A 1,153,433-nucleotide genomic window follows, 5' to 3' on the forward strand; every position below is an offset into this window, starting at 1 on the left:
GTGTCGTTGTTATACACTCTTGGGCAGTTGGATACCTGTTGGCGTATTCTAACTGTTTATAGTCTTTTACTTGATTTTCTGGTAATGTTGAAGTACACATTAGTTATTACACTTTGGCTTTAAGAAGATTAAATATGCATTTGTAAGATTAGCTGGCAATCTCTGCTTTAGAGTAATAGTGCTATCATTACATTCCAACCATCCACATTTCTTTTTAATGTATGCTGTGTAGTGACCTGCATTGGTTGTAGCTCCTGCGTGGTAGATTGTACCTATTGTTGTAAAGGTTTTCTTTCCAAGTGACACTTGACCGTGTGTGAATCCAGTCAGCTTGCAGTTGTTTTTAGTTCCCTCTGCATTATAAAGTAGAAGCATAAGTATTATGTAGTTACTATGTGTTTGTATCAGTAAGGTGGAGCGATTGTCTTAATTGCACATAGTACATAATCTGCCCTGGTTTGCATTCTGTACAAGTTGCTGAAATGGAATGGATTCACAATTAGGTAGGGATACATACACAAATCGCTCATTTGGGATTTGTTCCTGTATCACATTGTTACAAAGAGTGCATGTACGTTTCCACACGTATGAAATCTGGAAGATTTCATTTATAGGTATGCTTTTGTTTTCCAGTACCTGAAGTAAGTGCATTAGAAATTCTTGTGGATCTTCTTGTGAGTTTATAGTGAATTTCATCATTCCAGCACAGTAGTCCAATTCTTGTCTTTTTCCGTGAACACTGTACGTGTTGTCAGGATTATTTGTTGCGTTTCTATGAAGGACTAACATTTGCAAACACAATTGGGCTGTACTGTGTAAGTAAATATTGTTAACAATTGGTGGAAATTGAAATAGAATATTCATTGCTACATTTGCATAGCAACTTACACCAGTTTCATTTGAAAATCTGAATGGACCAGATAGTTCTGTATCTGAGTGCTTTTTTCAGAGTTTCTGTTCCTTCCTTGAAGAAGTACCTGGTTTACTTTCCCTAATAGGTTCTTCTTTGCTTGTGGTAATTGATGAAAGTTTAGCTTTCTTTTGTTTTCTTTGAAGGATTTGCTGTCATATTCTGTTGCATTTCTGTTTGAATTAGTTTTCTTTTACCACGTTTTACTTTTTCTGGAACAGGATATTGTTTCAGATGGGGGGTGTACAGTGAACTCAGTCTATTGTATTCTACAATGCAAGGAATATCAGCGTTCAGTTTACTTGCATCAAAGTTAATTAGAAATAGACCGTGAAGTGTACATAAGCGTGATAGTGCTACGTAGCTCATGCCTTCTTTAAAGACTGTGTTTCCTATATCTATCAATGCTTTGTCTAGGGTAAGACCTTGGGATTTATGAATAGTGACTGCTTGTGCAAGAGTTAGAAAAAATTGTTCTCTACCTACATACATGTCTTTGAAGAGAAGGAATCGAACAGTTGAGCGCCCTATCCTTTTCACTTCTGAAAGTTTGTCAAAGCGAATATTGACAAACTGAATGTTGTTGTCACGTGGGTATGTTTGAAAGCCAACAACTGTCCCGGGAGGATAGCTTAACGGCAACGTGCGTGCCTTGAAAGCAAGATAACACGCTTAGAAACACCTGGGTGTTTAAGCGTGTTATAAATACAACTAAGACAAAAAAAAACAATTACGCAACTAAAAAAAAATGAGCAATTCCTGTAACAGCGCCTCGATGACCGCAGGCTGTGTGAGCGCTTTAAAAATGCAAAATAATAAACTGTACCCAGTGCCCCATTAACTAGCCCTTGTTCCACGTCAAGGTTACGTTTAAGCATTACTCTACAATTTAAGGATAATTTTAATATTTTTTCCAACCCAGCTGTGTTGGAGATTTAATTTTCTAAGCTATTTAGTCTTGTTGTGGCTTGCTCACACATGGGTAGTGTCATACCATGTACGTCTAGTTTGTCTGTGGCACAAATTTCCATTATTGGTTGCATTTCTTTATTTAACATTGTTTCATTGAATTTGAAACAGCTTGCAAGAGTTGGCATTAAGGCCATACAGTTGACATTTGTGTGCGCTAATTGTTCCATAACATCAGTAGCACATGCATTATCACCATAAAGTGCTTGAATGTGCCGGTTTTTCAATATTGCTTGTGCTTCTTGAGATAGTACATCAACTCTAATACTTTTTAAGATGTTGGCATAAGTGAGATCTGCAGATTGCCACATGTTTTCTGTTAATTCTCTGTATTGGAAATGCTGCCAAAGGTTGATGTTTCCTATGCTGCCAACCCTTTTACGGCACAGTTTGTGTCCCAAGGTTTTAAAAATAGGTTCACCTTTCACTGGTGTCAATTGTAGAAGATCTCCGAAAACAATAATGTGTTTCCCTTCAAAGAGTTCTTCGTACTTTGTTTTAAGTAGTTCTTGCAATCTGAGGTGAATCAAAGCCAACAGTAGGTTGGAGACCATGCTCACTTCATCTATTAGTAGCATTTTCATTTGTTTTAATACTCTGTGTAGTTCCATTGCAGCTTCTGCAGAAAGGTTGTAATAGTCTAATCTGTTTTGGTGTTCTACTGGAAGGAGTAGTAATCGATATAAAGTGACACTGCCTATGTTGTAGACAGCTAAACCTGTGGGGGCAGTTACAACAGCTGACAGTTTGTTGTTTGTCAATTGTTGAAGGAACTTGCTGATGATTTTGATTAAGAATGTTTTTCCTGACCTAGCTTCACCACTGACGTATAGCAGTATAGGTTTGTAATTTTGGCACGTACATTCTTTATTTTCATGTTGTACACCCAGTGCAATTTGTTTTGTTACGTCTTCAAAATGGTGCGCTGATCTTTGCTAAGTTTTGCTTGTTGTACAGTTAACTCTTCTATATCTTCTTGATAGTGAGACATGGTGTTTTCACTTCTGTCATAGCTAATTCTGCCTCATTTGCTATTAGTGGCTGTCTTTGTGGTTCTTGGATTCCTGTTACAGAAGGTTGACTACTGTCGGAAGAGTCCTTTTCTAGTTGGGCCTGAAGTTCTTCTTCGTGTTGCTGTTCATTGTGCAACATTGTTTTGTACTTCGTAAAGTTCACATCGGTGTTAGCGCTTTCATTTGCTTTGAAAGCATCTTCACAGCAGTCATAGTTATCTAGTATCTCTTCCTCTTTTCCCCATGGTTTAAAATGTTGTAGCAGGGACATGTAATATAGTTCTTTCTGTTAAGGAGTTTTTAATGACAATTTGACATGATTAATTAAGCTTTGTTTGGTAAGTTTCACTAAGCTGCCTTCACAATCTGTCACTCTATATCTACATTTGCTTTCATTGAGTTTTATATTATTTTTGTATGCAAAGTTTGGAGCTATGTGGTACAGAAACATGCTTTCCAAAGTGCTACTCATGTTCGGATAGCATGTGTCCAGTAAATAGTTTTTTAAAATGTCTTGGCTGATGGGATCATTTCTGGCAATTGTTCCTATGTCCTCACATGATTTCAGAACTCTTTTTCTAGATTTAGCAGGACCAAGACTTAGCCATACTATGTTGTCTGATTTTCCATACAAAGCAGTACCGGTTAAACAATCTTCCCCTTCATAGGCGCCACATTCTCTATGAGAGAGCCTAGGCTGTACAATTTCTGAGATAGTGTTTTGTCTGATGATAGGTCATCCCAGAGGTCTTGAAGCTCTGTTTTTTCTGCTTTTGTTAAGTAGGCTGTAACATATTGTGCAACAGCAGTGGAATTGTCTGCAATGTACTGCACATCTATGTTTGCATTCCATACGAGGGCAATGATCGCATTGTAATCATTGATGTATTTTGATTCTTCTGTTCTTTTTATGTAATACGTGTTCTTAGGTGATTTACCTTTAACACTCTGTCGAACTGAAGACATGAAGTTGTTCACTTCACCTGTTTCTTTAACTGGTCTAGGGAAACCAAAGCAGCATTTGGTGTAGTATTTCCCTTTGTTTTTGTATTTACGATGACAATATTTGCCACATTTGTGTCTTTGAAATTGTAAAATCTGCCCATGCAGGTCACTATGTGTCCGCTGTAAAGGGATTTCACAAGTGACATATTTTTGGATGAACTGCAAAACAGTGGCATCACTGTCGTGACCAAATTTAGGTGCACCTTTGATCCATAAAAGCATGTGAATATGTGGTGCTCATCTCGCTTGGTATTCTTTTCTCCAAAAGAAGTGTTGGACTTCTCTGAGGGGAGGAACAGTTTTATTGCAAATAAAGTGTAGCATAGCAATGAAACGATGATGGAAATATCTTGACACATTAACTGGATCTAGAGAGCAAAGTTCTCCAGGTGTTCATATATCTATGTTGGTTTTGTTGTTGTTTGATATGTGTAGGAACTCATGTAAATCTTCCCATGCATATTCTGCACAACTTAGTGTAACAAACCAAGTCAGTGGTCCAAGGTTTCTGATCATACAACGTACGTCTCCGTGCCTCAGAACCAGTATTCTTTTGTACCACGCATTTTGCAAACAGATTTGTTATACTTGATTGTAATCCCCTCATCTTTTTCTTGTACTTTTTGTATTAATTGCGTAGCTGACATATATTGAAAGTGGGTTCCAGACTTCAAAATGTGTGCAACTCCGCAACATAGGGTTGCTAGTTCACTTTCAAAGAGTAGGTGGAATATGTATTCCACATTTTCTCTAAATCTGGGATCTTGCAAATACATTTGTAATCAGCAGTATGCTGATGCTGTAATCTGAGTGGGTCTATCATCATATCTTCCACCTTTGCCGGTAGGAAATAGTAGTGGAAAAGTATGTGCTTCTATACTTTTTTTCCCATATGCTCATTGGTGACACTTTGGTTTGTCGCATTTGGCAAGTTTCTAGTGCATCATCTATGGTTTCATTGGAATGCAATGTATGAATTGTGTAATGGTCCAAAAGAGTGGATACTGCAGCAGGATCCAGAAGTTCAAATTGTCCAGTTTCTGATGACTGTAGAATTATTTCAGTTGTTTCCCATAAGCTTTATTCAATATTTATTTCTTTGTGGTATTCATTATTGTCTTTTAGATATTGCAAGGCTTCCCTAACTTTATGTAAGTCCACCAGTTGTTGCCAAATATTTTTTTCTTTTGTTGGTACACCATTTACCAAGACAATTAAAGAATGCTCTATTGAACGTTGCACTCCTAGAGTGTGTACATTTTCTGTTAGATCTAATGGAAATAAACTACTTTGCCACGAACACCTTTCACCAATTCAGAGGGAGGTAATTTTGCTGTTTTTAGTTGAAGGTGTATAATTGCTTGAAGTGGGTGAACTGTTTGAATTAGGCTGCTCTCATACAAATTGAGTTGTTGCAGGGTTTTTGGTAATGGGAACAATTCCAAATTATTTGTGATAGCACGTGGTTGTTGTCCAGTTTTGTACTGCAGTAACTGCAACATATTAAGGGTTCACTTATTTGCTATTTGTTTTCTGCTAAAAGGTAGAGAGCTAATTCAAACCATTTGGAATCTTCATTGTCTTCTATTTTGTATGCTATGTCTATATTTTTTGTGTATCTTTTGAAAAAAGGTCTGCAGCAACACATACACACATGGTTTGGGACTTCAGCCGATGCACTTTTAAATTTTAGTATTTCTTTTTTGTATGTGTGTTATAGAAGGTTGCTATGTGCAGAATTGTTGCTAGTTTGTTCAGAAAATATTGCATTTTGTAAGTGGCTTTCACTTCCAAAATATTTTCTCTCGATACGGTCGATTTGTTCGTGTAGGTATTTGGGTGTACCATGCAGAAGAGTGTTATTTAAATTGGCTAAATCTGAAGCTGGACTTTTAGCATAGTATATTTTATACAATAGATTTCTTACATTTGAATGATGTATTGATATCCTTTTGATATCATGGAAGGTGCTTTTGCAAATAGGTCCTGAAATGCAGGGAATTAATGTCCTTGTAGTCCTGTGTATTTGCGCACTGGACAAATATCCATATTTTGCAGCACTTTCATTTTAATTTTTTCTTTACCTTTCACATACTGACTGAGGAACTGACGTAAAGATTTGAAAGATTTGTTAGGAATGGCACACATTGATGTGCACGGCCATTTGTATACTGGATTGTCTGGTTCAGTCGAATCGAGAGGTAATTCAGAGTTTTCAGGGGATACTTTTCTAAGCAGTGTTTCTTGTTCCATGATGGTATTATTGATTTTTTCATACCCTCGTCCACTTCTATGGATGGCAATTGTGTTTGTTTGATTTTGTTTGTATTCTTCTTCATTAGAATATGGTTCTGTGGTTGTTGTGTGACTCCATTCACCTCCACAAATATGTCAGAAGTAATTTTTGTTGCCATTCCGTTTATTGATAAGTTTCTTTTGTAGTTTGGTACTTAGTATTGTTAGTGGTTTGATTCTATTTAACACTAGTATAAACAAATCCCTTTTGAGAAGGATTGCACTGTCCACGAGAGCTTGCAGGATTAATTTTTTACGGTAGGTTTTAAGGGTTGAGGATGATTTCGGTCCTTTTCTTATTAGATTCTGAAGGACTCTGTGGTGAAACATTTTTGCTCAAATACTTTTTTTACTATGGGTTCTTTTTACTATATCAGGATTAATAGGAGCATTGTTAGCAGTACTGGTAGCCAAATTTTTGTAAAGAGTTTTGTGTTTCGTGCCATATTTTGATGGAGGAGGTAAAGTTTCGGTAGTTGAAGATGCCTTTGTTTCGCTAAATGACTGTATTAGCTGTTTTGTTCCAACGTTCTGTACAAACTCTGCTACAGATGGATGCTTAGTTTGGACACTTTTATTTTTATTTGCTCTATTTCTGCGTTCCTTTCTACGGACTTGCTTTTTGGTAGGCATTCTTTGGGGTCTGTTGAAAAAAAGAAGGCATGGTTTGGTCTGTTGTACAATGTATGTGTGCTGTGTGCATGCGTGCATGAATTTGATGGGGAAGCTCTTTGTGGTGGTGTGTGAATGTGCATTGGGTTCTTACAATGATTTGGGAAAGCTATTTTTCTGTTTGTATACTAATACAATGTGCTCCAGATTAGAGTACAAAGTGAGCTAGTGGTGAGGAGAAGCATTAATAGTGAACGTAATGGTATAAAATTGAAACAGCCATTTGTTTTCTAGTACTAACATTCTAAGGCTTCTGTATGTTATTTGAGTTCCAAAAACCCAGGTATTTGTGAGCCATTCTGCCTGTATTTCTTTGCTTAATACATGGGGATTTGTGGGTAGAATAGTTCAGAAATCAATGTTTGTTTTGGTGCGCAAATTAAATAAATAACCCACACAGTCTCTTTGAGGAATAGTTAGAATATATATGTAGTACTGTACTTACTTTTTTTGTGGAATGACCAGGTTTCTTCGGATATGTCGTTTTCAGTGTAATGCTGTTGATTTTCAGGAGAGTAGTCTTCACTGTGATTGTGAAAATAAGAAGTTAGTAACTTTGTGTGTTCAAAGCAGTGATGTTATTGTACACATTAATTTTACATCTTTTGTCAGAGTATTCTTCTTTGATATTTCAAAACAGTGCATGTGTGCATTTCACTTCACTATGTACTGCCTTTGTATGTTATTTGCAGTATGTTAGTTGCACGTGAATCAGAAATGAGTACAATTTTTAGGTTTTGAAAATGCCTTGTTTTTTTTAAGCTGTGTTATCCATAGCAGAGAGGTTTGTAAGTGATAGGTCATTATAGTAGATGGAAAAAATGTCACTACTTTCATATTATAAGTACAAATCCGAAAAATCGGGAGACCCTCAGAGGGGCATGTCACCACAGCAATCGGGAGCGTTTATTTTTTCTTATACGATCGCATTACAAGTAGCATTAATGTAGGCGGTACACAGTAAAAAATTGTGACATTTTCTAATGGAAATTCGAGTTTTGCGCTAAATAGGGAAGGTTGTAACGTATGTATAGGTTATGCGGGAAACAGTAAGAAGTAGTGCGGTTTGTCAATGAAAAATCCGACATCTTGCACTTAAAGGGGGAGAGTTGGTATATATTGGCTATGCAGATTTAGTGGCATTAATTTGTTTAAATGAAATCATAAGGGTTCTACATGTTTTCTGATTGTAGAGATGTTGAATGTGATTGGTGGATGGTTGTGTGACTGCTTAGCTGTGTCCAATGGGGGAATGGATTTGCGAGTGATGTGGAAAGGGTAGCAGGACTAGCTAAGAGTTACGTGCCGCACGTAGACAATGCTTTTCCGCAGATAGGGCGTGTCACATACGGGGTTCTACAGCAAATCCAGCATGGAAAGGGGACTGTAGGCATCAGCCAATCAGATGTTCACATTGTTCTTTTGTGTCGAAAGACGGTGCGTATACTGAAGATGGCACAGGTGGCGAGGGTCAGGGTTTTGGTGCTTGGAGATATTTCTGTCCATGGTTTACAGCACTATGCCGAAAGTAGACATGTGGCACACAATTTCGATGTGAGAGGAGTGGAGGTGGTGTGGAGCGCTGAGACTGATCGCAATGTTGTGGCAATTCTCCAAGTTTTCAGAGAAATGCGTAGGATGACCACTCCCCATGTGGTACTTTTGCACTACGGAGCTTGCCATTTGGGCTACGTTAGTTCACATACTTTGTTGGACGATTTGGAACAGTTGGTTCAAGAAGTCATGAACATCTTTCCAACTGCGAAAGTAATTTTTTCTGGGTTACTCGCTAGAGGAAAATGGGACAACAGTTCTGTTTTCTGTCCTGATCAAAGTATTGGGAGGTGTAATATCAATCGCGGCATGCATGCTTTCATGTTACGAGCTTGTATGTTTTTCTGCAGCCACGAGAACATTGTTCCCAGTAATGCGGCTTATTTTGAAGCAGATGGTGTTGCGTTATCTTCTTTGGGAAATGCCATGTTCTTTTGGAATGTAAGGCTTGCTTTGGAGAAGGTTCTGTAATGGTTGTAGGAGTAAAGTAAGAAGAAAAAATATTTAAAAAATACTAAATAACAGGTGTCTGTCAGGCATCTGCCCAAAAAAAAGAAAAAAAACGTCTCTTTTCAGAGCCCACCTTAAAGTGGAAAAGGGGAATAATATTTAAATATACAGTTGTCACGCTCTGATCCTTTACGTGTCCGCGAACATGGCAGTAGTTTGCAGGCAGCGTGTATTACCAATGGGGATTCTGGGGTGGAGACGCATGCAAATGAGAATGTGCGAAGGTAGGGATTTGTCAGTAAAGTTCAGTGGGTGTGTTCTGAATGAGAACGTCTTTTTCCTGAGAGGAAAACAGACAGCTATGGGTCTGTGTGCTCGATAACAGATTATCTGGATTTTGAGAGACTCATGGATACATTGGCTGAAGGTGCATGCAGAACGTTGTGGTATATCTGCAGATCTTGGATTTCCTCATGTGGAAGTGCACTGGCATGGCGTGCGTGGAATGAGGTGGCTGGACTTGGTACCTCTCTGTGCTACTTTACAGACAGAGCGTCATCCTGAAATACTTATCATTCATTGCAGAGGAAACAGTTTAGGCCATGTCTCTGGAATTTCTTTGCAATTTGCAATGAAGGAAGGACTTGCGAAGGTCATGGACATGTTTCCAAATTGCCAAATAGTTTTTTCCCGTATTGCACAAAGACAAATATGGCTGCGTTCTTCTGCATTTGGTCCACAAACGGAGAAAGCGAGGCGCAATGTCAACAAGGCTGTTTGTGCCTTTCTCAGAGATGTTGGCATGGTCTCATTCCACAATGAAAACATTTTGTTTCGCAGCACTTTTATTTTTCGCAGAGATGGAGTCCATCTCACATATGCTGGCAATCAGATTTTTCTTCGCAATGTACAAAATGCATTGCAACCTTTTTTGGATTCATAGTCACCTATTTGACAATCCGTTTTTTCCAATGTACAGTTTTTGAAACACACAAAACACCACCGAAAGGCTCTTTTCAGAGCCACCACTTACTCCCAGAGAAAAGTGCATTGATTTTGCTCCACTTGCACCCTCCATTTTTGTGCGTCCTACGACTGTCCGTGGACTTTTTGAAAAATGCGCGGGGGCCTACAACGGTCACTTGATAGTTCTATTGTTAAATGAGAAAGGCAGCTCTGAAAAGAGCCTTTTTTGTAATTTTTGTTGTTTTCCAGTTTACTGCTTTTGAGCACACAACACACTAGGAGAGGAGGGCAAAGGAGGGTAAGGAAGGGACACCAACCACAGGGATAAGAAAGGACAGGTGGAGAGAGAAAGATGTAGGGTGGGCTTTACTTAGGTAGAGACCAATTCTTCTGGTGCTCCGTGACCGTAGCCTCAAAAGCACTTCGAAGACTCTCCCCCCTGCAGAGTACTGCGTCGCAGTACATACACAATATTGTGACCCTCGAAAGGTAAGGGTCAACAGCATCGCGAATGGCTTGTGAGGCAGCTGGAGGGATGCGCTCCCCCACAGGAGTGTCTCTTGTGGTGAGAGGATCGGACATGGAGGATGCTGTGGAGGAACTCAATCTACTACGTTGTTCACATGGTACCACCTTGCGAATGTCCGCACTGTGGAACCAAGTTAGGTGTTGCTTCATGGTTGTCATACCAAAGCTGTACGTACCAGGTCTCCCGCGGCTCAGCACCAACTGGCACTGGTTTCACCTGACCAGGTTCGCACGTGCTTTTGGTACGTTCCCAAAAACGGAAAACAACCGCCACACCCACAACTCCCGGCGAGTGCTTGTAGTGCAGAGTTCCTCCACCTCATTCTCTTCTTCCTCTTCTTCCTCCATCTCTACATCGTCACCCGTATTTCCCTCTGCAGGCCCTTGGGGAGGTGGTGGTGGTGGAGGGTTTGGAGGTGGTGCTCAGGTTAATGAAGCAACAGTAGCCATGGATGCCATAAGGATTAGTTGGCTAATGGTCGCTACAGCACTAAAGGCAGCACAACTCAATCTGCTATAGCCAGAAGCACAATGAAGATGAGCTCCTCGGGGTGTGGCCATGTATAGGGCTGGAGGGGTGCGGCTCATGCCCATATTGATCCCTCAAAAGCATTGAAAAAATTGTAAACAATACGTTCAAAGGTAGAGCCATTGTATGGGACATGTGAAATGGTGATTTTATACTGATAATTTCCCATGTTTGTATAAGTTCTTTTGGAATCTTGCGGAAGCAGACAAAATGCGCAAATTAGTCCATGCGCTCAGCGTGGGTGCGATCACATGATGACATCCTGAACACAACCACGAGGGAAATGGGTGCCCGCTGGACAGCAAATGCAGAGTAACGGATGTGTGCATGTGCACCAGTGTTCTACATACAGTGTTTGGGTCCTGAAACTAATTAAAAGTTTGACACAAGTGAGACGGACAGTTAGGGACAGGCACGATGTTCGCAGTACTTATGGGTGTAGTGCGCATGTGCGTACATGATCTGCTGACTGTACGGCCAGGTACAGTGTCCTTAGGACACCTCCGTTTTGTTTGACTACGGACATGCCAGCCACCGCGCCTGTTCTATGGACGTTTCCATCTTGCCTGCGGACGGTATGGACAGGTATAGTGTCCTTAGGACACTCCCATTTTGCTCTTTTGCAAACATCCTGGACATCTGGTCTGTTCTAAGAACATGTTTTATCTCATTTGTGAGTGGTACGGAGAGGTATAATGTCTTTAGGATGCCCCATTCTGTTAATTTATGCACAACTTGAACATATGGTGCGTTCTAAGATCAGTTCCATCTTGGTTGCCATTGGTACGGGTAGGTGTTTTGCCGTTAGAACATCCATATTCTATTGCTTACGGCTAGGTCGAACAGGCACACTGTCCACGGACATTAGAACTGTTTTTAAAAATATTTTTTTGCCTCAAACCCTTCTACTACAACTAACATAAAAATACTTTCAATACACACACACATCAATTAACAGAAATACAGGGGGAAGCAGATACTGAAGCAAATATAGGGGAATAAGGGTTCAACACGGGCTGATTGTGAGGGGATGATTTGTGAGGGGATGAAGGGATGGATGTTTCATCAAAACGTTTATTTTCTTCTTGAAGGTTTGGGGATGGTTCACTGGGAAATGGAGAAGGGGGGCAGGTACAGGTGGGACAGTGATATCGTATTTTTCCTCTCACAAATTCCTCCACAAATTCCTTTAAACTGTTAAAGTTGTCATTTACTATGTCCAATTTCATTTCTATCCTTTTCAGCCTGTCTTCCTCTGTGTCCTTTGTTGGCGTTTCCTCTTCTTTTACCTGGTAGTGGCCATGTAGTTATGGTTAAGTTGCTGTTTCCATAGGAAGAGCACTTTTTGGGCGGCTTATAACTTCGCTCTCCCTGGACGGATCCTCACCAAACTTTGCAAAAAAAGTAGTTGGGTCACTCTGAATTTTTTTGCAAAGTTTGGTAGGATTCGTTCAGGGGGGGCAAAGTTATAGGGGGGGTCCCAAATTTTTTTTTTTTCCCATAGACTGAATGGGAAAAAACTTTGCGCACGGCTACAACCCGAACCGCTGGACGGATTTACACCAAATTTGCGGCAGGAGCGGCGGCCTGGTCCCAAAAGCGTGCTTTTGTAAATTTGGTGTAAATCCGTCCAGTAGTTTTTTTAAAAATGTCTAAAATGTAAGGCAAAAAAATTAGTGATATCTGCGTTCGCTTCGCGGATGGACTTCCCTGTTCGCTCCGCGGACAGCACCCCGATTGGCCCATGGGCTTGCGTCATGTCCGTGGACATGCGACGTGTTCACTGATTGGACGGCGAGGGGCGTGGAGCGCGTCAGATTTTCTGTGGCGCCCGCCATCTTGTATTCGCAGTCGACCGCGTACAGCGCAGTGAAACGTGGATAAAAAATTGTATTTAGTGCCGTGTGTTGGTGTGTAAGAGTGTTTGGGGAGGGTGGGGGAGTATGAGATAGGTTCAATGTTTTGTTTTTTTATGTGGTAGACATTTTTGTTGCGTTCGATTTGTCCGCGGAGAACACGGCTGTTCTGACATTTTGTAAATAAACTAAATGGTGGGGTGTTTAGAGGACGGAGTATGTGTCATTTTTGTTCGCAAGGAAGGTAAAAATGAGCTATGAACACTCGCGGTGTACTTAATTGTTCGTAAATACACAAACTCGGGGTGTCCTCAGGACGCTGTCCGTATTGTAATCTGTCTAGTTGAATGTGTTCTAAGAACACTCGCAGTGTCCCGAAATGGTTGCAATTACACAAAATGGGGGTGTTCTGAGAACGTTGTTTGTATTGTTCGTTGTCAGGGTGAAAGTGTTTTAAGAGCACTCCTTTTGTCCGCTAATAGTACAATTTCCTAGGGGCGTCAACCAACTTTTTGTCCACTAAAGAAACGATAAATCCGGCTGGTGTGCGTCGACATTATGTGATAATCCTATGACTGGCGCTATTGACCTGGCTGACTTGTTTTGCGACACTAAATCATATGTCCCGCCACTAAGCCTGATATTATCAAAGCATTCATATTCCCCGCCTCTCTCCGTGATGTTACAGGGTGCGTAATGAAACGCGCCCAGTCGTCTCCAGTACTACGCGACTTTACACAGAACCCGGAAGACAACACACATTATGTCACAACACAGCGCGCCACAATTCAGAATATGAAACTGTGATTTAAAAGCAAAGAGCAAGATTGTAAATGTTGTAAAGTACATTTATTGTACATCAAATGTTTAGAGAATATTCAGCAATTTGCATTTGTCTTTGTTGTCGATCCGCAAAAGTTCATGTTGAGACACGCGATGTTCCTTTGCGGTACAGAGAGTGTTAGATCAGGTTACAACTCAGTGCGCCACAATTCGGAATATGAAACTGTGGTTTAAAAGTAAACAGCAGGATTGTACATTTGGTAAAGTACATTTATTTCACATGAAATGTTTAGTGAATATTCAGCGATTTGCTATTGTCTCTGCTGTCGATCAGCAAAAGTTTATTTGGAGCCGCGCGTTGTTCCTTTGCGGTAGATAGGCTGTTGGTTTATGATAAAAGCAGTAAATGGTCTCTCTGATAATCGGAAGGTTGCTCCAACAACGAGCCATTAGACCACCGTATTGGTTGGTATGTTGTTTGTAGCCGCTAGTACTGTGTAAGGGCATATTGGTCCTTGGCGATTGTCCCATAAAATGGTGAGGGTCATGAAGTTGCATATTTGGACTTGCACCTGGCAGTTGAAGAACCCATCCGCTGAAGTCTGTAAATCGTGACATAGACAAAACGGGGCCATGTACCTGTTTTAAAAAACATAAATTAGTCTCACCAGCCGATCTTCATTAAAAATCATCATTTTATTAATTAGGGCGTGAAACTATTTGCTATCGAAGATAGTGCAACAGAGTATGTTAATAATAAAATAATAATATTTTCCCATTCATATAGCGCTAAGAACTGTGAGGTATCTAAGCGGTGCTTATTATTAACCACGGTGTGTGGTGCTCATTTATCGACCACGGAAGGATGAAAGGCTGAGTTTGGGCTTGCCGGGATTCGAACTTGCGTTAGCAAGCTGTGCACGGATGTCAAAGCGAGCGCTGTACTCGCTGTGCCACTTGACAGGCTACAGTAAAGTGGCACAGCGAGTAGAGCGCTTGACCGCCTATAGACCGGTTAAATTATTTCTATTAACCCACTCTGTGTCGTCTGCCTTTTTCAGAGCCCTCTAAACGATAGGGGATCAATTCGGCTGTGATAGTATGCGGTAGAAAACATTATGCCACTTTCAACGAACAAGTTCAACTTCAGCGGTCTTTAATGCTACGCTATTGTAATTATATTTGGTATACAGTAATGTAAAGGGTTACTTACAGTACAATTGCAATTTCCATTGTCTACGAGTGGTGCAGTCCGAAAATACGACTCTGCGTGTGCCAACGATCTTTCGCATAGTGATATAATATGTAAAAGTGGTTTCGTTTCAGAAATTTCATCTTTATCTTCTCTTACGTTTTAGCAACACTCCTTCAAGAGAAGTCTTTCATCACAATCTCTGTCTGTCAAGGTCAAAACACAATACAACCTTATAGTCTGCTTCGTGAGCCTCTCCGGGGCCCGAGAAAAAAATGAAGCAGCTGACCTTCACTGTGAACGAGCATAAATTCTTACTTTGCAACATTCTGTGTAAAGCCATCTGTAGAAGTTGGTTTTTGCACGCCATGTTTGTATATTGTTTGCGTGATATTAAAAAAAGTTTGTTTAAAGGACGTTATGTTTCTAAGTACAGCCGAAAGACCCCTGAAAATAGCAAGTTATGGTAAGCTATGAAAAATAACTCGCGCCAACACCATGCACTGCTAAGACTAACACCCAGGACATCAAAGATGACATCACAAATGTCATTGATGAAATCACTGATGACATCACATGTGTATGTACTTTTCATGGAATTTGTGTACTAGGGATTTTCATTATAATGTTCCAAAAAAAGTGTCAAGGATATTGCAATAAATATCATACCGTTATTAGTGCTTTGAACGATGCATTTATATCAATAAATAGCATTGTATTATGGGATTCTATGTAGTATACTGAGCTGCTAATGGAGAAAGATAGCATTGTGTGCAGAGTACAAGATAAAAGTATAATATTTGTAATGTTAATATGTAGAATAATGAAATGATAATTGTCCTGAAATGTTGGAAAATTCACAAAATGGGGGTGTTCTGAGGACGTTATTCGTATTGTGTGATTGCTTAGCTGTATGCAATGAGGGAATGGTACAGAGAGTAAAGTGGACGCCGTCCGCGGATACCGTGGCTGTTCGTGGACAGGGCGCGGTAAATCCGGGTTTTTCCAGGAAATCCAACATGGAAAGAAGACTGTACGGATCAGCCAATCAGATGTCGAGGTTGTGGATTTGTGTTGAAAGAGACTGTGTGTGGTGAAGATGGCAGAAGTGGAGAAAGTCAGGGTGTTGGTGCTCGGAGATATGTTTGTGCATGATTTACAGCAGGACGCTGAATGCAGGTATATTGCAAAGAACTTTGATGTCAAAGGATTGGAGGTGGTGTGGAGCACTGTGCCTGATTGCAATGTACAGGGAATTGTACAAGTTTGTGCGGATATGGCCACGATGAACAGTCCGCATGTGGTAGTTTTGCACTATGGTGCTTTCCATTTGGGCAACGTCAGTGCCCCTTCTTTGTTGGCTGATTTGGAACGCTTGGTTCAAGCCGTAGTGAAGATCCTTCCAAATGCGAAAGTAATTTTTTCTGGATTACAACCTAGGGCAATATGGGACAGTAGTTCAGTTTTTTGTCCTCAGCAAAACATTGCTAGGTGTGTCATCAACCGAGGCATGTGTGCCTTCATGCTTAGAGCTGGTATGTTCTTCTGTAACAATGAGAATATTGATGCCAGTAATGCTGTTAATTTTAAAGAAGATGGCATTTCTTTATCTTTTACCGGAAATGCCTTTTTATTTTGGAATGTAAGGGTTGCTTTGGAGAAGGTTATGTGAAGATTTTAGGAGTAAAGTAAGAAAAAAAAAACAAGAAAAAAAATATAAAATAACAGGTGTCTGTCAAGCATCTGTAAAAAAAAAAAAAACGGCTCTTTTTAGAGCCAACTTCAAAGGGGAAATGGGGCACACTATTTAAATTTACATTCACCACGCTCAGATTTTCGATGTGTCCGCGGACATGGCGGTAGTCCGCGGACATGAAAATCACTACGAGGGGATTAGTATGTTCTATGTTACATGTCAGGGATATTATGGTTAAGTTGTGTTACTAAAAACCTATGAAATTCAGTGAAAAAACTTTGTTAAAGGGACGTTATGGTTCCAAGTAAAACCGAAAAACCCTTGAAATTCGCCAGTTATGGTAACATAAGCAACCATAACTCGCGCCACCGTGCACTGCTAACACTAACACCCAGGACATCAAAGATGACATCACAAATGTCATTGATGACATAACTGATGACATCACATGGCTGGCTCTCCCTTTTTATCCTTTAGTGACATATCGAAGCCACATAGTTTTCTACAGTAACAGTCAGGAAGTAAAAATTGAAAAGGTACTATATTTGTAGACTTGGGTTCCTGTCACATCATATATGAAACATGTACGTAGTGGAAGATACAGGCTTGAAAGAGAGGAATCCTTTCTGTGCATGAAGATAATCATTATGGTATCAGCACTTTGTCATAGTTTTATTTTTATTACTCTACCTTCCCTCTATATGCTCATATTTGTATACATTATAGTCACTCTCCATAGAGTGAATGGGAAAAAAAATTTGCTCGCGTCTACAGCCCAAACCGCTGGACGGATTTCCACCAAATCTGGACCAGGAGCAGCGGCTTGGTCCCGAAAGCGTGCTTTTGCAAATTTGGTGAAAATTCGTCCAGTAGTTTTTTTTTTAAATGACCAAAAAGTAGGTAAAAAAAAATTAGTGATATCTGTGTTCGGTTTGCGGATACCCTTCCCGCTTTTCGCTCCGCGGAAAGTGTCCTGATTGGCCAATTGTCTTGCGTGATGTTCGCGGACATGCAAAATGTTCGCTGATTGGACGGCGTGGAGCGTGAAGCACGTCAGATTTTTCGGTAGCGCCCGCCATATTGGATTCGCGGATGTCCCGGACAGCGCGGTGAAACTTTGTTCAAAATGTGTATTTTGTAGAGTTTGTTGGTGTGTAGGAGTGTTTGGGGAGGGTGGGAGTGTGTGAGATAGGATGAAAGTTGTGTTTTTTATGTGTTAGACGTTCTTTTTGTGTTCGATTTGTTTGCGGACATCACGGGTGTTCTGAAATTTTCTAAATAAACTGACTAGGGGGTGTTCTAAGGCGTCAAAATGTGTCCGTTTTGTTCGCAAGCAAAGTGAAACTGTTCTAAGAACACTCGCGGTGTCCGGGGAGTGTTCGTAGGTGGTGTCCTGAGGACGCTGTCCGTATTGTTCTCTGTCAAGTTGAATGTGTTCTAAGAACACGTGCGGTGTCCTGAAATGTTTGCAAATAAACAAAATGGGGGTGTTATGAAGATGCTTCTAAGAACACTCGCTGTGTCCGGGGAGTGTTCGTAGGGGGTGTCCTGAGGAGGCTGTCCGTATTGTTCTCTGTCAAGTTGAGTCTGTCCTAAGAACACTCGCGGTGTCCTGAAATGTTCGCAAATAAACAAGATGGTGGTGTTCTGAAGACGCTTCTAAGAACACTCCCGGTGTCCTGGAATGTTCGTAGGGGGTGTCCTGAGGACGCTGTCCGTATTGTTCTCTGTCAAGTTGAATGTGTCCTAAGAACACTTGCGGTGTCCTGAATTGTTCGCAAATAAACAAGATGGGGGTGTTCTGAAGACGTTTTTGAGAACACTCCCGGTGTCCTGGAATGTTCGTAAGGGGTGTCCTTAGGACGGTGTCCGTATTGTTCGTTGTTAAATTGAAAGTGTTCTAAGAACTATCGCGTTGTTCTGAAATGTTCGTAGGGGGTGTCCTGAAAACGGTGTCCGTATTGTTCGCTGGCAAGCTCAAAGTGTTCTAAGAACACTCACATTGTTCGCGGACATTAAAAGTTTCCCATAGATCATAGTTGAAATGTTTGACTCTATGGATGTGATATGCTGCGGTGGTTGTTGCCAGGGCATAGAGTCTTGGTGCATGGCCATTTGGCCATGCACCAAGACTCTATGCCCTGGCAACAACCATCGCAGCATATCACATTCATATTTGTTTATAACTTTGGGTGAAAAACAAATGTATAAGGAACAAAGGTATTAGATACTATGGATGTGATGTGCTGCTATGGTTGTCCTTATTATTGTATACTTACTGTTTGGTCTAGTAATGGGAGTCCATGTTTTTTTTCTTCATTTCTGTGATAAAAGAAAATAGCATGTTAGTATTAGTATTTTGTAATGACTTATTAAATTGTATAAGCAATATACTTTTATTTTTCTTTGACTCTCATATTTAGTAGAGTACAAATCAGAGTACTGTGCAATTTGCTCAGTTTCTGTATTTGTTGCTAAGATCATTGGGTCTGTGGGAGAAAAAAAAATCCATGTTGGATTTAAAAAAAAACCTTTTTCTGTTATGCTACAGTTTATTTGTTTGTTTGTTTTCAGTGTTCACTTGTTGTTTCTGGCTAATGCTTTATACTTTGCTTTGTTGTATTTCTTTTGGAACAGTAACAGATTCTTCATTTGTTTTGATATTATAAAATTTTGGAGCAGTTAGATACCAATTGGCGTATTCTAACTGTCTATTTTTTTAATATATTGTAGTGGTTTTCATTTACCTATTTGGATATTGTTAAATTTTGGGACAGTTAGATTCCAATTGGCGTATTCTAACTGTGTATTTTTTGGCCTAATTTAGTGGTATTCATTTATCTAATTAGTTGTTGTAGAATCTTTGAGTGTTAGATAGGTTTTGGAGTATTCTAACAGTTTATATTTTTGTAACACAAATTTACTTAAAGGTTTAAATACAGTTTATTTATCAAATTTTGGTTTTAAGAACATCAAATAAGCGTTTGTAAGATTTTCTGGTAATCTCTGCTTTAGAGTAATGGTACTATCATTACATTCAAACCATCCACATTTCTTTTTTATGTATGCAGTGTAGTGCCCTGAATTGGTTGTGGCTCCTGCGTGGTAGATTATACCTATTGTTGTGAAGGTTTTCTTACCAAGTGATATTTGACCATGTGTGAATCCAGTCAGCTTGCAGTTGTTTTTGGTACCATCTGCATTGTAACATAGAAGCATTAGTATTACGTATTTACTATGTGTTTGTATTACTAACGTGGAGCGATTATCTGAATTGCAGGTAGAGCATAATCTACCATGGTTTGCATTTTGTACAAGTTGCTGAAATGGAATGGATTCACAATTTTGTATTGATATATATATGAAGCGTTCATTGGGGATTTCTTCTTGTGTCACATTGTTGCAGAGAGTGCATGTATGTTTCCACATGTATGAAATCTGAAAGATTTCATTTATAGGTATGTTTTTGTTTTCCAGTACTTGTAGTAAGTACATTAGAAATTCTTGTGGATCTTCCTGTGAGTTTATAGTGAATTTCACCATTCCAGCACAGTAGTCCAATTGTCGTCTTATTCCAAAAACACTATATGTGTTGTCAGGATTATTTGCTGCATTTCTGTGAAGTACAAACATTTGCAAACACAATGGGTTTGTACTGTGTGAGTAAATGTTGTCAACAATTGGTCGTAATTGAAATAGAATATTCATTGCTACATTTGCATAGCAACTTACACCAACTATATTTGAGAATTTAAATGGTCCAGGTAGTTCTGTATCTAACTGCTTTTTTTGGAGTTTGTCTTCCTTCTTTAAAGAAGTACCTGGTTTACTTTCTCTAATTGATTCTTTTTTGTTTGTGGTACTTGATGGAGTATTAGTTTCTTTTACTCTCTTTGGAGGATTTCCAGTGACGTCCTGTTGCATTTCAGTTTGATTTAGTTTTCTTTTACAACGTTTTAGTTTTTGTGGAACAGAATATGTGTTTAGATGGGGAGTGTATAGTGAGCGAAGTCTATTATATTCTAAAATGCAAGGAATATCAGCGTTTACTTTACTTGCATCAAAGTTGATTAGAAATAGACCGTCAAGTGTACGTAAGCGTGATAGTGCTACATAGCTCATGCCTTCTTTAAAGACTGTGTTACCAATATCTATCATTGCTTTGTCTAGGGTAAGACCTTGTGATTTATGAATTGTGACTGCGTATGCAAGAGTTAGATAAAATTGTTCTCTGCGTACATACATATCTCTGAAGAGAAGGAATCTAGCTGTTGAGCGTCCTATCCGTTTTACTTCTGAAAGTTTGTCAAAGAGTATATTGACAAACTGAATTTTGTTGTCACGTGGGTATGTTTGAAAGCCAACAACTGTACCCAGTGCTCCATTAACTAGTCCTTGGTCCACGTCAAGGTTACGTTTAAGCATTACTCTGCAATTTAAGGATAATTTTAACATCTTTTCTAAGCCTGCTGTGTTTGAGATTGATTTTTCTAAATTATTTAGTCTTTTTGTGGCTTGGTCACACATGGGTAGTGTCATACCATGTACATCTAGTTTGTCTGTGGCGCTAATTTCCATTATTGGTTGCATTTCTTTACTTAGCATGATTTCATTGAATTTGAAACAGCTTGCAAGAGTTGGCATTAAGTCCATACAATTGACATTTTTGCGGGCTAATTGTTCCATAACATCTGTAGCACATGCATTATTGCCATAAAGTGCATCAATGTTGCTTCTGCTTCTTTAGAAAGTATACCAACTCTCAAACTTTTTAAAATGTTGGCATAAGTGAGATCTGCAGATTGGCGCATGTTTTCTGTTAATTCTCTGAATTGGAAATGTTGCCAAAGGTTGACATTTCCAATGCTGCCAACAGTTTTACGGCAGAGTTTGTGCCCTAATGTTTTAAAAATAGGTTCACCTTTTACTGGTGTTAATTGAAGCAGATCTCCAAAAACAATAATGTGTTTTCCTGCAAAGAGCTCTTCATAGTCTGTTTTGAGTATTTCTTGTAATCTGAGGTGAATCAAAGCTAACATCAGATTGGAGACCATGCTCACTTCATCTATTAGTAGCATTTTCATATGTTTCAATACTCTGCATAATTCCATTGCAGCTTCTGCAGAAAGTTTGTAATAGTCTAATTTGTTCTGGTGTTCTACTGGTAATAGTAGTAATCGGTGTAATGTAACACCACCTATGTTGTAGGCAGCTAAACCTGTGGGGGCAGTGACAACAGCTGACAGTTTGTTGTTTGTCAATTGTTGAAGGAACTTACTAATGATTTTGATTAGGAATGTTTTGCCAGAACCAGCTTCACCACTGACGTACAGTAGTATAGGTTTATAATTATGGCAGGAACATTCTTTATTTTCATGTTTTACACCATGTGCAATTTGTTTTGTTACTTCTTGAAAAATGCTACTTTGCTCATTGTTTAGTTTTGATTGTAGTATAGTTAAGTCTTCCTTATCTTCATACTGACACATGGTGTTTTCTACTTCTATCATAGCTAATTCTGCCTCATTTGTTATTAGTGGTTCTCCCAGTGGTTCTTGGCTTCCTGTTACAGAAGGTTGACTACTGTCAGGAGTATCCTTATCTAGTTGAGCTTGGAGTTATTCTTCATGTTGCTGTTCATTGTGCAACATTGTTTTGTACTGTGTAAAGTTTACATCAGTTATAGTGCTTTCATTTGCTTTGAAAGCATCCTCATATGAGTCATAGTTATCTAGTAATTGTTCTTCTTTTCTCCATGGTTTGAAGAGTTGTAGCAGGGACATGTAATATACTTCTTTATGTTGAGGAGTCTTCAATGACAATTTGATATGATTAATTAAATTTGGTTTAGTGAGTTTAACTAAGCTGCCTTCACAGTCTGTCACTCTATATTTACCTTTTTTTTCATCGGGTTTCATATTATTTTTGTATGTGTAGTTTTGGGCTATTTGGTAGAGACACATGTTTTCCAAAGTATTACTTCTGTTTGGGTAGTATGTGTCCAATAAATTGTTTTTAAAATGTTTTGACTGTTGGGATCATGTTTGGCTATTGTTTCTATATCTTCATATGATTTTAGAACTCTTTTTCTAGATTTAGCTGGACCAAGGCTTAGCTATACTATATTTTCAGATTTACCATACAATGAAGTACCAGTTAAACGATCAGCTGCTTCATAAGATCCACATTCTCTATGGGTGAGCATTTTTATGCCCAAGCTGTATAATTTCTGAGATACTGTTTTATCTGATGACAGGTCATTCCAGAGGTCTTGGAGCTCTGTCTTTTCTGCTTTAGTTAAGTATGCTGTGACATATCGTGCAACTGCAGTAGAATTGTCTGCAATGTAATGCACATCTATGTTTGCATTCCATAAGTGGGCAATGATTGCATTATAATCATTGATATATTTTTCTTCTTCTTTTCTTTTTATGTAATATGTATTTTTAGGTGACTTTCCTTTAACAGTATGTCTAACTGAAGACATGAGGTTGTTTACTTGACCTGTATTTGTAACTGGTCTAGGGAAACCAAATCGGCATTTGGTGTAGTATTTGCCTTTGTTTTTGTATTTGCGACGACAATATTTTCCACATTTGTGTCTTTGAAATTGTAAAATTTGTGCACAAAGATCACTATTTGTGGCTTCTGATGGAATTTGACAAGTGACATATTTTTTAATAAACTGTAAAACAGTGGCATCACTGTCTTGACCAAATTTAGGAGCATCTTTAATCCATAAAAGCATGTGGATATGTGGTGCTCCTCTGGCCTGGTATTCTTTTCTCCAAAAGAAGTGTTGCACTTCTCCAAGGGGAGGAACAGTTTTATTACAAATAAAATGTAGCATAGCAATGAAGCGATGGTGAAAATATCTTGAAACATTAACAGGATCCAAAGAACAAAGTTCTCTAGGTGTTAGAATATCTATGTTTGTTTTGTTTTTATTTGATATGCGTAGGAAATCATGTAAATCTTCCCATGCATATTCTGCACAACTTAATGTAACAAACCAAGTGGGTGGGCCAAGGTTTCTGATCATACAACGTACATCTCCATGATGTCGAAACCAGTACTCTTTAGTACCACGCATATTTGCTAATAGATTTGTAATATTTGATTGTAAAATCTCATCCTTTTGTTGCACTTTCTCTAATAATTGTGTAGCTGTCATATTTTAAAAGTGTGATCCTGATTTTAATATGTGTGCCACTCCGTAACATAAAGTTGCTAGTTCACTTTCAAAGAGTAGGTGGAATATGTATTCCACATTTTGTCTAAATCTGGGATCTTCAGAATACATCCGTAATGAGCGGTATTCTGAAGCTGATATTTGAATAGGTCTATCATCATATCTTCCTCCTTTGCCAGTTGGAAAGAGTAGAGGAAAAGCACGTGCTTCTATACTTTTTTCCCATATACTGATTGGCGATCCTTTTGTTTGACGCATTTGGTAAGTTTCCAGTACATCTTGTACGGTGTCATTACAGTGCAAAGGATGAATTGTATACTGGTCTAAAGTATTTGATATTGTAGCAGGATCTAGTAGCTCAAATTGACCAGCTTCTTGTGTTTCTTGAATTATTTCAGTTGTATCTTTCAAGTTTTCTTCAATATTAATTTCTTTGTAATATTCATTATTCTCTTTAAGATATTGGAAGGCTTGTCTAACTTTATATAAATCTACCAGCTGTTGCCATATTTTTTTGTCTTTTGTAGGTACTCGATTTACTAATATAATTAAAGATTGGTGCATTGGACGTTGCACTCCTAGAGTATGCACATTTTCTTTTAGATTTAATGGTAAATAAACTACTTTTCCACGAATGCCTTTTACCAATTCAGAGGGAGGTAATTTTGCTGTTTTTGGTTGAAGGCGTATTATTGCTTGAAATGGGTGTTCTGTTTGAATTATGATGCTCTCATATAAATTAAGTTGTTGTAGAGGTTTTGGTACTGGGTATAATTCCAAATTATTTGTGATAGAACGTGAAGGAGTTTGGTTGTTGTTAAGTTTTGTGGTGCAATAACTGCAAAGTATTAAGGGCTCAGTTATTTCATATTTGTTTTCTGCTAGAAGGTAGAGAGCTAATTCAAACCATTTAGAATCTTCATTGTCTTCTATTTTGTATGATAGGTCCACAGTTTTTGTGTTACTTTTATAAAAAATTCTACGGCAACATACACATACATGGTTTGGTACTTCAGCTGATGTACTTTTAAATTTTAGTATTTCTTTTTTGTATGTGTTTAGCAAAAGGTTGCCATGTGTAGAATTGTTGCTTAATTGGTTTAAAGCTATTTCATTCTGTAAATGGCTTTCACTTCCAAAATATTTTTTCTGGATATAGTGAATTTCTTCAAGTAGGTCTTTTGCTGTACCATGTAGAAGGATGTTATTTAACTTTGCTAGTGCTAAAGCAGGACTTTTAGCATAGTACAGTTTATAGACTAGATTTCTAATAGTTGAAGGATGTGTTGATATCCTTTTGATATCATGGAAAGTGGTTTTACAAGTAGGTCCTGTAATGCAGGCCAATGAATGTCCTTGTAGTCCTGTGTACTTGCGCACTGGACAGGTATCTATATTTTGCAGTAATTTAATTTTGATTTTGTCTTTGCTTTTTACATATTTATTGAGGAATTGGTGTAAAGATTTGAAACATTGTTTGGGAATGTTACACATTGACGTGCATGGCCATTTGTACACTAGACGTTCCGATTCAGTTGAATGGAAGGGTAATTCTAAGTTTTCAGGGCATATTTTTGTAAGGAGTACTTCTTGTTCCATTATGGTTTTATTCACTTTTTCATAACCTTGACCACTGCTATTTATGGCAATTGTATTTGTTTGCTTTTGTTTGTACGCTTCTTCATTAAAATATGGTTCTGTGCTCGTAGTATGATTCCATTCACCTCCGCAGATGCTTAAGAAGTTCTTTCTGTTGACATTTTGCTTATTGAGAAGTCTTTTTTGTAATTTAGTTATTAGTTTTGTTAGTGGTTTCATTTTGTTTAACAGTAAAATAAATAAATTTCTTTTGAGAAGAATTGCACTGTCCATCAATGCGTCTAAGATTAATTTCCTACGATAGGTTTTAAGCTTTGAACCTGATTTCTCTCCTGTTTTTATAAGATTTTGAAGGACTTTGTGACGGTATATTTTGGCTAAAATACATTTCTTGGTATGCTTACTTTGCACTATATTAAAATTTGAAGAAGTAGTTTTATCTGTACTGATAGGTGATTTTCTGTTAATTGTTTTTTGGTTTGTTTTACATTTTGATAGAGGAAGCGAAGTTGTTGTACTTGAAACTTTTTGTGTTTCACTAAATGATTGTATTAGCTGTTTTGTTTCAACTTTTTTTACAAATTCTGCTAGAGATGGATGCTTATGTTGGACACCTTTATTTCCATTTGCTCTAATTTTGTGTTGCTTTCTACGGAGTTGTCTTTTGGTAGGCATTCTTTAGGGTCTGTTGAAAAAAATAAAGAAGATATGGGTTGGGGTGTTCTGGAATGTATGTGTGCTGTGTGCATGAGTGTTTGAGTAAGATGATAAAGATGTATGTAATGGTGTGTGATTGTGCATTGGGAACTAAAACTAGTAGGGGTAGGTATTCTTGAATTTATGTGTCACTAAACTGGGGTTCAGGTGACAAAAAAAAGTAAGCTAGTGGTGTGGAAAAGTACAAATAGTAAATGTAATGTATACAATTAAAACAGTTGTTTGTTCTATAATATGAAAATTGTAGTGGTTCAGTTGGCTAATTTGTGTGTCCAAAAATAGAAATTTGTGGGCCATTCTGGTTGTAAATCGCTGTTTACGACATGGAAATTTTTGGACAAAATGGTAAAAAATCTCTATTTTAAGAAACCAAAATAGCTGGTATTAATTTTATAGTATATTTGATTAATAATATAAATAATATGGTGATATTTTACTTACTTTTTTTTAAAAATTAACAGGTAACTTCTTAGTTTTTCTTTCTTCTTCGAATTTGGCTGCTTCTTTTCAGGAAACTGGTCTTCACTGCAACTGTGAAAGCTTCAAATTAGTAACTTTGTTTGTATATAGCACTTTTTTTAATCTAGATATTGATTTTTTTAATTGAAATCCTCTGTGCCTTCTGTAAAACTATTAAACTAATTTATTTACATAAAATACATTGCATCAGTTCAGTGTATATGATATGTTCTTATTGAACAAATTGTATTGAATGACTAACTGTAGCAAAAATAAAATATCTTTACTATGTCTTGTGAAATTTATAATATATTAGTGAATACCACTATTTCTGTAAGTAAACTGTTCTAGGTAATAGCGCCTCAATGTCATATCTAATTTAAAGTAATTAAGTAAATAAATAAATAAAAACAAAAAATATGAAATTGTATAAGTATTTTCATAAAGGTTTAAACATAGATTGTGTTTGCATGCAATTTTGTTTGAATATATGTAGTCTATATATTTCATTTAAAAAATGTTAGTTTAACATGATTTGAGTGTGTGTGTTTAAAGAAAGTAAAAAGTATAAAGGTGTATAAGTGGTAGTTCATTTTAGGAAATTGAAAAAAGTACAGTAAATTCATTTAACAGATTTTACAAGGTAAAAGTCTGTTTGAAAATGTGTTCATCTACCATAGCTCTCAAGTCACACGCTTTTGGCGGGTGTCACACGCCTTGTAAAGGGCCGACTCACCCGCCAAGCCTCCTGCACGCCCATTCATTCCAATGGGCGTCTCACCCGCTAAAAACAAAATCGGGTGATTTCACCCGCCTGTAAAACAAAAATGGTTGAGAGCTATGTCATGTACTATACAGAAAATGTGCATACCTGAAGTTTGTGTTCATGCATATGGATATGCGTGGAGCTGCAAGTAGAAATCTTGAAGATTTGTACAGTATTTGTGGTAGATGCTGCTTGCCAATGATATGACACTTGTACTCAGAGAGATTCAGAGTACATTTGCAGTGCTGATCTATGATGATGCAGTTAGATGTAAAGGTCTTGAATGTGATTGGTGCATGGTCATGTGATTTTTGAGGTACATCCAATGAGGGAATATCAGAGAGAGTGTAGTGGAAATGGTAGAAGGGCTGTTCATGTTACGATATGTCCGCGGACATGGCGGTAGTTCCAGGACATCGGGGGTTACATCCGGGGATTTTTGGGTTCAGAAGTCATGCAAATGAGAATAAGCACTGAAAGGGATTGGTCAGGAAAGTTTGGTGGGTGTGTTGTGCCAGGAGAGATTTGTTGAGATACTCTTTTTGCTGAGAGAACAAAAGATAGCTATGGCTGTGTGTTTCAGAAAACAGATTGTTTGGATTTTAGGAGATTCGTGGATACATTGGTTGAAGGTGCATGCAGAAAGCTGTGGAGTAGGTGTAGATCTTGGATTCCCACATGTGGAAGTACACTGGCATGGAGTACGTGGAATGAAGTGGTTGGATTTGCTACCTCTCTGTGCTACTTTGGAGACAGAGCAACATCCGGACATAATTGTAATTCATTGTGGAGGGAACAGTTTAGGGCATGTGACTGGAATTTTTTTGCAATTTGCTATGAAAGAAGGATTGAGGAAGGTTATGGACATGTTTCCTAATTCTCAAGTGATATTTTCACGGATTGTGCAGAGACAAATGTGGCTTCGTTCTTCTTCATTTGGTCCACAAATGGAAAAAGTCAGGCACAATGTTAATAACGCTGTTTGTGGCTTTCTAAGCGATTTTGGCATGTCTTCTTTTCACAATGAAAATATTATGTTTTGTAGTACATACATTTTTCGCAGAGATGGAGTCCATCTTACTTATGCTGGCAATCAGATTTTTTTGAGAAATGTACAAAATGCATTGCGACCTTTTTTGGAATTACAACAACGATTTTGAAGTAGATGTTAAGCATTTACAATTTTTGACTTACAAACACCACCCAAAGGCTCTTTTCAGAGCCACCACTTCTTTCCAGAGAAGATTACAATGTTTGTGATGGAGTAGTAACCCAATTTTTTTAATGTTCGCGAACTGTTCGCGGACTTCTAAAAAATACAAAAAGCCCTGCTTCATTTATTTTCACTTCTATTTTTTGATTTTTGTAATTTTGTATTTTGTTTGGTTTTTCAGACACGACACAGTAGGAGAGGAGGGTAAGGGGGGACACCAACCACAGGGATAAGAAAGGGCGAGCTGAGAGAAAAAGATGTAGAGTGGGTTTTATTTGGGTAGTGAGCAGGTCTTCTCGTGCTCTGAGACGATAGTCTCAAAAGCACTCCGAAGTCGCTCCCCCCTGCAGAGTACTGTGTCACAGTACATACATACAACTGTGACCCTCGAAAGGTAAGGGTCATCAGCATTCTGTATGGCCTGTGAGGCAGCTTGAGAAAGACGCTGTCCCACAGAGGTGGTCCTTGTGGTGACAGGATCAGAAACAGAGGATGAAGTAGAGGAAATCAACCTGCTACGTTCTTCGCAAGGTACAACCCTGCGAATAGCCCCAGAGTGAAATGACCTCAGGTGTCGCTTCATAGTAGTGGTCCCAAAGCTGTAGTTACTGTGCTTCCCGCGACTGAGTATCATTTTGCACTCATTGCAGGTAACATGGTTCGCACGAGCCTTAGGACCATTCCCATGAATGGTAAATAACCGCCACACCCAAGACTCACGCCTAGTGCGGGTAGTAGGGATTTCCTCTACCTCATTCTCATCATTCTCTTCTTCCTCCTCCGCATCCTCACTCCTGTTCCCCTCTTCAGGCCCTTGGGGAGGTGGTGGTGGTGAAGGGGGTGTTGCTGAAGCAGGTGCAGCACCAAGTGGCAGTTCAGCAGCCAAGGATGCCATGTCGATGATGGTGTAGTCTGCAGGTGGCAGCAAAAATCACTGTGTTCTGAAGAATAGCCAGAAGCACAATGGGAATAAGCTCTTGGGCGTGGTCTTTTATAGGGGTGCTTGTGCGCGGTCCGCGGACATGCGCACTGTGCGCGGACAGATCGAACACAAAAAAAGGATCGGAAAGTTTCAAAAGGTATATAGAAAGTCAAGATTGCTATGTGGGACTTGTGGCATGGTGAGATTTTATTGAAAAATATTATGGATTAACTGAAAATGTACTTTTAAATTGTTCGGGGACACGAACAGTGTCCGGATTTCAGGACACATGATGAGCGTGGGCGCGGTCATATGATCTGTTTGCGAACTAGTCTGCGAAGGAATCGCCTGTCCGCAGGACACCAAGTGCACGGAGATTGGTTAGCGCATGCGCATTGATGTCCTACGGACACTGTTCGGGTTCTGAAGTAATTAAAAGTGCGTCACACGTGAAACGAATATTTCAGGACACCGCGTGTGTTCTTAGAACAGTTACAACTTGGTCGCGAACAGTAAGGACAGATATAGTGTTCTTCAGGACACGTTTAATTTAGTTTATGTAGGAACATTTCAGGACACCAATTGTGTTCTTAGAACACTTTCAATTTGGTAGCGAACACGACGAACAGTTGTACTGTTGTTCAGGACACATCATTTTCGTGTATTTAGAAACATTTCAGGACAGCAATTGTGTTCTTAGAACATTTTCAACTTGCATGAGAACATTACGGACAGATGTAGTGTCCTCAGGACAGTTACATTTTCGTTTCTTTACGAACATTTCCGAACAACCGCGGTGTCCGTGGACACCTAAATTGGTTTTATTACAAGGAACTGAAAATAATTACAACACAATATAAGAAAAGTAACTTTATTTCATATATATATATACAATTATGACTGGGAAGGTGGGGCAGAAACGGAAACAAAAACAGGAGAATTAGGGATTTCTAGATAACTGGGATCAGGTGAAGAAGGGAAGGAAATGTCATTGAAACGCTTTGGTCCATAGACAGGGTTTGGGGTTAACTGCGTGGGATAGGGTGAGGGGGGACAAGTGCAGGTTGGACAATGGTGTGCTGTTGGGGGTTTCACATAATTTTCCATAAAGTTTTTCAAATCCATAAAATTTTGCATAAGGTCGTCCATTTTTTGATGAATCTGCTGTAGAGTGATATCCTCTGATTGTTGTTGTGAGATGCTTGGAATTTTTGTATGGTCTGTAATAAAAAAAAATGTATATGTTAAATGTATACAAAATAATATTTATTGATTGGTTTATATAGTAAAGTGTGTACCATTAGGTGGACTATTTTCTTACATTTCCTCTCGTGGGAAATGCTCCTCTAGCTAGTCGAGAGTAGTACACATTTCTGTGAGAAAACAAAAAAGTAATATGTTTTTTTTTTCTAATATAGAAAGTTTATAAATATATGAGTAAAAAGAAGTGCAATTACTATGTATGGTGAGATATGTAATCAGTAGTGTATACGTCTGGTCTTGCTGTTGGTTGTGGAGCGTCTGTGAGGTAATTATGGTGAAAGCCACTTTATCTTCTTTTGGTATATTCCTTTTTAAACATATTGTATTTACATGAATGGTTAGTGTGTTACATATATGGGTATTAGTACATATACTTTGTGTGTGTGCTGCATTGTGAATTTGTTAAATGTTCATATGTTATGATATAACTATTACACATACCTCCCCAGAGTTTTTAGGTGGTGGTACTGTTCTCCGAACATGTCCGCGAACATTAAATAAGTTCGCGGACATCAAGTTCATAAGAAGAGATCTAGTCAGTTCCATATGACATGTATATAAAGTCAAAGTCATTATTGTTAAGTTGTGCTACTAAAAAACTATGAAATTCAGTGAAAAAACTTTGTTAAAGGGACGTTATGGTTAAGTTGCGCTACTAAAAACCTATGAAATTCAGTGAAAAAACTTTGTTAAAGGGACGTTATGGTTCCAAGTAAAACCGAAAAACCCTTGAAATTCGCCAGTTATGGTAAGCTAAGCAACCATAACTCGTGCCACCACCGTGCACTGCTAAGACTAACACCCAGGATATCAAAGATGACATCACAAATGTCATTGATGACATCACTGATGACATCACATGTGTATGTACTTCTCATGAAATATGTGTAGAAGGGATTTTTATTATGTTGCGAAAAAGTGTCAAGAATCATTGCAAGAAATATACCCTAATAAGTGCATTGAACGATGCATTGATAGAAATAGCATCCTATTATGGGGTTCTATCTAGTATACTAAGCTACTCATACAGAAACATAACATTGTGTGCAGCGTACAAGATGAAGCTATGATATTCGTAATGTTAATATGTTGAATAATGAAATGATAATTGTTTTCTTAATACATTTTTGTGTACTGTGAAATATGTAATAAGTAGCTAATAAAACCCATGTATTACATAATTGCATTACTATAGACAAAACACAAAGACACAAGAACACATACCAATATGGGTATTTACAGGGAAAGTGAAGTTCGCAAAAAAGCACAAGTAGTAGCAGAAACAATTCATAATTTAACTGATTAGTTTCATGCAAATAAATGATTGCTCTGTTTCAAAGCTGCTATTTACCCTATGTATATGTATCACTTGATGTGATTGGACCCTAAGGAAAGTAGTCTGAGTACAATGTATACAAATATGACCATATACAGGGAAAGTACAGCCATAAAAAAAAACAACAGAACTATCAGAAAGTGCTCATAAGTCTAGTGATTATCTTTATGCACAAAAAGGATTGCTGTCTTTCAAGCTTGTGTTTTCCCATATGTATATCTTTCATATGATGTGACTGTACTCTAAGATAATTACTGTAAGAACCTACTAGAAGGACACGTCTACAAATGAAATAAAATTCTTAGTTTTTGACTGTTACTGAAGAAAACCATGTGGCCTAGATATGCAGCAAAAGAAAAAATAGTGAGCCAGACATGTGATGTCATCAGTGATGTCATCAATGACATTTGTGATGTCATCTTTGATATCCTGGGTGTTAGTCTTAGCAGTGCACGGTGGTGGCGCGGGTTATGGTTGCTTAGCTTACCATAACTGGCGAATTTCAAGGGTTTTTCGGTTTTACTTGGAACCATAACGTCCCTTTAACAAAGTTTTTTCACTGAATTTCATAGGTTTTTATTAGCGCAACTTAACAATAACGTCCCTTTAACAAAGTTTTTTTCACTGATATATATATATATATATATATATATATATATATATATATGTTAAATGCCTATAACATACTGACCATTGATTTGCTTATGCAGAATACGTTGTACCATTATTATCGCTATCTTCGGACATTTCCCCATGTGGAAAATTCTCCTCCAGCCACTCCAAAGTACTGCACATTTCTGTGTCAAAACAACATAAGAAATTATTTTTTCTGCCCCTCATACAAAAAAAGTACACACACATATAAGAAACATGAAGTTCACTTAATATTTTCTTGTAATTTTTCTTTGTTGTACTGTGTACGTCTACTGTCGCTCCTGGCTGCGCAGTTTCTGTGAGGTAATTACGTTGGAGGCATACCTTTTTTTGTTATGGTATAATCCATTTCATTCTACATGGTCATTAAATGCATGGTTATTGTTTCAGACGTTTAGGTTTATCTATTTACTTATTAGTACTTATAATGTCTTTATGTGTCCTTTTTCAAAGTTGTACATTTTTTATATAACACAATAGTACAATTTCTGATACCCCCTGACTGGTTGGGTACTGTTGACCTCGTCCGCGCCCGTCCGCAGACAGGCGTTCAGTCCGTGCCTTTCAAATATCATTAGCGAGGGGGTTCAGTATGTTCTATGTTACATGTTTATAAAGTAAGGAAATTATACTACATATCTCCCAAAATCACATGATGAAAGTGTATATTTAGCAAAAAAAACTTTATTAACGAGATGTTATGATTAAGTTCCTCTTCAAAAAACCTTGAAATTCAGTAAGAAAAAACTTTGTTTAAGGGACGTTATGGTTAAGTTGCCCTACTAAAAACCTGTGCAATTCACTAAAAAAACTTTACACGCGTGACATTTTGGTTCAAAGTAAAACCGAAAAACCCTTGAAATTTGCCAGTTATGGTAGGCTAAGCAACCATAATCCGCGCCATCACCTTGCACTGCCAAGACTAACACCCAGGACATCAAAAATGACATCACAAATATCATTGATGACATTACTGATGACATCACATTTGCATTTACTTTTCATACAAGGGTTTGTGTATGTAATGTTAGCAAAAATGTATTAGGGATTATCGGGAGATATGTAATAAACTGCATACTTCATTACGCAATGTAGTGTTCTAAAGATCATTCCATTGCAGTGGTCTTTCTAGTACAGGAACCTACTCAGACAGAAATGTAGGTATTGGCTGCAGCATACAGCATAGAGGTGCAATATTTGTAATTTTCGAAAGCTATATAATGAAATGGTGAATGGTTCTGTATCAGACTTTTCCGTACTGTGAAACATGTACTAAGTAGGTAATAATGCATCACCTACTACATATTTCTACTAATACACACAAAACATCAAAGCATGAATAGACTACAATGCATACAAATATGAGGCATATATGTGGAGAGTAAAGTAAGCAAACAAGAGGCAGTATCATTAGCAACTGTGTATAATCTACACAATTGTATTCACGCACAAAAATGATTGCTGTGTTTCAGGCCTGCTTCTTCCCCTATATACATACATCATAAGATGCAAGTAAATTCTAAGGAAAGTAGTGTAAGAACATGTGAGAATAGCAACATCTATAAATGTAATACATTTTGAATGTTAACTTTCTGACTGTCAGTAAATAAAATCACCTGGCCTAGATATGGCAGTGAACAGAAAAGAAGGGGCTGGACATGTGAGGTCATCACTGATGTCATCAATGATATTTGTGATGTCATCTTTGATGTCCTGGGTGCAAAGTGGTGGCGTGGGTAGGGTCATCACTGGTTTCATCCCCTGTTCATCAAGAGCATCACAATCAATCTGGTAGTCTACCAGGACAGCTATCAGCTCAGCCCTAAACTTATCTTCAAAGTCTAACTCCCTGGCTTCACACGCACTCTGAAGAGCCTCTAAGCCCATCCGGGTCGATCAACACACCCAAATGTTGTCTGATTTGAAAAAGATACATTTTAAGAAAACATCCAAATATAACATAAGGAAACACCAGAGTCAATTTATTAGGGATCTGGGAGATGATTATAATTTGAGACTCAAACCAGCGGAGAAAGGGGGAGCTATAGTTATTATGGACACTTGCTTCTATATCTCCCAATGCATGGCACTACTTGAAGATACTAACACTTACGTACCCTTAGCAGAAGATCCCACAACTATGATAACCACTCTCAGACAAACCACACTTGAGAAAGCTATGTAGGACACACTGCAAGAAAAGTGAAGGATAGATGCAATCAACATAAGAGCAACAAACAGACTAGAAACACATGCTCCACAGTGGCCAGACACTTATTGGTAAATAGACACACAGTGGGCCAACTTAGATACATGGTTCTTGAAATTGTCCGCAAATCCCCCAGGAGAGGAGATCACTCGAGAAGACTCAATCAGAGGGAACTGTTCTGGATCGATAGGCTAGATAGCGTTGGCCTGAATGGGATGAACAAAGATGTTAATATGGGTGTCTCTTTATAGAAATATCCCTTTAGCAACTGCTATGACACATCCGGATTAAGCACCCTAATATTTGGTCTAGAAACAGGACAATACATATTCATCTCTTCGGTACACTTTATAGTCAATGTTGCACATTGATCAGCTGTACTTTCTCTATGTATCTGGATTATTAACTACTTAATACATACTTAATACACACAACACAGAACCTGGTAAACACTATGCAGTATTGTTTTCTGTATGTTTTCTGTATGACTAATCATTATTTATATACATGCTTGTAAGAATTACCTACATTAGATTGTGAGCATGGATATACCTTTGTGTTACTTACCTGGCAAGAGCCTACATCATATCTATTTACTGCTCACCATTGCCCACATTATGCAAGTTGCAATTTATATTCCCCTTTCAGGACAGTAACCGATTTTAAAGTGTAAGTGTTATGCAACCACCACGTTATGCGGTACATTTATTGTACAAAATGGGGACGCTGCACGTGCTGACGTTGTGGCGTGATGATGTCATTTGTTTACATGCGACATCATCACTCCTTGACTCACCATCGCATTGGAAGTATATATTCCTTCATTTATCCGCAACCAGTTTCTTCGACAGTACGCTGGTTCACCAGTGATACTTCCTACTAGACCACGGCATCCAGAACACATTTGGTAAATTTCCCTACACGTGCCAACATTAGTCCATGTGCCGCCGGCATCTACACATACCCACTAATGGGATTACACACTTTTTTTCAAAAGTGTTGTTGGCGACCTTGCACACATTTCTGCCTGAGAAGCCAACACTTCAAAGTTCCTTTACTGGATGACACGGTGCAGAATAGACAAGGACTGAGGTGATTGCAGGGGATCTTTAATTCAATCTAGAGTATTGCTACCCGACCAAAGTTGCACTTCTGAGAGTATGAACATTACACTTATTATCCTTCTCTAGAACACTGCATATGCCCCCAGCAACTGTTCACTCGACAGAGAAATGATCCGGCGCACTTACCCTTCCCTCATATGTTTGTCATACAGGTAAGATGCCTGAACTAAAGAGAACCTTTTCAGCATCCTATAACATGAGACAGTTAGTTTCAATCTCTCCTCATTGACCCCTTAGGTCTGGCATACAGTACTTGAATTGGAGTTTCTCCATCAACGCACAAATTCTTACCGGGTAAATACTGAAGTGGTAACATGAGATCCGTTACATACAGTTTAAATTCCTAAATCACCATTTTGGCTAACAGTTTCCCTTTCTACATTACACCGTAGATCGCTGTGAAGTATAGGCTTGTGAAGAATATTGAAAACTTTGCTCCTAATGAAAGGACTGTTGTCTCAAAATGCATTGGACACATATTTTTGTACATGAAATGAATATGCACTTACTGTAAAGTAATGTAATTTTGAAATTGGGATGTATTTTAATTTATTTGGTTTGGACACACATCTACACATGTGATATATACGTATTGGAATAAATATATATGTATTTGATAATCTATGATGAATTTTGAGGCATTTAATTGACTTTTTCCTTTATATAGGCAACCCTTTTAAATCAGGTTCCCACTGATAGAAATGTGTTGTTTTTTCACAATCAAAAACATGAGTACTGAATCTTCATTTCTAAAGTTTTTGTCACCTTGAAATTATTTTGCGAAATATTGTTTGTTTATACAGAACAATAGGTTTTGTAGCATGGCCATTTTCAGCACTGGCTACATTTTTGGTCCAAACTCGGTAAACGTGGTGTGGGCCATAAAAACAAAGTAAAAATGCTTTAAACGTAAACTGCTGCCACCAATTCATCCTAGTCACACTTGTACAAACACCAAAAAATCCTTAGAGGGTGGCTAGGGCCATAAAACTAAAGGGTCCCTATGCACGGTACTGTAAGGTACTTGGCACATAGATAAAAAGTTGCCAAGAAATGGCAAAATAGTCAAATATTCAGGGAAACATAGTTTCCCAGTACTGACAGCCAGAAGGACATGTCAGTTTCCCCATAACAAATGAGCAAATGTCCAGACAAGCACAGATGATGGCGGTGCTCCACTGGTAAAAGCCAGGTTAGGTAAGCCAAACAAAATCAAAAAGGTGGAGTCCATACATGGAGGGAAAATTGCACCTAAGGGAAATCTTTCCTAACACTCACCCATCCCAGACCTAAGGACAGGGGGTATTAATCCACCCCGGGATCAGTCTCATGTTCAGGTCGACCAAACTTTCCGGACAACCCATCAGTGTTGCTATGTTGGACACCTGGCCTGTGCTCAATGCTGAAGTCAAACCCTTGCAGGCTTATGGACCACCTGAGCAACTTTGAATTGATTCACTCCCTTCATGTTCATTAGCCACTTTAAGGCCTCATGGTCAGTTTGCACAGTGAAGTGGTTCCCCTATAGGTAGGCCTCGACTTCCTCAGGGCCCACACAACAGTCTACAGTCTTTCCCTACAGTGGACCACCTGAGCTCTCTGTCCTTACGCAGGTGACTAATGAATTCAATCGGGTGTTTTATCCCCTTTTTCATCTACCTGTGAAAGTACAGCACACATCCCAGTGTAAGAGGCATCCGTCTACACAATAAAAGCCAATTTGTAGTCAGGGGCACTGAAAACAGGGGCCTGGCACATGGAGTCTGTTAAGCCATTGAAGGCCATCTCACACTCCTCAGACCAAGAAACCTTCTTGGGTTTATTCTGAGTAGTAAAAGCATTCAGAGGGGCAGCTTTGGTACCATAGTCTGCCATGAAGTTTTGATAGTACCCAGTGAGAGCTAAAAAGGCTCTCGCTTGGGTTTGTGTGGTGGGGGTAGCCCAGGCTTGTACTGCTTGTACTTTTCTAGGTAGGGGCTGAATACTCCCTCCACCTACTTCATGTCCAAGGAAGACCACAGATCCTTGATAAATCTGGCACTTACTGGCCTTTATGGTCAAGGCGGCCTTCTGAAGAACCTGTAATACTATTCCCAGGTGTTTTACATGTTCTTACCAGGTGCTACTGAAAACTGCTATATCATCCAGATATGCTAAGCAGAATTCATCCAACCCATTTAGATCATGATTCACAAGCCTTTGAAAAGTAGCAGATACATTCTTTAATGCAAAGGCCATTACCCAGAACTGGTAAAGACCCTCGGGGTTGAGAATGCGGTCTTCTCCTTGGCCAGTTCTCCTAGGGCTATTTGCCAGTACCCTGTAGTGAGGTCAAATGTGCTGAGGTACTTGGAGGCACCCAAGGTATCCACCAGCTCATCAGTTCTTGGCAAGTGGTGTGCATCGGTCCTGGTGACAGCATTCAGAGCCCTGTAGTCCACACAGAACCTCAGTTCAGAGGTTCCTGCCTTTGACATATGAAGCATAGGACTGGACCATGCACTACTGGAGGGTTCAATCACCCCAAGATTTAACATCTTGTTGACCTCTGTCTTGATGTAGAATCTTACCTTGTCTGACATCCTGTACCCCCTACATTTGGTAGGTACACTGTCCCTGTGTCAATTTACGTGTTTGCACCAAGGTGTCAAACCAGGAATCAGTGAGAACAAGGGGGAGAACTGCCTAAGCAAAGTTCTTACTTTCTCTTGCTGGTTAGGAGTCAGGTGAGGGCCACTTTGACACCCTCAATGGAGCCATCTGAATAGCTACCTTGGAACAAGTCAGGCAGAGGTGTGGATTCCTCTTCCTCTCTGTCTGATGGCAAAAGTAGCAGTGCTATTTCAAACCTAGGGATGAAAGTCTACAGCCTATTTATGTGGAGGACTTTGGGAACTTGACCCGGCCTACCAAGGTCCACTAAATAGTTTACCTCACGCAACTGCTCCACAACTGTGTAAGGGCCAGTCCACTTATCCTGTAGGGCTTTAGGCCTTATAGGGTTCATAATCAGGACCTCTTGGCCTGGGGAGAAGTGAATAAGTGAAGCCTTTTGGTCATACCAATGTTTCACCAGAGCCTGACCTACCTTCAACTTATCACTGGCTTGAGCAATTAAAAGGACCATTCTCTTCCTTAGCCCCAGCACATAGTCTACTACATTGGTAGTGATGGAAGGAGTAGGAACCTCCCACCCTTCCTTGACTATGGCCAGTCGTCCTCTAACAGGGTGACCACAAATAAGCTCAAAGGGGATGAAATCAACACCCTCTTGAATTACCTCTCTGTAGGCAAAGAGTAAGCATTGCAACACGATATCCCACTTTCCCCTTTGAGGCTCTTCCAGTGCCCCAATCATGATTTTGAGAGTTCCATTAAACCACTCAACTAAGCCATTCATTTTTGAATGATAAGCCGATGAAAACTTGTAAGTGACCCCACACTCTTTCCACATGGTCTGGATGTACTTAGACATAAAGTTGCTTCCTCTGTCTGACACTTTTCTTTTTAGGCAAGCCAACAGGCCAACAGGCCATCATCCAGGCAAAAAGCCATACCTACAACAAGCGCATAACAAATGCCAAGACATACACAAAATAATTATTCTCCATTTTACGCAAACTAGAATCCCCCTCCAACCCTCCTGAAAGCTGCATTAAGGATATTGCCGACAAGCCCTCTTAGACAAAATGACCTTACTACAAACTAAGATCGCCAGCAAAACACAAGCTACACATACAAGACATCCTCACCGCCATCAACCCTGTGCCGACCACCAACAACCTCTTCAAATTTATAACAGTAACAGTCCCTGAAGTCATCAAAATCATGGCAGGTCTAAAACCGTCAAGATGCCAGGGCAACATTTGCCCTGCCCCTTTCTCAAAGACTTTGCAACTGAATTTGCCCCTGTCATCATCTCACTCATCAACAACTCCTTCACACAAGGGATCGTCCCAAACAATCTAAAGGATGGCTGGGTCCTTCCGGTACTAGAAAAACAAAAAACAGACCCAAACATCCCCACCAACTACCGCTCTATCAGCACCGTTCCCTTCCTCCTCAAAATCTTAGACAGAGCAGCCTACTTACAAATTCAAGAACACCTCAAGACAAACAACCTTCTCCGCCTTCACCAATCTGGCTTCGGTCTGAAACACAGAATTGAAACAGCATTCCTAGATCTGAAAATCCAAATGGACGCGGTCATGGACAGAGGTGAGCTAGCCATCCTATTGCTCCTTGATCTTTCCACAACTTTGTCAACACCTCTCATCCCCTGTCCACTTCTCAACCAAAGCTATTGCTTGGATCAAGTAATTTCTGTCCAATTGCACTATGAGAGTCTTCTCTAACACAGCAGCTGCCATGCCTGCCCCAGTCTCCTGTGGAGTGCCCCAATGGCTTTTGTGTATCACCTACACTCTACAATATTTTCACATAGCTCCTGTTTGACCACCTGGACAAATTAGGTATCCTTTACACCAACTATGCGGATGATCTGCAGACCCTTCTGCCTATCACCGGAAACTACAACACTGAATCTGCTGCCCTCAAAGAAAACTATATCAATACATCCAAAACTCGATGGCACAACATGAACTTTGTCTTAACAATGATAAGACAGAGCTCCTTTTAGTAGGGAGCCAGCCCCAAATAAACAAACTAGACACCAAATACCAAGCCTTCTCCATCGACAGGAAAAGCATCACTGTCCGAAAAGAAGTCACAACACTAGGAGTCCACCTGGACTCGTCGCTCTCCTTAACCAGACAAGTCAATGCAACAGCCTCTGCAGCAGCCTACATGCCAAAACTGATCAACACCTGCAGACCATTCCTCACACCTGACAACTGTACCATGCTGACCAGGGCCATCATAGTATCAGAGCTAGACTATTACAACGCTCTGCTTGCAGGCTCATCCTCAAATGATATAAAAAAAACTACAAGTCATTCAGAACAATGCACTGCATGAAGCACTAAATATCTCAAAGAAAGATCACATCTCTGCAGCCAGACCCAATTCACAATGGCTCCCAGTCCAAGACCACATCAGATTCAAAACCCTATCTATCACACACAAATGCCTCAACAACACAGCACCAATATACCTCACCAACAAAATCACTATAACCCATTCCATCTGACCTACTAGAGCCTCCACCTCACACCTCCTTACCAAAAGAGCCAAGGCAGGGGACTGGAGCTTTCCAGTCATGGCTGAGAAAGAGTGGAACGCCCTGCCACTGATCTTAGGTCGGACCTCTCACACCAGTCCTTCTGCAAAAAACTCAAAACCTGGCTATTTAAACAAAGCCTTTAGGATCCTTCACATCTCAGAACATATTTGCTTGTACTACCTGACTTGATAATGTACGCAACTTGCCTGTTTAATTCACTGCATAGCTTTCTGTACCTCATGCAACCAGCGCCCAGATACCTTGAGGGTTTGGTGCGCTATACAAATGCCAAATAAATAAATAAAAAATAAAATAACCCTAGTAAAAATGCCAAGTAATGTTTTTGCGACTGACTTGTCAGTCACAGTCATCAAAGGGATGGCTTCAAGATATCTGGTGGCATAGTAAACTAGCACCAAGATAGACCTATTACCAGAGGATGTCTGAGGGTCAAGGGGACCAACAATGTCAATCCATACCCTTTTAAATGGCACCCCAACCACAGGGAGTGGCACCAATGGAGCCTGGATTCTTGAGCCACTCTTACCAGAAATCTGACAAGTGGCAAAACTCCTACAATGGCCTGCTACCTGTGCCCCCATGTTGGGAAAGTAGAAATGCATGGATAGCCTATGCTTGGTTCTCTTGATCTAAGGTGACCAGCTAGTGGAACTTCATGTGCCAGTTGTGGGAGGAAGGGTCTTACTTGAAGTGGGAACACCAACCTCCTATGGTCAAACTCAGTAGACTCGTTGGGCTCACTGTTCAGGAGCCCACCTTCCCAATAAATCCTATGTTTCCCAGGAGGTTCACCCTCAAGCTGGGAACAGGCCTGTCTCCTTAGGCCTTCCAAAGATGGGCACTCAAGTTGGCCCTTACTAAACTCTTCCCTATCAGGACCACCTTCAGCCAATAAACTTTGGAGTTCAGGGTGGTCATGTGGGTTGAGAATTCCAGGCAGCACCTCTTCCTCGTCAGGATCAGGTGCTTGGCCAACTACCTCCACCTCAGTGTCAGGTCACTCAGGGGGAATATTTCCTTTCCTTATTCTGAGTTTCTTGACTCCCTTAGCCATGGGTTTCCCTTTGGGTTTGGCTCAGCCTTGGAATTGGCCAGGGCAGCCTTTGTGTGTGACCTTGTGCATGGTCTTTCTTCTGTGTGCCCCACAAGACATGAGGTCATTTCCCGGCAGAACCATTCCAGGGACTTGGCTTTCAACACTCACATGTACCATTACTACTGTACCATTTATGATTAGATTTCGAGGCATTACTGGGAACCTGTGAGGGGGACCATAAGCTAACTTGGTAGGCATCAAGAGAACTATGGAAAGCTCTTCTTGGTTTAGCAAAGTGGAATCCACCACATTTCTGCTTGCCCCACTGTCACTAAGGGCAGGAGTGTCAACTCCATTGATTAGCACACTGTCTTTGAAGTAGTGTTTGGTATTATCCGGAATGCTAGCATAGGCCTCTGAAATTCTAGGCTTCCAGGAACCCAGGGATACGAAGACTACTTCAGACTCTATCCCAGTGGGGAAGGAGTGTGGAGAGAAGGATGCCCCTGTGACAATGTCTTCCTCCTCTTAAGAGGTGAAGGCCAGTTTCAGAGTGGACCCCCAAGGTTTTGACCTTAAATCTGACATCCCTCTTCACATGGTCACTTTCTCCACAAGCCACACAAGATCCACTGGGTGCTGGGACATCGGGAGGTGTGATGCTGGAAATGTGTTGGAGGGACAGGGCCTCCTTCTTCTTGTCCTGTACTCTCTTATCATGTGTGTTCTGTGTTACTTTCTGCACAGGAGTCCAGTTGGGACCCCTGGCAGTGCAGCTCTTCCTCTCTTTTTGGTTGTGGTGAACCAAAACCCTTGGGATACCCTTATGGCACCCATGGGTGGGGGTACAACCCTGTACCCGTAGTGTATGTTTTTGTGTTGCCCACAGAGCAGAGTATGGGCTGGTGGCAGCTTCGTCCTGATGTGACAGGAGCTCTGAGCATCCTCCATTTTGGGATACACAGGCCCTGCCATGGGAATCAGTGGATTCCTGATAGAAGGCAAGATGGCCCGTGGGGCTTCTTCATTTCTATTGCCTGTTACCTTGTTTTCCCAAAGACCTAGGGTCCCTGACTCTGTCACTTCCCCTGACTGACTGTTGGGAGGAAGAACCATATATGGTCTTGTGGGTTAGTCCAGGCCAGATTGTCTGAAGCTTTCCCGGTGACAGTATATTGTGGGTATACACTTGGGATGGGACCTGTGTGAATGGAGTGCCTGACCCATATGCATTCCATGTTATGGGTGTCTGGTTTCTGTGTGTGTGACACAATGAATGAGACAGCCCTGTCTGAAATTGACATGCATGCAGTGTAGTGTGCTGAAAGGCTGGGCGCTTGCCCCAATCTACATTCCTTGTTATGGATTTCTGGGTGGAGTGAATGGCCTGAATGCCTGTGACCCTGATTGGCTGCCTGCCTGCATGAATGCCCTTCTGTGTGATTGGCTGACTGAGCATGGCCAGCCAGAGAGAATGAGGGACAGATGTGTATCTGGGGACCTCTAATTTACCAATTTGTTCAGAAGCTGAAGTCAAAACTTGAAGCTGATCCTTGAAGCCCAGCTGGAGGACAATATTGCTGCTGCATTTCCTTTGATGTAATCCAAAACCTGTTGAGTCTGTTGAGGACTGACCCAAGAGAGGACCTGGCTAGGAGACCACACACAGAGGAACTAGGCACCACTGTGCAAAAACTGCTGTTCTTCATCGAGGCACCCTGCAAGCCAGTTCTGTGAGTCTGACATCCGGAGAAGGTGTCCACCGAGAATCCTGAAGAGAGCGCCTGGACATCAAGGGTCGTCCAAGTCCATTGACATCGACCAGGGCTCGGAAGGTTCCCGTGGCCACTGGAAGCCAAGAAGAATCATGTCACCCAGAAGCGGGGACACCTTGACACTGTGCTGCTCGATGCCCAGAGCTGAGAAAGCTCCTTCTTGCCTAAGAACATTTGAAAGAGGGTTCCCTTGCCATCACCGTTGATGACTTTGTCACAACGGAGAAACTCAAGGTCGTCGGCTACCAAGGAACATCTGCCGGTGAGTTTCCCACCACCAGAAGCCGACAAAGTTGTCCCGAGAACACTGGCATAGCAAAGATCCAAAGTCCAGCCGGTGGTCCAGTCTTGATCACCAAAGCTATCCCATGCTACATGTTGCGACTGCAGCACCAGCAGGCCAGAAGATGCCGACTGAGACCACCGACCTCCAACGCCCACTGCCGGGCCTGCATCCATTACCACAGAAGGTGCTTCAAGTCCAAATAGTCTTAGTTGCGGCACCAAACATTTTACATTGAGGCCTACCGAACACCTCATCTTCCCAGGATTTCAACCATTGAGGAAACAATTGATCGAAGAGCACAGCGAAGGTCGAAGCTGCTGTATCACCACAAGTGTTCCAATTTTCATCGAGATTCTCGGTGAACAGTGGCCCCTTCTTCAAAGGAGGTCCATCCTCAAAGGCTATCATCGAAGAACCATTGAAGAAACTTCCACTTCATGTTCATTGAGGTGTTTCAACTGTTTAACCAAGAAGTAAGGCTTATTGAGTATTTATGGACCTGGCTTGTTTATTCTTTTATTACAGGTTGCCCAGGTGGCGGAATCCTCATTCAGAATTGTGCATCTACATCCAAAGAAAGCATTGTGCCATTTCTTAACCTTAAACTGCCTTCCTTTCCTATTTACTATACTGATACACCTTACTGAATGATTATAACTGCATTTTAAAGGAATCTAAAGTTTAAGGGCCTCATTACACGGTAGGCGGTGAGCCATGGCGCTATTAGCGCCATGGCTCATGCCGGTAAAATACCGGCACAGACTTGGCGGAAAGGGGATTTACCGCCCCATTCCAAGGTTGGAGGGGCGGTAAATCCCCCTTCCACCATTGCCCTTCCCCATTCCCATTTCTGCCCCATAGCGCTCTATGGGAATGGGGAAGGCGCTAATTACGGGACCGCAATTTTGCGGTCCCGTAATTAGCTCCGAGGTCCCTTAGCGGGTTGGATTTTAACGCCTGCAAAAAGCAGGCGTTAATTCCCCCAACCCGCAAAGGGACCTCGTAGTAAGGCGGTAAGGATTTACCGGTACCGGTATTTTATCGGTACCGGTAAATCCCTACCGCCATCGTACCACCTAGAATTGTATAGATTTGTCGTTATAGTATTACCAGAGTACAAAGTGTGTTATTGAAATGTGTGTCTATATATCTGAACCTTAATTTTATATAAATAGCTTTGTTAGCACATAACATAGTATGTGGACATTCCTTTGTGGGGGGTTGGGGGCTCATTGTACTTAAGAACCAGCCCACATCACTTCCTGCAAGCTTAAGCCTTGGTTGCTTTTCCATAGCTACAATATAGAGAACCTTGACTGGGGTGCTCTGTTTCTTTACCCTACCATATAGGGGCAGAAATACAGATACCCCACTCCAGTCTTTACAGGAGGCTTACTGTAACCAGACCTATGCTTGGGAGGATGATTCTCACTTGTCTAAACATTCAGACAACAGCCTGATATATCTGCCAGGGATATCCGACCAGATAGCACAGCGAGTAGAGCGCTTGCTTTGACATCCGCCGATGCAGGTTCGAATCCCGGCAGGGGCAAACTCAGCCTTTCATCCTTCCAAGGTTGATAAATGAGCACCACACACCGTGGCTAATAATAAGCAGTGCTCAGATACCTGAGGGCGCGTAGCGCTATATAAATGCTAAATTATTATTCTTATATGGCTTACCATTATTATGCTTTTTGTGGCCCTTATGGGATGAAGTTTTATCAGATCCCCCACCCTCCTTATGTTTGTGCTTTTTTCCCCTCCTCCTGCTTACCAGAAGTAGGCTTGTCCTTATGGGGCACTCTGTGTGACATCCATACATCTGCTGCAATGGCTAACCTCTTTGAATGTATTTCCTTAAAATAAGCCAAGTGCTGCTTAAACTCAGGGGAAGAAGAAGCAAAAACATGTTTGATCACGAATAAACAAATCATACCCTCAAAGGTGGTGGCCTTATAACCTTCCACCCAGCTAGCCAAGTTTTTCAAGGAACCAGTTACATGTGAGACCCAAGTATTACCTTCTTCCGTTTGTAATCTCTGAATCTTTTCAAGTATTGGGCAGGAGTTTTCCCAAACTTCAAGACTAGAATTTGCTTCAATTTCACAAAGTCTTTTCTGTCAGCCTTTGACCTTTGCATAATGACACAGCAGCTAGAATGGGGTAGTCGACTGAGCAACCATGCAATCTGGTCAGCATCCACAACTTCTTGCACTTCATATACATATTCAAATGCAGTTAACCAATCCATTATGTCATTCTTGTCATCATACATACTAAGCAGATATTTTGGAAACCTTGGGTGAGAGGAGGAGTCAGGCCAATTACCAGATCCTCTAGAGGAGCCATTGGCAGCTTGTAACTTGGCATGGTCAAACTGGTGATCCCTGTCCTTCTTTCTCAGCTTTCTCCAGTTCTATCTTAGCCATGTGGAATTCAAGCTCCTTTTGCTTAAACAGCAACTCTTGTCTTTTGAATTCCAGCATGGCTTTGGCCTCAGAGCCAGCAAAAGAAGCAATGGACTCTACATCATCCCTATAATAATCTATCTCCTCAATGACGGCAGCAACAGTCCTTTCAGCACTGTTACTGGGAGCAGCCCCAGCACCTTCTGCACTGTCATATGAGTGACAAGCTGTGATCTGGCTTTCCTGACATTCCCTGATCTTTTGGATCATCTCAGCTTTTGTGCCAGAGGCTGACAAGCAGCCTGTTTCTGCAGAGATCTTCCCTAGTATTTCTGATTTGAAAGCACTCAAAGTTACATCCACAATTGCTTCCATGCTATAAGTGAGGCAGGAGGCTTACAGTTAAATTCAAACTAAGGTCACTCTGTTTTCTGTGTAAATGTAACCTGGGTATTTCACCAGTGCACAACACTGGGTACATCCGATCTGATCCCACCAATTTGTTAAGATGGATTTGTAAACTCTGACCTGGGGGGCAGAAGTTTAGGAGGCCGCCCTAGTTTAGTGGAGCTGGAGAACCTTCTGGTCAAACTAGACCAATCTACAGTAGCTTGGCAGGCGGTCAAGACTAAGTCTCAGGATGACTGAGAGTGATCGGAAGCCCGCAATGAGCACACAGTAAAACTCCACAGAATGTATACCAAAAATAAACGTATTAAAAACCTTCATAACTAAACACAAATAAACCACAGTAATAATAAAACAGTTACCATACACACTTTTCACTAGGTAACATATATACAAAATGCGTTTAGCCTAATGCAGATGAAAGGGGAGAAAATAACCACAACCTGCAATAGAAGAGGTAAGTTCAGCACAGATATCAGCTTAGGCAGTTCTTTGAAGTCCTTCCCTATCTTCTGCAGTCCAGCCCTAAGAAGTGAGGAGCCTTATGCTGAAAAGTACAGCAGTGGGTTAATAATGCTCGGTCGTGCGTAAAGTGAAAATCGGGTTCTCTTCAGGCAGCTGTAGCTGTTCAGGAAGGGGGTTGAGGCGATGAAGAATAAAGCCCTTCTCCTTGAGGTGGATCTACCCTTGCAGATATAGTGACTTTTGGAGTTCAGGAATAGCTGGGGAGCACAGGCTAACCAAGCCAAAGTGAGTATCTTTAGGGATTCTTGTGCGTAAAACAGATGGATGTGACAGTGGGACTCTGGTAAGTGATGCAAGTACTCACTGACCCTCAACACAGTCCAGGCAAAACTTTGCCAGTCTATTCCAGTTCGCTTTTAGATCTCACACCTGCAGTTACAAGTAACTCTGGCTCTCAGTGGCTGCGGGATGGGACAATCGTCTGTGGTGGGACAGTAACCTTTTCTCAACTCTCAAAGAAAGGAGAATGATAGTTCCAGTGTAGCACTGGGGCAGGTCTGCAGGCGCTTACAGTGAAAGTCACCACAGCGGGGTGACACAGGGACCACAAATGCTTGTGGCGGGGCACACCCTCATAAATCGCTACCCAGAGGAGCCAAGTCAAAGCGCCCTTGCAGTCCTTCTTGGAATGATACAAAAGCAGGGGTCCAACGGGACAACAGTGGGGTCAGGTTGCCAAATCTTCCAGCACATCTCCAGTGATTCCATGAGTCTGCTCTTTTGTTCAATATGCTTGGCTATTTCTGTAGTTCAGTGTGAACTTCATGTGAGTTACCTGAAATGGATGCAGAGCTCTTTTTTATCCAAGATTCATTTTCCGCTCAAATCTGGGATAGCCAATGGAAGATCTGCTCTCATGAATGCACGCCAGGCATGGGCCAAGCGTGGCCCATGGTGGTTCCAGTCGATCAGGCATACCAGACATACTGGCACCAATAGTGAAGATTGGGACCAAACAGTCCCAACCATTTTCCTGGGTACTAGCACACGTGACATGCAGGCTTTCACTGGAGGCTGCGCGCCCAAATAAGGAATACCTGGGTCTCCCGACCTGGGGGAAGGCAAAGGGACAAAATGGCCCAAGGGCAGAACAAAAGACTTCATGGCACAGCCATTTTTGGCACTGGCCACATCATTGGGCCAAACACAGTAAAAGTGGTATGGTTCATAAAAATGAAGTAAAAATACTTTAAAAGTAAACTGCTGCAACCAGTTTGTCCTAGGCACACTTGTACAAACACCAAAAAATCCTTAGAGGGTGCCTAGAGCTATAAAACAAAAGGACCCCTATGCGCGGTACTGTGAGGTACTTGAAACATAGATAAAAAGTTACCAAGAAATATAGTTTCCCAGTAATGATAGCCTGAAGGAAGTGTCAGTTTCCCCATAACAAGTGAGCAAAAGCCTGGAGGAGCACAGCTGAAGGCTGTGTTCCACTGGTAAAGGTCAGGTTAAGTAAGCCAAACAAAAGCAAAACATTTAGGGAGGGGTCCATAAATGGAGTGAAAGCAAAGTTCTTAAATGGTACAGGTTCATTGAATAAAAAGAGTAAACATGTACCATGTATAGATACATATATAAATGATAAAATGTGTAATGTGCTTGTTTAAAATTGAAAATGGGGTCATCATTACAATGTAGGTTCCTCTGGCTGCACTATTGAGCAAAGAGATCACATAAGTAACTCAAATATGGTACAATATTGTAAAATAAGTGTTCCATAGAACAGCAGCTGGAAATCTGTAGGTAACACGATAAAGTGGTCACAGGTAAGGACTGTGCATGTGATCTAGGACTATGATAGAAAATATGTGACTGCATCGTACAGAGTACATGATGTCAGTCCTGCGATTGGTGCAACAAGGGGCGATATGTGTCGAGCAGGGCAATAGTTAGATGCAGAACACATGATGTCAATCCCTCAGTGGGTGTGCCAGGGGGATATGTGTGTAGAGCCGGGCAATAGTAAGGTACATAAAATAAGCATTATACAAAACACATGAAGTTGATCTCTTTGTTGATGCCACCAGGGGCCATGGCATCTAACCATTCAATCCAAAAGGTTTCCCTTTGGTCTAGCCTTTTGGCGAGGTCTTCATGTGTGTCTCGTTTTATGATAGTTTCTACTATTTGGAAACGTATTTAAGAAACATGCTTATTTTCCAGCCAGTGACTGGCTACTGACAAATTCATGTTTCTGTTCCTGATGCGGGATCTGTGCTCATTCAATCTAAATTTCCATTGGCGTTTCGATAGCCCGACGTAATAAATCCCACATGGGCATTTAATGGTGAATATTATATTAGTAGTGTCAAATCTGGCGTAGCTCCTAATTCTGATTTTTTCTACTTGTTTTAGGTGATTGATTGTATTGCCCTTGGTCACAAAACTACAGTTACTGCAACATAGGCACGGAAATGTGTCTGTTGGTGCAGTTAAGGATTTATTTCTTTTTGGTCCGGTCTTGACAAGTTGATCCCTGATATTCACGCTCCTTTTGTAGGAACATGTAGGCAGCTCATTGAGTGTGCTACTCTAGAGTCACATGTCAAGGTTCATCAGCTTTTTGTAATCACAGATTTGATATGTTTGCTTTATATAGAGTATTTAGAAACATAAACTAGTGTGGGCGCACTTTTCTGTTTACGTGTCTCTGTGAGTAGATCTATTGTTTTAACAGTGGTGAATCATTCTGCAGCAGCATTGACTTCTCCTGGTTTATAACCTCGGGCCAAGAATTGATCACCCATTTCCTCAATTTCTTTGGCATATACCTCTGGGTCACTGACGATTCTCTGCACTCTTAGCATCTGGCTAAATGGTAGATTCTTAATGAGGTTAGGTTGATGGAAGGTAAGTCTGTGTAGCAGGTTATTGCGATCCATCTCTTTGCTAAAGATGTTAGTGCTATATCTGTCCCGCTGTGCTCTAATCTCCACATCTTAACTTTTGGGTGTATTCATGATATCCTTGTGCCAAGGCTATTTCTGATACGCTCCGACCAATGTGATTGACATATTTGTGCATACCGTACAACCATTGTTCATTGAACTTAGTGGTGCCCACCCCTCACTTCATTTTAGTTTCTTTTTAAATGAACAGACGAGTGCTGATGAAAAGGCTTGCAGACTTCTGTAGCAGTGGGGGCTTGTGCAGCGTGTGCCAGACAAAATGCTGGAGTTGGTCAGCTATGAAACCAGAACTGCAGTGGGGAGGGAGTTATCTGCAAAGATTATCATACAGCATGGGGGTCTTGCAAGGTCTGTGGTCTGCTAAGAATTTGGTGACTCACAGCCAGATGCATACATTTTCGGTGAGCTCAGCAGAAAACACAGATAGCATGCATGCCGTCTGTGTTTTTCTACTGAGCTCGACAGAATATAGGGTCTGCAATATACAATATTGTTATCTATGACTTTTCAGAGGGAGCTAGATCATTTTAATTTTGTTACATAAAGCCAATTTTTGCAAAGTAAGCAAAGAAAATATATGAGTTCAGGAAACCTGTGGGATGTTGATTGATTGATTGATTTGTTATTTATTAATGCTCCTATACACTCGTGTTTCAAGGAAAGTTGAGAAGGAAAGGGTCCAGGGAGGGGTACATGTCTTTACCCCTTAAAAGGGGGCTTCTGACTGCAACAGGGATATCTCTTGTAGGGGCGTGGGAATTTTGGCAGAGCTCTGGCTTGGTGTTCCCACTGCTGCGTGACTAATTGACAGAAACTGACTGCAGCACCACGAGGAAACCATTCTATCTGGAGTTAATTGGATTTATTTGTGGCTCTGGGACAGAGGACACAACCCCCTGGGAAGCCCTGCAAGGCTGTTAATTGGAAACCAGGCCCAGTCTTTTATCTGGATTAAAATCCCCCAAAAGGGTGTGTTGTATTTACTTTCAAATTAAACAGTTGTGTGCATTTTAATGACATGTGTAATAAAAAATGCAGTTTTTGTGCACTTTCACTATTGAAGGATTGAAAAAATGTTTGTTTAAAAGGTGTTTGCAGACTTGTGTGATACTGAATTTGTTGATTTTTCAGCCTTTTTAAGGCAAGCTAATTAAGTATGTTTCTAGTGTAAAGAAGGCTCTGTGGATTTACATGTTGGCTAGGATCTATAACGTTACACCCTGCAGAGATGACATTTTAGAACAAAATGTAATCTTCATAGTCCAGCATGGCTCGCATGATTTCAAACACTGTGCAAGTTTGAAAATGTGTTTTATAGTTCACACGCCAATTAACCTTATTATTTATTTGCGGTTCTTGATTGTGCAGTGCTTAATGGCCTTCAATACTGCCATTTTTCCAAGCTTTGCAGATTCACTGCCTGTCCTTGTTACATAGGGCCAGACTATAGTGAGGTGACAAAGTCAGTAATGTAATATAGCGACAATTAACCTTTAGGAATGACAAGTGCTGATAAATGTGGTAAAATATTTTAAGCATGCAAAATATTCAGCACAGATGGATAATGATCCGATTTAACAATGCGTGCAATGTGAAGTTAGTATTTGAGTATTTTTGTCAAAGATCACACATGTCACAGAAATGGTGTCCCCGAGATTTATTTGCAGCCAGATCTTGAGTGGATGAAATTTTTAATGGGACAAGTGTCAGAGTGTTACATACATATGAATATTTGGATTTTTCAAAGAGGTGTTTGGTGACGTGTACAAGTTGGCTTCATTTAAGTTTTCATGACTGTGTCAGTTCATGTTCTAGATTGTGTAGGATTTATTATGTACTTTCAAATAGCCATTGCAATGTATTTTACTTTGCGCCCAATGTGGCACAAAGTAAAACAAAATGTGTCCATTCTCTGTGTGTAAGGGAAATGCAGATGGTTGGGCTACATCTTTTAAACCAGCATGTTATCGGTTAACAGTGAGAGAACATTTGATAGCCTTTTTTAAAATACAGTTATAACTCCAACAGTGTCTTGCACAATACCGACAATACTGACAATGCAAAGTCTGCATTTGAGTATTTGAATTTTTGTCAAAGATTACACATATTGCTGAAATTGTGCACATTGATGGAAATGTGTATTTTTTAATGGGGCAAGTGTGGGGGTGTTTCATCGGTCTTCATATGTTATGGAAGATGTGTCATGTATTGATGGGAATTGTCATAGTGTAAAAGATGACCTAGTCTGATTCCATATTCTTTTTGTATTTCTTTAGAGACACCATGGGCCCCATTAGGAGTCACAGTAACAACGGTGCTGGTAAGCTACTGGCACCATTGTTACCGGACCGGAACACTCCGAGTTCTGCGGGTGGGTGCCATCCCGCCTGCCAGGTCTGACCTGGTGGGCGGAACAGCACCCGCCCACAGACTTTGATGGAAGCACTGGCACCTTTATGGACGGTGCCAGTGCTTCCGTCCTCTTCATTCCCATTGAGTCCTATGCGACTCAATGGGAATGGGGAGTAATATTTTGCTGCGCCTGGCTTCAGGGACCCCCAGGGCTGTAATGCCCCAGTTATTCCCTAATGCCAGGCACCAGAAAAGATGCACGACTCTGGCAGCTGCCTGCCAATTTTTACCAGCACGGCTACCACTTGGGTCGTAATTAGGCCCCATGTATTTCAACAGCAGGATCATGCATCAGGCAGACCCTGTGGATGTGTTATTTGCAGGTGTCACCCGTTGGATTTACCAAGATTTGTGCAGTTGGTGCAACAAGCCCTGGATGTTACAGGGGTCTGAGGATGGGGCTGGATGTTTTCGCTGGATCAGTAAGGGGCAGTGATGGGTTGCAGGCCCCAGCAAGGGTCAATGGATTGGGGGCCCCAACACGGTGGAGTTGTTTTACAGGTGTGGCAAGGGGAAGTGATGGGTTGCAGCCCCCAGCAAGGGACAATGGATTGGGGGCCCCAACACAGTGGAGTTGTACTTCAGATGCAGCAATGGGCATGGTTGGATTGCAGCCCCCAGCAAGGACCAATGGATTGGCAGTCCCAATGCAGTGGAGTTTTTCTTATGATATATCAACTGGGTATGGCAGGATTGCAGTCCCCAGCAAGGGCTGATGGAATGTCAGGGGGCCCCAATGCAGTGGAGTTGTTATTATGATTCTTCAAAAGGGCATGGTAGGATTGCAGTCCCCAGCACGGGGCGAAGGAATGTCTGGGGGCTTCTACGCACCAGAGAGCAGCATTTCTGATTCTTCAATGGGCCTCGGCAACAGGTGCCTTCGGAATGTCTCAGCTAATGGATGGTTCCCACTGCTTTGTTGTCACAAGGGTTATAAATCTGGGGCAGGGCCCCTATCAATGCTTCGATCATGGAACTCTACAGGTAGTGGTATTGAGCCCCAGACGGTGCTACAGATTCTGATGGTGGCTGCTACAGTTTTTAAGTGCGAAGCATTGTTCGGTGGTTCTCTGGGTAGGGCAGGTATATGCCAGATAGTACATTATAATGCTTAAAGACATGGTGTGTGTCATACACACTGTGTGTGGGTTGCTATGCAGCATTTAACACATATATGAATTAAGCTCCACACCGAGCAAACCGTGAGGTGTGATGTTTGGGACAGGGCTGCGAGCTGGTTTTAAAATGAGAGCGATTGATTCGGTGTGCGCTAATCCAAAAAGATTATGAGAATTGTTTGCAGCAATAGACGCTGTTCATTTGAAACAGCCTCTATTAATTTTAGCATGTCTATTACACCCCAATGCACTGGTTCAACACCCATAAATATAGCATTGTCCTGAAAGATATCCACCAGATTCTGTCATCTCTCAAAGAACAGTATTCTTCAGGACACTTAAACAGCATGCAGATAGGGCCAACTTTCATACCTGCAGTACTCATAAGGGCTGAGATGGATTGCTAAGTTGTTCCATGCCCCCACGATCAACGGTCTTCCAAAATCATTTGCCTCTGTGTTAGAAATAATGCCTTTGTCATATTGTTGTGTCGCATACACCTACAGATATGGGGAAGCGACCATGGCAATGTTTATCTTACATTTTGCTTTTTCCAAATCATGGAGAACAAAAGAATGTTGAGCAGTAAAACCGCATCATGCTAAACTTGAATAATTTGCATTCCTGAAGTGAAATATGTGGGACTTTATAACTTTGCAATGCGGCTGCCAGAAAAATTTAAAATAATTTGTATATTACATGTACATTTTGTTGGTGTGGTTGAAATCCTGTGAATATGATGTATCCACAACAACCAGTCTCTGTAAAATGTTTCCAAAGAAAAGAAGGTGGGTAAAGAGTTTGTCCGGGACTAGTTGTTTCTTCTTACAAAAGCGAGGTGATGGCTGCATTTCAGCGTTGAGCAAAGATCTAGTGACTGGTTGTGTACATTTGTTGAATTGTCATGGGATCGCTCAGTGCTCTCACTGTTTCTCAATGAGCGCTTCTACTCCACAACTTGCAACAATGTATTGTAAGTGTGGTTTCTATAGTGCATCACTTACACCTATATACCTTCAGCAGTGTATTTGCTGCAACAGTCTTGCAGTAACAGCATCACACCCGAGCCAGTTAATGCTCTCATGGCACAAACCATACCACACACACTTGTGGTTATCATGTGGACCTTGTTGGTGAGAATGATCTCTCAACGTCTTTACAGTGCCACTTGGGAAAATGTGCTATTGTTCCTTTTTAAAATTTGTTTTATCACTAAACTCTACACAATCATTTGGTCGGGTCCACACTTTATAAATATTCTTAATAAACAAATGATGAAAAAACACATGTTAAATTAAGAATAAAGCCCAAGTGTTTTTTAAAAAAAAGGCTAGTGTAGAGGAGGTCCCAAGTATAGCCTGCACTCCAACCGTCCATCATTTTGAAGTACCGGGAACGTTCACACCGAGATATATGATGTATGATGAGCAAATATACCAGCAGAGAGCCGCAGTGGGGCTCTGTCCAGTACCTATCAGAAGAACAGCACCTATTGAAGTACCAGTACCAAGGAAACCATGGACAGTAAGGTATCCATTGAGGATGCCATATCAACCAATAAAACGAAATGAAGATCATCTGAGTACAGTCCCGGAAGAAACCAAAAAGGTCTTAATGAAAGACGAATGGTGACGTCACGAGAACCCTGGACTGACCCACATATATAAGAAATGACGACCAGAGAATGACGTAAAGAGACAAAACACCATGAGACAAGGATATTGTGAACCTAAAGTGAAAGGACGATGTCAAATGTAAGAATCTTAATCCACGAGCAAAATGAAGATATTCAACCAAGTTTACACGTGTACATATGCTTGGAACCGCAAGAAAGCTAAGAAAATCGTGCAACTTGCTAGAAAGATAGTGCGGCAAGCGCCACTATACATAATCTACCTCAAAGAAGTACGTTATAAAAGTATACTTCCACCTTGCACAAGAAGCTGAATCAACCAACAGGTTATAAAAGGCCACACAAGAAGAGTTTCATATTTGGCAAAATCGAGACTACAGCGGCAGAAACGAAACTCAACAGGGGCACATCGTGCCTGGAGAACCAAGGTCATATCTGTCAAGATGGACAACAGTGGCTACAATTCATTGAAGCAAAGAACAGAATACACTGCTCTGAAGGGCCAAGATAAGAAGCCGGAGGCAGGAGGTGGGTGAAAGGAAAGTCAAACACACAAATTGTACAAAGAAGAGGCAAATTCACGGTGTCTGAACCACATGACCAGCCGAGCGAGCAGAAGTAAGCCTTTCACACCTACGCATGGAGCCTTATCGTACCCAGCCTCCTTAAACTTTCTCAGACCAAGAGGCAGACACAAGGCCAAACTACAAGGCAGTAATTGACACACGGCCATTAAGGTGATGAATGGCTGTAACATAAATTGAAGGAAAGCTGGGGTATAGACTTCCTCCCTGCACCTGGCCTCATTATTCTGCGTGCTGCTAAACGAAGTGGAAAAGTACAAGGGACCAAGTAATCTAGGGTGACGTCTACAGTAGCTAGTTTGAAGGTAGGGCTTAGATGCCTTACCTGACAGTGTTTACCCAATCCCCTTACTCCGTTACCATATACAGATATAGTACCTATAGTAAAATTACCTTTCCTGAACCAATAGAATTGTATGCCAACTTTTAAGCGTTACATGTCAATAATGATGAGTTTTCAGTATAAATGTTATGATTTTTATGAAGTTCGTTGGAGTTGTGAAGCGAGAAGGAAGATCACGCATCCGCTGATGTTCCTGAGACTCCCTGTTTTTTGTACTTGTCACTAAATAGACTCCCTTTGCCAAATCGTCGAGTTGTCATTAATGATTGGTGTTGGAGTAATGAATCTGCACCCCCATCCATCTCACGGGTGCTGCTATCATGTCTTAAAGTGCTTCTGGGCAAACCCCGACTCTATGGGCCGGTTGGGGGTCCCGGACCACACTGTATTTCCTATCTGTTCGTATGTAAATGACACATGCCTAAAAATCCTTACGCGCAAAGACACATTTTGAGGATAACACTGTTGCTCACTAAGGCATATATTTATTGAACTACTATCAAACTCTGCATAGTAATCAAGAACCCATTGTGTGAGATGGACGTATAATATAAATGTTTGTAGAATTTGATAAGTTATTGACTGAATACTTAAGCCTTCAAATATAAATTATTTCTGGGCAATTTTGAAAAATAAATGAGGAAAACACTACCACTAAAAGAGCTCTTGGAGTTGAGACTCTGAGCAGATTCTCAAAGCTGAGGTCCTTGAGAAGCTTGGCCTGAAATGTGGAATCTGTGGCTTTTAAAACAACATTTTGAAAGCAAAAACCTGTTCAAATCAAGAATTGAGCCTGTCCAAAAGGTATGAAAATCTGGGGATGGCAATGCACGCTTGTACTATATCAACTCCTTTATCATCTTGAAATACAGAAAAAGAAAGAAAATGTGCCTAGAAACAGGAACCCAGCAGAAGACATGTGTAACAGACTCTTTGCATCAAGATGTTAGATATGGTGGGCTGTCATACACCATAACAACACAAAAAGACAGGAGGCCCAATACTGACAAGCCTGTCTTCTGTGTTTTTTTCAACCTTATTAGTAAGTACTGTGGCAAGGAAGAATAGGATTATGAGTACCAATGAGTAATTTCAGTATTTTCAAGCATCATGAAAAATAGGATTATCTAATGGGCTTTACTGATTCCTTGGTGTTGGGAGTAGTGCGGGTTGGGGTGAAATTAATTTAAAACCACCAAAGGTGGACGTTTTAAAATATTGGTGATCATCAAGACCCACCAAAATGGTGCAATTTGGGCAGACTGTAATGGCCCTTGCTCTGTCAGGGGGCCCACACCTGTCCTTTGGCATGTTTTACAACAATTCTGTAAACTATTAGAGCAATCCATGACAAATCTCTGATGAAGGCCCACTGTGCTCGACTACTGACACATGTTAACACAAATTAAGGATGGTGATCAGTGACCAGACTATGCTGGCAGGCTCCCTGAGATTGATTTCTGACACAGGATTACATTCAACAATAAGTGACCCTCCTCTGCTTGCATCCCCCTGTATGGGTTGTTAACCCCTTTCTACAGCAATCCTAAAAACCTATCAAATGTTCAGTGACCCCACACTTCTGGCATCACAGCTCTTTCGGGTCCAAGGGAGGCACTGTGAAATTTGCTGCACGGCCAGACTTCCAGTTGTAAGTAAGAGCAGCCCCCTGCGAAACACAGAGGTGGTGGTCTGTTGACCTCCACCCTAAACCCTGACTTGCAAGTAATACTGAAGTGTGCTTGTACAATTTCAAACTGTTGTCAGAAAGGCCTGCCCTAAGAACAGGTGACAAAGTGCCCATCTATGTGGTCAGCCATAGGTGTGTTCGCTGAAATATGAGATAACACATAATGTGCATTAAACTATTTGGACAGTCATGTCTTTGAAATCCCCTCTGAACCCACATTTGCCCTTTGTTTCATTGTTTGAAGACTCAGATGGACCCATCACATTGCAAATCAGCCTACCTGCCACCTGTTCTCCTATACTGAACATGGGGCCTCATTAGTGTGCCGTCTGGCAACAACGGTGCCGGTAAGCCTACCTGCACTGTTGCTACCGGACCGGCACACTACGAGTCTGCAAGCGAGTGCCCTCCCTCCCACCAGGTCAGACCTGGCGGGCGGGATGGCAACCGCTCGCAGACTTTGGGGATTTACATTTTTCCCAGCGCCTGACTTCACGGACCCCCAGGGCTGTAATGCCCCGGTGTTTCAGTGAAGTGAGACACCGGAACAAATGACAGCTCCGGCGGCAGCCTGCCATTTTTACCGGCACGGCTACCGCCAGAGTTGTAATGAGGCCCATTGAGTTGGTTTTCAGACTTCATTGCACCTATTGCCCAAACTTTCCCTGATTACCTTAGCCCTTAACCTGACTAGTACTGCCCTTAAGTAATGTTCACATAACCACCAATTGTCTCCAAATGACTGTAAATAAATGAAGTTATTGCAAATAAGCCCCAGGTGCTGAGAATTAACATTCAGGATGTAGGTGAATAATACAAGGTGATTGGGGGAGGTTCACTCGTTTCCTGCTTGTTCTGGAACTGTATAGAGTTAATCAGACCCCCAGCATATATTTTGGAGCTGTGTTTTCTTTACGTGAAACATATCAATACAACTAAAGGAGAAGAAAGAGGGTACCAATCAAGGAAGAAAAAAGGATTAATTTATAACATTTTAAATTAATCAATGTTGCTGCAACCTGCTGGCTATGACAAGTTAAGAAATGAATGAAAGAAAACATGAATAAATATATCACCCAATTAATAAAGAACAGAGTTGTGCAATAGAATACAGTATTGTGTGGAGGATAGAGAGAAAATATTGAAGGTAAAGCTTATAACACACTTCCTTTCTTGTCCAGTCAGGTTCCTAAATAGATAACCTTCTTGAGTCACAATCTAATTTGAAGTCACCAAGTTCACATCAAACAAAACAGCCATATCACGTTGCTGTCAAGCACGGTATCACATTGGAAAACATAATGCAAAAGGAAAGGCAAACTGACAGAAATATTGCTAATTTCCAGTCAGGCGAACTAGCAGAAATACAACTAATTTCCAGTCTACTAGGTGAGACAATCTCAGTTCCAGCAATTGCCTTCCATTTGATTCTTGTCTTGAGCTCTAAGAAAGGGGGAGGAACACTTCACCGTGATCCTTGTTTCAACTAAAGCCCCATGGTGGGCTAGCTTTCATCAGGACTGCTATCCTGTTTTTTAAAAGCATCAAGTATGTGAACGGTATACCATAGGCGTCGATGAAGGATCACCCGCAGTAACAGGCTGGCACGACTTGCGAGTCCAGTTTGTGGAGGCGTTCACCCAATGTTGCCAAAGTGATCCTGCCCAGAGAATCTGTTCCATGTTGCACTGCCGCCGTGCAGGGATTCAAACAGACATTTATTTTATTTACTTACACAGTATTTAAATAATGCCTTTAGCCAAAGCACTGTACAGAATTTAGACAGTGAACATCTAGGTAGAGTGACAATGTAAATGTAAGAAAAATAACAAAACATGAACCACATAATAATTTCAACAACAGTCAAATAGACTCAAGGCTCAGAAAAAATGGCACTGTGTGGAACGCATTATGCAAAAGATAAACCTTCTAAGGTTTCTTAAACTGGTTAGAAAAGGAATTAATGTCCTGCAGAAGAGAATTCCATAACTTGGGAGTCAGGATTTGGAATGAGCAAAAAACGAGAAGCAGCATATGGGGTTCAGAAACAGAAATAAGAAATTCAAAAGGCAAATTGTCCTAGGTGGGTCACATAAAGAAACCAGGGCACAGATATCACCAGGGGACAAAGCTTGAACATGATACAGAGAAAATGAAACTCAAATCTTAAAGTAGAGTAAGCTAGCATAATCAGGCATTATTGGTAATTTGTTACTTATAATATAGAATTCTCACCATATGTCGACTGTTGTCAGATTGCATGTTCTGTGGGGGCTGTAGCAAGGATTGTATTTGTATTTGTATTTTATAAAATTGTATATAGCGCTTTAATCCAAAGCGCTTCACATAGGAACAACAACAATACAATAGAAGCAATAAGAACAAGTCACAAGTTAAAACAACGAGAACAGTATGTAGAACAATTTGCTGGGTACATGAGGTTAAGAATCTGGATTCGGGGGAGCAGGGAGGAAGTAGTAAGTGCAGTCACGAGGGAGGGTGAAGTAGGTGGGATTTTAAGGAAGAGTGGAAGGAAGAGTAAGAGGAGATAGAGCGGATAGGTAGAGGTAGAGAGTTCCAATGTAGGGGGGCGAGGAGCTGGAAAGAACGGAATCGGGAAGGGGCGCAAGGAGGAGGAGGGACATTGAGTAGGAAGTGGTCAGCTGATCGGAGGGGGAGAGTAGAAGGAAAGGAGGGAGGAAAGGTAGGTAGGGGCAAGATTGTGAAGAGATTTAAAGACAAGACAGAGTAAGTTGAATTTAAGTTGGGAGTGAAAGGCGAGCCAACCGAGAGAAGAGAGTGAAGCCGAGATGGAATCATGAGGAGGAAGGGAGCAAAGAGTAGGGATTGCAAAGTGGTAGAGGGATTTGAGGGGGGCCAGGTGAGAGATGGGGAGACCAAAGAGGAGAGCTGAGCAGTAGAATAGATGAGAAAAGATGAGGGAGGAAATTAGAAATTGCAAAGAGGCTCTGGCTCTCAGGGGCACCATAGTGCTTTCAGACAGTTTCAATATATGTCCCATAGATGGTTTGTGGCTAGAGATTGGCCCAGTGCTTGGGAACCCAGAGGCGTGTACACAAACTAATGCCCCAAGGATGCCTCAGAAAAATGCAAATGGGTGTATGCAGGGAAATAAGGCTAGACCAGGTTCCAATGATATTTCCAGTCAGGCAAAGGAAAGTGTCTATCGTAATGTTGTTTGTGTCCCCACAATAGAAGTTTAACAATGATTGGGCAGATATAACACCACATCAGGGTATGAGGGCCACTGAGGAATTGTATGCATAGATTGTAAATTGGAACATCGCAAGTGTAAAAAATAAATTAGAAGGTGTTGACTGGATTCAATGGCTCAGCTGCCATAATGTGATCTATCTGCAGGAAACCTGGTTATGTGACACACAGGGCCCGATTCATGGAACATTTGCCCCTTTCAAAGTGAATTTGCCCGGCAAAAATACACTTTGCACAGTTCCATGAATCAGGGTTTGTGTCGGCAGTGCAAAGTCACTTTTCAGGAGTGCAAATTCACTTTGAATGGGGCAAATATTCCATGAATCGGGCCTAGTGTTCTGAAACTTCTTTATATAATCATGATGTTTTCATGGTTAAGGCAGCACAGTCTGTGAAAGGTAGATGGTGCAGAGGCCTGGTGACAATGGTTAAGAAACGATACTCAGGCCGAGTAGTAAGATGGTCTTTGGATAGTTTTAACATATTAGCAGTCACAATCTCTGGGTCACCCCCCTCTCAGGCCAAAAATGTAACAATTATAAATAACTATGATGCCCCCTAAATTTAAACAATCAAGTATGTACAGGGAGGACTGTTTTATCCCAAATTACTGGTCAGAAAATAAAGATAGTGATGTATTATTTTTTGGGGATATTAATGCATGGGTACAGTCAAGAATATCCCTCAAGATGTTGGCGATGGTCCATCAAATGGACTTGTGTATGAATACATAACTATACCCCGAGCTGAACAGACAGTGTGTAGGGCATATCCCTCCTAAACCTAATTTTAAAGCACGGTAGAGGAGTTCCCTTGCAGATTAATGTTTTGTTGACTGTTTCTCTTTTTCGAGGCTGAACGGATTTGAAATTCAACATTGTCTGGAAAGTGACCATAAACTGTTGCTATTTTAATGGTTGCTGGATGAAAGACCCTTTGTAGAACCTAGAAAGATGACATGCATGTCATCTATGTTTTCTGCTGAGCTCAGTGAAAATGTATAGATCTTGCTGTGCAAATTCTTGGCAATACACAGATCTTGCAAGACCCCGTGCCATGTGATATGCTTCACAGATGAATCCCACCCCACTGCAGTTTTGGTTTCATAGCTGACCAGCCCTGTCATTTTCTCTGGCACACGTGGCATGTGCCCCGACTGCTGCAGAAGTCTGAAAGCCTTTTCACCAGCACCGTTGCGTTCATTTAAAAAGAAACCATGCATTGACAAAGCAAATAGTTTTTGTTTTTGTATAGGTATGGTGAAGTCAAAGTTTAATGGTGATGGTTGACACTGTATCAACTTGGTTCAAGATTTCCATGTTAAAATGCCCTTGTAAATTATTAAGGAGCAAGCATTGACAAAGCCATAGGCTGTGCTTTTATATAGGTATGGTGAAGTCAAAGTTTAATGTTCAGTGATGACACTGCATAAACTTGGTTCAAGATCTCTATGTCAAAATGTCCCTGCAAATTATTAAGGAACAACCACTGACAAAGCCAATTGTCTGTGTTTTTGTATAGGCTTTGGCAAACACACTTTACTTTTAACGCAAATTGTTTTCATTATTTCAAAGAAACACACATAGTCAAAGACCATAGTTTGTACTTTTGTATGGGGTCTGAGAACACACTTTAATTATAAAGCAAATTGTTTTCATTATTTAAAAAAACACACATTGTCAAAAGCCATAGTTACGACTTTTGTATAGGCTCTGGGAAACCCCCTTTTCTTATAAAGAAATTGTTTTCATTATTTACAAGAAACACACATTGTGAAAGCAAACAATTTTTATGTCAAAGTTTCAGGCTTTTGTATTGTCTTCATTTAAACTGGAGCAAGAACTCCCAACAGCCAATAGTTTTATGCAAACGTTTCACTCTTCATTTAAAAGAAAGTCAAACACACAATACCAATAACTTTATGTAAATGTACACTCTTCATTTAAAAAAAAGGCAAACACGCATTTTCTAAAGCCAATAGTTTTGGGTCTTTTATATAACGACTATAAAACCACACTTTGCTTATAAAAGCGAATTCACGTAGGGCTGCCGTGTCAGCCTCTATTTACACTCTATATCAAATCTATAACTAGCAGATGAAGCTAACTGTCTGGCCTGTGTCATTACATTTATTAAATCATATCATCTATAATATATATAGAATTTATATGTCCTTCATACAACATTGGAGCAGAACCCCACTCCAGCGTCATCACTGCATCACTCTGCAAAACCTTAGGTTCACAGTCCCTGTCTTCAGAGTTAATTTCGCCCTCATTAGTAGTCCAGGTACCACCACCGGTGGCTGCTCAAATATTTACATCATTTTAATATAAAATGTATATTCACTTTATATGAAATCATCTCAACGTCATATCAAAACATTTTGATAGCCATTTTATACCCACTTTATATAAAATATACTTTATATATCAAATCAATATTTTTTTATATCATTTTTATATAAAATGTTTATTCACTTTAAGTCAAATCAATATCAAAAGGGGGTGGGAATAAGATCAGAAACAGGGGGTGTTCCCACTTGTAAAACATTTGATGGGAATGAAAGGAGGCCCCATACACTACTGTGAGACATTCTATCAATCACATTACAGTGGGTATAGTGACATTCCTGGCTCACTTCTGCTTTGCTTGTACATCCATGGAAAATTGGGAACAGTGATGAGGAGTAGTGTCAATATTTGTCACTCTATTTCAGCTGCTCTCTTACAGATGTTCTTCATGCAACAACAACTACTGCTCTAAGTTGTTCTCTCATACTCTCTGTCCATGCCTCTATTATACTCAAATACAATACTGACTTGCTGTTGTGTAACACTTGCTGTGACAATATTTCTGCTTAAACGTATTGTAAATAACAGACGTTAGTGTTACCTAATGCAGGGTAGTCATGTTTATCACCTGTATAAGAAAAAAAGGTCGATATTGGCTGTGGGATTTCACCCAGGTTGCAAGCATATCAATGAGGATCTGCACATATCTCTTAAATTGTACATCTAATGGTGTCTACCATGTCTTATGAGATTAAAAGACTTGAAAGACAAAAGAAATGCTTTCTCTTCTGCCACATAATAGTAATCTGCATGAGAAGTAACTGATCAGTGTGAACATTCCAAAGCTCAACAACACTATGAATGTAGACAAACCACTGCACACCATTCTCACCTAACATCACTATATAATTCACACGCTAGTTTCACAAAAATACACAGAAATAGAGAATTGATGACATGTTCGTCAAATCCTTTTAATGAATGTAATTTTCCATTCCTGCAGGGCATTCATTAATATTTAAATTTTAAATACAGACTACAAGTGGCAGAATGTGATATTGTGCTAGCTTAAAAGCCAGGACAAGCTAAATAGTGGACATCTCATGTTGGCCTACTTGAAATCTCTGCAAAATGTCCTATGAATTACACTACTGTTTTCAAGATTTAAAAACACTCACAGGGTCCCCCAGTAGACCCTACATGTTAAATGTCTTGCTATTGCTCATAATGTGACAGAGGAATGTAGTATTTTGGAAATAATATAAATAACACTTACAGTCCTTTCATGAAGTTTAACATGTTTTGTTTAGTGTCAAAAACATAGAAATCATGGCCTAGTTAGTATTGGAAAGTTTATGAAAAACATAACTTATTATTATTATTATTATTATTATTATTATTATTATTATTATTATTATTATTATCATTATTAATAATAATAATAATAATAATAATAATAATAATAATAATAATAATAATAATAATAATAATAATAATGTTAGGGTATTTCTGGAGTGTGAACCTAGCTTTATGAAGAAATGGAGCTCTTTACAATCAGAGGGGGAAGAACACTGAGGGAAGAAGAGACAAAGGGAGTGGGGAACTAACAGGGGAGGGCGAGGGTGGGCAATTGGCAGCAAAGGATCTGTAAGCAACCAGGGGAGGAAACAGTGGGAGTAGATCAAATAGTCTCAGGTAGGGTGGGGAGTGCAGGGTGTTAACCAAGGTGTTAACTGTGTGTTCCAATTTACTTTTGATTAGGCAATGATTGAGAAGGCATCTGTGGTGGAGCGCTTGATCTACCCTAGGTAACGGGTGAGTGATTCATCTTGTCCTTGTAATGTTCTCATGGCAATTGTAGTTCTGATCTTCCCATTTTAAAGGCATGAATACATGCCCTAACCTGGGTGACCTACTCACGAAATGGCATAGGGCAACTTGGGGAATCTGAATGTAATTTTTGGAAGTAGAAATGTGCATCTCATATTTATGACAAACATTAACACTTAACAGGAGCTGTGACTTGGTCAGAAAAACGTGTTTTTATTTGGTAGTAGGTAATACATATAAGATTTGTTTTGCAATTACCACACCACAGATATAGAAATTGTCCTTGTTATTTGGAAGAACACACTTCTCTGCTATTAGTTACCTCCCTTCCTGTAAATACACAACTTCCAATGACTTCAGAATAATTCTTTATTTATAAATGCATGTTTACCATTGTTATGGAGAAATGTCCTTTAGTGAACCAACAAAATAGTTTCTATAAATTCATAATCTTAACAATAATTGTGTCATTGTTAAATCCAGAATAACTTCTCAATGCCAAACAATGATTTTATCATTATTTACTTTGAAACAACTGCTCAGTGCCTAATCCTTCACATGTTTCAATCCAATGCACTGCTTCAAATAAAAAAAAATCATATTCAACAAACATACAGTAGTTGCACTCATATTGCTTTTATTCACAGCATACATTGAACAAGAACTAAACAAACACAATAAGACATGTGTGCAGCATCAAATCATTGAGAACTCCTTCAGTCTTGTTTGCCTATAATTGAAAACATATAAAAAAAACATTTAAAAAAATGATTTATTAAATAGAGCTTTTCTCCATTTGATACATATCCCTCTCCTTAATATCGTATTTGGATCAAAATGTAAAATTATAATGTAAATCTAAACTATAATTGAATTGCATCTACTTTAGAATAAATGCCAGCTGGAGGCAGAAAACTCATGCTGCAGATTTGTAAATGATAATTAATTGTAGAGAGTTCATATAATCATATAATCCCACGGTTGGCCTTAGATCACCAAACCAACCAATCATTCCTACGTATCTACAGACCACCGACCTACAACCCTACTTTCATGGACACAGTTGTGGACTCCATCACCAACATTGTCATTAATCCATCACCAACATTGTCATTAAACCTGATCACATGATCATACTATGAGATTTCAACATCTGGTTAGAAGAAGAAAATAGCGATTCACCCAAAACTCTAACAAATCAGCTAGCAACGATGCATTTACAACAATTGGTGAAGGGAGCAACACATGCAGCATGCCAAACCCTAAATGCAATCAGCAAAGACCTGGTCACAACTGCACCTCCAATGTAAATCCTCTGGAGCAACCACCTCATAATACCCTTCGTGATCCACCTGGCAACTCAAATACTATCAAACCTCCCAAAAAAAACTCCAATTCAGAAAAGAACTTGGAAATCCACAAATATTGCAGACCTAAACAGTAGACTGGAAGCTGGAAAACCATCAATCACCATATTAGACTCATCAAGCATCAATGAAAGAACTGAGATAATCAAAAATGGATCACGAAAAACACTAGATGATATTTCCCCAGGCACTCCCCAATAAAGAAAACAATGGCAAGATGGTTCACACCCCACCTCAGAGCACTGAAGAAAAGTAAAAAGAAACAGGAACAAAGGAACAAGAATGGAGATAAATCTACAATCAACAGGAATAAAATCACATACCAAAGATAGATATGACAATACAAAGCTGAAATACTCAAAGCAAAAAAGTCATATTGCAACAAATGGATCACAAACTCAAACACCACCCAGAAAGAAATATTCAGCTTCATCAACAAGCTAAGAAACCCAACAGCATGCAACAGCAAACCCATGCCATCACAACAAATATGCTATGACCTTGGAGTCCATTTCAAAAACAAAATTGCAAACATCCGCCAAGTCATTAAGAGCATGCCTAAAAACACCAACAACACCCCTAACCAGCCAATGCCGGAACCATCTACAAGACTAAACAACTAATCACCAATTTCAACATAAAGATTCAAAGGCTTAGTGAGCAAAAACAACAGAGTGGCTCTCCTACAGACTCCTGCCCACCAGACATTTACAAGATTTTCCTCCCCCTGAAGACACTTGCAGAATATTTTCTCAACCTCGTCAACCACTCACTAGCAAATTGAACTGTGCCACAAGCCTTCAAATCAACATCAATCCACTCCTTAAAGAATCACCGAGAAATACTGAAGACCGAAACAACTACCGAGCAATCTCTAAAATCCCACACCTGGTGAACTCCTTGAAAGCTATGTTTACGAAAAGCTCCTGGAACATCTAGAAAATAATTGGATACTAGACCAGGCACAGGTCTGCTTCAGACCCAGGAGAGGAATGGAAACAGCATTACTATCGATATGGGATGATTTAAAAGCCAACGCAGATTCCAACCTCAAATCAGCACTAATACTACTTTAATCTATCACCAGCCTTCAACACAGTCCACAACGAAACACTCATGAAATGACTGAAAGATATAGGATGACGTCACTGAGGACATATGTTTGCAGTCAATGGAGCAGGTGGACTGACTGTGACCATGCAAAGCTGATGACGCCATGACTGAGACTTTGACATAAATGTGTTAGAGACGAAGCACATATGCACTCCTGCATGAAGCTATGTAGACACTTAGATTAAATACTCACAGACACGAAGAACATGCTTGAGACCCACTTAGATAGAGGACCGATGTACCTTTGCTATGCAGTTAACTTAACTTGCACATGAATACATATAAACTGCTTGCTGATGCAAATTGCTACTAACATGAGCAACAATGTAAATGAAGATGGAAGCAACAGCCACATTGAAATGAATGGAAGGCACTGAAAGGGCTCAAGAATACAGAGAGAGACCAAACATGCTGAATTTGCAGAGACGCGCAGACCAGGATGTCAGTGCAGTCAGTGTGCATATTCTTGCCAATGACACTGAGGGAGATAACGTTTCATATTAGCAGATGAGATAGGACACCTGCATGTTTAGAAGCTGAAAATCCTCATAAATGCAGACAGGAGAATCAAGTTTGTGGTCCCTACACACGTGACTTGAATATGAAAGACAAAGCCTATTCAATCGAGCCAGATGGCGACCGCTGTTCCCATCCAACCGAAGGCAGATGACACAAAAGTTATGCCAGGTTCATAGCCTAATGTTCTGTCTCAATGCCTAGAGGATCAGAGATGGTAACTAGTTGGGTACATGCAGCACCCTTGGGGCTGTTCTCACCACCTTGAATAGTTGCACATGGACTGATAACTTTCCAAAGTGCAAAGACTGAGAAGACCCTCTATAACCAATCCTTGCTGCAGCAACAAAACTGCTCCTCAGACTCACTAAGAGAGAGCAAATCACACCAGCACTGGGAACCATACATTAGCTACCAGTCCAGAAACACATTTTGTTCAAAATGCTCTACATAACACATTGAGCAATCCACTGCCAAGGAGCAGAGTTAATACAGGGAAACATTTCCATCTACAAGCCAAACCGAACACGAAGGTCCAGCATCAACATTCGCCTCAAACCTAAACAGTACTCAAAGTGGACATTTGGGGAAACAGTGTTCTCCTGCATAGCAGTGAAACCTTGGGACTCGCTCCCAAAGGAAATAAAAACAACAGAATATCACCTAAAGTTCAGAAAATTGTTCAACCCATGGCTCTTTAACTCACAAAGCTAAATAGGAAACATCAGGGAAGGGAAACTGCAAGCACAGCACAATAGAAACATCAAAAAGAACTGAAGCCTGATTAACCAAAACAGGGCTAACCAAAGAAATACAGCACTCCCAAATCACCACAGAATAATAGTTACTCGACAGATCAACATAATCTCGCACAAAAGAACTCAGAGGACTCCCCACTAACCCTACTAAAACTCTCTAATACTTTGCATCCTCATCCTCTGACACTGAACAAATCACACTAATAGCGCTGCTGCTGAGAAAAAAACCTAAAAGCACCACCCACTACACACACTCCACAATATACAACAGGAAACTAAACCAATCACACGCAGATCACCCCATACACACGCATGCAACAAACACCACATAACGTCTACCAACAAAAACCAAACCAGCACACAGAGACCTTTTTTTCTGAAATGAAGCTACCAACAGCACATTAAAGCTCTCTTGCGCTTTTCCCTCTCAATCACACTAACTAAGCCTTCCCAACCCTCCTTCCTTTTAAAATCCTCTAGAGCACCTGGAGACGATGAAAATGGCAGTGGTGCGTGGTATAAATCACAAAAGCATGACATCATTGTGTATCTCTTAATTATAAATATTCATTAGGTCGTAGACATTTTAGTAGGGTGCAGATATATATATCTGTTGATTGGTCAAAATGGAGTAAAATCTGCCTGGGCCGTTTTCTTACCTGTACTCACAGGTTGGAACCACACAGTCAGTGTATCCAGCCCCAAACCCTCATATATTAACAGGCTACACATTGATTTTGCGGTCAACTGGGTTTATTAGATGAACTTTAGCAGTCTTTTGAAAACAAGAAAACAGGTACTGGTTACTAAAATTTGTATTTTATTAATTGCAAAATATTGAACTCAAAATGTAATTATCCTGCATAATGCATTTGCCATTATGTAATATTTCAGTTTCCCACTATTATTGATACGTATTTCATATTTTACTTGGTTACTTGTCATCGATTTTTAAATGTTTCTTTAAAAAAACGTTTTTTATTTGTTCAGATCTATTTAGTGATAACGTGAGTGGCATTTAGAATCAAATTCTATATGCAGGGGGAAGGGTCTGCCTTGGATCCTTGTATCTATTCAATAGTTGTTGCTATTGTTCGTTCACTTTCCAGATTCAGCTGGATCTATGATGCGTGTCAGCAAGAATGGCAGCCACCATTTGAGTTTGCTTTATATACTACGGCAACAGACAAAGTAAAATGATCTATATTGAAGTCACAGAGTAGAAATCTGTGGGTGAACTATACGGGCCGCCATCCTGGAATGGAGTTTCTAGTGCTGTCAGGGGTTTTGACCCGTGTTCGAGTTATTATGCTGCAACATTTGGGGCTGTGGGCTCAGAAAATCCAAGATGGCTGAAAAAGCCCACATTGCGCCAGAATCAAGGAAAACTGTGCAGTTTTTGCGCACACCAAAATGGTCGCCTGACCTACCACCCACCAGTGCAAGCGTGATGGGCCAGTAGCGCCATGAGTGAAACGTGGTGCCAAAGGAAAAACAGCAGTGCCTGTTAGGTCAAAAACGCTTTGAAATCACCTTTGTTTCTCTGAAATGCAAGCTCAAAATGCCTATTTTAAGCATTGCAAGATATTCAAAAATCTCACTGAACAGCAGCAAACATTTGGCAGAATGTGGTCTTGTGTGCATACAAAATCTGGAAAGATGAAGAGCCCAAAACAATGTTTATAACAAAACTGGCTGAGCTGTGGATGTCAGCAGCTGAAGTTAAATTGGACTGAAAGCCACTAAAATCTAAATGTTTAAAATAAATGAGTGACCTACTGTTGAGTGTCACGTAGTTTGCAACTGTTAAATGTCATAGTTTTGAATTTAGAATCAGCATTCTAGCTGCATGTGTAAAAATTGTAAGTTTGATTTGGATGAAGAAAAACTGGGAACAAAAGTGACATTTGGCTGAAGCCTGGCTTGAAGAGATTGAATTCTGCCCGGCAACTACCCCCGACAGGAGTGGAAACTTGCCCCGCAACTGCATTCCAGGCCTGGCTGCCTTCTGCTGTTCCCACCAAAAGGAGATGACACCTCCCTGATTGAATCAGGGGAGGAGCACCTGGGAGCAGGTAAACAGAACAATGAGCCTTCCTTGGCTCAGGCAAATGTTAAATTAGGGGGGGTCGTAAACGGCTTCCTCTTGAGAGAAACAGGGAGAGGCAGTGCCTCTGTGAGCAACTTGAGTTGGAGGAAGTGGACAAACCAGAAATTCCACCATGTGCTTTGGGAAACCACACCCCTCTGGGCCAGAGCATAATTTTAAAAAGATGGATAATTCATAGTACGGACTTGTCAAAATTATATAATTAATATCATTATTCTTGTGATTTTTCTGTGCACATTTTAAGAGGTGTTAGGACTCTGTGGTATGTTCTTGGGGGTAGTAGTGGAAAATAAGGTATTACTCCGAATGTCTGTATGTTAAAAATTTGACACTTTATCATCTGATGCCCATATTCCATGTGCATGTTTGTGTAAATTCTGGAAAAGGTTAGAGGTTGTGTTCTTGATGAAAAGGGCAGAATTCTGTCATAAGTGGACCCGACATCTTACAAAGACAGGGATCGGATGGTTTGGTGCTACAGAAAATATGTTAACTGGACATATAATATTAGAAAAATTGTACGTAGATAAATATGTATTTGGATCAAGAATAGATTTGTGTGCAAATTGACCAGGGGTGGATCCTCTGACCCATAAACTACCTCATCTTGATGACACTCCATTTCCTTCCCCCAATCAAGGGAGAGAGGAGAGCGTGGCCAATGATAAGTTGTGAGGAGCAGGCTTAGTTAAGCCCACGCACACACCCACTTTCAAAACACATAAAAAGAGACTGCTTGGACAGGCGAGTCATTCACTTTCCACTTTCTTGTGACGCATTTTGCCAGACCAGACAATATCCAGAAGGATCATCTCCAGAACCAGAGACCAGACCACTCTGCAGTGCCAAGAACTTTTGCCAGAACCAGAGACCAAACCGCTGTGAAGTGCAGACCAGAGGTGACCCAGTGAGCTGTGACTTCAGAACCACCCGCCACGAGTCCAGTCCAAACCTGATCAGACCTTGACGGCCTATTTCAAATTTATAGTGTGAGTACTCAGCTAGAACTGTGCCAGAACTAATCTCTTAGTTTAAAATAATCTGATTCAAAACATTTGAACCTGTCAAGAACTGCATCATAGGAATCGTGTGTTCATTCTGTCTTTTCAAAGCTGCAAAAGTGTCATTTTGTCATTCTGAAGTTTACTTTAATTTCGAAAAACTACCTTCACAAATTTGTCCGTATCTTTTGATTCGTAGGTGCTAGGAATGAGATTTAACTTGCATTTGAAAGCCAAGATTCTAATCTTTCCAATAAGCCTAATTTCTATTCCTTATCGTTATTCCGTAATCGCGCTCGATACATTCGGAAAAATTGCAGCGAATTGTCATTTCGCTCAATTTCGTTTTCTGTCAAAATAGCTGCTTTTGCTTGAACTGCTTAAATTCGTTTTCAACCTGCTAATCCCTCATTGAGCATCGCAAGTGTGACTTGAATTAATCTTAAATAGCTATCACCTACCCTGAACCTCCTATATGGAATTAAAAGCATTTTTAGCATATTTTACTTCATTGCCACCACATTTAAAAGGATTTGCCTGCTTTAAAATTATACCTGTTTTCCTCTAAGCTCGCTGGGGGGAACTGGAACTTTGTATTGCATTTTGTTTGTATTCCTGAAAATTGTGTGCTCCCCTTCCATCTCCTTATATTGCATAGGGGGGGAGTGAATTGCCACAAGGGGAAAAGTGAACATATTATCTCTTTTGAAACCCTCTCAGTTATTTCTGTACTGCATTCTTTCCATCATTGTTTTTCCTTGAAACCATAAAAGCATTCTCAGTTACCTTTTCCTTCCTATACTAACTCTTAAGTAATTAAATCAGTGTGCTAGTGTAACATCATCCATTGTTGATCACTGTCATATGCCTAAGTGTGATATAAAATATTAATTTATTATAAAAGTGTGATATATATATATATATTGTTTAATTTTTCCAATAAATCTTTTAAATTGCAAAACACACCTACTTCTTGGCTCAGTGAGGTCAGGGGGATTCAAAGAGAGGGGCGTTATATAAGGGTTTATCATCCAGAGTATAACTTGTCATAAAAATATATAAATAAGGGCTTCCCTTGGGCGTCCCAGACGAGGCACTGACTTAGTGGGATTGCTGAATTGAAGTCACTTGACAGATTGGGGGCTCGAGCCGGGGATTCTGGATTAGAACTATCACTTGTGCAGATTAATACAGTGTGCTAACTGACAGGATATATAAATTCTCTTGGATCACCACGCTGTGTTACACTGTAAAAACACCCCTCAAAGGAACGCGCTAAGGAAACGGTCTGTTTTGCAAAATAAAAAAATAAAATACAAACTTCTGTAAGTCAGGAAGGAAATCAAGTTTCAGAATGACGACCTGGGTAGTTATCAAAATAGCCAGAGAACACCTCTTACATAAGCTATTTGTGAGAGGTGAGTGACCATCAGGACCAGGCAGTCTGGTTGCAGGCAATCGCACCCCAGATCACTGAAACAGGGTCAGATAAATGGAGAGATCAGGGTCCCTTACATGTGGCCCTGAGTGAACTATATATGGCCCCTAAGGCCAAGGATGAGCACAACAAGATTGTCAGGATAGCAGCATATTTATATTTATATATGGGAGCCATACAGGATAAATGTGCTGAAGGCCAAGATCTGGCAAATAGGCAACTGATGGCATTAGAGAAGGCCCAATCTGACCTGGTCTCTTCTGAGCAGAGGCTGCAGAGGAGCCAGGAGTCAGAAAATGATAGTAGGCAGTATATTATTAAAATAAAGGAGGATATGGATATCCTGCAACAGGAAAAGTCTGACCAGGATAACAGATTTCTAGCCTTGCAGAAGGAGTACCAAGACGGTTTGGATGCCCTACTGCAGAGCCAGAAAAAGCTGGAGCAACAACTGGACTTCAATAGGGCCTGCGCAGAGCAGGTAGTCACCCTGCAAAGCCACCTAGATAGGGAGAAGACAAAGAGCAATAAACTGATTTTGAAAGACCTGGATACCCAGGCAGAGTTTGATCAAGAACGCCAGAAGGCTGGTGCCTTTCAAAGGCAGAGGGACGACCTGGCGGCACAGATGGAGGCACTTTGTCAGGAAAGGGACACCTTAGGCCCGGAAGTCTGCCAATTAAAAGAAAAAATTGAAGAAAATCACTCGGCCCTTCAAGGACTGGGTGACCTCCAAAAAGAGCATCAGAACTTGTTAGAGCACACCAGGAGGGTGGAAGATGCTCTGGCAAGAAAGGAGCAGGCCAGTAGGGATGGGACTCAGGAGGTAACCCTCCTGCAGCAAAGACTGGCCCAGTACTCCAGGACCAACCAGGAAGCGCAGAGAGAAAATGAGGCTCTCTGTCAGCACAATGATAGGCTCCAGCAACAGGTAGCCATGCAGGAGAGACTGATAGAGTCTAGTAAGGCCTTAACTGAGGAACTGAAAGCGCAGGCTCTTGCATTGCAACAGGGAGCAGGGGCTGACAGAGATGAAGTTCGCTGGGAAAGGGAAACACCTGAGCATAACCTCAGGAGCCCCAGTACCAGAGGCCTTCATCTCTCCCAGTCCCTGGACTCTGCCACCCCCATGTCCCCTGGCGCACATGAGCACAGGGCCACAGGGATGGCAGATTACTATCCAGCCAAAAGTATCGGGCTCATAGGCCAGTACCACTGAGGAATGGATGGGCGGGCATACGGGCATGGGCACCTAAGTACAGTGCAATTTAGTGGGGAACCCCAGGAGAGTAGGCCCACTAAGGGCATCCTGAAAACCTCTGCCCAGTTAGGTCAGTGGGGGGGGTACCCATCAAATCCTGGCAGCAAGGAGGGATCTGAAGACTCCTCTGAGCGGCCCAGGACACAGGAGACTAGGTCCCCACATTCTGCCAGCCATTCCCAGGCTCGCAGAATCCGGGAAAACCTGGAAGACCAGATGGGCACCTCTGGGAGCAGTGCTTCTGAGTCAGAGGATGAATGGACCAGGGTTACCCAAACCAAAAAGGCCAATAAGGAAAAAAGGGCCTTGCTTAAGGACCCCTTAAAACAGATTAAGGCAATAAGGAGTGTCATCACGCCTTATCACAAGAACGCCAAGTATTCTGTTTGGGAACACTTGGAGCTTTATGAGCAATTGATGGAGACTTTCCATTTGAAGGACAGCAGCAGCTGCATTCAGTATGTGAAATGGACATTCTCCCCAGAATACTCCAGTTTCTTTGCGGGGCTGGAGGACCAAAATCATTCAAGATGGTCCACCTACAGGGCGGCCATCTTGAAACATTTTTCTGTTCACAGAAATCCCCAAGAGGCTCGCTAGGCAGCCTACAATTTGCAATGTGGGGAGGATCAGGCCCCACAAGAATTTGTGCAGGAGTTAAAGCATGCTTTTGCGCAGACTACAAAAAGGGTACGCACGGACAGTAAAGAATTTGTTAATACGTTTTCCATGCCTTACCCAAATACATAATGACCCAGCTTGTGAGAGACTTTCATGAGAAAAGATCTTTAGACTGGGTCATTGAGAAAGCCACCCGCATCTATGAGGTGCAGAAACCGGTGGAAAATAAGAATCAGCCCAACAACCCCAAAACCAACAGCACCCCTGCTGCTGCCAAGGTGGCAGAGGTAAAGGTTGCCCCCGTTTTAGATTTGGAGATGGGGGAGGCCTTAAAACCTGCCTGCACCGAATAATTCACAGCCCAGAAGGCCCTCGGGCCAGTCACAGACAGGGAGTCAAGGAGGTAATCCCACAAATGGGGTCCCTCGCTCCCCTGACTATGTAGGTCCCCGATACAAGGGAAACAGACCCATCCTGGGTTACGTGTGGACTCCTCATGCCCAAGGGGGGGGATCCAGCCAAGCACCTGACCCAGGAAACTTCCCTCCTAACTTCCCACAGGAGGGCAGAAATTCACCAAACCCTGGGCATAACTTTTTCCCCAGGTATCCACCCAACTTCCAACCCCAAAATCATTCATCCTTCTTTCCCCAATTCCCTGAGTCCAGACCACCTAATACGGGAGAGGGGAGGCCAAGGATGGAGGGGTACCCAAATCTTCCCAACCTGGGGTACTACCAGAGAAGGGATAGCTACCCTTCCCGGGATCAGCCCAGGGGAGAAAACAGAACTCCTCCCAAGGAAAAATGGGTCCCAAGGAATTCCAATCCAGACTGGGTAGATGTGGGGATTGAGCTGTCGCCGCCCATCATTCTATCCCAGAACCAACAATACCGAAAACCCCTGGTTCAAACCCATCCTGGTGACTGGCTCCAAAAAGGGGGGGGGGCGGCCCAGAACCGGAACCAGGGGAACCCAAAACCGCATCAATAGACTGGGTAGATGTGGGGATTGAGCTGTCGCCACCCATCATCCTATCCCAGAACCAACAGCATCAAAATCCCCGGGTTCAAAACCACCCTGGTGACTGACTCCAAAACGGGGGGGGCAGCCCAGGACCGGAATCAGGGGAACTCGAATATCCTCTTTCAAGTTGCCAACTTTTTCTTGCAGATTCCCATGACTCTCCACAGAATTCTGCCCAAATCTCTTCTCTCGCAATGTCCAAAACCAGAAAATGAGCCCACCAGTTGTCCAAAAATGTGCATTATCTGTGCCCCGTTGAGGAGAAGGAGGGAAGATACTATGCCCCGGTACAAGTACAGGGGCAGAGTACAATTTTGGCACTGGTGGACACAGGATCCCAAGCTACTCTTCTGTCCAAAAAGGCCTTTGATGAAATAAATTCCGGAAGGGGGGAGAAATACCAGATTCCTCTCACCTCTCTCCCTGGACAACTGCAGAACTTTGACGGGAAGGAAATTCCCATTGAGGGGACTGCAGATTTGGACATTAAAATTTGGCCACACAAGGTGAAACACCCGGTCATAGTAGTGACTCCAGAGGGCATCCCTTGTTTACTAGGGAATGACCTCCTGAGAAGGTTGTCACCCCTAACAGATTACGTAAACAAGGTCCTCTGGACCCAGACTAGCCGACCAATAAAATTAAAACAGAGTGTCAACCATGTTAGTTTCAACGGCACCTGCCACATGGTTGAACAAAAATCTGACCAAGTAGAATTTCACTTCCAGAATAACCAAATTCCAGATGTGACAGTAATAGCAGTAGGACAACAGACTGGTGATGGGGGGTCCTCTCTATTTCTGAAAATCAACCTTCCTTCCAGTTTAAGGTGGTATTCTACACTGGAAGGAAACACTCTGAAATTCTTTACTAATCCACAATCAGAAACTCCCACTCCTACAGTCCAGAAAGATGTGAAATCAGCTCAGAGCCTGGCTGATATTCAGCAAATTGGAGAGCAGTTGTTCATCCCTGTTCAGTTAAATGATGCGAAGGACTCTGTTCTCGCTCGAGTTTGTGTGAACAATGGTAAGAGCTTCATCAGCGAAGCCATGTTCCGCCAACTCCAAAAAGATCCAGCCATTCCCACATTCAAACTGATAGACGAATGGGAAATGGATCTGGAAACACCCAATTCCAAACATCTCCTGCCAAGCAGGTGTATGCTCAAAATCTCCATTGGCAACAAGAGCATAGTCCATAATTGTTGGGTCGTGCGAGACGTCACTGCTACCTTTTACTTAGGCAGTGACATTCTCAATCGCTTTGCCATTAGTTTGGACCTAATAAACTTCAAAGCTTGGTCCCGATTAGCGGATAATGCCATGGGCTTTGATGATCCAGAAAAAGCATTTAGGTCAGCTCAATTGCTACCTTATGCAGTTGAAATTCAGGTTAAAGAGGAAGTCACCATCCCAGAAAGGACCTGACAATTCTCCCTGGAAGTTAAAGTTAAAAGAGGACAAAAATTGAAAACCCCTGATGCTTATATTCATCTAAATGCTTCTCTCCAACAGCAAGGGTTGGGGGTAAACCCAACACCATTAGTCAACATAGAACATGACACCATTCCAATTGAGGTGGATAGCAGCGACTTAAAGAGTATCACTCTAGACGCAGGCACAATTATTGGAATGGCGGTTGATGACCGACATTTCTCCATTGATTTAGGAAATTAACTGTTAGGACCAATCCCCAAGGACTGTTTTGACAGTGACAGTGATGACAATACTACACCAGACAGGATCTTTACCCGGCATGGGGGGAACTTCCTGGTGTACACTTCCTGCCCTTATGGTAAGGAAGATGTGACTTGTGACTTCAGAAGGGATGATGTGATTTTCCAGGTCCATGAGGGCTGCCTTTCCCACCTGAAGCCTCCAGTCCAAATCAGCACTCTGACCAGGGACTTCTTCACCCAGCTGGAGGAGGCCGCTGAGATAGCAAAACCAGAAGTCTTTCCAGGCTTCAGGCAGATGGTGGAAGAGAGAGTCAACCTAGCTGATGCCTGTGTGACCCTGGAAAAGAATAAAAAGTTGAAACAAGTTTTCTTGGATTTCCAAGATCTCTTTGCGGTAGACTCATATGACTGTGGTCGCACCGACATCCACACAACAACAATTCCCACGGACCCTGGCATGATTCCAGTGTTTGTGAAGCAATATCGCTTGCCTCTTGCATCAATGGAGTCCCTTACTGAAATAATTAAGAACCTTGAGTCCCGGGGAATAATCGGTCCAATACACAGCACCTTCAATAATCCGGTGCTGGGAATATTGAAGCCAAACGGCCAGTGGAGACTCTGCACCGACCTTAGGGAGCTCAACAAACGGGTCCATACTTCCCGATGGCCTCTTCCCTACATTGACCAAGGGGTGGCCCAGATCCAGGGGTCCCAGGTATTCACTGCAATAGACTTGACCAATGGATACTGGACCGTGCCTGTCAGTAGGGAGGACCAATACAAACTGGCTTTTACCTTTGGGGGCCAGCAGTACACATGGACCCGGACTCCCTTTGGATACCTCAACTCCGGCAATGAATTCAACATTTTCCTACACAAGGCCATGCCCGACCTGGGTGCGAGGGTTAACCTGGCTTATGTAAAGGATGTCCTCATCAAAAGTTCATCTGTGGAGGAACACATAGCGGAGATCTGTTATGTTCTGACACAGTTGAGGGCCGCCGGAGCAAAACTTTCCTTTCAGAAAGCACAGTGGTGTAGAACCCGTGTCAATTTCTTGGGGCATGAGGTTACTCCTCAGGTTCTCTGTCCCCAGGAAAAGAAAGTGGAGGCACTTCAGAAACTGAAAGACCCCACAACTCTGCGGGAACTAAGGAGCCTCCTTGGACTGACTAATTACAGCAGAAAGTTCATTTAGGGCTACACAGAGATCACCAGACCCCTGATTCATCTCTTGAAGGGGGGAGTAAAGTGGGAATGGGGTCCAGAACAATCCGAGGCAGTAAGACAGCTCAAAAGAAGCCTCTCACAAGCGCCCTGCCTAGCTTACCCTGTCAGAAACAAGGAGTTTTTCCTGGAGACAGGGTTCTCTAATACGTGCTTGACGGCAGTATTATACCAAAAGCATGACAAGGTCAATAAAGTAATCTCTTATGCGTGCAAAACTTTATCCTCTGTGGAGGAAAAATTCAATGATTGTGAGAAGGCACTCCTGGCAACGGTGTGGGCATTGAAGAATTACCGCCCGTTCATCCAGGGGGAACACATCATAGTGGAGACTCCACACCAGCCTCTGCAATATCTCCAAAGTGACAGAATCCGAGCCGGAAATGTGAGTAATTCCCGAATTACTTCCTGGATTCTGTCAATGCAAGGCTTTCCTGTGGAAGTCAGATATGGCCAAAACAAGAAGAGTCCCCTCACGCAAGGTCTGGCCGACTTGCATGATTGTGCCAGAGAAAACTGTCTTGAGGACGAAAGTCTAAAAATCAAGGACAACATGAAGCATACCTTAATTCCCCACACAAAGTCTTTGAAGAAGACAAGTGTGAGGGAATGCCCACTGTCTTTGTGGATGGATGCTCTTACCATGTTGACAACAATGGGGAGAAAGAACTGGTGGCCGGCGTAGGGAATGCATGGGTGAATGAGTCCCCAGAACCCTCCGCTGGGTACAAAATTGGTCCCCGAAGTAGTCATGTGGCAGAATTGATGGCTGTGCATCAGGCCATCCTCACTGCTGTCCAACATCACCTCCACGAACTGGTCATAATCACAGATTCAGATTATGTACGGAACGGGTTCGGGGAGCACCTGGTTAATTGGAAAACCAGTGGAATGTTATGTGCTAATAACAAACCCCTGAAACATGGGAAGTTAATTCAAAACATTGATGATCTGGTCACCTTGAATGGGATGACCATCTACTGGAAGAAGATCAAGGGTCATTCCAAAGTAGAGGGACCAGACAAAACTGGAAATGACTTAGCTGATCAGCTGGCCAAAACCGGGGCCATCCAAGGGAATCTAATAGAGATTGAGCCCCTGTTGGGGGAAATCCAGGTCACTGCTATCACTAGGTCCCAGACAAATGCTCACAATGATCTTTCCACTGCACAATGGAGTAAGGAGACCCCAGATGCTGGTTTGATTATGGCTCAAAAAGGGGATCCAATAATTGGTAAGTTTTACCAAAACATTGAGGACCCTGAGAACTTCCCCCTGCAGATACCGATTACATTGGGAAAGAGGACCTTACAGTGTTGATGAAATGTCCAAAAATGTTCCGAATCCAAGACGGTTTGTTGGTAAGGAAATCCTAAACTGGCCATGATTAGTGGGTGGTCCCTACCTCATTCCGAAGCCTGATGTTAAGTCATACCCATGATGCGGCCACCGCCGGTCATAGGGGGTTTCATACAACACTTGAGATCTTAAGAGAGATTGCATACTGGCCACACATGGGGCAGGACCTCGACCAATACTTGAAGGGGTATCTTATGTGTGCACAATTTCAGCCAACATCCCTCACACACCGGGCGCCTCTCCAAAAGAGGGGGATGACACTGCCATGGTCAGATTTGCAAATCGACTTCATAGGCCCCGTGATTCGTTCCACTAGGTCAAACAAGTACATGTTGACGGTCACATGCTTGTTTACCAAGTGGGCGGAATGTCTCCCGGCCCCAAACTGCAAGGCAGACACAGCAGCTGCCCTGATGATCAACCACATCTTTTCGCGTTTTGGTCTACCCCAAAGGATTGAGTCAGACAGAGGTAGCCATTTTACCAGCGAAGTAATGACTAAGATGTGGGAGATACTGGGGGTGAAAAGGAAGCTACATATTGCTTACCGGCCAGCCTCTTCTGGTGCAGCGGAGACATACAACAGAACCATTGTGAGCATATTAAAAAAGTTTGTGGCAGATTCTGGGCCAAGTTGGGACATCCGATTACCTCTGGACCTAATGGCCATCAGATCTACCCCTTCATCTGCAAATAAAATGTCACCGTTTGAGCTGATGACTGGACGCAAGATAATGCTTCCCCAGCATTTGCTCTACAGGACCCAAGAGCAGACATTGATAAATGCCTCCACAACTCATGAGTATGTGGAGAATTTGAGGAAACACCTTCAACATGCTTTTGCCTATGCTCAGCAGAATCTAGAAAGATCAGTTGATAGCATGAAGACCCATAACGATTTGAAAACTTCCAGGAAAGTATATAATGTGGGTGACCGGGTCTATCTATACAATTTCCAAAGAAACCAGGCCAAACAGCGAAAATGTTTGCCTACATGGAAGGGACCATTTGAAATTATAGACACGATCTACCAAGTTGCCTACAAGATCCGCATCCCCAAAGGCAGTTTGGTGGAAGGGGAAGACAAGTGGGTCCATATAAATCAGTTAAAGTGTTGCCATCCAAGGCACACTCTGCAGCAACTGGAAGAGTCCTCTGCAATACCAGAGGGGGCCGCTCCAGAGTAATTCAGTTCCAACCCTAAAATATCCCACATATAGTCTCTAAATATTTTGATTCTTGAATGAAAATGTCTTCTAATTATATCTTGTTTTTTTTAAAAAATAAGAATGTAAATGTCTATTGATTTATAAAATGTGTATGCCACCCCACTATATTAATAGTGGGGGAGAAATGTCTACAAATAGGTATTGCCGCTTTGCTTTGTCATCCTAGGAGAAAGAAAACCTGGAGACTGACCACGGAAGATGACATGGGGACCGGGAGCAAAGATCCGAGGGGCCCGGGGTACCTCCCAATACTCCCATCAGGACCGGCGAGGAGAACCGATCGATCCACCCTGATGGAGGAAAAGATGCTGAACTTTGTCATCTGCGGAATTGGAAGAAGATGATGCGGACATCCCAGCACGTAGATCAAAACATCCTTTGCACCCGACTCCCTCTCGATTCGAAATCAAAGCGCAGTCGGGCGGGGGGGCTTGTCAGGGGTTTTGACCCGTGTTCGAGTTATTATGCTGCAACATTTGGGGCTGTGGGCTGAGAAAATCCAAGATGGCCGAAAAAGCCCACATTGCGCCAGAAACCAGGAAAACCGTGCAGTTTTTGCGCACACCAAAATGGTTGCCAGACCTACCACCCACCAGTGTGAGCGTGATGGGCCAGAAGCGCCATGAGTGAAACGTGGTGCCAAAGGAAAAACAGCAGTGCCTGTTAGCTCAAAAGCGCTTTGAAATCACCTTTGTTTCTCTGAAATGCAAGCTCAAAATGCCTATTTTAAGCATTGCAAGATATTCTAAAATCTCAGTGAACACCACCAGACATTTGGCAGAATGTGGTCTTGTGTGCATACAAAATCTGCAAAGATGAAGAGCCCAAAACAATGTTTATAACAAAACTGGCTGAGCTGTGGATGTCAGCAGCTGAAGTTCAATTGGACTGAAATCCACTAAAATCTAAATGTTTAAAATAAATGAGTGACCTACTGTTGAGTGTCACATAGTTTGCAACTGTTAAATGTCATAGTTTTGAACTTAGAATCAGCATTCTAGCTGCATGTGTAAAAATTGTAAATTTGATTTGGATGAAGAAAACCTGGAAACAAAAGTGATATTTGGCTGAAGCCTGGCTTGAAGAGATTGAATTCTGCCCGGCAACTACCCCCGACAGGAGTGGAAACTTACCCCGCAACTGCATTGCAGGCCTGGCTGCCTTCTGCTGTTCCCACCAAAAGGAGATGACACCTCCCTGATTGAATCAGGGGAGGAGCACCTGGGAGCAGGGAAACAGAACAATGAGCCTTCCTTGGCTCAGGCAAATGTTAAATTAGGGGGGGTCGTAAATGGCTTCCTCTTGAGAGAAACGGGGAGGGGCAGTGCCTCTGTGAGCAACTTCAGTTGGAGGAAGTGGACAAACCAGAAATTCCACCATGTGCTTTGGGAAACCACACCCCTCTGGGCCAGAGCATGATTTTAAAAAGATGGATAATTCATAGTACTGACTTGTCAAAATTATATAATTAATATCATTATTCTTGTGATTTTTCTGTGCACATTTTAAGAGGTGTTAGGACTCTGTGGTATGTTCTTGAGGGTAGTAGTGGAAAATAAGGTATTGCTCCGAATGTCTGTATGTTAAAAACCTGACACTTTATCATCTGATGCCCATATTCCTTGTGCATGTTTGTGTAAATTCTGGAAAAGTTTAGAGGTTGTGTTCTTGATGAAAAGGGCAGAATTCTGTCATAAGTGGACACGACATCTTACAAAGACAGGGATCGGATAGTTTGGTGCTACAGAAAATATGTTAACTGGACATATAATATTAGAAAAATTGTACGTAGATAAATATGTATTTGGATCAAGAATAGATTTGTGTGCAAATTGACCAGGGGTGGATCCTCTGACCCATAAACTACCTCATCACGATGACACTCCATTTCCTTCCCCCAATCAAGGGAGATAGGAGAGCTTGGCCAATGATAAGTTGTGAGGGGCAGGCTTAGTTATGCCCACGCACACACCCACTTTCAAAACACATAAAAAGAGACTGCTTGGACAGGCGAGACATTCACTTTCCACTTTCCTGCGATGCATTTTGTCGGACCAGACAATATCCAGAAGGACCATCTCCAGAACCAGAGACCAGACCACTCTGCAGTGCCAAGAACTTTTGCCAGAACCAGAGACCAGACCGCTGTGAAGTGTAGAGCAGAGCTGACCCAGAGAGCTGTGACTTCAGAACCACCTACCAGGAGTCCATTCCAAACCTGATCAGACCTTGACGGCCTATTTCAAATTTATAGTGTGAGTACTCAGCTAGAACTGTGCCAGAACTAATCTCTTAGTTTAAAATAATCTGATTCAAAACATTTGAACCTGTCCAGAACTGCATCATAGGAATTGTGTGTTCATTCTGTCATTTCAAAGCTGTAAAAGTGTCATTTTGTCATTCTGTCATTCTGAGGTTTACTTTAATTTCGAAAAACTACCTTCACAAATTTGTCCGTATCTTTTGAATCGTAGGTGCTAGGAACGAGATTTTAATCTTTCCAATAAGCCTAAAACGAACTTTCTATTCCTTACAGTTATTCCGTAATCGCGCTGGACGCATTCGGAAAAATTGCAGCGAATTGTAATTTCGCTCAATTTCGTTTTCTGTCAAAATAGCTGCTTTTGCTTGAACTGCTTAAATTCGTTTTCAACCTGCTAATCCCTCATTGAGCATCGCAAGTGTGACTTGAATTAATCTTAAATAGCTATCACCTACCCTGAACCACCTATAGGGAATTAAAAGCATTTTTTGCATATTTTACTTCATTGCCACCACATTTAAAAGGATTGGCCTGCTTTAAAATGATACCTGTTTTCCTCTAAGCTCACTGGGGGGAACTGGAACTTTGTATTGCATTTTGTTTGTATTCCTGAAAATTGTGTGCTCTGCTTCCATCTCCTTATATTGCATAGGGGGGGAGTGAATTGCCACAAAGGGAAAAGTGAACATATTATCTCTTGTGAAACCCTATCAGTTATTTCTGTACTGCATTCTTTCCATCATAGTTTTTCCTTGAAACCATAAAAGCATTCTCAGTTACCTTTTCCTTCCTATACTAACTCTTAAGTAATTACATCAGTGTGCTAGTGTAACATCATCCATTGTTGATCACTGTCATATGCCTAAGTGTGATATCAAATATTAATTTATTATAAAAGTGTGAATTATATATTGTTTAATTTTTCCAATAAATCTTTTAAATTGCAAAACACACCTACTTCTTGGCTCAGTGAAGTCAGGGGATTCAAAGAGAGGGGCGTTATATAAGGGTTTATCATCCAGAGTATAACTTGTCAATAAAATATTTAAATAAGGGCTTCCGTTGGGCGTCCAAGAAGAGGCACTAACTTAGTGGGATTGCTGAATTGAAGTCACTTGACAGTGCCATATTCAAATTAGTGTGATAACTAACATAAATATCAATATCATCATTCACAACTTGTGTCGAATATTAAGCAATTATCTACTAGCACAAGGCAATGTTTCTAAAAAACAAATATGTGCAGGGACACGAGTGTGTGTTGTCAGTTTCTCGTGTAAGTGGAGCAGCTATGCCATCAGTATATTGAGGGCCAAGCTCAGGAGATGCAAGAGCCTATTTTTCATTAGGAAGTGTAACTTGTCGGAGGTGCCCCCTTTCCCAAGCCACTACTTATTAGAAGCTGCAACTGCTTGTCCTTTGATTAATAGGTTGCACCGATGAAGTAGGAAGTACTGCCACTTATCGGGTTTACCTCCAACTGGACCACATACTCTGGCAGTCCACTTGAAATAATCCAGAGCTCCAGATACAAGGTAATCAAACATTTATGCTAATACATCAGTCTTTCTTCCAAATACTAGTTTTAGTTTGCCCTGGCCTCCAAAAAACTCATTCAATTGAGTAAAAGTCATGAACCATTTTGTACTTTCTCCTCTTGGGGGAAATGCAGCATCCAGGGACGTTTTTAGCAAGCAACCTCTCCAGTTGTAACCCATGGCAGAATGGTAGGCAGTCTTTGTGTTTGCCCTCTACCAACTGAGTTCTGATGTCCCAGAAACACTCACATTAACAGCCCACCATGAGTTGTGCGAGTTGTGCGTCTGTGTGGTGTGCAGGTCACGTTACATGCTCTTCATCCTCAGGGTTAAGGCACAGCAGGCACTGCCAGTATTGCGATGTGCCTTTGCTGCCAGACCAAATCGCTAACAACCTCTTTCTCTGACAGAATCGCCATACTCACACTAGACCTGGTCAGGGACGTCATTTCACCAAAATGCCTCAGGTAGTGTAAGTGACATCACCCAACCCTTGACCTCTGATGACATCACAGGAAGTGGTGTCATTTAACCACACCCTGCAGTGGCATCACGGGAAGTGATGGAACATGACCTTTCACCCCTTGACAAAACATGAAGTGGCATAGCATTGTACCTAAGTACACTACGAAAAATATGGTTACGACATCGCTGTAATGTGATGTACATTTCATAGAAGAATGGGTCACAATATGTTTCGTTAATATCAGTGTGTATAGGCCCATATTACCAAATTACTGTGAATACAAGCAAAAATCCAAGGCCTAATGATAATGATGTGTTTCTATATAGCACTTCCGCTTAAGCGCTTTATATATAGAACAAATATACATAAAACCTGTGTAGGTACTCATTTATCGACCTCAGAAAGATGAAAGACTGAGTTGACCTTGCCGGGATTCAAACCTGCAACCTTCAGATCACACACACACAACACAGCAGCGAGCGCTCAACGAGTTATCTTACTGGCTATAGCTATCTTATCGGCTATAGTAAAATGAGCAATTACATGTCTGACTGTTCTCAAAGTCAGAAAGCAAATTACACTCTGTAGCGAATATCATTAAACTGGTAACTGAGATTTAACAGCAGGTCAGTTCATCTGCAGGTCTGTTGCGTGGATCTACTTTTCAGACTTCAGAGGTTGGCAAAATACATACCATTGGGAGGGTTCATAACTCTGTATTAAAGAATTTATTTTAGCGCTGCAAATGCAGTGCACTCACACAGCATGCAGTACTATGGGCTCTCTTTACCTGGTGCATGCAAACTAAAATCCTGAACAGCATGCCACGGAGATAGGAAAGATAGACACATTACATCAAAGTATTAATTGTGGCACAATGAAATCAAGGGCCACTTTATATGCTATGGTCAGACATTTATACACTGTACACAAGCTTTTAGGCACAAGGATTTTGTCAAGTGAGCGAGGACGCCGAGATGGAATCTCTTGTGACAATCGCAACAGAGGCAATGGCAGAAAAAAAACCTGCTATAACTGTGACTTGCAAAAAGCAAAATACACAGTCCGAAATGGATGCTTATTCTACTCTGAATGCTTTTTGGAAGTTTTTGTCTGCATTGTGAATTTGAGGTGTTTAAGAACAGACTAAATCAGTGACTCGCCCCCTGAAGTGTGTCTGAAATAAATCTTCAATGAGAGCAATTATTGTATAGAATTCCAGAAAGATCAATTATTTTTTATTCCTATTCTTTCTGATTTAGGGGCACTGCTCAAAGTGTACACTTGTGGAACCCCCTGTTTTTTTTTTAAAGAGACCTGAACAAGAAAGCCAGCCACTCCAGAAACAAAGAGCCACATGGAGCTGGCCACAGTCAAGTAGCTTCCATTTGGGATAGCAAAGGAGACCAAAGGGGTAGAAATGGAGTCCACAGGGGTTGCAGTTGGGACCCCTGGTGACCACCAAATGATGTCCGTGCACCAGGTCACAAGGCAGAAGTGGCTGGTCAGAGAAGTGAATGCAATGACATCTTTAGTCAAACAGCAATTTTGAAAGGGGTCTGTATCCTAATCTTTTAACCACTTAACTGCCAGGCTATTATGCAAGTCTATGCAAAAAGGACGAGCATACCCGTCCTTAAATACCAGCTAAGTAGCTTTTTATAACGAGTGGTTTCAGAATGCATGCACAAGTACTTACAGGATTATTGCCACTATGTTCATGTTTTAATTGCCAACTGGTCCTTGAAAGAAGTGTTTCTTCTGTTTTAATAAGGACCACATGAGTGTATAAAAAAATTATAAAAATGTCAACAGTCCTGCTGGCCATTGCGCTTATTCACAGAATCACTAATATCATTTTCAAACTATTTATACACTCGTTTTAAGGGCATCATCCCTTTGTTTCACTAATTTCACCTTGAGTGTGGCATGTATGCCTAGGCACTTGCCCTGAGCATGTTCTGCCTAGAGACCCAATATACACGTCACTGATCATGACTAATGAAGCTGAAGCATGTCTGGTGTTGCTTGTGCTCTTGTGCAGAAGGGATGGGACCTAGCAGTTTGGGCTGGACTGCCCCTTTTTGGGGTGGGCCAAGCCTATTTTGCATATGGTCTTTCCCCTTCTGTAATGACATGTAAGGCCTAAGGCTATTTTCTGGAGGGTTACCCAGTGCAATGCCAATACCAGAGGTTATGATTATTGTAAAACATCCCAGCCATCATCCCTCTGTTTTGCTATGATTTACTTGATCTTTTATAACAAGCACGATACCGGAGACCAGTCTCTAAGCATGGACCGGGATTCAAAACCTGTGTTTCTTCCAAGACCAACACGTTGCCACTGAGCTATCCGTCTGACACCCGTAGTTTACCAGGCATGGCCAGACATGTATCTGAAGCCTACTGTGTCTTGACAACCAAACTACACCTCATAGATGATGCCAAATGATGTTGAAAGAGTTCTGGGGTTGCTTCCGGTCTGATGCAGAAGAGATATGACCTTGCAGTTGGGGCTGGACTGCCTTTTGTTGGGAAAGACCAATTCTGATTGTTATGTTGTCTTTCCCCTTTTGGCATGGCAGGGTGAAAAACAATGGGTTTGAGAGTTTCCCAAAGTAATTCCAGAGATGATTATTAATTCAAAACCTTCCATCCATCAACCTTCTCTTTTGTTAACGTCTCCCTGAGTGGGAAGTGTATGCTAAACTTGCTGTGACTAGACACCCAAGCTACACCTCACTGATGATGACCAATGGGACTCAGACACATCTCGGGTTGCTTGTTGTCTGGTGCAGAGAGTATGTGGCCTAGCAATTTAGACTGCCCTGAACCCTTTTGAAGTGGAACCAGGCCTGATTTGGATATTGCCTTTCTCTTTCTGCATAAGCATCACAGGCTGGAAACCAATGGTGTAGAGGGTTGCCTAGAACAATTCTAGAGGGAATGACTAATTCACATCCTTTCAACCATCAATCTTATGTTTTGCTTAATGAGCCTTTGCTCAATAATAATAATAATAATAATAATAATACTAATAATAATAATAATAATAATAATAATAATAATAATAATAATAATAGTATTAATAGCAGCAATAATAATAATCATGTATATAGTACACACTAGGCACTGAATAGGCCCTTAGCTTGATCTTGGTACCATCACTTGCAAGCTATGTTTCTCTCCTAACAGAAAACTGAGCTCATGTATGCCCAAAAATGGTTGTGGATAAGGGGTATTACCAAGGACATGGACATTGTCAACTAATTGCATCAGCACAATTCCTTTTATTCCCTAACCACCCGCCCCCTGAGCCTAGGAGTTGTTGTAATGTGGTCTCCGGCATTCACCTTTTGCCCTGTTTATGAGTATGGTGGTAGGGGTTAACAGTAAGCTTTGGCATGGGACCATCCAGGACATGCGGGGACCACCAGCTCCTCTCATTTCTGCCTGCAAGGCGACTAAGGAAAGTTTGCCTAGGGCTTAAACATGCTAGATGCTCTATTTATCGCTCTCCCCCCACCGCTCTCCAGACAAGAGGGCATGAGTAAACTCAAGCTTACTCATTTTATCAGCACCAGAACGAAGACATGTTTTGCCAGTTCACCCAAGATATTACTTGTGATCTGCAGGTTACACACAGATTTCTGCAGCAGGTGCACCAACCAACTATGGAGCCTTACCTTAACTGCACCCAAGGCAGTGACGGCGAGACTACAGAATGAAAACTACAATAGAGTGATGTACATTTTGAACTAAATATTAGAATGAAAATGCAATTTTGTTCTTATACCCTGTTGTCCACTCCGGTGGTGTAATAATGTACCTTTGTGAAGTGCCTGTCACAATTAAAATAAAGGTTTAAAAAAAAAAAACTATGGAACCTTACATATTTCCATAAAATAATCTATTTTATTGGGCTGTCTCCTTGAAGAGAAGTGCGAACAAAAAAATGAAGAAAAAGCAAAAAAGGATGTATGCAAGGCTTTGAATTAACCTTAAGCACTATCATTGCTACGGTTAGATTTCAACACCATAATTGTTTAGACCGCCTGTGGCTTTACAGAAGGACACTACCAGCCATTTAGCAATCATTATTGGTCCTACCACAATAGGAGCAGTCCAGTGAAAACAGCTAGGCCAAGTCCCCTCTGAATGGGAAAACAAAAAACACCAGCCATGTTTCTGCCCTCTAGTCTCGCACTTCAGGCTGGAGTGCTCACATGTGTGGCAAGACTAAGAATGATTTGCATACAATGCTATAGAATGCTGTGCAAAGCAATGCCAGTGGTTATGATTGATCCAAAGCCTTTTTGGATTGAGATTGTCCCTCTAAGAGGGAGATTAAATACTCCGATATAGGTGTCGTGCTTACTATGACTAGGGAATTAAACTGAACCTTGTGTCCCACAAGGACACAGAAAGCCCCGGAGTGTTTGTTTCCCGTGAAGAGGGATCATGGCTTACCACTTCTGACTGAGCTGCCACCACTGGTGATAGGACCGTGACTGACTGTTTTGCAAACGTTTGATCAGTCTCCCTTTGTAATGATAAAAACCATCTAAAATTACCACAATATGGAAGGTTAGCCAAAACAATGCCAAGGGGCTTGGTTAATTAAAAACTGTCCATACATCCCTTAATTTATGGGGAAAGCAGTACGTCGTCATAAAATGAGGCCTAGACAATGCATCCCCCGGAGACAGGTTCCTGTGGTGTCACTTCCTGTGATTTCACTCCTTGTTACGCTGTTTCCCATGACATCATCTGGACAAAGGTTGTGCCAAAACGGGCTTTCGGCTACTGGTGAATTAAAAAAGTTGTCAACCCTGTGTATATGTTGGCAAAACACAGGCATACTCAATAACATAGGCTCGGTCAAACAAGTTTTGGCCACCCCAGTAGTAAACAAGCATGCACAATGTCCTAGGCTTTATCAACGCCAATGCAATCCAACGAAAACATTCACAGGCCGATTCATGGAATTAATGTGTGCCCCACAAGCGTGCGAAAGCATGCGAATCGCAGCGCAAGCGCGTAAATCGCAGCGCAAGCGTGCGAAAGCCGCGCACATCGATTCATGGAAGTCCGTGCGCGTGTAAATCCTGGGATGTGCGCTAAAATCCTGCGTGGCGCATGCGGGCGCACACGTCATCAAACGGCGTGCGCTACACACACAGCGAAAGCGCACAAAGCACGGCGCACACAACAAAAGTGGGCAGAACACGGGGCGTAACACGCGGAATGGGGAACAACGCGTGAAAAAGAAGGGTTAACTGGGGAAGTACTGCAGGTAACTACACGGAACGCCCAGACGCACGTGAACAACCCATATTCATGGATTTCAATACGGGAAACCCGGGCACGGCAAAAGACGCGCAAAGGCGTCAACGCGTCCGTCACACGAAAGCAGGCAGAAGCGTCCCCGCGCACAGTATGAAAGTGCGCGCAAGCAACAAACACGTATATACAGCTACGATGAATGCCCCATTTGTCACAGCACTGATCGTGGGACACCGCAGGAGGAGGAGAATAGCCAGGGACCGCATTTTTTCACCCCGGACAAGCCTTTTTGGGAAGCCTGACGACCAGGTCTACGGCAGGTATAGGTTTCCACCTCGTATCATCCTAGACCTGGTCAGGGAGTGGGAAGATGACCTTACATCTCCCACCCTCTGCTCCCAAGCATTGAGCCCCTTGGAGAAGGTGCTCAATGTCCTGCATTTTTTGGCCACTGGGTCATTTCAGCAGACTACTGCCATAGTGGGGTGGGTCTCACAGGCCACGCAATCATGCTGCCTACACCAGGTCTTGGCAATCATGACAGCGCGCCCCTCAGTCCGCAGGCACATATACATGCCCAGAACACCCGCAGAAAGGCAAGCTGTTGTCCAGGACTTTTGCAGGGTGGCACACTTCCCCAAAGTGCTTGGTGCCATAGATTGCACCCATGTGGCCCTACGTCCACCTAGGGCCACTGAGCACATCTACCGAAACTGCAAGCACTGGCATTTCATCAACGTGCAGGTGGTATGCGCTGCAAAGGGAATCATCACCTCTGTCGTTGCAAACTACCCTGGCTCCACCCATGACAGTTTCATATACAGAATGTCCACCCTGAGCTGGGCCCTGGAAGCTGGGCAGCATGGTGACACATGGCTCCTAGGTGAGCACAAATGCCCATGCACATGCATGCATGTCACACACACACAAATACACAAACCCCAATAATCACAACCATCATCACCTCTCCAGGGGACAGTGCCTACCCTCTGAGCAACCACATGATGATGCCAATCCGGAACCCCACCACACCACCCCAAGTAAGATACAACGCGGCCAATATTGCAACCAGGGCCATAGTGGAGTGCACATTCGGGGTGCTCAAGTCACGCTTCCGCTCCCTTGACCGCTCTGGCGGGCAGCTACTCTATGCACCCCCAGTAGTGTGCAGGATCATTGTGGCAGCATGTGTCCTGCACAATGTTGCAACACGGCAGGGCGTACCGGTGGACATGGTGGTGCCCCCACATCCCCAACCACAGGCACAGGTGCTGCCCATTGGAGGGGATAGGGCACGTGGTGAGGAAGCCTGGACCCAGCTTGTGGCCACATTTTTCACCTAAACTCCTACCCCTGCGGAGTGCACACAGGCCTGGCACATACCAGGTGACAATCGATGATGACATAGAGACAGTCAACTGTCACAACCTTACCACCTTAAGAATGTTGCCATGGAAGTGCCACATTGTGTGCATCCCTAGCTACTTAAACATAAGCAATCCTGTGTGACCAAAAGGCACACATGCAAGGTGTGAATCAAACAGACCTGCAAAACAGGTCATGACTATCACTGGTATGTCACCCAAACCCTCCCAAACCACAACATGACATGGCAAGCAATAGCTATACACCAACACAGTACCAATAAGGTACACATTGACATGTGAAACATGTAAAGTGGCATCAGACAATGATGCCTGACATGGAATCAGATTAAATGACTGGCCAACAACCTCCCACCCAAAATAAGTCATACCCAAAGGCATTCCAACAGTTGTAGTTGTAACATAACAATGAATGCCTGTCTACATGCATATTGTGCATTGCAAAATCAACACTGCAGCTTCTGTGTGCCGTATCCACCTGCTGCAACACATTGCTCAGCGCACAGCATAGTGAACAGCCATTGTGTGTGACGCAAACCCTGAGCATCACATCTAAGTGACAAACTCCATCAAAAAGCAAATTACGCATGTACAGGATCCACAATTGGTCATAGATAAGTGCTGCAGGGACACAGTGGGCACCAGAAGGCAAACAGAGTGTACATGTGGACATGGAAGGGTGGTTGTACATGTAGTGGATCATAGTGCGAGTGTGTGGGTCAGTAGGGACATGCACTCAATAAATGCATGTGCAATCAAGTGACCATCAGTGTCCTCTACACATCACATGTGAACATTGACCATGTGTACACCCCAGCATGTCAAGCCACAACTATTCCCTCACACCTGAAAGGTAAACACAACACATGAACAGGCATTGATCAGCAGAATACACCATGTACATATGATACCACAATTACAATGTCAGGGTGTGCATCACACTGTAGGGCAAGGCAACTGTCAACAACAAAACACCCCCCCTCTCTCACAAATCACCATGACGCACTGAACAACTGCACCTGGGTTATGAAGCCTTCACCCTTGAAGTTCACCTGGCCACAGGATCACCCTTCCCCTTTGTCACCATCTTCCACCTTGTGTGTAAAAAGTGTCCAGCACCCTCAGAGGCCACCTTGACTTGCAAAAACACCAAATCAAAGAGAACTCAAAGCAGGTCAACACAGAAGCCAAGCAAAAGGCCTGCAGGCAGCAAAACAAACCAGAAGAACCTCCAGTAGATGACTTGAAGTAGCAGTACGTCACAAATCCCAAGTACTACCACAATGACGTAACAACCAAGGTAGCACAGTAAAACAATGTCACAACAGGATGTGTACCATGTGTGGTACATAACACACAATGATGCACCACAAACTGATGTGTACTGTCACAGCTCCCATGTACAGGCGCAGGAGTGGCATAAACCAACCACCCCCACCGTGGTCTGGGTGCCTGCAAGGTCAAACTCACACAGGCCTCTGAGACCCTGGTGGGGAAGGAGGGTCAGGGATATGCAGTCAGGACAGGCATTGCAATACTGGATAACTGGAATCAGGGGCAGGAGAGGGGAGTAGGATTGACAAGGGAAAGTAGGAAATGCACAAAACTGTACTACTCACATTAACACATACACAATTACACCAAACTTGATCATCATGCACATAGTAACAAATGACTCAAATGGAAGACAAAGAGAAACTTATCTCTGGGGTGAGTGCTGGCCTCCTGCCTGCGCACTCTCAGATCCGGTAACAGGAGCAGTTCAATGCTGCAAAGAGAGCCACAGTTACTAATCTGTGCATGCCCATAACATACAAACACACCACCATATATGCCCAAAAGTAACAAACTACTCTACAAACAAACAATCGAGTGTGGATGCTTCGTACCCATACGTAACATTACCCCTGTGATGGTTCATACACAGTCAATGCAGTAAGTCAGGCACCGGAGGGTGCGTGGCAAATGAAAGACCAATGTGTCACGATTCACACAACATGCAATGTTCCCTGGGTAAGCAGCCAGACGCATATAACAAGGTATGACTTCAGAACAAGTCGTGTTCCACCATGACCGAAATAAAGTAGGTAGTGCATGTGTCAAATTCTACTTGGGAATGAAATGCACTACACACAAGTCTGTCCCTGTGAGCTGCTTCTTTCCATGTCTTGGAATGCTACATGGCTAATACAAGTGCCTTAATGGACCATGGTGTACCGGAGGGTATGTGCCACAGCCCCTGCAGGTGCCCCAGACAACTTTCGCATCAACTAGCCATTAGTCCACCAACGCATCTCAGCTGTATTGTGCGCTTCAACACCAATATTTGTCCAAGCTCACCGTCAGTGCTGCTACTAAGCATGCATGTGCAACTGGCCTGGTGAAAGGTTTGCTGTGTTGTGGCCCCCCTGTGCTGCTCACCTTGCCTAGAGTCCCTTGAAACACATCAGCTGTTTTTGGATGTATGAGCGAAATCCCTGTGCCTCTGCTTGCGCACACATGCGCATGTCGGCACCACCAAACGTGTCCAGCTTCCAGGCATCCAATGGGCCATGTCTGCTGGCAAAGGTGGTCTGGAGGCTCATCCCCCTTCAGAAAGGGCATGAAACACATGTTTATTGTTTTTAAATCATCTGTGTGTGTCTCTTCAGGCATTTCATGACTGGACCATGTCAGAGACGTACATCAGAAATCACACCATCAGTGCTTCTTTCACAGGCAAAATGTGGTACACACTATCTACGGCATGAATTGCAACAAGCACATGTACAGTAAAGATAAGAAACATACTACACAATGCATAGCAATTAATGTACACATGAATCATGAAACCCCCCCATCTAGCAAAAGAAGAACAGTGGTCAATAACACCCCTATCATCCCCACGAGGGGTGTTAACACAAGTTGACAAGCAGCAGACATGCCACAGATATGACAGTCCAAAGCCCTTGTATAATAGGCTGTTACACCGAACCATCCTTGCGAGCCCATGGATAAGGGAAGCAGGAGTGGCATATGAGAGTCAGGACCCCAAGCTGCTAACACATACACAAGACAAGCTTGAAGGGCTCAGCTGGAACAGACAGTGGATGCTTTCAAAAGCCACAAAGCACCACACCGTCACATGAAAGCATAATAGACAAGCAATTTTAAACTATATTAACTAATTACACTAACTATGAAAAACCTACATTACCTAATTAAACTAACTATCAAATTGAAACTAAACTAACTAAACTAAAAGAAAAATCAAAAATGGCCACATACGACCCGGGGGGGGCGCACCCAGGAGGGGGCAGGCACAGGGTGCTACTCAACACCCATATGCGATGATGTTGAGGAAAAAAAAACCTCCATGGGCTCAACGCCTGCACAGCCCGACCTATGTGGGAGATACATTGTCATCCGAGTCTGGCTCTTCCTGGAAAGGAGGACGTGACACAGGAGCCTGACCACGCCTAGCCGCAGCTTGCCCCTCGTCAGCAGCAGGTCTGCCAGACCGGTGAGCCTGGTTCTGTGTGGTGATGACATGTAGGTCTGCATGCAGAACCTCCCGTGATACACGTGCTTCCTCTTGCAAGGTAGCACGTGTAACACGGAGTTCCTCCTGCAAGGCCTGGCTGGACAACTGCTGCACCTCCCGGCAAGCATGTAGCTCAGCCGTGATAGTACGCTCAAGCTGCGCAAACCTCTCCTCTGCCCGCTCCCTCTGGGACATCATAAGGACACCCAGAGTGGATCTGAGGGAAGCATACTCCTGCCTCAGGGCCTCCATGTGTGCCTCTGCGTGAGCAGCAATTGCTTTACGCAGAGACAACATTTCAGCCTGGCATGCCCTGTCTGAGGCTGCCATGCCCAGCCTGAGTGAGCGGCCCGTGGACCGTGCCGCCTGCTGCTGGAGAAGCACCTGCCTAGCAAGGGGGAGCACGGATTGGGCCACACGCTCCATGCTCTCAGCGATGTTCTCCATTGCTGCTCCCTGCCGTTCAGAATTGGCAGTCATGTCTTGCTCCCACTCAGTATACTGCGGTTGCGCGCGGTGACCGCGTTGCTGGGCTTGACCCCTGCGGGACCCAAGGACTGGGTGTCCTCGTTGTGTTGGCACCGCCCGCGGCTGCATGACTACATGCCCCCGTCAACGTGATGTCCCAGACACATCAGTGACTGGTGTGGAGGGTGACCCTGTGTCCCGATCCACCACAGGCGGAGGTTCCAACACTGTCTGACCCCTCAGTGCAGGTGTCGCGGACAGAGGAGTGCCCACATCAGAATCACTCACCCCTAACATATGGACCTGATGCACATCCAACTCGACATAGACGTCAGAGTGGTCATCAGGGCTGGACTCATTGCCAGCCAGAGACAAGATGGACTGTAGCACATGTGGGTTTTCGTGGCCTACCACCCCACTACCCCCACTTGTGCCGGGTTGCTGTAGGGATAACAACCCTGTACCTGGCATGACAACACCATCCTCTCGCTCCATTGCGTCATCATCTGAAAAGTAGAGAGAAAAAAGGTCACTACACATGTTAGAAGCACACAACACACATACACACAGACATCACACAGACACCAAATACATCAAGCAGACATGTCACACACAAAATAGAACCTGCCATGCAGGCTGGGTCAACTTGACATTGCTTCTGTGATTAGGCATGTAGAATGGTGTCAGTTTGCACAGAAGTGGGTTGATGCAGTGCAGCAAATTTGTACGTTACTCACTATCTACATGTACAAGTACTTCATGATGTGTGTCAGAAAATGTGAAGGCAGTGCAAGGTCAACTTCAGGCATCACGTGCAATGTGCATTCAATGGGTAGCATGGTTACAAGCAAACCACCCCTTCCCCCAAGTGCAAATGCAGGGATGCCTAGCATGGTATCAAGAGGCTGACCATAGACCTGTGTATTGACAGACAGTGTTGACTACCATCAACTGCATCATGTGAGTCAAGTGACAACACAGAAAATGATGATGGGACAGTAAGCAGGACACATGATAAAACCTCTGGAGTACACCCACGTGTGAAGAAGACACTACACCAGTTGGACAGAGTCATTGGCCATTGAACAGGCTGAGGCCTGTGACCCACACAGACTGTCACACCCTAAACATGTGTGCGATGCAGGACTGAGCCACAGTGGACATGGGAAGGCTGATGAAATGCCATGCGATGTAGGTCACTCTGGACTCGTACTACAATGATCATCCAGTCAAGGACACATAGGGGCATGTGTGGAATACACATGGAGCATGAATGGGCACTCATGTCCCTGCGGGGCATCTGACCTCTGCACAGTCCAAGTGCGACACCCTGCATCAAGTAGAAAGGATGTACCACACAGCAGATGTCTGGCAGATTGGCCGCTGGAAGTTAGCATGTACACAGGACGCATGAACAGGGAAGTACTCAACGGCAAAATTGAAGCAGACCAGTGCAAAGGTGGAATTGGGGTGCAGAGCGGGGGGTGGAGGGGCAAGGGAGCATGCCTACATGGAGTACCCGCATGCAGGCAGAGGACACATGCACGTCAGTCATGCTATGACATAGTCCCTGGGCTGAGAGGAAGGTCACCCCACGCTACATGCAGAAGGGCCAGTGAGCTGGAACATGGACTGGAGGGGCATCCTGGTGACCAGCATGTGAGTAGGGTGCAATAGTTGTGATGCAGACAGTCTCCGTCCGCTCCACATGTCCAACATCCAGCAGAGCAGCCATGCATCAGGGAAGCATTGCATTACTTGCACATCAGAACCATGTACATGTGACATGTAGTGGCAGTAATGCACAACACATCACACAAGTAAAACACACATGTCCTCAACAAACACGCAGCAACACTCACTGGACTGGGCATCAAAGTCCGGCATCTCTCCCACTCCTTCGACCGATTCAGATGGTATGAACTCTGCAACGAGTGACTCATGCGGAGGGAGGTCTTCCTCCTCAGGTGCAGGCCCACTGCCAGTCACCAGAGTCAAGTTGTAATTTGAGGCACGCTTATCCTTAGCGCTGCATTTGAGGACATTCCAACGCTTTTTGCACTCTTGCGCTATGCGCACCTCATGGCCGAATGCACTCACATGTTCCGTAACTTGCTTCTAGTGGGTATCACGGTGGGCAGCCGTAGTCTGACAATTAGGACCCACTAGCATGTCACGGCTGTGGTCGCGCACGTAGTCCACAAGGAAGTCCGGTTCCTGGTTGCAGAAAGGCTTGTTCCTCGACATGCAGGAGGCCGTGGCTGTGTGTGGGGTCCCAGCCTATGCTGCAGGTGCAACCTTCCTCCTCTTGGATTGTGGCACAGACCCTGGCTGGCAAATGCCACCCTGATCAGTATGGCCAGTGGCACCAGTGGTTTGAGCCAAGGGAGTGGCAGGTGGAGGGACGACCAAAGGCCTGACTTGCGTCAGTGGCAGCTGGATGCTATCTAATAGACCCTGCACAGCAACATCCGCTGTGGCAGGGTCATTGGCCGTGACTGTCCTGGTTGGCAGACTCACAACCAGGGTGTTGTTGGCTGCATCTGCCCCTGTACTTGCCAACACCCGGCTGTTCGGGGCAGCAGATGACATTACTGCCCCTGGGACACGTGTCTTGGTTAGGGCAGCCCTGCGTGCACCTACGGTTTCCCTCCTGGCCTGTTGGAAATCTTCCAAGGACTCTTCAAGTGCCAACGCAGCCTGCGCTGGCAGACCCTGAGCCTGGGTGGTGGTGTCCACAGCTGCACCTGCAGCTACCACTACCCTTGGGCCCGTGGCAGTCGATGAAATGGACTGCCGGGTCACACGGGCCCGAGTGCCAGATGCAGAAGCTGCATCTCCCGGAGCCACAGGGGGTGGTGGCATGACTGCACCGACACATGGCACAACATCGTGCTCAAGTGGCGCATCCCTGCCTCTTCCCCCTCTGCGGCCACCCTGGACACCCTGGAGTCCCCCTACTCCCTGGTCACCCATGCCACATCCCTGACCACACCCACCACGAGGAGGACGCCCAGCTGAGGCGCCCCTCACCTTTGGTGGCCTCCCAACCATGGCACAGATGGAGTAGTGCCGGGACAGATGGACGAGTGCAAATGGGATGTGTACACCACAATTGTCCTGGGCAATTGTGGTGAAGGGGGTGGGATGCAAGATGTTAACAGCCCCCCTACACCTGCAAGGCTGTATGTGACCCCGGTGAGGTAGTGACGGGTCACGCAACGCTCAGGCACCCCAAAACTGCAGTAAAACCGTGCATGCAACCCTGCAGCCTATGTGCATGGAATTAACCTCCCGCAGGACGCGGTGGCACCCAGTAACACGAAAAACACATATGCGTGGGACACGTAGGCTACTATGACCTCGAAAACGGGTGCGATACACAGGGGCACCCGCAGTGGGAAAAATAGCGTGCGCGACTCACCGTCTGACTAGCGTGATAATGAAAAACATGCGTAGCCAATACTCCCACCAAAAGAAGAGATACATCCTTGATCCGCTGTGAAGTTGTGATGGCACGCGAAACAACACGAAGTAGCAACACACGTCGCTCTCCACGAAAGGAACATACAGCGAACTGCTGGCCCCACTCACCTTTAACCTGTGCTGAGGGAAACGCCCGCGCGTGTCACGTCACTTACGCGCATGGCCCCTTTCCTCGGATTACACGCATTCACACGCAGATGTGCAGTTTTTTCACGTGCGCGCTGAACCACTATGCCCACGTTATGAGGGAAACACCCGTGCGCGCTATGTCACAGACACGCTTACGTGCTAAGGGCCTTTCCTCAAATTACACACTGACGTGCAATTTCTTCACATGCCAAATCACTCCGTATCAAGCTGGCCACACGAAAACACACAGAAGACCACGCTCTTGCCCAAAATGCCATTTTCCTGCCCCCAAGAGCCCCGAGCACGCTCCCACCAGCCATCTGCTGCTGCCTGCCTGCTGCCCACGTGCCCTGCTATTTGGTGCCTGCATGTCAGCCATCTGCAGGGGTCCAGTTGCTGTGTCCACCCCTGCTGGAACAGAAGACTCCCGACTGGGATACCATTGCTCCACAGCCCAGCCCCAGGACCCAGTTTCCCACCCACGCCTGCCTCGGGGGTCGCCATGTCGGGGCAAACACCATCTGAGACCACTGGCGACCCCCAGCCAGAGAGGCAGAGGGCCACCAGCTTCAGTGAGAAGGAAGTTGGTATCCTGGTGGAGCATGTCCTGGGCCATTATGATGCCGTCTTCGGAACATCACGTGCCAACAAGGAAGGATGGGAGAGGATCTGGGAGGATGCAGTGGTTGCCATCAATGCGGAGGGGGTGGCAACCCATGGCATCAAGCACATCCGGAAGCGCTGGGAGGACTTCAGGTCCAGGACCCTCTACAAGGCCTGGTGCCTCACGGAGGGGGGCCGGGTCAGCATGAGCAACATCCAGATGAGGGCCCTGGAACGCGTAGGCCCAGCGCTCCACACCCAGATCCTTCGGAGGCAGAACCGCCTGGAGTTGAGCGGTTAGTGGCCAAGCATTGCTGTGTGAGACAGGGCATGTTGCAGTGTGCTGGTAGTCTGATACTTGCCTGTATGTGTGACATAGGCCATGTATGGATGTGTGTGTGCAGGGACATCATGGTCATGCATGTGAGACCAGTAATGTGTTAACCACATGGATGGTGCATGTGTTCCAATGCAACATGGGGAGCTGTATGCGGAATGCACACATGAATGCATGCCAGTCTTTGTTCTTGGACATGGAGGGGGGGTGAGGGATGGGTTCTGCTCTCATGTACATGTATGGTGCACATGTGTGTGTCTGAGAAGTGTGTGTGTGACTTTGAAATGCCATGGATGCATGACACATTTCCGTGATGATGTGTAGATTCACTCATGCAGTGCGGTCACTGTTGTATCCACTGTGTCTATCCACTGTGTCTGTGGTGTACAAGCCATGATGCATGACCCTCCGGTGATGTGTGTGCATGGGATCAGTGTGAGCCATGATGCATGTGAGTTTGAAGGCAACATTTTGGTTAAAAGAGGCCCTTGTACATGGATGCTGATGTTGATTGCAGGCGCCGTGCCTGTTTCTGCATGTGTGTTGCGTGCATTCACCCATGTATTGTGGACAGGATGGAAGTGACATTTGATAGACCCACTCATGTGTTATTGCTTCCTGTCTAGGGGAATATTGTACTGTACCCTAATGCTTGTGTTCTATGTCTCTCTCTACGCAGCGTCAAGTGAAGAAGAGGGCGGAGATGGTGCTGTGGAGCCAAGCGGCGGGGATGCCTCCACCGGGCGGCGACGCAAGGCCCAGCCACCCTCCCAGGACTTGCCATCATCCGGGAGCGAGGGGACTGGTGCCGCGTCTGCCACTACGGCTGTATCGGAAGGGCCAGGTGAGCCTCCACAGGGGCTTGCAATGGCGGAAGACTGTGTGGAGACATTCAGGTTTGTGGTCTCCACAGAGGAGGAGGAGCCTGCTGCTGAGCCACACATGGGGCCTGGTGGGGGTAGTATCACTGGTGCAAGTGGTGCAGTCCAGGGTCAGGGTCAGGGTCAGGAGGCAGCACAGGTCACCGCGGAGGGGCCTGTGCATGTCGCTGTCCTTGACCCTGTGACTGCACCACCATGCACCAGCAGGGATGCCCCGTCCCAGGCCTATCCGCAGGTAGGGGGGAGTGCCACATCATCTGGCTCTCCACTACCTGCGGACGAGGGGTCCCATGACCGTATGGGCTCCGTCCTGGTTGGTGTCGCGTTGCGCACGCCTGACATTCATGATAACGTGCATGCTCCGCCATCACGAAGAGCAGCGTTGCAACGTGGCACTGTTGGGAGGGGCCCTGGTCGGTGTGTTCCTACATGTGTCACGCACTGTGGCGTACCTCTCCTCCTCTGTGGAGACTATGCGCCAATCCTTCTCCCTGCTGTCTTCCGGCCCAGATTCCACCAGGGCCCCCTGTGGACCTGGCCTAACCAACACAGCTAGCTTGGTGGAGATCCCATCCCTGCCACAGTCGGGAGTCGGCGGTCCAGCAGGGGTGGACACAACAACAACTGGAGACCAGCTGATGGAGGATGTGCAGGCATCATCGGACAGGGCACATGGACAGCAGCAGCAGCAGGCTCTAGGTGGGAGCAATGATGGCTCGGGCCATCGACATCAGAGGGGCAGGCATCGGCCAGAGGGCAGGAGAACCCTGGAATGGGTGTGTCTTCCATGTGGCTGCGATTGGGCCGGCTTATAGATGCGGAGCTGCAGCGGGAAAAAGAGGCCTGGCTCACAACGGTCAGCGCAGAGAACTCCATGAGGAGGGCACTGATGCAGCCCGAGTGCCTCGAGGCCACGTCCAGGGAGTTGGAGTCCAACATGGCATCGTCCCTGCATACCCTCGGGGCCATGGAAGAGGACCGCCTCCAGGACATCGAGCAGGAGTTCGATGATGCCCTGGCCCGGGAAATCGGGAAGTGAGCCGTCGGACTAGCCCGCCGCCATTGTATATAGTTTGTAGTTTTAGGTTTCCTTTATCTTTTTCATTCATTTGGTGCACTTGGACTATGCCCCGCCTTTTTGTATATAGTTCTTTAATAGGTCATTTTTTTGCTAGGTATCATTTCATTCATTGGGGTATTGGACCCTGGATTACTTCTTTGTACATAGTTGAACAGTGGATTTATCTATTATTATTTTTCTCACCATGGAGCAATGGATTTTACTGTTTCCGTTCCCTTTGGATTTGATTTGGTGGCCGGAGACTTTGGACACATTTTCATTTTGATTTATTTGGATTCAGACTTCATGTTTTTCTTTTTGTGTTTTGGACATGCTGCATTTCATCTTTTTTCAAACATTTTTTTCATGTTTTCATTTGATTACATTCTTTTTGTGTTCAATACATTTTGGTTTATTACTTTAATGTGTGGTATTCTATCATTGGTTTCATGCATGTCACGGTGTAGGTTTTCACAATCATCAGCACCCATTGTGTGTGTGTGTGACAGACATGTGTTGATGTACATTTTTGCCATTTGGGTTGTATCATGTAATGGGCATTTCAATGTGGAATGGATGGGATACTTGGTTGGGTCTTTGCACAGGGGTGGCGTGTGGTGAGATTTGGGAGGCCATGAGGCCCATGATTGTGGATCATGATGACGTGTTGGGGGACATGAGTCGGGGCCTACTGGCAGGTGCCTGTCAATGCTGGGTGGGTGGGGGTGCTGGGGGACATGAGTCTTGGCCTGCTGGCAGGTGCCTGTCAATGCTGGGTGGGTGGGGGTGCTGGGGGACATGAGTCGGGGCCTGCTGGAAGGTGCCCGTCAATGCTGGGTGGGTGGGGGTGCTGGGGACATGAGTCGGGGCCTTAGCCTCACTGCTGGGGGTAGGGGGTGCTGGGGGACATGAGTTGGTCATCACTAGTGGTGTGGGCTGCCTGCAGGGGCTGTGGAGGGGGTAGAGGGCACACCTGGGAGGACCCACACTGCCAATTCACATGTGGGACTCCCCACGCACCCCACTGGATACACGTATCCCGCTCTGACAGCAAAATCGCATGTGAAACTCCCTGAAAACCCCAGTAATACACGTACCCCGCTTGCACAGGGCCAATCGCATGTGAAACTTCCCGCGAACCCCTGAAATACACGTACCCCGCTCGCACAGGGCCAATCGCTTGTGATACTTCACGCGCACCCCCGAAATACACTTACCCCGCTCGCACAGGGCCATTCGCATGTGAAACTTCCCGCGAACCACCGTAATACACGTACCCTGCTCACACAGGGCCAATCGCGTGTGAAACTCCCCACGAACCCCAGTAATACACGTACCCCGCTTGCACAGGGCCAATCGCGTGTGAAACTTCCCGCGAACCCCAGTAATACACGTACCTCGCTCGCACAGGGCCAATCGCGTGTGAAACTTCCCGCGAACCCCCGAAATACACGTACCCTGCTCGCACAGGGCCAATCGCGTGTGAAACTTCCCACGCACCCCCGAAATACACGTACCCCGCTCGCATAGGGCCAATCGCGTGTGAAACTCACTGCAAACCCCTGTAATACATGTACCCTGCTCGCACAGGGCCAATCGTGTGTGAAACTTCCCGCAAACCCCAGTAATACACGTACCCCGCTCGTACAGGGCCAATCGCATGTGAAACTTCCCGCGAACCCCCAAAATACAGTACCCCGCTCGCACAGGGCCAATCCCGTGTGAAACTTCCCGCGCACCCCTGAAATACCCATACCCTGCTCGCACAGGGCCAATCGCGTGTGAAACTTCCCGCAAACCCCCGAAATACACGTACCCCGCTCGCACAGGGCCAATCGCGTGTGAAACTTCCCGCGCCCCCCGAAATACACATACCGCGCTTGCACAGGGCCAATCGCATGTGAAACTTCCCGCGAACCCCTGAAATACACATACCCTGCTCGCACAGGGCCAATCGCATGTGATTCTCCCCACGCTGCGGGGTACGTGTATTCAGAGGGGTGTGCGAGGAGTTTTACAGGCGTTTTTGTGGTTGGGGGCCTGTATGCTGGACCACTGGCCTGTGTGCCATGTATGGGATTTGTGCGCTGTACATGGTGCACGGGGAGTGATTGGGGGTGTAACTGGCGCTGCTGCAGGATCGCTGCGCCACTCTGCGCCACGGCTGGTAATGGATGTTAAAATCCATGAATACGCTGTGCGCGGAAATGGATTTTGGCGCACGCAGCTGGCACAGATTGTCGCACACGCACACTGTGCGCCAGCCGCGTGCGCCACTTGTGCGCTGAATTCTATGAATTCCCCCCTCAATGCCTCCTTTCCCTGTGGCAAAATCACCCTCTGAGTTATGGTAAGTTATTTACAACGTGCTTAATACCCAGAGGTTTGTAAACGTGGACCCGGGGATAGTACGTGTGTTGCTCTGTGTCGCCTTGCTTTCAAGGTGAGCACATTGCCCCTGGAGCTATCCTCCCGAGACTGCTGGGTTGCTCCAAACGGTTCACCTGCATGCTGCGATGGACCCTGGTGAAGACAATGGCGGCAGGAGTTAGTGCATCTGCCCCTCTTGTACGAACACGGCGCCCATCTTGATTTTGTTGTTGACTCATGTGAATCCCACAGGTGAACACTGCTAAACGGCTCAGTGCAAACCGCTGGTAAAAGAAGGGTAGCAAATGGTTTCTGTGATACGTGGAATGGACCCGAGACTACAAGGTAGTGTTTCAGAAAGCAGAGTAGACAGATAGGTGATATATGACAGAAACACGGCCCCGTGAATCATTAAGGAAAAATAAATCTTGAAAGCACTTATTAGGGTTCAAAACTCCGGTGAGTTTAACCTTGGCTTAATTGACTTAAACTTGGCTGCAAGCTTCAGTTGCTCTCTGCCGCTGCCTCCACCTGAGGTCAGCAGGTGATCGATGATGGATGCCTTATTTCATGGTTTCTGGTTTTTCCGCGTGCGCCATGGACAGCGCATAAATCTCCGGCTGCTCACAGCTCAGATCACAGCAGTGTTGTCATAATAATGTGTGGGTGCGACTTGAGCTGAATCACAAAGAAGGATATTAAAACGCATACCGAAGCAGCAGCAAAAGGGTGCGCTAGGAAAGATATGGCGGAGCCAGGAAAGCAAGCAGCACACGCTTCACACCCAGATGAAAAGTCACAGCGGCAAGTAGACCGATGTTAATTGTGCACATTCAGCCAGTCCTGGTTTTAGGCCAAAGGTGCGTTGCATGCTTGGACTTGAAAGACCACACGTGGCGGGAACTGCAAGTCCCACATTGCAAAGTACTGTTTTTTAATAAACCGGATAATTTAATCCTCACTTTTCCTTGCCCGTCCATCGTATCCCAGAGGCTGGAGTTCACTGGAGCTCTGCAAGAAATCACCCAGGCCTCCAAGAGAGAGGACACGCTCCCATGTAGAAAGAGCACACCTTTTACCATAAGGGAGACACTGCAGTACCCAGTAAAGCGCTTCATTGGGACTGGTTCAAAAATGAATTTCCAAGCTGCCAAAGCCACATCCTTAGATGTATTATTACCATACCCACTGATAGGTTTCTAAACCATGAGCTGTCAAGAGATTTGTTACAACTCCTCCTGACCCTAAACAAACCTAAATTAACTCTCAGGCTTCGCTCGTCCCGTGACTATTCGCTTTCATCTGGCCTTTCCACCAAAATTTCCCTCACAGACAATGAGTCCCCTTCTGTGACGAAATTGCTACTGTTTTACAAGAGTACAGGAATGATTCGTGGAAAAAAAAAACTCCGACTCAGACCCACACTACTAACCAAGCAGTGAGCCCAACCGAAAAGATGAAACAGGCACAACCCTACAGGTATACTTGCTCCACCTCTAGTGATAATGTGAGCAGAGGGCAGGCTATGCTCCTCAGGAGAAATGGGAACTAGCAAAGAAGCATCCGAACAAGAATCGTACTGGGGAGCGCAAATTAAAGAAAATACAACCAAAGGATTATGAAAAAAACGAGAAATGAATTATGGCATAAATACACACAATTAATAAAAACAGTGTAGCCAAGCCCTGCAAGATAAGGCACAGCATATCCAGAGTTGAAGGTGAAACAGGCACTCAGAGTCTGAAAAGAGGGGGCAACATGCTATATGTTCAGTAAATTCAATGAACATTTCTTTAAAAAAGTAAGGAGTGGGGTCTTAAAAGTCACTAGGGCCATTTAAGGCTGACCAGGAGGACAAAATCACTACAAAAGCCTTTCAGGCTTGTTCTTTTGCCAAACAGAGGGCAGGTGGTTGATTGCTTTTCTCAGTGGGCTCCCTACTTTGGAACAGCTTCCCCTTCTTGAGCCTCAACAGCATACAGACATGTTTCTAGGTGCTTTACAATCGGGTCAGGGGGGCATTGAGATGGTTGAGTCAGTGGTTCCCAATGGATCAAGTGCGTTGAGAGCATCGGATTGCTCCATGTGCACCCACAATATGGTGCAAGTTTGCAGCAGTGATCTGCTCCAATCAGGTGAAGAACAGGCAGGCTGTGACGAAGTTGGTATCTCAAAGCAGTCAAGTTAATGCAGCAAGCTCTTGGAGCCTTTATCTTCACCTCTATGTCTCCAGTTCTAACTCAGGGCAGAATGGTAGACAGTCTTTGTTTTTGCCCTCTACCATTTGAGTTCTAGTGCACCAGAAACACTCACATTAACAGCCCACCATGAGTTGTGCGAGTTGTGCTTCCGTGTGGTGTGCAGGCCACGTTACAGGCTCTTCATCCTCAGGGTTAAGGCACAGCTGGCACTGCCAGTATGGCGATGTGTCTTTGCTGCCAGACCAAATCGCTAACAACCTCTTTCTCTGACAGAATCGCCATACTCACACTAGACCTGGTCAGGGACGTCATTTCACCAAAATGCCTCAGGTAGTGGAAGTGACATCACCCAACCCTAGACCTCTGATGACATCACAGGAAGTGGTGTCATTTGACCACACCCCAATAGCCATGGGCACTCTATAGCCAGATAGGGGTGCAGACAAAATTTGCCTTAAGTCCAAAGATGATTCAATTAAAGAGGTGGTTTCACTGCCTCATATAATACATCTGTCACAATGGATTGGTCCATTTCAAGCTTAATGTAAGGGTCCAATCCTGGCTGCTCTGATCAATGTTTTTGTATTGCTAATGTCAATCCCAGAGTGCCTGGTCTGCAGGAAGCGAGAACAGGGCATACGAAGTTTGGGGATTCTGGGAGATGCAAATATAACTGAGACCCTTCTGTGAACTGTAAATCCTATCCTGTACACCGTATGTCTTGTCTGCCCTGCATCAAAGGGTCTCTATTAATTATCACTCTTGTATGACTTCCCTCTTGCTGGCTGAGCATGTACTTTGAAGTACACGCCCCCACCCACTCCTAGAAGATGACAAGTTTTCCCAGTGAGGACACATGCTTTGCTAGGGATCAACCTAAATGTTCTGTTTTGGGTGAAACTCAATTCCAGTCAGCTGAAAACACTAACTATGACTGAAAATTAAATGAATCACTAGGAATCATGCTGAAAAATAATGACATCAAAGGGGTTGGCCAGCATAATTGTAGATTCCCAGAAGCCACCATGTCCAAAATCAACATGGCTTATATTAAATTATTATTATGCCGTTAAACACCGGAAGCACACAATTATAATTTGGATCAGGGCTGCCCATGGATTAAAACAGTCCCAGATTCTTTGAACATTGGTTTCCATAATGAAGTTTGCTGGAATGCACATGTTACTCTGTAGCTGCCATGTTACCATACAATAAGGCAGCTGGTCGTGTTTGAGAGTAGACAGTCTCAGCTGAGTTACAGGTTAGCACAATGCTTGTCAGCATGGAGCATTATGAACATGAGCTTATCAGATCTAACTTTCACAGGCGGAATTATCATCTTAGTTTTGTATTAAAACGCAAAAAGAAAATCTCAGGCTAGTATACCCTTACAGATTTCATCACATCACACCTTATAGACCTCATGTTCCCCTATGTGGTCTCACAGCGATATATAGTTTCTGTGACCTGTCTTACTTTATTCTCTGAAAACTACCTGGTAACCAATGTCTGCCTATCTGCTCGAGAGCAGGGCATATACAACCTATCACTCAATTTAAGCCATCTTCATAGGTCCATGCAAAATTATCCTGAGACCAAAGAAAGCTAAAACCTCAGGTAAAACCATACGATAAAATCATGGATGAAAATGCCTTATTGCATTACAAAAACCATCTAGCTAAACATGCCAAGGGCAATTTACCATTATTCACATAAAAAGAACAGCAGGACTAAAGAAGCCTGCAGTAATAAAGCTAATTTTCTAATTGCGAGGTTCACAGAATGGGGCTATGCGCATTAAAACTGTGCGGCGGGCTTCCAAGATAGCTTATAGTAATAATCCATAAACCCTCCTTGAGCAAAAAGAACCTCGGAATGAAACATCAAAGATTGTATTTGTCAATACATTCACTAATGTATTTTATGAGGCAACGAAAAGTAGTAACACATTGGAAGGTGTTTAACAACACAGGCCATACAATGGTTTGCCCCATTTTTGCACATTAGAAAAGCACCACCATTCACAAACTATTATAAGAAATGCTGTTCTAATCCTTGTGAAAAAAGATCTAATGTAGAGTGAAACCTGTAGTCACTCTTTACCCATGTGGAAAATGCGGTGTGAGTATTAATGCCAAAAAGATGACAGAGGTAGACAGGGAATCAATAGATTGTGATGATGAAAGGTTTAATGTAATTTGATAGCATATATGTAATGTATATGATAAATTGCGTGCACAATAAAGATTCATAGGAATAACAACAAGAACATGTAAAGTGAGATTTCTGGAATACAGGAGCTGCCTAAAGAAAAGGGTAAAAAAGGCTAAAATGGTGAAATAATGCTCATGCCTCGGAAGGACTATCTTTGGGAAGCAAATAAAGAGTTATGGGATCGCTCATGCTATTCAAAGTTAGTGGAGAATACTTTTCAGTCTATTCACTCAAATCTAGGTGACCTGTTGACCTGTTGACCAAATGCGATACTTGAGGCCTTTTGGACGAGGAGGAGTATTCATCATTGTCACCCTCTAACCCTGTAATTCCAACTATATACTATATACTTTTTACCTAAAATTCACAAACGTCTCCAGAAACCTCCAGGGAGACTCATTGTAACTCTGTCTGGGTCTTTGTTTGAGAATTTTTGGATGAAGTGCTGAGCTATATTGTTTCAATGTTGCCTTCTTACTTAAAAGACACCAAGGATTTCTTGATGCAGATTAACAATATTCCCTGGTAAGAAAGTGTTATGCTGGCAACACTAGTCATTCTTTCTCTCTATATATTCATCAATCATGATGTAGGCCTGAAGGCTTGCACATGCTTTGTGGACAGTAGGTCTCTTAATTATCTAAGGCATACGGAATAATCCTTGAAATGATTGCTTTTGTCTAACAAATACTATTTTCCTTATCAATGCGGTTTACTATAGGCAATTGAGGTGCAATAACATGAGTACTTTGTTTGCTCCGCTTATACCAAGCTGACAATGGGTTGGTGGGAGAGTTTCATACCTCGTCAAGTGAGAATTCTTTTTATACTGAATTGGTTGTCACATGGCTATGTTATATCGACGACTTGTTCATAATCTGGAGCCCCAGTGAAGAAGACTTGTTAAGATTTGTTCACATTCTTAATGATAATACTTTGAATCTCAAATTCAAGGAATCACATAGTAAAAAGGGGATAGTCTATCTAGAAGTTCTTGTCCCACCAGATAATGGCGAGTTAGCCATGGACTTGCACAGAAAACCCACAAGCTCTAACCTCCCCTTGCATGCTGTTAGTAGTCATCCATTGAGCTGTAAGCAAAGCATCCCACATAGTGAGTTCATTCAGCTTCTGCAAAACTGTTCTGGTACCAAAGTCTTTGACAAGGAAAGGGGGAAAACAACAAACAACTTTCAAACCAGTGGGAACTGTAATAAAGTCATGGAAAAAGCATTTGGTAAAGCAAGACTTTTTAATCGAGACCAACTGGTAACCATCTAGTCTGACTTAACATCTTAATGAAATTATGATATCAGATTGATGTTTACCTTTTGTGCTAAATCGCCAGATGTATGCAAAATAATTCAAAAGCACTAGCATGTACTGAAAGCAGATAGGAACTTGTTATCGATATTGCTTAGCCATTCCTGTGTCACATATCAGAAGGTACCCTCAATAAATGACAAATTAGTGTCTAGCTTTCTACAGCACAAACAAACAGGAAGCGATGGCTTGGTCTGGTTGACAAACATGAGGCCTGACTTTTTTTAAATGTACTATATGTAAAGCTTGCATTTATGCCATCTCCTGTGACACCTATACTCATCCAATTTTGGGACATAGGATAACAATTGAACAACAGATTTCCCGTGAAACCGAACACGTGTTGTATGTGTTGTCATGTCCATGCATAAGTGGTATGTTGGGAGTATTATTTGCAAATTAAAACTGTGTATTCTTCAACATTTTCGTGCCATCAAAAATGCTGTTTTTGCATATCCCATGGTAAAGCACTTGCATGGAATTCATGTTGGCCAATTGGAAGGCTTCAGCTTTTTCAGGATTATCCATATTCCACAGCATCATCGTGGTGGAGACAGGGCACTGAAGTTATGCCAGCTCGAGACCAACATTATTTTACATTTAACAACTGAGGCACAGTAGGGACACAATATTAGTGAAGAGCTACACACATTTCTGGGTACTTAATGTGTATTATGTCTCTATCTTTCACATCTCTCACACAATAACATGTTTGCTTTGCAATGGATGTGATACACATTTACACCACATTTGATATGTCTGGTGTGGTCACAAAATATTACAATGTTTTGTTCAATATCTTTTATTGCTGTTCTTTTATAATGTTTTCCAGTGTGCAATGAGAGTACATCCAACGCAGCCTTTCATTCCAATGGTTACATCTTTCCACATCAGGCCCTTTTTATTGGGGGAACTTTTATGCTGGTTGAATGAATTTATCTGCTGTTGACAGTATGTTGCTTTCACACCTATGAATTTTATACTTACTTGTATTATGTCTGGTTGTATGCAAGGGAGCTATCTATAATATTTTGTACAACACCTAGCACTTTATCATGAATGTTTCCTTATGTATCTCATGATCGTTATGCACTTCTTTGTCTGATAATCACATAGGAATTATGTCAGTATTCATTGTTTTTATTGCTGCATTTATATTTTTAAGCACTATGCAAACATGTACCTTTGTCAAATGCACTTAGTACCTTATTGCAACTTGTACTTGGCACTTTATTGCAATGCATTTTGGTTTGATCTCAATCACAATGAATCATTCTGGCTTTTTTAGCCCTGGAAATACCAAGCATTTTGCGTTTTGCACTGTATAACATACATAAGCATTTTGTTAACAGTAAATGGCATCTTCATCAATTTTAGGGATGCAGAACCATTTTAGTGGCACTGGGTTGTTTCACGCTATTCGTGTTGTATACACTTGGCAGTTTAGTCCAATGTATCACCCTAGATGCCTTTTCAGTTCTGGGTATTAAATGCACTATGCACCTTATTTCATGCATAACATATATGAATTTCATGAGCCCATGCACTTTGCACTTCATTAGATCATTCTTTGGTGACTGTATTGCAATCAATTATTTTGAATGCTTTATGAGCTCCAGGAATCATAGCACCATGCACTTTATACTGTGCAATTTGGGAGTCCATGCACGCAGCACCTCATTATAATATGCATCTGTCCTTTCATTGCATTCAAGTAAGTTGTATGCCATTTGTATGCCATTTGGTCTCTAGGAATTAAAGGCACTATGCATTCTACATTACACATCTCATTTATGCATTTTTTGAGCCCTTGAACTCTTATTTATTTATTTCATTTGTAAAGTGCGCAAACAACCCAAGGGCATATAGGCGCTCATTACAGGAACAAGTTAATTACAGACAAAATTAGGTAAATTGTTCAGGCAAAGCAGGTATGAGTGCGGGGAAGGCAGAGAGAGAGCAGGGCCTTCTATTCAAACAGATTGGTCTTCAGAGATCTGCAGAATACCCAGTATGATTGTTCTGCTCTGAGTGAGGGTGGGAGGGCATTCCATTGTTTGACTGGGATGTAAGGGAGACTTGAGCCTCCAGCTTTTACTCTACTGACTTTGGGTAAGAGTAGACGGTGTGAGTACAGTGTCCTGAAGGGTCTGGTAGATTGGTGTTGGAAAGGCACTTATGGGTGATAGACAGATTTTTGAACATGATGTGTTTACGGATAGGCAGCCAGTGAGCAACATTCCTGGTGGCTGAGATGTGTTTTTCTTTGGAGTACTAAGTGCTGCTCGAAGGACATTGTTTTGTATCACTTGTAGTTTCTGCAGGTTTCTGGAGGATGTGCCTGCGAAGAGGGCGTTACAGTAGTCTAGCCTTGAGCCTATGACTGCTCAGGTGATAGTTAGGCAGCTGTCTTTAGAGAGGAAAGGTCTTGAAGCATTTAGGTCTTTTGTTGTGTAGGCTGCTGAAGATGTAATAGTGTTCACTCTGCGGGACATGGGGAGAGTGGCGTTGAGGTAGACCCCTAAGGTCTTTACTGACGTTGAGCCCTGGGCCAGGACGTGTGAAAAGAGAAACAAAATATCGAGGCTGAGTACACCAAAAGGAAATACACCAAACACAGGTATCAAAGGAACATACAAAGTACTTTATTCTCTATCGAATACAATTACAAAACAGTGCAAAGCCAGATAGCTATCGGCCCTCAGTACAACACAACGAACTCCAGCGTGGTTCAGTGTGTTCAGTGAGAGACTGTACATTAGAATGCATTCGCTATTTATACATTTTGTGAGCGCTATGGCCAACCCATCTTCGGGTTAATATTCTACTTTATATGTTACCAATTCTAGGGTTTGTTGCCGAGTCTCAAATAACCATATCTAACTGGTTTGTTCTTTATTACATGTAACAATAAGCGTATGCATTAACTGTGTATTCTAAGTTTTGTATTGCAGGTCTTCTTAAACATTAGTACGATATAATAAAAACAAATGTTCTTTGTCCAATGTCTAAATACATTATCATAATATATACTCGTGGATTGGTTTCATTGCGCGAGTCATCCTTTTACACATAGGTCAACGTAAAACGAGGTCTCGGTTCATGACCTCAACAAGTAGCCTGCAGGCAGATTACATATTAGCAATGTACAGAGGTCAAGACAGCCATGTTGTATTTTGCAATGACATCGTCCACCATTTTAGCTCACAGGGTGAGTTTCCCACATAAATCCTAAAATGGCGGTTTGACCTAAAAATGGTGGCCTACATAGATTAAAGGTCAGGACCTTGTAACACAAATCTCGCAAATGACTTTCGAGCAGCTTGGCGTAGGCCAATATTAATATATTTATTACAATAGGAGGCACGATATACTTTTTATACCGACAAACACTCCTTTTGGCCTATGCCAAATGCTAAAAACTATTATGGATCTCCTTACGAATAACTCCATACATCAGTATCCATGTACCCTGAATCACTATCTGAAATATCTATTGCCATTAGGTCTTTTACTAGTATATCTTTCAACACATATTCTTTGGAAGTTTTATCTGAGGCATACACCTCATGGCCTATCGAATTTATCGCTTGTGCACAACATCCCCCTAGCATCAAACACATACCAGGCAGACACTGAATACAGCAACAAAGGAACAACAGAACTCCTGAAATAGTTAATAAAACCAAAAGTACCTTCCAACCCCAAGATCGCAAGAAGTCCCAGAACCAAGCGCCTAGATCCCAGTTTCCCTCGGGAACATGCACTTCGGAACCAAGGATGTGCAGATTTTGTATTGCCTTAAAGATAGTTGGGGAGGAATCTGGTGTGAAAACACAGCAAGCGGACTCAACTAATTTGCATATTCCACCAATCTCAGCTAGAATGACATCTAATGCCATTCGATTTTGGAGTGCTACTAATCTTATTGCTTTCTGCTGTAATGTCATATTGTAGAGTATATCTGTGGTCCGGTTGATGGTTCTCTCCAGTACTCTCGCTAGTCTCCTGAAATCTTCTGAATTCGCTATCTGCCCCCAAAATGGCACAACTGATTTTGCTATATCTCCCAATACTTGTGCCGGGGTATCACCATTCTCATCCCGTCATGGACGAGTCTTCGAAACTTCTTTAGTACTCGCTATAAACACCCCAGGTAACAGGATCCCTAAATAACAGGTTCCTTACAATCCCTGGGCAACCATGGAAACGCTATATTACCGCAAACAAAATAGACAGGTTCACCTACATACAAAGGTCTGTCTTCCCTAGTCAAATTTGTAACGTTGGCACAACCTTTAAAATCTTCCATTGACCGAGTGGCATGCCTCTGTATGCAGAAAGAAACTGAATCAGGGATATGGTTAACAGTGTAAGAAGGAGGCATGGCATCCTTATTGCCTATCGGAGCCATTTTGAAGGAAATCAAAGATTGAAAAGGACGGGACAGTCTATCAGAAGGCCTAATAGAAGCAATATTCGGTCTACTTCTATTTGCAAAAAGAGAGCATCCCAGGGGAGTCAAAACACGTTTCTCAAAACTATTCAAATTGGTGCCATCAAAGTTCCCTGAGATGGTATCATTCCATTGGCCAAAGAATAGTGCTCTAAGAGAAGCATAATAAGCAGTTGTCAACGGTAAAGGATGAATATACCAACCTAGCCCCTTATCCCCGTGTTGCGGTAAATGTGAACAGACCCAGCAATTGGATCTATTAAAAATGGCATGTGTAGCGTTCATTATAAGTAGAAAAGTATTATTATGATACTTTTGTCTGTGCTGGGAATCTCTAGGGGACAAAGTATGCAAATGCACAAAAGGTGTATGAACAGTGGGTACATTTACAGTCGGTAGCGAAAACTCTAAAGGATAAGCTTCTTCTAAATACCAAAGGCCTACAACAGTGCTTATTATAAAACCAAATATTATTACAATAATACAGCAGTACGTTTCCGCGGCCCAGGCATTTTGTCCATTGTCCCGGTTGGTCACCCTCTTATTTACAAGTCCAACATGAGCGGTGGCGGTAGCAGGCATTGCAGTCTTCAAAACGGAAGCCCCAATGTTCGTTGCTGGCGACCCCCCGGCCACGCGATTTCTGTGTCCTTCCAAAACCCTAGCCAACAGAATCCCCTTTCTCAAATTTGGGCAAAAGTAAGCCCTCAATGATTCTTTTCCTTCCTTGAATGCACAGTCGAACCGTGCCATATGTCTATTTTCTCGGACGCAAGTGATATCTGTTTTTTCCTGGTACTTATTGATCCGGAAGCAATGTGTCATCACTTCCCGTTGGAAGCAACGTGTCCGGAACAAACGAAGGGGCTGCGTTTGAAACAGCCGTTCCCGGGTGCAAAATCGGTGGAGAGTGTGGAAACAAAATGGCAGCTTCCCCAAGCCTCTCGGGCTTAGAGATATTCTCCGACACACTCTCGGTGCTGTTTACTGCTTTGGGATCGTTGGTTGCAGTATCAGCAAGGGGTTCTGCTTCTTCTGTAACGTGTGGCACAGGGTGAGGAAGTTTCTTGATGTGTGATGCGTGGATCCAATTCTTTCGGCCAGCAACCCGCACAGCTGTTTGGGTGACCAACAAGACCTGGAACGGCCTACGCCAGCGAGGCACGAGGCAGGAGGTGCGCTCAAATGATTTAGTAAGCACCCAGCTCCCAGGTCGTATGCCGTGACCCGGGCCTTCGTACCGCACAGGTAAGCCCTCTCGTACCTGGTGGTAAATCAAATACAGGTTTTTAGTCAATTGGCTACAATAATCTGAAAGTAATACATTTTCAATATCTCTTAACTTTCGACAAAGTGAATTACTTCAAATGGGATAGAGGGTGGCCCGAAACTTCCCCTCGGGGTTGCTGTCCCCTTTCCCATATTATGTTGTAGGCAAATTATACAATTCTGGACATAGTTCTGAGCAATTTTTGAAATTTTGTTGTTTACCCACACTCTTTCTAACATTTTCGTCATCTGTTGAGCACACACATGCGTAGGACTGTGTGCCATTACAACCATCATTGGCACATACGCATCGGGGAGCAACCATTTCCCATCCACCATGTCCACCCAACACCCATCGTCATCAAGTTTTTCCAAGCCCTCAGCCCACCTCTTGGTTTTTGCTACTGTGGCATCGGCTTGGATATCCCGTAAAGACCCCACATCCTCATCCATTACATTAGCATTTTCAGTTTTCCTAGAAACATATATCTCCGTAAGGAGATCAGTGGCAGTTTGTCTAGCTATTTGATCAGCGAAAGCATTCCCTTTTCCAATATTATCTACAATCTTGCGATGTGCTGCACATTTCACAACGGCTAACTGGGTAGGGGGGCAAGTGCTGAGAGAAGTTGCACTATTAGGGTGCCATGTTGGATCTTGGTGCCATGCGAGGTTAGAAATCCTCTTTCCGACCAAAGTCTCCCAAAGTTTTGGACCACCCCAAAGGCATACTGACTATCAGTATATATATTCACTGCAAGCCCTTCGGAAAGTTCACAAGCTCGGGTTATGGCTATAATATCTGCGGCCTGAGCAGAGTTATGCGTAATTCTCTTAGTTTCCACAACCGTGCTCAAGGTAGTGATTGCATAAGCGGCTGTGGATGTACCATCCGGAAGTTTAAAGCAGGAGCCGTCACAAAACAGCTCTCCTTGCGGATTATCCAAAGGGGTATCTTTCAAATCAATCCTGCCCTTTGTTTCTTGCTCGGTCGTATGCAAACAATCATGTGAGTCTTCATCGCCGCAAGTAATATCTTGCGGGAAGGGTAGGAGTTCAGCTGGATTAAGAACACAACACCTACTAATTTGAATGTGAGGGGCAAACAAAATCAATTCGTATCTCGTCAACCGTGCGGAAGTGAGCTGTTGCGTTTGAGTTCGGTTCAATAGAACATCTATAGAGTGAGGCACCATCAGGGTCAAATCATAGCCTAAGACCATTCCCTCACTCTGCTTTACAGACGCAGCAGGAGCAGCAACAGTGCGCAAACATCTTGGCAAAGCGCATGCTACAGGATCAAGGGCGGAGGAATAGTAACCGCACGGCCTATTCTTCCCTCCATGCTCCTGCGTTAATACAGCCAAAGCACATCCATCACGTTCATGCACAAACAATACGAAGGCCTTTTCATAGTTTGGTGTGCCCAAAACTGGTGCAGAGCATAATGCAGTCTTAAGCAAGTCCAACGATTGCTGGTGTTCCGAAGTCCATTGCAACGGTAAAGAAATGCCCTTCTTCGTCAAAGCCAACATCGGTTTTATCACTAGTGAAAAATTTGGGATCCACAACCTACAGTAAGAAGCCATACCTATCAAAGCCCTAACTTCCTTCTGCATATTTGGGACAGACATACCAGAAATGTGTTTTATTCTTTCAGGTGTCAATCTTCTTCCCTCCTTTGACAGGATATAGCCTAAATAGGCGACCTCCTGGCAACAATATTGAAATTTCTTAAGCAAAGCTTTGTGACCATGCTTAACTAGATGAATAAGTAGTAACACGGTGCCCTCCTTACAAGCACTCTCACAGTCTGCAGCCAGAAGCAAATCGTCAACGTACTGAAGCAAAGTACAAGTAGAGGGCAATTCAAGGGTATCAAGTTGTTCTTTCAAAGCCCTACTATAAATACTAGGACTCTCTGTGTACCCTTGAGGTGCACGAGTAAATGTAAACGAGCGTCCCCCTAAGGTGAAGGCGAACAAATATCTACTATCCTTGTGTATAGGAATACTAAAGAACGCATTCTTTATGTCCACAACACTAAAGTAAGTAGCTGTAGCCGGAATCATGGTTAAGATCGTTGTCACATCAGGCACAATTGGAAATTGTGGTGCCACAACTTTATTAATGGCACGTAAATCAATTATAAAATGGAATGGAATTACATTATCGCCTTTCTTGTACACGGGTAAAATCGGACTATTACACAAACTTCCTGAGATTTCTTCATCACACCACGGTGCACAAAATCGGAAACAATACATTTCAAAGCTCGCTCGCCCTCAACCGAAATCTTATACTGGGGAATGCGTGGCAGCTCAATTTCATGTTTCAAAACTATCTTAACAGGCTCAATCTGCAAAACACCGACATCATTGTCGTCAACAGCCCATAAGCTCTCTGGTACATCAATGAATTCTGGAAGCAAAGGTCTAGTGAGAAATTGCGGGGTGGAAGATTGCGTACTCCTTCAGAAGAACAATAAACCACTGCATTTAATTCTTTTAACAAGTTCAATCCCAGCAAGTTTTCCCTGCAATTCGAGGTCAATAGGAAAGGACACTGGTCCGTAAAAGGACCCAAAGAAATAGGTACTGGCATAGAGACCGGACAAATAACTGGAGTACCAGAAAACCCTACAGAAACATTGGTTTGCCCTGACAGTGGAACGTTTGGAACCCGTGAACGATCAATGGAACACTTCTGCGTTCCAGTGTCTATTAAAAACTGATGTTTCTTATTTCCCACTATCATTGCAATGTAGGGACCTTTCTGATTAATGGGAATAGGTGTAGGTTCCAAACCCTGCTGTCAAAAGGAAGCTCTTTAGACAAATATGCAGTGGAAGGATGATTGAATATGTTCCTAGTATCCACACTCGGAGTCTGATTGTCCTGTGAAAAAGGTTGTTGAGGGTCCTGTGTGAACTGACCTCTACCAGGGCCCCCTACGCCCGGGCGACTTCTAAATCGCCTACCCATATTATTATTCGACCTCTGTTGAAGGACGGGGCATTGTGCTCGCCAATGACCCTCTCGTCGACAATAAGCACATTGATTAATATTCACAGGACCCAAGGGCACATTCCCTTGTGGGACATACTGACCTCCAACCTGAGAGTTACCCCCTCTGGGGCCTCTAACAATTTGCTGCAATAGCGCCTTTGTTTTTAAATCACCTTTCCGTTTTTCAATCTTATCTTTTTCATTGTTGACACGATTTTCATAATACTGAGCCATATGCAGTACTTCTGATTGCGATTTCGCCTGCCAAGCGCTCTCAGAGGACATAATCTGTGACTGGATGTCAGGCAGCAATCCATGTACACATTTGTCCACAAATAACCTTTTCCCAGACTCTGTGCCTAAGTCTTGTCCACTGAAATCCGAAAATACCTGTTTGAACCAATTAAAGAACTCGGTAGCACTCTCAGACTTTCCTTGGACACAGGCCGTAAGCTTGTCCCATATAATTCTTTTTTCGGGAATTATGGTTTTTAATTTAGCAATGATTCTATCAGGCAAGGTTAATATCACCTGCTGTGGTCTTTCACCAGCTGGTCTTTCCCCATCGAATCTAATTAAATTGGCCCATGTATCTCCCAACCTGGGTACATCGCCAATAGTTCTAACTTGTTTCCATAAATCTACGGGCAGGAGTACTGGAAACAACAAATCAATGTCACCCAAGGTGAACACTGAGGATTGCAAAACGGATTCCATCTCTTTATAGAACCCTGTCGGATTTTTCCTAATATCAGGAAAAGACTGTCTAATGGTGTTCACTTCCTGTCGTGAAAACGGGACGTGAACAAACTGTGATACATAAGGTGCGGGATTGTCCACAGCGACTATACCTCATGCAGCATCGGCCGCAACCTCAACCTTCGGGACAAATGTCGGAGGAACCTCTCTCATAGGCAACTGAGATGTAGGCAACTCTGAACGCTTACTAAGCAACAGGGCCAAATCGAGCGCTAAAGCAGCCGAAGAAGTGTCAACCGAAAAAGCTCTCTTATAATATTCAATAACTCTGTGGGACAACTAATCTTCCTCTTTACACATTCATCTTGCAGGTACTCTACCATTACCTGTATCACTTTTCTCTGCATTTCCAACGTATATTGACAATATGTGTCATTTACCTCAACTGGAGTTATCGATATGTCTGAAATCCATCTAATCGCATCTTTCTTACAAATTCGTATTTCCTCCGACATCGGTTTACGACACGGAAGGTACTGTTTCTGTACATACATACTTTTAGCTTCATCATCCTCATTCCGTATCCTTTCTAACTCCTTTCTACACCCAAATAACCTCTCGGCAAGCTCATTTACCTTCTCCACAGTATCTCTGGAAAGTGCTAAAGTATTTAGATCCCTTAACCCTTGCGGAACATCCGCATTATTTAATGTTCCCCACATTATACATAACTGAATCCCCAAACCTTTAATAAAAACATTTTTCTCAGGAAAATTATCCGTATTAGAATGTGTGGAAAAACACTAGCCTGATCATCCTTCTCCATACAATGTTTAGCCTATGCATTTAACTCACGTTTCTTCTCCGGTGGTACAGCACTGCGAGTGACAACCTTCGAGCCTGCACCATGATCGATTACAAGCGGCCCAAGACCACTTGGAAGAGAGGGGACAGGCAATTTCGATGGAGGAGCTATAACTGGTGCGACAGGAAGAGGCAGAGGAGCAGGCGGAGGAACAACAGTCAAAGGAATAGGAAAAACAGGTTGGGCAGGAAGAGTAGGAATAGCAGCAGGAAAAGGTACCGCAGCAGGAAGAGGAACATACGGAGGTGGCGCAGAGGCACCAGGCCTTCGTTCATTTAATATTTTCTCAAAAAACTGATCAGAATCATGGAGATCTTTGGAAGGATAGATTTTCTGAATACCAAGTGAAAAAGCCCTTTCCATATTTTTAGCCTGTTTATCCTAATCATATAATAATGCTTTTTCGGCAACCATCTTATGACGGCGCGCAAGTTTTTCTCTACTCTTAAGCTGTTGTAATGCTTTTTTTATTCCAATTTTGTAAAATATCAAATGCTTGTTAAAGAAAAAGGACTAGCCTTTTTCTTTAACAATACTGACTCCAAATATTCAATGCGAGGGATCTCGAAACTACCATTGATTGGCCACTGAAGTTCGGAGGCATGTCTGGTTTGTCTGTGCCAAATATCATTAAATACTATACTTCAAATGCCATGCTTACAGTACATAGTACATGCCAGTGACCCCTCCTGTGGTGCCGGACGACTAAATTCCAAAGATTGTCTATCACTGCGGAATAATGCCCTAAAGCAGGTAGACAATTTCCCAGGCATATTTCAAATTCTTGGTGTTACCTGGTCAATAATTGTGTCTGCAGATACAATGCGCCAAAATTCAAATTGCCAGGGTTAAATTAAGAATCAGGTCACGACTCACCTGGCCAAACCTAAGGAGGACCGATCAGTACTTCTAAGAATCTTACCTAACTAATTGTTGGGTTTTACTTATTCTGGTCATCCCCTGATAGTGTGTGTGGGCTTGGAGTGTGGAATGTAGAGTGTTGGCTGTAGAATGTTTTGGTGTGAAGCTGCTCTAATTCCACAGAGAGTCAGTTGAGATCTTAAACCTAAGAGAAGGGGGACCGGTGGATGCTTCTAACCTATGAACTTGTCCTGCATTATACTTAATGTACTTACCTGTGTTCCTGTGGACTTACTAAAGTTACCTAAACCTAACAAGGCTCCTGAGTGGTTATTTATAACCCCAACCCACAACTTAACATTGGCGACGAGGATGTTTGGACACTGAAGGGAGCAGGAACAGAAAAGGAACAAGGAAAGGAGCAGTACAAACAAGGACTGCTACCAGGACACAAAAGGGGCAAGGAAGTTGCCCACCAGCAAGGAACAGTAACCACAGAGGCATCCACCGCCCCCCCCGGCCTCCAAGGTAAGCGCGCTGCGCCTGCATGGATGAGTGAAAGGCTCAACTCAGTGATTTTGCAGGGCAGCGCTGCATGGCTGTCAGCGTATATAAAATTGGCCTTTGAAGTGAGCAGCGGCCGATTTAGACAGCGCGTAAGGGGCCGGGGAGATATCGAGGATTAATGTGGCCAGCATTATAGCATTGCAACAATGAGCAGAGACTGCAACGTATACTAGCGGTAGTGATGCTGATGACTTTACCTTTGGGGCAGCTTTAAAGTGGCGTGTGAGTGTTCGCACTCTGTCAGCATCTTTGAGGGATGCCTGCCTTGGCTGCACCGACGACGGTTGGTGCGAGGAGCTCCGTACGTGTCGGCGTTCCCGACATTAATGGTGATGTCATCAGAATACTGGTGGTTTCGGCAAAGGTCCGCTGTATTAGAACATTGGAGCGAACGTTTCTGGAGTGAGCAGCAGCCTGCTTCCTGTCATTACGAAGTGTGCTCCATTGGAAAAAAGGACCTTCCCAATGTGTCCGAACGTGCTTCCAGCGACCTATTGTGCAAGTGACTGTATGTGACGGCGTTTTCAGAGGAAAAAGAAGAACGTTGTTTACGGCACTTTTATATTGTCGGTGAAGTGGCTAACTTCAAAGATGTCACCTTGCTTTATCATCGTATTTTCATGGTTGGGTGAAGAGATACGGAGCGTGACGCATTCGCTTTTATTTCACGTAGCGCGCTCCGTGGACTGTTCATGTTGTCAACGGACAGTTTAGTCAAGAGGATGTTGCCGTGTCATAGGATCTTTCAAGGTGGACTTGGTCATAAGTAATTAGAGCCTGCCGTATTATTCAAGAGGAACTGTTACCTGATACCAAGTACAGGAAGTTTTTTTTGTGTGGATGTGACTTAACGGTGACTTAAACGCAATGTAACAACGTTTTCTGAAATGTTTCTGAGAAATGCGATAATATTCACATTCCATAGTGCATAATATGCATTCTTGATATCTTGTGCAAGGTAGTGTTGGCAGTTCACATATTTTGGCAGTCGACAGTGATATCTATTACAATGAAATTTTGGAGGTTAACATATTTATTTTTAGCTGCCATCTGGTGGTGATGCTCAGTTCTGCTTTAACGTATGTGTGTGGACGCTGTCACAGTGAGGGTGTAGTGAGTGTAAAAACAAGTAGTGAGGCAAAGGTGTGTGCTTTAGGGGCAGTTTGATTGCAATGCTGGATATCGGTGGGTCAATGACAAATGATTTCAACATTACAGATCTTGCAGTGAGAAGATGTGTTGACTTCATATGTATATTGTGGCAGTTGGTGGTGTTGGTTATTATGCTATATGGCATTCTAAGGGCATATTGTGTTTGGGGATGCAGTTCCCGGTGTTGAGGTGCCTAAAGAGGTGGTGTGTTTTGCCAATATTGCTGGCGTTGTGTGGCGCTAATGGGTGCGACTATGGGAATTTCTGATGTCTTGGCTATATACTGAAATTCAAAAGCTATGTACTGAAATTCAAAACCTAATGTGAGTTGTGTTTATGTTTTGCACTGTATTAACCAATTATTCTTCCACAGGAAAACAACCATAAAGGACTTTGTAAGCTTTATTATTGGACTCAAGTGTGGTGCTTAACCCTTGTTTATCATATTTAAATGCTCAATTTTCCTGACTGGTGTGTTTGGGGGAAATGTGTGTGGTTGTGCAAGTGAGTGGAGAGCATGTGGTTGCTCAGGTCAGGTACCATAATGTGGAGCATATGGTTGCTTTTAGTAGCTCAGGCATGGTGCCTGGAGTGGTGGAGTAGAGGTTACTAGTGTGAGCATTGGTTGCTCTAGGGTGAGCATGGGATGTTCAATGGTGAGCATTTGGTAGCTCAGGCTTGGTGCCTGGAGTGGTGGTGTGGAGGTTATTGGTTGCTCTATGGTGAGTATGGGATGCTCAATTGTGAGCATTTATTAGCTCAGGTATGGTGCCTGGAGTGGTGGAGTGGAGGAAATTGCTCTAGGGTGAGCATGGGATGTTCAATGGTGAGCATTTTGTAGCTCAGGCTTGGTGCCTGGAGTGGTGGTGTGGAGGTTATTGGTTGCTCTATGGTGAGCATGGGATGCTCAATTGTGAGCATTTATTAGCTCAGGCATGGTGCCTGGAGTGGTGGAGTGGAGGAAATTGGAATATGCTCAGTTGTGAGCATGTGTTTCTCTAGCATGTGTTTTCAATAGAGTTGAAATATTATGCTTTAGGCAGATAGTGGGGTTATCTCGGTAGATTGTGTTAGCACAACTTGTTGCAAGTAAATGATGATGTAGGGATATTGCTGTGAGATAGGTGGAAATGGTTGTGCATGAGATTGTGGGCTGGCTCCCATTGAAGTAAGTTCCATAAAAGGCCTGCTATGGTTCTGGTGATTGTTGGAAGTGGTTTAGCTATTTGTGGCTTTTTAAGGACTTGGTAGGGGTTAGCTTTCGCTAGGAGTAGTTTGTTGGATGGGTATATTCTAGGAGGATGTCTGTAGATTTGATAATTTAATGTTTAGTTCCAAAACTGTTTAGTGTCCATCATCCTTCGGTTTATAATTGTTTAGTGCCCATCATTTCTCAGTCTCCCCATTATTCTATGTTGTCATGTAAGGGGGGAGATGTGTTGGGTTTTACTTATTCTGGTCATCCCCTGATAGTGTGTCTGGGCTTGGAGTGTGGAATGTAGAGTGTTGGCTGTAGAATGTTTTGGTGTGAAGCTGCTCTAATTCCACAGAGAGTCAGTTGAGATCTTAAGCCTAAGAGAAGGGGGACCGGTGGATGCTTCTAACCTATGAACTTGTCCTGCATTATACTTAATGTACTTACCTATGTTCCTGTGGACTTACTAAAGTTACCTAAACCTAACAAGGCTCCCGAGTGGTTATTTAAAACCCCAACCCAAAACTTAACACTAATCATATCTCGTGTATGGTGATTTCGGCAAATCTGCCCGCCTCGATAAATGGACCCTCGTCAAGATGTCATCTCAGACCACAGGCTAGTCGTCCAGGGGTCGGATTGTGCAGTGCTGCTGAGGTGTCGCGTCTCATCCAGGAGCCCCTTACTTTTGTACACCGTCCGATCCCGGTCCGATAGCAAGTGTCAACCTTCAACAATCCGGCACCAATCTTGAGGGTCCCTATTCGGGCGCCAACTGTGAAAAGAGAAACAAAATATCGAGGCTGAGTACCCCAAAAGGAAATACACCAAACACAGGTTTCAAAGGAACATACAAAGTACTTTATTCTCTATTGAATACAATTACAAAACAGTGCAAAGTCAGATAGCTATTGGCCCTGTGCACAACACAACAAACTCCAGCCTGGTTCAGTGTGTTCAGTGAGAGACTGTACATTAGAATGCATTCACTTTTTATACATTTTGTGAGCACTATGGCCAACCCCTCTTCGGGTTAATATTCTACTTTATATGTTACCAATTCTAGGGTTCGTTACTGAGTCTCAAATAACCGCATCTAACTGGTTTGTTCTTTATTACATGTAACAATAAGCGTATGCATTAACTGTGTATTCTAAGTTTCGTATTGCAGGTCTTCTTAAACATTAGTACGATATCATAAAAACAAATGTTTTTTGTCCAATGTGTAAATACATTATCATAATATATACTCGTGGATTGGTTTCATTGCGCGAGTCATCCTTTTACACATAGGTCAACGTAGGACGAGGTCTCAGTTCATGACCTCAACAAGTAGCCTGCAGGCAGATTACATATTAGGGATGTACAGAGGTCAAGACGGCCATGTTGTATTTTGCAATGACATTGTCCACCATTTTAGCTCACAGGGTGACTTTCCCACATAATTCCTAAAATGGCGGTTTGACCTAAACATGGCGGCCTACATAGATTAAAGGTCAGGACCTTGTAACACAGATCTCGCAAATGACTTTCGAGCAGCTTGGCGTAGGCCAATATTAATATATTTATTACTTTAGGAGGCACAATACGCTTTTTATTCTGACAGATGTTATCAATATAGAAGACTTTGTATTGTGTTCTATGTATATTTAGAACTTCAGGGGGTCCGACTAGGAGGATTTCTGTTTTGTCCCCATTAAGGCATAGGTGGTTGGCTGCCATCCACACCTGAATTGTGAAATAGGTGTCATTGAGGGTGTCAGAGTCGTATTTATATTTTCCCATGAGAGGGAGTAGAATCTGGTTGTCATCAGCATAGTTTGTGTAGGCTATGCTGTGAGCATCCAGGTTGTTGATGAGGGGCTTAGTGAAGAGTGTTGGGATATGCATGAGCCTTGAGGTACACCGCATGGGTCGGGGAATGGAGATGCACTGGCATTTTATGCAAATTCTCTTATGACCCTTCCTTATAGAAAGGAGGTGTTCCAGGCAGTAGCCATTGAACTGAAGCAGACAGTGGCAGTGAGATGGTGACAGAGGATTTTGTGATTGACCAGGTTGAATGCGGAAAACAGATCCAGGAGGAGGAGGAGTGTAGGCTTTCCCTTATCCCAGATCTCATCCATCTGTTTTTTTCGGTCAGCAGGACTGATTCTGTGCCGTGGCCTGGACGGAAGCCGGACTGCCTCATGCCGAGGATGTGGTTAGTTTCTAGGACATTTTGAACTTCCATATAGAACGACAATCTAAGACATTTCGCAGGAAGGGGACAGTCGTGATAGGCCTGTAGTTGGTGGGAATAGTCGGGTCTAAGAAGTTTATTTTTAGAAGGGGCAGTACCCAGGCTTCCTTGAGGCTGGCAGGAAATGTGCTTGTTGAGAAGGAGGTGTTCATGAATGAGGTGATGAGCGGGGCTAAGGGTTCTGAGCACTCTTTGATAATGGAGGCCGGACAAACATCTCCTTCATACCGGGAAGGTTTTGGGCCTTTCATGAAGGCAAAGACTTCTTGTATCAAGGTCTCTTTAAAGTGAAACTGAAGGGTAGGGTGAATTGGAATGTCAGAGGAGGGGGTGAGGGCTGAGGTGCTGGGGTATGTGTGTGTGGAGGTTGGCTTGATTAGTCAGGAATTTGATATTTAGCATGTTGAATTTATTGAACATTGCTGATAGGATGCTTATGCACCACGCTTCTTCCTTTCAGAATGTGGGGGATGGGGGGCAGGGGTCTCAAGTTCCTTGAAGATGGTAAATATCTCTTTGTTGTCTGAGCTAGCATTGGACATTCTAGTGTTATATGACTGTGTCGACGAGGAGAGGTAATTACTGACGGGCCCATTGGTCAGCACTCACCCTCGAAAACTAGTAATACAAGATAGCTGCACCATGCGAGGACAGATTGCAGGATTCACATGTTCCAGCAAGGATCAATAATCAGGACTCAGTAAATTGGCAAAGGGAAGTCCGTTTAATGATACATACATCAGTTTATGGAAATCAGCAGCATCATGAACACCTGCCTCACCCCGACTTCCTTGAACATTAATCCAACAGCCTCCTTTACGGGCACAATCCGTCATCATTGATGTCTAATTCTACAAAAATCATCATGCAATACAATTGGTTGGGAAAGGTAACTTAAGTATAGGTGCTATAACTGTATATGGAAATAATGCAAGTGGATTGGATAACTCTTATCAGATGGGCGTCTATGCCCTTCCCTCTACACCACACGTGATTGACGTCACTAAAAGTACAACGTCTCATTGGTTACAATGTCTATAGGACCCTAGATTACATGGTCCTTTGTGATTGGGCAAGTTGCATCCCTAAACATAAATCTCCATTTTGATTATCAGCATGCAGAATAGACACCCAGGTGCCTAGTGACCCAAGATTCACCCTGCCTCCCTTCCATCAATCAGTGGTTTAGGGCTATGTGTCAATTAGTTGGCTGGGTATGGCCTCAGATCTGTAGTCTCTTATCAGGAAAAGTTATGGCACCCTCTGGCTCTGGATGACATCAGGCGGTGGTACATCTTTGCGCCTGTCTGGTCACGTGTTGGTCCACCGTGAATCTGCTTCAGTTTCCAACCTTTTGTGCATTTAATTCTGTATGGGCTTACCACCTGCATGGGCCTCTCTTATCTTGACCTTCACGGGCGGGCTGGCATGCTCTGAAGTTGGAGCCTCGTGAGCTCATGCTCACCTACCCTTCTCTGGTTGACCTCGATTTCCCCGGCATGAGCCATCCTTTGTTAAGTTTCGATCCCGCTCCTTTCCTCAGCTTGGGCCTGGATATTAAACTTGGCCAGTCAGGCCTTGGCTGCCTGGGAGTACTTCTGTTTATACAAAATGGAGTCGCACATGTTCATTGTGCTGTATTGAGGTAGATGTATACAGTCGGCGCTTGCCGTTCTAACTTCTACTAAGCATTGCAAGCAGAATCGATTACTTAGCATCTTGTGTTTCAACCTTATTTACACATGTTCAATAAGGCGGTTGCTCCCATCTTGTCTCATGGCACCATTCTCATATGTTTTTCACAGTGTCTCTCCCCTTTGTCCTTTACAATTATCCTCGCAGTTGTCAGTACTGGCATTCATGTTTTCAGTACTCCTTCAGTTCGTTCTTGGAGTTGCTCTGGTCCTTGCTTCATCTCCACTGGCCTTACATTATGGCTTTTGGAGTCTCTTCATGGACCGTGTGTAGGCATTCCTCCTCGGTCTGTATCAACGGCTGGTATGTCTGATTGGGTACCGTGCTGCCCAGGGCTGCCTGGTTATGGGCATTTCAACAGGTATTGATCTTCTAATGTACACAGGGTAGAGGCCCATTGAAGCCCTTTGTTGGTTCAGCTGCTCCTCGTACGTCACACACCTTGGCGAGTACTTTACTGGCACCTCAAAGCAAGGGGCAGGGGTGCAGGCCACGTCTGGGGTCTCCTTTACACTCCCTCCTCTGGTCGGTTCATCGACCACTCCTGCTTCCTCCTTTATATTCAGTTTCTTTGATTCCTCAGCTTCTTGCTCATCGTCTCCTGGGTTTACACAAGATGGCGTGAATGTATGCAATTTGGGTGTCCATATCTATATCTTTATCACTCCTTTCAAACTTCCTGCTGTTCTCACATGCTCATCTTTGTTTCAGATCATCAATTGGCATTGTCCATTTGGACTGCAGTAAATCCATTTGCCTTCATACCTTCTTCGTTTCTTGGGATAAGTGAATTTTGTTCCTTTTGGTGCAAATTCACTGGCCTTCATGAAGTCCTTTATCTCCTCATCTGTCAGGTCTCTGGGGTTCCAGCCTGGTTCGACATCAACCATAATCTTCATCCTGATGGCCTTCTTTGCAGTTTTCTGGCACTGTGTGATGATTATCTTGATAACACAGAATCCTAGCAGCACCATTGCTAGCAAGGCTCCCAGAAACTTGAATATATCGGCCATCCATTGTGGGACCCATGTGAATAGGTTCCCAAACCAGCTGTCATCATCTACTTCATCTGTTTCCTCGGTCATCTGATTTTTCAGGGTTGTTAACATGCTTAAGGCCTCTGTGAGGGTTTCATTTTCTTCGTCGTGTGATGGTATAAAAGTGCAGCATGATTCTCCAATTTGTGCGCAAAAACAACAATCCTTTGTGGTGATCATGTCAAGCACATATCTGTTCTGGAGGGTCATCAGTCTGACTGCTCTCAGCTCTTCTTTGATTGCATTGAACCCTTTTATTGTGGTGTTGATAGTCTGCAGTAACTCCCATCTCATTATCTGCAACCACTTGGTGTTTGCAGCAACTTGGATATGCGGCAAGAGTATTGTAAATACTGATGAGGTTAGGCTAAACAGCCTGTGTTCATAGGGAATGGCATAGAATGCGTCCTCTGATTTGGCGGAGAAATAATTCTCGCTCTTCATTCTTGACTTTAGTTACACAGACCTCCTTTTCCTCAGATGAGCATCTGCTTTCGGAAAGGTGTCCAAATTCAGTTCACATTTTGGGATCATTAGTGCAGGAACATGGATGTTCACCAGTGTGCATATGCCTCCCCAGTTCTTTGGTAGTCTTATGTAGGCCTTGGATCCACATGCCCAATAATGGTCCATTAGGACTGCGGTTCCTTGTGCAATTCCTGGGGCTTCATATATTTGTCCACAGTTTTGATTCGCCCCCATTTTCCTTGTGCCATTACTTCTAAAACACAGTTTTGAGTTTTCCAGCGGTACTATTTTCAGGGGGCCTCCCCTGTCTTCGACCCACCTTAACAGCTTTACCAATTTTGGCCAAAGTGGTTTACAAAGTCCTTGTGAATTTTCTATTGCTTCTTGGCAGGCTCCAAGGACCATCCAAGCTCGACAGATTACGACTCCTTCTTCCCAACCGTCAGGAGACACTACTGATCCCCTGATCTGCATTTGGCCTCAGTTTTTCCAAATTTGAGTTTCTTCTGACATTTTCCCTTGGACGTTCAGTCTTGAGTTTATTTCCCACCTTATTCCTGACCCTTTGACGTCAGGATTTTCATATCTAATCACATGATTCTTGGTGTGCGCCCTATTTCTTGTTTTGATGTCCTGGACAAACCCGTCTTCATCAGGGTAGTCCTTTTCGTTGGCCCATATCAATGAGGCATCTCTTCCCATGAATTGTCCTCTGGTGTTGCACATAGCTATGTGTGGCATACAGCGTGCTGTGGGGACATCTACTTCTACAGCCACGAAGATCTTGGACTTTCCCATGCTGTATGGCAGGAGTGCACAGATGAAACATTCTCCTTCTGATTGTCTTCGTCCAACTTCCTTCATGTGCTGGTACCATATGTTTTTCCAAGATGGGCTGTGCTGTCCAAGTAGTCGTTTAGTTCATTGTCCGTTTCATATGGGCTTCTCTTGATTCTTAACATTTTTCTGTAGTTGGCCATCACTATGTCTCTGAATGTGTCTGTACTGCTCTTTCGTTCAGGTAGTTTCTCGGGTATTATCCTTGGAGGGGCAGGTTTCATTTCCTGCCCTGCAGTAACAGGGGGAGGTTTTGTGTTTCTTTTCCTTCCCTAATACATTCTTTTGTAGATTTCCTCCCACCACATCTGGTTTACCATTCTTCCAACACGCGGCAGTGTCGTAGGCTCGGTAGTTGCTTCTAACATTGGAGCTGGTGTGCTCGCTATCATAGTTGTGGTAGTTGTCTTGCTCAGCTCCTCATGTAGCTCCTTTGCTCTATGTATGAGTGGTAACACATACTCAGCTATCGCATGTGTTTTCTCAGTGAGTTCTTTCGTTGCTTCCTTTGTTCTATCGAGTGATTTTGCTACTTCACTTCGGTTTGGTTTCTCGCGTTGCTCCCTGCCTTCTGGAGCTGCTTGTTCCACAGGTGGTTTTTCTCTTTCAGTTAATTTATCCTGCGGGTTCGTAGCCATTGACACTTGCCCTTGTTCATGTGCACTCAGTGTATGGGTGCGTGCCGTGGACAGTGCTATGTTATCACACATTCCGTGCTGACCCTGTCTCCAGCCTTTCTCACCATTCATTACTTCAAGTGTATACGTGTTACTGCTAATTGCATTCAATTGTAAGTCGTTTGCTTTATAATCAGTTTTTCTTGGAACAGGGATGACAATATAAGGTCTGGGTGCTTTTTGTGGGCCCCAGATGTTCATTACCTGGTGGATGCACAGACATTGGGACGCTTCGTGCACCAATAAAAAATGCTGTTCTAATAGTTAACGATAAAAATACTACAATAATCACAATGCATATACATATGACGGCCTTGAAAAACAGCTTGCAGCATCTCCTTCCAGGGAACCGTCGGCGCCCTTCTGCTGGTGGCACAACTAAATTACTGTTTTGGGCCCCCATCTCAAATACGTCCACAGTCAATAGTTTATTTCTCTTCTTATTCTTTTTTCGTCGTAAAAAAAAAGTTCAATAAACACTAAGTGACAAGTGCAGTTCAATGTCCCCCCTCTTACGAGTGATGATGATGATAGTCTCTGAGTATGGAGTACAGTTCCTTTACTAGACTATGGAAAAAGGTTAGACTATCGTTTCCAAAACATCACAATTCATTTTGCATTTCTATGATAAACGTAGTCCCAGGGCACTCTTCCAACTCGCCTTGGCCCTGAGGACAGGCAGCAATCTGTTCGTAGTGACTACATGAAATGATGGCTTCGCTACACATTATGCATAGATAAACCATTGAAAAAATAAAAAAAAAATAAAAATAAAATTGAACATATGAGGAGGTAGGAAGAAATAAGAAAAAGGTTGAAAAAGGTAAACACGGCAGTGATGTTCATGTCGCTGTTCCTTTCACTTGGTCGTTCAAGGTCGAGTTGAGAAACACTCTCTCTCTTCCCCATTTACTCCACTGCGGAATGATAATGCACAAAATAGGGAAAAATAAGAAAAATAGGAAAAGAAGTTCAAGATGTAGTTATCCCCTTTCGATTCATTCTATGTTGGAAGCATGAAGGACTGTGTCTTTGTTTCCTTGCTCTGCCCCCGGCTGGGGATTCTAAAGGGTTTTATCTTGGATCTCTCCTTTCTAAGGCTCGCCTAGCAGCGGATGTCCATAATTGCTTCTTAATTAGGATGTAATAACTCTTAGGAGCCTGTTCAGTTGGGCATTCTTTGCTGGATCATTAAGAAAACTGGGCACATCAATGTTGCGGGGTCTGCCCACTAGTTCTGGAAAGTTTTCAATGAGATGAAACAAAACACGAAATGCATACCAACTGTCTTACGATGTTAATGACATTTGTCTGTTTCTTTGGCTCTAAAGTCACAGGCCTTCTCTCGCAGTGTGCTTTCAGTTGTTTTTTTTGTTTTTTCTCTTCGATCTGTCCCTCGTCGGCTAGTCTCACTGAAATCTCCTCAGGAATTGTCGCTGGAAATTGGACAGCTCCACCTGGAGCATGATGCCTTGGAGAAGTGCGCCCATGTGTGGGGCGTTGGCCGGATTCCTAAGAAAGGTGATGACGTCAACATCTGCAGGTCTCCCCACCATTTCCGGATGGTCTGTGACTAATCGAAATAAAATGTTGTGTGCCAGCCGTGTTTCCTCAGGTGATAGGGACATTTGCCTCATTTGCTGGGTCCTAATCACAGTCCCTTCTTTTGATGCAAACAAGTTTTGCACTTTCCTGTTGCGTGAGTTGCAACCACGTGGTTCAGCTTGTACCACACTTGGTTGAGGAAGTAATTGTTTTTTGGATCTGTAATGAATGTCAATGCATCTGTAGTTCTCCCGATAAGTCCTGGACATTCTTCGATGATGCGGAAGAACAAAGTATGTGTGATCTCGTCAATGATTACTTGAGGCGGGAGCATTGGTCTTTGAGTCACTGTGCTCGGGCAACTCGGCGAAGACCTCTGCGACGACAGTCAATAGTTGCCAGATTACCTACTTGTTTGCAGGGTCTTGAATGAGTTCAGTAACGCTGGCTTCTCTGCCTATAAGTGAAGGGTAGGACAGTGCCACCAGTTGGAAATAGGTTAGCACATCCCACGTGAGGCTTCTGCTGGGATGAACCGTATGTCTATGAACAAAGTCTTGATCTTACTTTTACTTCTTATCAGAGTCTTAGGTTTTAAATGCTTTGTGTGGCTTTCAATGTTCATGAGATTAACACTTTTGCTGATATGAGTACGTGATTTTCTTCCTTTACTCTGCACCTTTGGCTGCACAGAGTGTTTGATTGCTTACTATTGTCTCTTTTAATGTATACGAAAAAGGTCAGTCAAAGGCACAATTTTCACAATAGTTCTTTTGTTGCCTATACTGGCTTGTTCGTGTAATTGTTCCTTTGACACGTTTCACTTGGCTCGAGGAAATGTCTTGTTTTACGAGTCTCACTTTCCTAATGTTCTAATGTCTATGGCGTCCTTCTTCCTCGCCATAGATCTTGTCTGCACGTGCTGAGGTTCTCCTTCCTTGTCTGCAGGTTCTTCGTCTCTGGGTGCAGCAGGAGTGCCCTCTCCTATGAATAGCTTGATGTCGTTCATGAAAATCCAGGCTCTTCGGCCCACGAGCTTGACAGCAGGCGGGGTGCAGTCCTCTACGATGAAGGGGCCGTTAAACCTCGGTTTGTCCCATTTCTTTCTCGTAAAGTTCTTCACAAGAACTCTGTCTCCAGTGAAGACAAGGGGTGCGCCAGGGCTGAGAGCTGCACCTGCATCAGCATTGTCTGTTGTGGTTTGTGCTGTGCTGTCCCCTTTCCGCCGTCGCTGCAGCTGGCCTGGAATGATAGAGGTGCTGGCTATGAGACAGTCTAGGTACGCTTTCATCTCATCTCCCAGAACCTCCCTAGTTAACTGGGCATCACATCTAGCTCTGTCTCGGGGGGTAAGAGGGGTCCTCATCCTTCTCCCAATGACTATTTTGTGCGGCGTAAGATGATGGTCGGAGCCTGGTTGGTTCCGAAGCGCATACAATGCCAGTGGTAGGCAGTGCATCCATCCCTTTCTTAATGTAAGTTTCAACTTGGCTATCCTTTCCTTAAGCAAGCCGTTGATTCGTGCACATATCCATTTCCCTCTGGGTGATACGCCAACGAAAACCTATGCTTTATACCCAGCAACAAGCTAATCTGTTCGAACACTGCGTTCACGAAATGAGGCCCATTGTCTGATCTCATAACCTCACACACCCCCCATCTAGGGAAGACCTCCCTCACCAAGAATTTGGCAGCACAGGCGGAATCGGGGTGTGTACAGGGACCTGCTTCTATCCACCTGGAGAAGGGACACACCACCACAAGTAAATACCTGTACCCATTACACACCTGGATCATATCGACATAATCAAGATGTAGGTGCTGGAAAGGTCCATTTGGTCTGGGGATAACTCCTCTCACTACTTTCAAGGTGTGCCCAGAAGTGAATTGCTGGCAGATAATACAGTTTACCATAAAGAATGCAACATGATCTGCTAAATTCGGTGTAAACCAGTCTTCGGCATGTGTTGCGGCAAGATTTTCCTTAGTCATATGCATTGGGTAATGGAGCTGTTCTAGAGCTATTTTTAGGAGGGCGACAGGCATTACTGGTTTACCAGTGCTGTCTTGCCTCCACACTCCGCCTGAGGGGTTTAAGGAACACCCTCGACGCTTCCATAGGTTTTTCTCCTCCTGAGGTGCCTCCCCCTGGAGCTCCATTAATTGAGACTTCCCCATATTGCTGTAGGCTTCTGGTGTGGCTCGTGCTACCATCATACGCTCATGGGTACGTGCCACATCCATGTCCATGATTGTTTCAGTTTTGGATGCCATGCACTTTGCTTCCGTGTCCGCTTCATGATTTCCACGTGACACGAATCTGTCCCTTTGGTATGAGCGGCGCATTTCACGACCACTATGCCCACTGGGAGCTGTAGTGCTTTTATCAGCCTTTCCAATAAGGCTGCGTGTTGCACTGGCTTGCCGTCTGCTCGGAGGTAGCCCCTCCTTTTCCAGCGTGCTAATCCTGCGTGCACTGTTCACGTCACATAGGTGGAGTGTACTGTTACTTCCTGGTATGCATGATTCTCAATGGCGAGTATCAGCTCTGCAGCCTGTGCCGAATAGTGAGATGGTATTCGTGCACTGACAAGTACTCAGAACTCTCCACTTGCTATGTGTTTGATCACGGCCACGCCTGTATATCTTTGTCTGTCTTCTTGGTCGATTCTAGAAGACCCATCAATAAAGACGATCTCCCCACCTGCCAGGGCATTTTCCTTTACCCTGGGGATTTCATCATAAAATTCCTCATAGTTCACACAGTCATGCACAGGTTCTTCCTCTGTGACTGGCTCAGCTATAAACATGGCAGGGTTCACAGTTTTGCATCGCACTATTTTGATCGATGGATTAGAGATAATCACCTCGTAGGCTGATGCTCTCTTAGAAGTCAGCGTGCCTTTTGGCTTTTCCAGTATGGCAAATAGCGAGTGCTCAACATATAATGTCATGGAGCATCCCATCACAATGGATGACGCCTTCTCAATGGCGAACGCGGCATCAGCTAGGTATTGTTCGCATGGGAAGTGGCCTTTCATTACCGGGTCCAAACTCCCGCTGTAATATGCTAGGGGTTTATATCCCAATGAGGTTCGCTGCGTGAGCACTGCTGTCATAAAGTTGCCATCAGTATGAGAAAACAAATAGAATTCCTCAGCATAATTAGGAATCCCGAGAACTGGGGCCTTAGAAATTGCCCCCTTGAGTTCGGTAAACCCCTTCTCCATATCTTCATTCCATTCAATTTCTTCCCTCGTCGCCTGGGCCTTTTTAAGGGCCTGCAACAAGGCCTTGGTATACGAGCTGTAGTCGAAAACCCATGCTCTGACATAGTTGCACAGGCCTAAGAAGCTTTGCATTTGTTTTATTGTGCGTGGCTTGGCTGTGTTCATGATAGCCTCAGCCCTTTCTGGGGTTACCTTTTTCCCCTCATGTGAGATCAGTTGCCCTATGTATAACACCTCCCGTTGGCAGTACTGCAACTTGTCCTTGTCCACTTTGTATCCCTTCTCAGCCAGTATAGTTAATAGCTGGACTGAGTCATGTCGGCATTGCTCTTCAGTGATGCTGCAGATTAGAATGTCATCTACATACTGCAAAACAACACTGTCCACTGCAATATTGCTTACGTCCATTTGCAGGACTCTGTTGAAAATAGATGGAGACTCTCAATACCCTTGTGGCAGCCTGGTACTTTTCAGGCGCATTTGTCTGAAAGTAAATGACGTCAGGTCTTGTGAGTCCCGGTGCAATGGAATCGAGAAGAATGCATTTTTCAAATCGATCACCGTGAAGCATTTTGCCTCAGTGGGTATGTTGCACAAAATTGTGGATGGATTCGGGACTAAAGGGAACTCGGCTTCGACTATGTTGTTTAGGGCTCATAAATCCTGGATTAAACGCCAGGACCCTCCCTTTGATTTCTTGACAGGATAAATCACTGTGTTGCAGGGTGATTCCGATGTCACTAGAATGCCCTGCTCCATCAAGGCGGAGATCGTCTTTGCAATCCCTTCATCCGCTTCTCTGGACATGGGATATTGTCGTGCCTGTGGCAGAATTGCTCCTGATTTCAATTTAATTTTTACTTCGCCGGCTCCCTTCAGGAGACCTACGTCATAGGGCCCTGTAGTCCATACTTTGTCCGGCACTAGGGCCATGTCGTTATCAAAGTACTATGGGCGTACTAACGCTAACATCATCCTCTGTGGTACCTCTCTCCTGATCATTTTGACCCAAAATATGAGACTCACTTGCACCCATGTCTCTTCTAGGTCAGGGTGTTCTTCGAACAGATCGTTATCGGTGATGTCAGTCACTCGATACCCTTCTTCAATGGCGACAATCGCACACCAAGGTCTACCCTCGTCGTCACATCCTTCAACCAATACTACCTTTCCTCGCACCGCGGCGGATTATATCATTAAGGGATACACCTGCCCCTCCTCTTCGTGCATGGGTATTCTTGGCATGAATAGAAACTCATTAGGGGTTCTCATAGTCTTGTCTGCGAGGCCTGGCAATCCTGCCATGAGCACTCGTACTCCATTTGCGAAAACTTCTGGTTCCAACGGTACAGCTCTCATGGCTGCACGTCCAGAGTATGCTCTGATCATTTCGCATACGTTTGAATAATGCATTCCTGGGGTGGAGCACACTATGCCATCCTCAGTGAACGAGATGGTCATATTCAACTTCGTCATCAAATCCAGACCCATGATATTCACTGGGGACTGACACAAATACAATAAAGGTACATTCATGTCGCACTCTCCCACTGAGACTGGGAGTGCATCAGTAAAGGGAACTCTGCTATGAGCTCCAGTAAAACTCTGGGTGTCTATTGCCTCGCCGGACAAGGAGAACTTGCCTTCTCCTATGCACGAGCACGTTGCACCCGTGTCAATTAAGAAGGAATATTTTGTCCCCCCTATGGTGACATTTACCCTATGTTCTCTGTTAGGGTCTGTGTCACTGATAGGATAGAACACATCAGAGATCCCTGTGAGCCGTCCTATTTCACGTATAGGTTCGGTCCACTGTATACCTGTGGGTTTCCCCCACTAGTGTTAGTGCTCTGAACCACTTACAACAGTGTCTGCTGGGGTTGTCCCTGTGGTACATTCCCCATGTTCAGTGGTTGGACCACTTGCTGTGCACCTTGCTGCAGGCCAGCTGCCTGCTGCTGCACAGTATAGTTTTGGGAATTGTCCTGTTGTAGGGTGGCAGGTTGATTGTTCTGCCACATGCCTTGGCTTCTGCACATGCATGCCACATGTCCTGTCACTCCACACAGCCAACACACTGGCAGTGGTCGGGCCATCTGTCCATGTGGCATAGCTGGACTGCCCATTGGTGCGCTCTGGATACCAAGTTGAACATTTTGAAAACCTCCTTGGTTACCTCTAACGCCTCCCTATTACCCTGCCATCCTCTTCCTCCAAATCCCCTTCCTCTCGGATAAAATCCTGCATTACCCTGATTGTTTTGCGGCGGGTTAGTGGCACATTGCGCACTCGAATCGGCTGGGCTTGTTAGCATGGCTCCCTCAAGCGCATACTTCGAGAGCTTCCTTTGCACTAGCTTCGCCTCTTCTCCCTTACGCGTTGCCTCTTTCCTTCGATTCTTTTCTTGCAACAGCCTACAATAGTGGGCAATTGTCAACTGGATTTCGGTCCACGGTTTAGCTTCTATTCCTACCAATTTTTTTAGTTGTTTTTGCACCGGTTCTGGTAACCCTTGGCACAGTATATGATAGAATACAGGGATAGATTTCGTCCAAGACTCATGCGTTTCAAGCACCCATGGGTCTTGAAAATTATGGATATAAAGCAATGGATCCTCCGACTCCTTCATTTTCTGAGTCATTATAGCTCCCATATCAGATGTGTCTGGATATAGCGTACGTAGCGCTTTCCATACTGCTGCTCTACAGTTATTAAACGGTGCTCCGTCATGAGAGGTGTTAGTTATGGTTACCCTAGGGTAGCCTGCCCTTTTCCACACATCGTCTGCTCTTTCTCCGAGTATAGCAATTAGGAGACCCTTGATGTCCCCTATGGCCAGGGTGACTCCCCCCCGTCATTTTTTCTAGCTCATGCATCCACTTCCCGGCTCCCGATGTCAACATTGGAAGCTTATTTTTGAGATTCTCTCTGTCCATGTGTGGCCATGGAATATATTGCGGTCTTGCTCCCCCTTTTTCTAGCAGTGGGAATTGGAATGTGCAATCCTCCTTTTCCTTTTCTTTACCTCCTCGGTCTCTTGCTGGGGTGGTGTTACCGCCTTGCTTTCTACCTGGCAGTGCCCTTAACATATCTGTATAGGCAGGTGCCGATGCCCCCCTCTGACCGTGGGGTGTTTCTTCATGTTGGCTGGACTGTCCAGCGGACTTCGGTGTCCTATTTATGGACTCGCTCGCGTCTAACCATTGTACCTCTCGGTTCCCTGGGAGCCGCCTTTCGCATCGTCTCCCTTCGTCATACATCACCTCCTCCGTTTCCCCATCTGAGTCAGATTCTGAATACTCCCAGTTCGCACAGCTTCTTGCATCATCTTCATTCTGCCCAACTTCTAGTCTATCTAGGGAACATCCCCTACTCTCACTACTTCGGGTGACATCCTCAGTATCGTATAATTGAGTGCTCTCTAAGCACTGTGGCATGTAGGAACGTGGTCATGTGCTATAAGACAGCCTTAGACAATGACCCATTCTGGGGCCATGGCATTAACATTTTATTTGCGGTGCCCTTAACCCACTCCTGGCTGTATTTCTTCAGCTTTGCTGCATGTTTTGGCACTTGCTTGCACAAGTGTGCAAGTGGGGTAACTTCTTCCATTCTTAATTTTGTCACCAACAATGATCACACAGTGTTTCAAATTTACGCTATTATGAGCGAGCACCACATACACAAGCTCCAATCCAGCTTTTCCGCAAACAGTTTTACCTGAAACACATCAATTCAGTGCCGATTCCCTCTCATTTACAGAATCGCGAAAACCAAAATGCATTGCCATAATTTAATATCACAATCTTCCCTTCCTTCTTGGGAGATTTGTTCCAGTCCCATCTCATCATATATTTTATCAGTCGCTTCACCAATGCTTCTGGTGTCGAAGTCATCATCAATAATTATCCCGCTTGTATCTGGTACTGCATCATTTGCTGGAAAGAACTCTTCTATGTCTTCCCAGTCTACAACAGGATTGGGTTTTTTCACTTCACGCTGCAAATATTCTAAATCTCGTGCCCTTTGCCTGTGCTTACGCTCTGCTTCCTCATCCATTTCTCTTCACTTCTTCACCTCCTCTCTAGCCTTATCTACTTCCCTCATCCGTTTGTTTCTACGTTCTTTTGCCCTTCTACTTTCCTCATCTTCTCTCTTCTTCACTTTCCTTTCGTGCACCCTCCTTTCTTCCTCTAACTTTAGCATGTTCTGCCTGCACCTTTCATAGGATGCATATTGCGTGCGACTGAGCGGTACACTCTGCTCTTCGCGATATATTTGGTCTCACCTCAACCTATCCTTTTTTCTTGCCCTCTCATCTCTCATAGCCATTTCTTTCTTCTTTTCCTTACTTTGCGCCTCAACAGACCGTTCACTCGGCCTTGCGTCATCACTTCCTTTCACATCTAATTTCAATAGTATCTGCCCTCCCATCCATTCATCCTTTGCAAATGTTACCTCATCGGTTCCTTTCTGCTTCTTTCCCTCTCTTTCTCTATTGAGAGGTTCACTCGTTTGTGCCTGGCCTTTCCTTTCTTCATCTCGCCTCTCTTTGTCCCACAGGATCGTGGAGGCCGAGTCAATTTCCTGTTCCTTCTCTTTCGTCTCGTCACTGCTACATGCAGGTGACTCGTATGCAGGGTTGCTATAACCTGTGGCTGCCTTAAGTTCTCGTAGTCGGTAAAGGCCCTCCGACTTACTTCCCTCAACAACTGGTTCCGGCGGGGCAGGTGGCGTGGTAGGCGTCTCACCCCTCTCCGTACATACATTTAATATCCGGTCTGCGGGAGGTTCTTCTTCCTTTACTTGTTCAAACATTTTCCAAAGCTCGAGAACGGCAAGGCGTTTCTCGAGTTTCTTCCCGCTATATGTGGCATGTAGGAACGTGGTCATGTGCTATAAGACAGCCTTAGACAATGACCCATTCTGGGGCCATGGCATAAACATTTTATTTGCGGTGCCCTTAACCCACTCCTGGCTGTATTTCTTCAGCTTTGCTGCATGTTTTGGCACTTGCTTGCACAAGTGTGCAAGTGGGGTAACTTCTTCCATTCTTAATTTTGTCACCAACAATGATCACACAGTGTTTCAAATTTACGCTATTATGAGCGAGCACCACATACACAAGCTCCAATCCAGCTTTTCCGCAAACAGTTTTACCTGAAACACATCAATTCAGTGCCGATTCCCTCTCATTTACAGAATCGCGAAAACCAAAATGCATTGCCATAATTTAATATCACAATCTTCCCTTCCTTCTTGGGAGATTTGTTCCAGTCCCATCTCATCATATATTTTATCAGTCGCTTCACCAATGCTTCTGGTGTCGAAGTCATCATCAATAATTATCCCGCTTGTATCTGGTACTGCATCATTTGCTGGAAAGAACTCTTCTATGTCTTCCCAGTCTACAACAGGATTGGGTTTTTTCACTTCACGCTGCAAATATTCTAAATCTCGTGCCCTTTGCCTGTGCTTACGCTCTGCTTCCTCATCCATTTCTCTTCACTTCTTCACCTCCTCTCTAGCCTTATCTACTTCCCTCATCCGTTTGTTTCTACGTTCTTTTGCCCTTCTACTTTCCTCATCTTCTCTCTTCTTCACTTTCCTTTCGTGCACCCTCCTTTCTTCCTCTAACTTTAGCATGTTCTGCCTGCACCTTTCATAGGATGCATATTGCGTGCGACTGAGCGGTACACTCTGCTCTTCGCGATATATTTGGTCTCACCTCAACCTATCCTTTTTTCTTGCCCTCTCATCTCTCATAGCCATTTCTTTCTTCTTTTCCTTACTTTGCGCCTCAACAGACCGTTCACTCGGCCTTGCGTCATCACTTCCTTTCACATCTAATTTCAATAGTATCTGCCCTCCCATCCATTCATCCTTCGCAAATGTTACCTCATCGGTTCCTTTCTGCTTCTTTCCCTCTCTTTCTCTATTGAGAGGTTCACTCGTTTGTGCCTGGCCTTTCCTTTCTTCATCTCGCCTCTCTTTGTCCCACAGGATCGTGGAGGCCGAGTCAATTTCCTGTTCCTTCTCTTTCGTCTCGTCACTGCTACATGCAGGTGACTCGTATGCAGGGTTGCTATAACCTGTGGCTGCCTTAAGTTCTCGTAGTCGGTAAAGGCCCTCCGACTTACTTCCCTCAACAACTGGTTCCGGCGGGGCAGGTGGCGTGGTAGGCGTCTCACCCCTCTCCGTACATACATTTAATATCCGGTCTGCGGGAGGTTCTTCTTCCTTTACTTGTTCAAACATTTTCCAAAGCTCGAGAACGGCAAGGCGTTTCTCGAGTTTCTTCCCGCTATATGTGGCATGTAGGAACGTGGTCATGTGCTATAAGACAGCCTTAGACAATGACCCATTCTGGGGCCATGGCATAAACATTTTATTTGCGGTGCCCTTAACCCACTCCTGGCTGTATTTCTTCAGCTTTGCTGCATGTTTTGGCACTTGCTTGCACAAGTGTGCAAGTGGGGTAACTTCTTCCATTCTTAATTTTGTCACCAACAATGATCACACAGTGTTTCAAATTTACGCTATTATGAGCGAGCACCACATACACAAGCTCCAATCCAGCTTTTCCGCAAACAGTTTTACCTGAAACACATCAATTCAGTGCCGATTCCCTCTCATTTACAGAATCGCGAAAACCAAAATGCATTGCCATAATTTAATATCACAATAATTTCACATTCATCATACACAGAACATGTAGGACAGACGCTTGACAGACTAGACGGACACAAGCTGGTCAACGTATACCTGCCTTCTAATTATCACCCCGTCATGGGATTTGAACTAACCCCTTTATGACGTCTTTAAACGTCATCGTAGCCTAAAGTCCCCCTTCTGTGGGCTCTGGGTTCAAGTTCCTTCTGACCACTCTTTAAAGCGCAGGAACAAGGCGAATTTACAGTTTTCTCTCGGGTGCCCCCCGGTATTCCTTACAGTTTTTAATCTTGGGTGCCCCCCGGTAATCCTTACAGTTTTTAATCTTGGGTGCCCCCCCGGTATTCCTTACAGTTTTTAATCTCGGGTGCCTCCCGGCATTCCTTACAGTTTTTAATCTCAGGTATCCCCCCCCGGTATTCTTTACAGTTTTTAATCTCGGGTGCCCCCCGGTATTCCTTACAGTTTCTAATCTCGGGTGCCCCCCGGGTATTCCTTACCCCAGTTCCTTCAGGTGACCAGGTATATATATATATATATATATATATATATATATATATAGTCTTTTCTGCTTCTAGCTTTATTATTTTTTCTCCGCCACCCACCGTTACCTTTCCCTTCTTACTCTAAGGCCTATAAGACCTTTGCCAGGATAACGAGTTTCATTGTTTCACTCACCAATCGACTCTTTTCCTCTCTGGAATTTCAGGATCACCGCCCCTTCCTTTTCCTGCTTTTAAGGTTTTTCGTCCTATTCGCTGCCCGTGGCAATGAGAAGGGTTATGCTTGGAAAGGCTGTTTCCTCCAGACCCACTGCAGATTTTTTGGGAATGATTACACTATCATTGTCCACGGGGAGCTTCTCAGCCTACTCAGCTGGAATGGCGAAAGGACTCGTGATGTAACCAAAGGCCCAGAGTTACTTTGTGCTGTCGGTTTAAAAGTGTCTTATAACTATATTAATCGATTATCAATAATCGATGGCCGTAACCATCCTCAAGCTACCAAGTGTCGACGAGGAGAGGTAATTACTGACGGGCCCATTGGTCAGCACTCACTCTCGAAAACTAGTAATACAAGATAGCTGCACCATGCGAGGACAGAGTGCAGGATTCACATACTCCGGCAAGGATCAATAATCAGGACTCAGTAAATTGGCAAAGGGAAGTCTGTTTAATGATACATACATCAGTTTATGGAAATCAGCAGCATCACAAACACCTGCCTCACCCCGACTTCCTTGAACATTAGTCCAACAGTCTCTTTTATGGGAAAAATCTGTCATCATTGACATCTAATTCTACAAAAAATCATCATGCAATACAATTGGTTGGGAAAGGTAACTTAAGTATAGGTGCTATAACTGTATATGGAAATAATGCAAGTGGATTGGATAACTCTTATCGGATGGGCGTCTACGCCCTTCCCTCTACACCACATGTGATTGATGTCACTACAAGTACGACGTCTCATTGGTTACAATGTCTATAGGACCCTAGATTACATGGTCCTTTGTGATTGAGCAAGTTACACCCCTAAACATAAATCTCCATTTTAATTAGCAGCATGCAGAATAGACACTCAGGTGCCTAGTGTCCCAAGATTCACCCTGCCTCCCTTCCACCAATCAGTGGTTTGGGGCTATGTGTCAATTAGTTGGCTGGGTATGGCCTCAGATCTGTAGTCTCTTATCAGGAAAAGTTATGGCACCCTTTGGTTCTGGATGACATCAGGCGGTGGTACATCTTCCCGCCTGTCTGGTCACGTGTTGGTCCACCGTGAATCTGCTTCAGTTTCCAACCTTTTGTGCATTTAATTCTGTATGCGCTTAGCCACCTGGATGGGCCTCTCTTATCTTGACCTTCATGGGCGGGCTGGCATGCTCTGAAGTTGGAGCCTCGTGAGCTCATGCTCACCTCCCCTTCTCTAGTTGACCTTGATTTCCCCGGCAAGAGCCATCCATTGTTAAGTTTCGATCCTGCTCCTCTCCTCAACGTGGGCCTGTATATGAAACTTGGCCAGTCAGGCCCTGGCCGCATGGGAGTACTTCTGTTTATACAAAATGGAGTTGCACGTGTTCATTGTGCTGTATTGAGGTAGATGTATACAGTTGGCGTTTGCCGCTCTAATTTCTACTAAGCATTGCAAGCAGAATCAATTACTTAGCATCTTGCGTTTCGAGCTTATTTACACACGTTCAATAAGGCGGTTGCTTCCATCTTGTCTCATAGCACCATTCTCATACGTTTTTCACAGTGTCTCTCCCCTTTGTCCTTTACAATTATCCTCGCAGTTGTCAGTACTGGCATGCATGTTTTCAGTACTCCTTCAGTTCTTTCTTGGAGCTGCTCTGGTCCTTGTTTAATCTCCACTGGCCTTCCATTATGGCTTTTGGAGTCTCTTCATGGACCGTGTGTAGGCATTCCTCCTCGTTCCGTATCAACGGCTGGTATGGTTGTCTGATTGGGTACCGTGCTGCCCAGGGCTGCCTGGTTATGGGCATTTCAACAGGTATTGATCTTCTAATGTACACAGGGTAGAGGCCCATTGGTTCAGCTGCTCCTCGTACGTCACATACCTTGGCGAGTACTTTACTGGCACCTCGAAGCGAGGGGCAGGGGTGCAGGACACGTCTGGGGTCTCCTCTACAACTTGGATTTAGCTGATATAATTGCTATCTTATAAAGTTTGGCAATTTTGCTGAAATTATCTTTCTGTGCCTGAAGGATCACCAGTGTCTGAAGGATTTATTTGCCACAGTATTGAGGCTTGGCGTTTTTTGTTGTGTAATTCTAGTAAGTCTGGGGTATACCAGGAGTTAGAGTGTCAGACTGGTTTAGTTTGCGAGGGACTAACGGGGTGATCGTGTTGACTGCCATGGATAAAGTAGAGGAATATATGTCTGCTAGCATGTTAGGGCCATTTGAGAGGGAGGTTTAATGCTAGGTGTATCCTGCAACGGCAGGCTTCTTTCTTTTGTAAGCTTACGTGTGCTGCGCGCGAGGGCCGGGGGTAGGGGTACAGCAGTAACCTTAGGTTTCCTGGTGTCAGGGTTGGAGAAATTTATAATGTGGTGGAAAGACCATCGGCAGGCAGTGTTAGCATTGATTGCAATGTTGCAATTAAGGTCCGCAATCCAGTCCAGTATGTGGCCTTTTGAGTGGGTGGTGTTGGTGATGCACTCTTTGTAGCCTAGGGTGTAGAGGGCCTTCACCAGTGAGGATGCGCAGGGGACTTCTGGGTCATTGAGTCCCAAGTTAAAGTCTCCCAAAAGGATGATTTTTTAGGAGGCTTTGATGTTATCCTCCAAAATGTGGAGAAGGTTTGTTTTCGAAAGTTTGTAAAGGGCCATTTTTAAATGAGGTAGCTACTCATGGTGCTGGTAGGTGTGAGGGACAACTTGATTGATAGGATGTCGGTATTCCCTTCTATGTTGTTGTTGATCTGTCTGAGGTGAAGGGAGTCATTAGATATGTGGGCGACACCACCTCTCCTAAGTCGGTCAGTTCGGTAGATAGTGTAGCCGGTGGGAAGGGCCAATGCAAGGGCAGGACCTGATGCATCATGGAGCCACATTTCTGAGATGGCTAAGGCATCAAGGTCATGGGAATTGATGAGGTCATTGATCTCTAGGGCGTGGGCATATACGGAATGGGCATTGAGGAGTGTGCATGTCAGATAGTTCTTTGACTGGAAGTAAGGCTCAGGCTCTTTGAGGCTGGTCGAGGTGGGTGTGGCATGGGGTCTTCTAGAAATAATGGTGAATGGGTAATCTAGTGGCATGGTAATGGGGAACCCTTGGTGTGGGGCGCATCAGGTTTGGGGTTTTTCCGTAGATCAGGGTCAGAGCTTGTGGTGGCTTTATTATGTTTGTTTGCAGATATGTGGAGGCTGTCCATGGCAGGAATGTTATGGAGGATGACTGTCATCCTGGGAGTCTGGAGGGGGGGCATTGCAGGAAGTAGCAGAGATGGTTTTGTTGAAGTGTGCATAACTGTTATGGTGTGACAGTATATAGGAACACTGGTCTGGGTGGTCAGAATAAATGTTGGAGCGAGGGGCTTCAATTGTGGAGCAGGTTGAATACTCATTGGTACTATATGACTCGCGGTTGGGGGGTCCCCTATTAGGTGCTGTGTAGAGTGCAGTAGCTGAGTTTCAGAGAGTCTCTGCTGTTGTATTGGTGTGTACAGGTGGGTCTGGGTGTATGCTCCAGTGCAGTGGCTTGTAGGCCATGTAATGGTTTGCAAGGGTAGGAATGGTAACAATATGTATGTGTTTTCTGGTGGCTGTTTCGTAAAATTTCTGATTTGCTGGCAAGGGTCAGGTGGTGGAAGTAGAAACATGCAATGTATTGAACTTAACTATTCTATAGCTTTGGTTAATAGAAATAACATCACTTAGAAGGGCTAGTAGAGGAGTTGTGGGTATACACATAACAACATGGGAAGCATTGGCAAGGGTGGTACATGAATCAGTACTTTGGTGCATAGCATTAGCAGAGACATCATACTTGCTGGTAATCAGAGGCACAGTGAGTACATGAGCGTCATCATGCATGTATGGCAGTGTTAGTGTTGTTGCCGTTCACAGGGAGAGCATTGTAGCAGGGAGCAGTAATGCCAGAGTCGACCAGCTGGGAGTGGCAATTGTTTTTCGCAGTGTTTGTATCGCAACCTGGTTTGTTTGTGGCATTCAAGTGCGTGCCCGAATTTGTAGATGGAGTCAGGCATTAAATATTTACAGCTGGGAGAGTTGCTCAGGAGGCAAGTATTTTGGACTGCTGGGGTGAATGCTGAAGTATTATGAGTCTTCAGAGCATCTTTATTAAGAGGTACAGCGGGAGGCGTGCGGATGCACAGACGATGGGGGAGTTTACAGTGCCAGTGGGCGAGACTGATTGAGTCGGTGTCAGTGGTTTGATGTCTGCACCAGTGTCGAATCGTAACAGGAACATTGAGGTCGGGCATGTACGTGATTGTAGGAGCAAGTTCCTGCTGTGTGTTTTACGCAGGCAGGTAGGATGTGTGGTAGTCCTTGTACGAATTGCAGGAAGCCAGAGGTAGCGGTGTGTGAATGGGGTGGCTGGGATTCGAGACATAGATAGGAGTGAGTGGCGGTTCATGTGTGAATGGTTCACCGGGTCAGTGGGGTGAACGTGCACCAAGGTGAAACATTGTTGGTGGATACTGTTGGTGAGATAAGATAGTGCTGATCATGATGGCAGACCCTTGAGGATGTGAGGCAGTGCTCGCTCAATTTGGGCTGACATATTTGAATGCTGCCCTGGTGGGCAATCTCTGACACTAGTTGCAGAACATGATAATCCAGCAGAGCAAATCGAAGCTGGATGTGGGCTTGCATGAGGGGCTCGGTAGGGGGATTATCTGCACACAAGATACATTTATGCATTTTGAACTATGCGAGAGTAGAGGCATATGAAGGCCATGATAATCGTGCACACTGATGTGCTTACCTTTAGCAGGCGATTCACTGTTGGGTGTGGGTTTCCTTGCAAAAAGGGGCTGGCGGAGACTGGCAGAGACAAATGACAGAGACCTTAAACACAGGCCTTGATAACAGGCCGGCTTTGCCTCCCGGGTTGCAGGGGAATGGGGATAACCAGGGCACCAGTTCATCAGCTCTAGGGCACCCGTGGGCAGGCTGGGAACACAGTAGTTGTTCCCTCACAGTGGTCACCCTCCTAATGTTGCATCTAGATGGGATTGCAGTCCATATGGCAATGCCGGTCTTGTCTGCACAAGTCTCCAGGGTGGAAAGGAGGCCCTCTTCTTCTTCCAGACCAGCAGAGACAAATATCATTATCAGTGAAAACAACTTTGTTAAAGGGACGTTATGGTTAAGTTGCGCTACTTAAAACTTATGAAATTCAGTGAAAAAACTTTGTTAAAGGGACGTTATAGTTCCAAGTAAAATAGAAAAACCCTTGAAATTCGCCAGTTATGGTAAGCTAAGCAACCATAACTTGTGCTACCACCATGCACTGCTAAGACTAACACCCAGGACATCAAAGATGACATCACAAATGTGATTGATGACATCACTGATGACATCACATGTCTGGCTCTCTCTTTTTTCCTTTACTGACATATCTAGGCCAGTAACAGTCGGGAACTAAAAATTTAAAAAGTACTATATTTGTAGACTTATACTTCAAATAAGTTATTACAATAATTCATTTGGGGTTCACTCACAGCATATGAAACATATACATAGGGGAAAGCACAGACTTGGAAGACAGCAATGCTTTCTATGTATATGTATAAGGATGATCAGTAAGGTTATCAACACTTTTTTATAGTTCTGCTGTTTTTTTATTACTGTACATTCCCTGGATATGCTCATACTTGTATACATTGTACTCACACTACTTTCCCTAGGGTCTACTCACATTATGCAACATTTATACATAGGGAAGTAGTAGTCTTGAAGCAGAGCAATCATTTCTGTGCATGAAGATATTCAGTTAGGTTATGAATATTGTCTGGTAATACTGCTGTTTTTTTATTTACTTCATTCTCCACGTATATGCTCATATTTGTATGTGTTGTTGTCTGTTTGTGTTTTGTTTGCAATAATGCAATTATGTAGTAAGTGGGTTTTATTAGGTACTTATTAAATGTTTCACAGTACGCTAAACTCTAATAAGAAAGCTTTTATGATTTCACTGTTTCGCATCGCAAAATTATTAATATTACACCTCCATCATGTATGTGCCACACAATGCCTACGGTTCTACATGAGTAGCTTAGTATACTGGAAAGAACTTCATAATTGAATGCCATTTATATCAATGCATTGCTTAATGCACAACGTACCTCATGACATTTATTCTAATGATCCTTGACATTTTCTTATCAACATTACAATAAGAATCCCTTGAACAGACTTTTTCATGAAAAGTAAATGCACATGTGATATCATCAGTGATGTCATCTTTGATGTCCTGGGTAGCAATGCACGGTGGTAGTGCGACTTTTATTTGCTTAGCTTACCATAACTGGCGAATTTCAAGGGTTTTTCAGTTTTACTTGGAACCATAACGTCCCTTTAACAACGTTTTTTTCACTGAATTTCATAGGTTTTTAGTAACGCAACTTAACCATAATGTCCCTTTAACAAAGTTTTTTCACTGAATTTCAGAGTTTTTTAGTAGCGCAACTTAATCATAATGTCCCTTTAACAACGTTTTTTTCACTGAATTTCAAAGGTTTTTAGTAGCGCAACTTAACCATAACGTCCCTTTAACAACGTTTTTTTTCACTGAATATAGATGTAAATAATGGAAATGTGATAAATGCTTACTAAGACTCCCTTATCTTACATTTATATAACATAGAAAATACTAAACCCCCTGTCCTGATAGTGATTTGATGTCCGTGGACCGTGCGCATGTCCGCGGGCGGACGCCATCACCATCAGCACTATCCAAAAACTCATACAATAAAAACACCAAACATGTTCAAAAAGCACCACATAAATACATTACATTTAGTAATAAATAAGAAGTGGAAACTGTATATGTAAGACACCAACAATCCACTGAAGTAGCATTTGCAATATAATGGAATATACCAAAACAAAATAAATATGCCTCCAACAGAATTACCTCACAACAAGAAGCAAGAGCATACTTATACAGCAGTAACAGCAAAAGTTTGCAAAAAACTAGTAAGTACAGTACATTTATTTAATATACTTATACATTTTATGTATTATGTACACTAAAACTATTTCTCTTTTTTATTTACACAAAAATGTTCAGTACTTTGGAATGGCTGGAAGAAAATGTCCCACTAGATGAAATGAGTGAAGAGAGTGATAATAATGGTAGACACAACATTTCTATATAAGCCAATTAATAACCATTACTTTATGTGTACTTAACACATTTTCTTTATTAACAGACCAGACAACCAATAAATATAACATACCAAAAGAGATATTAGAAGATCCTCTGAAATGAATGGAACTAAAAAAATGTGTTAATGCAACACTTCAATCAACAAAAAGAGTGTGTTGTGGACAACATTAAAGAAAACATTAAATACCACTGTCCCACATTTACCTGTTCACCTTTTCCATGTCCCAGCCGACTATCCCCAAACCCTCCCCAGCAAGAAAAATGTTACGATGAGACTTCCATCCCTTCATACCCTCCCAAACATCATGTCCAAACCCCAAATTCCCCTGTATTTGTTTCAGTTTCTGCTTCCCCTCTCTTTCCTAATTTTTATACTGTTAAACAATAATACAATTTTAAGTGTGTTCTTAGCATATGCCTGTGTCATTTTTAAAAAAAAGAAAGGTAGTTAGGGTGTCCGCGGACAGCGCAGCTCTCTGGGATGTCCTCAGTTAACCAGAATGGGTGTGTCCCAAGGACACTAAACCTGCCCGTACTGTCCGTAATTAAAATGGAGGTGTCCATAGAACACACAAGATGTCTGCCTGTCTGTAATTCAGTAAAATGGGGTGTAGGGACTGAATTTGCAACACAAAGCTGTTCTGTAGCCGCAGCTATCGGACAGAATAGCCATGGCTACCCAACATCTCAACTTAAACTGCGTCACAGAAACAACAAGTGTTGTGGGGGCAATGGGAGAGGGCAGGGGAGGTGAGGAGGCCATCAGGGTGCTGGGGGGAGCAGGCACAGATATGGGGGGCACTTGGCGATGGTCTGGGAGGGCAGGGAAGAATTTGTTTTGCAGTTTTTCCCGATAACCGTGGTATGAAGACTACAGAATAATAGTTCATAGCCGTGGTTATAGAAACAAGTAAATATATACATATATATATTTCTACAGCTACACTGACATGCATCAACAGATACCAACCCTGCTTAGCTTCAAAGTGAGGAGCTGGCCCCCACAAGTCTTTTTGCCTGTAGGCATAATTAGTGCACACATTTTATCTGTGCACTAATTACAACAGAGCCACTGATATCAGTAGGGATGGTAAGCAACAATGTAAAAGGGATCTCAGTGTGCAGCTTAAGTGTGATATGGGGCTGGTGTGTGACACTGATGACAACCATACAAACCAAAGAAAGGAGTTGGGATGTAGCATAGCATAGCAGGATAGAATAGAGTAGTTCAGGGGCTAATAATTAACTTTACTAAATACTAACACACTTACCTCACTAACTTTATCAAAACTAATGTTATAGAATATTAGTAATTAGAATGGGGTTGCTTAATCCATAGCCCAGCTGTTGGACTAGAGAAATAAATTAGTAAATTAAAAGCTGTGTGCTGAACGTGATGCTCGAGAAATGAAGCTGAAAAATGGAGTGGCATGAACAGTCTTTTGTTTGTAAAGGAAACTACAGAAGAAGCTATATGAAAATGTTATATGCCTCCGGTTGGAGAATCAATGCTGTGCAAAGGTGATTGTCAAGAAGCAAGAACGCTTCTGGAAACTTACCGGGTCCTGGCCAACCTAGAGGTGTTTGATTGATGAGATGGGTGGAGAGATAATATGAGATCTTTACGGAGCTATAAGCAAAAGGGGTTTGAAGGAAAAATGCTTTAAAAGTAAAAGGAGGAGTAAAGGACGTGGCTGCCAGAGAAAGAGGGGGAAGAAGGAGGTTTGAGAGAGAAGAAGAAAAAATTCAGGGGATTCAGGCACTGGTGGCTTTCTGTGTGTGTGTGCTTAGAGCTGCAGTGTCGGAGCTGAGCTGGGCAGCACAAGAAGGAGGGTGTCAGGTGACCTTCGCTGAACTGTAGCGCTGACAGTGGCAGAGAACCCATGTGCTTCGTGGAAGAGGTGTCAACGCAGACAGAACACCCCTAAGCTCTTGGTAAGCATAATTGACAAAATTAGAAAATTACCTAAGTAGAAGACCTCACACCCTTTTCATGCAACAGAATATAGAGGTTTGTTTTCTGCACGTTGATAGTCACTTGCAGGCTTGCAAAAGTATCAAATACATTTCAGAGCTGCACAGATAATTTCATATTGCCTGCCAAGTTTCTCTTATGGGAGGATTGGTGTGAAAGCAAACGGGGCTTCAGCATTACTGAGCTGTCAATGAATATGTAGAATGTGAAATTCTTCATTTTCTCCTCAGTACAAAAGAGACATCCACATTTGCATTTTACTAATGTTTTTTTGTTTTTGTACATGAGGGTTTCATGCTATACTAAGACTTTCCAACTGCATTTTTATAAGCCACATTTGGACTCTGTCTTAGCATATGATAAAAGCCAAAGAGCATCATTGTGCAAACCGTATATGGCATGTCATTGTGTGATCTGTATCTTTCATAATGACAAGGTTAGCGTGCCTATCACTGTACCAGGTCTGGCAATTGTAGGCGAGGGAGTCCATATAAAAGAACATAACAGCAAGCTAATTCCCCATATTTTAGCAAATGAAAATCAGGAAAATACATTGTGACCCTCTTATTGCATGCTGCTACAGAAAGTGGAATTGACCTAGAGCTATAAAAAAATCCTATATGCCTAAATGAGCACAAGTTACAAGACCACTTAAAGAAACATGGCCTGAGGTGGCCAGCCCATTCCTCGCATTGAAGCTAAGAGGGCGGTCGCGGTTACTGCACAGATGGGAGACAGTCTACAGTCCTGGATGGTGTGTGTTTACTTGGTTTTAAATAATACACTAAGAAAACACACTACATCCACATTTTTTGTTTTAAACTGTGCTTCTGTAAGCCCTTGAAAGAATTGCAACCTAAAGTTCAAGCTGCCATGAGGCCCACATGAAAATAGCAGCTATCTCTGGTCAAGGAGCTGCTAATACATGGAGAATTGCAAATCCAGATAGCACGTGTGTGGCAAACTAGAATACCCTAGTAGCCATCACTGGAAGATCACCTCCAGTATTGAGCCACAACAAGGCATTGTGGGTATGCAAATCAGCCCAAATGCAAGCTTTTCTCCGGGAAATTGTCTTTTTCTAAGAGGGCAGTGCTAATTCATACATAGCTTAATCAATTCAAGGCAGACATGTTGCAAGGCTATCAGGACAAATACATACCTGGTTTCACCCTTATTAGGGATCATCAGTGCAGTATAGTCCTGATTCAGGATTTGGCCAGGATTCAGGATGGACTTTGGGTGACAAACTTCCACCCCGGATCTCCCTCTTTTGGGCTCGGACCCTTTCAGACGTTTGCCTCCCTCCTTCGGGTTCACTGTGGCTTTTCTTACTTCCATGAATCTTAATGTCTTTTATCAGTTCTTCTGACTTTGCCCCTTTTTGTCAGCTTCCTTCTGCCAGGTTCACTCTCGACAACCTTTACAGACAGTTTACTGTGAACATCCCGTGGTTGGGTTCACTTCGGTCAACACACTGTTCATAGGGACTTCAGACCTCGTACCTTTTCATTAGCGCCCCTCCGCCGGGTTCACTCTTGCCAACTTCAACACACTGTTCACATGCTTAATTCACCAAGTGGGACACATTTCCCTTAGCTTCGCAACCATCTTGTCGGTCAAAGGCTTTTGACGGTACAGAGGATTTTACAAGACCCCTGTTTGACCACTTTCATCTCTTCTTGCCTCTTCCCAAGGGCTTCTGGTTACGGTAGTTTCTACCATCGGGTAATAACCCAGAGTTTCCTGCCTGAACACCCACTTGGTTACAGATTCCTCTGTTGCTGGTTTTCCCCCTATTTTCTCGTTAGTATCTTTATACTTTTCAAAAGTTCCAATTTAGCTGTTGGCTACTTATCGTTCAACACAGTTTGGCTTCTTATCAGCTCTTCCCTCAACTCACCGGCTGTGATTAACTGCTTGTGGTTTTCTTCTCCTTTGATTCAAAGGTTGGTACCATAGAGAGCTGCTTCTCTGCCCGGCTTGGTTATCAGTGGAGGAGGGTCTCATGTATTGTAGACATCTGCAGCAACACATGCTGGTTATTGTTTGCAAACTAATAATTCCTTCTGCAGAGCTTTCACTGGCCTTGGTCGGAAAGGACAAGGTTGCTTCTCTCTTTGTCACACTCTCGGCCTGCGCCCTTTTTCTCCTCCCCTTGAACAGCTATGCTGAGTTAGCTCTCAAGTTGTGCGGTCTACTTTGCTCATCTTGTGCTCTTGTGCTCCACCTTTTATGCCTATGAGGAAGGGAAAGGGCCATCAGGTGTGCGTGATTCTGGTCAATTGCCTGACTTTGCCTGACCCTTGTATTGGGAAATGTCAGGTAAACAACTCTGTTGTTAGTCCGTGGTCTTTCATGTTGTGCGCAAGTGTTCGTGTCGGGAAGGGGGGGCAGTATTTTGGAATATCCTACATGGTAGGATGCAGAAAAGGTGTTGAAAGAAGGGGGATACTGCGTCTCACCTGTCGGTGTCCCAATCCCACTCCCCAAGGACCCCCCATCCAGGTGATCCTCCCTCACTAGTCCACTACCAGGAACTGGATTTAATAGCGATGGCCGTGTCCTGGCCACCTGGATGACAGATACCCGGGGGCTATCCAGGGAGACACCTTCAAGTTTCTCACATATCCTTCCCCTATGTAAGGAAGATATGCCTGGTTTTTGGTTAGATCTCCTGTTAAGACTGGCCAAAGAACAGGGATGCGAGATGTCCAGGCACTCTTGCATATTCCACTGATCGATTTTAATAGGTAGAGATGTGGGGTGAAATAGCCCTATAATGCCATAACTATAGGCCAGAGTCAGAGGGGAAGATATGCCCCTCAGCATAAGGCCTGCGCATGAGAATGTGCAAAATGAGACACATGCCCAAACACAAAGGAGCAGATTTAGGCATCTAAACCTACTGAGGCCTGAAAATGTTCCTTGCCACACATGAGGGGAAGACCTCATGATCCTTTTGAGAAAGATCCGGAAAGTCTGGGACCATCTTGGAACAAACAGCAGCGTCCAGCGTGTAAATTTGTGTGCAAACTTGCACTGCAGAATGGAGTTTGTACTTTGACCCAAATCATTGCCTTCCAAAGCCGTTTTTCCTGTTCAGTTAAAGATATGCTCCTGAAAATGGGGTCAAAAGTATAATCAAGGAACTGTGCATTTGTGAATCATGAACCCATCGTGAGAAGACATAGGACCTCATTATGAGGTAGGAGGTAGCCATGGTGCTATTAGCATCATGGCTACCCCCTTACCGCACTCCGGGTCTGGGTTCCCGAAATAGGGACTTACCGGGTCATTCCAACCTTGGAGGACCCGGTAAGTCCCCATTCCCCATTCCCATTCGAGCCCCCATAGGGCTCAATGGGAATGGGGATGGAGCTAATAACGGTACCGCAATTTGCGGTACCGTTATTAGCCCTGAAGTCCTTTAACAGGTCCCTTCCATAACGCCTGGTAAAACCAGGCGTTAAGGAAGGGACCCGCTAAGGGACCTCGGAATAGTTTGCAAAATCCACGTGGAGTAAGGTGAAATTGCCACAGAATGAAGGATCACAGCTAAAACTTTCTGCAGCACAATTGTAATTGTGGTTTTAAACAACAACACTTGAAGTGTCCACATGTTCAGTCTAAGTCATGTAAAATACATTGGCCCTCATTACAAGTCAGGCGTTAAGGGTTTAACGGCGCCATCGGCGCCGTTAACCCTTAACGCCTGATTCACACTTTAATGCCTGCTTTTTGCAGGCGTTAAAGTCCAAGGCGCTAAGCGACCTTGGTGCTAATTACGGCACCGTAATTTATGGTGCCGTAATTAGCGCCTTCCCCATCCCCATTATGCCCTATGGGGCAAAAATGGGAATGGGGAAGGGCAAATGGTGAATGGGGAATTACCGCCCCACTCACCTTGGAATGGGGCGGTAATTCCGCCATCCACCATGCCAGACTCCGGCATGGACCATGGTGCTAATAGCACCATGGTCCAGCGCCGGACTTGTAATGAGGGCCATTATGTTGCCTTTCTATAATCAGGGATTGCAGGCAACCACAGAGTGAAGGTTTTTACATATTGTAATTGTGTCACTCTAATAGTTGTTTTAAGAAAACTCTTGCAGTGAGGGATATGCTGGAGTTTCACTTTAATTTCTGCTTTGGGCTCCTGAGGTGTGATCCTGGCTGTGTCCAAACCCTGTTGCCAAGGGGATGGCTTAATGAATTCTCTGCTTTCCCAGTTTTATGACCAAAAGCACTTACCCTGATCATAAAATCTGACGTAGCTTGCATTAGCCCTTTGAAGCAGGAACAGCAACCCGTGTGACATCCCAACTCCACATGGCAGAGGGTGGGGGCAGTTTTATGGAGGGGGTTGATGCCCTATTGCACGCTAGGGGGAGATATTCTTTTTTATGTGTAATATCCCCAATATTTATCTCAGAATATTCATGTGCAGATTTCTGGAAAGCTGCCCGCAGGCTGCATCTGATCAACTGAAAATAATTTTGGTGACACCAACTTAACAAAAGCTATAAGGGAAAAACTGATTATGATCTCTGCGTAAATACGACGATCATAAACATTTGAGAAAATGTGTAACAGATGATAGGCGTTCTGCAATCGAATGCTTGATTTTTCAGTAACATAGTTTGGGCCGAAACAAGGGAACACTGTGGCTTCACACCTGTAGGTCCCACGGTCATCAAACAAAGATTCAGTGACTTCTTGAAAAATATAATATCTAGAAATCTGGCCATCAGTGACATAACATGAGAAAGGGTAGTTATGAACATGTGAGATTTATAGGTACCAGATGATTGATGGTGTATGCTCCTCTGGATGCTCAAACCACTCCTCCAGTCTCTGGGCCTACCACCGTGCTGAGGGGGATGAAACCCTTAACCACAACCCTATCAATTGTGCGAGGTGGATGACAGAGCCGTGATGTCATTTGGCTTATAAATAGGTTACTCCTCAACTGGGGATTCTCTCTACAAAATTCGAGGTGTGCAGCTGACAGAAAGATCTGGAGCTATACTTGCAGAAATTGGGCCTAGTCCTGGAGTGAAGCAGGGACCTGGAGTAACTGGTTGGAAGGACAGAGTGAGGCCTTGATTGACCCCTTTGATGGTCCTGGCAGTGGAGCTGTTGCACAATTGATGACTAAAGAATTATTTTCTTCTGTAAGTATAGATCTCCACAGCCATAGATAAAACAAGTTCTATCTATTTACGCACTACCATTGAGTGTCCATATCAGGAAAAATCATCTATGCTATCTGTTTGTGAAATGTAGTAATTTTTCTATTAAATATAATTGTATTTATCTGTGCAATTTGGTAACTCTCCCCTTGACAAATCCTGTGTTCCTCTGTGAATTTAAGTCCTTTTTCATATGGAACAAAATCATCCCTTGTGTATCTGTTTATTATAGTTCTCTTTCCACCTAAAAGTCCTTTGTTTGTTGCATAGTCAAGTAAGTTATTTCCCTAGTATTTTACTTAGTAAATCAATTACTTAGTTGAAGAAAGGAGAGCGGCACAGAGAGCATCAGGTCCAGGTCCTTTCCTCTAGCCCACAGCTTCTGGGAGAGGGAGCTTGGAACCAAGGACCATGGACTACGGAGCTCGGCGTGGATTTGGTGAAGACTTTGGCGCGGGTCATAACCCTGCCCTGCCCAGCCCGGGATTACAGGTGTACAGGAGTCTGGGTGCTGCAACGATAGCGCAGACAGCGCAAACAACGCGGACGGTGTTGATGTGCACCAGTTACAGCCAGCTAGAGCCTGCAGGATAAGGCCCCCTCCCCACTCGCACTCTTACTGTGTTTTTCTGCCTGAGTGCTAGGTACAGCTACGTTACGTTTGTGCTCGGAGGTACGGGGATACGGCAGCAACAAAGGGCAGTACAGGGCTGCAATACCTAACTCAAGTTTAAAGGGTGTAGCCACCGGCCCGTAAAGTGAAATCAAATTGCAACAAAACCTCTGGCACGCTCCTGAGTGGGGAAGCGGATTGATAATGCCTGGGAAAGCCACAAGCCGCAACAAACTGGCAGGAACTCAGGGCAAGAAAGCCTATGACTTGCGTTCAAATAACAAGATGCCCATACCTAATGACAATAGAGTGACAAAGAAGACTGGGGAAAGGCCCCAGGCAGTGCAAAAAGGCCCCTTGGATGCTTTTTTTCCACTGAAAACCTCTGATCCCGAAACTGCAACAGCAAAACAGGATTGCACCATTCCACACATGGAGGGTGAGGGCAGCTATGCTCTATTGGACTTGGATAATGACTCGCTACTGCAACTATGCTATGCCCGGCAGGATCGAGTGACTACGCAGGCTGTAGTACACGCCGAGGAAGCCTTAACCAATCTGTCTGCTACAGAACGCCCCTCACTGAAAACAGGGGAGGTGGCGAGTGCAAAAAGCCCAGCAGATAAGACGCTAGAAGAAGCCCAACCTACAGCGACAAATGGAACGCAGGACATTCTAACTGAGGTGCCACTGGACCAGCACAATGAGCTACCTCAGACACTGTCCCCGACTAGGGGCCCCAGACTTTCTGTTAGCCCTAACATGCTATTCGACTCAGCGAACCCCACCCACGATTCTACGCAAACTGAGTTCAGCACACATGACACCTCCCACACAAGCCAGGCGGTGCTCAGTTTTGCGGTAAAAATCCTACTGAAACTATGTGGAACTATCCACGAAGATTTGAAAGATCAGGGGACTATTATTGCCGCCCTAAACTCGCATCTGCGGAAGATAAATGGGAATACATGCACGCCCATCATTGACTTGAGGAGTGATACACCACCTGCTCAACCTAAGAATAACAACGGAGGTGAGAAAACTTTGCCAGCTCTGGACAAAGGGTGTGACGCCCATCTGGGTGTGGGGAAAATAGCCACAGGAGATAAGAGAGTAACACCACCCACGGCCCCCGCATCTAGGGGGCAGGTTCGCCTGGCGAACAAACGCCTTGCAAAGGGCCACGTTCACCCTAAACGGCTTTGCCGAGCCTGGAAGACAGCGTACAGGAAGTGGCTCTACCTCTGCCGCGGAATTCCACTCCACGGCCAACGTGCAGCAACATCTCTAAAAAACAACGCAAGCGGGCTGCTAGGTGGAAGATAAGGTCCGCGCAGACTGTTGGAACTCTAACTAGCTGGCTGTTCAAAAATCAGCCGAACCCAGACACCCCTGCGCACTCGGGCACGCAACAGGGGGACAAGAGGCCTAAGCATACTCCTCCTTCTGACCCTAACCCCTGCCCATTACTCCAACCTGCCATGACGTAACCGCCGGACTCCGAGGACCATTCATGCTCATCCCTGTCACATCTGTCGGGGGAGAGAGAGGAGCAGGGAACACCAGCTTACAAGGTCGATTTAAGAAAAGTAACAATGACGCCGACGGTCAGAACCAAGGCTGGGGTTCAATTGAATTGTCCCAAACTGTTTGCCCTGTTCGCTAAATTACCCTCGCTGCGCATACTTAATTCAAGTGATGTGGATTTTGTGGAACCCCTTCGTATATCTGGAGCAAAACTCACCACAATTCATTGCTGCCTGCTGGAAACTGCAGCCATGATAAGGGCGCACCAGACATCCTTGGGCTACTTAGGATACACCCTGGATCCCCCCCTTCCAAAAGATCCAGCCAGAGACGAATGCAGAAAATGTAATTGTACTACCTCTATTGCCTCCGCAAAACCAGGAAAAGGAAGAGCGGCAATTAAACTTACAGATGAACAAGGCTGGGAGTGGCTCCAAGAAATGTTCGCCCAAAGGAAAGGAGGGTAAACTTCCACTGTAATCAGCTGGAACACTCAAGGCTTTAGCCATTGGACAAATGCTGGTGGCTCCCATGAATGGCTACTGGGATCTAAGCTCTTTCTTCTGCAGGAATCTTGGGTCACTTCGGAAGTGGAATTTGATGGCTATGTCACTTTCCAGTCATTGGCCACTAAGCGCAAATTGGGTAGACCTAGTGGCGGCTTATTGACCAGTGCCAAATCCTCCTATAACCCTAGGCTGATCCATGGGGGCTCCCCAGGTGGTAACCTCTTGGCTATACAGATATCCCCCCCTGGGGGTTGGGGTGGTCACAATGACATACTGGTAGCCAATGTATATGATCCCCCGGGGGATATAATCACGGAAGAACTTGGGGATACACTGGACCTAATATTGACCTCATGGTCCATGGGAAAAGCCTATGCGCCTATACTATTCTGCGGAGACCTAAATGCAAAATGTTTGGACCTGGAAGGGTGTGGGAATTATGCCCACGTTATCGATCGATGTAGCCTCCCCGTAGCTAGGAGTAATCTGAAAGAAAAAATGTGTCTGGACATCCTTAAGGAATGGAATTTGACACTGCTCAATGGACGCACTCTGGGCGATTCCCCGGGCAACTGTACATGGGCTGCTGGGGCAAAGCGCTCAGTGCTTGACTATATAGCAGTGTCAGAATGCCTCCTTGGTCACGTTATGCAATCAAACATCTCCCTGAACAACTACAGTGACCGCGCAACTTTAAAACTAAGCATGGAGGGAAGAAGCAGACCCACTCTCTTGGGAGCATGCCAAGGGGTCACATCCAAACAAGCTGGAACAAGGACCCGGTGGAACGAGCGGAAAATTGACAAAATGAATTCCATCTCCTTCCCGAATCCCATCGAAATTAAACAGCTGCTCTGGGGGAAAAATCCAGAGGCGATTGAACAGTGTATAACCCTAAATACCCAGTCTCTGTTTTGGGGTATCCCTGCTACCGGGATAGGATGGAAATCGGGAAGACAGGTTGCCTTCGACGTCAACATACGTGATAAGAAACGGGAGATGAGACGCTCTATCCGAGCGCTAAGGATGCCCCTGGTGACCGCGGCTGCCTGCAGCCCGATAAAGGACCAAATTAAGGAGATAAAACATCGATTCTGCACCTAGCTCCGTGTCCACCGGCTAACCCTGCGGAGAGAGCAGTGGCAAACATTCACTGAAATACTCAGCAGCAGAAACAACCGCGCCATATGGCAATGCTTAGCCAAGTCAAGAGGGGAACAGAAGTTAAAAGTCCTGAACCCCATCTCAGGGGAAAATTGGTCCAGCTACATTGCCAATAAATTTCATCAGGACGGGGTGATAATTACACAATTGCCTGTGAGCGAAAAACCGTGGCCTCTCCATCTTAGCCACAACATCATAAAACAATCTATTTTGAAATTAAAGTCTTCTAATGCTCCGGGCCCCAATGGGTTGGCAAATACAGTGCTGAAAAAAGACCATAACAACTGGGCCCAGGTGTTGCTTACTCTATTCTCTCGCATCTGCAGGGCACACCTTGTCCCATCGTCATGGAAAAAATCCCTTCTGATCCCCTCAAGATCAGAAGCATGAACTGTCCGCCTTGGATACTTCATATCCTAATTGAGCTTCATAGCGATACCTCGACCAAAGTCCGCCTCAACGACAATGGGGAATTGTCCACTTCCATACCTATCAACTTGGGGGTGAAACAGGGCTGTGTGACGGTGCCTATGTTTTACAATCTATATATCGCATATCTCCTAGAACGCATGACTGCTAAATCAAACTGCCCCCCCCCCCTCAAGCTGGACGACACACCCATTACTGGCATGCTCTATGCCGACGATCTAATTTTATTCGATCAAACTTTATCTGGCATAAACAACATGTCAAATGAGCTGGCAGAGTATGCGTCCCAACTGGGGCTGATCATCAACTTGGACAAGTCCAAAGTAATGGGCATTGCTTGCAAAGGCCCTACCTGCACTGGCATTGATACCAACCTGGGAACCATTGCAGTGGTAGAATACTACCCCTATTTAGGGTTGGATTTCAAAGCACCTGCTAACTATGAAGGAATAATTTCCAACAAAAAATGCTGTGCTAAGCTGATAACTCTCCAGGTATGCAAATTTGCCAGGAGCACGGCAGGCTTTAGCATGGCAGGAATACTAAAACTTTACCAACAGTGTTTTGTGCCTGCCATTCTCTATGGCCTATAGGCACTGGCTATGCAAGACTTGAAGTGGCTAAACATCCTGGAGGGCCGCTTCTGGCATGCGGTACTAGGGCTCAGCCCGTCTTGCTCAGTACAGTACCTACGCCTTGAACTGGGCCTCATATCCCTCAGAGGTATGGCACTATGCGCAAGAGGAGGTTTTTTTTTACCTCAAAGCATGATCTGATCCTTCCTGCAGACTCTTGAGGCTGGCTGGGGAAAACTATGAGGCTGAGAGGCACCCCCGGGGATCTAACTATAAAGCGCTAAATGAAGCGCTAAATGAAGATTGACTGGTCGTACGAGAATAAGTCTCATCTATCTTATATCCATCGGAAACGCTCATTTGAAGAAAAATTGAATAGATGGGACTGGACTATGAACACCATTCACCTGGCCAAACTTAGAGGGTATGAGGCTGTAGCTCACATAATCCCCAGATATTGGAAACCCCAGCCTTATTTGCTCTTGTACAAAAAAGAAGGTGGGTGAGGCGCGCACTCCCGGTCCTGGTCAATTGAACCTGTTGCAAAAAATATAATAAGTAGCTGGGTCAAATCCCAAAATGGACAAATATTCACAGGGTTAGATCCCTTCTGCTGCAAATCAGGTACTCAGTAATAACAGGGTTAGATCCCTTGCTGCAAATCAGGTACTCAGTAATAACAGGGTTAAATCCCTCAGCTGCAGTTCTGTGGTCTGTAGTTGTTCTCCTCCTAGCGCTTTCTTATCTCAAATAATCATCAGGGAGGCTGTTGAGCAGGTGTGTCTAATTAGACTCAAAGGATTCTGGTAGCTGTAGTGACTGTGCCCCACTTGGAGAATCATAAAGATGGTTCTCTCCCCTCCCCCAAATTTGGGAAGGACTTGTGCTTTGGAGGGGTGTCGGTTGCTGGTCACCTGAACAGAAAAAAACGTTTTCACTACAGCTACCAGAATCCTTTGAGTCTAATTAGACACACCTGCTCAACAGCCTCCCTGATGATTATTTGAGATAAGAAAGCGCTAGGAGGAGAACAACTACAGACCACAGAAATGCAGCCGAGGGATCTAACCCTGTTAATACTGAGTACCTGATTTGCAGCAAGGGATCTAACCCTGTTATTACTGAGTACCTGATTTGCAGCAAGGGATCTAACCCTGTTATTACTAAGTACCTGAATTGCAGCAGAAGGGATCTAACCCTGTGAATTTTTGTCCATTTTGGGATTTGACCCAGCTACTTATTTTTTACAACAGGTTCAATTGACCAGGACCGGGAGTGCGCGCCTCACCCACCTTCTTTTTTGTACTTATTTGCTCTTGTGCCCGGTGCCCGATGTGAGGCATTTTATACTAAGCCTCAGGATTAACCAGCTCCCGGTACTTTCCATCATTGGGGGTCGTATGAAGATACCGTTGGAAGCAAGAAACTGCCGGATGTGCCGGAATGCAGGCGTGCTGGAAACTAGCCGGCACGTGTTAACTCTTTGCCCTAAACTTGGCCCTGTATACATGTTCTCCTTTTCCAAATGGGTCCACAATTATGAAACCATAATGAGTCTAGACTTTTGGATTAGCTGTTTAAATTCTGAGGCATTGGGACTCCAATTGGCTCTTTTTAGGACATGGTCTCAAGTAAAATCCTTTCTGTCAGTCGAATAGGGACAGTAATGCAGTAATGCACTGATTTTTGATTCCCCTCAGCCCTGTTTGATCGACTGATTTATTTTGGGGTTGAGATTTCATTACCTGTTATTAAGATACATGTGTTGAAATACTATCTATCTATTTATGCATTCACTTGTTTACTTTTATCTATAGTATTATTCTTTATTCTTTGCTGTCTATCTTTTTATTCTTCTTTTATCTCTCTTTACATTTTATATTTTAATACAATTAGATATGGTACATGTGATTATGTTTATGCTTATGTTTATGTCTATGTCTAAGTGCTCAGTTGTGTAAAATCCTAATAATTTGGATTATATCACAATAAAATATTTATTATTATTTAAAAAAAACAATTAATTCCCCCATTGAAATTCACAGAGCAAGGTTGTTGCAATTTGAAAGCAACAATCTTGTGGCTAGTGTTGTTATTTAATTGTTATAGTCATTAAAGTGTTTCCCCAAAAGAATGGTTCCCATTATGAGCTAAATCCGAATTTGTCCATGTGTAAAATTGTGTGTCTAAAAACAAATCCCCTTTGCACCTGTCATATTAAACCCAAACTGTTGTTCCCACTGTGAGAATCTCTTTGCCCAAAACCTACCTGTGAGTTGCCCCTGTCAATTTCACCAAAAACCGTAGTTCCTATTTGCCTTTCTCATTGTTGAAAGTGTGTGTCATTTCCAGCCCCAGCCAAATTTAGTGGGATTCCCAATTTTGTTTTTCCAAATATTTCTTTTCATCCTTTAAACAGTGATTTTCCCAGAGTATTACCCTTCCTCTAGCATGTCCTGAGCTTGGATATGGTATTGCCTTTCTTTCTTTTTTCATGGTTTTGAGCTTGCCTGTCATTTCCAGCTCCAGCAACATTTAGTGGGATTTGTTTTTTCGTTTTTCCATATCTTTCTTTTCACCTTAGAAAAATCGTTTTTCCTGCTCTAGATTTCCTTCTCTATCATACCCTGAGCACAGATTCGAATTATATCCTCTTTTATTTTTTTGATTTTTCTTTCTAATATGCTGCCTGTGTAAAAATCAGATTTCCTTTGTGTGCTAGCTAGTCTGTTTGGAAGCCCTATTCGTTCTCTACTGTAAGCAGTCCGAAGGTCACTTGTGTGCTGTCCCATGCTAGTAGTATTGAATCCTTTAAAACTTCATTTTGCATTGTCACAGGTGGAGCGCTTAACCTTCCTGCAATCAGTTGAGAGAAAGTATGTGGCATTGCTTTTCACAACACAAATTTGGTGTATCATTGAAGTCTCTCTTAACCTGATTATGTTCTAGAAGCCTGTGCATTGTGTTGCCAGAACTTTAGCGGCTGCTGTCATATTGTTGTCCTGATTGAATATTTAAATAATAAATTAATACATTATTCATTGACAACACTGGCCTGGTTCCTGGTCTATTGAGAAAAGGGGTGCTGGTGGAGGGTGGGTGCGAGACGGGGTGGAGGCTTCTACAAAATAATTCTGTGGAATCATGAAAAGTGTTTTATTGTGCGTCACCATCATTGCAGGGGTAGAAGGTTCCTGACATGCTTGTGCTGCATAATATCTCCTGACAACTTGGGGGCTCGAGTCCGGGATTGGCAGAGTGTTTCCACTGGTGACAGGGTAACACAGCACACTAGCCCATTGAAGCATTGTTACATTTAGTGAAGGGTAATTTGTGATACACTGTGAAGGCGCCAGCCAAACTTTTACCCTAGAAATCAGGGCTGTGTGGCCAAATAAAATAGCATAAGATAAACTAGGAAGAAGCAGGGTGGAGATGTTTCCCTTTGCATAGATAACCCACCAGGCGCAGAACACTTTTAATAATAAGCACCGTGGAAATTAACATGGCTAGGAAGCATCTTCTGTCCACATTGTTCATTAAAGGGGAATGGGCAGAGCGGGGGCATGAGGCCTGGCAATCTAGGATGGTGCAACAGGTAACCTCTACAAATTTGGATGTGTGGCAGGACAGTGGCCTGTTGCATCAAGCGCTGACCAATTTCTACATGACGCAGAGTATCAAAGATGAGCAAACTAAAATGGTCCAACTCACTGCATACGTGTACTTCCACATGATAGTTATGGAAGAAAGGTACCAGGAGAGTGTAACCTCGGGCAGAATCAATCTGAGTTATTGGAGCAAGTAACAGGGGAGTTAAGGCAGGTAGAGGAGACATTTTTAGAGAGCCACAATTCTGAGTTAGAATTAGGAAACATCATTCAGCAGCTCAAGGACAAGTTGGCAGTTCAGCAACAAACTAATTGAGAGGAGGAGGCCCAATGATCTGCACTGAAAAGGAGTGCCAAGAAAGGTTTGACTTTTTGGAAGAGAGTCAACTAAAATTGAAGCAACGAGTGACATACAATAGAGTCTGCTTAGAGGACATGATTGCATATCAAAAGCAGATTAAGCAATTGAAAGAGGAGAATAATCAGTGGGCTTTAAAGGAGGTCCATTCCCAAGGCAATTTTGACCAAGAGCACTAGAAGTTGGGTGCTATAAAACAACCGAGAGATCACCTCAGTGAAGAGAGTAGCAGGCTGTGTCAGCAAAAAGATATCCTGTGCCTGGAAGTGTGCCCGTTGAAGGCAGAACAGGAGAAAGGAGAGTCCGGTCTTCAGGATCTGATTGACCGAAAAGCAGAGTATGAAAAATTGATGGGACATATGAGGTGAATAGAATTTGATCTAGAGCAGGCAACACAGACCAAAACTGCACAGAGCAATGAGATTAACCTCCTGCAGAGTTACAGAAAGAAGGTGAGGCCCTCAATGAAGAGAACAATGGACTCCAGGGCCAAGAAGTGGCCCAAGGTATTGATATAGAAGCCAGTTAAGCCCTGGTAGCTGAGTACAAAGATCAGGCCACTGCATACTACCAAGAAATAGGGGCGGAGAAAGATAAATTAGATAGAGCAGAAAAATAACTGGCTAGATTTCATCAGGCCTTATTGAACCCCGAACAGTCAGGGAATGGAAGGGCGACCCCTGATTATGGTGGGATGGCCTCTGTACCAGGGACCTCAAGCCAGTTCACCACCTTGCATGCATGAGGTGCGGCTAGCTTCTTACCTATGATTCAACAAGAACCAGGAAATATGAGGCAGCTGGACCCAAGCAGGCCTTGCATGACTGAGCGGGAAGGCCTGCCCCCGCCAGAGAGTGATGGACGTGCCTCCCTGCTTAGGTTTAAAAATATTTTGGCCAATATATCTGACCAAGAGGGCTCCCATGAAGAGAGGATCAGGGAGTTTGAATGGCAGAGATGCCAGCTACAAAGGGACCACTTGGTCCACTTTGCAGATAAAGAAGGGTCTGAGTTTAGGCCCCAAAAGATCATCCTGAAAACCTCCACCCATTCAGAGGGTTGGGGGGAATTCTCCACCAACTCCGAAAGAAGGGAGGAATCAGATGAGGACTCCCCTGTCTGAAAGAGGGAGTCCACAGGAAGTGACAAGAGAGCCCTCAATACAACAGGGGAGAAGAGACTAGGCCCGTCATTGTGGGAGAGACCTCAAACAGCAGCAGCTCTGAGTCTGATGGTGAATGGACGCAGGTGCGGCAGAATAAGAAGGCTGTCAAACAAAAGAGAACTATGGTAAAATACCCTATTAGAAAAATAAAAGCCATTGGAAAACCGCATGACCCTTTACCATAAGAATGCCAAATACTCAGTCTGGGGGCATCTGTAGCTGTATGACCAGATGATCATGTCATTTTGCTCCAAAATGATCAGATTTCTATGGAGTTTGCCAAATGGACATTCTCCCCAGAATACTCTAGCTTCTTTGCTGGGCTGGAGGATAAGAAACATTCAAGGTGGTCCACCTAAAAGGCGGCCGCCATCTTGAAGCGCTTCTCTGTGCACCGGAACCCCCAGGAGGTTTGCAGGGCAAACTCCAACCTGCAGTGTGGAGAGGATCAGACACCAAGAGAGTTTGTCCAAGAGTTGAAAAGGGCATTTGCCCAAACCACTCGACGGGTGCGCACCAACAGTACGGAGTTCATCAACACCTATTTCCATGACCCCCCTAAATACATAATGACGCAGCTGATTAGGGACTTCCACGAAGAAAGGATCCTAGACTGGTTAATAGAGAAAGCTACCTGGATCTATGAGGTCCAAAAGCCTGTGGAAAATAAGAATTCACCCAAAAATCCCAAACCGACCAACACCCACACAGCTGCCTAGGTGACAGAGGTGAAGAGCTTAACCCAAGACCTGGGTCACATGTTGAGGGCTCAGCAAAGCCATCAAATGAACATGGCTGCCCAGAACAGCTCAAACCAAGGGTCTGGCACCCCGGAACAATGATGGGGAGAAAGCCCCGACAACCCACAGGTTCCAGAAGAGGAGGCTTGAGAGGGAGGGGGATGCAAAGCCCTAGAAGAAACTTCCTTCCTCACTCATGAAAAGCCCCTAGAAACCTCTGAGCCTGAACCCAAATCTCCTACCCAAGAAAAACTGCAACCTAGGGAACAGAGGATAAGTCGGAGAAACCAAGTGATCAAGAAGTCCCATTTTGTGGGGGAAGTCCGCGTCCTCCAGTTAGAAGGGGAAGAATCCCTAGGGGATTCGGGGAAGAAAATCTTCTCTTTTAAGGAAGGGGGGATTCCTCCCAAAGAAAAATAGGTCCAAAAAGACCCTAATTTAGGCTGTGTAAGTATGGAAACTGACCTAGAACCGCCTATCCCCGAACCCCAGAAATGTCATCCCAAGAACTCAGAAATAAAGGAGAGATTCTCCCCCCAAACCGGTTCAAGTGACTGTCTCCAGGAAAAAGGAGACAGCACAGAATCAGGGGAAAAAAGGATTCCCAAATCTCCCAAATCTTAGAATGCCAAATTTTGTTTACAGATTCCCGAACTCTGACACAGAAAATTGCACAAGGTCATGGAGTTAAAAATAAAGAAGTTAACCACCCAGCTGGGCCAAAATGCCCATTTCCTTTACTCCCTGGAGGAGAAAGAAGGTAGTTTTTATGCCCCCACCTGGGTGCAAGGGCAGTGTGCATTTAAGCGCTGGTGGATACAGGATCCCAAGCCACCGTCCTGTCCAAAAAGGCATTTGAGGAAATCAATTTAGGAAGGGGGGGAGAGTCACCAAGTTCCCCTCACATCTCTTCCTGGACAACTTCAGAACTTCTACGGAAATGGTATTCCCTTCAAGGGGACTGTGGAACTGGAGATCAAATTTGGGCGACACAAGGTGAAACACCCGGTTATAGTCGTTACTCCAGAGAGAACATCTTGTCTCTTAGGGAATGACCTCCTTCTGCGGTTTTCACCGCTAATAGACTGTCTAAACAAGGTCCTCTGGACACAGACTAACCTGCCAATAAAATTAAAACAGAGCACCAACTATGTAAGTCTAAACGGCACATGCCATATGGTTGAGTAGCAGTCTGACAAAATTGAGTTCCACTTTAGGAACAATCAACTCCCCGACATAACTGTAATCACTGTAGGAGAGAAAACTGGGGATGATAACCCTTCTCCATTCTTGAACATCAACCCTCCTTCAAGTTTCAAGTGGCATTCCACACTGGAATGAAATACCCTGACATTTTATACTGATCCACAATTTGAAGAGAACAAAAACCCCATGAAAAAGGTGATGAAAAACCAGCTCAAAGCTTGGCTGATATTCAGAAAATGGATGAACAGCTGTTACCCCCTATTCAGGTAAATGAGGAGGGACCCTGTTCTCACCAGAGTATGCCTAAATAATGGAAAAATCTTCATCAGCAAAGTGTTATTCAGGAAACTCCAAAAAGATTAGACTATCCCCACATTTAAGTTGATTGATAAGTGGGAAATGGACATGGAAACTCCCAATTCCAAACTTCTCCTCCCTAGCAGGTGCATGCTCAAAATGTCCATTGGTGATAAAAGCATAGAGCATAATTGTTGGGTTGTGCAAGATGTCCCATCTGCCTTCTACTTAGACAGTGACATTCTGAATCAATTCGCAATTCATTTGGACCTTCTATGTATATATGGGCTCTGACAATCCTGAAAAGGCATTTCGGTCAGCTCAATTGCTACCGTATGCAGTGGAAGTTCAAACTGGAGAAGAGGTCTCCATCACAGGACTGACCCGACAATTCATTATCCCCCTAAAAATTAAGAGAGGACAGAAACTCCAAAACCCGGACACTTATGTAAATTTACATCATCATCTCCAACAGCAGGGGTTGCAATTGAACCCAACACCATTAGATGACTTAGAACATGACACCATTCCAATGTTGGTAGATAACAGTGACCATAGGAGTATTAATCTGGGCGCAGACACCTTTATTGGAATGGCGGTTGATGCCCAACATTTCTCCATTGACTTAGGGAATGTAATCAGGGGACAGATCCCCCAATGACTGCTACGTCAGTGACAAAGATTTACCTCCAGAAAAGGTTTCCACCCAGCAAGGCAGGAATTTCTTGGTGTACTCTCCCCGGCTTTATGGGGGTAAAAAGGTGACCTGTGACATCAGGAAAGACGAGGTAGTATTTCAGGTCAACAGTGACTGCCTCCCCTACCTGCAACCTCCTGTCCAGGCCAGCACCATCACCAGATATCTCTCCACACAGCTGGAGGATACTGCAGAGATTGCCAAACCCAAGGTTTTTCCAGGCTTCAGGCATGTGGTGGAGGAATGGATCAACCTTGTTGATGCCTGTGAGACTGAGGGGCAAAGCAGAAGCTGAAACAGGTGTTATTGGATTTTCAAGAAATATTTGCCGTGGACTTGTATGACTGTGGTTGCACCGAGATACATTCTACATCAATACCCACGCACCCTAGGATGGCTCCCGTATTCGTGAAGCAATATCAGTTGCCTCTCGCGTCTTTGGAGACCCTCACGGAAATCATAAAGAACCTAGAGTCCTGTGGGATAATTCTTCCAGTCCACAGTACCTTTAATAATCCGGTACTGGGGATCCTCAAACCTAATGGGCAATGGAGACTATGCGCATACCTTAGGGAGTTGAACAAACGGGTTCACATGTCCCGATGGGCTCTTCCCTACATTTGTCAGGGATTGGCCCAGATCCAAGGGTAAAAGGTGTATAATGCCATTGACCTCACCAATGCATACTGGACAGTACCCGTGATTAGGGAAGACCAGTACAAGCTGGCTTTTACCTTTGGGGGGCAGCAGTACATGTGGACCCAAACTCCCTATGGATATATAAATTCCAGCAATGAATTTAACAACTTTCTGCACACATGCCCAACTTGGATGAAAGGGGAAACTGGCCTATGTGGATGATGTCCTAATCAAAATCTCACCTGTGGAGGAACATATAGCAGAAATCTGCTATGTTCTGACCCAGTTGAAAGAAGCTGGAGCAAAACTGTCCTTCCAGAAGGTGCAGTGGTGTAAGACCAATGTGGACTTCCTAGGGCATGGAATCACCCCAGAGGGTCTCTGTCCCCAAGCAAAAAAGGTGGAAGCATTATTAAAACGGAATGACCCCACGACTCTGCATGAACTGAGAAGCTTTCTTGGACTGACTAATTACAGTAGAAAGTTCATAGAAGACTACGCAGAGGTCACAAGACCCTTCGTCCATTTACTAAAGACCGGGGTCAAGCAAGAGTGGGGTTCAGAACAAGCCGAGGCAGTGAAATAACTGAAGAGCGACCTCTCACATGCACCCTGTCTAGCCTACACCGTGAAAAATGAGGAGTTCTTCTTGGAGACAGGGTTCTCAAATATGTGCTTAACATCAGTATTATACCAGAAGCATGGCAAGGTCAAGAAAGTCATCTCCTGTGCGAGTAAGACTTTATCCTCTGTGGAGGAAAAATTCAACGACTGTGAAAAGGCACTCCTGGCAACGGTGTGGGCATTGAAAAATGACTGCCCCTTTCATCTAGGAGGAGCAGATCATTATCGAGACTCCTCACCAGCATTTGCAATATCCCCAAAGTCACAGAATCCGGGCAGGGAATGTGAGTAATTCCAGAATTACTTCCTGGATTCTTTCCATGCAAGGCTTTCCTGTGAGGTCAGATATGGGCAAAACAAGATGCGTCCCATCACACAAGGTTTGGCTGACTTGCATGATTGTGCTCGAGAAAACTGTCTTGAGGACAAAAGTCTAAAAACACAGGACAATATAGAGGCGTACCTGACTTCCCCCCACACAATCTATGAAGAAGACATGTGCCAGTGGATGCCCACAGTTTATGTGGACGGGTGCTCCTACCACATTGATAACAACGGAGAAAAGGAACAGGTGGCCGGCGTTGGGAATGCCTGTGTGAATTATGCCCTGGAGCCCTCCACCCGGTACAAGATTGGTCCCCGAAGTAGTCAGGTGACGGAGTTGATGGTGGTTCATCAGGCTATCCTCACTGCCGTGCAACACCAACTCCACAAACTGGTCATAATCACTGATTCAGATTATTTCCGGAATGGGTTAGTGGAGCACCTGATAAATTGGAAAACCGGAGGCATGATGTGTGTGATCAATAAACCACTCAAGCATGGCAAACTAATACAATCTATTGATGGTCTGGTCCCCTCTAATGAGATGACCTTCTATTAGAAGAAGGTCAAGGGTCATTCCAGAATACAGGGACCAGACAAAACTGGAAATGACCTGGCTGACCAGTTGGTCAAAACCAGAGACGTCCATGGGCAACTCATTGAGGTTGAGTCACAGTTGGGGGAAATCCAGGTCGCTCCTGTCACCAGGTCTCAAAAACTTGCCCAAAATTAACTCACAACTGCCCAGTGGAGGAAGGAGACCCCAAATGCCGATTTGATCACAGCAAAAAAAGGGGATCTGATCATTGGGAAGTTTTATCAACGCATTGAAGACCCCGTGAATTTTCTCTGGCCGAAACTGATTACGTCAGGAATGAGGATCTTCAGGTGTTGATGAAATTTCCCAAAATATTCCGAATCCAAGACGGTTTGTTGGTACAGAGATCCATCTCTGGATGTGACCATATGGTGGTACCTTCCTCATTCCAAAGCCTGATGCTAAGTCAAGCCCATGACACGGCCACAGCCAGTCCACAGGGGTTTCTTTGGAAATCTTGCGAGAGGTCACATACTGGCCACACATGGGTCAGGACCTCTACAAATATTTGATGGGGTGTTTTGTGTATGCACAATTTCAGCCAAGGTCACTCACACACCGAGCTCCCCTCCAGAAAATGGGGATGACACTGCCTTGGTCAGATTTACAAGTAGACTTCATCGGACCATTGATTCACTCCTTTAGAGGAAAATGCTACATGTTAACGGTAACATGCTTGTTTACCAAATGGGTGGAATGTCTTCCGGCCCCAAACTGCAAGGCAGAAACTGCAGCTGCCCTGATGATCAACCACATCTTCTCACGTTTCGTCCTTCCCCAGAGGATTGAGTTGAACCGAGGAAGTCATTTCACCAGCGAGGTGATGAAAAAGATGTGGGAGATACTTGGGGTAAAGAGAAAACTCCATATAGCCGAGCCTCTAGTGGGGGAGTTGAGAAGTACAATAAAATGATTGTGGGCATCCTAAAGAAGTTTGTGGCGGAATCTCGGCCTAGTTGGGACATCCGACTACCGCTTGTTCTAATGGCCATCAGGTCTACACCATCTTCTGCGACCAAAATGTCTCCATTCTAGCTAATGACTGGAGGAAAAATGGTGTTACCACAGCATCTGCTATACAGAACGCAAGAGCAGACCGTGATCAATGCATCCACAACACATGAATATATTGAGAATCTAAGAAAACACCTTCAGCATGCTTTTTCGTATGCTCAATGGAATCTGGAAAAATCGACAGAGGGGATGAAAACCCACTACGATTTAAAGACCACTAAAAAAGAATATCAAGTAGGAGAAAGGGTCTACTTGTACAATTTTCAGAGGAACCAGACCAAGGAGTGGAAGTTCCTTCCCTCCTGGCTTGGCTCCTTTGAAATCTCACCTGTCGCCTATAAGATTGGCATTCCTAAAGGAGAACAAACAGAAGAGAAATGGGTGCACATCAATCAGCTAAAGTGCTGCCATCGCAGGCAGAATTTGCAACTGATTGAAGAACCCAGTGAGGGAAGAGCCCAGGAATCCTCCAAGGAGTAAAGGTAAGGAATTGGAACCTGGATGAACAAAATCACACATTTACAGGGAGTATAACAACTCGACTTCTTTGACAATATGTATTTCCGATAAGTTTGTAGAACCCAAAAATGAGTATTTATATGGTCTATATAAGGAATATTTATGCTTGCAATGTAAACTCTATATGTATCTCTCCTGCTGTTTTGTTGTCCCTACCTGGGAAAATGGTATTGAGTAAAATACTTCATCTTTCTTTTCTTCTTGGCAGATCTATTAACTCCTTGCCTCTGCAGGCCAGAGGCGAGTCGCCGGACATGGAGAGGCCCAGGAACCCCAGCCTAATGGAAAAATCAAAACTCCAAAGGGGGTGAGTGTGAACCAGTGCACCACCACATCAGGAAGAGGAATAGAGCAGACACACTCCAAAGGAGAGTCCTGGTATAAACTCAGGAGCCGGTGTGCTCTAAAGGAGACCCCTGAGGCATACCCAGGCCATCACAGAGTGTACACTCCACTTTCTCCTAGCTCTTCTCGCTCAATAAAGTTGCTTCAGAGCTACGAGCGGATTTATGTGGTTTGAAATAGCCCTAAAATGCCATAACTACAGGCTGGATCCAAGGGGGAGATATGCCCCTCAGCAAAAGTCTTGCTCATGAGCACATGCAAAATGAGGCCTGTGCCCAAACACGAAGGAGCAGAATTAGGCATCTAAGCCTAGTGAGGCCTGAAAGTGTTCTTTGCCACACACGAGGGGAAGACCTCATGATCCTTTTGAGAAAGATCTGTGAAAGGCTGGGAATCCTGGAAAAAACGGCAGCATCCAGCATGTAAATTTGTGTACAAACTTGAACTGCAGAATGGAGTTTGTACTTTGACCCAAATCATTACCTGCCAAAGCCGTTTTTTCTGTTCAGTTAAAGATGTGCTCCTGAAAATGGGGGCAAAAGTATAATCAATGAACTGTGTGTTTGTGCACCATGAGCCCATCATGAAAAGACATAGTTTGCAAAATCCACGTGGAGCAATGTGAAATTGACAAAGAATGAAGGGTCACAGCTGAAACTTTCTGCAGCAAAATTATAATTGTACTTTTAGATACCAACACTTGAAGTGTCCACATGTTCAGTGAAAGTCATGTAAAATATATTATGTTTTCTTTCTATAATCAGGGATTCCAGGAAACCACTGTGTGAAGGTTTTTACATTTTGTAATTGTGCCATTCTAAGAGTTGATTTTAGAAAATAATTGCAGTGGGGGAAATGCCAGAGTTCCACTTTCATTTCTGCTGTGGGCTCCTGAGGTGTGATCCCAGCTGTGTCCAAACCCTGTTGCCAAGGAGATGGCTTGTGGAATTCTCTGCTTTCCCAGTTTTATGACCAAAAGCACTTAAGCTGACCATAAAATCTGTATAGCATGATTAGCAGTTTGAAGCAGGAACAGCAACCCTTGTGACATCACAGCCCCGCATGGCAGAGGGTGGGGGTAGTATTATGGAGTGGGTTGATGTCCCATTGCACACAATGGGGAGGTATGCTTTTCTTTGTGTAATATCCCCAATATTTATCTCAGAATATTCATGTGTGGATTTCTCGAAAGCTGGCCGCAAGCTGCATCTGATCAACCAAAAATGATTTTGGTGACCCCAACTTAACAAAAGTTATAAGATCGAAATTTATAATGATCTCTGCATAAATATTACGATCATAAAAATGTGTGAAAATGTGTAACAGATGATAGCCATTCTGTCTATCAAATGCCCGATTTTTCAGTAATATAGTTTGGGCAGAAATGAGGGAAAACTGTGGCTTTGCAGCAGTAGTTCCCATGGTCATTAAACAAAGTTTAAGTGACTGCCTGAAAATATAGTATCTAGAAATCTGGCCATTGGTGACATAACATGATGAGAAAGGGTAGTTATGAAAAAGTGAGATTTATAGGTACCAGATGATTGATGAGGTATCCTCCTCTGGATGCTCAAACCACTCCTCCAGTCTCTGGGACTACCACCGTGCAGAGCGGGAGGGAACCCTTGACCACAACCACCTATCAGTTGTTCAAGGAGGATGACACAAAAGTGATGTAATTTGGCTTATAAATAGGTTACACTTCCTCAACTTGGGATTCTCTCTACACAATTCAAGGTGTGCAGCTGACAGAAAGATCTGGAGCTATACTTGTAGAAATTGGGCTTAGTCCTGGAGTGAAGCAGGGACTTGGAGTAACTGGTTCGGAGGACAGAGTGAGGCCTTGATTGACCCCTCTGATGGTCCTGGCAGTGGAGCCCTGGCACCTTTGATGACTATAGAATTGTTTTCTTCTGTAAGTATATATTTCCACACTCATAGATAAAACAAGTCCTATCTATTAAAGCACTACCCTTGAGTGTCCCCATCAGTAAAAATCCTCTATGCTCTCTGTTTGTGAAATTTAGTCATTTCTCTATTGAAAAGTATTGTATTTGTCTGTGCAATTTGGTAACTCTCCCCTTGACAAATCCTGTGTTCCTCTGTGAATTTAAGTAGTTTTTCCTATGGAACAAAATCATCCCTTGTTTATCTGTTGATTATAGTTCTCTACCCCTGAAAAGTAATTCGATAGTTGCATATTTAAGTAAGTTATTTCCCTAGTATTTTGCTTAGTAAATCAATGAATTCCCCCCTTTGAAATTCATGGATCAAGGTTGATGCAATTTTAAATCAACAATCTTGTGCCCAGTGTTGTTATTTAATTGTTAAAGGGCCTCATTATAACTCTGGCGGTAGCTGTGCCATTTAAAACAGCACGGCTGCCGCCGGAGTTGAATTTTTTCCGGCACCCGCGAATGGGCAAGAACCGGGCCATGCTGAGCTCGGTGGACCTGGTAATTGCCCATTTGCGGGTGCCGGAATCAAGGGCCTCCCCATCCCCATTCTGCCCCTGAGGGCTGAATGGGGATGGGGACGTCAAATGCAACGGCACATTCAGAGTTGTGCCGGTGCATCCGACGTGCTCTGCTCGCGGGTGCCGTTACACCCACCAGGAAAAACCTGGCGGGTGAAACAGCCCCCGCAAGCAGAGCACGTAGTATGGTGGTCCGGGAACTACGGTACCTGCATGCTTACCGGTACCGTAGTTCCCAAACCGCTATGCTTGTAATGAGGACCATAGTCATTAAAGTGTTGCCTCAAAAGAATTGTTTCCATTATAAGCTAAAAAGGAATTTGTCCATGTGTTAAATTGTGTGTTTAAAAACAAATCCCCTTAGCAACTGTCATATTAAACCCAAACTGTGGTTTCCACTGTGAGAATCTCTTTGCCAAAACATACGTGTGAGTTCCCCCTGTCATTTTCACTGAAAACCGTGGTTCCTTTATGCCTTTCTCATTGTTGAAAGCGTGTGTGTCATTTCCAGCCACAGTCAAATTTAGTGGGATTCCCAATTTCGTTTTTCCAAATATTTCTTTTCATCCTTTAAACAGTGATTTTCCCAGAGTACTCCCCTTCCTCTATCCTGTTCTGAGCTCGGATATGGTATTGCCTTTCTTTCTTTTTCCTTGGTTTTGAGCTTGACTGTCATTTCCAGCTCCAGCTTGATTTAGTGGGATTTGTATATTCGTTTTTCCAAATCTTTCTTTTCACCTTTGAAAAATCATTTTCCCTAATCCATCTTTCCTTCTCTATCATACCCTGATCATGGATTCGAATTATATCCCTTTTTCTTTTTTTGAATTTTCTTTCTCATCGCCTGTGTAAAAATTGGATTTCCTGTGTGTGCTAGCTAGTCAGTTTGGAAGCCCTATTTGTTCTTTAGTATGAGCAGTCTGCAGGGCCCTTGTGTGCTGTCCCATGTTAGTAGTATTGAATTATTTAAAACTCAGCTTTGCTTTGTCACGGGGGGAGCGCCTAACCTTCCTGCAATCATTTGAGGGAAAGTATTTGGCATTGCTTTTCACAACACATATTTGGTGCGGCATTGAAGTCTCCCTTAACCTGTTTATGTTCTAGTTTAGTGGCTGCTGTCATATTTATGTCCTGATGGAATATTAAATAATACATTTTTCATTGACAAACCACCGGCCTGGTTCCTCGTCTATTGACAAAATGGATGCTGGTGGAGGTTGGGTGCGAAACGGTGTGGAGGCCGTTTTATTGTGCGCCACCATCATTGCAGGGGTAGAAGGTCCCTGACATGCTTTTGCTGCATATCTCGTGACAGAGGTGAAGGGATCTTATCTACCTCTCTACAATAACCTACGAAATGGGTTTTTAGGACTTTCTTGGGTTTCATGGGTATTAAGTTTTCCCAATCCCATACTGGAGAGTTTTGGGTATCGTGACTTTCCTGCCAGGACCCCTGTTGCAGAAAGTCTCATAAGGGTTGGGGGAGAAGGGGTAAAGATTCCTGTAATAGAGTAGAGTAAATGGGGAAGTCTCACCCCAGAATAACTTCCTCAGGGAGTCCTGGAATTATGGCAGATGGTATTTCACAAGTCTTGCCCCAGATTTCAATGTGTACTGGTATCTTAGGATAGATTTTGTTGTCTCCATGTACCACTCATTACTCGGACCAGGGTTGCATGGTTTAGGTCTTGTGGGGTAACTAAATCGGCCCGTATAGCGGTCTGCTTACTACCTGTGTCCATTAAGGCCTTGAGCCGTTTCCCTTTCATCCAACCCTTTTCATAGTTGAAAACGGTAGGGATTTGACATAAGCAGATGCTAAAGGTCTCTAGCTTTTCTCAGCTTCTTCCCACTCTTCACCCTTCAAGCAGTCTATTTCCATAGGTTCGTCTTTTATATTCTTTGGACTGTGTCTAGCTAGATGTCTGGTTTCGCTACAGGAAAAACAGACCAGCAGAGGTGGTTTACTTCCTTTTACTTCCGCCCTTCTGCTTTCGTCTTTAGATCTTGGATCAGGTTTCTTGATCTCTATTCTTTCTCGAGGCATCCTCCTTGGCACTATATGACTCCACCTTGTTTATCTATTATCTGGGTGGAGGGCAATGGATGGGTTTATGATCTCTTTGATCTTCCCATCGATGGGCGGGCTGGAAGTATTTAGCAGCATACGAGTGGTTTTGCGCAGTCTCAATGGCCATGGCTGGGGTAGGTCGATTTAAATGAAAGGTGGATTTTTGAAAAAAAGGGGGTAAAGAGTTTGTAAATTGTTCTCAGGTAATCATCTCGGTCAGTTCTTCTAGAGTTTTATTATTAGTCCATAGGGTCACTGTGCTGTAGTTCCGTTCGCCCATCTCCAAAGGAGTTTCTCCCGGGTTGAACCTAGTGGCTCTGAAGTTTTGCTGATAATAATTGCAGGATAATAAATAAATAAATATGATCACTTTGGCCTCTTCTCACCTCTTCCAAAGGGTATCTGGTTATGGTAGTTTCTACCATCGGGTAATCAGCCAGAGTTTCCTGCCTGCACACTCACGTGGTGCCGGATTCCTCTGTTGCTGGTTTTCCCCCTCTTTTCTCATCAGTATCTTTAAGCTTCTCAAAGGTTCAAATTTAGCCATTGGATATTTGTCGTTCAACATAGTTCGGCTTCTTATCAGCTCTTTCCTCATCTCACTGGCTGTGATGAACTGCTTGCGGTTTTCTTCTCCCTCGAGTCAAGTTTGGTACCATAGAGACCCGCGTCCCTCCCCAGCTTGGTTATCAGTGAAGGAGGGTCTCATGTACCATAGACATGCACCCCAACCCACACTGGGTATTGTTTGCATACGTATAATTCTTTCTGCAGAGGTTTCACGGGCCTTGGTCGGAAAGGGCACGGTCGCTTCTCTCCTTGTCACCCTCTTGGTCTGCATCGTCTTTCTCCTCCTCTTGAACTGCTGTGCTTAGTTAGCTCTCACATCGTGCGGTCTGCCTTGCTCGTCTTGTGCTAATTTGCTCCACCTTTTATCCCTGTGGGGGAAGGAAAGGGCGGTCAGGTGTGTGTGATTCTGGTCAATTGCCTTACTTTGACTACCTCTTGTATTGGGACATGTCAAGGAAACCGCTCTGGCGTTAGTCTGTTGTCTTCCATGTTGTGCAAAAGTGTTTGTGTCGGGAAAGAGTGGGCAGTTTTTTGGAATATCCTATGTGGTAGGATGGGGAAAAAGTGTTGAATGAAGGGGATACCACATCTCACCCATTGGTGTCCCACTCCCACTCCCAAAGACCCCCCATCCAGGTGACCCTCCTTCACTAGTCACCCCCAGGAACTGGATCCAATAGTGATGGCTGTGTCCTGGCCACCTGGATGACAGATCTCCGGGGAATATTCAGGGAGACACCTTCAGGTTTCTCACACTACTCAATGAACATATGCATATGAGATCATTCTCTCAAACCCAAATATCCACATTGTAAGATGTATGACGGTGATCCCTGCAACGTTCATGACAGAAATGTGCACTAATGAGGACTTAGCCAGACACGACTGCGTCACACATGAGGGGGAGGAGGATGACATTCACAAATCAAAGGATAGACCACTCGAAGGAGGGTGGGGGAGTACTCTTCCTTGATGGGTCAGCAATAATTAACCAGGACACAGGTGTCAGGCATACTGGTGCAGCGGCGTTGCACCTAGTGGATAGGGTATACAAGACATTCATTTAAAAAAGACTACCCATGCATTATTCAGCGCAGGCAGAACCCATTGCACTCTGAAGCATTGCAATCATCCCAGGGGTGCCATGTGACCATTTAATCAGATTTGGCATATGTTACAACAGCGGTGCAGGCCAGTCTTTCAAGGTGGAAAAGGAGGGGCTTCAGGGGGGCGGATGGGTCCCCAGTGCAAAATGCAGCGCTATTTGGCAATCACATTTTTGCACTTTCACAGCCTTCTGTAGTGGCGGCTGTCAAATCCACCGGCCACAATAACAACACTGAAAAAGTTTCACTTTGGAATGCTGCCGCAGACACCACAGCCAAAAAGGCAGCCTACCTCCCAGCACCAACTGTGGTGGAGTATGTCGTCACGACACCCCGCCCCTGAAAAGCCACTTATCTCATACAGTGCCGTGCCCATAGGACAGATTATGGAGTTACAAGGAAGGGCCCTAGAATAAGAAAAACTATTTTGGATTAAAAGGGAGCGCACGAAATGTCTCACTGATTTGTTATGGAGGCAGGAATGTACAGGAAAAGTGGTAATACTGCACAAACTGCTAGTAATAGTATTTGATCAGATCCATCACCCCTCCCACAGCTCCAAGCACCACATTTCTGCTGACATTCAGGAGGATTGGTTTGTTCCAAACATCCAGGAACACTTGACAAGATTAGTGATTAGGTGCACCAAGTGCGGAGCTTCAGCACAGGCATAACATTGCGCACACTGAGAGGCGCTCTGCCCCGCCCCATTGGGCTGCTCCACGAGTTGCATATCAACTATGCAGATATGGGTGAAAAGTGCAATGAGTCATGGTATCTGATCGTTGTTGTCTGACCCTTCTCACATTGGGTGGAGGCAGGTTCTTGTGCACAGCCAGATGCTAAATGCACAGCTAATTTTTGGGTCCATTAAGTGTTCCCCTAATGGGGTGTGTGTGATGTGTTAGGGTCAGATAAAGGTAAATGTTTCACTAGGGTGCACTATTACTATTTACTTAATTACTAATACATTCTCTTCAACCAATTCATTGAAGTTATTGTTAGTTTTAGGTCCCCTGGATACATCTCTCGCAAAAGAGAACTCATACTAACGTCTACACAGTTCATCAGTATCACTGAAGATTACGTGAGTCGCACTCTTATCAAGGTGAAGAAACCCCTTCATACATGTTTTCGATTTTTAAACCAAAATAACTTTAATCACATACAGATACAATAATCAATGATACAAATAATGTGGTCTTCACATATAACTTATGAAAATTATTACACATGCATGTTATATCGATAACAATTTCATGTTCAGTCTGAGCAATACCACATCAGCAAAACAAATGTTTTCTTAATGGGATACTCCCCTGTTGACAATACACTTTGAGTTTCGGGACCCTTCGTCCCTTCATCAGGTGTAACCTTATCTATTCCAACAATCTAATGAAAATAAAAAAGAGAAAATACCCATCAATTTCATCTATTGATACACCAATCACTTTCAGATTTTTCTAATAGACAGAATACTAACCTGTCTGTTCTTAGACCGGTGCAAAGAGCACCACTTGGAGAGTTGTAGGGAATATAAATACAGTAAATCACTGTGCATTGAAGAGTTACAGAATTTGTATCATTGATTATTGTATCTGTATGTAATTAAAGTTATTTTGGTTTAAAAATAGAAAACATGTAAGTAGGGGTTTCTTCACCTCGATAAGAGTGACTGGGGTATTCATTAGTGATCTGATGAACTGTGTAGACGTACGGTCAGATAATGGCACACACTTTTTCAACAAGTTCTTTAATGAGAATACTGCACTGCTTAGCATTAAACACAAGATGTGTACAATCTAACATCCCTAGGCCAACAGGGTTGTTGAGAGGATCAATGGACTCATCAAAAGTAAACTATGTAAACTTTGCACCACATTGAAGAAGAACTGGGTGTATAACCTACCATTGGCCCTGTTCAGTTTGCAAACACAGCCCAGTAAGGACCACCATTTATCATCCCAAGAGGTGGTAACTGGTCACTGCATTCATACACCAATACCAATATCCCCCATTAGAATAGCATCAGACACACATAGGGCAGCGGCTGTTTTAGGAGAAGCATTTAAAGACTATTTTACAACACTAACACGAACCCTCAAATGTATTTCCCGACAGATCGCACCATCACGATCAGAAGATGTCCCAGGCTCCACAGCTGACTCTTAGACTGATTCCCTGCCCACTCAACCGTACTGGCAGGAGTCTTGTGCTACATACTGCATAAATCCTTTGTCTACAGGTGGAACAGCCCCACATTCAATGGACCGTTTGAGGTAGTTTATTGCACTCCTCTGGCGGTTAAAGTCAGGGGGCTCCATTACTGGATTCACCTGCCCCACCAACCCCAAACCTGTATCCTTGCATTGCTTCTAAACACAAAAAGAGTTCAGTTACAAATAAGACACCTTTTGTCTCTCTTTCTCTCTCTCCCTCTCTCTCTCTCTGCTTCTCTCTCCCTTTTTAATTCTCTTTCTCTGCCTTTTTGTGTGCATAAGTTTACTTTTAGGTGGTTAAGAAGCTGGAACGAGTGCTCCCAAATCACTCATTATAGGTTAGAAAAGAGTCTAGTTACAGTATTATGTCTAGACTTTCGTATTTCTATGTGTGCAATCCATTATATAGTGGGTATATTTATATTTTGATTTTTGGTTTAGAGATTTACTTAGGGGCATCTGTTATATTAAAAGGACATATAAAAGAGGGTGTGTGGGGGTAGAGAAGGACATTTTAACTTCACTGTAAATAATGGAACACATGTCCACTTCAGCAAAACTGAACACCACCTAAACGGAACTGAATATTTACGGTCCACAAGGCCAAATGTTATGCATCAACAGGTCAATAATTCTGAACACGAAAATAATTCACCCCCTCAAACTGGATTGTTAGAATACATTACTGATCCCTTTTGTTTCCCAAATTTCACACTGCCTTTTAAGACACAACTCCTATTGATGTAAATAATAATATTTACACGCAAAGAGACAAGCATGAAGGGCAAAGTATGATGCTTATCATGGGCTTGGTCTGGACGCCATAGACAATGTGCATCACCCAGAAATGTCTAATAGTTATATGAACATGGGCTCAGTGGGGAGAAATAAAGTGAATGGTAGTTGTTATGTGTGTTTGTTGATACACCATGCATCCGGGGCACCCAAAAGTCCTGGTGAAACAGGAAATACCAATTCTAGAGGCACAATACTTAGTGAACCTTGCACTATGTAGGCTCAGAGGCACTTTCCAGGGACACAATGTAAAGACTTGAATTTGTGGACGCAGATCACCTGAAATGCAACAACAATCCAAAAAGCAACCAATGCCTGAAAAGACCCTACCTGGTAATACAAGGACTACAATATACAAATAACAAATGACAAGAACCAACAGTGAGCTGCATGGCAGAGGGCCTCATATGGCACGAACAAGGGGTTCTGGCAAGGGTGGAAGTTGCATGTGCACCATTCTGGACTGAACATATCACAAAACCAACTTGGATTGAGGCAATGAAAAATCCAGTAAAAGTACACAGAGTAGAAACATATGAAATTTGCTTTTACAGAGCTGGAACCATACCTGAAGGGTCCAATGAACATTGCAATAAGAATCTGCTCATTCCTGATCTCAAGAAATGCGGCCAACAAGCGTACTTGCACCTCCCACCATCATGGAGAGGCTATGGTTCCTGGTCACACTGCACTCAGCTCTTCTTGTAATCCCAGAAGTACATTTGCAAGACTGGTCAACAGCCACTATTGCCCCTAGCTCCTTTCTGACCCCTGAAAAAGGAGAATGAAAACCATTGCCAGCACCAGATTTCCACACCCTCCCTGGTAAAGAGAAAGCTACAATCCTGTGAAGAAGAAAAAGATTGTACTATCTACCCAAGGACTCATCAAGCTTGCAGATGAATTTCGTCTCTACACCAAAGCAGAGACCTTCTTTGCCTCATTACTGTTTGGTGTGCAAGCTGTGGCCAATGCTAAAGGGCTGCAGATTGTTTGCTGGGATCTGATCCAGCTGACTAATGACACAGAGCAAGGGTTCAATGCCATAAAGGTGGATGTCCGTACCTTGAGGCTGATGACAATGCAGAACCGATATGTCCTGGATATGCTCACTGCCATGGAAGGAGGCATGTGAAAAACAATTAGGGACTCATGTGGCACATTTGCGCTCTCTGTTGCACATAATACATCATGAGAACTGGTTCAATCTGACTTTTACTTGGGCTCCATCCTGGCAGGAGGTGATTTTGAAGATGCTGGTACCTGTCATTGTATTTATTTTGGTCATTTTTTGCAAGTCCCAAGCTGTGCCCAGAAGCGCAATGATGGTCTCAATTGGGGGGGGTGGAGCCAAAGCACCTCACTATGACACAGAGAATGGTACCCAGACAGACGACCCCAACAAACCCTGTATAGTAGAACTTTACCACCCTCTACACCTCTTTGGCACCATAACAACAGCCAACTAGACCCTGAGTATTATAGAGAGCACTGGGTGGATTTAGCAGGGGGTGGGGGTTGTATTTATATGACATGTACCCCAGAAGTATATGACCAGTGCGGAGCAAGTTTATGAGATATTTGTAGAGCATGGGTTCCAAAGGACGGGTCGCCACTGTTCTTGGAAGCTGATAGGTTAGAAAGGGTCCAAATGGGGGGAGTAAAGCACATATTGGAATTTAGTTGCCAGTGACATTGCGGGGGAGTTCGTTCATATAGAATTATCAAAAGGGGGAATGTTGGGAAGGAGAGAGGTTCTTCTCACACCCTAGACGATACCAAACTAGAACTAGATGCTAATAAAGCACATCCAGGCAGCAGGGGCAAGGGGGGTGCACATATTGGGGGTGCACAATCACCTTTGTACATGCATTATAAGCTATATGGTAGATGAGAGTGCGAGTGCCATCTTGGCAAGTGGAAGCCCAAGTGCAGTAAACAGTATTATGTGCGTTAGTATTAGGCCCCTTGCATGAACATGAATGTCACATACTCCCTGGCCATGTTTGAGAAATCCACAACCTCCTCCATTGTTTGGAAAAGTTACAAGCCCTCGTGCCCTGGGAAGAATGCAGCCTGCAAGGTCCTGAGAAGGGAGCCAAGTGCTTCTCACAAGTACCATCCCATGTAAAAGATAGCAAGGCCCTCCTGCCCCCAACGATCCCCACACGAGAAATGCAGCTTTGCTATGCTTTCATCCCATGACCCCCACATGCCCCCACATGCCCCCCGACATGGCATGGTGCCGTCCACCAACCATAAAACGTTTATACCCTTCAATCGATCACTAAGATCAGAGGCAAAGGCTATCACGCCTTCAGGAATGGGTCACATGATTTGTAGAAGGAAGTGCAGGGTGGCATCAGAATTACAGCCTAAAACTAAGGTGGAGGACCTTGGGGTTGCTGATCTGTCTGGGAGCGAGTGAAGTGTGTGAGTTAGTGTGACCTCAGTTCTCCCCCGAATCCATCCCTGTATCTGCCAGGTGCATTGTTGCAATCCGAAGAATAACATTGTGTGTCAGAGTAGCTAATTAATTGTTAGGTCAGCTCACCGCGGATGACGAGCCCAGCAGCACCCACGTGAAGACAGGTGGACATAGGAAGATGGACCAATGGCCTGGCATCCCACATGGAGCAGGCCCTACATTTATAGGCTTCAGCCAACCCGTGTTGTAGAATTGTACTATATATGTTGATGTCACTAATGATGCTGTTTGTGCTTATGATGAAACAAACATGCCAACAAACAGCAGAAGGTTCCGCGGTAGCAGAGTTCTTTGTTGGCGCTTTCCTTTTTGTATGGAAATAAACACTTGTTATCCTTGCAAGAGTGTCTTCGCCCTTTTTCCCTAGTGGGTTGTATTTTTTCTGGTGTGAGCGTGCAGGGGTGTGCCTTTATTTGGTGACCCTGATGTTGTAGTATAAGCACATGAAGACTTCAGCTTAAAATGAATACTTTCACTGAACAAAAACAACCACCTCATATATGTGATGTCATCAGTGATGTCATTGATGTCATTTGTGATGTCACTTTTCATGTGCTGGGTTTTAGGGTTAGCAGTGCATGGCGGTGGCATGAGTTGTGGTTGCATAACTGGCAAATTTCTTTGGTTTTTCGATTTTACTTGTAACCATAACATCACTTTTTTATCAGTGCCACTCAACCATAGCGTTCCTTTAACAAAGTATTTTCACTGATATTACAGGGCCTTCCGTAGTGGCCCTGTAGTTATGGTTAAGTTTCTCAACCCTCAAGAAGAGCACTTTTTTGCGGCTTAAAATTTTGCCCCCCCGGCGGGCTTTTGTAAATTTGGTGTTAACCCGTCGACGGTAGTTTTTTTTCAAAACAGCCAAAAAGTAGGTAAAAAAGAATTAGTGATATTTAGGTTCGGTCCACGGACTCACTTCCCTATTTGGACCAGGGACACCCTCCTGGGCCAATCCGAGAGCGTTGTGATTTCCACCCACATCGTATGCGACCGCTGATTGATCAATTAAAAATGTGAGGTGTGTCATGTTTTTGGAAACTGTTGCCATATTCGATCTGCGGACAGCCACCATTGTCCGCAGACATCACAGTATAAACATTAAAAAACACAACATTTCACTTGTCAAACTAATGAAACAATCTCTGGGGAGGTGAAGGGTGATGAGGATGGGATGGGATATGTATATAAAAATCCAAATAACAGGCGTTTTTTCTTCTCCGATGTCCGCCAACATTTCAGATGTTCGGGGAAATCCATACATATTTCTGCATTACTGAGTTGTTGAAAAGCGGGTTCTGGATGACTTATCACTTTGGCGCCACTCAATGAAATTGCATGGAATTTTGCAATACCATGTTTGACAAATCCGTACAAATGTTTTCAAAACGATTTTAGACCCAGATTTGAATGTTGCTGTAAAGTCTGGTGGGATTTTGTCAAGATGGGGCTAAATTAGAGGCAGGGTATCCACATTTTTAAATTGCCTATAACTTTGTTGCCGTTTGACAAATGTGCAAAAAAGATGTAAAAATGAGCATAGACACAATCTTGAATGTTTGTGCAAAGTCTGAATGGATTTCGTCAAGTTGGGGCTAAGTTATATAACTAATTTAAGTAAGTACATTTTGACACTTTTCAAAAAATAAAACATGGATGGATTTGCAGCATTGGAAAAGACCCGAAAACATGGTTTTGCTAATGTGTCTGTGTTTTTTTTTTAAAGTGCCACACTGTAGGTACAAAAAATAGTGATATACCTTTGGTCACTGAGGTATAGCCTGTGGCCATGGGCAGTGGCAAGATGGTCCGGACCATGGCCAAAGTCCATGATTCGGACATTCTGGCTACTGCCCATGACCACAAGGGACCGGCAATGGAGTTAAAGTGGGCATGGCCACCAGGGACCGGCTATCTGGTAAAGTGTTTTGAAATCGGTATAGATTTGAATGGGATAAGAAATTCGGCCTGTGGCTGCAGCCCTTAGTGCTGGACAGGATTGCTTCAACAGATCGCTGTGAGTACCGATGCATACTCTGCAAGCCCCAACGGGCTCTGAGACAATGGTAAACAGCAGATAATTACAAAGCATGCTGAACCAGGCACCCACGTGGTCACCAGGACACCCCTCCAAATCACCAGCCCCCCTTATTTGTTACCATACTGGGAAAGATATTGGGATTTCATCCCTGTCTCATTTCCACAACCTTGTAGCAACGACTAGCCCACAATCCGCACGCCTTGAGAAAGAGCTGGTTCGGCTGACCTCTAAGAATAAATATAGCACCAATAATGGTTTTGAAGACTGCTTTATTATGCCAAAAGTAGATTATTGAATAACCCAGCGCTCAGATGAACAGGGCTCACTGTCCTATTCGAATAATAACACTTGAAGAAGGAAGGGCACCTTCACAAAAGAACCCCATCACCAGCAGCAGGGTAATCCAATTAAAGTACTAGATCTAGCGCAGTGATCTACCCATTCTACCACCTTGCAATTACTTCCTAATCTTGTGCTCTAATTTGTTTATTGTGCCATGAGGCATGGCCAAAAACTAGGTTTGAATGGGGTAAAAAACTGAAGTGCAGCCCTGGATTACAACAAACCTGTGCGAGGAGCATAAGCAAGCACCTGAAAGGATGCTTTTGCAAATTTGTCTTGTGTTTTACTTTTTGGGGGCAAAATTCTGCTTGCTGCTGCAGCCGAAGTGCTGGACGGGATTGCAGAAGACCTGCACAATGAGCAACAGCAAGGACCTGAAAGCATGCTTTTGTAAATCTGATCTGTGTTTTACTTTTTTGAAAGTGCAAAAAAGTAAGTAAAAAAAATAGTAATATAACTTTGCTGCCTGGGCAGTGGGCCTGGCCCTCGGCTAGGGCAAATGTCTACAGTGATTTGCCTATTGGGGAATGCGGCATGACCGAATCCCATGCCCCATGGATTGTGGAGACTGGCTATGAGTGCAAGGTATGAGCACTTGCCATTGATCAAATTATGAGGGAATAGTGGACATTGAACTAGGCTGCAGGGTAGGTGCAGTGGATAACGGGTGGTTTGGTGGAGCTGGGTTCATGGTCGAGCCTCATGTCCTAGGCAATTCTACTATAACTTGCATCCCCAGCATGCGCTGCTGATAACGACACACATCAGTATACATTGCAAAAAATATGTTTGTTAAAGAAGGTTTACAGTTCATTCATATATGTTAAAAGAGGAAATGTTAATAACTTATATACAGTATTAATAACTTAAATACAGTGATGTAACAACATAAAATATTTTAATTCATAAAAACCTATGAAATTCAGTGAAGAAAATGTGCTAAAGGGACGTTATGGTTACAAGTAAAACAGAAAAAACCCAGAAATTCACCAGTTTTGGTAAGCTAAGCAACCATAACTCGTGCCACCACCATGCACTGCGAAGACTAACACCCAAGACATCAAACGTAAAATCTCATGAAGCACACACTGTGGTGTGACTATTGTGAGAATCCCTCATGATGAGATGGGTACACATCAATGTTAATGGAGTCGTGGGAAGCATCTCACCTGAGACATATGGTCAGTGGGCCCAAAAGCAGCGAGAAGCATGACCAAATTACAGGCACACACAACTACAACTACTATTCAACACAGTGGCCAGGAAATCGTGAAATATACATGTGAATAGTGCCAAGAACCATGTGAAATCCCAGAAATGGCAGCAAAGTATGACATTCAACCTGTGTAACACGGATGACAAAAACCATGGGCGGCCAACACAATGCAGTGGACTTATGGACACATGGTCAGTACCCCACTCATGTACCCATATGCAAGCATGCAAGGTGGTTCTTCTCTCAGTCCAATAAACAACAGAAGAGCATGGTAGTGTATACACAATAGGAACATGTACTAACTGATATAAACATGGAAACACATAGAATACAAAAATATGTCTCAATCTCAAACATTTTTCATGTAAAAATCACAACCATCCCCAACAACAGATCAACCCCATTCCATATAACCTCATAGATTCATGTCTTCTGAATCCAGTTCCAGAATTGACTAGGCCAAGGCCAGCTGAGCCTCATGCTCCACCTCCCTCATTCTCACTTTGACCTCCATCTGGAAGTGCTGGACTGCCTGCCTCTTCTGGGCTTCAATATCCTCTGCAGACTTAAGGGAATTAGAATCAATGGAGGTGCTAGATTGGGCCATGACTGAGTTCTGCACCTGGTAATAGCCGTGGTGTAAGCAGCAGCTCTAGAAGCATGTCTCCTCCTCCTCCTGCTGCCTCATATATGTACACTCTGCAAAGCCAGACAATTGGGGTCCAGATATATTTGCAAATACCGTACTGTACTTGAGGGGCTTAATACTGAGCACGAGATTAATGTTGTCCCATGATATTTCATCCTTGCTGAAAAGGCTCACTCTAGGATGCACTTTACAATATAGAGTGACTTACTGTAAAGGCAATAACAATGTTGATTCCAGCATGTTGCGGGAATGTTTTTCTTAATTTATCTATAAGGGGCATTGGGAGTCTCAGTGATTATTCTTTGCATGGTCATGACACAACTCGTGCCCGCCTCCCCGCACCCTCCGGCACCGACCTCTAGCAAAGCATTCATATTTACATTTCACCTTCAAACCAACTTTCATAACATCTATAGGATAAGTCAAATAGCGAACTCTAACCTGTTTGTGGTAAAAAAATTGTCAAGGAACTGATCTGACCAACCAATGCTCTGACTAACTTCCACGAACAAGTCTTGTAAAAATAGTTTTTAAGTACAATTGAATCAAGTATATAAAAAAAAGGTTCTTTGCGCAAAGCCATTGCAAATAATATGAACATTTATAGGAGAAACCTTTAGAACACTCCTGTTGCATGCTATGCTTTTATTCAAACAGTGCTGTATTTTACGGCACTTAATGGTAGTGCAATCATACGTTTAACTCAATGAATGAATGTTCTGGCATCACGTACTGCCGTAATAGAACCTTGGCATCACACACAGGACATGTCAGATAACAGCCATTATAACCTTGCATGACCAAATTATTAACTTGGCCAATTGACCAAACAAATACTTAGTTTACGTGTCAAGACGAGTGGATTATATTTGCATACACTCTGGGTTGGACACGGAAAATGTAAACAGATGTTGTCACATGTGTGCTGTCATAAACGTCTGTCCAGGATGTAACATGAGCATATTTAAGAAGTAAAGCGAAATGGTGCTCACAAATCCACGTGCAGGCTCGGGCAAGCCGAACACGCATTTATGGATGTGGACATCCTCTCTGTAACACTGGTAAGCAATAAAGGGTTAACTGTTAACATACGCATCTTTTTCTCATGGATTGTGCTGCAGAAACTTACATTAGCCTAATATGCCAGACTCGTGTGAATATTTCAAAATGAATGACTATCACAGATACTCATGAGTCATCATGGGGGCAATTGAAACTGACAATACAAATATCTCCACCTGCTAACAACTAGTAACGAACCAAGCAAATCAACACAAGTAGGTAAGAGGGTTCAATTTCCTTCGGCCCCTGCACTGTCTGCTCCTAGACTATTCTATCATCTGAATATATAATATAGTGATTAATCGGAAATTCTATAGTTTTCTCACACTGCAGAACGCCTCATCTATGCACTCCAGCACCTCAATTTAGGATATCTATCGAATGCACTAATGAGAATGCCTAATTGGGTAAGATGTAATAATGACCGTAGGAATGAATGATCACAGATTTTCTCAAAAGTCTTATACGGCCACTAACCAAGTTTTTGTTTTTCTCTCTTGCTCTCATCCTCCTCGTTATCCTTCAAATCTATGATTAATGTACATTTAACATTCACATGCTCCGAATGCATTGTTAGGGAGAATTCTCCAGAATGGCTAATTTCCCTTACCTACTGAGTCCCTCAGCAGCTTTGCTGGATTTCTAGGATTTATTTTTTTCACCTGGTAAGAGTGTGAGCCTTTTTTCCCACTTAAATGTGTTTTGCTGTGCATGTTTTAACATTCTTGTGTTCATAGACTGTGGAGCCTCACCTACTCCATAGGCATCATCGTTTTACTGTGTGTTACACAGCACCTTCAGTGCAGTGACACAGGGTTGTCTTTTAGACTTCCCAACTCAGACTTCATTTTCGGGGACTGACTACTGTCTCCCAGAACATGTAAAGTTACCATTGACTTTATTAGTCCCTTTAAAATCCACAGACCCAGTGCAAACTATCTTACATAGAGTACTGGAAAGGGTTAATACGTATCCCTTTTTGTCTGTTTCTCTTGGAGCATTGTTTCGCTCCCTTTTCATCAAGACTTGGCTGGTGGCTGCGGTAACTACCCTATTTTTCCTACCGTGGTTATCTTAAATAACCTTGGTATAGTTTTAGGCTATCTTGCTAGCCTTCTATTTAAACCCGCTGGACCATATATGTTTTTATATGGTTCCGGCTGGGTTTATTCACCATTTCTTTTTGAAAATGTCTTTCTCGTGTTTTACTCTGCGCGCCAAACCAGGTTTGGTTCCTTTGTTCACCGACTTTTCGCGGGCTTCTCCACAGAAGCCCTCCTTAGGCGGCTGAAAGTCTGGGTAGACAGGATGTGAGGGAGGGGTTTTAGGACCCCTGCCATTGGTTCCCTTGGTAACCCAAGTCACACTCCTGTTTGATTGGCTAGGTGACTGTCACGCCAGGACAACCACCCTGCTGTGTGATTGACAGCCAGGCTGTGTGAATGGAGGAAAACTGCATAAAAAGCACGCCTCTGGGATTGGAAAGGGAGAGTCACCACTGGAACGAAAGCACCAATGAGGAGCTGACAGACGAGAACCCCTACGACGACTGAACCACCCGGTGAAGCCCTGATGCAGGTCCGAATTTTCAGACTCCAACAACAGAGAAGATCTACCAAGAATCTTCTTCCCCTGAGCTGGTGGCACCAACCAGTTCGCCCAAACTGCAAGCCAGGACTCCCTCTTCTGGTCGAATTTGCTGAACAGAGCTACAGTGAACCGGATAGCCACGAAGGTCGGACCCTGCTTGCGTTTTAAGGAGCGCACCTTTTATTTGTTGCTTTGCCCTGCTGCTGGTTTCTTCCCTGGGCAGTGCAGGACCCTCCAGTCTTCCTACTTCATGTCAGTCCAACAGTCGCTTCAGGAACTGTGAGCCTGCAGGACCTGCGAGGAACGTCCGCCTCAGCTACAGCTTCTTCTCCATTTAAAGGTACTGTGCAAATCTGGTTGTTCGTTTCGTCCAGCCATGGTGAAGGTGTATGAAACCTTTCGCCAATCTGAGGGCTTGTCCTTCTCTACTCTTTAAACTAACTTTTGCTGCTGACTAACTTCGTCCGGAACTCTTGGTAAAGACTTAACCGCAAACTTCCTTGAATTGTGTGATCTTGAGCCAAAGACTTTTGTCCTATTGACTTTGGCCCTAAGCCTTTTTGATTTGATTCCATCACTGTAGTTCCTCTTTCTAGATTGCCCTGCTTACTTACCTGTTGGTGCTGCTCAAATTGAATCTAACTTTGTCTTTCCCTCCCTTTTTAAATTATTGGAGTGCCATTTTGCTCACACTTCATTTTTGAGCTTAGCTTGTCCAGAATCTATTGGGAGTGGTTTGGTGTATTAAGAGTGTGATTTTTCAACTGCTTTACTTTAGTGAGATGTTATACAACTGATGTGTAAACAAATGAATATTATTTTACTCAGAAACCTTGAGTCAGTGTTTATTTGAACATAGTAATTGCTGTCCTTTGTGTAACTATTGACACTGCTCACTTGCTCTTGAGATAAGTCTGGCTGCTCAGCCATCGCTACCACTTTACTGTGTAGTACAGGCTTGTACCAAAAGTGAATTTGTACTGTCACTTGTAGTCTTAATTGTATGTGGTGTTCCCAAAGGGGTGTGCATATAATTCTGCCTAACATGCATGTACTTGACTGATATGAAATTCTAATGATGCCACCCGTTGGCGTTACAAAGCTGGGATATACTGTTCACCCAGACCCTCTTTTCTGCCTTAGTATCTCTGCACATAGAATAAGAATGATTTTGATCAGAAAGACATGAATTAAAAGACACTGGGCTTCATTACAACCCTGGCGGTAGCTGTGCCTGTAAAACAGAGTTGCATTTTTCCAGAGCCCAGAAATGGGCAATTACCGGGTCATTACAGCCTTGCCGGACCCTGGTATTTGCCCATTCCTGGGCACCGGAAAAAATTCTTCCCTCCCACTTGGGGAAGCCGGATGCACAGGCATCGTTATCAACGGTGCCGGTGCATCCGAAATGCTGTGCTCGCGGGTGCCTTTCATTCCGCCAGGTCAGACCTGGTGGAATGAAAGGCACCCGCGAGCACAACTCGGAGTTTCCCGGTCCAGATACAACGGTACCGGTAAGCCTACCGGTAACTTTGTATCTGGACCGGCAAACTCGTAAAGAGAAGGAGGAGTCCAAGGGGCTACCACATGACGCGAACCATCTTTGCAAGATTCCCGCCACATGTCATCCTGGACATGGTGAGACAGTGGGAACCAGATCTTACATCAAACACAATGCACTTACCTGCCATAAAGCACTAGCTGCCCCGCATTTCTATTGCACTTGCTCTTTCCAGCGCATCATAGCCATCATATTGGGTTCTTTCACAACCCACTCAATCCCGGTGCCTACATCAGATGCTGCAGTACATCACGGTTCGCCACCCAGAACTGCATGGACCATATATTCTTCACATCAACACCACCCCATCTTGGGAGAAGTCTAAAAAATCTCATCTATAAAGGGCCTCAGTGATGAGAGAGGCCAATACTTGTGCAGTCAACAAAACACCTTGAGAAGGCCCATCCAGGAGAGGGAATGAGTCATGCCACACATTGAAACACGACATGGGAATGTTGGCAGCCCATACACCCCACATACATACCTGAAGACACATAAAACAACCATACCACATGAATGCATCCATCACATCACAAACAATTCCAAACATAAGGGATGCATCTAGGACTGCGAGCACAGCATCACATTTGCCACCTATATTCACAAGTCCGTGCTGCATGCACACACACCAGAAGCTTACACCTCCTAAGACATGTCTCACTGCAAACAACACTTGAAAAAGTCAGTCAGCAATGTTGCATTCCTCCCAAGGTGGGTGATTGGCAAAGAAAGGCAGTGAGCAGCCGGTGCTCCTGACAGATGTTTTACATTCACATCATTTCCTCCCATAGAGGTGTACTGACAGCACAATCACTACAAGAGAAAATACGAGGGCCAATGGTGGAGTGGAACACTGCACACACATGGTGCCAAAGACCACATGTCAGACATGACTAAACACCGAAAGAAAAGACAGTAAAGGACATAGACATTCCAATACAAATATAGATGGTACAACAAAATAAACCAATTCCATATCCCATTATCAAACAAAATAAAACACCTCTGTAGTGTAATATTTGGTGCAAAGTCCATATGCAAAGGACCCTAAGAGGGATATCGTGTGGGCATCCCAGTGAATATACTCAAAGCTCCCCCTGCAGTTCATCGCCATGTCACTGCGCCTTACCCTCATCGGCAGGCTGTCGCGTTGCAGCAACACTCAACCCACCCCGCAGGAAGGACAAAGCCTCCAATTCCACAGCAATGTGAAACATACATACATGGACAATCGCACCAATTGCAGTCATGCACTTGTGCCTGTTCTCCATGAATGTGCCCAGAGCCTGGCCAATGTCCCTAATGGCATGTAGCACATCCGGTCACATATGGTGGCTATTCTTAGACAATTACTCCAAGAGCTGCTGTTGTCTGCCACTTGCATTGAGGACCTCCACCTCCAACTCTGGGGGGCTTCGCAGTCTGAAAGACTTAGGCCTACGATGACTCAAAGTGGAAGCAGGGGTAGGACGTGCGCATGAGCATGGCATACTTGAGCCTGCCAATCCTGAGGACCCCTCAGATGCTGAAGATATTGGGGCAGGACAGGATTCGTCCACAATGTCAACGTCAACTTCGAATCACTGCGCTAGTGGCCTCAGTAGTCACCACTGGCCGTGACACAGGCTGACAACCCGAGGCCATGTGTTCCAACACAGCTGCAGACATAACAGAGCAAGGCCCATTTGGCTTCTGGCTTTCATGTCCCCCAGTGGTCTGGGTACCCTCAAGTGATGTAGACCGGAGCAGCAGAGTGCAATAAGCAGAGGAGGAGCTGCTGTCATGATCTCTGCTTCCAAAAGGTCAGGGTTTTCCCAACTCCCTTGGAAGCAGATTCATAACCCAGGTTCCGAGTGCCAACCAGTCCCAATTGGGACCTTTTGGACCCAGTCCTGGTGCCAGTGGCACCAGGCTCATAAATATGCCCAGTCCCAGCGCTGGAAGCGCCGGGCTCATAATGCTTGGGTGGACTTACCTGCAGAAGACCATGCTGCTTACTTGCCTGCCAGTTGAGCCTGTGATCCTCTTCTGTTTGGAACTACTTTTCCTGTTGGGTGGGGCAGGAGCCACTCCCTAGGTTCAGAACACTGGAACTCTTCTGGAAAGCAGGAACTCTTTTCTTACCTAGGCGTGGCTGTGGAAGGAGACACCTAAGCACTACAGGAGGCTATTTAAACCACACCCGATGGATGAATCTTGCTTTGCGTTATTCTGCATCCTCTGCAGCAGAACGCTCATCGTGTCTTCTGCATCTGATCCTGGGCCTAAGGAAAAGGCTTACCATCCTGAATCCAGTCTTCAGCAACACCTATAAAGACAAGAAAGAACAGGTTAGCATTACGGGCTTCAGTGACAGCTCTTCACTTACCTGGTCCATCGGCTGTCACCAACGCCTCGCGCTGCATTCTGAAAGACAAAGGCTTACCTACTCTTCGTGCGCTCTGGAGGTCTTCACACTGCATTCCGGCATCTGAAAGACAAAAGCTTACCAACTCTTCGCACGCTCCTGAGGCCTTCGGCGCTGCATCCCGCATCTGAAAGACAAAACAAGGTGCGTTTAAAGACATTGGGGAACTTTAATACTCACGTGCCATTACTCCTTTCCACATCTAACCCAGTGGGTATTCCGGCACCCTGCAGCCGCTCCGAACATGTACCTGCAAAATAAAAAGACAGTTAGAGCGCATCGTGAAGCAGGCAACAAGCGCTTACTTACGTGCTTCCAGGCGCTTCTATTCATCACACGGGCTCCATCTTCAACTCACTTCAGCCCGTCATCCACCATCGCCGGAACCCTGCAAAACAAGAGACATCATTACCACAGACTTTAAAGACATTAGAATTACTCGAAACTTACCGTTCGTGCAGTAAACGACGGACAGCATTCCTCTGAAGTCAAGAGGCCTGCTCCCCTTATCCAGTGAAGAAACTGGTTACAGCACCCTGCCCCGAGGCAGATGGAGAGCACGGCGTTCACTTACCTAAGGTGAGAGCGTTAACCTTCGGGGTTCTACAGGAGAAGAGAAAGGGAAGAAGAGAGAGACATTCAATAACCCAGTTCATTAATCCCATATTTTCTATCTGCAGACATCTTACCCTTCGAGTCAAACATACAGTGCACAGAGGTCCAGCCCAAAGAGCCAGCCGTGTGTTACACGTCACCTTTGAAGATACGGTATACGCCCAGTCAAGACCGGCGCCTCTACGGGAATCAGGTGAGCGTTACAGCTGCCCTGTGTGGGGTTGGCATCTCCGGACCAGGCAGTTGGTGTGCTCCACCCTGTGACATGATGAGCATGTACTCCTCCCCCTCCAGGGTTGGCATCTCGGGACCAGGCAGTTGGTGTGCTCCACCCTGTGACATGATGAGCATGTACTCCTCCCCCTCCAGGGTTGGCATCTCCGGACCAGGCAGTTGGTGTGCTCCACCCTGTGACATGATGAGCATGTACTCCTCCCCCTCCAGGGTTGGCATCTCCGGACCAGGCAGTTGGTGTGATCCACCCTGTGACATGATGAGCATGACCTCTTCCTCCTCCTCCAGGGTTGGCATCTCGGGACCAGGCAGTTGGTGTGTTCCACCCTGTGACATGATGAGCATGACCTCTTCCTCCTCCTCCAGGGTTGGCATCTCCGGACCAGGCAGTTGGTGTGATCCACCCTGTGACATGATGAGCATGTACTCCTCCCCCTCCAGGGTTGGCATCTCCGGACCAGGCAGTTGGTGTGATCCACCCTGTGACATGATGAGCATGACCTCTTCCTCCTCCTGCAGGGTTGGCATCTCGGGACCAGGCAGTTGGTGTGCTCCACCCTGTGACATGATGAGCATGTACTCCTCCCCCTCCAGGGTTGGCATCTCCGGACCAGGCAGTTGGTGTGATCCACCCTGTGACATGATGAGCATGTACTCCTCCCCCTCCAGGGTTGGCATCTCGGGACCAGGCAGTTGGTGTGCTCCACCCTGTGACATGATGAGCATGTACTCCTCCCCCTCCAGGGTTGGCATCTCGGGACCAGGCAGTTGGTGTGCTCCACCCTGTGACATGATGAGCATGTACTCCTCCCCCTCCAGGGTTGGCATCTCCGGACCAGGCAGTTGGTGTGCTCCACCCTGTGACATGATGAGCATGTACTCCTCCCCCTCCAGGGTTGGCATCTCCGGACCAGGCAGTTGGTGTGATCCACCCTGTGACATGATGAGCCTGTACTCCTCCCCCTCCAGGGTTGGCATCTCCGGACCAGGCAGTTGGTGTGATCCACCCTGTGACATGATGAGCCTGTACTCCTCCCCCTCCAGGGTTGGCATCTCGGGACCAGGCAGTTGGTGTGCTCCACCCTGTGACATGATGAGCATGTACTCCTCCCCCTCCAGGGTTGGCATCTCGGGACCAGGCAGTTGGTGTGCTCCACCCTGTGACATGATGAGCATGTACTCCTCCCCCTCCAGGGTTGGCATCCCCGGACCAGGCAGTTGGTGTGATCCACCCTGTGACATGATGAGCATGTACTCCTCCCCCTCCAGGGTTGGCATCTCGGGACCAGGCAGTTGGTGTGCTCCACCCTGTGACATGATGAGCATGTACTCCTCCCCCTCCAGGGTTGGCATCTCCGGACCAGGCAGTTGGTGTGATCCACCCTGTGACATGATGAGCATGTACTCCTCCCCCTCCAGGGTTGGCATCTCGGGACCAGGCAGTTGGTGTGCTCCACCCTGTGACATGATGAGCATGTACTCCTCCCCCTCCAGGGTTGGCATCTCCGGACCAGGCAGTTGGTGTGCTCCACCCTGTGACATGATGAGCATGTACTCCTCCCCCTCCAGGGTTGGCATCTCGGGACCAGGCAGTTGGTGTGCTCCACCCTGTGACATGATGAGCATGTACTCCTCCCCCTCCAGGGTTGGCATCTCCGGACCAGGCAGTTGGTGTGCTCCACCCTGTGACATGATGAGCATGTACTCCTCCCCCTCCAGGGTTGGCATCTCGGGACCAGGCAGTTGGTGTGCTCCACCCTGTGACATGATGAGCATGTACTCCTCCCCCTCCAGGGTTGGCATCTCCGGACCAGGCAGTTGGTGTGCTCCACCCTGTGACATGATGAGCATGTACTCCTCCCCCTCCAGGGTTGGCATCTCCGGACCAGGCAGTTGGTGTGATCCACCCTGTGACATGATGAGCATGACCTCTTCCTCCTCCTCCAGGGTTGGCATCTCGGGACCAGGCAGTTGGTGTGATCTACCCTGTGACATGATGAGCATGTACTCCTCCCCCTCCAGGGTTGGCATCTCCGGACCAGGCAGTTGGTGTGATCCACCCTGTGACATGATGAGCATGAGCTCTTCCTCCTCCTGCAGGGTTGGCATCTCGGGACCAGGCAGTTGGTGTGCTCCACCCTGTGACATGATGAGCATGTACTCCTCCCCCTCCAGGGTTGGCATCTCGGGACCAGGCAGTTGGTTTGCTCCACCCTGTGACATGATGAGCATGTACTCCTCCCCCTCCAGGGTTGGCATCTCCGGACCAAGCAGTTGGTGTGCTCCACCCTGTGACATGATAAGCATGTACTCCTCCCCCTCCAGGGTTGGCATCTCGGGACCGGGCAGTTGGTGTGATCCACCCTGTGACATGATGAGCATGTACTCCTCCCCCTCCAGGGTTGGCATCTCCGGACCGGGCAGTTGGTGTGCTCCACCCTGTGACATGATGAGCATGTACTCCTCCCCCTCCAGGGTTGGCATCTCGGGACCGGGCAGTTGGTGTGATCCACCCTGTGACATGATGAGCATGTACTCCTCCCCCTCCAGGGTTGGCATCTCCGGACCGGGCAGTTGGTATGCTCCACCCTGTGACATGATGAGCATGTACTCCTCCCCCTCCAGGGTTGGCATCTCGGGACCAGGCAGTTGGTGTGATCCACCCTTTGACATGATGAGCATGTACTCCTCCCCCTCCAGGGTTGGCATCTCGGGACCAGGCAGTCGGTGTGCTCCACCCTGTGACATGATGAGCATGTACTCCTCCCCCTCCAGGGTTGGCATCTCGGGACCAGGCAGTTGGTGTGCTCCACCCTGTGACATGATGAGCATGACCTCTTCCTCCTCCTCCAGGTTTGCCAGCTCTGGATCAGGCAGTAATTCCACAAAGATCTCATAAACCTCACTGGTAACATCTTCAGACAATGAAGAGTTGTCAGGGTGCTGATAATCACCTGCCAGCATTGTGGTTCCTCTTCAACATCTGCCTGGCTGCCGGTCCTCGTTGGTGCTCGTGCATTCTCCTCCGGCGCTGCTGAAGGTTCCTCACCTATAAATAATCACGGGACAGCTTTCACAAGTCATAATGCACCATCTCTGTAGGACATGAATCCAGCAGATAATGCACAGCACATGGTTTACTGCTCAGCTCTAATCCTCACATGTGATATCCACACAGAAAACATCTTACACCAGAAGAAACCCGTAATGCATCATCAACCGCATGGCCCTATTCTGGATCACATTGGGGTCTCCTGCCAGTGAATGGTAGCAATGTACAATGTAATTGCGTGCAGAGTGTTACAGCACCCCCAGTCAATGTGATCTTGGCATACACTGAAACAAATGTTCCACTGTGAATACTATGCAATCACCATGTAATGGAGCAATATCTGTGACGTTCACTTCACTTATCGACATTGGCCTTAGCATTTGCCGTGGCTCATAATTTGCACATATGGCAAGGACACTTCCACCAATCACACACCCATCGCATGCATACACCCTCACTTGCAGGTCAAGTAATGACATCAACCTTACCTGGTCCATGACCACATGTCCTGCAATGAGTCTCCTTGAATGATGGTCTTTGTCCAGGCCTTGCAGGATGAAAGACCTAGGTAATGATGGGCCAATGTGTAAGCATCAGACAGCTCTGACCTGACTATGTCATCTCAGTACACCTCACCTTCTCACAACCAAAAGTAGTGACCATGGCGTGCCACGTATGGATGCATACCCATGATACACTTCTGCCAGACATACACCGAAGCACTATGCATGATCTGAAATTCATCAAAAGGATGTTCCCTGAACAAGCATGCTGTCATGTAACTCACTACAAGGAGACACATATGTGTCAGGCCCTACACTGCTGACCTGATCATTGGAAATCATGCTACTGATCACCTCTTCCATTGGCATGAGGACCTCTGCGTGTGGGGGGCACTCCACTGGTGGTCTCAGGAGACCTCTCATTGAATCCCAATGTCTGCTTGGTTTGCCGACTAAGATCCGTCATGTGGTTTTGCATCTCCTTGGAAGATTGGTTTTCCACTCCATGTGCATTGAGGTGATCTGTCACCCTCTGCCAGAGATCAGCGCGTCCTGTCACTGAAAGTGCGCTGCCATCCCAGCTATAAAGGTCGACATGAGATGCTCCTCGACAAAGTCTGTCGGGATCACAAACACTCCATCAGTTAACCTCTTCTTCCCAGGTGAACGCTTCTCTTTTGGAGGTTGTCCCCTGTAACGTGTGACGTAATGTGTGCTCTCTGTCTGGATTGATTTGGTAAAGTGTTCTCATTGTTCACTTATGTGCACAAGTACTGTATGGGAAGAGTGTGTGGAAAGCACGCACGTGACGCCATGATGAGCCACATAACACACACTGTCCAAGTGGAACCTACACAATGAGGGCCTGTTATCACCTCTATTGCCTCGCTGCAGGCATGCGCCTGCCAACTAAGCGTACTCAGGAATGTCATTTAGGGGTCGCCAGAGGTCGTAACTGTGACCTCTGAGGTCTCCCTTGCGACCTCTGTCTTAAAAAAAACAAAAAAAATACTTTATTTTTTTTTGTAATGCAAGCTCCTGGGCTGTGGCCAGCACCATGTGGCTCTTTACTTCTAGAGTTGCTAGCTTTCTTGTACAGGCCCCTTAAAAATAAATAAGTAAAATAAGAACAGGAGTGCCACAAGTCTAATACTTTCAGCACTGACCCTAAATAAGAAAGAATAGGAATACCAAATATTGTGTCTTTCTGGAATTCTATACATTAATTGCTAGACTCATCAAAGGTTTATTTCAGGCACACTTCTGGGGGCGAGTCACTGAAGTCTGTTCTCAAATGCCTCAACTCAGTCTTTCATCCTTCTGAGGTCGATAAATGAGTACCAACAAAGGTTGGGTGATGTTGGGTGTACATTCTTTCTATATCAAGCGCTGAAAGGTTGTGTTCTATCGCTTCCCGTGATATCACTTCGGGGTGGGGTCATATGACATCACTTCCTGTGATGTCATCAGGGGGGTCAAGGGTCATGTGATGTCACTTCCGCTACTCCTGGCATTTTGGTGAACTGACGTCCCTGAGAGTACTCAATATTCTTGCCTATCCTGTAACTACGGTCTGACTACCCTGTAAGGCCAATAGCACCCGCTGTCTGGTCATCTCTCTTGGGTGGCACACCACTGGCACTGTTGTGTAGTGACTCTTGCAAGAGCACAGTTTGTCATACCCTGTGAGAATACTCCCGGACCCCTGTACCAGTACCGTCAACTCCCACAAGTCACCTTGTCTCACTCATCTGGACACCAATAGCTTGATCTGTTAACTGCCGCTTCTGTGTCCAGCAACACCTTGGACCCAATGTCTGTATTTGTATTTGTATTTTCTTTATTTGTATAGCGCGCTTGGCCCAGAGACATCTGTGCGCATATCTTGAGTTACAGAGTTAAATATTGCATGGTATATAAAATTACATAATACAAGGGCAAGGTACAGAAAACAGAAAATATATAGAGTGCAAAGTACATAAAATTGGGTGTACAGAGTATGTACAGTCATAGTTATAGGGCAAGGTTAACATAAATAGTATAAACAATATAAACAGTCATAGTTACAGAACAAGGTTAGGATACAGGTTATGTGTACATAATTACAATCAAGGAGTAGGCCAGACAGTGGCACCAGGAGGTAACCCGTACCAGCCTCCTATCCACAATGGTAGCACCATCATCTGAGTCAGCTAAGGTGGTTAGGCTGAGGACTGGCAATTTCTCTGCATCTGAAGTTGGTATCCTGGGTGACAAGATCCTGTTCAATTACAAGTACCTCTTCAGCACTGAGAAGCAGCTTGGGGCCAAGGTACATCAGAAGGTCTGGGTGGCATTTTGTAACATCCATAATATCAGGCAGCAGTGGGATGTTATGAGGATGCGGGGTCAGGAGAAGGCAAGGGTAGCCATAGAGGCATGACCTAGTCTAAACGTCCATTCCAGTGGGTGCCATCGCGATTGCAGGTTCCCAATCTTGAGAGGGTGAACCCAGCCATACATGCCTTGGTCCTTGACTCACAGGCCTGAATCCAAACTGCTGCAAGGTACCCACAGAGGGCTTTGGCAAACAATGTGCCAAATTCATGGACGAGGGGGCCTACATTTCTCTGGGAGATAAGTCGTACTTCCACTCATGGGTCTAGGGGACCGCAGTATGTTGGATAAAGATTAATTGACCCACCAAAACAACTCCATAGTTCATATGGGCATGGTGGCGGTGCAATGGTATACAGATATCTGGCCACAGAGTAAATGCAACCTCTTCCTGTGAGGAAACATCATAGAACCTGATTTGTGCCATTGCCTGTGTGGGTGTCTGGTACACACAGACCTATATACAAGGCATTGTGCTGCTTTCACACAGGAATATTTCCAGGATATAATACTGTCTCCTCATCTTCAGCAAGAACAACCTTTGTGTTGTGCATAAAGTCTACACGAGAGGGATGCAGCTCCTGGGGGAAAGGGGGCGATGTGACAGAAATGTTGCACGAACACCATGGGCTATGACCACAGGCCTGCAGATCGGCTGGTCAAGATTCTAAGTTTTGGGAGACATTGCATTGCCACTCGCTCTGTATATGGAGTTGGTATTGATCTCATGACGTTTTACCTGTTTGTTGGGTGTCAGGGAACATGCAGTAGTTGTATGAAAGGGGGCCAGAGCTGTGCAGGTGACTCAAGGTAAACACACATGTATTCCATACGGCCCTCCCAGATATGCCAGTATGTTGAATTAAAGATGGACATGCAGGGGTTAGTGAACTTGCTGGTCATGTGAGAATGCAGTGTCCCATTGCACTGTTTCTGGTGTCATGCCTGTATGACCTGAATCTGTGTGCACAGGTCAATTACACACAAGTCTGCATGAGCACATTTTACAGTTGTCTGAAGGAAAGTCAAGACTTTTTTTTTACATAGATGGTGATGTATGTAATCTACTCTTGCAATGCCACAACCAGCTGAAAAGGGGGCTTCTTCAGAGGAGCAGTGGCAAACCTTAGATAAGACATCCATAAGGGGGCATAGACCCCTGCCACTCTTCAGCACATCAAGCTCCATTAAGGACATATATAGTTAGAAGTGTCATTGTTGCGGACACCTCCACAACAGAGGGATGGGGGAATTTGTCTCAGGGTTCAGAAGAAAGAGTGGTTGGAGAGCTCACTTGATGTGGCAGAGTTGGGTGTGGGGCGAGGGGTTCATGGACTGCCCTCTGTGTCTGGGGGAGGATCACAGCGGGATACACATTTTGCAGAGTTAGACATGTGACAGGAAGGTGTGCCAGTGCCCCTGTGAATGTGTGTTCTTTCCCCTTACCCCACACATCTCTGTTACCAAGTGTACCTGATCATGGGCAAATCCCAATGGATGCACAGAAAGCAACTCACAGCACTGCACTACTGTTAAAAGATGTCAGCCCAAATGCTGGCTGCCCACACTCTGTACAGTGCTCTGCTGCTCTCGAGCTGGGTCCGTGCTTTAAACAATGACTTAACAATAAAATACCATGTTAGGTTCCTTCTCTAATGCCTTCTCCGAAACACACCCTTCCTCACTGCCTGATGAGATCAAGCAGGTAACACAATTACACAAACGCAAATTTGCATTGTAATTACGGTTCAAATGTGCTAGTAAACTGGATAATGATAAGTGTTAAGAAATTGCAACATAAAACCTATTATCACCTATATTCGTGTGTATTCAGCAATAACTACAAATCATTATCAGTGGCCCTCATTACGAGTTTGATGGTTCAATAATAAAGTGGAATTAAATCTGTTACCTCTATTTTTCCTGCACGTTTAGTGGAATTACCACATGTGGTATACCGCAGATTTTTGTTGGACAAGTGCAGGATCTACCTCAGGCTTGATTGAGGTAATTCCGCCAAAAATCCGCAATGAAGTGGACTACTGAAAATGGGGATTAACACTGCCTACCACAACTTGTAATCCTGTGGTAAATCCACGGGACCAAGAGGCAGTAATGGTAATTCCATTTGACAGTATTCCGGCAGATTTACCGCCGGAATCCCACCACCCTCATATTGAGGCCCAATGTCTCTTTCCACAGCGCTAAACATTTTGTGAATGGGGACCCTTGTGTCTAATGCACAGGTGGCCTATGGTTTTAGATTTTCTTTTTTTTTAGGTTATTTATAACACCTTTAAAACCCAGCGGTTTCTAAGCACGGACCCGGGGATCGAACCTGTGTTGCTCCGCGTTCTCTTGTGCTTTGCCGCTGAGCTATCTATCCTACCGAGACAATTAAAATGTCTAAGATGAACAAATTAAGAAATGCTCCTCTGGTGCCGCTCTGATGCATATGCAGTTCATATTTTCTTCAGTTAGAAACATTTTCTACGTTTAGTAACCACAGGTTGGGCAGTACTGAAGTAAACATGCACTTGTCAGCAAAATTGCAATAATCATGCACGTTTGAATATTTACCTAAATGTTTCAGTTTACAATTATAGGAGGTCTATTGCAGATATTTACAAACCTGGGGAGAAGGAACAACAGCATTGAACTGTTGAACAATTGTAGATACATTTCACATGACCTCGTTAGCTTGCATCACATTAAGGGCCATTTCAGTGCTCTGATGACACCTGCTGGACACTTTAAGAACGGTCGAATATTTCTATTTTAGCTACACTTGGTGATAAGCGCACACTGATGAATGCATTGTTTGTGTGTAATATCTTTGTATTGTTTTTCTTTATATTCATAAACTGTATTTTATATCTAACAGCAATACTGCAGCTTTCTTCTGTAAAAAATGGCCACGGTTTTAACTGTTTGGTTGAACTAAGGCCGTTGATGTCAACGACTGGCGTCTACCTAACAGGAAATGCATCGAGGAACATGCTATCCTCCTGAAGGGACAACAGTTATCTAGCGAGTTCTTTTCAACAGTTCATAATTTGAACTCGCAGCCGCCGCATGTACTTAACGTGGCTCTGTTTATTTTGGTTGGGTCTCATCGAGGCTATACAACTTACCAAACACATGAATGAAAAATAAATACCACTGAAATAAAATAATTAATAATCATACCAACGCACTGGATAGCAAACGTTCATCAAAGCCTTTAAAAAACGTTCATATACTAAACATAAGATTACCAGGAGCGAGGTATAAAAGATCATGCACACTGTTTGCAGTTCTCACACCATATCATTCAAAAATAGGTTTTAAAAAATGTTATTGCAATTCCAAGAACATGTGACAAAGTACATAAATGATGCAATAGACAGCAGAGCCATAGACTACACATATTCTGTCATTGTACAGCCCTTTGCCCTAAGCACCCAACGCCTCTTTATTCCTAAAATGACCAAGCTTAAAAAAGAATAAGACTCTATTCAGTATTCGTACCTGGGAAAGACAGCTTGACCAATGAAAATCTGTGTATCTGGGGCGCAATGCTCTAATCATCGCCCACACCGCCGCAATTAAAATAGAAATGAGACTAGGTCAATTTCTGGATGAAGGGACGTTGTTCCTTTTCCATTTTAATGGTGGTGGCCATTTTCTTTTTTTTTCACACTGACCTGATCTCCCTATGGACAAAAAAACGACCCGCACCCCGGTAAATCGTTGGGTGCAAATAGCTTTCAAGGCCCGGTGGGTGGGGGTCTGCACCCCCCGCCAGGGCGTGAGAGGTATATTCAGTAATCTTTCCAAATACCATTGGATCGCCCGTGGGTTTGCTAGCTGCCAAATACCCCCAAAGAGCTTAAGTGAGTAAAAATCTCTTCTTACAGCCTAATATAGAGCAGGTGATTTAGTATTAGAAGCTGGAGAACTGAAATATGCAATTTCTTAGCTGTCCAACGGAAAAGTGCACAACATGTGGGTAGACCAAGGGATTTTATCAAGCGCACCAAAATAATATATGTTTTACAGACCTCGGAGACGCTAGCTGCATGTTCTGGCAGCCCGTATAATGCCAACAACCCCCTAATAAAGAAAGAAAACTATTAATTCCTAGCTCTAATCACAAAGCCTCCATAGAAGCAGATCTACAGAGGCTGAAGAATCACTTTCAAGGTGTGATTTCTATTTTACCCAGTTTTATATATGTCTAGTGGACTCAGAAGACACAAGCTGAATGCACTGCCATCTCCTTATGATCTCTAAAGCTCCCGTATTATGACAAAATGGATTGTTTTGATTTGTATTACTATAAAATGATGTGGGTAATTCTGTTTTTGAAATGGAGTAATTGGGTAGGTAAATAACCAAACACCTACAAACATTGTGTCCCTCCTCAGATGCCATCTCTCGCTAGCTGTACTCAAATGCATTAATTATGGCGTATTTGTATTTATTTAGATTTATATAGCGCTTTAAGCCAAAGCGCTTTACATGAGGAACAAGCAATTACAACAAGCAATACATGACATTGAATCAATCCAGAAAAAAGTACAAACAACAATTTACATTACTGGTGAGGTTGAGTGCATGTGGAGGGGGACTAAAGTGAGAGAAGAGGGTTAGAAGGTGAAGGAGGAAGAGGATTCAGTGGGGAGAGAGGAAGCTGAAAGGTGCTAGGGGGGTGAATGGAAGAGGTAGGATTTTAGAGAAGTGCGAAATGAGGGGTAGAAGGTAGTAGAGCGGACGGGGAGGGGAAGGCGGTTCCAATGGAAAGGAGCGAGAAGTTGGAAGGAGCGGAAGCGGGAAGGGGTACAGGGTGGAGGAGGAGGAGAAAGAAGGAAGAGATCCACAGAACAGAGAGAACGAGAAGGGGTGTAGAAAGTGAAAAGGGAGCATAGATAGGGAGGGGCAAGACAATAGAGGGCTTTGAAAACTAGACAGAGGAAGTTAAATTTAAGCTGGAAGGGAAAAGGGAGCCATCCTAGTGAGTCAAGGGAAGAGGAGATGGAGTCATGAGGTTAGAGAAAGCAGAGGGAGCGGATAGCAGAGTGGTAGATGGATTTGAAGGGGGAGAGGTGTGGGAGTCCAAAGGAGAGAGTGGAACAGTAGAAGAGTCTGGAGAAGATGAGCGTATGGAGAAGAGGAGAAGAGTCTGGCATATAGGTGGGTCTAAAGTGCCACCTTATGGCCAAAACAAAAACAAAACAAATCTGGGAAACGACTTCCAGTGGGTGCGTTGAAGGTTGGCTAAAGCAATGTGGTGAGGTTAGAAGTGAAGTCATAGCATGTGTAACAATATATTTACAGAGTACCCATAACATGGGGAGTTCATTCCCCCAATTTAAGTGCCAAACAATATATAATTTGTTTTATTCCGTCTATAGCTGTCTATGACTCATATAGAGCCATGTGCCACCAATAAGCCAAGAACCAGGCCGGCATACAGAAAGAATATATATATATTAAATAACTAGCTGATATACCCACGTTGCATGGGATTTTATTTTATTATAGGTACTATGTGTTAGAATACCTTAAGGTCCCGAGTCGCTTATCGCTTGACATGCTTAGCACTCCGATTGGAACTGCACTGAGAATGGGCACGTGTAAGTGGAAGGGAGGTGAGAGTTGGCATGCTGCAACATACTGGGACCTTCTGTGTGCTCTCCCCACCTGCCACCTCACCCTGGCGTGGTGCAGTGCATTGTGGTGCAAATGTCTCCAAAACGGTGCGTCCTCCGGCTTTGAAATATGGTTTTCAAGGTCCAGTAAGCACCTTGAGTTTTGTTTCTTGCATCCAAAGGCTGCAATGATCACTGTGAAGTCCTTCTACCACCACCTTGATGTTCTGCCACTTTCAGGCAACTATCTCATGTGTGCAGGAGCTGAAATCCAAGGAAAGGGGTGGGGTGTCCACATGTAATGTAGCCAGTGATGTAACAGGTAACTGTGCAATCTTTGGTGCATATTTGTGGAATGGTGTGGAATTGAATGAGGAACATACAAACCCACAAACAAACACATTTACCCAGGTGTAGTGCAGTACGTTTCGGTGCAAATATCTCAGAATGGTGCATCCTATGGCTTCAAAATGTGGTTTTCAAGGTCCAGTAGGGACCTTGAGTTTTGGTTCTTGCATCCAGATTCTTGCAATGATCTTAGTCCAGTCCTTCAACGAACACCTTGATCTTCTGCCACTTCAAGGCACATGTCTCATGTGTGCAGGGGCTGAAATCCAGGGAACGGGGTTGGGTGTCCACATGTAATGTAGTTAGTGTTGTCCAGAGGGACCTAACAGGTGACTGTCCAAAATGTGGTGCAGATTGGTGAAACAGTGTGGAACTGTATAAGGAACAATGCTTCACCAAGTCACAAACCCACAAGTAAATGTGCACTTTTGCTGAAATCCGGGGAAAGTGGTGGGGTTTCCAGATGTCAGGTAGCCTGTAATGTCTGAGGGGGTCGTAACAGGTGAATGTGCAAAATTTGGCGCAAATTGGTGAAATGGTGTGGAACTGTATAAGGAACAATGCTTCACCAAGCCACAAACCCACAAGCAAATGTGCACTTTTGCTGAAATCCGGGGAAAGTGGTGGGGTTTCCAGATGTCAGGTAGCCTGTAATGTCTGAGGGGGTCGTAACAGGTGAATGTGCAAAATTTGGTCCAGATTGGTGAAATGGTGTGGAATTGTATAGGCAACATGCGTGAAGCCACAAACCCACAACCCTACACATTTTCACTAATATATATATAGCAGATAGGTTCAATGAAAATGTCCACCAAATAATTATACACACCATCTTTTCTATGGCACAAAACAAAGCTTCAATACATAAAATCACTTTTGGGGATTTCACTTTTGGGTCTCATGTGCATGGAACACAGGCCAAATAAACAGTTCAATCCTCCTGTCCCACAAAAACCCCTGAATGTCAAAATTAAGCAATATCTTGAAACATTACAAGATCATCAGCATTACCTTTCCTTGATCAAGTTTAGATTTAAACCAATTACAACCTTCATCTATTTTCAAAAGCAATTTTACACATACAGCACTTTGTATATTTAATTTCCCTGCACACTTGAAAATGCTAGCAGTCTTGAAAGTACAATAGACGTTTGATAACACCTTAGATTGATAGAACCCTTCTTCCTTCACCATGAAACAATATAAAATCTCTCTTCAATCAGGGTCACTTTCTCACTCTTAGGAGCGAGTGTGCATTCTTCAATTAGGAAGTACACTTTGTTTCATTTAGGAAAGCACTTTTCTACTCAGCACCTGCAATCCAGACATTCAGTTACATTCAGCATCCCTCTGCTTAAAGACCAGGTCTGTGGAACGGTGACAGTTAGGAATTTCATTTTCAGACAAGGTCACGGCTTCCCTTTAGGGTATTCTGGGGTAGGTGAGAAAAATAGGTGTACCCAATTACATTAAAAGACTATAGTTTTTATTCACACTGGGAGTGAGTTTTGTTAATTTTGAATGTTAACAAAATCACCGATGTTACTTAGCTATAGAGGAATTAATTGAATTATTATTTATCAAAATATATTAAGGTCTACTTACATACCTCCCACCCCCATTAACTAAGGGGAAGACATTAAACCCAAACAATTCCCCACACTTGATTTTGTTGAACAAACTACTTACATTGGATTTCTGGATGTGGTGCTCAGGAAAGACATCAACATTTCAAGATCCTCTCTTGGGGAAGCACAGCGATCTGGTCAAGCACTTCAGTCATGGGGGTAGCCACCAGCATCAATCCCTCTATTTTGCTCTTCTTTCAAAGATCCCAAGCTTCCCCAATTGCGGTCTCCCAGGCAATGATAAGTCTGCAGCATTTTTCAGTAGTTGCTCCCAGATGATTTTTAGACAGCTCTCAGATAAGGTTAAATTCTGCAACCCTCTTTCAATATTGACCCAGGTGATTTTAGGCAGTCCTCCCCCCCCCCATGGCAAGGTTAGGTTCTGCAACCCTCTTTCAGTATTCACCCAGATGCTTTTAGGCAGTTCTATGATCTGGTTTGTGCATCTGCTCTGCTTTTTAACATCAAACCATGCCTCTGAAATATTAAAATTAGTAGGTACTAGCCCCTCTCTGTGGCTAGGCACCTGGAGTTATGCTCTTGAAATGATGGAGATATGACTGAAGTTTCAATTTTAAACTTTTCAATGTTTCTATTTAAATTCCTCTAATCATGCAGCTTGTTATGAACTCGCTCCCATCTCAGCAGGAGTTTGCAGGTGCAAACAGCTTTATACAATAATTCTAATATTTATAAATGTGACATTTTCAACCTAGATATCTTAATTATTAAGTTATCAAATCCCTGACTCTCTGCTCTGTGACATTTTCTGAGGAGTTAAAAACACATTTTAGGTTGTAACTCTTGTCCATAAGGTTGGATTTTGGTGAGGTTTACATCAATTCATAGGCATGTTCAGCTGTTTTTTTAGTGATATTTAAACCATTGCACTGAAACTTATAATTCTTGAGAAAAATGAACAACTATGATTGTCTATTTAAACTAATGGGAATCTTCAAACATATATGGAGATCCTGACTTTCATTTGACACTTAAGTTTTATTTCTCCGAAGAAGTATCTGCTCCAGTCTCTGGTGCTCCGTTGTTGATTTTAGTCTGTCATTATCCCATCAGCAATTCTTCTCTCAGGGCTAATGGTCATCCTGTTGCTTATCTCAGTGAACATGCCCAAATAAAATTCCTTCCTGGTCAATGCTTGAGTGTTCTGAATAGAAACTGAGCACCTCTCAGGAAATAAAAATATAACATCATGCCTCTAGAAACAGACACTTATATTTGTGAAGATTACATTTCCTTGGGCACATGAGGCCTTCTGTTTATGCCACCAGTTCATTTTCTCATCATGATATGTTCCTTTTGGCAAGGGACATGTTCACCCCATGTGTTTATTATTTCAGCTGCAATTTGCACCCGCTTCCATGATCACAGTTTCAGTGTTTGCAAATACCATGCTTTCCATGTAGAATAAGCCTTTATTTTTTCTTGGCTTTATCAATGACATGCAAGGCCCAATCAGTAAGTGGATTTCTCTTTATTTGAAACAGCATTATGACATATGGCAGATGCAAAAGAAATACTGCCTTATCAGTTTGTCATTAATCTCAGCATGTTTTCAATGCACTGCAATGTTTGGGCCCAATGCGGCTAAATGCAGATAAATGCAGTTTCCATATTTTTGTGCAGAATATATCCCACAAACACAAGTTATTTTCTTGTAATAGAGATCTAAAATAATTCTAATTGAAACATGATTTGAAAATACATTAACTATTGTATCATAAAGTTATGCAACAAGAGTTTGCTTGTATCTTTATTTCTTTCATACTGGCGAGTGATATAGAGTTACCAGCATACAATGCAATGTGGGTCTGAAGATATATCCTTTGGTTTTCACAACTGTACTAGACTGGATGCATTGAAGAAACATGATGGAAGAAACTTCATGGAACAGTCACTTGCTTGTAGTCATTGTTCCACACAGCATGCAGCTTTAAGCACACTCCATTTGGTAATCATCCAGAATTGACATCTCTTAAGGGTCAATAGTCACTCTAATTCCTCGCTCACTGTTGTGTCTGCAGCCATGAAATGTCACTCATGCTTAAATGTGCTTAAATGCAAAATAAAATCCTAAAAAATACAGACTGGAGCAGGTCCCATTCTGAGTTTAGGATGTCTCAGATCAAAGTGAACAACTGGGCACTGTAAGTGCAGTGTTGTTTTGCGGATCGGGAATGGGCTTTTGGTTTCCTTGAATTCAGGACCAAGAGAGCCAGTTTTTGCTTGATTCTAGATACAGGAACATCCATCCCAATTCCTGCACTCATTACAACCTGGCAATCAAGCAGCACTAGGCAGTAGCTTTTGCTACTGTTGCCCTTAAACTCCACCATTTCATGCAACATTTCCCACTTAGTTTGCTTTGTCAAAATCTGCGTGACTGGTGGCAATGTCAACAAAGTTGTTTCTATGTTTTTCAAAGCAAGATAGGCTTGAATCCGGTTTTTCCAACCAGTTTTCTTGTTATATTGTTCAGCTTAAAAATAGCACCTATGCAAGGAATTTATGGATATTTTTTATTTTTTTGTCTCAGTAAGTTTGATCTGTGGGTTCATTTGTCTATTGAGAAAATCCCTGTGCCACCGGCTGAGGCTGCCTCCCTAGCCCCGTTGGGCTCCAGTTAAGCCTCCTGTTTTTATTTTTTGGTGTTAGCGCTCCGTGCGCGTCTGTGTGGTGCCCCCTGCCCCCTCCCTCCCCCTCACTTCCTGGTTCCTCCTTCCCCTCTCCCTTCCCGCCCACCCCCCCTCTGATTGGCTGTCCTTGCAGCCGCTCTGGGACTACGGCTCGACCGCTCACCACGCTCGCTTCTTTGTTGAGCCAGAGCGGGTTCGAGCGGTCGCCGTAGCCCCGTGTGGCTTGTTGCTGAGGCTGCCTCCCTAGCCCCGTTGGGCTCCAGTTAAGCCTCCTGTTTTTATTTTTTGGTGTTAGCGCTCCGTGCGCGTCTGTGTGGTGCCCCCTGCCCCCTCCCTCCCCCTCACTTCCTGGTTCCTCCTTCCCCTCTCCCTTCCCGCCCACCCCCCCTCTGATTGGCTGTCCTTGCAGCCGCTCTGGGACTACGGCTCGACCGCTCACCACGCTCGCTTCTTTGTTGAGCCAGAGCGGGTTCGAGCGGTCGCCGTAGCCCCGTGTGGCTTGTTGCTGAGGCTGCCTCCCTAGCCCCGTTGGGCTCCAGTTAAGCCTCCTGTTTTTATTTTTTGGTGTTAGCGCTCCGTGCGCGTCTGTGTGGTGCCCCCTGCCCCCTCCCTCCCCCTCACTTCCTGGTTCCTCCTTCCCCTCTCCCTTCCCGCCCACACCCCCCTCCCCTTCCTCTCCCCCTGCTTTATATCCCACTCCCTCTGGGCAGCCCCCCTGCCCGGCAGCCCCTTAGGCAAAGGGCGGCTCCTACCGACTGCGGCTCCCTGTGTGTCTGCAGGTGTCCGCAGGGGACGCCAGGCGCCAGCTCCTCTGCTCTCCGGCCCACCCCTCACCTTGCCCACCTCATCCGCATGATGCCTCGCCCCCCCTTTTCCAATTTATTGGTATACTAGGGTGCTTTTCTCCCCCCGCAGGATTCTCAAACTTAGGTGGCCCTGACCTACTACGCATTACTGTTTGCTCTGCATTGTGTTACACTAGGGTGCTTTTCTCCCCCCGCAGGATTCTCAAACTTAGGTGGCCCTGACCTACTACGCATTACTGTTTGCTCTGCATTGTGTTACACTAGGGTGCTTTTCTCCCCCCGCAGGATTCTCAAACTTAGGTGGCCCTGACCTACTACGCATTACTGCATTGTGTTAAACTAGGGTGTTTTTCTCCCCTCGCAGGATTCTCAAACTTAGGTGGCCCTGACCTACTAGCATTACTGTTTGCTCTGTATTGTGTTAAACTAGTGCCCTCCACTCAATTCCTGTCTGCATACTTGTGTCGTCCGCCTCCCCTCCTACTCCATGGTGCTCTCTATCTCACCTATCTACTCTAACTGCTTCTCTATTGACTATCCTGCTCTCCTCACTAAATCCGGTAGGAAAAAGTTTAAAAAGGACATCCTGGTCTCCAACCCAGGCCTCCCTATCGCTGACACCTACACGAGCGCCTGCTCCAAGGAAACTCTTACTGACATTCTCTTTTTCGTGCCTTCTCCTGACCTATGGACCCTTCACATGGTCGCTGTGCTCTCTCCTTTCTCCTCCTCTCCCATTAATGGTGGCACCCGTTGGGATGTCCTCTTGGCCCCTTTCCACTCCTCTAAGGCCATCATTAATGTCTATGCTAACGGGACCGTCTTGGTCCAAGGCCCTCAGGCCAACCTTCACCTCTTTGATAGGCGCCTCCCACGCCTCATCAACTTCCTCCCCGCTCCCGCTGTCCCCCTTCCTCTGTCCTCGGCTACCTTGCCTCTCCCCTCCCTCCCTGCCCCTTCTCTTGCTCCCTCCTCAACTCCTTCTCTAACACCTCCGCAGGGCATACCTCTGATCTGTACCCCTCCCCGGAAGTATTTCAAAGGTGGCAACCTTCTCCACATTGCCACTCTAAATGCTCGCTCTGCCATCAAGCACTCCTCTGATATCTGTCGCCTTCTTGAGGAACTGGACCTCGACGTCCTCGGTCTCACTGAGACATGGTTCACAGCCAGCTCTGCCATCAGCTTCGACACACTCCTACCTGACGGCTACAAGATCCTCTCCGTGCCCAGGCCTAACCGTTCAGGGGGTGGTGTTGCCCTTATCTTCCCCGAGTGGATTCCTGCCTCTGTCACTCCTACGCAGACCTACTCCTCTTTTGAATGCCTTGTCTGCCGACTCTCTCTCTCTCCTAGCCATTCCCTTACCGTGGCTACTATCTATCGGCCACCTGGTCAAATTTCCTCCTTCCTCTCTGAATGGGCTGACCTCTCCTCCTCACTCCTGTCCTCAACCACCCAACTCCTCTTTCTCGGTGACTTCAACATCCACCTCGATGCCTCCTGTCCCCCCACTGGTCTCTTTCGCGAACTCTGCAACTCTCTCTCACTCTCTATTCTCCCGTCTGGGCCTACCCACTCTGCAGGGCACACTCTTGATGCTCTGATCTCTTCTGACCTTCCCCTCTCCCTCCCTCTCTCCACTCCTCTCTCCTGGAGCGATCACTTTCTCCTATCCTCCCACCTCTCCCTCCCTTCCCCACAGGCAAAGCCACCCTCTTCACTGCCACCCACCTTCTCGGTCATCCGACCCATGAAGCGCGTGTCAGTTGAGGCTTTCGCTGCTACCTTCTCGCCCCCTCCTCCCCCCTCGGCTGACTCCCACCCTGACACAGCCCTCTCCATGCTCTATTCCTCTATATCTGATACTCTCGATATCCTTGCCCCCGTCATGAGAATCCGCCTGAAGCCCAAAGCCAAATGTAACTCCTGGTATGACTCGGATCTCGTCACCCTAAAACGCAAGTGCAGGGTGGCAGAGAGGAAATGGCGTGCTTCATGTTCATCCTCTGACAAACTGGCCTGTCGCCTGCTCCAAAGGCAATACCGGCTCTCCGTTCTCACCAAGAAGAGAGCCCTTATCCAAGCCCGCATCTCTGAGGCATCTAACAACTCGGCCGAACTCTTTAAAATCTGCAAGGAGCTGGCCAACCCTGCTGCAGTCTCTACCTCTCCTGTCCCCTCCCAGGCCCTCTGCACTGCACTGGCCTCGCACTTCATCTCAAAAACTCAGGACATCCTGTCCTCGCTCTCCTCCTCTCTCCCCCCTCCCTCTCTTCCCGGCTCTTCCTCTTGCTCTCTTGCAGCCGCCCCTCCGCCCTCCTTCTCTGCTTTTCCACCTTTTTCTGCTGATGAGGTTTCCAGACAAGTCCGATCTATGAAAGCCTCGTCTAAACAGGTTCACCCCTGTTCCTCCAAAACCATCAAGGACCACATCGACTCCCTGGCTCCTGCCCTGGCTGTCTTTTGCAACCACTCATTCGCCTCTGGAGTCTTCCCATCCCCCCTCAAGCACTCCCTTGTGCACCCCCTCCTCAAGAAACCCTCTTCCGACCCCTCCTGCCCGGCCAATTATCGCCCAATCTCCATTACTCCCTTCCTGGGTAAGCTCCTGGAGAAACTGGCCATTTCCCAGCTTAACCTCCATGCTGAATCTGTTGGTAATCTTCATGACCATCAATCCGGCTTCAGAGCGGCCAGAAGCACGGAAACTGCTCTCCTGAACATCCGTGAGGACCTGCTCCTGAACCTCGATTCCAACACTCCCTGTGTTCTCATTCTGCTCGATCTCTCCTCTGCCTTTGACACTGTCAACCATGCCATCCTGCTCAACTGTCTCCGTGATAACCTGGGTATCACTGGTCAGGCTCTGGCATGGCTGACTTCTTTCCTTTCCGGTCGACCCTCCCAGGTCCAAATGGGCTCCTTCCTCTCTGACATCTTTTTCTCCACCTGTGGTGTCCCCCAGGGTTCCAACCTCTCTCCCTGGCTTTTCAACCAGTATCTGGCACTCCTTGCCCACCGCATCGCCGCTCTCTGCCCCTACTTCCAGTGCTATGCCGACGATACCCAGCTCATTTTCAGGCTACCCTCGGCCTCCTCCTCTCCTTCCCTCATCTCCGACTGTCTGTCTGCTATCCAGGAATGGTGTGCCGCCAATGACCTCTGCCTCAACGCCAGTAAGACTGAGATTCTACTCATCGGCACACCCACTCCCTCCTTCCCTGCAGCTCTCTGGCCGGCCTCCCTTGGCCCCCTTCCTGCCCCTACCTGCAAGGCAAAAAACCTCGGGGTCATCTTCGACTCCACACTCTCCTTCTCTCCTCATATATCTGACGTCTCTAAGAAGTCACACTACCAGCTGCACCTCCTCAGAGGTATTCTTCCCTTCCTCTCCTTCCCCCAGAAGCTCACTGTCTCCCGAGCCCTGGTTCTCTCAAGGCTGGACTACTGTAACAGCCTCTATCTTAATCTGCCTGCCTCCACTCTCCGCCCTCTGCAACTTATCCAGAACAGAACTGCGAGACTTGTCCTTGGCCTCAAGCCCAGGGACCGTATCTCTCCAGGACTGAAATCCCTTCACTGGCTCCCAGTGGCTGCGAGGATTAAGTTCAAAACCCTCTGCATTGTCCACAAGGCCTTCTGGGGCCAGGGACCTAAATACCTTCAACTCTCTCTTCCTAAATATCTTCCTTCACGAGCCCTTCGCTCATCCGTCTCCAACTCCCTCATGGTCAGCCGCTTCTCGAAGCAACGAGCTGGGGGTAGATCTCTCTCCGCAGCAGGGGCCTCCCTCTGGAACAGCCTTCCTGCCTCCCTGAAACTTGAGGAGAACCATCTCCGGTTCCGGAAGCACCTCAAAACCTTCCTCTTCGCTTCTGCCTTCTCTCTCCCTCTCCCCTGCTAAACCTGCTTAACCCCCCACTGAATTCAGCACTAAACCTGCATCTGGGCCACTCTCAGCAACCTCGGTCCAGGGCCCAGCCACTCTCCACTTGCACTGCCTCCCTGGCTCCCCGTGCACTGTGGTACTGTCACTGTACCCTACAGCCCCCTTCCCAGCACTTGCTCTGCACTTACCTCGCACTTGCCACCAGCTGGCCCTTTTTATTTATTATTTATTAATTATTATTTCTTACGCTACTTACCTTGTACTGCACTTTCCCCCCCACCTCCTCCCCCTGCACTTCCTCCTTTTCCCCTTACCTCTGCACTTGCGCGATCTGAATGACACCTGGCCTAGTAGGATCGTTTGTCTGTCTTCCCCTTGTTTCCCTCCCTCCCTGCCTCGTCGCGCCTTGAAACACTTGTGTATAGGCGCGTTACAAATACCATATCATATCATATCATATCATATCATGCTTAGTAGGACAGCCTTTCAAGGGAATTGACAGACCCATTACACAGATATGTGTGGCAAAGGCTAGTCACAGGATCAAAACCAAGGGTGACAGTTCAGGTGGTAATGTGCTTGTGATATATGTTTGTATCCTGCAAGTTACAGGTTGTAAACACTTTCAGATTTCCTGAGGCAGGGGAGAATATGATGGGTGTATCCCTACTGTGGACATCCATGTGTAATCTGCACTTGACACCCTATCCAGATAAGATAGTCAAGCCTGTTAGCATTCCTGCTGCAAGGATCTGTGTGCTATAGGTAGGCCCCAACTTTCAATCTGTATCAGATACCTCAGGCAGTTCATGTACATGTTGCAACAATTTTTTATGTAAAGTGTGGTTCTCGGATTTCAGAATCCATTGTTTTAGGGCCTGATTCATAGAAATATCTGTGTGGAAAATATGGACTTTGCGTGCCAAACCGCGTGAAAAATACCATTAGTCGGTTCATGGAATCGACTGTGCAGTACTTTTTCATACTTTGCAGGGACTTTGCACAGGCTTGGCATGTCAATGTGAGAGGCCGAGTGCCTTGGGACGTGACACCCTGCAGACCATGGGCATGGCTGGTGCAGAGGACAGGGTAGGGGGTGCAACTCGGAAAATGAGGAAGAACAAGGGAAAATGTGGGCGTTGCGAGAGACGGCCCGCAGGCAGTCCATCACATGCTCACTATTGCATGGAACGATACATGCTCATGGATCCGAGCGTGCAACCTCTAAGAGAGGAAATGGCCATGTAAAGCCTTCATAGTATCTGCTCCCCCAAAGGCAGGCGTACAGACATTTACGCATAGGACTCACCACGCAGAGGTAAGATCGGTGTCAGATTTCGGTGTGTGTGTACACAGCCGGGGTTCCGATCTGACTTAGGGGTGCACATAAGCAGTGTAGCAGGCTGCAAGAATGGTTTTACGGGGGTTCGCATGCAGATTTTCTGAGTTTTACCCAGGTTATGATAAATCGTACGCATGTTGTCAGGGTGCCAGTAACAGTTATGGGGGACTCACGCAAGGTCCCCGAGATGCAGGCCTGCTTGCGGGGATCCCATTCACTGTTTGAAGGGTGCATGTTCAGCTGTTCCACTGTTTTTGCTTTGCGTGGGGGTGTGTCAGGCGTTTCGGCCGCGACTTGCAAATACGGTTACTTTGTGTGAACAAGTCCATGAATACGTGAAGCGCACAGAACAACTTCTGCACGCAGGCTTGCGCAGAGTTGTTCTCTGCGTGCAGGCTTTGCAGGATCTCTATGCACTTTTCCATGAATTTGTTTAATGTATATGTTGCAAAATCTGCATCTAAACTGCAAGTGACAAATATAAATCCAAATTAATCAGCTCAGTGGGTTAATGTGTCTGCTATTGGTATCTGCTTGTGACCTGCAGATCACAGGTTGGAATCCAGTTAGATAGCCCTTGTAATACATGTGTCGTGTGATCGTTTACAACATAAGTTCCAACCACCTTGAGACATTCCAAGGAGTTTATTAGCTAAATTAAAATATGTTGTGTTACCTGTAGGGTACAACTTACATTGGCAATAAAATAGCTCAAGGTTTTTACATGGCTACTGTACAAGCCAGCATGTTATTAACAGGCCTTAGTTTCCAGTAACACTGAAGTAATTCAGGGGGTTAAGGCAACTGCTGCAGTGATTGACTATAACATGTTAGGAACATGTTCAACCCTGGTGGGCTAGGGATTGGTGCACCACCTGCATAGAACTGTGTGCAAATTGCATGCCAAAGGTTCCAATACAAGCAACATTGTTTTATTTGGTAATGCACCTGCAGCAGAGATCTGCTGATGGTAACTTGCACGTCACAGGTTCAATTACCTTAAGGTGAGTTTGCGGGCAATTCATCTGAGATAAAGTGACATGAGTCACCAGCCCATTACAGCTTCCGAAACACAGTAACAGAAGTTACTGGGTAAATGCACCTGCTGCAATGCACGTCTGCAGCCGGCAGATCCCAAAATGAAATGTGCAGCCCTGAAATGCAACTCTGTTTGAGTACCATTGAGTTGGGCAATTAAACACATATTTGCAAAGCTTGAATAAACAGATTAATTTGTATTTCCCACTATAAATATGCTTAAAATATGAAGGTATATAGTTAGAAAACCTTGCACTAAACCTGCAGAAGCCATTTGCTACATGATGTGGGCATTAGAAGCACTCTTCCCATCATGTGAGCTTCCAGCCTCTTGACAAAGGTCTCTAGATGCGAGTGCAAAGTGCTCTTAAATATCTAAGTACAGGGTTCATTCTTGAAACGTAGATAGCCACTAGGGGTTAGCACCTGGGTGGGTGGAGGCATGGGGCCGGCCCGTCTACCTATGAGTGTTTGATGCACAATGCAAGTGACAGGCCATGAGGCACCTCTCAATTGCCTTGGATTTTCTTTATAATTCAACCTTTTTTTTAAATTGTGTATTATTGGTATTTAGTGAAAACAATTACTCTTTAACATTTGAAAATAATAACAAGCTATTAGCAATACAGGAAAATAACATCCGTATTTCTTTAAATTCACTAAAAAACGAACAATATAATTTCATATAAAAGCAATTCTAATACAAAATATCTCATATCAAATTTCTATTAAACATCATTCAACAATTCCTTAGCAACATTTTAGATACAATGTTCATTAATAAACTTTCCCAAGATTACAAATAAGCTAAAACCTTTTCCTAAGCAGAATACTCCATCAGTTGATTATCACACACCCATTCAGATAAATTCATTACCTTCAAAAATCCTACCATCGCAATCATGTCAGAGGTTTCAGCCCCTCCCGGGAATCTGTCCCAAACATACTTTAAATCAAGCCAATCCAGACTTTGAACAACATTTTTAATTGATTTAGTCAGCTGGAAGGAAGTACCGTGCATGCAAGTACTAAATGTTTGATTGTCTCTACAATTTTCTCCGTCTTGCAGAATCTACAATGTGTCCTCTCAATCCCTATTTTCTTACACTCAAGGATGATTTCTTTTGTGGGAATTAAATTTTATCGCAATCTCAGAAAATCACTTCTAACCGACCGGGAAGGATAAATGGATAAAAATGTCTTATGTAGTCCTGTGAGATGAGACAGAGAGGAGCAACTATGCATTTTCCAATGGTAGTGCTCTGGTCCCATATCCCCAGATGTGTTTTAGTACAATCTGGCCTGAAAAGCAACTCTTCACCACTGGACCCAATTTCAGATAGCACACCATCAAAAGAAATGCTGAAAGATTCACTGCACAGATAGAATTCTGCTTCGGTCCATAACACAAGCTAAATATCTTTGGTGACATAAACTGCCAGATAGAAGTACAATTACATCACCAAGAAACTCAGCATCTCTGGGGGAGTACCATCCACCAGTAGTAAGGCAAGGAGCAGACTTGAATTCTGCCAGTACAGGAGGGAAGGAACCAGATGACAGGCCTTCTCTGTCTATGCCTCAAGACTCTGGAACCTCGTTCAATTCAACACCAGACTCGCCCCCTCTCTTCTACATTTCAGGAAGGAGCTCATAACCTATTCTTCAAGCAATGGCTCCTCCCTAACACATAAGTCCATGCACCCTCCACCCTACCTGAGATGTTGTGATCTGTCCCCCACTGTTTCCTCCCCTGATTGCTTGCAGATCCTTTTCTGCCAAAATGCCAGTCCTCCCTCTCCCCTGTTGTCAGCTCCCTGCTCCCTTTTATCTCTGCTTCCATCAATGTGTCCTTCCCCTTATGATTTGTAAAGTGTTCTGTTGCTTCCTGAAGCTAGGTCCATGCTCAATAAATTCCCTAATAGTGAAAATAATAATACTAATAATAATTAAAAAACACAGCGTTGATAAGAGTGGCTGTTTCTAATGTTGGCAAGGCAATAAAGGCATAGTGCAAAAACACTGCTGCCTGTGTTGTGCCTTTCTCTTGTGACAGCACAGGCTGGGACTAGAGGAAAGAGCTGCCTGTCACTGCCACGGCACACCCCTAACGTATATTTTCCACGTGGCCTATATTTGCAACCAAAAAAACATTTTTCCATGTAATTTTAGTTTGATGAATGTTGACACACATGTTAAATGCTTGCTATTTTTCCTATGTGCATACCTCCTTGGCGCACTCACAAGTAGGATGCCAGTTTTCAATTTTGTGAAAAAAGGCTACATTTTCAAGCTTCAACCTGTCCTTGTAGCAAGTGCTGCCTCGTCTATTTTTCTTTCTTGCAACAATGGAATATTTATGTCTGCCATTTCTTCGGCTTTTTTTCACAGAAAAGTGTGGTTTTGAGTAAATACAAGTACACGAGTTTTTATGTTTTTATTTTTTTAAATCAGGCTACCAACTCTGAGATGGCTTCATCTGTTCTACTCACGGATATTGAAGAAAAAAGCACTAGTATTAAGCAGTGCACGTTTGATCACATGATTGCATGTACGTCAGTCTAAATCAGGCCATGGGCATAGATTCGGAGAGTCTGTTACTGCAAGTGAGGTTCAATACTTCCAACACTGCACACGATTGTTAGTCAGGCTGAAAGAACGGCAGGTACAGTTGCGTATGCTATCGCTTGTGCAGAAGGGATGTGACCTAGCAGTTTGGGCTGGACTAAGCCTGATTAGCATATGGTCTTTCCCCTTCTGGAACCGCTTGGCAGGCTGAAAAACAATGGTCTGGAAGGTTGCCAAGAGCAATGCCAGAGGTTAGGATTAATTCAAAACCTTCCAGCCATTGCCTCTTTGCTTTCTTAAAGGGATACCAACCGGGATGTGCTTGGAAATAGACAGTAAACACTTGGAGACAGACTGGGGTCAGTTATCAAGGTCACATTAATTAATATTATAGAACAATGCTCTTTGTGATGAAGTGCAGTTCAAGGAGGTGATACGCTATTGCACTTAAATGTTCCCATGTCACTATGATCGCTCTTATGATGTATGTGTCTTTCTAATAGGAACGTAGGCATAGCGATTCCACAGTCCCACTGACGGCTCAGAACGTAATGTTGGATGCCTTTATATTAGGTACCAGTACACTTATTACACCACAGTTAAATTAGGAAGAAAGAAGCTTAACAGTTAACCTTCACAAGAAAGGCAGGATTTTAAGCTCTGCTAGAGGAGTATGTATATGAAAAACGAGAGCATTCAGAGACAACACCTTGATAACATGTTTTCCTCCTCAGTGGTTTGGGGTACACAGTGGTGAATGGAGAGGAGCACAGCTGAGGACCAAAGACTGTTTGTGGAAAAGGTTTATGAGGGGTTTGACTAAAAGAGGGGCAAGGAAAGTCAGACTGATTTTCATAAATTGAGTGTAGTCAAACATAGAATAAGCTCACACGAAGATTCAGGGGGAGCCTGTAAATTCCACCAAAGAGGGCATTACAGAAAAATGTGATTTTCCTAATACTCGGCATGTGGAGAGGAGGACTGGGGATGAGCTGAAGGATGCAATGTGAGCTTGACAGAGAGTGTGCATTGTGTATGAGAGGCCATTCCTCATTTGATATGATCAGCCTCGCACTCAGACCAGTACGTTTCTGAGATAGATGGTGGTGGTGGATCAAGACCCTCATCTCAATCAGAAAGTAGGCAAGTAAGAAACTAGGGTAGTAGTTGAACATGTAGCATCGAAATAAAGGGTGATGGATTGTTAGGCAGAAACCTGTGCAGTTCCCTTAGGGACCACTGCAAAAAATTAAGACCACAGGTGTTAGCAGTAAACCCACTTGGTAGCAGTCTGTACCACCCAGATTTACCTGGTAGCTGTGGCTGAGCAGTCAGACTTCCCTCAAGAAGAGTTAGGCAGTATGCAAAGTATACTCAATAGGTACTCAGATACAATAATACAAGCAAACACTGACCAGAGCTTTGGTATCAAAGTATATAATTATTTATTTAAAAACACACAGTTGAAACACTCCAGCACTCTTATTGTAAAATATTCTAAACACAGTTACTATTATGATATATACACCCCTTTTTCCCTATTAGAAAATCACAGTAAGACACCACTTATTTTCATACAGAGGTGAGCGCTTAACCAGATTGCACTCTAATAAGTTTGTGAAAAAGGGAGGGAAAAAGACAGAATATGAAGAGGTACACCACTCTATGATTCCAGAACACGGTTAGCAAGGCAGAGAGCAAAAAGTCACTGGTGAGCCAAAGTCCAAAGGCTGGGCCCACTCTTAGAGAGAGCAGAGCACAAATACGCCCAAGATCACACAGTTACACTAGGCTTAGAAAGTCTTGCATAGGGTTCAGAAAAGAGTTTACAGAGGCTTAGAAAAGTTTAGCCAGGGTGTCCCAGGCTAACCCAGGTTTGAAAGCCGGGGGCTAAATCTACCCCGTACAGTCGGTTGCAAGGGAAGCAAGGCGGGACACGGTACCTTAAGTGGGAAGGATCCTCCAGCGGTGGCAGTTGTTCCTGGTAGTGGTTGCAAGTTGCATCGTCGTCCAGGGGAAGAGAAGATCTCGACTTGGAGGAAAGATGAAGGTCGTTGCACTACCAGGGCAGAAACCAGCCACGGAGTTTTCCGGTTAAAGGTGGTACCTTTGTCTCGTGGTAAAACGTGGTATCCCGGTTGCCGGGGTGCTTAGCACGGGCAAAGCGGCCACGAGATACGTCGGGAAAGCGAAAAGACAGTGAAGCTGGTTATCCCCACCAGTCAAAGGAAGAAGACTCTCCGGCGGGAGATCTCCTCTGTCGTTGGGAAAAAGTGGTGAGACGGTCCAGCAGGGCTCCACCGGTCGTGGTGTCGTGGCAGGTTGGCTCAGCTTCTCCCTCGTCGGATTCTTAGGTCCTGTGGCGACTTCTGAAGTTCCAGTCCCCAAAGCCCTGCTTTTATGCAGCAAACCCCCATTCACTCAGCCTAGCTGTCACTCAAACATGCTAAGTGGTGAGCCGGCCGGCTCACCACTTGGGCCAATCAGGACGGAGTGCGACTTGAGTTGCCTAGGCAACTCAGTCCAGGGTGCCTAAATTCCCCTCCACCCCTCCTAAGTACCCCAGACATAGTGGCACCACTTTGGAGGGCTTCTGTGGAGAAGCCCGCCAAAAAGCGGAACAAAGGGCTCGACTTGGGTTGGAGTCACAGAAGGCGACACACAAACGCCATTTTAGAATCAAGTTTTGGCAAAATATACCAACCGGAGAATTAATATTAATTAAATAAACCGGCGGTATGTTCGAGGCTACCGTAAATAATTAAATAAAGATAGTAGCCTAAAACAATGGGAAATCTCATAGGAAAATATTCGCGGTTGAATATAAAAGGTAGTATCCACTGCCACTAGCCAAAACTCGATCAGGGGGGACGGAGACATGCCCCCTCGACTAACAGACCCTGGGGCAATCGAATTGCCCCAGCCAGTACGTCCACAATATGATGGTTTGTACTGGTTCTGTTCAGAATTTAAGACTAGTAAACATGCCCTGGGAGACAGGAGTCAGTCCCAGGGTATGGAGTCTATACTGGGGGGTCACTATGACGCCCCTGTGTTACTGCACGGAGGGTGCTGTGTAACACACATCACAAAAACACATGAAACCCTATGGAGTAAAAGACCCCATAGCCCATTAAGCACATCTAGATTCAAAGAAACACTCTCAAATCATGTCCAAGAGTGAGGGTAAAAGAGTCTCACTCTTGGCAGGAGAAAGAAATAAACCCCAAAAATCCAGCAAAGCTGCTTGGGGACTCACTAGGTTAGGAAATTCAGCCTAAACAGAGAATTCTCCCTAACATGGATAGCACAAACTAGAGAGCTGTTTCACACAAGCCTTCTGCAGAGGAAAGGAGGAGAAAAGGTTTAGGGAAGTGCAGAGTTAAATGGGCAGAGCATGGAGGTTGATCCCCAAAGAAAGAGCCATTAGGGCCTATACATGAATATGAACTGTTATTACCGCCTGGGGAATGTTCACCAGCCTAACAGCTGCCAGGGAATGGAGCCTTTATTTACAGATCAAGCCTGCATTTTGTATGCTTCGGGCCAGTGCCTCTTCCCTTGTGCCTACTCTGCTGGCCTGCCCCAGGCCACCCGCTCTCCCTCGCAGCTTAGTCCTGCCAGTCAGGCAGCTTGCACTGACCCACCCTGGAAGTTCCTTACCTTCAGGTGATGCTGCCCTCCCATGACCCCCTCATTTTCGTCTGGCTGTCTCTTTGCACTCTGCACTGGCTTCCAATCATAACTGTAATTGTAATTGTAATTGGTTATTTATAATCATAGGCCTTACTTCCATTTCCATGGGGGTCTGTTTTAAATTGCTCACTCAAAAGACAATGTGCCATATTTGTTATGTGTTTTCTTCTTTCACTGGCCTTTAGTACCTCAGGTGTTCTCCCTGGGGTAATGATAGTAATAATGCCCCGTCCTAAAACCATACCAGTTGGTAACATCCAGTGGCCCTCATTGAAGACTCTAACTGCACTTGAGTCTATTAACTTGGGCTGTATATTGTTATTACCCGTTAAGACCCACAGAATGTGCCATTATTGCTTAAGTCCTGAAGGATGTTATTCATGAAGGTCATCAGAGAAAATGCAATCTGATAATGTCATAAAAAAAAGCTAACTGGCAATAGAAGTGTAATTTCTGAAAGAGTACGAGAGGCATGTCCAGAAGAGTTGTTTGCCAGATTTTGCCTCTTGCTCGCTGCCATGCTTAAATTGGATGCCCTTGCAAAGTGTAAATAAATGCATGCACAGCCCAAGTGAATTTCCAACAGGCTGAGAGTGGATATAATAAAATAACGCAGCCATTTCTAAGGCTTCAAAACTAGAGACTGGTTTTTACATTTGAAAAACAAGGCCCAATACGTTGAAAAGCTGCCACCTGTAAAAGAGAGGATTTTGCAGCATTGAAAGGAATACAGCAGGTCACACAATGTGTAATGAAATCATCCCAGTGTTATGTTCCAAGTACCGAGCACAGACAATATAAATTACACTTGTGTAATGAAACTATATTTAATCTCCGTGACTGTATTGGTAGATGTTTAATTTTACCCAAAATAATGTGGGAAGTAAAGTGATACAGGAACTAGCATTTAAAGTTCTATTTTATTCTGCCATGCCTGTAATTCACTTTGAACCACATTGTATTTAAAACTTGAAGTTAACATGCCCGAACATACGGTTGATTAAGCTCGAGGGGAATTTGAAACATAGAAAATTCACATTCCCAAACTGAAGCCCCAGCTCAGGAATTCCTAATAACACAATATTAGGCCTTGAGATACTATACCGAAGCTGATTACAAAGGAAACAGCCCAATTAACTACTGCCAGTTATTATCTTAAGGAATTTGCCTCTGAGCTGCAACAGCGACTTGTTAGATCTATCACAAATTGGCTCCCAAAAAATCCATCAGTTGAATTTGTGTGGCAGTTGTCTAAATGCCATTGAGAAAGCAATGACATTTGGCATTGATACATATGCATAGCATGAAGATTAGTATGCAGGATGTTATGGAGATGTATCATTTGAATGCTTCATCCCCTCTCCTAGTGAGACCTCCAGCACATTTTGCTGGACCTCTGGACCTTTTTCTTTCTATCCTGAATGAGAGGAGCCTTTTCCCCCTCATTCATTCTTATTTGCTCTGACATTTGGAACTCTGTTCTCTGTGTTTAAACTTTCTTATGGAGTCTGCTTACCTCCATATCTCTGTTAAGGCATCTGTGTTTAACTTTTGCAGAACAAAACACCTTATGTGCAGTGTTTCTGGGAACCCTTTGGGTTCTCCTTTGAGATTCTTTTACTGTCCCCAAGTAACTAAGTTCTTAAGGATAGAGGAATACTTTGTGTCCTTCCTAAAACATTATACTATGAGCATTTAGCACACACCACCTTAGATGGAGTGCTACGGTGATACTTAGTATCCCCCTTCTCTCTGCTCCTGTGACATTTTAGTCTCATAGACAACCCTATATGTATGGCTGGTGACAGTGGTTTTGTTCTTCCAACTAGTGTGCTATTTTCTACAATAGACTGTATTCACAGTCCCGGTTGTGCACAATAGGGTCACCTGTGTTCTAACATTATGGCTCCTTTCTTTTTGTGCCATTTCTATCATGGTGTTCTTTGTTAGCCCTTCTATCATTCTGGGAGGGGGAGTTCTGTGTGTGTGTGTGTTTTGCCTTCAGTGGGAACAAATGGGTGTCCCTGTTTAGGCTCCAGAATGTCTGCGGAGGCAGGAAGTGTGGGAAGAGTGATTAACTCCCCTGCCCTTTGTCTGCCAGAGTGCCTGAATGGAACCACTGAGGGGGAGAGGGGACTGGCTGTCCTGATTGGACAGCAACCAACCCAAATCTGTAAAATGCTCAGAGGTTTTGCAGAGGAGTATGTAGGAAAACTGAATAAAAGGGCAGGTTCCTGAGGTCAAAGGCAAGTTGACAATTGGAAACTGAAGTAACCGGAGCTGAAGATGGCCAGAGATGCCTATAGATTGTTCCAAGCACTGTGTAGCGACCACGGCTGTCCTTACCCCGTTTTCTACTCAACAGAGGAGCTTTGAAGAGGATGACTCCTTCCCTTTGGCTAGTCCTGAGACAAACTACAAATTGAGCCATCTCCTGAGGTGCTGTGCCTCTCCAGAGTTGTGGACCGTGAATACCAGAAGACCTCTGACCAATTTGAAGTGAATCATTTTAGCAAGGCCGAATCCATCCAAGTATTTGTTGAGCTCCAGGTTAACCTCCAGAGACATGATCAGACTCATCTACAGTCCCATCACCAGTGTACAGAAATCCAGAATTGAAAAAGATCGACCGGGCAAATACTGTCATTTGTTGGTGCTGGGAAAAAGGTGCCAAAACCACAGACTGGCCAAGGAAATACAAGAAATCCATGTCATGGGTCCTCTCTCAAGACTGCTGCTTGGACATTTCATTCAGAGTCCTTCCTTTCATCACCAGACTGAGGAATCAGGAGACTGGGTCTGTCGCTACTGCACAAAGGAGATCCAGCAACAAGCATGTCTTCTAACCTATGGTACTGTGGATTGAAAAGGTATAACTTACCTTGAACTGAGAAGTCGCTCCGGAATGAGGGGAGTGCGTGAAGAGGTGTCCAGTGTGTCCACGCTAATGCAGACCTAAGCTGCTGGATTGTGTCCCTTTAGTGAGTCCTTTTGCAGGGTCTCCATCATTGTGTTGAATTACCAAGTATCTTTTCCTAGAGAGTAAAGGTATCCTGAGTCATTTTTGCTGTTCTGCTGCTGCTTAAGACTTTTGAATCCACTCCAAACTGACTTTCTCGTATAGTTAGAGATTGAACTTTAAAAGCATTAGTTTGTCCGAAAATTGTCTCTAGAATGTTAAGCTCTGCTGCTGTGTGATTAACCAAACTTTTTCCTCCTAAAAGACTTTATTTTATGTGGTTTTGCTAACAAAATACAATTACTGTATATCTTTATCTTTTCAAGAGCATGTGGTTTTACCGATAATACAGTAGAACTGTCATTAGTGTCAAACAATTGTACCGCGAGCAACTAACACTAAAGCAGTGCCCTTTGAAAAGTATGTTTAAGAATTCCTAAGTATGTTGGTTATTGAAAATAAGAATTTTACTATCTTTCTTGTGTAAATATAATACATTATATATATTTAATATAACATTTTAAGTGTAAGTGTTTCTTTGTACTATTGTATTTACTTGGTTCAGTGTACTTACCTACAGCTCACATATTCCTCCTATGATAAGCCTGACTGCTCTGCCAATCTACCAAGATTTCTTGAGTAGTACAGACTTACACTAAGAGTTGGGATAGTTTTATGAAGTCTTACCTCAAGTGGACTTTAGGTAAACTCCCCCAACACAGGAGATGTATCAACAGTGCCCCCTTAGGGCTGAAGTCAACATTTCCTCACTTTCAAAATTGAAAAGAAAGCTAATGGATGCATGTAAAACCCACACCTTTAATTATTTAAAAGCATCATAGCTCTGTGATGCAATATCTGATTGACACAAAACAAATTGAATTTTGCAGCTAGAAATTATATCTACAAAACCTTTGAGAAATGTACATAGGGTGTCATGTAAAGATTGGGAGATAAATGGGAAAAACACGTAACTCCTCCAAATTTTAACACAGCATTATTGTTCATGCATGTGTTCATGCACATCGATCTACAGCATCTGATCATATTAGCATTGCATGATCACATCCACACTAAGGCCCCAAAAATAAAAAGGGCATTTTTCCAGTAGGAGTGATTTTACTCCTCTGTTCCTTGTCATGGCACTGGAAAAACGACACCTCTGACCCAAGATCTGGGAGAATTGTAGAATTATGCTCATAGAATTATGAGGATTATGGAATACGGGGAGATAAAGAAGGACGTTTTTTGAAACAACTGTCTGCCGAAATCAGAATTGAAACCTATGGGGGACTGAATTTCCAGACAGACAGCTGGAAATGACCTTGCTGAGGTAGCACCTAGAGATGGGGGTCACTGGAGATTCCCCAGATATGAAAAAGCCACATTTGAAATGTAAGTCAGAGATTTCTCAATACAACCCAGATTGTTCATAGTGGTCCATGGTAAAGCCCACGGAATAGAAGTATGTGACACAGGTGCAGTCATAAGTGTGATGCCCTGTGTCTCCTATAAACTGAATGTTGGCTGAGATTCCATTTTATTAACCCCAGTGAATTTTTTTATTGAGTTGGGTATTTTAAAACAGACTGCATTTTGGTGCAGTTTGAATGCAGAATTATTGTTGTAAATTGAAGCACCACTAAATATAATCCTTGGCTCACCCCAACATAGAGACACACAGGCCACAATGGTGTCTCAAAACTATATTGCCTAATGTGATATTCAGCGATAAGTGGCTGTGGTGAGTCTAGTCATACATTAGACATTTGCTAAATTGAGAATGCATGCTATTTATTATAAAGAAGTGTGCAAAGTGTTAAACCACTGCAGTCCCAGTCCTATGTGTAATGTGAAAGGATAGGGTGCTTTAGCGTGATAGCCAACGAAACTGAGAATAATACATCTCAAGGCCAAGGCACATGTGTAGACTGAAGAGACACGCACACACACACACGCAGAATATAATTTTAAAATCCCTAAAAGCACTTTATTTTGCTAATCCAAACCTGTAAACACCAGCTGCAATCTGATCTGGTCTATATTTAAATGTCCTGCACATAGCCACCACATTCACAGCCCCATGTTTATAGTGGGGAGCATAGTGAAAGGAACATATGCTTTTGTATGTAATTTGTTCAAGTAACTTTTCACTGATACCATTCTTGGTTTGATACTGGAGAAAAACAAGTATTGATGCAGAATGCTAAAATGTTTCCATTTGAATAAGCATACACTGGCCAAGAAGAAGCAATGTTAGTATTGAAGTAAATTGTGTTGTTGAGATGGAAGCAATTAGTAAAGGAGTATTTAGGATGCCAAGTGTCTTTTAGAGTATCATATATATCTTGAAGTGAGTATGGATGTGAATATTTGTATGTTGATCTTTAGCAAGATCATGTGTTATCGGTGAATGGTTTTTGTATTTATAACCTTGTGATGACTTCTAGAGTAAAGCTGGAGACCAGTTTAGTTGGAATTTGAGTCATTTATATATTTCAAGTCTTGAGAAATATAGTGCCTATTTTATTGCCCAGAATTGTGGGGGTTGCATTGCATAACCTAGGGATGTTACATCGGTGTGTTGCACTAACAGGAATCTACAATGTAAATAAATAAAAATACACATATTGCTTCATTAAGGGGGGCCTCGTCGAGCCAGGACGTTAGGCTGATGACATCACTGGTGTTCACGCTCTCATGCATAGTGTAACCTAAAAGTTTGTGAAATCAGATTGTCCCTGCTGTATAGTCTCATGTAATATATAGGCAGTGTTTGTGAATTTTTTTATTGTAGAATTGACAGTTGAAAGAGGGTGAATAGTGATTGATCGGATTTGTAGCCATTTACAATACAGCAATGACATCACCAAATGTAAGGGCAGATTTGGACATGGCTCTCGACCATGCTCTAACTAAATACTTTTTGCATGGTCAATGGCAGATGAAGGATATTCAAACTGGACAGAAAGACATAAAACATAAGACTGAAGGTGTGGGCTCAGATATTGGGTGCCAAAGGGTCCCGCTAGATGAGGCCCTTCAAAAATGATGTCTGTCCACCACAAAAATTGATGAGAGATTGACACTTGTGTATGTTTTTGTACATCATTATTTTTTACTTTAAAGAATAGAAACTAGGTTAGCAGAAAGCTCACACAAAGTGCACTGCTTTAGACAAAGCTTCTAAGAGGCCTCTGCACAATTAGTACTTTTGGAAAGGGCCAAACAGTGCCTAGAGACCAAATTCTCAGATATTAACGATATTCATAGTCAATGTCTAAAGACACATGATGAGATGAAGGCCAAAATAACTAACACAGTCATGTATACCAATGTCTTACTCGATGACATTGTAGATACAAAATCCAAACTGAAACAGAATCAAGATGACAATGCAATATTTGTAATGAAGCAGACTGCCTCCCAGGCTGAATTTGATCAGCAATATAAAGATATAAAAATCATTAAGAAACAAAGGGCTCAGTTAGCACAAGAGAAATACTTTGCAGTTCAGCAAATACACCAGCTTACCTCACAACTAACACACGCTCAAATGCAGGATGGTCAAGATATTGTGGCTGCATAAGAATTACTGCAGAGAATGGAGGAAAATGTTGCATTAACGGACACAATGGACACACTAGAGAAAGATGTTTATAACGCAGAGTCAGAGATTGAAAACCTGAAGAAAGAATTAAATAGCTGGCAGATTATCAGTCAGGAGTCAACTGAGGCAACACAGATTTATCAGCAACAAAAAGACTTATTAAAGGAGGAATTACAAAATATGAAAGAAAAACTGGCTTTCAAAACCAGGGCATTTGACACTAGCCAGGCTAGTCTGAATGAGTCTCGGAACAGCTAATCTGAAGTAAAAAGCAGACCACAATTGAAATGGATCATAATGATAGATTGGGACAAGAAATTAAAGATTCTGAAGTGAGTTCAGAGTCAGTCTAAAATTCACAGTCTAAATTTCATGGACGAGGGAAGATTTTCCACATTCTGAGAATACCTCTCCATTTCCAAAAACGTCCCTGAGAAATGCTGGTTGTTTTGATGCACTTAGCCTTATGTAGAATATAGGAGGCACTAGACAGACCACATCATCTTCCTAAACTCACCCAGATACACAGGAAGATCTAATTTCCCTGTCAGATATAGACGGATACAGAGAAATCCAGGTGAGAGGGGAGTGGCACACTTAGCATGTCAGGGGTATATAAGAGAGGAAGTAAGAGCGCACCCAGAGAATCAATGAGTCAAGGCGTGAACATGAGTTAAGGGAACAAGAATGATGGCGTATGATTCAACAGATAGACCTCTTAGCCCATCTGACTGACATTGAAAGATGGAAAAGGCAACCTCAAAAGGGTATTTTAAAAGTTCCAATCTATGCCAGGAACCATGTTAATGCTCCAGAGCACATGGTAGATGGTAAAACACTGATCGTGAGTGAAAATATTGTATTGTGTTGTATTTTGTTATTTATATAGCACTCCTTCCCCCACTTGTGTGGCCCCAATACGCTTTTTCCTTGGTTGAACGAACCCACATAAACATGATACTGAGGAGAATGACCCTATGGAGGCTGTCCAAGGTCAAGCCTATGAAATCCTAAGTATTAATGAAATGCAAATGGAATTATCCACTAACTCACAATTTCTCTGTATTTTGGAGAATGAAGACAAATGTTTTTTTTGTTTTTTGCACCTCCCCAAGTTCAGAGACAGTGTGACTTAATGGCTGTCATAGAAGCATGGTTCCCCAGCTACTCTACTATGTAAAGAAATGCTTGGGACTCTTCAACCAAGGAAGAGAGAAAAGTTACAGTATTACCCTTAAACCTCTCCTTGTAGAACTGCACAATTTCAATGGGAAACAAATCCCAGTGGATGGGGTTACTGAAATAGAAATCAAAATAGGATAACATAGACTCACCCATCCAATGATAGTTGTGGCTCCTCAGAGCTCATATGTTCTACTAGGAAATGATTTACTTCAGGTGCTTTCACCCCTGATAGATTGTGTATACCATCTAAAAGCCTGCCAACTTTGAAATGCTCTTTATCAGATCTAGGAATCAGATCCTATTCCCTATCTGATGAATTCTGATTAAGGAAAGGAATCCATCTAAAGATTTGGTTGAAAAAATGAATGTCTAAATAATGTTTATAAAATATTCCAACAATAAGTAGACGATTTTGTAGTGTTTGTATAGAACAGGGTAGTATAGGAGCTGGGAAATGTCAGTAAAATATATTGGTTTATGATATCATACTAAACCAGCCTTTCTACCACTCTCTCTCTAGTTGACTAATCAGACCTTCCTCCAGCCTGCCAAACCCAAGAGAGGGAGCATGGTGGGCACGTCAGGAAAAAGAGCACTGATTGTCCACCCCAATGAAGGAAAAGAGGGGCAAGTTTGGGGTAGCCTATTCAAAGAAGGAAAGATGTAATCCAAGCCTTGACGTGATGATCCAACAATACCTTGATGATTCCAAATTGGGGGGCTAATGGAGACATCATGGTTGAAGAAACAATGCAGAATATATATATATAAAAAAATAATAAATCTCTAAACCTTGGTCCCTCTCAAGGAGATGTCAGTTTCTAGGAGGAGGAATCTGTCAGAAAAAATGCAATCAGATAAGGGTCGAAAACAAAGTGATCTGACAACAGCAGTTTCATTTCTTAAACAGCGAGAGAGGCATGTTCAGAAGAGTTGTTTGGCAGATTTCGCCTCTTGCTCGTTCCTATTTTTAAATAGGAGGAACTTGCAAAGTGTAAATAAATACACACGCAGCCCATGATAATTTCCAGTTTGTAAATACTAAAGACCTAGCCAAAAGATTTGGAGGGGCACCACATGTAAAGGAGAGGATTTTTAAACATTCAATTGAATACAGCAGTCCACAGAATGTATTTTGCTATCATCCCGGTGTTATGTTACAAGTACCTAGCACATAATATATAAATGGCACGTTTGCAATGAAACTGTATTTATCTCAGTGACTATATTGCCAGATGTTTCACTTTACCCAAAATGATGTGGGATATAAAGTCATACAGGAATCAGCATTTAAAGTTATATTTTATTCTGCCATGTCTGTAATTTACTTTGAACCACACAGTATTTAAAAGCTGAAGTTGCCATGCTTGAAGATATTGTTGATTAAGCTTGTGGGCAACTTGAAACTGTTCACATTCCCAAAACCCTAGCCCCTTGAATTCACATTAAAAAAAGCATGAGTTGTGGAGAAAGCATGCTGAAGCTGATTACTGAGGAAACAACCCAATAAACACTACAAAATATTATCTTAATGGAGTTGGGCTCTGGGCTTCAATTAAGACTTATCACATCCATCAAAAATAGGCTCATTAAAAAGTGTTTATTTCATCTGTGTGGCAGTCATCTAATCTCCATGAGAAGCCAAAGACTTTCTGCCATGACACATATTCATATGATGAAGGAGAATATGCAGGAGATGTATAAAAGTGGGTATTTTTCAGCAGGAGTGATTTTATTCCTCCTTTCTTTGTCATGGTGTTTGGTGGGCCCAAAACCCGAATGATAAAAAACAATCCAAGAAATCAATAATGAGTGAGCCATTTGCAAGAAAAACAGGATTTAGTACATGCAAATATGGCTGGGAATGCCAGCCAGCTCTGTGGAACTGGAAAAACTGCAATCGCTCTTGACACACCCATATCAGCTTACAACTATTATAGATAAAAACCACAAAACAACATTTGTTACAGATACCATGTGCATGGTGCTCCCACCTTCCACATTGGCTAGTCCCTATATAAAAATCTAAACACAACCTATACAACTCAAACCTATCCCACCCATGATCATTTGAATGCTCCCCCCCTGCGGCTAACTAATTGTGAACTCAGCAGAAAATGCTCTGTTTTGATTGGAAAACAATATGACGAGGCAGCAAATACAGAACGAGAAACGCAAACAAGCTCTTGAGGGGGGAGGGATTTGGGGAGCAGTAATGTGTGTTAATTGATGTTCACGAGTCTGTTGTAAATAATGCTGCAAGTTTGGTTTGTATTGTTTATTTGTTTTCAAAATAATAAAAAACCTTTATAAAAATAAAAAAAAATGCCATTGGAAGACAGGTAACAATATTGTTACCTCGTCTTAAAGGGCCTAGTGTTGGGTAGACGGGTTCAGTGCCTAAAAAGAAAACAGTAAACAAATAAATAAAATAGGTATTTTCACTGGTACTGCACATGTCTCACACTCTGACTCTCAACATACAGGCAGCATGAGGGCAGAGCTTTGAGTGGGGGTACTTGGCTTCACCTCTACACTCCCTCTCTGGGTGATTCATTGACCACTCTTTCATTAACCTTCACATCTAGACATCCTCGTCTGAAGAAATGCTTCTTTGGGACCCATATCTTTATGACTCCTTTTAGGCATACTGGTGATTTCACATGCTCATTTTTATTCGAGGACATAAGCATGTATTGTCCATTAGGACTGCAGTAGATCCATTTACCCACATACTTCTTGTGGTTCTTCGGGTACAGGAACTTTGTTCCTTCAGGTGCATGGATGCTGGCATTCATGTAATCTCTGATTTCTTCATCTGTCAGCTCTTTAGATTTCCTTCCTGATTCCTACAGCTTTCTTTGCAGTCTTCTTGCACTGTGCGATTATTATCCCGATCACAGAAAATCCAAGCAACACCATCACTATCAGGGCTCCAAGGAACTTGAAAATGCCCGCCATCCATTGTGGGATCCATGAAAAGATTGATCCAAACCAACTGTCATCGGTTGTATACTAATTTACCTTTTCACAAATGACCTAGGGAGAATTGACATCGGGAGAATTGACCTAATTTAGAAGGTCAATTAGGACATATATGCAGTGGAAACCCCCCAAAGCCCTCCACCAAATCCAAAACCCCCCACAACCCTCTACCCAATCCCCTTATATTATTTATAATCCAAAACCAACTCAATACATATATAAAATAACTAAAATAATATAAAGTTCAATTGTGCAGAAGGTCAATTAGGCCCACTATAATTAGGTCAATTGTTCAAAGGTCAATTGTAAAAGGTCAATTTGGGTAATACCCTGTCATCAGCAATGTCTTCCACTTCATCAATCATCTGGACATGTAGTTTCATCAGCACCGTTATGGCCTCTGTCAAAGTACCATTATCGTCATCATGAGAAGGTATGAATGTGCAACATGATTCTCCAATTTTGGCACAAACACCCCCATCCATAGTTGTAATCATGTCAAGGATATATCTGTTCTGGAGAGTCATCAGTACTATGGCTCTTAGCTCTTCCTTGATAGCATTGATTCCGTTTATGGTAATGTTGATCGTCTGCAGAAGTTCCCATCTGGTTATTTGTAACCATTTGGTATTTGCTGCAGTCTGGATCCATGGCATGAAGATTATCGTGAATATCCACAAAGTCTGACTGAACAATCTGTGTTCACATGGAATGGAATGAAAAGCTTCTATTGACTTGGCTGAAAATAATTCTGTCTCTTCATTTGTTTCAATAACTCAGCAGATCTCTTCATCCTCAGGTGAGCATCTGCTTTTGGAAATTCACCAATGTTCAGGTCACTTTTAGGAATCACCAACACTGGAACATGGATGTTCACTATAGAATACAGTCCTCCCCAATCTCTGGGCAGCTTAATATAAGCTCTGGTTCCACAGGCCCAGTATCACTGCTGTTCCAATGTTCATTCCTGGTACATCAAACATGTGACCACAATTCTGGTTATCTCCAAGTTTTCTTGGGCCGTTGTTTCTGAAGCACAGCTTTGCGTTGTCCAGAGGCAGTATCTGCAAAGGACCTCCTTTGTCTTTGACCCATGTCAGTAGTTTTGCAAGTCTTGGCCATAAAGGTTTGCATCCATTTTCCACAATGTCAATGGTTGGCTTGCGGTAACCAATTACTACCCAAGCTCTACTAACCACACCTTCCTCCCATCCATATGGAGAAAGTACTGATCCCCAGATCTGCATCTTGCCGCTTTCCTTCCATCTTCAAACTTCTTATACAGTTTTTTCTGGGCTTTCAAGCCTTCGGTTTACTTCCCATCTGATTCCAGCTCCTTACACTCCAGGCTGGTCATATCTTATCACATGATTCCTGGTAATGTACTTGCCCTTGTCTTCAAGTCTTGAACATAATCATCTTCATCTGAGCTGACCATTCTATTGCCTATACCAAAGATGCTGTTCGGCCCATGAAGTGACCTCTAGCCCCAGCAGAGTGCTATGTGAGATAGGAAATGTGGTGTATGAACATGTATTTCAATAGCTATGAATATCTTAGTCTTCCCAATAGTATAACGTAGGAGTGCACATACATAGCATTCCTCCTCAGAAGTCTGTTTGCCCTCCTCTTTCATATGTTGATACCACATGTTGTTCCCCAAATGCACAAAACTATCTAGGCAATCATTCAAGTCATGTTCATCCACCATTGCACTTCTCTTAGGTCTTGTTCTTGCCTCATGAGCTTTTATAATCATCTCATGAAGTATATCAGCATAGTTCCTTCTCACTGGGGGAATCATAGGGACATCTGTCAGTGGAATTGGTGTCTTTACATGTACTACTGGAGTAGGGACAATCACATAAGGCCTTGGCTGCCTTACAATTGCCATCTCTGTACCTTCCTTCTGCATAGGAAAATATATGGGAACTCCTGCTCTGTTTGGACCGACATAATAAACAGTGCATATTGTGAGAGATAAAAGAATAACAATGAACATGATACATGTATATTGTTTTTTTTTATTGATTTAGCTGTTATAAACAACTTTTCAATATTCAAATTCAAACAATTTTAAGGTAAAAACAAACGGCAATTCATTTTAAAATTAATTTGAAATGTACAGACTCAAGCAGCCAAAGTATTATTTCTATTTTTAACATCAACTCAATCATGTATGTACGTAAAAAGTGCAAACATAATGTAAGTTATAAAAGTAAACAGATAACAATCTACAACCAATAAACTAACATTACATTACATTTAGACAATTCATAAAACTAGATTTATCTAATAGATAGCTAAACAATCAATTACCACTGTTTTGTTTGAACGCTGCTTGAGATTTCAACTTCTTCTCATGTAGCGATATCCCAATTCACGGATAATAGGAAATTAATTAATGCTATCTGAGCAGAATAATTGTTGGAACACAATAAGAAAGACCAACGCATATCTTGGTCAATAGTTGCTAAAATACCAATCACTTTTGAGAAGTGCAATGATCTTAAGGTAGTTAGTTGTGCACAATAGCAGACCAGATGTTCAAGAGATTCAATCGTGTTAGGGTCCTTACAGAATCTACATGACATAAGTGCTTGAGGTCTCAAGTTGCGTCTTGCTTGAACTTGATAAGTAGGCCATAGGTCAAGTCGAGCCCTCAATAGACCTGCTCTTAATTTTACCGATGGAAATTTTAGAAGATAAGCCTCTGGGCTTTTTACCGGTTTAGGCCAGAACCGAAACTTACATGGTTGGCGGTAATTTTGACCTTTTTCTAAGGTCTTAATCCAGTCCAGTTGATATAAAAGATTTTTTGACTTTTCTGGGTTAGATATTAACATAACTATTGATATGTTTGCGCTCGCAAGGGATTCCAAACAGAAATCAATCCATAGTTTTACAAAGGACTTGTCCGATGATAACATATAACCAGCTATTATTGAAAAGGTGTTTACTTTTTGAGATGCCATTAAACATTTACGCAAGGGCATACAGCAACGCCAAGTATAAACAGCATGCATTGAAATAAAACCTAATTCATAGCGCAGCCAAGGACCAGGAACACAGTTAGGCAAAATAAGCACTGCCCGCCAGTATTTTCCTTCAAATCTATGAAGATTTGGATTTTTTTGATTTTTACAATTCAAAAGTGTTTCCGCCCCATATAAAATTGAAGGTATTACTTTCACGGTCCAGAAAATTATTGCCGGTTTAATGGAAAATTTCCCAAATTTATGTAATATTATTTTTGTCTGTGAAATGTCAGCGGACAACTTTGCCTCCATGCGCTCAACCTGACTACATGATTTAATCGAACCATCAAAGTCAGTTCCTAAATAGGTATAAGTTGTCACAATCTCTAATGGTATGTTATTTATTGACCACTTTAGCTTGTACCTATGGAGGCGATTTGCATGGTAGACTACAATCTGATTTTTTTTTGGTGTTAACTACTAATTGGTTCTCATGTAAATACAAGTTGAAAGCATCAATAAGATTCTGTAGGCCCTTCAGCGTTTTTGAAATAATAACTATGTCGTCCGCATAGTTCAGATTAGTAATTTTATGACCTTTCAAGACAGGGGCATCGGAGGGTATCAGCAGGAAGGTAGAGCTTAGGTCGTGTATGAAATAATTGAAAATTGCTGCCGCTAGTAGACAACCTTGTTTTAGGCCTCGAGCTGTCTTGATTGGAGCAGACAGCAAACCCTCCAAAGTGAATCTTACACGAATCGTTGTTGCACCATGAAACGCGTGGATAATATCAAGGAGGTCTGGTGGGCAACTGTCTCTTAACAATTTCGCCATTAATAAGGGACGCGATACGGAATCAAATGCAGCATGTAAGTCAATAAACGCAAAGTAAACTGATTGCTTATGAGATTGACTGAGGGCTTTAATTGCATTGAGAGTTAATCGATTGACACAGGTGCCCATGCCCGCAACAAAACCTGTTTGATGCCGATCACGCTTACCACTAGTTTCTGTCCATTGATTGAATTCTGCCAATACTCATTTTGCAAAGAGTTTACCTGGGGCGTCTAGCAAGGCAATTGGATGATAATTTCGAGGGTGGGAGCCGTCACCCTTCTTATAGATTGGGACTATTACAGAGCTTAACCATGAAGCTGGCAGTCTGCGATGGGCCATCACTTGCGAAAAAATTGCGCTGAGATTTGTGGCCCAAAGTCTTGGATTTTCTTTCAGGATGGCGTTATGGAGGCCATCAGGGCCAGCAGCTCGTGATGAGCTTAGCTTTTGGATCAGCTCTTCAAGTAGGGTTGGAGAGCAATGGATAACCCAACATGTGGAAGATTGAAGCTGATAATCATTAGGGTCGAAGTCTGGGTCTCTGTATAAGTCATAGAAATGTGATATCCAGATATCCTCTGTTACAGTTCCTGTTTGTACATAGGCTTGAGATAGATTTGAATTATGGTTAAGATAACGCCATATTTCTGCCAAGTTTTTAGGCCAAATCGCAGAAACCATAGCTTCACCATCTTGTTGGTAAATCCGTGCTCGACGTCCATGAATCCAATTCAAGTATTTGCATTTAGCTGTTTTTAATGCAGTATTGATATTAGTGTTATATGTCATGAAGATTAGTCTCTTTTCCTTACGATATTCAGCCTTGCATACTTTAATTGCAAGGTCAAACAAATGCTTATGAGTTTTTACATTTGCATTTGGTACAATGGTATTCCGAAATGGTTCAAGAAAATCAGTATACTCGATCAGTTTATGTGACTTATCTGATTTATGTATTGCATGTGTGAACTTCAATAAGTTTCCATGTGACCATTTTAAACGGTTTTTGGTGTTATTAACCATTAAATGTTGGTTAAGCCATTGTCTAGGAGAGGTAGCAGGTGACCAGGAAAACTGTAGTGAGAGAAGGTGATGATCACTTAAAGACTGCTGGATTATCTCAAACGAGAGGATGCTAGTAAACATAGATTGTTCCACATACATATAGTCAATAATGCTATGACTGGTGTCTCGCTGCCATGTGGGATTCGGTGGTATGTCTCTTTCTACTGAGCCATTTACCATTCGCATATTACAAACAGACATACTACGGTACCAGGTGGTAAAGGCCTTCGTCTTGTTTCTGTTAGAAGAGGATATACAATCCATGTTTAGGTCGCCCATTATAAAGGTTTCTGTGCTACCAGCTGTTACTGATATGAGGTCTATGAGCCCTGTTAAGCCCTAAAAAAAATCACATCAGATAGCCCAACCGGGTTATGGTAGATATTAATAAGAGCAATTGTGTGGTTTTTACAAGTAATTTTCACCAGTTGCATATAAATACTAACATGCCTCCAAGCTTCAATTTTAAATCCCAATTTTTTATTAGCTGCCACCATTAAACCTGACGAAGGCTGACCATGAGATCCCATCTTTGCAGGCAATAGAATAACATCAAAATTGTCCCAGGTCGGCGGTTCCAGATACCAAGTCTCTTGGAGAGCAATTATAGCATAATCTGCTAATGATTTTAAAGATGTATGTAAGTGGACATGGCCACGGGAGTTCCAGGAGGCTATCTTGATGACATGAGGCTGTAATGCAGTTAATGGTTAATACCTAGGAGCCTGCATGTCATCACGGGAACTCATGTAAATTTGGGATTGGTGGGCTGAAGGGGCATCCTCACGTTTTGCTATGCGATCCGGGTCTTGGGCCAGCAAAAATCCCATATCAAATAGGGTCATTTTTGCTAGCCATATGGTGTTTAAGACTAAGCCTCGAGGGATCCATAATCTCACAATCACTGTAGAGTCATCAGTGAGAAATTCAACTTGGGCGATGTCATGTGATGTTAAATCCTCTAATTCAAGGACATCGCAAAAAATATTCAAAACACTTTGTCTGTTTAAGTTGAATTTAGGATAGGGACCTTCACGGCATTTCAAGATTAACGTGTGGCAGGCTGAGGCAGCAGGAATGGAATGACGAGTCTGCTTGCTATTAGCCTTTATCAGCTCATGGTTATTGGAAGGGATGTTATTTCTTTCCAAATTGTATTTTGGGTTTTCTGGTGTCGGACAGGGATCTCGTTTAGATGCATTCAGACCTCCATTATTTGATGGATTCAATGGGGTTATTTGTTGAACCACCGGTGAGGTCCAAGAAACTGATTTTGGTTGGGTGTCGGATGCTGTTTTCATTAATTGATCATTCTGGGCCAAACCTCGTTCATCCATGCAAGAGTCCAGAGCCTTACGCATTTTCCTCAGAATAACGACCCTTTGCAATTCAATTTCATGATTATTGGGTGTTGGTAACAGTTTGTCTGAGGGTGTGACCAGTGTCCTTATCGGGATCGAATCATGGGTATTATCAATATGGCCAATTTCAAGCACCTCAACCAAGGCGTCCAACGGTTCATGGACCACGGGAACAACAGGTGGGACCTGCTCAACAGAATTCATTAGTACATTAACTGAAGTGACTGGCAGAGTCTTTACTGTATCAGAAACCACAGGACAGGTTGTAGTGATCTTTTTAAAAAAGGCGTGTATGGACGCTTTTGACACTCGTGCCGCGGGCATTTTCTTAGTTTTGTTTTTGGTAGGAGCCTTGACAATCTTCCTAAATTTAGGAGGAACTGCAGTGATACTATCAGAAAAACAATGTCATTCAATATAGGCAATACATTATCCAACATAGGATCAGGTACAATTGAATCTTGCACACTCACCCACGATTTATTTGTGGTAGCTGGTGGTGCAGGCGATTTTGTAGGGCTTGATGTAATTATATGAGGGATAATGGGCACCACCGGATGGAGAGTAGGCATTATGGGGACTGGGTCTGGTGCCATCCGATTGTCAGTTGGATCGCCACTCAACACACCCTCAATTAAATGTGAAGCAGCCTGAGGAGCCAGTTTCACTTTCTGTCTCCATAACAATAAGTCATCCAACTTGGATTCCTGTTTTGTTATTTTTGTATCCAATGCTTCAAAGAGTTTAAACAGGGACATTAACGTGGTATTAATTGCTGTCAGTGTAGTTTGTAACAGCAACAACTGGGTTTCAGCAGAATCACCTTGTGGTTGTGCCATGGGGCGACGTGGAGAAGGATGCACATATGAAATCGCAGACAAAGAATAAACTGATAACGAAGATTCTGATTTTGGATGGAGGTTTTGCGAGTTGCGAATCGATATTGGGGACTCGCACTGACTCGCATAAAGAGAAACCTCTTGGTCATCATTGGCTTCTGGAGTGTAATCAGTAGACATGGTTGATTAAATAGTTTGGTCAACCACTACAGGAAGGATATGGCAAGGCGAATTTAACATTGTGATGTCAGAGAGTTCTCGTGGTACCGTTAAACCAGCCACAGTTCTACTAAAAGGTCGCTGAGTTGGTAAATCAGGGTTATTGTTTAGCTTAGGTGGCTTAGATGGCTGAGGAGCTTTTGCTTTCAACTGAACACCTTGTTTAGGGGTTGACAGACACGTAGGGTGAAATACTGTTGTACTGGGTCCCCTTGGTGTCGCGGGGCATGAGGTCAACACAATAGACTTAAAAGAAGAAATTTCTTTTTGCAAGTTATTTTGATTGCCGTCAAAGCTATTGCAAACATTTACCGTTGATGGCATATCGGTTTTTAGTGAGTAAAGCCGACCACGTTTAAGCATTTCAAATAGACAGGATTCACCAAATAGAGCGGCAGAGTAGCAATATAACAATGCACTCTAAACTGTTTTACAAGATACACTTCAGCTGAAGTCTTAATAGGCACTTACTCGTGAGTAGGGGTATAGATTAAACCACCTCCACAGTCAACGCGGCAAAGCGTGTAAGTGGTACTCAAACCGGTACTCGCCCGTGTGCGTGCGCGCTGTGCGTGTGCGCAATGAATTTGTAATGCTAGCAGGTTCACAAGGTAGCCAATCGCTGCAGTAGAGGGCGGAGCTGAGAAGGCTCAGTCAGAAAATTCTGGCACCACAAACGCCAATGCAATGACTGACACTGGAAAACAAACAAACATCACCGTGTCACTTTCACTGTGTTAGCAGCAGTGTCAATAAAGTTTCAGTTGATAAAGTTCGTCGCTTCACCTTCAGGTAGAATAACGTCCAGTACCACAGTCGAGCACAGGAGCAGGACCAAAAGCAGCAGGCAGTGCGGGTAAGCGGTACTCAAACTGGTACTCGCCCGTGTGCGCGTGCGCTGTGCGCGTGCGCAATGAATTTGTAATGCTAGCAGGTTCACAAGGTAGCCAATCGCCGCAGTAGAGGGCGGAGCTGAGAAGGCTCAGTCAGAAAATTCTGGCGCCACAAACGCCAATGCAATGACTGACACTGGAAAACAAACAAACAACACTGTGTCACTTTTACTGTGTTAGCAGCAGTGTCAATAAAGTTTCAGTTGATAAAGTTCGTCGCTTCACCTTCAGGTAGAATAACGTCCAGTACCACAGTCCAGCACAGGAGCAGGAGCAAAAGCAGCAGGCAGTGCGGGTAAGCAGTACTCAAACCGGTATTCGCCCGTGTGCACGCGCGCTGTGCGCGTGCACAATGAATTTGTAATGCTAGCAGGTTCACAAGGTAGCCAATCACTGCAGTAGAGGGCGGAGATGAGAAGGCTCAGTCAGAAAATTCTGGCGCCACAAACGCCAATGCAATGACTGACAATTCAGGTAGAATAACGTCCAGTACCACAGTCCAGCACAGGAGCAGGAGCAAAAGCAGCAGGCAGTGGGGGTAAGAGGTACTCAAACCGGTTTCAATACATCCACCTCCATCAGCAATAGCTTCATGCACGTCGTGGTGATCTCTCGTTGTTTGCTACATTATTATTACTATCAATAATTCCCATTTTGCCTGTGATTACTTTTAAGGTAGTAAAAATAACTTTTCATCAGGCAATCTCATGAAATATTCTGGCAACCGCTGAATCTGCTCCACAAGCTCCACAAGCAGCTGGCTGATTGCAGGACGATTGATAGGATTTCAAATGAATACAAAAGTGTTATCCTTGCGCCAGACAAGATGAGGATGAGCTTTAAGCAAATAGTAAAAGATCAAGGCCAGTAAATTGTGAATGTCATCACTCGACAGCACCATCCGTGTAAGCTCAAAGAAATGTTTCCGGTAGTAAGCTAATCTGCGCGATTATCTCATGTAGCAGCCAATTTATTGCAGGTCGATTCCCGGGATCTCTCAGAAATACACGAGTGTTAGTTTGTCATCTAACAGGATAAGGATGCTCTTCAAGCAGAAATAAAAGACCATTCCAAGCAATTTGTGAGCGTCTGCGTCAGATAGGACCATCTGTACTTTCAGTTCAATACTCAGATAATTGGAGGATTTGCTCAATAATGGTTGAGAGCAGGCTCCTCAAGATTGGACATTTTTTGGGATCTTGCAGGAACATATGAATGTCACAAATTCTCCCAACCAATGCAGGATATGCACGAAGAATGAAGAAGAAAACAGCAAGAATGAGCCGATAAGTGTTGTCATCAGACACCACCATGGGTGCCTCTAAAGAGAAACTCAGTAAGAAAGGAATCAGGAAACTGCTCCTTCTTCCAGTCATCGAAAATGAATTCAAGATCTGACATTTTTCTACTTCAGAATCTCAATGCTTCACAGTCCAATGTTAATCCCTTAACTGCCATGGGTTTTCCACCCCCAGTGCCAAAGACTTTTTTGGTGAATTTGGTATGTCGCCATTCAATGCCTTGTAACTTTTCTGTTACATCAGATATCTCAGCCAAATTTGGCCTCTTTTTTTCCCACATTTAGGCGGTCATAACGCCACCCAGGAATTCTAGTTTGCTGTAGGGGGGTGAGAGGGGGGGTGTAGGGGGGTGAGAGAAAATAACCAAAAAGCAAGATAATTTGGGTTTTTTTCAAAAAATGCCAATAAAATGATGTACAAAGAAGCCTGGCAGCACCCACACATGTGAGGTACCGTTTTTGTCGGGACACCTGTGGGAATGTGGGGTGGTAGACCATGTTTTGTTGGCGGCGTGTTTCGGTGGGTGACAAGAGTGAAATGTGTGGAAATTGAGTTTTGTGAAACGCAATTCTCAGACATTTTGCTCTGGCCACCCACCAAAACACGCCTCCAACTACAAATGGCCTACCTTCCCGCGTCCCTACATGTGTCACGATGAAAATGGTACCTCAAATGTGTAGATGCACCTACCTGGGTGCAAAGGGAAAAGGCTAAACCACTGCTAACACCCAAGGGGTGTGGGGAGATAACCTACAGAATTAGGCCTAGGGTGTCTAAGCCACCAAGGAAAACAGGGAACCCCATGCATTTCTGAAAAGAAGACACCCGTAGGAATCCAAAGATGTCTGACTTGCGCAAATCTCAACAGAATGTATTACCCACAAGCCCCGCCAAAAACCCACATGGGAGGAGGGTGCCCAAGGCCAGGGACATTACCGAAGACTTTGCTGGAGCTCTGGCTGGCCTGCGTTACAGCTTCTCCCTCTGGGAAAGGATGGGGAATGTCCAGGCACTCTCTGGAACCAACGCTGGACATGGAGAAATTCAAACCAAATGGTAGTCACTCATCCAAGGCCAGGAATATCACCCCCTAACGCCCTGGAGCTCTGGCTAGCCTGTGTTACAGCTTCTTCGTCTGGGAAAGGTTGGGGACCCTGCCGGGGCTCCCTGAAACCATTGCTGAGCTTTGGCCCTGGGGAAACCACATGGGAGACAGCTGCCCAAGGCCAGGGACATCTGCCCCGGCCATTGTGGAGCACGGGCAGCGCTGCGATACAGAATTTCCCTTGAGGGAGGGAAGTGGCCCCTGCCGGGGCTCCCTGGAGCTGCGGCTATCCTTGGGGAGGGTACTCCCACATGGTTAACGGATGTCCAAGGCCAGGGACATCACTTCCAACCATCCTGGAGTTCTTGCTGGCCTATATTACAGTTTTTCCCCACCAGGGAGTCCCAGCAGTGTGCCAATACCTCCCCAAAGGGAAAAGCTATAATGCAGCCCAGCCACAACTCCAGGACGGTTGGAGGTGATGTCCCCGGCCTTGGACATGCATTTACCATGTGGGTGTACCGTCCCCTAAGCAAAGGAGAAGATCCACGGAGCCCCGGTAGGATCCCCGTTCCTCCCCAGAGGTGACATTGATAACATAATACAGCCAGAGGTGCAGCCTGGGCTTGCAGATGGTCAACCCACATGGGAGACACCCGCTCCCAGGGAAACACCAATGCTATGCTGGCATGGGAGGCAATTTGTGGCCTGCCCCTGCAATTGTGTCCCAGCCCACCAAAATATCTCCCCAGACGGCCCATACCCACCCACACCACGAACAATCCAGCCCCAGTCTCACCCACCACACTGACAGTGGGCCCTAACCGTAGAATAATAAAAAGCAGTACTCACATAACTTTGCAGCTGCTCGCGTAGAAAAAGCTGTAAATGAAACAAAACACATTTGTTACCTACAGTCAACCCAGCAAAAACAAATCTACACTAATACTTTCCAATCACGGCTCCCCCTTGCAAGCCATCCCTGGTGGTCTACTGAACCTCACCCTCCAGTGAAAACACATTTACCCCTTCCTAGGGTAGAAATCTGCCCCCAGAGAGGGCTGCATGAGGTGCCCCCGCACACTCCATTTGGGGTGGGGGGAGTGGGCCACCCCAAAATGTCAGACAGGCCCCCCAATGGATAGGGCAGTAGGGTTTGGGCACCCTGGGGGCAGATTGGCACACTAATGTGCCCATCTGCGCCAAGGGAAGTTTGGTAATCAAAGAAAAAAATTGAAAATGGTAGGCTGCAATTTAGGGGGGCTGGGGGGCACCCTAAACCACCAGAGAATTTTGTGATGTAAAGGGGGGTGCACCTCTCCCCTCCAAATGGAGGAGGGGGCATCTCATGCAGCCCTCCCTGGGGGCAGATAAGGGGGGCCTCTCATGCAGTCCTCCCTGGGGTCAGGTGTCCCTTCCTAGCAACAGATATCTTCCCCCAGGGAGGGCTGCATGAGATGGCCCCCATTCCATTTTGGGTGGAGGGGAGAGGGCCCCCCCTTTGCATTACAACATTCCCAGCCAATTTAGGATGCCCCACAGCCCCCCCCTAAAATGCTGTCTACCATTTTCAATGTTTTTTCTTTGCTTACCCAACTTCCCTTGGCACAGATGGGCACATTAGTGTGCCAATCTGCCCCCAGGTGCCTAAAACCTACTGCCCCACCCATTGGGGGTCTGTATGATGTTTTGTGGTGGCCCTCTCCCTCCCACACCCCAAATGGACGGGGGCACCTCATGCAGCCCTCCCTGGCGCTCCCACAAAGTGCTGCATGAGGTGCCCCCACTCCATTTGGGGTGGGGGCACCACAAAAGGTGGGGACAGGCCCCACAGTGGATGGGACAGTACGTATTGGGCACTCTGGGGGCCGATTGCCACAATAATGTGGCCATCTGCGCCAAGGGAAGTTGAGTAAAGAAAGAAAAAAATAGAAAATGGTAGGCTGCACTTTAGAGGGCTGAGGGGCACCCTAAACTGCCAGGGAATTTTGTAATATAAAGGGGGGTGCACCTCTCCCCCAACCCCAAATGGAGGGGGCATCTCATGCACTCCTCCCTGGGGTCAGGTGTCCCTTCCTAGGAGCCAATATCTGCCCCCAGGGAGGGCTGCATGAGATGGCCCCCACTCCATTTTGGGTGGGGGAGAAAGGTCCACCCCCCTTTGCGTTACAAAATTCCCAGCCAGTTTAGGGGGGCCCACAGCCCCCCTAAAATGCAGTGTACCATTTTCAATTGTTTTCTTTCTTTACCCAACTTCCCTTGGCACAGATGGGCACATTCGTTTGCCAATCTGCCCCAGGGTGCCCAAAACCTACTGCCCCACCCATTGGGGGGGCCTGTCAGACATTTTGTGGTGGCCCTCTCCGCCCACCCCAAATGGATGGGGGGGGCACCTGCAAGTGATTTCAACCCGGCCCGCCACATAAATCAATGCCTAGTGTGTGATGCATGGTTGGAACCCTTAATTATATATTTTTGTCTATAAGTTCTTTTATTTCTGAATGATGTACCCTTATATCACGCCCCTCTCTTTGAATCCCCCCTGTCTCACTGAACCAAGAAGCAGGTTGTTTTGCAAAGTTAAAAGATTTATTTTATGAATTTGAACAATATCTAGATATCACACTATTAATATTATACAATGATCAGCATTGGGTGATATCACAACAATCAACAATCTCTTTAATCAGAATGAGTATGGATAAGACAAATAATGCAGCATGGAATAATACTTTATATGGACAGGAAAACAATGCAGCAGGGAATAATACTTGATGTGGGTTCAATCAAATGCAATGTCATTCTCTCTCCCTGATACTACTCAATCCCCCTAATATGCAATATAGAGATGGAAGAAGAGAAAACAGGTTTCAGGAATATACAATCTCAGCCAATACAGTTTCAATCCCAATTCCCCCCAGCAAGCAGAGAGAAACAGGAATGATTTCAAAAAAGGTCAAATGCTTTTGAATGTGGTTTTGAATGAATGGGAAAAACACTGAAAAAGGACTTTAATTCTCTAAATGGAATTCAAAACTAGTGGGAGCCGCTTTGTATAGTTTCAGGTAAACACTAGCAATGATGATTGAATAACTAGCAGATTGGAAACTGAATTCTGAGGTCAGATGCAAAGAATAGCTGTTTTACACGTGTTGAAATTGATCCAAACGCAAATTTGCAGCAAACTTTTCAGCGGGCGAGAAACGCGATTACAGAAGAACTAGATTAGTTTGAAAGCTGAGGATGTTAGCTTCAATTTGACACTTAAATTTCGTTTCTAGCATGGAAGTTACAGATGTTTTAGTAGAGGTCGATTTTTCTCAGAAACAGTCAAGATTTTCAAATGAAAGATGGGCTTTTGAAATTACAAACAGATATTCTTTAAACTAAGGAGTCTATGAAGATGAAAGATACCCAACGGACAGCCACCAGAACAGCGGTGCCTCTGCTCTGACTTTTGCCCACCAAGACACTTGTCTTTCTTCAGCAAATATATTGGCGCAAAGATTAATTTATCACTACAATTTACAAAGGACTATATGGATGAGGGAAAGATTCAGAAAAACACGAAAGGTTCTACAATGAAGTTATGGATATGATATAATGGTTTTAGATTGGATCACCTAAGGATAAGAGATTGGCTATGGACAATTCTATGCTATAGATACTCACAACTATGGTTTTGGAATAGGCCCATCAGGATATGGTCAAAGGGTTCTGGACTGGAATTCTGCTAGCCCACCGGACAGGATTCAGCACCCGGATTCTGCACTCAGCACGCACTCTGGTCTCTGCACGGCCTCTGGACTGGATCTGATGGGTTGGTTCTGGGTTACAGATATCTGGTTACAGCTCTGCTCTACTGGTTTGGATCTCTGGGTTCTAGCAAGAGTTCTTGGCAAGAAGCAGAATCAGCACAGCCAGGCTGTTCAATTTTTGGCGTGCCCCTTGGAAGACTGGGGTTAAAATCAGGTTTCAAGATTTTAAAGGCCAGCTGAGAAGGGTTCAGCTTTGGAATTGAGCCTTCTGCTTTCAGAGTTCTAGAGTTTTGGATCTGGGTTCCTCCTGCAGAGCGCTTCGCCAGTAAGTCAGTTGATGGGTGAATCTGTGTGCCTCTTGGTCCTAAGCAGTCCCTATTTATGTATTTCCCAAAGGGGTGGGTAGGCTGAATTACACTAAGCACACCCTCTAGGACTCCTATTGGTTAGAGTATTTCTCCTCTCCTGATTTGAGAAGGAAATCTAGTGTCAGTCTAGTGATGCTGCATTTTACAATCCAGGGAGTACCTCCCCTTTGTTTCAGTACAGTAAATCTATTTTTCACATAAATCATATTTACAATATCACCAACTTGCTAATAATACATAACCACATCACAGATTTAGAAGAGCACGTATCCGTCCGAGTCTCATTTTAGTGCGGGCACCTGTTCAAAATTGACAGTTTTTCAGGCTTTTGGTGGGGTACCCAGTGTCAGATCTGTCCACATTTTTCTCCATACATGCGCATGTCATATGGGCATAATCCTGTGAAGTTTAATATTTCTAGCATTATCACAATTGCTACAACATCAACATTTTCTCTGAACATCGCACAGAGTTCAGAGTAGTTTCAAACTGTGAGCAGAAATCTCTTTTTAACAACACTATATTTAGAGATTTTTACCAATTTTGTTCAGTTCTCTGTGAGTCTTTTTCAAAAAGATATTCTTTTGTGGGTCAAGATGCACATATCTGTCTGGTCCCGCCCTCAAGGTTTGGTTGGGTCCAGAGCACTTCCAGGCTCTCTTCCTACTGGCATTTGTTTTCTGTTGACAGTTGAATCTGCATATATTTTCAATCAACAGAGTCTTTTGTCTCTCCTCAGACCAACAGGCCAAAATCTCCTCCCACCTCCGTTAACAACTCAATGACAGTTCCTGAGCAGAGAGCAGGGGGAAGATGCCTTTGTTTGGGTCAAACTGTGGAATGTGCCTTTGAAGTACTGTGGCTAACATTAGTTCACTTTTAAAACCCCTTGTTTAAAATGGTCTTTTCTAAATAAACTTACATTTTCAACAAATATACACACAGGTCTCTTCATTCCAGTCTTTTTCAAACATAGGGATTGAATTGTAGCAACCTATATTGCTTTTGATGGCAAGTCAATTCTTTTCCACAATTTGACCTTAATGTACAAGTTTAACTAACAGCATAAGTAAATGACAGCTCTGACACAGGTGAGCGACGGTCCTGTGCCCATATCTGACAGATTTTTTCAGGCAAGCACCTTTTTGAATGTGGATTTTTTTGTGATGAAATGTGCTTCTCCTGGCATTGTGCTTAGGTGGGTTCTTTAAATAAAGTGATGTTTACACCCAACAAGGATGTTGGATCTTTTCTGATGTTTGGGAACCATGATTTTGCACTTTCAACAGCCAGGGAAAAACTGATTTTAAAGCACTTCTGGGTTTTTCTGCCAATGCAACACTGCCTTTTCAAATAATTCCATTTCACTCTGTGGGCAGCCCAATGACAGGTTTTGGTAGTGTGGTCTCCGGTTCCACCACGGACACAGGTAAAATGGATTGGCGGGCTATTTTTCAGGTTTCCCTGCGCACCTCTCAGAGATTTTTAGCACGTGGAGCTTTTTGGCGGCCATCCTGTTGTTTCTGATGAAAGCAGCACACAGTGATGTTGCAGGGCAGAGCCTAGTGGGTCAGAACATCCCACACACCTCATGCAGGCCTCCCTGGGCCTCTTACGAATGGCTGCATGAGGTGCTTTATATTGCCCTTCGTGTGTTCATCTTACACTTTTTCCACATCAGATGAGGGACCCAAGATTCAGTTCCTCATGTCCTGGATGATGACTCTAGCCCAGGCATGGCCTCTTCTCCATTTCGTGGGTGATTAGAGAGACAAAGGGAACCAGATATTGTGAAATATTGTAAAGTGAAAGTGGTGAACAATACACAGGGTCACATTTTTATGAAGTGTGGGAAGTGTGTGAAGATAGAATGAGAGTGAATGGATGGTGGAAATTTGTGTGTGTGAGCCGAGAAGTTTTTGAATTTTTTGTATTTACTTTGTTATTTAAATTGATGTTTGCAAATTGATTTACTAGTACTGAAATGGGACATTTCACCTTTAGTTGTTTTTTTTTTCTCCATCAGGTTATATAATGCAGTGGTGAAGAGTCTGGCTTGCAAACCTGATGACTGCAGGTTCAATCCCCGAGGTCAGCTTTAATTCATGAATTACAAGAGGACATTCAATGTTTCTCGTTTTAGCTGAGGGGGACTGAGTCCACCCTCTGAAAAAAAGTGGGAGGACTCTGTCCACCCACATATACCCTCAACTGGAGCCCTGCATGTTTGCACTCTTCTTCTGATGTGCTGCAGACCAGAATATAATCAACATGTTGCAATACAACACTCAGCAAATTGATATTGCTTAAGTGCATTTGCAGGACTCTATTGACGATCGATGGTGACTCACAATACCTTTGGGGCAACCTCATGCTTTTGAGTTTAGTCTGTCTAAAGGCAAATGACGTGAGATCCTGGGAATCTTTATGCAACAGGATTGAGAAAAATGCATTTTTGAAGTCAATCACAATGAAATATCATGCTTCTGGGGGAATACTGCATAGGATCGTTGCCGGGTTAGGAACTAGAGGAAACTCGGCCTCTACAATCTGGTTAATCGGCTTCATGTCCTGAATGAAACACCACAACCCCCAATTAGATGTTTTGATCTGGTGCACAGCGGTATTGCATGGTAACTCTGACATCATGTAACGCTCACCTGGTATCCACAGGGAAGTCACTCGGCCTGTTCCGACCTCTTACGACCTCAAACCCTTCCCTGGAGTCTACTCGACTGGAGACTGGGCCTTGTTTTCTTGGAAAGTGTGCTCTCTGTCCTGCTTTCAGTGCAAGGGCTTGTTGATCGATGCAGGCTCGTTGCTGCCTAGTTACTTCAATGGCAAGAGTCCAACAGGTAAGTATAATGAGTCTTTTGAACAGTTCTCTAACTTTGTTCCTTTCCTTCCTTAGATGATGGTCGGCGTCCGGGGATGGCGAAATGCTGCTGAGATGAGTAGCACTGAAGGTGAGTGACAGCACGCAGCGCGATGCAACCCTTTTGTATTTGTATTGAACTGAGTTATTTTTCTGTGTCTTTTAGATGCCACTACGTTTTCAGCGTGGATGCCGGTTATGAAGAAGAAATGCGGTGAGAAAGCACGGTATTCAGCGCCTCTAGATGTTTCCACGCTAACCTGGAGTGTCTTTTCCCTCTTGCAGATGGATGAGAAGTTCCGGAGACAGAGTTCCCCCAGAGCAGCTGGGATTCAGGTAAGCGTTTGAAGCTCGTACAGTCTTTATACATAAGTGAAGATTTGCTGAATGCTTACTAATGCCTTTTTTCTGTTCTTTTCCCTTTTCCTTAGGAAGCAGCGTGTCAGGATGAGAATGACACAGCCGAAGATGCCCGCAGAACAGAAGGAGCGATGAATGATGAGCAGAAGTGCCGCAAGGTAAGGCTGTTCCTAACAGTGTTCTTGTTCTTGCAGGAGCTGTGCGCAGAAGAAAGATGCAGGCCTACTGGAGACCAATCCGAACACGGTGAGTGTCACGCTGCAGGTGCAGAAAACACAAAGCATGTTTCTCAGCCTGGGCGTGGCTTAAATAGTCTCTGGGTATCCCAGGTGTCTCTGGGCTGAACCACACCCAAAAGACTAGACTGCACATGCAGCTCTGGGAACCAAAATATGTGGGGGCATCCATCTTGTCCCCATCAATGCACTACAAGTCCAATCCCCAATGTTATCCTATGGGAGTGAGTGAGTCTGGTGCCACAAGCGCCAAGTCTGACTCCAAGTGGGTCTTTGGAGGGATGGAGAGGCCCTTGAGGGCCATGTAGGTTTTCGTGGTCTGGCTCCAGCCTGACATTTTGGAGGGCTGGGGACATGAGGGGCAGGAATCATGAGAGCACTCCCCCCCAGGTCCCCTCTCAAGGTGGCTCTTCTGTCTGGTCCTGGTTTGTTTGGTTTGTTTGGATGGTTTTGATGAAATTGTCTAAGCAAGCGAGGTGCATGGATGTACTTACAAGGCTCCCATGTCCTGTCTTGTGGACCATACCCCTTCCAGTCTACTAAGTAGTATAATTTGGATCTGATGTACTTTGAATCCAGGATGTCATTGACTTCGAATTCTGGCTCCCTGCAGCTACTACTGGCTGTGGTGGCGTTGGTGGCGTTGCTACCCGGGTCCCAGGTGGAACACTGGATGAATCTGCATGTTTGACGGCAGAGCTAGTCTGACCACCACAGGATTTATCACGGAGGTGACGGTGAATGGACCCAGGTATCTTGTATGGAAAGTTCGGGTTCCTTTAATGGACACGTGTTTAGACGCCAGCCAGACTTTGTCTCCCACTTGATAGTTGGGGGGCTTTGCTCAGTGTTGATCAGCAAACTTCATTTGGCAATTCTTAGCTTGAAGTAGGGGTTCAGCTGCCCTTTTAAAGGTTTGAGAAATGCTTGTGTGCAAGGTTTTGACTGCTGGCATTTCCAGGGTTGTAGGAATGTCCAACTCAGAAGTACGTGGGTGCATGCCAGGTGTCTGCCCAGTGCTGGTGTGTAGGGAATTATTATAAGCATATTCAGCTATCCATAATAGGTCGAACCAGCTTCCTTCAGCTTGGTGTAACATGCAACGCCGATACTGCTCGAGCGTCTGATTTGTCCTCTCAGTTTGACCATCCGTTTGGGGATGGTGACTCGTGGATAGCAAGATGTCGATCTGGGCCATAGAGCAGCATTTTCTCCAGAAGTTAGATACGAATTGAGTACCTCGGTCCGAGAGCAAAACTGAAGGAAATCCATGGAGCTGTATGATGCCTTCAAGAAATACCTTTGCCAGAGTGGAAGCATTTGTTAGCCCCTTAAGAGGAATGAAATGTGCCATTTTTGAAAATAGGTCCACGACCACAAGAATAGTGTTAAACCCTTGAATGGGTGGTAAGTCAGTAATAAAATCGAGGGACAACGTGTGCCAGGGTGCTGGTGGGATTTCCAGTGGTTGCAATAGCCCAGCCGGTTTCTGCTTGGATGACTTGTTTTGAGCACACACTCCACAAGATAGGATGAATTGGATAATGTCTTTACGCCACGTGGGCCACCAATAATTTCATTTTACCTTGCCTAGGGTTTTAGCGATTCTGGGGTGGCCCTCGATCAAGGAATCATGATAACCGGACATGTCTTGTTCTCGTAGTTCTTGGTTTGGTAAGAATAAACGATTCCTGAAGTAGGGCAACTGATCTTTTATCATGTAATGTTCTCCTTGTGCACTCCACGCTTGTAATTGCTCCGGACCCGTCAGGTTTTGGATTTCTTCATGTAATTCTTTCTGAGTTATGGTTGCTGTGATTCCTATGAGCTTGTCACTCGGGATGATTGCTCTTGGTTCAGGGGTCTGATACCCTTGCTCTTCCACCCCCATACGGGAAAGGGCATCAGACTTCCCGTTTTTCACCCCTGGTTGAAATGTAATCACGTAGTCATATTCAGCAAAAAAAAAGAGCCCAACGTAGTTGTCGTGAGGATTGGGCCTTTGCCGTTTTTAGGTACTGGAGGTTCCGGTGGTCAGTTATTACGGTGATTGTGTGTCTGGCGCCCAAGAGGTAGTGCTGCCATGCCTTAAAGGCTGATTTAATGGCCAGGAGTTCTTTGTCTGTGATAGCGTAATTGAGTTCAGGGGGTGTGAATTTACGCGACCAGAAGGCAACAGGGTATAACTGGCCTGTTTCGGGGTCCTTTTGTGAGAGGACGGCTCCCATAGCGATGCTTGAGGTGTCCGTTTCCACCAGGTATGGGAGATCAAGGCGAGGGTGGCGTAAGATTGGGGCAGATGTGAATCTTACTTTGAGTTCCTGGAAAGCTTCCTCGGCTTCTGTTGTCGACTGGAACATTTTGTTGCTTTTCCTTAGTAATGACGTGATGGGATGCACGATTTGCGAAAAATCCTGGGATGAAACGGCGGTAGAAGTTTGCAAAAACCAGCATACTTTGAACCCCCTTGAATGAATTTGGGGATGGCCAGTTCAGGATAGCATCTACCTTGTGTTCATCCATTCGGATTCCATTTGGGCTGAGAATAAAGCACAGGAATTCTACCTCGGAGATGTGGAATGAGCAATTTTCGAGCTTGGCGTAGAGCTGGTGTTGACGGAGTTTCTCCAGTACGGATCGGACGTGTTTAACGTGGTCCTGCTTTGATGCCGAATATACTAGAATATAGTCGATGTACACTAGAGCACAGACATCAATCAATTCCAATAGGACATTTTTCATGAAGTTTTGAAATGCTACAGGCGCATTGCAAAGGCCAAAGGGCATTACTTGATATTCGTACAAGCCGTATTTGGTGCGAAAAGCAGTTTTCCATTCGTCCCCCTGTTTTACGCGAACAAGGTGATATGTCCCCCTCAGGTCTACTTTTGTTTAGATTTGGGCATCTTTGACTTGATCAAGCAATTCAGGGATCAGTGGAAGGGGGTAGCGTTTTTTTATGGTAATCTGGTTCAGTGCATGATAGTCGATGCACATTCTCAAGTCCCCCTCCTTTTTCGGTACGAAGAATAGAGGACTTGCTGCTGGAGACTTTGAGGGACGGATGAACCCGTTGGCAAGGTATTGGTCAAGATAGGCCTTCAGGTGCTGGTTTTCTGGTTCTATGAGTGCGTAAATTCACCCACAAGGGATTTGTGCGCGGGTATCAGGTTGATTTGGCAATCGTATGGTCTATGCGGTGGCAGGGTATTAGCCTGTTCTTTCTGAAAGACATCTTGAAAGTCTTGGTATTCACTTGGTAGGGTGCCGATTGCCACAGTCGCAAGCATGGAGGTTCTGGTGTCTATTGGTTGTTTCTCTTGGCGATAACATGTGTGGGCGCAAGTCTCGGGAAAGGCCAATTCTTTGGCTCGCCAATCGATTTGAGGATTGTGAGCTACCAACCATGGCATTGCCAAAATCAACCAGAACTGTGGTGCCTTAATGAGGTGGAAAACAATAGATTATTGGTGTCCATCCTGGCACAGAAGGGTTAAAGCTTCAGTGCATTGGGATACTGGACCAGAAGCTATTTCCGTGCCGTCGACAATGGTAACAGTGTCGGTGGTTGATTTAGGGAGTAACAGAAGTCCCATCTTTGCCGCAAGATCCTGGTTGATGTAATTCCCAACGGCTCCTCTGTCAATGTACGCTCTTTCTGCGTGCATCCGAGATGGTTGTTGGTGATTGATTAAGACCACAGATAGTGCAAAATGTGAGGTCTGTAGTTCACTTTCTTTGCTCGACAATTGGACCACTACACTTGCCGGGCTGGGGAGTTTTCCGATTCCTTGATGGTATCTTCCTTGTCTGTGGCCTCTACCATCCTCCTCGGTGGCTTCACAGGGCACTCTTTAAGGAAATGACTTGACCTTCCACAGTACAGACATAACTGCTGCTGTCTCCTTTTATCCCTTTCTGCTTTAGTCAAGGGGGATCTGACCCCCCAATTTGCATGGGTTCTCCTGAACCTCCTTTGTGCGGGCAATATTGTTCTTTGAACGCACATAGATAGGGCGAGGGTCCAGTCTGGTTCGATCTGCTCTTCGGCCTGCAACCTATGATCCAGTTGAACAACAAGGTCAATAAATTCTGAGCAGTCTTTCGGGGGGTTCACTACTTGTGCGAGAACATCCTTGAGCTCCCCCCGCAACCCCTGATGAAATAACGTGGTTCTCTTCTCCACTGGCCATTCTGCTTCAGCTACGAGTCTATTGAACGTGGCTGTGTATGTTAATAGGTCTTGATTCCCTTGGCGTAGGGACAGAAGTTCATTGTCTAATGCCTGACCATGAGTACGACGGGCGAACAGCTTTTCCATCTCCTGCTGAAAGCCCCTGAAGTCATGCAGCAAAGGATTGTCTTGGGCCACAAAGGGTACAGACCAGTCCGTGGTGCTACCACTCAGGTAGGATAGCACAAAAGTGACCCATGATTGGTCATTCGGAAAGGCCCCTGGTCTACAAAGGAAGTGCAGGTGGCACAGGTTCATGAACGTTGCAAACCTCTTGGGATCCCCTGTAAATCGTTCGGGCAGAGCCAAGGGAACTGCCCCAGGAAGGGTTATCTGAACGGGATTGGCTGATGGTGCTGGCATCGAGGGCACACTTCCCGGCAATGGCGCATGCCCTGCTTGTGACTGGAGAAGTTGCCAACTTAAATCATCAGTGCGTTCTTTGGCTACTATCAGCTCTCTCCTCAGGGTGTTGGTCTCCTGCTTGGCTGCATGTACTTCGGAACGTAGTTGCCCCAACATGTGGGCTAACTTGTCGGTTTCTGACATTTCCATGACGCCCAGGTGGATTTTGATGTGAGGCTTTGTGTTCTGTAACGCTCACCTGGTATCCACGGGGACGTCACTCAGCCTGTTCTGACCTCTTACGACCTCGAACCCTTCCCTGGAGTCTACTCCACTGGAGACTGGGCCTTGTTTTCTTGGAAAGTGTGCTCTCTGTCCTGCTTTCAGCGCAGGGGCGCGTTGATTGATACAGGCTTGTTGCTGCCTAGTTACTTCACTGGCAAGAGTCCAACAGGTAAGTATAATGAGTCTTTTGAACAGTTCTCTAACTTCATCCCTTTCCTTCCTTAGATGATGGCCAGCGTCCGGGGATGGCGACGTGCTGCTGAGATGAGTAGCACTGAAGGTGAGTGAGAGCACGATGTGCGATGCGACCCTTTCGTATTTGTATTGAACTGAGTTATTTTTCTGTGTCTTTTAGGTGCCGCGACGTTTTCAGCGTGGATGCCAGTTATGAAGAAGAAATGCAGTGAGTAAGTGCGGTATGCAGCGCCTCTAGATGTTTTCATGCTAACCTGGAGTGTCTTTTCCCTCTTGCAGATGGATGAGAAGTTCCAGAGACAGAGTTCCCCCAGAGCGGCTGGGATTCAGGTAAGCGTTTGAAGCTCATACAGTCTTTAAAAAAGATTTGCTGAATGCTTACTAATGCTTTTTTTCTGTTCTTTTCCCTTTTCCTTAGGAAGCAGCGTGCCAGGATGGGAATGACACCGCTGAAGATGCCCGCAGAACAGAAGGAGCAATGAATGATGGGCAGAAGTGCTGCAAGGTAAGGCTGCTCCTAACGGTGTTCTTGTTCTTGCAGGAGCTGAGTGCAGAAGAAAGATGCAGGCCTACTGGAGAACGATCCGAACACGGTGAGTATCACGCTGCAGGTGCAGAAAACACAAAGCATGTTTTTCAGCCTGGGCGTGGCTTAAATAGTCTCTGGGTATTCCAGGTGTCTCTGGGCTGAACCACACCCAAAAGACTAGACTGCACATGCAGTTCTGGGAACCAAAATATGTGGGGGCATCCATCTTGTCCCCATCAATGCACTACAAGTCCAATCCCCAATGTTATCCTATGAGAGTGAGTCTGGTGCCACAAGCGCCAAGTCTGACTCCAAGTGGGTCTTTGGAGGGATGGAGAGGCTCTTGAGGGCCATGTAGGTGATCGTGGCCTAGCTCCAGCCTGACATCTTGGAGGGCTGGGGACATGAGTGGCAGGAATCATGACACATCACTAGTATTCCCTGAAACTGGCACTTTCATCATGTCTTCATTAAAAAATGTGGGACGATGCCGTACTATCATCATTTTCTGTGGAAACCCGTGCCTTTCTGCCCTAATCCAATATGTAATGCTCATCTCGAACACTATCTCGTCATTTGAGCGGTCATCTCTAAATATGTCCTCATCGGAGACGTCAGTCAATTTGTAACCTTCTCCAATAGCGATCAGTGTACTCCATGATCTGCCTTCATCATCAAATCATGAGCACGGCCAATTCTCCTTGCAGTACAGCTGCTTGTAACTCTAAGGGAAACCCCCATTCCCCCTCTTCATCCAGGGGAATCTCTGGCCTAAAGAGAAATTCATCAGGTATTCTCATAGTCCTACCCACTAAACCAGGCAGCCATGTCAACAAAATGTGTACCCCATAATGAAAAATCTCTGGTTCTAATGGCACCCCTAGTATGCCATGTTGAATTCATTTACATTTGAATAATGTATTCCTGGTGTAGAACACACTATGCCTTCATCAGTTAAAGAAATCGTCATGTTTAGTTTTGTCATTAAATCTCGTCCCAGTATATTAACTGGTGTCTGCTGTGAATACAACAATGGGACAGACATATCACACTCTGTATAGAGACTGGCAATTTCTCAGTAAAAGGAACTCGACTTGTAGCTCCTGAGAATCCTTGAGGATTCATGGCTTTTCCCAACAAAACATGTTCCCTCTCGTATACATGAGCAATTCGCTCCAGTGTCTACTAAAAAAAGAAAAGCATTTGCCTCCACTTGAGGATTAGGCATCACAGACATTACTGAACACATCAAGCCACCCAGTGAGCTGTTCTATTGTGGGTACATACTTATTGCTGTGCCTGTGAAAGGAGTCCCACCCTCGACAGTGACACCCCCTACTCTAGGAGTCAGTAACTGTCCTGTGTTTGCGTTCTGCTGTATCTGCATAGGTGCATGCTCTGACTGCCCATGTGGCAGATTCAATGGTGCATGCTGTGGCTGCAATGCATGGTTCATGCAGTGCATGTGCTTGATACACTGTCTGATCTTGGGCAAACCCGTCCCTACATTGTGGGCTATATGCAAGTAGATAAACGGTCCCCCCTCTTGAGAAATGCCCATTCAGCATGTACCCTTGGCTTCCACATGTTTGTGCAATGTGCCCTGTCAGTACACATGTCCAACATGCAGGAGGAAGTCTTGTAATTTGCCTCCCTGCATGCCTTGATTATCATTCTGCAAAGTCTGAAACCGACCTTGGTTATTCTGGAAATGTCCCTGATTGTTCTGAAAGCTTCCTCTTCCACGAAAGGTTCCCCTACCTCTTGGTATAAATCCGTTCCCTCCTTGAATGATCTGCTGTTGGTTATTCACCTTCAACATACCTGTTGTCTGCTGTATTGCTTGCCCTTCTCCACCACTTCGATAGCTTCTTCTGAACTAGCTTAGCCTCCTCAATCTTCCTAGAGTCATCTCTTTTGATGCACAATGGTCAGCTGTATTTCTGGCCATGGTTTTGCCTCCATACCCACCAGCTTCTTGAGCTGTCTCTGTACTTTGTCTGGTAACCCATGACATAATATACGCTAGAATACAGGTATAGATTTTCCCCAGGGTTCCTGTGTTTCCAAGCTCCACTGCTCTTGAAAATTCTGAATATAAATTAGCAGATCCTCCCCTTCCTGCACTTTTTGTGCCATTATAGTGCCCATATCTGATGTATCAGGATATTCTACTCTAAGCATTTTCCAGACTGCCGCTCTACAATTATTAAACGGCGCTTCATCATGGGATAGCTGCTAGAAGACCCTTAATGTCCCCTATGGCTAGCGTGTTTCCTCCTGTCATTTTCTCTAATTCATAGATCCACTTTCTGGCACCCGACGTCAAACTCAGGAGTTTGCACCTTAAGTTATCCTTATCCATTTGAGGCCATGGAATATACTGTGGTCTGGCCCCTCCTTTTTCTAACAATGGAAACTGAGATCACAAAATCACACTTGTCTCCCATCGTCTGCCTGTCCATAGCAAGGACAATGGTTCCACACCGTCTTCTTCCTGGTAATGACCTCAATGTACTCATATAGGGTGGCAAGTCCCCCCTCACAATATGGGATCACCCTTTTGGTTGATCTGGCTGCACCAGGGGTTCTGGTGTCCTCGGTTTAGATCTGACCATCTTACTTCCTTATCTATTGGAGAACACCCCTCACGAACACATGCACTAGCGCCCTCTTCCCTACAGAAGGTTTACCTTTCTTCATCTGACATATCTTGTCCCCAACTAGTGTGACTTCCATCTTTCTCATCTCTGTTTAATGTTAGTTTGTCCAAAGACAAGGCTCTATGCTTGAGGCTGAATAAATCCCCCTCTTTGCCTCTCGACTGAACACCTTCAAAGTGATCATCTTTCCCTTTATTTCTTGACTCATTTTTGGTCCTCATCTCCTGATAAGCTTTCTCAATTCTATCTCCAATAGGTCCTATATAAAAATTATCTTCTAAGTCTACTCTACTAGGCCCTGGCATTGGTTCTTGTGTCGGGAAGATCTCCTCTATGTCCTCCTATGCACTACTGGATTTGGTTCCATTAACTCTTTTCTCCATGCGATCAATGTCGCGTGCCCTTTGTCTTCTCTTTCGTTTCATTTCCTTGTCAAATTTTCTGTGTTTCCTTGCTTCCTCCCTAACTCTTTCTTCCTCCTGTATTTTCACCTCTCTTCTCTTGTTTGATCTACGCACTTCTTTGTCTTTGAATTCTTTTATCTCTTAATTTCTGTTCTTCCTCATCTTCTCTTCTCTTTTCTGATCTGTCTCGTTCTTCAATTGCTTTTTGTCTATTATCATATTGTCTCTGCTCTTTTGCTCTCTCCTGTTTTTTTAACTGTTCATCTTGATACAGCTTTTCCCATCTCTGTCTACTCTTTCTCTTGGCCTCATCTTCATCGTTTCTCTCGATCTCTGTCTTTTTTATCTTACTCGTCCTGATCTTCTCTTTGCCTTGCTTCATCTATGCTCTTTCCATCAAGTTTGAGCAATATCTGCCACCCATCCATTTGTTCTTTATGAGTGCTACCTCATCAGCTTTGTCTTTACCTCCTTTCCATCTCTTTATTTCTCTTTCTATGTCTAAAGTCATACCTGGTTGGTCACTTCTCTCCTTGTCCCGTGGGACTTTAGAGATCACATCCCTTTCTGGAGTCTTTTCTGGACTTTCGTCGCTGCTATATGCAGACAACTTATGTATTGGATTACTATACCCTGTTGCTGCCTTAAGCTCTCTTAATGGATAAACTCCATCATCTTTTGCACAATCAGGCATGGTAGGGGGAGCAGAAAGCTCAACACCCCCCTCTTTACACTGGTTGAGCATCCAATCTTCAGGAGGCGGGTCTTCCCTTTCCTCCTGATACATCTTCCAAAGCTCTAAGCTAGCTAACCTCTTTTTTTTAACTTTTTTCCTGTGTATGCTGAGTGCAAGTATGTCGTCATGCGTTGTAAAATTGCTTTCGAAAGTGTTCCCCCTTGTGGCCATGGCATGAACATTTTGTCTGCTGTACCCTTAACCCATTCTGCACTGTATTGCTTATGCTTGGGTGCATGTTTTGGCAATTGTTAGGTAAAGATTTGGGTTGTACCCTTTGAGTGCACTACAACAACCTTAGCCTCCTGGTAATAGGAACCCAACTTTTGTTATACGTCTGTACTACATAGGTTAGTAGTCTGGTTGAGCAGAAAGGTTTATCTCAAAAGGGGTTAATGTGAGCTGCAGAGTGGTTACACAAAGATTCACAGTGACAATTATCCAAGTAAACACTTACACTCAAGGATTCCTGATTAATAATTATTAATGTATTCATCAGTCATTTGATAAGGCCTTCATTAGAAGGGAGCAATATAATAGCAACACACAAATACCTTCAAAATACACACTCTTAGTTTCTAAATCATTGGGGATGACACACAGACACTTCTTACACCCTCAGGTGACTTAAATAGCTAGGACATTGTGGACATGAATATATTACTGTTGGCATTTAGAATAGTACTGAGATGAGTGTCAAAGAAAAGGTTTATTAGAATAAACAAGAGATCACAAATATTCTTAAGAAGGCAAACACTTTTGAACCCCCAAATGGAGAGTAAGTTAACCCCTTTCTGGAAGGATAGGTGCAGCACAATGTCAGAGGAGAGAAGAGTCATTCAGTGAACTAGCAAGGTCAATGTCAACTGGGCAAAAGTCTATGTGGTTGAAAAATGTCTTGCTGGTAGGTAAAAGTCTTACACAATGTTTTAGAAGTCTTAGAAAAAAAGAAGAACCAATCTAAGACCACACGCTGTTAGACTTGTGAGTAGAAGAAGATGCAAGCAGCTCTTAGACTGTACAGTACCTTTAGTTAGAAGAAAAATGCAGCAGATGACTTTTGTTCCTGTGCAGCTCTCCAGATCCTGGTGTTCCTGGGCCTCAGTCGTGGGGACAAGAGGGAGGACTTCTGGGGACTCCTGCACTGCAATGGGATGGTCACCGACAGCAACCTTCAAACAAGTGGCACTTCGGTGTTTTAGCTTCTCGTGTCTACCGCAAATAGCACTACCGCGGTTCCTGGCTATCGAGATGGGCTTCCCTTGATTCTGGGGTCCAGCACTCTGTTGAGGTGGCTCAGGCTCGGTCAGTCCTGTTTCCTTGGAGTCCATAGGATCTTCCTGGAGCTATTGGAAAACTTAAAGCAATGCACACAAACTGGTGTTCCTCTCTATGGCTCTTCGGTTCCAGCAGAAACTGCAGTGGAATTGCAACCATCTTAGAGAGAATGTCCAGGTGGCTTACTTTGGAGTTGATTGGTCCCACCAACTCAAGGGGAGAAGTCGTCCTTGCAGGGCTTCTCTACTCGAGGTGAATTCAGAGCTTCAGCACAGCAGCAGGGTTTCACCAGGCAAACCAACAGTCCAGGAGTTGCAGCAGGTGTCTCTTTGAAGTTCTTCTTCAGATTCCTTTGTCCAGTGGTCGACTCTGCCTTCCAAGCCAAAAAGCCTCGCCTTTTATGCAGTTTTCTCCCATTCATTCCAGCCTAGCTGTCAGTCAAACAGTAGGGTGGCTGTCCTTGGCGGACAGCCAGCCAGGTAATTACCTGTGGGTGCATTCCTGTAATCATGGGGATTAAGCACAGCGTGTTTTGAGCACCTCCCTCACTTCATGCCCCTTCCAGAAACACTGGGGCCATAGTCGGGCTTCACTCGTGAATCCCGCCAAAGACAAAATGAACAAAGGGACCAAACCTGGTTTGGCACGCAGAGTAAATCTCAAGAAGGAACTTTCCACAGAGAAATGGTGAAAAAAGAAGACCGGGGCCATTTTGACAAAAATGGCGCCCAATGGTGCTCTACTGCAGCTGCGAACGCAGCCCGCGGTAAAGACACGCCATTCTAGAAAAAAGTAAATCACTGCCAACAGCCATTAATCTTAGAAAGGCTAACATAAAAATGGTTCTTGAGAAGCTAGACAAAGGGGATACTAAGTAACCCCTCCAGCACCTTTTTGTAAGATAGTGTGTGCTGGGTCTCGAAAGTTACAAATGTAAGTAAAGTTAATTTCACTTTACTGCTCTTGGAAACAGTAGTTTATTCAAGAGAAGGTATTTAAACTTTGGGGAAATCTGAAAGACTTCCCTGTACCACTGCACTGAAGGTGCTGTGTGTCACAATTTAAAAAGATGCCTATGGAGTTTGTCAGACTCCAAAAACCAAAAGAAACACACAGTTAAAATCACATTAAAATACATGAGAGAGTGGGAAAAAGGAGGGTGAGATGGGGAGGTGCACTCACGTATAAATAATTACTTCTAGCATTCAAGAATGTATTTGCTCATCAATTTAGATAAAGTTTCAGGTGCCCTTTGCCAAGTCTGTGCTACCAGACTGTGAATATAAACAAAGAGGGAATGGTCTCCCGTCTCAAACGGAGGACATGGCAAAGGCACACTTAAATACTGCTATAACCTCAGTCAAAAACATAAATAAATCACACATTTCTTTAGATTTGAATAATGTATTAGTAAGTACAAATGATATTCTAATTCTCTTAGATAATTGTTCACATCACAAAGATATGTGTCTGACAATATTCACATTGGCCATCTGTTATTAGATGTTTTTCACAAGTCAATAGGTAAACAATATTAGTCTCAAAACATATACAAAACAAATAATTTACATTGTCATATGTTTCAATAAATCCACATAAAGTGGTCATGTATGTGAACCACTGTGTCGGTTGTTCATCGGTCTCAATGTATACTGATATCTTGTTAACTTGATGCTCAGCAAGTGAGCCTTGTGGGTTTTCCACTACTTGTTTCGGGCCAGTATCAGCCCTTCTTCAGGTGGGGGTATCAGTACCTTCCTTACTCTGTCTACAAAAGAGAATCTAAACTACTGTTAGACTCATTATTGCATAGTACTTCATTTTTATTCATTTAGAGCACTGTCGCTGTACTAACGTTTCCAGAATGAGTGTGGGTGTAAGGAGACGCCCACTCATATGTAGATTGAGTCCTAAATATCGCCCCTTAGCTGGGCGTTGCTGTGTCACGTCTCTCCTTTCCTGTGGAGATAAGACACTTTTCAGAGACATCTTTCCTAAGATTAAAATATTTACCGGGTTTGGTGATCACGAGTGGGAACCGTTGCTCAAAAAGAGCTCTGGGTTCCCCTCTGCGATCACTTTGTTCACTAAGGCTAGATTGCAATAAGAATAATCTTACCCGACAATTTCAATCGGTGTCTGTAAAACCACTACGTGTTGTTAAATCCTCAGGTTACCATCGATTGCAGAAGGGAGCACTTGATTCTGTAAAGGAATCATGAAGTTAAATTAACTCCTCTGTTTCCCTGTCCCGATTCTGTGAGGTAGAGTTGTGTCTTTAAGTTACAGAAATAAACGTACCTGTTAAACTACTTGAGATGACTCATGAAGTTGTAGTTCCAACCGTACACAAGCCAGCGCGCGAACGGATAAATCAAGTCTTACGCCTAGTTCAACGTGTGGCTGTAGTCTGTTATGAATACATCTCATGCGATGCCGTTGCTGTAAGTAGATATAAATATTGTTGTACTTCCTTGGTTGTTCTAAGTGACTCAGATTCAATACATGCATGGTTTCTAGAGTAATCCTTACCTAATACACGGCGCCTACAACCCGTGTGCAGTCCCGGGAGCTCTGTATAGCTTCTGACTCGCGGCCCCATCATCGGAGTGTTGCTGAGCAACTAGCCGTGCTGGTCCGCCTCTTCCAATAACTAGGTTTCTATGGGAATTTCCTCTTTCGCCCGCCATCTTGGGTGAGTGTGTGTTAACTTGTATGTGTAATTTGCCCTATTCGTGAGGCACGATCTCCTGGATTCTCTTGGTCATAATTGTTATAGTTCATGCGCTCTGTTGATTCTAATTATGAACCACTGCATAAAGTTGAATGTGTTTTCAATGTATGCTAGATAATATTTCTAAATCAATTTTTCATTTACATTAAAATACATAGTACCAAGGGAATAATCTTCAGATAGTGATTACAATGCATGATCGTATCCATAGTCAATCCATACCATACTCAATTAGAGACGTACATTTTACATGCAATAATTCACTTTTAACTTGATTCAATTCACGGCTATGTTATAGCGTCTAAGTGGTTGTGTCACATTACCTCGGCCTTGCAAACCTCAAACAAATTTTAAAAGATTGGGATGCATCTCAACTCTGTATCTATATTTGATTTATTATATCCCCTACCATTAAAGTTAGAAAAGGGGTGTCGATTTGTCCGGCTTCTGATCTGGGTCTTTACTGGGTCTTTACTCAGTCCTTATCTCTCTGTATTTCTCTGTAAATCGACTGTCCTGTTGGGCATATTTCTTGTTGATGCTTTCATAGAAAGCAATTCAGGTCCCATTCCATATTCATCCCACAGGGATGTATACTGTCCAATTTTTCAATCCAATGGATTTCCCTCTGTTGGAGTTTTTAATCAAATTACCTCCTTTCCGTGGTAGAGTCACATGTTCCAGGATCACAAACTGAATTTGTGCAATAGCGTGTTTTTGTTCCAAAAAATGTTGTGCAACCGATGACTTCACTGATTGTTGTCCTATGTTCGATTTATGTTCACACCATCTTGTTTTTGCTTTTCATCCTGTCAATCCAACGTAATATATGCTGCATGGGCATTTGATCCCATATATTATATTTGTAGTGTCACAGCTGGATGTGTGCAGTAAGGATATTTTATTACCACTTTGTGGGTGGTTTATTGAGTTCCCTTTGATAATATTGTTGGAACAATTACAATTGTTGCATGAGAAATTCCCCTTGTATATCCTTTTGTATTTCTTCTTGATATGTCCAAGATCAGATTTCATGACATGATCTCGAATGGAAGGACTCTTTCCATATGCAAATAATGGTGGTTTGGGAAATAGAGCTGTTAGTTGGGATCCAATTCTAGAAGTTTCCAGTTTTTTGTATTACTTTCCTTCTGCTGTTACTCTGCTGAGAGTAAGTTGTAACATATACCAATTCTGACTCAGTATTTCTTGTTTTGGATTTCATTGCTTCTGTTCTAGGCGTCTCCTTTACCTTGGCTGCATGCTTTAATACAGAGTCTTTGCTATATCATCTCTCCAAAAATGTTCTTGTTAATTCAGTCGAATTATTGTCATATTCCTCCTCTGTGGATATAATCCTTCTGTACCTCAGGAGTTGGCTCAGAGGGATGCTCTCCAGTGTGGTCTTGGGATGGAAGCTTGATGCGAGAAGTAGACTGTTCCTATCTGTTGTTTTAGTAAAGATGGTTGTTTCTAACTTATCTGAAAGACTTCCCTTTGCCACTGCACTGAAGGTGCTGTGTGTCACAATTTAAAAAAGATGCCTATGGAGTTTGTCAGACTCCAAAAACCAAAAGAAACACAGAGTTAAAATCACATTAAAATACATGAGAGAGTGGGAAAAAGGGTCTCACTCTCTCCAGGTAAAAATGAAAAAGTTCAGAAGTCTAGCAAAAGGGCTGGGGGTCTCTACAATAGAGAGGAATTAGCACATTTCTGAGAATTCTCCCTAACAGCAATTGTCTGCACAAATGTATAAGCAGAGTCATTTCCTCCATCATGACTAGTCACACTTGACTTTCAATACTTACTGTTATTTTTACAGAGAGAAATAATTTTCAGAAAAATAATACAATATGAACATGCACCAATCGTCGCAGCTCCAAACCTCTATGTTTCACTTTACTTATTCAATTACCATCATCAGTCAATTAAATAAATTTCACCACAATCTATTACATTTCGTTTTTCAATATTTCATCATTTCTTTACCGCATACAACACATACAATATACAGACAATCAGACTGGATGGCCCCAACATAAATCTCTGCCAACACTCCTTGTGGCTACTCTGTCCCTAAATGACTCCGATCGGAGTATAAGTTGTCTTCTTTAGTGACCCTTGGTCTGCTTGTAGCCTAGTCATGTCCCCTTGGACTTTAAAACAACTTCGTCTTAAAACGTCACTTGACGACGGAATCTGGGCTTATCTTTGTGGATTTTTCTTTGTCCACAGCTTAAACTATGGCGCTCTTCGTCCTTAAACCAAAATAGCCCACCAACCCTCTGTTGCTCTTTCCCCATTATCACTCTTTCCACTCAGTGCTCATACATTGTTTGCCATCTATCTCAATCTACTCACCATTCGAGTTTTCAGCTCCTGACCCTCGGGATCATCTCCTCCTCAACCACCCGCTTTAGTCTTCGATTCGCTCAGCTGCCTGTAGAAGTCGGAGGGGATTCTGTTAAAAAAGAGGGATCCGTCCCACCTGTACTTGCAAGTTTTTTTGCTATGGCCGCTATCCACAGGGAACTTGCCATTCCTCCAGCTAAATGGCGGAGGACGTTGATATTTCCGGGTCCCTAAAGCTTAATATGTCGATGGGTCTTTAACCATCATCTCTCTGCTTCCACGTGAACCCGCGTATCCAACACTAGGCCCTTTCAGACAAGGTAACAATACTTTGAGATAGATGGGGATGCAGAATATACTCAAACATCAATAATCAGACCGACCCAGGAAGTTTTATTATCAATTGTCTAAAGCAGGGAGTACAACAAACATCAACGAACACACTCGATCTTCTCACTCAGGGCATTTCATAAAAAATGTAACTTATATACTAATAACTCGTCATCATTGACATCAATCTACGTGGCAAACTACTAAATTCTACTTGAGAGATTAAAAGGCTTGGAGGGAACATCTAGGTATACGTTCCATACTTTTCAGAGAGAGTGATTGGGTTTCTAACATCAGGTGGGCAACTAAGCCATCCTCTAATACAAGTCACTATGAACGTCATCAAATACACAACGTCCCATCGGTTATACAAACTATAGGGCTCCATATGGCGTGGCCCTCTATAATTGGTTGGCATCCTTGTACCCTTCTGTAATGTTACACACACGCTAGCAGCACAGAGGCTAGCACCCAGGTACTGGTGGGATGGTCTTGACCATAGCTTCCCACCTAATTAGCCTGCCATCTATGATCACTCTTGCCGTATGCCAGTCAATTAGCCTTTGAACATTGGCCTTGGAAATGTTCTCTGTGCCTGAGAATAAAAGGGAGTACAGGCATACTTTGTTTCTTGGTTTTGATGTAGCTCAAACCAGTGTCTATTTTCATCCGACCATGTGATTGGAGACCATGTTTAAGAGCATTTTTTTGTATTAAACTCTATTAAATGAAGAACCTCTGATATTCAGGCTCACGGTGGCCTTGACTTCCTGGTGCTGGGCCAGCCAAGCCTTTCTTGGATTCACCTCCGTTATTAGCTAATTTCACACTGCGCCACACTGGAAAAGCCTTTTGGTTCATGGGGTCTAGACCCTGCTAAAGTGCTTTGTGGAACAACCATAGTCCATATATTCCTATGCATATACATTGGTGCATCACCGCAATCTATTTACTACACAGCCAGCCTCAAGAATACTTTGTCTGCTTGCGTTACTGCATCTGTACACTTATAAAATGACTTGGCATCTTCTTCATTATTTCTGTAGCATGAGCATCTACATCTCGAGCCTGAAATGTTGCTAATCTTGATTCTATAGAATGTACCTACTCTTCAGCCTCTTCTTCTGGATGCGTCAGCTCTGCTCTGTTTGACATCACCAGTCTTCTTTCTCGCTCGTTTTTCCCACTTCCCACTTCCTCTGCGATTTCGTTCAAATGGCCATCATATATTCGCGAGTGCATATATAGTTTTCTCAATGGGAACCTTACTTCCATGATTCTTTGCGGTATAGGTAATTTCACGAGTACTGCACGTGTCTCACACTCTGGCTCCCAACATGTAGGTAGCATGGGGTGGAGCTTTGAGTGGGGTACTTGGCTCCACCTCTACAATTTCAGTCATTCATCTTCCACTATGCTAGAGGGTGACGTGCACCGAAGAAAAGATGTTATACTATCACCAAAAACATATTCACCATGTATTAACACCGACCCTGAAGCCATCTTTCAAAACCATCACCCTTGAAAGCAGGTGAAAGCCATGGATTGCAATGAGTCAGGGTGGCCGGGCCCCGAAATTACATTAGCTCGACTTTCAGACCCAGTCTACCCCAAACGTTCATAGTTGTTGCTACCTTCTGGGCTTGATATATGGCCATAGTTGGGTCCCTGGGTGTTAGCCACATAATATATCATGTAAGGGGCCTCACTATAGCGTGTCAGTTGTGAGAGAATGTGAGTTTACACATTTGCAGAATGTCCACATGTGATTGGCCTAGTAGGATTTAATTTGTTTTTAGGCATGCCAACCGATTTCCTGGTAAAAAGATAGTCCTTTGTGAGGCTCAGGTCTTATTACCACACCAGATAATTCTTATAATTTCATCATTTCCTTATGAAGTGTATGAAGTATTTTGTCTATGATATTAATTGGGAGGACCTGGAAAACACGAAACAGTCTGGGTAGTATATTAATTTTAATTTACTAAAGGTGGCCTATCCATGAAATGCCCATCAACCTCCATGATTGCATGTTCTTCTCAAGAGTAGACATCACACTTTGTATTGTAGACCTGCATAGAGCTGTTGCATTTGGTGTGAAATACATTGTCAGATTTCTTAGCTTCTCCTCAGGGGAGTTCAGTGGTGTAGCACAAAATTTGGGTTCCGCCCAGTGAGCCATGCTGAGGGCCCACCCAGCTCAGCAACCAATCTTGGGTCAGGCGACACTCTGGGCCGACAGAGACTACCATGCCCAGAATTATCTCCATGTCCCTCTTCTTTGTCCCAGTGCTTACGTATGAGACACCTTGCCTCATAGGTAACTATTGGGATGAGGAAAAGTGGGACTAGGAGTAATGATGTTTACAGGTCACTACGCCAAGCATTACCTCCATGTGCCTCTACCTCATCCCAGTACTTGTTTATGAGGCAAAATGCCTCATAATCAAGTATTGGGATGAGGAAGAGTAGGGCTTGGAGTAATGAAGATTAGCAATAAATAATCCAGGCATTAAACAAAAGCACACAGACCATTCACCATACACTCACGCACCCAGGCACCCATACCTCTACATTTGCACCCTTTCACCATCCACTTACACACGCACATCCAGGCAGCCACCCATACATCATGCATTCACACACATTACATTATACACACACACACACACCCTTACATGCACACAAACAAATGTAAAGAAAATACATTTTCTTAACTTTTTGAATGTGTTGGTCCAGGGAATGAGGCCTTGAGCTCCGTGCAGCAGCCAGGAATGCGAGTTCCCGTAATTTGCAGAGGATCTTGAGGACTCCATGTCATAGTGTGGGGGGTATCAGACTTCAAAAAGACATTGTTTCTTTTTTAAGTCACTCTGTCTTCATAAATAAATGACTTCCAAAAAGAAAAGATTTCTTTATGAAGGCAGAGTGACTTCAAAAATAAACTATTTCTTTTTGATGTCCGAGGGGTCCCCTCCCAGGACATGTGGCAGCGGGGCAACCCCCGCCACCAGGGGCTTTGGGAGCGCCCTCTATGCCAGAGGGTGAGTTGGAGTCCCATTCATTATATAGCAGGTTTGTATTGAGAGTTTCTGATTTTTCCAGTTTTATTTCAAATCCAGAAATTTTTCAAAGTGGGCAAGCATGTCCTGCAGTGCTCTCAGGCATTGGCTGTACTAGAATAATATCATCAGCAAATAATGGTATTATGTACGCCCCCACACCCCACATATTTGGGTTATCTTATTAGAGGCCAGTCCCTATATAGCTGAGATAAAGGCTCCACTGCCAAGGCAAATAACAGAGGAGACAATGGGCATCCTTGGCACCCCCCCCCCCGGATTGACCGAATGGATCAGACAAAAAAGATTAGACTGCATTCTAGCAGACTGCATGCTCTAGACTGCCATGATAGCACCCAGAAAAGTATTCCTGTTCCATACTTTTAAAAGCACTTACATAAGGAAGCCCACTCAACTTGGTCTAATGAGACCAGGGAAGCTGGAGTCTTCCTCTTGTGGGTCATATCAATTAAGCTGACTAACCCCTGGAGACTGTCCCCAGCTTACTTACCCAATAGCACCCAGGGAGATGCCTAGAGGCAATGAAAATGCTCGGAACGCAGGCTATATTCACAAAAGTAAGCCCGCATTCCGAGCAATTTCATTAGTGTTAGGCACTTCCCTCCTCTGCTCCCCACTCCCCCTTCCCATTGGCACCTGTGTAGGTCACTGCACAGGTGCTATTGGTTTTCTTTTCTTTTGAAATAATGAAAGAAAGACCTACCTTTTCCTCACCGTCCTATGCCGCGCTGCCTTCAGCCAGGCAGTCCCCTCTTCAATGTTAAATTCATAGAGAAGAGTATAACCGTGGGGTTGGTGCGCTCAAGCCCTATAATCCATTGTTATGGTCAACTGCAAGAGGGTGGTAAAACCCTTGCCCACCCAAAGTCACAGAATAGGAGGTTAGTGTGATGCAATACGTGCTCAGCCAAAAATGTATATAACTGTAAAGTGCTGTTAGTTATTAATTAGCTTTCTAATGCATAGGCAGAGTCCATTCAAGGTTTTGCCAATTGTTTCTAATCTTATTTTCAGCCGACATGTGTTTCAACCATCCGGTCACTCTTTTTTGGCCGAGCGCGTTTTGCATCACACCAACTTCCTATTCCGATGTCAACAACATTGAAGACAGACTTCCAGGTTTGATGGCAGCACAGCATCAATTGTGAGTAAAATATAAGTTTCCAGTGTTGTTTATATATTACACGGCCCGCTGTAGCGGCCGTGTGGTTATGGTTAAGTTGGTCAACTCATAGGAAGAGCACTTTTTCAGCGGCTTATAACTTCGCTGCACTTGGAGGAATCCTCACCAAACTTTGCAAAAAAAAGTATATTGCCGGGCCGGAATTTTTTTGCCAAGTTGGGTGAGGTTTCGTGCAAGGGGGTGCAAAGTTATAAGGGGGAAGTCCACATTTTTTCCCCCATAGATTAAATGGCCAAAATGTTTGTGCAAGGCTACAGGCCGAACGGCTGGATGGATTTTCACCAAATTTGCGTAAGGAGCAGGGGCTTGGGTCAGAAAGCATGCTTTTGTGAGTTTGGTGGAAATGCAACCAGTAGTTTTGTTGCGAAGAACTGAAATGTACGACCCCAAAAATTAGTGATATCTGGGTCCACTCTGCAGACCCATTTCCCTGTTCGCTCCACGGACCGAAGTGTAATTGGCCTGCGGAACGACATGATGTTGGTGGACATTGGATGCAGCCGGGGGTTGGCTGGAAGGAAGCGTGCTGTGCATCAAGGTTTTTGAGAAACTCCACCATGGTGTATCGGATGATAGTGTTGTGGTGTGTGTGGCAAGGTTCTAAGGCATTGTGTGCATGGCTGCGCCTCTTGTACGTAGCAGTGTGCACACTAAAATTAGTCATATCTGGCTCTGCTCCGGTGTCCCATTTCCCTGTTCGCTGCTCGGTGAAAAGTTTGTTTGCACTGTGGTGTGCGTTGATGGGATGTGTGTCGAAAGTGTTCCATGACAGCGGCATGTTGTATCAGAGGACAATGCGGTGGCAAAAGGGCCAGAAAAATATACTGTACGGCATGTGGTGGTGGGAAGAAGGGATGGAAAGGGTGCGGGAGTGAGAAGTGTTTCATGTGATATATCTCATTAGAAGATGGTGGTGTACTCTGCCAATGCGCGGTTACCTGAACAGGCAACAATGTTGTGTGGTCATTGCAGGAAGCCTTCGTTATGGCATGCCAGCTGCAGTGGCGCTGTCTTTCTGTGATGAGTGGTGGCAGGCACATTTGCAGAAGGGGGGTGCATTCTACGAGACATGAGGATTTAAACATAGCGTGTACTATGGTGTGCTATGTGAGGTAACTCCGTAGGCCCTTCGATGCATGGCTGCAGCCCTAGGACATTAAAGTATGTCCACTGGTTGAAAAGTTTTGTCTACTGGTTGAAAGTAGGTGGCACATTGTTGCTTTGTGTGTGTTGTTTGGCAGAAGTGCACACAATGTTGGTTGGATGGGTGTTGTGATTGGTAGAAACCTACAGTTGTCGGTGTATGAGTGGAGATGCTGCAGTGACCAGTCGTGTAGTGTCTTCACTGGGTGCACTAATGGAATAGTGTACATATAGAAGAGGTCACGGTGCAACTGGTTCTTATCTGAGCTTGCACAGTGTGCATTGCGCAGATTAGTAAGTGCTGCAGTGCACTATGCACCATTGGTTCTATGCACGCAGTAGAGTGTTGGGAGCAGGCCAAATGTTGTGAAGATTGTTTTCTTTGGTTGGCATGCTTATAATGCTTTGTGATTGGAGGTGGGTAGTGGGGCGAAACACAGCGATATGTTTGTGCATGACGGTAAGTCAAACACGTGTGCTTGGCTCCCTGCTTTATTGTGTGGCGGTTGGGTGGAAGTGCAGGTGCCTATGTTGCCTTTGTCATTTCTGCCACATACGTACATGATCGCCTGCATGGCTCTGTTAGGTTGTGCTGGGTGTGGGCAAGGCCTAGACTGTTGGGTGGCTGGCCGAAGGCCGTAGGCTATGTACCCTACAGCCTAGGCCGTCATCACAGCAACCACAACATAATGCAGCCATGCAGTTGTCACTCTGCATGCAATTGAAGTAGGTGAAGTGCACAGAATGGTAGCGGAGGATATTGTACACTTGGTAGAACAGCAGAAGTGAGCTGCTATGTGTACATTAGCATATGGAGTTCATCATTGGCTATGTTGCACAATAGGAAGCCACCTGTCAGCATTTGCATTTGCTAGGGTTAGGCCCTTATACGAGCCTTGATTGAGGAAGTGTTTTCACAAATAGCCCCATGAAAGGAAGTCATCAGCATCAGAAAGTTGCAATTTGGAAGTCTTCAGCATCAGAAAGTTGCAATATGGACAATGTACACAGCCACTCACATACCGTTCAGCACAGGCAACACAACGTCATGGATGCATGCATGTACAGATGTGGCCAGGGTGAATGTTGGGAGGCGCAATTGCAGATGGGGACTGCATTACACATGACAAGAGGAGTAAAACAAGGGTTGTGATAGGATGTGATGTTTGTGGTGATGCCCTAGCGGTCAGTGATGATAAAGCAATGGCAGAAGGGGAGTACTATGAAGAACACATAAAAGTAGAAACTTACACTCCAGTACAGTATATTGCGTGTGCTAAGCCGTAGCCCCTTCAATGAATGGGTGCCCACCTTGCACCGCCAAATATGTGCCCTGGGGTGCAATAGGTTTCACATTGTTGTCTTCGGTGTGTGGTTTATGATCATTGCAAACCATGTTGGTTTCATGGTTGTGGGGATTGTTTGCAATGCGTACACTGTGTAGTCCATGTCTGGACCTGATGGAGTGACGACTCCTCTAGTGTGTCCTGTGGGTGTAGTGGCGAAGTAGTGGATGCTTAGAAGTTGCTAGTGGTGACATGCATGTACCTGGCCACTTGTTCACCTGCATGAGTCTGTTATGTTGTGGTGGGTGTGGCCAAGGCCTACACTGTTGGGTCTGTGGCAAAAAAAGGCGCCGAAGAGCCTAGGCCTCAACAATAGCACACCACCATAACGTAGACATCCAGTTTTAAGTATGCATGTCTCTGATGGTGGTGACGGTCAATAAAATAGTTCTGCAGGACCTTGTAGACATGATAGAACAGCACAAGTGACCTGATATGCGTCCAGTACCATATGGTGTACATTAATGCAGCACAATGGACATTTGGGAGCCACATGGCACTATTTCTGTTTGCCATGAGTTGCCCTTTGCACCACACATCCTATGTTACATTTGTGGATTGTGTTATGTGGCAAATGTTCCCCTTCAGGAGACCATTATGTTTTGCTGGGTATGGGCAAGGCCTAGAATATTGAGTAGATGGCCATGCACCCAAGAGCCTATCCCTTGACGACACCCAGCACACCATAATGCAGCGATGCAGAGTTGCCTCAGCATCTGTCCGAGGATGGTGACCTTTGAATAATGCTTGCAGAGAGCATTTTACACTTGGTGGAGCAACCAAAGTGAGGTGCTGTGCATTCATGGGCACATGGTGTAGGTCATTGCATGTGTTGCACATTAGGGAGCCATATGTTAGCATTTCCGTTTGCTAGGGGATGCCCTTTCCAAGACCCTTGCTTGAGGAAGTGTTTTAAAATATTGAGCCATGAAAGGAAGTCATCAGCATCAGAAAGTAGCAATATGGAGAATGTTCAGAGCCTCTCACATACCGTTCAGCACAGCCAACGCAACGTCATGGAGGCATGCATGCAAAGATGTGGCCAGGGTGAAAGGTGGCAGGCGCAATTGCAGATGGGGAATGCATTACACATGACATGAGAAGTAAAACATGGGGTGCACTAGGGTGTTCTGTGTGTGGTGAGGCCCTAGCATCTTGGATGCATGCCTGCAAGTCGTACACGAACATCCATGTGGGTTGCATGCAACTACTCCTCAAATTGTTGCATTTCATGTGCGGTTTGTGAGTTGTGCATGCATTGTTGATTCCATGGGTTTGAGCATTGTTTGCACATTTTCAAGTGCATGGCAGGAGTTTATGGAGTACACAGTTCTGCAGTGGGTCCAGTGAGTGGTGTGGTGAGAAAGTGTGTGTGTACCAGTGCAAAGGGTTAAACTGCATAGTGTATGTGCTTGAGTACTGTGCACTGCGCAGATTACCAACTACTGTACTGCACTTTGAAGTATTGTCTCTTTGGATTTGGTGGAGTGCTGGGAGGAAAAAAATATTGCTACCTGCCATCCATGGTGCTGGGTGCCGCTCTGGATGAATGTGGACGCTGAAAACATGGATCGGTTTGGAGAGCTGTTACCTCAAGGAGCTTTCACATGACATACTACCTATACTGTGAGTGTGTAAAGGTACGTCTCCAGTGCAGTGCAGAAATTATAGTGTTAGATGCCGAGGTTGTTGATGTGAATTCTTCATGCGTGTGTGAGTATTGAATATGGCCTAATGCAGGAGTGTTGCATATACAATAGTGGAAACGGAAGATGGAGTGCCTCTGCTTCACTGGGGTGGGGCCCTAGCTGTAGCTGGGAAGGGGCACATGCTACAATCTGCCCTTCTGAGCACGGTGCTTTTGCAAATGGAACTGTGGGGATTATATAATCAGGTGTTGAGGGTGTGGTTCACAGTAAGGGCCAGTGATATATTGTCCCAAACCTCGATGCAGCGAAGTTGACAGAGATGGACAGAGAGTGCTCATCGTGGGTGACACCTTTGGGCAAGATCTGCAGAGGTATGCCATGGAAAGAGGCTTTGATACTAACTTTTAGTTGGAAGGAGTAGAGGCTTTTTTGGGCACAGTCTATGAGTGGGGTTTCGGTGCCATGGTTCTCCTTTGTACATGTGTGGCCTCTGTCGGTTCTGTGGATGTTGTGGTCGCCCATTATGGAGCACTACATTTGGGGTACATGTCATGCTCACGTTTGTTCCATCACCTCAAGAAGTTGATGACAGCAGTGATGCAGATTTTTCCCACTGCCAAGGTGATTTTCTCCTCCATACCACCAAGAGGTGCATGGGACCATGCTAGTGTAATTTGCCCACAGACAGAGGTCGGGAGGTGTTTTATAAACAGAAGCATGTGTGACTATATGTGCAGTGCTGGGATGTTCTGCACCGGCTATGACAGCATTAACGAGCGAGATTTGCAGTGGTTCCAAGGAAATGGCATTTTCTTTTCCTCCATTGGCAATGCTGTTTTGTTTGCAACTCTGCACAAAGCGTTGCAGACAATCCTGTAGAACGGTAAGAGAAGCGTTGACATTCAGTCCTTACAAATGTCAGGAGGAGAAGCAAAGAGAGACTCATCGAAAGAGAAAAAAAAAGAAAAGAATTGTGTGCAAGCAGGTACTTAACATAAACAGCACACATTTTTTTTTAACGGACAATTGTTTTCTGAGACATTACTACAGACCCAAACCCCTACCCTGTTTTACACTCCCCCACCCGCCTCCCTAGCACGAAAACTCAACGGATTACGCTGTACTTTCACGATTGCATGTGTCACATGCAGCCATTTTCTGGATGGGAGCCATGGAAATCAAACTGTGGAGCAAAAGACACTGCTCTACAAGGCTTGTGGTTCTGGTGTGTACAGAAACACTGTGGAAGCAGGTTTCTTTCTACAAAGAAGTGCAGAAGGCTGTGGTGGAAGTGTGCAAGGTAAGGGGCAGGCATCCTGGGTGTATGCATGAATGGTATGTAGTTGTTTGAAGATGCGTAATATGGAAGGAGTGCTGCTTTTCAGAGATATGTTCTTGAAAAGTGTGAAGTCAGTGGGTACTGCGGAAAACATAAAACAACTTTGCAGTGTACATGGTAAGTGGCAGCCATCCTACTGTTGTGCATGCATTGTCTGTATGCTATCATATGATGTCCAATTGTATGCTATGGCATTCCTAAGGCACCTATACACATGTTTAGGAAAGAGCAACAAGGCAATGGAGGGGAAACAGAGAGGAGACAGAGAGAATGACCCTACTAGGGCAGGTGTGAAGTAGATCGCCCAAGTGCATGGGTGGAGGGAGGGTTTAGATACAGTACATGGGAAGAAGAACACATGACAATAAGTAAAAATGCGGGTTGATTGCGCCAAAACAGTCCCCAAGTGCAGGGTTTTCTAGAAAGCCAGTGCAGGGGTGCGCCTGGTGGGGGGATGTGACATGGGCCCAACATCACAGAGTCGCTAGGTCACCAGTGCACAATCAGTTTACGCCAGGCAGTCAGCCGGGGAGAGGAGGCTTTGAGGTGTTTCTGGAACAGGCGATGGTTCCCCTTACATTTCAGGGTGTGTTAAGGATTCCATCGGGCGTCACACACTGGAACAGGACACTTGGTCTTAGCCTGGGATGTGGTGCTCAATGGGAATGGTTTTTCTTTAATATCAATTAATTCAAATGGAACCGGTACCCGACCTGTCTCACACCCCCTTTTACAAATACCCCCGGGTCACAATGAACCAGGCCGGTTGGTGAAAATACAGTATTTATTTATTTTTAAAATTCCCAAAAATCACACACATTTTTAATATTGGACAGCAATCACCAATGAGGTGATAATGACAATGGAAATGGAATTAATGCACTTAGTTAACCTTCTAGTATAACATATCCAAAGCACAAATTAATAGGAGCGTTTTTTTAAAATTAGGATAGATAGCACCCAAGTTAAGCTTTCTCCCTGAAATGTTCCCTCAACCCTCAAATAATCAACTTCTGAGTGGATAGCATGAAGAAGCAGGTAGTCAGGGATAAATAATTAATTATATGTGTGTTTAAATAAGGATACACATATATTTTATCACAGTATTAGGGATGTTATATCGCTATCAACCATAAGGTAAGGTATCACAAAAGCATACAGTTCACAAAACAGATTGAAATTGAAAACCCGAATTCACACATGAAAAAGTTGAATTTTCACTAGTTTGCAGTTTTAAATGCCAAAATGTTTTTTTTAAAAAAAAATGGGTGAAAAACACTGAATCGAAATGCGGTTTTTGGGCAGAGTGAGAGATGCACGGCACAGGGACAATACAGAAGTGAAAGGAGGGCTATAGCTGGTGAATTGAGAGAGATTTGGAAGGTAGAATGAGGACTGTTTTTAGGAAAATAGAGCAGTTCAAAAGAGAAAATCGGTTTTAAAAATGAAAGGCAAAGTTTACTTAAACTAAATGATTTAGACTATATTGTTAAAGAAAACCACGGTACGTGCAAAGATTGATTTGCAACGTCAACCTTTTCCCACTGGCTTCTGATCTATATCGGAATTAATTTAGATTACTCCAAATATTACTAATGAGTTACAAGATGAGACATATTAAGGAATTGTGCTAACACTAGGAAACAAGAACAAGGTGCACAGAAAATTAGAACAGTCTATACAAGTTATCAGGGTATGGATTGGGTTGCTTACAGAGTGGAACAAAGACAAAAGTCAAGATGGTGTAGACTACGTGTTATGGGATGGGGATACTCGCAGTCCGCTCTTAAATTTGGGATTATGAACAGTCAACCGGTTTTATTTTTTTTGTTCTGGACTTCAGCTAAAATCCAGTTTTGCCATAAATGGCACATTTGTACAGTTTATTTTTGTCTTGTACTGTGTTCTGGACTCCAGCTAAGATCCAGTGTTGCCATAAATGGCACATTTGTACAGTTTGGGCATCTTAACAAATTACATAAGCAGGTTACATATTTTATGCAGAACATGCCAGTCCAACTCTCCAGTTTGTTAGACATTGTTTTGCCCTTCTAATGATTTTTAGTTATTTGTAGTGTGAAATATTCGGCCTAAATTTGTATAACTTTATATATGTGTTTGGATTATCTTTAGGCATATCAGTATTGATTTTCACATTGGCATCAGGTACACTTTCTGTGGAATACCCAATTCTCTTCCAGTTCTGTTCCCAAGGTGGCAGTGAAAGCTACAACATCTTAAATTAAAACCTACAAAATTATGTTAATACTGTTAACTTTTTTACATTCCTGTGAATTTCTGTTGCAAACATAACCGTCTTTAAAAGTTTCTTAATAAAATACTCTTTTGAAACAAATGGGCATCCATTGTCCTTCATTCGCACAATTTTTTCTCTGCTGCTACCACCAACTGTCAATTCAGGCGAGTGTGGGGAGGGGGATTGCCAGTTTGATTGAAGGTTTTATGGCCACTTCCACTTCACAGGTTGGTGTCCTAGAAGTTCCATTGTAAGAGGCCTCAGCCCAGACAAAAGTCTGCCAAGGTAGCAATTAGCACTTGTGTGTTCTAGCATCTACTGTGGGGAACCTTCTGTTGCTGGCAACCCCCAAGCACAAACCTGTCTGGGGCTGATTTCCCCCATGTAGCCAATGCTATTTAATTCCTTATTTTATTTATGTTTGTTATAAGTCAGAATAAAGCCTGTTGAATCAGATCTCGCATATATGTTTCACAGCACAAACCCCCTTCACATTGCTAGATAAGGGCATGGCCTTATCCAACATACACCTTTAAACAAGTATTTGTCTTTATTTGCAAAAATACATTTAAACATGTGGTGACTGCAGACATTTTCCCTGCACATTTGATTTTTCTCTCCCCTCTGACTTCCCACATTGTTTTGTAGCCATAGTTGGTTTCTGGTATGCAGCAATTTGTTTAAACACAGATGCACTGAAATTGACATAGGTCCAGAGAGCACTGATCTTTCATATATTGTAGCCCAAAAGTAAAGCGTTTCCCGTGTTGCTGAAGTGAAGCTTCTTTTGAACACTTCAGAGCTGAACAACAGACTGTCATTCAGGGATACTGCTCTTGTCTGCTGGTGCACAATGTGAATGTGGATGGGCATGGCAGGGAATCATTAATAAAGTAGTGTAATGAGGAACAGAGGAAAAAGAGCATCAGAGCAGCATCATTTTTAAATGTAAATATTTCCCTTTTTCAAATGGGAACTTTTGTGCTTGCAGCAAAGCAGCGCTGCTTTTTCACTCCCCTTCTTTTGTACATGTAAGAGCATACTGGCAGGCTTTCTCAGTGTGCCCCCTTGTTTCATACTGCCCAATATGTGCTTGGCAAGATGGTGCAGCCATCTCTTTGTAGTTGCAAAACACAGTTTTGCCGTGAGGCAGTGGTGCTCACAGGAGCCAGCACAGCCATTTTTCTGCTTCTGCTGAGGTGCAGCTTGGTTGTGGAAGGAAGTACAGCTGAGTGGTTAAATATATCCCACAGGAGGCAGGGAGGCTGTTGTAGAGGGAGGCCCCAGGCAACAAAAAACCTCTACCACCAACTGGTTTCCTGCAAAAGCGACTGACCCTTAGGGAGTTGGAGGCGAATACAGGAAGAGCTTGCGCACAGAGATATATAGGAAGTCATAGTAGAAGGTATTGAGGCCCTAGGGCCCAGAAGGCCGTCTGCATAACGTGCACTCATTTCACTTCAATCCTCGCAGCCACTGGGAGCAATTGATGACATTTCAGTGTAGGAGAGATACCATCCCAAGTAGTGCGCTCCTCTTCTGGATGTGGGTGTGGTTACATGGTGACATTGCCAGTGTTCTCCTTTGGGACGACTATCTGCTGGACACGTTTTGAGCAGAATGCATTTTGCGCATCTGCATGGGTGTCCTATGCACGCTGTTGCCAATTCTGTACTGACTAAAAGTGCACCACACGTGCACCAACCATTTTGGGAGATGCTGGCTATTTATAGGGTACAGCAGGTGGGAGGTTTATCTGTATAGCTACCTGTAGGATGTGGGTGGATGCCCGACCTAATTAACATTCCTTCGCATATGCTGCACAGTGGTGGTTTTAGCAGGACACAGAGGAACAGATACACATGCGTGTACTTGCAGTACGCACAAACATCTGCTCCCACATGCATTGATAGGTGGTGGAGAACATGTGGACATGCAGAGTCTGCTGGCGTCGTACAGATGCCTTCATTGTCATTGTGAGTAGGACGCACAGCTGCAGTGTCCGTATGACACCTATCTTTTTCTTAATTCCGGTCATTGCAATGAAGACTGTGTGCCGCTGTGTCAGAACGCCATTTCAGGAAAAAAAAGAATACCACCCAAACACTCAGGAACATTCTCATTATTAACGTTTACTTGTACACATTCCCACAACCCATTGGGCAAGGGAAGCGGTAGCAGAAGTGGCTACTTACTGTGGGGAAATGGGGATTTGCACAACTTGGTTGTCAGGGAAGGAAGACATTGCTCTATCGCCTTAACGTCTCCCATGACACAGTTTTTGAGGGGATGGCGGGCTCCAACATGGGGAAGGAGTAGACGTGCAGGTGCACCAGAACTGTTTAATTTCGTCCAAAATATATCCTTCTACGCAACCTTTAAGGCGGCACAATTGTTCACCAATTTCTCCACTTTGACTTCAAAGCTGTCCATTTCCCTATGCACAGAGTGTATTTCCTTTCCTATGCCCATATGCTGTTGTGGAAGGGTTTCCGCTTGTACTGGCTTGCTTTCCTTTCCAATATGTTCTCTTACCGAAACGAGAATGTGTTTGGTGTACATGCAGCACTATATAGTACATAATTTACGGTTCACACTACTCTGCATACCAATGGGGTTACTATACAAAGTCATTGTGTCATGAGGGACATTTCTTTCCTGCCACTCCAAGGTGCTTGCCATTGCTGCATTACAAAATGACACGTTATACTTATGTACTATTGCATACTGCAGCACCTGTGCAATTATTAGACAAAGTTTAGTGTACTTACTACATTGTAGTGACGTTCTGCTCTTAGCACTTTCCTGTCGTTACTCTGACCGTTCACTCTTTGTTCCCATGTACAGTAGTAGTGCTGTAAGATTCTTGAAGGCAGACATCACTTTCATGCATTCCCTTATGCTGTACTCCCTATGACTTTCTCGTGTTTGCTTCATAAGTACAAAATTTGCAAACCTACTGTATTTTGCCTTGCCATTCTTGCACATGGTGCGGTTTCTATATGTTCTTTGCGTTTGGTGATTGGTACCACTATGTAATAGAGCACCTGCCTTCCTCAGCAGGTTGAATGCCACCCGATTTCCGCAAACAGATGCATAGTCCATGACTGCTGTTTGCATTAACATGCTGCCAGCAGTTTCACTATGTTGTACAGTTCTTCTTTTCTTCATTACAAACTAAGTCTATCCTTCTAAAAACCAATGGAATTCACTGGCAAAAAACATAAAAACATTGTTAAAGGGACGTTGTGGTTAAGTTGCACTAGTAAAAACCTATGCAATTCAATGGACAAACGTTGTTACAGGGACATTATGGTTACAGGTAAAACCGAAAAACCCCAGAACTTTGCCAGTTATGGTAAACTAAGCAACCATAACTCGCACCACCACTGTGCACTGCTACGACTCACACCCATGGCATTAAAGATGACATCACAAATGCCATTCATGACATCACTGATGACATCACATGTGCATTTACTTTGCATGAAAAGCCTCCACAAGGGATTGTCAATATAATGTTGTCAGAACACTATCAGAGGTCATTGGGAGAACTCTCATGACATACACAATTCATTACATAATCCATTGTTATAAACACCAATGCAGTACAGAGTTCTTTCCAGTATAGGAAACAACTCCTGAAGAAACGTTGGCATTTTCGGCAGCATGCACCATAGAGGTGCCATAATCCAATTTTTGCCATGTTGGATAGTACAATGATGAATGCTTTAGTTTTCTGAGTTTTGCGTACTGTGAAATATGTAATAAGTAGCTAACACCGCCTCACTTACTACATATTTGTACTACTTCACACAAAACATAAACACACCACAACGCACACGAATATGACAACACAGGGAAAGTTAAGGCAGGAAAAAACAGAACTATTATCAGAAAGTGGTCATAACCTAACTGATTGTCTAAATGCATAGAAATTTGTATTTGTATTTTATTGATTTATAAATCACCTTACGCCAAAGCGCTGTACATGGAACAACATAATACATAAAACATGAACAATAAAACTGTTGAAGCATTACAATGTGAATCAATCAAACTACAAAACAGTGAAAAGAGCAATTAACTGAAGGGGAGGGAGGAAAGGGAGATGGGACAGGTTGGGCGGAGTGAAGGAAGTGGGCAGGAGGAGGAAAGGGAGAGAAGAAGAGGGGGGTAGGGGAGGGGAAGGGAGAGAGTCAGGGAAAAAAGTGAAGAAGGGGGAAGTCGAAGGGGGGTAGGCATTTCAAGGAGGAGGATAATAATTGCTGTGTGTCAGGCTTCCTTCTTCCCCTATGCACATGTATCAAATGATGTCACTGAACCATCAGGAAAGTACTGCAAGACCATGTGAGAAGGGTAGCCTCTACAAATACAGTACCTTTTGACTGTGTAGTTGTTGACTGTCACTGTAGAAAACCACCTGCCATGCATATGTCAGTGACCAAAAAAAGAGGGAGCCAGACAAGTGATGTCATCAGTGATGTCATGAATGACATTTGTGATGTCATATAGACATATATAGATTTTTTTTCAAGGAAACAACTTTAGTTGCAGGGACATTAAGGTAAGAACTTAACACAACAAAACCTGTGATATTCATCCAAAGCCACCTAAACTTCATGCCCCCCGTTGTGCAGCCTGTGACTACATCACTGGTGACATCACTGGTGACATCACTAATTATATTTTCTATGACACACAAAAGTCAATGTATTCAAAAAGTGTATGCTATTAAAGATTACTTTTAATTTGTACAGTATGTGTTTTATTTCAATGTTAACATGTTAATCACTTACAAAAGACACACAGAAAGAAACATACATCTATGTACATGTTTTCAAGCAAATGTTGGATTTTAAAACATCATTTCTTTTCTATACATATATAACCACTTTTTTCAATACACATGTATTGAAATATTGAAATATATCCTAATACATACGTGTTAATTGTTTTAAATCACTGCTTTGGCATGTCGGCAATTAGCGGATATAGCTGAGGTTACAGAAAAGCTTTGTGTTGCAAACTCAGTCGCTATGCTGCCTCCAAAACCAAAATTTCACTTGATGCCCTTTAGCCACCCCCCAGACCTCGAGCCTGATGGCATTTGCATGTTTTTACACACAAATGGCTTTTTTCCTGCATTTCAATTTTTGATATCCTCGGCTAAAGCTGCAGCTATCTTGCGCATCGAGAGAAAAACAAGATAGCGGCTGTTTCATTTCTAAAAACACCCCATTTGGGAAATTTACCCAAGATATATCTATCTATTTTGGAGAAGGGGGCATCTCCTTCTCCATCACATAATTAAAAAATAACTGCAAGGAATTAACCCCAAACCACCAAAAGGCCTCCAGTAAACGCTTTGTATTTGTATTTATTTTTTCGTACGTTATGGTGCTTTGTTCTTTGTGCACAAGTTGTTTCGGAACTGTTCCAGATGCGTCCATCGATTTGGACGGCGTCTTCCAGCAAAAATTGACCTTTTTGTGTATGGGAAAATGAATGGGAAGTAGGCTGCATTTTTTTTTGTTTTGTTTGGTTTTCTTAATAACTTTTTAAATTTTTTAACCAAAATGTACCAAACTTTGCAGTCTGGGGTGGCAGTGGGGTGGCGGGCGGGAGTGGGTGGCGGAGGAGGGGTCTTGCAGACCTAATTGACTTTGAAATTTCAGCCAAATCCATCACACAAATCAAAAGTTATTAGCAATCAATTTTTTTGAGGTTCCTATTGGAGTCGGAATCACCTTAAATATAGGACAGCCACCACTGCCCTATAATATATATATATACTACACAAAACCCACCCCTGTGGAAGGAGCACAGAATTTGCAGAATTTAGATATGCAAGCATACTGGGTAATGTACCAGGGGTGAAAGGAGACATGTCACTTTAAAAGGATATCTTTTTTTGATGAACAATGTGCAGTGAGGTGGCTTACCAGTCTCTAGGGGCCCAAAAGTGGACCTGGGCACTTACAAATATATTATTCTACTTTTTGGTGGTTCCACAGTATCGAACCAGGCTTCTGTGTGCTGTCCTGCAGGTCAATCCTGTTTGAAGGTTGCAAGCAGTGGTTCAGAGATGATAAGAGTGACAAAGCAGCACTGTGGGTATTGAATTGGTTTGAAGGGTATTGAATATGCTTCACATTCCATTCAGACCTATGTAAACAGGGGTTCTGTTTTGGTTAAACGGGCATCGAATGCAGTTAAAATTGGGTTCAAACCTGTGTAAGCAGGGATCCTGTATTGGTTTGAAGAGCGCCAAACATAATTCAAATTCAGTTTAAACATGTTTGAACAGGTGTGCAGTGGTGTTTGAGTGTGCTTTAAATGAGGTTTGAATGCAATTTGAAGCTCTGAGAAAAGGATTCCAGCTGCTTTGTCTTCTCAGGTGCTGTGAGTCCCAAACCAGAGGATCATGGACAAGAAAGGTTCTTTTTCTCTTCACTCCCACTCCAACGGGACTAGCTGACACTTGTAGATATATGATATATGATATGATATTTTATTTATATCGCACTCATATACTGATCCAGCAGGGCACACATGTATACTATGCTTTTGGCACAGAGTTTATGAAACTAAGATCTGATTGGCAAGTCACCTTTTCTAACATAGAATTACTCACATCATTTTATCAATTAATACAAATTAAGAAAGCCAGGGCTTTTACACCCTTGCCAGGAGGAAATTGCTTGCATGAGAATGATTGCAATTGTTAGTTGACCTACCATGAGCAGGGCAATCTCCGGTTACATTATAGGCCTTGTGTTCTTGTGGAAATCCCTTAATCTCTCTCTCCTTGATCCTTTTCAGTTTTCAAGCTTTTTCAATAAGAACATTTCTCAAAGTTGTTTCATTGTCTCCCAGCATGTGTCCGCTGAAGTTTCCATGCTGATCTTTTGGACGAATGTAACTATCTTTTTTCCTAATTCAGCCACAAAGGCCCGATCATGCATTAGTAGTCCAGATGACAACTTCCAAGATCAGACTTTGGGATTTTCTATTGCTCAAACAATGTTGCCATATACTGCCACATGATCTGAGAGAACAATAAGTCTCATAATTGCTCTACCTGGGGTCACACACAATCCTTCATATTCCAATATATGATGAATTCATGAGTACAGCTCATTAACATGGGTGAAGCATGAATAATCCCATAACATGTGATCAGCCTCTTTCCATGTGTCCATCAAACCCCTTTCCTGGAAGGCCTGATTTAAATATTTTGCTGCTTTTAATTAATTATCCACTACCATGTTGAAAGGACCCAGTTGGATAATTAGGGTCCTTGCTCTGAGACGTTTTAAAAATATTACGTTTGGCCTGTATTCGAGAAGTACGGTTCAGATAATGTAATTTAATTTCCTTGAACCTCGCATATCAGTACTAGAAACCAACACTCTTCATCTGAGATTTGATCAGACACAGTAAATGGGAACCTATTCATTAATATACATACTCCTCACATCTTTCCCTTGGTCGTCGCAAAGTATTCTGGTAGGAAGTGTTTTGTTCTGAGACAGTGGAAGCCAGATCTTATCAGGTGTGTTTCTTGAGTAGCAGTCACGTGGACTCCCCCCTCTCGCAATTGGCAAAGGAGCCTAATTTGTTCATGGAGTGTGATCAGGTGTCTCACGTTTAGCAATTATATCTTGCTTGATATATGTTAACAAGATGCACAGACAGGTCCCTTAGACTTCCCATGTTACGATATTGAAGACCAGGTTTCATATTTAAGATGCCGAAAAAGAACCTCCAGCTCAAATCCCCCCAATCAGAAAATAAAACTAACATAATCAAAATAAATCGTTTGCCAGTGAGGATAGTCACTGTTCAATGGTTGGGGGAGACTATTGCCTTGCACAAAGTGTGCACAGCACTCACCTTGCCACGTACTACAAGAGTAAGTATTACCCGGTTTAGCACCCATTTCATTGGCCCTCCTCCCTAATCCCTGCCCTGCTTCTAGAGTTAGATGTTGGAATATGAGACAAACATGATGACAATATAAGAATATTAATAATTCTCTACTATTAGTGCTTGCTTTATAACTGACAATGACGTTCAAGAACACGCCTACTGCTACCTGGAAACTCCACCTCCTGCCTCCACTCAAGTTACCTACCTCCAAGAAAAACTAACATTGAATATTCCAAGCAATGGGTGTTGTGGTTTGACTAGGGAGCCCAACATATGTTTAGCGAAAGCAAGGTACCTCCTCATAAAATCCTCAGCCCACTAAATTAATTCATTTTCACTATGGGGGAGACAGCATTGGCAGAAATGAGACGGGGGAGCAAGGGAGGCGCCTATATTTCTTAGACACACTCAGACCTCACGTGTTTCTACTGAACCAAGCATATGGTTTCATCAGTGGGGCCAATTCAAAATATACCCAAATATCTTCAGTAGGGCTGTCAAATCTCCTAGTCAGCACGATGCTAAGTCCCACAGAAATCAAATGGAAATCAAATAATAACAAATAGGCCAATGGTATATGGTGGGGGAATCTTGTGTCTTCTTCACTATAAGCCTATACAAGTTCACACTATTGGATCACCTCTTCTCTCCTTGTTAGGCAGAATCCTGTGCAGTGCCCTTAGGGACCACTACACACAATTAAGACTACAAGTGGTAATACAAGTTCACCTTTGGTACAAGCCTGTACTACTATGTTAAAGTGGTAGCAGTAGCAGAGCAGCCAGGCTTATCTCAAGAGTATATGAGCAGTGGCAGAGATTACAGAAAGGGGCCACAGTTACTGTGACTCAAGCAAACACTGACTCATGGTTTCAGGTAAAAAATATAAGTACATTTATTTTTTAAACCATCTGTAAAACACAACACTTCTATTAATTCAAAACCACATGTAAAATACACTACAAACAACCAATTCACTTGGTATAGTATAACTCAAGGTAAGTACTCTATGTTTTAATGGACCGGTGTTGTGAATCAACAGACGTTACCGGGAATACATAATGATCACTTTTTGACATTAATGACAGTTCGGTCTTACGAAAGATACGCGTATCCGCGGAAAGAAATGTTACCGGGGCAAAAACACACTTAGCACCTGAGTTAACCAGAGAGAGTTGGGGGCAAAAATCATAGGCAATACTTTTATCAAGGCAGACAGAATCAGAGAACACTGGCTAACAGAAATACAAAAGTCAATAGGCCGGAACCAGTGTCAAGTTGAACTGGGTTCCTGTTGTCGAGGTTCACACAGTCAGACAGTTCATGATTCAACGTTGCCAGGAATACTTGGATATTGTCAACAGAGGAAAGCAAAAGTTATAAGAGGGAAGGAAGACAAGGGCGAGCCTTGGATGAGGAGAAAAGGGATTCACTCTAGTTCCTCGAAGCAGAACACAGTACCTTATTAAAGGAAGAAGCTGGTGCCACAGCAGTTGTTCTTGGTAGTTTCCTGCAGACCCCCGCTTCCTGGTGCTTCGGTCATGGAGACGACAAAGGGGACATCTGGAGGGGGCTGCACCACTCAGGGATGAAGCCAGCAGCAGCGACAGTGAATAAAAGGTGTGCTCCTTTAAAAAGAGGAGAGGCTCTTCAGATGGCTATGCAGACCACTAGAGCAGTGTGCAGCGATTTTGACCATAAAGAGGATCCTCTGGCTGTGGAAGATAAGCTGGTTGACCCCAACAGGCTCAAGGGAAGAAGACTCTGGACTGGATCTTCTCTGGTCGTCGAAAGGGTTGATAGCTCAGGACTACAGCAGGGCTTCACCGCGACAGGGTAGTTGCAGCCGTCTTCTTCTCCGCTTCTCTCGGTTCCTTGTAGTTCTAGTGGCGGCTCTGACTTTCAGCCCAAGAGTCCTGCTTTTATGCAAAAATCCCCATTCACACAGCCTGGCTGTCAATCATGCAGCAGGGGGGTTGTCCAGCCCAGACAACCACCTCAGCCAATCATGGCAAAGTACGACTTGGGTTTCCTCGGATAACCTGTGCAGGGGGTGACTACACCTCTCCCTCACATTCAGCCCACCTAGACACCCAGGCGCCTAGAGGAGTGCTTCTTAGCAGAAGCCCGCCAAAAGACCGTGAACAAAGAAAGCAAACCTAGTTTGCCACGCAAAGTAAAACACAAGAAGGACTTTAACAAAAAGAAATGGTGAATAAACCCGACCGGAGCCAAAAGAAAGAGTATTTGGTCAAGCAGGCTTATGTTCGAGGCTAATATAACAGCCTAAAACAATGCCACGTTTATCTAGTATAATAGCGGTAGAATAGTTAGGGTAGATACTACTGCCACCAGCCAAGTATAAATGTTAAAAGAGCAAAACAATGCTCTAGGAGGTACAGATAAAAAGGGCTAAGGATTAACCCTTTCCAATACTCCACGTAAGATGGGGTGTACTGGATCTGTGGTTATTTGACTATGTAAAGTTAATTGCAACTTTACCCTTTTCTGGGGGACAGTAGTCCGCCCCAGAAATAGTCGGTGGAAAGTCTCAAAGACAACCCTGTATCACTTCGTGGAAGGTGCTGTGTAACACACAAAAGAGTGGGGCTACTGAAGTGGTGTGCTCAAGAGTCCACAATCACAAAAACAGCTGAAATACACATGGCAGAACACAGGTAAGAGTGGGGGAAAAGCTCATACTCTTACCAAAAAAGGTAAACTCCAGAAATCCAGCAAAGCTGCTGAGAGACTCACTGGGTAAGAGAAATTAGCCATTGAATGAAAATTCTCCCTAACAATCCTCCATGGATCTTATCTTTACCTTCCCACTTATTGTTTCCTGCCAGTGCAAAGCAGTGTTCATCATCTGATGTCCTCCTTTGCATTCCAGTCCCAATATACCCACGGCTTCTCCCACCATTGTCACTTGATCGTGTTTATCCTCTCAAGTAAATGACAAACTAGATATGAAAGTCCAGCGATATTTCACATTTGAGGACTTTACTTTTTCTGTGACCCTCCAAAAGGAAAGTCGCTGCTGCAGCATGACTTCTGCCAAATCCTGAGAGATGGGGAGCGCCTGCCCCTGAAAGGAGATTTTCCCTTTCTCGCTCTAGGTTTCTTCGGCTGACATTACTTCAAATTATGTCAATGAAATATTATCGGAATGTCTGTGGCACCAACAGCCTTGTCACTTCTTAGGGAGTCTAACATGTGCGCTCTATCCAGAATGAGGCCAGAGGTGTGCGCCTCCGGGTCAAGATATTGGATTCTTGATTGGATCTAAGTCATAAGGATGCCTCACTCAGTGCCCTCATTGAGGTGTTTCAAGCAGAGCTTCTTCTTTCTGTGACCGTTTTCCAAGTCTTTAAGGTAGTACAGAATGATAGCGTTGATTTTGCGGGAGTTCTTCAATTGACCATTTGCTGAGGTGAGCGTTCTTTGTGACCTCATGTATCATTATTTCATGTGTATCTTTTCTTGCCATGGTGAAAAGTTGCTCCTTTTTCATTTGTCCCATTGCTGCCTTGATTGCATTGGTGGAAGCTCGTACTTCTCAAAATGTCTTCCCAATGCCCTCCCAAACTGTTGTTAAACACATTATCTACTCCTGTTCACTTAAGGGCTACACACCTTTTGTGGGTTTTGAGGTATTTTCAGTGGCCAAAGGTGTTGCAGCCACTCCAGGGTCCATCACCTCTTAGATCGCCCACGTTAGTAAAGCTTTGGCAATAGGTGTCCCACATTTTTGGCATTGTACTTTTCTTTAAAGAGGTGTTTTTCCTTGCTTGCATTCCTTTAGGGCTTGCTGACATCAGTACTATCCTCCTGAGATGCCTGTGAGGGTATTAGTTCCTGTTTACAGTGGCGACCTGTACCTTTCCCAACCACAGATGACTTTAAATGGTAGGGTCGCCTCCAAGGTCCATTAGGTAAATTCTGGTCTGCTTAAATATTTTGTATGCAGGTTGTCAGTGGCACAATTGGGGCCTTCTTTCAGGGGCAATGCACAGTTTCATAAAGCCTGGGTGTGCTTTGGGCCCGTGTATGTGCTTGGTTTTGGGTTTTATCAATTTGTGAAGCACCTGTTCGAGAAAAGAGTGGTGCAGAGCAGGATGTGTGATCCGCAGGGTGTCATTCCGTCTCCGCTCTCCCTCAGGTGCACTGATGAATTTCATCTAGAAACAGGTAGTCCCGCCCTATCCGGTTGAGCCGCTCCATTGCTCCAAGGGTGAGCTAGTCTCCCTATGAGAGTTGAGGACACGGGGAAGAGGCCTCCCACCTGCCTGCCCAGGTCTCCTTGTGTGTTCGGCTCTTCCTTCCAGCATGCACCATTTTGGTAAATTGCAGGACACAGCGTGCAGCTCCTGCGATTTCGAGCAAGGCACCTGTCTCAGCCCACGACAGACCCACTGATGCGAGCCCCCAGGTTCTGCTACTCATTGTGCTGGTAAACAGAAGTTTTTTAATACAGCTATTGGGCTCACTCACTCCCATCATCAACCACACATCCAAAACCAGTGCATTTTAATGTTAGTTTTATGGTTCGTACATTTACGTGTGGTGTGTGGTGTGTGTGTGTGTGTGCGTGCCTGAGTGCGTGCGCCCGCGCGCTCACGCACTTCTCTTATTTACAGATAGGCTCATATATGCGCAGTACACACCAATGCAACAACAAAACCCCAAAGTGCGAAAAAAACCGGGTGAAAATACAACAGTTCTGGAGTAACTACATTATGCGACAATGGAAGAAAACGTCAAATCCTGGAATTAAAGGATTACAATACCACAAAGACAGGAAGTCATTATTCACTCAGAAAAGGACACTCAAAACAATATTCTCAGATTAATACACTTGGAATCGTACACTCAGAATAACACAAGTGGAATGAAATGCAGCACCTTAGCCATACACAACAGACACAGACAATATTCTTGGAAATATGCACGTTTAATAATCTACCCAGAATAATACCCGAAGAACAATGTACCTGAAATAATACATTTGGAATAATACAATCAGAAAAACAAAGGCCAAACACAAAAGGGCCTGCATACAAGCACTAACAATGAACACTAATGATGCACTTGAAGAAATACACAAGGGTCAGTCAATATGATCAAAACAATGTAGACGCTACAAAAAAAGTACATCTGTAGAAAAAAAACATACATTTAAGGTTAATATCTATAAACAGTTGAAGTTGACAAATGTTGGGAAAGTCAAGCATCAGTTATAAACACACAGTCCAAATGAAGTATTTCCCTAAAAAAACATTAGGCTTAATTCAAAGAATAGCACTACTTCATAGTGCTCACTTTAGACGTCAGGTAGCTCACATCCATGCCGTAGATAAAGTGAGTCTTTTGAAGCAGTGCTATAGTGTGAGGTAAAGTATACATTGTAGTGTAATGGACTTTGTTTGTCAATGTGAAGACAGTCTGCTTCCATCAGATTCTGTTGCTTGAACTGACTGGTGATCATTGTACAGAAAGTGCAAATTGCATGCAGGCGCCAACCACCATTAGCACTTACAAGCTGTTGGGTTCCCTGCATTCAAAAACTACCTGAAAGGTAAATAGTAGAAACAGGCGAAATAAACTTTGTGGTTTTATGATATTTTTTTTTATAAAAAATGGGATTGCCCTGCAAATCATGATTAGCCGATGGCATGTACAATAGATTCCTATGGAGCCCACATGTTTTTAGAAGATGCATAATGAAGGCTGATTGAATGGGAATCCATTCGTTTTGCACCTGTATGAAAATCTCAGGAAAGTGTACAATGAAGTGCACTCTTAATACGAAGGAGGAAATGTTAATTCTACTTTAGTGTTCCTGTTGCTGCCTTCGAAATGGAAGAAAATGTCCCACCGCAGTGAACCAAGGTGTAAAGGCAGTACACCTTGCTTTACCTCTTGGTTTACATCTCTGCTGACCATAGTATGACCTCCAGACCTGTTAAGTGAATCTACACTTCTGCACAATTGTATTTATTTATTTATTTTACATTTGACTTGTGTTTCATTTTTTTGTTCAATCTTGACCAACTTGTTAATTTATACTGTTGCTTATATGTACTCAAAACTCTGTTTGTGGTTCACCTAATTGTTAAAAAGTTAGCTTATTTATTACTAGGTTTATTTGAAAAATTATGAGTTTCTTTTTTCGCAAATAAACCATTGGAACTATTCATAACGTTAGCTTTCTTATTCCTCGAGATTATCTTTCTTTGTTTTAAGGAAGAATTACTGGATATCTTTGATACCATGATCACTAACGTAGGACTTTAGCCCATTAACTTATTACTTTACAGCTTTTGTATTCCTTGTTCATAGACTATAGTATGACCTCCATGGCATTCCCACTTTCACGGTGTAGTGAAGAGAGCGCTTTTGGGTCTTCTCTAAAGGATCAGCAATGGCAAAACTGATCAAGAGAGTCCTTTTCAAAGTCCCTGCCTTAGAAGGGGTGTGTAGCGGACCAGAAGAAGGAATCGGACACACGTTGGACATTTCTTCAGGTTTTATTCTAATAATAAGCGAAAAACGTAACTCGCTCTATCGCTAAGGGAATGATCACTACGAGCAATGGCAAAACTGATCAAGAGGGTCATTTTCAAAGTCCCTGTGGTAGAAGGGGTGTGTAGCGGACCAGAAGAAGGAATCGGACACACGTTGGACATTTCTTCAGGTTTATTCTAATGATAAGCAAAAAACGTAACTTGCTCTATCGCTAAGGGAATGATCACTACGAGCAATGACAAAACTCATCAAGAGGGTCATTTTCAAAGTCCCTGTGGTAGAAGGAGTGTGTAGCGGACCAGAAGAAGGAATGGGACACACGTTGGACATTTCTTCAGGTTTTATTTTAATGATAAGCGAAAAACGTAACTCGCTCTATCGCTAAGGGAATGATCACTACCTACCTAAACTAACTAACGGGGAAGGTATGCCGTCAAATGTCCAAAACATACTTCTAAATGATCTTGTCACCAGAACTAATCAAGAAAGAAAGACTGCTAGAATATCTTTCTTCTGGCACCTTCCCTTTAGCGTGGTTTCCTAGCCTTGTTTCGGAGTTAGTTCAAATGCAACTAGTTCTGAAATTTCTATCAACCCAGTACTGTATCTCCATCCAGGATACAAATTCTCTTTCATGACATTTTGCAGATCATCATACATATAGGCCCGTTATCCTAGAGTTTGGGAGACCTATCAATGTCCTCAATGGACTTCATACCACCTTTCTGGATATAGTCTCTTACGCTTCTTCCTTTCAATTTTAGTCCTTCAGACTCTTTCCGTTCAAGTCTCTATTGGAGTTCTGTATGTCTGTTAGTGCTATAGCATCACCATGTCTGGGGCCTCTCCGCTGGTTTCCCTTTTCTTTCTGTAGGGTTGGTACTTGAGCTTAATTCAGAGGGTTTCACAACTTCTTTTAGCAATAAAATACAATGTTCATAAACAGTTATATTTGACAAATTTCTTTGTCCCTCACAAAATATAGGCTTGTGCTTTCTCCATGACTCACATTCAGTCTGGCAATTCCTTTCATCTAGTGCATATAGTCCCTGTGGCCTCCCCCTCTTCATATCCACCCTGGTACCTAAACTTGATGTGGGCGTATTCATAAGGTGGGCCGTCAGGATGGATCGCTTCCTCTTGTCTCTGTCTCTGCTTTCCCAGCTCCAGCACAGACTAACTCTCAACATCTCATACTGTTTGGGTGCTCAGCATAGATCTGCGGTTGGGAGTTTTCGTTTCTCCAACTCCTTCTGGTTTTGCCATTGTTGATTGGGCAAATAGCCCACCAAAGCTTTCCCATGGTCACACCACCACGGAGGATGGTCTCGAGGACCCTGTCTTAACAGTGGTTTCACCACTGTTCTCTGCAACAGACCTCTGGCATCCTTCTCTGACATTCTCTCCAGCACAGCTTGCTGTAGGCTCTGTGACTCCACTCTGCTCAGCCGGCTCTCTCTCTCTCTCTCTCTCTCTCTCTCTCTCTCTCTCTCTCTCTCTCTCTCTCTCTCTCTCTCTCTCTCTCTCTCTCTCTCTCTCTCTCTCTCTCTCTCTCTCTCTCTCTCTCTCTCTCTCTCTCTCTCTCTCTCTCTCTCTCTCTCTCTCTCTCTCTCTCTCTCTCTCTCTCTCTCTCTCTCTCTCTCTCTCTCTCTCTCTCTCTCTCTCTCTCTCTCTCTCTCTCTCTCTCTCTCTCTCTCTCTCTCTCTCTCTCTCTCTCTCTCTCTCTCTCTCTCTCTCTCTCTCTCTCTCTCCCTTTTCTCGATCGGTTCATCCCTGTTACATACAAGTCTCCATTTAAAGGGGTATTCTGTTTTCCTTCAGATATCAAATTTGCTTCAGCATTACCTGCATCTAATGGAGAGGAAAGCACATTACGTGTTACTAACGGTAATCCCACATAAGCAGATAGTGTTGTTTGGATGGTGAGTTTCATTGTGGGATGAGAGTCTATGTCCCCTAGAGTGGAGTTACTCCCAGTGGGGTCCCACTTGCCCAGAACCCTGAGGAGGGTCTTGCTGAGCAGGCTCAGCTCCCTAGCCTCACAGGGGAGTGACTCCCAACTGGGGAGAAGTGACAAATACTCTTGATTCATCACATGAGTTAATAGCAGCCGTAAAAGGGACATGCCTGCTTTTACAACCCTTGTTGTGTCTACCTTCCCTTTCCCGTGGCAAAAAACAAATGGTTTCCCACCTGGACAGCACTTTCATGCTATCCAGAAACCATAGAATTGTTTTGGAATCAGCCTTCTCACGGAATCCACTTGAATTCCATCTTTATGCATACACTGCACGTGGCATTGACCTCCTTGCACCACAAAGTGCAAACAAATATGTGCATGCCTCAATTCCCCAGGTTTACATGCTTTTTTGCGTTTAGTAGGGCAAATGAGAAAACTGCACGGTGGAGACCATGCATTGAAGTGCATGCTTTGGTGGTCCGTGCCATTCGATTTAAAGCTTTTAAAAAAAAAGACCCCCACACTATCACAAAGAAAGGGAGAGTGTGGCTATATTTTTCTGACCCTGACAGGTGGTAAGTAGAAGGGAAGGGTGAAAGGAGAGCTACTTAACCCCCCAACGTACAGATCGTTCTATTCCAATAATCAACAATTCTTATCTCGTGTCAAAGCTACAACAGGATGCAGATTTTCCGGTCCGAGCACAAACCCTTAATTTGCATTGAGGACGGGATGGTATTTTTGCTTGGTCAATATGTTGAACTCGGCTGCTGATAAAGCGGTGCAGCAGTCAGAGTGGAATACATAGTATGTTTTTTTTCCTGTGTCTTAATGTAAAACACAACCTTATTCATGAGAAATAAACATGCTAGGTGGTTTCATCACTACCTTGGAGGGTACGTGTAGGCCGCATCTTGTAGTGCTGTGACTTCTAACGCAAATGCTCTCTCCTTTGACACCCTCCTCACATAACCCTTCCCCCTCTTTCAAAATACATGCCATTTACCTTTGACCTCCTCTTTCCCTCTGTATTAGGCTGATGGCAGCCTCTCGTGACTTCCTCTGGCACTCTCACCCACTGGGTGTACTTGTATTGATAATTGCTTTTTAAGTAGTTGACTTAATGGGTGCATCTATGTTATTTTGCTGTCATTGCATCTGTAATAGTGGCTTATATGTTACAAAAGAGAATTATTATACTCAATTTGAGGAAGAGTCTTTAAGTATATGTGTATGTGTTAATTATTCTGTCTAATTCAAGAATCTAAGAAACAGTTTTTGATGAGGAGTCCCAACCCTTGGTGTACTTTAAGGTTAATGATGCCCGGCCTTAAAAAAAAGTGAACCTCTGGCTGCCTGGCTAAGTGCTGGAAACACCGAACGTATGAATATTACACAAGATACGGGCAACAGTGTGGCACAGCCATTGTTACATGTGTTTTAATTTTCCTTGCACATGTGTTCTTACTGCAGCGTTGTGTCTTCATTCACCGATAATACATATTTCATCTGATGGGGGGAGGGGCACCGGCTTCGATTCTCAGACTTGTCACTTACCATTGTCTCTGTGAGCTTGATCCCCTAAACTAGAGGTCTTCAAACTATGGAGCTGGCCCCCCTAGGGGGGCCCAAAGGATGCCCAGGGGCGGCACGAGAGTCTCCGAAAAGGGATTATGGTGGCTGATTAGAGTAACAATGAGAGCAGATATGGCAATTGGGGTGGCAGAGCAACAATATATTTACTTAAGGGGGGCTTGGCAGCAATATGTTTACTCAAGGTGGGGCTCAGCATAACAAAGTGTGAATACCACTGCCTACACTAAGATAAGTAACACGCATGTCTGCACTGCCTACGGCGGTTAGCTTACCAGCACAACCAGCAAATATATTACAGACGAAATTCCTTTAGTGGAGTTGCTCATCTCACGGTGATATATTCTCCTTTAAATCAGCCATCTCCACATTGTAATCTCCGACAATATGCACCAATTGCCATCACCAAGACAAGTTGCTGGGACCAAGCCTTCTCTATTTCGGTCTTCACAATATACCATCGTCGCAGAAGATGCGTGGAACCTGTTATCTCCTTGAGTGCATTCACATATAGTGCTGTGTTCCCTGAATGCATAGATGGAAGCTATGGATGAGAGGGACGCACAGCATGTAGTTCATTGCTGAGTTCCTCCTCATTGTACACTCTTTAACAAGGGCATCCACCCCTTCAGACAAAATAGTATTTCATTTGTAATGCCTGCAAGGAACACAGTGGAATACGCCCCCCTGTTGCCTTTATTCGTGCATATGTTCTTCACAATTCGGTATTTAGAATTATTAGAGATATATTGACCCTCTGACCTATGTGTCTCACATGGGCCATACGAATGCGGAATGATGTCAAGCACCTTAATGGGCTTTCCTCCAAGAACAATGACAGTTTGTGTCTTTGCACTGCAGTAGTTGCTAAACCAGTTGGATTCCTACCATGATCCCTGGGATCACTTAACCACCTGTTATTTACCAACAGGTTTAAACATGAACACAATACATACGCTTAGAACCATGTACGCAGTGTTGAGTTGAATTCTTCTGCATCATGCAATGCCAAGCAATTCCAAGCCACTGACAGACAATAACTAGCAGCAGCGTTTGGGGCTGGGGGCACAGATATCTGGTCACGCCCCCACCATATTGCGACCCCCACCAATAGCCATAGCTTGATACGCTTCCTCGCAGTGATCAAAATAAGCATGGACACTCCCTTTCAGTTCCTTTACACTCTTCATTTTTGCTGTGACCAGAACGTTAAACAAGTCGCACTGCAAGGGCAACATTAGCAGCCCTCAATAAGGGTACTTGTGTTCTAGCATGGGGCATCAGAAGCAGACACAAGGAAGGTATACTGGCCAAAGTATAAATGCAGGACAAAGGTTGTATGAAAAAGGCTCACATAATCCAGATTTGTCAGACAACTCGTATTAGCTGCCTCACAGAATGCAAAAGTGCCTCAAGAATGGATACAGGAGACCAATTGAAAGCAAGGAGAAAGCTACGCATAGCACAAATAGTGTATGAAGATTAGAAGCTACCACGAAGGTGCTTGAGATTAGACGAGGGCCATGGTTTTCAATTGTGGTTGCCATTAGAGAGCAAAGAAACACATGATTGTGGTGTGCAATACATACATGCTCACTATTATAGAGGAAGCAACACTATTGGCCTCATTACGTTTGGTGGTATTTTGGAAGTAAATCTGCCAAAATACCACTAAATGGATTTACCATTGCTGCCACTTGGTCCAGTGGAATTACCGCTGGATTACAAATTGTGGTAGGCAGTGCTGGTACCCATTAATTGAACTACATGGGTAATTATGCCAATTTTGCCGATTTCTGGTGATAAAGTGGTGGACTTCCCCCGAATGTTTTGCTGGAGGTGAATCCTCCACTTCACTGCATTCATTTTTAGTCAGTTTATTACCGCACCGCTGTACTCGTAATGAGGCTGTATAGCCAGTGAAACCATGAGTGAGGCTTTTTTTAAGACTATACCCTGAGAGCGAAATCACTCGAGGGTGACGATTCTGAAAGTTGGAGGGACCAGTTATTTTGACACGTTAGACAACACCAGATTAAATGAGATGAGGATCATGCATTGGTCAAGAGGTGACGCTTGAATTTGCACCCCCCAGCAATTTCTGCACTTAACTCCTTTCTTTTCTAGTGCTTACCATGAACTAAAATAATCCAGTATTATAGAACTGACTTGGAAAGTACACAAACCACATAACCCAACAGGACACTTTTTAAAATCAAAATGTTATAAAAGCGTATTATGCAAAATGGGAATGCTTCTAGCTTAATTCTCTCCAACATATAGGCAAGTATGTATGAAAGTACCAGCACTGGTGTGACCTTAACATATTTTATCTGGGTTTCTATTTTGCATTTTAAAACTTTAAATATGCACAAAACACAGGCATGTGAAATTGTTATTTACAAACGCGCAGATAAACCTTTGAACTGTACAAAAAAGCAAACTGTTTTGGTGTGAAATGAGCAAACCTTAAAATATGCTCTCCAGAGGCCTGCAAAATCTGGCCTGCTTTCTTCTTTCCTTCTGTCTGAAACCCCTTCCACTCAAATGGCCTACAAAAAAAGAAAGCTCAGGTGATGGGATAAACAATGTCACTAGCATGTTAGAAGGCAAACCTTTTCCCAGAAGACTTAATGAACACACAAGTGGGCACTAGGAAGTTGAATCTGAACTGCGCTGGGTATAGCTCAACAGGAAATGAGGCACAAGTGAACATTGCAAACTCCCTGCTGCGTGCATTAAGGTAAGCTGAGGTGGCGCCCACCACCCCCACAATTAAGGCAAACTAGACGGTGTTAATAAGACTACTACGCTTGGGAAAAATGAAACTGTATTTGGAGCCAGGAAACATTAATATTGTCTTTGTTAGCATCCATTGAAGGACATAAGCAAGCAAACGACTTTAGTTGTTATACATCATTCATATGTATATGCCATTGTCACAGGGTATAAGACATAGCAATCGGCAAAGCATAACAGCCAACAAGTGTTTCCGACCTCTCCTGGGTCTTGATCAAGGAATATGGTTGAGGCAACTTTCTCTTGAAGAATTGCATGCACAGGGCCGGTTAGCCAGTCTGCAATGAAGCAGGGCGCCTCGATACAGGAATAGCAGACATTTAGATGGGAGCCAGGCTAATGGATGCAATAGAGTATTCCTGACACACTTGTGTGGCTTTAGCGCACGTGAAGAAATAAATAGGCAGGGTCGGCTCCAAGGGTTATAAGGACAGCCTGAATACTAATGAGGCGCTGATGGGCACGAAGATTGATAATCAGAATGTCCCCAGGAGTCTGGGTAAACAAGCAGAGTCATGCCTGTCTGGAGTGAACCTTTCAGCGTTGGTGATTTCGATCAGCACCTACATCTCTAACTCAAAGGGGCGCACAAAGTCCAATGTGAGTGGCTACCTACCATGCAATTACATGTATCACGCACGAAACACACTGGCAAATAACCAACATCACACACTGTCCAAAGGGACCCAGACCACCAGCATATGGCACAATCACAATGACCAAAGCAAATGCCCACAAGACCAAAGCAACATATTATCAAAAGAACTATAAAGACCATGCACACCTTTTACACTCCACATGCAAAATGAAACAGCACAAAGCCACATCTCAAGGGATTTTTCTCATTTATTAAAACTGGAACACAGCAGAGGACAAGTCAAGGGCATATAACATACAAGCATAAGCATCAGAGCAGGACACAGCGATGAGATTTGCCACACAAATGCCATGTGCCATACATACCATTGCCACCAGAAGCAACCGCTCCACCCGCAGGACACATAACAACAAGGCCACATGTTTTAGGTCTAATTTATTCCAAGTAGTGCACTCTCCCCTTAACGCATCATACCAGGAAGGCAAGTTAAGGACGGCTGGGAGAAAGAGCATTATCCAGTTACCACCTGCCCTCACTAGCAGTACACTGGATGCCAACGATGTAGTGGTATCACATTTTCAGTGACCTATGTATGCATGCATTGAATACACACTTTCTCATGTTGTACCGGGTTGCAGCCCCAAGGCCTGTTTTTGTACTGTGTCCTGCCCTGCCTGTCCAGGCACCTGTATGTATGCTAGGTAATCTATATGCACACACTCCATTGTTGTTAGGGGGAGTTGTGCCGCGTTGGGTCAATGGTCATTGAGTCACTGCATGTGACATGTTCGCAATTGTCGCCTCGCAAACTGTGTAATCTTTGCTGTGTTTCTCTCTTGTACCCACACTGGGCTTACCCGCTTCCACCTCCTCCACAAGTGCAGAGGTGATGATGGTTTAGGCTTCAGACTGTTGAGCTTGATGGACTAGTGTATCTTGTTAGATGTTTGGTGACACTTCACCAAGCCTGTACCCATCATGACCACATCCCAAGGGTCAGGCACTCACAGTGGTCTCATTCGAACATTGGACACTTTCAGATAGTCACATGTTTGCCCCTGCATTCAGGTGACATCATTGTGGGAAAGGAGTCTGCCATGCGTGATGCCACCAACACCATGCAGCACATAGAGGTGTATTACCCTCATTTTCTCTCTAAGATATGTCAGAGTGTACCTCTTCCCCGCACGCGCAAGCACCTTTTGAGTGAGTGCGGTGTAGTGTTTTCTTGCTTTAGCCTGCAACAGGCAAATGGATGGGTGGTGGATGTTCCTTTGAGGGAAAGGCATAGTCTTTGCCTAATTAATGGTAGCTTGCGCCAGTCAATGTTTATTTGTCATTCCTGCAGAGTCACGTTGATGCCATTGCACAGGGGCGTGCATAGGGGAGTGGTTGGACTCAGTGTTCAACTGCACTGTAATTGTGTCACAATATGTCCGGCAGAAAAGGTCACTGCTGTGTGTACGGCATGTTGCCGATTTGCTATGTGTGGCATGTGTTGTATGCTGCATGGTTACTGGTGTGGTGAATGCCTGGACATTATTGTGGATTATTCCGTTTGTGCAGAGGGATATTTTCTTGTTTGAGTGCTGCTGTGTGCGATGTTCCTGCTGTTGTTCTCCACATATTCACACTTCATCCTTGATTCGATTTTAGTATTTTGCAGGAGTGTTGTGGTGGCATGGTTGTGTGTGTATGTGGCCATTGTTTGATCATCCATTATGACGCTGTCGGCGTAGAGGTGTGAATGCAGAACACATGTGTTTGTTAGGTGTTGGCATGCCCACATACCTATTTACATGGGTGTCTCAAGCAGATGACTGTGTGCAAGAGTTATCTCACACTTGTCATCCTTTCATCATGGTCACCAAATTGCATATGGTCACTGTTCCCTTCTAGATGCATACATGCTCATGTAAAGATGCTGTTGACCAGTTGCTCCCTCACTTGCACTGCATTCACACTGTGCTCCCCTTGGTTCAGTGGCCTCACATGTGGCTGAGGTTTGAGGTCAGGTACAATGTCGCAATGTATTATCCTGTGCATTGCGATGTTGTGAAGTATGCAACAGGCATGGATGATATTGCACATGATGTGTGGCCTGTACAGGTGCACCCGCCCTCGAGTGATCTAGGGATCTGAAGTCGGACTTCATGATGCCTATGGACCACTCAGTGATGGTCCTGGTGAGCCATTGTGTTATATTATATCTTTTCTGTTGCGTGCTGGCAGGCAGCCTAAAGGGTGTCAGGAGGTAGGGGGGCCATGAGTAACCAGAATCACTTGCATGAGGAAGGACATGATTGGTGTTAGTGCACATTGGGTGTTCTTCATGTCGACGGGTAAATACAAGCTAGTTGGCTTTGTGGGGACCCTTTAATGATGTGCACGTGTTTTGATATTCATGCGACCATGTGCCAGTGTGTGAATGTAAGGCTGCTTGTGTGAGATTGGACATGGGGGTGTTTCAGTACTTACCTAGCAGCCACATATCCCTGTAGTGTCTGGCTGCCAGATTTGCACACCAGCTGCAACACCTGAAGATGTGGCTGTTGTAGACAGGTCCCAGAAAGTTGGCATGGGCATCCATGAACAGGCCACCTGCATCACATACCAGTTGAGCGTTGACAAAGTGCCAGTGATGCTGGTTGTGGAAGACATATGCAACAGCCTGGAGTGCGGGGGTATAGTGTGACATGGGTGCAGTCTATGGCATCGATGGCCCAAGGGAATCACTGTGCCACCTAGAAATGGCAAGCCACCTGTCTGCATTTCTCCTGGTTTGAGGGCATGTGGATATGTAGTGGACTGTGTGATATGATGCTTACCACTACCTGCTGCATAGCGCATGACTGGGTGTCCTGGGTGGCCTGGTATGTGCCTGCTGTGATACCACTGGTCCTCTGGAAGGAGCCACCGGTGAAGAAATTCAGGGCGGCCAAGAGCTTCACTTGTGACACAATGGCATGTAAACATGCAGTGGTGGGCTGCAAGTCACCCTCCGGTTCCTGTAACATGTCCATGATGACATGCAGAGGAAAGCGATATCTTTGCAACACCTCTGTGTTGGCCATATCGGAAGACCCTGGTGTGGAGGACCCACTTCCTCTGTCTCCTCCTCGGCTGTGGTCTGGCAGCTGCAGCATCATTCTTGTGGTCCTGGGTAAGGAGTGCTAGTTCACTGCATGTGCACATACGGTGGTGGGCTGCAATTCACCACTGCAGTACATAAAGTTCCCAGCAATGTCAGTGTGTGTGTAATATGCAGATGACATATTTCTAGCCTCCCATTCTGTGAAGTATGCCAGCAAGCTACTGTAAGTTACAATTGTGTAGGGAACAAGTACATTACTTGGGGCATGATATCACTTTAGGGCATAGATTGATAACCCCATTTAGGATAGAAGCAGTGCATACAGTTACCAAACCCCAGACCAGCACAGTAGGCAATAACAGAGAGCAGGTTTAATCCTATGATAAGGTGCCTTAAAATAATGCATTTTTGTATTGAATGATGTAGCCCATGTGGTGAAGAGGTAAGAATAGGAACATAAAGCCGGTCAAGTGGCACAGTGAGTAGAGCGCTTGCTTTGACATCCGGGCAGAGCCTGCTAGAGCAGCTACGAATCCCGGTGGGGCTAAACCCAGCCTTTCATTCTTCCAATGTCGATTAAATGAGCACCACACACCGTGGGTAATAATAAGCAGCGCTCAGATACCTGAGGGTTTGTAGCGCTATATAAATGCCAAATTATTATTATTATAAACCAGGGATACAGACTGGAGGCATTAAAACATTTTAACACTGAGAGCCTGAGGCCAGTATTTACATATTTTCTAAATATGCAGTGTACTCTGAGGGCATTGTGGGGTATGGCAATGCATTGTAGAGAATGATCACTGGGCTATACAGAGCTAGTAACACCATTGCAACACGATAGGATTACCAGTACATTCTATTCAATGGGCACCAGAGGCAGAGGAGGTATTTGAAACAGTGAAAAGGATTCTAGCAGAAGCACTATCTAGGCGCCCAGGTTATACACATACATGTTCACTGTATTTTCATGAAATACAGGGGTTTGCATCAGCAGTACTGACACAGGCACATGACTATCAGAGACAAATTACATATTATATTAAGGAGCTACATCCAGTAGCAGCACGAATGCCTAGGTGTCTATGAGAACATTGTGTTGGGTTCACCTATGGAAGTTGCAGTTCCTCACTCATATGCTGAAAACCAAATCCCACCACATGTCTGTGTCACAAGCAATTACATATGAGATGTTGTACTTAGGCTCTTCTAATGTTACCATAACTTGATGCCCTGTGTTAACTCAACTATTCCTTCTCCCACCCCCATTGGCTAGTGAACCAGATGGGACTGAATCAAGCGTGTGTGTGTCCATTGTAGATGTTCTCTTAACACCTAGAATGGATTTGACAGGTACACCTGTACACAATGCTGATTTCATGTACTTAATGGATGGTTCTTGTTATACGAACAAAGGAGGTTGGTTAGTGGTGGGGAACACTTTGTGTACACTAGGGAAGGTGGTAGAGAGTGTGCAATTATGAAATACCACATGAACACAAGTAGCAGAACGAGTTTCACTGACACTTGTGTGTCAATTTGCAGAACAGCAATCAGTCAATACATACACTGACTCAGAGTATTCGTTTGGGATTGCTCACAGTTTTGGACATTGATGAAAGCAGCATGGCTTCTGACATCATCTAATTCCCCCATAAACAACCATGCTTAAATGGAAGCATTGTTGGAGGCTTTTAAGCTACCTAAACAGATGTGCACCATTAACTGTGCTGCACACCAAACCTTTCGATAGTGAGATCAACTGTGGGAATACTTTTGCAGATTCAACTGCTAAATTGGCGGCATTTCTGATACTTAGTCTGAATATGTAATAAGTGTAAAAATGGTGCAAGAGCCACCCGCTTTCTGAACTCTTCACGAGCTGGCACATATACAAGAAGCTGTTCCTTCTATAGAAAAATACTTTTGGATGTGAAAAGGTTGTCGGCTACATGAGGACACTGTGTAACAATCCTTTCTCCTTTTCCCACAATGTACAGACTCATGGTACATATGTTTAAACAGGATATTCCATGAGTTGGCACATGTGGGAAAAGGAGGGATGGATTGCTGCAACTTTAAATCACAATTATTTTGTCCCAGGATTATAGCACGAGATGTGTCATATGTTTGCAGGACAATGCTGGAAGGGCAATACATACCACCCAGGGAGCACAACCCCATTCCATTGTCCATTTATCAATCTGCAAGTGGGTTATATACACTTGCCCCAATTAATTAATCTTCTGTATGTGTTTGTAGTTTTGGACAGTTTTGCTGACTGGTTGAAAGCTTACCCACACCAGAGGGCAGACACCACCCCTGTAGCAAAGGTTCTCTTGAAGGATTTCATATCCAGGTTTGGAGTACCAATCAGTATAAACAGTCACAGGGGTACACATTTTGTTCATCAGTTTATAAAAGAGTTGTGTACTGCACTGAACACAGCACAATATCCACTGACCCAAACATCCTCATTCAGTAGGGGCAGGGGAGTGCCAAAACATCATGCATGGTCAAAAATAAGCTCTCCAATCTCTGATCAGAGATCTGATTTAAGGGTCCTCTGGCCCTACCACTGGTTTTGCTCAGTACTAGGAGCACTCCAAACAGATAGACTGAGCTGTGTCCACACAAAGTCCTGTACAGATGACCAATGCACTTCTCCTCATCACTGCCAGTGAAATATGCCCATGCAAGTCTGCATCTTACTAATGATCACCTTATTGACTATTGCTGGAAACCGATTGCTTCTATCAGGTCCATTCATGTACAGGAGACAGGCACTCTGCCATGAGAACCAGAAGCATTCTTCCATTCTTCCCAGCAAAAGAATTGCATTCTAGTGAAGTGCTTTCAGCAAAAATCAGCCTTGGCGCTCAGGTGGAGAGGACCTTACCATGAAATTCTTACCACTAGGACAACTGTGAAAGGGAGGGAGGTCCCCACCTTGGTGCACGCTTCTCACTATAAAATCTGCTTGCCACTTTAAAATAAGGTTCAGAGTTTCTTGGGGCTGAATAGGTATGGGTCTCAGTTGTCTGTTGATGAGCCTGAATTACTTTTTTCTCTCAAAGCAGTTTAAACCAGTTCCGTCTAGACATGGACCTGGCAGGAAATTGAATCTCTCATCAGTGGTTACTACATCTGAAGTCAAATACTGGCCATGGTGTAAAAGCAGTTAGACGGTGACGTGGCATGGAGGGACCTCAGGGTTGGGTGGAGACTGGTGTTGTGGAGTGGATTAACTGTTGGGATTTCTTCTAAATCCAACCGAGTACTAACCAGGACAGATTCCATATCCATGTGAAACCCTCCCAAATTGGGTCTCAAATGAGGATTACTTAGGAAATCTGGCAACAGAAGCCCAGCCTGTAACCATGGCTTCTGCAGTTTTAACTAAGATCTTGTTAACACCCACCACTGCAGCTCTGGGTGAAGTAGCATTGCCAGAAATCTTGCATTTGTCTGATCTACCTTTCTATTGTTGTGCTATTCTGTATTTTGTTGATGATGGTTGGGACATGGAGAGGGATATTTTATGGTCTAATGATGGTGGAGTAAAACTCACTATGTGGAATGTTACTGAATACCAATTAGCACAGTGCGGGGGAGCCAACCAATCAGGCTGAAACACGTGATCTCAGCCCGCGTTCCTAGCCACCTGATGACTGGTTCGCCCACCTGCCATCTTACCCCCTACCCTCTGATCCCTTTTTTTTACACCCCCTCTCACTTACCTAATGGGAAAAGAAGTGTTGCTCCATGCAGAGGCCCACCTTGCCTTTCCATGGTGGCCATCTTTGGACAGTCTTTTCCTTTCATCAACGGGACGTCGCGAGGTGACCCGTTTATGGAATGAAAATACTTTGAATTAGACCTGTCCCAGCTCTTGGGACTGGTGCTAATTGTATTGCATTGTATTGTTTATTTATTTATAGAGCGCACCGGGCTGTCAGGCATCTGGGCGCTTGTATGAAATGTTTGGTTACAGTTACAGCATAACACGAAAGATACAAGATAACAGAAGTATGCAAGGAAACTTTACAATATTATATACATGTGCAAAAAGGTACAGTGATAAATATATACATGCCATAGCTGGTCGCCCAGGTTATTAGAGTAAGGGTTCAGTAATATAGATACATTTATACAGGTCATGGAGTTAAACGTCAGCGGTCGTTGGAGTGTAACCAATGTTTAGCATTGGTTTTGAATGAATGGAAGGAAGGTGAGGCTCTTAAGGTGTCCGGAATTGAGTACCAGAGTTGTGCTGCCAAGACTGGGAAGCTAGATCCCCCAGTTCTTTTAAGTTTAAAGTTAGGGATTCTGATACTATTAGATTGTGCCTTTCTGATAAGACTTTGAGATGTATGCTTGGTGAATTTCTCTGTAAGGTATGCTGGTGCTTTGTTGTTGAGGCAATTGTATGTTTAAGTTTAGTGTTTTAAGTTCAAATCTGTCTTTGATGGCTAGCCAGTTAGCGGATCTTCTTTGGTCAGATATGTGCTGACCTTTGGGAATGCCTAGGGCTGTTCTTAGGGCATTAGTTTGGAGGATTTGAAGTTTGTTGGTATCATGTTTACTGGTGCCGAAGTAAAGTGCGCTGCAGTAATCCACTTTCAATAGGATTAGTGCACGTGCAATCATGGTGCAACTTTCAGTAGTCAGAAATGGTTTACATGCATAAATGAATTTGCATGTGTAACTTGTAGCAAGGCTGTGGCATTTACTTGCTTGTTAAGGTTGAGAGCAGAGTCTAAGTAGAAACCTAAGGTTTTTACTTCCTTGGCGACTTTGATCTTAATACCGTCAATGGTGATGGATTTGTATTGGTGAGGGAGTTTGTTTAGTTTACTGGTGGAGCCAATGATTAAGAGTTTTTTCATCATTAAGACATAGACCATGGGTGGCCATCCAGGTTTGTATGATTTGGTAAATTTTGTTTATGAGGTGTGTATCTTTGTCATATTCTCCCTGGATAGGGATGAGGATCTGGGTTTCGTCTGCATAATTAGTGTATGAAACACCCAGATTGTCAAGTATATCAAAGAGCGCCTTTTTAAATATATTGTACAAAGTAGGGGAGACACATGACCCGTGTGGTACGCCACATGTGATAGGTACTGGGCCTGCTGCTGAAGAGGGCGAAACGACTCGTATAGTTCTATTGTCTAGAAAAGAGTGTATCCATGTAGTGGCCTCTGTGGAGAAGTTGGCAGCCAATTTGAGTTGGTTACATAAGACTTTGTGGTAAACCAAATCGATAGCGGCTAACAAGTCTAGGAGTACGGGAATGGAGGTTTCTCCTCTATATTTTTGCTCATCTAATTGGTTCTTGAGATCCAGAAGTGCCATCTCATTCCCATGTCTTGGTCTGAAACCAGATTGTCTGGTACCTAATTCCCTTAACCGCTCATTCCATCCCTTGGAAAGGGTGGATATTGTCATATTAGATGGCCATATTATCTATTGACATGTTGATATTCCCAGGGAGGGCACAGGTTAGTAGTAACAGAAATCTGTGGTTTGAGTACAGAGGAATTAGAAGCTGGTGCTGCACCAGATCAGACTCATGATCTATATTGCTTTTCAATAGCTTATCTGACGCCACTGAATGATACAGAAAGTAATGGGTTAGGTTCAAATGAATCCCATATGTTTTGTCAACACAAAACAGGTAAAGAAAATGACACTTGCTCCATTATCCAACCATTGATATCACATATCAAAGAGGTCTCTGACTTTTGGAATGTAAACAAAACATTTCCATAGTTTCTGTGGTATGATACAGGTAGTGAGATAGATAGGTCGGGGGAACCAGAATGTCAATATTAATGTATCATTGGGCATCATCACATTCACTGTTCCCTTGCCGCCTTTCCAGGTCACTTAGTTTTCAAATTGCTCGAAGGGAGCTGTTCTCTGCCTGGAGCAATACACACAAGTATAATTGTCTAGACGTTTTAAGAGGGTGCTTGCAGATTGGGTGTAGAATGGAGCAAATGCAGTCCTTGCAGTGTTTAGTGTATATAGGGGCCAGTCTCTTAGTGATCACTTTGGTCATCTAGAAGAAGCTACCAGGATTTTTGTTGGGGCATACTGTTGAGACAGGACAACAACAGGACAAGGGGAACTCTTTTATAGAATTATTGTATTTTAGCAACAGACATGTGAGTAACAGGTCCTCAAGAGCTTCCTCCACTAATGTCCCTTCCACTCTCTAGCCTCCCCTTGTTCCATACCCGCCCATATTTAGTAGTCACTACATCTTCACGGACCCGCACCACCCTCGTTGGTTCCCAAAACCTGCACCCACCCTTAGTAACTAACCCTGTGGTGGCATGCAGGGCATGTCCAAGAGGGTGGGTCAGGTTAGAGTGGTCAGTTGCCTTTAAACGTAGGATGCTATTTTCCTTTGCTTGCAAGACAACAAATAAAGCTGCCTTTTGTGGTCATCATTTGAAATTAATGCATGAGTTTGGTTTTGCTGATCTTGCCCTAACACCTTATACTTAGGTCTTATGCCAAACATGTACTGCACCAACTGAAGTTGTGACACAAGTTGCCACTGCACAACCCGCAAATCTCTGTGGCCACACTTTGGAACTCTATTTTGCACATGTTGGGCAGGTTATATGAATAGTGCAGTGCCATTACAGATTAATGCAACAGTTCTGTCTAATGTCTTCTTCATGGTACTAAGTTTTGAGAAGGCCACCAAGCATAATAGACATCACAATCCATGCCTGAGTGGGCCTTACCACTTGTGTACCTGTTTGTGCCCAAGTGAGGACTCATGCTTTGGCAGGTGATGCTGAAGAGGTACATCTGAAGTGACACCTTCTTTCAATATTGCATAGTGATCCATGGGCAATTGGATGGAAGGGTAACATTGAGCACCTGATGGCTTCCTTTATGGACCTGTGCCTCAAAGTGTCTGTTTTTCACCCCTCTGTGTTGGGGGAGCAAGTCTCATGTCAAAAATCACAAGAAGGAGGCAATTCAAATGTACAAGGATGATTTGCTGTAGCACTTAAACCATCAAGTGGAGAAAATGCACACGAAGCAGGAAGAACATCAACATGCCCACATTTTGCCAACTAACAAGGAATGCGAAGTTCAAGAAGATTGGTGAAATCAAGGGGCAGTACATCATGTATACCTGATTAAATATTTGTGAGCCGTAAGAGTTCAACCTGCCGAGCGTAAATACTGTGGGAACCTCTCCCAAGGACTCAGACATCATTAACACAAACAGGTCATCAATGCATTTCAACTGCAGACCATCAGTACAGAGGTGCTTGATGCCTATCGTACACTGTATGCCTCGAAAGGGATGATGATCCAGTGTACAACCAATGCACTATCTTCATCACCACAGACCACTTAGTAGCCCACGTCTTGATAGAATTGGATAAAATAAGCAAACCAGCATCTATCTACTGGAACTGTTTAATGAGGAACCACAAGAAACTCCACATCAGATCACCCTCACATCCAATCAGCCCTTCGATACCCCAGACCCCCGGAGCGCACACAGAACATCGAAGCAAGTGAGTGCATCCAATGGCATTGACACATGAATAAGAAACAGGGGACATGATACACAGCAGTCTGATCAATGCCCGCTTCATCACTAAACATGGAAGTCAGGATCCACAAGATTGAGCTTGGCCACCTTTCACATAAAACAAATAATCAAAGGAGCAACACACGCTGCATGCCACAGCCTAGATGTAATCTTTGGCGAAGAAGGCCTTTAGATGGATAAATCTTGCCTAAATGTTTGGAGGGGCTTGTGAGTCTTTTTGTGAGAAGTTCATCCAGGCCTATGTTTGCCGCCCTCTATATTTCCCCCTTCCAACACGTTTGCCACCATTTATATACTGCCATCAGATACTCATACACCTTACAGATACTCCCCCATTGAGATACTGAGCAGCAATCACCTAATGATTATTTTTACTAATAACACTCCTGTAGATCAACTCCTGACTCATAAAGCACAACCCACCATGGTCAGGTGAAGCTGGACAAATCTGAGGAGCTTGAAACACATATGGAAGAGACAAAAAAAAAACTCCCAGGGAACAGAACTCTCACTACCAGAAGGAATGTTAGCAAAACTACAGAATTGAATACTCAATGCTCTGGATATATTCACCCCACTAAAATGCATCACCATCTCAGATTCAAAAAAACTCAGCAAGATGATTCATGCCCCACCTACGAACACTACAAAAAAGAAACATGGAGAAAACACTACAACGGACAAGACAAGATTGCCTACAAAAAGCCGATCACAACTACAAAGCAGAAATCTTTAAAGCATAGAAACACTACTATTCTGGAAGAATCAAGAATGCATGTGTTGACAGGAGAATAGGGACTGTTGGAGAGAAACCTTCCCTAATGGGGACCATGTGTTGGTTGTGGTGAATAGCAGCAGGAGAAACTGCATGAGAATCCGTGAGCTAGGACCTTAAGGGAGAGCCCACTGGCTCCCACCACGCATGCTATATGTCTCTCCAACTGTGCCAGGCACAGCTCCAAACAAAGCATAAACTTCTTAGCTCCTACATCAGCACCTGTAGGACATTCCATGATGTCACAAAGGTAATGCATAGACTCTAATGGAGTGAGCAGTAAAAAAAAATAAGGGATGTAGAGTCAGTCTGTGGATTTTGTGGTTAAGTGGTAAATAAGTGATCCAAACAATGCCATCCAATTGCTAATGCAGTGTGGCTCTGACCCTTGGTATTTCTGTCTAATTGTGTGATGTTTATGTGCACCATACGCAGGTGAAAGCGTTTAATTTGACATCCATGGAAACGTAGGCACATGTTGTGAGATTTGGGTGATAGTGTGTAATGTGCAGAAAAGTTCGGAGAAATGTGCAGCCAGAACCTTGTAGAGGTAATGGATGGCACAGTGTGTGTGGATGGCGCAATTAGCATGAGAAGGTGAGCTTGAGAAGTTGTATTAATCTTATGTTTGATATTCATGCTAGTTATAACCAACTTGAGGAATTGTAGCGTTATGTTGCATGGAAGCAACAAGGACTCTTAGGTTTTATCATCTTTAGAGGTGTCAGAAGACCAATGTGAATGTGCGCAGGAGTGGGTGAGTGTATGTAATGCAATATTCACAGCCTGCAGTAGATGTCATTTCTTTGAGGAATGTTTAGGTTAAGGCTGCATTTCCATGCAACATGGACTTTTGGTGGTACAATGCAAAGTGCGCATTAAGAGATTTGGGTGCTCAAACAAAAAAACAAAAAAATGTTTGCAGTGCATGTAGTTGAATTATTTTTTAAGTGGAGTGTCCGGACTTTGACATGTGTGGTAATGTTTGACCTGTGTGTGGAATTAGGGTATTGCTGCAGGTGTCAGGAGGACATCCCTGCAGCGGACACACAAAATAAAGTATGTGTTGCTAATATGCTGTCAGTGTCGGTTATGCTCTGATGGTGAACGTGTTGGTGGGTTCATGTTGTGAGGCTAAGACGGCGGGCGTCAGGAGGACATCGCAGGGCTGCAAAAGGGATTGGTATTGTGCTTTGGTGTGTGCCAGGAGGACACTATAAGGCCACAAGGAAGATTGGTGTTATGTGCAGGAATGTGCCAGGAGGACATGGTAGGGTCACAAGAAAAACTGGTTCTTGAGGCAGCAGGGTACTTCATAAGTAGTTTATTGAGATACAGCTAATCAGGTTTTATCAAGTCATTAAGTATTAATAATCAAGGAGCTAGAATCTTATGGCAGAGCCCACCCGCTCCCACCACCCAGGCTCCATGTCTCTCCAACTGTGCCGGGTGGAACTCCAAATAAAGCATAACATTCTTAGCTCCTGCTTCAGCACCTGCAATACATTGCATGATGTCACGTCTCCACTCACACATACATACTGCAGAGGAAGGGAAGCATAATACAACACACCTCCTTCCCTTAGACCAACAAAAAAGCAGATACCACCTATACAAGGAAAGCAGGTAGGAGCACAGGGAGAAACACAACACACCTACTTTCCTCCGACCAATGACGTAGGCACAAAGTAAGCAGGAAGCAAACACAGAAAAGCAAACATGGGGAAAATGGGGGAAACAGGCATAACTTTCCTTTCCTTCCTAGAAATCAAAGTGACATCCAACTACTGGGTTACCAAATAGTGGGTGGAACACAGAACCAGGCATGTAAATGCATGACATTCCTGTCCTTCCCAAAATAAATGTCACCAACAACTCCTTCCCTTCATCCCAGGAGGAAGAGTGAAACCACAAATATGAAAACACACGAGGCACTGACAACTACCATTCTGCCTCATACACAACAACATCATGGTGACATACCCAGCCAGAATCCCCCTCATGGTCAACAAGCTGTGTTCAGTGCTGCTGACCAGGCAACTCAGAACCCACCTACTAAATACAGTGAACACTACTGAGAACATAGCTGGGATGGTGGAATATGTCACCAAGCTGACCAACCAAAATGCACTCAACCACAAAGTAATACAAAGGGTTGAGATGTTGATCAACCACAACAGAAAATAACAGGGCTCAGTAAACTCATCACTGAAATGACCATGACCGTATACCGTACGTCCAAAATCCGTCAATTCCAGGGTACCAGCAAATATTTCCCTTACTATTGGTCACGACCATGGACAACATGTCCAGACCCTAACACCAAAATCACCTTGCGCACCTTAGCGAGCGTCTCAATGATGTCACATCTCCACTCACACATACAGACTACAGGGGAAGGGAAGTAGAATACAAAAGGACCTGCCTATAAAAATAGCTCTACAGAGAAGGACACTTCACTTCTTGCAATGAAAGTACATTCGCCCTGCCAAAACCTATGAGACGATATCACCAACCATTTCAGAATCAAAATACTAAACTCACTGCAAACCATCAATGTGGCAATAAGGAATGGAATTGGAATGGATTTTCAAATCCCGATCAATGTCCCTCGGCCTACAATACTTTAGAAGAGCAACTTTATAACAATATCTGAACCAAACTATCAGCAACAAAGCCATCTTTCCCAGCAATCTATGCCCCTAAACATCTACAAACAGTTCTTGAAGAAAGAAACACTGGATCTCTACTTTTAAATAATGAACTGCTCTCTTGAACCAGTAATTGTACCAAAAGCCGTTAAATCTTCCTATTTCAACCACTTCTTAACAGCAGCACTAGAGACCCCTCTATCTCCTGTTCTTTCCCAAGCATACCCAACTAAGCCAACATTCTAGAGAGCAACATATACAGCAAAATCATGGCCTTGTATAATCTAATAACTTACTACACCACTCACAAGTTGGTTTCAGACCTAATAGAGGCACCGAATCAGCATTACTTTCCATCTGGAATGACCTCAAACTCACAATATCACCTAGGCCGTCATATTCCTTGACCTCTCATTGATCTTTGACACTGTTAATCACATTACTCTAATCAGAAGACTTGAAGAAACTGGAAAACATAACACATACCCCAAGTCCTCAGGCTCCCCCAGTGAATCAGAGGAATTGCACATCTGTGTGACATGGACCCATGAACTGTTATGGGGAATCATACATTTGTGAAAATTAATACAGCGCCGCCTCCTTGTTCTCCTGTCTTCCCACTATCACCCCGTACCAGAACCATGAAATACCACTAATGGTTCATTTGTGGTACTGATGTACTTGGAAACAATGAAAAATTAAGAACACCCAAAAACCCAAAAGTGTGAAACCAAATCACCCCCAAGAACCAATTCATACGTCTCAGAGTACAATTGAACACATTCTACTACTACTATACAATACTACTCGGGTAAGACAATATTGCATGACAAACCAATACAAGCAACAGAACAGCAAGTAGGGAGACGTCATATAAAACACATGCAGAGGGGAAATGGGAAATGGTCAACCATATGGGTTAGGATAAGGGACACGAAACTTATTTGATATCTGTTTACATTTTACCAGGGAAAACAAAAGGGAAAATGTGCAAGAGGAAAGTGCAACTTCTTTTCATTTTTATCTGTGGAAACGAACACACTAACAACACACTGGAGAGACAGTAAAGTAAAAGGTCACAAAACTATGATGCAAACTATGATGCAAAAACACACTAGAGACCAACTAAATAGACAAAACCCCAGAACCAAACAGCTAAAACTCTACAATAATCCTAAAAAAAAAACCTTCTCAAATGACCAAAAAAACCCTCCAAACAAGCTTCAAATGTAAGCCTGCCTTATATACGCCTGCCCTCACGGCTCAGAAAATCACACAAAGGAACAAGAACTGACCTGCACCTTATAAGAGATTCCAGGGCTCTGATTGTCTGAAAAAAAACTCAAAACATCTTCTCAGCAGGGCAGGGATCAGATTGGCTCGACGAACCAGACAAATGAGCCCGAGACTCAACCTGAGATCCAAGGAACCTTTTTTTTTTTATTTGTTCTTGCTTCTTTACAAAAGTAAAACCTTTACAAAAGCAGAAAAAAACAATTTAAAACAATAATACAATATCAATTTCATAAAACCCAATATCAACATTTCTAGATAAACGAATAACATAAACCAATTTAAGCAAAATACATCGACTGAAGCCGGAAGTCAATTGGTATCATGTATCACTAATTCATTTTCAATGTGTTTACAAAGGGCAACTAGGGCATATGTTAGTGGGTTATGATTTCCTTGCATCATTCTTGCCCATAAAGAATCAAGACAGTCAGCATATTCTGATTTTACAAATTTAAACAGTAAAATGGTTCTCTTTACGTTAAAATGTGGACAGTATAAAATCAAATGTTTCAACAACTCCCTAGGTTCAAAACAGTTTGGAAAGCGACATTTTTCAATCAGTAGAACCTCTTTTTCTTTATTCCAGTATTTAGTCCTTTCACGCGTAAGGTATAAATTAAATCTGAACCATAGGAAAGCCCTTCTAAAATGATTGCAGGGAAATAGAGCAATGTACTTGTATCTTGGAATACGTTTTTTAGTTGAAACAGAGTATTTGTGATACATTTTATATTTCCCTATTTGATCTAAAGTCAAGCACCAATTTTGCTCATATAGTTTCTTCTTAGCGTACCCTTGAAGAAAATAGACACCTTCAACTGTAATATTTGCATCAGTGAGAAATGCCTGCATACTAGACCTATATTTAATCATTGATGGAATGGTCTGTGTTTCAAGATTGGATTTCATGTCCTTGTAGGGACAGCTAGTAGGAGGATAGCATAGTTTGGCATAGTTCAAAAGCTGTCTCCATTTCCAATGTGATGATAAAGCAACTAATCCCAATTCATGCCTTATTATGGAGTTTGGCAACGATAGAGGTAAGTGCATCACAGATTTAATCAGAAAGCCCTGTAATCGATCTAAACAAGTACTCATATCACAGAGACAGATATCAAAGGAGTACAGAAGTACAGTTTCAATTTTAAGAGTAAGAAAATGAATGAAAGGGACTAATGAAAATTTGCAATATTTTGCATATATTTTAATTGTGAGAATAAGGGTCTACTCGTACATTGCAAACGGTTTGACCAAACAAGGATCGAGTTTTCCTCTGAAAGATAATAACCCAGATAGATCGTGTTAGTAATTAAAGCAATCAATGTCTCCCTAAGATGCCATTGATATCGATTATTCTTTTTGGTGTACCCACATCTCATTATGAACGGTTTTGCAGGGTTCGGTGATAAGGTGTGGGCATTTGCGAAATTTTCAAACAACTGTAGTTTTGCTTGAAGGCCAGCCGGCATGAGGGCAAAAATAATGATATCGTCAGCAAATACCAGCCAATGAAGGCGTGTCATACCAATTTTGGTTGAGAAGAGATTTTTAGCGCTCCAAGTTTCTTCCAGGTCTGACATGTACAAATTAAAGAGGGTTGCGGCAAGATTGCACCCCTGTTTTAGCCCCACGGACGTCTTTATGGGCTTAGTGGTTCCCCTATCAGCTGTAATCTTTATCCTTTATGACGTATTTGTGTGGAGTTCCATAAGCCAATACAATAATACAGGGGGGACTCCCATTTTTAACATTTTTTCCAAAGAATATTCCATACAACATTGTCGAATGCTGACGACATATCAATTGATGCAATGTGGACCGGATGAGATTTCTTGGATTTAGCACCAGCTATTACATGTGCCATTATTATGGCATTTAATGAAGTGCTCATTGCTTTTCAAAAACCAGTTTGGAATTTCGAGTAGAGCTTGTGAACTTCGAAAACATTTTCCGGATCAAATAGAAGTAAAATCGCAAATAACTTGGCCTCGGTGTCAATCAGCGAGATGGGCCGATAGTTCACTGATAAAGAGGGATCTCTTCTCTTAAAAATTGGAATGATGTTAGAAGACCACCAGGATTCAGGGATGATACCTGTTTGTATTATTACGTGAAATTTAGTTTTTAGAATTAGGGCCCACAGGTCCGGATCAGATTTGTACACACAGACCATCAGGGCCAGCAGATTTTGAATAGGATAATGTTGAAATTGCCCATTTGATATCATCATGCGACCATTGCAATCGGTGCATCTCGCTGTAACATAGAGACAGATCAGATACATTTGTATATCTATCCGGAAGCTTAAATTTAGTAGACATATAATCGCACCATAAAGATTCTCAGATATAATTAGGCATTGGTGGAGTGATATGATTGTCATCGTTTTTAATGGTGTGCCAGATGGTTCTAGTGTCTTGTCCGCATATTGCTTTAATTAAAGAACAGTTTGTTTTATTGTATTTCAGAATGCGGGCATGTTTTAGATTCCTTTTATATGTGGTAAATATAGATCTATGCAGAGTCAAGTAGGTCGTTGAATCGAGGCTAATCATTCTTAGTTTTAGTAAGAGCTCTGTTTTTATCACGTTTAGGATTTTTACATGTAGGATCATAGGGATGAGGATGGGTTTTATTTAATATTAAAATGTCGGAGACCTTCTTTTATAATTGCTGAGCATTGAGCCGCTATGTACATGATCAATTTGATTTCGAGAAATTTTATCCTATCAATATGTGTAGGGACATAAGCAACAAATTGTTTTGCAGAGCCCCGGATTCCATTTAAGCGATATTTGATGATGATGTACTTCAGGAAAACTTAACGAGGGATCAAGTTGCAATGCGGAAGATTCAAGTTTCAGTGAGATGGATAGTTGGGCATGGTCACCATACACTATCGGACTAATGCATAAGGGAGTGGAAATTGCTAACAGATTATGTGTTAAGAAAATAAAGTCAATCCTAGAAACGTGTGATCCACGATTCCATGAACAATGCAGACTTATGTCTATTGTTTCTACCATGTCCATATCCCAGTCCTGAAGATAGGACTTCCACTGAGCACCTCTTGCACAAGAGATTTGATGAAACTGGTTATTCCCAGTCGAAGATCTTGTACGGCAGTCAGCATTAAAATCACCTCCAAATATTATTTCCAAAGCTTGGTATTCGTTCATGAAAGTTTCTAAGCACTTGTCTATTTCATCAAGTATGGTGTCAATTTCTATTTTGGCGAGGTTCCAATAAATGGAAACTATAAGAATAGTACGATATTTAGCTCTATGCATGATCACTAGAACCCCCAGAATATTGGAGGATTCCCACACAAGTTTAGTTCCAGCTTCCAAGGAGTTATTCACTGCAATTGCGAGACCGCCAGAAGGATGACCTTGAATGGTTCTTAAGGCAGGCGAGCAATAAACCGTGAAACCTTGTAGAAAGAGAGCAGTGGTTTTCATTGTTTCTTGAAAAAGTATGATTGAAGGTTGATTGTCAACAGTGAATGTCTTAGACCATTTCATTAGGTTGAGGAATCCACATGAGATCCAACACACCAAAGTAATTTCCTTGGCTTGCAATGGCTATGTTTTAGGATGAGAGGCTTGAAAGGTTAAGATTGGGTTAAGCATAGGTTCTCGCCAAGGAAAATCTTTCGAATTGGCAAGTGAATTCAATAATGCATGAACAACCGAGTTACCGTCACTGCCCACATGACAGGCTGATTTATTCGCGCCGAATTGACAACAGCAGGTGGACAGGAAAATGCAAGAAATTCTTTTGCAGATTGTTCGTCAGCATGGGTTGTTAATATGAATCCCTGTTCTTTAAGCTCAGCACGGCTGAACCACAGAAATGTCATCATTGACTCTGAAGTAAGATAACATATGGCACGAAAATTATTAGTAATGGCAAGTGATACTCTCAAGATGTCTTCTGATTTTAGGCTTCTTAATTGAGGAATATGAGAAAACAATGCTGGTAGAAATGTACGATTGATGCGGGAGCGACCAAGTGTTGCAATACTTCCCTCAATTCCAATTATATGGGCTTCAGTAATGGATGGCTGTTTGTTGGAGCATAAAGTGGTGCCAGTAGATTCATTGCCAGAAAACACATTTGCTGATACATCTTTAATTTCATGGCTTTCCTTGTTTAACAAAACATTGGTTTCTTTACTTGTGTGTGAATCGATAGACATAGCATTGGATAGCATTTCCCTGGAAATTAGACCCTGTTGGATAGCTTTACTCAGTAATTCGAAGGTAGCTTCCCAGTTATTGGTAGTTACATTATTGATGAAATATTCAGGAAGGGACCTAGTCGTTCCTGGACCATGGTTTGAAACAAGGTGGTTGTCAATATTCGGGGGCAAGTCACCAGACAAGTTCCCTATTTGGACAGTAGAATTGCCAATAATTAAAGGAACGTGGTCGTTCGGTAAAACCCTATTTTTGCTCCCTCCATTAAAAATAATTGGACTGTTAGTAACAGTAAATCTGGAAAGTTTGACAATTGCAGAAGGTGGAGGAGGGTCATTCAAACATGCTTCACTGTATAGTTTTCTTACGCAGTTGGAAAAAGTAGCGTCTGTAGATAAACCATTAGGGTTAATACTCATCAGCGAAGAATCAGTAGTTGTGCGACTTCTCCCACACACTGGAAAGTAATTGTTCAGATTAGATTTCAATGGTTTTATTAATGAATCATGACATTGGGATTTCAAATCAACATTTTTTGCAGGCCCATTTGAACTACTATTGCAATGTTTAGAGATTATAGAGACAGGCAGATCATTTGCTAGGTTCAAGCGAGTAAATCTCAAACTATTTGGCAATTTATGGTTCTTGTTTTTAGGTAGTGCAGGTGCCCCAGACAGAATCGGATTAGAGATCAAAGCTTCTTGGCTTTCTTTAGAAAGTTGTTGTAGACCTATATGATCTTCGTCTATAGTGTCTACAGGGGGGGGGATTAGGCATAGATCCCACGGGGTCCTTACTAGACAATACAGGGATTATATCATGATTCATCATATTTTTTTTATCATTTTTCAGTGCTTCTTTCCATCTTTTTGCTTGGCGTTTGACCGCCCGCATGTACGCCTTTTTAGTACGACGAAAAATAAATGCGGGGTTGTCATCCGCAGGGGGGCTGATCTCGTCATCTTTCATGTGATCAAGTAGCTTTAAAAGGACTGATGGACTATCACCGGGTTCATTGGAGGGGCCCAACTTCGAGAAGTGATGAATAATTGTTTGGCTAATCTCTTCAACTGCTGCTTTCAGTTATTTCAAGGAATTTGATTGTACATCAAATCATCTCAAGGGACCTGGAAGTCCACCGCAACTTCAAGTTGGGATGCGTCAGTGCCAAAACCTTTTCTTTTACATGTCATAATGGATGAATCTTGCCTCAAAGATGTGAGCGGCTCTTTAATTTATTTTTAAGAGGTTCATCCATACCTACGTATACTGCACTCTAAATGTTTCCGTTGCAATACTTTTACACCAAACTCTCCCATCACATTGATGTCAAGAACAAGGTACATCCACTGCATAAATGACCTTGCTTTACTCAGTACCACACCACCAATATCTTATAGACTTGTCACATCTTCGGTAAAAACGTTAGACTTCTACACCTTTCTGCTCCCACACACTGGTATTTAGACAGATTGTATGACCCAGCACCCCCTCCACCTCAAGGGGAATGAAGAAGTGGCAACCAAAGTTTGCAATGAAACACTGAGGAAATATTGGAAATTCCAGACACTCTATAGTACTTCACATCGAGTAATTGCATAGGCTGTCATTCTTACCACCAGCTCTCTGCCCGGGGATGTAATGTAAATAGCATTTATTTTGCTTCATAAATGTATTAAAACATATGTAAATATGCAGAGCATTTTGAATGCCAATAGCTGCTTCAAAGGTATTAAATGTGGTAGTAATGGCCTTTGCCCCCTTAAATCTGAAGAAGAGCTCTACTTCTTAGATCGAGCTCTCTCTGAAATATTCATATTGCTTTATATAGAAGCAGACTGTATATTTTATTGTCATATTCCATATGAAAATGGATCTTGCAATATTCCATACAATAAAGGGCCAATGCAAAGATAAAAACAAATCCAGACAGGCAGCAACAGCATTGAAAGAAACCAGCAGTGAAAGAGGTGTAGGAAGAACCGCCTTTTGTGATGGAACAATCAGAAAGATACGAAGAAAACCGAGAAAGAGCGATCTGTGAGAATTCCAAAAGAGGAACAAGTGGAGCAGAGAATAGAGTTATCCACAGCATCAAATGCTTCAGCAAACCCCAAAAACGTGTCAAGAAGAAGTAGAGAAATTAGTGACATGGAGAAGAGCAGTTCAGTTGAGTAGGTGGGCTGAAAACTGATTAGGGTGAGGGAGCAATGGAGTTCAAATCAACTTTGAGAATAGTTCATAGTGGACAACCAGTTGGAGATGTTTATAAAGGAAATAATGAACAAAAATAGATGATATTTGCAGGGGAAAGAAGGCTCAAGAGGGGGTTTCTAAAGGATGGCCAAACAATGTGTGCTTGAAAGAAAGTGGGAAACAAGTGACCAAAAAATTAGAGCCCTTCTCCCGAAGATTAACCCAGCTTAAATAGCCTGTTCTGTGGGAATTTACCTCCTCAGGAGGTGTCTGCAATAATGTTGTAACTCACGGTACCTTCCCAGATGAGAAATATGAACTTTCCTAACAGTCCATCACAGCAATGCCTGAAAACTCTCCTCTAAGAGAGTACCAACATCAACCACAAACTCGTGTTTCTGACTTCTTGGGCATATTCAGTGAGATCTAGATGTGGGTCTCTAAGCACAGAGAACAAGGGGTCCATGTCTGGATTACCCTTTTAACTTTGAGGGTAGAACCGGCAAGTCTTTAAAAAAATAGACAGAAATGTGAGAGGTCCTCTACAGAGGATAAACATGACATAAAGAGTCTGTTCTGTGGAAAGCTGCTCACTCAGGAGGGAAGATGGGAATCCAGAGGAACAGCATAAAGATTAGCTTGTGGGAGTAAGATCTTAAGTGAAGCATCAGAGAGAGAGGAAAAGGAAGAAAAAAAGAAGGAATAGTGGAAGGGGAAAAGGAGACAAAGTTAAAGAAGTCTAGAGAAAACAATTAGAGACATAAATCAGGGTACAGTGTTCATATCTCAGGGGAAACAAGTCCTGATTCAAGTACAGATTAAAGTTACCAAGATAGAAATAATGGCAATCAAACGGGAAGAAATAAAACCAACGAATAATTACTATTGTTACAGAAAGATGACAAAGGGTTAGGAGGGAAGTTTAGTGAAATAAATGAAATTATACTGGAAGGAAGAATAAATAGAAAGGGAAGTTGTAGGAGGGTGAGAGGTGCACAAAGAATGACATGGAATAGCCATTCCACCTCCCATGTCTGCAGTCTGAGGGTCATGAGACAGGATAGTTTGTGAGATACTAATAGTAGTGGCAGTCAAGCTTTTAAAAGGGCTGATCTAAGTCTCTTTCAAGCAGAAAGATAAATTGTAGATTGAGATAATATATAAGGTCTAAGGTAGAAGTGGTTTTGCTGCACAAGAGACAAGCATTCCAGAGTGCAATGGAAGCTGAAGTATTTGCAGTGCTTTAAACAGGCCGATCCTACCCGGTCCTCAGTACCTGCACTTCTTATTTTTGAGTATTTGAGTACCTGCACTCCTCCTACCTGCAGAAACTGGAAGCTTGTGTGAAAGGATCTCAGATACAATGCTTCACCAAGGTGTGTGCTCCTTGGCACATAATTTATTCTCACTGTACATTGCCTGCAAACAACAAGGTTTTGCCTAAAATGGACCTGTGCCTAAGAGGCGCGCCGAAAGCGAAGTGACGGAATGTCCGACTTCGTAGCTTGGAAAGTACCTGCACTTCTTTTTTTTCATTTAAAGCACTGAGTATTTGTATTTGTAATTTGACTTAATGTAATGCAAAGTTAGCTGGGAAATAACAGGGCACTGTAGCTGTAATTTGGGGTTAATACACCTTAGTGGAAGGGTTATGCTAATTTGGATAATTTACAGGAGTTATATACACCAAGGCGTAGTTGGTCCTAAGTGACCTCTAAGCATTCCCTGAAGTGCAGAGTCTTCAGTTCCTTCATGAAATGCAGGATGTAGAAACAACAGCATAAATAAGAATATCTGAATTTTTTAAATTAAAATATTGAGTATCAATTTGAGAAGAGCAAGGGGGAATAGAAATATGGCGACCACTATCAGAGAAACTAAGTATACCAAATGTTAACAACATGAGGTGCATGGTGTCACCTATAAACAAATGACGTTAATGGAGACAAACAACTGAGCCAAGGTATCAAGAGGCAACAGGAGGTAACAAGAGAGGATGGTAGTGCCATACAAAGGATGACAAGGGCTGACACATCAGAGAGAGCAAATATGATGAAAGGGTCCCAGCAGCAAAACGATCACAAGCAGATAAAGATGCCCATGTCAGAGCACACAAAGTGGTAATGCGCCTCAAAAATAGAAGATTGTCTCAGGATGATTTATTGAAATCAGGGCAGGGCAGCCAAATGGACTAATGGGATTGAGAATAACATATAAAGTCTTAATCCCCAAAACCAAATACCAACCCAAAGGTCAAGGGGAGACCTTACCACCTCCCCAGCCACATAAAGACGATGGAACAAGGTGGAGCAAGACATGCTTGCTGGTGGGAGTGAATCATAATGGTCTAGGAAAGGTGCCTGCAACCTTTCGATCTCCAGATGTTTCTGACTACAATTCCCATGATATCTGGCATTTGACTGTTCTGGTTAGGGATGTTGAGAGTTGTAGTCCAAAACATCTGGAGAGCCAAACGTTGCGGACGCCTGGTCTAGGATGGAGTGATGCAAACAGTCAATTCTCGCAAAAATAGACAGCCTCAGTCCGCAATCCCTTTAGGATGAAAAGGAACACAGGAAACCAAAAAAGTGCAAGATAACATAAAGTACCTCTGCGCTCTCCTGTGGACTGACATGGGACCAAGAACTTAGCAGGCAGAAAAAAGAAGGCAGCAGGAGGTGACGGTAGTCCCTGGTAACCTGGGATGGTGAGCAACGGGACTTCAAGGTCAATGCCAGACTAGGATGCAGATGGAAACCGTGAAGGTTGTAGCGTAAGTGTCAGAGGCAGTAAATCATATTAGAGGAAAGAGGATGCTCAAGGGATCTACTGCTGCTCAAATCACTCAGAAGAAAATGGAGTTGCTTCATGGCCAATCAGGCTGGAAATGATGTTGCTGGATTGGTAAAGTCCAGTCAGCATAGGTACCACGTTTCCACATAATTGGAAAACGTGCCGGGTAAAGTAGGCAGTGATGAACAATGTACCAGTTCCAGATGGTACATAGCCCAGTAGGAAACATGTGTCCATTAATGTTTTAGAGCATGTAATGAACATTTGAAAATTCAGGGGGGCAAGCAGTAGCAGCACAGCCTCACAGGGTTGGGGCAAAAAGATAAGCCACACTGAGATCCTGCACGCAACCATGAGAGGTGAGGCATTTCTCTCCAGTCGCATTCTCTATTGCTGCTCTCTGCAATGTGTACAACATACACAGCCTGTGAAGGATGTAAATATGCAGCCTCACTGTGGTCATGTGAGTCCTCAGATTCGATGATGGCACCATGGTTGTAGACGAAGTTTGATGAGGTTGGGCCAGCGCCCATTTAGCCGGATCATAGGCAGTCAGACAGAAGCAATATAAGGTTTCGGGAAACGAGTATCAAGATCTGTTTTGCAGGTTCCATGTCATTTCAATGAACTAAGGTACAGACATACCCACATTTGCCCATCATTCGTTATGTCAGAAGAGGATTGTTTTTCAGAGACCTTCAAAGATTCAGACAACTCATTAGTGCCCCTCTTTTTTGGGGGATGCTATGCCTCACATTTTAGTGCAATCCAAAACAGGCACTCTCAGTACCTTGGCTGCCATTAACGGGTTCTATCCATTCATTCAAAGTGAATCCCCCCACAGCATGCATGGTGATGCTGGATGGGCGTCTTGTGCCTTTGGTCAATTCTTAACTCATGGGATTTTAATTGCAAGCCCATTGCAGTGGGGGTGCAACAGATGTTGAACACCAGTGGCCTCTGTAAAAACCACCCCTCGCCAGACTTGAGGATCTCTTTTCATTTCAGGTGGGACTTAAGGAACATCGCAGCTGCATTGTCTGATCGTATTACAATTGGCCCGTTCACCAAGGAGGCAATGACATTCACCTTGCTGAACCCAGACTCCAAGTCTCATGACCTGTACTGTAACACAAGGGGTGTTTTAGATGATTACATCAAGCCTTTCATGGACAAGTTGGCACCAGTGGCAAAAGTGTCTGTAGACTCTCAGATTTTGTACAATGCGTACTGAAGTAACGCCCCTCTTTGACAAGGCAGTTTCATCCTGAATGCTCAGAGTCTACCTCGTGTTATTAACCCAATTGAAGCTAGCAGCACCCCTCTATCCAGTACTGAGCTTCATGCTTTACGTCCCTGAATTTTTCCATTCACTGGTCCACATCTAGGGCCATGATGGAAGCCCAGTCGCCACTGTTGCAAGGGAAGATTAAAGTAACCCAAAGGGTCAAGGGACAGAACTGGCGAGGAGGAAAAGGAAGAGCCTCAGGGAGGAAGAGGCGTTAATTAGAAATAAATTAAAGTAAGAGAAAGACATGTCCTGTCGTCATTGCTGAGATAATAGCAATGTGTGGGGGTTAACAACTGGCGACGAGGATAAAGATGGAACTGAACAGTTTATCCAGCTGGCGTGCAGAGCAGCCGTCCCACCCACCGTCTTACAGGCGTCCTTCTAAGGAGGGGTTGGATCCAGCCCCCTCCCCGGGTGAAGACTGGATTTTCTTGTAATTGTGTGTACCTCAAATAGCAGTATTTGTAAACGGACCAGTAAAAGGCAGTTTGCAAGCAATGGTGCTAGTAGGTTTGCTGCTGGTTGCCCCAGTTAGCTGTTACCTATGGTTAACACTGGTCTTTCCAGGGCATTGTAGATGCCCATGCCTTTTTGGGGAGGGCAGACACGCGGAAGAAGGGAGTCGATATCCCCTGGACCTGGAATTTCATCTTTTAAAGTCAGAGCGGATGCCGCTGCTGCCCTTGCCAACCCACAGGCAGTCCCCATGAGAAATTGCAAACGCTGACTCAAAAGACACCCTTTGTCACCAAACTGCTTTATTTATTTCTTTGTTAAAAAAAGAATATGAACATAAATGCAAATAGTAAAAACTGAAGCGAAAAAAAAGGAATGCCTTTAATGAAATAATAAGGGAAGGCATTGGTAGCAGATGGCACCTGCATCCTGAAGAGCAGTGCCACAGGTTGCTCTCCCCTGGGTGCTCCCTACAAACAACAGTGCGCATTTCAACTAAGCAATGTGCTTGAAATGTACGCCATTGTAGAGTGAAAGCACAGTCGTTAAAATAAATAGTCAAGCATTACTGTGTTAAGATGTAAAATTATACTTTTTAAAACAGATCATATAATTATTTTTACAATTATTATTTAATATTATTATTATTCTTTGGCTTTAATTTTAGACCTGTTTTAAATCATAGCAGTAATTAATAAAAAAGCAACCATTCAGGTTCAAACCAGGCTTCGATGGCAGCTCCCTTTTATAAGTGCAGTGTTCAGACCTCTACACGTTCAATGCAGTGCTCATTAAGTGTACAAGCATACGTGGGCGTTTATCTTATGACGTATATCACTGTGCGCTCTGTGCCACCTTGGGAATGCAATGAGTGCCTGTTACACTGGACATTAGATAATGCTACCTGGGTCTATGTAACACTTTGACAATAAGAAGTGTGGTTTCACTATACTGGCACACTGTGGAGATAACAGAGAGCTGCAGTTAGTTTTACTTTATGTGAATGCAACGAGGAAACACATACAAATGTACTGTAACTGCAGTCAGGTGCATACATCATATAGGAGATGCTCGATCCATGCTTCGGGTTCTATCCTCCAAACACGGGAGAAACGGTTGGGGCTGTATCGGGTATTGGCCCCTCTTGCAGTTGTTCTTCTAGGATTAGTAATAACGCTGAGTGCAGCATTGCCAGCAAACAGTAGCCCTTCTTTGATGGCGGGAGGTGCACGCATGCTTGCTGGCCGTAGACCCAGTAGCAATCCATCACTGCCATTGTGCCTCTTTTCAGGTCTAGAATCAGTCTGCAATGTTCGTTAGAGCCGATGAAATTAGTTCCTTCACTGTGGAAGCAAAGTTTATATGATGCTTCCCGGTGCACCTTCACTGATGTTTCCATTACGGCAATCCATGTCAACTTTTTAATATGCTCTGTCTATATGTGTGCAAAGGTTGCTTTCACTCGAGCCGGGAGCTCCTCTTACACCCTCTGAGGCCTTCCACCATGCAGCTGAGTGTAGTCTCTTGCCATCTGTTGCTTATATATTTGAGTCCTTGAATCACCAGATATGGTTGCTGCAAGCAGTTAATGTCTCTCAGATTATCGTTACATTGCAGGGGATCTGGACCCACGAGCTCTAGTCATACGCTGTGTGCCTGGAAGGTACTTTTACCCTACATGGCAAGATGGTGCCTTTTACCCTACATAGTAAGATGAACCAGGCACTGTGCCTCTATGATTGGTACTTCTTGTGGTACTAATACCAATACAATAGCATCAATGCCTAGCATATGGTAGGCGTCATATTTCGCCCTTCGTGCTTGCCTTTTCATCCTTTTATGTGGCTTTATGTTTTTGCTAACAATACTTCTAATGCTAATATCATAATTCATGGTTATATTATGAAAAACATTCTTAAAAATGAATGGGAACAAATGTTCTAATATCATACTCATACGTATAGGTGTACTTGTTGGTCTGCTATAGCTGTTATTACGCTCATCACTAGCTTTATACATATTTACAGTAATGTTGTTGATGTTTGTGAATGCAAATATGATCTCCCCATATTAAAGATGTGCCCCAATAAATTCCCAATAAAAACATTAAAATGGTAAATAGTTGTGCACTAAAATGCATGCCACACAGATATGAATATGAACACCTCAGGACAATCTCATAGCTAACACGTTTTTTAACGTATACTGAATTATCTGAAGCTGCTGGTTCCATCGTCTTCTCACCTAAAGGGAAAAAGAATGCACACAAAAGATAGGGTGGGGAGAAAATGGAAACAAAAAGAGAGAAAGAGGGAGAGAGAGAGAGAACGAGAGAGAGAAAGAGAAAGAGCGAGTAGAGAGAGAGAGAGAGAGAAAGAGAGAGATGTTATAAAAAAAATTTGAACAGCTGTGCGTGTGCACGAATAGATTAAGGGCAGGAAGGAACAGGACTATCTGCCCATATACTTGGTGGTTGGGAAGATGAGCAGTGTCAGGGTCTCCTAAGGTGGTTGTGTAATATTTAGATGTGCGCTGCAGACATCAGAAAGGTGGATCCAGCAGCAAAGTTCCTTTACTTTCAAAGCAAAGGGGGTTGAAAATAATATTACTTCGTAGGGACCATGAAATCTGGGGTTATCCCATCTTCTGACCAAACTACTTACGTAGAAGTTCTCGAGGCAGCAGCGGATGGGTGGGTGGCAAGTCTCTTGCTGTCTTGTTTGCAGTGTCCAGTGTGTGTTCTTGTCAGGGTGGTGCAAACTGTAGGCAGACACATTTAATTGCATGTGTTAGGGTTGTCAGATACTCTTCTTCACCTAAAACTGATGCAGCCCTATGGGCATCTGATGCCCTCCCAACAGGAGATATGGGCGTACTCATGCGTGGACCAGTGACCACCTCATGTGGTGATAAATGGTGGTCTTTTCTCGGTTGTGTGAATAAACTGAAGAGGGCCAAAGGTAAGCAGGGCACACAGTTCTTCTTTAGCGTGGTGCAAAGTTTAGATAGTTTGCCTTTGAGTTGCCCATTGATCTTCCCCACAACACCATTGGCCTCGGGTGATAAATTGAAAACATCCAGTGTTTATTGTCCAGTAGTGCTGTGATCTCTTTAAAGTGCTAATTGAAAAATTGTGTGCCATTATTGGACTTTAGCACATCGCACACCACCCATCAGGAGAAAACCTCACCAAAAAGAAATTTGGCTGCACATTTGGCATCCGGATGCTCACAAGGTCCTGCTTCAAATGACCATGAAAAAAGGCAGACCACAACAATCAACATGCGCCTCTCCCCCACATGCATGTAACATATGGCAGTTCGTGGAATCACCCAATACGGTGTGGCAGAGTGCTTCTTAAAGTTTATAGTATCTTGGCTGTGCTGAAACTGTGGCATGTGGTGCAGTGTATGATCATGTTAGTGATGTGCTTCTGAATAGCAGGCACAAACCAGTCCTCTTGTATGTCAGCTACAAGGTGTTGCTTTGAGCTGTGGGAGGGCTGGTCGAGTTGGTCGAGGGCTATTGCCAACAGCCTGTGAGGCATTACTACTTTACCAGTGCACTCTTGCCTCATAACAAGTCAGTCAGGGATTGTTTGCACCCTCTTTTTAGCCATAGTTCATTTTCTTCATTTGGTGCCCTGCCTTGTAGTTCAATAAGCTGTGCAAGAGGCACTGCTGTTTAGGGTGGGATTCTGCTGATTATTTGGAGGTGTGGTCACAACGCACTAGACAGATGTGGATACCGGGAAATAAGCCACCATCTGTGGCGGCGTTTCCCAATGAAATTCTGTCTATGATATTGGTGTGGGTGGCACACTTAATGACCGTCACTACAGAGGGCTGGGACAATGCAGAGATCAATATGCCTATAAGTGCGGCATGTTGTACTGGGGACCCGTCTGCTCTGCAGAAGCCCCTCCTTTTCCACCGTGACAGACCGGCATGCACTGTTGTAGTGACGTATGCCGAATCAGAATAAATGGTGCGTTATGAGCTCCGCTTCCTGGGCCAAGCAATGCATCAGCAATCTTTTCAAAATCAGTGTCTCACACTCTCCTGCCTCTAGGCACACCACTGTGGTGCACATATGCCTTTGGCCCATCAATTGTTGCTGGCCCATCAACAAAAATACCTCCCCCTCCTCCAATGGGCTGTCACTTGCCTTGGGGATGTCATCTTCCTCCCCTTCATACATGACACAGTCATTCATTGCTAATTTCTCTTTGCTACACACTTCTGTCAATAAGGTGGGAGGGTTCACTGTTTTGCACTGCACAATATTGATGTTTGGGCTTGAGAGGATCATTTCATACGCTGACGCTCTCGATTTGGTCAGGGCCGATTTTGTTCCCTCTAGAATGGCGAACGCTGAATGCTCCACACACAAAGTGACAAAACACCCCATCATGATAGTGGAAAATTTCTAAATCGCGAAAGCAGCTGCAGCAAGTGTGTGCTCGCACGCAAACTGTGCTTGCATCACTAAATATAGCGTGCCACTTGTTAGGGAGAATTCTCCAAAAAGGCTAATTTCCCTTACCTACTGAGTCCCTCAGCAGCTTTGCTGGATTTCTAGGATTTTTCTTTTTCACCAGGTAAGAGTGTGAGCCTTTTTTCCCACTCTTACATGTGTTTTGCTGTGTGTATTTAACATTTTTGTGTTCATAGACTGTGGAGCCTCTCCTACTCCATAGGCATCATCTTTTTACTGTGTGTTACACAGTACCTTTAGTGCAGTGACAGAGGGTTGTCTTTTTCAGTCTTCCAACTCTAAACTCCATTTTCCGGGACTGGCTACTGTCTCCCAGAACTTGTAAAGTTGCCACCGACTTTATTATTCTTTTTAAATCTACAGACCCAGTACAAACTGTACAAACTATCTAACATAGAGTTCTGGAAAGGGTTAATAGTTATCCCTTTTTGTCTGTTTCTCGTGGAACATTATTTCGTTCCCTTTTCATTAAGATTTGGCTGGTGGCAGTGGTATCTACCCTATTTTTCCTACCGCGGTTATTTTAAATAGCCTTGGTATTGTTTTAGGCTATTTTAGTAGCCTCAAACTTAAACTCGCTGGACCATATTTACTTTTATTTGGTTCTGGCTGGGTTTATTTGCCATTTCTTTTTGTAAAAGTCTTTCTCGTGTTTTACTCTGCGTGCCAAACCAGGTTTGGTTCCTTTGTTCGCCGTCCTTTGGTGGGCTTCTGCACAGAAGCCCTCCTTAGGCGCCTGAATGTATGAGGGGGACAGGATGTAAGGGAGGAATTTGAGACTCCCTTCAAAGGGTCTCCTTGGAGACCCAGGTCACACTGTGTGTGTGTGGTGACTGTCCCACCAGGACAGCCACCTTGCTGTGTGATTGACAGCCAGGCTGTGTGAATGGGGGAAAACTGCCTAAAAAGCAAGTCTCTGGGACTGAGAAGGCAGAGTCGCCACTGGATCGAGAGAACCGAAGAGAAGCTGACAGAAGAGGACCTCTACCATGAATGAATCTCCCGGTGAAGCCCTGCTGTGGGTCTGAATCTTCAAACTTCGATGACAGTGAAGATCTGCAAGGAATCTTCTCCCCTTGAGCTGGTGGGAACAACCAGTTTGCCAAACTGCAAGCCAAGCCTCCCTCCTCTGGTCGAATTTGCTGTGCACAGCTACAGTAAACCGGTTAGCCAGGAGGACCGGACCCTGGTTGGGTTTTAAGGAGCGCACCTTTTATTTGTTGCTTTGCTCTGCTGCTGGTTTCTTCCCTGGGCAATGCAGGACCCTCCAGTCTTCCTACTTCATGTCAGTCTGACAGTCGCTTCAGGAACCGTGAGCCTGCAGGACCTGCCAGGAACGTTTGCTTCAGCTGCAGCTTTCTTCTCCATTTAAGGTACTGTTCAAATCTGGTTGTTCGTTCCATCCTACCGCAGTAAAAGTGTTTGAAATCTTTTGCCAATCCGAGGGCTTGTCCTTCTCTATTCTTTAACGTAACTTTTTGTCTGACCAACTTCATTCTGAACTCCTGGCAAAGACTTAACCCGAACTATTCTGAACTGTGTGATCATCTGCAAAGACTTTGGTCCATTGACTTTGGCCCTGGCCTCTTGATTTGTTTTCCTCACTGTAGTTACGTTTTCCACATTGCCCTGCTTACTTACTTGTTGGTGCTGCTCAACTATTGTGTAACTTTCTCTTTCCCTCCCTTTTAAATTACTGGAGTGCAATTTTGCTCACACTTCATTTTTAGCCTAACTTGTCCAGAATCTATTGGGTGTGGTGTAGTGTATTAAGATTGTGATTTTTCAACTGCTTGATAATAGTGAAATGATTTATAACTGATGTGTAAATAAATGTATATTCTTTTACTCAGAAACCTTGAGTCAGTGTTTGTTTGAACCATAGTAATTGCTCTCCTTTGTGTAACTATTGGTACTGCTCACTTTACTCTTGAGATAAGTCTGGCTGCTCAGCCATCGCTACCACTTTACTGTGTAGTACAGGCTTGTAACAAAGGTGCATTTGTACTGTCACTTGTAGTCTTAATTGTGTGTGGTGTCCCCTAAGGGTACTGCATATGATTCTGCCTAACACCACTGTAATAGGCAATGGGCCTCATTCCGAGTATGGCGGTAAGGGATAGCGGCCACCGCTAACGAGAGCGGTGGCGGTAATCCCTTACCGCCATACTCCGAGTTCCCTTAGCGCCATGGTGCTTTTAACACCTGCTTTTAGCAGGCGTTAAATACCATGGCGCTAAGGGACCTTGATGTTAATTACGCCACCGTAATTTACGGTGGCGTAATTGACGCCTTCCCCACTCCCATTATGCCCTATGGGGCAAGAATGGGAATGGGGAAGGGTAAATGGGGATTGGGGAATTACCGCCCCGCCAACCTTGGAATGGGGCGGTAATTCCGCCAACCACCAAGGCGCTGCCGGTCCGGGTACGGCGTCAACCAAGGCGTTAATAGCGCCATTGGTTAGCGCCGTACTCGGAATGAGGCCCAATGTCTTAAGGCCCATCATACTCGTTTGGGTCAATACTGCTGTCATAAGTTGGCCATTAGAATTTAAGAATGTGTATAATTCATGTGTGTAGCTTGCTGTCCTCTGGACTTTGTTATTGCTTTTTTGTGCTTCCTTGAGGGCCTGCAGGAGCGGCGTAATGTATGCTGCATGGTCTAAAATCCATGCTCCACAGTAGTTACACAACTCTTGAAATGTTTGCATGTCTTTCACTGTGGTGGGTCGGGGGGTGACGCACACAGACACTGCCCAATCTGGTATGATCCTTTTGCCATTTGCTGATATTAACTGGCCTATATACAGCACTTACTGCTGGCTGTACTGACGTTTAGCCTTGTCAACCTTCTACCCCTTATGGGCCAGTAGTTGCTTGAGTGTGATAGAGTCTGTCCGACCGTGCTGTTCACTGTCGCTGCATACAAGCAAATTGTCCACGCACTGGATGATCGTACTGGATACTTGAATGCTTCCAAGTCAGTGTGTAATATTCTGTTAAAAATGCTTGGGTGTTTGAAGTACCCCTGAGGCAAATGAGTATGTTCGAAGTGCATCCCGCCATGGGTAAATGCTGTGAGATACTGTGAATCGGTTGTAAGGGTATTGAAAAGAAGGCGTTTTTTACTTGCCTCCTTGGGGATACTACACAAAATGGTGGCAGGGTAAGGGACTGCAGGAAATTCCTTCTGCACCCCATTGTTTAGTGGGCGTAAATCCTGAGTCATCCTCCAATTGCCCCCGTTGATTTTTTGATGGGGTAGATAGCTGTGTTATATGGAGATGTGAATGGCACTATTATACCTTGATCGAGCAGGGCCTGTATTGTGTGCCTAATTCCCTCCTCGACTTCTCTTGATAGTGGGTACTGTTTCACCCAGGGTAGCACTGCCCCTACTTTTAATGTATGTGTACTGGTTTCCCTTCCTGTAAAAGGATGACATTGTGTGGATTGGTGGTCCATAACTGCTCAGGGACTGTGACAAATCAACTTCCAGGGCACCAGTGGTCCAGGGATGAAAATCGGCTTCTAAACCATCAGTCAGTCCCACACCTCTAGTACACCAGAAGTGATCCAAACAGATTGGAAATACAAGTACATTTGAAACCTCCTTGTCCAATTTTGGCAACATGGACGGAACGGCAGGCTTATCTCTGCAAGGTTGTGGGTACTATGTTAAATGCAACAGAGCGAAAATACAATTATCACCCAATGATAAAAGGGACTGTCCAGTCAAGGCTGTATGAAAATATCTAATTTATTATTATTACAACAGACAGTTCTAGCACACTACAAAATACAACCCACCCTGTAAATGAACACAGAGGACGGACAGTTTCACAAAGGAAAGGATGCACTCTGGATACTAACAGGAGGGTAGTTGTTAAAGCTATCCGCCTTAACTGTTCAAGGTTATTTGGTTTCAACACCAATGGGTGCAAGGGGTCGTAAATGTCCCTAGGGGCCTTCGGAGAAGGACCAGGGGGACAGAACAACAATGCACCTGGTGCTTGAGATAATCTTGATGCTCAAAAGCGCTTAGTCGATTCCAGGATCCTTTGCATCTTCTGCAACAGATTTCAAGATGCGAGACAGCTGCGGGTATCAGGCAGCAGGCAGTTTGGCAAGCAAGGCTGGATGGATGACTGCAGGCTGCCCTACACAGCGGCTCGAGATCAAGAAACATTGTCTCTGTGCAGGTTGGCAGATCTGGATTGCTCGTTGAGGCGTCTCAGATGGCTTTAGTGACTGCAGTGTGACAACAGTCAGTGGTGCAGCCAGTCACGGTTCGAGGGATCAACTGCCTCGAAAGTGTCCCTAAAAGATGGATGCGGGTTGATGCTTGTTGTGAGGCTCCTCCTAGCTTCTTCACTGGGCTTGTGTCGTCATTTAAGGTGGACGGCCCAAAGCTGAGGAGTGTTTGCAGGCAATGGCATTGTCCTTTGATCAGAGACTCTCTGGCACTTCACACCTAGGATGTTTGCTGGCAGAACTTAACAGGCAACACTGTTTGCTGGCTGGGTACCAGTTCTGGAGCTTCTGGATGGGTCCTCTAATTCCGGTATCCCCGTCTGTTCCATGGGTGATATTCAGGGGAGGAATATTGCTTCCCTCTTGAACATCCTAGCCTTCCTTCACTGTCGGAAGCTCTAAGGCAGACTGTACCTTCAGCCAAGGTCCAAATGAGACCTTCTTCTTACTCCTTTTGAAGTTGTCAGATGATCTGCCAAAGGAGCTGCTCAACCCTCTTTTAAAGCCAAATGGGCCACTGTGATTGGTGCAGGTTAAGCCTACCTTAATGAACGAATCCTGGATCCCCACCAACAATCTTCTGTTATGCGTGAGGTCATAACCAGAGTGCTTTGCAAAAGAAAAGGTGGGGGTAACAACATGTACTACTAAGTCCCACCCATCTTCCAGTAAGCAAACTGCAGGGGTTGCCTACTGTAAACAGTTGTCCCAGACATGCCATTCACTGCCCTTCATACAGAGGAATGGGAGCTAGCAAGTTCACACATTGCATATCAAAGAGGTGTTGGTTTCCTGTCTCCTTTTGTCAGTTCTGCGATCAGGGCTCCCGAAGGCCTGCTCAATTAACTCTCACCAATCTGCGCTGCCACCAGCAGATGGACAATGGGCAGGGCAGATCCACTGGGGCCTTTGATATTTAATTTGGCTGGCCATGGCAGGAGGAAGGTGTTACCTTCCTCCTCCTCTTGATGCTTTCATGTACCCCTGGCTGTCACATTCCAACTAAATGTGACAGGGGAATTGCACATGTAGGTTGTGTCCCCTCAGAGTACACAGATCTATGTTTTTGTTGTGCAGTGAGCAAAGGAAAATGTGTGTGTATTAGCCCCACACATTTTCCAAGGTTGATCTCCCATCCTTCAATTTCTTAAAACAATATCAAAAAGCACGGGCAAGTGCACACCCACCATGCAGTAGTTGGAATACCTTATAAGTACATGCATTAAGTCTGTTTCAATTAAGTGGGGCATGGCCAAACATCTGTCAGGGGGCATTACACTCTCCGATACTGCATCATAATTTCGCAGGGGATATAAATCTCCCATATTATCTCTCCATCACTGTCATTATTTTCAAACAATTCTGCATCTGTCACCTACCACAGAGGTACAGTGGGATCAATGCAAAGTACTGTGCACCACTCACACCCATCGCAATCTCTCCATAATACAACCACTCTTTTCACTGACACCACTAATCCTTGCATGTCCAGGGACAATAGTGTGCCCGCCACCAAATCTGGGCATACCACAGGCCGAAAGATTAAATCTCTCTGCACTCTCCAACAGCTCTTGGCAATTTGTGGCACATTCTTGCAGTGACACAAACAATGCCTTCATCTGTGAATGAGATCATCATATTCAATCTGCTGAGCAGATCTCTGCCCAACTGGTTGACAGGAGAACTTTCAGAATCCAATAAGGGAGCATACACCACCTTCCCTCACACCTTTATGTTCAGCTCTTTAGTGTACAGAACTGTAGGAATAGCCCCAGATAAGCCCTGAGTGTCAAGAGTTTTGCTCGATAGTGGGAAGTCCTCCTCCCTGATGCATGATTTCGCTGCACCTGAATCGATGATAAAAGTAAATTGTTTATTTCCTATCTCTGCCTCCAACAAGGGTTCCTCTTCAGGGCTGAGGGTCATTGACAGGACTGGGCATACAAGAGTTCTCTGTGGGCTGTCCTAGTCAGGGTACGTGTTTGTCCCAGGAAATTAAAAGGGGTTTCCCCCACTACTGCAGCGCCTCAAAAGGTGGTGACCATACCATTTGGTGTTCTGTTGAACAGGATTGTGCCACCTCCCTGTTGAAAATGTGCTGAGGTGTGTATTGTTGTACTGTCTGATGCTGTTGTGCTGGTAGACCCGGTATCTGCGGAGGTAGCTGAGTGTAGGCCTGGTGTATCTCATAGGGTTTGTAAGTCATTCTGGGTTTTGGCCCTAATGGGGGTCTTTGGAGTGGTAGGCCATAATTATACCCTATTCCTGGCCTGCGCCTGCATTTCCTTGAAAAATTACCCATTTTCCACAGTTCCAACATTGTTACGACCCAAATCCTCCCCCTCTGTGCCCCATTCCTCCAAACCCCCCTCACCCCTCGAAACCCACCTCTTCCTCTATGCTGTCCTACTTGTTGCCACTGCAGGCCAGGGTACTGTGGACCTCTAACCCACTGTCCTTGCCCTCCTTCTGACCAAACTGCAGCTATTCTGCATTTGCAAAGTCTTATGGGCTTCCTGCCACCTCCGACTGCACTGGCGTGGACACTGACACCTCAACAGCAATTCTAGCCAGCTTGTTTGGTACTAGTTTTGCTTACTCGACTGGTTGCCCTTTTGGCCATTTCTGTGACATGGGGCCTCATTACACGGTATGCAGTAACTATGGCGATATTAGTGCCATGTTTGCCGCCGGTGTTTTACCCTGTCCGCCTTGGTGGATGGCGGAATTACCGCCCTACTCCAAAGTGAGCAGAGGTGGTAATTCCCCATTCACCAAGGCACTTCCCCATTCCCATTTTTGCCCCGATAGGGCTCAATGGGAATGGGGAAGGAGCTAATTACGGTACCGCAAATTGCGGAACCGTAAATAGCACCAAGGTCCCTTTGCAGGCCCGTTCCTTAACGGCTGGTAAAACCAGCTGTTGAGGTTGGGTCCTGCAAAGGGACCTCGTAGTAAGGCGGTAAGGGTTTACCGGTACCGGTGCCCTTACCGGTACCGGTAAACCCTTACCGCATTCCGTGTAATGAGGCCCATGCTCTTTTAACCTCTTACAATGGTGTAATATAATGCTCCATATTTCAGCCCACCCCTCTGCCTCAATGCCGACAATTTTGTCTAGTGCTTTTTGCACCCCTTTTGGCATATCTTTTTTAACAATAAAATAGAAAAAGAGTATTGACCGGGCCCGCAAGTCAACCTTACGAATACACTGAGAGGGATCTTCGTCATCGGCCATAGTGCATTCCATTATTGACTGCATGTCAGGTGTGTCAGGGAACGCTTGCCGCAGTGTGCCCCATATCTGAGCCTGAATCTTGTTAAATGAGGCTCCATCGTGTGCATAGTTCCTCAAATTCACTCCCGGACATCCTGCCTCTACCCACACATCTGCACCTTGATCTCCAATAGTCGATACCAATTAGCTTTTCATGTCGCCGGCCGCTCAGCTGTCTGTTTCTCAAATTCTTAAATCCTCTTGCCCGCACACGCAGTAAGGGGTGGGAGCGATTTATCAAATTATTTTGGTTTATTTTTGCCCATGGCACATACTGAGGCTTGCCGGGTCCTTTATATATGAGGGGCATCTGCATCGTCACCCTACCCCGTCAATCCTTTTTCCACTTCCATTTTTATTGCTATTGCCATCTGGCCAAACCTTCTTCTTAACCTACCATCCCATAAACTCTCCAGTTGCAGAGTTTGTTCTGGCGCTTGCTCTGCCTCCTCTTCTTCATCCTGCTCAAACTCATCAAATGTATTCCACCCGTCTTCCTCTCCTCTGTGAGATCCTAAATTCTCAATGCTCAAGCTGTCCACTCACTTGCCCCCTCTCCTTCCTTCTCTATATACGCACATTCTTTATTGCTGCGCTTTCTATTCTTATCAAAAAGTCTCCTGTCTTCTACCCATCTAATCCTTGCTCTGCTGGTTTGTCAGTTTTCACTTCAATCTGTGCTGCCCATAATCTGGTCAATTCTGTTAGTGACGATGCCAAAGCAACTTCTAGGTCTCTTTTATTGATATCAGCATGTGCTGGGACGTCCGGAGGGGACACATATGGGGGTGGTGGAGCTGTCACCATGGTGGACACATAAGTCGGGTTGGTATAACCTACTGTGGGATGGGCTGTCAATGGGTATATTCCCCAATGTTTTGCTTGTGCCCCGCCCTCCTTCCCTGAACAGTCGCTCATGCTATCAGTTTGTGTTCCCCCTTCCTCAGATTCTTCAGTATCTTTGAACAGTTTCCAAAGGTCTAATATTTCTCTCCTCTTTTGCAACTGTTTCGCCTTGTATTTTGCTGTCGAAAATATAGACAAGTATTCCAAAATACCCATATTATGGGATACAAATAACAAGCTAAAGTAAAAACAGCTAATATTCCCGAGCCCACTAATTATGCGTGCCCCTACTTGTTTCCTTTTTCCTCAGTTACACAATAGACGTGGTACCACCTTCTCCCCTCACTCTGGAAGGCTCACTAACACTCAGTTTTCCTTTCCTTAATATTCTCCTTAAAAAAGTAATAATACTAAAAAATACAACAAACCATATCCACTCAACAAACACACTTTCTGCATGCTCACAACCTTCATACTTTCTCATATACCCGTCCCTTACTTGTTATTACTTCCAAGGGTATACTCACGTGTGCGTGTTCACCCAAACTCCTATGTCACAGGGTTCTCAATAACACCAGCCTGCCCTCTCCTCAGAGCCATGCCCCACTCTAAAGACGAGACAGCAATTCTGCAAAGACGGCTCCTGTAAAACCACTCAGGAATACGCGTTTTTTCAAGACTGGTCGCTGTAGATAGGTGTGGCCCCTCCGGAGAATCGTCCTGGAATCCTCTGCAGGCATGGGGGTTGCTGGGATCATGTCAGGGTCACCAATTGAAGGCACACCTATTTACGCTCACACCAGAAAAAATACAACCCGCTAGGGAAAAAGGCCCAAGAAACTCTTGCAAGGATAACAAGTGTTTAATTCCACACAAAAGGAAAAGCGCCAAAAAAGAACTCAGCTGCTGCGGAAATGTTCTGCCAAAAGCATACAAGCAGAGGCTTAAAAGGAGACAAAGCATCATAGATGACGACAGTGTATACAGAGGAAACCTGTGTGGCTGGTTGGTGAAACCCTATACATGGTTGGACTGCTGCCTAGGGGATGCCAGGTCATTGGTCCCAGTCTAGTCTGTCCATCTTCAATCAAGTGGGTACTGGTGTGCTCATCATCTCCAGGGAACCAAGGCAGAAGAAACAATTAGCTACATTTTTTAACAATGCTACTATATCATTGTACAGTGCACCTGGTAGGCTCAAAGACTAGCACAAGGGGAGTATTGAGGTCACTCTAACCCACACATACTTCACTCACTCCCTGTCGCATCATCTGTTTCCAAGGCTTCCATCCTTGCTTTTGAACTATAATTTATCCCTCCCCATACCTCGCATTACACACCATGTCATTATGAAATAAAGGTGGGACGACCATACTCTCAGATCTTTTATGGTTGATTGTTTCATGGTCGGTGGTCTGCGGTCAACTGCTATCTTTAAATTCGGGGGTCTCGGAACTGGGGCAGTTGTAGGGGCTATCGCTTGTAGTTGGCTAGGTAGGGGTTGGAGTCCTGCTTTGGCCTGTTTGTGATAATACCTACACCAAGGTGCCTAGCACTGTCTCTTGGCCTTGAAGGGCACATTCTTTTCAGAACAAACATATTGGCAACAATTTTGGAATAAAGAAGGATTTCTTTGGAAGTCGGCGATGTGGGTCTTTATCATCAGCGTTTGGGCCTAACCAGATTTCCCCTTCAGGCTTGCAGCTTGTGTCTAACACGCTAAATACTTCATGGGCATGCAGACCATGTGCTTTAGCTATGGTTACTAATATCTGAAAACATGGTGTTAGCTTGGTTGCGGGCTCTAATATGTTTAAATTGCATGCACTATTATGATTGTGTGGGGACTTTTAAGATTCCCCGTGCCCCCGGTCTATTATAGCTCATTCAGTGGGACTTGTCTTATCTTAAAGCACTTAGGGGGATGGGGTGGGATGGGCTTGCCCCTTACCAACAATATGGTGACAACAGGAAATGTGTAATAGGCCAATGAACACCCAATGTAGGGTGAAAAGTCAGAGGGAGGTTTTTGATCTATAATTATTCCTAGAGGACTAACTAAACAAGGTCAATTAAGTCACTACTACTACAGCAAAGAACCATATCAACAGAATGTGTCAAATTGACTTGACCATCAATGCCCCGACTTTATCAATTTTGAGCACCCAGCCTGACTATCTCAAGAATGACTTAACCCAGTGGAAAGCGCATATAAGCATGGCTCGATGCTGTCAAGCCATCATCAGAGAGGATAAAGGTAATGTTGGTAGTTCTGTCGACCTGGCCTGTTTTAAAAGTCCTACATACATTTTAGAACCCACTCTTTACATTTTAAGAACAAATTATTTGCACTTGAACATTGTTACAGAACGAGAGTGCTGTAAAGAGAATCGTAACCCAAAACCTGTGCAGTAAAAATAATCTAAGAGACCAAATGATCACTGCACCAATTTACAAGGGACAACACAGTTTGCTGCATGCAAAAAAGGTTTTTAACGGTCCCGTAGAACCGAAATTACACAGAGCTCATCATGCCCCAAGAAGTTACTGGTTATATAGCGGAAAATCAAAAATCTGCATACATAGGTTGCAATGTTACCCCACCACCCTCATTGGCTATGAACATGCTAATACCCCTCTTTATTCCCTGGACTGATTGGCAACACCTTATCTAAACCCGTTCCCCTATTCACATGGCAGAGTACATCATCACCATTAAATTCAGATCCGGGATTGGCTAATAAGTAAATTGATACAATAATAAATTGTGACCGTCACGTGATGTGCACCACTCCGATCCAGACACATTTAAAGGAAAACTTGCGAGGCCAACTCTGCTTGGATAAGACAATAGTTCTTCTCATTATATCAGATGATGGGGCACACACAAGCTGCACCCCCAACCTTGTACTGAAGTTATTGGCATCACCTCAGCTCCTCCTATCCGAAATCATGGAACATTCTAGACATAGCTCCCCACTTATCTCCTCAATCCCCCCGGTGCCCAGTAATAATGTGAGCAGGGCACCACTCTTGAGTCTGAATTTCAGGGATTTATTTTCTTTTGGTTATGCATCTACTTGTAATTGAAATGGGGTGACCGTTCCTTGGGTGAGAGCAGTAGTGCTCTAAATATTTGCCTGGTCTTTTGGCATCACAAACCCGTCCTCCCACAGCTAACATTCCCTTCAAACCATGTTCAGGCCCTGCGGCTGGACACTATTAGCGTTTATCTGTGTACTGCGGGTGCCTCTGGCCTCGACTTCACTCCTGTGGGACGGAAACATTGATTTGTATTGGGACTGAGCTAAACAGAGCCGAAGCTCTATATCAGGATTTACTTTCTATTCTGTTCATCTTGTACTAGACCTTGAAATCCCAGATAGTGTCACTCCTTCCATGTTAACATGCTGACCTCACTTCTACCACAGTACCTTTCTGACTCCATCACCTGATTTCCAAATGTGGGAAAACACTAGGTACACCTTGTTAGTTGTGGAATTCCTATAGGTTAGTCCGCTTGCTTCTAATAATGAATAGATTTTGTGGTGGATTTGAGGTGCAGAGGAGAGATTGACATCCTGGGCATCTACGTTGTTGGACAAAAGTGAGAAAGAAAAGGTTCCCAATTTGGGAACTCCCGTCCCCTGCACACTATCTGAGGTCTGTGTAAACAACAGACTTATATCTTTAGGGTAATTCTAGTCGTTTTTGGTCAAATCTAGTAACAATAACTCTTATGGTAGGTATTTACAGAAAACAATTCAAAATGACAATTAGCTTGTTATCACAAGATTCTTCTTTTATTCATGGTGTTGGAAAAAAGCCCAAAGTGTATTGAGTTAGTACTCTTCATCAGAGGCAAATAAATTCTATAGAAGAGATAAACATAAAACAAATTAGGTATGTATGCTAACTTAGTTTCCATATATTCAACACATGATAATTATCTTTATCTTTTAAACAGTGAGTCAGACCTAATGGAATTATCAACATGTCGTAAGTTTCACTAATATAAAGACTTGGACATAAACTCAAAAGGAAATGCAATCTTTCAACTTGAAATTCCCAGTCATTAACTGTCTAGATGGACCAAAAACATTGTATTTCTAAGGAATAAACTTTCAGCAGGAAATAACATATGTTTTTCTAAACTCTATCAGAGGTGTAGGGCCCTTGAATGTAAAGAGATCGGCATGTGGGGTTCAACTAAATTGTAACGATATGCTAACCTTGTGATCAATTCAACTCTTGTTAGAAATCAGCAGGTTGTTGTTGCCAGATAGACTGCTCGTCATTCAATTGGATGTTTGTCCTCAATATATGTGCTGCAAATGTCGGATAAACATATGATAGTTATTAGAACATTATTTCATGTCTATGTCAAGTCAGTGCAAGAAAAAGTATCATTTTACCGACTAATGAGTCTCAGTTCCATCAAAGAAATAAACTTCTAGTTTGGTAAGCTGAATAGATACCTTGCACACCTCCCTCATGCGCTTTGGAGATTATTCACTCCATTTGTAATTCCCAGTAGTTCTAAGTAAGAAGTGGAAAGTTTAAAAGGGGTATTCTTATTTGCAGAAATAACAGTGATTTTACCTTCCTTTGAATAAATTAAGAAAGCTAAGCTAGATTAAACATGACATGCCCTAAAGTGAAAGAAGAATAGAGTTATACATTATATCTATTTTTAAAGCCCAATGTGTGCACACTTGACAAAAAACATGCATATATTGCAGTGCGAGATTTACACTTCAAAAGACACAGCATTCTTTGCCTGGATGTAGCATAACACCTCAAAGAAATGATAAGAGACAGCAAGCGGGAGGGATTCATTAGCCTTCCCAGAAAGCAGACAGAAACCAGAGACAAACAAAAGATGAGAGCTAGGTAGTTCTATTGTAAGGGCAATTGTGATGTTGCTGTATATAAGTTATGTAATTATGAAGTTTTTAGATGTTTTAAGAACTCCCAATAAGGATGGGTGAGGCAGTATATATGTAGTTTAGTTTAAATGTATTATTTGGGTTTTAATTGGAGGCTGGTTTTTTAACAGTGACATCATTTTATAGACACCGACAAAACATGGGAAGCTTAGAGGAATGGCAAGTGTCTGTGAATTAAGGATAAGCTTTGTGGTGTCAAAGGCACAGAAAAAATACACGTTGTGATGGAAATTATATATATAAGTAAACATCGGATTCCTAAATAAGGTAGGAGGTGATTGGTGGATAAATATATATATATATATATATATTACATGGCCACGGTAGTGGCCATGTAGTTATGGTTAAGTTGCTGTTTCCATAGAAAGAGCACTTTTTGGGCGGCTTATAACTTCGCTCCCCCTGGACGAATCCACACCAAACTTTGCAAAAAAGTATATGGCCTACTCTGAATTTTTTGCAAAGTTTGGTGAGGTTTGGTCCGGGGGGGCAAAGTTATCGGGGGGGTCCCACATTTTCTTTTTTTCCCATAGACTGAATGGGAAAAAAACTTTGCTCGCGCCAACAGCTCAAACTGGTGGACGGATTTTCACCAAATTTGGACCAGGAGCAGCGGCTTGGTCCCGAAAGCGTTGTTTTGCAACTTTGGTGAAAATCCGTCCAGTAGTTTTTTTTTAAATAACCAAAAAGTCGGTCCGAAAAAAGTAGTGACACACTTCCCTGTTCGCTCCGCGGACAGGACGGAGATTGGGCAAGCAGCTTGCGTGATGTCCGTGGACATCTGACGTGCTTTTCTATTGGCTGCCATGAAGCATGCAGTGCGTCTATTTTCAGAGACGCCCGCCATCTTTGTTTATCGGAGCGGGATCTGCTGCCTGCACAATGTAGATGTGGGCTGCGTCGGCTCTGCATCGGCCCTGCATCGGCCTTGCATTGGCCCTGCATCGGCCACGAAAAGGCAGTGAGGCACAGGCCCTAATGTCTCTCTCTTGTTCCCCCCACCCCCTGCTCCTGGCCCGTGTCTCCCATGTCCCCCCCTGTTCATGCTCCGTTTCTCTTTCCCGTTCCCCCCGCTCAACACCCGTGTCTCCCTCCTTCCCACCCCACCCCCCACTCATGCCCCGTGTGTCCCTACTGTACCCCCCACCCCCCGCTCATGCCCCGTGTGTCTCTCCCCTTCCCCCCACCCCCCGCTCATGCCTCGTGTCTCTCGCCCCTTCCCCCACCCCCCACTCATGCCCCGTGTCTCCCTCCTTTCCCCCCAACCCCCGCTCATGCCCGTGTGTCTCTTCCCTTCCCCCACTCATGCCCTGTGTGTCTCTTCCCCACCCCCCGCTCATGCCCCGTGTGTTTCTCCCCTTCCCCCCCACCCCCCGCTCATGCCTGTGTCTCTCTCCCCTTCCCCCCACCCCCACTCATGCCCTGTGTCTCCCTACAGTTCCCCCCACCCCGTGTCTCTCTCCCCTTCCCCCCACCCTGCTCATGCCCCGTGTCTCTCTCCCCTTCCCCCCGCTTCGTTTCTCTTTCCCGTTCCCCCCGCTCAACACCCGTGTCTCCCTCCTTCCCACCCCACCCCCCACTCATGCCCCGTGTGTCCCTACTGTACCCCCCACCCTCTGCTCATGCCCCGTGTGTCTCTCCCCTTCCCCCCACCCCCCGCTCATGCCTCGTGTCTCTCGCCCCTTCCCCCACCCCCCACTCATGCCCCGTGTGTCTCCCTCCTTTCCCCCCACCCCCCGCTCATGCCCCCTGTCTCTCGCCCCTTCCCACACCCCCGCTCTTGCCCCGTGTGTCTCCCTCCTTTCCCCCACCCCCCGCTCATGCCCCGTGTGTCTCTCCCCTTCCCCCAACCCCCGCTCATGCCCCGTGTGTCTCTCCCCTTCCCCCCACCCCCGCTCATGCCCCGTGTGTCTCACCCCTTCCCCCCACCCCCTGCTCATGCCCCGTGTGTCTCTCCCCTTCCCCCCACACTCTATCATACCCCATGTCTCCCTACTGTTCTCCCCACCCCCCGCTCATGCCCTGTGTCTCTCTCCCCTTCCCCTCCACCCCCTGATCATGCCCCGTGTGTCTCTCCCCTCCCCCCACACCCCGCTCATGCCCCGTGTGTCTCTCCCCTTCCCCCCCCCGCTCATGCCCCGTGTCTTCCTACTGTTCCCCCCACCCCCTGCTCATGCCCCGTGTGCCTCTCCCCTTCCCCCCACCCCCGCTCATGTCCCGTGTCTCCCTACTGTTCCCCCCACCACCCGCTCATGCCCCGTGTCTCTCTCCACTTCCCCCCCACCCCCCGCTCATGCCCCGTGTCTCCCCTGTTCCCCCCCACCCCACTCATAACCTGTCTCCCCTGTTACCCCCCACCCCCTCTCATGCCCTGTGTCTCCCTTGTGTTACCCCCACCCCCAGCTCATGCCCCGTGTCTCCCTTGTGTTACCCCCTCACCCCCGCTCATGCCCGTGTCTCCCTTGTGTTACCCCCCCAGCCCCTGCTCATGCCCCGTGTCTCCCTCGTGTTACCCCCACCCCCCGCTCATGCCCCGTGTCGCCCTTGTGTTACCCCCCACCCATGCCCTGTCTCCCCTGTTACCCCCCACCCCCCGCTCATGCCCCGTGTCTCTCCCCTTACCCCCCACCCCCCGCTCATGCCCCGTGTCTCCCTCCTTTCCCCCCAACCCCCGCTCATGCCCCATGTGTCTCTTCCCTTCCCCCACTCATGCCCCGTGTGTCTCTCCCCTTCCCCCCACCCCCGCTCATGCCCCGTGTGTTTCTCCCCTTCCCCCCACCCCCCTATCATGCCTGTGTCTCTCTCCCCTTCCCCCCACCCCCATTCATGCCCTGTGTCTCCCTACAGTTCCCCCCACCCCTGTGTCTCTCTCCCCTTCCCCCCACCCCGCTCATGCCCTGTGTCTCTCTCCCCGTCCCCCTGTCCCCCGCTCATGCCTCGTGTCTCTCTCCCCTTCCCCCCCCGCTCATGCCCCGTGTCTCTCTCCCCTTCCCCCCACCCCCCGCTCATGCCCCGTGTGTCTCTCCCCTTTCCCCCCACCCCCCGCTCATGCCCTGTGTCTCTCACCCCTCCCCCCGCTCATGCCCTGTGTTTCCCTCCTTTCCACCCACCCCCCGCTAATGCCCTGTGTGTCTCACCCCTTCCCCCCACCCCCCGCTCATGCCCCGTGTGTCTCTCCCCTTTCCTCCCACCCCCCGCTCATACCCCGTGTCTCCCTACTGTTCCCCCACCCCCCGCTCATGCCCCGTGTCTCTCTCCCCTTCCCCCCTACCCCCCGCTCATGCCCTGTGTGTCTCTCCCCTTCCCCCCACCCCCCGCTCATGCCCCGTGTCTCTCTCCCCTTCCCCCCACCCCCTGCTCATGCCCCGTGTGTCTCACCCCTTCACCCCCACCCCCAGCTCATGCCCCATGTCTCCCTACTGTTCCCCCCACCCCCGCTCATGCCCCGTGTCTCTCTCCCCTTCCCCACCACCCCCTGCTCATGCCCCGTGTGTCTCTCCCCTTCCCCCCACCAGCCACTCATGCCCCGTGTGTCTCTCTCCTTCCCCCTACCCCCGCTCATGCCCCGTGTCTTTCTCCCCTTCCCCCCCGCCCCCCGCTCATACCCCGTGTGTCTCTCCCCTTCCCCCTAACCATCCGCCAATGTTCCCTCTAATAATTTTTCTCCAAGTGCGGAACTGGTTGCCTTTCGTGTGCACTTTATTTTCCATGTGTGCAACTGACTAACGAGGTAAGCCACTTTGTGAGCATGCGTAGTTAGTGAGCTACCATCTCCAAAGAGAGTTTGGAAAGGAATTTCACCTTCCCAACGACTGCAATACTTTACAAATATGTGTATAGGGTGCATCTTACAGCACTTTCTCCAAACACATAGGCTAAATAAAATATTGTATATGTGATTATAAAGACAACTTAACAACCAGTTCAAGAGCTCAAGATATGCCATAGTAGCTAGCAAATGTACTCTTGTGCAGAGAAAAATGTGTGCTTTATGCCACTGGAAAAACACTCACGTGTATTAAAAAAAAAACAAATATCGCTTTTCATAACTGATGAGGCTGTCAGAAAATCAGACATGATACAATATTTGCAGATGGAATAATGGGAAACAAAAGGAATGTGACAAAACATGAAAATGGGAGTTTATGTGCCACTTTAATGAAGTAATTCAAGATCCAGGAGAACATGCCTCTCATAATTTGTGTAAGGATGTATGTTAATTGCATCAGAATAACTGCATCACTTAATATGATGATCAAAATTCCCTGGCTTCTGATTACTATCCACATTACGTTGTCATTTGAGTTGTGACAATACTTACTCAAAACTATCACTATCAATGTTTACTCCCTTAAAAACTGAAAAATATGCCCAGCAAAGACACAGAAGGTGCAGTTCAGTCGGTATCCTTTAGCAAACAACACATTTTCTTCACTGTACTGAACTGCTGAAACAACTGACTTGCCTTTTGAATGTTACTGATTTGCTCTTAACCCACAAGGAGTGTTCTCCTCTGCCCTTCCACTCGCACCCCTCTCCGGCTCCCATGGTAGCCTCCAATACTATTTGACAGGGTACTATAAAAATTGAGGGATTGCGGCAGTAAAACACTCACTGGGATATTTGCATACCCATAATACTTTGCAATTAAAACATATTTAGTGCCTCACCATATGATATGCATTTTAAGAAAGTGTCATGTATCTGCAGGTACACTATTATTTTGCAGTGCATACAAGATTGTTTGCAACTTATTCCACCCTTATATAGTTGGGTAGGATTATACAACTGATAAGTGAAACTGTTTTCGAATAGCAGCGAGTTACAGTACAATTTGTTGAGGTCTATTCCCAATGCAACTCTAGGATGCAGATTGTGTGAAAAGCTATCTACTGTCTGAATATCTGTTGCCCTACTACTATAGATTAGTAATACCGGGGTTAGTCCATAACCATTATCCCTTGCAAGTCAAGTAAATATTGCAATGTTAATCTCCACCTACAGGGTAAAGGTAGCAATGCTAAAGTAGGAGAAGTTGAGCATGACATTTGTCTACACAAAATCCATAGAGAAAATTAATATTTGAGTTTTATAATGCATTAACTTGCAAGGGGCCCCCTTCAAAGCGCTTGCGTCACATATGTTCCAAGAATAGAAAGCACGGGATGAGGTTGAGCATCCAAGTAGCCTGCTTCCTTGCAGTCAGTATCCGATATTTAAGATGATAGTTGGGTTACATAGTGTGGGTGTGACACTTTTATTATAATTATTATTAGGGTATTTATTGAGCGCGGGCCTAGCTTTGGGACACAACGGAGGACTTTACAATCAAGTAAGGGAAGCAGAGACAAAGGGAATGGGAGTGAACGGGTGGGCAATTTGCAGCAAGGGATCTACAAGCAACCAGGGTAGAAGACAGTGAAGAGCAGATCATGGAGTCTCAGTATGGTGGGGAGTGCAGGGTGTGTGGACCTATGTGTTACAGAGGAGCCATTCCTTGAATAGGCAGGTCTTGAGCTCTTTCCTGAAGGGTAGCAGCAATGGGGTGAGTCTGCTGACTGGCTCGTTCTTTTCTTCCTGGACCATCGGAGTTCAAGTCTGCACATTTCCTGACTTCTGGTGGATCGCAGGCCTCTGGAGATGCAGAGTTTCTCAGTGAAGTAGCTTGGGGACTTCACAGTTACAGCCTTGTAGAGACTTGCCACAGTGCAATTAGAGGAGGGTCGAATTTCCAGAGTCCTTTGATGAGCCATGCTGCAGCATGCAGAACACATCTCAGGGGTGCCAGTGTAGTCAAAAGGGCACTTTTGATAGGGCACCATGAATAATAGAAGGTCTGTTGCTTGAACGTTATTTAAATTACAACAAACATACAACAAGTGGATGTAGGTACAAGTCTCGTAAACTTTTGCAGAGCCAAGAGAGGAAGCGTCCTGCTGTCTAGTAATATCTAAATAGGTTCTCGGGTAGAGTTTAGAGGTCTGAGTAAATGCGTGGTAGATTAAAGTACAGGAGTCTTGGGTGGGAGGGGACAGTATTTAGTTAATGTGTGCAGGCACAGCTTAACTAGATTTTTCTGTTCATGGGACCAGTTTTTTATATTAGTTTTTACCTCTTGTGGCTGTATTCGGGTTTTAAGGTCACACTTGCATAGTGGGGTAATGTAAATAAGTTAGACCAGAATATCACGACTAGTTCATTTTTTTAAGTGAAAGCAAATGTCAGGTAATTGCTGTGGCTTGTGTCTTATTAAATCTTATTGCATAGGTAAGAAATGTCTGTGTGCGCTGCCAAAAATCTTCTGAGCGGCACCCAGAAGGAAGCTGGGCAAGCGCACATGTGCACAGTTTACAGGGAACATTGCACCCCGCTCATGACCCATGTTTCCCTCTTTTCCCCGCACCCCCCGCTCATGCCCCGTGTGTCTCTCCCCTCCCCCCACCCCCCGCTCATGCCCCCTGTGTCTCTCCCCTTCCCCCCACCCCCGCTCATGCCCAGTGTGTCTCTCCCCTTCCCCCTCACCCGCCGCTCATGCCCCGTGTCTCCCTACTGTTCCCCCCACCCCCCACTCATGCCCCATGTGTCTCTCCCTTTCCCCCCACCCCCGCTCATGTCCTGTGTCTCCCTACTGTTCCCCCCACCCTCGCTCATGCCCCGTGTCTCTCTCCACTTCCCCTCAACCCCCGCTCATGCCCCCTGTCTCCCCTGTTACCCCCACCGCCGATCATGCCCAGTGTCTCCCTTGTGTTACCCCCCACCCCCAGCTCATGCCCCGTGTCTCCCTTGTGTTACCCCCACCCCCCGCTCATGCCCTGTGTCTCCCTTGTGTTACCCCCCCACCCACCGCTCATGCCCCGTGTCTCCCTCGTGTTACCCCCCACCCCCCGCTCATGCCCTGTGTCTCCCTTGTGTTACCCCACCCCCCGCTCATGCCCCGTGACTCTCCCCTTCTCCCACCCCCCGCTCATGCCCTTCGTCTCCCTACTTTCCCCCCACCCTCCACTCGTGCCCGTGTGTCTCTCCCCTCCCCCCACCCCCTGCTCATGCCCCGTGTCTCTCTCCCCTTCCCCCCCACCCCCGCTCATGCCCCGTGTGTCCCTCCCCTTCCCCCCACACCCAGCTCATGTCCTGTGTCTCTCTCCCCTTCCCCCATCCCCCGCTCATGCCCCGTGTGTCTCTCCCCTTCCCCCCCAAACCCCGCTCATGCCCCGTGTGTCTCTGCCCTTCCCCCACTCCCCGCTCATGCGCCGTGTCTCCCTCCTTTTCCCCAACCCCCTGCTCATGCCCCGTGTGTCTTTCCCCTCCCCCCACCCTCCGCTCATGCCCCGTGTGTCTCTCCCCTTCCCCCCACCCCCTGCTCATGCCCCGTGTCTCTCTCTCCTTCCCCCCACCCCCCGCTCATGCCCCGTGTCTCTCTCCCCTTCCCCCCTAGCCCCCACTCATGCCCCGTGTCTCTCCCCTTCCCCCAACCCCCTGCTCATGCCCTGTGTCTCTCTCCCCTTCTCCCCCACCTACCGCTCATGCCCCATTTGTCTCTCCCCTTCCCCCCACCCCCGGCTCATGCCCCGTGTGTCGCTCCACTTCCCCCCATCCCCCGCTCATGCCCCGTGTGTCTCTAACCTTCCTTCCCACCCCCCGCTCATGCCCCGTGTCTCCCTACTGTTCCCCCCACCCCCCACTCATGCCCCATGTCTCTCTCCCCTTCCCCCCACACCCCGCTCATGCCCCGTGTGTCTCTCTGCTTCCCCCCCACCCCTGCTCATGCCCTGTGTGTCTCTGCCCTTCCCCCCACTCCCCGCTCATGCGCCGTGTCTCCCTCCTTTCCCCCCACCCCCCGCTCATGCCCCATGTGTCTCTCCCCTCCCCTCCACCCTCCGCTCATGCCCCGTGTGTCTCTCCCCTTCCCCCCACCCCCCGCTCATGCCCCGTGTGTCTCTCCCCTTCCCTCCACCCCCCACTCATGCCCCGTGTCTCTCCCCTTCCCCCCACCCCCTGCTCATGCCCCATGTTTCTTGCCCCTTCTCTCCCACCCCCCGCTCATGCCCCGTGTGTCTCTCCCCTCCCCCCCACCCCCCGCTCATGCCCCGTGTGTCTCTCCCCTTCCCTCTCACCCCCCGCTCATGCCCCATGTCTCCCTCCTTTCCCCAACCCCCGCTCATGCCCTGTGTGTCTCTCCCCTTCCCCCCACCCCCCACTCATGCCCCGTGTGTCTCTCCCCTTCCCTCCCACCCCCGCTCATGCCCCGTGTCTCCCTACTGTTCCCCCCACCCCCTGCTCATGCCCCGTGTCACTCTCCCCTTCCCCCCACCCCTCCACCCCCGCTCACGCCCCGTGTGTCTCTCCCCTTCCCCCCAACCCTCGCTCATGCCCCGTGTGTCTCTCCCCTTCCCCCCAACCCCCGCTCATGTCCCGTGTGTCTCTCCCTTTCCCCCCAACCCCCGCTCATGTCCCATGTGTCTCCCCCCTTCCCCCACCCCCCGCTCATGCCCCGTGTCTCTCTCCCCTTCCCCCCACCCCCTGCTCATGCCCCGTGTCTCTCTCCCCTTCCCCCCACCACCTGCTCATGCCCCGTGTGTTTCTCCCCTTCCCCCACCCCCCGCTCATGCCCCGTGTCTCTCTCCCCATCCCCCCACCCCCCCTCATGCCCTGTGTCTCTCTCCCCTTCCCCCCACCCCCCGCTCATGCCCCGTGTATCTATCCCCTTCCCCCCACTCCCCGCTCATGCCCCGTGTCTCCCTCCTTTCCCCCAGCCCCCGCTCATGCCCCGTGTGTCTCTCCCCGTCCCACCACACCCCGCTCATGCCCAGTGTATCCCTACTGTTCCCCCCACCCCCCGCTCATGCCCTGTGTCTCTCTCCACTTCCCCCCCACCCCCACTCATGCCCCATGTACCCTTCCTTCCCCCCCACCCCCCGCTCATGCCCCATGTCCCCCTCCTTTCCCCCCACCCCAGCTCATGCGCCGTGTCTCCCCTGTCCCACCCCACCCCCGCTCATGCCCCGTGTGCCCTGTTCCCCCCACCCCCTGCTTATGACCTGTCTCCCCTGTTACCCCCCACCCCATGCTCATACCCTGTGTCTCCGTTGTGTTACCCCCCACCCCCAGCTCATGCCCCGTGTCTCCCTTTTGTTACCCCCCACCTTCAGCTCATGCCCCGTGTCTATCTCCTATTCCCCCCACCCCCACTCATGCCCCGTGTCTCCCCTGTCCCCCCCACCCTCCCGCTCATGCCCTGTGTCTCCCCTGTCCCCCCCACCCCCCGCTCATGCCCCGTGTCTCCTGTTGTCCCCCCACCCTCTGGTCATGTCCCGTGTCTCCCTCCTGTACCCCCACCCCCCGCTCATGCCCCATGTTTCCCTCCTGTACCCCCACACCCCTGCTCATGCCCCGTGTTTCCCTCCTGTACCCCCACCCCCCTGCTCATGCCCTGTGTTTCCCTCGTGTTCCCCGCACCCCCCCACTCATGCCCCGTGTTACCCTCCCACCCCCCACTCATGCCCTGTGTCTCCCTTGTGTTCCCCCACACCCCACTCATGCCAAGTGTCTCCTGTTGCCCCCACCCCCCGCTCATGCCCTGTGTCTCCCTCATGTTCCCTCCACCTCCCACTCATGCCCTGTGTCTCCCTCGTGTACCCGGGAAATTCTGTCGGGGTCTGCTGGCCGTCCGCGGACCCCCGGGCAGGGAGGCCCCAACTCCTCCCGCGTATCCCAAAAATGAGTATGAGGCACACGCAAGAAGCAAGGTGGTTCTGCTGTTTATTAAAAAACGGCAGGGATGGGTCAAGGATCGTACGCGTCCGTCCTGACTCTCTCTCAAAATTCGTGGGGCTCGCAGGCCCTTTTTACCTCAGTATGACGCGCTACTCGCGTCACCTGGGAAAGTTAGCAAAAAACCTATCGTCAATCTGGATTGGTTCCTCGAGTGGTAGGGTTAGTATAGCATACGTATAGAGAACGCTGTTAGTGGTTGAGGGTCAGTCAGGTGATATACTTGGGTTGTCCCTTCTATTAGATACATGAAAATTGTTACATGAAGACCCCTGATGATTGGCTAATGTTAAAGGCGTCAGTGATAAGTGCCCCATGTTCTGATTGGTCCACTCGCGAGCCCCCCAGCTTGGGACCATCGTTGTTCCCAGCTCGCGGTGCACCTGCCATTTGCAACAATGTGTAACTATGTGTTTGTGCAGACAATGCGTGGATTTGTTCATATGCTTGAAGGCAGACTACTCCCACCGAAGCAGATGCCCATTGAGCCGCTTCATTGTTGCTGCCTGTGTCTCAAAACGTGGGACCCAGGCGCCTTCTCCCTCCTGGGTCTGGCACCCTGTCAGGTTCGGCTTGGTCACGTGAGGAGAGACCGTGGTTGATGCAGAATTCTGCACATTTAATATTGCATTTTCCACTGTGTGTCTGGCTTAGTTTGCAGGTGTGACCTTGGCTTCGGCTTGTGGTATGCGAGTTTGCAACATTGCTCCCTTGGCTGTCTGTTCTCGCCGGGCTCATTCTGCAAGGTCAGCAATTGTACTCTTGCTCGTTCAATGTTCATGGAGGCTCTTGCTTGTGGCCTACTTGGGCCTGGTGCATAGGTGGGGATATTTGATGCACGGCACTTTAAGTTATGGTATCATATTGCTTTATCCCCAGTATCATGTCTTTGTTATATTTCTCATTGCAATGCATGGGTTAGAAGAAGCGTCAGCAAGCATTTTAGATGAGTTCGTTGTGCGTCTTGCGTTTCTGCATTTTGAAGAACCTATGTGAAAAATAATAAAGATGCGCGTCAGTGTGTGTGTCCGTCACCTACGTCATAACACTGAATATGTTCTTCGTGTGGATTGGTGTGGGAGTGTCCAGTGTGCATGTTTGCACGGGTGTTCTGACCGTTGGCTAGGTCGTCATGGCATCTCTAACGATGTGTTCATTTACTGTTGAATGGTTCAGTCGAGTTCATCCATGCCGCAGGAGTCGGCTTGGGCAGGGCAGGCTGGTGGGCACATCCGTATGTTCCTGTACCAGGGTATTTGGTCGTCTGGTAGATAGGCAAACTCCTCTTGTGGCGGGTGTCTGGGCCGCGATCCTCTAGGCCAAGGGCATGAGGGGATTGGTGGGAGTCTTTTGTTCCATTCTCCCACTTCAGTCCCCCCTTCTGGTCGACTTGTCGACCACAAACATATCTTTTTCCTTATCTCCTCTTACTCTCCATATTTTAGTTACTCCTCCCAAGTATCCATAGTGGTTGACATGGTCGTCAAATGACCAATACATATATACACAGGTTCCTCCAGGTGAGCAGTATACCCATTTCCCTATGTAGCTCCTTGGGTTTCTTGGGTTTTCGAGCTTCACAGATGGTGGGTCCAGGTGGTTGGTGATGATCTGTTTGCGCAGTTTTTCTCTTTCTTTTATTATTGTGCCTGTGTGCTGGCCATCATCTGTCGACATCAAGGGGTGCATACCAATCATTTCGATCATTTCGTCTGTAGTGCGTGCCTTCCGGGCCTTCCAAAATCTTATTATGATCAGTGCAGCTCCAGCCAGTATTATGCATCCAACTATAATCTTTAGTCCGTCTGACAGCCAAGATGGCATCCATGACCATAACATTGAAAACCAGCTGTCATCCTTCTTCACTCCTTTACTTTCTTCCATCATTTTGGAGTGCATCTGGGCCAGTTGTGATACTGCTTCTGTCAGTGTACCATTGTCAGCATCGTTAGCAGGAATGAATGTGCAGCATGATTGTCCTATCTTTGCACAAACTCCTCCTTCCATTGCTGTAAGGAGATCTAATACATATCTGTTCTGTAGTGCTACCATCCTCACTGCTTGCAGTTCCTCTTTTATTGCGTTGAATCCATTTACTGTAGAATTAATTGTCATCATTAGCTCCCATCTAGTTATCTGGAGCCATTTTGCGTTTGCGTAAGCTTGTAGTCCCGGATGTATTATTGACGAGAAGAACATTGCTGCTCTGCTGAATAGTCTGTGTTCTGGTGGGATTGAAGTGAGTGCTGTTTCCGACCTTCCCCATAGGTAATTTCCTGTCAGAGGTTCTCCTTGTCTCTTCTTTCTATTCAGGACATTGTTGTTGTTGTTCTTTTCGTTCTCTGACCCCTTCTGAGGTTTTACAGATCTCTTCTTCCTCTTGTTTCCTTCATCCATTTTAGGGAAGTTCGCCACGTTCACATGTTTCTGGGGCACCACTACTGATGGTACATTAACGTGTACCATTGTGCATATACCATTCCACAGAGGGGGCAGTGTGTGGTATGCCTTGTTTCCGCAGGCCCAGTAATGGTCCATTAATACTGCTGTTCCTGCTCCCCCCTCAGGTAACTCTATCACGCTTGCACAGTTGGTGTTGTATCCCACGTCCACTTCTCCTCTGTGTTGGTAGCATATCTTAGGTGCAGACAGCGGCAGTATGCTTATTGGGTCTTCATCCTTCTCCATCCACGTCAGCATGGGTACGTACTTGCCCCAAATCGTCCAACATCTGTTGTTGTGTTCATCAATAGTTGTAATATTTTCTCTTGTTACCATGTTGCTGCCAATCACTCCTATGTCCCATTTGTTGTCCATGTACACCTTCCCTGTTATTTTTACCAGTGGTCTTTCCCAACATCCTTGTTTACCAGGAACTTCCGTGGCGTACCAGTCACATGGTAGGTATTGTAGTGTTACTTTCTTTGTTTCTCCCTTTTCAGGACCACTTGTCATGTATCTGAATGCTTCAGCATGCAAACTGCTCTTGTGGTAACTCAAATAAGTCTTGAGGAAGTTGTTTTCGTATGGATATGTGTCTCGCGTTTTCCACACCAGTTTCACCACCGTCCCTTGAAATCTCCCTTTCGTTTGGAACAGTGCCAGGTATATTATACATCGTGCTATCTTTTCATCTATTTCCGTGGCAACAAATGTTCGAGAAGCGCTCATGGCGTATGGGATCAATGAGCAGACGTAGCAGCTGTCTTCTGTTGTCTGCTTACCTATTTGGGTCATGTGTTGGTACCACATGTTGTTCGAGACGTGTGCTGAATCTGTTATGTAATTGTCAATACCTTTATTATCTGAGTATGTGCTACGTTTAACTCTATTTCCCTTATGTGGAGGCTTGCTAGTACCACCTGACGTAACACCTGTTGCAGCCATGGGTGGGGGTACATTAGGTTTGGGTACAGCCAAAATATTGATAGCATAACTTTTCTGCCATACAGAGGCAGCCAAAAACCCAGTGATCATTAAAATCCCTATCATTTTTATTACAGAAGCTAGTCTCACCGGCATTTTGCTCTTACCTTGCTGCAGTCCGGCAGCTTATTCTTGCGACGTTAGAGTTGCCCGCCTGAAAATTCTCAATATGCTTGTTATTAGTGTTAGTTGTTGTTTTCAAGCTCTCCCTATCAAGTAGTCGTTCAGTGCCCAGGCGAAGAGCTGTTCCCACGCCAATCTAAGCGATCTGTCTCTTAGGGCAGGCAAGTGTTGGTGAAGATGTGGCATTGATTGTTCTATGGCCAAGATAAATGCTGTGTAGTAGACACGTACCCTCCTTCTTTTTAGGTACTTTGGCCTTTTTATGTGATAGACAAATTGGTGTGATAGGGCTTCAGGGTAGTTATTGTCTGAGGGTAGCATCTACTCCTGGGCAATGAACTTTGTTAGTTATCTGTTTTCTTAGCAATACAATAATACGCGGTACCTGCATGTGCGAGAAAGAAAAAGAGAACATTCAAGTGTTTACATGTGTATATGTGCAAGACAATGTCCTTCAATTGGGTGGTTACTGTAGTGGGTAGGAGGTCGATGGGCAGAGGGTTTGGGGTTCAACTGGCGGGAGTCTTTTTACTCTTTGATCGTGTGACCATGGGGTGGGCGGTATGGGAATTACCAGTTTCTATTTCAGTAGTTGTCTCTGGGGAATCTGGGGGGTGGCAGGGTATGGAGACACTTAGGTCATCAGCTGTGGTAGAAGTCTCTCCCTCCGTGGGTGACGCTGTCGCTGTTCTTCCAATGGCCCTGTCGGTGACGCTAGGGCGGGTCTGGAGTTTTCAGATCTTTACGTCGTGTAGGTGATTCCAAGCACGCTTATCCTGCAACTTTACTGCTCTCGTAGATACCTCCGCTACAAGGTGGGGACCAGTGAAGCGTGGGCTGTTCCACTTTCTATTGAAATTGCGGAGTACCACGTGGTCACCTTTAGCAATTTTGCACAGTTTTTCCTTTTCCGATCCTTGGTCCTCGTCTTCTTGTTGATAACTCTTAGACCCGCCCCGCGTGCGCTCGAGCTGTTGAGACACAAACACTACACTAGTAATCAAAGAAGACACATATTGGTACATTTCATCACCAAGAACAGTTGCAGTGTTCTCATAGTCTGTGAATGCCCTTGATGTTGGCGTTAGAGGAAGGCGCATTTGACGTCCGGTCACCACCTCATGAGGAGTGAGGTGGTGGTCGGAGCCTGGTCTATTCCTCAGCTTAAATAGAGCTAGCGGAAGGCAATACAACCAACTCTTCTTTGTTGTTTGCTGTATCTTTGCAATTGCCTCCTTCAGTAGGCCATTCAGGCGTTTGCATAGTCCGTTGGCCTGTGGGTGATATGCACATGCAAATTTATGCTTGATGTTCAGTAAGGATGTGATGTGCTGGAACATTTCATTAGCGAAATGTGGGCCGTTATCCGACCGCAGTACCTCGCACACTCCCCACCTGGGGAAAACCTCCCTCACTAAAAATGTAGCTGCTCTAAATGCATCTGGATGTGAGCAGGGTCCTGCCTCAATCCACCTGGAGAATGGGCATACCACTACAATCATATACCTATTTCCTTGACATACGTTGACCATATCAACGTAGTCAATATGGATGTGCAGGAAGGGTCCCTCTGGCCGGGGTATAGTACCTTTTATCACTTTCAGCGTGTGACCGGCTCAAAACTGTTGACATGTGAGACAATTGCTGATAAAATTTGTCACATGGGAATTTAACTCGGGACAGAACCAATCTTCCCTAATTCGTGCTGCAATAACTTCCTTGCCTGTGTGGTCTGGGTGGTGGAGTTGGATCAGGGCGGTGTTCAATAGTGCCAATGGCATTACCATCTTTCCAGTGTTACCCTGGCGCCATAGTGCGTCAGTTGGCGACATTGTACATCCTCTTTTTACCCATATTTCTTTTTCTGCCATTGGTGCAGCCGCTTGTAACTCCATTATCTGTGTGGCTGGGAGATGAGTGTACCCTTCTCTCATCAACATCTCTTTAGCTATCCCCCTCCCTCTCCCTCTCTCTGACTCTGGGGGGTTCCATATCTCACCAAAATATGCAGCATACTTCGCATGTGCGTCTGCTGCTGCATTTCCTTTTGAGATATGATCTTCTCCATTAGTGTGTGCAGTACATTTGACCAAAGCTAATTCTTGGGGGTCATTTATTACTTCAATCAATTCGGCTAATAAGAGAGCATGTTGCACTGGGGTGCCGTCAGCTCTCCTAAACCCTCTTCTCCTCCATTTGGACAATCCTGAGTGGACAGTAGACGTGACATATGCGCTGTCAGAATATATAGTTACTCTTTTGTCAAAGCTTTCCTTCAATGCCAAGATCAGTGCAACCAATTCTGCTGCTTGAGCAGAGTAATGTTGTGGTAATTGTACGCATTTCACCGCCACATACACCAATTCCTCTGTCATTTTTACCACTGCTGCCCCAGTTCTCCTTATCCCATCACTTTGGTCTATTGTGGATGACCCATCAATGAACACGAGCTCTCCTCCATTTAGCGCGTCCTCTTCAACTTTTCTAGTACATGAGTACATTTCGGTAGTCTGCGTACAATCATGTGCATAGTCGCCTTCCTCAATCACTTTTCCGCTATAAACCTTGCAGGATTAACTGTGCTGCATCTAACAATTGATAATTCTGGTCTAGATAAGATGATCTCATAACCTGACGCCCTCTGCGTGGTTAGTGTGGACTTAGGCTTGTTCAATATTGCAAATAGTGCATGTTCCACAAATAGTGTGGTTGGGCACCCCATTGTAATTGATGATGCTTTCTCTACCACAAAGGCAGCTGCGGCGAGACCTTGTTCGCAAGGGAAATGTCCTACCATTACAGGATCCAAGTGACCGCTGTAAAATGCTACTGGTTTGTAACCCATGCTTGTTTTTTGAGCCAACACTGCTTTCATTACTGCTGAGTTGCAATGTGAAAATATAAAGAATTGTCGTTCATAATCTGGGGTGGCCAGTACCGGAGCAGTTGATATTGCATCTTTCAGTTCATCAAAGGCCTCTTTCATTTCCATTGTCCACCCCAATTTTTTCTCCCCTTTGTTAGCTTCTCTTAATGCCTCAAGTAGGGGTCCTATGTACGAGCTGTAATCAAATACCCATGCTCTACAGTAGTTGCACAGTCCCAGGAACTGCTGCAGTTCCCTCACCGTTTGTGGCAACGGCATTTTTTATATGGCCTGTGCTCTTTGTGGTGCAATCTTTCTTCCGTATTGGGATATGAGCTGACCAATGTATAGTACCTGTTCCTGACAGTACTGTAACTTTTCTTTGTCTACCTTGTAACCCTTTTCAGCCAATATTGTCAGCATCTTCAATGAGTCCTCTCTGCATTTTTTTTCGCTTGTGCTGCAAATTATTATATCGTCAACATACTGCAACACTGTGCTTTCCAATTCAATGTTTCCCAAGTCCATCTGTATTGCTCTGTTGAAAATTGAGGGTGACTCGCAGTACCCTTGTGGCAATCTGGTGTGTTTCCATTTTGTGTTTCTGTACGTGAAGCTTGTTAGATCTTGTGAGTCTGGATGCAGGGGTATTGAGAAAAAGGCATTTTTGAGGTCAATCACTGTAAATCGGGATGCCTCTGCTGGAATGCCACACAATATTGTGGCCGGGTTTGCTGCTATGGGGTATTCTGCTTCCACTATGTTGTTCAAGGGCCTGAGGTCCTGGATGAAACGCCAAGACCCTCCTTTAGCTTTGCGCACTGGATATACGGCTGTGTTACATGGTGATTCTGATGGTACCAATATGCCATTATTTATAAGGGCCGTTATTGTTTCATATATGCCCTCATCTGCCTCTTTTGATAGTGGGTATTGCTTCACTCTAGGGAGTATTGCACCTTTTTTCAATTTTATTCTTACTCCCCCTATACTCTTTATGCACCCCACGTCATAGGGACTAGTAGTCCATAATGATGTTGGGACTTTTGCCATATCCTCCTCAAAGAAGGGAACTGAGGTGGATGTTGGTGCTTCAAGTGCCATTGCAATTTTCTGTGCCACTTCTTTGTATGTCACTCTTAGCCATATGTCTACACTCATCATAAATACCATTTCACCTTCTTCCTTTTCTTCTGAAAAGAGCTCCTCGTCTGACACCTGGGTGAGCCTGCATCCCTCAGCTAGGGCTATCACTGCCCTCCATGCTCTTCCTTCCCTGTCTTGGGCATGTACTGCGATATAATCAGCAGTTGCTATAATGCTCTCCATGCTCACTGAAATCACCTTTCCTTCTGGTTCATTGGCTGGTGTTTCTGGTCTGAACAAATAGGCTGTTGGCCTCCTCCAGATCTTTCCTTCTATTCCTGGCATCCATGCGAATGCCATGTCTGTTCCGTACTGGAACAGTTCACCATCTACTGGCTCAGCCCTAATCACTGTCTGTCCACAGTATGCTTGCATAATTTCCCGTGCAGTGAGCATGTTTATTCCAGGAGTGGAGCAAATTATGCCGTCCTCCGTAAAGGAGATCGTCATATTCAATCTGCTCATTATGTCTCTCCCAAGTATGTTTACTGGTGAGTCCCTAGAATATAAAAGCGGGACGGACATGTCATAATCCCCTATCGATAAGGGAATGTTATCAGCAAAGGGAACCAACCCCCTAGCCCCAGAGAATCCTTGGGTGTTCATGGCCTCACCTGACATCTTAAATTTACCTTCCCTTATGCAAGACCGGGTCGCCCCGGTGTCAACAAGAAATGATAATTTTTTGTCACCTATCGTTACCTCTATGCGTGGTTCCTCCGCACTATTAGGTGTTACCGACAGGATGGGACACACCAAGGCCGTCTGTGGGCTGTCCTATTGTGGGTATAATGATTGACCACTTCCTGTGTAAGGGTTGTGTCCCAGGACCGTCACCCTTCCCAGTTGTGTTTGCTGTAGTTGTGTATTGGTAGAGGTTATTTTATGGTCTTGAATTTGGGCAGGTTGCTGTACTTGCTGCACTTGATGTTGTTGTGTTATCGCTACCTGTTGTTGTGGTAGTGAATATGTCTGTGGCTGTTGTTGTGTTACTAGTTGTTGCTGCACATTTCCCGGTTGCATTGCCTGCTGTTGTTGGGTGTCCTGCTGTTCCCTTGTAGGCCCTTGTTGTCCGTGGTCTCCCCATGATGGTGTGCCTGGTCTCATTCTACATGTGCGTGACATGTACCCTAGTAATCCACAAATCCAACATACCGGTGGTTCCCTGTTCTGCCATGGAAAGCTCCCTGAATTGTCCTGGTATACTGGTTGCCCGGTGGGGTAGAAATTTCTGAATCCTCCCCCTTGCTGTTGTGTGTTATAGCCGTATCCCCTTCCCCTCATCATTCCTCCCCTTCGCCTGTTATAATTATAATATCCAGCTCCTGGCGTTGAGTATCCTCCTCCCATGTTAGTCGTGTATGGTTGGGGTGGTGGCAGCTGTTGTGCTACAATCTGTGATGGTTGTATTTGGGAGGGATCTTGTGCAGCCACTACTTGTGTGGGGTTTTGAGTCATTGTTGCAGGTGTAGTTATTAGTGCACCTTCCATCGTGTATTTAGTAAGTTTTTTCTGTACCAATTTAGCTTCTTCCGCTTTTCTATCCTCTTCCTTTTGTTTCATCTTTTCTTGCCATGTCCTACAATGATGTACTATCGTCAGTTGTATTTCTGGCCATGCTTTAGCTTCCATCCCCGCTACCTTCTTCAGTTGTTTCTGAACTGCTTCTGGGAGCCCTTGTATTAGTATATGATAGAATATTGCTGGTGTTTTGTCCCATTGTTCTCTAGTTTCCATACGCCACTTCTCTTGAATTTCCTGGATATAATCAACAGGATCTTCGTTCTCACGCATCTTGCGTGATGTAATTGCTCCTATGTCTGATGTGTCCGGGTACTGTACCCTCAGCGCTTGCCATAATGCATGTCTGCAGTTTGCGAATGGTGCCCCATCGTGCGATGTGTTTGTTATTGTGACCCCGGGGAAGCCTGCTCTCTTCCAGATGTCATCTGCTGCATCCCCCAATATTGATATTAGAAGGCCCTTTACATCTCCCACTGCCAGTTTCTGTCCTGCGGTGTGTTTTTCCATTTCATATATCCATTTTCCCGCACCTCCACTTAATGATGGGAGCCTGCACTTTATATTTTCCTTGTCTGCATGCTTCCAAGGGATGTATTGTGGTCTAACCCCTCCCCTTTCCAGAAGTGGCATTAAGTTGTGTCCTGTTTGACCCCCTGGGTTCCACAAAATCGAGTCCGTGTACCCCTCCTCTTCTTCCGTGTCTTCTACATCGTCAATTGCGTCCATATTTCCCCTGCTCGTAACTGTTTCTCCTCCATCTCTTCCCCTTCTTTTATCATTTCCTTTATTTAATGTGGGCGTGTGTATTCGTTCTCCCTGCCTGCGTCCAGGGAGGTCTCTAAGCCTGCCTGCGTAGGGTGTCAGTTCGTGGGGGGCGGGTGTAGGTGGGCATGTTGCCCGTAATGAGTGTGGGGTGGTGGAGCATGTTGGACGGGATGATGAGGGTGTATCTGCACGTGTCTTCCTTCCCGCCATTCCTTGCTCTTCCCCCTCACTTCCCTCCAGGTCTTCCTTTCTCCTGCAGGCCCATGGTGATTCTCTATTTGTCCGGGTGATGTATAATTTATCTAGGCTTTCCCTTTCACTATTTCTTCCTTCCTTCTCCATTCCTTCTTCTTCCTCACTACAAAAGCCATCCAGGAATGGCAACCCCCAATCTGTCCTTTTCCCCCTAATCGTTACTGTTTTTAAGTCTATTAGATCCGTTCCTCCCGTTTCTTCTTTACTAATTGCTCCCCTTTGTGCTGATGTTGTTGCTACTTCTGTGTCTCTGTGTACATACCTCCTTACTTCACTCTCCCCTCTCCTATCTTCTCTTTCCCCTTCATTTTTCTCTGCTATTTCTCTACCAATTTCTTCTCTTTTCTTTTTCAATTCCTCCATTACTTCACTACTCATCTTTTCCAATATCCTTTCTTCTTCTCTCTTCCTTTCCCATCTCGCTCTTTCCCGTTCTAATATACTCTCTATCACCCTCCCTTCTTCGTATTTCCTTGTCGTTTCTGATAGTAATCTCCTCTTCCATATTTCCATTTCTTTTTCTTTCTCTTCTTCCTCTCTTTTCCTGTCACCCAGTGCTGCTCTGGATACCCTTTCTGCTACTGCCTTTACCCTTTCGGCTTCTCTCTTTTGCTCCTCAGTTCGTTCCCTCGTTTTTCCCAACTCATTCTTACTTTCTCTCCTTTCCCGTGCTCTCTCTCTTTCCTCTCTCTCGAGCTGCTTGATCAGTGCATTCTGCTCATCCCTTAATTCTGCTAATCGTTCCTCCAAAATCTCTTCCTTTTGTCGTAACAGCTCTTCCTCCTTTCTTTTCCCCTCTTCCCCTTTCATTTCACTCTTTCTGGTATTATCCTCGTCCATTTTCCTTACTACCTCCTTCTCTTCTCCTGTTAATGAACCTCGTAATTTTAATAGTACCTGCGCAGCTACCCACTCATCATGTCCTATTTCCGCGATCTGTTCTTCGCCAGTCCTCCCCTCCCCTGCGGGCATTTTCCTATGAGCTGATCCCGTCGTACTAGTCCGTCCCCCTCCCGTGTGGCCACCTGTAGCTGTATATGGTGGCGGGCTGTATGCCGGGTTCGAGTACCCCTCAGCCGCCCTTAATTGTTCTCTTACTATTTCTCCTAGTTCTCTTAAAGGATATAACCCCCCTCTCTCCGTTTTCACTACCTTCGCTAGGGGCATATCGTCGCTCTGTTCCTTTTTTACTTCCTTTTCGTTTGAGTTGTTACTCTTATTCTTGCGACGTTAGAGTTGCCCGCCTGAAAATTCTCAATATGCTTGTTATTAGTGTTAGTTGTTGTTTTCAAGCTCTCCCTATCAAGTAGTCGTTCAGTGCCCAGGCGAAGAGCTGTTCCCACGCCAATCTAAGCGATCTGTCTCTTAGGGCAGGCAAGTGTTGGTGAAGATGTGGCATTGATTGTTCTATGGCCAAGATAAATGCTGTGTAGTAGACACGTACCCTCCTTCTTTTTAGGTACTTTGGCCTTTTTATGTGATAGACAAATTGGTGTGATAGGGCTTCAGGGTAGTTATTGTCTGAGGGTAGCATCTACTCCTGGGCAATGAACTTTGTTAGTTATCTGTTTTCTTAGCAATACAATAATACGCGGTACCTGCATGTGCGAGAAAGAAAAAGAGAACATTCAAGTGTTTACATGTGTATATGTGCAAGACAATGTCCTTCAATTGGGTGGTTACTGTAGTGGGTAGGAGGTCGATGGGCAGAGGGTTTGGGGTTCAACTGGCGGGAGTCTTTTTACTCTTTGATCGTGTGACCATGGGGTGGGCGGTATGGGAATTACCAGTTTCTATTTCAGTAGTTGTCTCTGGGGAATCTGGGGGGTGGCAGGGTATGGAGACACTTAGGTCATCAGCTGTGGTAGAAGTCTCTCCCTCCGTGGGTGACGCTGTCGCTGTTCTTCCAATGGCCCTGTCGGTGACGCTAGGGCGGGTCTGGAGTTTTCAGATCTTTACGTCGTGTAGGTGATTCCAAGCACGCTTATCCTGCAACTTTACTGCTCTCGTAGATACCTCCGCTACAAGGTGGGGACCAGTGAAGCGTGGGCTGTTCCACTTTCTATTGAAATTGCGGAGTACCACGTGGTCACCTTTAGCAATTTTGCACAGTTTTTCCTTTTCCGATCCTTGGTCCTCGTCTTCTTGTTGATAACTCTTAGACCCGCCCCGCGTGCACTCGAGCTGTTGAGACACAAACACTACACTAGTAATCAAAGAAGACACATATTGGTACATTTCATCACCAAGAACAGTTGCAGTGTTCTCATAGTCTGTGAATGCCCTTGATGTTGGCGTTAGAGGAAGGCGCATTTGACGTCCGGTCACCACCTCATGAGGAGTGAGGTGGTGGTCGGAGCCTGGTCTATTCCTCAGCTCAAATAGAGCTAGCGGAAGGCAATACAACCAACTCTTCTTTGTTGTTTGCTGTATCTTTGCAATTGCCTCCTTCAGTAGGCCATTCAGGCGTTTGCATAGTCCGTTGGCCTGTGGGTGATATGCACATGCAAATTTATGCTTGATGTTCAGTAAGGATGTGATGTGCTGGAACATTTCATTAGCGAAATGTGGGCCGTTATCCGACCGCAGTACCTCGCACACTCCCCACCTGGGGAAAACCTCCCTCACTAAAAATGTAGCTGCTCTAAATGCATCTGGATGTGAGCAGGGTCCTGCCTCAATCCACCTGGAGAATGGGCATACCACTACAATCATATACCTATTTCCTTGACATACGTTGACCATATCAACGTAGTCAATATGGATGTGCAGGAAGGGTCCCTCTGGCCGGGGTATAGTACCTTTTATCACTTTCAGCGTGTGACCGGCTCTAAACTGTTGACATGTGAGACAATTGCTGATAAAATTTGTCACATGGGAATTTAACTCGGGACAGAACCAATCTTCCCTAATTCGTGCTGCAATAACTTCCTTGCCTGTGTGGTCTGGGTGGTGGAGTTGGATCAGGGCGGTGTTCAATAGTGCCAATGGCATTACCATCTTTCCAGTGTTACCCTGGCGCCATAGTGCGTCAGTTGGCGACATTGTACATCCTCTTTTTACCCATATTTCTTTTTCTGCCATTGGTGCAGCCGCTTGTAACTCCATTATCTGTGTGGCTGGGAGATGAGTGTACCCTTCTCTCATCAACATCTCTTTAGCTATCCCCCTCCCTCTCCCTCTCTCTGACTCTGGGGGTTCCATATCTCACCAAAATATGCAGCATACTTCGCATGTGCGTCTGCTGCTGCATTTCCTTTTGAGATATGATCTTCTCCATTAGTGTGTGCAGTACATTTGACCAAAGCTAATTCTTGGGGGTCATTTATTACTTCAATCAATTCGGCTAATAAGAGAGCATGTTGCACTGGGGTGCCGTCAGCTCTCCTAAACCCTCTTCTCCTCCATTTGGACAATCCTGAGTGGACAGTAGACGTGACATATGCGCTGTCAGAATATATAGTTACTCTTTTGTCAAAGCTTTCCTTCAATGCCAAGATCAGTGCAACCAATTCTGCTGCTTGAGCAGAGTAATGTTGTGGTAATTGTACGCATTTCACCGCCACATACACCAATTCCTCTGTCATTTTTACCACTGCTGCCCCAGTTCTCCTTATCCCATCACTTTGGTCTATTGTGGATGACCCATCAATGAACACGAGCTCTCCTCCATTTAGCGCGTCCTCTTCAACTTTTCTAGTACATGAGTACATTTCGGTAGTCTGCGTACAATCATGTGCATAGTCGCCTTCCTCAATCACTTTTCCGCTATAAACCTTGCAGGATTAACTGTGCTGCATCTAACAATTGATAATTCTGGTCTAGATAAGATGATCTCATAACCTGACGCCCTCTGCGTGGTTAGTGTGGACTTAGGCTTGTTCAATATTGCAAATAGTGCATGTTCCACAAATAGTGTGGTTGGGCACCCCATTGTAATTGATGATGCTTTCTCTACCACAAAGGCAGCTGCGGCGAGACCTTGTTCGCAAGGGAAATGTCCTACCATTACAGGATCCAAGTGACCGCTGTAAAATGCTACTGGTTTGTAACCCATGCTTGTTTTTTGAGCCAACACTGCTTTCATTACTGCTGAGTTGCAATGTGAAAATATAAAGAATTGTCGTTCATAATCTGGGGTGGCCAGTACCGGAGCAGTTGAAATTGCATCTTTCAGTTCATCAAAGGCCTCTTTCATTTCCATTGTCCACCCCAATTTTTTCTCCCCTTTGTTAGCTTCTCTTAATGCCTCAAGTAGGGGTCCTATGTACGAGCTGTAATCAAATACCCATGCTCTACAGTAGTTGCACAGTCCCAGGAACTGCTGCAGTTCCCTCACCGTTTGTGGCAACGGCGTTTTTTATATGGCCTGTGCTCTTTGTGGTGCAATCTTTCTTCCGTATTGGGATATGAGCTGACCAATGTATAGTACCTGTTCCTGACAGTACTGTAACTTTTCTTTGTCTACCTTGTAACCCTTTTCAGCCAATATTGTCAGCATCTTCAATGAGTCCTCTCTGCATTTTTTTTCGCTTGTGCTGCAAATTATTATATCGTCAACATACTGCAACACTGTGCTTTCCAATTCAATGTTTCCCAAGTCCATCTGTATTGCTCTGTTGAAAATTGAGGGTGACTCGCAGTACCCTTGTGGCAATCTGGTGTGTTTCCATTTTGTGTTTCTGTACGTGAAGCTTGTTAGATCTTGTGAGTCTGGATGCAGGGGTATTGAGAAAAAGGCATTTTTGAGGTCAATCACTGTAAATCGGGATGCCTCTGCTGGAATGCCACACAATATTGTGGCCGGGTTTGCTGCTATGGGGTATTCTGCTTCCACTATGTTGTTCAAGGGCCTGAGGTCCTGGATGAAACGCCAAGACCCTCCTTTAGCTTTGCGCACTGGATATACGGCTGTGTTACATGGTGATTCTGATGGTACCAATATGCCATTATTTATAAGGGCCGTTATTGTTTCATATATGCCCTCATCTGCCTCTTTTGATAGTGGGTATTGCTTCACTCTAGGGAGTATTGCACCTTTTTTCAATTTTATTCTTACTCCCCCTATACTCTTTATGCACCCCACGTCATAGGGACTAGTAGTCCATAATGATGTTGGGACTTTTGCCATATCCTCCTCAAAGAAGGGAACTGAGGTGGATGTTGGTGCTTCAAGTGCCATTGCAATTTTCTGTGCCACTTCTTTGTATGTCACTCTTAGCCATATGTCTACACTCATCATAAATACCATTTCACCTTCTTCCTTTTCTTCTGAAAAGAGCTCCTCGTCTGACACCTGGGTGAGCCTGCATCCCTCAGCTAGGGCTATCACTGCCCTCCATGCTCTTCCTTCCCTGTCTTGGGCATGTACTGCGATATAATCAGCAGTTGCTATAATGCTCTCCATGCTCACTGAAATCACCTTTCCTTCTGGTTCATTGGCTGGTGTTTCTGGTCTGAACAAATAGGCTGTTGGCCTCCTCCAGATCTTTCCTTCTATTCCTGGCATCCATGCGAATGCCATGTCTGTTCCGTACTGGAACAGTTCACCATCTACTGGCTCAGCCCTAATCACTGTCTGTCCACAGTATGCTTGCATAATTTCCCGTGCAGTGAGCATGTTTATTCCAGGAGTGGAGCAAATTATGCCGTCCTCCGTAAAGGAGATCGTCATATTCAATCTGCTCATTATGTCTCTCCCAAGTATGTTTACTGGTGAGTCCCTAGAATATAAAAGCGGGACGGACATGTCATAATCCCCTATCGATAAGGGAATGTTATCAGCAAAGGGAACCAACCCCCTAGCCCCAGAGAATCCTTGGGTGTTCATGGCCTCACCTGACATCTTAAATTTACCTTCCCTTATGCAAGACCGGGTCGCCCCGGTGTCAACAAGAAATGATAATTTTTTGTCACCTATCGTTACCTCTATGCGTGGTTCCTCCGCACTATTAGGTGTTACCGACAGGATGGGACACACCAAGGCCGTCTGTGGGCTGTCCTATTGTGGGTATAATGATTGACCACTTCCTGTGTAAGGGTTGTGTCCCAGGACCGTCACCCTTCCCAGTTGTGTTTGCTGTAGTTGTGTATTGGTAGAGGTTATTTTATGGTCTTGAATTTGGGCAGGTTGCTGTACTTGCTGCACTTGATGTTGTTGTGTTATCGCTACCTGTTGTTGTGGTAGTGAATATGTCTGTGGCTGTTGTTGTGTTACTAGTTGTTGCTGCACATTTCCCGGTTGCATTGCCTGCTGTTGTTGGGTGTCCTGCTGTTCCCTTGTAGGCCCTTGTTGTCCGTGGTCTCCCCATGATGGTGTGCCTGGTCTCATTCTACATGTGCGTGACATGTACCCTAGTAATCCACAAATCCAACATACCGGTGGTTCCCTGTTCTGCCATGGAAAGCTCCCTGAATTGTCCTGGTATACTGGTTGCCCGGTGGGGTAGAAATTTCTGAATCCTCCCCCTTGCTGTTGTGTGTTATAGCCGTATCCCCTTCCCCTCATCATTCCTCCCCTTCGCCTGTTATAATTATAATATCCAGCTCCTGGCGTTGAGTATCCTCCTCCCATGTTAGTCGTGTATGGTTGGGGTGGTGGCAGCTGTTGTGCTACAATCTGTGATGGTTGTATTTGGGAGGGATCTTGTGCAGCCACTACTTGTGTGGGGTTTTGAGTCATTGTTGCAGGTGTAGTTATTAGTGCACCTTCCATCGTGTATTTAGTAAGTTTTTTCTGTACCAATTTAGCTTCTTCCGCTTTTCTATCCTCTTCCTTTTGTTTCATCTTTTCTTGCCATGTCCTACAATGATGTACTATCGTCAGTTGTATTTCTGGCCATGCTTTAGCTTCCATCCCCGCTACCTTCTTCAGTTGTTTCTGAACTGCTTCTGGGAGCCCTTGTATTAGTATATGATAGAATATTGCTGGTGTTTTGTCCCATTGTTCTCTAGTTTCCATACGCCACTTCTCTTGAATTTCCTGGATATAATCAACAGGATCTTCGTTCTCACGCATCTTGCGTGATGTAATTGCTCCTATGTCTGATGTGTCCGGGTACTGTACCCTCAGCGCTTGCCATAATGCATGTCTGCAGTTTGCGAATGGTGCCCCATCGTGCGATGTGTTTGTTATTGTGACCCCGGGGAAGCCTGCTCTCTTCCAGATGTCATCTGCTGCATCCCCCAATATTGATATTAGAAGGCCCTTTACATCTCCCACTGCCAGTTTCTGTCCTGCGGTGTGTTTTTCCATTTCATATATCCATTTTCCCGCACCTCCACTTAATGATGGGAGCCTGCACTTTATATTTTCCTTGTCTGCATGCTTCCAAGGGACGTATTGTGGTCTAACCCCTCCCCTTTCCAGAAGTGGCATTAAGTTGTGTCCTGTTTGACCCCCTGGGTTCCACAAAATCGAGTCCGTGTACCCCTCCTCTTCTTCCGTGTCTTCTACATCGTCAATTGCGTCCATATTTCCCCTGCTCGTAACTGTTTCTCCTCCATCTCTTCCCCTTCTTTTATCATTTCCTTTATTTAATGTGGGCGTGTGTATTCGTTCTCCCTGCCTGCGTCCAGGGAGGTCTCTAAGCCTGCCTGCGTAGGGTGTCAGTTCGTGGGGGGCGGGTGTAGGTGGGCATGTTGCCCGTAATGAGTGTGGGGTGGTGGAGCATGTTGGACGGGATGATGAGGGTGTATCTGCACGTGTCTTCCTTCCCGCCATTCCTTGCTCTTCCCCCTCACTTCCCTCCAGGTCTTCCTTTCTCCTGCAGGCCCATGGTGATTCTCTATTTGTCCGGGTGATGTATAATTTATCTAGGCTTTCCCTTTCACTATTTCTTCCTTCCTTCTCCATTCCTTCTTCTTCCTCACTACAAAAGCCATCCAGGAATGGCAACCCCCAATCTGTCCTTTTCCCCCTAATCGTTACTGTTTTTAAGTCTATTAGATCCGTTCCTCCCGTTTCTTCTTTACTAATTGCTCCCCTTTGTGCTGATGTTGTTGCTACTTCTGTGTCTCTGTGTACATACCTCCTTACTTCACTCTCCCCTCTCCTATCTTCTCTTTCCCCTTCATTTTTCTCTGCTATTTCTCTACCAATTTCTTCTCTTTTCTTTTTCAATTCCTCCATTACTTCACTACTCATCTTTTCCAATATCCTTTCTTCTTCTCTCTTCCTTTCCCATCTCGCTCTTTCCCGTTCTAATATACTCTCTATCACCCTCCCTTCTTCGTATTTCCTTGTCGTTTCTGATAGTAATCTCGTCTTCCATATTTCCATTTCTTTTTCTTTCTCTTCTTCCTCTCTTTTCCTGTCACCCAGTGCTGCTCTGGATACCCTTTCTGCTACTGCCTTTACCCTTTCGGCTTCTCTCTTTTGCTCCTCAGTTCGTTCCCTCGTTTTTCCCAACTCATTCTTACTTTCTCTCCTTTCCCGTGCTCTCTCTCTTTCCTCTCTCTCGAGCTGCTTGATCAGTGCATTCTGCTCATCCCTTAATTCTGCTAATCGTTCCTCCAAAATCTCTTCCTTTTGTCGTAACAGCTCTTCCTCCTTTCTTTTCCCCTCTTCCCCTTTCATTTCACTCTTTCTGGTATTATCCTCGTCCATTTTCCTTACTACCTCCTTCTCTTCTCCTGTTAATGAACCTCGTAATTTTAATAGTACCTGCGCAGCTACCCACTCATCATGTCCTATTTCCGCGATCTGTTCTTCGCCAGTCCTCCCCTCCCCTGCGGGCATTTTCCTATGAGCTGATCCCGTCGTACTAGTCCGTCCCCCTCCCGTGTGGCCACCTGTAGCTGTATATGGTGGCGGGCTGTATGCCGGGTTCGAGTACCCCTCAGCCGCCCTTAATTGTTCTCTTACTATTTCTCCTAGTTCTCTTAAAGGATATAACCCCCCTCTCTCCGTTTTCACTACCTTCGCTAGGGGCATATCGTCGCTCTGTTCCTTTTTTACTTCCTTTTCGTTTGAGTTGTTACTCTTTTCTCCTCCCTCTTGTCCGTTCCCCGTGTTCTGTGTGCCTTCACTCTCTTTTTCCCCATTCTCTCCTTCCTCCTTAATCTTCTTCGCTTCCGTTGTTTCCCCCATAGTGAACATTCCGTTTGGTCCTGGTCGGGACCCTTGGAACATCCTCCATAAGTTAAACACCTCCACGTGGTGTGTCAACTTCTTCCCCTTGTATGTGTTATGCAGATGGGTTAATAGTGAATGTTCGGTATATGGATCGAAACTGCCATTAGGCGGCCATGGTGTCGTCATTTTGTTGTCCGTCCCCTGTGTCCATTCTTTGCTGTATTTGATCAGTTTCTCCCTATGGGGTGACAGTGTTTTACATATATGCTGTAGCGGGGTGGTGAGGGTGTTTCCCCACCCTCCCGATCCTTTCCCGTGTGACATAGTAGCACTTCAATTGTTATCCTCCCTCTATATGGTAGCGGTTATCTTGCTAATAGTGTACGCTATACAATTTCAGATCTTTACCTGGCCCCGTAATTTTGGGGACTTGCGATTGTCCGCTAAAACAAAATAGTAAAATATAGCATTTGCATTTGTATATTCTTTTCTTTCTTTTCTTCCTTTACCGAACGCGCACGTAGCCCCCTGCGGCTGCGTGCCCTGTGCGACGTTCTTATACAGCCGTCCCACTTTTGTTTTACCCCTCCTCCTCTTCTTCACTTGTCGTGGCCGGCGTTCTCCGTGCGCAGCCACGTCCCCCTTTTCACCTTGCCCCGATCTACTCGTTACCGTTTATCTCCGTCTCCACTCCCTTACCATTATTCTCTTCCCCACCACTCTCCGAAAAATGCCTCGCGTTCGAGATATCCTATGAAAGCCCTACTGGTGACGTCACCGATCTCTTCCAAAACTACTAGTAAGTTCTTTACATGTTTTTAAAAGTTCAAAATATGCTTGCAATCTACCCCCGTTAACCCCACAGCTGTCCTCTTGTCTCGCCTGGAACAAGGTAATCAACAATATAATCAGACTGCGCACGCTGCGTCGCCTCGCGTGTGATACGCCCCTCGACAGGAGGGCTTAACCAGCCAATTATCTTCCGTATTAGGCAACCAGTTAGCTACCGCCTACAGGGAAACGTCATCTATCTATCGAGTTTTCTGCTCGATCAATAGGGATCCTCATCTACTCATTGAAAAAATAATCACCAAATCGTAGGAAACCGCACACACACACACCCTTACAGGTGGTCGCGACCTAGGCCAATCAGTGTCTACGAGCGGCCGCATGTGATGTTTTCGTGCTCCGCCCCCTCCTCTTCCGTAACGTAGCGGACTGCTCTCGCACTTGTCCAGCTACCATTCACTTCACCGTCAACACTAATTTATCAAACCTTCGCTGCGCACCTCTCTAACACCTCCCACCTCCCGTATTCTATTCTTCCCCCCTCCCTCACAATTTCACATTGCTTGTTGGGCGTGGCATACTCACTAAGTTCTCTTGATGCGGGGCTGCTCGACTGCGTGCACCCCTCCAAGCAGCTCGCCACCTCCCCTCGTCTGGACCACATCTGGACACTCGCCAAACGCGGGCGGGATACTTCTCAACCGGCTCCCGAAGGCCAATATCCGGATTGCGCTGTCCGGTCTTCTCGCAGTTCCGCGATGGTCCTGAAGTCCTCAAAAAAGGGGGCAGCGGCAGAGGGGGCCGCGCCGCCGGGCCTCCTCGCAACGAGAGCACTCGGAAAAATAAAATAAAAGCAGATCTTAAACAGATCTCAGCAGTGCCTCCAACTTGTTGGGGGGGAAATTCTGCCGGGGTCCGCTGGCCATCCACGGACCCCCGGGCAGGGAGGCCCCAACTCCTCCCGCGTCTCCCAAAAATGAGTATGAGGCACACGCAAGAAGCAAGGTGGTTCTAATGTTTATTAAAAAACAGCAGGGATGGGTCAAGGATCGTACGCGTCCGTCCTGACTCTCTCTCAAAATTCGTGGGGCTCGCAGGCCCTTTTTACCTCAGTATGACGCGCTACTCGCGTCACCTGGGAAAGTTAGCAAAAAACCTATCGTCACTCTGGATTGGTTCCTCGAGTGGTAGGGTTAGTATAGCATACGTATACAGAATGCTGTTAGTGGTTGAGGGTCAGTCAGGTGGTATACTTGGGTTGTCCCTTCTATTAGATACATGAAAATTGTTACATGAAGACCCCTGATGATTGGCTAATGTTAAAGGCGTCAGTGATAAGTGCCCCATGTTCTGATTGGTCCACTCGCGAGCCCCCCAGCTTGGGACCATCGTTGTTCCCAGCTCGCGGTGCACCTGCCATTTGCAACAATGTGTAACTATGTGTTTGTGCAGACAATGCGTGGATTTGTTCATATGCTTGAAGGCAGACTACTCCCACCGCCGCAGATGTCCATTGAGCCGCTTTATTGTTGCTGCCTGTGTCTCAAAACGTGGGACCCAGGCGCCTCCTCCCTCCTGGGTCTGGCACCCTGTCAGGTTCGGCTTGGTCACGTGAGGAGAGACTGTGGTTGAGGCAGAATTCTGCACATTTAATATTGCATTTTCCACTGTGTGTCTGGCTTAGTTTGCAGGTGTGACCTTGGCTTCGGCTTGTGGTATGCGAGTTTGCAACATTGCTCCCTTGGCTGTCTGTTCTCGCCGGGCTCATTCTGCAAGGTCAGCAATTGTACTCTTGCTCGTTCAATGTTCATGGAGGCTCTTGCTTGTGGCCTACTTGGGCCTGGTGCATAGGTGGGGATGTTTGATGCACGGCACTTTAAGTTATGGTATCATATTGCTTTATCCCCAGTATCATGTCTTCGTTATATTTCTCATTGCAATGCATGGGTTAGGAGAAGCGTCAGCAAGCATTTTAGATGAGTTTGTTGCGCGTCTTGCGTTTCTGCATTTTGAAGAACCTATGTGAAAAATAATAAAGATGCGTGTCAGTGGGTGTGTCCGTCACCTACGTCATAGCACTGAATATGTTCTTCGTGTGGATTGGTGTGGGAGTGTCCAGTGTGCATGTTTGCACGGGTGTTCTGACCGTTGGCTAGGTCGTCATGGCATCTCTAACGATGTGTTCATTTACTGTTGAATGGTTCAGTCGAGTTCATCCAAGCCGCAGGAGTCGGATTGGGCAGGGCAGGCTGGTGGGCAGGCTGGTGGGCACATCCATATGTTCCTGTACCAGGGTATTTGGTCGTCTGGTAGATAGGCAAACTCCTCTCGTGGCGGGTGTCTGGGCCGCGATCCTCTAGGCCAGGGGCGTGAGGGGATTGGTGGGAGTCTTTTGTTCCATTCTCCCACTTCACCCCCACCGCTGCTCATGCCCTGTGTGTCTCTCCCCTCCCCCCCACCCCCCGCTCATGCCCCGTGTCTCCCTACTGTTCCCCCCACCCCCCGCTCATGCGCTGTGTGTCTCTCCCCTTCCCCCACCCCCTGCTCATGCCCGTGTATCCCTACTGTTCCCCCCCGCTCATGCCCCGTGTCTCTCTCCACTTCCCCCCACCCCCGCTCATGCCCCATGTCCCCCTCTATCCCCCACACCCCGCTCATGCCCCATGTCCCCCTCCTTTCCCCCCAACCCGGCTCATACGCCGTGTCTCCCCTGTCCCCCCCACCCCCCGCTCATGCCCCATGTGCCCTGTTCCCCCCACCCCGTGCTCATGACCTGTCTCCCCTGTTACCTACCACCCCCCGCTCATACCCCGTGTCTCCCTTGTGTTACCCCCCACCACCAGCTCATGCCCCGTGTCTCCCTTGTGTTACCCCCCACCCTCAGCTCATGCCCCGTGTCTCTCTCCTATTCCCCCACCCCGCTCATGCCCCGTGTCTCCCCTGGCCCCCCACCCCCTGCTCATGCCCTGTGTCTCCCCTGTTCCCCCCCACCCCCCGATCATGCCCTGTGTCTCCTGTTGCCCCCCCACCCTCCGGTCATATCCCGTGTCTCCCTCCTGTACCCCCACCCCCCACTCATGCCCCATGTTTCCCTCCTGTATCCCCACCCCCCCGCTCATGCCCCGTGTTTCCCTCCTGTACCGCCACCCCCTCTCATGCCCTGTGTTTCCCTCGTGTTTCCCGCACCCCCCGCTCATGCCCCGTGTTACCCTCCCATCCCCCACTCATGCCCCGTGTCTCCCTTGTGTTCCCCCACACCCCACTTATGCCCCGTGTCTCCTATTGCCCGCACCCCCCGCTCATGCCCTGTGTCTCCCTCGTGTTCCCCCCACCTCCCACTCATGCCGTGTGTCTCCCTCGTGTACCCCCTCACCCCCCGCTCATGCCCCGTGTGCCTCCTGTTGCCCCCACCCCCCACTCATGCCCCGTGTCTCCCTCGTGTTCCCCCCACCCCCCGCTCATGCCCCGTGTTTCCCTCGTGTTACCCCCCACCCCCCGCTCATGCCCCGTGTCTCCCTCGTGTTCCCCCCACCCTCCGCTCATTCCCCTTGTCTCTCTCCTTTCCCCCCTGCCCCCGCTCATGCCCCGTGTGTGCCCTATTCCCCCCACCCCCCGCTCATGCCCCGTGTGTGCCCTCTTTCCTCCCAACCCCCCGCTCATACCCTGTGTCTCCCTCGTGTTTCTCCCCACCCCCCGCTTATGCCCCGTGTCTCTCCTGTTCCCCCCACCCCAGCTCATGCCCCGTGTCTCCCTCCTTTCCCCCACCCCCCGCTCATGCCCCCTGTCTCCATACTGTTCCCCTCACCCCCCGCTCATGCCCTGTGTGTCTCTCCCCTTCCCCCCACCCCCGCTCATGCCCCGTGTATCCCTACTGTTCCCCCCACCCCAGCTCATGCCCCGTGTCCCCCTCCTTTCCCCCCACCCTGGCTCATGCGCCGTGTCTCCCCTGTCCCCCCCACCCCTCACTCATGCCCCGCGTCCCCTGTTCCCCCCACCCCCTGCTCATGACCTGTCTCCCCTGTTACCCCCCAGCCCCCGCTCATGCCCCGTGTCTCCCTTGTGTTACCCCCCACCCCCAGCTCATGTCCCGTGTCTCCCTTGTGTTACCCCCCACCCCCAGCTCATGCCCCGTGTCTCTCTCCTATTCCCCCCACCCCCGCTCATGCCCCGTGTCTCCCCTGTCCCCCCCACCCCCGCCCATGCCCTGTGTGTCCCCTGTTCCCCCCCACCCCCCACTCATGCCCCGTGTTTCCCTCGTGTACCCCCCACCACCCGCTCATGCCCCATGTCTCCTGTTGCCCCCCCACCCTCCGGTCATGTCCTGTGTCTCCCTCCTGTACCCCCACCCCCCGCTCATGCCCCATGTTTCCCTCCTGTACCCCCACCCCCCGGCTCATGCCCTGTGTTTCCCTCCTGTACCCCCACCCTCCCGCTCATGCCCCGTGTTTCCCTTGTGTTGCCCGCACCCCCCACGCTCATGCCCCGTGTTACCCTCCCACCCCCACTCATGCCCCGTGTCTCCCTCGTTTTCCCCCACACTCCGCTCATGCCCCGTGTCTCCTGTTACCCCCACCCTCCGCTCATGCCCTGTGTCTCCCTCGTGTTCCCCCCACCTCCCACTCATGCCCTGTGTCTCCCTCGTGTACCCCCTCACCCCCCGCTCATGCCCGTGTGTCTCCTGTTGCCCCCACCCCCCGCTCATGCCCCGTGTCTCCCTCGTGTTCCCCCCACCCCCTGCTCATGCCCCGTGTTTCCCTCGTGTTACCTCCCACCCCCCGCTCATGCCCTGTGTCTCCCTTGTGTTCCCCCCACCCCCGCTCATGCCCTGTGTGTGCCCTATTCCCCCCCCGCTCAAGCCCCGTGTGTGCCCTGTTACCCCTACCCCCCACTCATGCCCCGTGTGTGCCCTGTTTCCCCCACCCCCCGCTCATGCCCCTTGTTTCCCTTTCTGTACCCCCACCCCCCGTTCATGCCCTGTGTTTCCCTCGTGTTCCCCGCACCCCCCCGCTCATGCCCCGTGTTACCCTCCCACCCCCCACTCATGCCCTGTGTCTCCCTTGTGTTCCCCCACACCCCACTCATGCCCCATGTCTCCTGTTGCCCCCACCCCCGCTCATGCACTGTGTCTCCCTCGTGTTCCACCCACCTCCCACTAATGCCCTGTGTCTCCCTCATGTACCCCCTCACCCCCGCTCATGCACCATCTGTCTCGTGTTGCCCCTACCCCCCACTCATGCCCCGTGTCTCCCTCGTTTTCCCCCACACTCCGCTCATGCCCCGTGTCTCCTGTTACCCCCACCCTCCGCTCATGCCCTGTGTCTCCCTCGTGTTCCCCCCACCTCCCACTCATGCCCTGTGTCTCCCTCGTGTACCCCCTCACCCCCCGCTCATGCCCGTGTGTCTCCTGTTGCCCCCACCCCCCGCTCATGCCCCGTGTCTCCCTCGTGTTCCCCCCACCCCCTGCTCATGCCCCGTGTTTCCCTCGTGTTACCTCCCACCCCCCCGCTCATGCCCTGTGTCTCCCTTGTGTTCCCCCCACCCCCGCTCATGCCCTGTGTGTGCCCTATTCCCCTCCGCTCAAGCCCCGTGTGTGCCCTGTTACCCCTACCCCCCACTCATGCCCCGTGTGTGCCCTGTTTCCCCCACCCCCCGCTCATGCCCCTTGTTTCCCTTTCTGTACCCCCACCCCCCGCTCATGCCCTGTGTTTCCCTCGTGTTCCCCGCACCCCCCCGCTCATGCCCCGTGTTACCCTCCCACCCCCCACTCATGCCCTGTGTCTCCCTTGTGTTCCCCCACACCCCACTCATGCCCCATGTCTCCTGTTGCCCCCACCCCCGCTCATGCACTGTGTCTCCCTCGTGTTCCACCCACCTCCCACTAATGCCCTGTGTCTCCCTCATGTACCCCCTCACCACCGCTCATGCACCATCTGTCCCGTGTTGCCCCTACCCCCCACTCATGCCCCGTGTCTCCCTTGTGTTTCCCCCACCCCCCGCTCATGCCCCGTGTTTCCCTCATGTTACCCCCCACCCCCCGCTCATGCCCCGTGTCTCCCTCGTGTTCCCCCCACCCCCCGCTCATACCCCTTGTCTCTCTCCTTTCCCCCCCACCCCCGCTCATGCCCCCGTGTGTGCCCTCTTTCCCCCACCCCCCCTCATGCCCTGTGTCTCCCCTGTTCCCCCCCACCCCCCGCTCATGCCCCGTGTCTCCCTCCTGTTGCCCCCACCCCCCGCTCACGCCCCGTGTCTCCCTCGTGTTCCTCCCAACCCCCCGTTCATACCCTGTGTCTCCCTCGTGTTCCTCCCCACCCCCCGCTCATGCCCCGTGTCTCCCCTGTTCCCCCCACCCCCGCTCATGCCCCGTGTCTCCCTCCTTTTCCCCACCCCGCTCATGCGCTGTGGGTCTCTCCCCTCCCCCCCACCCTCCCGCTCATGCCCCGTGTCTCCCTACTGTTCCCCCCACAACCCACTCATGCCCTGTTTGTCTCTCCCCTTCCCCCCACCCCCCGCTCATACCCCGTGTATCCCTACTGTTCCCCCCACCCCCGCTCATGCCCCTGTGTCTCTCTCCACTTCCCCCCCACCCCCGCTCATGCCCAGTGTCCCCCTCCTTCCCCCCCACACCCGCTCATGCCCCGTGTATCCCTACTGTTCCCCCCACCCCCCGCTCATGCCCTGTGTCTCTCTCCACTTCCCCCCACCCCCGCTCATGCCCCGTGTCCCCCTCTATTCCCCCACCCCCCGCTCAGGCCCCATGTCTCCCTCCTTTCCCCCCACCCTGGCTCATGCGCCGTGTCTCCCCTGTCCCCCCCACCCCCCGCTCATGCCCCGTGTGCCCTGTTCCCCCACCCCCTGCTCATGACCTGTCTCCCCTGTTACCTTCCACCCCCGCTCATACCCCGTGTCTCCCTTGTGTTACCCCCGACCCCCAGCTCATGCCCCGTGTCTCCCTTGTGTTACCCCCCACCCTCAGCTCATGCCCCGTGTCTCTCTCCTATTCCCCCCACCCCGCTCATGCCCCGTGTCTCCCTCGTGTTCCCCCCACCCTCCGCTCATTCCCCTTGTCTCTCTCCTTTCCCCCCTGCCCCCTCTCATGCCCCATGTGTGCCCTATTCCCCCCACCCCCCGCTCATGCCCCGTGTGTGCCCTCTTTCCTCCCAACCCCCCGCTCATACCCTGTGTCTCCCTCGTGTTTCTCCCCACCCCCCGCTCATGCCCCGTGTCTCTCCTGTTCCCCCCACCCCTGCTCATGCCCCGTGTCTCCCTCCTTTCCCCCACCCCCCGCTCATGCCCCGTGTCTCCATACTGTTCCCCTCACCCCCCGCTCATGCCCTGTGTGTCTCTCCCCTTCCCCCACCCCCGCTCATGCCCCGTGTATCCCTACTGTTCCCCCCACCCCAGCTCATGCCCCGTGTCCCCCTCCTTTCCCCCCACCCTGGCTCATGCGCCGTGTCTCCCCTGTCCCCCCCCACCCCTCACTCATGCCCCGCGTCCCCTGTTCCCCCCACCCCCTGCTCATGACCTGTCTCCCCTGTTACCCCCCAGCCCCCGCTCATGCCCCGTGTCTCCCTTGTGTTACCCCCCACCCCCAGCTCATGTCCCGTGTCTCCCTTGTGTTACCCCCCACCCCCAGCTCATGCCCCGTGTCTCTCTCCTATTCCCCCCACCCCCGCTCATGCCCCGTGTCTCCCCTGTCCCCCCCACCCCCCGCCCATGCCCTGTGTGTCCCCTGTTCCCCCCCACCCCCCACTCATGCCCCGTGTCTCCTGTTGCCCCCCCACCCTCCGGTCATGTCCTGTGTCTCCCTCCTGTACCCCCACCCCCGGCTCATGCCCCATGTTTCCCTCCTGTACCCCCACCCCCGGCTCATGCCCTGTGTTTCCCTCCTGTACCCCCACCCCCCCGCTCATGCCCCGTGTTTCCCTTGTGTTCCCCGCACCCCCCACGCTCATGCCCCGTGTTACCCTCCCACCCCCACTCATGCCCCGTGTCTCCCTCGTTTTCCCCCGCACTCCGCTCATGCCCCGTGTCTCCTGTTACCCCCACCCTCCGCTCATGCCCTGTGTCTCCCTCGTGTTCCCCCCACCTCCCACTCATGCCCTGTGTCTCCCTCGTGTACCCCCTCACCCCCGCTCATGCCCGTGTGTCTCCTGTTGCCCCCACCCCCCGCTCATGCCCCGTGTCTCCCTCGTGTTCCCCCCACCCCCTGCTCATGCACCGTGTGTTTCCCTCGTGTTACCTCCCACCCCCCCGCTCATGCCCTGTGTCTCCCTTGTGTTCCCCCCACCCCCGCTCATGCCCTGTGTGTGCCCTATTCCCCCCCGCTCAAGCCCCGTGTGTGCCCTGTTACCCCTACCCCCACTCATGCCCCGTGTGTGCCCTGTTTCCCCCACCCCCCGCTCATGCCCCTTGTTTCCCTTTCTGTACCCCCACCCCCCGCTCATGCCCTGTGTTTCCCTCGTGTTCCCCGCACCCCCCCGCTCATGCCCCGTGTTACCCTCCCACCCCCCACTCATGCCCTGTGTCTCCCTTGTGTTCCCCCACACCCCACTCATGCCCCATGTCTCCTGTTGCCCCCACCCCCGCTCATGCACTGTGTCTCCCTCGTGTTCCACCCACCTCCCACTAATGCCCTGTGTCTCCCTCATGTACCCCCTCACCCCCGCTCATGCACCATCTGTCTCATGTTGCCCCTACCCCCCACTCATGCCCCGTGTCTCCCTTGTGTTTCCCCCACCCCCCACTCATGCCCCGTGGTTCTCCTGTTGCCCCCACCCCCCACTCATGCCCCGTGTCTCCCTCGTGTTCCCCCCACCCCCCGCTCATGCCCCTTGTTTCCCTCATGATACCCCCCACCCCCCGCTCATGCCCCGTGTCTCCCTCGTGTTCCCCCCACCCCCCGCTCATACCCCTTGTCTCTCTCCTTTCCCCCCCACCCCCGCTCATGCCCCGTGTGTGCCCTATTCCCCCCACCCCCGCTCATGCCCCCGTGTGTGCCCTCTTTCCCCCACCCCCCCTCATGCCCTGTGTCTCCCCTGTTCCCCCCCACCCCCCGCTCATGCCCCGTGTCTCCCTCCTGTTGCCCCCACCCCCCGCTCATGCCCCGTGTCTCCCTCGTGTTCCTCCCAACCCCCCGTTCATACCCCGTGTCTCCCTCGTGTTCCTCCCCACCCCCCGCTCATGCCCCTTGTCTCCCCTGTTCCCCCCACCCCCGCTCATGCCCCGTGTCTCCCTCTTTTCCCCACCCCGCTCATGCGCTGTGGGTCTCTCCCCTCCCCCCCACCCCCCCGCTCATGCCCCGTGTCTCCCTACTGTTCCCCCCACCACCCGCTCATGCCCTGTGTGTCTCTCCCCTTCCCCCCACCCCCCGCTCATACCCCGTGTATCCCTACTGTTCCCCCCACCCCCGCTCATGCCCCGTGTCTCTCTCCACTTCCCCCCCACCCCCGCTCATGCCCAGTGTCCCCCTCCTTCCCCCCCACACCCGCTCATGCCCCGTGTATCCCTACTGTTCCCCCCACCCCCCGCTCATGCCCTGTGTCTCTCTCCACTTCCCCCCACCCCCGCTCATGCCCCGTGTCCCCCTCTATCCCCCCACCCCCCGCTCAGGCCCCATGTCCCCCTCCTTTCCCCATACCCCGGCTCATGCGCCGTGTCTCCCCTGTCCCCCCCACCCCCCGCTCATGCCCCGTGTGCCCTGTTCCCCCCACCCCCTGCTCATGACCTGTCTCCCCTGTTACCTTCCACCCCCCGCTCATACCCCGTGTCTCCCTTGTGTTACCCCCAACCCCCAGCTCATGCCCCGTGTCTCCCTTGTGTTACCCCCCACCCTCAGCTCATGCCCCGTGTCTCTCTCCTATTCCCCCCACCCCGCTCATGCCCCGTGTCTCCCCTGTCCCCCCCTCCCCCCCGCTCATGCCCTGTGTCTCCCCTGTTCCCCCCAACCCCCGCTCATGCCCTGTGTCTCCTGTTGCCCCCCACCCTCCGGTCATGTCCCGTGTCTCCCTCCTGCCTGTACCCCCACCCCCCACTCATGCTCCATGTTTCCCTCCTGTACCCCCACCCCCCCGCTCGCTCATGCCCCGTGTTTCCCTCCTGTACCGCCACCCCCCCCGCTCATGCCCTGTGTTTCCCTCGTGTTCCCCGCACCCCCCGCTCATGCCCCGTGTTACCCTCCCACCCCCCACTCATGCCCCGTGTCTCCCTTGTGTTCCCCCACATCCCACTTATGCCCCCTGTCTCCTGTTGCCCGCACCCCCCGCTCATGCCCTGTGTCTCCCTCGTGTTCCCCCCACCTCCCACTCATGCCCTGTGTCTCCCTTGTGTACCCCCTCACCCCCCGCTCATGCCCCGTGTGCCTCCTGTTTCCCCCACCCCCCACTCATGCCCCGTGTCTCCCTTGTGTTCCCCCCACCCCCTGCTCATGCTCCGTGTGTGCCCTCTTTCCCCCACCCCCCGCTCATGCCCCGTGTCTCCCTCCTGTTGCCCCCCACCCCCCGCTCATGCCCCTTCTCTCCCTCGTGTTCCTCCCAACCCCCCGCTCATACCCTGTGTCTCCCTCGTGTTTCCCCCCACCCCCTGCTCATGCCCCGTGTGTCCCTCCTTTCCCCCACCCCCCGCTCATGCCCCGTGTCTCCATACTGTTCCCCTCACCCCCCGCTCATGCCCTGTGTGTCTCTCCCCTTCCCCCCACCTCCGCTCATGCCCCGTGTATCCCTACTGTTCCCCCCACCCCCCGCTCATTCCCCGTGTCTCTCTCCACTTGCCCCTCACCCCCGCTCATGCCCCGTGTCTATCTCCACTTCCCCCCACCCCGGCTCATGTGCCTTGTCTCCCCTCTCCCCCCACCCCCCGCTCATGCCCCGTGTGCCCTGTTCCCCCCACCATCTGCTCATGACCTGTCTCCCCTGTTACCCCCAGCCCCTGCCCCATGTCTCCCTTGTGTTACCCCCCACCCCCAGCTCATGCCCCGTGTCTCCTTTGTGTTACCCCCCACCCCCAGCTAATGCCCCGTGTCTCTCTCCTATTCCCCCCACCCCCGCTCATGCCCCGTGTCTCCCCTGTCCCCCCCACCCCCCGGCCATGCCCTGTGTCTCCCCTGTTCCCCCCCACCCCCGCTCATGCCCTTGTTTCCCTCGTGTACCCCCCACCCCCCGCTCATGCCCCATGTCTCTTGTTGCCCCCCCACCCTCCGGTCATGTCCCGTGTCTCCCTCCTGTACCCCCACCCCCCGCTCATGGCCCATGTTTCCCTCCTGTACCCCCACCCCCCCGCTCATGCCCCGTGTTTCCCTCCTGTACCCCCACCCCCCCGGTCATGCCCCGTGTTTCCCTCATGTTCCCCGCACCCCCCACGCTCATGCCCCGTGTTACCCTCCCACCCCCCACTCATGCCCCGTGTCTCCCTCGTTTTTCCTCACACTCCGCTCATGCCCGTGTCTCCTGTTACCCCCAGCCTCCGCTCATGCCCTGTGTGTCCCTCCTGTTCCCCACACCTCCCACTCATGCCCTGTGTCTCCCTCACCCCCCGCTCATGCCCCGTGTGTCTCCTGTTGCCCCCACTCCCCGCTCATGCCCCGTGTCTCCCTCGTGTTCCCCCCACCCCCTGCTCATGCCCCGTGTTTCCCTTGTGTTACCCCCACCCCACTGCTCATGCCCTGTGTCTCCCTTGTGTTCCCCCCACCCCCGCTCATTCCCCGTTTGTGCCCTATTCCCCCCCGCTCATGCCCCGTGTGTGCCCTGTTACCCCCACCCCCCACTCATGCCCCGTGTGTGCCCTGTTTCCCCCACCCCCCGCTCATGCCCCGTGTTACCCTCCCACCCCCCACTCATGCCCTGTGTCTCCCTTGTTTTTCCTCACACTTCGCTCATGCCCCGTGTCTCCTGTTACCCCCACCCTCCGCTCATGCCCTGTGTCTCCCTCCTGTTCCCCACACCTCCCACTCATGCCCTGTGTCTCCCTCACCCCCCGCTCATGCCCCGTGTGTCTCCTGTTGCCCCCACCCCCCGCTCATGCCCCGTGTCTCCCTCGTGTTCCCCCCACCCCCTGCTCATGCCCCGTGTTTCCCTTGTGTTACCCCCCACCCCACTGCTCATGCCCTGTGTCTCCCTCGTGTTCCCCCCACCCCCACTCATGCCCCGTTTGTGCCCTATTCCCCCCCGCTCATGCCCCGTGTGTGCCCTGTTACCCCCACCCCCCACTCATGCCCAATGTGTGCCCTGTTTCCCCCACCCCCCGCTCATGACCCGTGTTTCCCTCCTGTACCCCCACCCCCCGCTCATGCCCTGTGTTTCCCTCGTGTTCCCCGCACCCCCCGCTCATGCCCCGTGTTACCATCCCACCCCCCACTCATGCCCCGTGTCTCCCTTGTGTTCCCCCACACCCCACTCATGCCCCGTGTCTCCTGTTGCCCGCACCCCCCGCTCATGCCCTGTGTCTCCCTCGTGTTCCCCCCACCTCCCACTTATGCCCTGTGTCTCCCTTGTGTACCCCCTCACCCCCGCTCATGCACCGTGTGTCTCCTGTTGCCCCTACCCCCCACTCATGCCCGGTGTCTCCCTTGTGTTTCCCCCACCCCCCACTCATGCCCCGTGTGTCTCCTGTTGCCCCCACCCCCACTCATGCCCCGTGTCTCCCTCGTGTTCCCCCACCCCCCGCTCATGCCCCGTGTTTCCCTCGTGTTACCCCCCACCCCCCGCTCATGCCCGTGTCTCCCTCGTGTTCCCCCCACCCCCCGCTCATGCCCCTTGTCTCTCTCCTTTCCCCCCCACCCCCGCTCATTCCCCGTGTGTGCCCTATTCCCCCCACCCCTGCTCATGCCCCCTGTGTGCCTTCTTTCCCCCACCCCCTGCTTTTGCCCTTTGTCTCCCCTGTTCCCCCCCACCCAACGCTCATGCCCCATGTCTCCCTCCTGTTGCCCCCCACCCCCCGCTCATGCCCCGTGTCTCCCTCATGTTCCTCCCAACCCCCCGCTCATACCCCGTGTCTCCCTCGTGTTCCTCCCCACCCCCCGCTCATGCCCCGTGTCTCCCCTGTTCCCCCCACCCCCGCTCATGCCCCGTGTCTCCCTCCTTTTCCCCACCCCCGCTCATGCGCTGTGGGTCTCTCCCCTCTCCCCCACCCCCCCGCTCATGCCCCGTGTCTCCCTACTGTTCCCCCCACCACCCGCTCATGCCCTGTGTGTCTCTCCCCTTCCCCCACCCCCCGCTCATGCCCCGTGTATCCCTACTGTTCTCCCCACCCCCGCTCATGCCCCGTGTCTCTCTCCACTTCCCCCACCCCGGCTCATGCCCCGTGTCCCCCTCCTTCCCCCCACCCCTCGCTCATGCCCCGTGTCCCCCTCCTTTCCCCCACCCCGGCTCATGCGCCGTGTCTCCCCTTTCCCCCCCACCCCCCGCTCATGCCCCATGTGCCCTGTTCCCCCCACCCTCTGCTCATGACCTGTCTCCCCTGTTACCCCCCAGCCCCTGCTCATGCCCCGTGTCTCCCTTGTGTTACCCCCCACCCCCAGCTCATGCCCCGTGTCTCCTTTGTGTTACCCCCCACCCCCAGCTCATGCCCCGTGTCTCTCTCCTATTCCCCCACCCCCGCTCATGTCCCGTGTCTCCCCTGTCCCCCCCACCCCCCACTCATGCCCCGTTTTTCCCTCGTGTACCCCCCACCCCCCGCTCATGCCCCGTGTCTCCTCTTGCCCCCCACCCTCTGGTCATGTCCCGTGTCTCCCTCCTGTACCCCCACCCCCCGCTCATGCCCCGTGTTTCGCTCCTGTACCCCTACCCCCCGCTCATGCCCCGTGTTTCCCTCGTGTTCCTCGCACCCCCCACGCTCATGCCCCGTGTTACCCTCCCACCCCCCACTCATGCCCAGTGTCTCCCTCGTTTTCCCCCACACCCCGCTCATGCCCCATGTCTCCTGTTGCCCCCACCCCCCGCTCATGCCCTGTGTCTCCCTCGTGTTCCCCCCACCTCCCACTCATGCCCTGTGTCTCCTTCCTGTACCCCCACCCCCCGCTCATGCCCCATGTCTCCTGTTGGCCCCCCATCCTCCGGTCATGTCCCGTGTCTCACTCCTGTACCCCCACCCCCCGCTCATGCCCCATGTTTCCCTCCTGTACCCCCACCCCCCCGCTCATGCCCCGTGTTTCCCTCCTGTACCCCCACCCCTCCGGTCATGCCCCGTGTTTCCCTCGTGTTCCCTGCACCCCCCACGCTCATGCCCCGTGTTACCCTCCCACCCCCCACTCATGCCTCGTGTCTCCCTCGTTTTCCCCCACACTCCGCTCATGCCCCGTGTCTCCTGTTACCCCCACCCTCCACTCATGCCCTGTGTCTCCCTCGTGTTCCCCCCACCTCCCACTCATGCCCTGTGTCTCCCTCACCCCCGCTCATGCCCCGTGTGTCTCCTGTTGCCCCCACCCCCCGCTCATGCCCCATGTCTCTCTCGTGTTCCCCCCACCCCCTGCTCATGCCCCGTGTTTCCCTCGTGTTACCCCCCACCCCCCCGCTCATGCCCTGTGTCTCCCTCGTGTTCCCCCCACCCCCGCTCATGCCCCGTGTGTGCCCTATTCCCCCCGCTCATGCCCCGTGTGTGCCCTGTTACCCCCACCCCCCACTCATGCCCCGTGTGTGCCCTGTTTCCCCCACCCCCACTCATGACCCGTGTTTCCCTCCTGTACCCCCACCCCCTGCTCATGCCCTGTGATTTCCTCGTGTTCCCCGCACCCCCTGCTCATGCCCCGTGTTACCCTCCCACCCCCCACTCATGCCCCTTGTCTCCCTTGTGTTCCCCCACACCCCACTCATGCCCCGTGTCTCCCCTGTTCCCCCCCCGCTCATGCCCCGTGTCTCCCTCCTTTTCCCCACCACCGCTCATGCGCTGTGGGTCTCTCCCCTCCCCCCGACCCCCCCGCTCATGCCCCGTGTCTCCCTACTGTTCCCCCCACCACCCGCTCATGCCCTGTGTGTCTCTCCCCTTCCCCCCACCCCCCGCTCATGCCCCGTGTATCCTTACTGTTCCCTCCACCCCCGCTCATGCCCCGTGTCTCTCTCCACTTCCCCCCACCCCGGCTCATGTGCCGTGTCTCCCCTGTCTCCCCCACCCCCGCTCATGCCCCGTGTGCCCTGTTCCCCCCGCACTCTGCTCATGACCTGTCTCCCCTGTTACCCCCCACCCCCAGCTCATGCCCCGTGTCTCCTTTGTGTTACCCCCCACCCCCAGCTCATGCCCCGTGTCTCTCTCCTATTCCCCCCACCCCCGCTCATGCCCCGTGTCTCCCCTGTCCCCCCCGCCCCCCGCTCATGCACTGTGTCTCCCCTGTTCCCCCCACCCCCCGCTCATGCCCCGTGTTTACCGCATGTACCCCCCACCCCCCGCTCATGCCCCGTGTCTCCTGTTGCCCCCCCACCCTCTGGTCATGTCCCGTGTCTCCCTCCTGTACCCCCACCCCCTGCTCATGCCCCGTGTTTCCCTCCTGTACCCCCACCCCCCGCTCATGCCCTGTGTTTCCCTCGTGTTCCCCGCACCCCCCACGCTCATGCCCCGTGTTACCTTCCCACCCCCCACTCATGCCCAGTGTCTCCCTCGTTTTCCCCCACACCCCGCTCATGCCCCGTGTCTCCTGTTGCCCCCACCCCCCGCTCATGCCCTGTGTCTCCCTCGTGTTCCCCCCACCTCCCACTCATGCCCTGTGTCTCCCTCGTGTACCTCCTCACCCCCCGCTCATGCCCCGTGTGTCTCCTGTTGCCCCCACCCCCCGCTCATGCCCCGTGTCTCCCTCGTGTTCGCCCACCCCTTCGCTCATGCCCCCGTGTTTCCCTCGTGTTAACCCCCACTCCCCCGCTCATGCCCCGTGTCTCCCTCGTGTTCCCCCCACCCCCGCTCATGCCCCGTGTGTGCCCTATTCCCCCCCGCTCATGCGCCGTGTGTGCCCTGTTACCCCCACCCCCCACTCATGCCCCGTGTGTGCCCTGTTTCCCCCACCCCCCGCTCATGCCCCGTGTCTCCCCTGTTCCCCCCCACCCCTTGCTCATGCCCTGTGTCTCCCCTGTTCCCCCCACCCCCTGCTCATTCCCCCTGTCTCCCTCCTGTGGCCCCCCACCCCCCGCTCATGCCCCGTGTCTCCCTCGTGTTCCTCCCCATCCTCCGCTCATACCCCGTGTCTCCCTCGTGTTCTTCTGCACCCCCGCTCATGCCCCGTGTCTCCCCTGTTCCCCCACCCCCGCTCATGCCCCGTGTATCCTTCCTTTTCCCCCCATCCCCTGCTCATGCCCCGTTTGTGCCCTGTTCCCTGGGGGGGAAGGAGGGGGACATTTGTGATGTCATCTTTGATGTCCTGGGTGTTAGTCTTAGCAGTGCACAGTGGTGGCGCGAGTTATGGTTGCTTAGCTTACCATAACTGGCAAATTTCAAGGGTTTTTCGGTTTTACTTGGCACCATAACGTCCCTTTGACAAAGTTTTTTCACTGAATTTCATAGGTTTTTAGTAGCGCAACTTAACCATAACGTCCCTTTAACAAAGTTTTTTCACTGAATATATATATATATATATATATATATATTCGCCTTGCTACACTCATAGGTAGTCAACAGAAATTTTAAAAATATAAATGAATTACAGCTTAAGTCCTGTACGGATAAAATTCTGTGTTCCTTTCAGGATCACGACTCGTGTTGAATTGCTAGACAAATATAACAAACACTTACTTGAGTTAGTAGAATCTGAGGCACCGCTCGTTACCAAGCTAGCTAGGAGAAATAGCAACAGCCAAAAATGGTATACCCCAGAGCTCCTCTTATTGAAGAAGGAAAAACGGACCTTGGAAAGAAAATGGATTACAGATAAATCGGTAGATAGTAAAGTGAGCTGGAAAAGGAAGGATAGGGAATATAAAGACAAAATCAAGTCAGCCAAGGCTAACTTCTTCAACTCGGAAATTGAGCTTGCTGACAATCATACAAGTAAACTCTTCTTTTTTTGCCATTTTTGCAGGATCTTGAAGGGTGGAATCTTCAAGACCTGACAGGGTGAGCTGCAAGTTAAGACAGCCTCCCTGATGACGTGTATTGGCACAGAAGCCGGTCGGAGGAGAACACCAGTGGCCTGGAATGTTGTGCAGGGAACTGGAGTACGCACCTTTCCTTGTTTTTTGCCATTTTTGCAGGATTTTGAAGGGTGGAATCTTCAAGACCTGACAGGGTGCTGCACCAGGGTGATACATGCCCGGCTTTGGAGTGCCACACTGTAGGCTACTCCCCCCCTTTCTCCACTGTGGGATTGGGCGTGAGCGTTTTCCTTGCTAACCTGATGACTACATCCACCAGAAGCCCTTGCAGCAGATTATCATCACCTGCACTTGCGGTAAGCTGCAAGTTAAGACAGCCTCCCTGATGACGTGTATTGGCACAGAAACTGGTCGGAGGAGAACACCAGTGGCCTGGAAGGTTGTGCAGGGAACTGGAGTGCGCTCCTTTCCTTGTTTTTTGCTATATATTACATGGACGCGCTAGCATCCATGTAGTTATGGTTAAGTTTGTGTTTCCATAGGAAGAGCATTTTTTGGGTGGTTTATAACTTCGCTCCCTCTGGACGAATCCTCACCAAACTTTGCAAAAAAAGTATATGGCCCACTCTTTTTGCAAAGTTTGGAGAGGTTTGGTCCAGGCGGGGCAAAGTTATAGGGGGGGACCCAAAACTTGTGTGTTTTCCCATGGACATAATGGGAAAAATCCTTGCGCACGCCTACAGCCCAAACCGGATTTACACTAAATTATTTGCGGCAGGAGCGGGGGCTTGGTCCCGAAAGCGTGCTTTTGCAAATTTGGTGTAAATCCGTCCAGTAGTTTTTTTTTAAATGACCAAAATGTAAGGCAAAAAATGTGTGATATCTCTGTTCGCTTTGCGGACGGACTTCCCGGTTCGCTCCGCGGACAGTGCCCTGATTGGCCGAGCGGCTTGCGCGATGTCTGCGGACATCCGATGTGTTCGCTGATTGGACGACGTGGGGCGTGGAGCGTGTCAGATTTTTGGTGGCGCCCGACATCTTGCATTCGCGGACGACCGCGGACAGCGAGGTGAAACTTGGTTTAAAAATTGTATTTAGTGGAGTGTGTTGGTGTGTAAGAGTGTTTGGGAGGGTGGGGGAGTATGAGATAGGTGCAATGTTGTATTTTTTTTATGGGCTAGACACTTTTGTTGTGTTCGATTTGTCTGCGGACAACACGGCTGTTCTGAAATGTTCGTAAATAAACAGAATGGATTTGGTGTCAAGTTGAAAGTGTTCTAAGAAGACGCGTGGGGTCCTGGAATGTTCGCAGGCGGTGTCCTGAAGACATTGTCTGTATTGTTCGCTGTCAAGCTGAAAGTGTTCTAAGAACACTCGCGGTGTCCTGAAATGTTCGTACATAAAGAAAATGGGGGTGTCCAGATGACGCTGTCCGTATCGTCCTCTGGCAAGTTGAATGTGTTCTAGGAACTTCCTTGTGTCCGCGGACATTAAAATGGTTGAAATGCTTGAATCTATGGGTGTGATATGCTGCGGTGGTTGTGGCCAGGGTATGACTCTATGCCCTGGCCACAAGCACCACAGCATATCACACTCATAGTGGCTTATAACTTTGGGTCAAAAACAAATTTATAAGGAACAATGTTATAAGCCAGTATGGGTGTGACATGCTGCAATGGTTGTATTTATCATGTTATACTTACTGTTTGGTTTAGTAACGGGAGTCCATGTTTTTCTTGTTCATTTCTGTGATAAAAGAAAATAGCATGTTAGTATTAGTATTTTATAAAGACTTATTACATTTTACAATCACAATTTTTTCTTTTTTTTGACCCTCATATTTAGTAGATGACAAACCAGAATACTGTGCAATTTTCTCAGTTTGTGTGTTTGTTGCTAAAATCATTGGGTCAGTGGGAGAAAAAAAATCCATGTTGGATTAAAAAAAAAACTTTTTCTGTTATGCTACAGTTTATTTGTTTGTTTGTTTTCAGTGTTTACTTGTTGTTTCTGGCTAATGCTTTATACATTGGATTGTTCCAGTTTTTGGGAGCAGTAAGATATTAGGTATTTGTTTGGATATTGTAAAATTTTGGAGCAGTTAGATACCAGTAGGCGTATTCTAACTGATTATTTTTGAATAAAATTTCGTGGTATTGCTTTATCTATTTGGATATTTCTAAATTTTGGGACAGTTAGATACCAATTGGCGTATTCTAACTGTCTATTTTTTGCTCTATTTGAGTGGTATTAATTTATCTGATTAGTTTTTGTAGCATCTTTGGGCAGTTAGATAGCTTTTGGAATATTGTGACAGTTTATATTTTTTTACTACAAATGTACTTAAGGTTTAAGTACAGTTTAGTTATCAAATTTTGGTTTTAAGAACATTAAATAAGCATTTGTAAGATTTGCTGGTAATCTCTGCTTTAGAGTAACGGTACTATCATTACATTCAAACCATCCACATTTCTTTTTTATATATGCAGTGTAGTGCCCTGAGTTGGTTGTGGCTCCTGCGTGGTAGATTATACCTATTGTTGTGAAGGTTTTCCTACCAAGTGATATTTGACCATGTGTGAATCCAGTCAGCTTTCAGTTCTTTTTGGTACCATCAGCATAAGTATTACGTATTTACTATGTGTTTGTATTACTAACGTGGAGCGATTATCTGAATTGCAGGTCGAACATAATCTACTGTGGTTTGCATTTTGTAAAAGTTGCTGAAATGGAATGGATTCACAATTAGGTATTGACATATACACAAAGCGCTCATTGGGGAGTTGTTCTTGTGTCACATTGTTGCAAAGAGTGCATGTATGTTTCCACATGTATGAAATCTGGAAGATTTCATTTATAGATATGTTTTTGTTTTCCAGTACTAATAGTAAGTACATTAGAAATTCTTGTGGATCTTCCTGTGAGTTTATAGTGAATTTTACCATTCCAGCACAGTAGTCCAATTGTTGTATTATTCCATAAACACTATATATGTTGTCAGGATTGTTTGCTGCATTTCTGTGAAGTACTAACATTTGCAAACACAATGAGTCTGTACTGTGTAAGTAAATGTTCTCAACAATTGGTGGTAATTGAAATAGAATATTCATTGCTACATTTGCATAGCAACTTACACCAACTATATTTGAGAGTTTAAATGGACCAGGTAGTTATGTATCTGACTGCTTTTTTTGGAGTTTGTCTTCCTTCTTTGCAGAAATACCTGGTTTACCTTCCCTAATTGATTCTTTTTTGCTTGTGGCACTTGATGAAGTATTACTTTCTTTTACTCTCTTTGGAGGATTTGCAGTGACATCCTGTTGCTTTTCTGTTTGATTTATTTTTCTTTTATGTTTTACTTTTTGTGGAACAGAATATGTGTTTAGATGGGGAGTGTATAGTGAACGAAGTCTATTGTATTCTAAAATGCAAGGAATATCGGCATTTATTTTACTTGCATCAAAGTTGATTAGAAATAGACCATCAAGTGTACGTAAGCGTGATAGTGCTACGTAGCTCATGCCTTCTTTAAAGACTGTGTTACCAATGTCTATCATTGCTTTGTCTAGGGTAAGACCTTGTGATTTATGAATGGTGACTGCGTATGCAAGAGTTAGAGAAAATTGTTCTCTGCATACATACATGTCTTTGAAGAGAAGGAATCGAGCTGTTGAGCGTCCCATTCTTTTTACTTCTGAAAGTTTGTCAAAGAGAATATTGACAAACTGAATTTTGTTGTCACATGGGTATGTATGAAAGCCAACAACTGTACCCAATGCTCCATTAACTAGTCCCTGGTCCACGTCAAGGTTACGTGTCAGCATTACTCTGCAATTTAAGGATGATTTTATTATCTTTCATAAGCCTGCTGTGTTTGAGATTGATTTTTCTAAACTATTTAGTCTTGCTGTGGCTTGGTCACACATGGGTATTGTCATACCATGTACATCTAGTTTGTCTGTGGCGCTAATTTCCATTATTGGTTGCATTTATTTACTTAACATTATTTCATTGAATTTGAAACAGCTTGCAAGAGTTGGCATTAAGGCCATACCATTGACATTTTTGTGGGCTAATTGTTCCATAACATCTGTAGTACATGCATTATCACCATAAAGTGCATGAATGTGCCGGGTTTTCAATATTGCTTCTGCTTCTTTAGAAAGTATACCAACTCTGATACTTTTTAAGATGTTGGCATAAGTGAGATCTGCAGATTGGCGCATGTTTTCTGTTAATTCTCTGTATTGGAAATGTTGCCAAAGGTTGACATTTCCAATGCTGCCAACAGTTTTACGGCAGAGTTTATGTCCTAATGTTTTAAAAATAGGCTCACCTTTTACTGGTGTCAATTGAAGAAGATCTCCGAAAACAATAATGTGTTTTCCTGCAAAGAGCTCTTCATAGTTTGTTTTGAGTACTTCTTGTAATCTGAGGTGAATCAAAGCCAACATTAGGTTGGACACCATGCTCACTTCATCTATTAGTAGCATTTTCATTTGTTTCAATACTCTGCGTAGTTCAATTGCAGCTTCTGCAGAAAGTGTGTAATAATCTAATTTGTTTTGGTGTTCTACTGACAGGAGTAGTAATCGGTGTAAAGTGACACCACTTATGTTGTAAGCAGCTAAACCTGTGGGGGCAGTGACAACAGCTGACAGTTTGTTTGTCAATTTTTGAAGGAACTTACTGATGATTTTGATTAGGAATGTTTTGCCAGAACCAGCTTCACCACTGACATACAATAGTATAGGTTTGTAATTTTGACAGGTGCATTCTTTGTTTTCATGTTGTACACCATATGCAATTTCTTTTGTTACTTCTTGAAAAATGCTACGTTGCTCATTGTTTAGCTTTGATTGTAGTATAGTTAAGTCTTCTCTTTCTTCATACTGACACATGGTGTTTTCTACTTCTATCATAGCTAATTCTGCCTCATTTGTTATTAGTGGGTCTCCCAGTGGCTCTTGGCTTCCTGTGACAGAAGGTTGACTACTGTAAGGAGTGTCCTTATCTAGTTGAGCCTGGAGTTCTTCTTCGTGTTGCTGTTCATTGTGCAACATTGTTTTGTACTGTGCAAAGTTTACATCAGTTATACTGCTTTCATTTGCTTTGAAAGCGTCTTCATATGAGTCATAGTTATCTAGTATTTCTTCTTCTTTTCTCCATGGTTTAAAGAGTTGTAGCAGGGACATGTAATCTACTTCTTTATGTTGAGGAGTCTTTAATGACAATTTGATATGATTAATTAAATTTGGTTTGGTGAGTTTTACTAAGCTGCCTTCACAGTTTGTCACTTAGTATTTACGGTTTTGTTCATCAGGTTTTATATTATTTGTGTATGTGTAGTTTTGGGCTATGTGGTATAGACTCATGGTTTCCAAAGTGGTACTCCTGCTTGGGTAGTATGTGTCCAATAAATTGTTTTTTAAAATGTCTTGGCTGTTGGAATCATGTTTGGCTATTGTTTCTATATCTTCGTATGATTTTAGAACTCTTTTTCTAGATTTAGCTGGACCAAGACTTAGCCATACTATATTTGCAGATTTACCATACAATGCAGTACCAGTTAATCGATCAGCTGCTTCATAGGATCCACATTCTCTATGGGACAGCATTTTTATGCCCAAGCTGTATAATTTCTGAGACACTGTTTTATCTGATGACAGGTCATTCCAGAGGTCTTGGAGCTCTGTCTTTTCTGATTTGGTTAAGTATGCTGTGACATATTGTGCAACTGCAGTAGAATTGTCTGCAATGTACTGCACATCTATGTTTGCATTCCATAAGTGGGCAATAATGATTGCATTGTAATCATTGATATATTTTTCTTCTTCTTTTCTTTTTATGCAATATCTATTTTTAGGTGACTTACCTTAAACACTATGTCTAACTGAAGACATGAGGTTGTTCACTTGACCTGTATTTGTAACTGGTCTAGGGAAACCAAATCGGCATATGGTGTAGTATTTCCCTTTGTTTTTGTATTTGCGACGACAGTATTTGCCACATTTGTGTCTTTGGAATTGTAAAATTTTTGCATGAAGATCACTATTTGTGGATTCTGATGGAATTTCACAAGTGCCATATTTTTCAATAAACTGTAAAACAGTGGCATCACTGTCTTGACCAAATTTAGGAGCATCTTTAATCCATAAAAGCATGTGGACATGTGGTGCTCCTCTGGTTTGGTATTCTTTTCTCCAAAAGAAGTGTTGCACTTCTCCAAGGGGAGGAACAGTTTTATAACAAATAAAATGTAGCATAGCAATGAAGTGATGGTGAAAACATCTTGAAACATTAACAGGATCCAAAGAACAAAGTTCTCCAGGTGTTAGTATATCTATGTTTGTTTTGTTTTTATTTGATATGCGTAGGAAATCATGTAAATCTTCCCATGCATATTCTGCACAACTTAATGTAACAAACCAAGTGGGTGGGCCAAGGTTTCTGATCATACAACGTACATCTCCATGACGTCGAAACCAGTACTCTTTAGTACCATGCATATTTGCTAATAGATTTTTAATATTTGATTGTAAAACCTCATCCTTTTGTTGCACTTTTTCTACTAATTGTGTAGCTGTCATATTTTGAAAGTGTGATCCTGATTTTAATATGTGTGCAACTCCGTAACATAAAGTTGCTAGTTCACTTTCAAAGAGTAGGTGGAATATGTATTCCACATTTTGTTGATATCTGGGATCTTCAGAATACATTCGTAATGAGCGATGTTCTGATACAGATATTTGAATAGGTCTATCATCGTATCTTCCTCCTTTGCCAGTAGGAAAGAATAGAGGAAAAGCACATGCTTCTATACTTTTTTCCCATATGCTGATTGGTGATCCTTTTGTTTGACGCATTTGGTACGTTTCCAGTGCATCTTCTATAGTGTCATTAGAGTGCAATGGATGAATTGTATAATGGTCTAAAGTGTTTGATATTGTTGCAGGATCTAGGAGCTCAAATTGACCAGCTTTTTGTGTCTCTTGAATTATTTCAGTTGTATCTTTCAAGTTTTCTTCAATATTAATTTCTTTGTAATATTCATTATTCTCTTTAAGATATTGCAGGTCTTCTCTAACCTTATGTAAATCTACCAGTTGTTGCCAAATTTGTTTGTCTTTTGTAGGTACTCCATTTACCAAGATAATTAAAGATTGCTGCATTGGACGTTGCACTCCTAGAGTGTGCACATTTTCTTTTAGATCTAATGGTAAATACACTACTTTTCCATGAATACCTTTCAATAATTCAGAGGGAGGTAATTTTGCATTTTTTGGTTGAAGGCGTATTATTGCTTGAAATGGATGCACTGTTTGAATTATGATGCTCTCATATAAATTAAGTTGTTGAAGGGGTTTTGGTAGTGGATATAATTCCAAGTTATTTGTGATAGCACGTGAAGGAGTTTGGTTGTTGTCAAGTTTTGTAGTGCAGTAACTGCAAAGTATTATGGGGTCAGTTATTTCATATTTGTTTTCTGCTATAAGGTAGAGAGCTAATTCAAACCATTTAGAATCTTCATTGTCTTCTATTTTGTATGATAGGTCTACAGTTTTTGTGTTACTTTTATAAAAAGTTCTGCGGCAACATACACACACGTGGTTTGGTACTTCAGCTGAAGTACTTTCAAATTTTAGTATTTCTTTTTTGTATGTGTGTAGTGAAAGGTTGCCATGTGCAGATTTGTTTCGAAGTTGGTTTACAGCTAATTCATCTTGTAAGTGGGTTTCACTTCCAAAATATTTTGTCTGGATATAGTCGATTTCTTCTAGTAGGCCTTTTGCTGTACCATGTAGAAGAATGTTATTTAAATTGGCCAGTGCTAAAGCAGGACTTTTAGCATAGTACAGTTTATAAACTAGATTTCTTATACTTGCATGATGTGTTGATATCCTTTTGATATCATGGAAGGGTATTTTGCAAGTAGGTCCTGTAATGCAGGCCAATGAATCTCCTTGTAGTCCTGTGTACTTGCGTACTGGACAAGCATCCATATTTTGCAGTAGTTTAATTTTGATTTTGTCTCTGCTTTTCACATATTGATTGAGGAATTGGCGTAAAGACTTGAACATTTTTTTGGGAATGTTACACATTGACGTGCATGGCCATTTGTACACTAGATGTTCTGATTCAGTTGAATGGAGGGGTACATCTACGTTTTCAGGGCATATTTTTGTAAGTAGTACTTCTTGTTCCATTATGGTATTATAAACTTTTTCATAACCTCGACCACTGCTATGTATGGCAATTGTATTTGTTTGCTTTTGTTTGTAGGCTTCTTCATTAAAGTATGGTTCTGTGCTTGTAGTGTGACTCCATTCACCTCCACAGATATTTAAGAAGTTATTTCTGTTGACATTTCGTTTATTGAGAAGTCTTTTTTGTAATTTAGTTATTAGTTTTGTTAGTGGTTTCATTCTGTTTAACACTAAAATAAACAACTTTCTTTTGAGAAGAAGTGCACTGTCTATCAACGCTTCTAAGATTACTTTCCTATGATAGGTTTGAAGTGTTGAACCTGGTTTCTCTCCTGTTTTTATAAGATTTTGAAGGTCTTTGTGACAGACCATTTTGGCTAAAATACTTTTCTTGGTATGCTTACTTTGTACTATATCAAGATTTATAGAAGAAGTTTTATTTGTAGTGATAGTTGATTTTCTGTTAATTGTTTTTTGGGTTGTTTTACGTTTTGATAGAGGAGGCAAAGTTTTTGTACTAGAAACTTCTTCTGTTTCACTACATGACTGTATTAGCTGTTGTGTTTCAACTTTTTTTTACAAATTCTGCTATAGATGGATGTTTATGTTGGAGACTTTTCTTTTCATTTGCTCTACTTCTGCGTTCCTTTCTACGGAGTTGCTTTTTGGTAGGCATGCTTTAGGGTCTGTTGAAAAAAATACAGAAGGTATGATTTGGGGTGTTCTGCAATGCTTGTGTGTTGTGTGCATGATTGTTTGAGTGAGATGTTAAAGATGTATGTAATGGTGTGTGATTGTGCATTGGGAAGTACAACTACTTGGGATGGGTATTCTTGAATTAATGTGTTACTAAACTGGGGTTCAGATGACAGAAAAAAGTAAGCCAGTGGTGTGGAGAAGTATGAATAGTATATCTAAAGCTATACAATTAAAACAGTTGTTTCTTCTACAACATCTAAATTCTAGCGGCTGAGTTGGGTAATTTGTGTGGCGAAAAATAGGAATTTGTGGGCCATTCTGCCAGTAAATCACTGTTTAAGACGGGAGGATTTTTGGTCAGAATGGTGCAGAATCTCTATTTGTAGGCACAGAAGTAGCATGAATTAACCTTACAGTGTGTTTGAGTAATAATTCAAATATTATGGTAACAATCTAGTTACTTTTTTTTTAAAATGAGCAATTTGCTTCTTAGTTGTTCTTTGTAATTCAAATTCGGCTGCTTATTTTCAGGAGAATGGTCTTCACTGCAATTGTAAAGGAAAGAAATTAGTAATTCGGTTTGTATATAGCACTGTTTTTAATTTAGACATAGATTTTTTTAATTGAAATGCTCAGCGCCTTCCTCAAAACCATTTAATTTATCTTATGACTAACTGTAGGAAAGAAAATATCTTTACTATGGCTTGTCAAAATCACAATGTACCACTGTATACCACTATTCCTGTAACTAAGCTTTTCACGTAATAGTGAATCCATGTGATAGCCTGCTTTTCCACGTAAGAGGGAGTCAATGTCATAGCCTGCTTATCCTATATAAATGTAAGTAATTATATAAACTAAAAAAAATAAAACCAAGTATGTGTTTGTACAAATATTATTCTTTGAGATTTGATGATAGAGTGTGCATGTAATTTTGTTTGATCATATGTAGTCTATATATTTTATTTCAAAAATGTTAGTTTAACATTATTTGCGTGTGTGTGTGTGTACGAAGAAATTAAACGGTATTAAGGTTTGTAAGTCACAGTTCATTTTAGGAGAATGAAAAAATGATCGTAGATTCATTTTACAGATTATACAAGGTAAAAGTCGGTTAGAAAATGTGTTCATTTACTGTATAGAAAATATGCATACCTGTAGTTTGTGTTCATGCATATGGATATGGACGAAGCTGCAAGTAGAAATCTTGGAGACTTGTCTAGTATTTCTCGTAGATCGTGCTTGCCAATGGTATGAGACTTGTAGTCCGAGAGATTCACCGTACATTTGCAGTGCTGATCTATGATGATGCAGTAACATGTAGAGGTCTTGGATTTGATTGGTGGATGGTCATGTGATTCTTTGCTACATCCAATGAGGGAATGGCACAGAGAGTGAAGTGGAAATGGTAGAAGGGCTGTCCATGTTACGATATGTTCGCGGACATGGCGGTAGTTCTAGGACACCGTGTATTACATCCGGGGAATTTGGGGTGGGGAGGCATGCAAATGAGATTGAATGTAGCAAGGGATTGGTCAGTAAAGTTTAGTGAGTGTGTTGTGCTAGGAGAGGTTTTCTCAGATATTCTTTTTGCTGAGAGAAGAACAGATAGCTATGGCTGAGTGTTTTAAGAAACAGATTGTGTGGATTTTGGGAGACTCGTGGATACACTGGTTGAAGGTGCATGCAGAAAGCTGTGGAGTATCTATAGATCTTGGATTCCCACATGTGGAAGTGCACTGGCATGGAGTGCATGGAATGAAGTGGCTGGACTTGCTACCTCTCTGTGCAAGTTTGAAGATAGAGGAACATCCAGACATAATTGTAATTCATTGTGGAGGGAACAGTTTGGGACATGTGTCTGGAATTTCTTTGCAATTTGCAATGAAAGAAGGACTTCAGAAGATCATGGACATGTTTCCAAACTCCAAAGTAATTTTTTCACGGATTACGCAGAGACAAATGTGGCTTTGTTCTTTCTCATGTGGTCCACAAATGGAGAAAGCAAGGGTAATGTCAATAAGGCTGTTTGTGCCTTCCTAAGAGATTTTGGCATGTCCTCTTTTCACAATGAAAATATTATGTTTCGTAGTACATACATTTTTCGCAGAGATGGAGTCCCTCTTACCTATGCTGGCAATCAGATTTTTCTGAGAAATGTACAAAATGCATTGCGACCTTTTTTAGAAATGCAGCATCCATTTCGAAGTAGGTGTTAAATATTTATAATTTTTGACATACAAACACCTCCCAAAAGCTCTTTTCAGAGCCACCACTTCCTCCCAGAGAAAAATGCAATGGTTACAATAGGGTAGCATCCCAATTTTTTTATGTTCACGAACTGTCCGCGGACTTTCAAGAAATAGAAAGGGCCCTGCGTTATTTATCTTTACTTCTGTTTTTTAACTGTGAAAGGCGGCTCTGAAAAGAGCCTTATTTCTTTTTGATTTTTGTTATTTTGTATTTTTTTGTTTTTTTACACACAACACACTAGGAGAGGTGGGGAAAGGAGGATAAAGGGGGGGACACCAACCACAGGGATAAGAAAGGGCGAGCTGAGAGAGGAAGGTGTAGAGTGGGTTTTATTTGGGTAGTGAGCAGGTCTTCACGTGCTCTGAGAAGATAGTCTCAAAAGCACTGCAAAGTCGCTCCCCCCTGCAGAGTATTGTGTCACAGTACATACATACAACTGTGACCCTCGAAAGGTAAGGGTCATCAGAATTCTGTATGGCCTGTGAGGCAGCTTGAGGAAGACGCTGTCCCACAGAGGTGTTCCTTGTGGTGACAGGATCAGAAACGGAGGATGAAGTAGAGGCAATCAACCTACTACGCTCTTCGCAAGGTACAACCTTGCGAATGGCCCCAGTGTGGAATGAGTTCAGGTGTTGCTTCATGGTCGTAGTCCCAAAGCTATACGAACTATGCCTCCCGTGACTGAGTACCATTCATTGCAGGTGACACAGTTCGCACAAGCCTTAGGACCATTCCCATCAACGGTAAACAACCGCAACACCCAAGAATCACGCCGAGGGCGGGAAGTAGGATTTTCCTCTACCTCATTCCCGTCATCCTCTTCTTCCTCCTCTGTATCCTCACTCCTGTTCCCCTCTTCAGGCCCTTGGGAAGGTGGTGGTGGTGGAGGGGGTGGGGGTGGTGCTGAGGCAGATACAGCACCAGATGGCAGCAGTGGAGCCACAGAAGCCATCAGGTTGAAGATGGAAATCTGCAGGTTGCAGCAAAAATCTCTGTGCTCTGTAGAATAGCCAGAAACACAATGAGAATGAGCTCTAGTGTGTGGTCTTTTATAGGGGTGCTTGTGTGCGGTTCGCAGACATGCGCGCCGTCCGCAAGACAGATCGAACACCAAAAAAGGTTCAAAAAGTCACAAAAACTATGTGGAAATTTAGGATTAGGATGTGGGATTTCTGGTATGTTGAGTTTTTAATGAGAAATATTGTGGATTACTTGGAAATGTACTTTTAAAGTGTTCGGGGACACGCATTCAGAACACGCGATCAGCTTGGGCGCGGTCACATGATTGTTTCATGAGCATGTTCGCTAAGGTAGAAGCCCTCCGCAAGACACCCAATGTACGGACATTGTTTTGCGCATGCGTGTTGATGTTCTACGGACAGTGTTCGGGTCCTGAACTAATTTAAAGTGCGTCACATGTAAAACGAACAGTTACGGACAGCCGTTTGTTCTTAGCACAGTTTAATTCACTTGTGCGCAATACGGACAGACATAGCGTCTCAAGAACACCTCCATTTTCGGTTATTTACGAACAATTCAGGACACCACGAGTGTTCTTAGAACAGTTTCAACTTGCTAGCCAACACTACGAACAGGCATAGTGTACTTAAGGACACCTCCATTTTCGTTTATTTACGAACATTTCAGGACACTACGAGTGTTCTTAGAACATTTTCAACTTGCATGAGGACATTACGGACAGATATAGTGTCCTCAGGACTCTTACATTTTCGTTTATTTACGAACATTTCCAAACAACCGCGCTGTCCGTGGACACCTAAATTGGTTTTACCACAAAGAACTGAAAGTAATTACAACACAATATAAAAAAGTAACTTTATTTAATATATATAAACAATTTATGACTGAGAAGGTGGGGCAGAAACGGAAACAAAAACAGGAGAATTAGGGTTTTCAATATAAGTGGGATCAGGTGAAGAAGGGATGGAAATCTCATCAAAACGTTGTGGTCCATGGAGAGAGTTTGGGGTTAAATGAATGGGAGATGGTGAGGGGGGACAAGTACAGGTGGGACAATGGTATGTTGTTGGTGGTTTTAGGTGATCTTCCACAAAGTTCTTTAAATCCGTAAAATTTGCCATAAGTTGGTCCATTTTGTGGGTAATGTGTTCAAGAGTGTTATCCATCGCTTCTTTTTCTTTGGAAGTTGCAATTTTTGTATGGTCTGTAAAAAAAAAATATATATATGTTGAATGTATACAAAATAATATTTATTAATTGGTTTATATAGTAAAGTGTGTACCATTAGGTGGACTATCTTCCAACATTTCGTCTCGTGGGAAATGCTCCTCTAGCCAGTCCAGAGTACTACACATTTCTGTGAGAAAACAAAAAAGTAATTTTTTTTTTTTCTAATATAGAAAGTTTATAAATATATGAGTAAAATCAAGTGCACTTACTATTTCTGGTAAGATATGTAATCAGTAGTCTATACGTCTGGTATTGCTGTTAGTTGTGGAGTGTCTGTGAAGTAATTATGTTGGAAGCCACTTTATCTTCTTTTGGTATATTCCATTTTAAAACATATTGGCCCTCATTACGACCCTGGCGGAAAGTGACTGACCTGACCGCCATAGCGTAAATAGCGTTTCCGCCATTGCACGACGGAGCAAAGTGCGGCTAATTCCGACCCATCGGGCACGAGCACTATGCCATGGCGGAAGTGCAAAGTCCGCGATGGCGGAAATGTCCCCAAAACGCCCCTCACCGCCGTCGTACGGCACCCTAGGTGCAATTCCGCCACCCATCTTAGCGGTCACCGTAATGAGCGGCAATCGGAAAGTACGGTGACCGTAAATATACGGAAACGGAAGTAAAAACATGGTCCCGGAACGGGAAACAGCACGCCGTACACCTATAAAATCAGAATTCCCACACAACCATAAAAAATACTACCCTGAGACACATCCCAACCCGTCATCCACCCTAGTGAAAGCAATAAAAATGGGAAAAGTAGCGAAAAAAGCGTGCGACCGCAAGCGGCAGGTCCACTTCTCCCGTGAGGAACTCACCGTGCTCACAGAGACCCTCCAGGAGAATGCTGCCGTCGTCTTCTCGACGCAAATGACCAGGACGGCACTTGCGAACAAGAAGGCCATATGGGCCCTGGTGGCACAGCGGGTAAGTGCGGTGGGGACCGCACCCCGCAACCCACAGCAATGCAGAAAGCGATGGGACGACCTGCGGATACGCGTACGGAGCATACTATCCGCCAACCGTAACATTGCCACAGCTACCGGGGGAGGATCGGAATCACCCATCAAGTTGACCCCCTGGGAAGAAATCTGTGCCTCCACCATTGGAATGGAGAGTATAGAGGGAGTCGGAGGGATGGAGAAAGGAGTGCAGACATCCGAAGAATCAGGTAGGTGGGCCAAATAAAACAATGCTAAATCCACAATGTCCAATCATGTGAAGAACCATGTGTCCACATAGTGCAACAGTAACACATGTCCAGGAGAACGTCCACATACATTGGCCTGATAGCGCACTTTAAAACTCACATTAAATACATAAATAATTAAAAATCCTAAAAACACCCTCTACACGTGCAGCAGGCACACCCTAACTGCAGGCTGCAAAACAACTGCATCCTCAATCCACACAAAAATGAAACCACCTCCAAGGCCCCGACCCAAATCACCCTCAGGTACCACCCCAATGCATGTGATACATTGCCATTCCAATTTCCACAGACCCATTAATAACGCTCGCCCTCCTTTACTCCACCACAGGGTCCGATTCAAACGACGAGCTCCAGGACACCCCTACCAGCACACCTGCAAAGAGGGCCAAGACCAACGGCCAAAGACCCTCCACCTCAGCTGCACGCATCAAGACACGGCAGCAGCACAAATCAAGTGGCAGCACACAGGAGGGAACTTCAACAGGCACCCCAGCAGCCAGCATGCCCACAACAGCACCACCACAGGTCCCCCCAATGGATGCCACAGAAGGCACTGCTTCTGGTGGCAGCAGCACCATAGGTGACACTGCATTAATGGCAGCATGCTCCGACACAGAAAACGGGGATGTCGAAGTAAGATCCATCCATGACCTGTCTCAATCCCCCTGTTTGTTTCATCCCGGACACCATGAGGATACCACGCAGGGGCACCCACAAGACGACGACTGGCCATCCCCCACAAGCCCTGTGGCAAGGCAACATGAGGTGACCAGCCCCTCTGTGACACCACCGCAAATGGCCATGGCACAGCAGAGGCAACAGTCCCTCGACCAGGTGATCGTGCAACAGCAGCAACTGGCCACGCTCCTCAAGGACCATGCTGATGAATGTGGGGGTACTAAGGCAGCCATAGAAACATCAACTGAGACACTTAGGGCAGAAATGGAGAGAAGCACCAAGAGCCTGAGAGTACAAATGGAGAGAAGCACCGAGAGCCTGAGGGGGGAACTGCATGCGACGTCCAAAGACGTATGTGCTGAACTTGCCGCTGTGCGCCGTGTGCTCACTGAGCTCTCACAAACCCTTAGGGACATGCATGGACGTGAGCAGGCAGAGACATCATCCGTTGCAAGTTCCGTCCAGGGCAGCCCCCAACGTAGATCTGGGAGGAACCTGCGCTCCACAGGCAGGGGTGCCCCTGATACCCGGAGAGGGGGCTTGCAATAGCGTCTGCCCACTGACAATGAGCATCTTTGGACACTGGTGTTCGGGGGGGAGGTAGGAGGGTGGAGGGGGTGTGTTGGGCTCACTTGGGTGGCGGGTCGATGGGGTGTGTAACATAATTTCACATATGCTATAAACATTTCACAATCATCCAATGAGATGTGTGGACATTGATCTTTGTGTACGAGGCCTTTATAGGCGTACAGTCCATATTATGCATGTTCCAGACACACACAGTGCCACAAGTCCCGTGTCCATGTATCAGCCACCAGGCGTGAGTGCTAGAAGCATGAATCTATGATAACCTGACGAATTTCACGGCCCTCCTGTGCCTCGCGGACTCCTTGATGTGCTGCCACATCCCCACCCTCATCATGACCATCTTCAGGTGCTTGCAGTTCTGCGTCAGGGGGCATGGGCACATTTCTACGTACGCACATGTTGTGTAGCATGACACATGCCATGACCATCTTTGCAACCTTCTCATGGCGGTACAGGAGTGCCCCGCCAGACCTGCTGAGGCAGCGGAAACGAGTCTTCAGTAGGCCGAATGCCTGTTCTATGACTACACGGGTACGTGAGTGGGCATGGTTGTAGTCCTCCTCATGCTGGTTCTGTGGGTTCCGGAGTGGTGTAAGGAGCCATCTCTTCAGTGGATACCCGGCATCACCTGTATGTGGACAATAAAGGATGTTTGTGGAATGACATTGCTACGTACGCACCCCCACCCTTCCTGCCAGGTCATTGCCGCATCACATACCCCACATTATCATGCATGAAATGAGACTCACCGAGTAGCCAGGATCTGTTCCCTGCGTGTCGCTCCATGTAGCGTGGTATTGTAGAGTTCCTCAAGACCATAGAATCATGGGTTGATCCAGGAAATCGGGCACAACAATGTGTAATGATCCTGTTGGAGTCACACACCATTTGTACATTAAGAGAATGAAATTGTTTTCGGTTGCGGTACTGGGCCTCCATGGCATGTGGGACGACCAATTCCACATGGGTGCAGTCGATGGCACCAATGCAACCCGGTATGCCGCCAAGTGCATGGAATCCCACTTTTGTGTTCGTAATTTCCTGCTCCGAGCGTGGTAGAGAGATGTAGTCGTCTGCGTGCTTCAGGAGGGCATCGAGCACTTGCAATAGTGTCCGTGAGAACACTGGCTGTGAAATGCCATGCAACTGTCCGACTGTGTGCTGGTAGGTGCCTGTGGCCAGGAAGTGGAGTACAGACACCACCTTCAGTAGGGGTGGGATGGCGGTTGGGCTATCTATCATGCTGACAAGGTCTGCCTGTGTCATGTCCACAATGGCGGTTATGGTGTCCCGGTCCAAACGGTAGAGGGTGTGGATCTGCTCATCAGTGAGGTTGAACGGATGAGCTCTGAGGCGTGGGATTGCGGGCTGCCTGCGTGGTGGTAGTGGCTGTGCTGGCGGGCCTTGCTGGCCCTGCCTTGCCCTCCTCCTCCTCCTGCGTCTCCTCTGTGCGGCCGGTTGTTGTAGTAGTTGGTGTTCGTCTTCTTCTTGAAGTTGGAGTACTTGCAGTGCTATCAGGTCCCCCAGGGCCAACATCGCTAGTCCTGCCGGTAGCATTTTGGAGTGGGTGTGGTTGTGGGAGGGGGTTGGGTGTGCAATTTATGTGTTTTCAAGCTGTATTGCCTCCACCTGTGGTGATTCATTCCACCTGTGCAAGCTGCAATCCCCTTTGGGCGAGCACGTCCCGCACACAACGCTGCAATTTGACGCATGCCATCTTGCTATTACAATCATGTATTTGATCCCGATGGCAGTGAAATATTGGTTCATATGTTCATTCTGCTATGGTCCCATTGTTTCACATACTATCTTTGCAGTCGCGAACACACTTGTGAAGGGTCAGTGGAATGTAGTACTTGATTAACGGTGGACCCTCATGCAGCACTGTACCTCGGTTCACCGACGGGCGGGGCGTCCCATTTGTGAGTGAAGCCAGTTTGCATTTTCACACATTGCCGCACTACATGGATGAATTTGTGATTTCAAGCGGTCACAGATGCCTTTTCGACGTGATGTTGCAAATGAGGAATTCGAAGGACGGCGCTTTCGGTCTTCAGCTAGCGGCGAGGAGACGCCCACAGGTCTGACTGCAAATATTACGTTCTATTGTTTAATGTCCTTGGGACAGGGGCCATGGCGAGAATGCAATGATTGATATGAATAGTATGGGATGCGCAATAGCGTAGTGGACGATAAGGCAGGACGTTCCCAAATACATGTTACTTCACAACACTGGAATTCCGGGCTGGAGCACAGTGGATTTTGCAGACTGCATTACGCACAGACTCAATGGAAATTTCACATGTTATGTGAGTAAATAATCAGGCGTTTTCATACCGGGATGAGGGAATGATGTATGGATGCATGGACAGATGATTTGATGGAGAGTTTGCCATGTACAGGGCTTTTTGGAATCTATCCACCTCCCCTGCGCTATGTGATGCAGAGCTGCCATAGTGGGACCATCGTCTATCTGCCCTTGTTGAACCCTCCCTGTCTCGACGCGCCTTCAAACACTTGTGTCTATGCACGTTACTAATCCCATCGAATGGATTCTGTTTTGACAGACGCATGCACACAAACACTCGTTTGTAATAGTGTTTTCACCTCGATTTTTATAGTTATGATTCGCAAGTGATTTTTGGGTGGGAATAATCCTTTGGAGTGGGCTAGCATGCATATGGCTGTAGATTTAGTGTGATCATTGAAGTGAGTAATACAAATCAGGTTCTGATGGCCATACTATTCTTTTTCATTTCATTTGGGTGACAGGTATCTCCTCCCCTTTTGCCGCTGCCATCTGTATGCCACTCCTGCAGATGGCTTTTACTCCCGACACCTGCTGCTTCGAGTTAATCAGTGGAGCACCATTACGATCTTATGGGACGATCGCCAATGGGCCACATGCCCTTACGCAGTACTAGTGGCTAGGAGCAACATTTCGACCTTTCAGCTGGACTAGTGCCTACCTAATGGGACGGCCCTGCGGTTCTAGGCGCTTCCATGTTGGCTTTTTGAACGTGAATGTAGCCCCTGTGTACCATGAAGGAACAGGGCGTCACACAAGAAGAAGCTGGTCATTTATTGCGGATGCAGCCCACAATAATGAAATATATTTTGGAGTTCATGACCTAATGGCTGTATGGGCTTGGTGATTTTGTGGTGCATTAAATTTCTATTCTGATATTAACCGTGTAGCGTTCTTCTTTGCAAGTAATGTAGCATATCCCTATTTGTGGAGCGATGTATTGTGAGAAGATCTGCATTGGGTTCCGGCTTCTGAGTATAGTTGCGTGGTACTGTACTGGGCGCGTTTGCCTACGAAGCCCAGTGTGGTCAGGGATAGGGGCTACCATTATGACTCTTTTAATGATGTCATGCTCAGGGGCGGGGGATTAGCTTTTGTGTAACAGATGACGGTCAGCCAGGTGGATTGGTGGAATGATGTGATTATCAGAATATGGCTGGTCACAGGTGCCTGTGTTTGCTTGCATTTCTTGGAGGGAGACTGAGGTCATGTCCATTGGAATAGCTTCTGTATTCGTGCCATCTGTGCCCTGCAGCTCCCATTGGCCCCTCTTGAGATGACCCTGGCTGCTCAGTCACTCTGCCAACTTGTGTGGTACATCCTTATGCTGATGGTTGGTTTGTTTACTGGCAGGAGTACAGGGCTGGTGCAGTCTCCCTCAGGATACTGCTTTGAATGTTGCCTTACACTGGTGTCAGTCGATGGGGGGGCCTGTTTTTGTTTGTCTCATTTTTCTGCTCATGTTGCTGTACTTGAACCTTCACATGCCTGTGCTGCATCAGTGTGGCAATGGTGCCATGGCATATATGGATGGCCACTCACAAGGCACTTGGAGCCCCTAGATTCATTTGTTCGTTGGCATGCATGGGTGACTTGTACATTTCACTGGTTGCATTGTGTGACTTCATTGCACCTACGAGGAGTTGTGCAATGTGGCCAGGGAGTGGTGTACAGGCACTCAGTAGGGCCGTTTACGGTTGATTCGCGATGCCGTACTTCTCACCATGGCGGAATGGTACTTTCCGCCATGCTTGATGGCGTTAGGTACACGTCCGCTAGGGTCAGAATTCGCGTACCGTTGCGCCATGGTGGTAATTACGGTTTGGCATGGCGCGCGTGCGCGTACTTGGTGCAGTTAGCGTTGGCGTTCACTACGGTGTCGCTAATGGCATCGTACTTTACGGTGACGGGTCATAATCGCACCGAGCGCTATTCGATGGCGGTATTGCATTTCCGCCATCGTTTTTCGATTTCCGCCAGGGTCGTAATGAGGGCCATTGTATTTAAATGAATGGTTAGTGTGTTACATATATGGGTTACATTTCTTAAGTATTACTACATATACTTTGTATGTGTGCTGCTTTGTGAATTTGTTAAATGTTCCTATGTTATGATATACAATTACACATACCCCCCAGAGTTTTTAGGTGGTGGTACTGTTGTCCGAACATGTCCGCGGACCGTCAGATTCAGTAGAAAGGGTTCAGTATGTTCCATATTACATGTACATAAAGTCAAAGTTATTATTGTTAAGTTGTGCTACTAAAAAAACTTATGAAATTCAGTAAAAGAACTTTGTTAAAGGGACGTTATGGTTAAGTTGTGCTACTAAAAACCTATCAGATTCAGTAAAAAAACTTTGTTAAAGGGACATTTTGGTTCCAAGTAAAACCGAAAAACCCCTGAAATTCGCCAGTTATGGTAAGCTAAGCAACCATAACTCGCGCCACCACTGTGCACTGCTAAGTCTAACACCCAGGACATCAAAGATGACATCACAAATGTCATTGATGACATCACTGATGACATCACATGTGCATTTACCTTTCATGAAAAGTCTGTACAAGGGATTCTTAGTGTAATGTTAATAAAAAAAGTGTCAACGATTATTGGAATAAATATCAAGTGCTAATCAGTGCATTAAGCTATGCATTGATATAAATAGCATTCTATTATTAACTTCAATCCAGTATACTAAGGTACTCATGTAGAAACATAGGCATTCTGTGCAGCATACATGATGGAGGTGCAATATTCATAAGCTTGCCATGTTGAATAGTGAAATGATAACTGTTTTCATATTAGAGTTTTACGTACAGTGAAACTTGTGATAAGTAGGTAATAAAACCCACTTACTACATAATTGCATTATTACAGACAAATCACAAAGAGACAACACCACATACAAATATGAATATATACAAGGGAATTGTTTCAAAGCTGTTACTTACCCTATCTATATATATCACATGATGGGCCTCATTACGACCCAGGCGGTAAGGGGTTTACGGCAGCGTAAACAGCGCCGACCCTTACCGCCTGATTCCGAGGTCCCTTAGCGCTTTTAGCAGGTGTTAAAATCCATGGCGCTAAGGGACCTTGTTGTTAATTACGCCACCGTAATTTACGGTGGCATAATTAACGCCTTCCCCACTCCCATTATGCCCTATGGGGCAAAAATGGGAATGGGGAAGGGTAAATGGGGATTGGGGACTTACCGCCCCGCCAACCTCGGAATGGGGCGGTAAGTCCGCCAACCACCATGGCGTAAACGTAGTTTACGCCATGGTGGTAAAGGTACGACCCAGGCGGTAACTTACCGCCTGGGTCGTAATGAGGCCCGATGTGTCTGGACCCTAAGAAAAATAGGATGAGTACAACATATAAAAATATGAGCATATACAGGGAAAGTACAGTAATAAAAAAACATCAAAACTATCAGAAAGTGCTGATAACTCTACTGATAGTTTTAATGCACAGAAAGGATTGCTGTCTTTCAAGCTTGTGTCTTCCTCTATGTATATGTTTCATATGATATGACTGGACCCTAAGGGAATTATTGTAAGAATATACTTGAAGGATAAGTCTACAAATATACTACCTTTTCCACTTTTAATTCCTGACTGTTACTGAAGAAAACCATGTGGACTAGATATGTCAGTAAAGGAAAAAAGGGGGAGCCAGACATGTGATGTCATCAGTGATGTCATCAATGACATTTGTGATGTCATCTTTGATGTCCTGGGTGTTAGTCTTAGCAGTGCACGGTGGTGGCGCGAGTTATGGTTGCTTAGCTTACCATAACTGGCGAATTTCAGGGGTTTTTCGGTTTTACTTGGAACCAAAATTTCCCTTTAACAACGTTTTTTTACTGAATCTGATAGGTTTCTAGTAGCTCAACTTAACCATAACGTCCCTTTAACAAAGTTTTTTTACTGAATATATATATATATTTTTCAATGGTAAACAGCAAACAAGACGCTATTCCAGCGAGCAGCACTCCACACAAATAATTCCGAACACGAAGTTTCCAAATGTTTCATCACGGCAGAAATGAACAAAAAACTGCTACGTGGGTTGTATCCAATATAACAACCTTTATTTTCATGTTGAGCAGTTTAAAAAGTCAGGTTTTCTCAGTAAAATCTTTTGCCAGGCGGCAGCCGGACACGTTTTATCACAACCTAGTGGCTTGTTCACAGGTACTCCTCCCCAAGAGGAAGTTCGTTTTTAAAAACACCAGTGTTAGACATAGAAAAGGTGACTTTCAAAAGTAACACCGTGGCTAGTGGCCATGTTAGCTTGGGCTACTGAATGTAGATACAATTCTCATTGTGTTATGCCCAGTTTAAGCCTATTACTTTTCTTCACTGTGTGTGTATAATTTCATTATATTATGTGGTAGAGCACTCTCATGGTTAGGACAACAAAAGAGGTGAGCTTAGAAAATATATAAAAAACGCACTTTCCCATGTTTCCAATGTAGCGTATTAAAAAACGGACCCGTGCATGCATACTGGGTTGGTGCCTGCACAATGCGTCTGATGTACATAATTTAAAATGTCACATTTTTACAACTTAAAAGTAATAAAGCGTACTTAGGATTTCGAAATGCAGAGTCAATTTCCAAGGATCATTTTTAAAGTGTAAAGTGCTTGAGAAGGACAAATGTTCCTGGACCATATGCTTTAGTTGCACAGGCATATTGCCTTCATAGAAAATGTGTAGATTGATGTTTCAATCTGTATCGGAAACCCAACACAAGTATATACATGATTAAAATAGCAATATATATTATGTTGGAACTTACTACCCAATGTTTATATTAATAAATAAATTACACATTACTAATGCAACAATTATAAGTACGTGGCATATGGTTTTCGGAACACAGAATATAAAGTGCAAGGCACATTCCTATGATTACTATAAAGTGAATAGTGCATTCCTCTCACGTTATCAAAACAGCATTAACATGATGTAAAGTGCATTCCTATTAGTCATATGTGTCCTTGGAAATATAAATGCTGATGCAACGTTCAAAAAATGCATTCCTATGGTCAATATGCAATTTCAAAATACAAAAACACATTCCTGTAATCAATGTACCATATATAGCATGGAAAGACGTATATATGTAATAAATGTGATGTTAAAATGCCATGTGCAAATTTAAAACAGAGCATAAAAGTCCAGGCGCTTATGATTCATGTCAAAGATTGAAACTGCACAATTTTAGATATTATAAATGTCATGGGAATAAGGTGATTCGGCTACTTAGATATCATAGTAACGATGTATTCCCATGAGTAATTGTAACCACATATGTCCACTGGTACACAATAAACTAAGGTGTGAATAAAAATGATATTGAAACTCACCATAAAAGTGTAAAAAAAATAAAAATGTGTAACCCTTGAAAAGAGAAGAAAAAGAAAAATTCACACAAGTAACCAAATGAGAAGAATTACAGTATAGGGTCATAAAAGTTGATGATAATTTCTTCCTGGGCTTTCTATACTAGTTAGATAGAATCCTTATGCCCCTAAGAAGGTATAGAGTTCTTCATCAACATTGTGGCCAACAGGGGTCTTACTCTCAAAACCGAGAATACATTTAAGGGTCGATTCATGGAATTAATGTGCGCCGAAAATTCCCGCGCAAAGGTGCCAAAACGTGCGAATCGCAGGAAAAGTGCGAAAATCGCAGTGGAAGTGCAAAAATCGCAGGGAAACCAGCGCACATCGATTCATGGAAGTCAGTGCGCGAGAAAAACATTGGATGTGTGCTGAAAATGTGCGCCGCGCACGCCGGCGCACAGGTCATCCAACAGCGTGCGCCACGGCCACTGCGAAATCGCACATAGCGCGGCGCACATCACAAAAGTAGGCGGAACAACGGGGCGTAACACTTGGAATGGGGAACAACGCGTGAAAATATGGGCGTCACGGGGGAAGTACAGGGGGCAAGTGCACGGAACGCCCACACGCTCGCCTAAAACCCGTATTCATGGAATCGAATAGGGCAAACCAGCGCACGGTCAAAGACGCGCACAGGGCCAAACAAGTACGCCACAAGAAAGCAGGCGGTAGCGTCCCTGCGGCTGAAAAAAATGTGCACCAAAATGTGCGATAACAAAAAGCACCCATATACAGCCATGATGAATGGTCCATACAGTGGCCCTCTAGGACAAATGAGGTGCAAAGGGGTACCGACAAACACGGACACCCGCTGTGTGAAAAATAGCGTGTGCGTGTGTACCTGGGTGCACGGGAAGTCCCACACGCGATTGGCCTGGGTACGTGTTCTTCGGGGTGCACGGGAAGTTCCACACGCGATTGGCCTGGGTACGTGTACGTCGGGGTGCGCGGGAAGACCCACACGCGATTAGCCTGGGTACGTGTACTACGGGGTGCGTGGGAAGTTCTATGCGCGATTAGCCTGGGTACGTGTGTTTCGGGGTGCGCAGGAAGTTCCACACGCGATTAGCCTGGGTACGTGTACTTCGGGGTGCGCGGGAAGTTCCACACACGATTGGCCTGGGTACGTGTACTTCGGGGTGCGCGGGAAGTCCCACACGCGATTAGCCTGGGTACGTGTACTACGGGGTGCGTGGGAAGTTCCACGCACGATTGGCCTGGGTACATGTGTTTCGGGGTGCGTGGGAAGTTCCACACGCGATTGGCCTGGGTACGTGTACTTCGGGGTGCATGGGAAGTTCCACACGCGATTGGCCTGGGTACGTGTACTTCGGGGTGCGCGGGAAGTCCCACACGCGATTAGCCTGGGTATGTGTACTACGGGGTGCGTGGGAAGTTCCACACGCGATTAGCCTGGTTACGTGTGTTTCGGGGTGCGCAGGAAGTTCCACACGCGATTGGCCTGGGTACGTGTACTTCGGGGTGCGCGGGAAGTTCCACACGCGATTGGCCTGGGTACGTGTACTTCGGGGTGCGCGGGAAGTCCCACACGCGATTAGCCTGGGTATGTGTACTACGGGGTGCGTGGGAAGTTCCACGCGCAATTAGCCTGGGTACGTGGGTTTCGGGGTGCGCGGGAAGTTCCACACGCGATTGGCCTGGGTACGTGTACTTCGGGGTGCGCGGGAAGTCCCACATGCGATTAGCCTGGGTATGTGTACTACGGGGTGCGCGGGAAGTTCCACACGCGATTAGCCTGGGTACGTGTACTTCGGGGTGCGCGGGAAGTTCCACACGCGATTGGCCTGGGTACGTGTACTTCGGGGTGCGCGGGAAGTCCCACACGCAATTAGCCTCGGTACGTGTACTACGGGGTGTGTGGGAAGTTCCACGCGCGATTAGCCTGGGTACGTGTGTTTCGGGGTGCGCGGGAAGTTCCACACGCGATTGGCCTGGGTACGTGTACTTCGGGGTGCGCGGGAAGTTCCACACGCGATTGGCCTGGGTACGTGTACTTCTGGATGCGCGGGAAGTTCCACACGCGATTGGCCTGGGTACGTGTATTCCGAGGTACACGGGAAGATTCACACGCGATTTCAGCAGGGTACGTGTATTTAGGTGGTGCCGGGGAATGCTACACGTGACGTGGCCGTGTGGGTCCTCCCAGGTGTTCCCTCTACACCCTCCACGGCCCCTGCAGGCAGCCCACACCACAGGGGACTACCCTGCACCCCTGCTCATGTCCCACAGGCAACCCATCCACCATGGCCATGCCCCCCAGCCAACCCACATGTCACCTTGCACTACTGATCACCAACACATGTCTCCCTGCAGCCCCACCCCCCAGCCACCAGGGGCAGCCTCCACCAGGCCCCCACCCATGTCTACCACCACCCCCACGCCCCAGCCACCAGGGGCAGCCTCCACCAGGCCCCCACTCATATCCCCTATTACCCCCACCCCCCAGCAGTGCAGGGGCAGCCTCCACCAGGTCCCCACTCATGTCCCCCTGCACCCCCACCCCCCAGCAGTGCAGGGGCAGCCTCCACCAGGCCCCCACTCATGTCCCCTATCACCCCCACCCCCAGCAGTGCAGGGGCAGCCTCCACCAGACCCCCACTCATGTCCCCCTGCACCCCCACCCCCCAGCAGTGCAGGGGCAGCCTCCACCAGGCCCCCACTCATGTCTACCACCACCCCCATCCCCCAGCACTGTGGGGCACCTGCCAGCAGGCCCCCACCCATGTCCAACTCATGTTCCCCAGCCAACATGTCATCACAATCTAGATCCCTGGTCCCTATGGTCAGCCTCCAAAAACACCCACCCGAGTATTGCATCCACCCACTCATAATTGGCAATTACATGACAGAACACCAATTGCAAGTTCCGAAACAAACACATTTCCCTCACATACACCCAATGGGTGTCAGTGAATCTAAAAACCCATATCATGATATGCATGAAACCAATGAGATGATACTACACATTGAAGTTTGATACAAAAATATGTATTAAAGGAAACATAAATAGAATCAAAAATAATGAAACAGAAATGGGAATGTAAATAAATGAAAAGAAGCATGTCCGTGAAAGAAAGCAAAACCAAAAATCAAAATCCAAAGTAATGGTGTCCAAAGTCACTGTCCAGAAAACAAAATCCAATGGGAAATAAAATTGAATGCCATTGCTCCATGGTTAAAATGTGAAAGAAAAATACAATCCAACAGTGAACTATGTACATACGAACAAGCCAGGGTCCATTATACCAACAAAAGAAAGGAAACCTATCTAACTACACTAACTAATAAAATAAACTATATACAAAAATGTGGCCAATGTCCGAAAGGTCCAAAATAAATCCAAAAAAAAAATGAAACCTAACACTACCTACATAACTATGTACAAGGGCAGCGGGCTAGTTTGACTGCTCACTTGTGGATGTCCCGGGCCAGGGCATCATCGAACTCCTGCTCAATGTCCCGGAGGCGGTCCTCCTCCATGGCCCCGAAGGTCCGCAGGGCCGTCGACGTGTCCACCTCCAAAACCCTGCGGATTGCCTCGAGGCACTCGGCCCGCCTAAGGGCCCTCTGCATGGAGTTCTCCGCCCTGACCATTGTGAGCCGTGCCTCTTCCGCCCGCTGCCGCTCCGCATCTATGGCGTGGCCCAACCGCTGCCACACGGAAGACACTCTCTGTCCTGGGTCCTCCTCCCCTCCGGCCGATGCCTGCCCCTCCGATGTTGAAGGCCCCGAGCCTTCATGGCTCCCACCACGTTGCTGCTGCTGCTGTGCCTCTGCCCGTGCACTGCCTCCTGCTGCCTGCACATCCTCCGCCGGCTCTGGTGCAGTCGTTGATGTGGCCACCCCTGCTGGACGTCCGACTCCCGACTGTGGCAGGGATGCCTCCTCCACCAGCCTGGCCACACCGTCAGAGGCAGCTCCACAGGGCACCCAGGTGACTGATGGGTGGGAAGATGGCACGGAGGACGACTGGCACGTAGGGGGTTCAGTTGAGGAGGGGGTCCCAGCAGGCTGACGTGGTCAACGAGCCATTCGAGATGACGTGCAGTCTCCTCATGAAAAGACTGCAGGTCACCTCGCATGGCCCGTTGACGCAACGCCACACCACACAGAACAGGCTCAACCCGGACCCGGATAGCCACGTCCGCAGGCAGAGGAAGGCCAGTTGTCGTGAGCTCATCCCCTGCCTGAAAACGGGTCTGGACGTAGGCATCCCTGCTGGTGCAAGATGATGTAGGGACAGGATCAGGGACAGGATTGCACACAGGCACCTCCGCGGCGGCCTGTGCTGCCTCCTGTCCCTGGTCCTGCACTGCACCACTAGCACCAGTGGGATCCCCACCTCCAGGTGGGGGCCTGGTGGAGGGTGACCCTGCACTGCTGGGGGGTGGGGGTGGTGGGAGCCATGAGTGGGGGCCTGGTGGAATCTGCCCCTGGTGGCTGGGGGATGGGGGTGGTGGTAGACATGAGTGGGGGCCTGGTGGAGGGTGCCCCTGACTGCTGGGGGGTGGGGGTGGTGGGAGACATGGGTGGGGGCCTGCTGGCAGGTGCCCCACAGTGCTGGGGGTGGGGGTGCAGGGGTACATGAGTTGGACATGGGTGGGGGCCTGGTGGAGGGTGCCCCACACTGCTGGGGGGTGGGGGTGGTGGGAGACATGGGTGGGGGCCTGCTGGCAGGTGCCCCACAGTGCTGGGGGGTGGGGGGGTGGGAGACATGGGTGGGGGCCTGGTAGAGGGTGACCCTGCACTGCTGGGGGGTGGGGGTGGTGGGAGACATGGGTGGGGGCCTGCTGGCAGGTGCCCCACAGTGCTGGGGGGTGGGGGGGTGGGAGACATGGGTGGGGGCCTGGTGGAGGGTGACCCGGCACTGCTGGGGGGTGGGGGTGGTGGGAGACATGGGTGGGGGCCTGCTGGCAGGTGCCCCACAGTGCTGGGGGTGGGGGTGGTGGTAGACATGAGTGGGGGCCTGGTGGAGGCTGCCCCTGCACTGCTGGGGGGTGGGGGTGGTGGGAGACATGGGTGGGGGCCTGCTGGCAGGTGCCCCACAGTGCTGGGGGGTGGGGGGGTGGGAGACATGGGTGGGGGCCTGCTGGCAGGTGCCCCACAGTGCTGGGGGTGGGGGTGGTGGTAGACATGAGTGGGGGCCTGGTGGAGGCTGCCCCTGCACTGCTGGGGGGTGGGGGTGGTGGGAGACATGAGTGGGGGCCTGGTGGAGGCTGCCCCTGGTGGCTGGCGGGTGGGGGTGGTGGTAGACATGAGTGGGGGCCTGGTGGAGGCTGCCCCTGCACTGCTGGGGGGTGGGGTTGGTGGGAGACATGAGTGGGGGCTTGGTGGAGGCTGCCCCTGGTGGCTGGGGGGTGAGGGTGGTGGGAGACATGAGTTGGACATGAGTGGGGGCCTGGTGGAGGCTGCCCCTGGTGGCTGTGGGATGGGGGTGGTGGGAGACATGAGTGGGGGCCTGGTGGAGGCTGCCCCTGCACTGCTGGGGGGTGGGGGTAATAGGGGACATGAGTGGAGGCCTGGTGGAGGCTGCCCCTGGTGGCTGGGGGGTGGGGGTGGTGGGAGACATGAGTGGGGGGTTGGTGGAGGCTGCCCCTGGTGGCTGGGGGGTGGGGGTTGTGGTAGACATGGGTGGGGGCCTGGTTGAGGCTGCCCCTGCACTGCTGGGGGGTGGGGGTGGTGGGAGACATGCATTGTTGATCAGTAGTGCAAGGTGACATGTGGGTTGGCTGGGGGGCATGCCCATGGTGGATGGGCTGCCTGCGGGACATGAGCAGGGGTGCAGGGTAGTCCCCCGTGGTGTGGGCTGCCTGCAGGGGCCGTGGAGGTTGTAGAGCGAACACCTGGGAGGACCCACACGGCCAATTCACGTGTAGTACTCCCCAGAACCCCTGAAATACACGTACCCTGCTGAAATCGCGTGTGGAACTTCCCACGCACCCCTGCAATACACGTACCCTGCTGAAATCGCGTGTGGAACTTCCCGCGCACCCCTGGAATACACGTACCCTGCTCGTACGGGGCCAATCGTGTGTGGAACTTCCCGCGCACCCCTGAAATACACGTACCCTGATGGAATCGTGTGTGGAACTTCCCGCGCACCCCTGAAATGCACGTACCCTGCTGGAATCGCGTGTGATACTTCCCGCGCACCCCTGAATACACGTACCCTGCTGGAATCACGTGTGATACTTCCCGCACACCCCTGAAATACACGTACCCTGCTGAAATTGCATGTGGAACTTCACGCGCACCCCTGAAATACACGTACCCTGCTCGCACGGGGCCAATCACGTGTGGAACTTCCCGCGCACCCCTGAAATACACGTATCCTGATGGAATCGCGTGTGGAACTTCCTGCGCACCCCTGAAATACACGTGCCCTGCTGATATCGCGTGTGGAACTTCCCGCGCACCCCTGAAATACACGTACCCTGCTCGCACGGGGCCAATCGCGTGTGGAACTTCCCACGCACCCCTGAAATACACGTACCCTGCTGAAATCGCGTGTGGAACTTCCCGTGCACCCCTGAAATACACGTACCCAGCTGATTTTGCGTGTGATACTTCCCGCGCACCCCTGATGCACACGTACACAGGACAATCGCGTGTGGAACTTCCCGCGAATCACTGAAATACACGTTCCCCGCTTGGCGTTTGCTGTTTGCCAGCCCTGTGAACTGGTCCAGGGTTAGCGCAGCCCTTTGCGATTATTTGGGGATTTTGAAGGCTTTTCCTTGCGCGAGGGCGTTCTTAGGGGCGTAACTGGCGATGCTGCAGGGTCGCTGCGCCACGCTGCGCCACGGCTGGTTTTGGATGCGAAAATCCATGAATACGCTGTGCGCGGAAATCGATTTTAGCGCACGCGGCTGGCGCAGACATTCGCACGGGAATGCTGTGCGCCAGCCGCGTGCGCCACTTTTGTGCGAATTTCTATGAACTACCCTGTTAGTCTCTTCTTGCCGAAGTGTTCTCTCATTGTCTCCTCCCTTGGGACCAGGAATGACCCTAGATATAACAAAAATTAATGGGCTGGCAGGATCTCCATTGTGAGTTTTAGAGAAATGCTTTGCCATCGGGTAAGTACAATCTTTGTTAATGATGGCTCTCATGTTTTGTAGGATACGTACCTTTAGCTTACATTTGGTACTTCCAACGTACCACTTAAGACATGGGCATATCAAAACATACACCATCAACTCTGATTCACATATGATTCTGCTTTTTTTGTGAACCAGATGTTTCAATATAGGATGGATGTAACTTTTACAATTTTTCGCATATTTGCAAATTTTACACCTAGTACATTTAGAGAAACCTCCTCCTGTAGTGGAAAGTCAGTTGGTTCTTATATCACTCTTTTCTACAGCCATATAGCTGTTCACCAATAGATCTTTGATGGAGGTGCTTCTATGAAAAGTAATGTCAGGATAGTCGCTTATTAAGCTAACTATATCTTTGTCTGCTTTCAACACTTTCCAATATTTGGTTATTATCTGTTGATAATTTGGGAGTGGCTTCCAAATGTCAAAACACGTCTGGTGGTATTTTCTTCTCCTTGTTTTGTTAGGTCTGTTTTTGATGTTATTAATATTTTTTGTCTATCCATTTCCCAGACCTTCAAATATGCCCTTTCAATAATCTTTTTCGGATCCTGTTGTTGTAAGAAGTTTTGGGCAGTTACTTTGCTTGCTAAATCGAAATCAGTGATGTTGCTGCAGTTTCGTCTGATACGAATAAGTTCACCATGTGGGATGCTCCTTAGTAAGGTTTTGGGGTGTGCACTATTGGCATGCAGCGGAATGTTGGCACCTGTGATCTTTCTGAGTAGATTAGACTTGATTTTTTGTGCCACTATCTTCACCCGCACATCCAAAAACACAATTGATTGGCGGCTGTGGTGATCGGTGAACTTGAGGTTCACGTTGTTGATGTTAAGCAATTTGACAAACTCACACCACAGCTCAGCTGTGCCATCCCAAATGATGAATAAATCGTCAATGTAGCGGAGCCACAATACGAGTTTCTCAGTATATTTTTCGTTAGCCTCTGCCCATACTGTGGTTTTCTCCAAATGTCCCATCATTAGGTTCGCATATGGTGGTGCGAAGATCGTGCCCATCGCAGTTCCATGAATTTGGCAAAAGGTCTCATTGTTAAAGATAAAGATGTTGTTTTCCAAGCACATTTTGATCATTTCGAGGATCATCTGTGAGTGTTGTAGATGATTAAGTGATCTAGTATTGAGAAAGTTTTGGCAGGCGAATATCCCATCATTGTGTTTAATAGACGTGTATGTGGACACCACGTCCATAGTTGCCAGTAAATAGGTGGGTTCCCACGGGAGTTCATCAATTTTCAATAGAAAACCTGTGGTGTCCCTCACATATGATGGTAATGTAGATACAAAAATGCAAAGGACCCCATCTATGAACTTGGACATATTTTCCAATAACGACCCACACAGGGTCACGATGGGGCTCCCTGGTGGTTTGAGGGGATTCTTATGGACTTAGGGGAGGAAGTACATCGTGGGAATGACAGAATTCTTAGAGAATAGGAATTTCACCATTTCTTCGTCTAGAATATCTCCCTTTTGCCACTTGGTCAGGAAGTCCATACTTCTCTTTCCAATTGCTTGATGGGATTATTACTTAATCGTTTATAGTATCTCACATCATTTAATTGTTTATAATCTTCAGCAATGTAGTCGCATTTGTTCATAATGACTATGTTGCAGCCCTTATCTGCTGGTTTTATTATGTATTTATCCAGTTTTGCAATATCTGTTAACACTTTTTTTTTTGACAGATTGCTTTTGGGTTGCCTCTGAGTTCTTCTTCTTTCATCTTTTAAGTCATCAGTCACTAAATTGGAAAAGGCTTCAATGTGGCTGTTCTGGGCACTTTGCAGATTAAATTTCGATTGACACCTTAATGTGCTTGTTGATGGCCAATCTGTGCAAATTCCTAGTCTTCCCAAGTTAGTAGCACATTCATTGCTCTCCGTATGACTTTCTTGTTCTAAGTCATCAAGAGTTATCAAAGTGAAATTTCTGCAATTGTAATTTCCGTCTTTCCTTCCAAGATCTCTTTTGGCTTCTTTTTATATGTCGAGGTGGCAAAGAATTTCTTAAGTCACAGTTTTTGAATAACCCTTTCCAAATCTATCCTAGTTTGTACATAGTCGAAACTGGCCAGTGGACAGAAATTGAATCCCAGCTTCAATATTTTTGTCTCTTCTACGGTAAGAGTATAATTGAATAGATTGATAATCTGTTGTTTATTCATAGCTTCTGTGACATAATCTGTTATTTCCCAGAGCGCAGTGACCTTTGTCGCAGAGAGCAGTTTGAATTTTTTGCCCCTCTGCCCCCTCCTTGTTTTTTTCTCCCCCCTCTCCTTGTCCTCTTATGTTGGACATTCCTCCTCGAGTTTTTTTGTTGTTTGTACGCCCGTCCTGACACAATAGTCTCATTTCCTCTAAAATTAAGGCATATGGTAGGTTCTTCTTCTTCGCCTTCAGTAACATCTGACTCAGAGGTAGAGGCTATTGATTCCTGATGGTTTTCATTCTGAACTGTGGGGCCATTTGTATTTCCTTAGCTTTTTGTCTTATATGATCAAATCGGTGCACAACCTTGTTCATAGTCGCCCTTATCTCTTAAAAAGTATGTTACTTCCTCAATTTGATTTCTTCCTCATATGTTTGTAATCCCATTTCAATGCTAGCTAGGAGTTTCTTTCCTTCTTCTGTTTCTTTTACAATTTTCCTTTTTTCCTCCATATCCTCTATTTGTTGTAGGATTTTTGTGCGATCATTGGCAGCATATTTCACTAATAACTGTAAAAATATTTTTGAACAGTGAATAGTTGCATCGCCCCATTTTTGTAGCATTAGGAGATCTTGCTCCTCAAATGCTGGTATTGTGAGAATTCTTAACCCACGCGGTATCCTACCTACGTCTAGGTAATTTTGCAAGGAATGTTCTTCCCAGCATTTGCTGATCTCTTTTTTTCGAACCTTTTCAAGGTCTTTTAACAACAAGATTTCATTATTGTCCTTTGATTTGTCTATTTTCGGTATATCCTTTTCTTTGGTAGTTGCTAAAGTTTCATTGAACAGAGAAGTTGCCTGTTCCTGTCTTGCTGCCTCTCTACTGGCCTGGGAGGCCATAATGGAAAGAATTAGTGATCAAATCTATCTTGTTGTGAATGTCCGTGAGAAAATGTTTTTATAGGTTTGGAATATTGATAATCTCCCAATGGGAACAGTGGTCGCAATGTAGCACTTTGCAGTTAATGTGCTGCGACGTGCTTCCTTTTATGGAGGAACTCGCGTTTTTAACATTCAACAAAAATGTTTTTCAACATGCTAGCAAGTCAGCAGTGGTACTTACCGAAGCAGCCTTCACTTCCTGCGCCTTCAAGCACTTTCAGTTTGTGCTGCATGCGGTGTTCCTGTGCTTTCATTTGCACTCTCTGTTTTACTTTTGCTCTCCCACGACTGTGCCCCTTCTCATCATTTTTTCTCAATCTCTCCTTCTTCAATCACTTTCCCATTTCCTTCTGCTGACATACTTCCTCTCCTTCTTGTTACAAATTCTATGAAAATAAACTGTGTCCATCTGCTCTTCCTTTTGGTAGTGCACTGAAATTTCTTAGCAAGACACCTCTATTTGAGCAAGGCACCTTTCCTTTTTCCCCAATTACTTTTCATGAATACGTCTAGACCTTTAAAAATGTTTTCTTTAAATTGCCTTTTTCTCATCTGTGTAATTGCCCTGTGCATGCTTATGATATATACTCTTTCAGAATGTCCCATCTTTCGCTAATAGAAAATGTCTATATTGCTTAAAATGAGATTAATAAATTAGTGGTGCTCTAGTGTATGCTTATATAATGTCCTACAATCAAATAATTTAACAGCAAAAGTATTTGGCATGAATGCAAAATAACTAACAAACCTTTTAAACTGGGAAGTGGCTTATGTAAAATAAATGTATATGATCGAATGGGACAAATCTAATGTATATATGTGAAGTGACTGGGGACAAGTTCTAGTGTAAAACAGTGGACTCACAATATGGTTAGTCATATATGGCTCTTTTTTTTAGCAAACACAAACTATATACCTTTACTTAATAAACAACCAAGGGTTTAGTCACCCCATAATCTCATATATTCCCACCAAGTGCTCCCCCATCACATTACTATAACACAGCATGTAACAATTTTCCTTCAATTGATGTTTGGTACATGGACCTAAAGCTGAGCTTCCCTACTCAGAAAATACAAGCATTACATGTAAGTGTCACAAAACATCCTACAAAACGAAAGTCAGTTCAATGAGTTCTGGTTCAAGGCAACTCTTTCCATAAGGGTGGTAGTCACCCCTGGCTCACATAATACTTTGTACACAACATATAAAATGTTCCAAAATATACCATCCAATCATTATAATACCCTCTCTATTAATAATGTTGATCCAAAATCTCTCCACTACTATAAAAACATATTATTTAATTCTAAAAAAAAAACTAAAATTTAAAATGTTTTAAAAATCTGCCTTTATTCTCAATTTCCACAAATTCTATGCATGGTCTCATATATATTCATTTTGATGACAAATTCTTGAATTTTGTTCTGTCTCAGATCACACCTTCTAAAAAAGAGATTGTTAACAATTTTCCTTCCTTATTCTTCAAAATGTATCTTTAATGCACACACACACACACACACACACACACACACACACACACACACACACACACACACACACACACACACACACACACACACACACACACACACACACACACACACACACACACACACACACACACACACACACACACACACACACACACACACACACTCTCACACACAGACACACTCAATTCCATAGAAGCACAGGCAATCAATGGATCACAGGCTCAATTAATATAAAAACACATTTAGGTCGTTAGAGTAAGAATTTATTGCTGCAATAAGAATAATGTACGTAGAGGGACAAAATGGAAGTGCACATATGTAAGGGATTATAATATGTTAGTATAAGAGTTTGTATTTTTTCTAGACTAATAAATATAAAACGATAGCAAACAATTAAAACTAAAGTGCTCAAGTAAGAAGATACTAACCAAAAGATTGACGTCAATCCAGGGGGCGAAATAAATAAATACATACATTATTTTGAAAAAGTTAATATTAAAGAAACAATATAACACAAGTTGATAGAAGGTATAAAGGAGCAAAGATAACATTATGACATAAGGTTGATGGAGAAAGGTGTGGATACAATATTTTGATTTTCATATAATGAGCAGCAATGGGTGGTGCCTGTTTAAATTAATCAGTGTGTATTTGATAAAATAAATAAAAGTAATGAAAGGCCAGGAAAGTATGGACAGCCAAGATTGTTCTGTCAGTATGAGAGAACTTTTATCAGAATTGCACAAAAGAACATATGAGAGTAAGTAACAAGAACATTATTTATATGTTTATGTAAAAATGTTGGTTTATGTATTACAGATGAAAAATTGTCATTTGTGGAGTGTGGGAGGAATGTTTATATGGCCTTAGTGGAGTATAGTGATACAATGGGAAGAAACATTTTGAAAAAGATAAGTACTAGTGGACAAATATATAGAGAAAAGGTAAGTACCAGTGGACACAGCACATGTGTGAATCACCTCATTGCTCATTATTAGGAGAAAGGAGCCAGGTGAGTACAGAAAAATGTAGTAAGGGATACCGTATTTTTAAACAGATAGCATTATTCCCAAGAAAGGTGTAGACAGGTGTAAGCAGAGAATAGTACATATATGCGACTATGGCCACATCTAGTGAAGAGAATGAAGAAGATTTTTGGATGGAAGGTGGAGTAATCTTTTTATGATCATGGTGATAGAGAAAATTGAAATGTATACCTGGAAAATGCATGAAACTGTAGAGATAGGCAAAACATTGTATGTCTTTATATCACACTTGCATGCACTTAATATGATGAGTGCTTCTTTCCAATAGCTTGGGTAGGTAGATTAGTGTAGATAGGGCATCAAAATTGTTAATTATGTCTTAACAGAATAAATACAGCAAAGAAGGAAGAGACCACCGCCCCACGCCATTATGGGAGACTGGCAAATTCTAGTGCTAAATTCGAAGTTCTAGTGGTTTCAAAGTCGCTTTGGTTGCTTGGATTCTGGGGTGTGGACAATCTTTGTACTTGTATGCTTCGGCTTCTATTTGGTTGAATCTGGGTCTAACCATTAATGATAAGATGCTTAATTGGAGGGGTTGGGCTAATAGGGGTGTTCTGAAGATCGGGGATGTATGGAGAGGGGGAAGGATGGTTCCGTTTGGAGAATTGAGTAATTGTTATGGGTTGCATAACAGGGAGGCGGGTAGGTATGGGCTTTTAGAGCGGTTACTAGTAGAAAGGATGCAAATGTTGAGTGAAACTTTAGGTGGTAGTCCTCATATTTTTGAGATCTTCGCTATATCTCCTCAGACGGTTTCTTCATATGTTAAGTTGATGCCTCCGCAGTATTGTATGAGGAATTCATGGGACCAGTTGTGACTGAAGTGGGTGTCTGAATTGGGAACTGACCTTTCTGAGAATTTGTGGGATAATAGCTGGAGGGCTTCGGTGAAGGCCAAGGTTGATTTGAATCTGAGGTATATCCACTAACGTCTTTTGGGTCGTATTTATTGGACGCCGGTGAGGATGAAAGGGAGAGGTTTGACTGATGTGGACTTATGCTGGGGGTGTGGAAGCTTGAGAAGGACTTATCTGCATATGCTCTGGGAGTGTAGTAGAGTGGTAGACTTTTGGCGAGAGGTTTTAGATAGTATTGATATGTAACTGGTATGTTCTTGCCTCGTACCTTTCTATCAGTGATTTTCCTTTCAACTGATGGTTGGAATGTGGAGTTGTGGGACTATTCGGATTAGATTGATAGGGCATTGTTGATGACCATAAAACAAATAATGAAGGTGTGGAAATCTAGGAAGAAGCCGCATTGCGAGAATTGGGTGTCGGATATGCGGACACTTTCTTGGTATGAGAAGACTCAGGCAATTCGACATCATAGGGAAATTGAATATGAGGAAAGGTGGGGGTCATTTCGTGATCTTTCTGGATAAGGTGTAGGATTTGGTTTTTCTGTTAATGGATTTTGAGATTGGGGGGGGTGGGTAGACGTGTTTGTTTTGTGCTGTTGTTGGTCTTGTGGTTTTGTTTTGTGTTTTTCTGTCTTGTTATGGGGCAGGAGGGTGGGGATGATTTTTGATTTTTTTCTTTTTTTTTCTCTGAAAGGCTGTTCACTTAATGTGTAATTTATATTATAATGAACTGGCGTATGTGATGTGTTCTTTCACTTATTCTCACTCTGACATATCTGATGTTACTCAGTTGTATTGTTTCATATGAATTTATTAAATAAAGTTGGTAAAAAAAAACAAAAGTACAGAGAAAATGTTCATCATAGCAGAGAAGATTTAAAGAAAACAAGCTTGCAATCTGTTTGAACAAAGATACAAAGAGATGACCCTAGCAACACTGTGTTAGAGGAAAACATGAGCGATAAAGGCCTATTTTAGGGAAATACTGTTTGCTTTGATAGCTTATCATGACTTTGCCTCTATTTTGGTTTCTGCAGGGAGCAAAGAACAATGTTAGTCATGGATGTGCCAAGAAGTAAGAAGAGGAGCTGCCAAAGAAGACAACATCCTTTTCTTTTTTTTAAAAAAGAGAAAAGAAATGTTTTTTGATTTGCTTTGTTGTTTGTTTTGTCTTTTATTATTTTTATTATAAAAAAGGGGACAATGTAACCACAGTGGTGTGAAGAATGTCACAACCACAGAGAAAAGCTTTATCAAAAACAGAAGAGAACATGTTTAATTTGACACTTAAAAAAGAAAGGTGGTGATGATTGGGTTTTTAATACAGCACTGAAAAGGATAAAATAGAGTGAGCCCATGAAAATGTGGGGCAAGTGAAAGTAAAGCAACTTAGGTGTGTGCTTTTTGGTTTCATGTCCCAGGCACGTCCAGGTATAAGCATACATGAACATAGGTGACAATAAGGTATGCATGAAAGGGAGAAAAAGCAGCAATTCTATTAGATTAGAAAACAAGTAAATTCAATAGCAATTATTTTAGGAGGTAGTACTGATGATAAAAATGTACTTATTCTTCAATAAACTCACCCTGTTTTTATCTTTCAGATGGACAGGGAGCACCTGCACTCCAAGTGACATCAGCAACAGATCCTGCGAGCAGGGAGAAAAGCCCTCATTGTCATGAAAAAGGGGTTTTGAGTGACCCAGTAAGATGTCCAGTTGCAACTAAAAATAAAAATAAAAGCATGACTCTCTTCGTGAAACTCCCCCATCCTTGTATTCCCCAGACATTTAATGCCCCCAGAATCACTATTTTATTCAAATCAGAAGATTGAGGGATTGAGTTCTGCATGGTCACAACACAGTGCATCCGAAAAGAATGGCCTTAGAATTAAGGGCCCTTGTATTTGCAGCAAAGCAGCTCGAAGGAAAAATAAAAATGATACATAGACGGAATGAAAAAGTTATTGGACTTGGAATAAGGAAACAAAGAATCGGGTGGAAGATGCAAAGCTGGAAGAAGAATACAATGACATTCTTAAAATGAACTAGAAGTGAATGGGGAATAAGGTAGGAACCAAGGAAGCTTTGTGAGGTGGGAGGAAAGAGACAATATGAATGAATAAAAAGTGTTTTTATGAAAGAAAAAATATGAAAGAGAAGTAACAATGAAAAATGGGCTTGTGGGTTCCCTCAAGGGATAGCAAATGTTGTTCTAATCATGTCTCCCGATTCTCATGGTGGCCGAAATCACTTGCTTTGCATGTTATTTAATATCTAATTGGCTAACAGGGGTGGGAACAAGATGGGAGAAAACAAAGTTACTGTTTGTGTATAAATACATAAACGGATTAAAAGAGGGCACATATCTGCCATAACTTTTGACAAAAAAGGAATACGTATATGGATTAGGAGAATACAATATGGTTGGCGACACTGTTGGTTCTTTAGAAGTGTCTTTTATGATACCTCCCATGTTGAGATAGAGAATTGAATTTTGGGGGAGTGACTGAGATAGGGATGCTTAGGCACACTGCATATGGGGAAGGGTGGACACTGGGTACAAGGTTGGGTATTGGTCGAATATTGAATGCTGGTAGAGGGAGGAAATGTACATGGGGTACCAGCTCCTGCCCCCTCAACTGAAATATAGATAAAATGATAGGTTGTCTAAATAGTTTACTCTCCTGTCCATCATTGTAGAAATCGGGATTAGATTGCCTTTTGATAAAAAGTAAAAAGTCACAAACTTGGTTTGGGGAGGCACAGGAAATAAAGGTGCTTTAATATTACACACACTCCATAAGTGCACAAGGATATATTATGAATAATATGTTTAAAACATGAGAAATGTTTAAATAAATGAAGAATATAGCTCCATGATAAGAAGAAAAGCACAATGTCAGATAAATATGTATTCTTTTAAAATGAATACTCCAATGTAAAATGGTTTCCAGTCCTAAGCCGGGTGGGGGGAATTATGAACCATTTCAAAGGTTTTAAGATAAGCAAAAGGGACTGATGCACTTGGAGACAGGTTTTGGCAGCATCTCGTAGTGAGATAATGAGGTTTGTTAGATTCAAAATGGAATTGGCATAGAAATCAGACAAAATAAGATAAGGGTCAGCAATTAATAGAAGCTTAGATACATTTATCTATGTTTTTATGGAGAAGGGTACAATATGTACCATACAAACTAATTTGAAAGCCCAGCTGTATTACTTTGGCACCATTAAATAAGAGGATATATGTTCTCTAACAGTGTAAAGCACCAGACAACTTGGCAAAACCTCAGTAAACAGATAAGGTGCAGGCATTGATTCATGAAGAAATGTCCTTGTCAGGAGCACTTTTATAGTTTTGTCCAGCCACATCTAAAATAGGCATATTCATTTTGTGCGTTACAGAAAGTTGTGAATGCAAGTTATGCTAAATGTGGAACTATTGTGCATGTGTGATGAATTATCCAATGGTAACGGAGGGATGTTTGCCCTTTGACTAACTTGGCCTATCAAAAACCCACCATTTTACAAGGTGCTAATTTGCATACAATTGTTGGGTAATCTTGAAACATCTATAAAGATAGATTGTATGCAGACATGCATTTGAGTGTGTTTTGATGAATAAACACTGTGGGCTCCCAGGTGTCTGTTTTTTCCTGTTTCTGCCTAATAGATGAGAGCATGGGAATCCATGGATGTCTGATGAGGTGTGTGTGGGGGTGTGGACCCCCTACACAGCTCCTAAACACTGGGCCTATAGCACTGCCCTGTCTATAACCTCTGCAACCTCAGTATTAATATAGTTGTTGCTCCTTCTGTGTTGCCATGTGTGGTTATCTCATATGTGTCAAAACTACAAGTGATACATGTTCATTCTGCTGTGCTAAACTCACCTTGCTCACACTGTGGTACGTGCTAACAGGCTTTTCTCAGCCACAACCATTTTGCCTTACTGGCACGCTGTAAGTGCATCTCAACAGTACCCCCTCTCATTCAAAAGTCTGCAGCTTGATTTAAGACTATTTCCATGGCACCTTGACTGGACATTTCCTTTATTTTGGTACCATGGTAGTATTGTTATTTAGATGCTTCTTTGCTAGCTCACATCCATCCTGAAAAGTATAGCCTGCCCTCAGACCACCTTTTCACAAGAGGCATAGGAGGCATACTTGCCAGGCTGTTTCTGATTCACCTTTATGATTGAGATCACTGCTGGTTTAGTAGTAGTGTGGGGGTATTCCGCCAAAATAACAGAAAAGAAATGCTGAATGTGTGTTTTTGGCGCATTCAGCATAGTTGAAAATGATGAATCGCAAAATGCCGAAGTAGGTGAGTGGCGGTTGTGGGATGACCCCAGTTCACCTAGTTTGGCATTATGGGCAGCTAGGGATTCGGATGTGTCCCACGCATACATTAAAGGAAAAGCAGGGAACAGATGCAAAGATTCCCAAAATTTTGAGTTTCAAAATGCAAGTAAGTCGGCTTTGCAATTTTGAAACTCAAGCTTTTCTGAATGCGTTGTTTTAACGTAGATCCGTTTGGGGCAGAGTCAGATGCAACAAGATTTTAAGATGATAAGTGCTTACAGTGGGAGCCGGTGCAGGTCTATGAGGGTTGGGGTGATGTGGCCGAATTTGCGGAGTCCTTTAATAAGTCTTGCTGCTGCATGCAGGACACATCTGAGGGGTGCCATGGCAGTCACCAAAAGGCCTTCCAAAAGGTCATTACCACCATCCTGGTGGGAGAAGACCAAGACTTGGACAGTGGATCTGAAAATGAGCAGGACATTGGCTCAGAGTGAGAGGTTAGCATGTTAATGATTTTGTCCCGGAAGCTTCTATGGCCTCTTTCATGCAGTGTTCCCAGATTTAGAGTCTCATCAGCAGCAGGCAACAACCATTTCTTAATGCAGGATGAACCATATACTTTTTTGGCCTGAAATATTTTGGGACTTTTCAGAGGCAGCTGAATTTGGGGTTCCGGGACTGCATTAAAAATGTACAGGTGCAGTTTGGACTGGGTAAGCTGGTAATGTGGGGCAATGCATAGGTCTGTTCACCAGATTTCATCAGCTCTTGAGAGGGTGTTGCATGTTTGTTTGAGCATATCCAGTGAAGGAAAAACATTTCAGACATTAGGGTACTCTAGTGTTTCGCTATTCCATTGGACAATTGTGAGGAAGTTCTGGTGTGAGCCTAGCACTCATATTTAGAGTGTTGAAAGTGGTGAGTTATTGCATGTTCCTGCACCTTGCTTTTTGTCTGCTTCTACATCCTACGGAGCTCGAGGTCTTTCTGAAACTCCCACCCTTCCTAAGTTTCCTGATCTGTTGGGCCCACGGACGCTATCTGCACCAGGTAGGTGCATTGCCATTGTCCCTGCAGCACCAGAAACGAAAAAAAAAAGCTTTTAAAAAGAAAAACGAAAAATCGTAAAAAAAGCATTTTTTTTTTCACTTGGCAAACCATTTTAATTTCAGAAATTACACCGTGCAAATTGGCAGTGTATTCTAACCTTCTGCTGCTTCAAATTGCACTGACTCATTTCAATGAAATGGATGTTTCCTGCTGCCTCACAGTGTGTTTGAGGCTTTCCATCATGGTTGCCTAGCCTCCTTGTTTGCATGAGGCTGGCTGTGTATCTAAAGTGCTTCCCTCCATCGTCTGCAGTGATTGGCTGTTGGCTTTGTTTTTATGCCAATTGGGGGTCGGGCAGGCTGTATCCGGCCCCCCTCTCCATGGCCCAGTGATTTTCACTGCTTTCTGCCTTCTACATGCTACGGAGCTCGAGGTCTTTCTGAAGCTCCCACCCTTCCTAAGTTTCCTGATCTGTTGGGCCCATGGACGCTTTCTGCACCAGGTAGGTGCATTGCCATTGTCCCTTCAGCACCAGAAACGAAAAAAAAGCTTTTAAAAAGAAAAACGAAAAATTGGAAAAAAGCATTTTTTTTTCACTTGGCAAACCATTTTAATTTCAGAAATTACACCGTGCAAATTGGCAGTGTATTCTAACCTTCTGCTGCTTTAAATTGCACTGACTCATTTCAATGAAATGGATGTTTCCTGCTGCCTCACAGTGTGTTTGAGGCTTTCCATCATGGTTGCCTAGCCTCCTTGTTTGCATGAGGCTGGCTGTGTATCTAAAGTGCTTCCCTCCATCGTCTGCAGTGATTGGCTGTTGGCTTTGTTTTTATGCCAATTGGGGGTCGGGCAGGCTGTATCCGGCCCCCCTCTCCATGGCCCAGTGATTTTCACTGCTTTCTGCCTTCTACATGCTACGGAGCTCGAGGTCTTTCTGAAGCTCCCACCCTTCCTAAGTTTCCTGATCTGTTGGGCCCATGGACGCTTTCTGCACCAGGTAGGTGCATTGCCATTGTCCCTTCAGCACCAGAAACGAAAAAAAAGCTTTTAAAAAGAAAAACGAAAAATTGGAAAAAAGCATTTTTTTTTCACTTGGCAAACCATTTTAATTTCAGAAATTACACCGTGCAAATTGGCAGTGTGTTCTAACCTTCTGCTGCTTTAAATTGCACTGACTCATTTCAACGAAATGGATGTTTCCTGCTGCTTCAAAGTGTGTTTGAGGTTTTGCATCATGGCTGCCTAGCCTCCTTGTTTGCATGAGGCTGGCTGTGTATCTAAAGTGCTTCCCTCCATCGTCTGCAGTGATTGGCTGTTCGCTTTGTTTTCAAGCCAATCGGGGGACCGGCAGGCTTCAGCCGGCCCCTGTTTCAAAGGTCTACTTCCTAATGGTCCCTGTCAGCTTCTCTGTCTGCTTCACAGGCTGCATCATGAGATTCTGCAACAGCCAAACCCTCATTGTCACTGAGGCTGCTTCCCTGGACTATTGGACTGCCATGGCTCTCTTACCATATTATGTTTGGGTTAGTTCCCTCCTTGATTTACTGTACTCCCTTCTCAGAGGGTACTCAACTCTTCCTGTCATGCCCTCATGTGAAGCTTATCTATACTCACCTCTACCATCTGACTACCACTCTAAATTCCTTAACTACTGGTCTCCCATTTAAATTTTAAGTCAAACTTGGGTGTATTTTTGCATTTACTTGAAAGTCATACTTGGGTGTTTTCTTGCATTTACTTGAAAGTCAAACTTGGGTGTATTCTTGCATTTACTTGAAAGTCAAACTTGGGTGTATTTTTGCATTTACTTGAAAGTCAAACTTGGGTGTATTCTTGCATTTACTTGAAAGTCAAAAGTGGGTGCATTCTTGCATTTACTTGAAAGTCAAACTTGGATGTATTTTTGCATTTTCTTGAAAGTTCAACTTCAGGGTATTTCTGCATTTACTTGAAAGTCAAACTGGGGTGTATTTTTGCATTTACTTGAAAGTTCAACTTCAGGGTATTTCTGCATTTACTTGAAAGTCAAACTTGGGTGTATTTTTGCATGTAGTTGAAAGTTCAACTTCAGGGTATTTCTGCATTTACTTGAAAATCAAACTTGGGTGTATTTTTGCATTTACTTGAAAGTTCAACTTCAGTGTATTTCTGCATTTAACTTTTGCCCATTGATTGTAACCTGCTAGCCCAGTGACTGTTCAATACTGCTTTACTTGCTTACTCCTCCCTCTGCCTCTTCTCATTTCCACTCATGGCGCGTTCTGTTTCTCCCATCTATTCAAACTGCTTCTCTATCAACTACCCTTCCCTTCTCACTAAGTCTGGAAAAAATAAATTTAAAAAGGATATCTTGGCCTCCAACCCTGGACTCCCCATCGCTGATACCTATACCAGCGCCTCTTCCAGACAGACCTCTCCGACATCCTCTTTGTTGTTCCTTCGCCGGATCTATGGACCCCTCATATGATCTCTGTGCTTTGTCCTGTCTCTTCCTCTCCCATTAATGGTGGCACTCGCTATGGATGTCCTCATGGCTTCTTTCGACTCCTCCAGAGTCATCCTTAATGTCTACCTAAATGGCACTGTCATGGTCCAAGGTCCCAGGCCAATCTCCTCCTCTTCGATAGACGTTTCCCTCGCCTCATCAACTTCCTCTCATCTCCAGCTGTCCCCTCCTCTCACTCCCTGGCTACCTTACCCACTTTTTCCTCCTCCTCTGCCACTCTTCAGGCTACCTCCACAACTCCTCAGGGCGTACCTCTGATTTGTACCCCTCCCCGGAAGGTCTTTAAGGCCGGCAACCTTCTTCATCTTGCCACTCTCAACTCTCGCTCTGCTGTCAAACACGCCTCTGACATCTGCCACCTCCTTGAAGAACTGGACCTTGATGTTCTCGGTCTTACAGAGACATGGCTCATGGCTAGCTCTGTCACAAGCTTTGACACTCTACTCCCTAAGGGCTACAAGATCCTCTCCGCACCCAGATCCACTCGACCTGGAGGGGGCACAGCCCTGATCTTTCCTGAGTGGATTCCTGCCACTATCATTCCCATTCAGATTTACTTCTCTTATGAATGCCTTGTCTGCAGGCTCTCAGTCTCTCCTAGCCACTCTCTTACTGTTGCTACTCTCTACCGGCCCCCTGGGCAAATCCCCTCTTTTCTTTCTGAGTGGGCCGACCTCTCCTCCTCCCTCCTGGCCTCAACCACTCAACTCCTCTTCCTTGGTAACCTCAACATTCACCTCGATTCTTACTGTTCCTCATCGCTGCTCTTTCACAACCTCTGTGATACCCTCTCCCTCTCTATCCTTCCCTCTGGCCCGACACACTCTGCAGGACACAAACTTGATGTCTTGATCTCCCCTGGCCTCCCCCTCTCTATTCCTCTGACCACTCCTCTCTCCTGGAGTGACCACTACCTCCTCTCCTCCCATCTCTCACTCTCTTCCCCCAAGCCAACCACACCGCAACACTTCCACTTACCTTCTCGGACATCTGACCTATGAAGCGTGTGTCAGCTGAGGCTTTCGCTGCCACCTTCTCTCCCCCTCCTGCTCCCCTGGCTGACTCACACCCCGACACAACCCTGTCCCTTCTCTACTCTTCCATCTCTGATACTCTTAATGCTCTTGCCCCTGTCATGAGGATCCGCTTGAAATCCAAAGCCAAGTGCAATTCCTGGTATGATTCCAACCTAGCTACACTTAAACGTAAGTGTAGGGTGGCTGAAAGGAAATGGAGGTTTTCTTGCTCATCCTCTGGCAAACTGGCCTGTCGCCTGCTCCAAAGGCAATACCGACTCTCTGTCTGCACTAAGAAGAGAGCCCACATTCAAGCCCGTGTCTCTGCGGCATCCAACAACTCAGCCAAACTCTTTAAAATCTGCAAGGAGCTTGCCAACCCTGCAGCAGTCTCCTCCCCTCCTCTTGCCTCCCAGGTTCTCTGCAATGCCTTTGCCTCGCACTTTATCTCTAAATCCCAGGACATCCTGTCCACCCTCGCCTCCCTTCCCCCTCCTATTCCCTCTCAATCTGTGCTTATAGACCTCCTTTTAAGAGTCCCCTCCACTATCCTTCTCTTCCTTTCCAATTTTTTCCCTTGACGAGATTGCTAGACAAGTCCGATCTATGAAAGCCTATTCAAAACAGGTTCATCCCTGTTCCTCCAAAACCATCAAGGACCACATTGACACCCTCGCTCCTGCCCTTGCTGATTTTTGCAACCACTCGTTTGCCTCAGGATCCTTCCCCTCCCCTCTGAAGCACTCCCTTGTGCATCCTCTTCTCAAGAAATCCACAGCTGATCCTTCAAGTCCGGCAAACTATCGCCCAATTTCCATTACCCCCTTTCTGGACAAACTCCTGGAAAAGCTGGCCATCTCTCAGCTTAACCTTCATTCAGATTCTGTTGGTTGTCTCCATGACCACCAGTCTGACTTCAGAGAGGCCAGAAGCACGGAAACTGCTCTCCTCAATATCCGTGAAGATCTGCTCTCCAACCTTGATTCTAACATTACCTCTGTCCTCATCCTTCTTGATCTCTCTTCTGCCTTCGACACGGTCAACCACACCATCCTGCTCAACCATCTCCGTGATAATCTGGGTATCACTGATCAGGCTCTGGCCTGGCTGACCTCTTTCCTCTCTGATCGACCCTCCCGGGTCCAACTGGGGTCTTTCCTATCATCCATCTTCCTCTCCACCTGTGGGGTTCCCCAGGGGTCTAACCTCTCACCCTGGCTTTTCAACCAATACCTGGCAACTCTCGCTCACTGCATTGCCATTTTCTGCTCAAATTTCCAGTGCTACGCTGATGACACTCAACTCATTTTCTGGCTGCCCTCAGCTACCTCCTCTCCCTCTCTCATCTCTGACTGCCTAACTGTCATTCAAGATTGGTGTGCCGCCAATGACCCTTGTCTGAATGCCAGCAAGACGGAGATCCTCCTCATCGTCACACCATCTCCATCCTTTTCCCTCACTCTCTGGTCAGCCTCCCTTGGCTCTCCTCCTACCCCTACCTGCAAGGCTAAGAACCTTGGCGTCATCTTTGACTCCACACTTTCCTTCTCGGCCCATATCTCTGATGTCTCTAAAAAGTAAAACCTCCGACTGCACCTCCTCAGAGGTATTCTGCCTTTCCTCTCCTTCCCCCAGAAGCTCATGGTATCCCAAGCTCTGGTTCTTTCTAGCTTGGACTATTGTAACAGCCTCTTTCTAAATCTACCTGCCTCTGCTCTCCGCCCTCTACAACTTATCCAGAACAGGACTGCGAGACTTGTCCTTGGCCTCAAGCCCTGGGATCGTATCTCTCCAGCTTTGAAATATCTCCATTGGCTCCCAGTGGATGCAAGGATTAAATTCAAAACCCTCTGCATTGTTCACAAGGCTTTCTGGGGCCTGGGTCCAAAATACCAAATACCTCCCCTCTCGAGCTCTTCACTCCTCTACCTCTAACTCCCTCCAGGTCAGTCTTTTCTCAAAGAAACGAGCTGGGGGTAGATCTCTATCTTCGGCTGGGGCCTCCCTCTGGAACAGCCTCCCTGCCACTCTAAAACTTGAGGAGAACCCTCTTCGGTTCCGGAAGCACCTCAAAACCTTCCTCTTTGCTTTTGCCTTCGCTCCCCTTCTCCCCTGCTGATCTGCTCTCTTGGCACTGTGCACCTGGCCACCCTCTGTCCCCTGGGCCCAGGTACCTATCACCCTGCCACCTTCCTGCACTGCCTCCTGGCCAGCCCTTGAACTGGAGACTGTATCTGTACCCATACAGCCCCCCCCCCAATTTTTCTTCTTTTTCTGCACTTATTCAGACTTACCCAGTCTGCTGCCTTAAACACAGCACTTGCCACTTGCTGGCTGCACTACCACAGTTTGCCTCAATTATCTATTTATTTTATTTATCTGCGCTCCTCTGCTTCTGCACTTTCCACTCTCCCCCTTCCGTGCACTTTTTCCCTTTTCCCTTTCCCATGCACTTGCGCATTCTCAATGTCACTGGGCCTAGTAAGATCGTTTTTATGTTGTGCTGTGTTCTCCCTTGTTCCCCTCCCTTGCCTAGTCGCGCTCTGAAACACTTGTGTACGAGCGGGATACAAATAAAACATCATATCATATCATATCAATGGTTTACGGATCAGCCAGAAAACATGGATCTAAGTTGAAAATCTCTTTCATGGAAGATCACACTGCCACTGTGTTTAATCACTGGTAAGAATGTTTTGGTCATCAGGATACTGGACCTTTCTAGTGGAAGTATCTACCATAAAGGTGGTTACACATGCATAAACAAGCACACGTAAACTGGAACTAGGTCAGCTTTGTATCCGGTGTTGCCACTGCATCCACAAGTGTTTCTTTTGTGCTGTTAGAAAATGTAAAAGCAGATTATAGAGAAAAGAGTTCAGCAGATTTTGTGCACCTGATCATTTCAGTGCAAGGAATGTATAAAACAGTGTGAACTTACACTCTGACATGATAGGTAGGTTGTTCAGGGAACGAACATGCATATAAGTTATATTTTTTTTAAACTCCAAGTCTGAGGTGAGTGAATCCCATGTTTACACAACTACATGCAAGCATTTATTTTGCTCATGTTGTGCAATTTTCAAAGCTTCAGTGTGAGCCCTTAATTCCCTTGCTTCCTATAGCCTGCTTCCCTGTTACCCTTCCCTACTCTTTCCTACTCTTCTTCCAGCCCTTTCCTGATTGCCGATCCTGGCTGATCCTGGTCAGCTTAACATCCAACCAGCATCTTGCCCCCTCGCTGACCATCTCCCAGACATTTTAGCTCCAAGCCTGAGGTGAGTGCATCTCCTGTGCACACAACTGCGTGCATGTGTTTATTTTGCTCATTTGTTGTAACTTTCTTGTGCAATTCCTGCCATTTAGCATGAGCCTTTAATTCCTTTTCCTCCCATAGCCTGCTTCCCTGTTTCCCTATCCCACCCTCATCCGAGTCCTCCCCTGATGGCTGAGTGGGCCTCCCGGCCAGCTTAAAATACAACTAGGGTCCTTCCCCCTCACTGACCATCTCTCAGGCATTTTAGCTCCATGCCTGAGGTGAGTGCAACCCCTGTGCACACAACTGTGTGCAAGCATTTATTTAGCTAATTTGTTACAACTTTCTTGTACAATTCTTGTCACGTCGAGGTGAGCCTTTAATTCCCTTGCCGGATTCCCTGTTTCCCTTCTCCACCTTCCTCCGAGCCCTCCCCTGATTTCTGAATCGGCCTGTGCCTCATTTAAGCTAACCTATCAGGGCAACCTCTGCCCAGACAGCCCTCAGCTAAGGGCACCAAGGCAAAGGGCAGCTCCTGAAGAAGCAGCTCCAGTCCATGTTTACCTGTGTTCGCCTGGGAAGCCTGCTGCAGTCAACCAGCAGCAACAGATAAGGGAAGTGTGGTCTGGGTGGGGAGTACAGCCATTACTGTAGCCCAGTAAAGCCCTGCCACTCATATTACCTACTATTATAGTCCCCAGTGTTAAGCAGTTTACCTTTCACTTCATGGGATATGTTCTGTCCTCCCACTAGTGCTGAGTTACATTTCTAGGTGTGTCCCCAAATAATGCTGTTTTCAAATGTAGGTGTTTTTCCACTAGTGCTGTGTTCCATTTCTAGTTGTGTCCCCCATTATGGCTGTTTTTGAAATCTAGGTCTTTTTTTCACAAGTGCTGCATTGCATTTCTAGGTGTGTCCGGCCAATACTTCTGTTCACATGAGTGCTGTGTTACATTTCTAGTTGTGTCCCTCACTAATGCTGTTTTTCAAATTTAGGTGTTTTTTCACCAGTGCTGAGTTCCATTTCTAGGTGTGTTTGTTTGTTTGTTTGTTTTATTATTTATAAAGCGCGCCAGACCCAGGGGCAACAGGGCGCATGAAATAAAGGATACGTTCAGCTTGGTTACATAGGTACAAAGATACATAGGAATGGATACAGATACAATGTAAATAGATACAGATACAGATACATATATAGTGTAAATATATACATATACAGATACAGGGCTAAATACTAGATGATCACGGTACAGCACAGAGAAAGTGTCCACTATGGACTAACACATAGTAATCAAGTCAATGGGGGTCATTACGACCCAGGCGGTAAGTACGCCAACTTTACCACCATGGTGTAAACTACGTTTACACCATGGTGGATGGCGGATTTACCGCCCCATTCCAAGGTGAGTGGGACGGTAAATCCCCATTTCCCATTTTACCCTTCCCCATTCCCATTTTTGCCCCATAGGGCATAATGGGAGTGGGGAAGGCGCTAATTACGCCACCGTAAATTACGGTGGCGTAATTAGCACCAAGGCGGTTTAGCGCCATGGATTTTAACGGCTGCTAAAAGCAGCCGTCACAATCGGAATCAGGCGTTAAGGGTTAACGACGGCGTTAACCCTTAACGCCTGAGTTGTAATGAGGCCCAATATGCAGTAGGATATGCCGTGAGGACTATATACAATTGAGTGGTTATCAGGATAGTTGCTTGTCATTCTCTTTCAGCCAGTCAGTAATGTTCTGTCTGAATTTGGGGAATGATTGGTATTCTCTAAGTCCAGGAGGCAGGGAATTCCACAGTTGGGCTGCCTTGACTGGGAAGCTCTGTCCACCAATGGTGGAAAGTTTGATACGCGGTACTAGGAGGCAGTTGGAATTAGCTGATGTAGTCGGTCTGAAAGTGATTTTTCTACTAATCCTGTCAGTGAGGTATGGCAGTGCTCTTTTATTAAGGCATTTGTAGGTGAGGGAGGCAATTTTAAGTCGGATTTTGTCAAAAGTGGATAACCATTTGTGGTTTCTCCTGATAGCCGAAATGTGTTCATTTCTGTTGATCTTGAGTTCTGCTCTCAGGGCATTATTCTGAAGTACCTGTATTTTTTGGATAATCTGTTTGTTCGCGCCAATGTAGAGCGCATTACAATAGTCCAATTCGGAAAGTATGAGGGCTCTTGCGAGAATTAGGCAGCTATCAGTAGAGAGGAATTGTTTGCTTGCCCTGATTAATTTGCACGTATATGCCGTGATAGAGGCTAGGGAGTTGACTTGTTTAGTGAAGTTTAAGGTAGCATCTAAGTAGAAACCTAAGGTCTTCACTTCCTTAGCTACTTTTATGTCGTTCCCATCAATGGTGAATTTGGCATAATCTGAGCATAATTTGGATAGGTGAGCCGTGGTGCCTAAAATGATGAGCTCAGTTTTGTCATCATTCAGGCATAGTCCATGGGTAGCCATCCATACCTGAACAATTCCATAAATTCTATTCACCAAAGCCAGATACATGAAGTAATCTCCAGTAAGGGGTAGGAGGATTTGGGTATCGTTTGCATAATTCATTTAAGCGATACCCAAATGGTCCATTTCGTCAAAGAGAGGCTTGGTAAATACATTGTAGAGTCTATGTGACACACAGGAACCCTAGGGTACACCACAGGTTATATTGCTGTTTTCAAATCTAGGTGTTTTTTCCACAAGTGCAGAGTTTCATTTCTAGGTGTGTCTGACCATTACTACTGTTTTTCAAATTGTGTGCTGTGTTCCATTTCTAGGTGTCCCCCCCATTACTGCTGTTTTCAAATCTAGGAGCCTCATTACGAAATAGGGACTTACCGGGTCATCACAACCTTGGAGGACCCGGTAAATCCCCATTCTGAGAACCATTCCCCATTCCCATTCAAGCCCCCATAGGGCTCAATGCGAATGGGGATGGAGATAATAACAGGCCCGCTAATAGCGGGCCCGTTATTAGCTACCTGATCCCTTAGTGACTCCCGCTAAGGGACCTCGGAATAGGGCCGTAAGGGTTTACCAGCACCGGTCTCCTTACCGGTGCCCGTTAACCCTTACCGCCCACCTCGTAATGAGGCCCTAGGTGTTATTTCCACAAGTGCAGAGTTTCATTTCTAGGTGTGTCTGACCATTACTACTGTTTTTCAAATTGTGTGCTGTGTTCCATTTCTAGGTCCCCCCCCATTACTGCTGTTTTCAAATCTAGGGGCCTCATTACGAAATAGGGACTTACCGGGTCACTACAACCTTGGAGGACCCGGTAAATCCCCATTCTGAGAACCATTCCCCATTCCCATTCAAGCCCCCATAGGGCTCAATGCGAATGGGGATGGAGATAATAACAGGCCCGCTAATAGCGGGCCCGTTATTAGCTACCTGATCCCTTAGTGACTCCCGCTAAGGGACCTCGGAATAGGACCGTAAGGGTTTACCAGCACCGGTCTCCTTACCGGTGCCCGTTAACCCTTACCGCCCACCTCGTAATGAGGCCCTAGGTGTTATTTCCACAAGTGCTGAGTTTCATTTCTAGGTGTGTCTGACAATTACTGCTGTTTTTCAAATTGTGTGCTGTGTTCCAGTTTTAGTTGTGTCCCCCATTATGGCTGTTTTTTAAATTAATTTAGGTGTTTTTTCACCAGTGCGGAATTCCATTTCTAGGTGTGTCCCCCATTACTGTTCTTTTCAAATCTAGGTGTTTTTTTTCACAAGTGCTTAGTTTCATTTCTAGGTGTGTCCAACCATTACTGATGTTTTTCAAATTGTATGCTGTGTTCCAGTTCTAGATGTGTCCCCCATTAATGCTGTTTTTCAAATCTAGGTGTTGTTTCAACAGTGCCGAGTTCCATTTTAAGGTGTGTCCCCCATTACTGCTGTTTTTCAAATCTTGGTGTTTTTTTTTATTTTTTTTACCAGTGTTGTGTTTCATTTCTAGGTGTGTCCCTCATTACTGCTGTTTTCAAATGTTGCTGTTTTTTCCACACGTGCTGTGTTGCATCTCTAGATGCCTCACATTACTGCTGTTTTCAAATCAAGGTGTTTTCCCACTAGTGCTGTGTTCCAAGAATGGGTGAGTCTCCCGTTACTGCTGTTTTTCAAATCTAGATGTTTTCCCACTAGTGTTGTGCTCCAATTCTAGGTGTTCCCCCACTACTGCTGTGTCTCCTATCTAGGGGTTTACCAACCACTCCTTTGTTCCAAACACTACGTGTTGCCCCACCACTGCTTTATTTGAATCTGAGTGTCTCTACCACTACAACAGATAGTTAGCCACAGAGTCCAGACTTCAATACACACAGCCAACCCTGTGCCCACCCAATTAATAAGCATTGTACAGAACTATGACTCAAAGCCACCAGCTAAGGCACTCCGCCCAAGGTAACCCAGTTAGAGGTGCTGTACGTTGTTTCGCCATAACCAACCCAAGACCCAACCACTCAAAGTTAACCAGAGCAGCACTGTGCAAGCCACCAATTGTAAAGCCTTGGAACAGGACAGACCGGAACACACACCCGCACCAACCTAGCCCCCAAAAAGGACACCAAAGCCACATGGAGTCATAAAGGAAAACCAGTTAACGACCGAACCAGGGGGGCTCAGAGCCCATTCTTCCACAACCACAACCCTATCAACCACAAGTAACAATTAACCACAACCTAAACCACAAACAGTGAAGAATCAATCCCAGGGATCAGGAAGCAAACCCATCCAAAGAGGACACCTGCTCCAAGTAATTCAACCCTCAATTCAAAAACACCATGCCTCGCCACAAGAAAGACGAATAAACTAGAATGGGAAACAGAAATAAGAAGGAAACATTAGCCGCACAGAAAGGTGCCAATCAGCAAGATTTCTCAACTCCAAAAAACCTGGTGAAGACAATGCCAAACCGTCTAAGGGCACAGAAAAATAACAGAACAAACACAAACTACATCTCTCGCTACCTCTCCATTTACCACTCCTTTGCAAGTGAAAACAAACAATCAGCAACAAACCCAAATACAAGAAGCAAAATAAATGCAGACCCCCTCAGGACGCTGAACCCAGCACCACAAAAAAACAAACCACCCAACCCAGACAACACAATTGACAATACAACAACAAGGATCAGGGACAAACTTGAATCCATTACCTTCAACACACCCTACATCATCAAAGACTGGAGCAAAGGATGGGCACCAACTCAACCCACCAACCAGCACAAACCAAATTTAAACAACCCTGCCATCAATCTAATCAGACCACCCAACAACAACTCCTCCCAAAAAGCACAACCAGGAGTATACTGCCAGCAACAGAAACCTGACCAACAACACACCAACCCCAACTGATAAAAGAACAAAAAACAACCGACAAAAGAAATGACACTAACTACACTGTAGCCTGCTCAATGTGAGATCCATGGCAAAACACTCAACTGAAATTCATGGCCACCTAAGCAAAGGAGGAACAGAAGTGCTCTTTCTTACAGAAAGGTGGTTATCTGACAACTACAAATCCACATGAAGTCATACCAGACAACTTCAAATTAATACATGTCAACAGAAAAAAACAAAGAAGAGGCAGAAAGCAATGATACACAAAGAGCACATTCGAGCCACACCACTCCCCTCAACCGATATCAAAGACTGTGAATCCATCCTCATCAAGATTGAACTCTATGACCAAGCCAACATCCTGTTCCTCCTGAACTACAGACCACTGTTCTACAACCAGAATTTTGCAATGAAACCTGCAGACTCCATCGCCATTCTATCAATCTGTCACAACATTCTAGTCATACTAAGAAGGTCAACATCTGGTTTGAAAAAGAAAATGAAACCTCAGCAAACTCACTATGTGCACTCCTGGAAAAACTACATTTCAAGCAAATAGTAAACAGATCCCCCCCCAATGCCGGACACACCTTGGATACAATCTTCTGCAGAGATGGACTATGCACATACGTACCAGCTACACCAAAGGTTTGGAGCGACAACTACCTGATATCACTCTACATCAAACTCCAAACCCCTTACCAACAGGAAAGGAAATACTCCAGGTCACCAAGAAAAGAAACATGAAGAGCCTAGACCTGCAGTCCTTAACAAATCTGCTAGGATTAACCCAACCTAACACCACAAAGCCAACCGAAAAACCCTCAGATGTAGTAGAAAACACTCTCTGCAAATGAATTGCTGAGGCCCTAGACCGCCTGGCATCAACAAAACCGCTCAAAGGCACACAAAAAAACGTGCTGCTAAATGGTCCACAGAAGAACTAAAACCCCTAGAAAACAACATCCGCAATATGGAATAAATATGGAGAGAACAGTACAACTGACAGGTCCAAATACAATACCAAAGACAACTCAAACTATACAAATCAACAGTACTCAAAGCAAAGAAAAAAAACTACATTACAACAATCAAATCGGCAACCAACCCACAAAAAGAACTCTTCAGTATCATCAAAGACATAAAACACCCTTCATCCTGCAAGAACGTCATCATCCTGACACAAGCACTATGTGACAGCATCACCAACCACTTAATGTCAGAAATAAAATCTATCCAACAGACCATCAACACAAACCACGCTCATACAACCCTAACCTTTGAACCACAGAAAATGGGTGAAATACAGACTACAGCAAGACTCACAGCCTTGAACCAATTACTGAAGAAATCTTCTCCACACTTATCAAGCACACCACCTTGCAGGATCTCCAGGTGACTGTTGACCACTGGACATCTTCAAAGAAATCCTGAACCACAAAACTCCAGTGACACACTTCCAGAACCTAATGAACCTATCACTTAAAACAGGAATGGTACCAAGCTCCTTCAAATCAGTATACATCAAACCACTGGTAAAAAAGGAATCAGAAAGTGCAGTAGACTCAAGCAACTAAAGACCCATATCTAACTTGCCCTACTCAGTTAAGATCTTGGAGAGCCATGTATACAAGATACAACTTAAATATGTTGAAACAAACAGACTACTTGACCACTTGAAAGTTGAATTCAGAGCAATGAGAAGAACAGAATCTGCACTCCTATCAATACTGGACGACCTGAAAATAAATGCAGACACCGGCACCCAATCTGCCCTCATACTATTGGGCATATCTGCAGCATTCAACACAATTAGCCATGCAACAATAATAAAAAGACTGATGGAATGTGTCGTACAGGATTCTGCACTAAAGTGGCTTACCTCATTCCTCAAATCGAACTGAAAGAACCTAATTACCACCTTTCACCTCAAACACCAAAAACATCTCAAGCCGAGTGCCATAGAGATCCAGCCTCCACACCCCCAGTCTTTGAACTTTTACATGTCGCCACTGATGAAAATCATTCAAACCCACGGACTAACTGCCTACAACTATGCATACGACACACAACTGATTGTGAAGATGATCACGAACCAGGAACCAAATAACAGCCTCAACAACTGTCTCACAGACATCTACAACTGGATGACCATGAACAACCTCAAACTGAACCCGTACAAAATGGATATAATGATCTCACCCATAGAAAGAAATGCAACCAATCCACAAATGGATTGGCCGACTGACTTGGGAACACAACCGGAGACTTCCAACGTGGTAAATAACCTAGGAATACTCATGGACAATGGACTATCCCTGGGACCGCAAGTCAATGCAATCACTAAAAAGTGCTTCTATCTACTAAGATTACTCAGGGGGCTGCTCCCATACCTCTCTTTTCCACACAGAACCCTCACAATCATATCCCTGATACGAACATGAATTTACTACGCAATCAACCTCTACCTAGGAATGCTGGACTCACCAAGAAACTCCAACGCCTCCAAAACACAGCAGCCAGGATTCTCCTAAGATTATACAGAAGAGACCACATCACTCCAGGTTTAAGCAGCTTCCATTGGCTACCAGTAAAACAATGCATCAAATTCAAAGGCCTCTGCATTTCCTATCAATCACTTCACAGACAAGGAGCCAAATTCTTCCAGGCCACAATCTGCCACTGCCAGTCAAGAAGGGACATAACATCAAGCAAGGATCTGCAAACAGAGACAAAACAATACAAAAAGAGGAATTTAGGAGCAACATCATTCTCACGCCTAATTGCAAATCTATGGAACACTACACCCAAAGAAATCAGAATCACAGAAGACCAAAGGAATCACACCAAGGGATGTGGTCACAGATAACAGCAGCAAAACTAAGGAGGTCCAAAGTATACCACTGCCAACCTTCCCTGCACCCTAATCATGCCCCACTACTAGAGAGATCTGCAAAGAGTAGCCCGCCCAATCAACAGACAGACCCACATAAAGACACCCACGTGCAGTTCATGCACTCAGCAAAGGCCAGACAGGTAACGCATTGAATCGAAGCATCACCCTAACAATTGCTCACCCACATAACTAGGGTCGCCCGGTAGATTACCACTCCCTCTAATTTATTATAATACCAGCTGTACACCAATTTAGCAGAAAATCGCACAACAGGCCAAAACACAACTGCCCACACTCCCAACACAAACACTAGCATACATCTGAGGCACTGAGTCCTACCCATATGGTTACAACAAGCAGGGCCCCTTGAATCAAACAAATGCCCACACGCAAAACAACTCGCACAGACACCAGTTCCTCCGGGTTTTAAACCTATCCTATCATCCTATCCTCAATAACATACCCTGCCCTCTTGCAGGGCCATGTGAGCGTCTGGAGACTGTCTTCGGGTGGTAGCAGTGCACGGTATAAATCAACCTAACATAGATATTTTCCATTTTAGAGTACATTCTAAAATATGAGGGATCGTTACCATAGAAGGCGTGAGGATGGAAGATATTTTGAAAGTGTCAGATTGGTCAGATGACTCTATTTTCAAAAAATTGTATTGCAATGATGATGATCTAACAAGCATAATGCTGGCCTCCGGTCTTGCATCAAAAATACCAATCCACCAATACCTGATTAGTACAGCAAAGTCATGCTTCAATTAATGACCAAAGGCGTGTATGGACCTGCCCATTATGCACAAATTCAAAGGTGACTATGGATAGTTATCACGTATAGGTTCGTTGCTTGAATATAGTAGGCATTTAAGTTCCATCCCAGATTGCTTAAGCTGTGTTCTTTCTTATGCAATTTTGGAGAATACATTGGGTTGGTCTGTGTATGGTGTTTCCTCAGGAAGATTACAACAGGTAGGCTTTGATAATGTACGCGATGGTGTGAATAGTTGTTAGGCAGCCAGAGGTTACAGCTGGACGTTGCAGAGATGACTGGAGATGAAGGTCACGTTTGATTATCCCTTAAATAAAGACAAGAAAAAGAGTTGTGGGGACGATAAAAGGCAATGGCTGATACATTAAGGGATTGGACTAAAGAAGTCCCCTGGACCTAAAAACCAACTACCATTTCGTAGGAGATGGAGTCCTTTTGCAAGCATATAATTTGCTGCGGAGCACAAACAGTAAAGAAAGTGACGCATAATGCTTGCTTTTGTATCTTTGATCGATTTATGATTGATTGAAACCTTTACTTCGGTTACAAACACCATAAAGCACAAAACCATTACAATAAATTATAATGTAACTCATTAGTAGAATGTAAAATAACGAATTACAAGTATCACAGATTCCAATAAAACATTGTACAAGAACTAAAGTAGTCGTAAGTATGCACTTACCTCCATCTTTACAAGTGAACTTGAGGTTCCATTAGGCAATACTAATAACTTTTTATAAAAAGGCTTTTTGTAAATGATCAACTGACTATATTTATAATAGAACCAAATCTCTGCGCCGTAAACAACTGCTGGCTGGCTGAGCGTGTGCCTTGTAAACCTCCGACGTTGGTTATACAGCACCGCCGCCCCCGCCCGCCCCCAAATGTATTTGAAAAACCTAGCGTGGTACCTGAGCATCTTTTGAAATATTGATCACTCTCTAAAAGCTGGGAATGCCAAATCTCTTTCCAATTAAAACAGACCCACAAGTAATGGAAATGCTCCAAATGTTCAATGGTTATTCCATTCAGCTCTAGTATTAACAGGGGAGAGATGTTTCTTGTGACAAGTTATTATTTTACTCTTTGGCACACTAATAACTACATCTTTGACTCTACAAAGAGAAGGATACTTGTGAAAAGATTGCTATAGAATGATGGCTTCCCTGTGTTAATTAAGCACCATCTGTATAATGCTGAATTGCTCCTCAAAAAACAGCAGTCATCTCGGGCTTTTGATTAATTTATTACTTTGATTTCACCGCCATAAACATTCCAATATGTTATTTCTCTAGGCAGAGATGGAGCCAACAACTATTTTCTTTCACAGGGCCTCTCTGGTTCTCTTCAAACACACTTTGAGGCGCCAAGTATATCTCAGGTAAATTCGGAAAAAAAAGTCAACTGTAAAATGGCGTCTTCGTAAGATAATACAATATGAAAATGGATGTCAGGCTGAAGAAACTAACTTAGCTTTATGGCATGAATCACACAGGCATTGTGTGTTTCTCTGACAGTTCCACCCTCAAGATTAATGTGCTCATGAAAAGCACGCGCATCACTCCAGCAGGCAAGCTCGGAATCCATCAGCATTACCTTTACAGCGACACAATGCCGGCTGAGCAACGCAACAACAAACAGGATCGGTTTCTTTTTCACAGAGCCCAGTGTGTGTTAGAGAGAAATGGTCCTTAGCATTGCTTGGCTCAAGGCCAGCATCGCGTCTCCCTTACCGTTTCATACACTTACATGAAGAAAACCACAGTTATACGAAGCACTTATTCACCGAATCCGCCAAGCCATGGTTACCACATGCCATGTTGCGTAGTCCCGCTCTCGGAAGCAGAGAACGCTAACGAGTAAAGAAAGGTTAATAGTTCCCTGGCAAATTCTTCTGATCTGCTACTCGGACACCAAGGGGTAGGTAAAGCGCCCAGGCTTGGTGAGTGACTATGAGAAGAAGACCCATTACACATGGCCTTTTCACTCTCAATAAACCCCTAGACAATGCTCAATGTCAGGTGTTCTAAACACTGACTCATGCTGGATTACTCCCACCACTATGCATGATATAAGCAGGGCTTTAAGTGGGCTAGGGATAGCCAGGGATAGCCAGGGCCAAGTCCTGGCAGCCACCGAGATGCGCTCCTGAGCTGGGGCTCTGACGGGGCTCATCTTGACTAGCTCCAGCCACGCCAACCCGAGCACTGCACGGTTACACGGCTGCCTGCAGGTGTCAGCATTTTGGATTAGAAAGAAGAAAAGGCATCTGAAATTCTGACACCTGAAGTCAGCCGTGTAACCGAACAAAGCTTTGCCTAAACCTGCTCTGAGACGTCTCTTTATTCCAAAGCAGGAGGAGCCTCTCCTTTTGTTTCTTAGTAAAGAGCTAACATGCAGCAGGAAGCCCATTAACTGTGGTTGGTTAAAGGGCTTCCACTGCATGCTAGCTCTCTATTCAGAAAAAAGGAAAGATTGGCCAACTGAGTCCTCCTCCTGTTTTGGGATAAAGAAGCATCTTGCAGCAGGCAGCCCATTACATTCAAGGAGCTGTGTGGTTAAAGTGTTGACTGCGAGGGTCAGCGAACCCCACAGCTCTTTGAATGCAATGGCTCATGGGGAGGGTGACTCTTGTTGGGACCGTGGCCTAAGCACTCATACTTAGGTCACGCCCCCTAACAAAAGCCCCTCTGAATTTACCACCCCACTGGTTATAGGTATTATTATTACCAAATTTGAAGGTACTCAATTTGTCAACCTAATAAGGATGAAGTATTGGTTAGGCCCCGCCGAAATTGGAATTTGTGTCTTTCAGGTTTATCATAGATATCTGAGGCAAGTGATTACCTTGCATATCATCTTGACTTTTCCTATTTTACTTGTGAGATTAAACACATTTATATGGATTAACGTTAAGAGGCCATTGCAATTACGTACACAAACCTCAATGACATAATAATGTCACGTTCTTATTTAGTGCATCATTCTGGATTCCTCCTACTTCTAAGTGCTGTAGTAAGTTCTGTTATCATTAGCTAATGTAAAAGTACTCCATTAGTCGGCCTAGGAAGGATAAAGTGCCTAGTCAGCTATACCAGGATTCGACCATCAGACTTTCGGTCCTACACAGATATCTGAGGGGAGTCACTAGCTAACTACCTTACCCTCTACATAATGCGCTGTCTGAAAAGAGACTCATCATTCTTGCTGGGAGCCTTACAAAGGAATGCCTTTGTCACATATATGACTTAATAGCCAAACTACATTTGATCATAGCCCTCACTATGACTTTCGCAGTTTACAGTAAAAAACAGGAAAATTGATCGGAGCAAATTCTTCATCTACTCATATGTCTTTTTAAGGTCCTCCGTACATTTTGTATCAATTCAATTATTCATTGCTCGGCTGAAATGTTGAAAAACAACCCTCTTGTGATCAAAAAGAAAATAAAGACTGGATCGAAATGCAGGAGACCAAATCGCAATATAAACTTTGCATCAATATTACACTTGAAGCACGAAAAATAAACAAACTACTGTCAGACCTTCAAATCTTTCCCTGCCCGAAATTTGCGTAATTTGTTCCTTCGTTTTAGATTGAACTAATTTCCCACCCGAAAAGTTTTGGCCTATACTAAGCAACTAAGAGACTCAACCAATACCTGCCGGTTTTGTCAAAAGAGCGACCAACCAGAATCCTTATATCATCTGATATAGGCCCTGATGTCCATAAGAGCCAAATATCGAGACTATATCCCTCAGACTACCAAACCCCTATCTCAAGAAGAAAGATGGGCCTTGATCTTACTCGGTGAAGAAAAGACCACTATTTTTGCAGTATTACAATTCTGGATGGAAATAACAATTCTGGATGGAAATATCCACACTGATGTAAACGTGATGATCTATAATATATGTTGATTCCTTTTGATCCTCTTCAAGGGACTGCTCGCTCTCTCTTTTGCTCAGCTTTATTTTTTGGGTTTTTTTTCTTCCTTTTTTTCTTAGGTATAACTATCAGCCGATTTAGTTTTAATGTATGACGTTTTTTGTCTTTTGGAACAAAAAGGAACAATGATTAAGTGATTAAGACTGCTGAGTGTGAAGGGAGTCTGTTGACTACTGTTTTTGCTGGCTACATCGCAACCGAGCTACGTTGCATACCATGCATATCGTGGGCTGAGGATTCTCTTGCCGGCTGTAACGCTCCTGCACCCTTAAATCAATCAGTAAATAAGATATAGACAAAATCCACTAAAAACATTACATCATCCCTATTTACATTCATTTGAAATACCATATCTTAAGTTAATTTGAAATGTCCAATTTCAACCCCTTTAAAAAGCCTACACAATGGCAACCGATGTTCGACTACCTCCAAAAAGGCGTTGCCAAAGATTATAAGAATTGACAAATTCCAATTTATAAATGTGTTTGCTAAAGTACAAGATACGTATTGTGGTCAGCCCAGCTAATATGAGGTGTTTCAGAGTTTCCTCTACATCATGATTGCTGCAAAATCTACAGACTATTAAATCTTTCGAGATCATCCGTCTCTGGACTAGTATTTGCCTAGTGATAAGAATATTAATTCTGAATCTCATAAGGTCATTGCATACCTGTCTATTCAGATACAGGTTTGAAGATGGAGCAACTATCCCCAGTTCTTTATTTTCATTTCTAAGATGAGAGAACGATTAATAATTATGAAACGGATCTACCATATTGATGCAATCTTTCAGATACAGTACAATTTGATGGAGTGAGAATTTTGCAAAAAATCTTCCTCTCTCACCCCAAAAATTAGTAGAAGGTTATTGCAATGATCTGCTAATTTATTGAAACTCTTTTCTTTTTAGATGTCAATAATTCATGGAAATCACTGTAAAGTGATTCTTTTGGGATGTATAATATGCTGCGGTACAAGGATAAATATCTCCATTCTGCACTAATCACCCTGGATTTGAAGTCGAGTTTGTACCTGATTGCCGCTAGAGGTATACAGTGTATACATTGTGGCAATCGCAGAACATGTCACCAAATTGGAGCCTCATACTGTGCTAGTTTCTGAAGGATCCACTCTTGCATCATTTCCACACTGTATAACATTTTTGGGATTAATTTACCATCATAAAATTTGAGGAGAGATTGAATTGAAAAGGTCCAATATTCTGGGAAAATGTCCCATATTTAACGTTGATTTTTATCATTTGACCATACAAGGCCACTGCTTGTCTCAGAAATTCGGCAAGATGTGTTGTCACTGGAATATTTAAAATGGGGAAAACTAAGCATATCAAAATACAGCAATTTTCTACCTTAACATTAGCCAGTGTCCAATTAAATTTAGATTCCTTTTCGGAAGACATTAATTACATGATTTTTTGTTTTTGCCGGAATTCATTCTTTTCCCTGTGCATTATTGGCAAAGGAGGTAATTAAACTTTGTAGGCCAATCTTTGTGCAGTCAAATAATAAGAAATCATCTGCGTAAACTGTACATATATAACTGGTGTCTGCCATTTCAGTTGAAATGATGGCATCTTTTCTTAAATAATCCTCCACATCCGAAATGTACAGGTTGAATAGGCTCGGCACAAGGATGTAAAATTGTGGGGATTTTTCTGGAGAGGTTGCCTTCTTGAGCTAGCCTCATCCGGATGTTGGAGTTTTTATGCAGTTCCATGATCATCATCAAAAGGCCTGTCAGGATACCCCAACTGGATAGCTTAGCCCATTAATGACTTTGACTGACCAAATCAAATGTAGAAGATAAGTCAAAGGATGCCACGTAAATTGAGTTGTATTTCTTGGACCATGCCTTTTTTGAAAGTACCTTGTCATTTGTGAAAACCTGTTTGGAACTTGTTTAATCTCCACGCTTTATCCGCCCATAAGTTCAAATGAGTGAAGATGTATGCAAATATTTTGCTACGTGCATCCATCACCATTATCGCCCTATCATTTTTTCAGATCTAATTGCAATCCTCTCTGAAAAATTCGGACGACATAGGGGGTCTCCCAAGAGACTGCAAAGCTACCTGTCCTTATCACATTGTTGAAAAAAAATGTACAGTGTAGTACCCAACTTTTAAGCATCTGCTTTAAACAGAAGATTTGTTATTCTGTTGGGCTCCGCCTCTCTTGACATACTGACCTTATTTATTCTATGTAAGATGTCATCTCTATCGAACACTAAAGACCATGAACCTAATGTTTATGAGTCACATCATAATATCAGAGTCACACAGGGTGCCTTATCATTGCCTGAATAAATGGAGGCAAAGTGGTTCACCCATGTGACCTCAGGAATTGGGTTAATTTGCAATACTGCTTGAGATATGTCCACTGAATTAATTAGTGTCCTAAGGTTAACAGCATCATTCTTTTTTTAAATCTCTAGCATCAGCTCTCCCTATCTTTACATCATTTGCACACAGTGGTTTTTCACCCAATATCTCTAAGCCTTTTTAGCTTTTCTAATCTCTAAATTACACCACTGAAGATCTATTATCACTCTTTTTACAGACATTATAGCGACTTTCGTTTGTTTTTTTCCTTTCCATAAGCACAGGTTCAAAAACATGGGAATGCTTTGGTTTCACTTTTTTTCCTTAGCTTTGCTTGTTTTTTAAGAGAAACCCATTGAGTAAATCATCCATGTAGGGGTGGAAATAATCTAATGAAAATACTTCCATTCCTCTGATGAGACCTCTATAATGTTCATCAACTTATCATGTAACTTCACCATGCTTTTGGGATTCCATTTTATCATGGTCACCCCTGTATTTAAAACAAGATTAATTGTGCCTATCACCTCACTTTTTCGGACCTCCATAGCAACATTGGCAGATAGGATATGGTGATCACTAAATGTAGTTTTTTGATTTGAACATTTTGACAAAATTGGTACAAGTTAGTATTGAGAAACAAATAATTCAACACCACCTATTTTGCCGCATCATGGCAGGTAGCTTGCATCATAACATCCCCCTTAAAATGTCCAATGGATCAAACCTAATGCCTGAGGGATGATAACCATATTTCCCCCGCTTCACTTTACGAGATGGAATTATTGAATGTTTGTAGATACACTAGTGCTTCCTCTTGCTCCTCCTTGGGGTAGCAGGAGGAGTTTAGAGCACCGGTGACGAGTGTATACACATTAGTAACTTTCACCCTTCAATCAAAAGCCCATTTAATTCGTTTTTCTTGAGATTCACCGATAGAAGACACACCCTCATGCAGGTGAATATTTATACCTATCATCGGTACACATGCAAACACACAATAGATCTTCAATTCAGATGCCAATGCCTCAGTCTGTATATTATATTCTTTTATCCAACATATACCAACACCAGATTTAATGTCGGTAAGCAAGCCACCGAATGGCCTACCTAAATGGTTTTCTAGGTTTTTAAATCGATCTTACATCCATCCACCATAGGATAATTCAGGAGCCAAGTTTCCTGTAACAATATGAAATCAAACCTCTTTAAATCAATAATTAATTCCAGATTGGTAAATAATACAGTGTGCCTCTGCGTATTCCATGAAGAAACATTCCAAGTACCACAGTTGCTAAAGATGAAGTTGTAAGGATTTCTTTAGGTTTGTGCCAAGTTTTAAAACACCAGCCAACCAGGACCAAGCATTATTGTTGGACTGATTGGCTTTTTTTGTAATGTGTGGAAAACATCCCTCGAACCTTGACCACTTGCATTAAAGGAAATTTAAATTTAAGAGGGATTTGAGCCCAATAGATTATGGAAGGGATTACCCTTGTCTATATGCACCTCCGGCTTAAAGGGCATCTCATACCCAAGTTGTAGGAGGGAGGAGACCTTATTTAAAATGACATCCACAGTCTTGAAGGCAATATTTAGGGTGACCTTGTCAGTAAGAGGTTCTTCAATAAACTCAACTATATCTATATATATATTGTGTGACTACTGCATGCAGATTGGGCACCTAATTTTAAAAAAGGTAGAACATTTCATCTATTTCAAATCAAGTGTCTGCCTTCAGGAAAAGACAATGCAGCAGAAGCCTATGTTGCCTTCTGTTGTCATTGGCAGGTTTACGCCCAAAAAACAGCTTCTTCTACTTAACCACTGTTTAAGGCATGGGCTGGGGCCAGTAGACTTGATGAACCAGTTCCTCTCAATAGACTATTCGCCAGACTTTTAAAGCTCTGAATCTCCAAGAATTTCAGTTTTCCTGCTCAAGAACATCAGCATCAAACTAATGAAATACTAAAGTGAGGGACATCCAGGAGTCAAGGTGAGTTCCCTCATAAAAATTTTATTTCATTGAAAGAAAGAAGCCCTCCTGCTGTAGAGGATTCTAAGCATCTGGAGAGTTAGGCACATATATATACAGCGCAGTGGAAGCATGTGAAGATTCCATATCTCCTCGGAGACTATAAACATATTTGTTGATATTTGGCACCTACATGGCAACAACAAAAACATGCACTTTTAAACCTGGCATGAGAGCGCAACATGTTTGTATATGTAGTTGGTGTCAGAACCATAACATGTTTATTTACCAGAATGTTTATGCCCATTGATGATCTTTTTTTTTTTATTATTTTGCTTTTTTAAAGCGCTCACACAGCCCGCAGGCATTGAGGCGCTGTTACAGGAATTGTTTGTTTTTTAGATGCGTAATTGTTTTGTCTTAGTTGTGTATTTATAACGCGATAAAATACCCAGAGGTTTCTAAGCGCGGACCCGGGGCTCGAAGGCATTGAGGCGCTGTTACAGGAATTGTTTGTTTTTTAGATGCGTAATTGTTTTGTCTTAGTTGTGTATTTATAACGCGATAAAATACCCAGAGGTTTCTAAGCGCGGACCCGGGGCTCGAACCTGGGTTGCTTCGTGCCGTCTTGCTTTCAAGGCGAGCGTGTTGCAGCAGAGCTATCCTCCCAGAACGATGGCAGCATAACAAGTTTACTAACATCAATTACAAGTCCTAAATTACATTTTATTTAACAGTTGTTACTGACCATATAAGGTAATGGTACCTTTACCTTAATATCATGAAAACCACCATTAATTACAATAAAAATTTGAGAGTTAGATATAACAAATACAATAGTCAAGTGCAGCTTTTGTGCAATCAGAACCGCATTCTGTAATTCTGGCTGGCTACTCATCGCTGTTCCGTGGCCAAAGGCTTAATACTTGAGACGTTACTTCAGTCCATTTGTCATTGTTCGGGGCATCAACTACCTAAGTAGTATCAGTGGGCTGTGCCTGCACTTCTTCCAACACTGGCTACTTAGTGTGTCTACTATTCATGCGAGGAGACTCCACAATTCTTATAATCCTCAAACATTTTTTCGAGGCCTTCCTGTTTTTCCTAGCATTCTTTGATTTTTTTTACTGAGGTCTGACACACTTTTGTGTCTTTCTTGTTATAACATTAACCGATGGTATAAACATTGGGTCAGTGTCATTCTGCAGTGCAGACTGATTCCTGAGGCATTCAAATGTGTACAGAAGAGAGCTATGGGAGATAATAATTGCACCTCTCCCACCTCTTATGTCTTTCCATTCTCCATTGCCACACTCCCAGGCAGTAGTCGCTCTGGATGATTACTCCTGAGTTTTTCCTTACGAGTAGTGACGTAGTGACCATTTTGGTGCTCGCCGGCCTATTTTTAGCTGAGAGTCTACAATCTGGCCTCACTATTTCAGTGCTTACATGCGAGCTGCACTTACACTGAAATAAGGACTGAATATCACATTTTTGTGTCCAAATTATCCTGCTTTTTTTTGACGGCTTCCAAAATAGCTGAATTTATTTTCACCGCTGATTTATTCTTTTCATATAATGACACAAATGATGTCAACACATAGTTTAATACCTGTAATGCTGAATGATTGATGTCAGCATTCTCGGTTTGCCTGAGAAGTGAGGTGAAGCCAGTGAATTGCGTAGAACCGGGAGGAACATCAAATGAACTAGCACTCTCTTCAGAGGAGTAATCAGTAGTAGGCTTATTTAAATATGAGTTGTTTACTCTGGATTCCCTTTGTACTAGAATCACCTTCAATAGGTCAGTTTCTGAAATGGACTGATTCTGCCAGCATTTTGACTCTGCGCTTAATGCACTTGACCCCTCCCTCCTCTCCCTGGAGGCAACGTCCAAAGCAGAGCTATTTGTTTGTTTAGTAACAGCATTAAAAAAGGAGTCATATTAGCTGCTTTCTTCCCCTTTTCCGCCAGCTGAACCGATGTTGATGGCTCAATGGTAGTGAAGTGATCGACTCCCAGGACAACAAGTACGTTTTTTGTGAAGTATTTATTTTCATAAAGTAAAGGCCCTCCTGTCAGTGCATATCCATGACATAAGGAATTGAGGTCCATATATATACATTGGTGTGGAACCTTACGTGCGTTCCATGCTTCCAAGAAGATCTCACAACAAGTTTATTATGATTTGGCAAGAGAATGGCAACAACAACAAATACACATTTAAAAAGATACTTGTGATCATAAAATGCTTGTAAATACTGTTATTTTGAGAATCATAACATGTTTGTTTATTGGAGTTATGAAAGTGTTTACCTCCTTATAAGTCTTTGATATCCATAACATGTTTATCATTACCATTGTTGTTTATATGTTAATGTTAAAGGACATTTGTACCGTGCACTATCACCACCGAAGTGGTCCCCTGGCGCTCTGGCGGCTCTGAAAAATGGGAGCAGAGGGGGTGGGTTAGTGGGAATAAGCTGGGAAAATGCAAGAGAGCTGTGATGTGCTGTGACAGCCTCAGCCCGGTGGGTCAGTTGGCTGGGCTTGGGGAGTTTTATGGTCCGTAGTCGTCGTGTGCTGTTGTGCAAGTCTATGTGTGGTTTGTTTTTTTGTTGCATTGTTGTGAAGTTTGTGCGGATTGCTGCGTTTAAGGCTTGTGGTTGTGTTTGGTTATAATTTGAGAGATGTATGCAGAGGGATGGAATTGTTAGTTGGTTGGTTAGTTGGCATTGCTGCCCTTGCAATTGTGGGATTCCATCTAGGTGCGGTACATGCTAACAGTCACATTTCTATATAGATGCCGCGCAAGCTAAAGATCAGAATTCCATACTAGTGTGGCACATGCTAACAGTCACATTTCTACCTAGATGCGACGCAAGCTAGGTTCAGAATTCTAAGTGTGATGCATGCTAAGAATCACATATGCTAACAATCACATTTCTGAAATTCCATCTAAGTGTGGCATATGCTAACAATCATATTTCTATCTAGATGCAACGCGGGCTAAGTTTGAGAATTCCGTCTAGATGTGGCATATGCTAACAATCACATTTCTGTCTAGATTTGACGCAGACTAAACTTGAGAATTCGTCTAGGTGTGGTATATGCTAACAATCACATTTCTGTCTAGATGCGATGCATACTAAACTTGTTAATTCCATCTAAGTGTGGCATATGCTAACAGTCACATTTCTGTCTAGATTTGGCGCAAACTAAACTTGAGAAATTTCATCTAAGTGTTGCATATGCTAACAATCACATTTCTGTCTAGATTTGGCGCAGACTAAACTTGAGAATTCATCTAGGTGTGGCATATGCTAACATTCACATTTCTGTCTAGATGCGACGCAAGCTAGGTTCAGAATTCTAAGTGTGGTGCATGCTAAGAATCACATATGCTAACAATCACATTTCTGAAATTCCATCTAAGTATGGCATATGCTAACAATCATATTTCTATCTAGATGCGATGCGGGCTAAGCTTGAGAATTCCATCTAAGTGTGGCATATGCTAACAATCACATTTCTGTCTAGATTTGGCGCAGGCTAAACAAGAGAATTCCATCTAAGTGTGGCACATGCTAACAATCACATTTCTGTCTAGATTTGGTGCAGGCTAATCTTTGTGGTTCTCTCGGGGTATGGTACTAGTTAACGTTATACTGCAGGCAGTGTTTGCTGTCCAGCCATGAATAGGTTTAGGCTGGTGATCACATATCTCTCTAATAATGCATGGTGTAGGTCTGTAGCAATCTAGGCCATTGAAAAGTAAGTTAGAGTGGCAGGAGCTTTCTGGAGTAGAGTAATCGCTCTACCCCCCACCCATGGCAGCACTTATAGTTTTGTCAGTGTCTGGTGGCTTCATTGCCTTCCCTGCTGACACCTGCAGACACATCTTGGAACCACCAATGTGGGAGCCACCCTTGTCCTTGGGCCCTTAGCCGCTGGGGCTGCCGGGCAGAGGGCTGCCCTGGGAGGGTCAGTTATGGCCTTCTGGTAGACCAATCGGGGTGGGGGGGGCTGTTCGGGAGGCGGAGGGGCTCTCACCGGGAAGGGGGAGCGGGTTGGGGGAGGCAGACAGGCTATGGCCTCAGGAGGCCTGGGGCCATGGGTGTGTAAGACCCCAAGGCCTAAAGATGGTGGAGAGAGCTCTAGGCTCTCGGGGGCACACTCACCTGGCTCCGGATGGAAGTGGAGCAGGCGAGGTCCCCGCTGCTCGCTAGACCAGGAAGCAAGATGCAGCTCCTTCAATCAGGGCGGGGGGGCTGTTCGGGATGCAGAGGGGCTCTCGCCGGGAAAGGGGAGCGGGTTGGAGGAGGCAGCAGGCTATGGCCTCAGGTGGCCTGGGGCCATTGGTGTTTAAGACCCCAAGGCCTAAAGATGGCGGAGAGAGCGCTAGCTCTCGGGGGCACACTCACCTGGCTCCAGATGGAAGTGGAGCAGGTGGGGTCCCCTCTGGTCACTAGACCAGAAAGCAAGATGCGGCTCCTCCAATCCAAACCAGGCCCAAGAGGGTCTCTAGCACACCAAGCTCACCTGAGGCGCCGGAAGCGAAAGTGGCGCTCAGGGGCTGGTGCAGCAACACCGAGGCAAGCAGATGGAGCGGCTGGCCTATTAGGGTGGTGGGAGGGCTCGGGGGCGGGAGGAGGAAGGGACGGAGGGGAGCACACGGGGCTGCAGGCACAGCCTGGGGGCTTTAAGGGGAGGCAAAGATGACCAAACCGAGGCCCAGGAGAGTCTCTAGTACACCAAGCTCAACTGAGGCGCCGGAAGCGAAAGTGGCGCTCAGGGGCTGGTGCAGCAACACCGAGGCAAGCAGATGGAGTGGCTGGCCTATCAGAGGAGGTGGGAGGGCTCGGGGGCGGGAGGAGGAAGGGACGGAGGGGAGCACACGGGGCTGCAGGCACGGCCCGGGGGCCTTAAGGGGAGGAAAAGATGACCAAATCAGAGGCCCAGGAGGGTCTCTAGCACACCAAGCTCACCTGAGGCGCCGGAAGCGAAAGTGTTCAGCTGCCTTTGTTACATTACGTTAAATGTCAGCTGATCATCAATAAGAGGGATTCCTTTTAGGAGTATTTTGATTTGAGTCCAAATCCAGAATATCTGGGTCTTGTTGCTCTGGGGACTGCCATGGTTGAGGGTCACCCATATCTTGGTCCTCCCCCAGCTCTCAATGGGCTCATCTTCCTCCTCATTAGACAAAGTATTTTCCTCTACATTAACTGGTGGAATGTCCTCTTCAGCAAGGTCATAATTATAAATGTCCTCTTCTAAAGAGGGGTCAAAAAGCCTTGGGAATTCAGCTCTAGGGTTAACAGGGCTTTCCTCCCTTGGCCTTCTAGGTGTAGGTTGATCAGCACATGAAACAAACCTGTCCAACCTTTCCATGCAGTCCTCAAACTTTTCCCTAGTCCAGACTGACTAACTAGAACAGTCTAGGGGTGGAAAGGTGTCTCAGTCTTCCGTCGAAAAAGTGTCTCAAGCACTCTTTTTAGCACGTCCAAAACCGTAAAGATTTTTTGCCTCAACGTTGACGAAAGTCCTTTCTCTCCCTCAGAGAAGTCATCTGGCGGGACCAATGAAGGTGGGGTATCCCTGTGTCCTTCTCCCGACTTCTGAACGCTCTCCTTAGATCTCGGCAGATCTTTGGGCCTTTTGGAAACTTTCCGAGAGTCCCTAGATTGCTGTCTTTGAGAATCAGCGGCCATAATTCTTGCCAGGCTGTCCTCGACGTCCTCACCAGTCGGGAGGCGTGTAGGTACATCCGCAGATTGTATGGAGTCTTTTTCGGCAGTACCGGGCCTTGCCCCTATCGGCCACCTTTTCCGGTTGTGCCATAATCTTCAGCGGTGGTAAGGCCTTGCTCAGTTTTTCATCGCTGTACGCCTTCTTGTGATGCGTATTGATGGAACTGTTTTTGGGGTAGCGCCCTTTGTCCTGGATTGCCCAGTTGCTAGGCGCACATGCGGGAGGGCTGCCGATCTCGGCGATCGGTGGGTATCACCGGACTGAAGTAAGTAAGGGTAGGGGTTGTGTGCTTAGTGCCGTGCACGTGTCAGTCTTTGCTGCCGGGATGCGACTTCCCCATGGCAGAGCTTACGCAGTGAATATTGGGGTTGGGGACAGACTATGTGGAACGCAAGCGTTCCGTCGAAAGGTCAACAACCTCCGGTTTGGAGGTCTGATAGTCACTCTCACCACCGTCGTCACATTCGATGGTAGCAGCAGTGGGAGAAGTCCCAGCCTTGGACATACCGTAGGCCGCCCACCGCTTTACCCTACACTCCTTTAAGGTCTTGGGGCGGAGGAACTTACAGGCCGCACACCCTTCCTCTTTGATTGAGGGGCAAGCACCGGTTACACCATCTGCTTATCCTTCCATGGGAATTTGCTCTTACAAATAGGGCAAATTGTAAATGGAGTCCTCTCCATGGCTGAGGATACACAGAGTGACTAAGACCAAATGGGAAAGAGGGAGGAAAGGGAAAGGCATTTTCAGTTTGAAAAGAAATGTCCACCCGACCCCACTCTCCCTACTATATAGGGGGGTGGAAGCCCCAGCCACGTGGTCGGCAACGCCGACAGGATCACCGTCCGTCAAAGTTCTCACAGGTCTTCGTGGAAACTGGAACAGCTGCCGAGACAAGGGACGGAAGGGGTGATCTTAACTTTTGTATATAATTATTCGACCAAAGGTCGGTTGGACAATAGCAATGTTCTTTACGAACTCTGCAGAAGGATGACCAGTTATCTGGGTGGAAAAAAACAATCAGAGGGACCTCGACACGTGAGGGATCTTGGGTACACTACACATCACGTAGGGATAGTGTTAGAGGCATGCCCATGTCGACGTCCCCTTTCGATTCCCGAAAGACAAGATGCAATACTCTGCGGTTACTACTGGATGTCGGACTATGCACAGCATGTGATTCTAAGCCGATTGACAATCAGAAAAAAGCATATCGAGTGAAGCATGAAACATTCTGCTTAGTCATGTTAGAAACCAGGAATGCCAATAAAGGAGCAGCATACGACACTGCCCTTGCATGCAATACTGTTACCACTTATGCTTTGCAGCTGGGTAAAGTAGCCATTTCAAAATAATCTTGTGCGCTTTTTAGTTAAGGGAGCTAACAATACTCAAGCAAGAGCCAACTATACTGTTTCCAGATTTAAGCAGGCTGTAGTTCCATCCTGGGAAAGGAACATTGCCATTGAGGAGTCAAAGATTTTTAAAAAGCACTTCTAGTGACAAACAGCTCACCAGATGGGTAGAAGAGTCTTGGGGAGGGGCGGTTAAGAAATGGGACAGTTCAGATTAAATATTGGTCTCAACTATGTAAACTAGATAACCCATTCTACATAACCCATTCTACATCTAATGGCTGTACCATCTGATCAAATACGGTTCTCAGACATTAGACTATGAAGCTTGAGCTTGAATCCTCTGCTACCAGAATAGGTCTAGGCCCAGATTGCCAGTATTGAATGGATATGGACCATCCCATGTTAAAAAGTTCTCGGGACAAAAATACACTCCCCTAGTGGATGAGGAGTTAAATGAATGCAGGGCCCTGGAATGAAAAAAGGTAGATTGAAGGTGTACTACTGATGGATTGAATCTAGGGATTAACCAAGCAGCAGAAACATCCACAGAAAATTGTGTTTGCATGCCAGAAAAGTGTATTAAAAGGACGCATTCCCAAGCACTGTCAGACCATAGTCCAGTGAGGATGATTTCCATGAACTGGCAACAGGGTTACTTCGTGCAACCCCCCCCCCCCACCCACCTCAAAGATGCGACTGCAGCTAAGTATGTTATCTGGCTAAGCCATATATCTTTAGGACTACTGCTTGGCAGTAATTGTGTTACATACTGCTTGGCAGTACGATAGGTCTCTCAAACACTTTTCTGCTGGTAGTCCAATTTTTGCTCCTCTGCCAAGTGTCATGGTTTTTGTGGGGCAACTCCTGGTGCGCTCAAGAGAATCTGATTTGTTTTGGACTTCAAATTCCATCTTCAACTCCTAGCGGTCAATTAAGCCCATATTAAAAGCGGGGAGGTCTGCACTCCAGTACAGGCACACTCCGGTACAGGCACACTATTCAGGTAAGGCAATGCCTGGGGTTGGTTATCCGCTTCCCTCCACTCTTGCTCTCCTGAATGCCGTTCAACATGTGACCGACAGGAGCCAGAAGTTGACAGCATGTGACATTCTAAAATTGCTAGCATTTATAAGAGCATGTGCATTAATTTGCCCCTTTACATTGCCACCCAGTTCACACCTTGCAGAGGTTAAGATGTTTGCAGGTGATCAGGGAAATCACATTGCGAGGTGTCAAGGTGTAGGAAATCCCCGATGAGAAATTGGGTCGTATTCTTTGCAAACCTTTGGGCCAATTTACCCCTCCCCAATCTGAGGTACCCTGTGTTGCTCAAGAAAATCTGCCTTTGTAGCCAGTTGACTCTAGTGCTGCCCATTCTGAGATGTCTAGTTGCTTCGCCTTTTATTCAATTTTGTGTTATTGTATTCAATCTAATGTGATCTGGCTTGCTTTACATTGTTTTCATACTGACCTGCACATTTTGGCTTTATATTGTTTTCATTGTGCCGCGTTTGCAAGACATAGGGCCTCATTACACGTTGTGCGTTAAGGTATTAACGTTACCGGTAATGGAATACTGGTATCGTTAAATCCCAACCCCAATTACGACCCGGGTTACCGCTATTAGCGGCACCGCTAAGTACGGTGCCACTAATAGTGGCTAGTTCGTGGGCGCGTGACCCTTCATCCCGTAAATAGCGGCATGATGCTAATAGCACACCATCACAAGCCATGCAGGCATGCAAATAGCGGCATGGTAAAGCCCCAAAAACCCCTTACCGAGTAACAAAAGGGACTGCTCAAAAAGTGTGGGAGGACTTGAGAGCTGCAAATTATTGAAACATAGGGGTGGCGTCCTACCACAACAACATTTTCTATACCTCTGCATTCATTTTTACTGCAAAGATTGTACCATTTAACACGCCAAGTCTCAATTGAGCTGTATATTCATGCTTAATGAAAATGAGAGCAAGAGAGTACATATACAGTGACTGCTAACATATTTATTTAGTTAATGACTAGTCAACTTGGGTATAATTTCCCATAGTATTTTTTTTAAATTTTTTGAATTTTTTTAAAAAAGTTTTTGGGAAAAACACCTGCCTAATAATTGGCAGACCTAAGGTGGAGACAAGAGAACAGAAAGAACAGGAAAAACAGACATAGCGGTTGATTCAGATTCCTTATAGATGAACATGGGTGTGCCCATACACAAACAAAGATGCAGGGCACTTACTTAGCAGCGTATCCTGCCAGGGTTACCCTTTACAAAAAATCACATTTAGATCATGTAACCCTTATGTAATAACACAACACTTAGAAGGTGAATTGGTACACAATTAATTAGGTTTAGTCTTTCACAAGTGCATCCTGGTTGTTATTTCCGTGGTGTACTGGATAATGGGAGGTAACCAAGTCTTACCGGCATGGCGCTAATACCGGCATCGCGAACCACCCATTAAGAGAACTGAGCAGTGTTCCCACCTGCCACAGGTGGACACAATCAGCAGAGGTGGAGGCAATGGAGACTGCGCCAGCACAAAAGGAGCACACCATAACCCTTCACACACCCCTTCCCACACCAAGATGGTTCCAATACTAGCAGCATTACATGGGCTGGAGGACATGATTGCAGTGCAGCAGCAACAACAACAGGCAGCACAGAGGAGACACAGGAGGAGGAGGAGGGCAAGACAGGCACAGCAAGCACCACCAGGGCACCTAGTAATACCACAGAGGCAGCAAGCAATCCCCAGGATCCGAGCCAGTCCATTTAACCTAACCCCTGAGCAGATACACACCCTGTACCGTCTGAACTGGGATACCATCACCAGCATCGTGGACATGATACATGACGACATTGTGAGCCTCATAGACATCAGAACTGCCATCCCCCCTCTACTGAAGGTGGTGACCATGCTCCACTTCCTGGCCACAGGCACCTACCAGCATACAGTGGGGCAGATGCATGGCATCTCACAAGCAGTATTCTCACGCACGCTGAACCAGGTACTCGATGCCGTCCTGAAGCATGCACGTGAACACATATTCCTGCCACGGACTGCCCAGGAGATCGCAAACACCAAAGTTGGCTTCTATTCACTGGCAGGCTTCCCAAGTTGCATCGGGGCCATCGACTGTACACATGTTGAATTGGTGGTCCCACATCACAATGAAGTAGTCTACCGGAACAGAAAGCAATTCCACTCTATCAATGTCCAAATGATATGTAACGCAAACAAGAAAATCACACATTGTTGTGCCAGATTTCCCGGATCAACCCATGATTCAATGGTCCTGCGGAACTTAACCATACCACGCTACATGGAGCGACAAGCCGGACAACGTTCGTGGCTACTTGGTGAGTGGCAGGGCAAGCACATAGCAGTGTGATGGGGGGAGAGATACATACTCCAACTGGGTGTGATTGGGGGGGAGATATACATACTCCAACTGGGTGTGATTGGGGGGAGATACATACTCCAACTGGGTGTGATTGGGGGGGGATACATACTCCAACTGGGTATCGACAGCTGTCCGTAGGACAAATGGACATACAGATGTACGCCAATGTCCATCAGGGAAGGCCACAATGTACTTGAGAAGAACACACATGCAATTTGAAGCTACACAACATTGAGAACAATCCAGGTTTCCAAATATCACACATCCATCCACATCCACATTGCACATCATGCCACACCACATAATACACAAATCAGCAACATGGCGTCAAGATAGTTATACAGAATTAGCGCAGCACAACATCAATATAGCAATGTGCCCTTGAATGCATGCAAAGGGATCACCCCTAGCCATAGCATTGAACCACGCACCTATAGCACCACTGAAGTGATGCTTCACAGCATGGCAACATCGATGTCGGAATGGCAGTACACTAGCAGTGTAGTACCAATTTTGCCTGGGCCCAGGGACACCTAAGACCTGGCCTCACCCAGGACATGTCAATTACTGTCGGACGCATGAATCGGGCATGTCCGCTTGCAGGGTTGAGCTCACCTTTGCACATTGCAGTCACACAGATAGTCTGCATGCATGCTGGTAATCGTGGATTTAAATCACAATGCAAAGTCGATTTGTGTGATATGTACAGGCCGCTCTTGAGGTGAACAGTAACAGGTCCCCATTCTTCCCCCCATACAGGTGATGCCGGCTATCCCCTGAAGAGGTGGCTCCTTACCCCTGTACGGAACCCACAGAACAGGCACGAAGAGGACTACAATCGTGCACATACCCGTACCCGCGTCGTGATTGAGCAGACTTTTGGCCTTTTGAAGACAAGGTTCAGGTGCATAAGCAGGTCGGGTGGGGCTCTCCTGTACGGCCATGAGAAGGTGGCCAAGATCACCATGGCATGTGTCATGCTGCACAATATGTGTATCAGACGGAATGTGCCACTGCCCCCTGACCTTGAAATGCAACCACCTGATGAGGATGATGATGGTGATGAGAACGGAGGTGACGGGATGGTGGTCATGCAAGAGGCGATGCCCAGGAGGGACACGATGTGCGACAGCATCTGATCAACCAAATATTCTGAGACACAATTTAACTCTGTAGGATGGATATGGGTATTAGTGCACTGCTGTGGTGAAGCGCTAAATGGACCCTGTCATCAATAAAGTACACATACACAATGACGAAGTCCAAGCCTGTGTTTTGACTAGTCACCAGTGTATTAATGTATGATGAGATGATAAAGTGCATGTCGCCAACTATCCCACCACCCTTTCCCACACCCCTCCCCCACAACACTCCCGAAACACCCTTTCCCCCCTCCCCCCACAACACTCCCGAAACACCATTTCCTCCCTCCCCCACAACACTCCCGAAACACCCTTTCCCCCCTCCCCCCACAACACTCCCGAAGCACCCTTTCCCACCTCCCCCCACAACAACCCCTGTGTGCCTTGCACAATGTTGGTGTCCTGCTGCACACGTGCCAGCTAGACCATGCTGTCCCTAATTGCCATTGCCACCACCACCATTTGGAGGTTGGGATGATCTGCGCCGAGTGGTTCACATGGAGCGGTGGAGGGGGCTTGTCTGCCTGGAACTCGCTGATGATGAGGAGGCTGTCTGTCCCTGTGGTGGTGGTGGGAATTGGCGTTCCATCGCATCTGCTATACACGTGAGGAGCTGCCTCAGTTGGCCAATCTCAATGCACAGCCTGTTTGTACAGGCTTCCATTGCCTCCCTCGACTGCCTAGCAGTCTCCGTGATGTCCCCCCTGAGACGGGCAGCCTCTTCCACATGCTGTCCAACCAGCACAGTAATGTCCTCCTGGCGCTGCCTGATGATGGCCAGGTCATGGCCACTGTGGCCAGCTCGTGGTGTGGCTGCTGCGCCTACACCTACGTCCCGGTCATCAGGTGAGGCCACCGGTGGGCTCCAGCTCCTTCCTGTGTTTTCCTCGCCAGACTGGCCATGGACACAAGATCCTGGTGTTGGCCGCAGAGTTGCTTCTGGGCTTCCTGGGGGGGGTTAGGGTGTGCATTTGCATGCTGAACTCCATAGGGTCCTCCACATCTGACAGCGGCGCTGTGGCAGCTGCCTCACCAGTGGAACTTGTGGCAGCGGAGTGTGGCCCCTCCGTGAGTGTGACCTGTGGTGGGGGGTTCACGTCTGTGGGCGTAGCAATTATTGCTGGTGTGGACTCCGGTATTGGCACAGTGGCGATCTTGAGATGTTTGCCCCTCTACAGGGGCTCACTCCTCCCTGTGCCACTTGCTGTGGTGGGGGTGTCCCCTGTCTCCTGTGCCCTGGGTTTTTTCTTTGCAGGGGGTCCTGAGTCGCAGTGGAAGGTTCTTCGCTGTCTGTATGTGAGCCTGTGGGGGACAAAGAGGGGGATGGAATTGGTGATGGTTCAACATGCTTCATGCAGATTCAGTTCATCATGCTGTTCTGTGCATTGGGACTTCATTGGTGGGAATTCAGGAGATGGGGCTGTTGAGTGGGTCTTCCATGCATGGGTCTGGTCTGTGTGGCACTTGTCTGTGGTGATGCGTGCATGTGTGTGTGCTGGGGTGTGACACTCACATGGGCAGGGTTGTGTGCATGTATGAATTTGGCCGCATCCATGAGGTGAATGTGGACTCACATTTGGGGGGTGCCTCAACATTCACAGTGCATTGTTTCATGTGTCCACTTACCTCCATCTGATGTAGTGGCCACACCATGCTCCATGCTCCCGACTCCCTCGATTGATTCGACACCAATCGTGCTGGCGCAGGTCTCCTCCCACTCCTTCAATTTAATAGGTGAATCCGCACCACCTCCTGTGGCCAGGTTGCAGTTCGCAGACAGTATGCTGCGGACCCGGAGGCGGAGATCGCCCCACCGCTTCCTGCACTCCTGGACGGTGCGGGTGGTGGTGCCCACCGCACTCACTTTCAGGGCAACCTCTGCCCAGATGGCCTTTTTCCGGATCAGGGTCTCCCGCCGCATGTCGTTGGCAAATACCACTTCAGAGTTTGCTGCTAGTGTCTCAGTCAGCATAATGAGTTCCTCGTTGGTAAACTTCTCTTTACGCTGGCGGTCGGTGTTTTTTTTATGGCCTTTGGCATGGTGAGGGGATCCTCGTGGCTTTGTGATGGCACAGTTCTCAAAAAAGGTCCAGGGGCGGAGGGTGGCAATGGATTGTGTTTTAAAAGATGGCCACCGTGCTCTTTCCTGTTCCTGTGCGATGACGCTATTTCCAGTTCCGCTATTTGCGTGCTTCTGGAGGTCGGAAGTGCTATCAGCGCTTTCGTCGGTGCCGCTAAGGGCTTTTTGGGGTCTTTAACAGCATGCCAGTAGGGCCATTACCGGCATGGAGCTATGCTCGTGTCCACATACTCGTAATGCTACGCAATTAGCGCCCTCTTGACTAGGCGGACACGTTATCAGCGCCATGCTGGTAAATGCCGTTTTTTACCGCGTACCGTGTAATGAGGCCCATAAAGTCTTGGGCCAGACTAGAAACCTGAACAACACCAAGGCCACTTCCAAGGGATAGCGCAAGGGCATACACCAAGAAGGAAATCGCAAAATGCTGCTCATTTAGAAGATCAGAATAAACTTCCCCTCCCTTTATCATAAAACAGAAGGGGTGTGATATTTTGAGTATGCTTTAATGCTGATGAAATTCATATCCATAGTTGGGCTTACCTTGACAACGACACAGCTGCAGCCAACCATCTTTCGGGGTTTGCCTTCTCTGTCAATTTTACAAAGGCCAACCCACTCACCGAGCTTCTTGTTGTCGTTAACACAAAATATACATCCGATATACACAAAATATACATCCATACAACTGATGTCACACTACATATAAGTAGAACTAGCAATTTTATGATTACTAAAGTTATGTGACATATAATTAAGTGAAGGTCTACAAGATATAACACACCTCCACTCTTTGTCATCTCATCGCAATCCTGCTTTTGTTCAATGTCCTACCATCATTTAGAACTACAGCATCATTTAACACCTTGTCCACCTTAAAGGGACCACTGAGCTTATTGTCTCCTTTGAGTATCCCCACTGGACTTCGAACCCATACCTTGTCACCTTTTTCCACTCTTGACAACCTGCTGGTACATTTTTTATCAAAAATGGTTTTTGCTACCTCATTTTTCTTCCTGACTCTGTCCCTCAGATCCTCCTCATTCAACTCAATAAATGTCATACTGTGAGATGTATTGACGCACTCTGCTATGCTATGTGGCATCACTCTGCCAGTTATGGGGATAGAAACAGCAACAATGGCGGCAAAATCCTTGCTTTCCAAAAACCTACAAAAACTGTGTGCTTCAGCACACAAAAAGAGGGATGCAAAACCGCCACCCATGGTGCATGTGCAGTGGAATAGAGCACATCCTGCAGAAATGTGCCAGTGGGTCCCATGACCAGCAAACAGAGTGCACAGAGAAAAGCAGCACTTTGCAAGTGAAACCAAAAATGTGCCTACCAATGACATTTGTTTTGTTCCCAAGAACTCCAAAATGCCTATAACACAACACTTTTCAACATTCACAATCTTGCCTGGTGCTAAAAGTCATGTATCTAATGAAGCATTGTAAACATGCAAAGTCCTGATATGAAGAGCAAAACATTCATCAGAAAACTGGATTGTCTGAAAACTGAGAGCCATGCCAAAATCTGGGTGCAGTACCCTGGGCCGCCTGAATGACAGCTGTCAGAGGAGAACTAAGGCAGCTTTAAAATGACCTAAAACTCAAAAGTCTGCTGAATTAGCAACACAAACAGGAATGTTGCCAAAAAGCAATATAGATTTTAGTTGTGTTTTGATTCCACAGATTTTAAGACCAAGAAAGAAATGTATTTGTATGTGATGCAACAAATGTGGGTTTTGCTAAGTTTAAAAAGTAATTAGCTTGGCTGAAGTTGCCAGGACTTGAAAAGCAGGTTTTCTCCCAGAAGGAAGTCCTTCTCTCAGCAGGAACTCACAGGGAGGTGTTAATTGCGGGGTTTGAACAGAATCTGATCCAAAGGGCAAATGAACAATGAGCCTCCTCCAACCCAGGACATTGACGGTGTGAAAGGCCATAAAACTGCTGTAGCACAGGAAACTCCTGGCTGACAGAAGCAAATTCCTAAGGAGTGGGCCACCACATGCTTCAAGGAGTGACAAATACTGACCATTTGGTGTTAACAGGATATGTAATGGACATTTTTAGAAGGTGTATAACTTATCAAAAGGGGTGCAAAATCTGAAAACGGCAGATTCATTAACCTAATTTTTAGCACTACCTTTGAAAACTTAGTACAACCGTGTAGCTTATTCTGAACAGGAATGGCAATAAATGTGGGTTTATGGGGTCTGTATTTCCGCTAGAATTGTGAAACTTTATACACTCATTCCCATGTAAAACACGCACATTTGTGGAAACATGCATACAAATTGAAAAGTGTGTTCATAGCGAAAAGGGCAAAGTTCTGTTGAAAGGGGAAACATGATCCCACAGCTATGGGGGTTTTGAGGAATTGCTGCTATGTAAAATATGCAATCTGTATATGTGAATTTTATAGAGGTTGCACATGTGTAAATATGTATTTTGCCAAAATTAGACTTTGTGTTCCAGTGGCTAGGGGTGGATTCTCAGCATCATAAACTTACCCCATAAAGATGACACTCTGTATCTCTCCTCCTATCAAGGCAGAGAGTAGACTCTGACCGAATCACCTTTCACAGGGGCTAGCTTAGCTAAGCTGACCCATACACTCCCTTGTGATGTCATCATTTTTAAGGCATATATAGGGACAGCAGAGAGCAGATAAGGCCTTCCTGATGCAGCCACCTTCCTGATTCCGGCAAAGCACTCTGATCCAGCTTTCTACATCCAGCTTTAAATATTCTTCCAGATCCAGATGCCAAATCTCTTGCCAGCAATAGAGACTATTGATTTCCAGCAAAGCCCCAAATCCTCAAATTCATTCTCCCCACTCAGTAAAGTGCTGTGTGGTGCGAGAAGGCCATTTTGAACCAGTATCCAGAAATGCTCTGGCTTGCTACCACTAGGCTTGCCTGAAGAACTTGCCATCCAGCTGATCCAAATACCCACAGACTAGGAGAGCTGATGATGTGCCAATCCGGCGACCAGCCTAGATGATCCAGTCCTGTGCCTGAAGTGCTGTCCTTCTTGGACCAGACCTATCCGGTCCCATTTAAAACGTATCTAGTGAGTATAAATAGGAAGAATTGTGTCACATATCATATGTACTTTGCATAGTCTTATCCCTATCTCGAACCCATCCTATCTTTCCTTCAGAACCAGTATTGTTAGGAGTATCTTTGCCTTGTCTTATCCCTAGCTCCAACTCATCCCATCTCTCCTTCAGAATCAGTACTGTTTGAACTATCTTTGCGCTGCCCCTTTTCTCATCTGAAGAAGTTGGGTTTCCTTATCAGGTGGTCACCCTGATCCAGTGACTGTAATCCCTGTTTGGTATTCGCTTTTTCATAGTCATCCCCTAGTGTAAGCAAACTCATTTGTCATTTGTAACAGTGCATTTTTGTTTTTCCTTCTCGTGCCTATTTACAAAAATGAACTCCACTAAAAACTCCTTAACTCCTTCTGTTTTTGTGATAGAATCAAAATTTCAACTCCTACTTGTAGCTATCTATAGCACCCAGAACCGCAACTCAGTACATTTCTACCGTTATCACGAATATCGCGCACGGAAAGGTTTGCAGCGAATTTTCATTTTGAGAAATGTTTACACATGTAAAATAGCTCTAAACTGCTTCCGACTTGGACCTTAAGATTTCAATTGTTTTCTGCTGACCAAACCATTGCTTGTGCTTGTGTGCAACTATCCAAAGTGGCTCCCATAAGAATGTGTAACAATTTCAGCAATTTTGACCATATTTGGTGTTTTTGCCCAGTCTAGTCCATTCTAAAGTCAATCCTGAAAGCCAGTCTGACAGCTGAAAAGTCAATTCCGTTTTTCTCTTGTGTTTGCTGGGGGAAAGTGGGACTGATATTCTGTTTGATTTGTGCTATTCCTGAATACCTGCTCTCTCTTCCTACCTCTTTACATTGCCTATTGGGGGTTGAGGGGTGTTGCAGGGGGAACTGCTAACCACAGTGCTATCTGATCTGAACCAACACAAAAGTATTATTTTCTGTGCTGCATTTGTTTTGCTTATTACCTATTCCTAGTGTATTAAAGATATAATTCTGTGTTCTGTCACCCCATTGGTGATTGTTTATCTATTCAAATATATTGTGATAACATTTTAAATACATAAATAAATATTTACCTTTGCAAACCAGCCTGATTCCTGGTTCAGTGTGACCAGGGGGGTTCCAGGAGAAGGGTGTGATATGAGTGGTATATCGTTCACAATAATGAACTTTTAGACATAAATAAATAAGTATTTCAGTTGTGCACTCCATGCTGGGCTTTGACTTGGGTGTGTGCCGGATTGAAATCACTTACAATACACCTCAACCATTGATGGCATACATGTGAGGGAGCCTTCCTTCGCCTTAATATTTCAAACGGTATTAGACCCATGGTGGCATGAGATGAGAGCCTATAAGTCATTGCAAGTTTCTCAATGTCATTTCCCAATCTCTGCCAGATTGAATGGACATGCACATATTTTGCATTAACTTTCTATTGAATCTCTCCACTGTACCATTGGTAGGGGGATGGAAAACAGATGACATGTGGTGTTCAACACCCATTTTGTCCAGGAAACCTTTCATCAGCCTGGAAGTGAATTAGACACCATTATCTATGAGTATTTCTTTTGGAATGCCCTCTCTCAGAAACATGTTATCCATGAACTTAATAACAACTTTGGAATCAGCTTCTAATACTGAACGCGCTTCAACCCATTTGGAATATGTGTCCGTCATCACTATCACATATTTCTTTCTCCCTTCCCTGGAAGGTAATGGTCCTAAAACATCTAAGGAAATGTATCCCCATGGAATACTAGGAAGTCCACTGGGTTTTAGTGGTTGGACATGTGTACTAAGTACTTTATCAGATGAAACAAAAGTGTTGCAATGTTTTATCATGTCCTCAACCTCAGAGTCTAGACTAGGCCACCAATAATCTGAACCGAGAATTACTTTAGTTCTGGAAATCCCCATGTGCCTATTATGAGCCAACAGTAAAAGTTTCTTCCTCATTCCAGTGGGAGAGATAATTCGACCTGCTCTTAACAATTGTGTACCCTCAACGCTGAGTTAATTTCTCACCCTGTGAAATTCACCCAAACCATTACCAGGTGTCCACCCTGACCAATTGTTAAGAACAAAGTCTATTACTTCTTTGAGTTCAAGATCCTCTTCCATACTTTGTTCCCACACATCTTGTGAAATTGATTCTTCATAGACCCAAAATACCTCTTGAATGGGTTCCTCAAATTCTTCTTCAAACATGTTTACTGAACATGTAGATAGATAATCAGCCATGATATTGTCTTTACCTGCCACATGCTTGATGGTGAAGTCATGCCCTTGAATGAATGTTACCCAATTCATGATGCGTCTTGATACACCTTCCAGTCCTTTGGACATGAATACTGCCACTAGGGAATTGTGATCAGTGATTATGGAAAATGTTCTGCCCCAGAGAAAGGTTCTGAACCTTTTAACAGCCCATTTTACGGATAAGGCTTCCTTCTCAATTACTGAGTACCTTTGTTCTACCTCCTTCAATGCCCTACAGGCAAAAGCTATGATATTATCACCTTGTTTGTCTGACTGCATGAGTACTACACCTAATCCAGTGCCACTATCATTGGTCATGGCATAAGTGTCCTTATCCATGTCAAATGGTGTACGAATTGGGGCATTGATGAGAGCTTTCTTTACGTCATTGAATTCACAATCACCTTCAGCGTCCCATTCAAATATTTGACCTTTTTAACATAGATTTAAAAATGTTCTACATTTATCAAAGAAGTTTCTTACAAACTTGTAATAGTATTCAACTAACCCCAAGAATGACATAACCTCCTGTTTATGCTTGTGTGGTGTGGATTGGACTATGGAGGATACTAAAGCCTCTCCGGGAGAAACACTGTTGTCTGATAGACAATGTCCCAAATAGTCAATATGTGAGGTTCTAAAGAAACATTTAGATTTCTGAAGGGTGAGATCTGCATCCCCTAAATTAAGTAGAAGTGTTCAATTTGTCATCATGATCTTTAGTGGATGTCCCCCATGACAAAGATATCATCTTTATAATAGAACACACCTTAAATATCTCTAACAACTTCCTTCATAATTTTTGGGAAAAATGCTGCTGCAGATATGAAACCAAAAGGCATCATTTTAAAGCGAAAAGTACCACCCTGTGTGATGAAAGTTTTGAGATTCAGGGATTTGGGATGTAATCTGATTTGATGGTATGCTGATGCTAGGTCAATTGAGCAAATGACCTTGATACCCACAGTGAGGCACACTAATTCTCCTATGTTAGGGAGAGGAAAGCGATCAACAGCAACACATTTATTTAACTTCATGAGATCTGCACAGTCTGGCACTACAGTTTGGCTTCCTTACCATGACCACATGGGAGAACCACCCTGAGGCTTCTACAGGTACTATGCTATCCTGATCTATTAGCCTGGTAATTTCTTTGGTCACCTCCTCGCTTAAGGTCAAGGGTACACACCTTACTTTGGCAACTATTGGTTTGGACCCTTTTTTAATTTTGATCTGAAGCAATCCAAGTCTTCTCTAAATACCTCAGTGATGTAGTTTTCAGAAGTGGAAGCTTTGATGGACACACAACCTGGAACTTTTGGATTGATTGTTAGCCCTATATACCATTGCTGATACCATCCCAGCAAACAACCACCCTTGTCAGAAACACACACCTTGTTTATGTGTAATTTTCTCTTTACACTTTAAATTGTCTAGAAACCAACACAGCATGGTAACCAGTGAATCATCACACGCAGTGGCCTTTACACGTGAGAGCTTGAGTCTGAAATGGGCACATTTTGACTGCCAGGTCTCCCTGTTAGGGATTGTATAATCTGAACCGGAATCAAAACGCATTTTGACTGGAATACCATTGGATTTGCTGGGCACATCAAGATTACACACAGACCCTGTAACGCAAGAGGATACTTCCTCAGAGGTATGATTTCTTCAACCACCTTTTCTTGTGCTATGAAAACATTTGGTGGAGTGACCTTTCCTACCACACTTACTACAATGAGCACTAATAGCTGGACATGACCTTTGGTTATTTGCCAAATCAGAAGAGCTGCCACACCAGAAATATCTTCTGATGTTGGAGGAATTTTAGGATTTGGAAGATGATGCCTTTTTGTCATCCCCCTCCTTGAAAGACTTCATTTTCTTATTGCGTTTCTTGGAGTCCTGTGAGGAGGTTACACACATTGCATCTTTTCCATCTTTGGATTCTAATTGCTTGACCCATGATAGCATGTGTTCAACACGTTTGGCAATGTCTAATACTTCCTAGAGGGAGTGATCGCTTTTTGTTCAAATTTCTGATCTTATTTTAATTTCTCTGACCTTCAACATGCGTTGATCACGTAAACATTCATTATAAGAGGTGCCAAAGTTGCATGTGTTAGCCAGCTCCCTAAGAGTAGTGATATATGCTTCAATGGACTCATCTTTGGAGTGTTCCATAGTACTGAAGTGGTAATGCTGTAAAATGATACTCACTTTTCTTTCATACTGTTTGTCTCCTGCCCTTGTATCATAAGCAGTGCATGAGTAAAGCTCTGCGCCTCTCAGTGTTTAAATGCGGACCATATTTAGCTGTAACATAATCTATAAAGTCTTCTTTCCAGGTTCCCCAGGGCATTGTAGGTTCACCTGGAGTTGGCAAAAATGAGGGGGGAGATTAGGCATGGTGCTGGCATGTAAGGACGCTCAGGTCATGAGAACGTTGTATAATGCGGGAAACATTAGAAGGATGATTATGAATTACAAGATAATTGCACTGAATAATATCATCATGGATTTTAAATGTGTTAAAGTGAGGAATAATTCAAGTGGTATGCAGTGGACCTTTGTTTGAAGTAACACAAGTGAAACGAATACCACATAAATAGTACCTGGTAGCATATACCACTATGATTGATATTGGGTAGTTGTGATCCAAGCAGTAAAGGAGCACTTGAGCTAAGATGTATGAGGAGTTAATAAAGGAGGCAGTATATAATATGTAGTGATGACCTATGACAAAATTAAAATATATGCTGTGGGGCCACACAAGTTACTTACAGTGAGAGTCAGCTGAGGTAGTTGTGGTTTAAGTGGAATAAGGTTACACAAACCATGAACTTGAAGCATTTTGAAGTAGTATACAGCACAAGTAGTGATGTCTAACACACAAGTGGGATTTAAATTCATACAGTTGTTAAAGTGTTTGCTTCTTACAGTCAGCTGGTAAATGAAAGAGCAAGCCTTGGGGTGAGAAGTCAATCCTTAATCGCACAGAGATGCAGTGGGATCTTCGTGCCAGTGAGGGAGCAGGTTCACAGTAGGGGGGGGGGCAGCCAGTAGCATCTTACCGGAGGCAGAGGAGGAGTTCATAGGTATTGTGGAAAGGCTGTTAAGAGCAGTGCAGCTGCTCAGAATCAGAAGTGCTCAAGTATAGCTCCAGGAAGGAATCGGAGGGCAGCCAATGGGTATTCGAAAGTAGGCATGCTTCCTTGCCGGCAACGTTGGTTGGCAGCGCTGATGGTTGGTGGCACCAGCCGCTTGAATGCTGTGGATCCTAAGGGGTTAGGATCAGGTGACAGCCAACATTGCAAGGTTCTTTACTCAATGGGGCCAGGGATAACCTCACTGTAGAGGATCTGAAAAGGTGTGGAGGTTTCAAAGAGGAATTGTCAGGAAGAACCACTGGAAGGAAGGAAGGGGCAAAGGGCACAAGGAAGGAATGCAGAGCAGGATGAAGAGACGGCAATGCAACAAAGAATAAAGTAAAGAGCAGCACGAAAATAAAAAAGAGCAGGAGCGCAATGTTCCCTCTAAGCTGTGTGCATGTGCGCTTGCCCAGCTTCCTTCTGGTTGCCGCTCAGAAGATTTTTGGCAGCGCACGCAGACATTTCTTACCTATGCAATAAGATTTAATAAGACGCAAGCCACAGCAATTACCTGACATTTGCTTTCACTTAAAAAAATTAACTAGTCGTGATATTCTGGTCTAGCCCATTTACATTACCCCACTATGCAAGTGTGACCTTAAAAACCGAATACAGCCACAATAGGTAAAAACTAATATGAAAAAGTGATTCCATGAACAGAAAAATCTAGTTAAGCTATGCCTGCACACATTAACTAAATACTGTCCCCTCCCCACCCAAGACTCCTGTACTTTACTCTACCACGCATTTACTCAGACCTCTAAACTCTACCCGAGAACCTATTTAGATATTACTGGAGAGCAGGACGCTTCCTCTCTTGGCTCTGCAAAAGTTTACCAGACTTGTACCTACATCCACTTGTTGTATGTTTGCTGTAATTTAAATAACGTTCAAGCAACAGACCTTCTATTATTCATGGTGCCCTATCGAAAGTGCCCTTTTGACTACACTGGCACCCCTGAGATGTGTTCTGCATGCTGCAGCATGGCTCATCAAAGGACTCTGGAAATTCGACCCTCCTCTACCGGCACTGCGGCAAGTCTCTACAAGACTGTAACTGTGAAGTCCCCAAGCTACTTCACTGAGAAACTCTGCATCTCCAGAGGCCTGCGATCCACCAGAAGTCAGGAAATGTGCAGACTTGAACTCCGATGGCCCAGGAAGAAAAGAACGAGCCAGTCATCAGACTCACCCCATTGCTGCTACCATTCAGGAAAGAGCTCAAGACCTTCCTTTTCAAGGAATGGATCCTGTGTAACACATAGGTCCACACACCCTGCACTCCCCACCATACTGAGACTCCATGATCTGCTCCTCACTGTCTTCTAACCTGGTTGCTTGTAGATCCCTTGCTGCAAATTGCCCACCCGTTCACTCCCATTCCCTTTGTCTCTGCTTCCCTTACTTGATTGTAAAGTGCTCCGTTGTGTCCCAAAGCTAGGCCCGCGCTCAATAAATACCCTAATAATAATGATAATAAAAGTGTCACCCCCACAATATGTAACCCAACTATCATCTTAAATATCGGATACTGACTGTAAGGAAGCGGGCTACTTGGATGCTCAACCTCATCCCGTGCTTTCTATTCCTGGAACATATGTGAAGCAAGCGCTTTGAAGGGGGCCCCTTGAAAGTTAATGCATTATAAAACTCAAATATTCATTTTCTCTATGGATTTTGTGTAGACAAATGTCATGCTCAATGTCTCCTACTTTAGCATTGCTAACTTTACCCTGTAGGTGGAGATTAACATTGCAATATTTACTTGACTTGCAAGGGATAATGGTTATGGACTAACCCCGGTATTACTAATCTTTAGTAGTAGGGCAACAGATATTCAGACAGTAGATAGCTTTTCACACAATCTGCATCCTAGAGTTGCATTGGGCATAGACCTCAACAAATTGTACTGTAACTTGCTGCTATTCGAAAACAGTTTCACTTATCAGTTGTATAATCCTACCCAACTATATAAGGGTGGGATAAGTTGCAAACAATCTTGTATGCACTGCAAAATAATAGTGTAGCTGCAGATTCATGACACTTTCCTAAAATGCATATCATATGGTGAGGCACTAAATATGTTTTAATTGCAAAGTATTATGGGTATGCAAATATCCCAGAGAGTGTTTTACTGCCGCAATCCCTCAATTTTTATAGTACCCTGTCAACTAGTATTGGAGGCTACCATGGGAGCCGGAGAGGGGTGCGAGTGGAAGGGCAGAGAACACTCCTTGTGGGTGATGAGCAAATCAGTAACATTCAAAAGGCAAGTCAGTTGTTTCAGCAGTTTAGTACAGTGAAGAAAATGTGTTGTTTGCTAAAGGATACGGACTGAACTGCACCTTCTGTGTCTTTGCTGGGCATATTTTTCAGTTTTTAAGGGAGTAAACATTGATAGTGATAGTTTTGAGTAAGTATTGTCACAACTCATATGACAACGTAATGTGGATAGTAATCAGAAGCCAGGGAATTTTGATCATCATATTAAGTGATGCAGTTATTCTGATGCAATTAACATACATCCTTACACAAAATATGAGAGGCATGTTCTCCTGGATCTTGAATTACTTCATTAAAGTGGCACATGAACTCCCATTGGCATGTTTTGTCACATTCCTTTTGTTTCCCATTATTCCATCTGCAAATATTGTATCATGTCTGATTTTCTGACAGCCACATCAGTTATGAAAAGCGATATTTGTTTTTTCTAATACACATGAGTGTTTTTCCAGTGGCATAAAGCACACATTTTTCTCTGCACAAGAGTACATTTGCTAACTACTTTGGCATATCTTGAGCTCTTGAACTGGTTGTTAAGTTGTCTTTATAATCACATATACAATATTTTATTTAGCCTATGTGTTTGGAGAAAGTGCTGTAAGATGCACCCTATACACATATTTGTAAAGTATTGCAGTCGTTGGGAAGGTGAAATTCCTTTCCAAACTCTCTTTGGAGATGGTAACTCACTAACTACGCATGCTCACAAAGTGGCTTACCTCGTTAGTCAGTTGCACACATGGAAAATAAAGTGCACACGAAAGGCAACCAGTTCCGCACTTGGAGAAAAATAATTAGAGGGAACATTGGGTCCTTGTGAGGTTCAGCTCATCACCATTCTGAAGTGAAGGACTCCCAGGACAACAGGTACATTTGCTCGTAAGTAATTATTTCCATACAGTAAAGGCCCTCCTGTCAATGCATATCCATGACATAAGGAATTGAGGTCTATATATACACTGTTGTGGAACCTTATGAGCGTTCCATGTTTCCAAGGAGATCTCACAAGTTTATTATGATTTGGCACGTGAATGGCAACAACATATACACATTTAAAATGATACTTGTGATCATAAAATGTTAGTACATAGTATTATTATTAGAATCCTAACATGTTTGTTTATTGCAGTTATGAAAGGTGTTTACCTCCTTATAAGGCTTTGATATCCATAACATGTTTATCATTACTCTTGTTGTTTATTTATACAAAAGATACATTCATCCAACTGGTGTCACATTCCACATAAGGAGTACTAGCAAGTTTATTATTAATAAAGTTATGTGACATGTAATTAAGTGAAGGTTTACAAGATATAACAGGTAGCTATTATAATAGGCTCAGTGGGAAATCCTGGCAATGGTAATGCCCTCTCCTTTTCCATAAGAATTGCATCATGAGGCGCATTAACATTCATGTTTTTACTCCGTTATTTATACATGTACTACAGTGTACTTCTACAATGATAAACAGTTTGTGGACTCACCAGACTCTCACCTCTAACACTGCTTTCCAAAGTCCAACTGTGGCCAACAGCTAAGCAACAGCACTCTGAGGCACTCCGTGGCACTCTGCGTCACTCGAGGGATTCTCAGTCCTAGTCTATCACACAATTAAGTAGTTGTGCAGAACCAATGAGCCATGGACCAGGTCCACCAAACACATCCTTTATCGCAGCCAAGCAGCAGCACTCTGAGGCGCTCCACGGCACTCTGCACCCGTCGAGGGATTTTCACTTATAGTGTGTCATACAAATGGGTAGTCATACAGAAACAATGAGCCATGGACCAGGTCCGACACACATGTCCTTTCTCTGAGCCGAGCAACAGCACTCTGAGGTACTGTGCGACACTCTCCACCCTTTGAGGGATTGTCACTTGTAGTGCGTCACACAATTAGGTAGTCATGCAGAACCAATGGGCCATGTACCAGGTCCACCACACATGTCCTAGCTCTCAGCCAAGCAACAGCACTCTGAGGCCCTCCGTGGTGCTCTGCAGCGCTCAAGATGTTTTCACTCCTAATGTGTCACACAATTAGGTAGTCATGCAGAAACAATGAGCCATGGACCAGGTCTGCCACACATGTCCTTTCTCACTGCCAAGCAGCAGCACTCTCAAGCACTCTGCCTCTGATCTCTGATGGAGAACAACACAGTTCAACATGGTTTGGAGTCCCACCTGCCTGCCCACCACCCCAACATCAGGCACTAAAATGAGCAAGGGGAGGGACTGGTAAGCATTCCATATTCTTACATTGACCAGCTTCCCCCCCTACTTGGCAGCATCCAGCTCGTGATACTCTCTTCTTGGCCCCCTATGATTAAGCACCCTCTTCAGTCTTTGAGACCCTTGCACACAATGTTGCCTTCTCACTCCTTGTCGCCATAGCATTTGAATTCCCTACCCCGGACATCAACAGCACCATCAACATATGTGCATTCAAGTCATCCACCAAACTTTATTTCTTAAATGTGGAAGTGGTTCACAGACTTTTGCAGTGCATTCTTTCTCCCCTTGACATATGTTTTCTGACATCTCCTTGTAAATACCCCTAATTCTTGTCCTGTTTGTCGGGTCTCTGTCCCAAGTTTGTATTCTACAATTCACCCACCAGGACAGCCATAGGTAAAATGTTATGACTCCATCTAGCTAGTCTAGTGGGGAGAACCAAAACAATTCTCATGTTAGCGGCTTTCAAGCATGAAAGAGAATATAAACATGTTGGGGGCTCTGAGGGGGCGGTTCAAGGTTGAGCGGGTTAAAATCTTTTGGTAAAGGCTGGGGGCAAGTCGGCATGTGACACCCCAGTGCCTTGAGCCGCGGTCCGTCAAGGAGCAGTTCATACTAGCCATGCCAGTGTTAGGCTTAGCAAGGTCTGAGGCAGCATTGAGTTGGTTTCACTAGTGCAAGCATGTCGGGTTAAAGAGTATGAGTGCAGCAGCAATGTAGTTCTAGACAGCAAGCAGGTGTTTAGCTGGGTTTAGCAGAAGTATATGCAGTTCAAAAAGGGTGCTCAAAGGAGTTTGAATCGTGAGGGCCACCAGGGTTGTTTTGACCGTTCAGGTAACAGTGAAGATACTGGTGACTGGTTGCACTGATTGGTTCGAGAGGTTCAGTTCAGAAAACACAGATCGCTATTCCAAAGCGTCTTTCAGGGTCTTCTGGATGTAGATCAGCAACAAAGATGCTGGGGGTTCAACAGCTCTTTGAAGGTGGCGACTGCAACAAGGATATTCTGGTGTGAGCAGAGGCAACAGCATGCTCAGCGAACACGTGTGACGCTAAATAGGTTTGCTAATTCACAACAGTCACGTATTCTCTGTAAATTTCCCCACCAGAAACACTGGGGTTAAAACACCCTCAGGGTAGAACTTATATCACAACAATGGTTGGATATGCCCATAGAAATCAACAAAAAAGCTTCAAAACTATGCCAGTCCCTCAAGGAAGAACTCTACAGACCCTGTCAACAGCCTCCCTAAATCACGCTGTTGTACCGCCTATCTAATAAGGAGAGCAGGGAGAAAACATTTCCCTGTACATAAGCTACGCTAATTCTCTACAACATCTTTAACTCTCTACAACACTTTACCCACCTACAACATCTTTACGCACCCCCTCTTCCTCATCCTTGATGCTGTGGGTAACACCTACACCAACTACGCGGACGATACCCAGATCCTCATCACTCTCACAGGTAACTATGACACTGACGCCACAACCATTAATAATATCTACAATACCATCCAAGCCTGGATTGCAGCTAATGGACTATGCCTCAACTCAGACAAAACAGAACCCCTCCTAGTAGGATGCCCTGACACACTCAAAAACCTTTAAAACTCAGTTCAGCCATTTCACTATTGACTCCATTAAGATCCCAGTAGCTAATGCAGTGAAAACCCTGGGGGTCTATCTTGACTGCAACCTATCCATAACCAGACAAATGAATGCTATAGCCTCTGCAGCAGCATACCATGCCAAACTGCTAAACACAGTAAGGCTGTTCCTGTCCAAAGAAATCTGCACTAACATAGCCAGGGCCATCACTGGCTCTAGGCTGGATTATTGCAATATACTCTTCCTAGGAATATCCACCAAGAACCTGGAAAAATTGCAAGTAGTCCAGAATAGTGCCCTTTGCGCAGCCCAAGGCATCTCCAAAAGAGAGCACATATCCACTGCCAGAAAGCAAGCGCACTGGCTCCCAATAAAAGAATGGGTGATGCTCAAACTCGCTATCACCCATAAATGCATACACCATTCAGCACCTGCCTACTTATCACAAAGTATTCCACCATCTACCTCAACCGGGCCAACTAGAACACCGTATTCAAATATGCTAACAGTGCCCCTGGTAAAAAGAACAAGAGCAGGGGGCGCCACCTTCCCTTACCTAGCGCCCCTTCTCTGGAGCGCACTTCCACCAAGTCTTCGTGCAGAAGAATCACTCCCAGCATTCTGAAAAGCCATGAAGACCTCATTATTCACATAATGAATCCTATACACTCCTCCTACTCAATTCATGATAACCTCATGGTGCACCCCTAACCACATCCATGCATACATTTACCTTTTGTTTTGATTTCCATGTGCTGCAACTATGTTATGTGTTAATGTACTAATGCCCAATGCCATAGATGATGATCCCGCTGCCATCCCTCTAACTAAGCTCCCCACTATGCCTAAGGGCTGCTTTGCACGGTATACAAATGTAAAAAATAAAATTAAATAAATAAAAAGATATATGTTAAAATAAAATAACAGATTTTTATTTTCCTCAAAAGCTTGTGCAGCGCTGCACCTAAGACTTGATCTCTCTAAAAAAGATACAGCCAAGAAAGGTCATGTGTTTAACCTTTATTCTGCCACTTACTTGTGCCTGTCCACCTAGTCATGCCACAAAGCCATAACACCTTCGTCTCACAAGATAACTGAGGGTGCCACAGAGGATTACTCACTGCCACCGTAGCTTTTACTGGTTCTGTTTATTGTGTCACAAAAGGCTTATCCTTTATGGTGCATAAAGCCTCATCTTCATCCCTCCTGGTAGGGACATGCCCTTAGGTCCCACCTGGACCTCTCTGTTATGTCTTTGGATGTCCGCCTTAATGCGCTAGTACAGGAGCCTCGACCCAGACCTCTGCCACAGTCACTCTGGCTTTTATGTTGCTCAACAGAAAAGCCACAGTGACTGCAGCAGAGGTCTGGGTGTAGGCTCCAGTACTTGCACATTAAGGTGGACATCCAAAGACATACGGTCCTGAAGAGGGTGGCACCAACAAGCCTGTCCACTGAAACCGGTCGACCGACCACATCACTGATATCCTTTTTGAAAAACATCCAGGGATGCTTTGCTGGAAGCTGGCAGACCACATAGGGTGCTATGGCTCTGTGGCATGACTAGGTGGTGATTTTATAGTAGTATTTGGGGATACAGGCACAAGTAAGTGGCAGAATAGATGCTAAATAGGTTTGCACACACAGTAAAGCGGTTCCAGGTTTGGAGAGGGCCAAAAGCAAATCGGGAAGGTCCTGTAAGCTCAAAGGCATCAAAGTGGCTCGAATCACGTTTCAAAGTAGTCGACTGGATAATGCAGGCTTCCTGACTGTCTGCTGTGAGACCCAGTCCAGAGACTCAAGGATAAGGTTCAGTCCTAGTCCTCATGCTTTGACACAAAAAGTAGTCTGGCTACAACTGCAGGCTTTCCTCAACACAGTTAGGTCTCGGATACCGTTGTGGCTGACAGAGAGACAGGTCTTGTCACAGCTACAGCTTACCCTCAATGGTCCCTGGTAATGGTAGGGGACAGGGATTGCCTCTGCGTTGGACACTCCACCTTCACCTCACTAGTGTAGGACTTTGGAGATACCAACTCTCCCAACAGAGATCCAATTCATTCTTCCTTAGGTGATTGTTCCAAAGTGAATCAAAGAAGGCTGAATCAAAGAAGGAGTGGGAGACCCCTTCTTTTAAAGGCAAAATCCCACAGGCGATGGGATCAAAGCTATCCTGCCATAGAGGTCCAATCCCATTTTCTTAGAACAAGTGGACTTTGCCTTCTGACATCACATACAAAGTGATTTGTGCAAAGAAAGTGGAGTGACAGGAGAAAAGCTAGAGGCAGAGAGAAACAAGATGGTGCGACCTTTCTCCTGCTGTTAAGAGCTCCCTGTCTACACTAAACCCACCTTCCCTTTTTGTCGAAATAGAAAGTATATCGTGCCTCCTATTGTAATAAATATATTTAATATTGGCCTACGCCAAGCTGCTCGAAAGTCGCTTGCGAAAGAAATCTGTGTTGCAAGGTCCTGACTTTAAATCCATGTAGGCTGCCATTTAGGTCAAACTGCCATTTTAGGATTTGTTGTGTAAAAGTCACCCTGTGAGCTAAAATGGTGGACGATGTCATTGCAGAATACAACATGGCCGTCTTGACCTCTGTACATAGCTAATGTGTAATCTGTCTGCAGGCCACTTGTTGAGGTCATGAACTGAGACCTTGTCCTTCACTGACCTATGTGTAGAAGGATTACTCGTGCAATGAAAACTAATCCACGAGCATATGTCGAGACAATGTATTCAAATACTGAACAAATGACATCTTTTTAACTACATTGAATTAATGTTTAAGAAGGCCTGCATGGAAAACTTTAGAAATACACAGTTATTGCATACGCTTGTTGATACATGTATTAAAGGCAAACCAGTTATATGCGGTTATTTGAGACTTGGCACGAACCCAAGATCGGTGATATATTAAAAGAAATATTAACCTGAAGTGGGGCTGGGCATCGCGCCCACAAAATGTATAAAAAGCGAATGCATTCTAATGTACAGTGTCTCTCACTGAACACACTGAACCACGCTGGAGTTCGTTGTGTTGTACTGAGGGCCGATAGCTAGCTGACTTTGCACTGTTTTTGTAATTGGATTCAGTATAGAATAAAGTACTTTGTATGTTCCTTTATAACCCGTGTTCAGTGTATTTCCTTTTGGGGTACTCAGCCTCGATATTCCTTTTCTGTTTTCACAGTTGGCGCCCGAATAGGGACCCTCAAGATTGATGCCGGATTGTTGAAGGTTGACACACGCTATCGGACCGGGATCGGACGGTGTGACATAAAGGGGTCCCTGGGCGAGTCGCGACACCTCAGCAGCACTGCACGACCTGATCCCTGGATAATTAGCTTGTGGTCTGAGATGGCATCTTGACGAGGGTCCACTTATCGAGGCGGGCAGATTTGCCAAAATCACCATACACAAAGTAAGATTAGTTAGGTACGATTCTTAGAAGTACCGATCGGTCCTCCTTAGGTTTGGTCCGGTGAATCGTGACCCGATTCTTAATTTAACCCTGACAATTTGAATTTTGGCGCATTGTATCTGCAGACACAATTATTGACCAGGTAACACCAAGAATTTGAGATATGCCTGGGAAATTGTCTACCTGCTTTAGGGCATTATTCCACAGTGATAGACAATCTTTGGAATTTAGCCGGCCGGCACCACAGGAGGGGTCGTCGGCATGTACTATGTACTGTAAGTACGGCATTGGAAGTATAGTATTTAATGATATTTGGCACAGACAAACCAGACATGCCTCCGAATTTAGGTGGCCAATCAATGGTAGTTTTGAGATCCCTCGCATTGAATATTTGGAGTCAGTCTTGTTAAAGAAAAAGGCTAGACCTGCAGCATTTGATGTTTTGCAGAATTGGAAAAAAGAAACGTTGCAACAACTTAAAGGTAGAGAGAAACATGCACATCGTCATAAAACGAACGCTGAAAAAGCATTGCTATATGACCAAAACAAACAGTCTGAGGCGTCTAAAAATATGGATAGAGCTTTCTCACTTGGAATTCAGAAAATCTATTCTTCTAAAAATCTTCATATTTCTGATGAGTTTATTGACAAAATACTAAATGAACGAAGGCCTGGTGCCTCTGCGCCACCTCTGTATGTTCCTCTTCCCACTGCTGTACCTCTTCCTGCTGTTATTCCCTCTCTTCCTACTCAACCTGTTGTTCCTACTCCTCCGGTTTTTGTCCCTCCACCTGCTCCTCTGCCTCTTTTTATCGTACCAGTTATAGTACCTCCATCGAATTTGCCTGCTCCCTCTCTTCCAAGTGGTCCTGAGCCGCTTGTAATCGATCGAGGTACGGGAAAAAAAGTTGTCACTCGCAATACTGTACCGCCGGAGAAGAAACGTGAGTTAATTGCATGGGCTAGGCATTGTATGGAGAAGGATGATCAAGCTAGTGTTTTTGCCACACTTTGTAATACGGATCATTTTCCTGTGAAAATTGTTTTTATTGAAGATTTAGGGATTCAGTTATGTATAATGTGGGGAAGATTAAATATCCGCAAGGGTTAAGGGATCTAAATACTCTAGCACTTTCCAGAGACACTGTGGAGAAGGTAAATGAGCATGTCGAGAGGTTATTTGGGTATAGAAAGGAGTTAGAAAAGATACAGAATGAGGATGAGGAAGAGGAGAATATGTATGTACAGAAATGGTTCCTTCCGTGTCGTAAACCGATATCGGAGGAAATGCGAATTTGTAAGAAAGACGCGATTAGATGGATTTCAGACATATCGATAACTCCAGCTGAAGTATATGACACATATAATCAATATACGTTGGAAATGCAAAGGAAAGTGATACAGGTAGTGGTAGAGTACCTGCAGGATGAATGTGTAAAAGGGAAGATTAGTTGTCCCACAGAGTTATTGAGCATTTATAAGAGAGCTTTTTCACTTGACACTTCTTCGACTGCTTTAGCGCTCGACTTGGCTCTGTTGTTTAGTAAGCATTCGGAGTTGCCTACATCCCAGTTGCCTATGAGAGAGGTTCCTCCGACATTTGTCCTGAAGGTTGAGGTTGCGGCCGATGCTGCATAGGGTATACTCGCTGTGAACATTCCCGCACATTATGTATCACAGTTTGTTCACGCCCCGTTTTCACGGCAGGAAGTGAACACCATTAGACAGTCTATTCCTGACATTAGGAAAAATCCGACAGGGTTCTATAAAGAGATGGAATCTGTTTTGCAATCCTCTGTGTTCACCTTAGGTGATATGTTGTTTCCTGTACTCCTGCCCGTAGATTTATGGAAACAAGTTAGAACTATTGACGATGTACCCGGGTTGGGAGATACATGTGCGAATATAATCACACTTAATGGGGAAAGGCCAGCTGGTGAAAGACCACAACAGGTGATATTAACTCTGCCTGATAGAATCATTGCTACATTAAAAACCATAATTCCCGAAAAGAGAATTATTTGGGACAAGCTTACGGCCTGTGTCCATGGAAAGTCTGAAGGTGCTACGGAGTTCTTTAATCGGTTCGAACAGGTATTCTCGGATTTCAGTGGACAAGACTTAGGCACAGAGTCTGTGAAAAGATTATTTGTGGACAAATTTGTACGTGGATTACTGCCTGACATCCAGTCACAGATTATGTTTTCTGAGAGCGCTTGGCAGGTGAAATCACAATCAGGAGTACTGCACATGGCTCAGTACTATGAGAATCGTGTCAGTAATGAAAAAGATAGGATTGAAAAATGGAAAGGCGATTTAAAAACTAAAGTGTTATTGCAGCAACTTTTTAGGGGCCCCAGAGGGGGTAATTCTCAAGTTAGAGGTCAGTATGTCCCACAGGGGAATGTGCCCTTGGGTCCTGTGAATATTAATCAGTGTGCTTATTGTCGTCGAGAGGGTCATTGGCGAGCACAATGCCCTGTCCTTCAACAAAGGTCAAATAATACATTTGGTAATATGGGTAGGCGATCCAGAGGTCACCGGGGCGTACGGGGGCCTGGTAGAGGTCAGTTTACACAGGACCCTCAACAACCTTTTTCGCAGGACAATCAGACTCCAAGTGCAGACATAGGAATATATTTGATCATCCTTCCGCCACATATTTATCTGAAGAGCTTCCTTTTGATAATATTCTGTTTCGTTAGGATTGCCCGAAGCAGGGGTTGGAACCTATACCTATTTCCGTCAATCAGAAAGGTCCCTACGTTGAAATGGTGGTGGGAAATAGGAAACATCAGTTTTTGATAGACACTGGAGAACAGAAGTGTTCCATTGATCATTCGCGGGTTCCAAACATTCCACTGTCAGGGCAAATGAATGTTTCTGTAGGGTTTTCCGGTACACCAGTTGTTTGTCCAGTTTCTATGCCGGTACCTATTTCTTTGGGTCCCTTTACGGACCAGTGTCCTTTTCTGTTGACTTCGGATTGCGGAGAGAACTTGCTGGGATTGAATTTGTTAAAAGAATTAAATGCAGTGATTTATTGTTCTTCTGATGGAGTGCGCTTGACGATTTCACCACAGCAATTTTCTGCCTCGCAATTTTTGACTAGACCTTTGCCTCCAGAATTCATTGATGTACCAGAGAGCTTGTGGGCTGTCAACGACAATGATGTCAGTGTTTTACAGATCGAGCCTGTTAAGATAGTTTTGAAAGATGGAATTGAACTGCCACGCATTCCCCAGTATAAGATTTCGGTTGAGGGTGAGCGAGCTTTGAAATGTTGTTTCCGATTTTGTGCATCGCGGTGTGATTGAAGAAATTTCAGGAAGTTTGTGTAATAGTCCGATTTTACCCGTGTACAAGAAAGGCGATAATCTAATTCCATTCCGTTTTATAATTGATTCACGTGCCATTAATAAATTTGTGGCACCACAATTTCCAATTGTGCCTTATGTGACGACGATCCTAATCATGATTCCAGCTACAGCTACTTACTTTAGTGTTGTGGACTTAAAGAATGCGTTCTTTAGTATTCCTATACACAAGGATAGTAGATATTTGTTCGCGTTCACCTTAGGGGGACGCTCGTTTACATTTACTCGTGCACCTCAAGGGTACACAGAGAGTCCTAGAATTTATAGTAGGGCTTTGAAAGAACAACTTGATACCCTTGAATTGCCCTCTACCTGTACTTTGCTTCAGTACGTTGATGATTTGCTTCTAGCTGCTGACTCTGAGAGTGCCTGTAAGGAGGGCACTGTGTTATTACTTATTCATCTAGCTAAGCATGGTCACAAAGCTTCGCTTAAAAAATGTCAATATTGTTGTCAGGAGGTCGCCTATTTAGGCTATCTCCTGTCAAAGGAGGGAAGAAGATTGACACCTGAAAGAATAAAACACATTTCTGGCATGTCTGTCCCAAATACACAGAAGGAAGTTAGGGCCTTGATAGGTATGGCTTCTTACTGTAGATTGTGGATCCCGAATTTCTCACTAGTGATCAAACCGATGGTGGCTTTGACAAAGAAGGGCATTTCTTCGCCATTGCCATGCAACACGGTGCACCAGCAGTCGTTTGACTTGCTTAAGACTGCATTATGCTCTGCACCAGTTTTGGGCACACCAAACTATGAAAAGGCCTTTGTATTGTTTGTGCATGAATGTGATGGATGTGCTTTGGCTGTATTAACACAGGAACATGGAGGGAAGAATAGGCCGTGCGGTTACTATTCTTCCGCCCTTGATCCTGTAGCATGCGCTTTGCCAAGATGTTTGCGCGCTGTCGCTGCTGCTGCCACATCTGTAAAACCGAGTGAGGGAATGGTTTTAGGCCATGATCTAACCCTGATGGTGCCTCACTCTGTAGATGTTCTATTGAACCGAACTCAAACGCAACACCTCACTTCTGCACGGTTGACAAGATATGAATTGATCTTGTTTGCTCCTCACATTCAAATTAAGGGGTGTTGTGTCCTTAATCCGGCTAAACTCCTACCTTTTCCGCAAGATACTACTTGCGCCGATGAAGAGTCACATGATTGTTTGTATACGACCGAACAAGAAACAAAGGGCAGAATTGATTTGAAATAATACTCCTTTGGATAATCCGCAAGGAGAGCTGTTTTGTGACGGCTCCTGCTTTAAACTTCCGGATGGTACATCCACAGCCGCTTATGCAATCACTACATTGAGCACGGTTGTGGAAACAAAGAGAATTGCGCATAACTCTGCGCAGGCCGCAGAGATTATAGCATTGACCCAAGCTTGTGAACTCTCCGAAGGGCTTGCAGTAAATATATATACTGATAGTCAGTATGCCTTTGGGGTGCTTCACAACTTTGGGAGACTTTGGTCAGAAAGAGGGTTCCTAACTTCGTATGGCACCAAGATTCAACATGGCTCCCTAACAGTGCAACTACTCTCAGCGCTTGCGCTCCCTACTCAGTTAGCAGTTATGAAATGTGCAGCACATCGAAAGATTGTGGATGATATTGGTAAAGGGAATGCTTTCTCTGATCAGATAGCTAGAGAAACTGCCACAGATCTCTTCCCGGAGATGTATGTTTCAAGGGAGACTGTAGATGCCTATGTAAAAGACACAACGGTATTATCAAGAACAAGCTCGCTAAGACGTGTGCCAGCACCAAACTAAAATGGCCGGACGCCTTACCGATCGTGTTACTAGCCATGCGTACAACACCTCAAACTAAGACTAGGCTCTCTCTATTTGAGGTGCTAATGGGGAGACCTGCCAATATCTGGAACCTTCCAAAATGCCGAAATTTAAAGAATGTTGAAAATATACTACTTTCAGATTATTGTAGCCAATTGACTAAAAATCTGTATTTGATTTACCACCAGGTACGAGAAGCCTTACCTGTACGATACGAGGGCCCGGGCCATGGCATACGACCTGGGAGTTGGGTGCTCGTCAAATCATTTGAGCGCACCTCCTGCCTCTCGCCTCGCTGGCGTGGGCCATTCCATGTCCTGTTGGTCACCCAGACAGCGGTGTGGGTTGCTGGACGAAAGAACTGGATCCACGCGTCACACATCAAGAAACTTCCTCATCCTGTGCCATACGCTACAGAAGAAACAGAACCCCTCGCTGATAATGCAACCAATGATCCCAAAGCAGTAAGCAGCACTGAGAGTGTGTCGGAGAATATCTCTGATCCCAGGAGGCTTGGGGAAGCTGCCATTTTTTCTCCACACTCTCCGCAAATTTTGCACCCGGAAACGGCTGTTTCAAATTCATCCTCTTCACTTGCCTCCGACACGTTGCTTCCAGCAGGAAGTGACGACATATTGTTTCCGGATCAATCAGTACCAGAAAAAGTACAATACAACTTGCGACCACGTGCATTCGGAGAAGGAAAAGAGTCATCGAGGGCTTGCTTTTGCTCAAATTTGAGAAAGGGGATTCTGTTGGCTAGGGTTGTGGAAGGACTAAGAAATCGCGCGACCGGGGGGTCGTCAGCAATGAACATTGGGGTTTCCATCTGAAGACTACAATGCCTGCTACGGCCGCCGCTCGTATTGGACTTGTAAATAAGGGGGTTACCAACTGGGACAATGGACAAAATGCCTGGGCCCCGAAAATGTATTGCTGTATTCTTGTAATGATATTTGTTTTTTTTATAGTCGCTGCCCTAGGATTATGGTACCTAGAGGAAACTCATTCTTTAGAACTTTTGTTGCCTACTGAAAGTGCACCCATTGTTCCTACTCCCTTTGTACATTTGCGCACTTTATCCCCTCGGGATTCCCAGCACAGGAAAAGGTACCATAATAACACTCTACTACTTGTCATGAATGCTAGACATGCCCTTTTTAATAAATCCAATTGCTGGGTCTGCTCACATTTACCACAACACGGGGATAAGGGGCTAGGTTGGTATATACATCCCTTACCATTGACAACTGCCTGCTATGCTTCTCTTAGAGCACTGTTCTTTGGCCGATGGAATGATAGCATCTCAGGGAACTTTGATGGCACTTGCTCAAGGCTGCGTTGTGTTCAGCACCAGTTTTGGGCACACCAAATTAGGAAAAATGGCTTTGTTTTGTATGTCCATGAACGTGATGGATGTGCTTTGCCTGTTTTGAGACAGGAACATGGGGGCATAGTCAGTGCAGCTATTTTCCCTCCACGTTAGACCCTGTTGCATGTGCTTTGCCGAGATGTTTGAGAGCTGCTGCTGCTGCATTTGTGAAACAAAGTGAGGGTATGGTTTTAGTCACTCTTTAGCCGTGATGGTGCTCCATTCCGTAGAGGTTCTATTAAACAGAACGCAGACGCAACTTCTCACAATAGCTCGACTAACGTAAAAGCTGATTATATTTGCTCTGCATATTCATATTAAGAGATGTTGTTCATTGAATCCGGCTGAACTATTGCCTTCTCCACAAGAAAAGGATTGCAGTGACAAAATGTCACATGATTGCTTCTTTATTACAGAACAAGAAACAAAGGGCAGAATTTATTTAATTGATACAACTTTAAGGAATCCACAAGGAGAGATATACTGTGATGGCTCCTGTTTTAAACTACCGGATGGTTCATCCGCCGCAGGTTATGCAATCACCACATTAAGCACTGTTGTGGAGAGCAAACGAATTCCGCATAATTTTTCAAATCCACAACAGAATTGTGGTGACATCAGGTACAATCGGAAACTGTGGAGCAACAACCTTATTCTCAATAAGTCATAAAGGGACGAGGGTATCAATCCCCTCTCTCCCGAACCACAGAAGCCGAATATATCGACCCTCCCACCGTGGTTGGCATGGGTACCTGAATAGTAACACATACAGGAAACCACGTGGCAGCCAATGGGGGGAAGACGGAGTTCGGGAAAGGGGATGGAATGACAAAGGAAAGGTAGGGTAAGAAACATAACCTCTTAACATAGGGAAACTAATAATACCTTCTGCCTGAAACCAGATCCTGCCTCCCAATCGTATAAATTTTACTCTCCACTTACTACCTGTCACCTTATTACATGTTATACATAGAACTCATGGAGGAGTGCATACTCAGAAGACTCACAAATGCACTTAATACACAAGGTTTAGAGGTCATGACTTGAATACACCGAACACCAATAATCCACTCTCCCTACTCAGAACATTATATGGCATAAGCAGAATGGCAAAAACAAGGGAATTTCCTGTCATGAGATGGACATAGACTCATGGCCCTAATGGGCAAGCAAAGGCCACAACACATGAAACATAGTACAATACATGGAACATGAAGATTTCACCATAAGCCTCTTGTGTGATACTGGCTATGAACTGGCCTCTATATTCCCTCAACAACTTAATGGTGAACCAATCCTTTCTCTTGACTTTGAACAGAATGCCTGTCTGTACAGTCCTGCAGGCATAACCCAATATGCATTGAGAACCAGGATATGCAATGTCATACAGCCGTGATTAGATTTTCACCACCTCCCAGATGCAAACAAATGAGCGTATTACATGTACACTGTTTGTTGTAGGCACCACTTAACTGAATGCTCAGACGCCTCCTAAGGCAGTCCGAGCCTGAAGAAACACAGCAGAATTGCACCTGGCTGCCTCCATTCACCGCCGTGACCCGGGCTTTAGCATAAGGACATACGATATGCACAAGTTCAGGGGCAACACTTAACTGAATGCTCAGACGCCTCCTAAGGCAGTCCGAGCCTGATGAAATGCTGCAGGGTTGCACCTGGCTACCTCCCGTCACCGCCGCGACCCAGGCATCACTCAGCACGGCTCCCGACAAGATCTGTGGAGCCAAGGCAAGTCACCTTCCGTATTCCCTCAACGTGCCCCAGTCTCACCGCTGCATCCGCCTTGCAATCCGCCACCGCCTGTGCCCCATAACATTAATCAACTGCACCGGGGCACTGGCGGTTGGTGGTTATAAGCCTGCCCTTGATTGCCTGCAGCTGCTTAGTGGTGTGCAGGCTGAACTACACCCTGTTCCCTTGCCTCCTGTGAAATGTAGTTTTCAGTCTCTCACTGCATCTTACATGCCTTTTCATGCCCAAACCATTCATTCTGGCAGTACCTCCTCTCCCAGGGCTCTTCCCAGGCCTTGCTTTTTCAGGATTTCATAAATGAAACAGTCTTACCAGACACAGAGCATTCACTGAACTGGCGGGTTCCCAGGAGCAGTCTTCCAGACCATACCCAGCCCATTGAATCAGGTACCACAACCCTTGCCGCCTTCTCCTCGAGTCCAATATTTTCTTCACCTCATATTCAACCTGACCTTCCTTGTGAATAGCTGGTGGTCTCTGCACACATGTTCCAGGTACTGCGGGTTTAAGCAAACACACATGGAATACTGGATGTATCTGTAAAGTTTGAGGCAATCGTAATTTCACAGCTACTTCTGATACACATTTCACAATTTCATAAGGTCCAATAAACTTGGGCACAAATTTGCTAGTTCCAATTAAGGGCAAATTTCGTGTGGAGAGCCATACTTTATCCCCCACCTTGTATTGAGGGGCTTGCTGTCTTTTCTTATCTGCATACATCTTGTACTGAGCTTTTGCTTGTTCTAAATTGGCTCGAGCCTTCTGCCTGATGTTCAGAAGTAATTGTTTTCTTTCCTGGAGCACTAGATGGTGTGCCACCTCAGGTAACTGTTTAGGCAACATTTCTTGCACCTGTCCATATAAGCACTCAATTGGAGCCATACCCAGGGATGCATGCTCCGTATTGTTGTAATTGAACTCGGCTAACCATAAAACCTGTACCCATGACTCCATGCCTTCATGTAGATAACAGCGCAAATATTGTTCAAGCTTCTGATTGACTCTTTCCGCCTGTCCATCCGTCTGTGGATGATAACTTGTAGACAGGGCACAATTGATTCCTAACATCTGACAGAAGGCGTGCCAAAATTTAGATGTAAATTGAGGGCCTCTATCTGATACAATACTGCAAAGTAATCAGTGTAGCCTAACCACGTGTTGCAAGAATAGTTCTGCCAACTTCCCTGCTCCCGGAATTCCTCTACAGGGCACAAAATGAGCTTGTCCAGTACCACCCATATAGTGTCATACTGGTCATCAGGAGGTAAATCCCTAATAAAGTCCATGGATATGTGAGTCCACACTTTATCAGGAGTGGGCAAGGGTTTTAGCAAGCCTGCTATTTTAGTATGGTCAGTTTTACTGTGTATACATGTTTTACCTCTCTGTACATACTTATTGACATCCTGTCTCAAATTCGGCCACCAGAAATATCTTTCTAGCATATCCTGTGTCTTTCTAGTGCCCGAATGACCTGCCAAGGGTGAATTATGACACCAATGCATTGCTTTCCTTTGTAACTCACATGTGGGCAAATATAATCGTCCATCATAATAAGGAAGTTTATCTCTAAAGGTTTCTAAAGGGTCTTTCACTCACCAGTCCAGATTCTTATCTTTTCTCATTTCTTGTTTCACTTGATTCAATAATTTGATCACCGTAGCTCCTACCATCTTTTCTGCTGGAATTATGGGCTTTACCTCTGTCACCACATTCTCTAGATTTTGCTGGCGGGATAATGCATCTGCTTTCCCATTTCTCTTCCCCGGCCTGAACCTCACCAAAACATTAAATTCATTGAAATACTGTGACCAATGCAATTGCCTGGGGCTAAACGTATGGGCTGTCTTGAAGAACTGTAAGTTCTTATGATCTGTAACTACCATTACTTGGTGTTTGGCATCCAATAAATAGTGCCTCCACTCCAGAAAGGCCGCCCGAATGGCTAACAGCTCTTAATCTGTGATTGAATCATTTTGCTCAAAGTTAGTGAGTTTCTGTGAATAGTAGGCCACTGGGTGCCAAACTGCCCTCTGGATCTTTATGAGACAACACAACCCCCACCGCCTCGTTTGATGCATCAGTTTCTACTTGAAACATTTTCTCTGGATCTGGGTGTCTTAATACTGGTGCTGATGTAAAAGCCTTCTTCAACTCTTGTAATGCCCTTTCAGCTTCCTGATTTCAACAAAAACTTGTGGCTTTTCTTAATAATTTAGTTAGTGGTCTAACAGTCTGTGAAAAATTGGAAATAAACCTTCTATAAAAGTTAGCAAAACCCAAAAAAGACTGTATATGCTTAACACATTGGGGTATGGGCCAATCAAGGACTGCTTGTACCTTACTCTTGTCCTTTATTATTCCCTTAGGAGTCAGAATGAACCCCAAAAACTCGACCTGTTTGGTATGAAAGGCACATTTTTCAAATTGTACATATAACTGATAATCTTGCAATTTGTTCAACACAGCTCTAACATGGCCTGCATGTTGATCCTCTGAAGCAGAGTAAATCAAAATGTCATCAATATATACAATAACAAAAATATCCAAAAATTCACTCAATACCTCCTACATAAAATACTGGAATGCCACTGGAGCATTACACAAACCAAAAGGCATAACCAAATACTCAAATAACCCAAACTTAGTCCGGAATGCAGTCTTCCACTCATCCCCTTCTTTTACACGAATCAAATGATATGCTCCTCGTAAATCAAGTTTGGTATATACCACTGCTGTTTTTACTTGATCTAACAGTCCTGAAATTCAAGGTAATGGGTATTTTTTACTGTCACCTTGTTCAAGGCACGGTAGTCAATGCATGTTCTAAGTGTTCCTTCCTTTTTTGGAACAAAAAATAAAGGAGATGAGACTGGTGACGTGGAATGTCTAATAACAATTCTTTTCAACATTTCATCCAAGTACTCTCGCAGATGTTGATTTTCTGTTTCTTTCAATGCATATATCCTGCTACAAGGCAATTTGGCCCCCGTTTCTAACTCAATCACACAATCATATGGTCTGTGGGGTAGTAATCTTTCTGCTCCCCCTTTATCAAAAACACTAACAAAATCGTGATACTGGTCAGGAACTTGTAATCCCACCGCACCCACTACTTGGGATGCGGCTGTCTGATCTGCTAATAACAAAGCAGGGCCCAACTCTTCCTCCATATGGCCCATACATTCCTGACCTTCCAAAAAAACATCTCTAGAAACCCAATCAATTCTCGGGTTATGCTGTGTTAACCAAGGAATGCCTAAAATGAGCCCAAACTGAGGTGCTGCTATCAAATCCAGTACAATCTCTTCCACATGTCCTGGCCCACACTTCATTCTTATAGGTTGAGTTTGCTGACAAATGGGCCCTGAAATCAAAGGTGAACCATCCACCGACTGCGCCCCTTCCACCTGTGTCTTCTCTCTCAAAGGTAAACCCAATCTTTTGTCCAAACTAATATCAATGAAATTTCCTGTTGCTCCAGAGTCCACCATAGCTGACACCATCTGTTTCGTACATGCAAAGAATAAGGTCACCAAAATGTATAAGTGTGCATTATCCTTGCGTGTAGTATTTGCTACACAAGTGGGGTACCTTCCTTCCACTGGGTTCAACACCTGAGTTCCCCCTAAGGCCAACCCAATCCTTTTCCCGACTGTCCCTTACTCCTCTCTCCACCCGCAACCTTCCTTGGGGTGTTCGGACAAGTCCGGATATAGTGTCCTGGTTGCCCACAGTACAGACACAAATTATTAGCCTTCCGTTGCTCCTTCTCTGCTGCCGATAATGGACCTCTGACCCCTCCAATCTGCATGGGTTCTCCTTCAGCATTTCTGTTTATATTTCCCCTATCCAATCTTACAAATGGTACCACCTCAGGTTTCTTTCTGTCTCCCTTGCGCTCATTCATGCGATGGTCCAACCTTAATGCCAAATCAATCATGGCAGTAAAAGTACGGGGCTGTGGTTCTACCTGGGCCATTGCATCCTTTAACTCTTCCCTTAATCCTTGATAAAACAGCACCATCTGTTTATTTTCTGGCCAATCGGTTTCAATTACCAATCTATTGAATTGGAGTACATACAAAACCAAATCACGTGTACCCTGATTTAATGCCAATAATTCTTTATCTTAGGCTAAAGAAACTTCCCGGCGATCAAACAATTGACCAAATTCAGCCAAAAAATGGTCCCAATAATATAATAACGGGTCATCTTTCTGCACCAATGGCATAGCCCAAGCCTAAATAGTTTCAAACTCTGATGGTTTGCACAAAAAATGCAATCTACACTGTGTCAAAAACATCATAAACTTCTTGGGGTCCACTGAAAATCTCTCAGGTGCCACCAGCGGCACACTTCTCGGAGGCTGGACAATCACAGTAGGGGATCTAGCTGTGGCCCTTCCTGAAGAGGACCCTGATTCCTCCAAAGGGGTACCTTGCGCTACTAACCCCTGCACTTGTGTCTTCAGAGTGACTGATTCCTGTCTAACCTGTACTAATTCCACCTGAATTTCTTGTAATGCTTTTATCACATCCGCTAATGAGGGAGGGTTCTCTATTTGGCCTGGGTGGTTCAATAATCCCGAATTCGGGGGTAGTTGATTCTGTCAATAAGTCATAAAGGGATGAGGGTATCAATCCCCTCTCTCCCGAACAACAGAAGCTGAACAGATCGACCCTTCCACCGTGGTTGGCACGGGTACCTGAATAGAAACACGTACAGGAAACCACGTGGCAGCCAATGGGGGGAAGATGGATTTAGGGAAAGGGGATGGAATGACAAAGGAAAGGTAGGGTAAATAAACATACCCTCATAACATAGCAAAACTAATAATACCTTCTGCCTGAAACGAGATCCTTCCTCCTTATCGTATGATTTCTACTCTCCACTTACTATCTGCCACCTTATTAAATGTCATACACAGAACTCATGGAGGAGTGCATACTCAGAAGACTCACAAATTCACTTAACACACAAGGTTTAGAGGTCATGACTTGAATACACCGAACACCAATAACACACTCGCCATACACAGAACATTATAAGGCAGAAGCAGAATGGCACAAACAACGGAATTCCCTGTCATGAGATGGACATAGACACATGGCCCTAGTGGGCAAGCAAAAGCCACAACACACGAAACATAGTACAATACATGGAACATGAAGATTTCACCATAAGACTCTTGTGTGGTACTGGCCATTAACTGGCCTCTAATATTCCCTCAACAACTTAATGGTGAACCAATCCTTTCTCTTGACTTTGAACAGAATGCTTGTCTGTACAGTCCTGCAGGCATAACCCAATATACATTGAGAACCAGGATATGCAATGTCATACAGCCGTGATTAGATTTTCACCATCTCCCAGATACAAACAAATGAGTGTATTACATGTACACTGTTTGTTGTAGGCACCACTTAACTGAATGCTCGGACGCCTCCTAAGGCAGTCCGAGCCTGAAGAAATGCTGTGGGGTTGCGCCTGGCTGCCTCCCATCACAGCTGCGACCCAGGCATCACTCAGCATGGCTCCCGACAAGATCTGTGGAGCCAAGACTAGTCACCTTCCGTATTTCCTCAAAGTGCCCCAGTCTCACCGCCGCATCCGCCTTGCAATCTGCTGCCACTCGTGCTCCATAACATTAATCAACTGCACTGGGGTGCTGGCTGTTGGTGGCTATAAGCCCGCCCCTTGATTGCCTGCAGCTGCTTAGTGGTGCACAAGCTGAACTACACCCTGTTCCCTTTCCACCTTCAAAATGTAGTTTTCAGTCTCTCACCGCATTTTACATGCCTTTTCATGCCCAAACCCTTCATTCTGATACTAATTAATGGGGCACAATTCAATAATAAAACAAAAAGGAATCACATTATACCCTTTCTTATACCCTGGTAAAATCGGACTATTACACAAACTCCTCGCAATTTCTTCAATTACTCCTCGGTGTACGAAATCAGAAATAATACTTTTCAAAGCCTGTTCACCTACGACCGGAATCTTATACTGCATAATTCGTGGCAATTTAAGACCTGGTTTCCACACGATTTTAACTGGCTCAACCTGTAAAATTCCAACATCATTGTCATTATCTGCCCATAAACATGTCAGAACTTAATTCAATTCAGTTGGTAAAGGCATAGACAAAAATTGTGGAACGGAAGTTTGTTGGGGCAAAATCGTTAAGTACACTCCATCTGGAGAACAGTAAATCACAGCATTCAATTTCTTTAATAAATTTAATCCCAACAAATTTTTGCCACAATTTGTCCTCAATAGAAAGGGACAAGAATCAGTAAATGGTCCCAGTGAAATTGGTACCGACCGAGAGACCGGACTAAGCACTGGCATACCAGAGAACCCTACAGAAATGTTGTTCTGCCCTGACAGTGGAATATCTGGAACCCGTGAATGATCAATAAAACACTTCTGTCCTCCTGTATCTAACAAAAAGAGATAGGTACCGGTTCCAGACCCTGCTTCGAGCTGTCCTAATGGAACAGTATGTCGTCAGATGCAAAATCCTCAGAAAAATAGACATTTGCAGGATTATCAAAAATATCCCCACCACTGACACTCTGTTGCTGCTTATCTTGTGATAGTGTCTGTTGGTTCTGTGCAAACTGATTTCTACCAGGACCCCTATCCCAGGATGGCCTCTGGATCAGTGTCTAGTCAAATGGTCAACAGACAAAGGGTCGACAGTCAAAAGGTCAACACAATTTGGTCGACAGGTCAAATGATTGAATTTTTTTTTGTTATATATATTTCTTTAGGTTTTTAGCAAAAAAAGGGGGTTGGGGGGGACCCCCCCCAAAAAAAAGTGAAAAAAAACCAAATTCGATCATTTGACCTGTCGACCTTTTGGTGTCGACCATTTGTCCTGTCGACCATTTAGATTTGATCATTTGACCTACAACCCTCTGGATCGTCTACCCATGGCACTATACGTACTATTTAATCTCTGCTATAGGATTGGGCATTGTGCTCGCCAATGACCCTCCTGTCTACAATATGCACACTGGTTTATGTGTATGGGACCCAGTTGTGCGCCACCCTGTGGTGAAGATTGGTCTCCGAACTGTGTATTCCCATCTCTGGCTCCTCTAGCTATCTGCTGCAGTAACACTCTAGTCTTCAGGTCTCCTTTCTTCTTTTCCACCTTCTTCTTCTCTGTATTAACCCTATTTTCATAATACCGAGCCATGTGTAACACTTCAGATTGTGATTTCGCTTGCCACGCACTCTCAGATATCATGATCTGTGATTGGATTTCAGGCTACAATCCACACACAAACTTATCAACAAATAGCCTCTTTCCTGGCTCTGTACTTAAATCTTGACCACTAAAATTAGAAAATACTTGGTCAAATCTGTTAAAATACTCAGTTGCACCCTCTGACTTCCCTTGCATGCAAGCCGCAAGCTTATCCCATATGATTCTTTTTTCAGGAACCAGAGTTTTCAATTTAGTCACAATTCTATCTGGCAACATCAGTATCACCTGTGGCGGTTTCTCAATGGCATTCCTTTTCCCATCTGCTCGTACTAAGGTATCGCCCATCCCAGCCTGATCATCTACAGTTCTAATCTGCTTCCATAAATCAGCAGGAAGGATCACGGGAAACAACAAATCTATATCATCCAGCGTGACAACTGACAAATGTAAGACAGATTCAATTTCTTTATAAAATCCTGTTGGATTCTTCCTAATATCTGGGATTGATTGTCTAATGGTATTCACTTTCTGTCTAGAAAATGGTGCATGGACAAACTGTGAGACATAGTGTGCTTCAATAGTAGTGGCTGGTGTTCCTGCTGCAGCATTAGCTGGAATCTCTACTTTCAGAACAAATGTCGGAGGAACCTCCCTCAATTGTAAAGTAGGCATATCCAAACGTCTATTAAGCAACTCAAGTGATAAAGTAGTCAAGGCAGTATCGGGCAAAAATGCTCTTTTATAAATAACCATCAAATCTGCAGGACAACATTCTTTTCTCTTCATAATTTCATCTTGTAGATACTCTACCATCACCTGTAACACTTTCCTATGCATTGCAAGAGCATACTGACTAAATGTGTCATGCACTTCAGTGGGAGAAATTGAAACATCCTAAATCCATCAAAGGGCGTCTCTTGTGCAAATGTGCCTTTCTTCACTCATTGGTTTCAATGGAGGAAGAAATTGCTCCTGCACATATGAAGCCTGCCGTCCATTTACATCCATCTCATCTTTCTATAACTGATCAAGCTCCCTTTTAAACTCAAATACCTTCTCTACATGCTAATATACTTTCGCAGCAGTGTCCCTTGAGTGGGCAAGGACATTCAAATCCCTCAACCCCTGTGGGACATTTATATCCATCAAATCACTCCATATATCAACTAAATACGTTCCCATCCGTTCTATCAAAATATTCTGTTCAGGAATACCACCTTGATCAGAAATCGCAACTAAAACAGATGATTCATCACCCTCTTTTATGTACTGCTCAGCCCATCTATACAATTCCCTCTTTCTGTCTTTAGGTACCGTGCCACAAGTCACTATTCTTGGATCAGCTCCCGCCCCTTCAACCACTACAGGTGGAGCAGAACCACCTGTCAAGCAGAGTTCATACAAATCTTGTAAAATAGGTAGCGGAGGCAATACCGCTGGCAGTGCAGATAGAATTATGGGGATGGAAACTGTTGGCATGGGTGGAGGTGAAGGAGGAGGAACAACAATGGGAAGAAGAGGAACAACAATGGGAGGAGGAGGAACAACAATGGGGGAGGCACATAAGGAGGTGGTGCAGTTGAAACAGTCCTACGCTCATTCAATGATTTATTAAATAATTCATCTGATGTATGAAAATTCTCAAAGGGATATATCTTTTGCACATCTAGTTGTAAAGCCCTGTCCATACTTCTAATGCATTCTGACTGTTTCTGCTGATCATACAATAATGCTTTCTCAGCATTCGTCATGTGTTTACGCACATGCTTTTCTCTACTTTTGAGTTGCTGCATAGCTTCCTTCCTCCAATCTCTAACTGCATCAAATGCTGCAGGCCTAGCCTTTTTTCTCAACAATACAGATTCTAAATGCTCCAGGGGGACAATTTCAAAACTACCAGAAACTGGCCACTGAAGTTCTGGAAACATGTCTGGTCTGCCTGTGTCAAATTTCATCAAATACGATAGTTCCTAGGCCATACTTACAATACATTAAATAAGCCGGTGACCCATTGGGTGGCGCTTGTTGGCCTTGTTTCAAAGATTGTCTTTTTGTTCGGAATAAAACCCTGCAACAGGATGGCAATTTCCCAGGCATAGTTAAATTGCGATCTTAACTGGCTACGTTTGTTTCTGCAGAGACAACACTTGCAACAAATATCAGGATTCTAAGAATCGGGGTAGGACTCACCTGATTTCAAATCAAAGGGTCCGATCAGACATCAAATTGTCGTGGCTGGCTTTTTCATGAAACAGGCCTGGATACAGGCCCCCCATTGTAATGCCATGCTAAACGCTGCTCACCGTCTAGGGATCGGGCGTGCAGTACTGCAGAGGAATCGCGTCTCACTTTGCAGGGTGCCCCATCACTCTCCGATCCTGGTCCGATAGCTTCATCTTTGTCTAGCAATGTGGCATTGATCTTAAGGGTCTCTATTCAGGTGCCATCTGAAAGATTAAAGAATATCAAGGCTTAATACCACACAATAGAAATACGCCAGTCACAAGTCCAAAGGTACCATGTACATTTCTCAACAGGCAGCTGTCTGGCTCTCAAAACCCTGCAATGTGTGCAAGCAGACACTGTGAGATCAGAGATTGCTGGACATTTCAAAAACACAAGTATTTATACAGATTTTCCACAATCCCGGATACATCGTCTTCGTGTAATACATTTACCTAGGGTTCATAGCCTTTCGACATAACTAATTCATGTCAAAGCATCTTTGAATAGTTTGTTGTTTTCCATTAAACACTTCATATGTTTTCCAAACATAAGACACAAAGGTAACATTCCTTATTTTAATCGCTAATATTTGTCTAGCGTTTGTTTTTGAGTTTAAAGTCAGCTTAGTTTCAAGTAGCGAAAACAAAGATTTCTGCAAGAAGAGCACGTTCAACTATTCATCATTCTACTTTGCTGTTTGAATGGAGAAGGCACTATTGGAACAAATGGTATCTAAATTACTGATTAGTACGGCTTTTGTTTAACTCCAAGGTTTCTCAGTGTAGGACAAAAAATCCACTTTAGCGCAGCTTCAACATTCTTATCTACGTTGACATCATGGAAACAGTACAAAGTTTGTTTTGCTCTGCTGGAGCCAAAAACACAAATTCTAAACATGGGGCATGGACAGAAAGGAAGAGGCGCTCAAAATGGTAGATAACTCAAAATGGCGGCATAGTCAGCCTGTTTCCGATTCATTCAATACAATTTATAATGCGATACGAATGTGCTTATGCCAATTGTTTACTATCAGGCGGTATTCATGTAAAATATACATTTAGACTTCCTCTCCTCCCACTGTTGTCTAATACTTGGCTACCTTGCCTTGGCCTCCTTCCTCTTCTGGCCCCCATCGGGTTGCTTCTACACCTCTGCAGGGTGTACCTCTGATTTGTCTTTCAAGCACAGCAACCTTCTCCATATTGCCACTCTAAACTCTTGCTCAACTGTTAAAAACTCCTCTGACATCTGCCGCCTCCTGGAGGAACTTGACCTCAATGTCCTTGGTCTCACCGAGACATGGTTCAAGGCCAGCCTCCTCACAAGCTTTGACACTCTCCTCCCTGATGGCTACAAGATCCTTTCCGCACCCAGATCCAACCGTTCCGGAGGGGGTGTAGCATTGAACTTCCCTAAGTGGATTCCTGCCTCGGTCATTCCTATGCAGGCCTACTCCTCTTTCGAGTGCCTCGTCTGCAGGCTCTCTCTCTCATAGCCATTCTCTTACTGTGGCTACCATCTATCGGCCACTCCTCTCTCCTGGAGTGATCACTCTCTCCTTTCCTTCCATCTCTCCCTCTCTACCCCTCAGGCCAAGCCAACTCCAGCACTGCCACATACCTTCTCGGTGATCCATCCCATGAAGCGTGTGTCAGTTGAGGCTTTCTCTGCTACTTTCTCCCCCCCCATACCCACCTTGGCTGACTCACACCCTGACACAGCCCTCTCCATGCTCAATGTTCTTGCCCCTGTCATGAGGATCCGCTTGAAACCCAAAGGCAAGTGCAACTCTTGGTACGACTCAGACCTTGTCACCCTTAAACACAAGTGCTAGGTGGTTGAGAGAAAATGGTGTGCTTCTGGTACATCCTCTGACAAACTGGCCTGCTGCCTGTTCCAAAGGCAATACCCACTCTCTGTCCGCACCAAGACGAGAGCCCAAATCCAAGCCCGCATCTCTGCGGCATCTAACAACTCAGCAGAACACTTTAAAATCTGCAAGGAGCTGGCTAATCATGCTGCAGTCTCTACCTCTCCTGTCCTCTCCCAGGCCCTCTGCATGGCCCTGGCTTCTCATTTCATTTCTAAAACACAGGATATCTTGTCCTCTCTCTCTTCCTCTCCTCCTCCTCCCTCTACGCCCTGCTATTCCTGTGGCCCTTCTTCGGTCACCTCTCCTCCCTCCTTCTCTGCCTTTCCCCTGTTCTCATCAGACGAGGTTACAAGACAAGTCTGATCTATGAAAGTCTCATCAAAACAGGTTTACCCCTGTTCCTCCAAAACCATCAAGGACCACATTGACACTCTGGCTCCTGACCTGGCTGATTTCTGCAACCACTCCTTCGCCACTGGAATCTTCTCCTCCCCTCTGAAGCACTCCCTTGTGCACCCTCTTCTTAGAAACACTCTGCCGACACTTCCTGTCCGACTATCGTTCAAACTCCATCACTCTTTTCCTGGGCAAACTCCTGGAAAAACTGTCAATCTCCCAGCTTAATCTTCACACTGAATCTGTTTTTTGTCTCCTTGACCATCAGTCTGGCTTCAGAGCTGCCAGAAGCATTGAAACTGCTCTCCTGAACATCCATGAAGACCTGCACTCCAACCTCGATTCCAACACCCCCTGTGTCCCCATCTTACTTGATCTCTCTTCTGCCTTTGACTTTGTCAACCATGCCATCCTGCTCAACCATCTCTGTGATAACCTGAGTATCACTGATCAGGCCCTGGCTTGGCTGATCTCCTTCCTCTCTGATCGACCCTCCCAGGTCCAACTTGGGTCCTTCCTCTATCTCTATCTCTATCTCTATCTCTATCTCTATCTCTATCTCTTCCTGTGTTGTTCTCCAGGGGTCTAACCTCTCTCCCTGGCTGTGCAACCTATTCCTGGCACTTCTTGCCCACTGCATTGCCACTCTCTGCACCAACTTTCATTGCTATGCAGATGACACTCAACTCATTTTCAGGCTCCCATCCGCCACCTCTTCTCCTTCTCTCATCTCTGACTGTCTGTCCGCCATCCAGGAGAGCCAATGATCTCTGCCTAAATGCCAGTAGGACTGAGATTCTCCTCATCGGCACACCTGTTCACTCCTTTCCAGTCAATTCTCTGGGTGGCCTCTCTTGGCCCTCTTCCTGCTCCCACATGTGAGGCACGAAACCTTGGGGCCGTCTTCGACTCCACACTTTCCTTCTCTCCTCACATCTCTGACATCTCTAAGAAGTCACACTACCAGATGCACCTCCTCCGATGTATTCTTCCTTTCCTCTCCTTCTACCAGAAGCTCACTGTCTCCAGAGTTCTGGTTCTCTCTAGGCGGGACCACTGCAACAGCCTCTTTCTAAATCTGCCTGCCTCTACTCTCCGCCCTCTGCAACTCATCCAAAACAGGATTGCAAGACTTGTCTTTGGCCTCAAGCCCCGGGATCATATCTCTCCAGGACTGAAATCTCTGTACTGGCTCCCAGTGGCAGTGAGGATTAAGTTCAAAAGCCTCTGCATTGTCCACAAGGCCTTCTTAGGCCTTGGACCTCAATACCTTCAACTCTCTCTTCCTAAATTTCTTCCTTCTCGAGCTCTTCGCTCATCCGTTTCCAACTCCCTCAGGGTCAGTCGCTTATCCAAGCAGCGAGTTGGTGGTAGATCTCTGTCTTCTGCTGGGGCCTCCCTCTGGAACAGCCTCCCTGCCTCTCTGAAGCTTGAGGAGAACCATCTCTGGTTCCACAAGCACCTCAAGACCTTCCTCTTTGCTTCTGCTTTACTCCTCCTCCCCCCTGCTGATCTCCTGGCTGAATCTGAAACTGCACTGGTTACCTGGCTACACTCTGATCTCGGTCCCAGGTCCACTCCCCACCAGTTGCACACCTGCACTGCCCCCTGGCAACCCTCGCACTCGGGGACTGTTTCTGTATCCTTACAGCCCCCACAAGCACTTGACTCCTGATGTCTGCACTTACACTTGCACTTGTCATCAGCTGGCCACACTTTTATTTATTGTCTTTATCTATTTTACTGTTATCCTATGTACCGCACTGCCCCTTCCTCTTTCCCCCACACTGTTCGCGTTCCCATCTCCCCTGGATATGCGTGATATCAATGTCACCTGGCCTAGTAGGATCATTGTCTCTGTCTACCCTCTGTTTCCCTTCCCTTCCCTCGTTGGACCTTGCAACACTTGTGTATAAGCATGTTATAAATGCCATATCATATCCTATCATATCATATAAGTGGTAAGAGTCATATTCTGACATTGAGATCAAAATGGGTCACTCAAATACCTTAAAGTATGCATTGCTTTCTAACCTGTTAGATTAATGGAAAACCCCTGGAAACCTAGAGGTTGTGTGTCTAGTGAGTAGTGCATGCCAAAAGGCCCAATGCACTCTGGAACATGTAGTCCTAGATCTCACTTTTGAATAATCTGCACATGATATAGGTATTGCCACAATACAAGAACTGTCATTTTGCTGAGTACCCTCTGGGGAATGTTCTGTACTACCCTTTTTGGTGGAATTGACAAGAAACAAGATCATTTAAATACCTTGACATCAATATATACTGTAAAGACAGCAGTGAACAAATAAAAACAATACATTATTAATAAATAATAATAAATAATGAATGCATTCACTGGCATTTGACACTTATTCCCTGCACCCAACACATAATAAATGAGATAATAACACACCCCAAAATGCAGGAGAAAAATACAACAAAAAATAACACAATTGCTAAATCTAAGTTGTTTTCTGTCAAAATGTACTGTCCATTGTTCACATTCAAAATAACACCATGGGAGTGGGTGGAAACCTGGAGCCTAGTTAATTAAGGGGCCACCAAATTGATGAGGCATTCAACAGGATTAAATCCTGGCCTACATTCTGTTATGGGTAGACCAGGCAGGTGCTCAACCCCACATCCAGCGATGTTAGCGCAAACTAGAACTACCTGAATGCCTATGTGCTTGAAAAGATGCCTACATCACACTGAACTCCTCTTCACAGTGAATTGAGGCCGGGGTCAGTATATTCAGGTGTGGGTCTTTCCTTTCCCATTGCAAGACATTGTGCCACCTACTGGCGAAATAATAAACAGCATCTTAGAAGTCTGTTTCTGGTGTGTAGGAGAGATACATTCTGGAAAGAAAGTGATGAAATGTGTCTTTGAGAAAGCCGATTCAGCATATAAAATACAATGGGTACAACTGTCACTCTAGGCTACAGCGGCTAAAACAATGTATTCATTATTTGTATTTATTTATTCATTTATTTGTTTTCATGATTTTAAAAAAAAAACCTCCACAAAATGAACAACTATTAAATGTTTAAATTCCAATTCAGCCTTAACATATTACTCATCCAACATAACCACTTTGACATTCGGAACATTACATTTATAAGTGAAACAAATGTATTCTGTTCAAACACCCCACTAGTACATACATGAGTGATGTAGAAAGCACACAAAGTTTCGCTTAGAACAAAAGAAAGATCATGAATAAATTGACCAAAGCAAAAAATATTAGACATGTGTTAGCACTGAACATTTAAGTCTGCAAAACATTGTACCCTGTGTTTACCACTAGTTTTTTGATGTGCTTGATACTTTGTCAGAGTGTTTTCCGGAATGTCCTGGGATTCATGATCACCTAAGCAGTTTGAATTAAAATCACCCTGTACCTTGATAGAATCATTGACAAATTCATCTTTCCATTTAATAAAAACATTTGCAAGATTGAAAATGAATGTATTCAGATCCAAAGGCAAAGCATTACAATGAAGATTGACCAAATGTACATCCCATTGACCAACAGTAGTTGTTACATGCAGAGATAAACGACCAGCAGTTTCATCGTCAAATATTCATACTTGAGTGGCCCAACTTGAATTAATTGCTCCTACCAGGCCTCCGTGTGGTCTCCCAAAAGTCCCTTTGGTGGCCCATTGAGTGAGCACCGAATAGCCATCCATCGTAGCACCCAATAAAAACTATCTTTCTTGTATTATGATGATGTTGTGCATTCTCAAGGTGCTGCAAGTGTGAGGGTGGTGTAGTAAGTTAAAATGCCCGCTTGAGTTTCAAGAATTACCCCAGAAAAAGTTGTAATGCTGATGACGGAAACATTATTGGTGGAATTAGTTAATGCGATTGGGAGCCATGACCATTATTTGGTTCTATTCTCAAGGGAGGGTTGAGTCTTGACTAGATGAACGTTGAAACACGGTTAAGAACGTGTATGACAGGATATTTATAGAGCTTCATATGATGTTCTATTCTTGTCTTGACCAGCCTCCTGTGCCATAATGCTCTTGATCCTTTTCCCCATGAATGGAACCAAGTCAAAACCTTTCTGTCGTAGGTCATCAGTTGCAGTTAGTAAGATGTCATAAATAATACGAGATGGCACGTCTGTTACGTCTGATTTCATTTATGAATTCAACTAGATCAATTTCTCTGGAGGTTATCAAGTGCAAAGAAGATATTCCATGGAAAAGTGCAAACCTTTGCAGTCCTTGCGAGTCATTTGGAGTACAAAAATACTGGTGGCTGCTACTTGAAGACACTGTAAGGGGTTTGAAATGTAAGGCGGACAACTCTGTGAAGGTTTTGCATATGATGCCATTATATTAACTTAAAAAGGTTAGATAATTGCCTCACTATCAATACCCTAAAGAGAATACCCCTCCTATCAAAATAAACTAAAGGAAATACTCTAACAATAGGAATCTGTCCCCCACACTTATACATACAATAAACCTATGAAGGAAATATATGGCAATTACAAAATAGAGAAAAATCACAGTTATGTCAAACATATACTTAATAATGGTATCTCCTTGTGACCTGGGTAATGTTCCCTTTGCCAGATTCAAAGCAGGAATTTGTAGCAACAGTTCAAAATAGTAAAGTTCTGATTTTATAGCAAAGTTCTGATAATAATGTCTTCTTGCTCCAACAAGTCTCTCAGCTGGACTTTCCGACAGTTCCAAAAGGAAATAACAATTCTTGGTTTCTCCACTTGTAACACAGAGTTCAACATAACTTCTTCTTAAGAAACAAAAACACTGTCATAGTTCCTTGATAGCAACAGCAATAGTTTGTCATGATTATTCCACAATGATTCACAAAATCATATAGTGGCCTTGCCACTTCTTCTTCTTCTTCTTCTTCTTCTTCTTCTTCTTCTTCTTCTTCTTCTTCTTCTTCTTCTTCTTCTACTTCTTCTTCTTCTTCTTGATCTTTAACCACAACACAGTACTTCTACATCTTCATCCTGGTCCACTCACCTGCCAGATCTACCACTAAAATGTCTCTTGCCCTGCTACACTTGCCTGCCAGGACTAAAAGCTTCTAACTCTACTGCAAGTACGTCTGCGGTAAAGTTTGCTTCAATCAACTTCGTAAAGTCTTTTGTCTTTCAACAACTTCAGTAATGAACACTTCTTCTGAAAATACATGAACATTGGTGTTATATCACATATAATGCAGATTATGCTCTCTCCTCCTGAATATTGGCTATCGGGTGGGCAGCTCTTCTGTCACAACAATCAATCAATCAAAATAACTTGTATTCGGTATGCAACCATCAAGTACAAAGAATAAGACACTCATAAAAATTGTATTTCATTACAGATCCAGCAGTAAAAGAAAGGAAAATATGTTAAATGTTGAAAACCCATGGGACATTTCACTTCAATAAAAACTAGGCACAGCAAAATAAAAAGGTAGTACTATACATCATTATAAAATTGTCATTCAACAATTGTGAGACAGCTTGAGCATAATACAAAGTTGGCGAGGAGAGCCTAACTTGCAGTCTCGCACAACAATGGATTACTAAATCAATAGATGTGTGAGAGCCTTAGCATAAGCACAACTTAAAGCTGCATGTCAACAATATTAAAACCATTGACCCTTTTCCCTAATAGCCATGCTCTATGAAGGTAAAGGTCTGCCAAAACAAAGTATTTTGGTTTTCAACAATATCAGTATCAACAACTTCAGTATGGGCTGCTTCTTCTGGGAAAACATAAAACACATTGATGTTGTTTGTTCCACCCTTTGGAATGACACCTGCTATGCAGATTATGCTCTCTCCTCCTGAATTATGGCTATCAGGAAGGAAGGTATTCGCCAAACTTGTTTTCCAAATCCTTAATCAACCAAATGCTAATAATGGCTTTTTATCAGACTTGCTCTTCTTTAACTTGGACAAATCGTGTTTGGGTCTTTATTAACTATTACCTCTTCTTCTCTGTGAAAATAGGGGTTACAATTGGTCTGCTTCTTAATTGCCCTCTTCGGGTTTTTGCACTATTGGCTGTTGTTAAGGTCTTTTAATATCGCCCTTGCTTGGCTTTGGCAATGGTGGTGTCTGTTACCTTTGAAATTATAATTGCCACAAATGTTCTTATTCAGCCACTTTAACTGGTCAGCATCAGAGTGATATACAAAGTTATTCTTAGTCTGCCAATTCCGCTTCTTTACATTAGTTTGGTATTCAATGTTGTTAACACGGGCTAGCAGGGATTACGGAATGTTCTGGAGTCATATACAACTAGTGACCTCACTGGGTGCTGCATAGACATCTGCTTCTTCCACTGCCTTTGTGTCTTCTGCTTCCTCTGCTGACCTTTAAAAGGTAAGCTACTTTCTTCTTTCCCACATGGCCTGCGTCAGTCAGGAGAGGTGCATTCCTCACTCCACGAGTACTCCTGTGCTCGCCTGCCACTTGAGCACACTTTACTTTGGGGAAAGCATTGTAAATTAACGCTCCCCACGTGTAGCCTCTGCATACAAGATCCTCAGGGGGAAGGTTTTCTGGGCAATGCTTCCCACTGCGCAAGCTCTGCATACAAGGTGCTTCAGGGTAGAGACCCTCATGAAACCGGTATCCGCTCGATATTTTGCGGCGGTTCCAGCTTCTCTGGTTCATTGCAACTTCTGCTGCCACTGCAACGTGAAGTCACGATAATTACTCCACCCTCTGCTTCTTCCCCTGCTACTTCCTCTGGACTGCACCTGAGGGTGTCTTTTATACCCACAAGTCCCTCTCAGGTGTGGGTCATTACAAACACTTCTACCTCCAAATACCTCTTCCTCGTCCCATTACTTTGGGCATGGTGGGACTTGAAGTCCCCAATGTTATAATGAGCTTTTTCGTTCTGCACATTATGTTTGAATGGATTTACTTCACTTTCATTAATAATCATGCTCTCAGAAGGACATTTAAAAGGAGTCAATAATTGTTTTGGAATCAAAGGAGTACTAGCTCTATCAGAACTTAATATGGTATTGTTCTGATGCCCACATTTAACTTCCTCTTGTTGACCACAAGAGTTTTCACCATTATAGATGTGGGCAACTTTATGAGGCCTGATGAATGATTTATTACGACCAGTTTCACAATCCCCAGAATTAACAGTTTTAGAACAGAAAACCTCACTTTGACAACAATCTATTATATATTCTGGCATCAGTGGCATCTCTTCCTCTGAGGAAGAGAAACACAGCATCTCATCCAACTGAATCATCTCACTCCCCTGGGGTCTTTCTCCTCCCAGGGGATTCTCCCAGCTAATACCACCCCCAGGGTTAGGATCAGGTAGCGTCTGCCTTCACCTGGCCACCTGGGAGGAGACATTAGGTAGGGTTTTTGTGAGGTCTTTGCAGGATTCATCACAATGGGCAAGCCCTTCCTTGTGAGTTAATCTAGCAGCTCAACAGATCTGCAGTGAAGTGATCGCGAGCACCAACAATTTAACTTATCCAATCTGCAATCAAAGGACCAGCAACACCCTCGTTTTTGCAATACTTTGACATTTTGAACTCAAGCATTTCATATTAGTCTGAAAACCTGAGGCAAGCGTATGAATGTCACTCTCCGAAGTCTATCTAAACTTTCAGACTTGCTCCTTCAGGACCAATTGCTTGATATGGCACATGCGCTCCTGCTTCCTCTTTCACCCGGGGAAGCGGTGAGTGATGGGGGGGTTTCAATGGCATAAGGACCCCCAATTGAAGCACCTGACTGTGCCACAACTACTGCGCCTCACCCAATGATCACCAAGACGGGTCATCCATTGGTGGATAATAACATGGCATTAGTGCAAAAATAAAATAACCTATGTGGCAGATGCTGAAAGCTGTACCGTAACGGCATGCAACTTAACAAATAAGGCAGCCGCAGAGCCTTTACTCAAACCCCCACTCCAAATTATTCAGAGAGTGAAAATAGTAAGTTGCCAATCTCTTCCTATGTTTCTAGCTCTCAGCCTAGGCAACAATGACCTCCGCTCTCTCCTACTAGGCAGTTGACCCTTGATGAAGCGTCAAACGCTCAAAAAGCTTTCTTGTCAATGAACTATGTATTGTCATCCTTTGTGTCGCTGTATGAAAGCATAAAATCAGAAGTCAAATCTCACAATGTGATGCTAAATGCAATCCAATCGGGCTGATAAATGCGGGTAAGGAAGACGAGGTAAGGGCATATTCGCCCTCGCAATCCGGTGGAAAATCCGACCTGACACAAGCGATTGAGCCGTGTCTCTGCTTGCTCATGTTCACCAAGCAAGGTTAGTGGTACCTCCACCAACCAATATGCTCCCGCCAGAAATGTCACAGAGCACCGCTCAATTGAATTCTAATTCATTCTCATCTACCTGTCGATAACGAGCAAAGGCAGCAAATGGAAGCGGCAGCACGCAAAGCAATCCAGAAAAGAAAGCATGTTGCGATGGTGAGGGAGAAAAAATCTAAGAATATTACAAATAAAAAAATAAAAGTCTAATACCTGACCAAGGAAGTTTCTTCACAATATCACCATTCAGGAGTCCATGTTTAAACAAAATAAACAAAGTAAACCGGCGATTCCAGTGGGATCTGCAACAAGACTTTTTTCATCACACCTCTCGACAGAGGAAGATTTCGTCTTAGAGTGTGAGTTGCCCGTCCAGTCTGCCTTAACATATCCATCTCCGAATTTATGAAACTTTTATTATCTATTTGTGTACTACATTGTTAAGGCTGAACATGTTTTAAGCATTATACAATAACAAATAAAAAAATTAAAAGATATTGCCACAGTTCAACAAGGCTTTCGGATCTAAAGGGAACATGTATTCCATTAAAATATTTGGATTGTGCATGGAATTATAGGTTTTGAAGAGTTCTGAAGCAGGTTTATTTAGTGCATGTATCTCCTGTTCATCATATCTATCCTTTCTTACTGCCACCCTCTGGTACTGGCAGCAAAAGAAGGAAATCATAGAAGCTGCCTTTGAAACAACTCCTTTCAAAATGTCAGTTTCATTAATAATGTGGTTTGCTGGGTCCTTTGTGTACATGGCCTCCATCTGAGAACAGGAATAAGCAGTTTTCTTGTTATTAATGGGCTGTTTCTGGACCTCTTGGTCCAAAGAGGTAATATGTTTCCTTTTTATTTTATTTCCCTTTTTAGGGCCATTTATCAGATCTGCGGAAGCATCATTCTCGCAGCTTTCTTTCTCTAGTTCTGTAATTATTACTGATATCAGTTTTGTCTTGTGGGGCATCAATGTTTATTTCAGAGGTAGAGCCTGTACGAATTTAAGAGATTATCTTTTATTCACTCTTTTTTCTTTTTCTTTTTTGTCTTTTTAAGATTCTGGGTACTTGGCGCTACTTCTTTTTTTATGTTCTGGAGTTTTATTAAGCGACATACATATAATCGAAGGCAGTGGTGTCAGAATTCGTCGCCTGAACTTGGTAGTTTTCAAAGTCTTTGAAATACTTTAATAAACTCCATCTAGGGCGGGGTATCCATGCATATTAGCAAAATGTTCTGTTGCGCTGGGCTTGGTGTTGTAGCCCCTCGCCCTGCAGCGTTTTTCATTGAGACACTTTTATCTCGTGAGTTGTATTTTTCATCATTGTACCTGTGCATTCTTCTAACTTGTTCTGCATGGAATTAAAAAAGTTGTATGAGACTTAGCCTCTATACTGATGAAGGCATATACTTTTACAAGTGAGTTTAGCTCAAAATTAAGTGCTGCAATGGAAGACATGCTCAACTATTTAATTGCTTCTAGTTTAGGTGAATGGAAATTAGTCTGGGAGGAGAGTGATGTTGATGTTGAACCAAACGATGAATCATTCAGGTCCTCCATTTGAGTAATAAACTTAACTCTCTCATACCCACCCAGCCCTATTCCTCCTTTGAAAGTCTTGTCTGCAAGATTAGTGCCTCTCCAACTCTCTCTCTCACCATTCCCACTATCTACAGACATCCTGGCCTTGTGTCTGTCTTCCTATCCAAATGGACTGACTGTGCCTCCTCTCTTCTGACTTCTACCTCTATACTCCTCCTCCTTGGTGACTTCAACAGCCACCTAGACTCCACTGTTCCTGCCTCTGCACTCTTCTGTGATCTCTGTACCTCTTTCTCCCTCACTATTCTCCTTTCCAGCCTTACCCATTCTTCCGGACAAACTCTTGATGCCTTCATCCCTGCTGATCTCCCTTTCTCCAAACCTCTCACTACCCCACTCTCCTGTTCTGACCATTCTCTCCTCTCCTCTCATCTCGGACCTCTCGGCCCCCTGACCGACCTCCACTAGCACTGCCAGCCTCCTTCGTGGTCATCTGACTGATGAAATGAGTGTCAACTGATGTGTTTGCCTCCACCTTCTTGACTCCCCTACTGACTCTGTCCTCACCAGTATTCATCTTGCTATCACTAACACTCTTGACAGTCGCACTCCTGTCATGAATATCCGCCTGAAACCTGCCTCCAAGCATGACACCTGGTATGACCGCGATCTAGCTGCTCTGAAACGCATGTGCAGAGTTGCTGAATGGAATTGGCAGACCTCTGGCTCCTCTTTTGACAAACTGGCCTGTCGCCTACTCCAAAGGCAATATCATCTCTCTGTCCATTACAAAAAGAGGGCCCACAACCAGAACCATATCTCCAGAGCCTCTAACAGCATGGCTGAACTCTTCAAAATCTACAAGGAACTAGCCAATCCATCTACAGTCTCCACCTTGCCTCTACCTTCCCAGGCCCTCTGTGCTGCATTGATCACCCATTTCACCTCCAAACAGGCCTCAGGACATTCTAAACTATCTCTCTCCTTCCCCTTCTTCCAATCCTCATTCTATCCCCCTGCCTCCCCTGGCCTCCTTTCCACCCCCATCTATCACAACAGCTGAGGTCTCTAGAGTAGTCTGCTTTATGAAGGTCTCATCCAAACACGTATCGCCCTGCTCCTCCAGAACCATTAAGAACAACATCTCCTCCCTAGCTCCGGCACTTGCTGACTTCTGCAACCACTCCTAAGCCTCTAGTTCTTTCCTTTCCTCTCTTAAGCACTCCCTTGTGCACCCCCTTCTAAAAAAGCCTTCAGCCAACCCTTCGTGTCGGCCAACTACCGCCCTATCTCTACGACACCCTTGATGATTGTGTTACACGGCGTACAGGCTGCAGCCAACGCAAAATGGCTGCAGATAGTGTGCTGGGAACTGGTCCAGTTGGCAAATGATACTGAGCACATATTCAACGTCATAAAGGTTGAGCTGCGTGCCCTAAGGCTGATGATGATACAGAGCAGGTACGTCCTGGATATGGTGACGGCAATGGAAGTAGGTGTGTGCCGCAAGATCAGGGATTCTTGCTGCACATCCGGACCTCCCTAAAATGTGGAGAATAGGTTGTTGTCTCACATAATAGCAGTTGTACACAGTCTGTGCAATCAGGGGAAAGCTTGTGGTCCATGTGCAAGGCATGGATACCACAAACGGGAACCCCACCATATGAAGAAGCAGTGAGAAGGGAGAATGAACACATTGTACGGGGGAGGTTGTTTCTGTAGAAGTAACGAAAGAGGGGAATGTTGGGAAGGGAATTAACACATCTCACCCCCCTAAGAGCTTTAGGGTGAGGAAAGCCCTATTAATAGATCTCTATTAGCCCCGGGGGGAGGAGGGCGTCCCGAAGGTCCCCACGCAATCATAACATTATATGTGATTTAAACATAGTGCGTGCATATAAGTAGATGCCAATTTGTAGCCATGGTTGAAGTATAGGGCCTGCATGACCAAGCAGTATTTAGTGTGTTAAAAACCAGGCCGCGAACCTGACGAGGAAATCTGAAAATGCCCAAGCGCTGATGAGCGGTGATGAGATAGGCCTACGCCGCTGCTAGCTTCCACAGAAGCCCTCCTTTCTTCTAAAATTGTTACCAATATGTTTGTTCTACGAACGAATGTGTCCTGCAAGGCCAGAAGACAGTGCAAGATACCTTCGTGTACGTGTTATCAAAAACAGGCCAAAGCAGGTCTCCAACCCCTGCCCAGCCAACTATGAGTTATAGCCCATGCCTCCGTCCCAGTCCTATAACCCCTGAATTCCAAGATACTTGTTGACCCCAGACCACCGACCATTAACACAATCAACCATAAAAGATCTAAGAACATGGTTTTCCCGCCTTTATTCTACAATGGCATGATTTGTAATGCAAGGTACAGGGAGGGATAAATTATAGTTCAAAAGCGAGGGTGGTAGCCTTGGAAGTCGAGAGATGCAATCGGGATGAGTGAAATGTGTGTGTGGGTTACCATAACCTCAAGACTCCCCCTGTGCCAGTCTTTGAGCCTGCCAGGTGTAATGTATAATGATAGAGTACCTTTATTTGCAAATGTAGCTAAATGTTTCTTTGGCCTTGGTTCCCTGCAGATAATGAGCCCAGCAGACCCTACGTGATGGAAGACGGACGGATTGGGCTGGGACCAATGGCCTTGGCATCCCCTATGGAGTACTCTGCCCCTGAATAGGGTTGCACCAACCAGCCACACAGGTTTTCAAAATATGTAATTATGTCAGTGATGACGTGGAACCTCCTTTTAAGCATCTGTGTGTAACTTTTCTCGCCAGAACGTTCTTGGACAGCAGAGTTCTTTGCTGGCACACCTATTTTTGTATACCTAAAACGTGTTATCCTTGCAAGAGTTTCTTGGGCTTTTTTCCCTAGCGGGTTGTATTTTTTCTGGTGTGAGCATTTAGGGGCGTGCCTTCACTAGCCCCAGTTTTAACTAATGTGAATTTTATTAAATACTATTTTAGGAAGTGAATCTTAATAATGTTTTTAGACACCCTTTTCTGTGGTGATGTTTCTTTTTTCTTGGTTGGAAGTAACGTGATGTTTACTAGTGTTATCTGAGGATTAAAGATGGAAACTGGTGAATTGTAATTTCCTAAAGGTTTGTTATGAACCAAAATGCAATAAAAAAAATAAGAGTACCTTAGGAGTAAAACAGAGTTTCTCCTAGTAACTTCCTTTGGGGATCGTCTCCCATACCCTTCTCTTGTGCTGTACCAATGCCATGTATATATGCAATACCCTAAAAGTATGTTTATTAAGAGATACTTCAGTAATACTAGTGCATTATCATTCACTTGTTACATATCACGCTCTACATGAAGCGTTTCCACTAAACATTTCAAGAATCCTGTGTGGTAAAATAGTAAATTAGATAGTAAAAAATATAAAAAAAATTAACACAGTAAATTAGAAGTGTTGATCTCTGCATGAATGACCTGTCTTCTCAGAGGAATGGATTTAGGCCATTTTCCTACTGGGTCTGGCTGACGCATACCAAAGATTCTCTGTTGTAGGAACTTCAAGACTAGGAACTTCTAGACCAGAAAGATGACAGTGCCCTCTTTGTTACTAAACATGCAGTGTCTGATGCACACAGTAGTTATTATGAGTGACTTACTACTAAAAAAATAGAAGTAATCAGAGTTACTCCCAGGTAATTTGTGAATCTTCTAGTCTTCTCCAGGAGTACGTCATGGGCAAGACGAGTTACCCATTGTCAGGTTGCCCACATCATTGTGTGGGCGGACCCCTGTTGGGTCCCACAAGACATGATTTCCCGGACGTGACGTCAGGGGTAGGGGAGGGACGAGGGCAGGTTTGGCAGTTCCGCCGATGTCGTGAATAAAGAAAGTTGCATGATACCCGGCTCCCGCGTATCCTTCCTGCACAAGCAAGGCCTTCTACTAGGGGACGCCTCAGGTCGAAGCGGCGCCCTAACACTGGCGACGAGCGGGCACGGATCCCCGCTGGCACCGTGCCGAGGTCTGCGGCCGAGCAGTTCAGTGCGTCGGTGCATCTCGGGCACGACAGCCGACTTCACACGGCCCCGCCTCCCGCATGACATAGGCCTGGAGTTCGGCCTACGGGGGCACCAGAATCACGGGTGCACCGTGTGCGCGCGGCCCCGTCTCCCGCGTGACAAAGCCCACAAGATCCACAAGGGCGCCCACGGCACACGGGCGCTCCGGAATCACGGGAGCCCTCGCCACGCGCGGCCCCGCCTCCCGCGTGATACGGACCTGTTCCCAACACGCGGGTGCGCACGTGAAGGCGTGCCGCCGCGCCCGGTCTGCAGCAGGGAGTGGAGCAAAAGCAAGTCCGTACAACCCCTCCCACGCACGAAGTGAAGCCGCGCAGGCCACGCGGGCCAAGTAATAAGGCCGTGCCGCAAGGAAGCGGTGAAGTGGGGAGATATAAGTCACCTCACACAGCAGAAAGGCTACTGCCCAAGCACAGCCCAGGCGCCACAGCATATCGCCACACGAACTCTTCACTGCTACGCAGTCATGTCGGACACGGCGACCACGCCAGCGTCCTCCTCAGGCGGGGTAGGACCGGCGTCTGGAAATGCTGACACAGCACAGGACAACAACCAGCATGCACACCAGGAAGGAGCGGCCCAAGTCATGCACATGCCCAACCCATTTGAAATCAGAGATACATCCAATCTGGGGCCCAGATGGAACATATGGCTACGGGACTTCAAGTTCTACACAGGTGCCATAGGATTGACGGACGACACGAGGCTGAAAAATACACTGTTCATGGCAGTGGGACCAGCGGTAAGAGACATTGCGGGGGAGTTGCTGAACGTAGAAACAGTCACATACGGGGAGCTACACGCCAAGCTGTCCGAATACTTCGCACCACATACAAACGTGGATTATGAGCGCCACATGTTCCACACAACAAGACAGGATAAAGGGGAATCCATAGACAGTTTTGTGATGCGAGTACGCATCAAACTGAAACATTGTGAATTCCATAGGTACTCCAATGAAGAGGCGCTCAGGTCCCAAGTAATAGCTGGATGCCTCTCACAGCCTGTAGTATATTACCCTTCTGATGGAAGCTGCCTGATCTATGTGGGATATGCCTGATCACATCATGGTATGCAGAATCAGAACACTTGGAACTCAGGTCTCAACAGAGTTCTAGAAAGGAGGACTGCAATTGAACCATAACCGTCCAGCTCTGATTGTTACAAGCAGTCTCCCTCCTCCTTTCTCACTTGTAACTTAATTACATTATTATATGTGTTATCTAATAAATATATTTACATTTACAACTGCCTCTTGCTGTTACATACAATACCCGTACCGGTCCACTTCATATGGCGACGAGGATGGCTCCAATTGAACTATTGTCTCATCAATGTGTAGGGAGCTGCTCCGCTCATGCCCGGGTGTAGTAGCGGCTCCGTCTTCTAGTTCCTGATGGTTCTTCCGTGTACACTGCCCATCGGATTTCACGCATGCGTTAAATGCGTCGAAGAGGGAAGGCACCTTTAAAGGCACAGTACACCGTTTTTTTTTTCCTCCAATGCAAGTTGGCGTTTCATACGCATGTTGAAAGCACTATTAGACGTCACATCGTCGAAGGCAGAATCAACTGTTTTGTTTACATTGCAAGTTCAAGATATACTTTATGTTAATCATTTTACAAGTGAACTCTCACCTTCTGATTTATATTAAGGATCCATTTCTCTACTGATAAAAGGTGTATGTAACACATTTGCTCTATCAAAATTAATACACACATGCTGGTAAGGATTCTGTAGTAAAGTCTGCGCACATCACGCTTCCTGGACATTGCTGAGCCTCATACACAGTATTCAAGCAGAATTTGAACCTGCGCAGTTTTGCACTTTAAGGGGTCTTAACTGAATTATACATACAATATCTGAGTCTCATAAACACAGATTGTCATGGCATTTAGCAGTGTGCCTCCACCTGCTTTCTTTATGCCCAGCACTGACGAACCTGCTTTGCCTTGGAAGAGGTGGATAAAGTCCTTTGAACATTATGCAGGGGTGATTTGTGGTCCCAATTGTAGTGCAGAGAAGAGGAAGTCATTACTCTTGCACTGTTTAGGTCCCGTTGGACAAGAAAAATATGAAACACTTCCAGAATTATTAGAAGAGGAGAGTGTAGACCTCAATGAATACCAGCGAGCTGTAAAAAAAATTGACACACACTTTGAAAAGAAGGTGAGCATAATTTTGGAACGTTATAAGTTTGGCAAACGCACACAGGAGGAGGGAGAAAGTGTGGAAAAGTTTGTCACTGCATTAAGGAAATTAGCAAAGTCATGCAATTTCAATGAGCAACTGGATGAGAGATTCAGAGACCAATTTATGTTGGAGTGTCGCAGCAGCAAAGTGAGGGAAAGATTGTGGTCGGAAAGTGATCCTTCCCTTGACACTGTTCTCCGAGTGGCAAAAGAAGTAGAACACACCGAAGAGTGTGTTAAAGAATTGGAGAATAAGATGAAACAAGTAAAAATAGGAAGCAGCAATAGTAAAATGCAGGATACTGCTGACGAAGAGTCAATTTCCATGATCAATAATGATATCATTAAGAGGAGATCTGCCACCAAACAATACAATTTGTTGAGAACGGACAAAAGATCAAGCAAATGTGGTCAAAAAGGTTCATCATACGAAGTTTCTAAGAAAAACAGTTCAGAGAATCAATTAAGGAAAGTGGGAAGAAAAACGCCAAGGAAAGTGTTACAGATGTGGCAATGTGAATCATTGGGCTGATGACCCAGATTGTCCAGCATTAAAGATCATTTGCAACAAGTGCAAAGGGAAAGGTCACTTCTCTAAATGTTGCAGATCACGTGACAATGCCATGAACTGGATAGGAGATAATTCTGATAGTGATCGCAGTGAGAAGGAAATTCAGGAGGATTGCGTATGTACCATAACAGATGATGAAGATGAAGAAGTGTTGGAAAGTCCCAGGGCTATGGTATCCATTGATGGCAATGAAGTATGTATGATGATTGATACTGGTGCAAAATATACACTCCTGCCAAGACAGTTTTGGAACAAGAATAAACATGAGTATTTACATGAGACGGATATCAATCCAAGAGCTTAGGGAGGTGTGAAGATCAATGTCATTGGTTGGCATTGGGGAAAGTTGAAATTTAAGAACAGAACTGCCAAAGGCAAGATATACATCACTGGTGAAGGGAAAACTGCTTTACTCAGCTGGACCCACCAGAGCAAATTACAAGTGAAAGTGGATTCCACCAGCGTGGAATCAGTTTTGTCTATAGGCAGTAGCAATTCTGAATCGATTAATGGCAGTGATGTTATACGTAAAGCTGGTTTGCTAAAGGTTTTCCGAGATAAGATAGGATGTCTTCAAGGTTATACCCATCAGATATTACTCAAACCAGACCAGAAACCTATAGCCCAAAGATTAAGAAGCATTCCTTTAGCTGTACGAGAAGAAGTCAGTAAGGAAATAAGGAAAATGGAAGAAGATGGAATCATAGAAAGTTTTGATGCCAGTGAATGGGTTTCTCCACTTGTTGTGATAAGAAAAAAATCAGGAAAACTTAGAATTTGTGTTGACTTACGTGAGTTGAACAAATGTGTCATACCTGATCGCCATCCTTTACCAAATATACAAGAAATTATTTCTACTATTGGACCCTCTAAAATATTTTCAACGTTAGATCTATCATCTGCTTACCATCAGATTAAACTTCACGGAAGTTCAAGGAAATTGACTGCATTCATAACTCCTGATGGTTTATATCAATTTAAAAGAATGCCGTTCGGATTAGTGTCGGCAGCATCAGTCTTCCAGAAAGTTATGCATAGTATGTTCAAGAATACTAAAGGAGTGATTTGTTTTCAAGACGATACATTGATTCATGCTGTCACTCAAGAAATACATGACAAGAGATTATTACATGTATGTCAAAAATTATGTGATGCAGGCATGACTTTAAGCAAGGACAAATGTAAGATAAATTGCACGGAAATCGAATATTTGGGACATAAAATTACAGCAGAAGGAATTTGTCCAAAACCACAATTAGTCAATACCATTGTGGGAATGCCGAGCCCGAGTAACAAAGATGAGATTCGTACATTTATTGGTATGGCTGAATATTACTCAAAATTTGTCAAGGATTTTGCCATCCACACCGTTCCATTACGAGAGGCTCTTAAGAGAAAATTGTTTGAATGGAACGAGGAATGTGAAAATGAATTCAATTTTATAAAAAATGTGATAAATTCTGCTCCTGCATTAAAGAATTTTTGTACCAATGACAAGATTATCATCACTACGGATGCTAGCAACATAGGCTTGGGAGCTGTGTTGTCTCAAGAGAAGGATGGTCAGGAAGCAATAATTGCTTTTGCATCAAGATTGCTTAAGGGAGCAGAGATTTCATATGCTACTATAGAGAAGGAAGCTTTAGCTATTAAATGGGCAGCTGACAAGTTTAGAAGCTTTATATGGGGAAACCAAGTTGAGTTTCGAACTGATCATAAGCCCTTAACTCAAGTGTTCATGTCAAAAGGTCTAAATAAGGTATCTAACAGGATGAGAAGATGGGTCATGATGCTGCAAGAGTTCGACTACACTGTGATATATGTTCCAGGGATAAAGAATGTGTCTGCTGATTGCTTATCTCGCTTAACTAACATTTCTGAGATTGTTGATGAAGATGAAGACATGGAAGTTGTCTTTTGTGTGGAAACTTCTTCTATTTCTAAGGATGTTTGGGATCATGCTGAATCAAATGATAATAACATCAAGAAATTGAAAGAATTAATTCAGAGCCATGATTTTATGAAGAAATCTAAATTTGAAGAGGCCGACTTAAGTGCTTTTTGGCCTGTTGCAGATGAACTACATGTTCATGGTAATTTTGTAATGAGAGGAGATAAGGTCATTCCTCCGACAAATCTGCGTTTGAAGATTATAGAACTGGGACATGAAGGTCATCAAGGAGTGATAAAGACCAAACAAAGAATTAGGAATGACTATTGGTGGCCTGGGTGTGATCTTCAGATTGAGCGATATATTAGGGAATGTATCCTTTGTTGTGATGATGAAAAAAAATGTGTGGGTTCCAGACAACCAATGGTTATTACTGATATTCCCAATAGTGTTTGGAGGGATATAAGCATGGATATTTTAGGTCCCATATGTTGTAAAGGTGTACAAAAATATTGTTTGGTAGTCATAGATCTTCTCACCAGGTGGGTAGAGATTTTAATTGCTTCTAGCATCACGGGTAAGACTGTGGTTGAATTTTTATCTAATATATGCGAGAGGGAAGGATATCCGGGAAGTATTCTTTCCGATAACGGTACTCAATTCAGTCTAAAGAAGTGGCAGATTTCTGTACAAAATTTGCCATTGAACACAAGACTAGCTCAATTTACCATCCCCAAACTAATGGATTAGTAGAACGTTTTAATAAAATTTTGAAAGAAACCATCAGAATGGCTTGGGCTAATGGGATGGATTGGGAGGATGCTGTCAGGGAGAAAGTAATTGCCCATCGTTTTACTCCACACACCAGTACAGGTCTTTCTCCCTTTGAGCATAGTAGGGGAAGAAAAGCAAACACTAAATTAGCTCCCATTTGGCTCATTAAGGAAAGTAAGGAAATAGAAAAGAGTCTAGTCAATGCAAAGGACAAAATTAGGGAAACGCAAAAGAGAAACAAGATAAATTATGATAAGAAGGTACGTAGCAACAAGTATGATATGTATACAGCTGTTGGTAAGTGGGTCAAGGTGTTACTTCCTCCTGCTCTAAGAATTGGACCATGCAAATGGTCCAACCCCATTAGGGTTATAGAAGCTTTTCGTCATGCTGTCAGGACAGAGGACAAAAGGATATGGAATGTAGAAAGAATTTGGATGTGTGAAAGTAATGATCTTGACAAGAAAGAAAAGAGAAATGTAGACCAGAATACAGTCAGAAATGTTAAAATTTCTAGAAATTTAAGTAGCGGTGTGAAGAGTAAATGTGGTAGTGCTGTTGAGAAGAAATGCGATGGAAATTCTGAGCAATTTCAATTTTCCTTGCCAACCACCTCCAGATATGGTGGATGCATGTCCAGATCTGGTAGATCTTATCGTTTGCCGAAAAGGATGGAGGACTATGTGGAGTTTACGTGAACCAGTTGGAACATTTGTTTCATCAGCTTTTGTACATAGTTTGTGAACAATATAAGTGTCCAGATTGGGCACATCTTATCGTTTGCTAGAGAATATGGAGGTCTATGTGGAGTTTACGTGAACCAGCTGGGACAATTGTTTCATCAAATCGTGTATATAGTTGTGAACAAAATAAAGGGAATATAGTTAGTTTGTGAACAATATAAAGGGAAGGAGATGTGTAGTATATTACCCTTCTGATGGAAGCTGCCTGATCTATGTGGGACATGCCTGATCACATCATGGTATGCAGAATCAGAACACTTGGAACTCAGGTCTCAACAGAGTTCTAGAAAGGAGGACTGCAATTGAACCATAACCGTCCAGCTCTGATTGTTACAAGCAGTCTCCCTCCTCCTTTCTCACTTGTAACTTAATTACATTATTATATGTGTTATCTAATAAATATATTTACATTTACAACTGCCTCTTGCTGTTACATACAATACCCGTACCGGTCCACTTCACAGCCTTTTCGCAAACAACTTCTACAGAAACAACGATCGCTAGAAGAAATCCTGGCACTGGCTCGCATGGAAGCAGCGGTGGACTCGCAATTGGACAGCCTCGGAAAAGTGTCCATACACCAACCCAGTGACAACACTGAAGCGATCAATAAGCTATATACCCACCCAAGTCAAGCCAACAAACACCCCGATGCCACATATTTTAAATGTGGCTATGAATACCCACACACAGGAACATGCCCGGCTGTAGGGCAAAAGTGTGCCGCATGCGGGGGAATGGACCACTACAGGGCCATGTGTAAGAACGCCCCAACCCACTCAACTTCCAAACATCGCTACCAAGAAAGGCGCCGGCCCACCCCACAGAGCCCGCCCAGAGCGGCAGTAGACAGCGAAAGACGGCGCGCCAGGAAAGAAGAAGGCGACCGCAGAAGTCGATATACACGCGAATATAAACGGTCATCAGAGGACACGAGAAGATCACACAGGTGGCGTTTTGTAAGATACGTGGAGACCAGATCCCCCACCAGTACAGACACCCTTTCGTCAGAGGAGGATCAGAGAAAGAAAGGTTAGGTATGGGCCCTACAGGACAACACGGCGGCCACCCAACACAGCCCCATTTTGACACTCCAGGTAAATGACACCACACTGAAGTTTCTCGTGGACACCGGAGCGACGGTTAACATTATCAGTGAAAGCGCATATCAGTCCTTGGCCACCCAGCCAAAGATCAGAAAGGCCACGGTTGACATATACCCCTATGGATCCACGACACCCCTGCCATGCAAAGGCATGATCACAGCCAGATGCACACACAAAGGACACTCGGCGAAGATCCCGCTGTACATTTTAGACACAGAAGCCAACAGCGGGTGTATACTGAGCTTCCGGACAGCAGTGGACATGGGACTGGTACACATCCTATACCAGTTGATGGCCCACAAGTACTTCACAAAACAGGACTCAATCGAACAATCGTTCCCAAAACTCTTCACCGGCCTAGGCAAGCTGCGAAACCGGAAAGTGCACCTCCACATCAACCCTCAGGTCAAACCGGTGGCCCAACACTATCGAGGCATCCCGTTTAACATCCAGAGACAAGTGGAAGAGGAGTTGGACAAGCTCATCAAAATGAATGTTATAGAACCTGTAGCAGGCCCGACGCCATGGGTATCGCCCATCGTTCCCGTCCCAAAGAAGTCACCAGAAGGAGCCATACGGCTATGCGTCGATATGCGCAGAGCCAACACAGCCATCGAAAGGGAGCGGCATCAAGCGCCCAGGATCACGGACATGATTCACCTCCTTCACGGGGCGAGGATCTTCTCCAAGTTAGACCTCACAAAAGGTTACCACCAAATTGAAATAGCGCCGGAATCCCGTTACATCACCACATTTGTCACTCATCTCGGCCTGTTTCAATACAAAAGACTCAGTTTTGGCATATCCTCGGCCGCTGAGATCTTTCAGGAGGAGATTCACAAAGTCATCAGGCACGTCCCTAACTGTCTGAACTATTCGGATGACGTCCTAGTCTACGGCAAGTCACAGGAAGAACATGACCTAGCACTACACAGGGTATGCCAAGCGCTGGACGACACAGGGCTCACCTTAAACAAGTCCAAATGCGGGTTCTCTAAAGGATCGCTGAGGTTTTTCGGGCACATCTTCTCAGATAAAGGCATGAGACCCGACCCGGAGAAAGTGGAGGCCCTCAACTCAGCCACGCCCCCCGTAAACACCACCGACCTCAGGTCGTTTCTAGGACTGGCCAGCTACTGCTCCAGATACCTGAAAGACTACGCCACAGTCAGCAATCCCCTGCGCCTACTCACCAGGAAGGACACGCCATTCACGTGGTCGAAGGAGTGTCAAGCAGCGTTCGAAGCGATACGAAAGGCCATCGCACAGGCAGAAGACATGGCATATTTTGATGCCAGTCGTGACACCGAGCTGATAGTGGACGCCAGCCCGGTGGGACTAGGTGCCATATTGACCCAGAAAGACCCCAAGGAGCCACACATCACGCACGTGGTAGCGTACGCCAGCAGGAGCCTGACGACCACAGAACAGGCAAACTCTCAGGCCGAAAAAGAGAGCCTCGCGGTCGTCTGGGCTTGCAAATACTTTCATCTCTTCCTGTTTGGCAAAGAGTTTACCATCATCATGGACCACCAGGCACTACTCACCATATACATCAGCCCGAAGGCCAGGATGCCACCGAGAATTGCCAGATGGGGCCTCTGCTTACAGGATTACAGGTTCATCATACAGCACCGGCCAGGAAAGGAAGAAAACCCAGCGGACTATCTCTCCCGGCATCCCATGCCCACGACGTCGTCTCAACCGTCCATAGCGGACACATACATAAATTACATCATACACCACCTACAACCACTCCCCGTAGGGTGGCTGGAGCTATCAATCCAATCAAAAGCAGACCCAGCGCTCCGAATCGCCCGACACTGCCTACAGATGGACAAGACGGCCCTCATGAAACATCAATCCAGAGGGGAATCGGACACCACGAGGGAAGACATCAAGTGGCTGGATCAAGTCCGCGACGAGTTGACCGTGGTAGAGGATAACGTCATACTAAAAGGTTGCAAGGTCATCGTCCCGAGAACGCTCCGGGAGAGGATAGTACACCTAGCGCATGAAGGACACAGGGGCGTAGTCGCCACAAAGCGCCTCCTTCGCCAGAAAGTCTGGTTCCCTCAACTCGATCGCCTGGTGGAAACCATAGTGGGCAACTGCCACGTTTGTGTGCAAGTGGCGCCCCCACCACACCCAAACCCATTACAATCCTCACCGCTACCAAACAAAGTGTGGGAAGATCTAGCAATAGACCTATTCGGACCACTGAACAACGGGACACATGTGGTCGTACCCATGGACGAACATTCAAGATACCCGGACGCCCAAATAGTAGAGAGCAGTGCCACAGCATGTGTCATTCCAGTTATCGACAGGATGCTCTCTGCCTATGCCATCCCCAAGATCATAAAGTCCGACAACGGTCCCACATTCATAAGTCAAGACTTTCAGCAATTTACAAAATACATGGGGTTTCAACATCGACGCATAACCCCCCGATGGCCACAGGCCAATGGTATGGTCGAGAGATTCATGGCCAACATAAAGAGGACCCTCCAAATAGCCCATGTGCAAAGCAAGCCATTCGAACAGGCCCTCAATCAATTACTACGAGAATACAGGCACACCCCCCACAGCACGACGGGAGTATGCCCCGCAGACCTGATGTTCCGAAGACCGGTCACCACGCGACTACCTGAAGACCCGAGACCACAAGATCCAACACCGCTTGAACAAGAAGCGCAAGCAAATGACACCGCGAGGAAGGCGAAGACAAAAGAGATCACAGACAGGAAAAGAAGGGCTCGGGAGAACGTAATGCAACCAGGAGACGAAGTATGGCTCAGGCAACCCAAGAAACGGAAAGAGGAAGCCACCTTCGCACCCACGCCCCTGGTCGTGACACACACGAAGGGCTCTATGGTCACAGCACAAAGAGACGACCGCTCAACGATAACCAGGAACAGCTCGCACTTCAAACGAGTCAGACTGACTCCAGCAGGCCAATGGACCTGGGACAGAGATAGCGATGAGGACAGACCACGCGAAGAAGCGTACCAAGGAGACGGGGAAGAGTCAGAAGGCGAGGTGCCCCTCTCCACACTCGCCAGGGATGAACCGACCCCGAGCAAGACAACCCGACCGCAGAGAAGTCGTATGAAGCCGATGCGCCTCATCGAGGAGATAGGGTAAGAAGGGAGCGCCTCAACTAACATGTTAAAAAGGGAGGAGATGTCAGGTTGCCCACATCGTTGTGTGGGCGGACCCCTGTTGGGTCCCACAGGACATGACGTCCCGGACGCGACGTCAGGGGTAGGGGAGGGAAGAGGGCAGGTTCGGCAGTTCCGCTGATGTCGTGAATAAAGAAAGTTGCATGATACCCGGCTCCCGCGTATCCTTCCTGCGCAAGCAGGGCCTTCTACTAGGGGACGCCTCAGGTCGAAGCGGCGCCCTAACACCCATAATAACATTTGTTGTGAATCGGCTCCACTCTACCTCTGCGTTCACATCGTTTATCAGCCCACAGTGAACCATGTCTGCATAACAGCATTACCACTGGGAGGGAGGAAGGGGGTACTATTGGTCCACGGGAATGGGGGCAGAATGAGGCAAGGTCTTTCTAGGTATGTGGGCAGGGGGAATATTAAGGAGACCGCACCACGTTTTGGAAGAGGGGGGCCCATATTTTTTGTTTTGCCGCTTACGTTCAGCGTCACTCTATTAGTAGAATATTAATGATTGGGCGGGGCCCTCTTGCCACGCCAAGGGATTTTGTTACAGGCGTGTGTCTTTCCTTTTGAAAACTGTTCCCTTGCAGTTCGAGTCTATGTCCGAAAGAATGTCAAATAGCAAAGGCTGAAATGTGTGCTTCGTCCTGGCAATTGATCCATTAAAAAATGGTGTTCCCGCATTTTGTGATAAATCAAATAAAAGACCTCCGCAATGAAAAGCCGAGCATGCGCCGAATACTCAAAAGTTCAGGTCAAAACACATTTCTTTGTGGAAAAAATATGTTCATTTTTTTACATGCATGAAAGCTAACAATGGAGTTTCCATTTCACTCAGTGCCTCTTTGCTTTTAAGAGGCATGGCAAGATTTCTGCAGGACCCTTTAGAGGACATAATTGCCTGGCAGAGCACAATGAGATGCGGGGACGGAGAGTCCTGCTTTTCAAATGGGTCTCTGCCTTTCTGTGCATATGTAGGAAATAGCTTTGGCAGGAAGGGCCGAGAGGATCTAATGGACGGATGGCGCGGATGCAGTGTTTATTTTCGCTGTTTATTGATCGCCTTTCATAAGTCACTTTTGTCCTGGATGTCAGCAGATGAGAGGTCCGCGGACTGTAGTGTTCGCTGCATTCTCCAACTAATTGAAAGTGAAGAGTCTGTAAGAACTCGGGTTATTCCAGTTTGCTGCATCCTCCGCCGCTACATCTGCAGGCGAAGAGCTGCCAATGATCAGACCTTGAAGAATGCAATAGCACTTTCCCGGGTCCCTCAGCCGGAGAACAATAAACTCGTTCCATAAGGGAAAAGGCACCGTACACAGCACTGTTTACCTCAGCTGACTTGACCTTGCAATTATTCTTGGTAAACTCTGCCCACAGAAAGCGCTGTCTCTAATGTGCTCGAGTTCTGAAGTTCCGAACCGTTCTCATGGCAGCCGTCCGAGGAAACCCCGTGGTTATTGGCCCCTGAATGCTCACTTAATGACCTCTAAAAGACAATTCTGAATACACGGGGCACGTTTTCTTCTAACTCAAGCACGAATTGGAGGTTTAAAACACTACATAGGACAGAGAATGGCAAGAATAATGCCATTTCTGGATGTTTTACAATCAGAAACAGTGCTTTAAATGTGCACTTCTTATTTTTGAGCATTGGTTTACCCACACTTCTCAACTCTTGAGAGAGAGTAGCTGCACTCAGCTATGTTCCAAGGTGAAAATGACATCTTTTCATTTCGCTTTATCGCAATTTAAAGGACTAATCCTTGCCACGTAATTTAATCTAACTGGGCATTGCTTGCAAACAACAGGGTGCGTGTCAGGCAAGATTGTATGCAGTACACTGTGGGAGACTGCACCAGCCTTTTCCTCTTGGCAATAGTTAACCCAACCTTTGGTATAAGCATGTACTACACAAGTTGGTAGAGTGACTGAGCAGCCAGGCTTATCCCAAGAGGGGTCAATGTGCGCTCTAGGGTTGTAACACAGAGTTTCAGTGACAAGTATTCAAATAAACACTTACACTCAAGGTTAATTGATTAAACAATTATTAATTTAACAGTCAATTGAATAAGCCTTCCTTAGAAGGGAGAAATATATGTAACACAAACATATACTTCAAAAATGCACACTCTCAGTTTCAATAAATCATTAGATACCCATTTGGGATGGCACACAGATACTTCCTACACCCTGAGGTGACAAATAACTGGGATACTGTCACTGCAGACATTAATATATCATTGGTACTTTTAGAGCAGTACTGAGTTTGGTGTCAAAAGGAAAAGGTTTAGGGAATAAAACAATGGTTAACAAATATTCTTAAGCAGGTAAGTACTTTTGAACCCCCAATGCAAAGTAAATTAACCCTTTTCCAGCTACACAAGTTACAGAATGTGTGACTGTTGTTGAGGGATTGTGAAAGCACAAAGTCAGAGGTTAGAAGAGTCTTTCAGGGGGCCAGGACAGCCAATGTCAATTGAGCAAAGTCTATGGGAGCACAAACACCTCTTGAAGGTAAGTAAAACGTCTTGCACAATGTTTTACAAGTCTTTGTAGAAAATGAAATTATTGTTGGGCTGCAAGCTGGGAGGTTTGTGAGGGCAAAGCTGCAAGCAACTTTGCAGAGCAACAAAGACAAGTCTCAACTGAGAGCTAGCAATGCTACACTACAAGAGTTAAGTACCCCTTAGTTTACAGTACCTTAGGTCTGAGAAATTGGTTCCAGCTGGATTCTGTTCCAGTTGTAGTATGGCAGATCCTGTTGTTCCTAGGCCTCAGTTGTGGGGACAAGAGGGAGGATGTCTGGGGACTCCTGCACTACAGTTTGAAAGTCGGCGGCAGCAATGGGCAAACTTCAGATCAACGGCACTTCGTGGTTTCAGCTTCTCGTGAATAGCACCACCGCAGTTCTCAGATACCTTGTGGACTTTCCTCGCATCTGGGGTCCAGCACTCTGTTTAGGTGGCTCAGGCTCGGACAGTCCTGCTTCCTGGGAGTCCGAAGGATCTTCCTGGAGCTTGGGTCCGACTTAAAGATGACACACTCGATTCTTGTGTTCCTCTCCCTGGCAATCGGATACTGCAGCAGCAATGCAAGTACTGCCACCTCTGAGAGGATTTCCAGATGTGTTCATCTTGGGGTCATTGGTCCCACCAACCCAACGGGAGAAGTCATCCTTAGCAGGGCTTCCCTAGTCGAGGCGAATTTGTAGCTTCAACAATACAGCAGGGCTTCACTGGGCAAATCAATGGGCCAGGAGTTGCAGCAAGTGTCTCTTCCAAGTCCTTCTTCGGATTCCTTCATCCAGTTCTCCACTCTGCCTTCCAAGCAAAAGACCTCGCCTTTTATGCAGGTTTCTCCCATTCATTTGCAGCCCAGCTGTCACTCACACAGCAGAGTGGCTTACCTCCAAGGACAGTCAGCCAGCCAATCACCTTTGGGTGCATTCCTGCAACCAAGGAGACTAAGCACAGGGAGTTTCGGGCAACTCCCTCATTTCCTGCCCTGCCAGACACGCTGGAGTCTGAGGCGGGCTTCTCTGGTGAATCCTGTCAAAGACAAAATGAACAAAGGAACCAAACTGGGTTTGCCGCACAGAGTAAATCTCAAGAAGGATCTTTAAAAACAAGAAATTGCTAATAAAGAAGACCGGGCCATTTTGACAAAATGGGCACCCATGGGTGCTTTACTGCAGCTGGAATTCCATCCCACGGTAAAAACACACAATAGTAGGAAAAATTAAACCCACTGCCACCAGCCATTAATAGTAGAATAGGTAACATAAAAATGTTACATGAGAAACTAGACAAAGGTATACTAAGTAACCCCACCCGCACCCTATTGGAAGATAATGTGTGCTGGGTCTAGAAAGTTACAGATGTAAGCAAAGTCAATTTCACTTCACTGCTCTTGGAAACAGTAGTTTAACCAAGAGAAGGTATTTAAACCTTTGGGACATCTGGAAGAATTCCCTGTGAAACTGCACTGAATGTGCTGTGTAACCCAATGTAAAAAGATGCCGCCTACAGAGTTTGTCAGACTCAAAACCAAAAGAAACACAGAAAAACACATAGGATTAAAAGTACAAAGTCCCAAAGTTCAGCAAAAAGATCTGGTGGTCTCTAAGGGGGGGAGGAATTTAGCACTAAACTGAAAATTGTCCCTAACACTCATCCCCTCCAGACTAAGGAACAGGAGGATCTAATCCTCAGCAGGATGGATTTTCTGTTGCAAGTCGGTTAAATGGCCTGCTGAGAACACCAGCAACCTTTTGTAACCCTTGCTATGACACTTTTTATCGGGTGTTTTCATTTGTAAGCAATATGACCTACAAATATTGTGGGGTACATTGTTCCTATTTAATGTATAGGGGATCCGAGTGAACAGTCCCTCAGAAGTTGTGGCAACTTCTGAACCTATAATTGGCTTTTTCAAGGGGTTCTTGAAAAGAAGTCCCTTAAACCTAGAGGAGCCTCCAGGGTTCCTCACAACCTGTCTCACAAGAGCAGGCTGCGTCTCAGGTATCTTGGTTGGAGGGGTTTTGGTCAAGCAAGGTACATGCTTCCACTTCCTCTTAGATCTGGTTTTACCTGGCTTAGAATTTTCTCTCCTAACACTAGGATTTACACTGGAGTCATCAGCAGAAGATCCCACAGTCTGAAGGTGTTTAGCCTTAAACTTATCTTTTCTGGTTTCCCACCAGTTTTTAGAATTACCAGTTCTCATAGGTCTAGACAGGGGTCCAATTTGTCTACTCACCTCTTCCTCAGAAGCAGAGTGGGTTAAATACCTTACAATTGGAGGGGCAATGATAGAGCATGGTTTGGGCTCCCATTTCCCTTATATTATAGCCTTGGATTTGCCCTGGTTAGAGATTAACTTATTAATGCATGGAACTACAGTGAGGTTCACTGTAGAGGGTCCCACAAGCTCAGAGTGGTCTCTCAATGTTTCCCTCCCTAGCCACTTTGGTTTGGTTCTTTTTTTTGTACTGGGAGGCAAGGGGGTACTGGACACTATTCCTAGAGTGTTTAACTAATTCCCTAACAGGACTCTCCCAGGCACCTCATCCTGAATACTAACAGGGATCCTCAATGTCATATTGTTACACTGAATGAGAGCTGGTAGAATTGTAACCTCTTGGACAGCGCCTCTAGCAAATCCAGTGGGATCTTTGGGTGCCTTAGCAACATCCCCAGGCTTGAAAAAGCTTTCATTCACAACTGTTCTGCTGGCCCCAGTGTCTCTCATGGCAGGGGTTGCCTGGCCATTCACGAGAACACTGTCCATATAATACCCTTTGGTGTTATCTGGAATGGAACTATACACATCCATATTATGATTTGTACACAGACCCAGGGACACCAAGGATACACTGGTTTGAACACCAAAGGGTTCTTCAGCCAATAGGTGAAAGTGGGCACTAGCCATTTGCACGTCTCCCTCAGGGATGAAGCTTAACGAGGCAGTGCTGACCCCTGCAGGTTTACCCTTGCATCTGGGATCTCCTTTCAGATGGTCCACAGACACACAGACATAGCATTTACCAAATGCCCTCTGGAATGGGGGTTTCTGCTGCCCTCCTTCTGGTTGGGCACCAGAGGGTTCACTAGACCTATCAGGTTTCCCATGTGATCTACCCTTATGTGGTTTGGGGGCCTCTTCTGGGTGGTTGGAATTAGAACTATCTTTATTATCACCTTGGTGCTGCATTCCCTCCTCCTTTTTTGAGTGGCACCAGAATCCGTATGAGTTGCCCAGTTGGCTAACCATGAGTATGCTGCTCTTGCTAGCTTTTTGGGATCAATCTCTTTTGAGTCAGCCAAGTGCGGTCTCAGCTCAGGAGAGCAGGCAGACTCCAAAAAAAATAGATTTCTCAATCCTTCAAAGGAGTTCACTCTGTAACACTTAACCCAACCATCAACGTTTTTCAAACATTCACACACCCAGGTAGCCCAGGGGGTACCATCAGTCTTTTTGAGGGTCCTAAACCTCTTAAAATACTGGGAAGGAGTTTTCCCAAATCTGGCTATCAAAGCCAGATTCACATTCTCATAATCCTGTCTTTCAAGTTCACCCACCTCCATTACAGCATCAAATGCAACCTGGGGGAGCCTACATAAAAGCCAAGGAATCAGCTGATTGCCCGTGAGACCCTGAATCCCACGATTCAACAATCTTGTAATCAATTCATGTTTCTTTCCTTTTACAGGGAGATTCCTAACTTTACATATTTCTTTCAGTTGATCTACTGTTAAAATGATCAGGGCTTTTTCACTGAAAGTATCCATATTTTGGATTTTACCATTGCTGTTCTGATGGAGCTTAGGCCTGAGAAGGTTTGAGTGGAACAAAAGCAAAGCAAATATTCAATGTAACAGCTCTACAATAGATCCTCACCGCTGCCACCAGTGTTAGGCACAATTGTATGCAGTACCCGGTAGGAGACTGCACCAGCCTTGTCCTCTTGGCACTAGTTAACCTAACCTTTGGTATAAGCATGTGCTAAACAAGTTGGTAGAGTGACTGAGCAGCCAGGCTTATCTCAAGAGGGGTCAATGTGAGCTGTAGGGTTGTAACACAGAATTTCACAGTGACAAGTATTCAAATCAACACACTCAAGGCTTCTTGATTAAACAATTATGTATTAATTTAACAGTCAGTTGAATATACCTCCCTTAGAACAGAGCAATATATGTAACACAAATATATACTTAAAAAAGATGCACTCTCAGTTTCAATAAATCAGTAGATACCCATTTGGGATGGCCCACAGATACTTCCTACACCCTGAGGTGACTTAAATAAATAGGACAATGTGGACAATAATATATCACAGATATGTTTAGAGCAGTACTGAGTTTGGTGTCAAAAGGAAAAGGTTAAGGGAATAAAACAATGGTTAACAAATATTCTTAAGCAGATAAGTACTTTTGAACCACCCATTGCAAAGTAAATTAACCCTTGCCCAGTTACACAAGATATAGAATGTGTGACTTTTGTTGAGGGATAGTTAAATCACAAAGTCAGAGGTTATAAGAGTCTTTCAGGGAGCCAGGACAGCCAAATGTCAATTGAGTAAAGTTTAGGGGAGCTGAATCACTTCTTGAAGGTAAGTAAAAAGTCTTGCACAATGTTTTAGAAGTCTTTTTAGAAAATGAAATCAATCACTGTTGGGTCACAAGCTGGGAGGCTTGTGAGGGGCAAAGCTTCAAGCAACTCTGCAGAGCAACCAGGACAAGCCTCAACTGAGAGCTAGCAAAGCCACATAATAGCTAAGTACCTCTTAGTTTACAGTACCTCATGTCTGAAGAAATTGGTTCCAGCTGGCTTCTATTCCAGTTGTACTATGGCAGATCCTGCTTTTGATGGGCCTCAGTCATGGGAACAAGAGGGAGGATGTCTGGGGACTCCTGCACTACGGTTTTAAGGTTGGCGGCAGCAATGGGTAAACTTCATATCAGCGGCATTTCGTAGTTTCATCTCCTCGCGAATAGCACCACTCCGTTTCTCGGATACCTTGTGGACTTTCCTCGCACCTGGAATCCAGCACTCTGTTGAGGTGGCTCAGGCTCGGTCATTCCTGCTTCCTGGGAGTCCGGAGGATCTTCCTGGAGCTCGGGTCCGACTTAAAGACGACACACTCGATTCTGGTGTTCCTCTCCCTGGCCATTGGGTCCTGCAGCAGCAATGGAAGTGCAGTTAGCTCTGAGAGGATTTTCAGATGAGTTTGTCTTGGGATCTATTGGTCCCACCAACCCAAGGGGAGAAGTCGTCCTTTGCAGGGCTTCTCTAGTCGAGGCGAATTCAGAGCTTCAGCAATGCAGCAGGATTTCATCGGGCAAACCAACGGTCCAGGAGTTGGAGCAAGCATCTCTTCCAAGTTTTTCTTCAGATTCCTTTGTCCAGTGGTGGATTCTGCCTTCCAAGAAAAGAATCTCACCTTTTATGCAGATTATTCCCATTCATTCGCAGCCTAGCTGTCACTCACACAGCAGGGCGGCTGTTCTCCAAGGACAGTCAGATGGCCAATCACCTTTGGGTGCATTCCTGTAACCAAGGAGACTAAGCACAGTGAGTTTTGTGCACATCCCTCACTTCCTGCCCTGACAGACATGCTGGAGCCAGGGCGGGCTTCACTGGTGAATCTCGCCAAAGACAAAATGAACAAAGGGACCAAACTGGGTTTGCCGCACAGAGAAAATCTCAAGAAGGACCTTTCCAACAAGAAATGGCGAAAAAAAAAAGACCGGGGCCATTTTGACAAAATGGGCACCCATGGGCACCCATTTAGTGCAGCTACAATTGCAGGCCGTGGTAAAAACACACAATGGTAAGAAAAAGTAAACCACTGCCACTAGCCATTAATTGTAGAAAGGGTGACATAAAAATGTTACATGAGAAACTAGACAAAGGGGATATTAAGTAACCTCTCCAGCACCCTATTGTAATATAGTGTGTGCTGGGTCTAGAAAGTTAATTTCACTTTGCTGCTCTTGGAAACAGTAGTTTAACGAAGAGAAGGTATTTAAACCTTTGGGAAATCTAGAAGACTTGCCTGTGCCACTGCACTGAAGGTGTTGTGTGACCCAATGTAAAAAGATGATGTCTATGTAGTTTGTCTGACTCCAAAACCAAAAGCAACACAGAAAAATACATAGGATTAAAAGTACAAAGTCCCAAAGTTCAGTAAGAAAATCTGGGTGTCTCTAAGTTGGGAGGAATTTAGCACTAAACTGAAAATTATTCCTAGCAGTGCGCCTAAAAGGGAACTTTGCCAAAGGTGCTGTGCTGAAACGGCCGGCGCTGCACCGGAATGTCTGGCTTCGTAGCTTGGTGAGTACCTGCACTTCTTTTTTCCATTTAAAGCACTTATTAGAAGAAATAATGGGGGTCGGGGCTGAGGAAAGAGAAATGAAAAGAGAGTGCCTGTGGACGAGTTATGATAAAAGGAATGGTAAAACGGTGAATAGTGAAAGAGGAGGATACCAGAACAGCCCTGTGAAGGAGGAACCAGTGAGGGGAGGAGGAAGGAAGGGGTAAGGAATCCTGGAAAAATCTAGGTAAGAAAGATGTGGCTCAGAGGGTGCAGCACAAAGAACCGGCCTGGGGAAATGGGAGTGTCAGAAGAAACCAGGAGAGGATGAGGGGGTTATGTGCAGGTGCCTTAAATAGCCAGCGGAGCGAATAGTAGGAAGATGGCACACATAATCTGCCAGGGAAGATGGGGGGGCTTCGTACGGGTAACCCAGTACCACCCTGGGGAGGAAGTGGGAGTGGGCACACAGGAACAGCCAGAAAATCGGTGGTATGGGGATACATCAGTACCCAGGACCAGACACAGGACTAGGCCAGGGATGGTGGTAACCAGGAACAGCCAGGGATGGAGGGGGAATCAAGGAATACTATGACAGCAAGTAGGAGTCTCTCACAAGAGTGATGATCATAGGGGGAGGAGGCTGGAGTCGCCATGCCAGGGGGTCTGGAGTAGGGCAAAGTGAGAGAGGCTGCTGGACAAGCCAACAATCCCATCCTTGCCAATCTTCTCGTCAACAGGCTGCCCTGGTCATTACAGTCAAGAAGAGGGGAAATGCAAATCAGATTGATGAGTTGAGGGTTATCCCAGATTCCACTTCCTTGAGCTGCATGATGTGGTAATCCTGGGTTTTAGATGTGGCATCTTTTGGCATCTGTGGATCAGGCAGAAGGGATGGTCTTGTTGCAGTTAGGCAGCTAGTAGGGAAATTGGGATTGAGATTGGTCGCATCACTCTAAGAAGATCATGGTAGGGACATACATTCTAGAGGTCCCTGCATTGTACTGCATGGCTGGGCAAGTATGGCGAGTAGAGATGGAGTCAGATGGCATCTGAGGGCCTTGCCCATGGAGCAGCCTGGTATGCATCTTGTGAGGAAAGGGACTTTGGGATTGATGCAACAGCTTATTAGAAAGAGACCTGCTTGCAGGGTTCATAGGGCTGATCATGTGGGTGGAAGGACCCAATCTCACACACAACTTTGATCTTTCCGACTTGTCTGCTGTCAATTTCACTTCGAAGAGAATGAAAAAATGCACGTGTATTTGCATGTTTATTGCATTTTTACTTACTTTCCAATATTGGCAGGCTAAAAAAAACACCAAAAAAATACAATTTGATTGTGTGGAGCACAAACATCAACACCAGAGAGTCCAGCAAAGGGGGGGGGGGGCAGGTCACTTTGTGAATTGTTTGTGTTCTACATCCCAGGTTAATTGACTGAAAAGTCTTCATGGGTCACCCACAGATGGAAAGTCAGGAAGTTAGCTACGTTTTGTTTTTAACCATTGTACAGACCGCTGCACGAACTGATGCATTACATTATTATCACAGGTTTGAGTAAATTAAAATAAAATACGACACACCTTTTTTCAACTTATTTTTTTAGGGGCATTATGGAATGGTATTCTGCCTACCCCTAAAGTATGTAAAAGGAAGGTCTCTAGTTTCTGGACCAACAGGGAAAAAAGATCCAACGTATTTCAACAATGGATAGAGACACTCTCTGGTATTACAAAATGTACCTTTGCAATTTCATTAAAAAAAACACATTTATAGTAAAATCATAAGATCACAAGCACTTATGTAAAAAAAAGTAAATATCATTCATATTTTGACCAAGAAAAATAATCAAGACAGTTATTCTTGCGACATCATAGAGAGTTTAAATCAAGCACATTTGTATCAATCTGTGTTCAAAAGATAGCCCAACATGTTCTGTCCTCATGATGTAACCTAATACAGGACATTCCTCAGGGGCTGAGCAATAAAGAATGCTTGTATATTCCTTAATCTTCTATTGAGGTGCTGCATACTTTCTTAGCTGGTGAGTAATCCATGGTACACACACGGTGACATAAATTTCTCCAAATCTTCACTACCAATGTGCAAGTATTCAAGCACAAGCCATGTAAATATGGATACTTAGGTCCTGTGCCAACTCTCAGGCGTAACATACGTTGAAGGTTCCTCAGTTTCTCCAACATCGTCCACCCACAGGGATTTCTAGCTTTACGGTCATACTCGTGCTATCAAAACTCTGTTTGACAGTGTGCGACACCTTAGGTACGGCTCGTACAACATTTCTTGTCTATCATGTCCTTAGTTTTAGTTAGTATGAGCCACGCGCTCCATCTCCAGCAGCAGTCGTCTAGCCTACCCCGCCAGGCTTTCTAGACAAAGGGCCTCATTCCGACCCTGGCGTTAACGAAGGCGCTGTTAGCGCCTTGGTTGACGCCGTTATTTTTCTGACTCCGCCATGGTGAATGGCGGAATTACCGCCCCATTCCAAGGTTGGCGGGGTCGGTAATTCCCCATTCACCATGGGCCCTTCCCCATTCCCATTTTTGCCCCATAGGGCTCAATGGGAATGGGGAAGGCACTAATTACGGCACTGTAAATTACGGTGCCATAATTAGCTCCTAGGTCCCTTTGCGGGTTGGTTTTTTAACGCCTGCAAAAAGCACCAACCCGCAAAGGGAACTCGGAATAGGGCGGTAAGGGTTTAACGGCACCGGTCTCGTTACCGGTGACCGTTAACCGTTACCGCCCTACTCGGAATGACCCAAACACTTTTATCCTGATTCTTGAAAATGTTAAGTGATACAGTTAACGTTTACTTACACAGGTGATTGGAGTTGGTGCAACCCTCGCTTTCACTGCTTGTGTACGCCTCCCAAAGGTGAAATGCAATCACAAGGGCCCCGGGACATTGCACCATTTCACAAACAGGAGATCAGGGGGTGCTTCTGAATTCTAAATGCATCCTCATTGGCCTGATGGGACATTTTCAGGCTTCGAGTGTAGGGTGCAGGCTATACTTGGAAAGTTCCTCTGTCTACTAAATCACGGGCACTAGGACCTGCACACTGTACATTTGACCAACTGCCAACAGACATGCACACAAAAAAATGAGCAATTCGAGGTGTGGCTGCTGGTCTTTATTTTTATTTTTCTCTTAAGGTGCAAACAACTTAAACTGGGAAATCAATAACCATTGATGCCAGGAACCTATATACAGCCCATGCATTGGTTCAATTCATCTGTGTTTTTAAACTCATGAGGAGTAGGAGGCTCTCATATATTGACACGTATCCCTTTGTCAACTCTCTCCTCTCAAGGATACATAAATGACCCTCAGATCCTTGTCTTATTTGGTTAGAAAACTCTATTTTAGCAATCACCCACCTGGCACCTGCAAAGACTACTAATTATTAAAAGGATGAACTCCAAAACTGGCTGCCTGAGGGGCAACCTGGCTCAATGCAGATAACTCCACGCTAGCTTGAACTCCCATCCACAGTAAGGAGAAGGGCACAGAGGAGCTCTTTCCAAATCTCAGGGTTGTAGTCTGTGGGGCAACTCTCGTGGGGGCACCTGTAAAGGTGTTCCCTAAATTTAGTGCCTGGATCTACTTCGCCCATAATTACTCACTTCACCTGCCTTTACCAGTCAGGAATGAGTTTGTAGTATGTACAGATAAAAGTGGAGTGTAGAGTGTACACTCTTTACCTCTTCCTCTCCTGCTCCCTAACTTTAATGTATCATCTAGTAAGTCCTCAGTCCGGGGTTCTGTCATCAAAGCACAATGATGTCTATTCCTATCCTGGTTGATGTAATGTAAGTGATCTTCTATAGCGCCTGCCTGCCACTATTGGTGGACTTTCTGTGCTTGGGTCTGTAAGAGAAAAGGGTGAGGGGTTCTTTAGGGGGACAGTGGGAAAGGCAGATGTGAAACCTGTGGTCTTGATGGGTGCAGGTCAGAAGTTCCTGGTTCCTGAGTGCCAATCTGCTTTATATGTGTTTGGCAGAAGAAACGTGCAAGTATGTTATCCAAAGGGAAGAGCCCAAGATCTGATAGACTACAGCACTTTGGGTCTGGTTGGCCACTGATGTGGGAGAGTGGAACAGGGCTAAAGAAGAGAGCTCAGTCATGGCTCAGTTAGTGTTGATGTACTAACAGCTAGGCCTGTGGTAGAAGTCTGTGGGTGGCTTTGCATGTGTTGTGTGAGGTTGAAGGAGGTCTTAAAGGGGGGGTCCGTTAGTCAGAAGAAGGTGGGAGTAGGCCTTACGAGGCAAAACAACCTACAACCCCGTACTCCTTCCCACCCATATGCATACAGGTCCCTTTTCTCTAGCTCCTAATGACCCACCACACAGGCCTCCAGTCTCTCTCTCTATCTCTCTCTGAGTATCTCCCTCTCACGTTCTCTCTGTCTCAAATAGGTACATTGTACTTCATGAGGAAGAAAATGAGGGTTTTAGGCAAGGTTTGCATGCAGTACCCTCTGGGACCATTACACACAACTATGACTACAGGTGTAAGCAAAACCAACCTTTGGTATAAGTCTGTACCACACAGTTTTTGGTAGCGAGCTGAGCAACCAGGCTTATCTAAAGAGGGAATGTGAGCTTGTAGGGGTGTTACACAAAGGCCTACAATGACAAGTTTTCAGATAGACACTTAGGGCCTCATTACACGGACGGCGGTAAGGGTTAACGGTCACCGTTAATGGCAACGGTGACCGTTAACCCTTACCGCCGTACTACGAGGTCCCTTAGCGGGTTGGAGTTTTAACGCCTGCTTTTTGCAGGCGTTAAATACCAACCCGCTAAGGGACCTCGGAGCTAATTACGGCACCGCAAAATTGCGGTGCCGTAATTAGCGCCTTCCCCAGTCCCATAGAGCCCTATGGGGCAGAAATGGGAATGGGGAAGGGCAATGGCGGAAAGGGGATTTACCGCCCCTCCAACCTTGGAATGGGGCGGTAAATCCCCTTTCCGCCAAGGCGGTGCCGGTATTTTACCGGCATGGTCCAGGGTGCTAATAGCACCCTGGACCACCGCCTTCCGTGTAATGAGGCCCTTAGACTCAAGGTTTCTTGGTAAAACACTTCTTAATTTATTACACAATTATGTATAAAGCATTCACTAAATGAGCAACTAATATCACACACAAGTTATACTACAATAATGATTACTAAGCAGTTGAGCCCCCTTGAAGTAGGAGCCAAATAGCATTGAAGTATGAGCAACAAGGCATAAGTTAAATAAAACGAATATTACAGTTACTTTAAAACAGTGCAAAATAGTTTGAGTTAACCAGAGGAGTTGATTCAATGCAATTGGTAGGCCAAAGTCAATGGGCTAGTGTCTTGTATAAGTAAAAACGGTTCTGGTATTTAAAACGGAAAAGTCTTTGCCACGGGTCTTAGAGGTAGTTAACAGAAGAAAGGTTTGTATGTCGGGCCACAAGCTGACTAGGCCTGCAAGTTGCCAAAGTTCCCTGAACATTTGCGGTGAGAGGTAAGTTCTCTTGGTCGGGTTTTCACAGTACCTTATATTGAAGAAAAAGATGCAGCTGAAGACTTCTGTTCCTGGCAGTTCCTGCAGATCTTGCTGTTCCTGAGCCTCAGTCGTGGGGACTGGTCGCAAAGCTGGCGAATTGGCAAATCTTCGATTCCGGTTGCTGTTCTTCAAGCACACAAGCTGGTGTCCTTCCCCCTGGTTAATCCTAACTAGCTCGGAGAATGGTATCCAGGTGGCTTATGAGTTGATTGGTCCCACCAACTCAAAGGTAGAAGTCATCCTTGAAGGGGCTTCTCTGTTGTGGGGAGCTTGGCGATTCGGACCTGCAGCAGGGCTCCACCAGGCAAACCAACGGTCCAGTAGTTGCAGCAGCCGTCCTCTTCCAGCTCGTCTCTGGTTCTTTCGTTCCAGTGGTCGACTCTGCTTTTCAGTCCAAGAGACTCGCCTTTTAAACAGTTTTCTCCCATTCATTCCAGCCTAGCTGCCACTCACCCAGCAGGGTGGCTGTCCTTGCCGGACTGTCAGCCAGCCAGTCACACCAGAGTGCATTTGGGTCTCCTAGGAGACTAAGCACAGGGAGTTTCGGGCACCTTCCTCTCTTCATGCCCACCCCAGACACTCAGGCGCCAGAGGCAGTCTTCAGTCTTAAAGCCTGCCAAAGGCGTAGGAACAAAGGGACCAAACCAGGCACGCAGAGACAAAGGGCCTCATTACACGGACGGCAGTCCCCATTTCGCTATTTGCGCCATGGTTGCCGCCGGTATTTTACCGAGTCCGCCTTGGTGAATGGGGGAATTACCGCCCCATTCCAAGGTTGGCGGGGTGGTAATTCCCCATTCACCAAGGCCCCATGGGGCTCAATGGGATTGGGGAAGGAGCAAATAATGGTACCGCTATTAGCGGTACCGGTATTTGCCCTGAAGTCCCTCAGTTGGTCCCTTCCTTAACGTGTGGTCTGGCCACACGATAAGGACGGGACCCGCTGAGGAACCTCTTAGTATGGCGCCAAGGGATTACCGGCACCGGTGCCCTTACCGGTGCCGGTAATCCCTTAGCGCCATCCGTGTAATGAGGCCCAAACTCTAGAAGGACCTTTCCAAAATAAAATGGCGAAAAAAGAAGACCGGGACCTGTTTAAACAAAGGGGACTCAGGTGCCATCTTGAAAAACATGGATCCGCGATTCTTAGCTACCGGTGTTCATGGCCGGGAAAAATCATGGTAGTTCATTGTAAAACCACTGCCACCAGCCATTTTGATAGGAAATGGTAGCATTTGACTGCTACATGAGTTTCTAGACATAGAGGATACTAGGTAACCCCTCCAGCACTCTATTGTAAGATAGGGTGTGCTGGGCCTAGGAATTTAAAAAGACTAGTAATGTCAATTTAACTTTACATTCTCTGGGGAACAGTAGATTATCACAGAGAAGGTATTTAAACATTGGGACAGCCTAAAAAGCTTCCCTGTGTTACTGCACTGAGGGTGCTGTGTAACACACATGAAAAGATGATGCCTAATGAAAGAACACAAGAGTAAAACACACATCAAAATACATGAAAGAGTGGGAAAAAGGCTCACACTCTTCCCAGTCCTCAAAATCCAGCAAAGTTGCTGGGGGTCTCTAAGGTGAAGGGAATTAGCACATTTATGAGAATTCTCCCTAACAGAGGGAAAGGGGCAGTATGGACACTCAGAAATTATCATAACTTGCTGTGGTTTGTGGGAGGCAAGAACTTAGAGTTCAGTGGAAGGGCAGCTTAAAATATAAGGAACGCGTTCACCCATTTCACGTTTCATGGTATGTTGGTTAGCAGGCTGAAAGATGCCGCAAACCCTACTTCGGTTTCAAAGTGATGCTACCATCCTGCAGGGGATTCTTCACGATTAAACAAGGAGCAGAAAAGATCGATGGTCGAATAGAGATTCCTCCGAAGAAATTCTCTGCAGCACCTTGCCCTAAAAAAGGGCACATGGAGGTGAGATGTTTGCAGGATTGTGAACAGCAGTGTTTTGGCAGTGGCAAACAAGGATTTGAGGGTAGGGTATGATGGACTGCAATCTTGAGTCTGTAGTGCCTCAGCCCCTTGCTAGCTAAGGGTCTAAGGATAATGTATTTACTTGTGCCACAGCTAAATGATGGGACCAGGGAAAAAACAGCCATGCTTTATTCATCCAGATGTTAAGAAATGTCCTTCCAATAGTTAGGGGAGGCTTTCATGGATTACCACATGTACAGGTTGTGAGCTGTTCCCCAGAGGGTGTCTCCTGGAGGCAGCAAAGATACTATCCCACATGAGGTAACATGAGATACATCACTTAAGTCTACCCACATGAGTTAGCCACTCTCCCAGGACCTGGTTCATTATGGCTTGACCCTCATAACGGCATGTTCCCCTCATTATGTGTTTAGAGTCTCCTATCCCCACGAAATGGGACCCCTATCAGGTGGGAACTTGGTTAGTCACACCACTCACCTGAAATAGGTCTACATCTGTCTGTGTCCATTAATTATTTTCTCAAAGAAAGCCCCAGCTTCCCTATCCAGTCAGAAACCCATTCAGGCAGGGGCTGCAGGCACTGTCAGTTACCCAGGAACAAACAGCTACTCACAGACATCCTCTCATGTGATAGCATGCTGCCATCTACAGAAAATCCCCTGCTGCAGTTCATGGCTACCCAACCAATAGGCAGGCAGCCTAACATCACAGCATGAACCAGTGACCTGAAAGCACAGTCCCTGTAGACCCAGGTAGCACTGGCTGTCTATTTCCTGGCCAGCAAAATAGAAAATAGCATTCTGAGTCTCGGAAATAACATGTGGTTACGTCGGTGCACCATTTCTTTGCCCAGGTCTAATTATAAATATCATTGGCATTTAAGGAGGAGGATAGTCACTATAAAGGAGGTCCATTACCAGTAATCCTCTGACAAGAAGAAACAGTAAGAGAATGGGATTGCATTTTTGTGGCCTGAAGAGCTATAGTTGCAAGAACTAATGAAATGCCAGGTTGTCATAAATGTTTCAGATCAGAGGTGAGAAGACAGGAGGTGATGAGAGATAGGATAATGTTCTGAAATGCATCTAAATATTAGTTGTCTTAGGGCCTGATTCAAGGAATTTTTTTGCGCTGTGCAAAGTGACTTTACACTGGTGCAAAGTGACTTTGCACTGCCAACAAACACCCTGATTCATAGAGAAGTGCAAAGTGTATGTTTGCAGGACCCTTTTCTCCCTTTGTGTTGAAACCAAATATCCTTGAACTATTGCAATTATTTGCTTTACCGACTACCCTCCTGTCAGTATTCAGAGTGCATCCCTTTTCCTTCTTTGAAATTGTCTATCCTCTGCATTCCTTACGGGGTGGGTTGTATTTCATAGTGGGCTTGAACTGTTGTGATAATAATAAAGTAGATATTTTTAAGCAACCTTGACTTTTATCATTGGGCAATGATTGTATTTTTTCTGTGTTGCAACTAACCAATGATCCCCAGCCTTTCTGATATAAGCCTGCCATTCCATCCATGTTACCAAGATTGAACAACAAGATTTATAATTGGCTACTGTTTCCAATCTGTTTGAATCCCTCCTGGTGTACTAGAGGTGTGGGGCTGATTGATGGTTTGAAAACTAATATTCATATCTAGACCACCGGTGCCCCAGAAATTGATTTCATCACACATCTGGAGAATAGAAGTGGCATTCCTCAGGCTCACCCTCTGACAAACTGGTCTGCCACCTGCCACCTGAATGATGTAACTTCCAAGAAAATGCTGAAGAAGGTAACTTGGACCCCTGCCTGCCAAACTTCCTTTCAGGATTTAAAGGATGGATTGTGCAGTGCCCCAGTTGTGAAAGTGCAAGACTCTGGTGAGGAGTTCATTATCCAGACAGATGCCTGTAATTTTTGGATTGGAGCAGTGTTAGGTCAGCTGAGCTCTCAAGGGGAGCAACCTGTCGCCTACATTAGCAGGCAATTGACAAAAAGGGAAAGGAACTGGGCCGTCATCAAAATTGAGGCTTGCACTGTCTTGTGGGCCATAACGAAGCTGAAACCCTACATCTTTCGGTCACATTTTACGATCCAGATAGTTCACCGGCCTCTTTGATGGTCAATGGCCATACAAGGGTAGAACACTAAGCTTTATTTGTTGCGCCATATCCCTACAGGCATTAGTTATTTACATCCAGCACAAGCCAGCCTCCCAGCATGGAAATGGCCTCAGCCGGTACTTTCACCTTGATGATGAACCAGATCCTCACTATGGAGGTGGTTCACATGTTGAGGCTGGGGGGCATGTGAGAATTTTGACCATCTGCATGATTGGTGTGCGCTCACCTGGGCTATTTTTAAATGTCATATGAAATTGAATTAAGGTAGATCAACCCCCGGAAAATGTGTGGGACTAATCTGCACACATTTTCTTATGCACAAAATATACAGTGTTCTCTGGGTGGTCACAGCCTACAGGCACAGCCCCCCTGTCACATTTAGTGGGATCTGACAGGTGGAGTACACAGTGCCTCTCCAGAAAGGGTCGGGAAAAACCTTCCCCCTGCCATGGCCAGCCTAATTGAATAACAAAGGCTCCTTGGATCCATCCTGTCCTTTTGTCGAGCACTGCAGATGGTGACATCAATGAACATTATTAACATACTAATAGAGTGTACTTCAAACAGGCCCACATGTGGCCTGGCTGAAGAGGTTAACACAGGAGACAGGAATACCCCAACACCCTTTGATATGCACTGTGTCAACCTGAAGCCAGCTCCTGCCTTTATTATCAATGGAAAGTGAAATGTCATGTCTGGGACTGCATGCATCACAGTTTCATCCCTGCAGGGGGACCCCATTGTGAAGGTACAAGCATGTGGATTGACAGTGCCAGAAAGTCTGGTCATGCTGCAGCTTCAATCGATATATGCTGCTTTAATCAGGAACTACAGAGAGCTCCATTGACTAGAGAGACCCTTTGATCAACAACAGACAGGAAGAAGGGTAGACTTTGTATTACTTGTTTTCACCCCTTTTACATGTCCTGTTGCAAAACAGTTATGAACTCATCCTGCATGCAGGAGATTGTTGTTGGTGGCCCAGTATTGGTTCATTAAGGTAGGCTTAGGCTACATCCATCCCTGCGGTCCATTTGGCTTTCAAAGTGGGTTGAGCCTCTCCTTTGGGCAGATCATCTGAAGACTTTGGAATGAGTAACAAGAAGAACTCAGCATTGGACCGTGGCTGAAAGTACAGTATGTCTTACATCTTGCACCATTGAAGGACGACCTCCAAGAGGGAAGCAGGATCCCTCCCCATAACAACTCCCAGAGAACAGAGGGAGATACAGAATCCAGAGGAACCTGCAGCAGCTCCAGACCCAGTACCCAGGGAGCACACAGCGTGCCATGCTAGGCTCTGCAGCAAGCTTCCCAGGTGGCCACAGAGTCTCTCAAACAAACCAAAGCCAAGGCAGCTGCTTTCAACACTCTCCACAGCGTGGGGCCGTCTGCCTTAAAGGACGACACAAGCCCAGTGAAGACTGTAGGATGAGTTCATTGACAAGCATCTACCTACGTCCGCCGAAAAGGTCTTTCGAGCCAGTTGAACTCCATGAGTTCCAACCAACTGCACCGCTGACTGTTGTTACGCCGCAGTCGCTGAAGCCATCTGAGAAGCTGAGTGCTTCATAACCGCTGACCAGCACCAAGACAATGATTCCTGACCCTGAGCTGCCATGTAGGCCAGCCCGCAGCCATCCATCCCATCTCACTCGCCGAACTGCCTGCCACCTGATACCCACAGCTGTCTCCTGTCTTGAACTCTGCCACAGAAGCTTAAAATCCCCCTGAAACTGACTCGACCCTGTCGAGCACCGGAAACATTTGCAGCACAAGGTACATTGTTGTTCTGCCCCCCTGGTCCTCTTCCAAAGGCCCCTAGTGAAATTGAATGACGCTTTGCTCCCGTTATGTTGAAACCAAGTATCCTTGAACTATTGCGATTCATTACTTTACCAGCTACCATCCTGTCAGTATCCAGAGTGCATCCCTTTTCCTTCTTTGAAACTGTCTCTCCTCTTCATTCCTTACAGGGTGGGTTGTATTTCGTAGTGTGCTAGAACTGTCTTTTGTGACAATAATAAAGTAGATATTTTATGCAAACTTGACCGGACAGTCCCACTTATCATTGGGTAATAATTGTCTTTTGGCTGTGTTGCATGTTACCAACGATCCACAACCTTTCGGAGATAAGCCTGCCATTTCATCCACGTTACCAAGATTGGTCAAGGAGGTTTATAATTGACTTGTGTTTCCAATCCTTTCTGGCATACTAGAGGTGTGGGGCTGATTAATGGTTTAGAAACCAATATTCATCCCTGGTTAACTGGTGCCCCAGATGTTGATTTTGTCACACATCTGGGGAACAGAAGTGGCAGACCTCAGGCTCACCCTCTGACAAAAAGGCCTGCCGCCTGCTCCAAGGGCAATAAAGACTCTCCATCTGCACCAAGAAAAGGGCCTTGTGTCTCTGGTGCATCCAACAACACAGCTGAACTCCTTAAAATCTGTGGGGAAGTAGCCAACCCTACCGCTGTCTCCTCTTCACCTCTTCCCTACCAGGCTCTCTGCAACACATTGGCCACACACTTCATTGCAAAAACACAGGACATCCTGAGCACCCTTGTGTCCCTCTACCCCTCCCCTTACCTCTCCCCCTGCCTCCTATGGCCTCCCATCCTCCCTCTGCCTTTCTGTCCTCCTTCTCTCCTATCACACCTGATGAGGTCACCAGAGTTGTCTGATTCATGAAGGTCTCCTCCAAACAGGTCTCCCCCCTGCTCCTCCAGAACCATTAAGGAAAATATTGGCTCCCTTGTCGCTGCACTTGCTGATTTCTGCAACCACTCTTTTCCAACTGGAGTTTTACCTCTTCTTTCAAGCACTCCCTTGTGCACCCCCTCCTGAAAAAACCTTCTTCAGACCGGACTTGTCCAGCCCACTACCGCCTTATATTTATCACCACCTTCCTTGAGAAACCTTTGGAGAAGCTGCTCTTCCCACGACTGAACAAACACACTGAACTTGCTGGCTGCCTCCACGACCATCAGTCTGGATTCCAAGCTTCCAGAGACACAGAAACTGCTCTTCTGAATATGTGTGAGGAACTTGTTGCATCTCTTGACTCCAACTCGACAGCTTTACTCACTGTACTTGATCTCTCCTCTGGATTTGATACAGTCAACCACTACACCCTCATAAAACGGCTCCACAACACCGTAGGTATCTCGAAACAAACACTGTACTGGCTGACCTCCTTCCTCAATACAGTCCATCCCAAGTTATTCTGGCCTCTTTTTCCTTTCCCACCTCTACCCCCACCTGTGGTGTCCCCCAGGGCTCCAGCCTTTCTCTCTGCCTCTTTAACACTTATTTTGCACCACTTGCACACCACATTTTCACCTTCTGCCTTATCTTCCAGCGTTATGCAGATGACACACAACTTTTCTTCAAACTTCTCTCTGACCCTCCCCTTACTTCGTCTATCAATCCTGACTGCCTATCTGCCATCCAGTCCTGGTGTACTTCCAATGATCTCTGCCTCAATGCCAGCAAGATTGACATCCTTCCTATTGGTACTCCTGCTCCCTCTTTCTTCCCATCACTCTGGCCATCTTCTATGGGATCTCCCCCTTCTCATTCATCTGAAGCCAGAAACCTTGGAGCCATCTTCAACTCTTTTCTTTCCTTCATCCCTCACATTCAGAACTTGTCCAAGTAGTCCCACTTTCAACTCTACCTCCTCAAAGGAATTCTTCCTCACTTTATCCAAGAAGCTCAATGTCTCCAGAGCTCTGGTTCTCTCTAGGCTAGACTACTGCAATAGCGTTTTCCTTAATCTACCCTGTTCTTCCTTACGATCCCTCCAGCTAATCCAGAATAAGGCTGCAAGACTCACCCTTGGCCTCAAGCCCAGGCACCGCTTGGTGACTTATTGTACCCATACTACGGATTCTGTGAGGTTAAGGTCAATGGGGACTTTATCCAGGCCTGGGGCTTTTCCGCTTTTTGACTCCACAGGGCAGATCTTACATCCTCCTTACTAAAAGTTAGAGGAAATTGGTCAGTTACAACTGGAACCTGAACTGGACTGGAAGAAGCCTGATCAGTAAAGGCTCTTGTTTCGTGATAAGGATTCCTAAAATGTTCGTACCAGACCAGCTCAGGGATGCAGCCTACGTGCATGGTCTGCTCCACCAGCCTGCCTGCCCCCATTAATTTCCAGAACTTCTACAAGGCCGCCATCAGTGAGTCCCAAGTTTCCTCTGAAAAGGCCTCCTTTTTTGCTCTTAATCATGTTTTTGTACACACCCCCTGACCTCTCATAGGTCTGCTATCCCCTCAATGGCTGCCAAATGTGAACAATCTACCAGAATTTCTTTGGTCCTACAGCGCTCCCCATCGTACCAAGTCGTCTTCTTAAATGAAGGCTTCTGAATCATAGAGCTAGGTACGGTAAAAACCTCACCTAATTCCTCTCTCATGCTTATATGTACCTCAGCAATTTCAGTGCAGGAGTCATCATTGATGACAGAGAAAGCTTCCAATACTGGGAGAATTCGCACATAAAGTACAGGGAGTAGGTTATCAGGATGTCCAGTCATAATTTCGAAAACATAATTTCGAAAGTCAAAAAAGTCGAATCAAAAATGTCAAAAAAAAAATGTCGAATTGTTTTTTTTTTCGATATTTTTTTTGGGCTCTAGTTTCTGTGAAAAAAATAGGTAAAAATAAAAAAAAGGGGGGGTTGGGGGGGAACCCCCCATTTCGAAAAAAAAACGTCATTAAAAAAAAATTCGACATTTTTTTTTTCGACGTTTTTTTTTCGACTTTTTGACTTTCGAATATTTTGTATTCGAAATTATGTCTATGAACCGGTTATCAGGTTATTGATTGATAAATGTTATCAGCACATTGTCTATTGTGATATGAACCTGCATACCCAATCAAGCATAATGCAATAGGTGTGAAGTAGCTTGGGCTGTTTCTGTTCATTAGCACATGCTTACCTTCAAGAGGGTGAACATCAACATTGCACATCTCAGTATCTGTCTCAAAGTATTTTCAAAATGACTTACCATTACCAGAGCTGAGGATAACAATTTGCAAGCCTAACATAAAAGACCATAGTGTAGCAAGATGGGTGTATCAGCAACGAATGAAGTTGACTAAAAATCAAGGGATATCAAAGTGAAAGTCGTATATATTGTGAATATTTTAGAAACGCACAATGCAATGTGATAATGCTAGTGCAGATGATAACCAAAATCCCACATGCAACCAAGTGCATCCAGTAAAAACAATGTGCAACTAACTGGCTGCAGTTTTCTTCATTGTGAAATGAGGCTCAGTCTCTCTGATAGAGGTTAATTCAAAACCCATCATTATATCACTATCATGTGCCACGCTTATCATCAGCGCCCTCATGGTCTATTCAGGTGGGTGTTTGTACATCTCCCGAATTGCCATCGCAAAACGTTCAGCGTTGATTTAATGAATGTTATCATATGAATTACATTATGAACACCCATATTCTTCAACAAGATCCAAGAATTTCAATCTATTTTACTAGCATGAGTGACATGGAACCACTACAATATTCCACGCAGGCCATAAGCATCCTCTGCTGTGTCAAGGTGTTTACTTGATCGCAGTGTCTCCTCTTGGAAATTCATCTTTACCATTTCTAAATACAACCCAACCAGTGAATGGGAGGCAGAGAGTAACAGCAAGCAAGATTCATCACTCTGTGGTTGAAGATAAGGCCTGGCCGCAAAACGAATGAATGCAAATGCTCACTTTACATTGTCTGTGAGGCCCCGGTTATGCCACAAGTTCTGGGGCAAACCTGCCTCTATGCCCACCCTCATGATTGACCTGGTGATATGATTAAGCTTCGATTGTTACTCGGGTGTCCTGCTTCCAAATGCTACATCCGGATCAATGGCATGGGTAGTATAGCACAATGGCAATGTGCTTATCTTGGAAGCAGGACCACACAGAGCAACAGAGGTTTCAATTCCGGGTCTGCGTTTAGAAACCTCTTCTGTATTAAGCGCATTGTAAATAACCAATTACAATTACATCTCCTCCTAAAACAGTTTGAAATGTGGTGTTTATTTATACAAATCACAGGGAAAGCAATACATTTTTGGCACAAAAAAGCTTACAAAATGTACCATTGATAACATAGTGGAGAGGTGAAGGAATGTGACTTAAAGGCCAGATGTTGCAGGGGAAGGTGGAAACATAAACCAGGGTTGAGCACAGGTCGATTGACATAGGAGTGGGCTCGTGGAGGAAGTGCTGAATTAAAGATGGAGGGGTGACGGAAAAGTGCTGTAGGGTTGTCTGTGAACGGTAGGGGAAGAGGATGAAAGGGTGATGTGGTAGTGTAGAGTGCTAGGAAACAGGTTCTTCAGAAAGAAAGAGGGCTTTGAGATTGGATTTTAAAAGTGGTACGGTATGAGTAGTACGGAGAGGGAGAGGAAGAGCATACCAGAGGAGGGGAGCGAGGAGAGAGAGAGAGCGGAAATAAGGAACACAGGGGGGCTCCAGTGGTGGCAAGAAGGTGAGCTGAGGATGATCATATCGAGCAAAGAGGTGAGTATGGAGTGAGATGACAATATAGCTAGGGTGGGGCGAGTCCATAGATAGTTTTAAAGAAGAGATGGCAAAGCAGGAAAAGTCAGATTCTCAACTTTATAAAAGGCTCTAATGTAGAAAGGACTGTGATGTCACCAGCGTACTCCCCGTGCCCTATTTAACCAATACACACCTAATTGTATCCAACTCTTCCGTTTCTTTGAATATTTAACCTCTGGATGCATTGTAAACATTTGAATACATAATGTAAGTAATAATGGCAGAGGAGACACAATTTAGATTTACTAGGGGGCAAAACCTATGGAGCAAACAGTGATGTCATGAGAAGTATGATGCAAATAACAAGGGGGACTCCCCTTGTTATTTGCATATTTCAAGTAACTTTGGGTCTCACCCTAAGTTACTAGGGGAATCCAGACGTGGACCCCTTGCTCACTATTCTTAGAGAGGCACAGCTACACCCTACTGATGAGGTTCAACCAGACCGAAACACGTGTCTGGGGTTGCTGTTGGTACTCTTGTTTAGAGGAGAATTGCCTAGCATTTCGGTGCTGGACTGCCCCAGGGCAGGACAAAGACTGATATGTTTAGGATATTTCTCCTCTGTTGAAGATAGTGAGCTAACGACTCTGGGTAAGGCTCTTGTAACCAGGACTCATGTCTGGCAGAGAGTCTCCCAGGACCCCCCTTGTTATTTGCATGAGAAGTATAATGTCAGGAAGTAAGATCACAGGCATGTGCCTGCCTCTGGGTGATACACTGGATAGGCCTTGTTTGCTTAATGACAGACTCATTTAACCCAGAATTAAAAAATGGTGGATAGAATGTTTTACAATAACCATAACCAAAAGCATTACTTCAACCCAGTTACATTACATTGCAGGACATTTTGATTTTAATTTGCTTTCCATTCACGAATTAGATTTCTCATATGTCAACTCTTATTTTTCACCCATCTTGAATTAGGTCAACATTCAAAAGAGGTCCTTTGCATATAAAATGTAAGGGTCCTCGATTTGTTAATGCACCTTCTGCAGCAATCTGCGTGTAGTGCAGATCATATGTTTCTTTTTTTTAAATCTTAGATGGCAAATGGTTTAATCTTTTTGAGGCTACTGGGCTCACATAATAGGTATGACATAGTATGATATGAGAGTGGAGTGGTCGCCTGGCTCTCATGCGCACGTTTTCTAAAGTCTCAGGTCTTTCGCTACTACAATCACTAAACCAGCAGGATTACTTTGTATCAGAGTGGTCGCGTGCAGTATGACATGTTTTCGAAGGTCTCCAGAAATTGTGTAATCCACTTAAAGCAAAATGAACTAACTTTAAACAATTAACACAGAACAGACAAACATCAGACAATTAAAGAAGCACTTAAAGCAGAACGAACAACGCTTCCTGAATAATAGACAATGTAAAACTAAACTATGAGTGAAAATCACCATTATTGACTACCAAACTAAACTAGAGCTTTGTGAACAGCCAGAATCAATATCCATATGAAGGCAGAGAAGGAACGGGACTCTACATTTAAGCAAACCATTACTTGCCGGGTTCTGCAGTGCATTTAACTTTGAATAACAAGCAATTTAGCACATGTTGTGCTTCAAATTGAACTTAACGCTGAAGAATAAACAAATAAACTGTGAATTTGAATTTATATTGGAACTTTAAACTTTAACTGCAGAAAGTGGAGCTAGAGCCATATTTCCGGTTTCTGAGAGGTCCTTCTCTTTAAACTGCAGACCCACCGATCTAGAGTGTTCTTGAAGTTTCTCTGACCCTTTTGAGGCCACCAGGTAGGGCACTGTGAGGGCACGAATAAAGCTTGCAGTTCCTGCATTCTTCGGTTTCCCTGATTTTTGATTCTATGTTTTTCTCACCGACGGGGCAACCAAGTCTTGCTTCCCATTTTTATTCCTCCTTCTCTTAGTTTTTCGCCTTCTGTATTTATTTTGATACTCACCCTCTACTAGTTCACCGTCAGTAGGAACCTCTTCGGATGAGGGTTTTGGCAGTAGGACTTCTGTTTCAATTGGGGGGGTCCTCGCATTCCCTCTCTACTGATTGTGACAGCCTGATTGTGAACTCCTCTAATGTGGATTCAGAGAGGGGAGTGTCATCAAATATTGTGCCTGGTCCATCATCTAAAGGCATGATCTACTCCTCCTCTAACTGATTGCTAACAATGATGCTATTGGTTAGCAGCTGCAAGACCCCTCCCCTAGATCCTTTCCATTTCTGCCTTTGTGTTGCAAATTGCACCCTGAATAGAGAGCACATCTTGGGCCTGCTTCCCAACCCTCCCCTCCAAAGTCTTTAGGGGCAGCAATATCATGGTGTTTATGAGGCTCCTGAGGCCCACCATTGAGTATTCACAAGCTTCCACTTCCTTACTAAGCTCCATTAAGATTCCTGAATCAACCTTTACTTCTGACATCAAAAGTTTGAAAACGTTCACCAGCGAATTTAAAATGAAATTCAAGGTCAACAGAGTTGTATCACTCGGTGCTGGTTCTCTCAAATTTGTCCACTTCTTCCCTCCTACCTTCCAGTGCCCGGGCCTTCCGTCTTGAGTGTGATACAAATGAGGCAGGGTGGCCAGAAAGGGGGCTCCCCCAATGGAGATCTTATCAGTGTGATCACTGCTACCCAGGCTGGCTTCCCCTCCTAGAGGGATCCATCCCCCAGATTACTCCATACCTCCATCTCAGAGACCACCAGCCGAGACGAGATGTTACCACCTGATAGCACTATAGGGTCTAGATCATCCATACTCTGGCACTTTCTCAAAGGAAAAAAAAATCACTAAATTTTTTCTTGATGTTAGTAGCTGTGAGTGTGTACTCAAAGCCCAAGCCACAAATTGGTCTGGGTTAATAGGAGTCACTGGGGCCCTTCCACCGTTTTGGACTGTGTGGTCTTGCTCCTGTGCATGAACTTGTACACAGACTGTGTTGACATGTTTAAAAGTTCCCGATTTTGCAGATCGCAGGGTCTGTGGCTGTTGCCAGTCCATCTATCCCCCCTCCATGATCACAAAATCAAGCTCTGAGGCCTGCAGGTCATCCGCCAACACACCACCGCGGGGATAGTAATTTGAGGGCATGGGAAGCCGGGTCAGATCGGCGGCGAGCAATAGGTTGTTACTGTTAGCATACATTTTGTAGCCTCTTCACTGCATTTGTAAAATGTAGTAGCACTCTGGGAATTAAGCCTGATAAGGACACCTTTTGTCAAAACAAGTCTAATAAGTTTGGTTGTGAATACTTTTTAGTAATATTAAGTGACAGACATTTCCATGTTTTTGTTTTGTTTCTTGTGTGAGGATCCGCTTAGAATGTTTTGGACACATGGACTGCTTTTTAAGTTACTGATTAATTGACACAGACAGATCCTTAGTTTTAGTTTCCAGGTAGGGAGAATCCTATTTTTGAATAAGGCTAGAGAGGTGTTTTTTTCCAACCCATTTCTGTTTAATAACTTGTCTGACTTGGATAATAATATATCTTTGTGTTCGCCTCTCATTTCTGACTCCTCACAGTACTCCCAAACAACAAACCTGTGAAGAAATGTATCAAAGTGAGTTGAAAGAGCAAGAAAGAAAAAATGCAGCCCAGAATGGGCATCCTACAAACCTCTCGGCATAGGACTATGAATGAAACCCAGAGCCCCTTTGAGCATGGTGAAACTCCGATTTTGAGCAACAACATGAAGAAACACAATATTGATTAACTCTTCAGAAATTATTTGTGTCTCATAACCCAGAAACACCATGGAGAAGCGAGTGGTTCCTGGAGTGGTGACTCTTCGCTGTGGAGGCTGTCCTGCTGAACTACGACCGATTTGTGAAATCGTGGATTTACTGACTGGCCTTATCCTGGAGTGAGGCCACACCCGCAACACCCAGAGTTCCATAAAATCAGAGAGTGCGCTCTTCTGAGCGAGTGGTTCCTGGAATGGTGACTGTTTGGCTGTGGAGGATGTCCTGCTGAACTACGACCGATTTGTGAAATCATGGATTTACTGACTGGACTTATCCTGGGTATGAACTAAGTAGTTACAAGCTTCTGTGAGAGGATATAAGGACTTATTGTAGAGAAGCTAAATATATACACAGATTCTAATTGTGTGTTACTGCCTTTGTAGAGTGAGGCCACAGCCACAACACCCATAGTTCCATAAAATCAGAGATTGCATGCTTCCGAGCGGGTGGTTCCTGGAATGGTGACTGTTCGGCTGTTCAGTTGATCAGCTGGGCAGCCGGGCGAACCCGTCGATTCCGCTCATCTCACACACATAAAATATTCTTGTGCGATATTGGTAAAAGTGTGGCTAATGCCTATTGAAGACAAATCTTACGAACAATACAATGTACACGCTAACAACGGATATGCCAGACCGAGCCGGCAAAACCGGAGATCTCCCGGAAGCTCCTCCTCCTCCTACAGTGCGGAGTAACAAAATAACAGAAAATGGGCCATCTGGCCAACTTAATGCACCATATAAACAGCGCTCTAAGTCTCTTGGGCAAAATATACAAGGATTTTGGACTCCCATAAGGAAGAATGCAAGTGAGCTTCCCAATGCACCATCTTTGAAAACACCAACACAGGTATTATGTCTGTCGCGGTGCAAATGATGCTTATGTATCTAATGCACAATTGATGTCAATTCATACACAAGAAGACAGTATCGAAAGCAATGTATGTAAAACACTGACTGCAGACACGGCGGCTTGCGCGGTGCGAGCAGCTGCTGTGTATGTATCGAATGCTGAACTCTTCACTATTCAAACCCAAGAAGATTGTGAAAAAGGGGGCCATGTAAACCTGACATTTGTAAATCAGCGAGTGAACTGCTGCAAACGCATTTACAACTACATGAAATGCAATACAGCAGTTTATATTCACATGTGGCATTAAAAAATATATCACAACAAGATGTTGAAAGAAATGATCAAATTAATGAAGTAAAAAATGCTACTCTGGCTATGAATGATAACAAAGTTATAAATCATGCTGCCTATAACCACGTGTACAATGATAATATAGTAGTACCTGAAACACAAATGCAGATACCAAAGCAATCTGATACTGATAAAGAGCTGCGCAACACAACAAATCTATCAGTCTCCCCGATACTAGGTAATATAAATAAAATCAATGTATTAAACTCATCAATCTCCACAGAGGAATCCTATGTACAACCGCCCCAAGGCCTTCATTTGGTTTCCGAAACTCAGATATGATGGCACAATATTCCACCCTTGTCGCAATAAATAAAGGCCTTATTGGACTGACAAAAAGTATATGAACAAATTGAGTTAAAAATTGAAAATATCTCTAAATGACATACTACACATAGTGAAGATGTTCAACAAGTCCTTACAGAACTTAACCAAACAAATTTAAATATGCAAGAATTACAATCTCAATTTAAGATCATGGAGTTAACACAAGAAAGAATCTTAATCATATTGGAAGGCAAATGGAAGAGCGGGGTCAGCTCAGAACTTCAAAATGAACAATGTAACCAACTGTTGGAGCGACATAAGTACTTGTCTCCTCCGCCTACACTACCGGTTGTGGCAATAGAAATAACACAGAAGGTAATGAGAGAACTAATATTATGGAAGATCCGGATGAAATACAAAATTTGAGCTCAATAGAAGTTGAACAAATAGAAAACTCAGATGAAATATATGATATATTCCAACCCCAAAATAAAAAAACAAAAGTATAGAAAAAAAGTAATGGGAAAAAGAATAAGAAAAACAAAAAAATCAAAACAAGTTAAAATACAATAAACAAATAGTAGGAAAAAAGAGATTTTTATAAGCTTTGGCCCTCCCATGTGATGTAAGGGACAAGAAAAATGAAAAACAAATCAAAATAGCAAATAAACAAAAAAAATCGGAAAAACCACATTTAACAGAGGGAGTATTTGCTGAAGAGGCGAATGACGTACAAGCAGCCGAAATTGAAAACCTCAGTGACTGCGAGCCAGAAAGTACATACAAGTTACTGGACAAGCTCCAAATAGAGGAAGAAGAGGGAGAGACCTATGCACAAATGGATTTAATAAGGCTGATGAATAACCAGTCGGATGCTAATTACAGGACGATAGCTGAAAATGGAAAGTGGCCTAAACACATAGAAGACAAAACAAAGTCAGAGAATAAACACAATGAGGCAAAAATAAATAATAGGAATCAGAACACACAAAGAGATGAACTGAATAAACAATGATACCCACCGGAACAAGACGAAAGTGACATATATAATAAACCAAAAATTTTAATTAACAATGAGAGAAAGAGGCAAAAGAGATCCATACCCGAACAGACCAACAATTTTAGCGGCTATGCATTCCATTGAGGCTCTAAGAGAAATTAGATCCAGGGACATTGAACTAGTTGCAATTGTTAAAAATAGAAGTTTAGACACTGCCATTATAACAGTTCCCTCACTAATAGTGAGGAAACTGCTGTGGAAGGAACTAAACCAAATATGCAACATCAGGCTTGAAATAGAACTGTAACAAGCTCAATGCCAGGGTGATAGAGAAGCAGAATTTAAACTAAAGCAAAATGTAAAACAAAATTGGAAAGAAATGTGCTTCCCTCTAATAGTAAAATGCCAGGGACAAAGCAGCAACATAGAGAGAGATGTTTATTATAAAGATCAGGAAGCTGTAACACCCGTTAAAGAACCAACAAAGTGGAGTTGGCTCGAAAACGCGAGGAAGGAGACACAATATGGAAAATCCAGATAGAGCCAAACACAGAAAGATGAAAAGCCAGTACGAATCGTGATATGGAACACTAGAGGCCATACCCATTTGCAACAGCTAGAAAGTATTAACTTACTTAAAAAATATGACATAATATTACTACAAGAAACGTGGCTAACACAATCTCCACTATGGCCTAACTATCAGATTTGCTCGATTCCAGCAATTAAAGGGAAAAAAGGAAGACCCATGATGGGCCTAATTAGCGCCCTAAAAATGACCTCATCTGGCAAATTTATTAAATGGGACTGCAACTATCCAGGCCTGCAAATAATAAAATATCAATTGGGCATGATAAAACACCCAATGGCCCCGGCCATGGCATTAATAAACATTTATTGGAACCCAGTGGCCATAACGGAGAAGCGATTCATAGAGTTAGTCACTGAAACTCTTGATATAATTAATGTAGATCCAACTATAGGGATTACAATAATTGCAGGCGATCTAAATGCAAAATGTATAGGGAATAATAAAAAATAAGATGTGCAAGAGCCGGAAAATGGATAAGGCTAATGGAAGACAGAAATATGGCTATGCTTAATGGTTGTGTGGAGGTCAACGTACCAGAAAAATCCACTTGGAAAAGCGCAAGAAGTGAATCGATATTTGACTATGTTTTTGGATCTAAAAAACACATGCAAATAATAAGAACATTCGAAGTAATCCACGCTGAGCAAAGCAATCACAATTTGCTAGTCATTACCTTTAATTCAGCCTCTCTCTGCTGTAAAGAAGAATACGCCAAGCAAATAGACATTAATCATGGCCTCAATAAAATAAAATGGTCTGATAAAAAACTTGATCAATTACTAAAACAACTTAACTTAAATAAACAGGAGGAATATGTTAATGTTCTGATGAATCTAAAGACGGTAACAAATGTAAACAGACAAACAAGAGAAATAATGTCTAAGAAGTTTGACCATAAAGTAAAGGCAAAGAAGAGGGAAAGAAGAAAGACATCAGAAATATAAATACCAGAAACCCAGAAGAATATAAAATAGCAAAGCAGAGAATCACGATGAAATATGAAAACTTCATGAGGAGTCATAAAAATCAGAAAAGACAAAATGAAAATGAACAGATGATAAAAACATTAGCAACAAAGTCTAGTGCCCTCATCTGGCAATTGCTCAGAGAAGGAGCAAATGAGAATATTACACCACACATACTTAATAGTGTGGGCGAAGAAGGATGGGTAGAACATTTCTCGACATTATTCCAATGTGAAAAGCCTAAAATAGCAAAAGAGGATAAATCCCTTTTAGAGATGGAAAAATTGAAGATCGACCACCTAGACATAAAAATGGCCATACAAACAATGGAGCACACCAAGAGCCCCACAGCCTGATGGTATTTCCAAGGTCATAATCAAAAAATCACCAGAAAAATGAGCCTTAATACTTCACAACATATATAAACAAATAAATAGAACCGTAAAAATACCAGACTCATGGAAAAAAATCTATAATAATCCCTGTGTTCAAAAAGGGGGACCGGCTCGATCATAGCAATTATAGACCCCTAGCGTTAATAGATTCAGTGGGTAAAATATATGCCAGATTCCGAGCAACAGAATTTGAAAAATGGCTAAATAAAAAAGACATGAAGGATAAAAACCAAGCGGGCTTCGTACCTGGTGTATGGACAACTCCCAATCTAATGATCATACAAGCACTTAAACAGCAAGCCATCAATAATAAGAAACCTATATATGTGGCATGCATCAACTATAAACAGGCAATCAATACTGTCTCTCGCTATAAACTGTGGGACAAACTGAAACAAGCTAAATGCCCACATCTACTGCACCTCATAGAACAGTTCTATACAGACACCTCTATCAAAGTTAAATTGAACACCTAAGGCCAACTAACGAAGGACATTGAAACAAATAAAGGATTGAAGCAGGGGTGCTATTAGCATCGACCCTCTTCAATGTTTACATAAAAGATGTAATCGAACACCTTAACAAGGCAAGATCCTTCCCGCCCAGGATCAATCAAAAAACAATAAGTCACCTGCTTTATGCAGATGACTTAATACGAATGGATCAGACCCCAATAGGGTTACAAAGGACACTACATGACTTGGAAATCAATGCAGAACAAAATTACCTAAAAATAAACCCAGAGAAATCAAATATAATGATAATAGGAGAAGGAAAGAGAACCGGATCTAAGCAAAACAGAACTTGGACCATTAGTGGCAAGAAAATAGAGATTGTAGAACAAGTAAATTACCCAGGAATACATTTCAATACCAACAGAGCCGAACTTCCATACATAGAAGATCTAAGATATAGAATAACCAACTTTTGCTCCCAGGCTAAAATGATATAAAGAAAGTTTGTGCAATTTTCTGATATCCCAATTATTACTTATTACACACAAAAGGTTGTGCCCACCATAACATATGACGCAGCAAAAAGAACATTACAAGATCAACCAAAATGGATAACATTAGAGAGTAAGATTTGGAAAGTTCTACTATCCTTACCAAAAAGCTTCCCTATGCAAATTTTGTGGCATGAACTAGGACTGATCTCCCTGGAAGCTGTAGTCAAGTGGCTGATGCTATATGCAAAATGCAAGACTACAGAAAAATATAACAACACAGTAATATCCTTAATGAAGGACATATTCCGAAAGGATGGAAATGACATGATTAACAGATGGGAGAGAAAATGCCAGGATATTATGATAAATGCTGACATCTGTGAAGATCTCTTAATATCAAACCCCACTCGGGCAAAACTCAAAATCTGGGTAATGGACTGAATAAAAACAATAACAGAATCGGAGAAATATAAAACAGGATAGAAAATCTATTCCTGAATATTGTAGGAAACATCCAGATATACAATATGGGAACACAATTATGAGATTCAGATTTGACCTTTGGCCTACAAAATTAAGAACAGCCAAATGGGGCAAGGGAAATACCACAGACAAAACATGTAGATACTGTAAGAAGAGCGAAGAGACACTAAAACACATAATGCTAGAGTGCAATGCCCTGGAATGCATAAGAAAGGAGCATTTCCATAAACATCTAAAGGACTATGGCATAATAAACAAAGATATGGCGTGGATGATGATGTTGAGCGCACAGAGAGTAACACTCAATTCAACTCAATCTATAATAGGATACTTAGAAAATAACTTGGCGAACTAATATAACAAAAACAATTGGTTGAAAGGGACCACCGAATATCTGTGAAAGGGATGAATATATATGTGCGCTTGGTTAAAATCAGTGAAGAATTTCCACCCATAATGGCAAAAATCTATTTTAAGCAGTGTGATTAATGTCGAACATAATTTCATATATTCCTATTAGGCATACATAATTCATGTAAGAAATAGGTCAAAGTAATATTTGATATGGTTTTTATTGTAAGTTATAAAATGTACATTATTTTTAATATCCTTTCTCTTTCTTATGCTCTCTTAGATCTTCCTTTATCCTTTTTTCTTATTGTCCTTTGTTTTTGTAAAGACAACTGAAAAATGCATTATTTCAGAATCATGAATCTAAAGCATATGAAAAACGTACTTCAAACTGTAATTTCATTTTAATGGATTCGCTACTTGTAAAGTTGACTTACAACTAAACCAAATAATAATTTAAAAAAAATAATAACTTCTGCCCTGCAGGAGTACAAGAATGAGTAGATGCAAAAGTGCCCACCCAGCCCTCAAACTTCTACAAACCAAGAGCCAACACAATCATAAAGACAAAACAGTCACAGTTAAGGGACACATTGCCTACGCATTTTGTGGTAGCGTGGGATGAGGGAAGGCTATACTCACAAAAGGAGTGTGAATGTGGTTCAGTCGCAACCCAAACAGCGAAGTATAACAGTCCAAAATAAAGGAATGTCCAATCAAGGTTCTATAAAAATATAGGTACTTTAGACAAACACATCATGTACAAAAATAACTCAGCAGAAAATACTGTAAAAATAACACAGAATATGCACAGATAGAAAAGATGCAGCACTCTAGGTAATGAGACAGAGTGAGAAAATGCAATAAAAGATCACAGTATTCAAAGGATATGACTTTGAAGTTGCAAAAGGAATTAAAATTATCTATCTTGTCTGTAGGGCCTAAGGATGGACCAGGAAGGTGTACCTTTTGACAGGTCTTGATGATCTGGTAGCACCATACCAGACTTCTTGGTGCTGTGCGAAGATTGGAAGAGTGCAAGAGGAAGTAACAGAGTGCCTTCATGGTACAAATGTGTTGAACGGTTCTTGAAACACGTCTTCAAGCAGTTTGTAGGGAAATGTATTCTGAATTTCAACTACGGCTCCACATTTCAACATCCACATTTTAACAAACGTCTGAATTTCAACTAGGGCTCCATATTTCAACAGGGATGAGAGTTGATCCTATTCTGAGTGAGAGTTTATGTCAGTTTGTTAAGCATAAACCACATGCCAGCTAAATGCTGAATTCGAGATTTCTTCTGCACAATATGCATTTTGCTCATGGGGCCTCATTACAACCCAGGCGCTAATGCGTTAACGGCGCCGTAAAAGGCTGTGGCGCCGTTAACCTATTAGCACCTAATTACGAGGTCCCTTTGCGGGACCTGACCTTAACGGCTGGTGTAGACCAGCCGTTAAAGTAGGGAGCCGCAAAGGGACCTTGGTGCTAATTACGGTGCCGCAATATGCGGCTCCGTACTTAGCGCCTTCCCCATTCCCATTGAGCCCTATGGGCCAAAAATGGGAATGGGGAAGGGCCATGGAGGAAGGGGGATTTACCGCCCCGCCAACCTTGTAATGGGGTGGTAATTCCCCCTTTCTCCATGGCGGAGTCGGTAACTTACCGGCATGGACCATGGTGCTATACACCATGGTCTTCCGCAAGGGTCGTAATGAGGCCCATGGTCTGGGTTTTCAATGGTGAATATTCTAACATGAATTAATTATTAATGATTACTTATCTTTATCCTTCTAATGTCTAACACGTATTTCCAATAGTCAGGGCAAATCAGCCTATGGCTCTTGTATGCAAGTTTCTGTGAAGTTTGATAAATTGAATGTGCAATGTTTGAGTGTGCTATGCAGGGTTAATTCGAAATGCAAGCAAATACATGTGGAAAATGAGCTTTTACATGTGATCTCTAAGAATGCTCTTTGTTCACTTTGTGGAACAGGAAGAACAGAGTGTGGTAGAAATGTTACTTTTTCATCCGTGTTGCCACTCTAAGCAGGCAGGCTGGTCACATGTACCAGAACTTCCAGGAGGGTGATTGACAAAAAGAGAGGTGGTTTTGAATGACACATGGTGTCAAAGGAAGGGGCAGGTTTTTCTACAGTTTATGTAGGTAAGACATATATTCTGGGTAGGTCTCAGAAAAAGGCTTAAAATGGCTTTGTCAGAGAAGGCTGTGGCTTTTTCCCTCGCTCTCTGGCTTCGGTTCCTGGATGGCAGCCGTCTCAGAAGAGTTTTGCTGATCCTGGGAGATGTGTGCAGGCAGGCGCTGACAGAGGATCTTGTGTGCCTTTTCCAATCTAAGAAAGGAGTGTCCGGCAGCTAGACGGGGACCATTGGCAGTTCAGGAAACACGCATGATTAAAGACTTTTTTTGGTAAGTTCAGAAAATTGAGGAGCAAGCTAATGAGTGAATGCTTAGTATTAGATAGGGTAGGGTGGTGAACATCATTATAAACTTGTCAAATGTGGAAAACTCATTTTTAGGTGCTGTACAAAGAAATCTTAAAAGTGCATAACCATGTTTATATTTTTTTATTCATGCAACAAACTTAAAATGTAATGGAAGTTTATTTTCTGCCAAGATTGGTTAGAATCTCAAGGACAGTTTCCATAGGGCTCTGGCTAGTTAGCAAAATAAACAGTTTTGAAGCTCACTGTGGGTAAGGCTCATTTTATCGCAAAGGAGAACATTTTGAAATCTATTTTAGCAAGACCTTTTCATTGCAGAGAAAAGTAACTGCTGCAAATTGAACTTAGAAATGTTTATTTTTGATTCCTGATTCACCAATGTAAGGGGATGATAACATTTTGCATTGTATATTTAGTCTGTGTATCCTGCATATTTCTAACTTCTGATAAATAATAGCAATTCAAAAGTTGAATCATCTCAGAATATTTATTACGTATTTTGATCTGGGATGGTAACACGGGGCAGCGGTGACAACCTATGGTGAGCTTGTGTTACTACCTCTTGTAATTCACTTTGCCCCTTGTGATTAGACAACAACCAAACTGGTTATTGTACACTGGATTTCAGAAGGGCTATGTGTGTGTGTGTGTGTGTGTGTGTGTTTGTGTGTGTGTGTGTGTGTGAATGTGAATATTTTATGACATCATAAATGCATTCTAAAATACTGCCCAAAGGGCATATTGTGATATTGTACATAGAAATACTGCAAGGGGATAAGATCATTATCTAGAGTGTTTTAAGTCAATTCTTTGCTTACTGTTGGTGAACCGGTATAAAAACATTTATCAGAGGGTACTCTAAAGGTAGGCTCAGCACTATACCACGAAATACCGAAAATACAGCCAAAAATACCTCTAACAAGTTCAACAGTAAAAAACATTAGGATCCAGGCTGTCCCGGATCTCACGGTGCTGTGAGTCCAGTAATTTTCTTGTGTTCCTAAACACTGGGGAGGCTGGCACACAACTGCAGTGTTCCTTGAAACACAGTGATATCTAAGGTTCCCCTTGAGTCTATTGTTGAATCTATTGAAACATTCACCCATCGGGGTATCAATGATGGCCCTAATGCATGCAAAGTAGTCACAGCCTTACAGCATACGGCTGACACTCTTGCTCCCTCTCAGTTATTGCCCACTCATACCGTACCTTCGGCCCCTTGGTACTCTCCAGAATTTAGGCTGTTGAAGCAAAGATTGCGGTGTTCTGAATGGAAATGGCACCTCCTGCCTGACTCCTCTATGAAATTAGCTTATACGGAAGTGCAGAACATCTACCATAACTCCATAAAAATTTCTAAGGCTCAGTAATATGCTAACCGGATTCTGAATGCTTCTTTCTCATCCAAAGAGCTTTTTCATGTGGCCAAAGAATTGTCTACCCATACCAGTCCCCCTCCTGTGGCTTCACACACACAAACCCATTTTTAATGAGAAGATTTGTGTTATACGTGAAAAGATATGTGCAGAAGGATCCAATTCCCCTACTATCATTGACCTATCTCTCTGGTTGACTGAACAGTCTCTCAGTACATTGAAATTTATGACAGTGATGGAAACCATGGTTCTAGCTGCCCTATCTAAACTGAAATCCGCATCCCCGGCTGACACAATCCCTCTTTATAGTCTTCATTATCTTTCTGATCAACTTGCTCATCTCTTTACAGAAGCACTTGAATACTCTTGCACTACTGGCTTTATTCCCAAATCTTTTAAACATGCCATAATTGTCCTCCATGCTAAAAAAGAAAAAATCATCTTAACCCTGCAGTGGCTTAAAATTACTGCCCTATCTCTCTTCTTCTGGCTATGATGAAACTGCTTGAGTCTATTGTCACCCCTCAACTCTCGGCCTATTTTGAGACTAATTGCATTCTCCATCCACTTCAGTCTGGATTTCGCCCAGGCATGGATACTGAGTCTGTGATGGTTGCCCTTCATGATGACATTGCGATGCTGCAGGATCACAGAGAGGCTGGTGCTCTTAGTCTTCTAGACCTCTCTGCAGCCTTTGAAATGGCTGATCATCAAAGACTTCGCCAGTGTTTCTCTGATGTAGGAATTCTGGGTGTCCCTCTTAAATAGTTTTCTTCCTTCCTCTACAATCAGACACAGATGGTGTCCCTCCCCTCTTTACCTCGCCTCCCATGGTGTTTGACTGCGGAGTCCCTCAGGGCTCTGCTCTCTCCCCACTACTTTTCAATTGGCATAGGGTGGCACTGGCCAAACGCATTTCGAGCTATGGTGTACATTTCTTTACTTATGCAGATGATGCCCAGATTCTCTTTCGTTTAAATGTTCCCAAGGAAGATCCTCTCCAAAAGCTGAAAGATTGCCTCTCAGCAGTGGGTATTTGGATGGCCAATAATTGGCTTAAGCTAAATGGAGAGAAAAGTGAGGTTCTGGTAATTGGCCCTATTTCTGCTGGACTGGACCTCTGAACACTGGCCTTCATCCCTGGGTCCTTTTCCAGAACCTTCCACCTCAGTTAAGAGCCTAGGTATTAAAATCAGGGCCTCTGGCTCTATAGAAGCGCAAATCTCCTCAGTTTGTCAAACATGTTTTGTCAAACTTAAAGTTCTGAAGAAGGCCCTTCCCTTTCTCCCAAATTATTCCACAATTCCACAATTGTGACCGCTTCCATCATGGTATCAATCGATTATTGCAATGGAATCTATCTTGGTCAACCTAAGGCTCTACTCCAATGCCTTCAGATTCTCCAAAATGCCCCAGCCAGGCTTGACCTAAATGCCCGTAGAATGTCTCATTCTTATCATCTTCTCCGTCGCCTTCACTGGCTTCCTATCAACAGCCAAGTGAATTTTAAGATTCTATATATCGTCCATCGCACTATTCATCATGCTGGAGCTGAATTTCTTCAATCCAGACTCTCACTTTACCAAACAAAGAGAACTCTTCGATCAGCTAATCAGTCCTTGCTGTTCTTACCCGCTTCCAGCGAGCGCGGGTGGGAGGCAGATCCTTCTCCGTACTTGCCCCACCACTGTGGAATGCTCTCCCCACCAGATGCGGGGGATCCCTGTGTTTGCTTCCTTTCGAAAGCAGCTTAAAACACTGCTGTTCTAATGCCTGTTGCAACCTTATACTCTTTGCTTAGCGCCTTGATGCCGCCAGGTCTTTGCTGCGCTCTGTAAATTGTATACAATACAATACAATGTCCTGGGTAGCGCTGTTGCTGGCAGAGCGGCACATCTTGCTTCCACAGCAGGCCACTTCTCAAGTTGCTGTGAGTCAAACTCCAGGTAACTCAGGAACAAGATGTGTCCTTGTTCTTGGGCTCCCAAACCTAGGGGAGGCTGGCACACAACTACAGGGGTCCTTCAACACAGTGAGGTCCTGGGTACCACTGTGGCCTGCAGATAGGCAGATCTTGTTCCAGCAGCATCTTCACCCCCAATGGTCCCTGGAGATGGTTAGGGGACAAAGCTCAGCTATGCCTTGGAACACCTGCCTTCGCCTCACAACTGGAGGACTCTGGAAAGGCCGGTTCTACCGTCCAGGTCCAAAATAAATATTCTTGAAGGGTTGATGTCCAAAAGATGATTCAAAGAATTGGTGTGAGGGTGGTTCTTCTAAAGGCAAGGTCCCACAGGTGATTTGACCTCTAAAGGTAGCCAGCTTTAGAAGTACAATCCCTGCTCTTGAAAGGAGTGGACCTTGCCATTCTGATATCACACCCAAAGTGCTACAGGAGGTTGAGGGGACAGGAAAGAGAAAGAGAGGCAGAGAGAACCAAGATGGCAGAATCTTCATAAAACTCTACAAATCTCTATCTGACTACACTGATCCCGCCCTTTACCTTCTCAATAGAATCACTGGCCTTTAGATATGCAGCACCCTGCTGTGAGGCTTATCCCTTTGTGAATTCCTTTGTGAATGCCCTTTGATTTCTGTTCCCAGACCATCTTCCTGGTTGTGGTTGTCTCTGTGGAAAGGGTGTCACCTGCCCTTACAAAGGAACAAAGTGAGGCTATCCCCCAGGCTACAGTCCTGTCAGTGGGCAGGTGGAGTGTTGTCTGGAATTAATACACATAACCCTTGCACAGCTTAACGAGGCCACAGGCTGACACATGTGTGATATCAATTGCATGTGGTTGGGATAACTATGGGAGATGCTGGCCACCATACCTTAAATCAGATAAGGCTATATTTAAAGTTTATCATGCCAACAGGATAGGATCCTCAGAGTTATTTAGTTTTTGGAACAGGGATGCATATCTTAATTGCAGCCCATGCACTGCAGAGACTTGGCTGTCACTGCCGCTATCAAGAGGGTACCTGTTACCTCTGAACATGCTTTGTTCCACTGGTAGAGCAGGTGCTGCAAATCAGAACAATGGTGCAGCTGGGCACAGGTACACAGTATGATTTAGGGATGGAGCTTATGAAAGGGGAATCTGATAAGCAGATTTCCCTTTCAGAGATGGAATTACCCACATAATTTTATTATTCAATCAAAATAAAAAAGATGGCTTCCCCACCCTTTCCAGATGGCAATTGATCAGATGCCCCCCAGCCAAAAAAGGTTGAGAACCACTCTACTAAAGGGATTCCTCAAGGTGAGAAAATAACAGAATGCCATCTGCACTAGCATGTTGATGTCCAGCTTAGGCAGAGGTCCATTTTAACTCTCTGGAGAGTGATTTCACAATGTGCAAGCTCTGGACTCTTCTCAACCATGTCACAGTCTCTCGCTAATTCTATCAACCACCTGTGAAGACAGGTAATGTGCTGTTCAGCAACATCTAGACTCAGCTGCACTGAATCCACTCCAATTCCAGTTGTATAGGTACCTGTCTGGTTTTAATTTCTCTGTCCATATTCTGGGAGTTCTAAAACTGGGGCCCTGCTTAAGCCATCTTTCCAACACTGGACAGTGGTTTGTCAGTCAGAGGCCTGCTGGTGTGTCTGTGGTGTCTGGACCGCCACAGAGATGGCATGGGGTCCCCTGTCAGGTATGACATCTCGGGGGGTTCCCAACTGAGAAAAGTTATGTTTACTTTCACAAGGCAACCCAAACACAGGCAGTGGATTTGAAGGGGTCTTGTTTGTATCTTATGTCATGTTAGTACCTAGGCAGGATTGGAATGAGTGCAGGTTTCATTCCTGAATCCACACTGGGATTAGAAACATTATCTGACAAGCTGTCATATGTCCCACCCCCGTTTAAGTGACCAGCTGGTATGTCAGGAACCAAGTACAGTAGGAAAATCCCATTGCCTTGGTGAACAACCAACTCATGAATGAACCCTGCCTCTTGGGCTCTTTGTCTGTGAAATGGACAGTGAAAGTAAGCGTCCCCCAATAAGGTAGAAAGCCCTGCTTTCTGAGAGGCAATAATGGACACACCCCAGGAGGGAATGAGACCACGACCAAGTGCGGGTGAAGTTAAAAGGTTTTTATCTAAATCAAATAGGGCATGCAAAGGACTCGGGAAACTCCGAGAGCGCTCTGTCTGACAATAGCGAAGACAGTCAGTTATATTACAAATACACGTCATGCATGAGGTAAGCTATAGGGGCCACACAGTCTTGGGGATTGGATGGCGATGCCTAGCTACTATGTAGAAAATAGGTTCTGTGCTCCATGATTGGCGGAGATGCACGTGGTGGCATCACAAGGTGCTTGGGTCAGCTGGGCTCATCGGGGTGGAGCTCTTGGGCGCTGGCTGTCAATGGAGATTCACCACGATAGTTCTAGAAACTGCCCTTGTGGCCTTTCATACCCAATCATCACACTCATCTATACCAAGTTGTTATTTAAAACCTCTAACACGTTAACCTAATACCTGGGTGGGGACATAGGAAAACAAAATGCAATACGAGGCTTTTTCCATACATCATCATAAAGTTGTCAGTAGCAAGGGGTCTAGTCTCGTGGGCCCAGGTGTCTTATCAGGGGGCATGGGTCAGGCTATCTTCATCATTTTACTCTGTTTGATGCAGTAAATGATGACTCTGGGCGATGTTTGCACAAGGATGGTTAACTGCCTTTGTGGTCTGCTGGATTTGGTGCGAACTGGGATACCATTGGGTCAGTGGGGGCACCTAGCTGGCACCTTAAAGGTGCTGGGATTTAGGACCAGGTAGCTCATAATTCATTTGGCCTGGCCATGGCCGTCTCTGCCATGGGGGAGGTAAATACTTGAAGCGGGTCCAGCAGGAATGTGGGAAGGTGAGGTTGTGCTGCTTGAACACCAGCGAGCCCCTGCAGGCCTTGGCGGGAGGAGGGAGAGATGGCCTTGTAACTCTGAGCAACTCTCTATTCACAGGGCTGCACACTATAACATTGGAGGGGAGGAATGCTAAAGCTGGGAGCATTAGGGAAATTACATATTTCTGCCGTTTACATTGTTAACAATAATAAGTTCACGACAATAATTAGTCGGTCTTAATACTTGTAATTCATGGGAAAGGCGAACGAATAGCAAAACATGAGGTAGCATCAGGTTGGGTCATACACTCAGGAGCATGAAAGCAACATGTTAATCTAACGTTTCAATTATACTACAAACTGATTCGATACCCTATGTAGCTTACATGTAATATGTCATATTTCGTTACATCATACACAAGCATTTTATATATTGCTTTTTCAATTATCCTTTTTACAATAGCAGCAAACATTAGTTGGCACAGGGTGAATATATCGAGTAGTTATACACTGGGTCTTGGAACATGAAACATCTTGAGGGTTCACGGGGTCACTTTGCTTTAATATAAGTAGTTTCCATTATACGTTTACCATTAATTATTACACATTCGTTAGCAACAGGAATAAGGCTGAGAGACTTGAGGGTTTCGTATGTATGGTTAACACTTCATCTGGGGAACTGGGCAGGGGTGTCAGGGACACCATATATTACTCGTGCAGGGGTTAGGTGCGGGGTCGGGGTGTGTTTGAGTGGGATGGTTTTTGTTCTTTTCCAGGCTCCAACTACAAGTCCGGTCACTCCTAGGGCAATGATGTACTGCAGAAGGTAAATTATACAGTGTTGTTCTGTTACTTGTTCCTTTCTAGTTGCTTGTGAGAACAGGCTTTCAGTGGATCTGCCATGGGGCGGAGGCTGGGGGAAGTGCAGGCTTCTCCGTGTGCGGTCAAGTGGGAGCCGAGCTGCAGCTTTGTACGCCAGCTATTCTGCATGGGCCTGGGTTCAGTACACGTAAAATGGAGTCTTGCTTATTGCAAAATGGTGTCTATCTTATGCCAGGCTACTGGCCGTGCAGCCTCACGTGTCGATCCGCAGCGGCCCTGCCTCTCGGGCCCAGGTGCATGGGGGGCTGCCGACGAGTCATGAGCCTCACGTGGGTGGGCAATGCAGGGGATGGGGGTCTTACAGACCTATCCTTCCATACATTTCCCCCCTTTAGTTACTTAAGTAACAAACACTGTAACTCACCCAACCTCTGGCATTCCTTTTCATTTGCAACCGCTTCATCCCACGCCGGTGTCCCCTTTATCGGCATCCACGCTCTACACACCCCTCGGAGACTTTCCCCTCTCCTAGCATATTTGTCTCGGAATGCAGGTCATGTATATACATCCCCCATCTCCATCCAAATCTACCCATACCTCTTTATATCATTCTCATTCCAGGGGCTCTTTTATTGTTGTCCACTATATCTCCATTATAGTATAACGGCACCATTCTATACTATCATCCACTGCAAGGAAGCCGGCGTGAGGTGAGGCAGCCCATCTCTGGGCACTTGTGTGTTTTTTGGGCCTAAACTAGGCTCCCACACCCCCCAAGCATCCCTTTCCCACCCCACACCCTCTTCCTGTTCTCTGTCCCTCCCGCCTCCCGACCCGCCCATCCCCACTCTGATTGAGCCTCGAGCCCTGCTGGAAAAGGTCTAGCGACCCTCCTCACACCGGCCCCTGCATCCACTGCAAGGACGCCGGCGTGAGGTGAGACAGCCCATCACTCGGCACTCGTGTGTTTTTTGGGCCTAGACTAGGCCCCCAGAACCTCAAGCGTCCCTTTCCCACCCCGCACCCTCTTCCTGTTCTCTGTCCCTCCCGCCTCCCAACCCGCCCATCCCTGCTCTGATTGGGCCTCGAGCCCTGCTGGAAAGGGTCTAGCGACCCTCCTCACACTGGCCCCTGCATCCACTGCAAGGAAGCCGGCGTGAGGTGAGACAGCCCATCTCTGGGCACTCGTGTGGTTTTTGGGCCTAGACTAGGCCCCCAGACACCCCAAGCGTCCCTTTCCCACCCTGCACCCTCTTCCTGTTCTCTGTCCATCTCGCCTCCCGACCGGCCATCCCCACTCTGATTGGGCCTCGAGCCCTTCACCACCAGTCCTCCCAGGGAAGCCCTCTGCCCGGCAGCCCCCTGCGGCTAAGGGCCCAAGGCCAAGGGCGGCTCCAACAGAGGCGGCTCCAGGAAGTGTCAGCAGGGAAGCCGAGGAAGCCAGCAGACACCAACAAAACTGTGAGTGTGGCATGGGTATGGTGTAGAGCAATTACTCTACTCCAGAAAGCCCCTGTCACTCTACCTTACCTTCCATAGCATAGACTGCCATAGACTTAGACACTGTAAATGGATTGTAAATGTTGCCTTGTGATGCATATCAACCTACTTCCCAATTTTAGCTAGTGCCACACCTGTGGGGAACTTAACTTTAGCTTGCGCCGCATCTAGATAGAAATGGGAATGTTAGCATCTGCCACACTCTTTAGAATGTGTACCTAATACCCTCTCTGTGCAAAGTGGAATTTAGAAGTGTGCCTATTTGCATGCCTTGGTTGTCTTTAGAATATGTGCCTAATACCCTCTCTGTGCAAAGTGGAATTTAGAAGTGTGCCTATTAACATGCCCTGGTTGACTTTAGAATTGTGCCTAACAGCGTGCCCCGGCTGACTTTAGAAGTTGATCTTAGAAGTGTGCCTAATAGCCTCTCTGTGAAAAGTTGAATTTAGAAGTGTGCCCAGTAGCCTCTCTGTGAAAGTTGAATTTAGAAGTGCATCTAGAATCTGAATTTAAAACTGTGCCCAATAACCTCTCTGTGAATAGTTGAATTTAGAACTGCATTTAGAAGCTGAATTTAGAAGTGTGCCCAATAGCCTCTCTGTGAAAAGTGCATTTGGAAGTGTGCCCAATAGCCTCTCTGTGAAAGTTGAATTTAGAAGTGCATCTAGAAGCTGAATTTAAAAGTGTGCCCCATAGCCTCTCTGTGAAAAGTTGAATTTAGAAGTGCATTTAGAAGCTGAATTTAGAAGTATGCCCAATAGCGTCTCTGTGAAAAGTTGAATTTAGAAGTGTGCCCAATAGCCTCTCTGTGAAAGTAGAATTTAGAGGTGCATTTAGAAGCTTAATTTAAAAGTGTGCCCAATAGCCCCTCTGTGTAAAGTTGAATTTAGAAGTGTGCCCAATAGCCTCTCTTGAAAAGTGCATTTAGAAGTGTGCCCAATAGCCTCTCTGTGAAAGTTGAATTTAGAAGTGCATTTAGAAGCTGAATTTAAAAGTGTGCCCAATAGCCTCTCTGTGAAAAGTTGTATTTAGAAGTGTGCCCAATAGCCTCGCAGTGAAAGTCGAATTTAGAAGTTCATCTAGAAGTTGCATTTAGAAGTGTGCCCAATAGCCTCTCTGTGAAAAGTTGAATTTAGAAGTGCGCCCAATAGCCTCTCTGTGAAAGTAGAATTTAGAGGTGCATTTAAAAGTTGAATTTAGAAGTGTGCCCAATAGTCTCTCTGTGAAAAGTGCATTTAGAAGTGTGCCCAATAGCCTCCCTGTGAAAGTTGAATTTAGAAGTGCATTTAGAAGTAGAATTTGAAGTGTGCCCAATAGCCTCTCTGTGAAAAGTGCAGCTAGAAGTGTGCCCAATAGCCTCTCTGTCAAAGTTGAATTTAGAAGTGCATTTAGAAGCTGAATTTAAAAGTGTGCCCAATAGTCTCTCTGTGGGGAGGGGATGAGTGCGTAGAGGGGATGAGTACATGGAGGGGATGAATGCGTGGAGGGGATGAGTGCGTGGAAGTGACGAATGCGTGGAAGGGATGAATGTGTGGAGGGGATGAGTGTGTGGAGGGGATGAGTGCATGGATGGGATGAGTGCGTGGAGGGGATGAGTGCGTGGAGGGGATGAGTTTGTGGAGGGGATGAGTGTGTGGCAGGGATGAGTACGTGGAGGGGGTGAGTGCGTGGATGGGTTGAGTGCGTAGAGGGGTGAGTGCGTAGAAGGGGTGAGTGCGTAGAGAGGGTGAGTGAGCAGAAGGGGTGAGTGAGCAGAGGGGGTGAAGGCATAGTGCGTGTGACAACATAAAAAGGACGGGTGCATAGAGCGGGTGAGTGAGCAAAACAGATGAATGCATGGTGCGCGACATACATAGTATGGTTTGGAATGCAGAGAACGTTTGAAAGAGCATGCAACTCATCATATCTCACCACCACGCTTACACTCTTCTTTACACCACCACTCAACTAGAAAACAGAGATACTATGATACCATTCGGTATAACTGTTCCCATACCAACATCCGCCGCTCACTCCACATCATTCTAAGTAAACACTGCTGGTTACACATCCCCCAGCCAGGCGTTCTACTCAGGCCTAACACAGCCACATTCGGTCTGGATAAATCCTGCCAGAACGAACACATACTACTGATCTCTCAACCACCACACCTACCACTAAAAAGCAGCCATTACACGTATACCGCACCAGCTGCACACATACCCGGTGCTCACACGCACCTGACTCACTCTACTCTCTCTACTGACCTGAACTTCGGTTCCCAAGGGCGTTCAACCTACCAGCGCCTTCAGACCATACCAATGGTATATAAGGCGCTATATAAATGCAAAATAACATAACATAACTTGCGTTCGGGATCCTCACCTGTCTGTACTTGCGCCTCCTGCATGATCTGTGCTGTTCCTCGAGCATTGCCCATTGTCACCATCATCATTGCACCATTAGGGACTGCGTTTGTGCAGCACCAAAGACCTAGCTGGCACACACAAGAAATCAGGAGTAAAAATACAACGATGGGTATCAGCATCTTGATAGTCAATCACAGCCAGGACGGTACCCAGGAAAAAATGTTGTCGAATCAAGAGCTCGGGTCCACTCCACCTTCTTTCTTCATCCGTTCCCCCAAATTGTGCACTGCCGTGATAACGTGTGATAGTGTTCCATTATCCGTGTCTTCAGAAGGCACGAATGAGCATCACGCGCTCCCGATTATTCGGCAAACACATCCATCCATTGCCGTTAAGAGGTCTAGGACATACCTGTTATGCATTGTCATTAGCCTTAGAGCCTTTAGCTGCACCTTGATCACGTTGAACCCCTCTTCAGTGTTGTTGGCCAGTTGGATCAGCTCCCAGCGCGTTATTTGCAGCCATTTTGCATTGGCTCATGCCTGGATACTCGGGACAAGGGAGGCAAAGTATGTTTCAGTGGAGTTCAACAGCCGGTATTTGTCAGTGATCTGTGCCAACAGATCTGAGGAGGCGTTGGATATGTAGTTGGACGATCTCCGCTTTTGTGATATCACACCTTGTGCGTTGTCCGTGGAGAGGGCATACAGTGGTGGTTCTTCTGCTGGTTGTGGATTTTCTGGGCGGCGGGCGGCTTGCAATCCTTTTCCTTCTTCAATATGACTCTCCGGGATCACCATCAGGGCCGAGTGCAGCGTCGCCAGAGAACATGTGCCCCTCCAAGATTGTGGGAGGCGCAAGTATGCCTGTTTACCGCAGACCCAGTAAGTGTCCATAAGTGCTGCTGTCCTTTTCTTCATGTCTGGGATAGTAAGTGTTCGATTGTAGTTCTTATTTGTGCCCATGTTTTTTTTCCCCTCACCATGGAAGCATAATTCGTAGGATATTTCTTTTTGCAGTTTAAACGGTTTTTCTATGGCTGTCACCCATGTTAACTTTGTGATATGCTCCGTTCAAACAGGTGTGCAGGTTTTCTCGATCCATTGTAGTTTCTCCTGGCAATCCTCGTAGTGCTTCTGCTTTGCATGTTATAACTTCATCTTTCCATTTATTTTCTGAAAACAATGTTCCTTTAATCGCGAAGAAAGGTTCTTTCAAACATATCACTCCTTTGGCTCTTGAGTAGCAAGTCTTTTCGTTTTGCAGCATTTCAAAGGTCACTGTGTGTGCCTGGAAGGTGTTCTTAATTCTACATAAGGTGAGATGAAGGAGACACTGGACATCTGCAAGAGGCAATTCTTGAGGCAGTAGTACCTTAGGTGTGCCTGAGTCGTGGGGAATCAAGGAACATACGTAATAACTCTCATTAGTTGTCTGTTTTGCGGTGGAGCTCATATCCGCATACCATTTATTTGACTGATGTGGATGTCTAGGGTCTTCTATTGTGTCTAGCCCCAGGCCAAAATCCTGATCATATTTTCTCCTCCCAACCTCCCTCCTCCTTCTGTTGCTTCTGAGGTAGCTCTTTGCATTTCTTGCTGCTTGTAGTGTTGTGCCCCGTTTGCCCGCGCCCCCCCTTTTCCCACTCATCATATAGGGTCAGAGATCTTTCGGACATCTCATCATTTTCTTCCTTTCTGCTTGCGGGCAATTCCTTTTGTATGAGTGAAGTGATTGTTGGTGAGGGCGGGGTGGCGGTGGTGTCATATAACCATGATAAAACCCTCTGCTGCATTGAGGGTTGTCCATAGTACTGGACATGCAAGTGCTCTCTGTGGGCTGTCCTATGCTGGGTGTCTCGTGGTCCCTCCTTGACTGAAAACATTGGCTGATACCACCACCACTCCCCCATACGGTGCAGGTGCACCATTTGCTGTTGTGGTGAAAGGATTGCCCTGTGTGTATGGTATATGTTCGTGGCACTGTGGGTGCTGCTGGACATTGTGTGGTTGCTCCCTGTGTTGTTCTGGGCACCTGTGTTCCTGCTGTCCATGCCCCCCCTCTCATTGGTAACCCATATGGACTTCCTGGGTGTGGGTGACCATAAGGTTGATCATCTTGGTAATTATTGTTTAGCCTGCTCCTGCATTCACGTAAGAAGTACCCCCACCTCCCACAGTTCCAACAGTTCCCCTGTCCTCCTCTAGGTCCTTGCCCCCCATACCCGCCATTTCCTCCATACCCCTGACCACCTCTCTGCGCCCTCTGTACCCACCTCTTCCTCCCCGGGGACTCCACACTTGCCACTGCAGTCCTCCATACTGCTCCTGTCCATTCCACTGTGCCTGTTCAGTGCCTTCCCAATTTGCTGCCATCCTCCCTTGTATGGCTACTGATCCCTCCTCCCCCTCTGCATCCCTATCTGTGGGGAGTGCTGCTACGGCTGCGGCGACCTTCACCAGTTTCGTCTGTATTAATTTCATCTCATTTGCCAACCTTTTCTGTGCTATCTCCTTCTCTCTTTAATTCTCTTGCAGTGGTGCACTATTATGCTTTGAATTTCTGGCCAGCCTTTTGCTTCAATCCCTGCTATTTTGTCGAGTGCTTTTTGAACTTCTTCTGGGAGCCCCCTTTTTATTATAAAGTAAAATAGGGACATGGATTGATCCCAGGCCATACCCGTCTCCGCTCTCCACATCTCCTGCACTCGAAAAATGAAATCCATAGCATCTTCCCCATCATTCATGGTACATTGCATTACTGACTGTAAATCTGGCGTGTCTGGGAAGGTCTCTCTTAGGGCTTCCCAGATTCTTCGACGTACTGTATTAAAGGAGGCTCCATCATGGCGGTCACAGTCTAGTGTTACTCCTGGAAAACCAGCCTTTGTCCAGACCATGTCTGCTTGGTCACCTGCTGCTGATACCAACAAACCTTTGACATCACCCACAGCTAATGGCACTCCCGCTGTATGCTTCTCAAATGCATATATCCACTTGCTCCTCCCGACAGCGGGGGCAATAATTTTAGTAAATTTGCCTTATCCATCTGGGCCCAGGGTATGTAGTTTGCCCTCCCTCCTCCTCTATGTATCAATGGAAGCTGTAGTTTATTATTGATTCCTTTTCCGGTACTTACCTTCAACCCTTTTCTCCCCAGCGTGGCCATTCTTCCCATTCTGTTTCTTAACCTTCCTGTCCACTCTTCTTCCATGACCCTTCCCAGGGGTGTCTCATCCAACCTCCCCGACCTTCCCCATGCTGCTGCCCCCAGTCTTTCAGCTTCCTGCTCATTCTCCTCTATATCACACCACAGCTCTTCCATTCCCCCAGTGGCCATCCCTTCCTCCCCCGTGTTTTCTCCGAGATCATGTGGTTCCACTTCTATTATTCTAGTTGGCTCTTCCTATATCCGGAATAATATTTCCCCCTTTTTCCACCCTTCTTCGGAGGACCTGTGGAGTGTTTGTACCCTCGTCGGTTGTTCTGTTCTTGACATACTCGTTCCACTGTGTTCACATATATTTCGTATTCTAGATAGCTCATTTCTAGCCATCGAGAGTAGGGAATCTAAGTCTTCTGTTAGTTTTTCAATGTCTACTGTAGGAGTACTTACCTGCCCACTAGTCCTGGGGCAATCGTATGGTGGCGTGCAGTTGGTCGTGGGGTAGCTGCAGGGGTAGGCACATACACAGGATCAATATACCCCTTGGGGGGCACTGGCTTGTTTAGGAGAGGGTACAACCGTGTTACCTCTATTGACCCTTCTTTCCCCCTAACCTCACCTTCACTCTCTTTTTCTGCCAGGGGAGTGTTGGTAGTAGTGGGCTGTTCTGGTGGCACGTCTTTTCTTTTAAGTGAGGGGCTCTTCAAACAGCCTCCACAGATCGAGTCTCTCTCTTCTATTATGGAATTGTTTTCCCTTATATTTTATGAATATGCATGTGGCACCCATGTCCAAGACACTTTTGTCAAATGACCCTCCTTGCGGCTATACCTGGGGTAGCCCCTCTCCTTTTAATTCCGTGACCCACTCGTCATGGTACGTGGTAATGCGTTCTGCATAGCCAGGTAGATTTTTACAAATTTGGGCCAGGGGTGTTTCTGCCCCCATGTTGTCTTTTAGTCGTTCCCCCTCCTGTGTTATCTGTGACTATCGCTGTGCCTTCAAGTGTGTGTGTGTGTTTTAGCACTAACAATCCTCAAATGCTAAAATGCTTTTTCACAATACATCTGTCTTGAATCTCACCGGGTCACACTTACAATGACCATACCACAGGATCCCCCCTTGTATCATTCATCCGACATTATTATTTTGCAGTGCAATTTTTCTTAACATAAATGGCATAGCGTATTTAACACAAAATAGACATCTAACAAACACTTAACGTACACATGTAACAAAGACCCTCCGTTTTCTTGCCCTGTAATCTTTCTTTGAAAAGACCCTCTGTCCCACACCCAGTTCTCCCCGTCAACCCTTACAATTTAGAGTATTTTGCCTAGCATTAATTCACCCACAAGAAAGAAGAGAAGAGAAAAAGCATTTTTCTAATTTATACACTGTGTCTCCCTTTTCTCAAACACCTCTATTTCTATTTCCACTATTCAATTTATTCCCAGTACTAGCCAAGATAGCACTATGTGGCGCCGCCTTCTACCCCCTTGCAGAGCTAGGTTCACGTCTTTTCCTTTTTTCACCTTATTATCCTAATGGCCATATGCAGAGAAAGAAGATAGTATTAATGTATTGAATTGCCCATTAATTTGCCCCTAAGAAAATATTTCTTCTTTACCTCACCTGAACTCGTATAACCTTGGTTTCTCTCCAACTCCTTTTATTGTCACTGGCACTTAATACTTGCGTGCCCGTCTTGATCCGAAACTCTCCGGACTTGGTCCGTCCAGGTGGCGCTGCCTCACACTCAATGGCTGCCCCAGCTCCGGCGAGCGGTTCTAAAGGTTTTTTGGAGCGGGACCCGTACCCTTTCGCCCTACTGCATGCGCATGTCTAAGCGTACCAGTTGCTGTAGTCGGGCAGCTCTCTTGAGTGGGCGCGCCGTGCGTCTCCAATGCGGCCAGGGTCGTCTCGTGCCAAAAGGGGACAATTAAGAAGAATCACATCTATGGTGTCACCAATGAAAGTAAGCCTCCCCCAATAAGGCAGAAAGCCCCCCTTACTGAGAGGCAATAAAGGACACACACAGGAGGGAATGAGACCACAGCCAAGTGCAGGTGAAGTTAAAAGGTTTTTATCTAAATCAAATAGGACATGCAAAGGACTCTGCAAACTCTGAGAGCGCTCTGTCTGACAATAGAAAAGACAGTCAGTTATATTACAAATGCACGTCATGCATGAGGTAAGCTATAGGGGCCACACAGTCTTGGGGATTGGATGGCGATGTCTAGCTACTAGGTAGAATATAGGTTCTGTGCTCCATGATTGGCGGAGATCCACGTGGTGGCATCATGACGTGCTTGGGTCAGCTGGGCTCATCGGGGTGGAGCTCTTGGGCACTGGCTGTCAATGGAGATTCACCACGATAGTTCTAGAAACTTGCCCTTGTGGCCTTTCATACCCATTCATCACACTCATCTATACCAAGTTGTTATTTAAAACTTCTAACACGTTAACCTAATACCTGGGTGGGGACACAGGAAAACAATATGCAATACGAGGCTGTTTCCATACATCATCATAAAGTTGTCATTAGCAAGGGGTCTAGTCTTGTGGGTCCAGGTGTCTTATCAGGGGGCATTGGTCAGGCTATCTTCATCATTTTACTCTGATACAGTAAATGATGACTCTGGGGGATGTTTGCACAAGGACGGATGACTGCCTTTGTGGTCTGTTGGATTTGGGGTGAACTGGGATACCATTGGGTCAGTGGGGGCACCTAACTGGCACCTCAAAGGCGGTGGGATTTAGGTCCAGGTAGCTCATAATTCATTTGGTCTAGCCATGGAGGTCTCTGCCATGGGGGAGGTAAATACTTGAAGCGGGTCCAGCAGGAATGTGGGAAGGTGAGGCTGTGCTGCTCGAACACCAGCGAGCCCCTGCAGGCCTTGGTGGGAGGGGGAGATGGCCTTGTAACTCTGAGCAACTCTCTATTCACGGAGCTGCACACTATACCATTGGAGGGAACGAATGCTAAAACTGGGAGCATTAGGGAAATTACACATTTCTGCCGTTTACATTGTTTACATTAATAAGTTCATGACAAAAGAGATTTTTTCAATATCACAATCAGTACATAACATTAGTCGGTCTTAATACTTGTAATTCATGGGAAAGGCGAACGACTAACAAAACATGAGGTAGTATCAGGTTGGGTCATACACTCAGGAGCATGAAAGCAACATGTTAATCTAACGTTTCAATTATACTACAAACTGATTCGATACCCTATGTAGCTTACATGTAATACGTCACATTTCGTTACATCATACACAAGCATTTTATATATTGCTTTTTCAATTATCCTTTTTACAATAGCAGCAAACATTGGTTGGCACAGGGTGAATATATCGAGTAGTTATACACTGGGTCTTGGAACATGAAGGCATCTTGAGGGTGCACGGGGTCACTTTGCTTTAATATAAGTAGTTTGTATTATACATTTACCATTAATTACTACACATTCTTAAGCAACAGGAATAAGGCTGAGAGACTCAAGAGTTTAGTATGTATGGTTAACACTTCATCTGGGGAACTGGGCAGAGGGGTCAGGGACACCATATATTATTCGTGCAAGGGTTAGGTGCGGGTCGGGGTGTGTTTGAGGGGGATGATTTTTGTTCTTTTCCAGGCTCCAACTACAAGTCTGGTCACTCCTAGGGCAATGATGTACTGCGGAAGGTAAATTATACAGTGTTTGTTCTGTTACTTGTTCATGGCTAGTTGCTCGGGAGAACGGGCTTTCAGTGGATCTGGCATGGGGAGGAGGCTGGGGGAAGTGCAGGCTTCTCTGAGTGCTGTCAAGTGGGGGCCGAGCTGCAGCTTTGTACGCCAGCTATTCTGTATGGGCCTGGGTTCAGTACACTTAAAATGGAGTCTCGCTTATTCCAAAATGGTGTCTATGTTATGACAGGCTACTGGCCATGCAGCCTCAAGTGTCGCTCCGCAGCTGCCCTGCCCAGGTTCATGGGGGGCTGCCGACAAGTCATGAGCCTCACGTGAGTAGGCAATGCAGGGGAGGGGGGTCTTACAGACCTATCCTTCCATACAACAGCTATTAGTTACTAGTTATGGAGTAGGCCAGGGTTGTCCCTCTGTGCCTTACCCCCTTGTAGAAGTGGTTTAGGGCTTCCACCATACACCTGCTCCTCTGTCTACCTAAACAGACCGGCCAGAGTGGGCAGTCCCTTTCTTGCTGGCAAAAGTGAACCTGACCTGGGTCTACTGCTGAAGACACCTCCTCCAGCTCTGGCAGGTACTTCAGGTCTGAAACGTTCCTATCCACCATCTCAGGTATCTCCTCTACATCTACAGGTGACCCTGTGGGCAACCCTGTGAGCACTGAATCCGGTGCTAACTCCATAGTCAAACCTGTGGCCACTGAGCCTCACACTCTAAGTATTGCCTTGACTATATCTGGGTCAGAGAAGCAATCTCCTAATGAACACCCTACTGGAATGGAGTTTTTGGCTGAAACACAGTGCAGTAGGTGGTACCCATCCGACTAATCTCTCCCATTGCCAACGGACAGTAAGTCAGACCATCAAACACTCTTATCAGTTGTTTTGTTCATGGAATGTGCTGCCCTTTCTTTACCCATTTTCGCCTGACAGCTGTGATACTCGCAGCAGTATCACGCAAAGCGGGAGACCTTTCCCTATTTATGGACACATACTGTCCAGAACTATCTGAGTATTGGTGGGAACTGCAGTACCCTCAAAGGACCCAGTACTGTTCCCACACAGAATGAGGGAATAATCTGCTACTCCCTGGGCTAGTGCGGCTTCATCTGTTAAGATTCCCAAATTAACTAGGGCCTCCACTTCCTTCTGGAAGTGGAGGCCCTAGTTAATTTGGGAATCCATCAGTTACCATTGCTTGCTTTGTCTCCCCTTGCAAGCTGGATATCCTTTTTTATGTGTCATATACCGACACAGAAAGCAACCTCTGGGTGTTGTAGGTGCAGGCGCCTAAGTGCTAGGAGGTCCTTCACTCGTCTTTTCTGTGGGGGCAGACAAACCATGGGACTGGGATTTCCCTTCATGTTTTTGGGTGCCTTTCTTTGAGAAAAGGTCAGAACCTCTGTTCTTTTGCTCCTTGTGTTTGCTATCATCTCCTTTGCCAACTAACCTAAATTAGTTAGTGTCACGACCTTCAGGGTCTCCAACGCACCAACTGACACTCAATACATATAAAGGAGTGGCAGAGGCACCCAAGCACAGGGGGGTGTTTCCTTCCAAGAGCACAGCCTGTGAGGCAATAGTTAATCGCAAGGCTAGGGGATCAGGTGAAAAGGCAGGAGTATGAAACACAACAGCAGCACTAGAAAAGTGAACAATAACGGAAACACACTGACCAAACCTCTCCAGGGTAAAGGAGTACACAGCACCACCCACTCCACTTGTTCCCATTCGACCTGGGTGTAGAAGCAGGGGTAAGGGATAACCTACAGGAAAATGCTCCTGCCAGTACAGGAAGTCCATAGGCCAGAGAAAACCACCCAAAGCCAATTGCCAATATATGCCAACCAGTCCAGGGAAACGCAAGGACCCTGACCCAAACAGCACAAGGGCGTAAAACTAAAGGTCAATTCCAAGCATATAGAAATCAAAGTGCAGCACCACTATTCAGGGTAATCCAGAAGAAATCCAGGAAACAGGCAGGGTCCAAATCTATGAAAGTCACAAGATCCAGCAGCACCACTGTTCAGGGCAGTCCAAAAGAAATACAAAACCAAGCAGGCAGAGCATCAATCCAACCCAAAAGGGAGAGCCAGGAGTTCAATACGGGGCATCAAAATGCCACAACACCAGGGGATTATCCACAGGCAAAACCAGGAGAGCAGAGCTAAAGGTCCAAAGGCATTAACAATACAATAGGCACAAGAAGACAAATGTGACTCACTTTGATGGGTATCAGGTAATACAATTGTGGCAAAAATGTCGCCGGTGAAAATAATCGCGGCAAAAATGCTGTGGTTTGACCCGGTAAAGGTGTACCCCATTATAGCATTTAAGGGGAGCGGGGGTTGCGGAGGTGTCTCCCGCTCCCCTTAAATGGTATAATGGGTCTGGGGGCTGTAGGGGTGTCCCCTGCATCCTTTACATGACTGTGGCGCAAAAAAACACAGCATTTTTGCCACAATTTTAAGACATGGAACCCTTTGATGAAGGAAAACAGTTCAGAAGCACCAGGTCATTTCTTGTGAGCTCATTTAACTGCAAAGCTGGAATGGAAACAGACTGTTCCAGGTCACGTGCAGACAACCTTATTTTACACGCCTCATAGCACAGCCTTCTGGGGGTTGTGGTTTCCCAAACATTGTGCTGGATACAGTGATAGAAACCTTTGGTGCTGAGACAGGACCAGATGCAGGGCAAGGCACCAAGGAATGTGCCATCGGTCCCACAATGCAGGACTGTGTCAAGGACCACCAATACACTGCACCAGCTGGGAACTGGCAGGCTCTCCTGCCCACAGAGTAATGACCACAAAAGGAGCGAGAGGCAAACAGAAGCAGACCACCATGGAGACCTACACAGCAGTTAGTACAGCCAGACCAGACACCAGCTCCACCGGCACCGAGACGACGCGGACCGAGTCCCTAGAATCAGCGAACTCGCAACTCCTGGAGGCTATGAAAACGCTCCAGAGGACAATGGAAAGTAAAATAGACACAGTGGGCCTCATTACGAGTCCGGCGGTAACCGCGGCGGTAAAACCGCCTGGTTACCACCGGACTCGTATTACCATTCCGCCTCCGTGATTCCCAGAATTACCGGGGCATTACAACCCCGGTTTCCCGGGAATCACGGAGGCGTAATGTGTTAATCCTCATTCCCATTGAGTCCAATGGGACTCAATGGGAATGGGGATCATGGAAACACCGGCAGCATCTCGTAATACTGCCGGTGTTTCCTCGGCCGCCTGCAGGCGGGCAGTGTTAAACCCGCCAGGTCAAACCTGGCGGGAACATCACCTCCTGCCTGCAGGAGTCAGGATCAGGCAGTCCGGAAACAACGGTGGCGGCGGGTTTACCGCCACTGTTATTTCTGGACCGCCTGATTTGTAATGAGGCCCAGTGTCTATTGATCTAAACTTACTTCGGCAAGATGTTCGCTCCATAGCAAGCAGAACTGACGCGCTCGAAACCCAGGTTCGCGAGAACACAGAGGCCAAAACTCAGCTCTTTAGGGACATCGACGGACTGGCGCAAAAGGTAGAAAACCTGGAAGATAGAGCCGATGAGGCCGAAGGGCGGGCGCACCGAAATAACATTAGAATTTTAGGCCTGCCAGAGGGCATCGTAGGAAATGACCCCACAAACTATATTGAGGACCTCCTACTGCAAGAAATTGGGGCTGGGAAATTAACACAAGGCTTCACCATCGAGAGAGCCCATCGATCCCTCAGCAAATGGCTGCCCCCGTGACCGTACCCAGGCCAACAATAGCTAAAGTGCTCAACTACAGAGACAGAGAGACGATCCTAGCCTTCACGTGGTCAGGTGGCTGCATAGAAAGAGACTCAGCGAAGATAGCCATATATCCGGATTACACTTTCCAAGTCCAGATGAGGAGAGTCCAATTTATTTACACCAAAGCTAGATTGAAGAATTCAGGCCTACGCTATATGCTTCTCTATCCAGCAAGACTGAAAGTGCTACATAATAATAAAGCGCACCTGTTCGACACGCAGGCGTAAGCCAGAGAGTGGATGGACAGAGAACAGTTCCCCGACCTCGAAGTGAAAGAGTGCAATCCACAGTAATCTGCAACCTAAACCTCCATCGTGACCCAGCAACGGGACAAGGCACACACTGAGAGTTTAACTACATCCTGATGCAGCAAGATCGATCCTCACAAGAGCCACACTGGAATCGGACTGCTCTTAACACTACAGCAGCCGAAGTGGACTTCTTCTGCCCCTAGAAGTAGTTTGAGTACATTAACCCGCCCGTAGCGCACCAAGTGACCTATAGGTCAAATGGAGTGGAAACGGGATAGTCAGAATGGGGGGAACCCCGCTAGACTTGTTTTGTTACAAGGGAGTTTATTGTTTTTGGGAAAGATAATCCGTAAATTGGGATCTCAGTTGGGGAGTTATATACAGCAAGACCAAGGCTACCCAGAACTACAGAAGCCGCCGGAAGTGAAAGAGGAACCGCTGCAAACACCACCCTCGAACATTCGGCCACGCAAAACTCATGGCAGACAAAATCAAGCACATGACATGGAATGTAAGAGGAATGAATAGCGACGTCAAACAATGCCGAATCCACACATTCATGAAACGTAACAAGGTTGGAATCGCCCTCCTACAGGAGACCCACCTGGACGCACAAAAGCTAGCAGCGTTAGCAAAAATTTTGAGAGGCACATTGACAGGGACCACATACTCCACATATGCAAGAGGAGCCTTAATCTGGATCGCCCCAACCATTCCCATAAATGTGATGCAAACGAAAACGGACAATGAAGGCAGAATGGCCTTGATACACGGCACCATAGAAGGAAAGGAAGTCTGCCTGATTAACACTTACGCCCCCAACCACAACGCCACTGTCTTCTTTCGCTCATTATACACCCGACTCGGCCCATATAGAGATAGCATCTTGAGATGGGGGGGAGACCATAACTGTACCCTTGACCCCCGTAAAGACAGATCGGACAATAAACACGTCTGCCCCTCCCCCCCTGCCAAAATACTGAAAGCACTAACACTACAATTTGCACTTAGAGACCTATGGAGGGAGCAAAAAATAGTATTCCTACTACTCACCCCCACACACTACACACTAGAATAGACTATATATTTGTGAGTAAGGAACACCAAGCCTCGTTTGGAGACACGCAATACCTGGCCATAGTGTTGTCAGATCACTCCCCATTAACAACCACCTGGACGGCGCTCGCGCCCAGACACCCCGTGCCCACGTGGAGGCTCAGAAGAGTATGCTAGACTACTGGCAAATAAATGAAAATAGTGTCCAACGCATCAGTACAGCATGGGAGGCTTACAAAGTAGTTATGAGGGGGGAAATGATTGCTGGTATAGGTGGTGCCCAGAAGTCTACACTGACCTCGATAGCACGTGACGAGGAGGAGCTGACGGAACTAGAAGCCGAGGCCTCCTCAGACCCGGCCTATTTGAAAAAAGCAGTAGATCTTAAACTTGGAAAAATTGGGGAAGCTCAGCTGCGCAAAACATATTGAAAGGAGTCACAATCCGGGTAAGCTATTAGCTTGACTCTACAAACGCAAAGTCCCCAGAAAGCCCATCTGCCAAGTTTGCAGACCAGATTGTACAGTAGCATACACGCAGGCCGATATAAACTCGGCGTTCACAGGGTTCTAGCAAGCCCTCTACACTGATCCCCCACCACCCACAGACACTGAAATTGAGGATGTCTTGGACATCATTAAGCTACCCAAACTAAGTGAGCAAATGGCTGAGGCCCTAGACGAGCCCATCACCCCAGAGGAGGTCACGGCCGCCATCAGATCGCTCCCATCCGGGAAGGCACCTAGAACCGACGGGCTCCCAGGGGAGTTCTATAAAACATATGAGGACACGCTAGCCTCTCTTTTGGCCCAAGTGTACAATGAAGCATACGAAACAAGCACCCTCCCAGACACCATGAGAGAAGCTGTAATTATCCCATTACTGAAACCTGGCAAGGACGGCAGGGAGAGTGGCTCATACAGACCCCTATCTATGCTAAACATAGACAATAAGATCCTGACAGCGCTGCTGGCGAGGAAACTGCGGAGGGCGGTCCCGCTTTTGATCCACCATGATCAGACGGTGAACATGCCTGGGCGATCCATCACAGAAAATCTACGCAAACTACAACACGTCATATACAGCACCAACGGCAAGCCCGGGAAATGCGCAGTGGCATCCTTAGAGGCCACCAAGGCATTTGATTCAGTCCGGTGGAGTTGGCTGTATGCCACTATGACTAAAATGGGAATAGGAACGGCCTTCCTAAAATGGGCAAAATTTATATACACCGATCCCACCGCAAGAGTACACACAAATAACACCTATTCGGATAAATTGCGCCTTTGCCGGGGCACGCAACAAGGATGTCCGCTTTCCCCCATGCTGTACATCATAGCCGTTGAAACAGTAGCAGCATATCTTAGACAGGAGTATGGGGATGGGGGCATAGAGATTGACGGGGTGACCCACCTGGTATCAATGTACACAGATGACATGCTCTTTTACCTATACAACCACCCGGAACATATATTACCATACACACTTGAAACCTTAGATGGGTTCCATAAATACACGGAGATTCAAATTAACCATGACATATTGTGCCTTTTTCCCCTGGCGGCCCTGGGCGATGCCAGACCAGAGAGACTCCCTGTCCTGGCCTTAAAGTGGGAGACCACCTCTTTCAAATATCTGGGCATCTTCATCCACTGAGACCCCAAGACAGAACACACCCTAAACACTGTGAGAGCCAAAGATAGCTTGGAAAAATCGATGGACTTTTGGGGCAGACTACCGCTCTCAGTGGCAGGAAGAGCGGGGCTACTTAAGATGGTGGCATGGCCCCGACTCCTACACTTCTTTACCAAAGTCCCATTCAACATCCCCCTGCAGTTCTTCAAAGAACTAAACAAACTCTGCAGAAGATTCCTATGGCAAGGAGGGAGGCACAAAGTCGCTCTAAAGGTACTACAGAGACCTTATGATAGGGGAGGCCGGAAAATCCCCAACTTCGAACTACACTACTTAGCGGGCCAACTGAAACACGTAATACAATGGATGGCAGATGAGACTACCACAGACACCCGTCTTCTACAACCGGCCATCCCACACATGCTTCTCAGAGACTTATAATGGACCACTGCAAACGCATAGCAACACAACCCACACTTAATTAACCTAGGGACCCACATCTGGAAACGAGCCTGCAAAGCCATGAAAACAGACGACCCATATTCCCCTCAGATCACGATAGCAGCTATCATGACATCCAGACTGGGGGGCCCGAAGGAGATAAGGAACATATGGTAGCCCTGCGGAATTGCTGCCCTGGGCGACCTGGCGGATGACCAGGGGATCTTAACGTTTGCTGAGTTGCATGAGACCTTGGGGCTACGAACCGGGCAGATCCTACTTCATGGTGCCGTAGTAAGAAAGCTCACAAACCGATGGCCGGAGGCAGTGAACCTCAAAACAGGGCACGAAGCCATAGAAAACATGCTGAATGCCGCCGAGGGAGGGCACGAGACCTTGAGACTTTATGAGACGTTGCTAGACTGCACAACCAAGCAAGACCCCAAATGTAAAGAAAAATGGGAACAGGAACTAGGCTTGCAATTTGAGGACAAAGAATGGCAATCCATAACGCATTACCATAAAAAAGTATCCAGAAACGCCCGACTGCAGCTCATACAGTTCTACATCATTAACAGAGAATACCTCACACCCGAAGTCATCTTCAAATTTAAGGGGGCTAATATTACGGAATGCCCAAAATGCAACGAACCCCGCACGGGATGACAAACATGTTTTGGGGATGCCAGCTGGTACAATCCTTCTGGACACAAATCAGCACAAAGGTAGCCGGAGCAGACATCACCTTGGACGTACAGTCGCCGAGTGCATGCATCCTGGGCAGATACAGGAGCAACAATAAAAATAAACCTCTGAATATGCATAAGGACTTGATTTACATTCTAGCGAAAAGACGCATTGCCACGGGGTGGAAAACCCCTAAAACCACAAGTGTAACATTGTGGTGGGAGGATCTCCGATAATGGTCGGCTGCAGAAACAGGGGCGTGGGAGAACACGCAACGAGAACAGAAACTTGATACAAGTGATGACCTACAACAATGGGTGGCGCTCACGGTGTCATTATTCCACCCGAGAGAAGAAGCTTCCTCTAATGACGACATAGGCAGACCATGATGACCATCCGGTGAAGGCTGAACTGAATGCAGAGAGGAGTGGTCTTGGGAAGTTGGGAGGGAGAGGAGGGAGAGGAGGGAGGGAGTTCAACGGCGATTTCTTAATTGGCACAATATTGATAATAACTGTTGTATTGTTACATAACCCAATAAATACATTTTTTTAAAAAAATACACTGCTCCAGCTGATAGATCCTGACAATTAGCCTGGGCCTTTTTATTGACTCCAGTACTCACATACATATCATCAGCCTTGGTAAAGTCCCTAGGTCTGTGTTATTCTTGTCCACTAAATGCTGGTGTAATTCCAGCTCACATTTTTCAAGGATACTCTCAAATAAAATAATATTGAAAATGCCCTGGAATGTGTCTACATTGTTCCCTATGAAACATCCATTTAGATGTTTTAGAGAACGAAGCATAAACATCTCAAAGCTTTGTCCTCCTTTCTCGGTGAGCTCTATAAAGGTCCTGAGGTACTATTCAGGAGTCTTGAAGAACATCCTATGGATGGCAGCCTTCATTTTCTTATTTATGGTCCTCTCCTCAGGAGCCAACTGAATGATTACATCAGCACCAGCTGTAGGTAGACTGCTCATAAGGGCTGCACTCCACAACTCTTCTACCACTCCCTGAATGTGCAAGGCCTGATCCAGTACCTCAAAATAAATAATTATTCCCTTCCCCTTCTCGTGAGGAGGACTAAATCCTTGGGGAGGCAGTACCTAGGGTTCCCTTGGGTGCGACCGCTAGAGGTACTGCCTTCTCTGCTAGAAGCCCTCTTCTTCTTCTCTAATTAAATCTTTCGCAGTACCACCAAATCTGTTTCTTCCTCGCATCCCTCTGTTTCTGTTGCTCTAAGGCCACTCTCCTTTTAATTATGAGGTACCGCCATTCCCCCAGGTCTGGTCTACAATTCTTTCCCAAGGACCTAGCAGAAACGATAGACCCTAGATAATTATGGAACCTTACTGAGGCCTAGGACTGTGGGGAAATCTGAGACCCCTGAAAGATTGCAGTAGCTTCTCTCGAGCAGAATGGTGGGAAGCGCTATCACTGTCGCTCTACCCATCTAATTCCACAACACCAGAGAAATGGGAACTTGTGCTGGATGCTCAGTGCTGCTACTGGCCTCCTGGGAATCCTCCACCACCCTGGCTTCCTCAAAAGCCTGGAGGCTTTTCAATAGTTTTGCTTTCTTAACCTTACTGCCATAGGGGAGTCTCCTCACTTGACAGTGCTCCAGCCGTTCACCTACTGACAAGGTGGCTGCTGAGCTCATGTCAATTTCCATTGTAGCACTTACAAAATATGCATTGACAGTGAAATTGACTTTAAATGTAAAGTCTTATTTTGTCTGACAAGGCTGTAGACACTGTTCCAAATGTCAACTGCTGCCCACCAATGTGACAAATTGAGTTCTTCCCTGCAGAAGTACGAGGATGAGAAGTGGCTCTCACTCTTCTACAAACCAACAGCCAACACAATCATAAAGGTAGAACAAGCACAGTTGTGGTATTGTGTGCAGAGGGAAGACTATACTCTCAAGAGGAGTGTGAATGTGGTTCAGTAGCAACCCAAACAACGAAGTATAACAGTCCAAAATAAAGTAATGTTTAATCAAGTTTCTATAAAAAATATGTACTTTAATCACACCATGTACAATGATAACTCACTTAGAAAACACTGTAAAAACCCACCCCTGTAGAAATAACACAGAATATGCAAAGATAGAATAGATGCAGCACTCTGGGAAAGGAGACAGGGGGAGAAAAAGCAATACAAGGCCACAATATTCAAAGGATATATTCTTATGGTTGAAAATGGATTTAAAGGTTTTTCCAGTCTCTAGGGCCCAAACGCCTCACCATGGGGGCAGATATCAGTGTTTTATTTATTTATTTATTTATTGGACATTTGTTTGTCGCCTATACACAGGTGTTTCCAGGCACCACAAGACAAAAAAAGAGGTGGGGAGCACGGGAAATCATAGAAATACAACACAAAGAAACAAAGAAACAGTTATATTGGTCTTGTGACAATCCTACCGTGCAAGTACATGAACGAAGTGATAAGTGCAAGGGGGGGAGGGGTAGACCAAGAAGTGCAGAAGTGGGGTAACCCCAAGAGGGGGTGGGCAAGTGCTGGATCAGCTGAGGCTGCGATTGCAAGGGCAAGAAGGGGAATAGGAGGAGTGAGTTGGACTGGAGGACTAAATTGGGATAATGTGGGAAGGGGAGCCCAAGTGCAAGTGCTGGCAGGGACTAGTGGGAGGTGGTCTGGCCCTTGTATGACTCTGAAGGGAACAGGCCCCAGTGCAGCAACAGATGGGGAGTTTAGCAAGGGAGGGGGGAAAGGGAAGGAAGAGGAGAAAACGAAGGTCTTGAGAAGTTTCTGGTACCTAAGAAGATCTGGTTCAAGTCTGAGGGGAGGAGGGAGGCTGTTCCAGAGGAAAGCACCAGCCGAGGAGAGGAATTTACCTCCCACTCTCTGCTTGGAGAAACATTTAACCTGCAGAGAGTTGGAGCCAGAGGACTGCAGGACTCTGGATAGGAGGTATTTCAGGAGATGAAGCTGGATGTAGAGAGGTCCCAGACCCCAGACAGTCTTGTGGGTGATTCAGAGGGTCTTGAATTTAATCTTTCCAGTCACCGGGAGCCTGTGGAGAGATTTTAGGTCCCTGGGCTTGAGGCAGTTCTTTGTGGTCCGGCAGCATCAAACCAGACTTCCTGGCACTGTGCAGAGATTGGGAGAGTGCACATGGAAGCATCAGAAGGTCCTGGTGGTTCAAATGTGTTGAACGGTTCTTGAAACACGGCTCAAAGCAGTTCAACAGCGAAGAACTCGGGGCTCCTGGCTTCCTTGGCTCTCAGGGTGCTGTGGGTCCTAATCCAGGGGCTTAGGAACAAGATGAATCCTTGTTCTCGGGCTCCAAAACACTGGTGAGGCTGGCATAACACTGCAGGGGTTATGCCCCTTCAACATGATGAGGTCCTTGATACCACTATAGCTGGCAGAGAGGCAGGCCTTTCCTCTAACAACAGCTTCAGCCGGAGTGGTCCATGGGGATGGGTAGGGGACAGAGCTTGCCTCTTCCTTCGAACACCTGCCTTCACTTCACAACTGGAGGACTCTGGCAAGAACTGATCTCCTACCATGGTCCAAACAAAATCTTCTTCAATGATGGAAATCCAAAATATGATTCCAAGAAATGGTTTGAGACCCCTACTTTTAAAGGCAAAAGCCAACAGGTGATTGGGCTAAAGCTAGCCTGCTTTATGGTTCCATCGCTACTCTTGAAAGTGGACTTTGCCCTTCTGACCATACACCCAAAGTGTTTCATGCTACAGAAAAGTGGACCAGAGGGCGTGGCAGCTGAGGCTCAATTCGCAATGTTGAGACAGTAGGGATCAACAACATCAGCGATGGACTGGAGTACTACTCCTCCTTCCTGCAAAACCAAGACTAGACTTACCCTGTCTATCATACTGGTAAAGGATGCAGAGTATAAATAGAGTTGGGAAATAACGCAAGGTGGGGAGAGAGTTTTCTAACTGTTTGAATCCATTTGAGGGCTCTAGGTGCCCTTAGAAAGTAAGCTTGTGTGGGGTCATTCTGGTCCATACCTGGGCTTTAGGTGACTCAGAAGCCTGTTGGTGGAGGGACCATGACCCCCAAGGTTAGGTTTGTTAGAGTTGATTTTTGTTGGCTTGACTGCTGACCTAGCTGTCTGTTGTACTAACTGGTAGCCGGGCTATCCTCAGAGTCTCACTGGGTACTAGGCGCCTCCATGACTATTGGCATACCGTGCACGTGTGGCTGTAACTGTAACCCTACAGTCCCTAGCCTTCTTGCACTTACCAAGAGCCGTGCTGCCCTGACTGCAAGTACTCAGAATAATGCCGCCGTGATTGCACTTCCCCTTTCCTTCTCCCCGGCACTTCCCCATTCTCCCTCGCCCTGACCCCCTGCACTTTGTGTTAGCACACTTGCATCATCTGAATGACACAAGGGCTAGCAAGATTGTTTGTTTTGTCCTCCCTCAGTCTTCCCTTCATTGGCTTGTCATGCCTAGAAACACTTGCTGTCAGGCGCGTTATAAATGACTCATCATATCATATCATTGGGGGTGGTTGGAGGAGAGGTTTTGGGGGCAGTGGAGATCGGGAAAGGGGTCACTATGACTGCTTCTTTGCTACATGCCAACTTTGCCAAAAGGGGCACTTGGAATGGACGTGTTGAGTCTCGAAAACTAAGGAAGGCCATACAAAGGATCGGTGACATGAACCTGTAAATTCCAGATACTAATGCAAATCATCAGAAGACATAACTCCCTAGTAAAGAGAAAGAAAGTAGAACACTATCTCAATGATAATAAACCTAGTGTAGTAGTGTAGAGAAGGAGCCAGGTACCCCCACCTCAAGCATCATGCACATGTTGCCTATATGGTGGGAACCAGAATGTGAAAAACGTTTTGTGCAGTGGTCGAAGTGGGCGGGAGCGGTTGGGAGCAGTACTCCTCTACTTCTTTTAAATAGGTTTTACCGTTCCTATACTTTTATTTTAAAAAGAAACCGTTCCGGAACGGTTTCATTTTAAAATAAAGGTGTAGGAACACGTTGAAACTTGCACTTTCAGTGGACTGCACTGGATGTTTCCTTAAACATCAGGTGCATGTGTTTTGCGGTTTGTATTATGCATTGGTGGGAGCGCATCAATGGGGTTTGTGGGGAGCGGTGCAGGCCAGTAGGGAACATAATTCCACTACTTCTTTTCGTGCACTTCGTCCACTGGTTTTGTGCAGTGAAGATACCAATGCCAAGAATAATCCAGGAAGCAAGGTTCCCATTGCGAAAACCATAGCAGCATACACGATAATATGATGGCCATTTTAATGAAATCCCAGAATAAGTGGGAAAGGTCAGCAAAAGGGAAGACTGGAGATGTCACACGACGCAAAACTGACACAGCAAGAAGAGTTGCAGGACAAGAGAACATAGATATTCTATAGGTGTCAAGAAAGTATCAAAGATAAGCAACATTTCGGGATCGAGATGAAGATGCTTATGCTACAGAAAAGATGAAAACATTAAGTCATTTTACACGATGAAAGGAAACACAAGCAGACAAAGTATTGTTAAGGCTTGCTATGTAGTGAATAGATTGCGGCATGCGCCAACACACACACACATATATATATATATATATATATACATATATATATATATATACATATATATATATATATACATATATATATATATATATATATATATATATATATATATATATATATATATATATATATATATATATATATATATATATATATATATATATATATATATTACATGGCCACAGTAGTGGCCATGTAGTTATGGTTAAGTTGTTGTTTCCATAGGAAGAGCACTTTTTGTGCGGCTTATAACTTCGCTCTCCCTGGACGAATCCTCACCAAACTTTGCAAAAAAAGTATTTGGGTCACTCTGATTTGTTTAGCAAAGTTTGGTGAGGATTCGTCCAGGGGGGGCAAAGTTATAGGGAGGGGGGTCCCAAAACTTTTTTTTTTCCCATAGACTGAATGGGAAAAATGTTTTGCTCGCGTCTACAGCCCAAACCGCTGGACGGATTTTCACCAAATTTGGACCAGGAGCAGCGGCTTGGTCCCGAAAGCGTGAACAAAAAGTAGGTAAAAAAAAATTAGTGATATCTGTGTTCCGTCCGCGGACACACTTCCCTGTTCGCTCCGTGGACAGTGTCCTGATTGGCCAATAGGCTTGCGTGATGTTTCCGGATATGCAACGTGTTCGCTGATCGGACGGCGGGGAGCGTGAAGCGCGTCAGATTTTCGGTAGCGCATGCCATCTTGGATTCGCGGTCGTCTGCGGACAGCGAGGTGAAACTTTGTTCAAAATTTGTATTTAGTAGAGTGTGTTGGTGTGTAGGAGTGTTTGGGGAGGGTGGGAGTGTATGAGATAGGATGAAAGTTTGTTTTTTTATGTGTTAGACGTTCTTTTTGTGTTTGATTTGTCTGCGGACATCACGGGTGTTCTGAAATATTCTAAAAGAAACTGAATGGGGGGTGTTCTGAGGACTCAATATGTGTCCATTTTGTTCGCAAGCAAACTGAAACTGTTCTAAGAACACTCGCAGTGTCCTGAAATGTTTGCAAATAAACAAAATGGGGGTGTCCTGAGGACGCTGTCCGTATCGTTCGTTGTCAAGTTGAATATGTTCTAAAAACACTCGCGGTGTCCTGAAATGTTCGCAAATACACAAAGTGGGGGTGTTCTGAAGAAGTTGTCGAACACTCGCTGTGTCCTGAAATGTTCGCAAATATGAATGGGGGTTGTGGCTGACAAGTTGAATGTGTACTAGGAACACTCGCGGTGTCCTGAAATGTTCGCAAATAAACAAAATGGGGGTGTCCTGAGGACGCTGTCCGTATTGTTCTCTGTCAAGATGAATGTGTTCTAAGAACACTCGCGGTGTCCTGAAATATTCGCAAATAAACACGATGGTGGTGTTCTGAATACGATTCTAAGAACACTCGCGGTGTCCGGGGAATGTTCGTAGGGGGTGTCCTGAGGATGCTGTCCGTATTGTTCTCTGTCAAGTTGAATGTGTTCTAAGAACACTCGCGGTGTCCTGAAATGTTCGCAAATAAACAAAATGGGGATGTTCTGAAGACGTTTCTAGGAACACTCGCGGTGTCCTGGAATGTTCGTAGGGGGTGTCCTGAAGGGGTAGTCCATATTGTTCGCTGGCAAGTTGAATGTGTTCTAAGAACACTCACAGTGTCCTGAAATGTTCGCAAATAAACAAAATGGGGGTGTACTGAGGACGCTGTCCGTATTGTTCGTTGTCAAGTTGAGTATGTTCTGAGAACACTTGTGTCTTGAAATGTTCGCAAATACACAAAATGGGGGTGTTCTGAAGACGTTGTCGAACACTCGCTGTGTCGTGAAATGTTCGCAAATATGAATGGGGGTTGTGGCTGACAAGTTGAATGTGTTCTAAGAACACTCGCGGTGTCCTGAAATGTTCGCAAATAAACAAAATGGGGGTGTCCTGAGGACGCTGTCGGTATTGTTCTCTGTCAAGTTGAATGTCTTCTAAGAACACTCGCAGTGTCCTGAAATGTTCGCAAATAAACAAGATGGTGGTGTTCTGAAGACGCTTCTAAGAACACTCGCGGTGTCCGGGGAATGTTCGTAGGGGGTGTCCTGAGGACGCTGTCCGTATTGTTCTCTGTCAAGATGAATGTGTTCTAAGAACACTTGCGGTGTCCTGAAATGTTCGCAAATAAACAAAATGGGGGTGTTCTGAAGACGTTTCTAAGAACACTTGCGGTGTCCTGGAATGTTCGTAGGGGGTGTCCTGAGGACGCTGTCCGTATTGTTCGCTGGCAAGTTGAATGTGTTCTAAGAACACTCGCAGTGTCCTGAAATGTTTGCAAATAAACAAAATGGGGGTGTCCTGAAAACGCTGTCCCTATTGTTCGCTGGCAAGTTGAAAGTGTTCTAAGAACACTCATAATGTCCGCGGACATTAAAAGTTTCCATAGACCATAGTTGAAATGTTTGACTCTATGGATGTGATATGCTGCGGTGGTTGTTGCCAGGGCATAGAGTCTTGGGTGCATGGCCAAATGACCGCAGCATATCACATTCATATTTGCTTATAACTTTGGGTGAAAAACAAATGTATAAGGAACAAAGGTATTAGGTACTATGGATGTGATATGCTGCTATGGTTCTCCTTATTATTGTATACTTACTGTTTGGAATAGTAACCGGAGCACATGTATTTCTTGTTAATTTCTGTGATAAAAGAAAATAGCATGTTAGTATTAGTATTTTGTAATGACTTATTACATTGTATAATCAATATACTTTTTCTTTTTTTTTTGGACCTTCATATTTAGTAGATTACAAATCAGAGTACTGTGAAATTTGCTCAGTTTCTGTATTTGTTGCTAAAATCATTGGGTCTGTGGGAGAAAAAAAAAATCCATGTTGGATGATTAAAAAAAAACCTTTTTCTGTTATGCTACAGTTTATTTGTTTGTTTGTTTTCAGTGTTCACTTGTTGTTTCTGGCTAATGCTTTATACTTTGGCTTGTTGTATTTTTTTGGAGCAGTAACATATTATTTATTTGTTTTGATATTATTACATTTTAGAGCAGTTAGATGCCAATTGGCGTATTCTAGCTGTCTATTTTTTTTATATATTTTAGTGGTATTGATTTATCTATTTGGATATTGTTAAATTTTGGGACAGTTAGATACCAATTGACGTATTCTAACAGTTTATTTTTTGGTCTAATTTAGTGGTATTCAGTTTCTGATTAGTTGTTGTAGAATCTTTGATCAGTTAGATAGCTTTTGCAGTATTCTAACAGTTTATATTTTTTAACACAAGTTTACTTAGGGTTTAAATACAGTTTAGTTATCAAATTTTGGTTTTAAGAACATCAAATAAGCGTTTGTAATATTTCCTGGTAATCTCTGCTTTAGAGTAATGGTACTATCATTACATTCAAACCATCCACATTTCTTTTTTATATATGCACTGTAGTGCCCTGAATTGGTTGTGGCTCCTGTGTGGTAGATTATACCTATTGTTGTGAAAGTTTTCTTACCAAGTGATATTTGACCATGTGTGAATCCAGTCAGCTTGCAGTTGTTTTTGGTACCATCTGCATTGTATAATCTACCATGGTTTGCATTTTGTACAAGTCACTGAAATGGAATGGATTCACAATTTGGTATTGATATATATATGAAGCGTTCATTGGGGATTTCTTCTTGTGTCACATTGTTGCAGAGAGTGCATGTATGTTTCCACATGTATGAAATCTGAAAGATTTCATTTATAGGTATGTTTTTGTTTTCCAGTACATTAGAAATTCTTGTGGATCTCCCTGTGAGTTTATAGTGAAGTTCACCATTCCAGCACAGTAGTCCAATTGTTGTCTTATTCCATAAACACTATACATGTTGTCAGGATTGTTTGCTGCATTTCTGTGAAGTACTAACATTTGCAAACATAATGGGTCTGTACTGTGTAAGTAAATGTTGTCAACAATTGGTGGTAATTGAAATAGAATATTCATTGCTACATTTGCGTAGCAACTTACACCAACTATATTTGAGAATTTAAATGGTCCATGGAGTTCTGTATCTAACTGCTTTTTTTTGGAGTTTGTCTTCCTTCTTTAAAGAAGTACCTGGTTTACTTTCCCTAATTGATTCTTTTTTGCTTGTGGTACTTGATGAAGTATTAGTTTCTTTTACTCTCTTTGGAAGATTTGCAGTGACATCCTGTTGCATTTCTGTTTGATTTATTTTTCTTTTATAACGTTTTACTTTTTGTGGAACAGAATATGTGTTTAGGTGGTTGGTGTATAGTGAGCGAAGTCTATTGTATTCTAAATGCAAGGAATATCAGTGTTTATTTTACTTGCATCAAAGTTGATTAGAAATAGACCGTCAAGTGTACCGGAGCGTGATAGTGCTACATAGCTCATGCCTTCTTTAAAGACTGTGTTACCAATATCTATCATTGCTTTGTTTAGGGTAAGACCTTGTGATTTATGAATCGTGACTGCGTATGCAAGAGTTAGAGAAAATTGTTCTCTGCGTACATACATATCTTTGAAGAGAAGGAATCTAGCTGTTGAGCGTCCTATCCTTTTTACTTCTGGAAGTTTGTCAAAGAGTATATTGACAAACTGAATTTTGTTGTCGCGTGGGTATGTTTGAAAGCCAACAACTGTACCCAGTGCTCATTAACTAGTCCTTGGTCTACGTCAAGGTTACGTTTAAGCATTACTCTGCAATTTAAGGATAATTTTAATATCTTTTCTAAGCCTGCTGTGTTTGAGATTGATTTTTCTAAACTATTTACAGGGTAATTCATAGAATTTCGCAGAAAAGTGTCACAAGCGGCTGGCGCAGAGTGTCTGCGCCAGGCGCGTGTGCCAAAACCGATTTCCGTGCACAGCGTATTCATGGATTTTAGGCTCCCAAACCAGCCGTGGCGCAGAGTATCGCAGCGACCCTGCAGCAGCGCCAGTAACGCCCCCAAGAACGCCCTCGCGCAAGGAAAAGCCATCAAAATCGCTAAATCATCGCAATGGGCTGCGCTAACCCTGGACCAGTTTACAGGGCTGCCAAACAAGAAACGCAAAGCGGGTAACGTTCATATCAGGGGTACGCGGGAAGTTTTACATGCGATTAGCCAGGGTAAGTGTATTACAGGGGTACGCAGGAAGTTTTACACGCGATTAGCCAGGGTACGTGCATTACAGGGGTACGCGTGAAGTTTTACACGCGATTAGCCAGGGTACGTGTATTACAGGGGTAGGCGGGAATTATCACACGCGATTTGGCTGGGTACGTGTATTACAGGGGTGCGCGGGAAGTTACACACGCGATTAGGCTGGGTGGGTCCTCACAGGTGTTCCCTGTACACCCTCCACGGCCCCTGCAGGCAGCCCACAAAACAGGGGACTACCCTGCACACCTGCTCATGTCTCCCACCCCCCACCCCAACCCAGCAGTGTGGGGCACCCTCCACCAGGCCCCCACTCATATCCCCTATCACCGACAGCAGTGCAGGGGTAGCCTCCACCAGGCCCCCACTCATGTCTCCCACCCACCCCACCCCCCAGGACTGTGGGGCATCCTCCACCAGGCCCCCACTCATGTCTCCCACCACCCCCACCCACTAGCAGTCAGGGGCAGCCTCCACCAGGCCCCCACTCATGTCTCCCACCACCCCCACCCCCCAGCAGTGCAGGGGCAGCCTCCACCAGGCTCCCACTCATGTCTCCCACCACCCACACCCCCTAGCAGTGCAGGGGCAGCCACCACCAGGCCCCCACTCATGTCTCCCACCCACCCCACCCCCCAGGACTGTGGGGCAGCCTCCACCAGGCCCCCACTCATGTCTCCCACCATACCCACCCCCTAGCAGTGCAGGGGCAGCCTCCACCAGGCCCCCACGCATGTCTCCCACCACCCCCTAGCAGTGCAGGGGCAGCCTCCACCAGGCCCCGACTCATGTCTCCCACCACCCACCCCCCCCAGCACTGTGGGGCACCCTCCACCAGGCCCCCACTCATGTCTCCCACCATCCCCACCCCCTAGCAGTGCAGGGGCAGCCTCCACCAGGCCCCCACGCATGTCTCCCACCACCCCCACCCCCTAGCAGTGCAGGGGCAGCCTCCACCAGGCCCCGACTCATGTCTCCCACCCCCCACCCCCCCAGCACTGTGGGGCACCCTCCACCAGGCCCCCACTCATGTCTCCCACCACCCCCACCCCCCAGCAGTGCAGGGGCAGCCTCCACCAGGCCCCCACCCATGTCTCCCACCACCCCCACCCCCTAGCAGTGCAGGGGCAGCACCACCAGGCCCCCACTCATGTCCCCTATCACCCTCACCACCTAGCAGTGCAGGGGCAGCCTCCACCAGGCCCCCACTCATGACCCCTATTACCCTCACCCCCCAGCAGTGCAGGGGCAGCCTCCACCAGGCCCCCACTCATGTCCCCTATCACCCTCACCCCCTAGCAGTGCAGGGGCAGCACCACCAGGCCCCCACTCATGTCTACCCAGGACTGTGGGGCAGCCTCCACCAGGCCCCCACTCATGTCTCCCACCATCCCCACCCCCTAGCAGTGCAGGGGCAGCCTCCACCAGGCCCCCACGCATGTCTCCCACCACCCCCACCACCTAGCAGTGCAGGGGCAGCCTCCACCAGGCCCCCACTCATGTCTCCCACCCCCCAACCCCCCCAGCACTGTGGGGCACCCTCCACCAGGCCCCCACTCATGTCTCCCACCACCCCCACCCCCCAGCAGTGCAGGGGCAGCCTCCACCAGGCCCCCACCCATGTCTCCGACCACCCCCACCCCCTAGCAGTGCAGGGGCAGCACCACCAGGCCCCCACTCATGTCCCCTATCACCCCTACCCCCCAGCAGTGCAGGGGCAGCCTCCACCAGGCCCCCACTCATGTCCCCTATCACCCTCACCCCCTAGCAGTGCAGGGGCAGCACCACCAGGCCCCACTCATGTCTCCCACCACCCCCACCCCCCAGCAGTGCAGGGGCAGCCTACACCAGGCCCCCACTCATGTCCCCTCTCACCCCCACCCCCTAGCAGTGCAGGGGCAGCACCGCCAGGCCCCCACTCATGTCCCCTATCACCCCCACCCCCCAGCAGGGCAGGGGCAGCCTCCACCAGGCCCCCACTCATGTCGACCACCCACCCCACCCCCCAGCCACCAGGGGCAGCCTCCACCAGGCCCCCACCCATGTCTCCCACCACCCCCACCCCCTAGCAGTGCAGGGGCAGCCTCCACCAGGCCCCCACTCATGTCTCCCGCCACCCCCACCCCCCAGCCACCAGGGGCAGCCTCCATCAGGCCCCCACTCATGTCTCCCACCACCCCCACCCCCCAGCAGTGCAGGGGCAGCCTCCACCAGGCTCCCACTCATGTCTCCCACCACCTCCACCCCCTAGCAGTGCAGGGGCAGCCTCCACCAGGCCCCCACTCATGTCTCCCACCCACCCCACCCCCCAGGACTGTGGGGCAGCCTCCACCAGGCCCCCACTCATGTCTCCCACCATCCCCACCCCCTAGCAGTGCAGGGGCAGCCTCCACCAGGCCCCCACTCATGTCTAACACCACCACCACCCCCTAGCAGTGCAGGGGCAGCCTCCACCAGGCCCCCACTCATGTCTCCCACCCACCCCACCCCCCAGGACTGTGGGGCAGCCTCCACCAGGCCCCCACTCATGTCTCCCACCATCCCCACCCCCTAGCAGTGCAGGGGCAGCCTCCACCAGGCCCCCACGCATGTCTCCCACCACCCTCACCCCCTAGCAGTGCAGGGGCAGCCTCCACCAGGCCCCCACTCATGTCTCCCACCTCCACCCCCCCCAGCACTGTGGGGCACCCTCCACCAGGCCCCCACTCATGTCTCCCACCACCCCCACCCCCAACAGTGCAGGGGCAGCCTCCACCAGGCCCCCACCCATGTCTCCCACCACCCCCACCCCCTAGCAGTGCAGGGGCAGCACCACCAGGCCCCCACTCATGTCCCCTATCACCCCCACCCCCCAGCAGTGCAGGGGCAGCCTCCACCAGGCCCCCACTCATGTCCCCTATCACCCTCACCCCGTAGCAGTGCAGGGGCAGCACCACCAGGCCCCCACTCATGTCTCCCACCCACCCCCCAGGACTGTGGGGCAGCCTCCACCAGGCCCCCACTCATGTCTCCCACCATCCCCACCCCCTAGCAGTGCAGGGGCAGCCTCCACCAGGCCCCCACGCATGTCTCCCACCACCCCCACCCCCTAGCAGTGCAGGGGCAGCCTCCACCAGGCCCCCACTCATGTCTCCCACCCCTCACCCCCCCAGCACTGTGGGGCACCCTCCACCAGGCCCCCACTCATGTCTCCCACCACCCCCACCCCCCAGCAGTGCAGGGGCAGCCTCCACGAGGCCCCCACCCATGTCTCCCACCACCCCCACCCCCTATCAGTGCAGGGGCAGCCTCCACCAGGCCCCCACGCATGTCTCCCACCACCCCCACCCCCTAGCAGTGCAGGGGCAGCCTCCACCAGGCCCCCACTCATGTCTCCCACCCCCCACCCCCCCAGCACTGTGGGGCACCCTCCACCAGGCCCCCACTCATGTCTCCCACCACCCCCACCCCCCAGCAGTGCAGGGGCAGCCTCCACCAGGCCCCCACCCATGTCTCCCACCACCCCCACCCCCTATCAGTGCAGGGGAAGCACCACCAGGCCCCCACTCATGTTCCCTATCACCCCCACCCGCCAGCAGTGCAGTGGCAGCCTCCACCAGGCCCCCACTCATGTCCCCTATCACCCTCACCCCCTAGCAGTGCAGGGGCAGCACCACCAGGCCCCCACTCATGTCTCCCACCAACCCCACCCCCCAGCAGTGCAGGGGCAGCCTCCACCAGGCCCCCACTCATGCATACATGCCAACATTCTGTGACCAAAAATCTGTAGGAATCTTAAAGTTTCAAAAATAGTCAGTCGAGGAGGTAATGATAGGAATAGGGCGCGTCAGCAGCCCATTGTCATTGAATGAGCCCGCCGCCGCGGGTGCATTCAATGACAATGAGGCGCCTGCCACGCCTTCTGCCATCACGCCAGCTCGGGGGAGCCCTTGAAAGACTCACCAGAGTTGACGTGGTGGGGGGGCTAATGGCATCTTTTGTGAAAGGCACTCGCGGCGGAGGGGCGCCTTTAGCCCACCGCAGTGGACGCCTTTTACATCAAAGGCCTGCATGCTGCGCCTTCTCCCGCTACGGCAGCTCGGGGAAGTCCTTGAAAGACTCCCCCGAGCTGGCGTGGTGGGGGGCTAATGGCGCCTTTGACCAAAAGGCACCCGCGGTGGAGGGGCGCTTTTAGCCCACCGCCGTGGGTGCCTTTGACATTAAAAGCCTGCATGCTGCGCCTTCTCCCGCTACGCCAGCTCGGGGGAAGTCCTTGAAAGACTCCCCGAGCTGGCGTGGTGGGGGGCTAATGGCGCCTTTTGCCAAAGGCACCCGCGGGGGAAGGGCGCTTTTAGCCCACCGCCGTGGGTGCCTTTGACATTAACAGCCTGCATGCCGCGCCTTCTCCCGCTACACCAGCTCGGGGAAGTCCTTGAAAGACTCCCCGAGTTGGCGTGGTGGGGGGCTAATGGCGCCTTTTGCCAAAGGCACCCGCGGCGGAAGGGCGCTTTTAGCCCACCGCCGTGGGTGCCTTTGACATTAAAAGCCTGCATGCCGCGCCTTCTCCCGCTACGCCAGCTCGGGGAAGTCCTTGAAAGACTCCCCGAGTTGGCGTGGTGGGGGGCTAATGGCGCCTTTTGCCAAAGGCACCCGCGGCGGAAGGGCGCTTTTAGCCCACCGCCGTGGGTGCCTTTGACATTAAAAGCCTGCATGCCTGGCATTCTCCCGGTACGCCAGCTCGGGGGAGCCCTTGAAAGACTCCCCGAGCTGGTATGGGCAAAAAAAAAAAATGTAAAAAAAAAAAAATTTTTTTTTTTTTTTTTTTTTTTTTTTACAAAAAAAAAATCGGTATTTGATGTCAAAAAATCGGTAGGCGGTAGGACTGCTTAAAAAGCGGTATCCTACCGCCTAAATCGGTAGGGTTGGCAAGTATGCTCATGTCTCCCACCCACCCCACCCCCCAGCCACCAGGGGCAGCCTCCACCGGGCCCCCACCCATGTCTCCCACCACCCCCACCCCCTAGCAGTGCAGGGGCAGCCTCCACCAGGCCCCCACTCATGTCTCCCACCACCCCCACCCCCCAGCCACCAGGGGCAGCCTCCACCAGGCCCCCACCCATGTCTCCGACCACCCCCACCCCCTAGCAGTGCAGGGGCAGCCTCCACCAGGCCCCCACTCATGTCTCCCACCACCCCCACCCCCAGCCACCAGGGGCAGCCTCCACCAGGCTCCCACTCATGTCTCCCACCACCTCCACCCCCTAGCAGTGCAGGGGCAGCCTCCACCAGGCCCCCACTCATGTCTCCCACCCACCCCACCCCCCAGTACTATGGGGCAGCCTCCACCAGGCCCCCACTCATGTCTCCCACCATCCCCACCCCCTAGCAGTGCAGGGGCAGCCTCCACCAGGCCCCCACTCATGTCTCCCACCACGCCCACCCCCTAGCAGTGCAGGGGCAGCCTCCACCAGGCCACCACTCATGTCTCCCACCCCCCACCCCCCCAGCACTGTGGGGCACCCTCCACCAGGCCCCCACTCATGTCTCCCACCACCCCCACCCCCCAGCAGTGCAGGGGCAGCCTCCACCAGGCCCCCATTCATGTCCCCTATCACCCCCACACCCTAGCAGTGCAGGGGCAGCACCACCAGGCCCCCACTCATGTCCCCTATCACCCCCACACCCCAGCAGTGCAGGGGCAGCCTCCACCAGGCCCCCATTCATGTCCCCTATCACCCCCACACCCTAGCAGTGCAGGGGCAGCACCACCAGGCCCCCACTCATGTCCCCTATCACCCCCACACCCCAGCAGTGCAGGGGCAGCCTCCACCAGGCCCCCACTAATGTCCCTTATCACCCTCACCCCCTAGCAGTGCAGGGGCAGCACCACCAGGCCCCCACTCATGTCCCCTATCACCCCCACCCCCCAGCAGTGGGCAGCCTCCACCAGGCCCCCACTCATGTCTCCCACCACCCCCCAGCCACCATGGGCACCCTCCACCAGGCCCCCACTCATGCCTCCCACCACCCCTACCCCCCAGCAGTGCAGGGGCAGCCTCCACCAGGCCCCCACTCATGTCTACCACCACCCCACCCCATAGCAGTGCAGGGGCAGCACCACCAGGCCCCCACTCATGTCTCCCAACACCCCCACCCCCAGGAGTGCAGGGGCAGCCTCCACCAGGCCCCCACTCATGTCCCCTATCACCCCCACCCCCTAGCAGTGCTGGGGCAGCACCACCAGGCCCCCACTCATGTCCCCTATCACCCCCACCCCCCAGCAGTGCAGGGGCAGCCTCCACCAGGCCCCCACTAATATCTCCCACCACCCCCACCCCCTAGCAGTGCAGGGGCAGCACCACCAGGCCCCCACTCATGTCTCCCACCACCCCCACCCCCCAGCAGTGCAGGGGCAGCCTCCACCAGGCCCCCACTCATGTCTCCCACCACCCCAACCCCCTAGCAGTGCAGGGGTAGCACCACCAGGCCCCCACTCATGTCTCCCACCGCCCCCACCCCCCAGCAGTGCAGGGGCAGCCTCCACCAGGCCCCCACTCATGTCTCCCACCACCCCCACCCCCCAGCAGTGCAGGGGCAGCCTCCACCAGGCCCCCACTCATGTCTCCCACCACCCCCACCCCCTAGCAGTGCAGGGGTAGCACCACCAGGCCCCCACTCATGTCTCCCACTACCCCCACCCCCCAGCAGTGCAGGGGCAGCCTCCACCAGGCCCCCACTCATGTCCCCTATCACCGCCACCCGCTAGCAGTGCAGGGGCAGCACCACCAGGCCCCCACTCATGTCCCCTATCGCTCCCACCCCCAGAAGTGCAGGGATAGCCTCCACCAGGCCCCCACTCATGTCTCCCACCCACCCCACCCCCCAGCCACCAGGGGCAGCCTCCACCAGGCCCCCACCCATATCTCCCACCACCCCCACCCCCTAGCAGTGCAGGGGCAGCCTCCACCAGGCCCCCACTCATGTCTCCCACCACCCCCACCCCCCAGCCACCAGGGGCAGCCTCCATCAGGCCCCCACTCATGTCTCCCACCACCCCCACCCCTTAGCAGTGCAGGGACAGCCTCCACCAGGCCCCCACTCATGTCTCCCACCCACCCCACCCCCCAGGACTGTGGGGCAGCCTCCACCAGGCCCCCACTCATGTCTCCCACCATCCCCACCCCCTAGCAGTGTGGGGGCAGCCTCCACCAGGCCCCCACTCATGTCTCCCACCACCCCCACCCCCTAGCAGTGCAGGGGCAGCCTCCACCAGGCCGCCACTCATGTCTCCCACCCCCACCCCCCAGCACTGTGGGGCATCCTCCACCAGGCCCCACTCATGTCTCCCACCACCCCCACCCCCCAGCAGTGCAGGGGCAGCCTCCACCAGGCCCCCACTCATGTCTCCCACCACCCCCACCCCCTAGCAGTGCAGGGGCAGCACCACCAGGCCCCCACTCATGTCCCCTATCACCCCACCCCCCAGCAGTGCAGGGGCAGCCTCCACCAGGCCCCCACTCATGTCCCCTATCACCCCCACCCCCCAGCAGTGCAGGGGCAGCACCACCAGGCCCCCACTCATGTCCCCTATCACCCCCACGCCCCAGCAGTGCAGGGGCAGCCTCCACCAGGCCCCCACTCATGTCTCCCACCACCCCCCCAGCCACCAGGGGCACCCTCCACCAGGCCGCCACACATGTCTCCCACCACCCCCACCCCCCAGCAGTGCAGGGGCAGCCTCCACCAGGCCCCCACTCATGTCTCCCACCACCCCCACCCCCTAGCAGTGCAGGGGCAGCACCACCAGGCCCCCACTCATGTCTCCCACCACCCCCACCCCCCAGCAGTGCAGGGGCAGCCTTCACCAGGCCCCCATTCATGTCCCCTATCACCCCCACACCCTAGCAGTGCAGGGGCAGCACCACCAGGCCCCCACTCATGTCCCCTATCACCCCCACACCCCAGCAGTGCAGGGGCAGCCTCCACCAGGCCCCCATTCATGTCCCCTATCACCCCCACACCCTAGCAGTGCAGGGGCAGCACCACCAGCCCCCACTCATGTCCCCTATCACCCCCACACCCCAGCAGTGCAGGGGCAGCCTCCACCAGGCCCCCACTAATGTCCCTTATCACCCTCACCCCCTAGCAGTGCAGGGGCAGCACCACCAGGCCCCCACTCATGTCCCCTATCACCCCCACCCCCCAGCAGTGGGCAGCCTCCACCAGGCCCCCACTCATGTCTCCCACCACCCCCCAGCCACCATGGGCACCCTCCACCAGGCCCCCACTCATGCCTCCCACCACCCCTACCCCCCAGCAGTGCAGGGGCAGCCTCCACCAGGCCCCCACTCATGTCTACCACCACCCCACCCCATAGCAGTGCAGGGGCAGCACCACCAGGCCCCCACTCATGTCTCCCAACACCCCCACCCCCAGGAGTGCAGGGGCAGCCTCCACCAGGCCCCCACTCATGTCCCCTATCACCCCCACCCCCTAGCAGTGCTGGGGCAGCACCACCAGGCCCCCACTCATGTCCCCTATCACCCCCACCCCCCAGCAGTGCAGGGGCAGCCTCCACCAGGCCCCCACTAATGTCTCCCACCACCCCCACCCCCTAGCAGTGCAGGGGCAGCACCACCAGGCCCCCACTCATGTCTCCCACCGCCCCCACCCCCCAGCAGTGCAGGGGCAGCCTCCACCAGGCCCCCACTCATGTCTCCCACCACCCCCACCCCCCAGCAGTGCAGGGGCAGCCTCCACCAGGCCCCCACTCATGTCTCCCACCACCCCCACCCCCTAGCAGTGCAGGGGTAGCACCACCAGGCCCCCACTCATGTCTCCCACTACCCCCACCCCCCAGCAGTGCAGGGGCAGCCTCCACCAGGCCCCCACTCATGTCCCCTATCACCGCCACCCGCTAGCAGTGCAGGGGCAGCACCACCAGGCCCCCACTCATGTCCCCTATCGCTCCCACCCCCAGAAGTGCAGGGATAGCCTCCACCAGGCCCCCACTCATGTCTCCCACCCACCCCACCCCCCAGCCACCAGGGGCAGCCTCCACCAGGCCCCCACCCATATCTCCCACCACCCCCACCCCCTAGCAGTGCAGGGGCAGCCTCCACCAGGCCCCCACTCATGTCTCCCACCAACCCCACCCGCCAGCCACCAGGGGCAGCCTCCATCAGGCCCCCACTCATGTCTCCCACCACCCCCACCCCCTAGCAGTGCAGGGACAGCCGCCACCAGGCCCCCACTCATGTCTCCCACCCACCCCACCCCCCAGGACTGTGGGGCAGCCTCCACCAGGCCCCCACTCATGTCTCCCACCATCCCCACCTCCTAGCAGTGTGGGGGCAGCCTCCACCAGGCCCCCACTCATGTCTCCCACCACCCCCACCCCCTAGCAGTGCAGGGGCAGCCTCCACCAGGCCCCCACTCATGTCTCCCACCACCCCCACCCCCCAGCAGTGCAGGGGCAGCCTCCACCAGGCCCCCACTCATGTCTCCCACCACCCCCATCCCCTAGCAGTGCAGGGGCAGCACCACCAGGCCCCCACTCATGTCCCCTATCACCCCACCCCCCAGCAGTGCAGGGGCAGCCTCCACCAGGCCCCCACTCATGTCCCCTATCACCCCCACCCCCCAGCAGTGCAGGGGCAGCACCACCAGGCCCCCACTCATGTCCCCTATCACCCCCACCCCCCAGCAGTGCAGGGGCAGCCTCCACCAGGCCCCCACTCATGTCTCCCACCACCCCCCCCAGCCACCAGGGGCACCCTCCACCAGGCCGCCACACATGTCTCCCACCACCCCCACCCCCCAGCAGTGCAGGGGCAGCCTCCACCAGGCCCCCACTCATGTCTCCCACCACCCCCACCCCCTAGCAGTGCAGGGGCAGCACCACCAGGCCCCCACTCATGTCTCCCACCACCCCCACCCCCCAGCAGTGCAGGGGCAGCCTCCACCAGGCCCCCACTCATGTCCCCTATCACCTCCACCCCCTAGCAGTGCAGGGGCAGCACCACCAGGCCCCCACTCATGTCCCCTATCACCCCCACCCCCCAGCAGTGCAGGGGCAGCCTCCACCAGGCCCCCACTCATGTAGCCCACCACCCCCCCCCAGCCACCAGGGGCACCCTCCACCAGGCCCCCACTCATGTCTCCCACCACCCCCACCCCCCAGCAGTGCAGGGGCAGCCTCCACCAGGCCCCCACCATGTCTCCCACCACCCCCACCCCCTAGCAGTGCAGGGGCAGCACCACCAGGCCCCCACTCATGTCTCCCACCACCCCCACCCCCCAGCAGTGCAGGGGCAGCCTCCACCAGGCCCCCACTCATGTCTCCCACCACCCCCACCCCCCAGCAGTGCAGGGGCAGCCTCCACCAGGCCCCCACTAATGTCTCCCACCACCCCCACCCCCTAGCAGTGCAGGGGCAGCACCACCAGGCCCCCACTCATGTCTCCCACCACCCCCACCCCCCAGCAGTGCAGGGGCAGCCTCCACCAGGCCCCCACTCATGTCTCCCACCACCCCCACCCCCCAGCCACCAGGAGCAGCCTCCACCAGGCCCCCACACATGTCCCCCTGCCCACAGGCCCTGACAATCCTCAAGCATGGGCCTCATGGCCAGCCACCACAGCCCAAAGACACAACCAAGTATTACATGCGCCCATGATACTACTCCAATGGAAACAATGTAAATGAACACATGTGTCTCACACACACACAATGGTTGCAAGTGAACCTGAAAACCCATATCATGACATGCATGAAAACAATGAGATGAAACCACACATTGAAGAATGAAAAAATCAAAATAATGTATTAAAAACAACAGTAATGGCAATCAAAATTAAACAATATACACAAGTATAAAATAAAGAAAATTAAGCTGGCTGTCCCTTTTCAAAATAAAATCAATAAATGATAATCCAAAAAAATGTCTTCCAAAGTTCAAGTCCATAAAAAGGAAATGAAGGGAAAAAAGAAATAGAAAACCATTGCTCCATGGAAAAAAATATTCATAGTAAAAAAAATATCCAAATGCAAAGTCCAACTATGTAAAAAGTATTCAGGGTCCATCATCCCAACAGAAGAAATGAAACCTACAAAAAAACCTATCTAAAATGGAAGTATACACAAAAGGTGGAGCAGTGTCCGTCGACTCCAAATAAAAATAAACAATAAAGGAAACCTATCACTAAATAACTATATACAATGGCGGCGGGCCAGTCCAGTGGCTCACTCAGTGGTGTTCCGGGCCAGGGCATCATCGAACTCCTCGTCTATGTCCCGGAGGCGGTCCTGTTCCATGGCCCCGAGGGTCCGCAGGGACGCCGACATGTTCACCTCCAACTCCCTGCGGATTGCCTCGAGGCACTCGGCCCGCCTCAGGGCCCTCCGCATGGAGTTCTCCGCCCTGACCATCGTGAGCCGCGCCTCTTCCGCCCGCCGCCGTTCCGCATCTATGGCGTGGCCCAACCGCTGCCACACGGAAGACACTACCCGTCCAGGGTCCTCCTGCCCTCCGGCCGATGCCTGCCCCTCCGATGTTGAAGGCCCAGAGCTATCGTGGCTCCCACCTACAGCCTCCTGCTGCTGCAGCTGCTGCTGTCCATGTACCCTGTCCGATGGTGCCTGCACATCCTCCTCCAGCAGGGGTGCAGTCGTTGATGTGGCCACCCCTGCTGGACGTCCGACTCCCGATTGTGGCAGGGATCTGTTGTCCACCAGCCTGGCCGCACGGTCGGAGGCAGCTCCACAGGGCACCCAGGTGACACATGGGTGGGAAGATGGCATGGAGGACGACTGGGGCATAGGGGGTTCTGTGGAGAAGGGGGTCGGAACAAGGTCCAGGAAACAGAGGAATCCAGCCCTGGTGAGCTGTCCCAGTGGGTCAACGCGGTCAACGAGCCATGCGAGAAGACGTGCAGACTCATCATGAAAAGACTGCAGGTCAGCTCGCATGGCCCGTTGACGCAACGCCACCCCACCCTGGACAGGCTCAACCTGGTGCAGGATAGCCACATCTGCAGGGAGAGGAAGGCCAGGTGTTGTAAGCCAATCCCCTCCCTGAGAACGGGTCTGGAGGTAGGCATCCCCGCTTGTGCAAGATGATGCAGTCACAGGAGCAGGGACAGGATTGCACACAGGCACCTCCGCTGCCGCCTGTGCTGCCTCCTGTACCTGATCCTGCACTGCACCACTAGCACCAGCGGAATCCCCACCTCCAGACCCCGCCTCTGTCGCTTGCACGGCCTCCTCCTCCACCAAACCCCCCACCAACCTGGATGACTCCGTGCCATCTTTCTCCGTTGGGCCCTGTGGGGTCCCAGCTGCCCCTTCTGCTGCCGAGGAGTCCAACTCCAACCTCTGCCTCTTGGACCTTCCCTTGGCAGCTGCGGCCTGGGACACGGCACCGGACTCCTCACTCGCCGACGAGATCAGAACCTGGGAGGGGATCCGGGCCTTGCGTCTCCGGCTGGTGGTGCGACCCCTGCCGCTGTGCTCCACAGCACCTTCTCCGCCCTCTTCATCAGTTGACGCTGCAGACAGGGAGAAAGAAAACACAGGCATCAGGGCACTGTAAAATGCACTCATACACACATGACAGTTATACATGAGTGGCATTGGTAAACCTCAGACATGGCATCACAATCCCCAACACACATGTCATTTCAACTTGCACACATGAGCCATACCACAGCCATATTGCAACAGCCAGCACCATCCATTCCCATACAACAGCATGAGCAGCCAAAGGTCATCCACACATCACATGCAACATAGGGAGTACACTACACATGCACACACACCACCAAACTTGCATGCATGTGTACACCTCCGCCAACTGTCGCAGTGTTACGATCGACATCCATGTCACACCTGACAATCATTCCTCCACATCCTGTGCCATGCAAGCCCACACACACAAGCACCATCCATGTGTCACACATGAGACCCCTCGCATGTGTCACCCTCACGGCCCTGTACACCCCCCTACTTGCCCACATAAAAATACATGTTCAACCTGCACACTCCTGGCACACCACCACACGCACAGCTTACATGTACACTTACCGCTCGACTCCAGACGGGTCTGCCTCTCAAGGACCTGGATGTGGAGCGCTGGGGATATGCGTTCCAGGACCCTCATCTGATCTTCCGACAAGTGGCCCCGGCGCCCCTTAGCATCCGCTGCCTTCAGGAGGCGCCGGGCCTTGTTGAGGGTCCTGGACCTGAAGTCCTCCCAGCGCTTCCTGACACGTTCGTAGTCGTGGACTGCCACCTCCTCCGCGTTGATGGCAGTCACAATGTCCATCCAGATCCGAGTCCGTCCTTCCTTGTCGGCGCGCAACCTTCCGAAGAGGGCATCATACTGCCCCAGGACATGCTCCACCAGGACACCAACTTCGGTGGCAGTGAAGCTGGTGCCCCTCTGCCTCCTTGGCCGGGGGTTGCCACTGGTGCCAGATGTTGCAGTGCCCGACATGACAACCCCAGAGGCAGGAGTGGGTGGGCAACTGGGTCCTGGGGCTGGGCTGTAGGGCGATGGAAAAGCAGTCGGGAGTCTTCGGTTCCAGCAGGGGTGGTCACAGCAACAGCACCCCTGGCTGATGTGCAGGCAGCAAATGGCAGGGCACATGGGCAGCAGGCAGTCAGGCAGCAGCAGATGGCAGGTGGGAGCGTGCTCAGGGCTCTGGGGGGCAGTAATTCGGCCTTCTGGGCAGGAGCATGGTCTTCCGTGTGTGAACGCGTGGCCAGCTTGATACGGAGTGATTTTGCACGTGAAAATCCAGCACGTCTGCGTGTAATTTGAGGAAAGGCCCTTAGTGCGTAAGTGCATCAGCACACGTCTGTACATTCATTGGCCCAAAGGCCACCAGCGTATGCGCGTCTATGAAGTCACGTGCACGTTGAATATGGCACACGTTTGAAATGTTGCGTGTTAAAAAAATGAAAGACACGTCCGAGTGTCAAAGCGTGTAATTGGTGGAAATGGCCTTAGCCCGTACACGCGGAAGTGACAAAGCGTGTAATTGGTGAAAATGGCCCTACACGCGGAAGTGACAAAGCGTGTAATTGGTGGAAATGGCCCAAGCGCGTACACGTGGAAGTGACGCTGGACGTGTGGGCCTGCATAAAAGGTACGTGTAGAACACCATTTCCTTGTACGTGCTTTTCGTGGAGAGCGAGTGGGTGAAATCTGTACTTCTTGTCGTTTCACACGTGATTTACTTCACGGCGTTTCAAGTTCGTACTCCCTGTTACCTCTGACAGCTTTTTCTCTTTTTTCTCTTTTTCTGGTTTTCCTGGGCCTGTTCCCTCAAACAGCGTTCCCTTCTACTGTTGTCCTGTCTCCTCAGACAGCGTACAATTCTTCTTTTGGCGGGGGTGTTGCCAACGAGCACACACGCTTCTTTTTCACGCTCTTTTTCCTGGCAGACGGTGAGTCACGCACGTATCTAACATCTGTGCTTGCCCCGTGTGTAGCCTACCCCTTCAGAGGTCATTCTAGGCTGAGTGTGACTCGCATACGTTCATTCTTGTGTTACTGGGTCCCACAGTGTAGTGCAGGTTTTTTTTTCCGCACACGTGGTCTAGGAGGGGTTGCGTGCACGCCATCTCCCTTTTTTGGGCTTCCTGTGCGTTGCGTGACCCGTCATCGTTCCCCAGGGGTCACATTCAGCCTTGCTAGAGCACTAGGGTACAATTACCATCTGGTACCCAACCCCTTTGACCCCCAATTGCCCAGGACAATAGTTTACAGCCACTCTCATACGCACATTAACATCAGTGCTATGGTTGGGAGGCGAGGAATCCGTAAGGGTGGCAAAGGTGGACGAGCCACAAGTGGTGGCCGTGGTGGATCCGGTAGGGGACGTGGTCGTTACTTGCAGGGTGACCTTGTCCCCCCATGTGTGGAGGACCAGTCAAGGGCACCCATAATCCCCCCCGCCCCCCCTGGTTGAGGCTGATGTGGCTGACACCATCAATGCTCAGCCCTTGTTGGACCAGCCCATTGTGGCACCAGACCTGGCTGACTCCATGGCTGACTTCTAGGTCAGCAGGCCTATGACACGTGCGCTGCTGCACGTTGATGTCATCAGGCCACGTGGATCAGGGGCAGCAAGGTCATCTGCTGCCCCAAGTAGGCAGGGTGGAGAGGCTGCAGGGGCAGCTGCGGCTCCATCCACCCCAGCTCTCACACACCCAGCCAGGACAGTGTCGTTCCTAGTCCATCCTGATGACATTCCCCCTGACACCATTACACTTGAGCCAATGCCTGCACCAACTCCCATGCTGAGTGTGCAATCCCACACTCCTGATACAGAGTCCACCAGGGCTCCTGCCCCTAGTGTCCAGAGCGGCGTAGGACACTCAGGATCACCACCACCTTCCAAGCGGAAGAGGAAGAGTGCTCGTCCAGCACAGGCTGATGCCCCAGACACGGCTACACATTCCGGCCCGTCGAGGAAGCCCAGCTTCACGGATGCCGAACTGAATGCACTTGTCGAGTATGTGTCCGCACATGATAACGAAATGGTCATTGTTGCAGGATCCAAGACCACACCTGCACAACGCCAGGCACACTGGCAGACCGTTGCGGACATCATAAGTGCCCTTGGAATCGTGAGGCGCACAGCCAATGATTGCTATAAGCGCTGGAATGACCTAAAGCGCAGGGCAAAGAATAAGCTGGCCTCAAGTCATGCCGCAACTCTAGTGACTGGAGGTGGGTCTCCAGTAGAAGACATGGAACTCACTCCACATGAGTCAGTCGCTGGGACCTACGTCCAAGGCGTGGGAGATCTGCCTGATTATGAGGCATTGTCCGGTGAGTGCATATGCATGTGTGTGTCATCCATGTGCATGGTGTGTGTGTGAGGGCTTCTGTTTTTGTGCCAGGTGAGGGTGTGTGCGCCTGAGTCGTTTGGGTCACCCATGTGCTTCATGCAATACATTCTGCGCAGCAGCATTTGGCCATAGCAGTATCCCTTCTGCCAACAGTAGACATCTAGCCCAACAGCACGCCAGTTGCCCTTGAAGTGTCACCTTGCCACAACATTGTTGCTTATTTTTCTCTGTTCATTCAGGCAATTTGTTTGCATTCCACCACTTTTACTAGGCATTTCTCAGTCCTCTAGTCACATGTCTGACATGGCTATGGTAAAGTGGAGTGACTTTGTTACCTGGATATCATTTGTTTAGACATGTCCCTGTGCAATCGGACCATTTTGGACTGGCAGCTCCAGGTGAAAAATCAGACCTGTTTGAATTAGAAAAGCTATTACATGAGGGAACTGGACTGAATGAATAAGTGCTGCCCTCCTCTCCATCTTCACTCAATAGCAATGGTACATGCCATCTGCGTGATGGCATGTGTATTTCACCTGGCAATCACAGGTCAATGGCCCTCATTACGACCCTGGCGGAAAGTGACTGACCGGATCGCCACAGCGTAAATAGCGTTTCCGCCATTGCACGAAGGAGCAAAGTACGGCCCATTCCGACCCATCGGGCACGAGCACCACGCCATGGCGGAAGTGCAAAGTCCGCGATGGCGGAAATGACCCCAAAACGGCCCACACCGCCGCCGTACGGTGCCCTAGGTGCAATACCGCCACCCCTCTTAGCGGTCACCGCAGTGTGCGCCTACCGGAAAGTACGGTGACCGGAAATATACGGAAACGGAAGTAAAAACATGGGCCCGGAACGGGAAACATCCCGCCGTACACCTATAAAACCACTAAAACCACACAACCACTAAAATCACTACCCTGAAACACACCCCAACCCGTCATCCACCCTAGCGAAACCAAGAAAAATGGGAAAAGTAGCGAAGAAAGCGTGCGACCGCAAGCGGCAGGTCCACTTCTCCCGTGAGGAACTCACCGTGCTAACAGAGACCCTCCAGGAGAATGCTGCCGTCGTCTTCTCCACGCAAATGACCAGAACGGCACTTGCAAACAAGAAGGCCATATGGGCTCTGGTGGCACAGCGGGTAAGTGCGGTGGGGACCGCACCCCGCACCCCACAGCAATGCCGCAAGCGATGGGACGACCTGCGGATACGCGTCCGCAGCATACTCTCTGCCAACCGCAACATTGCCACAGCCACCGGGGGAGGTCCTGAATCACCCATCAAGTTGACCCCCTGGGAAGAAATCTGTGCCTCCACCATCGGAATGGAGAGCATAGAGGGAGTCGGAGGGATGGAGAAAGGAGTGCAGACATCCGAAGATTCAGGTAGGTGGGCCAAATAAAACAATGCCAAATCCACACAGTCCATCCATGTGAAGTACCATGCGTCCACATAGTGCAACAGAAACACATGTCCAGGAGAACGTCCACACACATCGGCCTGATAGCGCACGTTAAAACCCACAATAAATACATAAATAATTAAAAACCCCTAAAACACGCACTACACGTGCAGCAGGCACACCCTAACTGCAGGCTGCCAAACAACTGCACCCTCACTCCACACACAAATGAAAGCACCTCCAAGGCCCCGACCCAAATCACCCTCAGGTACCACCCCAATGCATGTGATACAATGCCATTCCAATTCCCACAGACCCATCAATAACCCTCGCCCTCCTTTACTCCACCACAGGGTCCGATCCAAACGACGAGCTTCAGGACACCCCTACCAGCACACCTGCAAAGAGGGCCAAGACCAACGGCCAGAGACCCTCCACCTCAGCTGCACGCATCAAGACACGGCAGCAGCACAAATCAGGTGGCAGCACAGAGGAGGGAACATCAACAGGCACCCCAGCAGCCAGCATGCCCACACCACCACCACCACAGGTCCCCCCAATGGATGCCACAGAAGGCACTGCCTCTGGTGGCAGCAGCACCATAGGTGACACCCCATTGATGGCAGCATGCTCGGACACAGAAAACGGGGATGTCGAAGTCAGATCCATCCATGACCTGTCCCAATCCCCCTGTCTGTCCCATCCCGTACAACATGAGGATACCACGCAGGGGCACCCACAAGACGACGACTGGCCATCCCCCACAAGCCCTGTGGCAAGGCAACATGAGGACAACAGCCCCTCTGTGACACCCCCGCAAATGGCCATGGCCCAGCAGAGGCAACAGTCCCTCGACCAGTTAATCGTGCAACAGCAGCAACTGGCCACGCTCCTCAAGGACCATGCCGATGAATGTGGGGGCACTAAGGCAGACATAGAAACATCAACTGAGACACTTAGGGCAGAAATGGAGAGAGGTACAGAGACGCTAAGGGCACAAATGGAGAGTAGCACCGAGAGCCTGAGAGTCCAAATGGAGAGTAGCACCGAGAGCCTGAGAGTCCAAATGGAGAGTAGCACCGAGAGCCTGAGAGTCCAAATGGAGAGAAGCACCGAGAGCCTGAGGGGGGAACTGCATGCGACGTCCAAAGACGTATGTGCCGAACTTGCCGCAGTGCGCCGTGTGCTCACTGAGCTCTCGCAAACCCTTAGGGACATGCATGGACGTGAGCAGGCAGACACATCATCCGTTGCAAGTTCCGTCCAGGGCAGCCCCCAACGTAGATCTGGGAGGAACCTGCGCTCCACAGGCAGGGGTGCCCCTGATACCCGCAGAGGGGGCTTGCAATAGCGACAGCCCACTGACAATGAGCATCTTTGGACACTGGTGTTCGGGGGGGAGGTAGGAGGGTGGAGGGGGTGTGTTGGGCTCACTTGGGTGGCGGGTCGATAGGGTGTTCAACATGATATCACATATGCCATAAACAGTGCACGATCAACCAATGAGATGTGTGGACATTGATCTTTGTGTACTAGGCCATCATAGGCGTACAGTCTATATTGTGCATGTCCCAGACACACACAGTGCCACGAGTCCCGTGTCCATGTATCAGCCACCAGGCGTGAGTGCTAGAAGCATGCATCAATGAGATGCTGACGAATGTCACGGGCCTCCGGTGCCTCGCAGACTCCATGAGGTGCTGCCACATCCCCACCCTCATCATGACCATCATCAGGTGCTTGCAGTTCTGCGTCAGGGGGCATGGGCACATTTCTACGTACGCACATGTTGTGGAGCATGACACATGCCATGACCATCTTTGCAACCTTCTCATGGCGGTACAGGAGTGCCCCGCCAGACCTGCTGAGGCAGCGGAAACGAGTCTTCAGTAGGCCGAATGCCTGTTCAATGACTACACGGGTACGTGAGTGGGCATGGTTGTAGTCCTCCTCATGCTGGTCCCGTGGGTTCCGGACTGGTGTGAGGAGCCATCTCTTCAGTGGATATCCAGCATCACCTGTATGTGGACGAGAAACGTATGATGTGGAATGCCATTGCTACGTACGCACACCCCCCCCCTTCCTGCCAGGTCATTGCCAAATCACATACCCCACATAATCATGCATGTAATGAGACTCACCGAGTAGCCAGGATCTGTTCCCTGCATGTCGCTCCATGTAGCGTGGTATTGTAGAGTTCCTCAAGACCATAGAATCATGGGTTGATCCAGGGAATCGGGCACAACAATGTGTAATGATCCTGTTGGAGTCACACACCATTTGTACATTCAGGGAATGAAATTGTTTTCGGTTGCGGTACTGGGCCTCCATGGCATGTGGGACGACCAATTCCACATGGGTGCAGTCGATGGCACCAATGCAACCCGGTATGCCGGCAAGTGCATGGAATCCCACTTTTGTGTTGGTAATTTCCTGCTCCGAGCGTGGTAGAGAGATGTAGTCGTCTGCGTGCTGCAGGAGGGCATCGAGCACTTGAAATAGTGTCCGTGAGAACAGTGGCTGAGAAATGCCATGCAACTGTCCGACTGTGTGCTGGTAGGTGCCTGTGGCCAGGAAGTGGAGTACAGACACCACCTTCAGTAGGGGTGGGATGGCGGTTGGGCTATCTATCATGCTGACAAGGTCAGCCTGTGTCATGTCCACAATGGCGGCTATGGTGTCCCGGTCCAGACGGTAGAGGGTGTGGATCTGCTCATCAGTGAGGTTGAACGGATGTGCTCGGAGGCGTGGGATTGCGGGCTGCCTGCGTGGTGGTAGTGGCTGTGCTGGCGGCCCTTGCTGGCCCTGCCTTGGCCTCCTCCTCCTCCTGCGTCTCCTCCGTGCGGCCGGTTGTAGTTGGTGTTCGTCTTCTTCTTGGAGTTGGAGTAGTTGCAGTGCTATCAGGTCCCCCAGGGCCAACATCGCGAGTCCTGCCGGTAGCATTTCGGTGTGGTTGTGGGAGGAGACTGGCTGTGCAATTTATGTGTTTTCAGGCTGTATGGCCTCCACCTGTGGTGATTAATTCCACCTGTGCAAACTGCTCTCCCCTTTGGCCGAGCACGTCCCGCGCACAACGCTGCAATTCGGGGAATGGCATCTTGCTATTGCAATCATGTATTTGTACCCGATGGCCGTGTAAGATTGGTTGATATGTTCATTCTGCTGTGGTCCCATTGTTTCACATACTATCTGTGCAGTCGCGAACAGACTTGTGAAGGGTCAGTGGAACGTAGTACTCGAGTAACGGTGGGCCCTCATGCATCACTGTACCGAGTTGCAACGACGGGCGGGGCGTCCCATTTGTGGGTGAAGGCAGTTGCCATTTTCACACACAGCCGCACTCGATGGAATAATTAGTGATTTCAAACGGCCACAGATGCCTCTTCGACGTGATGTTGCAAATGAGGAATTCGAAGGGCGGCGCTTTCGGTTTTCAGCTAGCGGCGAGGAAATGCCCACAGGTCTGACTGCAAATATAACGTACTATTGTTCAATGTCCTTGAGACAGGGGCCATGGCGAGGATGCAATGATTGATATGAATACTTTGGGATGCGCAATAGCGACGTGGGCGATGAGGCCGGACGTTCCCAAATACATGTTACTTCACTACACTGGAATTACGGGCTGGGGCACTGTGGATTTTGCAGGCTGCATAACGCACAGACTCAATGGATATTTCTAATGTTATGTGAGTAAATATTCAGGCGTTTTAATCCCGGGATGAGGGAATGATGAATGGATGCATGGGCAGGTGATTTGATACAGAGTTTGCCATGTACAGGGCTTCTTGGGATCTATCCGCCTCCCCTACGCTATGTGATGCAGGGCTGCCATAGTGGGACCATCGTCTATCTGGCCTTGTTGAGCCCTCCCTGTCTCGACGCGCCCTCAGACACTTGTGTCCATGCACGTTAACATTCCCATCTGATGGATTCTGTTTTGACAGACGCATGCACAGGTACACTCGTTTGTGATGGTGTTTGCACCTCGATATAGATGGTTATGAGTCGCAAGTGGTTTTGGGGTGGTGATGATCCTTTGGAGTGGGCTAGCATGCATATGGCTGTGGATTTAGTGTGATCATTGAAGTGAGTTGTTCGAATGTAGTTCTGATGGCCATTCTGTTCTTTTTCTTTTCTTTTGGTTGACAGGTATCTCCTCCCCTTTTGCCACTGCCATCTGTATGCCACTCCTGCAGATGGGTTTTACTCCCGACACCTGCTGCTTCGTGTTAATCAGTGGAGAAGCATTACGATCTTATGGGACGATCGCCAATGGCCCACATGCCCTTACGCAGTACTGGTGGCTCGGAGCAACATTTCGGCCTTTCAGCTGGACTAGTGCCTCCCCATTGGGACGGCCCTGCGGTTCTGTGCGCTTCCATGTTGCCTTTTCGTACGTGAATGTGGCTCTGTGTACCATGAGGGAACACGGCGTCACACAAGTAGTGGCTGGTCATTTCTTGCGGATGCAGCCCACAATGGTGAAAAGTGTTTTGGAGTTCATGGCCTGATGGCTGTATGGGCTTGGTGATTTTGATGTGCATTAAATTTCTATTCTGATTTGGCCCGTGTAGCGTTTTTCTTTGCAAGTGATGTGGCATATGCCTATTTGGGGGGCGATGTATTGTGAGGAGATCTGCATTGGGTTCCAGCTTCGGAGTTTAGTTGCGTGGTACTGTACTGGGCGCGTTTGCCTACGAAGCCCGTGAGGTCAGGGATGGGGGCTGCCAATATGACAGTTTGAATGTTGTCATGCTCAGGGGCGGGGGATTGGGTTTTGTGTAACAGATGCCGGTCAGCCAGGTGGACTGGTAGAATGATGTGATTCTCGGAATATTGCTGGTCACAGGTGCCTGTGTTTGCGTGCGTTTCTTGGTGGGGGACTGTGGTCATGTCCATTGGGATGGCTTCTGTATTCGTGCCATCTGTGCCCTGCAGCTCCCATTGGCCCCTGTTGTGTTTCTTTTGTTCGTTGGCATGCATGGGTGACTTGTACATTTCAATGGTTGCATTGTGACTTCATTGCACCTACGGGGAGTTGTACTTTGTGGGCAGGGAGCGGTGTACAGGCACTCAGTGGGGCCGTTTACGGTTGATTCGCGATGCCGTACTTCTCACCATGGCGGAATGGTACATTCCGCCATGCTTGATGACGTTAGGTACATGTCCGCTAGGGTCGGAATTGGCGTACCCTTGCGCCATGGTGGTGTTTGCGGTTTGGCATGGCGCGCGCGCGCGTGCTTGGTGCAGTTAGCGTTGGCGTTCACTACGGTGTCGCTAATGGCTTCGTACTTTGCGGTCACGGGTCATATTCGCACCGAGCGCTATTCGATGGCGGTATTGCATTTCCGCCATCGTTTTCCGAATTCCGCAAGGGTCGTAATGAGGGCCAATGTGTGATGCCACTGCCAGGCAGCATGCAGAAAATGTGTTCATCTTCCATCTTGGTGTCATCAGTGTGTGCCATTTGCCTACCCTTCATACGCAGTGAGGGTGCATGCCTGGGAGGGTTTTAGTCATGTGGGACATGTGTCAATCAAGTACTGGTTCTGTTGCTTCTCAGCCCTCATTGTGTGCCATGGTGCTAATGCCTGTTTCCATTTGTTTGCTTTTATGTCTTTGCAGGGGAAGACGCACCTGATACTGCTGGGGTTGTGGAGATGGTGCAGACCCAGGAGGGGTCTGAGGGCCGACCGACCACCAGTGAGGGACGTGGTGTGGTGGTGGGTGAGAACCCACAACTGCTGCAGGTCGTGCTCTCAAGGGGTGTCTCTGGCTGCACCTCCCCCGAGCTGTACTCAGGTGTTGATTCGGATGATGAGACCTACGTGCCGTCGCAGGTGAGTGTTCCTGGGAGGGATTCTGTCCTGTCCGACCCACCTGCACCAGGGTCAGAACCCTCAATGGGGATGTCAGTGTTGGCAGCTACGCCTTTGGTGGTTACGGATGCAGGGTCACACTCCGCGACATCTCATCCTGTTCCTGGGCCAGCATATCAGAGGGGGAATGCAGTCCTGCAGCCTCAGGCAGTGCCGGCACAGAAAGGCGCAGTTCGCCTTGCCCCAGAAAGGTGTGGTGCCCGCCGACGTGGTGGCCGTACGCCACCTGGCAATACCGCATGGGAGCAATCCATTTACGGTATGGCAACCCAACAGGCAGCATCATCAGAGATGATGGCTCAGGCCATGGATAGGGTGGCCACTTCCATTGTCCCCCCCGAAAGGCTGATGGAGCGACTACAGCAGGCAACCGACTCCATCTTCCAGTCACACAAGGAGGACATGTTGGCGTCCAACAGGGACAGGCGGGCAGCACTGGCGACTCTGCAGGAAGCCATCTCCATAGAGTCCCAGGGCCACAGGGAAGCCCTGAGGCTGGAACTCCTTCATCTCAGGACGACTCTTGTTGAGCTTGAGGCTTCAACAAACCGAAGGACAGAACAGCAGCCCGAGCGTCTCACCCGTACGCTCTCAGCTGAGATGCAGGCAACTAGGGCGGAGGTCCGGGCATCCTGTGAGTTGTTGCATGGGGACCTCCGCACACTCATCCTCCAGAACGAGACCTACCACACCCGAATGCTTGCAGCCATGGAGGAACAGACTAGGGCCTTGCGTGGGGTGCCTCCCATAGTGCCACCACCTCCGGATGCAGCTGCACAGGGTGATAATAGCGACAGCAGTGATACTCCCACAATAGGGTAGCCGTGTGGGCCATGAGCCCATGGAGGTGGTTTTTTTTTTTCGCAAGATCCACACAGGTGGGTTTTGGTGTGCACCCTGTCCTCGGACCGCCTGGGTGGCCTCCCCAACCCCCCCGGGCCCATTAATGGCCATTTTTTATTTTTTAATTTTTTTTTTTTTTTTTTTGGGACAGTGTGTTGCCTTGTGTGGCTCCCGGGGGCATATGCTGCATTGTGGCTGGGCACATGCAGGCTTGTCATGTATTTGGTTCAGATGCTTGGGTCACACACACCCCTCCTGCTTCCCGTTTCCATGGGCTTGCAAAGGGTGTGCCCAAGTGACATTGACGTACATGGTGACATTGGACTCCCACTACATGTGTGGGTAGTCTAGTCAATACTGTGTATACATTCCTAGTGCATATTGCTGTTGTGTTGTACACTGCATGTTGCATTGATGTGTAACTCATCATCCATGTCTACCTCCTAATTTGCAGGTCCTTTCCTCATGTCTACACAAGGCCCTCTACTTTGGAGATGGGGTCCATGTTGGCAGCAGTGCATCTACAACTCTACATGGCGGCAACACTGTACAGTTGGAAGTGGTGGGAGTGCAGGCATTTCCAGGTGGTGAGACTACTAATTCCTTACATTCGTAATGTCATGTTAATGGTAGTTTTGAGGGTCAGTAGCTGATAAGTGTTATTGCTAAATACCTGCTCAAGTGTGTTGTTGGTCCTGCATTACTGTGAGCATTTCAGGTGTCGCGAGTTTCAATTAGGCACACTGTACTTTGTGACACTTGTGTCATGTTGTGGGGATTACTTTGTTTACCTGCACATAGCATGACATGGCATGGTGTGTCGTGTGGCGGTGCTGGGGATGGGTTGGGTGACATGGCACTGTCCTCATGTTGCATTTTGCAAGTGGGTATTCATTTTAGCTGCATGAATGTGTTTTTTCACGAAACTGCATTGGTGGTGTCTGTGTAGGTAGGGATGCACACATTGTAACACTTCCAGGTGAACAATCTCAGGCTGATATGGTTTTGACGGTTGATTCTCCAGACATTCAGGATCAGTGTCAGGTTGAGTCATCATTGATTGTCAGATGGTATGTGCCAGGGCAGTGTGCACTCCACAGGGGTGTGATTTCTATGTGAAGTAATTAGCCACTAGCTGTGTACGGGCTGCCTCCCCCCGTGCCCTTTCCCCTCCCATGCGCAGCGGGCGTGCATGTGGTTGGGGATGTGGGGGCACCACCATGTCCACGGCCAGGCCCCGGCGTGTTGCAACGTTGTGCAGGACACATGCTGCCACTATGATCCTGCACACTACTGGGGGAGCGTATAACAGCTGCCCACCAGAACGGTCAAGGGAGCGAAAGCGTGACTTAAGCACTCTGAATGTGCGCTCCACTATGCCCCGGGTTGCAATGTGGGCTGTGTTATATCTTACCTCGGGTGGCGTGGTGGGGTTCCGAATTGGCGTCATCATGTGGGGGCTGAGAGGGTAGGCACTGTCCCCTGTGGAGGTGGTGATGGGTATCATTGGTGCGGTTGTGACCTTGCTCAGTATCTGACATGCATGCATGTGCAGTGGCATTCATACTCACCAAGCAGCCATGTATCGCCATGCCGCCCAGCTTCTAGGTCCCGGTTTAGGGTGGACATTCGGTAAATGAAGCTGTCGTGGGTGGACCTGGGATAGTTGGCATATACTGAGGTGATGATTCCCTTGGCATTACATACTACCTGCACGTTGATGGAATGCCAGTGCTTGCGGTTCCTATAGATTTGCTCAGATGCCCTGGGGGGACGTAGAGCCACATGGGTGCAGTCGATGGCACCTAGCACTTTGGGGAATCGTGCCACACCGTAAAAATCCAGGGCGGCAGCATGCCTTTCTGCAGGTGTTCTGGGCAGGTATATGTGCCTGCGGACTGATGGGCGTGCAGTGATGATGTTCAAGACTTGGTGTAGGCAGCGTGACTGCGTGGCCTGTGACACCCCACCCACTATGGCACTTGTCCGCTGAAATGATCCAGTGGCTAAGAAGTGCAGTACATTGAGGACCTTCTCCAGGGGGCTGAGTGCTTGGGAGCACAGGGTGGGTGATGTGAGGTCATCCTCCCACTCACTCCCCAGGTCCAGTATTATGTGTGGTGGAAACCTGTACCTCCCATACACCTGGTCATCAGGCATCCCGAAAAGGCTGGTTCTGGGTGTGAAAATTCTGGCCCTGACTATCCTCCTCCTCCTCCTTTGGTAGCCCACGGCCACTGCTGCTAGGAACGGTATATTCACCCTGGCGTCTGAGCTTGTTAGTTTTTTGCGCGCAAATTTATGCGTCGTGGATCGACGTATGCCTGCTTTCTACTGGCGTATGTGTTTCTTTGCGCGTGTTGTAGGCGAGCGTGTGAAACTTCCCGTGCACCCCTGAAATCCAGTACCCAGGCCAATAGCGTGTGGAAATTCCCGCGCACCCCGGAATACACGTGCGCTGATGTACTCGAGTGTAAGTGCCCACGCACCCCTGAAATACATGTACATAGGCCAATCGGGTGTACGCGCACTTTTGTCCAATTACACGCAATGACACTCTGACGTACAGTCTTTCCACGTGTGCTCCGTCATCACGTGCTATGAGGGAAACACCCGTGCGGCACTGGCACCAGTGGCAACCCCAGGCCAGAGGAGCAGAGGGGCACCAGCTTCACTGCCACCGCAGTTGGTGCCCTGGTGGAGCATGTCCTGGGGCAGTATGATGCCCTCTTTGGATCGTCCCGCGCCAGCAAGGAAGGATGGGAGAGGATCTGGGCCGACTGTGTGGTTGCCATCAACGCGGAGGGGGTGGCAACCCACGACGTCCAGAAGATCAAGAAGCGCTGGGAGGACTTGAGCTCCAGGAACCTCGTGAAGGCCCGGCGCCTCGTGGAGGGGGGCCGGGGCCGCATGAGTTCCATCCAGATGAGGGTCCTGGAACACGTACGCCCAGCACTCCACGCCCAGATCCTTGAGAGGGAGAACCGTCTGGAGTTGAGCGGTAAGTGGCCAAGCATTGCTGTGTGAGACAGGGCATGTTGCGGTGTGCTGGTTGTCTGATACTTGCCTGTATGTGTGACATAGGCCATGTACGCATGTATGTGTGCAGGGACATCATGGTAATGCATGTGCGACCAGTGATGTGTGAACTACATGGTCGTTGCATGTGTTTAAATGCGACATGGGGAGCCCTATGCAGATTTTACACATGAGAGCATGCCAGTCTCTGTTCCTGGACATGGGTGGGGGTGAGGGATGGGTGCTGATGCCAGGTACATATATGGTAGCCATGTCTGTGTGCCTGACCTGCGTGTCTGTGACTTGTGAATGCCATGGATGCATGACACATGTCTGTGACAATGCACAGATTCACTGATGCAGCCTAGTTATCCTTGTATCCGATGTGTTTGGGGTGTATGAGGCCTGATGGATGTGACTGAGGTGAATTGTGTGCATGTGATAGGCATGACCCATGATGCATGTGAGTTCCATATCATTGTATGTTTCAAGAGTCCATTGGACACGTATGGAAATGTCCATGGCATGCACCATGCCTGTTACTGTGTGTGTTTTGCCTGGACTGACCCATGTGTTGTGGAGGGACATGATGGAAGTGTACTTTGACAGTGGTACTCATCTGCTATTGCTTCCTGTCTAGGGGACCATTGTACAGTACCCTGATGCTTGTGTTCTATGTCTCCCTCTACGCAGCCGCTAGTGAAGAAGAGGGCGGAGACGGCGCTGTGGAGCAAGGCGGCGGGGATGCCCCCACGGCTTCAGCGGAAGGGGTGGGTGAGCCCCCACAGGGGCCTGCTACGGCGGAAGACGGTGAGGAGCCATCCAGGTTGGTGGTTTCTACAGAGGAGGAGGAGGCTGCCACTGAGGCACACATGGGGCCTGGTGGGGGCATCCCTGCTGGTGCAAGTGGTGCAGTCCAGGGGCAGGGGCAGGAGGCAGCACAGGTCACCGTGGAGGGGCCTGTGCATGTCGCTGTCCCTGACCCTGTGAGTGCACCACCATGCACCAGCAGGGATGCCCCGTCCCAGGCCCGTCCGCAGGTAGAGGGGATGTCCATGTCACCTGACTCTCCTCCACCTGTGGACGAGGGGACCCGTGGCCGTATGGAGAAGCTCCTGATTGGGGTCGCGATGCGCACGGGTGCAATTCGTGATGACGTGCGTGCTTCCCGGGAGGAGCACGCACGTCATCACGAAGAGCACCGTGCCGACGTGGCCCAATTGGGATCTTCCATGTTCGGGGGTTTCCTGCATGTGTCGGCCAATCTGGCGGCCCTCTCCTCCTCTGTGGAGGCTATACGCCGGTCGTTCTCCTTGCCGTCTTCCGGCCCAGATGCCACCAGGGCCCCCTGTGGACCTGCCTTGACCAATGCAGCCAGCTCGGTGGGGATCCCATCCCTGCCACAGTCGGGAGTCGGAGGTCCAGCAGGGGTGGACACCACAGCAACTGTACCCCAGCAGATGGAGGATGTGCCGGCATCATCAGGCAGGGCACGTGCACGACGGTGTTGGTGGATTCCATCAGCCTGGATGCCGTCGTGCTGGCAGAGGCAGTTGCGTCGGAGGCAGCAGCAGAGTCAACGTGGGAGGCATCATGGCTCGGGGCCATCAACATCGGAGGGGCAGGCATCGGCCGGAGGGCAGGAGGACCCAGGACGGGAAGTGTCTTCCGTGTGGCTGCGGTTGGGCCAGGAGATAGGTGCGGAGCGGCGGCGGGCGGAAGAGGCGCGGCTCACGATGGTCAGGGCGGAGAACTCCATGAAGAGGGCCCTGAGGCAGGCCGAGTGCCTCGAGGCAATCCGCAGGGGGTTGGAGGAGCAGATGGCGTCGTCCCTGCAGACCCTCGGGGCCATGGAACAGGACCGCCTCCGGGACATCGAAGAGGAGTTTGATGATGCCCTGGCCCGGAACACCACGGAGTGAGCCGCTGGACTTGCCCGCCACCTTTGTATATAGTTCTTTAGTTTTAGGTTTCCTTTGTTTCTTCTTATGATTTGGAGTTGACGGACACTGCTCCACTTTTTGTATATAGTTGCATTTTAGTTAGGGTTTTTTGTAGGTTTCCTTTGTTCAGTTGGGCTCATGGACCCTTGGATGTTTTGTACATAGTTCTTCATTGGATTGTTTGATTTTTTTTTTTTTATTCATTCACCATGGAGCAATGGTCTTTGCATTTCTTTTTCTCTCTCGGATTGATTTTATTTTTAATGTGACTTTGGACAACATTTTTTTGAATTTGGATTCGTAGTTTTAATTTTTTTTGACGGACATGCAGCTTATCTTTTTTTCATTGCCATTGTAGTTTGTTTCATTTCATTTGCATTCAATTTTTTTTAATACAATTTTGTTTTCATACTTAACTGTGTGGTATCATCTCATTGGTTTCATGCATGTCATGTTGGGTGTTTTCCCATTCAATTGCAACCATTGTGTGTGACGGACATGGGTTCATTTGCTTTATGAGCATTGGGGGTGTAACATGTAATTTCCATTTCCATGTAGGTGAATGGGTTACTTGGTAGGGCCTTTTGGCTGTGGAGGCTGACCATAACGCACATGATTGGGGATTGTGAGGACCTGGGTGCAGGGGGACATGAGTGGGGGCCTGGTGGAGGGTGCCCCTGCACAGCTGGGGGGTGGGGGTGGTGGGAGACATGAGTTGGACATGAGTGGGGACCTGGTGGAGGGTGCCCTGCAATGCTGGGTTGTGGGGGTGATGGGAGACATGAGTGGGGGCCTGGTGGAGGGTGCCCCTGGATGCTGGGGGCTGGAGGTGCAGGGGGCCAAGAGTGGGGGCCTGGTGGAGGGTGCCCTTGGATGCTGGGGGTGGGGGTGCAGGAGGCCATGAGTGGGGGCCTGGTGGAGGGTGCCCCTGCACTGCTGGGGGGGTGGGGTGATGGGAGACATGAGTGGGGGCCTGGTAGAGGGTGCCCTGCAATGCTGGGGGGTGGGGGTGATGGGAGACATGAGTGGGGGCCTGGCTGAGGCTGCCTTGCACTGCTGGGGGGTGGGGGTGGTGGGAGACATGAATGGGGGCCTGGTGGAGGGTGCCCCTGGATTCTGGGGGGTGGGGGTGCAGGGGGACATGAGTGGGGGCCTGGTGGAGGGTGCCCTGCAATGCTGGGGGGTGGGGGCGATGGGAGACATGAGTGGGGGCCTGGTGGAGGGTGCCCTGCACTGCTGGGGGGTGGAGGTGGTGTGAGACATGAGTGGGGGCCTGGTGGAGGGTGCCCCTGGATGCTGGGGGGGTGGGGGTGCAGGGGGACATGAGTGGGGGCCTGGTGGAGGGTGCCCTGCACTGCTGGGGGGTGGGGGTGGTGGGAGACATGAGTGGGGGCCTGGTGGAGGGTGCCCCTGGATGCTGGGGGGTTGGGGTGCAGAGGGACATGAGTGGGGGCCTGGTGGAGGGTGCCCCTGCACTGCTGGGGGGTGGGGGTGGTGGGAGACATGAGTTGGATATGAGTGGGGGCCTGGTGGAGGGTGCCCTGCAATGCTGGGGGGTGGGGGTGATGGGAGACATGAGTGGGGGCCTGGTGGAGGGTGCCCTGCACTGCTGGGGGGTGGGGGTGGTGGGAGACATGAGTGGGGCCTGGTGGAGGGTGCCCCTGGATGCTGGGGGGTGGGGGTGCAGGGGGGCATGAGTGGGGGCCTGGTGGAGGGTGCCCCTGCACTGCTGGGGGGTGGGGGTGGTGGGAGACATGAGTTGGACATGAGTGGGGGCCTGGTGGAGGGTGCCCCTACACTGCTGGGGGTTGGGGGTGGAGGGAGACATGAGTGGGGGCCTCGTGGAGGGTGCCCCTGCACTGCTGGGGGGTGGGGGTGGTGGGAGACATGAGTTGGACATGAGTGGGGGCCTGGTGGAGGGTGCCCCTGCACTGCTGGGGGTTGGGGGTGGTGGGAGACATGAGTGGGGGCCTGGTGGTGCTGCCCCTGCACTGCTTGGGGGTGGGGGTGGTGGGAGACATGAGTGGGGGCCTGGTGGAGGGTGCCCCTGGATGCTGGGGGGTGGGGGTGCAGGGGGACATGAGTTGGACATGAGTGGGGGCCTGGTGGAGGGTGCCCTGCAATGCTGGGGGGTGGGGGTGATGGGAGACTTGAGTGGGGGCCTGGTGGAGGGTGCCCTGCAATGCTGGGGGTGGGGGTGATGGGAGACATGAGTGGGGGCCTGGTGGAGGGTGCCCCTGGATGCTGGGGGGTGGGGGTGCAGGGGGCCATGAGTGGGGGCCTGGTGGAGGGTGCCCCTGGATGCTGGGGGGTGGGGGTGAAGGGGGCCATGAGTGGGGGCCTGGTGGAGAGTGCCCTGCGATGCTGGGGGGTGGGGGTGATGGGAGACATGAGTGGGGGCCTGGTGGAGGGTGCCCCTGGATGCTGGGGGGTGGGGGTGCAGGGGGACATGAGTGGGGGCCTGGTGGAGGGTGCCGCTGCACTGCTGGGGGGTGGGGGTGGTGGGAGACATGAGTTGGACATGAGTGGGGGCCTGGTGGAGGGTGCCCTGCAATGCTGGGGGGTGGGGGTGATGGGAGACATGAGTGGGGGCCTGGTGGAGGATGCCCTGCAATGCTGGGGGGTGGGGGTGATGGGAGACATGAGTGGGGGCCTGGTGGAGGGTGCCCTGCACTGCTGGGGGGTGGGGGTGGTGGGAGACATGAGTGGCAGCCTGGTGGAGGGTGCCCCTGGATGCTGGGGGGTGGGGGTGCAGGGGGACATGAGTGGGGGCCTGGTGGTGGGTGCCCCTGCACTGCTGGGGGGTGGGGGGGTGGGAGACATGGGTTGGACATGAGTGGGGGCCTGGTGGAGGGTGCCCTGCAATGCTGGGGGGTGGGGGTGATGGGAGACATGAGTGGGGGCCTGGTGGAGGATGCCCTGCAATGCTGGGGGGGTGGGGGTGATGGGAGACATGCGTGGGGGCCTGGTGGAGGGTGCCCTGCACTGCTGGGGGGTGGGGGTGGTGGGAGACATGAGTGGGGGCCTGTTGGAGGGTGCCCTGCACTGCTGGGGGGGGGTGGGAGACATGAGTGGGGGCCTGGTGGAGGGTGCCCCTGGATGCTGGGGGGTGGGGTGCAGGGGGACATGAGTGGGGGCCAGGCGGCGGGTGCCCCTGCACTGCTGGGGGGAGGGGGGGTGTAAGACATGAGTTGGACATGAGTGTGGGCCAGGTGGAGGGTGCCCCTGTACTGCTGGGGGGTGGGGGTGGTGGGAGACATGAGTGGGGGCCTGGTGGAGGGTGCCCCTGCACTGCAGGGGGGTGGGGGTGATGGGAGACATGAGTGGGGCCTGGTGGAGGGTGCCCTGCACTGCTGGGGGGTGGGGGTGGTGGGAGACATGAGTGGGGGCCTGGTGGAGGGTGCCCCTGGATGCTGGGGGGTGGGGGCGCAGGGGGACATGAGTGGGGGACTGGTGGAGGGTGCCCCTGCACTGATGGGGGGTGGGGGTGGTGGGATACATGAGTTGGACATGAGTGGGGGCCTGGTGGAGGGTGCCCCTGCACTGCTGGGGGGTGGGGGTGGTGGGAGACATGAGTGGGGGCCTGGTGGAGGGTGCCCTGCAATGCTGGGGGGTGGGGGTGGCGGGAGACATGAGTGGGGGCCTGGTGGTGCTGCCCCTGCACTGCTAGGGGGTGGGGTGGTGGGAGACATGAGTGGGGGCCTGGTGGAGGGTGCCCCTGGATGCTGGGGGGTGGGGGTGCAGGGGGACATGAGTTGGACATGAGTGGGGGCCTGGTGGAGGGTGCCCTGCAAAGCTGGGGGGTGGGGGTGCAGGGGGCCATGAGTGGGGGCCTGGTGAAGGGTGCCCCTGGATGCTGGGGGGTGGGGGTGCAGGGGGCCATGAGTGAGGGCCTGGTGGAGGGTGCCCCTGCACTGCTGGGGGGTGGGGGTGATGGTAGACATGAGTGGGGGCCTGGTGGAGGGTGCCCCTGCACTGCTGGGGGGTGGGGGTGATGGTAGACATGAGTGGGGGCCTGGTGGAGGGTGCCCTGCAATGCTGGGGGGTGGGGGTGATGGGAGACATGAGTGGGGGCCTGGTGGAGGGTGCCCCTGCACTGCTGGGCGTTGGGGGTGGTGGGAGACATGAGTGGGGGCCTGGTGGAGGGTGCCCCTGGATGCTGGGGGGTGGGGGTGCAGGGGGACATGAGTGGGGGCCTGGTGGAGGGTGCCCCTGCACTGCTGGGGGGGGGTGGTGGGAGACATGAGTTGGACATGAGTGGGGGCCTGGTGGAGGGTGCCCTGCAATGCTGGGGGGTGGGGGTGATGGGAGACATGAGTGGGGGCCTGGTGGAGGGTGCCCTGCAATGCTGGGGGGTAGGGTGATGGGAGACATGAGTGGGGGCCTGGTGGAGGGTGCCCTGAACTGCTGGGGGGTGGGGGTGGTGGGAGACATGAGTGGGGGCCTGTTGGAGGGTGCCCTGCACTGCTGGGGGGTGGGGGTGGTGGGAGACATGTGTGGGGGCCTGGTGGAGGGTGCCCCTGGATGCTGGGGGGTGGGGGTGCAGGGGGACATGAGTGGGGGCCTGGTGGAGGGTGCCCCTCCACTTCTGGGGGGTGGGGGTGGTGGGAGACATGAGTTGGACATGAGTGGGGGCCTGGTGGAGGGTGCCCCTGCACTGCTGGGGGGTGGGGTGGTGGGAGACATGAGTGGGGGCCTGGTAGAGGGTGCCCCTGCACTGCTGCGGGGTGGGGGTGGTGGGAGACATGAGTTGGACATGAGTGGGGGCCTGGTGGAGGGTGCCCCTGGATGCTGGGGGGTGGGGGTGGTGGGAGACATGAGTGGGGGCCTGGTGGAGGGTGCCCTGCAATGCTGGGGGGTGGGGGTGGTGGGAGACATGAGTGGGAGCCTAGTGGTGCTGCCCCTGTGCTGCTAGGGGGTGGGGGTGGTGGGAGACATGAGTGGGGGCCTGGTGGAGGGTGCCCCTGGATGCTGGGGGGTGGGGGTGCAGGGGGACATGAGTTGGACATGAGTGGGGGCCTGGTGGAGGGTGCCCTGCACTGCTGGGGGTGATGGGAGACATGAGTGGGGGCCTGGTGGAGGGTGCCCCTGCACTGCTGGGGGGTGAGGGTGGTGGGAGACATGAGTTGGACATGAGTGGGGGCCTGGTGGAGGGTGCCTCTGCACTGCTGGGGGGTGGGGGTGGTGGGAGACATGAGTTGGACATGAGTGGGGGCCTGGTGGAGGGTGCCCCTGGATGCTGGGGGTGGGGGTGGTGGGAGACATGAGTGGGGGCCTGGTGGAGGTTGCCCTGCAATGCTGGGGGGTGGGGGTGGTGGGAGACATGAGTGGGGGCCTGGTGGTGCTGCCCCTGCACTGCTAGGGGGTGGGGGTGGTGGGAGACATGAGTGGGGGCCTGGTGGAGGGTGCCCCTGGATGCTGGGGGGTGGGGGTGCAGGGGGACATGAATTGGACATGAGTGGGGGCCTGGTGGAGGGTGCCCTGCACTGCTGGGGGGTGGGGGTGATGGGAGACATGACTGGGGACCTGGTGGAGGGTGCCCTGCAATGCTGGGGGCTGGGGGTGATGGAAGACATGAGTGGGGGCCTGGTGGAGGGTGCCCCTGGATGCTGGGGGGTGAGAGTGCAGGGGGCCATGAGTGGGAGCCTGGGGGAGGGTGCCCCTGGATGCTGGGGGGTGGGGGTGCAGGGGGCCATGAGTGGGGGCCTGGTGGAGGGTGCCCCTGGATGCTGGTGGGTGGGGGTGATAGGGGACATGAGTGGGGGCCTGGTGGAGGGTACCCCACAGTGCTGGGGGGTGGGGGTGCTGGGTGACATGAGCGGGTGTGCAGGGTAGTCCCCTGTGTTGTCGGCTGCCTGCAGGGGCCGTGAAGGGTGTACAGGGAATACCTGGGAGCACACAGCCAAATCGCGTGTGGAAATTCCCGCGCATGTACCCGGCCAAATCGCGTGTGGGACTTCCCACGCACCCCTGAAATCCACGTACCCAGCCAAGTCGCGTGTGGAAATTCCAGCGCACGTACCCGGCCAAATCGCGTGTGGAACTTCCTGCGCACCCCTGAAATCCACATACCCTGCCAAATCGCGTGTGAGACTTCCCGTGCGCCCCTGAGATCCACGTACCCAGCCAAATCGCGTGTGGAAATTCCCGCGCAAGTAACCGGCCAAATCGCATGTGGAACTTCCCGCGCACCCCTGAAATCCACGTACCCTGCCAAATCGCGTGTGAGACTTCTCGCGCACCCCTGAGATCCACGTACCCAGCCAAGTCGCGTGTGGAAATTCCCGCGCACGTACCCGGCCAAATCGCGTGTGGAACTTCCCGCGCACCCCTGAAATCCACGTACCCTGCCAAATCGCGTGTGAGATTTCCCACGCACCCCTGAGATCCACGTACCCAGCCAAATCGCGTGTGGAAATTCCCGCGCACGTACCCGGCCAAATCGCGTGTGGAACTTCCCGCGCACCCCTGAAATCCACGTACCCTGCCAAATCGCGTGTGAGACTTCCCGGGCACCCCTGAGATCCACGTACCCAGCCATGTCGCGTGTGGAAATTCCCGCGCACATACCCAGCCAAATCGCGTGTGGAACTTCCCGCGCACCCCTGAAATCCAGGTACCCTGCCAAATCGCGTGTGAAACTTCCCGCGCACCCCGGAATACACGCACACGTTATTTTCCAGTCAGCGGGTGTCCGTGTTTGTGGGTACCCCTTTGCACGTCATTTGTCCTGGAGGGCCACAGTATAGGACATTCATCATAGCTGTATATAGGTGCTATTTGTTGGCGCACCTTTTGGTGCACATTTATTACAGGCGCAGAGATGCTACCGCCTGCTTTCTTGTGGCGGTCGTGTTTGTGCCTGTGCGCTGGTTTGACCGTGCGCTTTTTTGCCCTATTCGATTCCATGAATACGTGTTGTAGGCGAGCGTGTGGGCGTTCGGCGCACTTGCACCCTGTACTTCCCCCGTGACGCCCACATTTTGGCAAGTTGTTCCCCATTCCGAGTGTTACGCCCCGTGTTCCGCCTACTTTTGTTGTGTGCGACGCGCTATGTGCGATTTTCACTGTGGCCTGTGCGATTTTCGCTGTGACCTGACGCACGCCGTTAGATGGCCTGTGCGTAAACGTGCGCCGCGCACTTTTTTAGAGCACATCCGATGGTTTTCTCGCGCACAGCCTTCCATGAATCGATGTGCGCTGCTTTTCGTGCGATTTTTGCACTTGCACTGCGATTTTCGCTATTCCACTGCGAATCGCACATTTTTGGCCACTTGCGCCGCGCTAATTATTCCATGAATCGGCCTATAAGTCTTGTTGTGGCTTGGTGACACATGGGTAGTGTCATACCATGTACATCTAGTTTGTCTGTGGCGCTAATTTCCATGATTGGTTGCATTTCTTTACTTAGCATGATTTTATTGAATTTGAAACAGCTTGCAAGATTTTGCATTAACGCCATACAATTTACATTTTTGTGGGCTAATTGTTCTATAACATCTGTAGCACATGCATTATCGCCATAAAGTGCATTAATGTGCCGGGTTTTCAATATTGCTTCTGCTTCTTTAGAAAGTATAACAACTCTGATACTTTTTAAAATGTTGGCATAAGTAAGATCTGCAGATTGCTGCATGTTTTCTGTTAATTTTTTGTATTGGAAATGTTGCCAAAGGTTGACATTTCCAATGCTGCCAACAGTTTTACGGCAGAGTCTGTGTCCTAATGTTTTAAAAATAGGCTCACCTTTTACTGGTGTTAATTGAAGCAGATCTCCAAAAACAATAATGTGTTTTCCTGCAAAGAGCTCTTCATAGTCTGTTTTGAGTACTTCTTGTAATCTGAGGTGAATCAAAGCTAACATCAGGTTGGAGACCATGCTCACTTCATCTATTAGTAGCATTTTCATTTGTTTCAATACTCTGCGTAATTCCATTGCAGCTTCTGCAGAAAGTTTGTAATAGTCTAATTTGTTCTGGTGTTCTACTGGTAATAGTAGTAATCAGTGTAATGTAACACCACCTACGTTGTAGGCAGCTAAACCTGTGGGGGCAGTGACAACAGCTGACAGTTTGTTGTTTGTCAATTGTTGAAGGAACTTACTAATGATTTTGATTAGGAATGTTTTGCCAGAACCAGCTTCACCACTGACGTACAGTAGTATAGGTTTATAATTATGGCAGGAACATTCTTTATTTTCATGTTTTACACCATGTGCAATTTGTTTTGTTACTTCCTGAAAAATGCTACTTTGCTCATTGTTTAGTTTTGATTGTAGTATAGTTAAGTCTTCTTTATCTTCATACAGACAAATGGTGTTTTCTACTTCTATCATAGCTAATTCTGCCTCATTTATTATTAGTGGTTCTCCCAGTGGTTCTTGGCTTCCTATTACAGAAGGTTGACTACTGTCAGGAGTGTCCTTATCTAGTTGGGCATGGAGTTCTTCTTCGTGTTGCTGTTCATTGTGCAACATTGTTTTGTACCGTGTAAAGTTTACATCAGTTATAGTGCTTTCATTTGCTTTGAAAGCATCCTCATATTAGTCATAGTTATCTAGTAATTGTTCTTCTTTTCTCCATGGTTTGAAGAGTTGTAGCAGGGACATGTAATATACTTCTTTATGTTAAGGAGTCTTTAATGACAATTTGATATGATTAATTAAATTTGGTTTAGTGAGTTTAACTAAGCTGCCTTCACAGTTTGTCACTCTATATTTACCTTTTTTTTCATCAGGTTTCATATTATTTTTGTATGTGTGGTTTTGGGCTATGTGGTATAGACACATGTTTTCCAAAGTATTACTTCTGTTTGGGTAGTATGTGTCTAATAAATTGTTTTTTAAAATGTCTTGGCTGTTGGGATCATGTTTGGCTATTGTTTCTATATCTTCATGTAATTTTAGAACTCTTTCTAGATTTAGCTGGACGAAGACTTAGCCATACTATATTTTCAGATTTACCATACAATGCAGTACCAGTTAAACGATCAACTGCTTCATATGATCCACATTCTCTATGGGTGAGCATTTTTATGCCCAAGCTGTATAATTTCTGAGATACTGTTTTATCTGATGACAGGTCATTCCAGAGGTCTTGGAGCTCTGTCTTTTCTGCTTTAGTTAAGTATGCTGTGACATATCGTGCAACTGCAGTAGAATTGTCTGCAATGTACTGCACATCTATGTTTGCATTCCATAAGTGGGCAATGATTGCATTATAATCATTGATATATTTTTCTTCTTCTTTTCTTTTTATGTAATATGTATTTTTAGGTGACTTACCTTTAACACTATGTCTAACTGAAGACATGAGGTTGTTCACTTGACCTGTATATGTTACTGGTCTAGGCAAACCAAATCGGCATTTGGTGTAGTATTTCCCTTTGTTTTTGTATTTGCAACGACAATATTTTCCAAATTTGTGTCTTTGAAATTGTAAAATGTGTCCATGAAGATCACTATTTGTGGCTTCTGATGGAATTTCACAAGTGACATATTTTTCAATAAACTGTAAAACAATGGCATCACTGTCTTGACCAAATTTAGGGGCATCTTTAATCCATAAAAGCATGTGGATATGTGGTGCTCCTCTGGCTTGGTATTCTTTTCTCCAAAAGAAGTGTTGCACTTCTCCAAGGGGAGGAACAATTTTATTACAATTAAAATGTAGCATAGCAATGAAGCGATGGTGAAAATATCTTGAAACATTAACAGGATCCAAAGAACAACTTTCTCCAGGTGTTAGTATAGCTATGTTTGTTTTGTTTTTATTTGATGTACGTAGGAAATCATGTAAATCTTCCCAGTCATATTCTGCACAACTTAATGTAACAAACCAAGTGGGTGGGCCAGGTTTCTGATCAACAACGTACATCTCCATGACGTTGAAACCAGTACTCTTTAGTACCATGCATATTTGCTAATAGATTTGTAAAATTTGATTGTAAAACCTCATCCTTTTGTTGCACTTTTTCTAATAATTGTGTAGCTGTCATATTTTGAAAGTGTGATCCTGATTTTAATATGTGTGCAACTCCGTAACATAAAGTTGCTAGTTCACTTTCAAAGAGTAGGTGGAATATGTATTCCACATTTTGTCTAAATCTGGGATCTTCAGAATACATCCGTAATGAGCGGTATTCTGAAGCTGATATTTGAATAGGTCTATCATCATACCTTCCTCCTTTGCCAGTAGGAAAGAGTAGAGGAAAAGCACGTGCTTCTATACATTTTTCCCATATGCTGATTGGCGATCCTTTTGTTTGACGCATTTGGTAAGTTTCCAGTACATCTTCTACATTATCATTACAGTGCAAAGGATGAATTGTATAATGGTCTAAAGTATTTGATATTGTAGCAGGATCTAGTAGCTCAAATTGACCGTTGTATCTTTCAAGTTTTCTTCAATATTAATTTCTTTGTAATATTCATTATTCTCTTTAAGATATTGGAAGGCTTGTCTAACTTTATATAAATCTACCAGCTGTTGCCATATTTTTTTGTCTTTTGTGGGCACTCCATTTACTAAGATAATTAAAGCTTGCTGCATTGGACGTTGCACTCCTAGAGTATGCACATTTTCTTTTAGATATAATGGTAAATAAACTACTTTTCCACGAATGCCTTTTACCAATTCAGAGGGAGGTAATTTTGCTGTTTTTGGTTGAAGGCGTATTATTGCTTGAAATGGGTGTACTGTTTGAATTATGATGCTCTCATATAAATTAAGTTGTTGTAGGGGTTTTGGTACTGGGTATAATTCCAAATTATTTGTGATAGCACGTGAAGGAGTTTGGTTGTTGTCAAGGTTTGTAGTGCAGTAACTGCAAAGTATTAAGGGCTCAGTTATTTTGTATTTGTTTTCTGCTACAAGGTAGAGAGCTAATTCAAACCATTTAGAACCTTCATTGTCTTCTATTTTGTATGATAGGTCTTCAGTTTTTGTGTTACTTTTATAAAAAGTTCTACGGCAACATACACATACATGGTTTGGTACTTCAGCTGATGGTCTTTTTAAATTTTAGTATTTCTTTTTTGTATGTGATTAGCAAAAGGTTGCCATGTGTAGAATTGTTGCTTAATTGGTTTAAAGCTATTTCATTCTGTAAATGGCTTTCACTTCCAAAATATTTTTTCTGGATATAGTGAATTTCTTCAAGTAGGTGTTTTGCTGTACCATGTAGAAGGATGTTATTTAACTTTGCTAGTGCTAAAGCAGGACTTTTAGCATAGTACAGTTTATAGACTAGATTTCTTATAGTTGAATGATGTGTTGATATCCTTTTGATATCATGGAAAGTGGTTTTACAAGTAGGTCCTGTAATGCAGGCCAATGAATGTCCTTGTAGTCCTGTGCACGTGCGCACTGGACAGGTATCCATATTTTGCAGTAATTTCATTTTGATTTTGTCTTTGCTTTTTACATATTTATTGAGGAATTGGCGTAAAGAGTTGAAACATTGTTTGGGAATGTTACACATTGACGTGCATGGCCATTTGTACACTAGACGTTCTGATTCAGTTGAATGGAGGGGTAATTCTAAGTTTTCAGGGCATATTTTTGTAAGGAGTACTTCTTGTTCCATTATGGTATTATTAACTTTTTCATAACTTCGACCACTGGTATGTATGGCAATTGTATTTGTTTGCTTTTGTTTGTATGCTTCTTCATTAAAATATGGTTCTGTGCTCGTAGTGTGATTCCATTCACCTCCGCAGATACTTAAGAAGTTCTTTCTGTTGACATTTCGCTTATTGAGAAGTCTTTTTTGTAATTTAGTTATTAGTTTTGTTAGTGGTATTATTTTGTTTAACAGTAAAATAAATAACTTTCTTTTGAGAAGAATTACACTGTCCATCAACGCTTCTAAGATTAATTTCCTACGATAGGTTTTAAGCATTGAACCTGATTTCTCTCCTGTTTTTATAAGATTTTGAAGGACTTTGTGACGGTACATTTTGGCTAAAATACTTTTCCTGGTATGCTTACTTTGCACTATATTAAAATTTGAAGAAGTAGTTTTATCTGTAGTGATAGCTGATTTTCTGTTAATTGTTTTTTGGTTTGTTTTACATTTTGATAGAGGAGGCAAAGTTTTTGTACTTGAAACTTCTTGTGTTTCACTAAATTACTGTATTAGCTGTTTTGTTTCAACTTTTTTTTTACAAATTCTGCTAGAGATGGATGCTTATGTTGGACACTTTTATTTTCATTTGCTCTACTTTTGCGTTGCTTTCTACGGACTTGACTTTTGGTAGGTATTCTTTAGGGTCTGTTGAAAAAAATAAAGAAGATATGGGTTGGGGTATTCTGGAATGTATGTGTGCTGTATGCATGAGTGTTTGAGTAAGATGATAAAGATGTATGTAGTGGTGTGTGATTGTGCATTGGGAACTACAACTAGTAGGGATAGGTATTCTTGAATTTATGTGTTACTAAACTGGGGTTCAGATGACAAAAAAAAAGTAAGCTAGTGGTGTGGAAAAGTACAAATAGTAAATCTAATGTATACAATTAAAACAGTTGTTTGTTCTATAATATGAAAATTGTAGCGGTTCAGTTGGGTAATTTGTGTGTCCAAAAATAGGAATTTGTGGGCCATTCTGGCTGTAAATCGCTGTTTAAGGCATGGAGATTTTTGGACAAAATGGTAGACAATCTCTATTTTTAGGCACAGAAATAGCTTGTATTAACGTTATAGTATGTTTGATTAATAATACAAATATGATGGTGATATTCTACTTACTTTTTTTCTTAAATTAACAGGTAACTTCTTAGTTCTTCTTTGTTCTTCGAATTCGGCTGCTTCTTTTCAGGAGACTGGTCTTCACTGCAATTGTAAAAGCTTCAAATTAGTAACTTTGTTTGAACATAGCGCTGTTTTTAATTTAGATATTGATTTTTTTAATTGAAATCCTCAGTGCCTTCTTTAAAACCATTAAACTAATTTATTTACATAAGATACATTGCATCAGTTCAGTACATATGATATGTTCTTAATGAACAAATTGTATTGAATGACTAACTGTAGCAAAAAAAAAATCTTTACTATGTCTTGTGAAATGTATAATATACCAGTGAATACCACTATTTCTGTAACTAAGCTGTTCTAGGTAATAGCGCCTCAATGTCATGTCCAAATTAAAGTAATTAAGTAAATAAATAAATAAAAACAAAAAAATATGAAATTGTATAAGTATTTTTTTAAAGATTTAAACATAGATTGTGCTTGCATGCAATTTTGTTTGAATATATGTAGTCTATATATTTCATTTAAAAAATGTTAGTTTAACATGATTTGAGTGTGTGTATAAAGAAAGTAAATCGTATAAAGGTTTATAAGTGACAGTTGATTTTAGGAAATTGAAAAAAATACAGTAAATTCATTTTACAGATTACACAAGCTAAAGTCTGTTTGAAAATGTGTTCATCTACTGTACAGAAAATATGCATACCTGAAGTTTGTGTTCATGCATATGGATATGCATGGAGCTGCAAGTAGAAATCTTGGAGACTTGTACAGTATTTCTGGTAGATGGTGCTTGCCAATGATATGACACTTGTACTCAGAGAGATTCACAGAACATTTGCAGTGCTGATCTATGATGATGCAGTTAGATGTAGAGGTCTTGAATGTGATTGGTGCATGGTCATGTGATTTCTTAGCTACATCCAATGAGGGAATGGCAGAGAGAGTGAAGTGGAAATGGTAGAAGGGCTGTTCATGTTACGATATGTCCGCGGACCTGGCGGTAGTTCGCGGACATCGGGAGTTACATCTGGGGATTTTTGGGTTCAGAAGTCATGCAAATGAGAATGAGTACTAAAAGGGATTGGTCAGGAAAGTTTAGTGGGTGTGTTGTGCCAGAAGAGAGTTCCTCATATACTGTTTTTGCTGAGAGAACAAAAGATAGCTATGTCTGTGTATTTTCGGAAAAAGATTGTATGGATTTTGGGAGATTCATGGATATATTGGTTGAAGGTGCATGCAGAAAGCTGTGGAGTAGCTGTAGATCTTGGATTCCCACATGTGGAAGTACACTGGCATGGAGTAAGTGGAATGAAGTGTTTGGACTTGCTACCTCTCTGTGCTACTTTGGAGACAGAGCAACATCCAGACATAATTGTAATTCATGGTGGAGGGAACAGTTTAGGACATGTGACTGTAATTCTTTTGCAATTTGCTATGAAAGAAGGACTTGGGAAGGTTATGGACATGCTTCCTAATTCTCAAGTGATATTTTCAGGGATTGCGCAGAGACAAATGTGGCTTCGTTCTTCTTCATTTGGTCCACAAATGGAAAAAGCAAGGCGCAATGTTAATAAAGCTGTTTGTGCCTTTCTAAAAGATTTTGGCATGTCTTCTTTTCACAATGAAAATATTCTGTTTTGTAGTACAAACATTTTTCGCAAAGATGGAGTCCATCTTACTTATGGTGGCAATCAGATTTTTCTGAGAAATGTACAAAATGCATTGCGACCTTTTTTTGAATTACAACATCCATTTTGAAGTAGGTGTTAAGCATTTATAATTTTTGACTTACAAACACCTCCCAAAGGCTCTTTTCAGAGCCACCACTTCCTCCCAGAGAAAATACAATGTTTGTGATGGGGTAGCAACCCAATTTTTTAAATATTCGCGAACTGTCCGCGGACTTCTAAAAAATACAAAGGGCCCTGCTTCATTTATTTTCAATTCTATTTTTTAACTGTGAAAGGGACTATGAAAAGAGCCTTATTTTTTTTTTGATTCTTGATATTTTGTATTTTTTTGGTTTTTTATACACGACACACTAGGAGAGGAGGGGAAAGGAAGGTAAAGGGGGGGACACCAACCACATGGATAAGAAAGGGCGAGCTGAGAGAGGAAGATGTAGAGTGTGTTTTATTTGGGTAGTGAGCAGATCTTCTCGTGCTCTGAGACGATAGTCTCAAAAGCACTACGAAGTCGCTCCCCCCTGCAGAGTACTGTGTCACAGTACATACATACAACTGTGACCCTCGAAAGGTAATGGTCATCAGCATTTTGTATGGCCTGTGAGGCAGCTTGAGGAAGACACTGTCCCACAGAGGTGGTCCTTGTGGTGACAGGATCAGAAACAGAGGATGAAGTAGAGGAATTCAACCTGCTATGTTCTTCGCAAGGTACAACCCTGCGAATAGCCCCAGAGTGAAATGACCTCAGGTGTCGCTTCATAGTAGTGGTCCTAAAGCTGTACTTGCTGTGCTTCCCGCGACTGAGTATCATTTTGCACTCATTGCAGGTAACACGGTTCGCACGAGCCTTAGGAACATTCCCATGAATGGTAAATAACCGCCACACCCAAGACTCACGCCTAGTGCGGGTAGTAGGGTTTTCCTCTACCTCATTCTCATCATCGTCTACTTCCTCCTCCGCATCCTTACTCCTGTTCCCCTCTGAAGGCCCTTGGGGAGGTGGTGGTGGTGGAGTGGGTTGGGGTGGTGCTGAAGCAGGTGCAGCACCAGGTGGCAGTTCAGCAGCCAGGGATGCCATCAAAGATGCAATGGAAATCTGCAGTTGGCAGCAAAATTCGCTGTGCTCTGTAGAAAAGCCAGAAACACAATAAGAATAAGCTCTAGGGCGTGGTCTTTTATAGGGGTGCTTGTGCGCTGTCCGCGGAGATGCGCGCTGTCCACGGACAGATCAAACACAAAAAAAGTATGAAAAGTTCAAAAGGTATGTAGAAACTCAGGATTACTATGTGGGACTTGTGCCATGGTGAGATTTTATTGAAAAATATTATGGATTAATTGAAAATGTACTTTCAATTTTTTCGGGGAACTGAACAGTGTCCGCATTCAGAACACGCGATCAGTGTGGGAGCGGTCATATGATCCGTTCTCGAACAAGTCCGCGAAGGAAGCGCATGTCCACAGGACACCAAATGCACGAGATTGGCTAGCGCATGCGCTTTGATGTTCTACGGGCACTGTTCAGGTCCTGAACTAATTAAAACACACATGAAACAAACATTTCAGGACACTGCGTGTGTTCTTAGAACAGTTTAGACTTGCTAGCGAACAGTAAGGACAGATATAGTGTTCTTCAGGACACATTCAATTTCGTTTATGTACGAACATTTCAGGACACCAATTGTGTTCTTAGAACATTTTCAACTTGCTATCGAACAGTACGGACAGGTATAGTGTTCTTAAGGCACCTCCATTTTTGTTTCATTACGAACAATTCAGGACACCGCGTATGTTCTTAGAACAGTTTGAACTTGCTAGCGAACACTACGAACAGGTATAGTGTTCTTCAGGACACCTCCATTTTCGTTTACGTACGATCATTTCAGGACACCAATTGTGTTCTTAGAAGAGTTTAAACTTGATAGCGAACACTACGGACAGATATAGTGTTCTTTAGGACACTTTAATTTTTTTTTTTACGAACATTTCTGGACACCGCGTGTGTTCTTAGAATAGTTTCATCTTGCTAGCGAACAGTACAAACAGGTATAGTGTTCTTCAGGACACCTCCATTTTTGTTTATTTACGAACATTTCAGAACACCTGCACTGTCCGCGGACACCTACATTGTTTTTTTTGAAAAAAAACGAAACTATTTACAACACAATATAAAAATTTAACTTTATTTAACATATATTAATAATTTATGACAAAGAAGGTGAGGCAGAAACAGAAACAAAAACAGGAGAATTAGGGGTTTCATCATGATTGTTATTAGGTGAAGAAGGGATGGAAGTCTCATCAAACTGTTTTGGGTTATGGTGAGGAGGGACAAGTACATGTGGGGCAATGGTACGAGGGTTTTGGTTTAAAATGATCTTCCACAAAAGTTTTCAAATTATTAAAATTAGTCAACAATAAATCCATTTTTTCTTCTATACTGTGAAAAGTGTTATCCATAACAGGTTTTTCTGAAGTATTTTCTATTTTGGTATGCTCTGTACAAAAAAATATATATATATGTTAAATGTATACAAAATAATAATAATTAAATGGTTTATATTATAAAGTGTTTACCATTAGTTTCACTATCGTGTGACATGTCTTCATGTGGGAAATGTTCCTCTAGCCATTCCAGAGTACTAGACATTTCTGTGAGAAAAAAAAAAGATAATATATTTTTTTATCTAATACATTAAGTTTATAAATATATGAATACAATTAAATACACTTACTATTTCAGGTAAGATATGTCCTATGTACTCAGTGGGTCTGCTCTTGTTCTCAGTTCTGTCGTGTTTGTGAGGTAATTATGTTGGAAGCCAATTTATTTTCTTGTGGTATATTCAATTTTAGAACATAGTGCATTTAAATGAATGGTAAGTGTGTTGTATGTATGGGTTACATTTCTCATGTATTAGTACATATAATGTGTTTGTGTGCTTCTTTTTGAATTTGTTAAATGTTCCTATGTTATGATATAACAATGAAACATACCCCCCAGAGTTTTTAGGTAGTGGTACTGTTCTTCGAACATGTCCGCGAACATTAAATGAGTTTGTGGACATCAAGTACAGTAGAAGAGATTCAGTCAGTTCTATATGATATGTATATAAAGTTAAAGTCATTATTGTTAAGTTGCACTACTTAAAATCTATGAAATTCACTGAAAAAAACTTTGTTAAAGGGACGTTATCGTTAAGTTGCGCTACTAAAAACCTATGAAATTCAGTGAAAAAACTTTGTTAAAGGGATGTTATGGTTAATTGCGCTACTAAAAACCTATGAAATTCAGTGAAAAAACGTTGTTAAAGGGACGCTATGGTTAAGTTGCGCTACTAAAAACCTATGAAATTCAGTGAAAAAACTTTGTTAAAGGGACGTTATGGTTCCAAGTAAAACCGAAAAACCCTTGAAATTCGCCAGTTATGGTAAGCTAAGCAACCATAACTCGCGCCACCACCGTACACTGCTAAGACTAACACCCACGACATCAAAGATGACATCACAAATGTCATTGATGACATCACTGATGACATCACATGTCTGGCTCACTCTTTTTTCTTTTGCTGACATATCTAGGGCACATGGTTTTCTTCAGTAACAGTCAGAAACTAAAAAATGTATTTTATTTGTAGACGTATCCTTCAAGTAGGTTCTTACAGTAATTCCCTTAGAGTCCAGTCACATCATATGAAACATATACATAGGGGAAGACACAAACTTGAAAGACTTTTTGTGCATAAAGATAATCAATAGACTTATCAGCACTTTCTGATAGTTCTGTAGTTTGTTTATGGCTGTACTTTCCCTGTATATGGTCATAATGGTATACATTGTACTCACACTACTTTCCTTAGGGTCCAATCACATCAAGTGATACATATACATAGGGTAAATAGCAGCTTTGAAACAGCAATCATTTATTTGTATGAAAATAATCAGTTAGGTTATTAATTGTTTCTGCTACTACTTGTGCTTTTTTGCTAACTTCACTTTCCCTGTATATACCCATATTGGTATGTGTTCTTATATCTTTGTGTTTTGTCTATAGTAATGCAATTATGTAATACATGGGTTTTATTAGCTACTTATTACATATTTCACAGTACACAAAAATCTACTATATTTGTAGATAATCAGTTAGGTTATGAACACTTTCTGCTACTATTGCTGTTTTTTTTCTTACTTCAATTCCCTTGTATATATTCATATTTGTATGTGGTGTTGTCTCTTTGTGATTTGTCTATAATAATGCAATTATGTGTATATATATATATATATATATATATATATATATATATATATATATATATATATCAGTGAAAAAACTTTGTTAAAGGGACTTTATGGTTACGTTGCGCTACTGAAAACCTATGAAATTCAGTGAAAAAACTTCGTTAAAGGGACGTTATGGTTCCAAGTAAAACCGAAAAACCCTTGAACTTTGCCAGTTATGGTAAACTAAGCAACCATAACTCGCGCCACCACTGTGCACTGCTAAGCCTAGCACCCAGGACATCAAAGATGACATCACAAATGTCATTGATGACATCACTAATGACATCACATGTCTGACGCCCCCTTTTTTCCTTTCCTGGCATATCTAGGCCACATGATTTTCTTCAGTAACAGTCAGGAACTAAACATTGTAAATGTACTATATTTGTAGACTTATCCTTCAAGTATGTTCTTTCAATAATTGCCTTATGGTCCAGTCATATCATATGAAACATATACATAGGGGAACACACAACCTTGAAAAACAGCAATCCTTTTTGTGCATTAAAATTATCAGTAGAGTTATCAGCACTTTCTGATAGTTTTGATGTTTTTTTATTACTGTACTTTCCCTGTATATGCTCATATTGTTATATGTTGTACTCACACTATTTTCCTTAGGGTCCAGACACATCATGTGATATATATAGATAGGGTAAGTAACAGCTTTGAAACAGAGAAATCATTTCTCTGCATAAAGATAATCAGTTAGGTTATGAACACTTTCTGCTACTATTGCTGTTTTTTTCTTACTTCAATTCCCTTGTACATATTCATATTTGTATGTGGTGTTGTCTCTTTGTGATTTGTCTATAATAATGCAATTATGTAGTAAGTGGGTTTTATTACCTACTTATCACAAGTTTCACTGTACGCAAAACTCTAATATGAAAACAGTTATCATTTCCCTATTCAACATGGCAAGCTTATGAATATTGCACCTCCATCATGTATGCTGCACACAATGCTTATGTTTCTACATGAGTACCTTAGTATACCGGATTGAAGTTAATAATAGAATGCTATTTATATCAATGCATAGGTGGCCTCTCCACTGGGTACCTAATACGCATTTACTGTGTTACTGTTGTTTTTCTGAAATATGTGGTAAACTAGGGCCTTTTTCTCCCCTCGCAGGATTCTCAAACTTAGGTGGCCTCTCCACTGGGTACCTAATACGCATTTACTGGGTTACTGTTGTTTTTCTGAAATATGTGGTAAACTAGGGCCTTTTTCTCCCCTCGCAGGATTCTCAAACTTAGGTGGCCTCTCCACTGGGTATCTAATACGCATTTACTGTGTTACTGTTGTTTTCTGAAATATGTGGTAAACTAGGTCCTCTTTCTCCCCTCTCAGGATTCTCAAACTTAGGTGGCCTCTCCACTGGGTACCTAATACACATTTACTGTATTACTGTTGTTTTTCTGAAATATGTGGTAAAGTAGAGCCTTTTTCTTCCCTCGCAGGATTCTCAAACTTAGGTGGCCTCTCCACTGGGTACCTAATACGCATTTACTGTGTTACTGTTGTTTTCTGAAATATGTGGTAAACTAGGGCCTCTTATTCCCCTCGCAGGATTCTCAAACTTAGGTGGCCTCTCCACTGGGTACCTAATACGCATTTACTGTGTTACTGTTGTTTTTCTGAAATATGTGGTAAACTAGGGCCTTTTTCTCCCCTCGCAGGATTCTCAAACTTAGGTGGCCTCTCCACTGGGTACCTAATACGCATTTACTGTGTTGCTCTCGTCTGTCTTCACCCCCCACTCCCTCCTATTCCATGGTGCTCTCTATCTCACCTATCTTCTCTAACTGCTTCTCCATTGACTATCCTGCTCTCTTCACTAAATCTGGTAGGAAAAAGTTTAAAAAGGACATCCTGGTCTCCAACCCAGGCCTCCCTATCCCTGACACCTACACCAGTGCCTCCTCCAAGGAAACTCTCACTGACATCTTCTTTTTCGTGCCTTCACCTGACCTACGGACGCTTCACATGGTCTCTGTGCTCTCTCCTTTCTCCTCTTCTCCCATTAATGGTGGCACACGTTGGGATGTCCTCCTGGCCCCCTTCCACTCCTCTAAGGCCATCATTATTCTCTATGCTAATGGGACCATCTTGGTCCAAGGCCCTCAGGCCAACCTTCACCTCTTTGATAGACGCTTCCCACGCCTCATCAACTTCCTCTCCTCTCCTGCTGTCCCCCCTCCTCTGTCCTCAGCTCCCTTGCCTCTACCCTCCCTCCCTGCCCCTCTCTTGCTCCTTCCTCACCTCCACAGGGTGTACCTCTGCTTTGTACCCCTCCCCGGAAGTCCTTCAAGGTTGGCAACCTTCTCCACATTGCCACTCTTAACACTCGCTCTGCCGTCAAACATTCCTCTGATAACTGTCGCCTGCTTGAGGAACTTGACCTCGACGTCCTCAGTCTCACTGAGACATGGTTCACGGCCAGCTCTGTCACCAGCTTTGACACACTCCTACCTGACAGTTACAAGATCGTCTCCGCGCCCAGGCCCAACCGTGCTGGGGGGGTGTGGCCCTTATATTCCGTGAGTGGATTCCTGCCACTGTCACTCCTACGCAGACCTACTCCTCTTTTGAATGCCTTGTCTGTGGACTCACTCTCTCTCCTAGCCATTCCCTTACCGTGGCTACTATCTATCAGCCACCTGGCCAAATTTCCTCCTTCCTCTCTGAGTGGGCGGACCTCTCCTCCTCACTTCTGTCCTCAACCACTCAACTCCTCTTTCTTGGAGACTTCAACATCCACCTGTATGCCTCCTGCCCCCCCCCTCTGGACTCTTTCACAACCTCTGTGACTCTCTCTCACTCTCTATTCTCCCATCTGGGCCGACTCATTCGGCAGGGCACACCCCTGATGCTCTGATCTCTTCTGACCTTCCCCTCTCCGTCCCTCTCTGAACTCCTCTCTCGTGGAGTGATCACTTTCTCCTATCCTCCCACCTCACCTTCCCTACCCCACAGGCAAAGCCACCCTTATCACTGCCACCCTCCTTTTCGGTCATCCGACCCATGAAGTGTGTGTCAGTTGAGGCTTTCGCTGCCACCTTCTCGCCCCCCTCAACCCCTGTGGCTGACTCCCACCCTGACACAGCCCTCTCTACGCTCCACTCTGCTATATCTGATACTCTTGATATCCTTGCCCCTTTCATGAGAATCTGCCTGAAGCCCAAAGCCAAATGTAACTCCTGGTATGACTCGGATCTTGTCACCCTAAAACGCAAGTGCAGGGTGGCAGAGAGGAAATGGCGTGCTTCATGTTCATCCTCTGACAAACTGGCCTGCCGCCTGCTCCAAAGGCAATACCGGCTCTCAGTTCTCACCAAGAAGAGAGCCCTTATCCAAGCTCGCATCTCTGCGACATCTAACAATTCGGCCAAACTCTTTAAAATCTGCAAGGAGCTGGCCAACCCTGCTGCAGTCTCTACCTCTCCTGTCCCCTCCCAGGCCCTCTGCACGGCACTGGCCTCTCACCTCATCTCTAAAACTCAGGACATCCTGTCCTCCCTCTCCTCCTCTCATCCCCCTCCCTCTATTCCCTGCTCTTCCTCTGGCGCCTCTGCAGCCACCCCTCCTCCCACTTTCTCTGCCTTTCCCCTTCTCTCCGTTGACAAGGTTTCCAGACAAGTCCGATCTATGAAAGTCTTGTCAAAACAGGATCACCCCTGTTCCTCCAAAACTATTAAGGACCACATTGACTCCCTGGCTCCTGCATTGGCTGACTTTTGCAACCACTCCTTCACCTCTGGAGTCTTCCCATCCCCCTTAACCACTCCCTTGTGCACCCTCTTCTTAAGAAACCCTCTTCCGACCCCTCCTGGCCGACCAACTATCGCCCAATCTCCATCACTCCCTTCCTGGGCAAGCTCCTGGAGAAACTGGCCATCTCCCATCTTAATCTTCATGCTGAATCTGTCTTTAGTCTTCATGACCATCAGTCTGGCTTCAGAGCTGCCAGAAGCACGGAAACTGCTCTCCTGAACATCCGTGAGGACCTGCTCTCGAACCTTGACTCCAACACTCCGTGTGTTCTCATTTTGCTCGATCTCTCTTCTGCCTTTGATACTGTCAACCATGCCATCCTGCTCAACAATCTCTGTGATAACATGGTTATCACTGGTCAGGCTCTGGTGTGGCTGACCTCTTTCCTCTCCAATCGACCCTCCCAGGTCCAACTGGGGTCCTTCCTCTCTGACATCTTTTTCTCTAGCTGTGGTGTCCCCCAGGGATCTAACCTCGCTCCCTGGCTGTTCAACCAATATCTGGCACTCCTTGCCCACCACATTGCTGCTCTCTGCCCCAACTTTCAGTGCTATGCGGATGATACCTAGCTCATTTTCAGACTACCCTCGGCCTCCTCCCCGCCTTCCCTCATCTCTGACTGTCTGTCTGCTATCCAGGAATGGTGTGCCGCCAATGACCTCTGCCTTAATGCCAGTAAGACTGAGATTCTACTCATCGGCACACCCACTCCCTCCTTCCCTGCAACTCTCTGGCCGGCCTCACTTGGCCCTCCTCCTGCTCCTACCTGCAAGGCAAAAAACCTCAGGGTCATCTTTGACTCCACACTCTCCTTCTCTCCTCACATATCTGACGTCCCTAAGCAGTCCAACTACCAGCTGAACCTCCTCAGAGGTATTCTTCCTTTCCTCTCCTTCCCCCAGAAGCTCACAGTCTCCCGAGCCCTGGTTCTCTCGAAGTTGGACTACTGTAACAGCCTCTATCTAAATCTGCCTGCCTCTACTCTCCGCCCTCTGCAACTTTTCCAGAACAGGACTGTGAGACTTGTCCTTGGCCTCAAGCCCAGGGATCATATCTCTCCAGGACTGAAATCTCTACAATGGCTCCCAGTGGCTGCAAGGATTAAGTTCAAAACCCTCTGCATTGTCCACAAGGCATTCTGGGGGATGGGTCCTACATACCTTCAACTCTCTCTTCCTAAATATCTTCCTTCTCGAGCTCTTCGCTCATCCGTCTCCAACTCCCTCCGGGTCAGCCGCTTCTCCAAGCAACGAGTTGGGGGTAGATCTCTCTCCACGGCAGGGGCCTCCCTCTGGAACAGCCTTCCTGCCTCCCCTGAAACTTGAGGAGAACCATCTCCGGAAGCACCTCAAAACCTTCCTCTTTGCTTCTGCCTTCTCCCCCCCTCTCCCCTGCTAAATTCTTGACTGAAACTGCACTCTACCTGCAACTGGGGCACTCTCCACTTGCACTGCCTCCCTGGCAACCTCTGCACTATGGGGCTGTCTCTGTTTCCTGACAGCCCCCCTTTCCCAGCACTTGTCTGCACTTACCTTGCCACCAGTTTGGCCCTATTATTTATCTGTTGTTCCACTACCCTGTACTGTACTTTCCCCTCTCCCTTTCCCCTTGCACTTTCCTTTCCCTCCACCCATGCACTTGCGCAATCTGAATGACACCTGTCCTAGTAGGATCGTTGTCTGTCTTCCCTCTGTTCCCCCCTCCCTGCCTCGTCGCGCCGTGAAACACTTGTGTATAGGCGCGTTACAAATGCCATATCGTATCATATCATAGCTTAATGCACTGATTAGCACTTGATTTTTATTCCAATAATCTTTGACACTTGTTTTATTAACATTACACTAAGAATCCCTTGTACAGACTTTTCATGAAAGTTAAATGCACATGTGATGTCATCAGTGATGTCATCAATGACATTTGGGATGTCATCTTTGATGTCCTGGGTGTTAGGCTTAGCAGTGCACGGTGGTGGCGCGAGTTATGGTTGCTTAGATTACCATAACTGGCGAATTTCAAGGGTTTTTCGGTTTTACTTGGAACCATAACGTCCCTTTAACAAAGTTTTTTCACTGAATTTCATAGGTTTTTAGTAGCGCAACTTAACCATAACGTCCCTTTAACAATGTTTTTTCACTGAATTTCATAGGTTTTTAGTAGCACAACTTAACAATAATAACTTTGACTTTATGTACATGTAATATGGAACATACTGAACCCCTTCTACTGAATTTGATGTTCGCAAACTTTTTTGATGTCCGCGGACATGTTCAGACAACAGTTCCACTACCTAAACACTCTGGGAGGGTATGTTTAATTGTTATATCATAACATAGTAACATTTGAAAAATTCACAAAGCAGCACACATACATATTATATGTAGTAATACATAAGAAATGTAACCCATATACGTAACACACTAACCATTCATTTAAATACAATGGGCCTCATTACGACCCTGGCGGAGTGGGATACCGCCAGCGGTAATCGCGGCGGACCCGTCCGCCCTACTACGAGTTCCCTTAGCGCCATGGAGGTTTTCTCCGCCTGGTTTTACCGGGCAGAGAAAACCATGGCGCTAAGGGACCTCGTTGTTAATTACGCCGCCGTACTTTACGGCGGCGTAATTAACTCCTTCCCCACTCCCATTATACCCTATGGGGCAAGAATGGGAATGGGGAAGGGTAAAATGGGGATTGGGGATTTACCGCTCCGCCAAGGTCGGCATGGGGTGGTAAATCCGCCAACCCCCATGGCGCTATCGGCGGCTTTCCGCCATGCTCCGCGGTGCATTTTGCACCGCGAATTCCGCCAGGGTCGTAATGAGGGCCAATATGTTCTAAAATGGAATATACCAAAAGAAGATAAATTGGCTTCCAACAAAATTACCTCACAGACACTCCACAACTAAGAGCAAGACCAGACCTACAGAGTACTCAGAACATATCTTACCTGAAATAGTAAGTGTACTTCGTTTTACTCATATATTTATAACATTTCTGTATTAGATTTTTAAAAAAATATATTATCTTTTTTTTTTGTCTAGTACTCTGGAATGGCTAGAGGAGCATTTCCCACATGAGGAAATGTCAGAAGATAGTGAAACTAATGGTACACACTTTACAATATTATATAAACCATTTAATTATTATTATTTTATATACATTTAACATATATATTTTTTTTGTACAGAGCATACCAAAATAGAAAATACCTCTAAAGAAACTGTTCTGAATAACACTCTTGACAGCATAAAAGAAAAAATGGATATATTGTTGACCAATTTTAATAATTTGAAAACTTTTGTTGAGGAGCATTTTAAAACAAAAAACTCATACCATTGTCCCACATGTACTTGTCCCCCTCACCATATCCCAGTCAATTATCCCCAAACCCTCTTCATAACCCAAAATGTTTTGATGAGACTCACATCCCTTCTTCACCTGATACCAATCATGTTGAAACCCCTAATTCTCCTGTTTTTGTTTCCGTTTCTGCCTCACCTTCTCTGTCATGAATTGTTAATATATGTTAAATAAAGTGAAATTTTTATATTGTGTTGTAATTAGTTTCAGTTTAAAAAAAACAAACAATTTAGGTGTCCGCGGACAGCACGGTTGTTCTGAAATGTTTGTAAATAAATGAAAATGGAGGTGTCCAGAAGAACACTATACCTGTCCGTAGTGTTCGCTAGCAAGTTGAAACTGTTCAAAGAACACAAGTGGTGTGCTGAAATGTTTGTAAATAAATGAAAATGGAGGTGTCCTGAAGAACACTATTCCTGTCCATACTGTTCGCTAGCAAGTTGAAACTGTTCTAGAACACACGGGATGTCCTGAAATGTTCGTAAATAAATAAAATGGGGGTGTCCTGAAGAACACTATACCTGTCCGTATTGTTCGCTAGCAAGTTGAAACTGTTCTAAGAACACAAGTGGTGTCCTGAAATGTTTGTAAATAAACGAAAATGGAGGTGTCCTGAAGAACACTATACCTGTCCATAATGTTCGCTACCAAGTTGAAACTGTTCTAAGAACACAAGCGGTGTCCTGAAATGTTTGTAAATAAACAATAATGGAGGTGTCCTGAAGAACAGTATACCTGTCCATACTGTTCGCTAGCAAGTTGAAACTGTTCTAAGAACACACGCGGTGTTCTGAAATGTTCGTAAATAAACAAAAATGTAGATGTCCTGAGGACGCTATGTCTGTCCGAATTGTTCGCAAGGAAGTTAAACTGTTCTAAGAACAAACGGTTGTCTTAACTGTTCGTTTGACGTGTGATGCACTTTTAATTACTTCAGGACCCGAACAGTGTCTGTAGAACATCAACCCGCATGCACAAACCAATGTCCGTGCATTTGGTGTCCTGCGGACAGCCGCTTCCTTCGCGAACATGTTCGCGAAGCGATCATGTGATCGCATCCATGCTGATCGCGTGTTCTGAATGCGGACACTCTTTGTGTCCCCGAACAATTTAAAAGTACATTTTCAAGTAATCCACAATATTTCTCAATAAAAACTCACCATAGCACAAGTCCCACATACTAATCCTGAGTTTCTACATACTTTTTGAAAGTTTTTTAACCTTTTTTTGTGTTCAATCTGTCCGCGGACAGCGCGCATGTCCGCGAACCTTGTACAGGCACCCCTATAAAAGACCACGACCTAGAGCTTATTCTCATTGTGTTTCTGGCTATTCTTCAGAGCACAGCTATTTTTCCTGCAACTTGCAGATTACACCATCATCGAGATGGCATCCATGGCTGCACTACTGCCACCTGGTGCTGCACCTGCTTCAGCACCACCCCCACCCCATCCACCACCACCTCCCCAAGGGCTTGAAGAGGGAAACATGAGTGAGGATGCAGAGGAGGAAGAAGAGGATGACGATAATGAGGTAGTGGAAATCCCTACTACCCGAACTCGGCGTGAGTCTTGGGTGTGGCGGTTATTTACCATTCATGGGGATGGTCCTAAGGCTCGTGCAAACCGAAACACCTGCAATGAGTGCAAAATGGTACTCAGTCACGGGAGGCATGGTTCGTACAGCTTTGGGTCCACTACCATGAAGCGACACCTAAGGTAATTTCACTCTGGGGCCATTTGCAAGGTTGTACCTTGCGAGGAGCGTAGTAGGTTGATTTCCTCTACTTCATCCTCCATTTCTGATCCTGTCACCACAAGGAACACCTCTGTGGGACAGCGTCTTCCTCAAGCTGCTTCACAGGCCATACATAATGCAGATGACCCTTACCTTTCGAGGGTCACAGTTGTGTGTATGTACTGTGACACTATCGTCTCAGAGCACGAGAAGACCTGCTCACTGTCATGAGCACTGTTTCCAAGGAGTCAGGACAAGCCCAACATCCCCGGAAGCAGGCTCACAACCCCCGCCCCTGGTCCCAACCGACCCCTATCGGGGCCCTCTGGACCATGTCCTGGCGCCGTTGGTGCCAGGCTCATAACAATCACTGGTCCCGGCGCCAGAGGTGCCGGGCTCATACTTTGGGTAAAGGTGCTTGGGTGGACTTACCTGTAGCAGACCATGCTGCATACTCACCTTCACAAGTCCTGGCAAAATGAAGCTCCAGCCTTCTGCTGGGTGGGACTATTTTTTCAATCTGGAACTACTTTCTTACCTGGGTGGGGCTGGCATCACTCCTTGACTCTGGAACACAGGAACTCTTTTTCTCTTGGGCGAGGCTGAGGAGGAAGACACCTAATCACCTCAACACTATTTAAACCACACCCGATTGGAAGAATGTGCTTCGCGTTATTCTGCATCTGCAGCAGGACGCTCACCGAGTCAGCTCCTGTCTTCTAGTGATATCTTCTGCTCCAGCCTGTGAAAACAAGTCAGATCTTCACTTACCATCCAGGGATCCAGTCTCCGGCCGCACCTGTCAGCAAAGGAACATCAGGTTAGCAAAGGGCAACATTTTAGCAGCTGCGCTTACTTACCTGAATCCACGGCATCTCCCGAATCCCGCAGCCTCTACCTGCAAGACAAAGAACTCCGGTTAGTTCAAAAAAAGGGGAAATTGGACACAATTATATTTTCACTTACCGGAGCTGTGCGCTCCTCGTCATCTCCTCTTCTGCTGCATCTCCGCACCTGCAAATCAAGAAAAAGACATTAAGAGGTGCGAATAAACCTGTCAGCAAGCATATTACTTACGTGCTCCTCCACGTGCACGGACCTTCATACTTACGTGCATCCGTATGCTCAGCATATAGCATTTCGGCACCTAAGAAACAAAGGCAAAGACTTCATTAAAAGGTGCTCTCGAACTTTACAAACCGACCAGCATCCGCTCGTGCAGAAAACGACGGTATCGCTTCTTCAGCAGCTTTAAACCCTCTGAGGCTACAAGAGACTTAAAGCAATCCCAATGAAGTAACTGGAACCCAGCGCCCCTGCATCAGTCGCAGGATGGAGAGCCCAGCATTTACATATCTAAGGTGAGAGCTCATTCAGACTTTGGGCGGCCTCAGGGAAAAAACAAATAAGGAGGAGAAGCCCAACCAACAACCAGCCATTAATCCCTTTTTCTTCCGCCTGCAGACACCTTACTCTACAAGTCAGACATTCCATAAGAGGAGGTCCGGTCCAGAGAACCATCCGAGTCCTGCGCTTCTCAATTGAAGACACGGTAACTGTCCAGCCAGGATCTGCGCCTCCGTGGGAACCAGGTGAGCATTACAGAACGTGAAGCCTTCCAATAACTTCCTACCCAGGCGCAATGGAAACCTCAGACACTGACCAACTAGCCCAGCTATTTGGGGAATTAAGAGCAGAGGTACATGCAGCCCGCCAGGAAACGAATGCCCTGAGGAGAGAATTGGTTGTATCAAAAGAACGAACTGATGATCTTGCCAGACAGTTGTTACAATCACAAGCGGGGCAAACCCCTTTGCCTACAGGAGGGAGCTACATTCCTGCAGCCTCGGCCAGTCCGGTACAAATCAATCTACCCAGAAACGTGCCTTTGGCTCCGCCCGAACGCTTCTCCGGTGATCCTAAAAGGTTTGCGGTTTTCATCAACCAGTGCCGATTGCACTTTCTGTGTAGACCAGCTGCTTTTCCGATGGACCAGACTAAGGTAGCCTTTGTGCTTTCGTATCTTAGCGGCAGTGCTGCTGATTGGTCGGTCCCTCTAGTAGCACAGGATGATCCGATTCTTCACGATTTCCAAGCCTTCCAGACCAGCATGGAAAGACTGTTTGCAAGACATTCCCAGGGCCAGGCCTTGGATAACGAACTCCTTTCCCTACGGCAAGGCAATCAGGATCTCCTGGCTTATATTGCGTCATTTAATAGGCTAGTAGTTGAAACCAGATGGCCCAAGGACAAGAGGATCACGCTGTTCCACAGAGGTCTGCGGGGAGAACTCAAAGATGTTCTAGCCCAGGTAGTGAATCCTCCTCAGGATTGCTCTGAATACATCGATTTAGTGGTCCAATTGGATCACAGATTGCAAAACAGGAAGGCAGACCGCTCCAGGTTCGAAACTCGAGTGTTCTCCAAACCACAGATTTCCACCAAGGGAGCTGAAGCCGTAGAACCTATGCAAATAGGGGTCATGAAGGGCCCTTTAACCCAGAAAGAACGCGACAGGAGAAGACATTTGCAGTTATGCCTCTATTGTGGAAATTCAGGACATTTCCTTCGAGAATGCCCAGTGAAACCTACAAAGAAGACAGTGGGAGCTTCTGATAAAAATACCGAAAGGCCCGAGCCGGGAAACGACCTCGCCCGACAAGTGTAGAGGTCCGCTTGCCGAGCGTTAAAACCAGTTCTTTGACCTCGCATTTCATAGTCTCAATGGTCCTCATGAATCCAGAGCAACTGGATCGTTTGCATGCTATTAAAGCATACATTGATAGCGGAGCAATCAGTAATTATGTAGACCATGACATGGCTTCCAGGATGAACCTACCCCTCTGTCCTAAGGCAATTAAAGACATTATTACCACAGTGGATGGTACGGAAATAGCTTCTGGACCAGTGACCCATACCACCACGGAAGTGACGTTATTAAGTCAAGATGGACATTGTGAGGTGATCATGTTCGATGTGATCAAGGCTCCTCAATTCCAAGTAATATTGGGGATTCCCTGGTTGGAAAAACACAATCCTCAAATTGATTGGCGAGCAAAGACAATACGGTTTCCAGAGTGTGCCCCCACTTGTTATCCTCGACCCAGTATTGGACTAGCAGCGACAACGCCCGGAAGTCCGCAACTGCCTATGGAGTATCAGGAATTCCAAGACGTCTTTCAGAAGGAGCAGGCCAATACTGTACCTCCCCACAGGTCGTACGACTGTCAGATAGACCTGATACCCGGATCCACTCCCCCCTGTAGTAGAATTTATGCCCTTCCCGAGCCTGAGAATCTTCATTTGCGACAGTATCTGGACCAGTACCTAGCCAACGGATTCATCCGTCCTTCAAAGTCTCCAGTATCCTCAGCTCTGTTCTTCGTGCCGAAAAAAGAAGGTGACCTTAGGACCTGTATAGATTATCGTGCCCTGAACCAAATCACGGTAAAGAATAGATATCCCTTACCTCTAATTCCGGAACTCCTTGACCAAGTTAAAAGCGCCTGTATATACACAAAGCTAGATCTTCGGGGAGCGTACCACTTGGTATGGATCAAAGAAGGCGACGAATGGAAGACGGCCTTTCGCACCAAGTATGGACTATTTGAATACCAAGTGATGCCCTTTGGTCTTTGCAATGCTCCGGCCGCCTTCCAGTACTTCATGAATGACGTTCTTAGAGAATTTATAGACGTTTGTGTAGTCGTCTACATTGATGACATCCTTGTGTACTCATCTTCTGAAGCAGATCATCAGAAACACGTCAGAGCTGTTCTTGAAAGGCTTCGCCAACATAAACTTTTTGCCAAGCTTGAAAAGTGTGTTTTTCATGTCACCGAGGTCGAATTTTTAGGTTTCATTTTGACACCCAACGGGGTCCACATGGACTCGAGGAAAGTTGACGCTATCATCAAGTGGCCATCACCAACTTCCGTGAAGGGAGTCCAAAGCATGTTAGGTTTCGCCAACTTTTACCGCAGGTTTATCCCGGAATTTTCACGAATAGTTCAGCCCATTACGGTTCTTTTAAAAAAGAATAAACGTTTCGAGTGGACAGCAGAGGCAGAACAGGCCTTTCAGGAGTTAAAAGCCAAATTTATCTCAGCTCCTATATTAAAACACCCGCGCCCGGACCTTCCTTATATCGTTGAGACCGACGCCTCCAGCTTGGCAATGGAGGCAGTTTTATCACAGAGGGATCCAGAAACTAACCAATTACACCCTGTGGCATTCTGGTCCCGCAAGTTCTCGGCGCCCGAAATCAACTACACCATCACTGATAAAGAACTTCTAGCTATTAGTCCGCCTTCAAGGCCTGGCGGCACTACCTCCTTGGAGCCAAACACACAGTCACAGTAATCACCGATAATCGCAACTTACAGTATTTGAAGACCGCTAAAGCTCAATCCTCCAGACAACTTCGCTGGGCTCTGTTTTTTGCCGAATTTGACTTTGTAATCACTTATCGTCCAGGCAACAAGAATGTCAAAGCAGATGCCCTTTCCCGGATTGGAATGGAGGAACACATGGTCAATCCTGAACCCGTACCTATAATTCCCGAACAAAGAATCCTGGGCCTGGTCTCCTCGCAATCCATCGAAGATATCGAAGCAAAGGCCAAACAACTTGTGACTCCTTCAGATCTACAGAATTGGCAACAGAAAGGAAAGGACTTCACCGTGACTAGGGATTTGCTTTATTTTCAAGGACGACTATACTTACCTGGTACTGATTTACCAAGACAGGTAATCTCTTGCTACCATGATTCTTTAATGGAGGGACATCCTGGCATTGCCAAAACCTCAGAGAAGATCAAGAGACACTTCTGGTGGCCGTCATGGAGAAAGGACATCAAGGACTTTGTAATGTCTTGTGGGGTGTGCACCCAAAACAAAAGTCAGAAAGAAAAACCAGCAGGCCTCTTACACCCACTAGACATCCCGCCACACCCCTGGCATACCCTTTCCATGGACTTCTTTACTGATTTACCCTCATGCTCCGGATACAACACCATTTTAGTAATCGTGGATTTGTTTTCTAAAATGGCCCACTTCATCCCACTGAAGGGCTTACCCTCAGCTTCAGTCCTGGCCCGAGAATTCCTCGAAAACATTGTTCGGTTACATGGTTTCCCTTCAATTTTGATCTCAGATAGGGGAAGCCAGTTTATCTCGCACTTTTGGCGAAATTGCTGTCGTCTAGCTCAAATTGATGTGAGACTTTCAACCAGCCATCACCCCCAGACCGACGGGCAAACCGAGAGGACAAATCAAACTCTGGAACAATATTTACGGTGCATGCTGCAACAGTCGGAAAGTAATTGGAAAGACATCCTTTGGATCGCCGAATATGCCTACAACAATTCGATCCATTCAGGAACCGGAAAAAGTCCCTTTTACCTCTTATACGGGATTCACCCTCGAACCTCCAATCTTGATCCACCTCAGGATCTCGGAACACCTGCCGTAGATCATCTACACACTGCTATCACTCAAGCTTTCAAGGAAGCCACAACCCATCTTCAACTAGCCAAAGAACAGTATAAAAAGGGAGCAGACCGACATCGAAGGGAGGCCCCCAATACCGGGTTGGAGACCTAGTTTGGTTATCCACTAAACATTTAACTCTTAAAGGACCTCGCACCTTCAATCCAAAATATCTGGGACCATATCCTGTCACCGCCATAATAAATCCAGTGGCTGTCAAGTTGGGCTTGCCCTCCCACATGAAAATACATCCAGTTTTCCACGTATCTCTACTAAAACCAATGCAGCCTGGAACCCGATTGACTAAAGCTCCAGAACCTATTCAAGTTAATGGAGAACTCTAATTTGTGGTCAAAAACATCCTGGACTCCAAGATCATCAAGTCCAAGCTATACTATCTGATTGACTGGAAGGGCTACGGGCCCCAAGAACGATCATGGGAACCCTCTGAATACGTCCACGCACCTCGCCTAATCAAAAGATTCCACCAAACTTTTCCCGACAAACCAAAACCCCCGGGGGAGACAATTTTGGGAGGGTCCTTGAGGGTGGGTGCTGTCATGAGCACTGTTTCCAAGGAGTCAGGACAAGTCCAACATCCCCGGAAGCAGGCTCACAACCCCCGCCCCTGGTCCCAACCGACCCCTATCGGGGCCCTCTGGACCATGTCCTGGCGCCGTTGGCGCCAGGCTCATAACAATCACTGGTCCCGGCGCCAGAGGTGCCGGGCTCATACTTTGGGTAAAGGTGCTTGGGTGGACTTACCTGAAGCAGACCATGCTGCATACTCACCTTCACAAGTCCTGGCAAAATGAAGCTCCAGCCTTCTGCTGGGTGGGACTATTTTTTCAATCTGGAACTACTTTCTTACCTGGGTGGGGCTGGCATCACTCCTTGACTCTGGAACACAGGAACTCTTTTTCTCTTGGGCGAGGCTGAGGAGGAAGACACCTAATCACCTCAACACTATTTAAACCACACCCGATTGGAAGAATGTGCTTCGCGTTATTCTGCATCTGCAGCAGGACGCTCACCGAGTCAGCTCCTGTCTTCTAGTGATATCTTCTGCTCCAGCCTGTGAAAACAAGTCAGATCTTCACTTACCATCCAGGGATCCAGTCTCCGGCCGCACCTGTCAGCAAAGGAACATCAGGTTAGCAAAGGGCAACATTTTAGCAGCTGCGCTTACTTACCTGAATCCACGGCATCTCCCGAATCCCGCAGCCTCTACCTGCAAGACAAAGAACTCCGGTTAGTTCAAAAAAAGGGGAAATTGGACACAATTATATTTTCACTTACCGGAGCTGTGCGCTCCTCGTCATCTCCTCTTCTGCTGCATCTCCGCACCTGCAAATCAAGAAAAAGACATTAAGAGGTGCGAATAAACCTGTCAGCAAGCATATTACTTACGTGCTCCTCCACGTGCACGGACCTTCATACTTACGTGCATCCGTATGCTCAGCATATAGCATTTCGGCACCTAAGAAACAAAGGCAAAGACTTCATTAAAAGGTGCTCTCGAACTTTACAAACCGACCAGCATCCGCTCGTGCAGAAAACGACGGCATCGCTTCTTCAGCAGCTTTAAACCCTCTGAGGCTACAAGAGACTTAAAGCAATCCCAATGAAGTAACTGGAACCCAGCGCCCCTGCATCAGTCGCAGGATGGAGAGCCCAGCATTTACAAATCTAAGGTGAGAGCTCATTCAGACTTTGGGCGGCCTCAGGGAAAAAACAAATAAGGAGGAGAAGCCCAACCAACAACCAGCCATTAATCCCTTTTTCTTCCGCCTGCAGACACCTTACTCTACAAGTCAGACATTCCATAAGAGGAGGTCCGGTCCAGAGAACCATCCGAGTCCTGCGCTTCTCAATTGAAGACACGGTAACTGTCCAGCCAGGATCTGCGCCTCCGTGGGAACCAGGTGAGCATTACAGAACGTGAAGCCTTCCAATAACTTCCTACCCAGGCGCAATGGAAACCTCAGACACTGACCAACTAGCCCAGCTATTAGGGGAATTAAGAGCAGAGGTACATGCAGCCCGCCAGGAAACGAATGCCCTGAGGAGAGAATTGGTTGTATCAAAAGAACGAACTGATGATCTTGCCAGACAGTTGTTACAATCACAAGCGGGGCAAACCCCTTTGCCTACAGGAGGGAGCTACATTCCTGCAGCCTCGGCCAGTCCGGTACAAATCAATCTACCCGGAAACGTGCCTTTGGCTCCGCCCGAACGCTTCTCCGGTGATCCTAAAAGGTTTGCGGTTTTCATCAACCAGTGCCGATTGCACTTTCTGTGTAGACCAGCTGCTTTTCCGATGGACCAGACTAAGGTAGCCTTTGTGCTTTCGTATCTTAGCGGCAGTGCTGCTGATTGGTCGGTCCCTCTAGTAGCACAGGATGATCCGATTCTTCACGATTTCCAAGCCTTCCAGACCAGCATGGAAAGACTGTTTGCAAGACATTCCCAGGGCCAGGCCTTGGATAACGAACTCCTTTCCCTACGGCAAGGCAATCAGGATCTCCTGGCTTATATTGCGTCATTTAATAGGCTAGTAGTTGAAACCAGATGGCCCAAGGACAAGAGGATCACGCTGTTCCACAGAGGTCTGCGGGGAGAACTCAAAGATGTTCTAGCCCAGGTAGTGAATCCTCCTCAGGATTGCTCTGAATACATCGATTTAGTGGTCCAATTGGATCACAGATTGCAAAACAGGAAGGCAGACCGCTCCAGGTTCGAAACTCGAGTGTTCTCCAAACCACAGATTTCCACCAAGGGAGCTGAAGCCGTAGAACCTATGCAAATAGGGGTCATGAAGGGCCCTTTAACCCAGAAAGAACGCGACAGGAGAAGACATTTGCAGTTATGCCTCTATTGTGGAAATTCAGGACATTTCCTTCGAGAATGCCCAGTGAAACCTACAAAGAAGACAGTGGGAGCTTCTGATAAAAATACCGAAAGGCCCGAGCCGGGAAACGACCTCGCCCGACAAGTGTAGAGGTCCGCTTGCCGAGCGTTAAAACCAGTTCTTTGACCTCGCATTTCATAGTCTCAATGGTCCTCATGAATCCAGAGCAACTGGATCGTTTGCATGCTATTAAAGCATACATTGATAGCGGAGCAATCAGTAATTATGTAGACCATGACATGGCTTCCAGGATGAACCTACCCCTCTGTCCTAAGGCAATTAAAGACGTTATTACCACAGTGGATGGTACGGAAATAGCTTCTGGACCAGTGACCCATACCACCACGGAAGTGACGTTATTAAGTCAAGATGGACATTGTGAGGTGATCATGTTCGATGTGATCAAGGCTCCTCAATTCCAAGTAATATTGGGGATTCCCTGGTTGGAAAAACACAATCCTCAAATTGATTGGCGAGCAAAGACAATACGGTTTCCAGAGTGTGCCCCCACTTGTTATCCTCGACCCAGTATTGGACTAGCAGCGACAACGCCCGGAAGTCCGCAACTGCCTATGGAGTATCAGGAATTCCAAGACGTCTTTCAGAAGGAGCAGGCCAATACTGTACCTCCCCACAGGTCGTACGACTGTCAGATAGACCTGATACCCGGATCCACTCCCCCCTGTAGTAGAATTTATGCCCTTCCCGAGCCTGAGAATCTTCATTTGCGACAGTATCTGGACCAGTACCTAGCCAACGGATTCATCCGTCCTTCAAAGTCTCCAGTATCCTCAGCTCTGTTCTTCGTGCCGAAAAAAGAAGGTGACCTTAGGACCTGTATAGATTATCGTGCCCTGAACCAAATCACGGTAAAGAATAGATATCCCTTACCTCTAATTCCGGAACTCCTTGACCAAGTTAAAAGCGCCTGTATATACACAAAGCTAGATCTTCGGGGAGCGTACCACTTGGTATGGATCAAAGAAGGCGACGAATGGAAGACGGCCTTTCGCACCAAGTATGGACTATTTGAATACCAAGTGATGCCCTTTGGTCTTTGCAATGCTCCGGCCGCCTTCCAGTACTTCATGAATGACGTTCTTAGAGAATTTATAGACGTTTGTGTAGTCGTCTACATTGATGACATCCTTGTGTACTCATCTTCTGAAGCAGATCATCAGAAACACGTCAGAGCTGTTCTTGAAAGGCTTCGCCAACATAAACTTTTTGCCAAGCTTGAAAAGTGTGTTTTTCATGTCACCGAGGTCGAATTTTTAGGTTTCATTTTGACACCCAACGGGGTCCACATGGACTCGAGGAAAGTTGACGCTATCATCAAGTGGCCATCACCAACTTCCGTGAAGGGAGTCCAAAGCATGTTAGGTTTCGCCAACTTTTACCGCAGGTTTATCCCGGAATTTTCACGAATAGTTCAGCCCATTACGGTTCTTTTAAAAAAGAATAAACGTTTCGAGTGGACAGCAGAGGCAGAACAGGCCTTTCAGGAGTTAAAAGCCAAATTTATCTCAGCTCCTATATTAAAACACCCGCGCCCGGACCTTCCTTATATCGTTGAGACCGACGCCTCCAGCTTGGCAATGGAGGCAGTTTTATCACAGAGGGATCCAGAAACTAACCAATTACACCCTGTGGCATTCTGGTCCCGCAAGTTCTCGGCGCCCGAAATCAACTACACCATCACTGATAAAGAACTTCTAGCTATTAGTCCGCCTTCAAGGCCTGGCGGCACTACCTCCTTGGAGCCAAACACACAGTCACAGTAATCACCGATAATCGCAACTTACAGTATTTGAAGACCGCTAAAGCTCAATCCTCCAGACAACTTCGCTGGGCTCTGTTTTTTGCCGAATTTGACTTTGTAATCACTTATCGTCCAGGCAACAAGAATGGCAAAGCAGATGCCCTTTCCCGGATTGGAATGGAGGAACACATGGTCAATCCTGAACCCGTACCTATAATTCCCGAACAAAGAATCCTGGGCCTGGTCTCCTCGCAATCCATCGAAGATATCGAAGCAAAGGCCAAACAACTTGTGACTCCTTCAGATCTACAGAATTGGCAACAGAAAGGAAAGGACTTCACCGTGACTAGGGATTTGCTTTATTTTCAAGGACGACTATACTTACCTGGTACTGATTTACCAAGACAGGTAATCTCTTGCTACCATGATTCTTTAATGGAGGGACATCCTGGCATTGCCAAAACCTCAGAGAAGATCAAGAGACACTTCTGGTGGCCGTCATGGAGAAAGGACATCAAGGACTTTGTAATGTCTTGTGGGGTGTGCACCCAAAACAAAAGTCAGAAAGAAAAACCAGCAGGCCTCTTACACCCACTAGACATCCCGCCACACCCCTGGCATACCCTTTCCATGGACTTCTTTACTGATTTACCCTCATGCTCCGGATACAACACCATTTTAGTAATTGTGGATTTGTTTTCTAAAATGGCCCACTTCATCCCACTGAAGGGCTTACCCTCAGCTTCAGTCCTGGCCCGAGAATTCCTCGAAAACATTGTTCGGTTACATGGTTTCCCTTCAATTTTGATCTCAGATAGGGGAAGCCAGTTTATCTCGCACTTTTGGCGAAATTGCTGTCGTCTAGCTCAAATTGATGTGAGACTTTCAACCAGCCATCACCCCCAGACCGACGGGCAAACCGAGAGGACAAATCAAACTCTGGAACAATATTTACGGTGCATGCTGCAACAGTCGGAAAGTAATTGGAAAGACATCCTTTGGATCGCCGAATATGCCTACAACAATTCGATCCATTCAGGAACCGGAAAAAGTCCCTTTTACCTCTTATACGGGATTCACCCTCGAACCTCCAATCTTGATCCACCTCAGGATCTCGGAACACCTGCCGTAGATCATCTACACACTGCTATCACTCAAGCTTTCAAGGAAGCCACAACCCATCTTCAACTAGCCAAAGAACAGTATAAAAAGGGAGCAGACCGACATCGAAGGGAGGCCCCCAATACCGGGTTGGAGACCTAGTTTGGTTATCCACTAAACATTTAACTCTTAAAGGACCTCGCACCTTCAATCCAAAATATCTGGGACCATATCCTGTCACCGCCATAATAAATCCAGTGGCTGTCAAGTTGGGCTTGCCCTCCCACATGAAAATACATCCAGTTTTCCACGTATCTCTACTAAAACCAATGCAGCCTGGAACCCGATTGACTAAAGCTCCAGAACCTATTCAAGTTAATGGAGAACTCTAATTTGTGGTCAAAAACATCCTGGACTCCAAGATCATCAAGTCCAAGCTATACTATCTGATTGACTGGAAGGGCTACGGGCCCCAAGAACGATCATGGGAACCCTCTGAATACGTCCACGCACCTCGCCTAATCAAAAGATTCCACCAAACTTTTCCCGACAAACCAAAACCCCCGGGGGAGACAATTTTGGGAGGGTCCTTGAGGGTGGGTGCTGTCATGAGCACTGTTTCCAAGGAGTCAGGACAAGTCCAACATCCCCGGAAGCAGGCTCACAACCCCCGCCCCTGGTCCCAACCGACCCCTATCGGGGCCCACTGGACCATGTCCTGGCGCCATTGGCGCCAGGCTCATAACAATCACTGGTCCCGGCGCCAGAGGTGCCGGGCTCATACTTTGGGTAAAGGTGCTTGGGTGGACTTACCTGAAGCAGACCATGCTGCATACTCACCTTCACAAGTCCTGGCAAAATGAAGCTCCAGCCTTCTGCTGGGTGGGACTATTTTTTCAATCTGGAACTACTTTCTTACCTGGGTGGGGCTGGCATCACTCCTTGACTCTGGAACACAGGAACTCTTTTTCTCTTGGGCGAGGCTGAGGAGGAAGACACCTAATCACCTCAACACTATTTAAACCACACCGGATTGGAAGACTGTGCTTCGCGTTATTCTGCATCTGCAGCAGGACACTCACCGAGTCAGCTCCAGTCTTCTAGTGATATCTTCTGCTCCAGCCTGTGAAAACAAGTCAGATCTTCACTTACCATCCAGGGATCCAGTCTCCGGCCGCACCTGTCAGCAAAGGAACATCAGGTTAGCAAAGGGCAACGTTTTAGCAGCCGCGCTTACTTACCTGAATCCACGGCATCTCCCAAATCCCGCGGCCTCTACCTGCAAGACAAAGAACTCCGGTTAGTTCAAAAAAAGGGGAAATTGGACACAATTATATTTTCACTTACCGGAGCTGTGCGCTCCTCGTCATCACCTCTTCTGCTGCATCTCTGCACCTGCAAATCAAGAAAAAGACATTTAGAGGTGCGAATAAACCTGTCAGCAAGCATATTACTTACGTGCTCCTCCACGTGTACGGACCTTCATACTTACGTGCATCCGTATGCTCAGCATATAGCATTTCGGCACCTAAGAAACAAAGGCAAAGACTTCATTAAAAGGTGCTCTGGAACTTTACAAACCGACCAGCATCCGCTCGTGCAGAAAACGACGGCATCGCTTCTTCAGCAGCTTTAAACCCTCTGAGGCTACAAGAGACTTAAAGCAATCCCAGTGAAGTAACTGGAACCCAGCGCCCCTGCATCAGTCGCAGGATGGAGAGCCCAGCATTTACATATCTAAGGTGAGAGCTCATTCAGACTTTGGGCGGCCTCAGAGAAAAAACGAATAAGGAGGAGAAGCCCAACCAACAACCAGCCATTAATCCCTTTTTCTTCCGCCTGCAGACACCTTACTCTACAAGTCAGACATCCATAAGACGAGGTCCGGTCCAGAGAACCATCCGAGTCCTGCGCTTCTCAATTGAAGACACGGTAACTGTCCAGCCAGGATCTGCGCCTCCGTGGGAACCAGGTGAGCGTTACACTCACTACCCAAATAAAACCCACTCTACATCTTCCTCTCTCAAATAAATGAAGCAGGGCCCTTTGTATTTTTTAGAAGTCCGCGGACATCTAAAATTTTGGGGTGCTACCCTAGCAAAACCATTGCAATTTTCTCTGGGAGGAAGTGGTGGCTCTGAAAAAAGCCTTTGGGAGGTGTTAGTGTTTCAAAAATTATAAATACTCAACACCTACTTCAAAATGGATGCTGTCCTTCTAAAAAAGGTCGCAATGCATTTTGTATGTTTCTTAGAAAAATCTGATTGCCAGCATAAGTTAGATGTACTCCATCTCTGCGAAAAATGTATGTACTACGAAACATAATATTTTCATTGTGAAAAGAGGACATGACAAAATCTCTTAGAAAGGCACAAACAGCCTTATTGACATTGCGCCTTGCTTTCTCCATTTGTGGACCAAATGAAGAAGAGCAAAGCCACATTTGTCTCTGCGCATTCCGAGAAAAAATTACTTGAGAATTTGGAAACATGTCCATGACCTTCCCAAGTTCTTCTTTCATTGCAAATTGCAAAGAAATTCCAGACACATGTCCTAAATTGTTCCCTCCACAATGAATTATAATTATATCTGGATGTTGCTCTGTCTCCAAAGTAGCACAGAGAAGTAACAAGTCCAACCACTCCATTCCACGTACTCCATGCCAGTGTACATCCACATGTGGGAATCCAAGATCTAAAGCTACTCCAAAGGTTTCTGCATGCACCTTCAACCAATGTATCCACAAGTCTCCCAAAATCCAAACAATCTGTTTTCTGAAACACACAGCCATAGCTATCTGTTCTTCTCTCAGTAAAAAGAGTATCTGAGAAACTCTCTCCTGGCACAACACACACACTAAACTTTCCTGACCAATCCCTTTCAGTGCTCATTCTCATTTGCATGACTTCTGAACCCAAAAATCCCCGGATGTAACACCCGATGTCCCCGAACTACCGCCATGTCCGCGGACATATCTTAACATGAACAGCCCTTCTACCATTTCCAGTTCACTCTCTGTGCCATTCCCTCATTGGATGTAGCTAAGAAGTCACATGACCAATCACATTCAAGACCTCTACATCTAACTGCAACATCATAGGTCAGCACTGCAAATGTACTGTGAATCTCTCTGAGTACAAGTGTCATATCATTGGCAAGCACCATCTACAAGAAATACTGTACAAGTCTCCAAGATTTCTACTTGCAGCTCCATGCATATCCATATGCATGAACACAAACTACAGGTATGCATATTTTCTGTACAGTACATGAACACATATCTGACTTTTAGCTTGTATAATCTGTAAAATGAATCTACTGTCTTGTTTTCAATCTCCTAAAATCAACTGTCACTTACAAGTCTTTATACTATTTAATTTCTTTATACACACAAACACTCAAATCATGTTAAACTAACATGTTTGAAATTAAATATATAGACTACATATAGTCAAACAAAATTGCATGCACACTCTATGTTCAAATCTCAAACAATAATACTTGTACAATTACATATATTTTTTTTAATTTCTTTATTTATTTAATTACTTACATTTATATAGGACAAGCAGCCCATGACATTGAGGCACTATTACTTGGAAGAGCTTAGTTACAGGAATAATGGTATTCAGTGGTACATTATGAATGTCACAAGGTATAGTAAAGATATTTTGTTTGCTACAGTTAGTCATTGCAATACAATTTGTTCATTAAGAACACATCATATGTATTCAACTGTTGCGACGTATCTAATGTAAATTAGATAGTTTTAATGGTTTTGAGGAAGGCGCTGAGGATTTCAATTGAAAAAATCAATGTCTAAATTAAAAACAGTGCTATATACAAACAAAATTACTAATTTATTTCTTTTACAATTGCAGTGAAGACCATTCTCCTGAAAAGAAGCAACCGAATTTGAAGTACAAAGAACAACTAAGAAGTAACCTGTTCATTTTGGAAAGAAAGTAAGTAGAATATCACCATAATATTTGTATTATTACTCAAACACACTGTAAGGTTAATTCATGCTATTTCTGTGCCTAAAAATAGAGATTCTGCACCATTCTGTCCAAAAATACCCATGTCTTAAACAGCGATTTACAGCCAGAATGTCCCAGAAAATTCCTATTTTTCGACACACAACTTACCCAACTCAACCGCTAGAATTTAGATGTTATAGAACAAACAACTGTTTTAATTGTATAGCATTAGATATACTATTTATACTTCTCCACACCACTAGCTTACTTTTTTCTGTCATCTGAACCCCAGTTTAGTAGCACATTAATTCAAGAATACCCATCCCTACTAGTTGTAGTTCCCAATGCACAATCACACACCATTACATACATCTTTATCATCTTACTCAAACATTCATGCACACAGCACACATACATTGCAGAACACCACATACCTTCTTTATTTTTTTCAACAGACCCTGAAGAATGCCTACCAAAAATCAAGTCCGTAGAAAGCAACGCAGAAGTAGAACAAATGAAAATAAAAGTGTCCAACATAAGCATCCATCTCTAGCACAATTTGTAAATAAAAGTTGAAACAAAACAGCTAATACAGTCATTTAGTGAAACAAAAGAAGTTTCAAGTACAAAAAACGTTGCCTCCTCTATCAAAATGTAAACCAAACCAAAAAACAATTAGTAGAAAATCAGCTAGCACAACAGATCAAACTGCTTCTTTAAATCTTGATATAGTTCAAAGTAAGCATACCAAGAAAAGTATTTTAGCCAAAATGTTCCATCACAAAGTCCTTCAAAATCTTATAAAAACAGGAGAGAAACCAGGTTCAACGCTTAAAACCTATTGTAGGAAATTAATCTAAGAAGCGTTGAACGACAGTGCAATTCTTCTCAAAAGAAAGTTATTTATTTTATTGTTAAACAAAATGAAACCACTAACAAAACTAATAACTAAATTACAAAAAAGACTCCAAAATAATTTGGAATCATATCCACTACCAAAACCCCTTCAACAACTTAATGTATATGAGAGCATCATAATTCAAACAGTGCACCCATTTCAAGCAATAATACGCCTTCAACCAAAAACTGCAAGATTACCTCCCTCTGAATTAGTGAAAGGTATTCGTGGAAAAGTAGTGTATTTACCATTGGATCTAAAAGAGAATGTGCACACTCTAGGAGTGTAACGTCCAATGCAACAATCTTTAATTATCTTGGTAAATGGAGTACCTACAAAAGACAAATAAAATTGGCAACAGCTGGTAGATTTACATAAAGTTAGAAAAGCCTTGCAATATGAATATTACAAAGAAATCAATATTGAAGAAAACTTGAAGGATACAACTGAAATAATTCAAGAGACACAAGAAGCTGGTCAATTTGAGCTCCTAGATCCTGCTACAATATCAAACACTTTAGACCATTGTACAATTCATCCATTGCACTCTAATGACACCATAGAAGATGCACTGGAAACGTACCAAATGCGTCAAACAAAAGGATCACCAATCAGCATATGGGAAAAAAGTATAGAAGCACGTGCTTTTCCTCTACTCTTTTCTACTGGCAAAGGAGGAAGGTACGATGATAGACCTAGTCAAATATCAGCATCAGAATACCGCTCAATACGGATGTATTCTGAAGATCCCAGATTTAGACAAAATGAGGAATACATATTCCACCTACTCTTTGAAAGTGAACTAGCAACTTTATGTTACGTAGTTGCACACATATTAAAATCAGAATCACACTTTCAAAATATGACAGCTACACAATTATTACAAAAAGTCCAACAAAAAGATGAGGTCTTACAATCAAAGGTATGTCTCTAGACATAGAGAGAAATAAAGGGATGTAAAGGAGAGAAAGATACGGCTGACGAGATAGCGCTCATACAGAACAAATGGATGGGCGGTTAGATTTTGCTCAAACCTGATGGAAAGAGCATTGAGGAATTAAGGCAAAGGGAAGATCAAGACGAGATATAAAAGACAGAGAATGAGAGGAACGATTGAAGGGTGATGAAGCTAAAAGAAAGGATAGACAAAGACGGGAACATCTGTATCAAGATGAACAGCTGAAAAAGCAGGAAAGGGCAGAGGATCACATAAAGTATGATACTATACAGAAGGTAATTGAAGAATGAGACAAACTAGAAATAAAGAGAGCGGAAGAGGAAAAGCAGAAATGAAGACATAAATGAATACAAAGATGAAGAGATACGCAGGGCAAACGAGAGAAGCGAGGTGAAAAGATAGGAAGAGGAAACAGTAAGAGAAGAGTCAAAAAAGCAAAGAGAACTTGATGAAGAAATAGAACTCAAGAGAAGACAGAGGGTACGCGACATTGATCACATAGAGGAAGAATTAATGGAGCCTAATCCAGTAGTTGCATGGGAAGATGTAGAAGAATTCTACCCGACACATGGGCCAATACCAGGTCCATCTAGAGAAAATCTAGAGGATGAGTTTGATATGAGAAGCATTGGGGACAAAATCGATAAGGTCTATCATGAGATGAGTGCCAAGAAAGAACCGAAAGGAAAGGAAAAAACGGATTGACTTGAAAGTATGCAGTTGCACGGCAAAGAGGGAAGTATGTACAAACTTGAGCATAGTGCTTTGTCTTTGGACAGGCTAACTTTGGATAGAGACATAAAAGAAGGAAGTCATACGAGTTGGGGACAGGAAATGTCAGACGAGGACAGAGAAGCCTTCCATGGGGAGGAGGGAGATAATGCATGGGGTCCTGAAGGATGTTCTCTGATGGACGGAGAAGTGAGATGGTCAGATCAATACCTAGGACATCTGAACTCTGGCACAGCTAGATCAACCCGAGGTTGATCCCATAGTAAGAAGGGGGACTCAGAACCTTATGTGAGCAGGCTAAGGTCACTACCGGAGATAAGGCGGTGTGGTGCGGTACCACTGTCCCTGCTATGGACAGACAGACGATGGGGGATGAATGTGGTTTTGGGATCTCACAGTTTCCTTTACTAGAGAAAGGAGGGACCAGACCGCAATATATACCTTGGCCACAAATGGATACAAATAATTTAAGGTGTAAACTTCTGAGTTTACCTTCCGGTGCTGGAAAATGGATGCATGAGTTAGAGAAAATGACAGGAGGAAACACATTGGCCCTCAATACGATACTGGCGCTAAACCATGGCGCTATTAGCACCATGGTTGGTGCCGGTATCGTAATGGGTCCGCCAATGTTCAATGGGGAATTACTACCCCATTCCAACGTTGGCGGGGCGGTAATTCCCCATTGAACATTGGCCCTTCCCCATTCCCATTTTTGTCCCATAGGGCTCAATGGGACTGGGGAAGGCGCTAAGTACGGTACCGCAAAATTGCGGTACCGTACTTAGCACGAAGGTCCCTTTGCGGGTCCCTACTTTAACGGCTGGTCTAGACCAGCTGTTCAGGTCGGGTCCCGCAAAGGGACCTTGTAGTAAGGCGCTAATGGGTTAACGACGCTGCAGCCTTTTACGGCGCCGTTAACCCATTAGTGCCAGGGTCATAATGAGGCCCATTATCTATAGGCGACATTAAATGTCTTCTAGCTGCTATTCTTAAGGAGAGAGCTGATGACATTTGGCCGAGAGCAGGATACTCAAGTGTTACTGCGCAGAACACTGCTCATGGTGGATCACTGTTTAATAACTTTAGAGCAGCAGTCTGGAAAGCGCTTAGAGTGCAGTATCCAGACATGTCAGATATGGAAGCTATAATGGCACAGAAGATGCAGAAAGGGGAGGATCCTTTCGTTTACATTCAGAATTTTCAATAGAAGTAGTCTTTGGAAATGCAAGAACCATGGGAGAAATCTAAACCTGTATTCTACCATATATTATGCCAAGGGCTGCCAGATCAAGTGCAGGAGCAGATCAAGAAACTGGTGGGTATGGAGGCAAGACCCTGTTCAGAAATACAGCTGAACATTGCACATTACTGCAGACTACTTATGGAGAAAAATCGAAAGAAAGATGATGTTAGGAAAGGTGAAAAAGCAAAATTGGTGCAAAAGAAATAGTCAAAATACACCATAGAAGGGGTGATGTTGATTAGCGGAGAAGGGTAGGGTTCACAGCAAGTAGCAGGTACACCACAGGTGAATAACCAAAGGCAGTTTGATCAAGGTAATAATGGATTTGTACCAAGAGATAGGGGAAGTTTCCGGGGAAGAGGCTTCCAGAATAATCAAGAGGCTTCCAGAATTATAAGGGAAATTTCCAGAATAATCGAGGTGGGTTTCAAGATTTACAGAATGATAGCCAGGGCGTGCAGGAAGGGCAAATTAGGAGATTCCCTCCTGTATGTTGGATATGTGGAATGACAGGGCACATAGCGTGCATGTGTGATGTCAAGGGTTTGTGCAAAATGGCCAATTCTCAAGAGGGGGGACCACTCATCTGCCTGCATATACCCAGCAAGGTAGGGAGGGGTTTGCCCAGAATCAGAAAGTGCAACAAGCACAAGCACCGAGAATGCAACAAACATTGCAAACAAAGCAGACCCCATCGAATCTGCCACAAGGACAATCACAGCATGCACCCATGCAGATACAGCAGTGTCCAAACACAGGACAGTTAATTACTCCTAGGGTAGGGGGTGTCGCTTTCAAGGGAGGGAACCCTTTCACGGGTATGGGAAAAAGCATGTGCCCACAATAGGACAGCTCACTGGGTGACTTTGTGTGTTCAGTGCTATCTGTGACTCCCAGTCCTCAAGAGGAACCGAGAGTTGATGTCACTATGCGAGACACATCTTTTTTTCTTTTTTGGTAGACACAGGTGCCACATGCTCATGTATACATGTATATGAGAGGGGAAGTTTACATTATCTGGAAATGCCATGAATGCTCAAGGTTTCACAGGAGCTACAAGTAGAGTTCCTTTTACTGAGAAATTGCCAGTCTCTATAGGAGAATGTGATATGTCTGTACCATTACTTTATTGAAGGCAGGCACCAGTTAATATACTGGGTCGGGATTTAATGACAAAGTTAAATATGACAATAGTGTTCAACTCCAGGAATGCATTATTTAAATGTAAATTAATTTATTATGGCATTTACAGGTCAAATGTCCATATGAGGCATACTGTTAGAACCAGAGGTCTTTCACTATGGGGTACGCATTTTGTTAACGTGGTTACCTGGTTTAGTGGGTAAGACTGTGAGGATACCTGATGAGTGTTTATTCAAGCCAAGGATAGTTACAAGCAACCATGGTGTGAGGAGAATTAGCTATGCTTGATGGAGTTGATAATGAAGGTATACGATGTAGCATAGTGATTGCCATTGGAGAAGGTTACAGATTGACTGACGTCACTGAGTAGTATTTGAAATGAGCATCATTTATTGGGTGAGGGCAATAAGATGCAAAGTTCTTCAGAAGATGATGATAGTACGGCAACACCCTGTATTTTTTGATGAAGACATGTCGAAAGTGCCAGTTTCATTATGGACCACAGGCCCTTTGGACATAGTCCTATTGAAAGGGGTAGGAGAAGTTAAGATTAAATTGAAGCCAGGAGCAATTTTGCCTCAAGCACAACAGTATCCCATGTCTCGAGAGGCAGACAAGGGTATTTTTAAGACGATACCCGCCATGATGGATCAAGGCTTCTAAGTGACATCAGAGTCACCATGCAATACTGCAGTGTACCCTATCAAAAATTCTAAGGGGGGGTTGTGGCGTTTAATTCAGGACATGAGCACAATATATCAGATTGTAGAGGCCGAGTTTCCTCTAGTTCCTAATCCAGCGACAATCTTATGTAGTATTTCTGTTGAGGTGCGATATTTCACTATGATTGACTTGAAAAAAGCATTTTTTCAATCCCGTTGCATAAGGATTCTCAAGATCTGACATCATTTACATTCAGGCAGACTAAGTTAAAAAGCACAAGATTACTGTGAGCCCCCATCGATTTTCAACAGAGTCCTGCAGATGGACTTAAGCAATATTGATTTACAAAGTGTGTTGCAATACGTAGATGACATTTTAGTCTGCAGCATATCAGAGAAAGAGTGCAGATATGATTCAGTTCAGCTAATGATTATTCTAGCAGAAAAAAGGATATAAAGTGGATAAGGAGAAATTGCAGTATTGCCAAGAAGAGATGTTATATGTATGGCAGTTAATCTTGCATGAAGGAAAGAAAGTTACACCTGAAACTTCTGAAGCTATTTTGAAAACAGCAAAGCCACACACGATAAAGCACATGCAAAGGTTTTTGGGACTATGCCATTATGTTAGAGCATGGGTATTCGATTATAGTTCATAGGTAAGACCCTGGTTACAAGCACAGGCAAATCAGGAAAAAATGGCACAGGCAAATCAGGAAAAAAATTGCCTGGACTGAGGAAATGCAGGAAGGGTTTGATGAATTCAAAAAAGCAATTTGTACAGCTCCAGTCTTAGGGATTCCCAATTATGCTGAGGGATTCTTATTTTCACACACGAATGTTAGAGTCAAGACAGCAGTACTCACGCATAGGACTATGTTGGGGTACATGCCTCTAGCATATTACAGTGGGATTTTGGACCCAGCAATGAGGGTTCACTTCCCTTGCGAACAATCTTTGGCAGCCACCGTATTCGCCATTGAGAAAGCTGCCAGCATAGTGATAGGGTGTTCCGTGATGTTATTTGTTGAACATGCTTGGTTTGCTATTTTGGAAAAACCTAAGGGTACTTTGATGTCTCAAAGGGCTTCGGCCTATGAGGTGGTCATATCAAATCCAAATATTAAAATAGTCAGATGTAGAATAGCGAAACCTGCCATGTTTGTAGCAGAACCACTGGTGGAAGACGAGCATGCACACGATTGCTTGAATTATGAAGAATTCTATGATGAGATACCCAGGGAGAAAGAAAATGCTTTGGCTGCTAGGGAATTCCTCTTTATTGATGGTTCTTCAAAAATCAATTTTAAAAAATGGGCAACGATATACAGGTGCCGCTGTGGTAAAGCACAGGGCCAATGGGGAGTTTGAAGCATTAATAAGTGCATGACTACCATCTCACTTTCAGCACAGGCTGCAGAATTAGTGTCGCTGATTGTCACACTCGAAAAAAACACAGACCAGAAAGTAACAGTGTACAGCGACCCCGCCTATGTGATGTTGACGGTACACGCAGGGCTAGCAGGTTGGAAAAGGGGGGGCTACCTCAGAGCAGTCAGCACTCCGGTGTAACATGTTGCCTTATTGGACAGACTTATTAGAGCACTACAGCTCCCAGTAGCCATCGCGGTCATTAAGTGCACAGCGCACACTAAAGGAGCAGACTTGATCTCACACTGAAATCAAGTCACAGACAAAGAAGTAAAATGAGTTGCATGTTCAGAAGTCATAATGATCTTTGATACGCCTGATGTGAATGAGAAAATGGTGGTGATGATGAGTGTGTATGACAGCTTCAACAATTTGTCTAAGACTCAATTGATGGAAATTCATGGGGAAGCACCACAGGATGAGAAATATCTGTGGACACAGAGGGGGTGTTCGGGGTGTTCTTTAACCCCTTTCCGAAGTATTGTGGTGACAGGAAAGCACTGGTAAACCGGTGATGCCTGTACCCTTATGAAGGGTGTTGTTGGAACAGCTGCAATACCATGTGCATGTCACTAGAGAACACCTTGCAGCAGCTATTGCGGAGGACTGGTTCATACAGAACCTTTTAGAACACGTTGCATTTTATGTCGTAAACTGAATCGTAGATCAAAGGTTTACTGCTGGGCGCACGCTACGTACAGTTAGAGGAGTTATCCCATTACCTAATGGTCCTTTTCAACATTTACACAATGACTATGTCGATATGCTGCAGATCTGTAATGGTTACAGATATATAGTAGTGGTAGCATGTCCATTTTCAAGGTGGATTGAAGCTGGCCCTTGTACACATCCAGATTCCACTTGTGCAGCTAAATATTTAGTACGAGAACTGTTTCCTAGATGGGGAATATATGAAGTATTAAGATCAGATAATGGCCCCCATTTTGTAAACGAAGTCTTTGAGCAAATAAGCTTATTGCTGAGCATAAAGCACAAGTTATCTTCGGCTTATCATCCTCAAGTGAATGGGATCTGTGAGAGACTCAACAGCTTGCTTAAAGAAAGGATAGCTAAATTGAAGCTTACATTGAAAAAAGGATGGTTGCATTGCCTGCCCCTTGCATTATATGCTTTGAGGAATCAACCAGGCTCTGAACATCATCTTACACTCCATGAAATAGTGACATGGTGGCGAATTACGACACCTCTCACTCCTCCATCGATAACTAGAAGTGATGCCCAGACGACAGAAGAACGGTTCGGAAATTAGCTACATGCCTGCTTAATGTGTATGACTACAAGTATGTATGTCATTTCAGAACAAGTCAAGCGGAAGGGGTGTTGGGCTCAGAACACAGATGGAGATCCTGCAGCGACCGGACCTGAACAACTAGGTTTTACCAAACTTTCCCCCAGGGATCCGATTCAATGGGTCAGTTGTCCTAGAAGACGTCACGCCATCAGCTGTGAAGGTCCAAGGAAGATGCCGTGGATATTTCTTGGAGACGTAAAGATCTACACCAGAGAGTCCGGTTGACCCCCACCGCAGTCGGAAGCAACAGAGAAGAAGTTCAGCGCATGCAGACTAGATCGGTGATGAGGAAGAAGGACGTAAAGACTGTCCAATAAGATGGATAAAGAGTACATTGGACTGTGGTTCTTTCGGGACACTCTTTGAAATTGCTAAACAAGGAGTGAAAGAAAAGTTATTTGTTCTTGAGCCACAGGAGCTTGCTAAACATTGGACTGAGACACATTTAAGTCTTGATTGAAAAGGAAGAGATACCAGATTTGGAATTCCTATTCGACTGAAAGAGGGAACAGTACCCCGATTCCTTTCTCACTGAGTTCCTTTTTGGACGCACCGATGGTAGTGCCTAATGGCCACATCTGCCGGATCATTCTCACTGTTTTTCACTTAATTCTTTGTGCATTCCTTGTGCTTGTGGGGAGAACTGTAAGCATTCATCTGTTCCTGCAAGATCCTAAAAATGGTCCAATCTTGGGGAGATTGCTTGCAGCCATAATAGAGCAAGTACTCCAACTTCCTGAGTGCAGTTGGAAAAAACAAATGCCCCTATCTGAGGACAATTCTAATAGATTATTTGGAATGGTCTTTATTTCCTGATTGAAGAACGTCCTCATCTTGTTGGAAGGCAAACTGAGGTTCGTACTTTCCTGAGGGATCCAAGAAATCTAGTGGCACTTAATCAATTGCTTTGTGACATTAAGGAGCAAGTATGTTTATTTTCTGAGAGAATCTAAAGAACAATCCTGAATGAGGCTTTCGAGGGAAGGCATTCAGAACTTAATATACTTGGATTTCTATTACTTGCTGGAAACACATCCTCAGTTCATCTGGCGAAATGATGACTCTGTTGTGTACATCTGGAATTCGGTTAATCATCCTGCAATCAGCCAGCTGCTTGAAGAGCTTGTGGAAGAGATCCAGATGTTGCCAGAGTATTTTATGTTGTTGACCAAATAAAATTTGATTTTTCCTTCCCTAAAAAAGATTGAGAATGGGCAACATTGATAGCAACAATAACATTGCTAACAACGAAAGGCGTCCACTACGAGCTAGGAGATATTGCTATGTCAAGTGGGCCTACTGGTATATCATTTATACCTGCATCCTGTTCATTGTAATTCTTCTGTCACTTACAGTACATACTGTCTATTATGTAGACCCAATAGGGCAAGGGTCTCTGTGTATCTTCCTATGCAGCAGGAGGGTACAGGTGTCACAACTACAAGACAACCAAGACCTTATGTAATTGTTCCTGCTCCAGGGGTGCATATGAAAGAGCCTAGTACTGTAACCGATAAGTCTAAGCTTCCCTATGGAGGGAGGTCAGCTTTGCAAGTTTTCAGAATATTTGTTTACCCTCATATATGACAAAAGAAAGACACATGCTGTGACTGAACCTACACCAGTAGCACATGTAAAAACACCAAGTTCACTGACAAATGTTCCTAGGATTCCCCCAGTAGGAAGAAATTATGCTGCTATAATTCATGAAATTATTACGAAAACTCATGAGACAGGAGAGAGACTTAAGATACCTACTAGGAAGGATGATCGTTACTTGAATGATTACCTGGATAGTACAGCGCATTTGGGAAACAACATGTGATATCAGCATATGAAAGAAGTGGGAAGAAGAACCTCAAAGAAAGAAGGAATGCTATGTATGTGCACTCCTGCCTTATAGTATGGGGAAGTCTAAGATCTTTGTAGCTATTGAAATAGATGTCCTGACAGCACATTGTCTATCACACATTGCATTCTGCCGAACAAGAGATCAGTTCATGGGTGGAACAGCCTATCTAAAATGGGCAACTGAATGGACAGATCCGGATGAAGATGACTATGTTCATGACACAAAGACAAGGCTAAGAGCACATACTAACAATCATCTGATCAGATATGATAAGCCTGGAGTAAAAGAAGCTGGAATCAATTGGAAAGTAAACAGAAAACTTGAGAGTCCAGGAAAATCTGCAGAAGAAATTCAAAGATGGAAGTAAAGAGGACAAATGCAGATTTGGGGTTCAGTGCTTTCACCAGATGGCTGGGAAGAAGGTGTGGCAATCTGCAGAAATTGGGTAATAGTTGGTCATTACAAACCAACTGTTGAAAATGCGGAAAGACTGTATAAACCATTATGATCAAAACTTGCTAAACTACTGACATGGGTCGAAAGACAAAGGAGGGCCTTTGCAGATAGTGCCTTTGGAAAGTGCGAAGCTGTGTTTCAGAAACAATGGCACAAGGAAAGTTGGAGAGAACCAGAATTGTGGTCGAATCTTTGAGGCACCAGGGATGAGCATTGGGACAGCAGTGATAATGGATCACTACTGGGCTTGTAGATCCAGAGCTTATATGAAGCTGGCCAAGGGTTGGGGAGGACTATGTTCTATAGTAAATGTTCATGTTCCAGCATTGCTGATTCCTGAAAGTGACCTGAACATTGGCAAGTTTCCGAAAACAGATGCTCATCTGAGAAAGAAGAGATCTGAGGAGCTGTTAAATCAAATGAAGAGAGAGAATTATTTCACAGCCAAGTCAACAGAAGCTTTTGATTTCATCCGCTATGAACAAAGATTGCTCAGTCATACTTCATCAATAATCAGACAGCAGCAAATACTAAGTGGTTCCAAATAACCAGATTGTAGCTGTTGCAGACAAGCAACACTACCATAAAGTGATTCAATGCTATCAGGGAAGAGCTGAGAGCCATATGACTGATGACTCTTCAGAATAGATACGTCCTGGCCATGATTACAGCTATGGATGGAGGTGTTTGTGCCGACATTGGAGAATCATGTTGCACCTTTATACCTTCTTCAGGAGACGAGAATGGCACCTTGACAGTGAGCATAGAGATGCTGACGAAGCTACATGTCCAGATGGTAGACGAAGTGGAAGATATTGCTGATGACAGTTCGTTTGGATCATTCTTTTCATGGGTTCCACAATGGATGGCAGATATGTTCAAGTTCCTTGGGGCCCTGATAGTGATGCTGATGCTTGGATTCTGTGTAATCAGATTGGCTATCTCACAATGCAAGAAGACTGCAAAGAAAGCTATAGGGATAAAACATTGATTCATGTTGAATCAGGATGGAAGACCAAAGAGCTAACAGATGAGAAAATCAGAGATTATGTGAAAACCAGTATCCATGCACCTGAGGGAACGAAATACCTACTCCCAAAGAACCATAAGACGTGTGTAGGGAAATTGATCTAATGCAGTCCAAATGGACAGTGCATGCTTATGACCTGGAACAAGGATAAGCATGTGAAATCAGCTGGATGTCTGAAAGGAGTAATGAAGATATGGGTTCCAAAGAAGCACTTCTTCAAACAAGGATGTCTTGATGTGAAGGATGATGGGAGATTGGTCGATGAATTGCCCAGAGGGCGGAATGAAGAGAAGGAGCGAAGTATCCCCACCTCAAGCATCGCACCCATGTTGCCTATATGCTGGGAATCAGAATGTGAAACACGTGCAGTACCAGTGAAGATACTATTGCAAAGGAGAATCCTGGAAGCAAGGTTCCCATTGCGAAAAACCATACCAGCATACACAACAATATGATGGCCATTTCAATAAAATCCCAGAAGAAGCGGGAAAAGTGAGGAAAAGGGAAGAGTGGTAATGTCACATGAAGCAAAACTGCCACACCCAGAAGAGATGCAAAGACAAGAAAACATAGATACTCTATAGGCGTCAAGAAAGTATCAAAGATATGCAGCATTTCAGGATCGAAAAGATGAAGATATTAAGTTATTTTGCACGTGAACAGATGGCAAGAAACACAAGCAGACAAAGTATTCTTAAGGCTAACTATGTAGTGAATAAATGGCGTCATGCACCAACATATATGTATATATATATATAAGTGTGTGTGAACTATGGATGATTCCACTACCCATTTGAGCAGAGCTGGACCAGGAAAAGGAAGGCTTTTTCCAGTGTGTCGCAGTTGAAAAGAAATTGAATTGCAGAGGTGAGCCAAAGAAGGGCGAGGATGGCTACAAATGGGCAATCATGATGAACCACACCTACGCAGGGGGACCGAGTATGCTATACTCCCTCGTATTCTCTAGAGCAAGGAACATTTCCAAGGCTGAGTTCAAAGCTTTAATTGACATGCAGACCACAGAGGTGATGATAGATGATATGTTAATTGGTGGGAAGCTATAGTCAAGACCAACCCACCAGCACCTGGAGGCCAGCCTGTGTGCTGCTGGCGTATGTGGAAATGCACTGACGGATGTAAAGATGCCAACAAATTATAGAGGGCCACGTAGTCAGAGCCCTATAGTTTGTGTAGCCAATGGGACGTTGTGTATTCATTGACATTCATAGTGACCTGCTTGAGGGGAGGGCTTAGTTGCCTACCTGATATTTGAGACCCTATCACTCTCTTAGACAAGTATGGAACGTATACCCAGATGTTCACCCTAACCCAATCACTTTCTCCAATAGGTTTTTGTAGTTTGCCACGTAGATTGACATCAGCAATGATGTGTTTTTACTACATAACCCATGTTTTTATGAAATGCTTTGAGATTATGCTGTGAGACGTCCGTTGATGTCCGTTGTACACAATTGACATTAAACAGTTGAACTTTGCCAACTTCCTGAGTTAGTCCGATTATTGATGTTTGAGTATCTTTTGCATCCCCATTCATCTCAAAGTATTGCTACCTCGTCTTAAAGGGCTGGGTCAATAATCCCGGTTCAATTGTCCTTCAGGAAACACACCTTCGTACAATAGATCGGAACAGAGTGAAATTTAGATAATACTCACAAGTGTTTCACTCAACTACAAAAAACAAAACACGTGGGGTCCTGGTAGCCATGACAAAGCCCGTGAGGACACACATGGGCTCTTCTTCTTTTTACGAGGCCTAATACTATGGCTCCACAGAGTGAATAGAGCATCAAGTATGCATCGAAGCCAGGTCACACGGTTGGTGGGGGATATATGGGATGGGCTGGTCTGGAAATATGGTATATCCTCATTCCCATCGCCTTTCACACCAGTGTTTAGAAGTCTGCAATTCACCCCGGGCTCAGATGACAAAGCATTCACTCTCTATTGGAGGACGGTCTGTAAAAGTATAAGAGATCTATATGTTGGCCCCACTATTAGACCATTCGAGGTCTGTAAACATTAATGTATTTCCAGCTGAGGCACTGGGTGTCCAATGTTGACCTCAGAGCAGCAGCGACCAGGACATTCACCCCATTCAAAAACGTCTTCCTAATCTGCATAGGGCCTTGAAACCTGATTTCATCTCTGTATACAATAGTGTCAGAAGGAGCAGCCGAGATAGAGCTACTATGTACAAATAGATGCAAGATCATAGTCCACCTGGGGATTCCCAAAAAACAATAGGAATGGCTGCGGAGACAGATTCCCAAACAGGATAGGGCGATTCAAATTGCAGAAGGTGGTACAAAATGATGGTGCATACACCTAAATACAGAACATAAAAAGGAAGGTAGAAAGCAGAGAGTCTCTTAGTTAGAATCCAAGAAAGTGAATAATGCACAAAAAGAGTGAATAGAATACAGCACCTACGTCACACTCACCGGAGAACATTATTGGGAGGGCCATGAGGGAATGAGACTTCCCCTCTTGTTGGGACACTGTAATCTGAAAACACACAACAGACTATGGTCCTCATCACGAGTTGGGCGGTAACACTGGTGCTATTAGCACCGGCACTAACAGCCCTACCGCCAAATCCCCTGGCGCTATTAGCGCCGGATCACGGGTTTGGCGGAACGATTATTGCCAATTCCACATTTGGCCAATTCGGGAATTCCTCATTCCCCATAGGGCCCAATGGGGAAAATTCACGCTATTACCGCCGGTGGATTTCCCGCCAGTGGTAAACGTGCCGAAAATCGACAAATTTGACACGGATTTCCCCCCAGCTCAGAGCTGGGGCGAAATCTGCCAAGGTCATGATCTGGAAGACCCTTAAATGCAGCGGTAATAGCGCTACCGCCACATTTAAGGGTTACTGCCAAACTCGTGATGAGGCCCTATGTTTAAACAACAATTATACTCTGCACTCTCTTAGTACGAGCATCACAGCAAAAACAATGCTATGCAGGTTTGCATATGACCAAACGTGTCACTTACTTGTCACTGACCGTGCACGGTCTGCCCATAGAATTACATTTTATTAGCTACAATTGATGTGTTTTTTGCAGGCCTGAATTTGCTGGCCATGAAAATGGCACACTAATCAAATAATTGTTAAAAGGCATCCCTCACTTTGAGAGATTGATAAGATATTACTGTGTTGCCTTGCACTGCGAAAAAAGATAACGAGCTGACTTGAATGCCCTTCTCAATCTAATTCTGCTGCTTTTATGTGCTACACACAACACAATTGTTGTTGCCCTTGAGGAAGATCCTGTTAATAGTTTTGTAGGATTGAAACACAAGGGCCGTAGATAAAGGTTTAGGAATTTGAACACTAACATGCAATATTGTTTGTTGAGCCGTTCTCTATCATCTTAAAACTGAGGTGGTCCTCCAAAAAATCTTTTGAACTTTGTGGTGTCTTGATGTATTTTTTAGTTTTTCCATGGTCATTATATTTCAAATTGTAATAGACGGCTTTGATATTGTGACCTCTTTGATGAATGTATTGATGAATTTCTTACATGGATTATATTCTAGGTATATCCTGTGTATTTGTACTTTATATTGCACATAACCCATTTAATAATGACTTCATATGTAATGGTTTTTACATGACTCCACTAATAGATCTCCAACACTAGATCTCATGTGCAGCTCCAGATGCACCTTCTACAATTATGCAGATGACACCCAAATGATCGACAAAGTAGCAAACAACATTTCAACTATTGGGCCAAACCGAAAAAGATGTCTCACACATGTTGATACCCGGATGATGACAAATAGACTAAAGCTCAATGCTTCTAAAACCAACCGTATGATTTGCAGCTCAACCCCATTAAACACATCCTCAGTCCCCTGGCCCATTGAGTTGGGCCTGACTCCAACACCCACTCAACAATAGGGAACCTCGGAACAACAATGAATCTTATGATCTTGCTGGATCTACAAGTCAGAGTGATTGTTAGAAGATGATTCTGCATACTTTGTATGCTATGACATATACAGCCATACCTTTGCTCACTCACAGGATCATGGCCGTGATATCACTTGTCCTAAAGAGACTGGATTATGCAAACAGCCTTTATCTAGGTCTCCTTGATTACTTCATCGAAAAGTTACAAGGGGCGCAGAACATGTCAGCAATTATACTCCATTGAATGAAAAGTTTTCATCACATCACCCCTGTACTGCAGATGATGTATTTGCATCCCATACAAAAAAATACGTTTCAAAGCCATATGCATGGCCTGCCGTGCCTACCACGGAAGGGGACCAGCTTTCTTCACTAGGATATTTCAACTCTATAGACCCATGAGGATCTCAGATCAAGTGACACAGACCTAGTCTGTGTCCCAGACTTCAAAAGAAAAGGACACGAAAGATTATCATTCTCATTGTTCGGTACCAACATTTGGAATTCACTACTGAAACAGACCTGCATGGGAGCGAATGAGATGACAGGAATAAAATTCAAAACGTGGCTCTTCAGCTAGAGCAAACCAGATACACAACAAGTAACTCAAAGTAACCTATTGTTTCTCACTAGCTTCCATACACTTGGACCTTAAAGTTGCAAGCGACTAAACATCCATGTTAACATAAACCTCGACTAAGGAGTCGAGACTGCTGAAACAAAATAAACATACAGTGAAAATTCCTAATAAATCACCAAACAAGGACCCCACTGAAGCTGCCCACCTGTGCATCCCTCATTAAATACTCACTGCTAAAATCTACCAACTGTTTACATCACATACACTTCCCAGAAGATTACCCACACATTATAAACACTGATTCACACACTACGCTTCCTCTATCAACTGCTTCACCCCACCCCAATGATACATGATATTCATTTATAACGTGCCTGTACACAAGTGTTTCTAGGTGCGACAAGACAAGGGAGGGAAGACTGAAAGAGGACAGAACAAACAATCTTACTAGGTCATGAGTCATTCAAATTGTGCAAGTGCAAGGGGGAGGGTGGAGGAGAATCGCCAGGGGAGGGAGGGGGGAGGGAGAGTATGATGGTAACGCAGTAAGTGCTGCCAGGTATGTGGTTCAATAAGAGCAGGGAGTCAGGGGACTGCATGGTTGCAAATACACTCCCTATGTGGTTGGGATGCCAAGAGGCAGTGCAAGGGACAACTGGTCATGCAAGAGCCTGGTCCCGTAGGTTAAGTGGGTGGTCAGGTAACCAGTTAGTGCAGGTGACAGGAGCACCAGCAGGAGAGAGGCAGAGAAAAAGCAGAAGCAAAAAGGAAGGTCTTGAGTTGCTTCCGGAACCTCAGGTGGTCCTGCTCAAGTTTGAGAGAGGCAGGGAGCATGTAACAGAGGGGGGTCCCAGCCGAGGACAGAGATCTACTCCCCATGCTCTGCCTGGAGAAGAACCTGCCCCTTAGAGAGTTGGAGGTGAATGAGCGGTGTGCTTGAGAAGGCAGATGGTTAGGAAGAGAGAGTTGAATGTATTGTGGTCCCTGGCCCCAGACCGCCTTGTGGACGATGTAGAGGGTCTTGAACTTGATCCTTGCAGCCACATGGAGCCAGTGGAGAGATTTCAGGGCTGGAGAGGTACAATCCCTGGGCTTTAGTCCAAGGACAAGACTAGCAGTCCTGTTCTGGATTAGTTGCAAAGGGCAAAGAGTAGAGACAGGCAGATTTAGAAGGAGGCTTTTGCAATAGTGGAGCCTACAGAGAACCAGGGCTATGGAGACAGTGAGCTTCTGGGGGAAAGTGAGAAAAGGAATAATACCTCTGAGAAGGTGCAGCTGATAGTGTGACTTCTGAAAGACGTCAGATATGTGAGGAGAGAAGCAGAGGGTGGAGTCAAAGATGACACCACGTTTATTTGCCTCACAGGAAGTTGCAGGTAGAGGGCCCAGGGAGGGTGGCCATAGTGAAAGAGGGAAAGTGGTAGCAGGTGGCCCAATGAGAAGGATCTCAGTATTACTGGCATTAAGGCAACGATCATTGGAGGCACACCATTCCTGAATTGGCAGACAGACAGTCAGGTAAGAGCGAGAGAGCAGAATAGGTTGAGGGGAGCAGGAAGGAGAGATGAGTGTCATCCGCATAACACTGAAAGTTAGGACAGAAGGTAGCAATGTGGTGGGTCAGAGGTGCCAGGTAGTGGTTGAAGAGCCAGGGAGAGAGGTTAGACCCCTAGGGAATACCACATGTAGAGGGAGAGACGGTAGAGAGAAGGGACCCAAGTTGGACCCGGGAGAGTCGATCAGAGAGAAAAGAGGTCAACCAGGCTAGGGCCTCACCAGTGATGCCCAGGTTGTCATGGAGATGATTGAGCAGGATGGCATGGTTGACCGTATCAAAAGCAGAGGATAGATCAAGGAGACTGAGTACAGAAGGACGGTTAGAGTCGAGATTAGAGAGCAAGTCTTTGTGGGTGTTCACGAGAGCAGTTTCCATGCTTCTGGCTGCTGTGAAGCCAGGCTTGTGGCCATGGCAATAACCAACAGATTCACTATGAAGATTAAGCTGTGACATGGCCAGCATTTCAAGGAGTTTGCCCAGGAAAGGGGTGATGGAGATCGGATGATAGTTTGCTCTAGAGGAAGGACTGGCAGAGGGCTTCTGAAGGAGGGTGTGCACAAGGGAGTGCTTAAGGGGGAAGGGAAGGTTTCAGTGGCAAAAGATTGATTGCAGAAATCGGCCAAGGCTGGAGCAAGGGTGTCGATGCGGTCCTTGAGGGTTCTGGAGGAGCATGGGAGCACCTGCTTTGACAAAAAACTTTAATTGATCAGACATTATAAAGAAATATCATCAGGAGTAGCGAAGGAGGAGATTGGAGGAGGTGAGACGGCTGGAGAGGGGCCTGGATTGCATTCACTAATTTCATCTTAAATCATGGACTGCCCTCATGGCTAATAAGCCTTAGACAACACTTTCCTGCACTAGCACAGCAGAATCCATACAAAGCACATAGATAACAGGTGCTCCCAACCTGCACTCACCAACACAACAACCTTTCTTAACCCTTGCCTTTTCCACCATCCCACTGACATGATACCACCCATCTCTTTTATTTTAAAGGGCCATGTACAGCAAAGCCAACATAATTAACAGACAGGTGCTATACAAGAAAACTTTATCTTACCTTACATTGTCCAATGCCCCATCCAAACTTTTCTATGAGGTGGCTGTACCATATCCTCTATGTGATCTCAGAAAGCACTGGGGCGAGATATGTGTCTTCGGTATATAGGCAATACCAGGGACCTAAGAAAACAGGAGATAAGGCAAACAAATGTATGTCCCCTGAAAAATGGGTGAACAACAACAAGTAGCTTACAGAACTAAAGCAAGAGTTTTGATTTCATACTCCAGATTGTTGACCACTGCCAACAATTCCAAACATATGATCCTGGGTGAGGAATGTGTCCCAAATTAGGCTCTTCCCACCATTGGTAATCATTATTGAGGCAGGCAGGAAGACAATCCTGTCTATAGCTGCAAATGCAGTCCAGCCACCCATTGGCTGGACTGCTATCTGGTTAGGAAAAGTCATTCTACAGTTACCAAATTCAATAATATGTACACTAAACGGTTCAATATCCATGATCTAGGGGCAGCAACAATAATCATTTGTAGCACGTCTTACCTAATGTGTTTGCCCACCAGTTATGTCATTCCTCACTACAAAGTTCATCAAACATTTATTTCAATGAGTCTCATGGTGTTCAGATGCTGAATGATTGTCCTTCCTTGCATGCCTAATCAAAAGCTACCTCTCATGCAGGTAATTCCTACTATCGCGGCCCTGGTGTAGTCTGGTCCGAGGAGCACAAAAAACCCTCTCAACCAGCAGCCATAATTTTCTCAGGCATCAAGTGATAAGCTGTGACAAGCCTCTTCCACCACCCAAGTCATTTCTCATATTCACAATTTGTAAGACCCTAGTCTGTTTACTTGTCAATCGAATAGTCACATGTTTCAACCATAGCTAACAATGACATTCAACGTAAGGTGATTTGAATTCTGTTTCGATCAATCCAAACTTCATAATCATTCTGCCAATTAAGTGTAAATGCACTGTCATCAGCAAAAATAATGATTTGTCAGTATGATTCCAATTATTAAAGTAGGTCTCAGGACTATCATCCTGTTCTGTGACTCCTGGAGCTGACTCACAGTAAATGAAAAACGTTAGCTTGAAAGGGAACAAAATGCCACTTACTTTTCATGTCTATTTTAGTGCTTCATGCTAGTCACCTCAACTACCTGTAACTCTATGTCCAATGACCTAAGCCTGTCAATTTACCAGAAAATCAGTCTTCAGGTACACATTAAACTATGCTCTAACATCAGGAATTGTAATTTTACAAAAACACAGAGCATGTTAAGGCCAATCTCGCGGAGCCTAAACGTTTGAGAGGAATCCTATCCTATGTACAAAAATGCAAAAATGCTAAAACACAGCAGGAACACTAGGGCAGATGGAAACTCTCCCATTTAGATGTTGTAGTATGTTGCTTTGATTACATGTTAAATACTTGTAACTTTAAGGGTTACAAGTATTTACATCTGTATATGTATATCTTTATACATTTGAATTAGTGCATTTGAATCATTAGAGCCTCCCTTTATATTTTGTTTTTATCCCTTCCCCTTACACTTCTTTCTAATGTCCTTCTCCTCTAGAACTTCCTCCTGATGTCCAACAACCTTCTAGTCTGGCTCTCACTCTCCCCTACCACCTATTCCAGATGCTCTCTGGCCACCTCTGCCTGATGTGTCTTTCCTACCATCTGCTGCTGAGGACTCACTCCTACCAACTCTTCCTGATATCTTTCCCAACCTTCACCTCCTGCCACCTCCCATGGGGTCTTTTTCCTAGCAATTCCCCCTGTATTATGCCTATCACCTCCTTCAGATATTCTCCAAACACCTCATTCAGTCTACAAAGCCCATCTTCAGGTTCGTTTACCTCCTCCCCCTCATCCTTTCCGAAAACTAACAGCATGTACTTTATAAACATTCTGGGGTAAAACTGTTTTACAATTTGGGACCCTCCTAACTCCCCTTTTCTCTGGAGCTCTTTTTGTTCTGTGACATTCCAAATTTCCTTTTTGTGGTGGGGACCCCGAGAAGCTTGTCCTGTGACTGTCCCCTACCATGCAATGGCGACCAAGGGAGGAAGGGGGAGAGGAAGATAAAGTCCTCCCGAGTCCATTCCTGTGCCAAACATCCTTTGACTTGGGGAAGCATCTGGCCCCCGGACTCACCCCTTTGGTGGTCCACCGAGCCAAGTAGGGGACTTTGTCACAATATTTCAGTCTTACTGTCGAGTCATCTTTCAGATTGGGTGATGGATAGTACAGGATATCAAGGGTTAGTTAAATTGTTACATTGCCAGGCTTTTTTCTGTCAAAGAATCTCATTGATAAATATGGGGCAGTGGTGGTGGGTAAGAGGATTTAAGGGGTAGAGAGATGTGGGGATTAGGGACTAGATAATAGGGAAAGGGGGAACCACCCAAATACAAAAATTAAAACATCTGTTTAGTTTTATCAGCTGAAATTATTCGGCAATAAACGTAGTGATCTAAGAACATAGACATATTAATCATACCAATGGTAAAATGTGCTATACAACGCCCAATATCATAACATAACATAACATAACAATTACATAACATAACATGAATTGTTTAATATATATCCAGGTCTGTGCCCTGCAAGCATTGTAGGATAGGTGTCATTAACACTGAAACCAAGTGCCTGTGCGCTAAGAGTTGTTCTTAAATGTCTGTGTGTGTGCATGTGTGTGTGTTGCACAGGAGGGCCCCCTCTCCTTTTGTGTTACAAATTAATAAGAATTTTAATACTTGCCTGCTGATCACCAGCAACCCCGCTCTGTATTTTGCATTGTATGGGGCAGCCCCTTAATCACTTCAACCCAAGCGGTCCCACCACTTGAAGAATGAGTGCAGGTATTGTAGATAAGCAAGTTTATTGTACAATTATCCGGGCAGCAGTTAGATGGTGTTGTAGGACCAAACTAACCCAAGTCTCAACAAACCACTTCAGTTAACATCTTATATACATTTTTGCAACATTCAAAACACTCCCAGATACTTTATTACAATCCACCCCCCACATGTGATTGGACAAACCTTATTCAAAGAAATCCCATCTTTCTCCAATTCCCATGTTTTCATTGGTAGCCCTTATCTTAACTACCATCTTTAGCTTCTGTGTGGAACACACCTTGTTTTAGGATTCATCTATGGTGGTTCATGACATCATCATTCAATTAAACATTGTATGCAAACATAATTCATAACTAGCAAGGACCGGCCTAAGCTCTTTTAACCATAATGTTTATTTGCACATAGTCCATATACATATTTCAAGAGATTTGAGGAAGGCTGTATACATAAGCTCTCTTTGAGTTAGTTATGCTATCTCATTCCCCAGGTCATTGGTTTCATTGGAACATTCTAATCTAAATAACCACTGCTTTATCACACATAGCACATCTGAAAATACAATTGAAACTGCTGGTATGCCATTAGTTAGCTTTTTAACATTGTATCTTTCTGTACGTGTGCAAGCTAATGTGCATCAATCAATCCCTAGACAAACAGTAAATCTAAAAGCAACATATCCCATCCACAATTGCCTATACTCGAAATACATAAGATTGCAACATCAGGCTCAGTTTGCCGCCACCCCAGTCATCAATACGGTGTGTGCAACATAAACCCCTCATAATCATGTGGATCCTTCCTGACCACCCCAACATTCAACCCTTTAGTTAATACTTTAACTAACAAATCATAATCATCTTCTTGAGGAACAAACCTACAACCATTTCTCACATTGGTCCTAATATGATCATAATCCTCCACCGAACAAACCCAACTCGTCTCCCCACCATATCTGCAATCTACCTACATGACGATCTGGTGGAGGACACTAAACAACTTCAGTTTGAGAACCCATAAGGGATGAAGTGGTGGTGAAACTAGAGTTGGACAGGGTTACAGTCATCATGGCAGCAGCTGTTGGTAACTGGGCAGAGCAACATCGTAAGAGCATTTGACTGGAACAGAAAAGGAAAAGAAAACACAAAACAATAGGCAACAGAATCTTCACAGCAAGTCTCAACCAAAAAGGTACCCAAGAGAACAGGCAGTCAATCCACAAATAGTTGGTGATTCAAGACTTAGTCTCCATGATCACTTTGAGTTTATGTAAGGCCGCAATATTTTTCATGAGGGAACAATTATCTGTATCATTGGGAGGAACAAATGTGCAGCAGGTGCTCCTGATTTTCCAGCACACTCAGCCGTCCATTGCTGTCAGCAGGTTGAATATGTACCAGTTCTGCAAAGTCATTAGACTGATTGCCCGCAATTCTTTCCTTATTGCACTAAGCGCTGGCTCAGAAGTGTTCCTGAAAAGCAAAAGTTCATGTCTGGTCACCTGGAGCCATTTGGCATTGGCTGCTGCTTCGATGTCAAGTGCCAGAAGGGAGGCGAATAAAGTTGTGGTGTGGCTAAACAGGCAGTAATGGGAATGTTGGCTAAAGCCTTTGAGGATGCTTCTGAAAGGTAGTTGGATCACCTCCTATGCTGCAATTGTTATTGATTCCTGCCGTCAAACATAGTCTTTGGTTTGTCCATATAAGGTGATGAAACAGACAAAAGGTGCACAGGGGACAAAAGGGGCACGGATGTAACTTCATCCATGGATTGGCCAAAACTAGATGTTCTTCCGGGGTTACGAGAAGGTCACATGAAGAGTAGAGGAACTGCACACACCTCACCAGGCTGGAGGCAACTGCCAGTGCGCATCCGGTATCTTAACAGGCTTTTCTGTCTCCTTGAGCCGCGTCAGATGCTGTAAGTAATTATTCCATACTGTTCCACACTCTTGATTTATTTGTGCCACCCCTTCTTCTGAGAAGCCTCTCATTCCTCCAACTCTGCAACGCTTCACCCCTGGTCACATCGATTCTTAGAAAAAATAACCCCTTCCAAAGTCAATTGGGCTCTTTGGACACACCTTATGTTTTTCTGCTGTGTGTGGCCGGCAACTGAACAATTTTCCTTGGCAGGATTGAAGCTGTAGTTTACTGCCCTTTAAACTGCCGTCAAACCCTACACTGGGCTAGGTGCACCAGACATATTGCATTTGCTACCTCTACCTCACTCAGGATAAATACCCTGGGCATGCCAGAAGCATGAGGGACGAGAGAGCAGATGTAGCAATATCATACAGCTCTCTCTCTCTCCCCACCTTTCTCATATGGCTATACCAAACTTTATCTGCAGCAAAACCATGCACATTCATTGTAGGATCTAGTTCATCATCACCAGTATCAAAGAGATCATTTTCAACATTTATTTTTGCTCTTGATTTTATCTCCTTGATTTCCACAAAATTAGAAACATTTAATTTCTCTGTATGAACACTGGTTGTTATCCTCAGACATGCTTACACAAAGAAAATAAACACCACAAAGACATTCATTTTTACACCATCTACAAGTTTAGACATTTCTATTCCTAAACAAAATTATTTCAATTCCACATCTACGGTCGCACCCCACACGCCTTGCACTGAAACAAACAATGAATCCTTAGGGTGTACATAACTTGCATGACTACTCCTGTGCCGGTGGAGGGCTGCCGGTATCTCTTCAGGTATCACAAAGGTTTATCCAATTCTTGTTGCCCTCCACCTTCACAGCAGTCAGAGTTGAGTAGATAACCGGTTGAGGCCCATGGAAACACTGCTTGTTCTTATGACGCACGCAGTTGCAGATGTAAATCTGGTCCCCCGGGAGAGGTAGTGTCTTGTGTTGATCGTCGGTTGTCTAATTGTTGTCTCCTGTTGTCTGTTGGTGAGAAGACACAACCTGTGAAGATATTATTTTAAGACTTTTTATTAAAGTCATAAGGTACTCCCTAACTCCTCTTTAGGACCACTGTGGTCTTGTGTGGAGTCTATGCCAAGTCACAATTTTTGTGAGGGCTCAAGTGGTGGCCATTTTCTGGCAATTTTCTCAGGTAAAATAACCCCTGTTGCCATGATAACCAAAATAACCTCCTTCCATGATTTCCACATTATGGCCCTTCCCTCTTTTTTCATACATCCTCCATTATTCCAAGATCTTTACCGATTCTCTAACTTCAAGTCCTTGTGCTTTGTAGTCAAAAAGTTATGCAAGTTCTCCAATACCCAGGTATCATAGGTTCCCTCAACAGGCCAAGAAATGATCATGTTCCCTTTACTTTCCCACAAGCACTCTGGTATTTTAGAATGTTCACCTTATAGCCGGATAATACCTGCACAAATGATTCAAAGGAGTTTCCATACTCCTCTCCAAGTTAACAAAATTAAATTCACTTTAGGAATGTTGAGCTGAACCCGTGACACAGAAAATATTCACCCTAAGAGCCCCCTTTTAACTCCTACCCAGTTTTCTAGATGTTCCCCATAATTACTCATCATACTCTTATATACCGCAATTACCTCACTAACTACTTACTTTATTTCTACTTCTCACTCTTACACAAAAGACAGCACCTTATAAAAGAACTGTGCTGGCCAACATTTCTGAGTTATCCACACCACTTGAGCATAGTAGGGGCACAATGCTTTCCACTTCAGCACTGCTGCCTTGCTCTCTTTATCACTACTACAGCCTTCTCTACCACAAAACCATCTTTTCCTGATTACAGGAAGTTTCCCCTTCACTTGTTTGACTAACCAAGAAAATTGAGCCGAGTGCTCCGCTCGCAGGGCTAATACAAAAGAATGCCAGGCCCTACTTCAGAAAGGTATCTAAGGCTGGATGTGTCATAACATGCCACCCAACCTTCAGGTGAGGACTTCATCCAACCAGACAAGCAAACTAAAGGGTATCAGGATAAACCTCACACTGGCTGTTCAGGGTAGGATACACCTCACACCTCTAAAATAACAAACCAGGTAAAAATATATACAAAGGACTTACAACACAGAACTGTTCAAGCATTCTTTTAAAAAACATCCACTTTTCCAATCCCTGCAACCTCAACTAATTTGATACCCACACTCCGGGTCTACCATTACCAAACCCTTTAAATCAAAGAAACAACCCTTTTTTACCCCTATTTCCCAACTTGCTTTACACCCCAAACGTGCACTTCTGTGAACCCAAGGCACTCTGATGTGGTGCTCCGTCAAGTCCTCCTGCACAGCTGGGCCACCTCACCACGTCTCTGTGGACCAGCTGGACCTTCAACCAATATGGTGTCCGTAGACCTGTTTCTCAATGTTCACAGAATATTGGTGCCTGCAGTGAGATGCTGCAGCTGAGTGGTGCGGACAGAATACCCCCAATGCCTCTGAAAGCCTGGGCTCCTGACTGGCTTGCCAAATTTGTAGGAGTGGGCCCCTTAATCACCTCAACCCAAGTGGGCCCACCACTTCAAGAACGAGTACAAGATTTGTACATAAGCAAGTTTATTGCAAAATTATCCGGGGAGAGGTTAGATGGTGCTGCAGGGCCAAACTAACCCAAATCTCAACAATCCCCATCAGTTGACATCTTATGTACATTTTTGCCACAGTTAAAACACTCCCAGATACTTTGGGCCCAATTCATGGAATTTTTTACATGGCTCAAACTGACTTTGCATGGCTGAAAAGTGACTTTGCACTGCCAACACAAATCCTGATTCACGGAACTGTGCAATGTGTATTTTTGCAGTGCAAAGTCAGTGCATAGGCATTTTTGCAGTACAAAATGACTTTGCACGAACTTTACACTGCAGAAATACACTTTACACAGTGCCATGAATGAGGGTTTTTTTCGGCAGTTAAAAGCCACTTTTCAGCAGTTCAAAGGCACTTTGAACCATGCAAAAAATTCCAAGAATCCGGCTTATTACAATCCACCCCCAACATGTGATTGGACAAAACCTTATTCAAAGAAATCCCATCTTTCTCCAATTCCTATGTTTTTATTGCTTGCCATTATCTTAACTACCATCTTCAGCTCATGTGTAGATCATACCTCTTCTTATGATTTGTCCGTGGTGGGTCATGACATCATCAATCATTTAAACATTGTATGCAAACATAATTCATTACTAGCAATAACTGGTCAAAGCTCTTGTAACCTTAATGTTTAATAGTACATAGTGCACGTAAATATTTCAAGCGATATGAGGAAGGCCGGGTAAATAATTTCTCTTAGAGTTAGTGATGCTATCTTATTCCCTAGGTCATTGATTTCATTGGAAAATTCTAATCAAAATAGCCGGTGCTTTATCACACATAGCACATCTGAAAATACTGAAATACTCCTGGTTTCTCATTAGTTAGCCTTGGGCATTGACTCACTGTGTGTTTTACTGCCAGCCAAACAAATAGTGAAACCCCTTATGTTACGCTCCCATACTTCAGGAGATTACCCCTGTTGCTGCGAAATTCATCAGACCATAAAACTCATGGCCAGTTTCTGCAGCTGAGCTGACCATGAAGGTTGTGAAGTTACTTATTTATCCATCCCCTGTCCTCTAAAACCTCAGAGAATCAGTTTGTTAGCAGTCAAAGTTCACCTTGCAAACAACCCCAACTTTCGTGTTTGATTAATTTGTAAAAAGCCCACTATATTGAGATTCATGAAATCCCGATGTGTGAATCGTGTTTATGTTACATTTGGTGGTTTTAACATTTTCAGGCCGATTCATGGAATCAATGTGTGCCGAAAATGGCAGCGCAAGCGTGAAAATCGCAGCGCAAGCATGAAAATTGCAGCGCAAGCGTGCCAAAGCCGTGCACATCGATTCATGGAAGTCAGTGGGCGTGTAAATCCTGGGATGTGCGCTAAAATCGTGGGTGGCGCACGCGGGTGCACACGTCATTAAACGGCATGCACTATGCACACAGCGAAAGCGCACAAAGCGCAGCACACACAACAAAAGTGGGCGGAACACGGGGCGTAACACACGGAATGGGGAACAACGCGTGAAAATGTGGGCGTTACGGTGGAAGTACAGGAGGTAAATGCTCGCAACGCCCACACGCGCGCCTACAACACGTATTCATGGAATCGAACAGGGGAAACGTGTGTGCCAAAAAAGACGCGTTAATCCAGAAACACATACGGCAGCAGGAAGCAGGCGTACGTGGCCCCGCGCAGCATCAAAGTGCGCGCAAACAACAAACAAGCTCCGACGCTACGATGAATATACCGTTCCTCGCAGCAGTCGTCGTGGGACACCGCAGGAGGAGGAGGGTAGCCAGGCCCTGCATTTTTTCACCCAGGACCAGCCTTTTTGGGATGCCTGATGACCAGGTGTATGGGAGGTACAGGTTTCCACCACACATAATACTCGACCTGGTGAGTGAGTGGGAGGATGACCTCACATCACCCACCCTGTGCTCCCAAGCACTGAGCCCTTTGGAAAAGGTGCTCAATGTACTGCACTTCTTGGCTACTGGTTCATTTCAGCGGACAACTGCCATAGTGGGGGGGGTGTCACAGGCCACGCAGTCACGCTGCCTACACCAGGTGTTGGCCATCATGACTGCACGCTCCTCAGTCCGCAGGTACATATACATGCCCAGAACACCTGCAGAAAGGCAGGCTGCCATCCAGGACTTTTACGGGGTGGCACACTTCCCCAAAGTGCTAAGTGCCATTGATTGCACCCATGTGGCTCTACGTCCTCCCAGGGCAACTGAGCACATCTATAGAAACGGCAAGCACTGGCATTCCATCAACGTGCAGGTAGTATGTGATGCCAAGGGAATCATCACCTCAGTATATGCCAACTATCCAGGGTCCACCCATGATAGTTTCATTTTCAGAATGTCACCCCTAAACCGGGACTTAGAAGCTGGGTGGCATGGTGATACATGGCTGATTGGTGAGTATAAATGCCTCTGCACATGCATCCATGACAGATACTGAGTAATGTGACAACCCCACTAATGATACCCATCATCACCTCCCCAGGGGACAGTGCCTACCCTCTGAGCACCCACATGATGATGCCAATTCGGAACCCCACCACACCACCTGAGGTAAGATACAACACAGCCCATATTGCAACCCGGGGCATAATGGAGCGCACATTCGGAGTGCTCAAGTCACGCTTTCGCTCCCTTGGCCCCTCTGGTGGGCAGCTGCTATATGTCCCCTCAGTAGTGTGCAGGATCATAGTGGCAGCATGTGTCATGCACAATGTTGCAACCCGCCAGGGCCTGCGGGTGGACATGGTGGTGCCCCCACATCCCCAACCACATGCACGCCCACTGCGCATGGGAGGTGAAAGGGCACGTGGTGAGGCAGCCTGTACCCAGCTGGTGGCTAATTACTTCACCTAAAATCCTACCCCTGTGGAGTGCACACAGCCCTGGCACATACCAGCTGACAATCAATGATGATGACATAAGGGACAGTCAACTGTCACAACCATACCAGCCTGAGATTGGTCAACTGGAAGTGTTACATTGTGTGCATCCCTACCTACTTAAAGACAACCAATGCTGTGTCACAAAAAGACACACATTCATGCAACATGAATGACTACCCCCTTGCAAAATACAACATGAAAATATTGGCATGTCACCCAACCCCTCCCCATCTCAGCTACCCAACACACCATGGCATGTCATGCAATGTGAAAGCAACCGAATGAATGCACAACACATGACACAAGTGTCACAACGTGCACTGTCCCAAATGTAAACAGGCCACAGACAATATGTTCCCAGTAATCAATAAGAAACAGCACACATGAACAAATACTTACCAGCAACACAAAACAGTAACACAGGATGAAACAGTGGCAAAATATGACAGTACAAAATCAAAGTAGTGCAAGTCTCACAACCTGACTAAGCCAGCACAATGACCCCTTCCAACTGCAGAGTGTTGCTGTCAGGCAAATGTGTCAGTGTACTACATGCAACATGAACTGCATCTGCAAAGGAGACGGCCTTGTGAAGACATGAAGAAGGTACATGTGAATAAGGAGAACGACATGGATGCAGAAGCACATATCTATACACCATGCAGTGTTCAATCCAACAACAATCCCCACTAGGGATGTACACACAGTTTTGACTACAGACTGCCCACACAGCTCATGGGGGCCCAATGTCACTGTGTAAGTTACTGTCACTTGGTCACACCCTTTGCAAGCCCATGGAAAGGGGAAGCACGAGGGGTGTGTGTGTCAGGAACCCAAGCATCTAACCCAAAGACAGGACAAGCCTGCATGTGCCCAACTGGAATACACAGTGGATGCCCACAGGAGCCACACAAGGCAACACACTGTTAAATTATTTTTTTTAAAAATACAAAAATCAAAAATGGCCATGTGTGGACCACGAGGGTGGGGGGTCACCCAGGAGGTTCGAGGACAGGGTGCACCCAAACACCCACCTGTGTGGATGTTGAGAAAAAATAAATACCTCCATGGGCTCATGGCCTGCACGGTTACGCTACTGTGGGAGAACTGCTGTCACTCTCTCCACCCTCTGCTGCTACATCAGGAGGTGGCCGTGCTATGGGAGGCAACCCACGCAAAGCCCTGGTATGGTCCTCCATGGCAGCAAGCATGCAGGTGTGGAAGGTTTCGTTCTGGAGGATGATGGTACAGAGATCCCCTGCAGCACCTCATGGGTAGCCTGCATTTCTACCTGCATGGCCTCGCGTGATGCCCAGATCTCCGCACGGGTTGCCTGGAGCTCTGCTGAGAATGAACGTGTGAGCTGCTCCAGCTGCTGTTCTGACCTAAAATTTCAGGAAGCCTCATGTTCACTCAGAGTCTCCCAGAAAAACTGGTGTTCTAACCTCAGGGCTTCCCTGTGGCCCTATGACTTTACAGATATGGCTTCGCGCAGAGTCTCCAGTGCCGCCCGTCGGTCCCTGTTGGACGCCAACATGTCCTCCCTGTGTGATTGGCAAATGGAGTCTGTTGCCTGCTGTTGGAGCTCCATCTGCCTTTCAGGGGGGAGAATGGAAGTGGCCACCCTATCCATTGCCTGAGCTATCATTTCACACGATGCTCCCTGTTGTGCTGCTATACCATACATGGGGTTTTCCCATACAATATTGTGGTGGCACACGGCCACCGTGTCGGCAGGCACCACACCTGTTTGGGGCAAGGCGATCTGTACCTTGCTGTGCTGGCACTGCCTGAGGCTGCAGGACTGCATTTCCCCATTGATATGCTGGCTCAGGAACAGGAGCAAATGTTGTGGAGTGTGACCCTGCATCCGTAACCGCCAAAGGCAGAGTTACCAACACTGACATCCCCAGAGAGGGGTCTAACCCCGGTGCAGGTGGGTTGGACAGAACAGCATCCCTGCCAGAAACACTCACCTGCGATGGCACATATGTCTCACTGTCCGATTCAGCACCTCAATCGTAGAGGTCTAGGGAGGTGCACCCAGAGACACCCGTGGACAGTATGGTCTGCAGGAGGATTGGGTTTTCACCCACCACCACCCCACATCCTCCTCTGGTGCCCGGTTGTGGCTGAGATTCCTCCTGGGTCTGCACCATCTCCTCCACCACAACAGCAGCAAGTGCATCATCACCTGCAAAAACATGAAAGACAACAAATGGAAACAGGTATCAGCACCATAGCACACACATAGGCCTGACAAGCCAGAGATCCAGTACATGAATTACACATGTCCCACATGACTATAACCCTGGAATGCATGCACTGTCAATGAGTTGGAAGGGGAGGCAAAAAGCAGACACTGAGGACTCCAAGATGGAAAAGCAACAGATTTGCTGCATGCTGGATAGCACTGGCATGACACATTAGCCTGTGAGTGGCATGTCCAATACACATGCATGACACATGCCAGCACACAGATGGCATGTAGCATAGCCATGGTACATTTGACAAGTACAGCCATATGTTAGTGAAAGAGTACTGTCACCCATCCATGTGAGATGGACATGATGAGATGAAAAATGCAAAATAGTGTGACAAAATACACATGTGCCACACACTGCAACACATCCAGTGTTCAATTATACAGTGATGGCAGGAAGATGGATACATCAATGGTTGGTCACTTCAACATGACAGGAGACAACAGGGCCCAAATATGTATGTGAGCAGGCCCTTGCTCAATCAGCCTGAATGGTCAAATCATTCCCATAACAAGGTAATAAATGTGGGCCCTTGCGGGGGGTAATCTATGACAGAAGCATGTCACATATGTGGCATTAGGGCAGAAAAATGTGTTGTAAAATGGGAAGATTGAAACAATCAGGCTGAATGAACACTGAAAATGTTGAACAATGTTGTTGGAAGATGACAGATCAAGGGCAACTGCAGTAATGTGGTGCTAATTGGCTACTGTGGTCAGAAGGGATACTGTCATACCCAAATCCAAGGCCAGTGAATGGTTTGGAGGAAGCACATGGGTGACCCATACCACTCATGAGTACACACCCTCACCTGGCACTCAATCAGAACACATCACCCAAGCAACATGCACATGGATTACACACACATGCATGGGCACTCACCGGACAATGCTTCATAATCTGGTAGGTCTCCCATGCCTTGGATCTATTCCTCTGTGACGAAGGTTCCAGCAACAGACTCATGTTCAGTGAGTTGGTCGTCCTCTGGTGGAGACCCACTGCCAGTCACCAGAGTAGAGGCATGATTGGAAGCCAGCTTGTTCTTTGCTCTGCGTTTCAGGTAATTCCACCGCTTGTAGCAATCATCAGCTATGCGCCTCACAAATCCAAGGGCACTAATGTGGTCCGCGACGGTCTGCCAGTGGGTCCTACGTTGAGCAGGCGTTGTCTTGCAACCTGCAGTCACCACCATTTCGCGGCTATGTGCCAACACATAGGCCACAAGTGCATCAAGTTCGGCATCATTGAAGCTAGGCTTCCTTGACGTGGCGGAGTGTGTTGCCGTGTCTGGGGTTCCAGCCTGTAGTGCAAGAGCACCCTCTTCTTCTTGGAAGGTGGTGCGAATCCTGAGTGGCTTACGCCGCTCTGGTCAGTAGGGGCAGAAGCGCAGGTGGACTGGGTACTTGAAGCCTGTAAAGGCACAATGACAGTGCCAACGTCGGTGTGATGGTCCTAGACCGACACTGTCCCAGCTGGGAGACTCGGAGCTGGGGAGGATTGAGCTGCAGCTGCCCCTGTAGCCTTTTCACCCTGGCTACTTGGGGCAGCAGATGACATTGCTGCCCGAGATCCACGTGGCCTGGTGACAGGAACTTTCACCGCCACACGTGGCTTAGACTTGGTGACCTGGACGTCAGCCTGGGAGTCATTCTGTGCCGGTTCAGTTGACAAAATGGGCCGGTTCAACAAGGGCTGAGCTGGGATGGTGTCAGCTATATTTCCCACAACCATTTAGCTCTGTTTTAACTATGTATCAAAAATATATTTTGTAATACTATTTTCATTTCAAAATATTGGTGTCTGTCTAATTCAATTCAGGTAGAACAGATATTGAGTGGGGAAAATATACTACTTAATAACCAAAATATAATATAAAAGAAATATGATATAATACAAAAGAAATATAATACTGATTATAACAATGCCTGCTTACTGTACGCATATATATTAGTATGCCATAGGCAGTTCACCAAGACAATTAGAAATTTACTTTTATGAAAGAAGTTATTTATCAGCATACGTAGTAGATTTTCCTGGTAGTTCAAAATGCCATTGACAAAACGTATTAAGCAGTATCATGGGTCAATAAATGAATGATATATGTGTACATGCATTTATAATTTCAATGATGATTACTATAAATGGAGTTGTGAAGGTCATCTACATGCATGTACAGTTTTTAAGATCCAGTGCCCTTCACTCAATGGCAATCCTGTCTTTATAGAAGTACCACGTTCATGCATCTGAATAATATTAATCAACAAATTCTAGGCCTTGATCTGTATGTTGCACCGCCACACAATGGCTACATTTTCATGTGTGTACTTTTTTTTTACACATTCTCGAACAGGATTCCACTATAAATGTGTTGACTGCTCTAGTTATTTTTCCTGTATAAAGTCAGCCACACAGACATTGCATGTACTAAAGACACATGGCTTCATTACAACTTTGCCAGTCTGAAAACAACGGCGGTAGTAAAGTACAAGTCTGTGGCCTGGTTCCGTGCTGCCCGCCAGGTCTGCCCGGATGGGCAGAAAAGCACCCGGCCGCAGACATTCATGGAAGCACCTATGGGACGCAAATGGGAATGGGGATTAACAATTGCTGCCGCCTGACAAACCGGACCACCCTGGCGGTAATGCCCCGGTTATTCCGGCAAGTCAGGTGGCAGTAATTCATTACAGCGGCTACCTGCTGGTTTTTCCAGCGCGGTTTCCACTGCACTCGTAATGAGGGCCAAAGACAGTTACTGTGGTGTTGACATTGGCAAACATATGACTTGTTTTTTTTACAAAGTGTAGAGGCAACACAAGAGCCACAAGGAAATGGCTAACTATGCTGCATAATCCCTTTAATGCCTTTTTTTAAATATTTCTAGTGCACCCATTTAGCATAACGAGCGAACCAATGTATCTAGTACCTTGTACCCCCTCTTAAAATCATTGCAAGGTAAATATTTTGACTGCTTTCTAGGCTAAATGCAGTTTATTCAGGATGAGCTTCTTAATATGGAAAGTGGCTACCACCAACCTTTTTCTGATAGGTAACGGGAGGTGTGGCCGCAATAGATTTTGTCGAGGGAGAATTGGTCGAATTATTTCTGCTTAATTTTTCTGCAAATTTGGGTGGGTTAGGGTAATAATAAAAGCAGGGAGGGCTGGGGGGGGGGTTGTGGCTGGTCTCCCCCGCATACATTTGTGGTAAAATGTCCTTAAAGAAAGATCAATTCTCTCTCGATTAAATAAATTCGAAGAATTCACACAGAACCATTCTGATTATGTATAACCTTCCCACTAGGCATGGGAACAATTTAGATTTCTTTTAGATATGTATCCCTGGCTAATTTCAGGACATGTGGGACAAGCTGGGATAATACCTCAATGAAAGTAATATTTTCATAAACTTTTCTGATGCCATAAAATACTCAGATAAATGGGTATGGACAGGGGTGCACCGGGAACCAAAAGAAGCTCTGGAAATAATTTTCTAAGTGACCCCATATTGCGCATTTTCATCAAGACCAACCCTTTTCCCAAGAGAACATTTGGAAATTAAATTGGTTACCACACAAAAAAGGGCCAAGAGTGCAGAGGCCTACCGGGAAATCTCTAGAGCTCCCTATAGGCCAGTCTACCCTTGGGTATGGATGCATTGTGTTCCCAAAAGCTGACCATGTGTAAGATTGTCTCTCTGCCACCTCTCTGGATTACCAGTATATCATCAATACCTGTTCCCCACAAATGTGTAATGCCGGAAAAAAAAGGTATTCTGATATGTATACATGGTCCTTATCAAACTGAGCCATAGATTACTTCGCTTTTTTTACTGGGCTCTCCCATTGGTGTATTGTGGGATTTAAGTGATTTTCAGCAACTTCATTTGTGAATGTTGGCCTCACTCAACGCGTGTTGCTTTGATGGGAGTATGCCCTTTCACATTTAGTGACAAAAAGAATGTGGCTTAGTCTGTGAGGATTCTGAGGACAGTTTCAGGTGTCCTTGGCCTCCATTATGAAGTTATGGCTGTTTCTGAGTCCTAATGGCTTAAAATCTGGTCATCTGTGGACTTTGTCCTTAGTGCTAAAAACATTGCACAACTTGTTTGCATGACTGTAGTAGTGTCAGGCTGCCTGCATGGAACTTGGGTTCAACTTCTTGATAGTTTTCAAAAAATCACATTAGCTCATTTACTGGGCTTCACTATGCCACATCCGTCATCCTCGCCTCCCCTGTGACCAACAAGGCTTCGTCTTAGATCCTGATCTGGATACTTGCTGCCATTCTTTCTGCCTGCTCTATGGACTCAATACCGTGCAGCCACTCATTTGTTTGCAGTTCCCATGATTTCAGGGATCTAAAAAGAGTAAAAGGACAGAATGTCCATCATAAGCATAGGGATCTGGAGTTTTGAGCTGGAAATATTCTCATTGTATTTTTAATGCTGGTGTCTGGAGGATTTCAGGGAAATTATTAATGAGAATATACATGAATTACCATCCCACATTTGGTATTATGGCTGAGGAGAGTGTGACCAGCTGAATGTTCCTCTGCTGTTTATTTGACTCCTCAATATGCTCAAAGGCTTCCAGGGTTTATTTAGCTTTATGGTTTTTTGGAATGATGAAGTAACTTTTACATAAAGAAACTTCAAAAAGACGTATACATGGCCTATCATTCACGATCAAATGTCATGCCACACCCTGTGATGTCATAGGGAAGTCAAGTATCGTGGGATTTCTCCTTTGCATCCCCTATGAATTTGTGTAATGCTGCTACTGGTGGTGAACGAAGAAGGTCTTTCTATTTGCGATATGAGGCGCAACATTAGATGAGTTTTTGTAACATTTAAATTTAGGAATATATCTGTCTGCCAGGTGTCCACGTCTCCAGTTGCCCAGAGTTTGAACATGTTTGCATTGTTTCCTTAATTATTAGTCTATAGTCTTTGGCTATCAATGTGTGCATGCAGTGGGGTTGTTTTCAGTAATGGTGTGTGAGAATACTTAATAAAATGGATCACAACAGTGGAAAGACAAAGGACAGGGGCATTCATTCCGTTTTCTTTTGACCAGGTAGCATTTTGGTAGCCATATTAACGTTGCTTGAGAACAGTTATGGCGCCAGCAGATAAAACTGATTTAATGGCTGAAATCGCAGGTTGGAGCACCAAGCCAAAAGCAGATGATAGGTCCAGGTGGAGGAGGTAATCATGTATAGTCAACTATGAAGGACAAGGGGCCTAATTTACGAGTTTTTGAATGGGGTTTATCCATAAGAAAGCCCTTTTGTATTTCAGGCCCAAGGTGTCTCACCAAGCCTTCACAATGTATGTGGCCTGACAGAAAACAAGACTGTGCTATGTAGAGAAAATTATCTTATCTCTCAAACCATCCATCTGCAAAGGAGACATCTGCCCAGCTCAGATCATAAAGACGCTGCTAAAGATTTGTCATCTTTTTTTTCCAAATTGATCAATGCCTCCTTCGCCTCTGGCACTATACCTGCCAACCTAAAACAATCATGGGTACTCCCACTCTTGAAAAATCAAACTCTAGATCCACTTTTTCCAACTTATTACCACCCTATAACGACGGTACCTTTCCTACTCAAAATACTTGACAAAGTTGCATATACATTGATTCAAAAATACCTTGAACTGCATACGCTCCTGGGAGCTAGACAATCTGGTTTTCACCCACAACATGGGACAGAAATGGCCATGATTGATTTAAAGACACAGGTTGATGAGCTGAGAGATAACGGGAAGACAGCCCTTCTCCTGCTACTCGATCTCTCAGCTGCATTTAAGCTAGTGGATCACAAGGTCCTATGCAGACACCTGGAATCAGCAGTTCACTTTTCTACAGATGCTATCAGATGGATAAAGTATTTCCTGAGTGAGAGAACTATGAGGGTATTCTCCCAATCAGCTGCGGTGGACCCCATCCCCATTCAGTGCGGTGTACCTCAGAGCTCCTGTGTCTCCCCTACTCTATACAATATATTCACCAAACCCATGTTCGATGATCTGGACCTTCTGGGTATCACCTACACTAACTACGCAGATTCTCCTCCCTCTTTCAGGGGATCATGGTAAGGGCCTGGTGCTGGTGAATAGGGTATATCTCATCATCCAGGCATGGATGGCCACCCACGGTCTATGCCTGAATGATAAGACAGAGCTGATAATCCTGGGCACACACTCTAACATAAATAAACTAGGCCATGAATACTCCTCATTAACAATTGATGGTAACATCATTAGGGTATCAAAGGAGGTAAAAGCTTTGAGTTTCTACCTAGACTCAAATATGTCCTTTGACAAACAAGTAAAATCCCTGGCTTCAACAACGGCTTACACCTGTAAGCTAATTAGAGCTGATAAGCCATTCTTCTCAAACGGCAGTTGCTTGATCTCAGCTAGAGCACTAATACTCTCTAGGTTGGATTATTGTAATGCTCTATACAGTGGTACTAACAAAGCCATCATCAAGAGGCTACAAACTCTACAAAATAACACCTTAAGAGCTGCACTAGGTATAAACAAAAGAGTACACATCTCTGCCATCAGACGACAACATAAATGGCTCTCCACCTACAACAAAATACTGTTAAAAATGGTCTTCTTGACCCATAAAGCACTAAACAAGACAGCCCCCAGTTACCTAATAGACAGGCTAAATAGAAGAACTTCCACTAGAGCGACCAGAACCGGTAATGCGAACTGTCTTGTGGTACCGAGATTCAAACTCACTAAGATTGGCGGTAACAGCTTTCCCATGAAGGCGGCCAAGCACTGGAACTCCTTGCCCTATGAGTTGAGAGTAGACCAACCATACCCACAGTTCAGAAAGAATTATATCAACCTGCTCAACTCTACTGACCACTAGACATACTAGAAGAACGTGCCTCGTCTATCCCTCACAATCTAGCAAATGAGAATCTAACTTGTGTATATCTTGTATATTTGTACTTATATTGCGAAATACTGCCATATTGCCTTGTAATATACTGTAACATTCTTTGAATGATCTGTAACTTGTATTCGTAATACTGCCATTGTAACCTGACCTGTAATATACTGTAATCATACTTTGAATTAATCTGTAACACTGTAAGCTTTGCATCATCCTACTGCTGCGCCCTATTACCCGAGGGTTTGGTGCGCATTAGAAATAAACAAACAAACAAACTATGTTGAGGCAATCTCCTTTACCCAGGTATGGTCAGAATTGGTCAAAGGCAACATTTGCAAAATATCTTCTGAGTTTGGGGGTTCGCCTAGTGCTTATCTGGCTGGCCACTCACTGAAACAGAAGAGGGACATTATTCCTTTATATAATTGTCCTACTTTACTGCAAAAACTTCAAAAATGTGCAATCTCTGTACATCAGGCGTGTGATTGATATAGTTGCTTTGTTAAAATGGTGGGAGGCACATCATGTATTGTTATAAACTTCAATGCCACTCTTTGACATGGAAAAACGTGATACTTCATCATCTACTTATAATAAAAGGCCAGATGGATGTTTGTCTGATGCCAGCATGCGCAGTAGAGGCTGTCCAAATGCGCAGAATGCTGCGTTAGAGGGAGCTGTTGCCGTAGGATTTACAGTGGTCCAATTTGCATACCTTCCCCTGTTAGAGTGGCCCAATTTGCATAGCTTTGCCTGTTGTCACTGCCAGGGGGAGATTAAGGTTTAGGGGATATAGTGGTCCCACTGCGTCAATGAAAACCTTCACTTTGGCCTATGTACACTAGTACTGTATATTTTAATGCATTACATTTATATTGCTTTTGTACTGACACAAGGTAACACCGCCTGCTTTTGTGAGGAGTCGATTGGCGCCCCACAAATGATCACTGCATGAATTATTACCTCAGGCTGCAATCCAGCACTTACCCAATGGAGTCCAGTGGGACCACAAAGTGGAAAATACCTGTAGGGTCCGCATGGCTCTAACGGATGCAGACTTTTTTCAAGGCTGCATGTTGCAGTATTGGAGTGGGCTTTATGTTTCCAGTATTTTCAGAGGAAATTCTGCAAAACTCGTAATGAGGCCCTCACTATAAATGTAGGTATTTTATGACACAGGTATATCTTCAAAAATTGGTGTTGGCGAACATTGTTTATAATTGTATTTTACTTTTCAACGTTGCGCGCCAAGAATGTGGCTGTGTGGGTCTTGTGGGTCTTCTATTTTAGTGTGGCATAATGACATTCAAGTTGCCAGGACAATCGCTGCTAATTAATTCTGCAATTGTGTAGCGATTCCTAAATATGGTGGAACGCTTTATATAAACACACATCTGCTTTTAATACCCAAACAGCTCACTGGACGTTTTCATGCAGAATAATTCTGCTTTACGGAAAGAAATGGACACCGCCCGCCCCTCCATAACGAGGGCGTGAGCCGCAATAGAAGTGCGTGTTGGCTGCAGCCTTTCTTCTAAAAGCTTAGCCATTGGACAAAAATGAATTGTGCTTTTTCGAAGTTAGGGGTAATTGAGCCCCCACCGACCGTCTTCCTGTCATTTCCCTTGCAACCCGATTGAGCACTGCACAGATGTGAAAGGGCACGTTTCATTGTGTACTGTAACATGAAGTATATTATAGAAATAATGGCTAACCTTATGCACGAAGCCAAGCAGCAAAGAGCTACTGTAGTCACCATATGCAAGGGCCAGCGTGCTGCAGCCTAGAGCGGACGGGGGGGGGGGCAAGGGACACTTTGATCTTCACAGGAATGCAGCAGAAAAATAATAGGCTCTGCTCATTACAGCGACCATGTTGCTCGCCTCCTCTTTACACTCCCGAAGCATCCCACGAGCTAGTTTTGATCAAAAATCAATTCCTTTCTTCTTAGTTGTGTAGATTCTGTCGCGAGATCGCCTCCCCTGGGCGGAGGATGAAAGACAACGTGTGGCAGGAGCAGAGCAGGGTGCGCGGTGGTGGCACTCTCAATTTGTGTTGTATGGCGGAAGGAACGAGTGCTGCGGCCTGTTCTTTTTTCCCATTGCGCTATGACGGGAAAAATATCTGACCTTTCACCTTATTTCCCGATACGTGGGCGCAGAGGGCACCTAGATTTCTAGCACCCTGCGGGTTACCAACAGTTCTGCCCTACTAGTTTCTGACAGCAGTTGTCTACTCTCCAGTTCCCTAGAATCGGTTTCAAATCCAGCTCTACAATTTGAAAAATAACTTTTTTTTCTGTAGAACGCTTGCTGTCGCACATCAATAGTCACTATACAGATAATTAAGTTTCAGAAATAGGAGAATGACTGTGGTGGGGAGTGGTGCGGAAGGGGTGGGGTGGTGGGTTTGCAGGGCGCTGGTACTAGCTTTATGTTCTCCCTGTGTTCTGCCTCCCAACACTCCATGTTTTACTTGCTTTTGCTCCTTTCTCCCATGTGCGTCATACACTTGTGTTTCAAAAAAGGTAGCAGGCGCTCCTCTCCAGAAAGAACATGGCATGATAACCTGTTCTGAGATGAGAGTTTGCAGCACACGCTTTTTGCTCACTGTACCTTTCACAGACAGGAAATAGCCATTTGCATATCAGTCTTTGTCCCGCCCACATGGGCAGTCCATCACCGAAATGCTATGGCAATTCCTCTCTGAACAAGAGTACCACCAGCAACCCCATCCACGTGTTTCAGCCTTGTTGGGCCTCATCAGTGAGGTGAAGCTGTGCCTCTCTTAGCACAGTGAGCTGGGAGTCCACGTCTGGTTGCCCGCAGGTAACTCAGGGTGACCAACCCCAATTTCCTTGCAAGAAATTCCAAAAAGATAGCAGGCGCTCCTCTCCAGAAAGAACATGGCATGATAACCTGTTCTGAGATGAGAGTTTGCAGATCACGCTTTTTGCTCACTGTACCACCCATGTGGGCGGGACAAATACTGATATGCAAATGGATATTTTCCCATCTGTGAAAGGTTGAATTATTCTGCAATGCTATGATTCATCAGTCAAGAGTTGGGGACATTTAAAGATGATCTCCGGGATATAATGATTTTCATATATCATTTTTGACAAATTTATGTTTCGGATGAAACAGACTTTCTCAATGTTGTTTGAAAAAGTAGATAGTATATTCAGTAACCATAGAGCAAATGGTACCAATTTGATATTTATCAACTGTTCCCAACTATAGCAGGAACTATGGGTTGCATTTAGACAATGCATGTATTATTAATATTCAACATTTAATTTGCACTATTTTTGAAAAGTCTAAGCCACTTTTTCTCCTTCACAGATGCACCTATATATAAGACTTGTGGACTATGCAGGGGGCCTTGAACTTGATCCTTGCAGCCACAGGGAACCAGTGGAATAATTTCAGCCCCAGAGAGATGTGGTCCTTGGGCTTTAGGCCAAGGATAAGACTTGTGGTTCTGTTGTGGATAAGTTGAAGAGGTCAGAGAGTAAAAGTAGGAAGATTGAGAAAGAGATTGTTGTAGTGGTCCAGCCAGGAGAGAACCAGGGCTCTGGAGGCAGTGAGCCTCTGGGGGAAAGTGAGAAAGGGTAGAATACATCTGACGAGGTGCAACTGGTGGTGGAACTTTTTAGAGATGTCCAAGATGTGAGAGGAGAAGGAGAGAGTGGAGTCAAAGATGCCCCCCAGATTTGTTGCCTCACTGGTGGGTGAGGGCGCAGGACCAAGGGAGGCCAGCCAGAGTGAAAGTGGGAAAGCGGGAGCCGGGTTCCTATGAGGATGATCTCTGTTTTATTGGCATTAAGGCAGATAGCATTGGCAGCACACCAGGACTGAATTTCGGACAGACAGTCAGGAATGAGCGAGGAGGAGGAAGAGGGTAGCCGAGGGTTTCCTGAAGGTGAGATGTATGTCATTTGCAGAACACTGAAAGTTGAAGGATGACGGCAGAGATCTTGTGCGCCAATACTGCCAGCTATCAGTGACAGTTTTCTGGGCACGCTACCTCGTCCGTAGAAGTAAGGCAGTACACATCCACACCACCTCTTCATCACCGCTGGTCCCAGACTTGCTTAAAACTTCAGACAAGGGAGGAAAAAATGAAACCATAAAACAACACAACACAAAAAGGACACTGCCACCTAAAATGGAAAAAGTAAAACAAATATATAACAAGCTAAAATAAAATAAAAAAACAATCTACACTCACTGGACAAAGGAAAAAGGTATAGGAACAAGAGTGGTAAAAAAGGAATAGAAAAATGTGGATACTGTTCTTGAAAAGTTCGTGGAGGCTCAAAAGCAAGTTTACCCACCAAGAGACAAAACGCTATGAGAAAAAAAGAGAGATGTCTCTGGGTTTGATGAATAACCATGGCTACACCAACAAGACAATCAAAGCCTAACTTTCATACATGAGGCTATGCCCAGGCGCATGATGTAGTCGCGCCTAGACCATCGAGCAGTCAGTTTACGTGGCCCGCTTGTGCACCTATGCTTACTCGTAGCAGCATCAACGAGAATGTCCAATAAGACAGCGCGGTTTGTTAATGCAGCTATGCGCATTTGTGCCTTCCACACAACCAATTCGATTGAGCACACTCTATAGCTCCATCAAAGTGGGGCCCAATCAGGCCGGGCAGTTCCTTAACACAGTTACAAGCATTGGTGCCTAGGCATCGACCAATCAGATTTCGCACTCTGCTTACATATCTACACATGACCTGTAACTGTCTCAAAGAGAGGGCCCAATTAGGTAGCATGGTTCCTTAATAGGGTTATGCGCAGTTGCGCTTAGACCATCGGCCAATAACATTTTGCGCTCTGCTTACGTGCCTACACATGGCGCATAACTGTGTCTAAAGCATTAATCAATTCTGTGTCGAGTTCCATAGGCGCGGCTATGACAATAACCCTCATGTGCGGAATTGACCAATCAGAATGCACACTGAAGTAACACGGTAACACATAACTCATAGTTGCACTTATAAACTTCGCCACCTGATTGGTTGATGTGCGTAGCCATGAATATACACCACACACACTCCTTTACTTTTTCTCATTGCTTTTTCTTTTGAGTATTGAGCAGCTTGTCTGTGAAGTTTAAGAAGGATTTGAGCAAACTCCTAATGTTTTCCCATCTTTCTTTGCCCTCCTTTACCCGTTTACCTCTTTCCTTTGTCCTGTCATTTGTTTGTTTATCAATTGATAATTTAAGATGCTAATTTTCATTTTTTTAAATATTTGTATTTTTAGTGGCATAGTCCTTTTTTGCTGTTTATTTTTTTCATTTGCTGTCACAGAGCTGGGGGACATCCTTCCTCATTCAACAGTTAGTCTGAGTCCACTGTGATTATGTTGATGAGGACTACCGAAAGGCCGACGAGAAATACAAAATATAGTCAATTGGCCCGAACTCTGTGCATCGTCCAACATCTGCCGTGCCATTACCATCTACAGAAGCAACCATCACGGCAATCTCTGCACCATCCACCTCCACCACGGTACCTACCACTACCTCCACTGGGCCCCAACCTCCCCCACTGCTGCCCACACCAGCCCTGAAAGACTGCCAAGGTTTGGCAGATGATGCCACAATTGGATCAGTGTGGGAGATGCCACACTAGATGGCTGGGCATGGGCAATTTCATAACACCAGCCTCCTGCTACTAGGACTATATTATTTTTAAGTGGCAATTCCTCCCTTTTTTGTAAAGAAAATAAAAACCTAAAAAATCTAAAACAAAAGAATTCCCCCCAAAAATATGTTCCTTTTATTTTTACCCTTTGTTGCATGTGTAAATCCTAATGCTCTACCCTTCACAGTTCGAACCTCCTCCTCCTTCTACCCTAAAATGGCCAATTTCAGAGCCACCCTCTAAGTTATACAAATAGAAAAAATAAAACACAAATTGCACTAAAAGAACACAACATCTTACGTGATCTATTTTATGTAGTTTCTGTTGCTGAAATGTATTTTTCGCGATGTTTTCTTTGTAGCTGTGGGTATGGAGTGCATTGACTTTTATTTATAGCTGCGGCTACCAAATTCACCCACGGAGCATCAGTATAGTCGCAATAAGGGACTCATTTCAATCATGCTGCGTGGTGATGAGCGGTGTCTTATGGCAATACCCAGTCTGCCATCAGCCACTCTTTGTTTCCTCAGTTAAATCTGTGTATAGTCAAACGCAGACCCTCAGATATAATCTAGTCTTGTGCAATTTATAATATCATCTGAAATTAAGGATGGTATCCACATACCACTCGTACCCAATATCTACACTTGTTGATGAGTGATTCCCTAGATTCTGGATGTTCAGAGGCAACTTTGGGTATTCTGTCAAAGAATACCTCACCTCCCTTCCGGATCCCTTTTGTTTTATCATATTCCACACTTGCCCATGCTGGAGACTGAGACCCACTTGGCTAGTGCTGTCGAGGGCTAGTATGGTTCTGCATAGCCTGTCCCTCCACCTGGCCTAGCAACCAAATGTATATCTCTGGGCCCCAGGTCACCCAACCGCATGCACTCTGCTATGATGGTTGCACAAATGTATTCTGTTGACTTAGGGTTTGGGTAGAAGTGTCTAAATTGGCTGGTATCTTGGGCCCCTTCTCAGACTGGCCATTGATGTCACCGATATATTCACCAGTGGTGTCAGTCAATTTTAGGTGGGTTACCAGGGTACAATGTGCTTTTTCCACTGGTGGTTGGGGGTCTCTATATTGACCTCCATTCTGGGTTTACACTCCCCTGTGGGTCCTCCTCTTCTTCGATCTTCAAGTACAAGCAAGAGCAGCTTCTTTAAAGCTGCTAATTCACATAAGACAAGGTTACATTTGCAATCTGCTAATCCCTCATCATTAATTTGGTTGGGGTCAGGAAGAGGATTTGTGGACATACCAGGGTGGGAAGAGTACAAGGAGAGTTAACAGACAGCTGGATGCCGTTTTCAGCACACGTAGCCCACCCCTCATTTTTATGGACTCTTGGTAAGGATAGGTGGCTAATACTGGGTGGCAGTGAGCCTCCCCCTGTGGTCTCTTTAACAGGGAGCTGGCACTGTCTTCTGATCTTGATGATCTCTGGATGCATCGAGACTGATTATAACACAATTTGAAAGAGTGGCGATGTTGGAGTCACCTCTGCGATTCTCCAAAGTCTTGTTCTCAGTGATGGTCTTAGAGGTTGTAGCTGTTAGTTTAGAGACAGTTGGCTTGTGGCCCCCAGGAACATTCTTGCTCAGGTTGTGGTCCCCTGGGCAGCTGGGTGAATTCTCAGGTATAACACCATGGGTAATGACACTGTCTGCCTGGTTGTCTATCTCTCCGCTCTCTGGGCTGTGGACGGTCACTCTGCTGCTGTTACCAATAGATGAATTGGCCACTGCATTGCAATCAGTGGGGTTCATTACGAGTTTGGAGGTAGCCATGGTGCAAATAGCATCATGGCTGCCTCCAAACCCGTGTCCGGGTCCGTGGTGTCGGAATATGGACTTACTGGGACATTCCGACCTATGCGGACCTGGTAAATCCCCATTTTGAAAACCATTCCCCATTCCCATTCGAGCCCCCATAGTGCTCAATGGGAATGGGGAAGGAGCTAATAACGGGCCCCCAAATTACGGGCCCATTATTAGCTCCATGGTCCCTTAACGGGTCCCGCTAAGGGCAGCTGGTAAAACCAGCCGGCCCTAGTGGGACCCGCTAAGGGACCTCGGAATGCAGCGGTAGGGGGTTACCGGTGTCATTAACCCCCTACCGCCGTACTGGGAATGACCCCCAATGTCTTTACTCCCCATAGCATCCAGGTTGTTCCCAAGGAAGGAATTAGTCTCCGTAATGAGCTGTAAGAATCCCTTGTTAGCTTAATGGGTCTAGGTGATGGTTCCTTAATACTACTAGTTTCGGGGCCTGTTGCAGGAAATGGCACCAACATTTTATGTTTACCAGTTAGTATCTTCAGCTTTGCATGGGCAAACATTGGAAAGCTTTGTGGTGGTAGAAGGGAGGGGGAGTCATTCTCCACCATGAGAGCCGCAACTCTCACTGCTAGGCCTGTCTATTAAAAGAAAAGGCAGTGGAACTATTGACAGTTCAATATGCCCCCCCCCCAACGGTCGCAACTTTGTACAGCTTCTTACCTTGTCAGAAGTTATCATCTCTCACTCTCACTGAGTGTTGAACTGCAGATCTTGGCAAGCAGCCCCTTGACTTGCAGGTGCCGAACACCCTACGGGGGCAAAATCCATGTGCCCTTGTCCTGCATGCTGAGGATAGTCATTATGAGTCATTATGATGCTGGGGGCATGGCCAATGGCAAGCAGCAAATGAGCAGGAAAGAGCCTCCCAGGGAGCAAAACAGCCGTGCCCTTCAGACTGGCGGTTGTAACAGTTTACTTGATGCCTTTAATCCCAGAATGTAGTGTTCTTTAATAATGGTGTTTCTTAATGGTCATTCATGTTTTGGCACTTAGCAGATGATTGCCGTGGACCTCCCTCTCCCTTACCATCAGGCTTTACTTCCACAACTCAGTTGAATTTCCAGGTGCCTCCAGAACTCTAGTACACCAGAGGGTGTGCCCGAGATGCAGCCACGATACAGCAATTCCCAGGGGTCCAAAAACCGAAACCTCCCTACAGTCGTCCAACACATGTGCCCTCATATCTGGAATTGCCTACTTTCAGTTTCTGAGGCTTCTTCCTCTGCCTCTAGTTCCACTCCACTGAGCTTTCGGCTTCTCTCTTAAGGACATGGGCAGGTAACACAACTAGCCCAGAAAGGGCCCGGTAAGCTGCAGGGGAATAGCTGGGCAACAGCCTGCCCCACAGCCGCTCTGACAGTGCTCTGCTGTGCTTGACACCTGAGCATATTCTCTCCTGTACACCCCACCTTCTCAGTGTGAACACAGGTGTGTGCACGGGACCCTTGACAGCTGGGCAACAGCCCACCCCACAGCTGCCTATCAATTCAGAAGAAAAGGAATCCATCATTTTTTTCAACAATGTACATGTTTGTATTCTCCAGACATAGGGCCTCATTACGAGTACGGCGGTAGGGGGTTAACAGCACCGGTAAGGATGCAGATGCCGTTAACCCCCTACCGCCGCATTCCGAGTTCCCTTAGCGGGTCCCACTAAGGCCGGCTGGTTATCACCAGCCTCCCTTAGCGGGAGCCGCAATGGGACCAGGGAGCTAATAACGGGCCCGCTATTTGCAGGAACGTTATTAGCTCCTTCCCCATTCCCATTGAGCCCTATGGGGGTTCGAATGGGAATGGGGAATGGGGAATGGTTTTCAGAATGGGGACTTATCGGGTCCTTCAAGGTTGGAATGACCCGGTAAATCCCCATTCTGACTACCCAGACCCGGACACGACTTTGGAGGCAGCCATGGTGCTAGTCGCACCATGGCTGCCTCCAAAGTTGTAATGACCCTCATAGACCATATGTTCTCAACAAGCACATTCCATGAGTACATATTGTGAATCATCGCTGTATTCACATTTATCCCACAGAAGGAACCTGTCTTGCTGACTTTGATGGCTGTGCCATATGACACAACAGAAGCACAGCAAGTTTTATTTTTATTATTGCTTTGATCGTTAACATTTTACAAATTGAGACAAGTTATCAACAACCTCAGTATGCTATATCCATTTGATATCCATACTTCTTCTCAAATGTATAGCATCCTGCATTTGTACCTACTTTTTATTTATCATTTTGTTCCCTCATCTCTGCTTGTTGTACTGAGGAAGGGTACTGTGATGGACAGTCTTCTTTACGGGTTGTACAACCACACCCAAGGAGAACAGGATTTGCGCTAGACTTTGCTTGTTGTTTATACATGGGTGTGGTTTATAGTCTTGTGAAAAAGCAACACTATATAGTGAAAATAATGCTGCCTATATAGTCCTATCTATTGCAATGCAAATCTACATGAATATAACTGTTTCTATTTTTTTTTTATTTGTCTTGCCTTTTCTTGTTTCAAAGAAGTCTACTCTAATGCCAGCACAGTACAACCACACCCAATTAGAGTAGGTACCCTAGGGGGCATTGAATTTGTGTTTTTTGGAGCACTTTCTATACTTGGATAGACTTTAATGTTATAGATGTGTGTGTGCAAATATTAATGTATATTGTTAAGCCTTGTTCTTGTGTCATTATTATTCTTGTATATTAAAGTGATAGTTGATTCCTTTCACAGCACAATGACAACATGGTGGTGAGCATTGATTCTGGATGCAAAGAGCACAGGTGTGATACCTTGCCATTTTCTTTCCTTTTATATAATTATGTTGACATTATTCTAAAATGTGTATTAATTGATAACTTTTGGTTGTTTGTGAAAACATTTTGTTAAAAAAATAATTAAAGATTACACACAGCTGAAACTCGAAACTAGGGATCCAGGCAGTCAAACTATGGTTAATTTGCAGGAACTGCTGTTACAGATTTCAGACCCAATGCTGTAATGATGGTTGCCCATATATGGAGTCTGAGATGAACATCACCAGAGAGGCATGGAAAGTAATGATGGATCATTGATACTCTACACCATGTCATCTTCAAATGCTACTATCAATAGAAGAGGCTACAGGACTCCTGGCGGATCCCGTCACTCAATCAACACCATCTCAAGTCTTGGTGCAGAATTCTGAGGTCGTTTCCCCTGCTTTGCAAATTGGATCACAGCCACCAGTTGGAAACCATCGAGGAAACATTGAAATGTATTGATAATAAGGACAAAGATCCTGACTGCAGCATGAAAAGTGTGGAGGAAGTAACCACCATTTTGAATCTGAAGAATCTGAATTGCGTGATGAGTGGCTTTTGTGGCAACCCAAATACATAGCGCCTCACTACAAGATTGGTGCTGCGGGAAAAAAAGTGTCAGTAATTCCATTAAAGCGACTTTTCCCACGCCTCCAAACTACACATTTGCTGGTGGGGTGGCCTGATTTACCTCCAGCGAAGAGCTAGAGATAAGTTAGGCACCCCACCGCCAATAAATGGTGCTGATAATGCTCGCAATTCTCCCATGGTGTCTGGGATATCACCATACATATCATGAGGGCCATAGTATTTGATGGATGCCTGCTTGCCATTTTAAAGATGCTGAAAAGCAAGCACATAGACACAGGGCAACAGTTGTGTCAAACCTTTGATACATTTCAAAAGACATAGGTAGGTGGAACAGACCTGAACATTCCAGGAAGCTGCAAAAAGGAACACTACAGCTTTTCTTGTCATCCCAACCAATTCTTGGGAAAGTTCCAGCAGGAAATGTACTTTGTTCTTCCCCACTATTTAGTGGCTACACACTTACAAAAATCTCAAGCTTTTGTAAACTTTTGAGGCTGGAGTTCCTTTCTAAAACTCCCTACAAGAAATACCTGTTATACATGATGCACGGAAACAAGAGCAGGTAGCACTGGATAATGCTCTTTCTGGCAAAAGGTTTGGCTTACAGGTGGTGGATAGCATGACAGTCCTGGATTTTCAGTACTGTGCCTATCACCTCCAGGTCTTGAATCTCTGTGGTGGACTAGGTGACTGAATGTGCATCCTCTGTTGTCAAGGAGAAGCATGATTTTGTGAAATCTATTGAACATCTTCAATCCAGAGGAACCCAAATTGAATTAATAGCCACAGACAGACATGAGGGCATTGCCAAAGTCATACAAGAGAGGTTCCCCCATCAGGTATCAATTTGACATATTGCATGTGTCAAAGTCTGTTGCCAAGAAAATCAAGATGGCAGGGAAAAAAGGACTGTGAAGAACTATTGAAATGGATGCAGTACATGAGTAGCCATCTCTGGTGGAGTTCTTGAAATTGTGACAGTTCAGTGGGCATACTGGTGGAAAAGTGCACACAATTATCCACCATGCTCCTTACAAACATTCATAGTGGGGAAACACACATTACCATGTGTGCACACATCTACCTCTGAGAAAGGAAGAGGAGTGGAGGAAAAGCCAAGGTTCCCGCCTCATACAGCCCTTGTAAAATCCCTTGTAAAGTTTGGGCCTCATTACATGATTGGCGGTGCGGGGAAAACTGCCACTCCATTACTGCCACTTTTCCTGCCACTTCCATTACTGCGACTTTTCCCGCACCACCAAACTACAACTTTGCAGCTGGGCTTTGACTGATTTACCTCCAAACAAGAGCTGGAGGTAAATCAAGTCCCCACTGGCAAAAAACAGCCGGTATTACCGGTGCCAATAATACCAGCAATCTCGCCCACGGAGTACTATGGACTCCATGGAATGGGCAATTTACCTACCGTTGCCACCATCTGTAATATGCCGTAAAATCTGGGATATCAGACGTTGGTAAAGGTAGGTCTGTTTGCTGGTATCCCGCCAGAATTACTGGTGGGATACCGACAAAGTTATAATGAGGGCAATGTGTGACAAAGGACTCACCACAGATATGAAATGCCTCAGAGTTTTGCCACAGTGGGGATTTGGAGCTTTCCTACAACACATTTCTGAAATACAGCCCCAAAAGGTTGCATTTCAGCATAGATGGTATGGTAAGCCATGCACATCTCAAAGATCTTTCTTATAGGAGAACGTTGGCATGCAACATGCTAGAACTGTTGGTATTGCAGACAAACTGTTTAAAGGATAGTTCCGGGACTTTTTTTTTATTGTCCCTACGGTTCGGCCATGTGTTTTTAAGCATAAATCGGTAGATCGTAGAAAACTTTCCTATGGACCTTACCCGACTTTTCGTCCATTAACGCACTCGAAATCAGCCGCCATTTTGTGATAATCCTATCATTTCCCCCCATGGACCTGGCTCACCTGCGTTTGCGGCATTAAATCATATCCCCCGCCCCTGAAACAGACTTTATCAAAACATTCATATTCCCCGCCTCTATCCGTGACGTGACTGTGCTGCGTAGGCAAACGCGCCCAGGCGTCTTCTACGCGACTCCACACAGAACCCGGAAACCAACACAGATCAGCTCACAACACAGCGCGCCACAATTCGGAATATGAAACTGTACTTTTAAATCAAACCGCAAGATTGTAAATTTGGTAAAGTACATTTATTTTACATCAAATGTTTAGAGAATATTCAGCGATTTGCATTTTTCTTTGCTCTCGATCCAAAATAGTTCGTCTTGAGGCAAGCGATGTTCGTGTGCAGTACACAGGGTGTTGGTTTACGATAAAATAAGCTCTTCGGTCGCACTGATAATCGCATGGCTGTTCCAACAACGAGGCACTAGGCCACCACAACGGTATTTATGTTGCATCTAGCCATTAGTGCCGCGTAAGGGCATACTTGTACTTGGCGATCGTCCCATAAAATGGTCAGGGTGGTAACGTTGTTCACGCGGAGAAGCGACTGGCGGTTGTAAAAGCCATCCGCCGGTGTCTGGTACTCGTGACACATACAATTATGAAGGATGTACCTGTTTTAAAAACATAAAAAATGAAATTAGTCTCACCATCAGATCTTTATTAAAATTATTCATTTTATATATTAGGTCGGGAAATTATTTCATAGCTAGGACAGTGCAACTGGGTATTATACGTCATTTCCAGTAACCCACCCCCTCTCCTCCGCCTTTTTCAGAAACGCCTGAGCGCCAGTGGACCACTTCGTCACTGATATGATATAATATGGCATTTGCAACGCGCCTATACACAAGTGTTTCAAGGCGTGGCGAGGCAGGGCGGGGGGGGAACAAGGAGAAGACAGTCAACGATCCTACTAGGCAGGGAAAACAAGGCAGGCAGACAACGATCCTACTAGGCACCAAAACAAACATCGATCCTACAAGTGCAGGGGTAGGGGGAAGGTAAAAGTGCAAGGGGAAGGGGAGGGGGGAAGTGGAGTACAAGGTAAGTAGCATGAAATAATAAATACATAGGGCCAGCTGGTGGCGAGTACAAGGTAAGTGCAGAACAAGTGCTGGGAAGGGGGGGCTGTAGGATACTGAGACAGTCCCCCAGTGCAGGGGTTGACAGGGAGGCAGTGCAGGTGGAGAGTGGAAGGGCCCAGGACCGAGGTCGCAGACAGTGGACCAGTTGTAGCAGGGGAGAGGGAGAGAGAAAGCAGAAGCAAAGAGGAAGGTTTTGAAGTGCTTCCGTAAAAGGAGATGGTTCTCCTCAAGATAGTGCGCGGTACAAAACAATATGCCACATAGAACGAACAAGTACAACTTAACCCGTCTTTAAAGCTACTGTATAGTAATTAAATTGCGGTATAAACTCATCTAAAGAGTTACTTACATTATATTTGCATTTTCCATTGTGTCTGTGCGTAGGGCAGCCCCGAAATACCACTCCTTCTATGCCGACGTTATTTCTTCTAATGAACGAACATTAAATGGCTTTCGTTTCTGAAATTCTATTCATTATCGTTTACGTTATTGCACCACACCCCCAAAAAGAAGTCTTTCGGGATGGTCCCGGCCTGTAAAGGTCAAATAACAATAGAACCTTATACTGAGTCGTGGGCCATTCCGGCACCCGAGCAAAAAATCAAAGCAGCTGACCTTCACTTTGAACGAGCACACATTCCTAGTTAGCTACATTCAGTGTAAGGCCATCTCGCAGGACTTGAAATTTACACTGCATCTTTGCATTTTGTCTGCGTGCATTTGCAGCCCCAGAGAACCATAAATACGGAGACATTCTATATTTTTTGAAAAATGATTTATATTACTGTTTGGTTTAATTTAATGCGCAAATGAACAAGGTTGGATAGACACATTGCATGTACACTGAGCAATCACTTTTATTTACACAATACATAGCTACACATATTCAATGGGCCTGTGACATGAGGAGACTCCAGAGCAAAGTCACTGGTGACACCCGGGTGGTTCGCACAACTGCACGGTGAAGGGAGGGGCAACGGTGGAGAGACACATTGCATGTACACTGAGCAATCACTTTTATTTACACATTACATAGATACACATATTCAATGGGCCTGCAACATGAGGAGACTCGAGAGAACAGACAATCAAATTACAATCATTTAAACCGTGATGTGTATTTCTCAATGAGCTCTGCTTTAGGTGGACATGGAACAGAGGCAATGTTGGGTGGCAATGCAGTTGTCCCCTGCACAGGTTCGTTCACAACTCCATGTATGTGCCTATCTAGGACATCAACAATAAGTCTCTCAATAAACTCATATTGCATATCCTGAAACACTGGTTTGATCACCCATTGTTTACTTCTTTTAGTGAAGGCCTTATTGTAGCGAAGTGTCCCTAAAGTTCCGGTCGTCCTACTTTGTTGACGGCCAACATTATGGTTATGTGCCAAGACCGCTAGAAGAGTCCGATTTATCATGCCCTCCATGCCAAAATGCAATCGTTTTGGCCTGTACTTTAGGCACATATTGTGGAACACCTCCAAATCTCCTGTGTGGCAGAATTCCGTGAGTCCCCTCAAATCTCTTGTTATAGTTTTATCAAATAAATCTTTTCAATGGCTTTGTGAGTGGGTGATGAAGGAATCAACCACTTCTTCTTCCGTGCCTCCTCTGTGGACAAATGGCCATGTTCACAATTGTGGAAATGTTGGTTTGTAGTCCAGCGGTGAACGTTGCTACAGTATAGCATTACTGACCGCCATTTTTCCAGTAGAATTTCCAACGACCCTCCACATGTTTTTGAGCTCCACCAAAGATGGTTGCTGATTGACTTGGACCACTGTGAAATACCTAGCATATCTTTTTTTTTACCTGCAGCCGACATTTTTTTATTGATTGTTTTTGCAAGATGCCATACGTCAAATTGGTGATTTATATTTTTGTACTCTTCTCTCATTGTCTTGGCAATTGAAACGTGTCTGTCCGTGGCTATCAGGTCGATCACCATTCCCCGCGATTGTAGTTCTTGCAATGATGCTACAAAGCCAACTTTCTCCATGGCCACTGAGGATGTACTTTGGGACACCTGCACGACCACCAAACTCACAATTTTCTTACTTTCCATGTCCTGAAAGTGGTAGGTGCAGTACTTGGCTGAAAATCCTGGGCTGTCGCACTGTCCGTCACCGCACTAGCCTGAACCGTTTGCCCGCGAATGTACTATCAATAGACATTTTTTCCATTCTCCAAGCTTCGCTAATGGCTGGAAATAGATAATTGATTTGGTATTTGTAGAACTGAGTTTTCGCAATGAAATGGATTCCCACAAACTGAAAGAAATACTCTAACTTTTTAAAACTTGAACCACTAAAAAGTGCGGCCGCTGCACAAAGTAGATTGCCTGCTGGCAGTTGCCCCAGCATGGGTTGTGCAGACCATGAGAAAGGATGATATTTTGTACAGGTGGCATTTATTTTAAGGTTAGTGCCTCGAATTGCACGAGTCACATTAATCAATGGCTCCCCACATACTTCCCCACCAACCGAATGCCCACATTTCATCCTAATAATAATATCAATCAAACAACTATCGAATACAATGAATTTGGCCTCTTTCCTTATACTGTCACTCTGCATTCCAGCTGGTTCGGCCTGTAACGTTGAGGACATGTCACTCACATGAAAGGTAGAATCTCTGATATCATCTTCCGCTATGTTCAGTGATATTGATGGTGTTTCATTGTTGTCCACTTCATTCTCTTCCATTGCAACATCTGTTCCTTCTCCGGCGATGGGTGAATAAAACAATTGCTTCAACTTTCTCGCGGTCTTAGTTTTTGCGGGTGTGGATTCTGTGAATTGATCTCCGACTGATCTCCGACTGCATCCGAACTACCAGGAGGACATTCACTATCAATGGCTGGTGGTGGTTGTCAATCACTTCATATTCTTCCCATTGGCACGATGCATCTCCAGTCTCAAGTCCCTGCCAAAAGGTTTGACAAGCAACATCTCTCGTTCGCTTCACTGTCTGTGTAGATCTAGTTCAAACACCCACTCGCAACTAGAGGACAGATTGGAAAAGGGATGTTCAGTTTAAACACAACTTACAGTATTGAACTATTAACAGTGAAAAACAACAGAATATAGTGACCAGGACACTAACCTTCTTTTGCTTTCTTTTCTTTGAAACTTTCTTGCCTCGAACTTCAACATCAGGACGCTGTTGCTCCGACTCATGTTTGCATGTCTCCACTTCCTCTTGCGCTGCAACGACTATATTTTTATGATAAGCACATCCATCACGCACTGACGCTCCATCGACTCCCTGAAACATAGAACTTTCATTAGTATGTATAATAATATTGAAAACACAAAATGTACTTGGGGACCAATACCCACGTACATCTCAATAGCAAAACACGAATGAACGCATTGTGTAGAACATTCAAACGACAATTATTCACGCATTGGTGATCTAGTTAGATGGAACTGTCAAGATCCATACCTCGGGCTCCGCATAGACTTCCATTGATGATATTATTGAAGATGACGCTTCAGTAACTCCCTGAAACACAGTAATTGCATTAGTATGGTTTTCTATTTTGTTAAAAAGAACATAAACTTTGTGCAGGCGTCAACGGCTCATCTAAATAGACCTGCACAAATGATCAGTTGTCTAAAATAAGTAATGGATATCTAAATATGATTCGATTTGCTCGATCGTTGGAAGTGTCACCACCCAGAGATCTGCATCAACTACTAGGGGTGATGTTCTTGTAGAACATTGCGCCGACCCGTAACTGCATGCTCCCCCTTCTTCTTGGACTAATGCTCCATCGACTCCCTGAAACATAGGACTTTCATTAGTAATGAACACAATATTGAAAAAAGAAGACACATAGGAGGGCGACGACAGAAGGACATATCAATTGCTAAAAACGAAAGAAACATTGTGTGTAACAATCACGCTACAAGAATGCAAGATCTGATGATCTCCATCGATGGAACTGTCCGGAAACGTACCTCGAGCATCTGAGTGACATCAACGGTTGTCGTCAATGCGTTGGACTCCTCAGCATCTCCCTGAAAGACAGTACTTGCATTATTTTGGATAACAATAATTATAACTGAAAACAGAGACTAGAGGACGAGTACTAGGGTGTACCATTAGGTAAAATAATTACACGATAAATTAAAACTATTGATTTACATGCCTAAAACAAGTCAGTGGCAGAATAGCTAAGTAAGATTACCCGATAGGCGCTTGAAGTGGCTGATGACTGCAATAACGACACGGATGGAGAATCTTCTGCCTTCATATTGAGTGGATACATAAATGGGGAAATTATTGTTAGCTAATGCTACACACTACCGCAAGGCCGAGAGCTAAATCCGTAAACTTGACTCACCAGGGGAGGGATGTGGACGAATAGAGTGGGAATAGCGTTTGAGAGCAATTTTCGCTTCGCTCGCGGTGTGTTCTTCTTTATTAGCAATGATGTGGAGTACATGTCTGAGCTAAAGTGCCTGCTGCAGATGCGGTATCGATCACCCCTCTTGTCCGCAAAGACTTCTAGGACTCTACTTTCAAGCTCAGATGGTGGATATCCGCAATATCGGACCCATTCTCTTATCTGATCTATTGTCTTAGGGAAAACATGCATTATAGTACCTTCAGATTTTTTATGGGTCTTCGAAGGGCAACCGCCAATGGAACAGGCAGGCATTGTGGAAAGTTCTGAAAAGTAAAGATCAACAATTCTCTATGAATACCAATGTGTTAAAAAATTAAATGACACATAAAAGGTTCAATGCAAGGTTCGTTTTGGTTCTTGGAACTATACACGTTATTCACATGCGGATAAGTATTTGAATAACTTTAAAAAAATAGAAAAATAATTTGACTAAACTCAGAACATGTGACTAGTTCCTTGCATGTACTGTCTTGAACGAAAAGAAAACATGGATGCAATTTGATGACTACTAGCAAATAGATATAAATTAAAATAATAAACATTCCACATTGTAAAGTTCCGGTTGCAGCACATACAGGGAAAATCCGCGGTATTGTCCACTGTCGCTGGGGAAATGTTGTCTAATGGCAAGTACCGCACAGGCAGGTATTACTCTCCGAACGCGGTGTCCGAGCCTCCCGTGAAGCCACCAAGTGAAGCAATGATAGGCCACCAGCCTGTACCACCTGTGAAAAAGAAAGATGCAAACTGTATTAAAATGACAAAACTTTCTTATCAATGTCGATTCAGGTAAAAAATGCACAATATGGAACCAATTTACATGCGTTCGAATGATATGTAGATGTAATTTTATATGTGGGAGACGACCATGAAATAGTAGTGGCATCACTGACATCACAACCAGAGTATACTTACTCGTTACTCGGATTACGCGGACGGACAGTGCCGCGAAGTTCGTGCATAAGCACCATCATCATCCTCAACACGGTCCGTGAGAGGCAGGCTTCCCTGAACTCTGGCAGCTCGGTGATGCATTGCGGACTTGGCTCGCCTTCCGAAATGTAGGCCAAGCACCCGGAATTTTCACGGCAGCAGCAGTTCTCCTCCTCAGTTGGCATTATCTCGCACCGATTGCACGTGCACCAGGTGGAGACGCCGTCCATGCAACATGGTCCAGGCTCTTCATCCGTTGACTGGTCCTCCCAACTGCCGTCCGAATCCCCATCGTTTTCGCGTGCTTGCCTTTCCAGTAGTTCCTCCTCGGTGTACTCGGGCTCGTACATATACGGCATTATTGTAGCCATTGTGTGGTAAAGAAAGTAAAATAATTTACAGAGATGGTACAGGTGTTCACAAGGCCTAGAAGCGGCGAAGGTAGCTGACCAGAGCACAGAAACGAGTCACAGAATAATCAAAGTAACACACAGAGAGTAATGGAATCGAAAATCTGCTGCTGTGTGTTGTGAAACGGTGTGTTTATACTTATTGAGGAAAGAGGCGTCCTGCCATTTCCATGGCGACACTTCATTAGCTGAGACGCAGCGATTGTTGACACGAAACGTGCTTTGGCATTGGGAAATGGGCGGTACGCCTCTGCTGATGTCAGGCTCAGGGGCGGGGGATTTGATTTAGTGCCGCAAACGCAGGTGAGCCAGGTCGATGGGGGGAAATGATAGGATTATCACAAAATGGCGGCTGATTTCGAGTGCGTTAATGGACGAAAAGTCGGGTAAGGTCCATAGGAAAGTTTTCTACGATCTACCAATTTATGCTTAAAAACACATGGCCGAACCGTAGGGACAATAAAAAAAAAGTCCCGGAACTATCCTTTAAGGGGTTGGCCTTCACAAAAAGGAAAAAAGACTGGTTCTCCAAGCCTGTATTCCAACAAATTGAATTTGGGTTTGTGAGAGATCTCACTTTCGACAGTCTTGGCAATCGAAACACATTGTGAGCCTCATTACAAGTTTGGTGGTATTTTGGCAGTAAATCCACAAAATACCACCAAATGGATTTAACGTTGATGCCACTTGGTCTGTTGGAATTAACACTGGATTACAAGTGGTGGTAGACAGTGTTAGTCCCCATTTATTGGTGCAATTCCGCCGATTTGGCCATGTTTTTGCAGTAAGGCGGAGGAATTACCTATGGTATTCTGCTGGATGTTTTTCCTCCACCTTACCTCCAAACCAATAGTTTGGCAGTGCGGTAATGGAGTGGTAACTGCATTACCACTGCATAACCACTGTTTGTAGCCACACCACAAACACATAATGAGGCCCATGCTCTTAGAACAGCTTTTCGTCCACAAACAGACTCAATGCCCAAAAACATTGCTACAGCGGATTGTCCTTCCAAGTCTGCCATTGTAGCAAACTATACATCAGATTCAAATAATACAGTGTGTGGTCCTTGAAATGTGTTTTATACTGTAACACAATCCTCTTAAAAAAAAAACATATTGCCATTGCTTATAAATATCGAAAATAAAAGGTATCTTTTGCATTCAATCATTAATTGAGGACTGTAGACTTATCATTGTATTTTAAAGTATTGTTTTGAGTAAGTAACAATAGAAATGGTATATGAAAAAAGTGGAAATCTCAGAGCAAAGGCATAGTACAAATAATCACTTTCCATATATTGGTTCATATTAGTGTTGTTTGACTCTGTCATGATTGTGTATGAAAAGAAAGTGCGTATGTCCACTAACAGGCGGCTCATTCAGCCTTATAGTTTAACAATCTCCAAACCTGTATCGTTGGAAGGATGGTAGCAAACTCATGGACATGCATAATACTTAAGTCCAGCCCCTCTCCTCTTTTCCTCTGTTCAGGATACACTAGCAACTTTTTCTGCCTGGACCACTGCATCATGAAAAGCAATACACCTCAAAATATTATTATAGTAACTATACTGTCTGTTTATAATGCCAATTCAGGAAAGTAGGGAGTGATCTACAGAAACCTCCACATCATATTAGTGTCAGGTCACATATATGCTTGTCTATTGATGATAAAGTTATGGCTTTCATCTTGCGCTAGTATTGATGCAGCAGGTTCCTCAACTTACTGTAGGCCCTTCAAATTACATTGATAGTACATATTATGCATTTGCAATTTACAGGGCAAAATTAAAATGCAATTATGAAGTTGCAGAGCAAATTATTTGTTAATGTGGAGGATCCTTGAATTAAAAAAATTAGAATGGATATTTTTTCAATAATATGATCTTTTAGGTCTGTTAATTGATTGTTGTAACTGAGTTTTTCACGTCGAAAAACTAACCGGGGACAAGGAAGAGGGGTGTGTGTTGGTAATGCTTAAAATGTCCTAATTTTATCTTTCAAACGATTACTGTATTTATTATGAGCATAGGTCTACTCACGTCTGTGAAGTACACTAATTGTAGTAAGGCATTTAGAACAAATCATGTTTTTAATTTTCTTTATTTATTACAGAGGAGTTGTCAGGATAGGAGATAATATTAATTTCATTCAGTGCTACTACATGGCTGAGCACATTTTAAAATGGACATACTGGACATAGCTGAGTAACTGAACATCAGAGATAAAGTATCAAATAAGACACTACTTATGAACGGCTGTGTTAGGGAGAATTCTCAGAAATGTGCTAATTCCCTCATACCTTAGAGACCCCAGCTCCTTTTACTGGACTTTAGGACTTTTACTTTCTAACCTGGAGAGAGTGAGACCTATTTCTCACTCTCTTGTGTATTTTTCTGTGATTTGGACTCTGTGTTTCTTTTGACTTTGAAGTCTGACAAACTCCATAGGCATCATCTTTACATTGTGACACACAGCACCTTCAGTGCAGTGGCACAGGGAAGTCTCTTAGATTTCCCAAAGGTTTAAATACTGTCTATTGGTAAAACTACTGCTTCCAAGAGCAGTTAAGTGAAATTGACTTTACTTACATTTTGTAACTTTCTAGACCCAGCACAGCTATCTTACAATAGGCTGCTGGAGGGTTTACTTAGTATCCCCTTTGTCTAGTTTCTCATGTAACATTTTATGTTACCCTTATTACAATTAATGGCTGGTGGCAGTGGTTTACTTTTTCCTATCATTGTGTGTTTTTACCACAGGCTGCAAATGCAGCTGCAGTAAGACATCCATGGGTGCCCATTTCGGCAAAATGGCCCTGGTCTTCTTTTTTCTCCATTTCTTGTTGGAAAGGTCCTTCTTGAGATTTACTCTGTGTGTCAGTCCAGGTTTGGTCCCTTTGTTCATATTGTCTTTGGTGGGATTCATGAGTGAAGACCACCTCTGGCTCCAGCATGTCTATCAAGGCAAGAAGCAAGGGAGGTGCCTGAAACTCTCTGTGCTTAGTCTTCTTGGTTACAGGAATGCACCCAAGGGTGATTGGCTGAAGGGATGTTCTTGGAGGACAGCCACCTTGCTGTGTGATTGACAGGTAGGTTACGAATGAATGGGAGAAACCTGCATAAAAGGCGAGGCTTTTTGCTTGGAAGGCACAGTCGACCACTGGACGAAGGAATCCAATAAAGAATTTGGAAGAGATGCCTGATGCAACTCCTGGATCTTTGGTTTGCCCAGTGAAGCCCTACTGCAGTGCTGAAGCTCCAAATTCTCCTCAACTAGAGAAGACCTGCAACGGACGACTTCTCCCCTTGGGTTAGTGGGACCAATCAAACCCAAAGTGAACTCGTCTGGACATCCTCTCAGAGCTGGCTATACTTCCATTGCTGCTCCAGGAACCGAAGTGCCAGGGAGAGGAACACCAGATCGAGTGCATCACTTTTAAGTCGGACGCAAACTCCAGGAATATCCTCCGGACTGCCAAGAAGCAGAAACACTCAGAAACACACACGCAGGCACACTCCTTCCCCAGCCCCTCCCCACCACAAACACTGTCCCCTTTCATACACACGCTCACGTAAATGCACACTTACCTGTAACCCGTCTTCCCCTGCCCATGTCAGTCAGCCTGTCAGCCCCTGTGCGCACTCATGTACGCTTGGGGTGTGACAGTTAAGATTTAGAAAGATGCTCTAAGCATTCTCAGAGCGGTCTTTCTAAATCATTTTATTATCGGTTTGTATAAAAAGGTTGTTTGACCTAGAACGACATACATTGCTGACCTTCAACTATAATCAAATGGGTTGCATAGAAGACAGCCATGAAAATTTAAGGTTGAAGCATGCCACCGGAGGACATTTTGTGACCTATCTTTTGGAAATAAGGTGTTCTTTGTTTTAAAATAATGATATTGAACACAGCAAAATTGAAATTTTGCATTCAGTCGAGGATAGAGGACAGAACACAATGAGGATGAAACAAGCTAACATAGTTTAAGTACACAATTTGTTTGTAATTGCTATTACTAAATGGTATATACTTCAGATGGAATAAAAGGGGATTTGAAATGAATTTATATACAAATCAAACTGATAATGATGTAAAAAGTTTCGTTAATGCCAGACTATTACATTTTTCTTCCTCAACCAACAGGTACATCGGGTTACCCTGCCAGTGCCACAGGACGTATATTCAGCCAGATGGGGTTTGACACCAAACATGTGGCACTTAATATGGTCAAATTGTGCCAATTATATGGGAAGATAGCGCAGGGATGGCTTGCCCATTGGATGTCCCTACAATCAAAAGCAACGCACTGTTCCAAAGTAACTTGTGATAAGATTTTGCATACCTCTCAGCTTACACGCTTTTGGTGTGTGTGGCCTGCCATGTAATCAGGTCACTCACCGGCCAAGTGCTTTACATGGCACACCCTTCACCTTGCCTCTGGACAAAAACAGTTCAAAGATATGGATTTGTTAGTCAGTCTAACGAGCTTTGTGAATTCCAAGTCCCGCTTGTAGAGGAGGTCCCAAATAAAGCCTGCACAGTCGCCCATTTGGAAGTACCAGGGACATTCACACCGAGATATGTGATGTATGATGAGCAAATAAACCAGCGGAAAGCCGCAGTAGGGCTCTGCCCAGTATCTATCAGAAGAGCAACACCTATTGAAGTACCAATACCCAGAAAACCATGGGCAGTAAGGTATCCATTGAAAAAACCCTACCAGCAAATGAGACGAAACAAAGATTGCCTAAGTACCGTCCCAGAAGAAACCAAGAAGGCCTTAATGGAAGATGAATGGTGACGTCACAAGGACTAGGACGGACATGCATATAGAAGATATGACGACCCCAGGATGACACAAAGAGACGAATCTCCATGCATAAGGATATCGTGAACCTAGAAGAAGAGAACGATGTTGAAATACAAAGAAGCTTAAGCTGTAAGCAGGATGAAGATATTCAATCAGCTAACACCTGTACATATGCTTGGAACCGCAAGAAAGCAAAGAAAACAGTACGGCTTGCTATGCTAAGTAGAAGAATAGCGCGGCAAGCGCCACTATACATAATCTACCTCAAAACAAAGCACAGTATAATACGTGCGATTCACTTTGCACTAAAAGCAGAATCAACTCAGGTTACTAGAGGCCAAACAAGACAAGATTCATATTCTAGCTAAACAAGAAGAGACAGCTGAATCGAAACTCGGCAGATGCAACTTGTGCCAGGAGAGCCAAGGTCATACCAATAGAAGGAATGAACAATAGCTACATATAATTGAAACTTAAGAACACAATATCCTGTCTTTGAAAGGTCGAGATAAGGAGGTGTAGGCAGGTGGCAAGCCGAATAAGAATGAAATGCACAAATTGAGAGAAACTCTGCAAATTCACGGTGTGGATAGCACGTGACCAGCCGAGCGAGAAGGAGCCCAGTTTCACACCTACGCTTGGCATCCGCCCAAGCAGAGATATCAGAACTTTTCCAGACAGAAGATGCAGTTTCAAGGCCAACAACAGTAAAATAATTGACACATAGTTGCTGAAGCAATGATTGATTGTAACCTTAATTGGAGGAAGGCCGGGTAGCTGAGGGGCACCTTGCACCTGGCTGACCGTTCTGCGTGCTGCTAAGCAAAGTGGAAATGTATGTATGAGGTTGATGCCAACCCAATCACAATGGACCAAATAATCTAGGGTCCTATATTTAGTAGAACCAATGGGATGTCATACTTTTAGTGACGTCTACAGTAGTCATGGTTGAAGGAAGGGCTTAGACGCCCACCTGACAGTGTGTACCCAATCCCCTCACTCTGTTACCATATACAGACATAGTACCTATATTAAAGTTACCTTTTCCTAACCAATAGAATTGCATGTTAACTTTTAAGTGTTACACGTCAATTATGACGAGTTTTGAGTATAAATGTCAGTGTTTGTATGAAGTTCATTGGAGTTGAAGCGAGACGGACTATCACATCTCTGCTGATTTCCATGACTCCCCGTTTTTTGTACTTGTCATTAAATGGACTCCCTTTGCCAAACCATTGAGTTGTCCTTATTGATTGGTGTTGGAGTAATACATCTATACCCCCATCCATCTCAAAGGTGCAGCTATCTCTTCTTAAAGTACTTCGGAGCAAACCTTGGATCTATGGGCTGGCCGAGGGTCTCTGTTGTACACACTTATGAATGCTGCATGTCTAAATTAAATAATATAGCTACATTGGAATCTTGGATTCAGACTTGGCATAACAACTGGAAATTCTGCATGACTTTATGATCGAATTATTGTATCTGAAAACCATTAAGACATGAAGATGAGACTAACTACAAATACACCTCAAAGAAAAATGTGTTATACAATTGGACAATTTGTTCATAAGTATGCATTATTGGATCCAGCACAATTCTTTGAAAGAATATTGAGTGGTGATGAAACTCGTGTTACTATTGCAGTTATCAAATTATTGAAAGCAGTTGGGTTGATTAAGTTGCAATGGTAAGGTTGTGGATTGTATTTGTTTTCAAGATTATTAATGTTTTAAAAGTAATGATTTTGCTTAGGTTCTTAATTGATGTTAGATTAACGTTCTTCTCTTTTTCCTTTTTTTCTTCTTCTTACTTATTTGCAAATTAGAATGCTTTTACTTTCTTTGGATTCTTCTGTATGTGGATATGTATTTCTGTTTCTTTTGTGTAAGTTTGGGCATGTTCAACCAGAATCACAATAAAACAAATAACAAATAAAACAATTGGACAAACATTCTTGGAGCTGTGCTTATTTTGACTCTAAAAAGAAACCTTGATTTAAAGTTGTCCCTTTTTTGTAGTGATGACCATACACTGTTTGAATGACTCCTATCTATGTATTTCAAGATTTACATTTTATTACAAAACATACAGATATACAATAATATTGAAAACATGTTTTTTTGTGCAAAGAGAATGAACACAATAGATGTATAGGTATAGGTATGCATTAAATGAGCGAATGTCTTCTCCATTTGCATACAGAAACATGATTTTGTAAATGCGTACACAATACGTTTAGCTCCATCATGCCCTACCATCAAGACAACATACTGGATGCAGCAGCTGATGTCACATACGCATGTGATATGATTTATGGCCACCAGGGTACTTGTCCATAGGTTGATCACAAGCAAAAGAATACATTGGGGCTCATTACGAGTCCGGCAGTTACCGTGCCTGTACTACCGGCAGGTTGCCACCCGACCGTAATGATTTACTGGCGCCGGCTTGCCGGTAACACCAGGGTTATTAAAACTCTGGTGTTCTGGAAAGTCAGGCACCGGTAAATTGCCGGTAAATTGTAAGTCCCTATTCTGATGGGAATGGGGATCATGGAAGCACCGGCACCGCCGGTGTCATAACGAGTCCCATTCTCTTCTTGTTCACACATATTCCACCCTCTTTGGATGGTTGGTTGGCTGAGGGGCCCTCAGTGTCGATTCTTGGGTACACCCTTGTTCATGTTGTTGGTTAACAACCTGAACGAATCACTCCTTGTCCCTCAGTCCTGTAAGGTGGCCTTAGTGCAGCAAAATGTGCTGTACAAGAAAGCATGTGTGTCATAGGGCCTCATTAGGACCCTGGTGGAATGGGTTTAACAGCGCCGGTAAAGGTGCCGGCGGCGTTAAACCCATTCCACCCTATTATTAGGTCCCCTAGCGGGACCCGCTCTGGATGTCTGGTTTTACCAGACATCCTTAGCGGGTCCTGCAAGGGGACCAGGGAGTTAACAACGGGCCAGTTATTGACGGGCCCGTTGTTAGCTCCCTCGCCATTCCCTTTGAGCTCTATGGGGGCTCGAATGGGAATGGGGATGGTCCGGGTTCCCTGAATGGGGAAATACCTGGCCCTCCAAAGTCGGAATGGCCCGTTATTTCCCCATTCAGGGACCACGGACCCGGAACCGAGTTTGGAGGCAGCCATGCCCTTATTAAGGGCATGGCTGCCTCTAAACTTGTAATGAGGCCCATAGTCTTATGGTAACAGTCAAAGCACTTAGCATAACCTGGCATAACAGAATAATGCAAGACTCTCACTGCATATAGAAAGACAAACATTAGGCCCTTCTTTAAATACTCAACAAATGTGTTGCACAGCCACCTCCACTTTTCACTCAGTCCAGTGAACTCCTGCATTAACAGTTCAGGCTCACTATACATGTCTATACCCCACAGCCCTAGAGAAGGCACCACCCTGTGTCACTGTGAACTAACATAAAGTCTAGCATGACATGACACAAAAAAAATTAATAATAATAACATATTCAATGTTATCATACAAGTTTGACCACTCCTTTACCTTACCTTCTATTTTCAGCAACATTCACCTTTACACACCGTCTATTCTTTACTACTTGGCTCAGGCTTGGCAATCACAGAATTCACATTCTGGAGTTTGATCTGGGATGCAACATATAGAATCACCTGGTATATAAGCCACCAAACCTTTCATTTTGCCCAAGCACACTCTTGAGTCTCTCATGCAACCAACATTACATTGCATCCTAACAGTTCTCCAAATCTGCCTTTGAAAGACTGCCCAATTATCACAACACCTAAGAACATATCCGTCTCCTCCCTTTTGCAGAACTGTGGTCCTATTGGAAACAGGTGCAGGGGAATGCACACATCATGACAGGATCACATCTGGCACTGTCATGCATTTCTCTTGATGTGTGGCAGCTGCAGTTTAAATCACAGTCACACTTGCATTTCCATCCCCAAAACAGCGATATGAATGCTATTTTTTCTGTTTACATTGTTATACCCTACAATATATGATTCAATTTTGATTTGTGATTATGTGGTTGAGGAAAGCTGTAAAAATGTTTTAAACCTGAAATGCATTCTGTTGAGTGAGCTGGTCTGTTCATGGCCCACAGCAAACTAGTCACACATAAAACAGCAGAGCCCAGATCTCTCTGTAGCAGTTAGATAGAATAAGCGTTATAGAGAATAGTTCTAAATATAAAATAGACTAGACAATATATATTTTTTTAATTGTAATTTTTAGTTTGAAATCAAACTTTTATCACAACATTTTTCCTTAATTTTATCAGAACGTTTTAAGAAAATCAACATCTTCCAATTCAGTTTATTATCCCAGACTTAAATTACGTTGTCCAAACAGGCGTCTAGAAAGTTTATTGTCGAACATGTCAAATGGATAGAGCTTCCACCTAAGATTCTTTGCTACCATTTGTCCATTTTGTCATTTTTTGTCGCGAATTGCCCTAGGTGGATTGATCTTAAAGTCTTAAGTTCTGGGCATTCTGTTGTTAGATGTTTTGATGATTCTGTGTGTGACTTACAGAATCTGCAACCATCGTCATCTGTTTTTTCGATATGACGTGCCACTAGCATTTGTTTTGTCTTTATAGCGTTTAGTCGCAGTTTCAGGAACGCCTTTCGGTGGTATCTGGAAGGAAATGTCTGTAGGTATTGGGGCAGGTTGTTTACTTTGTTCATAACTTGACTATGGTTTAGTGTGGATGAAAGATCATTTAATTTAGCCATATTTGTTATTCAAAACCATTGTTGTAGCTTTTTTTTTGCAGTTTGCGGCTGATCTAATTGTATTTCAAGTTTGATGTCACTCGCATTTGGTGCATCTTCGAGCTTTGTACCCAATTCTTGAGCAGTCCTGTATGTTCTGAGTTGTCTATACGTGCTAGTATTTTGTACGCCGGTGCAGGATTTGCAATCAGCATTTTTCTTAACATCGCAAGTGATTTCCATACTACACAGCCATACAGTTCTTCTAGTGCAAGTTTGTGTCTTATTGCGACAATTGAGATGTAATTAGGCAAACTTAACACTTTTTGCCAAAAAATGCCCTCTAATTTTGCCCAGATTTTGTGGTCCAGGTTCCACGCTGTTTCTGACCCATAAGTGATTCCTGGGACCACCTTTTGCACGTAGAATTGCCGCACTGGAATTAGGCTGAACTTTCCATACAAGTTGTGGATTCTTGTTCCTTGTAGAGAGAGCGTGTTCATTTTTTGCAATAAGTGTAATGCCCAATTGTTTTTGCGGATTTACATATTTATTTGCACTCCTAGATATCTTATTTCATTGACAACTTCGATTTCATCTTTGTCGATCCTCCAAACGAAGTCTCGATTTCTTTTTCCCTTTACTGGCCCAAATTTCATTATTTTGGTCTTGTTTACATTAATTCTTAATTCATTTTCCTTCATGTATTGATGCAGTCCCTGTAGTAGCCGCTGTAGCCCTATTTGTGTTCGATCAAGCAAAACTAAATCGTCTGCATAAGACATGTACCAGATTTGATGTCCATTTATTTTTGGCGAGAAACGATGTATTCTGGTTTGTGCGTCAGGGATGTCAGCAATGAATAATTTAAACAAGACTGCAGCTAGCGGGCAGCCTGGTTTCACACCTCTATTCGTGCTTATTTCTTCGGTTAGTTCTCCTTTTCCATTTATCCTTACATGTATCGAAGTTTTGGCGTGAAAGGCCATTATGGGGTGTAAGATGTTTGTTGGACATCCCCAGTTTTTAAGTTTTCTCCACAGAAGATCTTGATTTACTGTGTCGAACGCCTGTTGCATGTCTACGAAGGCCAGATTTAAGTTTGTTCTTTTTAATATAGTTTCTAGTTTTCATAGATTTACTATTGTCAGGTTGATCTCTGTTCCCACTCCTTTAGTAAACCCAGTTTGATGACTGTCCATGATTCCTTGCTCAGTGGCCCACGATGTTAGCTTCTGTTGTAAAAAGGTTGCCATTACTTTCCCAATTGTATCAAGAAGGGCGATGGCAATATATTGAATCTGTTCGCCTGCATATTTAAACACATAAAACAGTGTCTCAGAAATCCTCCCCAACAGCAAAATGCCTCAATGGATCCATGTCCTGAAATGGGCACCACTTAATGCACTGTACAATTGGGACCTGCAGAGTGAAAGTGTGCGAGAAGCCAAAATGCCAAGGGTCATTACTGTTTGGAGCAGAGCAAACCAAAGGATAAAGCTTGACACCATGTACGGGCTGTGTAGTAAGAGTGGGCAACAGGTATGGTAATGTTTATTTGTAAATCATCTATACAAAAGGCAAGTGTACCAAAGCGCTCAAAGAGAGAGGGAACAAGGGGAAAAAACAGTAATTCAGAGTCCTTGAATTTCTGAACGATACAAGTCTGCACAGGCATCGTAAGTGCATATGATACAATTGACAGTGTAGATAACAGCAAATAGGTCTGTCGACGATTCTGCAGTTTTTCCAAGTGCATTGAGGTGTCACCATGAAAGGAGGGGGCACAGGGGAGATAGATAGATGATCTTCAAGGCATGGTACGTTCAGATCGTGCAAGTGCACAGACGGAACAGGAGGGGGCACGGCCGGGGGGTACAGAATGGGTGAGAATGGCAGCCCTTGGGTATCCTAAATGTATGATTGATATAACGTTACAAAGAGACCCGTGTACATCGGATAACAGATTGAGGTACTATTCAATTTGGAACTTGATGGAAGCTGGTAAATCCTTTATTTGGCCTTCCCAAATAGACAATAATGTTTGCAAATTTTACAAACTGTGTTTTAATGTCACTTGCTTTCATTCAACAAATTATTCATTAACTCGGTGGACTGTGTTTTTCTCTGCAGCCACATATCTTTTTTCTTAACCGATGAGCTGTACCGCTGCTAATCGTGATGCGGTTCACAGGCACTACTTTTAGTCACACAAGCAATGTTTTTCACAGTTTCCTTTGGGACTCTCAGGTTCCCCTCCCCACGCCTAGCCCCCTTCGTGTCTCAAAAGATTCACTTAACAGTTAACAAAAGGCACAACACACCAAAAGTACACTTTGTCGGGATGCACATCTCAAAACAATATTCCTTCTGGTGAGGTTTTAACAGGCTTTCCTTCACTTTGGGGAATGTCTCTCCCAATTTGCTCTCAGGTTCCCCTCCGCACGGCTAGCCCCCTTCGTGTCTCAAAAGATTCACTTAACAGTTAACAAAAGGCACAACACACCAAAAGTACACCTTGTCGGGATGCACCTCTCAAAACAATATTCCTTCTGGTGAGGTTTTAACAGGCTTTCCTTCACTTTGGGGAATGTCTCTCCCAATTCGCTCTCAGGGTAGCTCCCCCTTCTTCCACCATCTCTCAAGTGGGCTGTACTCATCCTTTTGTCAACAATGGGGCATATCTTGCTTATATTTCTTCTGGCACCTTTTGCTCTCTGCACACTGTCATGTGGCACCTTCTGCCTTTCCCGTGCCTCTTGCAAACTTTCCTCGCCACCTTCTGCCTTTTCGTGTCTCTTGCACACTATCTCTGTCTTGCCGTGCCTCTTGCACATTTTCTCTGTCTTTTCCTCTACGTGCCACTTGCACGCGTTATTTTCTTTCTCTTTCCCTCTTTGGCTTCATGCTACTTGCACCATTCCACTTTCACTTTTATTTCCTTCGAATCGCTCGCACACTCTCCTTTCTTTCTTCTTTTCGCAAGTTACACTAATTCCTTACTTTGCTTCGTGCCACTTGCGCACCTTTTTCTCCATCACTTTCTCACTTTCTCACATTCGTGCCACTTCCACTTTTCTGTTTGAATGCCCCTGCTTCAGCCTCCCCCACGCTACTGAGTTTCTCTGCTTGTCTTTTAAACTCACTGAGTAGCACGGCACTGGCAGGCAGTTCCTTTGGAGTTTGTGTCGAGGTCAGGGTCTCACCACCTGCCCCTCAGATACCCCTGGGACTTGCACACGTCCTGGGAACCAAGAACTGGCCTAGACATGGCCAATAGGACCCAGAACAGCCCAGTCCAGCTTCATGGAGATACTGATCCTCACCATGCTGTAACCCCTCTGACACACCAGTTCTGCGTCTCTGCGTCCCCTTTCCCTCAGGATCCTCCGGGCTCCTCCAGCTGCAGACTCCTCTTCTTCAGCCTTCACGATCCATCCAGCAACCCCAGCTCACTCATTTAATCTGGCAGAACTCCACCTTTTATACTTTAGGTGGGGGTCCATTGGAGTCAGGTGTGTATGGTAAGTGTCAAGGGCCTGACTCTGCCTGACTTTATTACATGGCCATTTTAGTGGCAGAATGTAGGCTTCTGCACTCATCTTCCTCTTCACAGTACCTTTCCCATAGAAAATATGTATACCTTTCGATTGCCTCTTCCTCATCCCAGTACATATTGCAAATGGGGATGGGGGAAACGGGATGAAACTGAAAACTCCCCCATAAAGGCTGAGGGAGAGTGTGATGACGTACATTTGGGAAAGGGGGAATACCATGTCTCGCCCTTTGGCATTCTCCTCCCAATCCCCTAAGGCCCTCCACTCTGGTGATCCTCCCTTGCTTGTCCATCCCGAGGGTCAGCATCCAATAGCGGTGGCCCTTCCCTGGCCACCTTAATGGAAGATCCTGGGGGAGTAGGTAGGAGAATACGTTCAGGTTTCTCACACAATATACACAATGGGTCGCCCTTTATTAACTGTTGTGCCAAGGTATGGAAAGTGCTAAGAAGTATGTTCCCCCAAACCTCAGAACCTGGGGGCCGTATTTGCCCATAAGGTGAAGCCAGACAAGGACCCGGCAGAATATATACGACAAATACAGAAGATGTGGACACTAGAGACCTGACAATCGTAGGATGAATACATACCAAATTGTTATCATATATTGGTCAGAGGGTTTCCCCGGCTTGTGCAGACCTCCCTCCATTGATAAAATAATAGGGATAGAGGCAAGGGGGGGCAGAAATACAATTGACTATCGTGCACTATTGTGAGTGGAAGCAAGAAAGAGAGGAGTCAGCAGACAATGCTGCAAAGTCAGAGAACGAGTTAGTACAAAAGAAGCTAGCAAAGCTCTCAATGGAAGGGGCGGTGCTCACCCCGGGCCCTGTAGAAGTGGCTCCTGCCCAACAAGGGGTTTTTCAGTGGAGGAAGGGCCACAAAAAGGGGGTACTCATAGCCAACAAATTGCAAGCAGCCGCGCAGACACTCTCACAAGGGTATAGTGCCTTGCTGGGCCAGAACATAGAGCACCACTATGTTCTGGGAGGGAACCCCTTCCCATTTTTGCAAGGCTCAAGACCCCAATAGGACTGCCCACAGTAGGTGCGTGTATGTCCAGTCCTTGAAGTAAATGAAAAACCCAAAGAAGAACCCGAAGTAGCAGTGTAGATTGGACAGAAAGATTTCTCCCTTTTGATAGATATGGGAATCACCAAGTCTTGTATAAGGGAGATTGTGTTACAGCTGTCAAACAAAGTTATGGACATACAGGGCTTGTCTGGGGCTATTGTCATGATTCCAGTACACAGGATTTAGCTTTTATGATAGGCACGCAACACCTTGTGGTCGCCCCTATTGTATTAAAAAGATACTCCCATAAACATTCTAGGGAGGGGCTTGCTCAATATGCTGAAAGCAATGAGTTCATTCTCAGAAAAGGGTATGGTGAGCTCCATGCCTGGCATGTACCCAGGAAGGGCTGCAGCCATCATAGAGGCCTACTGTGCACATAGCACTTTGCAAGGACAACCAATGCAACCCGAATTGTTCCTATATGTGCACCAAATACTATTGGGTTGGATGCTTGGGATGAAAGGGAAAACATTCCTATAGGCCACAGAATTTCTGTTCAGGACCCCGACACACAAGGAGGTTGACCCAGGCACACTGATACTGTTACAGTGAAATGGTGTTCCAGCTCCACATCCCATGCCCAATACGAGTGGTAGGATGACTAGTGCCACAAATGAAACATGTAGTGAACAAGCAGGATGCCTACACTCGGGGAGACATCAAACAAGTCCCAGAAAATGTATGGACCAAAGGGTCCCATCATTTTGGGGTGCTCAAAGGAGTGGGGGTGGTCTGCATAAAATTAAAATAAGGGACGTTGCTGCCTCAGGTGAAGCAGTACCCACTTTCCTGCGAGCCAGATGAGGGCATTTAAGACACACACCTCGTGTCATGGCAGCAGGGCATAATACAGACATAAACGTCCCCCTGCAACACAGCCATTTCTCCAATAGAAAATGCAAAAAGAGGACCTGGAGATTTATACAGGATCTCTGCCCCCTGAACAATGTGGTAGAGGCTGAGTTTCCACTTGCGCAGAACCCAGCTACAATATTTTGTAATATTACAGCAAATGCAAAACACTTCATAGTGTTTGATTTGAAAAAATGCTTTTTTCTCTATCCCATTGCCTCCTGACTCCCGATGTCTTAGCGCGTTCAGATATCGCGGTGTCCAATTTGAGCACACAAGTTTACCAAAGGGGTATTGCGAATCACCCAGCATGTTCAAGAGAGTGATCCAGGTGGATCTAAGCAACTTGCAAAAATACTCAGCACACTAATACAGTATGTAGATGACCTTCTGGTGTGTAGTGAGACAGGGGAGCAATGCATGAAAGATTCCATCATTCTCTTGACCCTGATAGCAGAGAAAGGGTACAAGGTAGACACACAGAAGCTACAATACTGTCAGACAAAGGTGGTGTACCTGGGGCAAAAAATATCAGCAGAGGGGTGGAAGATAATACCAGAGAGGGTGGAAGTAATACACAGAACACCACTGCTGCACACAGTAAAAGATGTGCAGCAATTTTTTGGGATTGTGCAATTACTGTAAAGCATTGGGGTTTGATTCTTCAACATTTAAGAAGCACCTCCTCCGGGCATTTAAAGAAGCACTAAAGGCTAAAGGCCCCATCAAATGGACCTCAGAGACGAATGACAATTTTGCCGGACTAAAAGAAGCACTGGCCCATTCCCCAGTATTGGCAACCCCAAACTATGAAGATAAATTGTATTTCTTTTCACATTCTGATGGCATGATGATGACAGCTGTCCTCACCCAGAAGAAACCCCAGGGGCACAAGCCCCTGGCGTATTACAACAGTTTGCTGGACCCAGTGATACAGGGACATTTTCCATGTGAACAAGTGCTTGCAGTTGCAGAATTTGTCATAGGTAAGGTAGGCACCAGAACTATGGGATGCCCCGTGATTGTGTACGTGGAGCATTCACTTTTTGCGATCCTTGAAAGATCTAAATCCACACGATCGACTCAGAGGGCCACAGGATACAAGATGACATTGACAAACCCAGCAATTGAGGTTGCTAAATATAGTGTGTTGAACCCTGCAAAGTTCATAGCACAGCCAGCTGCACCAGGTGAATGTGTTCATGATTGTGCATCTTATATGGATAAGATGGAAGGAAACTCTAGGTGCAAGAGGAACCCATAGAGCAGGGAGACATGCTCTTTATTGATGGGTCCTCAATGATAGATTTGAGCACGGGGTGCAGGCACACTAGTGCCGCAGAAGTGTACCATCATGAGGGCAAATGCCACGTGTGATCCCAAACGCACCGATCAGCACTTTATTCAGCACAGGAGGTGGAATTGGTGGCTTCAATAACAGTATCAAACATCTCAGAAGGGCACATGGTCAATCATGTCAGACTCAGCATACGTCACATTCATGGTGCACTCATGGTTAGCCCAATGGAAAAGGAGGGGGTACAAAAAGAGCAATGGGTCCCCTGTTCAGCATGCAGAATTACTGGCACAATTCATTGAGGTGTTACCACTCCCAGTAGAGGTAGCAGTAATAGAATGTGCCGCCCATACAGGTGAGCCTGGATTTTGTTTCACAGGGCAATGACCTGGCTGACAAAGCAGCCAAAGAAGCAGCCTATTTTCCTGAAGGAACTACTACATTACCCCCAGGTCAAAAATGAAAGGTACCCATGATGGCACTCAGCTCCAAGCAACCAGAGAGCACTAATACTACTTAGCCCAGGTAATAGAATTGGCGGGTGAAAAGCCCCAAGAGGAATAAGAGCTATGGATCAAAAGAGGGTGTCCCCTCTCTTCCACGGATTTAGTGTGAAGACAGAGTAGCACAGGCAAGCCTGTGATGCCCAAACAATTACTTAGTGTGGCATTGAAGTAGCTTCATTATGTGTCGAAAGATTGATAAGGGTTGGTTTGTGCCCAACCACTATGATTTAGTTGCTGAAGTTTCAAGTAACTGCATGACCTGACAGAAATTCTTGGCAGGACACACTTTAAAAACTGTCAGGGGAACATTACTGCACCCATAGGGGCCCTTCCGGCACTTGCATATTGACAATGTTGACATGCAAGACAAATGTGCCTCTTATAGGTACATGATTGTTGTGGCATGTCCTTTTTCATGTTGGCTTGTGGAGGGACCCTGTGCCCATAATGATGCAAAATAAGCTGCCAAATTCCTAGCTCGAGAGGTATTCCTGAGGTGGGGAATATATGATGAATTGAGATCAGACAACGGGCAAAATTTTGCCAATGATCTCTTTAAGAAGGTTGCAGCCCTCCTGGGGATAGAACACAGACTATGCTCTGTGTACGACCATCAAGCCAATAGTTTGGATGAACATTTGAATGGCTTGGTTAAAGAGTGTTCATCTGTGACACTTCATTCAAACATATAATGGTGCCCCTTGGTGTTCCCCTAGGCACCTGCCTGTCACCCACCCTCTACAATACTTATACTAAGCCCTTATTTGGCTTCCTGGACTCCCTTGGGATCATCTATACAAATTTAACAGATGATTTCCAAATGCTCATCCCTATCACTGGTAACTACCCCCGGTGACACTGACATCATAAACACTCTCTACAGTACCATCCAAACCTGAATGGCTACTCACAATCTGTGCCTGAATGACGACTAAACAGAGTGGCTCATTGTAGGCTCACCTTACCAATTGAAAGCCTTGGCAAAGCCTTCTCCATCTTTTGCATTGATGGCTCCCAGATACCAGTCCTGATACATTTTGAAAGGTTGGGTGTGCACTTGGAAGCTGAGCAAACCATGACCAGACACATCAATGCTATGTCATCAGCAAAGTACTTCAGTAAGTGCCACAAAAAGCTTTCGAAGAGTGAAAACATTATAAGTGGCTGTTGTACACACTCCTTCCCCAGCTGACTTGCAACATGCATCAGGTTCACTGAAAACCAGATGGTTCATGCCCACGATCTATACACATTCCATCTGGATAGGAATGGCGATACACTGGAAGTCTGGCCTGGAAAGTAGCCAGTGTGGCAATCTGCATTTGTTCTACTAGGGATCATAGAGTGGCTCTGCTGGTTTGTATGGCAAAATAAATTCAAGCAGAGCCTCCTGTCTGCATACTTAGTACTAGGACTTGTTTGCTGTATGGTAGCAACAAATAAGTAGAGGATGAACTTACAATTTGTTTGTGGGGTACTGGAACTTAGATAATGGCACCTCTGGGTGGTAGAACCAAATAAATTAAATCTGAGACTCCAGTTGGTGTGTATGCTACTACGACACAGAAATCTTCCCCGTTGGATAATATAGAAAAATCAATTGAGAATACAGGAAACACTAAACATTTACTTTTGCAATGCACACACCTACTACTGTCTGTGTCTACGTCTTCACCACCTTTCCCCATACCCCACCATCTGAAGAACTGGTTCTGGTTTGCACACAAATTCATGTCAGACCTAGTTGGATAGCTCAAACTAGCATGCAATGTGGAAAGGTGTTTATGGCAGCTGGGCATTTTCTTCTCAAAGACCACATGGGATGCCTCAATGACACCACATCAGAGAGCTCACTTTCATAAAAATCAAAAAGTATCTTTTCACTGAAGAGTATAGTGGGAGGGAAAACCAGGTCTGACATGAATTTGTGTGCAAACCAGAACCGGTTCTTCAGATGGAGGGGTATGGGGAAAGGTGGTGAAGACGTAGACACAGACAGTAGTAGGTGTGTGCATTCCAAAAGTAAATGTTTAGTGTTTCCTGTATTCTCAATTGATTTTTCTATATTATCCAACGGGTAAGATTTCTGTGTCGTAGTAGCATACACACCAACTGGAGTCTCAGATTTAATTTATTTGGTTCTACCACCCAGAGGTGCCATTATCTAAGTTCCAGTACCCCACAAACAAATTGTAAGTTCATCCTCTACTTATTTGTTGCTACCATACAGCAAACAAGTCCTAGTACTAAGTCTGCAGACAGGAGGCTCTGCTTGAATTTATTTTGCCATACAAACCAGCAGAGCCACTCTATGATCCCTAGTAGCACTTCCACAAACTAGAAGGTCTGCCTTGATTTATTATTCTCCAACAAACAGGGGATTCACTCTCTGAATCTGAGTATTGCATTCACAATCTGGAGGCTCTGCCTAAATTCTTGTTGGTCTTCCAACCAGCAGAACCACGCTTGAAGCACTTCTGCTAGGTACAAAATGGGCCTCATTCTAAGTCCGGCGGTAACCCTGCTGAGCTCTTTCTTTTCTTTCTTTCTTTCTTTCTTTCTTTCTTTCTTTCTTTCTTTCTTTCTTTCTTTCTTTCTTTCTTTCTTTCTTTCTTTCTTTCTTTCTTTCCCTGACTCATTTGGTGTAGGAGCTTGTGGACACAGGTCTGTCCAGGGTTAAAGTTCCTTAGCTGGGGAAGGAAGGTGCTCATGTTCTATAAGTCCCTTTTTTTCTGGTGTCAATTGGATGGCATCCTCTACACCGTGGAGTCCTCCAGGCATTACAGAAGCGTCTTCAGCTGCTGATGGTAAATCTGCATCTGGGGAGTAGAATGCGTATGGAACATTAAGAGGATTGACAATCACACTGCTTTGGAAATGTGTATTGCTTATTATGTGCTGTGATTCCCGCAGTGATATACTCAAGACTCCCACTTCCAAATGTTCTAACCCCCAGCTTGTTATGACAACCATGACTCTCCACTGTCGGTATTCTTTGTACATACTGCCTCCCTCGTTTTTCTCCAAATCACCATCACAACTCGCCCCACGCTGGTAGTGTTGGCTTGGATGTGAGTGGGGTGTGAAATGTTTGTGCAAACTCATCAGTTGAGTGGGAAGATTACCATTGTGGACACTCAGAACATCTTGGAGTGCTAAGCAATTTGAAAAGCTGACACAGCTTGACAGTGGCAAGCACAGATACTGGTGCACAGTGTGAGGATCTTGAATATAACTATTAAATAATTCTCATTGTTGTTATTTCTAACGGCCATGATTTATTATTTTGCACCCGATTGGTACCTAATCAATGTATTGTTACAATCAAAAACACCTAAGGCCAGCTTAAATGAAGGGTTCATTTAGAGCAACATAATATTCCTGTTACTTAGCTTGGAGCCAATGCTTGCTATATGATGTCTAGTCATGATTTGTTCAGAAAGCCTATACCATGAACCCACATTGTTCACGCAAGTCAACCCTCTGGGTTATCAGCAGAGTGGGAAGATCACAATTGTGGACACTCACAACATTTTGGAGTGGTAAGCAATTTGAAATGTTGCCACTGCTTGACAGTGGCAAGAGCATATACTGGTGCACAGTGTGAGGATCTTGAAGCAGGTTTGCCAGAAATGGAAACCAAAGTATTGCACATTGGACCCAAACACTATACCAAATTTAGGCCAATTGCATGCTAGACATTTAGCTTCAATGGTGCCTAAATAACATGTTTCCCTTACATAAGAGTTGTGAAGCACAACTGCACGCATGTAATTGTTTTCCTTTATGACTCCCTTCATCTATGAGTAGTATTGTTTATTGAATAGAAATTGATTATGATTAACAGTGAAATTAAAAAATGCCTTGATCATTGAAATATGTGTACAATGTGAGGCTGAATGATTGCGGAATGTGAAATCTATAGTATCCAGGGCCAAATTATGTTGGATTCATGTGTATAATACTTTCACTTCTAATGTTGCCAAATGATACTGGGGTTGCCATGTAATTTCATTGAGTATGGTAAGTGCTTGTGTAGAATCTCTAAGGTAAGCAGGTAGCAAGGGCACTAGATCTTTGATAGCTGTATCAATGTACTGCGAAAGGCCTTCAGTTGCCCAGCCCAGACTGCTCGTTATCGGTTGAACATTGGACAAAGTGTGATACGGGTGTGTACCTTGGCAGAAAATACATTGTCGGGATCACTGGATGTTGTCCTATAAGAAATAATCTTTCATTGTCTGTCAAAATACCTTGATGATTCCAGTCTTGTATTAGAGCTGTAAGTTCGGCCACCGTTTGCTTGGTTGGATACCCAGTAAGTTTCTTGTAGAACCCAGGTATATCAAAATGATAATTCGCCATCTGTATGTGATCTGTTCTATTTAAAAGAACAATATTACTGCCTTTATCGGCTTCCTTCATGACAATATCAGGATAATTTGCTAACTCATGTAAGGCAGTTCTCTCTGCGCGTGTGAGATTGGTTTTAAGGCTTCTGTAGTCTCATTTAGCCTGATCCATGTGTTTATGTATCTCATTGGTGACAGCTTGGTAGAAAGTGTCAATCTCATTCTAACTGGTGGACAGTGGTGTAAATCTGGATCTCTTTCTATGTTTTAGAATGTTCAAATTCCTTTGTTGAACTCCCAGTTCTTGTTGTATCTCGAAAGTAGATTGAGTTGTATCCATAGTCAAAGACAATAACAAATGTGTGTTTTCATTTTCAGCTATGGTGACAATGATGGGTGGTTCTTGTATCTCTGCTAGATGGTACATCTTAACCTGATTGTGGAAAAACTTTTTTTAATTTTAAATTCCTAACGAATTTATATTAGTCAATCTGAAATTCAATCATGTCGTACAAACCACTATGGGTGAAGGAGAGACCTTTATTGACAAGAGTGATATCAGTATGAGATAGTTGTCTGTTGGACAGATCAATAACTAGGTTTTCAGGATGGACTTGCTCTTCAGGTTCCTTGAGCTCGACCAGGTTTGTCTTGCATTTGTGTTGTTTCTTGTACCTGTTTCTTGCTCCTCGTCCTCTTCTTCCTCTGAAGAAGTTGTTGGTGTTGGTGTATCTGGTCATAAAGGGACTTGAAGACTCACTTGCTTGGAATAAGTAGGGTTATAATTGGGTAGATTTCTTTTCTTGTAGTGTTTAATTTCTGCTAAAAAACCTTGTTTGTTATGTTTATTGCTAGGGACAGTACTTGCCTCTCCTAGTTCGGTTGACACAGGACTGTCTCCATCTGAATCAACATCTGATGAGCCAGGTGTACTAGTAGGTGTTTTGATATCATAGGTTTTATAGTCAGCATCAAATTTTGCTTGAAAAGTGTAAACCCGATCACTGTTGTAATCTCTTTCATCTCGAAAGTATTTACGGAATTTCCAAAGTTTGATGTCATCCTGATAATCTTTCAAAAGTTTGTACATTTTTTGATAATTTTTAGTTTTAGTACTCTCCAGATTTCCCATCTTATCGATCTCTGCTTTAATTGTCTCAAAATGTGTGATAGCTCTGTAATGTTCACGTTCAGCATGTTCGATAAGTAATCTTATAATTTTATCCAAACTAAGAGTTAAGTTCTCTTCTCATTGTTGGGCTAAATGCTGGTCTTCTGAATTCGTGAAATCGGGAAATATAAGAATCCTGAGCACTCTTGGAATGATATTTTGTTCGATACAGTTAGTTAATGAAACTTTTTCCCAATATTTGTTTATCTCTCTTTTCGAGAGACGCTCTAATTTAAAAAATGTGTTGGCAAGAGTTTCTGTTACAGTATTCCTGCTGGCAAAGGCATTACTCATACTGCCACTAGGTGAAAACAATGCTGCTCTATCCTCCTCTCTATTCAAAAGATATTCAGCCATATTGGATAGTTAAGTTCGTAGCCCGCCATGCACCAACCTGGAATTAATATAAGGTGTATGTGTGTGGGATAACCAGGACAAGACGCGCTGTGGCTTAAAAAATATTTTGAGGGTGAAAACAATACTTTTGTTTGAGACTGCTGCAATCGTTATGGAACTTTAGGTTACCCCAACCTAAAGTTTAACAAAGAAAATAACAACAGTGTTCCATAAACATGCGCTGTCACATTCACATAACAATGAAACTGTTCATAAGATGAATGTCTTGATGTTTTATTCAATGATTGATACTGTTGTAGCCGACACGTGTTTCGACCATTTGGTCATTTTCAAGGCACAGTATCTTATCTATGTTACATTTTTGGCAAGAAGTAAATAGACATTTATTCATGTCATTGATAGAATGACGAACATGTTATATCAACCATTAACCAAGACCAAAACCAGTCTAGTAAGCCATGTCATTAATGTAATCGTTCATCCAGTAGGGTTATTCAACCAATCAAAGTAATGAGGTAGAAAATTGTAAATATAATGACACAAATATAAGAAAAGGAAAGGGGGGAAAAGATGGGAATTTCAGGGAAAACAGAACAAGAGGCGACAAGAAAAAACATATCAATTGTTTGGTGCATATTACTATTCTGGTATGTCAACCATTAGATCTCTGTTCATGCATAAATTCCTCTAAGCCCAAAGATTATCGAGAATATTACAACTTGTGTGATATCTCCCAACACATTGTCAATTGAAAGTGATTTTAGCAGTCCGATAACAAGATTAGACATCATCACGATCTGAATGCAATTAATCCATGGTCAAAAGTCCATCTGATACTGATATAACTATTAAATAATTCTCATTGTTGTTATTTGTAACAGTCATGATTCATTATGTTGCACCAGATTGGTACCTAATCAATGTATTGTTACAATCAAAAACACCTGAGGCCAGCTTAAATGAAGGGGGGTAAGTTCATTTAGAGCAGCACAATATTTCTGTTACTTAGCTTGGAGCCAATGCTTGCTTTATGATGTCTAGTCATGATTTGTTCAGAAAGCCTATACCATGAGTCCACATTGTTCACGGAAGTCAACCCTCTGGGTTATCAGTAGAGTGGGAAGATCACAATTGTGGAAACTCACATCATCTTGCAGTGGTAAGCAATTTGAAAAGTTGCCACTGCTTGACAGTGGCCAGAGCAGATATTGGTGCACAGTGTGAGGATCTCGAAGCAGGTTTGCCAGAAATGGAAACCAACGTATTGCCCATTGGAACCAAAACCAGACCAAATTTAGCCCAATTGCATACTGCACATTTAGCTTCAATGGTGACTGAATAACATGTTTCCCTTACACAAGAGTTGCGAAGCACAACTGCACGCATTTAATTATCTACCTTTATGGCCCAGAAAAAAAGGCCCTGCTTTTTTGTAGAACTTCATATTCCTTCATGTCGTACATAAAACAAGAAATTATCTGCCTTTGACAAACAATAACTACAAGCATGTGAACCTATTATACACTATATTTTGCTATGTGTCTTTAAGTCTTGAAAGAAAATTGACAACTTACAGTACATTTTTAGGTTAAGCGTGCTTTGTATTGTGGCAATTGTAGTGTTCCTAGCAAGAAACTGAAAACTAAAATATCCTACTGATTATGTTTAGCATACTTCCCTTTGACAGGCTGCTTTATTATGATTTGTGTACCATTGAGATCATCCCTATAAAAACAGATCTGGAAAGCCAAACCTTGGGCCTCATTACAAGTTTCGCGGTATTTTAGTGTTAAATCTCCTGAAATACCGGGGGCGCTGTTGAGCAGCCTACAAAATGGCTGCTTAGCTCTGGAGCTCCGTGCCTGGCCGCTGATTATCCGGCAACATCGGCGGTTCCTGCCATAATCCTTCAGTCTCATCTGGCCCCCTGCGTTGCTGACTGCCTGGGCTACCTGCACATCTGATCCCGAAGCGAATCGGACCCCCTAAGGCCCCCAACTGACTACTACGCTGCGCCTCGTTGTGGCCGACTCTGGGCCCGTGGGGTGTCGCGGTGACCGATTCGAGCCGGCCTCTGGAGCCTCCGTTTGATGCCCCGGAACTGGTGCTTCCAGACCCAACACTTGATCCGGAAATTCGCCCGCTTCACACCCGCAGCCTTCTCGATTGGACCCGGGCTGCCGGGGACTCCCGCCCCACGCGTGTGGCGTGTGGAGGCTGCTCGCCCTGCCGGTGGGGTGCTCCGATCCTGCGCCGATTGAGGGGAGCGTGCTGGGTCGCTGCGGAGGCCTGCGCGGCCCTCCCTTGCTCTCTGGACCCGAGGCGTGGATCCCGCTTTGACTACCTGCGGGTGCCCCACGTGCGGGCGCTCCGACTCTGCTGAGCCACTCGGTGCACGGCGGCGCTCCTGTGCTGAGTTCTTCCCGCTTGGGACCGCGGCCTACAGGTGAGGAGCCTCCCCCCCCCCGGACTGCCTGATAACGACTTCGATCCCTACGGGGCTGTGACCCATTGGAGCTGCCCACGTCAACGAAGGCCCCCCGGTGGCTGCGCAGTTGGGTCCCCTGAGGTTGGGACCCCTCCATGATTCAACCAACTGGATGGTCGGTTAGCTGCATATCACATAATAGCTGGCTGCTCTCATTACGCCTAGTTTAATCTGCTGACACTGTCACACCCGCTGTGGACCCTCCACTGCACAGAGGCCCGCTTCCTCCTCATCGCCATCTCCCCCCGCAGCGCGACCACTCCGCACCCAGGCCCCTATTTCCTGCAATGTCGGGCCGCTCCAGAGGAACTGCCAAAGGGGGTACCATTGATAAATTCGCTAAGGCGATTCCTCGAGCTGAAGCAGCCCACATGTCGCCCCCACGAGAGGAGCTTGATAATGACACTATTCCTGGGGTTGTGGCGCCAGATCTTACCACTTTAATGGAATCGATGGCCAAAAACTTCGCCTCATTTCACGAAAAGCTTGACGACATCAATGCAAACGTTGCCTCACTTAAAACTCGTGTAGATCAGGCGGGATCTAGAATCACAGAGGCCGAAAATAGAATCTCCACCAATGAAGATGCCATACACACGCTCCAAGACACTGTGGCCTCCTTGTCGCGTGACATGAAGAGTGTAAGGGCGAAATGCGATGATTTGGAATCACGTTCCCGCAGGAACAACCTGCGCATCATCGGGGTCCCTGAGAATGCTCTCAAAGGCCGGATGGAAGACGCCGTGGAGAAATTGCTTAAGGACCTGCTGGACAACCCGGCCCTCTCCCCATACTTCACGGGGGAGCGAGCTCACCGGGCCCTATCACCACGACCCAAACCGGGCGACAGCCCTAGGCCCATAATAGCCAAGATTCTCAACTACCGCGACAGGGACCTCATCTTCCGCCTGTCGCGGGTGAAGGGTAACCTACGAATGAAGGCCCATACCATTAGAATCTTCCCGGACTTCTCTGTGGCGGTGCAACAGGAGAGACGTCAATTTCTCGGCGTCAAGAAACTGCTCAGGGAGCGCAACGTCCCATATGCCATCCTGTTTCCCGCACGGCTTAAGATTACCCATAACGGCAAATTATACTTCTTCACCGTTCCAGAGGAGGCGGTTAAATTCATCGAGATGCAAATACCGCTCCACAATCCGGAGGACGACCAAGCTGGTGGCATCTGAGCACGCACTGTGTGGCCCAACGGATCTTACTGAACTTGCTGATCTCTGATGGGTGATATGTTCTTGGCAGCATGGTTCTGTTCACTATGATGTTGTGGATTGCTACTGCATGCATTTATGTCGTGGCCTGGCTCCCGAGGGCAGGTGCTGGTCACTCCTTTCTGCCGGACTCTGAGGCTGACCAACCGCCCCGGCCTTTGGCCCTGACTGACCGGGGGGGGGCGCCCTTGGGCTCTGGGGTCCGACCCAGTAATCCGCCCGTTGCAGTAGCATGCCCCGACCTGCACATGCTGCCTCTGTTATGCTTAAATTGACGGCTGCGTGGTGCCAACTCATCCCACTAATGCACAGCCGTGCCCCGTGCCTTTCAGGTGCTCTGTTTACATGAGGCCTAGGGATCACACTGAGCAATGCTGGCACCCCCTACTAATCTGGAATCAGTACTCATCATGACACATAGTTCTGGTACGCTCACTACAATTGTCACCTCGGTGACACACTCCATGGGGCCAATTCATTTTTGATCCGGCCTGCCCATTAATAATCACCGCCACTTGTTACTTAAATCGCAATGCTCCGATGCCTCTGCGACAGCCCTTGTGTCCCATTTGCGATGAGGGGGCATCCACCACGAGACTGCTGTAAATGTTTGTATTGTAACCGAATTGCTATGACGCATGTACTGATCCCTGTCTCCCACTTAAACAGGCGGGACCATACATTGCGTGACCGCCGACACTGCTCGTCTTGTAACGGAACCATTTGGTTCCAAGCGTGCCTGCACGGCAACGGCGCACCCCACTGCGATTGCACTGTTCATGGATACACCTTTGTTGTGGGTTAGCCCCTGTTGGGCTTTTGGACTGTCTGAGCCAAGTTGGGGACGGCTCAGCTGCGTACAGTTCGGGGAGGGTGATGTTCACACTACTAATCTTGGATCGGTGGTGAGGGTGGCGGGCGGGAATGGGGTGTTATTTCAAAAAGGCACACGAGGTTTCGCGGCGCGCCTACTGAAGGGCAGCAAGTGCATTGTCAATCCCAACTCCTTGGGCTCACACTGTCACTGGACATGGGATGTGCACTGAGGCGTGCATTGTGCGATTAGATATTTACCAATGAAATGTCTACCGTTATACCGTTTACCGTTATAATGTCCTGGAACATCCGGGGATTAAGTAATCACACCAAGGCCCGCAAAATCATGGCCTATGCTAATAGGCATAACTGTAGGGTATTATTTCTACAGGAGACACACTGCAATGGTCACATCCCACGGACCATGGCCCCATCATGGGGCACCGCCAGATTCTTCACCTCTTACTCCTCCCAATCAAATTTATATTGCATAAAAGCTACATAGATCCTGAGGACGGTATGTTATATTACACTGCACTCTGGTTAATAAAGAATATCTTCTGGTCAACACTTACTGCCCAAACATAGACTCTCCCGAATTCTTTGACGCTGTGGCCACCGTACTGCTGGGCTTCGCGGGAGTACCAATTATATGGGGAGGAGATCTGAACCTTATTCTGGACACTGTCCTGGACAGAACGGGAACTGCTACCAGAGCTCTGTCCAGTGCTGCACGTCAGTTACGCAGCCATATACAAACACTGAACATCTGTGACGTCTGGAGGACACTGCACCCCCAGCGGCGGGAGTACACCTACTACTCGTCTGTGCATGACAGCTCGTCTAGGATAGACCTGTTCCTGGTGTCAAGGGAAATTATGGGCAGAGTTGGGGGCTCATGGATCCTGCCTCGCACACTATCAGACCATGCCCCAATCACAGTCTCTGTGGAACTGGGGATGCCCATCCCGACGTTTAGCACCTGGCGTTTTAAATCCGAGGCCCTCAAAGACATTGTCTTCAAGGCTGAAATATTGGCTGACATTGAATCTTTCTTTGAGTCCAACTCTCTTCAAGATACATCAGCCGCAGTGCGATGGGACGCCTTTAAAGTTTATATTAGGGAAATGTCTATCTCCCGAGAGGCTGGGGTTCTGAAAGCAATAAGAGCTGCCCTCGGGCGCTCTGAAGCAAAGCTGAAACAACTGGAGCTGCAATGCTCCTCGGCTGCTGACCCCGGTACACTTGCCCAAATCAGTGATGAACTTCAGATATATAACTCACTTGCTACCAACGAAGTCCAATACTTTAGCCGCCCACAGGCCGCCAGAAAGTACGGGGAGGGGGACAGACCCGGGAGAACACTGGCAACACTGGTAAAAAGGGAATCTGGCCTGACGCAGATTACCTCCATCAAAGATCAACATGGCAACCCACAATGGGCGGACCAACGTATATTAGACATATTTGCAGAATTTTATAGATCCCTCTACTCCCAACCTACCGAACACACCGAACAACACATGCGCGAGCTCCTTGACCAGATCCCCACCACTGAGATATCCTCTCATACCCGGGACCAACTGGACTTCCCGATTACATTGGACGAGATAGTGACGGCCATTTCAGACCTACCCAAAGGTAAAGCCCCGGGTCCTGACGGGCTTACCACTGGGTTTTTCCAAGAGCACATCGCTATTCTGGCCCCTAGGCTGCTCGAGGTTTGGGACGAAGCACTGCGCGTCTCCATCCTTCCCCCTTCTATGCGTGAAGCAGTCATCACGGTGCTGCTCAGACCTGGTAAACCTGATGATGAATGTGGGTCTTACAGACCCCTTTCCCTTATGAACCTTGACACAAAGATCTTTGCTAAGATCATAGCGAACCGCTTTCTGCCCATCATGACGCACTTGGTTCACGAGGACCAGGCAGGCTTCGTCCCCGGTAGGTCTACCTCTCACAATATCAGAAGGTTGTTCAACGTCATGTCCCGTATAGACCAGGACGTCCAGGCTGTAGCAGTCACTCTGGACGCTCAAAAAGCCTTTGACATGGTCTCCTGGAACTATATGTGGCTGGTACTTGAAACTATGGGCGTTGGCCCGAACATGATCGGGTTCATCAAGTTACTATACACTTCCCCTATTGCAAGAGTAAGAGCTAACTCACTGACATCTGACCTCTTCACACTTTCCAGGGGCACCCGACAGGGTTGCCCCTTCTCCCCGATCCTTTTTGCACTGGTGATAGAGCCGATGGCGGACTATGTCCGTTCACGCCACGCCCGCAAAGGAATAAGATTGGTCGATGATCCTGAAATCATCTCTCTATACGCTGATGATGTTCTGCTGTATATCAGGGAACCCACGGCCCATCTTGACCCTATACTGAGAGACATCACTCGCATTGGCACCCACTCCGGGTTTACAATTAACTACTCGAAGTCTGAGATCTTCCCTCTCACTAAATCCACCATACAACCCACCACCTTACCTTACTATAAATGGCTCCCGGTCTGGGCGTTCCCGGGCCTGGAACCCACGCATGACACTGCTCTTGCCCGTCACTGGGGCACATTGGGGTACCAGGCATTATCGGATTTCTATCCGGAAGGCAGGTTCATTGACCCTCAAACATGGAAACAGGGGCACACCAGATCCGCTCTAGAGACCCTCCAATACTATAGGCTCCGAGCTGCGTTCCGCACCAGATGGCCCTCATTTCCAGATGAGCCCCCTGATAATCCGGCAATCGCATATATCACTAACTCGGGCGGCGCTCGCGGCGTCGTCTCCTCATTGTATAAGATCCTACAAGACATCACCCCGATCCCAGTGCTCAGGGCACGCGACGATTGGGCAACTGAACTGGGCCTAGAAATACCCGATGGGGTCTGGGAGGAAATGTGCCTACACACTCAAAAGGTATCTCTCAATTTCCGCCACCGGGCCATGCAATACAAACTCCTAAATAGGCTTTACTATACCCCGCACAGGACTTCGAAGTTCACCCGCACCACGGTGCACCCCTGCCCGCGCTGTTGAGCAGAGGGAGCTGACCATCTACATATGTTTTGGTCCTGTAATAGACTGTCTGACTTCTGGGATAGCATCCTAAATATACTCACCGAGATTATCGAATCGGTGGTCGACCCTGATCCCTTAGCAGTCCTTTTCGGAGTCTGGAAAACGGAGGACACTAGACGTCTGGCTAAATTTTTAAACATAAGCTGTATGATAGCCAAGAAATGCATACTCCAGAGTTGGAAAAGTTCCTCCCCTCCGCCCTTTAAGAAATGGCTGAATTTACTTACCTGGTCACGAAACTGCGAGGAGGAATACCTGTCCACGCTCCCAGCCCACTCCCGCCCTAAGAACATCTGGGTTGAATTTAACACCTATCTTAACAACCAAAGTGAAACTACACCCACAACTGACTTGCCCCCTGCCCCACAAGGGACACCCCCTACACCATGAGGCCCTATATCCTCTGCCTAAGACTCGCCCTGATGCTATTGCTATGACTATTGCATTACGATTACTGTGTTGCTCAAGAATAATATGTCATACAAATGTGTTGCCTTGATGTATGTGCCTTGTGAACCTCTGCCTGAAAAAATAAAAGTCTCCTGAAATACCACCATACCAGTATTACAATTACCCCCACTTGGTCCCTCGGATTTACCATGAAATTACAAGTGGTGGTAAAGTGGTGCAAATCCGTAATTTTGGAGTCCATAGCACTCAATGCGGATTTCAGTAGAATTACCACTGGTGGTAATCCCACTGATTTTGCACATTTTTGGTGGTACCATTGATGATTTACCTCCACATTTTCCTGAAGGTTTATCCTACACCTTACCACCAAACACACAGTACAGCAGTGCGGTAATGCAGCGCTAATGCCGCTGAAGCTGAATTACTGCCACATTACAATCATTTTAATCACACCATGTTGCTTCAAAAACCACAAAAGATATATGGTCAAGTACCATAAAAACTGGTCTCAGATCCAGCCCCTAGAAGTGACACAGTGTACACCACACAGGTCAGGGGAAATGTGCAGGTCCCCCAGATCTGGCAGTTTTTCAAATGCAGGAGCTCATCGGTAAGGAGATCCTCACTGCGGTAGGGTTGCCACCTCGCCCCCTGTACATACTGATCACTTGGGTGCTGGGTCTTTTTTACTCATCAAGCCCATTTGACTATCTGCCCCTCCTTTACAACTTCCCAAAGACCCATCCCAATCCATGCACTCACCTTCCACCTCACCTCCACACTGCTGACCCCCCAGCAAAGGAATACTGTCTGCATGCATCCAGATAAAAAGTCACTCGGGGTATTTTTCTAGAATGCTGGGGGGCAGATGAGGGGGTTAAAGGGTACAAAGGAAGGTATGCGCTTGAAGAAACTTGCCCCAGAAATGATTTGTAGTGTATTTTATTCTCACCATAAAATGTAATCTTTTTGATTCTGGTGATGACGTTCAGTTGTGATTTTAACAGTACATTTTTTAAAAGTACATCAGCAAAACTAATCTGTTGGCCTTTACAAGGCAACTGAAATGTGAAGGCACCACAACACATTGTCACACACTCCATCACAAACGGTATTAGTCCTCCATGTTCTCATGTATTTCACGTGAGGGTGCAATGCCTTGCATACCTTCCAGGGAACTATTTCCAAATAATTGCTACTAAACCCATTTAAACCCATGTACTGTTTTAGATGGTATCACTAAAGTTTCAGAGGTGATTTTATTTTGAAAATTATACAAAAGGTATAACGGGCACTATACAAAAATCTCTGTATGCTTACATCTGTACAGAAGTTTCATTGACCCGCCGGGCTATGATGATGGTGTTGAATTCACTTGCTTATTTTGTACAAAAACATAACTACTACTAGTGCTCAGCCCTCAGATCTATGGTACTGGGAATGGAGCCTGCAACTTTCAGGTTACCGCAAATCCATACAGTACATGCAATTTAATTACTAGCAAGCTCTGAGTTTTCTCTCACTTCTCACCCCCTTATGCGGTACTCCTCGCCCCAACCTCCTCATTTTTCCCCACTCCTCGCCATGCCTCGATCCCTCCCTTCTCAATGCTTCGCAAAAGACAAAAACGACTGGCTTTGCAATGCTTGTTCATCTTGCCTCGCATCTATTCTACTACGGCGAGAACTACCCGTAGACGTAATTACACTGGCGGTGGTTCTAAAGAAAGCCTTTTAGTTCAATACGTTTTTGTTTTTCCAAATTCATTAAATGGCCGGCGGTTTTTCTTTTCAAACAGAAGTCTGCCCCTCCGCGTAGATTGTGTCTACAAACGAACCGTACTTTCAGATTTCAAGCCTCAATTGCGGGCACTAGATGGATTAAATTGTTTCTTCTTCACATAATAGACAGTGTTTTCAATGGGCCCTTTATTATCCTGGCATAGCTACCAGAATATGTTATTACTGGTCAATTAAATACAAAACAGTACTCTCTGCAATTCTTTGCCACGAAAATGAGCTTGGTAGACTCTCCTTCCGGCCTCACAATATCCCCGGTCTACTATGCATTTTCATTCATCGCATCACGCATGCAATAAAGTAACCTGCCACAATGTGAAAAATAGTGCAATAAAAATGAAAATGACAGTGTATTATTCAAGGAACATGACAGCCATTTTCTATGACGAGCACATCAACCGTTAAACTATTCTCAGGACAATCGCTCGCATTTAAATGCGCGGGGATGCAGGGGCAGCGTTCCCTTTGCTAGTTTGTTCTGATATGGAGGTTATGCTCGCCCTTGCAGGCTTCTGTGCTTTCTGTAAATAGGGCAAGTGTGTCCGTGCCTTACTGACGCGTTGCCTGTATTCACGTCTCTGACATTGATTATGGCAAATGGGCGGGGGGTGCTATGTAAATAAGCACAGCAATATTAATGAGCTCATTGGATATATTATGCGCTGCATCCTGGGCTGTACATTTTAATGTGCATTTTGAGTGACATTACTAAGTGTTTCGACTGCACCAAATCAGCACTGTTGTAGATTCAAAGTGCAGATCTTTGTCCCTGGTGTATTGTGCACCCACCTGAGTAAACCAGACCTTAGGCTGCTGGGAAGGAGAGCAAGAAGAAGAGTGAAGAAAGCAGGGCAGGAGGTTGAGGACGTAGGGAGAGAGTCATGCTGGACGGAAATGCTTTGCAATCGTGTGGCTGCCTGTTTGTCCATCGTGTATGAAATATCGTCTAGAGAGATGGACATAGACACGGATGTGTTTGGTTAATATATGCATTGGGGTTCCAAGGCAGTTTTGGAAGTATTATAGGTTGGAGATCAAGTAGTGTTGGGTGAGTGGGGGGCTTGAGAGCGTGATTTTGCAATCCTGGCAGATATGTAGGCTTAAAATACCTGCAATGTTTAATTATGATACTACAGGAAAGTTCCAAAGTAGTAATTCTGAGAAGTCCACAACATAAGGGGGCCTAGTTTAAGATTAGGAAGAAGGTAAAAGTGGTAGTCCGCGGACAGAAGGCAGCATTCACAAAGCCCCGAATCACGGGGGAGAACAGAAAATGTGTTACCCATCAACCAACAAACCCATATACATTAAACAACATTACTTATATTTACTACACCCAAATATACCTTGTTGTACAAAAGATAAGTTCAAAATGTACACATTATTTTTTTATTTATGACACAATATAATGGAATGCACCAAGCGCAAACCATTACAGCACCCAGCCACTCCACTAAGGCCTGAGATCAAGGCCCCTGTCTTTCATTCTTTGTTACAGTGCGTGCATGTGCCTACCACCACCAAGGCACTGGCTCCTGCAAACACAGACATATGTCCCTGCTTATCGGAATCTACTGATAAGATGACTGCCACCGTTTCATACTTATTCCTCACCTCCTCCAACATCCAGGAAGCACCTACGACCACCCAGCCTCCCAATTGGCTAATGGCCACAGCAAATTGCAACACCCGGCTGACCCGGGAGGCAAAACCGGCCCCTCCACTAAGGCCGAGATCAAGGCCCCTGTCTTTCCCTGTCTGCCTGTGGCTGCCACTGATGCTGCGCCGATGCAGAGTCCTCGCCTCGAAGTATCTGACCCCTATATAATCGCCACCAGATCTGCTGCGCAAGCACTCCCTTTTCCTCGTTTCACAAGAGGTAAGGCTCTTGAGAAAACCCAGACTAGCTCTGTGTCCACGATGACAACTGCTACCCACATAGATGTTTCTCCCCAAGCCCTCACAAGCTCCATTCTGCTTTTCACCTCCCACCAACATGCTGCTGAAACCTAACCCCTTCTTACCCCCACTTCAACCCTTTCCTGCTCAGTTCCTTTCACCCTCCGATCCCACCATTCTACCCGCAAATTGTCCTCTGCCCGAAGACCTTCTATGTCCATCTGATGGTCTCAAAGCAAACTATCGTGAAGTCCAAACTCGCTTCACCTCAGGCCATCAAGTCCAAGTACCAGACCTCTCAGGATCTGGCCACGATCCCTCCATCAGCCACACTCTCACCCCTCTCCCTCACTAATGAACTTGCCTGTTTACAAATGTGTTTCATGCAATCTGTGCTTACTGTACCATTTGATGATGCCTACAAGCCAAATGTTGGGCCCTGGCCTATTTAATATGCCTCACCTACTATACCTACTGTGCGTTGTGCCACCAATTACGCTTTTCCTCACATACCTGTTGTGCAATGTTCCACTGACTATGCTATGCCTCACATACCTGTTGTGCAATGCTCCACTGACTATGCTATGCCTCAGGTACCTGTTGGGCAATGTTCCATTGACTATGCTTTGCCTCACGTACCTGTTTTGCAATGTTCCACTGACTGTGCTGTGCCTCACATACCTGTTGTGCAATGTTCCACTGACTATGCTAAGCCTTATGTGCCTTTTGTGGCCCCCCGCAACCTCTTGGCCAACCAATTTGCTTTAGGACATGCTATGCCCTCTGTATTGGTTCTCAATAATTGTAACTCAACCACTGACCATAGCATTATTCTAACTTCCTCTAACGTATATTTGGAACCTGCCCTACCCTCAACACCTGTTGACACCCCCCGCATTCTCATTTTCAACCTAGCCATTCCCAAATACCCTGATCTCCAACCCACCACCAACCATTGTCCCAACAACCTCAGACTCACAAGAACACCCAGCCTACCCACCCTCCTTCCTTCCTCAAGGGTCACAGTGACCCCGCCCCAATCTGACAACACCAGGGCCACTATGCTGCTCCCTGCACCATTCCCAGGGCTACCAGCCCTATACAGGATCAGTTCCCCAATGTTACAAAACAGCCTAAGAACTCTCACTAATCAGTCCTCCTCACTCATCATGTCCGCCAAGCCCTTCCACTACCGCACACAGCTGATAAACACACTGCCCACCTTTCACCCTTCCTTGCCTTAACTAGACTATGCAGGCTTCACTCCAGATCCCAAAGCCCCTACACCCAACTAGAGACCAAGCCCTCTTCAACCCTCATCATCCCTCAGGAACTTGTACTGGAGGAAAAAGCGATCTCTGAACAGGCCCATGAGATTCAGAGCTTTAAACAAGATAGCAGCACCATGAAGAGGATGGGGTGCGGGATTCACTTACTCCATCACCAATCAATGAGGACAAATCAACGGTTTGGCAAAGGGAAGTCTGTTTAATGACAAGTACAAAAAACAGGGAAACAAATGGTAATCAACAGTGATGCGATCGCCTGTCTTGCTTCAACTCCCAAATTCTTCATTCAGACAGCAATAGTTATACCCAAAATTCGTCATCATTGATGTGTAACACTCATAAGTTTATCATGCAATTCTATTGGTTCGAAAAGGTAACTTAAGTACAGGTGCTGTATCTGTATATAGTAACAGAGCGTAAGGATTGGATAACTCTTATCGGGTGGGCGTCTATGCCCATGCCTCTACATCACTCCTGATAGACGTCACTACAATTACAACGCCTTATTGGTTATACTAGCTATAGGACCCAAGATTATTTGGTCCATTGTGATTAGGTGGGTTACACCTCTAGACATAAATCTCCAGTTTAATTAGCTGCATGCAGAACAGACACCCGGGTGACTTGTGCCCCCAGATTCACCCTGCCTCCCATCAATCAGTACTTTAGGGCTATGTGTCAATTAGTTGGCTGAGGACAGCCTCGAAACTGTGGCTTCTTATCAGGGAAAGTTATGGCATCCTCAGGTTCTGGGTGACATCAGACGTTGGTACCTCTTGCCCTGGGCTGGTTACGTGTCTGTTCACCGTGCATCTGCTTCATTTTCCTGTTATTCGCGTATTTGACTCTTCCATAGCATCGCCACCTGCCTGGGGCCTCTTTATCTCGACCTTCACTGGCTGACTGGTATGCTCTGAAGTTTTGGTTGTCTGAGGCTGCAGCTCTCCTCCCTTCCTTAGGTTGACCACGAATTCCCAGGCATTGAGCTCCTTCTTACTAAGTTTCGATTCCGCTCTTCCCTTTGGTTTTTGCTGGAATATCAATCTTGGCCTTGCTAGCCCTTTGCAGCCTGGGCTTAATTCTGCTTTTACAAAATGGAGTCGTAATTGTATAGTGTATATATATTGATGTAGATATATAGTTGGCGCATGCACCTCTATTCTTCTACTAAGCATTGCAAGCATCATCGTTCTCTTAGCTTCTTGCGTTCCGAGCCTATTTACAGGCACTTTAGTCAGTTACGTGTGTTTATTTCACTTATTGGTTACGTTTCTTTATATTAACGTCTTTTCTCTTACTCGTCCATTACATCATTATTCTTTGTATTTCGCCCTTGTGTGTCATCTTTCGTTCGTCGTTTAGGTTCATCTGTACGTCTGTCCAGGTTCTTATGTCGTCACCATTTGCCTTCCATTAAGGCTCTATGGGTCTCTTCGGGGACAGTCTGTAAGTAGTTTTCATTGCGTGTTAACTGCTGGTACGGTTGTCTCAGTGGGTACCGGGCTGCCCAAGGTTGTCTGGTTATAGGCACTTCGACTTCCACTTCAGCCCCCATTGCGCTCAATGGGAAGGCGCTAATAACGGTACCGCAAATTGCAAATTGCGGTACCGTTATTAGCTCTGAAGTCCCTTAACGGGGTCTTCCATAACGCCTGGTAAAACCAGGCATTAAGGAAGGGACCTGCTAAGGGACCTCGGAATAGGGTGCAAAGGGATTACCGGCACCGATGTCCTTAACGGTGCCCAGTATCCCTTTGCGCCCAAATCGGAATGAGGGCCCATATCTTTATCACTACTTTTAGACTTCCTGCTGTTTTTTTACTTGTCCATTTGGGCTGCAATAGATCCATTTTCCTACGTACCTTCGTCATTTTCTGGGATACACAAACTTTGTTCCTTCTGGTGCAAATTCGCTAGCCCTCACACAGTCTCTGATTTCTTCATCAGTCAGGTCTCTGGACTTCCTTCCTGGTTTGACATCGACCATGATTTTCATCAGAAATGGCTTTCTTTGCAGTTTTCTGGCATTGTGTGATGATTAACTTGATGACACAAAATCCTACTAGTATCATTACTAGCAGGGCCCCCAGGGTTTTGAATATGTCTGCCATCCATTGTGGGACCCACGGAAATAGTGTTCCAAACCAGCTGTCGTCATCTACCTCGTCGGTTTCCTTGATCACCTGGTTTTGCAGGTTTGACAGCATACTTATGCCTTCTGTTAAGGTTCCATTTTCTTCATCATGCGAAGGTATAAACATGCAACATGATTCTCCGGTTTTTGTGCAAACACCTCCATCCATCCCAGTGATTATGTCGAGTACATATCTGTTCTGGAGGGTCATCAATCGGATTGCTCTCAATTCTTCTTTGATTGCGTTGAATCCTTTTATGATGGTGTTGATGGTCTGCAATAACTCCCATCTGGTTATCTGCAGCAATTTTGTATTTACTCCAACTTCGATGTGTGGCAAGAGTATTGTTGTGAATACTGATGAGGTGACGCTGAACAGCCTGTGTTCGTATGGGATTCCATAAAATGCTTCTTCCGATTTGGCAGAAAAGTAATTTTCCCTCTTCATTCGGGACACCAGTTCCGCAGACCTCCTCTTCCTCAGGTGAGCAACTGCTTTCGGGAAACTGTCCATAGTCAGGTCGCTTTTCAGGATTACTAGTGCATGAACGTGGATTTTCACTATCGTGCACATGCCTCCCCAGTTTTTGGGCAGCCTTATGTACGCTTTGGATCCACATGCCCAGTAATGGTCCATGATGACTGCGGTTCCCTGAGTCATTCCTGGTGCTTCAAAGATTCGTCCGCAGTTTTGATTCTCTCCCATCTTCCTTGTGCCAATGTTCCTGAAGCACAATATTGGCCTTTCCAGTGGCACTATCTGCAGGGGTCCTCCTCTGTCTTCGACCCAGGTTAGCAACTTCACCAATTTTGACCATTTAGGTTTGCACAGTTTTTGTGAGTTTTCTATTGCTTCCTTGCAGGCTTCAAGGACCATCCACGCTCGGCATATCACTACTCCTTCTTCCCATCCATTTGGCGAAAGCACTGTTCCCCAAATCTGCATCTGGCCTCTATTCTTCCAAATTTCGGCTTCTTCTGGAGTTTTACCTTGGACGTTCAGTCTCGGGTTAATTTCCCATCTTGTGCCTGCTCCTTTCGCTTCTGGCTTTGCATACCTGATCACGTGATTCCTGGTGTGAGCTCTGTTTCTTGTCTTAGTGTCCTGGATATAGTCATCTTCATCGGGATATGCTGTTTCTGTTGCCCATATTAGTGAGGCATCTCTTCCCATGAACTGTCCTCTGGTGTTGCACATTTCTGTGTGTGACAAACAGTGTACTATCGGGACATCAATTTCTACAGCTATCTTTGATTTTCCCATGCTGTACGGTAGGAGTGCACAGAAGTAGCTTTCTCCTTCAGCCTTTCTTCTTCCGACCTCTTTCATGTGTTGGTACCAAATGTTATTTCCTAGATGTATTGTGCAGTCCAGGTAATTGTTCAATTCATTGTTGTCTTCATGTGGGCTTCTCTTTATTCTTAGTGTCTTTCTGTAGTCCGCCATAACTACATCTATAAACGCGTCAGTGTGGGTTTTCCTTGCTGGAGGACTCTTGGGCATGCTTGTCGGCGAAGCAGGTTTCATTGGCTGTATCGCTGTGGTAAGAGGCGGTTTTGCATTTCTCTTCCTGTCCTCTTGTATTCTTTTGTAGAGTGCCTTTATCCACCATCCGTTTGGCATCGGCCCAACGTAAAGTCGTATCGTGGGCCTGGTGTTTGCCATTTTCGTTGGAACTGGTATGCTTGTCACTCTAGTCTCTGTAGTTATATTTTTCAGCTCCTCGTGTAGTTTCCTTGCTTTAGCTATCAACGGGAATAAATGATCTATGAGCATTTGTGTCTTTGCAGTAAATTCTCTTGTAGCCGCCTCTATCTTTTTGAGGAATTTTGTTATGTCTTCCTTCGTTGGTCTTTCACTTGATTCTTCTTGGTCACTTCCACTATTTTCTGGGACTGATTGTTTGGTAGGCAATCTCGTGCTTTCCGTTAAAATTGTTTGGGGTTCTGAAGCCATTGACACTTGCCCTTGTTTGTGTGCATTCAGTGTATGTGCGCATGTAGTGGTCAGTGCTATATTTTCATTCATTCCGTACTGATCCTGTCTCCAGATTTTCTCTTCATTCGTTACCACAAGTGTGTATGAATTGCTGCTAATTAAATTTTAGTTCCTTTACCTTACCATCAGATTTTCTTGGAACCAGAATTACTTTATAGGGTCTAGGTGATTTTGTGGGATTCATTCGTACATTATTGGTGGGTGCACTGAAATTGGAATGCTTTGTGCACGAATAAAGAATGCAGTTCTGATAGTTAGAGACAGAAAAACAATAATAATCACTATGCATATACATACAACTGTGCGATACGACAATTTGCAGCACTTACTTCCAGGAAAGTGGGGTCGCCCCTCTGTTTGTGGGAGGACCAGGTTACTCTTCTGGGCCGCCATCTCAATCATGTTACTGTCAATGTTTAATTCCTTTCGCTTTACTCCATTATTGTGTCTCAGAAAGTTTGCAACATAAAGTGTCTTGTGCTTCGTGAGTGTCCCCCCCTCTCGAGGGTGGTGATTGTCTCTGGTTATGGGATACAGGTCCCTTGCTAGACTATGGAAAAGGATTAGACTATCCCCTTTGGTGAGTCACATTCATTATGCACATTAAAAATAGGTAAGTTCCTAATGCACTCCCCGAATTTGCTTCACTCCTGAGGACATGCTGGAACCTGTTCAATGCGGAAAAGATGGAAAGGGTGGTATCACTAAAAATTAAACAAAAATAAAAATAAAATAAGAATAAAAAATAAAGATAAAACACAACAGTGAAGTTCTATTCTCTGCTCTTCTCGATCTGTCCCTCGGCAGAAAGATGAAGAACTGTGTCTCTGCCCCCTCGATCTGTCCCTCGGCGAAAGATGAAGAACTGTGTCTCTGTCTCTTGGATCTGGCCCTCGGCGGAAGGTTTCACTGGAATCTCCGTAAATATTCTCGCTCAAAGTTGGACAGCTCCACCTGGAGCATGAGCCCATGTGTGCAACATTAGCTGGATCTCTGATGAGGGTGACGACGTCAACCTCGGCAGGTCTCCCCACCATTTCTGGATAGTCAGTGACTAGACGGAATAGGACATTGTGAGCCAGCCTGCTGTCCTCGGGTGACAGGGACATTGTCTTGCTTTGATGGTTTCGAGATCATAGACCTTTCTTTTGACATGAAAAGTCTTTACCCATTGCAGGAGCAGCAGGTTTCAGGAGCGTCGGTTACGAGCCCTGCCAGACGCAAGGTAGGCCATATGCCTCCCCTAGTTGTACTCCAGATTCCAGCCACTTGCCTGTTTTTTTCTCTTTCCTAGAACGCTTGGGCACCCATATGGGCCCTCTCTAGCATACGGCATCCAGCCTGTTTACCATTGCCACATGTAGAAACAGTACATGTATCTCAACTTCTACATTGTGCCCTATGGTCGCTAATAGACCACACTTGACTTGCATTGTGCCTCATGGTCGCCATATTTGACTTACATTGTACCCTATGGTCGCTAATAGACCATGGTCGCTAATAGACCACATTTGATCTGTATTGTGCCCCTTGGTCGCTAATAGACCACACCTGCTCTGCATTGTGCCCCATGGTCGCTAATAGACCACACCTGCTCTGTACTGTGCCCTATGGTCACTAACAGACCACATTTTATCTGCATTGTGCCCCATGGTCGCTAATAGACCACACTTGATCGGTACTGTGCCTTATGGTCGCTAATAGACCACATTTGATCTGCATTGTGCCCCTGGTCGCTAATAGACCACACCTGCTCTGCACTGTGCCCTATGGTCGCGAATAGACCACATCTGATCTGCATTGTGCCCCATGGTCGCTAATAGACCACACCTGCTCTGTACTGTGCCCTATGGTCACTAATAGACCACATTTTATCTGCATTGTGCCCCATGGTCGCTAATAGACCACACTTGATCTGTACTGTGCCTTATGGTCGCTAATAGACCACATTTGACTTGCATTGTGCCCTATGGTCACCATATTTGACTTACATTGTACCCTATGGTCGCTAATAGACCACACTTGCCCTGTACTGTGCCCTATTGTGCCCCATGATCGCTAATAGACCACATTTGCTCTGTACTGTGCCCTATGGTCGCTAATTGTCCACATTTGATCTGCATTGTGCCCCATGGTCGGTAATAGACCACACTTGACTTGTATTGTGCCCTTGTGCCTTGACACTGTACCCAGCATGACAGCTGCATCTAGCCTGCCTGTTCTTGGCCTTCTCAAATTGCTACTGAAACTGCACCTAGCCTGATAGCTGCATCTAGCTTGCCTAGTCTTAGCCACCTCAATTGCCACCGAAACTACTCCTATCGGATTATTATCCAGTCACTTAGCATGTACTCCCTGGGCCTTGCCTACAGGTCACCCTGGCTACCATTGTATATCGCCCTCCTCATCACATTAGGAATACATCCACCTAAAATAAGCACCAAAGTTAACACTCTGAGTCCTTGCACCACGTCCTATTCCACCCATTGCACCTGCCATATCATGCTCAACACACAACAACCCAATACTGGACTTAAAATGACCCACTATCCAGATAGCACCACCCTACAAAGGCCATGCAACACTGTAGACAGAAACCTTAGACTACGTGCTCGCCTGTCCAAACTGCATGAGCTACCAGCCAAGAAGGCTGAACTATCAAAATCCCGAAACAAAATACAGTTACCCTTGAAGGGTATTGCGGAACCTACTAGGAAACAGCCTAAGCCCAACAGACCCAAAATAAATAACTCCAAACAGGCAACTAAAGGTAGTCAGAACACCACCAGCCCTAACTTAGCTGACCACAAATCATATCTCAAAGGTGCACTTATAAACGCCAGGTCGCTAGTCGCACACGCCACAGAGATCTCAGATATCATTGCTACAGACAACTTAGACTTTTTGGCCATCTCAGAATCCTGGCTACATGATGCGGCTGGCCCAGCCTTATCACTAGCAGTCCCAGACAACTATACAATCCTACGTGCGGACAGACTTACCTCCCGAGGTGGAGGTCTAGCAATCATAGCTAAAACTAGCCTGGACATGAGGATCATCACTACTACCAATATGCAATCCTGTGAATGCCTCACGGTCAAAATAACCATCGCCAACTCCCAAACCCTAAACATCATCCTCATCTACAGACCACCAGGTCCTATCGGAACCTTCTCTGAGGACATCTCGACATCCCTGTCCAATAACCTAAAAAATACATCCCAAACAATAGTGCTAGGAGACTTTAATCTAGGCTATAATGACAATAAGGACACCCAATCGTCAGCGATTGCTCTGACCTTGAAAGAGCTGGGATTCATCCAAAAAGTTGAACTACCCACCCACAACAAAGGTCGCATCCTTGATTGGATAGCAGAACATAATTGCAAAGTAAATATTACGGATTCTGTACCGCAGATCTGGACTGACCACCACCTGCTATTATTCTCAGTGACAACCCACCGGGTCACTGCCCCGTCCTCACTTGCCCCACCCTTGCCAACGAGAAATAAAAAACTAATGACAGTAGAAAATCTAATGCCCGTTATAATACCTAAATTAAACTCACTACCCGACTGCATGGACCCCAATCTGTTAGTCGAACATTATAATGCAGCCATGTCCTCAGCCCAGGATCACATAGCCCCGCTCAAACTAAGAAATAGCAAACCTAAAAAACACCTCAATTCTTGGTTCACGCCCCACCTAAAAAATCTTAGGCTGGCCAAAAGAAAACTTGAAACTATTTGGAGACTTTCCCCATCAGTCAAAAATAAACTCAACCTCTCCAAAGCCTCCTCCCAATACAAGAAAGAAATATTATTAGCCAAACAAGAAACCTACAATACTAGAATATCCAACTCAAAATCTAGTGTCAAAGAACTGTTCAGCATTCTGAAAGAATTGGAAACACCCATTGTACCCCAAGAAAACTGCACCAAGGATAAAAAATGGTGCTCTAGCATACAACTTGCTTTAACAAACAAGGTAGCAAACCTACAAACCAAAATTGCCATCAAGAAGGCATCACTAACACCACACATCCTTCAGAGCTCAGCGCCACCGCCACAGCCCAAGTTGGGAGCCCGTTTCTGCTTCTCTAAGGTATCGCCCATAGAGGTAGAAAAGGTCATCCTGGGACTCAAACCGTCTAACTGCAAAGGCGACCAATGCCCAGCACAACTCATCAAGGATGCTGCGAGAGAACTGTCGCCATTTATAACCAAACTAATCAACTCTTCCTTCACCTCAGGTTCAGTACCGATCAACCTAAAAGAGTCCTGGGTACTGCCACTACTAAAGAAGCAAACCCTTGACCCTACCATTCCGACTAACTTCAGGCCCATCACGACTGTGCCCTTTCTCCTAAAAATTTTAGATAAAGTGGCTTACTTGCAAATTCAAAGCTTCCTAGAGTCTAACCACCTACTTGGAATCCGTCAATCAGGATTCCGCCCGCAACATGGGACCGAGACAGCGTTAATAGATCTTAAGGCCCAAATAGATGATTGCAGAGACAATGGCCAAGCGGCCCTACTTCTCCTCCTGGACCTATCAGCGGCATTCGACTTAGTGGACCACACAGTCCTCTGTAGTCACCTCGACTCGGCAGCCCACTTCTCAAAAGAGGCCATAATTTGGATCAAGTCATTCCTGAGTAATCGGACCATGAGAGTCTTCGCTCCATCAGCCTCAGCAGATCCAATCCCTATAACATGCGGTGTTCCACAAGGGTCTTGTGTGTCACCCACCCTCTACAATGTCTTCACGAAGCCTCTCTTTGATGAAATGGATCATCTGGGTATCGCCTACACTAACTACGCAGACGATACCCAGATCCTCCTCCCGCTCTCAGGAGACTACGCCAAGGACCTGGCCCTAGTGAACAGGATCTATAGCATCGTTCAGGCATGGATGGCCACACACGGCCTATGCCTGAACGATGATAAAACTGAGCTTATCATCCTGGGCACCACTACCTATATATCCAAACTCAGCCCCGATTACGACAACTTCATTATTGATGGGAACAACATAAAAGTAGCTCATGAAGTAAAAACCTTAGGATTCTACCTAGACGCCACCATGAACTTTACCAAACAAGTTAACTCTCTAGCTTCTGCCACCGCATATACATGCAAACTTATCAGAGCGAGCAAACAATTCCTCTCCACAGATAGCTGCATTACACTTGCCAGAGCCTTGATACTGTCCAAATTAGACTATTGTAATGGACTTTACATTGGAGCTAATAAACAGACCATCCACAAAATTCAAGTGCTCCAGAACAATGCCTTGAGAGCAGCACTCAAGATTAATAGAAACGAGCATATATCCTCGACAAGAAGAGAATACAAATGGCTCGCCACCATAGACAAAATTCATCTCAAAATCGCTTCCCTCACCCACAAATGTATCAACAACAAAGTTCCACCTTACCTCATGGATAGATTACGCAAAAGGACTTCTTCCAGACCTACCAGAATAGCCAACGCAAACTGCCTCCAAGTCCCGCGTTTCAAACTTGCCACTATAGGAGGAAATAGCTTCCCGGTCAAGGCTGCGCAGTTATGGAACTCCCTCCCGCATGATGTCAGAGAACCTCAGCCTTTCGCAAAATTTAGACAAAACCTCACTAGGTGGCTGAGAGCCAATGACAGCTAACTAGTCCACTTGTCACATTGTACATCACTGTATATAACTATATATTACGTGAACAGGAGCATGCTCCTCGCTCCCCTGTCCTGATCTCTCCTTGCTCCCCTGTCCTTGATCTCTCCCCAACGACAGCTAACTAGTCCACTTGTCACATTGTACATTACTGTATATAACTTTATATTACGCGAACAGGAGCATGCTCCTTGCTCCCCTGTCCTTGATCTCTCCTTGTTCATATCTGCTTGCTGTAATATTGCTGATGTCTATGTCTACACTTCCTGCCTTTTCCTGTACTTGCAATTAGCCGAGCATATCTGTAACCAAGCTCAGCGCATCTCTGCACCTTCATCTGATTTCTATGTACCTGTAACCAAGTTGAGCATATCCTTGTCTGTTTGCGCCCTGATACTCCAGGGTATGGCGCGCTATACAAATAATAATAAACTATAGTTGAGCTTGATCCACAGTTGGTTCAAATGTCTAGTGTTTCTTGTGTCTCTAATGTAGGTTAGTGTGTTCGTGGTTCTCCCATCTAGTCCTGGGCACTCCTCTATGATGCGAAAGAAAAGCATGTACGTGAGTTCATCTATGATCACTTGTGGTGGAAGCATTTGTGTCCTTATCATTGTATTCGGGCAACTCGGTGAAGGCTTCCGCGATGACAGTCAGCAGTTGCTAGATTACTTTCTTGTTGGCAGGGTCTTGTATAAAGTCTGTGACACTGGATACTCTCCCTACAAGTGACGGATATGATATTACCACTAACTGGAAGTAAGTGAGTACATCCCATGTGAGATTCCTGCTGAGAGATACCATGAGATCTGCAAAACAAAGTTTTGGTGCTGGTTGCTCCAGGTTACTGTGTTAAGCTTTTGATGAAAAGTCTTTGTATATAATCTATATTTTTTTTCAACAATGTCTAAGTGTGGCTTGATTCAAAGGTTTGTATTGTTAGTGTGTTGTGGCTTAGATGCGTGATTCTTTTCTTTACCCTGAAACTAGGGGGCACAGAGTGTCCATTATGTCCTTATCCACTTTTTGTTTAGAGGACATGTCTAGTTTAGAGCCACAATTTGAAACAGAGTTCCTTTTGTTTCTGCTTCCTTCTTCCTCATCATGGATCTCGTCTGCACGTGCTGAGGTTCTTCCCCATTGTCTGTGATTCCTTCGTGGTTGGGTGCAGCTAGAGGGATCTTGCCAATATAGTATTTAATGTCATTGAGTAAGGTCCTCTTCTGCCCTGCGGTTTGACGGCTGAGGGAGTGCAGTCCTCTTCGATGAACGGGCCGTTGAATCTTGGCTCGTCCCACCTTCTCCTTGTGCGGTTTCTTACCAGCACTGCATCACCAGGGAAGATGATTGGCACACATAGACCTTGAACTGTGTCTGTTTCAGCACTTCCTACTGGGTCTTGTGTTGTGCTGCACCCTTTTCGTTGTCGCTGTACTTGGTCTGTAATGATAAGAATGCTTGATGACATGCAATTCAGATACTCCGATAATTCCGCCCCCATGACCTCTCGAGTTGGCTGGGCATCACATCTAGCTCTATCTCGAGGGCTAATGGGGGTCCTCCTTCTCCTTCCCGTGACTATCTCATGCAGCGTAAGATGATGGTCGGAGCCTGGTTGGTTCCGAAGAGCATACAATGCTGGTGGTAGACAGTGCAGCCATCCCTTTTTTAGAGTAAGCTTCAACTTGGCTATCCTCTCTTTTAACGAGCCGTTGAGCCTCTCACAAACAGTGTTACCTTTTCCGCATGATACGCCGACGAGAACTTGTGCTTTATACCAAGCAACAAGCTGATCTGTTCGAAGACTGCGTTAACAAAATGAGTCCCATTATCTGACCTCATCACCTCACACACCCCCCATCTAGGGAACACTTCCCTCACCAGAAATTTGGCAGCACAGGTTGAGTCTGGGTGTGTACAGGGGCCTGCTTCTATCCATCTAGAGAATGGACACACCACTACAATTAAGTACCTGTACCCGTTACATACTTGAATCATGTCGACATAATCAACATGCAGGTGCTGAAAAGGCCCATTTGGCCGGGGGATGACTCCTTTCACTACTTATAATGTGCGCCCAGCGGTGAATTGCTGGCAGACTATGCAGTTCACCATGAAGAATGCAACATGCTCTGCTAAATTTGGTATAAACCAGTCATCTGCGAGCATTGCAGCAAGAATTCCTTTTGTCATATGAAATGGGCAGTGCAGCTGTTCCAATGCTATCTTCAATAGGGCTACCGGCATGGCTGGTTTACCAGTGCTAACTTGCGCCACAACCCATCTGAGGGGTTTAAAGAACACCCTCAATGCTTCCACAGGTTCTTTTCATCCTGCGGTGCCTCCCCTTGAAGCTCCAACAGTTGAGTCTGCCCCATATTAGTATAGGCCTCTGGTGTGGCTCAAGCTACCATCATCCGCTCATGGTTGTGTGCCACTTCCACTTCCATGATCGTCTCATTTTTGGATGCCATACGCTTAGCTTCCGTTTCTGCTGCATAATTTCCGCGCGACACAAAATCATTCCTGTGAGTATGGGCGGAGTATTTCACGACCGCTATGCCCACTGGGAGCTGTAGTGCCTTGATCAGCCTGTCTAATAAGGCTGCATGCTGCACCAGTGTGCCGTCTGCTCAGAGGTAGCCCCTCCTTTTCCAGCACGTTAGACTTGCGTGCACTGTTGACGTCACATAGGTGAAGTCACTATACACTGTTACTTCCTGGTCTGCATGATTCTCAATGGTGAGTATCAATGCCAATAGCTCTGCAGCCTGTGCTGAATAATGAGATAGTATTCGTGCACTGACGAGTATTTTAAATTCTCTGTTTGCTATGTGTTTCAGTACGGCAACTCCTGTATATCTTTGTCCGTCTTCTTGGTCGATTCTCGAAGAACCGTCAATGAAGACAATCTCGCCACCCACCAGGGCATTCTCACTCACCCTAGGGATTTCATCATAGAATTCTTCGTAGTTCGCGGAGTCATGTATGGGCTCACCATCAGTGACTGGGTCAGCTATGAACGTGGCTGGGTTAACTGTTTTACATTGAACTACTTTGATCGATGGATTCGATATGATCACCTCATAGGCAGGGGCCCTTTGAGATGTCAATGTACCCTTTGGTTTCTCCAAGATAGCGAACAATGTGTGCTCGATGTATAACGTCATGGAACAGCCCATTACAATGGATGTCACCTTCTCTATGGCAAATGCTGCGGCAGCTAAACTTTGTTCGCATGGGAAATGGCCTCTCATTACTGGGTCCAGATTCCCACTGTAATACGCCAGGGGCTTGTACCCCAACAATGTTTTTTGAGCAAGTACTGCCGTCATAACATTGCCATTCGTGTGCGAGAACAGGTAGACTTCCTCTGCATAATTAGGAATCCCGAGAACTGGAGCCGCGCAAATTGCTCTTTTGAGTTCTGCAAACCCCTTTTCCATTGCTTCAGTCCATTCAATTCTTTCCTTTGTCGCCTGGGCCTTCTTTAGGGCCTGGAGCAAGGGCTTGGTATATGAGCTGTAGTCAAAAACCCATACTCTAACATAATTGCACAGACCTAGGAAGCTCTGCATTTGCTTTATCGTGAGCGGTTTAGCCGTGTTCATGATAGCTTTGGCTCTTTCTGGGGTACCCTTTTTCCCCTCGTGTGAGATTAACTGGCCTATGTATAATGCCTCTTGTTGACAGTATTGTAACTTTTCCTTGCCAACCTTGTATCCTTTCTCAGCCAGTATGGTCAGTAACTGGATAGAATCGCGCCTGCATTGCTCTTCAGTGATGCTGCAGATCTGAATGTCATGCACATATTGCAAGACAGCACTGTCTACCGCAATATTGCTTAAGTCCATTTGCAGGACTCTGTTGAAAATGGACAGGGTCTCACAATACCCCTCTGGCAATATCGTGCTCGTCAGACGCATTTGTCTGAATGTAAATGACATCAGATCTTGCAAGTCACGGTGTAATGGGATTGAGAAAAAGGCATTTTTCAAATCAATCACCGTGAAGTATTTCGCCTTGATCGGTATGTCGCACAAGATTGTAGATGGATTAGGGACTATAGGGAACTCGGCTTCAACAATATTGTTTAATGCTCTTAAATCTTGGATTAAACGCCACAACCCTCCCTTTGATTTCTTGATGGGGTAAATCACTGTATTAAAGGGTGATTCTGACGTCACTAGGATGCCTAGATCCATCATGGCAGAAATTGTCTTTGCTATCCCTTCATCCGCTTCTCTGGTCAAGGGATATTGCTGCACTCTTGTTAGAATCGCTCCTGGTTTCAGTTTAATTTTCACTTATCGGGTCTGACATGAATATAGTAAGGGCACATTCATCTCACAATCTCCTACAGAGACTGTAAGATTGTCTGTAAAGGGAACTCTGCTGTGTGCTCCTGTAAAACTCTGAGTATCTATGGCCCAGTCGGACAAGGAAAACTTGCCTTCTCGTATTCACGAGCGTGTTTCACCCGTGTCAACTAAGAAGGAATATTCTTTCCCCCCTATGATGACATTTACCCTTGGTTCCCTGTTAGGGTCTGGTGTCACTGATAGGATAGAACACATCAGGGTTCCCAGCGAGCTGTCCTATTTCATGTATAAGTTATGTCCACTGTATGCTTATGTATTTTCTCCATTACCAGGATTGCCTCCACTTCCGGGGTGAGTGCCCTGAGACATTTGCGGTAGTGACTGTTAGGATTGCACTTGTGGCAGGATCCCCATGTTCGAGGGTTGAACCCCTTGATGCGCACCTTGCTGCAAGCCTGGCGCTTGCTGCTGCACTACGTGATTCGGTGCACTGCCCTGTTCTGAGATAGCAGGCGGACTTACCGTGCCTGCTCCCATTCCTTGTCCATTTTGCCACGTGCCTTGACTTCTGCACGGGCATGCCACATGCCCTGTCATACCACATAGCCAACATACTGGCAGTGGTTGGGCTATCTGTCCATATGACATATCTGGATTGCCCATCTGTACGTTTTGAAAGCCTCCTTGATTATTCTGGAAACCTCCCTGATTACTCTGCCATCCTCTTCCTATGAATCCCCTTCCCCTCTGGTAAAGTCCCGCGTTAGCCTGGTTATTCTGCGATGGGTTAGTCACCTGTTGTAGGTTAGATTCAGCTGGGCTGGTCAGCATAGCTCCTTGAAGAGCATACTTGGAGAATTCCTTTTGCACCAGCTTCACTTCCTCACCCTTACGAGTTGCCTCCTTTTCCCGATTCTTTTCTTGCAGCAATCTACAGTAATGTGTAATTGTCAACTGTATTTCGGCCCAAGGTTTAGCTTCTACTCCTACCAATTTCTTGAGCTGTTTTTGTACCGGTTCCGGCAAGCCTTGGCACAATAAATGGTAAAATACAGGGATAGATTTTGTCCAAGATTCATGCATTTCGAGCGCCCATGTGTCTTGAAAATACTGGATATAAATCAACGGATCCTCTGACTCTTTCATTTTTTGAGTCATTATGGCTCCCATATCGGAAGTGTCTGGGTACAATACTCGTAGCGCTTTCCACACCGCTGCTCTACAATTATTAAATGGCGCTCCATCATGGGTAGTGTTAATTGTGGTTACACCAGGGTACCCACCTTGTTTCCATACATCGCATGCTCTCTCACCAAGTATGGCGATAAGGAGGCCTTTAATGTCCCCTATAGCTAACGTGACACCCGCTGTCATTTTTTGTAACTCGTGTATCCACTTCCTGGCTCCTGATGTCAGCATTGGAAGCTTGTTTTTCAGGTTTTCTCTGTCCATGTGTGGCCATGGAATATATTGTGGTCTTAGTCCCCCTTTTCTAGTAGTGGGAATTGGAATGCGCAGTCCTCCTTCTCTTTCCCCATGGCTCTCCTGTCTATTGCTGGAGTAGCATTCCCACATTGCCGTCTACCTGGCAATGTCCTCAGTCTGTCTACATAGGCAGGTGCTGACACCACCCTCTGACCGTGGGGTGTTCCTTCATGTCGGCCAGGCTGCGCAGCAGACTCTGATGCCCTAGATGCGGACTCAGAGGCGTCTGACCATCGTACCCCTTTGTCTCTTGGGAGCAGCTTCTCGTGCCGTCTCCCTTCTTCGTGTGCCTCGTCCTCTGTCTCCTCACCGGAGTTGGATGCTGATTGTTCCCAGTTCACACAACTTCTTGCGTCATCATCAGATTTACTGATTTCTAGTCTGTCCAAAGACAGTCTCCTGCTCCTGCTACTTCGAGTGATATCCTCGGTGTCATACAGCTGAGTGCTTTCCAAGTGCTCATCTTCCCCCTCTCCTTGAGATATTCGCTCTAACCCCATCTCATCATATATCTTATCGATCATTTCTCTGATGCTTCTGGTGTCGAAGTCATCTTCAATATTGGCTCTACTTGAGCCTGATACTGAGTCGTACGCAGGAAAGAATTCTTCAATATCTTTCCATTCTACAACAGGATTGGGTTTTTTAACTTCCCTCTCCAAATATTCAAGATTGCGTGCCCTCTGTCTACGCTTACGTTCTATATCATCATCAGCTTCTTTGCGCTTTCTTGCTTCTTCTCTAGTCTTGTCTTCTCTTCTCCTTTCATTTCTACGTTCAGTTGCCCTTCTAACTTCCTCAACTTCCTGATTCCTTATTCTCTTTTCACGTACTCTTTGCTCTTCTTCTAAACTTCCCTGATTCTGTCTGTACTGGTCATAGGATGCCTTCTGTTTGAGAACGAGCTGTTTTTCTTGCTCTTTGCGATATAGCTGTTCTCGCCTCAGCCTATCTTTTCTTTTTATTCTTTTGTCCCTTACTTTCTTTTCTTTCTCCTTATCCCTTCTCTGTACCTCATCAGTCCTCTCTCTCTGTCTCACATCATCACTTCTTTTACCATCAAGTTTCAATATCTGTCCTCCCATCCATTTGTCCTTTGCGAATGCTATCTCATCACTTCCGTCTTCACTTCCTATCCGTTTCTTTCACTCTCTCTCTCTTTATCGAGAGGTGCACTAATCTGTGCTTGGCCCTTCCTTTCATCATCACATCTCTCCCTGTCCCTCGGGACTGCAGAGGTAATATTAATTTCCTGCTCCTTCTCCTTGATTTCGTCACTACTGTACGTAGGTGACTCATACAGAGGGTTAATATATCCCGTAGCTGCCTTTAGCTCTCTTAGCGGGTAGAGACCCTCTGACTTACTTCCCTCGATCTCTGGCTCAGGTGGGGCTGGTGGCGCGGTAGGCGTCTCACCCCCCTCTGTGCATACGTTCAATATCCAGTATGCGGGTGGCTCTTCCTCCTTCGGCTGCTCGAACATTTTCCAAAGTTCAAGAACAGCAAGATGTTTCTCTAGTTTTTTACCTGTATATGTGACATGTAAATAAGTCGTCATGTGCTATAAGACAGCTTTAGACAAAGACCCGTTCTGTGGCCATGGCATACACATCTTGTGGGCGGTACCCTTAACCCACTCTGCACTCGCTTCTTAAACATGGGTGCATGTTTAGGCAATTGCTTGCATAAGTGTGAGAGTGAGGTCATCTCTTCCATGCTTGTACTCTAGTTCTAGCAATACGTTCATGCACTTTCACCACTCCCACCAATATGAGCGAGCACCAATATCGCAAGCTCCAATCCAATCTTTTCTCGTCGAAATGTTATACCATTAATTTGCTTCAAGAACATCAATCTGTGTGCGATTCCCTCTCAGTTACAGAATCGCGTAAAACCCAAAACTTCATTTCAAACAATCAATGATTACACCATTTTTACATGTGACATACAACAGAACACGTACAACAGACACTTGACAGACTAGACAGACACCAGCTGAACACATATATCTCTGCCTTCTAATGAATACCCCAACATGGAGTTTAAACAAACCCCTTTTGTGATGTCTTTAATCGTCACAGTAGCCTAATCGTCCGCTATTATATGGGCTCTGAGTTCACGTTTCTTCTGACCGCTATATTAAAGCGCAGGAACAAGGCAAATTCTCTTACTTTTTTCTCTCGGGTGCCCTCCCGGTAACCTACTTTTTCTCTCGGGTGTCCTCCCGGTAACCTACTTTTTCTTTCTGGTGTCCTCCCGGTAACCTACTTTTTCTCTATTTTACTAGAGTCATTATCCCCTTATATATATACAGTCTTCTCTACTTCTGATTATTTTATTTTCCGCCACGCTGCGTTATCTTTTCCCTTACTTGTTCTAATGTCTACAAAACTTTTGCCAAATTATCGAGTCTTCTCGTTCACTCACCGCTCGCATGGTTCCTCTCTGGATCTTCGGGATCACCAGCCCCTCTGTTGTTACCGCCTCTCTGGTCTTTTCGTCCGATCAGTTGCCCGTAGGAATGAGAAGGGTCATGCTCTGTAAGGCAGGTTCCTTCAGACCCACTGCAGATTTTATGGACTTATACTATCATTGTCCACGGGAAGCTTCTCAGTCTACTCAGCCGAATGGCAAAGGACTTGTGATATTGCCGAAGACCTAGAGTTACTTCGTGTCGACGGGTCAATAGGTGTCTTAGTAATAATTAATCAATAGTTGATGGTCAAACCATCCTCATCGCTACCAAATGTACTGGGGGGACAAAGCAATATCTGAATGGGCCCATGAGATTCAGGGCTTGCCCCCAGGCACCTTTAAAGAAGATAGCCGCACCATGAAGAGGATGGGGTGCGGGATTCACTTACTCCATCACCAATCAATGAGGACAAATCAACGGTTTGGCAAATGGAAGTCCGTTTAATGACAAGTACAAAAAACGGGGAAACAAATGGTAATCAACAGTGATGCGATCACCTGTCTCGCTTCAACTCCCAAATTCTTCATTCAGACAGCAATAGTTATACCCACAATTCATCATCATTGACGTGTAACACTCATAAGTTTATCATACAATTCTATTGGTTGGAAAAGGTAACTATAGTATAGGTGCTGTATCTGTATATAGTAACAGAGCGTAAGGATTGGATAACTCTTATCGGGTGGGCATCTACGCCCATTCCTCTACATCACTCATGATAGACGTCACTACAATTACGACGCCTTATTGGTTATACTAGCTATAGGACCCAAGATTATTTGGTCCATTGTGATTGGGTGGGTTACACCCCTGGACATAAATCTCCACTTTAATTAGCCGCATGTAGAAAAGAAACCCGGGTGCCTTGTGCCCCCAGATTCACCCTGCCTCCCTTCCATCAATCAGTACTTTAGGGCTATGTGTCAATTAGTTGGCTGAGGACAGCCTCGAAACTGTGGCTTCTTATCAGGGAAAGTTATGGCATCCTCGGGTTCTAGGTGACATCAGACGCTGGTACCCCTTGGCCTGGGCTTGTCACGTGTCTGTTCACCGTGAATCTGCTTCATTTTCCGGTTATTTGCGTATTTGATTCTTCCATAGCATCGCCACCTGCCTGGGGCCTCTTTATCTCGACCTTCACTGGCTGGCTGGTATGCTCTGAAGTTTCGATTCTATGAGGCTGCAGCTCTCCTCCCTTCCTTAGGTTGACCTTGAATTCCCAGGCATTGAGCTGCTTCTTACTAAGTTTTGATTCCGCTCTTCCCTTTGGCTTTGGCTGGAATATGAATCTTGTCCTTGCTAGCCCTTTGCAGCCTGGGCTTAATTCTGCTTTTACAAAATGGAGTTGCACTTGTATATTGTGCTTTATTGAGGTAGATATATAGTTGGCGCATGACACTCTATTCTTCTACTAAGCATTGCAAGCAGTTTTGTTCTCTTAGCTTCTTGCGTTCCGAGCCTATTTACAGGCACTTTAGTCAGTTATGTGTGTTTATTTCACTTATTAGTTACGTTTCTTTATATTAACGTCTTTTCTCTTACTCGTCCATTACATCATTATTCTTTGTATTTCGCTCTTGTGTGTCATCTTTCGTTCGTCATTTATGTTCATCTGTACGTCTGTCCAGGTTCTTATGTCATCACCATTTCCCTTCCATTAAGGCTCTTTGGGTCTCTTCGGGGACAGTCTCTAAGTAGTCTTCATTGCGTGTTAACTGCTGCTACGGTTGTCTCCATCCTAGACTCCCTCAAATCAGCCACGACTTATTCCACCCTCGAAGTCATCCTAGCTTCTGATGACACTGCACTGCTCACTGCTCTAGCCGAACACACTCCCCTCAAAACACCCTCTCAAAATTAATGAACCCCCCAAAACTGGTACACTGATGATCTACCCTCCCTCCGGAAAAAAAAACGCGCTCTCGAACATCTGAAGGAGAAACCCCGCCCCCTCTAACAAAGCAGCCTTCCAGTGCTCAGCTGACACCTATAAATCAGCCATCATTGCCACCAAAGCCAACATCCTTAACACCAGAATCACTTAAGCAAGCTCCAACACCAAAGAGCTCTTCAAAATTCTTAGGGAGCCCAAAACCCTGGCCCTCCCCACCCAACAACTTTCCTAAAAACAAACCACGGTGCATGTTCATTCAATCTTCCCTTGACACCAAAACAAGGAAGCTAAGGGACAAAACTATTCTTAAGAAATCCCTCCTACCAACCATGTCACCGACCCCTTTGGCCACCACCGCCACGACTGCAAACATTCCCCCACAGGTTCCAATTCTCTGCTGTCTCCCCCTCACGTTCTCACAACCAGTCAGCACTTGAAAGCATCCAACTGTGCTGGGGACACTTGTCCAGCTTACATCATCAAAATGTGTGCAGAACCCTTGGCCCCAAAACCAGCCAGTTTCATTAACACATCATTCAAATTAAATTCAATTCCCACTGCCATCAAAGAAGCTTGAGTCAGTCCCCTCTTGAAGAAACCCACCCTAGATCCCACCATCCCCACCAACTACTGCCCGATCACCACAGCAACCTATCTTCTCAAAATCCTGGACTGCACTGCTTACTTACAACTTTAATCTCACCTTGAAAACTGCAATCTACTAGGTACCCATCAATCAGACTTCAGGCCCAGACGCAGTACGGAATCCGCCCTCCTTGACCTCAAGATCCAGCTCGACCACATCAGGGACAGCAGCAAACTTGCAATCCTTCCCCTATTAGACCTCTCTGCAGCCTTTGATCTGGTTGATCATTAAATCCTCTGCAAACACCTTACCACAACGTTCAACTTCACACCAGAAGCCACCCTTGTGGATCCAATTCTTTCTATCTGGCCAATCCTCTACGGTCTTTGCAGGGTCTGAATCAGTTGACCCCATTCCCATCTCTTATGGCGTCCCACAGGCTCCTGACTCTCCCCCAACCTCTATAATATGTCCCTATTTGACCATCTTGATAGGCTCAACATATCCTATACTAGTTTTCCGGATGATACACAGGTCCTCTTCAAAATCACTGGTAACCACAAGCTAGATTCTACTAACATCAACCGCGTCATCAGCATTATACAGGCCTGGATGGCTACCCACCCACCATCTTTGCTTGAATGACAAAGAAAACGGAGCGCCTTATTTTGGGCCTCAAACACCATAGTCCTGCCTTCACCTCCTTCTCCATCGACGGAAACACCATCCCTGTCTCCACCCATGTTAAAACACTATGCGTTTATCTGGATGCAGAACTAAATAGGCAAAAACACGGCAAAGCAATTGCCTCCCCTGCGGCCTACTCTACCAAACGTATTAACCTCTCTAGGAAATTCCTCAGCCCTAATAACTGTCTCACCCTGTCTCACCCTAGCCAGGGCCATCATAGGCAGCAGACTGGACTATTGCAATGCCATCCTAGCAGGAATCCCCACCAAAAACATCATCAAACTCCAGCTGTTCCAAAATAATGCTCTCAGAGCAGTTTCTGGTCTGAAACGCTCGGATCACATTTCACAAATCAGAAGGGAGGCACATTAGCTCCCCATCAAGGCACATATCAAATTCATACTCCTTACTATACCTTACCACTGCCTACACAACATAGACTCCCTCTACCTCATGCGCCATATCACCAAGAAACACAATACTCGTAATCTCTGTTCCTCCACCACATCAGCCTTGTTCACACCCAGATTTGCCAGAAATAGAGCAGGGGGCTCCAGCTTCACCTATATTGCCCCCAACCTCTGGAACGCCCTCCCTCAGCACATCCAAAATGAACCTGCTTAGCCATTCTTCCTTAAGAAATTAAAACTGCACTGTTCAACAAATATATGTAACTCTACTGCTTGTCTCTCTACGATGAACTTCACTTTGTAAAAGTAAGGATCTCACTGTTTCCTACCACCTTGTGTAATCAACTATGTAACACTCCCTTAGCGCCGTGATACCTCCTGGGCTGGGCGCTACCAACAAATACAATAAATAAATAAAATAAATGAATTACTGTACACCTCATATTATCACTTCAAAACAACTCTTAATAGAGACTCATATACACCAAATGCTCATTCCAGAACAATCGCTCACCCAATAGGAAGTACACTGTATTTAGTTCTCTATTATTACCATTCATTATGTAAACAATTCTTATAAGCAAATATTACTATTTATTTTTTATTTTAACAGAAATGGCAAACATACTTGGAATGATTGGAAGAAAATTTTCCAACAGAAGAAATGATTGATCATAACATCTCTCATTAATTCAATAATTATTTTAATATAAACAAATAATGTAATTTCTATAGACCTCAGTGAAATAATAATTTATTCTTTTTTATAGTACATACTTTACATGAAGAAACAACACCCCAATTTAATTATGGAGAATCCCAAGAATCACAAAAGACAATCTCTATCCGCAGCTGTACATAATGAAATCATGATCTTGTCTGCATAATTGGATGAACTTAGTAATGACTTTAAGGAACTTTTAAATTATATTAAAAATCATGTTATTAAAAATGTTGATAATCACTGTTCTTCTTGCACCTGTCCCCCTTGTCCACAGCAAGCATCCCCATCAAATTCCCAAAATATAAATGAAAGACGCTTTGATGAAACATCACTCCCTCCCTCCCCTGATCATCATTGTACAGAATTTCCAAATTCTCTCATTTATGACTCCCATTCTGATACCCCATCCCTTTCATAAATAAATGTAATTTTTATAATAGAAGTATCTTCTATATTGTTCTGTCTTTTTTTTTTTTTAAACCCCAACTAATAGTCCATGGACCATATGACTATATGGGCTGTCTGCTCTCAAAAAGGGGGTGTCCGCCGACAGCTCGCAGTGTTCGGGCATGTCCGTTCTCGCATTATGCACTTTAAATTAGTCAGCGGACATTGTGCTTGTTCTACGGACACGCATGAGCCCTGCGTCTTCCGCAGGATGGGTGTCCGCAGATCACCGTCAGCACTGCGGACGTCCATGGACGTCATAATGTGACCGCATCTGTGCAGCGTGGCGGCCTTCCAGAGCACTTAGACCCATTCTTAGTAGATATGGCAACTTTTTACAACTTTCCAAGGCCTATTTTTGGCTTGATAGTCTGCGGAGAGCAGCGCCGTCCACAGACAATTCCTCTGAAGGAACCCACCCATTACTTTCAATCATTCTCAATCTGGCTATCCAGCAGAGAGCAGCCCAGAGCACCTGCTTTGCAGAACTTTCAGAACTAAATCCAATGGCATCTCTCATGGCCATCCCTCATCCGCAGGGGCCACCACCACCATCACCACCATCTGAAGGGCATGGAAAGAGGAACAGTCATGAGGATGCAGAAGAAGATGAGGAGGAAGATGAAGATGAGGTAGAGGAAGTGCCTGCCTCCAGCACCCGGGGTGATACATGGGTGTGGAAGTTTTTCACCACCGTTGGGAGTGTACCAAAGGCTCAGGCAGTCCAGGTTAGATGCATCTGGGCTGTACTCCTACGGGACCACCTCCATGACCGCCCCACCAGATCCCACCACCCGGGTGCTCCGAAAAATGCACTAACTTTTTCAGGGAGAAGCAGGTTGATGGCCTCTACCACATCTTCCTCAAACACTACTGTCACCACACAGACTACTCCTGTGGGGCAGAGGATCTCAGCGGCAACCTCGGAGGACATACAGAACACTGTTGACCCTTACTTTTTCATAGTCACAGTACTATGTTCTACAGCGACACACCAATATAGAGGGTGGAGCAGCTTTTTAATGCTTTTGAGGCTGTGGTCAAGGAGCACGAGAAACATTGCCCCCCACCTTAAATTGAAGGCCCACCCAACATCTTCCCCTGTCCACCTTCCCCTCCGGCTATGTGGTTGGTGCCCCTTCCCTCCCTTACCTTTACCTTTCCTCTCCTGAAGCAAATTTCAAATAAGCCAAAATAAATACAAAATCACAAAACACCAAAAAGAACAGTTCCTTTAGGAGCCACCTATCACAGTTACAATATAGAACTGAAAAAATAAAATCACATGACCCTTTGCAGCCTACAGAGTCAGTGGACAGCGCAGAAGTACACGGACATCTGTAAAAAACCAAGGGATGGGGTGGGTGGAATGAAAATCATTTAAATAGTTTTTCATTCAAAAATGGTGGCTCTTAAAAGGACCTTTTTTTCTTTTTGAAATGTATATATTTTTTCTGATTATTTTGTTTTATGTACTAACAAATATTCTAAAGAACTTCAGTATTTTATCTAACTTTCATAAAAAGTGCTTCTATTTTTTTCTCTTTTTACTTTTTCTTTAATGCAACTTCTAAACAATACTTGCATCCATATTGCATGTGTTCACAGAAACTGCTTCTATGCATTTTTAACGTTTTCAAGAAACATGTGATTGCCCGCATCAGTTAGATACACTCAATCTCTTCAACATTTTTTGACAATATCAAATTTAATATTTTCATTATGGAAAGATGTCATGCCATCATACTGCAAAATAGCACATACAACTTTATTCAGATTGTGCCTTGCTTTCTCAATTTGTGGACAACATACATTTTAACGCATCCACGTTTGACTCTCAGCTATCAGTGAAAACATTTTTGGGGAGTTTGGAAACAGTTCCATCAACTTTCCAAATTTATATTTAATTTCAAATTGCAATGGAATTCTGGTAACATAGCCCAAACTGTCGTCTCCACAGTGATCTACAGTGATGTCTGGATGTTTCAAGTTAACCAAATTCTCGCAAAATGGGAGAAATTCTGCCCACTTCATTCATTGAACTCCATACCATGAAACTTGAAATTCATCAATCCAAGGTTTTCAGACAATCCACAGTGCTCAGACTATATCTTCAGCCAATGGATCCAAGAATATCCTACAATCCAGGCTGCTTCTTCAAAGCCATAGCCACAGCCATCTTCACTGCACACAACAAAGATAACTTTTGCTACCCAGTCTTCCTGCACACCACGTACCACACAGAGGAAACCTGATTGGCTCATCCCCCGATTTCTGCGGACATCCACGACTGTGGTTTCTGCAGTCACCTTTCCATGCCAGGCATCCTCAAAAGAGACCGATCCATGTGCGGTGTCTGTGGACTACCTCAGTGTCCACAGACATCATGTCCAATTGAAGGGGTGGGCAGGTTTACAATCAATTTAAACAATGTATTCCACAATGGTGGCTCTTAAAAGAACATTTCTTTTTGTTTGTTTAGTTTTTTTTCTCATTTTCATTTCCTACACCTACTAACAAATGTCCTTTTCAAATTTAAATTGTTCACATGAATGTTTTCAAAGCATTTTTAACATTCAAAAGAAAAATGTAATTCCCAAAATGTTTTAAATCCACTCCATTGCTCTGAAAAGTATATTCACCATCCAACATGATATTTTTGTTTGGAAAAGATGTCATGCCTAAGCCGTTCAAAAAAGCACATACACTTTCATTCAAATGGTGCCTAGCTTCTTCCATTTGCACACAAAACACATTCAGACATCTCCATATTTCCCTTGGATTTATTTCAGAAAAAATAATCTTTGCCTATGGAAATAGTTCCATTAAGCTTCGGAACATATCATTTAATGCGACATGCAAATATACTGGAGAACATATCCAAAACTATTTCCTCCGCGATGCACAATAATAATATCTGGACGTTGGAATTGAGCCATACTCCAACAAAAAGATAATAAACTCACCCAAAAACTGCATACCATCCATTTTCCACTCTCTACAATCCAATATTAGCAGATTCCATAAGATTCAGTATAACCGTTCAAACAATTCATCCAGCAATCTTCCACCATCCTACTTTCTTCCATGAATTCTGGGACTTGTAGTCCATGTTTTCTAACAGCAAAAGTGCAACTACAACTCCCACAGTACAAAGAAGAAAACAGAACTTCATAAGCACCTACTATGAGAGAGATGCTCAGTGTATCTCATTCATGTATGACTCAATCAATTCCTGGATGGCTAGGAACAGTTTTTGCCTTAATGGTTCCAAGACAGAACTGCTGATTTTTGGGTCTGTTAAATCACGGGCTAAATTAGATGCGCAGTTCTCAGGTTTCACTATTGATCAGCACTTAGTCAAAGTTGTAAACACAGTGAAGACTCTTGGTGTAATGCTGGATTCAGTACTTAGTGCTGAAGCCCAGGCAACTAGCATAATAACGGATTCCCAATACCACTGGAGACTATTAAATCTAGTGAAACCTTATGTATCCCCTTTGAATTGGGGTACCTTGGTTAGAGCCTTAATCCTGCCAAGGCTGGATTATTGTAATGCCCTATTGGGGGGCGTCGGGAGTTGCATGGAGAGACTGCAGATATTACAAAATGATGTGTTAAAAATTGTAAAGATCATTCCTAGAAGAGACCCTATTCCAGAACATAGAAGGGAGCTACACTGGCTCCCTAGAGACGGGAGAATGCAGTTAATGTAAATTGTAGTACACATGGATGTCTGTTCGGTCAGGCTCCTTTGTGTTTGAAAAAATGCATTTCAATTCAACAATCTGTGAGAACTACCCTATCCAGAGATGCGGTTGGCCTGCTCGAGAACAAAACGTGCAAGGGGAAAAGGGCACTCTTTCCCGGTTTTAGCAGCACAGTTTTGGAATAATCTTCCACTGGAACCGCAATTGGAAAGGAATTTACTTACTTTCTGAACAAAATTAAAGACGTTTTTGTTTATCTAAATCAGTCTTTGTTTTTGTGTGTTTCTTAGGGTTTGCATGCTGGTGTGTCTATGGTTGCTTTCCCACGCTCTGATGCCTGTGGGCTTTTGGCACATAACAAGTATATATATATAACATAACATATTGCAATGGATCATGTTGACAAGTATGCATATACTGCCAACATATTAAACTTCCACACACCAAGTGCCACTTAAAAATGTGCTACAAATGTTTTCCATCTGCTTTTCATCTATTTTACCAAAAAGTTCCACATAGTGCTGCATTAAATGCACATCTGCATTTTTTTACTTTCATGAAAATCCTTCTTAAAAACAACATTTTTTAACAGTCAGCATTTTTCATTCCATATAAATCTCACTTTCCAACCTCACTCATGACATCTCTTACACTGTCACCATTCTCCACCTGAACACACATATGTGTATACCATCAAAGTATCTATGTACAACACTTCAGTTTACATATAAAGTACTCTTCTTACGGAACCTCTACTACAAGACACCAAACACTGCTGAAACACCAATTCACCACTGCATTACCACTAGGGCAGAGTTTCATATTCTTTAAAAACACTGCAAAATATTACAAATACATTACACCATTTCTATTAAAATCAGCAGCACAAAAATTACCTTGATATGCAACTTTTTCTCACACCCATTTTGCCCTGTTCCTTCTAATGTGCCAAACAGCACTATGCATACTCCAAATGTTCTAATAACATAGTTAATACACTTTCGTACACCACCCACAACACAACTTTATTCACTCTTTTTCCCAACAACTCCTCCTACCTTCATAAAAAACAACCTCACTTACTAAAAGCTCTTCACCACTAACTTTCTTTTACAATTAAAGAGCAAGAAGGAGATTGCCAAAGAAATCTACCAAAGAAGAACACTCTTCACATCCTACAAAGTAAGTACATCACTATAGCATGTATATTTTTCTAATTGTAGCAATGTACTTTTACTATACATTAGCCTAGAATATTCTGTTCGAATCAACATTTATTTCACTTTTACTCATTATATTGCCGCATTCACACTATTTCTATTCCCATCTAAACACCACAATTACAACAACCACTACTTTCCTCAAAACATCACAATGTCCCTACTTTTATAATGACACCACCACTCCATTACTCACTAACCCAAGCCCATCACACCTACATATAATCTTAATCTTACAACCTTCCTAACTACACCTATCATCCCACCACACAATCATGCAGCAATCTCTTCATCTCTACAATCACACCCACACACCCATCCACAACAAATGCACTTAAATTCCACAACTTTCAAACCAATACTTTCTTTTTTCCCAACAGACAGAACAGAATGCCGACTAAAAAGCAACTCTGTAGAAATGTATAGAAAACATTACAAAACAACCTCACTCAACAAAACTAAACCAGCAACCACTAAAAAATGCACAGCCCCTTTTCCAAAAACAAAAAGTAAAAAAAGATGTACAAACAAAAGCAGTCCTACTAATGAACCTAACATTATATCTACCAATATTAACGTAGTTACAGTAAAGCATTACAAAAACATTATTTTACAAAATGTGTTCTGCCGTAGAGTTATTTACAATTTTACAAAGACAGCTGAAAAGTCATGATGTACACTTAGAAACTACAGCAGAAGACTAATCCTCAAAGTTCTAATTGAAAGTGCATTTCTACTAAGGAGACAGTTGTTTATATTGCTTTTAAACAGAATGAAGCCACTAACTAAATTAATCAAAACATTACAAAAAGTTCTAAACATGCATAATGTCAATATAGATAACCTTTCAGTCGTATGTGACGGTGAATGAGTTCATGCAAGCAGCACAGAACTGTATTTCAATGAGGAGGCTTATACACGTGAACAAAACAACCCAATTGCCATAGACAGTAATGGCTGAGGGTATGCAATGGTAGGAAACAGCATTGTGGCAAAAGAAACCCTTATAGAAAAAAATGTCCCCAACAAACTTTCAACCAAATATTCCTTTTGCCCAAACAAACCGTCCAGTGTATAAATGGACATGCAACTCAATGTGTAATGTATGCCAATAATCCTTTAAATCTTTACGACAATTTCTCAATCACTATGTGAAACTAAAATACAAAAGTAAAATGAAAACTTTACAAACCATGGACTTGTTCAGTGGGCAGCCACACTGGACTTTGAGGACATTCACTAGCCTGCATTTCAGGAACTACTTGCAAAAGCACCTTCCACCACATCAAAATGTTAGCAACACACCATTCTGCTACACATAATCTTGTGCATAGATTATACAATGCAAAAAGTCCTGCTCTAGAAGTGCAAAACCTTGATAACATACTCCAACATGGAACAGCTACAGAACTCCTTCAAAAAATAGAGCACATCCAAAGTAAATACTTTGGAACTGAAGTTGACTTAGAAAGTTAAGTAACTTCAGAAAACATTAGCAGAAACCTAACAAACACATATATAAAAAATAAATAGCCGTTTCAAAACACATCTGCTGAAATACCAGACCAAGTATTCATCTCTTGTCGCTGAACTTTTTATAGAAGAGCACAAAAATTGTAGATTTGGCCTACAAAATAGAGGACAATGGGGAATCCCAATGATTTCAATTAGCTTTATGTCTAACAGCAGAAAATAAATACAAAATAACTGACCCCTCCTGCAGTACAAAGCTTGACAATAACCAAATGCCATCACGTGCTATCACTAATAACTTAGAAATATTCCCACTTCCAAAAGCTCTCCAACAACTTAACTTGTATGAGAACATTATAATCCAAACAATAGATCCATTTCAAGCTGTAATACACCTTCAACCGAAAACAGGCATATTGCCTCCATCTGAGTTAGTAAAAGGCATCCGTGGCAAAGTAGTATATTTGCCATTAGATCTTAAAGAAAATGTAGAAACTCTAGAAAACATTGTTACATTTCTTGGAACAATACTAGTGATGATGATGTTTGGATTCTGTATGATCAGGATAATAATTACACAGTGCAAGAAGACAGCAAAGGAGGCAGTAGGAATGAAGATCATGATCAATGTTGAATTAGATTTGGGCCCAAGGAGTTGACAGATGAAGATATCAGAAAATATGTAGAGGCCAGGATCTTAGCATCTGAGGGATTCCTGCATCCAAGAAATCATAAGAAGTATGTAGGATGATGGGTCTATTGTAGCCTGAATGGACAGTGCAACTAGATGACCTGGAGCGTTGATGAACATGTAAAATCAGCAGGGTCCCTGGAAGCAGTGATAAAGATCTGGACTCCAAAGAAGCACTTCTTCAAGAGAGGATGCCAAGATGTGGAGATCGGTGAAGGAGTGGTCGATGAATCAACCAGAGGGGGGAGTGTAGAGGAGCAGCTGAATGCCTCTTCAGGAAGTCCCGCCCCATCCTGCCTAGATGTTGGAAGCCAGACATCGCGACATGCACAACACCAGTGATAGTTCCTATTCCACGGAGAGCCTTCGAGAAAAGGTATCCATTGAGAAAACCCTATATGATGTATCCTCGCATAGATGACAATCTCTTGGAGGAGAACCCTAAGGAATATGAAGATGAGGGAAAGAGAAGTTGGTGATGTCACAAAAAGCAAGTGTGACGCACTGAGAAGAGCGGCTGAAGAAGAGGATGTATAGACTTTATGGAATCTGATGATGAAATAACGAATTGAGTGAACTTGCATATGCAGAATAAAGATTGCACATGTGAGGAGCACTGCAGAAAATGCAAGCTGTTTAATAACTGTACAGATGCAAAAATGCAAGTAGCCTAAGTAATCTTAAAGGCTAGCTATATGTAGTGAATAGACTGCAGGCGGTGCCGCCATTATATGGAAACTGGACATTGGTGTCACATATTTAGTAAGCTCAGACCCACAGAGAAAGAAGTATCGGAAAGTTGTGTCGAGCGCATCATGAAGCTAAGAGCATGGAAAGGCTTGGAAGAGCTGCTTGGCCTGGTGTCAAAGGTTGGAGCGCCAAGAACTGGTTATCTATCCTTGAAGAACAGTGAATGTGAGACGCTGAATCAGCCCTTGTTAAATTGCAAAGAAAGAATACCATGGGTGCCAAGTTTATTAATTCAAGACCATTAAATGCTAGAAAACAGGCCGAAATACGGTCTCCTGTTACCTGGGCTATGGATGAAAATAGAAGGTGGGCATGCAGCGCTAGACATGAGACAGTGCGTGCTCACACACCCTTTTATTCTCAGGAGAAAGGATACTTTGCAAGGCCAAGTTCAAAGACAATCTGATTAGCAGAAGATATGAGTGATGAGAGATATTGGGCTAATTGGGTGGGGAGACACGGTCAAGTCCGCCCACTGACACCTCGGTACCAGCTGATGTGCTGCTAGTGAGCCGAATGTTCCAGAAGGGCACAAGCGTGCCAACCAATTGTAAAGGGCCATATAATGAAGGGCCTTATAGTTTGAGAGCCAATGATATACCATGCACTTAATAACTGATGAAGATGACTTGCGCTAGGGGTGGGCATAAATTGTCCCCCGGACTGTAGAGACCCAATCACAACCCGTTCCTATATACAAAGTATACTTAGCTGTTCCCCTTAATCCAACTACAGCACCCCGTAGGTTTTTCTTGTTTGCCACGTAGTATGATGTCACATATGACAAACTTTCAGTATATAAATATGTTTTTTATGCAAAATGTTTGAGAGAACTTAAGCGAATGTCCATTGATGTCCGTTGTAACTCCCTGTTTTAGACAGTTGATATTAAAACAGTCAGATGATACTTTGCCAACCTCCTGAGTCGGTTTGATTATTTGGTGTAAAAGGTATTCTGCATCCCATCCTTTGCATGACAAGTTACTGATTGAAGGACCCCTGGGTTAACCCGTGTGATCATCGTCACGTGCCATCTCCTTATCAAGCTACCTAATTTATACGTGGCTATTTTTAAAGACACGTATTTGTTTGGAAATTGATTAACGATAAAATATGTCAATATGCTAGTTAGTGGCTTACAGAGGCAACCATAGAGAATGGGAACATTTGCCAGAGGTTGCCTTTGCTCTTGGGCCTCTTTAATGTGGTGGGTCTTTGCACAGCTAGTGGGAGTGGATCAATCCAGAATGCCCCATTTACTACATTTCTAAGTGCAGGAGTGCTGTACATGGAATACCTTGACCAATGTGAGAAGGTTAGGAGACTTAACTGGATAGAAACCTCACTGACCAGTCTTTGTCACAAGAGAAGCATTGACTTCCCAGAAGATTCACAGACTCATCTGCCCCTTGCATCACTTTCCAGAGTATTCCGCAACCGAGGCCTTCCATGAAGCTCGAAGGGGCAGTGATTATGAATGAGACAAATAAATAAAAAGAGACATTAGCCTCAGCTCTAATCCCCAAACCCCACTCAGGGCATTATTATCTGATATGATATGACATGGCATTTATAACGCACCTATACACAAGTGTTTCAAGGCGTAAAGAGGCAAGGGTGAGGGAACAGAGGGAAGACAGACAATGTTCCTACTAGGCCTGGTGTCATTCAGATTGCGCAAGTGCATGGGAAGGAGGAAGGGGAGACTGCAGTGGTAAGGGGGAGGGGACAGTGCAGTACATGGGATAAAAGAATAAATAACAGTAAGTAAAAGTACGGCCAACAGGTGGCAAGTGCAAAGGTAAGTGCAGACACAGTTGTCAAGTGCTGGTAGTGGGACTGTAAGGATACAGAAACAGTCCCCAAGGGTTGCCAGGAAGGCAGAGCAGGTGTGTGACTGGCGGGGAGGGGACCTGGTCCCGAGATCAGAGTGTGGACGAGTAACCAGTGCAGTTTCGGTTTCAACCAGGAAGCAAAGATAAATGTTTTGAGGTGCTTACGGAACCGGAGATGATTCTCCTCAAGTTTCAGGGAGGCAGGGAGGCTGTTCTAGAGGGAGGCCGCAGCCGAAGAAAGAGCTCTACCACCAACTTGTTGCTTGGAGAATCAGCTGACCCTGAGGGAATTGGAGGCAGATGAGAAAAGAGCTTGAGAAGGAAGATATTTAAGAAGAGAGAGTTGAAGGTATTGAGGCCCCAGGTCTCAGAAAGCCTTGTGGATAATTCAGAGGGAGGTTCAAATTCACTTTTGTGTATTAGTGCTCTATGCAGTGTAGCAGGAGGGGTTCGAAACATGCCCCTGCCTAATCTTCTACCTACCATGTGACTTGCTATCTTGATGAGTTGGGTTCCCACCTCCAGTCTGAAGTGGCACTCCTTTCAGCCCAGTTGATATTCGGAAACCCTCTCACCGTTATCTCCCTGGTATTAGTGTTCATGTTGTTATGAAAACTATCTCAAATGGTAACCCACCTCTGTATCTTAATATGTTTTCCCTCACTTGGTAATTCTTCTCTTTCTTCTGATTCTCCGCTTTCCTAGCCCCATCACTTAAGAGAAATGTCCAAGTTCAAACTAAAATATTGTTTCATCAGCGATCAATATGCCCCCCCCCCAGTGGATTCATATAAAGAATTAACAGGATGAATGCCAACATGGCTCCTTTTCCAACAGAATCGAACACAGCATAGGACGATGGGCAGTTTCCTGTATGTTTCCTGTATGTCTCTCTTGTTTGCTGGAGTGGGGTGAACCCCACTAGCTTTACACATCATTGAGATTAGGAGATGAAATGCTGCCTTCTATAGGTTTGTGAGCTAAGCACCTTTTAACACTGGTTTAACCAACCAGGCTGCGCATGCATGGCACATTGGATTCTGGAAGGCCATTATGACTCCCCATTATTTTTTTTGCTCTATTTGTTATAGCATACAACACTTGACCTACTCCCTATTTAGGCACATTAAAATAACTTTCTTTGTTACTGTTCTGAGAGGTGTATTATTTTGCAAAAGAATTCCATGCACTCACATCTATTGTATGGGCCTTTTCAGTAGAATAGAAAGCCTACTGTCCAATGAAGCCGCATGTCAGAAGGCCACACAGTAAAGAGGGATGCTCGCTCACCTTAGTGTTAGAGCTAGAGCAATCCATGTGCATTTATCCAGAAAGGTCACTGGGGCCAGTCAAAAGGGTGCTGATCAGGCGTCCTGATCAGCGGTAAAATAATGAGTGTGCTTGGATGTACAAGGTCACAGGTAAACGGTCCATATATTGGCCCTCATTACAACTCAGGCGTTACCCTTAACGCCTGATTACAAGTGTCCCTTTGCGGGTTGGTGTTTAACGCCTGCCTTTAGCAGGCGTTAAAAATCCAACCCGCAAAGGGACTTTGTAGCTATTTACGGCACCGTAATTTATGGTGCCGTAATTAGCGCCTTCCCCATTTCCATTATGCCCTATGGGGGCAAAAATGGGAATGGGGAAGGGCAAATGGTGAATGGGGAATTACCGCCCCACTCACCTTGGAATGGGGCGGTAATTCCGCCATCCACCATGGCGGAATCGTAACCTTAGGGGCATGGACCATGATGCTAATAGCACCATGGTCCTCCGCTAAGGTTGTAATGAGGGCCACTGAATTTATTTTCAAATGCCACAACTTTATTCGATTTTGGAGTTAGAGTGGGACTAGTAGAGTACAGAACGCTCAAGAGAGATATCAGTCCTTGAAAAGCATGTTATGCCTGAGATGCGCAGTTCATGGGGTGCACAAACAGCAGAGCATAATGTTGTGGCCCACAAGTATGATTCAGACTCAGGGCTGGGGGGACCTTATTTCCCAGATACTCAAATGATTGTTAAATCGAGAACCAGTTACATTCACTTGTTTGCACCCGGATACCTTGCGCTGGTTTTAGATCTAACACTTAGTTTTAGTTCAGTGAGGTTTATTTTGTATTAAAAGTGGTCAGCCGACATGTATTTCGACCCCTCAGGGTCCTTTTCAAGACTAAAGTTTTCTTGTTTATCTGCCACGTCTTTGGACCGTGGTCTGTAAGTATTTTACAAGGGCCCCGTAGGGCTTTTTGCTGTGAGGCGGTTTTAAGCCGGTGTAGTCGTTTCCTCACCTAACTAAAACTAAGTGTGTAGATATGAAATCTATCTAAAACCAGCGCAGGGTATACCGGTTCAAACAAGCTTAAACCCAAAGTCGAGGTGGGGGCACCACCTCTACTAGCCCATGACTGTGCAGCTAATAAATCTAGTCACCAGTAGAAAGTAACAAAAAGAGTGAAGAGCATGTGGAGACTATGATCTAGTGCCAAATTTTCTTTACCATACAGTTACATTCACTTTCCATGAAGAGTCTTATAAGTCCACCAATCTGGGTGCAGCTATAGTACAAGATGCAGTGTGCGGCCTGCTATATAGTCTTGCCGCTTGTCCCTGACAGCCGAGGGAGTGCCGAGGTGTGACCACTCCCTTCAGTCTCTCTCCTCCATTTCCTTGCCCCTGTAAAAGTCTCTTGAGATGATGGGCAGAGCGGCTCTCGCGAGACGGGCTCTCCACACATGACCTTTAGTATGAATAGAATTTATTTTGAGTGGGGGCTAGAAGTGAGGGGGGAAAAGTCATCAATGGAGTCACACATTTCCCGCAAACACCGAGGTGGACATTGACTCACCCTTACAAGAAGAGGGTGAGGGGTTACCCAGCTGTATTTTAAGTGATTGTCGAGATGGGGTGTCAGTTTGAGGCTGTTTAGATCAGACTAAGATTCCCAAAGTTTTTGGGTAAAAGGTTGCTTTAGTAAAGCCGCTTAACCAGCTTTTGGGGAATCAGGTGTGCAGTACATGCCAGGTTCATGATGCAGCAAGTGATTTGATCTATAGATTCTAGGGCCAGCTGTTTTTTTTTATTCCAACTTTTGGGGTTTACGTGCCTCAAGCGTGATTGTGTGTGAATGTCTGCTTGTGCTCAACTGACATTTTAAAATATAAATAAGAGCATGGCCATGAATAGTCTGCGCTCCGGCTGTACATGGCTGCAATGGTTAATGTGCCTGGCTGACACCTTGCCTATCCTTTCCGTAGGGGCAGGCAAAGTTATCATGTGGTTCCGGATGGCAGACATATCCCATTCTTCCCTTTGGTGCTGATTAAAGGCGCCAGCTAGACACTGCATCAACATAAGTGATGACCCACTTCCGGTCCAATGACCATACACCAAAGGACTCAGGAACATTCTCCTTTTTGAATTTTATTTTATCGATATAGCTGATTTTTTTCTCAAATTTTCAATCTTTTTGATAAAAGAAATAATTTTTAGGTTTCAATTTACAAATATACTTTCAATTATACATCAAATATTCAAAAAGACCTCTTCAAACATGATATAAAACAAGATAAATTGAAAATTGAAAACCATAATTAAGAACTTAATCAACTTCATCCAAATTTAAGGCCTGTAGAAAGTGCATAGTGGCTATTCTCATAGCCATTCTGTTGGTTGAGAAAATCATTGACCAAAATGTATCAACATCAAGTACTTGTCTAGTCATGAAATGTGATTTAAAATATAGTTCACGCTGATTTCTTAGACTTGGACATTCCGCCACTAAATTCTTTAGAGTCTCAGACTGCTCAGGTCGTTTACAAAATCGACAGATCTGATGGGCTTGAGATATAATTTTATGGCGTGCCAAAACCTAGTATGCTGGCCATAGATTTAGCCTCAGTCATAAATAGGTATCTCTCAGCTTTGGGAAAGGACACTTATTTAGGTAGCTTTCCACCGAGTTATGAGCTTTCACTGCAAAATGATTTTGGTAAAAGTCCTTGTAAGTCATACACAATTGACAAGTTTTTATCCAATGGAAAAGTACTAATGTTTTCTTAGCTCGAGTTGGATCAGTCAACAGAAGTTCATGTGAGATGTTTGCTTCATCTAAGGCAACCATGAAAACTGTTTTCGATGCCTGAATGAACTCATGGTTGGATGAGCCAATGTAATTCGCTAAAACAAATAACAGATGATTTTTCTGTGAACAGAGTACACATTTTCTGTATAACATGCACATTTTCCATAAATCCATACAATGCAGAGAAGTGGCGCCCAACTCATACCTAATAATAGCCATCGTGGTGGATTTAGGTCGGTACAGTAATCGCTTCCAGTATCTACCCTGTAGTCTCCACCAAAAAGGTTCAGAAATGATATGTCTGGTTCCCGCCCCGTATAAGATTTGAGGGACAGCTTTTTCATTAAAAAAGATAATGAGTGGTGCACATGAAAACTTCCCATGCTTAGCATGTATTATCTTTGCTTGGGAGATTGCCACAGACAGTGTGGAACCAATTGTAATCAAACATGGAGCTTCAGTACGAATATAATTTACATTGACTCCGAGGTAGGTATATTGATTAACAATTTCTAATGGTGTCTGTAAGAGAGTTTGTGAGAGAGTCCAAGTCATATTAGATTTGATTTTACTTCTTATTATACTCTGGACATGTCATGCTTTTAGTTTACTCCAAGTTGATTTCTAATAGATTTTGGCAAGCATAATGTCCCAAGTCATCCAGCATCCGCTGTAGACGCTCGGGATCTTTGAGGTCAGCATCAAATCATCCGCATAAAATAAACATGCAATAAGGGAGGTCCTAACTTGCATCAGTAAAGAACAAAATAAAACTTCTTATAATGTCAGAAATAAAGAAGTTAAAGAGGGCTGAAGCAAGGATGCACCCCAGCTTCAGTCCTCTAAGGGTGGGTATTGGTCTCGATAAAGAGCTGTCTAAAGTTAGGCGGACTTGGATAAAAGTGTTCGCGTGAAACAACATAATCAAAGTTAAAGGGTGTAGTGGGCAATTTGCTTTTTCAAGTTTAGTACAAAGAAGAACTCCTGAACCTGATTCTCCTTTATTTTGACAGCAACATGTTTGCTATAAGGTTTGAAACCAAGTTGAATACATTCACATGGGAACGTAGGTAGGACATTCAGGGGACGTTGCCACAAGGCTTAAGGCAAATTAAATTGCTGAAACTTTCAGATCTCACGAACTCTATAAATATTGTAGAATGTGTGCAACGTGCACAGCTGCACCTCTAACATGTCATATGCTTACCATGGCTGTATTTCTGAATGTTTGTACAGCTCAACTACCATTGCATGTGCTAGGAGGAAATATGAAAGGGCTCAGTGCATTTGTATACATACACAATGAGCATCATTATGAGTCCGGCGGTAGCTGTGCTGGACCGACCGACACAGCTGCCGCCGGAGTCATTTTTTTCCAGCGCCCGGGAATGGGCAATTACCGGGGCATTACAGCCCCAGCGGACCCGGTAATTGCCCATTCCCAGGCGCCGGAATAAAATGCTCCCCATTCCAATTCGAGCCCCATAGGGCTCAATGGAAATGGGGAGGCCGGATGCACCGGCACCATTCTGAATGTTGCCGGTGCATCCATCATGGTCTGCTCGCGGGTGCCGGTTCGCCCGCCAGTTCAGACTTGGTGGACGAAAAGGCACCCGCGAGCAGAACTCGTAGTTTGCTGGTCCGATATCTACGGTAACGGCAAGCTTACGGGTACCGTAGTTACTGGACCAGCAACCTTATAATGAGGCCCAATGTTTGCACTGGTGCAACTATTGCAATGTACTGGGGCAACATTTCTACAATATGGCCCTAATTATGCTAGCGTGTGACGCCATCAGTGTGTCTTCTGTCTCTAAGAATCCCTTTATCACCTAGTAATGTATTTTGTGCTGCTTTCTCTGCTCAAACTTAAAGCAATAAGCACGTTCCTCTTCTGACACAGCGGACCCGTGAGAAAGATAACCCACCTACTAGAACCTCATCTACCAGAAGCCAACTCTCAGGACCTTCTATGCAAATGGAGGATCCGGTGTCCTTCTGCTGCAAAAAGAATGGGCGTGCTGCGCTGTTGCTCACTGCTTCCAATGCCAATATGAAGTGTTTGAATGGTGACTAATGGCGTTAGAATGCATCTGTCATCCGGTCCCTTGACTGCTGCTAGGTGGCTGTCTGTACACTCGTCCAGCTAACAATACAGACTCCCTTCGAGCTTCGTTTGAAGAGCACATAGAATGTTCGGATACACATACCTCGCATGAGGAGGGGCAGAGTGACACAGGCATGACTGGTTGTTCAGGTTTCTTGTGACTTGCCATCATATCAAGACGCGAAAGCTATTCTGATAACAGATATGGCTGGCAGCACGTTGTCGAGTGATGACAGTTTCATGAAGAAGCCATGATGACATGAACGCGGGACCAAAAGATCTTTAACGGAGTCTGAAGAATTCCCTTTAAGTTTCATTGATCAATTTTGGCATTTTATTTTAAATTCAAAGAATATTGCACTAAGTATTGCCGTTTTAAATTGTGTACACATTGTTCTTAAAGGATGCTATGAATATGAAGGATATTGTGGAATTTGTAATTGTGTTTTATGCTTTGTGTTTGCAAAAGGTTTAGATTAAGCCATGTTGCAATAAAATAAATAAATAAATAATAAATAAACATTAAGGGGTGGATCACTATGTGGGACTAAGAAATATATTGTCTTGCAGAAACGGTTTTGTTCATTGTGGTATTATCTTCATTGCACAAACGTCACTGTTCACAATTTTGCGTGGGGCAAATTTACAGATGAGAACAGCTTTTTTCCTCTGCCCCCTTTCAGCTGAATTGCCTCTCTCTTCACCGGAGTTTCACTTTATTTTACTTTGGCACAACACACAGACACACAAAATGACCCCTTTACCCGCGCATTCACACATCATTCATACAACCTGCATGCACTCATTCATAAAAATAAACACACCAACATACATACAAACAAACTTGCATGCCTACAATTCATAAATGCATACATACATACACATTACATTAAAAAAAATACTGTACCTGCATGCACCCTCCACACAAGCCCACACCGCCATGGGGAGGTCCGGACTGCCCTGCCCTCTTTTCTGTTATGTAAACACGATGACGGACAAGAGAGTACTCCTCTCCTGTCAGTCAGCGTGTCTACGCTGCTAGCGCAATAATGAGAGGTGGAGGGGCCAGGCTTCCACCGCCCACCACCTCTCATTGTTTTGTACTACTTTTATTGCAGATCCGAAAGGGCTCCTCATAAAAGCAAAAACAAAATTGTGTATCAGGGGACTCAACCCTGCTCAGAGGCAGGCAACACTGTTCCCTGTGAAAATAAAGGGATCTATGTGATTAGTGCGCCCCCATTTTCACTCCAAATGTATGCAGGGGGAGACCCCTTGCAGCCCCACTTCATCCATTATATACTGTACCCATCCCCCACATATATATATGGGCTCAAAAGGGGGTCGAAATAAAAAAGAATCTACATTTTCTGAGGGTCGCAGCAAATGGGGCACAGTCACTGTACAATTCCCAAATAAAGCACAAGTGGCCCCATGGTGGCTGGTTGCTACTCACCGTTTGTAAGATAGTAGGGAAGGCCTCTGAGAGTGGTCTTTCATACTATCTATGCTTCGCTGCCAGCACAGAAATGACCATCTGATTGCCGATTGAGGGCTGTCTTTGTATTCAGAGTGGGGGTGGCGGCTGTTTGCTGGTCCTGCTGGTTGATTCAGCTGTTTTTGATGTTGTTGCCCAACAGATGCTCTGTTCTACCTTGATGAATAGAAGGGACGCTGGTGGGAGGATGTTCGACTGGTTCATCCCCTTCCTGTCACGCCACTTCCTGCAGGTCAGGATTGGATGGTGTATACATGCATACTGTGCCACATTGGGCAGGAAATTAGACAATTTGAGCGTTGGTTTTACCTGAGGCCTTCCAGCTCATATTGGTGGGATGTAATGGGTGTTATCATCCTGCTCCCGATTTAAGGGTCCAAGTCAAAACCAAGGACACTTAAGGAAGGAGGACGCCTGGTGACACCCATCACAGCCCATCAATGCAGGCTCTAATGGCATTATGATGGAAAGCGAAAGTTAGGGAAATGCACATTTTGGTATTGAGCTTTGACTTCTAAAGGGAGAGTATGACTCACCCTCTGGTGACCCAAGCAAGCACAGATTGAGCCGGTAGGGATGCTGAGACAACTATGTTGGATGAGGGAGCAGAAAGACAAAGGGAGGACAATGAGCTGCAGCGAGATGCTAGTAGAGAGGGCAGGGAGCGGAGATAAGTTCCGCTCTGGAAACCATGGCATTCTCTCCATGCACAGCTTGCACGGCTGTTGAGCAACCCCCAACAAAAACACCATGTGTATACTCCATTGTTCTTCCCCTAAGTCAACCACCGTCTCCCATAGGGCAGGAGGGTGACACCAGGGGGGATGAAGGGGAGCAGAAGAGAGACACGTAACCGTACACAGGAAAAAAGGAAGCCACCAACCGTGCATCGGTTCCATGAAGGTCAATGGAAGGAGCAGGAATCAGCCACACGTCATGGAAGATGAGGAGAACTATGGCTGTGTGGCAGGAGGCGACCCTCTATTGCCATTTAACGCCCGCTCCCTCTACATTGTTCTTAACGGAACAGCCACAATTTCAATATGAAAATGAAAATTCACTTTTCCCACAGATAATGAAGAGTGCCTGGTCTCTGTAACAGCCCCTTGCTGAAACCCCATGTCAGATATGCAGGGCACTGAGAGCAATAGCTGACTTCAACTCTGTGATTTCTAAACAGTTCATCAGCATGTTCATGGACAAATACATCCATGTAAACCCTTTGGGGTCAAGTGCATTATGACCCTGGAAGAAGGTGTAACTTAGGCTGGCAGCTGTTACACTGATTCATGAAGAGGCATACGCCTGACTCACATGAAGATGATCAAGTGTTCAAAACATGTACTTCCGGAGGAAATAACACCTAGCCACGGAACATGTCCGAACCACCACCAACTAAAATGTTGGCCTACTTCACCTGGGATTGGTTGTCAAGGTGTTTTCCCCTGACTAGGTGGGTGTGCTACTGGGAGTGTAACTTAAATGGCAGTCACTTCAAATTACTTAAACTGCCTAACTTACAGCTAGCAGTTCATAGTGTACATGTGGTTTGTGAAAGTGAAAGCATGTGTTAGGCAATATATGGGGGTATCATGTGTTAAAATCGCAGCAAAAAGACAGTGGTTTTTCTGCTGCAATCCATGTAAAAGATGCGGGGACACCCCTGCATCCCCAGACCCAGACCCACTATACCATTCAAGGGGAGCACGGGACACCCCTGCAACCCCTGCTCCCCTTCAATGGTATAATGGGGTACACCTTTACCGGGTCAAACCACAGCATTTTGCCGTGATTTTTTGTAAAGGCAACATTTTTACCATGATTTTATTACTGCATACCTATATGGGATAGATGGAAAAAGTGGACAAGTGTAAGACACCTTTTTTTGCATAAGAAAAAGAAATGGGTCCTTTCTAAATTCAAAACGAAATGTACTTCTGCCTAGGACCTCATGGGAAATATCTGACGGTGGATATTCCAATGGTAGTTTACAGGCATACGTGTGGCTTTTTAGTGATTCTATGGAACTTCCCCATGTTTTCCCAATAAGATCAACTTCCACGAGGGTGCATTCACGAGCTTGGTGAATACCATTTACTGACATCTACACCAAATGTACATGAAACATATACTAGGAAGAAATAATAAAAGATGGTGTTCTTATTGTGACAAAGTAAGAGTTCTGACCCTATCCCAAGACTTGAGGGGCCCTCTGTGTACCAGGAAAACCAGTGTAGCAGGGCACTCAGGCCAGAGCCACCTTGAGGTGGACAAGGTGGGATCTCCAAAACACACTCCAAATCCCGACCTCCCTGAATGAGGGTATCGCGCTCCAGAATGTGCTAGCCATATAGCTGCAAATCACCCCCTTTTCCCATATCACATTCCACTATCATATCTGAGGGCCAGACAGCTGCCTCTCATACTTCTTGACGGAGCCAGACTATGCAGGACAAATAATGAGCAGAGCACAGGCTCAGTATAAACATGCTGGGACCACGTGTGCACTAGGAGGAGATGACAACACTGTATCACAGGGTACAACGTCCTTTCATTGCAGGATGTTTTTTTCACTGCGTTTTTACTGCAAATTTTTTTATGCAAAAACTCATCGAATTTTTTAGGAAATGGTGGGGGGTTTAGGGGGGCAACCCCCCCAAAAATAATGTAAAAAAAATTCTATGGGTTTTTCCATTTAAAATAACACACAGTAAAAATCCCAGCAAAAAACATCCCGCGATGAAATGACATGGAACCGTATCACAGAATGTCACTTATCCACTCTGGTCTGCAAGAAGGAACATTAGGTGGAGGAGCAGACCAGTGACCTTGGAGCCAGTGAGGAAGCCGAGGCCACAAACATAATGCAAGGACCCCACAGGGAGTTACCTCACAGTCAAGGCAGAGAAGTGGGGCTGCTGCCTGATTCAAAGATGTCTGCCAGGCTTTCTAAAACCTCGGAGGAATGCAGGAGTTCCGCAGGTGAATGCTATTGTTAACTGGTGCTGGTAGACCAACAGAGAAGCTGACCTAAAATGAGAGAAGGCTTAATCAGTCCCAAGAAAGAATAGAGAACAGTATTTAACGAGCCTCACATTTGCAGAGCAAGGATCACAGTTACCTGACCATTCTGAAGACTGAGAGGGCAAGAAGGGGAAACATCAGTGGGTGTAGGAAGCTGGCTTTAGTAGGTTGCCTTGGATGACATGCCTGAGGGAGCTGAAGGAGCAAAAGTAGGTGAAGGATCGGTTTGGGGTAGGAGATCTAAGAAAGCCGAGACTCCTGGGAAAGCTCTAATGTCTCAGGGGGCTGAAAGAACTGGAAGTACCACAACCTGTGAGCGTGAACACAATCCACCAGAGGATAAGAATATCTGGGTCTGATTGCAGAACGTTCATAGTGCTGTATCCCTGGCTGCAAAGAGAGACATGCACTATATCCTTGGCAGTGAGTTGTGCGCTATATTCCTGAAAGTGAGCTAGGCAGTACATCCCTAGAAGGCATTTCGACAATATTTCCATGAAAGTAAGCATGGCCGAGAATGGGCTGTGCGCTGTCATCCGAGTCTGTGCATCGGTGTGAAGAAATGTATCGGGAGCCATATGTCTGAGACAGTTCGGGATGGTTGAAGAAGGGTGCTGTGTGCTTTATCCCTGAGATGGATCTTTTTTGTGGTGTAAAGGAGTGAGCTGGGCACTATAATCCTGACAGCATCAAAGAGTGTGCAAGGCACTATATCCTGAACTGATCTAAGTCCCTGTTCGAGAGAAAATACCTGTACTACTGTAATGTATCCCTTCCACGCACCTTTGTTTAGACATTCTGAGGATAGAAGATCCCTTTTAGTTGAATATAACCCCCTTAGTACATGTAGGTGTTTAGCCCATTAACCATCATGACACGAACAAACATTTGTTTGAAACATACATTTGTTTGATGGGTTGCATTGAGTGGCCACATTCGTGAATCAGTCTTTGTCCCAAATTAAACGATTCATAAATCAGTCAAAACGCAACCAACTATTTGGAAGTGTTAGGGGCCAACAGGGGAGAGCCCATATAACTGTGTATGGAGTATCAACAATGTAGATGCATTATGGGGGAAGTCAGTGTTGTAATTGAGCCAATATTAATACTTGAATATTTGGAATCATAACAGCTGCCACAAAAACAGATATATCCTGTACAAACCTGAAGGTTGACGATATGGGAAGAAACGTCACATGCCTGTGAAGTTTCACCTAATTAGGAGAGACATTTGTAAAGTGAGACGAGACTCAAAAGAGGCAGTGCATGTAAAGTATAAAAGTGGCCCAGTTACTGTGAACAGGAAAGGGCTTGGGAAGGGCTGACTTTCGCCACCTCCAGCATAAAGCCCTGAGCTTGTGCAGTAGACAACATAACAGCACACTATATCGCACATGATATTTTCCCTTCCATGTCACGTCTGCACATTTTAAACCAGTTTCCACGAGTGTGTGCTGGAATAAGAGAGTCATTTGGTGAGTTAAATGAAGGCACACAACAGGCGATAAGATCAAGCAGGAGTGCACAAATGAGCTCTGGCCATTAGTAGGAATGGTTGTTGACGTGAACTATCAGCAGCATAATATAATTGTCAGAGGATGTGAACGGCAATAAAGCAACAACTGGCCCCATTATCAAGAACTGAGCAAAGATTGTTAGAAGCCTAAAGAGCACCGCCAATTATTCGCGAAATAGGCCTTTTCGCTTTCGCTATTCCGCTTTGTTCACCACTCATGCAACCTCAGACAAACTCAGTAAAATATTTATCTGAAACCAGCATGGCCGCTTAGATTTTAGAGGTGTTTTTGTTCATCGACCATTTGTTTATGTGCAAGGAGAAATGAATATTTTTCTTGAAAATTAAATACTATTTCAACACTGCTTCCTTCCTCGATCTCCTGGGCTCCTCCATTGGGTGGACGGGTCAGCGTACTGGACAACTGAGAACATTCCCTCAGCCCTTCTTCCACTGCCTGAGGTTGTCCTGTTCTCTTGTGTGCACACAGCTACTCATACCCTTGCTACACCCCCTCGCTATCCTCCTGATATATAAGCACCCTGATCTCAGCTCCTTCCCTGATCTAGACCTCCTATTGAAGGCTCTTCCTTCAGATGCCGCTATTGTTCTTATGAAAGATTTCAACCTGTGAAAAATCTCCTACAATCACCAACTTGACTTGTTCCTCACTAACCAATTCGTCAACCCTCTCCACAACCTACCAACCCATGATGGAGCAAACTCCCATGAACCTATGTCTCTCGCAACCTTCCTCACCTCATCTAACCTCACTATTGACCCTTCTGCCTCTGACTACTCTCTCCTACCTTTCAACATTTCTATTTCCACCCAGCCCTCTTTGGCTTCCACATCGTCTATATCTAAATACAATTTTAAACCCAGCTCAGACTCCCTACACGCACTTCACCCCATGCCTCCTCCATCAAAAAGGCCTTTGATGCTTGTACTCAATGCTCAGCACCACTGCCCAAGGCTCTGTCCATTGCCCCTCTACTCTTCATCCCCTACACATCTTTCCTTGGCGAGCTCATCTCCTCCTCTGAATTCTCCTATCATTTATTCACCTATGAGATACACATTATCTTCTCCTTAATCTGATTCACCGGAGTGTACCTTAAGCAGTGGAGTAACTTTGCTGAAAATGTTGGGGGGGGACATGACATCTGAAGAATAGGTGCCCCAGCCAAATGAATGGGGACACAATGGTGTGCCATCAAATTGGGGGGACAAATACCCCTGTCCCCCCTAAAATTACACCCATGACCTTAAGGATCACCAACTGTACTACTACCATTCATCACGGGAAGAACTTAAGTCCCAAAGACTGAAGTTACCTACCTCCCTACCCAGAACACCCCAACCATCCTACCCTTGCCCATTCCATGTCCTCCTACTACCTTCCCTGCTTTCATACTTGCACATTGTATGATATGATATGATATGATATGAGAGGTTATTTATAACGCGCTCAAAAACCCAGAGGTTTCTAAGCCCAGGTATCGAACCTGTGTTTCTCTGTGTCGTCTTGCTTCTAAGGCGAGCACGTTGCCCCTGAGCTATCCTCCCGAGCTGAGCCAACCTCCTTGCTCCCATACTGCCTGCAGGCTATCTGACTATGCAGCACTAGCCCCTTTTCAAATTCTTGCAATGTATCTACAAATCAATTAATCTGGCTATCTCAATTTTGTGCTAATCATATCCTGGTGCTCTCCTTGATCGCTCTGTGCTGACCCAGTGCATCCTATATCTTAAACTCCTCTTCCCTCCTCACCATTCACTATCAGAAAGCCCAAACCCCTGAAATCAAAAACATTTCTGACATCCTGGAACTCAAGGCAGCTCTGAAGCTCCACTTACTCTCCATAGAGTGGTCCCTGGACCTTCCTAGTAGATTATTCCAGCCCTTGAACCAACACAACCTCTAATAATGATGTATGCCTTCTCCTACTACTGTGCATATCAATACTGATTGCCCACTGTAAATACTCATTTCTGTCACCTGTCTGTCTATTTTGACACAATGTTATGTTCGTCTCCACTTCCAGAGTCAATTGGTTTATTCTATAATAGCCAATTATCTACTTGAAGTCACACGCAGGACTGTTCCATTCTCTGCAAAGCTTTCTTATCTATGTGTTTATGCTCTAAACACGTCTTCACACCACATACAAAAAGATGTAACAGTGACATTGTTGCTGGAAATCAGAATCGTCAGAACTTAACATTGTCAATCAGATATCGTTACTTATTTCCAGTGATTAAAAGAACACATCAACATTATATTGTATTAAAGACTTCTGTGAGAATGTAGTGAACAAAGCAGACATTCTCCCCTCAGGGGTCCAGCACCTGCATTCGAAAGTGGGTGGAAAAATTGGAGGGGAGACGCGTGCTTTCCAGCAGCAAAAGCTGCTTAAATCTATCCTTTTTATGGAAGCATGTGTACCACTGATACTGTAAGCATTTCTTATAATACTGCCACTTTTCTAATTTAAGAACGTTTTCTTAAGCTTTCATTAAACTATAAAAGTGGTACGGCAGTCTAAGTAACGCTATTTGTATTACTGGAAAAAGTGTGCAGTAGAGTTTGAAGTGCAGTATTTTAACTCCTTTTGTGACATGCTAAATCAGTGCTTTTGAAAGGTGAATCCCCTTGCAGTGCCTGCCCTGCATTCCTCCTAGTTGCTAAGGCTGTTGTAAAGCAGTAAATCAGGCACATGCAAAAGCTATGGCTTTGACGCCACGCCACCACGTTATCACTATAACAGAAAATGGTGCTTTTACAGAACGTGTTCATCCTTCATGTAAGAATATTCTCATATGTTTGCATGCACCTCAGAATCGGGCCCACAATAGTATATGGTTCACTGTAAATTGGGCCTTGCATTGATGGAGCATAACCATCTTGGTTGATTATAATTCATGGTACAGGATCATGTTTTAGTTTGCCTCTATGGCGGAGTTAGGTGACTAGAATCTCTGCCAGGGTGCTCCCAGGGGATTGTTAAGATCACATGCGCGATCCCACCCCAAACAAGCCTGTTAACCCTATGCTGTTACTAGATCACACCTAATTGCAGGGCCACACCCAAATGCCACACCATTCAGAATTGAACATAGTGCCTGTTCGTCAGAGTGTTGAGGATTGCAAATATACATTCAGTGGCCTCCTTGCAAGGAACCCGGCCTCCAGTATAATGCCAATCTGTACATCAACTCCTTCCCTCTTACCTACCTGCTTTTGGAATTGAAAGAACGTATCCCTGTTTTTTAATAGCTCAGTAGGGAATGTCTTGAAGTGATCAGGGCCATGAGTACTGCAAGGTAGGCCTTGCTTGCCACTGTGAATCTTTGTTGGGGAAGCTTCCGAGGAGTGGGTTGGTTAACGATAACTCGATGCATATGCTGCATCAGAAGTTCGTGGAGACCCCATTAAAGGGAGGTGTTGCCTGGGCCCGAAGAATGCAATGCCACCACACGTCCTATTCCACTGTTAACTTACACCTCATTATTTCTTTCCTTGTTCATACTGTGGATGGGAGGTGTCTGGGATGCAGGCAGTGGAGAGTTAAAAGGGTTGCTCTTGACTGTGTTGACAGTGTTTACGCGTGTTTGATTCTGAAGTGAGTTAGTACTGTAGCATTATATCCAATGCAGCTTCTCATAGCTCTGTCTCAGCACTACTAAAAGTTATTGACGACACAGTTATTTGCTCATTACTGTCTTCTTAAGAGACAATCTCCGAAGCCAGACAGTACAGCTTAAAGGTGATAAGCCTTCTATGTAATCAGTCACGGAAGTAATGGCTGTGATGACTGAGTAGGCAGACACCTGAACAATGTGAGGCATTATTGTCATGCTATTTTAACATGAAAGACTTTTTCCACGCCAAGGTAACATAGAGTGTCTGAATGCACGTGATGTGGTGTCCTGGCAGGCATATATCATGCTTTCATTTTTAGCTACTGTGTCAGCTTTACTTAGGAACTCTATATTGCAAGTAAGTGTTGCATCACCCAAGGTCTTGAGAAGTAAATATTAGGACCCCACATGCCCTCCCCACATTTGAATGGATTGCGGTAAAGGTGGACTCATCTAATGTACAGCAAAACTGTTTCACTAGTGAAAGATCTGGGAAATTGTAAGGAGCGCATGGAGAACATAATGTTTAGTCCATTACATGGAACAAATCCTCATGTGGGCATCCTTGAGTAGTCATTCATAAACCTTGTGGCAAGCATTGGCGTACGTTAGTGTTGTATATGTATGTATTTACCCATTTATGTAGACTGGACCTAGCCAAAGGAGATGCTGACCATTTCACAAAAAAACACAAAATCATGAACTAGGTTGAAGCAATATAGAAACAAAGGATAATGTTCAGGGGGGAAGTGATCTGAAGAGTAAGAGACAAGGGGCCTGATTTACAAAAGCCCTTTACAATAGGAAAACCCAGTTAAAAAACGCTTCATGAATGAGGCCCAAGATTCGGTCTTGGGAGGATAGCTCAGGAACAATGCACTCAAAGGCGGAGTAGCACAGGTTCGATCCCAGGGTCTGCCCTTAGAAACCTCTGGGTATTAAGCGTGTTATAATTAACCCATTACAGTTACATTACAATCTCAAAATATGAAATTGCCCTTACTTCAGCTGTGCGTTCTGCCAAGTCTATCAATTGACCACGCCAAGAAAGTTGATTTCTTCATTTTTGTACCAGAAGAATTCCGTACAATATGCACGTCTAATGAACCAAAGACCAACTGCCAATGATGTGAGCATGTTTTTTTTTTTTTAAAGGGAAAAAAACGGAATTTCCCCCAAGGTATTGATGCAATTGAGATCCAAAGAAAATATCACTAATCAGCAAAGAAAGCCTGCCAACTGCAAACTTATATTTACAGAGAGTTACACGAACACCACGGAGAAACATGGTTCTATTAAAACCAAGGCAACTCCCTTTTGGGTGATCAATGGATAATAGGACAAATTGAGATTTTCTCTTGTGTTTTTGTTTTGTATGTTGCTCTTTATTTGGACATTGGTATAAGCTACCCTGCAGCCATTTAATGTATTCCTCTCTTCTCCTCTCATGCAATGGATACAAGTTTCTCTCTGAATCTGTCTCAGAGCATGAACACACCAAGTTGTACACTCAGGGCCCGATTCATGGAATATTTTCCCGGTTCAAAGTGAATTTGCACTGCTGAAAAGTGACGTTGCACTACCGACCCAAACCCTGATTCATGGAACAGTGCAAAGTGTATTTTTCAGTGCAAAGTCTGGGCAAAGCCGGCGCGTATTCATTTTTGCAGTTCAAAATGACTTTGCACTGCAGAAATACACTTTGCACGGTTCCATGAATCAGGGTTTGGGTCGGCAGTGCAACGTCACTTTTCAGCAGTGTAAAGTCACTTTGAACCGGGTATATATTCCAAGAATCGGGCCCTCAGTCTGCACTAAAGGTTACAAGGAGTAACAGGAGTACCGGGAACTGTTCAGCATTTTGGGTGAAAGCAGAGAATGCTCTGATTACCTAATCTTCACTGCTCTGAATATAGCTCTTCCTAGTTACCATTCGTTTTTATGTAGTTGAGATCTGTAGAGGAAGCCTTCAATTGTGTCAGTACTTTACATTTTCACAAAACCTTTAGCCACTTCCCCTGCCCTGATGGCATAAAAATCCAGAACTTAAACATATTCCTGTTTTTAATACTCAATCAGTGTCACAATGGTCAAAGCCACATGCTATGCCAAAGGATGGACATGACAGTGACACGGAAGTGGAGGTTTTGCCTCTTATCTAAATCGCAACAGCCCGCTTAAATCCTGTAATATGACCATAACTAAAAGGTGCACAAAACACAATTTGTGGACAATTAGCAATGAGAGATCAAAGAAGTTGAGTCTTTGCGTTACCTGGGATTGATCTTTTCAGTGAAGAATGCCTTGGCAAAATAGAGGAGTAGAATGAGAGCTAAGGCAAGAGCATGTGTGTCACTGATGAAAACGATTAAGCACAGGTTGTGTGCCTTTTCTTTACTACCTTTGGTTGAATTTTATAACGGGAAGCTGTCAATGATGGTCTTATACGGAACAGAGTTAGTACCATTCAGTAGGAGAGTGCATTTTGACATTATTGAAGGCCACATATGGAGAGAGGTTTTAGGTTTACCCAAATCAGTATCAATTATTGTCATAGGGTTAGAGATTGGGATTTTATTGTGGTGGTCACAAAATATGAACAAATGGATCACTCTACAGGAAAGTGAAGAGCATGGAAAGCATGGAAAGCCCTGGTTTAGGCTTTATATTGGGTGAAATGCTGTGGAAAGGCACCAACCCATATCTCGGGAATTACATCAAATACTGTAAACATTTTATGGAAACCACAGGCGTCAATAACGATGACTCGCATTGGGTAGTGAAAAAAAAGATTGCTAGGTGGGATAAAATTGTGGACGGCGAGGATTTACTAAGATTGAAACTATACAGTTATAGACCTCTGGGAACATTACCAAGCCTGACACCAAATTATATGTAATGAAATTTCCTTCCCAGGTTTACAGAGCATGGTTTATGAAATGTTGGTTAAACAGCTTGCCTACATTAGAGGATATGGATCCACATTGGAATATTCCCCGTGAATTAAGAACTTGCACATTGTGTACTCTAGGATGTCCAGAAACTCTATTCCATGTTGTGATGAAATGTGAGGCTGTATGTGCCGACAAAACAAAGTACCTAGGGATCTTTTATGAATTGTATGTCCAGGGTTATTACAACTGATATCTGGGATAGTCTAATCAGTGGAACTAAGCTATCTTTAGTACTTGCTTTGGTGAGATTTTTACTGGTTGTTTTTAGTAACTTGAAAATGGTTGAAAGTGAAGGGGAAGAATTATTACAACTAATATGTGGAAATGTTTAATGAAGTAGAACAGTTTGTTATGTTCCTCAACTGTGAATCACCTGTTTTATGGGATAGAATAATAATTGGTTTGATTATGTACTTTGCATTATTTTTAGATTAGATATAACCTGGTCATATTCTTTCTTTTTATACATTTATGATGAAATATCACCACTGTATGTACTTGGAGTAGAATGATTTAATTGGTTATCTATGGTTCTATGATGAATTGTTGTTCTTTTATTGTTTCTAAGTGCTTGTTTTCTTTGTTTCTCCTTTTGCTTTTTATATTCATTATTGAAATAGGAATGTTACTAAATTGTTTGTGTAAGGTATAATGTGTACTATCAACACAATTAAAAGAAATAACTTAACCATAACCCTGTTTTTAATACCCAATCAGTACCACAATGGTCAAAGCCACATGCTATGCCAAAAGATGGACTTGACAGTGATACAGAAGTGGAGCTTTCTTTTATAAGAACATGTTTTTTCATTTTTTTAGACAACTATTACCTATTACAATTGATATAGTGCATTAAAGCTGAACACTGATTCATACCCCAACACTGGTCCAATTCCCATGACAACTCAAACAGGCTTGTTACTACTGTGGCAATGAACTATTCATATTTATTTAATCCCGTCAATCAATAAACCTTCTCCCCTGGCCACTCCCCTCATTCTACCAGAAACCATTACGTATGTATCTCCAGTTCATCCATTACCCAATCCTCTTCCACCCTCTTGGTTGTGCAATGCACTTCTCCCCTTAGCATAACTAAAATTTGCTTTCCATTTGCCCGATGTTTTCCCATGTTTCATCAGATATTCCCTGTGCTTGAAGATCGATTCCTCAAACTCTATGAATGTACCAGCCTGTTTTTCCAGTCTGTGACTCTGAGCTTTTACACCAGCCCCCATCTCCTCAAGATGTTATTTTTTGCTATAACCATAACAATGGTGATAAACACTTTATGAAATGTTCAGCATGTTAGATTTGCACATGTCCTCAACAATGCCAATTTGGGTTTAGGCTCCAAGGGCCAACCCAGAACCTTGAAATGTCTTAAGATTAGCTGATCAATACACCTAGATATGTAGTCAGGATCAGATCACAGGCAGGTATATTCCTGTTCTGGTTCTAGCGTCTCTCAGGATGCTCTCAGTGCATCCGTCCAGTCATCTTCTACCAAAGTACCCATATCAATAAGATTTTCTATAGGGCTAATTGTTTTATTACTGACAACTTCATACAGAGCAGAGATTTGCTTTCTTTTTAGTAGCCTTTCTAATCACCCTCTACCTATGGGGGATGCTTGAGCAAAATCACCTGATTCTTTACATTGCTCGTGTAGAGCATATCAGGGTCGCAAATGTTGGTAGAATCTTTTCTGATCCAGCTGATATGCCTCCTGTACGACTGTAAAAGACCTGAGCTGACATTCATTATTAATATTTTGTGGAGTAAGGATCCCATATATAGCTTACATTCAGAGAACCATTGCACCACAGGGCAGCTAGGAGAGAAAACCTATCACCCCATTCCAGCTCCTACCACAACACTTTGAAAGCAAATCCTACCAGATCCCTGGCTGGTGGGAGAAAGCAAACGGTCTGACTACCATTAAGGACATGTGCCAGTGCATACCACCCCCATTATAATTCTTTCAATCTTTTTTATCAGGCCTGTCCCTGTCAGCATGTATCCAATAATTGGCCACCACCATTTGTACCACCAATAGTAATTGTGCAGGTCTGGGAGACCCAACCTCCATTGCACACTGCTCTAAAAAAGTCTTGTCCCAGTACCAATCTTCTGATTCCCTGACCTAGTATATTGAATTCCAACTTGGCTATTTTCAACGGTGTAAATTACAGTATATTGAAAAAGTGGTATATTACTAATTAATGTTACAGGTAATAATGACTAAAGCTTAACATCTGCTAAAAAAACAAAAGCAGAGATTCTCAATGTAACTGTAGATACAACTGCTTGGTTCTTGCCATGTGAATACCAATATATCTGAATACAAATGGTTATATCTTTAACGGCCATCCCATAAAGTCAGGTGGATCTCTCTCCTGCATTGTGTGGCATATTGACTTATGCCAATTAATTCAGAGACCTCTATGGTCCCTTAACTCTCTAATCATTTCCAATGCTCGATGGACCGATAACTTCAGGTCACTATTTAAATATAGGAAAGGGTGGCTAGCATAGAAGGATACCCTTCTCCTTCTCCAGTCCTTTCAGCCAATGAAGCCCATAAAGCACCAGATCTCTCCAGATCCACTGCACCAATAGCTCCATTATCAGCAAACACAGGAGCAGTGAGAGAAGACATCCCCACCTTCAGAAGGTGTGGAAAGTTCCTTTCCATCAATAATGCCTCAGGTTTACCCATTTAGGTGTGATATAGGCCAATAGAAATCACATGTATTCAGAGCTTTCCCTTGCTAATGTATTACTACTTTGGTTGGCAGCATTAAATGATGAAAAAAGTGACTTTATCCCTACACACAAAGTACATATTCAGGAGGTGATTGCTTATATCGACCCCCATCATCTTCATAATTCTCCCAGGAAACCATTAGGCCCCGGTGTCTGTCCTGCTGACTATTGTTTTCCGCCCATCTCAGTTCCACTGACAAGGACTCCAATTGTTGTTCTGTCAACTGAAAAAACATGGAGATCCTTCAAAAAGGCTTAAAATGTATCTCAGTCACTTGCATGGTCACAAGTGTAAAGGAATACAAGACTGCAGAAACAACTGCTATAACACCCCTCTCTCTGTAGGTTTCACCCAGCTCATCTTGTGTCTATCACCACAAACTACCTTTACCTCTCCTCCATCTTCACAATCCAATTGAGTAGTTTACCCACCTTATCCTCTTGCTCATACACTCTGACACCAATTAACCAGCTAAGTGCCAGTGTCTAATGACAATGATTAATAGATTTCTTGGGCTCTCAGCAGTTTTATAGATTTCCTGTTATACAGGGTATGGAGGAAAACGTCCTCTAATAGTGATAAGGACTGTTTCCCAACCTCTTTCCCTTTCCTTTCTGATCAGCTATTGCCCTGCCTCTCAGGACCGTTTATAGGTTTCCCAGAGAATACAGTCATAATCCAATGAGCTTGTATTGGTGTCAAAATAATTCAGAGTCATTTTTTGTATTCTTCCTGCACCCGCAGATCACAGCCTGGTAAGCATTTCGATGTCATACCCTTACTGGGCAAGATACCACCAATTGCAGTGTCACTAACAAGGAGGAATGATCGAGCAGCCTTCAATGCAAGTAAGCCACTCTCCACACTCAGTGTATATCAGTTTGTGGGATAAATATATAGTCAATGGAGGGTAAGGATGCTGTTGCCGATAACCCCTTACCGCCGCATTACGAGGTCCCTTAGCGGGTCCCGCTAAGGCCAGCTGGTAAAACCAGCCGTCCTTAGCGGGAGATGCTAAAGGACCAGGGAGCTAACAATGGGCCTGTTATTAACGGGCCAGTTGTTAGCTCCCTCCCCATTGAGCCCTATAGGGGCTCGAATGGGAATCGGGATGGGTTCCCTGAATGGGGACTTACCGGGTCCGCCAAGATTGGAATGACCCGGTAAGTCCCCATCTAGGGAACCCGGACCCGAGTTTGGAGGCAGCCATGCCGCAAATAGCGGCATGGCTAACTCCAAACACGTAATGACCCCCAATGAATGATAGCGATCTTGTATACCCCTGGTCTATATAGTCAAATCTAAGCACAAAGGGTTAAGGCAGCAACGGCTAGATATAGGGGGCCCCTAAACAATTTGAGGCAGTGTTGCAATCATGCAAGTATACCAAATGTATCACTTTGAGGGCTGGATGAAGTTAGCTCTCAATTAATCCCTAAAACCAAAGACCTTCAACCAATGAAAAGACTATAACTTCAGTGACATGCAGGCCTGACACATGATGGAGCGTGCGAACATGCACTCACTTGCATCCATGTACATTGCCTGAGGTGGCTGATACTCAGCTCAGTCCTAGTCTATTTTTATTGAGCCCAGAGAGGCCACTGACAAATTATTTTGCTGGCCTTCTCCGCACTCTGGCCCAAGCTCTGAGTGTGAATGTGAAGCGAGTAGGCGAGTACGGGAAAGGTAGTGGAGACAGAGAGAAGTGCATCTGCTGAAGCGAGATGATGCCAGTGCTGTCTTAGCACTACTAACTGGTCACCCCACTAGGCACAGTTGTCGAAACTACTTCTTCCCTTGAGCTGGCATCCTGCTCATTACCTATCAGAAATGCTAGGGAGGAGAGTGGGTGGCACAGGCAAGGCAGTGTGCCTCCGGAATGGCCTGTTTTCCGCACTCCATCTTGTGCCTAATCTCCTTAAGTTCTGAAAACTCCTTAAGACATTCCTCTTCTCCTCTTCTTTCTCTCTCCCTCTACCCTGCTAACCTTTCCCTTTGCTCTATTTCTCTCTTTCTCCTTTTCAGTGCAGCCTGTTGACTGGCTGCCTGGTGTACCTCAGAGTCTCACAGGTCCCCGGCACCCTTTCCAGTTCTCTTGCACTTCCCTCATCGTTACTTCACTTGGTCAATGACCCATGAGAAGGGCATCTCTCAGCACTTACCCCAGTTTCTGACAGACTGTGTGGACTTCGTCCCCTCCTTAAGTTCTGAAAACTCCTTAAGACATTCCTCTTCTCCTCTTCCTTCTCTCTCCCTCTACCCTGCTAACCTTTCCCTTTGCTCTATTTCTCTCTTTCTCCTTTTCAGTGCAGCCTGTTGACTGGCTGCCTGGTGTACCTCAGAGTGTCACAGGTCCCTGGCACCCTTGCCAGTTCTCTTGCACTTCCCTCATCGTTACTTCACTTGGTCAATGACCCATGAGAAGGGCATCTCTCAGCACTTACCCCAGTTTCTGACAGACTGTGTGGACTTCATCCCCTCCCCCAAGCTCCCACCTCCTGCACTTGCCCCCCTTCCTGCAACTGTCTGCGCACTTGCACAATCTGAATGCACTATGCCTTGAAGTTCGTCTGTTTTTCCCTTGTCACCCCTCCTTGCATGGTGGTGCCTCAATGCACTTGTAAAAACTGCAGAATCGTCGTCAGCCCTATTCGCTGTTATCTTCACCGTTAATTGTATTATATGCACTTGTTCCACACACCCACTCTGCTCATGCAGACGTGTATTGTTCAGAAATTCATGGGCTCTGAATGGTTGTTTTTTCCCTTTTTTCCCTCCCTCCTTGAGTGCTTTGAAACACTTGCTTTGTATATAGGCGCTTTACAAAAAAACTATACCATAACATAGCAGGATATTTTTAAGGCACTCAGGGGATCATTTTCTAATGGGTCAAGAGGGAAAAAAAAGGTGAAAAACAAGGCATAAAAGCAAGGCGCAATGAGTTTATGAATTGTTTTACTAGTATGGCACATTTTCATTCACTTTGAAGGCAGAGTATGGGCACGATGCAGAATTAATGTTTCCCTGTGTTATCTTGTTTGTATTAAATAAAACGTTATTTTCATGCAGGTGCAGAACTCAGTGATCGAAGTGAGCGGAACGGTCGCGAGCAGTGTTCCAGTACTTTTATTGATTTCCACTTACCATTCATCTTCTTTTCCGCTTACCATTCTTCTTCTGTTCTATATAGTGGATTTGTCCATGCTGATAATTACTTCTTGCCTAAATACACCTGGAAGAGGGGGACAAGACTTCGAGGATAGACTTTTTTATTTCTCTAGAGCCTGGAAGCAAACTAAGGGTTCTTTGCACCATTTAGATTCAGATTTGGGAGATCATATCCCTATTTTCCCTTTTTTGTTGCAGACACAAGTGAGACATGTAAGACCTGAATTTATGGGCTTGGGTTTATCTAATCAGGGTAGAACAGTCACTACTGTTAAAAAATGTAATGCTCTTCTCTTGAAACATCTAATTGAGGTCTTACACTAGATTTATAAGGGTAGCACTTTGCCAATGGGCAGTCATTTTTATAATAACATACTCATGGCATGTGCATATAAAATCACCAAGGTATCAAGGCCTATGTTGCTTAATAGAAAAAGTGTTAGCTGGGATTCTGTGATACATTATTCTAAATGCACCAAACGAAGGGAACTGGCAAAACTTACCAACCTTATCCTTCCGAATGAACTTTTTCACATTCAAAAAAAGAAAATCATCATGAGACATAAAAACTTTTTTTTTTAAATTAATTTAAAGTGCATTTTGGTTAATTAAAACCTTATACACTAACAAAAACAATTACATCAATAACAAGAAACATACATTAATTTCATATTGACCATACATAAGAAGAGATGGTACATTTTAAAATAAGAGGCATCTTTCGGTCTGTTTCCTATTATTCCAATAAAACCACACACATCAAATCATACAAATCATACAAACAGGGTATCACATTAGAAGGAAGATATCACATTCTCAGAGAATAAGATATAATTTGCCAATAGTTTAAAAAATTGCTCGCTTCCAAATATAAAAGGCTGCCCCCGTAAAAACCTTAATTTCACCATCATGAATTACTGACCAAAATTGATTAGATTCAATCATTTGAAGGTCCCCAACTAGATTTGAGTACCCTTTATAATACCATTCCTTTAGTTTAATACACATAGTTAAAATGTGTCTTACTGTCTCCACCTCTAATTTGCAGTGCCTACACAATCTTTCAGCACAGGGTATATTAACCGAAGCCCCGGTTATTTCATTACATGGGAGAGTGTTCATACGTAACTGTAAAATAAATCTCCTCAAAGTCCTATTACCTGTGTTTAGCAAATATTGTTTCGGAGTGGCTGGTTTAAGGCCTTGAAGAGCATACATTGTATATCAGGGGATATTATATAAATAAGACTGATTTTCACACAGATCCCAAATACATGCTTTTACTTTGAGGTTTTTCAAGATACGTATAATATTATCCTTCCCTGTGAGTTCATTAAAACCTAAAATTTCAAGGAAGGCTAGTGCTGTATTTTGTAAACTAACCATATAGGAATTCTTAAACCTGCCTTCGCTCTTGTTTTTTCCTATAAGACCAAGAAGGCTTTCATTCCCCTCTTTCCCCAATATTATTTTAAAATAAAGTTTACAGCATCCTATTTTCCACCACGTGGAGAGGGAAATGATCCCCAACTCGCATCTTATTGCTTGTATAGGCACAGCTTTGGATAACCCAAGAACTGGCCTCCAGAGCTTCCCTTCGAGTTGGTCTAGTTTACTCAGATATTTACTTTCCACTGTTTCTATACCATACATAATTCCTGGAATAATACAACTCATATATTTCTAAAAAACCTTCAATGGAGTGGCCACACTTACTAGCCATGTATTTCCTTATCACATTCCATTTCTTTAAAATGTTCAAATTGACTGCCTCTTGGAAAAAATTAATACATGGTTTACTCAGGATGGGCATCCCCAAATATGGATAGGCATCAACAACTTCCAATTCAATATTATTAATATGCCATCTGGAGATAAGCCTTTTCTTTTCCTGTTTAGTAACTCCAAATGCCATAATTTTTGTTTTATTTATATTAATATTGAGGTTGTTTGCCTCCGAATAAACAGACAAACCATTCAACATTCTTTGCAGTCCTATCGACGTTTTATCCATGAGGATAGTATCATCTGCATACATAAGTCCACATATTGGTTTCCCAGCCACAATAGGTGGGAAATTGTTTAAGATCTTAAAACTCTCCCACATATCTAACACATATAAGTTATACAGTATAGGAGAGGTAACACAACCCTGCTTGAGTCCAGTATTAGTTCTGATCTCAGATGACAGCATCCTTCCTTTACCCAAGCAGATGGTCATCGTAGTATCCCTATACATTTCCTCCAAAAAATGAAGGATTTTTGGGCAGATCTTTTTCCCTCTCAATTTCTCTGGCAAAACTTACCAACCTTATCCTTCCGAATGAACTTTTTCAGATTCAAAAAAAGAAAATCATCATGAGACATAAAAACTTTATTACATCCCTGAAAATGGACCACTATTTAAAAGCCCATCAACTCATGATTGAAAATCTTTGTAAGGGAAAGGAGGCCAAATTTTGGGTGTCAGTAAACTCGATGTTAACTCCTTCTAGAGACAAACTAGATTGCCCTATTTCAGAGGAGGTTTGGTATGCTTACTATCTTAAAAAAATTTCTCTCCCGCCGGTCTTCGTTGTAGGTTCAGATACACTTTTGGGAATCCCAGAAAAAGGGTGGTTGCCCATGGGATGGGACAACATCATTTGGCCGATTAATAAACTTAAACCATCAAGGGCTCCAGGCCAGGATGGTATTCCCCCTTTTGCTATGAAAGCTGAACATGAATTGTGGGCAAAAGTGTTAAAACCTATCTTTGATTCTATTTTCGAGACCCACATTATACGTAAATCCTGGACTCAAAGTATTATAGTTCCAGTTTTCAAAAACGGTGACATCCTCAATCCTAACAATTATAGACCAATAGCCCTCCTAGATGCGGCAAGTAAGGTCTTTGGTATTTTACTCTTAAGAGACCTTAATCAAGCAGTGAGAGAAAATTCTTGCCTAAGTAGATTTCAGGTTAGTTTTAGAGCAGAATTAGGTACGAATTTGAACGGCACGATACTGGCTCACTTAAGAGATTATGTCCATCAATCTAACATAGGGGAGGTATTTTTAGCATCTTTAGATCTTTCTAACACTTTCGATGGGGTCATTAGATCGAGACTCTGGAGAAAGATGCTGAAGATGAACATCCCTCGTAAACTGGTACAGCTTTTAGCACTTCTTCACACTAACACTTCAATTAGGATTCATCTATCTAAGGAGGGCACACTATCTGAGATTATACCCACCTACATAGGAGTGAAGCAAGATTGCTCATTGGCACCTTTGATATTTAACTTGTACGTCAGTGAGGTGGAGGGTATTTGGGGTGGTTCTCTTATTGCATCTGCTAGACTGGGTACTGTGGCCATTGAATGGATGGCATTTCCCGATGATTTTATTTTGTTGGATCGTACCCCCCAGGGACTCAGATTGAAGATGGGCCTGTTTTACCAATATGTTCTGCTTAATAACTTGGCTGCAAATGCTTCGAAATCACGAATATTGGTATTTACTAGAAAAACTAAGAAAATAAATTATACTTGGTTTATGGGAGAACAACCGGTGGAGCAGGTCCAGGCCATTACTTATTTAGGTTATAACCTTACTAATAAAGTAAATCTTAAAACTTGGAGACAAAGCCTCGAGGATAAAGTGAAAAATCTTAAATTACAAATGAAATTTTTGAAAGTAAGAACATGTACATTTTCACTTCTTCCCCTGAGGCGTTTTTACTTGGCTAAATGTGAGCCAATACTCCTGTATGGCCTGGGCATCTGTACACATGAAATGGGTCCTGTCCTGAATACGCTTCAAGGGAAATTGTGGAAGGATTTACTCGGTTTATCAAGATCTGTCCCCAATGCTATTATTCGAAGTGAGTTATGTCTGATTTCCTTGTAAACCAGACTTAAATGGAAACAGTTGTCGTTATATAGAAAAATCTTGGTTCCGCCCAATAACTCATTGTAAAAAACTTTATCTGAGTTGGTAAGAACAGAAACGGTCCCATCGATTAAGAAATTTAGCCTCAAAATGAATTTTATTTTGGACTCCTTGGGTCTAGAATCTGAAGATCTTATCCAACACACAGGGTTGGTGAAGAGGTTCTTACTGAGGGCAGATTGGGCAGACGCTGCAAATAAGATTGATGAATTCTCTACTTATAAGGAATATGCACGTCATGGTCATGCTAGAGAATGTCTGCCCTTATATATCCAATGTTTCCCTTGTGAGAGGGTAAGATCAGTATACACGCGTTTTAGATTGAATCAGATACCAACCTTGGAGAGGACTAGATATTGGTCTTCTAGAGCTGAAACAGAGGGGGGGCTGCTGGAAATGCGGTGTCGATTTTGTAAAGATTCTGCTGCTACTGAGTCACTCAAACATCTAGTGCTTTTTTGCACTTATTTTGAGCCTACTTGTGCAATTTGTTTTGAAGGGAGATTTGATAGAGACCTCGTTTCGTCAGTCAATGTATTCTAGAGTCAACTCATCTGGGGACTTAACATTTCTTTAATTTTGGCACTATATAAAATGATAGAGTATATTACGGAAGAAATGGAAAAAAAATTATATATAGGCATGAAATGGAATCGGAAATTTGTATATGATGAATGTATTTTAAATTATTCCTTTTAGAGATGGAGATTATAAACTTGTTATTAGACAGATATTTTATGTTTATTTTGAGAAATTGTTCTTGTTTTAAATGTTTCTGTATATATGCTAATGTTGTTTAATGTTGTGTAAGGTTCTATGTAAACTACCGACGCCTCAATAAAAAATTGTTTTAAAAATTGTGCATTTGTCCATTCATACAGCGTCACAGACAGAGCTATGGGTATGGGCATAGGTCACAACTAAATAGATCCACGGGGACCAGTCTGCATCAGGCACAGATTAGAATGTAGGTGCTGGTCTGAGGAAGACCAAATATAGAACTGTAGAGACTAACTAACCCAACACATGACATATAGATGAGGGATAGCCTTGGCTTGCTGAAACTAGATCAATATAAGGAAGACATTTTGTCGAAATCTCGAAAGATACACAATATGAGTGCATGTTTCTCCATGACAACAATGCCAATAATCAACCCTACTAAAACCTCACCCCTCTTCACACACCTCTCAAACCCTAGCCAAACACAACCATACCTCTTAAACCGCAGCAAACTGCATGTACTTCACCACACCGCAACAACAAACATTCCACACAGAGCCTTACACAACAGCACACGATGGACTCTGACCGGATACCACACCAAAAAGCTCAGCGAACCATATTAACCTAACTGAAGTGCCAATAGCACTTCACAGCTCCCTTGCTCTTTCTCCAAACTTTATCCTACTAACCTTCCCTAACATACCCCCCTTTCTATCAGATCTGCCAGAGCACCAGGGGTCCACTATGGTGGTGATAGTGTGAAGTATAAATATCCTTTAACATTAACATTAATGTCCCTGTGCGAGTGTAAAGTTGTAATATGGGCCTTAGTTACTACTCACTTATACTATTGGAATGCCCCGGGCACAACACTTGTCACATGTTGTACTATGCTTCCACCTACCCTTTCCCCTGCCGAGAACACAGTTTCACTACTTTGGAACACTTTTAACACTGGCAGAGCTAATGGGTTTCTAAGGAATGCGTTTTCATTTTGCACTTGCTAAAAGCAGGCATAGGGCCTCATTAGGACCCAGGCGGATTTCGCGGTGCTAAATGCACCGCGAAGCACGGCGGAAAGCCGTCGATAGCGCCATGGGGGTTGGCGGATTTACCGCCCCATTCCGACCTCGGCGGAGCGGTAAATCCCCAATCCCCATTCTGCCCTTCCCCATTCCCATTCTTGCCCCATAGGGTATAATGGGAGTGGGGAAGGAGTTAATTACGCCACCGTAAAATACGGTGGCGTAATTAACAACGAGGTCCCGTAGCGCCATGGTTTTCTCCGCCTGGTAAAACCAGGCGGAGAAAACCTCCATGGCGCTAAGGGAACTCGTAGTACGGCGGACGGGTCCGCCGCGATTAGCGCTGGCGGAAACCCACTCCGCCTGGGTCCTAATGAGGCCCATAGTCCGTATAAATAAATTGTAAATGCCCTTTGCCCTATGTCATTTTTCAGGCAGCTATAACATTTTCTATAGGTTTGAGAGTAAAACCAAAGAGCAAAGGATATTTCACCAGTTATTTTCTCTTTGCCTTCAAACACTTTTGCATAACTGACAATTGCATGCAGACGACCCACAAGTGCTAATAAGAGCCGTACCTTGCATATCATTTTCTCTTTTGGGTGAAATGATATTGTCAATGTCTCACACGAGCACTTTTGTATTATCAACTCCTTGAGTTAAACCCCCTAATATGCAAGTAATGTTAGTGAAAGATAATCATTGCTAATGATGACAAAGGGTGAAAACTGTTTGAAATGTATCAGACCTTCAGAGATAAGTAAAATACCACGTAAATTACTGGAAGAGCAGCAAGCAAAAAGGAAGGACTGTGGGTAGGAAATTACATATTTGCTAGGGATTTACAGGTATTAATTCTGTGAGTACTGCATGTTTTTACAAAGTTCAAACTACCCTAAAGTACAAGGTATGCTGGGAATTGTACTGTTTTCATTAAAAGTCACCATTTAAAGTTGCTCCTGAATGAAATGAGTAAAGAAGGCGAAACTTAATCCTTGCTTCTGGTCTTGCCATAGTATTGCAATTGTGCAACTGGACCCATCAAGTGACATCGAGACATCTGGGTGTGTCTTATATAGGGACAAGAATGCCCTTTTCCATGCATTTCTACAGCCAACTTTTCTTTATGCAAACATTCTAAAACCATAATCCTACATATGAATGAGGGATGGTTCTCCTCTGATCTCCAAATCGTGTGTGGGGACTGTCACGGTTTTATAACACGGCACACTCCAGCCTGGGACTCCTTCCCCGACAATGAACGTGGCGCACAATAAAAATGCTTTTTATCTTTAATAAACCACAGATTCATTTTGAGGAGGCCCAAACTCGTCTCACACCCACCTTTCACAAACACCCCGTGTCACAATGGACTAGGAACCAGGCCAATGAGTATCAATAAGATATTTATTAATTTATTATTTAATAGTAAAAGGAAAATATTCAAAATACAATTTTACAGCAGCCACCAGTGTTTTGCCAACACAACTGCAATGCTTCATACAGAGCAATGGGTTCAAAATCTTACACAGTTCACATGGATCTTTAATGACAAAACAGGAAAAACGGTTTTAAATCAACTGACAGCACTACGATTAAGCACTCCCCCTGCAACACTCACCCCCAAACATCAGTTAACTTAATTCCCTTTGAATGGATGGCAGTGGCAAGAAGTACGGATAAAGAGAGAAAAATCAGATGTAGAATCCAGCCCAACATCCCAAGATGGTAAGTCAGAAAAGAAAATGTAAACCCAATTTAATCCTGGTTGACAGAATGAAAAAGAAATGTGTGTTGGTACACTTGAGGAGGTAAGGAAGCCCAAAGACTACTACTCAGCACACTAGGGCAATGTGAAAACAAGGTAGGAAAATTGATTACGGGAAGAAAGCAAATGCATAAGAAACAGACACACGGCAAGTGGAAATTCGTTTTTTACATGGGATGTGTGATGACAGGTAGCTAAGGAAAGGGGTTAGCTGTCAAAATCGGAAATCGGTTTTAAGGACAAGAAAAGAGGCACATAACAGATAGGATTCAAACAGAAAGGGATTGCTCTCAATGGGACTACCGTTTGGGTTTTTCAATGGGACAGATGCAACTTAATAATTTGCAGGAATGCACACAATACACAGACACATTTGGTTTTCAGTGACAAGAAGACTAAGGGCCTCATTACACGGAAGGCGGTAATCCAGGGTGCTATTAGCACCCTGGACCATGCCAGTAAATTACCGGCACCGCCTTGGTGGAAAGGGGAATTACCGCCCTATTCCAAGGTTGGCGGGGCGGTAATTCCCCCTTCCACCATTGCCCTTCCCCATTCCCATTTTTGCCCCATAGGGCATAATGGAAATGGAGAGGGAGCTAATTACGGCACCGCAATTTTGCGGTGCTGTAATTAGCACCAAGGTCCCTTAGCAGGTTGGTTTTTAACGCCTGCAAAAAGCAGGCGTTAAAGCACCAACCCGCTAAGGGACCTCGTAGCAAGGCGGTAATGGTTAACGGTCACCGTTATCATTAACGGTGGCTGTTAACCATTACGGCCTTCCGTGTAATGAGGCCCTAAATCTGTTAAGGCTGTACTTAAATTACTATAGTTATAAAAGAAAGAACCTGGGACACAAGGGGGTTAATTTTGAATTTTAACCAACTCAAGCTTTGGGTCAGGAGTATGTGGCAGGAAAGCAAGGATACAAGGTGTTTACGGATGGTTCAAAGGATCCTATGTCTAGGAGAGTGGGAATGGGGTATTATCTAGAAAGCATTGGGGAGTATAAAATAGGACGACTGACGAATGATGTATCTATTTGTACGGCTGAGTTGGTGGCGATTGCATTGGTGATTGACAGGGTGTATGAGTTGGGGTATGAGAAAGTGGTGGTGTTCTCAGATTCATTGAGTGGGTTACAGGCGATCGTGGCAGGGGATGGTGATAGGAAGGATGTGATTTTGGACATTAGGATGAAGATTGATCGGTGTGTGCGCGGGGGTATGGATTTGGAGTTGGCGTGGGTTCCCAGTCACAGTGGCATTTTGGGAAATGAGTTGGTGGATCTGGCGGCGGGTGAGGGTATGAGGAGGGGAGCGATTGATGTGAGGTTGTCTTTGAGTGTGGATGAGGTGAAGGCTGTGATGATGAGACGGGTCCTGGATGAGTGGCAGGAGAGGTGGGTGAATGGGGTGAAGGGCAGGTGGATGTTTGGTGTTCGTGGGAAAGTGTCGGTGAAGGTGGATGCAGGGAGTTCAGAATGGAGGAGGGGGGAGGAGGTGATGCTGAATCAGTTGAGGATAGGTCATGTGGGGCTGAATGACTGTCTATTTCGAATAGGGAAGCGTGAATCAAGGGACTGTCCGGTGTGTGGGGTGCCTGAAACGGTGGGACATTTTTTGATTAGGTGTGAAAGACATGTTACGGAGAGAGAATTGATGAGGGTTCGGTTGACTGCGTTGGGTGTGGCTGAGCTGAGTGAGAGGATTATACCGGGAGGTGATGGGGAGAGAGGCAGGAGGAGGAATAGTGTGATGTTGGATTTTGTGAGGCAGACGGGGAGGTGGGAGGAATTGTGAGCTTAAATGGAGCCAAATAATAATTAGTGGGTACGGTGCACATCATCCTATAGGATGGGGAAGCGCCTGCGTGGGTCCGACCACGCTTCCGATAATTAAGAAGAAGAAGAAGAAGAACTCGCACCATGAATTTCCTTATAGGGCAATTAATTGATTTACTTCAAAATAATGCTAAGGATTTATACAGACAACTGAAAGATTTACCTAAATAATATGCTAACATACACAGGCTAATACAGATTCTTCTGTGGAAAGGTGAATGAATTATACTGGCAATGTGCGGCTTAAAATGGGATTTTCAATGGGATTTTCTACAGGATTATGTTACAAAGAGAGGGGTATGCAATTTGAGACTGAGGTTATTTCCTCCTTACAAAGTAAGCCTTGATTTGGGATTCTGAAAAGTCAACGTGTTCTCCAGACCCTCTGGACAGCTAGGCAAGGGGTCTGGTCTCTGCACTCTCCTGGATGGGATTCTGGACAGCCAGGCTGGATCTCAGGACTCTCTGGACAGCTAGGCAAGGGTCTGGTCTCTGCACTCTCCTGGATGGGATAATCTAGGCAACAGTCTAGATCAGCTAACTCCTCTCTGTCCTCTTTCTCCTGTCTCCCTGGACTCTTGTGTGTATGGCTGATACTGGGTCTAGTAAAGTCACCACTTATATAGCCAAAATGACATCACTCATTTTACAATATAGAGGCGGACTCTAAAATGACCCCTAACCCCAGTATTGGACAGTCTATGTTTCCTCTCTCTGCCCCTTGGCCCTATTGGTTCAGGGGAGAGAGTATCATTTGTCTGTTTGGTCATTTATGACAGTTCTTTGTTTCTCAGGTCCACTTTTAGGCAAAAATTGAGTTATGCATCATAACTTCAAACTTATGCTAGCCACCACCATAAGAAGCAGCTAGGCAGTGTCAAGGGAATTACACAGTCTGGTTGCAAACTCCATGCAAGGTAGCATGGCTCTTTGGCACATTTTTGCCCTTTTCATTACATGCATAACAGTTATAGTTCTGCAAATAATTCAACATGTTCATAACCTCATATCCCCTCTGTCCAACAATTTTCATCTTTGCCCCATTTCTACATCAGCCAGAAACAAATCTTTACTGGCCATTTAGGTCCACAAAGTGCTAGGAAAATGTACTTAGTCTCTTAACCTCCACCTGGAAATTGCATAGAAAAGTAGCATAAAACATTTGTTCTTATTCTGAGTGATGGAAAAAATGCCTAAAATGCATAACTCCTTTAATGTCAATCAGGATAATCTGTCACATATAAGATGGTGGTGCCTCATCCCCCACAGCAAACTGTCTATCCCTGGCTCAGCTTGCAACAAAAGACTTTTAATGCCCCTTTGAAGTTTGTCAGTGTGTCCTTCAGAGTGGGTGCTGGATGAACTCGCACTTCTTGGTCTAACACTAGCCCCACTGGCTGTCTTTGTCTTCTCTGCTAGTACTGCTTTCCAGTCTAGCAGAACAGGTAATTATCACGCCCTCAGCCACCTCATATGTCATTCCAGAATAGTTCACTTATAAATGTGACTTCCAGGGGGAGGCAAAACTTCCAATTGAGTTTTTCCTGCCTGAGCCAAACTGATTTTACTGGTATTCCCGAGCCTCTGCCAAGTTGATTGAAGTCTTGTGGGGGGAAAAACATAATATACATGCTTTGTCAGCCCTCAACCCCCAACATATTCACTGACAATTCTGTGCAAGCAAAGCTACCCTTACACTGTGGCTTTTTAAAGTGATTTTCCTTTCCCCTCTTTTACACATGTGGAAGCCATATGTTATCCCATGTTTGAAATGTGGATCTGTAAGTCAGGGGATTCTTTTGATTTATCCTTCGTGAATGGGTTTGCATTTGTAGTTGATCCATAGACACCTTGGGGTAGACCCCCTGCACAATGTTCTTTTGATTTGACACAGAAAAAAAATCGAAGCAGTTTTTCATTTATTTGCAGTGTTTCAGAGTGCTGCTGTTCACACGAAAGGGAAAACTAAAGCCGTGTCAGGTTACAATGTGAAATCCTCGCCCCTCATGTGAATGAACAGTAAGACAAGGCTGTTTTCGGATGTATTGCCTAACATTTTGGCATCCTGATGCAATAAAGCATGCATGGCTGTTTTTCAATGCAGCACATAACTTTGTTGTATTTCAACTGAGAGAAAAGAACAAACACAGGGCCGTCTTGAATGCAGTGCACAACTTTGGTATTCAGATGACAGAACAGCAAATGTAGAGCCGTTTTTCAATGCAGTGCACAACTTTGGTTTTTTGGTGAAAGAAACACAAACGCTGAGCAATTCTTCAATGCAGTGCTAACTGCTTGCCATACAGGTGCCAGGGAACAAAGCACAGCCATTTTGGTGAAAGGTTCAAATGCTTGCCACACATGTGCCAGGGAAGCAGAGCACAGGTGTTTTTTGTTTCAATATTTAAATATGTTTTTTATGTGAAGGGGATTTCTGTTAGTGCCTGTAAATGCACCACACAGATTCCCCCCCTTTTCTTCCATGACTTTTTTTGGGGCAAGGGTAGGGCAGAGTGGGGTTTCCTTCGGCGGAATTCTCCTTCATAAGGGAGTGGCACACCAGGATCCCCTTCCGTCTTTGTGTTGGAGAGTATGGTGTGGCACCCTCTTTCCTTCCTTCCCTTCCAGGACCCCTCGGTGTTCCTTTCCAGGCTGGAATGTAAGGAAGTTAATTCTCAAATAGAAGATAGAAAAAAAATAAGTTTTAGTACTTTTTACTGACATTATTCCCAGAAGATTTACATCAATGGAACCACGACAACACTTGCAATTTTTATGACATTTGTTTTTCTCATTTTTAAAATAACACCAAGTAAATTACTCAACGGAACAATGACCAATAATTTTTAATTTTTGTGACATCTTCTTTTTCATTTTTACAATAACACCAAGTAAATTACTCCCTGATACCTATATTAATATGATTTTCTTCCCTCTGGGCTCCAGCGCCTTCCCTGTATCCTTTAGAGGATTCCTGCACTCTACCCTCACTGGGCTCTTCCATCAGCCACAAGTCCTGCTCTTTAACTTTTTATGGGGATGGTGTATTGTCGGGCAGGCCTGGGATGGTGACCGCTTCTCTTTTTTTGAATTTCAACTGCCTACGGTAGCAATGGGGCTGACCGGAAGGCTTGTTCAAGATTGTCAAAGCCCCTGGGGTTACCCTCCAGTTGGGACCAGGCTTGGCAATAACTAAGATTCAAATTAATTGCGAATCAGTTGAGAATGTTACTGCCTAAGTAGAAGGCTGAGGGGACACCTCGCACAACCCAACAATTATGCTCTATGCTTTTACCAAAAATAGAAATTTTTTGCATGCAACTGCTAAGCAGGAGATGATTGGAATGGGGAATTTCCACGCCCCATACCCACTGATAAACCGACTCAACAGTAGGAATGGTCTGATCTTTTGGGAGTTTCCTGAATAACGCTTCGCTGATGAAGCTTTCCTCGCTATTCAGGCCTACTATGGCGAGAACAGCCCCGCCCCATCTACCTGAATTGGGAGGAACAGCTGTTCACCCTTTCTCTGAACATGAGCCAAGCTTTGGGCTGGCTTCTCATCACTTTTTATCATGGGACTTGGGTTTTCAAATTGTGGATCGTTATAACATTCCAGGCTATTTCCTTCCAGTGTGTAGTGCCATTTGGAACTGTTTGTTGTCCTACAGCAATTACAGTAATGTCGGGGACTTGATTGTTCCTGAAATGGAACTCAATTTTGTAAGATCACTCCTCAACCACCATGTGGCATGTGCCATTTAAACTGACATAGTTGGTGCTCTGTTTTAATTTTATTGGCTGGTTAGCCTGCGTCCAGAGGACCTTGTTCACACAGTCTATTAGTGCAGACATCCTCCAAAGGAGGTCATTCCCTAAGAGTCACAGGGTCCCCTCTGGAGTTACGACTATAACCGGGTGTTTCACCTTGTTTTGGCCAATTTTGTTCTCCAGATCCGAAGTCCCCTCGACGGGAATGTCATTCCCATCGAAGTTCTGGAGTTGTCCAAGAAGAGAATGAGGGGAATTTGGTAACTCTCCCCCCATCCTGAATTAAGTTGTTCAAATGCCTTTTTGGACATGAGAGTGGCTTGGGATCCGGTGTCCACCAGCACTGAAATTGCACACTGCCCTTGCACCTGAAAAGGTGCATCAAATATACCTTCTTTCTATTCCAGGGGGCAAAGGAAATTGACATTTTCAGCTAGCTGGACAGTTAATTTCTTTATTTTGGACTCTGACACTGGAATCTTGGGCCGGTTTTTGTGTCAAATTATGGGAATCTATAAATAGAATTTGGTATCCTGAGATTGGTGGGGTTTTGCAATCCCCTTTTTCCTTTGATTCAGTTCTGTCCCCCTTTTCCCAGAGCCAGTCACTTAAACCAGTCTGTTGGGAGGATCCCTCTGTCATATCTAAGTTCTCAGGATGACATTTCTGGGGTTCAGGGATGGGAGGTTCTAGGTCAGTCCCCATATCTACCCAGTCTGAGTTATGGTCTTTTGGGACCCATTTTTCTTTGGGAGGAATTCCCCCATCCTTGAAAGAGAAGTCTTTCTTGCGAGAATCCTCCAAGGATTCTTCCCCCACAACTCGAGGAAGTGGACCTCCTCCACAAAATGGGTCTTCTTTGTCTCTTTGTTTCTCCTACTTAACCTCTGTTCCCTAGTTTGCAGCTTTTTGGGGGTAGGAAATTTGGGTTCAGGTTCAGATGTTTCTAGGGGCTTTCCATGAGTGAGGAAGGAAGCTTCCTCTAGGGCTTTACATTCCCCTTCCTCCTGGGCCTCCTCCTCTGGAACCTGCTGGTTGTTAGGTTTCTCTCCCCACCATTGTTCCAGGGTGCCAGACCCTGGATTTGAGCTGTTCTGAGCAGCCATGTTCATCTGAGGGTTCTGCTGAGCCCTCAACAAGCGACTCAGATCTTGGGTCAAGTTCTGGACCTGATGCTCAAGTTGGGACACCCTCTTTGGCTGATAAGGGAGTCTAGAGTCTACCCTCTGCTGCTCTCTTGAAGGGTAACTGTCCCTTCTCCACGTGTAGCCTTCATATGGAAGGTTTCCCTGGTAACCCTCCATTTTTGGCCTTCCTTCTCCCTGATTTGGTGGTCTAGACTCCTGAAAGCGGGGAAAGAAAGGAGGGTTGTTCTGAACATTGGGGTTTTGAGGGTACCTGGGGAAGAACCTTAAACTAGAGGGTGGAAGATTACTGCTCTCCCGAGGGGAGTTTGGAGGGAAGTTTCCTGGAGCTGTATGTTACGCTCACCTGATATCCCCGGGGGCGTCTGGAAGGCTCTGATCTGGAACCCCGGATGCGTAGTTGCCCAGTGCTGAATAATGATTCTGCAATTACAGGAGGGAGGATTTGTGATAACTGTCTCTAATGGGTGAATCTCCCCCCTCCCTCTGACCGATCCCCTTCCCACGGGGTCTTTCTCACCTTAGTTATTTGTAGAGTGAGCTATCCATCCTGTGTTTCTTGTGCAGGGGCACTTGATGTTTGTTGGCGGGCTGCCCAAGTTGCTTCACTGGTGCAGTGCGCCTTCCTTAGGTCCAGGCCTGCTGTGACCCCGAATCTGCTGATTGGCAGGTAGGTTTGTTAATTATAAGTCTTTGTTCTGTTTGTGGTGGGATTCCATTAATGTCTTTATCACCTTCTTTTCAGGTGCAAAGGTTTTGCTGCTGGCGTCCCGGATGGAGAGGCATGGTTTTAGGTAAGAGAAAGCGCGAATCGTGGCACCTTTATTGTCCTTTAAAGCTAACTTGTGTTTTCTTCTTCTTCTCCTTACAGGCCGGTGTGGTGCTGCGAGCAGATGAGAGCACGATGAAAAACTGGCCCCCAGAATCCGTTAAGGTAAGTAAAGCGCTGTGCGGTTGTTGTATATTGGAAGCAAACCTGAATAATTCTCCTTTTCCTTTGCTGGATGTCGCTGTGGTGCTCCGGATGGAAGCGCACGCGCTCTTATATTGCGTTTTCTTTTCTCATTATTGCAGGTCGCGATGTTCGAACAGCAGCTGTGGTAGCGGTTTGCCGGAAGTCTTTAAGCTAGTACTCACAGATGAGTGATGTTTCTTCTTCTCTCAGTTCTACAGATTGCAGCCCGGTTGAGATGCTGAGTGCTGGATGGTGTATTTGCAGGTAAGACAGAATAATCTTGTTCTTGTTCTTGCAGGACTACAGGAAGATGCTGAAGCCCAGGAGCTGTATACGGTGAGCATCACGCTGCTAGTTGCAGAATAACGCGAAGCATGTTCTGCAGCCTGGGTGTGGTTTATAAAGCCCCTGTAAAATAGTACCAGGTAAAGTAGTTGCAAGTCCCAGCCAAGACACTAGACCGCATGGTTTGGTTCACAGGAAGTGAATCATGCGGTTGCTTCCATGTTGGATTTAAAGGCCCATGTACATAAATGGGACCTAATTTGAACAGACCCTCCATACCACATATTAACCTGGTGCCAAAGGCGCCAGAAGGCCCTCAGGGTGCTGGTGGGAGCCTGCTTGTGGCACAACTTGTGCCCCCTAACTGTGGTCATGACAGTGTACTCCCCTGATTGGATACCCCCTTGGGCTGGGGGAGTCCATACATACCCCAAGATGGGTCTATTCCCCTTGTACCTGGGGCTGATGTAGGTGGCAGAGTCAGGTGACACATCTGTGGGGTACCCTGCCTGGCTACCACCAGCTTGTGACTGGTCAGAGGTTCTTATCTGACTCTGGTTAGATTGGTTAGTGGGAGGTGTATTTTTAGGCCCCCCCATTTCTAGGTCCAAACTGGTGGTACCCTTCACCTTTGCCACCTTGGCAGCCGCAGGGGTGTTGGTTTATTTTGAGTTTTTGGTAGGAGTCTTATTTTCTACTGGCTTTTGGACCTCAGAGATCTGGCTAGCTTACTCTATTACCCAGTCCAGAGTCCCTTCTTTGTGGCAGTCCCTAACCAACTGTGTCATAATACATTTAAGAAGTGCATGGAAATAGGTTGTGATGAACTCCCTACTATTCGTGCCCACCCGCCTAGTGGTTTGGGCAAATGCCCGCTTCAATTCCTGAACAAATTCTCTCAGGCCCTGATCCTCTCCACACTGCAGGATGTAGGCCGACTTGCGAGCCTCCTGGGGGTTTCTGTGCATGGAGAAGTGCTTCAAGAGGGCTGCCTTGTAGGTAGACCACCTTGAATGGTTTGATCCTCCAGCCTCGCAAAGAAGCGGGAGTATTCTGAGGAGAATGTCGATTTGGCAAACTCCATAGAATTTTGAATATGTTTAATGCCAAATGACATCATCATCTGGTCAAACAGCTCCAGATGCTCCAAGACTGAGTACTTGCCATTTTTGTGGTAGAGGGTCATAACAATTCTAATGGTTATCTTTCTAATGGGGTCTTTCACCAGAGTTCCATTTTGTTTGGCAGCCTTCTTTTTCTGCTGCACCTGAGTCCAATCGCCCTCAGACTCAGAGCTGCTGCTATTTGAAGTCCCATTCCCATATCCATCCTCTAGGCGCTCCCTGATTCTGGGAGACTGAGAGTCTCTCCCAGAATGATGGGGCCTAGTCTCTTCTCCCATGTTGTATTGTGGGCTCTCTGGGTCACTTCCCTTGGACTCCCTCTTTCACACAGGGGAGTAGTCATCAAGACTACGCCCACCTCCCTAATTGGGTGGAGGTTTTCAGAATACTCTTTTGGGGCCTAAACTCATACTCCTTTTTATCCTCAAAGTGGACCAGGTGGTTCCTTTGTAGCTGATGTTTCTGCCAATCTAACTCCCAGATGTTCTCTTCATAGGAGTCTTCCTAGTCAGATACATGGGCCACAATATTTTTTAACCTGAACAGGGACGCACACCCATCAATCTTGATGGACGCTAGCCTGTCGGCTCAGTCATGCTGGGCCTACTTGAGTCCGGCTGCCTCATGGTTTCTGGTTCTTGGTAACATGTGGACATGAGGTCAGCAGTGCCTTGTGCATACAGGTTGGTAAGTTCTGTTGAGGCCCTGAGTACAGAGGGCATCATAATGTGATCAGGGGTGGCCCTGTCACTCACTAACTGTTCAGGGTTCCTGAAGTCCTTATTTACCCTAGCACACTCTTTTTATAACCTCTCAAATTTCTGTTTCACAGCCCCTATTTCTTGATAGTATGCAAAGGCCTGAGCCTTGTGCTCTGCAATCAGGGCTTGGCTGGCCTCTATGACCTTCTCTTGTGCTACTACATGGCTCTGGAGTTCCCTGTTCTCATCACCAAGGGCCTCATTTTCTTTCTGGGCCTCTTGTATTGTCTGGCAGAACTCTGCTGTAGAAGATACATCTCCTCACTCTGACCATTTTTTTGTATTGTCTGATCTAGATCATGTTGTATTTGCCTTATGTGCCCCATACATTTTTCATTCTATAATTGTATGCTAGTCAGTTCCTGAAAAAATGACTCAATTCTCTCCAGGTCTGTTTTTGATTTACTCACTTCCTGGCACAGGACATCTTTTTCCTGATACAGGGTGCCAATTTGTTCAGTCAGGTTATCTCTCTGTTGTTTTATAGCGCTTAACCTCTGGCGCTCTTGGTCAAATTCTGTTTGGTAATGGACTTATTTAATGATTAATTTATTATTCTCCTCTTCCAGTTGCTTAATCTGCTTTTGAAGAGTGTCTATGTCCTCTAAGAAAATTCAATTGTATGTTACTTGTTGGTTCCATTTTAGTTGACTCTCTTTCAGGGAATGAACCCTTTCTTGGATCTCTTCTTTTAGTGCAGACAATTAGGCCTCCTGTTCTGAATTAGTTTGTTGCTGAGCTGACAACTCATTCTTTAGCTGCTGAATGGTATTTCCTAATTCTAACTCAGAGTTTTGGTTTTCTGGCATTTTCTTCACTCACTTTGTAGTTCATTTAAAAGCGCAGACTGGTTTAGCACTGAGGGTACGCTTTCTCAGTATTTTTCTTCCATAACTATCGTGTGGAAGTACATGTATGCGGTGAGTTGTGCCATCTTAATCTGCTCATCTTTGATGTTCTGAGTCATATAAAACTCAGTCAGGGCTTGATGTAACAGGCCACTTCCCGCCACACATCTCTGCTTAATGAGGTCAACAGTTGTATCAGACTAGATAACCAGGTTTCATGTTTTTGTTCCGCCCATTCCCCTCTAATGAATAATTTGGACAGAAGGTGCTGCCTAGCTATGTTAATTTCCAGAATGCTCATTGTGAAAAGTGTTCTTACTTTGGTTAGCTATGCAAGGACACAAACTCGACCCTGCTCTTGTGTAGTTTAGGGTTACATTATTTTATTTTGAGACACAGGCCTGATACATAGGGTATATGTTTTGAGATGGCGTCTTCACAGTGTAAGACAGTTTTCTAGCCCCTAAAAGTTCACTACCTTCAATGGGGTAGTCTGCTGTGTTGGACTGTCTTGTGTGAAAACACTTATCTCAATCCTGGATGAGCCCCGACTTTGTCACGGTTTTAAAACACGGCACACTCCAGCCAGGGACTCCTTGCCCGACAATGAACGAGGTGCACAATAAAAATGCTTTTTATCTTTAATAAACCACAAATTCCTTTTGAGTAGGCCCCGACCTGTCTCACACCCACCTTTTACAAACACCCTTTGTCACAATGGACTAGGAACCAGGCCAGTGTGTATCAATAAGATATTTATTAATATATTATTTAATGGAAAAAGCAAATAATCAACATACAATTTTACAGCAGCCACCAATGCTGTGGCAACACAACTGCAATGCTTCCTACAGAACAATGGGTTCAAAATCTTACACAGTTCACATGGATCTTTAATGATAAAACAGGAAAAACGGTTTTAAAGCAACTGACAGCACTAAGGCTAAGCACTCCCCCGGCAACACTCACCCCAAACATCAGCTAACTTAATTCCTTTAGAATGGAATGCAGTGGCAAGGAGTATGGATAAAGAGAGAAAAAACAGATGCAGAATACAGCCTAACACCCCAAGATGGAAAGTCAGAAAAGAAAATGTAAACCTGATTTTATTAGTAAAACGGTAGTATCGGATTTGATGATGCTTACTAGCACAGCAAATCACAACTGCAGTGGACAGAATGAAACAGAAATTTGTGTTGCTACACTTGAGTAGGTAAGGGAGCCTAGAGACCATTTCTCAGCACACCATGGCAATGTGAAAACAAGGTAGGAAAATCGATTTCAGAAAGAAAGCAAATGCAAAAGAAATAGACATATGGCAAGTGGAAATTCGCGATTTGTGATGACAGGTAGCTAAGGAAAGGGGTTAGCTGTCAAAATCGGTTTTAAGGACAAGAACAGAGGCACATAACAGATAGAAGTTTAACAGAAAGAGATAGCTCTCAATGGGACTATGGTTTGGGTTTTTCAATGGGACAGATGCAATTTAGAGATTCGTAGGAATGCACACAATACGGAGAAAAATGTGTTTTTCAGTGACACAGAGACTAACTCTATTAAGGCTATACTTCAATGACTATAGCTATTAAAGAAAGAACTGGGACTCAACAGGGTTAATTTCAATTTTAACCAACTTGCGACTTCAAAATAATGCTAAGGAATTATACAGACGACTGAAAGATTTATCAAAATAATACGCCAACATACACAGGCTAATACAGATCCTTCTGTGGAAAGGTGAATGAGTTAGACTGGTAATTTGGGACTTTCAATGGGATTTTCAACTGGGTTTTCTATGGGACTTATTTTACAAAGAGAGGGGTTTGCAATTTGGGACTGGGGTTATTTGATACTTACAAAGTAATCCTTGGTTTGGGATACTGGAAAGTCAGTGGGATCTCCGAACCCTCTGGACAGCTCGGCAAAGGGTTTGGTCTCTGCACTCACCTGGATGGGATTCTGGACATCCAGGCTGAATCTCAGGACACTCTGGACAGCTAGGCAAGGGTCTGGTCTCTGCACTCTCCTGGATGGGATCAGCCAGGCATGGGTCTGGTTGCTGTACTCTCTTGAATGGGATCAGCTGCCTCCTCTCAGTCCTCTTTCTCCTGTCTCCCTGGATTCTTGTGTGTGGGTCTGATCCTATATGTAGTACAGTCCCCTCTTATATAGCCCAAATGACTTCACTCATTTTACAATCTAGGGGAGGACTCTAAAAGTACCCCTACCCCCAGAATAGGACAGTCTATGGTTCTTCTCTCTGCCCCCTGGCCTTATTGGTTCAGGGAGTGAGCATCATGTGTCTGTTTGGTCTTATGATAGTTATTTGTTTCTCAGATCCACTTTTTAGCAAAATTGAGTTATGTATCATAACTTCAAACTTATACTAGTCACCGCCATAAGAAGTAGATAGGCGGTTTCAGTGGGCCACGGGCAATTAGACAGTCTGACCACCAACACTGCGCAAGGTAGCATAGCCCTTTGGCACATTTTTGTCTTTTTCATGATATGCATAACAGTTATAATTCTGCAAACAATTCAACATGTTCATTACCTAATTTCCCCTCTGTCCACCAATTTTCCTCTTTGCCTTTATACATCAGCCAGAAATGAGTCTTTACTGGCCATTTCAGTCCATGAAATGCTAGGAAAATGAACTTAGTCTCTTAGCATCCACCTGGAAAATGCATGGAAAAATAGCATTAAACCAATTCTTTTCTCATTCTGAGTGCTGGGAAAAATGCCTAAAATGCATAACTCCTTTAATGTCAATTAGGATGATCTGTCACATATGGGAGGGTGGTGCCTTATCCCCCACAGCATACTGTCTCTCCCTGGAAAGGAGATTTTCCTTTCTCCTCTTTTACACTTGTGGATGCTGTATTTCATCCCATGTTTGAAATGCGGATCTGTAAGTCAGGGGATTTTTTTGATTTATCCTTCTTGAATGTGTTTGCATTTGTAGTTGATCCATAGACATGGAGGGGTAGACCCTCTGCACAAGGTTCTTTTGATTTGACACGTAAGAAAAATCCAAGCCGTTTTTCATTCATTTGCAGTGTTTCAGAGTGCTGCCATTCACATGAAAGGAAAAACAAAAGCTGTGTCGGGTTGTAATGTGAAATCCTCGCCCCTCATGTGAATGGACAGTAAGACAAGGCTGTTTTCGGATGTATTGCCTAAGTTTTTGGCATCCAGATGGAATAAAGCATGCAGGGCTGTTTTTCAATGCAGCGCATAACTTTGTGGTATTTCAGATGAGAGAAAAGAAAAGACGCGGGCCGTCTTGAATGCAGTCCACAACTTTGGTATTCACATAACAGAACAGCAAATGTAGAGCGGTTTTTCAATGCAATGCACAACTTTGGTATTCCGATGAAAGAAAAACAAACGCTGGGCCATTCTTCAATGCAGTGTTCACTGCTTGCCACACATGTGCCAGTGAACAAAACAAAGCCGTTTTTGTTGAAAGATTCAAATGCTTGCCACACATGCGCCAGGGAAGCAGAGCACAGGCGTTTTTCGTGGCAATGTTTAAATGTGGTTTTTAGGTTAAGGGGATTTCTGTTAGGGACTGTAAATGCACCCCACAGGACGCACTACTGAGTACTGTTTTAAATGAGAAAGTTAGCATAAGTAATTTAAATTTCTGGTGATCCATGTAAGTTTCCTTGGCTAAGGGGATACCTAAACTAGTAATGTATGCAAATTCCACAAAAGAAAGTGATGGGCACCTGGGCACTCCTGCGGCATAATCCAAAATTGGATCCAATAGAAACCTCAGTATAAGGTATAATCTTAATATGTATTGTATGTACAAATAAAGCAAACATTATAATGCATAGAAATTATAATACAGAAATTCAATTTGTACCCACTACCACTTGTAATCAAATCAAATTTTGAAATCTGTATTGAGCAGAGGTTTGCATGTGCCTGAGAAGGAGACTGAAACAGAAGATAGTGTAGGTAAAATAGAAGCTAGCAGGGGGAGACGTATAGATGTTGTAGAAAGTGTTGCTGATGGTGGTGGAAGATTCCATTACACAAATTAAGGTATTTCTGTAGCTGTGGAAGCTACCAATGTAAACTGCGCTGCTAATGTGTAGGCCACTGCCATTATAAGAAACCCTAGTTATATGCACTTATGAGCATTGTGACTTATCTAACATTAAACAGAGATAATCATGAGAATCTAAGAGCTATGGTAGCTATAGCTAGGCCTCTGCCTGCTAGCAACCAGAAATCAACATCAGCATCAGCAACTGATGAAGGATCCACTTCCATGCAAAATTATGAGTCTGTGATTTCACTAGGGGATGAAGATGAAGAGGCACATTTCAGATATTCATGCTGCAATATATGTCACGAGATGCTGGCTCTGGAACAATTGTAACAAGCATTGGCAAAGCAAATAGCTTGGGCTTTGTGTAGGAATGGGAAAGGCACTTGCCAGGCACTGCCGTAGTGGTATTAACTGGCCATTGATGGTAGCATATTCAAAATGATGAGAGTCCATGGGCATCTAATAGCAGTTCCTGGCAAATACCTAATACACATACACAAGCCAAAACGGTTGGCTTTGCCAATGCTTGTTTTCAACAGGACTCTAGTGAAGGACACGCATGTTGCTTATAAATCGCGTGGCTAAAGGCAGACTTGGCTAAGACATTTTTACTACACCAGAAACGTGTTTCCAGCTCCAAATACGTCATTAACTCTCAGAAGACTGCTTTGAAAAAACATTGGTGTGCACTTCAAATGTAAAGTTTGATGATAAGGCTTGATTGAAGCAAGCTCACAGAATTCCGATGAGGAGGTGTTTGGACGGGAAGGGTCAGAATTTGGGTGAGAATAGCCATAGAGATTAACATAGTTGTGGGCAGTCAATGGGTGGAAAAATAACCGCACAAAACATACAAGCTGTGTGTCCCTCCTCATATGCCATTTCTCCCTAGCTGTTCTCTAATGCAATAGCTTTAGTTTATAAATAGCGCAAATGCAATAAAATAGCCCAAACTAAAAATGTATGGTGATTTTGGGGTAGGACATGAACAGTCGATGCTGCCATTGTCTGACCTCTCAATAGTGATGGAAGTTTATTACATGCAGCTGGTTCGTGTTTAACTGTCTCTACGTATGAAGAATGAAAGAAACTGAAAAGGTTCAGGAAGTTTTTCTTGCATTCCAGCCCAGTTGTATCAGTCACAGTTGACCCTTTCATGGAAGTTTTCCAAATTACTGAAAATATGACTATGTTTTCATAGATTTGCTTCGGGCAGGGTTTAAACATGCCAAGCAAATCAATAAAGGCAGTTAAAACAATGCAGATCTGTGATTTTGTTTCAATGTTCAAAGTCATTAGTTGAATGCATGTGTGAGGTTGTCTACAGTGCACATTTTCACGCTCACATACGTTACCAACACTGGCTTTTCTTGCCTCTCTGTCCCTGTCATTGAGTAGTTTCCTTCATCTGGAAGTCGAATATTCATCTTAGTGGCCACTTTTCTTTGTTTACTATGGCTGCACGGAAAGAGAAAATGGACTATGTTTTCCTATCCACTGCAGACTTTTGTTTTGCTTTCTTCGGCTGCGAAACGCAACGTGTCTCATAGCCGGAAAAAAACACCTTTAGTACCCCGGACTAACGGGCCATGGTACGAATTAGGCAATAAGCCCCTCACCTGTGGGCTATTACCGCATAAGTTAATGCCCCCGGGGACTTTGTTGAGACCTTCACTATGCTCTGGCCTGTAACTATGGGCCCCAGTTGCATTACCTTATGCGGTAATGGCGCGCAGACTCAGAGCTTATAGCCAAATTCATGTATTTTACTGTGGCTTCTTACCACGCAAACTTGAGTGAAATTGGTCAAGCTACCTGGTAGACAGATGCTTCACTTGAGGAAAGCACCATGGAGATCCAGGTACATTTGTGTTACTACATGGGGTTTGATGAGCTGTGCTTGCCATCTGAACATTGATTGAGCTTTGCAATTGTTTCATGCCAACAGGACTGCTCCCAGTCCCTTGGTGGCAAACACTGTACATGGTTTATACCAAACACTGCAAAGTCATGAATGAATGATGCAACGGCAAAGAATTCCCTTTTAACCTTCATGAGTTCTACAGGAGATTTAGGAAACAAAAGGAAAGTGTTCAGTCTTTTCATCATTTTTGCCAGCTCCTGCTGCCAAGCACCTGAAAACGGTAATTGAGACATAACAGATGCCATTGCAACCATACCTTGGGAGGGCCCAGAGAAAGTGAGCGACTTATAGAAGTACATATTTTACTGTTGGGATACAAGCCTTCTTTGATCATATCCAAAATGTACATTATGATGCTGCCCGCCAAATGGGTATGCCTTCAGCACATCCTCATCAGATTGGTTAAGCAAATGTGTGCAACGTCTGTACATTTTCTATTTGACAGGACTTTTTTGTTCTACCTGTTGCTTGTGTCGTGGACCAGAATCTGCTCCTCTGATGTGAACACCATCCCACACTAGAATCACAGCGTTCACCAGATCCCGCTGCCTCAGTACATGAACATGTGCTAAATGCAGGGAGGCTGCTACATATGCCATGTGGGAAGGCTCAGCTAAGTACCTCTTTCAAAACGCTGAATACTGATCCTTCTGAGCGAGAAGTCTCAGTTTCAATGAACATGAACTGTGTGTTGTGCCCCGAGCGCCATCATTTCCACGTCTAAAATGTTTATAAATGCCCTAAAAATAACCTTATCTTACTATGATTGCCAACAATACCTCCGAAGTAGCACTGCTCCATCTGCACAGATGGAACCCAGGAACTCGACATTGTTGTTTGTGGAGCTAACCCTTTTCTCCACCGCACCTTTGCAACTTAGCGGAAGGCACAGGCTCACTGCCACACACCCTGCACTCACATATAACACAGACACTATTGCACATCACCTCTGCTATAAGAATAAAGCTACTTTAAACAAACATTTTGAACTGTAACTTCCCACATAACTCTATCTCCTTAAACACAATCCAACCTTTAGTCCATAGTATACCTCTGCTGCGCCCATACACACTCCAATTAGACATGGGTAACTAGCAGGGTCTTGGCCACCCTTGCATAACTTTAATGGCTGAAATGCAGATATACAAAATAGCACCTCCCAAATTCTCCCAACTTTTTGAACTCCAGTCCCTCCGAGGACGTTCAACCAAAAGAGCATTGGGCCCATAATTATGGTACAAGGCGCTATAACAAATGACAAAATGAATGACAAATGAATGAATGAAATCAGGATTTAATGTATGCATGCACTGTTTGGTCTCCAGTGGAAAAATATTGTCTCCTAAACCGTAATATTGCTTTTGGAAATAAGGGAATTGTACATTTTCCGACATAGTCTATGTTCTTCAATTGCTCAGAAACATTGACTGTGGCCAAAGGGACATTTCCACACAGTGCCGTACTACTGCACCACCAACGCTGCATACCACTGCACACTAATGCTGCGTACAACAAAGTCAGGCCCTGAGTGAGGTGCTTGTGCTGTAGTCTGTTCTCACCTTCCGCAGGTCGTACAGTTTTCCAAAGATCCGTTCCCAAAAATCTCTCAGCGGTGAGCATCCCCACCACATGTATGACTACGTCCCTACTTCACCAGCCACTCAGTTCCCTTTCTCTGGCCATTTTAGCTACCCACACCAGTGTGATGTATGCCCTCATTGCACATTTACTTTTTATACACAGAAAATGACATTCCCGGACAATCACTTCACCGTCCGTTAGTTGTCCCTACCATCAAATGTGTACGGACAACAGTGGCATACATAATCTTAACGCGCTGCCCTCCACTTGCCAATTACCTAATCATACTACTCACCTCATGTAGGCTGGACTTAGTGGGAAAGTCCAGCCACACATGGCTCAATTCTGCCATTATTCTGGAAAACTCCCAAAAATTCAGTCTAACTTTTAGATGTGTTGGTTTGGACTCATTGGGCCTCATTACACGGTAGGCGGTGAGCCATGGCGCTATTAGCGCCATGGCTCATGCCGGTAAAATACTGGCACCGCCTTGGCGGAAAGGGGATTTACCGCCCCATTCCAAGGTTGGAGGGGCGGTAAATCCCCTTTCCGCCATTGCCCTTCCCCATTCCCATTTCTGCCCCATAGGGCTCTATGGGACTGGGGAAGGCGCTAATTACGGCACCGCAATTTTGCGGTGCCGTAATTAGCTCCAAGGTCCCTTAGCGGGTTGGATTTTAACGCCTGCAAAAAGCAGGCGTTAAATCCTCCAACCCGCAAAGGGACCTCGTAGTATGGCGGTAAGGGTTAACGGTCACCGTTGCCATTAACGGTGACCGTTAACCCTTACCGCCGTCCGTGTAATGAAGCCCATTGTAGCTGATTGCTCTGTCCTCCACGTACATGTCCCCTACACATCCACTCACCTCATCCAAGCTATTCTCTTTCCTCCACTAACACCCATCTTGTATCCCATGCTACCACTTCTCATACACATCTCTGGTAGAAACATTGTGTTATGTCCAGGTAGCTTAGTCGTCTGCCACCATTGTGAAGCAGAGTGAGTACCGGGGACGGCATTGAACCTAGTTCCTTTGCATGCCCCACTAGCTCAACCAATTTGCCTGGCTTGAACATGGTAATTACCATTCCAGTGACCGCATTTGATTACGAAGAATTAAACCAGTCCACTGCGTGCTGCAAAGTGACTACCCAATAATATGACAGAAAACAAGGGAGTCCCACCACCTCATTTACCAGCCGGTTATTGTAGCATGGCCAAACTTCATCCAGAATTTGACTAGTCTGTCCAGGCCAATCAGTCCCTGTTCAATGTTCTGTTCATACACACATTCCCAGTTAACACTGATCTGTATCTCCAAATACTTGAAACCTTCCTCTGATACCTCCATCTGTAGGTGTGACAAGCTGTTCCAAGTTTCTTTGTTATTATGTAGATGACTGATTTGGAATGGTTGATCATCAGTCCTGACAGGGTCCCAAACTCTCTCACCATATTTAATACCCTTTCCATGTTGCTGACTGGGTCTCGTACATATAGTAGAATGTCATCTGTGGAGAGTGAGATGCAATCTGGCACTCCTCCAACCCCCATTAGCACACCTAACGCCTTGTGTTTTTTGCAGATTACTCTGACCAAGGGTTTTATAAAATGTGAAGAGCAGTGGCGAGAATGAGCAACCCTGCCTGTTGCCCCTGCCCACCTGCCAGGGGTCAGATATCATCTTGTTAACCCTGATTCTGGACTTTGACCCATCATTCAGTAGATGAACTCAACCAATGAAATGGGGTCCCAGACACATTATTTCCAACATCAACCAATGGAAATCCCAGTTAATAGAATCAAACGTATGAGTACAAACTGGCCACTAACATTCCGTCTGAGGTTCCCCTATACCTGTCCAGCACAAGGAAGAGTCACAGTAAATTGTGCACATTGCTCCTTCCCAGAATAAATCCTGTCTAGTCCGGATGGACCAGCGTTGCATCACAGGGGTGAGCCTTCTGGCCAGGATCTTACACAAAATCTTAGTGTCACCGACAGTTGCCTATTTAACCCGCAGTCTTTGGGTCCCTCCCTTCCCTTAGGAGCAGCACCACCAGGGCCTCCAGCAAGGAGTTTGGTAGCCTGCCTGTCTCCAGAGATTGCAAGTATATCTCTGGCAATTTGGGGGCCAGTAACTCTGCATATTCCCTGTAGACCTCAACCAACAGCCCATCCATCCCAGGTGTTTTACCCAAGCCTAACTCGCCTATGGTCCATTCCATATCTTCGGCCATGATCGAGGCATCCTGGGGCTCCCTTTTCTCATCCATCAAACTATCAAGTACCGCTTCAGGCGTCGCCCCATGGTCGAATCCTCCTTTTCTAGTGTGAAGATCACCATAAGAGTCCCAGAACACTCTAAAAATATCACTTGGGTCAGTGACCAATTTGCCTTCCATGAAACTGAACCGCACTGCAGCTTCTCTTCCTGTTTCCCCTCTTGATCAACCAGACGAGAAGCCTGTCCAATTTATGTTCTTCCAAATGTGGTTTCATGACATACTATGCACATTCATTTAGGTGTAACCTACGCCGCTCCTACCTTTCCGCCCATATCTCCTTGTGTGGTACCTCGCCTCTTCCCTCTCTCTGTACCAAGTCCACCATCCTCCTTTCACCTGCTGACACTGCATCCACCAGGACTCTTCATACCCCAACTCGCTTCACCATACAGTAGCCTAGAATATATATCTTAAAGGCTTCCCATTCGGATCCCCTGGTTCTTGCCGTGTTCCAGTTCAGATCTATAAACTGTTGGATCTGATCCTGCAGTGAGGTGATACATGTTCCATTGACCTACAGATAGAGTGGTACATGATCAGAGAGAGTTCTAAATAGAAATGTGACTTTCCTCACCATTTTCAAGTTTCCCTCCCCTATGAATGCATAGTCGAATATGAGTCGTGTACCCCAGAGTAGTATGAATAGTTTCTTTCAGAGCCATGCCACTATTAGGGAGAATTCTCTGTTTAGGCTCAATTTCCTAACCTAGTGAGTCCCCCAGCAGCTTTGCTGGATTTTTGGGGTTTATTTTTTTCTCCTGCCAAGAGTGAGACTCTTTTACCCTCGCTCTTGGGCATGATTTGAGTGTGATTCTTTGAATCTAGATGTGTTTTATGGGCTATGGGGTCTTTTACCCCATAGGGCTTCATGTGTTTTTGTGATGTGTGTTACACAGCACCCTCAGTGCAGTAACACAGGGGTGTCATAGTGACCCCCCAGTATAGACTCCATACCCTGGGACTGACTACTGTCTCCCAGGGCATGTAAAGTCACCATTGACTTTACTAGTCTTAAATTCTGAACAGAACCAGTACAAACCATCATATTGTGGACGTACTGGCTGGGGCAATTCAATTGCTCCGGGGTCTGTTAGTCGAGGGGGCACGTCTCCGCCCCCCCTGATCGAGTTTTGGCTGGTGGCAGTGGATACTACTTTTTATATTCAACCGCGAATATTTTCCTATGGGATTTCCCATTGTTTTAGGCTACTATCTTTATTTAATTATTTATGGCAGCCTCGAACATACCGCGGGTTTATTTAATTAATATTAATTCTCCGGTTGGTATTTTTTGCCAAAACTTGATTCTAAAATGGCGTCTGTGTTCTTTTCTGTGACTCCAACCCAAGTCGAGCCCTTTGTTCCACTTTTTTGGCGGGCCTCTCTACAGAAGCTCTCCAAAGTGGTGCCACTCTGTCTGGGGTACTTAGGAGGGGTTGAGGGGGATTTAGGCACCCTGGACTGAGTTGCCTAGGCAACTCAAGTCGCACTCCGTCCTGATTGGCCCAAGTGGTGAGCCGGCTCACCACTTAGCATGTTTGAGTGACAGCTAGGCTGAGTGAATGGGGGTTTTCTGCATAAAAGCAGGGCTTTGGGGACTGGAACTTCAGAAGTCGCCACAGGACCTAAAAATCCGACGAGGGAGAAGCTTAGCCGACCTGCCACGACGACACCACCGGTGGAGCCCTGCTGGACCGTCTCACTACTTTTCCCAACAACAGAGGAGATCTCCCGCCGGAGAGTCTTCTTCCTTTGACTGGTGGGGATAACCAGTTTCACTGTCTTTTCACCTTCCCGATGTATCTCGTGGCCGCCTTGCCTGTGCCAAGCACCCTGGCAACCGGGATACCACGTTTTACCACGACCGCGAATTAAAGGGTATTACCTTTAACCGGAAAACTCTGCGGCTGGTTTCTTCCCTGGCAGTGCAACGACCTTCATCTTTCCTCCAATTCGAGATCTTCTCTTCCCCTGAACGACGACGAGACTTGCATCCACTGCCAGGAACAACTGCCACCGCTGGAGGATCCTTCCCACTTAAGGTACCGTGTCCCGCCTGGCTTCCTTTGCCACCGACTGTACGGGGTAGATTTAGCCCTCGGCTTTCGAACCTGGGTTAGCCTGGGACACCCTGGCTAAACTTTTCTGAGCCCCTCTAAACTCTTTTTGAACTCTCTGCAAGACTTTCTAAGCCTAGTGTAACTGTGTGATCTTGGGCGCATTTGTGCTCTGCTCTCTCTAAGAGTGGGCCCAGCCTTTGGACTTTGGCTCACCAGTGAATTTTTGCTCTTCTGCCTTGCTAAACAGTGTTCCTAATCTTAGAGTGGTATACCTGTCCATATTCTGTCTTTTTCCTTCCCTTTTTCACAAACTTATTGGAGTGCCATCTAGTTAAGCGCTCACCTCTGTATGAAAATGAGTGGTGTTTTACTAAGACTTATCTGATAAGGAAAAAGGGGTGTATATATTACAATAGTAACTGTGTTTGGAATATTTTACAATAAGAGTGCTGGAGTGTTCCAAACAGTGTGTTTTTAAATAAATAATTATATACTTTGATACCAAAGCTCTGGTCAGTGTTTGCTTGTATTGGTGTGTCTGAGTGCCTATTGTGTATACTTTGCATACTGCCTAACGCTACCAGGTAAATCTGGGTGATACAGACTGCTACCAAGTGGGTTTACTGCTAACACCTGTAGTCCTAAATCTTTTGCAGTGTTCCCTAAGGGAACTGCACAGGTTTCTGCCTAACAGCTCCTTCCTCCAAACATCAAATAAATGTAAACTGTCGTCACCCTCACCAACGTCCTAGATGCGATGCCCAAGGGACGCACATGCTTGCTCCTTGTGCCTAGTACCTTGTTCATTACACAATTAAACTCTCCCACCCACAGAACCCGATCATCCCGTTGTCTAGCTATCAGCTCACTCACTTGTTCAAAAAAGATGGCCTGGTCTACATTATGGGCATATGTCCCCAGTAGCAATAGTGGTCTGTCTGACCATCTCCCCTGAATCTCCACAAACTGTCCCTCATGATGCAGCATTGTCTGCTGTATCATTACCAGGGCTGAATCCCTTATCCATATCAGCCCCCCCATGCATACGAGGAGAAGGGAGATCCAATCACTTATCACCTCCATCCCCCAATGCACAATTTGGCCAATTCCCACCCTAGCAACTGAGTTTCCTGTAGTGCAGCCAAATCTGCTCCTTGCCTTACTAAATATGACTGAATCCTGGACGTCCTGACCACATTATTAATCCCCCTAATGTTGCAGCACACTATGCTTAACATGACCATTCAATTCATAACACCAATCTGTATTTACTGTCCCCTCGATATGTTCCCACAATGTGAAGTGCAATTCATAGCTTACCCCACCCAACTTGTTCCTTTGCCCCCTCATATTCTGCCAACCACCTAAACTCCACCCATCCCAACTATTCCCCCTCCCATGTCAGTGCCCCACAACTGCAGGCGCAATACCCCCCGCCCCCAAACCTCAACAGCAAAAATATTTTACCCTTTGATCACACTTGAAGATTCTCCCTTGAGTTCCCACCTCGCCTCTAGGGCACAAGGGGGAAGCAAGGAAAGAACTCTATGTCAAAATAACATCAACAGATGTGTCGCCCGCCAACACCATCCCTAATCCCCCCTCACCACCTCCTACATTGCCTTAATCCCTCTCCCGACTTATGCTAAATCCACCCCATCTCCTTGCTCCCTACTATTGCCTAAAACTATGTCAACATGCCCAGAAATGCAATGCTCGCCCTCCCTTCTACAAGATGGCCCAGTAACTACATGCCTCCCCTCAGCTTCCTGTTGACAGGTGTTCTATGTGAACGGTAACTCTTGACACGTTAAAGTTCTATCAGATCAGTTCCACCATGTGAATGGCCTCCACTGAGGACCTTCCCAACCCTTTCCAATCTCCAAAGCGGTCAATCGGTCCCTTTCAAGTGCAATGATAATGTTCCATCTTTGGCCACTACTACTTTCCCCTCAGGGCCTCTCCCACTCACCTCCATACTTGGCATGGGGTGTCTCCCCCTCTTGACTGCTTTGTACAATGTCCTTTGCCTCTGCACTTCCTCATTGAAGTCCATAAATATCAGGATTCTCCAACCACCCATTTGGTAGACTGTCTGCCATCCTGGCATCCTGCAGCATCGAGTCCCTATCCCGAAAGTTAAGTAACTTCCCAATGATGGCCCTTGTAGGAACCCCACCACCGACTTCTGAGTCGGTACTATGTTCACTCTTTCTATCGTGAACCATCTGGAGAGTCCTTTCACCTGTAACGTTTCCACAGTGTACTTTTCCAGGAACAGCTCTATGCTCTGCGCCTCCTCTCCTTCCACCACGCCCAGCAGCCATACATTACTCCTTCTTGACCGCCCCTCTGCATCCTCAGATTTATCCTCCACGCCTCTCGGGGAAGCTGAGAGGGAATCAACCCTGGTCTGCAGCATAGCCAGGGAATCCTCAGCGTCACTCACCCTCGGGCACTCTGTCGCTAACTGTTTTCCGGTCTGCCCTCACCAAGAAGACCTCCATTCCCACTGTTTGCACTTTACTCTCACATGACATGTGGGAGATCCGTATTGCCTGTAGCAGTTTACTGATTGTGATTGCCTCGCCTGCCATATCATTCGGCCAGGCCTCCTCAGCTGCAACTGGTAGCAACAGGTGCTTGTTTGGGTTGTTTAGCTTTTGTCCCCACATACTAGGCTTATTCTTGTTGCTGGTGTTGTCCTTTCACCATCCTGGTAGCCAGGCTCATGCCCCCAATGCCAGTAATGAGAGAAAAAATAGATTATGTACCCCCCTAGGCCCTGCTCCTCCACACCTTCAGTGAGACACCCACCACATGCATAGTTCTTAAACTGTGGTCCATAGCTGGCCGCCGCTGTGTCTCTTGACTCTTCTTCAATGTTTCTTCTTTCAGCCCCAATATATCTCCTGGCTAAACATCTGCTCGACATTGTGGGCGTTCCATTAGGTGGCAGGGTGGTCCAGGACTGTCTCACGCTCTCTTGTCCAACCAACTGCACTGCCTATGGTTCTGCACCCATCTCAACTTTAACAGTGTCTCATAGAGTCAATCAAGTCGGCCGTCCCTGAGTCCACAGTATGGCAATGGATCTTGTAAAGGCTGCACCTCCCTTACTAATGGATCCCCACCACAACGCTACTCGTAGTCTCCCCAGAGACAACAGCACCCTCTTACACACTGCTGGGATGCATTAGCTCGGGGGAAAGGTGAACTAACCGGGTGGTGCATGCTCCTCTGTCCACGTTCCTTCTGCTGAATAGGCTTTCCTTCGTGTGCCAAGTCGCCTCCAAGCAGCTACTCCTCTCATGGCCAGCAATCGCCCTTCGTAGCATTATCATGCAACTTTGCTGCTGCACAGTGCTCTCCCCGGGTCAAGCACGCCACGATCCCTCAAAATGGCGGCTGCAAGAGTGCAATTCACTCTTCCTCACCAGTCTCTGGTGTCAAATCGCTCTGCCCAGCGCCCCCTATCATGGCAACGCACCTCTGGGGTTCATTTGCCGACCAGCACTGTCATTCCATGGCACTGCTCCAGGATTTTACCCAGGATTACAGGGATTCTCAGATGTAGCAGCCTCGCATCTCTGCTCGGCAGTTGGTCACACCCCCAGGGGTGATTTTTTTTTAAAGAGTTTCAGAACTAGGCTGAAGTTTCTTATTGCCCAGGATGTTGGGGGGCTTTGCAGTCCATCCATTTTGCTGACTGAGCTACCAAACAGGCAACTGAAGTGCAACGATAGTTAGGCAATTCCAGAGCACACCTATGTGAAAAAGTGTTTTTCCTAAAAAGGTGCCATGCGAAAGAATTGTCAAAACCAGTAAAACAAACGTGCATCCACCACCAATACAGAGAGTGCCTCTTCATTCAAAGACGTAGATATTACTGTGGACTTGACACTGGTGCATATACCTGTTGTTTTTGCTTTATGTCTATTCATGATATGTTGGAGTAAAGCTGTGTTTTTTTAGCAGTAGTTGTGATTTACCAACATACAGAAGCTACCCTTGGGAAAAATAACTGATGGGCTCCATTTAAATGTGTTGGGGGCCAATGGGTAAGGGTGCACTACTCTCTAAGTATGTATGTGTTGATAACACAAGATCACTTTTTATTGACAAGATATTAGACATAATATTCAAGGCATTCGACTTGCTTCTGCCAGTCAAGGTGATTATCACCCTTGAACTACCATGCTATCCCACTGTGCCCACTGGGGGCTGGTTTTCAGTGCAAATCATTGAAACCAAACCAAGGCAACTATCGACTTCACGTAAAGAGGTATCTTTCCATTAAACACTTATAATTGAAACAAATATGAAGCCTTTTTTTCTTCAGCAAAGATGATTCTCCACAATCAGTAGAAGAATGATTGCTCTCTGCAGTGGTCCCCATGACCCGAACCCCACATTCACCTGCAGTCACTGCCCAATCCTCCCTCAGTCACATTAGGACACGAGGTGGGAAAATGTGCAAAGCTCCAAAGAGTGCACATGCTTGCTCCCAGCCCCGCCCCCGGCCTGCATGTGAAGTGAAGAAGAGTATGATGTACATGCCTACTTATGACATTTGTTGGTGGCTTTGTGCCAGGCAGTCCATGCACTGCACCATATTTGGAATCTACTGAGAGGCAAGTTGATTTTGCGCTGCATTGTCCCCAAGCTATAGGAAGAATAATTATGGTGGGCCTATATAGTAACCCCTTCAGCTATATACAGGTGAGGCGTGATAAGGAGTATCGGCCCAGTGTAAAGGAGTGATGGAATTACCACCAGCTCTAGGTAATGGTGGGGTACCCAGGTGTTTACCTCCTCTCTGTGAAGGTTGAGGACAAAGAGCCAGGACAGAATTTCATCAAGGAATCAGACTCTGACAAAAAGAGGTGTGAGACTCTGGTGTGAGACAAAAGGGTGTTTGAATTCGGCATTGTATGATAACTAATGATTTAACATAGCATAATGCTGCACCATGGCCCACTATGGACCGACTTACAATGAAGACTAATAGTTAGTACCCCTTTATCCCTAACACCCCTAATTTACAAATGTTATCCCCACACTAATGTTAAATGTAGCTCAGATCATAGCTCATTGGTGCAAAGTATTGGTGCAGATCATTAGTAGAAATTGCCTCATTTTATGAGATTTGCAAACATGGGCCCTGCAATGCTGCTTGGAAAGAAATATATACAAAAGCTGCTCTGCATGAAGATGTGAGCAAGGAATGTGAAAAGGCATGTTGCTAAAAGTAGCCCCATTGTTTATGTTCTGCTGCAGGAAGCTAGCATAGAGAAATGTAACTTTTGGCATTCATTTGTTGCCTTGAATCTCTCTGGAACGGCGGCAGGTAAAACACGTGTTCTCTGGAACTTTCCAGGAGGTTTGACTGTTCAGAGGGAGTGTCTGAGTGGCATGTGACATCACAGTCAGAGGCAGACATTTCTTACACTTTCTGTAGGCAAACATACATTTTATGGGCAGATCATGGCAAGGCCTTAAAAAGGTAAATGTAGAGAGAGTCAGGGGGGGCTTTCTCTCGGAGGAGTTTGCTGAATTTCGCCAGCTGTGGACAGGCTGGCTGTCTCTCGGAAGAGTTTGCTGAGCTATTCCTGCTGGGATAAGAAAGATTTTCCGTGCGACGGCACTGTCCACGCAGCCTGTGGTGGGAGAGATCCCCAACAGCCTACCTGAGGGGGAATGCCAGCCTTGCTGAGTCCGAGTGCACTCTGAACCAAGCATTCTTTATGTGAGAACAAAGTATAAGTGAGGTGCATGGTATGAGTGCAATTTAAGAGCTGCATGCTGGCTAAGCTTGTTCTATATTTACAAATGTGTGTAGTTGTTTTATATGTTTTCTTCACCATCCAATTCGCAATCTTCAAATATAAATGAAGGTGTTAAGCTGCCAAGACAACTAATGCGTTTCAAGCTTAGAAATAGCAGTGTTCTGCCTACTATCGGCAAAAGGCTAATTGAAGTTCATTGCGGAAAAACGTTCTTTATTGCGGGAAAACATTACTAAGAAATGTGATCTCAGTAATGCTTTAGCCTGAAGAATAGAATCTTTTATTGCAGATAATGGGGAAACAAGAGATTAGGATGTGCATTTTCATTTTCGAATCAAATCGAATGTCATGGTAAAAAAACGCACTGCATTGCATTGCACATGTTGTTTTGTATTACTCATAAATCCTAATTACTTATAAAACATATAGAAGGAATTGGATCAATTTGATCTATTTATTGTGTGCCCTGGTTACTCATGGTAGCATGTAGACAGGTGTAAAGCAAAGGATGTATTTTTATCACCATATCTGGCATAAATCCAGGTACCCAAAACACTGTGAACTGGGGCAAACCATAAAGAGCTGGTTCCCAATATTAATCTTCAGGTGATCTGGTAAGTCTATGCAGAGTTTCTACCACCAATAAAATACCACCAAAGTGGAAAATTGGGTTCTAGTGCACACCAGGTCAGGTTTTTGACTTGCCGCTCTTAATTCCAATATAAGAATAACACAGGTTTGGGGCTCACAAAAATACACCAACACTTCCAGGCCAGGGCATGCAGGTTAGACCAAGTGAGACATCCAGGAGCTGTTGTCCAACCCCCAGGGCACCTACATATTCCCTTGTAAGGCTGAGCATCTGGATGTCAAACTTAAACTAATTTAGTCCCTAGTATCAGTTGAGTTGTTTCCCTGATAAACAGAGATGAACGACTAGGAAAGAGAATCTACTGGACAGGCACTTTGATGATTGGTCAGCCATGCCAGATGATCTGATGACTTGAAACTGACTACTGGTCATCTGCTTCCCAATGCAGCATTTGATTACTCTTCATGAATGCCCTGCAATGTAGATAGATGTTCCCTTTGACAGAGCTAATATCAGACACAGCTGTAATAATCAGATACCTCATGAGGACCTCTGTCACAATTCAGTGAACATACGTCTTCCTCCCCTATTAGGTAGTATATATACTGGCAATAGCATACATTGATACCAGGGCATACATCATCAGCAGTACCCAGCAATACCCTAACCACCATCCTAGTGTAAGTTCCCAGAGTAACAAGAAATGTCCAGAATGTTAAGTTGGTTCTGGTCTGCATCTCGGAATGCATCCAATGACAGGATAGAACTGACATGTGTGGATAATTCTGAGTGTATCATTCACTTTTCAGGATGCTCGGAATGGAAACATACTAGAACTGTGACGGTTAAGCCTCATTTGGGCCAGACACTGTCATAACGACAATGAACACATAGACACTATGCCATGTATGGGTGACTGTATTGCATTATTGAAAAAAAAGAATTGCTCAAGTATGTGCTGTATTAATTTGTACAACTGTATCATTTATGTCTCAAAGCCAGGCTGGCACACCGTATCGGGGCCTTTTGGGAGATCATTTTGCAAATGTTTGGAAAATTCAAATCACACATCCCTGCTTAGAAACCAGACATTATGAAGATGTTGAAAGTGCTTACTTAGCACATTGCTGCTGGAAATGTGGTACAGATGCTTGTGAGGAACAGTTTTTATTCATTAAAGTGTCCTCTGCGCACTCGTGGAAGTTGAGCACAAATGATCCTATTTTGCATCACTAAAAAGGGATGGATGGAAAGCTTAGAATGTACCATAACTACTGGAAATCCTTCGGGGCAGGCTTATACCCCCAGCATTGTTTATATTGCTGTGCCATTAAAGTGGGGCTACCATAGGAATGGCAGGCAGAGTCGTAAGAAGCAGCGTTTCCCCCATGTGCTGCTTGACAGCTCTAATGTGTGCTGGGATGCGCCTGTAGGTCCTTTCCTCTTGTCATTGGAATGCTGGAACTTGAGTGTTTTTCGTCTCCCTGAGCCTCGAACATAGTACAGTGCGGGGCTGTGAGGTGTAATTAGGTGAACCTCGTGCCAATTGGAGTCGGTGGCGGCGGTTGCCCAGTGCTTGGTAAGCAAGGCTGAATGGTGCTCGGCCAGTATACGAAGGGTCGACTGAGTAATTTCTGGGTGGGGTTTGGGCTGCTAAAGGTGTAAAATGGGAGAGTAATTGTAGAATGGTGACCTGTTCCCTTGTTTCCTTGTCCGTTACTTATGCCTAATAAAGCCATCAATAGGAATAAAGCAAAGAAAAAGCCTATAACATCGGCGGGTTTTGGTATAACTCCCCTACCCAAAAACAATTGATTAACAGAAGTATTAACCCGGAGTGCTCAAAGAAGACTGAGAGTGCAAGCTGCAAGATCCTGCTCTTTTGAAGATGTAACCAATTTCGGTCGTCTGCCAGTCACACCTTTAATTAAGGTGAAATTGTTTGATGAATCATTTGCTCACATTGCAGAACTGGGATGTCTATCCAAGAATGCTTCTTTGGAAAGCTGTGATCAAGGGCTGGACGTTTTAGCGCCACCCTTACACACAGAAAGAGTTCCTGAGTTTGATAGCGAAAGATCAATTCCCGGACAACTAACACTGAACAGTGTTCAGTTAGTTACTACAGAGCCTTCTCCGCAGCCCCCCCATGGAGATGCTAGAGCAAGATGACAAGCTTCTTCATCAACTGGCCCACGTTAGTCCTGTGCAATGGTTACAAATGAAGGACGTTATTGGCAAATTGAATTTATGCAACAACCTTTCCGACTTTTTTGTATGGTAGGACAATAACAGATTACAATTCCGTCCAGAAAAGGTAAATACATCCTGTCAGTGGGATGCCTACGGACACACAAAAGAATCAATTTCAATGTGTAAAATCCCAGAGATCTCAAAAAACTCAATATGATCTGAGTGTTTTGGCCCCTGAAGGTTTTAATCAACCTCTGGGGGAAGGGGAGGGCATACATCCAGATGAAATTAGTGATGTTTCATGCCAGGCGAATCTTGAGCTCAGAAATAGATCATTACCTCAAAAGGACCATCTTGCAGAATATCCAAAAGCTCCCCTCAACCCGCAAGTTTTATTCCCTAACTCACCCACTTTAAGGTGGCAACCAGTACAAGTATCTGGGTCAAGTCCTTGGGCTGACTCAGGAGATCCATCCTGGGTCCCTGTACATCACTTGCAGCAGCATACTACCAATTCCAAATATTGTTGCCCCAGATGTCTGTGTGCTACTAAAGCCTTCATGCCCCCACTTAAAGAAGAATCTGTGAGGATGACCGTAAAGGATCACAGGAATGTTATTATTACTAATGTGGAGTCTTTAGTAGGTTTTGAACCAAGAGACGCCATAAGGAACAAGGTGCTCGCATGGGTGCGCCAGAAGACTGTCCAGGTGTTGTAAGAATGTCCGACCTCAAGGTTATCAGAAGGATCAGGATTGAACAGTGGACTGTATATTGGTGGGGTCTGGTCAAAGTAATTTTCCGTCCTATTTGCGCTCTGTGCTGATCTCTACAAAACATCATCGGACCTGAAATTGGCAGTAGACCTTGCAGAGTATAGCGCAATATAAATATGTAAATAAATAAACAAATAAATAAATAAAGATACAATACGTCTCAGTGCAACATCACATGGATTAATACAGTCCAAACCGTGGCTGTATGCCACAATCCCTCCGAACCCCAGACAGGTTTCTGCCTCATTGGGCATCATCAGGGAGGTTTACTTTGGGATGATCTGGACTGAAATCCCCAGAACCACGTTTGGCTCTACCATTGCCTCTTAGGGCTACTTTGCATCACAAACAAGTTAGGGATGTTCAACTCAGCGACTGGCACCAACAAACGTTTGGAAAGGTATGCGTTATGTCACCTAACTTGGCAACTAGCACACAAACTTGAAATGAAGATGAATGGGTCGTTTTCAAACCAGAAATGTCTGCCGAAGTGTACTTTTGCAAACTACTCAGAACCTACACTGTAGGAGGACTATACATATGGTTAAAGGGAGGATATTTTTCTTCAGAAGAAGCAGACAAGACTAGAAAAGGCCTTCAGTCACAATGCGGTTACGTTAGCGTCTTTTGAAAATGTTCAAACACAATTGAGGAACAATATGAAGGAAAAAAAAACATCTGATCCCACATCACAACATCAATGCATAGAAGATAAGTGCATCTGCCCAATGTAATACACGTGGTCTATAGATGTGTGCAATACAAATGATGTTTTTGCACAATATACGTGTGTTAAACAGTAGGTATTCCAAGAAATGAATCCTGGTTTCTGACACGGGCCTGTGCATGCTTGCTTCCTGTAGACAAGCAGCAGTTTGTTTTGGCTACCACAGAGTCCTTGACAGAGTAAAAGGCAAAACATCATATATCAAGCTTAGTGCCAAATCAACAGCAGCATTTTGGAGCATGGTAATTAGAGTCAAAATGCTGTACGCTAGGCTAGGGAGCTTTAATTTGCTTTTTTTGTGTTTAATGTATTTTCCATGCAGCACATGCACCGTCCTGTCACGCAGGGCACGACTCATAGCGCCCCTCTCAGTGTATTTTGCGTTGAGGTTGTTAAAGAACTGTATCTATCCCTCGATGACCACTGGCGTTTTCAGTTTTGTGCTGCATGTTTTTGCTCCGGTATTTGGGCTTCTGCTCCAGAAGAAGATGAAGAAATCGTAGGGCATGATTCACAAAATGAGTTTGGTGCGCGCAAATTCCGTTGTACCAAAAAAAAAAAAAAGCACAGTTGGCATGTGCACAGACTGTGGACGATTCACAAAAGGTAAACATGAACACGGGCTCACTCGCTGAGGATAGCTATGTGTGTCAAGTGCCCGCCCATAAGTTTAGAAGGGGCCAGTTTTGCCCCGAATGGGCCAGTAAGTTAATACACTAGTTTTAACCAATGTTTCTAGGCAAATATGCTTTCAAATGCATTATGTGCAAAATATTTTACTAAAATCACCCACTTGGGTAGTCCTCAAACAGTTTTTTCTGGATGGTAATGAAATGCAATGTGTAATTGTGGGATACTTTTTCATTGGTGCTTGGAGTGATTTTATGCCACATCCGACACAGACTAGCTCGCAGACTCATCTTCATCCATCACACCTTCGACAGCTATGTTATTATGCTAAACACCGTCTTTTCTTAAGAAACGCCAAGCAACTCAGAGGTTAGAGTGTGAGTTTGTCATTTGCAAAATTATAGGTTCAAGTCCACTCATTGGCATGGAAATACACCAACTGGTAGGTAGAGAAGTACGTTGGGAGGAACCACGTACCCCTATATAGTTCTTTTCTTTATTTCCATTACATATCGTTCAGAGAAGGAGAGCAGCACCTTTGTGTATCCCCACTGGCATTGGCAGTTCTCAGCTGCAGCTTCAACCACCACACTTTTGACCATTATGTCAGAATGCAAAAAGCTGTGCTTTTCAAAGGGTGACCTAGTAGATCAGAGGTCAGAGAATGTTTTTTCCAATTGCAAGGTTGCTGGTGCAAGTGTTCTTGTCGGCAGATTAATAATGAAACTGTTAGGTTGAGCTGTGCCATGAGGGGGGCTAGGGAACAGTTTTACTGTTATAAAATATATATATATTTTTTTGTTTGTTTTTTGGTTGGTTGATAAAATCAACCTTTCAAATTACAACAAAAATGGCACATTTACATTACAAAATAATTGAATCACATTTGTGCTTACACCAATATGTAAAACCATAAAACAATATACATAGGCATGATTATATCACAAAAAATGATATTTTCCAATAATTTTTCAATGTGATTATACAGAGGGTACTTGACCATCCTTTTTACATATTTAATCAAAGCTTTCTGGAAAAATTGAAACTAGAAATTGTACTATAGCCACTCTGATTGCCGGTTTTGTACTTGAGAATAAGCACTGCCATGGATCCATCACATCAATTGTACAAAGTTGTGCAAAAGAGTTCTTAAAAAACTTCATTCGTTGACAACTCAATTTAGGACAAAATACTATGCAGTGTTCCAAAGTCTCTCTTTGAGCTTCATTCTCACAAAAGCGACAATAGTTTTGATCTTTTGAAATTAGCTTTCTTCTTGCCATCACATCCAATGTTGGGCAAAGATTTAATCTGAAGCGAAGATACTTGTTGCGTATATATAAGGATGGGAATTTGATCAAATAATCTGCCATTGATCGATATTGCTTATGACTGAACAATTTCATATCAAAATCCTTATAGTGTAAACACTTAGTTCGATTCTCACACCAGTCGTGTTGGAAGATCTTTACTTTAGAGCGTGCCGGATTATGTAAAAGAAGTTCCAACTCAACCGAAGCATCAGCCAGAGCATTTAAGGGATATTGAAACCAGGTTTTAGAGAAATTATGGCTCTGAGCAAGTAAATGGTAAGCCATTACTCCCAATATATTAGGACACCTCAGACCCAACTAACACTTTCGGAACAAGGCACAATATTTCCACACCACCTGACAATACAAGGAAAGAAGCCCCTGTACAAAGCAAATTATGGGTAATGGGGTATTGGTTGGTAGATGCAGCACTTGCTTCCAGAAAAGGGATTCCAATTTGTCCCACCATTTGCGATTTTTTGGCTTCAAGGCTTTAATGCCATAGGTTAGGATTGGAATCACCTTTTGCTGGTAAAATAACATAATGTGTTGTATTGAAAATTTTCCATTTTCCCCCATATGAATCTTAGCTTGCCAAACCAAGGAGCACAATGTATCTTTCAATTCTTGTTCATGAATCGTGCTTGTCATGGTGTCAGAGATTGTCATTCCTAAATACTTGTACTGTGATACACTTATCAGCTCTACATTCTGGAGGTACCACTTAAACAGTCTTGTTTTTCTACAGCGATTTGGTTTGCAAACCATTATTTGAGTTTTATCAGTATTAATCACAAGATGATTGTTAGTCACATATGCATCTAGGCTATTCAATAACCTTTGCAAACCAATATGGGTTTTGGACATAAGTACAAGATCATCTGCATATAGCAGATAACAGATTTTTTGATCGCCCAAGCTTGGAGGGTCATTTAGAATTTTTTTTAATGAGATGCCCAAATGAAACAAGAACCTATTAAAGATTGTGGAGGCAAGCATACACCCCTGTTTGAGGCCTCTATAGGTGGAAAATGTGGCTGACAGATGTTACCTTGAGATAGCCTAACTTGCAAAGACGTGTTTGTGTGCAACAACATGATCACAGCTAGCAGGGATGATGGACAATTGTAATCAACCAATTTATTGTACAGGAGTAGCCGGTCAATTGAGTCAAAGGCCACTCGGAAATTGACGAATGCAAAATACAATAGTTGATTCTGAGAGGCATAGTCAGATCGAATCATGTTTAACGTGATGATGTTAGGAATTGTACCAAGACCAGCTACGAAACCTGACTGGAAGCGGTCTCTAAGATGAGCTTGAGAGGTCCAAGTGTTTAGCTCCTTCAGTATAATTCTTGAGTAGATTTTTCCGGGTGCATCTTAGAGAGTTATTGGTCTATAGCTAGTTGGTGCTTGTCTATCTCCCTTCTTGTAGATGGGGACTACAATAGAATGTTTCCAAGAGGAGGTATGGTTTGGGTCTTATTAATGATGGTAAAGATGTTAAACAATATATTGGCCCACATTTCTGGGTGTCTTTTAAGAGTTTGATTGGATAAACCGTCCGGGCCGCAAGCTCTAGAATTGCTAGGTTGTTTAATGTATAGACAAATGTCATCCAAGTCGAACTTCAGATAAAATCCCATCGAACCTACCAAGGAATCTAAACTATGGGCACCCTCAGGAACGGAGTAAAGTTTTGAAAAGTTGGAAATCCAATTTTGTTCAGTGACTCCATTTGCTAATATAATGGCTTGAGAGCCATTGGTCACTTGATTCAATAGAATCCAGCTCTTGGCTATGTTCTTAGAATGTAGAGCACTTAGCATAAAAGCACCATCAGTTTGGTATAGTTTGTACCGTCTAGACTTTAGCCAGTTCTTGTACTTGGTTCTGATGTTAATTAACAGTCTAAACCTATTATCTTCGGGTTGGTTCAAGGCTCAGGTTTTTGGCTTCTATATAGGGATACCTTAATTTCACGTCATGATTGTACGCATGAATCTTATGAGGATCTAATTTTTTCATTGAGGGGCTTGGTCTCGAATTACACTGAAATGTTTGCATCATGTCAGAGTAAACAGCCCCATTAGAGCAATCCCCCAAGTCGATTGTGGCTACTTTTGTTGTCAGGTGATAATGAAAGTTGCCCAAAAGACACCTCTGACCATCATAGTCTATCATGGCCAGTGTTTGCAGTTATATAACCTTGCTGGTTACTGGTTCTCACACTCAATATATTATTAACAATCTGCCATTTCGCTGTTAACTGGTAATGATCACTGGCCATTGTTTCCAGGATTTCAAATTATGTGAATACTTGAAAGAACTCAGCATTGGTGTATATGTAGTCAATTGTGAATGTACATACCACTCTACGCCATTTTGGATGGGGGGGGATATCCGATTTGAAGGCTCCATTGGGCTTGTGCAAATTATGAATGTTTACAAACTGATTCCACTTTGTCACTCTGGTTTTATTATTTTGAGCTTTCTCATGGAAGCAATCAAAATTCAGATCTCCTGCAATAAGAAATTGTGAGATTAAGGAGTCCAGAGTTATAAGATTCAATAACTCATTCAGATCTTTTAGAAAACATTTATCGGATATTCCCACCGGGTTCCAATAGACATTTATCATAGCGTAAGTGGTTGAATGAATTTGTAGGCGAACCAATTGCATGTACTTATTAGGAGAGGCCCATGAGTTGGCACTGATTCCTGAACTCATTTGTATTGCTATTAAAAGGCCGGAGGCGGGTCTCCCACGACTTCCTTTTTGAGCAGGATTTAGAAACAAATCATAATTGTCCCATATAGGGACAGATGTAAGCCAAGTTTCTTGTAGCATGAGGATATTGAACATATTTATGGAGCTTTCGTTGTTATTTAGCAAATGGGTGAATCCCTGGTGTTCCTACGGAGTAGGGAAATTTCCCCAACTTAAGGTTTTGGGTCTAGTTATTTTTGCTTGGTCATGTAATTGCATTGATTACAGGCCTGCTTACATAGAGGTGAATTTTTTGTAACAGTTGTTAAGTGTCATTTTGGAAATTTAGCTGATCCAGTTTCTGAACAGCAATTGATTTCGTCATTGCAGTTTCTACTGATAAATCAAAACCCATCACAAAAAGCTTGTTTTATTTTTGTGTCCATTACAAATGGATCAGAAGATGCAACTGACATTGCTATATTCCAGATGAATCTTCATCCTTTACACCTTTGGCCACTGTGTCTTAATAAAACCCAAATCCACATGCTTAACTGAAACCCAGCAGCTCAGAGGTTAGTGCATTGGTTTACCAAGAACAACGTTGTAGGCTCCAGTCCACTCATTGGTTTGAAAATCCTCAAAGATGTGTTTATTAATAGATTGGAGGAAATACACATTATGTTTACAGTTATATAATTATTGTTTTATATTTATTTTCATCGCAAAAGACTCAGAGTTAAGGAGAGAAAGAGAAGCACTTATGTTTATCCCAGCAGGCATTGCTGTTTCTCAGATGCATTTGTATCCATTACACTTTAACCACAATGTCATAATACAAAAAGCTAGACATCCTGACAGGAGATACAGTAGTTCAGATGTTAGAGAATGGGTTTACCAAAGGTCAGGCGGTAGCTTCAAGTCCCTTCATTGGTATTAACATACTAAAACTGATAAAATGAGCTGTGAATAGGAATTTTAAGTGTTTCTGCTGTTATACAAACATAGTTGTATCCTTATTTTCATTACAAATGGCTCATAGAGAATATCTCCTATGTTTATCAAAACATGCATTAATAGTGCTCAGAAGCATCGTCATCCATTACACCCTTAACGCCCATGTCATAACACAAAACGCTAGGCTTTCTGGAAGGCTACCCAATAGCCAAGAGTATAAAGCATGGGTTTCTAATTGTAATGTTGAAGGTGCAAGTCTACTCGTTGGCTTGAAAATTCTGAAACTGATATGTTGACCTGTGCATTGGGTGGAAATTGGTAACATTATTACGTTTTTGTGTGTTTACAGTTATAAAAATACTGTTTTCTTTATTTCCATTATAAGTGACTCTGAGAGAGAGAGAGAGAGAAAGAGGGGGAAAGAGAGAAAGAGAGAAAGAGAGAGAAAGAGAGAGAACAACACTTAGGTTTAGCCAAACCTGCATTGTGTCTTTCTAGATGCACCTTCGTCTATTACACCTTTGATCATTAAGTTATAATGAAAAAGCCATTCCTTTGGAAAATAGGAATAGTAGCTCAGAGGTTAGTGCATGGGCTTATCATATGCAAAGTTGCAAGTTCAAGCCCTATCATTTGCAATAAAATACTCAGGCTGTGAGTTTGAAAGAAATGAGTAACCTTTTAATGCTGCCAAACGGATCAGAGATAGAAAACACCACCTATGTTTACCCCAGCTAGCCTTTCTAGATCTCAGATCAATCTTCGTCAATTACACCCTTGACAATAAGCTATGCTTTCTGAGGAGAGGACCAGTAGATCAGAGGTTACACCATGTGTTTACAATTTGCAAGATTGCAAATGGCTGTTAAGAAATGATTGTTTTATCTTTATTTTCATTGCAAATGATTCAAGGTGAGAAACAGGGAGAGAGCATCACCTATGTTTATCTCTACAGGCACTGTTATTTCCCATTTTTATCCATTACACTTTGACTGCATTGTCATAATGCAAAAAAGCCCAACGTTTGGCAAGGCGACCAAGTAGCTCACAGGTTATAGTATGGGTTTCCCACAGGCATGGTTTCAAGTTCAAGCCCCCGTTTTGGAACGAACATAAACACACAGGTTATGCTGTCAATTAGAAGGACATACATAATCCTTTTGATGAACTTTCAATGTTATAAAATAGTATTTATCTTTGTTCAATTAAAAATGGCCCAAAGAGAGAGCAGCACCTTTGTTGATCCCAACCAGCAATTCTAGATCCCATATGCAACTTCATTGATTACACCGTAGGCTCCCATATAAAAATGCTAAGGCTAAGCATTCTAAAGAGAGACCCAGTAGCTCAGAGGTTAGAACATGGGTTTATCAATGACAAATTACAAGTTCAGGTGCACTCAAATACTCAATCTGCTAGATTGAGCTGTGATTTGCAAGTAAATAGGTGACATATTTAATTTGTACTGTTGTTAAATTGTTGCTTTATCTTTATTTCCATTCCAAAATAACTCATAGTAAGAGACAGAAAGAGGCAGATGTCGAGAGAGAGAGAGAGAGGGAGAAATGAAGAGAGGGAAAGAGGGAGAGATGGAGAGGGAGAGAGAGAGACTCCCAACCAGCGTTGCTAGTGTTCAGATGCATATTCATCCACTAAACCTTTGACAGTCATATCAGAATACAACTTGCAAGACAGCAAGAAGGGACAAACAGTAGCTCAGAGGTTAGAGAGCAAGGGCATACCAATATAAAATGTGCTGGTTCAAGTCAACGCAAATGCTTGAAAATAGTTAAACTGGTAACTTGAGTTGTGCATCATGTCAAAAACAGATAAGATCTTTATTTGTTACTGTTATAAAATTATTTGTTATCTGTATTTTACTTACAAAAGAGAGAGAGAGAGACAGAGAGAGAGAGAGAGAGAGAGAGAGAGAGAGAGAGAGAGAGAGAGAGAGAGAGAGAGAGATAGAGAGAGAGAGAGAGTTACAGAGATTTACACAATTTGCTATCTGTGACAGAACCTGAGAAAGCCCACCTTAGGTGACAGGGTTGTACCCCTTAGCTTTAGCCTGAACTACCCACAGTACTGGTAGCAATGGCTGAACAGCCAGGCTTAGGCTAGGAGGGAGAAGGGCTGTAGTGAGGCAAACAGCACTTAGAGTATACAATTAGTTCAAGGAAACACTCGCATACCAGAAGTTATATGACTTGCTAGACCATAACATTCTACTTCATCGGATGGCCACAGTTGGGGGTCTCTCTAGGGAGGCAATTGCCTGGCTAAGATCTTTTCTGGAAGGCCTCCACTCGTGAGTTCACTGGGGTGACAAGGTATCTGAGGTAGAAATTATAACCTGTGGAGTGCCCCGGGGAGCCTAGCTGTCTCCCTTGCTGTTTAATATCTATATCCTTCCTCTGTGTAATGACCTGGAACTGTTGGACATATTTTTCTGCAACTATGCAGATCATTTCCAACTGCTTCTAGAGATTACTACGGATCATGAGAAAGATCAACGGATGCTGGATGCCGTTTATCATACGATCAAACTTTGGATGTCAACTAATTGGCTCTGCCTGAATGCGGCTAAGATCGAGCTCATGCTGTTCGGTCCCAGGCAGGCCCGAGTTAGTCTGGGCCAGAGTTATGCCAGCTTCATCATCGACGGCAGCCTGATTAAAGTTGTGCAGATGGTCAAAACGCTTGGCACCTACTTGGAGGAAAGCTTGGACTGTGATGCCCATGTAACAGCCATATCTGTAAGTACCAATTACCATTTTAAGGTGCTCCGGCAAGTAGCGCCACTGGTCTCAACAGAGAACTGTGCTAAACTTGTGAGAGCAGTAATCCTCCCGCATGTGGATTACTGTAATGCATTACTGGGTGGTGCTAACAAGTCCGACATCCAACAGCTACAGAAAATAAAAAATGCTGCTACCTGTATTATCTTCCAGATGAAACGTATGGAACTGCAGCAAGTTGCACTGGCTCCCAGTGGCCGCTCGTATTCAGTTCAAATTGCTATCCATATGACATAAATGCATTTTTGGAAATGTCCCAGCCTACCTGAAAGATAGGGTAAATCTTTACCATCCTAAAAAAAACTTGAGATCAGCTGAGGGCTCCCTACTGGAAGTACACCGAGTTAAACGAGCTTGTGGACTCGGTCGGGCCTTCCACATTCATGGAGCAAGGGCATGAATGCCTTACCATTACAGCTGTGCAAAACTAAGAACTAACTCGCGATTAGAAAGCAGCTGAAAATGGCCCTATTCAATCAGTATGACTAATCGCTTGCAGTTAGAACTTCTATACTTTGCCTCTCGGCGTCTGGATGCCTACGGGATTTGGCACGGTACAAACATAATAACAATAACAATAACAATATATAAAATAGTGATTTATTTGTATAAACTAAGGCTTTAGAAATAAAGCAGGTAAGTACTATCCACACAGTAATATCCCAGTAGAATTCAAAGGTAGCACACTTTAAATCAATGTAAAGCAACACAAAGTGAGAGAAACTACTGGCAACAAAAGGCAAACTGTAGATCAACTCTTGCAGCTTGAATTATCCCCTGCATATCCAATCTTTAAAAAGTCCAACCCTATCCAATGTGAGTCTCACAGAGTCAAGTGGGGCACTGGGGGGGAGTGACCAAGGGCTGCGGAAGAAAGAGGCAGGTAAGCAGACAACAGAGCAGAGTCTATGAAGATGTCTTCCGGTTTGCAGGTAAGTAACAGTTAGTTTGGCAAATTAAATCCCAATGGATTCTTCACCTGGAGCGGAGTGCAAGTCACAATATGACTGCAGCCCTCCAAGAACACAAGAACAGAACAGTGAGACCAAGGTAAACACGTAGGCTTAGGACAGTACCTTTTCAATGAAGAGCTTTTGATGCAGCAGGACGGTCCCCGAGGTGAGGCAACAGTTGTCCTCGGTTGGGGTTTCTTGGCCTGGGCAGCTGAAGAAGGAACCTTGAAGGGAACAGATTGATGCACTCGAGCAGGGGGACACCCAGCAGTGGATCTTTGTGACACTGGTGCATTTGGGCTTTGGGTCAGGGACGGTTGTTGTCTGGTAGACCTCTCTTCAGTTCTCGATCCACAACCCACATAACGGGATGTCTATGAGCTGAAAAGAGTCAATGCAGGCCCAGAAGGATGCCCACAAGGTTTCAGCTGAAACCGCGTTTCACAAGATGTTGCACCACAAAATGTCACGTGTCCAAGGGCATTGGGAGTTTGCAGCCTGGGAGGGTTGCAGCTCTGCATGGGATGGCGTAAAATGCAGGTGGTCTTGAGACTGGTTAGGCCCACTAGTCCAGGGGAGGAAGTCATCTTTAAGAGATCTTTCCTGTGGCTCAGAATTCAGTGTTGGGTTTCCAGCGGTCACTCAGTAGCGTTGGCAGTTGCGTGGATGTTGCTGGGACATCCTACTATGATCCTCTTTGGATCTTCAGTACAGTGGTTGGCTCTGAGGTTCAGCTTCAGGACCCTCACCTTTTATGTCAGAAAATTGCCTGAGCCCACCAATCACCAAACACGCATTTCATGTAAATCTGGGGGTCAGCCTCCCATTTCAAACTGGTTCTAGGCAGTTACACTGCAGGACAAAGACCAGGGGAATGTCGGTCACCTCCCCTACTTCTTGTCCTTTCAGGCACTCAGAGGGCCTTGGCAGGCTTTCAAAGGGAAGTTCACCAAAGATAAAAGAACTCCCCCACCCAGGCAGGTAGAAGATGGTCCAAGTAAGAACAAGTCATCATGAACAGGGCTTACAAAAGTAAAGTCATCATTATAGGCAAATGGTTACCCTAGTGTCCCTTGTTGCAGCTGCAATGGCAGTCTGCGACAAGAGTCCACAAAATGTTGTGCAAAAAGGTACACTGCCACCAGCCCTTCAGATTAACTTGTAACAGTAACTAAATGTTACTGGAACTAGTGATAAAAGTGAGACAAACATATTGCCTCAGCAATCCACATAAGGTGGGGTGTGCTAAACTCACAAAAAAATACAGGAGGGGCAAAAGGGTGTCCCTCTGCCCTGGTAACATGTGTTAACACAGGTAAAACAAAACAAGATGTTCAGGGAGCTTCCAACAACACTGGACAGAAAGTGTTGGAGGCTGCAATAATAAAAAGCAGATGCCAGAAAACATGGAAGAAGGCATAACTCCATTAAAGAGTACCAAATACACAGTACAGAGTAAAAGCCTGAGTGAGTGTGGAACTAGGTTATTAGATAAAAAAGAGGCCAGTAAAAAGTGCTGGGTGACTCACAGGTGGAGGGAACTTCACTCAAAAAGGAAATCTATTCTAACAGAGAGAGAGAGAGAGAGAGAGAGAGAGAGAGAGAGAGAGAGAGAGAGAGAGAGAGGAGCACTTGTGTTTATCCCGACTGGCATTGCTAATTCCCATATATATCTTCATCCATGCATTCTAATGAGCATCTTCACAGTCAAACCAACCATACAGCCAATCTTCATGGCCATCATGGTCCGCCCTTCTTCAAAGCATCATTTCAAACTGTGACAAGCTTCTGCTCGACTCCTACTCGACACTGCTCCCTGCCTAGAACAATGCAACTACTGCATTTGAGCCACTTTGAACTGACTGAATAGTAGCTGTCCAATTCACTGTTGTCCAATTGCCAAGACAATTGACAGGTACTATTCAATGGTAGCTCATGTTCCTTTTTAGGGCTCTAGAGACTGTCATACATCCTTTTTTTTCGCAAGCACATATCCATTTTTCAGTCATTGTGGTTAATTATTTCCTTTTCTCACCCTTCTTCATTGCTCAGAGTGCTGCATCGTCTGTCTCTGCATATGCTCGGTTCTTTCTATACGGGCGCATTTTTCAAGGTGTTTTCCTGCAGATGATGTGTTTAATTAAAGTATGAATATTTCTACAGAATCTTGATTGGACATTCTCTTTATTTTGGGCTATTATACTTTGTTGTTTGGGTTTCCAGTGAATCACATTCACACCACTCTTGAGAGAATAGCCTTCCACTGGCCCACGTTACCAAAAAAGGAAACGTAGGTATATTTCTGTGGCTGTTTTACTTTAATGATTGGGATCACTTTTGTTTTGTTGAAGCATGAGGGCTGATAAGTTGTTTCAGTCACTACACATACCTCTACTCCTGCAGAGCCAAAGTCATTTCATCACAGGTTGACACAAATATGGCTGAATGAAAAACGTCCATGAAAGAAATATTATAATCAAATCATTTCAACACCAGTTTGAGACAAACCCTCCAGAACAGAAAAATACAAATTCTAAAAAAATGTTCACAACAATGCCACAGTACAGTAGAGCTGTGCGTTAAGTGGATTCAATAAAACAAATGTCATGCCTTTGATGACAATCATAATTTGTGACAAACATCCCATCTTGTGATGCATGTCCATGATTTATGGAGGAGGAAAGGTTTTAGATGATGACTGGAGGAAAAGGCCCTCAAATGTGATAGTGGAGAGGAATGGGTGGGGAAGCAGAGCAGACCATGGGGGAGAGAGCATGAAGGGCGGGTGCCAAAACGTGGTGGTTGGAGTAAATTTAGTAAGGGAGGCAAAAGGTGGGTGCGAGGATGTATTGAGGTAACAGGTGGGATATTTCCCAACATTTGAGACAAAGCGAAAATGTGAAACAACATTTTGGGAAGGAATCACAGTTCATGGGCTGCACACATAGCACACAGTGTCTGGCAAGTGACCTTGTCTTTCAACACCATAGCTCGAGACCTTTCGAACATAGCACTGCCACAGGCCATTACCAATGTGGAGTACTTGCGAGTTCACGAGCAAATGTTTTTGTTCCTGTGAAGCAAATGTCAGAGGCCTTGTGTCTGGGCTATAGCAAAAGGCTATACTCTGGTCAGTATGATCTTGTATAGAGTGCACTGCCGTCATGGACACTGTGCCCATGGCCTGGCAAGGTGTCTATGAGGGATTGGCCATAGGTCATTTCTGCTATGAACTGAGTCAGTGTCACTGTGAATAAGACACCATGCCCCAGTGTAGAGCCAACAATACAAAAGCCAAGTGCACAGTGATACAGGTACACACATAATTCATGTCCTGGGCATAGTGCCTGCAGGGCATGGCCACAAGGCAAGTTCTGCAGCTGCAATAGGGAGGGTGCCTGCATCTTGGCATGGTCACACACACTATTACAGGATCAGCAGTGTATGGCGACACACCATCCAGAGCAAACTACATCAGTACTGTTGCGATGAAGAAGCAAACATTTCCCATACTGAAGATTGTCTCTCAAACAACATTGGTGAAAATTGTTGTAGCTCAGTAATGAGTTCCTAGATGTAGGTTTGATAAAAGAAGCCACTATAAGACTTTATTCTCTGTATACATTCTGATGTCTAGAAATGTGGCATACTGTGGACTAATCTCAGTGCTGAATTTCAATGCTGGGTTATTACTATTAAGTCATATCAGAAATTCATGTGCAGTGAGAGCCAAACCCTTGCAAACAATGTATTTATTTAAAAAACATATAAACCGCACACTACGGCTCAACGTTGTCCAAGACAGTGTCTAACGTTTTCACATTGAAGTTGGATTCATTGTACTGTTTTAGTATGTATTACAGAGGTATGTTTATACCTCGATGATATATTGGGATGTTCCCATTAATTGGACCTGGTCACTTTAGTTATTTAAACATGAAATGATTTTAATCACCTCTTAGCCCCCGGCGCATGGAGGGGCAGTGCCAATCACGTTGTTCGGATCACAGGTTAAATCCCACGATCCAAGCCCGCGTTCTGAGCAAACTCCTGGTTGATTTCCCCACACCGCCATCTTCCCCACACCCTCCCTTCACTTCTCATTATTTTCCGCATCCCTCCAACCCCCACTTTCCTGATGGCTGTGGCTGCTGCAGGCCGCCAACGCTGCAGCTTCTCCGACTTCCGTCTTCCTGCTGCCATGAAAATGGAAGAGGGGATCTGCTTGAAGCCCCATCTTCCAACTCCTTGATGGCCATCTCTACAAAGACTTTTCTATGAATTAACGGGATGTCGGGAGGCGTTACATTTATTCATAGAAAAGACAGTGCTATCAGGATCCCGGGTTAACAGATTGGCAACCTGGGGTGCTAATGACGTTAGTAACCCGTTCCATGGTCTACACCGGGGGGTAATGTCCCAGTGCCCTCGTTAAAAGCCCTCGCAATCTTGGCTGCTGGACCGTTATCCCGGTATAGCCTATGGAACGCGTTACTAATGTAATATTGTATTTGGATTTGTGTAATTTGAAAACACTTGTATTTACTTCAGGAGTATTTTCAGTGACAGAAGTAACTATTTTAGGAACTTAGGGACTATATATTCGTCAGTGCGCCTTTCATTAGCTACTCCTTTCATTAGCTACTCACCGTAACTGACAGGACTCTTTGCTGTGTACTTTATAGTTTTGCTACCCTATATAACTCTCAGTATAATGCGGGCTGCTCACTCTTTTGATTAAACCGACCCTGAACAAGTGCATAAACCATGAAATCTAAGAGTACTAAGTAAGATAGATGTGAACTTTATGGATTCATTATCTCCTATAACCTAATGAAAAGGAAAGGCTGGGCTGTGCTGGATAACATTGAATTAGAACAGTACCTCATTTGTCTGCACCTGGTTGTGCATTGGCATTAATGAGGAATGCCCCCCTATCTTCCTAGTGCCTAGCCCCATGAACTGTTTCCACCACCAATGTAGGTTTTACTGTTTTTCGCCCTCGACATCTTTCAGAAAAAGAAGGTAGGAAGAGATGACATGATGGTCAAGTCATTCGAGCAGTTGTGATGTTTGGAAACTGGGAGCTGGCTGTCACGTTAACAAATCGGCAGTACGCTCTTCTGTGGGATTTGCCAGCTGTTCTCGAGCCCCCTTTCTACCTTTCCACAGGACGATTCCTCCGTGCTAGAATATTACATCCCTCCTTTATCCTCAGTCAGTTCAAACATGTGCATTCTTCTGGTTGTTTCCAATATGTTCTCCACTACACTTTAGAGCACACAGCTGCCGAATCACAGAAAACGGGGCACCCGAGAAGAGCGCACAGGAAGCGCTGAGTTCACATGCCCGATCCTCCGAAATGCGCCCATCACTATGTTCACAATGGCGACCTACACAATTCGTGGGGGCTGTGTGCAAGGGGCAATTATGTGTTGGCTGGCTACCCTAAACACATGAGTAGCACACACCTAGGTATTAGAGGCCTGCAACGCCATCAGGCCTGGGAGGAGAATCCACCACCATGGGGTCTTGGAGGGCCTGTCCTTCTGAATACATGAATGAAAGAATGAATGAACGAACTAATGCATAAATGAGTGAGTGAACTGACGAATGAATGAATGTATGCTCAATCTAATGATTGAAGAGAATTCGATGGGCCCCTCCAATGGGCGAGTATGCCGAAGGTGCAGATATGCCTCTGAAACCAGAGAAAACCACACAGCCAGGTGCCTTAACCTAACAAATGCACAATGAGCTTTTCCAAAATACATATAACTGGATTCCTCCCAGAGGGCTCCTGAAACACTGTTCTGGCTGAGGAACACTGAACTGAGAAACCCACTAATCAACATGCTTTCTGGCAAACAGTGGCACCAGCAGCATCCATATTTCTGAAATGTGTCAGCAGTGCAAAAAAGGATATTCTTGTATTGCATTTTTGCAACAAGAAAATGTCTGCCCTAATGTTTATGGGGCACAGAGTTCGTGCAGCGTTAAACATTGCTGTAACACCGCAATATGGTAAAAACATTGCGAGAGAGAAGGGAGAAGTGAAGGGGAGTTGAGAAGCAAGAAGCAAGATTATTTGGTTGCCTCACTAACTGGCATTGCTTGTGGCATGCGTTCATTCGTTCCCCCATTTTTATTTATTGAACGTGTCCACCATCTTAACCAACAAGGGCTTGTTTAAATAGTTTTTGAACAGGAGGAATTCTCACATTCGAGTGCCCTGGCTATTATTCATGTGCCATACAGTGATCTCACGTGCTGCGTTTATTTCTTCTAGAAGCTTTCTGGTATGATTTAACGCCGCCATGTTGGAGCATGCACAACAGAGTTGTATTAAGCGGGAGGGAGTTGCAGGCATATGGCTCTCAGGCCATGCAGTGTAGCAGGCTGTGTACGTGCATTGCCGCAATGGCCTGGTCAGAGCGCACTGTGTCACTCACTGTGCATCACAGTAGGGATGCACCGTACCACTCTGTTGGTATGTGTGGCTGGCACCAAGGGTTAAGTACACAGTTTGCATGCCTCAGACATTGTTGCAGTCAGGAAACCCTCTGTGGTGTGACGAAAGGGACCACACGTCTTTTGGGATCAGCTCTATCAGTCCCAGAGTCCCCTGAGTTCCATGCATTCTTGGAACGGCAGTGTGTGGTAACCACATTGCAGAGCAATGCAAGCATATATGCCATTGATTTGTAAATGTAAATCAAGAACTAGACAATTTCAGACAACATGATGTACACTGGAGTCATCGTGCCACAGTAGTCTGCAGATCATTGTATGCATCAATTTGGCTCTTATCTGGTGAACATGACCTTTCACTATTGTACTTGTAGTCCAGTCCTGTGTGTCTTATGGGAAAAACTAAACTTGAAGTACCAGGATTGCAAAAAAAAGCACCATAGGCTTTCTGAGCAGAATGTGAGATGTCTGCTTTTTCCATGCATCTGCACAGATCTATTGTTGGCAATAGATCGACACATGCCAGTGTATTTAGTATGTCCAATGTCACACGCAGCCTATTTTCCATAATATTGCACCATGATGAAGGCTAAGAAGCAATACTGATTATATATGGGCTCTGATAAAATCAGAAATCAGACAGCATTCTTAATTTTGGAAGCCTTGTTAATTTGTTCTCATTAGTGTGGCTCCTACCCCTGTGATTCGCTTCGTCAGGGGCAGAGTGGATGGTGGGGCTCTAGCAATCTACAAGTATTGGAATATAAGCAGAAACAAATCAAGCAGAAAATCAACTCACACCTGACATAGAGAGGGGGATATCCATGAGAAATCTAAAATTGAGTAACTACTCGCACCTGGCATGAGACAGGGTGAGATCTGTAGATTGGGTGCACTACTAATATCCGGATATCAGATGGCATTGAATGCCAGATTCACCCAAGTTGTAATCATTGTCATTAATGTGTGCATTTACCTGAGAAAGATGAAAGGCATAGTGGCAATTTGTATCATTCAAACTTTTCAAGAGTCGTCCCATAACAAAGACAAATGCTTAATCAGACGGCTATTACACCTGGCAGGGGAAAACCTAGGACCTTTTCATTTGTACATCAGTTATGACACTAGCATGTAAAATAGGACCTCTTCCCTGTCATTTTTATCTAGGCGCTTGTACAGGTCTTATCAATGACAGGTTTGCCATTTGTATACCACATATCTATTAAACAAGGACACTGATATCTGTTCTGAAATATGACTTTAATTAGCACAGTGCTATTTCACAGTTTTAGTCTTCTCCTTTTGACACTGGGAGAATATTGTTGGTCCCATTGAAAAAAGTAATCCATGGCTGTGTCTTAAATTCCTTAGCAGGTAATTGGTAAAATGTATGGAGCCTGTTCTTTTCAATCCATGCCTCTTGACACCGGAGACTCCAACATTGAGCCATTGAGCTATTCCACAAGCTGTGGACTGTGCAGCAGGGTCACTATCACGGTTTTAGGCAGTCTCCTCATAGTATGTGCAGTTTGTTTCTCTCACTCTCTTCTTACTCTTTCTCTCTCTCTCTTTATCTCTCTCTCTCTGCAGGCCCACTCCTGGGATTATTTTCTAGCAGATCCACTTTGAAATGTCCTATCAGGTTGTCTGGGGATTTCCTGATGGCCTTCTGCACCATGGGCCTTTTTATGAAGGTACGCTCATTATTAACATTGCCAGGTGGCAAAAGCATACTGGAGATTGGAAGAAACAAACAGAACTCTGAGTACCTTTTGTGGGGTTGGGCCCCTTAATCGCTGTAACCCAAGTGAGCCCACAACCTGAGGAACGAGTGCACGTTTTGTTTGTAAAGCAAGTTTATTGTACAATTATCTGGGGAGCAGTTAGATGGTGCTGTAGAACCACACTAACACAAGTCTCAACAAACCACATCAGCTGACATCTTATATACATTTTTGCAAAAGGTAAAACACTCACAGACACTTTATTACAATCCACTGCCCATATGTGATTGGAAAAAAAACCTCATCAAACAAATCCTATCTTTCTCCAATTCCTACACTCTCATTGGTAGCCTTTATCTTAACTACCATCTTCAGCTCATGTGTAGAATGCACCTTTTCTTAGGTTTCATTAGTGCTGGGTCATGACATCATCATTCAGTTAATCATTTGTATGCAAACATAATTCATTACTAGTCATGGCTGGCCTAAGCCCTTTTAACCTTAACTCTTGATTGCACATGGTTCACATAAATATTCCAAGTGATATGAAGAAGGTTGGGTAAATAAGTACTATTCAGAATTCGCAATACTCTCTCATTCCCCAGGTCACTGGTTCCAGTGGAACATTCTAATCTAAAAACTGCCACTTCATCGTACATAGCACATCTGAAAATACAATTGAAACTCCTGGGTTCCAATAACGTTAGCCTTGGGCATTGACTCACCCCATGTTTTAATGCTGGCCAAAAACAAATAGCGAACAATTCTGCCTAACTAATATTATTGAGGGGGCGCAAATCTTGGACCATCCTCCAACTGGACCCCTTCTCTTTCTTCACAGGGTGGATAACCGTATTGCATGGGAACAGAGAAGGTTGTAGTATGCCTTGCTTTAACAATTCCATAATGGTCTCATAAAACCCTTGGTCCGCCTCCTTAGACATGGGGCACTGCTTAAGCCGTGATAATATCGCACCAGGTTTTAATTTTATCCTCACTGCTCCAACACTCTTTTTCAGACCCACATCCTGAGTATTGCTGGTCCAAAAATGATCCAGCACCGTTACAAAATCCTCCTTTGAAAATGGTGATGTAGCTTGAATGATGAGCATGGTCTGTGATACTTCCCTTTGCTCTACCATTATATGGCAAGGCACCCCAATTTCAAAAACCATCTCTCCTTTGTTTTCAGTGTTTTTGAAAAATTGCTCCTCAGACACATCCCTTAGCGATAAGGTTGATTTGATGCACAGAACTGTGCACCACTCTCCGCATTCCTCATCTGTGCCTGAGAGACCCACACTGTTCTTCTTGATCACTACCGCCTGTAGAAGAATTCTAACTATAGTGCCTACTGTTACTTCCTGCAGCACATCAGGCCGAAATAAAAACTCAATCGGTTCCCACCAAGTCTGATTTCTGATTACCAGGACCCAACTTAACAAAACCATCACCCCGTAAAGAAACAATGTTGAATGAACTGGGACATCCCTAGTCACACTGTCGATACAATAGGCATGCAAACATGTTGCTTCTCTCACCGGATACAAACCTGAATTCGAGCATGCAATAACTTCCCCCGTGAAAGCAATCAACATCTGTAGCATATTTCGGAGGTCTCTTCCCAAATGATTTGCAAAGGTGTCTGCACAATACAACAAATGGGTAGATGCATTTTGAGTGCCTGCCTTAATACTAAGATCTTCAGTATCAGGAACTGACAGGATATCCCCAGAGAATCCCAGTATGTCCATTGTTTTGCCTAACAAGAGGACCGTCCCTTCCTTAATGTAAGATTTTTTAGCCCCTCTGGTGACCATGAATGAGAATGTTCGATCACCTACCTGCACACCAATCCGGGGTTCCTCTTCTGGATTGGTGGTAACAGACATGACTGGACACATTAGAGACCCCTGTGGACTGTCCTATTCCTGTTAGATATTAACACTGGGGAATGAGAAAGGATTCACTCCAAAAACACTTGCTCCAGTGTAGTGAGTAACCCGTTCCTTGGGGTAAAGATTTTTGTCCGATATATGCAAATGGTTGCTGACAAATTACAGAAACACTTTCCAAATGCACACTTTCCACACTTGCTCCAGTGTAGTGAGTAACCCGTTCCTTGGGGTAAAGATTTTTGTCTGATATATGCAAATGGTTGCTGACAAATTACAGAGACACTTTCCAAATGCTCATTTTGAGGTCAAAGATTATGCCCTACTTGATGTCTAGAAGACAAAATACATGGTAGCACAAAAAGAAACACTTTTAGGTGAATGGGTTTGTAGTCAAAGGATAAATGCTGAAGCATCTCAATCTAACCTGTACATTGTATAGGAAACAATGTATCATTGATTTGAGATGATACTACATTTGTCTATAGCGATTCCACAGTTACAAAGCAAATGCAATGGCTTCACCCTTTTCTAAATCTGTACAAGGGTTGTGTTGATATGACCCAAAAGAATAATATTTAGAATAATTGTTCTTAGCTCAAAGGTCAAAAGAAAAGGCCACTATGAATATTTGCCACATTGATAAGTAGCACATGCCATAACTAGTACCATGATACCATGCTCATCCAAATCAAATAAGTGGTTGCTGCAACAGAAGGTCATTGAAATGGTATCAGTGATGGAAAAAATATAGAAGGGTGACACTATGACCAAATAGAGGGTGTGAGTCTGGGGAAAAAAAATATACAAAAAGGATCAGAAAAAATCTAGGATCAGAAGTCAGAACCAACTGTGATTAGATTCTAGAAAATATCTAAGAGAGGTGCTCTTTGAGAATAAGACAAGTACAACTGGGGGGGAGTTAGAGACAGCAAAACAGAATGCTGTGGCGGGGGCTAGAGTTGAAAACAGTGAAATGGAAACAGACATAGTAAGCAGGGAATGCATAGACCTGACAAAAACTACTGCACATAACACTGGTTATTTATCTCACCAGGACATGCCTTTAATGTGTCACACAGCATGCCAAACTATGCCCCCGACAGTAGTGTGTGAGAAAGTGAAAGATAGGGAAGAAAAAGATAAGGAGAAAAAGAGAGAGGAGATTGGGAGATGGGCAGCAATCTTTAAAAAAAAACCTGTGACAGTGCACACATTGAACATAGTGGTGGAGAGTAATTCCCCAAGGCTGAGCAAATGTGCTCTCCAGCCAGAACAAATAGGGGCTCAGGAGGGGTCGTCCACGATGAATACAGTTGGTGTTACTTCTAAGTAGGTAGGTTCCAGATCAAGGGTCGTTGGCGATCGAGAACGTCTAATGGAATTGTATAGTATAAATAAACACACGCCTGGGGCAGTTGAAAGTTCTGGGTAAAGGCAGCTTAAATTCTGAGGAGATTAGGAAGACAGATAAAGGGACAAAAGAGCAGGATGTTAAAGCTGCCAAGCTCTACATGGAACTCAGGCGGAACATTAATGCAAAGTTAGCACTGACTCGTAACAACATGCAAAAAATGCTACGTGTACTACATGAACTAGAAAGAATATAATCTGAAGATATCAAGTATGTGAGCTTTCCGTACGCAAAGAAGACTGACTTAGCAGTATGTACGCAAAGAAGACTGACTTAGCAGTATTGCATTTAAAATCTCTATTTGTGTGCAAATTAATATTGGAGAAAAGAGATGCATAGCTAGACTTGGGCTGCATGGTATATGAGGAAAGAAAGGAATTAAAAGATAATTTGAAAGGAATTGAGCAGGAGGAACCAACAGGCTTGCGTAAGGAAGGATTGGAGGTGACACATAGTCAAAACTTAAATGAAACATTAAGGACTAGGTCAGCCTGTGCAATGCAGGGCAACTGGGTGATGGTCTTAGAAGTTTTGAAAAGTGAATTTGCAAAGGAACTGCATGGGGAAGGGGATCTCTGATAGATCACTCCCTCAGAGCAGTAGTATGAACACGAGAGGGTTCAAGAGCTTTATGCAACATGAAAATCAGAATAAGACATTCACTGTGGGAGATATTATTCTTCTACAAGACACCCGGCTGTTGAACCCCATATGGTTGTATGGTTTGGCCCACAAACCTGGAATGAAGCGCCAGGCAGGAGGCCTGTTAACCCGGTTCAGAAACACCAAATTTCAATCTGTAAAGGTTGGCTCAAAAAACAGACAACTATAACATGGGGGGAAAACCATCTAAAGAATTTAATTGTAAACGTTTATTGGAATTAAAGGCAGGTGGGGATAATTGAATTTGTAAGCCATTTTGAAGAATGGTTGGCATACTGGAGACTAAAGGGGGAGCAACATGTAACGATGGCTGGCGACCTCAATTTGAATAAAATTGGTGAACAGGTGGAGGGTGATGGGATTTGTGCGAAGATGGAATTCTCCAATATTTCATGGACCTTATGACGTCATCTATTGTACACCCACAGCTGGGATTGAAATATTGGGTGCATCCGTCAGATGTGAGAAGAGCGCGCGATAGTGCAATCCCTCAAAGTGAACAAAATACTAGCAGCAAAGTTGCAAGTGGGTAAAACACAGGTGTGAAAACACAAATGAACAGAAATTAAAATTGAAAAGAGCTCTTTCTCTCTCTCTCTCTCTCTCTCTCTCTCTCTTGTTCTTCTCTCTTCCTTTCTCACTATCTTCCTTTAACTGCCCCTCTACTTCTCTTCCTGCCGCTCCCTTTCTCTCTCTATCTCTCACATTTTCATGACTGACATTATGCATGAAAAAGTGGCAATGATTATTTACATCTTCTGGGAGGGGAAATTGAGTTTATGTTGATACAATTTACAAAATTATACCTGTATAGAATGCAAGTATGAACATTGAAAGTATAATGAATTATATAGTAACTTAGGAAAAAAAAAATGATGAAATGATGATTCAATAACAATGATGAAGAGATAAATGTATGCAATATTGAAATGTATGCATGTCAATTAAAAAATGTATATCGTCCCTCCAGGTGGAAAAATGGCAGAGGAGGGCACTTACTGACAACGACACAGATTTAGATAGTGATAGGATAGAGAGTAGAATAAATAAATATTATAGTTTGGAGTGTGGCCTTAAATATGCTGAAATATTGTTTTATGTGATGTTGTTTTTCGCAACCTGGTACTGGGTTGTGGCTTTCATAATTAGAGATATGAAAGAGGGGGAGGGGGGGAGGGGTAAACCTGATACGAGAAGGTTCAACGCTCATATGGCCTGGAGTTAAAACTATGTGGAGACATAATCACTCTGTAAATAGCAATCTTACTACTTTGCACAAAAATTGTACTATCATAGGCCCACGTTTCTCACTTGCTTCTATTAAACCAAGTAAAGATAATGAGACCAATCAGTATGATGGGGATTACTCCTGGGAGGGTGAGCCAGTCCTCATTAATACTGATGTGCAAACAACCACTGAACCTACCTCACATGGCACTACAATGCACTTTAATATTGCTACTACAATCACACAAGAAACTCCAGAACCACAGGCCCTGCAACCAGCTAGTCAACCCAATGACACAACATGGGCAGTTGTTTTTCCCATAAAATATAGAAGGGTGAAAATGATAAATAATGGGGATGGGGCGGAGAGAGACGGAAAAGGGGGGCGGGAGGTATAAGGATATGACGTATACCATGGCCTGGGATTAGATGAAAGTGAAGACCCCTGCCACCCAGATCAATCAAACAAATGGTACTCAGACATGAGTGCAACAGCGAAACAAGCCACGAACGAGAGCTGCTATGTTTGCTCTCTCATATCGCACACCTAAAATACTTGTACCTCAATAAGTGCCCTTGTCAGATGCCCAATGTTTAATTCATCTTGTGTTATGTAGAATTCGGAGCACCTTCCAGCCACACACAGTTACAATAGAATTGCTGCAGAACGAGAGAACTTGCACGAGCAAACTGCAAGGAGTGATTTGTGTCAAGGAACCATTTTTTATAAAAAAAAGGGACAAGGTTTACAGAAAACAAGTGGCAAGATGAGACAGTTACGTGCAAAGCAGAAGTGTTACGAGGCCTAACTGAAGAGAACTTACAATGGGTTAAAGAAACATGTACTCCAACCTGGTCCCAACACATTGCAAAGCTCACATGGGTTACTGCACTCGAGAAACCCATCAAAATCCAGAGAGAAATACTGCACAAACTTTGTTTTCATGGCGAAGCGAAGGTGCAGATGGGGTCCAACAAACAACGCAACAAAACAATCATCATTCCAGATATGAAAAAGGGTACAGCCGCGCTCATGGACATACTGGGTGTGCGGCAAACAAGCTTACCTGCATTTACCCGCATCATGGAAGGGCACACGCAGCCTGGCCACCCTGCACTCAGCGCTAAAGGTAATCCCAGAAAACCATATTGAATTGGGGAGAGGTTCGGCTGGCATTTCGGCAGCAGGGCACTCGGCTGACAAATCGGCAGCAAAAGATCCGGCTGACACATCGGCAGCACTCCAACCAGTAACTACAGGGCCTTCCACATACGACATTTTGTATGAAAATTAGCTACTAGACAGAGTGTCCCGCAAAAAGAGGTCAAACTATATCTTCGGTGAGTCATCCAACCTTCTCGCTGAGATTCTTGCAAAATATAAATTATTCAATTCGGCAGAGACTTTCTTCGCCTCCCTCCTAACGCCAGGACTTCAGGCACGAACGAACACCAAATGGCTACAGATAGTGCGCTGGGAGCTGATCCAACTGGCCAATGACACTGAAGAAGGGTTCAATGTGATCAAGGTGGAACTTCGCGCATTGCGCCTAATGACAATGAAGAACGGTACGTCCTGGACCTTCTCACAGCAATGGACGGCGGTGTTTGCCAAAAAATCGGGAGCGCATGCTGTACATTCGTACCTTCTGAAGATGCAGATAATGGATCTCTTCCCAACGTCATTGCGGCAGTACACAGTCTGGGGGAAAGGATGCAGAAAGAAGGAGGCATAGAGCTGAGCAACTGGTTCGATAACATGTTCAACTGGATACCATCCTGGTTCAGCATCATGATGAAGATCTTTGTTCCAGTCGTCATTTTTATTTTACTATTTTTCTGTGTGTGCCAATTAGGAATCCGATGTTGTGCAAAATCAATGCCTAGTTCAACAATGTTGATGGTAACAATGGGCAAACAGACAACGGTGGCAACCATGATAGATGCACAAATGCAGACTGGAGAACAAAACAGGCCAAAATACTGCATGACAGCTGTCTATCACCAACAGGGGGATAAAGTGGATAGTTTACATCACACCACAATTAAAGAGCCACGGGAACTGCAATGGTACAGGGAAGTGCGGGTGGACCTGGATGGGGATGGAGGTACATATATGACAAGTAAACCTGATGAGTACACAAGGAGAGGGCAGACCTTGAGAGGTGTATGTAGAGCTTGGATGCCAATTAAGGGCACACCTGCATGGGACGAGGCGGTAGCAGAGGCAGAGTATTATCGGAATGAGAATAACAATAAAAAGTAATTTGTTACTTTAGATGTAACGAAAGGGGGGAATGGGTGGGAGTGAGGGGTCATTTAGGCCCCCCTAGTACATTCAGCACAATGTAAACCACTTGCTTGTACAATAATGGGGGACGCTTTCATTTGGTCGCATGCACACTAGCAGTTTCGTGGGCAGTGGCAAAAGCTAGGTTATTGTGCGAGACACTTGGTTTCCATTTTGTGTACCCTCGACCCCATCTTTGGACTAGGCCTCACTGTGATAATATCAAAAAGCTTTTCTACCCTCTGCAGCACTGCGCACACTGCACTCATGGCCCCCACCTTTTCACTGTGCTCGAAAGTTTTGCAGCTCCATTCTCACAGCTGAGCCAGAGATAATTGCAACAAATACACCAATGGAACATCTCACTCTTCCTCTGAGATCATTGTCCTATGTTTGAACCGGCTCAAACGATGCCCTGTAGCTCATCCATCTCCACAAACCGTCCCATGCCCTCTTACCCCGCCATTGGAAAATTACTGCCACTACAACCCTGTATCCCTGCAAGGTATTCTCTTGATGTACCAGATGCGTGACCCCACTGTGAATCCCACCCCAGTGTGCCCCCAATTAACACCAGGCCTCTGTCGCAGTGCACTATAGAACTAACAAATGTCAGAATGCCTTATAGCCTCTTTGATTCATCTGGACCCCCCCCACAGCCAATGTTATCCTACTGACCAGAAACCTAAGCCTGGTACTTCATATAAGTCCCAATGGGTAATGCTGTGATTATATGTGCAAGATTTATAGATCTATGATGATGTACTCAAAGGAACTGTAGTGACTATTATTTAGTGCATGTCTAATGGTAGTATTTCACATTAGCATAGTTAGGGCTCGCCCTACTACCTGACCCTCATCCCTCCTAGACTCTGGCAGCCGGACCACGTGATGTTCACCCTCCCACCAACTGGGCAGCCAATCCAGAAGAAGCAGCCCCTATACCGACATATGTGCCCTCACCTTCTAGCCAATACAAAACTGTTGTAGTACCCTATGTTAGTTGCGTCATTTATGATGATGTTTTCCTTTGTAATTCTTCGTAAGTGTGTTGTATGCCAGAGCGCTCTCGGGCAGCAGAGTTCTCTGGATGCCAATTCTACATAAACGAAACCTAACTCCCGCAGCCTGTTCTCTTATTCTCATTCCCCATTGGGGTGTGTCTCATTTATTGGTATTGCACGTGGTAAGTCAGGGAGTGAGCCTATACACTTGCAGGGTCGGTGGGATCCCAAAGGTATGTGCAGTCCAAGTCGTTGGGTCCTGTTCAACCCATGCCTGCTGTGATTGCACAGAGCCTGGGGCTTGTGGCAGGGTTGGGGATTCCATCAGCTGAGCTCCCAGGTTAAAATACTGTGGCCTGTCACAACAGTCTTGTGACACATATCCCAACCTTCCACATGACCAACACTGAATCCCATCGAACCCTCCATGAGTATTTCCCATTGGACCGTTAAACCGGATACCCATTTATCCAAAGCCGCCAAATGACTCACTTCTCCGAGGAAATCCTCAGCTGCCCCTCAGAAACCCTCTCATTTGCCTTGGACCAGCAGCATACCAGTCCATCCAAACCTGTGTCATGCCTGATTCACCCTGTCCCTGTTGTCCCTATTGCCCCTGCTGTACCTCCATAGAGTTAGTAATTGCTGACCCTTCTGAGAAAATCTTCACCAATTTCTTCTGAACAAGCTTAGCCTCTGCTTTTTGCACCTGTTCTATATGGTCCTTTTCTTTTTCTTGTATCCTAAGTGCACAATGTGTGCTTGAATTTCTGGCTAACCCTTGGTTGCCATTCCTACCACCTTATCTAAATCATGCGGGACTTCCTTGGGGAGTTCCTTCTTTAGCATGTGGTAAATAATTGCCACATTCTTCTCCCATTCTTCTCCCATCCCTCCCCTTGACATCCCCTGAATTAACATGAAGTGTTTGGCAGGATTATCATCCAATTTCACCATTTTAGCTAGAATCAAATTTATATCGGGTGTATTGGGATACATAATCCACAAGGTCCCCCATACCTGTGCCCTGCAATTATTAAATGCTGCTCCATCATGGGCATGTGTATCCAACTGAGCTCCTGGATACCCTAATCTCCTCCAAAGCTCACCTGACCACTCTTCCATTAGGGCCATGAATAAGCTCTTCATGTCCCTATGGCCAACATGACACGGGCAGTATGTTTCTATGATGCATAAATCCAGTTCCAAGCCCCTGCAGTGACCGAAGGGCATGTCTTCATTACGGTATTCTGGTTCATGTGTGACCATGGGACATAATACACCTTTCCCAGACTGTTCTGGAGCAACAGAAACTGAGTTACACCAGTTTGTACTGGGGCTTTCCCCATCTCTCCCCTACTACTTGCTACAGCCATGCGAGTACCCTGGTGCATCCTATGGCTCCATTGTGTGTTCTCTAACACTGCTACTGGAGTGGTAAGGAGGGCAACTACAACCTGCACTCTGCTCTCCCTGCACAACATCTGATTCCCATTCGTCTTCATCTCCTGTTCCAGTTACCACATCCCCTGACCCTTCTGTAGGAACAGAAGCATAAACAGCACTACCAGAGGGGGGCCCCCTCCCAAACTCCCTACTCAAACCCTGTGCCTGTGGCAGCATCCCTGTTATCCATATCTACCTCAACTGTTTTAATAACTGATTTATCCAAACTAAAAAGAACCTGCCCATGCCTCTACCTAACTTCTTCTACATCCTATGTCTGTCGTCTCCTTTCTTCCCACTCTTCTTTTCTTTGCCGCCTTAGCAGCACTACCTTTTCCTCAGCGAACTTAAGCACTTCTTTCATATTTTTCCACCCTTGTGTCTCTACCTCTCTTTGCAGCCTATCCTCTATCCTAGCAGGAAATGGCCTAACCTCCTCCTTCTCCCTTGTTCTCGATCCTTCACTGTGCTTCTAGCTGCCGGCCTTACTCTCTCGCATTCCTCCACCCTTAATCTGTCTGCTAATCTAGCAGTCGTGGGGGGGTGTTGTTCCCTTTCCGCTCTCCTTTCACAACCTCTCTGCAGCCATAACCATTGAAGGAGTTACCCTCCCACCTCCCTTGAGATCCCACCTCATAGGCCTCACAGCTGATCGAGGCATCACCTGTGTCCATCTAACAACCACAGAAGTGGCCGCTGGGGAAAATGGAGGTTCGAACTCAGGGTCTGTGGACCACTCTGTGGGCTATAAAGGATAGCACTCATATGGAGGCGATACAGAAGGAATTCCTGCACCTTCCTTTTATGACCTTTCCTCCATGTTTTTAACATTATGCCCCTTCCCATCTTTTTCATACATCTTCCATAGCTCTAAGATATTTAACCACTTCTCTAGTCTTGAGGCCTTGTGCCTTGTAGTCAAGAACGTGTGCAAGTTCTCCAATACCCCTGTGTCATAGATCCCCTAGATAGACCAAGAATTGAGCATTTTCTCCTTAGTTTCCAGCAGCCACTCCCTATGATATTTTAAAATGTTTGCCTTATAGCCATGAAGTACCTGAAACACATGATCCAGTGGATTCTCCATACTGCACCCCAAGTCATCCAAGACAATTTCCCAAAAACAATACTAAGCTGAACACTCGGTACACACAGTTTTCAGCCAAAGAATGCCCCCTTTTACCCTATCCAGTTTCTTAATTGTTCCCCACAATCACTCACCATACTCATTTATACAGCAATTTCCTCATTCAGCTACTTCATTTATTTGTGTATTTATTTATTTATGTATTTATTTGTTTGTTTATTTATTTGACATTTGTTCCACTTCTCACTCTTACACAAAAGATAGCATCTTATTAACAACAACAAACATTTCTCTGGCCAATTTCTCCGAGATATCCCCACCACTCGAGCATTGAAGGGGAATAATGCTTTTCACTACAGCACCGCTGCTCTCTCTCTTCATCACTAGTACAGCCTACTATGCTAAAAAAACATCTTTCCCTGACTACAGTAAGTTTACCTTCACTACTTCGACAAACTAAGAAAATAGAGGTGAGGGCTCTGCCCGCATGACTGATACAAAAGAATGTCAAGGACCTACTTCAGAAAGGTATCTACGGTTGGATTTACCATAAGATGCCACCACACCTTCAGGTGAGGGCTCCAGCCAACCAGACAAGCAAACTAAAGGACATCAGGACAAACCTCACACTGGGTATGCAGGGTAGGATACCACCTCACACCTCTAAAATAATAAACTAAATACAATATATATACATGGGGCTTACAACAGAGAACAGTTAAATCACTCATTCAAGACATCCACTCATCCAATCCCTGCAACCTTCACTAACATCACACCCCAGTATACCATTTCTTCCAAATGCTTTAAATCAAAAAGAAACAATCATCTTTTTACCCCTATTTCCCTTCTTGCCTTACCTCTAAAGGTACACTCACATGAACCTGAGGTGCTCCGAGGTGGTGCTCCGTCAAGCCTTCCTGCATGCCTCTGATGAACAGACAGACCTTTAACCAATATTGCATACACACACCTCTTTTTCACCATGCACGGTAGACTGGTGCCTGCAGTGAGGTGACGCAGCTGAGTGGTGCGAATAGAAGACCCCCATCTCTCGGAAAGCCTGGGCTCCTGACAGGCTCACCAATTTGTGTGGGTGGGCCTCTTAATTGCCTTAATCCAAGCGGACTCACGACCTGCGGAACAAGTACACATTTGTATGTAAAGTACGTTTATTTTACAATTATCACGGGAGTAGTTAGATGGTGCTCTAGAACCAAACTAACCCAATTCTTAACACACCACATCAGTTGACATGTTATATACATTTTTGCAACAGTTACAACACTCCCAGATACTTTAGTACAATCCACCGCCCACATGTGATTGCACAAAAACCTCTTCAAAGAAATCCCATCTTTCTCCAACTCCTACACTCTCATTGGTAGATTTGATCTTAACTACCATATTCAGCTCATGTGTAGAACATGTATAGTACACACCTATTCCTAAAATTCATTTGTGGTAGGTCATGACATCATCATTCAGTTAAATATGTGTATGCAAACATAATTCATTACAAGTTATAACTGGCCTAAGCCCTTTTAACTTTAACTTATGATTGCACATGGTTCTCATAAATATTCCACTGGTTCCATTGGAACATTCTAATCTAAATACTGCCACTTCATCGCACATAGCACATCTGAAAATACAATTGAAACTCCAATTAAGTTAGCCTTGGACATTGACTCACACCATGTTTTACTGCTGGCCAAAAATAAATAGTGATACCCCTTCTGTCAAGCTCCCATGCATTCAAGAGATTACATCTGTCATCTGCAATACTTATCAGACCATAAAACTCATGGCCGCTTGAGCTGAGCTGACCACCGCGAATAATGAAGTTACTTTTTCACCCATCCTCTGGCCTTCGAAACTCCACAGAACCAGTTTCTCAAAATTAAAGTTCACCTTGCGAAAAAAAACAGACTGCCGTGTTTTAATCCATTCATAAAAGAGCCTGCTACATTTAGATGTATGAATGTTCTGTGTATTTGTATCAGTGTGCCTGCATGTTTGATAACTGTCATATTTTCTTCACACTACATTGTCTCTGACCAGTCTCTTCCTTTCATGCACATTAAAAACCCTCCCTGTCTCTCAGTTTCCACATACTTCATGGCACCCTGTGTGTGAATCGTGTTCATGTTGCATTTGGTGGTTTTAACATTTTATCTTTCTGCACCAGTGCAAATCTAATATGTATCTGTTCTAATCAAAAAAAGTAACATATCCCATCCATTATTGACTACACTCAATACATATGAAATTGCAACACCATGCTCAGTTTGCCGCAACCCAGTCATCAATATGGCATGCGCAACATAAACTCCCCTTGCTCATGGGGACCATTCCAGACCACCCAAGCACTTTCGGTGACTAGGATACACAGAGTTCTGTTTGTTTCATGTTAATCAGGTATACGCCACACAGAGAAATCCTTCTCAATGTCCAAGCTTTGTAACTTGCATGATATGTTTCCTTTGAGAGCAGGTAGAAGTAGGTGACTGGCCTTTGATAGTGTTGGCACTATTAGCAAGACCCTACAAGTGCAGCCCTGCAAGAAAGAGAGTTATGTTGTAACTGGTTCTATCTTTCAAGATTACCCCACCTGTATTCCAGCTGCTCCATCAGAGAAAAATACTTAAGAGTTAGGTGAATAGAGTGTCCAGATGGATTTTCCTGTGTGGTGGAAGAGCAGGATTTAATGATTTGTATTATCTAGAGCTTTTAGAGGAAATAGGAGTTTCAAAATTGGCATGGAACATAAATATATGGCCTAATGCAATTATTAGTATCACACAGTTTTAGCTATTGGTACAAAGCTAATATATTTTCTGCAAGTAAACATGCAAAACCCAACACCATAGAAATAAAATAGTGCATTGCTCTAATAAGTAAATGGTGTTGGTTCTTTGGATCAGGAAGACTATTTGCAACTGCTTGCAGGAACAATAAAGTCCAGTACACTGTAGTGATTATTAGCCCAGACTCCCCTTGGGGAAAGCATTCTAGCCCGGTAAGGATGGATCCCTGTATTTGGGAAATGTTAGGTATCCACTGGCAGTACTGAGTCCCTTTTATAAAGGGACTGTGTGAAGCAGTAGCCGACTCAAATGCAAAAAGATGTACAGTGATTCACTAAAGACCAATGTGATTTCTCTCTTAATCCCCTTTGTTACTAAGAGAACAATCACTATGTGCACGAACCTAGGTTCACAGAAATGGCAACCTTTTGCTAATGCATGCTGCTGCAAGCTCCCTAATGTTGGACCGGATACATCCTGCTCCACCAGCTTGGCTGACAGCCATTCCCATTAACAAATCCTCAATCTTCTCTATCAAGAGGTCCTCCATTATCTCGCTTTTCCTCTTATCCCCAGAGAATTGCCCTTATTTGATTCCTCTCTTCTCATTGTCTTCAATAGTAAGAACATAATGCGTAACTGGAGCTTCCTCCCCTTTGTCTTCCACTGGCAAGCGGGAGAGAATGTTTTTTAATTTTGTTGTCTCTATCCAGAATATATACCATTGTGAAGGCATACTCCTACAGCTTTGAAACGCGCCTAATAATAGGCAGGGGGATAACTTGCTTGCAGTGGGTTTCGGCAGTAGTGCAACTAGAGGTGTGTGTTCCATTTGAAGCATAAAGTGAGCTCTCCAGAGGTATTGTCTGAAGATATCTACTGCCGAACACAGCTGAGAGCTTCCCCCTCTATGACTGAGTAATTGTGATCCATAGCTTTGAACACTCTTGAGGCAAATGCTGCATTCCCTTCTATGCCCCACTTGATTTGGGGGAGCACTGTTCCTACTCCATAGGGATGTGCATCAACTGCTAGAATTGTCACAATAGCAGGAGAAAGGGTATTAAAATGGGGTAGGGCTGGTGCAGTTAAAATGTGTTCCTTAATTTAATTGAAGTTGGCACCTTGCTCCTTTCCCCATTCAAACTACATGCCTTTGTGTAACAGCATAATAAGAGGTTTCATAACTGTGGCAAACAGCTGAACAAACTTAAAGTAATATTCACAAAATACAATGAATGAGTGAAGTTGAAACATACTACATGCTTGACCTCCACCAGTGTCTTGTGCAAAATCCTTTAGACCACAGCAGCTGAAGCAAGGCAGAAGTGAATCACATGCTGTGGGGGTAACAAAGGAGGTGGTCTGGACTCAGGATGTAGGGCAATGCAAGTCAAACGTACAATATGTATCTTGTCCTCCCACCAAGCTGAGTAGTTTTGAGTTCTTAGGTAAAGGGTGTGCAACTACTACAATGTTCACATTGAGACTTGTTATGTCCACACACATGCAGAGATCTCCATCCTCTTTTTGGATGAGGACAGTTGGAGAGAACCATTACAGAGAATTTACTTCCTCTAACATGCCCTCTAGAAGGAGGCCGTCCATAATTCACCTGACCGTCTCTCAATTGAGTATGGAATATGCCTGACATTGTGCTTAACTGGTGATGTAAACCTTTTTAGGTTGATTTGGCTTTTGAAACCTCTCATTCTATGATGTCTGTGCTGTGAGGGGTTAGTAATGCGAGGCGGACAACTGTTTGATGCTTTATCGAAACATGCCATATTATTCTCAATAGAAATATGATCAAAATTGCCTCACAGTCCCTACTGTGCTGAGTATTTCCCTGCCTACCCAATGCTAATGGGAAACACTCTAACATAGAAAAACTGGCCCTCAAACTAAACAACAAATACACCAAGAAAATGTATGGCAAAACTACAAGACATGAAAAACATTCACAGTTTCTGAATATACTTCTAATGTCCTGGGTAGGTTCCCTTCCCCAGGATTCAAAGTCAATTCTGCTTTGTTCAACTAAAGAAAGAACATTCTCAAATCAGTTCTTGATCTTTCAAAGTCAAAGTAAAAGTTTGTTAACCGAAATTCCAATAATAGCAAATCTCTTCTCCTTGGTGAAATATCCACTTTCCACTTCTAGCAAATACACACCAATGGTAATCCGAGTCATGATGCTTTTTTCACCTCTACAAGAAGATTTGCAACACTTCAAAAGAAATGCAACATCCACAACTGTCAGTAATACATAGTTCTTGGTTAACAGTTAGTATTTCTTTAGTTACAGTTTTAGAATTCACAATGGTATATTTGTCAGGATGACTTCTCAGTGCTTCTACTTTCACTTCATCAACTTCACTTCTACTTGATTCACCATGACAACTGTCACCTTTGTTTCACAGTAGTGAACCTTGTTTAGACTGCTACAGTGTTGCATCTAATGACATCCAGATATAGCACCACAGATTCAGTGACTTGTACCCCTAGACAGGCTTCGACAAGATGTACTTTAAAGTACTTCAACACCTTCAAGTTGGTAAGGCACTCTACCGCTGAATATATCTCTTCAAACGGGGCAGCCTCTTTGCCTTTCTTGTTTATTTGCCACAATAGCAACCTGGGTTTGCCTTTAAGAATCACTTCTCTCTGTCTTCCACAGTTTATGGCACTACAGGTTGTGTCCACTTCAAAATACTCTTTACACACTGTCAATTCCCCTTCCCCAACTTGATCTGCACCTTTCTGCCAGCTATCAGCCCAAGTAATTAACCAGAAGCCTTAGTGCCACTCTCTTAGTTTCAGGTACTGACAGCACACGTGTATCATAAGCAAATTGAATTGGTATTAACTTCACAATAACAGATTGCTTTTTACTTCTGAGAAAGGCTAGTTTCACTGTTAATATGGGTAGAATCTTGGCTTGGCCAATGCTTGTTCTCTCCTTCAATAATATATACACTTTAACTTTTATATATGAAAGGTATGCCTTGTTAAAATAAAGAATAGAGATCAGTCATGCTTTAGGAATCACAATTAGGCACACATCACAACCACTCTTTGAGGCAGTTTTCATAAATTAAATGTTGTCATTGAATTGTATTCCCGTATGAAAGTGAAGGAAAGAGTTCAGTCCTCATTTGGGAATCACAATTAGGCACACACTACCACTTCTTGATGTAGTTTTCACAAGTTAAAGGTTTCAATAATTGTACTGTAAAGGTTACGTTTTCGACAATGGTCTTTAAACCGCTCACTCTTTCAAATTAGTGACACGCGACCACTCCTTCAGACAGTTAAGTATCTTTTAAGGGTTGAACAATGGGTTTAATTAGTGTTTGCTTTTCAGGTGAGTTAAAGGATTTTTATATCTATGAAAGTGTTACATTTACATCGTTCAGGTATCACAGCTTCAGCGAAGAACTTCTAATAACTTTAAACTGAATAAGTGAATAAGGAACTGGATTCTGTTGTCAGAAATGCTTGTGCAAGTTATTAGAACACTATGCTTCACTCACCGGCTTCTTTAATACTTACTCTGCGAGTCGCACTGCTTGCACAACATCTGCCACAACTTCTACTGCTTCTGGCTTTTTAGGGACTCATACCCTTCCTCTGTGAGCCCCTCACACTCCTGAGACCCACGGCTTGACAACTGCTCCACGTCTCGGTCTCCAGAACATTCGCTGCGTGGCAACCACAGCAATTAGGCGTAAATGGGGAAAGACAGCTCTCCTGCACACTTTCCTCTGCACAACCTCTGCACTACAGAGTTTGGGGAACAGGACCCTCTCAGAACAAGCAGGTGAAATCTGATGTCTCCATGTTCAGGCGTTCCTCTGGCTCTCCGGTTTCTGCTTGGTTTGCAAGTCTTGTGCCTTTTTCATTCTGCTACTACGGCTACAGCTTGCATTTTAGTCACAGTTGCAGCTCCTTCCAATTGCCTGTCCCTGAGGAGGCCTTTTATGCCTCCCAGGTTCTCTCAGGTGTGGGCTGTTAGGCTTAATTGCTTGACTACTGCAACTGCATGCCTCTTCAGCCCACTTCCTCATCCCCGTACTCCTGGGATTATGGGACTTGCAGTCCCCTTCAGCAAAGTTAGCTCTTTTAATAATTGAGCTAATTTTAAGAGTAGATTTATTTTCCTTAAACTCATTAAAAGATGGACTGTTGGAATTGGTTGTTACAGAGGAAGGCATTGGTTTTAAGACACTTTCTCTAGATCCTTTTACATTATACCTTTGGGAGTAAGGAGAGTGTTTATCCTGAGATACCTTGAAAGATTGTTCTGTTAATAAAGCTTGCTCATATTTAACAGAACTTTTACCCCAGGTCACACATCTTATATGTGGGTCAGGGTCATTATAATGGCAATTTGCCATTGCCTGTTGTGGCTATTCAGAAAAGCACTTTGCTTCAGAGGACAAACACTATGTCTCATCCCACTGGATCCCCTCAACACCCTGTGCCCTGTCTCCTCCCAGGTGATCCTCCCACAGAACACCACTCCCAAAGTCAGGATCAGGAAGCGCCAGCCTTTCCCTGCCCAGTTGGGAGGAGACTTTAGGCAGGGTTTCAGTAGGGGATCTTCAGGATTCTTCACATACCTTCCCCTAAAGACCTGACCTTCCAGTCCAGGTTCCTGTTCCTCACCTTCATCTGCCTGTCTTAAGCAGGGTTTCAGTGAGGGATCCGTAGTCTCCACTGCCCTCAGAAATGTGTGCTAATTTATTTGAGCTTGCTGCTTCCAGTTTGACATGGTGATCTGCTTGATGATGCCAGACCAGCAATGGTACTCGTTTCTTGGCCACATAAACCTTACCCCATACTGAGCATCATTTGTAACATACGGTTGTTGATTCCACACTTTGTACCTCAGATCTACGTCAGGTATTTCAAGGGGAGCCACTCACTGTGAGAGGGCCCACTCAGAGTTTAAACCTGCACTCATACAATGCCTGAGCTATGGTGGTATATTGCAACCCCCAGTCAGAGAGGGCACAAATTGGAACCCACTTGACGGTGATGATAAACTCTAGTGCTAGAACATCAATCAGAATGATGGTGACTTCCCCAAGTAGTGTGTCATCATGACTGTAATTTCTTGCATTGGAAGTGCTGGATTATCTTCTTTTGTGAGGGCTAATCTGGGTTTTGGTTGCTGCATTCTTCATTAATCTCTCCTCAATCTGAAAACTTTGAGATTTCAACCTCTTTTTCCACACACAGCACACGTTTTTCCTCTCCGCGGACACATTTTCGAATTGACCCAATGATTCAGGAAGCTGTATTGAAATAATTCAGCTATCTTGCTTTGGCTTTGGGATGGACATTGGCTTTTTCCAAGTTATCATTGCATTGACTTCTGAGGTTGATATGCGATTAACCTTTGAACAGGTGGTGCAGTGTTCTGTTGCATAGCTATTGCAAGCATCAGGCCGTGTCCCATGGTAGGATTGCTGCTATGATATAATCAGAGCTTTTCCCTAATTTCTCTCTTGCGCAGCTTGACTGTAAACTGGTCTCTCCTCACCTCATTCAGAAAAGGTCCAAAGTTGCATGTCATGGTTAATACCCTAAGAGCAGCTGTATACTCTTCTATACCTTCCCTTTTTTAGTATCATGTATAGGACCTGTTGTGCTCTTGCTGCATTTATCTTGGGGGCATTGAAACTTTCCAGTTTCAGCATAGCCTCATCAAATACATAAATATCCTCCCCTGTCCCAACTAGAACTGGAGGGACAGTACAGAACATCCTCTGACCTGCAAATCCTAGGCTGTGCAGTAGACGTGATATTTGTGAGCATCAGTGTGGTACATGGCACCTACTGTGTCTAAATATGTTAGGAATTCTTCCACTGTTTCCGTGGTATTGGGGCGTGCCCAGAGTTTGTAAGAACTATGGAAGAAATGATGTATGATGCATTGCAGTATGGTCAACTGACTGTCAGATCGTTGTTTCTCTCCTTTGTTTTTTAAGTATGGGTACTTTTAATTGAATGTGACAGCTGGAGCACAGTCACTCCAGGTTGGGTGCTTGCCGGTATTTGGCTGTTGTTCAAAAGCCCTGTCTCTTCTACCGTACCCCAAGATAGTTTCCCTCCTGTGTAGATCACCTAGATTTGGCTACGCCTTGGTGGCCTCTGTGCGAGGACGCTTCACAGTGTTTATCCTGTTGCTGTGGAAACTATTCCTCCCAAACGGGCCCCCCAAACCTCAATAGGCAGGCAGATATCACTTAAGGCCACGTGACCTGGAGCAGCCGTGAGCTAATCCCCAGCTCTGCTAGTGGTGCTTCTTACCTTTGTCTTTGGCTGATACAGAGTGGGTCCTATGTGACCGTGCTGCTAACAAACTATGTGCAGTGGGTTGTCGGTGGCTCTCCACTGTGCTGCCGATGTTCATTACATTTATTGAAGAAAGGACAATTTGCAATTGGATGCAATCAGACCATTTATTTCTCCAGCAGAGGGACTTCCTCCATCCCTAATTAGCCCAGCTCATACAACAGTCTCATCAAACCTTCCAGATAGGTGGCATAGGTTCCCTTTATAAGTAAACAGAACACATCATTCAATGTAATAATAATAATAATAATAATAATAATAATAATAATAATAATAATAATAATAATAATAATAATAATATATGTAAGTATATGCTATGTAAAGTGTTTTGGATCAAAGCCCTATATAAATATCAAATTATTATCATAATTGAGACAATCAAACAGAATTTAGATATGTGAAACTGGGGAAAAGAGCAGATACCTTTCGGGATGTAACAATATTTTTCCAGGGAGATTGGAAGTTCCACAGGAAAATTGTGGGGGCTCCACATTCCAGCATGAACTGTAACCACCAAACTCTCCCACGGAAGACCACTGTGATACTAGAATGCATATATTAATGTTAAAATCCACCAACAAACAGAGCCTGACCAGCAGACTGATATTTACTTGGGTGTGGTTGCTAAGATGTTATCCCAGAGCACCAATCTGTAGTGGGGTAATTGTTGACAAGAGAGCAGGTGGCCCCCTGACTTCCCCAGAAAAAACGGAAGTACAAAAGCAGAAAAGACGCATTTGAAACTGGATTTTACATTCTCCGGCAAATGCAACTGGCACAAAGAATAGTTAGTTTTGCTACCCAAGTAGGGTCAGATGAGGCATTAGCTTGCACAATTAGATTGTTTCTAAATAGAATAGATTAGGTGACAGGTAGGCATGTACCAAGACAGGGGGCCTCATTACAAGGTTGGCGCTATAGTAATAATGGTGCTGGTAAGGCAATACCAGTATCCATTACCGGACCATTGTATTACAACCCTAGATACCTTTTCCAACGGCATCGACAGGGACCTGCTGTGGCCGTGCACCACCCTACAGGTGTGCGCGCGAGCGTGCGCCCGCTGTGCCAGTAATACCTGCATGCTGCAAGGAAGAGGACATTACGAGTCGCATGGACATGCACATACCGACATCCCGATGCTTGTATTAAGGCCACCATGATGCCGGCAATACAGGCATCGCAGATCACCCGTAAATAGCAAACTGCTGTGTACCCAACTGCCACAGGTGTACACAAACAGCACAGGTGGAGGCAATGAAGTCAGGCACAGCACAAAAGGAGCACACCCACACACCACACCCCTTGCAAGTTCAAAATGATACCACTAGCATTTGCCATACAGGGGCTGGAGGACATGCCTGCACTGCCACTACTCCAGCAGGCACTAAACCAGGGGATGCAGGGGAGGCTCAGGAGAAGATGGAGGGTGAGACTGGGCCAGCACATACCACCAGTTGAGGAGGATGATGGGGGAGATGGTGCATATCAGCCACAGCAGAAAGTGCCTGAAGGATGTGATGTACACCAATCTTCGATCGCACAATATTAATAATGTACTGTTAAGTGACTTCAATTCAGCACTCCAAGGCCTAGTCTGGGATGCCCAAGGGAAGCCCTTATTTATATATTTTTATGACAAGTTCATAGATCTGGATGATAAACCCTTGTATAACGCCCCTCTCTTTGAATCCCCCTGACCTCACTGAGCCAAGAAGTGGGTTTATTTTGCAAATTAAAAGATTTATTTGAAAAATTAAACTATATATATATATATATATATATATATATATATATATATATTTATATAGATTTATATATATATATATATATATATATATATATCACTTTTATGAATAATTTAATATTTGATAGCACACTTATGAATATAATGTTGATCAACAATGGGTAATGTTACAATTGCACACTCTTTTCAATCAGTGAGGAGTTAGTATAGAAAGGATAAGGTAGCAGAGAACACTTTTATGGTTTCAAGGAAATACAATGATGGAAAAGAATGCAGCACAGAAATAAACTATGGTTTCAACAAGAGATAATAGATAATATGATCACTTTTCCTTGTGACAATTCACTCCCCACCTATGCAACATAACGAGATGGAAAAAGAGCACACAGTTTTCAGGAATACAAACAAAATGCAAGACAAATTCCAATTCCCCCCTAGCAAGCTTAGAGCAACCGGTATGCTTTTAAACAGTCAAAAATACTTTTACATGTGATGTGCAATGAAGTGAAAATATGCTAAAAATGATTTGAATTCCCTATAGGAGATTCAGGGTAGGTGATAGCTACTTAAGATTGGTTCAGGTCAACACTATCAGTGATTCATGAATGCTTATCAGGTTGAAAACGGAGTTCAGCAGTTACAAGCAAAAGACAGCTATTTTTGACAGGTGGAGAAATTTAGTCAAATTGCAATTTGTGGCACTTTTTCCGAGTGCGTCGATCGCGATTACGGAAAAACTATAAGGAATAGAATGTGTTGGGCTTGTTGGAAAGCTGAGGTTTTTAGCTTTAAATTAAAGTGAAAGTTAAATCTCGTTCCTAGGACATGCGGTTCAAAAGATACGGACGATTTAGTGGAGGTAGATTCTCAGAAATATAGTAAAATTCAAATGACAAATGACACTTTCACAGGTTTGAAATCACAGAATGGACACACGATTTCTATGCAGTTCTAAATAGGTGGAAATGGTTTGAATTAGATCATTTTAAACTAAGAGATGTGTTTTGCACAGCTCTGGCTGGATACTTCTAATTTTGAGAAGGAATGGGCCTCGACACAGATCTGGTCAACAGGTTTAGCTGCGGTTCTCTCTGCTGTGCTGGTCTGGATCTCTGGTTCTGGCAAAAGTTCTTGGCACTGCACAGCGGTCTGGTCTGCGGTTCCGGATACAGCACTGCTCTCTGGGTCTGGTTCTGGCAAAAGTTCTTGGCTAAAATCAAACAGCACAGCCCGGCTGTTTTATTCTGATGTGCCCCTTGGAAGTCTGGGGTAAATCAGTTTGCAAAATTGTAAGGCCAGCTGAGAATACTTTTAGCTTGCAGTAGGCCTTCTGCTTCAAAGTTCTGGAATCTGGAGTCTGGTTTTCTAAGTTCTGGTCTCTGGATATTGACTGAATTTGAAGTCGTCCGTCAAAGTGCTTCACAAGAAAGTGGAAAGAGCTGTCCCCACCTAGGTCTCAGTGGCTCTTTTAATGTCTTTTGAAAATGGGTGGGAAGGCTAACTTTCTATGCCCAACCCACTAAGGATCCTGATAGGCTAGAGGATTTTATGTCCTTTAACTGGATAACTGAGTTGTGAGTCAGAGTGATGCTACCTTTTAGAATCTATTGAAGAAACGCCCCTTTGCTTTTACTTAGAAAATGAATTTTTCATAAACAAACATGTTTCCAAGGTACACACGTGGACAGGTCTCTGTTCAGGCCTGGTCTTTCTAAGAGCTTGGGTTCAGAAACGACAACATTTTGCGCTTTTAGTGGGTTTTGCCATGGTCGGTTCGGCATCAAATTTAACGCAGACCTGCAACCCCTCCCTGAGCACATTACAATAAGTTTTCAATTCTCTAGTGTAAGCACAGTGTCTGTAGTATTAATAATCGCGGGGTTCGGTCTCAGAACATCACACAGAGTTGAGCTTAGTCTCAAATTGTGGGTACATTTCTCATATTAAGAATCCCCAAATTGTACATTTCTGTCAGCTCAATACAATATTTTATAAGCAATTTAATAAAACATACATGTGCCCTTAATGGAATTCACATCTGAGTCTGGGTCCACCCCCAGAAGCTTGGCTTGACTCAGAGATCAGATGTCTTGCCTTGCCCAGAGCAACTGTTGACAATTTCACATCAATCAGCATATCCCATTCAGTTGAAGGCATCCTTTGTCTGGTTTTTCCTGCTAGCAGGTCATCAGTCCAGGGTGCCCCTCTCCATATGATTAACAGAAACTTGTGATTTCCTGCCTTCTGTTGTGGAGTTCTGAGGTGTGACAGCTACCTATAGACAGAGGCCTCTTGAACTTTTAATTAACTCAGACTGCCTTCTAGTATAGGGCCCGGGAACAGTAGTGTTAAGAATTCTCATTAACCAGCAAGGCTTTGAAGTCCCAGCTGGCTTAGGTTCCTTTTCAGCTCCTGAAATACAGGTCTCCTGTCAGAGTTTAGATCGCTAGCACCGGTTAGTGTCAAGCGCCAGTACTGCACCCATTTTTGGGAGTTGTCTTGAATTAATACATTTCAAAAAAAGGATTTTACTTGATAGCATATGATCCTTGCTAACATGGTATTGATGTGGATTCTGCAGTAGAGTAATTTTGTGCCCATGATTTTAGCAATTTTTGACATTAATTAAAATGGATTTTGAACAGCACCATATTCCTTAGCACTGATTTTGCTCTGTGTGCAGCCAAAGGATAGGGTCTGGCAATGGTCTCCTGTATTAACTATCTTGCAATGTTTGAAATATGCATTTTGATCTTACATTCAGAGAAACAAAGGTGATTTCAAAGCACTTTTTTGAGCTGACAGGCACTTCTGTTTTTCCTTTGGCACCATGTTTCACTCATGGCGCTTCTGGCCCATCACGCTCGCACCGGTGGGTGGCAGGTCAGGTGACCATTTTGGTGTGCGCAAAAACTGCACGGTTTTCCTGGATGCTGGCACAATTGTGGGCTTATCGGCTATCTTGGATTTTCTAAGCTCACTGCACCAACTGTTGCAGCATAATAACTTGAATGTGGGTCAAAATACCTGACAGTACACAGTAACACATGGCACTTAGAATGTTGGACACTGGGCACTGTTGACAAATAAATAGACACACTCAATGATCAATGTCCAGTCATGAGTACTTCATATGCACACCAGTTGTATTAAGAACATTTGTACAATATGCAGGTATAATGGTGCAGCAAACACCATACTTGTTCAACAAAGTGCCCCCGACCCACCACCCCCATCCCTCAACTCCCCCACACACCCCTGCCCCCCACCCAGCACCCCCATCCCTCAACTCCCCCACACATCCACATCCCTGTGCCCACTACAAGTCCAACCAGATTCCCTCCTGCATGTATGTCCGGCTACTGATGGCCTCTTTTGGTTGGAGGCTGTTGCTCCCCTGGCCGGCGCATGCTGCGTAGCGACCTACGTACCGGGCTTGTCTGAGTGGAGCTTGCTGGGGTGGTGCTCGCCGATGGTGGGGGTTGTAGCTCACCCGGTGCAGCATGACGTTGGCCCATGTTGGCAGCCAACTGTGTGAATGCCTGCATCACTGATTCCATGCCCTCGCGCACCTGCCTGGCCATGCGGTACATAGTACGGATGAGTGCCTGGTTGTTGTCACTGTGGGCCTGGCATGTGGCCTCCCCATTTGCCAGGTATTGCCGCACCATATCCTGCATGGCCTGCTGGCGCTCCACCATGCGGGTCATGCGGGCCTCTAGGTCAAGTATGTTGTTTCCAGCTGGTGGTTGGACGGAAGGTGGAGTGGGACTCCTTTGTGGGCTGAAAATGTCTCCAGGCATCTCCTTCCCAGAGCTGCAACCACCAGACCCAAGTAGTGCTGTAGTGGGAGCCACAGGGATGGTGTATGCACAATATCCTCTGACATGCATAGGCCTGCTATGTCAGCATCGTCATGTTGGCCATCCTCCTCCACGCTATGTAGGGCGGATTGGGCCACCTCCCCTAGGTCACTTGTGGCCACTGAGTGTGGCGCCTTAGTATCGCTACGCTCTGGTGAACCCTCCTCATCCACATGAGGTGGCTGCAGTGGGGCAGGGGTTGTCTTGTCCACGGCCTTTGGGGCCGGTGTGCCTTGTGGCATGTGTGCCATGATGGCACCAGTTTTCCTTGGCTGGGGCACATTGCCAGGTGTCGGAGCTGGCTGCTCCCCAGGTATCTCCGGCCTGTGGGCCCTGTTTGCCGGGCTGCTCTGCTGTAGCTTGGGGGTGGTGGTTCACCTCGGGCCAGCCCTTGACGTGGACAGCCTGGTGCCGTTGTCATCCCCTCTGCTCCTGCATGCTGGTGTTGCCTTTGTTTTTGTGGTGGGCCCCGCTTTGCTGTCTGATCCTGTGCCTGTGGGGGATGGAGAGGTAGGGCATGAGTCATGGGTGAAGGTACATCCTACGTTAATGATGTTTGTACATTTTTGGCCCTGTGCATTGCCGTGTGCATGTTGGAGTGGCGGACATGGTGCTCACAGGAATTGGGGGTGGGTTGTAGTGTCTGGGCATCATTGTAGCGCAGCCATGTTGTACATGCTGTATGTTGGGTGGCCTACGGGTGTGTCATGGATTGCATGCAGTAGGCATGCCTCAGGGTCTGCCTGCCAGGTGCTGTGTGGTTGCGGCTCAGGTGTGCACTCAGTGGTGGAGTTGTCAGCACCATGCAATGAGAGGTCACAGTGGTGAGGCCTGCATCTCTAAGGTGATGCATGTGTGTGTCCGCATGCAGATAGTGTTTGTGTTTGTAATTGGGGACTCATGTGGTTTGTGTCAGTGGTGTTGGTTGTGTGTTACCATGACAGGGATGTGCCATTTCTGTTGGGACAGACTTTAGGTGGTAGGTGATGGGCGATCTGCTTGCTGTCATCTACTTGCCATTTGGACTCCACCATGGTGTTTGGGGTATTGTGTGTGTGTTCACTTTTGTGTTGTGCTAACGGTCACTCACCTTCATCAGCCGATGATGCCACTCCCGGCTCGGCATGGCCGACCCCTTCGATGGCCTCCATGTGAATCACAGAGCTGCACGTTTCTTCCCACCATGCTAGCTTAATGGGAAAGGATGGTCTGCCACCTGATGCCTGGGCCTGTGTACGGTTGGCTGTCAGTATGTTCCGGACATGCAGCCGCAGATCGTCCCAACTTTTGCAACAGTCCTTTACACTGCGTGGGGTTGTCCCCACTGCGGACACCTTCTGGGCCACCTCCTCCCAGATGTGTTTTTTCTGCATTTGTGCGCCACTGTGCAGGTCTGTGCAGAACACCACATCCGCATGCTGGACCAGGGTGTTTGCAAGCATGTTTGGCTTGTTGTCGGTAAACCATGGTTTGCGCTGTCGAGGTGTGCCTTTATGGGTGGATTGGGTCATTCTCGTGCATGCTGGGTTCACAGTTGCCAATTCCAAGTCCTGTAGCCAAAGGATTGCAATGGATTGTGTTTTTCAAGATGGCCACCTGTGCACTTCCCGTTCTGGCGCAATGACGTTGCTTCTGGTGGTGGTAATGCCGATACGGTAGTAGCGAGGCCGGTATGAACGGTGCCATTCATGGAGGATTCTACGATGCCGGTGGACGTCTCTGCGCCTTCGATGAGGTCGCTATCGGGGGTGGTATGGCCCTTACAGGCATGGCGGTACTGCCGTTACTGGCATGCCGGGTCGCGCGTGCACATGAACTCGTGATCACCCGTTCATTATGGGCGCAGTGCAACACAGACACGTTCATATCGGCATGCCGGTAATGACAGATTTTTACTGCCAATCTCGTAATGAGGCCCAGGGTCTCACTACACATTTAGGGCAATGTAGCTAATAGGTAGGGATGAGGTTGCAGCATACTCATATGTAGAAATGTTATGTGCTATGCATGCACCGGGACTCAGTAAATAGCAAATAAAAGCAGTACAAATGTGTCCTGCAAAGGAACAGAAACTTGACAAGCAGTTACCATTTTTTGTACCAGCAGAGAATTCAGCTCTGCAGCTTTAAGAAAATCCCAGTTACGCACGCTCCAACAAATAACGTTAATTCAGGGAAAATAATGTAGCCAGCTAGATGGGAACTGCCTCCAAGGAATGTGAAGGCCCAAAGACTGGCAAGATAAATTGAGTTCCAAGGACACGGCAGACTGTTTCAAGTCTATGGGACGAACTGGGCACTTCAGGACATTAGAAGGAGTTGGCAGATTAATGTTTCTGCAATGGGCTAGGCATGACAGAAGGACGCAAGAGGTGACTAAATAAAAAACAACTAAATGCCGTGATGAAATCTTAGCAGGGTAAAAGCAGGATGACTCACAAAATAGTTATTCATGAATATGTCAAGAGCAGGATGGTGGTCATGGATTGCGAACAAGGCCTTGAGCCTCAGCGACTCATGGCAGAGGAGGTAACATGGGCTATTTGATTTAATTAAAATAAGACAATACTCTTGTCTTTCTATTATCTACATAAACACTGCGACTGTATTTGTAAATGTGTTACAGAACTATTTGATGTCCATGACTAAATAGCTCTCTCTTTTGGTTCTTGACAGGAAAGGAAAGGTGGGGAGGTATCGCAAAAGGCACAGAAAAAGACAAAATAGAATTGAATACCACTGCCGATGTCAACCTTTTTTTTCTGTGGATCAACATAGCCAACATAAAACAGTAACAGACCGCCACCTCCCTGCCCCGCTACCAGGATCCTGAGGGAGAAGAGAATGAAACCAGACCCAGGACAAGAGCTCAAGTGCATGCTGAGGAAGAAGATAAAAGAAATAAGGAACTTGAGAGTAAATAACATATGAATGACATTGCACTACTTGAGGAACACTGATGGTGAATTTTGAGGCTGAACTTTCATTGGAAAAATGAGAAAGGAGTTGGTGCTTTGACTTTACTTGACTAAAGTTGATTCAAGATTTGTAATGCGCATATCCCAAAGGAACAAAGCGGAAAGCCACATCTAGGCGCAAATTAAAATTACAGTATGCATAACATATTATTTCTGCTGCTGCTGAGAACTATTTTTCACAGGAACAATCGTCTATAACCGATTATTTTCTCTACTTTCCTATCACCACATTGTATTTGGGCTATTTTTTATACTATCTTTCAGAAAAGCATATATCTACAACGGTCTTTGTTTTATACTTTTTATCTTTACATTTTTTATTGGGACTATTTCTATCTTCCACATTTTCTATATTTTTATGTTTTTATCAGCACTATTTTTATGTTTTTCAATGAAACATATAATAGTGGAAATGGTTCAAAATAATCAATCACATATTTTATTATTGTCATTGGATGCAAAATGTTTTGAAAAAGGTATATACAGCTCACCTCACTCCCTTGAAAAAATACTAATTCACTATTGTCCGGTACTAAGCAAACTGTACAAAGGTTTTCATATCCTTATGTACCTGATCTCTTCATAATACCTTGATCAATACGCCTGCAAACATATCTGAACACAAATGGCTATTGCAGTGCTTTTTTTTACTTTTTTCTTTTGTTGTTTTTATTTCTTATTTTATATCAACTAAATTTAACTGATTATGATAAGTTGAATCTGTCCCTATGGCATAATGTTAGTAAAAAAGTTAAAAAACAAGTATATTTCCAGTTAGAACAGCAAATGGTATTCCGCCCAGTTGTGGAGACAGTAAGGGCTAGGAGAAGTATTGCAAATGATGAGTATTTCATGAGAAGAGATTTTGATAATTCCATAAATCAATGGAGAAGGTGGGGAGAGAGAGAGATCAGGGGAAAGCTGCTTTGTTTTCTCACTTATCGCCTATGCCATGACAGACTCTCGAGTATTTATACCTTAATAAATACCTAAGTACAGAGCATACTGCTTGGTACATCTCACAGTATGCCAGGCCTGAGGACAATTTCAGGGACAATCGGTCATGATAAAGTATGTCACAGAATCAGAATTCCCATATGCATACAGCTAAGTAAAGGAAGCACACATGATGGAGAGTATAAGAATGAAAAGTAAGATACTCAAGTACATACTATCAGGTCCAAAAAGAGGAGATGTTGAAGTAGTGGATCACCAAATATTAAGGTGTAAAGATGCCCAATTTAATTTGATACTTCATTGTGCCAACAGAGTGCAATTACAAACAAAAGGGAAAGTATATCCTTCAGGAGGATGGGTTGATGGAATAATGGCAGGCAAATCGGAGGCAAAAGAAGTGATAAAAAACATTAACAGAGTGGGGCGTGAGGAACGGAAAGAAACTGCAGCATTTTTAACATGGCTGGAAGATGAAGCAGGACCACTACCCATAACCAAACTTCAAGCACCAACATTATGCCTTAGAAATAATGGTTCAGTAAAGCTTGGTGACAATGAAGGGTGCAGAAGCATTATGGATTTGCCAGGTAAAATGTTGGCACAGCTGTGCTGATGGACCATTACTGCGCCTTTGGTACAAGTGCCTACACTCAGCTTCCACCCAACTGGGGTGGCATATGTACAATAGTGTTACTAAATGCACCAGCACTAGTAATACCACATAGTGAGGTTGGCATTGGGACTTTTCCTTCAACGGCACACAACAGGAATAAAATATCCCTAGGCCTAAAACACACAAAAAGAAATAAATATATTTCAGAGAAAACGAATGCGATGAAATCCCAGAGAGTCATAGGCTGTTTGGTAAAACAACAAAGTTCTTTACATCTTTTCTAATGCCTGAGCTACAAGCAGTGGCAAATGCACATTGGATCCAGATAAGTAGGTGGGAATTGTTACCAACTATTAATGCCACAATAAAAGGCTTCAATGCCATCAAGAAGGAGTTAAGAGGGGTCAGATTAATGACTCTACAGGACAGGTATGTTCTGGACCTCCTCACAGCCACGGAGGGAGGAGTGTGTGCAAAGATAGGGCCAACTTCCAGTTGCAGCGTACCCATATGTAGAAATGTTATGTGCCAGGCATGCACCGGGACTAGGTAGAAAGAAAATAAATGCAGAACAAATGTGCCCTGCAGAGGAACAGAAATGTGACAAACAGTTGCCATTTTTTACAAGAGGAGGGAATTCAGCTCTGCAGCTTTAAGATAAGCCCATAAGCCCAGCTAAGCATGTTACAACAAATGCAGTTAATTCAAGGAAAATGCAGTAGCCAACTAGATGGGAACTGCCCACCAGGGAATGTGAAGGCCCAAAGTCCTCATAGGGAGGGTTGCATGACGTAACAAGATATTATTGTGTGCGTTCAACTGGCAAGATAAATTGACTTACAAGGACATGGCAGATCGTTTCAAGTTTATGGGATGACCTGGGCACTCCAGGAAGTTAGAAGGAGTTGGCAGATTAATGTTTCTGCAATCAGCGAGGCATGACAGAAGGACGCAAGAGACAACTAAAGGAAAAACAACTAAATGCTGCAATGAAATCTCAAGAGGGTAATAGCAGGATGACTCACAAAATAGTTATTCATAAATATGTCAAGAGCAGGATGGCAATAACGGATGGAGAACATTTCAGCCTCGGCGACTCATGGCAGAGCAGATAACATGGACTGTTTGATTTAAGTAAAATAAGACAGTATGCTTGAGTCTCTCTCTCTCTCTCTCTTATCTACATAAACGTGTCATAATGCAGCCAGTTCATGGATAGTGTGGCCGCATTCTAACCGATGAGCACGTTTTCTTTTTTCACTGCAGAAGTCATTTAGGGTCGACCCAGTGGTGGCCGCTTGTATAGGGCGGGGGGCACCACCCCCCCAGCCACCACAGAGTGTGCAGAGAACACTGTGCACAAAGCACAAGGTTCTCTCTCTGTTTAGCGGCGTGGCGGCAAATCGATGTTGCAGAGAGGCAGATTAATTATAAATAAATAACTAATCTGCCGTTCTGCAATGTTCAGTCTTCAATGTGGCTGACTGGACCTGCTACCCTAACACAGGGGCCCGTCCCGTTTTACGGAGCTTTTCCCAATTGTAAAGTGCGTGGAGCTCATAGCTGCATGCACTCTACGTAAACATTCACAATGCAGGCGGCTGGCGGGGCGCTAGAGGGGTGGCCCCGCCAGTATCGATCTGTGCATAAACAGCGCACCAGGAGGATCGTCTTACTATGAGGTGTATGCTACTGGCTTGCAAAAGTTTTACTGAAGTATGTCATCGGCTGTTTGTCAGCCAATGACATTCAGTATTGTGGGTGGGGTCGGATGATGGGCCCATGCGTGTGCCACTTTCTCTCACTTCGTGATTTGCGCGGTTGACTGCAGGAGCTTGCAGGCCCACGTTGCATGCACTACAGCCTGGTCAGTGTTTACCTCACCCATGCCAACTCCAGTGAGTACTCATATGTGGAGATAGATTGATTTTTTGTGTCACTAATTTCAGAGCAAAATGATGCCAGCAGCACCTGTTTTATTTGTACCATTTCGTCGGTATTTCACAACATTAAACACCATCCTACTTTTGTATCCTTAACTCGTTTTGAAACGCGCAATGTTTTCTCCTTACTCCCTTTATCTTTTGTAATGCGCCGTGTGCTTCACGTCACTTGTCGGAAAGCATGTGTGCGTTTGTTGTTTGAATGGAAAGGGCTGAGACGTTACTGCAATGTTTCCTTTTTTGTGTTGCGTTTTAAATGTACGAAAACGTGTGCAGATGTCTACAGAAAAATGGGCAAAGATTTTTCATCTTAATGGGTTCAGCTCATGAAAACAAACCAAAATCTCGGCGGGGATAAGAGAAAGGCAAATTGAGCCTGATTTGCAAAAGCATTTTATAAGTGCGCAATCCCATTGAGAAAAGCTTATCTGGCCCATTGTGTACATGGATGACGCACTGTATTTTAGCAAAAGTGAAGGAAAGCTTTGCAGTGCGCATGACGTTTTCTGTGTGGCAGGGTTTTGAATAATTGCAAAATTTCTGTGTGTGTGCCCGTCCACCCGGCGTTCACTAAGAAGTACAGTGTATCAGTTTCTCTGTGAACACGCGTCGCGAGGTTCATCCTAAACCATTACTTTCTCTGAAATGCCAGAGCCGCCATTTCCCCATGACGATGGAAACATACCCAGCACTAGTAAGACCTGCATGTGTACCAAAATGGATGCACGTGGACCGGCCAAACGAGAGAAGTCAGACCAAAGTGGTCTAAGCAAAAATGCCTTCATAGGATTACTTCTTGCTTGTGAAAAGGGCTGCCCGCCTACCTTCATTCGCCAGGGCAGTGCTCCCAGGACCGTCCTAGACCCCTGCGGCCCTGAGGCCCTGCGGCCCTGCCCTGGGGAATTGGGGCTTATAGTGGCCCACAGCGGCCCTGCATGTCAGTCTCCTCTAGCATGGCAGCTTTCACTTAAGTGCTACATTGTAATGTAGCACTTAAGTGAGAGCTGAGGTCAATGCAGCCCGCAAAGATGCTCCCCTATATCTATTTGTTGAGATTGCATCCTTCATCTATTCTGGCTTCACTTTCATCTCCTCCTTCACCATTTTGAGTATGCAGTGCATCATCTTCAATCTCTAATTACTCGCAGGACCATGGAGGATTCATATTTTTTGTGTGAATTTCTCCCTTGGCCAAATCCAAAGCTTCCATGTGCTAATTGTTTGCCCACACAAAATCTGTTAATGGGCACTGTAACACAAAACGTCCATGTGAACTTCAAAACCAAAGTTTTGTTTCTACTGTGCAAAAGCCACTTTACTGTCAGGAACTGTTTTGTAAAGAACCTGCATATGGGGCTTGATGGTTCTTGAAGCCGTTAAGAGCTATTTGTGCCTTAGAGGCCTTTGAAGCCTTAGGCATCACTGTGGGGTTGCACAGAGGATATACTTCCCTGCCAGGTTCTATAAATCTGGGTGACTGTGCTGTACTTGTCGCATATACAGCAGCAGCACCGCAGTTTGTCTCAAAGTTCTGCTCCTAAACCAGACATTTCACATCCATGCTATTACCCTGCAATTTTTGTAGATATCTGGGTCAGGCAACGCAGTAGGTTGAACATTCCCTGCAAAGGCACCTCATTCTTTGTCTGAAACTTGAATCAAATAGACCTGATTCAGCTTTGAGTCCCTTTAGGATGTTGGGCAAGTGTGTATGTTCCTCCTTTGTGTGTTGGTTCATCCCTCTGGGTGTGCACGTTCCTCATTATAATGATTGTCTTTATGCATAAAACATAGTGGCCCTCATTACGACCCTGGCGGAGGTCCATGGTGCAATTTGCACCATGGACCATGGCGCAGAGCTGCCAACTCCGCCATGGGGGTTGGCGGACTTACCGCCCCATTCCGACCTTGGCGGGGCGGTAAGTCCCCAATCCCCATTTACCCTTCCCCATTCCCATTTTTGCCCCATAGGGTATAATGGGAGTGGGGAAGGCGTTAATTACGCCACCGTAAAATACGGTGGCGTAATTAACGAGGGGACCCGTAGCGCCATGGATTTTTCCGCCCGGAAAATCCGGGCGTAAAAATCGCCATGGCGCTACGGAAAGTCCTAATCTGGCGGAGAGGTACGCCATGCATTACGCTGGCGTAAACCCCTCTCCGCTAGGGTCGTAATGAGGGCCAGTACCAGCTGTTTCCAATACAAGCTGTTGTAAAATACACCATCACACTTGCACATGTAAGAATAATGTACCACCATTACTATGTAAAACCTAATGCTTTTGATGTCACATTTCTGTGGGTTTGGACAGTAAATTTCACATTTTCGAAGCCATTTTTCCAAAATGTTCTTGCGGGGGGAGAACACCCCTCCACTCTCCTTGGTATGGGATGGGCTTGCGCGCTCGCTCCCTAATTTGATGGGAGGAAGTTGCGCCCCACCACCTTTCAAAGTCGCCAGCCACCAATGGGTCTACCACTGATATCCGAATGTTATGAGTGACAAACCTAAGGGAAGGTTCATGGGTGGGATGTGAGATAAGGATTGTCTAATCCCTAGTTGTACACATATAGGTTCCATATGTAGCTTAGCTTAGTAGAGGGAGCCAATGACCAGGAGCAATAGGTTTCATAACTCAGTCATCATGATGACATCAGAATGACTCATTTGTACTATATAAACTCCTGTTGTATGTTCAAACGTTGGAGAATGTTGGAGTGAGAGCTTGGTTTTTAATCATGCTTTTTCCTCAGTCTATTGCAATAAACTATTTACCTTGCATTTGGCATACCACAATCACTCAGTGTTGTCTCTTTTTTGAAAAATACCAGTTAGAGTGCGATTTGGCTTTTTGACACCCTCTTTTAAAATCAATCGCATCAGCTTAGTAACACATCTGATCTGGATCCTGATGTTGCTGGGTGGAGAAGATCATTCTTTAAAGAAAGCTTTTCAGTGATTTCTCCTGCTAGCCTCTTCATGACTAAAGATGGCATTCAAGATGGTAATTGTTTGAAAGTTGGAGGGTACCTAATGATCCAGAGAGAGCTTATTTAACAAGGACTTCAGAGACATCTTCCATTAAGGGGGTTAGGAAAGAATTGTTTAGTATGTCTCATCTAAAAAAAATGGCATATTCTCTGTGCACCTTTAAATGACTAAGGAGTAATGTTGAGGCTTTGAAATAGGGAAAATAGGGAAATTGGAAAATGAAAAATGCCAAGTGGATCAGCTTTTCTGTCTCAGATCAGGGGAATATGGGAAAGGAAGATTGCATGGTCACAACTCAGTATTGGCACAGGTGTCCTGTATGTTGGACTCATCAATGCCAACCCTTGCATTTGCCATTTTAAAATACAAAAGGTTTTGTTGTTTCGTATGTCTGATAAATCTAATAATTTTCTTTATCATTTTGGTGTTATGAGCACCCCTTTTAACATTCTGCTCTGAAAATTGAATGGGCTATATTTTTGTATGTGCTGTGCTTTATTGCCCTGCTGTCCACAAAAAAATTATGATCAATCAATCATTAAAAGAAGGAAGTTTGGCCTCTACTCTGAACTCCTGCATGTTCGGTGTACCTAGTGATATGACACACAAAGTGTGTTAAGTATTCTAATGGGGCATCACACACCAGGCTCTTGATACTGGCCGAGGACGCAGTGCAAAATTAAAACACTTTGGGCCTCATTACAATAGTGGCGGCCACAGTATGAACGATGCCGGTAAGGCACCGGCACCGTTCATACCTGGCCGCCGCATTACGAGTTCTGCTCACAGGTTCCTGACAGCCCGCCAGGTCTTACATGGTGGGCTGTGCGGCACCCACGAGCAGAACTCGTGATTGCACCGGCACCGTTATCAATGGTGCCGGTGCAACCATGCTCCCCACCCCCATTGTGCCCTATGGGGCAGAATGGGGATCGGGAGCCCGGCATTACCGCCACCTGCAAATGGGCAAATACCGGCCCCTTCATCTCGTAATGGTCCGTTTATTGCCTGCCAGTAGCAAGCATGGTGGTAGCAGTGCCTCCCATACAAGCACGGCTATTGCCATGCTCGTAATGAGGCCTTTTGACTTTATTTTACAAAGAATTCAGAATGAGATGGCACCCAACCGTCTCACACCCCCTTTTACAAATACCCAGGGCCACAATGGACCAGGATCCAGGCCGGTGGGTGGTAATACAATATTTATTTATTTTGAGAATCCAAATGAAATCACACACGTTTAATATTGGGCAGCAATCACCAGTGGGGTGATAATAACACTGTAAAATCATAGAATACACTTAGTTTGACCTTCTAATATACCATATACAAAGCACAAATGAATGTGAGCAATTTTACGTTTCGGGTAGATAGCACCCCAGTTAAGATTTTCCTCTGCAATGCTCCCTGATTAACTGAATGTTGGGTGGATAGAAAGGAATAGCAAGGATTTGGGTATAATAGGCATCAAACAGAATTAAAATCTGACCTTCCCCCAGGAAATGGGAGGCAAAAAACCTTTGCAAATGCACAAAATAGCACTCGGAATTAGTAAATATTTGTTTTACATGTGCGGGAAATGAATAAAGTAGAAATTAGTATGGTTGTACCAAAGAAGTCAGAACACTTGTAAACTACAAACCAATGTACTACCAACGGGCATATGGTTAAAAAAATCAACTCTGGAAGGAACATACAGTGCAGCAGAATCACACGTGGAGAACTTACATTTGCTAATTTTCACGGGTTTAAATGTCAAAACAGCTTTAAAAACAGGTGAAACAGAGAAAAACGGAATGCGTTTTTTATGCTGAGGGACAAATGCACATCACAGGGATAATATGAAAGTGAAAGGGTGACTCTAAATGAATGACTGGATGAGATTCTTAACAGGAAAGGAAATTCAGTTTTAAAAGTGAAAGCATTGGGTAAGGAAAATCGGTTTGGAAAGGAAATTATAAGTTTCACTTAAACTAGATTTTAGGGACTAGATTGTTAAAGAAAGACACAGTACGCTCAAAGATTAATTTGCAAAGTTAACCTGTTCACGCCGCGTTCAGCTTTATACAGGAATTAATTAAGTTATTCAAAATATGACTAAGGATTTATACAATGGATTATAAGGATGGGAAAAATGACACTAACACCTAGAAATCAAAAACAGGATGCATAGAGGATTCTGGCTATTTTAACAAGTTACCAGGGTATTTTTAGGATTAATGATAGGGTGGAACAAAGACAAAGTATCAGAATAGGATATGCTATGTTTTGCCATGGGATGGAGTCATACTTACAATCAGCACTTGAGTTTGGGATTTGGGACCGCCAACCGGGTGTCTGGACAATGGGACAAGGATCTGGTCATGGCACAGTGGCAGGCTCTCCTAGAAGGGGACAGCTGGCCACCCGTGTCTGGTCTCAATACATAATGAGGTGTATCAGCTGGATAAAGCAGGTAACGGGGCATGCAGGTAGCGCTGGATAATCCCAATAAGGAATCAGCCAACTTTCCCCTTTCTCCCTGAATTAGTGGGAAGGTTGTGGGGTTTAATTCTGAAAGGTGGTTCTGCCTGGATAGGAGGCTCTGGATCAGTTATTCCTTTCTTTACAGTGGAATCTAGAATCTGCAGGGTGAGTAGTAATGTCTGGATCTCTGGAGATGTTGAAGCGGGAAGTCAGGAGAGTCTGTCAGGATAGTCAGTCAGTCAGCCAGTCAGTCCTTTGTCTCTCTGAGACTCTGCCTTATATAAGGCGGGTGGCATCACAGGATTTACTATGGGGGCAGACCTTTGGCTTGGCATGCCTCTTACAATTGGATTGGTCAGGGGTGGCAGTCACTGCCTTCCTGTCAGCTGGTTGGACATGACATCAGTTTCATGGTGTATGCTTAAAATGCCCATGGCCCTCACACAGTTATTTTTGCCAATATCAGTTTATGACATAAATTGCATATTTTTACAGTTGTGGCACTTTTGAAAATCACATAGGCAGATTCCATATTTTACACTGAACCTGTCATTCCAATTTCCAAGTTTATACTATGTTCTTTAGTCATTCTAATCATCTTTTACAATTTTTGGTGGGAAATATTTCACCTAAAATTCTACAATTTTATATATGTGTACATATTATCATAGAGCATGTTTGCATTAAATTTCAAAGTTGCACCAAGTATACTTTTCCCATGAATTAGATTTTCCTGCCGTTTGTGTCCCTTACATGCTAGGGAAAGCCACAATGTCTTGTTTTGATGGCACAAAAATTACATTTTTTTTTTGTTTGTTAACCTGTTTAAGGTTTTTTTACAAATCTGTGCTGTGGTGAACTGTGTTTGTGCTACTTCCAAGAAATTCGACCCAGAACTTACAACACCACTCTCGAATTTCCTTGAAGGTCTCTTGCTGCTGTTGCAGGCGATGAAGTAATGTCACTGGCTTTTGCCAGAGCTACTTCAAGAAATTTAGCTGCCGCTCTGGACCATCTAGTGGAATCGCCTGCAATTAACCGAAACCATATTGTCTCTTCGTCGAGTGTGAACAGGCACGTGATGAGTGGGTTCAAGTAAACCCTTCTTTCGTGCGCCAATCCAGGACATGAGGTGAGTAGATGACGGACAGATTCTATTTGGTCAACTAGACCACAGACCCGGCAGTGAGGAGAATTTGCCAGCGCTCTTTTGGCCAAAATTTCTCTTGTGTGCAGAAGATTCAGGCGGGCCCGTAGAAGAGTTTTTCTCAGCCTTTTTTCGGGAAATTTTTCGCAATATTTCAGCGGAACCGTTGGGCGATTGTAAGTAGGTGGCAAGTCTTTTAGGGATGTGTATGTTAGGATTTTCTCGTTAGTACGTATCCAGTCTTGTTCTAAAGGTTTTTGCTTCACACGCCCAGGATTTGAGATGAGGAGGTTGTCCGTGCAGTGGACTTCTTCTAATTTTTGTCCAATTTTCTTCGCCCAGTTGGTAAATGGTGTGCACTTCCCGTTTTCCAGTTCGTTTTCTAATATCTGAAAAATCGGCAGAGAGTCAGGGGTTCGTATTTTCCTGTAAAGTAGAATCGCGCTTTGCATGATAACTGAGGCTAGTGAAGGAAGGCCAAGGTCGCGCCGAATGGCTGGCATGGGGGCTGAAGTAGGAAGCCCCAAAACCGATTTCCATAGAAATCCTTCCAGTCTCAGCCAAAATTCAGCAGGTAGAGTTAAGTTGGCTGCCATGCCGTATGTTATGGCCGGTACTACCTTTGTTTTGTAGAATTGCAGTACCAGGGTCCAAGAGAACTTGCCAAATTTTTTGTCGACAGCTCGAGATTGGGCTGTCAGGTTCTTGATTTTTGACCATAACAAGGCTTGGAGTGAAGCGTCGTTCAAAGTGTTGTCTAGTTGAATGCCCAGGTACTTAAACTCGTCTACTACTTCGATTTTTTCTTCATCGAGAAACCATGCCGGAAGCTTCTTTGTCTTTTTTTTGCTTTTTGAAAAGGACAGGATTTTAGTTTTGCTTTTGTTTATTTGCAGATTATTTTCTTCCATGTATTTGGCCAAGTTTGTTAGCTGTCTCTGAAGGCCCACTGCCGTCTGGTCAATCAGAATTAAGTCATCGGCGTACCACAGTCTTGAGACTTTAGAGATACCCACTCGCGGTGGGAAGGATCTTACTGATTTCGCTGAGTCTTGAAAGTCTCCAATAAACAAGATGAACAGAGCTGGGGCTAACGGGCAGCCCTGTTTTACTCCCCGTTTTGTAAAGATTTGCTCTGAGAGTGTGCCTTGTTGGTTTAGGCGGACTCTGAGTGAGGTGGTTTCATTGAGTGCCATTACTGGTGCGAGAATCGAGTCTGGACATTTCCAGGTGGCTAACTTGGTCCACAGTCTTTCTCGATCTACCAGATCAAAGGCCTGGGACAAGTCCACCATTGCCATTTGGACCTTTCCCGTGCCCCTCTTTGTATTTGCTTTAAGTATGTTCAGAAACAGTAGGTTGATTGACGTTCCTGCTCCCTTCTGGAATCCTGTTTGAAACATGTCGGCTGCCGGGGAGGCGCTGGCCCAGACTTTGAAGTGGCGGAGGAGTAGTGCTGCGAAAATCTTCCCTATGACATCCAGTAAGACAATAGGTCTGTAATTGGCGGGGGTGTCTCTGTTTCCTTTCTTATAGATGGGCACCAGTACAGCCTCTGTCCAGCTTTTGGGAATTTCTTTTGTTTTCTGAATTTGAGTAAATATTTCGCCAATTGCTTGCGCCCATAGTAGTGGGTGTGCCTTAAGGTCAGTGTTAGTCAAGCCATCTGGCCCTGGAGCCCTTGAAGATTTGAGTTTGTTGATCGCTTCTGTGATGTCCTCGACCGATGAGAGAGCGATCCATGGGGAATCTGAGAGGGCGGGAAGATGTAGTGACGGGAAGGTAGGGCAGCGGTATAACTCCGTGAAGTGCTGAATCCACTTTGACTCTGGGACACAGTTTGCCAGCACGTTTGCCTTCTGCCCGTTGATTGATTTCAGTAGTGACCAAAAGTCTCGAGTGTTCCTTGTGGCACAAGTGAGGAGCATTTCTTCAGCATCGTTTTGGTACATGAGCAACCGGTGCTGTTTTAACCATGATTTGTAGGACTTTTGTTCTGCTTGATAATTAAGCCATGTTTCCGGCGAGTCAGCAATTATGGCCGTTTTTTTCAGTTTGTTAAGATTTTTTCTTTTTGTTGCCACTTCAGTGTCGAAAGAATGCATATGGATCGGTTTCCCTGTTTTTGTTCCCGCAAATTTCGTTTTGTGTGCGGCCAAAAGCGACACGTATTCTGGTCGTCTGTCGCTTTTGCTCTTTGTTATTTGGACGGTTTTCCTCGCGATGTTCTAAACATTTTTTTTTACATTTTCGGGGGTTAAGCGAAGCCTGTTTTGTTGTGTGTTAGCTTCCACTACTGCATGGTAGAAGGGTCTTGATGGAGCTGTTCCGTTCCATGTCATTTTTAGAAGGTTGTGGTCACTTTCCTGCGTTTTTACCACCGTGAAGTCAGTGAAATAGGCTATCAGCCCTTCCGTGATGAATATGTAATCCAGTGTGGCGGTCGAGCTCAGTCTTTCCCACGTAGGGATTTGTGATTTTCGATCTTGGAGTGATGATACATTGTGGAAGTTCCTTGATTTCATTAGGAGGGACCAGGCTCGACCTCTTTCGTCCATCGTTGAGTTCGGGCTTTGTTTGTTTTTCACTCTCCCCTCACATTTGGAGTTCAGATCACCGCAGATGATGATGTTGGGTACTTTCTGCTCCACCGTTAGGTCGTCAATTTGGTTGGCGACCATGGTGCAGAATTCTATAGTGCTGGTTTTCGCCGGGTTCCAGTAGAGGTTTATTATGCCTAACTCCGAGTTTGTCCAAGCATCTCTGGTTAAGTCTTGATGGCACCATGTAGCCAACGTCGTCAGCATTCCGTAACCCTCTGCTATTTTCCCTTTTGGAATAATCCCTGAGCCAATCCGGATAGCTGTTAGTATGCCTCCGGAGGGGCGTCCTAGGATGGATTTGCAGGCGGGCGAGGCCTCTGTTACGTATCCGTTCATGGCTGGTTTGTGAACCAACCATGTTTCTTGAAGGCAGATCAGTTCGAACATACCTAAATTTGTGTCACTAGGCGTTGTACGATGTTGATGTCCTCTCGTATTCCACGAAGCCATGTTTAGGGAGCATTTTTGTAGAGGGTTTAAAGGACCGATGCATTGTTTCTCCGTCGAATGTGGTCCTTGGTTTTGTTGCTATTTCTTGTGAGTTTGCGCAAAGGTTTCCGAAATCCATTTCCATGGGTTGCGTGCTGGTGGTACGTTTGTTTCTCTTAGTGGTCTGCTCTCCTGTGTGAGTTCCGTTCTAGATTGTCTGGTTTCTCTTTTCTCGTGGTGACTTTGTGTTTTTGAAGCGTCGTAGTTGTTAATTCGGGTCGTAGTTTGAAGGGTAGTTTGGTTTCTCCGCCACCACCTTTCGTCGCCGTGTGCTGCATTTTGTTTTCTCGGAAGCCTCTGTGCATAATTTTCTCTGTGTCGCTCCCTGTCTCGATTTAGATCTTCAGTTTTTTCTTTTGTCGCCTTGATGTTTTCCTTCGATTGTTTCTGAAGGCAGTGGATTTTTAGGCCCATTTTTTGGAGGTCCTTGTGCACGTCGGGAGTTAACTCCAATGATGTTTTTCTTCTTAAATGGAGGTAAGCTTTTGCTTTATGTTCCCGGTGATAGGGTTCGACCAGTGTGAAGTCTTCCGTTCTTAGGTGACAGAGTGTTCTTATTTTCCCCAGTCTTTTTAAGACTGTTCTGCGGTTTAGGACCAGGTAAAAATCTTTAGATGATATTTGTTCTAGCTTGAAGATTTTACCCCCTTCAGAGATCTTGTCTTTGTCTGAAGCAGTGTCCTTTTTTGCTTTTTGATCCTTCGATGACTGAACTCTGGCAGGATAATTCGGTTTATAGTGTTTCTGATCTCAGTCTCTGTGAGGCTCATGTCCAACGTATTCATGAGTCTCCTTTAAGTTTTTCAGGGCTTCTAAGGCAGTAGATGGAGAGTTTGAGCGAGATTGTTGTCTAGGCGGCTCCCTTGATACCTCAGGGTGGTATTTTTTCTTATATTCTCGGATAGGTTCATCTTTAGTTGAGGGGTTTGTTTGCGTTTGTTTTGAAGCGTCGTCGAAGTTTGACGGCGGTGGGGAATCTAGTTCCCATTCGTCAGGGTACAACGATATGTTTGACAAGTCTGAGGATGAAGTTGAGTCTACCCTTATTCTGGTTGTGTCTGTTGGGGTCGACTGCTTCAAGTTTGTGAGTGTGGAGTTCGTTGTCACTTCCCCTTGGTTAACTCCCGTCTCTATTTCCCCAGTACAATTTCGATTTTGAAGGGTTTTTTGAGGGGATTCCTTTGGGCGCAGCCACACAGAGGGTTTGCTGCCGTTTTTGGTCTTTTCTTTGACTTTACCCCTGGCTGTGGATTTTGGCGGGGACAGTAGTGCTAGTGTAATCTCGAATTTTTGTTAAACTTTTGCATTACTGCATTGTCCAGTTGCAGAAAGAAAAGTCTTAAAGTTTATTCAATAAGAACAGTCTTTTGCCCCAAATGGGCCAGCTTTGTCTTCCAAATAAGGGCATTTTCCCAACCCACAGCCAAATTTCAGGCTCTAGCCAGCCTGAGTCCAGTGTTGCCATGGCATTGCCTTTGAAGCTCTCCAGTTTGAGTGGAGGGGAGGTGTTAACAGAAAGTCACACCTATGTGTCCAGGAAATCCTTTGTCCCAGGCTGGAGCACTGCTGCAATGTCTGATGAAGGTGTGAGATGCTTCAACCTTGCCTATACATATGCCCCAGATGCTGGTCCACTTTGGGGGAGGTAGATCCTGTAGTCAGTCCTTTGAAGTCAGGGCCTAAAAAAACCTGTCCTGCTGGTTTCACAGTAAAACATTTTTTTTTCCTGAACCAGAAAGCAAGAGTGTTGGAATTAAATATCCTATCTATGTGTTACAATAAACCCCCCATCAGATGTCTATGCAAGGACAGGGCCTTAATTCAACATTTCACCTTTAAACAGATATTTGCTTGTTTGTAAAAAGCACTATTTTACACGTGGTTCATTTCCCTTGGCTGTCACTTTACAATGAGGCTTTCCTCTCATCCAATTTCTGAACCTTTTCAAAGCCCCAGTCATGTTTCTAATGCACAGGCATCTGTTCAAATAAAAGGTCCTTTGAAACTGACATGAGCTAGGAGAGAGAGAGGGTTTTTTGTGAAGGGTTTAACTGTCATATTTGTTGCAAAAGTAAAGCGTTTTTGAGCATGGATGAATTGTAGGTCTTTGTTATTTCACATATCTTGCCTGGAACAGCCTGTCATTCAATGAGAAATTCCCCCTTTTTGCTGGAGCACAACCTGAATATGGAGGGACCTAGCTGGGTCTCATTGGATCAGAACTGTGTACTGTTGAAAGGATGAAAAAGAGCATCAGGGCGCAGTCATTTTAAAAGGCAGAATATTTTCTTTTTCAGTGAAAAGTTTTCAGCTGGCAGCATAGTAGCGCTGCCTTTTTGGATTCTTTACTTTGGTGCAAATGAAGAAAATACTGGCAGCAATTCTTGGGGTGTTCTGTGTTTCATCTTGCCCCATGTGTGGTTGGTAAGACAGTGCAGCCATTATTTTGGTGACTGCACGACCCATCAATTATGCTCTATGCTATTACAAGGAATAGAAATGTTTTGCATACAACTGCTAAGCAGAAGATGTTTGGAAGAGGGAATTTCCAGACCCCAAACCCACAGTTAAACTGACTCAACAGTGGGAAATGGGTCTGGTCGTTTGGGAGTTTCCTGAATAATGCTTTGCTGATGAAGCTTTCTTCGCTATTCAAGCCAACTCTGGCAAGGACAGACTACCTACCCTCATTTAAATGAATGGGGAGGAAGAGCTGTTTACCCTTCTTCTGAATCTCAATAAGGCTTTGGACTGGTTTTTCATCACTTTCGGCTATGGAATTTGGATTTTCAGATTGTGAATTGGTATAACATTTCAAAGTATTTCCTTCCAGTGTGGTATGCCACTTGAAACTGGAAGTAAGGTTGATTTTCAGGAATGGAGAGGGGTTCCCATCACCAGTTTGTTGTCCGACAGCAATTATGGTATTGTCAGGTGTTTGATTATTTTGGAAATTAAACTCAGTATGATCATATTTTTGTTGAACCATGTGGCAGGGGCCATTTAAACTAACATGGTTGACACTTTGTTTTCATTTTATTGGCCTGTTAGTCTGAGTCCAGAGGACCTTGTTCACACAGTCTATTAGGGGAGATAACCTGCGAAGGATGTCATTCCCTAATAGACAGGGGGTTCCTCTGGAGTCATGACTATGAACGGATGTTTCACATTATGTCGCACAATTTTCATTTCCATACAAAGTCCCCTCGACAGGAATTGAATTCCTGTCAAAGTTCTGGAGTTGTCCAGACGTGGGGTGAGAACAATCTGGTGTCTCTCCCCCCTACCTGAATTTAGCTGCTCAATGGAGCTTTTTGACAGAAGAGTGGCTTGGGATCCAGTAGCCACCAGTCCTGAAAATGTACATTGCCCTTGCACTCGCACAGGGGTATATAATCTTCCCTCCTTCTCTTCCAGCGGGCAAGGGTAATGGGCATTTTGGGCAAGCTGGGTGGTCAGTTTCTTTATTTTGGACTCGGACACGGTGGGGTTTTGGAAATTTTTTGAGTCTGGGAATCTGAAAGCAAAATTTGGCATTCTGAAATAGGTGGGATTTTTGACTCCCCTGTTTCCCTTGGCTCTGTGCTGCCCCCTTTTACCTGGTCACAAGAACCAATTTGTGTGGAGGATCCCTCCATTCATATTTTTTTTACAGAATGACAAATCTGGGGTTCAGGGATGGGTGACACTGAATCAGTCACCACACCCACCCAGTCTTCATTCAGATCTCTTGGCACCCATTTTTCTTTGGGAAGAATTCTTCCGTCCCTGAAGGAGAGGATTATTTTCTTCCCAGAATCCTCCAAGGATTCTTCCCCTTCAAACTGGAGGACACTAACTTCCTCCACAAAATGGGCCTTTTTTTAAGGCCTTTTTTAATTCTTTATTTTTCCTACCCACCCTCTGTTCCCTGGGTTGCAGATTTTCGGGCGCAAGAGATTTTAGTGTGAGGTGCTGGACCTGGCACTCCAGTTGGGACACCCGTTCAGGCTGGTACGGGGGTCATTTTTCAAAACTAGGTGGTTCGTGGGAAGGGTAACTATCCCTTCTCCCGGAGTACCCTTGGTATTGGGGATTCCCTTGGTAACCCTCCACCCTTGGCCTCCCCTTTCCTGTATTGGGTGGTCTGGAATCCTGAAACTGGGGAAAGAAAGGAGGGTTGTCCTGCAGGTTGGGTTTGGTAGATACCAGGGAAAGAAACTTAACCCTGGATTTAGGGGATTACTGCCTTCCTGAGGGAAGTTAGGAGGGAAGGTCCCTGGGTCAGTATTCACCTGGTTGGATCCCTCCTTGGGCTGGGGGAGTCTGTACGTACCACAAGATAGGTTGGTTGCCCTTGTATCTGGGACTTATGTAATCAGGAGAGTTAGGGGTCCCATTGGTGAGATTACCTCCCTGACTGTCACCTGTTGCTGATTGATCAAATGGTCTTCTTTGCCTGGTTTTGGGAGGTTTGTTTTTAGGCCCCCCCATTGTTAGGTCTAAAATGGGGGCAGCCTTCACCTCTGCCACCTTAGCAGCAGCAGGGTTGTTGGTTGGTTTGGGGTTTTTGTCTGTTTTTTATTTTCTGTAGGTTTTTGGACCTCATAGATCCGGGTAGCCTGCTCTATTACCCAGTCCAGGGTCCTTTTGTCATGAAAATCCCTCACCAGCTGGATCATTATGTATTTTGGGCGTGCATGAGAATAGGTAGTTATAAACTCTCTACTATCCATGCGCACCCTCCTGGTAGTTTGTGCAAAGGCATGTTTTAGCTGCTGCACAAATTCTCTTGGGGCCTGATCTTCTCCTCATTGCAAATTGTAGCCCACTTTGCAAGCCTCCTGGGGGTTTCTGTGGGCGGAAAAGTGCTTCAAGATGGCCGCCTTGTAGGTGAACCACCTTGAATGGTTTTTGGTCTTCCAGTCCAGCAAAGAAGCTGGAGTACTCCGGAAAGAACTTCCATTTAGCATAGTCCATACAGTTCTTTGATGAGAAAAGTGTCCGTCATCTGTTCATATAATTCCAGATGCTCCCAGAAAGAATATTTTGCATTTTTGTGGTACAGTGCTATGAAATTCCTGATAGCCTTAATCTGTCTAATAGGGTCTTTCACCAGCACTTTCTTCTGTTTATTTGCCTTCTTTTGCCACGTCACCTGAGTCCACTCGTCCTCAAACTCGAAGCCGCTACTGTTTGAGGTCCCCTCATTATCTTCTAGGTGCTCCCTGATTGTTTGAGCTTGTAAGGGCTTGCAGAATGGTGGGGCACAGTTTATTCTCCCCTGTTGTACCTAAGGGTCTCTGGGTCCTTCCCCTTGGACTCCCTCTTTCTAACAGGAGAGTGGTCTTTTGACTCTTCTCAGCTTCTAGGGTTAGTCGAGGGTCCCCCCACTGCCCTGTTTGGATGGAGGTTTTCAGAATGCTTTTTTGGTGCCTCCTTTCTTGCTGTTTTTCTGCAAATCGAACCAAATGGTCCCTTTTGAGCAAGTGCTTCTGCAAGTCTACTTCCCTGACTTTCTCCTCATAGGAGGCTTCTTGGTCAGAGAACTCAGCCATAATATTTGTGTATCTATACACGAACGCCCGTCCATCAATTTCTGAGATGCACTGACCTGTCAGCTCAATCATGCTAGGCCTATTTAATTCTGACAGCCTCATGGTTTCTGGCTCATGTGAACCAGTAGACATGAAGTCACCAGTGCCTTGTGCATGCAAAGTATTAAATGGGTTTGAGCTACTTAGTACAGAGGGTGTCACACTGTGATCAGGGGTAACCCCGGCCCTCGCTACTTATTCGCGGTCCCTCAAGTTTGGATTTAGCATAGAATACTCTTTCTCCAACCTCCCTAGTTTTTCCTTCTGAGCCCCTACTTCTTGATAGTAGGCAAAGGTTTCAGCCTTTTGATCTGCTATCAGGGCTTGACTGGCCTCTTTGACCCGCTCTTGAGTTGCCACCTGCTTGTGGAGTCCATTGTTCTCCTCACAGAGGGTCTCATTGTCTCTTTGTGCTGCCTGTGTGGGCTGGGAATGCTGAGACAATTTCTGTTGCAGGAGGTGAACCTCCTTTTTCTGCACATTTTGAGCCTCTACGGCCTGCTCTAACTGGAGTTTCATTTGTCTCCTATGTCCCATTAATTTTTCACATTCTTCTTTCATGTCAGTCAGTCCCTGAACGTCTGACTCCCTTTTTTCCAGGTCTGTCTTTAATCTGCACACTTCCTGACATAGGGCATCTTTTTCCTGATACAGGGCGTCTCTTTGTTCAGCCAGGTCATCCTGTTGTTTGATAGTATATAAGGGCTGGTGTTATTGGTTAAATTCTGTCTAGAGGTGGAGTTCTTTACTGATTATTTTTTATTCTCCCCTTCCAACTCTTTGATCTGATTTTGTAATCATCTGCTCTGAGCAGGCACTATTATATGCCACTTGTTGTTTTAATTTTAGTTGACTGTCTTTCAGGGAATCAACCTTTTCCTGACACTCCTCTTTTAATGCATCTAATTGGGCCTCTTGGTCTGAACTATTTTGTTTTTGTAGATCTAAGTCCTCTTTTAGCTGTTTAATGTAGTTTTCAAATTCTACCTCAGTATCTTGGCTCTTTTTCAATTTCTCTTCAAGTAGTGTTAGTTCAGTCTGGATTTTGGGTTAAGAACTCAGACTGGTTTTGCGCAAGAGTTCTGTTTTCTACATGTTTTACCTCCATAACTCCCATATGGAGATATATATAGGCTGTGATTCTGATCATTTTAATCTGCTCCTCTTTAACTTTCAGAGTCATATACAACTCCCTGAAGGCTTGATGTAATAGGCCACCGTCTTGCCACATATTCATGTCCATGGTGGTGACCTTTGCCCATTCCCCTCTGACAAATAATGTGTGCAGAAGTTGCTGCTTAGCCATGTTTATCTCTACTGTGGTCATTATTGAAAATGTTATTTCTTTATTAATTTATTTATATAAGGGTAACCTGTATTCTGTTGCTTTTTGTCTAGTTTAGGGTTGATTTACTTTACTTTTACACGCAGGCCTGATTGTAACTCAGCTTTCTAACCACACAAAGTAGTACTAATCCTATGGTTAGCCTGCTGTGTTAAACTGTCGGGGGTGGCAACACTTTCTCAATCCCCAGCACAAGCCCCCAATCTGTTAAGGATTGTAATGGGGCATCACACACCAGACCAGGACTCATAATACTCGCCGAGGCTGCAGCGCACAATTAAAACACTTTCACTTTATTTTACTAAGGATTCAGATTGATAAGGCAGTCAACCCGTCTCACACCGACTTTTACAAATACCCTGGGCAACAATGGACCAGGAACCAGGCTGGTGGATGGTAATACAATTTATTTATTTAGTTATGTTTTTCTTTCCTGAACCAGAAAGCAAGACTGTTGGAAATAAATATCCTATCTATGTTTTAAAACAAACCCCCATCACATTTCTATGCAAGGACAGGGCCTTAAATCAACATTTCACTTTTCAACAGACAGTTTCTTGCTTGTAAAAAGCACCCTTAAACACGTGGTTAATTTTCTTTGGCTGTCACTTTACAATGCGGCCTTCCTCTCATCCAATTGCTGAACCTTTCCAAAGCCCCAGTCATGTTTCTAATGCACAGGCATCTCTTCAAATAAAAAGTGCTTTGAAACTGACATGAGCTAGGAGAGAGAGAGTGTTTTTTGTGAAGAGTTTAGCTGTGATATTTGTTGCAAAAGTAAAGTGTTTTTGCATACGGCTGAAGTAAAGTTCTTTGTTATTTCACAGATCTTGCCTGGCACAGCTTGTCATTCAATGAGAAATGCCCCCTTTTGGCTGGAGCACAACCTGAATATGGATCTAGCTGGGTCTCACTGGATGAGAGCTGTGTACTGTTGAAAGGATGAAAAGAGCATCAGGGCGCAGTCATTTTAAAAGGCAGAATATTTTCTTTTTCAGTGAAAGGTTTTCTGCTGGCAGCATAGCAGCGCTGCCTTTTTGGATTCTTTTTTTTGGTGCAAATGAAGAAAATACTGGCAGCAATTCCCAGGGTGTTCTATGTTTCATCTTTCCCCATGTGTGGGCTGCTAAAACAGCAAAACCATTATGTTGGTGACTGCAAAGTGCAGTTTTAATGCAAGGCGATAGTGCTCAACAGAGCCAGCACAGCCATTCTGCTGGGGACTGCTGAGACGTGGTTTGGTGATGTAGGGGAGTTCTGCTGGGTGGATAAATGTACCCCACAAGTCTGTTTGCCGCCGGAACTCGTTTACAAAAATATTCCCCTGGACAGATATATATACAGTTATTAAAAATGCTAAAATCGTCCTCATGGTTTGTAGCATCCTGATGTCACTGATGTCTCACTCGCATAATGCAATATGTTATGTTATACTAACGGATTTTTATACCGCGCACTGTCACTGTGGTCTCTTAACTCTCTGGCAGGTCTGTAGACAGATCTGTAAAGCAAGAGCATAAGGGGGTGTAAGTTAGTACGACTGAATGGGAGAAAAGAGCAAGAGAGCTGTGATGTGCTGTTGGCAGTTTCAGTTCAGTTTACACCATTCGCTGAGCGTACGTGTGATTTTTAATGAGTAGCCTTCATGTGCTGTTCTGCAAGGCTGTGGTGGTTTGTTTCATTGTTGTGGTGTAGTGAAGTGCGTGCGTTTGTTGTACTGCATGTGTATGGTTGTGTTTAGTTCAGAGTTTGAGAGGTGTATGCACAGGATGAGTTTTTTAGTAGGCTTGGATTGTGGCAGCATCCTATCCTATCCCCTCCATTTTGACTGTTTGCTGTGTATGTCCCGCTCCCTGTTGTACAGTGTGGTCTGCTGCAATTACCACTCCTATGTTTTGTGTGGATGTGTGGGACATCAACAGGGTTGTTTACTGATGGCACCCTCTCCACCCCCCGGTGTTCTGACTAATAGCCGCTCACATCCCTTTACCCTGACGCATCCCGGTGTGCAGCAATCACCATCCACACTGGCCCCCTCCACCCTCCATCCCCCCGGGGCACCTACTCCCTGTGTTCCATGATCCATCTGATCTGTGCATGGAATGCCTCTCTCTCCCTTTTCATATAATGCCCTCTCTCTGTGGTCCATTTAAGTCAGACCCATCTCTCTCCCCTGTTTCGGGTTTGACCCTCTTTGGGTGATGGGTACACCTCAGAGTCCCTCCCATTTGAACACTGCTCTACTTCCTTTTGCTTTGCTCTGGTTTGGCATACTCCCCTGTCTTTTCCAGTTGTGTGTCCATTTCATGGGGCGTGGGTGCTGTTCATTCGTTTGTGTCCCGTTCTGAGCTGAAGAGCCAGGTTTTTAGAAGTTTTCTGAATTTTAGATGGCCCTTCATGGTTCGTATTTCTCTGGTGAGGGAGTTCCAAAGTTCACTGGATAGGCAAGAGAATGCTAATCCACCAAGGTTTTTCGTCATGTATGGGTTAGGTTCTAGGTGGATCTAGTCGCTGGATCTGAGTGTTCTAGTCGGCTGGTAGATGGTGATTTTCTTTTGTATGAATTCTGCTCCTAGCACGTGGATAGCTCTGTGTGTTATATACATTGTTTTGAAGGTAATTCATTTTGTGACTGGCAGCCAATGTAGCGTATTTAGCGTTGGAGTGATGTGATCCCTTCATTTCATTATATGGAATATAAAAATTCCATACGAAAATCATCCTGTTAACAATAATAACAGCTAATACAAAAACATCAATAATTGGAGTAAATCAAAGAAAAACTAAAGCATAACAGTCACAGAACCACAAAATATGTCCTCAGTCTCATTGCAGCATTCCAAAGCATGACATACAAGTGGTACATCTTAAGAAAAAGGAGAGCCAGAGCTCCGGGAAGATAACTCAGGGGCAACATCTTTGTTTTAGAAGCAACACAATGCAGAGCAACAGAGGTTTGAGTCCCAGTACTATGCTTAGAGACTGGTCTCTGATTTGAAGGGAGTTATAAAAGATTAATTAATGAAACCTGGGTAGTTCATACCCTTTAGAATCAGTAAAATTGTTCTTGCCCCTATAGCCCTATTTATAGGACAGAAAAACAATAAAAGTACCATGTTATCCACAACCTTGTCATTACCTATGCGCCCAAGAGGCATTAAGAAGCTTACTCTATTTCTTATATCAGAAGGGGCATACTGAATCTGAATTTGGTAAGGAGCGATCACTCAGGACTTTGTGAAACCTATAATAGGTAGGGATCACAAATTCTATAATGCTTCAGAATAGCATGACTTTGGACCCTCAGCTTCACTAGCTCCTGTTTGTTTCTCTGACTACTCTGACTACTGTGGAATCCATAGAATGCTCAGTTAAGTAGGGCTTTTCAGTTTGAATTCAGTAGTGTTGGGTTTTTAAGCCATGAAATCCTTGCCACTGCATCTCTCTTACAGAAATCGAGTGTGCTCTTTGTTAAGGAATCCTGGGGGTTAGACCATATCGAAGCCCATAGCAGAATTGATTTTAGGCTCAAGTAGTCTTTAAGATGCATGAACGCCAGTTCAAGATGTAGTGAGAGAGATAGGGCACCTGAGGAGCCCCAAGTACTCTCTTTACAAAGCCATTTTCACAGACGTACAGTGGGTTAAGGTTTGAATAGCCCCAAACACCAGCCTCATACGCCACAGTTTCCACAGAGTGTGTTCTATACACACATTGCATATGGCTCACTGGGGAATGCCCAATGTTCTTGGCAAAGGAAAGATGGCACCATTTGACTGCTTCATGCGAGTGGATGCTCTTTCGGTATGGATACCCTATGCTGGAGATTATGAAAAGGTGACACCAAGATGCCCAGAATTCTCTGCCCATTCCATCTTTTTCTTTTTGCACCAGATACCCTGAGTCTTCGCCTTCCTCCCACCCATCATCATCAGTTTAGATTTGGAGATGTTCACTCTCAGCCCACGCTTATCCATGAACTCTGCAAATTTGTTCACAGGGTCTGTAGTGCCTTTGGGGTGCGTGCCAATAGTACTGCATCATCCGCGCATAACAGTAATAGAAGCAGGCGATCTGCCACCCTTGGCACGTCCACTACGCCAATAAGATCCAGTTCTAAATCATTAAAGCAAAGATTAAAAGGAGGTGGAGCTAAAACACAGCCTTGTTGCACTCCTCTCTCCGAGGAAAAAGGAGATGACAACTCGCCATTAGGGCCATGTCTCACTTTAATCGCCAGATCTGAGAACAGGCTCTTCAAAACATTTAATAAAGCCAGTGACCTACCCATGTCCTGCAGTAAATCCACAGCTGTTCCCTGTTTACACAGTCACAGGCTGATGATAGGTCAATGAAAGCCAAACAAAGTGAACATTAAAAAAACATTTTGCTCCGTGTTTGAGAGATATAAACTGTGGATCGAAAGGCAAGTGCCTTCAATTTTGTTATTCAGAATACGCTGTTCTGTGGTTTAGGGTGATTACATCGAATCTATTTGTAGTAGCAGAATTGGTCGAATGTATTTTTGACGGGCTGATTTTGCTGCATATATAGGCGGGGGAGACCCCTGCAGTCATCACCTTAACCCCCTTACAATAATGATTTCTCTAAACCCACCCCCACGTATATATGCAGCAAGATTCATCAAAAAATCTCCACCAAATTCTCCTGCGACCAAATAGGCCGTGCAGTGATCTGTCAATCCCCTGTCCTGTGTGGTTAAACTATGTGGTGTCTCCCTACTCGGGATTTGCCCAGTCCTCGAATGTATTCCCAAAGGGGATTGGGTATATATAAATGCACACATTGTGATCACCTTTGTGAATTGCACGTTTTTGTCTTTCAGGCGAAAAAACTCAGTTTGATGAACGGAGAATAAGACATCTAATAATGGCCCAGAGGACACATTTCTTTTGATGCCTGATTCCAATAAATGGGGAAGTCACATTATAACAAAGGTTTCACACATTCTTGTCCTGCAGCATGTACCAGCACAAGTGGTGATCTGGCTGGTCATCTAGCATGCATTTGTTATGGACTTGTTCACAGTCTTCTAGCACCCAGCTGGGTGCTGAGGGAACCAGGGGTGTTGCTAGGTCTGGAAAAGACCCGGGCCTACGCTAATGTCAGAACTGTCTGGGCTGGGGGCTAGCTAGCCTTTTGGTTGTAGCTCCTGAGATTCTAGCCCCCCCCTCTAGCAACGCCTCTGGAGGAAACATTTCTTTATCATGAGCCGTTAATGGTCCCACCATGGTGAAATATTACAAGAAGAAAATATTGTCCCCAACCCTGTTTGAGAGATAAAAATGGAATCACGAAAACAGAAGTTCATGTATTTCTGCCCAGTTACAAAAGGCACAGCAAGGTCAGAAACAACCCTTCTTTGCATTGCACACCCTCCAGCATCTATCACGAACAGACAGAGAGGCATACCTTTCATGTTCCCGGATTGCCAAGTTCCTCTCTTTCTGAATCGAGATGTGCTGTTCAAATGCTTGAAAACATCATGTCCCACCCCCAGGTGTGTACATTTGCACTCAGGGGGAGGCCTTGTGTGGCATCTGAATGTGCACGTCTATGACTGCACCCAATGGTGATTTGGGCCAGACATTTGTGCCAACGTATTCCTTAAATTGTACCAGGAATAGTTTTGTGAACCAGGCCCAAAGTCTCCAATAGTCTCTGTCACACTGGCTTCGTGTGCCTCTGTTACCCTGGAGGATGGTGGGGTAGTATGACATTAACCTTTTCTGAGCCACCAAAACATTGCAAAGAACTGCTCAGGATCAATTAATCCCACTTATTCTCCACCCACAAACCCGTCGCATGTTTACGTTCATCCAACACGAATCTTCTAGAATGTCTCTTCTTCGAATCATCTAAAAGGGGGGCTCTGCTCTGGAACCCGCTTCCCTAATATCTGCGTGACAAACCCAGCCGATTCTGATGCGACTTGAAGGCCAAATCTACTTCCATCCCTACTTATGGCTCCTGGCTGGGCACCTAGACTCAATGGGTCAAGTTACGTCTTACAAATTCTAAAAAAAAAATGCATGCATAAAACAAACGTTAGGCACTAAGGGCCCGATTCATGGAACTTTTAGCCGGTTGCAAAGTCACTTTGCACTGACGGCAAACACCTTGATTCACACCGGTGCAAAGTGTATTTTTGCAGTTCAAGGTGACTTTGCATTGAATTTGCACTGCAAAAATACACGTTGCACCATCTGTGACTCAGGGAGTTTGTTGGAAGTGCAAAGTCACTTTGCATCGCGGTAAAAAAAATTCCATGAATCAGGCCCTAAGACTCTAATATTCTCTGTCACAGACCAGTGCCTCGCGTCATACAAAAATAGCTTTGCCCGCCGTTTTTCTCTGCTCTTTATGGAAGGTTGGCGATAGTAGCGTAGAGCCGAGGTAGGAAGAAACAAATCCATTATTTACATCATGTGATTTCCTTCAAAACAGACATTCGTTGTGTGCTGCTTTGCCGAATCAACAACTGCTACGGTAAAAGAAATTCAACGTAAAAACTTTGGACAAATCCGCATGCTACCAGAAGATGGCACTGTTTCCTCGTGCCTGGCCAAGTTGATCTCGGTTAAAGCAATATAAATATAATGAATAGTCTGTCTGAAATGCGCTTCAAACAAGACCCTGAAGAGATTGGGGTATTCGCGCTAGAAATGAATGAACAGCGCACTTTCATTATTTGGTATGCAAGGAAGATACAGCCTGACCCCCCAATCGTAGAAAATAACATATCACAGAATGGTTATGCCGTTTAATAAAACATACTATTCTGCACACAAAACTGTTAAGGGTTTTGAAAAGAGGAATAGCATTTTCTGTGGTAAATCGGGTTCGAAAGATATATAATTTCTAAATAGGGCTGCTGAGTAGTTGGGCGATAAGTAGCAAAAGAGTGTCGGGGGATGTCCTTTATGAAACACAGAAGTGTCTCTGGCCTGCGTTCGTTATGCCAGAGCGACAAGGCAAGCGAGAAACAACGTTTAAAACCCGAACGGGAGATCTGGGAGAAGGAAGCCATGGCCCAACGACGCCCCAAGAAAGCGCATGCATTTAGGGCGCATAGCTGGTGCCCTGCAGGCGGAGCATGTGAGGGGAGAGGATGAACTCAAGGCCTCTGATCAGGGGAGGTGTTCCATTATTAAAAGGTAGCCCAACAACGTAACACAAGTGGGGGACATCCAGGATATGTTATGTCCCGCAAGGAGGCATACATAAAAGTTCCTGAAAGTCGAAAGTTGTGCACACAAAGTATACTAGTTATGGCGGTCGTACCGAGATAGCTGGGTTTAATGCGGATGTACGCATGTACAGACGTGAAGCGAGCAAGGGGCGCACATAGCACGCGAGTCCCATTGTCTCGTCACTCTGCATCTCCCTTCAAGGCCCACGAGCTAAATGGTTCACGTAGAATCCTCCAAAGGCAGTGCGACCTAAACGCTTGCCTTTGGGATTCAGTGGTAGGGATAAAGCATCCGTCTCAAGCAAGGCCCACAGATCAGACTGCCATTGCCATCTGGCTGCAGTGAGACATTTATGATCCTCAGACCAGGGGTGTTGCTAGGTCTGGAAAAGATCAGGGGCTAAGCTAATGTCCGGACTGGCGGGACTCGGGGCTAGCTATAGCCTTTTGGTTGTAGCACCTTGAAATAAATACCAATTGTTATGACCCGGTCTGGGTCATAGTGATATAAACAGGATACAGTTGCAGCTATTCTTAATGGTTGCTTTATTCTGGTCCTTCAGTTACAGGTACAAATCAGGTGTCATCAAGTCCATTAGGAGATATGAGGAAATCATGAGAGAAGCCCACTGGCTCCCACCAGATCGGCCTTGGTGCGGTCGCCGAGGATAGCTGATGACATCTGCGGCGTGGGAACGGGGGCTGGCCCAGGCAAAATGGCCGCACGCAGGGCACGTAGTGAGGTCCTTTCCTCAAACGGCCGTTGGCTGGTGCTCGAATGATGCACTCAGAGCGCTCACGGCCCAAGGTGATTTATGGCCAATATAGAAGGAAATCGGTACCTGCTTTCACTGTTTCCTGCTCCTGGTGCCTGCCGGGCGGCCCCTTCCCCCTCAAGGTAGCAAGGCTGGGAGGCAGGCGGAAGCGGCAGCGAGGGAGAGCTGCTGGAGGCCGCCAGGGCCGTCGCCGCCACTGGAGGATAGCAGGAACACTGGCAGGGGAGCTCCGGGGGACGGGTGGTGTCCAAAGGGAAAGGCCTCGTCGCCAATTGAAATAAATACAGAGGCTGAGGGTAAGTGAATACAAGCTTTATTCTACGGCCCCCGGAGGCTGGGGCAGTCAGTAGGGGAATCGGTGTGGCGTTCCGTGGTGGAACGTGGGGGGAATAACATTCTCCGTTCCATGTGGAACGGAGTGACAGTAAAACATTATAACACACCTGCGCTTCTATCGGGGGCTACAACCAAAAGACCCAGGGGTATAGCCCCCTCAGCTGCCCCCCTAGCAATGCCTCTGCCTCAGACCATTGGTGACGATTCCAAAATGGCGGGCAAGGTAGTGCTTTTACTGCAAAGAACCTTGGTTTCCTCTTGTCATGCCCAATGGTTTATGCAAGGTTCGATGGGTTTTGCTTCCCCACCCTTTGCATGGCCCATCAGGTATGCTGGCTAGGGTATTGCATGCACATTCGGATGTAGGGGACACATCATTGCACTCCCATGCCGAAGTGTTGCTCGGGCACACAAATACTGGATCCAACACAGGTGCAAAAACTCATGTTGATTGACATATCCCCTGCTTCCTGCCTTTGGAGTGTTCAAACCCCCCTGGAGGGCTGACGGCAGAGTCCTGACATGGCCAGTTGAGCAAGCAAGTGAAAAAAACAACTACATATGTGAAAAGTGACTTTGCACTGCCGACACTAACCCTGATTCATGGAACTGTGAAAACTGTATTTTTGCAGGGCAAAGACAGTGCAAGTAGTCATTTTTGCAGTACAAAATGACTTTGCACTGCAAAAATATACTCTGCACAGTTCCATGAATCAGGGTTTGTGTCGGCAGTGCAAAGTCACTTTTCGGCAGTGCAAAGTCACTTTGAGCCATGCAAATATTCCATGAATTGGGCCCTGTGTGTTTATGTGTGTATGCATATGAGAGGTTGTGTGTGTATGGCGAGCAATTGGCAATTGCACGTGTCCCTGTATTTGAATGTATGTTTTATAATTATTATTAATAGGTTATTTATTGAGTGCAGAACCTCGCTTCTGGACCCAGCAGAGCACTTTTCTCTCATGGGGGGAAGAACATGGTGAAGGAAGCAGGGAACAGGAAGCGGAAGGTAACAACAGTGAAGGGGGAGAATGGACAATTTCGCAGCAAGGGATATGGTTGCAACCAGGCGAGGGAACAGTAGGGAGCAGATCACCCAGTCTCGCGTAGGGTGGAAGTTCGGGGAGTATGGACGTAGGAGTTATGAGTCATTCCTTGAAGAGAAGGGTCTTGAGCTTGTGTGTGTGCGTGTGGGTGTGTGTGTCTGTATGTGCATGTGTGTATGTTTGTGTGTGGCTGCAGCGTGCATGTGTTGGGGGCCGCATAGTGGACCAGTGTTAGAGGGGGAGTGGCAGTCGACGGAATCTGGGAGGTGCTGAAAGAGTTCTTTTTAATTTCAATCCTGGACATACTTTGGGCGTTGGCTGCAAGACAAAGCATTACAGGGCAGTAGTGCCACATATTGGTACATTTAGCTTGACAGTTTTGTTTTACATGGGAAATATTACATATCGAACACGTGTGTGCTTTCAGTGGCAATACTGGCCTTTATTGGCATACCCAGTATAACAACGTCTTTGCAAAGTTGCAATGCTGTTATTATTGGGTTTAGCTAACTTCAGTGTGTTCTTATAGTGGTGATGATGGTATATATTGTGGACAGTGTGCCTGTCTAGTTTTGGTACCCTGGAATCCATAGGAATTTGTCACCTTTTACCATTGATATCATATAATAAGTCATTTATAACACGCCTGTACACAAGTGTTTCCAGGTGCGAGAACCGACTGTAAATTGTATGACTTTTTAATCCTATTTTTAACAAAATGTATTCTATGAAATGCATCATTTTATCCCATGTTGATAAAAAAAGTAGTTTTTCTGTGAAACCAACTCCCCACTCTAAACCTCTTTGGCAAGTTGGGGCTCCCACCCTACAGTGATATAGAGTAATGGGTAATATCTAAGCTGCTCCTATTGAAAAGAAAGTAATCAGCCGCCTCGCGTTCGTACTCTACAGGCTGGGTGCACACCAAACAACAGACCAGTAGTCAAGGCTAACCATTGTGATACTGGGGGTTACCCAAGCTCTTGAGATGTTATTCCCCATCCGTATCATCTGACCTTACTTCCCCAAACTCTCACCATCTAATAAGCGAGCAAATATGTATTGCCCTTATGCACCTTCGCCAGGTATGGATTCTCCTAGTGCCAGGTATGGATTCTCCTAGTGCCAGGTATGGATTCTCCTGGTAGCTACACTGTATTACTATGAATGCACTGTATATTTTGAAACAGCAGCACCTCCTTGAAGCAATCATTACATCAGTGGTACTGTTCTTGGTAGGGAGGAAATAACTATTGTATTGCACATTCTGCATGAAAGTAATGTTAAAACGCTGCAGGACTATGTGTATTGTACAGGCATTAGACTTAGCAATCAGACATTTGGAATTAGCAGGTCCATGTAGTACATGTGGCTACATGCATGGCCATGCGGCATAGAGGCACCTTTATTTCCAGGGCACCCGGAATGTTCTCTGTCAACTCTATCTGAAGTCATGGAACATGAATAAGGATAATTATCCAGCTTGTCTCTATATGGGCATGGCAGAAAAGCAGACTGGGCCATGCTGCCACGTTCTGCCTCAGTGTATCCTAGTCCAGTCATGGAGTGGACTCCAGTATCTCTTTGATTAACCTAACTACATGTCTGCTGATTTACCACTGCAACTACAGATTCAAAGATGTCTCCGAGTTGAGCTCTCTAACTGGTTCAGAAGCTTGATACAAAAATAAATAGTGTCTGCAACTATACTGCCTCTCCAGGGCACCTGAAGGAAAACAGTGAAAAAGGGATTCTCAGGAAATTGGTTCTTATCCAAGTGAGCTTAGTCTCATTGGGGACATGTTAATCTTGGTGTATTGAGCATATCAACAGATGCCACTGTACACATAAGATGGGAGTGCTGGATAAGTATTCATAGAGAGGAGAGGAAGTTGAAATTCAATGTGAAAGGTTAAGCAGATGATGAGTCATTGAATTTGCCAGCTCCAATTGAACGGGGGTTAGATGGACGCTATGGTAGACACGCAGGCACAGCTCAAGAGGTTTGAGATGGAGACTGTACCATCTAGAACAGGCATCTGCAACCTTTGCCTCTACAGATGTTTTAGCCTAAAACTCTCATTGTCCCTGGCCAACATAGTCAATGGTAAGGGATCATAGGAGTTATAATCCCAAGCATCTGCAGAGGTGCCAGTTGCACATTCCTGATCTGGAGATTGACTAGTGCTTACCCTGCATCTATAGCTTGATGTCACATCGGCTGTGGGCTTTCACCATTGAATATTAGGCTATGCTAGATATCCCACAAATCACAAAACTAGAAATTCTAAAATGGCTTATCAGCCATTGTTAGGATTCTACCCGCCTGCTACCCAGCACAACTGCATGCACCCATTAATAAACTTTGTTATACCATGTTAAAATCCACAAACTGCCATGGCATTCATATACCTGTTTTACTTCTGTAGTTTCTGACCAAACTAATTTCATTTTCCATTCTGGGTTTTTGGGATTAAGCCAGCTGATGCATTCTGGTGGATGTATGCTGTCCAAGAGGCAGAGCGTTCGGGGATGCATGCTAAATGCTTTCCATTGCAACAAACGGCTACAAGCTGAATAGACCACTATTACATTCACCTACTGCAAGCTCCTGACGCCTATTCTGCCAAGAGCTGCAAAGGCCTAAATTACAATCCACTGCTGCCAGCTACCGAAGCCTGCACTGGGTTTAATTGGATGCAATTGCTCCAGACTGCAATCAGCCCCACTCTGTTGGGCTGTGGGCTGGGGGGTTTCATAAGCTCACTATGAGGAGTAGCAAGTATTCTATCAACTGCCTTTACTGGAAGATCCTGCTTTGTGCGGTTGTCAAATATTCCCATGTTATCTTGCTTAATCCTTACTGTTGCAGCTTCTTTCCAGCGGATGTCCTGTCTCCTGTTGAAGCCAATCATTTTTCTGACGGTATTTGTTCCACCTTTCTGACTTTTCTCAAAACCTTGTTTTGCTGTATGCTACCCGCAACCTCAGCTCAGACTCACTTTGTCTCATGCAAAGCCGTTCCCGCCCTCGTTTTTCCTCTGCAAACCAAGTTCCATTCTGTTCCATATACCACAAGCAACATGTTCACAATACTTAATAGAATTCTTTCAATAGTTTAAATACCTGCTCTTTAGTGTACTGTAACAGTTTATTGAGAAGCCACCCTCAACACAGGGAGTTTCTTCCCTCCCCACTCAAGGTGTTTGTTTAATGGATTCTTTTATTCAGCCCTATTTCAGATGCATTCCATGACTCTTGGATCCAACACCCTGAGCTAACAATGAGCCAAGAACCAGACCGGTGTACAGGAAGTATACTTGTATTTATTTAAATTAAAAGTAATAGAAATGTGCATGGAAATGTCAAACACCGCTTTATCCTTGGCACACACATTACACTTCTCTCAACATAAATAAATCACAAAGTTGAGGTGAAAAGAACACAATTTACAATTCTTTACTTTCTACAAATTTCACTTCAAGAAATACTTAGCGCTGGTCAGTGAACACCTTATGTAGTGCTGCACACTTTTGATTTTCTTGCGGGCTTACGAGGCTGGCAGTTTGATTTCAAGATTGGTACAAATACATGTTGCAATTATGATTTCACCCACACTTTTGATTTAAAATAAACGCAGTGCGATTTAGCAGTTTATTTTTCAGACCCCCCTACTTAGGTCTGTGTTGAGGAAGTCGGAGTGAAAAATGTGAATGATTTGGGAAATTTGGGATGTTAGACACCTCTCTACTGAAAGGCCTGTGTTATGGGAAAGTTGGACAAAAAGATTGGACTGATTTACGAACAAAGACACCTCTCTTCCTTAAAAAAGTCAGGGTCAACAGGACAAAAAGGATTACCCAGGGGTCTGAAGCAGACATATGGCAGCTTAATTTTACAAGCCCTGTTTGTTTTCATGCCAAATATTTGCAAAAATCTAGTTATGTGGCAAAACTTAATAATTTTACTAATAACTGCAACACTCTTTATATTTTCCTTTTCAGCCATTACTGGGGAATTAAATAAGATGACAGCCAGGCCCGAACTATGTTGCATGACCTTTTGGCAATTTACTACAATTTTACTACCCATATTCTGCATTTTACTCTTCACCAATTTGCCAAGCCTTACAATCGGGACATTCTCAGATCAGCCAAGAACCTAGTTTAACTGGCCATTACAGTTCCCTAACTCGAAGGTGCATGAATTTTATATCTCCAAAATTGCCTGGAAATTACCAAAATACATGGTACATAAATAAAGAAAATCCACCTTAGGGTTGCTGGGAAAAAAAACCTAAATGATAATAGTCGTTTTAAGTTAATAGTAAATCTTCATGTGGGACACATTGTAATTCTCCTGCCTTCAGGCCATATGGTCTCACTGGGCTCGCCTGTAACCAGAGTTTTTTTCTTTATCAGTCTCTTTGAAGTGGGTTACCTCTTCGAAGTTGGAGTTTCAGGCTCCCTTAATTGAATTGTCTTCACAGTTCCCCTCTTCACACCTACTGTCTACATTGTGAACATGCATCAGCGAGGCCAAAATGGTCCTGCAGACACAGCCAGTCTAAACAACACTTGGTTTTCTACACCTTCAACAGCAAGCCACATTTTATTGCAGTTGTAAACACTAGGATGCCAGCCTTCCAGTGTTGTAGTTCATTGTGACTTGTGTCCAACAGCCAGCAAAAGGGCGTGCCTCTGGCCTAAAGAACTTTTCCCTTGGAAAACAAAGTGGCTTTTCAAAAGTCACTGGTATTTTGTATGCAAAACATAATATACATTACTTTTTCTTAGTACGCACCATGTCTTTTTCCTTGACATTTTTCCTGTGAGCAGTGGTACAATTTTCACTTTTAAACTGCAAATACACAAACCTACCTGTTTTTGTGGCAGTGTTTAAAAATCCTATTTTTCATTTGAAAGGGGCCAATGATTTTGCATTTTGCTTTGGGAATGAAAATGCTGCTTTTCCTTGGGTAATGACAGGTAGGCCTTTTTCACATGACCCTTTATTTTCCATTTGCAACCACACATACAAAGCCATTTTTCTGTCAGTATTGAAAAATCCTGCTTTACATTTAAAAGGCACCTTTGAGTTTTCTTCTTGTTTTGTGAATTAAAATGCTGCTTTTCCTTGGGTAATGACAGGTAGGCATTCTTTCACATGGCCCTTTAGTTTTCATTTGCAATCACATATGCAAAGCTGTTTTTGTGTTAGTATTGACATATCCTGCTTTTCATGTGAAAGGGACCTTTGAATTGGTGCCTTTGAATGCACCCAGCAGTACTTCAGTTTTCTGAACCACATGTTTACTGGGTTTATAGCGACTTTGTGTCTTGTTTGTGACTAGTTTCATGAAACACATATCTCTGAGTAACTTCATCTTGTCTTGTCTGTGAATAGTGCATTGAGTTTCCTGAGCCATGTATTCACTGAGTTGGCAGTTAGTTACTTTCTATTCGATGACTAATGCTTTTTGTTCCATGATATTCCTAGAATGCTAGGTTTTCAAGTTTCTGTGTATCAGTTTTGATGCCTACTTTACCACTAGTCCCTGGTGCCTGTTTTGATTCTTGGTCCATGATTTCCTATATGCCAGCTGCAAAGACTGGAGGGGGTATCTGTACTTCTTCCCACTATATGGTAGGGAAAAGGCACAGAACACCTCAGTCAGGGCTCTCTCTCGATTTGGTAGAAATGGACAAGCAGCCAGGCTTAAGCTTTCCGGAGGTGATGCAGGTTGGTTCTTAAGTACAGTGAATCCCCAAAGACCCCACAAAGGAATGTCCATACACTATGGTAGGTGATAACACAGGTTCTTTGTATAAAATAAGATTCAGGAATTTATATACATTTAAATAATAACACTTTGTACTTGGAAATACTTATTCAAAGAATGGCAAATATATACAATATCTGTGGCACCACCCAATACTTAAATTCAGTAAGAGATGCACTAAATGCAGATAGTTTTAAATAGGCATGTGAATTCTTAAGTGAGGTGTATCAGCATACAATAGGGAGGAAAGGCAGGTTAGTTTTGAACAGTGGCAGGATGCTTTCTTTAGACTAGATATACAATATTGTGTGAAGATACCCCTACCTGGTCAATCTGTATGGAAACATTTAGGGAGCAACTTATCTTGTCTTTTACAGCTCAGTCAAATAATGTTCAATAACCACCTGTTTTCATTTAAAAGGTTTGACCACCCCAAAGTACCTTGAGATGCCACAAGAGAACAGGATCCAAGATGAATCTGGGACACCTGGACGACTCTTGAGGCTAGACGATGCTCTTCCTCGTCACAGTACCTTTGGTGCCTTGGCTGGCAAAGTGGCAGAGTTTCTCGGTTTCACTCAACAATTCCTTCTGAGGATGGCCCCCTCTTGGAAGACGGAGCCACTGGGATACTGAGTCCAAGAAGAAAATGTGAACCAAAGTCTGAAGTACAGCAGTTTTGCTCTTCGCAGTGCTCGCCTTTGGTTGTCAATTTCTCTGACTGTAGAAGTCCTGTGAGGATAAAACTTGCTGTGGGCTCCTTAAAGGCTTGGAAGATGATTGTAAGTCCCCTCGTACCTTTCGATGACTTCTGGCGGTGATGGGTGTATAGGTGACTGTTGGCATCGGGTTTTGTAAAATCTCGGTTTTCCAACTTTTGGTTCTTCGGTGCTGCAGCCACAGAACAGATGCCTGGACCGCTTTTGGTGACCTGGACTCGACCACTCGAGTGGATGGAGTGGACCTGAGACCTTCACCAAGTCTGGACCCTCGGGACATCTTCGTTGGCTTCTGTAGCGTGAAACCCACCAATGGACCTTCCTCTTTACTCAGCGACACTGCACTCTCTACGGTGGGAAAAAGTGGTCAGCGATGATGGCAAGGATGTCCTTTGAAATGTTCTTCGGCAGTTTTGAAATTTTGCAGGTCTGGGTGTCCATCAGCAGTACACCAGGGTACCCCCTCTTCTGGGTGGTAGAAAGCAATGGCTTCCATCGGTAACAAAACACACCTCCAGACCCTGGGTGACACCAATCGACTTCTTCAACTCGAGATGTCCGGGCACTCCTCTTCAGAACTCATGAAGACCCCTTCTCCGGATGGTAGGCACAAAGGACTGGCGTCCAGGGCACTTTGGATGAAGAGTAGTAGTTTGCATGATGTTCCCTCATTTTTCAGGGAGAGGTCGTCTTTACAGGTCCTCTCTGGATCAATCCTTGGAAGAACACGGCAGCGTTTGGATTACATGAAGAAAATAAAACAGCAGACTTCTCCTCCAGCTGGGTTTCAAGGAACAGCTTCTCCTTGCTTCAGCTTCGACTTCAGCTTCTGAACAAATTGGGAAGTGAGAGGTCCCCAGATTTACACATCTGCTCCCCATTCACTCTGGCTGAGCAAGGCTTAGTCAGCCAATCACGCAAAAGGGCATTTATGCAGGCAGGCAGACAATCAGGCTCACAGGCATTCAGGCGATTCACTCCACCCAGCCACCCATAACAAAGAATGTGGATTTGGGTAAGTACCCAGCCTTCCAGCACTCTGCACTGCATTCATGTCCGTTTCAGTCATGGCTGTCTCATTCCTTGTTTCACACACACAGAAACCAGGCATCCTTAACACAGAATGTGAGTTCACTTCAGACTCCATTCATAGAGGTCCCATGCCTAGGGTCTACCCATAACGCACAACACCTGGGAAGGCACCAGTCAATCTGACAGGAGGCAGCCCCAGAGCCATATATGGTATTTCTACCCAACAGCCAATCAGCAGGAATGGGAACAGAGACATTTATGTTGTTTCCACACAACCATCCACCAGGGGAAAGAGAACAGAGACATTAGTTTAGCAGTGCTCACTTCCTGGTTGAAGGATGTTGTTTGTGAATCATATTAATGTTTTTCGTTCGCATTGCAGTTTTTACTTTATGGATGAAGGAGGTTTTCCCAAAAAGTGTGTGTGAATTTAAGCAACATGTTAATTTGGAAGTTATATTTAAAAGAAATTAATGTACTGGAATTAATGGAATCAAACAGTTGGCAAGAAGACTTCCCAATTTGTTTGTGTTTATTGTTGAGCTAATTTTATTTGGGACATATTTACAATTGAGAAGCTATTTGGTGGTATATATTCACACTTGCTTACTCACTTGGCACATACTTGCCCATCTTAATAAGCATTTACCAGTCTTACCTGTCCTATTTGTGAATCAAAGTTGTAATCCACAATAAAGGTGAAATAACTGTATAGTGTATAACTACTTTCAGGACTACTTTTAGGTGTGCAACATTTCTTCCACATTTGTTTTACTTTCTTGCTTACTGTCTTTTAAAGATATTTCAATTAACTGTTAAATATACAAGGGGTACCACCTCATAAGTATTTCTTAGAGAACCAAGGAGATCCCAGTATTCCTTGGAAGAGGTGGAAGAAGCTTTTGAGCATTATATGTTGGCTGTACATGGGCTGAATTTTGCCAGTGAAAGAAAGAAATGTTTATTGTTACATTGCCTGGGAAATTATGGGCAAGAGCAATTTGAGAATCTTCCTCAATTATCCTTTGATGAGTCCAATGTCCTTCCCGATTCAAGTTTAGGTGATTTCTGATCATCCACACACCCACCTTCACTTGTGTATAAGGAGGTGTGCTTGTGGAGATGAAATTGTCACAAGCTGGTTCCTGATTCCTGATTCAACTTTTATGTGATCTCTGATCTTATAAGGAGGTGAAAATTGACACAGGCTTGTTTCTGATTTTCCTCAATGACTTTGTAATCATGTCATCTACCATCAGCGCTGGCCAATGGGCTAATGGGCTCTCGCCGGATCCGAGATCCAGCATCAGATCTCTAGTCAGATGTCGAGATTTGGCTTGCCTCTGTGTCACTCCCTACCTATGTCACAATAGGAGCCGAGGCAGACCCTTGGCGAACCTGGGTGCTCGCCTCGTTGATTTAATCTGCTCTGAGCAAGCGCAGTGTGCGCAGTGCATTTGCACAGAGCAGATTATATCACGGAGGTGAGCCCCCAGGTTCGCCAACGGTCTAAGACCCTGTGACAGAGCTGAAAGCGCACTGTGCGCACAGAGCAAAATCCATTTGGAAAACGCAATGGTCACCGAACCCCCAGCTTCGCAGACTCTGTGATCATTGCCTTTCCCAAATGAATTCTGATATTTGTAGATGGTACATGCTCTGCTCAAAAAGATTGCTTGCAAAGTACACAAACCATAGTAAGGTACACAAACAGATATATACATCTTTATATTTATATATCTGGGTGCCTATCTTACTATGCTTTGTATACTTTTCAAGCCATCAGAGAAATCGCACGATCTTGAATCTATTATTTGGAACATTTCCTTTCATCTGAGTTCAACTGCCAGCTCTGCCACCTCTGAATTCCGCCTCCTCGGAACTCCACCCCCTCCTCCAAACTACGCCCCCACCGTGGCCTTGTATGACCCCCCCCTTCAAATGTTTTTCATTTCCACCACTGTCTACCATGTCTAGGAATGGGTCGAATGACAACAAACAGACAAGTAACCTACACTTAAAATCAAAGCATGTCATTTCTTCTCATACCTGTACAATGTGGATATCCTGAATAAATAAATGGGGTTTACATTTCAGTGGATTCGTCAAAGCCAGCCCTAGTTGCAACACCGCATGCAATATACTTTTCAAAAACTTTTCTGGAAAAGTGCATGTTCAGAAACCTGCTTTCTATTTACCAAGTCTATATTATATTTGATTCAAATGGTAACAAGAAACCTAATAGACTTTTCTTTAGCAGTGTTTTGGTTTTGTTGGTGTTAAGGTGTATTTCTCTAGACAGGAGGTGACGTTCTAGATCCAGTGATTAAATCATTGAGGTCAGATTGAAAGATGTTTGAACGAAGAAAATAAAACGGCCCTAGCTGATAATGTAATGCACTTGTATGCCGGCCAATCCCTGTGTCTCTTCCAACTCTATCTGCTAGTAAACAGTGCATCTGCACAACTGGAGAATTTTGAAATGTTGTCATTGATTTTTTTTCTCTGTATTAACTATAAAAAAACAGAACACTATTCAATAACTAGAAAAAATGGATTCAAAAGACAATATTGCTGCGGAAATATGAACTTTCTTTTTAATGGTTCACCACCTAATGTTTCTTGAACTGGATATTCAAAGCATACACCTTTAACCCTTTGCGATATATATATTCTTATTCAACAGGCAGTTTGGGATCCTGCATTAAAATGTTCAGCCTAATGAGGGTATGAATAGGAACTAGGGAAGACGTTGCATAAGGTAATGCTCAAGTGGTGGAGCCATGGAACATTCCGGAAAAGAATGATTCGGGGAAGCCTAGGTGCAAAACAACGGAGATTGTCTGTTTGGAGGAGGGTAGGGAATCATGGAGTAGTATTAGTGCAGAGTGGCAGGCAGTTCCATAGGAAAAGAAGCGTAACATAACGACTGCAAAAGGTGCCCGCGGTGGGCAGAAAGTATGCATTAAAAATGCTTGCCAATAATTGTTCCAATCACAGACTGGGCTGGTGATTTGCTAGATAAAATGGCTCGCACATCTCCACCTCAACAGAACACTAAACAACGGTACGAAAGACCATCACAATTCTGCTGGTACAATTGTCCAAAATGGCTGTTGCTGCAGGGATCATGCTGTTGCGCCAGCTCATAAGGGGACATAAGAGGAATATCATATAGGGAAAGAGGGTATCCATTTTCCTCTGGATGATGATAACATCTCTGTGGGCTATCTCTCCCTCAGATAACACTGCACATACAAGCACTGCTCGCACAGCTGGGTTTGGGGGCTCACTGAACCGCCACAGCAGCCTTGCATTTCTTTTAATCTGGCTTATTCCAGAGGACCGAGGGCATCACAGAGGGGTTATCACAGTCCTCACAGTCATTGCTCTACACCAGATCCTCAACATTAGCCGGCCATCTGCCAGAAAATACACTGCCACTCTCCATGATACCAGCAGAAGGGCAGGGGTTGTTTGGGCATTATGCGATAGAGCTGGGTTCCATGGAGTGTGTGTTGCTCTTGCTAGCACCCCTTTAGCTCTCAGACCCCTTCGCCCTCCCCACTGACACTACAATACCTTTCAGGAACCGGAAATGCAGGGCATTCTGTCAACATCCAGATGGCGTGAGATGGCCACAACACCATCCTGAACGTGAATGTGGACTTGCTGCGATACACACATGGCAGCAACACATATCGGTTTGCAGAAAAAGCATTCCAACTGTAGGGAGGACTGTGATGACTGTGTAGAAAGACAGGGTTGATTGGTAAATGTAGCCAGGTTACTACTGCCACGTATCCCCCCTGGATGTTTTGCAAAGCGCCAGGTACGAAGCCACTCTCCTGAATCGGTGAGTCTATGTACTCCCGAAGAAGGAGGCGACTCACACTTTACATGAAACCAGTGTGCACAGGGTAGAGCAGTGTTATAAAGCAGCACATAGACACAACCATCATCCCACCGAACGAATGCTTGGGATCCTGAAATCCCACGTTCATGAATACTTATATATAATCCAATGCCCGTAGCATCATTGTTGTCTGTAGCGTGCTACACAAGACTCTGCTAAGGCATACCCTACAAATGGAGCTTTGCGATGCCCCCCCCAGTTCAAAAACAATGTTTAGCTGAACCTACCTTGCCTTCACTCCCCCCTGCCACCTGTTCACACCTGGCAGACTGCCCAGGTCTACAGGAGTGGGCCCATCAAACCTGCAACACCTGGCATGGGGCACAGCAGCTAGGCGCCGGGTTACACTTCTCTTTTTACCATTAAATAACTACATGTCCCACAGTGCACGAGGCATTTTCATAAGTTCTATACATAACACTTGTCCTGAGCATGCAAAGGCATAGGGGAGGCATCTCATACTCTGCACATGCATAATCTCCGCTTTTCCATGACAAGTCTGCCCACTAAACTTCCAGCTTGTTCAAAATAACTGTTTGCCTAGGGCTCTCCTCCCCCGCTCCACCATTGTTGTTTTGCATATGATCAGTAAACAGTAATTGTTACACCTATGTTTGTTATGTTGTGTTATGTTATGTTATGTTATGTTAGATTATGTGTACGGCGCCAAAGCCCGAAAGATGCCTTCGTGTAATTGATTATTTGTTTGTTACTTCACCCCGTACTTTTATTTGTTAAATAATTGTTGTTTTTTGTATCCCCAGTGGTTTTCCAGAACACGTCATTTTTAATTAGTGGGTTTAGTATTTCTTGCTTTCATAAGATATAGAAGTTCACAGATGATTTTCTATTTTTGCCATTGGATGACTACATGTTCCAGAATGCGTAGGGAATATGCATACGCCTGTGTCAACATTACTGAGCTACTTCTGTCTCCAGTTCAAAAGGGCTGTTCAGCTCCAGCTGTTATCCCCTCCCTCACCGGGTCAGACCTGACAGCACAACAACTGGGTCTAGGTTGCATTCCTGTTTTTACCAGTACAGAAGTGCATGGCCCAAAATGCAAGGGGCATCTATGGTAAACAACACTCACATCCTCAGTTTGGGTGCTCCACTTCTTGATGGCCCCCAGCCCAGTTCAATAGCAATACTTCGCTGAATCTGACTTTGCTTCCTTCCCCTCTGCCACCTGTTCACACCTGGCATAGTGCAGAGTACTACTGTTTTGGGCCCATCAGACCTACACCACTTGGCATGGTGGCACAGCAGCTGGGCCTCAGGTTGCATTTCTTGTTGTATCTTACCTGATATGTACTACACATAACACTTGTCTTGAGCATACAGAGGGATTTGGGGAGGCACGTCAGCATCTCTGCCTTTCTCCCACGGCGTCAGCTTGTTCAAAAGCGCTGTTCACCTGAGGCTCTCCTCTGTTCGACACCTGTTCACACCTGCCAGACTGCTGAGGCCTTCTGACTCTGCAGGTTTTTGCGGGGTGACTTTGCACCGTGGCCCCTTAATGTCTTCCCCTTTGGAGAGTGAATCAATAGCCAATCATCGCAGTGCCACATTCTTTTACTGGCACCCTGTCAACCTCATCTAAATATGTCCCCCCTTATCCCAGACCCCTAGACCGAACTAGCCTGGAATGAATTTAGATTATTTTCAGAATGCTCGTTTTTATTTATTAGAGATCAAATTCAGGATTATATTTAAGACTGTACAAATAAACAACAAAATAACAGTTTCTATGCCCGATTCATGGACTATATTGCGCAGTAAATTGTGACATTGCATGTCAAATCGGACGTGAAACCCCGTTCGTCAATTCATGGAATCGACAACGTGGGACTTTTTTGTATTTTGCAGGGAATTTCCGCAGACTCGGCACGTCTCTGCTAGCGGCCAAGTGCCTTGCGCAAGACACCCTACTGAGCGTGGGTATGGCCTGCGCATAGACTGGAGTAGGGGGCGGAACTCGCAAAATGGAGAAGAACAAGGGAAAATGTGGACGTCACGAGGGACGGCCCGCTGGTAGTGCATTGCACGCCCACAAATACGCATAAGCAAGTGTATTCATTAATCTGTCCGTGCAACCTCTCGTCAAGGAAATGGCCACGTAAAGCGCTCTTTATAGTATTACTGATGGTTTGATTACTAATTAAACAGGTTTTGGTACCTTGTGCCTGATATCACAGAGTCAGAGACAGCACAACTCAAGTACCAGAGTATTAGCGAGCCCTTAAGAAGTGTAATTTCTATAGTGTACTGACTACGAGCAGTCCACAAAGCAAGACTACTTTAATGAGCACAATAAGGCTGCTGCCCATGGCACTGATCCCATGGGGAGACCACATGATGGACATTGCTATCAAGCCGGGTGTTGCAACTACCCAGCAGATTGAATACATCTCTTACTTAGCTGCTAGAGAATACTCTGCTATGCAAAAATGGCTACCAGTACCCAGCGGGGGTCAATGAGCTTGTAACAACCAAGCTCATTGTCCCTTGATGTGACGTTACCTGGCCAACAAGGCTCTGCTCACCGCGGCGGCCCCCCGGGTTCCTTCTGCGAGTGGCCACCATGGAAAGGGAGAAGGGACTACATGTGGTTCCTTCTCTCCTTTCCATGGTGGCCATTTTCTTTGTTTTGATATTTTTTTCTTTTTTCAGTGGCCCCCATCGAAGGCGAGAAGGGACTACAAGTAGTCCCTTCTCTATGTTCCATGGCAGCCATTTTCTTTCTTTTTTCTTTCTTTCAGTTGCAAAACGCTGACAGCATCTAACAACTGAAAAATAAACTATTAGTACTCCGGTTTTACAGGCCAGAGTACTAATAGCCATAAGCACCCAGAAGGGGTGGGGGGATTAACGCTTCAGGTAATGCCCCCCTTCTCGGGGCTTATTGCTTAATTACTGTCCCTTTGCATGCCAAGGAAAAAACAATGGGCCAGACTCACAAAGATTAGCACTAAATGAGTGTGGTCTCCTTAACACAGAGCAACCAACTCAGGATGTTGCTCCTGACAAGCATGAAAAAGGTGGCACAAATCAGCAAAATAAAATAACAAAGTAGCATGATATTTTAATAATGCTGTAATCAAAATGTGCAACTATTTGTCATCTAGGAATTAAAATATGGCGCTGGATGTGGAGGTACTGTGAGTCTATTCCTGCCCAGCATTGCCACCCAGGGGATTTCCGTCTAGGCTCTGCCTTACCTCCAGGGTAATAGCTACTCCTGCTCCAAGTGGAGAATATATATTTTCATACTTGCCAACATGACCCATTCCAATCTGTAGGTGCTGTTCCAGTCCAGATTTTTTTCTTTGCATTCTGGGACTTGTAGTCTGAGTTTTACAATGGAAAAATTGGAACTACAAGTCCCAGAATGCAAAGAAAAAAATGCAAAGATAAAAAACAGGCCTGGATAAGCACCTACAGATTGGAATGGGTAATGTTGACAAGCAGGGCCGGTCTTTGCATCAGGCAGCCCAGGCGGCTGCCTGATGTCAGTCAGCCTCTAGGGGGTGCTGCACCAGCAGTCCACAGTGCTAGAATACACGTGTAACACGTTAGTTTCCTAACATTATAAAAATGAATGTGCCTGTTCATTTTTATAATGTTAGGAAACTAACGTGTTACACATGTAGTCTACCACTGGCACTGCTGCAGGCTGTGGCCTCGGCCAGGGCAGTTTCTAGTCCATGTAGTGCCCAGGGCGAAACACTAGGAATGCGCCGCCCCCCCGCACCCCATCCCATGCGCCACTCCCACTGCACCCCACGCTCCACTCCTGTCGCACCCCGCGCACCGCTCCCACTGCACCCTGCACGCCATTCCCAAACGACACTGTTAAGGAACTCCTACCCAAAGTCAAACAGTCCGTCACACAATGAATGAATTGCAATTTGCAACGGTGAGCCACTTTTTTACTGGTGCGCAAGACAATTTTACGCCCCAGTCCCACTTAGGCTGCAGACAATGAGGACGGGACACACCAACCAAGAGACCATGAATATGGCACAGGATGCAGTATATACAACCAACAAAGAACACAAGATGCTGAAGGGGGTTTGGAGGCAACCTAAGCCAAAAGGGCAATGACAAGGAGACACCTGAACCCAATAAACAATCACTTTAACATTCTTTGAATGGGAATCAAGTGTATGCTTTGATACAGTAAAGTCTGTCTGTTGACTTGTTATAAGGATACATGGATCCGGATTATATATTTATTCATGCAAAGTTTGTCAGGTACCTGCATATTTATTTATTTATGCAATGTGTGTCGCATGCAGGTATCCGACAAACATTGCATAAATAAATAAATTATCTGTCTCCATGTACCCGACAAACATTGCATAAATTAATAAATAAACTGGTTCGTAGCTTAAAGAATATTTACTCAGCAACACTGATGAAAACTATTATCCGCATAGTGAAGTAACTCATCACTAGTGCCATGAAAGTGGTTTAAAGTGTATTTGATATATAGTTTGGAAAAGAAGCGGCATGAAAGAAATAGCGCTGCTTTAAACCATTATTTTGGCCATTTTCTGGGCTTGCAGGGACGCACCATGGGCCCAAACGGGTCTCCGTTTGTACGGTGTCGGGGCCCACGGTGCGTCCCTGCAAGGCACGCCCACTCCCCACAGCCCACATCACCTCCCCTCCCATCTCAATGCCAGCACAATACCATTTAGTGACTAATGGGCCACCATTAGCAGTTTCCTGCCGGCATTGTGATGGAAGGGGCTGGTCTTAAATGCAGGGGGACCTAAAGTGTTTTTATTGGTGTGCTTATGCCCCCCACCCCAAGTGGCACGAAGTGGTCAGAGGGAGCCTCTGACTTCTGTAATATCACGTAGCACTTTTGTACTACGTGATATTACAGTCGGAAGGGGCAGTGCCAGCACCTGACCTACGGAACTTTCCCCATGTCAATGCGCCGCCCGACAAACTGGGGAATTCCATCCCCTCCGGAGGCTCCAGGGACCGGGGCAACTGCGTCCCTCGAAGCTATTGCGCATCGGGCAGTTGCCCGCCTCCTCCTGGCCAAGAAACGGGCCTGGCCTCGGCCCACAGGCAGGGCTGGGCAATTGGCAAATAAACTAGCAACATTTGTTGCTTTATTACCTTCCCACGGCCCCGGGTGGCGCCGGCGCTGCTGGCGCCAGCCAGGCCCATGTGCGCACGTGCGGTGTTCCCTCCTCCAGACTATGGGCACACACTGACACTGAAGTGTGGATCGATTGGGGCTGGCTGGTGTTGTCGGCCCTGGCCAGTACAGAAAAGAGGAGTGAGTGGGTCACTAAATCCTGAAGTTGTTCCCATCACAAGCACACACTGCCAAGCAGCAGCAGAATCAGCAAATACAAACAGTTGCTGCATCCTGCCCTCTCTGATTGGCCTTGTTTCAGGAAACCCGGGGGTAACTCCATCCTGCCGAGGCAAGCACACTTCTTTCCTCCTGCTCCCGTCCTCGCAGGTAAGGCCTATTGCTCTGTAGGCGTTTTATTTATTTTAAAATGGTATTGCAGAGATGACTGGGCCATCCAAGAACAGCCTCTGGAGGCCACAAAGCTAGACACTTTTGTCAAGGGTCAAGTAGTCATGAAAAAGGAAGCGAGCACTGGTGGTGGACTCTCCGCAGGAGATCAAAAGGCTGGTTCTCGGAAGACCTTGGCAGAGTGTCACCGTCAGCAGATCTTAGAGACAGTTGCACGTTCCAGCAGGGTTGGATTGCTCAGTCCGCTGGCTGGGCCAAAATCACTTCGAGGGCGAGGCCCTGGGGTCCGGTACCACGCTTGGGCCGGTTTGGGGGTTACTATGCCCCCCTAGTTCCTGCTCCTGAGCATATTGTTCGTCGTTCCCTCTTTCCTGGGCATGCACTGCTGACTTTATTTTAGTGCAAGAATTTCATACATTTCACTGTTCGCTCAGACTTGTTTTATACTCTTCTTTGTCGTTGTGCTTATTTTGTTTGGAATAGCAATCACGCTAGTCTAACGAGATAAACAAACACCTACACGAACGCGCCTTGTGAATGATGGTGTGAAGGATGGATGCAGGCGCTGGACCAAAAGCTGAGCGAAGTCTGCACAGCAGCTGGCTTGGGAAAGCGACTCAGCAACTACAGTAGAAACCGTCTCCATGGACGGATGGCCCGTCTTCCGTATAATGCAAATACCCAGACTTGCAGGATGCATGCTTCACTTTCTTTGTTCCATTGGGGGCGACATGCTGTAGCATCAATTCATGACCTTTAAAATACCCTGCACGGTACAGCTTCTGATCTCTTTAACAAAAACACTGGGAAATGGCCATGACTAGCTAACGCCACATTAATGAAAGCCAGTTCTCTAAGTGTTGGGGAATCACCTGCTCACACTTTCTGTCGTGTGATCAACCAGTGCGGAAAAGATGTTTCAGAGCGTGGGGCTCTTGATGCCACCCATTTCTGCATTTGATGCACGAGCAGCTAAACACACCCTGGGGAGGCAGCTCCTTCTGCATAGTCCATTTCTCTCCCAAGCTTGGGACAATGTTCTTTACCATAATGGAGAATGTGAAAAAGCGCTGGGCTGCAAGGCTGGGGCTTGGGGATGGAGGGAAAAGCGCACTACACTTGGGGTACACTGGAGATGCTTCCCCTGATACCCGCAGTACTCCAAGTCCCTTGAAATGAAATTCGTCTATAAACTGCACAATGTGCAAGGGCCGCCGTTATTCAAGCTGCACGCGACTAGTAATTTGCAAAAAGTAAACTTAACGAGTCCCAAGAAAAGGTTGCCTTGCACCCTATAAGAATTTGATTGTTTTTGTTTTTATGTTGGGATGGTAGACATCATTTTTCATTGTGATCTTACAGTTTCATGGTGCTGTCGGGAGCTAAAATGAGTGATCACGAAGGAAACATTTAAGAATTTTGAGAGTGCACGAGCATGAGCGAAACAAACCCCAATACTCAAACTGCCATTTCTATGCCATGGTAATGCACTGCAGTGTGTTTCACTGTAAAGACCACATTGTAATTTCATAATTTTAGAATGCCACCTCTCCAACATTAACATTGGGCGCTATGTTGAATTGTACATGCATGTTAACTCTCTGCATATGTTTAAAGTAGACTTTACCACTCACATTGAGTAGTGATATTGTTTACATGTGTCTCTCCTAAATATATTTAACTTCCCGTGAAATATTTGATGCGATACATATTGCATAAATGCATGTATTTTAATGCTGAGATAGACGGGCTTGTACAGCTATCGGTGGGTATGTTGCTGGTGCTTGTTCTTGGAGGTTTGAGTAACACTGTTCAAGACCAGTTCATCAACTCTTAAGGGTTCCAGGTGATATAATCGTGGCAAAAATTGCATGGTAACAAAATATTGCGGCAAAAATGCTGCCGTTTTTGCGCCGCAGTCCATGTAAAACAAGCGGGGGACACCCCTGCACGCCCCTCTCCCCTTAAATGGTATATTGGGGCACACTTTTACCGGGTCAAATGGCGGCATTTTTGCCGCGATATTTTTTTACTGCGACATTTTTGCCGCGATTATATTACCTGATACCCTCTTAAGAGTGGCTAAATGTTTGAGGTCATACGAATGACATTAGTGTAGATCTGAAATTGTCGATTCTCTGACCTGAGGCACAGCAGCAAACTGGTCATTGTTACTAAAAATGAAGAGCAAATGCAGACTAACATAACAAGGCCTCTTCGGGTTTGACCCTCTTATTGCTATTTTCTGAGGTTCATGAAATTCAGCAGATGCCAGCATTGACAATTTTGTTAACTCATAGTCCCCACTCCCGATGCTCAGCTCATGACACATGCATGAGATCACAGGTCGGGGGATAGAGGGTGCCAATGATGCTTCCCTCCTGGGGTGCAATCTGTTGTAAGACCAGCCCTGTTGACAAGTATATATGTTTTTGTTCAATTTATCAATGGGTAAACAAAATCAACTAAATACAGTAAATAAAATAAAAACACATGGCTAAAACAAAAAAGCATCTAACGGGGATGATATGCCAGCCCAGCTCTCACTACTGCTCCTCTCCGCATTCAGAGGCCAGCATCGTAACCACTTGGCCATCTAGATCCAGGTGTGTGAAGCCTGCGGAAGCACAGATCAGCATAATGACGTCCCCAATCCACCATATGGTAGGCTCAGCCTGTACCTTACAAATGGACAGCAAACTTTCCTTCTCACTCCAAAGTGTGGAGAGGTGCTGTTAGTTTCTCTGTAAGGCGTATTGGTAATTGGAAAAATAATCAAACATAGGTCACTCGCAGGGGACATTGTGTATGCATATATTTCAAATGGCTATAACAAGTACTGTATACATTAAGCAGACTGCAGAAAGATGACATTCCAAGGTGATTGTTGTGGAGGGACAATATGTATATAGCAATGTACATTTCGGGTTTGGTGTTGTGCTTTACAGTACTTCCATATGGCAAAAACCATGTGGTTAGGGAAACCTGACGTGGTGCGAGCTGAATGCTTCCACTACAAAAGACATATGTCCTTCCAAGGCCAACGTTTGAAGTTGTGCCCTTCATTGTTGTACACAGGCTTCCTTGCGTCTCACAAGGACATTCCCTGCTACACACTATGTCTGTCACCCCCTTCACGACCCCCCCTGTACAGGAGGCTCACGCTGCAATGACCCAGTGGTTGTGTGGTTGCTCACCTGTTTTGGCCTCTGCAATGTCTCTTCCTCCGATGCCCACCATGGAAAGTGCTGGAATAGTCCCAGCGTCCATTGCTTTGAGGGCAGTGTTTGGGGCAAGTCCGCCACAAGTTTCACGTGCACGCGCCCTCCTCTTGGCCACCTTGTCCTCTGTATGCCTCTTCTCATCCCCAGCTCTCCTTGACTTCAATGGGGATGCACTTATGCATGGAACATGCTTTAACGTTTTTTGCGATTTCCAACCAGAAGGCGTTGCTTTCCGCTATGCTTGGTCATTGGCCTTGGACAATGAAAACATATCCTCATGCTTTCCTGTCCTCTCTGTCAGGGATACAGATAGGGCATCCTCCACCTTTGCGCATCGCCTGTTTCCATCCTGCTTACTCTCCTGGTACTCCTTGTCAGCCATCTTGGGTCTTTTGGTTAATGCTGGCACTTTCTGCTTGTTCTGGCTTTTGAGGGTAAATGCACAATTTGTTGGGGCATCCAACAGATTTTTTTAACATAATATTTGATAACATTTGCATAAAAAACACGTGCATCCTTTTCATGGACATTTGGTCCTATGCACGGTTTGGTGACACAGCGATGTCATATACTCACTTCATTTGCATATGTTACCGTTTTGCATTTGCACACAGTCTCGTTGCGTACATTTCATGCACAGTTCTTTCTCAATAACGGGATTTGATGGATTTTGGGAATCAGGCCTATAATATCAACGCGACTACCATAGGTTTATCCAAAGGATTGTGCCATTCCGTATTCGAAACCATGTCTGGAAGGTTAATTTTCTCATGTAAAAAAACCTTATTCCACAGTTTGGGTGTGCGCTCACCCACTTTGGTACTGTAAAATATTATAGAAACCGTCTACTAGGACGACAGAATGAAACTGCCTGTCACTTGTAATAGCTTTAACCACATTGACTACTGAGAAATTACATATTTGGCTTCTTCCCATAACAACCTGTTGCTTGGTTTTGTACACGGCTCGTGGACAGGTTTTAACATAAATGCATTTTTCTTTCCCTGAAGAATTGATTACAATAGCTCTGCAGGCTGAACGTACTGCTGATTATCCCATTGCCTCTGGCATGCTATTGAAAGAGGACTATGCACCCCCAGATGTGCTGTTTATCTGTTTGCAGCATGATTTCAGATCTCTGACCTAGCATAATTGTTTATTCTCAATCTTACCATGATATCCCGGCTCCTGAAAGCTGACAGCTTAATTTGTTTTGATTTCAGGTGTGAAGTGTTTTAATTCAATAGGAACACATAAAGAAACGATTGCATGCATTATGTGTTGTAAATTGGCATTCACACATTCTACAGAGTTGGTGCCTTGCGAGCATTTAAAGAAATGTTCAAAATCAAATTTCAATTTAGGGCGCTAGAAGTAACAATGCATTTGTTCAGGCAGATGTGTACATATTATTAATGTATTTAGAAAAAAAACAGTCTGTGGGGTGAAATGCCCCTGAATGCCAGAAATAAGAGGCCATAGTGATTTGTAAAGTCCCATTGAAGTCTAAAGCCAGCACAGAAATGGTGATGTCGGACATGAGGCCTATTGAACTAAAGACAGGCCTAAATCTCAAATGAAGGAGAGATATGCTGGGAAGTTCAAACGTGCGAACACATGTTCAGTGCATTTCAGCAAGGAAAAGAAAGACATGTGTCTGACAATGCTGGTTTACTAAATCCACGGGAAGCTGCACTTTTACTTAAAGAGACTGATAGCTGTGTGTACATTTTCTTCAATGTGATACCAGATTGTGCTCCAGTAATCTCAAGTGAAACCAAGCTTATTGCAATTATAAGAAATAAAAGAACTTCCTTTTTCCTCATCCAAATGACAGTATGAAGAGGGAAGTGCCTATAAGACTTTCAAATTTGAACATGGTTTCTCACACAACTGCCCTATACATATGGACAATCCAGAAGTGATACTCATGTTTTTTGTAACGGTGAGATTAAACAAGTACATTACACATGGATATAAAGCCCAGGCGCCTTATAAGATGTCATGTTAAATGCATTGTGTGTGAGTTTAAAAGCTATTTCTTGAAGAATATTACATGCAGCTGGTCATTTCTCCTGAACATGAAACTTAACCTCCAAGACCTTTCCTCTACTGGTCCTCGAGAGGGAGGTCTGGCTGTCAACCATCAACCAGGTCCATTGCTTAAAAAAATAAAGAAATACACTGTCTAGATTTAAACCATGGTGGAATTGATAAAGCCATGCCTGTTCCTTCAGCAGAAGTGACCTTGTGGTCACAACTCCCATAAAATGTACATTACAGTTGCAGCCAGGGCCATTACAAGCCCAAGAAGGGATGGGCAAAGATAAACATGAGCCAGCCTCTGGCTGATCAAATGCTTAAGGGGAAATTACACTTAAAGGGAATAAAGGTGAGGTTGGAGTTTAGTTAATAGAAAAATACATATTATTGTATAAAAAGGGCAGAGTAGATGCCACAAGGGTCATTCCAGACTTTTATCAAAGGTGACAGTAAACCCCTTTGAACCATGGCAAAATGATTTTTGTGTGATAAACATAACAGAAGGTATTAATGAAAATTTGATTTGGGCCTTCCATTGATTCCGAGAGATTTGAAAGTTGGTGTGATGGTGAAGGACAACATTTACATGGAAACTATGAAGTGGCATATTGTTCACTGACATGGCTCCTGATTAAATGTATCTCTGCATAGGATGAGCATGACGACTTCAGATTAGCATAATCTGATTTGCCTTAAAATGTAGTTCTTAAAAATATATCCATACATGTAAAGATTTGAAAAATTAGGGTACTTGCCATGTTGATAGATTTTCAGAGTTTAAACAGGCCATGTCAGTTTGGGATTACAAGGCTTTCTCCTCCCACAGCTTTCCTAACTCACACCCCTCATCTCCTTGTCCCATTAGCACAGAGGTGGGAAGTGGGTAGAGACAACCAACCAATCCCTTTCACAGGCATCATGACAGGTTTGTGATGTCATCTGCCTTATAAGTAAACCAGTTGGCATCAGAGGTGGGTTTTTCCACTTATTCCGGGTGGTAACCTGCTGCTACACTCTTGCAAGAAACACCTAAGCAGAAAGGCCCCAAATCTTGCATTGGAGACAGGGACCAGGAAACATAAAAGCTGATTGGGATCCCTTGGAGGAGCCAGAGGGGAGTATCCTTGACTGACAGCCTTGTGGTCCAAGACGTGCCCTGCTGATCCCTTATTCCCTGATGCCCATTACAAGGCCTCTCCTGTAAGTAAAACTATCCCAAAGCCATAGATTGTGTAGGCACTGCATTTTTCTCAAGTATTGTTCTAGTATGTCCCCATAGCACAATATCCTGTTTGTCTGTGTAGATTCTTAGCATATTTAATTAAAGTAAATCATTTAATTCTCCTATCAAAAGCATGGGATGCATTTTGTTAGCATTCAAAACTAACAAGCTCATCCCAGTGTGTATTGAGCTGGTATATACCTAAAGATTTGCCAAAATAATTTATCCCAAAACCCTGTTTCCACTTGAGTGTGCAGAGTGAAAAATGAAATTCCCCATTTATCCCTTTCATTTTAAATCAGAAGTGTGAAGTCTTGTATTTCCTTTGCATGTGTGGTGGGAAAAACGAAATTGCCCCTTTGTTCCCATTGTGCTGAACCCATAGGCCCTTTAAGCGAGGTAGCGCTATATGGGATGGATGAGTATGCAGATTTTACTCTTACACCAATAATAAGACCGACTCAGGAAGTTGGCAAATGATAGCTGTTTTAATTTCAATTGTCTAAAACAGGGAGTACAACGGACATCAATAGATGTTCGCTGAAGTCTCTCCGCGATTTACATGAAAAAACACAGTTATATAGTAAAAATATCATACTACGTAGCAAAATAAGAAAACCTATTTGAGGTTGTGATAGGCTTAAGAGGAACATCTAGATATCCTTTCTATGGGGGATAGGATTGTGATTGGGTCTCTAAGGTCAGCTGGACAGCTATGCCCACCCCTAGTGCAAGTCATATTGAGTGTCATAAAGTACACCACATTTCACTGGCTATCAAACTATAGAGCTCTTTGCTATTTGGTCCGCTCTGATTGGTTGGCACGCTTGCACCCTTCTGGAATATTCCATTTGCTAGCAGCACACAAGATGGTACCCCAGGTGCTGGTGGGTTTAACTTGACCATATCTCCCCACCGTATTAGCCCAACATCCATCATCGCTCCTGCTGTCTGCCATTTGAATTGTCTTTGAACTCGGCCTTGCAAAGTATCACTGTGCCTGAGCATAGAAGGGAGTGTGAGCATGGTATTATCTTCAAGTCTCTGTGTAGCTTACCCAAAGTCTATTTTCATCTAGGCCATGTGACAGGAGAACATGTTTGAGCTTTCCTTTGTATTTAACACTATTAAATGAATAAAACCAGGCACTTCTAGTGTTTTTCCATTGCACCTCAACAGGAGCGTGCCTAGCTTCTCACGTTCATTGTATCTTCTCGAATAGATAACCAGTTTCTTGGCTGCCTCAACCTTTGACACTGTGCCAGACAACCTTTCTCGAATCTTCCCTCATCGTCAGCTGTTTTCTTCTACTGCGCGACTCTGTTCATGGGGTCCAGGTTTGCTAAAACACAACGTGGAACATCCAGATTCTATATTCTTATATATATATATTGGCAGCACCACCTGCAGTTTATTCACTACGCATAGCCAGCCTTCTTGATTACTTAGTCTACTTGCATTTCAGCATCTGTACAATACAAACAGCTTGCATTTTCTTCAGTGCTCTCCGTACGTGCAATCTTCATTCTGCATATGAAATGTTGCTCAATTCTTCACTTCACCATCAGATTCTATAAGGTCTATATACTCTCATCATTGGCATCTCTTCTGTGTGCGTCTTTTCTGCTTCATGTGACGTCACCAGTGTTCCCTTTTATTCATCTTCACACTTCATCCAGAACCTCCTTTAAATTTCTCCGCTCGTACATCATATTGGGCTTTCTTAATGGATACCTTGTTTTGAGGATTGTTTGCGGTATAGCGACCATTATTGGCGTCGTGCATGTCACAATTTCCTGCTTCCAACAAATAGGCAAAATGGAGGCAGCACTTCCGGTAGAGTCACTTGGCTCCTACTCTACACTGCTCTGACCCAAACCACAAAGCCCTGCCTGTTTTTTTTAGGTATGGCTCAGCAAACTTTCCCATTGCTTTTCTTTCTCTCATATTGCATCTGTGGTAATAAGTGAAAAAATATTTTTTGTCTTGCATCCTTTTTTTCCAAAGAGTGCATTTTATCAGAATCCCAAAAAGATTTTCCACAGTGTTCCCACTCTCTGCCACTGGCTGTCAATTCAGAGGGGCCAAGTCTAATTGATGTTTGAAGGGTGGGGGTTGCTGGGAGAAAAGTATTATAACCAAATCAGCAATAACTGTGTGTTTTGAATTGTTCTTGTTCCATATTGGTGAGGGGTTTGAAAGAAAGCTGCAGGAAATTGTGACTGCATATCTCAGTAGTAGCTCTCTGTTGGTGCCATTACGGAAGTAATTTTTGTTCTTGTGTTGCCACAGTATTGGTGGCTGATGTTAGTCTGTCAAATTTGATTTAAATAAATTAATAAATCTAGATTTCTCATTACACACCGACCTGGTTCCTAGTCCATTGTGGCACCAGGTAATGGTTGGGGTTGGGTGTGAGATGGGTTGGAGGCCTTACCAAAGTGAACCTTAACAAACGAATAGTGTCTTGTTGTGTGCCACCTTGATTGGGGGGACAGGAACTCCCTGAGTTACGTGTGCCCGCATAATGAAACGCAACAAGTCTAAAAATGCATGAAACAATTCCACAATAGACAAAAGACATTTGATAAAATTAATCAAAAATTGTGCACAATGCATACAACAGATGTTGTGCAAGGAACCAGCATACAGTGTGCAAATGTGCATAATTGTGCAAAAAAATGTTTTGCTACAAGAGCAGCACAGTCTATATTCAACAAGCCCAGACTAGTAGGTCACAATCTATTCTCGACAGAAATTATGGTGGCCTTAAAACATTTTTTGTCTCCCATGGAGAGGGAGCAGTGACACCAGCGATTAACATTTATTCCATCCAGACAGCACCAGCTGTACTCTTTGGTATGGAGATTTGGGGCCTCACCGAGTGCTCTAATTTAGAAGCAGCAGAGAACACATTTTTGAAAAAGCTATTCAGACTGCCCTAAAGTTTTCCTAATGCCTGCTCCATATGCAATGTGGCCTTGATCCTATTATTTATCAGCTGGCATGGAAACCAGTTTTTACTGGATCAGACTCTGGGTTTGCCTGTGCTTGTCAAGTACAAAGCAGCATATAAAGATCTGGTGGTCATTCACTTAAATGGTCGGCTCATGTTAGGCATCTTAAAATGACCGGCATGGAAGAAGTATGGCATAACTCGGACAACCTACACGGTGGGCTCAAAGAAGGCATCAAGCTGTTTGTCAAATGCGAGACCCAGGAATGCCCGATTGCCTCGTAACTGAACCTGAAAGTAGGGCTGGCATATCTCTCCACAAAGCCAGCCTTAGGTGGAAAGAGATACCTGGACTTGGTTTCACCTGGCCGTGCCCATAACCTATTTCTGGAGTTTAGAACTGGTACACTACATGTCGCGTCCTTTACAAGTGGATGGAGGCAGAAACACACAGAAACCTGTCCAAAATGTGGCATAGAGATTGAATCTGTTAATTGATTAACCTACGATTGCTTTTATCTTCCCCGCAGGCCCTACAATGATGATATTGTATGAACTGTGTATTTTATATAGATGTCTACCATGAATTGTTATTTAATCGTTTTTATGATGTACTTGTCTGGGTGTGCTAAAGGCAAATTTGCTGCGTAAGGCTTACTGACTGACTGACTATATTTAACAAGTTTAAAAACACTCTATATTTGTCCTTATACATATACATTATGGCAAACATCACTATATGAAACACATTTTAATGCAATTATGAATCTTAAAGTGCAAAAACACCCTTGTAAACAGTTGTCTACTAGAAGTTGTTAGGAGGAGCAACAACTCTTATGAAAAAGCTCCTCAATACACAATGTAAAACTTCCCTTTTTGTAGTTTTGACGGCAAAAACATCTAGATCAATACTAGAACTGATGTCCGCTTTCCGCAGAACCTGACTCTTTCATGGGAGTGTTCCTGGTGTGTTTTGAATCCTCACAAACCATCCTGTAGAGTCTCCATAGGTTCTAAAACAACATGAAGACATATATTCACAACTGCCTGTCCATCAAATCTAAAAACTGCCCAATGGATTCCAAGATAGAAACACATAGGGATACTATGGGTCTACCTGGAGGATTTAGGGGGTCCTTGTGGACTTTGGGCAGTTTATAGTGTGCACTCGAACCCCAGCCAGCCCATAGAACTGTGGGTGTCCCAACAGCACTTTAAGATGAGCAGCAGCACCCGTGAGATGGATGGGGATGCAGATTCATACTCTAGCATCATATCAATAATGACAACTCAATAGTTTGTCAAAGGGAGTCCGTTTAATGACAAGCACAAAAAACGGGGAGTTCATGAATATCAGCAATCGCTCGATCTTCCATCTCACTTCAACTCCAATTAATTAAAAAAAAACACATAATTTATACTAAAAACATGTCATCACTGACGTGTAACGCTTAAAATCTGGCATGCAATTCTATTGGTAACTTTACCAATAGGTGAAGGTAACTTTAATATAGGTGCTATATCTTTATATGGTAAAGGGGAGTGGGGATTTGATAAACACTGTCAGGTGGGGCATCTAAGCCCTTCCTTCAAAATGGCTACTATAAACGTCACCAAAAGTATGACGTCTCATTGGTTCTACTAACTATAGGACCCTAGATGACTTGGTCCATTATGATTGGGTTGCAAACAACCCCACGCATACCTTTCCACTTGCCTAGCAGCGTGCAGAATAGCTGGCCAGGTACAGGGAGTTTGTTTACACCCCCAGCTTCTCTCTAATTATTGCTACAATCAATCATCACCTCAGTGATCATGTGTCAATTATTTCTTTGTGCTTGGCCTTGAGACTGCTTCTTGGTCTGGAAAAGTTAAGACATCTGTACATGGCACAAGTCCATGCGTAGGTGTGAAAGTTTCATCCCATCTCGCTTGGCTGGTCACGTGATTCCGACACCGTGAAATCGTCTTACTCTTCATGCAATTTGTGTATTTGATTTAATTTTGCCAGCCATCTGCCTTCTGTGCTTTATCTTGACCTTTCTGAACAGGATACTCTGTTCTTCTTTTCATAAATTGTATCCACTGTTGTTCTATTTCAGCCGATACGACCTTGGCGTCTTGACATGATTTGCCTTTGTCTGAGTTTTTCTCTGTCTTTAATTCTCTGTTTGCTGCAGAGCTCTCCTCTTGAGACCTTTAGTAACCTTTGATTAATTCTGCTCTTATGTATAGTGGAAGTATACTTATATAAAGTGCTCCTTTTGAGGTAGATATGTATAGGTGGCACTTGCCGCAATCTATCTTACTAATAAGCATAAGCAAGCCTCACAATTTCTGTGCTTCTTGCGGTTCCTTGCATATGTACACGTTTAAACTAACTGAATATCTTCATCGCATATGTGGCATAATTTCTGACATCTTTGACATCGATTATTTCACTTTAGGTTCAGGATATAACTTATCCATGGTGTTTTGTCTCTTTTCATCATTCTCAGGTCGTTATGGCTTCTATATGAGAGTCAGTCCAGGTTCTTGTGACGTCACCATTTGTCTTCCTTTAGTATATTTTTAGCTTCTTCAGGGATTGCATTCTTACAATCTTCATTCTATCTCATTTGTTGATATGGTTTTCTCAATGGGTAACTTACTGTCCAGGTTTTCTTAGGTGGCGGTACTTCAACAGGTGCTGTTCTTCTGATAGGTACTGGACAGAGCCCAACTGGGGCTCTCTGCTGGTTTATTTGCTTGTCATACGTCACATATTTCGGTGTGAATGTTCCTGGTACTTCAAAATGGGCAGTTGGAGTGTGAATCGTGCTTGGGACCTCCTCTACAATCGAACAATGGGGTGCTGACAATATCTGGATTCAAAAACTCGAATACTTTTTTGGTCAGACACCCCTCATCTAAACCTCTTTTGGAGATTTGAGAAATCTCATTTTGTATTGCACTTTTGGGATCGCCACTAAGTTTCAAATAGAAGTCACTATTATTAAGTTGTCTTAAGTCTTCATAATCATATTTTTCCACATCCCAGACAGCAATCCCTCCGCCTTTGTCTGCTTTTTTAATAACAATGAACACAACATTACATAGCTGTAAAAGATGGTCCCCATCTGCCTTATTAAAGTTAAAGCTCGAATTCTGTTTGTAGTCCACATGATCATAAATCAAATTGAATTCCCTAAGAACAGCCTTTTCAAATGTAGCCAATAAAATCTTTGAAACATATTTTCTGGAAGACTAAACAGCAATCTATTTCTGCATCCGTTTCTGCATCCATTCTACTTGGGTTCTTCATAGGGATGAAGGAGAATCCTTTCTCTAGTACATTAAGATCTTTGCCTGTTAATGAATAAAGAAAAATATCAGAAGACATGACACCTCACTCCGTGACACGAGAGCAACACTTCAACACAAGCAAGCAGAACACCGTTCGCTTTTATGTGTTAACTGAAAATCACGCAACCTGTAGCATCATCACTGCTCCTATTGTGATTGAACTACATTTCCCAGCTTCCCAATCTTTTTAAGCCCCTCAGCATGCACATAAGCCGTTTGCATTGGTTTGTGTTTGGTACGTGTTCGGGAGTGTTATTCCTTAGCAGTTTCTTGGTGTATGGTCCAGTGAATTTGTTTGAGGTTAGCTGGCCGTAACTTTATTCCTTTCTGTACTTTATTTTTCATGTGGTCCAAATTGATTTTCATGTTGCTGGGTGTCGTGTGCCCTAATTAGTGGAACTGTGCCTTTGCCTTTCGTTCTACAATTTCCTATTATGCTGTCCACCTTGAAGTCAAAGGAAATGCAAGGAAATTGTAATGATACTTTAGACACTACAGTTAGACCACCATATACGCATCCCTAATTTAGATCTATGCGGGTAGCTGCAATATTGGATAAATATATGTCCAGCAGCTTCACGCCCTCTGTTGCAGAAACTACTGGGGACATTATATCCCACAAAGAAAAGTCCCGTCTGATGGCTATAAAAATATCTAAACCAATGGAAGATATACAGGAATCTAAAGGAAAATCTAATGAACATTATGGCATTACAGAAGCCCCACTCACAGCTATGACTTCTGGGCAAAATATAATTCTCCCTCAAAATGTTATATCAGAAACAATTACTCTTGCTAATACTACAATTGTATTACAAAGCTTTAAAAATAAACCTGTGCCCACCAAATTTGAACATGGCAGGCACCTCATTGCCTTTTAATGTGTCCTTATTTGAGGCACTTGTGTTATCCAGCCCCTCAGTAATAACACTACCAGACAATACAGGCCATTATCAGAGTGTCACAGCTCATAACATTCAGCCCTATAATATTATAACAGATTTATCTGGAAAGACTAAAGGTATTAACTCGGAGAAAGAAACGCATGCCCTAAAGGGTGCATTGTTAAACACCCACTCACTTGTGAAACATGCAACGGAGTTTGCAAATTTTATTTCTAACTCTGGGATTGATATGTTATTTTTAGCTGAAATATGGCTTCACTCAGCTGCTGGTACGGCTCTGTCACTTGCTATTCCAGAATCCAATTCGATTTTGCATCAGGATAGCTTGGAACACGTTGGAGGAGGGGTTGCCGTCATTTACTCTAAAACACTGAATATACATGAATCTGTAATTCAGGTTATGCCACGGTGTGAATTACTGCATATTAAATGATCAGTTAATCCTACATGCTCATACAATTTCATTTGTTTCTATCTTCCCCCTTTGGATATTTCAAATGTAAAAAATGTATTGGTCGAGGCTGTCGAATCATTTATGACGACAAACTCAATATTATTTTGGGAGATTTAAACCTAGGATACCTTGATCCCAATGATAAAAATACCTCTGACTGCTTCCATATTTTGGAAGATCGGAATTTTTCTCAACTTGTAAGGGGCCGACACAGGATAAAGGTGGAACGATTAATTGGATTCTTTCTAATCGGAAAATCATTTAATGAATTTCTTTGTGGAAATGCCCCAGTCCGATCATTCATTGATCTGTTTTCATTTGATGATGAAAGAAAAAAAAGGGTTTCTAGGGCTAATACTGTTGAAATAATGTGTTGAAACCTTAATAAGCTTTCCTGTGACTCAATTACTCCATTACTTTCACGTTTTAATGAAGATTGCTTCCTAGTAAAATATTTGGAGCAAATCATTAATTTGGTGCACTCCGCCTTGAAAGACATCATGGATCTTCTTTCCCCTATAAGACCTAAGAACGTTAGGGCACAGAAAAATAATGACATTGAAGCAGTCAATGTAAAAGAATTATGTAGGCTCAAATTCCAATCTGAAAGTAAATGGCACAAATTAGTGCTAGAAGAACATAAGCAAGAGTGAGCTATGATGCAGGACCAATATAAAACAGCTCTGATAGTGTCACAAAGAATTCTATAGAGTTATTTAATCCCCTATGTAACTAAGAAAAGGGACATATATCTGTTAATAATCCAGTGGCTTCCCCTGAATGGTGTGATAAGCTTATGAGTCATGTTGTGCTTACTCTACACAAAATCAGACAAGCAATTGAGGCTCAAATTCCAACCAGCCACCCTGATCCACAATCTAAACGTGTGATCAACTCTGCAGCTATAGCTCATGCGTCTACTCCCAAATTTGCATTTTGATCAATTCCACCAGCTGAAGTGGTCGATCTTATAAGAGGGGTGAAGACAACATGTTGTGTGACTGATATGTGCCATGGAAAAGTTATAAAAGACTGTACCCCTATTCTTTAATATTGTGAATGAATCCTTTGCCACCGGCATCATTCCAGATTCCATCAAGAGTGCTTGCATTACACCTATTATTTAAAAAGTCTTATTAAATCCAGGTGATCCTGGGAATTATCATCCAATCACAAATGTGAGTTTCCTGCTGAAAATATTGGATACATGTGCTCATTCACAACTACAACAACTGCGGAAATACCTATTATGTTTTTGGCCATCCCATAGTATGGAAACATCAATCCAACATATTTGACATTCTCGACAAAGGCAAGCTAGGACTTTTGAAGTTTTTAGACCTGTCCACGGCCTTTGATGTTTTGGACCACAAGATCCTACTGGCAAGATGTTCAAAAACTCTTAATTTGAATCACCAATCGTTTGACTGAATTAATTATTTTTACGTACTAGGACAGCGAAGGTAGCATTGGGCCAAGCATCATCGGAAATATATTCCATTACAAAAGGAGTCCCACAGGGAGCATATTTATCGCATTTATTGTTCAATCTGTATATCAAGCCACTTTATGATTTTTTGGTTGGAAATTCACACTAGAAGCAATATGGTTGATTTTGAATTTCAACAACATCCCCCTGTGTTAGTTGGATATGGGGGAGCTAATTAAATTATCATTTAGTAAAAATACTAAGGATTTACTTAGTCTTGCCACCCAATCAATAAGGGAAGATATAAATCAAACAGATCCCCACAAGACTTAATTTGGTGGACAGGTTACTAACATAAAATGTTTTTTTTAGGTTTATCACTCAGGGAAAGGACACGTATCTGGTCAGATGGCCTCTCCAGGTTCAGTCACTCCAGCATCAATCCCCGTTGGTTTGTCTCTCCTGGTTTGGGTCCCAGCCAGCTTTTAGTCTTTCCCTACTTTCTTCCAGCAATTTGGTCAGCCAGTTCCTACTCAGATGACTTCGGAGAGCTCTGCCCTTTTGCCAATGTGCGTTGCATTATACATCTATACACACTCCCCCAAATCATTAAAAGGAGGATGCACTAGCTAATTTGCTCTTAATTTGGATTGGACCTCTAGTGTAACTCTCATTGCAATGATTGGTTCCTGAAGTTACAAGGCAACGTCTCAGTGAATTTATGACTTCATCTATCTGGGATAGCATTTTCACACATTTCAGTTTTGCACCTAAAACTACAATGTGGTGAATTTCTCTAATTTCTAAATAAACCTAACAATATTTATCTATTAGGATTATTCTTACCATGCTGGACTTAATGAAATAAGTCTAATTTCGGCTCGATGTTGCAGGCTCGAATGACAGATTTTTGCGATTTATTGAAAAATTATAAAAATCAGTGCCACAAAAAGTGTCAATACAGTTAAATAATTCACTAAGCTACTAATTCCCACAGTCGCTGCTTCGGGACATTTTCTGGGAAGTGATAATCACATGTCATATTCTAACTCGTGTTTCCAAGGATGGATTTTTAGGAGAGTTGTCACTACAGATAAATCTGTTCATAAGCTTTTAATGATATTTGTCCCATTATTGTATGACTTATGGTTCCTGAGACAATGAACAAAATAGGATGTCCATCTAAACTATAGAAATCTCTTAATTATGCATAGTATGAGTTCCATAAACATTACATGTAGATCCAGCCATTTGTTTATTTTTGTTGACCCATGCCAGTATAAATACATTTCTTGCAAAGTCAAAGGCCTACAGAAGTGGTCTCATCTTTCTGGCAAGCTGGGTCTATTTCCAACCATTAGCATCATATGGCAGTGTCTCTGTACCATGTCACTTGAGAGTCAGATCCTGACTGCACCATGAATCAAATTTTAATCCATGTATTTTTAAGGTTTTACATCCATTAGCTGAATCTTATCTTTATCTAAAGGGTCATCGGTTAACCTCATCAACACCTTTAGTCTGGCACAAATGCTGCCACCGTCTTGCCTGCGTGAGCTTCAAAGATCTCTTCTTTCAGTTAAGGGGAAGAGAGTGCTGGGTTAGTGTAGGGGGAAGGGGACCAGTGCTTGGCCTTTGAATCTCATCGGAAAATGTCTTTTTTTGGGGTGGGAGGCGGAAAACACATTTTTTCTTCATGCACAGAAAACTCATACTTTTAAATGTTATAATTTATTCACACATAAGGCCTTTTTGTTAAATAGCTCGCATCAGGCCACCCAACTTTAATTTATACTTTAGATTAGGGGCCAAATAACGGATAGTTGACAGAAGTATTCGGCCGAAGCTGGATAGTGATCCAAATAGCAGTTTAGTACTACAGTACATGAAATATAAACATTGGAAAATTGCATTAATTGGTTCTGCCCTACCTGCCCAGATCATCTTGAGCACTCAGTCCCGGCATACCCTGGACACACAGTGTGCTCGGGAGCATTACACTCAAGAAACCAGCTGATCTTTCAGCATTAGCGTTCTGTTTTATTAATAGAAAGGCATGCGGGAGAGAGGTGAGGATACTGCAGGGAAGTTCAGGGCACAGCGAGACCAGGAGGCCTTAATGTGTTCATCTGTCTGGTATTCGTCATATTAATCTGGAGCTTGTCATAAACACAGTGAAAACTCCTGAAATCCATCTCTCGTTATCTTATTGATTGCGACATTTACGAATAATGAAACTGCACTGGTGGCTGGTTAATAATCTGAGCTTGGATGGAAAAAAGAAGCGCAGGTACTCACCAAGCTACTAAGCCAGACATTGAAGCGCATCGCTTTCGGCACCAGTCGTTTCTGTCTGGCACCTTGGGCACAGTTCTCATTTAGGCGCCCCCTGTTGTTTGCAGGCAATTCTCAGTGAGATTAAATTATGTGCCAAAGATCCCACACTTTGGTAAAGCACGGTATTTGGGATTCTTTCTCACAGACTTCCAGTTTGTTGTTATGCATTGTGTTAAGAAAGTTTGAATAGCCACATCAAATGAGACTTGTGGGTCTCATTCCGGGTTTGGAGCTAACCATGGAGTAATTAGCTCCATGGTTGCCTCCGAAACCGTCCCAAATCCGGCATGGTGAATGGAGTAATTACCGGTCCATTCCAGGGTTGGAGGGACCGGTAATTCCCCATTCACCTTTTGCCCTTCCCCATTCCCATTTCTGCCCCACAGGGATCAATGGGAATGGGGAAGGAGGTAATTACGGCACCGTAAATTACGGTACCGTAATTACCTCCGAAGTACCTTTGCGGGTCCCGTACTTAACTCCTGCTAAAAGCAGGAGGTAAGGAAGGACCCGCAAAGGGACCTCGGAATACAGAGGTAAGGGATTACCGGCATCAGCACCCTTACCGGTGCCGGTAATTCCTTAACTCCAACCTCGGAATGACCCCCTTTATCTTTTTGCATATCAAACTATCAGATATCATATCTATAAACTAAGCTTTAGAAGGGTAATTTTATTATTTATTGCTTTCATTGCTTAATAAGAAATTTGGTAGGGAGCTGGGGCTGTGTGTGAGTTTTCAATCAAAAACCTTCCATCACAACTCCAACTACATAAACATTTACTTTGTAGATTAGGCACTGCTAATAACGAAGTATCAACTTTAAAAAAGTAATTTCCCAGACTTTCCAAATCAATCCCTGCTCCATCAAGGCACACCAATGGTAACAGGTGAAGCCCACTCAGTGAAATTGTGTTCCGCGCCTCTTGTGCTGAGAGCACAGTAGCTGCATGTTTGTCTCTCCTTTTGTTGTACAGGGTAGGCCCTGAAGGAGACATTATGGGCACTGTGGGTGGTGGAGACAGGACAATAAAGGTGGCCTTGCAAACAGTGGCATTTGGGAGGAATTCCTGTCCTTTAAGAGAAGTGAGGAACAATAGATGCTAAAGTGCCATGGCTGAGGGTGATACTAGGATGCAGAGGGGTGACTCAGGAGCTGCCAACTTGATGAGGTCTTTCTGGGAGATGAAAACACTGATGCATGCACCCCCTTGCCTCCTCTGTGGATACGTCTCTATTAGGTTTGAGTTAGATTTCCTAATTGCTGTTTGCGACCACGGCCTGAGGGCTGCTGGTCCACGTGACATAAACCTCTTAGTTTGTTCACCTGTGGGAGTTGGGAATTTTGAGTCCCTGGGGGAAGTCACCTGCAACAAACATGTTTCTTGGAGAAATGACAACTTTTTGGTGTTCGTAACTTCCAATCACAGGCAATACCTAAGGCTGGCAGCCCCCCAACATTTTCAATAACAGATAAGACTGAAGGGCACCCCCATGCCAGCATTGTCAATACAGATCTTCGGCTACCACAAGTAATAAGCAATGCAGGCACACAGGGGTAATGGATCCCACCCAGATCTTTACCAGACCCTGCAAACCCCCAGCACCCCAATGTCGTGTTTATGGAAATAATCTTTGAGCAATATTTCTTGCATGCATACCTCACCGGGAAAGTGGCAGTTTTCTGCATATTGGGCATTGTAGCCACTAGCCATTCCGTCCGCTGTGCTGTGTTTGACCTTGTTGTCTTATTCAAGCCTTGCTTGCTGGGTTTGGATATGGGAAGATGTAGCTAGATAGCCTTGCATAGAAACAGCAGACATCACACAAGTTCAAATTAGGGGTGTACCGAACTTTGGCTTCGAGTAAGTATTCCAGTAAGTATTTGGCCAAAGCCGAATAGCTAACTTTTAGCCAGCATTCTGCCCAAACACTGCTACTTTGGATGAAACTTGCCCAGACAATGGAGTTTCACTGGCAAACAGTTCCTTTCCATCCCAGCTGCAGAATGTGTTTATTTCAATTTTTTTCATTGCAGCTTTCTTTTTGGGAAAAGTGCCTTTCGTTTGTTTTCATGATGTAGTGAAAGGTAGGCCTCTGATTTTAGTGCTTTGTCATTCACACACATGTCATCCTTAATGTTAGTCTTCCTCTTTCTGAAAACAATGTTGGTGTGTTTGGTAGTAGTGAAATTTCCATGCTGGCCTTTCAGTCCACCAGTCAAATGTTTGCTTTCAAATTCCAAGACAGTATTTCTGCATTTTTAGGCCCCAGTCAGCCAAACACAGCTCCATTTTGTCTTGGGGCTGCATTTGAAACCCACATCTATTTCCAGTAATTGTTGACCCAAATGAAGGATGTGACTTCACCATCACTGGCCTCCATAACACAACGCAACACACAGTGAGGCACATGTATCAGAGTCATGGCATCAATTGATCAGGCCTTTGCCATAGCCCATGCACAACTCATTGCATGATGCTATCATTATGGGATGGCAGGGACACCAGTCTTTGCATTTCCAAAGAATCAAATTAGGTTTTGATTCTTTCAAATGCAAAAACTCTGCATCTTCCAAGTATTTGCATCTGAGTTTTGAACTAATATCATTAAGCTCAATAATGGCACAATCCTCTGTTCATGTTTGCCTTTGGTCATATTATAGAAGTATTAGTTGCCTCTTTGCCTTTTGAATTTGAGTAATTGCTATATGAAAAATGTTCTTAGTTTCTTAAAATCTCTGCCACGTAAAGCGCTCTTTATAGTATTACTGATGGTTTGATTACTAATTAAACAGGTTTTGGTACCTTGTGCCTGATATCACAGAGTCAGAGACAGCACAACTCAAGTACCAGAGTATTAGTGAGCCCTTAAGAAGTGTAATTTCTATAGTGTACTGACTACGAGCAGTCCACAAAGCAAGACTACTTTAATGAGCACAATAAGGCTGCTGCCCATGGCACTGATCCCATGGGGAGACCACATGATGGACATTGCTATCAAGCCGGGTGTTGCAACTACCCAGCAGATTGAATACATCTCTTACTTAGCTGCTAGAGAATACTCTGCTATGCAAAAATGGCTACCAGTACCCAGCGGGGGTCAATGAGCTTGTAACAACCAAGCTCATTGTCCCTTGATGTGACGTTACCTGGCCAACAAGGCTCTGCTCACCGCGGCGGCCCCCCGGGTTCCTTCTGCGAGTGGCCACCATGGAAAGGGAGAAGGGACTACATGTGGTTCCTTCTCTCCTTTCCATGGTGGCCATTTTCTTTGTTTTGATATTTTTTTCTTTTTTCAGTGGCCCCCATCGAAGGCGAGAAGGGACTACAAGTAGTCCCTTCTCTATGTTCCATGGCAGCCATTTTCTTTCTTTTTTCTTTCTTTCAGTTGCAAAACGCTGACAGCATCTAACAACTGAAAAATAAACTATTAGTACTCCGGTCTTACAGGCCAGAGTACTAATAGCCATAAGCACCCAGAAGGGGTGGGGGGATTAACGCTTCAGGTAATGCCCCCCTTCTCGGGGCTTATTGCTTAATTACTGTCCCTTTGCATGCCAAGGAAAAAACAATGGGCCAGACTCACAAAGATTAGCACTAAATGAGTGTGGTCTCCTTAACACAGAGCAACCAACTCAGGATGTTGCTCCTGACAAGCATGAAAAAGGTGGCACAAATCAGCAAAATAAAATAACAAAGTAGCATGATATTTTAATAATGCTGTAATCAAAATGTGCAACTATTTGTCATCTAGGAATTAAAATATGGCGCTGGATGTGGAGGTACTGTGAGTCTATTCCTGCCCAGCATTGCCACCCAGGGGATTTCCGTCTAGGCTTTACCTTACCTCCAGAGTAATAGCTAGTCCTGCTCCAAGTGGAGAATATATATTTTCATACTTGCCAACATGACCCATTCCAATCTGTAGGTGCTGTTCCAGTCCAGATTTTTTTCTTTGCATTCTGGGACTTGTAGTCTGAGTTTTACAATGGAAAAATTGGAACTACAAGTCCCAGAATGCAAAGAAAAAAATGCAAAGATAAAAAACAGGCCTGGATAAGCACCTACAGATTGGAATGGGTAATGTTGACAAGCAGGGCCGGTCTTTGCATCAGGCAGCCCAGGCGGCTGCCTGATGTCAGTCAGCCTCTAGGGGGTGCTGCACCAGCAGTCCACAGTGCTAGAATACACGTGTAACACGTTAGTTTCCTAACATTATAAAAATTAATGTGCCTGTTCATTTTTATAATGTTAGGAAACTAACGTGTTACACGTGTAGTCTACCACTGGCACTGCTGCAGGCTGTGGCCTCGGCCAGGGCAGTTTCTAGTCCATGTAGTGCCCAGGGCGAAACACTAGGAATGCGCCGCCCCCCCGCACCCCATCCCATGCGCCACTCCCACTGCACCCCACGCTCCACTCCTGCCGCACCCCGCGCACCGCTCCCACTGCACCCTGCACGCCATTCCCAAACGACACTGTTAAGGAACTCCTACCCAAAGTCAAACAGTCCGTCACACAATGAATGAATTGCAATTTGCAACGGTGAGCCACTTTTTTACTGGTGCGCAAGACAATTTTACGCCCCAGTCCCACTTAGGCTGCAGACAATGAGGACGGGACACACCAACCAAGAGACCATGAATATGGCACAGGATGCAGTATATACAACCAACAAAGAACACAAGATGCTGAAGGGGGTTTGGAGGCAACCTAAGCCAAAATGGCAATGACAAGGAGACACCTGAACCCAATAAACAATCACTTTAACATTCTTTGAATGGGAATCAAGTGTATGCTTTGATACAGTAAAGTCTGTCTGTTGACTTGTTATAAGGATACATGGATCCGGATTATATATTTATTCATGCAAAGTTTGTCAGGTACCTGCATATTTATTTATTTATGCAATGTGTGTCTCATGCAGGTATCCGACAAACATTGCATAAATAAATAAATTATCTGTCTCCATGTACCCGACAAACATTGCATAAATTGATAAATAAACTGCTTCGTAGCTAAAAGAATATTTACTCAGCAACACTGATCAAAACTGTTATCCGCATAGTGAAGTAACTCATCACTAGTGCCATGGAAGTGGTTTAAAGTGTATTTGATATATAGTTTGGAAAAGAAGCGGCATGAAAGAAATAGCGCTGCTTTAAACCATTATTTTGCCCATTTTCTGGGCTTGCAGGGACGCACCATGGGCCCAAACAGGTCTCCGTTTGTACGGTGTCGGGGCCCACGGTGCGTCCCTGCAAGGCACGCCCACTCCCCACAGCCCACATCACCTCCCCTCCCATCTCAATGCCAGCACAATACCATTTAGTGACTAATGGGCCACATTAGCAGTTTCCTGCCGGCATTGTGATGGAAGGGGCTGGTCTTAAATGCAGGGGGACCTAAAGTGTTTTTATTGGTGTGCTTATGCCCCCCACCCCAAGTGGCACGAAGTGGTCAGAGGGAGCCTCTGACTTCTGTAATATCACGTAGCACTTTTGTACTACGTGATATTACAGTCGGAAGGGGCAGCGCCAGCACCTGACCTACGGAACTTTCCCCATGTCAATGCGCCGCCCGACAAACTGGGGAATTCCATCCCCTCCGGAGGCTCCAGGGACCGGGGCAACTGCGTCCCCCGAAGCTATTGCGCCACGGGCAGTTGCCTGCCTCCTCCGGGCCAAGAAACGGGCCTGGCCTCGGCCCACAGGCAGGGCTGGGCAATTGGCAAATAAACTAGCAACATTTGTTGCTTTATTACCTTCCCCCGGCCCCGGGTGGCGCCGGCGCTGCTGGCGCCAGCCAGGCCCATGTGCGCACGTGCGGTGTTCCCTCCTCCAGACTATGGGCACACACTGACACTGAAGTGTGGATCGATTGGGGCTGGCTGGTGTTGTCGGCCCTGGCCAGTACATAAAAGAGGAGCGAGTGGGTCACTAAATCCTGAAGTTGTTCCCATCACAAGCACACACTGCCAAGCAGCAGCAGAATCAGCAAATACAAACAGTTGCTGCATCCTGCCCTCTCTGATTGGCCTTGTTTCAGGAAACCCGGCAGTAACTCCATCCTGCCGAGGCAAGCACACTTCTTTCCTCCTGCTCCCGTCCTCGCAGGTAAGGCCTATTGCTCTGTAGGCGTTTTATTTATTTTAAAATGGTATTGCAGAGATGACTGGGCCATCCAAGAACAACCTCTGGAGGCCACAAAGCTAGACACTTTTCTCAAGGGTCAAGTAGTCATGAAAAACGAAGCGAGCACTGGTGGTGGACTCTCCACAGGAGATCAAAAGGCTGGTTTTCGGAAGACCTTGGCAGAGTGTCACCGTCAGCAGATCTTAGACAGTTGCACGTTCCAGCAGGGTTGGATTGCTCAGTCCGCTGGCTGGGCCAAAATCACTTCGAGGGCGAGGCCCTGGGGTCCGGTACCACGCTTGGGCCGGTTTGGGGGTTACTATGCCCCCCTAGTTCCTGCTCCTGAGCATATTGTTCGTCGTTCCCTCTTTCCTGGGCAGGCACTGCTGACTTTATTTTAGTGCAAGAATTTCATACATTTTACTGTTCGCTCAGACTTGTTTTATACTCTTCTTTGTCGTTGTGCTTATTTTGTTTGGAATAGCAATCACGCTAGTCTAACGAGATAAACAAACACCTACACGAACGCGCCTTGTGAATGATGGTGTGAAGGATGGATGCAGGCGCTGGACCAAAAGCTGAGCGTAGTCTGCACAGCAGCTGGCTTGGGAAAGCGACTCAGCAACTACAGTAGAAACCGTCTCCATGGACGGATGGCCCGTCTTCCGTATAATGCAAATACCCAGACTTGCAGGATGCATGCTTCACTTTCTTTGTTCCATTGGGGGCGACATGCTGTAGCATCAATTCATGGCCTTTAAAATACCCTGCACGGTACAGCTTCTGATCTCCTTTAACACAAACACTGGGAAATGGCCATGACTAGCTAACGCCACATTAATCAAAGCCAGTTCTCTAAGTGTTGGGGAATCACCTGCTCACACTTTCTGTCGTGTGATCAACCAGTGCGGAAAAGATGTTTCAGAGCGTGGGGCTCTTGATGCCACCCATTTCTGCATTTGATGCATGAGCAGCTAAACACATCCTGGGGAGGCAGCTCCTTCTGCATAGTCCATTTCTCTCCCAAGCTTGGGACAATGTTCTTTACCATAATGGAGAATGTGAAAAAGCGCTGGGCTGCAAGGCTGGGGCTTGGGGATGGAGGGAAAAGCGCACTACACTTGGGGTACACTGGAGATGCTTCCCCTGATACCCGCAGTACTCCAAGTCCCTTGAAATGAAATTTGTCTATAAACTGCACAATGTGCAAGGGCCGCCGTTATTCAAGCAGCACGCGACTAGTAATTTGCAAAAAGTAAACTTAACGAGTCCCAAGAAAAGGTTGCCTTGCACCCTATAAGAATTTGATTGTTTTTGTTTTTATGTTGGGATGGTAGACATCATTTTTCATTGTGATCTTACAGTTTCATGGTGCTGTCGGGAGCTAAAATGAGTGATCACGAAGGAAACATTTAAGAATTTTGAGAGTGCACGAGCATGAGCGAAACAAACCCCAATACTGAAACTGCCATTTCTATGCCGTGGTAATGCACTGCAGTGTGTTTCACTGTAAAGACCACATTGTAATTTCATAATTTTAGAATGCCACCTCTCCAACATTAACATTGGACGCTATGTTGAATTGTACATGCATGTTAACTCTCTGCATATGTTTAAAGTAGACTTTACCACTCACATGGAGTAGTGATATTGTTTACATGTGTCTCTCCTAAATATATTTAACTTCCCGTGAAATATTTGATGCAATACATATTGCATAAATGCATGTATTTTAATGCTGAGATAGACGGGCTTGTACAGCTATCGGTGGGTATGTTGCTGGTGCTTGTTCTTGGAGGTTTGAGTAACACTGTTCAAGACCAGTTCATCAACTCTTAAGGGTTTCAGGTGATATAATCGTGGCAAAAATTGCGTGGTAACAAAATATTGCGGCAAAAATGCTGCCGTTTTTGCGCCGCAGTCCATGTAAAACAAGCGGGTGACACCCCTGCACGCCCCTCTCACCTTAAATGGTATATTGGGGCACACTTTTACCGGGTCAAACGGCGGCATTTTTGCCGCGATATTTTTTTACTGCGACATTTTTGCCGCGATTATATTACCTGATACCCTCTTAAGAGTGGCTAAATGTTTGAGGTCATACGAATGACATTAGTGTAGATCTGAAATTGTCGATACTCTGACCTGAGGCACAGCAGCAAACTGGTCATTGTTACTAAAAATGAAGAGCAAATGCAGACTAACATAACAAGGCCTGTTCGGGTTTGACCCTCTTATTGCTATTTTCTGAGGTTCATGAAATTCAGCAGATGCCAGCATTGACAATTTTGTTAACTCATAGTCCCCACTCCCGATGCTCAGCTCATGACACATGCATGAGATCACAGGTCGGGGGATAGGGGGCGCCAATGATGCTTCCCTCCTGGGGTGCAATCTGTTGTAAGACCAGCCCTGTTGACAAGTATATATGTTTTTGTTCAATTTATCAATGGGTAAACAAAATCAACTAAATACAGTAAATAAAATAAAAACACATGGCTAAAACAAAAAAGCATCTAACGGGGATGATATGCCAGCCCAGCTCTCACTACTGCTCCTCTCCGCATTCAGAGGCCAGCGTCGTAACCACTTGGCCATCTAGATCCAGGTGTGTGAAGCCTGCGGAAGCACAGATCAGCATTATGACGTCCCCAATCCACCATATGGTAGGCTCAGCCTGTACCTTACAAATGGACAGCAAACTTTCCTTCTCACTCCAAAGTGTGGAGAGGTGCTGTTAGTTTCTCCGTAAGGCGTATTGGTAATTGGAAAAATAATCAAACATAGGTCACTCGCAGGGGACATTGTGTATGCATATATTTCAAATGGCTATAACAAGTACTGTATACATTAAGCAGACTGCAGAAAGAGGCCATTCCAAGGTGATTGTTGTGGAGGGACAATATGTATATAGCAATGTACATTTCGGGTTTGGTGTTGTGCTTTACAGTACTTCCATATGGCAAAAACCATGTGGTTAGGGAAACCTGACGTGGTGCGAGCTGAATGCTTCCACTACAAAAGACATATGTCCTTCCAAGGCCAACGTTTGAAGTTGTGCCCTTCATTGTTGTACACAGGCTTCCTTGCGTCTCACGAGGACATTCCCTGCTACACACTATGTCTGTCACCCCCTTCACGACCCCCCATGTACAGGAGGCTCACGCTGCAATGACCCAGTGGTTGTGTGGTTGCTCACCTGTTTTGGCCTCTGCAATGTCTCTTCCTCCGATGCCCACCATGGAAAGTGCTGGAATAGTCCCAGCGTTCATTGCTTTGAGGGCAGTGTTTGGGGCAAGTCCACCACAAGTTTCACGTGCACGCGCCCTCCTCTTGGCCACCTTGTCCTCTGTATGCTTCTTCTCATCCCCAGCTCTCCTTGACTTCAATGGGGGTGCACTTATGCATGGAACATGCTTTAACGTTTTTTGTGATTTCCAACCAGAAGGCGTTGCTTTCCGCTATGCTTGGTCATTGGCCTTGGACAATGAAAACATATCCTCATGCTTTCCTGTCCTCTCTGTCAGGGATACAGATAGGGCATCCTCCACCTTTGCGCATCGCCTGTTTCCATCCTGCTTACTCCCCTGGTACTCCTTGTCAGCCATCTTAGGTCTTTTGGTTAATGCTGGCACTTTCTGCTTGTTCTGGCTTTTGAGGGTAAATGCACAATTTGTTGGGGCATCCAACAGATTTTTTTAACATAATATTTGATAACATTTGCATAAAAAACACGTGCATCCTTTTCATGGACATTTGGTCCTGTGCACGGTTTGGTGACACAGCGATGCCATATACTCACTTCATTTGCATATGTTACCGTTTTGCATTTGCACACAGTCTCGTTGCGTACATTTCATGCACAGTTCTTTCTCAATAACGGGATTTGATGGATTTTGGGAATCAGGCCTATAATATCAACGCGACTACCATAGGTTTTTCCAAAGGATTGTGCCATTCCGTATTCGAAACCATGTCTGGAAGGTTAATTTCTCATGTAAAAAAACCTTATTCCACAGTTTGGGTGTGCGCTCACCCACTTTGGTACTGTAAAATATTATAGAAACCGTCTACTAGGACGACAGAATGAAACTGCCTGTCACTTGTAATAGCTTTAACCATATTGACTACTGAGAAATTACATATTTGGCTTCTTCCCATAACAACCTGTTGCTTGGTTTTGTACACGGCTCGTGGACAGGTTTTAACATAAATGCATTTTTCTTTCCCTGAAGAATTGATTACAATAGCTCTGCAGGCTGAACGTACTGCTGATTATCCCATTGCCTCTGGCATGCTATTGAAAGAGGACTATGCACCCCCAGATGTGCTGTTTATCTGTTTGCAGCATGATTTCAGATCTCTGACCTAGCATAATTGTTTATTCTCAATCTTACCATGATATACCGGCTCCTGAAAGCTGACAGCTTAATTTGTTTTGATTTCAGGTGTGAAGTGTTTTAATTCAATAGGAACACATAAAGAAACGATTGCATGCATTATGTGTTGTAAATTGGCATTCACACATTCTACAGAGTTGGTGCCTCGCAAGCATTTAAAGAAATGTTCAAAATCAAATTTCAATATAGGGCGCTAGAAGTAACAATGCATTTGTTCAGGCAGATGTGTACATATTATTAATGTATTTAGAAAAAAACAGTCTGTGGGGTGAAATGCCCCTGAATGCCAGAAATATGAGGCCATAGTGATTTGTAAAGTCCCATTGAAGTCTAAAGCCAGCACAGAAATGGTGATGTCGGACATGAGGCCTATTGAACTAAAGACAGGCCTAAATCTCAAATGAAGGAGAGATATGCTGGGAAGTTCAAACGTGCGAAGACATGTTCAGTGCATTTCAGCAAGGAAAAGAAAGACATGTGTCTGACAATGCTGGTTTACTAAATCCACGGGAAGCTGCACTTTTACTTAAAGAGACTGATAGCTGTGTGTACATTTTCTTCAATGTGATACCAGATTGTGCTCCAGTAATCTCAAGTGAAACCAAGCTTATTGCAATTATAAGAAATAAAAGAACTTCCTTTTTCCTCATCCAAATGACAGTATGAAGAGGGAAGTGCCTATAAGACTTTCAAATTTGAACATGGTTTCTCACACAACTGCCCTATACATATGGACAATCCAGAAGTGATACTCATGTTTTTTGTAATGGTGAGATTAAACAAGTACATTACACATGGATATAAAGCCCAGGCGCCTTATAAGATGTCATGTTAAATGCATTGTGTGTGAGTTTAAAAGCTATTTCTTGCAGAATATTACATGCAGCTGGTCATTTCTCCTGAACATGAAACTTAACCTCCAAGACCTTTCCTCTACTGGTCCTCGAGAGGGAGGTCTGGCTGTCAACCATCAACCAGGTCCATTGCTTAAAAAAATAAAGAAATACACTGTTTAGATTTAAACCATGGTGGAAATAGATAAAGCCATGCCTGTTCCTTCAGCAGAAGTGACCTTGTGGTCACAACTCCCATAAAATGTACATTACAGTTGCAGCCAGGGCCATTACAAGCCCAAGAAGGGATGGGCAAAGATAAACATGAGCCAGCCTCTGGCTGATCAAATGCTTAAGGGGAAATTACACTTAAAGGGAATAAAGGTGAGGTTGGAGTTTAGTTAATATAAAAATACATATTATTGTATAATAAGGGCAGAGTAGATGCCACAAGGGTCATTCCAGACTTTTATCAAAGGTGACAGTAAACTCCTTTGAACCATGGCAAAATGATTTTTGTGTGATAAACATAACAGAAGGTATTTATGAAAATTTGATTTGGGCCTTCCATTGATTCCGAGAGATTTGAAAGTTGGTGTGATGGTGAAGGACAACATTTACATGGAAACTATGAAGTGGCATATTGTTCACTGACATGGCTCCTGATTAAATGTATCTCTGCATAGGATGAGCATGACGACTTCAGATTAGCATAATCTGATTTGCCTTAAAATGTAGTTCTTAAAAATATATCCATACATGTAAAGATTTGAAAAATTAGGGTACTTGTCATGTTGATAGATTTTCAGAGTTTAAACAGGCCATGTCAGTTTGGGATTACAAGGCTTTCTCCTCCCACAGCTTTCCTAACTCACACCCCTCATCTCCTTGTCCCATTAGCACAGAGGTGGGAAGTGGGTAGAGACAACCAACCAATCCCTTTCACAGGCATCATGACAGGTTTGTGATGTCATCTGCCTTATAAGTAAACCAGTTGGCATCAGAGGTGGGTTTTTCCACTTATTCCGGGAGGTAACCTGCTGCTACACTCTTGCAAGAAACACCTAAGCAGAAAGGCCCCAAATCTTGCATTGGAGACAGGGACCAGGAAACATAAAAGCTGATTGGGATCCCTTGGAGGAGCCAGAGGGGAGTATCCTTGACTGACAGCCTTGTGGTCCAAGACGTGCCCTGCTGATCCCTTATTCCCTGATGCCCATTACTAGGCCTCTCCAGTAAGTAAAACTATCCCAAAGCCATAGATTGTGTAGGCACTGCATTTTTCTCATGTATTGTTCTAGTATGTCCCCATAGCACAATATCCTGTTTGTCTGTGTAGATTCTTAGCATATTTAATTAAAGTAAATCATTTAATTCTCCTATCAAAATCATGGGATGCATTTTGTTAGCATTCAAAACTAACAAGCTCATCCCAGTGTGTATTGAGCTTGTATATACCTAAAGATTTGCCAAAATAATTTATCCCAAAACCCTGTTTCCACTTGAGTGTGCAGGGTGAAAAATGAAATTCCCCATTTATCCCTTTCATTTTAAATCAGAAGTGTGAAGTCTTGTATTTCCTTTGCATGTGTGGTGGGAAAAACGAAATTGCCCCTTTGTTCCCATTGTGCTGAACCCATAGGCCCTTTAAGCGAGGTAGCGCTATATGGGATGGATGAGTATGCAGATTTTACTCTTACACCAATAATAAGACTGACTCAGGAAGTTGGCAAATGATAGCTGTTTTAATTTCAATTGTCTAAAACAGGGAGTACAACGGACATCAATAGATGTTCGCTGAAGTCTCTCCGCGATTTACATGAAAAAACACCGTTATATAGTAAAAACATCATACTACGTAGCAAATTAAGAAAACCTATTTGAGGTTGTGATAGGCTTAAGGGGAACATCTAGATATCCTTTCTATGGGGGATAGGATTGTGATTGGGTCTCTAAGGTCAGCTGGACAGCTATGCCAACCCCTAGTGCAAGTCATATTCAGTGTCATAAAGTACACCACATTTCACTGGCTATCAAACTATAGAGCTCTTTGCTATTTGGCCCGCTCTGATTGGTTGGCACGCTTGCACCCTTCTGGAATTTTCCATTTGCTAGCAGCACACAAGATGGTACCCCAGGTGCTGGTGGGTTTAACTTGACCATATCTCCCCACTGTATTAGCCCAACATCCATCATCGCTCCTGCTGTCTGCCATTTGAATTGTCTTTGAACTCGGCCTTGCAAAGTATCACTGTGCCTGAGCATAGAAGGGAGTGTGAGCATGGTATTATCTTCAAGTCTCTGTGTAGCTTACCCAAAGTCTATTTTCATCTAGGCCATGTGACAGGAGAACATGTTTGAGCTTTCCTTTGTATTTAACACTATTAAATGAATAAAACCAGGCACTTCTAGTGTTTTTCCATTGCACCTCAACAGGAGCGTGCCTAGCTTCTCACGTTCATTGTATCTTCTCGAATAGATAACCAGTTTCTTGGCTGCCTCAACCTTTGACACTGTGCCAGACAACCTTTCTCGAATCTTCCCTCATTGTCAGTTGTTTTCTTCTACTGCGCCACTCTGTTCATGGGGTCCAGGTTTGCTAAAACACAATGTGGAACATCCAGATTCTATATTCTTATATATATATATTGGCAGCACCACCTGCAGTTTATTCACTACGCATAGCCAGCCTTCTTGATTACTTAGTCTACTTGCATTTCAGCATCTGTACAATACAAACAGCTTGCATTTTCTTCAGTGCTCTCCGTACGTGCAATCTTCATTCTGCATATGAAATGTTGCTCAATTCTTCACTTCACCATCAGATTCTATAAGGTCTATATACTCTCATCATTGGCATCTCTTCTGTGTGCGTCTTTTCTGCTTCATGTGACGTCACCAGTGTTCCCTTTTATTCATCTTCACACTTCATCCAGAACCTCCTTTAAATTTCTCCGCTCGTACATCATATTGGGCTTTCTTAATGGATACCTTGTTTTGAGGATTGTTTGCGGTATAGCGACCATTATTGGCGTCGTGCATGTCACAATTTCCTGCTTCCAACAAATAGGCAAAATGGAGGCAGCACTTCTGGTAGAGTCACTTGGCTCCTACTCTACACTGCTCTGACCCAAACCACAAAGCCCTGCCTGTTTTTTTTAGGTATGGCTCAGCAAACTTTCCCATTGCTTTTCTTTCTCTCATTTGCATCTGTGGTAATAAGTGAAAAAATATTTTTTGTCTTGCATCCTTTTTTCCAAAGAGTGCATTTTATCAGAATCCCAAAAAGATTATCCACAGTGTTCCCACTCTCTGCCACTGACTGTCAATTCAGAGGGGCCAAGTCTAATTGATGTTTGAAGGGTGGGGGTTGCTGGGAGAAAAGTATTATAACCAAATCAGCAATAACTGTGTGTTTTGAATTGTTCTTGTTCCATATTGGTGAGGGGTTTGAAAGAAAGCTGCAGGAAATTGTGACTGCATATCTCAGTAGTAGCTCTCTGTTGGTGCCATTACGGAAGTAATTTTTGTTCTTGTGTTGCCACAGTATTGGTGGCTGATGTTAGTCTGTCAAATTTGATTTAAATAAATTAATAAATCTAGATTTCTCATTACACACCGACCTGGTTCCTAGTCCATTGTGGCACCAGGTAATGGTTGGGGTTGGGTGTGAGATGGGTTGGAGGCCTTACCAAAGTGAACCTTAACAAACGAATAGTGTTTTGTTGTGTGCCACCTTGATTGGGGGGACAGGAACTCCCTGAATTATGTGTGCCCGCATAATAAAACGCAACAAGTCTAAAAATGCATGAAACAATTCCACAATAGACAAAAGACATTTGATAAAATTAATCAAAAATTGTGCACAATGCATACAACAGATGTTGTGCAAGGAACCAGCATACAGTGTGCAAATGTGCATAAATGTGCAAAACATTTTTTTGCTACAAGAGCAGCACAGTCTATATTTAACAAGCCCAGACTAGTAGGTCACAATCTATTCTCGACAGAAATTATGGTGGCCTTAAAACATTTTTTGTCTCCCATGGAGAGGGAACAGTGACACCAGCGATTAACATTTATTCCATCCAGACAGCACCAGCTGTACTCTTTGGTATGGAGATTTGGGGCCTCACCGAGTGCTCTAATTTAGAAGCAGCAGAGAACACATTTTTGAAAAAGCTATTCAGACTGCCCTAAAGTTTTCCTAATGCCTGCTCCATATGCAATGTGGCCTTGATCCTATTATTTATCAGCTGGCATGGAAACCAGTTTTTACTGGATCAGACTCTGGGTTCGCCTGTGCTTGTCAAGTACAAAGCAGCATATAAAGATCTGGTGGTCATTCACTTAAATGGTCGGCTCATGTTAGGCAACATCTTAAAATGACCGGCATGGAAGAAGTATGGCATAACTCGGACAACCTACACGGTGGGCTCAAAGAAGGCATCAAGCTGTTTGTCAAATGCGAGACCCAGGAATGCCCGATTCCCTCGTGTCTGAACCTGAAAGTAGGGCTGGCATATCTCTCCACAAAGCCAGCCTTAGGTGGAAAGAGATACCTGGACTTGGTTTCACCTGGCCGTGCCCATAACCTATTTCTGGAGTTTAGAACTGGTACACTACATGTCGCGTCCTTTACAAGTGGATGGAGGCAGAAACACACAGAAACCTGTCCAAAATGTGGCCTAGAGATTGAATCTGTTAATTGATTAACCTACAATTGCTTTTATCTTCCCCGCAGGCCCTACAATGATGATATTGTATGAACTGTGTATTTTATATATATGTCTACCATGAATTGTTATTTAATCGTTTTTATGATGTACTTGTCTGGGTGTGCTAAAGGCAAATTTGCTGCATAAAGCTTACTGACTGACTGACTATATTTAACAAGTTTAAAAACACTCTATATTTGTCCTTATACATATACATTATGGCAAACATCACTATATGAAACACATTTTAATGCAATTATGAATCTTAAAGTGCAAAAACACCCTTGTAAACAGTTGTCTACTAGAAGTTGTTAGGAGGAGCAACAACTCTTATGAAAAAGCTCCTCAATACACAATGTAAAACTTCCCTTTTTGTAGTTTTGACGGCAAAAACATCTAGATCAATACTAGAACTGATGTCCGCTTTCCGCAGAACCTGACTGTTTCATGGGATTGTTCCTGGTGTGTTTTGAATCCTCACAAACCATCCTGTAGAGTCTCCATAGGTTCTAAAACAACATGAAGACATATATTCACAACTGCCTGTCCATCAAATCTAAAAACTGCCCAATGGATTCCAAGATAGAAACACATAGGGATACTATGGGTCTACCTGGAGGATTTAGGGGGTCCTTGTGGACTTTGGGCAGTTTATAGTGTGCACTCGAACCCCAGCCAGCCCATAGAACTGTGGGTGTCCCAACAGCACTTTAAGATGAGCAGCAGCACCCGTGAGATGGATGGGGATGCAGATTCATACTCTAGCATCATATCAATAATGACAACTCAATAGTTTGTCAAAGGGAGTCCGTTTAATGACAAGCACAAAAAACGGGGAGTTCATGAATATCAGCAATCGCTCGATCTTCCTTCTCACTTCAACTCCAATTAATTAAAAAAAAACACATAATTTATACTAAAACATGTCATCACTGACGTGTAACGCTTAAAATCTGGCAAGCAATTCTATTGGTAACTTTACCAATAGGTGAAGGTAACTTTAATATAGGTGCTATATCTTTATATGGTAAAGGGGAGTGGGGATTTGATAAACACTGTCAGGTGGGGCATCTAAGCCCTTCCTTCAAAATGGCTACTATAAACGTCACTAAAAGTATGATGTCTCACTGTTCTACTAACTATAGGACCCTAGATGACTTGGTCCATTATGATTGGGTTGTAAACAACCCCACGCATACCTTTCCACTTGCCTAGCAGCGTGCAGAATAGCCGGCCAGGTACAGGGAGTTTGTTTACATCCCCAGCTTCTCTCTAATTATTGCTACAATCAATCATCACCTCAGTGATCATGTGTCAATTATTTCTTTGTGCTTGGCCTTGAGACTGCTTCTTGGTCTGGAAAAGTTAAGACATCTGTACATGGCACAAGTCCATGCGTAGGTGTGAAAGTTTCATCCCATCTCGCTTGGCTGGTCACGTGATTCCGACACCGTGAAATCGTCTTACTCTTCATGCAATTTGTGTATTTGATTTAATTTTGCCAGCCATCTGCCTTCTGTGCTTTATCTTGACCTTTCTGAACAGGATACTCTGTTCTTCTTTTCATAAATTGTATCCACTGTTGTTCTATTTCAGCCGATACGACCTTGGCTTCTTGACATGATTTGCCTTTGTCTGAGTTTTTCTTAATTCTCTGTTTGCTGCAGAGCTCTCCTCTTGAGACCTTTAGTAACCTTTGATTAATTCTGCTCTTATGTATAGTGGAAGTATACTTATATAAAGTGCTCCTTTTGAGGTAGATATGTATAGGTGGCACTTGCCGCAATCTATCTTACTAATAAGCATAAGCAAGCCTCACAATTTCTGTGCTTCTTGCGGTTCCTTGCATATGTACACATTTAAACTAACTGAATATCTTCATCGCATATGTGGCATAATTTCTGACATCTTTCACATCGATTATTTCACTTTAGGTTCAGGATATAACTTATCCATGGTGTTTCGTCTCTTTTCATCATTCTCAGGTCGTTATGGCTTCTATATGAGAGTCAGTCCAGGTTCTCGTGACGTCACCATTTGTCTTCCTTTAGTATATTTTTAGCTTCTTCAGGGATTGCATTCTTACAATCTTCATTCTATCTCATTTGTTGATATGGTTTTCTCAATGGGTAACTTACTGTCCAGGTTTTCTTAGGTGGCGGTACTTCAACAGGTGCTGTTCTTCTGATAGGTACTGGACAGAGCCCAACTGGGGCTCTCTGCTGGTTTATTTGCTTGTCATACGTCACATATTTCGGTGTGAATGTTCCTGGTACTTCAAAATGGGCAGTTGGAGTGTGAATCGTGCTTGGGACCTCCTCTACAATCGAACAATGGGGTGCTGACAATATCTGGATTCAAAAACTCGAATACTTTTTTGGTCAGACATCTCTTTTGGAGATTTGAGAAATCTCATTTTGTATTGCACTTTTGGGATCGCCACCAAGTTTCAAATAGAAGTCACTATTATTAAGTTGTCTTAAGTCTCCATAATCATATTTTTCCACATCCCAGACAGCAATCCCTCCGCCTTTGTCTGCTTTTTTAATAACAATGAACACAACATTACATAGCTGTAAAAGATGGTCCCAATCTGCCTTATTAAAGTTAAAGCTCGAATTCTGTTTGTAGTCCACATGATCATAAATCAAATTGAATTCCCTAAGAACAGCCTTTTCAAATGTAGCCAATAAAATCTTTGAAACATATTTTCTGGAAGACTAAACAGCGTTCTATTTCTGCATCCGTTTCTGCATCCATTCTACTTGGGTTCTTCATAGGGATGAAGGAGAATCCTTTCTCTAGTACATTAAGATCTTTGCCTGTTAATGAATAAAGAAAAATATCAGAAGACATGACACCACACTCCGTGACACCAGAGCAACACTTCAACACAAGCAAGCAGAACACCGTTCGCTTTTATGTGTTAACTGAAAATCACGCAACCTGTAGCATCATCACTGCTCCTATTGTGATTGAACTACATTTCCCAGCTTCCCAATCTTTTCAAGCCCCTCAGCAGGCACATAAGCCGTTTGCATTGGTTTGTGTTTGGTACGTGTTCGGGAGTGTTATTCCTTAGCAGTTTCTTGGTGTATGGTCCAGTGAATTTGTTTGAGGTTAGCTGGCCGTAACTTTATTCCTTTCTGTACTTTATTTTTCATGTGGTCCAAATCGATTTTCATGTTGCTGGGTGTCGTGCGCCCTAATTAGTGGAACTGTGCCTTTGCCTTTCGTTCTACAATTTCCTATTATGCTGTCCACTTTGAAGTCAAAGGAAATGCAAGGAAATTGTAATGATACTTTAGACACTACAGTTAGACCACCATATACGCATCCCTAATTTAGATCTATGCGGGTAGCTGCAATATTGGATAAATATGTCCAGCAGCTTCACGCCCTCTGTTGCAGAAACTACTGGGGACATTATATCCCACAAAGAAAAGTCCCGTCTGATGGCTATAAAAATATCTAAACCAATGGAAGACATACAGGAATCTAAAGGAAAATCTAATGAAAATTATGGCATTACAGAAGCCCCACTCACAGCTATGACTTCTGGGCAAAATATAATTCTCCCTCAAAATGTTATATCAGAAACAATTACTCTAGCTAATACTACAATTGTATTACAAAGCTTTAAAAATAAACCTGGGCCCACCAAATTTGAACATGGCAGGCACCTCATTGCCTTTTAATGTGTCCTTATTTGAGGCACTTGTGTTATCCAGCCCCTCAGTAGTAACACTACCAGACAATACAGGCCATTATCAGAGTGTCACAGCTCATAACATTCAGCCCTATAATATTATAACAGATTTATCTGGAAAGACTAAAGGTATTAACTCGGAGAAAGAAACGCATGCCCTAAAGGGTGCATTGTTAAACACCCACTCACTTGTGAAACATGCAACGGAGTTTGCAAATTTTATTTCTAACTCTGGGATTGATATGTTATTTTTAGCTGAAATATGGCTTCACTCAGCTGCTGGTACGGCTCTGTCACTTGCTATTCCAGAATCCAATTCGATTTTGCATCAGGATAGCTTGGAACACGTTGGAGGAGGGGTTGCCGTCATTTACTCTAAAACACTGAATATACATGAATCTGTAATTCAGGTTATGCCACAGTGTGAATTACTGCATATTAAATGATCAGTTAATCCTACATGCTCATACAATTTCATTTGTTTCTATCTTCCACCTTTGGATATTTCAAATGTAAAACATGTATTGGTCGAGGCTGTCGAATCATTTATGACGACAAACTCAATATTATTTTGGGAGATTTAAAGCTAGGATACCTTGATCCCAATGATAAAAATACCTCTGACTGCTTCCATATTTTGGAAGATCGGAATTTTTCTCAACTTGTAAGGGGCCGACACAGGATAAAGGTGGAATGATTAATTGGATTCTTTCTAATCGGAAAATCATTTAATGAATTTCTTTGTGGAAATGCCCCAGTCCGATCATTCATTGATCTGTTTTCATTTGATGATGAAAGAAAAAAAAGGGTTTCTAGGGCTAATACTGTTGAAATAATGTGTTGAAACCTTAATAAGCTTTCCTGTGACTCAATTACTCCATTACTTTCACGTTTTAATGAAGATTGCTTCCTAGTAAAATATTTGGAGCAAATCATTAATTTGGTGCACTCCGCCTTGAAAGACGTCATGGATCTTCTTTCCCCTATAAGACCTAAGAACGTTAGGGCACAGAAAAAAAATGACATTGAAGCAGTCAATGTAAAAGAATTATGTAGGCTCAAATTCCAATCTGAAAGTAAATGGCACAAATCAGTGCTAGAAGAACATAAGCAAGAGTGAGCTATGATACAGGACCAATATAAAACAGCTCTGATAGTGTCACAAAGAATTCTATAGAGTTATTTAATCCCCTATGTAACTAAGAAAAGGGACCTATATCTGTTAATAATCCAGTGGCTTCCCCTGAATGGTGTGATAAGCTTATGAGTCATGTTGTGCTTACTCTACATAAAATCAGACAAGCAATTGAGGCTCAAATTCCAACCAGCCACCCTGATCCACAATCTAAACGTGTGATCAACTCTGCAGCTATAGCTCATGCGTCTACTCCCAAATTTGCATTTTGATCAATTCCACCAGCTGAAGTGGTAGATCTTATAAGAGGGGTGAAGACAACATGTTGTGCGACTGATATGTGCCATGGAAAAGTTATAAAAGACTGTACCTCTATTCTTTAATATTGTGAATGAATCCTTTGCCACCGGCATCATTCCAGATTCCATCAAGAGTGCTTGCATTACACCTATTATTTAAAAAGTCTCATTAAATCCAGGTGATCCTGGGAATTATCATCCAATCACAAATGTGAGTTTCCTGCTGAAAATATTGGATACATGTGCTCATTCACAACTACAACAACTGCGGAAATACCTATTATGTTTTTGGCCATCCCATAGTATGGAAACATCAATCCAACATATTTGACATTCTCGACAAAGGCAAGCTAGGACTTTTGAAGTTTTTAGACCTGTCCACGGCCTTTGATGTTTTGGACCACAAGATCCTACTGGCAAGATGTTCAAAAACTCTTAATTTGAATCACCAATCGTTTGACTGAATTAATTATTTTTACGTACTAGGACAGCGAAGGTAGCATTGGGCCAAGCATCATCGGAAATATATTCCATTACAAAAGGAGTCCCACAGGGAGCATATTTATCGCATTTATTGTTCAATCTGTATATCAAGCCACTTTATGATTTTTTGGTTGGAAATTCACACTAGAAGCAATATGGTTGATTTTGAATTTCAACAAAATCCCCCTGTGTTAGTTGGATATGGGGGAGCTAATTAAATTATCATTTAGTAAAAATACTAAGGATTTACTTAGTCTTGCCACCCAATCAATAAGGGAAGATATAAATCAAACAGATCCCCACAAGACTTAATTTGGTGGACAGGTTACTAACATAAAATGTTTTTTTTAGGTTTATCACTCAGGGAAAGGACACGTATCTGGTCAGATGGCCTCTCCAGGTTCAGTCACTCCAGCATCAATCCCCGTTGGTTTGTCTCTCCTGGTTTGGGTCCCAGCCAGCTTTTAGTCTTTCCCTACTTTCCTCCAGCAATTTGGTCAGCCAGTTCCTACTCAGATGACTTCGGACAGCTCTGCCCTTTTGCCAATGTGCGTTGCATTATACATCTATACCCACTCCCCCAAATCATTAAAAGGAGGATGCACTAGCTAATTTGCTCTTAATTTGGATTGGTCCTCTAGTGTAACTCTCATTGCAATGATTGGTTCCTGAAGTTACAAGGCAACGTCTCAGTGAATTTATGACTTCATCTATCTGGGATAGCATTTTCACACATTTCAGTTTTGCACCTAAAACTACAATGTGGTTAATTTCTCTAATTTCTAAATAAACCTAACAATATATATCTATTAGGATTATTCTTACCATGCTGGACTTAATGAAATAAGTCTAATTTCGGCTCGATGTTGCAGGCTCGAATGACAGATTTTTGCGATTTATTGAAAAATTATAAAAATCAGTGCCACAAAAAGTGTCAATACAGTTAAATAATTCACTAAGCTACTAATTCCCACAGTTGCTGCTTCGGGACATTTTCTGGGAAGTGATAATCACATGTCAGATTCTAACTCGTGTTTCCAAGGATGGATTTTTAGGAGAGTTGTCACTACAGATAAATCTGTTCATAAGCTTTTAATGATATTTGTCCCATTATTGTATGACTTATGGTTCCTGAGACAATGAACAAAATAGGATGTCCATCTAAACTATAGAAATCTCTTAATTATGCATAGTATGAGTCCCATAAACATTACATGTAGATCCAGCCATTTGTTTATTTTTTGTTGACCCATGCTAGTATAAATACATTTCTTGCAAAGTCAAAGGCCTACAGAAGTGGTCTCATCTTTCTGGCAAGCTGGGTCTATTTCCAACCATTAGCATCATATGGCAGTGTCTCTGTACCATGTCACTTGAGAGTCAGATCCTGACTGCACCATGAATCAAATTTTAATCCATGTATTTTTAAGGTTTTACGTCCATTAGCTGAATCTTATGTTTATCTAAAGGGTCATCGGTTAACCTCATCAACCCTTTAGTCTGGCACAAATGCTGCCACCGTCTTGCCTGTGTGAGCTTCAAAGATCTCTTCTTTCAGTTAAGGGGAAGAGAGTGCTGGGTTAGTGTAGGGGGAAGGGGACCAGTGCTTTGCCTTTGAATCTCATGGGAAAATGTCTTTTTTTGGGGTGGGAGGCGGAAAACACATTTTTTCTTCATGCACAGAAAACTCATACTTTTAAATGTTATAATTTATTCACACATAAGGCCTTTTTGTTAAATAGCTCGCATCAGGCCACCCAACTTTAATTTATACTTTAGATTAGGGGCCAAATAACGGATAGTTGACAGAAGTATTCGGCCGAAGCTGGATAGTGATCCAAATAGCAGTTTAGTACTACAGTACATGAAATATAAACATTGGAAAATTGCATTAATTGGTTCTGCCCTACCTGCCCAGATCATCTTGAGCACTCAGTCCCGGCATACCCTGGACACACAGTGTGCTCGGGAGCATTACACTCAAGAAACCAGCTGATCTTTCAGCATTAGCGTTCTGTTTTATTAATAGAAAGGCATGCGGGAGAGAGGTGAGGATACTGCAGGGAAGTTCAGGGCACAGCGAGACCAGGAGGCCTTAATGTGTTCATCTGTCTGGCATTCGTCATATTAATCTGGAGCTTGTCATAAACACAGTGAAAACTCCTGAAATCCATCTCTCGTTATCTTATTGATTGCGACATTTACGAATAATGAAACTGCACTGGTGGCTGGTTAATAATCTGAGCTTGGATGGAAAAAAGAAGCGCAGGTACTCACCAAGCTACTAAGCCAGACATTGAAGCCACACTATGGCAAAGCACGGTATTTGGGATTCTTTCTCACAGACTTCCAGTTTGTTGTTATGCATTGTGTTAAGAAAGTTTGAATAGCCACATCAAATGAGACTTGTGGGCCTCATTCCGGGTTTGGAGCTAACCATGGAGTAATTAGCTCCATGGTTGCCTCCGAAACCGTCCCAAATCCGGCATGGTGAATGGAGTAATTACCGGTCCATTCCAGGGTTGGAGGGACCGGTAATTCCCCATTCACCTTTTGCCCTTCCCCATTCCCATTTCTGCCCCACAGGGATCAATGGGAATGGGGAAGGAGGTAATTACGGCACCGTAAATTACGGTACCGTAATTACCTCCGAAGTACCTTTGCGGGTCCCGTACTTAACTCCTGCTAAAAGCAGGAGGTAAGGAAGGACCCGCAAAGGGACCTCGGAATACAGAGGTAAGGGATTACCGGCATCAGCACCCTTACCGGTGCCGGTAATTCCTTAACTCCAACCTCGGAATGACCCCCTTTATCTTTTTGCATATCAAACTATCAGATATCATATCTATAAACTAAGCTTTAGAAGGGTAATTTTATTATTTATTGCCTTCATTGCTTAATAAGAAATTTGGTAGGGAGCTGGGGCTGTGTGTGAGTTTTCAATCAAAAACCTTCCATCACAACTCCAACTACATAAACATTTACTTTGTAGATTAGGCACTGCTAATAACGAAGTATCAATTTTAAAAAAGTAATTTCCCAGACTTTCCAAATCAATCCCTGCTCCATCAAGGCACACCAATGGTAACAGGTGAAGCCCACTTAGTGAAATTGTGTTCCGCGCCTCTTGTGCTGAGAGCACAGTAGCTGCATGTTTGTCTCTCCTTTTGTTGTACAGGGTAGGCCCTGAAGGAGACATTATGGGCAATGTGTGTGGTGGAGACAGGACAATAAAGGTGGCCTTGCAAACAGTGGCATTTGGGAGGAATTCCTGTCCTTTAAGAGAAGTGAGGAACAATAGATGCTAAAGTGCCATGGGTGAGGGTGATACTAGGATGCAGAGGGGTGACTCAGGAGCTGCCAACTTGATGAGGCCTTTCTGGGAGATGAAAACACTGATGCATGCACCCCCTTGCCTCCTCTGTGGATACGTCTCTATTAGGTTTGAGTTAGATTTCCTAATTGCTGTTTGCGACCACGGCCTGAGGGCTGCTGGTCCATGTGACATAAACCTCTTAGTTTGTTCACCTGTGGGAGTTGGGAATTTTGAGTCCCTGGGGGAAGTCACCTGCAACAAACATGTTTTTTGGAGAAATGACAACTTTTTGGTGTTCGTAACTTCCAATCACAGGCAATACCTAAGGCTGGCAGCCCCCCAACATTTTCAATAACAGATAAGACTGAAGGGCACCCCCATGCCAGCATTGTCAATACAGATCTTCGGCTACCACAAGTAATAAGCAATGCAGGCACACAGGGGTAATGGATCCCACCCAGATCTTTACCAGACCCTGCAAACCCCCAGCACCCCAATGTCGTGTTTATGGAAATAATCTTTGAGCAATATTTCTTGCATGCATAGCTCACCGGGAAAGTGGCAGTTTTCTGCATATTGGGCATTGTAGCCACTAGCCATTCCGTCCGCTGTGCTGTGTTTGACCTTGTTGTCTTTTTCAAGCCTTGCTTGCTGGGTTTGGATATGGGAAGATGTAGCTAGATAGCCGTGCATAGAAACAACAGACATCACACAAGTTCAAATTAGGGGTGTACCGAACTTTGGCTTCGCTTAAGTATTCCAGTAAGTGTTTGGCCAAAGCCGAATAGCTAACTTTTAGCCAGCATTCTGCCCAAACACTGCTACTTTGGATGAAACTGGCCCAGACAATGGAGTTTCACTGGCAAACAGTTCCTTTCCATCCCAGCTGCAGAATGTGTTTATTTCAATTTTTTTCATTGCAGCTTTCTTTTTGGGAAAAGTGCCTTTCGTTTGTTTTCATGATGTAGTGAAAGGTAGGCCTCTGATTTTAGTGCTTTGTCATTCACACACATGTCATCCTTAATGTTAGTCTTCCTCTTTCTGAAAACAATGTTGGTGTGTTTGGTAGTAGTGAAATTTCCATGCTGGCCTTTCAGTCCACCAGTCAAATGCTTGCTTTCAAATTCCAAGACAGTATTTCTGCATTTTTAGGCCCCAGTCAGCCAAACACAGCTCCATTTTGTCTTGGGGCTGCATTTGAAACCCACATCTATTTCCAGTAATTGTTGACCCAAATGAAGTATGTGAATTCACCATCACTGGCCTCCATAACACAACGCAACACACAGTGAGGCACATGTATCAGAGCCATGGCATCAATTGATCAGGCCTTTGCCATAGCCCATGCACAACTCATTGCATGATGCTATCATTATGGGATGGCAGGGACACCAGTCTTTGCATTTCCAAAGAATCAAATTAGGTTTTGATTCTTTCAAATGCAAAAACTCTGCATCTTCCAAGTATTTGCATCTGAGTTTTGAACTAATATCATTAAGCTCAATAATGGCACAATCCTCTGTTCATGTTTGCCTTTGGTCATATTATAGAAGTATTAGTTGCCTCTTTGCCTTTTGAATTTGAGTAATTGCTATATGAAAAATGTTCTTAGTTTCTTAAAATCTCTGCACTTTTGCAAACAGCGCCTTTCTATTATGGAGTGGATGTAAGACACTTGATCCATAATGCAAATCATAGTGTCTTGTGACAACCAGTGGGTGCAGGAAAATGTTGTGGTGTGGTGGTCATATGCCCACAGTAGTCCAGTCAAAACCTCACTATATAATGAAACACGCATTATCAAAGCCTCTGATTTTGATTTTTGTATGGGCACCGTATGGGCATTTTTCATACAAAGGCATCATATTTCCAGGGACATCATTTAAAATTATGTCCATGAAGTACAGAGCCTTTTGGGAAAAATGTTTAACATGACCAGTCTTGGATATCGTGACGTAAGCCGTTCAGAGTGCTTGGACACTGAGGTCCCTGAAAGGAGCCCCCCCTTAGTTCTTAGTTTCAACATGCAGAGATCTGGGGAATGCCATGGGTTATAGATCAGCTGTTGCTCCTGACTAGATCAGAGCTCTGTGCAGATGCTCCTCCTCATTGTGTGCTCACCTGGAGGCAGCACTGTGGCCATCCATCTTGGCTCGAGGTATGTGCATCCTCTGAAGTGCCATTCTCACCATCCCCATCCCTTTTATTTCGCGCTGCTTTTCATCATTTTCAAGTGAAACAATATCATACAAATGAAAGCGAAATAAAAAAAGAAACATTTTTGCAATTGCGCATCTAACCTTCAAATTGCTTTGTCATCAGCTGTGTTCACGCTGCGCTATCCTTTCAGATCTTTTCTGTGTGTGGGGTAGGTGGTCCTATGAAATTGCCTGTGTTTGCACTGTTTCCTGCAATTCCATGATGACCGCCATTGTTTGGATGGCTCTGAGCCCTCTCTAAACGCTCCCCCATTGGCCAGTACTGCATTCTTCTTCCCCAACAGGGGGACCAGCAGGCTTTAGCTGGCCCCTCACCAAAGGCCCATTCCCAAGGGCCCTATCTGCTTCCCTGTCCACTACCAGGATGCCACATGAGACAAATGCCACAACCCAACCCTCCCTGAGGTTGCTATCTCTCTCAGGTATAACTTGACTACCAAGACTCTTACCTCACCCAACATGGGTTAGTACCCTCCTTGTGATTGCCCCTTGCCCTTATTTGGTCCTTCACTCCCTCTCTGCTTGTTCTCACAGTTCTCCGTTATACTCTCAAATTTACTCGTCTCTGCACTCACCTCTAACTACTGATTCTTACTGCGATTCTATACCTACTGTGCCTTAGTTTTTAACTTCTGAAAGTCAAATTTGTGTGTGTTTTGCATTTAACCTTTGAAAGCCAAATTTGGGAGTTTTGCATTTGACTTTTGAAAGTCAAATTTGGGTGTGTTTTGCATTTAACTTTTGAAAGTCAAATGTGGGTGAACATGTGGGTGTGTTTTGCACTTAACTTCTGAAAGTCAAATTTGGGTGTGTTTTGCATTTAACTTTGGCCACTGATTGTAACCTGCTAGCCCAGTGACTGTTCGATACCATTGTACTTGCATACTCCTCCCACTGCCTCCTCCCTCTACTCACCCATGGCACTTTCTGTTTCTCCTACTGCTCCTCTATCTCCAACTGCTTCTCTATCAACTATCCCTCCCTTCTTACTATACTAAGTCTGGGAAGAAGAGTTTTAAAAAGGTTATCTTGGCCTCCAACCCAGGTCTCCCCATCGCTGATACCTCTTCCAGCACCTCTGCCAGACAGACCCTCACTGACATCCTCTTTGTCGTTCCTTCACCAGATCTTTGGACCCCTCATATGATCTCTGTGCTCTGTCCTGTCTCCTCCTCTGGCACCCGCTCGGTAGTCCTCGTGGATTCCTTCGACTCCTCTAGAGTCATCATTAATTTCTACCTAAATGGAACTGTCATGGTCCCGGGCCGTCAGGCCAATCTCCTCCTCTTCAATAGGCGGTTCCCTCACCTTATCATCTTCCTTTCTTCTCCAGTTGTCCCCTACGCTCTTCCCTTGGCCTCCTTGCACTCTCTTCCCTCGTCCTCCGTTCCACCTCCGGCTCTCTCCACACCGCTGCAGGGTGTAACTCTGATTTGTACCCCTCCCTGGAAGGTCTTTAAGGCTGGCAACCTTCTTCATCGTGCCACTCTCGACTCTTGCTCTGCTGTCAAACAATCCTCTGACATATGCCGCCTCTTGGAAGAACAGACCTTGATGTTCTTCTCGGTCTTACCAAGTGATGGTTCATGGACAGCTCTGTCACAAGCTTTGACACTCTCCTCCCTGATAGCTACAAGATCCTCTCTGAACCCAGATCCATCTGCCCCAGGAGGGGGTGTAGCCCTGATCTTTCCTCAGTGGATTTCTGCTACTATAATGCCCACTCAGATTTACTCCTCTTTCAAATGCCTTGTATGTAGGCTCTCTCTCTCTCCCAGCCACTCTCTTACTGTTGCTACTCTCTACTAGCCCCCTGGCCAAATCACCTCTTTTCTCTCTCAGTGGGCAGACCTCTCCTCCTCCCTCCTAGCCTCAACCACTCAACTCCTCCTCCTCGGTGACTTCAACATCCATCTCGATTCTCCCTACTCCTCCGCTGTGCTCTTTTGTGACCTTTGCGATTCCCTCTCCCTTTCTATCCTCCCCTCAGGCCCGACTCACTCTGCATGACACACACTCGATGTCTTGATCTCCTCTGGCCTACCCCTTTCTATCCCTCAGACCACTCCTCTCTCCTGGAGTGACCACTGCCTTCTCTCGTCTAATCTCTCCCTCTCTTCCCCCCAAGACAAGCCAACCCCAACATTGCCACCTACCTTCTCAGACATCCGTCCCATGAAGTGTGTGTCGGTTGAGGCTTTTTCTGCAACCTTCTCTCCACACCTCCACCTCTGGCTGGCTGACTCACACCCTGACACAGCCCTGTCCCTGCGCTAATCTTCTATTTCTGATACTCTCGATGTTCTTGATCCTGTCATGAGGATCCATTTGAAGTCCAAAGCCAAATGCAATTCCTTGTATGACTCTGACGTAGCTACACTTAAACATAAGTGTAAGGCGTCTCAGAGGAAATTGAGGGCTTCTTGTTCATCCTCTGACAAACTGGCCTGTTGCCTGCTCCAAAGGCAATACCGACTCTCTGTCCTCACCAAGAAGAGAGTCCACATTCAAGCCTGTGTCTCTGCGGCATCTAGCAACTCGGCCAAACTCTTTAAAAGCTGCAAGGAGCTGGCCAACCCTGCTGCACCTCCTCTTGCCTTCCATGCTCTTTGCAATTCCCTTGCCTCTCACTTTACCTCAAAAACACAGGACATCCCGTCCACCCTATCCTCCCTTGCCCCTCCTCTCCCCTCTCTGTCTGCACTTGCTGACCCTCCTTCAGCCTCCCCCACTCTCTTTCTCATCCTTCCTTCTTTTCTCCCCTGATGAAGTTGCTCGATAAGTCCTATGAAAGCCTCCTCAAAACAGTTTCATCCCTGTTGCTCAAAAACCATCAAGGACCACATTGATACCCTCGCTCCGGCCCTTGACGATATTTGCAACCTCCCCTTTGCCTCAGGATTCTTTATCTCCCCTCTGAACCACTCCCTTGTGCAATCTCTCCTCAAGAAACCCACTGCTGATCCTTCTTGTTTGGCTAACTATCGCCCAATTTCCATTACTCTTTCTGGGTAAACTCCTGTAAAAGCTGGCCATCTCTCAGATTAATGTTCATTCTGATTCTGTTAGCTCTCTTCATGACCACCAGTCTGGCTTCAGATCTCCTACAAGCATGGTGACTGCTCCCCTGAACATCCATGAAGATCTGCTCTCCAACCTTCACTCTAACATTCCTTCTGTTCTCATCCTACTCAATCTCTCTTCTGCCTTTGACACAGTGAACCATAGCACCCTGCTCAACCTTCTCTGTGATAACCTGGGTATTCATGATCAGGCTCTGGCCTGGCTGACCTCTTTTCTCTCTGATCGACCCTCCCAGGTCCAACTTGGGTCCCTCCTATAGTCTATCCCCCTCTCTTCCTGTGGTGTTCCCCAGGGGTCTAACCTCTTGCCAAGGCTTTTCAACCAATACCTGGCAACTCTCGCCCACTGCATTGCCATTTTCTGTCAAATTTCCTGTGCTAAACTGATAACACTCAACCCATTTTCAGGCTGCCTGAGCCACCTCCTCTCCTTCTCTCATCTCTGATTGCCTAACTGCCATTCAAGATTGGTGTGCCGCCAATAATCTTTGTCTAAATGCCGACAAGACTGAGATCCTCCTCATCAGTACACCTTCACCTTCCTTTCCCCTCACTCTCTAGCCAGCCTCCCTTGGCCCTCCTCCTACCCCTACCTGCGAGGCTAAGAACCTCAGGGTCATATTTGATTCCACATTTTCCTTCTCCGCCCACATCTCTGATGTCTCTAAAAAGTCAAACTTCCTACTGCACCACCTCAGAGGTTCTCTGCCTTCCCTCTCCTTCCTACAGAAGCTCATTGTCTCCCAAGCTCTGGTTCTCTCTAGGTGGACTATTGTAACAGCCACTTTCTAAATCTACCTGCCTCTACTCTCTGCCCTTTACGAATAATCCAGAACAGAACTGCGAGACTTGTCCTTGGCCTCAAGCCCTGGGATAGTATCTCTCCAGCTCTCAAATCTCTTCATTGGCTCCCAGTGTATGCAAGGATTACATTCAAAATCCTCTGCATTGTCCACAAGGCTTTCTGTGGCCTGGGTCCAAAATACCTTCATCTATCCCTCTGTAAATATCTCCCCCCTTGATCCCTTCACTCCTCTACCTCTAACTCCCTCAGGTTCAGTCGTTTTTCAAAGAAACGAGCTGGGGGTAGATCTCAGTCTTTGGCTGGGGTCTCCCTTTGAAACAGACTCCGTGCCACTCTGAAATGTGAGGAGAACCATCTCTGGTTCCGGAAGCACCTCAAGACCTTCCACTTTGCTTCTGTCTTCACCCCCCTCTCCCCTGCTGATCTGTTTCTCTCTTGGCACCGTGTACCTGGCCACCCTCTGTCCTCCGACCCAGGTACCTGCTCACCCCTCCACCCTCCTGCACTGCCTCCATGCCACTCCTTGCACTGGGGTCTGTATCTGTACCCATACAGTCCCCCACTCCCTTTATTTTCTCTCTGCAGTTATCAGACATACCCTGTCTGCTACCTTTAACCCAGCACTTGCCACTTGCTGGCTGCACTACCACCGTTTATTGCCTTCATTATTTATTAATCATATTTATTTATTATTATTTATTCTGTGCCTCCTCTGCTCCGCACTTTACACTTCTCCCTCCTTCCATGCACTTTTCCCCTTTTCCTTTCCCATGTACTTGCACGTTCTCAATATCACTGGGCCTAGTAAGATATCTTGCTGCCTTCATCCACACTGATCTTTCACTCTCCCCCGCACTGATCACCCCACTCTACTGGTCAGACCATTCTCTCGTCTCCTCTCACCTGGGTACACTCGGCCATCTGACCGCACCTCTCTCAGCCCTGCCCCACTCACACTTTTACAAACTGGCCGGTCGCCTGCTCCAAAGGCAATACTGACTCTCCATTCCTTCTAAGAAAAGGTCCACATCCAGGCTTGTGTCTCTGGTGAACCCAACAACATGGCTGAACTCATTAAAATCTGCAAGGAACTAGCCAACCCTTCCCCAGTTTCCTCTTCACCTCTTCCCTTCCAGGCCCTCTGCTACTCACTGGCACCACACTTCACTGCAAAAGCTCAAGACATCCTGAGCAACCTTCCGTCCCTTTCCCCGTCCCATTCCCCGATCCCCCTGTCTCCTATGGCCTCCCAACCCCCCTCTGTGTTTCTCTTCTCCTTCTCTACTAGAGCACTTGATGAGGTTACCAGAGTTGTCCACTCCACAAAGGTTTCCTCCAAACAGGTCTCCCCTGTTCCTCCAGAACCATTAAGGACAATATTGAATCTCTTGCCCCTACACTCACTGATTTCTGCAATCACTTGTTTGCTACTGGATCTTTCCCCTCCTCTCTCAACCACTCCCTTGTGTGCTCCCTCCTGAAAAATCCTTCTGCAGACCCGTCTTGCACAGCCAACTATCGCCCCATATCTATCACCCTCTTCCTTGGGAAACTCTTGGAGAAGCTGGTCTTACCGCAACTGACCCAGCACACTAAAGTGGTGGTTGCCTACAAAACCATCAATCTGGATTCCAGAGACATGGAAACTGCTCTTCTGAACACCAGTGAGGAACTGCTTGCATCCTTTGACTCCAACTCTACAGCTGTTCTCATTCTACTTGATCTCTCCTCTGTATTTGATACGGTCAACCACTCCATCCTCATTAAACGGCTCAGCGATACCCTAGGAATCTCAGAGCGGGCACTGGACTGGGTGACCTCCTACCTCAATGACCATCCATCCCAGGTTACACTCGGCTCTTTCTCCTCCCCCACCTCTTTCTCTACCTGCAGCGTCCCCCAGGGCTCCAACCTTTCCCCCTGGCTCTTTAACACCTATCTTGCTCTGCTAGCACACCTCATTTCCACCTTCTCCCCCAACTTCCACTGTTATGCAGATGACACACAACTCTTCTTCAAACTTCCCTCTGATCCTCTGCTTACTTCCTCCATTATTCCTGACTGCCTATCTGCCATCCAGTCCTGGTTTACTTCCAATGATCTCTGCTTCAAGGCCAGCAAGACTGAGATCCTTCATATTTGGACTCCTGCTCCCTCTTTCTTCCTCTCATTCTGGCCATTGTCTATGGGCTCTCCCCCTTCTCCTTCATCTGAAGCCAGAAACCTTGGAGTCATCTTCAACTCCTCTCTTTCCTTCCTCCCTCACATTCCGGACCTGGCCAAGAAGGCCCACTTTCAACTCCACCTCCTCAAAGAAATTCTTCCTTTCCTCACTTTCCCACAGAAGCTCAATGTCTCTAGAGCTCTGGTACTCTCTAGGCATGACTACTGCAATAGCATTTCCCTTAATTTACTATCTCCTTCTCTACAACCCCTCCCGCTAATCCAGAAAAGGGTTGCAAGACTTATCCTTGTCTCCTTGTCCTCACACCCAAGGACCGCATCTTGCCAGCCCCAAAATCTCTCCACTGGCTCCTAGTTGCTGCACGGACCAAATTCAAGTCCCTCTGCATCATCCATAAGGCTGTCTGGGGCCGGGGACCGTGCTATCTACAACTGCCTCTCACTAAATACTGTCCATTCAGGTCTTTACGTTCCTCCTGTAGCAACTCTCTGTGTGTCAAGCGCTTCGCTATACAGCAAGCCAGTGGTCTATCTCTTTCCTGAGCAGGCTCCCTCCTATGGAAAAGCCTCCCCCTTCCTCTTCGTCTTGAGCCGAATCTCCTAAAATTCCAGAAGCTCCTTAAGACCTTCCTTTCAGGTAGGCATCCAGCAGAATCGATAACTGAACCAGCTATCGTCCTCAATGTCATCCACTTCCTCCTCCATTTTATCGTGTAGTTCTTTCAAAGAGTATATGGTCTCTGTCAAGGTCCCATTCTCCTCTTCATGTGCGGGTCCATAGTTACAACAACCTAGCCCTATCTTTGCGCACACTCCTCCCTCCATAACTGTTCTGTAGGGTCATTAAGCTGACCGTTCTTAACTCCTCCTTGATGGCATTGAAGCGTTTTATCATGGCATGAATAGTTTGTAACAGTTCCCACCTAGTTATCTGGATCCAGTGTGCATTTGCTGCTGCTTGCAGGCAAGGCATTAGAAAGAATGTGAAGAATGGTGCTGTTTTGCTAAACAACGTATGACTCTCTGGGATTTCGTTGAATGCATTATTGGCTTCTTGGATAATTAGTTGGTTATTTTTGTGCGCTTTAGGCCTAGGGATCTTTTCTTCCTGTTGTGTTCCATTGAAGGAAAAATCCCAATGTCAACCTCACTTTGTGGTATTACTAATGCTGGTGCATTTAGTAGCACTATTGTACATATGTCACCCCAGTTGGGTGGAAGCTGCATATAAGCTCTTGTACCGTAGGCCCAGTATTGGTCCATTATTACAGTGGTGCTAACCTTCATACCTGGTAAATCCGTAATGCATTTTCACCCTTCATTGTTACCAAGCTTTACTGAACCATTATTTCTAAAGCATAATGTTGGTGCTTGCAGTCTGGTTATGGGTAGTGGACTAGCTTCATCTTTGATCCATGTGAAAATCTTGCAGTTTGTTTCCATTCCTCACAGCACACTGTGTTATCTTGGTTTTTTATTACTTCTATTGGCACAGTCCATACTGCCTTAGCTTTGTATCCCATTATTCCATCAATCCATCAACCCATCCTCCCGAAGAATATACTTTCTCTTTTATTTCCAATTGTTGTCTGTCGGCACAGTGAGGTATCAAATTAAACAGGGCATTTGTACACCTTAATATTTGTCAATCAACTACTTCCACGTCTCCTCTTTTTGGACCTGATAGTATGTTCTTGAGCACCTTACTTTTCATTCTTATACTCTCCATCATGTGTGCCTCTTTTACATAGTTATCTACGCATGATAATTCTGATTCTGTAAGATACTTCATCATGGCTGATTGTCCCTGAAGTTGTCTTCGGGTCTGGCATGGCATACTGTGAGATGTCCCAGGCAGTGTGCTCTGGACTCAGGTACTTCTTGAGGTATAAATACTAAAGAGGCTGTCATGGCATAGGAGATAAGTAAGAAAACAAAACAGCTTTCTCTTGATCTCTCTTTCCCAACCTTCTCCATTGACTTATACCATGAGTTTCAGTCAATATTTATGGAATTGTCAAAATACCTTTTCATGTAATATTCATCATCTGCAATACTTCTTCTAGCCCTTATTGTCTCCACAACTGGGCGGAATACTATTTCCTGCTCTAACTGGAAATCCACTTGTTTTTTAACTTCTTCACTAACATTATGCAATAGGGATACATTTATCTTATCATAATCAGTCAAATGCAGTTATAGATAAAACAAGAAATAAAAACAACAAAAGAGAAAGGAACACAGAAGGACCACAATAGCCATAATGTCAGTGATTTGTAGTTGTGTCCTGCTGCATATTGATCAGTGCATTATGAAGATATCAGGAGCATAAGGATATGAAAACATTCGTACAATAGTAGGTTATTATTTTTCAATGGAGAGTGAGGTGAACTGTATATGCCTTTTTCAAAGTATTTACAAGCAATTATGATGACAATAATAAAAGATTTGATTAATTTTTTTGCAAACCATTTCCACGATTATGTGGTTCATTGAATAATATAAAAATATAAAAATTGTGCTGATAAAAAACATGAAAATATACATATGTGGAAGATAAAAAAATAGTCCCAATAAAAATGTAAAGATAGAAAAGTAGAAAAAATAGTCTGTTACAGATGTATGCTCTTGTGCAAAATAATTCTTAATGTTGTGCTGGTGATATATTCAAAATACCTCAGCATCAACTCCTTTCTTACTGTTCCAGTGATAGTTCATCGTCAGTGTTCCTCAAGTGGTGCAACGTGATTTATATATCTTTTATCCTCAAGTTCCTTGTTCCTTTTATCTTCTTTCTCAGCATGTACTTGGGCTCTTGTCCTGGGTCTTTTTTTGTTCTCTTCTCTCTCTGGATTCTGGTAGTTGGGCAGGGAGGCGGCACTCTTGTATTCTCTTATGTTGGCTATGTTGACATACAGAAAAAAAAGTTGACGACTGCAGTACTATTCAATTCTATTTCATCTTTTTCTGTGCCTTTAGCAATACCTCCCTGCCTTTCCCCTTACTGTCAACAAATGAAAGAGAGCGGAATTTGGCCATGGACATCAAATAGTCATGTAACTCATTTACGAACACAGTCGCAGTGCTTTGGACATCTGACTGCACACATGTAATACAGCCAGCCCTTATTCAGAGTGCCACACAATCTTGCTAATCTTGCTAACCTGTGATGCTCGAGAGTTTTGTGCACTTTATAAATGTAAAATGAATGAATAAATCTCCACAACAGTCCCTGAGATTTTTTCACCATGTATACAGCAGTGTTGCAAGGAGATTCTGATGGCACTATCACTCCCTGCTTCATGAGCACATTAATTGTTTCATAAATACCCTTATCTGCTTCTTTGGTCAATTGATAGTTTCACTCGAGGTAAAATTGACCCTTTCTTTATTTTATTTATACTGCTCCAATCCCTTTTAACAACCCCACACCATATGGACTGATCGTCCATAGAGTGCCGTTTACCCTTGCCAAATCTTCCATAAATGATGGCATTTTTATAGCTAGAATTATTTGTGTTGGCAGCTCTGTATACTCTATTCTCAATTGACATGGTATTTTTTATCTCAAACAATACCTCATCATCAGAGTTACTGTAGTCTAAAAGCTCAACATCTGTCAAGTGGGTCAGTCTGTGTGATGTGTCAAGTGCTTTAACTGTCCACCAACATACCCCTTCCTCATCAGTGCCATCTAAAATCATACTTTCCTCCCTCACTACAGCCTTCTCTAGCTCAAATGTAACGAGAACCCATTTAGTTACATTTGTAGGTATCTGGGTTCTGAATAAAAAGTCTGTGGGTAGTCTCAATAACTGTCCCTTAATGCAGGGAAGCCATGCTAACATCACTTGTACTCCAAAGAAAAATACCTCAGGACTCACTGGTACTTGCCTCTGTACTGTCTGCATATTAAAGGCTTGTATGTATTATTTTGCTGTCTGGAAATGTATGCCTGGTGCAGAGCATATTATGCTGTCCTCTGTGAATGATACTGACATATTGAGATTGGCCATACAATCTCTTCCCAGTATGTTAATAGGTGTCTTACAGGAATACAGGAATGGGAGAGCTACTGTGTGCTATCCTACTGTCACAGTATTTTGTTGTCCCAGTGCCAACTAAGAAAGAACGAGTCGCCTATAGATACCTCCACCCATTCAGGGTCTGTGTTTACTGATAGGATAGGGCACATCAAGCTTTTCTGCAGTGTGCCATACTGGGGATACATGTCAGTCCTGTCCCTGTGAAAGGGTTCCCCCCAACCGCTGTCACTCCTCCTATTCGGGGGTCTGTGGCAAAATGTTTGTATCCCACTGTGTCACTGTTTGCTGTGATTTCACTGCATTCTGTGGTTGCTGTGTCAATGTCTGCTGTGATTGTTGTGGCACTATCTGTGGCTGTATCTGTGGCCCTTGGGGTTGCTGCACCTGCTGTGCTTGCGTCTGAGCTGGTGAATATTGTGTGAAGTCATAATACCTGTAGTCTTGCTGTGGTGCACCATATGGTGCTAGATATGCCATCCCCCACTTGGCCCATACTACATTGCACCTTGCTGCATTGCTCTTCTACTTCTACACACTCATGAAATGTGTCCTACTTTCCCACATGTCCAACATACTGCTCCAGTGCCTCCAGGTCCTCCACAGCGGGCTATCCCCCACCAAACCCAAATCCTCTCCCTCTGTGAACAAATCTTCTTGCTCCTCTGGGGTAAAAACTACTCTCCCCTCTTCCTGCAAAATAACCACTCTTCCCCTGCTGTGGCATGACAGCTCCCTGTCTATTATTCCTGTCTCCTGTATTGATCAATACCACTCCTTCTACCACCATTATGGATCATTTCTTCTGCACCAATTTTGCCTCTTCCTTTCGCCTTTCCTCTATTTTCTGTTGATCCTTCTCATGCTTTAACCTACAGTGATGGACAATTGTCAATTATATCTCTGGCCATAGTCTCATTTCAATCCCCACAATCTTTTTTAACTGTCTCTGTACTTTTTCAGGTAGGCCCTGACATAAAATATGATAAAAAACAGGTATATTTTTTATCCCAATGGTCTTTAGTTTCCAAACGGCAACATTTTTAACGTCTTGAATATAGGCAGGAGGGTCCTCAGTAGGTCCCATCTTTCTAGTCATTATGGCGCTGATGTCAGATTGGTCTGGATATAGCACCATCAGTGCCCTCCATACATTAGCTCTATAGTTATTGAATGGTGACCCGTCATATTTAGTGATGTTATGTTCTGTCACTGCAAAATAGTCTGCTCACTTCCACACGTCCTCTGCCTGTTCACCCAATATTGATGCAAATAGGATTTTCATGTCACCTATAGCTATCCCAGCTGTCTCTCGCTCTAGCTTGTTGATCAACCTGCCCACCCCTACTGTCAGTGAATGCAGTTTATCCATCAAGTTATTTGTGTCTGTCTGATTCCATGGTGTATAGTGGGGCTAGCCGAGTGCCTTGTGGAGCAGTGTTAATTGTTTGACCCCTTTCTTGTGCAAAGGTGATGCTGCGTGAGTTCTCCTTTTCAATGTCTCAGCTACACTGTATCGCTGGTGTTCTGGCAAGTTTCTTAAGAAATATGGTGATTTATGGTCTTCATTTATCGGGAGTACTGATGTGAGGGGTGGATATAGGATTGGGTTTGGCCCCAGCAAATCTTCTATCTCTCCTACACCTGGTCCTGTGGTATCCATTTCTGGGATTGTGCTGCCTCCTCTTCCCCCTATTCATCATCAATGTCTACCTAATCTGTCTCTGTCTCTTTCTCCACTCTCGTCATCCTCAAATATGAGATCAAAACTCACTCCCTTAACAGGCTCCCTCACATATGTTACACTTATTATCCCTGTCAATTCATCTCTGCCCCTGGTCTCTGGGGTTATTGTCCCACTCCCTTCTCCCCCATCTCTGGCATCACATTTCTGCTCATCTTTTGGCTCATCTCCTTCCTAATTTTTTCAATTTCTTCTTTTTCACTTGCCATTCTCCTGTTCTTCTCATTTAGCCTCTTTCCATACTCATCCCATTCTCCTACCTCCCTTTTCCATCTTTGTCTTTCCTGCTCCCCACTCTGCATCTTCGCTGCTGCTTCTCTCTGTTCCCTCTCTTTCTCCCTTTGTGCATTTTGCTCTATCTCTTCTTGTGTCTCCCTCCTTACTTCTTCGCTGGCTGTGTCCTTCATTTCTTCATACTCCACTACCTTCACATAATTATTTTCTGTGCCTTTCCCATCAAGTTTCAACAATATTGTTACTCCTACCCATTTCTCTGGTTCCATCATAGTCTCTCCACTATCTCCATTACCTATGGGTACACTTCTCACCCTATGACCATCTATCTGAATGCATTTCATTGTCCGGAACTCTTCCTTAGCTGCTTTTAGCTGCTTTTCTAAGCTATGTAACCCTTTATACTCTTCCTCATTCCTTAACTGTGTCTCTGTGCAGCACCATGCTTCATTCTCCATTGGCAGTAATGTTGCCTTTCCTTTTACCAATTCCACCCTCCTCCTACTATCATCACTTTCCTCATCAGGGGATTCATATCTGGGATTACTATACCCTAAGCTTCTGCTTGTACCGGGTATATTCCTGGGATAGTCGGTGCTGGTGTGCTCTCCTCATACGGAGGTGGTACTGTGAATTCTGTGTGGATGCCTGCCTCAGCTGGTGATGGCGGAGCTGTTGGCTGTGTGTGAGCGCTCTCTTCAGAGGGAGGAGGCGGCAGCTCTGTGGGCTGTTCGTGCTCCCCCTCATACATATTATGCATCCATTCCTTCTTAGGCCTTTCTGTCTCTTCCTCAAAGGCCTTCCAGAGCTCTAATATACCTAGTATGTTCTTAAGCTTCCTGCCCTAGTGTATGGCGTGTAAGTATGTGCACATATGTTGGAGTACATCTTTACAGTGAGTTCCTTCTTGTGGCCATGACATGTAAATCTTTCTAGCAGTCCCTTTCACCCACTCAGCATGATACTTAATGATTTTAATACTATAGGGAATGCTTTGCATAGGTGAATTATTGGGGTATCTGACATGGTGATAACTTTTAAGCAGCGCGCAGCTTGGCACTTACATAGAATAAACAATACAAATAGTTGTCTGCTTACCAATAGTCAGATTCTCTCACACATTTCCCTTTTTGACACCTCCTCCCCACGTCAAATATAAACCACCTATTAAATCAGTTTTCATTGCCTGGGGCCACGCCCCAATATCCAAATCCTGCCTCTTGGTCACAACAACAAAATCCGCTCACAATCTAAATGTTCATACTTACCCCATCATCATCCACCAAACAATATTATCTGCTATGCTAACAACACGCAAGGAAAAACACCTTCTACAGGACCTGCCTTACAATACAACACACTGCCAGCAATCAACAATTTAATAAATTAAAACACAATACAACACAATAAAATACAGATGTCTTCCAGTTTCTTTCTTTTGCCCCAGGGTATCCTTATCTCTCTATCTCTTTAACTTTACCCTCAAAAGAAGGTTGGACCCTCAGGTGCCCTACTGCGCAGCGTTCTAAGACCTTGGGCCTCATTAGGACACTGGCGGTCCCGTAATGAACAGTGCCGGTACGAGACTGGCACCGTTCATTATGGGCTGCCCTATTACGAGGCCTGCAGCTGGACCTGCTAAGGAATGCCTGGTCAGACCAGGAATCCTTAGCGGGTCCCGCAAGCAGTCCAGGATGCTAACAATGGGCCTGTTGTTAACATCCTCCCCATTCCCATTGAGCCCTGTGGGGGCTCAAATGCTCTCCAAGGTCGGAATGGCCCGGTAAGTCCCCTTTTGCGGGACCCAGACCTGGTACCCGGTATGGAGGTAGCCATGCCTCTTTTAGGTGCATGGCTACCTCCATACTCGTAATGAGGCCCCTTGTCTAGAAATATCCGTCATCAACTTCACTTTGTCCCGGGAGGATAGCTTAGCGGCAACGTGCGCGCCTTGGAAGCAAGACAGCACGAAGCAACACAGGTTCGATCCCCGGGTCCGCGCTTAGAAATCTCTGGGTGTTGTGAGCACTTTAAAAATGCAAAAAACAAAAATAAAAAATACTGTTTCATAAATCCATTCCAATACATTTTCCAACCCCCAAAAATGACCGCGCACATAGCATACTCACTTTCCGTGGACCTTTGAGGATTGTGGGCACTGGGGACCCCTCAATTTGCCAGTTTCTCCTTTGCTTCCAGTGAGCGGTGGACGACCAGGCAGGTTTCCACTCCAAAGCCTGCTCCTGCTGTCCTCCTGTTAAGTTGTGCACAAAATAAATACTGCTCTCCTGACCAACCCGCTGTCCAAAAAGGAGGGTGACGGGGCACCCCAAAGTCCACAAAACTCCAACCATACTCTGCTAACAGATGAAAATCAGAGGTTCAAAACATTATAGCCCTCTACCTGGTATTTGCCAATAAAGAGACAATAAAGTGTGGATTGTGGTATGCCGAATGCAAGGTAACAACCTTTATTAAAAAACATAGGAACAGCCAAGCTCTCCCTCAAAAAGTTCTCCAACATTTCAACAGGCAAACACAGTTTATATAGTCATTCTGATGTCATCATGATCACTGAGTTATGAAAACCTATCGCTCCTGGTCATTGGTTCCCTCTACTAAGCTACATATATAAGTCTATGGCCCTCATTACAAGTCAGGTGGTGGACCATGGTGCTATTAGCACCATGGTCCATGCCGGATTCCGCCATGGTGGATGGCGGAATTACCGCCCCATTCCAAGGTGAGTGGGGCGGTAATTCCCCATTCACCATTTGCCCTTCCCCATTCCCATTTTTGCCCCATAGGGCATAATGGGGATGGGGAAGGCGCTAATTACGGCACCGTAAATTACGGTGCCATAATTAGCACCAAGGTCGCTTAGCGCCTTGGACTTTAACACCTGCAAAAAGCAGGCGTTAAAGTGTGAATCAGGCGTTAAGGGTTAACGGCGCCGACGGCGCCGTTAAACCCTTAACGCCTGACTTGTAATGAGGGCCTATATGTCCACAATAATGATTGTATAACTCTTTATCTAAGATCCCACCAATAAAACATCCCATAAAATGTGCTACATCATCATGCTTGAATATTATTGGTAGGCTCTAAATTACTTCTGTGGTAAAAAGGACATATGCTTATCGGTAAACATGCGGTCACACTCTCCGTGAACTGGGGGGATGATGACATGTTTTATGTAGATGGGAGGAGAGGACTAGAGTTTCACCTTTGTTCTTAATTAAATAAAACAGCCCATGTTATCTCCACCATGATGTCTCTGAGCTTCAAGGACATCCAGTAATTCCGGCCCTCCCTATTCTTGCAACAGTCACCGCGCCATTCTGTTCTTGGCACATTTATGAATACTGTTATTATGAATCATACTGCTTTCACCGCGTACATGGTCATTATTTGTCTTTTTAGCTGCATCCCCATTTCACTGTCATGCCTAGCCGATCGCTGAGACATGAATCTGTCTGCCACTTAGGACATTTCCTGGGATGTTCAGTTCGTCCCGTGGACTTCAAATAATCTGCTGTGTTGTTGTAACTTGCTTTACCTTAATAGTTGAATGCTCACAATGGTATCTTGTTCCGTTATCTAACCCTCCCCTATGGAGTCATGGGCCTTGAAATTCCTTTGAGGAAGCTACCATCCAGCCACTGCAGCATTTTCCTGAATTAAATGTATTTTTCTAAAATAGCGTGCTTAGCTTGCGATCTACTGATTTCCTGGTGCATGCCTGTCACATGATCTCCCTTCCTATGTGTACGCCGCAACCTTATCTGCCTACAGTTTTCTGCCCTACTTGTGTAGTGAGTCCCTATCTTGTGTACCCGCCGTCCTGTCACCTAATCCATTCTTTTAAAACAACATAATTGTGCAAGCTAATGCCTTATATGTTCCCTACTTATATGGGGAAAAAATAACTATTCTTTGTGCCAGCTCTATTTCCAGGGGAATTTAAAGTGCAGTTTCAAATTTGTACATTCTGATATTATGATTTTGTTTCTTTGAGGAAGGCAGGGAGGCAGAGCCTGAGCATGCACTCTAGACAATAATTGCCCCACTACAAAGGCATGAGTAACTAATAACACTGAAATATCTGCCTCAAAAAACCTATCGGAACACTACTGGAAGAGAAAACCTGTTTTATTATCAACATTAGCACTAAAAAATAGCAGATGCAAATCACAAAAGCAAATGTGGAATCACAGCACAAGACTTACAAAATACCCAATTAAGCTATGCTGCACCCACAACAAGGCAGTGATTAAATAAGTTAGCAATTAGTGGGTGGTGGAAAGCAGATAAAACCAGTCACTCACTGTCATGCCACTTGCATGGGGGCTGAGGCAATCCTGCCGATTTTGGCGTGCCCCGTCCTGGCGGATTTATCCACGCTTTCGCTTGGGGGTCCTTGGCTCTCTACATTCCCCGGAGCTTCCGGGTTTCCCATTCACGCTGGGCTGCGCATGCGCATGTGCGGGCGGACGTGTCTCACCCTCCGCGCATGCGCTGTGCACAGGGCACTCAGGCTGACAAGGACTTGCTGTCCAAGCCTCACTCTGGGTTCGCCAGCACCTGGGGACAGCACGGCTTGCGTTTCTAACCTCACGAGTGTTGGATGCCCTTTGTTAAGTGTTGGGCCGATTGAACAAACTGCGTCTCAACGCGGTTTGTTCACAGATCATGTCCTCGCCGGAACTCCTTGAGCCCCTGTTCCTTTGATCTTGGGCTGTTTCCAGCTTCCTACACTCCTGATTCTTCCTTTGGCTCTCCCTGAATTGGGCTCCCTGCCTTCCCGTCCTTCTGCTCCTTGGAAGGGGTTTCCCCCTTGGTCCCCTCTTTGGTTCCTGTTCCTTGATTTTCTGGTTCCCATATCTGTTTTAGGGTGGTTCCCTCTCTCTCCTGTTTCCCTTCCTAAGTTTGGGTCTTGCTCTGTGCTCCTTGCGTTCCCCTTGGCTTTTGGTATCATCAGCCAAGTCTCCTGCCCTGCCTGGGTACTCTACCTTGTGGACTTGTTGGCTCTCCAATCTGCACCACCTGTCTAAGGATTCTACAGTAATCTGGGTCAAACTGCTTCCGGAGAGATTGAACTACACAAATCAAGAAACGCCTCCCGTGTCAGTGCTTGCACTGTCCTGACGCCACGTAAATCAAGGGAGAGCGCACCTGTGGCGTTGGGATCTGGTTCACCTCCAACCCGGTGGTCTTCTCGGGTGGGAGTCGGACCGGTTCTCTGCATCATTCATTCACCAGTGGAACTTCAGACAGTCTGGCAGCCTCTCCGAGACCATCGACTGGACAAACAGGTACTCAGCGTCCCGAGACACTTTTCTTAAGAGATTGAGACGCCAGCCTTCAGATTCAGAGATGGATGAGACCCAAGACCTTCGGGATGAGGTACAAGCCCTTCATGCCGAGATGATTGCGCTACACCAGGAGAATGTAGCATTACGTCACATGGTGACACAGAGTATCGGAGCCGCCCCTCAGGCCAAAGGCACCATGGCTCAAATAGCACCGATCAAGTTCGATGGTGATCCCAGATGTGTGGCCGAATTCTGTAACCATTGGATACATTTCCCCTACAGATCCACCTATTTCAACAACGATAAGGACAAGATCAGTTACATCCTAGGCAATCTAACTGGAAACGCTCTTTCTTGGGAAACTCCTTTGGTTGTCACCAACAGCCCTATACTCAATGACTTTGTGGCCTTTGAAAAGGTGTTCCTGGAAGTCTTTCAGTCTCCCAACTTGGCCTCTGTGGCACAGAATCAACTAATGAACATCAAACAAGTGAACAACGATATAATTGCCCATATTGGCCATTTCTGTCAACTGGCAATCGATTCTCAATGGCCAGAAATAACCCAGAAGACCTTGTTTCGTCGGGGGTTAAGAGAGGAAGGACAAGGACGAGTTGTTACACATTACTGAGCCCGACACCCTCCAGCGACTCATTGAACAGGTGTTGCGGGTTGACAGGAGATTGGCCTAACGAAGAGGAGAGAGACGTCGGGTTGAGAGGATGTACATCAGACCACCAAGCATACCAACCGCAACAGCTGGGTCTTCGGATCCTTGTCCAGAACCTATGCAATTGGATGCAGTAAGGGGTCCTTTGTCAGAAGACGAAAAAGAAACGCAGGAGAAGTTTGCGATTGTGCTTATACTGTGGGGCTGCCAGCCATTACCTGGGTACCTGTCCCCTACACCCTCCGAAGAAGGTGGGAAACTAGAGGACCTGTCGTGTACAGGAAAGGCAACGACAGGTCCTTCCTTGCTTCCAGTCCTTTCCAGTTCCAGTCCTATGCTCCAGCCTATGTAACCGGCTGTCTTGATGGTTTTGAAGATCAAGCTGATTTGGCTTGATAGAATGATGGAGGTCCATGGTCTTTTGGATTGCGGGGCTTCCAGAAATTACATTGATGAAGTGTTTGCCACAAACAATGGGATACCACTGTACTCCAGAAGTAATGCTCTGCCTGTAGAGGTCATTGACGCAGCACCTCTATCCTCGGGTCCCATACGTCTGCATATTGTGGGTTTTCTTTTCCAGATAGAGGGACATGGGGAACGGATCGCTCTCGACGTAATCATGTCACCCTCATACCAGGTGGTTTTGGGGTTACCTCGGCTTTTGTGACACAACCCCACTATCAATTGGGAGACCCCGTACCCTGATGTTTACTTCCGCCCATTGCCTTCGGGATTGTTGTTTGCCCAGCATGTCCCAGGACTCCACTACTTCGCGCCTCTCGCATTCGGTAAGGACTCGCCTGGTCTGTGTTCCTGGTTTAAATCCCGAAGGCGTGCGAGGATTACCAGACCGTGTTTTCTGAGCCTGGAGACATACCTCTACCACCTCACAGACCTTTCAATTGCTCAATTGACTTGGTTCCTGGTGCTGTGGTCCCTCATGGGAAGGTATATGCCGTGACGCAATCCAAAAAACAAATCCCACAGGACTACCTGGCTGACTGTGTCAAGAAAGGATACATCGTGCCCTCTAAATCCCCTACGGGCTTCCCTCTGTTTTTTGTTAAGAAGAAGGAGGGCACCTTACCCCCATGTATCGATTACCGTCAGCTGAATGACATTACGCAAAAGGACAGGTACCCCTTGCCCTTGATTCGGAACATCATGGAATCATTTCAATCAGCCCGATTCTTCACCAAGTTAGATCTCTGTGGAGCCTACCATCTGGCTCGGATAAAGGAAGGCGATGAGTGGAAGACGGCCATTAAGACTCCATTCAGGCATTACGAAAACAGGGTAATGGCGTTTGGCTTATGTAATGCCCCGGCTGTCTTCCAACGATTCATGGACAACATCTTCGATGACCTGATCGGCATCTCTGTGTGGGTTTATCTCGATGATATCCTCATTTTTTCCAACACCCAGGAAGATCATGTGACACACGTCTGTGAGGTGCTTCAACGCTTGTCTCAGAACCAGCTGTTCGGCAAAGAAGAGAAATGTTCCTTTCATCAGGAGAACATGGAGATTTTGGGCTATGTGATCAGCAGAACGGGCATACACATGGATTCCGATAAGGTTCAAACCATTCGGGACTGGAAACAACCCAACGATCTGAAGTCCCTCCAGCGTTTCTTGGGATTTGCCCATTTTTATCAGCGCTTTACCCCCATTTTTCCCAGGTGACGGCCCTGTTATCTCGACTGACCAGCAATAAAGTACCATTCCTCTGGGATCCACAGGCTTCCTCGACTTTTGACTCTTTGAAAACGGCATTTAGTACGGCCCCAATTTTGTGTCATCCTAACAACGAGATGCCATACATCATTGAGGCCGATGCTTCTAAGTTCGCTGTTGGCGCCGTCCTCCTACAGAAAGACCCTGTATCTGGCAATGAACATCCTGTGGCTTACTTCTCCCGAAAACTCTCTTCCAGTGAACAGAACTACGCCATTATTGAGAGGAAACTTCTGGCCATTAAGACTGCGTTTGAGGAATGGAGGCAACACTTGCTTGGGGGACGCTTCCCTGTAGAAGTACGTACGGATCATCGCAACTTACAATTCTTGCGTTCTTCACCGTGTTGCACTGCTCGTCAAGCCGATGGGCTTTCTTCTTTTCTCATTACGATGTCCATATCACATACATTCCCAGTGCATTGAACCTGAAGGCCGATGCCCTGTCTCATTCCCTGGAGAAAGAAGATGAGAACACCTGTCTGAATATGCCACTGATTTCCCCCAAACATTTTCTACTCACGCTTTCTTCTCATCTCCAGACGATTCTGCAAGAGACCCTAGCAGACGCAGGTCACATGGATCTCCTGAAATGGCCACAGATCACAGAATGCAATGGTTTACTCTTCTTTCTGTACAGATTGTACAACCCCACAAGTTCTCTTCGTGCTAACATCCTCCACGGGTTCCATGATTCTCAAGTTGGTGGACATCGTGGCATCAAGGCTACCCAGGAACTGGTATCCAGACAGTTTTGGTGGCCAGGTTGGGCCAAAGGAATAAAACAATATGTGGAGAGCTGTCCTGTTTGTGCCCAGACCAAAACACAGAGAAGGAGACCCCTGGGATTGCTACGTCCCAATGAAACACCACCCTACCCATGGCACACCATCGCCATCGATTTTATTGAACTTCCACCATCGGAGGGTTACACCTGCATAATGGTAATCTTGGATTGTTTCACCAAGAAAGCCCATTTCATCCCGCTCCACAGGATACCCACTTCGCCCCAGAGGGCCTTGGCATTTTTGCACGACATCTACTGGCTACATGGGTTACCAGAGAATATCATCTCCGATCTTGGATCCCAGTTCCTCTACTCCTTCTGGCGTCAATTGTGTAGTCATCTCGGTATTCACAGAGCTCTGAGCTCGGGTTACCACCCGCACACCAATGGTCAGACAGAAAGAACAAATCAGCTTTGGAACACTACCTACGGTGCTATGCTAATGCCACTCAATCCAACTGGAAGAAGCATCTAGACCTGGCTGTGGCTTCCTATAACAATACAGCCAATACCGCCACCGGTGTCAGTCCTTCTTACTTTTCAGCTGGACAACATCCTAAACTGGTACCTTTTCGTCCTGTACAGCCCAGTGCTGTCCCATCTGCCGAACAGTTGGTCACCTCCATCCAGAAACAACACAAATTGGCACACAATACCCTGGCAGAGGCACATGAGCGCATGAAAAAACAGGTTGATAAAGGCAGGACCCCTCAACCAGATTTTTAAGTGGGGAATTTGGTTTGGCTATCATCTAAAAACCTGCCGGAACGCAATCTGCCCACTAAACTGGTTCCCCGATATCATGGGCCATTCAAGATTACTAAATGCCTGTCCTCTGTGGCCTTTCGCTTACAGTTGCCCCAGTCCTGGCAGGTACACCCAGTTTTCAATGTCTCCCTTCTGAAACCTTTTGTGGCTGACGTCTTTGGTCACTCTTCTGACCCTGCCCTGTCTCCATTCAAATATAGGGGGTCCCCGAATTCGAAGTTCAGGAGATTTGTGACTCGCGAATACGCCGGGGAGTGCTCCAGTTCTTGGTGGACTGGAAGGGTTACCCAGCTTATGATCGCACTTGGGAACCGCGCAATAATGTGCCCACACCCAGTCTTGTTTGTGACTTTTTTCTTCACTACCCTTGGAAGCCTGGGGTCCCGGGTCTTTCTGGTAGGGGGCATACTGTCACGCCACTTGCCTGGGGGCTGAGGCAATCCTGCCGATTTCAGCGTGCCCCATCCTGGTGGATTTATCCGTGCTTTCGCCTGGGGGGTCCTTGGCTCCCTATGTTCCTGGGAGCTTCCCGGTTTCACATTCGCGCTGAGCTGCGCATGTGCGGGCGGACCTGTCTCACCCTACGCGCATGCGCAGTGCACAAGGCACTCGGGCTGATGCAGACTTACTATCCAAGCCTCAATCTGGGTTCGCCAGCACCTGAGGACAGCACGGCTTGCGTTCCAAGCCTCCCGGGTGTTGGATGCCTTTTATTAAGGAGTTGGGCCAATTGAACAAACCGCACCCCAACACGATTTGTTCAAAGATCGTGTCCTCGCCGGAACTCCTTGAGCTCCTATTGCTTTGATCCTGCCTGTTTCCAGCTTCCTCTGCTCCTGATTATTCCTTTGGCTCTCCCTGAATTGGGCTCCCTACCTTCCCATCCTTCTGCTCCTTGGAAGGGGTTTCCCCCTTGGTTCCCTCTCTGGTTCCTGTTCCTTGATTTTCTGGTTCCCATCTCTGTTTTAGGGTGGGTCCCTCTCTCTCTGGTTTCCCTTCCTGAGTTTGGGTCTTGCTCGCTGCTCCTTGGGTTCCCCTTGCCTTTTGGTATCATCAGCCAAGTCTCCTGCCCTACCTGAGTACTCTGTCTTGTGGACTTGTCGGCTCTCCAATCTGCACCACCTGTCTAAGGATTCTACAGTCATCTGGTCCAACTGCTCCCGGAGAGATTGAACTACTCAAATCAAGAAACAACTCCCCTGTCAGTTCTTGCACTGTCCTGACGCCATGTAAATCAGGGGAGAGCACACCTGTGGTGTTGGGAGCTGGTTCACCTCCAACCCGGTGGTCTTCTCGGGTGGGAGTCGGACCGGTTCTCCGTGTCATTCATTCACCAGTTGAACTCCAGACAGTCTGGCAGCCTCTCCGAGACCATAGACTGGCTGAACAGGAACTCAGCGCCCTCGAGACGCTTGTCTTAAGACTAACACACTGCTACTTTCCAACACCATGAAAGGACAAAGACTCTTCAGGTCCAGCAGCAACTGCCACCCCTTAGGCAGCCCACCAGCCTTCGCCCAGTAACTCCGCCAAAGGCAGCCCATCAGCCTGAACCCAGGCCCCTACCTCAGGCAGCCCATTAGCCTGCACCAATCCCCCGCCCATAAGCCTTCCATCCTGTTCAACAGCCCTCTTCTCCTGTGCTCCTTCAGCTTACACCCTGCCCACAACCTGTAGCCGTCCAGGCTGAACCCCAGCCTGCACCCCAGCCCGTACCCCCTGTGGCCCATCATCCTTCAAACTACCCTTCTCTACAGCACGGTCAGGACAGGAAGGGAAGTAGGAGAACCCAAAGTCCTTACGCAGAGAAGTTGTACTAGGCCAGGCCTTTCTATCACATACTCACTGACAAGCGGGTCCTTGCCAAGTCCCACTGGATATGCCCACCATCTTCAGCCTCCTGGGAAAAATTGAGAGCTACATACAGCCTTACAGGGACATTGTCTTCACCATCTCCACCTGTCGGAGCTCCTGACAGTACTCCATTTCTGCCCCACTGGCAGTTTCCAGTACACTGTAGCCCTGGCACATGGTATCAGCCAGCCCTGCTTCTCCTGCGTACTCTTGCAGGTATCGACAGCCATGATGCAATAGATGCTCCACCACATATCCAACCTCACCAATCTCCATACCCTCAAACCCACAAAGGCACAGTTCTATGCCATAGTAGGCTTATCCAACGTGATTGGGGCCCTCACTGAACTGAATGCAGGTGGCCTTTGTACCACCCTGGGTGAGCGAGCAGGTCTTTATCAACAAATGCATGAAAATGTCTATCTGTAAGCAGAAGGTCTCTGATGCTGACCTGATATTTACATGTCTGCTAAATGTCCTGGTTCCATACAAGACTACGTAATCCTGGCTCAGAGCAACCTGCTGCACACCAAGGAGGGCCTAATGGCCTAATATCAATGCCTGCCCCCTGGTCTCCCAGCAACAATTGCAAACTGTTTGGCTATTTACCCATTTTTTGTTAAAAGTATGCTCTACAATGCAACATTTTAACCTATTATTTAAAAAAAAATTCACAGGGGGAAACCCCCCCGAACCTCCCCTTAATGCCCCTCCACTTAAAAAAGATTCACCAGCCGCCACTGGCCCTCAGACTGTGTTGGGAACGGGATGGGGGAACCGAGGGACTATGGTGGGAGCACAATGGGCGGGAACCATGGGATAGTGATGGGAGCAGAGTGGGGAGAGCCCTGGGTGTGTGATGGGGTGGGGAGAGACCAGCGACTGGGTAGGAGTGGGATGAGGGAGCCCAGCGACTTTGATGGGAGCAGGTGACGGCGCGCAATATATACTGTCCATTTGGCATTTCTGGGGGGTCCCGACCTGCCCAAATTTTGCTCAGGGGGGCCCTGGCCAAAAAAGTTTGAAGACCACTGCCCTAACCCAACACTGGGCATGGCTGCTGAGTATGCACAGGAGAGCTCACCTTCAAATCAGTGCATATCTTTACACAACCCAATCCTGAATGTGAAAGCAAATCATCCCATGGTGCATCAATCAAGCCTACAATATGCAGAGGAGATGGGACACACATGGCTGTCATGACATGGATGCACATGGGACAGATAACACTGGCACTCCTGCTGGTGGAGCACCGTTTGTAACTCACATATTGCTACAAATATTTCATGACCCACAGAACAAGCAGTGAAACACCCACTTCAGTGCCACCAATACTCACACTTGGTAGAGTTGCCATCGACCACGCTCAGTTGGCTGAACACCCTATTCAACACCAGTGCAGGGGCCTGTATCCCTGAGGAATGGAAGCAAAGCAGTGTCAAATGACATGAGCACCTTTTCCTTGGGGTTGGACATAGACTCACACTTATGGTTTGCTATGGAAGGGACGTGCACAGTAAGCATCAAAATGCAACATTGCATCTCTTAACAATGTGCCAAAGTGGCAATATGTCTGTCAAAATATGGCCAAATATCTGACATGGAAAATTCCCAGAGTCTTGCTGAATGACAAAGACTGCAAAATATTTGTCCCGCTGGTACCATTGCCCTAAGAAAATGCCCTCAAGATGGAAGCAATTACAAGTGAAGTCCCACTACAATGCAGGATCAAGAATATCCACATAGTTGATGACTGGAATGTGACCGACCATGCACCAGAGCTGGGATATCAGTCTGAGGCATGGAAGGCACTGCATATTGACAATATACAGCACTGTCTCCACAACCACACTATATAACCTCAAATATGTGCATGATCACTGAACCTTCACATATACATCCTTCCTCTGCACCAGGACACATAAAAAGGTTACACCTGTACTACACGCACAGTGTGGAGGAGTGGGTACTCTCGAGTTTAATGGGAACAATCACAGCAAGACATGTCACTCAGGCCACGTGCCCCCCCTCACTACATAGGCTGCGTGTGCTCCCTCACAATTTAGGCTGTTTGCGGCTGTGCTTCCCCTCGTAACCTTTCTGCGCTCACCTAGCCTAGCGATCCCTCCCTACCGCATCCAGTGCATTGTTCCCTACCTGTCTCTCGCATCCTTACACCCGTTTCTTCTCTGACCATTGTATTGTCATTCTATTCAGGTGTTTTACCCATTCATTCCATGGTGTTCTATTCTCTACTGTATTGTCATTCCATTGCATTGTCTGCATTTCCTCCACTTCTAGGTTCCCTTGTACTACCAGTGGTTTGTGTATTGTGCTTTGTTGGGTTACTATTGTTATTCCACACGTGCAGTACTTCCTTACTTCTAGGTTATCTTAGACTACCAGTGGTTGTTTATTGTGCTTTGTTGGGTTACTACTGTTATTCCACATGTGCTGTATCGCCTGCATTCTCTTCTTCCCATTAGGGCTCTCTGATCACCAGCTCGTTTTCTGTACTGTTCCTGACATTTCTGATGGCATTGTCCCGCCACCCTCATTAGATCTTACTAGGTCCTAGCGTTTCTTTTTCTGTGGTATACTACCGGCTCCCCCTTTCTGTTTGTGTCCCCCTTGTGTGCCTCCTTCCTGTCTGCCCCTTGCGTTTGACCCGCCCATTCTGCTTGGGCTCCACTGCTCCCTCACCACTACTTTCCTCCCTGCGCCCTCTGTGGTGGTCTCTGTCTCCCCTATCTTCTCTAACTGCTATTCTATCGACTATCCTACCCCTCTCACTAGGTCTGGCGGGAAGAAACTCAAAAGGGACATCCTGGTCTCCAACCCAGGCCTCCCTATTGCTAATGCCTACACCAGTGCTTCCTCTAGACAGACCCTTACTGACAAACCTCTTTGTTGTTCCCTCTCCAGGCCCAGAGTCCCCCATATGGTCTCTGTTCGCTCTCCTTTTTCCTCCTCTCCCATTAATGGTGGCACTTGGTGGGAGGCCCTCCTGGCTCCCGTACACTCCTCTAAGACCATCATTAATGTCTACTTAAATGGTACAGTCTTGGTCCAGAGTCTTCAGGCCAAGCTCCTCCTTTTTGATAGACGCTTCCCATGCCTTATCAACTTCCTTTCTTCTCCTGCTACTCCTAATTACCTCTCTCTGGAGCCTCTGCTGCCTCCTTCTTCCGTCACCACTCCAGGACCCTGTGCTGCTTTTTTGGCCACCCTGTTAACTCCTTCCTCAACCACCTCTCTAGCACCCTCCGCTCCTTCTTTGGCTGCCCTGTTTCCTCCTCCTTTTGCCACCTCTCCGGCACTCTCTTCTTCCTCTCTAACTACCCTGCCATCTCTTCCTTCCTCCTCTGCTAATTCTGGGGCACCTCTAACACTTCTGCAGGGCGTATCTCATGCCTGGACCCCCCCACGGAAGTCCTGCAAAGGTGGCTATCTGTTCCACATCGCAACTCTTAACTCTTGCTCCACTGTCAAACACTCTTCTGACATCTGCTGTCTCCTGGAAGTGTTGGATTTGGATGTACTCAGTCTCACAAGACTTGGTTCACGGCAAGCTCTGTTGCAGGTTTTGACACTCTGCTTCCTGATGGATACAATATCCTCTCTGAACCCAGAACCAACCGTCCCGATGGGGCGGGGGTGGTAGCCCTGATTTTCCAAGTGTGGATCCCTGCTTCTGTCATTCCAATGCAGGACTACTCCTCCTTTGAATGCCTGGTCTGCAGGCTCTTTATCTCTCTTTGCCTCTCTCACACTGTGGCCACTATCTACAGGCTGCCTGGCCAAGTAGTCCTCTTCCTATCTGAGTCGGCTGACCTCTCCTTCTCCCTTCTTGCCTCTACCACTCAAATTTTCCTCAGTGATCTGAACATCCACCTGGAAGCTACTAGCCCCTCTTCTGCGCTCTTTCACAACCTCTGTGACTCTCTCTCTCTCTCTCTCTATTTATTCTTCCCTCTGGCCTGACTCACTCAGCAGGGCACACCCTGGATGCCTCAGACCCCCCCCTCTCCAACCCTCTCACCACTCCTCTCTCTTGGAGAGACCACTTTTTTTCTTTCCTCCCACCTTTCTCTCTGTACCCCTCACGTTAAGCCAACCCCAGCACTGCCACCCACCTTCTCGGTCATCCTGCCCATGAAGTGTGTGTCAGTGGAGGCTTTCGCTCCCATATTTTCTCCTCCTCCTACACCTTTGGCTGACTCACACTCTGACACAGCCCTCTCAAACCGTCATCTCTAACACCCTTGATGCTCTTGCCCCTGTCATGAGGATCTGTTTAAAGCCTGCATCCAAGTGCAACTCTTAGTTCAATTCTGACCCCGCCACCATTAAGTGCAAGTGTAGGGTGGCTGAGAGGAAGTGGAGGGTATCAAGTGCACCCTCTGACAAACTGGCCTGCCACCTACCCCAAAGGCATTACAGACTATCTGTCCTCTCGAAGAAGAGAGCCTACACCCAAGACAACGTCTCGGCGGCCTCTAACAACTCAGAGGAACTTTTCAAAATCTGCAAGGAGCTGATCAATCCTGTTGCAACCTCTACCTCTCCTGTTCCCTCCCGGGTCCTCTGCATGGCTCTGGCTTCTCATTTCACCACTAAAGCTCAGGACATTGTAGTGGGGGTATTATTGAATAGAGAGCATGTTCAGGCTCTGCCCCTGCCTTCCTCAGAAGAAACAAAATTATAAAATAAGAAAGGACACATTTGAAACTGCATTTTAAAATCTCCTGGAAATACAGATGGCACAGGATAGTTATTTTACGCTACACAAGTAGGGACCAGATGAGGCATTAGCTTGCAAAATTAGTGTGTTTTAAAATAGAAAAGAGTAGGTGACAGGAAGGCCTGTATGCAAGATAGAGACTCACTACACAAGTAGGGCAGAAGAAGTTTAGGAAGATAAGGTTGCTGATTGATACCCATAGGGAGAAATATAATGTGAGAGGCATGCACCATGAACTCAGTAAAAGGCAAAATAAATGCTGAATAAATGTGTCCTGAAGAGGAAAATAACGTGACAAGCAGTTGCCATTTTAAACCTGCACCGACACAGCAGAGAATTAAACACTGCAGCTTTAAGAGAGGACCCAGCTAAGCACGCTATTTGAACAAATACATTTAATTCAGGAAAATGCTGTGGCCAGCTAGATGGTAGCTGCCTGGAAGGAATGTTAAGGCCCAAGACTCCGTAAGGGAGGGTTACATGGCAGAACACCATACCATTGTGTGCATCTAACTGTCAAGGTAAATCAAGTTGCGATAACACGGCAGACTATTCGAAGTCTATTGAATTAACTGAACATCCCAGGAAATTTCATAAGTAATTGGCAGATTAATGTATCAGCTATTGGCTAGGAATGACGAGAAACACGGATGCAGCTAAAAAATAATGACCATGCATGTTGTGAAAGCAGCAGTATTCATAAAAATAGTTATTCATAAATGTGTACAGAACTGAATGGCAGTTACTGTTGCGAGGATAAGAGGGCCAGAATTATTCAAAGTTGATCCTTGCAACTCAGACATCATGGTGCAGATAACATGGGCTGTTTTATTTAATTAAGAGCAAAGGTAATATGCTTGTCCTCTCCTCCTATCTGCAATAAAACATGTCATTATACGGCCAGTTCACGGAGAGTGTGACTGCATGTTAACCGATAAACAAATGTCTTTTTTTACTGCAGAAGTTATTTAGAGCCTACTCATAATATTCAAGCATGAGGATGAGGCACATTTTTTTGGGATGGTTTATGGGTGTGATCTTAGTTAAATAAATGTCCAATCATTATTGATGGACATACAGAATTACATATGTATCTTAGTAGAGGGAGCCAATGACCAGGAGCGATAGGTTTACATAACTATGACATCAAAATGGCTATAAAAACTGTTGTTGCCTGTTGTGATATGGAGATACGTCTTGAGTGAGAGCATGGCTGTTAATCTTGTTTTTCCCCCAGTTTTACATTGCAATTAAAGCAGGGTTACCTTGCATTTGGCATACAACTATCCACTCTGTGTTGTCTCTTTATTGCAAATACCAGTTAGAGGGCTATTTTGTTGTTACCCTCGATTTCATCTGGTAGCAGAGTTGGTTGGATCTGTGGGCTTTGGGGTGCCCCCCTGCCACCGTCTTTTTGAACATTGGATAGGTCAGGAGAGCAGTTTTTTTATTGTGCACAATTTAACAAGAGGACAGCAAGGACCGGCTTTGGTGTGGAATCCTGCTGGCCTTCCACCGCCTGCTGGAAGCAACAGGAGGAGCTGGCAAATTGAGGGGACCCCAGTTCCCATTACCCTCAAAGGTCCACGGAAAGTGAGTATGCTATATGAATAGTAACAATTGGGGGGGTGGGAAATGTATTGTATATTTAAGAAACTGAAGTTGATTAAGGATAGCCCTAAACAAGGTCTTAGAAAACTGTACAGTTGGGCCCCAGAGGGCCCAACCTTCTTTTGAGGGTAGAGTTAAAGAGAAAGAGAGATAATGATGCCCGGGGCAAAGAAAAATGGAACACAGCAGTATTTTATTGTGTTGTATTGTGTTTTAATTGATTGCTGGCATTGTGTTGTGTTGTGTTGTGTTGTGTTGTGAGAGAGGTCCTGTAGAGGTGTTGTTTCTTTGTGTGTTGTGAGAGTAGCAGATAGTATTGTTTGGTAGAGGTTGATGGGGTAAGTATGAACATTTAGATTGTGAGCGGATGTTGTTGTTGTGACCCAGAGGTAGGATTTCGATATTGACATGGCCCTAGACAATGAAAGCAGATTTAATGGTGGTGTATATTTGAAGTGGGGAGGAGGTGTGAGTAAGAGAAAGGTGTGAGAGAATTGAGAAGACTATTTCTGTTCTAATTATTGGTAAGATTATCCCTATTTGTATTGTTTATTCTGTGTAAGTGCTAAGCTGCGTGCTGCTTAAAAGTTGGCATCATGTCAGATATCCCAATAATTCACCTATGCAAAGTGTTCCCTAGATATAGTACCAAAATCATTAAGTATCATGCTGAGTGGTTGAAAGGGACTGCTGGAAAAATGTACATGTCGTGGCCACAAGAGGGCACTCACTGTAAAAATGTACTGCAGCATATGTGCACATACCTACATGCCACACACAAGGGCAGGAAGCTTAAGAACATGCTAGGTATATTAGAGCTCTGGAAAGCCTTTGAGGAAGAGTCAGAGGGGCCTAAGAAGGAATGGATGCATAACATGTCTCAGGGGGAGCGCAACAAGCCCACAGAGCCACTGGCTCCCCCTCAGAGGAGAGCGCTTGCACACAGCCAACAGCCCCGCCATCACCAGCTGAGGCACACACAATTCACAGTACTGCCTCCGTATGACGAGAGCCCACCAGCCTGACAATCCCAGTAATATACCCGGTACAAGCAGCAGCTGTAGGGTATAGTAATCCCAGGTTTGAATCCCCTGATGAGGAAAGTGATGATAGTAGTAGAAGTGCAAAATTTGTAAAAGGAAAAGGGCCATTACTGCAAAAGGAGAAGGAAGCAAGGCACAGCTCAGAGACACAGTTAAGGGATGAGGAAGAGTATAGAGGGGTATATAGCTTAGACAAGTATCTAAGAGAAGCTACGGAAGAGCTTCAGAGAGTGAGAGGCATGCAGATAGATGGTCACTGGGTGAGAAGCGTACCCATAGGTAATGGAGAGAGTGGTGAGACTATGATGGAACCAGAGAAATGGGTAGAAGGAAAAATATTGTTGAAACTCGATGGGAAAGGCACAGAAAATAATTATGCGAAGGTAGTGGAGTATGAAGAAATGAAGGAAGCAGCCAGGGAGGAAGTAAGGAGGGAGACACAGGAAGAGATAGAGCAAAATGCACAAAAGGAAAAGGAGAGGGAACAGAGAGTAGCAGCAGAGAATGTGCAGAGAGAGGAACAGGAAAGACAAAGAACAAAAAGGGAGGTAGGAGAAAGGGATGAGTATGTAAATAGGCTAAATGAGATGAACAGGAGAATGGCCCAAGAAAAGAAAGAAATTGAAAAAATGAGGAAGGAGATGAGCCAAAAGATGAGGAGAGTTATGATACCAGAGATGTGGGGAGAAGAGAGTGGGACAATAACCCCAGAGACCAGGGGCAGAGATGTGTTGCCGCAGATAATGAGTGGAATATATGTAAAGGAGCCTGTTATGGGAGTGAGTTTTGATCTCATACTTGAGGATGACAAGAGTGGAGAAAGTGACAGAGAGACAGATTGGGTAGACATTGATGGTGAAGAGGGGGAAGAGGAGATGGTGAAAGCCCCACAAATGGATATCACAGAACCAGGCATACGAGAGATAGAAGATTTGCTGCGGCCAAACTTAAGTCTATATCCACCCCTCGCATCAGTACTCCCCATAAATGAAGACCATAAATCACCATATTTCTTAAGAAACTTGCCAGAACGCCAGTGACACCATGCAGCTGAGACATTGAAAAAGAGAACTTGCACAGCATCAACTTTGCACAAGAAAAGGGTAACACAATTCCCATTGCTCCACAAGGGATTAGGGCAGCCCCAGTATACTCCATGGGATCAGACAGACAAACAAAACTTGATGGATAAGCTGCCATCACTGACAGCAGGGGCGGGCTGGTGGATCTACAAGCTAGAGCAAGAGACAGCTGAGATAGCATTAGCTATAGGTGACATGAAAAGCCTATTTGCAACCATATTGGGTGACCAGGCAGAGGAGGTGTCGAAGCGAGCAGGCTATTTTGCAGTGACAGAACATAACACCACTAAACATGTTGGGTTACCATTTAATAATTGTAGAGCTTATGTATGAAAGGCACGGGGGTGCTATTGCCAGACCAATCTGACATGAGTGCCATAATGACTAGGAAGATGGGGCCTAGTGACGACCCCGCTGCCTATATTCAAGACATTAAAGAACGTTGGCATTTGGAAACTACAGCCCATTGGGATACAAATATACCAGTGTTTTGTCAGATTCTATGTCAGGGCTTACCTGACGAAGTAGAGAGACAATGAAAAAAGATTGGGGGGATTTAAATGAGACCATGGCCAGAGATAAAATTGACTATTGTCCATCATTGTAGGTTAAAGCAGGAGAAGGATCAAAAAAAAATAGAGGAAAGGCAAAAGGAAGAGGCAAAATTGGTGCAGAAGAAGTTATCCGAAATGGTGGTAGAAGGAGCAGTATTGATAAATACAGGAGATGGGAATAATGGACATGGAGCTGTCATGCCACAGCAAGACATGGGTGGTTATTTTGCAGAAAGAGGGGTGAGTAATTTTTACCCCAGAGGAGGAAGAAGATCTGTTCACAGAGGTAGAGGATTTGGGTTTGGTGGGGGACAGCCCCACTTCAGAGGACGTGGAGGAACTGGAGTAGTATGTTGGACATATGGGAAAAGAGGACACATTTCATGCGTGTGTAGAATTAGAGGATCAATGCATTATGGGCCAAGAGGGGATGACTTATCGAGCACCATATGGTGCACAACAGTAAGACTATTGGTATTATGACTACATACAAAGTTCACCAGATCAGACACAAGCACAGAAGGTGCAGCAACCCCAAAGGCCACAGATACAGCCACAGATAGCACCACAGCAACCACAGCAGACATTGACACCGCAACCACAGAATGCACTGCAATCACACGCAGTGACACAGTGGGATACATACATTTTGCCACAGACACCTCTGATAGGTGGAGTGATAGCGGTTGGGGGAACACATTTATTTTTACAGGGTCAGGACTGAACATGTGTCCCCAATATGACAGCCCACAGAATAGCTTGATGTGCCCTATCCTATCAGTAACCATAGACACTGAACAGGAACATAGGGTGGAGGTATCTATACTCGACCAGACTCTTTCTTTCTTAGTCGACCCTGGGACAACAACATCCTGTGACAGTAGGAGATCAGTCAGTAGCTATCCCATTCCTGTATTCCAGGAAGACACTGGTTGACATATTGGGATGAGATCTTATGGCCAAACTCAATATGTCAATATCATTCACAGAGGATGACATAATATGCTCTACACCAGGCATACATTTCCAGACAGCAAAATAATTCATACAAGCCTTTCATGGGAAGAAAGTACAGAGGGGAGTACCAGTGGGTCCTGAAGTATTTTTCTATTGAGTACAAATGATGTTAGCATGGCTTCCCCGCATTAAGGGACAGTTATTGAGACTACCTGCAGAATTTTTATCACAACACAGATACATACATATGTAACTGAATGGGTTCTGGTTACAATTGAGCTAGAGAAGGCTGTAGTGAGGGAGGATAGCGTGATTTTAGACGGCACTGATGAGGAAGGGGTATGTTGGCGGACAGTTATAGAACTTGACACATCACACAGACTGGCCCAGGTGAGAGATGATGAGATTTTTGACTACAGTGACTCTGATGATGAGGTATTGTTTGAGATAAATATACCATGTCAACTTAGAATAGAGTATACAGAGCTGCCACCACAGATAATGCCAGCTAAAAAAGTACCATCATTTATGGAAGATTTGGCAAGGGTAACCGGCACACTATGGACAACCAGTGCATATCGTGTGGGGTTGTTAAAAGGGATTGGAGCAATACAAATACAATTTAAGAAAGTAAAACAGTATCCAATGTCCAAAGAACCAGATTAGGGTATTTATGAAACAATAAACGTACTCATGAAGCAGGGCGTGATAGTGCCATCAGAATTTTCTTGCAACACTACGGTATACATAGTCAGGGAGGGTCGTGGAGATTTATTTATTCATTTATTTCACATTTATAAAGTGCACAAAACGCTCAGGCATCACGGGTTAGCAAGATTAGCAAGATTACATGACATGCTGCATAAGGACTGACTGTATTGCGGGCGTGCAGATAGATGTCTAAAGCACTGCGACTGTGTTTGTAAATGAGTTACATGACTTTTTGATATCCATGATTAAATTCCTCTCTCTTTCATTTCTTGACAGGAAAGAGAAAGGTGGGGAGGTATCGCTAAAGGCACAGAAAAAGACAAAATAGAATTGGATACCACTGCAGTTGTGAACTTTTTCTGTGGGTCAACATAACCAACATAAGACGATACAAGAATGACGCCTCCCTGTCCAGCTACCAGGATCCCGAGGGAGAAGAAAATGAAAACAAACCCAGGACAAGAGCTCAAGTGCATTCTGAGAAAGAAGATAAAAGGAATAAGGAACTTGAGAATAAAGTATATATAAAGCACATTGCACCACTTGAGGAATACTGACACTGAACTATCAGTGGAACAGTAAGAAAGGAGTTGATGCTGAGGACTTTTTGCATAAATCACCAACACAGTATTAAGAACTTTTTTCCCCAAGACCATACATCTATAACAGACTATTTTTTCTACTTTTCTATCCTTACATTTTATTGGAATTATTTTTTATACTATTTTTCACAAGAGCATACATCTATAATGGACAAATTTGTCTACTTTTCTATCTTTACATTTTTATTGGGACTATTTTTTATCTTCCAAATTTGTACATGTTTATGTTTTTATCAACATTGTTTTTTTATTTTATATTTTTCAATGGACAACATAATAGTGGAAGTGGTTTGAAAATCATCAATCAAATCTTTTATTACTGTCATTATATGTGTTTGCAAAATGTTTTGAGAAAGGTATATACAGCTCGCTTCACTCACCATTGAAAAAGTATAACCTATTTTTGCCTGGTACTAAGTAAACTGTACGAATATTTTCATATCCTAATGTTCCTGATATCATCATAATCCCCCAATCAATACGCTGCAGGACACTTCTACAGACAATTGACATTATGGCTATTGCGGTCCTTCTGTTTTCCTTTCTCTTTTGTTGTTTTTATTTCTTATTTTATCTCACACTGTATTTGACTGATTGTGATAAGATAAATGTGTCCCTATGGCATATTGTTAGTGAAGAAGTTAAAAAACAAGTAGATTTCCAGTTAGAACAGGGAATGGTATTCTGCCCAGTTGCGGAGACCGTAAGGGCTAGGAGAAGTATTGCAGATGATGAATATTACATGAGAAGGTATTTTGACAATTCCATAAATATTGATCAAAACTCATGGTATAGGTTAATGGAGAAGGTGGGGGGAGAGAGATCAAGGGAAAGCTGCTTTGTTTTCTCACTTATACCCCATGCCATGACAACCTCTGAAGTATTTATACCTCAAGAAGAACCTGAGTACAGAGCACACTAATTGGTACATCTCACAGTATGCCAGACCAGAGAACAATTTCAGGAACAATCAGCCATGATAAAGTATCTCACAGGTTCAGAATTTCCATAGGTAGATAACTGTGTAAAAGAAGCACACATGATGGAGGGTATAAGAATGAAAAGTAAGGTGCTCAAGTACATACTATCAGGTCCAAAAGGAGGAGATGTCAAAACAGTGGATCACCAAATGTTAAGGTGTACATATGCCTGGTTTAATTTGATACCTCATTGTGCCGAGAGACCACAATTACAAATAAAAGGGAAAGTATATTCCTCGGGAGGATGGGTTAATGAAATAATGGGATGCAAAGCAGAGGCAGTTTGACTGCGCCAATAGAAGTGATAAAAAAACGCAGACTGGGTGTGCCATGAGGAATGGAAACAAACTGCAAAATGTTTAACATGGGTGGAAGATGAAGCAGGACAACTACCCATAACCAAACTACAAGCACCAACATTATGCTTTAGGAATAATGGTTCAGTAAAGCTTGGTAACAATGAAGGGTGCAAATGCATTATGGATTTACCAGGTATGAAAGTTGGCACCACTGTAATAATGGACCAATACTGGGCCTACGGTACAAGAGCTTATATTCAGCTTCCACCCAACTGGGGTGGCATATGTACAATAGTGCTACTAAATGCACCAGCATTAGTAATACCACAAAGTGAGGTTGACATTGGGACTTTTCCTTCAATGGAACACAACAGGAAGAAAAGATCCCTAGGCCTAAAGCACACAAAAATAACCAATTATTTATCCAAAGAAGCCAATGATGCATTCAATGAAATCCCAGAGAGTCATACGTTGTTTAGCAAAACAGCACCATTCTTCACATTCTTTCTAATGCCTGGCTTGCAAGCAGCAGCAAATGCACACTGGATCCAGATAACTAGGTGGGAACTTTTACAAACTATTCATGCCATGATAAAACGCTTCAATGCCATCAAGGAGGAGTTAAGAACGGTCAGCTTGATGACCCTACAGAACAGGTATGGAGGGAGGAGTGTGCGCAAAGATAGGGCTAGGTTGCTGTAACTATGGACCCGCACATGATGAGGAGAATGCGACCTTGACAGAGGCCATATACTCCTTGAAAGATCTGCATGATAAAATGGAGGAGGAAGTGGATGACATTGAGGACAATAGCTGGTTAAGATATCTATTCTCCTAGATGCCTACCTGGCTGACAGATGATTTAAAATTTCTGTTGGCAATTTTGGTACTGGTCCTTATGGCTTCTGCATCTTGAGAATAGATATAAGCAAATGTAAACAGACTGGCAAGAAGACACTCCAAATTGTTATTGTTAGTTGGCATTTATATAGCTCCCTATATATCATTGGTATGATCTCAAAGTGATTGTGGGTTGAACGCCCTTGGGGACCGTATTCCAGGTCAGTTGAGAGAGGAGGGTAGAAAATAGTGCTTGGGTGCACTCAATATGTGTGCAGCCAGTGTGATTTGCGTAATGGAGGCTGCATCCTAACACTAGGTGTGGTGGTAGTGAGAGATCAGTTGAATGTGTGCAATCAGGTGGTTGGTCTCTGAGACTGCATTCTGGTGGCATTAGGCATGTGTACGACATGTATGTGTGCAGCTAGGACAATTCTTTTGTGGGGTATAGCTGCATTCTAACAGGTTCTTGTGGTGTTCATGGAGAGATTGTTTGTATGTATGCAGCTAGGCCGAAATTGATCGAGGGGTATAGCTGCGCTCTATTGTTTGTTGGTGTAAAGTGGAGAGTGAGCATAGAGGTGGGAGATGTGATTGTCTTGAGTGGATGATGTACTCTTAGGAGACCACTGTTCATGGTTACTTTATGGGTCTGGATGAGTAGATAGTGATCGTCATCATGTTGCGCGGTATCAGTATTCTGGGGTAGATTTACAGGTTGGACCGGAGTAAGTTATGATTTGAGGTTCGCTGTTCTTTAGATCGGCACTATGTGCCAGGGAGCCCATTTTCAAGGTCTCTGGTTGTGGTTTATGGTGGGCTATAGGGTAGGTCTTTGGCAGGAAACTAGATAAAGGTCAGGAAATATCTCACAGCAATGTAGCCCTACCAAGGCAGTGGTGCTAAAGGACAGGCTAGACAGATGCATTGTAGGGTCTGGTTGTTTTGGTGCCTTGGGAGGGTTTGTATCTTAGGTGTGTATTCGGGTAAGGTAGAGACTGATTGGGCGGTTGCATATCCGAGACCCTACTGGGTACTAAGGCTGCCAACTGTGGCCTCACAGTTCCTAAATCCGCCTTAATGTTGTATTGGTGGATTTCTGTGGTCCCTACTCTCGGTATCCCTTGTTGGCGTGCTGTGATTACTTTCTAATTTAAGGTCATTGAACTCATGATTCTATAATTTTGGTGTGATTGGGTGGCCTTAGACGGTCCTAATCATGGTTTAGGGTAAAAAGCCAGGTTTTTAGGGCTTTACGGAAGGCCATGTAGTCATGGGTGTGTCGAATGTGAGGAGAGAGAGAGTTCCAAAGAGTTAGAGCCAGGGTTGAATAGGCAGACCTTCCAAACCTGGTTGAATTGGAGCCTGGAATCACCAGTAAGAGGGTGTTAATTGACCTTATGGGGCATGAAGGGTGATAGGGTACAATCTTCTCTTGTAGGTAAGCTGGCCGGTCTTCTGCACTGCTCGGTGGGTAATGCATAGGATTTTGAAAGTGCCCATCCGTCCAACAGGGAGCCAGTGCAGGGTGCAGAGAGCAGGGGAGATGTGACCCCTGTTTCCCAGTGCAAAAAGGAGTCTGGTGGCAGCGCTTTGGGCTCTTTGGAGTTTGTTAAGTTGGTATGCCATTGTACCCAGATACAAGGAGTTGGCATAGTCCTATCTTGAAATAATGGTTGACATAATAGCAGCGAGTCTGTTGGGGTAGGTGAGGTAAGGGAAAATGTGTCTTAGCAGCTTGAGGTGGTATTGACAGGATTTTGATACATTATTGATCTGGTGGGAGAGGGTTAGGCCAAAATCCATAGTGCAGCCAAGGTATTTTACTATTTTGGAAGCAGGAGGGGGATGCCAAGGGAGCAGGGCCATGGGAGTGGTTGTGGGAGTAGGGCAGTGTTATTGCTTACCACAATCTCAGTTTTATCTGGGTTCAGAAGGAGGTGGTTTCTTGTCATCCACCAGTAAATGTCTTTTAGGCAATCTTCAAGGTTGGGTTGTGGGTCGAAGTGTGTTTTGGGAATTCTCAGGATAATTTGCGTATCATCAGAGTAGTTGTAGCAGGTGAAGTTGTGCGCGTGGATGATCCCTGGTCGAGTGGTCAGATAGAGGTTGAAAAGGAGAGCAGAGAGGCAGGCGCCTTGTGGTACTCCGGGCTTCAGGGTGCAGGCAGTTGAGAGAAAGGGGGAGAGGGGAGTGATTTGTTTCCTGTTGATGAGGAATGAGGCAATCCATTTGAGTCGCGAGCCTCGGATTCCTAGGGAGTGGAGTTGGTTGAGCAGGATATCATGGTTAACTGTGTCAAAGGCGGCTGACAAATCCAGGAGAACCAGCGCTGCACATACCTTCGAGTTGGCCGAGACCTTGAGATCATCCGAGATCGAGATCAGAGTGGTTTCTGTTCCATGGTGCGCCCTGAAGCCTGATTGAGCGGGGTAGAGTAGGTTGTTGGATTCTACAAACCGGTTTAGCTGAGAGTACATAGCTCGATCATTGAGTTTTGCCAGGAACCAGGTGTTGGAAATCAGCCTGTATTTCTTCGGCTCAAGGAGGTTGAGGGATGCCTTTTTCAGAAAAGGTTTGACATGCACTATTTTAAAGGCATATGAAAGATGCCAGAGGTGAGTGAGTGATATAGTATGGGCATTGCTTGTTCTCCTGCACCAATGAAAGTCATGGTTAAAGTGGCTGACACCATACATCAGTACAATCAAACTGATGATGAGGTTTACTGACCCATTGGGTCAGCCAGCTAGACAACCTGGAACATTATTTACATGCCCAAAAGATACCCATAACTACAATGAGCACTACATGAAATGTGACGACAATGGTGAGTGCTGCCTAAATGCATGCAGTCCAGCAGAATACGTAGCACAAGGAGGTCAGCAGAGAGTGGCTGCCCAAGGATGGATATAATATGATGAGACAAAAAGAAGGAGTGGTCGATGACTCGACCAGCGGTTGGAATGTAGTGGGGCAATTATTGACTAGAGAGCATGTTCAGGCTCTGCCCCCTGCCTTCCTCAGTATAAACAAAAATATAAAATAGGAAAGGACACTTTTGAATCTGCACTTTAAATTCTCCTGGAAATGAAGCTGGCACAAAGGATAGTTATTTTTCGCTACACACGTAGGGAACAGATGAGGAATTAGCTTACACAATTAGTGTGTTTGAATATAGAATATATCAGGTGACAGGAAGGCGTGTACACAAGATAGGGACGCACTACACAAGTAGGGCAGAACAACTGTAGGCAGATAAGGTTGCTGATACCCATAGGGAGAAATATACTGTGAAAGACATGCATCAGCAACTCGGTAAATAGCAAAATAAATGAAGAATAAATGTGTCCTGCAAAGGAAAATATCATGACAAGCAGTTGCCATTTTAAACCTGCACCGACACAGCAGAGAATTAAAAACTGCAGATTTAAGAGAGGATCCAGCGAAGCACGCTATTTGAACAAATACATTTAATTCAGGAAAATGTTGTAGCCAGCTAGATGGTAGCTGCCTCAAAGGAATGTGAAGACCCAAGACTCTGTAAGGGGGGGTGACATGGTGGAACAACATACCATTGTGTGCATCCAACTGTCAAGGTGAATAAAGCTGGGATAACACGGCAGACTATTTGAAGTCTATCGAACAAACCAAACATCCCAGGAAATTTCATAAGTAGTTGGCAGATTAATGGCTCAGCGATTGGCTAGGCGTGACAGAGAAACATGGATGCGGCTAAAATGACAAATAATTATCGCGCACTTGGTGAAAGCAGCAGGATTCATAATAATAGTTATTCATAAATGTGTCAAGAACAGAATGGTGGTTACTGTTGTGAGGATAGGAGGGCTGGAATTATTGGAAATTGATCCTTAAGACTCAGATATCATGGCAGAGATAACATGGGCTGTTTTATTTAATTAAAAACAAAGGTGATATGCTTGTCCTCTCCTCCCATCTACAATAAAACACGTCACCATGGTGCCAGTTAATGCAGAGTTTGACCGCAGGTTAACTGATAAACACATGTCTTTTTTACAGCAGAAGTAATTTAGATTATAGTGGGGATTGCTTTATCAACTTCTTATGCTTGGCGACTGATTTAACTTATCATTCCCTCTAGGGTAGTGTCGCAAATGTGAGGAAATGGAGGTCAAGACCCCACCTCCGAAAGGTAATCAGTGTTATGTCCTCACCAATAACCTGCGCCACAATCAGAGCCTTGTGTTTTTAAACCTTTTATTCATACAAATACATATGATGAGAGGCGCTTTGATTACACGTGTTTCAGCACGACTAGCGCCTTTCTGAAATCAGGGCATTTATAACATAACCAATATTATTGCTTGTGCATATAGTTTAAATTGAATCAATACGTATTCAAATTTAGAGAGTATAGGAGTGGTGAAGGGGAGGAGTGTTGAGGGTCAGAGAAAACATAATGAACAAAAAATATATGAAAAAAATAAAAGAGAGAAAAGGACAAATAAAACAGGCATTAGAACATAATTGGGTGGCTTCAATGTAACCCTGAAGTAAGCCTTCTTATGCTCCAATTCACAGTACCTCGATGCCCGTGGGCTGTAGTGCGCTTTACAAATACAAAAAAATTAAATTAAATAAAATAGTTACTCTTGTATATATCTAGGTTTGTGTTTCATTTCAGCAGTTATATATTCTGTGCAACACATTCTGTTCTCCTGATATAGCGTGGTTAGATTCTGAAGATTTAAGTCAGTCTATGTTTCTTACGGTCTCGACATACATAGAGGCTGTTTCTTCATGTTAAAACAATGCATCCCTATAGGTACAAGTGACTATGGCATTTTCTTTCCCTTTTGGGTTCCTTCAGCTTCAAAACGAAGAAGAAACCAGTGTCCTTCTTGAGTCAAAGGTTCACTTTTACATTGAAATTATAGATAAAATCAAACAATCATATTTGAAAAAGAAGTCTTGTTTTACAACATGTATGTGTGATTAGTATTCTCTTGAAGTTTAAATGAAGGTATTACGGGTTAAATCCCACCTGTAATATAATGCAACATGTTACTGTAGTACCAGTAATAGTGAATGTGCATAAAATTATGTTTATTTGGCTTGTGGTAGCACATCCACATGAACCTAATGTGTTGATGCATTCTCTTTAGCATTTATTCAAACTTTGGATCTCAACATTGTAAATGTGGCTGCCCGCATGGGTTATTGTGAAATATTGTATCTTAGGTCCTGCTTATATCTATGCTAGACCTGAGCATAACTGTGGAGCAAGTTGCCGGCAAGTTAGTTACCCGCTTAACGGGTTAATGATTCACTTGTAATACGGTGTCTGGAGACAACCGCCTTTATACTGATCTCTACCTTATCTATATTGGCGATTGTAAAAATGGTCATCAGCGTTTATTAAAAATAATCGTATGTTTAAAGCATTACGGTTTGTGCTTACCTATCGATCTGCTTGTCCCCTCGCGGCGCTCGCTCTCTGGGGCACAGGAGAAAAGCCGCGTAATGCTGCAAATGTTATTTAGCATTACCATGGTTACGTGGCAGGGGCCGTCCTCTCTTTCTTACCTGTGCCGTCTCCGGCCGCTATCTTTTGTGATTGCTTTAACATTGTATTATGTGTAGTGGTTGTATTTACTTGTATACTTGAGTTATATAAGGCTATGATGTCTGAGAACCCTAATCATCCCAATACATGTGTCAAGCTTACTGACTGGGAACAGATTCCCTCACGTTATAATGGCTCCCCGACTATAGGCGAGTGTCATGCAATGTCATTGCTGTTTATAGATGTTGCCATAGTTACATGTTAGGTCCCCATTGCTGTTTATAGATCACCGATTTCGGGTCTGAAATGACATGTGTCACGTGCAATATTTGTCTTTCCAACTTACATTGCTCGTGGATCCAATAGGGAAATATTCAAATCTGGTATTATTTTTTTTTTTTCATTTTCTCAATGGGGTTGCTAATCCTATGCAGATCATTATCAGTATCAAATTGCGTTCTTAAAAATGAGATGTCCTGCCTCACACTAGGAAATAAAAGTGCTTTGTTGTTTATACACATACATTTGTCTCATGGGGTTCTACTCACTACTATGTATGGACGCCTGCCATTTATACCGGTGTAGCTCTTGCACCCCCTATGTGCCATCCCATATTACAAGTTAAGTCACACGATATTTAGAATGTTGGTATTCTGTAGCTACGTGTTGCTCCTAGAGATACGTTTTTTGCTCTATACTGAAAGGTGTGTGTTTAAGTGTGTTCCTATCGTATTTCAATTGTTACGCAGGTTGTGGTGATATGGTTTGTAGCATATACAGTGTTTTTTTCCATCCCATCCTGGTATTCATAATGTACTATTGGCTTTATTGTGAATACAACTATTGGCCATAACAAAATAACTCCCTATGTGGGTGGTGGTAAATCTATAAAAAAGAGTACATTTCATTGTCTTTGTTGAGATCGAGGGTCTGAAATTTACAAATCAATCTCGCCTCTGTTTGCATTCTCTCGATTTCCACCCGTTCTACCAAGGGTGACTTTTTCTAATCCAATAAATTTAGGGGCCGATTCATCGAACAAACGTGCGCCGAAAATGTTCGCACAAGCAGGCGCAAGCAGGCGCAAGCGGAAAAAAACAGGCGCACGCGCACGCGTGCGATTCATGGAAGTCCCTGCTCGTGTACACCTCGGGATGTGCGCCAAACCCGTGCATGGAGCACAAGTCACTGCAACATCCCGAAAGGCGTGCGCGACGCGGACAGTGAAAGCGCACAACCTCGGCGCATACACGAGAAAGTGGGCGGGACACGGGGCGTAACGCGCGGAATGGGAAACAACGCGCGAAAATAAGGGCGTAACTGGGGATGTACTGAAGGGAAGCAGACGGAACGCCCACACGCACTCGAACCACACGTATTCATGGAATCGAATAGGGCAAAGCCAAGCACAGCCAAAGACACGCACAAGCTGAAACACGTCTGCCACACGAAGGCAGGCGGTAGAGTCCCAGCGCATCACAAAAGTGGCAACATACAGCAATTGGGTCTGTGCGAGCGGGGTATGTGTATTTCGGGGCGCGCGGGAAGTTACACACGCGATTGAGCGGGGTACATGTATTTCGGGGGTGCGCGGGAAGTTACACACGCGATTGAGCGTATTTCGGGGGTGCGCGGGAAGTCACACACGCGATTGAGCGGGGTACATGTATTTAGGGGGCACGCGGGAAGTTACACACGCGATTGAGCGGGGTACGTGTATTTCGGGGGTGCGCGGGAAGTTACACACGCGATTGAGTGGGGTACGTGTATTTCGGGGGACGCGGGAAGTTACACACGCGATTGAGCGGGGTACGTGTATTTCGGGGGCGCGCGGGAAGTTACACACGCGATTGAGCGGGGTACGTGTATTTCGGGGGCGCGCGGGAAGTCACACACGCGATTGAGCAGGGTACGTGTATTTCGGGGGCGAGCGGGAAGTTACACACGCGATTGAGCGGGGTACGTGTATTTCGGAGGTGCGTGGGAAGTTAGACAGCGATTGAGCGGGGTACGTGTATTCCAGGGGTGCGCGGGAAGTTCCACACACGATCTCATCAGGGTACGTGTATTACAGGAGTGCGCCGGGAGCAGCACACATGAATTGCACGTGTGGGTCCTCCCAGGTCTTCCCTCTACACCCTCCACGGGGGCCTACCCAGCACATGTCCTGCAGGGACCCCATCCACCATGGCCATGCCCACCAGCCAACCCACATGTCAACTTGCACTACTGCCCACCAACGCATGTCCCCCTGCACCCCCAGCCACCAGGGGAACCCACCACCAGGCTCCCACCCATGTCCAACTCATGTTCCCCACCACCCCCACCCCCAGCACTGTGGGGCACCTGCCAGCAGGCCCCCACCCATGACCAACTCATGTTCCCCACCACCCCCACCCCCCAGCAGTGCAGGGGCACCCACCACCAGGCCCCCACCCATGTCTCCCACCACCCCCACCCCCAGAACTGTGGGGCACCTGCCAGCAGGCCCCCACCCATGTCCAACTCATGTTCCCCACCACCCCCACCCCCCAGCACTGTGGGGCACCTGCCAGCAGGCCCCCACCCATGTCCAATTCATGTTCCCCACCACCCCCACCCCCCAGCACTGTGGGGCACCTGCCAGCAGGCCCCCACCCATGTCCAACTCATGTTCCCCACCACCCCCACCCCCCAGCACTGTGGGGCACCTGCCAGCAGGCCCCACCCATGTCTCCCACCGCCGCACCCCCCAGCCACCAGGGGCAGCCTCCACCAGGCCCCCACCCATGTCTCCCAGCACCCCCACCCCCAGTCACCAGGGGCAGCCTCCACCAGGCCCCCACCCATGTCTCCCAGCACCCCCACCCCCCAGCCACCAGGGGCAGCATCCACCAGGCCCCCACCCATGTCGACCACCACCCCCACCCCCCAGCAGTGCAGGGGCAGCCTCCACAAGGCCCCACCCATGTCTCACACCACCCCCACCCCCCAGTCACCCGGGGCAGCCTCCACCAGGCCCCCACCCATGTCTCCCACCCCCCCACCCCCTAGCAGTGCAGGGGCAGCCTCCAGCAGGCCCCCACCCATGTCTCCCAGCACCCCCACCACCCAGCCACCAGGGGTAGCCTCCACCAGGCCCCCACCCATGTCTCCCACCACCCCCACCCCTCAGCAGTGCAGGGGCAGCCTCCACCAGGCCCCCACCCATGTCTCCCACCACCCTCACCCCCCAGCAGTGCAGGGGCAGCCTCCACCAGGCCCCCACCCATGTCTCCCACCACCCCCACCCCCCAGCACTGTGGGGCACCTGCCAGCAGGCCCCCACCCATGTCCAACTCATGTTCCCCACCACCCCCACCCCCCAGCACTGTGGGGCACCTGCCAGCAGGCCCCCACCCATGTCCAACTCATGTTCCCCACCACCCCCACCCCCAGCACTGTGGGGCACCTGCCAGCAGGCCCCCACCCATGACCAACTCATGTTCCCCACCACCCCCACCCCCCAGCAGTGCAGGGGCACCCACCACCAGGCCCCCACCCATGTCTCCCACCACCCCCACCCCCAGCACTGTGGGGCACCTGCCAGCAGGCCCCCACCCATGTCCAACTCATGTTCCCCACCACCCCCACCCCCCAGCACTGTGGGGCACCTGCCAGCAGGCCCCCACCCATGTCCAACTCATGTTCCCCACCACCCCCACCCCCCAGCACTGTGGGGCACCTGCCAGCAGGCCCCCACCCATGTCCAACTCATGTTCCCCACCACCCCCACCCCCCAGCACTGTGGGGCACCTGCCAGCAGGCCCCACCCATGTCTCCCACCGCCCCCACCCCCCAGCCACCAGGGGCAGCCTCCACCAGGCCACCAGCCATGTCTCCCAGCACCCCCACCCCCCAGTCACCAGGGGCAGCCTCCACCAGGCCCCCACCCATGTCTCCCAGCACCCCCACCCCCCAGCCACCAGGGGCAGCATCCACCAGGCCCCCACCCATGTCGACCACCACCCCCACCCCCCAGCAGTGCAGGGGCAGCCTCCACAAGGCCCCACCCATGTCTCACACCACCCCCACCCCCCAGTCACCAGGGGCAGCCTCCACCAGGCCCCCACCCATGTCTCCCAGCACCCCCACCCCCCACTCCCCAGGGGCAGCCTCCACCAGGCCCCCACCCATGTCTCCCACCCCCACCCCCCAGCAGTGCAGGGGCAGCCTCCACCAGGCCCCCACCCATGTCTCCCAGCACCCCCACCCCCCAGCCACCAGGGGCAGCCTCCACCAGGCCCCCACCCATGTCTCCCACCACCCCCACCTCCCAGCAGTGCAGGGGCAGCCTCCACCAGGCCCCCACCCATGTCTCCCACCACCCCCACCCCCCAGCAGTGCAGGGGCAGCCTCCACCAGGCCCCCACCGAAGTCTCCCACCACCCCCACCCCCCAGCACTGTGGGGCACCTGCCAGCAGGCCCCCACCCATGTCCAACACATGTTCCCCACCACCCCCACCCACCAGCACTGTGGGGCACCTGCCAGCAGGCCCCCACCCATTTCCAACTCATGTTCCCCACCACCCCCACCCCCCAGCACTGTGGGGCACCTGCCAGCAGGCCCCCACCCATGTCCAACTCATGTTCCCCACCACCCCCACCCCCCAGCACTGTGGGGCACCTGCCAGCAGGCCCCACCCATGTCTCCCACCACCCCCACCCCCGCATCCACCCACTCATAATTTGCAATTACATCACAGAACATCAATTGCAAGTTCCGAAACAAACACATTTCCCTCACATACACCCAATGGGTGTCAGTGAATCTCAAAACACATATCATGAAATGGATGAAACCAATGAGATACCACACATTGAAGTTCACCAAAAAAAATATGTATTAAAGGAAACATAAATAGAATAAAAAATGAAGAAACAGAAACGTGAATGTACAAAAATGAAAAGAAGCATGTCCGTTAAAAAAAGCAAAACCAAAAATAAAATTCCAAAGTAATGTTGTCCAAAGTCAATGTCCACAAAACAAAATCCAATGGGAAATAAAAAAGAAAGCCATTGCTCTATGGTTAAAAAGTGAAAAAATCGGCCGCCAGGGGGCGCACGGATGCAGAACTCCTCCGTGTGAGCTCCGCTCCCCTAACCCCCAAAAGTGCCTTGAGCCCCCACTTTTGGCCCCCCCACCCGAGCAACAACGACGGACGGAGCCCCCTGGACCTGGCCCCCGACTTCTGGGCGAAACTCCGACGAAAATCGGAGCGATTTCTCCTGCGAAATCGCCCCGACAAGAGCCGCCCCCTTCGGGCCTCCTACGCAGCACTTCCTCGAGCGCCGAAGTTGCGCGAACTCGCGTACGGCCTACTCGGCCTCCCGCACTCCGAAGCATCACCTCAGTCGACCGCTGCCCCCCCTCCAGATCGCAGGAGAGCTTTCGGGAACCTCGCGGACCGGCTATCGCCAGGTCGGGTGAGTGTCTCCCGCCCGCACTACGCGCGCGCTTTCCGGGGCCCCCCGGAGGGCGCCCCCTTTTCTGAGTACAGAGACTGCCGGCAACGCCACCCCGTCAACGGAGGGGCATCCCGGACCTGCAGGAGGCGAAATCCCTTACCACCCCCCATCCAGCAGAGAATCGTCCCCCCCGCGCTGCAGAGCTTGGCGCGGAACTCCCTCACCAGCCAGGCAACACTTCGGACGGGGCCCCGCACCTACAAGCCTGACCCGGGCCTCCCCTAGCCCCTGAATGTTCACAGGCACAATCCAGACAGACTCCAAAGGCCACACCGGCGCAGGACAGTGGAACCCGAGTGGCTGAGGATATTGAACCAGAGGCCACCACTGGAGACGAACAGTACGAACGGAGGGTAGTGCCCCTGATCCCAGGGCGTGTGCCTCCTCCCGTCTCCCACCCCCGCTCCCTGGGATACCCGAGTCACGCTCCCGTCCCTCACGCCGACAAGCAATCGGGCCCTGGTGCTGAGGGAAAGGCCCCCATCATAGGGGCGTGTGCCTCCTCGCACCCACACACCGTATGAGCACCCGCAGCAAACTCGCCAGGTTCGCATACATCTCCCCAGATCTGGACCCCGATAACGACGGAACAATGGCGACTGAGCACCCCGAGGCGGATACGGCGGCCACCAAAGGGGACATAGCCGCCCTCCTAAATGAGATCAGAAACATGGGCGCAAACTTAGGAGACAAGCTCGATAGAATGACCCAGCGGGTCGATAACATAGAACAGAGGCTTGAGGGGGTCGAAAACAACCAGGCCTCGACTGATGTAATGGAAACCCAACTGAACCTCAGAATGAGCAACATAGAGAGAAGAGAAGAAGACATCCGACTGAAAATTGACGATTTAGAGAACAGGGAGCGCCGTAATAACCTCCGCTTTTGTGGGATCCCGGAGCGCGAGGGTGAGACGGAATCAGACCTTAGACACACCATAAATGATATCATTAGGATACTAGTTGCCGATGAGAATGTGGACGAGCCCGCAATTGAGCGGGTACACAGAGCCGGTGGCCCACCAGGGGGCCCGAGATCCGTCCTTGCCAAGTTCCATAGATACCAAGACAGAACAAAGATTCTCACGAAGGCTCGATCCGCGGACTCCCTCACCCTCAGCGGGGCCAAGATAACTATCTTTCAAGATCTCTCCTCGCTCACGCTGGCTCTACGACGTCTCTGTAGCCCCCTCACGAAGTGGCTCACGGACCGAGGCACGAGGTACAGGTGGGGATACCCCTTCTCCCTCAACTTTGAGCACGAGGGCAGACGAATAGCGCTCCGATCCGAAGACGACATCCGGAACTGCATTGCGGAGCTCCTGGACCCGGACCCGCGGGAGGAAACACAGAACGACTCGGCACGGGATGGAGAGAGAAGGAGACCCCAGGGCCCGAAGCGGAATAAAGTCAGGGGAGCAAGAAAATATAGACGTCCCAATGACTCCCCGGACGTAAATGGATGAGACGGCACCCACCCGTCACTTGCCCTGAAGAATCTTACTCGGAACCCATGGGCCAGGGAGTTGGTACTCGGTGGTGGGTCGACGTCATGGGCCCGCTGGACACTCTATATTGTGCACTTTCTACTGTCATTTCTGAAGATCGACCGGCGAATGACGTCCATTGTACCCACACGTATCGTTGAATTTTCTTTTCTTTCTCTATTGTATACTTAAGATAATTGTTCTTGTTGCTTGTTATCCTGTGATTGATGTTCAGCAATCAAATGGGGGGGGAGGGGGGCTCAGAACTATGATACGCTACCATGGGGGGAGGGGGTTGCGAGGCTATAACCCTCACAGGCGGTCCGCCGAAAGACCGGCTGAGTGCGTCTGGTCCAACGCGGACGCCATCCACTTCGAGACTCAGTTTCACATGGGGTTGAAAGATGTAGTACTTAGATTGGAACCGAGAACACTGGGTATGATGAACAATACCCGAAGGGAGGGGGAGGGGGGTGGGTTGATCGCAAATTCGATGCCTCGTGAGGCACGAACCATTTATCGATGTACTTCCACTGTGGCAACTAACTTCCGAAGACGACGCGACACACACGATGAACACGCTACTTGCAACAATGACCACGAAAAGTAACGTAGCAGGTGACAGGTACGGCACCCTTAAAATCGGCACTCTCAACGTCAAGGGCCTCAACTCCCCCACCAAGAGGTCTCTTGTATCGCGGGAATTCAAGAGGGCAGGCTTGGACGTCCTCTTTCTACAAGAGACTCGATACTCCAGAGGAGAAGAACGGAGAGTGTTACATCCCAAACTAGGCTCCGAACACTGGGGTTCTGGCCCCTTAAAAAAGGCTGGGGTGGGCATCCTGATCAACAAGGCCCTACAATTCGAGCTCATGAGATCCTGGTCTGACGTGAGCGGAAGAACTATGGTCCTGGTGGGCAATATACAAGGCACCGCTGTCACGCTCGCATCCATCTACGCACCAAACACCGGCCAATCCCGGTTTCTTCATCAAACGATCCCTAAGGTTATGACTGAGGCACAAGGCGAAGTAATCCTGGGTGGGGATCTCAATATGTGGATGGATCCTGAACTCGACAGACAAGCTGGCGACCCCCTTGCAAACACTCCAGTCATCGGCGCACACTCGAGGGCGGCAGATTTGATGGAGGTATACAACTTAACAGATGCCTGGAGACACCGGAACCCGTCACGCGCAGGCTACACCTTCTATTCGACCCCACACGCCACGTACTCCAGGATTGACTATATATACCTAACGCCTGCGCTCACAACGGCAATGACAGACACCGATATATCTCCGGTCACCTGGTCGGATCACGATATGGTGACGGTCACACTGGATCAGATGGCCCTCCCCCGGAGGTCAGTCAAATGGCGCTGCAATGAATCGCTTTTCAGAGACTTGGCTTTTCGAGAACAACTCGAACAGGACATCACCCACTATTTTGAGGAAAACAACACAGGTGACATCTCCACGAACACAGTCTGGGAGGCGGGCAAAGCCACCTGGAGAGGGGTGCTCATCAGAGAAGGTGCGGCCAAAAAAAGGGAACGACAACTGATAGAGAATAGGTTACGGACTGAAATCACCCAACTGGATCAACTGGCACAAACCGCGACTACGGAGAGGCTACACAAGATAGAACAAGCCAATGCCAAAAGGGAGGAACTGCGCCAACTCGAAACTGGAGCCATTGAGCATCGACTCCGATGTCTAAAGCAGAGGCACTATGAACACGGTAATAAGGCGGGGGCACTACTCGCTACCAGACTCCGAGGCCAGCGTCGCGAGAGGTGGGTGCCCGCTATACAAGAAGAAGAACCACCCAGAGTCCGCTGCCCCCCCAATATCCCCGAAGCCTTTGCCACGTTCTATGAGAAGCTCTACACCTCACAAGATGCCCCCGGCCTGGAGGCAATTACGGATTACCTATCGGCGGTTAACATGCCTTCTCTCCCAGCCGATATTGCACAGGCATTGGACTCCCCCATTACAGCAGAGGAAGTTGAAGACGCTATTAAAAGACTCCCGACAGGAAAAGCCCCTGGGAATGACGGTTACACGGCAGGATTTTATAAGACCTTTCAAAGTACCCTCCTCCCCTTCATGGTTGAACTCTTTAATAACATCCTTCATTCTGGAGTAGCCCCCGCGTCCTTCTCAGAGGCCCTGATAGCAGTAATCCCCAAAGAAGGAAAGGACCCGAGGCATTGTGCCTCATATCGTCCGATATCACTGCTAAACATCGACGCCAAAATATACACAAGAATCCTCACAGCCCGTCTAGAGACGCATATGCCCTCGATGATCCACAACGACCAGGTCGGCTTTATCCAGGGTCGACAAGGCGCTGACTCCACTCGTAAGACCCTCCATCTAATACATGAATCAAGAACATCTCCGGACATGCCAACATTGCTCTCAATCGACGCGGAAAAAGCATTTGACAGGGTCGAGTGGCACTTCTTGGAAGCCACGCTGAAGCATATAGGCCTCGGACCAGTCCTCCGTCGAGCGATCAAAGCGGTCTACTCGACCCCGAAAGCCTCAGTGATGGTGAACTCCCAATTTTCGCGCTGGTTCCCACTAACCAGAGGAACGAGACAAGGATGCCCCCTCTCGGCGATACTCTTTGCGCTGTCCCTAGAACCACTAGCCAGAGCTCTCCGGGCCGACTCTGCTGTGGAAGGTATCCGAGTGAACGGAAGGGAATACAAGTTGGCCCTGTATGCGGATGACATCCTGCTGCATGTACTCAACCCCCTGTCGTCAGTCCCGAGGGCGATCCAGCTCATCGAAGAATATGGAACACTATCTGGTTTCAAAATCAACAGGTCTAAGTCCATCCTCTTCCCGCTTAACGTACCCTCCCCTGAACAACAAAGGGAGTTGGCACACCTCGGCCTGACCATACAGGAATCAACGCTGCGCTATCTGGGGATCAATATAACAAGAGATCTTACGCAGCTCTACGAGGCGAACTTCCCCCAGCTCCTAGCTGCCCTAAAGACTGACCTACTGAAATGGAAGCCGCTCACAATCTCCTGGATGGGACGCTTGAACGCTATCAAGATGGTAAGCCTCCCTCGCTTTCTGTATCCGTTTCAGGCCCTTCCAGTCACGATCCCAGAACACTTCTTCAGACAGGTTAAGAAAACCATACTCGACTTCCTCTGGGATGGCAGAAAACCACGAATAGCGTACGATGTCCTGATACTACCGAAGGAGCTCGGAGGCGTAGGTCTTCCAGATATAGAAATATATTATCAGGCAACGCAATTGAGGATCCTGGTCCCACACCTAAGAGACAGGAAGGACCTCCAGTGGGTCCAGCTGGACAATGACTTTCTCCGCAACGTCACCCTCGCAGAATGGCTATGGGTCCCCAGGAACAAGCTCGTAAAACCATTACGTGAACACCCGATACTGGGCGCCATGTGGAACATCTGGAAGAAGGGTAAGGCTATGACAGGAGTTACAACATGGCCCTCACCCCTGAGCCACCTCTGGTCACCTGGCATCCGTGAGAAGATCCCTGAACACGCCAGGTATCAAGCCTGGTTTGACGCAGGCCTAGAAAGAGTCGGTCAGCTGTGGAGGAAAGAGAAATTCATACCAATTTCGGATCTGGAAGACGCCCTCCAAATTCACCCGATCCCGATCTTCCTGTACCTACGGCTGAAAGGGGTGCTGTCAAGGGAGGAATGGAAAGCCACCACGCGCAGAGACCTAACGCCCTTCGAAATAATCTTAGACACGACCACTGCGACCAAAGGGTTGATATCCAGGATGTATCGAGCTCTGATCACCAAAGACCATTCCCCGATCCTCCGCCTCAAAGGAAGGTGGGAAAAAGATTTCGGCAGAGAGTTTGACCAACAGGCCTGGGACCGGATATGCCACACGCCCGCCAGAGTGTCTATTGCTACTCAATACAAACTGCACGCTGTAAAGCTACTCCACCGTTGGCAGTATGATCCGCTTAGGCTTTCAAAGATGTTCCAAACCTCCGATCCCAGATGCTGGCGCCATTGCGGAGCGAAAGCAGACTATTGGCACATGTGGTGGGGGTGCCCTAAAGTGCGCATTTACTGGCAGGAGGTTCTAGGGTGGATCAAGCGACTAGATGGCATTGACAGAGAACCCTCCCCCCTACTCACGTTGTTCGGTCTTGAGGAGGACGATGACGAATTGGTCCATGTGAAAGGTCTGGTATCCCCCCTCCTTCTAGCGGCTAGGGCGGCCCTAGTTATAAAATGGAAATCCCCACGGCTGCCAAACGAGACAGATTGGCTGAAAGTTGCCACCAATATCTACACAATGGAGAAGATAACGGCGGCCCTGCACGACAAGGCCGCGAAACACGAAGAAGCGTGGGGTGACTTCGCAAGCCATTACATGTCAAGACCGAACGCCCACCCAACACCTAGCCAATAAATGCATTCACCAACTGCCTTCCACGATGTATGGAAAATGAGATCCTTATCGTCCAGAGGTCCGTGCCTGTCACACATCCGATCATGCTACCAACGATTCATGATTCGCAAAGACAACGACTATCAGATGTTGCTGCGTCGCAAGTTTCTTCAGACTATAGCAGCCATCACGCCACGGAAGTGTTATGAGCAATAAAAGGGGAGGGAGGGAGGGAGGGAAGGGGAGTTATATAGTTCACTCGTCCGGAGTGGACACACGCTTGACTGTATTGTCTTTGTAGTTACGCTATTTGAATCTGAGCTGGGAGAAGATGCAGTAGCGATATATGGTTCCTATGTATGTTTGAATTTGCTTCTTGCTCATGATTCACCTTTGCTGTTTAAAACCAATAAAGTTAAATTTAAAAAAAAAAAAAAAAAAAGTGAAAAAAAAATACAATCCAACTGTGAACTATGTACATGGGAACAAGCCAGGGTCCATTATCCCAACAAAATAAAGGAAACCTATCTAACTACACTAACTAATAAAATAAACTATATACAAAAATGTGGCCAATGTCCGGAAGGTCCAAATAAAATAAAAACAAAAATGAAACCTAACACTACCTACATAACTATGTACAAGGGCAGTGGGCTAGTTTCACGGCTCACTTGTGGATGTCCCGGGCCAGGGCATCATCGAACTCCTCAATGTCCCGGAGGCGGTCCTCCTCCATGGCTCCGAGGGTCCGCAGGGCCGTCGACGTCTCCACCTCCAAACCCCTGCGGATTGCCTCGAGGCACTCGGCCCGCCTCAGGGCCCTCCGCATGGAGTTCTCCGCCCTGACCATTGTGAGCCGTGCCTCTTCCGCCCGCTGCCGCTCCGCATCTATGGCGTGGCCCAACCGCTGCCACACGGAAGACACTCTCTGTCCTGGGTCCTCCTGCCCTCCGGCCGATGCCTGCCCCTCCGATGCTGAAGGCCCCGAGCCTTCATGGCTCCCACCACGTTGCTGCTGCTGCTGTGCCTCTGCCCGTGCACTGCCTCCTGCTGCCTGCACATCCTCCGCCGGCTGGGGTGCAGTCGTAGATGTGGCCACCCCTGCTGGACGTCCGACTCCCGACTGTGGCAGGGATGCCTCCTCCACCAGCCTGGCCGCACCGTCAGAGGCAGCTCCACAGGGCATTCAGGTGACTGATGGGTGGGAAGATGGCACAGAAGACGACTGGTGCGTAGGGGGTCCAGTTGAGGAGGGGGTCGGAGCAAGCCCCATCAGACGGAGGAATCCGGCCTGGGTGACCTGTCCCAGCAGGCTGACGTGGTCAACGAGCCATTCGAGATGACGTGCAGTCTCTTCATGAAAAGACTGCAGGTCACCTCGCATGGCCCGTTGACGCAACGCCACACCAGCCAGGACAGGCTCAACCCGGACCTGGATAGCCACTTCCGCAGGCAGAGGAAGGCCAGTTGACGTGAGCTCATCCCCTGCCTGAAAACGGGTCTGGACGTAGGCATCCCTGCTGGTGCAAGATGATGCAGGGACAGGATCAGGGACAGGATTGCACACAGGCACCTCCGCGGCGGCCTGTGCTGCCTCCTGTCCCTGGTCCTGCACTGCACCACTAGCACCAGTGGGATCCCCACCTCCAGACCCCGTCTCTGGTGCTTGCACGGCCTCCTCCTCCACCAAACCCCCCACCAACCTGAATGACTCCGTGCCATCTTCCCCTGTTGGGCCCTGTGGGGTCCCAGCTGCCCCTTCTGCTGCCGAGGAGTCCAACTCCAACCTCCGCCTCTTGGACCTCCCCCCGGCAACTGCGGCCTGGGACGCGGCACCGGACTCCTCACTCCCCAACGAGATGACAACATGGGAGGGGAGCCGGGCCTTGCGTCTCCGGCTGGCGGTGGGACCCCCGCCACTGTGCTCCACAGCACCTTCTCCGCCCTCTTCATCAGTTGACGCTGCAGACAGGGAGAAACAAAACACAGGTATCAGGGCACTGTACAATGGACACATACACACATGACAGTTGTACATGAGTGGCATTGGCAAACCTCAGACATGTCATCACAATCCCCAACACACATGTCATTACAACTTTCACACATGAGCCATACCACAGCCATATCCCAACTGCCACCACCATCCATACACATACAACAGCATGAGCAGCCAAAGGTGAGCCAGACATCACATGCAACACAGGAAGTGCACCACACATGTACACACACCACCACACTTGCATGCATCTGTAAACCTCTGCCAAGTGTCGCAGTGTTCAGACGGGCATCCATGTCACATCTGCCAATCAGGCTTCTACATACCGCTGTCACATGCATCCATGTTGCATCACTGTTGCATTCTTGTCAAATACACACACATGCACATGTACACAGTGCTGATACATGCAGCCAAAAACAACATACATGTGTGACATCACGGACATGTCTACTTACATACACATTCATCCAAACATGTGTGCCCACACAACTGCATTTGGCATGCAAGCCTACACACACAAGCACCATCCATGTCTCACACATTACAGCCCTCGCATGTGTCAGCCCCACGGCCCTGTACACCCCCACCCATACTCGACCCCATACAAACAGATGTGCAACCTGCACACTACTGAATAATCACCACACGCACTGCTCACAATCAGGATGCATGTACACTCACCGCTCGACTCCAGACGGGTCTGCTTCTCAAGGACCTGGACGTGGAGCGCTGGGGATATGCGTTCCAGGACCCTCATCTGTTCTTCCGACAAGTGGCCCTGGCGCCCCTTGGCATCCGCTGCCTTCAAGAGGCGCCGGGCCTTGTTCAGGGTCCTGGACCTGAAGTCCTCCCAGCGCTTCTTGACATGTTGTAAGTCGCGGACTGCCACCCCCTCCGCGTTGATGGCAGTCACAATGTCAGTCCAGATCCGAGTCCGTCCTTCCTTGTCGGCGCAGGAACTTCCGAAGAGTGCATCATACTGCCCCAGGACTTGCTCCACCAGGACACCAACTTCGGTGGCACTGAAGCTGGTGCCCCTCTGCCTCTTTGGCCGGGGGTTGTCAGTGGTCCCAGATGGTATTTGCCCCGACATGACAACCCCAGAGGCAGGAGTGGGTGGGCAACTGGGTCCTGGGGCTGGGCTGTGGAGCGATGGAATCCCAGTCAGGAGTCTTTGGTTCCAGCAGGGGTGGTCACAGCAACAGCACCCCTGGCTGATGTGCAGGCAGCAAATGGCAGGGCACGTGGGCAGCAGGCAGTCAGGCAGCAGCAGATGGCAGGTGGGAGCGTGCTCGGGGCTCTGGGGGGCAGTAGTTCGGCCTTCTGGGCAGGAGCGTGGTCTTCCGTGTGCTTACGCGTGGCCAGCTTGATACGCAGTGATTTGGCACGTGAAAAATCTGCACGTCAGCGTGTAATTCAAGGAAAGGCCCTTAGCGCGTAAGCGCGTCTGCACGCATACGCATTTTCATTGGACAGAAGGCCCCTCAAGCGCAAGCGCCCCTGTGACGTGACGCGTACAGACGTGCATGGGCATTTCAGCGCGCGTGAAAAACTGCACATCCGCGTGTAATACGAGGAAAGGGCCCATGCGCGTAAGCGCGCGTGGAAAACTGCACATCCGCGTGTAATACGAGGAAAGGCCCTTAGCGCGTATGCACGGCAGCACGCATATGCGATTTCATTGGACCAAAGGCCCTTAGCGCGTGAGCGCGTCTGTGATGTGACGCGCGCAGGTGTTTCCCTCATTGCACGTGATGACAGAACACACGTGGATTTCCACCAATCGCGTGTGAAAGTTCCCGGCATCCCGCAACACACGTACCCAGGCTAATTGCGTGTGGAACTTCCCGCGCACCCCGAAACACACGCACCCAGGCCAGTTGCGTGTACGCTCACTCCCCTCTGATCACACGCGATGACACTCGGACCGTATCCGAATACGGGAAACCCGCGCACGCCAAAAGATGTGCACAGGCATCAACGCGTCCGCCCACACGAAGGCAGGCGGAGCCATCCTCGCGCACAGCATAAAAGTGCACGCAAATAACAAACACGTATATACAGCTACGATGAATGCCCCATTTGTCGCTGCACTGATCGTGGGACACCGCAGGAGGAGGAGAATAGCCAGGGCACGCATTTTCGCACCACGGACAAGCCTTTTTGGGATGCCTGACGACCAGGTCTATGGCAGGTATAGGTTTCCACCCCATATCATCCTAGATCTGGTCAGGGAGTGGGAAGATGACCTCACATCCCCCACCCTTTGCTCCCAAGCATTGAGCCCCTTGGAGAAGCTGCTCAATGTCCTGCATTTTTTGGCCACTGGGTCATTTCACCGGACCACTGCCATAGTGGGGGGGGTCTCACAGGCCACGCAGTCACGCTGCCTACACCAGGTACTGGCAATAATGACAGCGCGCCCCTCAGTCCGCAGGCACATATACATGCCCAGAACACCCGCAGAAAGGCAGGCCGTTGTCCTGGATTTTTTCAGGGTGGCACACTTCCTCAAAGTGCTCGGTGCCATAGATCGCACCCATGTGGCCCTACGTCCACCTAGGGCCATTGAGCACATCTACCGAAACCGCAAGCACTGGCATTCCATCAATGTACAGGTGGTATGTGATGCAAAGGGAATCATCACCTCTGTCTATGCAAACTACCCTGGCTCCACCCATGACAGTTTCATATACAGAATGTCCGCCCTGAGCCGGGCCCTGGAAGCTGGGCAGCATGGCGACACATGGCTCCTAGGTCAGTACAAATGCCCTTGCACATGCATGCAAGTCACACACAGACAAATATCCAAACCCTAATAATCTCAACTATTATCACCTCCCCAAGGGACAGTGCCTACCCTCTGAGCAACCACATGATGACGCCAATCCGGAACCCCACCACACCACCCCAGGTAAGATACAACGCCGCCCATATTGCAACCAGGGGCATAGTGGAGCGCACATTCGGAGTGCTCAAGTCACGTTTCCGCTCCCTTGACCGCTCTGGTGGGCAACTACTCTATGCACCACCAGTAGTGTGCAGGATCATTGTGGCAGCATGTGTCCTGCACAATGTTGCAACACGGCAGGGCATCCCGGTGGACATGGTGGTGCCCCCACATCCCCAATCACAGGCACAGGCGCTGCCCATGGGAGGGGACAGGGCACGTGGCGAGGAAGCCCGGACCCAGCTTGTGGCCACATTTTTCACCTAAACTCCCACCCCTGCGGAGTGCACACAGGCCTGGCACATACCAGGTGGCAATCGATGATGACAAAGAGACAGTCAACTGTCACAACCCTACCACCCTGAGATAGTTGCCATGGAAGTGCCACAACGTCTGCATCCCTAGCTACTTAAACACAAGCTATCCTGTGTGACCAAAAGGCACACATATGACATATGACATGATATGGGCCATACACAAGTATTCCAAGGCGCAATGAGGCAGGGAGGGGGGAACAAGGGAACACAGAGAACGGTACTACTAGGTCAGGTGTCATTGAGATCGTGCAAGTGCAGGGGTAGGGGGAATGGGAAAAGTGCAAGGGGAAGGGTGGGGGGGAGTCCAGTACAGGGGAAGTAGCCCAAAAAAATAATACATAGGTCGCCTGGTGGCAACTACAAAGGTAAGTGCAGACAAGTGCTGGAAAGGGAGGGCTGTAGGGATAGAGAGACAGTACTGCAGTGCAGGGGTTGCCAGGGAGGCAGTGCAAGTGGAGAGTGGCTGGGCCAGGGACCGAGGTCGGTGAGAGTGGCCCAGTTGCAGCTCCTGTGCAGTTCCAGTGGAGAATTCTGCAAGGGAGAGGCAGACAGTAAGCAGAAGCAAAGAGGAAGGTCTTGAGGTGCTTCCAGAACTGGAGATGGTTCCCCTCAAGTTCAAGTCAGGCCGGAAGTCTGTTCCAGGGGGAGGGCCCTGCTGCGGAGAGAAATCTACCCCCAGCTAGTTGCTCTGAGAAGCGGATGACACTGACATGCAAGGTGTGCATCACACACACCTGCAAAACAGGCCATGGCCATCACTGTCATGTCACTCAAACCCTCCCAAACATCAACATGACATGGCAAGCAATACCCATACACCAATGGTGTACCTTATCGTTACAATGTGTACCTTATCGGCAATGTGTACCTTATCGTTACAATGCAGTAACGATAAGGTACACATTGCCATGTCCTAAATGTACAGTGGCATCGGACACTGCTGCCTGACCCGGAATCAGATGAAATGACAGACCAACAAAATCTCCCACCCAAAATAAGTCATTTCCAAATGCATTACAACAGTCGTAGACGTAACATCACAATGAATGCCTGTCTACATGCACATTATGCATTGCAAAATCAACACTGCAGCTCATGTGTGCAGTGTCCTACTCCTGCATCACACTGCTCAGCGCACAGCACAGTGAACAGCCATTGTGTGTGATGCACACCCTGAGCATCACATCTAAGTGACAGACCACGTCAAACATCAAATTAGGCATGTACTGGATCCATGATCAGTCACAGAGCATGTGCTGCCGGGACACAGTGGGCACCAGAAGGCAAACAGTGTACACGTGGATATGCAAGGGTGGGAGTACATGTAGTGCATCAGAGTGCAAGTATGTGGTTCTGCAAGGACATGCACTCCACATATGCATGTGCACTCAAGTGACCATCAGTGTTCCCTACACATCACATGTGAACATCCACCATGTGTACACCCCAGCATGTCAAACCACAACTATCTCCTCGCACCTGAAAGGAAAACACAACATATGAACAGGCATTGATCAGCAGAACACAACATGTACATAGGATACCACCATTACTATGTCAGAGTTCCCATCACACTGCAGGGCAAGGCAACTATCAACAACAACCCCCCCCTCCCTCACAAATGACCATGACCCACTGAACAACTGCACCTGGGTCATGGAGCCTCCAAACCTCAATTCCACCTGGCCACAGGATCACCTTTACCCTTCGTCACCATCTCCCACCTTGTGTGTAAAAAGATGCCTGAACCCTCAGAATCCACACTCATTTCCAAAATCACAAAATCCAAGGCATACAAACGAACCCGAAAACCCTCCAGTAGATGACTTGACGTAGCAGTACCTCACAAAGGCCAAGTACTAGCACAATGATGCAACAACCAAGGTAGCACAGCAAAACAATGTCACGACAGGATGTGAGACATGTGTGGTACATGACATAGGATGATGCACCATGAATGGATGTGTACTGTCACAGGTCCCCTGTACAGGCGCGGGAGTGTCACGAAACAACCACCCCCACCATGTCCCGGGTGCCTGCAAGGTCAAACTCACACAGGCCCCTGAGACCCTGGTGGGGAATGAGGTTCAGGGATATGCAGTCGGGACAGGTGTTGACACACTGGATGACTGGAATGAGTGGCAGGAGAGGGGAGGAGGAATGACACATGAAACTAGGGAATGCACAAAAATGTACAACCTGCATGAACACATACACAATCCAAACAAACTTGGACATCATTGCCATGGCCTTCTGTAGTCCAGGCTCAGGAGTGGTACGAACCAACCACCCCCTCTAGGGTTTTGGCGCCTGCAAGTTCGGGGCTTACACAGGCATCCGCAACCCCAGTGGGGAAAGAGGGTCAGGGAACGTTGCTTGGATAGGCACGGGAAGCAGGAACACCGGGTAGAGGGTACAGGTTTCAAAATTGCATAGGATCACGGGTGATTAGGGAGAAAAAAACATACCAAATTGAACCACACATACATCCATGCATCAGTACACTCCCCAGCAAGCCTATGCAGAGAAGTTCGTAAGAAAAACAACAAGACACTTAGCTCTGGTTTTGAGTGCTGGCCTCCTGCCTGCGCACTCTCAGGTCCGGTTACAGGAGCAATGCAATGCTGCAAAGATAGCCACAGTCAACAACCTGTACGTGCCAATTACACAAAAACACAACACCAAACATGCCCCATAGCAACAAACTACTCTACAAACAGACAATCTGTGGTTGATGCTTCGTACCCATATATAACATCACCCCTGTGACGGGTCATACACAGTCAATGCAGTAAGGCAGCCGCTGGTGGGTGCGTGGCAAATGGAACACCAATGTGTCACAATTCACACAACATGCAATGTTCCCTGGGTAAGCAGACAGACCCATATAGCAAGCGATGACTACAGAGCAAGTTGCGTACCACCATGACCGAAACAAAGTTGGCAGTGCATTTATCATGAAGTACGTGGAAAAGACATGCACTGCACCCGAGTATGTCCCTTGCTGTATGTCCCTGTGAGCTGCCCCTTTCCATGTCTCGGAAGGCTACATGGTTGATACAAGTGCCTCAATGGACCTTGGTGTACGGGAGGGTATGTGCCACTGCCCCTGCATGTGTCCCAGACAACCCTACTATCAACAGCCATCAGTCCACAAACACATCTGAGCTGCATTGTGTGCTTCAACACCAATATTCGTCTAAGCTCACCCTCAGTGCTGTGACTAAGCCTGCATGTGCAACTCGCCTGGTGCAAGCTTTGCTGTGTCGTGGCCCCCCTGTGATGCTCACCTTGCCTGGAGTTCCTTGGAACATGTCAGCAGTTCTAGGATGTGGGTCTGCAATCACTGTGCCTCTGCTTGTGCACACATGTGCATGTGGGCACCAACAAACGGGTCCAGAATTCTGTTGTCCAATGGGCCATGTCTGCTGGCAAAGGTGCTCTGGAGGCTCATCCCCCTGCAGAAAGGGCATGAAACACATGATTAATGCTTCAAAGCCATCTGTGTGTGTCTCATCAGCCATCTCATTACTTGACCATGTCAGAGAGTCACATCACAAATCACACCATCAGTCCGTCTTTCACCTCCAAAGTGTGGAACACTATCTACAGCATGAATTGCAACAAGCACATGTACAGGAAAGATATGAAACATACTACACAATGCATAGCAATCAATGTCCACATTAATCATGACACACCCCATCTAGCAAAAGCTGAACAGTGGACAATGACACCTAAATCATCCCCACTAGGGGTGTCAACACAAGTCACACGGCACCAGACATGCCACAGATATGACAGTCCAAAGCCCTTGTGTAAAATGCTGTAACACCAAACCATCCCTGCGAGCCCATGGATAAGGGAGGCAGGAGTGGCATATGTGAGTCAAGGACCCCAAGCAGCAAACACATACACAAGACAACCATGAAGGGCCCAGCTGGAACAGACAGTGGATGCCTTCAAAAGCCACAAAGCACCACACCATCACATGAAAGCACAATAGATTAGCAATTTTAAACTAACTCAACTATTAACTAATTACACTAACTATGGAAAACCTACATTACCTATTTAAACTAACTATCAAACAGAAACTTAACTAACTAAACTAAAAGAAAAATCAAAAATGGCCACATACGACCCGGGGGGGAGGGGAGGCACCCAGGAGGGGGGAGGTACAGGGTGCTGCTCAACATCCACATGCGATGATGCTGAGCCAAAAAAAAAATCCTCCATGGGCTCAACGCCTGCACAGCACGACCTATGTGGGAGATAGATGGTCGTCCGAGTCTGGCTCATCCTGGAAAGGAGGACGTGGCACAGTAGCCTGGCCACGCCTAGCCACAGCTTGCCCCTCGTCGGCAGCAAGTCTGCCGGACGGGTGAGCCTGGTTCTGTGTGGCGATGTGACGTAGGTCTGCATGCAGAACCTCACGTGATACACGTGCTTCCTCTTGCAAGGTAGCATGTGTAACACGGAGTTCCTTCTGCAAGGCCTGGCTGGACAACCGCTGCACCTCCCGGCAAGCCTGTAGCTCAGCCGAGATGGTACGCTCAAGCTGTGCAAACCTCTCCTCTGCCTGCTGCCTCTGGGACATCATAAGGACACCCAGAGTGGATCTGAGGGAAGCATACTCCTCCCTCAGGGCATCCATGTGCGCCTCTGCGTGAGCAGCAATTGCTTGAAGCAGAGACAACATTTCAGCCTGGCGTGCCCTGTCTGAGGCCGCCATGCCCAGCCTGAGCGAGCGAGCCGTGGACCGTGCGGCCTGCTGCTGGAGAAGCACCTGCCTAGCAGTGGGGAGCACAGATCGGGCCACACGCTCCATGCTCTCAGCGATGTTCTCCATTGCTGCCCCCTGCCATTCGGAATTGGCAGTCATGTCTTGCTCCCACTCAGTATACAGCGGTTGCGCGCGGCGACTGCGTTGCCGGGCTTGACCCCTGCGGGACCCAAGGACCGGGGGTCCTCGCTGTGTTGGCACCCCCTGCGGCTGCACGACTACATGCCCCCGTCGACGTGATGTCCCAGGCACATCAGTGACTGGTGTGGAGGGTGACCCTGCGTCCCGATCCACCACGGGCGGAGGAACCAAGACTGTCTGATCCCTCAGTGCAGGTGTCGCAGACAGGGGAGTGTCCACATCAGAATCACTCACCCCTGACACATGGACTTGATGCTCATCCAACTCAACATGGACGTCAGAGTCGTCATCAAGGCTGGACTCATAGGCAGCCAGAGACAAGATGGACTGCAGCACTTGGGGGTTTTCGTGGCCTACCACCCCACGACCCCCACTAGTGCCAGGTTGATGTGGTGTTACCAACCCTGTGTCTGGCATGACAACACCATCCTCCGCCTCCATTGCGTCATCACCTGAAAAATAGAGAGAAAAAGGTCAATACACATGTCAGAAGCACACACACCGACAGCAAAGGCATCCGGCAGACATGTGACACACAACATATGACCTGGCATGCATGCTGGGTCTACTTTGAATAGCTTCTGTGATCAGACCTGTTGAAAGGTGGCAGTTTCCATGGAAGTGGGTCTATGCAGTGCAGAAAATGTGTACGCCACTCACTACCTACATGTACAAGCACTACATGGTGTGTGCCAGGAAATGTGAAGGCAGTGCAATGTCAAATTCAGACATCACGTGCATTGTGCATTCAATGTGTACCATGTCTAGTACCAAAACAGGGATGCCTAGCATGGTATCAAAAGGCTGACCATACACCTGTGTATTGACAGGCAGTGTTGACTGGCATCAACAGCTTAATGTGATTCAAATTACAACACTGCAAATGATGCTGGGACAGTGGGCAGGACACATGATGGAAACTCCGGAGGCCGCCCACGTGTGAAGAAGACACAACAAGAGTTGGACAGAGTCATTGGCCATTGAACAGGCTGAGGCCTGTGAGCCACACAGATTGTCAGAGCCTAAACATGTGTGCAACGCAGGACTGAGCCACAGTTGACATGGGAAGGCTGATGAGATGGCAGGCAATGTATGTAACCACGGACTTATATTACAGTGATCACACAGTCAAGGACACATAGGGGCATGCGTGCAATGCACATGGAGCATGAATGGGCACTCATGTCCCTGCGGGACATCTGACCCATGCACAGTACAAGTGAGATACCCTGCATTGAGTACTAAGGCTGTACCACACGGCATATGTCTGGCAGATTCTACGCTGGAAGTTAGCATCTACACAGGACACATGAACAAGAAAGTACACATTGGCAAGATTGAAGCAGACCAGTGCAAAGGTGGAACTGGGGTGCAGAGTGGCGGAGGAGGGGCAAGGGAGCATGCCTACATGGAGTCCCGCATGCAGGCAGAGGAGACATGCATGACGGTAGCATTGCATTACTTACACATCAGAACCATGTACACGTCACATGTAGCAGCAATCATGCACAACACATCCCACAAGTGAAACACACACGTCCTCAACAAACACGCATCAACACTCACTGGACTGGGCATCAAAGTCCAACATCTCTCCCACTCCTTCGACCAATTCAGGTGGTATGAACTCCGCAACGAGAGCCTCATGCGGAGTGAGTTCTTCCTCCTCTGGTGCAGGCCCACCGCCAGTCACCAGAGTCAAGTTGTAATTTGAGGCACGCTTGGCCTTAGTGCTGCGCTTGATGTCATTCCAACGCTTTTTGCACTCCTGCGCTGTGCGCACCTCATGGCCGAATGAACTGACATGTTCCGCAACATGCTTCCAGTGGGTGTCACGTTGAGCAGCCGTAGTCTGACTATTGGCACCCACTAGCATGTCACGGCTGTGGCCCCGCACGTAGTCCACGAGGAAGTCCAGTTCCTGCTTACAGAAAGGCTTCTTCCTCGACGTGCAGGAGGTTGTGGCTGTGTGTGGGGTCGCATCCTTTGCTGCAGGTGCAACCTTCCTCCTCTTGGACTGTGGCACAGACCCTGGCTGGCTAATGCCGCCCTGACCAGTATGGCCAGTAGGTTCGGTGGATTGAGCCAAGGGAGTGGCAGGTGGAGGGATGACCAAAGGCCTGACTTATGTCAGTGGCAGCTGGGTGCCCACTAATGGACCCTACGTAGCAACATCAGCTGTGGCAGGGTCATTGACCGCAACGGTCCTGGTTGGCAGACTCACAACCGGGGTGCTGTGGGGTGCATCTGCCCCTGCACTTGCCAACACCCGGCTGTTCGGGGCAGCAGATGACATGACTGCCCCAGGGACACGTGTCTTGGTCTGAGCAACCTGGCCTGCCCCTATGGTTTCCCCCCTGGCCTGCTGGAGATCTACCAAGGGCTCTTCAAGTGCCAACGCAGCCTGCGCTGGCAGACCCTGAGCCTGGGTGGCGGTGTCCACAGCTGCACCTGCAGCTACCACAACCCTTGGGCCCGTGGCAGTCGATGGAACGGACTGCCGGGTCATATGGGTACCAGTGCCAGATGCAGGAGCTGCATCCCCCGGAACCACAGGGGGTGGTGGCATGGCTGCACCGACACATGGCACAACATTGTGCTCAAGTGGCGCACCCCTGCCTCTTCCCCCTCTGTGGCTGCCCTGGACACCCTGGAGTCCCCCTACTCCCTGGTCACCACGGCCACGTCCCCGACCACGCCCGCCACGAGGAGTACGCCCAGCTGAGGCGCCCCTCACCTTTGGTGGCTTCCCAACCATGGCACAGATGTAGTAGTGCTGGCACAGATGGAGTGGTGCCAATGGGAGGTGTACACCACAATTGACCTGGGCAATTGGGGTGAAGGGGGTGGGAAGCAAGATGTTAACAGCCCCCCTGCACCTGCAAGGCTGTATGTGACCCCGGTGATGTGGTGACGGGTCACGCAACGCTCAGGCACCCCAAAACTGCAGTAAAACCGTGCATGCAACCCTGCAGCCTACGTGCGTGGATTCAACCTCCCGCAGTACGCGGTGGCACCCAGTAACACGAATAACGCGTACGCGTGGGACACGCAGGCTACTATGACATCGAAAATGGGTGCGATACACAGGGGCACCCGCAGTGGGAAAAAGAGCGTGGGCGACTCACCGTCTGACTAGCGCAATGCAGAAAAACACGCATAGCCAATACCCCCGCCAAAAGAAGAGATACGTCCTTGATAGCTGTGAAGTTGTGATGGCGCGCAAAACAACAGGAAGCAGCAACACACGTCAGTCTCCACGAAAGGCACGTACAGCAAACTGCTGGGCCCGCTCACCTTTAACCCGTGCTGAGGGAAACGCATGCGCGCGTCACGTCACTTACGCGCATGGGCCCTTTCCTCGTATTACATGCGGACGTGCAGTTTTTCATGCACGCTTACGCGCATGGGCCCTTTCCTCATATTACACGTGGACGTGCAGTTTCCACGCGCGCTTACGCGCATGGGCCCTTTCCTCGTATTACACGCGGACGTGCAGTTTTTCACGCGTGCTGAAATGCCCATGCGCGTCTGTACGCGTCACGTCACAGGGGCGCTTGCGCTTGAGGGGCCTTCTGTCCAATGAAATTGCGTATGCGGGCAGACGCGCTTACGCGCTAAGGGCCTTTCCTCGAACTACACGCTGACGTGCAGATTTTTCACGTGCCAAATCACTCCGTATCAAGCTGGCCACGCGTAAGCACACGGAAGACCACGCTCCTGCCCAGAAGGCCGAACTACTGCCCCCCAGTGCCCCAAGCACACTCCCACCTGCCATCTGCTGCTGCCTGACTGCCTGCTGCCCACGTGCCCTGCCATTTGCTGCCTGCACATCAGCCAGGGGTGCTGTTGCTGTGACCACCCCTGCTGGAACCGAAGACTCCCGACTGTGATTCCATCGCTCCACAGCCCAGCCCCAGGACCCAGTTGCCCACCCACTCCTGCCTCTGGGGTTGTCATGTCGGGGCAAACACCATCTGGGACCACTGACAACCCCCGGCCAGAGAGGCAGAGGGGCACCAGCTTCAGTGCCACCGAAGTTGGTGTCCTGGTGGAGCAAGTGCTGGGGCAGTATGATGCCCTCTTTGGAAGTTCCCGCGCCGACAAGGAAGGACGGACTCGGATCTGGACTGACATCGTGACTGCCATCAACACGGAGGGGGTGGCAGTCCGCGACTTACAACATGTCAAGAAGCACTGGGAGGACTTCAGGTCCAGGACCCTGAACAAGGCCCAGTGCCTCTTGAAGGCAGCGGATGCCAAGGGGCACCGGGGCCACTTGTCGGAAGAACAGATGAGGGTCCTGGAACGCATATCCCCAGCGCTCCACGTCCAGGTCCTTGAGAAGCAGACCCGTCTGGAGTCGAGCGGTGAGTGTACATGCATCCTGATTGTGAGCAGTGCGTGTGGTGATTATTCAGTAGTGTGCAGGTTGCACATCTGTTTGTATGGGGTCGAGTATGGGTGGGGGTGTACAGGGCCATGGGGCTGACACATGCGAGGGCTGTAATCTGTGAGACATGGATGGTGCTTTTGTGTGTAGGCTTGCATGCCAAATGCAGTTGTGTGGGCACGCATGTTTGGATGAATGTGTATGTAAGTAGACATGTCCGTGATGTCACGCATGTATGTTGTTTTTGGCTGCATGTATCAGCACTGTGTACATGTGCATGTGTGTGTATTTGACAACGGTGCAACAGTGATGCAACATGGATGCATGTGACAGCGGTATGTGGAAGCCTGATTGGCAGATGTGACATGGATGCCCGTCTGAACACTGCGACACTTGGCAGAGGTGTACACATGCATGCAAGTGTGGTTGTGTGTGTACATGTGTGGTGCACTTCCTGTGTTGCATGTGATGTCTGGCTCACCATTGGCTGCTCATGCTGTTGTATGTGTATGGATGGTGGTGGCAGTTGCAATATGGCTGTGGTATGGCTCATGTGTGCGAGTTGTAATGACATGTGTGTTGGGGATTGTGATGACATGTCTGAGGTTTGCCAATGCCACTCATGTACAACTGTCATGTGTGTATGTGTCCATTGTACAGTGCCCTGATGCCTGTGTTTTGTTTCTCCCTGTCTGCAGCGTCAACTGATGAAGAGGGCGGAGAAGGTGCTGTGGAGCACAGCGGCGGGGATCCCACCGCCAGCCGGAGACGCAAGGCCCGGCTCCCCTCCCATGTTGTCATCTCGTCGGGGAGTGAGGAGTCCGGTGTCGCGTCCCAGGCCGCAGCTGCCGGGGGGAGGTCCAAGAGGCGGAGGTTGGAGTTGGACTCCTCGGCAGCAGAAGGGGCAGCTGGGACCCCACAGGGCCCAACAGGGGAAGATGGCACGGAGTCATCCAGGTTGGTGGGGGGTTTGGTGGAGGAGGAGGCCGTGCAAGCACCAGAGACGGGGTCTGGAGGTGGGGATCCCACTGGTGCTAGTGGTGCAGTGCAGGACCAGGGACAGGAGGCAGCACAGGCCGCCGCGGAGGTGCCTGTATGCAATGCTGTCCCTGATCCTGTCCCTGCATCGTCTTGCACCAGCAGGGATGCCTACATCCAGACCCGTTTTCAGGCAGGGGATGAGCTCACGTCAACTGGCCTTCTTCTGCCTGCGGACGTGGCTATCCAGGTCCGGGTTGAGCCTGTCCTGGCTGGTGTGGCGTTGCGTCAACGGGCCATGCGAGGTGACCTGCAGTCTTTTCATGAAGAGACTGCAAGTCATCTCGAATGGCTCGTTGACCACGTCAGCCTGCTGGGACAGGTCACCCAGGCCGGATTCCTCCGTCTGATGGGGCTTGCTCCGACCCCCTCCTCAACTGGACCCCCTACGCGCCAGTCGTCCTCTGTGCCATCTTCCCACCCATCAGTCACCTGGGTGCCCTGTGGAGCTGCCTCTGACGGTGCGGCCAGGCTGGTGGAGGAGGCATCCCTGCCACAGTCGGGAGTCGGATGTCCAGCAGGGGTGGCCACATCAACGACTGCACCCCAGCCGGCAGAGGATGTGCACGCAGCAGGAGGCAGTGCACGGGCAGAGGCACAGCAGCAGCAGCAACATGGTGGGAGCCATGAAGGCTCGGGGCCTTCAACATCGGAGGGGCAGGCATCGGCCGGAGGGCAGGAGGACCCAGGACAGAGAGTGTCTTCCGTGTGGCAGCGGTTGGGCCACGCCATAGATGCGGAGCGGCAGCGGGCGGAAGAGGCACGGCTCACAATCGTCAGGGCGGAGAACTCCATGCGGAGGGCCCTGAGGCGGGCCGAGTGCCTCGAGGCAATCCGCAGGGGTTTGGAGGTGGAGACGTCGACGGCCCTGCGGACCCTCGGGGCCATGGAGGAGGACCGCCTCCGGGACATTGAGGAGGAGTTCGATGATGCCCTGGCCCGGGACATCCACAAGTGAGCCGTGAAACTAGCCCGCTGCCCTTGTACATAGTTATGTAGGTAGTGTTAGGTTTCATTTTTGTTTTTATTTTATTTGGACCTTTCGGACATTGGCCACATTTTTGTATATAGTTTATTTTATTAGTTAGTGTAGTTAGATAGGTTTCCTTTATTTTGTTGGGATAATGGACCCTGGCTTGTTCCCATGTACATAGTTCACAGTTGGATTGTATTTTTTTTTCACTTTTTAACCATGGAGCAATGGCTTTCTTTTTTATTTCCCATTGGATTTTGTTTTGTGGACATTGACTTTGGACAACATTACTTTGGAATTTTATTTTTGGTTTTGCTTTTTTAAACACACATGCTTCTTTTCATTTTTGTACATTCACATTTCTGTTTCTTCATTTTTTATTATATTTATGTTTCCTTTAATACATATTTTTTTTGGTGAACTTCAATGTGTGGTATCTCATTGGTTTCATGCATTTCATGATATGTGTTTTGAGATTCACTGACACCCATTGGGTGTATGTGAGGGAAATGTGTTTGTTTCGGAACTTGCAATTGGTGTTCTGTGATGTAATTGCAAATTATAAGTGGGTGGATGCAATACTCGGGTGGGTGTTTTGCATTTGGAGGCTGACCATAGGGACCAGGGATCTAGATTGTGATGACATGTTGGCTGGGGAACATGAGTTGCAGATGGTTGGGGGCCTGCTGGCAGGTGCCCCACGGTGCTGGGGGGTGGGGGTGGTGGGGAACATGAGTTGGACATGGGTGGGGGCCTGCTGGCAGGTGCCCCACAGTGCTGGGGGGTGGGGGTGCTGGGAGACATGGGTGGGGGCCTGGTGGAGGCTGCCCCTGGTGGCTGGGGGGTGGGGGTGCTGGGAGACATGGGTGGGGGCCTGGTGGTGGGTGCCCCTGCACTGCTGGGGGGTGGGGGTGGTGGGAGACATGGGTGGAGGCCTGGTGGAGGCTGCCCCTGGTGACTGGGGGGTGGGGGTGGTGTGAGACATGGGTGGGGGCCTGGTGGAGGCTGCCCCTGCACTGCTGGGGGGTGGAGGTGGTGGGGAACATGCGTTGGACATGGGTGGGGCCTGCTGGCAGGTGCCCCACAGTGCTGGGGGGTGGGGTGGTGGGAGACATGGGTGGTGGCCTGGTGGAGGCTGCCCCTGGTGACTGGGGGGGATGGTGGGAGACATGGGTGGGGGCCTGGTGGAGGCTGCCCCTGGTAGCTGGGGGGTGGGGGTGCTGGGAGACATGGGTGGGGGCCTGGTGGTGGCTGCCCCTGCACTGCTGGGGGGTGGGGGTGGGTGGGAACATGCGTTGGACATGGGTGGGGCCTGCTGGCAGGTGCCCCACAGTGCTGGGGGGTGGGGGTGGTGGGGAACATGAGTTGGACATGGGTGGGGCCTGCTGGCAGGTGCCCCACAGTGCTGGGGGGTGGGGTGGTGGGAGACATGGGTGGTGGCCTGGTGGAGGCTGCCCCTGGTGACTGGGGGGGATGGTGGGAGACATGGGTGGGGGCCTGGTGGAGGCTGCCCCTGGTAGCTGGGGGGTGGGGGTGCTGGGAGACATGGGTGGGGGCCTGGTGGTGGCTGCCCCTGCACTGCTGGGGGGTGGGGGTGGGTGGGAACATGCGTTGGACATGGGTGGGGCCTGCTGGCAGGTGCCCCACAGTGCTGGGGGGTGGGGTGGTGGGAGACATGGGTGGTGGCCTGGTGGAGGCTGCCCCTGGTGACTGGGGGGGATGGTGGGAGACATGGGTGGGGGCCTGGTGGAGGCTGCCCCTGGTAGCTGGGGGGTGGGGGTGCTGGGAGACATGGGTGGGGGCCTGGTGGTGGCTGCCCCTGCACTGCTGGGGGGTGGGGGTGGGTGGGAACATGCGTTGGACATGGGTGGGGCCTGCTGGCAGGTGCCCCACAGTGCTGGGGGGTGGGGGTGCTGGGAGACATGGGTGGGGGCCTGGTGGAGGCTGCCCCTGCACTGCTGGGGGGTGGGGGTGGTGGGAGACATGGGTGGGGGCCTGGTGGTGGGTGCCCCTGCACTGCTGGGGGGTGGGGGTGGTGGGAGACATGGGTGCGGGCCTGGTGGAGGCTGCCCCTGGTGACTGGGGGGTGGGGGTGGTGGGAGACATGGGTGGGGGCCTGGTGGAGGCTGCCCCTGGTGGATGGGGGGTGGGAGTGCTGGGAGACATGGGTGGGGGCCTGGTGGTGGCTGCCCCTGCACTGCTGGGGGGTGGGGGTGGTGGGGAACATGCGTTGGACATGGGTGGGGGCCTGCTGGCAGGTGCCCCACAGTGCTGGGGGGTGGGGGTGGTGGGGAACATGAGTTGGACATGGGTGGGGGCCTGCTGGCAGGTGCCCCACAGTGCTGGGGGGTGGGGGTGGTGCGGAACATGAGTTGGACATGGGTGGGGCCTGCTTGCAGGTGCCCCACAGTGCTGGGGGGTGGGGGTGGTGGGAGACATGGGTGGGGGCCTGGTGGAGGCTGCCCCTGGTGGCTGGGGGGTGGGGGTGGAGTGAGACATGGATGGGGGCCTGGTGGAGGCTGCCCCTGCACTGCTGGGGGGTGGGGGTGGTGGGAGAAATGGGTGAGGGCCTGGTGGAGGCAGCCCCTGCACTGCTGGGGGGTGGGGGTGGTGGGAGACATGGGTGGGGGCCTGGTGGAGGCTGCCCCTGGTGACTGGGGGGGTGAGGGTGCTGGGAGACATGGGTGGGGGCCTGGTGGAGGCTGCCCCTGGTGGCTGGGGGGTGGGGGTGCTGGGAGACATGGGTGGGGGCCTGGTGGTGGCTGCCCCTGCACTGCTAGGGGGTGGGGGTGGTGGGGAACATGCGTTGGACATGGGTGGGGCCTGCTGGCAGGTGCCCCACAGTGCTGGGGGGTGGGGGTGGTGGGGAACATGAGTTGGACATGGGTGGGGGCCTGCTGGCAGGTGCCCCACAGTGCTGGGGGGTGGGGTGGTGGGAAACATGGGTGGTGGCCTGGTGGAGGCTGCCCCTGCACTGCTGGGGGGTGGGGGTGGTGGGAGACATGAGTGGGGGCCTGGTGGTGGGTGCCCCTGCACTGCTGGTGGCTGGGGGTGGTGGGAGACATGGGTGGGGGCCTGGTGGAGGCTGCCCCTGGTGACTGGGGGGTGGGGGTGGTGGGAGACATGGGTGGGGGCCTGGTGGAGGCTGCCCCTGGTGGCTGGGGGGTGGGGGTGGTGTGAGACATGGGTGGGGGCCTGGTGGACGCTGCCCCTGCACTGCTGGGGGGTGGGGGTGGTGGGAGACATGGGTGGGGCCTGGTGGAGGCTGCCCCTGGTGACTGGGGGGGTGGGGGTGGTGGGAGACATGGGTGGGGGCCTGGTGGAGGCTGCCCCTGGTGACTGGGGGTGTGGGGGTGCTGGGAGACATGGGTGGGGGCCTGGTGGAGGCTGCCCCTGGTGGCTGGGGATGGGGGTGCTGGGAGACATGGGTGGGGGCCTGGTGGTGGGTGCCCCTGCACTGCTGGGGGGTGGGGGTGGTGGGAGACATGGGTGGGGGCCTGGTGGAGTCTGCCCCTGGTGACTGGAAGGTGGGGGTGGTGGGAGACATGGGTGGGGGCCTGGTGGAGGCTGCCCTGGTGACTGGGGGGGTGGGGGTGGTGGGAGACATGGGTGGGGACCTGGTGGAGGCTGCCCCTGGTGACTGGGGGGGTGGGGGTGCTGGGAGACATGGGTGGGGGCCTGGTGGAGGCTGCCCCTGGTGGCTGGGGGGGTGGGGGTGCTGGGAGACATGGGTGTGGGCCTGGTGGTGGCTGCCCCTGCACTGCTGGGGGGTGGGGGTGGTGGGGAACATGCGTTGGACATGGGTGGGGGCCTGCTGGCAGGTGCCCCACAGTGCTGGGGGGTGGGGATGGTGGGGAACATGAGTTGGACATGGGTGGGGGCCTGCTGGCAGGTGCCCCACAGTGCTGGGGGGTGGGGGTGGTGGGGAACATGAGTTGGACATGGGTGGGGGCCTGCTGGCAGGTGCCCCACGGTGCTGGGGGGTGGGGGTAGTGGGGAACATGAGTTGGACATGGGTGAGGGCCTGCTGGCAGGTGCCCCACAGTGCTGGGGGGTGGGGGTGCTGGGAGACATGGGTGGGGGCCTGGTGGAGGCTGCCCCTGGTGGCTGGGGGGTAGGGGTGCTGGGAGACATGGGTGGGGGCCTGGTGGTGGGTGCCCCTGCACTACTGGGGGGTGGGAGACATGGGTGGGGGCCTGGTGGAGGCTGCCCCTGGTGACTGGGGGGGTGGGGATGGTGGGAGACATGGGTGGGGGCCTGGTGGAGGCTGCCCCTGGTGGCTGGGGGGTGGGGGTGGTGTGAGACATGGGTGGGGGCCTGGTGGAGGCTGCCCCTGCACTGCTGGGGGGTGGGGGTGGTGGGGAACATGCGTTGGACATGGGTTGGGCCTGCTGGCAGGTACCCCACAGTGCTGGGGGGTGGGGGTGGTGGGAGACATGGGTGGGGACCTGGCTTGAAGCAGAGACAACATTTCAGCCTGGCGTGCCCTGTCTGAGGCCGCCATGCCCAGCCTGAGCGAGCGAGCCGTGGACCGTGCGGCCTGCTGCTGGAGAAGCACCTGCCTAGCAGTGGGGAGCACAGATCGGGCCACACGCTCCATGCTCTCAGCGATGTTCTCCATTGCTGCCCCCTGCCATTCGGAATTGGCAGTCATGTCTTGCTCCCACTCAGTATACAGCGGTTGCGCGCGGCGACTGCGTTGCCGGGCTTGACCCCTGCGGGACCCAAGGACCGGGGGTCCTCGCTGTGTTGGCACCCCCTGCGGCTGCACGACTACATGCCCCCGTCGACGTGATGTCCCAGGCACATCAGTGACTGGTGTGGAGGGTGACCCTGCGTCCCGATCCACCACGGGTGGAGGAACCAAGACTGTCTGATCCCTCAGTGCAGGTGTCGCAGACAGGGGAGTGTCCACATCAGAATCACTCACCCCTGACACATGGACTTGATGCTCATCCAACTCAACATGGACGTCAGAGTCGTCATCAAGGCTGGACTCATAGGCAGCCAGAGACAAGATGGACTGCAGCACTTGGGGGTTTTCGTGACCTACCACCCCACGACCCCCACTAGTGCCAGGTTGATGTGGTGTTACCAACCCTGTGTCTGGCATGACAACACCATCCTCCGCCTCCATTGCGTCATCACCTGAAAAATAGAGAGAAAAAGGTCAATACACATGTCAGAAGCACACACACCGACAGCAAAGGCATCCGGCAGACATGTGACACACAACATATGACCTGGCATGCATGCTGGGTCTACTTTGAATAGCTTCTGTGATCAGACCTGTTGAAAGGTGGCAGTTTCCATGGAAGTGGGTCTATGCAGTGCAGAAAATGTGTACGCCACTCACTACCTACATGTACAAGCACTACATGGTGTGTGCCAGGAAATGTGAAGGCAGTGCAATGTCAAATTCAGACATCACGTGCATTGTGCATTCAATGTGTACCATGTCTAGTACCAAAACAGGGATGCCTAGCATGGTATCAAAAGGCTGACCATACACCTGTGTATTGACAGGCAGTGTTGACTGGCATCAACAGCTTAATGTGATTCAAATTACAACACTGCAAATGATGCTGGGACAGTGGGCAGGACACATGATGGAAACTCCGGAGGCCGCCCACGTGTGAAGAAGACACAACAAGAGTTGGACAGAGTCATTGGCCATTGAACAGGCTGAGGCCTGTGAGCCACACAGATTGTCAGAGCCTAAACATGTGTGCAACGCAGGACTGAGCCACAGTTGACATGGGAAGGCTGATGAGATGGCAGGCAATGTATGTAACCACGGACTTATATTACAGTGATCACACAGTCAAGGACACATAGGGGCATGCGTGCAATGCACATGGAGCATGAATGGGCACTCATGTCCCTGCGGGACATCTGACCCATGCACAGTACAAGTGAGATACCCTGCATTGAGTACTAAGGCTGTACCACACGGCATATGTCTGGCAGATTCTACGCTGGAAGTTAGCATCTACACAGGACACATGAACAAGAAAGTACACATTGGCAAGATTGAAGCAGACCAGTGCAAAGGTGGAACTGGGGTGCAGAGTGGCGGAGGAGGGGCAAGGGAGCATGCCTACATGGAGTCCCGCATGCAGGCAGAGGAGACATGCATGACGGTAGCATTGCATTACTTACACATCAGAACCATGTACACGTCACATGTAGCAGCAATCATGCACAACACATCCCACAAGTGAAACACACACGTCCTCAACAAACACGCATCAACACTCACTGGACTGGGCATGAAAGTCCAACATCTCTCCCACTCCTTCGACCAATTCAGGTGGTATGAACTCCGCAACGAGAGCCTCATGCGGAGTGAGTTCTTCCTCCTCTGGTGCAGGCCCACCGCCAGTCACCAGAGTCAAGTTGTAATTTGAGGCACGCTTGGCCTTAGTGCTGCGCTTGATGTCATTCCAACGCTTTTTGCACTCCTGCGCTGTGCGCACCTCATGGCCGAATGAACTGACATGTTCCGCAACATGCTTCCAGTGGGTGTCACGTTGAGCAGCCGTAGTCTGACTATTGGCACCCACTAGCATGTCACGGCTGTGGCCCCGCACGTAGTCCACGAGGAAGTCCAGTTCCTGCTTACAGAAAGGCTTCTTCCTCGACGTGCAGGAGGTTGTGGCTGTGTGTGGGGTCCCAGCCTTTGCTGCAGGTGCAACCTTCCTCCTCTTGGACTGTGGCACAGACCCTGGCTGGCTAATGCCGCCCTGACCAGTATGGCCAGTAGGTTCGGTGGATTGAGCCAAGGGAGTGGCAGGTGGAGGGATGACCAAAGGCCTGACTTATGTCAGTGGCAGCTGGGTGCCCACTAATGGACCCTACGTAGCAACATCAGCTGTGGCAGGGTCATTGACCGCAACGGTCCTGGTTGGCAGACTCACAACCGGGGTGCTGTGGGGTGCATCTGCCCCTGCACTTGCCAACACCCGGCTGTTCGGGGCAGCAGATGACATGACTGCCCCAGGGACACGTGTCTTGGTCTGAGCAACCTGGCCTGCCCCTATGGTTTCCCCCCTGGCCTGCTGGAGATCTACCAAGGGCTCTTCAAGTGCCAACGCAGCCTGCGCTGGCAGACCCTGAGCCTGGGTGGCGGTGTCCACAGCTGCACCTGCAGCTACCACAACCCTTGGGCCCGTGGCAGTCGATGGAACGGACTGCCGGGTCATATGGGTACCAGTGCCAGATGCAGGAGCTGCATCCCCCGGAACCACAGGGGGTGGTGGCATGGCTGCACCGACACATGGCACAACATTGTGCTCAAGTGGCGCACCCCTGCCTCTTCCCCCTCTGTGGCTGCCCTGGACACCCTGGAGTCCCCCTACTCCCTGGTCACCACGGCCACGTCCCCGACCACGCCCGCCACGAGGAGTACGCCCAGCTGAGGCGCCCCTCACCTTTGGTGGCTTCCCAACCATGGCACAGATGTAGTAGTGCTGGCACAGATGGAGTGGTGCCAATGGGAGGTGTACACCACAATTGACCTGGGCAATTGGGGTGAAGGGGGTGGGAAGCAAGATGTTAACAGCCCCCCTGCACCTGCAAGGCTGTATGTGACCCCGGTGATGTGGTGACGGGTCACGCAATGCTCAGGCACCCCAAAACTGCAGTAAAACCGTGCATGCAACCCTGCAGCCTACGTGCGTGGATTCAACCTCCCGCAGTACGCGGTGGCACCCAGTAACACGAATAACGCATACGCGTGGGACACGCAGGCTACTATGACATCGAAAATGGGTGCGATACACAGGGGCACCCGCAGTGGGAAAAAGAGCGTGGGCGACTCACCGTCTGACTAGCGCAATGCAGAAAAACACGCATAGCCAATACCCCCGCCAAAAGAAGAGATACGTCCTTGATAGCTGTGAAGTTGTGATGGCGCGCGAAACAACAGGAAGCAGCAACACACGTCAGTCTCCACGAAAGGCACGTACAGCAAACTGCTGGGCCCGCTCACCTTTAACCCGTGCTGAGGGAAACGCATGCGCGCGTCACGTCACTTACGCGCATGGGCCCTTTCCTCGTATTACATGCGGACGTGCAGTTTTTCATGCACGCTTACGCGCATGGGCCCTTTCCTCATATTACACGTGGACGTGCAGTTTCCACGCGCGCTTACGCGCATGGGCCCTTTCCTCGTATTACACGCGGACGTGCAGTTTTTCACGCGTGCTGAAATGCCCATGCGCGTCTGTACGCGTCACGTCACAGGGGCGCTTGCGCTTGAGGGGCCTTCTGTCCAATGAAATTGCGTATGCGGGCAGACGCGCTTACGCGCTAAGGGCCTTTCCTCGAACTACACGCTGACGTGCAGATTTTTCACGTGCCAAATCACTCCGTATCAAGCTGGCCACGCGTAAGCACACGGAAGACCACGCTCCTGCCCAGAAGGCCGAACTACTGCCCCCCAGTGCCCCAAGCACACTCCACCCTGCCATCTGCTGCTGCCTGACTGCCTGCTGCCCACGTGCCCTGCCATTTGCTGCCTGCACATCAGCCAGGGGTGCTGTTGCTGTGACCACCCCTGCTGGAACCGAAGACTCCCGACTGTGATTCCATCGCTCCACAGCCCAGCCCCAGGACCCAGTTGCCCACCCACTCCTGCCTCTGGGGTTGTCATGTCGGGGCAAACACCATCTGGGACCACTGACAACCCCCGGCCAGAGAGGCAGAGGGGCACCAGCTTCAGTGCCACCGAAGTTGGTGTCCTGGTGGAGCAAGTGCTGGGGCAGTATGATGCCCTCTTTGGAAGTTCCCGCGCCGACAAGGAAGGACGGACTCGGATCTGGACTGACATCGTGACTGCCATCAACACGGAGGGGGTGGCAGTCCGCGACTTACAACATGTCAAGAAGCACTGGGAGGACTTCAGGTCCAGGACCCTGAACAAGGCCCAGTGCCTCTTGAAGGCAGCGGATGCCAAGGGGCACCGGGGCCACTTGTCGGAAGAACAGATGAGGGTCCTGGAACGCATATCCCCAGCGCTCCACGTCCAGGTCCTTGAGAAGCAGACCCGTCTGGAGTCGAGCGGTGAGTGTACATGCATCCTGATTGTGAGCAGTGCGTGTGGTGATTATTCAGTAGTGTGCAGGTTGCACATCTGTTTGTATGGGGTCGAGTATGGGTGGGGGTGTACAGGGCCATGGGGCTGACACAGGCGAGGGCTGTAATCTGTGAGACATGGATGGTGCTTTTGTGTGTAGGCTTGCATGCCAAATGCAGTTGTGTGGGCACGCATGTTTGGATGAATGTGTATGTAAGTAGACATGTCCGTGATGTCACGCATGTATGTTGTTTTTGGCTGCATGTATCAGCACTGTGTACATGTGCATGTGTGTGTATTTGACAACGGTGCAACAGTGATGCAACATGGATGCATGTGACAGCGGTATGTGGAAGCCTGATTGGCAGATGTGACATGGATGCCCGTCTGAACACTGCGACACTTGGCAGAGGTGTACACATGCATGCAAGTGTGGTTGTGTGTGTACATGTGTGGTGCACTTCCTGTGTTGCATGTGATGTCTGGCTCACCATTGGCTGCTCATGCTGTTGTATGTGTATGGATGGTGGTGGCAGTTGCAATATGGCTGTGGTATGGCTCATGTGTGCGAGTTGTAATGACATGTGTGTTGGGGATTGTGATGACATGTCTGAGGTTTGCCAATGCCACTCATGTACAACTGTCATGTGTGTATGTGTCCATTGTACAGTGCCCTGATGCCTGTGTTTTGTTTCTCCCTGTCTGCAGCGTCAACTGATGAAGAGGGCGGAGAAGGTGCTGTGGAGCACAGCGGCGGGGATCCCACCGCCAGCCGGAGACGCAAGGCCCGGCTCCCCTCCCATGTTGTCATCTCGTCGGGGAGTGAGGAGTCCGGTGTCGCGTCCCAGGCCGCAGCTGCCGGGGGGAGGTCCAAGAGGCGGAGGTTGGAGTTGGACTCCTCGGCAGCAGAAGGGGCAGCTGGGACCCCACAGGGCCCAACAGGGGAAGATGGCACGGAGTCATCCAGGTTGGTGGGGGGTTTGGTGGAGGAGGAGGCCGTGCAAGCACCAGAGACGGGGTCTGGAGGTGGGGATCCCACTGGTGCTAGTGGTGCAGTGCAGGACCAGGGACAGGAGGCAGCACAGGCCGCCGCGGAGGTGCCTGTATGCAATGCTGTCCCTGATCCTGTCCCTGCATCGTCTTGCACCAGCAGGGATGCCTACATCCAGACCCGTTTTCAGGCAGGGGATGAGCTCACGTCAACTGGCCTTCTTCTGCCTGCGGACGTGGCTATCCAGGTCCGGGTTGAGCCTGTCCTGGCTGGTGTGGCGTTGCGTCAACGGGCCATGCGAGGTGACCTGCAGTCTTTTCATGAAGAGACTGCAAGTCATCTCGAATGGCTCGTTGACCACGTCAGCCTGCTGGGACAGGTCACCCAGGCCGGATTCCTCCGTCTGATGGGGCTTGCTCCGACCCCCTCCTCAACTGGACCCCCTACGCGCCAGTCGTCCTCTGTGCCATCTTCCCACCCATCAGTCACCTGGGTGCCCTGTGGAGCTGCCTCTGACGGTGCGGCCAGGCTGGTGGAGGAGGCATCCCTGCCACAGTCGGGAGTCGGATGTCCAGCAGGGGTGGCCACATCAACGACTGCACCCCAGCCGGCAGAGGATGTGCACGCAGCAGGAGGCAGTGCACGGGCAGAGGCACAGCAGCAGCAGCAACATGGTGGGAGCCATGAAGGCTCGGGGCCTTCAACATCGGAGGGGCAGGCATCGGCCGGAGGGCAGGAGGACCCAGGACAGAGAGTGTCTTCCGTGTGGCAGCGGTTGGGCCACGCCATAGATGCGGAGCGGCAGCGGGCGGAAGAGGCACGGCTCACAATCGTCAGGGCGGAGAACTCCATGCGGAGGGCCCTGAGGCGGGCCGAGTGCCTCGAGGCAATCCGCAGGGGTTTGGAGGTGGAGACGTCGACGGCCCTGCGGACCCTCGGGGCCATGGAGGAGGACCGCCTCCGGGACATTGAGGAGGAGTTCGATGATGCCCTGGCCCGGGACATCCACAAGTGAGCCGTGAAACTAGCCCGCTGCCCTTGTACATAGTTATGTAGGTAGTGTTAGGTTTCATTTTTGTTTTTATTTTATTTGGACCTTTCGGACATTGGCCACATTTTTGTATATAGTTTATTTTATTAGTTAGTGTAGTTAGATAGGTTTCCTTTATTTTGTTGGGATAATGGACCCTGGCTTGTTCCCATGTACATAGTTCACAGTTGGATTGTATTTTTTTTTCACTTTTTAACCATGGAGCAATGGCTTTCTTTTTTATTTCCCATTGGATTTTGTTTTGTGGACATTGACTTTGGACAACATTACTTTGGAATTTTATTTTTGGTTTTGCTTTTTTAAACACACATGCTTCTTTTCATTTTTGTACATTCACATTTCTGTTTCTTCATTTTTTATTATATTTATGTTTCCTTTAATACATATTTTTTTTGGTGAACTTCAATGTGTGGTATCTCATTGGTTTCATGCATTTCATGATATGTGTTTTGAGATTCACTGACACCCATTGGGTGTATGTGAGGGAAATGTGTTTGTTTCGGAACTTGCAATTGGTGTTCTGTGATGTAATTGCAAATTATAAGTGGGTGGATGCAATACTCGGGTGGGTGTTTTGCATTTGGAGGCTGACCATAGGGACCAGGGATCTAGATTGTGATGACATGTTGGCTGGGGAACATGAGTTGCAGATGGTTGGGGGCCTGCTGGCAGGTGCCCCACGGTGCTGGGGGGTGGGGGTGGTGGGGAACATGAGTTGGACATGGGTGGGGGCCTGCTGGCAGGTGCCCCACAGTGCTGGGGGGTGGGGGTGCTGGGAGACATGGGTGGGGGCCTGGTGGAGGCTGCCCCTGGTGGCTGGGGGGTGGGGGTGCTGGGAGACATGGGTGGGGGCCTGGTGGTGGGTGCCCCTGCACTGCTGGGGGGTGGGGGTGGTGGGAGACATGGGTGGAGGCCTGGTGGAGGCTGCCCCTGGTGACTGGGGGGTGGGGGTGGTGTGAGACATGGGTGGGGGCCTGGTGGAGGCTGCCCCTGCACTGCTGGGGGGTGGAGGTGGTGGGGAACATGCGTTGGACATGGGTGGGGCCTGCTGGCAGGTGCCCCACAGTGCTGGGGGGTGGGGTGGTGGGAGACATGGGTGGTGGCCTGGTGGAGGCTGCCCCTGGTGACTGGGGGGGATGGTGGGAGACATGGGTGGGGGCCTGGTGGAGGCTGCCCCTGGTAGCTGGGGGGTGGGGGTGCTGGGAGACATGGGTGGGGGCCTGGTGGTGGCTGCCCCTGCACTGCTGGGGGGTGGGGGTGGGTGGGAACATGCGTTGGACATGGGTGGGGCCTGCTGGCAGGTGCCCCACAGTGCTGGGGGGTGGGGGTGGTGGGGAACATGAGTTGGACATGGGTGGGGGCCTGCTGGCAGGTGCCCCACAGTGCTGGGGGGTGGGGGTGCTGGGAGACATGGGTGGGGGCCTGGTGGAGGCTGCCCCTGCACTGCTGGGGGGTGGGGGTGGTGGGAGACATGGGTGGGGGCCTGGTGGTGGGTGCCCCTGCACTGCTGGGGGGTGGGGGTGGTGGGAGACATGGGTGCGGGCCTGGTGGAGGCTGCCCCTGGTGACTGGGGGGTGGGGGTGGTGGGAGACATGGGTGGGGGCCTGGTGGAGGCTGCCCCTGGTGGATGGGGGGTGGGAGTGCTGGGAGACATGGGTGGGGGCCTGGTGGTGGCTGCCCCTGCACTGCTGGGGGGTGGGGGTGGTGGGGAACATGCGTTGGACATGGGTGGGGGCCTGCTGGCAGGTGCCCCACAGTGCTGGGGGGTGGGGGTGGTGGGGAACATGAGTTGGACATGGGTGGGGGCCTGCTGGCAGGTGCCCCACAGTGCTGGGGGGTGGGGGTGGTGCGGAACATGAGTTGGACATGGGTGGGGCCTGCTTGCAGGTGCCCCACAGTGCTGGGGGGTGGGGGTGGTGGGAGACATGGGTGGGGGCCTGGTGGAGGCTGCCCCTGGTGGCTGGGGGGTGGGGGTGGAGTGAGACATGGATGGGGGCCTGGTGGAGGCTGCCCCTGCACTGCTGGGGGGTGGGGGTGGTGGGAGAAATGGGTGGGGGCCTGGTGGAGGCAGCCCCTGCACTGCTGGGGGGTGGGGGTGGTGGGAGACATGGGTGGGGGCCTGGTGGAGGCTGCCCCTGGTGACTGGGGGGGTGAGGGTGCTGGGAGACATGGGTGGGGGCCTGGTGGAGGCTGCCCCTGGTGGCTGGGGGGTGGGGGTGCTGGGAGACATGGGTGGGGGCCTGGTGGTGGCTGCCCCTGCACTGCTAGGGGGTGGGGGTGGTGGGGAACATGCGTTGGACATGGGTGGGGCCTGCTGGCAGGTGCCCCACAGTGCTGGGGGGTGGGGGTGGTGGGGAACATGAGTTGGACATGGGTGGGGGCCTGCTGGCAGGTGCCCCACAGTGCTGGGGGGTGGGGTGGTGGGAAACATGGGTGGTGGCCTGGTGGAGGCTGCCCCTGCACTGCTGGGGGGTGGGGGTGGTGGGAGACATGGGTGGGGGCCTGGTGGTGGGTGCCCCTGCACTGCTGGTGGCTGGGGGTGGTGGGAGACATGGGTGGGGGCCTGGTGGAGGCTGCCCCTGGTGACTGGGGGGTGGGGGTGGTGGGAGACATGGGTGGGGGCCTGGTGGAGGCTGCCCCTGGTGGCTGGGGGGTGGGGGTGGTGTGAGACATGGGTGGGGGCCTGGTGGACGCTGCCCCTGCACTGCTGGGGGGTGGGGGTGGTGGGAGACATGGGTGGGGCCTGGTGGAGGCTGCCCCTGGTGACTGGGGGGGTGGGGGTGGTGGGAGACATGGGTGGGGGCCTGGTGGAGGCTGCCCCTGGTGACTGGGGGTGTGGGGGTGCTGGGAGACATGGGTGGGGGCCTGGTGGAGGCTGCCCCTGGTGGCTGGGGATGGGGGTGCTGGGAGACATGGGTGGGGGCCTGGTGGTGGGTGCCCCTGCACTGCTGGGGGGTGGGGGTGGTGGGAGACATGGGTGGGGGCCTGGTGGAGTCTGCCCCTGGTGACTGGAAGGTGGGGGTGGTGGGAGACATGGGTGGGGGCCTGGTGGAGGCTGCCCTGGTGACTGGGGGGGTGGGGGTGGTGGGAGACATGGGTGGGGACCTGGTGGAGGCTGCCCCTGGTGACTGGGGGGGTGGGGGTGCTGGGAGACATGGGTGGGGGCCTGGTGGAGGCTGCCCCTGGTGGCTGGGGGGGTGGGGGTGCTGGGAGACATGGGTGTGGACCTGGTGGTGGCTGCCCCTGCACTGCTGGGGGGTGGGGATGGTGGGGAACATGCGTTGGACATGGGTGGGGGCCTGCTGGCAGGTGCCCCACAGTGCTGGGGGGTGGGGATGGTGGGGAACATGAGTTGGACATGGGTGGGGGCCTGCTGGCAGGTGCCCCACAGTGCTGGGGGGTGGGGGTGGTGGGGAACATGAGTTGGACATGGGTGGGGGCCTGCTGGCAGGTGCCCCACGGTGCTGGGGGGTGGGGGTAGTGGGGAACATGAGTTGGACATGGGTGAGGGCCTGCTGGCAGGTGCCCCACAGTGCTGGGGGGTGGGGGTGCTGGGAGACATGGGTGGGGGCCTGGTGGAGGCTGCCCCTGGTGGCTGGGGGGTAGGGGTGCTGGGAGACATGGGTGGGGGCCTGGTGGTGGGTGCCCCTGCACTACTGGGGGGTGGGAGACATGGGTGGGGGCCTGGTGGAGGCTGCCCCTGGTGACTGGGGGGGTGGGGATGGTGGGAGACATGGGTGGGGGCCTGGTGGAGGCTGCCCCTGGTGGCTGGGGGGTGGGGGTGGTGTGAGACATGGGTGGGGGCCTGGTGGAGGCTGCCCCTGCACTGCTGGGGGGTGGGGGTGGTGGGGAACATGCGTTGGACATGGGTGGGGCCTGCTGGCAGGTACCCCACAGTGCTGGGGGGTGGGGGTGGTGGGAGACATGGGTGGGGACCTGGTGGAGGCTGCCCCTGGTGACTGGGGGGGTGGGGGTGCTGGGAGACATGGGTGGGGGCCTGGTGGAGGCTGCCCCTGGTGGCTGGGGGGGTGGGGGTGCTGGGAGACATGGGTGGGGGCCTGGTGGTGGCTGCCCCTGCACTGCTGGGGGGTGGGGGTAGTGGGGAACATGAGTTGGACATGGGTGAGGGCCTGCTGGCAGGTGCCCCACAGTGCTGGGGGGTGGGGGTGCTGGGAGACATGGGTGGGGGCCTGGTGGAGGCTGCCCCTGGTGGCTGGGGGGTAGGGGTGCTGGGAGACATGGGTGGGGGCCTGGTGGTGGGTGCCCCTGCACTACTGGGGGGTGGGAGACATGGGTGGGGGCCTGGTGGAGGCTGCCCCTGGTGACTGGGGGGGTGGGGGTGGTGGGAGACATGGGTGGGGGCCTGGTGGAGGCTGCCCCTGGTGGCTGGGGGGTGGGGGTGGTGTGAGACATGGGTGGGGGCCTGGTGGAGGCTGCCCCTGCACTGCTGGGGTGTGGGGGTGGTGGGGAACATGCGTTGGACATGGGTGGGGCCCTGCTGGCAGGTGCCCCACAGTGCTGGGGGGTGGGGGTGCTGGGGAACATGAGTTGGACATGGGTAAGGGCCTGCTGGCAGGTGCCCCACAGTGCTGGGGGGTGGGGGTGGTGGGAGACATGGGTGGGGGCCTGGTGGAGGCTGCCCCTGCACTGCTGGGGGGTGGTGGGAGACATGGGTGGGGGCCTGGTGGTGGGTGCCCCTGCACTGCTGGGGGATGGGGGTGGTGGGAGACATGGGTGGGAGCCTGGTGGAGGCTGCCCCTGGTGACTGGGGGCTGGGGGTGGTGGGAGACATGGGTGGGGGCCTGGTGGAGGCTGCCCCTGGTGGCTGGGGGGTGGGGGTGGTGTGAGACATGGGTGGGGGCCTGGTGGAGGCTGCCCCTGCATTGCTGGGGGGTGGGGGTGGTGGGAGACATGGGTGGGGCCTGGTGGAGGCTGCCCCTGGTGACTTGGGGGGTGGGGTGGTGGGAGACATGGGTGGGGGCCTGGTGGAGGCTGCCCCTGGTGACTGGGGGGGTGGGGGTGCTGGGAGACATGGGTGGGGGCCTGGTGGAGGCTGCCCCTGGTGATTGGGGGGTGGGGGTGCTGGGAGACATGGGTGGGGGCCTGGTGGTGGGTGCCCCTGCACTGCTGGGGGATGGGGGTGGTGGGAGACATGGGTGGGGGCCTGGTGGAGGCTGCCCCTGGTGACTGGAAGGTGGGGGTGGTGGGAGACATGGGTGGGGGCCTGGTGGAGGCTGCCCCTGGTGACTGGGGGGGTGGGGGTGGTGGGAGACATGGGTGGGGGCCTGGTGGAGGCTGCCCCTGGTGACTGGGGGGGTGGGGGTGCTGGGAGACATGGGTGGGGGCCTGGTGGAGGCTGCCCCTGGTGGCTGGGGGGTGGGGGTGCTGGGAGACATGGGTGGGGGCCTGGTGGTGGCTGCCCCTGCACTGCTGGGGGGTGGGGGTGGTGGGGAACATGCGTTGGACATGGGTGGGGGCCTGCTGGCAGGTGCCTCACAGTGCTGGGGGGTGGGGGTGGTGGGGAACATGTGTTGTACATGGGTGGGGGCCTGCTGGCAGGTGCCCCACAGTGCTGGGGGTGGGGGTGGTGGGGAACATGAGTTGGACATGGGTGGGGGCCTGCTGGCAGGTGCCCCACGGTGCTGGGGGGTGGGGGTGGTGGGGAACATGAGTTGGACATGGGTGGGGGGCTGCTGGCAGGTGCCCCACAGTGCTGGGGGGTGGGGGTGCTGGGAGACATGGGTGGGGGCCTGGTGGAGGCTCCCCCTGGTGGCTGGGGGGTAGGGGTGCTGGGAGACATGGGTGGGGGCCTGGTGATGGGTGCCCCTGCACTGCTGGGGGGTGGGGGTGGTGGGAGACATGGGTGGGGGCCTGGTGGAGGCTGCCCCTGGTGACTGGGGGGTTGGGGGTGGTGGGAGACATGGGTGGGGGCCTGGTGGAAGCTGCCCCTGGTGGCTGGGGGGTGGGTTGGTGTGAGACATGGGGGGGGGCCTGGTGGAGGCTGCCCCTGCACTGCTGGGGGGTGGGGGTGGTGGGGAACATGCGTTGGACATGGGTGGGGCCTGCTGGCAGGTGCCCCACAGTACTGGGGGGTGGGGGTGGTGCGAGACATGGGTGGGGGCCTGGTGGAGGCTGCCCCTGGTGACTGGGCGGGTGGGGGTGGTGGGAGACATGTGTTGGGGCCTGGTGGAGGCTGCCCCTGGTGGCTGGGGGGTGGGGGTGCTGGGAGACATGGGTGGGGGCCTGGTGGTGGCTGCCCCTGCACTGCTGGGGGGTGGGGGTGCTGGGGAACATGCGTTGGACATGGGTGGGGGCCTGCTGGCAGGTGCCCACAGTGCTGGGGGGTGGGGGTGGTGGGGAACATGAGTTGGACATGGGTGGGGGCCTGCTGGCAGGTGCCCCACGGTCCTGGGGGGTGGGGGTGGTGGGGAACATGAGTTGGACATGGGTGGGGGCCTGCTGGCAGGTGCCCCACAGTGCTGGGGGGTGGGGGTGCTGGGAGACATGGGTGGGGGCCTGGTGGAGGCTGGCCCTGGTGGCTGGGGGGTGGGGGTGCTGGGAGACATGGGTGGGGGCCTGGTGGTGGCTGCCCCTGCACTGCTGGGGGGTGGGGGTGGTGGGAGACATGGGTGGGGGCCTGGTGGAGTCTGCCCCTGCACTGCTGGGAGGTGAGGGTGGTGGGAGACATGGGTGGGGGCCTGGTGGAGGCTGCCCCTGGTGGCTGGGGGGTGGGGGTGGTGTGAGACATGGGTGGGGGCATGGTGGAGGCTGCCCCTGCACTGCTGGGGTGTGGGGGTGGTGGGGAACATGCGTTGGACATGGGTGGGGCCTGCTGGCAGGTGCCCCACAGTGCTGGGGGGTGGGGGTGGTGGGAGACATGGGTGGGGGCCTGGTGGAGGCTGCCCCTGGTGGCTGGGGGGTGGGGGTGCTGGGAGACATGGGTGGGGGCCTGGTGGTGGCTGCCCCTGCACTGCTGGGGGTGGGGGTGGTGGGGAACATGCGTTGGACATGGGTGGGGCCTGCTGGCAGATGCCCCACAGTGCTGGGGGGTGGGGGTGGTGGGAGACATGGGTCGGGGCCTGGTGGAGGCTGCCCCTGCACTGCTGGGGGGTGGGGGTGGTGGGAGACATGGGTGGGGGCCTGGTGGTGGGTGCCCCTGCACTGCTGGGGGGTGGGGGGGGGGGTGGGAGACATGGGTGGGGGCCTGGTGGAGGCTGCCCCTGGTGACTGGGGGGTGGGGGTGGTGGGAGACATGGGTGGGGGCCTGGTGGAGGCTGCCCCTGGTGGCTGGGGGGTGGGGGTGGTGGGAGACATGGGTGGGGGCCTGTGGTGGGTGCCCCTGCACTGCTGGGGGGTGGGGGTGGTGGGGAACATGCGTTGGACATGGGTGGGGGCCTGCTGGCAGGTGCCCCACAGTGCTGGGGGGTGGGGGTGGTGGGCAACATGAGTTGGACATGGGTGGAGGCCTGCTGGCAGGTTCCCCACAGTGCTGGGGGGTGGGGGTGGTGGGGAACATGAGTTGGACATGGGTGGGGGCCTGCTGGCAGGTGCCCCACAGTGCTGGGGGGTGGGGGTGGTGGGAGACATGGGTGGGGGCCTGGTGGTGGGTGCCCCTGGTGGCTGGGGGATGGGGGTGGTGGGAGACATGGGTGGGGGCCTGGTGGTGGGTGCCCCTGCACTGCTGGGGGGTGGGGGTGCTGGGAGACATGGGTGGGGCCTGGTGGAGGGTGCCCCTGGTGACTGGGGGTGCAGGGGGACATGCGTTGGTGGGCAGTAGTGCAAGTTGACATGTGGGTTGGCTGGGGCTCATGGCCATGGTGGATGGTGTGCCTGCAGGACATGTGCAGGGTAGGCCCCTGTGGTGTGAGCCACCTGCAGGGGCCGTGGAGGGTGTAGAGGGAACACCTGGGAGGACCCACACATGCAATTCATGTGTGGTGCTCCCCTGTAATACATGTACCCTGATGGAATCGCATGTGGAACTTCCCGCGCACCCCTGGAATACACGTACCCTGCTGAAAACGCGTGTGGCACTTCCTGTGCACCCCTTAGATACGCGTACCCTGCTCGCACGGGCCCAATCGCATGTGTAAATTCCCGCGCACCCCTGAGATACACGTACCCTGCGGAAATCGCGTGTGGCACTTCCCGCGCACCCCTGAGATAAGCGTACCCCCAATCGCGTGTGGAAATTCCCGCGCACCCCTGCAATACACGTACCTTGCTGAAATCGCGTGTGGCACTTCCTGCGCACCCCTGAGATACGCGTACCCCCAGTCGCGTTTGGAAATTCCTGCGCACCCCTGAAATACACGTACCCTGCTGAAATCGCGTGTGGCACTTCCTGCGCACCCCTGAGATACGCGTACCCTGCTCGCACGGGCCCAATCGCGTGTGGAAATTCGCGCGCACCCCTGAGATACGCGTACCCTACGGAAATCACGTGTGGAACTTCCCGCGCACCCCTGAAATACGCGTACCCTGCTCGCACGGGGCCAATCGCGTGAGGTACTTCCCGCGCACCCCAGTGATACACGTAGCCCGCTTGCCGTGCTGGTACAGGGTTAGCGCAGCCCTTTGCGCTGGATTGGGTATATTGATGGCTTTTCCCTGCGCGAGAGGCGTTCTTGGGGGCGTAACTGGCGCTGCTGCAGGGTCGCTGCGCCACTGTGCGCCACGGCTGGTTTTGGTGGCTGGAATCCATGAATACGCTGTGCGCGGAAATGGATTTTAGCGCACGCGGCTGGCGCAGGGATTCGCACGCGCACAGCCGCGTGCGCCACTTGTGCGTTGAATTCTATGAATTACCCCCTCAATGTCTTGTTTGCGGTCCATCTGCTGTTTATTTTGCCAATGGTTTGAAAGTTGCAACATGGGGTTTTGGCTTCCAAATCATAAATAAATGCTCTCTTATTCGTGTTCGAAGTGCCCTTATCGTGCTTCCTATGTACAAAGACTCACACACACAGATTATGGCGTAAACCACAAACTTTGTCCTGCAATTTATGTTTTCTTTTATCCTCATTTTGTTGCCTTGCTTGTCTTGGAAAATGTTGGTGTTCTCATGAGCATGTATGCATAGTGTGCAAGTCCCACATTTTCTAAAGCCTGAAACATCTGGTCTAAGCCAGGTCTGTGTTGGAATAGTTTGTACTTGTGGGAGTAATGATGGACTCGGTTATTTCTTAAAGTATAACCCGTAATACCTTCATTAAAACTTCAAGAGAATACTAATCATACACACATGTGGTAAGACAAGACTTCTTTTTCAAATATGATCATTTGATTTTATTTATAATTTCAATGTAAAAGTGAACCTTTGACTCAAGAAGGACACCAGTTTCTTCTTTTTTTTGAAGCTGATGGAACCCAAAAGAGAAAAAAATATGTAGTCAGTTGTCCATATAGGGATACATTGGGCCTCATTATAAGTTTGGCGGTAGCCTTGCCGGTAAAACCGGCAGGCTGCTGCCAAATTTCTGGTGCCAGCAAATGGGCAATTACCAGGTCATTATAGCCCTGCCAGACCCGGTAATTGCCCATTCACTGGCGCGGGAATGGAATGCTCCCCATTCCCATTTGAGCCCTGCAGGGCTCAATGGGAATTGGGAGGTTGGATGCACCAGCACCATTCAGAATGGTGCCGGTGCATCCGACATGCTATGCTTGCGGGTGCCGCTCTGCGGTCAGACCTGGAGGGCAGAAAGGCACCCGGAAGCACAACTCGTAGTTTGCCAGTCCGGGACCTACGGTACCAGCAAGCTTACCAGTGCCGCAGTTCCCGAAACGGCAAACTTGTAATGAGGCCCATTGTTTTTCTATGAAGAAACCGTCTCTATGTATGTCAAGACCATAAGAATACAAACATAGACTGACTTAAATGTTCAGAATCTAACAACACTGTATCAGGAGAACAGAATGTGTTACACATAATATATAACTGCTGAAATGAAACACAAACTTAGATATATACAAGAGTAACTAATTATGGTCCAATGCCTGTTTTATTTGTCCTTTTCTCTCTTTTTTAAATGTTTTCATATATTTTTTGTTTGTTATATTTTCTCTGACCCTAAACACTCCTCCCATTCACCACTCCAATATAACTGTCTAACTGTGAATTCGTATTGATTTAATTTAAACTATATGCAGAAGCAATAATATTGGTTATGTCATAAATGCCCTGATTTGACAAAGGCACCAGTAATGCCGAAACATGTGTAATCAAAGGGCCACTCTGAGGGGAATATAATCATATGTATGTGTATGAATAAAATGTTTAAAAACCCTAAGCGCTGATTGTGGTGCAGGTTATTGGTGAGGACATAACACAAAGTAATTTAGAGCCTACTAATAATATTCAACCATGGTGATGTAGCACATTTTTATGGGATGGTTTATGGGTGGGATTTTAGATAAAAGATTGTCCAATCATTATTGTTGGACATATAGAATTATGTATGTAGCTTAGTGGAGGGAGCCAATGACTAGGAGAAATAGGTTTTCATATCTATGACATCAAAATGGCTATAAAAACTGCTGGTTCCTGTTGAGATGTGGAGACAAATCTTGAATGAGAGCTTGGCTGTTAATCTTGGTTTTCCCCCAGTTTTACATTACAATTAAGCTGGGTTACCTTGAATTTGGCATACCACAATCCACTCTGTGTTCTCTCTTTATTGGCAAATACCAGTTAGAGGGCTATTTGGTTGTTGACCTCTGTTTCAACATCATGTCCACTCTCTCTTCCTCTACCTCCTGTTCCTCTCCTTCTACCACCCATGGCCCCTCTTCAGCCGTCTCTCCTACTACTTTCTCTTCCTTTTCCCTGTTCACCCCTGACAAAGTTTCTAGACAAGTCCGATCTATGAAAGTCTCATCAAAGCAGGTGGTCTCCTGCTCTTCCAGAACCATCAAGGACCAAATTGACACCCTTGCTCCAGGCTTGGCTGATTTCTGCAACCACTCTTTTGCCACTGGAACCTTTCCTTCCCCTCTGAAGCACTCCCTAAGAGCACTAAGAAGCCCTCTGCCGATCCTTCCTTTCTGGCAAACTATCGCCCATCTCCATCATTCCCTTCTTGGGCAAACTCCTGGAAAATCTGGCCATCTCCCAACTTAATTTAAATAGTGAATGTGTTGGTTGTCTCAACAACCACCAGTCTGGCTTCAGAGCAGCCAGAAGCACTGAAACTGCTCTCCTGACCACCTGTGAAGACGTGTTCTCTTATCCTGACTGTAACCTTCATTCTGTCATCATTCTTCTTGATTTTTCCTCTGCTTTTGACACGGTCAACCACACCATTCTGCTCAATTGCCTCTGTGACAACTTGGCTATCTCTGGTCAGGCCCTGATCTGGTTGACCTCCTTTCTCACTGATCAACCCTCCCAGGTCCAACTTGGGTCTTTCCTCTTTTCTATCTCTCTTTCTACTTCTGGTGTTCCCCAGGGGTCTTGCCTCTCTCCCTGGCTTTTCAACCACTATCTGGCACCTCTTGCCCAGTGCATCTCTACCTTCTGCTCCAACTCAGTGTCATGCGGAAGACACCCAGCTCTCCTTCAGGCTCCCCTCAGCCACTTCTGCTCCTTCTCTCATACCAGACTGCCTGACTGCAATTCAGGAATGTAGTGCCTCCAACGATCTCTGTCTTAATGCCAGTAAGACTGAGATCCTCCTCATTGGGACACCTGCTGCCTCCTTTCCTCTCTCACTCTGGCTGCCCACCCTGGGCTCTCTACCTGCTCCTTCCAGCGAGGCCAAGAACCTTGGGGTCATCTTCGACTCCACCCACTCCTTCTCTCCTCAGATTTCTGACGTCTCTAAGAAGTTACACTATCAGCTGCACCTCCTCAGAGGTATTCTTACTTTTCTCACTTCCCCCACAAGCTTACTGTCTCCAGAGCTCTGGTTCTCTCTAGGCTGGAGTACTGTAACAGCCTCTTTCTAACTCTGCCTTCCTCTACTGTCTGCCCTTTACAACGTATCCAGAACAGGACTGCAAGACTTGTCCTTGACCCCAAGCCCATAAATCGTATCTCTCCAGGACTGAAATCTGTTCACTGGGTCCCTGTGGCTGGAAGGATCAAGTTCAAGACCCTTTGCATCGTCCAAAAGGCTTTCTGGGGCCGGGGAACACACTACCTCCAACGTTCTCTTCCTAAGCATCTTCCTTCTTAAGCCCTCCGCTCATCCAACTCCAACTCTCTAAGGGTCAGACACTTCTCCAGACAGAGAGTGGGGGTAGATTTATTTCCTCTGCTGGGGCCTCCCTCTGGAACAGCCTCCCTGTCTCTCTCAAACTTGAGCAGGACCACCTCTGGTTCCGGAAGCAACTCAAGGCCTTCGTTTTGCTTCCGCTTTCTCTCCAACTCTTGCTGGGCATCATCCAGAGATTTGCAGAATTCACGGATTGAGCCGCCACAAAGAGGAGAAGGCATACACTACTAACCTCAGATGTTTCTTGATCCATGTCTTCCCTGCCTCCAGGGCTGCCACTCTCCCTAAAAGGCCTGCAAGAAGCATGCTATTGATGGGTGCAGAGGCAATGGGTAGAGAAATAGAAAAGGACAGAGTGGAGGTCTGGTGCAGGATAAAACCAGTTACTGGTGCCTCTGGAAAAAATTCAGCAACCTCTTTAGGTGGCCTGGGAAGGTCCTTCCCTACAGACGTTGTGGTGTCATTACAGACCACCACCAGAATGTCCCCAGCACTAAGCAGCTGCATGTTACTTTGGCCCACGGTGATCAGCTCCATAGCAGTGTTGTAGAGGTCTCTGTGCCTCTGTGGCTGTGCTTCTGGCAACTGTGTTGCTGGATTGCTGGTACGCGATGTTGGCGGCTGATGGTGGGATGGTGTCCCATTATTATTATTATTATTATTATTATTATTATTATTATTATTATTATTATTATTAAGCGCAGATCTAGCTTTGAGAAGCAACAGAGCACTTTACAGAGGTATTCCCCAATACAGATATATAGCGGAGCACTTTTTGCACAGGTGGTCAATAGAACAGATATACAGCAGGGATAGGATACAGAGGGGAACAGAGGAGGGGTACAGCTGTTCTGGGTGGCATGGAGGAGAGGAACAACATGATACCCTAGTTGTTGAGGAGGAGAGACTCCTTGAAAAGATGGGTCTTGAGTTCTTTTCTGAATTGTAGGAGAATGGGGACGAGTCTGATGCCGATGGGGAGGAGGTTCTATTGTCTTGGGACGTGGGCAGAGAAGGCTTGTTTTCTGGCTCTCTCCTTTTTGCAGGTGCGAATTTCAAGTATGCACATGTACTGGCTTCTGGTAGTGCGTTGTCCACCAGAGGTGCAGAGTTTCTGGGTAGCTGGGTGACTTGAGGGCGACTGCTTATAGATGCTGCAGCAAGACTTCAAGGTGATTTGTCGTGCAGTGGGAGCCAGTGAAGGTCAATGAGGGCCAGGGTGATGTGGTTGTATCTGCGTAGACCCTTGATGAGACAAGTGGCTGCATGTAGGGCACTTCTCAGGGGCACAAGGGAGGATGACGGGAGGCATTTGTCTTGGGACGTGGGCAGAGAAGGCTTGTTTTCTGGCTCTTTCCTTTTTGCAGGTGCGAATTTCAAGTATGCACATGTACTGGCTTCTGGTAGTGCGTTGTCCACCAGAGATGCAGAGTTTCTGGGTAGCTGGGTGACTTGAGGGCGACTGCTTATAGATGCTGCAGCAAGACTTCAAGGTGATTTGTCGTGCAGTGGGAGCCAGTGAAGGTCAATGAGGGCCAGGGTGATGTGGTTGTATCTGCGTAGACCCTTGATGAGACAAGTGGCTGCATGTAGGGCACTTCTCAGGGGCACAAGGGAGGATGACGGGAGGCATTTGAGGAGTGCATTGCCCTGATCCAGCTGGGATAGGATCAGTGCTCGAAACGTGAATCTAAAGCTGTCTGGAGGGAGAAAGGGCTTGACAATTCACAGGAGGTGGATCTGGTACCATGGAGCAATAGAGTAGTCCCCAATGCCATGGGCATGGACAAGATCACTTGCCCATAGTCATCACCATCACCATCCCATTCATCACAGTCATCACTGGTGTCTTCATGGTGTCCCCTGTGAGACCAGAGAGTTAATGGGCGCTGTGTACTGGTATGCATTGAACAGTAACGCATATATCTCACTGTGGGCACCTTTATATTACCAAACACTGTCAAAAAGGCACCACTTGTAGTGTTGTTGGAGTAAGTGATCTGGCAAAAGTTGGTGAGTACAAATTGTGGGGCTTTATTTTAGCTGGGCCCATTTATTATAGATTGTGTTGTGTTTTACGACATATGGGCTTCCAGTAAATGAAGGCGCACAAAGAAAACGTGTTTTCAATCATTGAACATGGCACGTGATGGGCACCTAATGCTGGTGAGGTGTATAGTCATTGGGCGGGGTGGGGGGAAAATTGCTGAAATTCATTCTGTGGGGAAATTGAAAAATTCTAGATGAAATTTGCCCAATCGACTAAGTTTGCCTGTGGAGTGAAATTGGCTGGTTCTGGTCTTTTTCCACCCAAAATTTGTTTTTTCAAAAAGTTGTTTGTGAAAAACACAGTTTAGGATTTTTGCTGCCTTAAATTTCGTTATTACCTGAAAATGTGGGTTTCAGAAAAAAACCTAAAATTTAGGGGAAAACGACATTTCTGCGCAAAGAAAAAAATGCTAAAACGTGCGTCAAAACAGGGAAAAACACATGGTTGGCGTATGGAACTGGTTGCAAATGTAACCAGTTTTGTTTCGCCAGCAATAATTACGCCTACCCCTTGTCATTGGCCAATCCTGAGCCTAGCCTTGCTCCAGCATATGCAAGCAGGTTTTTGTCACCCAAAATCAATCAATAGTTCACACAGCCACTTTCTTTTCTTGATGTCCCTCTCAGAGACCTTTTGTACAATGTTGTTTGCCATGGTGATCCCCTTGTCAGTGGTTTGTGTGCACGCTTGCCCTGGGTAAAGTGTCAGGTGGGCACAGAGGGCACCTTTCATGCTATTCTTTCTGACTGTACAATGCAATGTCACTTGATTGCAGATGATAGACTGATGCTATCAAATGACGTTTAAGGGCATAACCTATCCCTTACATTATGTGGAGTACATAGGCACAGCCCTAGACTGCATGATACATTTCATGTGCTTGTACATGGGTTTGTCACTGGTAGACTTTTTCAAACAACAAAGTGTAGGTAGGACATGACAAAACCTTTTTCATTTATTTATCTTCCATGTGTCTTCTCAGACATGTAATGATTGATTGATTTTTTAATTGTTATATAGCGCTTATGCCTAAGCGTTTTCCATTAGAACATATTTATATACATGGATCATCCCAACTGAAGTTGGTGCTCATTTATCAACCTTGGAAGCATGAAAGGGTGAGTTGACGTTTCCAGAATTCGAAACTGTGATCTGCAAATCACACATAGATTGCAGCAGCAATCACTCCACCCACTGAGCTATTTAAGCAGGCAGTAATGGGGCAGTTGAATGCTCAAGTAATACCCACTGCCTCTACTCAGATGAGTATCCAAGTACCACTTCCTATTTGTATAACTTGCTAGCATCAACCAGGTGAGAAACTATACCAGCTGAGACAGCCCACCGTCCCAGGTTTCTGGGGTGAAAGACGAAACGAACTAGGACCATGAAGTTGTTGGTATAAATAGAATAGATGAGGTGACCAGTAGAAAGATAGGAAGTTGTTTGTATACATGTATATAAAAATAGAGAATAACCAGATGGCTACACACATTCACACAAAGTACATAGAAGACACGAGTACCTATAGACACGAAGAGCACATAGTAACAAAGAATATGCGCACGCGCACATAGACATGAAGTACATATGCACGCAGACATGAAGGATATTTGCACGTAGGCACAAAGAACATATATGCATATATGGGCAGCCGCTGGAATCATTAACATGTAAAGGATGCAGAGCATAGCATAAAGATTAATGAACCAAAGCTGAGACATTTTCCTAAATGCAGCGGCCGCAGCAGGTTTCAGACTTTGTAGAAAGGCCTCAGAACCCAAGATGTTAAATGTATTATAGAAACTTGTGCAGATCAGTTCTACCCTAATACAGTGTCCACTGCACAAAACTGTACACCAAGCTGATTAATTAAGCATACACATTGTTATATGGCTCCAAAAAATGCTGAGCGATGTACCAAATTGATATAGTTAATTTTCTGTGTATCATGTTTTGTAATAATCTTAATTGCTTTGTTTATATGGAATGTATGTTGTAAATGTTCCTGTGTCTAATGTTGATTTTTTTTTTAATCATCACCTTACTGTAATTAGGATCATGGATTAAAATAGTAGGTCACATGACATCCAGGTTCTCACTAATCATTTTTTTTCTGGCATACATACACATTTTTACCTTGATAGATCAGGGAACTACCAGGTGCCCCCTATGAACCTTTTGAGGAATATCAATGGACACACAAGGTTTCTCTGCTATGACAACGGTTAGTTTTACAGACAAACTTCCCATAACCATAGGAGATCATGAGATGGCTATATCATTGTTATACTCCCGAAAGACACCAGTCATCCTATTGGGGAGAGACCTGATGAGTAAATTCAACATGACAATTTCTTTCACTGAAGAAGGAATCCTTTGTTCTACGCCAGGAATCCATTATGTGAATGCTCATGAGTGTATTAGAGCATTCTATGGTAAGAAAGCACAGAGAGGGATGTCACTGAACCCAGAGGTTTTTTTTTTTTTATGGAGTACAGATCTTATTGGCATGGGTTTGGACGAATAAAAGATAAACTATTGAGATTACCAGTAGAATTTATGTTTAGACCTGCGATACCCATGGATGTGGAGGTAGGGCAGATAATCACAATTGAATTAGAAGCAGAAATAGTAAGGGAAGACAGAGTACTATTACGCAGAGTTGCACAGGTGCAGGAGTGACCTGGCCCACTGTAGTTGTGCCTGGCTCAACACACAAACTAACAGACTTGACTGATGAAAGCTTATTTGAAGATGATGACTCAGATGACGAGGTGATTTTTGATATTTGCCTCACATATCATTTACTAATTGATTACAACGGGGTATCATTGGTCAGGGAAGTACCATCATTTACGCAGGAAGATATGGCAAAGGTACCGAGTTCATTGTGGACCAACGGTCCATATGACATTGGCCCATTAAAAGGAGTAGGAGCAATACAAATAAGACTAAAGAAAAATGCCATTTTACCACAAATAAAACAGTATCCCATGTCTGCGGAAGCTGACGAGGGCATTTACAAGATCATTTCTGCCCTGATGCTGTAAAGCATATTGGTGCCTTCGGAATCACCATGCAACAAGGCAGTGCACCCCATAAAAAAGGCACTAGCAGGTTCTTGGAGGTTTATACAAGATTTACACCCTCTCATTAACATTGTAGAGGCTGAATTCTCATTATTGCAAAATCCAGCAACTATATTATATAACATATGTCCAGAGTCCAATATTTCACAGTGATTGACTTGAAAAATGCTTTCTTTTCCATTCCCCTGCATGTAGATTTGCAATATTCGACCATGTTTACTTATCGTGGCATCATATTGCAACATAGTTGCCTCACACAGAGGTACTGTGACCACACCAGTGTCTTCAATCGAGTGCCTCAAATGGGCTTGGGAAATACCTAAACTGACAGCATGGTCATAAAGTATGTGGATGACATATTAGTTTGCAGCACAGGAAGAGTGCAGGAAAAATTCAGTGACAGTATTGATAGTTCTGGCTGAGAACGGATATAAAGTAGACAAGGCAAAATTGCAATATTATCAAGTACGTAGGGTAGATAATATCAAAAGAAGGGAGGAAAGTGACACCTGAAAGAGCAGAGGCAATCAGCAAAACGGCCAGCTCGAGTACTGTAAAGGAGATGCAGCAGTTTTTGAGACTCTGCAATTACTGCAGGGCGTGAGTCTTTGACTGTGTACAAAGGCCTCAGAACCCAAGATGTTAAATGTATTATTTCAACTTTTGAAGAGTTTGAGCAGTAGCTCATAAGCTAGAGTCAAGGTCACAAACTAGGGAGGGAATGGCGGATGAACGGAACGCAGGCACAAGATAACAGTTCTAGAACGAGATGTGGTGGACTCCCCAGTTAATCAAGTTTAATAACAACCATTGATGTCCAGATGCACGGAATCAGCACGCCAAAAGCCTTTATAGAAAGTAACTGGCCTGCGCTATTGAGTGGTCACAAAGAGCACAACTTGCATGGTAGAATTAGCTAAATCCCTGATAAATAGAAGGAAATCAGCTCCCAAACATGGTATCGCAACACGTGATTCAGATAAGAAAAACAGTACCTATTCATTATGTGCCAAACATAGATAGGACATGTGCAGTACTCCCTCAATATGCATACAGACACCAGACTGCCACTAGGCTAAGTTCAAACAATAAGTGAAGGCCTCATCGCCACAGGATGTTTAGGAGTACTCTTCCAGTTGAAATATGGCAGATACGGAAGTCTCTTCTCCCACCTTTGTCTCACTTGTATATTGACGTCCTGCCAAATTGTCCAAGGATGGTAAACTCGGAGCCAACCAATAATATATCCCCTAGCCACATCGCTCATGATGGATAGCACCAACCAATTAGCCCTATAGTGATGGTATTAGAAATTATATTTGTGCGTAGGATAGGTGTCTAGGTGGAGCCATCAGATAGGGAACCAGCAATTCAGTTCTAACCCCATAACTTCTATGATGTCCCGTCAAAGTTTCGAAAACATAGTTTCGAAACACAATAGTTACTAAACAAAAGGATCGAAAAAATAAAATTCAAATGCATTTTTTTTATATAAATATTTTTTTTTTGGATTCGTATAGTAAAATTATTGTTTTTTCTTAAAAAAAACAGGGTTTTCAGGGGAAACTCCCGCCCCCCAAAAAAACAAAACCATGCATTCGAAAAAAACATTTTTATCCTTTTGTGTCGAAACTTTTGTATTTCGACACTATGACTGTCCAACAAATCACTATGAACCAACTTCTATATGTAGCTCGACCTTCTAACCAACCCCAACTTGCCGTAGGTTTTGTAAACTGATAATGTAATGTGAATAAATCCGCCTTCACAATGTCATACCTCCCATCTGTCTGGTGAGCATTTTCTTAGCAACTCCCTTCCACCATACAGAAATCCTGCATCACAGTGAGCCTCGTGGGGGCATGAAGTCTGGTGTGTCTAGTATTGCATCCAAGTTTCCATCCCACAGCGAATATATTCCCTCATGTTCCATGAACTCAGCTGGTTTGAGACTGATTTCTAGGACAAATGAGTTATAACATAACATTACCCAATCTATATGGGGCTTGCTTTAAAGGGGTAGTGTATGCCATGGCAATGCTTGGTTATTGCCCAAGTACTCATGTACATTTTATTCAGCATTGAAACTTTTTCAGCCATATAGAGTATTTAATTGTCCTGAATTATTTCACAAGCTTATTGAATATTCATGCTGCTTAATAGTCATTTGTGCAGAAGGTACTGCTGTGCATGTAAGTGCAGGATTATCCAGATGTCTCCAGGCAAGGGCCACATTGGGTCCATTGTAAATTCTAACGGTTTGCGTACGTGACCTAATTTCACAAGCTTCCGGGTCCTGTGTGACAAGACACTACACTATGGATGTCACAGACAGTCAGGCCCTGTGGACACGGCTGTCCTTTTTGTGTTAATGTTTGATGTTATTCAGTGTAGAGGCCAGTGGTGAACAATCGATACACAAAGGTAGTCCCTCGGGTAGTTTGATTGGTTGAGTGAATGTGGTCAATATTTTTGGTGGTAGGGAAACATGGAGGGACAATTGGTCGAGAAATTGTCTTGACTATGGCATGTGTGCTTCACTTATAGAACATGACATGTTCAATGTCTGTCCCTGATTCTTTATTCCTGACAGTGGAGAAGTCAAACAGTTGGGTGTGATGTGTCCCAGGGCCCATCCCGTGATCAAGCTTTCCTGGAGCACATTGTATCTAGATCCACCTGCAGGTAGGAAGGTGCGGTGGAACGCAGCCGGTTCGTTGCCAGTCTGTGAGTGTGTCTTAGTACAGATTTTCACTTGGTTTTCACAACAGTGGTGCCTGTAGTTGGAACAGTTGGATGGCTGCTCATTGGGGAGTGGTTTTCTGTCGGATACCCTTTTCCTCCAGTAGGGGAGCCACTTATGTTACACCTTCTACTCAAGAAACTGCAAAAAACTGAGAGTACTGTTTCCCACTTCCGCATGTTCATTTCCTCTACAGAACTCTCCAGTTAGTATGTACAGCCTAACCACTCTTCCCCAACCTCGCCGCCAGCTCAGCCATTCTGTGTGAGGGTCTGATTCGCACTGGACCTCGGTGAACATTGTTGGCCATTGCCAGTTTGAACATTTCTCATAGGTTAACGATGGGTATGGCACCTGTAGCTTACGGGTGGCAATAGAATGAAATAACTACTAGCTTTGTCCCATATCCAGGCGAAATTACGTATCCAGCATTTTTATAATTAAGTATTTAAAGTAACGTTCTCTTCCAGACAGTAAATAAAAACATGTAACGTTAGCCCTTCTCCAAATTAGTGAAGTCATTTCGAGCTTTTATTTCAAGCTTTTACAAATCTTCCCACGTGTTGAAGTGTCATAACCTTATACATTTTTTTTTCATTTGTATTTGAGTACAAAGAACCATTTACAAAAAAAGAATGAGACAAAAAATGTTATCTAAAATCGACAAAATAATATTCAAAAGAGGAAGAAAAAAAAACATGAGAAAAAAAACATTTCAAACATCATACAAATTCAAATACATACAGAATAAAAAGACAAACCAGCAGTACAACAAAATAATCGCTGTGTCCATTAGAACTCAGTGTAGTACGTAAAATTATGAGGAAAGGAAGAAAGAAAAACAAGAAGCAAATACCAGTCACAAAAACAATGAAACATTTAGCATCATACTGACGGCAAGGTAGCACATAATAAAGCAGAACCATAGAGAAAACAAGAAGATACCAACAACTAATGATCCAGGCCAGGACAACATGCCTTTCCTTCATAGTATTGGGACACCTATTTTCAACCAATACACCAACACTGGTATTAAACTATGATGTTACATCTTTCCAGCACCCATATCATGGCTATTGTTAACCTTGTTTCATATCCAGAAATCAATCTATCCCAAAACATTTCAGATAGAATCCCATCTTCATTGACCACAAAACTCGTAAATAGGGCTGCTCTAGCCGGCCACGTGCCCTCACAGACCATCATAAAATGCCTTAATGATTGATTTGACAGATTTGTGCATGCTTGACATAAGGTGGTGGTCAGTTTTCCTTGTCCCCTTTTAGCTAAGACCTCTCCAGTATGTAACACCTTAAGCCGAGTTCTGAGAAATTATTCCTTATCTTCCAGTCTGGGTGCTTCACTAGATATCTCGGAAGAGTTCCCCATTTCTTTTCTGCTTTCTGGAATGAATTTGTGAGTGCTGAATTGTTTTGATCCAGTCCATAACGACCAGTGATTTTCTTGGCCTTTAGTGGATTAGATATTAGGTTTCAACATCGGAGTCAGCTTTAACAAGAGACTCCCTTACTATTAATTCCAAATTGGACAACATTTTAGATTTGGAATGTTTCAGCTGTGCGCCAATGTCTGCATACAACGTATGCTCCTGTGTTGTTATAATTAAGCGCAAGAGGGAAACTAATCTCCATTCTGCTAGTGCTCTCAGAGAACGTAAACCCAACTCAAATCTGACGCTGGACATAGGGAGACTCATTGGAAGCCCAAGAACTCTCTTCCAGACCAGACCTTCCAGTCTTTGCCAATTGGTGCTCCATAGGAGGGGTTTAGCCTCAAAGCGTTAGAGTTTCACTGGGATGACTTTTGCTGTGTAGTATTTGATCAGGGGAAGGAGGAAACATTTATAATATTTAGCCAGCACCTTTTTCATTTGTGGAACTAGCTGGTAGGTTTTCCCCACCACATCCGCCTCCACCTTACATATTGAAGGTGATGCTTAGACCATGTAAGCCAGGTAGACAACGACCTCCACCCTAGAGATCACCTGACCTTCCAAGACCCACTGGGGAAACGACACTCATTTGCGTTGATCCTAAAAATGACTCTTTGATTTTATTGGCTTGACAGAAAGGCTGTTTTCCTTGGTGTAATCTCCCAGCTTGTTGAGGAGATGCTACAACCCCACCGCTGTATTATCCAGCAGGACGATGTCATCGGCATAGGCCAGCCAGCATATCTTGAACCCATTTATTGCTAGACTGGTCAAGGCCGATGATTCCAAAAAGGCCCCCATATCAGCCAGATATAAATTAAAGAAAAGGGGTGCACCAAGGCAACCCCGTCTGACCACTTTCTCAACCTTAATAGGCTGTGACATGTTTCCTTCCTCGTCGAACCTCACTCTCGGAGTGGTATTTCTGTGAAGCTCGACTAGCAATGAGAGGATGCCTTCCGAAATACCCCATTTTCTGAGTTTATTCCAGAGGCGTTCCCTGGTGACCTGATCAAATGCCTTTGAGAAGACTACCCAGGCCCCGAAGACTGGCAGATCGCCCTTTCCTCTGGTGTTCTCACTCACAATGGTAATAGCAAACCCATCCAGGGCAGTTCAAAGACCTCTTCTAAATTCTGTCTGGACCTTAGAAAGAATTTGCGCGCTTACCTCCCACCTCTCCAATTCACTCAGCAAGATCTTCAAAAATGTCCAGGGGGACGATCGGGCGATAGTTTGTCGGATGTGTTTGATCGCCCCCCCTTGAACAGAGGGATGATGGAGCAGTTTTCCAAGATTGGGGGAACGTTTTCCTCTCCAGCATCTCTTTAAAAAGCCAATAAAGAATTTTAGACCAAACGGTGATGTTATTTTTTAGAACTTGATACGTTAACCAATTAGGTCCTGCTGCTTTCGAGGTACATGAAGTCGTACCTGATCATAATTATTCTACGGTTTATTTTAGAAAATGTTGTTATAAAGTAATTATTCACTTTTGGAATTAATTTGAACATGCCCAACCTTTTGTGTGTATTTTGTGTCTAATGATGCGGCAATACGAAGCCCAGTCCCACAAGCTAGTATTTTGTTTTGTCCTAGGCTGCTCGTTGTGAGGTTTGGACGACCAAAAAACTCCTCGCGCACTCTTTGCACGAGAACATGGGTGACCTTTACTTGATGCCACATGCCGCCTCTGAAACAGTGCCAGAAGAAATATGCACTGTGGCCACGAGGTGACATTACTCATAGAAGCAGGAAACGTCTGCAGGTGTGTAGAGCATAGTGTAAATAACCAGCATGTAACAAGAGCGGATCCCTCACACAAGGTCACCATTACAGGCAAACCTGCAATATGGGCAAGTTGTTTTGGGGGAGGAGAGATAGCAACAATCTATAGGATGAGTGTTGTGCTCGCATGCAGGCACCTAGATAAACAAAGTGAACAACGTCTGATGTTAGCAGCACTGGAAGAGGAGAGCCTGCAGTTGTACACATGCACACAGGTGCCACCTTCCTCTCTTTCTATGCCCCACTGATGAGATCAACCTTATTATCAAAATAAAGCATGCAAGGAAAAACCAGAGCACGGAGAGGGATGACCCATATTTTAACCGAATGCAATCACAAATGCCATTTGAAATTAAATATGCATTCTAGAATACGTGTATTACCTTTTATTTTAAAAGTTAACTTTTTATGTGTGATGTATATATATGAATGCTATAATGCCATATGTACATTCATTAAAGGTTGATATTTTTTCAACCATATAATGAATAACCTTTTTTTTTTAAAGCCGTTTTTAGAGAAATAGCTGTATTTTTTACAGGAGAAATTCTGAATACATGTTGGGGCTCATTTTGAACCCTGCGTAACGCAAATGAAAGACGTAGAAGCCTTGACTTAGGCTTTTCCCTCTTTCATTAGTGCTAGGTCCCATTTTCCTCAATTTGTATGGCGGAGAGAGAGAGGGCGGATCACAACTTGCATTTCCGGTGTTCCCTTCCTGTCCACCGGGCAAATGATACACCATTTGCACCTGGAAGGATTTTCATGCCGGCACAACTACTGGGGATCCCCATGGAGTGTCCAATTTTTTGCATCAGCGAACAGCAGGCAGAGTTCATATAGATACATTGTAAACGCTGCCTGACATGAGTACATGGCAAGCATCGTTTACTCAATTTGCAGGGGAAAAGGCAGCATACATGCTTGTAAGCCACCTTTTGCCCTGCACTTTTGCAGTCTGCTGTGCAAATGAGAAATTCTGGTGGCTGGGACTTGTATACAATAAATTGCAAACAGACTGGGTCCCCGACGTCAAATTATGAGGAACTCAAAAATGACCTCTGTCATGTTTATCACTGTGAAAAGGGGAAGAGTACAGTTGAACAGAAAATGTTCTCCAATGGCTGAAGATTCCTGGTGTCTCGGTGATCATGCTGAGTCTTGTTGAGGACTGTTTACACTGAAGTCTCCCAGGTACCATGGTTACAAACAAAATAGGAATTCAAATTCACATTTCTGCAAAAGATGCAGGTATTCTTCAAGCCCTGAAGAGGCGTGTCTGTGCGAAACACACGCTGGCTTTCCCTACTGTATTTTGAAATCATAAATAAAGACAGCAGAAGCACATTGTACTCATGGTTATTCCTTTCAGGAACACCAACAACCGAAGAAGAACTGGTATGACCATCTCTCTTGGTGTTTACTTGCAGACACACTGTGCTGCAGCAGCATCGTTTTAAGAAAATAAACAAGCTGTTACGTCTCAGTATTCAAGGCAGTAACCTACCCATTTCATTTTGCTAAGTACATGATAACTCGATATTTATGGTTCTTTCATGCATTTTAATTTGTGTTGATTTCCAGTTTATTATAAATGCAGTCTGTTTAGTGGTGTTATAACCCTCTGCCACTACATTTTACATTGTACTTTTTCTGGAATGTTCTAGCATGCTAGACATATGTCTATGTGGATAGTTAAAGCTAAGAGCAGTGTTTTGAAACACTACAGTATGTGCATGCATGTGTACTCTGCACCGTGCACTCAGTGTGGAGACATTCATCATGTGTATAGTGCACTTTGAATGCTGCTGGGTGTTTATGAGGCAGACGGAGACACTGAATGCATTCCCCTAAGTACCTCTCCTCTGATATTATGATGTATAATTGAATTCAATTCCACTGTTAATCATCATATCATTGTCCTGCCACACTTTGAGGAGCATTTAGCTATTTCAGCTACCCCCTCATTATCTGCGTGTCCGCATAATGATGGCCTCGCGGCGACCTCACACGTATCTTGCTCGCATTGCTAAATTAACACCTTTTACATGGATTTTACTAATGCGCGGTAACAGGATGATGGGAGCTACGTAAAATGATGCCAGCGGGCCTTATATTAGGTTCAAAGAGGAGAGATGTTTAACTGCTGCACTTCACCACGTCTGTGTCATCAAGGCAGCACTGGGTCAGAGTGAAAACAACTGCAACATGATATGTAAATGGCATGCATTAACCACTCTAAAATTGAGGTGCCACATATTTCCAGAATAACTGTTCACCGTTCATATCTATGCTCTAGACACTAAAGACGTTTACCCACTCTCAAACAAATATTTTACGTTTGTTTTTGTATATGTGCCCAACTTCATTACACAGCCTGCAGTAGCGGCCCTGTAGTTACAGTTAAGATGCCGAAATCATAGGAAGAGCACTTTTTGGGCAGCTTATAACTTTGTCGTCGATTGATAAATCCTCACTAAACTTTGCAAAAAAAAGTATATGGGCACCTCGAATGATTATGCAAAGTTTTGTGCGGTTTCGTCAAGGGGGCAAAAAGTTAAAGAATGTCCCAAAACTTTTGAAATAAATATTCATAGACATAATGTAGAAAAAGAATTTCTCACGCCTACAGCCCAAACCGCCAGATAGATTTGCAACAAACTTACACGAAGAGTGCCGGCTTAGTCACGAAAGCGTGCTTTTGCAAATTTGGTATCAATCCATTCAGTAGATTCTTTAAAAATGGGCAAAATGTACACACCAATTGTGATATCTGGGTCCGGTCCGCGGACTCAGACCCTGATTCAGAGTCAGCAGACACCTCTGGGCCAATCAGAGAGCCGCATGAAATTTGCGAGGTGCGTCAAAACTTTTGAAAGGGTCACCATGTTGGAGTCAGGGACTGTGACCGTAGTCTGCGAACATCGCGGTAAAAACATACTAAAAACCACAATATTGCACTTCACAAACTAATTAAATAATCTCTGAGAAGGTGAGGGCTGATGAGGATTGGATGTGATATGGCCATAAAAATCAAAAAATCAGGTGGTTTTTCTTCTACAAAGTCTGCTAACATCCCAGATGTGCGGGGACATCCATGCATATTTCCGGATTAAAAGGTCGGTAAAAAACAGTTTTTGGATGGCTTATAACCTTGGCGTCACACAATGAAACTGCATAACATTTTGCATTATCACTTTAGATCCGACCCCAAATGGTTCCACAAAGTTTGGTGCTGTTTTGCCAATAGGTGGCAAAATTAGAGGGGGGGTCCAATATATATGAAAGGCTATAAATGTGGTGCCGTTTGATGAATCTGCACAAACGTTTGCAAAAATATTTTAGACCCAAATTTGAATGGTTTTGCGAAGTTTGGTGGGATTTTTTCAAGAGGGGGCATAATTAGATGGGGGTTCCCAACAGTTTAGGATGGCTTATAACTTTGGTGCCGTTTGACGAATCTGCACAAAATCTTGCAAAAGATTATAGACCCGACTTTCAATGTGTGTGCAAAGTTTGAAAGGATTTTGTCAAGTGGGGGGGCTAAGTTATATGACTACTTTTTGTACGTACATTTTGACACTTATCAAAAAAGAAAACATGGATCGATTTGCAGCAAACTCGTCCAAGGAGCATTGGCAAGTAACTGAAAGCCTGGTTTTGCAAATGTGTCATTGTTTTATTTTTTGAAAAGTTGTAGGTACAAATAATAGTGATATTCCTTTGGTGACTGAAGTAGAGCCTGTTGCCAAGGCCAGCGGCTAGATTGTGCATGACCCGGCCAACCTGGCTACTGACCATGACCATGAGGGGCCGGCAATAGGTTTAAAGTGGACATGGCCAGCAGGGACCAGCTATGTGGTAAAGTTTTTTGAAATCGGGATAGGTTTGAATGGGAAAAACTAGTCTGCCTTGGCTACAGCCCGAAGTGCTTGATGGGATTGCAGCAAATCTCAGCGAGGAGCACCCTCAAGGACCTCAAAGCATGGTTTTGCAAATCTGTCCTGAGTTACATTTTTTCCAAAGTGTCAAAATGGAAGTACAAAATGTAGTGATAGAACTTTGGTGCCTGAGCAGTGGGCCTGATCCTCATCAAGGACAGATGTGTACTGATTTGCTTATTGGGGCATGCAGCATAACCTAAGCCCTAGGTTTCATTGGGAAAATAATGTCTGCTCCAGCTACAGCCTGAAGTGCTGGACTGGATTACAAAAGACCTGGTATCTGGGCAATGGACCTAGCCCTACGTAAGGAGAAATGCATACTCTGATTTGCTTATTTGGCCGTATGTGGCATGGCTGAAGCTCTTGTTTTGAATAGGAAAACAAATTCTGCTCACAGCTGCAGACTGAAGTGCTGAACTGGATTGCAGCAAACCTGCGTGAGGACCTGAAAGCATGCTTTTGCAAATGTGTCCTGTGTTTTATTTTTTCCAAAGTGTCAAAATGAGATGTAAGTACAAACAATAGGGATATCACTTTGGTGCCTGGACAGTGGGTTTGGCCCTCGGCAAGGATGAATGCCTACTCTGATTTACTTATTGGGGCATGCGGCATGGCCGTAGCCCTACATTTAAATGGGAAGAACATTTTTTCTTTCAGCTGCGGCCCAAAGTTCTGGACGGGATTGCAGCAAAATTGCAAGAGGAGCATCAGCAAAGATCTGAAAGCATGCTTTTGGAAATCTATCCTGTGTTTTACTTTTTTGAAAATCTCAAAATGTAAGTACAAAACAAAGTGATATCGCTGGGCAACTGTCTACTATGTTTTGCCTATTCAGGCATGTGGCACGGCTGAAGCCGATGCGTCATGGATCGTGGAGACTGGCCATGACTGCAAGCCACGAGCACTGGCCATTGGTCACATTATGAGGGCATAGTGGACACTTAACTAAGATGCAGGGTAGGTTCAGGCAATAACAAGGGTGGATTGATGGGGCTGGGGTCATGGTCGAGCCTCATGCCCTAGGCAATTCAACCATGACTTGCATCCCCAGCATATGCTGCTGATAACGACACACATCAGTATGTGTTGCAAAAAATAGGTTTATAGTTCTTTCATATATGTTAAAGGAGGAAATATTAATAATGTATATACAGTGATATAACATCATGAAACAATTTCACTCATAAAAACCTATGAAATTCACTGAAAATATGTTGTTAAAGGGATGTTATGGTTAAGACACACTAATTAAACCCTCTGAAATTCAGTGAAAAACGTTTTTAAATGGATATTTTGGTTAAGTTTCAGTTACAAAAACCTATCAAATTCAGTGACAAACATTGTTGAAGGGACGCTATGGTTAAGCTGCACTAACAAAAACCTATCAAATTCATTGACATTTTTTAGTTAAAGGGACGTTAATCTTATAAGTAAAATCGGAAAAAAGAGGTTCCCCAGTTATGGAAAGCTATGCAGTCATAACTCACGCCACCGCCATGCACTGCTAACACGAACACTAACACCCAGGACATCATCAATGACATCACACATGACATCATCAATGACATCACTGATGACATCACATGTGATATTACTACTGCGTAACAATGGTAATGGAATGTAGGTTAAGAGGTACCACTTTCAGTCTCATTGACACCATATAAAAGGTGATCACTAGCCTTGTAATAAACTACTCCTTACCACATAAAAGGTGCTTATTCAAAAAGAAACTTTGTAGTGACTTTTTTGTGAATATAGCAATCAAATATTGCATAAAGAGAAACAATGAATGCAGTATGGATCATAACATTAAAGTGTTCTTAAGATGGTATGTTTGGGTAGTACAATGATATGTCGAAGGATATCACATTCTTGAGAAATGTATTATCTGCGTGGGACCTGTTTCTTGTTCTATGTATGTGCATTATGACCTCAGGGCAAACCTTAGGGAAAATAACTTCAGAATATAGCACAAGGTAAAGCTCTACATGCACAGTACCTTTATAGTATGTGTATCATGGTTTCAATGTAGAATAACCACATTAAATCCTCAGCTTAAAATTAATACAGTCACTGAAAAAACAACCACCCCAGATATGTGATGTCATCAGGGATGTCATTGATGATGTAATTTGTGATGCCATATTTGATATTCTGGGTGTTAGTGTTAGCAGTCCATGGCGGTGCCATAACTGGTGAATTGCTTGGGTTATTCGATTTTACTTGTAACTATGACATCCCTTTAACCAAGTTTTCCCCCTGAATTTGAAAGGTTCTTTTTAGTGCAACTTAACCATAATGTCCCTTTAACAAAAAATGTTCTCTGAATTTCATAGGTTTTTATTAGTGCACCTTAACCATAACATCCCTTCAACAAAATTTTTTCAGTGAATGATAGGGCGGCAATAGCCACCCTATAATTAAGGTGAGTCAGAGACCCATAGTAACCCCTAAAAATTCTATTGCTAATAACTTTTGATTTAAGTAACGGATTTGGCCAACATTTCGAAAATGATTAAAAGTCTGTGCCCCCCCACACTGTAAAGTTTCCTAAAAATTGGTTAAAAAATCCAAAAGTTATTAAGCGTTCCCAAAAGATTTTTTTCCAAAAGTGGGGCCTATTTCCCATTCATTTTCCCATAGACAAAAAAGGTTCATTTTTGCCAAAGCGCACAGCCCAAACCACTGGACGGGTTTGGACCAAGTCCAAAACATATTGGGCATGAAGCGTTGACTCGCACGCCATGCGTTGTTTGGGGTCATTCCGTGCAGTGGTTATTTTAAAATTTTACAGAGAAGCAGGTGCCCCTTCTCCAAAAATTATAGTTTTATCTTCCATGGTGCATTGCAGGATCATGGTTTTCAGAAATGAAATGACAGCCATCTTGTTTTTCTCTCTATGTGCAAGATATTCGAGGCTATTGCCGAGGTTATAGGAAAATTAAACGAGGTAAAAAGCTAGTTTTTATTTTTTATCTTATTTAAAATGTTTGTTTTAGTTGACATAAAACTTTTCAAATCTATACAATTCGTTACTTTTACATTTAAGGTTTAAATTTACATTTTAAGACAATGGAAATCCAAAACAACAACAACAACAAAAGGAACATAAAAACAAATAATGTTGGAAAGAGAAAAAAGAAAAAGGGTGCAGGGAATTTTAAAACGTGAATTGAATTTATAATAAAAGAACACATTTATTTTCACACAACATACATTTTAGTAACAAATTACAATTTATCACAATTATCACTATTTTCCTTAGGCTTCAAAATTCGTTGAAATGTTAAATGGGCTCACGTATTAGAGCTAGATGTTGCCATAACTGGCTTCTACCTTCCCCCTTTAGGTATAAGGGTCTCAGGTCGGTCTCTTAGCGGTCTAGCGCAATCTTTTTGTTTGGAGCCCATATTATAGATGGGTTCTATTTCAAGTTTAGTTAGTAATCTTATTGTTGCCAGACTCAATGATATTTTTGTGGCATTAGCGATCATTTCCCAAAGTTGTTGCTGATTGACCAGGCGGTATTAGTTGAAGAAATTAAAGAAGAAATCATGGCACAGCTTCTGTAATTTTTCACATTCTGCTATTAGATGTTGAAGCGTTTCCTCTTTATCCAGTAATTCCCAAAATCAACATGATTTTTCTCAGGTTCCTTTAGACCTTGCTGCCAATACCGAATTTGTTGGCCATAGTTTAAATCTTAGGCAGATTATTTTTTTGTCGCAATATTCTTTTTTCGGAAATTTCAGTAAGTATGTTGGTAGAGTATTGAGTTCTTTTTAAATTAAAGATACTGACGTTAAAAACCTAATCGTTTTTGCATTCCTCTAAATTTGTGAATCAAGCTGACTGCCAGCATTTCTCTTTTGCTGTTGTGGGATTTGACCACAGTAGCATTAAATGAAATGAAATGTTATTTTTTGTATATGGCGCTCGTACACAAGTGTTTCAGAGCGCAAAGTAGATCAATACCTGCTTTCTGCATATGAGTTGTGCAATATTGTTCCCATTTTGTTAATGGCGTTGAGGTTTTTGTTTCTAAGTGCTTCACTATGACCGTAACAATGTATCTTGGTGTTTGTCCTTATTTGTGCATTTGCCATATAATCATATTGCATTCCATATTACAGATGCTTCCATTCTTATTAAACACAGCTCATAGCATATGATTTGTATCGGAAAGTTTTTTGGTACTGGTGATAGTGTTTTTCAAAATTGTCCTTCGATGAAGTCCCATTTTGGCTGATTTTCTGGAGATTTTGTATGGGCTCCATACGTCACTGCTGCAATCAATTTTTCTTTATAACATTTCATTAGTGGTAAATATGAATAAGAGCCGTATTTTTGCAGGTCAAAAAACATACAAATGCAATCAGGGTAGAGGTGGAGGAATGACTAGAAAGCACTAAGTGAAATTTGGGAGTTGGAGGGGGTCCAGGGACCGAGTTTGCAACACAAAGCTTTCAATAGCCTCGGCTATAGGCGCGAATAGCCAACATCTGAAAGTTAACTGCGTCACAGAAGCAGCGTGTGCTGTGGGGGGAAAGGGAAAGGGCAGGGGAGGTGAGGAGGCTGTCTGCAGAATGGGAGGAGCTAGCACAGATGAGGGGGGGAGTTGGGGGGTACTTGGGCAGGGAAGCATTTTTTATGGCTGTTTTGCTGATATTCTCAGCTATATCCGAGGTTACAGAGGACTACAGACAACCACATATATGTGTTGTTCAGTACCCAGCGGTTATATTTTTAGAATTTATTTTTAAAGATATTTATATAATTATAGTGACATCGGGGGTGAACAATTGTTATGGCCAAGCCCACAGCCTAAATTGTTATTAAGGAAATCAAACTTTTCATGAGCTAACTTATAAATGTTGTTATGTCTAATTCCATTTTTTAATTTATCAGTTATATTCAATGTAATTATTGTTGTCACCAGTGATGACATCAGTGATGTGATTTGTAATGTCATCCGTGTTCTCATACAACATGTAATTAGTGATGTCATCAGTGATGTAATCTGTGATGTCATTATTGTGGTCATAGGCGGCGCAATAGGGGGCGTGAAGCTAAGGTGGCTTTAGCAGAATTTCACGAGTTTTGTTGCATCAAGTTCTCACCTTAACGTTCTTGCAACTAAAGTTTTTCCCTTGATTATATATATATATAAAGAACAAAAAGAGGAGAAAGTGAACCGCAATCTCCGCGGTCAATGAAAAGACCAAGATCCATGAGGAAACACACATAGCACAGCTCACAAAGAAAGTAAAGGTCTTAGACTATTTAATGTGACCAAAAAATAAACAAAATACGGCTGGGAAGCAGCAGCAAAAACAGAGGCAGGACGCCAGTACGCACGACCCGCACACAACGCGTTTCACACTCAACTGAGTGCTTGTTCACGTGAAGAGAGGAAGGACTAGAGCACTTTTATAATATGGCAAAGGAAGTCCTTTTACTATTTCCCTGGAACTACATGGGTACCTGGACAGATGGAAGAGGCGGCAGCCATATTGGAAAGGAATGGCAAAAATAGCAAAATAAAAGGCCAAGTGGCGCCACAATAAAAATTGCAGTAAGTGAATGGAAATGAGAATCATGGCAAAATGACCATGAGTTATAATCGGGAGCACGCCTTCCATGTAGGGCAGGGCCATGGTACCAGGGTACCACCAAATATGAACAACAGTAGGAGTACAAAATTGAAATCAATTATGTACTGACACAGTCAAAAAAATATTTTACACATCCGCCCCTAATGAATAAACCATTATAGAAAAGGAAATAAACATACCGTCTAACAACAACACTAAAAGAGTAAATGACATGAATCTAGAGCATCATCGGACATAGATATACATGACTAATGCCGATGAATGAGGCATAATAAGATATTAAAAACAGTTCTAGCAGCCAATTAGTGTGCAAAATTGCAAGATAAAAGTGACAATAGCAATATGTGTAAACAAGGCAAGTAGCAGCATTCAGGCAAATGGAATAACGTGCAAGTGCATGTAATTTAGCAGCATAGTTGCATAGCGCATGTGCGCTACAACGAGGTAGCAGTGTACAAATCTAAAACAATGCAAGAGACAGCATGATGGCCCTGTTAAAAATAGTAATAAAGTGCAAGTGCAAGCAGCATACTAATGTGCAAATATACCGGGCCATTATTGCGGAGTCAAAAATTGCAACAATTGCAAAGTATCGGCATCGTTAAAAAGAAACAATCGCAACCTCGAAAGATGTAATATACAAGAGCCGGAATGATAACAAGAAACACATATAGAATTACACAGTACATGGCTGACCAAAAAAGAAGAAGTGAATGTCAAAGATGCCCAGAGTCATGGAACCTACAAGGGTGATGGAAAGACGGAATAGCTAATATTGACAAAAATATGTTAGTACAAAAGTACAAATGCAAAGAGGGGGGAGACTGTGAAACTACATACAGGGGAAGGTGGGACCACAAGAATGGAAAAAGGACAACTAAGAATAATAATAAAAAAAGAACAATAAAGAGCTCAAGTCCCATCAAATCGTGCTGCAGCAGATAAACGAATAAACATACATAAGTCTAATACAAAGAAAATAAATGTAAAAACACCAAAGAAAATAAGGTGTAGAGTAACACAATCAGGCCAAGGATGCAAAATATGGAGAAAAATAGAAGCCAAAGCCACCGAACCCAAAAAAAATCGAGATAAGTCAGCAAGAGTGAGGGAATGACAGAAAATGAAAGTAGAAATGTCAGCCAGTCTCAAGTCCCAAGGAACGTATAAAGCTCCTCATCAAGATTATGTCCATTAGGGAACTTGGTATCGAGGTCCAAAATAAACCTTGTCTCCAATTGTCTTAACTTTAAAACACGGTCTCCACCCCTGGGATGAATAGGGATGTGTGCCACTACAAAGAAGGTAAGCAAATTTGAGTCATTCGCATGTTCCTGCATGAAGTGTTTAGCCATGGGGTACGTGGGATCAGAGTTTTTGATTGCCCTGAGATGCTGGAGAATCCTGAGTTTAAGCTTACAGGTGGTACTCCTGACGTACCACTTCCTGCAGGGGCATGCAAGAACATAGACGGCATAAGTAGTGTCACAATTGATGGAGTAATTGATGATTTGCTTGCTCTTGGTTACTGGATGCAAAAAGAATTTGCAGGGAGACGCGTGGGCACACGCTTTACATTTAGTACATTTGATAAAACCAATGGGGGAGACCGCCAGCCAATTGGAAGAAGGAGGACTTTTATCGATAGGTGACAGAAAACTGGAGACTAACTTGTCTCTGAGCGATGGTACTCTTTTGTACGTAATGGTAGGGCGTTTAGAAAGTACAGAGCATAAATCTTGATCTAAACTTAAAACACGCCAATGTCGCTCAATAATCCTATGTACATTTTTGGAGGCATTATCAAAGGAGACAATGAGTCTAGGGTCATCATCAGTATCAGTCTTACACGATTGAATGCCATACAGTAATTTGTCCCTGTACAGGCCTCTGGCTTTATTATAGGCCATTTCAATGTTCTTTTTGGTATACCCTTGTTGCAAAAAGTCGGTGGCTGCTCGAGCACAGTGCTGATCAAATGCAACCAAATCGGTGCAATTTCTACGGTAACAAATACATTTCGCCGTAGGGAATGCTGCGTTTACATGGCCCCGGATGACAACTGGTAGCATGCAAGGGTAAGCCAGTGTTAGAGGGTTTCTTATGAAGAACTGTGTGGAAACCAGATGTGTCCAGGGTTACCACCACATCAAGATAAATTACCTCTGTGGTACTATGGCATTCAGTAAAACATAAATTCACTGTGTTAGTGTTGATGGTTCTCACAAAAAGTTGCCAATCACTGACGGTCCCCTTCCATATTACAAACACATCATCGATGTAGCGCCACCAGGTGACAATTTGGGTGGAAAAGCTGGATGCAAGTAGATCGTGTAAGAATGTAGCCTCCCACCAACCCATCATCAGGTTCGCATACGAGGGGGCAAAGGTACTGCCCATAGCAGTACCCCTGACTTGCCGGTAAAAAGTGCCATCAAACAAAAAGACATTATTGGTGAGGCATAAAAGCAACATCTCCAAAATCATAGAGCTGTGACCATGAAAATTCAATGACCGTGTTTCCAAGAAAAATTGACAGGCTTGCATGCCAACTTGATGATCAATAGAGGTATACAATGATACAACATCAAGGGTGGCCAAAAGGAAACCCTCTTCCCAGGGAATATCATTGATATGTTGTAAAAAAATCCCTTGTGTCCTGCAAATAAGATGGCAAAACGGAAACAAAAGGAAACAAAGTCTCATCAATAAATTGGGCCAAGTGTTCAAGAAGGGAACCACATAACGTAACAATAGGTCTCCCGGGTTGGTGGGTAAAAGATTTGGGTGTCTTTGGTAAAAAATAAATGGTGGGGACGGTGTGACAAGAGGGAACAAGAAATTTAACAAGATCCTCCTCAAGAAGTCCATATACATATTGTTAGTTTGGTCTGTTATGTAGTGCTTGTGTCACCTATAAATCATAACTATTGAATTAGAGTACAGATAGAGAGAAATGGCATGTGAGGAGTGACAAACACTAGACAACCAAGTAATCTGAAGCACTCGTACTGGTTAGAAAACGTTCTAATAAATTAGCGGGGTGCAAGGGAGAATTAGCGTCCCTGGCACTGGGCGGTTTCAACCTATGTAGATACAATAGATGTCTACCAACTGGTGGAACTCTCCCGTCCCTCGCACACTCTATTGTGTGTACAATGACTACAAAAAGATTTTGCAAGTAAAGTATATTTTGTATTGTTGATCAATAATTTTCACCTTTTATGCAAACAAAATCAATGTTTCTCATTAGTCAATATTATAATACAAACCTCATTCATTAGAGATCATACTCAAGACTGTATATTTTCAAACATATAAAATAACATTCATTTTTTACTATTTCAAAAACAACGTTCGTTTTTACAATTTAAAAAGAATTAAAATCCACCATCAATAACCAATCTCTTATATCCATATTGTTGTCAACTTTGAATGGGTAGCTCTACGCATTTCGGGAATGCTTTCCCTTCTTCAGGAGCTCTATATTCTGTATTCTCAGTATTAATTTTTCATACTGTATCTATAAAAATTTTGAAAAAACCATAGTCAATCTTTGTGTACCATTTAGAAAATTGTTTCTCTTATCTATTCTGGCATTTCCAACAACTCATATTTACCTGGATGATATGCCTGCTTGACAACCCATCGTGCGGCGTGTACTTTTTAGTGCTTCTAGAAATAGCTACAAGAATTCCAAGAATCTATTTGTATATCCACTATTTCAACTAAAAAAATAATAAATAAAATGTTTGAATCTAGGGTAAAAAGATATAAAAACTTCAATCAATGCACTCACTGTGTTTTGTGAATAGATAGTCTACCTTAGAATGTTCATCTTCAAGAGACAGTCCAGTATGGTCCTATGTATTGCTTCTTAATAATTAGAGTCTGCAATGGTCATATATCAAAATATAGTTCCATTTCAATGGTACCCTGCAAAGAATGGCATATACTTTCATTACGGCATCCAGGTTACAAAGTTTGCAATTTATGTAATCCTGGAGTTTCTGGTATAACACTGCCTATTTTTTCAAAAATAATTTTAAAGAAGGTTTTTGAAAATGTTTTGTCCACTGTCTTTGCGGCCAATTTATTTCCGCCGACATCCGTATGTCAGGTGGGCGGATTTGTAGTCGGCTCTGTTAAAGAAACAGAGTGTATGGGTTAACCCCATTTCTATTTGTATCTCTATAACTTATGCTTACAAAGAACCAGTATATCTATTGTTGTTTCTTTACCTGTTGTAATCTCCCTCCATGTTGAATGTAGTGCTGCTCTGAAGCGGGATCGCGGGTTCTTTTCAAAATGGCGCCCTTTTGTTTAGACGCATAATCACGTAATAACGTGATTGCGTCATTTTGTTTACCTACATCATACATGTGATGAGAATGACTACCGCAACCCACTTCTAGATATTTGTCTAATGTCGAAGCACATTTCTTAATGCTTTACAAAAAATTGTAGTTGTGGTATATTAACTATGCAGAGTAGATTTGTATCCTCTAAACTGTGAATTTTAAATGTGCGACATTAGACAAATATCTAGAAGTGGGCCGCGGTAGTCATTCTCATCACATGTAAGACGTAGGTAAACAAAATTATGCAATCACGTTATTACATGATGACGCGTCTAAACAAAAGTGCGCCATTTTGAAAACAACCCGCGACCCAGCTTCAGATCAGTCCGACATTCAACACGGAGGGAGATTACAACAGGTAAAGAAACAACAATAGATATACTGGTTCTTTTCAAGCATAAGTTATAGAGATACAAATAGAAATGGGGTTAACCCATACACTCTGTTTCTTTAACAGAGCCGACTACAAATCCGCCCACCTGACATACGGATGTCGGTGGAAATAAATTGGCTGCGAAGACAGTGGACAAACCATTTTCAAAACCTTCTTTAAAATTCTTTTTGAAAAAATAGGTGAGTGTTATACCAGAAAACTGCAAACATTGTAACCTGGATGCCGTAATGAAAGTATATGCCATTTTTTGCAGGGTACCATTGAAATGGAACTATATTTTGATATATGACCATTGCAGACTCTAATTATTAAGAAGCAATACATAGGACCATACTGGACTGTCTCTTGAAGATGAACATTCAAAGGTAGACTATCTATTCACAAAACACAGCGAGTGCATTGATTGAAGTTTTTATACCTTTTTACCCTAGATTGAAACATTTTATTTATTATTTTTTCAGTTGAAATAATGGATATACAAATAGATTCTTGGAATTCTTGTAGCTATTTCTAGAAGTAATAAAAAGTACACGCCACACAACGGGTTGTCAAGCAGGCATATCATCCAGGTAAATATGAGTTGTTGGAAATGCCAGAATAGATAAGGAAAACAATTTTCTAAATGGAACACAAAGGTTGACTATGGTTTTTTCTAAATTATTATAGATACAGTCTGAAAAATTAATACTGAGAATAGGGAATATAGAGCTCCTGAAGAAGGGAAAGCATTCCCGAAACGGGTAGAGCTACCCATTCAAAGTTGACAACAATATGGATATAAGAGATTGTTTATTGATGGTGGATTTTAATTCTTTTTGAAATTGTAAAAATTAACGTTGTTTTGAAATAGTAAAAAATGAACGTTATTTTATATGTTTGAAAATATACGGTCTTGAGTATGATCTCTAATGAATGAGGTTTGTACTATAATATTGACTAATGAGAAACATTGATTTTTTTTGCCTAAAAGGTGAACATTTTTGATCAACAATACAAAATATACTTTACTTGCAAAATCTTTTTGTAGTCATTGTACACACAATAGGGTGTGCGAGGGACGGAAGAGTTCCACCAGTCGGTGGACATCTATTGTATCTACATGTGAGGAGTGACAGCCAGATTGTATGTGTTGTTTGGTTATTTGCCCACCCATTGACTGCCCTTGAGCATGCTAATCCCTATTGCATTCCTACCCATTTCCTGCCTATCCACACTCAACACCACTTCTCATGGGAACTCTTTGAGCTTCCTTTATTCAAGCCTTACCGTCAAAATTTGCACTCGAAGTGCCTGCCAGTGTGTTTCCAAAGCAGTCTTCTGAGAGTCAATTACTTAATTGTAGTTGTAAACCCTCGGCTGGTGTAATAAAAATGCCTTAACCAGGTCTACCATCAGCCACTCGATTTAGAAGCACTTTTTGTGTCCTTCACTTAAGTCCTGTGAAAAACAAGAATCAACAAATCCAAAAGTTTTGGCTTGTGTATAATTATTAGGCATTTGCCAGGCGCTGATATTAGATGCTCAGGTACTCGCATAATTTTTCATATGCTACCATCAAGGGCCATGTAATACCATTACGGCAGTGCCTGGGAAGTGCCTTTCCAATGCCCAAATTGTTGGCATTGCCAATCCTTGCTTTAAAATTGTGATATAGACAAAATGTGCATCCTTCATTATAGACATAACGCTTCTAATGCTGCTCATGAATGGCTGTTTCAGTGTACTCGTTTTTCAAAATCGTTTGCAATTCTAATGCCTGTATTGATTTTTTTCATAAGGTTTTTCAATTAATGGTTGACTAGGGTGTCAATGTCTCCCTTTGATGTTGACTATAGGAAAGAAATAAGACACTTTACAAAGCATTAAATGTACACAACCTAAAAACATTCTGTTTGCATAATGGGATTTATGTAAACTTTATAGAAATCTCAAAAACCATATTTCACATATGGAAAATAAAGTCAACTTTTATTGCTAATACATTTCTTCATGTTTCATAGTTGTGTCGTCATGCTAAGCATACCCACTTTCAGAAACTTTTAAGCTAAGTGGTGAACTGGCTCATACTCTGTGCTGCGGTGGTATGTCTAGTATGTCCATGTTCATGTCAAGTTCGCCTTGAATCTGTGGGAAAGGAGATGATCAGGAGGCTTGCCGTTCGTTTCCTTGATGCTGATGTTTCAACAGAACACTCAAGATGTTTCTGTAGCTAGTGGACATGGTGCCTCCAGTAAGAGGTGATTGTCCCTCTTAATATATTTCTTGTTCAAATGCTTGTTGTAAAGAGTCATTCTTCGCTTTTGTCTAAATATTCTCGTATTATCTTAATCTCTAAGAGACTGATCCATATTCTTCTAATGTTGGTTGCCTTACACTCTTAATGTCTTTTCTGAGTGTTTCTTTCATACAGCCACGAATCAGCAGACTAACATTGTGCACCTTGATGATAGGTACCTGCAGGTCTCGCATTCCGGCTGCAGCCTGCGTATGTGGGAAAGTTCTTTCCTCAGCAGACCTCACTCATAACGCTTACAGATTAAACATGTGTAATGTCTTTCACTGGGAGACAATTAAGTGCCTCCATGGTCCTGCTGGTTGAAATGAAGACACATCTGGATGTTTTATCTTGTAATCTCTATAGCATTAGGATCTACTTCTCAGGTTTACTAGCATATCAAGAGGTGCAGTAGCCAAGGCATAGCATGAATGAATACATTGTGATGGTGGACGGATATTGCTAAATTAGTTGAACTGGAAATGTGCTCCCTTGATTGTGAGTTGTTGGAAGATGGAAAGGTCAGCACTAAAGAGAGCTTGTGCTGGAATTGGGGACCTGGGATTTTGCCAGGTGTAGTGGTAAGAATCTTAAATCTATATAGGCGCAGGACGCTCTCCTTCACCAAACAGTAATTGTGCTCCTAACATGAGGAGATGTTGGACCAATTTGCAGATTTCACTTTAGCCTGTGGTGCATCTGAGTCTCATTGATGTATATTTGAATAAAATAATGTTCATGCATTTATATGTATAGCAGGCAACTTGTAAATTCGCAAAGTGTTCAACACACTGCGAACGGTTGCATTCCCACAGATGCTGGGAGATATTGTATGATAAAATATATTAGTTTCATTATTGTTATGCCTAGAAACCAACAAAGCTGCATTCCAACAGTATAACAGTACATACTATATCCTCCACTATTCCACTTGGAACATGAGGTCCCTCCGTCCTCCTTGGAGTTTGACATCTGGGGACTTGGGCACTGGAACCTGGACAAGCAGGGAGACGGATGCCCGGACATTTGCTTCAAAAGTCATCTTTAATGCATGTTCACCAGCAGCACTGGGCAGAAATCACATGGTGCCTTTATAGGCCTATTTCAATGACCTCATGTTTTCATACAAATTCAGGATACATTCCCCATTGGCTCTTTTAACTAACATATAAGCCCTCCCAGTGTCCAATAAGCTGGCTTGCTTGTCCATCACCAAGACAATATGACTTATCTTGGCAAGAGTGGTCTGACTGGCACGTAAACTCATGAGGTTGCCTGAGACTCATTATACATCCTCTATGCCTGGCAGAAATCAGCCTCATATATGATTGCTAAGACCTGCCAACTTCACTTGGCAGGCTATACTGTGAAAACCCCTCATGAGCTCATCATATTTGTTGCTAGTTAAGCAGCTGCTTGCTCTAATTGGTACTCTTCCCAGGCCTTTAGCCAGATCTATGATCCATCACTGTCAGCTTTGCCTGCCAAGAAATTCTAAATATACAATTCCCAGCCAAAAAATATTCAACATCAGAATGATTCAGCTATTATAACATCTGCTTGCAGGCCACCAGTTTTTGGCATCCATTTTAAGATTCATCTGCACTTGTTTAGCCTAGAGTTTCAGCCACACTACCAAATAGCAAACCAATCTACTTGTGTGCATAACTTATGTTCTATTCAGTTTACAGATTAGATTTTCGACATTCATGTTGTATGTGTAATACCTGAGACACCCTCCATCTCCTCAGTCTTTCTGAACCCAAAAATATATTTCGCACTATATGTATTTTTTTTCTTCAAAAAGCTTTATAATTCTTATTTTTATAATACTGGAACCATTGATCAGCCTGTCATGTTAACCTGCATTCAGTTTTGGGAGCATGGAGGGGGTCCTAGGACCTTGTCTACTACTCTCTTCTTAATTTATACATAATGCATGTCTGTAGCATCAAACACGCCACAAGATTGGGTAGCCAAAAATGCAAGCATGCTTTTAGAATGGTTTTAGCAAAATATGCAGATGTTTGCTCTGACTCATTTAGGGGACCATCACAATTATGAAAAACTGCTCACACTATGAAACCTTTGAAATAAATATTCTAGCAAATCCAGGAATGGGTAACTAGCAGTGCACCTTCCTGAAATGTAGGACCTCTTAGAGCGTTTTCAAAACACATTTCACCAACGAACAGAATGAAAGCCTGGCTTTTACATTGCGTCCCCTTCCCCCACACCCTGTTTACTGTTTGGAGGGAGTCTGTCCACCATCCATCAAGTTGCTTTGTTCTTTTTTTTTTGTTTAAACAGGATGCAATTTCCTTTACTGGGGAATCTTTTCTGTCATAAAGTGACCTGCTCATGTAAAATAATTCCCTGGTGTTCTGTATGTGAGCAGCGATTATAAAATCAAGCTTGTTCGGTGGAACAGGTCAGCAAAGAATATTTTTATATCAACTCCCACACAATGGAGAGTAAAGGGCATTGTGGGTAGGCCTGAAAAGGGAAAATTGTGACATTCTTCAAGGGTCAAAACAGAGCCAAATTAGAGAACATAACCCAAATGGATGAAGATATAGCTAGAGCGGAGGAAAGCTTTATTTCCTTGTGGGACTGAGACTATGAGGAACCCCACACATTGACTGTTGAGATTGAGGGAATAGTTTAGGCTTTGTTAGATATGATTTGACAACTATGCACTGAATGTATCAATACATTGACAAAGCAGGTAGGATGTTAACATGGTAGCTAGAAGGGAGGAAGTGAAGATATTGTTTTGCCAATCACAGAGGGAGGTGTTGACTAGGGAAGAGCTGCATAGCAGATGGTTTCACGGGATACTCAGAGTCTCTTATGAGGCAGCTAACAGGGAAAGTAGCTAATTTGAATCGGATTGGTTCTTCAAAGCCCTCATAATCAAATTGGTTGTCTGATTACCAATGGGAGAGGAAAATGAAGATGTTCAACTAGCTAAGGTAGAAGGGGGCAATACAACAATTGAAAAAGGGGAAGATCCTGTGTCCTAACAGTCTTCCTATGGAAGGAGCTCAGCAAATAAACTGGCCATGGGAAGGAGAAGACAACACCTCTTGAATACCCATGAACTCATACAAGATTTCAGTGGACCGGAGATCACAGGGTGGTATGATAGCATACCCAGGGTGGATAGCATACCCAGGCTTTCTCTCAGGTTCCTGATTCCACCAAAAAAGAAAAAAGAAAAAACAAGTTATGAAATACTTTGCAGTAATCGTTGGAGAAACCTTGCATGACACCCACTTTTAGAAGGTGTTAAACCATTTCTCTTTATTCTTCCTCCTTCCATCCGGGAAAGGATAAGCAAAGCAAAGCTTGAATGAATGTTAGGCAGTGGGCACAATTGCAATGTGTAAACACATTCAGCTGTGTCATTAAGTGGCATCCACCACACATCTGTCCTCAGTATGTGGGAGATGCAGTTTGTAACCACTATGGTGTAGAACATGACAGCATGAGAAAGAGGCCAAACTAAAGGCAGTGCCACAGGCAACAGCTGTCAAACTTGTGTTACCTCTCCACCTCCTATGGTAGAAAAAAGAGATGTGAATCCATGGTGGGCAGGTGGCATGATCACATGGCCCAGCATGTTTGCACACAATGGCTGCCTTGGATGGTGGTGACCAGCTAGGGTAGCTGGAGAGCAGTGCATTCCAAGATGATGTGATGGCTAATGTACAGCCCCATCACCCCAACATTCACCACTAATGTGTTCAAAGGGGGAAGATTAGTAACACATTTATGAGTTAAAAGGCAAAAAGAAGCTTTCATGTTTTAGGAACATCCTATGAAATCATTTGTGGTGCAGCTATTGGGCAGCAGGGACGGTGAGAGAGATATTTGTGGTTGTAGCCATCACAAAACAGGTAGAACCTGAGAAATAGAAGCAAAGCGACCCTGAATTATTTGCAACTGCAGCTGTTGCATAGCAGGGAAACTCAGAAAAAGTGTTATGTCTGTGTCTCTCCCATGTAGCAGGGATAACTTGAAACATTCTCTCATCTACTGATTTTGTGGAGTAGTGCAATCCAAATAATTATCATGTTTACAGTTCTCGCACAGCAGGAAGAACTCAAAATGTGTTCATGTTTTGTGCATCTCAGGTGGCAGGGAAACCAGAAATATGTGCATGTTACTTGCTCTTATGCAGCAGGTAGAAATCGAACAATTCTCATGTTTGAAACTTGAATGCAACATGGATACTGAATAACTATGCGTATGATCTATGGAGAACTCGCAAATGTTCGAGTATATTCTTTGCACTGTTCAAAGATGTTTCTTCCAACCATTACTCTACTTCTAAAATATCAGTAGAGAAGTTAAGAAGTGAGCAGTAGTAGTAAAAACACTATTGACATGTCAACATAAAATGACAGCTATCAGCAATTAGTCACTAGAGTTATCTATATCACATATACAATATATACCAAACAAGGCCACTCCATTTCCCTTTGATTTCATCATTGGGCATGGTGCACTGGCAATGGCAAGTTGTCTTGCTATGTAGTCTTGCTTAATGTGGTACACATTCACCCACATTAATTATGATTTGCTAACATGGACACATATGGAAATTGCCCTAAATACAGATACAAAAGCCCCCAAAGCAATCAACACTTGCTGACACTGTACACGATCATGGTGGCATCATGGGTAGTCAATGGATGCTCTCACAATTGTTGATGGCCAGGCAGACCAGCTCGGACAGGATTTGTGTGGACAGGGAGAGCCTTGTACAGTTGGGGGAGCTTTCCACCATCTTCCTTCTCTCTGCCTCCAGAATAAAGCACTTTGGGTTTCATTTCAGAAGGGAAAAGTCCACTTCTTTAAAGAACAGGGATTAGACCCCTAAAGAAGGCTAGCTTGAGTGCAATCACCTAAAGAAGGCTAGCTTGAGTCCAATCACCTGTGGACTTTAAGCTTTAAAATAATAAGTCTTACTCCAGTTTTCAATTTACTCTGGAACAACACATGGGATGGATTCAATGGACCTCTTTTGGAACAGTTGCACTTCCCAAAGCCCTCATCCACTGAGGTGCCTAAGGAGCAATCCAAGGGAGAGAAATCTCTGCCCCTACCAACTCTCAGGGCACATTGGTGCCATGGACGTCAGTTTACCAAAATGCCAGGGGTAGCGAAAGTGACATTGCACGACCCTTGACCTCTGAAAACATCACAGGAAGTGATGTCATTTGATCCCACCCCAAAGTGACATCACGGGAAGTGATGAGCACAACCTTTCACCCATTGACAAAATAGGAAGTGACCTCAAATAGCATTGTTCCTAAGCACACTACGAACAATATGATTAAGATATTACTGTAATGTGATATACATTTCATACATGAATGGATTACCATTTGTATCGTTAATATCAGTATGTATAGGTCCATATTACCACATTACTGTGAATGCAATCAAATGTAAAAGGCCAAATGATAATGATGTGTTATTTTAGAGCACTTATTCGCTTTATATAGAACAAATATACATACAATATCACCCAGCCAGTGTTGGTACTCATTTATCAACCTCAGGAAGGATGAAAGGCTGAGTTGGCTTTGCTGGGATTCGAACCTGCAACCTGCAGATCACACACACATTGCAGAAGCGAGCGCTCAACCCACTGAGCTATCTTACCAGCTATAGATATCTTGTGGGCTATTGTAAAATGATAAATTACATGTCTGCATGTTCTCAAAGTCAGACATAAATTACACTCTGCAGTGGATACCATTAAACTGGTAACTGAGATTTAACAGCAAGCCAGTTCATCTGCAGGACTGGTGCAAAGTTTGCCACATGTCAAACCTGCGTGGATCTACTTTTCAGGCTTCAGAGGTTGGCAAAATACATACCATTGGGAGGGTTCATCACTGTGTATTAAAGCATTTCGAGTAGCACAGGGAAAGCAGTGCACTCACACGGCATCCCGAACTCTGGGCACTAGTTACTTCATACATGCAAACAAACATCCTGAACAATATGTCATGGAGATAGGACAGATTACAACAAAACATTAATTGTGGGACAATGAAACAAAGACCGTTTTAGGTGCTATGGTCAAAAATGTCTACACTCTACACAAGGATTCTGTCAAGTGACTGAGGACGCCGAGATGTAATGTCTTGTGATGATCGTAACAGAGACAACCGTAGAAAATAACATGCTATGACTGCAAGTTGCAAAAATAAAAATTCATAGTCCGAAATGGATGCTTATTCTACTCTAAATGCTTTTTAGATGTTTTTGTCTGCATTGTGAATTTAAGGTGTTTAAGAACAGACTAAATCAGTGACTCACCGCTGAAGTGTGCCTGAAATAAACCTTTAATGAGTCTATAGAATTCCAGAAAGACAAATGATGTGTTATTCCTATTTTTTCTTATTTAGGGTCACTGCTTAGTGTTACACTTGTGGAACACCTTATTTTTTAACTGGCCTGAACAAAAAAGCCAGCCACTCCAGAAACAACGAGCCACATGGGCCTGGTCACAGCCCAGGAGCTTCCATCTTTAAAAATAAATCTTGTTTTAATGGTAGCAAGGGAGACCACAGGGGAGCAAAGGGAGACCTTAGGGGTCACAGGTGTGACCCCTGGCCACCCCCTATTGATGTTTATGATTGGTGTTGACGCTTGCTGTAGATGATGACCTGCCAATCTGCACCAAAATATCCTGAACCTGGGAGAGTAGACCCTGAACTGACTCATCCTCTCCTCGATGCCCTCATGGGTTGCACAGCATATGGAGGACCAGATCAGCAAATGCTCCCAGTTCTGCAGCATCGCAGCCAGTTGAACTGCCATTGAAATGAAGCTCAATACCATTAATGCTGAGGGATCCAGCTGGTGCTACTTTCTGGCACTCTTCCGAAACTTTGAACTGCAGTTCCTGCATCTGGAACCCACACAATGCTGCATCATGCCCTTGTGAACCCGCCATCTGCTAGGAACAATTAAACCACTCGACACCGAGAACTGACACAAACCGCTGGAGTGACACTCACCAACCCTTCCAGGTGGTTACAACCCATTTCAACACTACTCAACCTCGAACAGATCCTGGTGAGCGGCCCAGCCCACTTTGCCAAAAGCCACCTCCGAGCAGCACAGAGCTACTGTATTCAAATCTACTCGACGCACACTTGTCACTTGGGCACACATTATCTAACATACCTGAACTGTGCTCGATCACTCGCATCTCTGCTCGAAGCCGGGTTCGACACTGTCAACCCGCCAAAGAACCGAAACATGGTCCTATCAACCAATAACTGCCTCCTTGGTCCATTTTAAGCCATAGAGACTGGTTAGGTCACTTTTGCATCTTTCACATCCAAACACATATCCTTTTTGTGATTCATAATTTGAAAATCACTCCTGTCTTCATATAAAGAGACTGCATTCTTTTATTCGTTGCATCTTTTCTGTTCTTTCCACAGGGGTGCGTTGTGTGCAGTGTTTTCTATTTATTTTCCTTGCAGATGTGTTTAATTGAAGTATATTTATGTTCATAGGACTTTGAGTGGACATTCCCTTTATTTTGGACTGTGTTGTTTGGGTCACTACTGGATCACATTCTCATCCTTCTTAAAAGCAAAGCCTTCACTCTGCCCATGTTACCACAAAGAGGTATATCTATTAACAGTGCCGTTTTATCTTTATGATTGTATTTGCTCTTAGTTTGTCGAGGTGCAAGGACTAAGTGTGCATTCTAGCCTCTACTCATCCTTGTACACCTGCAGGGCAGAATCCAATGTGTTGCCCTCGTGGCAGGGGTTGGGATTTAAGACAGACTGTGACTACAGCTCAGCCAGCAAAATGAAAGTGTGCAGTTAGCCTTAGTTTTCACTGGCAATATATTTTTGCATCCATGGACCTTGACATGAGCTTTGTGCAGAGGCTGAAAGCAAGTCTCTTGCGTGAACTCTGTCACAAGAGGGGACTCCCTCATGGCAGTAAAGTTAAGAAAGTCCAACTGTTAAAATATATCCACGCTTTTGAGGAAGCTAGGGGGGGTGGAGTGATCCCAGAAGGAGTGAAGTGAGCTAGAGCCCCCAGCTCAACTGCCCATGCAGCTGTGGGGGAATGGAAATAGCTGGGGAGATGATAGCACTTCCCAGCATTCCTCCCATAGGGCTGGCACAGTGGTTACTCCAGCAAATCACACAAATCCATTAGATCCTGAACTCCAGCGAGGACCCAGACCTCTATTAGGCACCGGGGGAGTCTTGTTGGGGATGACTCGAATAGGCACTACCTCCTTGAAGAAAAGAGGGAAGACCTGGTTAAAATGAAATAGAGGGAAGAGGCTGCCTTAGCAAGTAGAAAGCACCAAGCTGCTGAAGCACTAGCTGAAAAGAACCATTGGGACTATGTGATGCGGCGTAAGATGGAGTTTATGACACTAAAGGAGGTCAGCAAAGTGTTTCCAGTGGTGGCTCCCAAGGAAAACTTAGATGTCACCTCCCTGAGGACTGAGTCCAACCTCATGAGGAAGGGAGAGATATTTTCAACTTGTTCGAAAAGTTGGAGTTAGATTTCTGTTTCCAGGAGGTGGATAGGGAGTTGTGGAGTACATCTCTTATGAACCTTTTCTGACAATTGGAACTGATGTCATTATTCAGCTGACTCTGGAGGAGAGGCCTCTTTATTCCAAAATGAAAGCTGCAGTCATCAGGAAGGTCTGCAAAATCCCAGAACAGTACCTCAAGAGATTTAGAGTCTCACCAAAAAGGGGAGTCAAACATTTTAGGCATTTACACGTCAGTCTCTGAAACATCTAAGTGGTTGGGTGCCAGGTAACAACGTTGGCTCATTTGAGGGCATGTTTAATGTGATTGCATGTGAGAGTATCCTCAACCAATGTGAGATGAAGTTACAACAGTATTTAGTTGGCAAGTCTATCACAGGCTCCAGGAAGCTTGCAAAGGCAGCTAACAGGTTTGTGGCTACTCATGTCCAGCAAAATGCTGCGACCAATGCATCCAAGAAAGATGACAAGAAGGTTGAGAACAGTAAATCCAAAGGGGATAGGGGCAGAGGTTTTCAACCTCCTGCTAAGAAATGGCCTCAAGTATCTGAGGTCAAATTACAGAAACTCCATCTTCCACTCTCACAGACAGGAAGGGTGAGGGCATCCTGGCACTGGTGCAGTCACATTGACAACCAAACAGAGCTGCTTTACATGTGGAGATATGAGACATAGGAAGTGAGATCCTACCTGCAAGGGTAGACCCGCGCCAGCGATAGTTAGTGCTACTCCCATGGAGGAAGAGGTAGGAAAGTTTGCAAATGTGGGAATCTTAGATGATGAATTCCCACTAGGCCAAGGGCTGTTTGGAATATACCATAGTATCACATATTGGGGATAGGTATTGGGTCTCCCACTGATGCCCCTGTTCCTGCTAATACAACAATCTTCTTGGATCATATGTTCATAAATGAGGACAGAGTCCAGCACTTCATGATACTGCTTCAGGTATCACCACTGTCTGACGACGGTGGGTGCGTGAGGACCAGATTATCCTTGGTACTCCCAAGCTAGTTAGGGATTCTATGGTCTTACCCGTTGCATATATGAAGGCTATGTGGGATTACTGTGGACAAACCTCCAAGTTCTCCACAGCCTTTCACCCACAGACAAATGGGCTTGTTGAGTGGTTCAGCTAGGCCCTAGGGCCATGATAGGTGGGTTTGAAGGGCCCCTCAGGAGAATGGGCCCCTCATCTATTCAACCACTGCCCTCCGTGATGCCTCCGGTCTAATGCATCCTGCAACACCATGAGATAATCCCAGTTGGGCTATTGGGCATTGTGATACCTCTGTGCAATAAAAAAAAAGAAAACAGAAAAAGCGGTCAACCTCGATTTAATTGCCCTGTTGAACCTCTGATGCACTTATTCATTTTCTGAAAGCAAAAGAAAAAACGTTCAACAACTGTGTTTTAAGCCCAGTTGTGCTTTAAACTCATTTTGGTGCATTTGTTTTCTTTTTTAAGATGGCTGCCACCTTTTCTGCCATTTAAATGCCTGCCTGAGTGCCCCTGAGCCCACCCTACGCTTTTACTGATTGGCTGTTCCTTTCTTCTTGAGGCAAGGGAGCAGGAAGTCGAAGCCAGTTCCCTGCTCAAGGTCCTTGCATACGGCCCCTTTTAAAACCCCGTCTGGCCTGTCTGGCCATGGCCGCAGTGCAGCTGGAAATTCTCTGCAGCTCAATTTCCCTACGATCCTTGTCTTCTCATCTGCAGTACCTTGTGGTTTTACCATCACGGATGTTCGCCGCTCCTACACTTAGCAAATTAGGTAAGCGCTGAGATCTAGAGCTCCACCTTCATCCTATACCTCTGGCACAGTAATCTCATTTTTTAATGTAGCCTTGTCCGGCTCTCCCCAGCTGACTTTAGACCACATTGCTCTAGAACAACTACAAAGAGCTTCATGGTCCCCCCTTCCCTGATAACGCTATCCCTGGGCCCTAACCTTCCTAACGATTCTTGCACACAGCAGCTCAACTCTAAATCACTCTCTGGACCTACAAACTTCACAAATCCTTCTGCGGCCTCCAGCGCTGGCTGGTGCTCTTTCTTTCTTCTCACTGGGTCCACAAGGTGGACCCCCTGCAAATGCCTGGTAAGCCCTGTGGGCTGGAAATTTGTTTTTCAAGGCTTATGCATCTGCTTTGCTGATCACTCACACTGGAATAGCAATTTGCCTATTTGGCCATTTTTCTGAGGGCCAGTGATTACATCTTCTGAAGCATTGCTGTTTGTTCCAGGAAACCTGTTGCCCAGTTGGGCTGCTTTCTTTAAAAGGCCTTGATCCCTGTGTAAGACACCCGCTGCCACCATCTCAGATCCAGGCACTGGAGTGCCTTTGTATCTTCATCATCGGTGGCAGTGATTGGCTGCTTCATCTGCATACAGCTAATCAGTGAGCCAGCAGACGAGAGCCGGCCCAGAAATCAAGGCCAACACCAAGGCTCCTGTATCGCCCTGTCCGGCACTGAAGGGGGCCCCCCTCTTGTTGCAGCTCCTACATCTCTCAGGCCGACGCTGCACACTGAACGTCCTATCTTCCTTGCTTATTGGATCAAACTTTTCTCCTCGTCCGACCCACTTCACATGGTTACTCCCTGTACGTCTCACTTACAGCCTGCTTCTGATGCCTACCTGTTCCTAACCTATTCTTCCTCCCTAAGAGCGACTTAAACGTCTTTGCCCTCCATAGCGCTCTTTGCAATATTCAAATCTAGGTGTGATTTTTAAATTGCTGCAACCTCCATCTTGTGCTTTTTAGTGCTATTTGCAATATTGAAATCTAGGTGTGCGTTTTAAATTTCTGCAACCTCCATTTTGTGTTTTTAGTGCTCTTTGCAATATTCAAATCTTGGTGTGCTTTTTGAACAATCTGTTACTATCCGCTACTAAGCTGCCTGGTGAGTCGCTTGTGCCTGTGCCTACTCACCTCTCTACAACCCCTATGATGCTCTCCATCTCTCCTATCTTCTCTAACTGCTATTCTATTACCTATCCACTCTCTCTCATGAAGTGTGGAAGAAGAATGTTCAAGAAAGATCTAATTTTCTCTATTCCTGGCTTACCTATTGCAGACACCTGTGTCAGTGCTACTTACGGACACATTGGGCCTCATTACACGGACGGCGGTAAGGAAATAACGTTACCGGTAAGGGAATACCAGTAACGCTAAATTTCCTAACAAATTTACGACCCGGACTTGCTTATATTAGTGCCATCGTTAAGTACGGTGGCACTAATAGCGGCAAGTCCGTGGGCGTGCGACCCCCAGGGCGGAAATAGCGGCATGTCGATAATAGCATCCCATCACAAGGTAGGCGGACATGGTAATAGCGGCATGGTAAAGACCCCAAAACACCCTACCGCCATGGCGCTAATACCGGCATCGCGAACCACCCGTTAAGAGACCTGAGCAGTCCACCTGCCACAGGTGGACACATCCAGCACAGGTGTAGGGGATGGAGACTGTGGCAGCACAAAAGGGCATACCACGCCCCTTCCCACACCCCTTCCCACACAAAAATGCTTCCAATACTGCCCGCATTACATGGGCTGGAGGATGTGATTGTAGTGCGGCACCATCAACAACACAAAGCACAGAGGAGACGCAGGAGGAGTAGGAGTAGGAGTAGGGCAAGACAGGCGCAGCAAGCACCAGCAGGGCACCCAGAAATACCACAGAACCAGCAGGAAGAGGACAAGAAAATTGCACATAGCCGCACCTGCGCTGTGATGGAGCAGGCATCCAGCCTCTACAACACACAGCACCGGTCCCTAAGCGTGCTGGGTGAAGCCCTCCTGTATGGCCATGACAAAGTGCCGAAGTAAACCATGGCATGTGTGTTGCGGAAGACACATTTTAAAGCAGTTGTAAAATAGCTAGGGGGATGTAATCCAGGCTTTCCGTGGGGGAGTTCTTTGTGACACGTGTTCCACAGCAAGCAAAGGGTTTGCCTCAGGCCTACAGAAACGTTTTCTTGGAAACAAAGTGGGATTTTTTTGTCTGCTGGTATTTTGCATGTGAATCAAAAAATACATTACTTTTTTTCACCACTTGCCATGTCTTTTTCCCAGACATTTTTATGTTAGTGGGGGTTCATTATTCACATTTAAACTTCAGACACACATGTAAAGCAGTTTTTGTGTTAGTGTTTAAAAATCCTGTTTTTCATGTGAAAGGGACCCTTGAAGTTCTTCTTCATTTGTGAATTAAAAAAATGCTGCTTTTCCTTTGGTAATGACAGGTAGGCCTTTTTCACATGGCCATTTAGCCATTATTGGTGGGTAATAGCAGGGCAGAGTGATGTTTCATTCAAAGTTCCCTTTACTCTTTTTTTTTTCTTTTTTCCCCATATTTTTCTTTCTGTTTGAGCCCGTCCGGCTCAATTCCCTTCATTAGGCAGAGGTCATGCAAGTCTCCCCTTCTGTCTCAGGGTTGGGGAGGTGTAGCACTGCACCCCCTGTCTTCCTTCATTAGGGAGTGGGCACTCCAGCCTTCCCTTCCATCTATGGGTTGGTGAGTGTTGCACAGAACCCCTTTCACCCTTCTTTTCCGGGTCCCTCGGGTTCTCACAGGACACCCCTTTCTGCAACAGGCTGAAAGTTAAGGAGGTTAGTTCTCTAATAATAGAAAGAAAAAGAGGTTCAGTACTTTTTACACATATTTCCCTGGAAGATTTACATAGAATTGACAACAACAGCATACAAGTATTAAAAGACATTTTCGCCATTTCGCCATTTCACAAAACACATTTTATTTATTTTCTTCCTTTTTACAATGAGCACCAAGTAAATTGCTTTGTGTTTTATATATATATATATATATATATATATATATATATATATATATATATATATATATATATATATATATATATATATATATATGTATATATATATATATATATATATATATATATATATATATATATATATGTTATATATATATATATATATATATATATATATATATATATATATATATATATATATATATATGTCTTAGTTTTCATCTGATTATTCATCCTTCCTTTTGGTTCTTCAGATGGTTCCTCTGCTCAACTTTCATTTAGCTCCTCAATCAGTCGTAAAGCATGTCTGGGATGACAGCTTTTCAATGGATTGATGTGGACCCATTTTTCTTCTGTCTGTTCTCCTTTTGGGATTTGGATCTTGTAGGCAGCAGGTGATATTCTATCTACAATTCCAAAGGCACCACACCAAGATGGAAGGAATTTCCGCTCCGTGGTATGTTTCCTTTGAAAATTGTTTAGGTAAACCTTGTCCCCTACTTTGTATTCTTTCTTGATGGTATTTAGGTCATAATAGGTCTTCATTCCTTCAACTGACTTTACTAAATTGTGCTGAGCATACTCAAAAGCATGCTAAAGGTGCTTCCTTAAATTTTCCATGTACTCATAAGTAGTGGGCACATTTATCATTTTGTGCTCTTGAGTTTGGCAGAGCAGATGCTGAAGTAACTCAATTTTTCATCTGGTCATGAGCCCAAATGGAGACATCTTTGTTGTAGAAGATGGTGCAGACCTAATAGCCACCATGACAAGCGGTAATTGCATGTCCCAACTGGGTCCAGAGTCTGCCACAAACTTCTTTAAGATAATAACCATTGTTTTGTTGTATCTATCTACCCTCCCCGCTTGAGGCCTAGCAGTAGACAATGTGGAGTTTTCTTTTAGGTACGAGTCAAGGGCCCTCATTCCGAGTTTGGAGGTAAGGGAAAAACGATGCCGGTAAAGGATTGCCGGGATCGCTTACCGCTATACAACACTAGGGCATAAAGAGCCCTGAGCAGTACTTCCAACTGCCACAGGTGCACACAATCAGCACAGGTGGAGGCAATGGAGTCAGGGCCAGTACAGGACAATCATCCCTGGGAGTGCATTGAACTGAGCCAACCAGGGATTCCACAGTGTGTCACTGGTTCGGCACACCGATAGGAGTGCTGCATGTCACCATGGAAAAGATCAGTGCAGAATGCCCAATATTGTACACACTACATGCAATGCTCCCTACTATTAAATCTCACAGAACACAACACATCACTAATTTTACACCAACACTGCTGTATGCACATACGATGCACGTGCAACAAGATGTCAGTGCACAGCATGAATCATCTTGAAGATGCAACCCACACCATTAGTGCATAGCACAGGACACATAGCGGGACCTGAAATGGGGTTAATGCATCCAGGGACACGTGCATGTGGGCACAAATTACCTGAAGCCATGTGAGACTAGTACAGTTGTCCAACATGAATGTGCGAACATTTACCTTCATTCCACTCTCATGCAGGTGATGGTGGCTATCCCTTGAAGCCGTGGCTCCTGACCCCTGTCTGAAACCCACAGAATAGGCACGAGGAGGACTACAATCGTTCCCATACCCGTACACGTGTGGTAATTGAGCAGACCTTTGGCCTGTTAAAGGCACGATTTCGTTGCCTCAGCCGGTCGGGTGGGACACTCCTCTACAGCCACGAGAAGGTGGCCAAGATCACCATGGCATGTGTAATGTTACGCAATATGTGCATCTGTCGGACGTGCCCCTTGCCCCTGACATGGAACTGCTACCACCTGATGATGATGAAGGGGAGGAGGAAGATGTGGCAGGGCATCATCACGGTGCCGATGCACAGGAGGGACGTGCTGTGCGGCAGTCAGTGATTGCACAATATTTCTGACACAGAAGTCAGCAGAGGGTGACATAATGTTATGACATAGGGCACTGGGTGTGGGGATACATGTACACTATGCACTGTGCAAGATTAAATGACACATGCACAATGAGGAATGTCCACTCTGTTTTTCTGTTTTTGTAACACAACCGGTGTATTAAAAGTAATATTATGAATGTGAATAACAATATGTGCACAGCCGCATGGAGCGACCGGAGGAGCGAGCTGGTCTGTGTAGAGCTGCTTGTTGACGGTGTGGCCTCATGTTGAGGCTGTTGGGCAGGAAGGGCTACCTCCAAAGCGTCGGCGATGCGCCCGAGCACCTCGCAGAGGTGGTTTGTGTTCTCTGTGATGGACTGACCCAGTGCCCTCAAATCGCTGCGTCACTCCTCCCTGGCCTGCCGGTTGTCGTGCAGAAATTCAGAAATTAGGGCAGTGAGCTGGTCAGCCCCGCTGTGCTCCTGCAGCTGCACCAGTGGCCCTGCTGGGGATCAGGCTGCCATGTACAGGCTGCTCCTACTCCCCGGGACTGTATACGGGACTGCTATGTCCCTGTGTCTGTTCTTGCCCAGACTAATCCGGTGTGTTGGTATCACCAGTGTCACTCAAGGATACCTGGGGAGTTGACAATTCTGCTGGGGTGTGGAAAACTTCCACTGAGTCGTCCTCAATGGTGCCCCAGATGTCATTGGGGCTGTCCTCAACTGCGAGGAGGGCCATGGCTGCAACCTCCCCAGCCACACTGGACTCCTCAGAATGTGGCATTGGGCAGGTGTCTGCAGGCAATGCAGTGAGGGGTGGGGGTTGGGGTGGGGGTGG

The sequence above is a fragment of the Ambystoma mexicanum genome, chromosome 4q, assembly GCF_040938575.1.
Source record: "Ambystoma mexicanum isolate Mex_15411 chromosome 4q, UKY_AmexF1_1, whole genome shotgun sequence".
NCBI classification, from domain to species: domain Eukaryota; kingdom Metazoa; phylum Chordata; class Amphibia; order Caudata; family Ambystomatidae; genus Ambystoma; species Ambystoma mexicanum.